Here is a 1,153,433-nt window from a genome sequence, read left to right on the forward strand (position 1 = left end):
AAAATTTAACGGACACTTTCGCTATTTTTGAGTTGGTACTTATAGTCTAATTGAACGTATCTTGAAATAGCTATTAGGCATATCTGTTTACTTATATGCTTGTATAGCCATCCAATCTAACCCAGCTGCACAAATGTCACTCTATAGTACTCGGATTTCTATAAAAAAACACTAGCTCAAGACATAACAGTGATTTTCTATTCACAATAGAATAGAAAATCAATTGCTTCCATTTTAGACTAAATCTTCACTTTACATGAGAAGGACTACTTGTAACTTGTCATAGACTAAGAAACAAAATTAGATTATTCTTTTTACGTGGGGTTAATAAGGAGAAATATACACAAATAACGAATGACGTTAGATTAAAAATAATCGGCGCATCTACCCTCATATTTTATTTTTTTTGATTTTCTATTCGCAATAGTAGAAAATTAATTGCTTCTATCTTAGACTGAATCTTCACTTTACATGAGATCTCAGTGAAGGACTACTCGTAACTTGTCATAGACTAAGAAACAAAATTAGAACACCCTTCTTTTTACGTCGGGTTAATAAGGAGACACAACTTTAAGCAATGTGTTAAAAAACATTTACTTAGTCGAGGTTACTACACTATTGATGAGTTCCATAATGATAAAGGTGCTTGGAGGCCATTGGATCAGCTTCCACCTTCACACATGAAGTAAAACTAAGAGAAATTGTAATTGTTATCAATTGTTAATTATAATACTGTATGACTTCATTTCAAAAGAGCAACTGTTGAGTTTCTTGCCGGTATCTTATCAGCAGAACCTGCCTTCCGAAGCGGTGGTAGAATCTTTACAAATAGTCAACTGACGTGTCAAAAGTGCTTGTAAACTGAGCCTACTTGAAATAAATGAATTTTATTTTTTGATTTTTGAAATACACACAAATAACGTATGACGTTAGATTAACAATAATCGGGGCATCTACCCTCATATTTCACAGAAGGCAGCGCGCACCGCTGCGCCGCCCACACAACTTATTTGCCTGCATTGCTTTGTTTCTATTGTGTATCGTTTCTGAGTTATTTGTTGACGTTACCCGACGTTTTGTACAAATAATATACTTTCTGTTATTTATAAGCCGCATCTTTGTACCAAGTAATTTCATCACTTGATGTTATTATTTTTTTTAATAATAATTGTTATACTTTTATTATCAAATCATTCCTTTATACATATTAAAGCCAAAAAGTTCATCATCATCACACGCCGATGTCACAGCTCAGCTGAAAATGCTTGATGTATTATGCTTGTATGTAGTGCACGGCATATGCTGAGCTGTACACCCTTTCTTTTAAAGGGTTACAGACAGACATGCTGTCATAAGGATAGGGATAACTTTTAGATTTGAATAAATTAATTTTCTTTCTTTTTTCTTCTCTGTCTTTTCTGTCATCGTCATCATCATCATCATCCTCATCATCATCATTATCAGCCGAAAGACGTCCACTGCTGGATATAGGTATCTTACATAGACTTCCAAACACAATGGTATTAACTCGGAAAAAGTTATTTAGCACAAAATATTTTAACTGCTCCGTTGATTCTGTGTATAACCTATGTTGCTTCGAACTTCGAGGTCCGAGGGTTCGAGTCCTATATCATTTCTATCAGTCTATAGAATTTTTAATTTCTTTTAACAAATTCTCAGTAAGAATTCTCAGAATTGGGAATTATATACACATTATTATATTCACACAAGAAAAAGAATTTGGGCAAAAGGTCAAAAGATTTGTTCGCACGAAATCCCTGGAATCCAAACGTTTTAAATTAAAAAAGTAACTTCCACAATGGCACGCGCCATACCGGAAACGGAAACGAAGCATAGAGTAATAAGAGCAACGTACAGCTACTGCGATCCCTAGCGATTGGGTATCGATTGATTGATGGATGTAGGACTGTTTAAAATTAAATCTATTGGCTGCTATACTGGATATGGGGCGAGTATCTTGTATTTTTTTATATTACTAGCGGATGCCCGTGACTTGGACCGCGTGAAACCTTACCCCTACCCTACTCAATAATCAATAAATACCTATAAAAATACTCCACATTATTTCATTACTTTTTGTGAAGAGTTATTAAAATATTTAAAAACATAAGACGCCATTTTTCTTGATTAATAACTGAACTATTTATTATAAATAAAAATGCGAAAATATAAATAGAAGGTGAAGAAATAAGGGTTAAAGGTTTTTTTTTAACATTGATTTCAACGCGGACGTAGTTGCGGGCGTCCGTTATTCAAATGCAAAAAGATCACCAAATAATGGGTTCTGCATAAATAGGAAGCCGGATCGAATTAGTATGAAGCAGACAGTTAAATAGTTTATGAGAACTTCTCGGAGGAAATCTACTTCCCAGATTTTGATGTGATTCACTTTCATACGTTAGCATTACCTATTATATATGTGCTTATTTTTAATTGTTTATAACATGTATTTTTTCATTGATTTCATTTTATCTTATCAAGTGTGAAATATAATAATATTTATTTAATAAAATCAATTTTTTTTTATATACAAATGTCAACATAAATCAGCTTTCGCCTCGTCAAAAAATTACATTATCTTTGTTGAGTGTAATTAATAAGTATAATGTTTTTGGCCTTTGGCTTAGTGGTTAGCCTATGTGTCTTTAGATCAAGAGGTCCTTGGTTCGAGTCTGGAGTCGGGCTATGATTATGAAATACTGAGTTTTTCTTTTCTGTAAAAAAATTCAGTAAAATTTCTCAGCCTAACGGTAGTTGGTGGTGTTGCTTAAATAAGTGAATTTTAAATAAGTTTACTTAAGTGGCCAACCAGAGAACAAAGAATGATACAGAATGAGCCTTTACAAGTCACGCGGTGACGCCATTGAATTTTTTAAAAAATCGTCGAAGCGTCTTCTTGACATCTGCATATACAAACTTTATTCATAACTTGTATTTCAAGATTTAACACTAACAACAATTACGTAAATTATTGTCATATTATACTAAATACTCAATAAATACCTATAAAAATACTCCATATTATTTCTTTAGTTTTTGTGAAGAGTTTTTAAAATATTTAAAAACATAAGACGCCATTTTTCTTGATTAATATTGAAAATTACTGATGGGACGCTTTGCGTCGTACTGACTCGAGAATGTTATGAATTTGTATTTGGATTGGGTGCATCACTGCCGTATTCCGTGCGCTCAATCTGCCTATTATTCTATAATCTGTGGATACAACGAAATAAATTAATAAAGTAATTTTAGTTAAAGGTGCCTACAATACCCTACCCCTACCCATAAGAAGATATTATATATAAGATAAGATATATACTGCACCCAGTAGAATTAATGGATACGAGTACATCTTTAGCTAAGAAATGTAACAACTGATGGGAATCACTCATCATATATTTAGCAATTATTTATATAATTCCAATTGTATTTTAAAACAAAAACTTGCAAAAAGCTTTACCAAAAAAATATAAATTAATTCTGTGAAATGGCGGCAATTTGTTTTACCCAATTTCCAACATAAACTAAAAAGAATAACTACACATCTTTGTTTAAACCGAACCGATATCCGACTATTACTGCTTCAACGAAATAAATTTGTTTCTGTTCCGTTGAATATAAACTAACATTAACATATAGCTCGAAAACCGAAGATATTTAACACTACACAATTATTGATATACAGGACATTAGGAGAAAAATCAAAAGCTATCAAATAAAATAAGCCATTTGGCTACTACTCTGTGTTGTATTGACTACAATGGCATCATGTTGTATAGATTTTTATATAGTCCGAGTTTATAGCCTAACGCGATTGCTCACCTTATATTTAGTGGAAAAATATCCCATATGTGGGACATACAGACCTTCAGTTTTAAATGAACAGTCGTATTGTTCAGTTAAATCGTCCGTGTATACTGAAAATTGCATAGTGCACAGTTGAACTGACAGTGTATACCAAACACGGCAACTATAATACTTTACAAATGTACTGCACAATCCAAATGTACAGCTTATCAAACCTCCTTTTATATGGTGCATAAAGAAAAAATCTGCGCCAATTTTTGTACACACGTTCGATAAAACTGCGCTTGTCATGTGGACCGACATAATTGAAATATTATTAAATAGAACTGATGATCTGTAGCAAGTATTACAATAGAGTAATCTCATAGAGCTCCTAAGGAATATGTCGTATTCATGCTTATACAGCTGTATTGAATGTTATCACAATTATATTATTAAATATCTTCAATAGCTCTTCTAAAGGAAATCAAACTGTTTATGTAGCACTTTGGTTTAATTTCACTACTTATTATAATTGATAAAATATATGTATTATAATTGATAAATAAATATTTAATTATCTCTTCTATTTAAACAAGCTAATCTTTTACATACACAAATTTACACGTACAAGAGTTTTTATAGATATATGTGACATTCACGCAGAAAAAAATACAGTGCAGTGTTTATCTATAAAAAAATAAAAATAGGGCTATTTCGAATTTAAAATATTACATTTAATTTATTACTGAAAATTCCAGTAAGAATAGAATAGTAAAATAAAACGCCACAATGACCGCTCTACCTCGTAGACAACTCATTGTCCAAAACATAAAAAACATTAATCAGACGACAGTATAAATCAAGAGAGTTACGTAACCCTAGCGCGGCGGCTGCGTTTTCTTAATTTTCACGCAAAGACATTAGGCTAGACAGAGATAGAAATAAAACAAAGTGCGAGCTTTCGATACTAAAGATAGAGATAGCAGCACGACGGATCGGGGCGCGCGCGCATCGCTGAAAGCTCGCGACTACGATTATCTTCAGTCTTGACTCAACCCCCGAACTGTGCGGACGTTCGAAGAGTGTCGCAGATTCTGAAAAAAAATTCAACTCGATATCGTTTCATCGTGAACTTAATCGTGTTGAGTGACATTTGAGTGTTGTGCTGATTTTCTTGTGACCTCTATCGATATTTTTGACTTAATTATATCGTTGTGACATTTAGTTTTCGATGTGCACGGGAATTGTACTCGTTTCCCGTAGCTGGTAAGCCCATTTGTGTTTATTTTAGGATATAATTAAATATAGAACGTTCGTGTATGAAAACATAATTAGTTTCATATTTAACATGATTCAGAGTTACCTAGAAATATTCGTAGCGTCTAATATTGTTGATGGTTAGTTGGAAAAGGAATTCGAGACACATGTGTACATAAACGTTTTTTTTATTGAATAGAAATAGATGTGCTTAATATTTAAGATATTTGGGAGAATTGTTTGGCTTCTTGAGCATGCTATTAAGTTCTTATATTTATAAAAAAATTTTCGTTTGTTTCGGCTAACTGAAAAAAGGCTTGATGTATTTAAACATTTTTTTTCGTTTCTGTAATACTGAGGCCGATTCACCAATGATATATAAAATTAAATAATGACTAATGACCTTAGTATTGAAAAAATAAATAAAACATCTAATTAAACTTTCTTTATCAATGATAAAAACCTTCCAATAATCTATCGATAAATATCGATTTATCTATCGATAAATTAATATTGATTTTTTACAAATCTAAAAATTTATTACGCATTCCAAAAAGTAATTTACTTGATTTTGGAAAACAGCTTTTTAATTTAATATTAATTAACTTTATTACAAAAGTCACTTCGATCTTAATAGGAAACGCACTGTAGTTTTAATTACATATTTTTCTATCAAGCCTATATCTAAACGCTGCACCGATTTTGATGAATTTTGCTATGGAGATGAAATGAATCTTGGAGCAGAACTAAGGCTACTTGTTATCCCGAAAAAATCACGGTTCCCGCAGAATTTGTGTTAACAAAGTTTCACGCACGGGCGCGTACTAATTTTAAATATCTGAGTAATATTTTTTTACATACAGTTTTTAGATTTTCGATAAACAGTTTAAAAGTAAGTTGGATATCTGATGTCCTACTTTCTATCCTGTGTCTATCTTTGTAAAAATCAAATTCTAGGTTTAGGCGGGAAAACTTAGCAGAGTTTACTAAATATTTTTTTAAAGGATTTTTTCCATATATTTTTAAAATATGACCAATATTCCCATTCTCCTCCAACTAGTTGGGAAAGACTGTGCTAGGAAGGGGTACGACAATAGACCAACGGGATGAGGATCTAACCACCACCCCTCGACTCAGACCAACTATTGTATAGGACCTGCCTCGCTATACGTTAATATTCTGTCAAAGTATATGATCAAAGATCTAATGCGATTATAAAAACTGTCTCTATAGCATCGATGTTTCATAGTTGTAATCGTGTTCGTCGGTTAAAGAGCTCCGTAAAAATACCTTTTTGTGTAGTTGAATAATGTAAAAAACGGGCAAAAACTTATAGTTTAGTAAAAGATATATACCAAATCTAAGCTCGTTTTCCTTAGAAAATGTCAGAAAATTTCGTTTGTGAATATGGGTGCGATACTGGTCCTTCTATAACTGGTCTGAGCCTCTCGATGATGAGTCCGACCGCTCTTACCGTTGAGCTATTGAGGCTAAAGAATTGGAAACGATTTAGTAGCTATCCGTTATGATATTATTATATCCTTTAGTATAATGATCAATGGAGAACAATTAGTGCCCGTAAGGTAAGGCAAGGTTGAAGACAATGCTATAAGCCCACCCGCAAATTGCTGCATGCTTCAAGAATACATAAAAGTTAATTGTATTCGTTAGTCTCGCTGAAAAACGGCATGAATTATTTGTATAATGTTATCATATTGTATTGATTGCATCAAATACACGGGTTATTTAAAACATGTAAACCCGAAAAAAATATAATGGTGATAATTATGAGGGTTTCAAACACGCCTTGGTCTGAGAAGAGCCCAACAAAGTCATCTAGTGTTGGAGTTCAATACCAAGCTTTTTATCGTTTATTTAATAATAATATTTACCATTTTAATAAGATTTTTCTTTAAGCTTGCGTTTAATAAAAACTTTGAACTTAATGAGAGATTATGTCTCTCAACAACCTTTACAAGAACGACCCTTAAAAGAATTACTATTTTTTTGTAATCTAGTGTGGTGAGCGTTATTTTATACCCTTGAGGGCCATTAAGCTTATCGTACTATTGTTCTATAAAGCAATTTTGAACGTCATCAAACATTTCATTTACTCAAAAACGCACTACGTATTGAGGTAACATTATTTACGCCCTTAAATAAGACGGACAGATCATGATGGCTTTGTAAAAGGTTGTGGTAAGCCGTTTAGATGTAAAAAAACGTTATTTCATTGATAATTTATATGATCGCAAAAATGAAAAATCACTTCAGATGTATTGAATCGTACGTCGAGATACTACATACCCTATTGATTGGAATATTTCCCGATGGGACGTGTGCGTCTAGACTTATTCTTTCATAAGGCAACTCAAGGCTAGAGGCTGGGACCCTTAACATGCATCCCGCGTCCTAACACGTGGCCAACAATGTGTTTTTGTTACTAATGGACGCAGCGTGGCGTGGAGTCGCTCTATTAATATTAATCACCAACTTTTTGTTTTGTACTAAGTAATGAAAATTGATTTCAGACAATCAAAATGATAATATAAAAGGTATCTAAAGATAATTTAATCCCAAAGGTAAGTTATTAAAACTAAAGATTTTGTGAAAAAGTAAAATCTTATTATAAAGGAAAAATGTGAGACTAGGCTTATTATTTCATAAGGCAAGTCAAGGATAGATACCCTTAAAATGCATCCCGCGTCCTAACACGTGGGCAACAATGTTTTTTTGTTACTAGTGGACGAGGCATGGTGTGGAGACGCTCTATTACCAAATATTTATCATTATTTTGTAGTAAGTGTTGGAAATCCGTTTTATCGTAGTCTTAATTTAAATGCCTTAAAGTTCTTTTACTATTTCTATGTGGCCCAGTTTATGTCATTGTAGATGGTATTTTTATTATTTATATTCTGCGTCCTTTAAACTCGTTTACCGCGTGACAGCACTTTTCAACTAAATATTTTATTTTACTGCAGATTACCATAGAATAAAGACGTAATTTTTTGAAGTAAGTGTTGATAAATAAAGTTTTTAGCATTTTAAACCTATGTACTTAATATGAAAATTTATCTTTTGGTATTTTGAATAAAATTATAGTAGACAACATAATGTAGCATATTACTTGGAATGACTTATTCAAATTATTTTAATGTAATCGCAAATCTATCTAATAACGCTAGGAAACACTATTAATATTTTTGAAAAGAAATCAATTTGTTTAATTTTAAAGTAAGAAAAACAATATTTTTGAGTAACAATAGAGTTTCCTGTCTATGTTCTGAGTTACACCTAACGTGTGCCAAACACGTGGTTGCGGTCCCTTAGCAAAAAAAAAACATTGTCTATTGCTTTCAAGTTTTGCCTTTTGCCACTAATTAATGGACCAAGCAACTTGAAGATGTTCATAGATAAAATTTGGCTACTTCACTCTTAAAACTATCCCGTTGACCGATTGGTTAGCCTATGTCGCTTTGGATTACGAGGTCTAGTGTTCGACTCCTGCGTTGAGTCATGAAATATTAAGCTTATTTTTCTTCCTGAAAATTCTCAGTAAGTGGATATTTTATTGTATATTTTATTTGTATTTTTTAATAGTTCAGTTTCCCATCCAAATAAAAAATGTTATGAATACACAAGTGTTAAAAGCAATTTCTTACTTCGCTATAATATAATCCAGTTCATGGATAGCCATTTTTCTTTATGGGATGAAATATGTAGCGTAGACCCACCACGCTTTTCTAATATCTACATATCTGTACATATAATGGCCAAAATTATGCTATTGGGCACAGGCACAGGTTATCGCCACCGCGTCAACAAAAAAAAAAAGAAAAAATACATAATTCATTGCCTGAACCAGGACTCGAACCTGGAGCAACGAAGCAATTGTAGTATCTATTTTTTTAGAAATGCGGTGATTTTTCTTTTCCAAACCAGTTATTTCATACCCGTAATAAAAGTTTTCATACGGATAAAACATCATTACAACTTTTTTTTTTAATCAGCCTGTATTTAGCAGAGGGCAGCAAACATCCTGTATATGCGGTATGTAGGTTAACTGAATTGGGTTTATTGCCATTTTTACTCGCAACTTCAGAAAATGTTTCAGTTTTCCTCGCTTTTTCATGTTATTTCTGTAACTTTGATCATCGCTAATGAAGCTGCCATATAAAGTGGTTATTAAGCGATGATTTATTGAACACATTAGCTACTCTTGCGATATATCTAGAAATTCTTCTTTATATCTTAATTGTGTTATTCTATGGGGCCTTTTTATTGTTACTAATAAATTAATAATGAGGTTAGTTTTGTAAGACGATTTTACAATCGCATTCTTCGTATAGGCCAGTCAAAATTGACACAAAAGACCGTTAAATTCCAAAAACATGATGTACCTCTGATTTTTAGTAAGTCGTTCGGACCAATGACATTATACTATAATCATTGCTTTGGACCCATTAAGAATTTCTTAACATTGCAATATTCAAAAACTTGTGTTGTAATACTATAAAAGTTACTAATAATTCGAGGATAGCTTGTATTTGATAGTTTGTAGTACTATATTAATTTTATCTATACAATATATACCTACATATTATGAAACAAAGTCCTCCGCCACGTTTGGACTATCGGTTTGTTCGCGTTAAATAAAAAAAAAAACGACTGCACGGATTGTCATGTCGTTTGAATTCTAATAGTTATTAGAGTAATTCAGGTTTTGACTTCCACTGTCTATCAACATTATCTAATAACATTACCTGACGTTTCAAAAGTGCTTGTAAACTAATCCTAATTGAAATAAATTTGATGAAAACTCGGTTTTCTAAAAACAGGGTAAATCAACTTTTCCTTACTTCAGTTGAAAATTCATTAGCGTTAATTTTTAATGTGTAAACTTTTTAGTATAGTAGGAATTAAATAAAAAAAATACATTAAAACCCATTCACTATATCTGGGTTCCGTCATTCTTCATTTAATCTTAAAAAAAGCTTCCTTGTTTGATAGCGAATCGCTGAATAATTGTAACAATAAATTTGTTAGTACCTAAACCTAAAAACAGAGCTTGGATTTTTGATTCACGCGATATTTTCGTTTTATCGTTCAAACTTGATGGCAGTGGATGAAGTTGCCAAACCGCGGGCGCTCCTCAACAATATGAAGATTCGGAGAAAATTACGCTATATAGTCGAAGAACCAAAGCACTAAAGTATATAACATCATCATCATTTCAGCCGATGGACGTCCACTGCAGGACATAGGCCTTTTGTAGGGACTTCCAAACATCACGGTATTGAGCCGCCTGCATCCAGCGAATCCCTGCGACTCGCTTGATGTCGTCAGTCCACCTGGTGGGATTGCGACCAACGCTGCGCTTACTAGTGCGGGGTCGCCATTCCAGCACTTTGCATCATTATCAGCTTATTTTAACGGTCCACTACAGGACCAGGCCCTGTAGCTACGTGGCACGTCGATACTCTTTCTACAAAAGCTAACGCTTCGAAAATAAAAAAATGTATGCGAATGACATTTACTATCACGTGATCAACTTGTCGATCGGATCTGTCATTTCCATACATTTTGTTTGTTTTCGAAGCGTTAGCGTTTGTAGAAAGAGAATTGACGTTCCACATGGCTAAAGCCCCAAGCCTCCTTATCTGTAGGAAAGGGAATATGGAGCTGTACTCACCAAATTGCACAATGGGTTTAAGTTACATAACCCGTCTACTATAAGACATTGGGCTGTTAAAAAGGCTGATGATTATGAACGTTAGCTCTTAGTCTATAGTTGTTAACTATTAATTTCTTAGTATTAAACATTAAAATGGTGGTCAAATGACTTTTCCGCCACAGTCGGTACATTATGACTAGGCTACACAATTAGGTAGCACCTGGTTTAAGCAACAGAAGATATCGCTTACTAATTCTTAATTTGGTCGGATTAATCATACTTCTTATGAGAGGTTCAGTTACATGTTTAGTAGTTGTAGAACGTTTTGTGATAGAGTTCGTCCGGGAAAAAACATGATAGTTTTAATTAAATCACAATGTCAACTGGGTAGTGTCATCCAAAAAAAAAATATGGGAATGACTTTTACTATCGACAGGTCACGTGACCTGTCATTTCCATACATTTTGTTAGTTTTCGAAGCGTTAGCGTTCGTAGAAAGACGATCGACGTGCTACATGGCTAGAGCGCCTGTTTACAAGCAATTTCCACTTACCATCAGAAGGAAATACCTTTGTCCTTCAAATATTATTGTAATATCTATGGCCCCACAAGTTCAATGTATTGCCTTGAATCTTAAAGCCATATCTAATATAGGTATTGCCTAATTCGTATTCTTATAACTATCTGTTTTTATTCAACCGACGCATTGGTCGTGTATTGCATATGTGATTAGAAATTATGGTTATTTTAAGCCACATTCCTTGTATTCAAATGTCTAATGCTTCCTTATTATGTGTCTACTAGGTAGTGGATATCTTTAACGAATTGAATTTGCAGAAAGTTCTATTCTACGAGTTTTAATTAACTGACAAATGTTGGAAGATTTGCCAGTTAATTAGACATTAGAACTAGTTGTGTGCACTTTATAAATACAAAAATGCTATGCCTAGGTACTCTAAGTGTCGACGCACACAAGCCACATGCGACAGCCACAAACGCCGCTACAAGAAACAATAAGAAGAAGAAGAAATATAGTTTATTGTACACTATAAACAAAAATAAACAATAACTTATAATAAAACTTAGAAACTAATGTATCTTCGCTAAAGAGCGATTTCTTCCAGACAACCACTGTGGAAGAGAATAACGTAAGCACAGATTCGGGTATCGTCATCAATCCATATTCCGCTCACTGCTGAGCTCGAGTTTCCTCTCAGAATGAGAGGGGTAAGGCCAATAGTCTACCACGCTGGCCCAATGCGGAATATGCAGACTTCACACACGCAGAGAATTAAGATAATTCTCTGGTATGCAGGTTTCCTCACGATGTTTTCCTTCACCGATTGAGACACGTGATATTTAATTGCTTAAAATGCTTACAACTGAAAAGTTGGAGGTGCATGCCCCGGACCGGATTCGAACCCACACCCTCCGGAATAGGAGGCAGAGGTCATATCCACTGGGCTATCACGGCTCAGATTCGGGTATACGCACACAAAAATAAGACAAAGTTAAGTAATTAAATACATATTCCTAAATACAGAAGGCGCCACAAAAGTGGCTGAAGCTCGCGACAGAAACTTGTGGACGGTGGTCGACACTTGTGGTCGGTAGCTGTTACTTTTAACCCATACATGCAGTATCATAATCGCGCGAGTGGCGTGTTACGGCGTTTTGTGTCGGCGTTTAGTGGCCGGTGCGGGCCACAAGAAGCGAGCAGCGATGATTGTAGCGTGTGGCAGCCACTGGCGTCAACCGTGTGCGACGAGTCCATATAAAATGTATGAAAATTACAGGAAATATGCCGGTAGCGGCGTTTTGTGGTTGTGGCCGGTGGCCCGTCTGCGTGAGCACTAAGATCTCATTACTAAACTAAACAAAGTTAACACTTCAAGTTGGTCTCAAAAAAGTTGTAGATGGGTTATGTGCGATCTAGAAGTGGGATTACACAACTTAGCGGCGAGTAATGTATCAGTATATGGCAACACTATACCCACATGGAGGTTGAATTATAAGAAAACTTCCAATCACTCGAATAGAACTTGATGAATTATGATATTGAAAATGCTTTGCGAATACACACTTTACTTAGGGTGCATCGTACACTGTTACTGGAATATTAATATAAAATTTTATTCTCATGATATTATATTTTGTATGCAAAGCTGCACAAATATGTATGACGTAACATCAATGGAGTAGGTACTAGATAGGTGTACAAACTTACATTTAATTTATACCACGCAACCTCAAGTTAGTTTAGTTACATCACCGGCTTAGCACCGCCTTCATACTGATCAGCAGGTAGAACATATTATGATGTTATTTTTCACTTTTTAGTTTAGTGGGTACGTTTTTAAGTTTTGAAATCGGTTGTATTTTTTTTATTAAAATTTTATTGAGTTTCAAATCATTTGTTTTTTTAATATAGGTTTTTTGAGAAATTTTGATTCTCTCGAGAGTTCTCAACGGAATCATTATAGGTTCCCGTCTAGTCGTACCTAGAACTATGAAATTTGGAAATTAATATAGTCTTAGACTATAGGGAAAAATCCTGCTATGCTCGGCTATGTAATAATAAAATACCAAAAAACAGGCTCTATGCAAGAAACGACGATTAAAATTTTAAATTTAACCGTATCATATGACGTATCATATATCGTAAGACTTTAAAACGAAGTACAAGCGATTTGTACGGAACTCTCGGTGGGCAGTCCGAAACGCAATTGCTCGGTTTTTTTAAGTAGGTAGATACAAATTTGAAATTGATCTTTATGTATAAATATTAAACGAATATAAAAATTGCATATCTAAAATTACTTATTTAAGCTTTAAACATAATTTTGTACGGTAACTAACCAATTTATACCATATTTTTAAGCCAATGTTTCGAACCAAGCTTTGATCAAACGTTGGCTGCAACGAATCAATGCCTACAATACATGTGATTATACCAACTTTGGTCAAATGTTGGTGGACAATATTGGCACGAAGAAGGAACTCAATAGGTACATAGGCAGTTATAACAAGACTGATGATAGTACAGTATCTAAAGGAAGCGATGATAATATATTGGCGGATATGGTTGAACCATCCCGACCTTTGTATCGATCTTAAATACGGTATTATTACAAGTCAAAGGAATCGACATTGCAATATGATCTCTATTGCTTATGACATAAGAACGTATCTCGCGAAAATGTGAGAACAAAAAGAAGTCACGGGACAAATACTTATGGATAATACAATAGTGCAAAGTAGATGGATTACTGGGAGCATTGGAGTTGAAACGTAAAATCTTTTCAGAACAACAACCAGCTCACCTGATTGTATGATTAGATTACAAAATAATGTAATAAATGTTTTCAGATTTTTGTATTTAGTAGCTGTCAAATTTCATAGTTCTAGATCAACGGAGCGCAAAATTAAAAATCCTTTCAGTTTTGTTTTTTCTAAGGGTCTCAAAATATACGTTTTTTGTGACATATACAGTAGTTTTTTACGTTAATTTGGAAGTTCAAAATTTTCACAGCTTCAAGGGACTAAAGAAGAAAGAAGTAAATGGTTTTAATTTAAACTGTATACCTATACGCATTCCTGGGAAAAGGGGTCTAAACACACAAATCACAGAATTATCCTAGAAGGGTTTTATTTTTCGAGGTACAGAACCCTAAAAATTAACGTATAACAACATAAAACTCCGAGTTAATCTAAAACAGAAAGCATTCCACCATCAACAATCACTGAGGATGACCAACAAGTGACTATATGCGGACATTCCATTATGTGATTTCTCGTACTAATGACGTCAAATTTCTCGGATAAGTCCGTCTTTTGTACAAGTACATTCAACAAAGGTCCCGGGAGTGCCGACAAAGGTTAAACCGATGTCGATGTGTGAGTATTGTGTGTTTAAGTATGTAATGCTCTTGTAATGCTAATAATCTTCTAATGTATTTATATCCAGCGAAGATAAAAAACTTTAATACGTCTTAAAGTTCTTCTTTTTCAAGGAGGAAAATCGGGAAACTCAAATAAATTAGATTGTTTGTTAAAATATTTTTCTTACATCTAAAATTTAATTACACCACTCGATAGAAAAAGGATAAACAAATTCGTTCATTTTAGATTTTGAATATAGTAGAGTCAATATTTCCACATTGGGCCAGCATGGTGGACTATTAGCCTCCTCTCTCATCTTCAGACGAGACTCGTGCTCCACAGTGAGCCATGTATGGGTTGTTAATGATGATGATGAATATATCCTGAGGATACTCCTGTATATGGAGTAAAACGTATCTAACATGTACAGAAGTTCTTCTTTTGTCGGGTTGTGGAGGTTGCCTTTTGTGTTGGTTTTTAGATTGATTCTTATTTTTTTTTACAAGCTCAGGGTTGACGATTTTTTTGAAGAATTTTTTCTTCTTATTATGTCTTCTTGCGTGACCACCTAAATAATATGCGATAAGTCTGTAGGTGGGCACGACAAGTGAACTAAACGCGTGTTACTGTATTTTTTTAATTTTTTTCTGAAGACGATTTTAATTGTACACTTCATACTGTATCAAAAGTGAGGGTATTTGCTTATCCTCAAGCAAAGTATACAAATCAAAACAAACACACGGTAATTCAATAAAACAAAAACGGCCCCTGATTGCTTCAAATCACATGAGTGGTACATTATCTTCGATTGTCCAACGACAATAAATATAAAGGAACGTTTTCGAAACCTATCACTTAAAATTAAACTTAAGCTCCTGCTCGTTGAGTCGAGATTTGAATGAAGTATTTCAAGTACTTCTTTCTGAAAACCCTCAATTGAAAAGCAACCTTGTTACGTGATGTTATGGTTGGAAATTGTGAAGCTATTTTCCTTGTAGTGTCTTCACCGTTCCGATTCAAGCATAAGACGCAATAAATTTCAATTAATACCGCCGACAGGAGCGTATTGTCTTACAAAGAGATTTGGCTATGATTTTTCATTTCGTTCGTGCGAACTTTTCTCTCATTAATTGTATTTTTAATAATTTATGGAACTATTAATTTATTTTAATCTTTAATCCTAAAGTTTGAAAACTGAGATGGCTCAAATGTATTTTTGTGAGAAGCTTATTTTTCCCTTGATTATAATAGGCGCAGTGGCTGTTTGTAGTTGAAAGTATCATTATCGCCATTTACTTGCTATCTGTATATCACCTACGTAAGAATTTCTATATTAACACAAGTTTTAGGCAAAATGGTATAATACCTCAAGTATCATTACAACTTCTTTTTAGAATTTCGGCATAAGACATATATTATAGCCTCATCAGTTATTTAGTCTTCTAATATGTCAAATGGAAGCTCATTTTAAGGTTCTTTTAACTGTATAAATTAAGATTATGTTAAGATTATTATGTTAATTTATGGTTTCCTAGATTTTGTATGTAAATTGTATCAGCCGCAATTTAACTATGGAACCTATTTGTGTCACTGTGTGTATCTATTATTTATTTCAGATGATAATGTCAATATCATAATGATGTTGGCATTAGAGCATAAAAGAATATTTAAAAAACTGTAGATTAAAAATTACCTGTATTTTCCATTATTTTCAAATTTAGCGTTAGACGCTTCATTAACGGTTTGTGTTGCACTATGGTTAGGCTTAATTTAAATATATTTTTTGAAAAAAAAAAATGCTACGTCATATTTTAAAGTTGGGCTAATCGAACCCATAACTTATCTTTTATAAAATAAAGCACCCCATACGCTAGATGGTCAAAATATATTTTCTTATAATGTATCTAAACATAGAACGGTATTCAGAAATTGTATAACTAATACTTGAGAGAAGCAGCAAACAAAATAAGCTTAAGTTCATTACACGAATACAAGCAAAACATCACATTGCAATGCAAGCGCACATCCCCTAATGTTATATCAATTGTCGGTGGCGGTCATTCTCTTCCATTTACAAGCAAATAAGCAATTGATTATCAATTCGCCTTTCTTGTTTATTGACCGACTGGCGACCGTGCGATGCACCGACTGGGTTTATACATCACGATACAGTTGCTTCGTACGATACGACAAAATGTCGTATTCTATCTGTTTACTGTAAATACCCGATCAATACCACTGTTCAAAAACAACAACAACTTGATTAACTCTTATTATTTTACAGCATAAGAAATATGAATCGTTATTTGTCAAAAAATTATATTATTAGTTTTAAATTAGTTATTATTAAAACGATGAAGGAATGTTAATCATAAATAATTTATAAATATATATGTATAAAGATTTTGAAAAGAAAAATTTTAAAAGACGGAGACAGAAATTTAAGATGAATAGGATCCATTACTAATTCGTATTAGCAACAAATTGTACTTTTATCGACTCATAAAGAATTCTGAATTAATTTTCGTAAATAATGCCTTTTTTAATTTTTATGTACCTAATTTCAATGATTCTGTTATGGTTCTAAGCAAAATTTAACACAAATTGCAGTATTTTAGTGAAATAATTGAGAAAAAAGATAAAGTAAAATAATGTTTTTTTAAATAGTTTATTAAAAAAAACATAGACTCAAATTGAGAACCCCCTCTTTTTTTTGAAGTCGGTTAAAAAGATCAGTTTCATCAGAATTTATAGCACGTATGTACGAACGTCGTTACCGATATATTATCGCATGGTATAAAAGACGCACTATCACAAAGTCACAAGCATAAGCGATAATAAAGCGATAAAACATTTCCAAGTGTACATTGAGCATGTTATATGAAAAACGAACATCTTAGTATATTGTCAGTGGGTAATGTATTGATAAATTCAAATATTTACGGTCACTTTGCGTATGTAAACGTGGCCATCCTATTGTTTGCTCGAGTGATTTATTTACTAGTATTATGTAAACTGCACGTGGATACGAGTTATTGTAAGCACGTGTCAATCTGTTGTAGTAAAGTTGTTAAACAGTTGTTCTTTGAAGATTTAGACTTTATACTTTAAAGTTTATGACTTTGTTCAACATATTTTGTAGGTATTGCCTTTAATAGAATTAACAATACTTGATGTAAACTATTTTTTATACTATAGATCGGTTACGTCCCTAAAAATCACCGCAAAAAGGGACACACACATTGACAATTTTGTCTTTAATACCATTATTTATTTATGTATATATAGTTTTTACACTTCCTGAACACACAACTCGACATTGTAGACTATATTTAGGTATTATTTGTTTAAATTCTTATTTCTTTGTCGACCACAACTAACATTGAGATGTGGAAATTTCCTCTTTTGAGCGCCTCATTTTTCATGACCTAGTAACACATCTAGTATTTAACATCATTGGTGCCAAATAAGTGCACAGTTTGAGGCATCGCAGTTCCCAAACGGAAGGACCAATTTGGATAATGTTTTATTTGTAAAACTGTAAAACTATAAGAAATGTAAACAGTAATTGTTATCAATTGTAAATTATAATACTGTATGACTTTTTCAAAAGAGCAACTGTTGAGTTTCTTGCCGGTATCTTCTCAGCAGAACCTGCCTTCCGAACCGGTGGTAGAATCTTTACAAATAGTCAACTGACGTGTCAAAAGTGCTTGTAAACTGAGCCTACTTGAAATAAATGATTTTTGATTTTGATTTATTAGAAAACATTTTTTAAGGGAAGACTCGTATTTGTGTACGATGAAGATTACACTATCGGTTTTTTCTAATTTGATACAAAAGTGATTCTAATGTGATTCTCCTCTTAACTTCTGGTGGCTATCTTCTTTTCAATCAACAAATATATTATAGTAGGGGAGCCCGGGATGCTAAATTTGCAGTTAACAAAACGTCATGGGACCGATTACATTTGGTAGATTAAGTGATTGGAAGAATAAATGGTTATTTACTTTCTTCGCTTTTAGCAATTGAAAAAAACTACAGACTTTATAAGCAATTTTTATTACTTTGGCTTACTTATGTTGTCAGAATTTTTTGCGATTAATTAAGATTAAAATATAAGGGTTTTATTTTGTAACTTTGGGACCCTCCCATACCATTACATTATGCTCAAATCGTTAGATTTTCGAAATCCACATCTTTTAGTAATTAACTAACCTACTATATACCTAATCTTATCTGACGTGCTGGTTGAGTTTTTCTGAAGTTAGTTTTTTTTTGGTTGCCCTAAACATAACCACCAATATTAAGGGCTCATGGTTGGTGGAGATACTGAACAACGTCCCAGGTATAGTTCCTTATGTTTATTTGATGCGTTCGAGTAACTGCAAAAATCCCCTCTTCGGCTCTCCTACTATTATAACAATTCTAGGGATTATAACATGTCTATATAGAGTGCACTCGGATACGATAATGGCGACCGTATTATACAATATTCAAATTTTATATATTTACTGTCATACATGCATCCCGATTAATATTTCTCTGCGCCCATCAGAAATCGTTCCCACTTCCTTGTACGTGTCGTGCATTTTATTGGCTGTTTTATGTCCTGCTCTGTCTTATGTGATGTTGGTAAAGTGTGAGCGAGAAGTGAGAACGTCTGGTGGCAGTTGATCATCTTCATTCGTGGTGGCTAGTGGTATATTATCGAAGCTTCCGGTACTGTCAAGTCATTGACTCAAGGAATAGGTGCTGGATACGTTAAGTTTGATGGTCTGGGATATTACAAAATTATGTAACGGCTTTTCTAGGTACATTGATATGGTTGGGTTTTGAGAAATTTATTGCGTACAACAATGTTGCTTTGAGATGGCTGGGTATGGAACGACTAAATTGGGTATTATAATTTAATTTAGTTGGGCGTAATTGTAAATCTTGATTCTTGTACAATCGATGATCAATTTATAAGTTTAACGATTTAGTCGGAAAAGATTTGCGGGATCGCATAAGTCACTAGAGACTATACTTAATACTATCCCACATAACCATCTATACTTTACGATTTAGACTGACATAATATGTGTTTAATTCCTAACTCTATGGACACAGAACGGTTTGCGTTAAGGCTGACCAATCAGGGGCAAGTTCGGACAGTTTTTTTATTTCATTTATTTTTTTTAAGTAAAAGTTGACGTTTTATATTGCAATTTATGGTTTCACTTCGATAGATTATAATATACCGAAAAATAACACGTTAAATTGTAATCAGTATGTTCAGTTCACAATATATCAACAGATTACAATATCGCGAATCGGATTATAATAGTATTTTACAATTTAACGGTAACATATATAAAGGTTAACATTTATCATCACGTTCCATTGTCCACTTGTAAATTCGTACCGCCATCGTGTTAACCGTTCGATTAACATGAAAGAATTCTGTTACGACTTTGTTGTGAGACTTCCAAATGATCATTGGGCATGCTAATGGTCGACTTCTCTTTTATACCCACACAATCGATTGACCTTATTTACTATACGATTTTGGAATCCTGTGATTTATTCAAATTGTTTCGTCAAGTGTTTGTTTGAAATTCGTGAGAGTGAGACAATTTTTATTTACGTTTCATGATAAAATTTGGATTTACGTTAATTCTACGAATATTTCGAGAGAGACATATTCGGCTCACTGTTAAGCACTAGTCTCATCTAAAATGAGAGGGGTTAGACAAATAGTCCACCACAGCCCAATGCGGATTGGCAAATTCTCAGTTACGCGGGTTTCCTCACGATGTTTTTCTTTTACCGACATGTGATATTAAATTTCTTAAAATGCACCTACTTAACTAATAAGTTGGAGGTACATACACTGAACCAAGAGCCGTGATAGCCCAGTGGATATGATTTCTGCCTCCGATTCCGGAAAGTGTGGCGCGTGGGTTAGGAAACCTGCATATTTTTGAATTTTCTTAATTCTCTGCGTGTGTGAAGTCTGCTAATCCGCATTGGGCCAGCGTGGTGAACTATTGGCTTAACCCCTCTCATTCTGAGAGGAGACTCGAGCTCAGCAGTGAGCCGAATATGGGTTGATAATGATGATGATGACATACCCTGGAATTGATTCGAAACTACGCCTTCCGAATCGAAGACAGAAGTCACGTCCTATCCAACTAATATTATAAACGCGAAAGTTTGTATAGATGTTGGTATGTATGTTTGGATGTTTGTTACTCTATAACGCCGCTACTACTGAAGTGATTTAGCTGAAATTTGGAATGGAAATAGATTTTACTCTGGATTAACACATAGGCCGATTTATTCCGAAAAAATCCATGGTTTCCCGAGATTTGCGAAAACTGATGATTTTGATGATATGAATGTTTGTTACTCTTTCACGCCTCAACTACTAAATCGAATTAGCTGAAATTTGGTATTAAGATATATTATAGCCTGAATTAACACATATACTACTTTTTATCCCGGAAAAATCCATGGTTTCCGAGGGAAAAACTAAATTCCACGCGGACGAAGTCGCGGGCGTCCGCTAGTCTCTTAATAAACCTACAACCGTATAAACTATTTGCACTATCAAGGCAAGTTTCCTGTCAATCATCAGTTTTTCAACTCATACTATCATCCTCATCTAACAAATTGCTTACAATGAGGTGTTAAACTCAGCACCATTGTCAAGGGAGATAGGTATCTTGTCATTTGTGATGCAGCACCATATTACTTGACCTAGCTGAGATGAATTGAGAATTAGGAGGCGTTCTTAGAACTGTTTTGTTTGATAAAAAAATGAGTCGATACCCGTGGAACGTTTTCGAAAGACGAGGGTAGCATCACTGATTTATTTCGTTTTTTTTTGTGAATTTTGGTAGTGTCTGATGTGTTTTTTTTTTATAAATATTTTTGTTAGTCGTTGACAAAATGTTACCCTACTTTATTTTAGTTTTTATTAACTTAATTGTTATGTGTCTAATTATTTGTCCATTATTATGTGATGCGCGATGATAATTAGGACGAAAGAGAGAAAAACAAACATTCCTTTGTTTAGGTAGGAAATAAGCAAACATTTTCAAAAATGATTTTTTAAATTTCGTGTTTGCGATGATCTAACACGGTTCTTTCAACTAAATGACGTTGTTTGTAATATTTAAAACCATTTAGTTGAGAAAACCATCTTAGATGATCACTATCCCTTGATGTGACATAGAACATCGAGACATAATTATCCTGGTGAAACGCTTAACAGATCCTGGTGAATAATATAAAGTTTATATTCTGGAAAAACGGGATGTAACTGAATAAAACTAGTTAGTTTTACTGTATTAGTATAATACCTTGATTATCCATATTAAAGTAAATTAAAGTCAGAATTAATTTGTTTCAATAAGGCTTAATTTACACTTTCGAAACTTCAGGTAGGTATTACTAGATAATGGTGATAATAGTCGGTCGAAAACTTACTAGGGTTCTAGAGCGCCTTGGTCTGTGATGAGCCCTACAATAATTTACAAATTTAATTTCATCGTATACTGCAATTAAATACCAAGCTTTTTATCTTCAAAATAAACCTTAACACTATAATGTGATTTTTCTATAAGCTGGCGTTAAATAGAAACTTTGATATTATTGAGAGAATATCTACACACACAGTAAATAGGACTCGTAGTCTTACGTGTGTACGTATAGGTACGTACTACATCCAATCATGTATCACAGATCCTTCTACAGTCTAATAAACTACTCAATAGACAAACAAGAGGGTTGGCTAAGTAACTGGAGTCGGTACAGTTTAAAAATAAACAAAGACCCAATCTATCAAACTCAAGTGCTCTCGTTCAATCTGGACTCTGCCCTACATAGAGCCCCTATTGTTTGGCCACCTTGCTTCAATGCTATACTATATCTACCTATAATTAATTATTAATTGAGAGCCGTGATAGTCCAGTGGTTAAGACCTCTGCCTCCGTTTCCAGAGGGTTAGAATCCGACCTGGGGCATGCACCTCTAACTTTTAAGTTGTGTGCATTTTAAGAAATTAAATATCACGTGTCTCAAACGGTAAAGGAAAACATCGTGTGGAAACCTGCATACCAGAGAATTTTTTTAATTATCTGCGTGTGTGAAATCTGCCTATCCGCATTGGGCCAACGTGGTGGACTATTGGCCTAACCCCTCTTATTCTGAGAGGAGACTCGAGCTCAGCAGTGAGCTGAACATGGGTTGATAATGATGATTCGTGTATTATAAATTATTACAATGTATTATTATTATTGTATATTTATTATACTACGATGTCGTGTTGAAACCAAAAAGGGTGTGGATTTCATCCTCCTCCTAACAAGTTAGAGCATCATATACCATCAGGTGAGAGTGTAGTTAAGGGCTAAGTTGTAGAAAAAAAAAATACACCCATCTTCTCTCATGATACAAGTTTATTAATAAAATAGTGCTATTAATTAAAACCAAAGTTAACTAGCAGACATGGTAACCAAAATAGAAAAAAATAAAGTTTCTTTCCTTAACAAGCAAGGCAGTTTACCGAGTGGAGTCAAATTAACGTAATTTACTACTGCGATATAAACAAATAAACCGATTTGCCGTAATGAAAGTACTCTATAAGTGGTAACGTAAAACATATTTTTCTCCACCGATTCCCTCTGATGTAGGAGCAATAAAAGCGAACTTCTTTGGGGATATCCGTTAGATGTTTATTTTTGTGTGACCGCGGGAATTTTCGTTTATATTTTATGTACGTTCTGTGCTCTGAGCCGTGATCGTTCGGCAGTAAAAAGGAATGTCATTTTCGATTGTTTCCTCGTTTTTTTTTTTTTTTTAATTCAACCAAGCCAAGCATAGAGCCAAATATTGCTACGAACATCTCGAGAATTCTAGGTAACGTTCTATTCGATGTTCTGCAGTAGACGTCCAATGAATGAACCAATAAAAATCAGTTTAGTTTACAAGTACTTTTGAAACGTGAATTTGGGCTATTTATAGAGACTCTACCATCTTCGGAAGTTCGAAGGAAGGAAGGTTCGGAAGGCTTCTACTGTAAATAGCCTTAGAATAGTCAACTCAATAGTTGCTCTTTTAAATCAACTTCTGGAAATCACTAACTTCTGATTTCTAGGCTACTACAGGATATATTTTTTCAAAGAAAACTTATTGGCATTTTTTTACTAATCTGACTCAAGATTCAATCTGGACCTTATGTGTATGATGTACTTAACCACCGAACCAAAAAAAAAAAAAAAACTCACCTGATGATAAGTGATGATCTAAGATGGAAGCGAGCCAACTTGTAAGCAGCTGGATGAAAATCAACACCCCCTTTAGTTTCTACACGACATCGTAATGCTAAATCGCTTGGCGGTACATCTTTGCCGGTTCGGTGGTAACTAGCCACGGGCGAAGCCTCCCACCAGCCAGACCTGGACCAAATAAGATAATCTCAATCGGCCTTGTTAAATGGAACTCTGGAATGATTTTCAAATGTTCTGAAAATGCAGTTTTTCCACAATGTAAACAAAGCCGTGTTTATTTTCCGCTCGCGCACGATTTTTCGTTCTAAATATACGTATGACGGCTCTTTGAGACCATTCGACCTTCCGTGGAATCAAATTTTTTTTTATAAGAATCGCTTTGATTCGCATGAATCTGAATATACTCGATTCTTATAATTGGCATACGTTGAAATTATAAGAAGTTGGACAAAAACCTTCTGTTAAAAAAATTCTCGTGCGAATGAGGCTTTCCTCTTCATTGTGAGCCTATTTTTATGGCACAGTACAGGGCAAGATTTAATAGGAGAGGGGATTTAGAGCTGAGTCCTACCACACTACTTCTATGTAGAATGGTGGGCTTATGGTGATAATTTTAGACTTAGTAACCGACACTGACATAAACTAAAGCAAAGCGGTGCTTAAACTTAAACTTATCTTACTGAGAAATTCTCATGATGATAATTGTTATTAATAATGATATGCTGACTTAAATTAAATTCATAAATTACAAATAGTTAATATTCAGAAAAACATAATTAACTACAATAATTAGGATAAACAAATTATACTTATAGTTACAACAACAATTAACGAAGCTGATCCAAGTTTGACTTAAACAAACTATAATGAGTTAACAAACAAAAAATATAGGCAGTAGATAATAATGACCAAGACAATCACACTAATATTATAAAATAGATTGCTACTGAAGCGATTTGGCTGAAAACAGGAATGGAAATAGATTTTACTCTGGATTAAGACTAGGCTACTTTTTATCGCGGAAAAATCCATGGTTCTCACAGGATTTGTGATGGTTATGGGATAAAATTAAAGTGCATCAACCAGACTTATTAGAAACTAGCGCAATTTCGCAGTGCGAAACTGAAATTAAGTTTTTCAAAAATCCCCAAATCCAAATTGGGTGAAATTAACTTTTTCACAAACCCCCAAATCCAAATTAAAATCGCTTCAGCCGTTTCAAAGATAAGCACGGAAAAACTGAGAAACAGAAATTTTAAAATAGCTTGTTTATATTTTGGTATCGTGTAAATGACTAAACACACTTAAGAAAATAGTTATTTTGATATCACAGACAGATACTTCAATAAATATGAAGTAGTACTTACAGCTCCTGGAAAGCTATTAACTCTTACCGTAAACGTACCTAAATTATGAGTCGCAGGAAACATGGACACCGGAAGGGCATTCCACACCTTAACCGTACGCATTAGAAACGTGAAAGCTAAGCGTGATGCACATTTATAGAATGTTAATCGAATAAGGGTGCAAACCCTTATGCCGGCTCCACATTAGTGCCGTGAATTCACGTTCGAATACTCGCCATGAATTCATAGCACGAGTCTATGCCCGAGGAATGCTCACAATCGTTTGAAACCCGCCGCGAAATGGGCGTAGAATCTGCTGCAGCAATAACTTTGTTTGCTGTGTCTCTATACCATTATTTATGTAGTAATAATGTGGATGTGTATGTGCGAACGCCGCGCGAAGGAAGCACGAACCAATTTTCGCGGGACACAATACCGACTTTGATCGGGGAACAGGGGTGAACGAGCGTGAACCCTGCGAAAACCGTCCACATCCACGTTCGCACCTGTTCACGGAGTTTCACGGCACTAATGTGGAGCCGGCATTATAACAGTAACAGGGCGAGTTAAAGAATAGCTGAATATACAGCTAGCTTCTTATTCTAATTTCCTTTATTAGCGTTCTCACTATAAGCGGATCAAAAAATTGCGACCTGCATGCCGCAGAGGTGAATTCAAAACTCTTAAATATGTTTGAATTTACCCTTTGTAGTCTTTGTAGGACTCTTACAATAGATAAAGTTCGACTAACAAAAAATAGAAAACAAACCAAGATAATACTAAATTAAAAAAACTAAAATGGAAATGGACTGGATATCTAATAAGAAGCAAGACTGAATGGGCCAAAGTGACAGAATGGTGTCGTAGATGCAAAAAGAGAAGTAAAGGAAGACCGCATCGTCGTTAAGAAGACGATATCAAAAAGATAGCAGGAAAAACTTGGAAGCACGGCGTAGCTCTTTGTGGAGAATACTTAGGGAGGCCTATGCTGGAAAGAAAGACAATCCAAAAACCGGTTTCAAAAAAAAGCATTAATTTACATAAACCTGTTTGTATAATTTATGTGTAGATTAAGATGAAATGTAAATTGTAAGATTGTTAATAAAGGCTTTATTATTATTATAGGACTAGTATAAATCGCTTTGCGTCTTCTTTTCTCGTACGCATGGCTAGGGCTTGGAATACCCTTCCCAAGTCTCTGTTTCCTGATTTATAAAACTTGGGTTCTTCAAAACAAGAGTGAATAGGAATCTTCTAGGCAAGCGTGTACCATCTTAAAGTGAATCTACACTTACTATCAGGTTAGATCATGGTCAAACGCGAGCCTATTTGCATAAAAAAACCTCTATCTCTCTCTTTCTGTCTTACGATACTAAAGAAAAAGATAGAGGTGAGTTCGAAACTCGCACTTGCGAGTTATACAAATAATCGTTACAGAATAGTCCTCCAATATTCGCGGCATATTTACGAAACGTATTTTCTGCGTAAAAAGGAGTTTTTACTGTACCTTATACTTTATTCAAATTTACATTAAGTTCATGTAGTTTCAGATAAAGAATTCGCACAATGTAGAATGAAGCCAATATTTTAATTAGAAACGTGCAGCCGGTCGTATATCTTTTTAGCGGATTTCCTGACCTCGAATTAATTTAGGATACGTCTGCGGCAACTACATGTGATTGGTAAAATGTGTCGCATAGAAAAACGAGATGCGTGTTCCTCGTATGTTTTATTTATAAAATAAAATGTTATTTCGTTTCATTTCGGACGTACTACTGTCAGGTGTTTTTTTGGGTTTCTTGATAAGATGTCTTCTATTGTAGAACGTAAGAGTTATGATGAAAAAGTGTGTGCGAAGAAAATGATTTTAAGAAATGAAACTTAGTTGAGTGTTATAACAAAAAGTTTTAGAAACGCTTTTAGTGAAATAAATAATTTATTCTTTAATCCAACACAAACATATTTTTACAGTCTAGCAAACAATTATTTTTTTCTTATATCCAATCTTAATGTTATAAAGTTCGAATAGTGTACCGCTCCGAAGTTAACTTCATTTAACTGCGAAAATTGCACGAAAATCAACCCATTTCTTGTTGTATTGTCAAACATAATGTCCAGAAAACTCCTTAAAGAGAAGCTTTTACAAAAGCTGTGTTTTAAAGTGAACTATTAAAAATACTGATGACGATGATGATAATGTTTGAAAACAAGAATTTTACGATTATTTGTATACACAATTATTAATATTTTCTATTATATTTATGCTTTTTTGGTTCCTTTGCCAAATAAAAATCTTTCTTCTTCTTCTTAAAAAAAAAACTTTGACTATTGTGGTGAATTAATGTAGTCCAAACCACATGGAGACGCGTATAAATGTTTGATTTATACGCGTCTCCATGTGGTTTGGACTACATTAATTCACTACAATAGTCAAAGTTTTTTTTTAAAAATACGTAGTAATTTTGATAGAGTAGAGGTACGTTCGCTTCAAGCAGTGAGAATTGAAGCTTTACCTTATTTTGCAGTTTGCTGTAGTCCGGTCAAGTGTGGCTAGGCCTTTGCCAGTTTAAAATAATTCCGCATCATCTAATTGAAGAGAGCATTTGGAGTCACGTTCCGCCCGATTTTTGATAACATTAAAATATTTATTTGCACATTTATCTTCTTAACTAAGGAACTTCAATTGCCTGGACGTAAACGCTTATACCAAGATTTCTAATGCATTTTCACTTTTATATCTATAGCATTAAGATCTTCTTTCTTTTGTAGAGTTCGCCTAGAATTGAGAGTTATTCCGATTAGGAAGATTGACGTAATGTTTTAGCAGACTGATCTTTATTCCCGGTTCTTGAATCTTGTCTTGGCCATTACCTTCATCTGACCTTAATCTATTTTATTGATGTGTTGTTTTGTTACGATTATTGTAAGTTATCCTGCAATTATGACTTAAGAATAAAGATTTTTGTTCTTCTTTTCAATTCTCTTTAGGTTGAATGGCTTAACGGCTAAGCCATTTATCATAAAGGGCTGCTAAGCCATTTATATAACCTAGTCACATAATTAAAAAGTCACTTTTAAAGGTGAGTATTTTAAGGATTTTTGCTAATAATGTGGTAAACTATTAGTGTAAGGAAGTAGTAAATCTTTCTGCATACCTGTTCTGGTAAATACTACTATTAGCTTCTTACCATCAGGTGGGTCGCTTAAAACTATAAGAAAAAAATTGTAGATTATTTATCAGTTTATTTAAATAATTTTTCTATCTTACAAACTTAGAAGTTATTATGTTGATTATAATTTGTTATTCTGGTTCTCAGTTCTTGTTCCCCTGTAGTTCTGAGAGGAGACTCGTGCTCAACAGTGAATCGAATATGGGTTGTTAATGATGATGATAGTTTTATTATTCTGTTTCTCCGTACTATTGTTAAGTCTCAGAATAGTTTGTTACACTGTATATATTTAATTTCTCTGAATGAATAGTCAAAATCCAAGTGTTTAGCTTCAGAATATGTGAAAAGTCTCGAGATATTCTCGCGTAGACAAATCACCGTGAATTTACCGAGGCGTGGACAGCATTACGGCGTAAATAAACAGAATTAATCTGTAATTACAGCGACATAGGGTATAATTTAGATCGCATTAATGTTTACTAATGCACCGCCGAATGATTTAGCCGTGGGACGGAGAAACGGAAATCTTTAGAAAGATTTTTAGTTTCATGCGAGTGTGTTTAGTGTTCTTTTTTTATTTTAAGTGATGGAACACCTTATTAGGTGGGTGTATCTTTGATTTGTGATATACTTTAAAAACTGCAAAGAGTAATTAACAGATAAAAAATAATTGATGAAAATAGCGAGTAGATAATATGGCTCGAATTTTACCCGTTTACAAATTCACATTTGAATAGGTTCAGCTGTTTCAGAGATTAGCCCGGACAAACAGACAGACAGAGAAAAATATTTAAAAAAAACCCTGACTTATTTTAGTACTAGCAGATGCCCGCGATTTCACAAATCCCGAGGGAATCATGGACTTCTGCGGGATGAAAAGTAGCCTATGTGTTAATCCAGAGTAAAATATATTTCCATTCAAAATTTCAGCCAAATCGCTTTATAAGCCGCAGCGTAAAGGAGGAACATACAAACTTACACACTTACACACACACAAACTACGCCTATATAATATTAGTGTGATGGTGTAAATAACTCTAAGTACCTACTTAAAAAAACACACATATAATCAAAGACAGATACTTTATTTTTATTTAAATAGATAAGTATGTATTGATATTGTCCAGTATATATAGAACCTATCCACCCGATGGGCACGCCTATCAGATATAGCTCAGAACCAATGGAGAATATTGAGCAGATCCTATTGAGATACTTGGAATCTACGAACAGGACCAACACCAATGCCCAACGTAGTACCAACGTAGTACAATTCGCTGGTCACTAGCGTTGCGCGTTGGATTCGGATCACGTAACCGTTTGTAGCGACCGTTATGGCTCGTAGCGTCCAATTGAATAACGATCGAGTTGGCGACTAGTGATGTGAAATGTCGATGTAACTGACATTTATGTGACGCGGAATTTGTGACTGGCCGGTATTTATCACCATCTTCGATGGGCGTCCATTGCCGGAGTTCTAAACACAAAAGTCATGAACCGCCTACATTCAACGACTACCAACTTAAGATAGTTGGACATTATTCATTAGGTACTCATTATTATATTAAGGCCATGGTGTATATTATGATGTGTGTGACTTTTATACAGTCCGAGCGCCAAAATTGTTAACAGATTGTGAACATTTTGAATGAGGTTAATGGACATATAGCTTTGGGATAAAGCCAACCAATGACAACGCTATGAGTATCTACTCTTAATTGTCGCTTTTTGAGTTTACGAGCCCGATCGAAGAATGCTAAATGGCCATTTATAAAGTACTATAATGCTGGCTATCCATAGCTGTGGAAAGTTTAGCATACTTAAAGGAAATAGAGGAATATATGAGTAAATTTAAAAGCACAGGTATTTATTTAGAAAACAGTAAAGGAAGCTAGGTAATTACTCGTACATGTAAGAGATAAGTAAGCGAGAAAAATGCTTGTGGTTTTCAGAGATGTTTAAATACACATCACAAACTATTATAAAAATTTAAATAAGCAAAGTTCTATTTCCTGAAACGCTTTTTGAAACAATGTTGGTGGGTAGCAGACTTTAATCTGAAATATTTGAATCCATTTGAAAAGAATTTCAACTATCACATACAAAAAGCTAGTAATAATGCTAAATTATGTAAATCCGCTTCGTAAAATGGAATGTTAATCCCATAGAGAACATAAGAAATGCGAAATTCGATCATAAATATAGAAAAACGATGGTGAATTGTAAACATAATCCAAATACCACATAATGCACGTTGCAGACGATTTCACGTAATATTACTTCCTACAATATGAGCGGCAATAACTTGGCAAATTTATCGACAATAAAGATCAATTACGCGTACATCACTAGTAAATCCCGGACACTTATCTTGACACAATAGTCAGTTTCGTTACAGTGGGAGAATAATACGAACCTCTATTACGTTTATATTTATGCTATTATAATCTCTATTGATATACAATTAAGGTATAATACCGTTTGATGTATTTAAGGCTATTTAGCGATTAACATTGATCCTTGAAGTACGAAATACGGAAGTTTTTTTTTGTGATTATGTTGGATTTTATGGGTTTTGAATAGGTTATTAATAGGTGCTGATTTCACTTCGATATGGGACGCTTGTTTGGTTCGTGTGAAATATTACTCCACGAGGGTTGTTTTTTTTCAATATTATGAGGATTTATTTAGGATCCTAAAAGTACCCTCATATTAAACAACAACAATATTAGGGATTTTTTACATTCGGAATTTATTAATAGAAAATTGATGGTTTATTTTTTTTTTCAGTAGCCAATGCCGTGTTTCTTGTTATCTATCTTTAGAAGAATCTAATAATAATCAATCGACAGAAGTGTCTTTTATCTAGAGACGCACTAGACTTTTCAAAAATGCATGCAATTTACGTGTGCTTTATTAATTTATATATACTTTATTGCATAAATGAAAAACAATAACAAAGAAAATAGACGAAAACATAGTAAAAAAGTATGTGCAAAGGCATAAAGCAATATCTACCAGACAACCTTTGGAGGAAGGAATTATTGAATTAAAACACAAAACGCAAGTGCAAAAAAACAAAAATCAATTCACGATCTTTACATCAGAAAAAATTATCAATTCACTATCTCTACATACATCAGATAATTTTTGTAACAGAATTTAATGCGAAAATAGCATCATTATAGAACGATTTAAGCTAAAGGTTAAATGTTATGCTAAAGGTTATGATTTAAACCTAGTTAAACACCGTTTTCCACACGGACGAAGTCGTGGGCCTCCAATAGTTTATTACATCTCCATCATTACTAACAAAACCAGCTAAAAATAGATAAGTAATGGTAAAATAAAATCTGGAAAAAAAATTAGTAATACCATATAGGCATCATACAGGGTTAGGCAACGCATATATACATCTACGGTCAGTACGCTAAAGTGTTTTTCAGATAGCATGGGTATGGTGACATATAACGTTCATAATACGTACTATTATCGTGAATCGCGGCTAACTTTTCAGAGTAAAACGAACTGTCACTGTACCCATGCTATATGAAAAACACTGTAGTGTGTCTAACAATTTCCAAATATAGTTTTCCCGTACAAAAACCCGTGGTGGCGTGTTTCCAGCTATTATCAGCTCATAATTCGCGCGGCGCATTATTTGGGATACGATTTTGCAGAAACCATCGATAGATGGAAAGCAGCAGCCGTCGACTGGCGAGCGTTTGGTTTGGGCGAGTTACTTGCTCGTTATTATTACAGATAGCTAGTGCTAGCCGGTCCGATGGACTTGTACAAACATCTATTGAATTAGCGGACAACCGCGACTTCGTTGACGAGAAATTCTGTTTATCACAAACCCAATGGGAACCGTGATTTTTCCGGAATAAAAAGTAGCTTAAGTGTTGTGTTAATCCTGAGTTAAATCTCTTTACATTCCAAATTTCAGGCAAATCGGTTTGCAAGCCGCAGCATAAAGAAGGAACAAACATACAGACTTACACACTTACACTCAATATTAGTGTGATTGACGAGTTTTAGGATGTTTCTTTGTATTCGTCTTGTTTATTTACTAGTATCACTTTCGATTTGAAGTAACAAAACTAAAAACCTATGGTTTGATTAGATTTGAGAAAAACTTGAATTCTACGCGGACTAGCGTCCGCTAGTAAAATATATAGCTGTATACACACACACAAACCATAGCCTTTAAAATATTAGCATGATAAGCTATTAGCCGGAGTTTAGTTAACGTATTGTTTTTCTGCATTTCATTAGTTTATTTTCCCAATTAAGTATGCCGTGTTTTCTTGGTAAAATTCGTATAGGGCGTAAAAAAAACAAACTAACCCCTACTATATATAAACGTTTCATCTATACTTCTATACTAATATTATAAAGAGGTAAAGTTTGTAAGTTTGTAAGTTTGTCACATTTTTTAAATGGGGTAATCTTCGGAACTACTGGTCCGATTTCAAAAATTCTTTCACCAGTAGAATGCTACATTATCGAGGAGTGCTATAGGCTATATTTTATATTTATATCATATATATTAGCCGAGTTATCACAGTTTTTGTCATACAGGTCGGACTGAAAATCCTCTTAAACAGACTTATTCGCATGCGCTGCCTTAACTATTGGGTAAAATTGAAATTAATGTATGGAGACTTTATGTATCTTTAAAAGTTCTACAAAAAAGTCCGCGACACCATATATCTATCTTCTATATATTAGCAGATATAGTACCTTTTGTGTTTTAAAAATTATTAAGTTTATATACTTAGGTTTACGTCATTATTTATACAACTAAACTTTAATCCTTATTAAAATAAATTATTTAATAATCACAAGGATATTATGGAGATAAGATTTGTCCTTTACAGTATGTTAATTACTTAAATAGTTTCGGAGATAATACAAAATTTCTAAAAGACGCAGAAATTCCGCTATATGACGCCCGGCGCTTTCATTTATGTAGTTCCCGTTCCCGTGTGAATATGGGGATCAAACATAGCCTATGACACTCGCAAATAACGTAGCTTGCTATTGGTAAAACAATTTTCCAAATCGGTCCAGTAGATCCAGAGATTACCTCCTACAACCACACGAACTTTACCTCTTTATATTATTAGCATAGAAGTCTCTATTTCTCTTGGTCATACCACCATGACTCTTGAAGGACAGGACCGATTTTGCTAAGGGTAGGAGTAAGATAGAGAAGTTACAGGGTAGGGTAGGGTACGGGTAGGGAAGCGTAGGGGTAGGGTAGGTTTAGGGCCGGGTTTAGGGTAGTGGTAGGGTAGGGGTAGGGTAGGCGTGAGATAGGGGTACGGGTAGGATAGGGGTAGGAAAGGGCTAGGGTACGGGGAGGGTAGGGGTAGGATGGGGGTAGGGGTAGGTAAGGTAGGGGTAGGGTAGGGGTAGGGTGGGGGTAGGGGTAGTGTAGGGTAGGGTAGGGTAGGGGAAGTGTAGATGTAGGGGTTGGGTAGTGGTAGGGTAGGGGTAGGGTAGGGTAGGGGTAGTAGTAAAGTTGACATCGAAATTTACGCGGACGAAGTCGCGGGCGTCCGCTAGTCATCTATATTATTATTTTATACATATATCATCTACTCGTACTTAAGCGAAGTAGAGGGTTGCTAAATGATCTAAAGACTACTGGACTAATCATCAGTTAAGTTCGAGTAGGTATGTAAACGCAGCACTGTGTACACAATCTACAGAAATAGCGTATTGCGTGCAAGATTTGACCGATCGGCGATCGCACCCGCGCGTTACATTAAACTCGTACAAGCAGGCTAATTCACTATCTTTGACGTATGCTAGTTGACATATACGAAAGATTCTATGTTAAAACGTCATCCGGTGCTTACTGATGGATATCACACAGTATGTAGATGACATGTTTAACCGATTTCAAAAAAAGGAGGAGGTTCTCAATTGGCCGCGTATGTATTTTAATAGGTTTGTTAACTCATAACTTCGTCATTTCTTAACTAATTTAAAAAAAAAATTATTTGTTGGAAAAAGATTCCAGATCAGTCTTAATTAATTTTCATGAAAATCGGTTCAGTAATTTGTAATTTTTACGGTGTTAAAATGAGAATAATGGAATTGCCCGTACTGTGGCGTTTTCGTTCACTACGCTAAAAACAGAAAAGTAAAATCTTTTTAACAAAAAAAAAATCAACCGACTTCAATATCACAAAAATAAACTAAAAAGTGAAAAATAACATAGGATGTTATTTTTCACTTTTTATGTGCTACCTTCTGATCACTTTGAAGGCGGTGCCAAAACAGTGATTAATTAAATCATAAAGTTTTAGGATTTTCAGATGGTCCTTTCATGCGGTTTTTTCAGAAACGGCTTTAATTAATACGCCACTGGCTTTTTTTATCGCTAAATCTGAAAAATACTATATTTTTCTTAAGAAATGTTGGCGACCCTACTTATGTGTATTGCCCACTCATGGTTATTAAGTAGTAGGTATAAAAATAATTGTTATATACATAAATATTTCAAGAGTGGTTTTCAGAAACTCCTTACAATGTAAAAGCATTTCCTAAAATTTACCCATATGAAGTTACATTTCCAACGAATGAGTTGTTTCTATAAATATGTGCGAGCTAATTCTGGGTAAAATCGAGGAAATAAATAAAGTTTTTTCCACTGAAATCATTACTAATTTCCGGGGAAATCTGTACATTGAAATTTACACGTAAAGTAAAATTTGTCGTTTCAATTATTGCAATGAACGTTGTTTTCCTTTTTATGAATGATTTGTGGATATTAGTTAGGACGTATGGTATTTGGACGTGTACCACACAGTTCAGGTTCAGAAACGGTCGCGTGGCGAAGTGGTTAGTGATGGTGACCCTGCTTTCTGAAACCACGGCCCTGGGTTCGATTTCCACAACTGGAAGGTATTTTTGTGATGAACATGGGTGTTTTCCAGTGTCTGGGTGTGCTTATACATTATATACTCTTAAGTTTTTATATGTACCTAATAAATAAATGTATATATGATAAAATACGCTATCTTAGTAACCATAATACAGTTCGCGCGGCGAGAGTTTGGCTTTGACCGTTATTGCGCAGAAATCAGAAATTGGGTATCAACGGGCATTAGCGGGGTGCGGGGCGGGTGCGCGGTGCTCTGATTGGCGCTCCAGTCGTTACCTGCCTCTCGCACCGAAACGACGTACCGCGCACTCCTGTTGTACAATCACGTTCACAAATGAATTGCTATTTTCGTTAATTGTTGTCGATTGTTATTATTTGTTGAGTTTGTTTGTTTAAGTTTTTTTGTTAAATATTAATATTACCCCCTTTTGGTGTTGCAGATTATCCAGGGACACACTGTATTTAATAATTATTTTAAGTTTTCTTTTGTTCTTATGTACCAATTTTACATGTATCTTGGAATAAATAATTTTATTAAAAACAATTATTTAGAATTTTCATTGCTGTCTCTGTATAAACATTTTAAATATGTAAAATAACTATCAATAGTTTTAATAAATGAAGAAGTTTATCTACTTCGTATTATTTTCTAGCATTATTATCACTATACATGAATTTTGACCCACTCAAATATCCAACCTGGTACATAAAAAAGGAAAAGTATTGTGTGCGTGACAGTACCCATGCGCAGTAATCCCCTCCATCCGAAGGTCAAAGCCAAACTCTCGCCGCGCGAACTGTACAAGCTACGCTTACTTTGGGGCAAGATAGTTACGTGTATAGATAGCCTTATTGCTAAAGCGAATACACACACATAACAGAAAACATTCAAAGCTAACGTATTCTGTTCTGTGTGTATGTATTTATATTTAGTGGTATGTATGTGGCTTCGTATCATGGGTTCGAGATGTGAGATACTGCTTTCCTTTCTTCTAAGAAATTTTCATCAGATCTCACCTGATAATAAAGTGACGATGCTGGTGGGAGGCTTCGGTCGTGACTAGTTACCTTACCGACAAGGACGTACCGCCAAGCGATTTAGCGTTCCGGTACGATGTCGTGTAGAAACCGAAAGGGCACACCCCTTTTTCGATTTTCATTCTCCTCCTAACTTGTTAGTCCGCTTCCATCTTAGATTGCATCGTCACTTACCATCAGGTGAGATTGTAGTCATGGGCTAACTAGTAAAAAAAAAATGCTTTCTAAGATGGAAGCGAGCTAATTTGGAAGAAGTACAAGTTCATTCCACCCACACCTCGGACGGTTTCTACGCGGTATCGCGTATATAAAATATATAAAAACTCATTTAATACAAAGTTAATAAACTATCAATTATTACAAAAATTAAAATACCCCTAGATAAGTAATAACTTTTATCATTTTTTAACTAGTCAATAGATAATATTTTGTATACAGATAAAACAATATAGCTTAAAAAACAAACGCGTGTTATAGACTATACACAAACGGTGTGAATAAAATAAACAATTATTATACAACGGTCCCCCGCCGCCAGATGGCGCGTGCGGCGTTTTTTATGAATATTTGTAAACTTTGTTTGAAGATAACGCATACAGAGTGATCTTTTTGCTTACGATCATTTACAGATGCTCTGGGTTCAGCCTTAGGGCGGGTGGATTCTACCTCAAGGGCGCATTTTTAGGGTGTACCTAAAAAGTGACTATCTCTCACTGTTTATATACTACAGCCTTTATACACTTTTCACACTTCCAAAATGAACACGAAGGCATAATTAAAGGATTAAAATATAAAAACATTAGTAAATTATTTTTTTAAGTCCACGTCCACTCACAGCATGCGCTTGTTATGTACTAAGATAAGATGTGCGTGCATGTCTTTGGGTAATGACATAAAATTGTATTCTTTAGTATGGAGGGGCTCATCTAACGATTTATATCTATGATCTACGGCATATTTATTGTTGTCCGTCACTTTGAACTTCTTAAAAGAAAGTTTTTGAAGAACAACACGTCCACAACAAGAGATGTGGACGGCTCGAACGCCACGAGCACACTGAAGCCAACACGAGATCGAGCGACGTCATATCCGTCATAGACTACTATTTCCTACCTTATTTATTAAAAAAATGTAAATTTAAAAGGGGCTAACGCGGCGATAACATTACTCATCATCATCATCATCATCATATCAGCCGATGGACGTCCACTGCAGGACATAGGCCTTTTGTAAGGACTTCCAAACATCACGATACTGAGCCACCTGCATCCAGCGAATCCGTGCTACTCGCTTGATGTCGTCAGTCCACCTGGTGGGGGGACGGCCAACACTGCGCTTACTAGTGCGAGGTCGCCATTCCAGCACTTTGGGACCCCAACGTCCATCGGCTCTTCGAACTATGTGCTCCGCCCATTGCCACTTCAGCTTCGCAACTCGTTGAGCTATGTCGGTGACTTTGGTTCTTCTGCGGATCTCCTCATTTCTGATTCGATCACGCAGAGATACTCCTAGCATAGCTCGTTCTATCGCCCGCTGTGTGACTCTGAGCTTTCTTATGAGGCCCATAGTTAGCGACCAAGTTTTTTAACATTACTCACTCCAACCTAAACTAACAAAGCTCATCACTCATCATTTCGCACGGAACACTGTACAATAATGTAGCGAATTCGATTCCCGATTCCTACAACATCCTGTGCAGGCAAACGCACGTGTTCAGTAAACTTCCTGCCTCGGAACACCACGTCATTATGCCTCCCACACACGCCGTAACACAATGGCAATAAAGTGCAAAATAGCACAACACACGCTAAATTGGGTTTTGTAAACACCTGTGCCTTATAGCTAGTAAATATAGAAGCCAAATTAGTATAGACTTTGTACCGTAAGCTCCCAGTAATGAGCTAGTATAACAAATAATTATCTACAGAGCAAACTCTACTTTAAAGACAGTAATAATAAAGATGATGTTTGCAAAAAAAAAAACAATCATTAAAAAATAGAATGAAAAATTATGTACCTTTTTATTAAATTTTTCCAAACGTTAAACATTAAAAACGCTGTCTTTTACTTTATGACGTCACAATGTTACTTCATATACTAAACGTCAATTAAATAATTATTTTGTCAAACAATCCGTTTGGTTAACGTTTAACGTTTACGTGACGTCATGAAACGATAAATAGACCATCATGGCAATATCATGATATTTTTTTTTTTCAATTTAGTAAAAAAAAGTTTCAACTAGCCTATTCTTGTTGCCGCTACCTGCCTCGATTTATAATTTACTAGCTGACGCCGCGCGGTTTCACTCGCGTGGTTCCCGTTCCCGTAGGAATACGGGGATAATATATAGCCTATAGCCTTCCTCGATAAATGAGCTATCTAACACTGAAACAATTTTTCAAATTGCACCATAGTTCCTGGGATTAGCGCGTTTAATCAAACAAACAAACAAACTCTTCAGATTTATAATATTAGTATAGATAATACAGTCGCAAGTTTCTACAGATTCCATAAGGTGTAGAACCGTGAAGGCCACAGGCAAAGAAGGAAAAAACCAAGAAGGATATTTTTAATCTACACCAACTTGTTATATTTTATCTGCGCGCGCCTCGGATAAATAACATATAAAACATGCACATGCATTATCACAACATGCAGCTTTTCGTTGTTTAACCCACACCCACATAAATAACGCGCATTCATCCAAGTGAGACGTGCGCCATTGATTTATTTTTGTTTGATTCCTAAAGGGTTACTTACGGCTAGAGTGCTATGATATTGTTCTTTTGTGAACAAGTTTGGAATGCTCTCAAAGCGCACTTCTTCTTGAACTTGAAACTAATTGAAGTGCTTTAGTTTATCTATACTAAAATATTGTTAAAATGCTTCTGTGATTTACTTCTTTTTTTTAATTTCTGGTTTACAGTTCAGGGTACTTTAACTTTTTGAGTTTTTAATCTTTACCTAAACATAAAATAATACTACAAATATAAAATAATAATACAGTTGTAAAGAGATAAATCCAAAGTAGAATAAAAAATAAAAAAAATAATAAGTGTTTGAATATTACTTTTTTTCTAGTTTTTTCTGCTCCAACTTTTCATTTCAAATTAATTTTTCTGTGATCGATTTTTTTAAAATATTATAATATTATATATAAAAAAATCGATCGGCATATAATATTATCTCACGCAAAGTTTTAATTTATATAAAAGGAATTTACATAAAATTTTCTTATTTTTTTTTCGTTAAGTTTAGAATTTATCTTTCTGTTTGTTACTAAAAATATAATTTATGTAAGATACGTCACACAAAAATAAATTGAAAATAGAATTGTGTCACCCTTGTATCAATTATTTAGACGTCACCTAAACCACAGATTATAAAACAGACTAAAATAAATCAACTTAAAAACAGATCGTTGAAAGTTCTATTTCCGAACGAGGGTAACAGAACAATAAAAAAGTAATCTAACCCCTGAGTTGTTTCCAATTTTAAATTTTTCAGGTTAACCCTTCATTGCTGCGCTGTGAAATATGAGACGAAGGCACGTGCTTAACCGCCATGGAATTAAACGTAGAACATTTTCAGTAAGACTTGAGCGATTTACACTAAGAAAAACAAGTTTTTATTTAACTTATTCTATAACTGTAATAATAATAAATATAATAATAAAAGAAAAAACTAAGTTCAAAAATGTTCACAATGTATGCAGAAAATTAAAATGGCAGTGGACGGGACATGTGTTGAGAGAAAAGAAAGAGAAATGGACAAAAAATAATAACAGAATGGTACCATAGAGATAGTAAACGAAATAGAGGAAGACAGATGAAGAGATGGGAAGATGATTTTAAGAAAATAGGAGGACCAGAATGGATTCGATTAGCAAAAGACAGAAATACGTGGAAAATATTAGAGGAGGCCTTTGTCTGTACAAGACAAGCTGTTTGAAAGGGAAATCAATCGGATAGAAAATTACTATTTTAGCTAGTTGTTAACCCTACATTTTATTTATTTATACTGTACTTGTTTAACTGTAACTGTACCTGCAGGTCCAATATTAAGCACTTTTTTCAAATCTGGTGACAACGCATTAAAATTACAGAACCCAGCTAAGTAAAATCCAGGGCTGTCTTTTAATTTAAAAATGAATTTCTTTTTTAATTTCGCTTGTCTTTTGAATCGATTATAATAATCATTTAAAATAAGTACCAAATTCAAAATTTTAAATTGTAATTTCATTAAAAGTAGTTTCACTTACGTAATCATGTTTTTAGTAAGTGTATCTCAAGTACATACCTACTCAAGTAAATGTATTATCTCTTAACCTTAAAATATGTTACAAGAACTTTCATAACAGATAATAGTTGTTAAAAATAACTAAAGCAACCCCTTTTAAACACACCGGCGCCGAATCAAAACCGAGAATTTTATATCCTTGTTTATTTAATGTTTAATTTTATACGATGCCAACGAACCCCGCGTAATGCGTTGCCGGTTAAAATCATGTAAAGTAACACCGGAGTTTACCACCAAAGGGAAAATGCATTTAAAAGTTTCTTGTCAGCCAGCCATCCATCACAGACCTACCTATTTTTTTTTAATTTAATAATTAAGCCGCGGACTCCTGCGATTTTGTCCGCGTGTAATTATGTTCTAATGAAAGGCCAACAGTCAAATAAATTGAAAAAAGAAAATTGGGGTTATAACAGGTAAAGATGAAGTAGTGTTTGTCAATTGGTGCCATATTAAATTGAATCAACATTTATGCCATGACACAGCAATAGCCTGCGAAAGCCTAATCTAGATGTAGAGTCCTTTTCATGAAAGAAGTCCCGCTGCTAAAACCTGAACTAAAATTGACAGCACCTTCAATTTCAATTTCAATTCTTTATTTGCTGAGAAATGCACATACAATCAAATGTATTCAGTCATTTCTGACATACAACAATATAATCAAATGTATTCAGCCATTTCTGGCATAAAAATAACACCTTACACAAATGACAGTAAGACCGCCATTACCAAATGAGAATGAGCGCCATTAGGACATTAGCGCGGCGTCTGGGGGACTTCTCTCATGAAAAGGACTATACCTCTATAAAGTTTGTGAGTCCAATCTCCTACTATAGATAAGTTAAGGACATTGAATTGTGGTGGCTTTAAGAAATAGCAGGTTTCTAAGTCCAGATCCTAAATTAGTCCAGTAATAAACTATTGACTCCTGAGTGAGCCGATAAAATGGACTCATAAACACGATATAAAAAAATTTGCCTTTCCTTAAAATTGGAATTCTCCATACTATAAAATGTCGCTGTACTTTGTATATTACCATCTCAAAATTATTATTTTGAACTTTCTTCAGTGCGTGCATCCTACAGAAAACTTACGAAAATGTAAATCAATCAATAATCCACTTTAACATTTACGTACCAAAGTCTATATTAACTTATAGCATTGCTACACAGGCATTAATGGTCAACGTTAACAAAAATACATTCACCTCCATAACCGTTTTTTACGAGATTTAATGCCTTGAGACGTGGATATCAAAATAGCTGAAGATACACACATTTTAGCAAACATTTGTTTAACTTTAAATACGTAGACATATAAAAACAAAAGAGAAAACGGGTTTATACATGTATTTATTTATAACAAAATTCTGTACGGAGCCATGAAAAGTCAGTGGCTATTACCTCTGAGTGCGATTCGGAGGGCGTAGATTCGAATCCGGCCCTGGGCATGTACCTCCAACTTTTCAGCTATGTGCATAATTAAATATCACGTGACTCAATCGTTGAAGGAAGAACATCATGAGGAAACCTGCATATCAGAGAATTTTCTTGTGCTGCAATCCAGAACAATCTTACGTCCGCTGTATCTACCATTTAGTTGTTACTGGAATTAATTTTCAAAAGCCTCAACAGCTTCTCGCTTAACAGGCTGGATGTAAGTCCAAAATAGTCGTAGCTACCTAACTGTGGCTAAAGATTAAGTCAATATCTTGTATGATGTATATCAGTGGGTTGCATTTAAGAAAGGACGCTCCAAGGTGCGGACTGCTAAATCTTCGCCGGTAAATAACTCGTAATATAAGGCGGGCAGTAAAGGGAATGCATCTCGACGTTTATGCCTTTTCACGCACCCTGTATTTCAGTCGCGGCTAGGGTTGACACTTGTAGCAATTTAGTTTAGTTAAAACAATCTACACCTTACTTATCTTTTTCTTAAAATCATTACTTTTTTAACTTTACTAATATTTTTTTACTACGACAAAGGTACAATAGTCCAATAGTTCGATCCTTTCTTATTTAAGTCTGGATTTCGCGTGAACGTAGACTCTGACGTCTTAGTCACTGATGTAGTATGTAATGAAATAAAAATACATTGGGACAAGTTTCACATCAATACATTTTTAGGATTTCGCAGCGTTGGCGTTTGTATAGAAAACTATACAAATGCTAACGCTTCGAAAACCTAAAAATGTATGGGGACGAAAATTTGCTATCGATGTTTTCATAATTAAAGTATACCTTCACTCTCGTCAGCGTTTTTAATGTAATTTTTCTTTTTAGTGTGAAAAGTTTTTTTGCATGACGGGTTACAACCTTGTCTTTGCGGTGACAACCCTATCTTTGCAACATGCATTGCGTATTAAATTTTATAGGCGGTGTGTAAGTAGGAATATTTTTGGAAGTGCAACAGATGTTTCAGCCAAACCTATACATCTTCGCAACAAATAGGTCCACAGTTAAATATTTGGCCAGTTCTGTCGGAAACGTTCCTAAAATCTAGGTTTTGGAAAATTTTCAGTGACTGACATGCTATTTAAAGTACATACTCAAAACAAACGAACTTCAAAAGGTTTAGTTTCCTGGTCCTTGAGGAAGACAACACAATTAACGTTCTATAACTTTTAACGCTCTTATCACTAATATACTCTGTCTAAATAGATACTTAGACATCTTTAAAATAAGAGTAAATAGGCATTCTTCTGGGCAAGCGTGTCCCATTTTAGACCAAAATATCATCAGGTGAGATAATTGTCACACGCGAGCCTATTATTTATTTATTTACTTTTTAGTACTGACTAATTCAGTTACATAATTAAGTAGGTATACATACATGAAAAAGAAAAATAAACAAAATCATCACTAGAAATTTAAACAAAAATATCAAAAAATTAGACAAAAACGAATGACATAGGTAAAGAAATAGAAAATAAAAAAGGTTTAGTATGTTCGTACGTCCAGAATCCTAAAAAACTGCATTGTAGAAAGGAAGTCTAAGCGAGCTCCATTTACCCTCTTTTTTAAACGACAACGACTTTACAGGAATACTTATTTTTCACGAATCTCCATTCTTCATAATCTCTCCATTGTTTCAGCAACTAATGGATCCCAATAAGACGAGTTGAACGCTGAAACATGAGACCGGCGGCCATTGCGTTTTGGCGCGAAATGCCAATCGCCGTCACCTTCGCGCTGGCGGCGCTAGTGTGCGTGTCGGCCAGAGACATTGTGCTGGGTGAGTGAAACGAGTAAATAAACAAATGTTTAATTATTTGAGACTAATTTAAACTGGAGAATTATTCTTGGCGTACAATTTGCATTCCGCGCGCGCAAGTTAATGAGTAGGCAGAAGGTTGGGTTAACCACAGAATATAACGCTACAGCTATTTATTTATGTATCTGATACAGTTAGTACACAGAATAGAGAATGATATAGAATGAGTCTCTACAACCGCGCAGTGAAGCCATAAAAAAACAAACGTCACGCGTTCCTTGACATCAGCGTAATAATTTCTTATTTGTATTTCACTAACAACAGTTAAGTAAATTAATATCATATTAGACTAATAATCAATAACTTACTTATAAAAATACTTGTATATCTAATAAGTTTTTATGAACAGTTTTTAAAATATTTAAAAACATAAGACCCTGAATACTACTGAAACTTACTGATGACACTGTCGTATTGGCTCGAGAATGTATTAGTTTTGAATTTGTATTTGGAATGGCTGTATCACTGCTATGTTCTGTGCGCTCTATCTGCCCATTATTCTTTAATCTATGAGTAAATGTAATAAGAAAAAAGTGTTCAGCCACAGGACGTGTATACTTACAGCTATGACATGAAAAACATTTTAAAAGCGACAAAAGAAATATACAATTACACATAAATATAAGAAGTAGGGTACAAAGGTGTCAAAAATAAAGTTAAAAAAATACTGACGTATTAATTGGTAATATAAAAAAAATAGGCACCATGAGACTAAAGACTCAGGCGTTCGTTGGTACCTGCTTATTGATTAAAAATACAATCATGTCATAAACAATTTTAATGGATATCATGAATATGTCATGAGCCATAATTTGCAATGAATAACAATGATCAGTACCTTTCCATGGCCAAAAATATTGATGCACCGTTCGTGTGACGAAACTTTTGAATGTGACCCGTGTGTTGTGGCCATGAAAACTGCGATAGTAATGACAAACATTGTGATACGCTAAATAATAATTAATATTAATCAAAAGGAAAATAACTGGAAACTCTTACTGTAAAAAGACTCCGCAGAACCTTTAAAAACTTTTGTTAACAGAATGCAATTCTCACTATATACCTTTTGAACAATAGATAGGTACGAGTAGATATTTTAAAAATAAACCCTGACCTTAAAGAAACTATTGCACTATACGAATTATAAAAAGCAGAGCGCTATTTCAATCATGTTTTATAACTTTTTTAAGAAGAAGAAGAAGAATACTTTATTGTACACAGAAATACAAAAATAATGAAAAAAAAAACATTACAACTGAAAAGTTTTAACCTAACATGCAGCCTTATTGCTATAAGCAATCTCTACCAGGAAATCTCCTGATGAAAGGACTTGCGAAGATAAGTTTAGAATTTGATTTAAAAAAAGACAGTTTAAGTCTTCAATATCAGGTACAAGTTTCATATAAAGACCATTGGGTGTAGAAATATTAACGAAAGACTATACGAGTACATTTAGACAATGATTGTTACTATCTTGAAAAAAGTTATAAGGGTGTTAGAAAGTTTATAATACCGAAAACCAATTAGATGAACAAAAAGCCTTGCAACTTTACGAATAGAATAGAATAGTAGCAATCAGATATCTAACATCAAAAACTCCAACATCGATTGAAGATAATCAAAAAATAATTTGTATGCAAGAGCTCAATGCAAAAATTTAAATTCGTGACAGCATATCGAGGATTTTTGTTAATATGTAATGCTTGGGATGTTAAACGAATATCTAATATAGAATTTAGCATTTCCATTTTGTTAGGATGATAAAAATTCATGTCATGTACGTTTTAGCCCATTGTTGGATTTAGATTTTGAAGTCACGGGGTCCTGATTTTTAGCAAAGTATGATTTATTATATCCGGAACAGAAAAAAACATTTTTATATTACTTCCGTCGTAAAGAGTTGCTTGAATTTAAATTATTGTCAGTCGTTTGAAAAAAAAAGCTATCATTAATTTTAATTTCAAACGCCAGTATACATTTTTGATTTTAAATTAAACATGTCTAGAACAATTAATGGTGAAGGTGTCACCATAATCATTATCATTCGATGGACTTCCACTGCTGGACAAATGCTGCCTCTTGTAAGGACAAATACTCCATTTGACTTCATAACATAACCCGATCGATGTCGCGTCGTCGGTTCATCTTGTAGGTGGTCTTGTTTGCATTTCAGGTGCGTCACCTTTCCAGGAAAAAGTTTTACACCTAGGTATTTCTATACTAGCAGTTTACGCCTATTTCTGCATCTACTGTCACTGGCTCATGTTTTTTGCCTTAAATACAATATGATCTTTAAAAAAATTGGCAGTATTAAAGAGACTACCGATAGAATTGAAAACTTAACTTTTAGTATTTTTCAAATACATCTAAACTGCTTTATTCATGTCAGTGACACGAACCCATAATATTATCCCTTACCAAAAAGTGCCTAATGCGGTAACACACTTATAAAAAGCCCGTTTTAAATATATCACAATTATTTAGGCAGGTATGATCAACAACTTGATGGTGTTGAGGCTCAATTAGTTTTAGATGACATTTTCTTTGTTGTAAAGCATGCAAGCAAGGGCAGTAAATTGAAGGCATACGGACTCAAATTGAAGGGCATAATCAAAGCGGAACCCGTTATTATTTCACGGGCACAAATCGATTGCTTCCCAAATGCGACAACCCTCTCATTTGGTACTCATTAAGCCACCGGATGCATAGACAATTATTGTAATGACCAGTCTACCATGCGCTTTGCTTTCTTTGTCCACACGTTGATTATTCCTGAATAGCGTGCAGAGGGTGGGGATCTTCAGTGATTGGTTAAATGGTTAGGATGTTTTATTCAACAATTCATTTGATGTAGACCAATCGGCTCCGGTTATGCTAAATTACTTTCATGAGACATTTCGTTTTTTACACTTTTACCGAACTGTGTTATACCTACATTCAAATTAGATACGTGTATTATTGGTATATAATATATATAGTCAACGATATTTTACTACACCGTTTTATTGTAGATATCAGTATTTAGTTCATAAGCTATGTTGTAAACTAAATACTGAATCATAGTTATATTATATTTATATTATATTTTCAAGCCAAATATTTTATTTTATATATTTATTTAAACATTTTGGATTCTATTTTGTAAAACCATCATCAATTCATCAGTCTGTCTCTATAGGAGAGGAGATTTGGTTTGGAAGCATAATATTTTTTTTTTACTTAGAAAATTAGTTGGATTTTCTAATGAAAAAGTTTAGGTCCATTTTTCAAATCCATCAGTAGAAATTGTTTGTTTTATTGCTTGTAATAAAATATACATTCAAATCTATGCTCAATAAAAATAAGTCTACCACTCTATATGTGAAACAGATTCAAATGCTTAGTCTATGCCGATAAAATTTATTTTCGATTTTATGACCGAGACTATCGCGCTTTTACGATGGCACCACAAACACTCTCTTTATCTAAAGTCGGCAAATATTTACACGGATGACATTTTGCTACAACTGTGTTTGTCTGTTTGCCCCAATAATTTTGGTCCTAAACAAATAGACATAAAAATGTCGATAAGAAAGATTTACGACGAAAATGAAAGTTTTTGCGACCAAGTTCATGCAATCGAGATATCTTATCTCGTATCTTTGAATGTACATAAAATGATATACTACGATTAGATATGCAAAACAAAACAAAGTTATAAAAAAGTCCTATAATGTAATTATGATGAAATATCTAAAATATAATGCAATTATAAAGGTTTGTCTATTAGTCCTCAACACATTTTACTCATCTAATTGTGATTCTACTGGTGAGTGGTTTTGATTAGGAAAGAACAGATCAACATCAACTAATTTACTAACTTTTACGTATGTTATTAACATACATATAAAAATGTAACAAATGTCATCCGGTGCCCACTGACAACCCGTTGAGGATATCATACAGTAGATAGATGAATATCCTCAATTGATTTGATGGTTAATGTTTACATAGACCAAATTAGCGAACAGACCAATACAGTCTTCAATAATATCAACGAATTTTATTAAAAAATATATAACTCTGAGACATAAAAACTAATAGGAGTCGCTTATAACCATAAAATTAAGAAGAATAAATATTTTTGAAATAACACACAAACAAGTAAAATATGCAGTCGTAAAGCATACGAAGATCCAAGAAAAACGGGTAAAGAGGATAATGCCAATAAATTTCAAAACACACACAATGCAGAATTAAAAGTATATTTATTAAACATTAAAACTAATGTTAATCCAGCTATTGTGATCGCAACAATATTGGAATACAAATATCATCTTCCAAGGCTGTATAAGGACGTGGACGGTCACGAAGCTAAATCACGAGTTTCCCAGTATGTGGAATATTGCATGCATGGGACGTGTATCAAGATATGACGATTTCTCATAGGATGCATCCGTCAGGGTGAACTTGGGTAAAGAATACCGACTTCCGTCGTGAACTTCATTGATATTCAATAATGGTGGATGCAAATCCTAATGGCTTTCTAGCTTCTAATGTTCGAAGTGAATAAAAATGTTTCTTATAGATAAAATATCTACATAAACTAATTAATATTCATACACGCCTTTGCACACTGGTGTATTATTTCTTTTATAACGTATGTGTATGGTTTGTCTATTTTTGGGTGTCTGTTAGGCTTTGAATGTAGTGGTTACTTGTACAGACTGTTGTTAGTTGGCAGACATCGTGTTAGTTTGTAAACGCGAAGAAACGTTTTTTAACGAAATCTCAGTTTTTATGTATACGCTAGTAGGTATGTCAGCTTTGAGTTTAATCGAACACCAGATAGTGATACTAATTTAGCTTCTAAGATATAACACACACATAGTTACAGGGCAAGTTAGATAAAAACTTGTAATAAAAGAACAGACTTATTTTCTGCAATAAAGTAAAAAGATAAACACTGAATTGAGTTAGTAAATTATTTTGTTCAACTCTTACAGTAATTAAAGCTTATTTGCAATTGTGCATTATGTATTCTCTCACAGAATTCATAATAACACTTATTTATACCAATGATACGTAGAACTCGTAAGTAGGTATATAAATTACTTTAAGATTTCAAGAAGTAATAATTCATGGACCCAATTATATTATAAGAAATAAAATTTGCTGAAATACAGCACATTGTTACCAAAATGCGTCAAATTAAAGTCAAATGTTTACGACTCCTATCCTTGGCAGACAATTTATCCACCGCAGTCAATTGTTTTCCACGAAACAAGCCATTAAATAGGATTAACAGGGCATTATGCGTTTGACATCTATAAAAATCCACTAAGTCCAATGAAAACAAATTCAGCATCCAAACTATATAGTTAGGGAGATGACGCTTAAAACGTCGTAAACATTTTATCGTTTGAAAGAAAATAAATAGTTTTTCGCTGTGCTCCATCGGAGAGATATACAATAAAAAGTTTACAACTGTAAGAAAATAGACTGGCTTAGGAGTGGCCACCGTTTCGTAACCGATACTCTAACCGCATACAAATACACCCTTGCTATACATTTTATTTGACCTTTTATCGTTTTGATTACTTTTTTTAGGGTGTCACAGTAAATATTTGAAAGAGACAACCCTGAATACTAAAGAATTATAGAGTATAGATTTTTCACAAAAGTAAATACAGAAAGAGTCTCTTCTTACCAGGCTTTCTTTTTGAAATGTTTAATATTGGAACAGATTCAATAGAGGACAAAAATTAAACAATAAACAACTTTTGTGAAGAGCATCTTTCCTATTTACTATAAGACGACGAAGAAAAATCTTATGCTCATGTAAATGTTTCTTCATATATTTACAAATATAATTTACTACTCTGCAACGATGTCATTTTAAATAGGCATCTCACTGCTGACTTTGCAATAAAATAACATTATCACCTCCTGAACAGGTCCATTAAATATGAAATTTAGATGAAGAGCAGACAGCTGTGTCGAGGAAATAAGTAAAAATATAAGTGCCATCAAATCCAGAATTATCCTCGCGTATGATACATTTCGCGCCAAAAATATGCAATATTCTGTACTCACAATGCTCATGTTTAATAAGTCAATTTATCAAGATGTGCTTGGCTTTTCAAATGCGTTTGTATTCTTCATAAATCATTATCATTTTCTCATCAAACTAAACAATATTTAATCAATCAAGGGAATTTGAACCTTGTGTTTTGTCAAATATAGGTGAAACTTCTATAAAAGCTGTTATAGCTGGACCCACGCGTAAGCTAGGATTAAATGCACGATTAGTCAATACGGCTTGTTTGTGAAAGTTATGGCCTGTTGTAATGGATTTGCCATTGGAACCACCCTGATGTGAAAATAAATGTCCCCATAAAATACTGACCACAACTTGTGGAATGCTTGATAGATATAAATGATACGTGTAAATCATAAATATTGATTTATATATCGTTAATGAAGTGAAATATAGCGCACGTAAGTTTCGTGGTATGGTACAGTTCAAAATGGACATGGAGATTTCGAACATAAATATGTTACTTATACTAACGTTGTGTTCTATCACTGAATTGTATCATGTTTATGATTGAACGAATATAGAGCTTGATATTCTAACAAGGTTACGAGGGTCCTAATAGTAACAAATATAATTAGTTTTCTTTTATTAAACAAACTAGCACTAATTGAATTTTGGTAATTGCATTTTTCGTTCTTTTTGGTGTATTTCCTTTAGTAATAAAATCAGTAAGTTCTATAAAGTGTTTTTGGCTATCATTGGATACAAAAGTTTGTTTTGTATGCTTCGCAAGTACATTTTTATATTATATAGGTGTGATAATATGTAGTTTAAGCGAAGCAAAAATAAAAGAATATAAAGCATAATTAAATTATTTTTTAAAGTCGTTAAAGTAGCAGACTGAAAAACACAAAGCATCAAATCAACAAAATTGTTTAGATTTGTTTACACAGTCCTGAGTAGCTATTTGGTTGGAAATTAGCAATAATCACAAGTAATAAGGCGTTACAATCCTCATATTATGTTTTGGTCTATACGTCTATTATCGTTTTACTTGCAGTATTTTGCACAACTATTCTTCTTATTTCATAGCAGCTGCTACAAGCAGCTGTCAACACATCATCCACCACATGAATAACGCGCATTCCTTACATAATATCCGTTTAGATTTTCATTAACTTACGAATAGCTCGTCGCATTATACAAATCAGCAAAGTTATTACTTCAGCTGTCATCATGTTATACTGTAGTTTGTATAGATATATCAGCATCAACAAGTAAGCAAATTATAATTCCTCTCTTTTCGTGACTTGTGGATAACTTACATGTCATGTAGTCTAGGGTCTTGACAAATAATTTAAGTGATTGGATTGTTGTTGGCGAAATCGCCGGATTTTCAAAATACTTTTGGTGCTACTGCATTTACTATAAATAGCAAAAAATAATTCTTCTCACGACGTGACTTGTAGATAACTAATTTGCCATGTAGACTACATGCTACCTGCGTTTTGCCAATAATGATGGGATCATCATTTGGTAAAACCAAGAACTTTGGCCAATAATTGTTTAGGATAAGCTGAAATCATGAACGCTGTTGTAATTACTTTAGATGAACATTATATTGTAGTATTTATACTAGCTTAACTTCAGCACAGTACGCGTAAAGGAATTATAAATTCTTCGCTTTGCGTGACTTGTGGATAACTGGCCTGTCATGTAGTCTAAGGTCTTGATAAATAATTTTAGTGACTGGATTGTTATTGGCAATACGCGTGACTTTTGCCAATAATTGTTTAAGATAAGCTAAAAATGATAAACACTGTTTTAAGTGGCAGTGCCTTGAGATCTGTAAATGGCCTTAGTGATCTTAATACTGAACTCTCTAGAAATGTTAGTATTAAAATGATCTTAGTATGGAATTTGAATAAAATATTCTACGATTTTGTAGTATAATAAAACGAACTTGATCTTGAAATTATGTGTGTCTATCAAAACATTCTATACGTTCCATTTTACAAGTTCTACTTTGTTTTATTTTAGACCAACATGTTATGTCTATCATAACTACTTGCGTTTATTTAATTAAATTTACCTATTGGTAGATATTAAATTTGCAATTTTTATAATCTCTGCATAAAACCGACTAATTCAAGAAACACTATGACCTAGTACAATAGACCTCTACGTACGTTTGTCTTCAAAACCGGAGCATCCTCAAGAGATGTTAACTCTACCATGTTCAATTGCGAAGCATTGTCAATTCACAGTAAAAGACTGCATTAAATAACATCTTAAATTCAAATATTGGATAGAAGCAGGCGTTACTTTGCGGAAGTTAATCATGATTATATAATGATTTATTTATTTTGCTATCATCCACGAAAAGTCGGCGAACCCATGCGACAATGTCACCCAGGTCCAACAAAATACTCTCTACGTACGTTTCACCCCGAAAAGACCTTTGCAATTGCACGTTGTAGAGTCAACATCTCCTGAGGATGCTCCGGTTTCGCGGACGATAACTAAATAAATAAATCATTGTATAATCTTAAATTCATATCTCAGAATATAAATTATGTGTACAAGTCTAAACAGTATAAATATTCGTTATAAAGATTTCTGATATTGGTCCTATCCATTTTTGCCATTACTGCTTTTTGCATGCTGTGTGTATTCCGTCAGTGTGCAGTAAAGTTAATTAATTGTCTTTCATAGTGTCGAGTGTCATTGATGTACAACTAAACAGTCGTCCACGCAGCTGCCTTCTCTAAATATTTGCCAGTATGATACCACAGTTCATTGCCACGTCGATCTATATTTGAGATCGCAGGGAAACTAGTATTTCCATACGTATCATATAGTTGCACGGTGGTTTACTTTATACACCGAGGGCTTGTAATGGGCAGACTTGCTTCATTTTAGGAATGTTGAAAGTTTGTCAGCCCATGATTTTTAAGCGACTTAAAAAAATCTCATTAAATTATCACAAAAATCAGTAGTTTTGTGTTAAAATTAAAATAACTGAAATATATGAACAAACTTTCTTATACTGTGGTGTTTATGATATTGTCACTATGCTAAATACACACTTTATCAACAGGCTGTATTCGTCCACAGGTGGACATTTTTTTTTTTTTTTTTTTTTTCATTTTTATTTATTTTTTTTTTTTTTTTCGTATCTGCCGGTCAGTAGGGAACCGCAGAGCAACAGCTGGACATAGGAGCTTTCCGAGAGCGCACACACGATCCTCCGCCTTCCTCATTCAGCCACTTCCCACTATCTTCTTGATGTCGTCGGACCATCTAGCTGGAGGGCGTCCTACACTGCCCTTGCTGGTGCGTGGTCTTCGCTCCAGAACGCCTCTGCCCCAGCGGCCATGACATGTTCTACGACAGATATGGCCCGTCCATTGCCACTTCAGTTTGCTAATCCTTTGGGCTACATCGATTATTTTCGTTCTCCTACGGATTAGTTCCGAATTGTACTTATCCTTCAGAGAGACTCCTAATATAGCCCTCTCAATAGCTCTCTAAACGACTTTAAATTTGTGGACAAATTTAAAGTCTTCCTAAAATGAAGTATGTCTGGCGATCACAAACTCTCAGTCCATTACGGGGAGACGTTTTTATTCAATTAAATGCTTGCTTGTATTGTGCCCTTTTTTGTTAAACTGTGATGGACAGACTGCTATTGAATAGCTACGCTACAGTACTGGTCTAATAGGAATAATCGTGTAGTAATATCGGTATAATGAGTTAGATTCCTTATTGAAGCAACCTACCTTATTTCATTTATCACTGAAATTCAACACATCTGGTTGCATTTATGGTATCAACCTTATTGCCTTTCTATTCATCATCATCATCATCATCATCATCATCATCATCATCATTATCATATTACGATGATGATGATTATGATAATCATCATCATCGTAATATCAACTGATTGACGTCTACAGCAGGACATGGGCCTTTTGTAGATACTTCCAAACATCACAATCCTGAGCCACCTGCATCTAGCAAATCCCTGCGACTCACTTGATCCAACTGCTTGGGGTCTTTCTAGTGCGGGGTCGCCCTTCATAGATACGGCAGCCAAACCCCTAGCCATTACTGTTATGGTAATACATTTATGTGATGGCATACAAAATTACCTTATCATCATATCAGCCGATGGAAGTCCACTGCAGGACATTGGCGTTTTGTAGGAGCTTCCACACATTAAGATCTTGAGCCGCCGGTCGCCCCTCATGGATACGGTAGCCAAGCCCAAAGTGAACTACAAAATTACATTTTATTTTTTAATTTTGATTGTCACCGTAACGTTAAACATTGACAGTTAAACACTTAAATGCTTTCAGCGAATTCATCAAGTCAACCATCAAAATTATTTAGAAATCGTTCCTTTTTTCCATTTTGCCACAAAACATGGTTTCCTAAAGACCATTAGCAACAGGGCGAAACGCAACGTCAACGCCACCAAAAGCAAATGACAAATTATTTCACTTGTCAGTATTTACGAGGTTCTGGTGTAAAAATATCTGAATCGGCAAAACGAATGCCTTTATTTCCAATACAATAAAGCTCAAAATTGCACTATCTGTGTTTGTTGGCTGCATGTGTGTGTATCTGTGCGTATCTGTGCAGGTTTTTGAAGGCACATGGTGTCTCTGCATTCATTTTACAGTCTGATGCTATTCTAGGAATCATATTCCACCATATCTTTGGTGTATTTTTGGTCAGGTGGCCAGATGTCGTGACTACTTTGTTCGTTTTGCAAAATTTTTGCAGGGGACGTCACTCTGGGCAATTTGTCTTATTAGGTCTTTGGGTGTACTTGGATTTATTAAGTGAGTCTTGATTTTGTTTTGAAGTATTTTTGTGGTGTATCAACCCAATTACTTGACAATGACTGATTCGTTATTTAATATCCGAGGGTTTTAATGATGTCTCTTTTTATTGGTGTTTTTTAATTAAAATAATTCGCTTACAAGTTTGAGGTTCTTATTATTACAACATTAGTATAATAATTCTTTTTATAATTCTCTAATTTATTCGCTTATTAGGTTTATGGTCTCTTATAACAAATATTTGAAATGTTTTTTGCCATTTCCTAAGCCTACTTCTTAAAATCCATAATCCTGGAATAATAATTTTATATTTATGTTTCTCAATGTTTTTTTAACAATTTATAAAAATAAAGAAAAGCTTATTCTGGCTCAATAACATTACACTAAAAACATTGTTCAATGGTTATAAAATAGTAAGTTTTACATTGCATAATGCTTATGTTACATTTTTGTTTTCGACTTTGAAGTTTTGCTTAATTTTTTGTGCCAATTATTAAAATGGTGAGAAAGTTAACACTTAATGACACTTATCTTCTTTATCTAAAAACATTTTTTGTCTCAAAAAGTGGATACCGATAAACAAGGATGCAAAAAGATAGGTTACCGTTTGTTTACACGCATCGCCTTTTTGCGAGGTGTCGGCGTTTCACAAAGGGATGCATGTGTGTATGTTATTACGATTTTCTCACGAACACATGTGCCCGATCGGGAATCCTGCGCAGTGGTTGTGAATTCAAGAAACGGATGTTTAATATGGATGAAGCGAAAGGGATTTTACTCGCGGTGAATTAAAAACGAACTGGTCAAGCGTGAATTTTAATACAGTTGCGTGGTTCCGTAGCTCCGCGATTTAAATAAAATAACAAATAAATAATATAAAGTATATAAAGATAACACAATATTAAAACTTTTTCTAAAAACAAAAGGGATTTCTACGACGTAAATACAATTTATCCTAAAGTTTAAATTAATTAACTTTTATGTAAGTAAAATTAATCATTAATAAAGTAAATAAAATATAAATAAATTATTTCTGCAAAGTAATGAACTTATTAGTACATCATTATATTGACCACACAAATTATACTCCGAACAAAGTTTTCTTCTTGGCCCGTCTGAAGATCAAAGTAGCCATTTTATGTAGGAACCCTAAAACGTACTGAATGATTGATGCGTAGGTTTCTCTTTCAAAGGAAAAGCTGTACCTACTGTATAACCATACTGTAGCTACAGTTTAATATGTAATGTAACAGTGCCTTCGTACTGGCGAAATGGTGACGGTATGCCATTTTTCTGATTATTCTAAAATAACCGACGCCCGCGTAGTTCTCGTTTCCGTTAGAATACGGGGATTAAATATAGCCTCACAAATAACGTGGCTTTCTAGTGGCAAAAGAATATTAAAGATTGGTCCATTAGATCCCGAGATTACCCCATACAATACCACAAACTTGGACCTCTTTATAATATTTATATTATAGGGAAAAGCCTGGCTGAGTTTGTTGTGGGCTCTTCTCGGACCAAGGCACGTATGGAACCCTCGTAACTTTAATTTTATGTTTTCGACTAATTATTATCGCCATTATCTAATAATATCATTACCAGACGTTTCAAAACTGCTTGTAAACTAGGCCTAATTGAAATAAATAAATATTGACTATTGACTATTAGTATAGAATAGACAGGTATTGAAAATTTGCAAGTGAAAAGACACAAGAGAAGATGAAGATCAAAGAAGAGATAGAGATGGTCGGAGTGTGAGAAAATGGATGTTTGTAAAGGTTTAGGTGAGCGCAGTAGCTCTGCCAGAGTCAATCTCGAGGGGTAGAACTTAGAAGACTAAAGGAGAGAAGTAAGCTCTCATGGCGACTATTGTTTGTAAGTCTGTATAGTCACGAACGATGAGGTGCCTAGCATTGAAAGCATTAAGGCAATTCACAATCCATTGTTTTTAAAACAATCGTCATTTTCCAATTCACGGCAGAGAATCCGTAAATAGGCTGCAGGCTAATTCACTATCTTATACGTATGCTTGTTGACATATACGAAATTGAGATTTTAAGTAACAAATGTCACAAAATACTGTTTTAATGTAACAATCGGATCCCGGGAATAGTATCCGGGGCTAATGTTTTTATTACAAACAGTATCACTTTACGTGGTAGCTCACTTTACTAAGAAGACATTGAGTTTGTTACCTACGAGTAGGCATGTTGCCATGTGGGACGGTAATTCTCTTTCAATTCTTCAAAGCTTCAGAATTAAGGTCCTTTTAAGGTAAAATAAGAATAAATTAGTTATATGAAAACAAGGAATAAATAGGGAAAAGTATATTAAACCATACAAGAGTCTTCTGTAGGACCACACCTTAAGTCAGTTAAACGTTTTACTGCTTACTATAAATAGAACAGTTTAGCTTCTATCTTAGTTAATAAACATATACTTAGATACTCACAATAAGTTCAAGCGTCTTTTACTCGAAGTAAACGCAAACTTATAGATAGTCACTGTAACAATCATCACACAAATAGAGTATTGTTGTATAATACTAAACTAATATAGGCTAAATAAATATAAATACTAAATCTAGGCTGCTAGAAAATTCAAAATGGAAAAATATAAAATGTCTATGTCAAAAGTAATTTATTTCAAGCAGGCTTATTACTTAAGCACTTTTAAAACGTCTGGTTTTAATATAATTACAGAATATAAAGCGATTGAGAGTAAGATAATGAAACTAAAACTTAAAATTAAAGTTACGAGGGACGTATTTAAACGCTCCTAAAAGAGTCCACACTAAACTCAGCTAGGGTTTTTTTTGTTCTTTAGGTAAAGGACTCGTATCCAAGACCTGATGATCAGGACTTCATGATTGATATCCATGATAGATAAATGAGGGACTAACCACAGAACCAATGAGGCATCTATTTGAGTAAGTTGTAAAAGTTCGCGCGTGAGGCGATACAAAGTAAACATAGGTTCCGTTGTACCCCATAGCTGCCCTTGAACGTGACGTAAATAGGTGAATGCGCAGGGGTGGGACAGAAATAGAATATGGTTAAAATTCTATACATAGCATCTATTATGACTACCTCCTTGGTCCAGAGGTTAGCCTTTGGAGCTAGAGGTTATGGGTTTGTGTTCTAGGTTGAGCTGTGAAATGTAGATCTTTCTTCTTGAAAATTCTTATTAGAAGCCTATAGAAAATGGCTCGCGGATCAGGGGTTCAAGTCCTCAGACGGGTAGAAGTAAAACAGTAACAAGATATTGAATTTATCTTCCTTTCAAGAAATTCTTAGTTAAAATTCTCAGTCCAGAGTTAAGTCCACAGTAAGCTATCAGGCCAAGGTAATTTTAATTAACATCGGATAATGATCGTTCCAGATTAAAAAAAATATTATCCTTAGCCCGTCAACCCACAACTAATAAGCGTGGTGGGTCTTAGTTACGTATTCCTTCTCTTTTTTAAGGAGGAAGGCAAGACAATGATGATTGTGAAATAGCTATTATTACATTTTGAGTTGGTCGTATTTTATATTTTAATAATCATTTCTATTCCCCAACCATTTCACTGGTATAAAAAAACGAAACCTATTTGGAAATCCAGACTATAATCTATCGTAATGGCAAAAAAATTAATCTAGATCCGTATAGATTAGTCAGTCAATAATAATTAATTCATCTATAGTAAAAACAGATCCTCTTTGCTCTAAATAATATAACCCAAAACAGACGAACTTTACAAAATCTATAATTTAAAATGAGTTTTAAACTGTTACTGATAGATTTTCAATTTGAATGCAGTGAAAATGCTACGGTCATACTGCAGATTTGGTCAATATGCACCATGACTATCGCGAATTATCTCAGTAATAACACTAAAACGCTTTCCGCGTCTGGTTTTTTAGTCGTCTGCATTAGGTAACTGTATTTGGAGGTCGTCTGAGAGCACTTTGTCTACAATCAGTTTAGGTATTACGATCATTTGACTAGAAACACAGACAGAGGTCAATGTCAAACGATTTGCGGGTTTCGATAATCGAATTTTAAGCTACTGTTACATACGCTCATTTCAAGCACGAAAACATGCCACTATTGAGCAGTTGCTACTTTTTAGCATGTGTATCGCAACATTGCTAATAATGAGCATGCTTATTTCGAGCTTGCTCAAGAATCAACAGTCGTGCGAATTATGAGCATGCTACTTGCTGCGCGGGAAGAAGGGAGCGTGCTTTTAGCGCGTCTTAACAGGTTTGAGGTTTGCTTATTGAGTATGCTAGTCGATCAGCATTGCTATTATGTATTTTCCTAACCTTTATCTCTTCCTGTCTAACACGATACTATATACAGAGAGCGTTAAATACAAATTAGCATTTGTAATTGGAATGTTTGCTTTAAGCATGCTTATTCAGGAGCATACTGAAAGATATACCGTACTATACTATACTATACCTATGCATTTTTAATTTTTATGCATGTTTTAACGGGTCTGTTGTAAAAATGGGGGTTCCTCAAGGATCTTTGCTAGGACCATTTCTTTTTCTCATTTATATTAATGACCTTCCTTATGTTGACAAGGACAATAGCATATAATAAGCTTGCGCTATGGTCTAAGTTGGAGCGCGCTTACCTAGAAGATGCCTATTCACTTTTGCTTTGAAAGTATGCAAATTAGTGTCAAGAAACACAAACGTCGGAAGGGCATTCCTTCCTTCCTGATCAAGCGCGCTTCAAGACTAGACCATAGCTTTTGGCTATACTATATAAAAATAATCTAAAATAAATAAAAAAATCACTTAAAGTTCATTGCCCTTATATGTTATTAATTAAAATGAGTCAATCAGGGGTGATTCCATGCGCGATCTATTTGAGTGCGACATGACATCGATGACTAAGTACAGTCTGGTCTGAGAGGCGCGTCTCATCTCGGTGCAAGGTCATATATGAATCATAACGATGGTGTGAAAATATTTATATAGGCATTAAATTCCTCTTATTGCTTGAAAAACGTTCTTTGACTTTGCGAGTCGTAAATGTCTACTAAAGTCATGTTTTTTTTATTCTTTACAAGTTAGTCCTTGACTACTAAATCGCTTGGCGGTACGTCTTTTGCCGGTAGGGTGGTAACTAGCCACGGCCGAAAGCTGGCTGGGAGGCTGGGCCGATTGAGGTTTTCTTAATCGGCCCAGCCGGGGATCGAATCCAGGACCTCCGTCTTGTTAATCCACCGCGCATACCACTGCGCCACGGAGGTCGTCAAAACCTTTGGGGTTAAAATATGTAAAAATCTAACTTAACCCCACACACTCATCATTCTAGCTTTGGTCAAGCTCTTTGCTTTGGGCAATAAGCTAACATGGTTACAAGGCGTCACAAAAACCAATAGTCAACCAATAAGCTAAGTGCTAAGTTATGTGAAGTGTAGTGCAAATAGTGTAATAGGTGTCGTTTAGCTGGTCTACCTGCACTACCTGATATTATTTATTTGTTTTAAGTAATATTTGAACGCATCATTAGCTAAAACTACTTGTTCAGTAGTTAACAGCATTACAAATAAATATACATTTATTCAATCATTAATTTATTATTTAATACAAATAGCCGTTACTTTGCGGTACATTTTTGTATTCAAACATCGTAATTTACTAATCATCGTCATCGTTATCAACCCATATTCGGCTCACTGCTAAGCTCGAGTCTCCTGTCAGAATGAGAGGGGCTAGGCCAATAGTCCACCACGCTGGTCCAATGCGGATTGGCAGACTTTACACACGCAGAGAATTAAGAATATTCTCTGGTATGCAGGTTTCCTCACGATGTTTTTCCTTCACCGTTTGAGACACGTGATATTTAACTTCTTAAAATGCACGCAACTGAAAAGTTGTGAGGTGTATGGACCGGATTCGAAACCACACCAGAATCGGAGGCAGAGGTCATATCCACTGGGCTATCATGAGCTAACCTAATCATATCTTATTGTAAACGTCTTCCCCACATCCGTCTGCTCTTGTTAAAGCATAGAAAAACAAACGAAAGTCAAATATGATGAACACTTGCTCTACTTAAGATGCTCTATGAGTCAGGCGGCGAGTGCTCGATTCGCGCGGGAGGTGGTGGAAATACCTAATCTCGCCATTAGCTATCGCACTTTACACGTGGTTAAAACAAAAGAATGCTGGAGGCGAATACTATAGTGTGGGCTGAAACTTGAATTTTAAGTTTTACACTTTAATTATCACCTATCTCCATTACCTTAAGTTTCAAAAGTGCTTGTAAAGTAAGCCCAATGGAAATAAGTGAAATTTGTCTTTGAATGCAGCGTGTACTGTCAAAAGAAATAATTATGTAAACGGAAACGGAAAGAAAAATTTTTTTTTTTTTGTTAAAGCATAATTAAAATAAATGAATTTTGACTCGTGTACTGTTAAAAGAAGAAAAACGAAAATATGTAAAAGGAAAAAGAAAACAAACGGAAAGAAAAAATGTTATTTTTTTTGTTTTTTTTTTAATTACCTGAGACTCCTCGGCATGTGAGCCGAACATGGGTTGTCAATGATGATGATAGTGACTTTATACTTGGATGATTGAAGAACTAAACTCTGGATGCCTGCTATCTTCCAAGTTCCATAGTAGAAGCATAGGCTGACAAAGTATATGAAGCTGAAGAGTTTGTTTGTTTGGTCGAACGCGCTAATCTCAGGAACTACTCTTCCAATTTGAAAAATTATTTTAGTGTTAGATAGCCCATTTATCGAGGAAGGATAGAGACTATATATTATCCCCATATTCCTACGGGAACGGGAACCACACGGGTGAAACCGCGCGGCGTCAGCTAGTAATTATTATATAGGTCAAAGTAACACGTTGTCATAACCAATATCCTTACGTAGAATGTACTATCACATCACGTATATCAGCTGCACCAAACCGGGCTACCATTGCGTTCGACTAACTGTAACCGAAGATTAATAAAATGATAATAGTACTTTATATTCAATACATCATTTGTATAGCTTTGTTGGTTTGTAGTTAGCAGGTCCATGAGTTCTAGTCCTGGGTCATGATATAAAGAATTGTTCTTTCATAAACAAAACGTTGGTTGAATGGCATGAAATTGACATCGGTGGCATTGAGCCCACGTGGTGTTAGAAAGTCTTGAGAGAAGCCTTGTCCTGTTGTGAACGTCCATTCGATAATGAGGTTGATAAACAAACTGAAATGGCTGAAATATCGAATACCGTTGGTTTTACAACGATGGAATTTAGCAGGGAGGGAGTAGTAGCATCAGGGCTAGATTAAGGAGGTGTAAGGGCGGATGAAGTCCGCTTGTTCTTTATTGTACTTTACTGATACTTTGTGGAAAATTTATTACAGAATGGAAGAAAATTTTGCAAAAAAAAATAGAAAATTTAGATTAAAGATTGTTTTAACTTCGCACGTTAAACTGTTCGCTCATTTGTAAGATAGGAGTCAGGTCACCGAATGAACATTACTGAAATCAGCGTGATTCTTCGTCAGTAGTTATTGAGGAAACCTTTGGACATCGCAATGTTTCGATAAGTCATCGTTCGCGGGAACCAATCAACCAACGCCGAGTTGGGTCAGTTTGCGTCACGACCAACAATGCGTGAGGATTTGTTTACGCAAGATCGATTGTTTGTTGGACGCAGAACAGGCGCCAGGATTAATAGCATTCGAAATTCAAATGTAGACGCCATTACGATGTGACGTGTTGATTTCAAGTTGGTAGGATCTTTTAAAAAGTTAAGGTTTTCTGAATTATGAAATAATTAGTTTTAATTCGTCAAGTTATTGAGGAAATCTTTGGACTATATTTATCACAATGTATCGATAAGTCATCATTTGCGGGACCAACGCCGAATTGGGTCCATTTACGTCACGACGAACAATGCGAGAGGATTTGTTTACGCATGTTCGAATGTTTGTTGTGCGCAGGACAGGTGCCAGGATTACAAGCATTCGAATTTCAAATTTAGGCGCCATTACGATGTGCTATGACGTGTAAATTTAAAGATGGTAGGATCTTTGGAAAGTTTATTGTCTAGTAGAACGTAAAGACCGTTGAAATTTTTAATCTTAAATAGTGTTTTTAAAACGTTGATTAAAAGTTATGTAACTGGGGACACTCATATTGTTAAGCCGAGGAACATGTATCAAAAATACGTACGCCCAGGCCTGATTTCGCGACCAAGTCTCAATTACGTCAATCACTGGTAGCACGCAGTGTTTGAAGATTTTCGTCTTCTGGCACTGAGGAATTTTAAGTCATTGTACTGCTACGACCAGACGTTGTCAAGATACGAGTTTGCTCGGAGTATCTATACGTGATCGAATTAGAAATGAGGATATCCGCAGAAGAATCAGTCACATAGCTCAACGAGTAGCGATGCTGAAGTGGCATAGACGGGGATGTAGTTCGAATAGCATATGGTCCTTGGCGGATTGCAGGGAGTGGTCAGTTGGTAGATAATGATGATGATCATGATGATGATGATGATGATGATGATGATGATGATGATGATGATGATGATGATGATGCCGACGACGATGACGACGACTATGACGATGACGATTACTACAATGACGAAAACGGCGACTACGACTACAATGACGACTAAGACCACTATGACGACAACGATTTTAGCCTTTATAAAATGAGGAACGTCTAACTATCACAGGTTCTCGTTCTATAAAATTAATGTATTAACCATCATCGTCATCATTATCAGCCGATGGACGTCCACTGTTGGACATAGGCCTCTTGCATGGACTTCCAAACAAAACGGTCTCGAGCCGCGAGCATCCAGCGGCTCCCTGCAACCCGCGTGATGTCTTCGGTCCACCTAGTGTTGGGTCGACCAACACTGCGCTTTCCGGTGCGGGGTCGCCATTCCAGCACCTTGGGACCCCCAACGTCCATTCCATCGGCTCTTCGAACTATGGGGCTGCCCATTGCCGCTTCAGCTTCACGACTCGCTGAGCGTCAGTCAAAGTCATGTCAGTGACTTTGATTCGTCTGCGGATCTCACCATTTCTGATTCGATCGCTGAGTGTAATGTAATGTAATGTCTTAATATCGATATTGAAATATATTACGTTCTTCACTATAAATTCATTCATAACTAAAGATTTAAAGCTGATACATAGATTCCGATCAGTATCAAGCAAGTATCAGCGACTTATATGAGTTTATCTTTAAGTATTTGTCTTGGTGAAAGTAGTAAATATTTAACCGGTAAGCGCATTAACTTAGCATTATCTAGATAATCTCAATTTTAACAATACCGGTATCTTTAATCTACATGACGTGGATTTTCAATTAAGCTTTACAGTGCCCTAGTGAGTTATAGTACCATGCGATTGAGAAGATAAGAGATGTCTTTTTTGCTTACAATATCGGATTTAATTAAATAGCCTTAAAACTTAGAGCTTCATAGAGCCTTGCTGGTTCAATGGTTAGCCTATGTAGTCTTGGATTATTTAAGGCTCTGGGTTCAAATACCAGGTCGGGTCAATGGGTTTTTTCTTCCGATATTCCTTTTTTTATTTGAAATTATATTTAAACATAGAAAATAACTTTTTACATACGAACGCATCATTTTCAGATGTCACATTATTTTGGTTAACGACTTAAGTCATTATGGTGTAACAAAAATATAAACAAAACGTTCATTTTCTTCTTTTGTATGTCAAACGTTTCTGGCATTAAAGAAGTCCTTTAACTAACTAAAAATGACATAAGTTTCTCTACATAAAATTTAGTAAAAAATAAATTGTTTCCATTTGTTGATAAGAGAAAATATAAAACTATCGCTTGGTTTGGAAAACCTTCACTATCTATAGAATAGAATGCCATTTTTTAGAAAATATCAACCTAGTTTTAAAAATCCAGCTAATAAAAATCATGAAAACCTGACTCTGGAAGAGCATTGGTTTTAATGACCCGTAGCCAACATTGGGATGAAAACCTATCCGTGTTGCACTCAGACCAATTACCGTTTGGACTTGTTCGATCGTCCCGCCCTCTCATTCTGAGAGGAGACTCGAGCTCAGCAGTGAGCCGAATATGGGTTTGGACTTGTATCGCTCTCAAATTCATTAACAAAATTGTCAGTCGTTTTTTTGGGGAACAGGTAAACTCACACATTGAAAATATTTAACAACAATAAATATATCCTGTACACTACACACAACTATAAATTTAAATAGTAATACACATGAAATTTTAACACAATGAAACATCGATTCTGTAGACGCAGTTTATAGTATAGAGACGTTAGATCGTGATCTTATACTTTTGACAGAGGGGTAAAGTCTAGCGAGGCATGTCCTTTGGTAATCGGTCTGAGGTGTTACGATACGACAAGGTTGAATAACGCCTTAGCAAACTCTCCGAAATATTTAAATTCTGTAAAATACAGACAAAGTAGTAACTTTTCAGGTTAACATAACCAGGTAAACTTAACATTCCTAAGAATTAATAAAAATAATTATGTATGTCATTCAATTTCTAAGTAAGATTCTGGCTAACTATTCATTGGTAGTTTAATATCTGATCTCCTTTCGTAAAGTATCATGACATCCGTCTGATTTTAATTTCAACGGTGATATTTTTAATTTTGTCCCGGTTATTCCTTCCGGTTCTAGCCGGCTATAGCGGCGGGGTAGCGGTGACAAATGGTTTCCTTGGCTATTTGGGATGGTCCAAATTAACCGACCGGAAGATATCACTGAAACCAAGACGTGAAATAAGAATACGAAAGTATTTGCCGAGAGTTTTATAGACCTTTTTAGATATACGCGGTACATTTTTGGAGTTTACTCCGAATCGATTTTTCATATATAGCCCCGGTAAGAAAACGCCCCCCCCGCGACCTGCTGCACCTCGGTTGCGCACCTTTCACTTTTCGGGCGGAAGTATTGATACGTACATAGTGTATGCTGCGGGGCAAAATACACCTTTTTAGACAGTCGATCTGAGGGCCTAGTGGCAGTTTGATACTGTTACTATCACGTTAAATTAAACACAATTTTTTTTAATTCCATATAAATTTGTGTTTACGTGAACGCGATAGTAACGTCGGAGCTGACACACACTTTTTATTATACCTTGCACATGTCCTGTACCTTTACTGTGATCTCGTCTGATGTTAAGTGACGATGCAGAAGCAGGCTTACTTGGTAGAGGGTACAGGTTATTCTACCCATATACCTCTGACGATTTTTACGTCTAGATACTTCATCGTACCGGTACGCTAAATCGTTTAACACTACGAGCGTAGAAACTCTGCTAGCATGGAGTCGGAGGGCCTGAAGAACTAAGAGTTACGAAACTCTAAGAAAACATAACACCTGTCACTCTGCTTAAAAAGAGACGATGGAACCGATGGTTAGCAGGTTGACACGGTGATAATGGTTGTAATTCACGTCTGGGTGACCTTAAGAAAAAAATCGAGGGTCTATAATTCTTTGTCCACGATTACATTGTTTGTATATTTGATGATCTGTCTATGGAATTGCAATGCTATTTGCTAGTTCTTCCTTAGTAATATGACTGAATACATAATACTAGTAATGTATAGAAATGCCGACGATCATTAAGATCGTCTAGCGAATTAAATTGTGGTTATTTTATAGTGTAGGTGCGTGGCCAACGGATGTGTTGCGTGAAATACATCGTATGTTACGCCAATTTGTTCAAAATAAAAGATATTTCGCACGTAAAAAGTCTGAATGATTGATTTGACGGTGCATTTGTCAGCGGTGATTCGTATCTTAGTGTCTAGACTGTTTTTTACTACGTTTTATTAATAACATGAAGCTAGGTACCAATCCCACTCGTTGCAACTTGAGCTTCGAGTGTCGAGACTCATTGATTTACGTTTGGACATTTCTTTTGATCGAGTTCGTAAAAGGTTCTTTCTCCGACGAAAACTCCCAATCTGGATTGCGGATTTGCTCAACTGAAAAAGACGTGTACATAACGTCTTTTTCAGTTGAGCAAATCCGCAATCCAGATTGGGAGTTTTCGTTTTTAAAATGCAGAGTTGTCAGGGAAGCTTATTGTATATAGTATGATTTGAAAGCGATTACTTTTTCTTGAAATTAATTATTACTCTCTTCGTCGTCTCTCGTCTTACAGTTTCTACGCTAAACTGTAAGGCAAATTTTGAAGGAATTGAAACAGCGCCATCTAGTGGCCCTACTCCAGAACTGTTTCAATTCCTTATAAATCGGGTTTACAGTTACGCGATAGTCACAGTATGAAAACATTAAAAACTGCCACTAGGCACACTGAGCTAATTCAGAAAATATTTAATCCTAAATTGTCCCGAGCCGAGGACAAGACCTCTATGAAAACTATATTACTAATTGCGCTAAAACGTCGTCAAAAAGTAACTTAGTTTCATAGTTGCAAGTGCACTGTCACTTATGGCGTTTCTGAGTGCTTTATTATCTTACCCTGTCAGTTTCCTTGATCAATGTTTGCTAAAAGCGGTGGCTTGGGTAAAGAACTAAATTCGGCCCATTTCCGCAAACTTTAAGGTAAGTTCATTGAGTGGACTATGATTAGGTATTACTTATTAGCCTATTTTAAAGGCTACTCCATTTTTAGCTTGCGTCTCGAGCCTGGTGTTTGGTAGTCCTTACAAGAGGCTTATGTTCAGCAGTAGACATCCATCGGTAGATAATGATGATGTATAAGAATTGTTGAGCTTAGAGCTTTAGGTCTCCGTGGAACAGTGGCATGCGCAGAGGATATACAGAACGGAGGTCCTGAGTTCGATCCCCGGCTGGACCAGTTATGATTTTTTTTAATTGGTTCAGGTCTGGCTGGTGTGAGGCTTCGGCCGTGGCTAGTTACCCTACTGCCAACGTATTGCCAAGCGATTTAGCGTACGTCGTGTAGAAACCGAAAGGAGTGTGGATTTCCATCTAACTGCTAACAAGTTAGCCCGCTTCCTTCTTAGCTTGCATCATCACTTACCATAAGGTGAGATATAGTCAAGGGTCCACCACGCTGCTGCATTGTAGATAGTTAATGTTAATAAACTCTTATGACTATCTATCTATAACTCACAGATATTAATGACAATGATCAGAACCGACGATTTAATTTGCTCTCGGAGGCACAGGCGTAAAACCACCAACTTTGTAATTCCGAAACTCCGAAAAGTATCTCATATAGGATCGACCCAGGACTTCATAATACGAAACCACATAAATTAACTAGTGGACCAAAGTGGCATTAGCGAATACTAATTATTATTTTTGGCAATTTGTCTTACTTTTCTTCGAATTAATTACTACAATTTACTTTTTATATTCTTGGCATAATATTGTGTAATGTAGTAAATTGTAGATCAAGGGAGATAGATGCGCAGGCGTCGGAAACAAGACGAATCTGCTGCGGGCTAATTTAATGAGACTCAATTACGACGGAGATAAACTCGACGAGTTGTTTGTCTAAATCTCGGTCTGGCGGTTAGGTCATGTCTGTGATCACATTCCTTTGTATTTGTTGTGAATTATGATAGGTGTTAGATAAAGAATATTGGCTTAATCTTTATATTGAACTTGAACTTTACTGGCAAATATAAATATCCAAAGATTAATCCACATTGCGATATAGATTAACAAAACACTTCCATGTCATCATCATCCATTTTGTATTTTTACTCATATATTCTTTACAAGTTAGCACTTGACCACAATTTCGCCTGATGGTAAGTGATGGTGGAATCTTGGATGGAACTAGCTTGTTAGGAGTAGGATGAAAATTTAAAAAAAAATCTTTTAACGTAGTAGCTATCCAAGAAATTAACCTAATGGTCAATCTTGGACTTCAAACGCATACTTGATTTATACTTTACGCACACATTAAAAATGCGTCTGGCCATAAAAACTGCAGACACTACAATTTCCTTCATTACGTCTTTAAAACATCTAGTTAACAATGGCCCATAGTGACTGCATTTCTGCTAATAGCTCCAAACAAGCCAGACGCCGGTTTGAATATTTTTTTGTCTACGTACGAAGGGTCACCCGCCATATTGGATTTATTTATAGAGGCGCGTGCGCATCTTTCGGTGGCTTTCAATTAGTTTGATTTGTGGGAAATCGATTTCATGGAACACGTTGGTGCTCATACGAAAGTCAACACGTGAGAGACATTCATTAAGTTTTGGGATCGTTAATTTTGATTGAAAGTCAATAAACAAACGGATATATATGCATACTTGGGAATTAAAATATTGAATCATTATAAATTCTCAATTTTTAAGCGAGATTTGTAAAAAATTTAATCACATGAGGACGAAATCGTGGGCGTCAGCTAATTTATATAATTACCAGCGACAAAATCTTCCTTCATGATCTTTTGTTAGACTACAAAAATCTAAATCAGTTTTATCTACTTGATAACCTAAAGCTTTCACCTTCACTCAGGAAGTTATTTATCTTGTAATGAATTAAACCACTATAACCAACGAAACCAAAATTAATCATTGTAAAATAAGATTAAAGAATAACTATTGAGTACATTGTCAGCCCTTCTCAGATCCTGTCTTCCGAAAAAGTAGTAGAATTACAAACAGACAAAACTGAAGATTTTAAACTTATTTCGTGGTTGTTCATTATGAACCCGTTTAAATAGACAAAACTGAAGCTTCTAAGGTGCTTGTCCACTTGGGGGGCCATGTGTAATAATTATGAATTTTGAAATTTAAATTTTTTTTTAATTTTGAAACCTTTTAGTAGGTACAGTTATCACTAGGACCTAACAAGACAAGTTTTATTTATCCCCGATAAATCTTTGGCTCCTGTGGGATTTTTGATTTTCTATTAGCAGTAAAAATACGTTATATCAGCGCAGTTGATAGACTAAACAGTTCCATATTCAAATAGACAAGGATTATAATTAGCGACGTTTGTAATAAAGTCCTTTTCATGAAAAAAGATCCCTAGACGCGGCGCTAATGTCTCACGGCCAGTTTCTTCATCGCAAGTAACAGTCAAAGTGTCGTCATAAATTCACTGAAAAATAAAGTCTTCTTTACTACTTACTACTTTTACTGTTACTTTAGCTTTGAAGAAACTGGTTGTTAGTGACTCTCATTGACATTTGGTAATGGCGGTATTATTGTCATTTGTGTAAGGCGCTGTCAATTTTTGTTCAGGTTTTAGCAACGGGACTTTTTTCATGAAAAGGACTCTACAAATGAGCTGTAACGTAATCGCAGGAGGAACGCCGAAACGTGGGTTCGAAGCCCGAAATCTATACGGGAGGAAACGGATGTGACGTTGTCGCCTTTTTAATAATTCTATTTTATATTCCGGTCGCGTCTACGATTGTGGCGATTAAAAATAAAGAATCTCTTTTCATCTCGCCGTACGGTTTCCTATATGAAAAATTTGCTTTTGAAGTTCCTTACAATTTAGTTTCATAATTCATCTTTAATATTACTTTCTCGTGCGTAGGAATTACAATATGCTTCTCAGTTTTCTATGAAGTCTTTTGTAGTGTCTTTATTCTACAGATTCTGGTAGATTCTAAATAGACTTCCTGTCTTAGTTCTAAGACTAATCTCATGCTCAATTTCCAAGATTGTTATAACTAGAATTTGCCTTGTGAGTTCAGTTATTGGCTTGTGTGAGGACACCATAAGGAGAACTTAGATTGAGTTGACGTTGGTTGTAGAATATATAGCCGTCGGTTCAAATCATTATTATCAACATCTGATAGAGTTCGTCTATCTGTCTAAACCTAACATCCCCTCTAAGAATGCAGGCCAATTCACTAACTATGACGTAGTTGGAAGAGTAGGACATATAAGAAATTTACCAACGAGCTATTATTAGTAATTCTTAAGTCGCTTAACTTCGTATTCACTATTTATTTAGTGCTGATCAAAACAGAGATTATAGTTAAAAAATGTCATCTGGTGCCTACTAACAATCATACTTTGATATCATAGAGAAGGTAGATGACATTGCCCAGTTGACGTTGTAATCTTTAAAACAAAGGGCAAACAGTAGGCTTATGTTGTGTTGGCTGTTTATTTTGGCTGTGGCTTTGCTTTTTTGCGATGAACGTCTAATGCTGAGCTGTAAACCCTTTCTGTTTGGTGTCACAGACAGTCTAATATTTAAGATAGAGTGTACACTATTATGTGACACTAAAAATTAATTAACATATTTTCTTTCTTGTCTTGCTTTATGAAATACTTACAGAAAATGCGGTTGTTATTGAATTGATGTTAATTATATTATGTAGCTAACATAAGTCAAAGTTAGTGAATTTGCCGGTTGGTCCATTGTGTGATAAAATTGGCTGATGATAACGATACCTTACAACCGTTTATATAAGTTGTTAGGTACAGTTTGATATTTACAGAAACTAAATCAGCTGACAAATGGGAATGTATTTATATATGACGATTTATCTAAAACGTACTCTGCCAAGACGGTTGTTGTACGTGCCCCGATATTAGTTATGACAGAAAATTACACCATCACTTGTAGTACAAGAGTCAGTGTTTCGCAAACTTAAGAACAGTACCTATAGTAAGTTGTCCATATTAATGCTAGATTTACATACCTACATAATTTTCAGATTTGCTGAAATACCGAAAATTTATATAAAATTTTAGTAGCTTTAAAATTATATACAACTAGCTGATGCCATGCGGTTTCATCCTCGTGGTTCCCGGAGATAATATATAGCTTATAGCCTTCCTTCATAAATGGGCTATTTAACACTGAAAGAATTTTTGAAATCGGACCAGTAGTTCCTGAGATTAGCGCGTTCAATCACACAACCAAACTCTTCTGCTTTATAATATTAGTACAGATCTGCCATTAAATATTTCTAGAAAAAAAGAATATTTTGATATATCAAAATGGCAAACATGCTGAAATTACGTTTTGAAAGTCAATTTCGACTTCTAGGCACGCCCAAATGAACCCTCGAAGGGAATAGGACTTCCATTTGTCCAACGGCAGATGAAACAATATACATTAGTGTGGACATAATAGCCCAGTGGATATGATCTCTGTCTCCGATTCTGGAGGGCGTAGGTTCGAATCCGGTCCAGCTTCCAACTTTTCAGTTAAGTGCTTTTAAGAAATTTAAATATTGCGTGTCTCAAACGGTCAAGGAAACGTCCTTAACTTCGTTAAGGAACCTGCATACATAGAAAATTTTCTTAATTCTCTACGTGAGTGAAGTCTGTCAATCCGCATTGGCCAGCGTGGTAGACTATTGGTTAACCCCTCTCTTTCTAAGAGGAGACTCGTGCTCAGCAGTGAGCCGAATAAAGGTTGATAATGAGTGTGGATTACGCTAATATACGGAACACTGGCTCTTAGTCTATTGGAGAGGAAACGACGCTATTTCCATACGTCATACGCCAAAACTAATGTAACGGTCGTCATGCGACACCCTCAACCGCACAAACTTATTCATCACTTCAACAACTTTCTCAAATTCTTTATTATTTAACCTCTAAAGCTCAAAATGGTTAAGCAACTTCTTTTTCAATGGTAAAATAGAATGGTTGGCCATGCAGTATCGTTTTTACAAACGACATCGATACTTGACGCCCCGTGTCTTGCAGTTTTTTGATTGCTTTATTTATAAAATTTTAAATATTTTAATGGTTTTGTTGCCAAAGTTTTTTTTTGGAGAAAAAGAAAGAAACGCTTTTTTTGTACAAGACTAACAGATGCAAAGTATCGTGTGAATAAGCCCTTACATCTTATTTTGTTGTGAGTATCAGCTGCGGTTTTTTAAAAGCTTTTTTATTATCACTATAGGTACCTACTACTTGTATACTATATTTTATTCATAATTCTATATTTTGTAGAAAAGGCTTCCTTAATTTTTTATTGATTTGCTTACTTACTGTAGTTTATTAATATTTTTCACTATTTTTGTAGAGAATGCTTCTATGCAAAGTAGCTTCCTCATTTTCACTGAGATTATAAATTGTTATTATTTTTAATATTTAATAATTTGCATACTACAATTTTACAATACAAGCAGACACCCGCGTAGTTGCTGTATGTAGGAATGTGGGGATAAAATTATGTTATTAAAATGTTATTAGCAGATAATGTAGCTTTCCATTGCTGTAATTTTTTTACTACTGTTTCAGAAAACATTTACCTGCTACAAACAAACAAACAAAAACTCTTTTATCTCTAAAAAAATATTAGATAAGAATTAAAATTACACACGTAAATAAAAGAAATTAATCATAGACAGATGTTATGATGATAGTAGAGAAAATGATTCGTAAACTAAAGAATTAACTTTCGGAGAAAAAAAAAACGTGTTGAAATAATAAACGGGACAGAAACAATGTTGAAGATAATCTTGATTTATAAGCTATGTACGTATTTGTAAGATAATTTATTGAACAAACTGCGCCTGTAGAAATAGTCATAATATATTATGCTTCACTGAATTCTCAAAATACTTGAGTATTATAAATATCTTTCAACTGACATATTAAAAGAGGTTATTGATATTTGTAGACAGTGGTGTTTGTAAACTTAAGAAATCATTACAAATATAATAGAAATAAAAATTGTGTAGGTACCTACCACTCAAATCCACCCGCCATTGACGGTCAATTATTTTCACGTTTCTGAAAACGGCAGTACCCACGCGGCATACTATACAAGTCATATACGCAGTGACCAACACACGATCAATTATAGTCGTGGGTGCTACAGAAACGTGAGAATAATTGACCGTTTGTGGCTAGCATTAGACTTCATTAGGCGAAATAGCAGTAAACGGCTAATTATTCTAACTTTATCATTGAATAAATAATCGTTTTAACATAAAAATGGAACCAACTTCAAAGACGTATTTAAATCATATTGATTTTAACACAAAATTACTAAACCAATTTTCAAGAAATTGAAATGGGACTAATCTGGAGTTTACTATGGATGGATATTTACCCTTTCGAATAAAAAATAATGTTCAAGATTGGTTAATAAATGACGAACTAATTAAAAACAAAAACAAGATGTTGTAAAATGGGTAAAACGAATTAATTTATTCTTTACAGCAAACAGTACTTAACTACGAGCTTGTTATATCTACTGTGCTACGAGTATGAAATAATTCAAAGGCTGAGTCCACATCTAACGTGATGTCGCATACTTGTAACTACTACTAAAAATTGTACTATAAATGATGAATTAATGTAATATAGAGTTTGAAGATGACATTTGGTGTTAATAATGATAAAGTCAAAATTCAAAGTTAAAATTCATCAATTTGAATTACCTAGACTTAGTTTACTAGTGCTTTTGTAACGTCTTAATAAAGATAAAACTAATTGATACCTTCAACATCTGTTGGTTTATTCGCAAAAAAAAATATTCGGATAAAACCAACTGAGTCTGCACAGACTTATTACATTATAATTTTATTATTTCTATTATAAAGGAGAAAGTTTGTGTGTAAGTGTGTGAGTGATGTTTGTTTTTCTGTTACGCTGTGGCTAATAAAGCGATTTGGCTGAAATTTGAAATGGAAATAGATTTTACTCTGGTTTAACACATAGGCTACTTTTCCTGGATTCTACGCTGAAGAATCTGGCGTCCGCTAGTCTATACTAATATTATAAATGCGAAAGTAAGTCTGTCTGTCGGTCTGTCACCTTTTTACGGCTAAGCCGCTGGTAAGGTGCACCTTGGAGCAGAAAATGGACTACTTTTTTCACGGAATAATCTACGGACTAAAAAAAACTGATTTTACGCGAACGAAGTTGCGGGCGTCCGCTAGTTTATCATAAAGTAACAAAGTGACAAAACTTTTAATCTATCCGTCAAATTTCAGAAGGAAAAATAAATCATTGTGGCTAATAGTCGCAGAGACGTTACGTTAGGTGTGAACCCACCTTAAGGTTTCTGTTCGCTCTTTTAATTAAGTTTATCTTCTTGACATTTAGAAACAAAGGTCAGTGTTGAGTCGACAACAGTTTAACGACTTCCTAGTTCCCGCAGGAACTCGTCATTTGCCTCCTGATGTATTAATTGCTGAAAAACGGATAGCTTGAGTAAACACAGCCGGTGGGAGATCTTCCTCATGTTTCTGTTTAGAACAGTAAATTAGACAACACCAAAGTTTATTTACTGACAAGGTTTTAACAGCCTCCATGGCGCAGTATGTGCGGTAGATTTACAAAGAGGGCCTGAGTTCGATCCCCGGCTGGGCCGATTTAGATTTTCTTTTGTCGGCCATGGCTAGTTACAACCTTACCGGCAAAGACGTACCGCCAAGTGATTTAGCGTTCTGGTGTGATGTCGTGTAGAAACCGAAAGGAATGTGGATTTCATCCTATTCCTAATAAGTTAGCCCGCTTCCATCTTAGATTGCATCATCACTTACCACCAGGTGAAATTATAGTCAAGGGCTAACTTGTAGAAGAAAAAAAATTAGCTCAGCGAGTCGCGAAGATAAAGTGGCAATGGGCGGGGCACATAGCTCGAAAAGCCGATTAGAGAAAAAAAATAATAATAATTAGCTTCGAAGAGCCGATGGACGTTGTCCCTAGGTGCTGGAAAGGCAACCCCCCACTAGGTGGACCGAGGACATCAAAAGGGTTGCAGGGAGCCGCTGGATGCTGGCGGCTCGAGACCGTTTTGTTTGGGAGACCATTCAAGAGGCCTATGTCCAGCAATGGACGTCCATCGGCTGTAAATGATGTTGAGAGACCTAATTAAGAAGTACCTTAGCATACGGGCGTATAGTAATTAAATCCAACGAATCATATTTCTTTACTAATAAACCCGTCGACGCTTCAGCGGGCGGCAGGTCTTTTACCAACATCGTTACTGAGCTTCTAATAAAAGTGAGTTATGCTTATGACATACGACATCAAGATATAAATACTACGCTAAAAGACAAATAACGCGTGCCGCATGAGAAATGAGTTGGTGTGAGAAAGCTTCGGAGAATCCAACTGAATTAGGATGTTTAAGAGTGTACAATATGTAATTTGGTGGTTACAAATGGTTCTGGATCTCAGATTCTGAAAAAGTTAGGAGCCTGATATTTGGGTTAATGATATTTCACAGTGTTAGCTTCAAAATACACAATTTGTAAAACTTTTCTCAATAGTTTATTTTTTGAAAAATACGTGTTTTGCTCACATTTTGCTTTCAATCTCAGGAAAAGCAAACTTATTTTCTTAAATTTTTGTTTTGTATAGAAAATTAGGTATATATCTTGAACATGGCCATTTTGTTTTTCGTTATGTTGTTTAATTTACTTGCAATTAGGTAAACATGGTTTTGGTATATCGTACCGACACGTTGCGCGCTCTTAATAACACACACACTTTTGGCTGGTAGGAGACTTCGGCCTTACCTAGTTATCACCCTACCGACAAAGACGTACCGCCAAATATTCTGGTACGATGTCTTGTAGAAACCGAAAGGAGTGTGGATTTTCATCCTCCTCCTAACAAGTTAGCCCGCTTCCATCTTAGATTTCATCATCACTTACCCTCAGATGAGATTGTAGTCAAGGGCTAACTTGTAAAGAATAAAAAAAAACTCTTTCGGTTTCTACAGGACGTCGTACCGGAACGCTAAATCGCTTGTCTTTGTCGGTAGGGTGGTAACTAGCCCCGGCCAAAGTCTCCCACCAGCCAGACCTGGACCAATTAAGAAAACCTCAATCGGTCCAGCCGGGAATCGAACCCAGGACTTCCGTGTTGTAAGCCCACTGCGCCATGGAAGCCGTCAAGGTCGGATCTAGTTGACGTTTGTCGCAGACAATAACAAAATAAATCTAGTTAATCTTCAGTAGGTATTTATAGTAGAGATGATAATAACTCAAACATAAACTGTAATGATGAACTGCAAACACCGTCCACGCGAAAAGATTAAGAAAAATGTAAATCATAACAGAACATAGTTAAACTGCCATTACCGCGAACTGTGCGAGTCTTTTGTAAATCCATGTAGCGTGTTTGATAGCTTGGAGTTGTTCCAATGGAATAGGAGCCTGAGTTGGCCTGACCTTCCTCATGATGTTTTTTTTTCCTGGAGGAGGAAAAAATCCCTGCGGACTTCTGCCTGTCGACAGGTGGATGGAGGAGGATGGTGGTGGAGGATGTCCAACTTGCACGGACTAAAATAACCTCCTCTGTACTCCAAAGGTGGCACGGGACCGCAATGCATTACTTCATGCCCTCTTACGAATTTTCTCTTTTCCTCTTCTCATCTTTTTCTCTAATCTATCTCTCTCTCTCATTGTCTCTCTTATCATTTGTGCATATGCGTGCCACTCTCCTTCGCTGTTTAGGATAAGCGTTATCAAATTTACGGCGCTGTGCGTTCCCTCATGATATGCAAGGTCCTATAAAACCTACCTAGGTACAGTACAGTTCGATGCAAACTTTATTTAACGTCTTGGATGCTGATAGATAAAGTATGGGCGCGGCTGATGCTCTGCCTCCACCCACGCCCCTTCGTTACCGCTGATATCTAAATTCATGTGTTGGCTGCTTTACGTACATTCACGTGGTAAAGTTTGCAAAGTACCTACTATACACTAGGTAAATTACTAGGTATTGTTTTTGTATCCATATTCTCAACTGTTCAAAAATAAAACGTGTTTTTTTTATATTTTCTAAAATATCGCTAGAAATCATTTGCCAGTTTAGCTTCGTGACAATAATTCTTCGCTGACGAGTAAACATGACTTTTCATAATAAGCCGAGGAAAATATTAAAAAATACTCTTTATATTTGATCGTTTGAGTGTATGCTTCCTCAAAGCCACCACGTTCCAAATTCAAAAGTTGCCTATCGTGAATATCTATATACAATCATCAGTGCACAAACATCCAGCTTATAAATAATAAAATGAAGTAGGTCTGGCTTGTATAGTCTCTACTTCTACAAAGGTTCACGTGGGCGGTTGGTTTTTCCGTAGATAACGTTTATATGAGTACAGTTTACATTCGTTTATAAACCTCCATGGTTTACATCCAGTTTAATATTGTTTATCACATCATAACACTTTCGGAAAATTTGGAACTGGTGAAATCGGTGACCTTTTCTTTGCATTAGCACAAAACGCACTGAGACTTGATGTAATTATAATGTTAATGAGTTTACAAATGATAATAAATCTTGGTGTTGAACTGTATTATACGACTGTGTGCTTAGTTTTAAATAAGTTTGTAAAATGGTGGTAAACAAAAAAAAATAAACCTTGGCTTTGGAACACTTGTAACTTTAATTTTAAGTTTTCGACTATTATTACCACCATTAGATTAAAGCCTCTTAAAAAGGCTCAGAGTCAGTGAGGGTTTGAGCAAACTAAACTTGAAGTATCGAATCAGAAAAGAGGAGATTCGCAGAAGAACCAAAGTTACCTCAACGAAAGTTAATTTTTTTTTTATTCTTTACACGTTAGCCCTTGACTACAATCTCACCTGATGGTAAGTGATGATGCAATCTTAGATGGAAGTGGGCTAACTAGTTAGAAGGAGGATGAAAATCCACACCTCTTTCGGTTTCTACACGACGTCGTACCGGGACGCTAAATCGCTTGGTGGTACGTTTTTGTCGGTAGGGTGTTAACTAGCCAGGCCGAAGACTCCCACCAGCCAAAAAAAACCATCCCTCTGCCAGCCATCTGTAAAAAACTGCATGAAAATCCATTCAGTATTTCAGATTATAAACATATATAATGCGGATTATACATCGTCGTCGTCGTTATCAACCCATATACGGCTCACTGCTGAGCTCGAGTCTCCTCTCAGAATGAGAGGGGTAGATTATACATAAAGATTTAGATTTATATAAAGAAGAGATACTTTTCTCATTAACTCTTATTTTGTAGTAAACATAGATAAAGGATAATAGGTAACTCTTTGATTGAAGGGAGATTTAGACAGTTAAGCTAAGTCTTTTATTACAATTTAAAAATTTATGTTCAACCTATATTTAGTTTGAATTATTCTTTGTAAATTACTTATACAGATAACAATCGTATGTAAATATAAGATTCGATATCCCAGATTAAGATAAACCGTTTATAAAGTAAAGCCATTGTTCCAAAGTGTACAATACAAATAACACACTGCGTGGATTGGACGTTGTAAGACAATTAGAGATCTCTTCCCAGTAAGAATAATTCTGAATAATTCAATAAATAATTTGAGAACAATGAGGCCACACGCATTTTAGTTGAACGGATTGAAGTAAATAAGCGTAGGACCTATCAAAGTCAAAGTCAAAATTCATTTATTTCAATTAGACTTAGTTTACAAGCACTTTTGAAAGGTCAAGATTATGTCATAATTTAATTTTATCTAATGGTGGTAATAATATTCGAACACTTAAAACTAAAGTTACGAGGATTCCAAACGCGCCTTGGTCCGAAAAGAGCCCACAACAAACTCAGCCAAGGTTTTTCGACTAATCAAATAAAGATTTTGAGGTAGAATAAAAGTCAAAATGAAAATAATTTATTTCAAGAATCCATATAGACACGCTTTTAAAAAGCTTAGTCTTTGGTTCTATACCACCGGCACCGGCACCGGTTTTTTACTACAATCGCACCTGATGGTGAGTGATGATGCACTCTAAGATGGAAGCGGGCTAAGTTATTAGGAGGAGGATGAAAATCCACACCCTTTTTCGGTTTCTACACGAACTACCGGAACGCTAAATCGCTTGGCGGTACGACTTTGTCGGTAGAGTGGTAACTAGCCACGGCCGAAGCCTCCCATCAGCAAAAACTTACATTTGTTACTTACATCTATCTAGTAATTAAGTATACAGTGTCAGTGTGAATAGACACTCGAATGATGTTTTTCTGCAGAATCCTTAATCCTTAATACCTATTTTTTACAGAGTAGGTAAAGATAAGTCCAATATGGAAGATGTTTTTAAATAAATAGGTAAATGGTAAAAATATGACGTCACTGGTAAACAAAGACTAATTTCAAGTCTTCGTTCAGTTAAGTGACTCCTTCCAAATTAATCGTTATCAGATAATTTAAAATATTCACGTTTACAGAAAACTTTGGCTGGCTTCCTTTCGCCTTTCCTGTCACTTGCGAATCGCGAATGGAATTAAATAATCAAAAAATTCCAAAACCGACGGTCAGTTTTGTTCTCACGGACTTTGTCGCCATTGTTTTTGTAAGAAACAAAAAGACTATCGATTGAGTCTTGAGAAAGGTTTTTTGGACTCAAGGGCACAGGTTTGCATCTGTTCAACATGTGCACCAAATCGGACTATTGGGTTTTGCAAAAAGATAGTGATGTCTACTGACAATGTATCGATAGATCGAAATGGAATTTAAACGTAAGCGTCTGCATTACAGGCACACAGTGTTGCTTGCCAGGAGTGTAGATTTGGGAGGGGGGGGATGTTCTTTGTAAGATGACTGACTTACCACTAAAACCCTCGCGCATATTCGGAGGCTCTAGGACCTCAGGGGCGTACCTACCGTATTAGCTGTATGAACGATACGGGGACCCCGATCTACAGAGGCCCCTTACGTGTGAAAGCAAAAATTAGTAGAATTTTATCTACAATATCTCTTAATCTGGTGCTTCCCGGACAAAAAAAAACATAAAAAACTGCTAAAGAGATTTTCTATTAGGCCCCCTAACTAATGTTTATACAGGGCCCCTCTAAGGAAAGATAGGACAGCTCCTAGCTCTGCTACTCGTGCTGCCGCGATGTTCTTGCGATTTTGCCTTGTCTATCAACACACTGCTCTACTTGCGCAATTAATTGCGACGTCCCGTACTTACTGTCACAAAACCGACAAAATAGGGAGCGATGGGCAGGACGAGCGGCATAAAATAGCGCAGGACGAGCGCCATAAAATAGCGCAGGACGAGCGGCATAAAATTGCGCAGGACAAGTACATGGATAGCCACACGACGTCTCTGTCTACTTACCTCTCTACATTCTGTGCCAGTACTACATATTACCAAAATACGAGGGCAATCCACTAACTTCACCAAAGAACTCTTAAAAAGTTCTAATCTGAAAGTCTCTTTTTATATAACCTATATTTAGTAGGGAAATACTGTTTTAGGATTGGGTACGACAGGCCAACGGGCGGGGATCGAATCACCATCCCTCGATGATGTGTCCCGCTTTACCGTTGAGCTATAGAGGCTCTTCGAGGCTATTGAATTGAGGCTATTGAGGCTCAATGTCTCTGTTTTTGACGTTGAGCAAAAATGAGTGTTGAATAAATAAGACCAGTGATTCATAAACCATTCAATCATTCGTAAAACATTTTAAAAGCTGTAAAAATGTTTATAAATTCTTTGATCAAAGCAATAAAAAATATTTCCCCTCTGCAACTGAAGATTTGTTTTTCACGATTTCCTTGTATTTTATTTGGCTGCTGGCGCCACCACATACCTATTTAACTTCTACATAATATATACCTACTATACTATAAAACTGTAGCATGATGTTGTCTGTACATTAAGATCCATTTGAAAATCATATATCTTCGAACAGTGCGTGTTGCCAGTGATGACTTATGGTTCCGAGACTTGGTCGCTAACTATGGGCCTCATAAGAAGGCTCAGAGTCACACAGCGGGCGATGGAGCGAGCTACGTTAGGAGTATTTCTGCGTGATCGAATCAGAAATAAGGAGATCCGCAGAAGAACCAAAGTCACCGACATACTGAAGTGGCAATGGGCGGGGCACATAGTACGAAGAGACAATGGACGTTGGGGCCCCAAAGTCCTGGAATGGCGACCCCGCACTAGTAAGCGCAGTGTTGGCCGACCCCCCACCAGGTGGACTGACGACATCAAGCGAGTCGCAGGGATTCGCTGGATGCAGGTGGCTTAGTATCGTGATGTTTGGAAGTACCTACAAAAGGCCTATGTCCTGCAGTGGACGTCCATCGGCTGATATGATGATGATGATGATGAAAATTATATTGAGATCAACAAACAATAGATTGGTTAACTATAAACTACCAAATCTATACAAATATTATAAAGAGGAAAGATTTGATTGTTTGTTTGTATGTTTTGAATAGGCTCTGGAACTACTGAACCGATTTTAAAAATTGTTTTACTGTTGGGAAGCTACGTTATCCCCGAGTGCTATAGGCTATGTTTTATCCCCGTAATCCTACAGGAACGGTAATCATTCAGCGTCTGCTAGTAATATATATCTTAAACGAATACAATTTTCATTTCATTAATGGCTTCCCTCAGTCGAAATGATACTAGTAGTAGTCCAAAACCTACATTACGCAAAATCAAAGATAAAAATAGATTGAGATTTAAATAAAATAAGTCAAGATAGAAACTTCCTTTTTTTTAAACTAGCGGACGCCCGCGACTTCGTCCGCGTGGAATTTAGTTTTTCACAAATCCCTCGGGAACCATGGATTTTTCCGTGATAAAAAGTAGCCTACGTGATAATCCAAAGTAACATCTATTTGCATTCCAAATTTTAGCCAAATCGCTTCAGAAGTAGCGGCGTTAAAGAGTAACAAACATCCATACAAACTTTCGCGTTTATAATATTAGTAGGATTTCACAAAATATGACCAAAATTTAACACAAGTACACTTAAGTAGCTTTATTAAGTGAAAAACTCCATATGAAATGTCTAAATCAGCATTTTACACGGACAAAGTCGAGGAAAAATCTATATTTATATATTCTGAAAGTTGTCGATATGGACAACAAGGACCTCACTGTTCAAAAGCAATAATTCACGGGCCACAAATCTGGAGGGTCATTAAAACTTCAACCGACCCACTACCCAAATAAAGGAATACGACATTGCAGACTGCACTTGTCAATACATACTAGCGTTTTAACCTTGACTTGCAACATTCAGGTTCTAGATGCTCTTGTGTATAAGCACTTGGATGTTTTTAGTTTTTAAGGAATTCCTTAGTGCAGTAATTATGTGTACCTTTTTTACAATCACTAGATTTGCCCGCAGTTTCAGTTTCTCTTATTTATGTGGAAATCATCATCATCATCATGGATCATGCATCACTGCTAAGCTCGAGTCTCCTCTCAGAATGAGAGGGGTTAGGCCAATAGTCCACCGCGCTGGCTCAATGCGGATTGGCAGACTTCACACACGCAGAGAATTGAGAAAATTCTGTGGTATGCAGGTTTCTTCACGATGTTTTCCTTCACCGTTTGAAACACGTGATATTTAATGTCTTAACATGCACACAACTGAAAAGTTGGAGGTACATGCTACGGACCGGATTCACTCACACCCCCTGGAATCGGAGGCAGAGGTCATATCCACTGGGCTATCATGGCTCTCACTAAATAACTACAAGTGTCATAAATGCCATGGTAACAAGAAAAAGAGTAAACAATAATAAAAGCAATTGTACGTGATGCACATGGTCTGAACTCGCCAAATATCGCGTCCACCCTCGTAACTATTGAGGCGTGTGGTTGTAAAAACATTTGCATTATTTTTGGCCAGCAGATTTGCCATCAGGCCATGGCTTTTTGATTCAAGCGACGAAATATGTAAGCATCATGGGAGCGCTTAGAGACTATAGCTTGGCAACTTCGTTCGTAACACTTCCGATGATCCGCGCAGGCCAGGGGGCATGTAACGATGAATGAAAAACCCACCACTGATGCATCTCACTTCCCCGCGCGCACGATTTCACACCCGCGCAGTCTCTCCCCCCGTCACTCGCATATCATGGGAGTGTCATCAACGAACTTGCCAGACTATAGAGCCTGTAGCTAAGTTGGGAGTGACGTTCGTTATCGATAAGTCACGTGATCAACCTTTAAATCGTCATTCCCATACATTTTTAGTTTTCGAAACGTTAGTGTTTGTAGAAAAATAATTAAACTTGGCTTGGCTACAAGCCCTGGTAGGTATTTGTGTAGGTAAATTATACATTGTTCGTCATTGATAAATTGATATAATGGAATCGGATGAATTTTCTTTATAAAGTTGTTTAAAAATTATGAAGCTAGTTTCAGTGTGCCTTAAAACCACATATAAAATTATATAGTTTGTATGATATCTGTAACAAAAAACAGCTGACACAAACAAAAAACACGTACATGAATGTATAAAGCTGTATTTTCATTGTAGTTCACTGCAAAGTCATGGCCCCTAGTAATGAGTTACCATACTTTACGAGATAAGCGTAACAAATTGTTATAGGATGCATTAACAGGTTTAATGCGTGTTATTTGCTTTGCAAAGTTAGGTACGTTGACATTTGAAGAATTGTCAAAATACTTTTTCCAAAGGACGAAAGACAGAGCGAAGGCTAACAATTCGACGTGTATACAGGAAGAAATTTTTTCAAGTACGGATATTTTTATATTTTGTACATAAACAAAATTTAATGAACACGTATTTTTTCTTTTTTTTTTTAACTCAACAATAACAAAGTTATCGTTAGCTAAAGTTTAAACATTTAAACAGAATTTGAGGGTCACCCTATCGCTGTACTAAGTAATAGCACAGTAATAGGCAACTACAAAATCAGCTGGTAGGTACTAGGTTAGCGAGCGCCCGCGCCGAGGGCCGTTGACCTTTCTACGTTTATTTTTGTACCTATTATTTTTTATAATAATTAAAGGTCGTCACTTTTGAGTTGAGAATCGTTTTTCCCTTCATACTTTATTCGGCTTAGGACCATCAATAATGCGTAGTAATAATAAAAATTATAAACTTTCGATTGGAATAATGAAATACAAATGATGATTATTATTACGCAAACTTTTGCATTAAAGGATGATTCGACTTAAATGCGCAAGCGACGGCAGATTGTCTGTCACTGGTCGCCCATCGGCAATTCGGCAGGCGTCCTCAGGGATTTTTCGATCCCCTCACCCCTGCCACCCCCGTCAGCCGAAGCCGAAGCGATATGACTACTGCCGGTATTTCTTTGTCGGCGTCTTACAAAGTGCCGCCAGCAGTTGCGCAGTTTGTTTGGGAATGTGTCCATTATTTTGTTATTTCTGAGACATAAATTGAAAAAAAAAATTACATAAAATGTATCGAACTGTTTGTAGATTTATGTTCTATTAATGATACAGAACCACGAAAAAAAATGTCCGCACTAAAGTCCGAATCACCCTGTATATTTTTTTAAGTAATTGAACACTTGTAACTATAAAAATATATTGAAAAGTCCTATTTTTATATTTTTTTTAATCAGAAAAGGTTTCGAATTAGGTCCCATATAAATTTGGAAAAAAAATCCAACCTCTAACTCTCTCTGTTTAACACGATACTATAGAATGAGAGAGAAAGATAGCGGTGAATTCGAAACTCGCACTTGCGAGTTATACAAAACATAGTTAGAGAATAGCCGTGCAGATTTCGGTATACTGAAAGCCCTCACAACCGCAGAGGTGTGAGGATAGAGGTTACAGCTTTCTGTGGTTTCTGTCGCCTGCCGTGAAAACTGTCAGGGTCTTTGGGTTGGCTTATAAGCCAAAGAATGTAGACCTTATTTGACGGCCTCAGTGGCACAGTGGTATGCGCAGTGGACTTACAAGACGGAGGTCCTAGGTTCGATCCCCGGCTGGACCATTGAGGTTTCCTTAATTGGTCCAGGTCTGGCTGGTGGGAGGCTTTGGCCGTGGCTAGTTACCGCCCTACCGACAAAGACGTATCGCCAAGCGATTTAGCGTTCCGGTACGACGTCATGTAGAAACCGAAAGGGGTGTGGATTTCATCCTCCTCCTAACAAGTTAGCCCGATTCCATCTTAGATTGCATCATCACTTACCATACCAGGTGAGATTGTAGTCAAGGGCTAACTTGTAAAGAATAATAAAAAAAAACCTAAAAGACCATACCTGAAAGGCCGGAGGAGTGGATGCAAGTTGTCTCCGCCTATATTATATTTATTTATTTATAGTTTTTTATATGAGGGTAGTTCCTATTCTAGTTAATTAGTTAGTAAAACCTTGGGCTCGCCACATTTAGTAGGTATAAAAAAAGGCTTGCTTTAGTTTATTAAAATCACTTATATTGTTCCAGATGAGAATTACACTGTGATAGCAGCGTCGACGAATGAGAGGCTGCGACTGGTCTGCGGACTGAAGCCGAGGAACCAGGTGCACACCGTCCGGTGGCTGATTGACGGGAAACCCCTCGACAACCAGCTGAGGCCGAGAGTTGTGCAGCTAAAACAATGGTTAGTCACAGAATCCTACTAATATTATAAACGCGAAAATTTGTATGGATGTTTGGATGTTTATTACTCTTTAACGCCGCTACTACTGAAGAGATTTAGCTGAAATTTGGAATGGAAATAGATTTTACTCTGGATTATTCCCTAAAAATCCATGGTTTCCCGAGATTTGCGAAAACAGATGATTTTGATGATATGAATGTTTGTTACTCTTTCACGCCTCAAATGCTGAACCGAATTAGCTGAAATTTGGTATTAAAATATATTATAATTAACACATAGAGTACTTTTTATCCCGGAAAATCCATGGTTCCCGAGGGATTTGTGAAAAAATAATTCCACGCGGACAAAGTCGCAGGCGTCCGCTAGTACATTATGTACTAATATGTATTAAGTATAGTTAACGCCTTTCCTGAAAACGTCCTTTACAGAAGCCCTATTCTGTTACGATTTCTTCACAACTCGACACTGTGAGTTTTCGTTGGTCTGTGTCTCGCACGTTCGCTATATCTATATTGATGGTTTTAGAGGGAGAGATAGACGAATTTGACTCATACTGTCCAGTTATATAAACAAGTTATTTAGGGCGAACGTTAACGATCAAATACGATTGAGAAACTTGCTTGTTAAACTTGACATTTTCATTAAGCAATGTTTGACAGACGCTTCAAACTTCCCACAAACGATCAAATTGTGTGACAAACACGTTTAATTTGACTAAAAGTTTGGTCGTATACAGGTCCCTTACAAAATAGCACTGGTGATCGATCGAGATCGACTGGTGGCGTCGCAATTCCCATCGGTTCCAACGTCCAAGCTAAATTGAAGTCTCTAAGGAGACACCTATAGAGATGTTTTGACCTCACGTTTTTCTGGAGCTTAGGCTTCGAGTCTGGTATACGACCATTAAGGAATAGTAAAAAATCCTTCTAAAAATATTTTGTTATTAAACTTGGGAGCAAAGAAATCGAACTGAAAATCGAAATTTTTTACGATTTCTGTTTCGTCAATATTATTTTTGATATCGTGAGTCATATTTAATTGAAACAAACACCAGAGGATGGTGAGTGTTAGTGCATTCTAAAAGGATCCTTTAAACGTAGAATCACAAGTCCTGCTTGAGATGTTTCTTCTACAACAAAGTGATAATACCCGTCGCGTTATACTAGACCCACAAAATCCCTACCGACCAATGTTTGGACTCTGTGTTTTTGGTTCTTCTTTCTTATTTCATAATTCATTATTCTCACTTTATTATAATCTTAAGTTACTGATGCTAGTGCTGCTTACAAAATGATTGATGCATTATTATGATCGTATGCAATGTGCATCTATCCACATGCCTCAAATAGAATCGCGTTGCAAGTGAATTATTGCAAGCTCGGACAGAAATGCATAAATATTGACCCATACTGCACTAGTTGGGTTTAGTCGGATATTTTTAGAATCCTAGTCATTAATTTAAGCATAGGATACGATACGCAAAACATGGAATTGCAGATCTACAAGCAAATCCAAGGAGAGTTTATTCAGATCGTGTTGAAGGGTGTATTTATGGGAAATATATCACTTGATAATTTAAGCTCACATATCTGAAGGGCTTTAACGATTTATTATGTGAATTTAAATAATATTCATATTTCAATACACGTGGAATAACAAAACTACTGTGATAGCAAGTGCTGTTAAAAAGACTTTTTACTGTTCTTTTGGTATCTTAAACCTTTAAATGCAAAACTCATAATGACTGCGGTTGGCAGATAATTGTTTTCCAAAAATTTATTTGAGCAATATATTTCACATTTTTATTTATGTACGTACCTATCTTTCTGGTAGTAATTTTTTTTTATTTAAACATTTACGCCCATTTAAAATTAGTAAAGAAAAATTACATTAAATTTATTTTATCTATCTTTCTTGATTGCATTCTTAATGAATTACATCACTTTTATCATCTCAAATAACGGTTAAAGAAGTTTTGTTGTAAAGTATATAACTTTTATTACAGAGTAACTATTGCCTGTTTATCCTGTGTTCCAAATCAATCGAGTCACTTACAGATGAACCTGATATTTTAAAAGTGCTTCTATACTAAACCTTCTGGAATGAAAGGAATTGAAATTTGTTTCAATATAGAACATATTTAGAAATAAGTTAGCACTGCTTAGCTTTAACTTTTATGAGTGCAACAACCTAATGAGCACAGATATGTCGAGAACTAATAACAACTTTATATCTTTTTAGGTTAAAAATAAAAGCATTCCGAGCCAAAGACGCCGGGCTGTACACGTGTCATAACGAAGAGGATAAAGGCAAGGAAATGAGCGTCACAATCAAACATAAGCCAGATCTAAGCTCTGACAACATTGAAGGTATGTCTTACATTATATGAGTATTAATAGTTAATACTTTGTTACAAATGAACTTTGAATGAACTATCTATCCCTATTTGTTAATTTCTTCTTCTTCTTTCTCTTTTGTTCATAGTTTATTTGCTATAGATTTTTAAACTGGTTCTGGTTCATGTAGCGGAGCTTAAAGGTTTATGCAACCAGTCATATTGCGAGTCTATAAGGAATTTTTTTTACAATACAATTTTGTTTGAAGCTTTTCGTAAAGATAACATAAAAAAGCTCGTGGTGAAAAACATGGATACCATTAAACGTCTCAATTTCAAATTCTATCCTTATTTTGTGTTTATGAATTGTTATTAAGTAACAGCTTTGCAAAGTATGCCTATGAAGTTTGATTGAATATTTTCAATATTACATTAATAACCAGGTTTTTTGCGACACCGTTATTATGTTGTTGCCTTGCCCAAAAATACTTATTTACTCTTTGAGACTTGTTTTAATGTTAACCTTAAATATGCTAAATTATAGAAACTTTCCATCGTTTCACTAACGTGTCGAGATTGCATATTTCTAATTCTCAATGTTTCCTAAAACCACTACAGTATCCGCTATTTCATTGATGATCAACTTTAGAGCCAGTAAGTATGCGGCGCGCTGAATTTGTCCTTAGATACTCGCGTCTGGGGATAACATTCAATCGACGTCTTCATTGCCCACCAGATGCGTAAACAACGCAGCGTCCTGGATTCCTTAGCCCGAGAAATGCAAATTTGTATTGCAAACGTTTGCCAATGTATTATTTCCAATTAAATCGTTTGCGATTCGAGTGCTCTTAAACTCTCTTGCATTACAATGTTATAAAGTTTACAGAGAATATGTATGATGTCTCAAATCGAGTATCATGGCATGAAAATTTGATAATCAAATTATCTTCAAAATATAAAATTTTTTGGCCAGTGATTATATTTTGTTATTGGTATCCCCCAAAATAAAGTAACTATGCGTTTCTGATGTTCAGAGGTACCTTTAGTTTACACATACAAATGCGTTCGTTCTGTCATCTTACTTCTACATCCATAGCAAATGTTATTCAGAAGGAGAATTCTTCTTCAATGAGTGTCACTCCGACTAGCGAAGGTTGGCAGTCAGCTTCGTAAACTCTTTCTTATTTTTCGCGAGGCTAAATAATTCTGCGATCCCAAAAGAGAATATCTATAACTAATAAGATAAATGTAGAAGAATTTGAAACGCGAGCCATGTATGTAATAAGCTGATACGTGAATTCGTCCTTGAAGAAAGCCCCGTCACTTCATGGATCATTATTTTATAGAGATATTTAAAATTATTTTGTATTTGCAGAATATCAATCAGATGTCGACGTGCTTAAGCCGATGCCTGAAATACTTTCCCAACATTCCGCTCCACTAGTTGAGAACAACACAATCGAAGAGAACGCGACAGATCCTAGACTCAAGTACAAGGAGTACGACGTTGCCAAGGACGATGATATTGACGACAAAAATGAGAAAGAACATCTCAATTACGGCCATGTAGATGTTACTAAATCAAAATATGCCCCGAAGTTCAAACATCCCACAAAATTGTTTAAGATGGAAATGAAGCCTGCGGGAAGCTCTATACGTTTTAAATGTGCAGCTGAAGGTATGAAAAGTGTTATTTTATTTTTCTTCTATTTGGAACTGCGGAATCTTAGATATTCAAGTTAAGCTATTTTTACGTGGCACCTCAACTCATTCCTAGGTTGTTTTAATGTCGGAGATATCAGTATAATATTATTTATATAAACTTGTGTTATCGTATTTACGTGCACTTTGTAATTCTTGATCGAACACCCAACTGTACGCATACAAATGATGAGGCGTTGCATTTGGCGTCACGAACCAACTTCGGGCGTATCATCTTTCTTTCTTATAGAATGAATGCCAAGGTCGAGTTTGTAGAATTTATTTTGTAGATTATTTTTGAGAATTTCTTTTAGCTGAACATGGCAAATTTTTTCATTGATGTATGTATTGATAATGCTGACGACAATATTAATTTATAATCAATAATAAATAAATTTCACGATAGTTCTTATAAAATAGACTTTAATGTAGATGCATTTCGAAAAGCTTACATGAAAGTAAAACTCGACGTATACTCGTAAATAAAAGTTCTAAATTTAAACATTGGTTGGTAATACGTGGCACACGAAAATAACCTCAACTTTATTACAATGTAAACATTCGCAGGTAATCCTATGCCGAACATCACCTGGTACAAAAATAACGGTACACCGATATCGAGGAGTTTCTTCAAACCTTCATACGGCAAATGGTCTATGGCAATCGACGAACTAACGAAAGCCGATAACGGAAACTATACCTGCAAAGTGTGTAATGAATTGGGATGTGTTGAACATACTTACACACTACATATACAAGGTAAACTTTATACCGTTAATTTTTGACTCACATTCAACGCAAGGGCCTTCCATCATCATACATACTTGTATTCCCTTAACTTTAGGCGTAACATCCAAATGCTAGTCATCAAGTCTATTATGTCAATATATAAAAACATCAAGTTGTACAACACTACTGTCAAATTGCTAAATGATAGAGTATAAAATCTCAAAAAAAAACACTAAGTGCTGCTTAAGTAAACGTTCTTCAACTATTTATTTCTTTTGCTTTGTCATCTGCTTTTTTGCAGTGTAGTGATTTATTTGTGTTAATGGCCCTTAAAAATATTGTAAATGTACAGTTTGAATAAGTGGGTACTCAGCATACGAGTTATAAGATACTTGACATAAAAGTTTGAGTATTTGCAAAGATACAAATCTTCGTTCAGCATTTACAACTGCGAATGTAAAACTGATTTGTTTGATTTTATTTTGCAAGACAGTTCTCAAACAATATTTCAATAACAGGGAGCTAAAGAATCATTCAATCAATGAAAAAAAAATAATCATATCAATTAGATATTTGTAGATTTTTTGCAAAAACTATGGCAAATTGCAAAATTGCAAAATTTTTTGCAAAATCAAAACCACTTTTGTGGTTTTAGTACAGTTACTTATTTGTTACGTGGACTGAAAATTTCACAGCTGAATAATTCATTGTGAAATTTAGATTAGTTGATTATTGATTTTGTTTACATAGATCAATGATTATTAATGTCATATGTGACAGTTAAATGGAATTATTCTAAACTGTAGCATAATAATAATCAATAAGTAGGTAATTCACCATAATCTGAAATTATTTCATTTGCTCATTTTAATGAAGAAATTAAAAAAAAAACACTGAAATAAACTATGTTGCTTTAGAACGCTATCCATCTAAGCCATATATAAAGGAGGGTCATCCAGGGAATCTCACAGTGCTTGTCAATGAAACTGTCACGATGACCTGCCCACCTGTTTCTGATTTGGAACCTTTCCTATACTGGCTCAGGCCTACAAACTACACCGTTAAAGACACGGAAGTTGGACCGAGTGATGCAGCTGCTCCTATAGGAGACACTATTGAGGTGTTTATTTGTATTGAACTTAGGTGACGGTTGGTAACTTGGTTGCGGTGGTGGAAAAATGGCAATTCATGCAAAAATAAACTTTAACTGTTTCGGAAAGTAGGCTTTCTCTATTAGGTATTCCAATATTTTAATTTTTATCTATTCATTTTAAATATTGTATTGGTATTTCAATGTAATGTTATATTTCAAATTGAGTTGTTTCTATCACATAAGTGGTTTCTTCTAATTAGAACTTGATTACTTTACATGAATTGCTCACACAATTTCATATTAATTTTAATTTCACAATCAAAATCACAGTATTGAAAATTATCACACTTTAAAAATTTACTTGTTTCATAAAAAAACGCACAATAATTTTCGTTCATAAAGTATTGTACATATTGGTGGAGGGTGGAGGTTAAATAATTGGTGATGGTTAATGTTTATTTACACGAGTATTTTAGTAAAATGTATCAATAGGCTTGTACCTTGATACCGATGTTTTTATGTCTTTTAATATGTTTAACATCGGTATTATTACTACTACTTATTTAATTTAACTTTAAAATTAAAGGTATAGTTTGTCTTATTTTGTAAGTCTGCATTTGGTTTGTGGATTTAGTGGTAAGGTGTACAGACCAGCGTTTAGACAGTTGACAGACTACAAATTGGTGTGTAATGCTGGCTACAGACGTACAGTTTTATCTAATCAAAATTTCAATCAAAAGCATTAGCAAAATCTGTACAGTTTCAGATTTGCTTATTCACGGATGCGCATTTTTAACTAAAGTCTGTAGCTCGCAATAAGCTGACAAACTTTCTTCAATAAAACAAATGTTCAGTTTATACACACAAATGCGATTGGTCTGTAATTTTACCACCATATACAAAACATAATTGAATTCCCGGAATAGATTGACTATACTTTCAGCGTTTACGTTTTGTAGCTACATATAAATATCCAATAAGGAAGCTTTAATTAATCGGTATATGTGTTTCTTTATAGAGCGTCTATACGCCAAGCCCGTCCTAACCGTAGCAGCTGTGAACCAGACCAAAGTGGTCGGCTCCACTGCGGTGTTCACCTGCGAATTCCTCACAGACCTCCATCCATACATTTACTGGATGTACTTCAATAAAAACGAGTACATATATAATGAGACCACCACAGACCCCTCTTCGAAGGAGTCCGTTGTTTACGAAGATCTAACTAAATTTGTTACGGTGAGGGTTGTGTCACTAACAGTTGGTTTTGTTGTGTGTAACTGCATGTTTAGTTTTATATAATAATCTTCAGAATCAAGCGCTTTGATAGTTCTTTGACTTCTAAGAACGTATTGTCAAGCGATTGAGCGTTCCGATACGTTGTCGCGTAGAAGGCATCGGAGGAACGGATAGATTAAACTTGTGCCTCTTCCTAGTAAGCCCGATTCCATCTTATCTATCTGCATCATCACTTAACATCAGGTGTGATCGCAGTCAAGGGATAACTTGTCTATAACTATTGACTTTACGAGGATTTTACTGTAAATAAAATTTTAGAACAAACTACAATGCTCTTTACCCGGTCTGATCCAGTTAATTCTATAAAGAAAATAGCAATTATTGCATGCTGCATGTATTAACACTTGCCTTAAAAATAATATGTCAGTTTTCTGTAGAAAACAATATATTTTATGTATTGGTTAAGCGTGTAGAAAATAAGCGTTGCAAGATATTATTCGCCATGGGATGCACTTAATCATGTTTAAAATTTCCAGAGTGATAATCCAGCAGACAAACCAGAACAGTTGACCATCTATAATGTTACGAAAGAACACGAGGGTTGGTACGTGTGTGTAGCACTTAACTCTCTCGGCAACACTACGGCCAAAGGATATCTTACAGTGCTGGATTGTAAGTTAATTTCGCTTTCAGATATCGTTTATTGCCATCATTATAGTTGTTTGATCTTCATTCAAATGTTGATCATTTAAAGTAGGTAGTAACTAATATGTGCATTAAATTAGAAGTGGACATAAGTTAGTGTTAAGTATCACTTATCAGACTATCGCCTCCATTAAATACAGAAGTCCTTTATGAGATTGGATTTTCCTCCTTTTTTATAATACGCTCTCAGAGGGTTAAGGAATTGCCAACCCAATAGTTAACTACTATACCACTCTCAGTGATTTATTATTATCCTTGGAGGGAATAGGCTTATAGGCTTGTCACAGGAAAATAGAGTTACTTAATAAAATTTATGCATGTTTAGTTTTATAAATCTGAACTGCAGGTGGAAGTGCTATTACGACCAGTCAAACTTGACGTTTCAATAGTGCTTGTAAACCTTACTTGAAATAAACTAACTTCAATTTCAAATCTCACTCAGTGGGTATCACTATTCTTCTCAAATAAAATTACATTAAACCACAACGTTAATTTAATTATTTTATTTTTATAGCATTACCAGAAACAAAACCCCTCGACCATGGTAAACATAGCCTACTTATAAACATATTGACGGCTGTGTTAGGCGCCATGTTCTTCGTCGCTGCCATCATAGTAGTGATGATATTCAAGAGGCTGAAAGAAGAGAAGATCAAGAAGCAATTAGCTATAGAGACTGCGAGAGCAGTGATAGTTACGCATTGGACCAAGAAAGTGACTGTGGAGAAACCTCAGATGAATGGATCAGTAAATACTACTGGAGAAGGATTAGTAAGTGTAACTGAATAATTTAATTTTAATAATGATTTTTATTTTGTGAGATAAAAGATCATAAAAATATAATAGATGAGAGATTTGTAAACATCATCTTTGATAGCTTTGATAGCTTGGATAGTCTATAGAACATCACGACTAGTGAACCATTAAGACCTTATAAATGTCGACAAATTTGTAGCACAATTACCAATTTCAAGGACTTCTGGAGAAAAAGTGCTTCTCCTCTAAAAGCCTAAAAGTCACAGATAATGTAAAAACCCAAGTTAGGAATGGCTACGAAAACAGTTCAAAGTATCAATTAATATAACAAAAATAGCTGTAAATTCAAAGTAGCATAGAGTTAAACATGGACCCAAGAAGCTAGTCATCCAATTAAAGTTAAATGTATGATTACAGCTAATGCCAGTTGTCAAGATCGAGAAGCAAAAGCTCTCCCAAGTACAGAGTAACTGCGACTCAATGATGATGTCAGAATACGAACTGCCGGTGGACATAGATTGGGAGGTTCCTCGGGAATCTCTCAGTATAGGCAAGGTGCTCGGAGAGGGAGAATTCGGAAAGGTTGTGAAAGCGGAATGCGTCGGAATTGTTAAACCTGGATTACAGTCTGTTGTAGCTGTTAAGATGTTGAAAGGTATTGTTATTATTTTAATACTGTTAAAGTTAAATATAAGTGTAAGAAAAATAAATGAGCAGAAAGGATTGTACTTTGAAAAAAAAACAATAAAAGAGGAGCAGCTAAAAACGGAACAATAATTAATACATCTGTTTAGTCTGTTATTTATCTATTCATGGTTAACCCGCGATTTGTTTAAGGATTGTCTTGAGGTATTCTCATGCTGATAATAATTGCTTTCTATTTTTCTAATTGGCTTCATTCTATCAAATATAAGCAAATTAGAAAAAACGGAATTTTAGGCAGACACTATGAAATATTAATAAATAAGTTAATTTATATTTTAATTAATAAATAATTGAATTTATTGAATGTTTCTGTTGGGGCTTGGATCACTAATATAAGAGAAAAATAAAATCTAATGAGAGATTTTTTATCATTCCAGAGGGTCACACAGACGCGGAAATGATGGCGCTGGTGTCAGAAATGGAGATGATGAAGATGATTGGCAAGCATGTCAACATCATTAATTTGTTGGGATGCTGTACTCAAGATGGACCACTTTATGTCATCGTCGAATACGCACCAAATGGCAACTTACGAGAATTTCTAAGAAACCATAGGCCAGGAAATAGGTAAAATTATATTCGTCCAAAAATTCTAAATTTACTCGTAAGTTTTTGATAGTATTACAGCTATATATATTGTAATTTCCGTCCAAGATGACATCCGAAAATTATAACATATAATCTTTTTAAAATATTTTAGCTCAATTGCTGGGTACAACTTATTTTTTTTTTGTCAAGAAAGGTTATGTTTTTCGCGCGTATCTTGTAAACATGTACATGATACATTCTTTTATTGTATTAATACTTTTAAGTCTAATAATTTGAATTTGAAATTTAAATTTAGCTATCTAGTACAACTAAATCACGATTAATCTTAGCTGAAGCAGAATCACTGGATTTTTTGATTAGTTCCAAAATTAATAAATTTTTTTTCTAGGTACGAATCAGATGCAGAAGATAAAGTAAAGAAAACGCTAACACAAAAGGATTTAGTGTCATTTTCATACCAAGTAGCGCGAGGAATGGAGTATTTAGCATCTAGAAGAGTGAGTAATGCTTTTTTAAATCATTGTAATATTTATTACACTATGTCTGACTGTTTCATCTCACTTTTTTGTTTGTTTAAAACACTCTGATTTTCACAGAAGGTATGTCATTTGAAATAGATTTCATTTTATTTTTTGTAACCATTACTTTACGATTAAATTATTATCTAACCTTGTGTTACTTTGTCCTTTAAGGTTTCTATTGAATAAATCGTTTTCTTTGATCGACATCTCTATTACACATTGAGTCTTGTGTTTCTTCATCCTTTTTGGGTTTCTGTTGAATAAAAATAACGATTTTTACTTTGATTTTTGTTTTAGTGTATACATCGTGATCTCGCCGCTCGCAACGTCCTCGTGTCGGACGACTGTGTCCTCAAGATAGCGGACTTCGGTCTAGCGAAGGACGTCCACAGCAACGACTACTACCGGAAGAAGACTGAGGGCCGCCTGCCCGTGCGGTGGATGGCTCCCGAGTCGCTGTACCACAAAGTGTTCACCACGCAGACTGATGTGTAAGTTCTTTCTACTTTTTTTTATAATCTCTATCTTTAATACAAAAAAAAAACAATTTTATTACAAAACATTATTAAAAATTTATAAAACTAATCAACCCCCCTGCTGTGGGACATTTGAGTGTCCAAGCAACCGGCGGTCAGTGCTCCAGAGTGAGGAACCTCCTCACAATACGCGCCGTCTCAAGAATCACTGCCTTCTGTATTCGCTCCTTGATCCAGCAGTTAAGCGAAAGCTTCTTAAGGTGTTGGTCGAAGCTTTTGCTATAAGACCGTTGACTGACATAACTACCGGAACAATTATTGTTGATCCAACATATCTTCATACTTTTTCCTTTTCAGTTTTAACTAGATTATCTTCATGTAAAACAGTAATATCAACAATTATTGCACGACGCACTGACCGATCGACTAGCACTATATCAGGTCTATTAGCAACAATATACCTGTCAGTGATAATCGTTCGGTCCCAGTAGAGGTCCCACTTCTATTTTCAAGAACTGACACTGGGTCGTACTTATTATTACGTTTCTACTTAATATTACACTATATCATTATGCCTGTCACTCCAGATCAAAACCGTCAAGTTTGCATGACGCTTATACGAGATACTGCCCGAGTGGCGTAGGAAGTAGCCAGGAAAGTAAGCAGGGAAATTGAGTGTCAAAAATCGGGATTCTGGATCAAAATCGATAGGGATTCTAGATAATTAAGCAGAGCGTGTTAAACAATAGAATCAATTGATGGGGATTCTAGATCAATGTCTCTTCGCTCAATAATCAAGAATTCCCATAAATTTTCAGATATTTTACATACGAGTAAGTAGGTTATAGGTAGGTATCAGTACAGTAGGTGGGTAGATAGTAGAAGTTGCGGTCCCAATGTGGACTGATGACATCAAACGAATCGCGGGGTTCGCTGGATGCAGGCTGCTGAGGATCGTGATGTTTGGAAGTCCCTACAAAAGGTCTATGTCCTGCAGTGGACGCCCATCGGCTGATATGATGATGATGATGATGATGATTACAGTAGGTACCTACCGCTATAACTTTTAAGTAGATAGGTTCTTCGTTAGGTACCCGTATCGCTGTTTTAGCCGCCAAACAACATTCCTGAGTTTCTGCTCTTAACATTTATGCAGGAGTTATATAATTATTATTATCTTTAGTACTTATTTGCTCCATTTTTGATTCAAAATAGAGAATCATCCGCTCATCATCATCATCATCATCATATCAGCCGATGGACGTCCACTGCAGGACATAGGCCTTTTGTAGGGACTTCCAAACATCACGATACTGAGCCGCCTGCATCCAGCGAATCCCTGCGACTCGCTTGATGTCGTCAGTCCACCTGGTGGGGGGTCGGCCAACACTGCGCTTACTAGTGCGGGGTCGCCATTCCAGCACTTTGGGACCCCAACGTCCATCGGCTCTTCGCACTATGTGCCCCGCCCATTGCCACTTCAGCTTCGCAACTCGTTGAGCTATGTCGGTGACTTTGGTTCTTCTGCGGATCTCCTCATTTCTGATTCGATCACGCAGAGATACTCCTAACATAGCTCGTTCCATCGCCCGCTGTGTGATCATCCGCTCAGTTACTTTGAACTTTCAGAGAGGTCTGAAATTTACGGCCTCCGTGGCGCAGTGGTAAGTGCGGTGGATTTACAAGACGGAGGTCCTGGGTTCGATCCCCGGCTGGGCCGATTGAGGTTTTCTTAATTGGTCCAGGTCTGGCTGGTGGGAGGCTTCGGCTGTGGCTAGTTACCACCCTACCGACAAAGACGTACCGCCAAGCGATATAGCGTTCCGGTACGATGTCGTGTAGAAACCGAAAGGAGTGTGGACAAGCTGCAAAATCAGCACAGTTTCGGAAAAGTGTATTTTGCCAATCAATAAATATTTACAATAAGCTGACATTTAATATAAAAAATAATTAAAACTTGGAAAGGTTTTAGAAACAATTAAAGAATTTTTTAATAAACAAAGCATACTACTCCATCAAAGAGTACCTTGATGAATAAACCAATTCCAATTGATTTCAAGACTATATTAATACTATACAAATACACCATATTAATGACTAATTGTTTTTGCAATTTATTATTTTACTTATCTTTGACATAAACTGACATTATATTGACGTAAAGGCATCATTAGAATTATTGTTGTGTTTAAGGGCTAACTTGTAAAGAAAAAAATAAAAAAAAAGAGGTCCATAGTTAACGACTAAGTCTCGGATTCGTAGGTCATGGCAACACACACTGTTCGAAGACCTGTCGTCAGGCACTGAGGAATTTGGACGAGGTGATGAATATACTTACAGATGTTTGTTTAATTCCAGCTGGTCGTTCGGTGTGCTGCTGTGGGAGATCATGACGCTGGGGGGTACGCCGTACCCCACGGTGCCGGGCCAGTACATGTACCAGCACCTCAGCGCGGGACACAGGATGGAGAAACCGCCTTGCTGCAGTCTAGAAATGTAAGCTTAGATCATCATCATCATCATCATCATCATCATATCAGCCGATGGACGTCCACTGCAGGACATAGGCCTTTTGTAGGGACTTCCAAACATCACGATACTGAGCCACCTGCATCCAGCGAATCCCTGCGACTCGCTTGATGTCGTCAGTCCACCTGGTGGGGGGTCGGCCAACACTGCGCTTACTAGTGCGGGGTCGCCATTCCAGCACTTTGGGACCCCAACGTCCATCGGCTCTTCGCACTATGTGCCCCGCCCATTGCCACTTAAGCCTAGATATACGACACCATTAGTAAGATATCGTCGCGAATACAATAGATACAAATAAAATAAATAAAAGCCTTCATGGGCACCATTTAGAACTCACTGCCCATACTACAGCCTTTATTGATGAGTACTGTTTACCAACAAATAAATTAGAAATGAAGGTAGGAAACGCATGTCATTTCATAACTTCTTTATTTTAAACTATGTCTGGTTTATTTATAAAATGTTATATAAAATATATTAACCATATCTAATTATTATAGATTATTAATCAAATTTATTTTCATTAATTTAAGAACAAGTTAATTATAATTATTAGAAGGTGTGAAATGACTAGTGATTTATACCCTCACTTTTAATTTGTTTGTTGGTAAACAGAACTCATCAAGAAAGGCTGTAGTATAGTACCTATTAGATATGAATCACTTTCATTTGTTATTATTATTTTTTTTTATTTTTAACAATGTTATACATTTAACGGGGTTATGACTAAATTCCACTTCTGATAACGGAGTAGCCTCAGTCTCAAATAACTCATTCGCCGACATATTCAAAATATAATACAAAACACAATTTGTAAAAAAGATAACCCTCCCGCTGCGGGACATTTGAGTGCCCAAGCAACAGGTGCAAATTCAGGGCTCCAGAATAAGGAACCTCCTCACAATACGCGTCTCTCTTATTATTTAAGCCAACTACCTTTTAATTTAATAAAATTAAAACTACCCTTTATTCTCTTACAGATACATGCTAATGCGCGAGTGCTGGTCCTTCTCCCCCGGCGACCGGCCGTCTTTCACCGAGCTGGTGGAGGACCTGGACAAGATCCTCACCGTCACCGCCAACCAGGAGTACCTGGACCTTGGCCTCCCGCAGCTCGACACCCCCCCGTCCAGTTACGACGGGTCAGGGGACGAGAGTGACAGTGAATTCCCGTTTATAAAATAAAAACTTTTCTTATGACTGTTGTATAATATGCTATAGAGAATAAACTTTGATTATCTTCTCTTAGAAATCTTGGAAGTGATAAGTGCCTTAATTGAATTAATAAAAATTCGATCTTAAAATACATGGATAGTTCAACTATTTAAAAGAAGTAGGTACCTACCTAAATGACTTTTATGTAAGACTAGCGGACACCCGCGACTTCGTCCGCGTGGACGGACGAATTTAGTTTTTCAAAAATTCCTCGGGAATCATGGATTTTTCCGGGGTAAAAAGTAGCCTATGTGTTTAATCCAGACTATAACATATCTTTATACCAAATTTCAGCTAATTCGGTTCAGTAGTCCAGGCGTGAAAGAGTAACAAACATTCATAACATCAAAATCATCAGTATCAATCTCGGGAAACCATAGATTTTTTCGGGATAAAAAGTAGCCTATGTGTTAATCCACTGTAAAATCTATTTTCATTCCAAATTTCAGCCAAATCGCTTTAGTAGTAGCGACGTTAAAGAGTAACAATCAGCCAAACATACATCCAAACATCAATACAAACTTTCGCGTTTATAATATTAATAGGATTTTCCCTTGGTCTACTGCAACTAATAGTTTTTTATCCATAAACACTCTCATGATAACATACAAGTAACAATCCAGTAATTTGATACTTTACATATGTTACATGCCTACAAAATCACCACAAAAAGTGTTATAAAACAAAACTTATAATTAAATTCGATGATATTTAAATGTAAGTACAGTGTAAAACTGGAAATTTAATATCAAATATCAAGGAGCTGGGACACTTCAAATGTCTTTGAGCATTTTGCCTGAAATAAATATTGAAATTAGTAATGGTACCGTTGACTAACGTACGTCTGTTTAAACGGCTGGATGAAATGTGGTGAATTTTTAATTAATTCTAATTAAACTCTTTTCCTCCTTGTTACACAAAGAGTTTCTTGAGCGACAGTTTCTTTCTTCCTTCCTTGCGTTGTATTCCTCATTACTGAGGGTCGTGACTCCTCTTCTTCTTTCTTCGCGACGATGACGATTGACGATGTCGCGCCATGTGGCTCGGCTTTTCGTGACTTGCAGAGCCTCGTGTACCTTGGTGTCGAAAGTGGCGCGGATTTGGTCTGACCACAGGGCTACGTGCTCAAATTTCTTTCAAACCTAACTAATAGTAACTCACTAATGCGAAAAAGAAACTCTCTAACTTATATCTAACTTCTAAAGTAGGTAAGCTTCTGTCTTTATAATAAACGCAATAAAATCGAAACTCTTCTCGGACCAAGGCGCGTTTGGAACCCTCGTAACTTTAATGTTAAGTTTTCAACCAATTATTATCAACATTATCTAATAATATAGAAGTGAAGCCTCTTTACAATTATTTTTTTTTTATTCTAAAGAAAATTTCTTGTCTATAATTATTACACGAAAAGTTAATGTTGGCAGCCCTTAATTACAGGTCATTCTGTAGTAGCTATTCGTGAGGTAGGTATGCAGCGAGTAGTAGGTATTTAGCGTTCAAAGCGCATAATTACCCAGTCTCTGCAAGACGTTGTACGATATCAGCAATCAGCATGCCGTCTGGAGTCGGGTCATAATTTTGCCATAATCTTCTAAAACATTCTTCAAATATATAACTAAGGGATTCATTAGCTAACTAATTTTACCCGACTGCAAGAAGGGTTATGTTTTTCGCGCGTATCTTGTATGTATGTATGTAATATTTATTATTACCTCATATCTTCCAAACCACTGATTTACGTAATTAGGATATCGTTAGATTTGTCTCAATAACCCAAGTGTTCTTAGATAGGAAAGTAAAAAAAAATAACAAGACGACTGTGAGACTCGAGGTGAAAAATTTTTTTTTTTCTGATATTGCAGTATGGGTATCAAATTCAAGAGCTTTTTGTGAGGATTCTAAAATGGTATATCATGGCCATGTTTTAAAAAAACTACAATTAGAAAAACGTTATTTATTAGTTGTCTATACAAAATACGCGAGGCGGATGACTATAGGTGCGAGCAGGTTGGTGAAGTGAAGTTATAAAATAGACCTATTAAATAATGTAGAAGAAAATCATTCTATCCAATATCTAAGGTCCCGACTGTTTTCTAATTGCTTTCTACACTTCTCGACTGAGCTTGTTTTTTTTCTTTTCAGTTTTTTTTTACTTTATGCAGTCGGGTTTTTTTATTTGTTTAATTAATTAATTTATTAATTACATATTAGGTTATATTATTTTTGGTGAGTAGGTACCTACCTTCATCTCGATGACGATCAACTTTTTATTTGCAATGGTACATTATCTCTTTCCGACGCTCAGAAATTTTCATTTCCTGGTAACTCAGTTAGCTACCAGAATCAAGAATTTTCGTATTTTAAAAGTTATTCGTCTCATCGAGACGAAGCTAGCCACGAAAAATTAACTTGTTAGTAATCAGATGTAAAAAATGTTCTACGGATCCCTGACTATTACTTTGTAAAAAATAGTTCTTAAAATTCTTGTACAAAATGTACCTAGTTATCAATTATAATTAGAATGTAGATGCAAATATAGCGTAAAAATATTACTTAGTAATTTATAACATACTAGCGGACGCCCGCGACTTCGTCCGCGTAAAGTTCGTTGTCAACTTTACTACTACCTCTACCCTACCCTACCCCTACCCTACCACTACCCCAATCCTACCCCTACCCTACCCAACCCGTACCTCTACCCTACCCCTACCTTACCTACACCCTACCCCCACCCTACCCCTACCCTCCCCGTACCCTATCCCTTTCCTACCCCTATCCCACCCGTACCCTTATCTCACGCCTCCTACCCTACCACTTCCTTATCCTACCCTTACCTCTACCCTACCCCTACCCTACCTCTACCCCGGCCCTACTGCTTCCCTACCCGTACACTACCCTACTCTACAAATTCTCTATCTTACTCCTACCCTTAGCAAAATCGGTGCAGCCCTTCGAGAGTGGTGGTATGACCAAGGGAAATAGAGACTTCTATGCTAATAATATAAAGAGGTGAAGTTTGTGTGGTTGTAGGAGGTAATCTCTGGATCTACTGGACCGATTTGGAAAATTGTTTTACCAATAGAAAGCTACGTTATTTGCGAGTGTCATAGGCTATGTTTGATCCCCATATTCACACGGGAACTACATAAATGAAAGCGCGGGGCGTCATATAGCGGAATTTCTGCGTCTTTTAGAAATTTTGTATTATCTCCGAAACTATTTAAGTAATTAACATTCTGTAAAGGGCAAATCTTATCTCCATAATATCCTTGTGGTTATTAAATAATTTATTTTAATAAGGATTAAAGTTTAGTTGTATAAATAATAACGTAAACCTAAGTATATAAAATTAATAATTTTTAAAACACAAAAGGTACTATATCTGCTAATATATAGAAGATAGATATATGGTGTCGCGGACTTTTTTGTAGAACTTTTAAAGACATAAAGTCTCCATACATTAATTTCAATTTTACACAATAGTTAAGGCAGCGCATGCGAATAAGTCTGTTTAAGAGGATTTTCAGTCCGACCTGTATGACAAAAACTGTGATAACTCGGCTAATATATATGATACCAATATAAAATATAACCTATAGCACTCCCCGATAATGTAGCATTCTACTGGTAAAAGAATTTTTAAAATCGGACCAGTAGTTCCGAAGATTACCCCATTTAAAAAATGTGACAAACTTACAAACTTTACCTCTTTATAATATTAGTATAGACTACGTATATATATCTTTTACAAAATTAAGTTAACACAAAACACTATAATTACACTTACTAAGTTTTAATTAATTTATATACACAACAATCGAAATAATACCATAAAACGAAATAATAACTAATTACACGAAATACGTATGACGAAAGTCGAAAGTCGAAACGAAACGAATAAAATAAAATTACAAATTATTTATTTGAATTTAAAGTTTAAACCTGATTACCTGAACCTAAACAAAGAAAGTACGACGTATCTAAACTATAAATTAAAACTTAAAGTATGTCTCTAATCTCTATTTCTAAATCTAAAAGCAAATACGTAAATAGACAGACTACAGAGTCAGACAAACAGTACCTAGCTAACTTTAACTACCTACGTGGTACGTGCCTACTGCCTAGAAGTAGAACATAATCATTAATAATTAACATCGACTTGCCAAAATCTAAGTAAATTTTCACCACCATCACCAATGTATGAACAATCAATTTCGAGAATCATGTAGTCGGCATAAATCTCCCTAGCGCCGTACAAAAATATGGTGTTTTTGCTCAACGCCATCTATTGGTAAATGGATAAAACGCCTACATAGAGTTTAGTAACCAAAAATGCTGATCCCTATAAAATACGTAGAAACCTATAGAGGAAGGTTCAACTTAATTTGGCGGTTGGCGCTTAAACATAAGCGGCATTCCGCCTTTTAGAAATTTTGTATTATCTCCGAAACTATTTAACTAATTAACATACTGTAAAGGGCAAATCTTATCTCCATAACATCCTTGTGATTATTAAATAATTTATTTTGATAAGGATTTAAGTTAAGTAGCATAAATAATGACGCAAACCTAAGTATATAAAATTAATAATTTTTAAAACACAAAAGGTACTATATCTGCTAATTTATAGAAGATAGGTATATGGTGTCGCGGACTTTTTTGTAGAACTTTTAAAGATACATAAAGCCTCCATACATTAATTTCAATTTTACACAATGGTTAAGGCAGCGCATGCGATTAAGTCTGCCTAAGAGGATTTTCGGTCCGACCTGTATGACAAAAACTGTGATAACTCGGCTAATATATATGATACCAATATAAAATATAGCCTATAGCACTCCCCGATAATGTAGCATTCTACTGGTGAAAGAATTTTTAAAATCGGACCAGTAGTTCCGAAGATTACCCCATTTAAAAAATGTGACAAACTTACAAACTTACAAACTTTACCTCTTTATAATATTAGTATAGATGTACGAGTATTAAGAATTACTCAAGAGAACTTACTTTTTTACCTTCTCTCAGAACTCTTGGAAGTGAAATAAGTGCCTTAATTTTCGATTGAACTGAAAATAATTCGACGTTTGATAATTTAACTGTAACGAAAAACTTACAAACTATCTATGTGAACGAGCTGATGGATTACAATTTATTATGTTCAGTTACCTAAGAACACATATTAGGTAATTAATGAATTATGTGCTGTAGTAAGCGCATTATCAAGTGAGAGATTAAGAGAGTTAGGGCCAACAATCTTTTTCCTATGTCTCTGTAATAAAATTAAGTCCTAAAAACTCAGTTGATAAAGTGCTGTATTTACTTGAAAAAAGAAGAAATGCCTTCTCTTACAAATCTTGAAAATGAAAAGAGCTTGAGAGTTGATGATTCAGCTGTCTTGAATACATCGCGTTAAAATAATAGATGGGGCTACATGTAAATTGAATTACGACAAAAAATAATAGTTTTTAGTAAATCATCATCATAAGATCATTATAATCCAATTTTAAAGGCCAGGCCTTCTTATACGAGTGGATATGGAGCTTAGACCCACCACGCTGGTCCAATGGCGGGCTAATTAGTCATTTTATGTCTACAAAATTAAAATAAGTTAGATGTGACATGTCAATATTTTCCCACCTTAGTAATTTATTAGAACAGACTCAACAAGTAGTCTTGCAAACGTATTGTTTGCTATGTATTATGTAGATATGTATTTAGTTAAACAAATGAGTTGAATAGTATTATAATGTCTTTATGTATTTATTTTGACTGAATGTCGTGAATGTGCATGTTTTATTTATAAGTTTTTTTTATTACCTGAGAGAATTTTGACAATCTGTAGGAAAATATTTAATTTATAATTGATAAGTTCAACTATCAACAAGTTTACACTTTTATTAATTAATTATAATTATTATTTATATGTAAGAAACATTTATTTTTTAAGTAATGAAGTTTATTTGAAGACTGCATGCAAAATGTTTTTTTTTGCAATATTAAAAGGTAGATATTTTTTGTATGTTTGCTATTTTTTGTTAATTATTATTATTTTGTTTATTTTAGTTTTTTTTTTATAAAAATATTTGGCGTTCAAATATGGAGTACCTTAGTATGTAAGTATTTTTTGTAAGTACTTTAGTATGTATGTATTTTTGTTTATCTAGTTATTTATTATTTTTGCATACCAAAAATGCATCACAAAGTAGTAGCTAAGTACAATGCATAATTATAAAATTTTATTTGCGATATTGCAAAAGTTTTTGTAAATAAAGTGAGTAATTCGTAGAGCCAAAGTTTAGCAATCGATTTATTATAAAAGTATTATTGCTGTAATACTATTATTAACTGGTAGGTTAAATACTATATTTATTTATAAGTGTTTCAACAAGAATTTGCATCCATAGTACTAATCCGTTCAACTCGAAAATAACTAGTTTGTAATGGCTCCTCTACACCATCCAGCACCATGGATGATCAATGGAGCATTATTGCTATAAAAAACTATGCTATTACCATAGGAATCTGGACCATGGTGGCTTTGGAAGATAGGGATTTTTTAAAGATCCAGGACTTTCAACCGTCCGTTCAATAAAGTTTTATAGTTTCTTCAGGACTGACTTGTGGTGTAGAGGAGCCATTAATCTGCACGAAAATAGGTAGTCCTTTTAACTTTAATAATAAGTATTGCAAGCACAAATTAATATCAATCAATTGATTTTTTATTCCCATTTTCTGTTAAATGTGACGTTGAATATGCATTACTTTTTAAAAAATGTCTAGTCTTTTTTATATATTTATCTGCCGCACCTGCTTATTACCACACAATTTTTTTTTGAAAATCCATAATAAACACTGTACTTAACTAGTATTTAGTTAAACAATAATTTAAATTTAACTGTACTCTAAAAATATCTTAGTTAAAAATTGTAAATATTTGAAATGTAAAAATAGTTTACTGAGCATAATTATTACATAATACCTACCATTTACAACTGCAAAGATTAGTTTAAGTATTAAATTACTATTTTTAAAGCTGCTACACGGTTTCTTGGCAATTTAAGTTCTTGAAATTCTCGGAGAATTGATTTTTTTCAGGCAAAGGTAATTACACCGTAACTTAGTCCAACAAAAAATAACTCCTAACTCAATAGGTACGTACCTATCTACTGAGGAGCAACAATCCTCCGAGTTTGCAAAGACATCAGAAACCATAAAAATTAAATGTTAATTTTTTTTCCGTATTGGACGTTACGCTAGCCACACACGGTCAAGTCTGCAGCGTTTTAAGATTTGGGTAGTGAATAGATAAATATCGAAATATCGTTATGGGTACGTAGGTATAGCTTCGGTTTTTTTTTACTACCCACATCCCTAAGGCCTAATTCGGACTATTTTAGTATTTTAGTCGTATACAAATAATTTTTGGATTTACCGCCCAAACATCGTTCGTAATCAACTAAAATACTAAAGTTACGTAGTCCGAACTAGGCCTAAGTGTGTGCGACAGACTTGATGATATGCTTGACAGTGTGTGGCCGGCGTTAGAGTATTCTGTGCCAAAACCAAATAGCGCTCCTGCGATGTGAAGTCTTACAACTACTGTCTTTACCTTAAAATATTATTCAGGAACAATTATTCGAAAATGAAAAGTACAATTTTTGTTTGAATATCATAAAAAAAACGTATGTTTTATGCAAAATATAATTTGCAAGTTCCACTGACGGAGCAGTATTTGTTATATCTTGTTTGTATATTTGAGTTTATTTTAATGAAGCATGATGTATTAATGTTGTATTGAGACTCGTTCGTGGTGAATAAAATTATTGTGCAGATATTTTTTTTCTTTTATTTCACCTGTCCATCGTTCGTAGGTTCGCAAAAAGTGTTAGAGGTTAGACAATTTTCCTGTTTTATTAGTCCAGTAATATAGGTTATATTTGGGGAAAAAATCCTACTCACTAAACTGAATTTTTGTATAGGTAATAACTCCGTAATAAAGATTACGGTGTAATTCTAAAGATATGAAAAATGAAAAAGACTACAGGCGATTTAACAATTATGAAGAAGCTTGTGCGCACTATAAAATAGACACCCTGGAGCAAAGAAGAAATCAGAGTGACATTCTTCTGTTGCAAGCTATCTTGACTGGCCGTATTGACTGTCCTAGCTTACTGTCAGCTCTCTCGTTAAATGCTTCGTCGTTTAGGCCCCGGCACACTCGCTTACTAATTGCACCTAAATCTAACTCTAACTATGGCCAAAACGCAATTTTGGTACGACTATCTCGAAAATATAATAAGATTTACTCCCATTTAGATCTTTTTTATTTATCTAAATCACAGTTAAAAAAAGAAATTATCACTTTACACCGAAGACAATAACACCTCAATGAACAAACGCTATCAGAAAAACACATACCAAACTCAATAAACTTAACTGATTTATGCACCAATTCTCACACCTACACACACGCTCATGCTCTTATACACACGCACACACACGCACACATCGACTTACACACACACTCTTACGCTCATACACTTACATTCAACTTGCGAATTTTTAAATAAATTTTGTACTATTTTTCTAATATGTGATTAATTTAATAATATTTTTCTATTCACAATCATTTCTTTTAAAAATTATTTTTCATTTTCACTTGTTATACCTACTTAATATTGCAACCAACTTTCTTTGTAACTGTATGTGGCCTTATTATTGTTTATTTTATATTTTTTGTACATATTTTGTTAAAACGCTGTTAGTTACAAATAAATAAATAAATAAAAATCAACATCGATATCGTGCCGGTTAAATAAGTTACAAACGTCAAAAGGTCACGAAAATCAGTTTTTTTGCAAATATTTCGCGACGCGAATACAAAAATTCTGCTCAGTAGAAATTTTTCCCCAAATTGGAGTTTAAAATGCCTAAAATTACTGGACTATAATGAAAATTGTCAATTTCGACGTGTTCAATCCAAGTTTCAACTCATATCGTCGCCGCTCTTACCGCCATATTTTAAAAACGGCCTAAGAGCAGTTTTTTTTAACGGACGTTAAAAAACGTTCAAATACAACAAATTCATTCCCAAGTATATGATAACACGATAGCGTTTTTAAAACACGACGTTTTTTTCGAGCATTCACTGCTATATGAACGCTTTTTAAAAAAACTCTCGTGCGAATGGGGGCTTTAGGTATTCTATCTTGGTTTATATAGAAATTATTTAATGAATAAGGTAAGTAAAAAGACCTAATACATTTTTCGAATCAATTTTATTGTTCTGTATTCGACATTATTCGTGATTGTATTTCTTTTGCTGTTATACAAAATGTCATAAAAAATCTAAACATACCATCTATACATTAGTTGGTACATTGTCAATACATAATTAGACTTATATTTATTTGTTATTATTTATTACAGAAAGATTTTTAATTTAACAAATTAAAAAATAAAACATCTTGATACAATTAAAAAATCACATTTTAAAATAGGTAACCTTAATTATTCTAAGTATCGTAATGTAATACTTCGTCATTTTTGTCATTAAAAAACAGTACTTCAGTAGTATTTGAGAAGAAACCAAATATATAAGTCTGTGTATTCAGTCAGTCAGTGTAAATTGATTTAGTTTGTCAAATATAAAGTTGCTTACAATAATATTGTCAATATTTTGTCATTAAAGTGCTACTAACTTATCTGTGTGCCTAGTGGGAGTTTTAAATGTTTTCATACTGTTTAAGTTGTTGGTTAGTCAAACCCCAGTAGGTGGACTGATAACATCAAGTGTGTTACAGGGAGGTATGCTAGCGGCAAAAGATCGTGATGTTGGAAATCAAGGCATGTGCAGCAGTGAATGGTTCATCATCATCAACCCATATTCGGCTCGCTGCTGAGCTCGAGTCTCAATTCAATTCAATTCAATTCAATTCAAGTCTCAAGTTAAAATTCCTCACGATGTTTTTCCTTCACCGTTTGAGACACGTGATATTTAATTAATTAAAAAATTAAACAGTGAATGAACAACAGTCAATGGTTGGCTGATAATAAATTATCATGATGATAGCATGTTAAACATCATTATATACTCAGAGGCACAATTATCTGCCCTCTTTAATATGACGCGTGTATACTATAGTGGGCGGATAATTGTGCCTCTGAGTATATTAATGTTAACCAAAAGCAGGTATTGTGTAACGTTATAATTGTTTAATTAACAATTTAATTAGTATTTTAATTATACAAGTATCAGTGTTTATCACAGTAGAAGCAACTGAATATACCGATTTGTCATTAGACTATCTTATCTGTGGTTTAGATACGTTACGTATGTTTTAGTTAAAGAGATATAGATCTTTTTACAAATGGAATAATATAAAATAAAAGTTTTACTTTTAATCTTACGTCCTTCACTCAATGGAATGTCCATTCCCGGCCCAGACCTTTCGTCCCCGCCCCCCACTTTACATAAAACTAAAAAAATATTTAACCAAATCCTTATTTATACATCATATTATCATCTCCATATACTTTTATGGGGGGGGGGGGGGCGTAACTGGGTTTCTTGGGCCAACGTTGTATGGGCTGGTGGACATTCCCCTTTGCCGTCAAGTCTACAGGACACACTTAAGAATGTGGCAGAGAAAATAATAATTAAATATTCTTTCACTGCTCACATTGCTAATGTGGGCTACAGACCTTCAGGGTAACTGTACTTTTATCTAATGATATTTCAATTGGATTTCACATTTTCAGTTTCACTGTGCAGTTTCAGATTTGCCTACACACTGTTTTAATTGTACAGTTCGTCGTTTAAACCTTAGGTTTGTAGTCTACATAAGCCTCCTGCAGACTTGACGGTAAACCTGATCGTGAGTAGCTGGCGTTTTTTTTTTATTCTTTACAAGTTAGCCCTTGACTACAATCTCACCTGATGGTAAGTGATGATGCAGTCTAAGATGGAAGCGGGCTAACTTGTTAGGAGGATGAAAATCCACACCCCTTTCGGTTTCTACACGGCATCGTACCGGAACGCTTAATCGCTTGGCGGTACGTCTTTGCCGGAAGGGGGGTAACTAGCCACGTCCGAAGCCTCCCACCAGCCAGACCTGGACAAATTAAGAAAATCTCAATCTGCCCAGCCGGGGATCGAACCCAGGACCTCCGTCTTGTAAATCCACCGCGTATACCACTGCGCCACGGAGGCCGTCTAGGCGTTACAATTTCTTGGTGTAAGGTATATAGTCAGGCGTTATTTTTTCAAGGGCTTGTAGTTTATTAATATACGCTACGGCATGTTATCAAACTGTGTCCATACTAAATCATAACAGAGATGACTATTTTGAAACAAATGAACGAACAATAGATGAGAATAATTAATGCTTAGGCCTTTGTTATTAAATAATAAATATAACATAATTATTATAACATTTTATGATAACAAAAGCACTATACAATGCTATAGCTTGGCAAATTCGTTCGTAACACTCGATGGTCCGCGGGGGCCGGGAGGGGAGGTAGCGATGCGCGCGCACGACTGCTTACCCGCGCAGTCATTCCCCTCCCGTCGCCCGCATATCATGGGACTGTTGTCAACTACTTGCTGCAGGACTATTCAGTATCGATATTTTGTATAACCCGCAAGTGCTAGTTCCAAGATCTATCTCTCTCTGTCTAGCACTATAGAAAGAAAAAGATAGCGATGAATTCGAATATACAAACATCGTTATAGAATAGCCCTGCTGCTTTAGCTCTTGTAATTTGAGCCACTAACTAATAGTCAACTAAAATATTATTTCCATAATGATATATAGCTTGGCAACTTCGTTCGATATTTCGCGCGGGCCGGGGGGCGTGTAGCGATTAATGAAATACCCACGAGTAACGCCACGTCACTTCCCCACACGCACGATTTCATACCTGCGCAGTATTTCCCCCCTGTCGCCCGCATATCATAGGAGTGTTATTAACGCACTTGCCAGACTATAGTATAATCTCTAAAACTTACCCGTATGTTCATTCTTATAAAATTCGAGTTTAAAATTCGCAAAATCTCATATAGGATTCCTCACGAAGGATACTTTTCATGCGAGGAAATGCCATATTACTGTTAAGAAATGAAAATAAGCGTAATTATGAAATAGAAACATGGATGCAACTCGTGTTATTTGGTTCGGAGTTAAAAACCCAGTATGGGTTCCAACTCGTACATTAAAAACCATGCGAGTATCAACCGTTTCTATATTTCAATATTATGTAAAAAAATGGTTTAAACAGAAAAAGCGCATTATGTTTCTGTCATATTTTACGAAACTCCACTATCATCTACGTCTTCGCCAGCAAAGACGATCCACTAGAGATATATCTACTGTAACTAAGTTTTTATAACATATTACGAATTCGCCTCTATCTCGCTCTGTCTAACACGATAATATACGCAGAGAGAGATATAGACGAATTCAAATCATTCACTGACGAGTTATGAAACAGCACAAAAGTTAAACTAGCGTATATAGTTTAGTGAAGTAAGGTAAATTTAAGTAATTCTAACCTAAAATATATCTTATTTTAATATTAAGGTCAGCAATATTCAATCAGCATTGTTTAATTTGCAGCGTTATTATGAGCCTATCAAGTTATATGGGGTCAGTCAAATTACTTTTGTCACAGTCAAATTAAGTCACCACCTTACTTTTGGTCAGTTAAAGTAGAGATGTTGAATCCATTCAAGGGAAATATCAAAGACCGTCCTGCAGTACAAATATAACATGTGCCTTAGATTATAATATTTTAGACGCAAAAGCATTATCAGAAAAATGAGATATGCCGTGAAAAGATTTTCGGATCATCGTCAACATTCGTATCACTTTTTGACAAGAAAATCCAGCTCGATAATCCATTTCACAGTCTTGTCAAGTAGCTACATCTAGCTGCTTTGGTAATAGTAAATAAAGGCAACTCTAAATCACAAAGCTCCCTGTAGATTCTAAGATCGCCATCTTTCTATGCGACGATCGGAAATCACATGTTGACGCAACGTAATTTCTTGTCAGGAATCCGTGACGCGAATTGGAAGGAGGGAACAACTGCTTTGGCTTCTGGTTTGCTTTCTTCTGCTTTCTCAACCTCACCCATTAGAGTGTTCAGGCATATCTTCATGTCTGCCGCAAACTTCTTGACCAGTCTTTCCAAGGAGAACAAATGCTCGTCCAAAGCTTCGGGGATCTCTTCCCGCATGAAATCTGCTAACCTCAGAAGATATTCAACATTTGTACCAGACGAACCACGGCATTCTAAAATCTGTGTAGCGATTTCGGGTAAAGGTGCTGCACCAAGCCAATGTTTATTTTCCGGGACTGCTATATACAGAAGGGCATCTTTCTTGTCTATGGTGTTGTGGTTTACGTCTATGGAATTATGACTAGTGGACGGCAGGAACAGTGGTTTGGGGTGGAAGTTGACTGTGTAAATCCTATATCCTCCTAATTGGCATTCTCGTGTTGATAGATAAGGTAGAGCGGCGTTGTCTTCTGCTGCGATTAAGAAGGCTTTACCCCATGTTATGCCCTGTAAAGAAAGAAAGAAATCGTTAAAAATGATTTGAAGACCTCTCCGGTACATTTGTGGATAACAAACTAGTAAGGATTGATCATCTTTATTTAAATTGTTTCTTTATACATGAAAATTTATTAAAGTTTAAAAGGTTAAATCAAATTTTATGGTCATTAACGAATATTTCAAGATATTCGAAATTATATTATAAAGAATTGTTGCAATTCTATACGCAATTGAATTTTCCACGGCAGCAAATTACAGGACATTGAACCATGAACGTTGCGTAACTAATTTCAGAAACGCCATCAATTTCATATTTTTTGTAACTTCGGACTAATGTCGGTTATGATTTTGAAATTAATTATGATTGTCACATTTCGAAATAGAAGGTTGGCTGAAAAATCGATTGAAGGACATTTTTTTAGATTAGCTAAATACTCGTATTTGTTAATTTAGTTTTTTGAATAACAACTTTTCTCATTTAAACATTTATTCGGTAGATCCTCATCTTTAAGTCTGTCTACACGTCAACATCCAATTTTCTTCTCCCTTTTTACAAACAGAAATCTACTTATCATCTAGTCACTCAAATATTTCGTATACTTTTCGTCTTTAGTGACTTTCTTCTCTTCTATATAGAGATAGATTATCATACCTACCATGCTATCCAGCTAATGTTCCTTAAAGAATATAACCTTAGAGTAATAAGAAATACTTCCGAGCACCCAGTATATAATTTAGTTGCGGACGACAAAATTACATGCACAAAACTTCATATCAAAGTCATTCTTAAACCTTGCCCAGTGTCGTTTTGCACAGGTTTTTTTTTTATTCTTTACAAGTTAGCCCTTGACTACAATCTCACCTGATGGTAAGTGATGATGCAGTCTAAGATGGAAGCGGGCTAACTTGTTAGAAGGAGGATGAAAATCCACACTCTTTTCGGTTTCTACACGGCATCGCACCGGAACGCTAAATCGCTTGGCGGTACGTCTCTGCCGGTAGGGTGGTAACTAGCCACGGCCAAAGCCTCCCACCAGCCAGATCTGGACCAATGAAGAAAATCTCAATCGGCCCAACCGGGGATCGAACCCAGGACCTCCGTCTTTCCACCACGCATACCACTGCGCCACGGAGGCCGTCAAATCGTAAAATCAAATCGTCAAAGTATCGGTTTTAAGTAAAATCCACACAAAAATAACTATTTGCACACCCTGTATCATCAGGTGCAAGTAATTGGCTGTGCATAAGCTTCCACGTGTGTAGACAGTAATCCGTTTATTGTAGAAGCACAATGCAAGTAAGACAAGTATTGTTACGTGTATACAGATAATGACATTGAAGAGTCGCGTAGGCGGCCATAACAAAGTTAACACCTATGAAACATTATATCATTATTTTTAACATGACGCATACAGCCTTCGATTATAATTTTAATTTTTAACTTTGTAAAAAAAGCCGTAAATGTAGTAGTAAAAGTAGCTGTCTCAACTTTTAACACCCCTCCTCTTAATCACACTAATTTATAAAGGTGAAAGTTCGTGTGTGTGTATTCTTCCTTTACGCTGAGATGAGAAGCGATTTGGGTGAAATTTGGAATGGAAATAGATTTTACTCTGGATTAAGTCGCGAGCGATGGAAAAAGTCGCGAGCGTTCGCTAGTAATTTTTAAATGTGACACATATGACCATAATGGTCGTCCAAAGATCCGCATAGTACGTCGTAAGGTGCATCGCATCAAACTGATTCTTAATTTTACGGTAGATAAAATCCGTTCGATGCGATCAGTGGACGCACTTGTATGACTTTCTATACAAAGAATACTAAAATCCGTTTATTGCAATGCGTCCGATGCGTACGATGTGGATCTGTGGACGCCTGCCAATAAAAGTTAATCTAAATAAAAAGCCGAGAGAGATTATATAGGCAATTAGCAACCATGATTGCGATAACCGTGAAAATGGACAAAACAAAGATGTTTGCAATACATATACGAGTATCGCCATATTAAACATGGTTTAAGATTTAAAATTAAACCTCAACTTTCTTAAAACTACCTAATCACTACTGTTTAAAGTTCACTTTACTTTGAAGATATTTCAGGTTTAAATCTTAATCCACGTTTATAAATAAAGCCGTTATTGCCCAAGGTAGAAAGTTATCTTCGTAGCGTCTTGACGTATTTAGGGCACCGACGCGGACGGTCCGATAAACTATTAAATGTTTTCAAAACCAGGGCATAGTTTACGTATCGGAGTAAAGATTACTACAATGTATGTATAAACAACTTGAATTACATTCACAAAGACCTATTTGATGACTAATGATTTTATAACTTAGGTATTGCATTTAGATTTTAATCGACAGTTTTAAAAAATACTTTTGAAATACAAGTCTGTGAAAGATGATTCAGATGCAATTCAAATCTCAATATCGTTGGCATCGTTTCAGGAGTAAGTATTTCAGACATGTTTGAATCTCACTTGTAAGTAAGGTGTGTAAGTATCGCTTTAAAATTAATATACTATGTGGATAAAACTCTAGTAAATTGAAGTTAACGGTTTCTCGTGCAAAAGTAATTTACAATTTTATAACTGCCATTACTGTCATTAAATATAAAAATTTTAATTAAAAAAATTCAACCGACTTCCAACTCAAAAATTAACCTAAACTAAAAAGCAAAAAATAACATCTTACCTATGTGCTACCTTCTGATCAGTTTGAAGGCGGTGCCAAGCCAGTGATGTTTTAATTCAAGCCGTTTAAATTACACAATTTCTGTGGTTCTTTCAGAAACGGCTTTAATTAAAACATGACACTGGATTGGCACCGCCTTCAAACTGATCAGAAGATAGCACATAGGTAAGATGTTATTTTTTGCTTTTTAGTTTAGGTTAATTTTTGAGTTGGAAGTCGGTTGAATTTTTTTAATTAAAATTTTTATTTTTTAATTTTTAGTGTTAGCACACCTACTGAGTGTGAACTGACTGTCCTCCGTCTTCATCACCAGACCCCCTATGCAGTCACAATCCATATGGGTGGAAAGTTCTCATCAATATAAAATTTATCAAGTCCAAACACAAGGTAGCTACTGTGAACCATCGAAGAGTTCCCTTAACTCTCCTTCATCTTCATCACCAGACCTCTAATACAGTCACAACCTATCCTGGTGGAAAGTTCTCATCAATACAAAATTATCAAGTCAAAACACAAGGTAGCTACTGTGAACCGTCGAGGAGTTCCCTTAACTATCCTTCGTCTTCATCACCAGACCCCTAATACAGTCACAACCCATCTAGGTGAAAAGTTCTCATCAATACAAATTTATCAAGTCCAAACACAAGGTAGCTACTGTGAACCGTCGAGGAGTTCTCTTCACTGTCCTTCGTCTTTATCATCAGACCCTTAATACAGTCACAACCCATCTAGGTGGAAAGTTCTCATCAATACAAATAAATTAAGCCCAAACAAAAGGTACCTGCTGTAAATCGTTGACGAGTTCCATCGTCTGTGTATCGGCTCCATCATCAGACCAACTCCAGACCTTCATAAAATTGTAGTGGTTTAAAATACCTTATGGAAACACTAACAAACGCACTAGCCGTCTCTACGATTTTCGAAAGTTCCCCTCGATTTCTCCAGGATGCCATCATCAGATCCTGACATTAAAAAAATGGGACCACCCTGGAATTAAACCCTTCAAAACAAAAAAAGAATTTTCAAAATCGGTCCACAAATGACGGAATTATCGCTGGACATACATAAAAAAAAAAAAAAAAAAAAAAAAAAAAAAAACATACATACAGCCGAACGTAGAACCTCCTCCTTTTTGGAAGTCGGTTAAAAACAGCAGTTAAAAGTAAATAGTAAAGTTGATTGGAGTAATTTTCTAGAACATTATAGTAATTCATTTTAATTAAATACGATGATATTGAAGTGAGCATTAGAAATTGATTGTTTACTGGAAGTGAATAATCTACAAAACATACTATACTATTAGATAGTAAGTGTTTTCTATACTAATATTATGACGAGATAAAGATTTTAGTGTTGTAGAGGGTAATCTCTGGATCTACTAAACCGATTTGGAAATTCTTTTACCTAGAAAGTTACGTTATTTGTGATTATCATAGGCTATATTATATCTCCGTCTTGTCACGGAAATAGGAAGTACGCGGGTGAAACCGCAGGGCATCGGCTAGTGTCTAATAAAGCTATTACTCTTGTTTGTCGCCGCTCCAATGTCAAAGGTGTGATAGGTTCAATAGTTATGGTCAATTTGTTTAATGCGTTGATAAACTAAGTCATATTCATGTGACGAAGCAATTTTATCGAATTAATCCATAATTTTTTTTACAGTTTGGTTTGTTTATAAATTGTTATATAAAATATAAAGAATAACCCTGCTGAGCGTTAAAAATACTGTAGGTGGCGTTAGAAGTACATTTGTATGATAATTTGGCATAGTTATTTAAGCATAATGTGCATGTACTTTCACTGGCAACACTTTAAACTATAGACCGCTGAAAAAAGCGTATTACCTCTATAGTACACAGGGTCTAGTGGCAGTTTGATACTGTTACTATCGCGTTGACGTAAACGCGAATTCCTAAGGAATTGACACAGCGCCATCTATTGGCACTACTGCACAACTGTTTCAATTCCCTATAAATTCGCGTTTACGTTAACGCGATAGCAACAATATGAAATATTGAAAACTCCCGCTAGGCACACAGTTATTTAATGCAACTAGGTATTATACGTGTGTGTGAATTTTTGTAAACGTTGAGTATTGGTACAATAATGGTCATAAAACCATTTTGCAAATCATGCACCGTAAGTAAGAATCCTAAAAAGTATTTCCTTTGCACCGGCAATCAAATTGTTCATTCAAGTCAAGCATACTCGTATCTCCTCTAACTTTTTCTTGCACTAAAAGCCTAGTCTAATATTATTAACGTAGGCGTCTACTTATCCGCATCTACGTATCGGACACTTCGCATCAAACGGATTTTTAATTTTACGGCAGATAAAATCCGTTCGATGCCATCCGTACGGTGCTGATTTGTGGACGCCTACCATTAATCAAATTTGCTCGTGATAGTTCCGTCAATTAGAAAAAGATTATCAAGGTTTTATAAACAACTTTTTTGATAAAACCCGTATAGTTTCTTAGTTTAAGCTTCCTAATATTTTTTTAACGCTTGTCGTCAGTATATTAGTTTCAACTTCCTAACAAGTTAGTAACATCGCGAAACGACTTCTACTATAATTCGAGCTTATCATTTCGGTCACAGGTCACTCGGTTTTATCATATCATGTACACAGCACGTGGACATATTTACAATTAATTCCCCGTATCATCATTTGAACTGTAATAATCGAATAATGCACAAGTGCAAATATTGTTCTAGACCATAATAAAGCGATTATTTACATTTAGCAAAAGCTTTCAAGTCAGTTTGATCAGATAAAACGTTGGCAAACAGTTTTAATAAAAAATTGTTTTGCAATTGCATATTTTAAAGTGTTTAAACACTAGTTTATGATGGATTAAATTGCTGATTAATGTAAAACGCCCTTAAAAAGACACAATTTTTTTGAAAGTTAATTAAAATTAAAATAACGAACCTTGTAAATGTAGATTCAGTCCATTATATAAGTAATTTCTTAGTAAGTAGGTGTAATAATTTTAAAAGGACAAATAATACCAACTAGCTAGGCTAGATGCCTCGACTAGTAACAGAAGAGTTGGTTCATTTTTAACGCAAAGGATCAGCCTGACTGTCCAACGAAGAAATGCAGCTAGTACCTATTATTGCCACCATCCCACGTCGGTGTGATTTGTGTAGTTATTAGGATAAGTTATCTTAAGTTTTCTGTTGTATTCTTTCTCAATTACCTTGACTATTGTTTCATATAAAACAACATTCTTTACAAGCAATTGCTAATTACGTATTGTTTATTAAAATTTAGGTTATTAGGGATTTTATTATTACTAGTATACTGTCGTCATGAATCTATAGTAATATTATAAAGCTGAAGAATTTGTTTCTTTGTTTGGTTGAACGCGATAATCTCAGGAACTACTGGTCCGATTTGAAAAATTCTTTCAGAATTAGATAGCCCATTTATCGAGGAAGGCTATAGGCTATATATTATCCCCGTATTCCTACGGGAACGGGAAATACGCGAGTGAACCGCGCGGCATCAGCTAGTTCACGATATTCCTAAAAATGTGCATTGCTTTATTTTTTCGATGTTTGACAATTTAAGTGCAACAAAACTTTATTATCCCAATAGCCTTTATATATGTCATGGCTTTGTTTCGGGGTGCGATATTAATATACTCATGTGCAATTGTTTTTATACGCAATTCTCTGTATGTCTCTGTTTGTTCGGTCACGAGAATCAGTGTCAAGGTAGAAATTCTCAAAAAACAGTTCCGAGTCTTGCCGTTCATGTTAGGTCTTCTGTAGACTTCCAAAAATCATGGTTCTTAACAATAATAAACCCATATTTTTTTTTTTATCATTTTTTAATAGTGTTTTGTATTAGGTATATTTTGTATTTTATTAACATTGTTAAAATTTAAAAAAGGACTAATAAATGAACCCAAATAATTATGAATGTAATAGATTTTTTATAGGTGTACCTACTATTGAATACTTATGCGACCCCTAAAATAATCAAAAATATAACCATAATGTAAATAAAAATTATAAAAAATATAGGTAAATCGAATAATTCCGTGATACGATTAAAAATTATACAGTTAAACTGCCGAATTGTCAAATTGTTGGAATTAATTTGTAGTAATAGTACCTATTAGCAATAATATCTAAACACTTTAGTTTTCAATTTGTATTCTTAATTAATAAAATAAAATAATTAAAAGTTCAATTAAAAGTTCGCTTAATTTTACAAGCCCTTAAAATTAAGCAAGTTTGCTTAATCTTTCATCCATAAAATGTGGAAATTGTTTTTATGTTTTGGTCTTATTTTTAGGTAGATACCTACTTAGCATATTATTTAATTTCTCACTATGTTTTATAATGTGCATTTACTTTTTTTTTCTTTCTGTTTGATAATAAATCAGAACCCGATAATAATTGTTTGCATACAAAATTCGTATCTTTGACCTTCAGACGAGTTTACCAACCTATCGTTTAATGCGTCGCAAAATATGCAAATATTTTATTATTTATGTTTGAACATTGCCTAATTTATGAGGTATGAAAAAGGTCTAGACCTAAATGGTCTTGACTTAGTGTTTTTATCCGATCTTCAAATATTATCTAAATAAATCTTCAAATATATTTAAATATATTTTTGTATGATTTATTATATCATCGATAGGTATTTCATTATTTATTTGGTCGAGTATGCTAATTTTTACATATGTTAAATCTTATTATCTAGTCTTTATAAAATATATATAGTTACGTTGATTTTTCTTTTCTCTGTGTCAAAAGATAAATTGATTATGGCTATTTGGGAAATGTTTTCATAATTAATTTTAGCACTTAATTTAGGTACTTAAAGGTTATTTAAAGGTCAAATTATCAAAAAATATAATAATTTTATTATTTCTGAATTAGTGTCGTGAGTTGAGGTTTTGTTTATAATACCTAATTCAATTTAAATATGTTGTATTTTTTTGTTTTGAGAAGATTAATTAATGACATTTCAAATAATATCTCAGTTTTAACCCTAATTAGTTACATAACGTGAGCCGTGATAGCCCAGTGGATATGACCTCTACTTCCGATTCTGGAGGGTTTGGGTTCGAATCCGGTCCGACTTTTCATGTGTGCATTATAAGAAATTAAATATCACATGTCTCAAACGGTGAAGGAAAAACATTGTGAGGAAACCTGCATACCAGAGAATTTTTTTAATTTTCTGCGTGTGTGAAGTCTGCCAATCCGCATTGGGCGCATTGGGCTCGAGTCTCCTCTCATTCTGAGAGAAGACTCGAGCTCAGCAGTGAGTGAGTGAGCAGATGGGTTGATGATGATGATGATGAGGTACATAGCGTGAGTCAAAACGAATGCAGTACGAAAGTTTTCATCTGTATCTTTCCTTTTTTTCGAAGATATTATTCTTTTTGGCTACCATCTTACGAACCAGTAAATTTTTGATCTTATCTGATATCTCAGTCAACCGTAGCATACGATGAGATATGCGGAGCATGTATTTAAAAATTCTAAACAGTGATTCAATGTCAATAGTACGTGACCTTGTACGAAAAGAATTTTAAAGAGTTTACTAACCTATCGGTAACTGCGCATTTGTATATTGCTAGGGCGAGTACGCACACATAATTTAGTGTGACTTACAACGATATTTTATACTACAGGTATAGATCAACCATACTCAAAGTGTGTTCTGCGGAACCCTGGGGTTCCGCGAAACCCTTGTAGGGGTTCCGCGGGAGATTTAGAAAAAAAAAATATCAAAACACCTCTCTCACGTCAAATCATGAGGCGCAGCTAAACTTAGCCGTAATAAGTAGTAACTGTTACATTGTACTTTTATTATTAATTAAGAATATACATTTATAAAAAAAATTGTTTTATTATAGGGTTCGCAAGTATTTTGCCTTCCAAAAGCGTTCCGTCACCAAAAAATTTTGAGAATTGCTGCTATATGCTGATAAATATGTTACATGCCTACAAAACCACCGGAAAAAGTGATCCTAAATTAGCACTACACGAGCGCACAAATGCATACTTACTTTATAACTGACTCAATGAAATTTAGACAACTAGAAAAAAAAAATCTTTATTAAAGAATAACAACTAGCCACTTTTGTTCGCTTCAGTTTCGACGCGTAAGTGACATGTCTAATAGTATAAAATCATTGGTGACTTAGTTTAACACTGACATTTTATACTACAGTTAGTGCTTACGGTTAAGATGATCTCACAACTGAGAACTTGATCTTACTTATTACCCTACCGCTACCCTACCCTACTCCCACCCTACACCTACCCTACCCTACCTCAACCCTACTACAAAAACAAATACGTTTTACTACTTAAAACTTATATTTAAAAATCCGTTGAAATTTAATGGAACATCGCCCATTCGGAAATGAAAAATATCTATTTTTGTGTGTGCTGTGTTTATTTTGCGAGGTGTAGGTATTTAGTAGATGATAGCCAAGTTTTATCAATTTTACCAATGAACATTTACGAGGGTTAGTCTATGTAATAATGTCTACGTACTTCATACAATAATCGATTCCTAAAAATGTTTTAGGCGCTTCTAAACAACCCAATCTAAATATTATACAGTCTGTAGTAAATGGATGAAACGCAAAAATGGTAGATACACAACCTAATTATCTAAAACTAATTTAAATAGTTTTGAAAAAATCCCTAGGGTGACCAAGTTATTTTTTTTTTGGATTTTTTAAGTTTTTAAGTTTTGGATTTTTTTTAAGGTGTCAGCAACCTAAATAGTACTGCTATCCATCATAATTCCTAAAATGCCAGAATTCCTGTAGTTTTCTACACAAAATTGATTTGTTTTCGTTTATGTTTCGTTCAATAAAGATGAATTTTGGTATAACGGTAAATGGGACCTATGAGCAAAACATAGGGTACTTTTTGACCCTAAAATTAAAATAGGTGGGGCTGAAATTGGGGTTGAAAGATTGTATGGAAAGTCCTTCATTTTTCGAGTTACTTACTGTTTTAAAAATTTAATCATAAATCATAAAAAATACAAAATATAATGTAGAATTTTTAAATTCAACCCAAAAAGAGGTGAAATAGGGGTTGAAAGTTTACATTGATTTACACGCGGACGAAGTCGCGGGCGCCCGGTAGTATTTTATAATTCAATTAGTTGTAAAAGGTAAATACTGTCACTTTCGTTTCATAAAGAAGTATTATTGATCATGAAATCGATTGTTTAATAGACCTCCTTTATGCACGTAATCTATAAAAACAAACGTTCTGTTTAACAAGATATTATAATAAATGAATCATTAATACGTAATATTAAAACATCGACAGACGTACCAACAAATTAGACTCCAACTAAAGCGAAATTGCAAATATGAGCTACATAGGAATCCAAACCAATAAAAAAATCATGGATAGTTGAACTGACTTAGACATAAAATAAAGTTGTATCCAACCGTTTAATAAACCACATGAGCAAGTTTCTAAATCTATGGATTATAAAATTTAATCATAGTAGACACATTACACAAGCAATTAATTATTACCATTTAAACTGGATAAGGAAACTTAATTTAACAGATAAAATGTTTTTCGTGTAAAAGATACAGCGAAACTCTACAATTTAACTTTACATAACATCAAATGAAAGTGATGATTTTTTAAAATAGATGAAGTCTGCTTGAAGGCAAAGTTAAAATGTAGGGCGAGTATCCAGTTAGGTATTGAAAATGAACTTGTCAAATAAGAAGTTATAAGATTACATTTTTCGAGTAAGCTATGTTAAATTTAAATTTATAACAAATAAATTAGTTATAAGAAATACACACCATCTAATTGTTTACCTAGAGGCAAGAAGGTACCCAATACGCTGTATTAAATTAACAATAAAGTATTTTAAATTTAAATTTAATATACTATTAATTCTTAGTTTTAATTTAATTATTTAAATAGCCAATAAAGAGCTATGTAAAAAATATTTTGAAAGCTAGTAACTAGAAAATATTCAGCGTTAGTTAGCTATTATCAGATTATGTAACGTAAGCTTAATAGAGGTCGGTAAGGCTAAGTAGATGTGAGATATGAGTATGTGGTCGATAACCCGTCACAATATTATCTCATAATATTATTTGATATTACAATTTCTAACATATTAGTACCTACATGAACTGTGACGTTCTTTAGCACCCAGTTGGGACTAGAACTTTCGGTACTACCTATACCTTCAAAATCTAGGCGTATCTATGAAATGAGACAAAAACGAATTCTGTATTCATTCGTTGCTTTCCATTGAAACTTCGTTGTTAGCGAATCATTCATTACTTTGGCATTCCATAGAAATATTCCAAAGTTCAAATTCTAATAAAACTTTTTATAGGCAAATATTACATCGTTTTAGATAGATTAGATTAAGATTATACAGTTATTAGCGGACACCCGGCAGTTTCACCGTCGTAGTTCCTGTTCCCGTGGGAATACGGGGACAAAGGTGACAGAATTTTTGAAATCAATTAAGTAGTTTATCCATAGCATAATTACAATAACAAAGCACATAATATAATGTACATTATAGGTAACATAATATAAATGATCTAAGATCATTATCTAAGGAAGAAACAGAATTAGATAAAGAAAAAGGATTTGGTAAAGCCAAAGATATGTCCAATAATATCTCCTAAACAAATCTTAAGTCTATGATTGACACGTCAAATAATATCACCAAAACAAATCTTGTCTATGACTGACGAAAGTGCTTATTCTGTGATAAACTGATAACACATTTTTTGACGGCCTCCGTGGCGCAGTGGTATGCGCGGTGGATTTACAAAACGGAGGGGCCGGGTATCGAACCCAGGACGGGTACGATCCCCGGCTGGGCAGATTGTGATTTTCTTAATTGGTCCAGGTCTGGCTGGTGGGAGACTTCGGCCGTGGCTAGTTACCACCCTACCGGCAAAGACGTACCGCCAAGCGATTTAGCGTTCCGGTATGATGTCGTGTAGAAACCGAAAGGAGTGTGGATTTTTATCTTCCTCCTAACAAGTTAGCCCGTTTCCATCTTAGATTGCATCATCACTTACCATCAGGTGAGATTGTAGTCAAGGGCTAACTTGTAAAGAATAAAAAAATAACACACAATGTGGACTAAAAGCCTGCATTAGCCAGACATACCTCATTTTGTGGCTGAAACTTTGTCAGACCTTGCCTTAACCAAGTAAGGTAGTTTACTCATATCAAATTTTATGTATACAATATTTATTTCACATAATAATAAGGGTCCGAATTTAAAAATTATGTATTTTTCAAATTTTCTAAACGTTAAAAACGTGTCCACATTGTGACATCAAATAATGGACGACAGCGTTTTTGACGTTTAGGAGATTTTGAAAATACATTTTTTGTATTCTTTACAAGTTAGCCCTTGACTACAATCTCAACTGATGGTAAGTGATGATGCAATCGAATCGAATGTAAGCGCCACCAGCCATGTTGATTTTAAATTAAGTTTATAAGAAATCCTTAACTTTTATTAAATAATATCGATATCGGTATATTTATTCCATGTACTATGCGAAATTAATAATATTTGTATTAACTTTGATATGAGTCGACTACCCTATTGTTCACCTATGGTAGAAAGATAGGGTGTCATTCTTCATAAGATGAGGTATGTGTGGCTGTTGCAAGCTGTCATATATAATCAAGGTGAATGGTCATGTCGTTACACCGTCAGTTGTCGACGCAAACGATATCAATTGCATCCGCCAATTTGCGAATTGGAAATGGTGTGATGTGTTCCCTTGTGTGAGAATTTTGTATATAACATCTAACTAACTTATGGACAGTAAGTTACGACAAAACAAAGGTAAGGTTTGTAAATGTAGTAACTTTTTTTTTCTTTTTTAAAAAAGAATATTTGTCATATCTTTGAAATATGACCAATATTCCCATTTCCCTCCAACTAGTCGGGAAAGACAGTATTAGGAGTGGGTACGAGAACCAACGGGGCGAGGATTGAACCACCACTCCTCGGAGATGAGTCCGACCGCTCTAACCGTTGAACTATTGAGGCTTCTGGTATCTGGATCTACTGAATTAAGTTTGAAAAATCTTTTACCTCCAGAAAGCTACGTTATTTATGAGTTACAAAGGTTATATTTTATCCCCATACTCCCAAAGGAACGGGAACTACACGGGTGAAACCGCGGGGCGGGGTTTTTTATTAAGTCATAGGTTTAATGTATGTCAGTAAAGCTCAATTAAGGTCAACGTCCTACGTATGTCGATAAATTAATGACGTACGTAATCTAAGTCGTCCAACACAAAAACAACAAAATAATAACTTATCATACGAAACGTAACGTTATCGAAAGCAAAATATTTAATAAATCTACGTAAAATACATGAATGTAATTAAAGATAACCTAGAGATATAGGTGACTAAAAGGTGACCTTTGAAGATGAAAATTTTGAGGACGAAAAGGAACGAAACGAAAAATCATTATCATCATCATCATCATCATCATCATCATCATCATCATCATCATCATCATCATCATCATCATAATCATAATCATCATCATCATCATCATCATCATCATCATCATCATCATCATCATCATCATCATCATCATCATCATCATCATCATCATCATCATCATCATCATCATCATCATCATCATCATCATCATCATCATCATCATCATCATCATCATCATCATCATCATCATCATCATCATCATAATCATAATCATAATCATCATAATCATCAACATCATCCTCATCCTCATCATCATATCAACCAACCAACAATGCGCTTTCTAGCCGCAGCACAGCTGAGCCAAAGCTGAGATCGTAGAATTAATTGAATTGACAGCTTCTGTGGATTTACAAGCACGGAGGTCCTGGGTTCGATCCCTGGTCAGGCCGATTGAGGTTTTCTTAATTGGTTCAGGGCTGAGAGAGAAGAGGTCTCGGCCGTGGTTAGGTACGTAGGTATGGTTTTTCATTATCCTCCTAACAAGTTCGCTCGCTTCCATCTTAGATTGCACCATCACTTACCATCAGGTAAAAATCAATAAAAAAATCCGGAGGCCACTTTGTATGAAAGACATTTTTAACATTCGAAGCGAAGGTTACACGCGGACGAAGTCGCGGGCGTCATCTAGTACCTACCTATCAAAACGGTAAAGAAAGTTACACACAAATGTAAACAATGAATTTGTATATAAATAAACAATGAATGTAATCATTGCACGTGTGTTGGCCACGCGGTAGACAATCGCCGAAAGTCAATGGAACAATAATGATCCAATAACACAAACAAACAGTGTGACTGTGTGACTTATCTGCCGACTATGTTGCTATGTAAACAAAGAAAAAACCTGATCTGCACGGCTATTCTTTAACGATGTTTTGTGTAACTCGCAAGTGCAGGTATTCACCGCTATCTTTCTCATTTTATAGTCGTCGTCATCAACCCATATTCGGCTCACTGCTGAGCTCGAGTCTCCTCTCAGAATGAGAGGGGTTAGGCCAATAGTCCACCACGCTGGCCCAATGCGGATTGGCAGACTTCACACACGCAGAGAATGAAGATAATTCTCTGGTATGCAGGTTTCCTCACGATGTTTTCCTTCACCGATTGAGACACGTGATATTTAATTTCTTAAAATGCACACAACTGAAAAGTTGGAGGTGCATGCCCCGGACCGGATTCGAACCCACACCCTCCGGAATCGGAGGCAGAGGTCATATCCACTGGGCTATCACGGCTCTATCATTTTATAGTATCGTAGTAATATAATTATAAAAATAAATGTTTACTTATAAAATTATTGTAAAGATGTAAATTTTAAATGGTTAAATTGTCATTTGAATTAATTTAATAACACATACTTAATAAATAGTTTGCATGCCAAATTTGCAAGATACATTTACCATCTATATCAATCGACCACCTATATATAATGTATCTTCAAATAAATAAACTGATTGATTGATTGATTGATCGTGTTAAACAGAGAGAGATAGAGGGGAATTCGAAACTCGCAATTGCGAGTTATAAAAATATCGTTATAGAATAGCCTAGTTGATATAGGTAATGTGATGAGATTACGATAGGTTCCTGCATCCAGCGAATACCTGCGTTTCGCTTGATGTCGTCAGTCTACCTGATGGGGGTCGACCAACACTGCGCTAAAAGTTCGGGATCGCCTTTCCAGCACCTTGGGACCCCAACGTAGAAGTCAATGATTCATAACCCGACCCAAGACTCGAAAGTGGGACCCCGTAATCCGATATAAAAAAAATTACTACTGTACAAACGAGGCAATTTGGCAGTAGGTCAACGACATTCAATACAAATGGTGACGTGAATTATGATTTATGCACAATGTACATACAATATAATATTTTAATTTTAACTTAGTTCAAATAATGAGGACAAAAGCTGGTAATTGGACTAAGAACTTGTCATAGCCAGACATACCGCATTTGATGCAGGTAGATTAGAAAGAGGCCGTTCATGTATTTCGTGAGCAGAGATCTTACAATGGCAAGTTAACACTTTTTTAAATACATAGTTCATTATCGTTCTACTAGATTGAAAAAAAATTCTTCATATTTTTTTTAAAACGTGATTACATGAAAATTTTAGTTTTTTTATTATATGTTTTTGACAATACGAGCCAATACGCCTGTCGAGCATGATGGTCTACATTTCAACTGTTTCATGACGTCACAATAACAATGCCCCTACAAACGCCCAAACTAATTAGTTTGAAGTTTAGTACATCAAGTAACATTGTGACGTCACAAAATGGACGACAGCGTTTTTGACATTTTACTTCATCATCATCATCATCATCATATCAGCCGATGGACGTCCACTGCAGGACATAGGCCTTTTGTAGGGACTTCCAAACATCACGATACTGAGCCGCCTGCATCCAGCGAATCCCTGCGACTCGCTTGATGTCGTCAGTCCACCTGGTGGGGGGTCGGCCAACACTGCGCTTACTAGTGCGGGGTCGCCATTCCAGCACTTTGGGACCCCAACGTCCATCGGCTCTTCGAACTATGTGCCCCGCCCATTGCCACTTCAGCTTCGCAACTCGTTGAGCTATGTCGGTGACTTTGGTTCTTCTGCGGATCTCCTCATTTCTGATTCTATCACGCAGAGATACTCCCAACATAGCTCGTTCCATCGCCCGCTGTGTGACTCTGAGCCTTCTTATGAGGCCCATAGTTAACGACCGTTGTTGGTCGGACCGTAGTTGGTCGTTAACATTTTACTTAAACTTGGACAATTAAGGAATTGGACCCTTGATACCTGCTACCTTCCACAATCAATCCAAACTCCGTAATTGGCTATCGTACTTACACAATATGGTACAACAAACATTCAGCCTTCATTAAATGTTGTATGTCTGGCACTCGCAGGTTCTCAGTCCACTATTAAAGAATCTTTTTGTATTGAAGCGATAATAAAGTCGGGGCAATACAGCGAGAATGTTACAAAGCCACAGTGTTGACACGTGTAGATAATATGCGCATCGGAAATATTTACAAGTGTGTGAAATTGCGTCTAATGAACTGTGCTATTTCGAAATACTTATGTTACACGATACACGAGCTATGTTGAAGTATCAATTTCTCTGCGTGATCGAATCAGTAATGAGGAGATCCGCAGAAGAACCAAAGTCACCGACATAGCTCAACGAGTTGCGAAGCTGAAATGGCAATGGGCGGGACATATAGTTCGAAGAGCCGATGGACGTTAGGGTCCCAAAGTACTGGAATGCCGACCCCCCACCAGGTGGACTGACGACATCAAGCGAGTCGCAGGGATTCGCTGGATGCAGGTGGCTCAGTATCGTGATATTTGGAAGTCCCTACAAAAGGCCTATGTCCTGCAGTGGACGTCCATCGGCTGACATGATGATGATGATACGATACAAGTGTTTGTTGAATTTGGAAAATGTAGATGTAATATAATTTTCCATTGGCTAAAGACTTTGTTTAATCTATACTAATATTATAAAGTAAAGTTTGTCGTGTTGTAGGAGGTAATTTCTTGATCCATTGAACTGATTTTGTAAATTCTTTTACCACTAGAAAGACACGTTATTTGTGAGTGTAGACTATTTATATATTTTATCCTCGTATTCTCACGTCGTCGTGAGAATACGAGGATAAAATATGTCGTTTGAAAATTGTACGCAGATATCCCGCTGCGTGATATTTAATTTCTTAAAATGCACACAACTGAAAAGATGAAGGTGCATGCCTCGGACCAGATTCGAACCCACACCCTCCGGAATCGGTGGCAACAGTGAAGGAAAAACATCGTGAGGAAACCTGCATACCAGAGAATTTTCTTAATTCTCTGCGTGTGTGAAGTCTGCCAATCCGCATTGGACCAGCGTGGTGGACTATTGGCCTAACCCCTTTAATTCTGAGAGGAGACTCGAGCTCAGCAGTGAGCCGAATATGGGTTGATAATGATGACGATCCCGCTGCGATATCGATAAAATAGCTAAAGACCCAGATGAAATTCATTCAATCTAAATCTAAATGGCAAATACTTACGTATTAAGTATACATTACACCTCAGATATTTATACATACTTCTACACGAATGTTTAAAAATTGCACGCATTTTATATCCATCCACTGCGCATCGAAAAATACAGTATTCATCCCTGTACATTGACATAGACAAATCACAAACTTCCAAAAGCAAAGATACGCAGAGGTGAAATTCCTTCAGTCAAGATGACAAATACGTATATTACGTACTTAAATACGTACGTTTGAAAATTGCACGCAATTTGTATCCCGATTTATCTTAAGGAAAAACCTTAACATACATATTTTCCTTACTTCGAAATCGTCTGAATATAATGTTAAATTATATTGAACTGTAATAAGACTTAAACTATTATATGCGGGCGACAGGGGGACAGACTGCGCGGGTTTGAAATCGTGTGTGCAGGGAATAACATGCATCAGTCGTGGGTTATTCATTCGTCGCTACACGCCCCCCGGCCCGCGCGAATCATCGGGAGTTTTACGAACAAAGTTGCCAAGCTATAAACTAGTATAAAGTAAAGTTTGTGTTATTGCAGGGGTAATTTCTGTATCTAGTAAACCTCTTCAAAATTCTTTTACCACTAGAAAGCCACGATTTTTTGTGTGTCTTTGTCATTTGTGTCTGTTAGTCTGTTCGCTTTATTTTGTTTCGGAGATTATCCATGGTAGCTCAAACCATTTCATGATAGCTTTAGTGAGCAAATATATAGCCTTTGTTTATATTTTTTACAAGTTAGCCCTTGACTACAGTCTCATCTGATGGTAAGTGATGATGCAATCTAAGATGGAAGCGGGCTAATTTGAAGGGAGTAGGATGAAATCCACACTCTTTCGGTTTCTACACGACATCGTACCGGAACGCTAAATCGCTTGGCGGTACGTCTTTGTCGGTAGGGTGGTAACTAGCCAAGGCCGAAACCTCCCACCAGCCAGACCTGGACCAATTAAGAAAACCTCAATCGGCCCAGCCGGGGATCGAACCCAGGACCTCCGTCTTGTAAATCCATCGCGCATACCACTGCACCACGGAGGAAATTTTAATAAATTTCGATAAGAAAAAAAGATATTCGAAAAAACTGAATTACACACGAATTCGTCCGCTAGCTAGCAATTAATATAGATATGGAATAATACCCGACACCCACGTTTATCAAGGCATTGTTATAATGTAACTTACTGTTCGAGTAATTCGAGGTTTTACGTGCTTGTTGGCATGTGATTCATAATTATTGCATTTTTCGTCATGCACCTATTTATCTACAACGGTCAAGACTCATCCATATACCTTCGCCTTTTTACCATCGCACCGCAGGATAAGTGGTGGGTTTTCATCCCTATGATGTAGATGTCCCTAGGACTCGTAAAAGACACTTTAGCCTATTCTTTTCCCATACGCACGGCTAGGGTATGGCCCTTTCCAAGTCTATTTTTCCTGAATCTTATAACTTGGGTATCTTCAAAACAAGAGTGAATAGGCGCCTTCTAGGCAAGCGGGTCCCATCTTAGACTGTATCTACACTTACCCATCAGGTTAGGTCATGGTCAAACGCGAGCCTATTTGCATTAAAAACAATAGGTACTAATTATATAAATATAAAAAGGTAAAGTTTGTGGTGTTATAGGGGGTATCTAGATCAACTGACTTTTTTGACGGCCTCCGTGGCGCAGTGGTATGCGCGGTAGATTTACAAGACGGAGGTCCTGAGTTTGATCCCCGGCTGGGCAGATTGAGATTTTCTTAATTCCAGGTCTGGCTGGTGGGAGGCTTCGGTCGTGGCTAGTTACCACCCTACCGACAAAGACGTACCGCCAAGCGATTTAGCGTTCCGGTACGATGTGTAGAAACCGAAAGGGGTGTGGATTTTTATCCTCCTCACAAGTTAGCCCGCCTCCATCTTAGACTGCATCATCACTTACCATCAGATGAGGTTTTAGTCAAGGGTTAACTTGTAAAGAATAAAAAAATAGGCTAAATTTATCCCTATTTTTCACGGGAACAGGAACTACGCGGGCGAAACCGCGGCGCATCGGCTAGTACCTGATAAATGCATTTAATTTAGCTCGCAAGATAATGCTATCTTGAAAGTCTACAGACTAACCTTGTCTGTTAATGAGGCCCTATATCTGATGAACCTCCAACGGAAGACCAAAGATTAAGATCGAGGTCACAACCCACTCGAAATTTATCAAACGACAAAATTAGTGATAATCGATTTTGCAACGAGTAATTCTCCGTTAATTAGAGAGTTGGAACCAAATTGTTAATTGAATTCAAGGAAATGGCGATTTACCGAAATTAGTGCGAGAAAAAATATTCTTGTAAACTTGTGTTCAGTTATTTTAACTGACTGCGAAAAAGAAGGGAGGTTTTATGTTTTGTTTTTTATGAATGTATTGTTTTTTATGAATGTTCACATAAGAGTACGAATATAATAATATTTCCCTCATTTGTGATTTAGATCCTTCATTTTATAAAAAAAGGAGAAAAAAGAATTTAATTGCAAAATTGTCGCAACTATGTATAGGTTTCTGTATTTATCGTTATAGGTTTCTGTATTTATAATAATTTTTTGTCAATAAATTATTGATTTACTTCAAAAAATAGTTTAAGACACGTTAAAACTATAATGAATCATAGCGGAAGACATGACAAGACACGGGCAAGGTCAATATCAGTCTGCTTCCTAAAGTAAATAAAAACAATCGGCAGTTACATTCGGCACATCATTCGGAACGACAAACAAAACCAATATCTTATACTATATAAACAAAATCTACTTCAGCATCATGCGGAACGTCAAATAAAAACTAATTCTTACTAGGAAAGGATGACTTAAAAACACATTTCATGGAAACAAAATGGTTTTCCGGTCTGAAAGATACTTTTTTTTTTTTTTTCGTAGGGGTAAAGGTACTTGCTAATGTAAATACAGGCATATGAGAACTAGCGGTGCCTGTACACCTGTCTACAGGTACACCTGTCTACACTTAAACAAAATTACAGTGAGAGATCACTCTCTGTGCGAATGTGGTTTGGACGAAGGCTCAGTTTCCCACCTCTTCTCTTGCCCTAAACTTCTCCACCCCTATATGATGTTCTTCCTCCTAAAGTCCCACGTCCTTTAAATGTTGAGTGTTTGTTAATGTCTGTGTTTAGTCCCTATTGTAAATTTATATGTAAATATATTCAATGTAATAACATTCAGCTGTAAATATTATGTGTGCTAACAATATTAATTTTGTGTTCTTTCAGAAATGTGACTAACAACCACACTAACAAAAAAAAATCCGCTATTTATAGTGTCAAAATTAAGCTGATTAATAATCAATTCTTGATTCCCAGCTTACACCGATCAACCTCTGAAAGTGTGTCTTCCTTACCACGTAACATTGGCGAAGTAAATTGTACCCAGTTGGTACAGCAGCAAGCCATAAACTCAAAAAAAATAATTGAATTGAGAACTAGCGGGTCAGCACGGCTATTCTCTAACGATGTTTTGTGTAACTCGCAAGTGCGAGTTTCGAATTCACCGCTATCTTTCTCATTCTATAGTATCGTGTTAAATAGAGGTGAATTCCAAACTCGCACTTGCGAGTTATAAAAATATCGTTACAGAATAGCCTAGCTGAGGTTACAGAGTGGTTGATCTATGATCTGGCATTAGAAATATACCCTCATCTGTTTATTATTAGTTAATGATATTTATTTATTGAATCTATACTAATATTATAAAGCTGAAGAGTTTGTTTGTTTGTTTGATTGAACGCTCTAATCTCAGGAGCTACTGGTCCGATTTGAAAAATTCTTTCAGTGTGAGATAGTCCATTTATCGAGGAAGGCTATAAGCTATATTTTATCCGCATATTCCTACGGGAACGGGAACCACGCGGGTGAAACCGCGCGGCGTCAGCTAGTGATAGATAATATTCTCAGTGACAAATAGGTTGCCTAGTTAAATTGTGGCCAGCCACATTTTTAATACAAAATCTAGGAAACCGTGAACTAGATCAAAGGCAAATTATACAGTTAAATTAATCATAAAAGGTTTTATTTGACATATTGGACGTCTAAAATAACTGATAAGGGTATTTACGAGTAGGTATATAAACTGTGGTAAATTAAGGTAAATTGTGCTTACCTCTTTATCTTCTATTAGAGTTGCGACACGCCCGGGCTGTAAACAAAAAAAAATATTTTAATAAAACATTAATCCACTCATAATGCCCTATTAACCTCATAATGCCAAAATTTTAAATATATACATATAATAGTTGTTAAAATGCAAACAATTACTTTACTAAAAAGCGAAAAATAACACTATGTGCTGATCAGTTCTGTGTACTGATCAGTTTAAAAGTATAAGTACCTACGCGTTAAAACGAATGAGTTTTCTATTTTCACATACTTTAGTCATAATAAAAAGTTTACACGCGCTAAAATCGTCACGGCCAAAGACACGACAAGATATAAATAAACAATGCGGAGTTACCATACTATTATGTAATATTAACACACGAGTGTTTAAATTTACACACAAAATTATTTTATAATCTAATAATATGTAAATAAACAGTGATTTGACTGTCTGCAATTTTTTTTTATCGAGCTTGCCCTTGACTCATGTAGCTTGGAAAATGCTCTATGGTCCGAGCGGGCCAAGAGGGGGGTAGCGATGCTCCGCGCGCACGACTTCACGCGCGAAGTCCTTTGCCCCCGTCGCCCGCATATCATGGGAGTGTAATCAACAAACTTGCCAAGCTATTCTTGAACTGCTCTTGATTAGTTGCTACTTAATGAAAAACTGTCTTCATATTGTCACAGGCAAACCCGAAAGCTGGGGATGGGCTTTTCAAAAGCTACTCTAATATAAAAAAATTAATAGAAACTGGGTGTCATGAAATTTGCAAATGACATTATAATGGAAAGAAAACGCCACTAATTTTTTGACTGACCAGGTTGAAAGCATTCAATGGTAAGTGAAAACCTTTAAACATACCATCCAAATGGGCAATAACAACCAATAATGGTCAAACCAAAAAAGTTAAATTGTATATTATAGGAGTTTATAAGAGTTGTTGAAGCTATCAAATCTATGATACTAAATACTCATACATATAATTTATACATCTTCAAAGCAAGAGTGAATAGCCATCTTCTAAGTCAGCGGTTCCCAAATTCAGTTGACTTTGGAACCCGGTTTTTGTTTAACCATTTATCGGTGGATCCCTGGCTTAAGAAAGAAGTGCCTAAACTAAATACACTTACGTCTCGTGGGCATGTGGAAGAGCATATCGGTTTCCTACATGGTACCCAAAGTGGAATTTTGGAATGCAATGTTTAAAACAAGTTAATTGACAATGAATAATAAATTACGCAAATTAATTAATCACAAGTGAAACGATTTACAATATAGAAAATCTTGAATTATCACGGAACCCCTGAGGGCCTTTCACGGAACCTCAGGGTTCCGTCGAACACCTTTTGGGAACCGCTGTTCTAAGTAACCATGCTCCAACTTAGACAACATATAAATTACAATTATTGTTTTTTAATTGTAAATATACTAAAGCCAACTTTTAAATTAGACCAAAAATTTATCAGTAGGTAACTGCTACTGCTAGGAGTGGTTAGGAGTGGTAGACCTGAGAGTGGGAATCAACACATAACTTTCAGAATTTTGAGTCTATGCCTTTTACCTAATTTAATGCTTGCTTTATTTAAAGAGACTTATTTCAAAAGCGATGGGAATTACAGCTATCACTTAGCATTTATTTGCCAACCCATAGAGATAAGGGAATTATAGTACAAGTATGGCAAATACTTGTAATCAAAGCATTTCTAAAAGCACAATAAGTACTCCTATATGTATAATGATTGTCAGATTAACTTAACATGACAAATCAAATGCATTAACTTTTATGAAACAGCTATAGCAAAACATTTTTAGCCAAGTGTTTTAAAATACATTATTTTTTTGTCATTTGGATTGGTCTACATTGAAATGTCCTTTTTTCAGATGTGATTTGAGCCGTATGAAAATATTACTAATAATTATTAATTACCTACTGAGCAAAATTACTTGTTTAGGTTTGGGAGATCTCTCTTCATATATCTTAACATTTATGGATTTAGAGACTGTATACTGTGTTGGCAGAGATAATAAACTAAAGTAGATCCTAGGATTTGCATCAGTGTAAGTTTAAATGGCTTGGACCTCCACCATCCACGAAAAAATCTGACGAATCCATGCAATTGCAGATTGTAGAGTCAACATCTCCTGAGGATGCTCTGGATTTGGGTTTAAACATATGTGTAGAGAGTATTTTGTCGGACCTGGGACGTTGTTGCATTGATTCGTCAGCTTTTCGCGGATGATAGCAAATGAAATTTTTATTTAAGTACATTTAGATTAATTTTAAAATAAATAATTTTAGGAATTATCAAAGGCTAATTTACACCACAATGTAACATAATAGTTTCTTGTTGATATTATACACTGGTTTGGATAATAGTTACTTGCCTAGTTTTTTTTTAATTCCTGGACATTTTATATTCAAAACAACAGACGAAAAATCAAATCTTACCTCTTTATAATATTTGTTTAGATTTAGATATGACCAAATAATTAATATTTTACACTGTATATAAACTTAATTTCGTAAACTTCGTAAATTAAGTAATTGGTTCATTTATAACTGACGCATCGAAAAGCCCGCAAGGTGAAAGGTGCGGAGTTTATTGCATCAGACTGTTGTTATTTGAAGATAAAGATGGCAAAATGTTTGTTTCTTTTATTTTTAATATAAATTCGGCTAATATATACCTACGTCATAAGTGTTATAAGTACTTAGACAAAGTTACCTAATAAAATTATTAAGTTACGCATCGATATTAAATACGAAAAATATTAATTGACATCATTTGGTTAGAAATAATAAAACGTTTACCTTTGACTCAGTGCCTCTATGGGTAGTATTGCCTTGCCAAAACCTTCTGGAAAACCCTTTTACGTAGCCAGTAACTGATTGCTGGAATTCAAAACCAGGATTCCAGCACAGAGATCCGTATCCAAAAACCCAGAATGGTTCTTTCCGTGTTAACTCTTCAGCTTTTTCTTCTACAGCGGATGTCATCTTGACCGCTTCGTTAATTTTACCTTCGTTTTTCTCCATTTTAAAATAGAAACTTCCGAATTTCTCTTAAATTCACCTTGTAAAACACTGTTGGAGTGAAAGCAACCTATAATAAGAATGCCGTGAGGACAGATTTATCACAGTTATTAAGTCACGTTATTTATTCTACTTATGTTTCATTGTGGGTAACTGAACAACTCGTGGTCAAATACAAACTAATAATAAATAATGAAATCCGTCGATAAATAACCTCCCATAGCGCCGTATGATTGTCAACTAACGTTTGACGTTTATTTTATGAATTTCCCCCGCTCTTTTAACTGTCACTCGATCTGTCAAAATCGTTACGATTTCGCATTTGTCTCCTTAATTCGTAACTTTTTGTGTCGCTAGACAACCCGCAAAGTACAATATGTTTTCTGTGCCGCAACCCACGACGAAGAAGAAGCGATGTGTGCCTACTGCCTTCAAAATTGCTTCATTAACGCGGGTTGCGGGTTTATACTCCAAACCCTCTCTGTATATTACGAATGATTAACAAAATATCAAAATGATCAAAGTTTTAAATGAATTTTCATTTATTTATAAACTTAAACTTTAACGATTTTGTGAGATGTCAGGTGAATGTTAAAGTCTAAAGATAAACTTGATAAACTTTAATTAAATTGTCTCAATAAACAAATAATTTTTCGAACGTAGCTGGTTGCAACCGAACTGCGACTGTCACCAGACATTCTTTGTTACGGAATAGCTCATCGTAATTACGTTTCGTTTGCAATTTATTTATAGAGCGCCATCTCTGTGTGGGCATGTAATGTACTTTATTAATGATAATGTCAAGGTGAATGGATGGCAGTGTTGCCAGAAGGTTACTTTTGTAACCTTTTAGGTGATTTTTTGACTGCATTGATAACTTTTAGGTTACATTAATAAAAAGGTTACTTTTACGTGATATTTCGGAATTATTAGAATTAACTTACAATTTCGTATATCTAAAACAGAACGGTCGTTAAATCAAGAAATGCGGACAAATGCTCAAGAACTCATCGATGTAATGAAGACGTTACAATTGACGTTGCGAAATAAGCAAGTTGCAGTCACATTGAATTTCTTAAAAAAATCAAGCATGAATTTAAGAAATTAACGTCTATTGTTTTTTAAATCCTTGCTCTTTAATTGTATTTTTCTTATCCCATAAGTAAAAGGCAACAATCAGGGCCTTACTTAAGATGATTCTATTTACGAGTAAAATCTCCTTCGGTTTGTAGTAATTTAGTATTTGGCTAGTATTCGTAACAGACAGATATTAAAAAAAAAAACAAAATTACTTTAGCCCCCAGAGGCTGAAATGGTGGTTTAGCCATGCTGTGGAACGCAAAAAGCAAGAGTAGTGTGTTAGGTATACCTAATTTTCGGTTCGTTTTTCTTCCTACTCAGAAATTCTCAATAGCAACCGAGAGTTAAGAAGCTTCAGTGGCATGCACAACGTCTTTAAATAAGGTAGGCACTTTAAGTAAGTACAAATTGTACAAAATACAAAGCTTCTTCTTCAGTAAAGGTTCTTAATGAGTCCTCAGGGTAGGCAGTGCGTATTTGCATCTATGAAGTGCAAACTGGGAGAGCACGAGCATTATCAACGCTAAGTTCGTCAACTTTTATTGGAGCAGCATGGTAGGTCTATTCTACCATAAAACCTTCTTTTTATGGGGCTGATGATAGTGTTGATTAAGTAATTAAAAATAAAAATTCGTTTTAAGTGTCATCACTTTTAATGGTCCATATAATTCATAAAGAATAAATCACATTGCATTAGTTTATTATATTCTTACTTAAAATAGGTATTTTACACAATACTAACATACAAGGAGTATTAAACGGTGAATATTTAATATTTTATTTATAACTGCTTGTTGATTAGAACTGCGTGCATTGGAACGTTGTCTAAAGCACCACAGACAAGCGGAATGTATGCCAGACAGAAAGCAACGTTGCTATTGGTTGAAAAGTCATGTATCGTGCATAATTATCTTAGTTTCGTGTAATTAAATAATATGTCTTACTCGCTCATTCAACAACAAACTTGTCTGAAGCAGCTTTACCGTTTAATAGTAAATGTGTGGAAAATACTGTATTTAATTTACATTCCGTATACGTTCGTATAAGTGTTTATCTATAAATTAACGATTACTTTTATCATGCTTACCTATTCAAATATTTATGACTTTATTTATTTATTGCTATATGTGACTAGTAAGATTATTATTTACTGAATATTTTAATTATTTACATAAAAATATAAGTAACATTAATTTGTATCTAGGATACCAAATAAGCGCTTTTACTAACTTTACTTGTGTTTGATTACATTTCAAAATTGAGTAGTAATCAGTGATTATTAAAAGAAGTAGCTAAATAATTAATATTTTGGCATGATAATAAATAATGTTAATTTAAAAATAAGACTGCAAATGATACATTAATTATCACATTTTATTAATGTCATAAAAATTACATCTGTATAGATAGTATCTTTTTCTATCGGGTACAGTGTGAAAGGGACAACACTATTACATTTTACACATAGTTATTCTGTGCTCAGAAGACGGTTTGCCTACAGTTAAAGTAGTAAATGAATAGCACTATCATATTTGTGTGTCTACGCATCAAAAACGCGTTATTAACAGTGATACAGAGGGAGAATGCATGATATCAAAAACCATTCATAAAAAAAAAAAACTTTTGCTTACCAACCACTCACAGGCAACCGATAATTTAAAAATATGCTTTTTCCTTGCTCCTTCAGTTTTACACATAAAGTCACCAATCAAATACTTGCATGCATACACTTTACTTTTAAGTTTAGTTACCATAATACTACATCAAAAAGCAAACCTTTTTCTGAAAGTAGAAATACCATATCCATTTAACAACTTTAGTTCTATGCGAATAACTTTTAATATCAATATTATGAAATGGAGAAGATTTACAAATTTCAAGTAATTTTATTGAAATAAATACATTTGCACTTATCCTTATCGGCACCAAATCACTCACTTATAACTATAATATGTATTTAATATATCATTAAATTGTGATTTCACAGGTAACTAACAACACATAAATTACAATATACCTACTGAGATTACTATTTATTTTAAAACATTATCTTAGAAACTATTAAAATGTATTTACAAATAAGTAATTTGTGATATTTGGCTCCATATTATATTTTCCATATTAATTGGAAATAGTTTGTTTTTGTACGAGTGTTTCTTATAGCTAAATGCTTATTAGGTACAAGATTTTCAATTATACTAATTTTATTATCTTTAATGGGGATATTGCTTGTTTAATTTATCAAATATAAATATTTATTGTGCAATATGAAATATTTTTAGAACAGCGAATTACAATCTAGACAAATAAATTTAAAATTCTAATTGTACATTTAAAGTAAATATTTTTTATTTATTCACTGAACTGATTTTAAATAAAGCTGATTTTAATAATAATAATTTGTGTAATTTTGTATAAATATACAATTCCAATTCTATGATAATGGTCTGCCAAATAATGTTAAAATCCGTGATTGAGGGCGACACAAGGTTTTTTTAGCCATGTGTGTTTACTGTGGTGTTGTTTAGTTAGATTGTAAGTTATTGCGCCTGGTTTTCGCAATTAAACCTCATAATAATAATTTAACGTGACGAATAAATATTTAGATTTAACCAAATAAGAAACACTTCATTAGGTACAACCTATAGCTAAATAATTCTAAGTATTTACATTCAGACTTTTTACAATAAAAATTCAATTTACAACATTAATAAACACCAATATTTTCTATCAATACAACATTTAGCTTAGGTTTCAATATCATAAAATTGTGGGTTGTTTGATAAGTCGCCATCTTGAAAAATAAATCAATATAAATTTAAAATTTTTCATAGACAAATTCATAAAATTTAACGAATTTCTTTTTCTCTCATATAAATATTTATACCTACTCATTTTATTTTCAACAATGTTTATAAAATCTAATAGTTCCTTTTCAAAATACCACTAAATATTATGAAAAAAAAATCCAGCCTTCCCGTAACGGGAAGTTAAGTCGAGTGCCCAAGCAACCGCCCGGTGCGGTGGTCAGGGCTCCCAGAGTGAAGAATTATTACTTTGATTCCTGATTTACAAATATTTAGACACTTGTACATGTAGATAACACTTTAAAAAAATTGCAAGTAGTCTTTGTATTTGTCTATGGTATAAGATGGCGGACCTATAGGACAGAGTATTACAACAATAATAATTATTATTTATTGGGGAAACATGTAATACTATTTAATAATCCTGAACACAGGGCAGGTACTGACAATGTGTTTTTTTTTTATTAAAATTATGTTTATTATAAAATATTACATAAAAATATGACTAGTGATATGTAATGATAACTTTACATAGGGCTTGGTAAAACATTTACGAACCACCTACTCGAAAAAAAATTTAGACAATGACAAACCTTCATTCTGTGAAGATAGAGTTTTAACAAAACCACAGAGGATGCTGATGTAACTATTTATAGATACTGAGAAGTAAGTATACACACAAAATACCTATACCTACATCTTGTAAAAAAATACACAGACAAAGCCATATATTGTTTGGTTACAAGGGAATGCCGCTTAATCTGTAGTCATAACTACTGTGCGTATGCAAAATACAAAAAAAAAAATTATGAGAAAATCAATAAAAACAGAGCCATAGAGCTTCAGTGTTAAGGAGTTATTTATATAAATCTTTGTTTTATAATACTTGATTTATAATAAGATATTACTCTATTAATACATTTAACTTTTTTATTTATTTATATCAACATTGTGATGATCTTATAGTTCAATAAGTAATAATATATAATATTTACATAACGCACCATGGGGAGAAATTTGTAATCACGAATATTATAAAATATTTTTTCTAACCTATAAAAAAACTAAAATATAAGATGCATGATGCAGTCAGGCTTTTTGGTAGGTCCCTTGTGGGCGATAAGGGTCGTATTACAGCAGCCTCAGTTTCACCATACTATTTGACATGGATATTCGGCAATATGAAAAGTGAAGGTAGAATTAGTTTAGCCTTTAAGCATTCAAAAAAGCATTAAGTAAAATACTTTTAGATAAAATGTAGCCAGACGGGTCATAAAAAAAATTAAAAAATAAATAAATATACTTAAACAATACACATCACTATCTAGCCCCAAAGTAAGCATACAGAGTAGCTTGTGTTATGGGTGCAAAGATAGTTGATATTATAATATTAATATACAATTATATACTACATATAAATACTAATATAATGTATAAATACACACAGACACTGGAAAACACTCATGCTCATCACACAAATATTTTCCAGTTGTGGGAATCGAACCCACGGCCGTGGATGCAGAAAGCAGGGTCACTACCCACTGCGCCACGCGGCCGTCATAGATATGGAAATTCGCTTTTGGTATAATGTTCTGCAAAATTGCGAACGTTTGACATCAGTTCCAGTTTCGGTCGTGGCACTATAAATAGTTACTGTTTAAACAAGTAAAGGTTTACTGGATTATGTAGATTGTGAGAGCTCTATGTAATACAACCCTTATTAAGGTTTAGAGTAACACGAATATCGGAGGTAGGTAGAACTTCTTTAAACTAGTAAATATTATTTATGATCAAAGATTACGCTTAACATTTATATTGCATCATAATAATATTAGAATTTGTATCTGGCCGCACAAACTCTGCTGTGACGTGTATTTGTTAAGTGTGGTTTGGTCTGTGACGCCAAAGACTATGCTTTTGTCATAGATACCATAGATAAAAGGCTTTTCGAAAAGTAGAAATGTCACCACAGTATAAATGCCCACATCCGCACTTAGTTACTATTTTAATGTAGTTTCGAGACAAACATTTTTCATTACTCAAAACGAATGTGAATTTAAATACTGCAAAATTACCTTAATCCATCCAAACCCATGTTCTTGCAGTTAAATAAGTCACTCACACTTGCTCCAGAATAAAACAAGATTTTTATAATTGAGTACTGAAAAACAGATGATCTCGAATACAAATTATATTATTAAACATGCGAACAGATTTAATGGATAACGGTCAGCCATTTTTAATAGTAAATTTTATAAACTGCCTTTACTGGCTCTGAGTTCTAGTCTTTTTGAGCCTAATTAAAACAACAATATAATATCCACAGATGAAACACATAATATCCACAGATAATTAACACGCCTTCACAAATGTGAAAAAGGGTGAAAAAGTTTTTATATCAGGCTTAAGGCCAACCCTATACGAGGTGGCTTTAAGCGGAATGCTTGGATCATACATTCGACTCGGGTCCTTCTGTGTTGTGCTTGAAAGAGGCGCGGATTCTAGCTAGGTAGAGTGCACAGATGTGGCCGTAGCATTTATTGTACCATTCGGGTGTTCGGCCCCTGAAATTAAAAAAAAAAGATCAAATTAGATACTACTTAATAACAGTGGCGTGCATAAGGTGATCAGGATATAAGATAAAGATAAGATAAATATACTTTATTTGCACACCACAAAGACAAAAACAAGTGAAATAAAAACAAATTAGGAAGAGATCAGCATACAAAAGGCGGCCTTATCGCTAAGTAGCGATTTCTTCCAGGCAACCTTCGGTTTAGGAAAACTTAAGGACATCAGCAGGTGGCGTAAAACAAAAATAACCATAGTATTAGTAATACACATACATACAAATAATTTACATCCTAATACATAAACAACTAGGATATGCACTAGTAAGACAATTTAAACAAACTAGGAAAAGTGCATTGGATAAGCATTAATAAATTATTGGTTAGGGTTTAATTAGGGTTATGCAGAGCTTTCATGAATGTATGAAATGCACGCCACTGCTTAATAATATGGTCTTAATAAAGTAAAGTAAATTTTTATAAAGATATTTGAAGGTAGGTAGATATTATGTTATTTTTTGTTCGTTTATTGGGTTTTCTCTTTGCCCCAAGAAATTTTCAGTTGCAGTTAGGAAGTTTAAGAAGAATATCATACTCTCTTTCGTACCATAACAATAAAAGATAGAGCTATATCGTAGGCCTTAATGACAAAGGTTTGACTACCTCTCAAGCACAGTAGGTACTGGTGGATCTTAACAGAGAAGTCCTGGGTTCGATTCCCATTCTGATTCGGGTGGCATGGTTCGAGGCATCGGCCGTGGCTACTTATCACTCTACCGTCAAAGACGTGCCGCCAGCCTGGTAAGACGCCAGAGGTATGGGTTGAAGAATCTTGCTACTCACATAGTATCAACTCTAGCTAAATGCACTAGTCGACTCCGGCCCTTTCCCGCAGGCTGAGCGAGGTACCGAGACGCGAGGACCACTCCTCGAGCGCCCTCCGTCGCCGGCGCCCCGTGAGCGACTGACGTCTCCGCGACCGCGCACCATCCACCCCCACCACCGCCTTGCTGCCACGACCTACAAAAAAAAAGCTTTTAAAAATAGAACAAAGATATTGTCTTTCTTCAATTCCTTGAAAACTGTCTCACTCTTAGTTTGCTTATTATACAGACGCCACGCCCACGCGGTTTCACTTGCGTGGTTCCTGGTCCCGTAGAAATATGGGGATAAAATATAGCCTATAGCAATAGGGGATAGTGTAGCTTCCCAACAGTGAAAGAAGCGACCCCGCAGCTATAGCTTGGCAAGTTCGTTGATGACACTCCAATGATATGCGGGCGACGGGGAAGGACTACGCGGGTGTGAAGTCGTGCGCGGGCAGAGGGAAAGACTGCGCGGGTATGAAGTCGTGCGCGCGGGACATCAGGAGTGTTACGAATTTGCCAAGCTATAATTTCCGAGACGTCATATAGTTTGCATTGGACTGTAGGACATCGAGAGTGTTACGAACGAATTTGCCAAGCTATAATTTCCGAGACGTCATAAAGTTTGCATTGGAGTGTGCTGTACTGAATCACATACCGTAGAACGCAATAGTCCCTCGGAGTCAAGTTGAAGCTGTTGGCCGTGATGTACTGGAACACCTCAGCAGTCGGTCCCAACTTCTCTGCGACGCGCCACTTCACCAGCGAGTCGTCCCAAATGTGCCGCTCGCGGAGTATCCTGGAAACACATCATTTTTTCATAAATACTCATTGTCCTTGTTGAATGCTTTGTACTATTATATTGTCTGTGGTTTTGTATTAATCTATAATAAAACGACGAAAGTCTTCCAACAGAGTGTTGCTAGATGACTTACGGATCCGAGACTTGGTCGCCAACTATGGGCCTCATTAGAAGGCTTAGTCACTCAGAAATGAGGAGATTCGCAGACGAACCACTGACACTGACAAGTCACTGACTAACTGTCCCCGCACCGGAAAGCGCAGTGTTGGAACCCGCCACTAGGTGGAACGAGGATACAGCCACTAGATGCAGGCATCTCGAAACCGTTGTGCTTGGAAGTCCATGCAAGAGACCTTTGTCCAGTAGTGGACGTCTATCGGCTGTTAATGATGGTGATGATGATGATGATGATAATTATCATCTGTTATCTTAACTCTGGTCTTCTCTCTTAGGTAACGGCTTAAGAATATAATCTAATTAATGGTTAATGCAAAAGAAATAAAAAGTCTTCAACTGCAAACAAAGAATATTACGAGTCCATCTTCTCTTCTTCTTTTCTGGGCCTATTCTGGACTTAATCAATGTCGCCATTAATGTTGGCCATTATTCGCAGTACTCAATATTCATTCGATAGTCCTATGACAAAGGCAAAGTTAAATGTAACTTTGGAATTTTTAGATAGTCATTCAAAACTTAATTTTAACCTTGCATTTGTCAAAGGACGCAATTTTATTTTGCTTAAATTTTTCTCAACCTTCCATCGAGTTTTGCTTATAACTTTGTTATTTCTGGTTCTAGAATAAAATTTACTTGATTAAATTCTTATAGAATTTTATTTGCAATAAAAATGTTTTAATATTGTTTTTTCGTGAGATTGCTAGACCTATTGCTTGGTAAAATAAAGAACATTTGTATCCCTTTTTCAAGATGGCAGCCGAGGAACTGTAAACTTGAATTTAACTTTAAAGTCTTCTCGATACATAAAAAAATTTGCGAGGTACTCTGACAATCGTAGCTGCCCAAAAAAATACAATACTTTAATGGATTATGATAAAGATTGTGTAAAACCGAGAGTGCTTAATTCTGACCCAGAATTTAAATCTAGTAAGAGAGATCTAATAAGTCAGTCACTGCCAAACATTACTGCAACTTTTGAGTTCGAAGAGTTTGGTTGTTGCTAAACGCCTCAGGTCAGTGCCTTGTGCATAGAAATGTATTGTATGTGTTTCTAGCTAATGTTCCTTTCGTTGCGTAGCATATGCAGTCTGGGTGATGTTTTTCCACAATCTTATGCTGTACCTACAATAATCTACTTTTAAGTACTGAGAAATTATCAGCTGAAAGAAAAGCTCAATTTCTCATGTCTGGATCCTGGACTCGAACCAAATGTTCATCTTAACTAGGCTAAGAAATTGATCAACGAAGCAGGCAAAACCTCACCTTTGCATAACCTCCTGCGGCGGCGCTTCAACATCGGTGGTGGCGCGCCATAGTCTCAACGGATGACCGTCGCCTACTTTCTTGCAGCATAGCTCAACGTGAGGGGCGGCCCCTGATACTGACATCCAACCTCGCGTTCTGGAAATATAGGACCCCATGAATATTGTTTTATAGACGAAATTACTCTGCACTTTAGCTTTATATCAAAATTTATAGTGTTTTGTAACGTCTAAAGTGGCAGGTGTTGTGTTTTGAAATCTAGTGTTTGTTGAATCGTTCATTTGAATTTTATTATGTGTTTTGGGATTACATAAAACATGCGAAAGACACCTTGTGAGTATTGTTGTAAGGAAGTAATTACTTTGTGTTTAAGAGTGACATCAATGTTTGGTGTTATGTTTTCAAATTTTAAAAGTTACAGTATTTTTTCTCAATCTAGTATTTTTCATCATTTGTGTAGTGTTGATTGTTCAATTGTATCTGTAATTTAACAAGTATTTCGAATTGATACAATTCATGAGAAGTTCAACATCTTGTATCCACAAGTTGTTTCTATCATCAATTTATTTAGGTACATGTTTTCTATAGCTGTTGATGTTTTTTTTTTAAATTCAGTGTTTTGTCATTGATTTGCGAGTGTTACTCGTATTTCTTTCTGTTACACTTTAAAAGGCAATTGAAATCAAAATCTAAATTCATTTATTTCAAGTAAGCACTTTTGAAACCGACAAGAAATTCAACATTTTAAAAAAAAATATCATCAAGTGTTTTGGAATTCAATTCAATTCATGCAAAATTCAGTATCCTATAAACATTGATATTACTCAATTGTTTTGAAACCCTTCATTTCAATTTATTAATTTTTCGGTGTTTAGTTGTAAAACATTTTTTATGCCCAGTGTTGTTTTAACTTAATGTATGCGATTATGTAGGTATGTAATATTGTGTTCTTATAAATATTTTAGATTTACAATTTTATCATGCTATGTTTATTTATCCGTTAGTCTTTCGTTCCTTTTCATTCTTGCGCTAGCAAACGGGCAGCTTTACTTTGAATATTGACAACATTCGTTTTGATAATACTATAAGTCATTACAGGTGTATAATTCTGCCCAATTTGCTTAAAGAATAAAAAGTTAAACCAACTATTCCGGTTAACATCAATAATATCATTCGTATCTTCAACATTTAAATCATTTTAAACTAATTTATTTATTCTATTTATTTCTACACACTATATTCGGCATTAAACATCTAGGTGGTACCAATACGGCTACTAATGATGATGAAGTGAACATCCATCAAGTCAAATATAATCTGTTCTTTAAAGTACTCTTTATCTTTATTTATAAAAATACTCTTATAAAATATATAAGAGTATTTTTATAAAAAAGGAGCAAAACATCTAATACACTATCAAAATAATAAGTGAGATTCTTTTATGATCTTAATCAATTTACAATTTACAAATATATAAACAACATTAAACTTAACTAAATTTATCAATTAACTTAAATACAATTAAAGAGCGTTTCAGAAGTATTGCGTTTTATAAAAGATAGAAACAAAGAAGGTTGTTTGAAACAGTAAAGGACAGACTATTCTATAAATAAGATGAGAACACGATGGGGTGCGTCGCTAACACCTAATTCTTCTTACCTCTTTCCTGATCGCCCACTGACTCTAAAAAGGCATGAAAAAGTTAAACGCTATAAGAATAAAATAAACGAAGGATAAAATAGAGATCTAAAAATACCCCACTGTTAATTATTATTTTTATAGTGTGCTGTTAGAAGTTATTGGAAAGTAACAAATGAGTGTTGTAGGTACATACTTTTCTTTGGCTTCTTTCAGTAAAGCTTTGATGCAGGCTTGTTGGAAGCCTTTCCAGTCTTGATTAAAGTCCGCGCCTAATTCTTCAAGGGAAACCTGAATGGACAAGTTCGAACATAAGTTTAAAAAATTGTGTTAAACCTTTGGTGACCAGAATCCAGAACTAAAATAGGTAAAGCGATTAAGTAAATCACCATCTTAATATTACAATTCTTATAAGCAACGTAGTCAGAATAACCCAGAATTTGTGTCAAGTTAAAAAGAACGTCAAAGACATTGATTCTTCCTTTTTTTATCATTTCTAGTGTTAAATGAATTAAAGTAACTATTCTGACGCATACCGGCACACTCTCCTCAAAGTAGTTGAACTTGCATCTTGCCAGCATATCAGCGGGTGCCAGAAACAGCTGTCGATGTTGTTGTATAAGTAACAATAAACACGCGTGCGCTGCCCGTGATTCACTGATTTGTCTCTGATCCGCTATGCTCTCTATGATTGTTCTGAAATAGGAAAACATTTTGAAATCAATAATAATTAACTTTACATGTAGCATTTTTAGCATATGATCTGTAGTTCTTGGTATAGATTTAGTTTGTTGTTACGAGTTGGCTATATTACGTCTTAGACTGAATCGTCAAATAACATCAAGTGAGATCGTTGAATAAAATAAACCTCTTATCTCATATCTGGATGACCTTTTGTAAATTTATAACAGCAAAAGGTCATCACGAAATCTCGAACATTTAATTTGGAAATTTTGCAGAGTGGAGGTTTATATTTAGTAGACGTCTGTTAGGAACGGATTTTGCGAGAGGGCCAGATTAAACAGGTCTGAGGGCGGAAAAGTCGCGGGCGTCCACAAGTTATTACCTATTGGAGTTGCCTTCTTTAGTGCTGCCAGTGTGAGTTGGTGCGTGGTGTAACCTTAACAAAGTAGGTGCAAAACAAACTGCTAAGTTTGACGCAGTCATCTGATTCACAGCCGAATGCTCGCCAACCTGAAAACCAATTAAATATCTGGTTAAAAAAATCAAAATCAGAATTCATTTATTTAAAGTAGGCTTAGTTTATTAGAACTTTTGAAACGTCAATTCTGACTATTTGTAAACACTATCACCTTAGTTTAGCAGAGTTATTCATTCTAATTAATAAGTACATTTTTTTTTGTATTCTAATTAAAATTATAATCCTGTAAGTAGGAAATTATAAGTAGAAGACACTAACGTCGTGTTTATTTTTTTCAAAAAATATTTTTTTTCCAAAGAGTATCAAAATGTTTCGGCCGGTAAATAATGCTTAAAAAACAGGTTAATGCGCAAAGATAGTACATAGAAAGGAGTTTTTTTTTTAGTTATGTTATAATGTTGTGCTCTCAGCATAATTGCTTTCTCAAACACTAGCCAACATATATACAATGTAGTACAAACCTCAGCCAAAAATATTAGAAGAGATTGCAACGCTTCTAAATGTTCTTCTGGTAAAAGTAGCAAAGCACATTGCACTGCATCTGGCCTCAGTGGTTCAGGTACATCTAAAACAATTGCAATGATACATTAGTTCCTGTTTATATAAACATTACTTTCATAAATTATATTATTCATCAGTTTATATAAATCTCAATAATGAAAACTAGGAATCAAACAGGCCCTGTAAGTGTACCTTGTGTTACCCCAATAGTTTTGTATGAAAATTAAAAACATACTTACGTTGAAATATTGCAATAAACGTTTCAGTCAATTTATTGGTCAGTAAGGAATCCGGTAGCTCCCTAAAATACTGTTTCACCATATCCGCGACGTCATGCGCCTGCGCACCGTCGAAGCTTAGACTAGACTGGTTCGGATCCATGGTGTTCATGTTTTCTATAGCAAACGCCGCGTTAGCAGCACCGGCTGCTTCTACCATCGTCCGCAGTTTTGCTATCCTTGATTTAACGCCTGCTTTTCGAAATATACCCATCTAAAAAAAATAGAACTTATACTTTGTTATTTGTATAAACGATATTTGTTAAGTACATAGATGGATTTAGAGTAAAAGAAGTCAAGTAGTTAAAGTTAAGTAGATACATAATATAATTCTTTATTAAAATTTTACACGATGTTGTTTTATAAGAGCCATTACTGAGTTTTGTTGCCAGCTTTCAGACATGTATATTTCACGTCTCAAAAATGCTTGTAGACTAAGAATTTATTTCAAGCAAGGAGCATTATTAGACTTATAATAATCTATTCATTTAACGCTAGTATTATTAATATTTAAAAACTTACCTGATCTAATGCATTACTTTTTAGCCAATTAAGAGCGTGCTGTATCGGTTTCGGTAAGGAATGACCAGTCCTCTGTAGTGATACAGTTAAGGGTACACCAAAAACTGTTTTATCTGAAAATAATAAAATTATTATAAATACAAAATCAGTTAGTCCACACAGTTTATTAGTATTATGATGTATCATACCTTTGTAATCAGGAGTTTTAATCTTTCTAATAATTTTTGGCAGTTCCCAGTTCCAACCAGATTTATGTGAAGGACAGTAACGTTCCATACACGCCGTGAGTCTTAGGAGTGCCAATTTTCTTAGGATATGAAGCTGACCACATGATAATGAGGACATTGGACGGGAAACTGAAAAACAAAATTACGTTACGTTACACAGACTAAAAATTACGTTATACCATATAATATTAATTATCTTTTGATAACTTTTAAGAATATGAAGGTATTTGTATAGGTACTACACTATTTAACCACGTATTGTCCGACTCCGGACGGATTTTTATCCCTAATTTCGTCGATTTATTTGAAGTAAGTTCGTAAGTATTTAATTAAGATTTCAATATTTAAATTAATAATAATTGTCCTTAAATTCGGAATTACAAAGAAGATAAGATACATGTATAATAGAGTTTTAACACAGTAAATACTCTCTTTCAAAAAATACATAAATCTTATTCAATGGGTTAGCAGATATTTTCTTGAACAAATAAAAGTATGTTAATTAATTACGTAATAGTTAGCAAAATTTCTGTGACTGCTAGTCAAAAAGTTTGAGATTAATTATCAAATACCATTCTTTTAATTCAATTGAATGAGTACAATAACTTCAAAATGTTTTGTTCGATATTATTACTAAACCAATAAACATAATTAACGCTCTAGTGGTTGGTTTTAGTTCTATTACCTTTTAACTTTGATGTGAGTTATTCTAAAATGCTTTATGCTGTCGAAGACTGCCACCAGATCTTGGTAATAATAATTGGTACAGGCGATAACCCCACAACACATAGCAAAGATGACGATAAAAGTCAATAAAGGGGCAATAAAACTTACGGTAAGTATCAGGATTTTTCTGATTTGGTGCAGGCTGTAAAGTATTGTTTGCTTTTGGGCCCCCGTTTAGGGCGTTGGTTCTAAAGGAATACCATCTTTGGATGTTGTTTCTGAAACATATTATGAATGTCTTTAAATATTGTAATTAAAATGAATAAATAAACAGCAGGACATACAAATACGAAATAACTGATCTATTGTGCTATATTCGAAACCCTAATCGGCAACATTAACCAGGTCCGACAGAAAAAAAAACTTTCTAAGAATCTTTTGATTCGAGTCCGCAGCATCCTCAGGAGATGTTGACTCTATTGAAAATTTATTATCTATAAAATATTATTGTAATAATGTTTTGCACATTTACCAGGTTGTGTCTTTGCGATTCGTAAACTTTTGTACTTACTTTTTACTCTTAATATCAAGGCTGTCGTCATCGTCATCATGGTCCCCATCGTGTGATCTGGAGCCGGCGGAGTTTGGACTGCCATCTAGCTCAGAGCTTCTGGATGCTGATTTGTCTCTTTTGAGGCTTCTATCTCGAAATCTGCAAAAATCGCAATAGCACTTGTATTTAGCAAGTTTTTTGAAATGCAATAAGTCTGCGATTTTACCTGACGGTAAGAGTGATTGAGTAGATAATTTCAATTCATTGATATTCATATTATATAATTAATAAGCAGTAATAATTAGACCTCGGAAGCGCGTGCAGACTTCAGTCATGCGTTTGAGAAGAGTTGAGGCAAATCGATGTTTCCAAAAATATACTGTTAAAGAGAATTCCAACGACATAGCAATAAAACCTCTTTTTGTTTTGCACTGAGATAAATGTATGTGTAAAATGATGAATGATGTAGAGTATGCAACAATATGTAGATATAGCAATCTTTACGGTATATACCGTATAAAATGGGTTAAATTCCCCAGGGTTTATGTCGGACCAAAACAATACCTAAAATATTGAGGAAACTTTCACACATAACGCTGTGTTTGATTCAAAACTAGACGAAACATGATCACAGATCTATGTATTTATACAATGAAAATGTAAGGCATTGTATGAACTAATTTATGCAACATAGATCTGCCTCTGCCTCGTAATTACATAAAACTTTTACTGAGCACCATTTGGGAAACGTCTAATTTGAATGGTACAACTCCTAACTGCATTAAACAATTTCACGATGAATAACTTTGATTTGGTATTTTGAGCGAAAGTATTCAATTGTAAATGACTTTATGAATATTTCGGCAGCTTATGTACTCCTTCACACTCAGTTATAGAAAAACGAATGTTGGACAGAGAGAGAGAGAGGATATATTGTCACACTAATATTATAAAGGCGAAAGTTCGTGTGTGCGTAAGTGTGTAAGTGTGTAAGAATGTTTGTTCCTCTTTTACGCTGCAGCTACTGAAGCGATTTTTAAATGTTTGTAAATGTTTTTTTTACAAATATATCGTTCTTTTTTCATCGCGATGGGACGAAAAGGATAGCAATCTAAGACAAACGTAGACTAATATCTCGTGGTGGGCATCCTAGGTCTACAAGTTGAATGTGTCACATACATTCAATAGATAAAGCAAAAGATTTTCTGCGATTTAAGATTGTAAATTTTCGAGATTACTTTTATCACAAATGTTTGGGTGTAAACAGTTGATAAGAAGCTAAATATGTTAACAAGTGATATTACACATACGAGTGTAAGTCAAAATACCAAAATATAGATATGATTAAACAAAAGAATATTGAATTTAAAAATAGGTTAAATTTGGATATTATGTTTGGTTCTAAAACAGATATAATGATAGAGAGAACGGTTCTAAAGAACCGATAGTGGTGAATCATTGAAAATACAGACTCTAGTCCAATACACTCAACGACATTGGCATATTGAATAACTTGCGCATTGTATCCATTGTGATGTTACAGAAACGCATTAAGTAATGGCCCCGGTTGAGGTAATTAGTCTGCGGTAATCGCTTTCAAAATGGCGCACTTATTGACGTTTGTGGACGTGTACGCTACCATGTACGATGCCATTGATTTATTAGTTTACATAATTGTCCTTGCATCTTAAACGATGCCCGTTTTAGGTTGCTACAATTGCTTAGTAATAATGGAATCTGTCTTCTTTGTTGAGAATCTTAGAAGTTAGAACAACTATTTAAGTAAAAATGTTCATTTCTGGCAAATGAGGCTATTCACCTATGGTATTTGTTCATCGCAGAGCAGTAAGTACATGCTATATATCTAGCATGCCCTACGAGATTTTCGTCTATTTGTATTGCTGACTTTAGATGCAGACTAGACAAAACACCCTACTCTGTTAATAATTTCTAGCCTTAAATCCAATTAGTATATTATAATGTATATAGTTAATGGTGAAACGTTTTAGTAATTCCTTTATTCAATATTCCTAAAGAAGCTTTTGTGATAAATTCTCAAAGCATTTGTTCTTATTTTCTTAAGCTAGTTATTTATTTATTCGTTTTGCTAAAGGTAGCCTTGCGATAGTTAAAAACATTGTTTACTCTGTTTACTGTTTTTTACTCACTTTTGGCCATCTTTTCCCAGATTCAGAGAGCTTGTTCTAATAGCTTGTCGTCTGTGAGGGGTATGCGCTGGGGACTTCTGCACTTCTCGGAGCACTTCTGGATCCGGTTTGAGTTCTAGCTGTGGTGCTGGTGGCTCCACCTGAAAATCAATTTAGTAATTGTTTAACATATTTATGAAACTATCACCGAAGTGAAATATTTTCATCATCATCATCATATCAGCCGATGGACGTCCACTGCAGGACATAGGCCTTTTGTAGGGACTTCCAAACATCATGATACTGAGCCGCCTGGGGTGTAAGGGGGAGGCTAGTACCAGTCAGTCTCCCCAACTGCCAACCTCACCTGCTCGTGGTGCACCCTGCAGATGGACCGACGAGGCTCTGGCGACCGACGAATGGCGGTATATCCATTCCCTCGAAATGCCTCAGGCCGGTGTCGGGCAGCAGCGACATCGGCGCGAGTAATCTAGCACTGCGCTGACCAACCCGCATGCCCAGCGTGGTCAGAATTGGGCAAAACTTTGTATGGACCGAACAAACACAACACACCCCTAGTCCCCGGCAGCCCCGCTATTCCTGAAATATTTTACGGCTTAAATATACATACCTCAGTATTATGATGAGTATTGTGCTCCTTATAATAATTATGTCTCCAACTAGCTGGTTGGCATTCAGAATCGCTTAGCGCGCTTGAATCATCACTTTTCAAACCCCGATGAAAAATCCTTTTGGCTCTACCCAACTTTGACTTAGAACTTTTATTGCTTGAACCCATGCTGTTATCTGAAGCGTAACTAGAACTGTCATCACCAAAAGGAGGGTGCAGTATTGGAAAGGCTTGTTCTAAAGGTGCTATGGGCGAGGGTGGCATAATTGTCATTGGTGAAGGAGGTTGGGTTCGTATTGCTGGTGCATGAATGGGAGAGCTATGGAAATCTGGAAAAGGAAAAGCCGTGGGAGACGTGGGGGTCATATCAATATAGTTCAGATCAGGATATTTGTCCTGTTGGACATCTAGAAAGTGCGGTGATGATACTATAACTTCTGTTCTATTTTGCCGTTTTCTTCTTCTCGTTTTAAGGGATTCTACTCTTCGTAATAAAGCTTTCGCTCCATCACGAAGTCTTTCTGATCCAGTTCTTCGAAACCTGGTACCCGTTTCCTCTTCATCTTCTTTATCGCTTGGTAACTGAATATGAGTTTGTTGACCCGGCACTGTCAATCTGAAAAAATAAAATGCTGTGTCATCATTAAATACAATTTAAATAAATAACTCTATTACGATGTACAACATTCCGAAGTCTCTAATTAGTTTGCCGTTAAAAGCTTGATTCTACATCAGAATTTCGAAGACATTAATTAGAATGACGGTAACATTGAAATCGTTTTATCTAATTCCCATCGATTAAAGGCTTCTATCACATATGTAAATGGGAATATCAGAGGAGATATCAAAAGCAAGGCAATTAGTAACCATTTACATACCGATCTAAATGGATTAATGAAATGGCAATTTGTTACGACGATTAGATTAATTTCGGACATGGAAAGGCGAACCCATTCTACTGGTTTACCTATGACAAATTACCGAGTTACGTATCTAAGTTGAATAATGTTTTGATCGAGTGTTAAAATTATGTAAATTGAATTAAACGGCACCACTACGGAAGTATTGAAGAGTATCAGGTATCGATGATGGCAAATGATATAAATTGTTTCCAATTACTTCTCGTAAAACTCTAATTGGACTACACTCGTCAATTCAATTTAACAGAACGCATCAAAATGATTGAAATACGGATTAATTGGTATAAAAGAAATTATAGAAACTTCTGCAGAATATTAATTAATAAGAAAAAATAATTACCGTAACAGAGCTCGTTAGATAGAAAGTAAATATGGCAGGTGTTAGTAATAAGATTACGCAAAAATAATAATTAGTGGGTTTAAACCAGAAGTGAAAGAGCAAGTTTTAAATAGCTTGCAGGCAAGGACAATATTGTTTACAAGTAGAGCATAATTATAGGTTACTTTGATATCTTTCAAAAGTTATGTGAAACTTAGGGTTTCGAATACTTAGACAACTTTGGAGTTTAACACATAACTTGTTAACAATAATTGTTCTATTAACGTTCTTGGGAAGGCATTTTCGAACGCAAAGTTTAGCGGAATTTAATTACGATCCAAGTGTTTATTTTGTTAGTTTGTTGTTCAATTTTGGTTTTACTTTGATTCAAATTGTAATTTGTGTTTAATAACATCAGTGGTTGGTGCGAAATTCTGGAGCTTTGTTGAATTAAATTAAATTTGTTGAAAAAACTAATTAGGAGTAGCAATAAAAGTTTTCGTTTACTTTCGGCAGTTAAATGTTTTGATAGACAAGTAATTGGATTTCTTTTATTTTTGGAACAGCTTGTTAAAATTTAATTAGTGTTTCAATTACAATATTCTATTTAAACTTGGACAGTGTATTTTATAAATAGGATAAAAAATAATGGAAATTCTTATTATAATTACAGTTAGTGTTTTCTTACGATATAAAATCCGTGTTTACTCGTACGTCTTTGTTATAATCAAATGAAGACGTGTGGTGCTCGGTTTGAAGTTACACTATAGTAAGCAAGATCTGGTTGAAATCGAGTATCTTAATAAATGGTTTAGTATAATTTATTATTGATTTGTTTATTGATAACTCGGAAAACTATGTTTCTTTTAAATAATCGAAGATTTTTAGAGCGCTTTGGATTTACAAGACGGAGGTCCTGGATCCGATCCCAGGCTGGGCTGATTGAGGTTTTCTTATATGGTCCAGGTCTATCCTATCTTTCATATAATGTCCTGGCTAGTTACCACACCCTACCGGCAAAGACGTACCGCCAAGCGATTTAGCGTTCTGTCACTTGGCTAGGGAGGCTAGTACGATGTCGTGTAGAAAACGAAAGGGGTGAGGATTTTCATCCTACTCCTAGCAAGTTAGCCCACTTCCGTCGGTGTTAGATTACATCATCACTTCCCATCAGATGAGATTGCAGTCGAGGGCTAACTTGTACAAGCTATTCGTTTCTTGGCGGATGTGCCTTAATTTTTAAACATACTAGTACAAATGCCCTAACATTTTTTTCTTTGATTTAATAAATGTCTATGATAATAGAAAAAAGTCAGACAGAGTAGTTAACACTAATAGGAAAGCCATACAAGAACAGACATAACCTATCATTACTTCTTACGGTTTGGCAACCCAAAATAGAAACGTGATAGGTGAAGGGCCAGAGCCCAAATTGTAAGTAGAACAAATACCCAGAGGGCGTAATTACAGACAGATTGACGGACATCACGAGACCCATTGTATATAGCTACCGATTAGTTTTATTTTATCGTGTCGTAAGTGAAAAGATTTCCGATGAAGAGAATGCTTAAGCGATGTAATTATTGCTTTAAGTGTTGTCGATGGCGTCTATTGTTTTATCTTTGAGATCTATTGTTAGTGTTTTTTGGCACACTATGCTCCTATTATTTAAGGATCCCTATATGTATGTTGATGTCTCTAAGTTGTTCATTTTCTTCGACAGATGTTAATTTGTAATATTTTCACAAACGTTTACATTTTTTACCAGCAGAAATAATTTTTGTCACAGTTTTTACCCGCAGAAATAATTTTTGACACAGTTTTTATCAGCAGGAATAACTTTTGAGCATCCCGCAAATTCATCACGATTTCAAGTTCATCAGTTTCCCAAATAATATCGAAGATTTTCGACAAATCAAAGCTTCAAAAGATTACGGTATGTAGCGAAACAATAGTATTCGGAGTTTTAAGTATTTCTTGTTTCAATGTACCTTTATTTTATGTGCATATTCCATTCTATTATCTACCATTTTCACAAAAAGTGCAATGCAGAGTACGAGGTTGTCAGTAACCTTAATTACACTGGGCAGAGTCGGTTGGATGGGATGATTAAGAAGTTTCGGGTCTTCACCAAGGCTCCATTTATAATTGGGACTTATACCAAAGGGCACGTCGCGTTTCATTTGAAAGTCTGTACAATATATGGTAGCTTTGGGAGGTAGTATATTTCAAGGGTTCAAAGGTTTCAGACAACGCTAGTTGATTTATCAACATTTTCGTCCCTCTTCATCATCAGCATCATCACTAACAGCATTTTCAGGATGTCCACTGCTGGACATAAGCCTCTTGCGAGGACTTCTAAACTACACGGTCTTAAGCGGCTCCCTGCAACCCACTTGATGATTCCAGTGCGGGTTCGCCATTTCAGCAACTTGGGACGCCATCGGCTCTTCGAACTATGTACCCTGCCCATTGCCACTTCAACTTCGCCACTCGCTGAGCTATATGAATAACTTTAGTTTTCCTGCCGATTTCCTCATTTCTGATTAAATCACGCAGAGAAATTCCGAGCATACCTCACTTCATCACCCGCTGAGTGACTTTGAATATTTTACGAGGGCCACAATTAGCAATCAAGTCTTGGATCCGTTAGTCATCACTAGCAGCATGCACTGTTCGAAAACTTTCGTCTTCAGGCACCGAGGCATTTTGGACGTAAAGAATTCGCGAAGTTTCATGAATACCGCCCAGTCAAGCTGGATTCGACGGTTCACCTCTTTCCCTATCCATAGGATCCACCTATCTAGACTATCTAAGGCCCTTTTATCATGCCGTAAATGGAATACAAATCAAGTTAGTTTTGATAGTCAGTTGTTCTATGAAGGGTCAACATAAATTGGTGATGTTTAAAAGAAAGGAGGCTTTGTATCTAACGCTTCAATCGGTTGCACAAGGGCCAATTATCCGAATGGTGGAACTTTTGGGAGCTTCTCACAGTGGGTCGCTTATTAACGTGATTGTACCGTGATTAGGGCGTATTGTAAGTAGGACTTATTGATTTATTTGTTGGTTTATTTAACTACCATTCGCCCTCGGTTTCTTTTAACTTTCTGGTGACTATTTAAATCTTTGTACTGTGGTTAGTTTTGACGCTATGGAACATGAGGTCCTTACTGTGTTTCATTTCTGGAAAGGGGATTAATTTTATGTTTTGAGAATTTTTCAGTAACAGTAATCAAGTCTGTAATTGGGAAGTTGGTGGTATATCCACGTGTCTCAAAGAGCATATTAATCGTCTTCGTACTTTCGATTTTGTAATCATCCAACATGGCTTTTTTATTTCAACTAAAATGACTTTGACTACGCCACTTTATAAAGTGGCAGTGTTTTTTTTGTTTGTACGATCATCTAAGATGATTATTTCATCGCATTACCACTTAAGTTAGCCAACTGGACCTTACTGGACCCAAGGGGGAATGTATCAAGTACTTACATATCAGGCTCCACATCTGTATAGTGTCCATCAGCGTCCACCAGCCCCACTCTGATGGTGGGAAGGGTTTCGTCTTCATCATCCTCGACTTCCCCCCGTGCCTCCCGCGCTTCCCGCTCTGCCAAGGCGCGAGCTGCTATCACCTACAAATTAGTTTCTTAGTTAACGGGTGTAATATCAACTTTAAGACTACTGACAACAAGAAAGTGCACTGAACATTTATTGGAATACAGAACTGACTTGGAAACAGACTGAAGAAACCAATGAGCTTTAGCTGGTTTTTTAGCTGGTGGGAGGCTTCGGCCGTGGCTAGTTACCACCCTACCGACAAAGACGTACCGCCAAGCGATTTAGTGTTCCGGTACGATGTCGTGTAGAAACTGAAAGGAGTTTGGATTATCATCCTCCTCCTAACGAGTTAGCCCGCTTCCATCTTAGATTACATCATCACTTACCATCAGGTGAGATTGTAGTCAAGGGCTAATTTGTAAAGAAAAAAAAAAAAATGATCTCGTGTTCTAAAGCCATAATGGCGAACTAAGCCATTATGGCTTTGAAACACTACTAACTACTAGGCCAAGAATTCTCAAAGTGCCATTCGCGACAAGATTTACGTAATGGTGTCTTGATAACTGATACCAAGTCAGAATTAAGGTCAAAATTGTCCAAAATTACTCCTAACATTAAATCCATTGCGACAAGACAAGCACACCCATAACATTAATATTACAAAGACATTTCTTTTCGTACTTTATGTGTTACCTTTTATTCAAATAATAACCTTATTTTCTTCAACAGTCAAATTATTTTTTTCTACATAAGGAAAGGCTAATAAGGTAGTCTATAAGTCTCAATACTCACCTGTAATCTCCTCTGAGCTTGCGGCGTTATCTCGACGACTCGAGACCATCTCCGCGATTTCCTCTCGTACTGCCACTTGTCACTTAAAGCGCACTGATCGTCGTCTGAGTCGTTCTGAAACAATAATATTACGCCTTTATTATCGTCGTGTGGGTCATATCCTCCCGAGTTTGCTGGGTGACGATATAGATCTCCAGGCATTGCTTGCATGCTTGCTTGCAGTGGCGTGTACAAGGCTTTTAACTAGCGTAGGTATTACAAAATGGATCATTGTGTACAATCTAAAATTCCTTCTTCAGTACAAGTTCGTAATGCACGCCACTGCTTGCCTGGGTAATGCGGGTTACAGACTTGCTTATTTGCAGACGTGGTGCAGTGCTGTGTCCTCGCGGAATCTGCTTTCAGGGATGCCTTCTTGGCACATCTTAAGCCTCATAAGCCTATACAGTGTGTCACGTAATTTACTAATGCAGTAAAAAATATAGTTTGCTCACCCTAGGAATTTTATCAAAACTATTAAAATTTGTTGTGATGTATCAACCATTTGCGTTTATAAAATAGAACTCAGAAATACAAAAAAAAAGTTTTTTGATTTAAGGGGTCGTAGCTAAAAGGGTTGAAAATTAATTAAAACCATACTTAAATCATACATATGAACATGAAATAAGGTTTATTTTATCTTATTAAACACAATTACTTAAGCCAGAATGGTTAAATCTATATTTTTATCAATTTTTAATAAAAGGGATGGGCTTCACCCCTAAAATGCAAAAAGCGCAAGACGGGCACATGTCATGTTTTGAAGTAGAGGGTAAAAGATATTTAATCCCAAATTTCCATCTAAATCTATGGAGGTTCAACGAAATCGGAGGTTGGGGCTAGTTTTGGCCTACAATGACTGTACTTATAAATCTATTAATTACGTGACACCTGTAGGTACATAAAAAATAGGGTTGGACGGAATGAAAGTTTGAATGGCATTCCAGAACTTCGCAAAGCGTAATTTCGGATCCTTTTTATATTTATATCTTTATTGAGATTATAAATGTGCCATTGTCGGATCCACAAATCCGATTAGGCCTCCGTTGTGCCAGCCTGAGATTGCCTCATTTAGGATTAACGCAACTGTTGTTATACGGTACGTGGAATTCATTAAAGGACAGGTAGGTACTGTGGTCTCGTAGAATACAGAGAATGATCAATGATTTTACAAAGTTTCATTACCATCAATATCAACCCATATTCACTGCTGAGCTCAAGTGAGTGAGAATGAGAGGGGTTAGGCCAATAGTCCACCACGCTGGCCCAATGCGGATTGGCAGACTTCACACACGCAGAGAATTGAGAAAATTCTCTGGTATGCAGGTTTCCTCACGATGTTTTTCCTTCACGTTTTAGGACACGTGATATTTAATTTCTTAAAATGTACATAACTGAAAAGTTGGAGGTATGCACGTTTATAGTATTAGTAGGATACCTACCTACCCTTCGTGCGCGAGCCTGATTCGCACTTGACCGGTTTATATTAAAAAATATCATCAATATACCGTTACAAAATCGATGCTTCCGTGTACACAAGGATTGTTATACCTACTCGTTTATAATATCTCCAACAATCAAGCCATCACATGCCACTTGTGGTTTATCACCGGGTCATCAGTCTTGGAGCCGTTGAACTTCGTGAACAGGAATTATAATAAAAATACTAATTTTGCAATTACGACCATTTTCGAAGTATTCCAAGATTGCGCCGAGTCATTTGCGCGCCGCGTACTGTCGCTTGAATAAGTTTTACGTAGTCCATTATTACATTGTTGCTTATAAATTTATAATATACTAGCTGACGTCGCGCGGTTTCACCCGCGTGGTTCCCGTTCCCGTAGGAATACAGGGATAATATATAGCCTATAGCCTTCCTCGATAAATGGGCTATCTAACACAGAAAGAATTTTTCAAATCGGACCAGTAATTCCTGAAATTAGCGCGTTCAATCAAACAAACAAACAAACGAACTCTTCAGCTTTATAATATTAGTATAGATTATATGAGTACTTTGAATCAACAACACTCACTATATAGTTATGCCAGAAATACTCATTATGAAGACATCATTTTTAAAAATAAATTAAATAAATAATTGAGTCAATCATATTAATATTTTTCAACTTAAGCAATTTATTGGATACTTTACTTTACTTTAATAGCTGAAGCCGCGCGATTTCACCCGCGTGGTTCCCATTCCCTTAGGAATACGGGGATAAAATATAGCCCTTAGCTTTCCTTGATAAATAAGCTATCTAACACTAAAAGAATTTTTGAAATCGGACCAGTATTTCCTGAGATTAGCTCGTTCAATCAAACAAACAAACTCTTCAGCTTTATAATATTAGGATAGATTTTTACACCACAATTTAAACAAGTTATTTAAATTTTACTGTATAGTACCTATTACTCAAATAATCATAATTAAAAAATATGGCCTAATTCATAAATCATTAAAAAAAGTAATATTACTTTAAATGATCTTACAATATTCGAAATTACTATACAATCATATGAGAAATTTTCGAATGTAAGTTAAGAGTCTTTCTTAGAACGATTTCCACAAGTAAGATCGGATATTTTCATTGCTTCTCGGGTTGTTTTATTATGTACCTTGTGTATTTTATTTTATTATTCGCGTCAAAGGTTATGATATTATTCGGAACCAATTTTTTCCATCATACAATATTTTCTTTTCGCTGTCGTTAAATCAATTTCATGTTTTATTCTGTTTTTATTTTGTCATTACCTTTTTTTAGCTATTCTTAGATGTTATCTTAACATTGTGTATTTATGATTTTAATATTTAGTACGATTTAGTAAATGACGTGCCCTGGTTTCACCGCCGTAGGAATATCAGGATTAAATGTAGTCTTAACAAACTAAGTACCTGGTAAGTACCAAAGGTAGGTAGCTTTACAATCTGTAAAAAAAACACAAACCTTTACGCCGTCGTAACTGTTCTACTTTTTTCATTCATTTAATTTTACCTGAATCTGTAAAAATGCGTCAGCAAAACATTATCAAACGAGTTTACTGTCTAACGCAAATAAGGCGTATCTAGGATGCGGCGGGAGGGAAACCAATACTTACGTTTAATTCATTCATTCATTCGCCATTTCACTCAAGACCTTTCATAATAATATGTTGCTGTCAGCTATATTTAACACTTTTCTTCACAACGTTTCGGTCTTAGATCATTTGATAGCATTGTATCGCGTCATGTTAACAAATTGTCGTAGCGCGCGCTGGGAGTGAATCCAATACGTTTAATTCATTCATTCACCATTCAGCCATCACTAACGAGGAGATGACAGCTAAAAGTTTCGAAGAGTTCAATTGATAGAATTTTTCCTACATTTAATTTTAATAATTTTGGCTGGTGGGAGGCTTCGGCCGTGGCTAGTTACCACCCTACCGGCAAAGACGTACCGCCAAGCGATTTAGCGTTCCGGTACGATGCCGTGTAGAAACCGAAAGGGATGTGGATTTTCTTCCTCCTCCTAACAAGTTAGCCCGATTCCATCTTAGACTGCATCATCACTTACCATCAGGTGAGATTGTAGTCAAGGGCTAACTTGTAGACAATAAAAAAAAAAAAATAGATATCCTATAAAAATACGTTTATTTTAAGCTAAATTTTATAACATTGAAAAAGCATTAAACATTGCTTAGTAGGTAATAATAGACAAAACCATTATTTAAAAAATATTAAGCCATAGGCAGAAGCTAATTAAAAATATATTTTAATTAATTGTATAACACTTTCGTTCACAACATTTCGGTCTTAGATCATTCGATAGCATTGTATCGCGTCATGCTAACAAATTGTCGTAGCGCGCGCCGGGAGTGAATCCAATACGTTTAATTCATTCATTCATTCACCATTCAGGCATCACTAACGAGGAGATGACAGCCTCCGGCTGAATAGCTTTCAATGGGGTTCAATCGACAGAAATAATTGAGATTCTGAGGCAATGTGCAGGTATTGCAACGTCATATAGCTTTAAATAAATTTCGTTTTTCTGGGCTTATTTAATCACTATTTATATGGCTTTGTACGTTTGTATCTTACTTCTATTATAAACTAACATACGACCGCGACTTTGTTTGTATGAAATTCTCTTTTAAAAAATCCCGCGCGATTTATGATTTTTTTCGAGATAAAAAGTAGCCTATGATCTGCTTTAAGGTTCAATTTATATACCAAATTAGCTGATGCCGCGTGGTTCCCGTTCTCGTAGAAATACGGGGATAATATATAGCGTATAGCCTTGCTCAATCAATGGGTTATCTAACACAGAAAGAATTTTTCAAATCGTACAAGTAGTTCCTGAGATTAGCGCGTTCAATCAAACAAACTCTTCAGCTTTATAATATTAGTATAGATTTAATCTAAGTCGATACAGTGGTTTTACCGTGAAAGGTTACATACAGACAGACAAATTTCGCATTCATAATATTAGTATGGATTGTATGATTATGTATGAACTACATCATACAATTTGACAGACATGTAGTGTTGTTTTTTTTTGTTAAAAATCAGCCACAGCATTCTGTAAAGTTACAGCGATGTAACATCGCTAATTTCCATGGCAACTTCATTGTTAGTAACATTTTATTTTTGACAAATTCTAATAAAACTTGATATAAGCGAATATTACATCGACGAGTATAAAATAGCGGAATCACACCTCAGTTCATCGTAAGCTAATGCCTAATTTTTAAGTTAAGTATTCTTCAAAATGTCTTACGGTATTTGCCTACTGGATATTGCATAATGAAGAGTAATTCAAACACATTGTAGCGAGGTGAGGCAAAAGAGTGAGTACAACCCTATTAATTCACTCAATCAGATTTATTGTCGGTCACTCGGTTATGACAGCTTTACATTCAATGTAATATGATACAAATTAGATTATCACGCAAAATGGTTGATGCCTACAAAGAGTAAGATGAACTCATTTGACAGAACTCTAGGAAGTACGAAGGGAGTAATGAAGGAGGGATATCCATGCAGACGAAGTCTCATTTGCTAGTAATAAATAAATAAAATAAATAAATATACTTAAACAATACACATCACTATCTAGCCCCAAAGTAAGCATACAGAGTAGCTTGTGTTATGGGTGCTAAGATAGTTGATATTATAATATTCATATACATTTATATACTACATATAAATACTTATATAATGTATAAATACACACAGACACTGGAAAAAACCCATGCTCATCCCACAAATATTTTCCAGTTGTGGGAATCGAACCCACGGCCGTGGATGCAGAAAGCAGGGTCACTACCCATTGCGCCACGCGGCCGTCAAAAGTATTAAAATGTTTTATTTTATAAATTCAGAAATAAAAGCGGGTGATTAAACGAGCTATGCTCGGAGTATCTCTGAGTGATCGAATCAGAAGTGAGATCCGTAGAAGAACCAAAGTCACCGACATAGCTCAATGAGTCAATTGGTCAATCCCCCAGGTGGACTGACGACATTAAGCGAGTCGCAGGGATTCGCTGGATGCATGCGGCGCAGGATAGTGATGTTTGGAAGTACCTACAAAAGCTCTATGTCCTGTTGTGGATGTTTATCATTTATGATGATGATGTTGATGATAATGATGATGATGATAATGTTGATGAAATGATAATTTTCGTTAATTTCAAGTTACACATAACACTACAACAACTTACAACTTATAGCTCTTTCAAAGGTAAAGTTTGCCAATTTTAATGACTTGAAGATTGCGAAGTCTATTTGTATCTACATAAATGAGATAATTTACAGTAAAGCATCTATAAGATTTCGAAATATAATATTCACCTTAGAACTTATATTAATTTTGTTCCAGTGGTAAATTCCAAAATTAAACGACTCAGATAAGAACCTGTGACCTTTGATACGAGTTCACCCGTTGAAATAATTACGCGCGCCATTTTGAAAGTAATTTGAGCCAATTACGCCATTAAACTAATACTAGATTACGGCGAGATTACTTGACTTTACGTTGTAACGTTTAGAGAGTAGAGTGACCATAAATAAAGAAAAAGAGGTATATTTAAAACTGTGTCAAAATTACAATGATAATTAATATATATTACAATGATAATTATCGGCTGGAGGCTTTGGCCGTGGCTAGTTACCACCCTACCGAAAAAGACGTACCGCCAAGCGATTTAGCGTTCCGGTACGATGTCGTGTAGAAACCGAAAGGAGTGTGAATTTTCATCCTCCTCCTAACAAGTTAGTTCGTTTCCATCTTAGATTGCATCATCACTTACCATCAGGTGAGATTGTAATCAAGGGCTAACTTGTAAAGAATAAAAAAAAAAACACAATGACAACTTATCCATAAGATGATTTCTAGTGCCTCGACCATTTTATTTTTTTATTTATTTATACTTTATTGCACAAAACAAAAACAATAACAAAGAAAACATAGTAGACAAGTATGTGCAAAGGCGGTCTTATTGCTTATAGCAATATCTACCAGACAACCTTTGGATAAAGGAATTAATGTAATTAAATGCGGGATAGTGCAACAAAAAAAAAAGAAAAATTATATAATAATAAAAATAGTACATTTATATATACTACATGTATAAATATAAATTATACATAATAAATAATAAAATAAATAAATGAATACCATGCGACCATGCGACCATCTGAGCATGTCAAAACGAAAACCTATACAGTAGTAAATCACTCAACTCAATAAAGCGTTCTAGTCATGTGTGGCACATCATTATAAAGTTTGAGCATTGTGTTGCAAGTATAATACAAAACAAACTTTATGACTTTTTGTAACACCATGCGTAAAGCTGCGCAATAAAAGTTTTAGGTATCAACGGTAACGTAGATTCGCAGCCACCACCAACCCGAAGTCCAACTTTATGTACCACCTGTACGTAGCGACATCCACAGCTTATTTCCAAGACGTCATTAAGTTCGACGTTCGTTAAAATTGTCGAAACATACAGTGTTCGATTCAGCTGACGTCTTTTGAATATGGTTGATACAAGAAAAAAAATTAGGTGATACGAATGTATTTATAAAGAGAGAGGTGAATTTCAATTTTAAAAAGAGCTAACTAAGACTCTAAAAGCTTAGCTTCGCATTTAAACTAAATATTCTAAAAAAAAACACACACATACGGTTTAGCTAATTATTAGTAATTTTATTAGTTTAAAAGCTTAGTTTGTGGCTTTCCAACATTTTTAGTGTCTAATTATGGTCATTCTAATTTATTATTATTTTATTATTTATACAAACAACATATTTAAATTACGCCTAACCATAGTGCAACACAAACCACAGTTGGTTTTAATTCAGAGAGTAACAATTTAAAGACTTTGTTTTACTGCGAATGAAATCGCAGTACACAACCAGTGCGTAAATAAAGTTTTGTCCGTTATCTTTGAAAATGATGTTTACCCTACCAAAGTATTTATCTAAACCGTATATTTAACATTTCAGTTGGCATATAGGTTTAGTAATATCCGGTGCAATATTTGATATTATTATCGTTCTACCGAATCTTCTAGTAGGTGGATTGCTTGTTACTTGCTAACTTAGACGTATTTATTTTTCGAAATGAAGTCCATAAATAAAGAAGCGAGTATAAAATATAATTAGGAGCTTTTACACAACTTTAAGATAATAATAATTTTATGATTAAAACTTAAAATGAATTAGTCGGCTGCCATTGTGATATTTCATCGAAAATGAGGAAGAATGAGGACTTTCAACCTAGACTTAGATCTTGGTCGAAAGTTTAGGTTTAAGTCTCAGTCTGTGATGTCAGTAGGTATCTGAGGTAACTGGTAATCAATAGAGTTGGTATATAAGGTATAAAGTAGGTATATTTAGATAATAAAAAAATATAGTTAATTTTTCGGATAGGTCCCTGGGAAAAAACATGATTGTTTTGGCAGTAACTAGGTAGGTAATCCTTTAATTCTGCGATGTCGATAGTACCTAGTATGTAGTGATAGTATGTAGATAGTAAATAGTATTATCATTATCATAATATATAAATGCGAAAGGTCATTCATCACGAAATCTCGAAAATCGCTTGATGTACAAAGCAAGGAGGTAGTTTATAGTTTAGTAGGTACCTATCCACTAAGAAAGGATTTTGCGAAAGGGCCGGATTAAAGAGGTCTAAGGTCGGACGTAGTCGCGAGCGTCCGGTACTAATTATTAATTGGTCTATGATCTTATTATGGATAGGGGTTTATATTTAGTGTTACTTACTATTTTAGAAAACGTAACTGTTTTGTCAAATTTACTTTAAACATAAACAAGTAGAAGTACAAGCGTATTGTTTTAAAAAAATTCAGATTATTCAAACTTGAAGATTCTGTATCTTAAATTATTAATGTTATTCAAAAAGCGAGGTTGTTGACCTTCCCAATCGATTGCATAAAAAATTCACGTATCATAATGAATTATCGGGTCTTATAAAATGAGTAATAACAGGGCAAGGGTTATCTGATCGGATTCTTTAATCGATGGTATTTAGTGAAAAGAGTGGATTAAAAAAAAACAAAAAGTCTTGTAATAGTTGTGAAACAAAAAGTCTTGTAGAATTAAAAAAAAATTAACATCTTTGACCGTCTCTGGTCCTAATTTGTTGTGCTGTTTTTATATTTTTTACAAGTTAGCCCTTGACTACAATCTCACCTGATGGTAAGTAATGCAGTTTAAGATGTAAGCGGGCCAACATTTCAGAAGGAGGATGAAAATTCACACCCCTTTCGGTTTCTACACGACATCGTACTGGAATGCTAAATCGCTTGGTAGGTACGTTTTTGCCGGTAGGGTAGTCTAGCCATGGCCGAAGCCTCCCACCAGGCAGACCTGGACCAATCAAGAAAACCTCAATCGGCCCAACCAGGGATCAAACCCAGGACCTCTTGAAAATCTACCGCCTGCTGTAAACAGTACAAACAGTGTGCCCATTTCTACTTTTCCGATACCCTGTTATCGAACGTTCGTTTCAATTTCTAATAACAAACATTTGTTCAGAGAATTTTATCTCCGCACTCCAGAACAATGCCTGACATCCAACGGTTTGAAAGCCGCGTGGCGCAGTGGGTATTGACCCTGCTTTCTGCATCCACGGCCGTGGGTTCGATTCCCACAACTGGAAAATATTTGTGTGATGAGCATGAGTGTTTTCCAGTGTCTGTGTGTATTTATACATTATATAAGTATTTATATGTAGTATATAATTGTATATTAATATTATAATATCAACTATCTCAGCACCCATAACACAAGCTACTCTGTATGTTTATTTTGGGGCTAGATAGTGATGTGTATTGTTTAAGTATATTTATTTATTTAAAAAAAACGGTTGACCTTTGAAACAATCAATATTGTGTATAGAATATGTTGCTGCATTACGAACTGCAGATAAATAACTACGAACATTTCTCGCAATAGCTACTGCTTATAGCTTGGCTTGAGAGCCGTGATAGCCTAGTGGATATGACCTCTGCCTCCGATTCCGGAGGGTGTGGGTTCGAATCCGGTCCGGGGCATGCCTCTAACTTTTCAGTTGTGTGCATTTCAAGAAATTTAAATATCACGTGTCTCAATAGAAACCGAAAGGGGTGTGGATTTTCATCCTCCTAACAAGTTAGCCCGCTTCCATCTTAGATTGCATTATCACTTACCATGAGGTGATTGTAATCAAGGGCTAACTTGTAAATAGTAAAAAAAAATAAAGAACACATACGGAGAACACGGCGTTGTGTAGTCTTAAATACATCGATACGTGTATTAGTAGCAACATTAACTTCGCAACAACTCAATTTAAAGGGAGATTGCTGTTTAGAGTGTTAAACGCGACCAAATAGGTCATTACAGCGCTAAATTAGCCGATGCCCAACCGTCGGCAACGAAGTTTGTTATTAAGTTCCAAAATACCCAGTCTTATACGTCTGGTTGATTACATTTTTAATAAAATAGTTCAAGGCGAAAGAGTTAAAAAAAAGTTTACAAAAAATTCCCAAGATTTCTCGGACCATGGTGCTTTGGAACCCTCGTAACTTTATTTTAAGTTTTCGACTATAATTATGACATAACTTGACGTTTCAAAAGTGCTTGTAAACTGAGCCTAATTGAAATAAATGAATTTTGAATTTCAATGTCAATAATTGGCAATTTGTATTGAAGATATTGAGCAAAAGGGATTGTATGGAGCAATTTAATATAATATTGCATACAAAATTAAAATATAAAATAAGAATTTATTGCATTATGCCACACCATAAACCAGAAATGTTCACTTTTCAGCATATTGCTTGTAGTATTGCTACATACTCCTTTAAAAGAAAATTCGGCCAATTGCTTTATTGAAATTGCTCAATTATTCTAAAGCCCTAATCGATGTTTGTTTACCAACAAACAAATTTAAATGAGGGTAACTTGTTCTTAAATTAATTCGATTCGATATTTAGAACAATAATAATTATGGTTATAATTATTCGGTAATATATATTGAATAATATTTTATACACAAACACTACATAATTTAAAATAAATAAATTATGCAATGACATGCGTTCTCTACCTTAATTTCTAATTTCTTTATTGTAAGTACTGTCTACGTACTTACACATCGAGTAGGGTTTGACTAAAGTTGCCGGGCAATAATAATTGCTCCAAAAATTTCCCATGTCAGCGAACCTTTAGCAACACAACCAGTAGGATGAAAACGACACAACTTGCGGTTTCGTTTCCATTTGCATAATGCGCGTTTACTTTTATTTACCTGAGCTTTTTATTGACTTGGCTACGCTTTAAATGGTCTGTCATACGCAAAGTGGACAACTTTCATCGTGTTTTATGTGTATTTCTTGCCTATTTATATTTATTACCTGCTCACCGCACCAATAAGTGTAAACATTGTATTTGATTGCCGCTTTTCCTATTAAGTTTAACGAGAAACTAAGCCTTAAGTTATTGGAAGGAAATGATTGAAAATCAGTGTAAGTTGAGCATAATTACGCCTTCTAAATGTCACGATTATACATACATAATATAGTATTCATCATAATAGTCCGTTTTTAATGGTTTATTTTTTAAATCTGTTTGCTATATGCGAGAGAAATGAGCTAGTCAGAGTGCCAAGTGGGAGTCTTCAATGTTTTAGAACTATGACGATCGCGTAAACGTAAACGCGAATTTATATGGAATTGAGACAGTTGTGCAGTAGTGCTACTAGATGTTTCAATTCCTTACAATTTCGCGTTTACGTTACAGTATGAAAACTAACACTAGGCACTCTGATCTTGACTTACTACATAAAATTAAAAATACGGATCAGTAGACGCCTACCATTAGAGAGACAGTGGAAGGTTTTATCTATACTAATATTATAAAGAGGTAAAGTTTGTAAGTTTGTCACATTTTTTAAATGGGGTAATCTTCGGAACTACTGGTCCGATTTTAAAAATTCTTTCACCAGTAGAATGCTACATTATCGGGGAGTGCGATAGGCTATATTTTATATAGATATTATATATATTAGCCGAGTTATCACAGTTTTTGTCATACAGGTCGGACTGAAAATTCTCTTAAACAGACTTATTCGCATGCGCTGCCTTAACTATTGTGTAAAATTGAAATTAATGTATGGAGGCTTTATGACCCTTTAAAAGTTCTACAAAAAAATCCGCGACACCATATATCTATCTCCTATATATTAGCAGATATAGTACCTTTTGTGTTTTAAAAATTATTAATTTTATATACTTAGGTTTACGTCATTATTTATACAACTAAACTTTAGTCCTTATTAAAATAAATTATTTAATAATCACAAGGATATTATGGAGATAAGATTTGCCCTTTACAGTATGTTAATTACTTAAATAGTTTCGGAGATAATACAAAATTTCTAAAAGACGCAGAAATTCCGCTATATGACGCCCGGCGCTTTCATTTACGTAGTTCCCATTCCCGTGTGAATATGGGGATCAAACATAGCCTATGACACTCGCAAATAACGTAGCTTTCTATTGGTAAAACAATTTTCCAAATCGGTCCAGTAGATCCAGAGATTACCTCCTACAACCACACAAACTTTACCTCTTTATATTATTAGCATAGAAGTTTCTATTTCTCTTGTTCATACCACCACTCTCGAAGGACTGGACCGATTTTACTAAGGGTAGGAGTAAGATAGAGAAATTACATTGTAGGGTAGTGTAGGGGAAGGGTAGGTTTATGGCCGGGTTTAGGGTAGTGGTAGGGTAGAGGTACGGGTAGGATAGGGAAGTGGTAGGGTAGGGGTAGGATAGGCGTGAGATAGGGGTAGGAAAGGGATAGGGTACGGGGGGGGTAGGGGTAGGATGGGGGTAGGGTGTAGGTAAGGTAGGAGTAGGTTTGGGGTAGGGTAGGGGTAGGGTGGGGGTAGGGGTACGGTAGGGTAGGGGTAGGGTATATGTAGGGGTTGGGTAGGGTAGGGGTAGTAGTAAAGTTGACATCGAAATTTACGCGGACGAAGTCGCGGGCGTCCACTAGTGACTTATAATTGTACGCGGCATCAAACGCAAATATCCCGATAACTTTTATCGAAATGTCGATGGTTCAACAATATAACGCCTGAACGAGTCTACGAAACAAAGTTTTTCAATTAATTCCTAGATTGGATTTTATTCTGAGACTTCGTTTAGAAACTAAGATTATCTCGAAATAAAGTTTGCCGGTCCTCTAACACGATTCTAACTTAAATTGCTTGGATTATGGAATATAGGTGATACTGGATTTTTCTTGAAATAACTTTGCTCTTAGCTTCTTTTAGTCTATATCTTGAGGATGAAATTAAACGTCAATAGATATAGTTTCCGAACGGATGAAGCGATTTTAATTGTGGGGGGGGGGGGGGGGTTGGTGCGCACAAGAATCGCCTGGTGCAAGGCTGAAATTAAAAACATAGGACGGAACGATTCTTTTAAGGCGTCTCCTTTGAGACCCAGGCCTCGGCTTAGAGGGTCATACACTGAATGAGTGAATAAGTACGGAGTACGGACGCCCCCGAGATCGTGAGTTAGAAAACCCACGTCCGGGTGACGTTAGATATCGGGGACCTCGTCTTCGCCGGCGAAGACGCTGTGGGAATCATTGTCGGTTGTCATGTCGTCGTCAGAATTGTTAAGGTTACTTATGTGCGAGTGTTCTTACCTATAGCATACGCTCATTTTAGGTAGGTACTTAAATAGTGGATCATAATACTATACTTATTTAATGTATGTTTACACAAATATTTATCACAGGAATATTTTTGTGTTTTGTTACAGGACTTACGGATCTCTTCTGATGGTGATGGTGTTCCAGCTTCATATTGGCACAACGGTTGAGCGCCGTGAGCCGCCTGAAGAGGGACTGGAGGGAGTCCGCGTCGAGGAACGGGTGGTCGTTTTGTACCCCTGACACGTCGATTGGGAACTGGAGGTCTGGAACACAAAACAGTTATCATTATTTCATCATCAGTGGAATGCATAAAGTTTGTAACTAGGTTATGCAAAAAATAACAATTATTGACGTCCGTGGCGCAGTGGTATGCGCGGTGGATTTACAAAATGGAGATTCGGATGAAGGTTTTCTTAATTGGTCCAGGTCTGGCTGGTCGGAGGCTTTGGCTGTGGTTAGTTACCCTACCGACAAAGATTACTAAGCGATTTTGCGTTCCGGTACGATGTCGTGTAGAAACCGAAAGGCGTGTGGATTTTATAACTGAAGATTTGGAGCTTCGAACCAACACCTCTCTAATGCAGGTACGCGGCGGGTGATAATATTTGACCAAGTATCAATCTTTATCAGATTATAACACTTGAACCGAGCTTAGCAGACTCTCCAAAATATCGCACAAGAACTTCCCAACACAATGCTTACTGGAAAGTCGGAAAATTAAAACTTATGTTACAAGTTCCTCAATTACAGGTGGTATTACCATTCATTATTTATATTATTGTAGCGGGAAGGTATCAGTGTTGGTATAAATAAGAGGGCATTTGATGACTTGAGTTCAGTTGTTTATTAGGCAGCGTAGACACCGTCACGCTGCCAGTCGCGTTAGTAATTTTGTGCAATAATGTTTTGTTTATCATAAATTGTTTAGTGTGGGTATGGAGAACATGTCGGGCAGGGAAGGTGAGTGTTTATGCATTCTAAAGGGATCCCTTAAACCTACTCCCAAGGTCACAAGTCCTGGGACCTGCTCGAGGTGTTTCCTCTACCACAAAGTAATGGTACAATCACTGTCACTGCTAACCGTCACGCCACACTTTACAAAAATCAGGAATTCATTACTCATGATCCCAAACTGTAGAGGCACTATGTTTATTTCAGTATTACAAAACTCATCAGCTGTTATTTCCAGTTGACGACAATCATGCTCATTTTTTCTTATTTTCTCGTAAACAACTAAACATCCTAAAGCTTTATATTACGTATACTACCTGCAGGTTATTTACAAAAAAAGTATTAAAGTCACATGAGCGTTATATTGAACCTCTTTATGCGAATAAACGAGATATAAGTTTCAGAGAGGTGGTACATTTGCGACATTTTGTTTTAGAATTTTTGTCTTAAGACTTGTCGACTGTAGCGATAGATAGTATATTTTGAAACTGTAATTAAAAGGATAGGGCAGATAGTATATTTTGAAACTGTGATTAAAAGTTAGATGCTAAACTATTATCCGAGTAGGTACTGTAAAATCACGCTATAAAAATCCTGTACATTTTCAATTTCAGATGAAAATAAGAGTCATATTTTTCAAGAGCCCGATGTTTCAGTAATCTTGTAATAGTTTCAGTAGTTACTCTTTATTACAGTTTTGAAAAAAAATTAAAACCTGTCTATATCTTAGTCTATATCTGTCAAATATATGAGATATACAGAATAATTAATAGAGACGTGTGTATTTGTAAAGTAAAAAAAACATTATATTTCATTACAAAATAGGTATTAGAACAAAAATATGTCCAGAGTAATGTCCAGAATATGTCCAGTCATCTAAAAATTTCAACATTAAAATGGCCAGTTTTGTCGAGCAATATGTACATTACGATCGTTGGTGTGAACTTCCTCTATAAATCTTAATACTTTAACGGTTTAGAAATAAGGGTCATATTCCCATGAAACATATTTGTATCATTATATATTACGCGATTATTCACTGAACCCAGTAATGGTTAGAAGTTGAGGGGAAAATTAAGGGACATTTTTAATATATCGGTGTTTAGGAGAAAGTACGCGAATTATGTTTGAAAGTTTACCAAATAAAAACTTTGACGAAGAGAAGGAATGGAGGACCTTTTCATAACTTTTTTAATAATTTGATTACCTAATTAATTGTCTGTGTTTTCTAATAGAACCTAAACATTTTAAATGCAATAGGCATTTTGTAGATAATTCTAGGTAATCAGGCATGATTGTAGTCAAGCGTAAGACTATTGATCGTAAAAAAATACTAGTGTTGCATTTTGTAGTAAACCGTCCTTCCTTTTGTATCAAGCCGTTCTAGATAGGTAGGTACCTACTGTTGGAAATGGGATGCTTTATAACCAAGAAGTTTTGAAACTATTTGCAACTAAAAGTGTTTTTCACAGCGCCTAGTGGCAATTTGATACTGTGACACGAAACGTCACGTACGTAGGTAAACGCGAATTTCTAAAGAATTGAAACAGCGCCATCTAGTGGCACTACTGCACAACTGTTTCAATTTCATATAAATTCGCGTTTACGTTGACGCGATAGTAACAGTATGAAAACATCGAAAACTCCCACTAGCGCCACAGATAGCATGGGTACGGTGACAATTTGTTTCACTCTTGAAAGTTTACCGCGATTCACGACAATAGTACGTATTATGAACGTCATAAGGCAACTGTCACCCATGCCTATCTGAAAAACACATAAGGGTTATTTAAAGTGGTTTACATTTCTTTTAGTGTTGTTTCTTGTTTATCTTCAAGTCAAGAAAATAAACGCGCACCGCCGAGTTCTTAATAATAATTAAAAAAAAATTGTATTATGCGTATCAATCTACCTCCTCATACTCTCTGTTACCCTGGTACTTTAACTTTAAGCCAGCAAACGCGTACCACCAAGTTCTTTGTAATAATTAAAAGAATCACTGTATTTTGCGTATCAATCAACCTCCTCATACTCTCTGTTACCCTGGTTCTTTAACTTTAAGCCAGCAAACGCGTACCACCAAGTTCTTTGTAATATTTAAAAAAAATCAGTGTTTTTTGCGTATCAATCAACCTCCTCATACTCTCTGTTACCCTGGTACTTTAACTTTAAGCCGCATTTATACAAATACACTTGCTTCCAAAAATACAAAATCTCTCTTCAACGGTTCAACGGGGAGGTTATATTTGACATAAACATATACAATTGATGGCATATAAACGGTTTCTATAAATAAACCATGGTTCAGGGAGCGAGCCGTCACATATTCCCGTGATTTGGGAGCACAGGATGAAAGCGTGCCCGTTCAGTCGAGAGCTCACAGCCCAATGCGCGCGAACTAAATTTAACCATACAGGGCAATAAATGTATATGAATAATGTATATAGGTAAATATTTTCCTTCAACTAACTCTCTTTGTAACCGGCTTACAAAAGTATTGTCAAAGTTCAAATACAGGCAAAGTAATACCATTATCTAATAATATTTGGTACCTAACCTGACGTTTCGATAGTGCTTGCCTGTTGAAATTCATTTATTTCTATAGGGTAGTTGACTCATTCAATTTAATATTAAACAATATTAATTTCGCATTAGTACATACATGGAATAATGGTCCGAAATATATCGATATTAATTAATAAAGTTAAGGATTTCTTATAAGACTTAAATAATTTCTAATCAACGAGTATTTTTTAAATTTTCAAACCCCAAAAACGCTGTCGTGCATTTTGTGACGTCACAATGTTACTAGATGTACTAATTATTAACTCATATTTTTGTCAAACGCTCCGTTTGTAAGGAATTTGTTATAGTGACGTCATGAAACAGTTGAACCTGCCCAGGAGTATGAAGAATAATTGTATCAAGTTTCGTTAAAATCCGTCAAGTAGTTTTTGTTTCTATACATAAAACATAGAGACAAAAATTTTACTAATTGCATTTTTAGCATCAGTATCGATCACTAATCACCTCCTGATAGTTATTTTGGAAATATATTTCATGTACAAAATTGACCTCTCTACAGATTTATTATAAATATAGATTCTGATTGCAGTATATCTACGATTTACAGTTCTAGATAGGTGTTTTTGTAAAACAATGCGAGATGTTACTTCGCTGTCTGTGTGGTAGTGCTTCCCGTTTCCGTTCTACCTACGTCTCAGTATCCTGTTCGCGTCGGAAGCGGTGACACGTATTGTGTTGGAAGCTAGCTGAGTACTGACCCATTTATACTTATAGTATTACTAGCTGACGCCTCGCGGTTTCACCCGTGTGGTTCCCGTTCCCGTAAGAATACGGGGATAATATATAGCCTTTCTCGATAAATGGGCTATCTAACACTGAAATAATTTTTCAAATCGGACCAGTAGTTCCTGAGATTAGCGCGTTCAAATAAACAAACAAACAAACAAACTCTTCAGCTTTATAATATTAATATAGATTCCAAAGGAAAAAAATGTTTACAAAGAAAATTGTTTTCACAAACTATCCAAGGCATTTTTTTTCTGATTGTGTAAGTGCCTTAGGTTACTTGCAAGGCATGGGGACACTTAATTTAAAAAAAAAAACAACTTCTAACAAAAACCAAATATTTTCATAACCTGAGACTGGATTCGAAGTCAGGACTTCGTGATACGGATCACATAATCCTAGGGTTCGAACTCAGAAGTCACAGAATACGTAATGGCTAAGTCACTTATACTCAACATACAATAAATCAAAAGTAGTTGTAAAGTGTAGTTATAGGTTTTAATTTGATTTAGCTTTGAATATAAGTTCATGTTGCTTGTTTTCGTGGTGGTACTTGTAAAGGGATCCCAGCTAAAAATCAGAGCTGTATGCTGTTTGCTTAAGAGGAGCTTCTATAAGCTCCCCATAAGCAATATGCTGAGCTGGGACCTTTTTCTACGTTAAGGCACATATCGCTGGGTATTATTCTTAAATATTTGTGATGTGTGGTGTAATGTAGTAATAAAGATAATTTCTTTCTTTCTTTTAACGTTCAACCTGAAGCGTAGGTAAGTGTTAGATCTCTTGTGCCTGTATAACACCAGTAACACTAAACCACTGATTAACAATGATCCAAAATGAGCCTTTACAAGCAGCGTGGTGAAGCCAGTGAAACCCATAAAAAACCAAACGTCACGCGTCTTGAAATTCGGATATAGAAACTTTTTTCATGATTTGTATTTCTAAATTCAACACTGACAACAATATTTCTTGAATAATATTAAAATTACTGATGCAACGCTTCGTGTCGTACTGACCCGCGAATGTAATCGTTTTAGAATTTTGTATTTGAAACGGCTACGACACGTCGCGTTTCGTGCGGTGTATCTGCCTAATAATCTTAATATGTGCCCTAAACGGAAAATAGCAATGCAGAAATAAGCATGGCTGTCAAAAGTCAAAGTCAAAGTCAAAATTCATTTATTTCAAATAGGCTTAGTTTACAAGCTCTTTCAACGTCAGGTAATAATATTTATTAAACTTAAGATAATGGTGATAATAATCATTCGAATACTTAAAATTAAAGTTACGAGGGTTCCAAACGCGCCTTGGACCGAGAAGAGCCCACAACAAACTCAGCCAAGGTTTTTTTTTTAATTTATTGTCGTACGTCACCAAACCAGCGCAATTACACGAGACGTCCTCAAACCCGCATTGAAAACTTTAAACTTATAAACGCGTGGAGAGCCTAAAGCTAAAATTTTAAGCTCCCTGTAGTTGAAATATTTTGATAATGGTAACTATATTATATTATCGAAGTAGCCATTATTGTGGCATAAGTCAGTGTACCAACATGAGAAAGGTATTCCTGCAAACGATGTCTAAAGTCCGACATACAATGGATAGTTGCATGATGTGTGTAGAATAGATAATATTGTTCGGGTCTTTTGGGTATCTGTGGATGACACCTGTCTACACATTGCACAGATGTTGAGGTCGATTAGTTACATACAATATAACCTCGACCTTTTTACTCGATTATCGAAAAAGGGATATGATTTACGAGATTACGGTAAATGTACATAATGTATGTTTATCACACTAATGATAAAGCATATAGCCGTGATATTGTTCAGAGAGGTGCACAGCTTTTGGGATTTTTGAAACGCAACACAAAGGGGTTCTCTTGTAAGACCAAAATTATTCTATACAATGCCTTGGTGAGATGTTGTCTTGAGTTTGCTAGTGTGATTTGGAATCCAATCTATAGTATACATTCTCAACGAATTGAAAATATACAACGAGCATTTACTAGACATCTTGCCTTTATATCAAGCGGTATGTCGCATAGGATGCCTTACCACCAGCGTCTAGCACAGTTTAAAATGTTACCGCTGCGAAGAAGACGTGAAATGCTTGATTTATGCTTTCTTCACAAATTAATAAATAATAAAATCAAGTGTGGTAACTTACTGGAAAGGATATTTTTTTCAGTCCCGCGTAGATATCCACGCTACCGTACTACGAAAGTATTTCATGTTCCTTTTATAAGGACTAACCTTGGTATGCAGGCCCCTATCAGACGAATTTGTGCCAAATATAATGAAATATCCAAAATCATACCAGGTATTGACATTTTTCACAACTCCTTCAATGTTTTTAAAAACAAGGTACACGACCATTTTGTACTTAATAATAATAATAATTAATTAAATAAATTGTCTTAGGTTTAGTTTATTACTTTTCTTCTCTTTCTATTTGTTATAAATAATTTAGAATAAGTTTAAATATATTGTCAACTTTAATTTAATTTTGTATGTAATTTTACCTAGTAATCTAATTTAATAATTGTATTCAATGAATTTGTTTTCCTTTTATGCTAATGTTTTATAATAGTATACTTTTTTTATTAACTTTGACATAATATAATATTATTATAAGCTTGACATATAATTATTATGAAAGTGTTGACATGAAATTATATAAAATGTTATGTGCGCCTAGCGTTAGTATACATATCAGATTTTTTGTGGCATATTGTATTGTTTTTAATGGTTAATATGTGTATTGTTGGCGTGCTTTAAATAAATAAATAAATAAATAAATAGTGGATATGACTTCTACCTTCGACTCGGAAAGTGTAGGTTCGAATGCATGCACTTCTAACTGTTTCAGTTTTGTGCATTTTATCGAAATTAAATATCACCATGTCTCAAACAGTGAGGGCAAAAGTTTTGTGAGGAAAACTTTTTTTAATTCTCGCGGTGTGTGAAATCTACCAATCCGCATTGGGCCAGGGTGGTGGATTATTAGCCAAACCCCTCTTGTTCTGAGAGGAGACTCGTGCTCAACAGTGAGCCAAACATGGGTTGTCGATGATGATGACTAATGTTATAAATATAAGGCAAAATTTAGTGTGTGTGTATGTTTGTAACTCCTTCACTAAGTTACTATTTGAACCGATTTGGCTGCAATTTGGAATGGAAATTACAGACAGACAGATCAGTTTTATTTATATATATATTTTTTATTCTTTATAAGTTAGCCCTTGGATACAATCTCACCTGATGGTAAGTGATAATGCAATCCAAGAGGAAATCGGGCTAACTGATTAGGAGGAGGATAAAAATCCACGCCCCTTTCGGTTTCTACACGACATCGTACCGGAACGCTAAATAGTTTGGCAGTACGGCTTTGCCGGTATGGTGGTAACTAGCCAACCAATCGCCTAGCCGGGGATCGAACCCAGAACCTCCGTCTTGTAAATCCACCGCGCATACCACTGCGCCATGGAGGCCGTCAAAGCTTTTATAACATAAGGTAGGACTGGTCATCGTATTCTTTTAATCAACAATATAATTTAAATAAATTAATTAAAAGACAAAGAATATTGGTAAGGAGAACGAACAAAGTAATTAAAACCTAACCAAAGAAATTCAATCAACAAATATTTTACCGAGTGCGGTATTTATTTAATCCTGAATCTTGCTGAAGGCTGAACAACGTCGGCCATCTTGAATAATAATAATTATACATCCCAAATTCTCTTTGACCTAATTCCTTTGTGCCACTGGCCTTGGTAATTTTGCCTAAGCATCGGGAAATGTTGCAAATAAGTGTCCAAGTCAAAGCGTGGACGAAAATATGTTTTTGTCGGAGACAGTGAAGTAAGTAGACAAGTGATCTGCATTCCGTTGTAAAATATACAGGATGCTCGGGAGTATTTGCCATAACTTCAAGGTATTAACGAGACCATTTATAGGAACCGAACTGCATAACTTATTTTATTAACTAAAAAAAATATTTTCATTTAGGTATAGTAATTCAAATAATACCGACAATCCATATAAAACACGCCTTTAGGTAACAAAACGACAACTTTTTTTTTAAAATAGTGAGTGGCTTGGCTGAGTTGTTGTGGGCTCTTCTCGGACTAAGGCGCGTTTGGAACCCTCGTAACTTTAACTTTAAGTTTACGATTATTATTACCACCATTAGATTAAATTAAATTATGTCATAACTTGACATTTTAAAAGTACTTGTAAACTAAGCCTTATTGAAATAAAGGATTTTTTTTTTAATTTTTAATATAAATACGTCATTATTTTACGGATGCGTACAATTTAAGATCTATTTATAAAAGAAATATTATTTTCTCCGAAAAAATACATTTTAGAACACGTTCCTTGAACAATTTGAATTAATTTTTGTTAAATACAATCATATAGAGTTACGGTTAATACTCCCGAGCACCCTGTATATACACTTTTGACATCACAACAAATTCAACCAATAAACATTGAGATAACTCTTTAGTTTAATTTGTAAAAAGTTGAGACTGGGTGCTTATGCTTACGATTGCATATTACTCTAATAAGGTATTTTATGTTTTTTTTTTAATAAAATTTATTATTAATTAAGAAGTGACTAACTTGTTTGGACCATCGATGGACCTGAATATTAATTTATTTAAATATAATATAATTAACAAAAGTAGTAACTGATCAAACATAATGTTGAAACGGCCGTGAAAATTTTCCATTAAATTTCAACAGGAAACGATTCTAAACAAACAAGGGAAATTTTGTTTCCTAAATCGCTTCAGGGTAGTTTACGAAATGAACGAACATTTTTCAATTACGTGGAAATTTTAATTTTACGAATACATTTTGTAAGATACGGATCTTTACGGTTCTGAAGTTAAAATCAAATATAAATACTCGTAAACAACCTTTTAAGCTAGCCAACCGAGACGTGATAGCCCAGGGATATGACCTTTGCCTTCGATTCGATGGACGTAGGTTCGAATTTTGTCCAAGGCATGCACCTCCAATTTTTCAGTTATTCTAGCATTCTAATAAATTAAATATCACGTGTCTCAAACGGTGAAAGAAAAACATCGTGAGGAAACCTGCATACCCGAGAATTTTCTTAAGTCTCTCCGCGTTTGAAGTCTGCCAATCCGCATTTGGCCAGGGGAGGAGACTCGACTCCCTTCGTCAAAAGTTTAAAGAAATAGGTATACTAACAGTAGCCTGTCAATATATATATAACAGCATAATCTATGTAAGACAAAATATTAATTTGTACAAACGAAAAGGAGTTTTAAACCCACGTCGTACTAGACACGGGCATAAGTTAGTTATTTCTGCATATCGTCTCCAAAAAGTAAAAAAATCTTTTGTAGGTTTGGGTGTACTCTTCTATAATAAGATCCCCAAGACTGTGATGGACCTGCCAATGCATAGCTTTAAGCAATGTGTTAAAAACCATTTGCTTAGTCGAGGTTACTACACCATCGATGAGTTCCTTAATGATAAAGTTGCTTGGAGGCCGTTGGATCAGCTTCCACCTTCACACAGGAAGTAAAAGTATAAGAAATTGTAATTTTGTCATCAATTGTAATTATAATATTATTGTATGATTTTTTTTAAAAAGAGCAACTGTTGAGTTTTTGCCGGTTTCTTCTCAGCAGAATCTGCCTTCCGAACCGGTGGTAGAATCTTTACAAATAGTCAACTGACGTATCAAAAGTGCTTGTATACTGAGCCTACCTGAAATAAATGAATTTTTGTTTTTTTTATTTGATTTGATATTGCTATTGATGATGATGAAGCTAACCAAAACGCTGCGACCCCTCCTCTGCGGTGGCGTGAACTTTTATTTCTGATTTTGTAAGCGCCGTAGGCTCCTTAATGGATTCTCAGTGGTGTCTCCGAGGGTTTTGAAAGAGCGCAGAAGCATCGCCCGATGGGGCCCGAAGGCAGAAGCAGAATAAATAGGCGGAACAACTTTTTAATTGTCTCACCTGATGTTAAGTGACGATACAGTCTAATATGGAAGTGGGCTTACTTGGAAGAGGTACAACCGGAACGCTAAATCGCTTGTCGATACTTCTTTGTACACCAGACCTCAGTCAATTTAGAAACTATAAAATTCTAACGGAAACGGAAGGCTAAATCGCTTGGTGATACGTCTTAGCCAGTAGTGTGGTCACTAGCTACGACCTAGCTAGAGCTGGGACTCGAACCCAGGACCTCTCTGTTAAGATCTAATTAACTAACGCTCACATACTACAGTAGCTATCCTCCAATCCTAACTTTCATAGCAAAATGAAAAATTCCAATTAAAAATTTGTAACAATACATCCTGCGGCACGTGTGCAAACTGTAAATTGACTTTCATACAACCTCTGTGTGCTCTGCAAATAAATGGAAACCGGAAACTAGATTTTCTACGGAATTTAAATGGAAAGCTTCCGGTGCTTTTAACATGTTTTTCAACTTTTTTGATTGCTTTACTATCATGTGTGACTCGTGTAAATATTTATTAATTAAGTTTTAACTAAGTTTTACTAATACAGTAAAAGCTCATTATTTGCGGGGGATACATTCTCTAAATGTGACGCGAATATAGAAACCGTGAATATGGAATGGTATTTTATATGGGATTATAAGGGATACGTTCAGTGACAAAATAAAAAACAAATTAAAGAAAAAACAATTAATTAAAGTTATTGATTAACTATTATCTTCAGTCTTAGCGAATGGTTTGAAGAATTTTGATTTTTTTTCTTTCTTGACATTTTTTAAAAGCTTCTACTCAGAGTGATTTTAAGCAGTGGCATTCTTAAACCATCCATTAGCCCAGTGGATATGACCTCTGCCTCCGTTTCCTGAGGGTAGAGGTTCAAGTCCTGCCCAGGGCATACACCTCCAACTTACTATCAGTTATGTGCATTTTAAGAAATTAAATATCACGTGTCTCAAACGGTCAAGGAAAAACATCGTGAGGAAACCTGCATACCAGAGAATTTTTTTAATTCTCTGCGTGTGTGAAGTCTGTCAATCCGCATTGGGCCTGCGTGGTGGATTATTTTTTCATCCCACTTTAGGGCCAGGTGGGGCCAGTCCTCCCATCATAGGGGAGAGGGAATTTGGAGGTAAGACCTACAATGCTTAAATGGCGGCTTGTGGATGATAAATCAATGTTTAATAGTATCAACATAGACCAAAGAAAGAGCTTGACTTTTTTTTTAATTTTTGTTAATATAATAACAAAGGACATTATAATAATTATTATTATTTATTGTCAATGGATACAAACAAAAAGAAAACGTTAATTAAAATTACTCGTAGCAAGAATAGAAAGTTTTTAAAGAAAAGCTTTCAAAAGTTCCCAAGTTTGCGATGTTTTCGCGAAATCAAAGGGCTATTGAAAAGCCCTAATCAGATATCGGATCCGAAATCTTTTTTGAGTTTTTATAAAGCTCATAATAAAGGGGGAATTTTCCTAAGCAGGTCTACTTAATGTGTTAAGATTTATAATGACTATTAAGTCGTTTTTTTTTAAATACATAGAATAATATTATGATGTCTGTGAGTTATTAAAAAACTAAATTAAACGGTGTAAACTGTACTACTTCACCGTTCAGTTCCACTAGAGCCCGGCCTCCCTTCTCATAGAAGAGGGGGTATGCAGCTTAGACCTACCACACAAACTACATCTTTACCGAGTAACCTAGGCTATATTTTACCCCGTTTTCCCCGCGAGTGAAACCGCGGGACATTAGCTAGTTGTGGTTGCAAGGCGCATTTGAAACCCTCGTAATTTTAAATTCAAGTTTTCGTTCTATTATTACCAATTATCACCATTCGTCGTCATCAACCCATATTCGGCTCACTGCTGAGCTCGAGTCTCCTCTCAGAATGAGAGGGATAAGGCCAATAGTCCACCACGCTGGCCCAATGCGGATTGGCAGACTTCACACACGCAGAGAATTAAGATAATTCTCTGGTATGCAGGTTTCCTCACGATGTTTTCCTTCACCGATCTTCCGATCCTTATCACCATTATCTAATAATATTATTACTTCACGTTTCGAAAGTGCTTGTAAACTAAGCCTCATTGAAATAATTAAATTTTGAATAAATGTGGACGCTACATGCGTTGACACATTAGCACCGTGACATATCAGGGAGACAGAATCAAGACCAGGAGCCGCAGCAGAAAAAGCTGAAACCGGTAAGTGGCTCAAGTATGCCTCTCTGACAGAGAGTTACATATTTGTACCTTTTGCCGTGGAGACCCTTGGGCCATGGAGTCGCAGTGCCAAAAAACCGAATCATTTCACCGCAGCTAGTTGCCTCGACTGGTGACAGAAGGGCTGGCTCATTTTTTGCGAAAATGCAGCCAGTATTCTTGCCACCATTCCACGTGGGCATGATTTGTATAGTTATTAGGATAAGTTAGCTTAAGTTCTTTATTGTATTTTAGAATTTAAACTATCGTGAGTGTCATTCATATTAATTGATACTCCATACTCCGACCTAATATCACGTGAGTTTTAGCCGTCATAATCAATTAATTCTTTATTGTATTCTTTCTCAATAAAAAAATTTTGAATTTCAATTTGAATTTGTGAAATAAAGTCCGAGTTTACGTTAGATGTGAAAGCACCCTTAGTAACATATTCAGGAAATGGCATCGAAAAGGCGGGTAGAGTTTATTACGGTTTATATTCACGGTCGAGCGGAGCTAAAGGGGGGGTATTCATTCACCCGCGCTCATTTATAACAGTTAATCGAATCCACAGACGACTGATCGCCGCCCTTTGTGTACAGTTAATTGACGTGCTGCTGTTGTCCGAGAGCTAGACATCGGTAGAGTTACATCATTCGCGAATATTAGATAGTGGTTTGCCAAAGGGGTCTTGATATGCGAAAACATTTAGAACATAAGCCGCAAGACTCAGCTGTACTTAACTTATTTTTACCATAACAAAATAACGTTTGAAAGCAGTGCAAAAAAACATTACACTTTCGGTCTTCAAACCGATCGGTAGATATAGGTGTGTTTTATGGAGGTTCTGCCGTATATCGCGATTAAAAATGGAAGGTGGTGGACGGTGGTAGGAGGATAAACCTACCAAATATAGAAAAACAATTTTATTAAAATCGGTGAAGTGCGACCAAAAACACTGTGGTGACCAAAAATACAAGGTTTTTGTTATACTACATTGTAGTTTAGTTCAATATCATTAAAATCAAAAATAAAAATAAAAAAAAACATTTCTTTCAATTAGGCTTAGTTAACAAGCGCTTTTGAAACGTCAAGTTATGTCATGACTTTTTACTTTGTAACCAATGATAATTATAAAGTATAGACAGGTATAACTATAAACACAACTCGACATAGTAGACGATATTTTTTTCAGCTCTAGTAACACATCTAACAGTATTTAACATTATTGATTGTAGCCAGAATTAATTATAACCTATGTCTGGTTGCCTATTAAGAGCAAAAATTATAATAAACCAGGTAAATTGTTGCAAAAGCGATCACTAACTCTGTGACATCAGATATGTGAAACGTCCTGTTATGTAAATTCGAATATAGTGCATAACACGAGCGCAATAGGGATCATTTTCGCATATTCTGTGTCGGCTTTGCAGTGAGTAAGGTATCATGTATAAGCCGGTTAGATTGATTGGTGTATTTGTAAGCCTTAATTGAATTACCGACCTACCGAATGCAGTATGTGCATTTTGAGCTTTACAGGCATCGTATGTACAATCTCCTTAACATTTGTGTTTTGAATTTTAAATATAAATCTTTTTTTTTTAAAACAAGATCAGCAGGCTAATTCACTATCTTTGACGTATGCTAGTTGCTCAGACCAATTATTGTATAGGACCTGCCTCGCTAGACGTTACTTTTCTGTCAAAGTATATGATCACCGATCTAATGCGATTATAAAAACTGTCTCTATAGAATTGATGTTAAATAGTTTCAATCGCGTTCGTCGGTTAAAGAGCTCCGTAAAAATACCTTTTTGTGTAATTGAATTGTGTAAAAAACGGGCAAAAACTTCTAGTTTAGTTTAAGATATATACCAAATCTAAGCTCGTTTTCCTCAGAAAATGACAGACAATTTTGTTCGTGACTATGAGTGCGATACAGGTCCTTCTATAATTAGAGTCTGAGGCTAGTTGACATATACGAAATTGAGATTCTATGTAAAAATGTCATCCTGTGCTTACTGGTGGCTATCACACAGTAAGTAAATGACACTTTATCAATTGATGTTTATTTTAATAGGTTGATATTAAAAACCAAAACAATTATTTTTTTAATATTTTAGGCCAGCTGATGTTACAATTTTCCTTCCAACTAATCAAAAAGCCGTTGCTTAGCGTGGATACGATATAAGTTCAACAAAAACGGGAATTGAACACTTGACTTTAATACTACCGCCATGTTGATTTTATTTCTTTTTTTTTTGCTGCCAAGCTGCATTGCTGTGTTCCAATCTGTGTGTGTGTAGAAAGTTACATTATCAGTGAGTTTCATAGGTTATATTTTACCCCCGTATTCCTACAGTACATTTACAAGACAGAGGTTCTGGGTTCGATCCCTGGCTGGGCTGTTTGAGGTTTTCTTATTGGTCCAGGTCTGGTTGGTAGGAGGCTTCGGCCGTGGCGTGTTACCACCCTACCGGCAAGCGATTTAGCTTTCCGGTACGATGTCGTGTAGAAAGGGGTGTGGATTTTCACCCACGCTAGCCCGCTGTCATCTTAAGTTGATGAAACTCCCATGATATGCGGGCGACGGGGTGGGAAGGACTGTGAGGTGTGAAGTCGTGCGCGCAGTGCAAAGGGAAGGACTGCGCGGTTATGAAGTCGGGCGCGCGGGAGCATCGCTACCCCCTCCCGCGCTGACCATCGAGAGTGCTACGAACGAAGTAGCAAAGCCAATAGTCAAGGGCTTGTAAAGAATTAAAAAAAAAAAACTACACGGGTGTAACTGCGTTTTCTAATTGGTACAAAAAGTAACATACTACCGATAGGTACCTTAAAAAAAAAACATACATACATCCGAACGTAGAACCTCCTCCTTTTTGGAAGTCGGTTAAAAAAATCGTACTTAGACCGCGTTTAGAAACGACTATTGTGTTTAATATACTTTTTTTGAGGTATTGAGGTGAGGAGCTTTTTGTGGTGAAAAACTGTTATATTATTTGAAATTCGTATTAGAAACCATTGATGTGGAAACGGTAGAATGGCGAAAGTCTGATTTGGCGATTTTTTTTAATGGTTTTTTTCCTATAGGTAAGTTTTTCCTATGAATATTATAATTCATGCCCTTTGTTACAAAAGTGAGCGGTGCTGGGTTACGCTTGAACGGAACTTTGAATAAAAAAACAGCGAAATCATTACAATTTCCAATATGAAGATGCCTGTATGATAGTGGGAGTTATCAATTATTTCATACTGTTACTATCGCGTTGACGTAAACGCAAATGTATATGGAATTTAAAACAGTTGTGCAGTAGTGCCACTAGATGGCGCTGTTTCAATTCCTTAGAAATTCGCGTTTACGTTAACGCGATAGTCACAGTTTCAAACTGCCACTAGTCCCTCTGTTCACTATTGCTAAAGTAAAAAATGTTGAGCTTTAAAAATTCAAATAATTCAAAATTCATTTTTTCAAGTTTATGAGGATGGCTATTTATGTACCTAATTATGTAACACTTTTTGTTATTTGTACAATGGAAAAAAAAATCATTTCAAGTGGGGTCAGTTTACAAGCACTTTTGAAAGGTTACTTGACTATAAATAAAGATTTTACCACATTTAATTCTCAGTATCAGAATCAGAGAATAGAGAGACGTGGTATCCCAGTGGATATGACCTCTGCCTTCCATTCGGAGGTCGCAGTTTTGAATCCAGTCAGGGGCATGCACCTCCAACTTTTCAGTTATGTGCATTTTAAGAAATTAAATATCATGTGTTTGAAACGGCGAAGGAAAAACATCATGAGAAAACCTGCATACCTGAGAATCTTAATTCTCTACGTGTTTTAAGTCTGCCAATCCGCATCTGCTAACCCCTGTAATTCTGAGAGGAGACTCGTGCTCAACAGTGAGCCAAATATGGGTTGTTACAACATAACTGAAAAGTTGGAGGCGCATGATATTTAATTTCTTAAAATGCACGTAACTGAATAGTTGGAGGTGCATGCCCCGGACTGGATTAGAACCTACGCCCTCCGGAATCGCAGGCAGAGGTCATATCCACTGGGCTATAATGGCTATAAATATTATGGGCGTACATTATAGAAAATTCATTTTGAAATTGTTTATTTGGTGGTGGCAGAGTTCAAATCCATTGGGCTATCAACGATTATAAATATTATGGGCTTAGGTACATATAGAAAATTAATTTTGAAATAGTTTATTTTGCCAGTTCGTGGTAAACAGCTGCGTAGCTCTGTGGGTAGTGAGAGTAACCCTGCTCTCTGTATCAACAGCCGTGGGTTCGATTCTCTTTTGACGGCCTCCGTGGCGCAGTGGTATGCGCGGTGGATTTACAAAACGGAGGTCCTGGGTTCGATCCCCGGCTGGGCAGATTGCGATTTTCTTAATTAGTCCAGGTCTGGCTGGTGGGTGGCTTCGGCCGTGGCTAGTTACCACTCTACCGGCAAAGACGTACCGCCAAGCGATTTAGCGTTCCGGTACGATGCCGTGTAGAAACCAAAAGGGGATGTGGATTTTCATCCTCCTCCTAACAAGTCAGCCCGCTTCCATCTTAGACTGCATCATCACTTACCATCAGGTGAGATTGTAGTCAAGGGCTAACTTGTAAGGAATAAAAAAAAATCCCTCAACTGGAAAATATTTAACCTTCCAAAGCCACCACATGCAAGCTCCATAATTGGCTACCGTGCTTACCTCTGGTAGGTGAAGGAGAAATATTCAACAATCATAAAATGAAGTAAATCTGGCAACCGCAGACTCATCCCAATAAATCAGTTCAGAGAAACACAACTACGCATTAAATGAATCTGCTACCACTTATTTCGCGCGATCCACAGCCAAGGTTAGACATGTGCGGGATCACACAATGCGGCTATTGTGTGTGGATTGATCCATATCCCTCGTAACACACTCCCGCTGTTGTTACATGCTGATCCATGGAATTTGTGTGCATTTGGATCACAGGGATTGCATCTGTGCTTCTAGAACGTATATAATATTTATCGTGTACTTTCATCTTTAACGTAGGCGTCCACTGATTTGCATCGTACTTATGTATCGAACGCATCGCATCAAACGTATTTTAGTATTCTTTGTATAGAAATTCATACAAATGCGTCCACTGATCCGCATCATACGGATCGTACGAACTGTGGACGCCTCCCTGATCAGCCGATCGACGTTCACTGCTGGACGAAGGTTTTTTGTATAATAAAATAAAATAAAACAAGCCTTTATTACTGCTGATTGGTTACATTTATATCTATACTTACTTATATAAACATTAATTCAGGCTTTTTATAAGGTTTTCCAAATACTACAGTCCAGTCCCTTTACCACTGACCTATTGAGACCTCGAGATACCTAATACTGAAATATAGCGGATAATCTTTTTATGACTGTATTTCCGAAACGAAACATGTGATTTTGGTGTTGAATTTCACACTATAACGCAATATTTCTTACATTTCTGTGAATTTCGCATCCCATTAACCGTATTTGTAAAAACAAGACCCTAAAAATTCAAATTAGACACAGAAAACTGTGCAGTCGAATGTAAAAAAAAACTTACGATTCCTTATTATCTCAGTACATTAATTATCCAACACACACTAAGTTCTACTCTCCATTATAATTGAACAGTCAGTTAATTATAAATAACACAAAATAGTTAATAACACTAAAGATCAGTAAAATATGTGCTCACTCAATCACACACACAACACAACTGACATACCTGAGGGTTGGACAAACACGGACAGTTAAAAATATTTTTGACATATCTGTTTTCGGTATCCTGTCAAAAGTTCCGACCCCCTGCTTTGAAACTTCAAAAGTAAGAAAACTGCTTCACATATTTTAAACAACCCTTATGACTATAGGTATAGAGTATATAATTGATTGAATTTGTTTTTCAATCTGCAATATTTTGATTCTTCGTTCAAGTCACGTCGACGCGAAATCGATTTAAATAATTTTGGAATGTATTGTGTTATGTATAGAGTCTAAAATTGGATTAACCAATGACATTTGAAGAATTTAGTCATTTAAAAGGATCGTTTACCTGAATGATAAGGCTAATCGCTTATGTTTTGTTTGTATTTTGGTTAACGGAATGACATAAATGATATTTGTCTATTTTATGATAGGCGGGCACCCTAATTTTTTATAATATTTTTTCTAAACTATTAGGGATCGACAAGAAAAATATTTGTGCCATATATTTTTTATTTTTATAAATTAAATCACATATTTGTGTCAAAAAAAACCCAAAAGTCGCTTTCAATGTTAATATTACAATACGATACAACATTAATTTATTAACTGTGTGCCTAGTGGGAGTTTTCAATGTTTTTATACTGTTACTATCGCGTTAACGTAAACGCGAATTTATATGGAATTGAAACAGTTGTGCAGTAGTGAAACTAGATGGCGCTGTTTCAATTACTTAGAAATCCGCGTTTAGACAAAAAAATGGTTGAATTTTCTTAAATTATTTTAAATTAAAGAAACAGTATTTTATGCTTTAGGCGACACGCAAACTTATTTTACTATGTAATAAAGAAAATCATAAAATTGTATAACAATAATACTTTTTTTTTAAAGAATTTTTTAAATATGACCAATATTCTCATTCCCCTCCAACTAGTCGGGAAAACTGTATTAGGAGTGGGTACGACAATAGGGCGGAGCGGGGGTCGAACCATTACCTCTCGGTGATGAGTCCGACCGCTCTTACCGTTGAGCTATTGAGGCTTTTTAAATGTTATGTAATTTTTAATTATGCCACATAAAATTTTTAAACTTATTATAGCAAAATAAAAATAATGGACATACGGAACTCTATAGTTGTTTAAACCACTTTGTTTTTTCATAGAAATAGAAATGGATAGTAAATGGGTCATTTATTACCAACTAATATTTCAAGGTCTTTAGCAGTGGCACAAAAAAAAAACGTAAATTATGTTATTTGTGAGAACTGTTTGGGTTTAGAGTTTTATTTGCTTTGACTTTTATTTCTAAATAATTTACGTAGCACTAATAAATATTTAATACTAGCGGACGCCAGCGGCATTGTCTGCGTGGAATTCAATGTAAACTTTCAACCCTTTATTTAACCATTTTAGGGGTTGAATTTTAAAAATTCTTGAATCGCATTATATCATTTCGTATTTTTTATGATTTATGAACAAATTTCTAAAACTGTAACTCTGAAAATGGACGACTTTCCATACAAACTTTCAACCACTTTTTCATTCCTTCTCTTTTTATTTTGGGGATAAAAAGTAACCTATGTTCTGCTCCAAGGTCCCATTTATTATAATACCAAAATAAATTTTAATCGGTTCAGCCGTTTAGCCGTGAAAATGTAACAGACAGACAGACTTACTTTCGCATTTATAATATTAGTATAGATTAGTAAACTGCGTTAGTGTACTTGGTAGCCAATGTGGCATTGAAATATAAGGTACTTGGGTTCAATGCCTAGTTCAATGCCAAATGTCATTTTACTAGTAAAATAACATTTCAGTGACAGTTGCAATTGTCATTTTACTGGCCGGAATTAATCCCGGAGTTGTGAAGTCGTTGATTTTACAACCTTGGGCTCAGTTTGTCATTATCCATAAAGAATTCGGTAGTGGGCATTCAAAATCAAACAATAGCATAATTATCATCATAATCCTGCCATCCAGTATTGGAGTACCGGGTTCGGTCCTATCTCTTTATCCCCTGTTATAAGGAGATAGGCCCAAACTCACAGAGGGTCCTTTTGTTCTAAAGGCCCAAAAGTTGATATTGATGATGACGTTACGTAATTCACCATTACCTGTTACGACTAAAAAACGAATGGAGTAGTCATTGTCAAAAAATGTCAATATTTTTTCCCAGGGCACCACAATCTGCGTCATAGAACCTCCCGGAAGAAGGGCCTTTCACTGGAGTCGAGTGTCAATAGTCGCTCCAAACGGTTATCTTATCTAAGATAAGGGTTACCACAGTTTAGCTATCATACAGTGACTGTTGGGCGCTTATAATGTGAGCTTCTGTGTTTTGTTAGATAGATTTTTCTAGTAATTAGGTTTGTTAATTACTAGAATATATAATCTTACCTTAATAAAGTCAGAACTAGGCTGACTAAGATTGGACAAGATGTTATTGTATTGTATGTATGAATTTGTTATGTTACAAAATAAAATAAAAAGCTAGAGATAAAATACTAGTGGTTATTTAAACTATAATATTTTTTTATTAATACAAATAAAAGAGAGTTAAAAACAATGCGCAAATAGTTAGAAGTAACTTAGTTGTCTGGCAGTTTTACATATATATTTTAAATCCTATAATATGTACTTTTTTATCCTTGTTTGATGGCAGGTCCATTGTCTTTGTTTGTGAATTAAATTATGAATAAGTATGTTTTTTTACAATTATGAAATAATTTAAACAAAAAATAAATCGGTACATCGGTACGGTAATCTTAGTTAAATTTAAAATCTTCTCGAGTTAATTGCAGCAAGGCATAGTGCCCAAGATACTGGCGGCATTATCTCTTTTAAATAGTGCAAACTATTTTGTTTACCAAGTTTAAATAATTTATATCGCAAGACTATATTATATACCATCAGATAAGATCAGAGTTCATTTATTAAACATTTATTACTGAACTGTTTGATAAGTAAACTGTGGTTAGGACTGAGAATTTTTGAAATGGCGTTATCATAAATCATTACCTACTTGAGTTGAATTCTTTACCAGTTCTTAAGAGTTCTGGTAATCGTATTATCTTCTATAGTTGAGGATTTAACGTAATCTCTTTGTTTATGTGGTTAATCTTTATGCAACTATTATGTGAAAATCTATAAAATCCGTAATCCGGGTTCTGGGTTGATAAAAATAATCCAATGTCGCCAAAATCCGGCGCCAGTGGATTGTGTACAGTGACGTAATAATGAAGACAGTGACGATCGTTCTCTATTAGTTTAGTCTCAAGAGTCTCATCTTGAGACTAACTAATAGTAGCGGAACCGAAGTGGTGGTTTTTGGGATTTATTCAAGCGCGGCAATGGGAAGACACCTTACATTTTTTTTTCTGATCGTGTAAGTGCCGTAGGCTCCTTAAGGGACCTAAGCGGCGTCACCGGGGGGTTTGGGCGAGCGCAGAAGCATCGCCTGATGGGGTCCGAAGGCAGAAGACTGAGACTCGGACCTCGGCTTAGAGGGCCGTTCGAGAAGGGTGTTTTGGCCTGAGTGTATCAGTCCGGGCGCCCCCGAAATCGTGAGTTAAAAAGCCCACGTCTGGGTGACGTTATATCGGGGACCTTGCCTTCGCCGGCGAAGACGCTGTGTAGCTTGTGTTTGTGTTACCTAGGAAGCATTGTTGTTCATTATGTCATCGTCAGGATCGTACAGGAAAATATTTTACTGTTACTCATAATCGAACTCAGGATTAGTATAGTATATCGTACCTTGATTATATACCACTAGTCCAAATGACTGTACACATTGCATGTTGTTGAGTTTCACCATTTAACATTTCATAGCTCGACCCAGGGCACGACCAGGACTTCATGATCGAAAACCGTATAAGCTAACCAATGGACCAAAGATGCAGATATGAATACTAATCACTTGCTCTATATTATGTACATGGAATGTATGTTCACATGTCACAAATAGGCAGGAGTGACTGCGCATATCGCGTCCTCTTCCCGGAGTATAATTTGGTTGATATTGTCATCGGCGACGAAAGGAGTTGTATGGATATGATCTGTACAAAAATGTTTAAGGAGATGGTCCACTCTAGTACCCCGTATCATTAAAAAATTACTGGTTAAAATCTAAATAAGTGAATAAATGTAACTAAATAAAAAGAAATAAATAAAATTAAAACCCAAGTTTTTGAGTTATGTCAAGATGGCGCCTTTAAAGCAACTATGACATGACAATTGACAGCAAACGTCAAAACGACTACTGCATTGAAAACGTCATCAATCCGCCATTGTTACCTATAATTGTGTTGCATTTCTTGAGAATCATCGAATATTATTTCGAAAGAATTAAAGTAAATTCGTAGATTTGTATAATTGAAAATAGTTAAAAAAAATATTTTCTTTTATTTCCGCCAGGGTACAATGTCTGATCCTGGGCTCCATACAATTTTGGACCATCTTCTTTGTTTTTGTATGGAACATCCATACAACTTTCTTATTATTTTTGGAAAAAAATTGTTTTGTGTTAATGACTTATGTCTCGTAGTATTATCCTTATTACGTCACTTAAATCACACAAAATATTGATTGTAAAATTATTATTGTACAAATTAAATACATTGTCTATTGATTGAAAAAAAAAAAAATTTGTGTAATGTAACGCCTTTAGAAAAATCGCATTACGTATCTTGTATGTATAAAAGTTATAAATTTGTATGATTTTTAAATATTTGTATGAAATTAATTAGTTTAAAAATATTTATTAGACACCAGTTGACTTGAGTTTTTTTTTCTGGGTGAAAATATATAAATATTGCACACACTCCACACCTAATGTTTTAAGTGACTAATCCTAACAATAATAAAACCAATCGAACGATGACGTGTTCTATTCTCGCATAGTCGTGACACGCCTGTTTAGAGGTGTGACGTCACACATTCATACATATTAAATACATTAATATTAACACGGTGTGACTCGATGCGAATTCTCGAGTTTTATTTCCTAGTTTGTCATTTATGTGACAAATATTTCCTTCTAACCATATTTATTCATTGCTTTGTATATGGAAATTGTGAAACGTATAAAGATCGTTGTTTTTATAAGGAATTTCTGACTGAATGACTTATCTATTTACTCGGTTGGATATCTTGTTCAAATCTTAGAGTATGATGACGTATTTCTTCTTTACAATATCAATGATTACGTAGCTACGTGACTGAATAAATAATTCATTTATTGTATGAAAACTTATTGTAAATATTTTACTAGTAGTAACAATCATCAACGGAAATGGCGTCATAGATTAGATTGGAGAACGATACAGTTGTAAAACCAATGAAAAACAATTATAATTTATGTAAAGGATAAAATTTTTCCTTGGAACTATCTTAGGAATAATTTAAAGAATACTTTGACACAATTGCATACAAATCGTTTTACATTAGTCATTTCATTTTCTTAGAATGTAACGATGATGTCTACGAATCCGTAGAATCCATGTCTATCAGTTAATGTTTTTTGCTGACATAATAGATATACTTTAAATGCAACACATATGTGTTATTATTCTATAGATTTCTGGGGAAAAAACCATTGAATTTTTAGTTCTCGATGATCAATGATGAAAATTTGTTTTTAAACCATCTGTACATTAATAAAAGAATTATTGATACAAAAATCGTCATTATAACTAAAGTACGGAATACGGATGTTTTTATTTTATTTTATGAACAGTATTTGTATGGCGTATCCATATAGCGCTGTCAGATGAAGCAAAGAATAGCGCTCAATTGAGAAGGATTTGGCTTCATCTCTGCAGCTGAACTTCATTACTATCTCTAGCTACAGGCTGCTTGGGAAATAGACCATTTTATTTTTTTTTCGAAAATTCTACAATAATTTTGTCTATAATTGAGATACTACAAAGCTGTAGATTTTTTTTGTTTGGCGCAAATTCCAGGAAGTACTGGTTCGAGTTGATAAATATTTTTCATGTTGGATGCTTTTTTTACCGAGGAAGATTACAGGCTATATATACTGGAAAGATCACGCTGCAACCGATAGAAGCGGACCATTAGTGAAAAATGTGGCATAAATGGGAAAAAATATTCCTTACGAGAGTTTCCGTTGCGTGCGAAAATCATATATTATGACAATCATTACTTTTCTTAGCATTTTTTATGCTTGTATGTAGTGCACGGCATATGCTGAGCTGTACACCCTTTCTTTTTAAGGGTTACAGACAGACATGCTGTCATAAGGATAGGGTACTGACTGTCTGTAACTTTTAGATTTGAATAAATTTATTTTCTTTCTTTCTTTCTTTCTTTCTTTCTTTCTTATTTTATCAAGTGATATACTTTGAAATACAATTATAACTTTTATAAAATATAATAATATAAAAATAGGTATCTAAATTATTAAATATTTGAGAATCGAGGTAAACTTGCAATAATAATTCTCTTTTGATGATAAATCAGTGGGGAAAAATAACAATGAACGTAGGTGAAACACCCTGTATATCTGGGCCAAGCAGCGCATCAATGGATAAGTATGATTAATAGTTTGTTGGGGCAGGTCGGAATCCTATTTAAACTCTTCCTTAAAGATGTATGACAATATATAAAAATTAAACACTATTCCCTTTGGTCCCATAACTTGAAGAATGGCTTAACTGATTTCATTTATATTTTTTATATCTATACTCGTATAGCTGAAGAGTTTGTTTGTTTCAACATACTAATCTCAGGAACTACTGTAAAAAATTAAAACACTCATTGTTGTTACAACCCAATCTTGGAATCTGCTTTCTTGATACTGGGTTTAAATCCTAAGTTGGGCTATGTATTGAGCTTTTTTCTCTTCTAATAAATTGTCATCATTAACTTATTATGTTAGTACCTAAGCGTTAGGTGTGTGAGCTGTGATAGCTCAGTGGATACGACCTCTGCCTTCGATTTCAAGGGTATGGTCGAATCAGGTCTGGGGCATGCACCTCCAACTTTTCAGTTACGCGCATTTTAAGAAATATATCAAACGGTGAAGAAAAAACATCGTAAGGAAACCTGCATACCTGCATTGGGTTGCGTGGTCTAATAAAGCCTAACCCCTCTTCTAAGAGAAGATTCGATGATTGAGCCACGACCGACAATGCTTCCTGGACAACACAGCATCTTCGCCGGCGAAGACGAGGTCCCCGATATCTAACGTCACCCGGACGTGGGTTTTCTAACTCACGATCTCAGGGGCGTCCGGACTGATTCACTCAGGTCACGGTTACACCCTCCCGAATGGCCCTCTAAGCCGAGGTCCGAGTTTCATAGGAGACGCCCTTAGAGAGTCATTCCGTCCTCGATCTTTATTTCAGCCTTCGGGTCTCATCAGGCGATGCTTCTGCGCTCGCCCAAACCCCCCGGTGACGCCGTAGTGGTCCCACATGGAGTCATCGGCACTTACTCAACACGAAAAAAAAAGAAAAATTGATTGAGCCGAGGGTTGTTATTGATGAAACGTTAGGTATAGAACCACACTCCAGTTCTCCTTGAGCCGGTTCAAGTATAGAGAATAGCGTGGTGGGTGTAAGCTACGAATTCCCTGTTCTATAAGGAGTTATGAATGTTTACTCACCTTCGTACATCTGGGCATACTGCGGGAAGCCGGCCGCTCGCAGCCATTTGCAGGCCTCCGCTGCTTCGATCTCTGTAACAAACCACAGTTTTTAACCGACTTCAAAAAAGGAGGATTTTTTTTTGAAATTTAATATTTTTTTTCAATGTAAGAAAGCTAAAACTGTATGAATTTTCATCTAATTACGATAAAAGATTTTTAATAGATTTTAAAATTTTATAATCTTATTTAGTTTGTAAATATCCAGACAACCTTTGCTTTTTATGTATAAATTAGTTAACATTGACCTTATTTACCTGAATGTATTATAAAAATCAATATATTCAAACCTAGTCATCGTCCCCATTGTTCTAAGCTTATTAATCAAATTTACTTTCAGTTTAAGAACAAGTTTATTGTAATTATTATAAGATGTGAAATGACTAGTGATTGAAAGAAAGAAAGAAAATAAATTTATTCAAATCTAAAAGTTACAGAAGTCAGAACCCTATCCTTATGACAGCATGTCTGTCTGTAACCCTTAAAAAGAAAGGGTGTACAGATCAGCATATGCCGTGCACTACGTACAAGTATAATACACGGCGCTGATTTTCAGCTGAGACCCGTGTAACGTCACAGCTTATAATAAACTTGAAACCCTCATTTTTAATTTGTTAAACAGTACTTATCAAGAAAGGCTGTAGTATAGTTTTGTTGCTACATATAAAGCTATACGAACGGCGCACGACGATTACCGAACAGGACCGCCAGCGTCCACCAAAGCCACAAACATACCAAGATAGGCAAGCGTGCACGACTACCTCCGAAACCAGGATCGGTTTCGGCAAAAGTTTCGGCCTATTTTGGCCGAAACCAAAACTACCGGCCGAGTTTCGGCCATAAATCTAATTTCTGCAAACTAGATTTAAGGCCGAAACTCGGCCGAAACCGAAACCGAACATTCAGTCGCACACTAATTAAAACATCACTGGCTTGGCACCGCCTTTAAATTGATCAGAAGGTACCACATACAATGTTATTTTTTTGCTTTTTAGTTTAGTGGAAACATTCATGTGATTTTTAATTCGCTTGTTTTTTTTTATTATATTTTTTTACAACACGTCTTGCATTATCCTCGTAATAGGAGAAGGAATAAAAGGTCTTAAGGTGGGTACAGATTGGTGCAATGCAACATGTAATGTAATATTCTGCCTTACATTGCATGTTCCCTGCTGCCTTGGACGTGTGGTGCGCGCGGTACGCGCATTGACTACGAATCAGTCGGCTCAGTCCTGCGCACACTGCGCGCCCCTTTGTGTTCGTACCAAAAACCGACAAATCTTGGATCGAACCGCGCACGAGTTGTAACGCTCGGAACGTGCGCGAACCAGGCGCAGTTCGTGCGCGCGAGGCGTCCAAACCACGAGCATTCGTGATACATTGCAGCAATGTGGACGTCAAATTCTTGCATTGCATGTTGCATTACATGTTGCATTGCACCAATCTGTACCCACCTTTACGACTGTCGAAGCCGCTGTTTGACAGTCGTAATAATTAAAACTTCTATAGCTTGGCCAGTTCGTAGATGACAGTTTTAAAATATTCGATAAACTTTGTAACTATAAATCTAACTATGTAACTATAAATCATAAAAAAATACGAAATATAAGGTAATACAAGAATTTTTAAAATTCAACCCCTAATTTCGTCCTCGTCCGCGTAAAACTCGATGTAAGCTTTCAACTACCCCTACCCTACCCTACCTCTACCCTCCTGTCTGTCCTGTCTGTGGGAATTTTCTAAGCTATAGTACTTCCTGTAAAAAGATTTGTTAGAAAAAGCTCTATAAATTATAGGCATCATAATCATCATCATCATAATCATTATCATCATCAGCATACTATTCATGTTCACTTCATAAACAAAACATTCTCAAAGGACAAAAGAATAGTCAAAATTATTTTCACACACAGATCATTACCATAATACACGGCAGGGCTACGAAACCTTGTCAAAAACAACCAACCCTCGTCCGAAAAACTTATTTAAATTCCACTGGGCGTCACTTTACGTGATATAGAAAAACCGAGTCATCAAAACAATGGCTTAAACATTTCACCTCGTCTAATAAATATTTATAAGTTGGACCACCGTTTCACGATCCCTGGCGCCCTTGGAAAACTGTTGTTTGTTTTAGTCTAGGAGCTATAGTGTGTAGTTTTGATGATACGTTTAACTGTACTGTTCTTTTCAGATCGTAGCAGTATTATTTCACCGGATGAGTTCTTCTGTCATAATAGAGCCGAAGAGGGGGATTCTTGGATTTACTAAAGCGGGCCATGAGTATACCTAAGGGATACCTTGTATGTTGTTGAGTACGTTTAGGGCAACCAAAAAACAATCAATTTTAGAAATACTCAACCGGTACGTCAGATAAAAGTAAGGTGTATTTAAAAAATCTGATGATTTATGTAACCTAAAAGAGTAGGAAGGGGTTGTAACATAAATCCTTACAGTTCTCAAGCCACGAGCGCCGAGTCAGTATTTTTTTCCCCACCGCTAAAATCCGAACCAGCATAAAACTATTTATTCTTCCTAATATCTAATCTACTAAATCGAATAGTTAACAACAACATGATGCACAAGCAAGTAAACGACAAAATCAAAAATCAAAATTGGCAATCAGCTCTGGGACTATAATTGTATAGGTCACTAGTGGCGGGTCTAGGTACACTGGACATGCATGTTTCATACAGGGCAAAGGGCCAATCAGGTCTATTGTGTGTCTGACAGCAACTAATGTCTATATAATATGGAGGAAAGTAGCCGTGGACGGCGATGTACGAATACTGGAGATTACTTGGTGAAAATGGATGCGGCGCAATGAATAAAATTACACGTACTGACGTTGGATTAGATGCATGCAAATGGTATACTTGCACGTTTTGATGGCAGTATATTAGCTTATTCGTTACTATTGGCAGATCTGATATAGAAATGAATAAGCTGAATCGAGCTCAGATGTAAGTACATTGTATAATGTATATATAACTAAGTTGAAGCTTGTTCTTTGCAATATATTATTTTAAAATATTAATCATAGATTTCAGATAAACGACCGTGCTTTGACCCTGCTTACTGCATCTTCAGTCGTGGGTTCGATTCCCAAAACTGGAAAATATTTGTGTGATGGGTGATTTCCAGTGTAGTATACATACGTATATGCTAAAATCCGCTATCTTAGTACGCATAGCACAAACTATTCACTTACTTTGGGGCTAAGAAGTGATAAGTTAATGTTTACATATATTTATTTATTTTATTTATACCAGAAGAAGATTAATTAATATACCTAAAGAAATTTTATAAAGAATAAGCTTCTTTATAAAGCTTTTCTTTTCCATAAACTTGCGCTTGTCTGGTAATTCAGCCTTTCAGATTTTCAGTGCAACAATGAACCGTTATGGTAATGAAGATTTTTAAATTACTACCAACAAAAATAAACCTTACCTTAACTTTGACCTTTACCGAAAATAAAAATATCAAAACAATATAATACCGTATCCAATTTACATAACTAATTACGTAACCCAATGTTAAGGTCGGCAAAGGTCTGCATTTTAAGTGCTGTTGCGTGTGGTAATTTTTCACCGGAACTTTGTACTGAAGGCGTCACAGGTTCTTTCTTTTGAGTTACTATAGAATACACGAACTATTCACACTATAATCAACCTTACTGAGAAGGTTATACAGCCTTTTCTGATGTTAACGAAAAGGTTTAGCGTGAATTTTGTTATGTAGGCTCACCATGAATGAATGAATTACATACGGACTTTGAGATGTGACTACCTATTTTGATAGTGCACTATTGGAGATGAATTCGTTTATTGACTTATACAGTATTTGAACCTCGAATTATAATTTCGCGATGAACGGATCCAAAGCATAGTCACTAAATATGGATCCCAAAAGAAGGCTCAGAGTCACTCATCGAGCGATTGAGTGAACTACTCGTATGCTTGTAGTATCTCTGCATGATCGAATCAGAGATGAGAAGATCCGCGAAAGAGTCAAAGTTAATGACTTAGTTCAACGAGTCACAAAATTAATTAATTAGCAACTTAAAGATAAAGATTGCTGAGATTTAGGTATATCAAATGTGTATCGTTAGAATATTTAATATTTTCAACATGTAAAGATAATTTTTCCATAGATTAACAACTTTAATTTTAGAACATTTTGAATGAAATATAAATAACAGCGGACTGGCTTATCTTATCGTTTTAACAGATTTGTGAACATGAAATATGAGTGTCGACATACATGACATCCTGTAAACATACCTACACTCAATGATATTTTATATTAATATCGTTGCCTACACTATAGATATATTTTATTACGAAAAAAATATAATTTGACGTGGGCAAAGTTTCATAAATTTTTACGTGAATTATCCAATGCTAAACGGTTTATCGGTATATCTTGTACACTGGTAACAAAGGTCAGTGAATATATAACTTTTTAATCTCTTAAACTGTCTCTCAAACATAGGAATCGGATAAAATTCAAATTGAAAAATAATTTATTTAAGAAAAACGTCCACATTAGTTTTGAGTAAATAAATAATTTGTCTAATTACTGTAAGAAATTTAAGAAATACCCATTTGAAATTAAATCTATGAGGTTTCAAAAAGCACTCAGTCTGAGAGAAAAAAAACTACAAAAAAAAACAGCTTATTACCGTCACCTAAAGGTTATTAGGGCAAATTAGAACCAGTTCTTGCAGTAATTTAGTCCAAAAATTTTGAAGTAAACATTTATTTAGGCATGTCGCTGATAACGAAACTTTCTGTGAGTAATATAATTTTTGAAATCAATCTAGTAGATTCGCCGTTTATCCGCTACAAACAAACAAAAAACTTTCATCTTATTACTGTAGTTTATGCTAAAACTAACGCGGTCCAGTAGTTATGGAGCTTATCCGCTAAAAACAAACGAAAATTATCCTCTTATTAATGTAGTTTATGGTAACCCTACCAGCCACTGGGCTGCTGGCTAGAGACAGATGGTGGACCACCATCAAGTGGCCAGATAAAAAGAGACGCGACGCTTTTAGTGCGTGCGATGTGATTTGTACTTGTTGAAACATTTGTTTATTCACATTTCACTTGATGGATTGCAGCGAAACTCATTATCGTTTGTCAGATGATAATGTATGTTTGAGAGTTATTTGTCTAATAAGATCGAAGTATATTTATCGTTTTTTTGACGACCTCTTCGAAGTTGTTGTTAAGCCTTCATTCGCACGAGAGTTTTTCTAACGGACGTTAAAAAAGCGTTAAAATACAACAAATGCATTCCCAAGTATATGTTCACACGGAACACAGTTTTAAAAGTGACACAAGCGTATTTAAAACACGACGCTTTTTTTTTTTGAATTTTAAATTTTGGCCGTTGGAAATAGACCTTCATTGAACTTCATACTATATTTGAACGCTTTTTAACGTCCGTTAAAAAAATCATCGTGCGAATGAGGGCTTACAAGCATTTTAAGCTAGACTTTTTAATTAATTTGAAAATAATTAGGTAATTAAAGTTAAGCTAAACAGCGTGGATCTGGTTTGTTTAAGTTCTACATCTTTTCCGATAAGGACAAAGACTCTACAGTAATTAAAATAAGTGGATATTGAAAACTGAAAGGACAAAGTACACTTTTCCAATGAAAATTTTGTGTGTCGATACATCTAATCGTACATAGGTTGCGGTGAGTTTATTAAATGCAAAAATCTTCTAAATGGTAGTAAAAATACACAATTCTAGGATGAAAATCAATCTATGGGATTTATTTAGATGACTCGACGGATGACTTGTAAGTTTTATACAGTTTGACAAAGAATATTTAAGATGCTTTACGCGTTTCTTAGGAATAGTATTACGCCCTATTTAGAATTTGATACTGTATTTGAAATGAGCAAATATTATTAATTTAAATAGACTCTTTACAATTATTTATTAGTGATGGCCTCATTTCACCGCATCGTTAGGACTATTAACTGTCATTATTATTCTATGTTAAACTGTAATGAGCAACGAGCAAAAATTTTCATTGTTCGTGTTTTTTCTCAAGCGCAATAGAAAAATAAACATTTTATCAAAACATTTCCCTCACCGCAAAATAATGTCTTTATATGGTTACCCTAATATTTTAAACAATATTTACTTTTACTTACTTACTCCTACAATATTTTTTACGAAACACGTAGGTAGGTAATATTAGCGGAAAAATATAACCTTGTAAAACATAAGCGCGAACTTGTAACTACACAAACTATCGATTAGTTCATCTTTGCAAAGGTTTTCGGAAATTAAAAACTTAAAATATTATCAAATTGATTATGTACAATTGTACAGTTGTAGGTACACCTACGAGTATAATAAATGAAACCTATTGCTTTAATGATATTCCAAGTATTTTACGGTCTATAAACAATTACTTATTGGAAACAATGTAAACAGTAGTAGGATAAACACAGTAAAACAAACTTTAACATCATTAAAACAGAACAAACGAAAACAAATCACCTGTAATTTGGTCCGGACTCAAATTGGGAACACTCATTGCCTAGCACTTTACAAACACTAAACAAAGAATCGGCACGCGCATCTTGGTAAACACTGATTCATAGCTCACTTTCATCACAAAAAAGAACTCGATCACTAACAAGTTTCCCGGTAGAATTAACACATTTTTAACGAAGTTATTTTCTCCAAAAACGTTGCACAACAACCGGTTAAAACACCTACTATTAGTACTAGTTGGTTTATAATTCATCGACGTCCAAGCGAAACACCTGTTTGGTTTCCAATTTTGTGCATACAAATTAACACTGAGTTTGAATAACGTTCTAACGGTACATCACTGTGTCCCTTTAACGTGAACTAGTTCATTCAACAAACAATACACATCACTAATCAAAATTCGAACCATTCGAATTTTCGAAAATGGAACGCGATAACATAGATGCACGAATATTTCGCGGTGAGAAAAGGATACGTTATTTTTTTTATAAATGGAATTCCACGGTTGCAAGAAACAAACGCGCGTGCACTTGAGGCGTTGCTCTAGAATGAGATTATCAGTGTTTATCATAACTAGTCGGTACTTACGTCCTTTAATCGCTGACCACGTCACTTCGCCTGCGATAGCCGCGTGCCTTTGAGTTAGGAAAAACTACCGATATGTTTGATGGGGCATTTTTAGATATGCCAAACTCCAACTTGGATTGGCAACCAATTTCTAATTATAAAGTCTTAATACTCAAGTGGAAGTGGACTTAAATGATATAGATATAAGGTTCAATTCCAGCTATACGCCTTGCAATTATGACTTTTGAAAATACTAAATTCATAATGGTTAATATTACCTGTTTTACCAAAAGTTCTTTCTCGTAGCTCGTTGGTCAAAACTTCCTATAGGATTAGTTCCTATTTGATTAGACTTGTAAATCAAATTTGAATAATTAATTGGAATATAAATTAGTACTTGTTAAAACTAAAAGTTGATGAAAGTTAAAGGCATTAAACGCTATCTCTTTGGTTGAAAACGTCAGCGGTTAGGTAAAGAAAACAATTTATAAATGTAATTATATAAAATCTTCATTTGATAGATATAGTTATTAAAAGTCAATTATCATTAGTAATTCATATTATTCAAGTAAAATGTTATTTCTAAGCTGGATTTTGCAAACGTATTGGCACGTCTAACACTGCTGTTTTGTTAAAATTATTTTGTTGATGGGGCCATTATGAGCCGCAATTAATTATTAGGTCACGTATTGATATTTTTTTACAAAGCTACATGTAAATTGGATAGTGCCACCGTGTTGGCACGTCTGTAGATGTTCTTTCGTTAAAAATTCTCGTGATATTATGTTTTATTAGACCCGGCACCTGAGCCGCAAATAATTACCAAGCAGATACGTCGTTATGTAAAGTGTTATCTGTTACGTGATGTCAAACAAGATAAAACTGTGTTATCTGTCACTTCGTATGAGATTGTGCACAAAAAATTATAAGACATTTCGCTTGTATTACAAGCTGAGTTTATCTTTATAGATACAAATACAAGAGATGTCAACGATTTACTGAAGTTTTTTTCTAGTTCCGATTGTGTCAGGAAAAATTTTTAATCTGTAGGATTTTTTGACCCTTATGTCTTAGGCATGGCCTTGTATATACACATTTTAGGTTTGCTCTTTTCTCAGAACTAAGTAGGTACTGATCTCATTTGGATGGGGTTCCATTAAATGCATATTTCTCAGTGAAAGTTTTTGTTTTCCGCGAAAACAAAAATTTTGTTTTTACTTTAATTTTTAACTGAACAAAAATCATCTCGATAGATTGGAAAGAAAGAAAACAGGATAGAAAAAAATACCTACCAATTAAATAGAGATAAAAGTGTGGTCAAGTTATAGGCTAATAAGTATACAGTATAATGTATTTGTCTAAGAGTAAAATATAAACCTGTACTCACAAGTCAAACTTCTTTAGTGTAAGCAAAATAAATATATTTCATAAAATATAAGCAACTCAAAAGTATGATGATGTTTATCAATTTCCAAAATCCATAAACATGGTCGTTGCAGATGTTTTTCAAACAACTGGAACTCAATAGTTCAAAAAAAAAAACATCACACATACACAAAAAATACTCTTAAAATGTAAAGCCTAGTGCATACCGTGTGATAAATGAATTTCGTATTAAGTAAGTTGCTGTGGCAATGCGAGCATAGTAATTGGTATAATCACTCTTGTCTACAAATCCTGGCCTTATTCGGAAATTTAATGCCATGATCGCGTACATTTATGCGTCAGATTAGGGTTGCCAAAATAAATGAAGTGTCTAATAAGAATTATACATTTTAAAGCATTTTTGTTACCGATTTCATATTATATTTGCAGAACGTTGGGGGTGGAGATTAGGAGAAACGTTTATAGGAGCCAAATAAGAAAGTATCCAGCTGTAAGTTTTGTATAATAGAGCAAAAACCTGTCTAAAAATTCTGATATATCCATCCGTCCATCCGGCCATCCACTGTCAAGTGGATAGAAAAAGATACGTACGTATAATTTTAGACCTTATCTATAATTTTAGACGGTACGAAGTTTACTGAGTTAACTTGGTTAGTTAGGCTTAGTTTACAAGCAAATTAATCTGTAAATATTGATTCTAATTCTCGGCATAAAAATCAGTATTCACTCTTACAAAACAACCATTAACAAAATTTTTATTTACAATATTAGATAATAGTGTTAGTTTCTGTGTGAAGATGGAAGCTGATTCAATTGCATCCAAACCTCTTTTTTAAATTGACAACCCTGAATCAGATAGTTGTAATACTTATAGCAAATCTGTCAGTATGTTAGCAGTTAGCAGTTAACGCGTAGGTTTTCCTGTGGCCGTGTGTAGTTTTACAGAATACTTTATATGCGTTAAGATTAACGATTTTGAGAAATAAATATATTTATGGTAATAGCGCACAGGCTTGCGGAATGACGCTGGACCCTATTTGGTTCATTTAATTAGTATATGTATTACACAGTCGTCAATTAACTGATTTACATTATTATGTGAATCTATACTAATATAAATGCGAAGTAAGTAAGTTTGTTTGTTTATTACATCATGTGGTGTGCTCATGCTTTATCTATTCAACCGATCATTCTGTAACTTTGAATACAATTTTATGTTTGTATCTTCAAAAAGAACTAATCCCGAGGGATTGAAAAAGCATTTATTTACAAACTTTTACTTTATAATCTGTTTTTAACAAAAAAAACAATAACAACCGCTCCATTTTTTCTGAATTCGATGTAAGTCCTTCCGCAGCGAATGGGTTTAAAAATTAGGTAAAATATTTAGTGCCGACGTTATCTGAGCTGTCATTCACCAACATTGTATGTGTGCGTGAAGACCAATAGAGTGAAATAGAATGGAACAGAGTAGAATACAATGGAACAGAGTGGAATATAATGGAACAGAGTGGAATAGAATGGAACAGAGTGGAATAGAATGGAATAGAGTGGGACAGATATGAGAGTAGAGAGTTTGGCTACCTTTCGACAGTTGGTAGTGCTGTGGTCTCAACATAGTGGTTCTGGGTTCGGGGATTCAGGTCTGGAAGTACACATCGGCTGTGGCCAGTTACCACCATACCAGCAAAGATGTACTGCCAAGCGATTAAGCGTTCCGGTACGATGCAGTGTAGAAACCGTCAGAGCTATGGGAAAAATGAATTTATACCTCTTACAAGTTAGCCCGCTTCCATCTTAGACTACATCGTCCCTTAACATCAGGTGAGAATGCGGTTATGGGCTAGTCGTTGAATGAAAAAAAAATTGAAGCGGTGATGTTTCCAAAATTGGTTTATAAATGATGGAGTTATGAAAACATTAAAAAAAAAACATACGCGTCGAATTGAGAACCATCTTTTTTTTTAAGTCTTTTCTTCTTCTTCACCAATTCGGTCAGGAGCTTAATAATCTCTTAGTCAATAATAGTAATACCCGAGACTCCTACTTAGGAACTCGTAATCCGTAGTCATACAGGCTAACTATTGAACCAAAAGACCAACACAGCTAAGTAGAGGAATTTCCTATGAAACAGTATTTAAAACTGCGGATAAACTAAACAAGAGTTCCAAGGTTTCGTGTGAATCATTTACGTAGAATCGATAGCAAATCATTTTATAGTTCCCTATCGAACGGGCTTATTGCGTGTCGCAATCACAGTCATAATCACTTTCAAAGTTTTTAATTAAATGCATGAAAAAAAAATATTTATAATAATTTTCTTGTCGTAATACGAACTGCTTTAAACAAATATTTATGTGAAGGTAGTTCCCCATTAAAGTATTCATCATCATCATCATATCAGCCGATGGACGTCCTCTGCAGGACATAAGCCTTTTGTAGGGACTTCCAAACATTACGATACTGAACCACCAGCGAATTCCTGCAACTCGCTTGATGTCGTCAGTCCACCTGGTGGGGGGTCGACCAACACTGCGCTTTCTAGTGCGGAGTCGCCATTCCAGCACTTTGGGACCCCAACGTCCATCGGCTCTTCGAACTATGTACCCCGCCCGTCGCCAGTTAAAGTATTACTCCAAGAAATTAATTATCTATGTTAAGTAGATCTTGAAAAGATTTACATGTGGAATGTTTTATGTCAGCCACGTATATTTAAATTTATCATCATGTCAGTATATTAAATTTAATTTTAATTTATTCTGATCATTCTTAATTCTTAATTTAGTTATAAAACAAAATAATGTCAACCAGTGACGATCAAGTAATCTCATACCTCCAGTATGAACGGCTTGACGTCCGATAAAACTGATCATGTGTTGGTCTCAATCAGCATGAGATGCAAATAGGAGTAGGTACAACAATGCCGTGATAGCCCAGTAGACCTCTGCCTTCGATTAGGAGCGCATAGGTTCGAATCCGGTTGTGCATTTTAAGAAATTAATAATAATAATAATAATAATTTATTTTATTTCAGAATTACAAATCCATATATTGTTAGTATATTAGTAGGTGACATTTTCATCTTACTTATTAAATTAAATTAGTACAGTTAGTAACATTGGAATTTTTTTTTTTTTTTTGATAATATTTTAAAACAACAATCAAGTACGCCCTATAGCTACTTCCACACAATGGCCTAGAATTGGACAGTCGGGCCTAGCAGACAATACCCTTAGGATGCCATTGGTGCTAGCACGTAATCTCTGTAGGAGAGACACCGCTTTTTTTACGCCTTATTGCAAAAAAGTCATTTGTATGCGCGTCTGCGAACATTTTTGAGGCGCTGCAGCACCATGGCAGCCTCAACAGCATCCTAAAGACATTGTTATATAATTAAATACGTGTCTTAAACGGTAAAGAAAAAAACATCGTGAGAAAACCTGCATACCTGAGAATTTTCTTACTTATCTGCATGTGTGATGTCTCCCAAACTGCATTGGGCTAGCATGATGGACTATTACCTTACCCCTCACATTCTTAGAGGAGACTCGTGCTCCAGAGTGAGCCAAATATGGGTTGTTATATGATGATAATAATACAGCAAGTGAGAATCGAACCTAATATCTCTCAGTGAGTCTGGACTGGACTCTTTAACATAGATCTATTTGAATAAAGACTAAATTGTTATACGACAGACATAAAAGGTACATATTTCCACTTACATAGAGGCCTGATTGACTTTTACAACAACTCGAAATGAGAGACTATTAAAGACATTTCTTTATGGCCTTATAAATAATCGTAAAACAAACTGGCTAAGGTCCCAGCTACAGGCTAACCTTTACTGACCCTCGTAAAATGAGGAAACTTTACACCTTTAGATTATAATGTGTATTTGCACCAAAATGTTACACGAAAAATAACAGAAATAAAGGAGATGTTCGAAATTTGGCCCACTTCAGAACTATACAGAAATTAAATATGTACTAATAATCTTGTATATTATACTAGATTACTCTTTTGAAGGCAGTCAATTCGTCAACCCATTCTACTTCGAGTACCATAATATAGGTACGAGTAAGTACGCCAACTGTGATGATAACAAAGCTTCAATATATTGATATTTATGAGACACTAGCTGACGCCGCGCGGTTTCACCCGCGTATTTCCCGTTCCCGTAGGAATACGGGGATAATATATAGCCTATAACCTTCCTCGATAATTGGGCTATCTAACACTGAAAGAATTTTTTAAATCGGACCAGTAGTTCCTGAGATTAGCGCGTTCAATCAAACAAACAAACAAACAAACTCTTCAGCTTTATAATATTAGTATAGATTCGGTTTAATAAGGTCATTGGTAATTATTTAAGAAATTAAATATCACGTGTCTCAAACGGTGAAGGAAAACATCGTGAGGAAACCTGCATGCCAGAGAATTATCATAATTCTCTGCGTGTGTGAAGTTTGCGAATCCGCATTGGGCCAGCGTGGTGGATTATTGGCCTAACCCCTCTCATTCTGAGAGGAGACTCGAGCTCAGCAGTGAGTCGAATATGGGTTGATAGCGAATTATTTACTACCTATGCAAAATGAACTTGAGCAAAGTACCTAACGCCTGCTTGTATTCAATATGCCTTAGTCTATAAATCATCTGCACTATGCGTCTGCTGCAAACAATAAATCTTAACGCTATACCAAAAGTACTCAGTAACCGCACCAGATGGCCTTACAAGTATTATACGGTAATTGGGTTATAAATTAACGTATAGGTACATACCTAAATGGGTAACTGACGTAGGGTTATACTAGATATCGCCTGCGATTTTACTTGGGTTTACATAGATTTATTTACAATTAAACTGAATGACGACCTCCCTAGCGCAGTAGATTTACAAGACGGAGGTCCTGAGTTCGATCCCCGGCTGGGCTGATTGGTGGGAGGCCTCGGCCGTGGTTAGTTACCCTATCGACAAAGTCGTACCGGCAAGCGATTTAGCGTTCTGGTACGATGTCGTGTAGAAATCGAAAGGGGTGTGGATTTTCATCCTACTCTACGAGTAACAAGTTATCCCGCTTGTATCTTAGATTGCATCATTATTTAGCTACCTAACTGTAAAAATAAAAAATAAATAAACAAAGATTTTCATCCTACTCCTAACGCTTCCATCTTAGATTGCATCATCACTTACCATAAGGTGAGATGGTAGTCAAGGGCTAACTTGAAAAAAAAAATTAAACAAAATACATTATACTTAGGTTTGACTTTAATGCTCGGAAAGTACCTACTAATTGTTTTTTTTAAAGAATATGTGCTATATTTTTTTACCCGACTACAAGAAAGAATGGTTATGTGTTTCACGCGTATCTTGTATGTAACTATGTAATATTCTTTATTACCTCATATCTTCCAAACCGCTGAACGGATTTACGTAATTAAAATATTGTTAGATTCGCCTTGATAACCCTAAAATATATAAGATAAAAGTGTTCTGAGATAGGTGAAACTAAAAAAAAACCAACACGACCACTGTGTGTGACCACCGACTCATTAAAAATCAAATGAAAATCAAAAATCATTTATTTCAAGTACTTTTGACACGTCAGTTGACTATTTGTAATGATTCTACCACCGGTTCGGAAGGCTGGTTCTGCTGACAAGAAACCGGCAAGAAACTCAACAGTTGCTCTTTTAAAAAAAGCCATACAATATTATAATTTACAATTGAAGACAGCATTACAATTTCTTATAGTTTCACTTCCTGTGTGAAGGTGGAAGCTGATCCAATGGCCTCCAAGTGCGTTTATCTTTAAGGAACTCATCGATGGTGTAGTAACCTCGACTAATGCAGACTAAAATCATTCTATCCAAATATTGGTCCTGTTTTCTAATTTCTTTCTACAAGTCTGGACTGGGCTTGATTTTTCTTTTCAATTTTTATATTTTAGGCAGTTGGGTTATTTTATTTTTTTTATTTAATTTATTTAATATGGCCAATATTTTTTGCCCCCAACTAGTTACGGATACGGTAAATAAGTAATCAAGACAAAAAAAATGTAGTATATCCTAATTTGTGTACACAACTATTTTGTTTATCGCTACATATCGTTATTCTTCATAAACAACATTATATTAACACATTAAGATAACAAATTATGTTTATTTTAAGTACTTTTAACAATAGCTGATAGATAATATTTTAACCGATGTTGAAATTCAAACTTTTAAGTAAGGTTTTTAGGGTAATATTACTTATTCTTCAATCCCCAACTTGACTTGCTCTAAGATGTTACCTTGATGGGTGAAAGTAAAGTCACAGATTAACCATTATTAAGCAAATGGAGAGCACGGAACACGAGGGTGTCGTACCCGTCACAAATATGTTATCGCCGCGTTGGCAGCTTTTAAATTTACATGTTTTTAATAAATAGTGTACCACGCTGCTTGTAATAACTCATTCTGTATGATCTTTACTCTGTGGGTAAAGTCTTGTCGTCATCGTCTCATGTCCAGTTATGCAAATTTGTTCAATTTGCTTAATGGAATTTTTCATACTACAATTGGCAATCATCGACGGCCGCGTGGCGCAGTGGGTAGTGGCCCTGCTTTCTGCATCCACGGCCGTGGGTTCGATTCCCACAACTGGAAAATATTTGTGTGATGAGCATGAGTGTTTTCCTGTGTCTGTGTGTATTTATACATTGTATAAGTATTTATATGTAGTATATAATTGTATATTAATATTATAATATCAACTATCTTAGTACCCATAACACAAGCTACTCTGTATGCTTACTTTGGGGCTAGATAGTGATGTGTATTGTTTAAGTATATTTATTTATTTATTATTTATTTATCATTGTTAAATAGCTCATTGCTTAATTAATTGCTTAATTGCTTAATTATGGCTTAAGTGTAGCTTGATATCTTGCTTAGATACATTATAGATGGTTTTACAATGAAGGAGTCCGTACTTAGACCTCTTTAATCCAACCCTGCCGCAAAATTTATTCTTAGCGGATATCTACTAACTATGAACTACCTCCCTGCCAAATTTCAACTTTGTATGACAAGCGATTTACGAAATATCGTGACCTTTTGCTTATACATAATACTTAAAGGTTTTGAAAGACTACTTGTCTGGGGTTGCCCCGACCGCACTATAGGGATGATGACTAGGTTTGAATATATTCATTTTTATAATAAATTCGGGTAAATAAGGATATTTGCAAAATAAAAAAGATTATAAAATATCAAAATCTATTAAAAATCTTTTATCGTAATTAGATGAAAATTCATACAGTTTTAGCATCCTTAAATTAAATGTGACATTTTTTAATATGTGAGCTATAAACATAAACGCAGAACTAACAAAGATATTAGTAATTTTGTTAAAACGCCCATACAAATCTAACGATCATTAAGTGCCTACGACGTCATTAGTTCGTACCAATTTTGTATGGGGCGCTTTTCAGGTATCCGCGGCAGCGCCGCAAATCTGACCCTTTAAATCCCTGTAGCTCCGAAAGTAATGATCGCAGATACCCTGTTACTTTTACAAAATTGCTTTATTATTAACATACTCTTAATTTATATACAATTTTAAAAACTGTCATCATCCCTATTGTTTGTCTTATTCTAAGATTTAATTACATAAACAAATTATAGTCTAGGAGAGAGTGGATAAACTGGTACGAGGTTGTAACGAGTCGCAGCCTATGGGGTGTCACCATAAAACGTGAGGCAACGACGTTTTTACGGCGCCTCATGACCGAGCGCGCCATGGTGGACATATTTTATGTGTCACTAAAAACTTTCAAAGGAGATGAAATATTTAGTATCGAGACAGACGTTGTGGAAACTTTCTTATGAGCGCCTTTTATTTCTTCTTAATAATATAATGGCCTTATCGATTTTGAGATGCCTTACTATAGGTACGACCCAGCGTCAGTTCTTGAAAATAGCAGTGCATTGCTCTACTGGGACCGAACGATTATCACTGACAGGTATATTGTAGCCAATAGACCTGATATAGTGCTAGTCGATCGGTCAATGCGTCGTGCAATAATTGTTGATATTACTGTGACGATAATCCACACACACTGGCCGATAATCTGGTTAAAGCCGAAAAGGAAAAAGTATCAAAATACTTGGACCTTGCTCACGAGATTACCGCCATGTGGAGTGTTGAGTCAACTATTATTGTTCCGATAGTTGTTTCAGTCAATGGTCTTATAGCGAAAAGCTTCGACCAACACCTTAAGAAGCTTTCGCTTAACTGTTGGATCAAGAGTCGGATACAAAAGGCAGTGATTCTTGAGACGGCGCGTATTGTGAGGAGGTTCCTCACTCTGGAGCCCTGACCACCGGTTGTATGGGCACTCAAATGTCCCGCAGCGGGAGGGTGAATTTTTTTTATAAATTTTTAATAATGTTTTGTATTTTATACTTATATTGTTAAAAAATTAAAAAAAAGAAGTAATAAATAAATGAGAGACAAAAAAATAATATATTATAATTATAAATACTTTTTTGTCTTTTATTTAAACGAAGAACCCTTTCCGATGAAGGCCTTCTCCAGGTGCTGCCAATTGGGTCGGTCTTGTGTCTTTAGTAACCAGTTTTCTTACTAAACTAAACCCTAACTGCCTTATTGTTTAGCCTCAGTCTCCTCGGATCACGAGGTCTCAGGTTTGAGTCCTTCGTCAACTGCGAAATACTGATACTTTCTTTCTTATTAGAAACTAGCGGACGCTCGCGATTTCGTCCGCGTGGAATTCAGTATTGAGACAATTGGTTTAGAGCTACAATCATCATCATTATCAGCCGATGAACGTCCACTGCAGCACATAGGCCTCTTGGATGGATCCAGCGCCAGCATCCAGCGGCTCCCTGCAACCCTTGTAATCCTCTGTCCACCTAGTGGGGGGACGATCTACACTGCGCTTACCGGTGCGGGGTCGCCATTTCAGCACCTTGGGACCCCAACGTCTATCGGCTTTTCGAACTAACTATATGGCCTGCCACTTCAGCTTCGCAATTCGCTGAGCTATGTTACTTGGTTCGTCTACAGATCTCTTCATTTCTGATTCGATCACCCGCTGAGTGACTTTGAGCCTTCTAATAAAGCCCAAGTTAGCGACCAAGTCTCAGATTTGTAGTTCATCACAGGCAACACGCACAGTTCGAAGTTTTTTACCTTAGAAAATATTCTGCAACTAACTTGAGCTGGGAATCAAAACCAGGGCCGGTTGGTATAGACCAACTGTGCCAGAGGGACTGTATAACAGTAGATATATGATTAGAGGAGCTCTCAGCGATATAATGGGGTTTCCTATACGTTTATGTCAACCGCAAGTGGATTCCCATCAACCGCCCGCTGCGTTTTTATTAGTTTACGCACATCCGTTGGATAAATTCTACTCAATGAGTGACAAGTCTGCGAGAAGATAAATTACTACTAAGCTATGTCGTCCTTTTAGAGACTGACTGGATATTGTCAGCTTATGTAAATGTAATGTTTGAGTATTCGTCTATTTATAGGTTAATTATTGAATGAGTAAGATTGTGCCATGAAAACAATTGCGGTATACCGTACATACGGTATACCTAGTAAATAAGCGTTAAACATCTATTGTATTTTTAATAATACATTTTTTTTTATTTAAATAGCAAAAATAAATATAAAAAAAACGTGACGCTTGCGACGACCCCTTTTGTATGCCGCCATGTTTAATTTGGCACATACTATACTTAATTAATGTTATAAAGATGTATGTCGCTAATGTAATGTAAGTCTCTAATTGGAAGTATTGCTCGTAAGTAATTGGGTCGATAAAAAAACAGTAATAAACTGATTTTTTTAGTCATATTACTCTGCATGTTCATTGTTCAGTGTTCGAGAAATTTTATTTGGTATTACAATAGTCCGTCAAGACACAGTGGCTAGGATAATGCATTAAGTCATCATGGCGTAAAATACCAATGCATCATCAATCAACTACGACTTACTTGTAAGTTATGGTAATATGTTAATTAATTAACATTACAACAAATGTCGGATTGACGGTGAAAGCATATCACAGTTAGTTGATTTTACACTTAATATTAACGTTATATCAATATTCGTTTAACAATAACAAACACCGCTTCGATTTCATTTGTATTTTCTTTCATAATAAAAAATCTTCAAATAGAGAAGTTGTCTAGTTATATTATATATCTGACCCAAAGGTCCAATAACTTGACAAAGTTATCATAACATATCATCTCCCTCTAAGTATGATATCGCTTACTGTAACAGATCGTTACTGTCTCGCTGACCGAGGCTCTTCATTAAAGGCGTTTTGTGTAATTACTAGCCGGGAGGTTACGCCCGTTCTTCACATGGTAGGTGGTCACTATTTATGTGGTTAATAATTTCTTATAAAAAATATTAACCATGGTTATAAACGTCATAACATCACGTAGCATTTTAATTTTTACCTCCAATAAAAAAAATCTGTGTTGTTAAGACGGCGATAGGCCGCAAATTAAATATATACTTTTTTATTTTACAAAGAATTCATAGACGTTGTAGGGGCACCCCCAGGTGGTCATTCACTGCTGAGTGTCAAATTCTCAAACAAATAGAGGTTAAATTCGACGCTCAGCGGCTGAATGATCCCCTGACAGTAAGTGTTTTAGTATCGTATGTACGCGCTTGAGAAAACTTGAAAACACGGACAGAAACTTTAAATTTATTTATATGTAGGGAGTATTGTTTAGCACGTACGAAAAGCAGTGTGCGCAGGCCTTAACAGTACAATGACCTTCCAAACATAAACAAAAGGCCAATTACAATAAATAACATTTGGACAAGAGTGACTTGCGCGCAACATCGACACCTATTATCGGGTTGGGAAACGATTAATCATCCGATTTAGTCATATCCTCGTAGGAAGTGTTCGTAGGTGGATGCTAATTCGTTACGCTTACGACATAGTTACAACAATGAGAATCGCACGATTATGCAATATCGATTATGTGGAATCGATTTTTTATATATCGATATTAATAGTTGGTGAATGTCCTCGTGAATTTCAGATACGGTCTCATCTTGAAACTTGTTTTAAACTTGGATGATTAAGGACCTTGGAATTAGAAAAATTACGTTTTATACTTGGACAATTAAGGACCTTGTAATTGAGAAATATATGTTTTGTACTAGGACAATTAAGGACATTGGAATTAAGAAAATTACGCTTTATACTAGCACGATTAAAGACATTGGAATTAGAAAAAATACCTTTCATACTTGGACAATTGAGGACCTTGGAATTAAGAAAGTTACGTTGTATAATACCACAATTAAGGACCTTGGAATTAAGAAAATTACGTTTTATACTTGGAATATTAAGGACCTTGGAATTAAGAAAGTTACGTTTTGTAATAGCACAATTAAGGACCTTGGAATTAGGAATATACGTTTTCTAATAGCACAATTAAAGGACCAAGGAATTAGAAAAATTACGTTTAAACTTGGACAATTAAGGACCTTGTAATTGAGAAATATATGTTTTGTACTAGGACAATTAAGGACATTGGAATTAAGAAAATTACGCTTTATACTAGCACGATTAAAGACATTGGAATTAGAAAAAATACCTTTCATACTTGGACAATTGAGGACCTTGGAATTAAGAAAGTTACGTTGTATAATACCACAATTAAGGACCTTGGAATTAAGAAAATTACGTTTTATACTTGGAATATTAAGGACCTTGGAATTAAGAAAGTTACGTTTTGTAATAGCACAATTAAGGACCTTGGAATTAGGAATATACGTTTTCTAATAGCACAATTAAAGGACCAAGGAATTAGAAAAATTACGTTTAAACTTGGACAATTAAAAGGACCTTGGAATTAAGAAAATTACGTTTTATATTTGTACAATTAAGGACCTTGGAATTAAGAAAATTACGTTTTATACTTGGACAATTAAGGACCTTGGAATTAAGAAAGTTACGTTTTTAAAAGCACAAAATTATAAGGATCTTAGAATTAAGAAAATTACGTTTTATACTTGGACAATTAAGAACCTTGGAATTAGAAAAATTACGTTTTATACTTAAATAGCCTGCTAGCTTGAAAGGCACCACGGTCAGAATTCCATAATTGGCTACCGTATTTACCTATGGTAGATCAGAATATAGAAAATGCGATCATACCTTCTGGAGTTTTATTTATTCTGGGGTAGGAGCATAGGCTGACAAACTTTCAGCCTTCATAAAATGAGGTATGTCTAGCTAACGCATGCTCTCGTACTATAAAATGTCGTTGCACCAATCGATATGTTATAAAATATTAAAGATTATAAAATAGCGATCGATAAACCACACCTGACAGGATACTTGCAAACTGCAGCAGAATATTAAACGACGCACTTTAAAATCCATACTAATATTATAAATGCAAAAGTATGTCTATCCGTCAGCTTTTTACGGCTTAACAGCCGAACCGATTTGAATGAAATTTAATACAGATATAGAGTTAAATTGGACCATGGAACATGGGCTACATTTCATCCTACTTATAATATTATAAACGCGAAAGTTTGTATGGATGTTTCGATGTTTGGATGTTTGTTACTCTATAACGCCGCTACTACTGAAGCGAATAAGCTGAAATTTGGAATAGAAATAGATTTTACTCTGGATTGACACATAGGCTACTCTTTATCCCGAAAAAATCCATGGTTTCCCGATGTTTGCGAAAACTGATGACATTGATGATATGAATGTTTGTCACTTTTTCACGCCTCGACTACTGAACCGAATTAGCAGAAATTTGGTAATAAGATATATTATGGCCTTGGATTAACACATAAGCTACTTTATATCCCGGAAAAATCCATGATTCCCGAGGGATTTGTGAAAAACTAAATTTCATGCGATCGAAGTCGCAGGCGACCGCTAATCAATAATAAATACTAAATAAATTTGCAAAATTGTTTAAAAAGTAGTAGTAAGTTAGTTCTATTTATTCACCACGTAAACGTAAAATACGGGAACTATACGAATAAAACAGCAGGGATCCGCTAGTCTAAAATATATAAACACTTGAGATTAAAATAACGTCGCGATTGGCAACACTGGCATGTTATTCCGTCTCGAGTGTATCACACAAACATTTGTGCGCACTTCAGTTTTTCCGATTTGCTCGTATAAACGCTGTTTGGCAATCATTAAAACGTTAAGCAAACAGTTCACAAGATGAACTGACATCATCTCCGCGTGGTCTTATTTTTATTGTGTGGTGGACTAAGGGAAAAGCTTATAGCGTTTTTTGATAGAACAATGCATGGATTCTAGGGAATGGCAGAGGAACGAAGGATACTGACAGAGAGCGAACATTACCAATCAGATGGATTTTTTTTTCTATATTAATACTAGCCGACGCCGCGCGGTTTCACCCGCGCGGTTTCCATTTCTGTAGGAATACGGGGATAATATAAAGCTTTCCTCGATAAATGGGATATCTAACATTGAAAGAATTTTTCAAATTTGACCAGTAGTTCCGTGAGATTAGCGCGTTCAATCAAACAAACAAATTCTTCAGCTTAATATTAGTATAGATTTCTTTGCCTAAACAGTCAAAAACGCGAGAGGTAGTTGAAAAAAGAAAAAGAACAAGGAATTCTGCCCCTAACAGCTGACTTCATTTCTCATCTCGCAACTTCAATCCCGTCGTGACCACGATCCATGCAACTGGGTCGAAATATCGACATTAAAAATCTTTTTATCGTGGTATGTACCCGTTTAAATAACATTCATAATGAACAACCACAAAATAAGTTTAAAATCATTATTTCAAGATGTGATTACAATCCTACACTTTGGTGTAGGTTGTTCAACCCCCATTGCCTGGCCCGATACTCAAACATAGGGCTATATAATGTTTAGTTACTTTCAACACTATTAAGGCAAAAGTTTTTAACATAAATTCTGCAACTATACGTGCAATTCCATACGTTACACGTACGTTCCCTGACACGTAAAATTTGTGCTCCTTCAAGGCATTGAGTGAATAGACATCTTCAAGGCAAGCGAGTTTTATCTTAGAACTCATCATTGCTTTCCAACCGGCATGGTCGTATTCAAGCGCTAATGAAAAAAAAAAGAAATACAAAACTGATTTGGTTGGAATTTGAAATTAAATTTATTATTGTTACGGTATTACGGTTCACTTTTGCTGGTACGGTTCTTTTGGAATAAAATACGTGTCGATTGTTTAGATGTTTAATGCCAACTAACTTCAGAATAATGTAGGTACAATATCGTAAGTGCGTTCACGCGCTGTATTGAATTAACATGCCGCCCGCCAAAAGGACTGTAAAGGGCTTTTACTAAATACATAAACTTAATCATTATACCGCAGTTAAACATCATTAGATTTATACATGCCATCACGAAAAAAAATACATTTAAATTGTAAGTAAACTTCAGACTCAAACGCTGGTAACTACATAAATATTATATCTCATCCATAATTAGGCTTACTCTTAATACATAACTTCTTGTAATTAAATATTTATACTTGAATTATTATCACTTAAATAACATTAAAAATTACTTCAAAATCAGTTACTTGCAATAATTTGATTTTTAACAGAAATTAAATAAATATTACATTTAAATTAAATACATTATATCAATTAAGTATATTAATCAATATCTATGGGCAAAAGACATAATTTATTGGAAGAACGTTTAGTGATATTGTCACCACTTTTGACGCTGTATACTCGAGTGACTCCATCATTGCCGGGATGCTTCCCAGTTATGCGACCTAGCATCCATTTGCCTGGTGGCAGGTTATCACTCTTGATAGTGACGATCTGACCGATATCTAACTCTCTTGTCCTTTTACACCATTTATGACGTTGTTGAAGTCTATTAAGATATTCAGATTGCCATCGGTGCCAAAAGTCTTGCAATAATTTTTGTAGGCGCTGCCATCTCGATAGGTAAGTCATCGAAATATTTTCCAGATTAGGACTTGGGATGGTATTAAGTGACTCACCAACTAAGAAGTGAGCTGGCGTGAGAGGAGGTGCGTCATCATCGTCCTCTATTGGGCACAGAGGCCGCGAGTTCAGACATGCTTCAATTTGGCAGAGCAGGGTGGACATTTCTTCATAGGTTAAGTTGGATTGCATTATCCTTTTCAGGTGGTATTTCATGGATTTAACACCAGCCTCCCATAATCCTCCCATGTGAGGGCTGTATGCTGGTATAAAGTGCCATTGAGTGCCATCGAGGGCAAGAGATTCTGCTATCTGACCATCAAATTCCAACTTTGCTTCTGCCCAAGCTGCTGCAAGTTCCTTATTAGCTCCAATAAACGTCCGGCCCTGGTCACTCCACATATGAGCGCATTTTCCGCGACGTGCCGTAAATCTTTTCATTGCTCCTATAAATGACTCTGACGTCATATCACCTACGAGTTCAAGATGAATGGCCTTGGTAGACATACATACGAAGATACAGACGTACGCTTTCGTCGTTCTCATTCCTCTGCCTTTAGAAGAGAGGACTTGATAGGGGCCAGCGAAATCCGTCGAACTGTTCAAAAATGGTCTAGTTGGAGTTACTCTTTCACGAGGTAAGTCTCCCATAAGCTGTGACTTCACTGCAGCCTTTTGCTTAGCACATATCAAACATTTTCTAAATTTTAATTTGACTAAATTTTTTGATTTCAGGATCCAGTACTTCAGCCGTAAGTATCCCAACATCTGTTGTGGTCCACCATGCAGTGTTTTCAAATGTGCATCATCGACAAGGAGCTTGGCTAGGTAAGTATCATGACTTAATATTACAGGATTTCTCGTATCTTCATTCACAGCAGCGTGCCGCAGTCTACCGCCCACCCTGAGGACATCATCACCGTCAAGGTAAGGATTTAAACTTTTTAAACTGCTTTTAGCTTGTACTTCTCCTTTAGTTTTAATATTGTGAATATCTTCCTTAAAGCTTTGTTGCTGTGTTAGCTTAATGCATGTTTTTAAAGCATCATTTAATTCGCTTGTAGTAATGACTGTATCCTTATCCTGTAATTTCTTTCCCTTTAAAAACCTTTTACTGTATGTAATAACCTTTAGTAGCTCTGTCAAATCATCACAATTTTCAATTTTGTTTATTAAACTTGCTTTTTCATTTTCAATTTTCGAGTTGACTTCTATAACTTCTTTCCTTTCAAGGTTTGTACTTATGTTCTTTGGCCTACTGTATTCGATCTCTTTATTATGTAACCATTCAGGGCCATTCCACCACAGTTTATTTTCTTTCAGGCTTGTCAAGGGCATACCTCTTGAGGCTAAATCAGCAGGGTTGTCTTGAGATTGTACGTGATACCAATTGTGATTCCCAATGTCTTCTAGAATCTCAACTACTCGATTTCTTACATAAATGTTCCATCTTGCAGGATCTCCAAAAAGCCAGGACAGTACTATAGTGGAATCTGTCCATGCATATATCTGAGAGGTTGGTATTTTCATGGCTTCTTTTATTTGCTTTAAAAGACCAGCAAGCAGGACAGCACCATTCAGTTCAAGACGCGGTAAGGATTTAGCTTTTGTTGATGCTACTCTTGATTTAGCTGCTATGATTGTAATTGTTACTTTTCCTTCTACGGTGATTACTCTCATGTAGGCTACTGCACCATAGGCTCGATTGGATGCATCACAAAAACCATGAACTGAGACATTTTTCATTAAGGATTCAGATGTTTGAAGCCATCTGTCTATTTCTATACCTGGTAAGTTGAGAAAACTGTTTCTTAAATCCATCCATTCCTGAGCTATTTCTTCAGTAACATTCTCATCCCAGGCCATACCTTGCAACCACAATTTTTGAATAAGCAGCTTCGCCGGTAAAATTGATGGTGCTAACCAGCCCAGTGGATCAAACAACCTTTGAATATCAGACAGGATTGTTCTTTTCGTTATGCGATCAGTTAACGCAGGTAAGTTCAGGTTGTATTGGAATTTGTCCGTTCCAATATTCCAATTCAATCCTAAAGCTCTTATACTACCATCTATGTGTATTTCTAGATTTACTTTAGTGCTTCTTTGGCTTAGCTTAAATTGTTTCAGGAATTCTGCATTATTCGAACACCATTTTTGTATAATAAATCCTCCTCTTCGCAATATGGAATCTATATCCTTTGCAATTTTGATGGCTTCTTGTAAGTTATCCTTCCCAGACATTAAGTCATCCATGTAAAAGTCTTGTTTTATAACTTGTGCTGCATCGGTATGTTCATAGCCTTCATCTGTGGCAACCTGATGTAGCGTGCGGACGGCTAGATATGGTGCCGAAGCTGTCCCAAACGTGACTCTTCCTAGTCTATAATCTTTTACAGGTTCGTCTTGGCTACTACGCCATAGAATTCTTTGTAGATTGCTGTCTTCTTTGGTTACCAGAATCTGGCGGTACATTTTTTGTATATCAGCCACAAAACATACTCTTTTCATACGCCATCTCAAAATTAAGCTCCTCATGTCATCTTGTAGTTGAGGGCCTACAAGTAATTCGTCATTTAGAGACACTTTGTTAGATCCCTTTTGCGATGCGTTGAATACTGGCCTAACTTTGCTCGTTTCTTTTTCATATTTAATAACAGCGTGGTGAGGTAGGTACACAGCAGGAACTTTCATTTCTTCCTTTGGTACCTCTTCCATATGATTCAAAGTTTTGTATTCTTCCATTATTTCTATGTATTCTTTCTTCAATTTCTCATCTTTCTCTAAGCGTTTTTCTAATTGATATAATCTTTTCAGAGCTATATCTCTTGTGTTTCCTTCGACACATTTTAGGTTTTCTGTTTTTGTTGGCAGTTTTACGATATATCTTCCTTCTTCTGTTCTGGTGGTTGTAGTGTTATATATTTCTTCACATTTTCTTTCTTCAGGCGTGGGTAATCTTGTTTCATTTCTTTCTTGTTCCCACATGTTCTTTAGCATATCATCCAGATCCAGATTCAGGTGCATGCTTATAATCTCATCTTCTTGTATCTTGTCGTGTACTGTCCCAAATAGAATCCAACCCAGGCTGGTATTTTGAGCGCATGGAGTACCTGGGGGACCCTTGATTATTTCACTCTTCATAATTTGGGCACACACATCGACACCTAGCAACATGTCTACTCGTCCCGGTTGTGTAAAACTTGGGTCTGCCAGGACGAGACCTTGTATGTGCGGCCAGGTGTTGTTCGTTATTGTCTTAGTTGGCAACCTTGTGATGAGATGAGTGGGTATTATATACGTCTTAATGTTAATTTTAAATCCTTCATCATGTGTGGATAAGACGTTTACTTGTGTACTTTGTTTCACATTTGTGTGTGTTGAGCCAATACCTGTTATAGTTCCATTAACTTTTGTTCTTTTTAATTTCAGCAATTGGATGGCTCGTTCACTCACAAAACTTGCTTGAGAACCTGTATCTACGAGTGCTCTTACGATTGTATAATGGCCATTGTCGTCCATGATTTTAACTGTCGCTGTAGCTAGCAAAGCAGTACTTGCGTGCTCTCTGTTATCAGTTACTTTAGTGTTCACTTGCACCTGGGTATCAGTTATTGTCGTTTGTGAGGACTCCGATATAACTGGTGATTTTGGCTGATGGATGAGGGTATGATGCCGCTTGTGGCACCGCCTGCAACTTTGGGGAACCCTACACCCAAGAGCACTGTGCCCAGGGGAAAGGCAATTAAAACATATTTTGTTGTCCTTTACGTAATTACCTCTGTCCACCGGTGTAAGCTTTGCAAATTCCGGACAATGGCTTAATGTGTGGTCGTTCTTACACCGTACGCATGTTCTTGGTTTACAGGTACTAGTTATGGTAAATACCTTTTCTTTTGTGACCTTGCTTGTTGTTGGCGCTACTAATTCCAATGTTCTAAATTTATTTTGTAAAAATTTTTCCATATCTTTCCATGTAGGTAACTCGTCTATATTATCTTTGTGCGCGAAGTCTTCCCACTGCTTGTGCGTCTCCGGGTCCAATTTCTGAACAACCAGAAATATGATTACTGGATCCCAGGAGTCGGTTGTTATATTTTGATTATTTAATCCTTTTACTACTTCATTGGTTGTATCAAGTAAATATTTTATATTCTGAGCGGACTGTATGTTTGTATTGGGTTTTTTTTGCGCGAAAAGCCTTTTTAATAAAGCGTTAACGATAAGGCGTCTATTGCCATATCGGCTTTGCAATGACTCCCATGCAATTGGATAATTTGATTGAGTCACCTGGATGTTTTTTAGTAGCATTGCAGCTTCCCCAGTGACGGTTGTTTTTAAATAGTGAAGTTTTTGCACATCACTGAGGGAGTCGTTATGATGCACCAACGACAAAAACAAATCCTTATAAGACGGGAATTCTTCATAATTGCCCCCGAAGACCGGTAATGAGATTTTCGGTAGATGTACATTTTGCTTGCCGCCACCTATATTGCCCGTCGACGTTGACATATTTGACGCCCTTGATTCATTCTCGATTTCATTTAATGTTGATAACATGTCCCTTAAGTCACCCTGCAGAATGTTGTAAAGGTCTTCATAAATAAAGAATTCTTCATTTAAAAAATACGGCAAGGATCCCTTTTGTTCCTTTGGAGTAATTTTAGCTAAGTCGTGATGCGCGCTCTTAAACGTCGTCCAATAATCTTCAAGTATTTGTATGCGCGCTTCAATGTAACCTTTGGTTAGTCGAGACTTGGGACATTTTTTTAAATTCACTTGGGTTTTACGAAATAATGTGGCAGTATCTTCCAATACAGCTAAAAGGTGCGTTTGATCTTGCGTAGGAGGCATCTTGAATTCGCTTGTCACAATATAAGTATATAATAACTTCCAAAATGCGTAAATGCAAAGTTATAAATCGTAAATTGTAGATAGTATGCGTAAAAAACGTTCGTCACTCGATGCACTTGTTTACTTCATCCAGCGATCGCGCTTCGTTCCTTTCACTTTTTGCTAGTCGGCGCGATCCGGCTCGATTTCGACCATATGTTACGGTATTACGGTTCACTTTTGCTGGTACGGTTCTTTTGGAATAAAATACGTGTCGATTGTTTAGATGTTTAATGCCAACTAACTTCAGAATAATGTAGGTACAATATCGTAAGTGCGTTCACGCGCTGTATTGAATTAACAATTATTTTAAAAGTAAACATGGCTCCCGCGTAATTTGTAGAATATAGTGAATCGCTGTAAATCGAATAGATAGAATAAAACCGCGGGCGTCCGCTACTTGATTTTAATTATATTATAGCTGGCATTGTAATTAACAAATTAAATTCATCTCACTTAAGAAACTATCTTCTAGTGCGGGAAAAGTTATTATTAAAAAAAAAATTCTAAGCAACTCTCTTAGCGTTTGTCCCTTGCACCACGCTTTGATACGAAGAGCAAATGTTGCGTTGTATGTATATTAACGCAATCACACTTACGAAACGCGGCGCGCTGGACGGATCCGCGCGTGTTTGTTCTTCGCATTCTTCTCCATTTAGGAAGCTCTTATCAAAATATCATGAAGGTTTTAAAACTTTTATTAGGCTATGATGTAATGTAACTGCCGCACCAGTGTAGCTGTTAATAAATAATAATAATAATAATAATAATAAAGCTTTATTGAATTCCATATAAATCTTAAAAACTAACACACAATCTTAAATAACATATCTAAAATAAATTTGATTTTTTTTTTTGTTTATATTTACACGTTTTTTATTTATTTATTTTTATATGGACCCCCTAAGGGTAAAAGCCTCCTCCAATGTTTTCCACCTTTCCCTATCTTTAGCTGCCTCTTGCCATTTCACTCCCGCTGTCGCCTCTATTTCATCTACCCATCTAGCAGCTGGGCGGCCTCTCGATCTTGTGCCTATTGGACCTGCCCATTTCATCACTCTTTCGGTCCATCTTCTGTCGGTACATCTGGGCAAGTGACCAGCCCATTGCCATTTCCTTTTTAGGCAGTAAGTTAAGGCGTCGGTTACTTTTGTTTTATTACGGACGTATTCGTTTCTCACCCGGTCTCTCAACTTTATGCCTAAACAACTTCTTTCCATTTTTCTCTGCGTAGTCTGGATTTTCCTTTTTGTTTTAGCATCAAACGTCCAGGTTTGGCATCCGTAAGTGAGACAAGGTAGTATTTCCGAATCCATAACTATCTTTTTAGATGTGAGCGGGAGCTGCGATTTAAAGATCTCTTTACGAGCCCAGTACTTATTCCAACTCATCGCCACCCTGCGATCTACTTCTGCCATATTTCTCTCTTTGTTAAAAGAAATCTGTTTGCCTAGCTGTTAATAGTGGAGTGTAATATAATTGGGATGATGACTAGGTTTGAATATATTGATTTTTATGATACATTCGGGTAAATAAGGTCAATGTTAACTGATTTATACATAAAAAGCAAAGATTGTCTGGATATTTGCAAAATAAATAAGATTTAAAAATTTCAAAATCTATTTAATTTTTTTTAATCGCAATTAGATGAAAATTCATACAGTTTTAACTTCTAGCTAAATGTGACATTTTTCAATAAATGAACTATAAACATAAACGCACAAATAACAAAGATATTAGTAATATTGTTTGAACGCCCATACAAACCTAACGATCAGCGAGCCAACGACGTCACTAAATCGTGCCATTTTGTATGGAGCGTTTTAAGGGATCCGCGGCAGCGCCGCAAATTTGACCCTTTAAATCCCTGTAGCTCCGAAAGTAATGATCGCAGATACACTGTTACTTTTACAAAATTGCTTTGCTATTAGTATAATCTTAATTTATATACAATTTAAAAAACTGTCATCATCCCTATTGTCTTGGATAGAGAACTTACTATAGATATGTGGATATAATGGTAATTTATCTATTTTAAGATTTGAAACTAGTCGTAATGTGTACGACGCAAACACATTCCCTATCGGTCCGTTAGCTCACCCTGGGGTCATTCCTGAAAATCAGCGTTACAGTTTCTCAGCTGTAGCATAGAGCTGAGGCAGCGCCCCATTTACCCCAAGCTATTAGTATCAAGTTGTTTATGTATTTGGCTGAATAAATGATGATTTTTTTCGCTTTTATATATTTACGAGTATACATTTTAGTAGATATTATTTCGAAGCACAGCCAACCACTCCGTGTACCAAAGGCTGTATTGAAAAGGCATCTCAAAATCAAACACAGAGACAATCGCGAACGCAAAACGCGCAAAAAAGGCTACCTTTCAAAAACAAACAATATACCGAGTCGTGAAAAAAAGGAAAAACTGTGGAAAGTCGCATTTTTGTCCTCACACCACAATATGGTCTTTATCAGCATCGTGTTTGAAGTTAGAATCGTTTAATATGTTTAGTCTCAAAATACTCGAACTTTAGAATTTGCATAACTTGCGAACAATGTTCTTTGTGCAGGATTTTTAAATAAACAGAAATGGGAAAAAAGACAAATGCCTTGCTCGTGTCAACACCTTCCAAGTAGCTCTCAAGTAAAACCTCGGACTTAAGGATGCGTCAGGCTACATAATCAAATTCTTATACTCGTTTGACGGCCTCCGTGGCGCAGTGGTGTGCGTGGTGGATTTACAAGACGGAGGTTCTTGGTTCGTTCCCTGGCTGTGCTGATTGAGGTTGGCTAGTTACCACCCTACCGGCAAAGATGTACCGCCAAGCGATTTAGCTCCGGTATGATGTCGTGTAGATACCAAAAGGGGTGTGGATTTTCATCCTCCTCCTAACAGCCCGCTTCCATCTTAGATTGCATTATCACTTACCATCAGGTGAGATTGTCAAGGGCTAACTGCTGGCCTATAATTGATCTGAGGTAACTCAGACCAATTATTATATAGGGCCTGCCTCACTAGACGTTACTTTTCTGTCAAAGTATATTATGATCAACAATCTAATGCGATTATAAAAACTGTCTCTATAATACCGATATTTTATAGTTGTAATCGTGTTCGTCGGTTAAAGAGCTCCGTATAAATACCTTTTTGTGTAGTTGAATGATGTAAACATGCAAGAACTTCTAGTTTAGTAAAAAATAAAATAATGTATACCAAATTTAAGCTTGTTTTCCTCAGAAAATGACAGACAATTTTGTTCGTGAATTTGGGTGCGATACTTGTCCTTCTATAATTAATCTGAGCTATTCACTAACTCTGAGTATACCTTTAGTTAATATACCACAACATTTACCAACTAGCAATTGTAATTCCTTGATGATTTCATATTCAATACTTATTGTTAGTAATTAAGTATTCTTAAGTTACATGATTTCGTATTCACTATTTATGTAATACTGATCAAAATTGTTATTAAAGGTAGAAATGGCATCCGGTGGTCACTCACAACCCTTCGTAGATATCATAGATCTTCGTAGATCCAAAATCCAAAAAATAACAATATATTTTTGTACTTACATCGGATACCCACTCTATTCGCGGTCGCCGTTTGGATAGTCCAACCAACAATCGAAGCCTAGACCTCTACAATTTGAATCTGTCCTTAACTGTGAAACTATTTAGGGTTTTATTTAAGAGTAATGTTTTATATTTAGAGTAATGTTAAATGTTTAAGATAAATATCATGTTCCCTTTAATGGGTTTCCGTGGCAACTGTGGGGACAATTGTGGTAATCGAGTTATCACCTTATTACTGCTGCGGTGATAACGAAGTGGACAACTTGGGAAAAGCAAAGTATGATTTATCGATGGGAGACAAGAATGCACATTGTTCACGGTAGAGACACAGTATACATACTGGTAGAGATAAAAGACAGGCTGTATTTTTTTAAAATCGTTGTATCACAACGGAAAAATGCTAAGAAAAAGGTTTTGATAAAACTCAGTTGGGCTAAGAATATTATCCTCAAATTCTTTTTAATAAAAATATCAGTCCAACAAATTTTGAGCTAAGATGGTTTATACTTTAGACAAACACACAAATAGAGTGGAAAACTTAATACCTCCCTGCTTTTGTATAATAAAATTTTGATTAACTAATAAATAAGATTAAGTAAAGTTGAGTCGTGATAGCCCAGTGGATATGACCTCTGCCTACGATTCTGGAGGGTGTATGTTCGAATCCGTTCCGGGGCATGCACTAACTTTTCAGTTGTGTGCATTTTAAGAAATTAAATATCACGTGTCTCAAACGGTGAAGGAAAAACATCGTGAGGAAACCTGCATACCTGAGAATTTACTTAATTCTCTGCGTGTGTGAAGTCTGCCAATCCGCATTGGGCCGTTGGACTATTGGCTTAATCCCTCTCATTCTGTGACTCGAGCTCAGCAGTGAGCCGAATATGGGTTGTGAAAAAAAAGTTGACAAGGTAGTGCTTAAACTCCTCACGTGCTCTCCGTGGTACGGTATCGTTCTCAAGAAGAAAGTAAAATCTTAATTTTGCAAAGCCGAACTCAAACCTAGGAATTCGTGATGTTTTAAACTATGCAACAGATTATAATATCGGCTTTGCCCGCGCTAAATGCGAGGTAACAATAAGTCTGTGTACCGATTTCTAGCTTCCTACCTCGATAACTGCGTAAAGTCCCATATAAAATTTCACGCCCTCTTTCAAGGGGTTAGGGGCGGATTTAAAAAAAAATGAAGCTGATGTTTTTTTTAGTCACAATTAATCTGCATACCAATTTTTAGCTTTCTACCTTGAAAATTGCGGAATGCTCCATACAAACTTCCACCCCCAATTTTAGGGAAGTGGGGGGTCAGAAAGAGACAAAAAGTAGTCTAGTCACTCTCCATTCTTTCAACTATCTACACTTAAAAAATCAGTCAATTCGTCGCTCCGTTTTGCCGTGAAAGATGAAAAAAACAAACAGACACATATAGTATACATTTTCACATTTATAATATGAAGTATGAATAAACGAGAGAAAATAATAATATGAAACCCAAGTACAAAATGAACCCGGAATTACCAGTCACTCAGTTAAGTGACTGAACCACCGTAGCATTAGATGCATACAATTATAAGTTGATATTACAGGAACAAAAACATTCACCTCGCGTGCGGTCGGGACACGTCTAGTGGAAAATCGACGCCGGCGTGTGAGACTGAGCGAGACCTAGCCAGCTAATGTATTCCTACATACAACATACAATAACTGCTCTCACAAGTCGATATACTTATGATTTTACAATCTAATACCTTTAAACGAGCAATTCCTATACCCATAATATGTATATAGGACCTTTAATCAGAATTTGGGAATGCGGCAACAATTTTCGTGAAATTTAGTATGCTGGGAGATTTAAGTACAATAAATCTAGCTAGGTTCCATTTTTAGAAAACGCACCATCAATTAAATAATGAACAATCGGTCCTCAAGATACTGCTTATAATATGAGATCGTAATAAGTAGCGAACGTTCCCTAATTACCTGATAAGTTCAATATTCTGAACTTAGCAGTAATCGTGATGTCCATAAAACTTGCAAACACAGACAACGGTGAAACTAAATAAACGCTTACTAAATATACTCGTTGATAAATTAATAGTTTAAGTTTAAATAAATAAAAACATAAGTTAAACATTAAGAGTGTGCAATATGTAATTGGGTAGTTACAAATGGTTCTGGATCTCAGATTCTGGAAAAGTTAGGAGCCTGATATTTGGATAAATGATATTTCAAAGTGTTAGCTTCGTTATGACAAAATACACAGTTTGTAAAACTTTTCTCGATAGCTCACATTTTGCTTTCAATCTCAGGAAAAGCAAACTTATTTTCTTAAATTTTTGTTTTGTATAGAAAATTAGGTATATATCTTGGACATGGCCATTTTGTTTTTCGTTATGTTGTTTAATTTACTTGCAATTAGGTAAAAATGGTTTTGGCGCTCACGTCATAAAATTTGCGTCGCGCGTCAATCGCTCCGTGCTTTTCATTCACGTGAAAGTCATAATTCGGCGTCTCGTTTACGCTTCGAATTTTATCCATATCGTACCGACGCGCTGCGCGCTCTTAACACAAACGTGCAGTTTGAAGTGTACAGTCGAACCAGGGCCAGCCCGTCCATACGCCGAAAAGAGTAGTCGCCTCAGGCGTCAAATCCTAGAGAACACTTAAATGTTAAAGAAAAAAAAATTTTTTTTTTGATTGTATATATTTTTGGAAAAGAGACCAATTTTTTATTCTTTACAAGTTAGCCCTTGACTACAATCTCACCTGATGGTAAGTGATGATGCAGTCTAAGATGGAAGCGGGCTAACTTGTTAGGAGGAGGATGAAACCGACACCCCTTTCGGTTTCTACACGGCATCGTACCGGAACACTAAATCGCTTGGCGGTACGTCTTTGCCGGTAGGTTGGTAACTAGCCACGGCCGAAGCCTCTCACTAGCCAGACCTGGACAAATTAAGAAAATCTCAATCTGCCCAGCCGGGGATCGAACCCAGGACCTCCGTTTTGTAAATTCACCGCGCTACGGAGGCTGTCAAACTAAAGCGTAGTTAAAACTAAAGTCCTGTAGCCCGGGTCACATTTATCTCTAAATAAGTAAACCTCATATATAATATATGACGTTGCATCAAAACTCCACATCACCCACATAGAAGTGTATCATTACAAAACAGGTCAGAGATTGCATAAAAACATACACACACAATACATAATTCAACACACATTGTATTTAAATGACGAACTTTCGCCAAGCTATAGCTTTCGAGCGAACCCTGGACATCTAGGTTGTTACACGGTGGGCGTTGCCTAAATGACGAGTCGTGGTCTAATGATAGAAAGCCGGGTTAAATGTTTTATTTAATAGCTTTCCCCTCTGACTCAGAAATAACTCAATTTCTAGGTAACGATAGGAGAGTATATACCTACGAATCCATCCATACTAATAAACGGACGCACGCGGATGGAATTCAGATTTAGACAAATCCCGCGGGAACCATTGATTTTTCCGGGATGAAAAGTACCCTATATATTGGATAGAAGCAGGCTTTACTTTGCGGAAGTTCATCATGATTATATAATGATTTATTTATTTTGCTATGCTCCGCGAAAAGCCGATGAACCCATGAGTGTCTAGAACATCTCCTGAGGATGCTCCTGTTTCGGGGTGAAACGTACGTAGAGAGTATTTTGTCGGACCTGGGTGACGTTGTCGCATGGGTTCGTCGACTTTTCGCGGAGGATAGCAAAATAAATAAATCATTATATAAGTTCCCTATGTGTTTAACCAGATTAAAATGTATTTGCATTCGAAATTTCAGCCAAAATTCAGTAGCCGCAGCGTAAAGGAGGAACAAACATACACACAAACTTCCGCCTTTATAATATAAGTGTGATGCCACAGTAAGTCTGTCTGTCTGTTACCTTTTCACGGTTAAACAATTAAACCGATTTCGATAAAATTTGGTACAGACATAATTTGGATAATACGTGATAGCCAGTGTATATGACCTCTGCCTCCGATTCCGGAGGGTGTGGGATCGAATCTAGTTCGGGGCATGCACTTCCACCTTTTCAGTTGTGTGCATTTTAAGAAATTAAATATCACGTGTCTCAAACGGTGAAGGAAAAACATCGTGAGGAAACCTGCATACCAGAAAATTTTCTTAATTATCTACATATGTAAAGTCTACCAATTCGCATTGGGCCAGCGTGATGGACTATTGGCCTAACCCCTCTCATTCTGAGAGGAGAATCGAGCTCAGCAGAGAGCCGAATATGGGTTGATAATGATGATGATGATGATGATAATTGGGATGAAAACCTTTTCTTTATTAGAAACCAAATCGGTTTCTCCAATTTGGAAGGTACAATAATACACACACTTAAACAAATACATACTACATGTCTACAGTTAAGTTATAGTTCTTGCATCGAAGGTTAAAAAAACAAATATGCTAAATGATTGAATTAGCAAGTAAAAACAATAATAAGTCATAATGTCCGTCAAGTTGTTATTACTGTTTATAATTGTCCTTTAAAACAGGAAGGTAACCAGTTTAGCTGGACGCTTGTTTTTACTGGTCGCGCCTGCTATGCCGTCTGTCTTCGAGTCTCATGTATGCGGTGCAGTTCATAGGTGAAAGCGGAATATAAAACAATTTTTTCTCCTGTAGATTCCAGCCATTTGTAAGTTTGTTTGTAAGTTGTTTGACGGCCTCCGTGGCGCAGTGGTATGCGCGGTGGATTTACAAAACGGAGGTCCTGGGTTCGATCCCCGGCTGGGCCGATAGAGATTTTCTTAATTGGTCCAGGTCTGGCTGGTGGAAGGCTTCGGCCGTTGCTAGTTATTACCCTACGTACAAAGACGTACCTACCGCCAAGCGAAGCGAGACATGGCGGTAGTTTTTCCCAACGAGTTCTGTCTCTCTGTATAAATTGCCAATGAAATCGCTTCCGCTTGTAAATTAAACGTATCTATAATATTATGCTTCAGCTGCAGCAATGAAAACTAATATCAGTTCCACTCACGTATGTTTGATTGGTGAATGAGATTTTATAATTAATGATATCAATATAATTACTAACCCAGTTCTAGTGATAGAAATACATACTGGTGCATTGCCTTATATAGTGATGTTCCCCATTGAAAACTATTCAGTAGATTCCACGTGTAGTAGGTAAAGCGGATTTTCTTTAAAATAAAGTAAGTAAAGATTTTTTGATTCGATTTTCCATTGCATAAGTTTAGTGAACAATAAGGTCGAGGTAGTATGTTTTTAGTACTTAATATATTTTAACAGTCATCATTAACAACCCATAATCGGCTCACTGCTGAGCACGAGTCTCATCTCAGAATGTGAGGGGTTAGAGCTTAGTCCATCACGCTGGCCAAATGCGGATTGGCAGACTTTACACACGTAGAGATTTAAGAAAATTCTCTTGTTTGCAGGTTGCCAACACAATTGGCAAATATTTGGTTTAATTTTGTTATTATTAGTTTAATTCTAGAAAAAAATCGTGTGCTTTTTGAGACGCACGACAGAAGTGATGTCATAAACCTGCTGCCGTATGTGTGAAAGAAACAGAAGCCAGGTATAATTGCACCGTAACGCGTTACGTTACGAAGCTGTTTATCCCCCCATAAGATACCCACTTCAAAAACCTCTTGGTCAGCACAAAGTAACTTAGTATTCCGGTACGGTGCGAAAACCAGATAGATTGAATATAAAAACTGAAAAGAGCACCTTAAGACCACACCATATGAGGAATATCGCTTAATATAATAACAAATTAATAAATAATTCATTTAAACCTGTACAAATAAAAAAAATATTCCTCAGTATGGTGCTGCTAACGGTACCAACGGAGACGTTAAAATGCACTTCCAAAAATAGTAGTCGTCTTCGAACCTACTTTAAAATTCATAAAGTAAACGCAATGAATTGGTTATTTTCTTTTGTGAATGTTTGCTTCATGTGGAAAAGGTTTCATTCTTGGAGCGTCAACAAAAAACGTTACTTTATTCTGGTAATAACATTCTATCAACGGGTAACAAAAACAAAACTTACCCAATGATTAAAAAGCATATGCTGTTTGTGTTTATAGTTGAATTAATATTATATCGGATTATCATATTTAATTTGATCTTATGTTTATGTACCTAATTATACGTAAATAAGTGAAGCTTAAGTTTAATACATAATAATACTTTATAGAAATGGCTAGCAAATCCTATAATATTATAAGAGATTATATAAAATATGAAATAACTTCTAAATACAAACAGTAAATATTTTTCAAAATGTGGGAATCGAACCCACGGCATTAGTTACAGAAGGAAGGGTCTACCTACTGCTAAACTTGGGCATGGTGTTTAGACATGGTGTTCGGCTGGTGGGAGGCTTCGGCCGTGGCTAGTTACCACCCTACCGCCAAAGACGTACCGCCAAGCGATTTAGCGTTGTCGTGTAGAAACCGAAAAGGGGTGTGGATTTTCATCCACCTCCTAACAGTTAGCCCGCTTCCATCTTGGACTGTGTCATCACTTATCATCAGGTGAGATTGTAGTCAAGGGCTAACTTGTAAAGAATAAAAAAAAACATATTTTTATTAAACTATGCATTTCAGAAAATAGTAAATTTTCTTTTTTGTTATTTATTTTTTTTTGTTGACCGTACCACGACATTCTTTACCAAAACGCATTGCATTCAACGCGGACATGATCGCTTAAAACAGAAGCTGCATTTAAGTAGCGTTGACAAAAAAACGACCTGCGGCAGGATGGAAAAACAAAAGCATCCAAAGTCAGGACTTCTGAATGGATGTCAAAAAAACGTGGAGGATATCCCGTTGCGACCTCTTTGCAATTTTAATGGACACGTATTTAAGATTGTCGCATTTTGTTTATAGTACTTTCATGTTTAAGATTGTCATGTTAAGGCGCGTTGAAAGTATTACTTAATGTAAAATATTATTATCTAAGGGTTCGCGCAAACAGCAGATATTCTGAGCTTTACGTCCTACCCAACGTTTAATATCTATTTCTAGCGGACGTCCGCGACTATGTTTGTGTGGATACCCTTGATATTATCATAAAACGGTTATATAGAGAATCATTACCATCAACCCATATTTGGCTGACTGCTGAGTCGCCTTTTAGAATGAGAGGGTTTAGACCAATAGTCCACCACGCTGACCCAATGCGGATTGGCAGACTTCACACACGCAGAGAAAGAAGAAAATTTACTGGTATGCAGGTTTCGTCACGATGTTTTTCCTTCTCCATTTGAGACACGTGATATTTAATTTCTTAAAATGCACACAACTGAAAAGTTGCCACGGACCGAATTCGAACTCATACCCTCCGGAGGTGTAGTCAGAGGTAGAAGTCATATCCAGTAGGCTGTCACGGCTCAAGCTATCACTAGGCTATAGAGAATCAACCATAACAAATAAACATGATTTTACTGTAGTGGTTGCACTGTTTCGTCACGTAAATGGTACACTTGACGACAATATTATGTGGACACAAATAGACAATTATCTGGCGGTCCGTATGTCAGGCCCACAGAACATACATCTTACAATGTGTTACGAGTACCACAGTCTACAAATCTGTTAGTCTAAACTATTTAAATGCTCGTTAAGAGGAAAGTTTTAATAGTTTGTTTGTTTGCATTGAACAGGCTCTGAAACTACTGAACCGATTGGAAAAATTCTTTCAGTGTTATAAAAGCTATACTATCCCCGAGTGCTATAGGCTATATTTTATGCTCGTAATCCTACGGGAACGGTTACCACATGGCTAAAACCACGCGGCGTCTGCAAGTGCCTACTACATAGGACTATGATAAATAGCCAACACAAAGACAATTGAAGTCTCAATAGTTCAAAGGTAATTCGGCTGTATTCATCAATGAGAGGTCGTCAGTTGATCAGCCCCTGTACCTAAGTAGCACGTCGATTATCATTCTACGATCGCAAACGCTTCGAAAACTAGAAAAATGTATGGGAATGACATTTGCTATCGACAGGTCACGTGATCAAGATCTGTCATTCCCATATATTTTTCTAGTTTTCGAAGCGTTTGCGATCGTAGAAAGAGAATCGACGTGTCACTTGGCTACAGGGGTAGGTTCGACCACCGTCCGCTTGACTTTTGTCGTCGAAACAGTATTTTCCGACTAGCTTACGGGAAATGGGAATATTGGTCATAAAAATCACTCTTTACTGAATTAAGTTGTACTTTGACACTCAAAATTTGTATTGTAATTGTAAAAAAAACATGCTATTATACACTTAGTTTTACGTAATAATACTGTAACTTTTAATTAAAAATAAATATATAAATAAATGTAAAATATTTAAATTACTGTAAGATTGTATTCTATGTAATTTGTAATATCGCACTGTTTTGTTTTATCCTATTCTATATTTAATTATCTTGTCACTGTAATTATATAACTACTGTGTAATCATGGTTTGGAAATTAATTTAATTTAATTTAATATATAAAAGATATGGCAATTATTCATTAACAAAAAATACTATTGTTTGCGTCTACCTTTATCCTTTCTATAAAGACTCGGTCAGTCGACTTTTTGTGTTAATTGAAACAGTTTTAAATTCCTGCAATACATCATACATGGTCCAATTTTATTCACAAGTCAAGTTTCCATATACGTATAGATAAAATGTGTCACCGTAAAATTTCTCGTGGGAATATTTTATTCTTATAGAACAGGAGCCTGTAACCGCTAGACCTTCTTTGGACCATTACGCCGAAAGTTAGTAAGTCAATTCATTTGTTAACTACGGTTAACCCGATGGTCCAAAATCTGTTTGTGCCCCAAGGAACTGAATAAACTACATTAGAAGCATTTAAGGTAGGAGAGCCGTCAAAGTTCAAGTTTTATAAAATTACCCTACTTCGCATTTAGATACTATTTAGATATGATTGGTCTAAAGGTATACACTATAGGGATATTTTTTTGCCACATTCCAGCTTGCTGACCATTGCCAACTGGGACAATATGTACGGCTGTGCCTTCGCTTTTCAAATCTCTGATATATTTTCTGTTCTATAATATGCATATACATTGTATACATATAAACTTTTCCCTTTATTACTCACTTGCTGAAAACTGCATTAAAATCTGTCGTAAAGTATAAAAGATCTAAGCGGAATTTGACTTCATTAATCTTAATATATTAACGCGAATATCTAATTTGTCAGGGAGGTAGTCTACAGTTAGTAGGTATCCACTAAGAACAGATTTCGCCATAGGGCCGGATTAAAGAGGTCTAAGGGTGAACAATGTCGCGGGCGTCCTCTAGTGTAATATGAAGATAATAATGAAGAAGGTGTGGCTTATCCAGGCTCTTGGTTTCACGTCCAACAGTGGATCGGATGTCAATCGTCTTAAATCGTTCGATATTTCATTAAACAATGGACACTATATTACAAGTTGCAGTATCAAGACAAGTTTATGGAGTTTTTGTAAATTCTTTATGCTCTTTGGCAAAGACGTGCTTTTACTTTTGAGTTTTTTCATTAAACTTTGTTTTCATATAAATCCCGCGGTACGTGTATTAAATGGAGAGCAGAATCAAGCTCTTTTTTTAACCCCCAGCGCAAAAAAGGGGTGTTATAATTTTCACGTGTCTGTCTGTCTGTCTATGGCACCATAGCTCTTGAACGGATGAAGCGATTTCAATTTAGTTTTTTTTTATTAAAGGACTTATGTGGAAGTGTTCTTAGACATGTTTGAGCAAAATCGGTTGAGGTGTTTAAAAGTTGTGGGGGGTGAAAGTACCGCCTTCAAACTGATCAGAAGGTAGCATATACGATGTAATTTTTTGCTTTTTACTTTAGTAGAAAATTTTTTATGATTTTGAAGTCGGTTGTATTTTTTACATCGCAAATGCATAACTATGCATCGCTACATTTTGGTTTGAAAAGGTTTTACTTAAACATACAAATAAGGCTCATCACCTACGCGTCTGGGAAAGCTTTTCCTCCTAACATTTGGTGACCCATCTGCTTATCCCGTCTATACAAAAAGCCTCAAAAAAAAAACAGGCCGCACTGCTAACAAAAGTTTCTTAGAAAGAAGGAAAAAAAACGTAAATTTTTTGTAATTTACGTTTTTTCCTTCTTTCTATTATATATCTTTCTATTATATACATATTTTCGCAAGTTTATTATTATCCGCAACTAGTTGCACTTTTTCTAGTTTTTATCTCATTTTATCTCTTAGTCGAGCCCATTCGCTTTTTGTTCCTACTGCATTGCATAACCAGCGAAGGAATGTCACCGTAGCATACGAAGTTAAATGAATTTTATAGATAACTAGCTAATTCCAGCGGCTTCGCTTGTGTTAATGTAGCTATATATACCTATAATAGGTAGGTTCGTTCATCGCCATCGTTATCAACCCATATTCGGCTCACTGCTAAGCTCGAGTCTCCTCTCAGAATGAGAGGGGTAAGACCAATAGTCCACCACGCTGGCCCAATGCGGATTGGCAGACTTCACATACGCAGAGAATAAAGAAAATTCTCTGGTATGCAGGTTTCCTCACGATGTTTTCCTTCACCGTTTAAAACACGTGATACTTGTATTTAATTTCCTAAAAAAAAAACATTAAATTAATAAAAAAATCAATTCTTTTCGGTGTATATATATTGTGACTTTGTCGTTATGTACTCAAACTTCCTAAACTCAAAGAAACTAGTTTACCGCACTCTAAAAGATACATATCAGGAGGAAAAGTGAACAATTCGAACCAGCTGCACATCCTTTGTGCTGGTACAAAGTGACTTGACATAACGAAAAAGTAAAACAAAGTGACTCCCGCGTCCTAAACGAATTGTATTTCCACTCAGCGAGCGGTGCGTTCATTGAATAATGTATAATGTAGCAGACTTGGGTGGCTCAGGGACGTAAGACAAAAATGAGTTACCTACATACATTCACATATTCGTAGTATGTCAACTGTATGAATGATACAAGTAAAATATACAGCTGGCTGGTGGGAGGCTTCGGCCGTGTCTAGTTGCCACTGTATTTGTGTGATGATGTGGATTTTCATCCTCTTCCTAACAAGTTAGCCCGCTTCCATCTTAGATTGCATCATCACTTATTATTAGCTGAGATTGTAATCAAGGGCTAACTTGTAAAGAATAAAATGAAAAAGCCGTGATAGCCCAGTGGTTTTTCAGATGCATCTAGAAATAGATGAACCAACACTGTGCATTTTAAGAAATTAAATATCACGTGTCTCAGACGGTGAAGGAAAAACATCGTGAGGAAATTTTCTTAGTGCTATTTGTGTAAAGTCTGTCAATCTGGTCGTGGCGTGGTGGTCTATTAGCCTAACCCTTCTAATTCAGAAAGGAGACTCGTGCTCAACAATGTGCCGAATCTGGGTTGTTAATAATGATGATGATGATATTTTGTTCATTTAAGAGCTTCAGTTAGCTCATGATTATTAACATCTCAGATATTGATTGTTATAGTCAATTATTAGCAAAATAAGTTCGTCAATCCGCACAAAAGCAGCGTGATGGGTCTATACTCCAAATATCCTATATAGCTTGGCAAATTCGTGCCCACCCGATATAAATATCACACCCGATGGTCCGCGCGGGCCGGGAGGGGGGGTAGCAATGCTCCATGCGCACGACTTCATACCTGCGCAGTCCTTCTCTCCGCACGCATATCATGGGAGTGTCATAAACAAACTTGCCAAGTAGGAGAATGTGCCCTGGTTTAGATTGATTAAATAGAATAATAATTATGTTTGTTTTCCGCTAAATCAAAAACATACATAAATAGGTATTATATGTATGTATATCAAGGTTAATTATCACAAAATTCTCAAGTTAATCAAGTAACACGAAAGTTAACTATGAAGCATAAATCTTAGCGCTTAAACTAAACCGGAGCATAAATCTCGATGTTAAAGAGTGTTTAAAGTTAAGCCTATTTTCCTTTATGTAACCCGACGCAGTTCTTACACGACCACTAAATAGCTTAGCCTTATAGCTCAAAAGATTTATGATATAAATCATAGAATTACAGTTGTCATGATATATAAGTACGATACGGGGTGTAATCTACCATTTTATGTTATAAAAATCTACGTTCTAAAGACAGACAATCTGTCTTTAGAACGTAGATGAAACTTATGACTTTTTGTTTGAAACCATATCCACTTAATCTATATATATATATAAAAATGAATTGCTGTTCATTAGTCTCGCTAAAACTCAAGAACGGCTTAACGGATTTATCTTATCTTGGTCTTGAAATGTTCGTGGAGGTATAGGGAAGATTTAAAAGGTGAGAAAAAATCAAATAATTTCCGGGAAAACCCTAAAAACTGCCCTTTTCTATTTCCCATACAGACGTTTAAGAGTCAAGCGGTAGGGGTAGAGGTATAGAAGGGTAGAGTAGGGATAGAGGATAAGTGCACTTATGTCAAAACGAAGCTTGACCGGGTCCGCTAGTAAAAAATATAAAATTATTTCGATAATTAACCATTTATTTAATTAACATGTTTAGTATGTTTGTCTTATCGGTCAAAACTTGGATGTTAAATTTGAACCAATAGACAATAACTTGGGAGTTTAATTGTTTTTGAGGCATTTAAATAAAAGCCTGTTTTAATGTTAATATTTATTTTTTATTTTTTTAAATTGTTCGCTTTACATGTATTATAAATATTGGTGCAAGTCAATGAGACTAGATAGAAATAGAGAATGAGAGAGATTAAGTAGTTTTCTAAAATTTAGTTCAGACTCTTATTTCTTAATATACATAGTTAATAAAATTTATGTTAATAATTAAAAATATTACGGTAGAAAGAGCGGGGAAATGCGGGGTCTATAGCGGCCTACATAAAGTGACCGGGTTCCTTTATAACCAAAGTCCGAAACGTACTTGATACTTAATATTGGTGAGCATTAAGACTATAATGCAAGTAAGCCGTGTAATACGCTTTATGGCTTACCGTGGCAAAGGATTTGAGTGCACTTATATTTATTAGGATAATCCTCTTATGATCTACTGGGACATTTTGTGGAGTCTATGGCTCAAGGCGATACACAGGGGGATTAGTTTTTGAATAAGTATATAAAATTATTTTGATGGATTATGTCGATGGACGTTCACTGCAGGACATAGGCCTTTTGTGGGGACTTCCAAACATCACGATCCTGATCCGCCTGCATCCAGGGAATCCCTGCGACTCGCTTGATGTCGTCAGTCCACCTGGTGAGGGGTCAACCAACACAGCGCTTTCTGGTGCGGGGCCGCCATTCCAGCACCTTGGGACCCCAACGGTCATTATTTATAATATTATATTATTATTTCTAGCATTTGCCCGCACCTTCGCAAATTAATGTCATCATTATGGTTATCAGCCTATTTTAAAACGGCTCACTACAGGCCTTCTATATGATAGGGGATATTCCACCACGCCATTCCGATGCGGGTTGGTGGACTGAGGGTGATAACGTTTAATCTTGTTAGTTAGTTAAACACTTAACTAGTGGCGTTTTTTTCCAGGAATCACCGGATTTAATTATGGTTTCACACTTAAGGGGCCCCTGGAGTCCGGGGGCCCCCTATCATTGATAGGCTGATACGGCGGTAGCTACGCCCTGTACTTAACCCTCCTAGTATAGGGCGTTACACAAACTTCTCAACTCCAGGCTGACAATTACTGAGAATATATTGAAAGTAAGAAAAACTCAGTATTTCAGCCCAAAACTGAGTTTTATGACCAGAAAAGCGTTTTTTAATGCATTTCTACTAAATATACACAAAAGAAACGTCAATTTTCCACATTGTTTCACAGTTGTTTTTAATTCCGAATGGCATTACGTACTGACTTAACCTTGTTTGAACTTATCATGTCTTCATAAGTTTGAAGAAAAGAATCGACTAAAGTAAATGCCTATCCCCGGCCTAGGCCTACCCTAACCACCCGGCAATTTACTTATATGTATGCCATTAAAAAAAAACACCATAGATTAATGTGGAAATTTGTAGATTCTTTTCTTCACACCTACGAAGACATGATAAGTATTTTCATAGTTAATACTTAGTGATCATCCTGTATATTTTATAGAGAATGTCAAAACCAATATTTATGGGGTTTAAAAATTTGATGGAGAGTATTAAAAGCCAGCCGGTAGCGAGTTTATGAAAGGCTATTTGTCGGCGGATCAGTTAGCTTTTGTTATTTCATTTTTATGTACATAACTTTGTTTTTTAACCAAGTTCAAACAAGGTTACGTATTCGACCATTAGGTATGTATGTTTGTACGTCCGCGATATTACTTAAACACTATTGATACTATTTTATATAGCTATCGTTGTTTTAATACCGTTTTGAGGGTTTTAGTTGGTATATCATTTAGGTACATGTGATTTTTTCTATAAAAAATTATTCCTGCATAGGCTGAAAAATTTATAGCTTTTCTTATATCACAAAAGTCTGGATATGTCGATCTCTTATAATATTTGCTTAGTTGGAGATAAAATATAAGAATATAGAAATAATGAATTCTTTAAATAAAAAAGTGAAGTCAAGTACTATATACTTTATAGCAGTTGCGTGCACTTCATTGATGGAAAAACACACTTTGAAGCCTTTTTTTTTTCTTTACAAGTTAGCCCTTGACTACTCTTGATGGTAGATAATGATGCAATCTAAAATGGAAGCGGGCTTACTTGTTAGGAGTAGGATGAACATCCACACCCCTTACGGTTTCTACACAATACGACGACAATTCTAAATTGCTTGGCGGTACATCTTTGCCAGTAGGGTGGTAACTAGCCGAAGCCTCCCACCAGCCAAACCTAGATCAATTAAGAAATCTCAATCGTCCTACCTGGGGATCGAACCAAGGATCTCCGTCTTGTCAATCCACCGTGCATACCGTATAATGAACGAATTTCCGATTTTATTGAGTTTGTACTTGTAATGCCTACCCTAGTTAATTCCCTTGTACATGCCACAGTGTATAGAATACACGTAAAATAAAATATGAAAGTATCTACCTATTATATTTCGCAGTTGGCTAGAGCTAATATGACATTGATATATGGAGCAATATGTTTAAGCGATGTACTTACTATTAAGAAATATAAATTACATTCATCGTAAACACTTGACGGATCCTCGCTTACCTGAAACAAAAAAAAAGAAATTCGTTAAGTCCATACACAGAGAAAAGAAAATTTTAAATTCTATTCTTATGAACTTAAGGTAGAATATTGTATGACACGATTTATAAATATACAACTCACACGCCATAAATCCATCACTATAAAAATAGTCTGGGAGCAGGTGATCGGTTTTAAGTGTTTTATATTTTATAGTACCTATAAAGAAAGCTTTCACAGAATGAAAATAATATTATGGTAGAGTCACTTTAGTTTTTAAAACGTTAAAAATATAACTTCGACAACAAACCTGCTGTTCCAACCGGTAGAAAAGAAATAAACCTCTTTACTTTTTTTCTATTTTCTTTACATTTCTTTCTTAAGAAAGTCTTTACAAATAGTCAAACTTGAAGTTTTAAAAGTGCTTGCACTTATTTGAAATAGAAGAGGATAGAAATGAGATACCTAGCGAGTTATTAATCGATGACGGAGGCTGCAAATTCGACTGTTATATTGCAAGACATTGTACAGTATTTTCACTAATTGGAGGCGAACAAAAATTAAAACATTAAAAATATGGCAAATATTATTTTTTTCAAAACAGTTTCTTTCCTTCGAATTTAGATTTTAATTTCTTGTTTGGGAAGTACTTTCCAACTGAGATTTTATTGCCTTCCATCGGAGTAAAACAAATATATCTTATTATTAAGATATCTTTGTTTAACTTTTTCGCAAATAGAAAATTTGTATAATGATAGATCGACTAGTTATGTCTTCTTAATCTTATGATTAAAAAGAAATAATCTTATCATTTTTTAAAAGCCTGTTTACGTCCGCTTTTCAATTTGTTTTGTCGCAATAAATATATGAACTTTTCGAAAGTTGTTATTTATTTTCAATTTTGAATAGATCTACATCTCTTATTCTATAAAAACTATAAAAACATATTTTTCCGTCAACAATAGTAGCTCAGTTAATCTGGCTTATACAATTACATCCCTATCCTGTTACGGAGATATTATCTTTTTTACGTAAAAAATATTTATACCCTCATTGTCAGTAAATGGGATTTAAGTTAACCCTTTGAGCGGGTTACGGAGCTACGTTTAATGGAGAAGGCATGTTTCTTGAATTATTTTTATAGCGTTGTAAATAATCTCAAGATTTTGCTGCAAGTTTTAATATACTCAGATGTATATAGATGGCATCGCTTCGGGAACATAAAAATTTAGTGAAAAAACGTCTAATACCTACTAGTTTCAGACGTTAACAAAGTTCACTCCTATTTTGACCTTTTACTTGTAGTACTATTTTCAAAAATACATTATTAGTATGACATATTCTTTTTTTATGATTTTGAGCAGTTATTGACACTAAAAACTCACCTATTCTCCTTACAATAAGTTACAAAAAAATATATTTCACAGTTTAAAGGGTTTGTGGGCCCAAGTAACCTAAAGTCTTGGCACCAAAGACTCTAGAGTGAGAAACCTTCTTAGAAAAACATACCCTATCCTTGATACTGATTCAACAGTCAAGAAATAGCTCATGATATCAGAGTCCATTTTAAATTTTTTTTGTTTATAATTCCATGGTTATGACAAAACTTGCTTGCTTACCCTTGGATTAATTAGGCCCTATCATCCTTGAATTAAAAAAAAATTGAGAATGAAAATTTTACATGCCATATCCATGTTTTATCTGATCGACGTTTTAACAAAGGTCAAATATATAACTTGGTCGACAAGTAATAGCATATTGTGGAGTTGTGAAGCGGATGCCCTATTGTCTGTTTGTCTATTCAATTTTTTAATAGCAACCTTTCACAACCCTTACTTTGTTTATTTTTCACCCGTATATTATTGCGGCAGGCAATTTTGTTGTTCCTTATTGCATTGTAATGGTGTATTTAATACGTTAAGTTTTTACTAGTTTAGGTGCCAAGGTGGGAGAGAAAAAACAAAATATTTTCAGACTAATAAATCACGAGTATTTAGTAAAAAATAAAAACATATTTTTATATGTTTTTATTTTTTACTACAAAAGAGATTTCTCAAATATCAGTAAAGAAATAAATAGCACTAACTTAAATCGGTACACTTTTCTTCATAAATTACAGTTTTATAATTACATTGTAGATAGAGAAAGAAGAGACATCACCTCCTTGTCTTTACCTCATTGTCACGTTGTCATACCTGTTGTCATACCATTGTTGTCATACCTGTATAGTCAATACCTCATTCTCTTCCATTCGCTTCTGTCATATTGTCGCTGTTGAATTCATCTAGTAGTTTCGAAGCGATACGTTTTAAAAAAATGCTTGTTTTCTTTCTTGTGTTTTTTTTATAAAAACGTGGATATCTTTAATGAAACTGATACAAAGCATTTGTTCAGTTCATATCCTCGACACCATATAGGGTAGTGTATAATAAAAGAATGGACAAAAAATCTCCCGGCAACATGCAGAAATGTAATCTGCATGATTTTTTGATATCAAAATTGTAAACAGAATGCAGTCCTTGAATTGTGCACACTCAATACCTCACAGCCCCTGGTCTATAGGCATTTACAATTGTCTTTAACACACTATAACCGTCTCTTCTTTGATTTTCCACTCGTCTAGTGGCCTTATTATTTATACTTTATTTGTACACCATAACATAAGAAAAAACAAATAACAAGACAGAAAAAAGTATAACACAGAAGTAGCATACAAAAGACGGCCTTATCACTACTGTGATAGGCCGATTCTGGAGGGCGTGGGTTCGAATTCGGTCCGGTGCATGCACCTCCAACTTTTCAGTTGTGTGCATTTTAATAAATTAAATAGCACGTGTCTCAATCGGTGAAGGAAAACATCGTGAGGAAACCTACATACCAGAGAATTATTTTGATTCTCTGCGTATGTGAAGTCTGCCAATCCACATTGGGCCAGCGTGGTAGACTATTAGCCTAACCCCTCTCATTCTGAGAGGAGACTCGAGCTCAGCAGCAAGCCGAATATGGGTTGATGACGGAACCTTGGTTTTAGGAAAATGGAAAAACACGAGAATGCAGGTTGTAGGTTAGTATTTTCCTGAGTTAATCAAACCAGGTGAACAGAACTTAAGTTTCAGAGGTGAGACGAGGTGAACTTAGGTGTTCGTAGTTTATAGTAGCTTTAGTTCAAAGTTTCAATACCGTTAAATACTTGATTACAAGGCTGTCAATGTTGTACGTGGAATTGCGGTGAGTGCGGTTTTGGCTCAAAGCGCTTTGTAATGAACCTGCCTGTGACGTCATGAGGTCACTTAATTGCTTACTTAACTATGCATATACGAGTTGCTATTATTAGAGTTGGTTACAAGTAGTTTACTTTGAAGAGCCGGTTGAAGTATACTCGTATGTATCGAATATTGATTCATCATGATGTTAATGCATACTAACACACTAAATGTAATGTAGTAAGTCTGTCGGCCTGTATGTTTTTTGTAATATGCAGCTTTTTATTCTGGAAAAATGCACGGCACCAGTGGGACATTTACCTTATCAGCCGATAGACATCCACTGCTGGACATTGGCCTCTTGCATGGACCTCCAAGCACAACGATTTTGAGCCGCCAGCATCCAGCGGCTCCCTGCAACCCGCTTGATATCTTTGGTCCATCTAGTGTGCGGTCGACCAACACTGCGCTTTCGGGTGCGGGGTCGCCATTCCAGCACCCCAACGTCCATCGGCTGTTCGACCTATGTGACCTGCCCATTGCCACTTCGCGAATCGCTGAGCTATGTCATGGACAGGTTCGTCCATAGTTAGCGACCAAGAATCGGATCCGTAGCTCATCACTGGCAACACGCACTGTTCAAAGATTTTCGTTTATTTAAAATGTGCAGGAAGAAATTGATCATTGCTTGATCAGGTGTTAGGTGGTTGGAAAAAAAATATTGGGACAGTGTATCCAAAATATATCGAAAATGGAACTTTGTCGATGTCCAGCGCTCTAAGGATTCTATATATACGAGCCAGGGAGAGACTCAGGCATCTAGAGGCCCATAGCATAATTTGAATGCATCATAAAATCGCCTCGCCTGACGTGTGAACCGGAATGGTATTTTTAGTGTTATTTATTTATCCAACGCTTGATTGGCCGCTGGCGATTAAGCCGTTTGCTCTCATTGTTTGTGATACGGGCGCGGCAACACAATACATTTATTGTGTTACGCTTAATTAATTTGTATCTCTGTTTAAATGTGTTGGAATAAATCGATTTTATCAATTTGATAGTGATTCACGTAAATGGAGTTTGAGCTTTTTGACGGAAAGATTTTTTCGAATTTTATATAAAGCTGCTCTAATAGGATCTTACCAAATTTGGCTAGGCAGGGAGAACAACACGAGCACAGAACGGGGTGTGTTGATCGATCGTCAAGGAATTCCTTAACCCTACATCCTGTAGTCACAAGTTCAGGACTCTGCTCGGGGTTTTTCTCTACCACACGATGGACCCGGCACCCGCACGGTGAATCCATGGAATGCTAAGATATTCGTCTCATCATTAACAATCTGATTCGATCACGCAGAGATACTCCTAACATAGCTTGTTCCATAGCTCGCTGTGTGACTCAGCCTTCTTATGAGGCCCATAGTTAGCGACCAAGTCTCGGAACCATAGGTCATCACTGGCAACACGCACTGTTCGAAGAACCAAAGTCACCGACATAGCTCAACGAGTTGCGAAGCTGAAGTGGCAATGGGCGGGGCACATAGTTCGAAGAGCCGATGGACGTTGGGGTTCCAAAGTGCTGGAATAGCCCCCACCAGGTGGACTGACGACATCAAGCGAGTCGCACGTATTCGCTGGATGCAGGCGGCTCAGTATCGTAATGTTTGGAAGTCCCTACAAAAGGCCTATGTCCTGCAGTGGACGTCCATCGGCTGATATGATGATGATTAACAATCCATATTTGCACATTAGAATTCAGAATGAGAGGAGTTAGGCTAACTGTTCATCACGTTGGGAGACTTCACAGACGTAGATTTAAGAATATTCTCAGAATTGTTTGAGGCACGTGATATTTAATTTATTACACATGACTGTAAATTCGAACCTACGCCTACCAAAAGACAGAGGGCATATCCACTGGGCTATTGCAGCTTTGTATCGTAATTTATTGACATCATCATTACTTATCAGCCTATTTTAACAGCCCATTACAGGGCCAAGCCTCCCTCCGTATAGGTGGGGGCGGTATATGGATTCTTCAACTTCCCAACTCCGGGAAGATAATTTAAACTGAATATTTTCTGAGAAAAAGAAAAGCTTAGTATCTCATAGTCCGGCCCAGGACTTGAACCCAGGACTTCATTATCTGATGTCACATAGACTAAATTGTAGTTAAAAATATCTAAAATGACCCGTCTAGACTAATATTATAAAGAGTCAAAGTTTGTGGTGTTGTCCGGTAATCTCTAGATCTACTGAACCGATTTTGAAATTTCTTTTACCTCTAGAAAGCTACGTTATTTGTGAGTGTCACAAGCTACATTTTTTATTCAAGTGTTCTCACAGGAACGGAAACTAAACGGATGAAACTGCGGGGCGACGACTAGTATAGAATAATTGACCCTAGGATTTATCAAAGCATACGTATTAACAAGTATGCCGGAGAGGTCACCTTGTGAATTAACTTTAGAGCAAACTTGTTAGCACTGGAATAAAATCGATACAAACATCGATATAATAATCGGCCAAGAAGGTAATATCGATATTTTCTGCCAATCGTGATATCGAGAATCGTGTCGAAAATGCCGACAAATAATAATGGATCAGAGGATTACGCGAGCTGTAATTGTATTGCCTGGATTTTTGAGGCTTAAATTATACAATCTAAAATCTTCTTAAAGCTTGTTACACACTGAATTCATTTACATTTTTCGTTTATTTTACAATTTTTTTTTTGCTGCAACTTATTTTACAAGCGCTTTGGGTTTTGTATTCTTACTACACTGGGCACACTGCCTCGTTGTCCCTGGTATCCTAGCAGCCGGGTATGGGGCATGAAGTCTTGGGTTGGAGTCCTAGGTCGTGGTACAAAATATTAGGTTTGTTATTCAACAGCAAGCCGGATATATTTATAATAATATACTATAGTTACGTAACCTGGACGTTGACAGTGGTCTTCGAAAATATAAACCTATACCCCGCGCCACGAAAGAAGTCCCGCGGCTAAAATCTGAACTAAAATTGACAGCGCCTTACACAAATGACATTAAGACCGTCATCACCAAATGACAATGAGCGCCATTAAGACATTACCAGTAGCGCTGCGTCTACGGGACTTGTGTCGTGGCGCGGAGTCTACTTACATTTTTGATACTTAGTATAAGTTGGTAGTGTGACGTCGGGGCCTATCATTACAGCTGATAAATCATTGTATCAACAAGGTAGAAAAAACCTTTCTCTATAATGGAAGCCTAAAATTGGTAGAAATATACCAGGGTTTCTCAAACTTTCGGCTCCATGAACGGTGAACCCCTGTTAAAATTTCCAAGTGACAGCAAACCTAACAAAGTAAGAGACACCCCCCCCCCTTTAAGAAAAAAAGTGTGACTCTTGAAGAAAATAAGGTTTTTATTTGAATAAAAGTTAACTAATGTGTAACTTTTAGTACCAAAAGAAATGTCTTTGCTTATTTTAGCTTATTGGCGGTGAAGGAGGAACATGCTCTCAGAATTTTGTTTTTTAATAAAGACATACAAATCTCATAGGACAGGAAAGGCTTTAGGCCTGAAGTTATTATCATTTTCAACCTATTAGAAATAAGTTGAAAATGATAATAATGTATTTTTACCACGAGCTCCTATGTGATGTTTAATAAATTTAGCCTGTTTATTTTCAACAGATGATATACGATCAGGAGTAAGCTTTATATTGTTCCATATTTTTTAAGTCTATAACTTTCAAGATCGTGTCCGGTATAATTTAACAATTCGGGCTACGAATTGAGATCGGATATTGCAAAGGGGTGTAACCGTACAGAAGAATCTCAAGACCAAATACCATGTAAGGCAGAGCGCTTAAGGATGTGAATTATCGTGGAATTATCTCATGTGCACCGGGTTTTACAATTATAAGACGTACCATTATTTTATAATGGACTTTATTGCAACGGAATAAGGTCAATATTTATATGTTGAATAACATTAACGTTTTTTATATTATGATTCTAGGGTTGCCACAATAATATTTTATAGAAATACAATCAAGTATATGACTTCCAAAAGAAATTCTATTATAATAATTTAATGAATATTTTCTGTTATACAAAACATTTTAGTGATTTAAAAAAAAAAAAACAAAGTTCTTTCATCTTTACATTGTGGTATTTTTAATTCCCCAAAAATATTTACATTTCCGAGTTAAAATAACTTTAAGTACTTATCTAGATATCGATAAACTGAAATTTTAAATCAAAATAGATTGCTCGATTTATGAATCCTAATTTTTACATCTTTTATATATTATTATCATAGATATAAAACATTTAGAAAACCCCGTTCCCGTGAAATATATGAATATGGGGGTTGAAATATATGATACTCACAAATAAGATGACTTTCTAATGGTAAAAGAATTTTCAAAATCGGTATAATAGGTCCAGAGATTAACCTTAAACACCACAAACTTTACATCTTTATAATATTATTATAGAGTAAGTTGGCAACCCTATATATAGATTCTTATTTTTAGTAAGAGGTTTAAATTTTAGTTAAGTGTAAGTTACGAGGTGTAATTGTTGCGGGATTTTATTTGTAAAAGGTTACAATAACAATAAGTAATATGAGTTTTTATCTTATGATCTTGAATGTCAAGTGGTGGAATTTTTATTTATATACCCACTTCACATTTTATTAAAAAAACACAGTATGATGACAACTTTGCGGTGACTTTGGTATGAACCTGTAGCTAGGTCAGCATCTACAGATAATAATTTAATCAATTTTAGTGTTATTCATATTAATTGATTATGAATCACGGCTAAAACTCACGTGATATTGGGTCGGAGTATGCCCGACTACTTTTGAACCCATACGGGGCCCTTATTCATATTTACAAAAGATATGTAAAATTTGAATTATTATTATATTATTTTAATTGAGTTATGTTAGGAGTATCTCTGCGTGATCGAATCAGAAATGAGGAGATCCGCAGAAGAACCAAAGTCACCGACATAGCTCAACGAGTTGCGAAGCTGAAGTGGCAATGGGCGGGGCACATAGTGCGAAGAGCCGATGGACGTTGGGGTCCCAAAGTGCTGGAATGGCGACCCCGCACTAGTAAGCGCAGTGTTGGCCGACCCCCCACCAGGTGGACTGACGACATCAAGCAAGTCGCAGGGATTCGCTGGATGCAGGCGGCTCAGTATCGTGATGTTTGGAAGTCCGTACAAAAGGCCTATGTCCTGCAGTGGACGTCCATCGGCTGATATGATGATGATGATGATGTAAAATTTGCTAAAAAAAAAATTATACAATGAGCTCTAGACTGTTAATATTTTTAGTCAATGGTCTTTGCTTGTGTTGTTTTGTAAAAAAAAATTTTGACTGTTGAAGAAAGTAATGTTTTTATTTGAATTGAATATTGAAGAGGTAGCACATAAAGCACGAAAATAAATGTGTTTCTAATATTAATGTGATGGGTGTGCTTGTTTCTTGTCGCAAATGGATTCAATATTTGGAGTAATTTTGGACAATTTTAACCTTAATTCTGATTTGGTATCAGTTACGTAAATCTTGTCGTCGGATGTCACTTTGAGAAACCTTGCCTTAGATGATATGGTATACCTAGATTATAATCTGAAATACCACATACACTAGCTATTACTCCTATGCACCTTCTAGATCGGGATCTACGCGGGTGAAAACGACACACTTAGAGACTCACACCAAAACAAAATATTCTCAACACTCATCATAAACGGTGGGTGTAAAGAAAGTATTATCTCAATCAGTGAACGTTATCCCAGCGATAGATCCGATCTCTCACGCAGCCTCCGGTAACGCTATACGTCGATAAATTCTCGCTCCAACTCACGCGCGAGGAACTAACGAGATTATCTCGCGATAAAGTCGACGGTAATTGTGTAAACAAAAACAAAGCCAGAATAATGTATTCGACGCTTATAGGTATTATAAATTTAAAACGTAAGCTGCGTGGTTTACTACCAGTGAAATGTATCACTGTTTGTACAATTGTGAACGCCGTTAGATTATAAAATGGCGGAAAATTGTGAACTATACAGAACATTACAACTAACTAAATCTCGTTAGCTATTTTTAAAAAACAAAACTTTTACTTAAATTATAATCTGTACTTACAATAAAACTGGTAGAATCCTATACATTTATTCGCAATTTGAGATTTTACTTACACCATTTGTAACAACAAACGTTACCGTGACATAACGGACGCCAGTGCCATCTAGAATCTATACTTTTAATACGAATCCTGTACATTTTGTACATTGAAGATATTTTGAAAATTTTTGTCTGCCTGTCCGTCCGTGTTTTTTGTTATTCGGGCATCACGCTGAAACAACTGAATGAGTTCAAATGAAACTTGGCACGTTTAAGACCATAATACGGAGAAGGTTATAGGATACTTTTTATTGCAAACATACAATAAGAAGGGGGTGAAATAGGGGTTGAAAGTTAGTATGGGAAGTCCTTCATTGTTAGAGTTACAGTTTTAATAATTGCTTCAAAATCATAAAAAATACGATATAATATAATTGAATTCAAAAATTTTTATAATTCAAACTCTAAAGTGGTGAAAAAGGGCTTGAAAGTTTACATTGATTTCCACGCGGACAAAGTCGCGGGTATCCGCTAGTATACTATAAGAAAAGGAAAAGTGAAAGTTAAAAATTTAAATAATTAGGAAGTAAAAAGTAATAACAACAGTAATAAAAACTATCACAAGTACTGGCTTAACTAATTCAAATCATCAAGGAAGTAAAAGTGTTTGCATATGCATAACGCAAGATAATATCAGTGTTTATTGTCTCGTAAAATGTATTCGCTGGCTACTGAAACTGGTTGTGTGGGAATTTCATCGCACGAATCAACGATTGGGTCGTTACAAATCAACAGTGGCTTTGGTATATCTGTCTGTCATTAATATGTCATAATGAGTTTGAATTATTTAAATAATTATAAGCTACTCAGCAAGGTTAATTGAGATTTTTTTTTATTCTCTTCAAGTTAGTCCTAGACTAAAATCTCTCCGGGATAACTTGTTAGGAGTAGGATGAAGTCCACAATTCGGTTTCTACACGACATCGTACTGGAACACTAAATCGCTTGGCGGTATATCTTTGTCGGTAGGGTGGTAACTAGCCGTGGCCGAAGCCTCCCACCAGCTGAAATCTAGGATGCTAAATTAAATCACTTCCTTTGGGCCATGGAGTTGGAGTGCGAAAATTCATTTCACCGCGGCTATCTGCCTCGACTGATGACAGGACTGTTTTTTTGCGCAAAAGTCTATCTAACGTGGAAATGTAGCCAGTATTCTAGCCATCGTTCGGCCTATATGGCGCAGTGGTCCTGGGTTCGATCCCTGGACTGATTGAGTTTTTCTTAATTGGTTCAGGTCAGGCTGGTGGGAGACCCTACCGACATAGACGTACCGCCAAGCGATTTAGCGTTCGTACGATGTCGTGTAGAAACCGAAAGAGGTGTGGATTTTCATCCTCCTCCTAACAAGTTAGCCCGCTTTCATCTTAGATAGCATCATCACTTACCTAACTAACTTGTAAAGAATAAAATAAAAAAAACTAATTCACGAGGGCATGATTTGTATAGTCATAGGTTATGTTAGCTCAAGTTTCTTCTTGTTGTTGTGGATCTAGATAGCAAGATAAGTATTAAGCTTGTCTTTATGAAAATAGCTTTTCATTAAATAACTTCTGGTTCTGAATATATAGGTTTGCAAAACAGTTTGTAAACTATTTAACAAATACAATTTAATTTTTTATTATTTTTGATCGAAAATTTGATTATTTTCACGCAATGCTAATTTGCATTATATTTAAATTGGAATGGTAAACAAGGCCTGAACTCCAATATCGCCTATTGAATACAAAATGGCGTCCAACAAAGCCAGGCTTGAGGAGTTGATTGAATAATTTCATCGCAGTATCAAACTTGGATTACGAGCCTTAATAGGTTCTATCGGTCTCCAATCATTTGCATACTAGACGGCTTATGTTGTTGAGCCCTTAGAGCTAAGGGTGGGATATAATATTCTTTTAGTTTGTGAATCTTCGTAAATAATAAATATACGAATAATTCGCTCTATTTCATTCATCATCATCATCATCATATCAGCCGATGGACGTCCACTGCAGGACATAGGCCTTTTGTAGGGACTTCAAAACATCACGATACTGAGCCACCTGCATCCAGCGATCCCTACCTACTCGTAATCATGGAGGAGATATTGTAAAACTCAGTCGAGCACGTTTCACATAAATACATTTGCACCCAACTCCTACGTGTTATACCCTTGTCCTCTTGCCTAAAAGTTTAGTTAACTTAACTAAAGGATAATCCCGAATCGTGACATACATATTAGCTACAAATAGAACTATTTGACTATAAACCACAAAGCATTTAAACGTTGTTTATATTTTTTTCTTGAACTCCGTAATCGAAACTCCGATAGGTCATACATTTTTTAGGCGAGCCGTACATTTTTTTCCTTTTGAAAAAGCATATTAAGTATGTACTGTAAGAATATTGATAAATAAGTGATCAAAACCTGTTGTGGCTGGTGGGAGGCTTCGGCCGTGGCTAGTTACCACCCTACCGGCAAAGACGTACCGCCAAGCGATTTAGCGTTCCGGTACGATGCCGTGTAGAAACCGAAAGGTGTGTGGATTTTCATCCTCCTCCTAACAAGTTAGCCCGCTTCCATCTTAGACTGCATCATCACTTACCATCAGGTGAGATTGTAGTCAAGGGCTAACTTGTAAAAAATAAAAAAAAAAAAAAAAAAACCTTACAAGGGTAGCACAAGATAAGTCATCGGGGTTTCCACCCTTAATCATCAGCTTCTTAATCATATTATCTAGAATATCAAATACACCTTATAAATTTAAACGTAATGTTACCCACTGACGATCAAGTAATCTCACATGCTTGCAGCGCTAACAGCTTGACAACCGATAAAACTGATCGTCTGTTGGTTACGATGTGCATTGTGCATGACATCACGCCGATCGCGAACACACGATCAGTTTTATCGGACGTCAAGCCTTTAGCGCTGCAGGCATTTGAGATTACTTAAGTAATATCAAGTAAGTATCATCAATAATAACCCACATTCGGCTCACTGATGTCTCGAGTCTCCTCTCAGAATGAGAGGGGTTAAGCCAATAGCCCACCACGCTGACCCAATGCGGATTGGCAGACTTCACACATGCAGAGAATTAAGAAAATTGTCTGGTACGCAGGTTTCCTCACGATGTTTTTCCTTTTGAGATAAGTGATATTTAATTTTTTTTAAATTCACACATCTGAAAAGTTGGAGGTGCATGCCGCGGACCGGATTCGAACCCACACACTCCGGTCCTTCAGTATAGGTCATAACTTCTATCACGGCTTTTATTTATCAAGTATAGTGACAGAAGGGCTGGCTCATTTTTTGCGCAAAGGATCAGCTTGGCTGTCCAGCGCAGAAATGCAGCCAGTATTCTTGCCACCATTCCACGTGGGCATGATTTGTATAGTTATTAGGATAAGTTAGCTTAAGTTCCTTATTGTCTTCTTTCTCAGTAAAGTCGTGGTCAATACAAAGCACTATTGAAATATTCATCAGCTGACACAACTATGACGACAACGCTTGATTTCCCGATTATCCACTTACTAATCACTATCTCAGTTGTATATAGGGCACAGCTGCTCAAATAGTAACCACCAAACAACTTTATCTCAGTACAGCATCACAAAATTAACGACCGATAAAAATCTATAATAGATCTCAAAACAGAAGGTGCATTAAACGTTATGCAACAAAAAGTTTATTATTATTATGTAAATTCCGAATACCTTGCCACTTGACCCTTTATCAGAACGCCTGATATCGAAATACTGAAGACCATAAAACCTGTTCAACCGAATTGAACTTTATCTTAACTGTTTAAAGTATAAAGTTAATAAAAACCCAACATCGCACTTGGATCAATAAATTACCGTTGGGAAACTAAATGCCAACCAATTATAGCCTTAAAGACCTTCATGTTAGAGGCTGTTATAGGTTTACTAGTGATATTTGTCGACGGTTAACTACATTTCAGAGCTTTGAAAGAAGCGTCCTTTGATGTTAGGGATATGAACCACTACCGGTGGTTAGTTGTTAACAAGCTTCCGTTGGAAATATTTTATTAAGGATCCTCTATAAATGTATACATTTCATAAAACCCTCCGTTTATTAATAACAGACATAATTGAAATGAGGCAGGGTTATACTTTGAAATGAAATTGTTTAAAGCGCAAAGTATAAGCTCGCTTCTATCTTAAGCCCTCATTCGTACGATAGGTTTTTTAACGGACGTTAAAAAAACTCTCGGGCGAATGAGGGCTAACTGGGCATTGAATTGAAAAAAAAATATATAAAGCCTGTATTATTTAAAACTGTTTACTGAAAAGCTTTTGCCCGCGACTGCATTCGCATTAAATTCTGTTTTTTACAAATCCCACGGAAAACATGATTTTTTTATCAAAATAATCTTAGCTTATATGTGGTAAACCTCCATTTCAGCCAAATCCGTTATGTAAGAGTTACAAACATACACACAAACTTTCGCCTTTACAATATTAGTGTTAGATTTGTATCAAGATAAAATCTTTCTCCGCCGCAATCTACAGTGTTTACTATTCGTCTAATAAAATTATGAGTTAACAAAACTATGTTAACGAACTAGCGGACGCCCGCGATTTCGTCCGCGTGGAATTCAGTTTTTCACAAATCCCGGGATTTTCCGGGATAAAAAGTAGCCTATGTGTTAATCCAGACTATAATCTATCTCTACTTAAAATTTCAGATGATTCGCTTCAGTAGCCGAGGCGTGAAAGAGTAACAAACATTCGTACCATCAAAATTATGAGGTTTTCGCTAATCTCGGGAATCCATGATTTTTTTCGGGATAAAAATTATTAATTAGTAGCCTATGTGTTAATCCAGAGTTAAATCCATTTCCATTCCAAATTTCAGCCAAATCGGTTCAGTGTAGCGGCGTTAAAGAGTAACAAACATCCATACAAACTTTCGCGTTTTTAATATTAGTAGGATAGGAGCTTTACAACTTATAAATCAGTTAATAATATTTGCTAACTAACTTAATGATATTTGCAAGTACTCTATTTGTATATTAATCTCAATATTTCTTCCAAAACTTAATTCCCATAATTGCGTCGTCCAGTTTCATCTGGATAATGTAGCATTACAGTGAGTGGATTACGAATAATAAGCAGGTGAACAACACCATCCATCACGAGGCGTTCGCCCACCGTTCCGCTGACTCACACATAAATTATGAAGGGTGGGTTAAAAATGTTATTCACCATTTTTGCTTAGTAATCGTGTTTCAACTCAGCACCTGTTGGGAGAAAACTTTTTACGAATATTTCGCAGTAATTTGTCAAAACGGCAATGAATATGTTTACAAAGTGTTTACGTTAATATAAACTAATATTATCAAGAGGTAATGTGTGTTCTTGATTTTGTGTGACTGTAAGGTGTAAGCTCTGGATCTACTATACCGTTATTGAGAATTAGATGGGGAGTCACTTTATTTCTGGATCTACTATACCGTTATTGAGAATTCGATGGGGAGTCACTTTATTTCTGGATCTACTATACCGTTATTGAAAATTCGATGGAGAGTCACTTTATTTCTGGATCTACTATACCGTTATTGAGAATTCGATGGAGAGTCACTTTATTTCTGGATCTACTATACCGTTATTGAGAATTCGATGGAGAGTCACTTTATTTCTGGATCTACTATACCGTTATTGAGAATTCGATGGAAAGTCACTTTATTTCTGGATCTACTATACCGTTATTGAGAATTCGATGGAAAGTCACTTTATTTCTGGATCTACTATACCGTTATTGAGAATTCGATGGAGAGTCACTTTTTTTGCCATAGGCTATATATTATTCACGTACTCCCACGGGAACTACGCGGGTAAAACCGCGAGGCGTCGACTAGTATTATATTTTATTACAATTATACAACGCCTTAACTCTACCTCTACAAAAAAATTAATTATTTTGAAACAAAACACTACATTTTCTTTCAACATAGCCGTTGTTAGTGATTTTTGTTAGTTTTGTATTTTCCTAACATGATAACACGAACATATGTTTCTAGACTTATTCACTCAGGTCAGGGTTACCCCCTCCCGAATGGCCCTCTAAGCCGAGGTCCGAGTCTCATAGGAGACGCCCTTAGAGAGTCGTTCCGTCCTCTATCTTTATTTCAGCCTTCGGGTCTCATCAGGCGATGCTTCTGCGCTCGCCAAAACCCCCGAGTGACGCCGTAATGGTCCCACATCTAACCATCGGCACTTACTCAACACGAAAAAAAAAGGTTTGTCAGACTTCTGGCTCTTCTGGATCATAGTTGACATATAAATAAAAAAAAAAAATTAAAAACCGTTAATCAGGATCTTTTATAATTATTTAGATATACCTAGTTCTGTAAATCTTCTCATACCTATAAATCGCAACTTTTTATGGAAAAGTTAAGTAAATTATCAAGAATGAACTTAACATAAACAAGGGAGTAAATTTGCATTTTATAAAAACTTCCACTTGAAATTTATGCACTCCACTCAATCTTTCGTGTCAGAGCTTTGATGTTTTAACACCTCGTGATTAACTGCAGACGCGTTTCGAAACTTATGACTGACGAATTAATAAGCGATGTGACGTAACATTTTATTAAGACAATGCACAACAATCGTTCATTCCCATAACACATGCACAGGATTGTAAACTTAATATCTTTGTTAATAAGGCTCAATGTAGTATATAGGATAGATGGCTCATTTACGCGTGGTTTAGTGTAATTTTCTTCATAGATGCATGGGTTCAGACAATGGCCCGTGGGCGTTTAAGGGCCACGATCTATTGCGTACATCGGTTCAGCTGTGGAATAACAAAATTCTGCTAATATATCATTATATTCAAATGTATGTTTGTATTTGTCATATATTTTTGGTACAGGTGGATAGAAAAATTGTCAGAATATGGATTATCGTTTTTAGTTCTTGTGTTTTGTACACACAGTTGGGCAAAGTGTGTTATACGAGTACGAAGTTGACTATTCAAAACGTTAAATAATTTTAATACGATCAACATAGTTTTTATGTTTATAGTTCAATATTTATTAGTGCCATTCAATAAACAGCGGTGATTTGGGCATCACAGGTTTTTTGTTGATCTCTCTGTTGCAGTTGCTATAGCTTGACAAGTTCGTTGGTGACACTAACATGATATGCGGGCGACGGGGGGAAAGGACTGCGTGGTGTGAAGTCGTGGGAGCATTGCTACTCTCTCCCAGCCCGCGCGTATCATCGGGAGTGTTACAAACGAATTTGCCAAGCTATAGTGCTGCCGTTTGTAACAGAGAACTTCTGGGTTCGATTCCCAACTTGAATCAGCTTAGGATTTTATATTATCTAATGTTTTTACCGAGGCATCGGCCTTAACTTGTTACCTATCAACAAAGACTTACTGCCAAGTAATCGTAACGCAAAAGGATGTGTTTCGGTACGAAACCGCGTAAAATCCATCGGAGGTATGGGTTGAATAAAACTTCTACCTTATTCAAGTAATTCCTTTTTTTTGACGCTTGGATATGCTTTTACGCATCGCGACCGTAGAGTTACAGGTAGAACTGGCATTCTACTGGGTATGTGGGACTCACTGACACCAGAATAGCCATAAAACTCAATGGAGCCATTGCGTCCTATTGGGATGCGAAAGGATCGCAAAAGGCAATTTCTTATCCAAGTAAGCCTGCTGCAACTTAGCAAATGCATCGTCGCTCAACATCAGGTGAGATCGCTGTCAATGGTTAACTGATCTATACTTATAATAGAGCGATGTAATGTAATTCGGACATCACGCTGAAACTACTAAATGAATTCAAATGAAGCTTAGCACGGTTTAAGACCAAAATACGGAGAAAGTGGTAGGATACTTCTTATTGCAAAAATAAAATAAGAAGGGGGTGAAATAGGGGTTGAAAGTTTGTATGAAAAGTCCTTCATTTTTAGAGTTACAGTTTTAAAAATTTGTTCATAAATCATGTTAAAATATACGAAATATAATGGGATTCAAAAATTTTTAAAATTCAAACTCTAAAGTGGTGAAATATGGCTTGACATTGATTTCCACGCGGCCGAAGTCGCGGGCGTCCGCTGGTCATGGAATAAATAAGGCTTTTAATGCGGAAGGAAAAAGAACCGAATTTCATGCAGACGATTTTGTGCGATTCTTGGCTAACAGTAAAGTTGCAGGCAAAAGCTAGAAGATCTCAAGTGGCGATAACCGCGAGATGTTGTCAAAATGTCAGCAAATGATTTTGCGCTGCGTTCACGGCAACGGACAGTTGTTAGCCCGTGTTTGGCAAATGCTGAATGTTGGTAATCAAAATATATTGTACTGGTTATTGCTAAATGCAATTGCAAGTGTAGGTCCTTACTGAAATGCCGTAGTAATCTATACATATAACTGGTTGATTCCTTGGTTAGGCATGATGAGTGGGTTCGAGTTGAGATTATTAAATTCGTTTTTTTTCTGCGAAATTCTAATTTGACCAGCTATTTTACTAACTTTGACGTTGTTAGTTGACATATACGCAATTGCGATGACATTTCTAAGTTGATTTAATGTTCATTTCAATAGGTTGATAATAAAGACAAAACTAGTGAATAGGCAAGCAGATCGGAGGATTAATGTGTAATGTACCAAAAGGAAGACACGCGATACACGTTGTGGTCCGTCTGTCTGTTTTTTTTTCTATTTTATTCTTTACAAGTTAGCCCTTGACTACAATCTCACCTGATGGTAGGTAAGTGATGATGCAGTCTAAGATGGAAGCGGGCTAACTTGTTAGGAGGTCAGGAGTTCCACACCCCTTTCGGTTTCTACACGGCATCGTATCGGAACGCTAAATCGCTTGGCGGTACGTCTTTGCCGGTAGGGTGGTAACTAGCCACGGCGGAAGCCTCCCACCAGCCAGACTTGGACCAATTAAGAAAATCTCAATCGGCCCAGCCGGGGATCGAACCCAGGACCTCCGTCTTGTAAATCCACCGCGCTTACCACTGCGCCACGGAGGCTGTCTGTCCAAACTTTATTACGGAAAAGCTTGTAAGTATCATGTTAATATCTTTATGAAGCTACTTTAAATAAGATACGGCTGTTTATGTTATTAGTACTATAAGTTTTATCATAAAACAATCGTTATATTCAATACAGTTGTAAGCCATAATAAGTACTAATTTTCTAGGCACTTTAACTGGACAATTGGCCAATCATATCCGCCTACGCTACCACTGAGCAATCTAAAGAAATAACCTTTAATTTCATATAATATAAATAAATAACTCGATGTCCTACTTTAAGATCCAAAGTACAAACAATATTTAGAAATATTTCCTAAGCCTTAGCTTTAAAGCTTAGTAATTGTCAATTTGAAGTTAGAATTTTATAGAAATATCTACAATATAAAGTTTCAACTTTTAACACACTTAAAAACGTCTGAAAATCCTAATTTTTTTTAGAATTTAAACTTTGTTTAAAAAAACACAAAGTCAACTGGGAAATATCATCTACTGTATGATGTTTTACCTATAATCTCAATTTTGATCAGTTAGCATTAAATCAATAGTGAAAACAAAATCACGTGACTTAAGAATTACTAACAATAGCTAGCTGATAAATTTCCTATAAATGTTCATTAATATACGACAAAGTTAGTAAATTGCCTTCAGGTGACGCATGCTCGTTGAACGCTATGTCCACGTGGAATTTAGTTTTTCACAAATCCCGCGGGAACCATGGATTTTTCCGGGATGAAAAGTAGCCTATGTGTTAATCCAGAGTAAAATCTATTTCCATTCCAAATTCCAGCCAAATCGGTTCAGTAGCCGCAACGTAAAAGAGGAACAAACATACTTACACACTTACACACAAACTTTCGCTATTATAATGTTAGTAGGATAGGATTTGTAGGATTGTTATTAGTGTGATTTATTTTAATAAAAAAAATAGCCATTTAACGTTAACAATTTTAGGCATACCTATATCTAGATGTACATACCAACATTGTTTGGGGGTTGAACATAAAATGGAAGCTTTTAAAATTAAGTGGATAACAAAAACACCGGAGAGACTTTTAAGCCATTATACTGAAATAACTCGAAAAATATGCTGAAAGCATGCTCGTTTGTGTAAAAATTTTATTACGGCTCCCTACGCTGTGTCGTCATTCTGTGACGTCACGACCTTTTGTCGTGTTATCACAGAAAGCTCCCTTGGGAATAATATCAGCTTAGTGCTTTGTTTATTTATAAATCTTTATTCACATACCACAGCAATAAAGCCTCCAGTTAGGATTCAAGCCGCTCCAGGCTTAAATAATTAAGGGACGTTTAAAGCTAACTTAAACTACGAGAGTTTATCCAATGCGACAGTTTTAATAGACAATAAGTAAGTAAGAGTAAGATTATGCCATTTTTGATTTCGCCTGTTTCTATCTATATCTCTATTCTCTTCTCTGTTTTATCTGTTACTGATAATGGAGAAGAGAATCTTTACAAAATGACGCTACAGTTCAGCATAGTTTGTTCTCTCTATCTCTTTTCATCTCTCGATCGACTTATAAGGTCTTACTTATGTATCGATATGGTTTTATAACTCATTTGCGTTAGTTTCGAATTCATCCCTAATATATTTTAGTCCTCGTAATCTTTCTCTTTCTGTAGTATCGCGATAGACAAAGAGATAAAGGTGAATTTAAAAACTCGCACTTGAGATTTACACAAATTTCGAAACAGAACTGCAGGACAAAACTATAAACATTTACGTTTTCTCTATTTTCTCAAATATAAAGGTAAATAAATAAATAAATGGTGATAAAGGTGAATTCGAAACTCGCACATACGAGTTTCAGAATGGGTCTCTTGCGTTACATACATGGACATACGTAGATCTACTATCTCGGTTAAGCGCAAGTGATAATGCGCGAGTGTACTCGCGCGTAAAACGCCACATCTGTACAGGCGTATAGTATACTCGTATAATAATAACGCAATAGGTGCCTGTCATTCAGGAACTCACGACAGAACGACTTGCATCGACGCATGTGCACGATGCACGACATACATTACGCATGGCGTGTTGTGTCACCGGATGACACGTGCATGCACGCATGCCACGCATTTGCTTCCTGTATCCGATTTTATGGCTTCAGTTTGATTAGCCAATAAATTAATAGCAACTGCTTATACTCAGAACTACTTAGCCGATGATGTATACCTATGAGTAAGTTTAAACGAATGGCGACCCCTCATTACAAAACGCAGTGTTGGTAGAACACTAGAAGTTGGTAGAAGTATCGCTTGATGTCATCAGTCCCCACCAGGTGGACTGACGACATCAAGTGATTCGTGGGATTCGCTGGATGCAGGCGGCTCAGTATCGTGATGTTTGGAAGTCCCTACAAAAGGCCTATGTCCTGCAGTGGACGTCCATCAGCTGATATGATGATGATGATGATGAAGTTTAAGGACTGTATTAAAAACATTTACTAAGTTGAGGATTACTAAAATATTAAAATAATATACTGGAGAAACATGATTGCCCAGTGGCCTATGCCTTCTATTCGGAAGGCATTTGTTCGAATTCGGTCCGGTAACTTTCAACTTTTGAGTTATGTGCATTTAAAGAAAGTACATCGTGAAGAAAAAACATCGTGAGGAAACCTACTTTACCTGGGATTTTTTTTAAAATTTTCTACGTATGTGAAGTCTGCCAATCCACATTGGGCCACGTGGGGGACTAAGGCCTAACCGCTCTCATTCTGAGAGAAGTCTCGTGCTCAATAGTGAGCCGATTGTGGGTTGTTAATGATGACTGCAATATGTTTTTTTTAAAGAGCAACTTGTACTATAAGGCTGGTTACAAACGAACAAATCAGATTGCGGCTCTTCTCAGGAGTATAAATCGTTTTACTGATCTGTTCGTCTGTAGCCAGCCTTATAGTACAAGTTTAGAATAGCAATGCACACGTGTTCCAATAACGGCACCGCTTCATTATTGATACGACGAAGCGAACAAATGTTTTTTTGAATACGAATTCTGTTTTCAACTTGCAACAGTTAATAGTTAAGGAGGTGGTGGGAAAATATTGACATCATTAGGTAAGATATGGATAATGAATCTATAAGTGTAAGTGGTTATTAAAATAGTGGAGAATTATACATCATTTTGGATCGTGCCGCGTTGCAAGAACCAGCTCATGACTAAGGGCCCCGTATGGGTTCGAAACTAGTCGAGAATACTCCGACCTTATACCACGTGAGTTTTAGCAGTGTTACATAATCAATAGGTATACAAATATTAATTTGCTCTTGATTAATTTTAACGTTAATTTAAGAATCTATTCAATTTAATAATTAATTGAATTAAATTATTAATTAAGTAGGATGAACGCTCCGGTCCCAGCTCAATTAAGGATTTTTTTTATTATCAGTAAAATTAAGAGAAAACGACAATGGAAACATAATATGGCTAATATGGCTTGTTAGTAAAAGCTATGGATTTTTAACTTGCCTAATATTTCCTTTACTCTTTCAGTTAATCGTAAAGTTCTACATGACTATTTTTTTTTATTCTTTACAAGTTAGCCCTTGACTACAATTTCACCTGGTGGTAAGTGATGATGCAATCTAAAATGGAAGCGGGCTAACTTGTTAGGAAGAGAATGAAAATCCACACCCCTTTCGGTTTCTACACGACATTGTTCCGGAACGCTAAATTGCTTGGCGGTACGTCTTTGCGGGTGGGTGGTGACTAGCCACGGTCAAAGCCTCCAAAACTATGTATTACAGTAGTCGAACAAGTATCAAACCCAAGGACTCATGAGTCCGATACTAAGCCTGGCCTTACAGACTATAGTATATGGCAATATGCCGCGAAGTAATTGAGGCTCTTACTTCGGTACTACGATATTTCGTGTACCATTTCTTTGTTGAATTAGTCTCGTACTATATTAGTGGAAATTTCGCCACTAACTCCTAGACTATACTTAGTGATTCCGACCTCTAAAATAACAAAGGTTTTGTGACGCATTATGTAGCACTATCAAGTTTAAACGACTTCAAAAGACGAGGTCTTGAGTCGAGCAGATCTTCTGTCTTTATAGTGAGGAGGAATACTTAAATGAACAAGTATTTAATTTGCTATTTTGCAGTAGTTTTTATTAATTTAATTATTTATAGACTAAGATGTAGGTAAAACGTATTACTAACTTATATTCGGCCATGATTTTTTTCCATTATACCTTCTCTTATGTTCCTCTTAAAAACCCTTCTTTCCCACACTCTTCTGTGGTCTTCCTCTGTTATTTGCTCTTCTTGCAAATTTCTTAATTGCGTCGCTCTAAATCACCCTTTTTCAAGTACGATTTTTAATGTATTATTTTATTTTAGTGAGAGCGTTATTATAATTAAGTCCTGATGCCATTCATTGTCCGAATTATTAATTATCCTAACCCGCATTGGTGTAGTGTGATATATTGAACTTTTCCCTATAGGAGAAGAAAGACTTGACATAGTTTGTAGTAGGCCATATCCATATGTATTATTGTGGCCTGACGATTCACTTGATAAAGCGTTTACTATAGTCACACAGTATGACAATAAGTTAAGTCCCTGGAGCTAAACCCCAATCCACCAAGGCCACCTTAAAAAGCGCTGGCTTGGCATTGGAAACGATGAGAAGCAACAAAAGCAAGAAGTCGGATGCCCAAGATCAGGCAAACTCGGCAATTTTGTGCACAAATGCAGACCCCAAGTAGTAGGAACACGATGCAAGAAGAAGAAGAACTTTTGTTTGTTTGTTTTTTTTCTTTTTGTTTAGAGTAAGTTAATAATTTGCGTTATGTACCCTATGTAAGTATGTTGTGTTTGCTTCAAGTAGGCACAATTACGTTAGGATGAGAAGAAGCTATTTTTAATATATGTTAGGTTAAGTAATTGTGCCAGTTTAGCAAACCAATAAAAAAAAAGAAGACAATGAGGTACGTTTAACTGCTTAAATCGAAGTCACAGTTGGCTGATGTTTGTAAATGTGATTCCCCATTTGCTTCCACTATCCGCGGTAAGGCTGGGTGCTCACGAGCGTAAATTTCCGCAGCGTATTATTCGTGACCGCAGCTCGGAGCCAGCTTGTAATTACACGGTTTACTGCAAGCTATTTACCTTTACTTAGGCCACGGTACGCAGAAATAGCGCACAAACAATTGCTAACGTAAGGTAGATGATGCTATTATTGTCTACATGTTAGATATTATACTAACACAATATGGAAGACAAACATACAAACCATAAGTAAAGGATTTTTTTTCAAAAATCCTTCCTTAGTGATAAGTTTTTGTACATTATCTCAAGGATTGCTACACAACTATCGTATTATTATATAGTTAGTGTTATGCTTATAATTTATTTTCAACTGTCTTGCAACATTCCTTAATTGCTTATTAAGGTTTTTATGCGTTTGTTGCTCGAAGATTAGTACATGATTTTTCTCAAAATCTTATTGCAAAATATAGTTCCAATAAGATTACGGTTATGAGAATAATAATTAATGCCTTTACTCACTGACCTATTTACATTTTTGAGTTATAATACATACTTGTCTTTATTAGTAGACAATAATTGTCTTTTTAACTAATTTTTAATTAAAGTAAAAAAATACTTTTTTACCACTTTGTAGGTCAAGTCAGGACGAAGTACGTAATAGAATGGTATCTTCAAAACGAAGAAGACATCAAGGAAGTCAAGTCAAAAGATATAAGGATGAAAAAAAAGGATGCAGCTAGAGACAGAGATAAGTGGTTGAAAGCGTGGGAGGCCTATGTCGATAGACAACCTAACCAACAAAGTGGTTGCTAAAGTTAAAAGCCTATATTGTTGTATAATTTAATTTGCAATCTGCTTACAAAGTTGATCGAATCTTATTAAATCTAAATTTAATAAGATTTGATCAAGTCTTATAAAATTTCCAATGACCTAAAATCCAATATTTCTATCCCAAGTTGTAGTATTAATAAATTTCACCATCACTAGCTGTACGTACACCTAGCACCGATAAGGCTGAGTGCACATGAGCGACAATTACCGCTGAGCATTGTTCGTGACCACCGCACGGAGCCGAGCGCGTGTAATTACACGCTTAACTGCTCGCCGCTTACGTACGTTTAAGTTCTTAGTATCAAAGTGCCACTACATTAGGCACCGTCCACACATGACTTAAAGTAAATCACCAATATAATTATTCTCAGCCCCAGCATTCTGTAAAGTTACAGCGTTCTGACATCGGTCGTTTCCATGGCAACTTCGTTGTTAGTGTCATTTTAATTATGGCATTCTAAAACATAACATTCAAATTAGAATGTGTGTGTGAGAGTGATTAATAAATATTTTTTTTTTATTTTTTTTTAGAATAATTCGTATTATAGGCGAAAATTACATCGATGAGTTTAATGTAGCGAAATCGCACCCCTAGTACTTGTTTGAGTATGCACTGTACAAATTGTAAATTCCTTCTTTAATACAGGGTCCCAATGAGCCTTTTTTTATTCTTTACAAGTTAATCCTTGACCACAATTTCACCTGATTGTAAGTGATCATGCAATCTAAGATAGAAGCAGGTGAACTTTTTAGTAGTAGTGTGAAAATCTACACCCCTTTCGTTTCTACGCTACATCATGACGGAACGCTAAGCCGTTTGGCGGTACGTCTTTGCCGGTAGGGTGGTAACTAGCCACGGCCGAAGTACCAACCAGACCTGGATCAATTAAGGAAACCTCAATCGGTTCAACCGGGGATCTAACCCAGGATCTCCGTCTTATCCTTGACTTTGTGCAAACTTATCTTGAGCGCACTATAGCCGACCTCTATATAATCTTACTTAATTCGGTACAGCAAAAGTTATAAAATCAATTTAAAGATATACTTAATCATAGTGTCAACTGAGCTATAAACATATTGTATGCCTACCCATTCAACCCTCAAATTCCATGAATGTAATTGCTATCTATTAATTAATCAACCCGTTCATCGCAAACTTAGTACTGTACCTACATCAAGGTCGTTCAGACCCAATAGCGGTAGGTTCGTTCACTTTGATCGCAATTGGGGCGAAACAGTCCTCATGGTTCATTAATCGACCAAAGAACCACCACGACCGATTAACGGTTATGATTATAAAGGGCGTTTGTAATACATTATAGCATATTTCTTTCTAAACAGAATTTCACGCCTCTATTTCTAACGGTTGATGAAAGTCCAAATATATTTATTCAGTGAGAACTTTACTTCGTTCCGAATCGCCATTATTAAGGTACTAGCGGTTTAACCCGCATAGTTCTCGTTCCCGTGAAAATATTAACACTCACAAATAACGTAGCTTTCTAGTGGTAAAATAATTTTCAAAATCAGTTGAGTATATCCAGAGATTACTCCCTCCAACACCTCAAACTTTACTTTTTTATTATTAGTATAGAAAAAAGAAAGCTATGGTGATAATTAAAGTCGCAAACTTAACGACAGATTTATAGTTCAAATAAAAATTTTGTAGTCAAGGGTAAGTTATTTGTAGTTAAGGGCAAGTTATTTGTAGTTAAGGGTAAGGCAGTATCAATGACATAGAAATAGACTTATTACTTGTTCTAAGATTTTGTATGTTTATATATATGTTTGTTGCAATAAAGTTATTTAAATAAATAAATAAAATAAATGGCGTATTCTATCTACTATAAACTATGAACCAAGAAATCCTGGAATTAGAGTGTCGAGTGTGCAAATAGTAAGCTGAGACATGCTTTTTCTTCAATACAACAGCACACTTCAAAAGTAATCAAACGCAAAGCAGGATTAAGCTTTTTATAAATTTTTGGAATTTCAACTAAAATTTAAACAATTCTTAATATTTGGAATGAATCGTGTAATTTCCAAAAGAAATGCTTAAGTAGGTTAAAACTTTTGCATAAACTGTCTTCTTTCTTTGCCAATTCACTTGATGAAGTAATTTAACAAGAATGTCGAAAAAAGTTATGTGGGTCAAAATTATTGGAGCCCCAAAAGTTCCGGACGTTGAAGTTTTGCAGTTCGTCAATCAAAAACTTGAGCTTTTGAATGTGAAAAGTCACTTATCGCGAGCACGTGCTTATGCATAAATTGCTGTAAAATATTAATGTTGAAACAACTCTTATCAATACGTACATATACAGGATGTTGCAGAGTATTTCCATAACTTCAAGGTGTTGACAAGTCCATTTATAGGAGCCGAACTGCATAGCTAATTTTTTTGACCTTTTTTTTATTCTTTACAAGTTAAGTTAGTTCCGTTCCCGTAGAAATACGGGGATAAAATATAACCTATAACCTTCCTCGATAAATGGGCTATCTAACGTTAAAAGAATTTTTCAAATCGGACCAGTAGTTCCTGAGATTAGCGCGTTCAACCAAACAAACTCTTCAGCTTTATAATAATTTAGTTTGGTATAGGGTTACAATAGTTTTAGTTACTTGCTCAAACCTAGTGTTAGAATTGTTAGTATTATTAGTTTTGATATAACTTAATTTACTACTATCTTACTACACAGTAAGATCTATAACGTAGTAAGTTTTACAAACTTAAAAAATCTGAATACAAATTTATTTATATTATTTCGCAGCGGCGCACTTAACCTAAGCTGTACAGCCCTGTAATTTAAAAACAACTGGCAAGTACAAAAATCCAATTACGAAGGAAGGATTTTTCCCAATCCACGGGCGAGTAATCCCGCAGATGTTGCACAGGATGTGATCCATTGTACGCGGCCGGACTATGCAAATTGATAGAGTCAAAACATGGTCCAATGTATAAGCGATCGCGAGGTATTTTTCAACTATTTTTCTGTAGGTTTTTTGACGTGACAGCGTCTTATAATTCGATGGAGTCGACTGCATACTTTTGAGACGATGACGTCATGCGTCGTTCCCTTGCTCTAGGGTTGCCAACTTTTTTTACAAGAAATAAAGTATATTCTGGTCTATCAAGATTATTAAATAGTATTTGAGAAAAATGAATATTTTCTTTAGATAAATGCAACCATTCCATCAGTATTTTCTTATGACGTTGTCACGTTATTGTCAGTAAGCCGACTTTATAGAAAACCGATTTTTTTTTATATAGAGCTCGATATGTAGCCCTGTTACATTGCAAGTTAAGTCGGTCTGTATTAAGTTTAAACAAAAAAAACGCGTGTCAGCTCCGACGCACGAGTGGAGTTTACTCTTTCAGATCGACTGTCTATATAGGTGTATGTTGCCTCGCAGTATACACTATGTACGTCTCAATACTGACGCATGAAAGGTGCGGAACCGAGGAGCAGCAGGAGGCACGAGGAGTGCACGCTGTTAGCGGCAGCGCATGGTGAAAGGTGCGCAGAATAGGTTGCGCACACAAAACGTAACGCTGTTCGTTCATGGAATTTTACAGCCCATATTTTATTTTTCATACCTGGAAAGTACTATTGTACCTATTTGTACAGATTTATCTCTTTCTTCTATTATAAACTCGCATTTCAACGGCTCATTCGATTAGAATACGATGCCATAGAAATAAATATAGTATATTTTTTTTTATTTTCTTATTTTAGATTAGTATAAGTAATAAGTTAAAAGTAAAATGCCAACAAGAAATTATCAAGAAATAAAAATTCTAAATTAAATACTGAGTAATTACAATAAATTCGCTAACAACTCACACTTGTACCACGCGCAAAACTAATGATATTTTGATTGATTCATAATTCATATCGATGTTCATAGGAAGATCAATTACGATGATGGGCAAAACATATACCGGAGTTGGTATCATGTCTTTTTTGTCCATGGCCACCATAATTCAATCTCTGCTCTCTCATATTATGTTAATACGCTGGCACGAGTATTATCTTATACGATTAAACAATAGACTTGTCTGGTTCTATTAGAATTCCAATAATGGGAATGACTTGTATAAACACCGGACAAGTGTCATTTGAACTCGCGTAAAAGGGTTCAGTAGGAAGGTTTTTTTATCTTGTTTTGATGGTTAATCTTTGCTAGATTTTATTGTTTTTTAATTATATACAAGTTAGCCATAGACTACAATCTCACCTGATGGAAAGTGATATGCAATCTTAGATGGAAGCGGGATAACTTGTTAGGAGTAAGATAAAAAACCACACCCCTTTCAGTTTCTACACGACATCGTACCGGAAAGTAAAATAATTTTGCGGTACGTCTTTGCCAGTAGGGTGGTAACTAGCCACGGTCAAAGCCTCCCACCAACCAAAAGATCGACTGCTTTACGTGCTCTAACAAAGTCACAGACAGGCAATAACACCACTGCTTTTCCAACTCCTGCCTAATACTTAGAATTCGTTGAAAATGAAGCCCAATGAGTTATTTTTTCCTAGGATTCATAGATACATGATAGCTCAGTGGATATGACCTCTGCCTTAATTTCCGGAGGGTGGTGAGTTTAATTCTAATCCGGGGCATGCACCAGTTATCAGTTGTATACATTTTAAGAAACTGAAATATCACGTGTCTCAAACGGTGAAGGAAAACATCGTGAGGAAACCTGCATACCAGAGAATTTTCTTAGTTCTCTGCGTGTGTGAAGTCTGCCAATCTGCATTGGGTCAGCGTGGTGGACTATTCGCCTAACCCCTCTCATTCCGAGAAGAGACTCAAGCTCAGCAGTGAGCCGAATATGGGTTGTTATCGTCAACGACGAAGATTCATAATCTATTATCATAAATCTTATTATTTGTCACTGAAAAAGTTATCTACTCATCATTATCAACCGATATTCGGCTTACTGTTGAGCATGAGCCTCCTCTCAGAATGAAGGGGTTAAGCCTAACCACTAGTAAATAATTTAATATTCCACAACGCTGGTTCAATGTGAATTGGCAGACATCACACACATAGACAATCAAGAAAATTCTCAGGTGTGCACGTGATATTTAATTTTTTTCCCTTCACCGTTAGAGGTACGTGATATTTTTTTTTAATGCATATAACTGAAAAGTTGGAGGTGCATGATGGCATGCCCGGGATAGGATTTCAATCAAAGGCATAGGTCATATCCACTGGTATTCTCGTCTTATAATATATAATTTGTGGTCCCATGCGATTGCATCATCACCAAAGATATAACTTGACCATACTCTTTGACCATAAATCTCAACGAAAGTTAAGTAATTTTAATTTTCTTCCAAGATTTGTCTTATACAATATACAGACTGGGCAACTTCAAAAAAGCTTATAATTTAATATACTCTACAAGGTTTGTCAGGTCATTACCTTACAAACAAACTGGCATACAAACAAGTTCATTAATTGCATCAGCTTGCATTCCCGGTCTAAATATAAAGCGAATTAATAATGCTATGGGGCCCCTATCAGTTGCGCAGATTCGTCTAAAGGCAAATAAAATTTCAATTAGAGCCGTTCGAAGAAGGAGTGCATAAAAAGGTTATTATCATAGCTTGCTCGTGCCCAGTATGGTGATGCATTGATGCATTGCAACCAGCTGTTTCGCTTGCAAATATATTTAGTAAGTTTCTAGATAAACATTGTATCATTTTTGAAAATAATAAAAACGTAAATGTCGCTTGACTTGACCATAATATATTGAGAATTGTTTTCTTTTTAAAGCCTCCGTGGCGCGCTATGCGCGGTGGATTCTGGATTCAATCCCCGGTTGTGCCTATTGAGATTTAGATAATTGGTCTGGCTGGTGGGAGGCTTCGGCCGTGGCTATTTTTCCTCTCTTACGCCAAAGACTGTCGTGTAAAAAATCGAAATGGGTGTGGATTTTCATCCACCTCCAAACAAGTTAGCCCGCTTCCATCTTAGATTGCATCATCACTTACCACCAGGAGAGGTTGTAGTCAAGGGATAACTTGTAAAAAAAAAAATCTAATAATCTCTTATCTATAAGTAAATCGGACGCTAGATAAACTTAATATAAAACCTTTTTAGTAGTTAATAATAGTTTATTTTTCTAACCAAAGAACACCCAGTAGGTACAACAATGCTATAGTTAAATAAAAGCAAAATTGATCAATTGAAAAAGTATTAATTAATCCAATCAGAATGTCACGAAGTTAAATTAGCAATTCAAAAGCGTATCGCTAGTTTTTGTTCGAATGCATATTAAACCGTGCAGTCTAATTGAAGGAAAGTGCAGTGAAATAAATTAAAAGAAAGTGAGCTTTTATTAATTCAGGAGAGATTTTCAAACCGAACGTCTCTTTTTCTATTTTTCAGTGAGTTTGCAGAATTCTTCTTTTCGTTTATTTGTAGATATTGATTCAATCTCGTATTTTTCTGCAATGAAATAAGCAATTTTTAACGTTAGGTGTACTGTAGCAAAATCGGATTGAATTGCCTTTTAACCGATTTCAAAAAAGAAGGTTTCTCAATTCTACCGTATAGCTAAATTTATTTCTCTCAGATAACGAGACAAATAGAAAGATGTCGTGTTTTTAAAACACTTAACATACTTCGATATTTCATTGAATGATTATTTAAAGTAAGGTGAAGGTTTACACAGTTCGTTTCATGTAGAATGGTGCGTGTGACAGTTCATTTCACTCTTGACAGTTTGCGTGTATACGAATAGTACGTATGAACGTCATACATGTCACCGTACTCATGCTATCTGAAAAACACTTTTGTAAGTATTTACAACAACTTCAAAAAGAAATGTTACCAAATAGAATACAAAAAGAAATGTTATAACTCACATTTTTTGTTTCATTCAACTGAAATAAAACAATAATTAATTAAGTCACTCGTTTTCATTATTGACCTTTATTGGAAAATTACAGAGGGAAATCTGTATTCATCATATGACCTTCTTTGCGTGCTAAATGTTATCCAAATCCATTTAGTCGTTTTGCGTGACTGAGTACCAAACATAAACATTCAAGTATAACGAGCCTTAATCGTCCAGCCCATAAGTCGTAAAGACTTCAAACCACTTTTACTTTTATATAGCAAAGCGGACCGCATTTCTGACCATAGAGGATGTACCATAAGGTCAATTACAGTAGAGTGGTCATAAATTTTGATATTAGTACTGGGTAATTCGCTGATCCGGTGTGTGGAATTATATGGACTTGTCCGTTTGAATAATTGGTTTTCACCTTTTTATTTTTTTTTCGATTTGGTTTTCTTCATCCTTTAAAAATGTGGTTTTGATGTTTATTTTTTCTTTTGTTTTTATAAAAAAGTGATTTTGATTCATCTTATTATTTTTTCTTGCGTTGAATTTATTAATTTTATTTTACAGCAATTTCTTTTACCTGCAACAATTGTTGAAAATTTAGATTTGTTTATATTTAAAAAGAAAATAACTTACAGAGATTACATCTAATATTATTTATGGTACTTTTAATAGAATAGTGTTAGAAAATCAATTTACTCCATGGTACAATTCTCGCTTATCAGTGCGTTATCAAACGCTATCGTATTGTCCACCATACTAAGTTATACTTTTTATTTTTTTTAATCCCGAATAAAATACGTTTTATGCTTGGACAATTGAATGTCTGTTTTATCAAGTTCTACCTCCTAAAGGGAGAATGGTCTACACTGCATGGTACTTACCTATAGTATGAGCTGACAAACATTCAGATTTTTTTATGACGGAGATCTATTACAAGCTCTTTGTTTATTAAGCTCTAGTGGGTGGTAAGTCAATGTCATTATTTAATATTAAACTAATAATTAAACTATAAACTGTCATCTTAAATTTCATTGCTTTCTAACAATAGTTACCTCGTATTTTAGTTACTATCTTGTCCAACACTAGTGAGAACAATAGGAAAGTAACATTTAATACGAGATTCGTGATTGCAGTGAGCTGCAATAATTATTTCACAATTTTATCTTGTCTGGATTATTTTATTTATAGTGCACTAGAAATACACTAAAGGGTTGTTTGTACTCAGTGTTGACATTGTTATCGATACAACTTTAATGCATTTAACATTAGAGACGTTAGGTATTCGTTTATCATGTAAATTAACCGATGAAAGGAATAAGTATCACTAGTAGAAGGTATCACTATGAATGATGTTTTCATTCTTCTAGCAACTGGGGCTTAAACCTCTTAAATCCGTAGCGATTCCATAAAGTTTCTACATTTTGTAACATAATTTACGCCCTTAAACAACATGGCAGATATCACGATGGTTTGTAAAGTTTGTGTGTAAGCCCCAGATCACTAGTATTACGCGAGATTGTGAAGTATAGACATTTCACTAGACTAGGTACAAATCTAAACGTATGATAACATGTTGAAACGATAGCAATAACAATAGTATGTTATTTTAAATAGCAGTAAAATCCAAGTTTAGGTGTCCTGGTAGGCTGTTTACACTGATAATATTATATAGGTACTCTATGTAACTATTTTGTTGTTTTTGTTTCGTGTACTTGTGCAAAAAAATCAATTTATAATAAAAAAATAAATTTGTTATAAATTACAATTGTGTATAGTATACTTTTCATTGGAAATTTTTCCGGCAGTGTTTTTAAGCAATTTTTGACTGTAATTATCACATAAAATGAAGATGCAGTTTACGGTGGAACGGGCTTGCTAAGATAGTGTCTATTCGTCTACTTGGGTTAAGAACACCCACGTCGTAGGTCTTAGGGAAAACGAAAGGTGGCAGTAACAAACAAGTAATGTATTTTTACGAATATTATTTAAACACAATAAAATGACGAGATTCTCGTCTCTAAGTTTTATCGCGGTGTACCTATTTAAATAATATTTGTAATCAACAACCACTAAATAAATTTAAAATCATTAATGTATTTTTATCGATAATCATACGACACTCGCAGTAGCATCACTACGCATGCATGCGGGTGCTTATAAGTTCCGATATCATCTATTTTTATCAACGAACAGCAGCATTACAAATGAAATGAGGCCCTTTGTTGTGAAATTACAGTATTTCTCGCCGTTGTGCGCTAGCGTCGCATTCTATTGTGCTTTTCTTTGTCATCTTTAACGCTTTGTTGATTCCTCTTTGTTCATTAGTTGCGTTCACGTCTTCCTGCATAATATTTTCTTTTGTATTTCATTTTGTATTTAAATTCTTACTTGAATTTAGTTGAATTTAAAATTTTTATGATTTTAATCATACTACACATTCATTCATTCTTCATTGTCTTGTGATTTAAAGTTCACATTTCCGAATAAAATTTTCGACTGTCAATTATAATTTGTTTCGTAAATTTATTGTGAATTTATGTATACATTTTAAATTATTTAAATATATCGATATCTGTGGCTGTTGCCTTTGTCTGGCTTGAATTCCATTCATATTTGTAGACATGTACTTTATCTTTAACTAGTCGACGCCGCGCGGTTGCACCCGCATGGTTCCCGTTCCCGTAAGACTACGGAGATAATATATAGCCTATAGCCTTTCTCGATAAATGGGCTATCTAACACTGAAAGAATTTTTCAAATCAGACCCGTAGTTCCTGAGATTAGCGACTTCAATCAAACTTACTAACAAACTCTTCAGCTTTATAATATTAATATAGATTTTTTTCGAAATTCGTAATATTTGTTTAAGTTGACCGATGGTCTTGTTAAAGAGTTATCATTGAAAATCTAAAATTTCAATGTGTAAAATTTCCAAATGAACTAAAAATAACATTGAGAAAGTAGTGAAATAAGCAAAATATTTACGATACATTAAATGAAGTAACTTATCATCATCATCATCATCATTACAATCCATATTCAGCTCACTGTTGAGCACGAGTCTCCTCTCAGAATGAGAGGGTTAGGTCAATAGTCCACCACTTATAAGTTGGAGGTGCACGCCCCGGATCGGATTCGAACATACGCCCCCCGAATTGAAGGCTAAGGTCATATCCACTAGGTAATCTAAAGCTCTAAAGCTCGGCTCTTAACGTGTACTTTATTTCATTGATCAAAAAAATTATTTAAACATTGCCAATATAATTTTTTTTGCAACGTACCAATAGCTTTTACCTTGAAATCAAATTCGAATAAATAAGAATAAACAGCATATAAATCAATAGTGAAGTATTGGACAGAAAATTACCTTATAAGGGCATAGTTTCATCTCATTGGCTCACACAGGTGCTCTTGTCTAGCATTTGATAGATTTATCGATTGAAAACCAACTGAATTTGCAAATCCTTTGATGTGAAGCTACCCATATATTACGCTGCATATTTAAATAAATTTCACTTGGCTACATTCTTGAATACCTCCTTGGCCTAGTAGTTGGCCTATGCGGCTATCTGTCATGAGGACCTAGGTTGGAACCGCTGGCCAAGCTATGAAATATTATACTTATTTTTGATTGAGCCGCAATAGCCCAGTGGATATGACTTCTGCCTCCGATTCCGGAGGGCCTGGGTTCGAATCTGGTCCGGGGTATGCACCTCCAACTTTTCAATTCTGTGCATTTTAAGAAATTAAATATCATGTGTCTCAAACGGTGAAGGAAAAACAGGAAAAACAGGAAAAACATCATATCTCCGTGACGGCCTCCGTGGCGCAGTGGTATGCGCGGTGGATTTACAAAACGGAGGTCCTGGGTTCGATCCCCGGCTGGGCAAATTGAGATTTTCTTAATTTGTCTAGGTTTGGCTGGTGGGAGGCTTCGGCCGTGGTTAGTTACCACCCTACCGACAAAGACGTACCGCCAAGCGATTTAGCGTTCTGGTACGATTTCGTGTAGAAACCGAAAGGGGTGTGGACTTTCATCCTCCTCCTATCAAGTTAGCCCGCTTCCATCTTAGATTGCATCGTCACTTACCATCAGATGAGATTGTAATCAAGGGCAAACTTGTAAAGAATAAAAATAAACCGTCAGTTCTGACCATTATTTTTCTTTGATATGGCCCCTATTTGTACCTGTAGTGCTGTGTGTAGTTGATAATTATGCAACATAGATACCCCAAGCCCGCCAACTTGCATTGGAAAAGAGTGGTGGGTTTATCAGATGTTAATAATAATGACTGGGGCTGAAGACTACCCGTTTTTTAAAAGATACGGAAATATAAAATGTTACAAAATTAAGATGGGCCCCGCAGTTTTTAAAAATACTTAGCTGAACATCTATATATTTTTTAAATGTTATTTTGTTGTATGTTTCTTTAGTTATTATTCTTGTTCGTTTAGTAGTATTATTTTCTGTTTGGCTTATTACCTTAATATCAATCACTACACTCGCAATTACTCCTTGTTACATAAAATATATTCCTCAAAGACACAGCATAGAAAGGGCTAAAACATTGCACTGCGAAACGTCTCAACATTTCAAACATATTATCTACACTGTAATTTTTATTACTTTGCTTTCACTCGTAATGAGTTTCATGGAATCGCGTACAGCAAATGGAGATAGCAATGAAGACCAATTAAGTGTAATGAACCTAGTAATAAACTCAAATATAAATAACTTCCTAATTCGGGTTTCCTCTATTACAATTGATAGTAAAATTCTGAACGTATCCGGGGTTCATTGTACTTGAGTTTTAATTGTGTTGGGCAGCTCTTCTCAAAGTTTGAGACCACAGTAGACCACAGACCAGTATGTTAATGACATAATGTTTGTGGAATCTGTCTCACGAACTTCTTCAAGTATATAATAATCTATACTAATATTATAAAGCTGAAGAGTTTGTTTGTTTGCTTGAACGCACTAATCTCAGGAACTTCTGGTCCGATTTGAAAAAATATTTCAGTGTTAGATAGCCTATTTATCGGGGAAGGCTATAGGCTATATACATATAGTATCCCCGTATTAAAAAAATCAAATTATCAACAATCAACTTTGAACGATACGAGAATAGTACATAAGAAAAGAAAGATGGTTGTATAAATTTTCGTGTATCTGTTAATGCTATATACTTTTCCAGAACAAAACTAAAGCTATCTAAGATTTATCAAGATCGCAAGAGTCGCAGCCGTAAGCTAGTTTTAAAATTATTGCTTCTGTATCAATCAATACATGGCTGAAAATGGCTTAAATTGCTTTGAGAAAAGTTTAGTACGACAGTGCCGCTGTCTTTCTTGTTCCACTTGCAGGGGCCCGCAAGTCGTGCAAAAAACCAGTTTTTTTATTATAATTATTGTCTGTCTGACAAACAATCAGAACTAACTTTACTAAGAATTTCACTGGATGATAGAAGTTACCGAACAACTTTTTATCCCGGAAAATGTATAATTCCCGTGGGATTACTGAAAAAATTTAATTTCACGCAGATGATGTCGCAGGCGTCCGCTAATATTGTTAATTAGTAAATGGTATAAGACGAAGAAAACGAACTGCTGAGCTCGAGTCTCCTCACAGAATGGGAGGGGTTAGGCCAATAGTCCACCACGCTGGGCCAATGCGAATTTTCAGACTTCACACACGCAGAGAATTAAGATTATTCTCTGGTATGCAGGTTTCCTTACGATGTTTTACCTTCACCGTTTGAGATACGTGATATTTAATTTCTTAAAATGCACACAACTGAAAAGTTGGAAGTGCATGCCCGGATCGAATTCGAACCTATACCCTCCAGAATCGGAGGCAGAGGTCATATCCGCTGGGCTATCACGACTCACCTACACTTTGTGTAAATGTCAAACGATGGACGAAAACATACAGTTTGAGAACAGCTGTCGCGAGTCAATTGAAACTTTTTCGTTATTAATTTCGTTTTCAGTCTGTGTAGGTCAATGTGCCAGCTATGTGTTGTTATGATTAATATGGTATTTAAGTAGCTTATTTTATAAGTATTCGTAGTACTAGCTGCGCCCCGCGGTGTTACTCGCGAAAAATAAGCATGTATCTACTCTTAATTATTTTTTTTCGGGATAAAGTATGTGTTGAGCCAGGTTATGATCTACATCCATTCCAAATTTCAGCTAATTCGGTTCAGTAGTGGCGGCATGAAAGAATAACAAACATACCATAAGTTTTTCGCAAATATCGGGAAACCATGGATTTTTTGGGATAAAGAGTAGATTATGTGTTGATCCAGTGTATTACCTATTTTCAATTTCATACAAATCCGGAAAGTAATTGCGGCGTTAAGGAGTTAACAAACATTCATACAAACTTTCGCGTTTATAATATTAGTAGGATAGGATTGTAGGTTTTGGATGTAGTAATAAGGTTTAGACTTGGTCGCTAACTATGGGCTTCATAAGAAGGCTCAGAATCACACAGCGGGCGATGGGACAAGCTATGTTAGGAGTATCTCTGCGTGATCGAATCAGAAATGAGGAGATCCGCAGAAGAACCAAAGTCACCGACATAGCTCAACGAGTTGCGAAGCTGAAGTGGCAATGGGCGGGGCACATAGGTCGTAGAGCCGCTGGACGTTGGGGTCCCAAAGTGCTGGAATGGCGACCCCGCAGTGTCGGTCGACCCCCAGCAGGTGGAATGACGACATCAAGTGAGCCGTAGCATCACTGCATCACTGGAAGCAGGCGGCTCAGTATCGTGATGTTTGGAAGTCCCTGCAAAAGACGGCCTCCGTGGCGCAGTGGTATGCGCGGTGGATTTACAAGACGGTGGTCCTGGGTTCGATCCCCGGCTGGGCAGACTGAGATTTTCTTAATTTGTCCAGGTTTGGCTGGTGGGAGGCTTCGGTCGTGGCTAGTTACCACCCTAGCAAAGACGTACCGCCAAGCGATTTAGCGTTCCGGTACGATGCCGTGTAGAAACCGAAAGGGATGTGGATTTTCATCCTCCTCCTAACAAGTTAGCCCGCTTCCATCTTAGACTGCATCATCACTTACCATCAGGTGAGATTGTAATCAAGGGCTAACTTGTGAAGAACAAAAAAAAAAAAGGCTTATGTCCTGCAATGGACGTCCATCGGCTGATATGATGATGATGATGATGAATAAGGTTTATAGACAATGGTTCGTTGTGAGAGGAAGGAATTAGATGATTGATCCTTTCTCTCCAATGGTTACTCAAAGCACCTCTTAACGTAGGTAATTTGCTAACACCCGAAAATATATTACTGCGCATACTTCAACTTAGGGGCCGCTTGCTAAACTTAGTAGAAAAGCTTCTATACATGTATAACATTCTCATTTTCTTTCCAACTAAACAAATACAAGGGTGCAACGAGCGGGGACTGAACCTAGTAACTTCCAATTCATTCAACACAATAATCTTCGAGCTAGCGACTAAAATTATATCACAATCTAAATTCAATGGAAAAGTATTAAATTTATACAAATCATAGCGCAATAGAGATGTCGACGCCCGTATATCGATAAAGCAATCTGTCGCAATGTTTACATAAACATAACGGCAACGCTAAGTAATTTTGAATACAGAAGTTGTGCACGTGAATTCAATAAACTAGCAGCCATTCAACCGTCTGTCACAGTCGGCTATTACTTTTAGACTCAGACCAATTATAGAAGGACCTGCATCGCACTCATAGTCACGAACAAAATTGTCTGTCATTTTCTGAGGAAAACGAGCTTAGATTTTGTATATATATTATACAAATCTAGAAGTTTTTGCCCGTTTTTTACACAATTCAATTACGCAAAATTGTATTTTTACGGAGCTCTTTAACGGACAAACACGATTACAAATATATAACATCGATTCTATAGAAACAGTTTTTATAATGGCATTAGATCGTTGATCATATACTTTGGCAGGAAAGTAACGTCTAGCGAGGCAGGTCCTATACAATAATTGGTCTGAGCTTTTAGACTACCGTTATGGTTTATAATTTTGCATAAGTGTGTCGATAATAACTTTTAGTTTAAGTTTTTTTTTAATGCAAATAGGCTCGCGTTTGACCATGATCTAACCTGATGGTAAGTGTAGATACAGTCTAAGATGGGACACGCTTGCCTAGAAGGTGCCTATTCACTCTTGTTTTGAAGATACCCACGCTATAAGATTCAGGAAACAGACTTGGGAAGGGTATTCCAAACCTTAGCTGTGCGTATGAGAAAAGAAGACGTAAAGCGTTTTGTACGGGTCCTAGGGACGTCGAAAACCCACCCGATGTCTTGCGGTGCGATGGTAAAAAGGCGAAGGTGGTATGACGTCGAATAGCTTTTTTTGGGTTTTTTTAGGGAAGTATCTCATGATCATTAAAACGGATTAACGATGAAGTATAATCATTGTGTAAAAAGTTCAACATTACAATGTTTCACTATTACGTGCCATAGTGTACTTAATCCATTGCGGAAGGCTCCGTATTCCCACAATCGTCTGAGTAAAATCGCGTGACGCCTCAATCGCTCTCATGTCGGTCAATTGCTGTCAATTATTGTCCCATTGCGTGGTCCAATCGCGAGATATTTACATTTCGCCGGGAAACGAGGCGAACAAACCTTTCCTGTGTCTTATTTGACGTTTTAAGGTCAAAATTATTGCTATTACCTTTGGGTAGGTAGACGTAAACAATGTTGTATTTACAGATGATAAAGGTAGGTGTTACTATAAATGAAACTCAAAGTTCATTTGATTTAATTAGGCTTACAATCACTTTACGAAAGTTCTTTATGAATATAATAAAATATTGATTTTGCTAAATCTAAATCTAAACGACAATGTAACCTTTATCCGATAGAAAATCCGATAAATCGTACTCGTATAGATTTTCTTACGGATCGGAGAGTCAACTACTCTGCTTCGCCAATGTCAAATCTTCTTTGCGTTATCAATTTTATTCGAAGGATTTAAAGCCATTTGTGATTTAAAAAATATTGAAAATATTCAATATGGTTGAATTTAAAACTTACTGTTATGTTTGTATATATAGTTTAATTGTAATATGTTTGTATATAGTTGAATTAACAAAGTTTAATTAGAAATTAAAACCTTGCATGGTAATAGGCATTTTTAGTACGTTAAGAAAAAGGCTATGGAAATATATAATAACCCGGATTTTATTTCAATTTTAATCATCGCGTATTTATATTATTACTAGCTGACGCCGCACGGTTTTACCTCTGTATTTCCGTTTCTATAGAAATACAGGGATAATATATACTTACTTATAGCCTTCCTCGATAAATGAGCTATCTAACACTGAAAGAATTTTTTAAATCGGACCAGTAGTTTTGAGATTAGCGCGTTCAATCAAACAAACAAACAAACTCTTCAACTTTATAATATCACTTAGTATAGATGCCAACTAGAGTTGAGAGAAAAGCGTCAAACATTAATTAATTTGACAATAGTAATCCTTTCACATTGTATGCTAATATTTAAGACGCAAGGAACAAATTCTCGCTTATCAACTTACACACGCTCAACATAAGTGAAAGCGTATTACATGTGATTGGAATCAAATTATTCTTATCTAATTCCATTGTAACAATCTGTTCCATAATCAACAGAAAGTGAAAATTGTATGGCCCATAGGGGAATCGATTCGCAATCGATTTTTAATCGATTCGTCAGCGTCCGCCACCGCTTGTCGATAAAGGTGTTCGCATCACTAATTTTCGTATGAATGCAAGTACACGCGCGGTTGATTGAATCCGATTTCAATTGGCGTCTCGATGTCTATAGAGTTTTGCTGACAAGTTATTTTCAACCTTATTTAAGACAGATTAGTTACATCACAGACAGAACGGGTTTTGTTTTAAAAATATTTACTGTATATAAAAACTTCTTATCATTCTACTAAGGAATTAATTAATGAAAAAATTAAAACTTATGTCGGATTGGCAGTCCTATCGCTAATAAGCGATCTCTTCCAGTTCCAGATAACTAGTGTAAAAGCTAAAATAACCTATATTATAAAGTCTAAAAGTAAGACAATTACAAAATATTGTAAACTTTTAATGGCGTCAAAATTCTAAATTGCAAATCCGTGGGCCATCAAACGTTTACTCGCATGCACGGCCATTATATGGGTACTATACGAATATAATCATTCTTTCCAAAACATTAAAAAAACATTACTATTTTAAAAATATTAAAAAAAATTCTATGTTTAAAAAAATCTATATTCAAAAAAATGGTTAAAAAAAAGTTAATAAAAATGCCTTATTAACAAAATAATATCTAAGTACTTATTAGTTATTAGTTATAATAATAATTTCGTTATACATATCTGCACCTGAATATATCGAATCATCATCATCATCATCATGTCAGCCGATGGACGTCCACTGCAGGACATAGGCTTTTTGTAGGGATTTCCAAACATAACAATACTGAGTCTGCATCTAGCGAATCCCTGCGACTCGCTTGATGTCGTCAGTCCACCTGGTGGGGGATCGACCATCACTGCGCTTAATAGTGCGGGGTCGCCATTCCAGCACTTGCACAGCACCTGAATATATGCGTGTAATATTTTTTTTAATTTATAATTGAGTTTTATCATCAGAGAGCTATAAAATAAACTAGATTATTACATGACGAATTCAATTACGTAAACATATTTTTGCAAACATAGAATTATGGGTCTCTAGGCGGTCATTACTCTATGCGTATAATCTTACAATTAACTTTCATTAAACTTTTTGCTAATTATATTTTATTCTGGCGTGACCGTATACAATTAGTGCGAGAACGTTACATAAGCTCGTCTAGACGAAAATTATACATTTTTTTTTCTCGTAATAGCTTTTGATTCCGAAGGAAGTGACAATATAAAACTGTTTTACAATACTTTCGCGGAGGTAATTTAGGTGTGAATATTTTATTTTTATTATCTTTGTGTGAAAATTATATTTTTATTATTTACTGGTAGAAGCCCTGCGGTTACACCCGCGTGTTTCCCGTTTCCATAGGAATACGAGGATAAAATATAGCCTATAGCATTTCTCGATAAATGGGCTATCTAACACTGAAAGAATTTTTAAATCGGTTAGTTCCTGAGATTAGCGCGTTCAATCAAACAAACTCTTCAGCTTTATAATATAAGCATAGATTACAATAAAAAACTATAGATATTAGTTACGTTTATGCTAATAATCATAGAAATATTAATAACCAGTAATAACCACGAATGTGCCAAATCCGGGTTGAGAATTTACGTACTGAAACTTTACATTTTCCGAAAAGAAGGAAAAGCAAAGTAGCACACATAGTGCAACAATAGCATTTACGATTCAGTAAAATAAATGAAATTAAAGAAAGAAAGAGTCGCAAAGCTTAAGTGGCAATGGGCGGGGCACATAGTTCGTAGACCTACGTTGGAGTCCTGAGGTGCTGGAATGGAGACCCCGCACTAGAAAGCGCAGTGTTGGTCGACCCCCCACCAGGTGGACCGACGACATCAAGTGAGTCGCAGGGATTCGCTTGATGCAGGCGGCTCAGGATCGTGATGTTTGAAAGTCCCTACAAAAGGCCTTGCGCGTTGACAACCAAAAATACCAAAGTTCTTTTATAACAATGAAAGTTTGATTTCTAGTCTAAATTTAAAAAAAACGCGTGGAAATACTACAAAATCAAATTAAATTTAATCGTGTGTAAGTTATATTATTCGTGTAAGATGTAATATCTCAGATTTTTATTTACCTACCCACTTGGAGTTGGAGATTTCAATCAAGTCTGTTCAAACAGCGCGTCATCTCGAAAAGGTTCAAGTGCGTTGCGATCATCTCACACGAGAACCTGCGATAGTCAGACATGCATAAGAAAGAAAGAAAGAAAAAACACCCTACTAATACCTATTATAAACGCGAAAGTTTGTATAAATATATGTTTGTTTGGATGTTTGTTACTCCTTAACACTATTACAGAAGCGATTTGGCTGAAATTTGGAATGGAAATAGATTTTTCTCTAGATTAACCCATAGGCTACTTTTTATCTATTAAGAAATCCATGGTTCCCGCGGGAATTGTGAAAACTGTATTCCACGCAAACTCGCGGGCGTCCGCTAGTTTGTTTCAATAGTTGTACCACACTCCTTTTTTGAAGTCTGAAAGTTTTTCAGCTCTCCGTTATTACTTAGTCTTCCAACAGTATAAGTTCAGCAGACGAACCAAAGTCACTTATCTCAGTGAGTCACAGAGAAGTGGATAATAAACAATTTATTTCTACGACGACCTCCGTGGCGCAGTGGTGTGCGCGGTGGATTTACAAGACGGAGGTCTAGGGTTCATTCCCCGGCTGGGACGATTGACATTTTCTCAATTTGTCCAGGTCTGACTGGTGGGACGATTTGGTTGTGGCTAGTTACCACCCTACCGGCAAAGACGTACCGCCAAACGATTTAGCGTTCCGTTACGATGTCGTGTAGAAACCGAAAGGAGTGAGGATTTCATCCTACTCCTAACAAGTTAGCCCGCTTCCATCTTAGATTGCATAATCACTTACCATCAGGTGAGATTGTAGTCGAGGGCTAACTTGTAAAGAATAAAAAAGGAGCTCTACGTTCGGTATGTTTTTTTTTTAATTGGCAAATAATAACATGCATTCCAGTCCTATTCTAAAATAATGATAATAGACCATTAAATAAATACAACACTGCCACCCATATCGTAACATGTTTCATGGGATATACACTAACGGTCACAGATCGCCCGCCTCGATAATAAGTCCGCAATGCAGTATTAAGCCTAACGCGAATCGATTGACGAAATCGATCTAGATCGAATGCATCAATATTATTCGATGTATTAGAAAATTAATTTTATATCGCTTAATTGATTTTCGAAGATTGGGTGTGGTTTTCTCTTTAGCAAAACTTTCTATATATTTTCGATAAAGCAAAAAAAATGCCCGCTAAACCACATTGGTGAAGCGACCGACCCAGATATTTCAATTTTTTTTTTATTCTTCACAAGTTAGCCCTTGATTACAATCTCACCTGATGGTAAGTGGAGGAGGATGAAAATCCACACCCCTTTCGGTTTCTACATGACATCGTACCAAACGCTATATCGCTTGGCGGTACGTCTCTGTCGGTAGGGTGGTAACTAGCCACGGCCGAAGCCTCCCACCAGCCAGACTTGGACCAATTAAGAAAACCTCAATCGCCCCAGCCGGGAATCGAACCCAGGACCTCCGTCATGTAAATCCACCGCGCATACCACTGCGCCACGGAGGCCGTCAACTATAGTGCTTTTCAGATAGCATGGGTATGGTGACAGTTCGTTTAAGTATTGAATGTTTGCCGCGATTCACGATAATAGTACGTATTATGAACGTCGTAAGGCAACTGTCACTGCACCCATGCTATCTGAAAAACACTATAACAATCCGTATTTCAGTTTCAATTAGCCTTTTAAGAGCGCGCAGCGCGTCGGTACGATATGGATAAAATTCGAAGCGCAAACGAGACGCCGAATTATGACTTTCACGGAGCGATTGACGCGCGACGCAAATTTTATGACGTAATCGCCAAAACCATTTTTACCTAATTGCAAGTAAACTAAACAACGTAACGAATAACATGTTCATGATATATACCTAATTTTCTATACAAAACAAAAATGTAAGAAAATAAGTTTGCTTTTCCTGAGATTGAAAGCAAAATGTGAGCAAAACATGTATTTTTCAAAAAAATAAACTATCGAGAAAAGTTTTACGAATTGTGTATTTTGTATAGTCATAACGAAGCTAAAACTTTGAAATATCATTTACCCAAATATCAAGCTCCTAACTTTTCCAGAATCTGATATCCAGAACCATTTGTAACCACCAAATTACATATTGCACACTCTTAAATATGAGCAATATTCCTTACAAGTAGCTGTTACGCTTTCTTCGTCTATACTAATATTATAAAGAGGATTTGATTGTTTGTTTGCATTGAATAAGGTCTAAAACTACTGAACTAATCTAAAAAATTCTTTTTATGATAGGAAGCTACACTATCCCAGAATCACTAATCATCATCGTCATATTAGCCGATGGACGTCCACTTTAGTAGGTACATAGGCCTTTTGTAGAGACTTCCAAACATCACGATCCTGAGCCGCCTGCATCCAGAGAAACCCCTGCGACTCACTGTCGTCAGTCCACCTGGTGGTGGGTCGATCCCCGAGGGCTATAGGCTATATTTTATCCCTATATTCCTACGGGAACAGGAACCACGCGCACACTGCTAATTATCAATAAAAGTGTCTTTTAAAGGCCCGTTACAGAGCCAGGCCTACTTATTATAACCCATGATTTGAACCCAGGACCTCGTGATCCAAAACCACTTAAGCCAACCTCTGAACCAGCGAAGCAGTTCTCTTCGTAGTCGCAATAAAATAGTGAAACCATCCGTGCGACCGAGATACGGAAAACAATAAGAGAATAAAAGTAAAAATGGCGTCGAGGTGTGAAATAGAGGAAAGTTTGCACCCGTCATAAATATTGGCCACACGTGAGATTGTGATCTACCCAAGCATGTGATAAAAGATGCCGCGATACAGCCTCCGGAAAGATTGCAGATAGCGGTGGAAAGCTGCGTGCATTGTCGATAATATTTTACCTCATTTACACTTAGCACGGGTCTAGTGAATCGTGAAAAACATCTAACTTAATTCTACTAATATTATCCGTGCAATGGTCCGGGGCATACACCTCCAACTTTTCAGTTGTGTGCATTTTAAGAAAATAAAAATCACGTGTCTCAACGGTGAAGGAAAACATCATGAGGAAACCTGCATACCAGAGAATTTTCTTAATTATCTGAGTGTGTAATGTCTGCCAATCCGCATTGGGCCCGCGTGGTGGACTATTGACCTAAGCCTTCTCATGCTGAGAGGAGACTCGAGCTCAGCAGTGAGCCGAATATGGGTTGATAACTAATATTATCCTACTTCCTACTAATATTATAGCGAAAGTTTGGATGTTGATACATAATATATAGGTAACTCTTACACTCTTATTGTGGAAAATATTGAAAATATCGATAATAATCGCGACAACCCTACACTACAGCTGCGTAATGAATATCGCAGCAACCTTGTTACACTTTCCGCTTCAACTTATACAGGTAACTCTTATACTCTTATTGTGGAAAAAATTGAAAATATCAATAATAATCGCGACAACCCTACACTGCTGTGCAATGAACATCGCTGTAAAATTGTTACACTTTTCGCTTCAACTTATAGGAAACTCATACACTCCTATTGTGGAAAATATTGAAAATATCGATAATAATCGCGACAACCCTACACTACAGCTGCGTAATGAATATCGCAGCAACCTTGTTACACTTTCCGCTTCAACTTATACAGGTAACTCTTATACTCTTATTGTGGAAAAAATTGAAAATATCAATAATAATCGCGACAACCCTACACTGCTGTGCAATGAACATCGCTGTAAAATTGTTACACTTTCCGCTTCAACTTATAGGAAACTCTTACACTCTTATTGTGAAAAATATTGAAAATATCGATAATAATCGCGACAGCTGCGTAATGAACATCGCTATCGCATTCTCTTTATGATATTATTAGATATAGATTGAAAATATCGATAATACACACGACAACCCTACACTGCAGCTGCGTAATGAACATCGCAGCAACCTTGTTACACTTTCCGCTTCAGCTTACGTAACCACACTCGTTCATTATCACGAGGAGTTTACGCTAAAAGTTTTAATTAACCGAAAGTTTGTCGTGCGGTGTGAAATATTAACGTAAATTCATTTGTCGGAATTTTGGTTGAGTATTCGTGCCAATTAAATTTGCTATCATAAATATTTTCTACTTTGACAAAAATATAATATTAATAGTAAGTGCTAAAAGTATTTTGTAGTTTCTCTACATTATTATTACTTTCACCTTATGAACTAAGGTAGGCAGGTTTTTAGGATTCTGACTCCAATCCACAATTAGCCTGGACCTGGCTAAGCTAGCTACCGTAAGGCTAAGGCTAAGGTTACCGTATTTACCTATGCCATAGCCAGACGAACTTCAAAGCTTTCTTAAAATAAGGCATGTCTTGGCCTTTGCAGGTGTTTGTTCTATTAGTTGAGCTTTTTTATTTTTTGTTGTTGTTGGAAATTAAAGTGAATATATATCATCATCATATCAGCCGATGGACGTCCACTGCAGGACATACTTGTCGGGACTTCCAAACATCACGATCCTGAGCCGCCTGCATCCTGAGAATCCCTGCGACTCGCTTGATTTCATCAGTCCACCTGGTGGGCGGTCGACCAACACTGCGCTTTCTAGTGCGGGTTGCCATTCCAGCACCTTGGGACCCCAACGTCCATCGGCTCTTCGAACTATGAGCCCCGCCCATTGCCACTTCAGCTTCGCGACACGTTGAGCTATGTCGGTGACTTTGGTTCTCCTGCGGATTTCCTCATTTCTGATTCGATCACGCAGAGATACTCCTAACATAGCTCTTTCCATCGCCCGCTGTGTGACTCTGACCCGTCTTCTGAGGCACATAGTAAGCGACCAAGTCTTAAAACCATGAAAAGGAGGTATTAACAGTAGAATGCCTTTAAGGTATTCCAAAAATTTCATCTGAATCATTGAAAGTTGGGCAACAGGTTGGTACATTTCAAGCCTAGGCTCAAGCTAATTTGTTACGCTACGAAATTTGAACGCAACAGGAAACCGTAACAAGCAAATCTGCGTGCTTTGCATAGTATAAATGCCATTTACAAGGGGCACTTAACATTCCTTCACATTGGACTCACATTTCTAGTTACGAAATTTGAGAGATTTATCACAGATCAAATTGTACTCGTATTTAAGCTTATCATAGACATGCGCAAAAAGTGTCACTTAAAAGAAATGAATACTTCATTTGATTCGATGAACTAGATCATTTAGTTCAGCAGATCAGTTCAAGTCAATGAGACATAAAGTACGATGATTCAAGTTTAAGCAAAGATCACAAGATAGATCATAATCTAGAACAAACAAATTGAAAAAATAATGTAAACAAATAATACTTAAATATTTTCTACAATGTCGAGTTGTGTGTTCAAGAATTAATGTAATAACTATTTATTTATTAATATTTAATGTAAATAAACACGAAATTGTGCGTGTGTGTGCTCAGTGGAGTAGCTAAATTCGGATCACTTTGATGACAAGTGACAATGAAATGACAAAGATTATTTTGATTTTTGATTGTGATCGGTGATTTTGTAGACACATAACATATCTAATAGTATAAAATCTTTGAGATTAAGTGCAATAAATAATTAGGCTTGAGGTTTGTGAAATTTATGTTTAATCTCCAAACAATTTCAGCTACGAATTTTCAAAGGCAACAGAATTCTTACAAGCAAATCTGCGTATCTCCAATAAATGAATGCCGTTCGCAAGGGTACTTAGCATTCCTTTACATTGTACTCGCATTTCTAGTTGCGAAATTTGCGAGATTTATGCACTATAGATCAAATTGTTCTCGCTTACTAATCATCATTAACAACTCATATTCGGCTCACTGTTGAGCACGAGTCTCCTATCAGAATGAGAGCAGTTAGGCCTTATCGCTGGCCCAATGCCGATTAGCAGACTTCATACACGTAGAGAATTTAGAAAATTTTCATGCTTACTTACTAATAGACATGCGCAAAGTAATTATGCCAGTGAAAAGATATGAATAAAGTACATAATTTCTTTGAATGAAGTAGTTCATTTAGATCAATTCAATTAGCTTAGAACAGGGTTTCTCAACCTTTCGGCTCCACGGCCCCAAGCGACTTGCTAACTAATGGGGAAAACCCCCCCCCCCCCCCCCAGAAAAAAAAATAATTTGACTCTTGAAGAAAATAAGATTTTTATTTGAATAAAAGGTGGCACATAAATTACCTAAAGAAATGTTTGTAATATTACTGTTATGGGTGTGCTTGTTTCTTGTCGCAAATGGATTCAATGTTAGGAGTAATTTTGGACAATTTTAACCTTACTTCTGACTTGGTATCATTTATCCAGCGACCATTACGTAAATCTTGTCGCGAACCCCCTGCCGTCGAATGACGAACCCCTAGGGGAACCCCACTTTGAGAAACCTTGACTTAGAAGATCAGTTAAGTTAAAGTGACACGACTTTCCGTTTCACTTTTAAAAATGACAATATACGTCTCACTGGATAGTACAATAAGTACTAAAAATATCATAGCGTTGTAAACTCTGTAATGTATGTAAATCAGTTTTTGATTATGGGACCATTCACACGAAACTTGAAATCGTCAGTGTGAACGGTCCCTTACAGTATTCCGTACTGAATATTCGCAATCCACTAGTGCTGTGACACGGAATGTCGATAGAACGAGATGTCTTATCTCCCAGATTGAGCTTAAATGCGGAAATGCCGATAGTTTATTGTTGACGTATCGACAGAGCTATCTTTTATCGACAAGTGTGACACTTTGCGATGAATGCTGCGGGAGAGATAAGCGGAATGGAAACGGCTTATGATATGTAGCCTGATTAATGTTTTATTGATAGTTTAGTAAAATCAGTTTAGGGGTGCCTTTTTGCATAAGTGTGATTTCTATTTTTAATTAGAATCTGATTTTGGCACATAATACATTTTTTCCCTATAGTTTTTTTTTCTTTTTTTTTTTTAAAAAAAAGAATATTTCAGAATATTTTATAATATGACCAATATACCCATTCCCCTCCAACTAGTCGGGAAAGAATGTGCTAGGAGTGGGTACGACAATAGACCAACGGGGCGGGGATCGAACCACCACCCCTCGGTGATGAGTCCGACCGCTCTTACCGTTGAGCTATTGAGGCTTTTAATTGTTTACTTTAATGTACCCTCGTGAAAATCTGACCAATATTTTTCGAGTAGAAGCTTGAATAAATCAGAACAAATCACAGATGTTTTAGACATTTTTTATTGCACACCATTTTTGTCTACGTTGGGAGTATAGAAGTCAAATAATTTTGAGATGCGCTTGGATCAAAATCTAAAGCCAAAAACTCGCCCACCCACATTGAAGTGACATGGAGGATCTAACCACCATCCAACCAACCAAACCAACCAACATCTCTTCTATAGAAAAAAGAAAGGTCTTTGCCCGTAAAACTAGAAAGAAAGAAAGAAAATAAATTTATTCACATCTAAAAGTTACAGACAGTCAATAAATACTTATTACTTATGATCCTTATGACAGCATGTCTGTCTGTAAACCTTAAAAAGAAAGGGTGTACAGCTCAGCATATGCCGTGCACTACATACAAGCATAGCATCATTTACTATGAAAGAGATATCACAGACATTTAGTTATCTCTGCTAAAACAGACAAAGAAAAGAAGACAACTGAAATATTTCCTCAGTTAGGAACTTAAGGCATTTTAATGAGGAGTTTATTTACACGAAACAAAAGCTCTCTCTCAAAGTATAATTACATCCGTTAATATTTAAAACCGTATTAAAAAAGTTTTGATGTTCATAATACTAATTTAAGATTAACCAATCAAATTTCGAAATGATGATGGACCTGCCAATGCATAGCTTTAAGCAATGTGTTAAAAAAAACTTTACTTAGTACGGGTTACTACAACATTGATGAGTTCCTTAAAGATAAAAGCGCTTGGAGCCATTGGATCAGCCATTGTAGTCAGATTCACACAAAAAGTAAAACCATAAGAAATTGTAATGTTATCATCAATTGTAAATTATAATATAGCAACTGTTGAGTTTCTCGGTTTCTTCTCAGCAGAACCTGCCTTCCGAACCGGTGGTGGAATCTTTACAAATAGTCAAGTGACGTGTCAAAAGTGCTTGTAAACTGAGCCTACTTGAAATAAATGATTTTTGATTTTCAAAATTTGTAAGGACGAATGTAGATACTACCTTATGTTTCATCATCATTATTAACAGCCGATGGACGTCAACTGCTGGACATATGCATTTTGTAGGGACTTCTTCGCTGGACTATTGTCGTAACCAGTTCCTACTCCTAATACGGTATGTTCCGTGAGGAATGGACATACAATTTTCAAAATCGTTTCAGTAGATCCAGGGCTACCTGTTACAAGTTTGGTGTAAACATTTATGTTATTGTGGAGGGAGTTATCAATGTTGGTATAAATAAGAGGGTATTTGATGACTTTTTGCTTTGGAGGCTTTAACCGCGGCTAGTTACCACCCTACCGACAAAGACGTTCCGCCAAGCGATTTAGCGTTTCGGTGCGATATCGTGTAGAAACCGAAAGGGGTGTGGATTTTCATCCACCTCCTAACAAACTTATATTAGCCCGCTTTCATCTTAGATCGCATCATCACTTACCATCAGGTGAGATTGTAGTCAAGGGCTAACTTGTAAAGAATGATAATGATGAATGTGGCTTTATTTTTTATTGCAATTCCGATTAGTCTTAGCCACAGAAACGCTCCTTTAGTAGTCGTTTTTAATTAAAACATTTCATCTCGGTTCCTCAAAAGAATTTTCATTAAAATCCCTTTGATGCGCATGTTGGCGCGCTTACCCAGTGGTAGGCAGTTTTTTATTTATGAACCATCAGTTAGCGTCAACTTAATCCTGTATTTAATAACTGTTTTATTAACTGGCGGATATTAAACTTAGGATCTTGACTGCTATGGTAATAAAAATAAAACCTGATATATTTTGTGGGCTTTTCTGAGACTCTGGCGCTTTTGTAATGCTAGCCACTCACCATCCCAGCGCCTATATTTTGCTTACTTCAGAAACGCCAGAAAAGAAAAAAAAAATGTAATTGACACTTGTCTTTTGCCCAGCTTATTGTATGGATGTCAGACATGGGCTTACACGCATACAGTGAAAACTAAACTAAGAACAACACAAAGGTCGATTGAAAGAAGTATTCTATAACTAAGGCAAATCCAAAAAAAAAGGGCAGAAATTATCCGACAAAAAACAAAAAACAAGACGCTATGGCATAGGCTCTAAAATTTAAATGGCAATGGGCTGGGCATATATCGAGAATCAAAGACAATAGATGGACCATAAAAGTCACAAACTGGAAAGGTCCACCTGGAAAGAGAAGCGTCGGCAGACCAACAAAAAGGTGGGCTGATGACATCATTATCAAAACAGGGCGAGAATGGATGTCTCTCGCAAAAGATAGAGATTACTGGATGAAGAAAGAGGAGGCCTTCACCCGAACGGGATCCCCATCACAAGAAGATAACAAACCATACTAACATTAGAATAAATATATAGATATAATTAAAATTTAAACTAACACACCTAACAAACGTTTGAAATGTAAATTGATGTGGAAATAAAAGGCTTTATTTATTTATTTAAAAACGCCATAAACGAACGCTAGCGAGGATCACCAACAATGTGTCAGGGTGTGAGTAACAAGCATGTTGCAATCATAAAAATTCTTAATTAACGTTGTCAGCTAATGAAAAAAACACATTTTATTTAATTAATTTCAAAAAATGCGGGTTCCAAAAACTTTTTTATTCCGGGTTTTAAGCCCTATATTTTATTTTTTTTAAGATTAAAATAATTTGTACTGCTTAGTTGACACTCGGAATTAAGGCCCAGCCTCCATACAAAATTGGGACTTGTCTTTTAGCTAGTAATCTTTAAGCCAGCATGATGGACTATTTGGCTTAACCCGTCTCATTTTGAGAGGAGACTCGAGCTCAGTATTATGCCGATTATCAGTTGATAATGATGATGATGTTGATCTAAAATGTATCATTATATTCTTATAACGAAGTCGGTAAAATAGAATTATCTCATGTCTCATGTCACAAAAGAGTCACGTATACCAATTTACACGAGTGTCAAACTTTTAACGACTTTTCCCCCTCGTGTTTTGTTACGTAAAGTTTCGTAGTACCTCGTCATTTACGTTATAGGCTTGTTAAGTGTTTTGCCGAGTGCTTATAAAGGTTTAAAAATGTTCATTTGCACATGAATATGAATGTTATATGACAAGATACTTCAATATTTCGCAATAGATACAAAATCTATACCTGGGAAGTACTAATATCTATCTAATATACTATAAAATTCTCGTGTCGCGGCGTTTGTTACCAAACTTCTCCAAAACTGCTGGATTTTATGAAATTTTGGTAGATCTGAGTAATGGCCAAAATAATTTTTTTCATACCCATCGATCTCCTATTTATTTTTTTATCTTTTTTTAATAAGAGGTCAGTGTTCATACCCCTAAATCATAACGGTGGTACACATCTTTTGCTATGTCAGCTAGAAATATGAATAAAAATCAATTGTTCTTTGAATAACATTAGCAAAAATTTGGGCGAAAAAATATTTGGGCAAAAAAATACAAAATGCATATTTTTTATCTTTCTGTGTCTGAATATTAATCTTAATATCCGTTAAGTTTTAACAGATTTTTGTGCAGTTTTTAACACTGGTTCAGAAAGCAGCTTAGGTCTCTGCAAGTCTCCTTTTGACGGCCTCCATGGCGCAGTGATATGCGCAGTCGACTTACAAGACCGAGATTCTGGGTTCGATCTCCGGCTGGACCGATTGAGGTTTCAAAATTCAAAATTCAAAATTCATTTATTTCAAGTAGGCTCAGTTTACAAGCACTTTTGACACGTCAGTTGACTATTTGTAAAGATTCTACCACCGGTTCGGAAGGCAGGTTCTGCTGAGAAGATACCGGCAAGAAACTCAACAGTTGCTCTTTTGAAAAAAGTCATACAGTATTAGAATTTACATTTGATAACAATTAAATTACAATTTCTTATAGTTTTATTTCCTGTGTGAAGGTGGAAGCTGATCCAATGGCCTCCAAGCACCTTTGTCGTTAAGGAACTCATCAATAGTGTAGTAACCTCGACTAAGTAAATGTTTTTTAACACATTGCTTAAAGTTGTGCATTGGCAAGTCCATTACAGTCTTGGGGATCTTGTTATAGAAGAGTACACCCAAACCCACAAAAGATTTTTTAACTCTTTGGAGACGATATGCAGAAATAACTAACTTATGCCCGTGTCTAGTAAGACGTGGGTTTAGATCTCCTTTTCGTTTGTACAAATTAATATTTTGTCTTACATAAACTATACTGTTATATATATACTGACAGGCTACTGTTAAAATGCCTATTTCTTTAAACTTTTGACGAAGGGACTCGCGTGATTTTAGTTGATATATTGCTCGAATTGCTCTTTTTTGAAGTACAAATATAGAATGTATATCAGCAGCCTTGCCCCACAACAAAATACCGTAAGACATTACGCTGTGAAAGTACGCAAAATAAACAAGTCTAGCTGTATCAACATCAGTAAACTGTCTTATTTTTCTCACTGCAAAAGCAGCTGAGCTGAGTTTACCTGACAGTTTTTCTATATGAGCACCCCACTGAAGTTTAGAATCCAAGGTCACTCCCAGGAAAACTGTGGAATTCTCTATTTCTAGTGTTTCACCATTGATCATTATAGACTTATCTAATTTTATAACATTTGGTAATGAAAACTCAATACATTTAGTTTTCTTTGCATTTAAAAGTAAGTTGTTAACAGTGAACCAATGCGACACATACGATATGGCACGGTTTACATCGTCGGAATTATCTTTACTTCTGTCACTCTTAAAAATTAGGGATGTGTCGTCAGCAAACAGTACTATCTCACAGATGCCGCTAACATGGTGTGGTAAATCGTTTATGTACACTAGGAATAGAAAAGGACCCAGAATTGAACCCTGTGGGACGCCCATTGTGTTAGAAAAACCGCGAGACTTTGAATCATTTATGCATACCTTTTGTGTTCTATCACTAAGATAAGAGGCGATGAGATCAAGTGCAACACTTTTTATGCCATAGTGGCTTAACTTAAGTAAAAGAATGTTATGGTCAACACAATCGAATGCTTTGGACAAATCACAAAATACACCAATAGCATTCTTAGCATTTTCCCATGCATCATATATATGTTTTAAAAGTTTAGCACCTGCATCAGTTGTACTGCGACCTTTAGTAAAACCATACTGTTCAGGGTGAAATAAATTATTTAAATTAAAATGACTTAAAAGTTGATTTAAAATGATTTTTTCAAAAACCTTACTAAGTGTTGGCAGTATTGTAATTGGTCTATAATTATTAACATCAGTTTTGTCACCTGATTTAAAAAGTGGTAACAGTTTGCCATGTTTCATTAGGTTCGGAAAGATACCCAAATCCACGCATTCATTAAAAATAATAGCTAAGTGGGGAGCAATTACATCAATTATATTAGATATTACTTTCACTGACATGCCCCACAGATCTCCGGTTCTTTTTAATTTTAACAAATTGAAAGATTTTTTAATGTCTGATACAGTTATGTGGTGAAATTCAAAAAGAACGTTGCACTCTTTAACATTGCCTCTTAATAGTCTCTGGGCTTCCGTAGCAGACGAATCTAGTGAATCAGTTAACAAGATAGGAACATTCTGGAAAAAATCTTCAAAGGCATTAACAACCTCGATATCAGTGTTTACCTTTTTGTCATTGACAATTAATTCAAAACTGATATCCCGCGGTTTGATTTTTCCTGATTCTCTATTAATTATATTCCAGGTGGTTTGTATCTTGTTCTCAGACTCAATTATTTTCTGTTTGATGTGTAACGATTTCGCAAGAATACAAACACGTTTGAAAATTTTTGAGTAACTTTTGACATAATCTAAATAAGTTCGCGTTTGAGTATATTGTTTTTGCTCGTACAACTCGTACAGTTTGTCTCTACTTTTGTAAATGCCTACAGTAGCCCATTCGCTAAACTTTAATTTTTGGCTAGCATTAATGCGTTTAAAGTTAAAAATTTTACTAAACTCTCTGTCTATTGTCTTGAAAAGTGTACCAAAGAGCATGTCTGGATGATTATTTTCAAATGCAAGACTTGGAATTTTAGAAATAATTGTGTTTTTGAATCGCTTTAATTTACTTTCAGTTATTGGCCTACACTTTACCCATTGATTGCTATTGGTTTTATTATTTAAGATAGTTATTATTTGACCACTATGATCAGAGCTTAATTTATTTATTATCTTCTTTCTCTCAAGCACACAATTATAAAATATATTATCCAGACAGGTACCTGAAGTTGCGGTTATCCTAGTAGGTTCGTTAAAAGCATGCATCAAATCAAAACATTTAAATAAGTTAAGAAATCAAACAGATTTTGAGTTTTCTGTTAGAATATCAACATTAAAATCGCCGCAAATCAGTATTTGTTTGGAAGATGTGCACAATCGCCTCATTACATCTTCCATTACCTCTTCAAATTGATCAAAGTCAGCAGGAGGGGGTCTGTACACGCATACTATAATAATTTGTTCCAACTCCACACAAGAAAGTTCAACAATGCATTCCACAGAAAGACGAACTATATCTTTTCTATCCTTACATTTTAAGTTATTATGTAAGAAAATTAAGGAGCCACCATGACCAGCCCTTCTGAAGAACACACTTGACAATGAATAATTATTAATATTAAGAACTGACAGCTGTGAGTTAGTGAGCCAATGCTCCGTAATACATAATATGTGTATATTGAATTTTTCTACAAATAGTTCAACTTCTAACTCCTTGCCGTTGATGCTCTGTATGTTTTGGTGTACAAGGTTAATGTTACAGTGCATCTCCGTTGTCGTATCTTCTAGTTTAAAAAATTTTCAATTGTAACAGTACCAGGATTGGTACTGCGGTCAGGTATAGAAATATTTGTACTATTAGTACAGGTTGTAAAAATGTCAAAAGACTGCGTTACAATACTTGTAACTGGATCGGTTAAATTACAATTAACAATTGAGACAGTACTATCATTCGTACTCTGGTCAATAGAAACATAACTACTATTATTACATGTCATATTAATGTCAATAGACTGTGTTACAACACTTGTAACTGACTCGTTTAAGTTGTAAGCCAACAGAGAGGCAACATGCTGCTTACATTTTTTTGGCAGATATAAATTATCTTTAGTCAACGAATAAGATGAGATAAACTTATTCATGCCAAAATAAAAAAATGCATCGCTGTGATGGTATGTCAAGTTGTATAACATAAGATTCAAGTTATGGATATGCTTATTTTCTTTAGCAATTGACTTAACGTATGGAAATGCACATAATGTAAATTTACATTTGGTTCTATTATGTAATACCAAAAGCTTTTCAATACATTTTATAATTTGATGCCTTTTAATATTTGAACTGTTCCCTAACATCAAAATTACATTTGAGTAACCAACTACATTTTCTATACTTATGCTATTTATTAAATAACTAAAACTAGCCCCCGGAAAACATTTATTAGTCACTGAATGGTTTAAGTAATGGCTCATAATGGAGCCAAAATCCTTACCTAACTTATCAGAAATTATTAGAGTCTTTTTTTGAGCTTTGTCTGGCAAATTAAAACTATGTGAACTTAAATTATTATCTGAGATTGAAGGAATTGGAATAACATTATTATTACACTGCTCATTTTTGCCAATATATCCAGAAATAGACAAAACACTACAATCCTGGGTAACCGAAGGTACCTGATTTGAACATTGGCATTTGTTTTCTTAATTGGTCCAAGTCTGGCTGGTGGGAGGCTTTGGCCATGGCTAGTTACCACCCTACCGACAAAAACGTACCTCCAAGCGATTTAGCGTTCCGGTATGACGTCGCGTATAAACCGAAAGGGGTGTGGATTTCATCCTCCTCCTAACAAGTTAGCCCGATTCTTATCTTAGATTGCATTCACTTACCATCAGGTGAGATTGCAGTCAAGGGCTAACTTGTATAAAATAAAAAAAAGGATCTGGTATACTGACCTGTGTGTAATAGCCGATATAAACATGGTAGTAGAACTTCCCCGGAGTAGCTGTCATGGACAGCACTACTTATTTAACATTTTGATCTTTATGCATGGTAAAATAGACATTAAGTCTCTATTTGACTCCTTGACCTAACGTATTTTGTAAAAGATTGCCAGAGGCTTCCGTTATCTACAATCAGTCAAATTGTTTGTCGGTCTTAATAAGGTAGCTTGTAGTGCAGAGGTGATTTAATTAGTACCTATAGAAAAGGTTACACGAGGAAAGGGTACCAGGCAATAAGTCAGCGCGCCTTTGTAGTCATCTTTCATCTTATTGTTAAGGTTAGTGCATATGCGCGGGTTTCATATAAATATTATAATATAATGAAAGCATATGTATTTATTATGTATATTTTATATTTATACATGTAGTATATATAAATATACTATGTTTTTTTGCACTATCCCGCATTTATTTATCCAAAGGTTGTCTTGTTTTCTTTGTTATTGTTTTTGTTTTGTGCAATAAAGTATAAATAAATAAAATAGTTGTAACGAAACAAATCTCCTGTCATTTCATCAACATTTCTTTACAATCAGGAGATCTTTCTAATCGTCTGTGCAAAACTAGTGTTGGCAACACCCCTGGTTGGCAAAAGTATTCTGTAATACTTTTGCCAATACAAAAAAAATATATTTCGCAGCAGAAGGAGTATAGCTTTAAATGCTGTACTGATCGTAAAGGGAAAAATTTGCTCGACTGTACAAAAATAGTACTGGCAAAAGTGTTCTAATATCTTGATTTAAAATATTTTTTTTGATCAGCAGTGCAAAACTATCGCTATCAAAAGTATCTCGTATCATCCTAATCGTAAAGGTAATATTTTGCAAAAAGTGTTGCCAAAAGTTTTCTGTCATCCTGATTAAGTACAATGATTTTTTTACAGCGTGGTTAGGGTTGTATGGAAGATAAGTTTAAACGCTTTTACACCTGTATAAAGCAGGGTTACTAGTTATGATTATAAAGAAACGAATCCGCAATTCCTCTGTGAACACCATGCTTAATCCGCGATAGTATCTTAGCGCGCGGAAGTAGCGTGCAATTAGGCGCCGCTTGTTTATGGCGGCTCGCGGCGGTTTAAGCTAAATTGCGCTCGTGTGAACGCGGCTTAACTATTTTACGACGCATTTATCTTTTACTGCGTGTAGAGGATTTGTTTTGCTTTGATTGTTTTTTTTTTCAGGAAAGTATTTAATGGGGAAGAATACAATAAGGAACTTAAGCTAACTTATCCTAATAACTGTACAAATCATGCCCACGTGGAATGGTGGCAAGAATACTGGCTGCATTTCCGCGCTGGACAGCCAGGCTGATCCTTTGCGCAAAAAATGAGCCAGCCCTTCTGTCACCAGTCGAGGCAACTAGCCACGGTGAAATTATTCGGTAAAATTTTGGCACTGCGACCCAAGGGTCTCCACGGCAAAAGGTACAAATATGTAACTCTCTGTCAGTATTAAATTAAATTCAAATTCGTTTCTATAAAGTAAGTTTTTTATACCTACCAAGCACTTTTGAAACGTCGAATTCGTTTTTTTTTTATTCTTTACAAGTTAGCCCTTGACTACAATCTCACCTGATGGTAAGTGATGATGCAGTCTAAGATGGAAGCGGGCTAACTTGTTAGGAGGAGGATCAAAATCCACACCCCTTTCGGTTTCTACACGGCATCGTACCGGAACGCTAAATCGCTTGGCGGTACGTCTTTGCCGGCAGGGTGGTAACTAGCCACGGCCGAAGCCTCTAAGTCTAGCCAGCCAGACCTGGACAAATTAAGAAAATCTCAATCTACCCAGCCGGGGATCGAACCCACTGCGCCACGGAGGTCGTCAAAAGCCTTTGTTTGTAGTGTAGCCGTATGCCAAGCATGTGACCAACGACATATCTTATGAAGGGAAAAAGACAAAATATCAATGTCCAGTTCCAGTCCTAACTCTTTTGTCCCAACGCAACGAAAGAAGCAACGACATTTATAAGGCGGCCTTATAGCTATGAAGTGATAAGGCAGATTTTTGTTTGGTTCCTTGTTTTGTGCTCTACAAATAAAGCATATAAATAAATATTCCCACGCTGCTATTGGTTACCATTTGTCTATTTCTCTTAACGAAATACGTCGTTTGGTCGCATGTGAGACCTACAGTTTTGACATATGAAATTCGATCAAATTGCCTTAGAGTATTTTTTCATTCAGAAATTCGTAATAGTACCTGATGATTTGTCAATAGCAGGATGAAAATCCACACCTCTTTTGGTTTCTACGGAATCGAACCCAGGACCTCCGCTTTGTAAACCCACCGCGCACACCACTGCGCATCAAATAATAATCTCTCTCTCTCTCTGAAATATAAGTTAATAATAATAATAAGTTACTCCTGATAATAAAGATTATTACATAAATAGATACAAGATACATGCGAAAACATAACCCTGCCTGGTCAGTCAGATAAAACACTACAATAATATTATTAGATCCAAGACTTGAATATAGGACAAAGAGAGACAGAATCAATCAATACTAGAAGCTCTAGATCCAAGCAATTAGCTAGTAAACCCCATTAGTTAACGTAGGTAGCCGGTTGCATGAACCTAAGCTATGAGGTAAGGTACCTACATTGAACTCTCGAAACATCGACAAGCGTACATATCTATCCGTCTACGTAGGTACGTCACTAAAAGCCTGTGCTTTGAGCTCAGTAAACAAACACTAGACACGTTAAAAAACCCTTCAAGCCTTGTTTGTACCGTTTTCTTGAGCAAGAAAGTAGCCTATGTGCATTGATATTTCTTTGATAGGTTAGTGATGTGATCGAACTGAGAAAATAATTTATCGATAAATTATTTAATTTATTTATTCTATTATTATGTAGAAAAATGGAAATTGAGACACAACAATATTCAAAATTGATATTTTGTTGTCATTTGTGGTTAATTTTTATCTTGTATATATTCGCGTAAGTATTAGGTAGTATCATATTTAGTTTATCTGTTATTTTTTAAAGTAAATGTATTAGCTTGTAATGTCTTTAAAAGTCTTCTTCTTTAAAATAAAAATTAGTGTAGGTATATGTAAATTGACGTGCTTATGTTTATTTTTTATCAATTTTATTGTAATGTCTTATCATTTAACATAATTTAAGCTCTTCTGTTTGTCAATACAACTAGTGCAATAATGACAACGGCTTTGCAATAACATTAAAAAATAAGACTTAATAAGGACAAAAAAGTAAAACCGATAGAGTCACTCGAAAAGGTTGAAAAGTTGAAAAGGTACTCGTGATAGACAAACTAGCGTGAACAGTAAAAATATTAGCGTGTATTGTTACGCAGACCACTAGAAAGCTTCTGTTTATGTATGAATGTAAGAATGATTAAAGCTCAATGACTGTGCAGGTCGACATTTGTACAATTCATCGCGATGAATAGCACAGCGTGAACAAAATGTTTATGTAATAAATATACAATGCCACTATAAAGTAAATTCTATTTATTTTGTAATATACCAATACACCAATGTAGTCGAACTATATATCTTATTTCTTACAATTAATTACGCGTTCGACGTCCTATTATATCTAGAAACGATCCTGCAAATAAAATACGTTTAATAAAATATTTTAATGACCTGTTACTAAATTATCCTTGACAAATCATCGACCATTTTGTAAATATGCAAATCACTGACATCACTATCAACATTTTTTTTTTAACTATTAATAAAACAACTTATTAATTGTGAAAACTTGTTAATTAAACATATTTATTAATGAGTTTTTACAGTTTAATCATTTAGTTAGTATGGTTTTGACTAAATACTTCTAGATACAATATGATAAAGATTGAATTGTAACTGAGCCAAAATGACAGTTGTTGTTAAAACTTTAGTGTTTTTAAGTAGGTATACTTAAAAACGAATGGACTGATTTTTATAATATTAAAACCTTGTAAAAATTGCGCAGGTAAATCTATACTAATATTATAAAGCTGAAGAGTTTGTTTGTTTGTTTGAATGCTCTAATCTCAGAAACTACTAGTCCGATTTGAAAAATTCTTTCAGTGTTAGATAGCCCATTTATCGAGGAAGGCTATATATTATCCCTGTATTCCTACGGGAACGGAAACCACGCGGGCGAAACCGCGCGGCGTCAGCTAGTTAGCTTATATTATGGAAAAAGTATGACCGAACTGAATTTCATGCAAACAAAGTCGCAGCCACCCGATAGTGTTATGTAAATCAGTGATTCATGATTCAAAATGACGAATGAAATATAGCGAAATTGGAGTCAGGCAACGATAAAATTGCGTTTATTAATCAAATTTTCAACTCTATTAACACTCAATCGACAGCAAATTGATTTTGACAGCGGTAAAAGTTAGTTTATTGCTTCACCGACTCTCGACTTGACCTCGCCTGTCAGTTGGGTGCGCTTGAATGAGAAAAACCTGCGTAACGATCATTGGTTATTTTGAAAGGAAGTAGAGCACGTGATATTAATAAGTTTTGTTATCTGCGAACTCGGACAATCATAACTCATTTTTAAGGTTCCTTAAACCTACTCAGTTGAACCGTACTAGATTTTTTTAGATTCATCATCAACAATCCATATTCATATCACTGTTGAGCTTGAGTCTCTTCTCAGAATGAGAGGGGCTAAGTTAGGTTAGGTTAGGTTAGTCCACCACGCTGGCCCAATGCAGATTGGCAGACTTCACACACAGTTTTTAGAGTAATAGTTGATAAAACAAGCAGGTAGGCCATTAAGAAGAAAACTTACCTGGATGAGCTCAACATGTTTTAGGTATATTTGCTGTGTGGATGAGACTTACTCGTTATGTCTTTTTGGTATACATATATCTTTGCAATTATTTATGTTTTGGAGTGAAATAGAAAAAAATATATAAGGCGGAGTCGAAGTTAAAAATAAAGATAATAATACGAATAATTTTTAAAATAATAATGTTTTTTTTATTTGCTTTTGTTACAGAAATAGTTAAGCTCAAAAAATGCGATGCTAATGTTAGGAAAGAGGTCAAGGATAAGGATGTAAGTGCAGTTGCAATCAAAACAAACTACAATCGGCTCTATGGCAAGAAACCAATATTTAGAAGGTAGGAGCTCGACCAGTTATTTATCTCACAATACCAGACGCAGTATTGTCGAGAAAGGTTGGCGCCATACAGGCCTTATGGTAGATATCTGTACCGTTATATCCGACATTGGCCTTTACAACTAATTGTGTCAAACTAGGTGTCTACTGTTTGCAAAACCGTTCTCTTGGCGATTTCTCAGTTCCCGAAATATTTTGTACATTAATTAAAATATCTAAGAGACCGTTATTATTTTCGTAAAATTGTATTTTTTTCATGTTAAATGTCGTTACCATTATCTCGCAGCGATTTAGGTTATTGTTGTACTAGTAAATGCTAAGTAATTTTTGCTAATTAAGGAGGACGTTTGAGAAAATTAAGACAATTTTTTGTGTAATTTTTCTTTCCTTGTTTTAGGAAAAACAAAACAGAAGTTGGTACGGCTGGATCTACTTATTATCTTGCGACCTATAGCCGCTTCTTTCTGAAGAAGAAGAAGAAGCAATGCAAGCTCTTTAGCTTTAAATAAACGTAAGGATTTTATTATGACTGCGGAGTTTTTATACTTCTACTAGTCTGGCTCAAATCTGACTCATATAATTTGCTTTCTGAAACTGACGTTTTTAAAGTGCTTGTACGTAAAATAAATCTAACTGAAACACAATTAATTAAAATTAAATTGCAGACTTGTAGCACCGTTCTATCTTAATTGTAGCATTCTAAGATAGACGTTCAAATATATTTACCTTGTTCATTCAGTGGTTAACCTGCATTTGATACGTAATATGAAAAGAAATTTCCGATAGAATTAACTGCCCACTTTAAATAATAGAAGGAGATTAAATCATAAGATTGAGGGAAAGCTCATCTTGGAAACCAATTAGTGGGTTTTAATGTGCTTTTCATTACCCCGCGGATTACAAAGGTTAAGTAGGTCGGCTTTCATTAGAAAATCTAATGCTGATCGTACAATAAGGATGTTACAACTTAACTGTTTGTCATCAACATTCTTTTATTTGTTTTAATTTTAACCATTTTTGGGCTTTTGTATTAATTTAGGGTAAAATTTATGTCCATTATAAAATTACGCAAAAACGGTTGATTAGTTGAGGTGTGAAGGTGTAATAAACACGCACTTACATACATACTTTCGCGGATATTACCTAGTAATGTTTACGGGGATTTTTTCCCCGTAAAGAATAAGCTGTTGGCTCATTTTAAGTACATATTTAGGTCAGAGAATCAGTATTGCCATACAACGTGGCAATACTGCCAGCCTTCTGGGTACTTTACCAATGATCATTTATATTTTTATAATAAGTTTAGGTTAGGCTAGTTACTAGTAATTTAAATATAATTGTATTTAGTTGTATATGTAAAATTGTAAAAGAAAACTTAAGTTGAAATAAAATCATTAAAAACGAGCAACACCAAAAATGAAATGCAAGGAAGGTTCTACTCATCCATTTGGATTCTTTGTTGAAAGTTCTACCACTGTCGTGGTAGTGTGATGTGCGTTCATCTTTAGATTTCAAATGGTAGCAACGTTTACAGTCCCTTAATTTGAGATTGTGATTATGTCGTATAAAATGTTACGACCACCTTCATTTGTAATTGTAAATGAATCAAGTGTATATTTAACGTTGGCTATAAAATCAGTTTACTTTAACTATAATTATTAGCTATTTATTTACTTCAAATGAAAGTAGGTTAGCTTTTCTTAATTTCACCTATTAGATATTAAACTAATTAATTAGTTAAATTCTTGACTTAGTTTAGTTAAATTCATTAGTAATTTAATCCAATAAAAATGTAATAAACATACATTAAAACCGAGTAGATATTAAAGCATTCATAACTTGTTTTTTTTTACTATACTTACCTAATATATTTTACGATAAATATTTCATATCGATAACACACTTGACAACACTAAAATCATTCGTAATCGATTGCAAAAACCACAAGATCTACGCGTCATGCAGTCTACTGGCTCGACGGTTGCAAAACAAGCAAAAACTTTGCAATCGCCATTTGCATGTACATTGCAGGATTTTGAACCTTAAAGTGATCACATTAAAAAACATCTATAATACATTTAGTCAATTGATTTTGTAAAATAAGACAGCTTTACGTGTTTATGGAAACTTAGTTCGACAACCTTATTTACTTAGTGTTAAAGTTTATAATTGTTTAGCAATTTATTCATTTTAAAAATAAAAGCTGTATCGACATGTTGGAGTTAACATGTCACGGCCCTGACTGGAATGTTGTTTAGTAAATAAAAACGATAAACGTTCTAAAGTAGGTACTCACTTTGTCGTCCATATACGTCCAAAGATCTTAGCTTAATTAGAGATAGAGATAGAAAATAGATGCTTAGAGTTTCTAAAATAGAACAGGCCTTACTAGAAGGCTGAAAGTCACTCGACGGGCCATGGAGCGAGCTATGCTTGAAGTTTCTCTGCATGACCGAATCAGAAATGAGGAGATCTGCAAAAACCAAAGTCACTGACATAGCTCAGTGAGTCGCGAAGCTGAAGTGGTAATGGGCAGGCTACATAGTTCGAAGAGCCGATGGACGATGGGGTCCCAAGGTGCTGGTATGGCGAACCTGCACCGGTAAGCGCCGATCGACTCCCCACTAGATGGACCAAAGACATCAAGCGGGTTGCAACATCGAGTAAATATTGAACCCAGGGTCATTCTGTTCAGTCCGGGTCTTTAACCGTCGTGTTTTTTTTTTTATTCTTTACATGTTAGCCCTTGACTACAATCTCACCTGAAGGTAAGTGATGATGCAGTCTAAGATGGCAGCGGGCTAACTTGTTAGGAGGAGGATGAAAATCCACACCCCTTTCGGTTTCTACACGGCATCGTACCGGAACGCTAAATCGCTTGGCGGTACGTCTTTGCCGGTAGGGTGGTAACTAGCCACGGCCGAAGCCTCCCACCAGCCAGACCTGGACAAATTAAGAAAATCTTAATCTGCCCAGCCGGGGATCGAACCCAGGACCTCCGTCTTGTAAATCCGCCGCGCATACCACTGCGCCACGTAGGCCGTCAAAAGTTATTGAGGATTTAAATTTTTATTTAACTTTGATACTCCTTTATCTTTTGAAGGGTTAAGTGTCATTTCAATCGAATGATACAATAATTCAATCAGTTTATAATTTCGTTTCGGAGTTACCCTTTGCGTAATATACACACACGCACACATTTTTTCTTTGCAGCGCAGGACTAGAAGTTGATATTGACATTACCTGAAAAAAGAAATACTAAAATTAGTAAATCATAATTAAATCACACAGTTACAACACGCTGTATTACGCTGAGTGGGACTCCTTTATTTGGTCAGTGCGCTTTTTTTTCTGTTTTTTTTTCTTATATGAAAAAAAAAAATGAAAAATGAAAAAATCTTTATTCGTCAACTAAGTCTTACAAACAAGTAGCAAGGACCCCTGTACTAGGTGGAAAACCCGTATTACTGGGTGCCCCGCTCATTCACCACATAGAACAACCGTAGTTAACAAATAACAAAATTATAAATTATAATATATTTAGTGTGTGTGTAAGTGCGTGTGTGTGTGTGTTTGTGTGTGTGTGTGTGTGTGTGTCTGTGTGTGTGTGTGTGTGTGTGTGTGTGTGCGCGTGTGTGTATTATCAGTTTGTGTTTTATTTGAAATAATTGCGTCCGTATTTAAGAAAAGTTATCTTTAAGTAAAAGTTTAGTTTGTTCATAGTCTAGGGCCAGCAAGGTATCAGCTACCACCCGTTTCAATTTATTACGAGTCAAAGCATTAATTTTGTGACTTTTATTAAATTTGTTATAGAGAAATGAAGATTGGTAACCATATTGCTTTCTTATAAATTTAGTATATATATTATATAATTTAAAAGCTTAGTTATAAGTTTTTAATAACCAAATTAAAATATTTTTTCTTTCTTTCTTTCATTTTAAGCCCTTATGCAAAAATACCGATAGTGATACATACGAGTAGGTACTATCACAATCGCACACTATGGTAAGTATAGAACAGAAAAAAAGGTGGAAAGGGAACCCCAAAAATGTTTTTTTTTTATTTTTTTACTATTTTATAGACGTGATTAATATAAAATACCCAAATTTCAACTAATTTTAACAGAATCTGAATTAAAAAACCGCGCTATTTTTTATGGCAAGTAGGTAGATAGTAGGTCATACATCTAATAATAATAACTTTTGTTAGTTCGTCGAACATTGTAAGCATACTCGTAGCAGATAATAAAACAAGTAATTATGTCGATTACACACGCATGAATGACTTAATACGCGATTAAGAATAAAACACATTAATTATATCGTATTTACAACGTAATTAGCAAACGAGGAGCGATAACATTTCTCGACATGTTCTACTCGTATATCCCTAGTATGAATTCTCGTAAACTATCAACCAGACGAAAATGAAATTCATCATTCGCCATCCATTTTAATATAAAGGGCCTAAAAGGTCAGGATTCACTGCTAAAATAAAAGGCGATATGGAACTTAGAACCACCAAGCTTCTTCAATATGGCTAAAAGTGATAATGTTTAACTCTTTAAAGATCACAACCAGATGTTAATGGCGGGGGCCGAAAGCTTAACGGTCTCGTCAAGGCAAGGGAAAACACCACTAATTCAATTCCAAGATGGGAATTTTCACGGAAAGTTGCTTTGATAAGCCCAATATTTTATAGCCCAAACCAAGAATAACCCATGACCGACCGATCGACAAAAACATAATATAGTTATTAGTCGTTTAGGAGTCCCTGTGGCCACTTTTTGTCTCAACCATTAGACTAGCTCCACAAAAGATAGGCAATTTGCGTCCAAGTCCCACATACATTTTGGCTGTGTATTGTTTGTGGGCAGTGGCTCTTCATTAAGTCAGTAAGTCAGTTTTATAGTAGTTAATTACAGTCAATAAGTCAGTCTTTTAGAAGTTTAATTTCAAGTTTCATAGTACGTTTTCTTTTATGTACGTGCTTTTCTCGGACCAAGGCGCGTTTGGAACCCTCGTAACTTTAGTTTTAAGTTTTTACCATTAAATTAAATTAAATTATGACATAATCTTGACCTTTCAAAAGTGCTTGTAAACTAAGCCTAACTGAAATAAATGAATTTTGACTTTTGACTTTGACTTTTTTTTAATTCAAATAGATACTATGTAACACACAGGTATGATTTTGAGATTCGATAGTCGAAACCGATCCTCACTTTCGAGCAATACAAACTCGTACTAGTGTGTAGTGATAAAGTTTTAATAATAAACAATTGATAAATAAAATATATTTCGCAAGCAAAATGTCATATTGTTTGACACTTGACAGTAGGTAGTGTGCTATTTACTTAACACTCACTGTCATACATATGAAAGCTATAAAGAATAATTGAGTTGAATTACTGTCTTAATATAAAGAAAAAAAACCTGTGATAGCCAGACACTTTCGAAAGGTCAGGTAATTAATATTATTAAGATAATGGTGATAATAATTAGGCGAAAACTTAGAATGAAATTTACGAGGTTTCCAAATGCGCCTTTTTCCAAGAAGATCCCACCACAAACTCAGCCAGGTTTTTTCTTTTTTAGTTTATTCCCATTTAACAATAGGTGTTTAAGTAGCCAGTCGTGTAATACATTTCATTTCCAAGCTTTTCTGTCGTTTATATATTCATTTACACTTTAATACGACTTTTCTATAAGCTTACGTTTAAAAACTTCGAACTTATTGAGAGACATGCGGTTGTTTCAAGTGGGCAGTTTATTATAAAAACGTATGCAATTGCCCTTAAAAGAATTACTAATTTTTTTTTAACCTAGTGTGGTGTGCAACAATTTTATTTTTATTTCTAACATTAGTATTATTACAATCACACCTTCTTTTAAAATTGGAGCATTGACTCACAATCTTTCAGCCTTCATAAAATGGGATAAGTCTGGCTATCGCAGGCCCTTAATAAAATATATAGGTATGTTATAATTAAACGTCAAGACCTTAGTTGTCCGAATTCTGTATTATCTAGCCCCAAGTGTTTCAAGTTCACTTTATTATTTCACGGCACCGCTTCAGGCTTTGAAGGAAAACTGTAATGGATATCACGATCTCGTGACCATTCTACATTGTATTTATAATAATATAATATCATATAATTAATACCTGGACTATATTATATATTATATTACATAAAATCTAGTGGACGCCCATAATTTCGTTTACAAGCAACTCTGTTTTTCACTAATCCCACAAGTATCATGGATTTTCCAGGATAAAAGAGAGAGACGAATATCTCAGCATTCCACAGATTCACCGTGCGGGTGCCGGGTCCATCGCGTGGTAGAGAAAAGAACTCCGAGCAGAGTCCTGAACTTGTGACTACAGGATGTAGGGTTAAGGAATTCCTTGACGATCGACTATCACACCCCGTTCTCTGCTCGTGTTGTTCTCCCTGCCTAGCCAAATTTGATAAGATCTTATTAGAGCAGCTTTGGATACTCGTTCTAATATAGAACTAGCTGCACTTCTAGAGAGGCCAAGGTCTTTAAGCAAGTTATAGAGAGATTTTGCTGGTTATCCTCTCGCACCTACTTCTTCGGCGTACAGACTAATTACATAGTCATTTTTAGTTAGTTCATTTGTTAGGTCATAATATTTATTCACTTTTATTCTGTGGTCCTTCAGAATGTTAGTCCCTATGTGTTATTTAAAAGTGTAATCTATCTCCATTTTAAATTTCAGCCAAATCTCTTAAGTAGATGCAACGTAAAGGAGAAGCAAACATACAAATAAATACACATATTATCTGGTGGGAGGCTTCGGCCGGCTAGTTACCACCCTACCGGAAAAGACGTACCGCCAAGCGATTTAGCGCTGCAGTACCATGTCGTGTAGAATAAAAAGGGGTATGGATTTTCATCCTACAACTAATAAGTTAGCCCACTTCTTAGCATTAGCGTTAGCTAAGTAGTTAGCGTGAGGTTGTTGAAAATAGAGAAAAAAGAACAAGAAAGAGGGTAGATCGGTTCTGCCCCTAACAGCTGATGTCAACTTCGCATCTCGCAACTTCAGTCCCGTCGTGACCAAGTATCGACATTAAAAATCTCGTCGTTTTATCGTGGTATGTACCCGTTTAAATAATATTCGTAATAGTTAGAGTAGTCAGTGTTTTTCTAAACGCGGACGAAGTTACTGGCGTTACTCAGTTGCGTTGCGTTAGCGAAGTTGATGTTAGTCTCTAGCCAAGTACTTGAACCTTTCTGTATAATTCGATACTATAACAAAGCCGGTGTGTAGCTTGCGACAAGCATCCACTATGCGGTTAGTGACGTCACCGACCGCGACGTTTAACTCAAGCTAAATCCCTAATGGCATCTATTAACCTTTACTTTGCGCTAACCATCGAGAGTTTCGAAATATGTATAGCGAATAGCTAATACTATCATTAACAACCTATTTGAACCGCCTACTAAGGAGACAGGCTTACCTCCTTATATGAGAGGGGATAAAGAGTTTAAGCCTACAAGACTTCTCCATCCTTTTTTTTTTCAAAGTTAGTGTATTAGCCTACTCAACTCAAGGACTTGATGGCCTCCGTGGAGCAATGGTATCCGCAGTGGACTTACAAGACGGAGGTCTTGGGTTCGATCCTCGGCTGGACCGATTGAGGTTTTCTTGATTGGTCCAGATCTGGCTGGTGCGAGGCTTCGGTCGTGGTTAGTTACCACCCTAACGGATAAGACGTACTGCCAAGCGATTTAGCTTTCCGGTACGACGTCGTGTAGAAACCGAAAGGGATGTGGATTTCATGCTCCTAACAAGTTAGCTCAGATTCCATCATCACTTATCATCAGGTGAGATTGTAGTCAAGGGCTAACTTGTAAAGAATAAAAAAAAGCAGCGTAACCTACCCTTACATCTCACAACCGATAGTTTTCTGCGTTCTACAGTATCTAGGTTATTAAAAATAAACTTGTGATTATGATTCAAAATCAGTATTTCATAACTAAGACTTCGTTAACGTATATCATAATTTGTGTTCATGTGGAATTCAAGTAGGCTCTCCGAGAAGAGGCACTCCGAGCGGAATTTGCATCACAAAAGCACTGTATTTGCATTTTCGAGTCGCTTCAAAACTCATGTTAGTTCCACGTCAAGTTGGAAAATTAGTTTTCCTAATTTATATCGTCGTTAGTCAAAAACATGTGGAAAACTTCAATAGATGACAGTTTTTTAAATTGCATATAAATTAGGAGTATAAGTAAAGCAATTTTGTAAAAGTAACAGGCTGTCTGAGATCATTATTTCCGGAGTTACAGGGATTTAAAGTTGTGGTGCTGCCGCGGTTTACTGAAAAACGTCCCATACAAAATAGTTCGATTTACTCGAACCCAGGACTTGTAAATCCACCGCGCATACCACTGCGACACGGAGGTCGTCGAAAATAAACTAAATGAAGATATTTTATAAGAATAAACTAGCAACGAATACAAATCCTTCTACATTATGTGTTCTATGATAAGCTGTTATAGCTTGGTATGTCGTTGACGACACTCCTATGATATGCGGGTGACGGGAGGGGAAGGATTACGTGGGTGTGAAGTCGTGCGGGCGGGACAGAGGGGAGGACTGTTCGGGTATGAAGTCGTGCGCGCGGGGCATCGCTACTCCCCTCCCAGCCCCCGCAGACCATCGCCAAGCTATAGTAAACTAACAGGGAGTCGGATACCCATATGCACCCAGAGGCTAGACAAATCCTAAACTTCACCTTTCACTTTCGATACGGCATTGTATTGTCCAATTGCAATTATCTAATCTAAATCACTTATCTAGATGATGGAAACACTATTGTATTAATTACCACTACTAAGGTTTTAACATAGAAAGAAAGAAAGAAAAGATATTTATTTTTAAGTACGATTAATATAGTCTATATAGTCTAGAATCAGGACTACATTTTTAGTAATTTGGATATAAGATATTTATTTTTTAGTACGATTTTTTTATTTGCTTTAAGTACATATGTTTTCTGTAAAAACATACATACAGCCGAACGTAGAACCTCCTCCTTTTTGCACATCGGTTAATTATATCCCCTCACCTAAAACTGACCTGAATTTAATTAAATATTATTATAGGTTATCTTTTACCGGACGTTGTGGGTGTAATTTTGATATACCTACCTCATGCTTAATTTTCCATGGTGCTCTCTCTGTTTAAACTCAATATGAGCATTTTTCTGCGCAGGTTACTTACTCAAAAATCCGTCTTACAAAGAGTTACCACGTGTTCCCAAAAACATACTTTAATATTAGGTTTTTATATTCTTTTCAATATTCGGGTAATCAGTGTTTATATTTATGTTGGAATATAAATCAATAATCTTTAAAGTTTTTTAGTCAAAAACATTCTATTATACCTGCACGGAGTATTCGACAACCAACTATATATATTTAAAGTTTCATGACAGAGGTCAATAGTCAATAACTAGTCGCATTAATAACTTCACGCTCAAAATGAAATCCTAATAATCACATTCCTCCCCTATGAAGTCATGGGCGGTAGATAGAATAAAACGCTTGCCGGCATCCGAATGAATAGGTACAAAATAGAAACAAATTCTCGTTTCAATTCTCACATACCTATCATTTTCAACCCACGCGAGATTGTATCGAGAAACAATGGTACGTACAACTTACAAACGTGTATGCCGCACCAACTTGTTGAAATGTTTGCAGATAGAAACTAATATATCCCCCCTCTCTACCTTTATAAAAGGGGGAGGGGGCGGGGGATTAATCATGAATGTTTGGAAAAGTTAGTGTAGTTATAGTCACACCCTGTCCCGGTTATTGTTATTAACATTTGATATTGGTTCTTAAGTACTCATTCGCACGAGAGTTTTTTTGACGGACGCTTAAAAAAGCACAACACTGCTCGAAAAAAAGCGTCGTGTGAACATATACTTGGAAATGCATTTGTTGCATTTGAACGCTTTCTAATGTCCGTTAAAAAAACTCTCGTGCGAATGAAGGCTAAAGATAGGCGTCTACACATTCGCATCGTAAGTATCGGACGCATCGCATTCAACGGATTTTCAATTTTACGTTAGATTACGATACGATTTTTTACTTTTTCTTGACTACAATCTTACCTGATGGTAAGTGATGATGCGATCTAAGATGGAATCGGGCTTACTAGCTAGGAGGAGGACGAAAATCCACACCCCTTTCTGTTTCTACACAACATCGTACCGTAACGCTTAATCGCTTGGCGGTACGTCTTCTGACGGTAGGGTGGTAAGCCACGGCCGAAGCCTCCCACCAGCCAGACCTGGATCTATTAAGAAACCTTAATCGGGCCAGCCGGGCATACCACTGCTACACGGAGGCCGTCGAAATACAAAACCTTAAACTGAACCGTGTTCGGAATCGAACCCAGGACATCTCTGTAGAGATCAACAGCACTAGCAACTGTGCCAGAGGTCACCAATTGATAATCTAGTTTTAAACGTAACGAAATAGCACGAGATCATAAACGTAGCGATATTTACAACTCTGTAACAGACATACAAATAAGGATTTCATGAAATATTTAATCCACTGACGTAAATGACAATATGGCGGCCGACCTTGTCATGTTATCAAAATTTATTAAATAAAGTAAAAGGTATCCCACGAGTACAAGTGATGCAAGGAACCCTTCAATTGAAACTAGGCTAGCGAGTGTTAGGCTTCGGACACACTGTTAATAACTGTTACACACTGTTAATGCGCGTTTGGAACCCTCGTAACTTTAATTTTAAGTTTTCGACTATTTACCTCCATTAGATTAAATTAAATTATGACATAATTCGGATATTTCAATAGTGCTTGTAAACTAAGCCTAATTGAAATAAACGAAATTTGATTTTTTTGAATTTTGAATAGTCTCTCTCAGTCCATATCAGCCGTTAGACGTCCACTGTAGGCCATAGACCTTTTTAACTTTCACCCCTCTCAGTCTACAGATAATAATTTATCTTTATTATTTGTAACTGGGGTTGGGATCCCAAGGCGCGAAAGAAAGCGAGTCGCAGGGATTCGCTGGGTGCACACGGCTCGGGATCGTGATGTTTGGAAGTCCATACAAAAGGCCTATGCCCTGCAGACTGCAGTGGACGTCCGTCGGCTGATATTATAATGACAATTTGAAACTGTCTTATTAGTCCACTGATTAGCCTATGTGGTTTCGGATCACGAGGCCCTGGGTGCCAATCCTGGGTTGGGCTATATGAGATACTTTTTTTTTAAGCTTTTTTTCTTGTGAGAAATTTTCAGGTGAAATTCTCAGCTCGGAATCGGGAAGTTGGTGGTGTTACACTGCTATCCAAGCCATCGACTTTTCAAGCGGATTAAGCGACACACCGGAATTATTGCGTCTTTGTAGAAATTCTCAATTATTTTTTTTTTACGAAAAACTAACTAGTTAATAAAGACATGTGTGCTAAGCCTAATCACTGAACTGTGCTTATCATTATACGCTTCAGTACGCGTTTAAATGAATTCGTTAATGAACCAACGACAAGTTGAAATGTTAATGATACCAACCGAACGTATGGTCTTACTCTAAGAGCTAGTCAACTCATGTTATGGTAAATCATAAAAAAAAAATCAAAAATCAAAATTCATTTATTTTAATAAGCTTAGTTTTCAAATCATTGTTAGTTAATGTCATGATTTACTGGTGGTAAGTAAAGTCAAACATTTAAAATTAAAGTTACGAGGGTTCCAAATGCGCATGGCTCCGAGAAGAGTCCACAACAAACTCAGCCAAGTTTTATTTAATAAATCTATCTATGCTTGAAAAGCGCATTGCTTAGTTTAAAAGATTTAAACGTACAGACGAAAGGAAACGACTGTGTTTTACACTTTTAAGATTTATTACAACATTTGAGGACGTCCGCAACTTCGTTTGCCTTAAATTTAGTTTTTCACAAAAGTAATCCAGGGCATCATCTTCATTAACAACCAATATTCGGTTCACTGTTGAGCACGAGTCTCCTCTCAGAATGAAAGGTGTTATAGTCTGGTAAGTTCATTGATAACACTCCCATGATAGAGGGCGACAGGGGAAAATACTGCGCGGAAGGGCAATCGTGCATGCGGGGAAGTGAGGTGCATCAGTCGTGGGTTTTTCATTCATCGCTACACGCCCCACGGCCCGAGCGGAACATCGGAAGTATTACGAATTAAATTGCCAAGATATAGACTAATACGCTGCCACAATTAGCAGACTTCACACACGTAAGATAATTAAGAAAATTCTCATGTATTCGGGTTTTCTCGCGACTTCTTTTCTTTGCCGTTTGTGTCACGGACCTCAGTTATAGACCTCTGCCTCAAAATCGGAGGTCTATCACCAATATCCACTGGGCTATCAAGGCTCAGAGTATAATCTATCTTCAATCCAAATTTCAGGCAAATCGGTTCAATAATAAAAAGCCGAGATAGCCCAGTGGATATGACCTCTGCCTCCGATTCCGGAGGGTGTGAGTTCGAATCCGGTCCGGAGCATGCACCTCCAACTTTTCAGTTGTGTGCATTTTAAGAAATTAAATATCACGTGTCTCAATCGTGAGGAAACCTGCATACCAAAGAATTATCTTAATTATCTGCGTGTGTGAAGTCTGCCAATCCGCATTGGGCCAGCGTGGTAGACTATTGGCCTTACCTCTCTCATTCTGAGAGGAGACTCGAGCTCAGCAGTGAGCCAAATATGGGTTGATATGACGATGGTTCAATAATTGGGGTGTGAAGGAGTTTTACGCACACACTTACACAGCCAATAACACAACATACACACAACTTTAACACACTTAGACTCACACACAAACTTTCGCCTTTATAACATTAGCTTGCTCTTAGTGTATTAGGTATACGATTAAGCAATAATAATCACTTATGGCTTATGCGTTGGACTTCAGATGAGATGCATTATGGAAATTGGTAGTTAACGGTATGTATTCCGTTTTTAATGGGAATCCCATTAATTAATTAATTATTAGGCAACCGACTGAGGTTTTTATAATTAACGACAAGTTAGTACCTACTTGACTGCGATGTCACTTAGCATGAATGTGTTTTAACGGGTGTTAAAAAAGCATTGGAGTATACGAGTAGTAAGAAGTTAAAAGGTCTATTTCCAATGCCCAAAATTGAAAATGCAAAAGAGCTCCAAAAAAACCGCGCGTTTTTAAAACGCTGACGTGTTAACATATCCTTGGGAATGCATTTGTTCTATTTGAACGCTTTTTTAACGTCCGTTAATAAAGCGCTCGTGCGAATGGGGGCCTAATGTTAAGTGACTATAAAATCTAGATCAATGTTTCTCAAGATTTACGTAAACGATACCAAGTCAGAATTAAGGTTAAAATTGTCCAAAATTAATCCTAACATTGAATCCATTTGCGACAAGAAACAAGCACATCCATCACATTATTATTACAAAGACATTTCTTGCATAAGCATCGGATGACATTTGTTTGTTATTTATTTTATTAGTTGATAATAAATACCTACATTAGGAAATAGGCAAGCTAGTATTAATCATATTATTTTCTCAAAAATTCTTAAAAAAAAACTCAGAAGATTAGGGGTCTAAGTAAATTTTTACTTGAGTTTTTTTATACTGAAAATTTAAAAAATAATTATTACCTACTTTTATTTTTATAAAGTATGAATAAGTTGACTTAATTCAATTTTAAAATTTTGTAGGACATAGCACAAATACACACACAATCTCGTAACTTTGTTTTGGGGACTACCTATTATTATTTGATCATACACACACAGCAGTCAGTTTGTCCGTCAATCAATCACACACAATAGTGTTACCGAGTCGCTATCTGTGTCAAAACGTCGTGTGTGGGCCGATTGACATTTTGTTCAGATGCATAACAGTTTAGAAAGCTATTGGATAGAAGCAGACTATACGGAAGTTAAATATAACATCATCATCATCATCAGCCGATAGACGTCCACTGCTGGACATAGGCCTCTTGCATGGAGTTCCAACAGTTTCGAGTCGCCAGCATCCAGGGGCTCCCTGCAACCCACTTGATATTCTCAAGGGGGGGGGGGGGGTTCCGCCATTCCAGCACCTTGAGATCCATAGCCATACAATTAAAAAAATAAAACCTAGTAACAATACATAGGTCAACCTTATCACATATTCTGTCCTGAGCATAAAATATCTGGAAGACACAGACAGATAACTGTGTTTTTTCAAGTGCTTAGTTAGTATAGTTACTTAGTACACGAAACCAAAACATAAACAAGCCTTTTTTAAATTTTGTCAGTCCTTCTGTTTCTGTCTTTCTTCTCTCTGATTTTAATGGGACTTTCACTGGACGATAGAGGAGGCTATTGAGCACCATAAAGGTTACTTTATATCCCGAAAACTGAATGTCACGTGGATAAAATCCGCTAGTAAACAATATGTGTCTAAAGTAAAATCTACATTATAGAGTTTAGGGTAATATACTTAAATATACTTAAACAATACACATCACTATTCACTATCTAGCCCCAAAGTAAGCATACATAGTAGCTTGTGTTATGGGTACTAAGATAGTTGATATTATAATATTAATATACAATTATATACTACATATAAATACTTATATAATGTATAAATACACACAGACACTGGAAAAAACCCATGCTCATCACACAAATATTTTCCAGTTGTGGGAATCGAACCCATGGCCGTGGATGCAGAAAGCAGGGTCACTACCCACTGCGCCACGCGGCCGTCAAATAGTTAAACATTACCTACTAAACGTTAAACTTCTTACAGACTTTGACGGCCTCCGTGGCGCAGTGGTATGCGCGACGATATAGTGATATAGATTTACAAGACGGGGTCCTGGGTTTGATCCCCGGCTGGGCAGATTGAGATTTTCTTAATTTGTCCAAGTCTGGCTGGTGGGAGGCTTCGGCCGTGGCTAGTTACCACCCTACCGGCAAAGACGTACCGCCAAACGATTTAGCGTTCCGGTTCGATGCCGTGTAGAAACCGAAAGGGGTGTGGATTTTCATCCTCCTCCTAACAAGTTATCCCGCTGCCATCTTAGACTGCATCATCACTTACCATCAGGTGAGATTGTAGTCAAGGGCTAACTTGTAAAGAATAATAAAAAAAAAGACTTACAAGTCTATACAGTACAAGAATGTCCTACATACATGATACAGTGCAGTGTGAAAGCGCCATAAGCTATACCGACAAGAGTAGATAAAATCTGATACACTTGCAACAAAATAAAGTGCACCCCATTTGTTTAAAAGATACGCTAATGAACTTTTATGAAAGGATCCATTTCACAGGGCGAGGAATTTATAATTTGCAAAAGACTACAATAAAAAGCAAGTGATGTATGCCTTTTTTGTGGTAATATGAGAAAGTTCATTTAGAAGGCGCGAAGGCACGTTGGTTTAACGTAGATGTGAACACTTTGTTTCGTTGAAGTCATTTTCAAATAGGATAATCCAATAACATATAATATTTAATATAATAGGTATCTCTAATAAAAAAGTACTAAATATAACCCCGTACAACATCAGTTAACATAACATTAACATTTGGAGGATTAACTCTAAAAAGGCAATCGTACTTAAAGACACACGTAACTTTTCAAGTTTTTTGTAACTTTTTAGGAAATTATTACAATTTAACAGATTTTGAATTTATTCCATTATTGACGTGTCAAATTCATGGTCAATCCCTTGCCAATGTAAAAAATATGCAGTTAAAATGATAACGAGTATCTATTCGATTTACGTGAAAGTAGGATCCTGAAATATTTGATATTAGATTATTACCTCTAAACATTTTTAAGGTAAATACACATACAGATATAGATTGGGAAACGAAAAGTCTTTTTCCTTTTAAGGTACGAAACCTCAAAAAGGTAAGAGTGAAGTCTCCTAATTTAATATTAAATTTTCCAATGCAACGCGGCAGTATTTTACGTAGGAACGGAATGTTTTACGGCAATCTCAGAAAGAGTCTGTGATATCCACACTCACCTCATTTTATATGAGCAATATTCCCGTTCTCCTCCAAATATTCAGACAAGACAGTTAGAAGTAGGTACGACAATATTCCAGGGCGGGGATCGAACCACCACCTCTCTGTGATAAGTCCAGGCCCGTTTACTATTGAGCTATTGAGGCTATAATGTTTCATATAGTAAGACCATTTTATATCATATGATATATCATATCGTTAGCTGTTGCCACACGGTGACTCGCGTAGTTTCCATTCCTGTAGGAATACGGGGATAATATAGCCTTCTCCGATAAATGGGCTATCTAACACTGAAAGAATTTTTCAAATCAGACCTTAGTTCCTGAGATTAGGACGTTCAAGCAAACAAACAAACTCGTCAGCTTCAGACCCGTTGTCTGTCTGTAATCAAATCTTGCAAGTTAAATTTGATTCACTTCCCAGTTTCCAATTGAGCTGAAATTTTGCATGCATGTATAAATCGGATGGCAATACAATATTATTATGACATAGACCTGATCTGATCATGGAGCTGGAAGATGGCCATAGGAACTCCGTAATTAAACGACGCAACCTATTGAGTTTGAGTTCGTTTGATACGTCTCAACAAGTACTTTCATACTAGATACTAGATAAACCTGGCTGAGTTTGTTGTGGGCTCTTCTCGGACCAAGGCGCGTTTGGAACCCTCGTAACTTTAAACCTAAGTTTTCGAATAATTATTATCACCATTATCTTAAGTTTAATATTATTACCTGACGTTTCGAAAGAGCTTGTAAACTAAGCCTATTTGAAATAAATGAATTTTGACTTTGACTTTGATGGTAACCAGTTTTTAAATTTTTAGTTTATTTTATTAACACCAGATGGTAACAGAGTCTAATGATGGAGTTGGAAGTTGGCCATACTAACTCCTTGATTAAACGATACAACCCTATCGAGTTAGGGTTCGTTTGATACGTCGCAAAAATTACTTTCATACTAGATGGTAGCCAGTTTTTAACTTTTTAGTTTATTTTATTAACAAATAATAAAAGCTTGTTTTTAAAAAAGGTTTTTAATAGTAGACTAACTTGTTCGAAATTTGGCTTTCGTACTTCCGAGTAATACTACTTATAGTAGGATTAGGAGCTCACAAAGCCTTCATAAAATGGAGTATGTCTGGCTATCACAGGCACTTAGTCCACATGTTTATGGGACAAGTGTCAGCCCGCGGGCGGCGAGCACAGGTTTCGCTTTCGGCGGCCGAAATGAATCAGATGCGGTGAATCCGCATTTTTTCTTAAACGCATTTTTCGGTGGAATTAAATTTAGGTTTTGCGGCTTTGTCGTTAAACTGTGACCGGGGTTTTTGACAACACGTAGGTAGATTTACTTTTTGTATATTTGCAGAATTTTGGGTTGATCATTAAGGCATCATAACTGTGTCTTTCTTTAAAATTAGTAAAAAACTCTGGTATTGAAATTTCTCAAGTTTTAAAATTCTATTTCATTTTTCTTTATTTTCAAATTTGCTTGACCAGTATAATTATCAATAATGTGAATTTTAACAAATTTAATATCACGTGTCTCAAACGGTGAAGGAAAACATCGTGAGGAAACCTGCATACCAGAAAATTTTCTTAATTCTTTGAGTCTGTGAAGTCTGTCAATCCGCAAATCCGCAAAGACAGAATAAGAAAAATAGAGACGTAACAAGCAAAAAGATGCACAGATGATATATCGATCGATATCAACCCATATTCGGCCCACTGCTGAGCTCGAGTTTCCTCTCAGAATGAGAGGGGCTAGGTCAATAGTCCACCACGCTGGCCCAATGTTGATTGACAAACTTCACACACGCAGAGAATTAAGAAAGTTCTCTGGTATGCAGGTTTCTTCACGATGTTTTCCTTCACCGTTTGAGATACGTGATATTTAGTTTCTTAAATTAAAATACACTCAAATGAAAATTTGGAGCTGCATCCTCTGAAATCGAAGGCAGAGGTCATATCCACTGGGCTGTCATGAAACAAAATTTTTTTGAAAGAAAAGTAAACACCAAATAGTCTAAAATTCCCCTAAAATTCCCCACCATGATTCACTGACCCATCGGTGAACTTTCCAAGTTAACTACGGAACACATAAACACGTGTTATTGGTAAATAAATTAGCGTCGACGTGATTTTTGCTCGTTTACAAGATGCCGACTTGCCTTTCTAATCTTTATATATGCTAATTGTGTTTGGACATATAAAAGATAAATATGCGACCGATCGATTGAATGACAAACTCATATTAATGCTAATGCCAGTGTTAAGCCGCGTATTCACTTGACAACATTTGATGATATATGTTACATACATTACTCATTGTCAATGTCACACATTTAAACACTGCACTGCACATTTAGACGACAAAGACGAGTTATAGCAAGTAGTAAGATAAGATACAGGTGGCTCAGAAAACGAGGTTCCGGTTCAGGTTTTCAGAAGACCTTACAAATTAAAAAAATAAAATAAAACACTTATTTTTTACTGTACTTATTTTTTTTTAAGCTATTGGTTTTATTGTGGGCTTTGAGCGCGGCGACTGAATCAAAAAGTTCCGTAACGAAAATAAACCTAACACCCAAGCCGTGCATCTAGTTAACACATCGACGTTTTCGTGTGAAACGTAAAGACATTTTCTTTAATTTATTCATTCTTTTATTTTTTATTACTTTCTAAAGAAAAAGATACTGCATAAATAAAATAAAATAAATAATTATAATTGCATAAGTTGATAAAAATGCTATTTACCGCGGCAGTAACCGAGTGCTAAACGTATTTTTTTCTATACTTTACAAGCTGGCCTTTGACCACGATCTCACTAGATGGTAAGTGACGATGTAACCTATCCTACTAATATTATAAACGCGAAAGTTTGTGTAAGTGTGTTAGTATGTTTATTCCTCTTCTACTAAAGCGATTTGGCTGAATTTTGGAATGGAAATAGATTTTACTCTGGATTAACACATAGGCAACTATTCATCGTAGAAAAATCCAGGGTTCCCGCGGGATTTGTAAAAAACAGAATTCCACGCGGACGAAATCGCAGGCGTCCGCTAGTTTTCTATAACGCCACTGCGTCATAGATTATAGAATTCGTTATCATTCAGCATCGGGCAATAAAAGCCAGAACGTTATCGTAACGCCATAAGTCGCGATAAGAGCGCGGAAGCCAACGAGTGTCGCCAGTGTCTTGTGAAACAGGAAGCGACTGACACTAGTGACTAGACGCGACACCGACAGTCGTCAGCGACAGTCGACACCGGTGACTCACTCCGCGTGGGACAACCCATGTGCTGAAACACTGTCACTATTTTTATTTTTGAAGTGATAAAGGAGGGTAAACCGCTTGATAACGTAACGCGTTACGGCGCCACTAACAATATACTAAAGCCATACTCGATGTGCACTGTTTACTAACAAAAAATAAAAATAATTATAATTTTCTTCATCATATCAGCGGATGGACGTCCACTGCAGGACATAGGCCTTTTGTAGGGACTTCCAAATATCACGATACCGAGCCTGCATCCAACGAATCCCTGCGACTCACTTGATGTCGTCAGTCCACCTGGTGGGGGGTCGACCAGCACTGCGCTTTCTGGTCGCCATTTCGCCAGCACTTTGGAACCCCAACGTTCATCGGCTCTTCGAACTATGTGCCCCGCCCATTGCCACTTCAGCTTCGCAACTCGTTGAGCTATGTCGGTGACTTTGGTTATTCTGCGGATCTCCTCATTTCTGATTCGTTAATCATAATTAGCTTATTCTTAAATTAACGAAAATAAATTTAATTAATAAGCTCAGAACAGTTAGATATGTATTTAGAATAACATTTTATAAAAAAACAATATAAAATAGTTATGAAATGACATGCATTTTCAACCTTCATTTCTGATTTATTTGTTGGTAAACAGTACACATCGAGTATGGCTTTAGTACGAGTATAGTTTGCACTTGATTTGCACTTAAAAGAATTAACTTCGGACTGATTTTTGACCACAAAAATTAAAAATAGCTGTTACTGTAAAATTTTTCTCTCTCCGACAATTTTCTGTCTATTATAAACTATAGATGAAACACCATAGAGCTTCATTTTGTTTTAATTCGAAGTGTTTCCGAATATAACTCTCTGTTTAATAATGATTTGTTTAAGTTACCACTTTTGTCGAGCGTCCCGAGATGCGTTTTTTATTTTTATTTAAAGATGTAGATGATATTTAACAGACAAACATACTATGACGTCGCGGACTTTTTATAGAACTTCGGAAAGGTTAACAAATCCGTCATACATACTTTTGAGTAAGTTTAACCTATGACGCAGAGAACGTAGCAAAAGCTTTAAGAAGGAAATTTATTTTCCCGAATTGGCCCCACTTTTCATTGATGTGCTACTATTTATCGTACCGCGGTGTTATTTGCTCCCTGATAAAGCAGTTCATCGAACTCATTAGATAAAGAGGAATGATTTGTATGTAACGCATACAGGAATCGAAATCTTTCATCTTTGTAATATTAGTGTAGATAAAATTGACAATATAATATATGTGAGTTTGGGCGAGTAAATAAAGAAAATCATTGCAATGTATACATACAAATAAGAAGTATATAGAGGTTTGTACTGGCCACATAATACCTACAAATACAACTTAGACCCTAGAACAGTAAAGCTCGCTTTATTTTTCCGAGAACTTTGTCTACCCTAGTCAAATGCTGCTGAGAGTAAACTATTATTCCTACTTATTTCATTCCTTACGCTTGCCAAACAATATATTTCAAAAGTATAACTTAAAGTACAAGAGTCCACCTATTTGTCAGCTCTGGGCGCTAAGCTTTATATTTACGACAGCGAACGCGAGCCATATTTATTTCGCTGTTATTTATGTCTCAGCTTTTACAATGGGCCCGATATTCACAATAGAATGTCTGTCTAGGCTATAATTCGATTTATTTTTCAAAGTCATAATCTGGTTTAAGGTCAATTTTCACTAGAATGCCGCACCGCACCGCAATGGCGGCGTTGCCAGGAGGCTCGCCAAATGTAATTTAATAACTTGATATCATTTTAATTTTTTCTAATTAACTATTAGAAAAATATTTGTATATTTTTTATTTGAATTATCATTTGTTTTTATAAAATCACAATATAAACAAAATAAGCATTTTGTAGCTTTTAAGAGTTTAAACAAAACTCTTAAAATAAGTATAAAAGCTTGGGACCCAACGTTCGTCGGCTCTTCGAACTATGTGACCCGCCAATTTTCACTTCAGCTTCGCGACTCGTTGAGCTATGTTGACTTTGGTTCTTCTGCGGATCTCCTCATTTCTGATTCGATCATGCACAGATACTTCGAGCTTTAGCCATTCCATCGCCCGCTGTGTGACTCTGAGCCATCTTTTGAGGTCCATAGTTAGCAGCTAAGTCTCGGAACCATCACATAATATATTTTTTATGATTAAAAATGTGTAAAGTATAAACAGTTGTTTATAGTACCGTTTTAGTTGTTTATATTAAAATCGATACAAAAATAACCACCTGAATATGATCTGTATGAATTATAATTTACAACACAAGCCACTGTGCCAGAGGTATTTATTGCGGTCTTATTTAGTGCTAGGACGTATAACTGGCAATGTCGCCATATTAGCCTAGTGGAACATGACCTTTATTGCCAGATTGTGACCAATTTAAAGTTATGCAATGTCATAAATCTCGTTGTCTATTCGTTATGAAAAAAATATATATTAAAAGATTAAGATAGTGCAAGAGCAAACAGAGAATTGTCTGCATTCAATTTGGCCCTATTGGGTATGTTGATTTGAGATAGCTGCAATGTATAACGGTGAATTATGATTGTTTAAATTACAATAGCAATGGACAGACACGACGAATATTTATAATTGTATCTGATAGCGATTCAACGCAAATTTTCTTGTTATAATAATTTGTATATTAGGTACCCACCTACATATATTTTGACTTTTTTTTATGTTGTAATTAACTTTTTGCCCATTTTTTTTAAATGACTTTAAAAACTTTCGAACATTTACTGCTTTGATGAAAGACTGAAAAAAAAACTACAACGTGCTAAATACAGGCAAAAGTATGTATTGCTAAACCTTAAAATGTAAGGCAATTTAAGGCAAATGTTTGATATAATAATTTGTATAATATTCTACGATTATTGATTCCAGTCAGTAAAATGACAAGTGCAACTGTCACTGAAATGACATTTTACTAGTAAAATGACATTTCAGTGACAGTTACCTACCTATCTAAATTTTGAGTTTTGATTGTCGTAATTTACTTTTTGTCTATTTTTTTTATGTAATTTTAAAAACTTTCGAATATTTGCTGTAAAATGACATTTCAGTGACAGTTACCTACCTATCTAAATTTTGAGTTTTAATTTGTTGTAATTTACTTTTTGTCTATTTTTTTTATGTAATTTTAAAAACTTTCGAATATTTAATCTAAAATGACATTTCTGTGACAGTTACCTACCTATCTAAAATTTGAGTTTTGATTTGTTGTAATTTATTTTTGTCTATTTTTTTTATGTAATTTTAAAAACTTTCGAACATTTACTGCTTTTAAGAAAGACTGAAGAAAAACTACAATGTGCAAAATACAGGCAAAAACGCATGCACAAAAGTATTTACAGCTACGAGTACCATAAATTGTAAGGCAATATATTAATTATTCACTTTCTCAAAATTTTAAGTGGGTATTTTTTGTTGATCGTGTCGATTTCGTCACTTGATTTTGTTAAACAAACAGATTCAAGATTTTTAGACAAAAACCACTGACACCAATTTTTTAAGTAGGTACGTAAACATAGTTGCACTAGACGGGTTTTTTACTTACTTAAAGTAAGTAAAAAACCCGATTAAAATATTTTTTAAATTTTATCATTTATTGTAAAAAGGTATATCTTTAAAGCAAGTACGTGGTAGATTTTACATTTTGTGGATGAAGTTACCCTATATTTAGAACAACATAAAGCTATGAAGGCGAAATTTTATTATGTTCAGTCAAATAGTTAAGGCGAGAAAGCGTGACAAATGAATAAACTTTCGCTTTTATACAAATAGTACATCTTTAGGTTTCAAACAGAAGAAAAATGTATCAAGTTGAACAGTCATCACACAGTCCACAATCTCACTGATAGTGTAAATATTTTCACTTTTAACTGAAATATAACCTGACGCTCACGACTCCGTTCGCGTAAAATTCTATTTCTTACAAATTCCGAGGAAATGTATACTAATATTGTAAAGCTGAAGAGTTTGTTTGTTTGTGTGATTAAACGTGATAAAGGAACTACTGGTCCGATTTGAAAAATTATTTCAATGTTAGTTAGCCCATTTATCGAGGAAGGCTATAGACTATATATTATTTACCCGTTTTCCTACGGGAACGGAAACCACGCGGATGAAACCGTGCGGCGTCAGCTAGTCATGTATATTTCTGGGATAAAAAGTAGCCTATGTTCTGCCCCAAGATCCAATTTATATTTATACTAAATTTCATCCTATACAGATAGACAGACTTACCTAAATTTGAACGTATAATATTAGTATGAAAGTACAGACTTTATATGTCCACATATAAATATTAATTCATTTATGTATCCAGCATAATGAAATTCCGCAACACCCATAAATATTTAATAATGTTGCAATAAAAAATAAAAGTTCGTAACAAATCCGAATTGGCATTGAAATTATTGACGGCCATCGGATTCGTTCGACACGTAATAACAAATGTTACGAGTATTGTCCGTTTATCGGCGATCGGCGTTTGACGTGAAAACGATTCGGTAACGAGTAACGACCTCTTGTGATCGTTTCGGTGAGACAAGAGTTCAAGGGTATCGTGTCAGGGTCATTTTATAAAGGTCTTTGCATACTAAACGGGGTTAGGTTAGGACGGGGCGGCGACGGGACGTTGCGTTTTTTAACGCCGCTATCCCGTCCGTGGCTTCGTGACGTCACTCGTGTGCATTTTGTATGGACCGATATTTTCAAAAATTTGTCTTCTCAAGTTCATTACATTTGCACACATACAGCGATTGCCGATATAATCGATCAATGTGTAAAATGTAAAAAGAGTATTTTACCAGGAGCAATTTATTAAAGGTGTTTATGGAACGGGGATAATTTAGGTATATACGTCCGTGTACGATTAAGGGACCTGTTTAGTATACCTACACATTCGTTTGTACTTAAAAAAAGTGATTAAAATTTGTCAGCTCTTACGTGTTTGACAAATAATTGTAAAAATTAGCTGCTTTATTTTGCGTTTTTCAAAACATTGCTTAATGAAAAAGTCAAACTTGACAAGAAAATTCGTCAGGCATACTTTTTCCAAAGCTCTTAAGATATTTGCATACGGACATGGACGAGGCGGTGACAGGATGTGGTTTAATTTAACGTCGCCGTCCCGCGTGAGCCACCGTGGCTTATACACTAACGTGTGTTTTTTGTATGATGATATTTCCAAAAACACGTCTTATCCCGTCCGAGTTAATCACGTGACTTAAGTAGCGTATATTGTCCGTTTATCGATGACCGGTGTTTAATGTGAAAACGATTAGGTAACGATATCTCGCTGTCCGTTTTATTGCCCACGGATTGAAGGACATCGTGTCAGTGTGAGGGTATTTGATAAAATAAATATGTGATGTAAAATGTCAGTTGAAATAAAGTTAGTACAAGCTTAACGCTGGTTTCATTGTGCACGACCTTACATGGCGCAGTCGGAAAATTAAATTATTATTATGTATATTAATAATTTGTGAAAAGTACTCGTATAATGGAAAGTGTCCTGACACCGCCGTCCGCGTTTTATTTTGATAAGAATGCTTCTGATGCTGGGAGTATACATGAAAAATGGATTAAGTGGAAGAGAAGTTATGAAATATACAGCAAAGCGTGTGAAATAAGTAATAAGTCTGTGGAGATTCAAGCGAACATATTATTGCATGTTATAGATGAACAGTTTCAAACAAAGAAAAATTTGACGGTCGAACGTCACAAGTTTTTTATTCGAGATCAACGTGATAACGAATCAATTGAGCAGTATGTGTTCGAGTTAAGTAAACTAGCTCAAAATTGTGAGTTTCGAGATTTGCAAGAGGAATTAATTAAAGATAGACTGGTGTGTGGCGTGACGAGTGCCGCCATTCGGGAACGTTTGCTCAGAGAGGATGATTTGACGCTTAAGAAAGCCTTGGATATTTGCCGCGCAGCTGTTGCATCTCGCACCTATTCGGAGAATATAAAGCCTGAAAGAGAAGAAACTTATCATACTCATCAAATAAAGCAGACGCAGAATGATGTTTTACAAATAAGATCGAAAATGACGTCATCGCGAGGCCGAACACGAAGCGAGGTACGTGACGCGGCGGAGCATCGGCGGAGCGAGGACCGCGGCGCGGGGTCGCGGGGCCCGCGCGCTGCTGTGCTGCCGCCGCGCGCGCGCCCCCTGGCGGCCGGCGCTAGCCAGCGACGCGCCGCGCCGGGCGCGACCAAACTGTGCGGTTACTGTGGTTGTGTTCATAAAAAGTTTGAATGTCCGGCGTATGGACAGAAGTGTAATCGGTGCTTTCGAAAAAATCATTTTTCTCGCGTATGTGGAGTGAATTATATTGAGAACTCGGATGATGAGGTAATCTATGCGTTAAATCAAAATAGTGATTGGAATATTAATTTAAATATTTGTGGTAATTGGATTAAATTTAAGCTAGACACAGGAGCTGATGTTAATGTCCTACCATTAAGATTTTTGTCAAAATTAAAAGTCAGTCAGGATTGTTTACTAAAAACAAATACAAGATTAAATGGATACTCTGGTGCAAGCATAATTGTCGTAGGTAAAATTTATTTAAGTGTGTTTTATAAAGGAAAAAATTACATGCTCGAATTTAAGATAGCTGATGTTCAATCGGTGCCGATATTGGGACGTTATGCTTGTACAGAGTTGGATGTAGTGAGGCGTGTCATGTCTATTCAGAGTTTTAATAATTTACCGGATTGTGTATCAATGTATGATGACGTATTTCATGGGATAGGGTGTTTACCGGGACATTATAAAATTCATTTAAAGGATGATGCTATTCCTGTAGTACATGCACCTCGAAAGCTTCCCTTTGCTATAAAAGAGGATGTAAGAAAAAAGTTAAATGAAATGGTAGGCCAAGGAATTATTGCTAAGGTAGAAGGCCCGTCAGACTGGGTCAGCAGCATGACGGTAGTTAAAAAACCTAACGGTGATCTGCGTATATGTTTAGATCCTAAGGAATTAAATTTGGCAATTAAACGGGAACACTTTAGATTGCCGACATTGGATGAAATTTTATCGAAACTTTCTGGAGCTAAATACTTTAGCACGCTGGATGCATCGTCGGGGTTCTGGAATATTTGTCTAGACGACAAAAGCAGTTCTTACTGTACATTCAATACATGTTTTGGTAGGTATAAGTTCTTACGTCTTCCTTACGGGATTTGCTCGGCGTCAGAAGTATTTCATAAAAAAATGATTGAAAATTTTGATGATATACAGGGTGTTTGTATGTATATTGATGATTTGTTGATATATGGAAGTGATAAAAATGAGCACGATGAAAGGTTAAGACAAGTGTTAGAAAGATGTAGAAAAATTAATTTAAAATTAAATGCTAAGAAATGTAAATTTGGTTTAGAAGAAATAAAATATTTAGGACATAGAATTACAAAAAATGGACTTTATCCTGATGACAGTCATATAACAGCTATAACTAAAATGCCAGTACCCAAAGATAAAAAAGATGTGGAACGATTTTTGGGTTTAGTAAATTATATAGGTGGTTTTATACCTAATTTATCAGACCGTGTTTTTCCTTTGCGAGAATTATTGAAAAAAGAAATTGAGTGGCATTGGAATGAAAGGCATGATAAATGTTTTCAGGATGTTAAACAATGTCTATCTAGACGTCCTGTTTTACAATACTTTGATGTAAATAAACCAATAATTTTATCCGTAGACGCAAGTAAATCTGGGCTAGGAGCTTGTTTAATGCAAAATAACTTACCAGTATGTTATGCTTCCAAAGCGCTAACTAAGGCTGAGCAGAGGTATGCACAAATTGAGAAAGAGTTGTATGCATGTGTATTTGCGTGTGAGAAATTTTATGCATATATTTATGGAAAAACTGACGTTATTATTGAAAGCGACCATAAACCGTTGATAAGTATTATTAAAAAACCAATTACAGATGCCCCGGGTCGGTTGCAAAGAATGTTGTTACGATTACAACGTTATACATTTAAATTAATCTACAAGCCAGGCAAGCATCTGTACATCGCTGATACACTATCGCGTGCATATGAACCAGCGTCGGCCCTTCACGTGAGTCAGGACAGCCTACATGATGAGGTGTGTGCAGTGTCGCGCGAAGCGGCGTCTGCACTCACTGAATACTTTGATAATGCGCAGTTTGCGGCACTTCAGAAAAGTACGGAGAATGACATTGAATTACAACAATTAATAAAATGTATTAATAAAGGTTGGCCAGTAGAAAAGAGTGAGTTAGTAGATATAGTAAAACCATATTGGAATTATAAAGAGAGTTTGTCAGTCGCTTATGGTCTGATTTGGAAAAATGATAGGGTAGTAGTACCAAAAACTTTACGTAAGGAAATGTTAGGAAGAGTGCACATTGGACATATGGGTCTGGAAAAAACTAAACTGAGGGCTAGGGAGACAATATTTTGGCCAGGTATAAATAATGATATAAGTAACGTAATAAATAGTTGTGATGTTTGTCTAACGCACAAGAAAGTTAATCAAAAAGAGAAATTGCAGCCTCATGAAATTCCGGATAGACCTTGGGTTAAAGTAGGCATTGATTTGTTTCAAATAAAAGGCGTAAACTATTTAATTATAGTAGATTACTATAGTAAATTTTTTGAAATAGTTGAATTACATGTTACTGATTCTAATTATATTATTAATTGCTTAAAAAATATTTTTTGTCACCAAGGAATTCCAGTTGTGGTATTTTCTGATTGTGGTCCACAGTTCACTTCAACTTGTTTTAAGGAGTTTGTTAGGGAGTGGGAGTTTAAACATGTCACTTCATCACCTCATTATCCACAATCTAATGGACAAGTTGAGCGTACTATTCAGACGGTAAAGAATATAATGATTAAGACTAAGGAAAAGGGGTGTGACTATCGCTTGGCTATATTAGAATATTTAAATACACCAATATCAAAAGAATTACCTTCACCTGCAGAGTTATTACAAAGTAGAAAACTGAGAAGTATTTTGCCTACATCAAATAATATGTTAAAGCCAAAAGTTCATCATAATGTTAGGGAACAACTATTAAATAGACAGGCTGAGCAAAAGTTTTACTATGACCGTAATGCCAAAAACTTGAAAGAATTATTGAAAGGGCAAAAAGTAAGGATATATGATTTGTGTTTAAAAAAATGGATACCAGGAACAATAAGCGCTGTTCTAGGTAATAGGTCATATGAGGTGACAACCATCAACAGAAGGAAATTAGTTCGTAACAGGCGTCACATTATAGTAGACACATCTACAGAAAGACAAGACACGTCTCGCTATGGGTTTGAGTATGATGACATAAACTGTAATATAAATGTACAAACAGAAACTCAAAATACAAATAAAAATACACTTTATAACCATATTTCTCGTTCTGGCAGGATAGTCAGGCGTCCGGTTAGATGGGGTTTTGAAGACCAGCTTACTTAGCGACTGACCTGGGACTTCTTTGTTTTTTTTAATATACATATATAATTGTTTAAATTTTTTTTATCTCACTTTTCAGTAAATAATGTGTGACGTGTGATGCATGTTTGTCTTTTCTTATAATTTTGTGTTGATTTTAAATATATGTTTTTTTTCTTTATAATTTTGAAAAGGGGGAAATGTCCATTAATTATATTTTTATTTTTTTATGGGGAAAGATGTGAGGGTATTTGATAAAATAAATATGTGATGTAAAATGTCAGTTGAAATAAAGTTAGTACAAGCTTAACGCTGGTTTCATTGTGCACGACCTTACAGTCAGGGTCATCTTAAGGTGGTTACATACCAAATGGGGTTAGAAAATGGACGGAGTGACGACGGGACGTAGTGTTACGTAAATACTACGTCGCCGTCCTGTCCGATATAAATACTTTCATAAGTATTTTGTCCCGTTCCATTCGAGATAAAACTTTACGTGTGCAGTGCACCGAGTTTTATTGTTCGTGTATTATTTTAGTTTGATGTGTAAACGATTCGGTAACGATCTCTCTGATCGTTTCGGTGAGACAAGAGTTCAAGAGTATCGAGTCAGGGGCACTTTATTACTGTTCGTATAATATAATGTCTGCCAGAGAACGAATGCAATCGAAACTATATACACAATTGCACATCTACATGGCGTAGTATAAAATTTCGTGTTTTATAATTTGTTTAATCACGAGAACTGCCAAGGGTCAGTGGCAGAGATCTCTTGTAGAGTTACGTGTTTCCTTGTCTGCTGGTTTTTTTTTTTCTTTTGTGTGTGTTTCGAAATTATATGCACATCTACATGGCGTAGTATAAAATTTCGTGTTTTATAATTTGATTAATCACGATAACTGCCAAGCTTGACAGAGATCTCTTGTAGAGTTACGTGTTTCCTTGTCTGCTGGTTTTTCTTTTTTCTTTTGTGTGTGTTGGTAAAAAAGAATTTCTTTGACTACTACATAAAAAAGGAAGAATCCTTAATATTTTACCTGATCAATGGCCCAATGAGGCAGTTATAATTTGTTTAATCCTATTAGTAAATATACAATAACAAATAAGATTATTTTATTTTACGCAACGTCTCAGCGACAGTCAACGGCAGTCAACGGCAGTCAACGGCAGTCAACGGCAGTCGACTGCAACCGTTGGTAGCAGTTGCCAGCTGCCATTGGCAACGTGCTGCTCGTGTAAATGAACCCTAAGAAGAAGAATAAATGTAATCTGAGGTATAAAAGTCGTTGGTATTGGTTACAATAATATTAATCTCCAAGGTATAAGGTATATCTCCAACGCACAAAGTAAATGTAGATTATATTTTTGTTAGTCAACTTATCTTGTATTTTTAATTAAGCCTATGAGTTATTACACCACTGCCTCTCAGTGTATATTATAGAATAGCAATAAAGTTTGAAATTAAGTGGAGAAATCGATTACGAGCTATTGGAAATCATGTTTTAAAAGAATCGCATAAAAATTGCCAATTTCTATATGTGATACTGTGACGTTCTATAAATAGACGAATAATATACACCAGTATGAAACGCAAGAAGGGGTTTAGGTGCTAATTCTAATATTCATTTTATCACTTTCAAAAAATGCAAGGCATAGTACCACCGTAGTATCTTTAAAGAAATAATGACACTATTTTTATTAAAATATTTTTAATTGTCTAATAATAATTTAGACGAAATCAGGCTTTATAAAATAATATACTATATGCACCGTATTGTAAAAAAAACCTATTAGAAAATAAAATTGAAGTAAAATAATTTTACCTTTTTCCTACAAAAATAATTTTAAAAGTAATAATTTTTGTTTTACATTATTAGATAAACACGGAGACGACTTAGCGTGGTTTCCATGGTACGGGAGTTGGATAATGGCACCAACTTCCAAACTGCAAGCTGCTTTTGTTCTTTTCACCCACATAGCACTCAAAATCAAGACTTTGCAATCCGAAGCAGTGTATGGTAATCACTTGATCAACAGAGTATTTACGTGAAAGGCAGGTAATTGCCTTATTTTCTGGCACTAACAACGCATCTATACTTATTTAAATATCCTAGTCTAGGCATGATGTAATATGTAAATATAATATTGGCGTTCGATGATTAATGTTAGTCTATTTTAGTTTTACGGCCGTTTTATATGTTTTATATCTTTACGCGACTTTGATTACGTCTATTTATATTATAATTTATATCTTAATACATAATTTATTGTAACTGTTATAGTGAAATATAGGTTTTTATAGTTTACAACTTTCCGAATGCCACCAAAATCTTTAGAAATAATTATCTAATACTAGCGGTACGCTATTCGCGTAAAATTCTGTTTTTCACTTATCATGGTTTTTTTTGGTATGAAAGTAGCCTATGTGTTAATCCAGGGTATATTCTATCTGTTTCAAAGACATGAAAGTATGCCAAAGTCCAATCGAAAGTCAGAAAGTTCTAATTTATCTTCCAAGACTTGACCCACCCATACAAACAGGGCAAGTTAAATAAAACATTGTGACGAACTACGACCTGCAATGGCCAGATATACTTCATTCTATGTAAGCTGAAAGTTCAATATGCCCTTACCATTGCTAAGTACGGTAGCAAATTATGGTCTTTGGATTGTGGTGGTGAAAGGACTGATACACTCAGGCCAATACACCATTTTCCAACGGCCCCTTAAACCGAGGTTCGAGTTTCAGAGGAAACACCGTTAGCGTGTCGTTCCGCCCATCTTCTGCTACTGCCTTCACACCCCATCAGGCTTTTGCGTTCGTCCGAGAACCCCAGTGATGCCGCTGAGGCCCCATTTCAGTATTAGATAGCCTATTTATTGAGGAAGGCTATAGGTTATATTTTATTACCCCGTATTTTAGAACAGGAACCACGCGTTAGTCCTTAATATAAAGAGGTGTGGCTATCGCAGTTTTTCGTTCTATTATAATAAAAGCTTAATATTATAATATTAGAACAAAGTTGTATAAACAACCAATTCAGAAGACAATAAAATACGAATAACTGTGCATCTAACTGTGCAATAACCATATAAATGTGCATTTACATCAATATTTCATCCAAAAACACGAACTCTTTAGTTTTATGCGCCATTTCTTTAACGATTTCGATTATATTTCCTATAGCCAATATTGAATAAAATGGAGAAAGTTTCTCTAAATATTGCAAACTTATCTGATTTTAATAATAATGTAGTTTTAATATTCTAGACTTGATAATAATAACTATCTTGTTGGTTAGCAATGACACGAGATCCTGGGTTTGGGTCCTGAAAGTCCTGAAAAGAGATGTCCAATCTCCATACATTGTTTGCCCCAGACAAAAAAGTTAATGCGTCACTATGAAACGTTAACGAAACCTTAGGGTTGATTGTAATGTCAAGATTAATTATGAATTTTGTTTTTGATCCTAGATAGCGGGGTTATTGCGTATTGAGTATCAAAACATCTCACATAATCTATCTAGAAGGTAAAAATTAAAATGATATATTTGTCTGTTTATATCTTTTAATATAAAAAATGTAAGGTAATTTTAGCACGTTAATGTTATTGGGTATTTTTCACTTCATCTGGGGCAATTTTGGGGCAAAAATTAAATTCCATTTTACCTTTGTGCCTGTAGATGGGCGTAATTTTTTTTTTGTATCTGAGTATGCAATTTACACTCAAAAAACAGTCCATTACAAATAGAGCCTTGAATATGAACTTTGTCATCGATTCGGAGGGCATAAGTTCGAATCCAGTCCTGGGCATGGACCTCCCAATTTTTCGGCCATGTGCATTTCAAGAAATTAAATATCAATATAATAATATTGAATAATATCAAATAATAATATTGAATAATATCAATATAATAATATTGATATTTAATTTCTTGAAATGCACATGACCGAAAAATTGGGAGGTGCATGCCCACGATAATAAGTGTCTAAACAGTGAAGGAAAAACATCGTGAGGAAACTTGCATCGCATGAGAATTTTTTCAATTCTCTGCGTGTGTGAAGTCTGCCAATCCGCATTGGGCCAGCGCAGTGGACTATTGGTACCTAACCTAACCCCTCTCATTCTGAAATGAGACTCGTGCTTACAGTGAGCTGAATATGGGGATGATAACACCCATAACAGGATCTAGTTAGTTATTAAAAAAAGCAACTGTTATTGTCGTCTCTTCTTCTCTTCTCCGTAGACGGTAGACGTAGCGGTAACAAAACACAAACAGTGTTTAGAAGTACTTTCAAACATATAGAGAAAAACATATATACAGACGAACATAAAAAGATGAAAGAAAAGAAAGTAAAAACGATTATTTTAAAATTATGCCACACACCACAATACCGAATACAATTAAATTAATATTAATAACATTCAATTTAATTTAGAAAAATAAAAATAGTAAATACAATTCATAATATTTTTTTTTTTATTATTCATAATAAATAGAACAAATTCACTAAAGAAATGAAAACTCCGCCACAAGATCCTGGAACTCCTCCTGTTTTAATAACAAATATTTTTAAGCTGCTTCTTAAATGTAAAGATGGTCCATTTCAGGTCATTTCTTGTACCCCGTATCATTAAAATTTAAAAAATACAAGGATCTTATTAAAATTTAAGTGAATAAATGTAACTAAATAAAAACAAATAGATAAAATTAAAACCCAAGTTTTTGAGATATACCAAGATGGCGCCCTTAAAGCAACTATGACAATTGACAGCAAACGTCAAATCGACAACTGCATGGATAACGTCATCAATCCGCCATTATTACCCTTATTAGTGTTGCATTTCTTAGGAGATATTGAATGTTATTTCGAAAGAATTAAAGTATATTCATAGATTTTGTATTATCAAAAATAGTTAAAAAAAATAATTTTCTTTTATTTCCGCTAGGGTACAATGACTGGAACTGGGCTTCATACAATTTTGGACTATCTTATTTGCTTTTTAATTTCTTCTTTTAAACATAGAACCTCCTCCTTTTTGGAAGTCGGTTAATAAACGAAATTGAATTATATATTTGTGCATGTGTGTGTTTCAAATCTCAACATCCATTTATATTTATGGGACACGAGATATCAAAACAGCGGGCTCGCAATTATTATTAACAAAACCGGATTTAATTGTCGGAGCGTACGCGTCGGATTACCATATCGACTTCATTTGCATAGCCTAATAACTTAATTTGGCTTGTTTTACCTTCGTAAGGAGCGGCCGCACACGCTGGGGCGGGACGTTTCACATAAACCGTGTATTGGTTCTCTTTCTACGATCGCAAACGTTGCGTAAAACTAGAAAAATGTATGGGAATGACAGACCTTGATCACGTACCAACATTTTTCTAGTTTTCGAAGCGTTAGCGATCGTAGAAACAGAATCGAGGTGCCACTTGGCTACAAGGACAGATTTGTAGTCTACTAAAGTGTTTTTCAGATAGCATGGGTACGGTGACAGTCGCCTTTATGACGTTCATAATACGTAATATTATTGTGATGTGAATCGCGGCAAACTTTCAAGAGTTAAACGAACTGTCACCCGCATCTACATGAAAAACTACTGTAAAGTAGGTACACATACGGGTACAGTCAATGATCATAGGTACAACAATAAGTAAATACGACAAAACGGTAATATTTAATTGTATATATTATACTAGCTGACGTCGCGCGGTTTCACCCGCGTGGTTCTCGTTCCCGTGGGAAAATGGAGATAATATATAGCCTATAGCCTTCCTCGATAAATAGGCTATCTAACACTGAAAGAATTTTTCAAATCGGACCTGTAGTTCCGGAGATTATCGCGTTCAATCAAACAAACAAACAAACAAACTCTTCAGCTTTATAATATTAGTATAGATGACAACGCGTAAATACAACAAAACGTAGGTATGATGGTAAAAGTGGGGATTAAGGTTAGGACATGTGATATTTCGGTCTATTTCGTGAATGTTCATGTTGTTTAAATCTATACTAATATTATAAAGCTGAAGAGTTTGTTTGTTTGTTTGATTGAACGCGCTAATCTCAAGAACTACTGGTGATGATGAAGGCTGATGAAGGCTATAGGCTTATATATTATTATCCCCATATTCTTACGAGAACGAGAACTAATACTATCGGACGCCCGCGACTTCGTCCGCGTGAAGTTCAGTTTTTCACAAATCCCGTGGGAATCATTGATTTTGCCTATGTGTGTTGTAAATCCAGAATATTATCAGCCAAATCGGTTCAGTAGTTGCGGCGTTAAAAAGTAACAAACATCCATACAAACTTTCGCTTATACAAACTTTATAATATTAGTAGGAATTAGGTATAAACTATAAAGAGGTAAAGGTATAAACTATAAAGTTTGTGATGTTGTAGGAGAACCGATTTTGAAAATTCTTTTATCACAAAAGTCACGATATTTCTGAGTGTCATAGGCTACATTTTATCCCTGTATTCTCACGGAAACTACTGACTCGTGAGGCGTAGTTTATTTAAAGTAGGTTTACATTAAAAGATCCAACGATGAAAATCAATCAGTATTTGCAAATTAATTGACATACACCATCGAAACTAGCACTTCCATCTCAGCATTGTCACTTAACATCAGATGACAGCAGTTTATAGCACAAACTTGTCAACGAATAAAAAAATAATGTAGCCCCCACACGACGTGCGGGTCCTCTCACATAAATTGGACAAGCTGATACCGGGACGGACTTAATTGCTTATCTTGTCAATGAAATGCTGGAAACTTGTCAATTATATCAATGAAGATAAACCCAGCAAAACCGGAGTCTTTGGCAATGTTTAATTCATTTTACGACTGTTTATTATTTTGGGATAAGAATGTAAAATAAAGGAAAACGGTGAATAAAAATCGACAGTTCAATGAAAACTGACTTCAAAAAGGAGGTTCTTTTTTTAACTGTATGTTTGTTTGTATCACGAGGTTCTGGTCGAGTGCTGGGTCTATGATGGAGAACACATTAAGCCGGTAAAGCAGACATAGTTTTTCATCGTATTTTCGTTTTTGTGGTGATTTAAAATAGTTATTTTAACGAAATAAGCTTTATTGCACTAATTTACATTAAGTGTTAATGTTTTTTGTTTTTACGATCATCTAACATGATTATTTCAACGAAATTACGTAAATACCAGTTTTTCGTTAAAATAACGCTATTATCTGCCACTAACACTACTTTAATAATGTTATTTTATGTAAAATGACGATAATTAAGTCATTTCGTTGAAAATACAATGGGTGCAAAAACGAATATACGATAAAAAACGATGAAGTGACTGATTACTTGATTGGTACTCTGTAGGAAATTGGATAATAGCAAAATCACACTAATATTATATAGGCGAAAGTTTGTGTGTAAGTGTTAAAGTGTGTAAGTATGTTTGTTCCTCTTTTACGCTGTGACTACTGAAGCGATTTGGCTAAAATTTGGAATGGAAATAGATTTTACTCTGGATTAACACATAGGCTAGGCTTTTCATCCCGGAAAAATCCATGGTTCCAGCGGGATTTGTGAAAAACTGAATTCCACGCGGACGACGCCGCGGGCGTCCGCTAGTAAATAAATAAATCACATTGTTACAGATATAGATATAGCCATAATAATCAATCCAATCTATATGAATGCTCTTTATCCTTTTGTCTTTCTCTTTAGTATACCGTTTGCTTGATGTTTAATATACAATTATTTGTAAGGGGAAAGTGGCACTGAAGGATTTATTAATACCCAAGGGTATTATTTTGAGGTGTGACCCACTGTGGACCCGGCAATTTCGGGTCTGATACCTATTGTTTGTTGAATAAGGCGGCATACATTTTGATGAAATCAGCATGTGACTAATAGATTGTCCTGGTCGAGTTGTGGACTTTTTCTTTGTATGGGATGCGTTTGGAGATATCCTAGCTTTTTTACTTTGAACTTTACAACGTTCCTCAGAGAGCACGTTAAGTCGTTTCGTTCATTATCATTAACATCAGCGGGTCTATTATGTATCTCGGTGTACCATTGAAATAATGAATCACTATCGTTTTTCATTGTATTGTAAGCCAGTGGCGCATTAATTAAAGCTGTTTCTGAAAGAACCACGCGAAAGAACTTGTAAATCTGTCTGAAAATCGTAAAACCTTATGATTTAAACCGCTTGAGTTAATGCATCACTGTGTTGGCACCGCCTTCAAAGTGATCATAAGGTAGCACATACGATGTTATTTTTCGCTTTTTAGGTTATTTTGTGATTTTGAAGTCGGTTGAATTTTTTTGTTAAAAAGATTTAATAATACAATAAATTAATTCATTTATCTAAAATTTATTTGGCAGATATTGCTAAAACCAATAAGACCGCCTTTGCTTGTTATACTATATATATATTTTTTTTTGTAATTATTTTTTTGTGCACTAAAGAGATGATTATTTTACATTACACCGAAGCGAAATGTTCACTTTGTGAACCTTTGTGTGACAGAAATTTTAATTTAAAATTTAAATAAAGCATGTATTGAAATCTTTAAAACGCTATAAATGGACTTGAGAAATTGTCAATCACATCTTTCATCTAAAAATAAATTAAATTTTTAGAGGTTTTACTAAATGGAACACAAGTTAATAGATAAGTTTTCAAAGACATGAATTAAATGACAAAACTTGATTATAAACATCGTTTAAATATAATGAACTCCTCGACCTCGAATGTCGTAATTGGCATTTGGGATCCACTTTCGGTAAGAATCTTGTCGTAAATTGTCTCCTTAAATCGACTAGCCAATTTGTCTCTATTCTTAGCACTTTGGTTTGATTAGAATGCGACTACAATAACAAGCGTAAGCGGGTTAAATACGGTGGTATAGAATAGAATAGAATAGAAATCATTTATTTGTTAACACAACAATAACTACATAATAACTTAAAACTAATACATTGTACCTATTCGTGTACGAATAGGTACAATGTATTGTTGTTGTAATTGTGTTCTACTATGTACTTATATAGTTATTGACTATTAATACAAAATAGATGAAACTCCCATGGAACTGAAAGACAGCAATGCAGCTTCGCGGCAGAATGAATACGTAAGACTTTTACGTGAATACAAATCACTCTACTATACTGAGTTGTAAAACTTTTATTATTATCTAAAGTCACATCTCTGAGATTTTCGAGTAAAATTGAAAAGTGTAATCATTTTCATCATTTTATTCGACTCATTAAACTTTGGTCTCATATGAGAGAGAGGATTTATTTAGAAATGTTTATACGCTTCAAAAACTCAAAAAGCCCTGCTCAAATTTTAACTCAGAAAACATCAAATATTGTTTTGATCTAAAAAGTAAAACTTAAACGAAGACGCGAGCATCAGCTAATTATTCTGAAAATCGCTAATCGAAGCCGAATGTGACCAGTCGTTAATATAGTAATCAACGCTACGAATCGACGGGGAAGTGATGGAGGCGTAATCAGTTCGTGAACGAAATTGAATGAGACGTCCGAGCGAAATGAATAGCCGAATTTGTTTCTGTCTTATCATTCAATGGTAAACGAAATGTGACGCGAGATTCAATTAAGGTCCACGAAGTAATTGCGCAATGTAGTCACAATCAAAATCTTTACATAAGTAATACGTATTGTATTATGGTTACTTACTACTACTACTGGTTACTTTTAATATTTTAAAGACTTCATGACTGAGGCTTTTTTCACAATGACTGGAATTAAAAAAGTACGCTCCTGATGTAATGTTTTCAACTGGTAGATAGGTTTGTTTATTTTTTTTTTTTTCAATAAATGTTGGTTAGTTTTTGTTTGATATTTTTATCATAACATGCACCTCCAACTTTTATTATGTGCATTTTTAGAAATTAAATATCACGTGTTTCAAACGGCGAAAGAAAACATCGTGAGGAAACCTGCATACCAGAGAATTTTCTTAATTCTCTGCGTGTGTGAAGTCTGCCAATCCGCATTGGGCCAGCGTGGTGGACTATTGACCTAACCCTTCTAATGAGAGGTTGTGTTCAGCCGTGAGCCGTATATATGGGTTGATAATGATGATGATGATGATGACATTAAAGAACTTAAGCTAACTTATCCTAATAACTATACAAATCATGCCCACGTTGAATGGTGGCATGAATGCCAGGTTATTAATTCATAAGTAAATTTAACGTTTTATTTATGACTTCACTTGCCATATTATTATCATAATTTGTTTTTTTACAAAAAGGGGGTGTTATTTGGCAACTTTACCCTACTACTAGTATATATTTTACTACTTTATTATCTATTTGACTAAATAACCCAGTCTATCACTGGGTAATGACATCACTATCTTGTCGTCGACTCGTTTGTAGTTTATTGCATAATGCAAACACGGTCATAGAAGTGAACAGATATACTAAGCTTATTCACACATGATATTAGCAATTCATTGAATTCTATATTAAGTTGTACCAATTGCAAATTGCAAAATTCTAAAGCATAAGAGTGGCGATACTGGATCTAAATTCTGTCATCAGGTTGAAATTTTCTTATAACAATAAGGCCACCTTTGCGTGTTAATTTTTAATTTTAAGTAGTCATTTTTATTTTTTGTGACACGTGATAGCCTAGTGGATATGACCTCTGCCTTCGATTCAGAGGGCGTATACTCGAATCTAGTCAGGGGTATGCACCTCCAACTTTTCAGTTATGTGCGTTTTAAGAAATTAAATATCACGTGTTTCAAACGGTGAAGGAAGTTTTCTTAATTCTCTGCGTGTGTGAAGTCTGCCAATCCGCATTTGGCCAACGTGGTGGACTAAGGCCTAATCCCTCTCAATCTGAGAGAAGGCTCGTGCTCAACAGTAAGCCGAATATCGGTTGTTTATGATGATGACGATGAAAGTGTTTCTTCTTCTTCTAAAAGTTCTGATTTAAGTAACTTTGTTCGCAGTGCTAATAAAAGTAGTTGCTGTGCCATGTAAATAGATACATTCGTGAACTTAAAAACATACATATACCCAATGATTATAACTATAGATATGTTATGCGCCTATAAAATCACCTCAAAAGTGATCCAAATGTTTCTACTCCACTGAGCGCACACATGCTCAATTTTGTGTATACTTACATTATATATTTATGTATATATAGTTTTTACGCTTTCTAAACACACAACTCGACATTGTAGACAATATATTAGGTATTATTTGTGTAAATATTTCGTTGTTTACAGAGCGACTAAATTAAAGTTAGACCATTAGGCACTTGTTCGCCTCAGTTTCGACGCACTAGTGCCATATCTCTATTATAAAATATCGTTGCATATACGAGTCCATTACTGAATTTGCCTTTTTGAAACCGTTTTAAAAGAAATAAATATAAAATTTAACAAGAATATATTAAAAGTATTTAATTTTTAAAAGCTACAAAATGACCTTTTAATTATACCAATTACAAAGTCTTTATCGTGAAACTTTTAAAGGTTGAAGGTAGACAAGGGATTACTTTAGATGGGAAAGTGGATCTTACTTTGGATTAGAAGAACCTTTAACATTTTATTTTGTTAAAACAAAGATGACGTTTTTAGAAAATTCAACGTTGAAACATCTTTTATCTACCTTCTTATATTGTAAATAGGTAAAGTTTGTGGTATTTTATCTTTGGATCTACTAAACTGATTTTAAAAATAATTTTACCAATAGAAAGCCACGTTATTTGTGAGTGTTAATAGGCTATATTTTATCCCCGTATATCCCGGGAACCACGGATGAAACCGCATGGCGTCGGCAAGTACATTATATTATAAAGGCAAGTAAGTAATAATGCGATCAAAACAAAACTTGTAAACATATACCAATACTCGTAACTCACTTCAACCGTATAAAGTTGTGAGGTCCATGTAATACCAATTAAATAAAAAACTTAATACTTTTCATTTATTGATTGTTTTTCATTTTATACTTTATTGAAGACGCCGCGCGATTTCAACCGCGTGGTTCCCGTTCCCATAGGAATACGGGGATAAAATATAGCCTATAGATATATATATCTTTAAATTGGACCAGTAGTTCCTGAGATTAGCGCGTTCAAACATACACACTCTTCAGCTTTATAATATTAGTATAGATACTTATATTACTCGCATATAGTGTAGAATTTTGGAGGTTGTGTAAATCGATTATATAGTTTCAGAGCGTTTTCACTACAAACAAACAAGAAAATCTTTGTAACATTAGTATAGAAAAAACATCTTTATCCAACGAAAACAGAGCATAAATGAAGATATAAACAACACAAGTAATAGCTGAACAAACACGGACAAGCAAACAACTCAATCCTAATGTATAAATCACGTTTTGCCATTTGGAACTATTCGATATCCAAGAACTGTATGCCATTTTTGGCCTAATGGTATAACCGTACAAATCATTATTCATTAGTTGTGTGGACACTTCATAGTTTTGATGCCAAGGCGAGTGAGGTCGTCACGTTCGTTGGCTAACGCGCTAACGGGGACTTTTATATTGGACGACTTGTCTTCGGGAAAGTTACGATTTTCCTTTAACTTACAGGAAGACTTTACACACTTTGATGACCTCTCTGGCTGGAAAAGCTTTAATTTTTTACAGAGACTCGTTTATTTGTCGGCGTCCATGGCGCAGTGGAATGCGCGTTGGATTTACAAGACGGCGGTCTTGGGTTCGATTCTCGGCGGGGTCGATTGAGGTTTTCTTAATTCGTCCAGGTCTGTCTGATGGGAGTCTTCGGCCGTGGCTACCACCCTACCGGCAAAGGCCGCCAAGCGATTTAGCGTTCCGGTACAATGTCTTGAACTGTATGGCTTGGCCATTGCCATTTCATTTGCGACTCGTTGAGCTATGTCGGTAACTTTGGTTATTCTTCGAATCTCCTAATTTATGTTTCGATTACGCAGAGATACTCTGAATATAGCTCGCTTCATTGCGCTGAGTGACTCTGAGCCTTCCTTTAAAGCTCATAGTTAGCGACCAAGTCTCGGATATTGAAAGTCCTAACTTTGAGTACATATGTACCAAAATTACCAACTACCTATTGTTAGTGATTCATAAGACTTCGTATTCACTACTGTTTATAGCTACCTGATCAAAAATTATTACCCATTGTGTTTGACATTGTTATTTTCGTTCGGCTTTACAGAATATGAAAAATTCAGTTGTTTTTGATTTGATGTTAATTCATTATGTGGCTAATAGACCAAAAGTGAACAGCTGGCCTATTTTCTATTTTTATCCTTATTAACAGCCTATTAAAATAAACAAACCAACTGACAAAATGACATCTAAATACTATGATACAAAATACAATTGTCATCCCGTGCTTACTGGTGGATATCTTATAGTATGTAGGTGTCATTTTGTCTGATTATTTTAATAGGTTGATAATAAAGACAAAAATAGTTACTAAGCCAGCTGATCAGCTGGATGTTTGAAGTAAATTATTAAAACATATTCCTCCAAGTGCTGTAATTTGATGCTGACGAGTAGGCTTTAATTAGTTGCTTGATATTGGCAGGCCTAATTCCCTTCGTGCCCTTCCAATATTTTTATAGAAATATTATGTAATGTTTAATAGCGTTTTCAGTCGAATAGTTTTAAATAAAAAATACACTAAGATAGTTCAACCACAATGTTTGCCAATACAGAAGCAATGCCAATATTTGCATTTGCATAAGTTGGTATTGCTGCCAACTGCAAGGTTACGTCACTGTTTGGTTTGATGTCTTATTGATCCAGGAAGTTTGTTCTTGTAGTCTATGAGCAATGGTCACACTTTCGTCAGTTTACATAAAAACTGAATGGTGGTCTATGCTTCTACCATTGGTAATTGCGGAATGCAACCATGCTTTAAACCATAGCTGACTAAATAAATTACATAAACAATACGCGAACGTTTTCTTTCTAAATGAGACCCTACAAACATATACTAGCAAAATCCTTACTGCTTTCGTGATCAACATCTCTTGTAAGATTCTTAAATTCATTGTGAATACATTAATTAATTTTGAAATTCATTAGTTGTTATTATTTACATAAATAAAGTAATAATAGTGTAGTTTTATTATTTACATAAATAAACTTAAACTTAAAACTAGCGTTCCAAATGCCACTTGGTCGGAGAAGATTCTACAGCAAACCTAAAAGGGTTTCTGTTTTGTTATCACCATTTTACAGTATTATTTAATTAAAAATAAGTAACCATTTCATTCCGAAGCTTTTTTATTGTTTACTAGCGGACGCCCGCGACTTCGTCCGCGTGAAAGTCGTTGTAAACTTTCAACTAACTATCCCCCCCCCTAGGAACCCCTATCCTACCCTATCCTAACCTACCTCTACCCTACCCCTACCCTACCCTATCCCAACCCTACCCCTACCCTACCACTACCCTACCCCTACCCTACCCTACCCCTGCCCTACCCCTACCCTACACTACCCCCTACCCTACCCTACCATACCCCTACCCTACTCATTAAGGCTGCGCTTCTTTATTTATTCCTCCCACCGCGAGGCGCATCGAGCGCGGCAACCGTTACACAAAAATGATCCTTAAAGCATGAATTAGTAACCACGCGCGATGGCTTAGCGTATTTCATGTATAACTTTGGTGTTTCTTTACCGATTTTCATGATTCTTTTTTATTGAATAGGTAATAATGTTAACTTTTTTATTTGGGATAAAAATGATTGAGTGATGAGTGTTATAAACATATGAGTAGACAAATATAATTAGAAAGCTCCGAACTGCTAAGCTATCGGGAGTTACACGTGTTATTGTAAGTCAACCATAAAAGATAGACATATATATGCAGTTGTGTTTTTATAGATAATTTTAAGGAGAACATTTCCGTTATACATGATTTCTATGTAGCTTTAACCATTAAGGCTGTACACGCGACGGAAACTTAAAAAATTGAGTAACTTCTCCCGTTTTCTCAACATTTCTCTTCACTGCTCTGCTCTTATTGATCGTAGCGTAATGAAAAGTATACTATAACCTGCCCAGGAGTATGTTGAATAATTGTACCAAGTTTCGTTTAAATCCGTCCAGTAGTTTTTGTTTCTATAAAGAACATACAGACAGACAGACAGACAGACAGACAGACAGACAGACAGACAGACAGACAAAAATTTTACTGATTGCATTTTTGGCATCAGTATCGATCACTAATCACCCCCTGATAGTTATTTTAGAAATATATTTCATGTACAGAATTGACCTCTAGATATAACTGATTGATGATGAGACTGATGAGATAACTGATTCTATTTACCTCCATAACTGTTTCTACATCACTGGATGAATTCTCTTGTAACAAAAGTAGTGCTTAAATTTTCAAAACTAGCTTTATTGTGTAATTCAAGTAAAATGTCAGGATATCAGCAATTAAGACAAGCATTTCACAAGCAACAGGGCACAAACACAATGTACCACAGCCTAATAGACTCGCCTATCTAGATGTATGCCACAAACGCAGCATGTCAATCTCGTTAAGGCGAAGGGCTAAATCACTAATAAGGCAGACAAGAGAACAATGTAGCATTCATATGTTGTTTATGAAGTTATCTCGAGATCAGGAAGGGAAATGACGAAGTACCTTAATAGGTAACACTTGGCTTTCACGTCTCTTGCTTTTGGTAGTCCAGTTTTGATTTGTTAAGGAAAAATTACTAACTACTTTTATTTTTAACCGACTTAAAAAAAGGAGGAGGTTCTCAATTTGACGCATATGTTTTTTTCAGTTCAGTTGCTAATTGTAAATCGTAACACCATTGCTTGATGTAGGTATGTATTGTTTAAAGTTTCGTTTATTATTGGTTCGACTGAAAAGTACCCACAAACTAAAAAGTTAAAAATAACATCATATTTGCAACCTTCTGATCCTTCTGCTGATTAAAAAATATTTTTTTAGGATTTTCAGACAGTTCTTTCCTGAAACGGTTTTAATTAACATACCACTGGTTTGGTACCGCCTTCAAAGTCACGATGTTAATTTTCGCTTGTTAGATTAGTCTTTATATTTTGGTGTAACACTAAAAATATTTTTCAACGATTTGACTAGTAGTTCCTGAGATTAGCGCGTTCAAACAAACAAACTCTTCAGCTATATAATATTAGTATAGATTGCACAATAATCAATTTCACGTGCAACACAAAATTATTAAATTAAAACTGTTTGCTTTCTAATCACACAATTTGTGATCTACCCACGGTAGCCCAATACGTAAGTACTAAATAAACACCTGATTTGGCAATTCAAATTCCAATTAATAGTCTGAAGGGCGTCCATACATATTTATACAGGTTTCGAACACACGAGCTATGTAAGGACTTTACTAATGAGGCACGCCCTTAGCACGAAATTGGACTCGCAAGAGTCAACAGTTTTTTAATATACCTCCTACTGTACAAAAATGGGAGCATCCCAAAGAGTACTGTAATGATTAATTCAGCCTGTATTGCTTTGTTTTACTCGTAGTTCCAGTAGTAGGTAAAAACTAGATTTAACTGCTAGCGTAAGCTAAGTACTTTTAGCAGACTACTAAGACAGGTGATTACAAAAATAAGAAAACTAAAGTCGAACAAAGGTTATGATTCACAACATTTGTCAGGACAACTTAATTAACAAATCAAACTGCAACCAAAATAAGACCCTAGAATGGCAGAGAATGACCTTGAGTGAAGTTACGCACTTGCGAACGTTGTGTGTAGGGTTAACAGTACTGTCGAAAGAAATGCAGGGTAGCCTGTCTATCCAGCAAAAATGATTATTTTACTTGTAGATGCAGCCCGTCAAAAATGCTGAAAATTCTAGATTATATTCCACGCACAGAATATGGACACGATTAAATCATTTCATGAGAAACCAATTCCTCTTATCTACTAACTACCATGTTATTATGTACTGTAATCTGCCGGATACAAACCGGCAATGATCATCGCGTGGCTTAAATTAAATATCACAGTAAATCGGCTAAACAGTAAGCTGATAGCAATCCGAAGCCTATCACCACGCCGGAATACGTTGATCGATCGAGTCAAAACTACCAACTGTGTGCCTAGTGGGAGTTTTCAATATTTTCATACTGTTACTGTCACGTAACGTAAACGCAAAATGTATGTGGAATGAAACAGTTGTGCAGTAGTGGCACTAGATGGCGCTGTTTCAATTCCTTAGAAATTCGCGTTTACGTTACGTGACGGTAACAGTATCAAACTGCCACTAGGCCCTCAGCTCAAGGATTCGATAAACGATTACCATAGACGTTTGGGTAGTTTCGTGCTAAGGGTTATGATTACGCGTTGAATTGAATAGTGTTTGTCCATTGATGGCACTTGAATGACTAAATGGTGGGTTTCACAATCAATACGTGAGTCACGTTTATATGGTGTTTTAAATCAATTTCAATCGAATGTGCCAGAAAAAGGACATTATTATTCAGAAATACGTTGAGGGATTGTTTCACTTGTAGAACCTTAACAGTTACCGTTCATTCTAGTTAAGTTTTATTGTAATGGTCTACTTACACGTCGATTATTGAGCTGTTATTTGAAATTAAATATCACGTGTCTCAAACGGTGAAGGAAAACATCGTGAGGAAACCTGCACACCAGAGAATTTCTTAATTTTCTGCGTGTGTGAAGTCTGCCAATTCGCAATGGGCCAGCGTGGTGGACTATTGGCCCAACCCCTCTCATTCTGAGAGGAGACTTGCCCTCAGCAATAAGCCGAATAATGAAAGTCGAATGGGTTGATAATGATGACTTACACGTCGCGAGTTGATGCAACAGCAATTGTTTTGTTATCCATAGTTGCATTGACTAATCAGCTAGGTTATTCGTTCATTCGCTAGCTTTTGGTGTTGACGGGTTAACGCATATTATATGCCTCCGTTAGCACCACCACAACTTTCAAATTTGGAACTGATACTGAAAGTTTCTCATACATACGAATACCCCAACATTTTTATTGCCCGATCAACTAGACTATAGCTTGGCAACTTCGTTCATAACACTCCCGATAGTTTGCGCGGGCCGCGGGGCGTGTAGCGACGAATAAAAAACCCACGCTGATGCACCTCCCTTTCCCGCACACCCGCGCAGTCTTTCCCTCCGTCACCTGGGAGTGTCATCAACGAACTTGCCAGACTATAGATAAAACACTGGACCAACAAACTAGCTAAGTCAGTGTGTAACCAGCCCATAAGTCGTAGTACTATAGGTCATTAAACTAAACGTACCATAGCAAATTACAGGGCCTCGCTTTTATTATACGCCTGTCCAAATATAGACACGGTTATATTAGATATTTCATATTCCTACGGCAAGTATATCAAACTATCGGGCAGTTCAAAGCGTTCTAATAAGGCATACGAATGTATTTACTGCGGCGAGTATAATAAAACATTGAATTGGTGTCCAAAATCAATATATTTGTATGAGGTGGATCTAAATCGGCGTGAACAATGCATCGTTTCGGCTTCCGTCACTTGGCGGCCCAAGTTGGGGAAGAAAGCGAATTATTTTTATACAACTTCTAAAACAAGAAGTAAGGTAGATAGCCCAGCGGATTCAGCGGACCTCTGCTTTCGATTCGAAGGTCGAATCCGGTCAGGGGCATGCACCTCTAACTTTTCAGTTATATGCTTTTTAAGAAATTAAATATCATTTGTCTCAAACGTTGAGGAAACCTGCATACCTGAGAATTTACTTAATTCTCTACGTATGTGACGTCTGCCAATCTGCATTGGGCCAGCTTGGTGGAAGGCTTAACCCTCTAATTTCTGAAAGGAGATTCGTGCTCAACAGTGAGCTGAATTTGAGTTGATGGATGAGTCCAAAAATTAAATTGGGTTAAATTTTTCGGATTATTTTTATTCGCAAATATAATGAAATAATGTAAGTTATGATGATAAGTGAGCTCAATAACTTAAAACTAAATTCATGAGGACTGAAACTCGTCTACTGTTGCTATTTTTGCTTTATAAACCATTTAATAATACATCATTTTATAAATTAGCTCTTTAGTCAGACTTGGTAAATATTCAATTTGTAAGTAAGTTATTTATTAAAATATGCTTAAAAAATACAGAAATGTTATCTATAAAAAGGTTTAATATGTACTGTTGTTATAGAAAACCCATTGTTGATAATTGTCGCTTTCTTCCCTAGGTAGGCAAAGTTACCGCCCGCTTCCGCTTGTGACTTGTAAGCGAGTTAACCAGTAAACCACAAATTGCGGACTCCCCGCGGCTATTATAATATACACCGTCGTAATTGCTTCCTGTATGACGTTCCGCGGACAGTAAAAGGACTCGCGTACTAAACAGTCGGTGTCTTTTTTAATATTCCAAAGAATTACATTTATCTAGACACCCCTTTTTTATTGTGTAGTACAAATCTAAGGGAATACGTCAACACGTTGCTATATCGTAGAGAGAGACGAATTTGAAAGGCACATTGTTGAGTAGCCGTGAAAAGCCGTGATAGCCCAGTGAACATGCCTCTGCCTCCGATTCCGGAAAGTGTAGGTTCGAATCCGATTCGGGGCTTGCACCAAATTTTCAGTTTAGTGCATTTGAAGAAATTAAATATCACGTGTCTCAAACGGTGAAGGTAAAACATCGTAAGGGAACCTGCATATCTAAGAATTTTCTTAATTCTCTACGTGTGTAAAGTCTGTCAATCCGCTTTGGGCCAGCGTGGTGGACTATTGTCCCAACCCCTCTCATGAGAGGTCGTGCTCAGCAGTGAGCCGAATATAGGTTGATAATTATAGTTGAATAACTGCCTCTTGGTTCAGTAGTTAACCTATTTGGTTTCGAATCACTAGGTCCCGGGTTATAGTCAGGAACCGGATTGGATCTGCTAGTTTGCTAATAAAGCATTGTAAACGAAATATCCACACCCCTTTTGGTTACTACTCGGCATCATACCGGAACGCTAAATCGCTTGGCGGTACGTCTTTGCCGGTAGGGTGGTAACTAGCCACGGCCTCCCATTAGCCAGACCTGGATCAATTAAGAAAATCTCAATCAGCCCAGCGGGGGTCGAACCCAGGACATCCGTCTTGTAATACCACCCCGCATACCACTGAGTACCACATACCACGGAGGTCGTCAAAGACTTACCGCCAAGCGATAAGATATTTTCTTAATTGATCCAGGTCTGGCTAATGGGAGGCCGTGGCTAGTTACCACCCTACCGGCAAAGACTTACCGCCAAGCGATTTAGCGTTCCAGTACGATGCCGAGTAGAAACCAAAAGGGGTGTGGATTTTCATCCTCCTAACAAGTTAGCCCGCTTCCATCTTCGATTGTATCATCACTTACCTTACATTAATTTGTAAAGAATTAAAAAAAAAAAAAACGAAATCTATACTAATATTATAAAGCTGAATAGTTTGTTTGTTTGATTGAACGCGCTAATCTCAGGAACTACTGGTCCGATTTAAAAAATTCTTTCAGTGTTAGATAGCCCATTTATCGAGGAAGGCAATAGGCTATATATTAACACCACATTCCTTCCGGAACGGGAACCACGCGGGTGAAACCGCGCGGTGTCAGCTAGTATTATATAAAACACTTGCACAGTTTGAATTCTAAAACAGTTTAGTGGTATAGCTGAAATTTAAAACAATTCCACTAAACCAATATTGTGTTTGACGTTGAGTTATTAAATAATGTATTCACTTCATTTACAATTTGTATCGCGGCACGTAATTGCTCGCTTCAAACCGAGTTCAAACGCCGCCTGTCACCTTGCGAGCATCAAGGTATCTCGCTATATAAATTCATTTAGGAAGATTTTACAGGTCGTTTTAAAATAGAGACAACTATACTACAGCCTTTCTTGATGAGTACTGTTTACCAACAAAGAAATGAAGGTAGAAAACGCACGTCATTTCATAACTTGTTTATTTTAAATTATGTATGGTTTGTTATAAAATGTCAAATAAAATATATTAACCATATCTGATTGTTCTAAGCTTATTAAACAAGTTTATTTTCATTAGTTTATGAAAAAGGTAATTGTAATTATTATTAGGTGTGGAATGACTAGTGATTTATAGCCTCATTTTTAATTTGTTTGTTGGTAAACAGTTCTCATCAAGAAAGGCTATAGTATAGTATTATTTTTTAAGTCTAATCTTATATACGTCGTCGTCATCAACCCATATTCGGCTCACTGCTGAGCTCGTCTCCTCTCAGAATGAGAGGGATAAAGCCAATAGTCCACCACGCTGGCCCAATGCGGATTGGCAGACTTCACACGCGCAGTGAATTAAGAAAATTCTCTGGTATACAGGTTTCCTCACGATGTTTTCCTTCATTGATTGAGACACGTGATATTTAATTTCTTAAGATGCACACAACTGAAAAATTGGAGGTGCATGCCCCGGACCGGATTCGAACCTACGCCCGGAATCGGAGGCAGAGGTCATATCTACTGGGCTATCACGGCTTATATACGTAGGTAAATAAAATTCTCATGTGACAGTTCGTTACCATACTCATTTGAAACAGCTTGACCGATTATTATGAAATTTTTAATGCATATTCAGCAACGATACTTTACACTAGCGCATCAAAACTGAGGCGGACAAATGTGCATAATTCTCTTAATCTTATTTGGTCACTTATTTAACAACGAAAGTTATTTAATCAAATTACCTACCTAAATATTGTCTACAATGTCGATTTGTGTTCAGGAAGTGTAGAAACTATATATACTTAAATATATAATGTAAGTAAACACAAAATTGTGCATGTATGTAGATAATCAGTAAGTCTGAGAATCGGCTACTATCTATTTTTCAAGGTAGGGTAGGGTAGGTATAGGGTAGGAGTAGGATAGGGTAGGGTAGGAGTAGGTGCATGACATGATGCCGATCGCAACCAACACACGATCAGTTTTATCGGACGACACATTTAAGATTACTTGACCGTCAGTGGCTGACATAATGTAGAGTATGAAACAGTGCTTAACTTGGTATAACAATTATCGTGTCTCTAATATAAAACTATACCCTGGTTTACGAAGTCGTTTAAAAATACTGTCTACTATAAACTGCTCTACGTGATTCAATTGTAGAAAATTACTAAAAGATTGAATTACAGGGTTGACTTGGTTAGAAAATGCAGTCACCACATCTTTTTGTATCTCGTGGGATTGAAAACTAACCCCCTTATTGATCTATTTTATAATGTTTAGAATAAATTATGGCTTATCTTATTTGCTGATAATGTAGTTTATAGAAGGACTAGCGGACGCATGCAACTTCGTCCGCGTGGAATTTAGTTTAGATTTGCATTTTTTCGGGATAAAGAGAAGCCTATGTCCTAATCCAGGTTAATACCAAATTTCAGCTAATTCGGTTCAGAAATCAAGGCATAATAGAGTAACAAACATATCATCAAAATCATCAGTTTTCGCAAATCTCGGGAAACCATGAATTTATTCGGGATAAAAAGTAGCCTATGTGTTAATCCAGAGAAAAATCTATTGTCATTCCAAATTTAAGTCAAATCGCTTCAGTAGTAGCGGCGTTAAAGAGTAACAAACATCCCAACATCCATACAAACTTTTGCGTTTATAATATTAGTAGGATCTTTTTAAATCCATCCGGTACTTTCGGTGTCTATTCAATACTAATAAATCAAACAATGTTCTTCCTCTTTATACTATCAGTTTAGGTAAACAATGAGAACTGCTGGAGAATGAGCCTTTTGGGAGTTAATATCGCTGAGGTAAAAGATTCATAAAAAATACGAATAAAGAATGAAAGAAGTACCTAAATAGTCTACACCTTTTGTTGGGAAGATATTTAAATTCTTTTCTGCGAAAAGAACAGCGCGCGAGGGTAGAATATAAATTAAAATTGTACTCAACGCTGCACTGAATTAACAATTAATCCGTTTTCCTTCGCATTTTGTATAATTTAAGTTAGACAAAGAACTTACTTAATTAATTTATTTAATTTCTATCAACCCATCAGCTCACTATTGAGCTCTAGTCCACCACGCTGGCCCAATGCCCAATGCTGGACATAGGCCTATTGCATGGACTTCCCAACAAAACGGTCTTGAGCCGCGAGTATCCTCGGGCCACCTAGTGGGGGGTCGACCAACACTGCGCTTTCCGGTGCAGGGTCGCCATTCCAGCACCTTGGGACCCCAACGTCCATCAGCTCTTCGAACTATGTAGCCTGACCATTGCCACTTCAGCTTCGTGACTCGCTGAGCTCTATCAGTGACTTTGGTTCTTCTGCGGATCTCCTCATTTCTGATTCGATCACGCAGAGAAACCCCAAGCATAGCTCGCTCCATCGCCTGCTGAGTGACTTTAAGCCTTTTTATGAAGGCCAAAGTTAGATCACCATATGTATAATATTACCTAACGTTTCCAAAGTGCTTGTAATCTAAGCCTAATAGGCTACTTGCCTCTTTTGTAAACAGTGTTTAAACTGAATTATGGAAGTATTATAAGGTATATTTTATTTTGTTCTGTCAATAATAACCAGTAAAAAATTTAATATAAATGAAAAAATATCTACGTAATATTTTTGCCGCCGAAACACAACACATTAGCAATTGATGTCATTCAAAGATAAAAGCGTAATTGGCGTTTGCAGTGATGTGATATATCACGTCACTGCAAGCGCCAATCACAAACCGATGCTTTGTAGCGAGTGACGTCACAGTTTATGATTGGCGTTTGGGGTGACGTGATAAAAATTAAATTTGGTTTTATAAAAATATTACAATTACGAGATTATTTTCAGAAATAAAAATGTGATCAGAGTTTCTAGGCATCTGAACTGCATATATGCAAAAAATCTTCTTAGTTTTGTAAAGCAGGCGAGTAGCCTATTGAAATTAATGAATATTGTTTTGATTGACACCAAAAGGTTTGAAGGTCAATCGCAGTCAAGGGTTAACTAAATTCTTAAATAAAAAAAGTCTCAACCAACCAATTAAAAACTCTGTAAAATGTTTGCTAATAATCTCTGCCTCTTCCATTCCAAACGTATAAAACCTCTAAGCTCCAACCACGTATAATAAGAAAAGTAAGATCTTATTTTTCTGCTCATTATTCCATATTTGAAATAATGCGTAATTTCGTATGTATCGAGGACGTGACGAAAATCCAATTCTCGAACAATACGCCACTGGGTTTGACGCTTTTGTTTCTAACAAGGCTGTTCGAAATTCAAAAACAAAGGCCTACGTATGATATTTCGACAAAGGCTTCACAGATTGAAATGAATAATAATTTATAATAACGTTTGGAAACATCCGCTAATGAAGAAAGCTTTTATTGAAGCTTATACTTAGATAAGTACCTTTTTTTTTTTTTTCGGGGGGAAATCTCTTTGTGAGATACCCGACTTATTGGGGGACAAGACGGGTTATGTGGGACTTACCACTAAAACCCCCTCGGTGGCCACCCTCAGTGCATATTGGGATGATCCGGGATCTCTTTTGAACTCGCCGGTGCATCCGTTGCACTACGCCTCTAGTGCTCGTCTAACAGTATATATATATTTTTAAGTACCTACTAGAGGATTCCAGTCTGTAGCATTGTTATTAAAGACATTTGGAAAGGGATTTGAAGCTAAGATGATGCGGTGATTGAAAAATCCTAGAAGAAACAAAAAGATCAATAGCCCGACCTAAGACTCGAATCCAGGACCTAGTGTTCCAAAGCCAACCACTGACCTAACAAGGCAGGGATCTATACTAAAAGTTACACTAATATTATAAAAGCGAAAGTTTGTGTGTAAGTATGTTTGTTCCTCTTTTACGCTGCGGCTACTGAAGCGATTTCGCTGAAATTTGGAATGGAAATAGATTTTACTCTGAATTAATACATAGGCTACTTTTCATCCCGGAAAAATCCATTGTTCCTGCGGGATTTGTGAAAAACTGAATTCCACGCGGACGAAGTCTCGGGCGTCCCCTAGTATATAAGAAAGAGCAGTAATTTAATTGTTTGTTTGCATTGAATAATCCCTGAAACTACAGGACCGATATGAAAAGTTCTTTCACCAATGGAAAGCTTTTGTCTGAGAGTAACATAGGCTAAATTTTATCCCTGTATTCCCACGGAAACGGTGGATAAAATCCGTTTGGTGCGGATGAGTGGACGCACTTACATGAGTTTATGTACAAAGAATAGAAAAATCCTTTTGATGCGATGCGTCCGATACGTACGATGCGGATCTGTGTACGCATACCATTAATGTACATTAAGTTAGTAAACCTACATACAAAGTAATTTTATTATGCAATCTAATAAGGGCGTCGCCACACGAACATTTATGTACCATAAACAATGTTTATACTCTATGGCAAAGGTCCGCCTTAACCTGATATCCTGTCATTAGGGCGAGCTTTGGCGTGGGACGAGTTATTTAGATGGGATCATACAAGCTAACTCTATTAAGTGAGATGATATAAATACATTATCCAAGTAATATTACAACTGTTGTCGTGTATATCGAAGTTATACCTGACTACCAGAACCATGCGGTTTTATTCGCGTAGTTCCCGTTCCCTTGAGAATACGGGAATAAATTATTGCCTAGACTACGGGAATAAAATATTAGCAGATCGATCCCGATAGGTGACTGAAGTAGTTATAGGTAGATGACATTTCTTGGTTGGTTTCAGGTTTATTTTAATAGGTTATTAATAAAGACCAAGTTAGCAGATAGGCCAGCAGCTCACTATGCTACTAATATTATAAACGCCAAAGTTTGTATGGATGTCTGTTAATCTTTAACGCCGCTACTACTGAAGCGATTTGGCTGAAATTTGGAATGGAAATTTTACTTTGGTTATCCCGAAAAAATCCATGGATTCCGAAGATTTACGAAAACCTGATGATTTTGATGGTATGAATGTTTGTTATTCTTTCATGCCTCGACTACCGAACCGAACTACCTAAAATTTGAAGTAGAGATAGATTATAGTATGAATTAACACATAGGCTACTTTTTATCCCGGAAAAATCCATGGTTCCCGAAGGATTTGTAAAAAACTAAATTCAGCGGACGAAGTCGCGGGCGTCCTCTTGTCATTGACAGTGGCCGTTAAAAAACGATTATGACTCTTACCACGCCGAGCACTGCATCAGCATAGTGGAATTAGGTTCCAAATGTCATCTTCTACAAGAACAGAGCCCTGACCCTGAAGTAGGTTATTAATAAAAATAGATCGATGTCGAAAATGATAATTATACTTAGAAACTCGTACCTAGAACACAACAAAACCATTCAAATCGCTTTTCATAGCTAGTATTCATCAAGTAAACAATATAGTGAAATATCAAAGTTCAATTTGCAAGACAAAAAAATATATATAAGGTCGAACGAATCAGCCTATCTATCGGCCAGAGAACGGTACAAAAAATCAGCCAAGGTGGGTACATCTGGGTTATTCAAGGGCGAATTACGAATGTATTCACCCGCATAATTTGTGCCACGGTGCACCGTGAAACAGCTGTCAATATCACATGATGTTATTGATATACTAAAGTTTCATAGATACACAGTTCACGGCAATCAGGCTATTAACTACCTTACGCAGGCTAGAGCCTAATAGATCCTTTGCCTTCGATTTAAAAAGCGTACCTGTAGATTCGAATCCAGTTTGGAAAAATCATCAATTGTTTCAAGTATTTGCGTTTTAGTAAATTAAGTATCGCGTGTCTCAAACGGTGAAGGAAAAACAGAGTGAGGAAATCTGCACAATTTAGAATTTTATTAATTATCTAGGTGTGTGAAGTTTACCCATTAATTAATTTAAGTTTTCACAATGGGCCAGCGTAGTGGACCTATTAGCCTAACCCCTCTCATTTTGAGAGGAGTCTCGTGTTCAATAGTGTGCCGAACATGGGTTGTTAGTGATGATGACACAGGTAGGGCAGCTTACTATTTCCCATAAGAGCCGAGCCAAAGTGTCGCTAATAATTTGGCATCTAGATAAGTAACATGTCATAAAAGACATAAGAGACGATTTTAATATAATTAGGATTTAAAAGGCCAAAATTGGATCTCCAAAGCTTATAACAATGCTTATTCATTTCGTTCATTTCATTTCAATAATCCAAATAATCCAAGTGGAAATATCTCCCACACCCGTCAAAAAACCCTCCACGTATTTTTTATAACGGAGCATCCTCATAATGTTCAATTCCAAGGTCAAATATTTTTTTCATTGGTCGCACTATAGTTAATAACGCAGTATAATTTAATACCCGGCTTGTCACACCGTCCATAACAAATTTTCTTTATTGTTGATATTATATGTATTTATAAACTTGTTAAAATAAGTAATTAATTTGGTTTGATTTATGGATTAGTTATTATTTTGAATTAGGATGAATTGAATAAAGTTAAAGAATAAATAAAGAAGAATCTCTGTATATCTAGAGTTTATTATATCATTGCATGACATACGTGTATTATAAAAAATGCAAGGTGTACACACGTACAGTAGAACAAGGACGGTTGTATCTATCGATTTTATTTAGCAATAATGGTTGTTACAATATGCGGCATTAAAAAAGAGCAATTATAATTGAGCTTGATATATTTTTGTATTCACATATTACGAGTAACATAAGTTTTCTTTGAAAATACTAAAGATCGTGCTTTTCACACTGTTCGTTCAAACAACACTGACCGGATGTTTTAAAAAGAACTCTTTAAGTAATATAGTAATTCTTTAATTATAAACTTCTTTATTTTATTTTATTGTTAATAAAAGAAAAATAGCCACAAGTATTTTTACTGCACTTATTTGTATCACATTTGCGGTTAGTTGTAAATGCTTCTTTTACTTGACACCTACTAATAACCACATATCTTCATAATATACGAATTTTTTTCAGCTAAATAAAGATTGCAACCCTGCCAAAAACCAGTAATAATATTCAAGCAATTTTCGTTTCTATATCATGCAAACAAAGCCTTTAATCCTATGTAAACATAACAACTATCTATAGATGTTATCTGAATGAACATTCCATTACGAAATTCTATTCATTCTCCGTTTATAAGAAAAATAAACGAAAGGTACCACAAAGGTCCTAATTGGAAAGCAGATGGCTCTTTGGCCACGTGCCGTTGGCGCCATCTTAACAAAACCGCTTAAGAACAACAAAAATAACAAACGAAACTAATATCTATTAGTATTAGCTCAAGGTTTAAATTTAAAAATACAAATACATTCAGAATTGGGATGCAATATACTTCATTTATAATAATAAAACCTTTAAGTATAGACATGTTCAATGAAAATGAAACTTTATTTTAAACGATTTAAGAGTTATATTTAGAATTAGTAAATGTGATTGGATAAGTTACCTCATGAAAAACAAATTCTTTGAATAAAAACCTTTTTCAAAGTAGGCTAATCGACATCGCATTAGATACAATCACGGACAGATGTTCGATCTAATAACAAATGTTCGTAACTTACCTAAAAGGCGTTGGAAAGGTGTGACACTTACCTGGAAAAAGAAAAAAATAATTATTTAAGTATGCGATCTCACTTGCAAGTAGGTATTTTTGTTATTCTTTACAAGTTAGCCCTTAACACTGCAGTCTTACCTGATGTGTGATGATGCAATGTATGATGGAAGTAGGCTAACTTGTTATCCACACACACCCCTTTCGGTTTCTACACGACATCGTACCGGAACGCTAAATCGCTTGGCGGTACGTCTTTACCGGTAGGGTGGTAACTAGCCTCCCACCAGCCACACCTGGACCAATTAAGAAAACCTCAATCGGCACAGCCGGGGATCGAACCCAGTTAGCCCGCTTCCATCATAAATTGCATCATCACTTACCATCAGGTGAGATTGTAGTCAAGGGCTAACTTGTAAAGGCACTGGACCCATGAGGCAGCTATTTTAAAGTTATTATTGGTGTAGATTAATATAAATCACACCTCATCAAAATCGATCCCGTTGAAAGTTTTAAATAACTTCCAACGGGCCATATAAAGTGATTTAATGTTTATAATTATTTAACGTACAGTGACCAAGTATTCGATACTATAAGGACAATTCCTATTTGAATGTCAATAAAATATACTGTAACAAAACTGTATTTATAGTGGTCCGAAAGAAAAAATAAAAATTTACTCAAAATTAAAATACTGGATGTAAATGATGAATCTATACTAATATTATAAAGCAGAAGAGTTAGTTTGTCTGTTTGATTGAGCGCGCTAATCTCTGGAACTACTGGTCCGATTTGAAAAATACTTTCAGTGATAGATAGCCCATTTATCGAGGAAGGCTATAGGCGATATAACAATTTCAAAAAAATTAGGGATCCTTCCTTAAATTCCAATAATGTAACCCAAGGTGTACAAAAGTTTTGTTTACACATCACATTTGTTACATCTATTGATGTTAGAATAATATAATGTGCTACAACTTTGCAGAACACATCATTTTCTACAAAAAATTTCGCGGCAGCATATATCTATCTTCTACATTTTAGCAGATATAGTACCTTTTGTATTTTAATAATAGTTCGAAGTATTATCTTTTGTATTTAATATAGTTTCGGAGATAATACAAAATTTCTAAAAGACAAAAAAATGCCGCTAAAAGACCCCCGGCGGTTTTGCCTACATAGTTCCTGTTCCCGTACGAACACTGAGTAAAAACATAGCCTATGACACTCGCAAATAACGTAGCTTTCTATCAGTGAAAGAATTTCCATTTGATGCGGTGCCTCCGATTCGTACGGTGCGGATCTATGGATGTATAATCTAAGCATATTTCTTTTTATAAAATATTTATACACGAATAGATTAGAAAATAGATAGATAATGTCCCGAAAGTAAAACAAAGATGGTTGTCCTAATATACTCGTAGTTCCCAACGAAAGTAAAATACTTTCGAACGAGTTGTATGTTTGTTATATTCATTTCCTGTACGTCTGAGCATGTTGCCTTGTATCGAGTGTTCAATTACTAGCACTGGTTCTTAATTGATAACCATATTACTGTTAATTGAAATTCCTTTAGGCTCTCCACACATTGGATAACGCGGATCTTATGTTGTTTAGCTTTCTGAACTTTTCACTCAATTTCCGTGTCTCGAACCTTTTACTTAGAAATTAGGGTTGACTCATATCAAATTTAATATAAACAATATTAATTTCGTGTAGTGGAATAAAGGTCCGAAATAGATCAATCATCATCATCATATCAGCCGATGGACGTCAACTGCAAGACATAGGCCTTTTGTAGGGACTACCAAACATCACGATACTGAGCCACCTGCATCCAGCGAATCCCTGAGACTCGCTTGATGTTGTCAGTCCACCTAGTGGGGGGTTGACCAACACTGCGCTTACTAGTGAGGGGTCGCCATTCCAGCACTTTGGGATCCCAACCTCCATCGGCTCTTCGAACTATGTGCCCTACCCATTGCCACTTCAGCTTCGCAACTCGATGAGCTATGTCGGTGACTTTGGTTCTTCTGCGGATCTCCTCATTTCTGATTCGATCACGCAGAGATACTCCTAACATAGCTCGTTCCATCGACTGCTGTGTGACTCTGAGCCTTCTTATGAGGCCCATAGTTAGCGACCAAGTATAACAACCAAGTACACCAATATATGGATATTAATTAATAAACGTTAAGGATTTCTTATAAAACTTACTTTAAAAAGCATGTATTTTTTAACCGACATAAAAAAAGAGGGGATTCTCAATTCTACGCGAGTGTTTTTTTAAATGTTTGTTACCTCATAACTTCGTCATTTATAGTCCAATTTTATAAATTCTTTTTTGTTTGAAAGAATATATACTTCCAGATTGGTCCCATTTAATTTTCATGAAAATCCGTTCAGTAATTTTGTTTTAAAATTAAAATAACTGAAAGAAACGAACAAAATTGCCCACACTGTCGCGCTTTTGCGCATATCTTCGTCGTTTATGAACCGATTCTGGTGATTCTTTTTTTGTTGAAAAGATGTTCTAAGGTGACAGCCGATAAAACTGATCGTGTGTTGGTCAAGATGTGGATGACATCATGCTGATCGCAACCAACACACACTTTTATCGGATATCAAGCTGGTGCAGGCATGTGAGATTACTTTATCGTCAGTGGCTGACATTAGTTTATTAGGATAACATGGCTCTACATCTTAAAAATAGCTTTCTCTATGTTAATGAGATAGACAAAGGAAGTTACCATCCCGGTAGGAAGGTTTGAACAAATAACAAGCAAGTCGACCATGAAACAGTTTGTATACGAGTAGTAAGTTGTTTACATGTTAATTAGACAAGTTGAACAGATAAGAGTAAACAGTTTGGGTGATTAAAATTTGATTACTTTTAATTTTTTTATTTGACAAGTAGCGCTTGACTTGGCGGCCAATTCACTAACTTTGACGTATGTTAGTGGACATATACGAAATTTACCAAGTATAGCTTGACAACTTCGCTCGTAACGCTCCCGGTGGTCCGCGCGGGCCGGGGGGCCCGCACGCACGACTTCACACCCGCGCAGTCTTTTCCCCCGTCGCCCGCATGTAATGGGAGTGTAATCAACGAACTTGCCAGACTATACCTATTGTTAGTAATTATAACGTCACTACCCCGTACTAGGAAGCGCAGTGTTAGCCAACCCCCCACCAGGTGGACTGACGACATCAAGCGAGTCGCAGGGATTCACTGGATGCAGGCGGCTCAGGATCGTGATGTTTGGAAGTCCCTACCAAAGGCCTATGTCCTGCAGTGGACAATCAAAATTCAAAAAAAATCAAAATTCATTTTATTTCAATTAGGCTTAGTTTACAAACACTTTTGAAATGTCAGGATTATGTCATAAATTTAATCTAAAGGTAGAAAAATTAGTTGAAAACTTAAAAATGAAGTTACTTGGGTTTCAAACGCGCCTTGGTCCGAGAATCGGCTGATATGATGATGATGATTATGATGATGATGATTAAAACACGTGATTTCATATACACTATTTATTTAATGATGACATGATCTTTAGTTAAATAGTCACAGGTATGTGTAGAATAATGTAACACTTCCAAATTATCACGCGTTATACGCTTCTTAAGCTATGGTCTCTTCATCGCGCCGCACTATAACTTTATCTATAACTTGAGCTGTGATAACCTCTGCCTCCGATTCCGGAGAGCGTAGGTTCAAATCCGGTCCGGGGCATGCACCTCCAACTTTTCAGTTGTGTGCATTTTAAGAAATTAAATATCACGTGTCTCAAACGGTGAAGGAAAACATCGTGAGGAAACCTGCACACCAGAGTATTTTCGCGTGTGTGTAGTCTGCTGTTCCGCATTGGTGTTGGACTAATGACCTAATCGCTCTTCTGAGAGGAGACTCGAGCTCAGCAGTGAGTCGAATATGGGTTGATAATGATGATGATGATGATTAGACTGCATCGTCACTTAACAATAGGTGAAAACTCAACCAAGCACTAACTTGTCATTGAATAAAAAAATAACCCATTTTGACAGACTAATGTGAACTGATGTTTTACTCTTATAAACATTCCGTAAACAACCCTCAATATTCATGAGATAAAAACGAAATTATACAACACAAACAGTGACGTAATTGAATACAAAATCTGAAGAGGGTACCTACGTACCCTGTTTGCTTCAATTCTGCAAAAGTAAAATGTTTATCTTTGATATTCTTATCTGATTATTTATAAGGCTGGCATTCCATTTCAGTTGTTTTTTTATCTTTTATTTGCTGTCACCCTAAAGAACCGGAGAAGCTCTGCCAGAAGGGGGATCCTGGTGGTTTTCAATGATCAATATGCCTGGTGGAAAGCAATGATAAGGTTTAAGTAATGACGCGCTTGCGTGGAAAATGCCTTATTTACTCTTGCCTTGTATCTCTTGTGTTTAGATTGTAGATGGCAGGAGAGATGGACATAAAGGCATTCAAAATTTTAGCTGTTCTGATAAGAAACGCTGAAGCGAAACCCTGGCCTATTCATTATTAATTTTGGTCTTCATTAGCCACTCATTGATAATAATTAATATACAATTACATTAATGTATTATTAAACACGGCAAAAACTCATGTGATACAACCAAGTTGCAGGAAACTGCTCATGACTAAGGACCCCGGGTTTATAACTAACCGGGCATGCTCCGACGTTGTATTACGTCGTTGTTTTAGCCGTGTTTAAAAAAATTATATGAATAACATTTTTTTTTTCATTAAAGTAATGGTGATAACAACTATAATATCGCAAGTTGAGGAGAAATAGAATAGTATTTTTCTTGTGCTAATGTGCTTATCGTGATAGCCCAGTGGATATGACATCTGCCTCCGATTCCGGAGGGTGTGGGTTCGAATCCGTTCTAGATCATGCACCTCCAATTTTTCTGTTGTGTGCATTTTAAGAAATTCAAACGATGAAGGAAAAACATCGTGAGAAAACCTGCATACCAGAGAATTTTCTTGAGGAGACTCGAGCTCAGCAGTGAGCCAAATATGGGTTGGAATGTAATTAGCAAAAAAAAATACAAAATTTCTGTTAAAACTCAGTTTTTGTTGATTATTATTTTTGATATAACCATGTCAGAACTCTGTAACTGGCAGAGATAATATTTTACAATTAAAACAGATTGCATAGTACAGCGCCAGTGTATTGCTCTTACAAATCGATAGCGTGTCAAATGTTGATTTATTTATAACTTTGATAGCATGTGAAGTGCTATAAATAATGCAAGTGACCTGTCACTTTGAAATAACTAATAAATAAGTGAAAGGAAGGACGCCGAATGAGTTGTATTTTGAAATAACTTTTGAGTATATAAATAACTTTTTTTTAATAATATATTTTTATTGTGGTCGTCTTTAATGAACTGCTTCTTGGGTACGAATCCTGATTTAAATAAAGAAATAATACATAATTTATAAACAAACCAGCTGGCCTATTCACTATTTTGGTCTTTATAATCAACTTTTTAAAATAAACAAATTAATTGACAAAATATTATTTACCTACTGTGTGATATCCACCAGTAAACGCCAGATGACATTTTTACATAGAATCTCAAGTTTGTTTATTTCAACTTACATACGTCAATGGTAGTGAATAAGCCTGCTGGTCAGCTAAGAAAATAATATTTACAATATAATATAACGACAGAATTTGATTCACTGTACATGTAATAATAATTATGTAAAAATGTGTAATATTTCAAACCCTAATTAATTTTAAGCATCTGATTTAAGCCGTTAATAAATTATACAAAATAATTATGAATACCAACGAAAAAAATAACGATTAGTAATAGACATAAAATACAGATTATACCAATCCATTTTCAGTATGTGCTTAATTTAACAAGTGGATTTGTCATTATTACACATCGTAAACAGAATTTATAGTAATAACATGATAATATGGCCCATTAATAACGTCTTATAATATTTAGCTTTTTATTAACGAGATAATTAATTTTATGAATTATTTTTAATACGTATATGTTCTTTTTAATAATTAATTGACTTGGTAGTAACCCCTGCGGTGATGGACCGCCATTACGTAATGTTGTGTGTAAGAACAAACGAAAGTATTTGGTATAGTTTATTGGATCCTCGCGTTGAATACAATTCTGGCATCAATATTATGAAATAATCCTTCTAATATTATAAACGTGAAAGTTTGTATGAATGTTTGTTTGGATGTTCGGAAGTTTGTTACTCTTTAACACCGCAACTACCGAACCAATTTGTCTGAAATTTGGAATGGAAATGGATGTTACTCAGGATTACCACAAAGGCAATTTTTCATGTTGGGAAAATCCATGGTTCTCGAGGGATTTGCGAAAAACTAAATTCCATGTGGGCGAACTACCTCTTGGTGCAGATCAACCTTTACCGCTGAGCTATTAAGGCTTATTGTAATCCAAATGTCAAAATGGTGGTTTTATTTGGTAGATGTTTTCATTATAATGAATTTTACACTAAATATATTCGTACTAACTAAGTTACTCATTCTTAATTATATTTGAAGGTGTATTAACCGCGCGTATAACTCATTACTCTTTCCTGTAAAAGCTACATTACGTTCAGACAAAAATACTCTCACATATGCCCGACCTTAACCTCTCCATGTAACTCAATATCACAGGATAAGTACCCCCTACAGTCATAACACTGGCGCGTGTATATAATATTGTATTTACAACCATCATTACGAGATCCGAGTGGACAATTTAATAAAGTGTCTAATTTAATACATTGAATTGTGATAACTATCGTTTTTCGTGGTGTCACTTACGTGGTTATTGGACATGATCGTGTTGAATCTTGAAGCACACAATTTGTTTGTATAGTCAGTTACTATGTTTTCTTTTTGTAGTATCAAATCGTTGTTTATTTTAGAAACTAGCATTGTACGCGTCTCTGTCTGCGTTAACACGAAATATATTTTTTTACACAAACCTCATTTTTAATTATATCAGTTTTACTGTAACCACTAACCACGTCTTACCTAGAGGATGTCTATTCACGCTTGACTTTAATATAACCATATTGTAGGTAGGTAGTTGGGACAACAAAAACTAGAAGGGCATTCCACATATTTAAAGTATTTTTATGGAACGAAAACTGTTTAGGTCCAATAGATATCTGCAACATAGAAATGCAAATCTCTGCGATGCCCTCTCTGCGAGATTAAATATTCCCTGAGCACACACTCCAAAATATTTGTATAATACCGAAACACACGTAACCTTTGGGCAAATTTCGGGAAATACCGACAACCTTTATGGGAATTTCGGCATAATTAGGTATGTAACTTAACTAGGATCTACCTAGTATAAATAGTTGTGCATAATAGGCTTTAGAGCTTGCCAAATAAAGAACACAAAAGTACACTCATCATCATATTTATAAGCCTACTTTAATTATTTATTAGTCAGTATAAAACTACATTTAAATATTGTTCTAACAATCGTTGCATCCAACCCGAAAATGCATTTAAAAAAAAATAAACAAAAACCACGATCCATAACAAACGTGCCTATGAGTGTGTTTGTTTGATTAGTATGAAGAGAAAAGATTGGAAACAATCTGGTCACTGACAGAAATAATCCCGCTTGTCCCCATGTGTGGTCGTCAAGTTACGGATTTAGAATGTTTACTTGGGGTATTGTGGTTATTCGTACGATTTTTAGTACTGTTAACCGACTGCCGTTGGAGGGTTATTTTAAACCGGCTTCAAAAAAAAAGAGTTTTTTAATCAATGATGTATGCTTATGCTTATTATTTTTACCGTAGTATGCTTATGCTTATTATTTTTTTTTTTTACTGTTTACAAGTTAGCCCTTGACTACAATCTCACCTGATGGTAAGTGATGATGTAGTCTTAGATGGAAGCGGGCTAACTTGTAGGGAGGAGGATGAAAATCCACACCCCTTTCGGTTTCTACACGGCATCGTACCGGAACGTTAAATCGCTTGGCGGTACGTCTTTGCCGGTAGGGTGGTAACTAGCCACGGCCAAAGCCTCCCACCAGCCAAGGATTGCGGATACTTGCCCCTAGAGTTACTAAGAACATATCAAGAAAAGACGGATTTAATTCTATTGCTGTTTCTCGTATTTACTCTACCGCTACCACACAGAGCACAAGTAGCAAAGAAATTAACGAGGAACCGTTGATTACCAAATTGTTGAATTCTTATACATGCTAATATTTTATAATAATGATAAATTTCAATACATTAGAATCTAATCTAAAGGAAATATTTAAGATTACGCTAAACGAATACTAAACGTTATGCTAATTTCTTTATAACATTTCTTTCTTCTACCCTTAATAAGAATCATACCGAGATCACTATCCCCGCTTGAGGCAACTATCCCCCGGAACATTTTCCACGCTTGGCCACTATCCGCCATGGTAGACAACTATCCCTTTTTCAAGAAGTGAAATAAAACAGTTATTATTTAAAACCGTTGTTAATTATGCACACAAAAATGGCTATTATAGAAGACAAAAGTGCAATGTTCCGAGATATCACTCAATAAGTTCATATTTTTAAGATTTTCAAAGAGCGTTTTCAAAAAGTGGGGCATCTATCCGGCTTTTATCCTAACTAAATAGCATCATAATATTATTGAATTTCTAATACACTATTCAAACAAAAAAGAATTTTCCAAATCGTCTTCGAGTAATCGGTTTTAAAAAAAAGAACATACCGATCAACTTGCAAACCTCTTTTTTGAAGTCGGTTATAAAATGGATTCGTCGCAAAAAGTATGTCAAGCAAATCATCAATGCAGAAATCCGACCCTAATATGGCTTGAACAGCGATTCGCTCTACAAAAACCGTGGCTGATCTCAATTGCGTTCCCGAAATAATAATATGTGACAAATTCCGAGAGCTGACATAAAGGGTGATCACCATCAAAGCGCGAGCTATTGACCTACATTAGCGCATTAGTGACTACTCGGAAGATAAAATTTAATTATCATTTTCAGCCGGAATGGTGACCCCGTACCAGAAAGCGCAGTGTTGGTCGACCCCCCACTAGGCGGACCGAGCACATCACGCGGGTTGCAGGGTCCATTGCATGCTGGCGGCTCGAGACAGTTGTGATTGGAAGTCAATGCAAGAGGCATATGTCCAGCAACGGACGTCTATCGCCTGTTAATGATGATGATGATTAAATTACAAAATTGCTGTGATTCTTTCAGAAACGACTTGAATTAAAACAAACTGGATTGGCACCGCCGTCAAGCTAATCAGAAGGTAGCACATACGATGTTTTTTCGCTTTCCAGTTTAGTGCGTAGGTTCATTTTGACGTGACAACGACTTATAATTAGATGAAGCCGGCTGATTAAAAAAAAGATGACGTCATGCGACGTTCCCTCGCTCTAGGGTTACCAACTTTTTTACAAGAAATAAATTATATCTCGCTCTAGGGTTGCCAATTTTTTTTTACAAGAAATAAAGTATATACTAGTCTATGAAGATTATTAAACAGTAGGTGTTTTAGAAAAACGAACATTTACTTTTGAAAAATGCAACCATTCCATCAGTATTTTATGACGTTGTCACGTTCAACTATCGTCAGTAAACCGACTTTACAGACAACCGATTTTTTTTGTGTTGGATGGAGGTCGGTAGAATTTTTTTCATTAACCTTTTTATTTTCTCCATTTTCTATTTCTCACTTCTCTTCACGATTCAGATCCGAAGTATTTTTTGCTAACTACTGGACCAACGGGGCTATATTATGTGACAAATTCCAAGAGCCGACATAAAGGGTGATTACCATCAAAGCGAGCTACTGACCTACATTCACGGCGCATTAGTCGCTACTCAGAAGCTGAAATTTAATAGCGTGTCTTATTTGGTGTGGCGTAGGTGTTACAAATCTGTAACTTGTAGATAATACAGAACATGATGAATAGTTTATAGTTTACTAACTGCTGCTTTTGTCTATGCACGATTGTGTGCTTAGTTCAAAAAAAAAAGGAAAATAGTGGTAAAAAAAAAATAACCGTGACCGTCCTGCTTGCCACTTCACTAACTTTGGTTGCTCTATAACCTAATTTAATTGACATCAATAACAACAAACGCATTTTTCATATTCCACTAGCTTCCGCCGCGTGGTTTCACCCGCGTGGTTCTCGTTCCCGTAAGAATACTGAGACAATACATAGCTTATAGACTACCTCAATAAATGGGATATCTAACACTGAAATAATTTTTCAAATCGGACCAGTAGTTCCTGAGATTAGCGCGTTCAAACAAATTGTTAACAAATCACATTATCAAACAAGCGGATTAGCAATAGATCAATATTGAATACGAAATCAGGTGGTTTAAGAATAACTAGCAATAGCTGGATGGTAGTTTTCGTTTATATCAGGAGTTCTCAAAGTTAGAGAATAGGCCAGCGGCAGGCTAATTCACTATGTTTGACATATACGAAATTGAGATTCTATATAACAAATGTCATCCAGTGCCTACTGGTGGATATCATACAGTAGATAGATGACATTTCTCAATCGATTTGATGTTTATTTTAATAGGTTGATAATAAAAACCAAAATAGTGAATAGGCCCGCTGCTCCTTTACAGTGAAACTGGTGAGGATTAGCATTATCATTCATATTTGACACTTAACACTGATCACCAAATTGCTCAAAATGTTCACTTCCCTTCTTTTTTTGAATAAGAAAAAAGGCAGTTTATATTATTTATTTTAATACAAATAGAAAATATAAATAAAATCTGTACCAACACCAACAAACACTTCTAAAGTTATTGCGAAAACATATCCAAGTCGCTCGATTTCCAACAAAATATTATTTGGATTAGTTTTGGTACATACGCCTAAATCAACACCCAACGTTGTTCTATTTAGATAGGACACCCATAATGGAGTGAAAGTTCGAGAGGTCTAGGCTCTAGATCAATTCCACAATACAATGAACGCCTGCGGTGGCCAGATATACTTCATTATAAGAAGGCTGAAATTTGTTAGCCCATGCGCATATAGCTTGGCAACTTCGATTGGCGTGTAGCGATGAATTAAAAACCCACGACTGATGCACCTCACTTCCCCGCACGCACGATTTCACACCCGCGCAGTCTTTCCCCCGTCGCCCGCATATCATGGGAGTGTCATCAACGAACTTGTCAGACTATAGTTGCTTGTCAGTGATGACTTACGGATCCGAGATTTGGTCGCTAACTAATGCTATTGGCCTTAATAGTAAACTCAAAGTCACTCAGCGAGCGATGCGGTTATGTCCGGAGTTTCTATGAGTGATCGAATCAGAAAAGAGCAGATCCGCAGGTGATCAAGTCACTGACATAGCTCAGTGAGTCGTGAAGCTGAAGTGGCAATGGGTAGGCCACATAGTTCGAAGAGACGATGGACGTTGGGGTCCCAAGGTGCTGGAATGGCGACTTCGCACTGGAAAATGCAGTGTTTGGCGACAAAGATATTACCAGAAGAATGATTTAATTGCAAGCGGCAGAACAAAACAGGAGAGGTGGATTATGTGACAGAGGATATGTGTGTAGAAGGAGTAGATTATTAGTTGACGAATGCTATAGAATCAAATGACAGAGATTGACAAAAGCCAAAGTCAAAAGTTAAAATTAGGCTTAGTCACACAAACACTTTTCACACGTCAGGTAATGTTATGAGATAATGGTGATATTTTAACTCATTAAACTAGAAACTTAAGTAACAAGGATTCTAATCCATATTCCATTCCAGGTTTCCATATTTTTAACTATTGAATAATTTGTATATTTGAAAAATAAATTATTCTAAATCATTTTACTTACCCCACTTAAGTAAAGGAGATCATAACTTACCTAAGGAAGAAGCATAGACTGCAAAACTATTAACCTACATAAATTGAGGTAGATCAGGCTAAGACAGGCTTTTAGTCCACAATAGAAATGTCCCTTTGACCCTGTGAAGACATTGCATTTTATCACAGTCCACCTACGCCTGTTATGATGATTATAACGATCAAAGCACGATGTTTCCTCTAAAACTTCGCCAATAAATCAGTTGGTGAAACTTTGGTTTGGTGAACATTTGAACTAAATCATTTTGATTTTAGTGATTTGTTGAAATCGGTGAAGTTTTCGATAGTATGTTATTTCAATGTGTTATGCCCAAAGATTTTGTACGATAGATATGAAACTATCGCGTAAAAACTGAGGCGGTCAAAAGTAGCTAATTTGTCCTAATTTCACTGTGTAAACAATGAAAATTATTTAAACAAATAAAATAAATAAATATTGTCTACAATGTCACGCTCTTTTATATAATTTAAGCAGTTTGAATAAATAATAAAACTCAATATCCAGCAGTTTGAGAAAGTTTTTTTTTTCAACTTTTCATCATGCCCCTCATAAGAAGATTTCATTTATTCACGGTACAACTCTGCATTTGGGTCACAAAAAATTCATCATCATCATTATTATCATTAACAGCCGTTGGATGTCCACTGCTTGCCATAAGGCCTCTTGCATGGACTTCACCATGGGCCCATCGTACTAAAAGACCCCATAAGTTCTCTGACCAAACACAAAAATGTATTATCTATAATAATATTATAAAGCTGAAGAGTTTGTTTGTTTGTTTGATTGAACGCGCTAATCTCAGGAACTACTGGTCCGATTTGAAAAATTCTTTCAGTGTTAGATAGCCCATTTATCGAGTAAGGCTATATATTATCCCCGTATTCCTAGGGGAACGGGAACCACGCGAGTGAAACCGCGCGGCGTCAGCTAGTTTATTATAATTTTAGGTCGAGTAGATTCTGAGAAAACTGACATACATATAATTGTACGCGAGTGATATTATATGGGATCTGTTTTTGTACTACAAACCGGAACCCTAAAAACAAAGTCCCTACGTCACAAACATACTGGAAGCTGATTAGATATTCCCAGTAACAAACATAACCTTTCAACCTCCATCTCATCATGGCCGAGTACGCATTGTTACAAACGGCGCAGTCACGAAACTTATTATTAGCAACTCCAAATATATCAGTGAATAAAAACTGTGACCCGTTTTCATGTTTGCCGAACGATATCTATCATTCTTTGTTGTTGCCGACCTTAGTACAAAGGGAATCGTATCTACTATTGATAAATTGGTGGGCAGACATTACAATGTAAAACCTTTAAATGTTTACGGGTTCCGTGCAGAAACGATTATGAAATCTCTTCATATTATAGGACTCAAAAGTGATTACAAATATAAGAAAACTAATGTCGAACAAAGGTTAAGATTCACAACACTTGTCAGGACAACTTAATTAGCAAATCAAACTGTAACCAAAAAAAAGCCTAGAATGGCAGAGAATGACCTTGAGTGGAGTCACGTACTTGTGAACGATGTGTGTAGGGTTAAAGGATCCTTTGACTGTATACAAACACTCCCCTTTTCCACTCGAGTCACTCTCCCCGCCTATCCTAAGTAACCTATAAAGAATTACACAACAAGAGATGTGGACGCCTCGAACGCCACGAGCACACTGAAGCCAACACGAGATCGAGCGACGTCATATCCGTCACAGACTACTATTTTCAACACTAAACGGCGATAACATTCATACTTGTACGCAAGGTGATAAGTCAAACATTAGCTAAGTTAACTAAGTCCTATGTCCATAACCTCTCTCAACAAAATAAATTAAAAATTAAGAAACAAAATAGTGTAGGTATACTTGATCTAAATCGGAAAATACACACCTTAAAAGGAGTTTTAATTCACGTAAAAATAATGGATATCTTTTGCGACAACCTAATATTTAATTTATTTTTCTACGATGGCCTACTGTCTACTTTGAACAACAAGGTGACTTCTACTACTACACTTCCAGGTAATAATATAAAATAATTGATTGGTAAATTTACTTGCAATGTCCCCTTTTACTCAAAAAAAAACATCAACATCAGTCCAGCCGATCTAGATTGATGGATGAACAAACATTTAGCAATTAATTTTCATTATTATATCGTTACTGAGTTACTAAATAACTTTCAAGTTCAAGCTCTTGGTCCACGCATTCTCCGACGTAACCCTAAAGTGCACTACCAATAGCAGAAACGTTACGCAATACAATAGGGATACCGTTAACGCCAATGCTGCAATGTAGGGCCTTCTCAGACTGAATTAAAGCTGTGCGATTTTAATAATACTTTGTTTTCGTTATGAGCACTCATAATTGTAAAAAAGTATGAACAATTCTACCGCTTTCACGATCGATTTTGATTTTGAATCTTAGATTAAGAAATGGATTTTTATAATTTATTGTAATTTAAACTTTCGTCTTATTCATATTAATTTATTATGAAACGCCATGATTATTATAAATCAGCTCATGATTAAGGGCCCCGTATGGGTTCAAAACTAGACGGGCACATATGAGTTTTAGCCGTGTTTCATAATACAGTATTAATAAATGTAAAAGAGAAATGACTAAACACAGTTGTATAGACACTAAGTACCTAAGATCGAAGATGAAAAATGAAGTCATTTTAAAATATTTCAAAAATTATTAGGTAATGTAAAAATATACCAATGCCAGGTGGTGGTACCTCAACACAATTTAAGTAGGTAGGTAATAGTAGGTAACCTATCATATAGCAGGATGCTCGAAAGCCGCAGCGTTTTATATACTCCAGTCTGAAAGGCGTAAGGCTTTGGACAAAATGTCTCGGTCATAATTCTGACGCGCACAGTTAGACGAGAAAAATGGATGTCAACGCCATGACCTCAGTTCGGTTCGGTTCGGTTCATACAATGGTTAGCCCAGATGTCTGAATAGATGGATGTCTCGCAGTCCGCACGTTTGACTCGGAGATTTGTTGCAGTCACTCGGTATGTCTGGGTTTGTATTGACGCTATTTGAGTTAGTTCTGAATGTATTGATGAATGTAGGGGTCAGAATGTATCAATAGGTACGTGGGTAAATCAGTTATGATAAAAAATATCTGAATTTTATTGAAAACTCTTTATTTCTATCACGTGAAATTAAATATCACGTGTCTCTTTATTTCTATCACGTGAAATTAAATATCACGTGTCTCAAACGGTGAAGGAAAACATCGTGAGGAAACCTGCATACCAGAGATTTATTAATTCTCTGCGGTGTGAAGTCTGCCAATCCGCATTGGGCCAGTGTGGTGGACTATTGGCCTAACCCCACTCATTCTGTGAGGAGATTCGAGCTCAGCAGTGAGCCGTATATGGGTTGATAACGACGATATCATTACGAGTATATAATGACGAATGTGTTACCCCCCAGAAATAATTCAAAACAAATTTTAACCTTTTTGAATGTCGGTTTAATGGTGTCATACACACACGGAAGTGGGGTGATCGGTTTACGGAATTCAAACGCCCGGGAGCATTTTAAAATGACTCATAAACTTTTTAGAACACATCTGAACAATGTTGACCACAAAAATAAATACGTCACCATATGTCAAACGCAGGAATGTCAACGCGGGTGGGGATACACCATAATTGACCTTAAGCGGTTAAGGCGAAGCTATTCAAAAAAACTAAATGAAGCTCCTTAAAGTTTACTTTGACTACTAAGTCTTGATGAATAACAGAGTGCCTAGTGGGAGTTTTCAATGTTTTCATACTGTGACGATCGCGTAAACGTAAACGCGAATTTTTAAGGAATTGAAATAGTTGTGCAGTAAGTAGTGCCACTAGATGAAATTAAGACAATGAACCATTTTTATGCGCCTCAGTTTCGACGATTTAGGCCTAGTTCGGACTTCTTTAGTATTTTAGTAGAGTACGAACAATTTTTGGATTTACCGCCCAAAAATCGTTCGTACTCGACTAAAATACTAGAGAATTCGGAACTAGTCCTTAGTGTCATATCTAATAGTATAAAATCTTTGGTAAGTATAAGCACCCTGTCTTATATGAAGGGAAGCCTGGCTCTGAAATAGGTTAATTGTTGATGGTAAACCATCCCAATCCTAATTTTAAATAGATATAATATTTGCCTTAATATTAGTCAAGCCTCAAAACAACGCGAACTATATATCAATGGAGATTACTATATTTGTAATTCAAATATCATATCATCATATCCAGCGCGAAGCCTTATTACCCCCGGGGCGACTTCCTGTTGGCGGAAATGACAATATCGACATGACATATGCCGACATTATTTGAATTGACGAATGGTTGTCACCATTGACAAAGTAGCTTCGCCTTAAAAGCGAATGATGAAAGAAAGTTATGTTTTTTGACCGTAGGTATAATAATAATGAAGCCCATCCCCCATCACTACCTACCCCAAAGTAGGTGTACCGATAGCCTGTGTTAAGGGTAATAAGATAATTGATTTTATCATAAACATACATGTATATCTTATATTATATTGTACCTATACTACAGCCTTTATTAATGAATTTTACTGTCTGTAAAATTCATTAATAAAGGCTGTTTACCAACAAATAAATTAGAAATGAAGGTAAAAAACGCATGTCATTTCATAACTTATTTATTTTAAATTACATATGGTTTGTTTGTAAAATGTTATATAAAATATCTTAACCTTATCTAATTGTTCTAAGCTTATTAATAAAATTTATTTTTATTAATATAAGAACAAGTTAATTATAAATATTATGAAGTGTGAAATGACTAGTTATTTATACCCTTATTCTTAATTTGTTTGTTGGTAAACAGTACTCATCAAGAAAGGCTATAGTATAGTAGAATTAATGGATAACTAAAAATGTAATGACATAACTAAATACTATCTAAAACCTATACCTATAAAAATGTGTACGTTGTGAAAATCTTTCAGTAGCTAAGCATTTACCTAATCTAACAATGTACATAAATGTAAGTGTAAATTCAATGTATTAACGGTTGATTAGCGGCGGAGCTCTTTTACAATTTGAAATAAAACAAAATTGTGCTCTATTTTGTATTCTATAAGGTATATTTTAATCTGGAGAATGTAGGGGAGATGTGGAGCATTTTTTTGACATTTACAATATAGAAACTTGTGAAACTTCTGTGTGTTGTTGTGTTTGGTATTCCCTACAAAAGGTCTACTCGTATGTCCAGCAGTGGACGTCCATAGTCTTATAAAACGACGAAGGAATTGCCCTTAAGCAGGATATTTCTGTCAACTTCATAAACGCCCCCATTTTGAAGTACAGTTGTAACTAGGTTAAAAGATAAATACATCGTTAAATCAAAAAGGGGGACAGGACAGTATCTTTATAGCCCAATACCAGGAAAGGGAGATGTGCCGGCCCTTAACTACGATATTAACATTCGTGGCTCGTGTCGGTACATTCTTCGCTGGCTTTGTCGGTTGATCTAATACGTTGGTCGTCGGGAGGTGTATGTCCGAAGAAATTGTTACGATTTCTTTGACCGAATAACATAAAACCCATTTATATGTTTGCTATTGTGAAACTGATTTATATTTACTATATACGCCTCCTGGTTTTACTTGCGTAGATTGACAACTTTCTTAAAATCATCTTCCCATAGGGTGGTTGAATCATTATAGGTACATTGTCAATTTCTTTTTATTTTCGTATGTGGATAACCGATTAGCCATTGAAAAGTGACATTTGCGGTTGCGTTTTTTAGAGGACGCAATTTAATTTTAGGGGCGATGTGTGGGGGGGTCAGTGGAAAGTTTGTGGGGGCCACCCTTGTCCCGCGGCTGCCATCTTGAAAATAGGGGTTGAAATAGTTTTTACGATATATCTCCATTACTATTTAAAACTGATAAAAAAATGGTAACATTTTTTGTTGTAAATTACATTCTCCACAACTTTTTGTCGTAGAACCATAAATAAAAAAGTTATAACGGAAAATACAAGATCTAAAAAATTTAACATTTCAATGCATTAGATATGGATTCCTCTCACGAGGTTTCGACTCCTGTGGGAAACAGTGAAATATTGGGATTTTATTTTTCACCTTTTATGGGAGACCTGGCTCTATAGTCTTAGAGGGCTGATAATTACGATTGATTAAATTCCTATAATGACCAAAGTTGAAATTCAATTCCAGCAAACAAGAGAACTGGAAATCAAATCCAAAGGTCGCAATTACAATCCTTCCCCAAAAACATTTCAGTACGGAATTTAACAGGTACGACTGTTTCAAATATTCGTACGGAATCGCTTTACAACTGTTTCAAATACGTAGGCAGGGGTAACAAAGCGGTCGTTGGGCTACTGGTTCCACAGGTAAGTGACCTTGACTCGCTTTATCCGAGACATGAAATCGTGCCACGATTACGCACCACTGGCTTCCTGCGGAATACGCGAATACGCAAACTTTCTGATTAGATTTCTGGTTACGAAGTACGATATGCTTAACTGGAATTTGAGAATTACGTCTAAACGTAATATTATTGTGGAGTTTAAACGAAGTATACTTAATAGAATAATACATTCGAGTATACAGTAATAAGTTTCTGTTAGTACCTACCTAAGCACAGAGTAACCAGACCCTTAGAGAGTAACACACCTGAGTCCTTGCAAGCAACGTTCTGAAGCCGGCGAAACCCATTTAAAAAAAACGTCACGTGTTTCTTTGACGACAGCTTAAACAAATATTTTTCATATTTTCAAAATTTAACACTAACAACAATTACGTAAATTAGTATAATCTATACTAATATTATAAAGCTGAAGAGTTTGATTGATCGAACGCGCTAATCACAGGAACTACTGGTCCGATTTGAAAAATTCTTTCAGAGTTAGATAGCCCATTTATCGAGGAAAGCTATAGGGTATATATTATCCCCGTATTCTTACGGGAACAGGAACAGAATGAGAGGGCTCAGGCCAATAGTCAACCACCCTGGCCCAATGCGGATTGGCAGACTTCACACACGTAAAGAGTTTAGAAAATTCTCTGGTATGCAGGTAAAATATGTATACATATTGTTAGCGTGTTTAATAAATACACTTCAAATTAAAACCGTAATTGTTATTTTAAAACTGTTACACAACAATCTGCTCTCTAACTTAGATAGCTCAAACTGTTAACTGTGAGCTTAACTACACAACAAATGCATTGTTTAACTTATAACATCGCGTTGGCGTTGGAAGCCGGGTAAAGTTATGCATTCATCTCTTACACTAATAGAACAATGTTTGTGGAACTTCTGTGTCTAACACCGATCACTATGATTTATGACGTAGTTTGTTTGTTTTAAACAGTAGCAAAGTTATAATTAAGTTATTTTGGTATATACATGTTATAAGAAAAAGGTAAAAAGATAAAATATGACGGCCTCCGTGGCGCAGTGGTATGCGCGGTGGATTTACAAGATTGAGGTCCTGGGTTAGATCTCTGGCTGGACCGATTGAGGATTCTCTTAATAGGTCCAGGTCTGGCTGGTGGGAGGTTTCGGTCGTGGCTAGTTACCACCAAGCGATTTAGAGTTTCGGTACGATGCCGTGTAGAAAACGAAAGGAGTGTGGATTTTCAAACTCCTCCTAACAAGTTAGCCCGCTTCCATCTTAGACTGTAACTTACCATCAGGTGAGATTGTAGTCAAGGGCTAACTTTGAAAGAATAAAAAAAAAACACCGATAATTATGATTTATGACGTAGTTTGTTTGTTTTAACAGTAGCAAAGTTATAATTAAGTTATTTTGGTATATAGATCTTATAAGAAAAAGATAAAATACGAAGCTTTGAATCAATATCTTTACATTCAAGTACCTAGGTAGGTACTTGAATATGACGATATATACATTTTTTGCATACATTAATATCATCATATCAGCCGATGGACGTCCACTGCAGGACATAGGCCTTCTGTAGGGACTTCCAAATATCACGATTCTGAGCCACCTGCATCCATGGATGCAGGATACATTAATATATCAACAAGTTAATAGGTATGTTTGTAGCGGAAGGTATTACTGATACTGATTTATCCTACCCCTACACTATCCTACCCTACCCATATGGCGTGATATATGGATAAAACTATGCAATTATAGTACAGCCAATTACAGATTTTTCATAATATAAATATAATGGTAAACCAAAATCTAAAAATACATTCAAGAAAAAGGGAAAAATATAACATATGTATGTTTACTGTTTAAGTGCGTGGTGTGAGGTTTACTTGTTAAAAATAGGATGGGTATGAGAATATGTATGTTTGTGTGTGTAAAAATAGTGTGTGCTTAAAACATACGTAATTTTATTTAAATAATTCAAGAAAAAATAGTTTAATAGCCCGATCTAGGACACGAACCAAGGACCTTGTGACCCAAAGCCCAATAGGCTAACCACTGGACAAAAGAGGCCAGTTTTCGTTCTTTTGTACCAACGTGGTGTCATCATTATAACCAGTGCTAGTGACGCCACGCCCATAACACATGTGGGCAGTGACGTCACAGTGTCATTGTATGAAACAACACAAGCGCCGACGCATTGTGGGAATGCTAACGCACCCGACTCGTATGCCTTGTTTTGTGGTACTGAGATATTTATTTTTAAATTATAAACGAAACACCCATACAAACCTACACACATACATAACGGATTAAAAAAAATAAACTCAAAAGAAAATTTACAAAGGAGATGGTCCAAAAATCGATAGAGCCCAGGATCAGTCATTGTACCTTAGCGGAAATAAAAGAAAATATTTTTTTAATATTTTTGATTATACAAATCTACGAATTTACTTTAATTTTTTCGAAATAATATTATTGATTATCTCCCAAGAAATGGAATACTGTTATGGGTTTAATGGCGGATTGATGACGTTCTCAATGCAGTAATCGATTTGACGTTTGCTGTCAGTTGTCATATCATAGTTGCTTTAAGGGCGCCATCTTTATGTAATTTTATTCATTTATTTTTATTTAGTTAGATTTATTCACTTATATTTAATGAATTTTAATAAAATCCTTGTATTTTTTTAATTTTAATAATACGGGGTACAAGAGTGAAATGGACCATCTCCTTTTCTTTAAATTTTCTCAAAACTTGCGTTTAATGAGTTGTCGTTTTTGCTTTTAGTACAGCCGAAGAGTTTTTCAGTGGCGTGCAATTCATAGATACAAAAATACCTACCTGAGGACTCATTTGTGAAGAAAGATAATTCCATTTTGTAAAATGTAACTACATAATATTACCTACTCTAGTTAAGAACCCTATACACGCCCATATCCCCTCTTCTATAAGCATGGAAGCTTGTCCCTTTAAAATAGGCATATAGTGTTAAAATAAATAGACTTTTAATAGAATAATTTATATCTATACTAATAATATACAGAGGTAAAGGTTGTGCTGTAGTTATTTAAGTAATCTCTAGAGCGATTTTGAAAATTCTTTTTCTAATCGAAAGTCACGTTATTTATGAGTGTCACAGGCTTTATTTTATCCGCAGAAACTACGCGGATTTCGCTGAGTTTGTTATTAATATAACTAACAAGCTTTTTAGTAGAATAAATTTTAAAGAAACTGACCCTAACGTTATTAGATGAGGAAATTGAATCTCGCTCTTTGCTATGTACATACATATTGCAGTGTAATCAAGGATAGCGAAGTTAAAATTGAACAAGTTTATTCTGTATGTACGTACTCGTAGACACAATCCACCGAGGTACAACGGAAACTAGGAGCTACTAGTAAAAGTTTTCCAATCTTCTGTTCTAGTAAGTCGTAAATTACTTACTTTACTGTTTGCTTATGACCGAGTAATAAAACTAAAACACACACTTATACGATAATTTGGAATTCCAAAACTAGCAAACACACGCGACTTTAGTATTTCACAAATCCCGCGGGAACAATGGATTTTTCCGGGATGAAAAGTAGCCTATATCCAGAGTAAAATCTATTTTCATTTTTAGAATTTAAAATATCGTAAGTGTTATTTATATTAATTTATTATAGAACACAGCTAAAATAATGCTCGCGTAATGCAACGTCGGAGTATGCCCGACTAGTTTAGGACCAATACGGGGTCCTTAGTCATGAGCTGGTTCTTGCAAAGCGGCATTGAACTTGCCAAGCTATAACATGCACTAGAGTGGGTCACTACAATTCCTATCTTCTGGCTTTGTAAAGGGACATGGGGAATTTGCAGGTGGCAGTGGTATGCGCGGTGGATTTACAAGACGAAGGTCCTGGGTTCGATCCCCAGCTGGGCCGGTTGAGGTTTTATTAATTGGTGCAGGTCTGGTGGGAGGCTTTGGCCGTGGCTAGTTACCACCCTACCGACAAAGACGTACCGCCAAGCGATTTAGCGTTCCGGTACGATGTCGTGTAGAAACCGAAAGGGGTGTGGATGTTCATCCTACTCCTAACAAATTAGCTATCTTAGATTGTATCATCACTCACCATCAGGTGAGATTGTAGTCAAGGGCTAACTTGTAAAGAATAAAAAAAAAGGTAAAGTCGTATAACTTGATACGTATATGGTTAAACTATTTAACCTTTACATTATTACCATAGTAGTTTTAAAAGGTAAGGTAAACCAAGTTAGTGATAAGAAAATAAAGGAATGTCCACCACAAATACCCGCATGCAGCACACTGCGTGTGTAAACTCGCCTTAACACGTGGCATCCCGTCTATGGGTAACCATATATAGTTGAAACTATGAGACATTCCTCAAAAATTAAAAAAAAAATCGAAATTAATTTATTTAAATTAGGCTTAGTTTACAAGCACTTTTCAAATGTCAGGATTATGTCACAACTTAATTTAATCCATGGTGGTAATAATAGTCGAAAACTTAAAATTAATTTAGGGTACCAAACTTGCCTTGGTCCGAGAAGAGCCCACAACAAACTCAGCCAAGGTTTTTTTCTTTTGTTTAACTTTTACAAACTTATTTCAAACTATGCACAGGGTCGTATAACAATACAGTTCCTCGAAAATTATCATCATTATCCACCCATATTCGGCTCACTGCTGAGCTTGAGTCTCCTCTCAGAATGAGAGGTGTTAGGCCAATAGTCCATCACGCTGACCATGCGGATTGGCAGACTCTACACACGCAGTGAATTAGGAAAATTCTCTGGTATGCAGGTTTCCTCAAGATATTTTTCTTTAACAGTTTGAGACACGTGATATTTAATTTCTTCGATGATTGATTCGAACCCAAACCTTCCGGAATCGAAGGCAGACGTCATATCGATTGGGCTATCACGGCCTATAGCCATAGCACATAGCCATGTACGTATTATGAACGTCATAAGGCAACTGTCACCAGTGGCGGTCTTACCCATTGCGAGGCTCCGGGCGGCAGGTTTTGGCGAGGCCCTTTGTCTTTCATAAAAAGTACTCGTATGTAATGCGAAAGTAGGTCTAGTTATTTGGTTTAGGCATTAGTCACGTTTTACGAAAAATGCATAAGTTAAGTATAAAAATAAGTAAAATTTCAGTTTTAAAACATTTAAAAAAAATTATAGAGCATAAAGTGCTTTTTCTGAAACTAAAATCTATAATTAAGCCCAATGACATATATGTATAACGAGCTATAAAACGAGAGAATAAGCCAATGATATATATTTATACATATATGTTATTTTTTATAAAAAATTTTAATAAAAAACAACTGACTTCTAAATCACAATCCACTAAACAAAAAAGCAAAAAATAACATTGTATGTGCTGCTTTCTGATCAATTTGAAGGCGGCAAAAACGTAAATATATACGTTTTTGCTCACGAATATATTTACTTGGATAAAATGACCAGTTGAAGCCACGGCCAGAGGCTCTACATTAGATCTCGCGGCCGAAGGCCGCGCGTTTTTTGTTCGCGCATTATATTTACTTGGATAAAATGACCAGCTAAAGCCACGGCCAGAGATTCTATCCAGGGCCGGACCGTCCATACGGCGAACGGAGCGGTCGCTCCAGGCGCCAAATCCTAGGGGGCGCCGAAATGGTAAAGACAAATATATTTAAAGCGAAGAGATGAACGCGACGTGCGCGTTTACTTCTAATAGAGGCGTCTTTCTTTACCTATGGTACAGGGAGTGCGTTGATTTTAACCCGGGTATACACAGGTAATAGAGGGCGCTAGGGTGATGATTGCACCCGGGCGCTGCGTGAGCTAGAGAGTCTTTACTTATAGTGCAGGGGGTGCGTTACACCCGGGTGTCGCGATCTCAGGGGCGCCCAAGCGCCACTCGCCGCGCGGGTTCTATAGGTACTAAGGGGCGCTACGGTGATGATTGCACCCGGGCGCTACGTGAGCTAGAGTCTTTACCTGTAGTGCATGGGGTGCGTTACATCCAGGTGCCGCGATCTCAGGGGCGCGCAAGCGCCACTCGCCACGCGGGTTCTATAGGTACTAGGGGGCGCTAGGGTGATGATTGCACCCGGGCACTACGTGATCGAGAGACGGTATTGTGCCTGATTTTCAATTGGCCTGAGTATGGTCAAAATCTTCGCGTTCCATAAGTTCGTAGCCTAAGTAAACCAGGAAACTACAAAGCTATAATTTTTTAGTTAATTTATTTTAAGTAGCAAGAGCAGTGATAGCCCAGTGGATATGACCTCTGCCTCCGATTCCGGAGGGTGTGGGTTCGAATCCGGTTCAGAGCATGCACCTCCAACTTTTCAGTTGTGTGCATTTTAAGAAATTTAATATCACGTGTCTCAATCGGTGAAGGAAAACATCGTGAGGAAACCTGCATACCAGAGAATTATATTCATTCTCTGCGTGTGTGAAGTCTGCCAATCCGCATTGGGCCAGCGTGGTGGACTATTGGCCTAACCCCCTCTCATCCTGAGAGGAGACTCGAGCTCAGCAGTGAGCCGAATATGGGTTGATGACGAAACAACTCCAAGCAGATGCGAAAATTCGTCAGTCGATCGCGTATTTGTTCAACTCAAAGAAGCCGATTATGTGATGTTTGCCTTCTGTTGAGAGGCATCTCATAGATAGATTGACTTTTAGGAAGATAGCTGACACTATTGGCAAATAGTGTCAGCTATCTTCCTAAAAGTCAATCTATCTATCTATCTATCTATTTTCTTCTATACTATAATAAAAGAGCTGAAATCGAGTGTCTGTACTTTGCCCAAATTTAACTAAAATCAAGTTAGGGCAATTAGAAATGAGCAATTGAATACGAAAACATTTTTCTAAATTTTCTTGTCTGTCTGTCTGTCTGTCTGTCCTTCTGTCTGTATGTTCGCGCTATTCTCTGGTTCTACTGAACGGATTTTGATGCGGATTTCACAAATAGATTAAGCATAGTCCAGGGCAACATATAGGCTTTGTTTCATTAAGATCGGATATAAAGCAAAAAACGCGCGGCGAACTTTATTTTACACCAGCCTTCGGCCAGGGGTTTGTAATAGGGCTTTCGACTGTGGCTATGGCTGGGCATTTTACCCAAGCGCTAAAAAACACGCACTTTATTGTACACCAGCCTTCGGCCGGGGGGATCTGATTTTGTATTTTTTATATATAAAAAATTCAAAAATGTACATCGATTTTCTCGCGGACGAAGTCGCGGGCATCTGCTATTCTTCGATAAGACATGATCATGTCACAATTTTTTTTAATTTTTTCGTCAGAGGTCGACGTTAACGGTCTATCGCTACCCTGGTCATTTTCGATGCTGTTACGACCACGTTGGAATTTCGTCACTCACTTTTTCACGATATATACGAAGGCCCTAATTCACCTTCAGTTTTTAACATGACTTCATAAATATTTTTTTTTTTGCTAAACCTTTCTTCTTCAAGTTCTTCATTGCAGTGATTAAGTTAAGATTAAGATACTCGATTTTTTTTCATGTTAAAAAATACGAGTACCTAGTCACGATTTGTTTGACGGGATCGCGTGGGGAACCTAACGAATGCAAATGAATGCATAAAATTTTATTCTATTAATATAGCTATATATTGAATAATTTAGCTTTAACATGGGGGTAATTTAAAAAAAAAAAAAAACGAACAACCGACCTCAAAATCATAAAAAAGTTTCCATTAAATTAAAAGCGAAACATAACATCGTATGTGCTACCTTCTGATCAGTTTGAAGGCGGTACCAAGTTAATGCTGTGTTAATTAAAGCCGTATCTGAAAGAAGTGTCTGAAAATCCAGTTATAATCTTAATGATTTAAACGGCTTGAATCGAATCGAAATCGAACGGTTGAATTGAGAAACCTCCTCCTTTTTTTGAAGTCGGTTAAAAATGTATGACATTCCGATATACGTTAGGCTACGAACTTTTCAAACGTCCCTAGTATATAATGTTAGGAGCAAACAGGAAAGGCGCCATAAATGGATCTCGCTCCATTCAAAAATTTACCTCGGTCCGGCGCTGATTCTATCTCAGAAAGCCGGTGTATAGTAAAGCGCGGCCGAAGGCCGCGCGTTTTTGTTCGCGTATATATTTTAATCAAGCCCAATCACAAGGTAGCTAATGTAAACCGTTACGGAGTTCCCTTAACTATCCTTCGTCTTCATCATTAGACCCTTAATAACAGTTACAACACATCTAGGTGAAAAGTTCTCATCAATACAAATTTATCAAGCTCAATCACAAGGTTGCTGCTGTAAACCGTTGAGGAGTTCCCATAAGGGTGTTGTGATAATAATATAATTCATCAAACTCTCAGCTGTGTTTTTTTCGACGGCTAAGAAACCAATAAAACATTCTTCTATTTTAGTTGTATTTGTATTATGAAATCTCATAATAATCGAAAGTTGCTCAACACGAGATACGACGTGAGTACAATCAATTATACTTAATTGAGTAATATTTATTGTTTATTTATTTTTTTCATAAATTTGAGTCACGTAACTTGCCATGAATTGTATATTAGACAGAGGAGATAGAGGTGAATTCACAACTCGCACTTGCGCATTAAACAAAACATCATTACAGAATAGCACTACTGACCCGAGTGCGCGATGTTACAGCACTAAATAATGAACTAACTATATTTTAATTTACCTTAATAAATAATTAAGCATTAAAATCAAAAGTTTTAAATAAGAAAATTTAGTTGTTAGGAAAAAAAATCTATATTTTATTAAATTTCCTTGGGTTGTTGCGCGAGGCCCTTGCAAGAGCGAGGCCCCGGGCGATTGCCCCGTTCGCCACCCCCTAAGACCGCTACTGACTGTCACCGTACCAAGCTATCTGACAAACAGAGACAGATAAACACGATCTAACGCGTTCGGAGTAGCGAGCTTACGCTAGTAATAATGTAAATCCTTTTTGTTATGAATTATTTACTGTAGCACCCATCTCAAGGGTTATTCCTGAAACCTGTTGTACCCATGTTCGACCCATGTCCTAAAGCAAGATACCAGCCCTTGTTTATTGTTTTCAAACAAAACAAAACTACATATCAAGTAAAATACCTAAATATTAAATTTTCGCATATCTGACTTTACATACTAGATGCTTAATTTTTCTAGCTCTGATTTGTTTTTTATATCCATTAAGTAAAAAAATGAGAGACGTGATAGCCCAGTAAATATGACCTCTGCCTCCAATTCCGGAGGGCGTAGGTTCGAATCCGGTCCGGAGCATGCATCTCTTTTCGTTTTTTTTTTTATTCTTTACAAGTTAGCCCTTGTCTACAATATCACGTGTCTCAAACGGTGAAGGAAAACATCGTGAGGATCTCAGCAGTGAGCTCAGCATTGAGCCGTATATGGGTTGATAACGACTAAGTAAAAAAATATACTATTTACTAGAGAACGCTCGTGATTCCGTTCGCTTGAAATGCGGTTTTTCACAAATCCAGCGAGAAATACAATTATTTCGGTATAAAAAGTAGCCTATGTATTAATCCAAGGTGTCATCTTTAGCTCAATGCGGATTGCCAGACTTCACACACGCAGAAAATAAAGAAATTTCTCTGGTATGCAGGTTTCCTCACGATATTATCCTTCGCCGTTTCCAGGGTGTAATTTATCTTTATTCTAAATTTCAGGCAAATTGGTGCGGTAGCTGCGGCTTAAAGGAGTAACAATCATACTTATATACACACACACACACAAACGCATTTATAATACTACTGTGACAATCAAATCATTTAAATATGCTCATAATTAAATACAGCACCAATAATCAATTAAAAATTAACGAGCCTGCCTGTTACAAATTCATATTTTAAAATTCACGTGAGATTTTGAGAATGAAAAATCTCAATCATCCATAAATTTATTTCGATACAAATGCGAAGTAAATATGCAAAGTTCGGGATGCAATTAATTCGAATGTAATATTAAAGCTTTTCAAATATTTCGTAATTCAGAGAAAATTTCCATTTTCCTGATACTTCGGATATTTAAATATTATTCCAATGAGGTCGTGGGATGACAGAAATGTTATTATTTTAAAGGGAAATTAATTAGGTCACGTGAAAAATACGAAATACAAAATAAAACGAAAAGGAGCTTTCATCACACTCTCGGAGGATGAAAGGGTAAATGATTTAACTTATAACATTAAACTCGAGACACGTATAAAGTAAGGGTTGCTCTTTTAATCAACGTTTCTTAATTAAAAATGAAAATTTTAAATTGCACTGCTTTTGATAACCTTTATGGCGCAATTGCTCTTGCTTTTGACTTTTACTTTTTCCCAAGGGGAATATTCACTCAGAGATAATTATATCTTTTTTCATTTATATTTTACAAGTTAGCCCTTGACTACAATCTCACCTGATGGTAAGTGATGATGCAGTCTAAGATAAAAATCCACACCCCTTTCGGTTTCTTCACGTCATAGTACGCACGCTAAATCGTAAAAACCTAGCCACGACCTCCCACCAATATGCGAGACCGTAGGGTTATTTGGGACTTTTTATTCACCCACGAAAATCCTCTAGTCATCTACAACAAAGGAGGGTTCCGAATATCCAAGGAATCTTCTATTGGTGCCTCCAGTGATCAACATTAATTGCTGGGGTCACTCTAGCACCCTGCTACTGCCCTCATCCTCTTTGGACTGTAAAATGGATAATCAGTGGACCACTCGCTCAAACCACTTTCTTTATTTGAATTGATAGTTGAGAGGTCTTACTTGGTGTAGCTTTTTTTTACTACAACTAAAAAAAATCGTCTATATTCGTCGTCACAAATAGGTATAAAATTTTGGAACGAAGTCCTTATCGCGCAGTGCGAAAGGGTTAGATGGAAAAAATTAAGACCAAAAAGTTGTAACGACACTTTTTGCTATAGTTATAAGCCGTGACCTGAAGACAGCTGGTGAGCTCCAAGGTAGCGATTATAGCTATAGCGATAGCGATAGCGATTGCAATAGCGATTGCGATAGCAAATTTCGTTCCATCCGGGTGTCCCTTGACACCTCTCAAGTTTGTTTTTAATGTTTTATTTTCCAATCCCAGCCATAGCCTATTTCAAGATTTAATATTTTCGAAATTCGCTAAGAACTGGTTTGATTACATCCAGCGGATAAAATGTTTTTGTAAAACTTGTCTCAAAAAACGTCGAAGCCTGGCAACCCTACAATAAGCTAACGGGGTTGCCCGCTACAATAAGCCCGGAATAAACGAAGCGATAAATCAAAGCAACTCCCGAGTGTTGCCACTTGGCTGTAAAACGTAATTGAATAATACCAACTGCAAAGTAACAACAAAAAATTAAGAAATGCCGCTCAATATTTCGCTTACGGCCGTCGTAAAGTTTAATGTGGTTTAACGTTCGGTCGTTTCCAATTTGTTTCTGTTGATGGAACTTTTAAGAGCTTTTATGTGGGCATTGATATTATAAGTAAAATAACTGACTCATTGATCCCGTGGTTAACTGGTTCAGAATGGATAACTGGTGGAGAAAAGATGAAGAAAGATATTTAATATCAAATGGTTACTTATTCGGGCTATTTTTTGGAGACATGTTTGTGATTTTGAGAGAGGCCTATGGCCAAGGGTAGAGAACGGAGGTCCACGGTGAATGACAAGAAGTGTGAGCAGTGTGGTTATGAATAAATATTCGCTTCGGTTCAGTTTTAGGTATAGAATTTGGCTCAACAAAGTCTAAACCTAAGTTCCAACACCTAGGAGCAATTAGCACTATTATAGAGTCGACAAAACACTCGTCATAAAACCGCTTATTATTACCTTATGATAAAAATATAAAATGGAAGCGACTTCAAAGATATATTTCAGTTATTTTGATTTTAACACAAAATTTTAACTAAACCTACCTACATTTTCACGAAAATGAAATTGGACCAATTTGTAAGTATACTTACTCTAATAAAAAAATAGAATTTTCAAAATTGGTTAATAAATGACAAAGTTATAAGGTAACAAACAAGAAAACATACGCTTTGAATTGAGAACCTCCTCCGTTTTTTGAAGTCGGTTAAAACGAGACAGAATAGGCAGATCCACTCTATTCTGTCTCTTTTTAAATAAAAAAAAAACTAATTCGGTCATTAAGAACAATGTCTTATAATGTAATTCAGAACAAGTACTCATTCGTCCAGCATGATTGTACAGGGCCATTAAAACAAATTGCATCTCCAAAGGTCACCAGTTCAAGCGGTATTGAGATTATCAGCGAGGAATGTATCAAATGGAGCGCGTGTGCCATCTTTCGTAATCGAGGTGACAACTCGACGCCCGCCATCTTTGTTTTATAATTCTTTGTCGTTTTGTAAGAGTTACTTAGTCCTTGTCCAGAAGAGGCGAATTCGTCGCGAATCGTATTGCGCGAATTCATACGCGCTGAAGGCTCGTATGAAGCAGGCCTGAGGCTCAGTCCAGAAAGGGCAGATGGAGGTCCTGGGTTCGATCCCCGGCTGGGCCGATTGAGGTTTTCTTAATAGGTCCAGGTCTGGCTGGTGGGAGGCTTCAGCCGTGGCTAGTTACCACCCTACCGGCAAAGACGTACCACCAAGCGATTTAGCGTTCCGGCACGATGCCGTGGAGAAACCGAAAGGAGTGTGGATTTTCATCCTCCTCCTAACAAGTTAGCCCGTTTCCATTTTAGATTGCATCATCACTTACCATCAGGTGAGATTTAGTCAAGGGTCAAGTTTAACTAGTAAAGAATAAAATGAAAAAAAATATATATATGAAACATCCTTCCAATCCATGAATTCACCGTGCGGGTGCGGATTCATCGCATGGTAGAGAGCTAAATAACCTCCAAACAAAGCTCTGGACTTGTGACCATGGGTGTAGGGTTAAGAAAATCCCGGAAAAAAGACTTCTGAGAACTTCTACTCTCGTATACCCCTGCCTAGTTAAATTTTAGTAAGATTCTAGAGCAGCTTTGGATACTCGTTCTAATATAGAACTAGCTGCAGTTCTAGTGATGCCTTAAAGCTGGTTTTAGAGAGACTTACGCAAGTTATAGAGATTAAATTTAAACCAAAATGTCGTATTTCTTAAAACAAATAACTTAAAAACTGTTTGTTACATTACGCGGGCCCTGTATTTGGGCTAATTACAGCCATCCATCTCTTTCTCGTGTACCATAAATGAGAGGGATATCAGATCGGCCTAATTGCAAGTTACCACGTGTGAAATCGGCACTGAATGTTAAGTGTAAGCAATTTGTTTTGTTTACAGCTTTCTTTTGCCACTTCACCCAATTATAACTACATATCATTAATGCAAATTCTTTTTAAAATGCACTTCAAAAGTTCAAAAGCCGCCTAAAATTTAACAATTAATTTTATGTAGGTACCTACCTTTTACTGTCTCCTGAACTGGTGGTAATATCTATACAAACAGTAGTTAAACGTCTTAAAAGTGCTTGTATCATCATTATCATCATATCTGCACTGCACTTCAGGACATAGGATTTTTTGTAGGGACTTCCAAACATCACGATACTGAACCACCTGCATCCAGCGAATCCCTGCGACTCGCTTGATGTCATCAGTCCACCTGGTGGGGGGTCGACCAACACTGCGCTTACTAGTGCGGGGTCGCCATTTCAGCACTTTGGCGACCGACGAATGGCAGCATATCCATTCCCACAGGCTAGATTACGAAATGCCTCAGGCCGGTGTCGGGCAGCAGCGACATCGGCGCGAGTAATCTAGCACTGCGCTGACCAACCCGCATGCCCAGCGTGGTCAAAACTTTGTAAGGTGACAGGTGAGGATGGAATCACGGCAGAACTCCTGAAAGCGGGTGGAAAACCGATACTTAAAGTCCTTCAGCGATTGTTCAATTCACGAGGGCACGACGCGTGAGGCGTGGCATAGGAAGTGCTTGTAAATTACCATTAAATAACATAAAAAATATACAATTTTTTGTTACAATTTTATCTAACTCTCAATATTTCAAATGGGTCAAATATTTTGTCAAAAAAAGGTGTTTACTTTGAATTAAAAATTGCATCCAAATCGGCCCATCCATTTGGGAGTTACGATGGCTTTTAAAATGCAAGCTTAAAGCTTATTTTATAGGAGGTAACCAAAAATTTGGCCACCGCAAAAGTGCCCACTATATTTCACTTAAAAAACCGTCTCAACCACGGAAAAAAAACAAAGCATCAGTTTAAGCGCTTATGTTCTGTGGTCTTAACCAAAGATTTTATACTATTAGATATATTACTAACGCGTCGAAACTGAGGTGTATACTATATATATATATATATAGTATATATACATAAATATATATAAATTTTCATCCTGCTCCCAACAAATTAGCCCACTTCCATCTTAGACTGCATCATCACTTACCATCAGGTGAGATTGTAGTCAAGGGCTAACTTGTAACCAATTAAAACAAAACACTGCATTTTATGACGTTGTTAAATTTGGATCACTTTCTGCGGTGATTTTGTAGTCGAGTCGAACGATGTTTTCCTTCACCGATTGAGACACGTGTTATTTAATTTCTTAAAATGCACTCAACTGAAAAGTTGGAGGTGCATGCCCCGGACCGGATTCGAACCTACACCCTCCAGAATCGGAGGCAGAGGTCATATCCACTGGGCTGTCACGGCACTTACACTGATTTTGTAGGCACGTAACTATCTATAGTATAAAATATCGTTGGTCTGAACTCGACCAACTAAATACTCGATCTGACTCATACTGTACTTATTATTGGAATGAATAACAATTCAAGTGTCAATAGTGGAACCATTGAACCAAATTGTACCGAAATCGAGAGACGATCGAGAGGTGGAGGTCACTCACACATGCGTGCTCACATTGACATATACACATTACAAATGTGTGAGTGTGAAGTTGTTAACGTCTCCATTTTGCGTCCATGTGTTAATGGCCATGTGTTGTAACTATAGAGTAACTTATCTTCAGAGATTAGACTGTATAAATAATAATAAAGGACCAGAAAATAATCAATACTAATATTATAAAGCTGAAAAGCTGGTTTGTTTGTTTGATTGAACGCGCTAATCTCAGGAACTACTAGTCCGATTTGAAAAATTCTTTCAGTGTTAGATGGCCCATTTATCGAGGAAGGCTATAAGCTATATATTATCACCATTATCACCATATTCTTACGGGAACGGGAACCACGCGGGTAAAATCGCGCGGCGTCAGATAGTTGTAATAATATATTTGGATCGTAACGCGAAAGTTTGTGTGTCAGTTTGTTACGTCTACACGCCACAACTATGAACAAATTTTAGAATAGGAATAGATTAATAACTAACACAAAAACTGAATTTTATCCCAAAAATCTCATGGTTCCCGCGGGAATAACAAAATTTGACGAGAAAGATGTTGCTAGTAAATAAATAAATACAAAATACACAATTGATTATGCTGTATAGATTCAGATCGTTGCTCAAAAGTATAAAATCAATCCGTGGCGATATTAAAACAGTTTTAAGCATGACTGGAATGTTAAAAAAACTGTTTTTACAATTGGATTTCAAATTGCAGATTTATATAAAGCGTTTGTTTTCCTTATTCAACTATAGGTCATTCTATATTTTTATCTGTATTTTAACAAAATGAAGCAAGTTTATTTATTATTCTATATTAAGACTAAGACTTAAAAGAATAATAAAAACTAAATTTTAAATAAATAAAATACCTAATAATAACAAAATTTTAATACAATTAATAACAAAATTTAATGTAACTTTGCTAGATATTTTTATAGATTTTATGTTTCATAATATAATCACGATGCACGATTAAAATCGATATTTTTTAACTTAGTATCGAAAATAAACACGTAACAATAATCGATTCTACAACAGTTTCAATGTAAGCAGAATAATTCCCCCGTTATTTTATTGTTATTGCCAGCATTCCTACCAACGCATATTCCCATCAAAATGCAAACATCTCATGCTACACGTAAAATACAGGCAGGGCCGGGGGCGGTGACAAGTTCAGGAATAAATTTAAATACGACAAACCTAGGTACAAAGTTGCAGATGAGAGTCTTATACAGGATGTGTGTTTTGTGACCATTTTAAATATAAGTTTTATTTTGTTACATTAACCATATTTTGTTTAAAAATATATTTTATTTAAAGAATAATTGTCTATTTTATTTTCACTGTGCTTGATTAACTTATTTGTAAAACTTAATTTTATTAAAAATTTTTTAGTTCAAAACATTTTTAAGTAGCTTTCCTATTAGGTATAATTGGGTATAATTTATTAATAAGACGTGCTTTAATTACGATTAATATAATTATTCTTTATATAACTGCACTTAAAAGTGAGTATTAAAGTAAAGTTTTGGAAGTAAAATAAAATCAAAAAAAAATCAAAATCAAAAATCATTTATTTCAAGTAGGCTCAGTTTACAAGCACTTTTGACACGTCAGTTGACTATTTGTAAAGATTCTACCACCGGTTCGGAAGGCAGGTTCTGCTGAGAAGATACCGGCAAGAAACTCAACAGGTGCTCTTTTGAAAAAGTCATACAGTATTATAATTTACAATTGATAACAATTACTGTTTACATTTCTTATAGTTTTACTTTCTGTGTGAAGGTGGGAGCTGATCCAACGGCCTCCAAGCATCTTTAAATATACCTAGTTACTTGTGTATATTTGATGATAATGACGTAATGATCATATTTTTTTTTTTTTTTTTTTTAATTTATTTGGTTAACCAACAACCTTACATTTCTTACAAACTATATAATATTTTAATAACATAGGTAACAAGGCAAAATGTTTGGCCACTTATAGGTTAACACTACATGCTCTAAATAATAAGATTATCTTTATATTAATAATACTAATTAAAGTTAAAGTTAAACAGTTTTACAGCTATACATAGGTAAAAGAATATAAATACAAATTTAAAAGAAAAAAAAAACCGCATGCATTAAAATACGAGTACGAGTAAATGAACAAAAAAATAAAATATAAATTATAATGTAATATGATTAAAATAGATTAATAGCTACACGCATTTCCTTTTTGAAATTGGCTAGGGACCCATTATGAATGTCCAACATATAAAACTTATTGTATAATTTTGATATTCTTGAGATTGGCGAGTTTGCACCCATAACTGTTGATCGGCGGGGACCAAGAAGTAGAAAGTCTTTCCTTCTCGATATTCTCGGGCATCTTATAGGAACTTTAAAATTAAAACTTTGAAGAAGTGAGGGGCAATCGACTTTATTATTGAAGATTCTAAATAAGAATGTTAGGTCAAGTTTGTTTCTACGAGTTTCTAGGGAATCTATATTGAAAAAATTTAATCGCTCACTGTAACTCTTTAAACATTTGCCCCTCCCAGTCACAAAGGTGAGATGCCACAGGAAGCGCTTTTGAACTCGTTCAATCCTAAGAATATGAGTAGCATAATGAGGTCTCCAAGCTATACTACCATACTCCATAATACTTAGAACTAATGATTTGTACAGTAACATTTTTGTGCTGGTCCTTGTAAATTCCTTGCCATTCCTTATAATGAATCCTAACATTTTAGATGCCTTACTAATAATACTATCGATGTGAGGTATCACTTATCACTCTTTTATAATGGAGTGAACGGAAGGTAAACTAAAAGTAATACAAACAAAACAATATCTCATTAAGTTTAGGCTCATTTGTCTTGGCAAACTCTTCTATGTTATGTTTGGGCAGTATTGTTTTTGGGCAGCTAATTTTTAAATAAATGTATTTTTTTTATTTTGAAGTTATCTACCCATTCATGTATCCAATTAGTTTGAAGTTTCCATGTGGGACTATAAAACAATGCTAAGTTTCATAACGTCATGGCTTTACCCGTCGAGTGGCGACTAACAGAGCTTTTACGAGAGATGAAAGTGAAAAATACTTTAAGAGTTACGACTTACGACGAAGTAAAACTCGTTTAAAAGCTCATAAGGTTCTAGGGTTTTATTTTATATCATATTTAACGTCATTTACAGTAATAGTTGCCTCAAACGTCTAAGAAAGTCAAGGAATATCCAGGAAAAGTTTTAGACAGACTCTTTAGATTGACAATTTTAAATCAATTTGTGTTTTATTCAAAACTCCCACGATTTCGTCCGCCCTTAGACTTCTTTAATCCAGCCCTTACAGTAGGTATCGCTGTAAAAATTAAGTAACTTCTCCCGTTTTCTCAATGTTTCCCTTCACTGCTCTCCTCCTATTGATCGTAGCGTGATAAAAAGTATACTAAAACCTGCCCAGGAGTATGAAAAATAATCGTACCAAGTTTCGATAAAATCCGTCGAGCAGTTTTTGTTTCTTTAACGAACATACAGACAGACAGACCAAAATTTTACTGATTGCATCTTTGGCATCAGTATCGATCACTAATCACCCCCTAATAGTTATTTGGAAATATATTTCATTGAATTCAATTTTCAGAATTGACCTCTCTACAGATAGATTTATTGTAAATACCTATAGTTAATTTATTTTAGTTTGTGTATTTATAGCGACTATACTAACATCGATTACGGCGGACTTTACAAAAGAGTCGAAATTAAAGTTATTTATATTAATACAAAACATCAATTTATCCATACCCGAAGAATGTCTTTTAAATCTTCTTGTTATTCTTAAATCCGTAACAAACCAATGAGTTGAGCCATTTTTTTATGTTTCCATACAAAATAGTTATTATGAGCTATATCTACAAGAGAGATGGTTAAGATGATTAAAAGACAAATAAAAGGCTTTTTAATTTTATTTAATTCAATATCCAAAAACCTCCTGTACATACAAATATCTCTCTGAAACAGTCGTCTATATGTTGGTATCACACAATATAATCTACAAGCATATTGGATGATGAGATAAAATGTTATTGACTGGCAACATTCGTAACTGGAAGGTGCATATAAATTCAATATGTAAAGCGAATGTTATCAATACCAATAAAACTAAGGTCGCCATACGTTTTAGTTTCCCCGGATCTGTCCTACTTTAAAAACTGTCATGAGAGCGTCCAGGCAGTTTTTTTTTGTAGCTTATGTATAAAATTTTCAAGAGTAGGAACTGGCGTGGTACCCCAATAAAATTACTTGTTGTATTATAGTTTTTGTTAGGTTGCAGTAAAAGAATCAATGCAATCTGTTTATATGATTTGTGTTATGTCCAGATATTAATTTTAATTGAAATCGGTTACTTAAAAGAATATCGATACACGAACACACACGCATACAACCATATAATACAAAAAGACAGAAAAAAATAAATATTAGAGACGGAGAGAAAAATGAACTGTGACGTGTAACACGTGATAATTGTTGCCATTTCACTCCACTGTAAGCCTCCTAAAATAATGTCGTTTAAAACTAAAAATAAAGATATTTTGTCACGACGGTTTCAGGTGATTTTCAAAATAAATAAAACGTTAATCAACGATAATTTTTATTATACAGAGTAAGTTTAACGTTGTTGATACTGTCGGGTTAGAAAATCCAAGGTATTTTTTCAATTAATGTATCTTGTCCCGCTTGAATGGTTTTCAAGATGGCCACCCTACGATCAAACTACGGCTCATAAAGTATTTTATGTACATTTTACGTAGGTCATAGTTAAATGATATCAAATAGTTTGCTATGAAGGTATAATAATTTACTAGATATCTTGAATATTGAATAGAAGAAAGCGTCTCGACAAAATATTATCTTGAATGAATAATAAAAGCTGAAAAAGCTGCCAATTTTTACTCGACGAAATAACTTATATATGGGCAGGTCTCTCTCCGAAGCTAGGCCAATCTAGGACTCAATATTTGTTATAATCAATATTTGTGATACTTCTAAACTGGAGCCACAGATTAAAGAATAATAAGCAGAGTGCAAGGAACATGACGGTGTCGTAGCCGTTTCAAATACAAAATTCAAAAACTAATACATTCTTGAGTCAGTACGACACGAAGCGTCGCATCAGTACCTAATTTTTAATATTATTCAAGAAAAACGGCGTCTTATGTTTTTAAATATTTTATAAACTATTCACAAATACTAAAGAAATAAGATGGAATATTTTTTAATTGGTAATTATTGATTATTCGTATTATATTAATTTACGTAATTGTTGTTAGTGTTAAAGTTTGAAATATAAATTATGAAAAAAGTTTGTATATGCGGATGTCAAGGAGACGCGTGGCTTTTTTTATGTGTTCCACCGGCTTCACCACGCTGCTTGTAAAGACTCATTCTGGATCATTCTTTATTCTGTGAATGGCGCATAGATCTTAACTCTACAATTATTAAATATTTATATAAAAAGTTTGGAACGTTCCAGTAGTGGCCCGTTAAAATAAGCTATTAATTATGAGATGTTTTAACTAACTTGCATCTTCCTGTACAATGCTCTCAGTTTAGTGATGTAAGTATCAACTTTACTACTGGCATTACCGAAACATCGGTGTCATCGACCCAAATACCGTTGTTGCAGTACAACAGTGGGCCGATTGTACAACGAGGAAGCGCTTTTCGACGATATAGGTCAACTTTGATCACTAGTGATGCGAACAACTAGAAAACTATCGATAGTCGTGCGATGACATTTGCGGTTATCTTAAATTTCTGCTATTCATTTATAGCATTGAGTAATTAGATTTTATATATAGTCCATAATAGTGTAGAAAATAAATTATTCGAAAAACATACTTACAAATAAAATTGCGTAGCGTATTTGCAGTAGAAGTTATCGCACGACTGATTTGTACATACCTGTTGACAAATAAATTATTATGTTAGTACGAGTATGTGCAGATAAAATAAAAAGGGTGTGGTAAATAATTATAATCATAATAAACAACACAGTACAGTAATATAACACTAACCTAAGGCACATCATTTATGACAAATTTTCATTTGTAATGTTAGCTATAAGTCAAAATATAACCGAATCTAAATGAGAATACAATAATTTGCCGTCAAATTCAGTATTATTGGCAGCCTCTTGGTCTATTTTCCAAAATAAAATGACATCTGTTAAAAAAATTAAACTGAAAATATTTAGACTTATCGTATCTATTTTCGATATGGCTTGTCTTCACAACCCTAACCGCGCCGAATTGCATCATTGAACAACAACTTAGATTTGGTCGATCGTTTCGTTTACCAAATTTTTTCTATCCTTATATATTGCCACAGCGTTTTCATTGTTTTTGTAAAGAATGGCCCGTTAGGACTCTTCCACACTAGAGACAAAAAAACGCTCCATTATTTCAATAAAGCTAAATTCTAGGGCGCTCCTATAAATCAGCAGACACAAAATATGGTTTGTGTGTAATTTACTTGTAATTGTATCAAGAATGGCAGTAGGCACACAGATTTTTTGTACACACCTCACATGTAAACTGTCAATGTACCTAATATAAAATTTTGCCCTGAGTCTATCAACCAGAGGCGTATATGTAGCCTCATGGACCTGTAATATTTTTTCGTTGACTGGTGTAATCGCAGTCAAGGGCTTGCTTGTCAAGTAATAAAAATATTAACATCAAGATGATAAGTGATAAATCAGCTAAAATGGAAGCAGGCTTACTTTGAAGAACTGAAGGACATCCCCGTTGGATGATGACTAGGTTTGAATATATTGATTTTTATAATAAATTCAGGTAAATAAGGTAAATAAGGTAATTTATACATAAACAGCAAAGATTGACTGGATATTTGCAAAATAAATAAGATTATAAAATTTCAAAATCTATTAAAAATCTTTTATCGTAATTAGATGAAAATTCATAGAGTTTTAGCTTCCTTACATTAAATGTGATATTTTTTAATACATAAACTATAAACATAAACGCAGAAATTACAAAGATATTAGTAATTTTGTTTAAATGCCCACTACTTTACTGCCCACTACTGTTGCTTTACTATTAGCATAGATACTCTTAATTTATATACAATTTAAAAAACTGTCATCAGCCCCCATCGTGTAAGCTTTCATAGTTCTAATAATGATTTTGTTACTCAAATAAATGAATAATTAGCTTATTATACTAAAAAGAAAATGTCATAATATTCTTTATGTTTTTCACGTTCGACAAAATGTTGTAAGACAAAAAGTCGCCAGTGAGTAAATAGCAGCAAAGTCGTTGACCGACAATAGCGATTTGTAACGCCTAGTTTTCTTTCTTATTACGGATTATCGGATTATGCAGTTTCTTTATGCAATGGTTGTTTATTTTACCGTTATAAAGTAATATTTATTTAGTTAGTAGTGACAAAAACAGTTTTAAAGAGACTTCTTGATAGTGCTACTGGATTATAAGTTTTTTTTTACTACCAAATACAACGATATTTTAAATTATAGATATGTTATGTACCTACAAAGTCACCGTAATGTAAAAGTGATTTGAGTACACAGCAGCTTCAACACGGAGTGTAAGCTAAATTTGGATCACTTCTTGCGGTGATTTTGTATTTTTTTGATTCTTCTCACCTGATGGTAAGTGATGATGCAGTCTAAGGAAGCGGGCTAATTTGTTAGAAGGAGGATGAAAATCCACACTCCTTTCGGTTTCTACACGACATCGTACCGGAACGCTAAATAACTTGGCAGTACATCTGTGCCGGTAGGGTGGTAACTAGCTACGGCCGAAGCCTCCCACCAGCCAGACCTAGACCAATTAAGAAAATCTCAATCTGCCCAGCTGGAGATCGAACCCAGGGCCTCCGTTTTGTAAATCCACCGCGCATACCACTGCGCCACGGAGTCAAACACACTGCAGATGAAACTTCTAAAACCTTCAATAGTAATAACAGCTCATACGAATAGTGCACCTAACATGTCTCATCATATCCTTACCCTTATCCCATTCAAGTGGGGTCGAAAAAAATATGTCAATCTTTTCCATTCGTCTCTATTACTCGTCAACTCATCACCCAGATGGTTGAATTGTGTGTAAAAGGAGTGCCTTTTACACACAATTCAACCATCCCTTCTATGGCCTTCCTCTCCTCATAAGTAATATGACTTTCCTCCCTACGCATTACATGTCCATACCAAGCTAACCTTCTACTCCTCAATTCTTCTGTCACTGACGCCACCTTCAGACTTCCTCTTATTACACCTAACATGTCTAATAGTTTAAAATCGTTGTTCTCATATATATTACATACTGCAGATGATAATAAAATCTTCAATAGTACGAGTAAACTCTTTTAATAATAACAGCCCTGTTCATATATATTGCACGTATGGAATTTCAAACATGGACCGGATGCCTCATACAGACATACGGGCGGCGTTTATAGCTTTCTCCGATAAACGTTTCAGCGGGCATCCGGCGAGATGTGTGACGTCATACATTCCCTCTCAATACTCCGCGTCGCTGTAAAGGAAGCTGTAATACGAGTACCTATTGCAATGACTTCAAATAAGAAGTCTCAATAGCTCAGTGGTAAAGGGGCCGGATTCATCACCGAGAGGTGGTGGTTCGATCCCCGCCCGCTAGACTACTGTCGTACTACTAACCCACTCCTAACAAAGTTTTTTCCGACTACTTGGAGGTGAACGGGAATATTGATCATATTTAAAAAGACATGGCCAATTTTCTATTTAAAAAAAAAGTGACAACGTCGTACCCTACCCTACCCTACTCCTACCCTACCCGACCCTACCTCAACCCTACCCCTACCCTTCCCTACCCTACCCCTACCCTACCCCTACCTTACACCTGCCCAACTCCTGAAATCATTTTTCATTGTTTTTAAGATGTATCCTGCTATTCGGGGCGGAGACAAATTCAACGAATCAAAAACCATGAAAATCGGTCCAGTATAAGTGTTGTAACAAACCCGAATTTCTTTTATATATATATATATTCGTTATATTTATTTGGTGTAACAGAGGTGGTGTGTCAAAAACGGTAATTAAGTAAAAGCTAGGTTAAGTAACACAGTTGAAAATTCAGAAAAAATATATTATTCGATTTGTATTCGTTTGATTAAAAGTGATAATGGAAAGTATTCACGAAATTTTAATTCAAAATATCATAGTAGATACCTAACCTACTTATAAAGTTTTATAATAAATTATTTTGTCCAGCAACAGCTATTACAATAAGTCAACTTAATATGGGTGAATACATTTTCAATGTTAACTATTACATACTATAAAAGTAATGCCGTATTCGACTATTCAATGGGTGGTGACCAAAATATGAATATTGGTAGGATAAGTCTTTCGGTGTTTCAAAATTTATTAATATATCGTTGAATAATAAGTGTTAAAATGACTGTTATGCTTTCACGTTTCAACAGTTCAATTGATCATTATGAAATTTTGTTAAGATTTTTGCGTAAAAAAAATACGTAGGTACCTTTATTTCATCCAGAAAAAAGTACCAACTACTGTGAAGAGTCGAAAAAAGCTCTACACTCGAATAAAACTGTAGTCAAAGTTTGTAATAATTCAGAGTAATTTTTAGTTTGGGTCAATATTTTTTTTTTTAATCAGAAATGAAGAGATCCGCAGAAGAACCAAAGTCACCGACATAGCTCAACGAGTCGCAAAGCTGATGTGGCAATGGGCGGGCCACATAGTTCGAAGAGCCGATGGACGTTGGTGTCCCAAGGTGCTGGAATGGTGACCCCGCACTAAAAAGCGCAGTGTTGGTAGACCCCCCACCAGGTGGACTGACGACATCAAGCGAGTCGCAGGTATTCACTGGATGCAGGCGGCTCAGTATCGTGATGTTTGGAAGTTCCTACAAAAGGCCTATGTCCTGCAGTGGACGTCCATCGGCTGAAATGATGATGATAATGATGATTTTTTTTGAAAATAAATGTGATGTTTTTGTGTTTACCTTAGATAAAGATTTATTTCATTTCTTTATAAAATCAAGTATTAACTATTATTAAATATGTCCCATTTTCGAAACACTTTTACATGGTGACACTAAACGCATACTGAAAACAACTGTGTTAACATGGTTTGACGCCATGTTTTATTGTTTATTCAACGCTTTACAGATTAAATAACAGTTTACCTTGTACGGTGTAGAACTACCATTTAGTACAAGGCTCGTAATAGATTCGTATTCGTAGTCATGGTTGCCTAATAAACTTAGAAACAATCATAAAACCATTTTTTTTCAATTGTAAAAACTCTCAGGTGTAACAAAATAATCATTAAAAATCAATATGTACCTAATTACTTATGGTGTTTATGCACGAATTAAATATTTTCATCATCATCCATCATCATTATCGACCTGCGGATGCCTTGAGCCACTTCCAACCTGTTAAATGTCGTCCACCTACCTACTAAGGGGTCGGCCTGTACTGCGTTTTCCAGTGTGATGTCCAAAGATTTTATAATTATAGAGAGATGTCACTATCGCTTCAAAACTGAGGGAAACAAAAGTGGCTAATAGGGATGATGACAGTTTTTTAAATTGTATATAAATTAAGAGTATGCTAATAGTAAAGCAATTTTGTAAAAGTAACAGGGTATCTGCTATCATTACTTTCGGAGCTATAGGGATTTAAAGAGTCTGATTTGCGGCGCTGCCGCGGATCCCTGAATAACGCCCCATACAAAATGGCACGAACTAATGACGTCGTAAGTAATGTAATGATCGTTAGATTTGTATGTGCGTTCAAACAAAACTACTAATATCTTTGTTATTTGTGCGTTTATGTTTATAGTTCAAATATTAAATGTAATGTCACATTTAATGTAAGAAAGCTAAAACTGTATGAATTTTCATCTAATTACAATAAGATTTTTAATAGATTTTGAAAATTTATAATCTCATTTATTTTGCGAATATCCAGACAATCTTTGCATTTTATGTATAAATTAGTTAACATTGACCTTATTTACCTGAATTTATCATAAAAATCAATATATTCAAACCTAGTCATCATCCCCATTGTCTTAATTTAATTGAGTCGAATAGTGAACAACTAAAGTTATTAATAGCAAAATTCGGATCACTCTTTGCGGTGATTTTGTAAGAACGTAACATATCTATGGTATAAAATATCGTTGCATATAGTTCGACGTTCGTGTATAATGTTTCTTTTATTTCAATTGACGTATGGACTGCGAGTCTGCCGTATCCAGACTTAACTCATTTTATTATTGACGGCCTCCGTGGCGCAGTGGTATGCGCGGTGGATATACTAGACGGAGGGTTCGATCCAGATTGAGTTTTTCTTAAATTGATCCAGGTCTGGCTGGTGGGAGGCTTCGGCCGTGGCTAGTTACCACCCTACCGGCAAAGACGTACCGCCAAGGGATTTAGCGTTCCGGTACGATGCCGTGTAGAAACCGAAAGGGGTGTGGATTTTCATCCTCCTCCTAACAAGTTAGCCCGCTTCCATCTTAGACTGCATCATCACTTACCATCAGGTGAGATTGTAGTCAAGGGCTAACTTGTAAAGAATAAAAAAAAACAATTGATGCTATAACCTTTGGTAGAAGTATAGGCTGCTAAGATGACAGCCTTCATAGAATGAGGTAAGTGTGGCTCTCGCAGGCTCTTGTTCTAGTAAAATTGGATACTATTACAATAATAAATATTATGCTGTAACATAATTGATGACCTTCGTATTGCTATAGAATTTTTCGAGAACATTCGATACGGTTGGCGGCTATTCGATTTCACGTATTGTGCAAAAATACACTAAAGTGTCCGCATTAATACAATGAATTGACCTTAAACTAACTTACCTACTAAACTACGCATATGAATAACAATTTATTAAAAAAAATAATGAATTCTTTTGATATTCTCGATTCTAGTACGATATAAAAGTCACTTGCCTAATTTTCTCCATGTCTACTGACATGGAGAAAATTAGGCAAGTGACTTTAAATTAAACGCAGTATAATAATTGTACCATCAACTTGACCTGAATATTTCTCTCAATTGGACATTTAAAATCTTCCAGTATCTTTACTAAGAGAAGACTCGTGCTTCCGTGTTATATATACCTTTTGAGAATTGTGTGTAGAAGCAGTATTGAGAATACATTTTTATCCCATAAAATAAAGTAGTACCTACGTATTTAGGTTTATCTGAGTGACAATAACAAGGTAGACCTTATGTATTTATAGCAAGTTGATACAGTATCGATATTAATCTGTCACAGACCAAGACAGAATCAAACATTCGCTCTTCTGTTGATTATTTTTACATAACAATAGTTTAAAAATTAACATATTATTCTATTGACTGATCTGATCAAATATACCTAATCATAATGTCCGAAATTTCCGTTACGATTAATTTCATTATACTTGGGCATGATTTGTATAAGGATAATTTAGCTGCTACTTTCAATTTACATTTGAATTAAATTAATTAGACCAGGTGGTCTGACAGTTTTTCGAGAGAGTAGTTGCGTATAACCTCCTCTCTTGTAAGGTCCAAGTCAGTTTACAAGAGCATAAAATTGAAGTGTACACGCGACCGACTGTGTGGTCATTATAATTATAGTGGTTAATTAATAGGTGGTTATTACTGTCGTAATGGTGTTAACCTTCTACAGAATTTGTTGAATTTGGCGTGCGCCCGCGGCTTGGATCGTGCTTTCAATAAAGTTCTACTTTGGTTTAGTACGGTATATTTACTACTAGTATCAAAAATTGTTTTATAAACATATTTACAAACAAATTTCATTAATCACATCACATCACACTATCACGCTAATTTTATAAAGGCGTATGTATGTGTGTAAGTATATTTGTTCCTCATTTACGTTGCGTCTTCTGAAGCGATTTAGCTGAAAATTGAAATGGAAATAAATTTTGCTCTAGATTAATACATAGGCTACTTTTCATCTCGAAAAAATCCATGGTTCCCACGGGATTTGTTAAAAACTAAATGGTTTTTTTAAATAGCGGGCGTCCGTAGATTAAAATAAAAGATGTAGTGACTAAAATCGAGGAAGCTTTGCTTAAATGGTTGTTGATAAATGAATGGATTCTAGTGAATGGAAAAGTTGGAAAATGAAGACCCAGGCGAATGTTCTTGGACCAAATTTAGGACATTCTACATACAGGCCAGATGAATAAAACGATTGAGAATGGAATAAGCAAGGGAGATAGGCAAGGAACGTACCAAGTGGAATGAACTGTATTGTTTGTACTTGTAAAAAGTTTCAATTGTAAAAGTGAGATTATAATATCTAAGGTAAAAGTTATAATATTTAGTACCTCATATTGATAGTCAAGTCATAGATAGGTAGCTATGCCGAAAGGATATTTGGCAATATGATTGTGTCGATATATTTTTAATAAAATTGCCCTACATTTGTAGAAATTTTTGAAGCAATAATCCAAGAAATTGCTCCAAAAATTTCCCGTTGAAACGCAACAGATACAAATAAAGAATAATCCAACATACTAATGAATGAAATGTAAGACGAAACTAAAGAATGCGAAATTGTAATCCACACTTCAGTAAATTCATACTCCGACGCGAGTGTAATAACATCTGTCAGTAATTTCTACATCGCAACGATTCAGTCATTTTGTAATTGTGAAAACACGGAACAGAGACTTCGGTGTACACTTACAACCAACTTTTAAATAATAATAATTAATTGATATTAGTAACTCAGATCGTGTGGCAATATGGAAGAGCAAGGAGTTGCATGGACGATTCTACAAGGCCCTTACTCGCCGGATGTAGATCAAATAACATCTGTATCTAGGTTGCAATTCGGTGACCTCTTTGAAGAAACCGAAGGTTTTGTCTGTGCAATTATGGACGAAGTTATAAAGACGAGAAACTACCGGAAACACATTATGAAAGATGGCACTCTAGACATCTGTCGAGCGTGTCATCGTCCTGGGGAGTCCCTCAGGCATATTGGCGGGAGCGGGAGGGATAATTTTTTTTTATATGTCTTTAATAGTGTTTTTTTTTTATGTTTTGTATAACATTGATAAAAATTAAAAAAGGAGAAATAAATAAATGAGAAATAAAAAAGAAAAAATATATTTTTTATTTTTATGCACCTCCAACTTTTCAGTTGTGTGCATTTTAAGAAATTAAATATCACTTGTCTCAAACGGTGAAGGAAAAACATCATGAGGAAACCTGCATACCAAAGAATTTTCTTAATTCTCTGCGTGTGTGAAGTCTGCCAATCCGCCTTGGACCAACGTGGTGGCCTAACACTTCTCATTCTGAGAGGAGACTCGAGCTCAGCAGTGAGCCGAATATGGGTTGATAATGATGAAAGGCTTTAAAATTGAACATTTTAGAGTCAATTTATCCTAAGGATGCTCCTGTATTTGTCTGCTCAGTAGCACTGTCTTATGTTGCTAAATATACTTGTATTTATAAGATAGGTAAATAGGAACCATTTACCTACAATAGGTATAGCAGGTAAATACGAACCTAACGCATACGAATACCTAAGTAAAACAAAAACAAGTTACACGACATTCTTTTCGTCGACCAACCTTGAATTTGTATGGAATATTAAAACTTCCATGCGTATTTATAGACGCGTTTATACAGGGTGCATAATATTATAGCGCAAGGAGGGCCTAGATGTTAAAATCAAATTGGTGCTTAGTTTATATATAAAATATCTAACCCAAATTACCTCCGGCGTTCTTTTTTAGTTACCGCCATTTTATAGATTTATTATCACACGACTATAATTCGGTGTTTTTTTTAACATACGCAAAAGGCCACATAAAAGAGATCCAGCTCGTTTTTATAAATTTTACTAAATTTGTGTCTTATAAAAAGCCAACCAAGTTTTTTTTATGTTTCTGTACTTTTTATATTTTCAATTGTAAATTATAATATTGTATGTTTTTTTTTAAAAGAGCAACTGTTGATTTCTTCTCAGCAGAACCAAGTTTCCGAACCGGTAGTAGAATCTTTACAAATAGGAAACCGAGCCTGCTTGAAATTTTTCTTCTTTAAACCATTAGGTATTGTCAATAAAAAGTTCCATGACTTTCAATTAATGAAAGCGATGGTATCAGAAAACAGTCCCTGCAGCCTAAACACCTATTGCTAGTGGTCATCTATAATACAATTAGTCGTGAAACCGTACATAACGATTATTCTAGAAGTCAAAGTGTCGCCTTTGACAAATACAGCCAAGAAGTTCATCGTCAGCGTCAAGTTTGAAATATTAAGCATGAATAATAATAATAATAGTATATAGTAATAATAATAGTATTCTCTTTCATCTAATACTTACAGTATTTCCTTTTAAAGTACAGTGTTGGTGAAAGGATAAAATTCACCCTGTATACAGGAGGTTTGCGATTAAAATCGCTTTTTATAACTATGATTTTATGAAGCTCTTTAAATGCAGGAGAAACGGTACAACTGTTATTGGTGACTCGATATGGTAAATTTTACACCTTTTTAATGTGTTCGCTAGCAAGCAAAAAATATTGACTGACAAATATATTATCACTATAAAATTAAGGACTTATTTACATCCGCATATTTAGTACGAGTAAGACAATTTCAGTATTTGTTTTTGACTACAATCTCACCTAATGGTAAGTGATGATGCAGTCTAAGATGGAAGCAGGCTAACTTGTTAAGAGGAGAATGAAAATCCACGCCCCTTTTCGGTTTCTACACGACATCGTACCGGAACGCTAAATCGCTTGGCGGATTGTCTTTGTCGGTAGGGTGACTACTAGCCACGGCCGAAGCCTCCCACCAGCCAGACCTGGATCAATTAAGAAAATCTCAATCGGCCTAGCCAGGGATCGAACCCAGGACCTCCGTCTTGTAAATCCACCGCGCATACGACTGCGCCACCGAGGTCGTCAAATTATTTAGTACGAGTAAGACAATTTTAGTATTCGAAAATGTTTGCACTTATATTTAGTATCAAGCCATAGCCAGAACAAAGCTAAAATTTAACCCAAAAAGGCAGTTCATATTAAAATGTAATTGTTTAAATTCTAGAAAAACTAAATAATGACATCATAAATACTATAAAAAAATAGTACACGACGAAATAACTGCAAAATAAGCCCGGACTTTTGTCATTCCCTTATACTAACTTATTGTCATTACTAACTAACTTATTGTCATTACTAACTAACTTATTGTCACTACTAACTAACTTATTGTCATTACGACTTAAGGAAGAGGTGGAGGAAAGAATAGGAATATAAATAGGAAACACCCTCTATACTTCGTCGCTAAATAACTGTGTATTGTAATAACTCATACAATAAAATGCTAATCCATACAACATATTTCTTGATGAATCGTAAAATGTTATTCGAAGTTGTATTTGTAGGTTATCGGATTCAGCGTAATTTTATGTAGTAGCCATTTAGCAAGTTTTTTTTTATTACAAAGATATTTAATGTTGCCAAAGTAATCTAGCCAATCAGTCCATTCAAGTTTAAAGCATAAAATTGTCTCTTTTGAATTTGAAATTCGAACGAAATATTTTAATATTCTTTTACAGAAACGAACTAAATAGTTAACAAGGTAGGTAGTTAGCTTGTATTTAGAGAATAGTTATTTTTATGCCTTTTTATAAATGCAAGGCGAACTCACTTGATGCTAAGTGACAACCCAAGGCCTCTCACCTATACTACAGCTTTTCTAGATGAGTACTATTTAAAAGTGAATAAATATTATGACCTAACAAATGAACTAACTAAAAATGGCTATGTAGTTAGTCTGTACGCCGTAGAAGTAGGTGCGAGAGGATTACCAGCAAAATCTCTCTATAACTTGCTTAAAGACTTTGGCTTCTCTAGAAGTGCATCTAGTTCTATATTAGAACGAGTATCCAAAGCTGCTCTAATAGGATCTTATCAAATTTGGCTAGGTGGGGAGAACAACACGAGCAGAGAAGGGGAGTGTTGATCGATCGTAAAGGAATTCCTTAACCCTACATCCAGTAGTCACAAGTCCTGGACTTTGCTTGGTGTTTTTCTCTCTACCACGCGATGGACCCCGCACCTGCACGGTGAATCCATGGAATGCTAAGATATTCGTCTCTACCAACAAAGAAATTAGAAATGAAGGTAGAAAACGCCTGTCATTTCATAACTTTTTTATTTTAAAAAATGTATGGTTTGCTGTTACAATGTTATATAAAATACATTAACCATATCTAATTGTTTAAGCTTATTAATTAAATTTATTTTCATTAATTTACGAACAAGTTAATTTTAGTTATAATTAGGTGTGAAATGACTAGTGATTTATACCCTCATTTTTAATTTGTTTGTTGGTAATCAGTACTCATCAAGAAAGGCTGTATATAACTTATATAGGACTAGCGGACGCCCGCGACTTCGTCCACGTGGAATTCAGCTTTTCACAAATCCCGCGGGAATCATGGATTTTTCCGGGATGAAAAGTAGCCTATGTGTTAATCTAGAGTAAAATCTATTTTCATTCAAAATTTTAGCCAAATCGCTTCAGTAGCCGCTACACAAAGGAGTTACAAACATACTTACACACACACACACACACACACACACACACACACACTTACACACAAACTTTAGCTTTAGTGTGATGTACCTACAAGTTGCTGGTACGAGTCTCAGACCAATTATTGTATAGGAACTGCCTCGCTAAACGTTACTTTTCTGTCCAAGTATATGATCAACGATCTAATGCGATTATAAAAACTGTCTCTATAGAATCGATGTTAAATAGTTGTAATTGTGTTCTGCGGTTAAAGAGCTCCGTAAAAATAACTTTTTGTGTAATTGAATTGTGTAAAAAACGGGCAAAAACTTCTAGTTTAAGATATATACAAAATCTAAGCTCGTTTTCCTCAGAAATTGACAGACAATTTTGTAAGTAACTATGAGTGCGATACAGGTCCTTATATAATTGGTCTGAGGGTACAAGTACATTATTTTAGTTAATTTCGTGCAAATTATATATTCGCAGACATTCAAAGAAGCTTCAACTCCGACGTGTATAAATTATTATAAATATTCTAATATCTCCAAAGGTCAGACAAAAAGGTCGGGGGTCACGGTATAAACCCCGTGATCAGAATACAGAATTCAAAATCATGGCTGCAGTATTACTAAGATCTCATTTTATTTTAAACTAGTAGATGCCGCGTGGTTTCACCCGCGTGGTTGCCGTTCTCGTAGGAATACAGGGATAAAATATAGCCTATAGCCTTCCTCGATAAATGGGCTATCTAACACTGAAAGAATTTATCAAATCGGACCAGTAGTTCTTGAGATTAGCGCGTTCAATCAAACAAACAAACTCTTCAGCTTTATAATATTAGTATTGAAAAGTGTTTTTCATAAAACAAGAGTGAATCTTCAAGAGTCAAATAAATCCCGTCTAGATTTATCATCAGGTTATCATATTATCTTGGTCAAACGCGGTCCTATCTATTTATACTAACTAGCGGACGCCCACGTATTCGTCCGCGTGGAATTTAGTTTTTCACAAAATCCCTCAGGAACCATGGATTTTTCCGGGATAAAAAATAATATATGTGTTAACCCAGAGCAAAATCTATTTCCATTCCAAATTCAATCTTCTATCCATCAATCTATCTTGGCTGATGATAATGATCATGAAATTGACCCGTCCTGTAAGTCAAACTTGGGACATTCCAATTACATAGCCTCGCTAGAGAGAGTGTAATAAAGTTAAATAAACTTAAGTTATTTCAGCTAAAACACTTTTAGTGGCTGTTTAAGTGAACTTTTACCTATAGCGTTCGTTGCTCTGTGAGAGTTATAAAAAGTTTATCTACCCCCGCAATTTAGATGACTTGCAAAACTTCATTCATCATCTTTTTATCTTTTCTAACTTCAAAGTAAGAGTGCAAAGCATCTTCTAGACAAGTGCATTGATCTTTGACGGTGTTATTCGAACGGTTCCATCTAAGACTACATCATCACTTACCATCAGGTGACATTGTAGTCAAGGGCTAACTTGTAAACAATTAAAAAATGCAATTTGTTTTATTTGTAAAACGTTGTCCTCCATTTTGTGACGTCACGACGTTACTTGATGTACTAAACGCCAAACTAAGTGATAACTAATATTTTTGTCAAACGCTCCGTCTGTAAGGGATACCTCATGAAATAGTCGAAGTAAAGACCATCATTTTGGCTCGTATTGTCTAAAATATATTCAAAAAATAAAATGTTCATGTAAGTACCCCAAAAAAAATCAATCTAGTAGAACGATAAGTAACTTCGTTATCAACCCATATTCGGCTCACTGATGAGCTCTAGTCTCCTCTCAGAGTACCTCTTACTCTGAGAGGAGACCACCACGCTGGCCCAATCCGAATTGGCGGATTTCACATACGCAGAGAATTAAGAAATTTCTCTGGTATGCAGGTTTTCTCACGATGTTTTCCTTTACCGTTTGAGATACGTAATATTTAATTTCTTAAAATGCACACAACTGAAAAGTTGGAGGTGCACGCCCTGGACCGGATTCGAACCCACACCCTCCGGAATCGGAGGCAGAGGTCATATCCACTGGGCTAACACGGCTCTCGGTGAATAATTAACTATTTAAGAGCATTTAAAAAACTGTCAACTAGACTATTTGTTTCCATACTCTACTTATGGTATGACCAAGGGTTGACAAAAGCCTTCATAAAATAAACAGTCCAGCTATATTAGGCTCTATTAGCAACTGATTGATGAGAACATTGATGAATTAAACTAAACAAACTGTATTTACAGATCGTACACCAATTTTGAATAAACCAAATTAACTATAATTTAGAACCGTCTACTTGCCAATTTGACCGCAAATTGCCTGAATTTTAAATCATTAGGCACTGTTCCAAAAACAATTAAAGCGATTGGTTCAATTTGTGATTTGGCAAATGAATTGTGTAACAAAATGAATACTGTGCATGATGATGATGAAAATAATTTAAAGTCTTTTTAATTACCTATCATCATCATCATCATCATCATCATCATTATCAACCCATATTCGGCTCACTGCTGAGCTCGAGTCTTAGTTAGGCTAATAATCCACCCCGCTGGCCCTATTTATTTAATACTCTTTATTTGTACACCACAATAAATAAAAGAAAACAAGCAAAGCAGAAACATAAGAAAAAGTAGAATACAAAAGGCGGCCTTATCGCTTAGTAGCGATCTCTTACAGGCAACCTTAGGCTTAGGAACTTATTAAGACAACTGTAGGTGGTGTGTACGTGATAATAATGTATGGCAGACTTAACACACGCATAGAATTCAGAAAATTCTCTGGTATGCAGATTTCCTCACAAAGTTTTTCCTTCACCGTTTGAGACACGTAATATTTAATTTCTTATAATATACACAACTGAAAAGTTAGAAGTGCATGCCTCGGCCAGGATTCGAACTCCCACCCTCCGGAAATGAAAGCAGAGGTCATATCCACTAGACTACACAACTATTAATTATCTATACTCATCCCTAACTAATGGAAAACCCTAAGCTCAATACTAATATAATGTCCAATAATTTAATCTTGGTCTTTCACTAACTATTACTTTAGGTTACTCTATTCACGTGATCACCCATATAGCACTTAACTCACTCACACTATCACTAGTCACTAAACACTAACTCAAATGGTTTGGTCCGTTTATATCTTCTCACTGTGTTCGTAACGTCGAGTAGCTAGATTGCCTCGATTTTATGTGATGGTGAAGTCTTTGTTCATGAGCTTGAGACAATTTTTGAATTATATTATCGACGTATTAATACGAAAATCTAACCCTGAAGTTTTTAAGCGTGATCTAAGTCAAATTTTGACGGCCTCCGTGGCGTGGCATGATATGCGCGGTGGATTTACAAAACAGAGCTCCTGGGTTCGATCCCCGGCTAGGCCGATTGAGATTGTCCAGATTGTCCAGTTAATTAGTCCAGGTCTGGCTGGTGGGAGGATTCGGCCGTCCCTAGTTACCACCCTACCGACAAAGACGTATCGCCACGCTATTTAGCGTTCCGGTACGATGTCGTGTAGAAACCGAAAAGGGGTGTGGATTTTCATCCTCCTCCTAACAAGTTAGCCCGCTTCCATCTTAGACTGCATCATCACTTACCATCAGGTGAGATTGTAGTCAAGGGCTAACTTGTAAAGAATAAAAAAAAACAATCCATCAACCGTTAGGTTATTATGTCTTCAAATATGTATCAACTTTTCAAACGATGTATTCCGAATTAATTCAAAAGAACATTTTACGTAAGCCTACTTGAGATAATGATTGTTGAATTGAAGGATATTTGTATTTGCATTGCCAGTGAAAAGACCTTCGGCGGTTCAAAGGACCGTTTTGAATAGGCATTTTCATCGCAGGAAGCCTTACCAACTAAGCATAAAGCCAGCCACACACGACCAAGTTTATCATCAAGTCTATAAGTAGACAGTGAATAAAAAATTCGTAACCATACCCATATATCGATATTATTAACCCAAAGGGTAATCCGTCCGTTTGTTCGTCGGTCACTAGCATGTATCTCAAGAACCGTGTTAGTTGCAGTTAAAACAACGTGACAGTTGAAATTACATATTATTACGTATTAAAAAAAACATTTAATCAATGAAGAAATGTCATTTACCTACTGTATGACGCCCAAGAGATGTCATTTGTAGACACCGGATGTCATTTGTAAAGTACATAGAATCTCAATTTTCTATATAACAACTAGCGTACGTCAGAGATAGTGAATTGGCCTGCTAATAGTAATAGTTTAAAAATTAACATTATCACCCTAATATTAGCCACTGACAATCAAGTAATCAGTTCACGATCAACACACACGATAAATTTTATCGGATGCCGTTAGCGCTGCAGTCATGTGAGGTTACTTGATCGTCAGCGGCTGACATTAGGCCTAAGCCCGTCAATCCGCACTGGAGCAGCGTGGTGGCTCGAAGCTCCATATCCTCTCCTTCGTAGGGGAAGGCCTAGCCATATACAAGGCCGTTAAATAGGCTGATATTGATTATAGCTAGTATTCACATCTAAGCTTGAAGTCGTCTGTCCAGGGAATTAATTCATTTCATATTTACGACTCTTAATCCCTATAAACAAGCAGCTCATCTGCATTCAAAAGAAATACTGCGCACATAAAATAGTTTCTATTATCATAAACTCCTTTGGGATCTTTAAATGGACTAGCTCTTGGGTTTGCTTCTAGAAATTTCTGTTATTATTCCGTGCAATAAAAATGGATGGTAAAACTATACTAACATTCATCGTCATCATCATCATCATGTCAGCCGATGGACGTCCAGGACATAGGACTTTAGTAGGGACTTCCAAACATCACGATACTGAGCCGCCTGCATCCAGCGGATACCTGCGACTCGCTCGATGTCGTCAGTTCATTTGATGGGGAAAGACCAACACTGCGCTTTCTGGTGCGGGGCCGACATTCCAGCACCTTGGGACCCAAACGGCCATCGGCTCTTCAAACCATTAGCCCGCCCATTGCAACTTCAGCTTCGCGACACGCGAGCTATGTCGGTGACTTTAATTCTACTGCGGATGTCTTCATTTCTGATTCGATCACGCAAAGATATTTCTAGCATAGCTCGTCCCATCGCCCGCTGACTCTGAGCTTTCTTATGAGGTCCATAGTTAGCGGCCAAGTATAATACTAACATTAGTAGTAGGTAGGTAGTAGGTAAGTATATGAATAGCTACCATTAGGATGAGGAAGAGCCGTGATAGCCCAGTGGATATCATATTTTGGTATCAATCAACATTAGTTGATTTGCATTCAATATGACATAGAGCACATAAAGACGAGAATTACTTACAATCAATTCGTATAGTATTTTACTCGTACTATCTCATAAACGATACCGTGAAATTTCAAGTTTTTTTTAGTCATTTCGGCGGATTTAAATTTAAATTAAATTAAATTTATTTCCAAACAATTTATCGCATTGTTTTGTTTTATCCTATAAAAAAAAAATTGTATAGGATAAAACAAAACAATACTGTATTACAAATTACATAGAATACAATCTTACAGTAATCTTAAATATTTTACAGTTTTCATTTATTAAAACATCGTCAAGGAATTCCTTAACCCTACATCCTGTAGTCACAAGTTCAGGACTCTGCTCGAAGTATTTCTCTCTACCACGCGATGGACCCGGCACCCGCATATTTTTAATAAAAAGTTACAATATTATTTACTTGACTTACTTGGGGTACTTTGACACCTACTCTAGGTTAGCCTGTGTCGTAGGTGTCATTTGTAGAGAAAATAAAGAAAAGTAAACCAATAAAAGTCAAATTGCATGTGATTAGCAATAGATACAGCAATAAACTAGATAACTATAACAAGATCCATATTTGGTATCAATCAACATTAGATGATTTGCATTCAATATGGCACAGCGCACATAAAGACGAATTACAATAAATTCCTCGGGGTATTACTCGTATCTCATAAACAATACCGTGAAATCAGTTATACCGTGTTTTGCTACTATCACGTTGTTTGGAATAGTGCATATTGAAGCTATGATTGTACTATAATGTATCCTGTGCTGTGACCACATTTTTTAACCGACTTTAAATAAGGAGGTTCTCAGTTTTGGAAGTTATTTTTTGTTTGAAAGAATATACTTCCAGATTGGTCCTATTTCATTTTGATGAAAATCAGTTTAGTAATTTTGTGTTACAATCAAAATAACTAAAATTCGTCTTACAAAACGATTATCCAAAACCATTATTTTGGTAGCTAGGTATTTAGTTAAATGGAACTTAGAAAAAGGATATAGGTTACTTTTTGTCGCGAATATGATGCAAGAAGTGCGCGAAGTAGGAGTTAAAAGTTATTGTTTATTGCTTGTCCTAATGCTTACTTAAATAAACGTTTTTAAAACTTGTTACATGGTGTAGAATTATGTATAAAGGGTGATTATAGTTAGCAAACTTATTTAAAAAAACTGAACAAGTGCGACTCGGACACGCTCACCGAGATTCCGTATAAATTTGTATGTACTTATTTAAAATATACTTTATTTTTAATTTTTACTAGCTGACGATGCGGGTTTTAACCCGCGTGGTTCCCGTTCCCGCAGGAATGCGGGATAATATATAGCCTACAGCCTTCTTCGATAAATGGGCTATCTAACACTGAAATAATTATTTAAATCGGACCAGTAGTTCCTGAGATTAGCGCGTACACAAACAAACTCTTCAGCTTTATAATATCAGTATAGATTAGTATAGATTTAATGTTAAATTTTATACTTCTAGATCAATGGAAACTATTTTGACATTAAGTCTCTTGAGTGTCTAAATATTTTTACGTTTTACGTCATCTTTTTTTACGTTACTTAGAAGTTTTCGTTTTTAGATTATTTTTAGATTCTAAACCACTTCAATTTCATTTAAATTTAAATTTGGTTTTATTTTCAGTTCAATGCCTCCACGCTTTCCCGCCATCTTGGTTTTGACTGACAGGCTGTCAGCAACGACAACAAGATGACAAACTGATCTTATAAGAGGTTCCGTTTTTACATTTGACGTACAGAACTCTAAAAATATTAAAAGAAATATCAAACAGACAGTAAATGAGAGCCATATATTTGATTGTTATCGCTTTCTGATGCGCACAGCTCGACTGCTACACCTTTTAATAGATTCTTGATGAGGTAATGTTCGCTCCGTGATTACTTAAATAACATTTGCGGTTCGTCGCGCCTCGCTCGTTAAGAGCGCTTGTTGGATCTTTAATGTTTTGCTGGTTGTATTTTACTAGTACCTACCTGATTTTTATATTTATATTTATCTATATAGTACATAGATAACTGTGGCTTACATAAAAAGGCTCAAAGTGGCTCAGCGGGCGATGGAGCGAGCTATGCTTAGAGTTCCTCTGTGTGATCGAATCAGAAACGAGGACATCCGCAAAAGAACCAAAGTCACTGACATAGCTCAGCGAGTCGCGATGCTGAAGTGGGCAGGCTACATAGTTCGAAGAACCGATGGACGTTGGGGTTCCAAGGTGCTGGAATGGCAATCCCGCACCAGACGCAGACCCCTCCAACTAGGTGGACCGAGGACATCAAGCGGGTTGCAGGGAGCCGCTGGATGCTGGCGGCTTGAGACCGTTTTGTTTAGAACTCCATGCAAAAGGCCTATGTCTAGCTGTGGACGTCCATCGGCTGTTAATGATGATGATGATATAGTACATTCAGCTGATAGATTTGCCTCACAAGTTTTCTGGGAGTTTGCGAACGGTAATCGTGCAAGTTGGCACTATGAAAATGACAAATTAAATAAGCACCAAAAATATCTAAACCAATAAACCAATAAAAGTCAAATTGCATGTGATTAGCAATAGCTATAGCAATAAACTAGATAATTATAACAATATCCATATTTGGTATCAATCAACATTAGTTGATTTGCACCAATTTCAGATTTCTCGGGAAACTATCTCGGTTACCTTAATTTTTTGGACGAAATTACAGGAGTAATATTAATATTGAAAATTCAGTCAAGCGAGTGTTGAACCACGCGCAATGTAGAGTCCCGTAGTACTAATTTAATCTGTTAAATTTGCACTTTGAACTCTTTTAAAGTATAAAAATATCGATAACGGTACATACATCACATGCGATAGATGAGAGAAAAAACTTTACATGTAGAAAAGGAATCCTAAAAATATTTTCATGTGGCTATAGCAAATAATAACGTTAGGTATTTAAAAAAATGTTAATTTACGTGATTTCGTTAAAACAATCATGTCCAGAAGACGTTAAAACAAAACAACAATGTTAATGACTGATGGTGATTGAAACTTGATGTTAAAATGACGTTGTCAGGGTTATTTTTAACCGACTTCCAAAAAGGAGGAGGTTCTACGTTCGGCTGTATGTATGTTTTTTTTTTTTTTTTTTTTTTTTTTATGTATGTCCAGCGATAATTCCGTCAATTATGGACCGATTTTGAAAATTCTTTTTTTGTTTTGAAGGGTTTACTTCCAGGGTGGTCCCATTTTTTTCATGTCAGGATCTGATGATGGCATCCTGGAGAAATTGAAGGGAACTTTCGAAAGTTGTAGAGACGGCTAGTGCGTTTGTTAGTGTTTCCATAAGGTATTTTAAACCACTACAACTTTATGAAGGTTTGAAGTTGGTCTGATGATGGAGCCGAAACACAGACGATGGAACTCGTCAACGATTTACAGCAGTCACCTTTTGTTTGGGCTTGATTAATTTGTATTGATGAGTACTTTCCACCTATATGGGTTGTGACTGTATTAAGGGTCTGGTGATGAAGACGAGGGACAGTGAAGAGAACTCCTCGACGGTTCACAGTAGCTACCTCGTGTTTGGACTTGATAAATTTGTATTGATGAGAACTTTCCACCTAGATGGATTGTGACTGTATTAAGGGTCTGGTGATGAAGACGATGGACAGTGAAGAGAACTCCTCGACGGTTCACAGTAGCTACCTTGTGTTTGGACTTGATAAATTTGTGTTGATGAGAACTTTCCACCTAGATGGATTGTGACTGTATTAAGGGTCTGATGATGAAGACGAGGGACAGTGAAGAGAACTCCTCGACGGTTCACAGTAGCTACCTTGTGTTTGGACTTGATAAATTTGTATTGATGAGAACTTTCCACCTAGATGGATTGTGACTGTATTAAGGGTCTGGTGATGAAGACGAAGCACAGTGAAGAGAACTCCTCGACGGCTCACAGTAGCTACTTTGTGTTTGGACTTGATAATTTTGTATTGATAAGAACTTTCCACTTAGAAAGGTTGTGACTGTACACACGCAGTAGGTATGCTAACACTAAAAATAAAAAAATAAAAATTTTAATAAAAAAAATTCAACCGACTTCCAAGTCAAAAAATAACTTTAACTAAAAAGCAAAAAATAACATCCTACCTATGTGCTACCTTCTGATCAGTTTGAAGGCGGTGCCAAGCCAGTGTCGTGTTTTAATTAAAGCTGTTTCTGAAAGAATCACAGTAATGTTGTAGTTAAAACGTGTTTAATTAAAACATCACTGGCTTGGCACCGCCTTCAAACTGATCAGAAGGTAGCACATAGGTAGGATGTTATTTTTTGCTTTTTAGTTAAAGTTATTTTTTGACTTGGAAGTCGGTTGAATTTTTTTTATTAAAATTTTTATGTTATAAATAAAAATATTACCTGATCGCAAGTCGTAAATACGATGAAAAACGATGTAGTGACTCATTATTTGAGTGGTACACTGATAGTGATCGTAATATAGTTTAATATCATCTTAAGCACCCGCTTTTAAATAACTGTGGTAGACTTAAGCTCCACATCCCTTCTTCTATAAGAAGATAGGCCTAGCCCTGTAGTAGGCCATCAAAATGGGCTAATAATGATGAAAAAGATTACCGTTTTTAATGCGAGGATGTTATCTGAACTGCGTAGAACGGAGAGAATGCAAGGCCTTGGTATTTAAGCGATAAACGCGAGGACATGATCGGTGTGGTCATCTGCAATCTGCAATGGTGGTTTTAGCCAAGGTGAATATTTACGACCTTTATTATTAAGTATTGCCTCGTTTTTATAGTCACATAATATTCTCGAGTTATAACAACTTCTGTACAAAATAGTACAAGTGTAGCTCGAGTCTCCTCTCAGAATAAGAGCCAATACGCACCAACTCCTCGTACGTTCACCACGCTGGCCCATTGCGGATTGACAGACTTCACACACGCAGAGAATTAAGAAAATTCTCTGGTATGCAGGTTTTCTCACGATGTTTTTCCTTCACCGTTTGAGACACGTGATTATTTAATTTCTTAAAATGCACACAACTGAAAAGTTTTATAGAGATATTATTTCACTGTAATCACTAGTATTTCTAATGATTAATTAATTTCTAATGATTAATGGCGACTGTATTGTCTGAGGGGCAATTAATAGTCTAGTTGCCACTCTTTTTTAAATGGTTCTAAATAGTTCATTATTATTTTACTAGATTGAAAATTTGTTTTTTATTTGTTTTTGAGACGTGATTACATGAAAAATTTATTTTTTAAATATGTTTTGGACATGGTGATCTATATTCAACTATTTCATGACGTCACTATAACAAATCCTTTACAAACGGAGCGTTTGTCAAAAATATTAGTCACAATCTATTTTGTGACATCATAATATTATATATTGTGACGTCACAAAATAGACGACAGCGTTTTTGACGTTAGAAAATTTGAAGAAAATTTTAAATTAAGTTTATAAGAAATCCTTAACTTTTATTTATGTATTGTATTTCGGACCCTTATTCCACGTACTATGCGGGATTAATATTGTTTATATTAAATTTGATATGAGTCAACTACCCTATTATATTATTACGTAAATATGCAGGTAGCTCATATAAGGCTTTAAGTTTGCCTGGAAGAGATCGTTACTAAGCGATAAGGCCGCCTTTTGTATTCTACTTTTTGTTATGTTTCTGTTACGCTTGCTTTTTTTTAATCCTTGTTGTGTTCAAATAAAGAGTATTAAATAAATATATTAAATAATATTATCGACTTAACCTCATAAGAAGGCTCAGAGTCACACAGCGGCGATGGAACGAGCTATGTTAGGAGTATCTCTGCGTGATCGAATCAGAAATGAGGAGATCCGCCGAAGAACCAAAGTCACCGACATAGCTCAACGAGTTGCGAAGCTGAAGTGGCAATGGGCGGGGTACATAGTTCGAATAGCCGATGGACGTTGGGGTCCCAAAGTGCTGGAATGGCGACCCCGCACTAGTAAGCGCAGTGTTGGCTGACCCCCCACCAGGTGGACTGACGACATCAAGCGAGTCGCAGGGATTCGCTGGATGCAGGCGGCTCAGTATCGTGATGTTTGGAAGTCCCTACAAAAGGCCTATGTCCTGCAGTGGACGTCCATCGGCTGATATGATGATGATGATGATGATGAAATAATATTATCTACTTAACCAAGATACGATTCGTTGAAGACTACCGTATACATATGTTTCCCTATAATTACTGTGATCACTGGTACTGAACAAGGCCTCGTATTGTGTTCTTCATGCTGTTTAAACAACGTAATTTTCGTTAACATTGAGCCGCGCGGTATCATCAAAGGGATCAAGGAAAACGTATAATTACGTACACAGTGTATTACGTATTGTGGTTATACTTTAGTAATATATTCATACCTAATAGGATTTTCTTCTTATATCAAAAATCCGTGATTTCATACTTACTGTGTTTTAAAATCCACTTCTAACTGCGAGTATATTAAAGCCGTGACGTGCACTGTTTATCAACTTATTATAGTTATTTTTTTTCTCTCATTTATTTATTTGTTCTTTTTTTTAATTTTTTAACAATGTTACAAATATAAAATATAATACAAACACTATTAAAAAAATATAAAAATAATAATAATAATCCTCCCGCTGCCGGATCGAACCTAGGACCACCGGTTTTTCTACTTTCAGCGGTGGAAAAAAAACTGCAGTCTTTACAGGCATTTTTGATTACTTTGGCTTACTGGAATTATGAGAAAATATTAGCGACTATTTTTGATATTATTTCCTTCAAAATAATTTAAAAAATAACCATGCTTGTGGTTCGGATACAGAAATATAAGGATAATTGTAATCGAATTCGAATAGAAATGCACACCTTTTAGCTATCAACTTATCCACTTTATCCTTATCTGACGTGCTGGATGAGTATTTTTGATGATACTTTATTTTTTTGGTTGCCTAAGACCCACCAATATTATGAGCTCATACTTAGTGGCGGTACTCAACAACGTGCAAGGTATAGTCTCAACTGCCGCGCTCGAGTAACTGCAAAAATCTCTTCATCGGCTCCCTTACTCTATTAAAACTCAAAGGTGAGTGACTGACATAGTGATCTATCATCGCACAGCCCAAACCACTGGACGGATCGGGCTAAAATTTGGCATGCAGGTAGATATTATGACGCAAGCATCCGCTAAGAAAGGATTATGATCAATTGTACCCCCAAAGGGATAAAATAGGGGATGAAAGTTTATATGAAACTTTGTCAATTTTGCGACGATTTAGCTGAAATTTGGAATGAAAGTAGATTTTACTCAGGATTACCACATAGGCTACTTTTCATACCGAAAAAACTTGGATTTGTAAAAACTTAATTCCACGCGGACAAAGTCGCGTTAGTTGTATTTATAAACCGATTTCCACGCGGCCTCGCGTGCATCGCTTGTTGCGAATATAACATGTATATATTTGTTTGGATTAGTGTTGGTTATCCTTAAAGTTGTTTGCATATGAACTTTACACCGAATGAATGAATGGATTGATACCCACGCGCGACCGTCGAGATTTACATCACCGCGAAATATTATTACACCTTTATTTACATGTTTTACGATTATTTGATAACTTTGAAGGTGATTTTACATACAATTGATTGCATTGTTGTTAAAAAACAAGTACCTTCGTTTTACGATTATTTGATCACTTTAAAGGTGATTTGACGTTCGATTGATCGTATTGTGGTTAACAAGCACTTACGTAATTTAAATAGGCAACCTATTTTCTATTTTTTATTCATTTCAAATTATCACGTGACTACAATCTCATCTGATGGTAAGTGATGATGCAATCTAAGATGGAAGCGGGTTAACTTGTTAGGACGAAGATAAGAATCCACATTCCACAACTTTTCGGTTTCTACACAAAATCATACCGAAACTCTAACTCGCTTGGCTAGTTACCTTCCACCAGCCCGAACTGGGTCATTTATGAAAACCTCAATCAGCCCAGCCGGGATCGAATTCGGTTTCCGTCTGCAATATGTCACTGTAAATATTATTTATTTATTTATTTGTTATCATTGATAAATAACAGATGAACGTATACTTTCTAACGCCAGATCTTAGACTATAGCAATAATCTTGAATTTAGCCGCTAAAATTCAAAATTAGAACGTTATATTCGTGAATCGTTGCCATAAATTATAGTCAGCGCTGTAACATTCAAAAATAGAACGATTTATATAGATTGCTCTATTTTTAAAAACTAAATGGTGCGGTACTTATGAAATGAATGGAAACATCGACAGTCGATGCCCACGCGTGCCCTCGACAGGTTTACATCATCGCGAAATATTACTTCCCACGGCCTACATACAACACTAGCTCCCACAATACGAGCGTTGATCCCTCTCGAGTGTTGTAGCTTTGATTGAGCGAGCCATTGATAGATTCTATTTTTAAACAGCTTAAAATAGAAGCTTTTAATTTGACGAATAGGTTTTTTTTTAAAGAATATTTGCCGTATCTTTTTTTTAATATGACCAATATTTCCATTCTCCAACAAGTTGGGAAATACTGTATTAGAAGTGGATACGACTATAGACCAACGGGGCGGGGATCGAATCACCACCCCTCGTTGATGAGTCCGACCGCTCTCACCGTTGAGCTATTGAGGCTCAAATTTTTATAACGCGAAGCTAAATTAATTAACTAATCAAACTTAATCTATACTAATATTATAAAGCTGAAGAGTTTGTTTGTTTGTTTGATCGAACGCGCTAATCTCAGGAACTACTGGTCCGAATAAAAAAAAAATTCAGTGTTACGGGAACGGGAACCACGCGGGTGAAACCGCGCGGTGTCAGCTAGTTACTTAATTTATGAAGTACTCTTTCCTATATCCAGGCTGTAATTTTTTAGTGACAATTTCTTAGAAGAAAGAATATATACTCGTAGAATACTCGCAGCTGACGTATAATGGTGTTTAAATAAAGGTTTGTCCCTAGAATTGCGTAAAACCTTTTTCACCGTTTTAGTAATAGAAGGCTTAACATGGATTTATGAAACACTCACTTTAATAAAAAAAAAGCTACTAACTTCTACAATATACTACTTGAATAAAACACAATAGGTATTTACGATGACGTCACGCCCAAGTTGTAGGTTTATTTTCTTTATTGGGCGGCACTTATCGCGTATGGTTCGAACAATGTTTCTAGGAAAACACATAAACTCGATTCGTAGCGTTGTCCTGCTGTTTTCATTGTTTTAAACTTCCAAAACATTGTGCTAATGTGTGTCGCTCGAACATAGCTTTTATGTACATAGTGCAAGAGCCCATGTTTAGAAAGCTCTTACCCATCATGTTTTTTTTAATTACTATGTGTGCCTTTTTTCATTCCATTTAAATATTTTTTATCTGTTTAACATTTATTATTGAATTTATTAATTCATATTTATTCGTTTCATACATTTATTTTTCTCAATATTGTTGTAAATTCTTTAGATTTCAGTATAATATTTTATTATACTGAAATCTAAAGAATTTAGCCTAACCGAACTCTGCAATCCTGTAATCGTATCATCATCATCATCATCATCATCGTCGTCATCATCATCATTATCAACCTATATTCCGTTCACTTCTGAGCTCGAGTCTCCTCTCAGAATGAGAGGACTTAGGTCAATAGTCGACCACGCCGGCCCAATGCGGATTGGCAGACTTAACACACGCAGAGATTTTAAGAAACTTCTCTGTTATGCAGGTTTCCTCACGATATTTTTTCTTCGCTATTTGAGACACGTGATATTTAATTTCTTAAAAATGCACACCACTGAAAAGTTGGAGGTGCATACCCCGCACCGGATTTGAACACAAACTCTTCGAAATCGAAAGCAGAGGTCATATTCACTGAGCTATCACGGCTCTGGTACTCGTATATGCTTGTAAAAATAACTGTAGTATAGAACTTTTGTACTGGCTATTTAAATTTAATGGATTCTGCTTTTATTGTTAGCATATCCAATAAAATAAATAAATGGTTTTTTCAGACGCCCACCTTCGACGTGTGTTTGTCCGAAGTACTTACACTACAATGTCTACCTTATTTAGTTACCTACTTACAAATTTTCTGAATATACAAAAATTTAATTTATGACAAGCTGAACACATATTATATTTAACATCTCGATACAAATAAAATCACCTTACATAAAGTGCCACTGACTCCTTGACTATTCTGTTGATAACAGCTGCACTAAATGACGTTTTGTCCATACTTAGATGTTTGAGGCAATCGTGTTTTCTTGGAAATGGTGGAATAGAGACATAAATTTAGTAAGTAGGTGTATATTTTGTATGATTTTATAAAACATTTGATACATGTTCTATATTTTAAAGATTTTCCCTTATGTATACCATTTTAATACTTTCAGCCGCCTTGGTCCAGATTATCATTATCACTAAAACTTCATGTTTTAGTGATAATGATAATCACTGATGAGTGATCATTATAGAGTCAAATTTTGACGACCTCCGTGGCGCAGTGGTATGCGCGGTGGATTTACAAGACGGAGGTCCTGGGTTCGATTCCCGGCTGGGCCGATTGAGATTTTCTTAATTGGTTCAGGTCTGGCTGGTGGGAGGCTTCGGCCGTGGCTAGTTACCACCCTACCGACAGAGACGTACCGCCAAGCGATTTAGCGTTCCGGTACGATGTCGTGTAGAAACTAACCTAAACTAAAGGGCTAACTTGTAAAGAATAATAAAAGAAAACCATTTAATGGCGCGGAAGCCACACATGTGGTTAGAATAGTTCAAGCAAACAGATATAATTTCCCATAACAACAAATTCACTAAGCCATTCCCATCAACCATCAACCCATCTACAGGCTGTTTCAAAGTGACGTGATAATAATTCTTCCATGCGAACAGGAAAACACACATTAACCTAATATCTTAACTGTATGGTTCGCTTAGAACTCAGTGATGTACGTACGTAATTTATAATACGTTTTATTTATACTTAAGTGGTAGTAATCAAATCTGAATCGGTAGTTATATGTACTATTCACAAAAATGTCTAACCATCATAATACAAAGTCATAAATATTTGAGGCATTACAAATAATAATAAAGCAGTGTTCCTTGTACTTACTTGTATTAAATGTATGAGGCTATATAACATAATAACCCTATAATAGCCTTCCTTAATTAATGAGCTATCCAGCACCAAAAGAATTTTTCAATACGAACCAGCAATATCCGTCTTAATCCACATTCGGCTCAATGCTGAACTCGAGCCTCCTCTCAGAATGAGAGGGGTTAGGCCAATAATCCACCACGCTGGTCCAATGCAGATTCCCAGACTTCACACACGCGGAGAATTAAGAAAATTCTCTGATATATGCCGGTTTCCTCACGATGTTTTTCCTTCGCCGTTTGAGACACGTGATATTTAATTTCTGAAAATGAAATGAACTGAAAAGATAGAGGAGTATGCCCCAGACCGGATTCGAACCCACGACCTCCGGAATTGGAGGCAGGCTATCGCGGCTAAATACCAGTAATATATCTTATACTAAGATTAGAAATGGAACAGATTTGTATTTTTTGTATGTAACGAATACATTCAAAACTACTGGATCGATTTGAATAATTCTTTCAACTATAGAAAGCTAGACTATCAGGGAGAACCATAGGCTATAAATACATTTTAATCCCCGTATTCCTATAGGAACTACCCGGCAGAAACCACGAGAGTCCCCTAAATTCTTCAATTTTTTTTACAAAAACATCGTCAGTAAATATCATCAGTATCCCATAGCAGGGATGAAACAACAGAAATATATCTAACCATCATATTACAAACTCATAAATCTTTGAGGCAGATGAAACAAAATCTCGCAGCTTGACACAGTATCCCATGATATTGGGTTCGAATCCTGAGTAGGACGATAAAGGACTTTTCCTACTTTCTAGAAATTTTCAGTGCAAATTTGCTCAACCCGGAATTCAATTCTTTTTCTTCTGCTATGAGTAAAAAATATTCTGTTGAAATGATAATGATGAATTTCGATCGAATTATGGATATTATATTTCAAAACTTAACCTAACGTCTTATACCTACAGTATACGACGTTAACTGTTCCTAACGCCGCGCGCAAATTGTAAATCTAAAATAGCCTAGGTAATAGGCTACCTGAAAGTATTTATGCCGCGTCCAAGATTATGATCGTACGAAAATAACTGTAAAATTGCATGTCCATTGTTTCGTAACGTGTCATTCCAATGGGCTAGTTAACATTCTATCGGCTATTGCGAACCTTTTGACTATTCATGATATCCTTGTACAAGCTGTAGTGTGGGAATGATTGCTAGAAGAAAAGTAGGTTTTTAAAGAACGTTCGTCATATCTTCAACCCTTAACCATCTACCTCCGGTCAGAGAGACCGCTACGAGTATAAATTTTTTTTTACATTTTTAGAGTTTACTGGCAAAACCCTGCGGTTTCAACTGCGTATTTCCCATTCCCACAGGAATACGGGGATGGATAAAATATATGTTATATTAGTCCCTGATAATTTAGCCTTTGTCCAGTAATATTTGAGTTTATTCGTTACATAAAAATACAAACCTTTCTTTATTATTAGTATGTGGTTATAGGTAACTATCAATGTTTTGACTTCAACGACCGTTATGAGACGTTAATGATTATTAATGGTAATTTGAGACACGGGGGTCTAACACGATCAACTACCCAACGGCTGATAATTAATTTTGAAAATTTCTTAGTAACAAGAAAAGCACATTATTTACAGATCGACGCCGAACTGCAACCGAGGACCTCGTGATCCGAAGCCACATAGCCTAAACCACTGGACCAAATGATTTACAAACAACTGGAACTATTTTACAAATCGCTGGGTATGAGATACCCGACCTCACACACGACGAGTTAAAGAAGTTCGTCAAAAATATTTCCACACAAGTGACATTTACCACAGTGAAGCAAACAAGATAATTTACTTTATAACGCCATTCCAACAAAATTACGTTGTAATTTAACCGCGAAATCGATTTTAGTAAGTAAACGTGAAACATTATCCATATTGCGTGGTTAGCGCAGACCTATACAATAGTCAAAGTATCCACCGAGTACTGAGATTCCAAAACGTTGCATAAACTATTTAATTACAGTACAAAGTAACTGCCTTGTTGGGCCAGTGGTTATTTTGGTTTTTCTACTTTTCAGATTTATGCACTTTAAAAAATAAATATCACGTGTCTCAAACAGTGAAGGAAAAACGTCGTGAGGAATCCTGCATACCGGATAATTTTCTGTGTGTGAAGTCTGCCAATTTGCTGGTGGACTGTCACCCTAACACCTTTCATTGTGAGAGGATACACAGGCTCAACAGTGATCCTAATATGTAATGATGACGATGATTAGGCATGACGCATGCGAAATTCAGTTTTTCAAAATCCCGCGAATTTTTTCGACATAAAAAGTGGCCTATATTATATTACTTATTAACCTCCTATAACTTGAACTAGTGAAAGTCCTATTTAAATCGGTTCAGCCGTTTCTCAGATTATCCCGGAGAAACAGACAGACAGCTAAAAAAGTTTGAATGAAAAATAAATAGATACTTATAATCACTTGAGAAGACAAAGCTATTTTTAAATCATAGACAAACATATTAATTTATTATAAAACACGGCTACAACTCAAGTAATATAACGTCGAAGTATGCCCGACTAGTTTCGAACCCATACGGGGCCCTTAGTCATAAGCTGGTATATACCTCGATGTACCTCTAAATACTCCGATGTTATATCACGTGAGTTTTAGCTGTATTTTATAAAAACGATAGTTACTTACTCACGATGGTTTAAATTCTAACATAGACAGTCCATTCAATTATATTTATATGTAGTGATTGTTGTGTTGTGTTGTGCTGTACACTTAATGAGTTCCTTATGAAGTAACGATAAAAAATAACACAATAAATCCTAAATGATTCATAATAATAGGTACTATGTATTAGATTGTAAACCGCAAAAAATCATTCATGGAACTTGGGACACGGAAAAATACTAAAAATAAATAACTGAATGGGTGATACATTGGAATACACTAACGATCTGCCTAATTTTTTTAAGAGACAAAGACAACTTATATTATTTTCATCATTATCATCATCATCATATCAGCCGATGGACGTCCACTGCAGGACATAGGCCTTTTGTAGTGACTTCCAAATGGCACGATACTGAGCCACCTGCATCCAGCGAATCCTTGCGACTTGCTTGATGTCGTCAGTCCACCTGGTAGGAGGTCGACCAACACTGAGCATACTAGTGCGGGGTCGCCATTCCAACCCAGACCCCAACGTCCATCGGCTCTTCGAACTATGTGCCTCGCCCATTGAAACTTCAGCTTCGCAACTCGTTGAGCTATATCGGTAACTTTGGTTCTACTGCGGATCTCCTCATTTCTGATTCGATCACGCAGAGATACTCCTAACATAGCTCGTTCCATCGCCTGCATCGATACCAGCCAGACCTGGACCAACTAAGAAAACTACAACCAGCCCAGCCTTGGATCTAACCCAGAACTTCCTTCTTGTAAATCCACCACAGCTGTACAAATACGACAAATAGTCCTACTGGTGGGGATGGAACCCATGACTTTCCGTTGTGAGTCCAGCTTAAAGGGATTGTAAGCATACAAATCAACCTCTTTACCAAGCAAGTTTCCTTCCTTCCTTGTCAGCCGATAGACGTCCACTGCTGGACATAGGCCTCTTGCATGGACCTCCAAGCACAACGATCTTGAGCCGCCAGCATCCAGCGGCTCCCTGCAACCCGCTTGATATCCTCGGTCCACCTAGTGGGGGGTCGCCCAACACTGCGCTTTCCGGTGCGGGGTCGCCATTCCAGCACCTTGGGGCCCCAACGTCCATCGGCTCTTCGAACTATGTGGCCTGCCCATTGCCACTTCAGCTTCGCGACTCGCTGAGCTATGTCAGTGACTTTGGTTCGTCTGCGGATCTCCTCATTCCTGATTCGATCACGCAGAGAAACTCCAAGCATAGGTCGCTCCATCGCCCCGTGAGTGACTTTGAGCCTTTAGCAAGCAAGTTTACTCAGCGCAAATGAATGAATCAGTAAGTGCCAATTTTAATCCCGCTGCACATTAGTCTTTGTCACAATATTTAGGCCGCAATAAAAAATAAAAAAATCTTTTGATGGACAGCCATTTTGATTTGCGCTTCGCATTTACATAATCAGAGGATGTTATTGTAACGACGCGCCACTGATTTGTTCACAATGATAATCTTGACGATTGTGCCGATTTTTTTTTTTTGCTAACACATAGTTTCTCAAACTTTCGGCTCTACGAACCCCTGTTAAAATTTCCAAGTGACAGCGAACCTCTTACTAACTAATGAAAAAAATAACCCCAAAGAAAAAAATTTATTTGACTGGTGAAGAAAATAAGGTTTTATTTGAATAAAAGATAACACATAAAATGGGTGTGCTTGTTTCTTGTCGCAAATGGATTCAGTGGTAATTTTTTAATTGATAAAATTTTTTTAAAAAATTTAAAAATTTTAAGAGTAATTTTGGACAATTTTAACCTTAATTTTGACTCGGTATCAGTTATCAAGCCACCACTACGTAAATTTTGCCCGAAACCCCTGCCGTCAAATGGAGAACCCCTAGGGGTTCGCGTACCCCGCTTTGAGAAACCCTGTGCTAACACAATGCCTCAAATGCGATTACAATTTATTGTGGGAAGTCATGACTTTTTTATACAATGATTGTCGTAAACGAAGTCATGTGCCGTTTTTTTAGTTGATTATTTAAATTTAGGTCCCTCTGGGTAGCGTTGAATTTAAGAATCATGCCAAGAAAAATAATTGGGCGTGTTCTGTGCTCTCAGTGTTTTTAAATGACAATAAATTAAACATATTTAAAACAATTGTATGGGGTTGTGATTCATGCGTCATGATTCGTCGACTTTAAACAAATAGCATAACTTCACGTGCGAGTTGTACCTAATATAATAATCGCTTACTTCACATATTCGTAGTACCTATTTTAGAATAATTTTCAAAGCTTGTCATGTTAGTAGTTTTTCGTGAATTGATCTAAAATTATTCAGGAAACGAATTTGTCTTTGAGTCTTGTATATATGTTACCGTTAAATTGTAAAATACGTTAATATAAAATCTCATTCGTGATATTATAATCTACCGCCATATTGTTAACTCAAAAAACTGATTACAATTTAACGTGTTATTTTTCGGTATATTATAATCTATCGAATGTAAAACCGTTAAACCACTGTCAATGAGGATAAATTTACCATAGAATCACAAAAATATTACAGAGGGCATAATAAAAATAGTAAAAAATTACAATGGACAAATCAAAGAAAAAGAAAAAGAAAGAAAATCGGAGGGATGGTCAGTGCGTTCCCTAATTTTTTTAAACACTTAATTTTAAACACTGTTTTTCCATTCGTAAAATGTTGTTATTGTTAATTATAAGTACAATTCAGTCAAATCTAAAGTTAGGTTAGGTTACAACATGACAATTCGGGTGCAATTTAACGGTTTCACTTCCGATAGATTATATTATACCGAAAAATAATACGTTAAATTGTAATCAGTATTTTCAGTTCACAATATAACGGTAGATTATAATATCACGAGTGAGATTATAAAGTAATGTATTTTACAATCTAACGGTGACATAAATATCTCTGTTGTATTTGTATGAATGTATTATAGCTTTTATTAGATATATTACATAACACAAAGTTTAAGTAGTAAAAATTAAGGATTATTTTAACTTAATTTTATAACCGATTAAAAGGTGAAAGAAACGTATTAAAGTTACGACATTACGAAACACGAGACGCAGTTTGATCACTAATTCATTTTCCCATAAGGTCCGTTACGTCAATGTTTAGAAAGCTATAATTATTTCACGGGTTAGCATATGAATAATTGAACGCATAAAACAAATTGCGGTAATTGGTTTTATGTTAATTTCTATCAAACTATTGCAATAAACTAAAATATAAACGCAATTGATTCTTCAATTACTATGGTGGGTTCACGGGCGCGAAAGTTTTTGGAAAGTCGTGAAACGAGTCAAAAAACTTGACCCCCCAATATTACGGGGAATTTAGTTCGGTGTAAATTGACGTCTATTTAGGCACGCTAATAAATGTTGGAAAATGTCTGTTACCTTGTTCTTCTGTTTAGTGGTAGTAAACTAAGTATGACGGTACTTTTAAAGGGTTTTTTATGTTTCTTAATTATAAGTTTATTTAACGGCTCTATGTTTCTTAATTATCAGTTTATTTAAATAGTTTTAGTCGTGTTTCATAAATTAATATGAATAACACTCACGATAATTTAAATTCCAAAAAATAAATATTTTTTCTGTGTTAGTCGATCATATGTTCCAATACTAACACATACTTGAAAAATTCCGTATACGAAGAAAATATGAGGCATTTTGACTACAAAAAGAAATCGAAGATCGAAAATTTTCGTTGCTATGCTATTTTTTATTAGTAAAACAAAATATATTTTTTTCACAGAAAGAAACAGTCAATATAAAAAAAATCTCATTCAAGTTAAACGGTTTAGAAATTTCGCCAAAAACACAATAAATAATCTTCCCACAGACTTGGCGTTCGAAAATTTCTCAGAAATAGAAAACCTTATGAAGTAGGTATTAAATTAACATTGATCGCACATTGACACAAGATCCGCAGCGGTCTTCTTCCACATTTACATTCAATATAATTATTTTTATGCAACACATTTTAAGTGTCGACTTCGAATTTTTAAACAATGATAAATTTAAGTTTATTATAAAACAAAAACATTAAAAAGCAATTGAGTGTATTAAAAATTTAATCTTATGAATATCTTACGATATAGACAGTTTTTATTATTAACATTTAATTATTATAATAGAAGCATAGAAACATACCGATCAAAGATACATTTACTTAAGGGTGCTTATGGTGTTTAATTTCACTCTTTAGTTGCACCTACACCAAAGCAAGCCAAGATCCAGTAAGTAATTAAATTAGAAAATTCGTCGAAAAGCCAGGCTGGATTAGAAATACTAACACATTGGTTAAATAATCTAATTACAGGAGATTAAAGTGTTTAAGCTTGCATTTCCTGCGATACGTGCAACAGTCTGCAATCATCTTTAGTTACTTGTCTAATGTGTTGCTCTTTATAACCGCCTACGTAAATCACGCAGGACTTTTAAAAATAGCATATTTTGCATTACAAAGTGAAATTGCGAATCTCTATTAAATAATTAATAGGTAGTGATTAAACCTTGTAAAAAAATAGCAAATGTACAATACCTGTTTATTGTAAAATAATTTTGTTGCCTACAAAATGCTGCCCTATATTAGCTTTATTTAAGATGAGGCTTATTAAGCAATGAATACTTAGCAATGAATACTTAGCAATATATCCTTCTGACCAGACTACAGAATGTTAACTGAGGGCAGAAGTAAGAATGGTGGTAGTCATTTCAGAACGAGCCCTGTCGCGAAAAGAACGTATATGATACTTAATATTAGGAATCGTAATTGTAAAATCCACATTCCATCCAAGTGTTCTAACATTAAATGATCCCTACAGTATTCTAAAGTGTAAGTGTTGTGTCCTAAATTTTAAATTCGGATCGGATGCAATCCGGAAAGAGGCTACCCGTGAAATCGTCAGACATAATATCATCGTAGATAAAATCTCATTTTCCTAAAAGACTTCACATCGTACATGTCATATGAGTTATGACACAAAACACAAAGATCAGTTCAAACCAGTTATTCGGTAGCGGCACAGCCTTTGCCGAGTATTGCGTTACATGCGGTGCTATTGTGTGAATCTCGGTGTTCGAAGTCGAGGTCGACGATGAAATTGAAAATATTTATTGTTTTTTTCCGTTATAATTTCGTACAAACAGATTTGAATAATAAACGTTAAGATCGTCAAATCTGATTTAAGTTGACTTGTAGGTAAATTTACAAACAGAACTTATTTAGTAATAAAAATATTTTTTGTGCTCAAAAATGATAGTGTTTTTGATGCCCAACTAAGAAGCGTACAAAACCAACGATTCGTCAATGCATCATTGATGAATCGCTCTTACAATTAACTAGTTTATCCAATATTAAAAAACCAAAGCCTTGAAACAAATGAAAACCAATCAATCCATTTATGAATTATGCTCGAAACGGCTGACAATTTTTTTTATAAACAACAGTTTTGAGATCTGTAATTATTTAAATTATAATTGTAACTTGAGTATCTCGACCTGCAGAACTACAAGTTTATTCTTACAGCAATTCTTTTCGGCGACAAGACTTTAAGATCTCTATTACAATATTTTATATCCCAGTGTCTAAACATCTCGTCGCTGCGTCAGCGTTGAAGACAAGGTTGTTTATTTTGGTGAATATCAGCAAAGATAAGCAACGATCGAATAAGCGCCGATGGCTGTCATATCATTGTCGATCAGTGTCTCTATTGACTCACGAACAGGTTCTATTATGAAATATGATCGTTATAAACGCGACAAGTTTATTATTGAGATCGTGCGATAAGTTTTACCAATCGTGCTTGTAGGTTATATGGTGAGTGTTTCGCTTTATGTGACATACGATATCGCCGACTGTTTTTTGTTAGTGGGAAAGTTTTACATATAGGTAGGTACACTTGCTGACCCAGCAAACGTTTTGCCTTACCGCTATTAAAAAAATAAAAAAAAAATTCGGTCAAGTGTGTTTCGGGCCACGCGCAGTGTAGGGTTCCGTAGATTCTTCTGACGGAACAGCAAAACATCGATCAAGTAATCGAATATTCTGTGTAACGAGTGTATTATGTGATTGTTAGTCTGTGTAAAAAATACATGAGTGTGTATTGTACATCTTTATAGTTGTGTGTGCTGTAAGGACACAGAATATATTTATTGGTGTTAAATATTTTCCATGTGTGAGTTTGCTTCGTCTCACTCAAGAAACAACATACAATTTTGTTTGGGTGCAATGCATCTCCATATCTCGGGATGAAAGAGATGAGACTGGGACAACTCCACCGCCATTGCTCGACATTTTGTCTATTTTTCACCACGAGGTATGTCGTTGGTCGCATGCAAGCCATACTGGCTTTATTGCTGAATACCTACATCTGCAATTGCGTGACATTACCTGAAACAAAAAATTTTACAACGTTATGAGAATTGTCATGCAATACAAATACTTTTCTGCTTATTGTGAAATTATTTATAGGTTAATTATTTAACATTGGCACGTCAACACATTCTTACAGTTCGCTTAATATGCATGGCATGTCAACTTATTCACATAATTCGCTTATATGAGTACCTAAAGTGTCTACTAGGGTTCTTCTTAATCGTACACTCTTGGCAGAGTGTTCGTGGTTGCAGCGATGAGCGACGCCTTCTGTACAATGCTCCTCCACTTATGGCGATTGGCTGCATTTTGAGTACACTCCGCCAAAGATGACTTGGTAGCAGCCTTAACTAAATCCGTCCAGCGGGTTGGAGATCGGCCTCTGGATCTTTTGCCTTGGACTTGGCCTAGCAGTACCAACCGCTCTATTGAATCATGATTTCTGGAGATGTGGCCAAAGAACTTTAAGACCCGTAAAAGCACAGTCGACGAAAGTCTTTCTTTTATCTTTAGTTCATTGAGAATGGAAATGTTGGTTCTGAATGCTGTCCACTAGGGTAGGCACTCTACAAATTTTTCTTCTAAAATACAGGTCCATAATGAGTTCTCAGGGTAGCCAATACATTCGTATCTATGAAGTGCCATCCAATGATACAGCGTAAAGCCAGACGCAAACCTGCAGCGTAGTGCAAAAGGTGTTTAACTAGGGTAGGCACTGTACATACAAATTGTATAAAATGGAAAATTCCTTCTCAAATATAGGTCCATAATGAGTCCTCAGGGTAGGCAATGCATTCACATCTATGAAGTGCATTTCACTGATCAAGCGTAAGGCCAGAAGGCCAGACGCGTAATTTTTCGCCGCGCGGCAAAAACGCACTGAGACATAATTTGCCTCAGTGCGTTAAGCTTGTTTGCCGCGCAACACTAGCTATCAATAACATTTGAAATAATCCGTCAATTTAACATTATCACCGCTAACCTGCGTTAAAGTCGCCATTGACGGTCAATTATTCTCACGTTTCTGAAAAGCAAACGGCAGTACCCACGCGGCATACTACACAAGTCATGTACGCAGTGACCAACACACGAACAAATTATAGTCGTGGGTGCTACAGAAATGTGAAAATAATTGACCGTTTGTGGCTAGCATTAGTTCAGCATGGTGGCATGTCCCTGTTCTGGGCTGCTAAGGATGATGTTTATATGTTCATGCTAATACTCCGAAATCATCGAAACCACAATGGATTATCATCAATGATGATGATGATGATGAATCTATCGCAAATAATGTAACGGTAGAAACCAAATATCTGGAATAGCAACAAGTTCAAAACAGGAGATAGGAGTAGGAGTAAAATAATATATTTTTAACCGACTTCAAAAAAAGGAGGAGGAGGTTTTGCAATATCCGTAATATTTTTTTTATGTTCGTAGTTTATTTTTATTTTAATTTTGTTTAAAGAACTATTTATTCATAGTGATTATAATCTGCCTATATTCTACAAAGTTAAACCGAGGTTAATGGGCTTTAAGTACCTACAAAATAAATAATTAAGCTTTGAAAGGCAGAACCAAGTTTCAATTGTTTTCTTAATTCCATGCACGTATTCGCCAAATTATGCTTCATGAATCATTTTGTTTTTTAAACGTAATAAGCATGTTGCAATAATTTTTATGATTTCAAATTGAAGGTTAACATATCAATAATAGGCCGAGAGCTGGTGGAGAAATGTAAGCAAGAGCTTAACTGCTATAACGCTGATGGTAAGCAATGGTGTAGCCTATGGTGGTAAACGCTTGCCTCGATGGCCTATTTTTGTTCAATGTTGTTATTATAACGGTACCAATGGTACACTGCGTAAAATTGCTTTATTAAGGACTAGCGGACGCCTGCGACTTCATCCGCGTGGAGTTCAGTTTATCACAAATCTCGCGGAAATCGTGGATTTTTCCGAAATGAAAATTAGACCATGTGATAATCTAAAGTAAAACCTGTTTACATTTCAAATATCAGCCAAATCGGTTCAGTAGTCGGCGTCAGAGTTACAAACATCCAAACAAACTCTCGCGTTTATAATATTAGTAAGATCCCTAAGTTGTAAATTAATTAATGTTGTAGAATCTCAGTAACTGCGTAATAGATCTATTGCCTGTGCAGCTTTTGTTTGGGTATTATACCCCTGTGCCTCAGAGTTATAGTACAAATTATTTGATTGTGATCGTTATAGAATCAAACATCAATATCACTCCGCCAACCATCTTTGAAACAGCGTAGTGGACGCGTCAAATTAGAGACTTGGTCCTGTTGTGGACCATTAATAAATGTGCTAATCACAATAATGATGAACTTTTATAGTTTCCATTTTAAATTAATCATAATGCTGTCATTATTAACATTTAGACTTTTCTCAACCCTAATTACATTTCATATTATTATAGTTAGAGTTAGGTCACTCATTTGTCATCCAATTGATTGATCAGGTTGACCAGCTCCTTGTTCCACCAATCATTGCTAATTACAAGCTGCAAATCCTCCGCTAGCTCTTGGCCTATAAACAGCGCAGCGATTCCGCACATACTTTATCATATCACTGGGTGGTCCTACGTCCAAGGAGTGTAACTCTTCTGTTATTTATTTTATTGATTTGCTATTCGCGTACGAACCGTGGTCACTCACAAAAATAAAAAGTATTTTTCTTTCTACATATAAATCGTGTTTTTTTTTATTTAACGTTATATTGGATTAGGGCTGTGTTTGTTGTGATAGGTCGCTAATATAAATATAATATGTTTTCAAGGCAATATTATTCAGATTTTTTTTGCTCCTAAGATTAATATCACAATTTTATGACTTAAAGCTTTCTTAAAGCCATTTTTGAGTAAATTAGCAGTCGCGTAGTTCTCATTCCTCTAGAAATACGGGGATAAAATATAGCCTATGAGCTAACAAATAACGTGGCTATTGGAAAAAGAAATTTCAAAATCAGTACATCCAGAGATTGACATCCACTGCAGGACATAGGCCTTTTGTAGGGACATCCAAACATCACGATCCTGAGCCGCCTGCATCCAGCGAATCCCTGCGACTCTACAAACTTTTTGACGGCCTCCGTGGCGCAGTGGTGGTATGCGCGGTGGATTTACAAGAAGGAGGTCCTGACTGGGCCGATTGAGGTTTTCTTAATTGGTCCAGGTCTGACTGGCTTCGGCCGTGGCTAGTTACCACCCTACCTAAAAAGACGTAACGCCAAGCGATTTAGCGTTCCGGTACAATGTCGCATAGAAACTAAAAGGGGTGTGGATTTTCATCCTCCTCCTAACAAGTTAGTCCCTTCTATCTTAGATTGCACCATGACTTATTCTTATTTGACATTGTAGTCAAGGGCTAACTTGTAGAGAATAAAAAAAAAGTACTTTTAAACAAATATTTGACTATTTTTTTTTCATGATGAAATAATAGAAAAAAGAAAAAATATTTCCTTTTCTATGTTAGATTGCTTATGATTACCCTTGTCAATAACCCTATGCACGCTACTACCAAAATCAAAGACATCCGCTATAGCAGGTATAAAAATTCGAAATCGCGTAACACATCAACACAGTCGTAACTCGTGTTAAAAAATTAAGTTTACTTCGCACAATTTATCACGAATGCACTCCAAACAAAGCGAGCGCAATTCCAAAATTCACACTTTCTAATGTCCGCGTGTAAACATTATCGAATTATCCGCCATCTGTGACGCCACCGCGTTTACGTGACGTAGGGCTGCCTCCAAGACGTTTTCTAATTATCTAAAACTATCTGAATTTTGGTTTTTCACAAATCCCTCGGGAACCATGGATTTTTCCGGGATTAAAAGTAGCCTATGTGTTTAATCTGTTCCTATTCCAAATTTCAGGCAAATCGGTTCAGTAGTTGCGGCGTTAAAGAGTAACAAACTTTCGCGTTTAAAATATTAGTAAGATAGTAGGATGTGCAGTCCTGCAGGGTTGTATTGTATCTGGGTGTACTATTCAAATAATGAGTCACTACGTAGTTTTTCATCTATTTTAGTTTTTGCAATCATCTTACATTTCAACGAAATGACATAAATTATCTACTTAATTATAGTCATTTTGCGTATTGGCACTAGTGATAAGTAGTTTTTGTTACAACATGTATGCTAGACTAGCGGACGCCCGCGTTCGTCAGTTCGTCGTCAGTTTTCGGAATTCAGTTTTTCACAAATCCCGCAGGAACCATGGATTTTCCGGTATGAAAAGTAGCCTATGTGTTAATCCAGAGTAAATCTATTTCCATTCCAAATATCAGTCAAATCGCTTCAGTAGCCGCAGCGTGAAAGAGGAACAAACATACTTACACACACACAAACTTTCGCCTTTATGATATTAGTGTGATGATCACAAATATAAAAAATCCCTGCCACTGCCACTACCATCTAGTTAAAATATCAAATTATACGAAAAGTTATTATCACATCACATTTCACATTATTATCACACTATCACAAAACAAAAAAATATATTATGTCAAAAAAAAATCAAAGACCTTCAGTCCAGAAGGCAATGTGGCAACCCTATAAAATCCACTTTCGGTAAGCAAACAACTAGTAACCACTCGCTGCGGGCGAAACGGTGGGCAAACACGCGGCGGGAAACGGTACGGCATTTTGACGACATTTTAAAAATTAACGCTACAGCGTTCGAGGGTAGGTTATAAATTTTACCTCAATTTTCAGGAGTAAATATAATTTCTCATATTACTGTTGAGTGTGCTCAAATCCCCCCGGTAGTTTGAACCTGTCAATATTATACTAAAATGCTAAGTCGGTCCAGTGCCTATCCTTTGTGGTTTCGAAGCATAAGGTTCCGGGTTTGAATCCGGGGTCTACATAACTGTAATATCCGATAGTTATCCGTGAGCTGAGATAGCCCAGTAGATATGACCTCTGTTTTCGATTCGGAGGGCGTAGGTAGGTTCGTATCCGGTCTGGGCATGCACTTCCAAATTTTCAGTTGTGTGCATTTTAAGAAATTAAATATCACGTGTCTCAAACGGTGAAGGAAAAAACTACGTGAGGAAACCTGCATACCTGAGAATTTTCTTAATTCTCTACGTGTGTGAAGTCTGCCAATCCGTCTTGGTCCAGCGTGGTGGGCTATTGACCTATATTTAATATACTTACAACAATATTAGCTGAGTCAAGTCCATTTTATCATCACAACATAATTTGTAGGGTTATCAGCAATATTATAAAGAGGTAAAGTTTATGGTACTGTAGGGAGGGACTCTAGATCTAATGAACTGGTTTTGAAAATTCTTTTACCACAAGAATGCTACGTTATTTGTGAGTGTCATAGGCTATATTTTATCACTATATTCTCACGGGAACAGAAACTACGCGAGTGAAACCGCGGTGCGTCGGCTAGTTGAAAGATAATATTTTTTATTAAAATTACTGTAATTAATTTTACGTGTAATGTTGACAGTTACATTCTTTCTAACCTATTCTATTCAAAAATTAAAATTAAAAAAAAAACTTTTATTTTTTATTTTTCTTTAAATGAAAATTTAACAAAAAAAGAAAAATAACATTATTACTTGATAAAATGTACGTAATAGTCACTCAAGCCATTTCAATTTCCAAGTGCCCTCGTCATGGGAGAGTGAGTGAGCTAGATAACACGCATTTCGCTGGATCGTGGGAAAAGTAGGTTTTTCTTTCTTTGTTTAACATTCTTATAATATTATGTTACAGACAATAATAGAACAGAATACAGCAATGCTTCTTGATGGTGGAAATATCATCATCATCATTATCAACCCATATTCGGCTCACTGCTGAGCTCGAGTCTCCTCTCAGAACGAGAGGGCTTAGGCCAATAGTCCACCACGCTGGCCCAATGCGGATTGGCAGACTTTACACACGCAGAAAATTAAGAAAATTCTCTGGCATGCAGGTTTCCTCACGATGTTATCCCTTCACCGTTTAAGACACGTGATATTTAATTTCCTAAAATGCACACAACTGAAAAGTTGGAGGTGCATGCCTTGGACCGGATTCGAACCCACACCCTCGGGAATCGGATTCTGAGGTCATAAAGGTGGAAATAATCTCGGCATTATTACTTCACGAGACGAGCTCTAGGACAAAGACTAAAATATTTATACGTCTGTGCATCGCCTTACTGACCAAAACAAGTTCCAAACTTAGGTTACCTTTTTTGAGCTGAAAACCTTGCCCAACCTTGCTTGTTTTCCTTTTGCACCAAGGTCATCTATACTATGACATTAAGGAGCTACCAAACGAGTAAAAAAACGCGCGACAAGCGGATAAAGGTGGCTTTTCACTAGCGCTGTAAAACGCGTAGTTCTAGTTGTCTTAAAACCGTGTACCTTGAAATATTATTGCTACCTACGACGACCTTAAAAAATTAAGATGATCTTAAAAGTAAAATTGGAAAATCACTCAAATAAATTGATTAAGTGCTACCAGGAAAAGCTTTGCACGTTTTAACGTGATGTGTGATATTTTTCAATATATCTGACGATGATAAAAAAAAATACTGAATCTATTAGGTACATTTAATAAAAATGAAGATTGCGTTAGTGGCTGAGTTATAAAAACGCTAATGTATAGAAAAAGACGTATGATTGTCTCAAAAGATATGCGTTACAAGCGAAAAAGTTTTCAAAACTAAATAAAAACTGAACATTTACCATTATAGCTCTCAACGTACAAAATATAGACTAAATGCTGTTAGTTTTTGAAATAAACAAATGAACTAATCTTGTCAATAACTTGTCAATAACCCTATGCACGCTACTACCAAAATCAAAGACATCCGCTATAGCAGGTATAAAAATTCGGAATCGCGTAACACACAACACAGTCGTAACTCGTGTTAAAAAATGAAGTTTACTTCGCACAATTTATCACGAATGCACTCCAAACAAAGCGAGCGCAATTCCAAAATTCACACTTTCTAATGTCCGCGTGTAAACATTATCGAATTATCCGCCATCTGTGACGCCACCGCGTTTACGTGACGTAGGGCTGCCTCCAAGACGTTTTCTAATTATCTAAAACTATCTGAATTTTAGTTTTTCACAAATTCCTCGGGTACCATGGACTTTTCCGGGATTAAAAGTAGCCTATGCGTTCAATCTATTTCCATTCCAAATTTCAGGCAAATCGGTTCAGTAGTTGCGGCGTTTAAGAGTAACAAACATCCATACAAACTTTCGCGTTTAAAATATTAGTAGGATAGTAGGATGTGCAGTCCTGCAGGGTTGTATTGTATATGGGTGTACCATTCAAATATAATGAGTCACTACGTTCTTTTTCATCTATTTTAGTTTTTGCAATCATCTTACATTTCAACGAAATGACATAAATTATCTACTTAATTATAGTCATTTTGCGTATTGGCACTAGTGATAAGTTAATGTTATTTTATCGAAAAACCTATTCTTACTTGTTTTGTTACAATATTTATGCTAGACTAGCGGACGCCCGCGACTTCGTCAGTTCGTCATTAGTTTTGGAATTCAGTTTTTCACAAATCCCGCAGGAACCATAGATTTTCCGGTATGAAAAGTAGCCTATGTGTTAATCCAGAGTAAAAACTATTTCCATTCCAAATTTCAGCCCTAATCGCTTTAGTAGCCGCAGCGTAAAAGAGGAACAAACATACTTACACACACACAAACTTTCGCCTTTATGATATTAGTGTGATGATCACAAATATAAAAAATCCCTGTCACTGCCACTACCATCTAGTTAAAATATCAAATTATACGAAAAGTTATTATCACATCACATTTCACATTATTATCACACTATCACAAAACAAAAAAATATATTATGTCAAAAAAAATCAAAGACCTTCAGTCCAGAAGGCAATGTGGCAACCCTATAAAATCCACTTTCGGTAAGCAAACAACTAGTAACTACTCGCTGCGGGCGAAACGGTGGGCAAACACGCGGCGGGAAACGGTACGGCATTTTGACGACATTTTAAAAATTAACGCTACGTTCGAGGGTAGGTTATAAATTTTACCTCAATTTTCAGGAGAAAATATAATTTCTCATATTACTGTTGAGTGTGCTAAAATTCCCCCGGTAGTTTGGACCTGCCAATATTATACTAAAATGCTAAGTCGGTCCTATCTTTTGAGGTTTCGGATCACAAGGTTCTGGGTTCGAGTCCGGGGCTACATACAATAACTATAACATCCTATATGATATGATCTCTGCCTTCGATTCGGAGGGCATGCACATAAAATTTTTCAGTTGTGTGCATTTTATGAAATAATAAAAAAAAACGTGAGGAAACCTGCATACCTGAGAATTTTCGTAATTATCTACGTGTGTGAAGTCTGCCAATCCGCATTAAGTAAAGTGAACTATTAGCCTAACCCCTCTTATTCTGAGAGGAGACTCGTGCCCAACAGTAAGCCAAAAAATATGGGTTGTTAATGAGTTTTGACCAGCTAATATTATAGTGTTTTCTATTGTATTCATGCTTTTTTGATTCGTTTTTTGTGTTTGCCAAATAAAAATCTTTCTTTTTCTTTTTCTAGTACTTAAAATGTTCAGTCAGTCCAGTGTTTATCTTTTGCAGCTTCGAATCACAAGGTACTGGGTTCGAGTCCGGGGTCTACATATAAGATCTATTACATCCTATAGTTATCACTGGTCATTACAGCAGACAGTATCGCTCTATGCCCACCAACCCGCATTCAAGTCAGCGTTGTGAGTCTATAAGTCCAAATCTCCTCTCTTATAAGGTCTGGAACGGTATTTTGCCACTAAAATGACGATGAAAAAATTAATTTTACGTGTAGTGTTGACAAAAACATTCTTCCTAACCTATTCTATTCAAAAATTAAAAAACATTTATTTTTATTTTTTCTTTAAATGAAAATTTAACAAAAAAAAAAAAATAATTGTTACTTGATAAAATGTACGTAATAGTCACTCAAGCCATTTCAATTTCCAAGTGCCCTCGTCATGGGAGAGTGAGTGAGCTAGATAACACGCATTTCGCTGGATCGTGGGAAAAGTAGGTTTTTCTTTCTTTGTTTAACATTCTTATAATATTATGTTACAGACAATAATAGAACAGAATACAGCAATGCTTCTTCATGGTGGAAATATCATCATCATCATTATCAACCCATATTCGGCTCACTGCTGAGCTCGAGTCTCCTCTCAGAACGAGAGGGCTTAGGCCAATAGTCCACCACGCTGGCCCAATGCGGATGGGCAGACTTTACACACGCAGAAAATTAAGAAAATTCTCTGGCATGCAGGTTTCCTCACGATGTTATCCCTTCACCGTTTAAGACACGTGATATTTAATTTCCTAAAATGCACACAACTGAATAGTTGGAGGTGCATGCCTCGGACCGGATTCGAACCCACACCCTCGGGAATTGGAGGCAAAGGTCATATAGGTGGAAATAATCTCGGCATTATTACTTCACGAGAGCTCTAGGACAAAGACTAAAATATTTATACGTCTGTGCATCGCCTTACTGACCAAAACAAGTTCCAAACTTAGGTTACCTTTTTTGAGCTGAAAACCTTGCCCAACCTTGCTTGTTTTCCTTTTGCACCAAGGTCATCTATACTATGATATTAAGGAGCTACCAAACGAGTAAAAAAACGCGCGACAAGCGGATAAAGGTGGCTTTTCACTAACGCTTTGGGACGCTTAGTTCAAGGTATCTAAAAACTATATACCTTGAAATATTGTGATTACCTACGATGACCTTAAAAGATGAAAATGATCTTAAAAGTAAAATTTAAAAAAAAAAATCTACATTGGAAAATCACACCAATAAATGGATTATGTGCTTTGCACCAGGAAAAGGTTTGCACATTTTGACGTGATGTGTGATATTTTTCAATATATCTGAAGATGATAAAAAATAATACTGAATCCGTTAGGTACATTAAAATAAAAATAAAGATTGCGTTAGTGGCTGAGTTATAAAAAACGCTAATGTATAGAAAAAGTTGTATGATTGTCTCAAAATAAATACGTTACAAGCGAAAACGTTTTCAAAACTAGATAAAATCTAAACATTTACCATTATAGATATCAATGTACAAAATATAGACTCAATGCTGTTAGATATTTAAATAAACAAATGAACTATAGCATATAGTGTTGTTTTAACGTTTATGAAAGTAATTGTTACCTAAACTAGTCTCAGAATATATAAGATTCAAAGGTAATTTTAAGTGAAATAACATCATAAATAATAGGGTTACTATTTATATAATTTGGTACTATGAAACTAAAAATTGCACGGTTTCGCGATTCAGTCACAAAACGCAGTTATCTAGCCTGTCTTAGTGGAAAGGCACCCTAAAGCTAGTTTCGAAACGGCGAAATGAGCACCAACCTGTTTGAAGGAATCCGGTGTACCGACCTTTGACAAAGTCGACATGGGTTCGTGATAAAAATACCTGTTATCTAGGCTGACTCATGTGTTTATATGCGTAAGGAGAAGGTACGTAAATATCCTATCTCTAAGTAATAAGCTGACATCCTGCGGTTTCAACCGCGTAGTGCCCGTTACCGTGGGAATTCGTGGACTAAATGTAGCCTATGTTACTCGGTGAAAATGTAGCTTTCTAATGGTAAAAGAAATTCTTATAATCAGTTCAGTAGATTCTTACCCCTTTAAAATTACAAACTTGACCTCTTTTATTAGTAAGTGTAGATAAAGATTCATATTCTCCCTCTTCCTCTCCCTATTTTTTCCTCGTCTTACTTCTATTAAGTCGATCCTAAAGGACTCCATTTGTACGTCTGCGATTATCAAAAATTACTGATGAGTATTTTATTAAAGGAGATTTCGTTATCATAAAATGCATTATTTCCAAGTAAGATATATTATAATTTGATGGCTTACAGGCAAGGTAATTTTCCTTAAAAATAGGCAAAATATCATAGGCTTTTTGTTAAAGGAAAACTAATAATTAAGTATCTCGCAACTTTACTTACATGAATCCTTTGTTACAAATATGTAAGAAAGTATTTATCTTACATTTTTAAATGTCTATTACCAGAATATATTATATCTAACCTGCCAACCTACTGTAACCTCGAGGCAAAAGAAAAAACAAGCAAGGATTTTAATACAAAAAGCCTTTTCAAGTTTGAAACTAGTTTTACATTAAGAGGAAGACTAAATCATTTTAATTATGAATCTTTATTTCTTTGTAATTGTAAACTACTTACTACTGGTTAGGTTTGAATAGGTAATGTAAGTTCTCGAGTTCGAATTCTACGTAGTTGTTTTTAATAATCTCTGAAACGGCTGATCCGATTTTGACGGATCTTAGACTGGCAGATAGCTGATGCTATAAGCTAAATAACATAGGCCATATTTTATACCCATATACTCTTTCCTAAGTAAACGTGAGCTACACGAGTGCAACCACGGCGTTTTCGCTAGTAATAAGTAAATATTAACTGTTCCAAATAAAGTTAACTGCTAATTAGTATGGATCCTTATTAGCCCATTATCCGTGGAGATAATCATAGGAATTATAGCATTATAACGCCATACGGGCGTATCTCGAGGAGTTAATCTGTTATATGAACAATGGGAAACCGCTCTGCGGTAGTAATCGTAAATATGCTCACAGGGTGGCCACCCTCTTGGCGATTGTAGGATATATTCTTAGAAAATTAAAAAAAAATTTTATTGTTCAATTTATTTATTTACAATTTATATCTTAGAGGAGTAAATGAATTAAACAACTTCATTGATCTAAATAAATAAAGGCGGTTTTGTGTTTGTTGGTATGTAGGTAGGTAAGTTGTTTTCACAATTTTCTCAAAATTACTTTTTTAATTAATACGAGGTTTTGTATTCTTCGTGAAAGGTTTTCATTGTCGATGTGAAGGTGGTTTTCTATATAATAGGACTGTCACTGTCACATAATCATCATCATCATTATATCAGCCGATGGACGTCCACTGCAGGACATAGACCTGCAACTCGCTTGATGTCGTCAGTCCATCTGGTGAGGGGTCGACCAACACTGCGCTTTGTAGTGCGGGGTCGCCATTCCAGCATCTTGGGACCCCAACGTGATTCATAATAATAATTGGTAAATGTCAAAACGGAATCTATTTTACATACATGAAAACTTTGATAGCTTACTAATGAGTCCAAAGGCTAGGTATGAATTTTACATTGTACAAACACTTTTTCTCTTACATTAAAATTTTGGTAGCTAAACTTACCTAACCTCTAATTAGGTTCAAAGTTTGAATTACTAGGAGGTTTCATTCTTTCTTTGTATTATTGTAATACCTACTCTTTGGCACTTTTTCTATCTTTATCCAAATTCCAACTTTATTGATCTTCCCCTTATAGCTTCACTATTACTAAAGTTCTGTTTTGCACTTCCTTTTTGTACGCTTATAATTTTCCTTATTATGTGCGATTTATCCGTATCTACCTTTTTAAGCCTTCTGTTGATCTTTTTTGCTATTGTATCCTTATTTATTTGTATTATTAATGTAAAAGAAAAAGTATGGTCAACGTATTTTTTGAGAAAAAGAAAATATCAACCTTAAATGATGTGTCCGACTGTTGCAAAAAGGAAAACTTTGAAAAAAACACAGTTAGTCCGCCCGTGATAGATGTGACATGGGTCGAACCATTATTCATTTGGAATAATACAAAAATGTGTCGCCAACGTGAAAAAATTAATACGTTGATTACACACCCGGAAAAACTGAATGTTTATTAATGGTTTATCCAGATATACGAGCATTGGATTGGCAAATTGAGGGCATTTGTCAAAAATATATACCTTGCATACAATTTGAATAAATCTGATTAGCCGACTGTAATAAATCAATTATTTCGACATGACATATTGTTAACATGATGAAAATAAAATTCAATGTCAAGTGATCAAAACAAAATCTTTGCTTTAAAATTGTATTCATAATTCAAATCATGATAATCTCATGACTGTAAGTGTTTTCATCGTCTATGGAAAAACAATGTCAAACAAGTTTGATGGTTTTTTTATTTTTTATGAATGACCTATATCGAGGACACAGGTACAATACTATTGAATATTTTTGCATATTTGTACAATCCAAAATGATTATTATTACTTAATAATCAATTTTTATTTTATTTCAAGTAACTGCAGCTGTTGAAATGGAGTTATTAATTATTTTACTAAGTAGCTTTACTAAGTTTATACCTATTATGTTTATTGGTTTATTTTATGAATTTTAAATACTGCCAAAACGGTTCAATGCCATAAAATATTTAGTTTTAATCCTTTTCTTGATTATAGTTTGTGGATTCCATACCTCAAAAGAAAAAACAAAACCACCCAGTTTGTTGTCAGTCTGTCTGTATGTTTGTCTGTCCATCTGTCTTTTAAGAACCTTTATTTTGTTATGAAGCGTATCACTAAAAATCACCTATTCATATCATTAAAACATATTATCTAGAAATAAGATAAAACATTAATCCATGTAAGTTTATTATTATGCTTTTATCCAAAGTCCAGGGTAGGATTGACCTGTAACCTTCGCGTTCCGAGAATCGTTGTCGTTTAGATAAGACCTGCGGTGACTTATTTTATTGTCACCCTACCCGGCTACCGTAACTTCGAGCTATTCTACCATAGATAAAGAGGGTGATAACGGCTTGGAGAGGACATAACGTTGTCGCCTAATTCAAACTTTAAGCTTTTTACCCACCGTGTATGAAGGGTTATGTTATTCATATGATATTTGAACAATGTACAACCTTCCATGCCCTGCGAAGTTTTGATCTGTAAATAGACGATGGTTTTTTACTTACTATCAGCCCATCTTTTTGGTGTGTCAGTTTTTTTTTCTTATACTTTACAAGTTAGCCCTTGACTACAATCTCACCTGATGGTTAGTGATGATGTAATCTAAGATGGAAGCGGACTAACTTGTTAGGAGGAGGATGAAAATCCACACTCCTTTCGGTTTCTACACGACATCGTACCGGAACGCTAAATCGCTTGGCGGTACGTCTTTGTCGGTAGGTTTGTAACTAGCCACGGCCGAAGCCTCCCACCAGCTAGACCTGGACCAATTAAGAAAACCTCAATCGGCCCAGCCGGGGATCGAACCCAGGACCTCCGTCATTAAATCCACCGCGCATACCACTGCGCCACGGAGGCCGTCAAAGTTAAGAATAACAATATAAAAAAAAATCCTTGAAGATAGTGAAACTCTATATCTATTTCAGAATGGTGTATCTAATAGTCATTCATATTTAACTATTACATACACGAAGCTTTACACAATACCTAGATATTTTATACATATAATAAATCTATTTTTAATATTTATTAAAAAAAAATCGATTCAAGCGAACGAATTCGTGGGTAATAAATGTCAAAATATAGTACCGAATGTGCCAAAATATCACATTATATCACAGTAATATATAAATGCGAAAGTTTGTATGTGTGTGTGTAAGTATGTTTGTTCCTCCTTTGTACAGCGGCTACTGAAGCTGTTTGGCTGAAATTTGGAATGGAATTAGATTTTACTCTGGATTAACATAGGCTAATTTTCATCCCGGAAAAATCCATGGCTCTTTCACGAATCAACTACTGAACCGAATTAGCTGAAATTTGGTATGAAGATATATTATAGCCTGGATTAACACATAGACTACTTTTTATCGCGTAAAAATCCATGGATCCCGCGGGATTTCTCAAAAACTGAATTCCACGCAGAGGAAGTCGCGGGCATCCACTAGTAAATAATAAAAAAGACTGATTGAATTTTACAAAAAATATTTTCCAATTGAATTTACACTAAAACAGTTTTCCGCGCATCTCGTAAATAAAGTTACGAATACGTGGGACACGTGTATTTTGACAACCCTGGCGGAAATTAGTTTCGCTAGAATTTTGTACAGCGAAAATGTAAAAGAAAATTCAATTGAATGCTCGACTCAAGTCAAGATCTTGAGGAATTTACTTCAGTGCTTAAAGTTCAGGAGACAAAAAACATTAAAGCATCGTAATTTTCTCGTTTCCAGGAATCCAGTTTTTTGACTAGGTAATAGAAATCTAATATAATTTAAGAAATTAAATATCACGTGTCTCAATCGGTGAAGGAAAACATCGTGAGGAAACCTGCATACCAGAGAATTATCTTAATTCTCTGCGTGTGTGAAGTCTGCCAATCCGCATTGGGCCAGCGTGGTGGACTATTGGCCTAACCCCTCTCATTCTGAGAGGAGGCTCGAGCTCAGCAGTGAGACGAATATGGGTTGATGACGACGAATAGAAATCAAATTTATGTAATACTTACTAATTTCGTAGGCAAACGAAAATGGAATTAAATTATTCAATTGAATTTGGGCAAATATTTACACTAAAACATCGAAGTTTGAAAGTTGGGCAAACAATCACAAAGTAACACCTACGTAATGGCCTTCGGTGATCAGTTTGTATGGTTTGTAAAGAGAACTATTATGGTGAAATCGTGGACAGCCATTTCCGTAACCGTGTCGCCATTGAACGACGCGGTCAAAGGGTGCCAACTTGGAAATTTTGGACCTCTATGGCTCAGTTGCCCACTTTGCTTACTTAAAGTGGACGCCCGCTATTTATTTTGCAAATAAATCTATTGGATTACATCTTACTTACATTAGTAGTAGAGATTTTTGTTAAAAAGCTTGTCCGAGGAAGAACTACTACAACTATACTAATATATAAAGCTGTAGAGTTTGTTTGGATGAACGCGCTAATCTCAGGAACTACTGGTCCGATTTGAAAAATTCTTTCAATGTTCTGGATTATTTTAATATTGCTACAACATTATTTACAGATTTTTAAACTTGCTTGTACGAGTATGACGGCAAATAGAGCACACATATTTATTGAATAATTTCTTGCACTAGACATTTGCTTTTTTACCATATTATATGACAGATGGATTGACTGGATAATTATTTTTAGAGATAGTAATATTATGTCCCAAAAATTGAAATATTACGGTGTCCCTAGTGTCTTTGATTTCTAGATATGGACGACGAATCAGAAGTTCTATTATAGGCAGCGCTGTAATTACTTCGACCTTTTGAGGGTATAAAAACTGGACGATTATGGTTACGCCTAGGGTATTGAGCGCTATATTGAATATAAGTTATTAATTTAAAATTAGCCTAATATTACTCTAAATTAGCGCGCCATGATACATTTGAAATATTGTATTTTATGCCATTTTCGGGAAAAATAAGTCAATTAGCTAATTCTACTAATATAAACTCGTTTGTACTTGTTTGACTTTCTATACAAAGAATACTAAAATCCGCAGTGGTATGCGCGGTGGATTTGCAAGACGGAGGTCCTGGGTTCGATCTCCGGCTGAGCAGATTGAGATTTTCTTAATTTGTCCAGGTCTGGCTGGTGGGAGGCTTCGGCCGTGGCTAGTTACCACCCTACCGGCAAAGACGTACCGCCAAACGATTTAGCTTTCCGGTACGATGCCGTGTAGAAACCGAAAGGGGTGTGGATTTTCATCTTCCTCCTTGACAAGTTAGCCCGCTTCCATCTTAGACTGCATCATCACTTACCATCAGGTGAGATTGTAGTCAAGGGCTAACTAATAAAGAATAAAAAAAAAACTGTTTGATGCGATGCCTCCGATACGTACGATGCGGATCTGTGGACGCCTGCCATTAATCTGACATTTTTCATTCTGGGAAGTAAATAAATATAAATGCATAAATTACACAGATCCTACTAATAATATAAACGCGATAGTTTGTATGGATGTTTGTTTGTATGTTTGTTACTCTTTAACGCCGCAACTACTAAACCGATTTGGATGAAATTTGGAATGGAAATAGATTTTACTCTGGATTAACACATAGGCTATTTTTAATTCCGTAAAAATCCTGTTTTATTTTATTATATTTAAATTGTTACTCTTTCACACCTCGACTACTGAACCGAATTAGCTGAAATTTGGTATTCAGATATATTATAACATGGATTACCACATAGGCTATTTTTCATCCCGGAAAATACATGGTTCCCGAGTGATTTGTGAAAAACTGAATTCCACGCGGACGAAGTCGCAAGCATCCGCTAGTACCTATATGATTTTGTTTGAACGGCTATACAAATTACAAATGTAATGATTTCACGAAGTTGTGACGTCATAATTATGCAGTAATTAGTATGTAGATATAATTATATGAGATAAAAAAAAACTAGAAACAAACTCATTTAAAAAAAAAACATTATTCACAACTTTTTTGCTTATCACACGATGTAAAAAACTTACACGATGACTCGTTCATATAATTATTGGGCTAATGAACTTCTTATAATAGACATAGTAAGATGAAACTTGTATTAAGTAATAATCATAAAGTGTTTAATAAACTGAACGTAATATAGTCGTTTATAATGTGGAATAGTTATCAATAAAAGATAATAAACGAATAATAGTTCTCGATGTCGCTCCTTCACCTTTTTATCTGTGCCCTGTTAGGCGCCATGTAGTTATGAACTGCATAGTCTAGTAGAAGATACGAATTAGAAACGAACTTCACCTATGTGTTTAATGGATTAAATGTGTTTTATATCAAATTTAGTACCTTAATAACCTAAAATTGAAAATTTTGAAAAACCCCCGAATGTCATGAAATTATTAATTACACTCTTGATCAAGTATCTTTCAGTTGAGACGCCATAGTATATTTACAGACATTCTTCCCCACTTTCACCCCCACTTTTAAACGGTTCAACCGATTTTCATCAAACATGTCTAAGAACACTCGTAAAAGTCACCTTTAATAGAAAAACTAAATTGAAATTCATCCAATCGGGAGTTATGGTGCCATAGACAGACAGGCAGACATGTCAAACATAAAACAACTTATTGCGTCGGGAGTTAAAGTAAAAAATACATTGCGAGTAGTTGCGTCTCCTGGCCAAATTATTATTAACCATTATTAACTATTGTTAATGGTATTTATGCCAGGAGTTTTTGAAGCAATTAGCAACATATTTTTAACCGACTTCAAAAAAAGGAGGAAGTTTCTCAATTCGACCGTATATATTTTTTTCTAACATACTAATTTTGATATACAATAATTTTCATCCATTAAACAAATAGGTGAAGTTCGTTTTTAATATCGGATCATACAAGTCCGAGATACAACCTCGTTAGTCTAGAAGTTAACTTACGCGGCTTTGGATTATGCGGTCCTAGGTTCAGGTATGAAATACTAAGTTTTTCTTTTTTCCAAAAAAATTTTACTAACAGTCCTGAGTTGAAATTTTTGTGGTGTATACCGTGCCCCGGACAGCATGTTATGCCGTCGATATTAACATTAACATCTAATAATGAGACTTATGCCCGCCAGACCATATTGGACCAGTGTGGCGAGTCAACGCACAGAACATTCTATTTTTGTTGCTCTAAGATTCAAATACCCCTTGTCCTATAACAACAACAATGCCTCACTTTCGTAGGCTATTAAAATTGGTTGATACATCAACAATATCCAAGACAGTATGTTAATAAAAGAATAATAATTAACCTAATTACTTTCTGACATTTTGATTGGTCAAATGATTTAAGTATTCGTCTAACTTAAGTAGTTAGTGTGTGACAAAATTTTATAAAGAGAAAGATTTCTGTATTTATAAAATGGTAGGTAGGTAAGGTTGCCTACCATTTAATAGGCAATAGTGAAAGGTATATACAGGGTGCAAGGGAGCATTATCCATAGCTTCAAGGTTTACGAGGTTGACGAGTCCACTTATATAAGCCAAACTGCATAACTAATTTTTAACTAAAAAAAAATGCTTTTTATGTTTTTATACAAAGTAATTCAAATAATTCCGACTATTCATGTAACACACGCCTTTATCTATCCTTGCATTATACAATACGTAAAACTACATCATAATTATAAGGACGTATACATTTTAAGATCTATTTACAAAAAAAAAAACACCGAAAATATTAATTTCAGAACACATGTTTTTTTAACATTTTAAATAAATTTTCGATAAAAAATATAACCCCAGAGTTATGGGATATACTCCCCAGCACCCTGTATATACCTAGATAAACATAAAAGAAAAAGTAGTAAGTAAATAATATCTATTGCATAAAAGCAACCTACAGATAAATGCTACACAAACCTTACATTTCCATAATAGTTGGTGCATACAATAAGTTTTGACGGCCTCCGTGGCGCAGTGGATATGCGCGGTGGATTTACAAGACGAAGGTCCTGGGTTCGATCCCCGGCTGGGCAGACTGAGATTTTCTTAATTTGTCCAGGTCTGGCTGGTGGGAGGCTTCGGCCGTGGCTAGTTACCACCCTACCGGCAAAGACGTACCGCCAAGCGATTTAGCGTTCCGGTACGATGCCGTGTAGAAACCGAAAGGGGTGTGGATTTTCATCCTCCTCCTAGCAAGTTAGCCCGCTTCCATCTTAGACTGCATCATCACTTACTATCAGGTGAGATTGTAGTCAAGGGCTAACTTGTAAAGAATAAAAAAAAAAAGTAAATACAACAAAATAGTCCTTAAGTTGCGAAGCCTTCAAGCGATACAAAACTAAAAGAATTCAGTAAAAAAGTAACTCCATTTTATCTATAAACGTTTTATTCTGCTCCATTTTACTACTCAACACTTTGCACGCGCTCTTCAGGCAACAAACTTGTAAGGGTGGCTCACAAACGAAATACAATTACAGTAACAGGCTGAGTGCGTGCTCTAAAATGCAGTTGAATATGCAAATGCGCTAGAAATGTCGTTAGAAGACGGGCAATTTTTGAAATGGCTTTGGTTTATGGAGCCGTAATAATAAGGGTATCTACACGCAGAGAATTACATTATAACAAGTTCTCTATCATTAAAACAAAACAAAAAATAGATATATTTTTTTAAGTTAATGTAATAATAAATTATTATTTTATGTTATCAAAATTGAAGTGCAACTAGTTGACTATCATTAAAACAAAACAAATAAATAAATAATTATTTGTAAGTTAGTTTAATTATTTTAGGTAATTAAAAGAGCTGTGTCTTTTCATTTATTTCTCGTATTTGTACTATGATTCTCTTATTAATTACTAGGAGACACCCGCGACTTCGTCCACAAAACTCAAAAACAAAACATAATTACAGTAAAAGCCTGAGTGCTTGCTCATAGCATGTAGTTGAATATGCAACTACGCTAGAAATGTCGTTAAATGATGGGAATTTTCGGAATGGCTTTCGTATAATCGCCGTAATAATCAGAAAGAAGAATTACAAATAACAAGTTGTCTATCATTAAAACAAAACAAATAAATAGATATTTCTTTGTAAGTTAATGAAATAATTTTAATAATTTTTAAGAATTTAAAATAACTGTCTTGGGTGTTTCAGGTAAGGTAAGGTTACAGAAATCTTTCTATTTATAAAATTTTGTCACATACTAACTATTATCCGTATTAAAAACGAACTTCACCCATTTGTTTAATGGATGAAAATTATTTTATATCAAAATTAGTATGTTAGAAAAAAATATATTCGGTTGAATTAAGAAACCTCCTGGCAGAAATATTATTAACGATAGTTAATAATTGTTAATAATATTTTGGCCAGGAGATTTTACGCAACTACTCGCAATGTATTTTAGGCTATATAGCTCTGGAATGTTTCAACCGATTTTAATGGGACTTTTACTGGAAGACAGCTGTTATTCAGCAACATCAAAGCTATTATTTTTCTTTTATCAGGCAGGCAGGAGTTTTAAGAAAAGATGACTCCAGCCTTTAATAACTGTTACCGATTGATGTCACCAAAAACAACCATTTCTTTATCTTGAGTTTCTAGCTGGCTCTTCTCAGTTGAACCTGTCATCCGAACCGGTGGTAAAGTCATAATAGTCAATCTTGACGTTGAAAAAGAGCTTCTAAACAAAGCCTACTTGAAATAAATGAATTTGGTATTTTATTTTATTTTATCACGGATAAATCTGATGAAATTCAGTTTTACAAAAAAATTTTTTGAAAAACTGAATTCTATTTTTCTATTCGGATTTTCTTAATATCACTTTTTCAAAAAGATTTTTGAAAAACTGAATTTCACGTAGACGCGCGTAGGCGATCGTGAATTATGACAATAAAAGTTTATAGGTACCTTTATCTAGTAGGTTAACCTTGAACACTTTTTACAGTCGATAGGTTGATTATCGCGTTAAATATACAACTCTATTAAAACGCGTTTACGCGTGTACATAAAACGGAAGAGACTTTTTACTTTACTGCCAGATGGCTATAAATGTTTGTGTTTCGATATACTCGTACCTTACTGCCTACATCCCTACCTACCTATTACTATACAGATAAGATGGTTGTAAAACTACCTAACTTTTAATGTCACATTTGTCCAGTAGTTAGAGTGTGCGCCTATGTATGTGCCTGACCTTCAAATCTAGGGTTAAGGATTCCCACAACTAGGTACTACTATAAGGATGTTTAAATTTCGGGTTTAGGATTCTCACAACTGGACAGTACCCTATGCATCATCAGATCTATAGGGTTTAACTGGACAGTGCCCTATGCATCTTCAAATGTAGAGTTCAGGATTCCCACCAACTGAAAAGTACCCTATGCGTTTTTAGATCTAGGGTTCAAAAATCCCACAACTGGAAAATACCCTATGTATTTTCAGATCTAGGGTTCAGGATTCCCACAACTGGAAAGTACCCTATGCGTCTTCAGATCTAGGGTTCAGAAATCCCACAACTGGAAAGTACCCTATGTATTTTCATACCTAGGGTTCAGGATTCCCACAACTGAAAAGTATCCTATGCTTCTACGCTCGCCTAAAACCCTCCTTTTACTCTGCTCTGGTGACGCCGCTAAGGTCCCATTAAGTCTACGGCGCTTACACAATCAGAAAAATATCTGTAGTTACAAATATGGCTCTTCTGTGAATCTCCCACATCTAAATTGCTTGAAAGTCATAAAGTAAATAAATTATGAGCTAGGTATATAGAATTTGCTTGAAGCAGTAATCAGTTCTGACAGGAGTGATGTGAGTAATTGTTACAGTTAAACTAAACACGCGGTAGAACGCGTTAGTTCACCACGCGAATATTATGTACACGCATAATGTTATCCCGATATATTTCTATACACCGTGTATGGATCAGAGATTACTGGAGCTGATTTAATTAATTATACGAAAAGGGTCACACAGCGGGCGATGGAACAAGCTATGCTCGGAGTATCTCTGCGTGATCGAATCAGAAATGAGGAGATCCGCAGAAGAACCAATAGCTTAACGAGTCGCGAAGCTAAAGTGGCACTGGGCGGGGTGCATGGTTCGAAGAGCCGATGGACGTTTGGTGTCCCAATGCGCTGGAATGACGATCCACTAGAAATCGCTATCGCAGTATTGGTCGGATCCAAACAACCTTCGCGTTTATAATATTAGTAGAATTCTTCACATTAGTAACGAATATATGCTAATTATTATTGGATTCTTCACATTGTGTAACCAATATGTGCTAATTACGTCATCTACCCATATTCGGCTCACTGCTGAGCTCGAGTCTCCTTTCAGAATGAGAGGGGCAAGGCCATTAGTCCACCACGCTGGCCCATTGGCAGACTTCACACACGCAGAGAATTAAGATAATTCTCTGCTATGCAGGTTTCCTCACGATGTTTTCCTTCACCGATTGAGACACGTGATAATTTCTTAATATGCACACAAGTGAAAATTTGGAGGTGCATGCCCCGGGCCGGATTCGAACCCACACCCTCCGGAATCGGAGGCAGAGGTCATATCCACTGGGCTATCACGGCTCATGTGTGTGTTCTGATAAAGCGCTGACTATAGCAAATCATTCATGGGATAAACTTAATTGTCAAATATGTGCTAATTAATGGATTCTAATTGCAACAATTCGTTCGTATCCCCTTGTAGTGCAGGTGTATTCTTTATCATCGGCATTCCTGCCCCGGTTAGCGTGATAACGAGTTATGTCAACAACCGTATTATGTGATACTGCGCCCACGCACAGCATCTTTATCTTGAACCGGTCGCGAAGAGATAATGCCCGAAATTATGAGTTAATAATATACCCGGTGACTGATGATGTAATATTTGCTTTGCCGCTTAAGGACAAACAGGTTGTGGATTTTATATTACATTCTGTCTGCTGGTTTACTAATCAGTTTTCTTCCTTACTACGTAATAGTAAACGCCCGCGATGTTATTTTGTTAAATAGCATACGCCGCGCGGTTTCACCCGCATGGATCCCGTCCCCGTAGGAGTACTGGGATAATATATAGCCTATAGCCTTCCTCGATAAATGGGCTATCTAACATTGAAAGATTTTTTTAAATCAGACCAGTAGTTATTGAGATTAACGCGTTTAATCAAACAAACAAACTCTTCAGCTTTATATATTAGTATAGATCTTGTCTGCTGGTTTACTAATCAGTTTTTTCCTTACTGCGTAATAGTAAACGCCCGGGATGTTATTTTATTAAAAAACTAGCATACGCTGCGCGGTTTCACCCGCATGGATCCCGTAGGAATACGGCAATAAAATGTAATCTATAGCACTTGGAGATAATGTAGCTTCCCAACAGTGAGATAATTTTACAAATCAGACTAGTAGTTCCTGAGAAAGGCTCGTTCAAGCAAACAAACAAACAAACTCTTAAGCTTAATATTAGTATACTTTAGTAGCCATTATTCTTTTAACAAAGTTTAAAAAATCAATAAGCAGGCTGCAATTAAAAAGACAGCTTGTCAGACTTTCTTCGTTTATTAAATTATTAAATTTTGTCAACCCTTCTATTTCTTAAACTTCTACGATATAATAAGGAGTATGCATTATTTGACTTTGGGGCCTTTGGGAGGTAACAAATTTTAAAAGTCCAAGTAAATAAATCAAGATTTTAGTGAGTAGGTACCTAGGTACCTTCCTTTATGCTATAGCCCTACACATTCTAGGAACTCGACTTTCAGAGCTCTAATATCCTATTACAGTAATATTTGTAATATATAAATTATTTACACGTGAATAATATAAATACCTATTAATTTAAAACAGGTTTTATTACATGATAGTAGATTTGTATTTTTATGACACCTCTAGGTTGAACAATAAACAATGTAAAGAGATAAATCAACTTAATTTCAATTATATACGTGTCCTTTATTAATTTAAAAGGCTATTAATTATAATTATCCGACATTACAATCGCTAACCGATGTATTTACATTCGGTTTGCTCGTAATTGGAATAGGTCAGTTAAATTATAGGCTGTTTATTGTTTAAGTTACTTTAATTTATAAACTTCAAATAGGGAATTGATGACCACTGTAGAGCTATTTACTTGGCCGGTCTATTGGTAAGCCTAGTTAGCTTTGGACCAGTCCTGGATTCCTACGTCCTATATAAAGATAAGATAAGATAAATATACTTTATTTGCACACCACAAAGACAAAAACAAGTGAAATAAAAAACAAATTAGGAAGAGATCAGCATACAAAAGGCGGCCTTATCGCTAAGTAGCGATTTCTTCCAGGCAACCTTCGGTTTAGGAAAACTTAAGGACATCAGCAGGTGGCGTAAAACAAAAATAACCATAGTATTAGTAATACACATACATACAAATAATTTACATCCTAATACATAAACAATATTACACAAATACCTACAATAATGAATAAAATACACATCAAAATATACTAATAAATACCTTATATTGAAAAGAAATAATATATACAGATCGTCTTTACTGCACCAGATAATGAGACTTTACGGCATTTTTAAAAATGTCCAGTGTCTTTGATATCCTGAATATAGGATCCTGAATATAGGACACGAATGGCGAGCTGATTATTATGGCTTCAGTGATAGCGTTGATAGTTTTGTTGGTGGGGTATAACTAGTACACCTCGAGGAGGTACCAGGATTTGTGACCTTAGGTGTAGGCTTGCATTTTATAATAATATTAATAATGAATATTAATATCAACTAGACTCGAGGAACTCTCACTATCTGAAATCTCAGGCAAAGTAATACAACCGAGATCCCACTTCTGACACCACTGTTTGAAGGTGTGTTCTGGAGGGCTTATTAAATACTAAACTTTTCTTTCTACTGAGAAGTTTTCAGTAAAAATTCTCAGCCTGGTAAGTTGGTGGTGTATCTCTTTGTCTCGGAGAGCACGTTAAGACGTTCGTCCCGGTTATTATCAATAACATCTGATAGTGATTATTAAGTTACTATCATCCTAAGCCCGCTAAACCACATTAGGGCAGCATGTGATAGGCTTAACATGCTTTATATTCCCTCCCATAAATAATAAGGCCTGGTCCAGTAAGCGAGTTCCAGGGATTCGCTGGATGACAGCAAGGTCAGTATCAGGGTCCTGATGTTTGGAATTCCCTATAAAAGGCCTTTTTCCTGAAGTAGACGTCCATCGGCTAATATGATGATGATGATGTAACTCCTCGCCTCCTCATGGCAAGATTATGGGAGAACCCCATAAAAAGTCAGTCCAATAATTACCTATTATCACCAGGAATTAAGTAACAAGATGTAGACTATCTTTAGGGTACAAAAAAGAAACAAAAGTTTAAAAACACCCATTAATGTTTTAATGAAGTACCATTAAGAATATCTTAATGTTTTAATTTTAATGGTTTAAAGCTAAAAACATAATAATTATTATCAATCAATTAATTATTTAATTACAGTGTTTTTTTCTGATCGAGTAGGTACTCACGGTCAAGTTATTTTTCCTCAAACGTTTGGGTGAGTCTTTTTGGGCCAGTTTTAGATTAATATAGAAAATTTTAATGTTTCAGTCGATGCTGCCTATTTAATGCCCTATTTTTGAATGTGTCAAGTTAGCGTCAAATTCTTATTAAAACTGTCGCCTGTCCGGACATAAATAATGCAATGATTTTTATGTTAAAGGGATACGAATTATTGCCCACAAAGTAATTTAACTGATTAGGCAAATATAGGTTTCTTCGAATTTTTTACAAGTTCGCCCTTGACTGCAATCTCACCTGATGGTAAGTGACGATGCAATCTAAGATGGAAGTGGACTAACTTGTTAAGAGGAGGATCAAAAGCCACACCCCTTTCGGTTTCTACGCGACATCGTACCGGAACGCTAAATCGCTTGGCGGTACGTCTTTGGGTGGCAACTAGCCACGGCCGAAGCCTCCTGGCAGTCCTCGACCGATTAAGAAAGCCTCAATCGACCCAGCCGGGGATCGAACCCAGACCTCCGTTTTGTAAATCCACCGCGCATACCACTGCGCCACGGAGGCCGTCTAGTGACTAAAGATTATAAACATTTCAACGGAGTCCGGTGACCTTTTAATGGTCCCCTCAGCCATCCTCAACTACTTAAGTTACACCCAAGAAGTATTTACATAATATACATATAATATGCACGTATAGTGACGTATACATATACGCAAACTAACGCCTTAGGTCGATACTCATGCTTTTTCAGCTCTGTATCATTCGTATAATTTGGGCCCGATTTTGGACACAAACAGAGTCTGGGTTTCGGTTGTTAGGCTCCCAGACCTCTGTAATTGGTCATGGCCGTCCTAGTGCCTAAAGTTTATAAGATCTTAATCGATGGAACCTCTCTCCCATCCTCAACTACTCAAGTTACACCCAAGAATTACCTACATAATACACATACAATATGCACGTATACTGTCTTATACATATACGTAAACTAACGCCTTAGTGCGATACTCATGCTGTACTATGTGCTCGTATGTAAGAGGCACATAGATCAGAAAAGCTATTACAGCACTAATTGCTAAGTCGATTAGCGCGCAGAAGCTCTTTGATAGTTATAATCGCGCGGAGTGCATTTCTTTGAATTTGCGCTCCCAGGGTTGCCAACAAGATAAATATTTTTAGCAATAAAAAGTATTTAAAGAATTTTAAAAACATTAATTTATGCAACATGGACGCCACCTGAATATACATAATTTTAAATAATTTAGGATTGGAAAGGTTTTAAATGCAGAGCAATGCTTAACCAATCACCAATAGCTGACGGAACGGAGTAATTTATGTAGTAGGTACTATATATCATCAGTAAATGTTATGTTATGTTTCCGATAACATTTTCGATCTTGATAACATAAAGTCTATTTTATGTGTCTCTATGTGGAAACCATATAAAATTCCGAGCTTTTAAGTGTCTCAACTATTATTTATCTACCTACTGCTGCGTATTAGTAGTAGTAGCAACTATTGACTTGACTCAAGTCTTGCTCAATAGTTGGTACTCTAATTGCACTGACGGCTGAGTGGTACAGTGGGTGGGTAGTGATCTTGCTTGCAAAGCCATGAGTTCGATTTTCATACAACTTTAAAATATTGTATGCACCAAAAAATATGTGATCATGTACAAATATTATAGGTATATTACGAATGTTTAATTCTTTTATTATTTTTCAAGGTAATATTTTATACAAGAAAAATTGTAAAAGGGTACAAAATAGTTTTGTTTTGAAATATAAACTAAAGTCAAAACAATTCAGAGATAATATAAATTGCAAACATTCCACAAACATCGGAGCAGCAACCCTAGACAGCTCGCATACCTTAATTACGTTGTTTAAGCTAGTAGGTAAACGTTTGTAATAAAATGCAGAGAGCTCGTAAATCTAGAAATAACACATTAAGATGATCGTTTTACTGTGAACCCATGCCACAGTAAAGATATTACAAGCAGTATAATAACTCGGCCGTATTTTTGAATTATATACCTACAGCCGCGCGGTACGTAAACATGTCATAGGGCTGCCCGCATGCAGCAATTTAATTACATTTGCTAACTTTGTGTTTCCACTTAGTTTTGTGATTGTAAATAAACTTTTTTTATATAAACAAATAAAATACTTTGTAAATTGTAGTAAAATGGGAAGTGATAAATAAAAATGCGTGTTTTTTGATTGGTTGATGTAATTAAGGCTGATACTACGTCAATGATCTTGAAGGATAGGTCGTATTCTTAAACATATTTATTTCGGTGATGCCATCTAGGTATTACCTCCACACTACGTGAACAAATAAAAAAAAAGATAAATACCTTCATGAAATTGTAGTGATTTAAAATAGATAATGAAACAATGAACAAACGCACTAATTGTCCCTACGATATGATAGTTCCCCTAGATTTCTCTAGGATGCCATTATCAGATCCTGACATGAAAAAAATGGGACTAACCTGAAAGAATATTCATCCAAACAAAAAAGAAACGGTTTACAAATGACGGAAATATCGCTGTAAATACGATACGATTCTTTTTGGAAGTCGGTTAAAATTCTTGTCACCAATGCCAAGCTGAGCAAAAGTTTTATGAGCTTGCACATTAAAGTGCATAAAATCCGCCATTTTGATTTTTTAAAGAACTAAGTTACCCAGTGACACTCGGCCTATCTAGACGAGTCTAATGACATATCATTTATCAGTATGTGTGGCAAATTTGTTCGTAACACTCCCGAAGGTCGGCGCGGTCCGGGAGGGGGGTAACGATGCCCAGCGCGTACGACTTCACACCCGCGCAGTCCTTTCCTCCCGTCGCCCGCATACAACAACAAGTCATAACATTCAAACACATACTCCTCCTTTGGGCTTCGCCGCAGTCGGGTAACAAAACACAAATGATCCGAGCACAGTCACACAATACATTGTACAAGCAGTCGAGGTTTTAATACAAGCTTATCGTACCTACTGTATCGTGATTCATGAACCGCGTATAGCTACATATTTCAATCGTGTCAATCACTTTCCTTTACTCTATTCACTTTATTTACTAATCCAGATACCTACCTTTATTCTGGAGATAAAAGGAAATACCTTATCCATTAAAAAATACAAGATTATGTACCTACCTACTAATAAGTAAATTTATTTTAAAGTTAACCTTTCAGAGTTTCCAGGTAACTTAAAAAAAGTTATCTCTGGATGGGATAATTTTGAATTCATGCATCCAAAAACGGCACAGTATTTCCTACTGGTCATAATTAAAAAAATCTAATACTATTAATACACTTTACTCTGTTAATACACCGTGCGTTCGTTCGTCACCGCGGCACAGTCGCGACTGTCTTCACCCTACGATCACCCCATGTTCAAGGAGCGTAGGTATAGCTCGCGTTTCGACCTCTAGTATGAAGTCCAACTACTGGTTGTAATATCTTTTCTGTGCCCATGCTGTGGTGACCGGTCTTTGTAGTTTATTTTCCCAATTATTTCACCATCATCATTATTGTCTAATGTCCCACTGCTGGGCATAGTTATCTCTTTATAAATGCTTTGATGGTCTAGTAGCTAGTTAACCTGTTTGGTTATAGGGGGTGGTCGTGGGTAACGGATTCCTTTGGCTGAGTCCACGACACTTAAAAATTGGTTTTACCAATTCATTATTACGCTCATTTTAAGCCAAACTTTCCACATAATCAAGGGGATTGTTTTTCCCCTTAAATAAATTCAGCAAACAAAGCTATCGTTGTTCAAATAAACATAAATGTAGTTAATAACATGTACCTATTTATATATACTTACAACTACCGCTCTATATCTCGTTACCCTTAAATTTATTTGGAGATGATGTGTGTCTGGCAACCATATTGGTCTTGAACAAGTATCGCTTAGCCATTCATAGTGACTCAGAGTGCGTTTACACTCTGAGTTCACGACAGTATAATCAATGTTTGTGATTTATCCAGACTTATTGGCAGACAAATCCATCACTGTAAAACGAAAACTCACGAAAGTCAACATGTGGAATATACTAAACTTAATATTTTGCGGTCGTCTACGACTTTTCCAAGGTAATTTTGAGTTGATTTGGTTGATTGAGAGGGAAGTCTTTACATTCAAGACTAATCTTACAAGGTAAAAGCAATAAAAACCTACTGAACTTTATGTTAGTTATATGTTAACTTTACATTCAGTGTAATCATCAGTCATTTAGTCATTTAGTGTAATGACTAAATGACTAAATGACACCATTGATGAGTTCCTCAATGATAAATCTTGCTTGGAGGCCTTTGGAGCAGCTTCTACCTTCACATAGGAAGTAAAACTATAAAAAATTGTAATGTTGTCATCAATTGTGAATTATAATATTGTATGATTTTTTTTTAAAAGCACCTGTTGTGTTTCTTGCCGGTTTCTTCTTAGCAGAACCTGCCTTCCGAACCGGTGATAGAATCTTTACAAATACTCAACTGACGTATCAAAAGTGCTTGTAGACTGAGCCTACTTGAAATAAATTATTTTTTTGAATTTTTGACTTATAAATCAATATACCTACCTACAAGAATTCCTTATTTAATGCAATACAAACCTACTTTATGTTCAGTGTGCTTTTACCTTAAACAACGAAATACGTTGAAAAATAAGGAATTATTGTAGGTATATTGATTTATCAGTCATTAAAATATATGACTCCGTAAAGTTAACACATAACTCGTACCAGCTTGAGGTGTTTAAATTTTATTATTGTAAGAAAATAGACAAGATGAAAAAATAAAAGTACCTAATTGTAACTGTAATGCAGAGTTTAATTTCCCACAAAGCTAAGCACCTTACAGATAAATATTGAAACGTAAGAATGTAAACGTGGTTTCAAACTTTTATCTCCATGACATCACGTCAGGGCTACCACACACGACTGTCCATGGGGGATTATTGCTCAACGTGTCACTGATTAGAAAACCAGAACCGCGATTACACAATAAGGGTCCGATACAAGTCCGATTATTTTAGTTGGACATCGTGTGTGACGGGCTGACCAATTGATGTCGTGTTTACTATAGCACGCACTTAGTACACGCATAAATGCTATGCGTATTTTTGGAAAACCAACGAAACAAGCAAATTGCCCATGGACTATAGCTAATTAGACAGAGGTCAATATTAACTTTATTTTTTATTAGATCGTAGTCAAGGGCTAACTTGTAAAGAATGAAAAAAAACTAAATTTAATCAGTGGTTACATTTTAGAAATTTTAATTAAAGCATTGCATTATTAGTTTCGTACATTACTGTATTTGAAACGCGAATATACGGCCTCCGTGACGCAGTGGTATGAGTAGTGGATTACAAGACAGAGGTCCTGAGTTCGGTCCCCGGCTGGGATTGAGGTTTTTTAATTTGTCCAGATCTGGCTGGTGGGGGTCTTCAGCCGTGGCTAGTTACCACCCTACCAGCAAAGACATACCGCCAAGCGATTTAGCGTTCCGGTACGATGTAGAAACCTAAAGGGGTGTGGATTTTCATCCGACTCCTAACAAGCTAGCCTGCTTCCATCTTAGATTTCTTCATCACTTACTACCAGATGAGTTTGTAATCAAGGGCTTACTTGTAGAGAATAAAAAATAAGTATTTTTACATCCGTTTTTTATTGCTGTACTTGTCAATAAATGGGTAAAGTGGTTGGGGTAGGAAGTCAAATCATATTCTGGTATGCAAAATATTTGCTCCTATATAAAATTACACACTCAGGTAATAGAATCCAGAACCTCTTAATACACAGACGATACAATGAACCAGAAGACCAAAGGGACTGATGGCTTCCTTTATTGATATTTTTGGATTGTGTATGGACGGAAGTGAGTAGTTAAATTTAAAAAGGATTTTTATAGTGCCTCCACGTTGTTATGTTTCCTGTAAAAATGAAATATTATTATGTCTTACTGTATTTCGTTTTAAATGTGTCTACATATAAATTGATTTTGAGACATACCTAGTAAACAGTACACTGGGATTCAAGGGATTTCGTCTACCCGATGTCAATGAAATGTGGGATTTCGTCTACCCGATGTCAATGAAATGTTGTTGAAAATTGTTTTTGTTAATTTTTTTTAGTGTTTGTCAATGAAATTAGAAACTTACACCAAAATATTTTATACTAGCGGACGCCCGCGACTTCGTCCGCGTGGAATTTAGTTTTTCACAAATCCCTCGGGAACCATGGATTTTTCCGGAATAAGAAGTAGCCTATGTGTTAATCCAGGCTATTATATATCTTAATACCAAATTTCAGCTAATTCGGTTCAGTAGTCGAGGCGAGAAAGAGTAACAAATATTTATATCATCAAAATCATCAATTTTCGCAAATCTCGGGAAACCATAGATTTTTTCGAATAAAACGTACCCTTTGTGTTAATCCAGAGTAAAATCTATTTCCATATCAAATTTTAGCCAAATCGCTTCAGAAGTAGAGGCGTTAAAAACATCCATACAAACTTTCCCGTTTATAATATTAGTAGGATTTGAGGGTGTAAGGCAGCCCTATAAATTAATTCAATAGAAAAACACAATTAAGTATAATGTAATGACTTGTTATGAAAATATTTTAAAAATGGCTGAATTTTTTCTTAGTCATTATTTCAGTTACTCTCATATAAACATATATATTACGACTACATTTTAAACGACGCAATTTAATTCTCACGTATTTTATGCCTACGTGTTAACGAGTACCTATCCATTTATTTGTGCCGAACCCTTAGTACGAAATCGTGCTAATGAAAGTCGATACAGTGCATCGACGACACGACGACCCATAGATTTATATATAATCGACGCTGCTTGTTCTTTTGATAATGTAAAATCACTTTAACTAGTGTTTTTTTTTATTGTTGGTATGTTGTTTAAGGGAAAAAGCAGTTTTCCCATTTAATGTTGAAAAGAATATTGTTGTCTTGTCTATTATAGAGCACAACTAAGTAAGACATAACATTAGTAAACAAGTCGTACGAAGTGCTGTTTACCTACGTCTGTCAACATGAGGCACATTAAGGCTCATGAGGCGGCTCTTACCTACGAGTATATTATGTCAAACGGCAATGTCACTATAGACCAAAACACAGCACTTTCCCGCTGCTGTATGCTGGATGTCCGAGATCGTTGTGCTTGAAGGTCCATGGAAGAGGCCTATGTCAAGCAGTGGACGTCTATCGGCTGATAAGGTAGTACTTTCCCAGATGAACTTTGACTCTATGAGGTCTGACCACTAATAAATGTACTTTGTATAAGAGGTTAACATGATTTTACCGTAAAGTTAGTATGAAATTCTTTTAGTATTTCGACATTCGACAACGACTGTAGGATTGCGAATATGAACATCGTACTAGAGTGACTCTTAAACGATGAGTGTAAAGTTTAATTAGGGTCAGTTCACAGTGCAAGGTCGCTTTTTGTTCGATGATTTTTGATGAGAATAATAACCAGTGTTATATAGTATTGGGTCTCTGGAAAATTACTTGTGTTGTGCCCTTCAACCATAGATTTACGAGTCGGTACAGAGTTCAACCAAAAAGTTGCTGTGATCCTACCAACCAACCATTTTGATTTAGAGTTCCTAAAAAATTTTGTGATCCTACCACCAACCAACTATTTTGTTTTGGAGTTCCTGAAAGTTGCTGTGATCCTACCACCAACCAAGTATTTTGTTTTTGAGTTCCTAAAAATTGCTATGATACAACCACCAACCAACTATGTTGTTTTGGGGTTCCTAAAAGTTGTTGTGATCCTACCACCAAAAAACTATTTTGTTTTGGAGTTCCTAAAAGTTGCTATGATCTTACCAGCAACCAACTATTTTGTTTTGATGTTCCTATATCCAACCAATGTTTAGTAATTTTAAAATAGTGCATTTGTTTGAACTTTAGTGAGCGCAGAACCTCTCGGGTTCGAGGGTACGTCGGTTCATAAGATTAGTGGGACTTGTGATAGGTACTTTTAATTAAGAACCATCCAACTATTTAAGGGCTCATTATTTTGATGTTGAATTAGCTAAAAAAAACTAAAACTAGACAACTGCGAAATGAACTCGGGTGAAGACGGTTCCAAACGATGTTATATTAAACTTTTTATTTTAAGAATACCCTTATTTTATAACCCTAAAAATATTTAACGGTTTAAAACATTTCGCAGTACATGCAAGGAACACACTCCAGAAGTTCCTGAGGCATAGATAGTAAGCCTCATATCCTTGTAGTTAGACCAGCAACTATGCCCTTCATATCGGAACACAACTATTTACTTCTTGGCTACATAAGCAATAAGAATGGCGGTAATTAGTACTTCTCCTAACGAGTTATGTCACAAAAACCATACTACTCCAGTCCAGAAGCAAGAACACCATGTGGGGTCCAAATCAAAATTGCCCTTTATTATGTAGGGTGGACATAACAACCAGCTTTATGTTTTATGTTTCGTTTAACATAACGACAGTAATTACACAAGTGAAGTCACAAGAAACGAACAAAATAAATACAATAATTATTATATTTATGTAATAATAATTATTATATTTATTTTAGCAACTGTGTCATGTCGACAGCCAACGTATGTACTCGTTCTTGTTATATATACATTTTTGCAACGTCATATATTATGACTCACTTTATTTATTACAACTGAGTTTGTTGGTTAATTACACTTTCACACCTTAATCACTGAATCGAATTAAAATTATTTACCTAATGTAAAGCTACATTATTAGCGAGTGACATAAAACGTAATACATAATAATGACCGAGACCAATTTTTTTTTTCTCATTTATTTATTACCTAGTTCTTTTTTTTTTAATTTTCAACAAAAACGAAAAATGTCGGTAAATAATCAACCCTTCCGCTGTGGGATATTAGAGTGCCCTAGCAACCGGTGGTCAGGACTCCAGAGTGAGGAACCTCATCACAATACGCGCCGTCTCATGCCTTCTGTATCCGACTCGTGATCCAACAGTTAAGTGAAAGCTTCTTATGGTGTTGGTCGAAGCTTTTTGCTCTGAAACAACCATCGGAACAATAATAGTTGACTCAACATTCCACATGGCGGTAAACCGAGACCAATTATTATTAGTATTGTCAAAAAATTATTATTAGTATTGTTTAAAACTAAATTTTTTCAATCTAGCAGAACGATAATGAACAAATTTCAGAAAAAGTGTCAACTACCCTATTTCACCCGTGTGAATGATTCGTCTTTAGTTCATATGATAGTGTGTTATCAGTTCGAGATGATAATTACATTTATTTTCATTGTATCTACCAAGCTATTATACGCCCGTGACACATATATTTAAACTGAGATAAATTACATTGATATCAAATGTTAATGACGTAAACATCATCACGAGAAAATATACCATTTAACGCTATAAATAGCTTTTAGTTGTTTTAAGAGCGTTGCAAACGTTCAAACATGTTTGACCAATTTGTTTGTCAAATTTGACTTATAACAAGAATTGTTTGACAAATTATATAAACAAAAGCTTATCAAATTACCTCAGAAAATTGACTAATTTATGTTTTTCAACGTCCCTTTTATTGTACTAAGGCGATGACTTTTGGTCCTTCAATTATTACTATTAAAATACACAAAGACACAAATGCAAGTGAGTCTATTCGTTTGTTATACCTTAGGTATACTTCTTAGCTATTTCACCAATCATCATTACATACATATATACAGGAAATAACAAAGATAGGTAGACTAGAAAAACTACTATTCCAAAGATATAGAAATGAATTTTAACCGCGATCGATCATTGAAGCCGTACATAGGTATCAAACAAAATATAGAAAAGTAAAATGCCTTAGTAACTTGTCTGTTTGGAACGATCAAACATGTTTGACAAACTTGCTAGACCTTTGTCACTGTGCAGTGTTTGTCAAAGTCGTACATGATCAAATTGTTTGACAAACACGTTTGAATTGACGAAAAGTTTGATCTTATATGGGTTCTTTAACGACCTTAAAAAACAAATATCTATAAGCTAGGCGTCTTGTTCAAACAATGCTAGGACAACACTATTTCTGTCGATAGTAATTCTCATTTTTTTGTACATTTACGTCTACAAACAACAAGCGTGGCCTCCATCTTACGAGTCTCTGTTACTGATTTTAACGACTCCGTTTCCTATTAAAGAGCTCACCACTATTTGCGGTCGTATACAATTGCTATTGAATTATATATCTTTTTACCGGGTAATAAAGATTGAGGTTAATGAACTGGTGGTAAATTTAAGTTGGTGATGGCATGTTCAGCGACCAAGTCATCATCATTACCATTAGGAGGTAGATGGGATCTAGTGTTGTATTTAGTTTAAGTGTTACATCCGCTAGTGGACTATTTATTTTGTACGATTCGAAATCATTTCTTTTAATTCAATTGATAAAAACTCGACGCCTTTGTTGTGAGCTTGTTGGTCTTTGTGTTTTTGACGTTGATGGACATCGTCGAAATTAATAGTTCGGTCGCGTATCGCTTAAAGACGCGTGTACGCGTGAGCGAGATAGCTTGTTTGTTGTCCTAGTCTGTTATTGCAGATGTGGTTGCTCGTCCAGTTTGTGCGAGTTGTGGGAATTATTTTATAATTTGTTTTTATGTAACTAAAATAATTAAATTTGATTTACTTATTTACATTGTGACTTTACCGAGCTACATTTTACATGTACTTTTACTACTAAATAGTAATTACTACGTACTGTTTTTATTTGTTTTATTTTCACCACTGTGCTTCGATCTTAAAGAGTTAGGTTATGTTTGACTTTTTTTTTAAATGCATCTTTGGTTCAGTTTTAAGCGTATTCGGGTTTGGGGTGGTTAAGTCTCCAAATTCCTTCTAAATGTTCCCTAGAATGGGCAATTAAAAATTCATTATTATTGCTTTAACTAAAGTAATATCAGCTTCTACTGTCTACTACTAGAAACATGTAAGTGAGGCTTATAAAGAGAATGTGTCTGTTATTTCGGAATTCGAGGAATGTGTAGTTAAATGTATAGCAAACGTTAGCTTGTATGTATTGAAATCGAAAGGTGTATCATTAGGTATTTGGTAGCAAGAATTCACACTATTCGATAAAGGTTACAGTTTAACGTAACATGTTGAGTCTATTTGATTTAATTTAATATACCTTTGGGCCAGTTGTATAAATGTTTACCAAGTGATTCATATCCTCATCTTCATCATATCAGCAACCCGTTGATCTATGTCGGTGAGTTGGTTCTTCTGCGGATCTCTTCATTTCTCATTTCTACACGACATCGTACCGGAATGCTAAATCGCTTGGCGTCAGGTCTTCCGTCACCGGTAGGGTGGTAACTAGCCACGTCCGAAGCCTCCCACCAGCCAAACCGACGACGGCCTGGCTGACGGATTTCGACGGCCTCCGTGGCGCAGTGGTGTGCGCGGTAGATTTACAAGACGGAGGTCCTGGGGTCGATCCCCAGCTGGACCGATTGAGGTTTTCTTAGTTGGTCCAGGTCTGGCTGGTGGGAGGCTTTGGCCGTAGCTAGTTACCACCCTGCTGACAAAGACGTACTGCAAAGCGATTTAGCGTTCCGGTACGATGTCGTGCAGACACCGAAATGGGTGTGGGTTTTCATCCTCCTCCTAACAAGTTAGCCCGCTTCCATCTTAGATATTGCATCATCACTTACCATCAGGTGAGATTGTAATCAAGGGCTAATTTGTAAAGAATAATAATAAAAAAAAACCTGGACTAATTAAGAAAACCTCGATCGGCCCAGCCAAGGACGGCCCACCCAGGGCCGTCATGTAAATCCACCGCGCATACCACTGCGCCATGGACGTCGTCAAAACGTCTGTTGAACGATTTGACTTGAAGCAATATTCGCGACCAACACACAGTCTTATGATGATGACCGGAACAACGTGCTCTCTTAGACACGGCTATAACACCACCAATTTCCCAACTCCAAAACTCGACTCCTCGAGAAAATTTACATTTCATAGAAGAAAGCTCAGTAGGTACATAACCTTACCCAGAACTCAAACTCTGAACATAAAAATCCGAACCTACATAGTCAATTGTCAATATTCATTTTCAATTAGGCTTAGTTTACAACGACTTACAAAACGTCAGGTATTAATATTAAAAGATAATGTTGATAAAAATTAGTCGAAAACTTAAAATTTACGATTGTTTCAAATGCGCCTGGTCGGGTGGCGAATTCCTGCAACATCAAGCGAGTCGCTTGTATTCGCTGGATGCAGGTGGCTCAGTATCGTGATGTTTGGAAGTCCCTACAAAAGGCATATGTCCGATGACGAAACGCGCCTTGGTCAGAGAACCTCTAACCTCTGAGCCAATGAGTTTTTTTTAACAGACAACCATTCACTGGTACAAGTATATCAGTCCAGTAACTTGCAAGTCTTAATCGAGGGCAAAATATCGCGTAGGTGTTTCAATAGCTACAATATAATCAATGGAATTCGAATGGGAGCACAACAATGGTGTTGACCTGGCACTGACAACTCAGGCGCTAGTAGCTCATATGGTTTCAAAATAGTTCTAAATTGTCCATTGTGTAACTTGTAGATGTAAACTAATATAGATATTTGAAATATAAAAACCATTGAGTCGTGTAATAAACTTTATTATTTAATACTAGCGGACGCCCGCGTCCGCGTGGAATTTTGTTTTTCACAAATCCCTCGGGAACCATGGATTTTTCCGGGATAAAAGTAGCCTATATGTTAATCCATGCTATAATATATCTCAATACCAATTTTCAGGTAATTCGGTTCAGTAGTCGAGACGTGAAATAGTAACAAACATTAATATCATCAAAATCATCACTTTTCGCAAATCTCGGGAAGTCATGGATTTTTTCGGGATAAAAAGTAGCCTATGTGTGAATCCAGAGTAAAACCTATTTCCATTTCAAATTTCAGCCAAATCGCTTCAGTAGTAGCGACGTTAAAGAGTAACAAACATCCAACCATACATCCAAACATCCATACAAACTTTCGCGTCTATAATATTAGTAGGATTAAATTATGAATGGTGTAGAAGCTGATTTTTTTTAACGATAGGTAATATAAATGTAGTCTAATAATGAAATCATCTTATTTTCCCGATTATAGAACCCGTTTAAGACCATAATACGGAGAAGGTTATATGATACTTTTTATTGCGAAAATAAAATAAGAAGGGGGTGAAATAGGGGTTGAAAGATTGTACGGAAAGTCCTTAATTTTTAGAGTTAGTTTTAAAAAATTATTCATAAATCATTTAAAAAATACTAACTAAAATGTGAATCAAAATTTCTGATTTGAAAAATACTTTCAGTGTTAGATAGCTTATTTATCGAGGAAGGCTATAGGCTATATTTTAATAATAATAATAAATTTATTCATATCTAAAAATTACAGACAGTCAATAAATACCCTATCCTTATGACAGCATGTCTGTCTGTAACCCTTAAAAAGAAAGGCTTGCACTACATACAAGCATAATACACGGCGCTGATTTTCAGCTGATTTTATCCCCGAATTCCCACGGGAACGGGAACCACGCAGGTGAAACCGCGCGTCTACTAGTAGCTAATATACACGCAGTAACATGTATTGTAGATAGAAACACGAAGCTTTAACGACAATAGGCTTTCAAGCCCGCAACCGGAATACAAGAGAAATGCAAATGATCAGCAAAGTAGCTCGATAGCCAAGTAAGAACCGACTCGAGCCAGTCGGTCATCGGTCAGGAGATGCACTCAAGTCATTTCCAAGAAATGAATACTGTGGTCTAGAATTCAGGTGGGTGTGAACAACAAGTTCATTAGGCTGCTCGCACATCATTGTCGCGTGGGAAATTGCTTTTTTTAATCAATTTTGCTTTTCTTGTTATTGTCTTTAGGCGGCGCAACCGGAAATAGAGCAGTGATAGCCCAGTGGATATGACCTCAGTCTCCGATTCCGGAGGGTGTGGTCCGAGGCATGCACCTCCAACTTTTCAGTTGTGTGCATTTTAAGAAAACATCGTGAGGAAACCTGCATATCAGAGAATTTTCATAAGTATCTGCGTGTGTGAAGTCTGCTCATCCGCATTGGGCCAGCGTGGTGGATTTTGGCCTAACCCCTCTCTTATGAGAGGAGACTCTGGCTCAGCAGTGGACCGAATATGGGTTGATAGCATCAACCGGAAATAATAGCGTTACTTCCGGTTGCTTCACCAATTGTTAACGACACAATAATCTAGTTTACAACTTAAATATATAGGTAGTTTATAGTAAGAACGCTAAGAACGGATTTTGCGACAAGGCCGGTTTAAGAAAGTCTAAAGAAAGAGAAGAGAAAGAAGATGAAGTCGCAGGCATCCGTACATGCGTACATACTCGTAGTAGTTTAAATTAAATTAAATTAAATTAAATTGGTATAGAAAAAAATAAAGAAAGCGTTATATCAACTTCCAAGGCCATTGAAATCGTAGGCTCTTGATAGTTTTCACGTATGGTTTATGATAAAGATACTGATGATAAAATAAATAAGCATGTAAATAAAATTAAATTTACGTCGAATAGTTTCTAAAGTGGCGACCAAACGGTAGTAGCTAATGTTTAGCCAGCCTTATACAATCAAAAACGTTAAGTCATCCATAAAAAGTATATTTCAACAAGCTACATGATAAATAGATGCTCCAGACGCTCAGACCAATTAGAGAAGGACCAGTATCGCACCCAAATTTACGAACAAAATTATCTGTTATTTTCTGAGGATTCTGAGGAAAACGAGCTCAGATTTGGTATATATTTTATATAAGTTTTTGACCGTTTTTTACACCATTCAACTACACAAAAAGGTATTTTTACCGAGCTCTTTAACCGACGAACACGATTAAAACTTTGAAACATCGATTACTTTATAGACAGTTTTAATAATCGCATAAGATCGTTGATCATATACTTTGACAGAAAAGTGACGTCTAGCGAGGCAGGTCCATACAATAATTGGTCTGAGTCCAGACGATATCTCATTAGAAGTTTGTTTCTCCAAGATGTTATTAAAGGCATAGAGATTACAGACAAGACTGTGTCGCAAATCTCGTCGACCTTGAACTAAAGTTTGAATGTTGATTTAGTTGTCTATGATTTTATTGGACTTGAACGAAAGTTGATCAGTATTTGATCTGATTTGATTTTGATATTTCCTCACATACTATTTGGATTTTAGATATTACTGTCGAACCCCACTGTTTCACCCGCGTTGTTCCCGATCCGGTGGTAACAGGGGGATAAAATATAGCCTATGTTAGTCGCTGATAATGCAGCTTTCCATCGGTGATAGAATTTTACAAATCGTTCGAGTAGTTTTTGAGGCAAACAAAGAAACAATGAAACCCATCCTCTTTATGATAAAAATATTAGTGTGACTATCTCCACAGTTTCACCCGCGTAGTTCCTGTTCCTGTGGGAATAAAACATACATTATGACACTCGCAAATAACGTGGCTTTCTAATGGTAGAAGAATTTTTAAAATCGGTCCAGGATATACATCAAGTCAAGGGTTAACTTGCCATAGAATAAAAAAACCATGCAAAAATCTGATGTTTTAACCAAATCAAAATTCTCTAAGAATTGTGAAGACAAATACAAAAGACCAAGGTCAATTTTACGCTAGTAAACCAGAGGATTGTTTGTATTGTAATGTCATGTCAATATTGACAAAGAAGTGCCCAAGTCAAACAGGCGGCGGATCGGTAGCAAGAATCTAGTTCACCTTGGACATTATTTCCTATTTACCGGGCGTGTTACAACGTCGATATCGAGTTAATTTTCATATTTCTCCCATTAACTGTTTTGATTATCAATAGTATTGTGTTTGCGTTTATTTTGATTCATCATATCAGCCGATGGACGTCCACTGCTGGACATAAGCCTTTTGTAGGGAATTCCAATCACGATACTGAGCCACCTGCATCCAGCGAATCCCTGCGACTCGCTTGATGTCGTCAGTCCACCTGGTGGGGGTCGACCAACACTGCGCTTTCTAGTGCGGGGTCGCCATTCCAGCACCTTGGGACCCCAACGTCCATCGGCTCTTCGAACTATGTGCCCCGCCTATTGCCACTTCAGCTTCGCAACTCGTTGAGCTATGTCAGTGACTTTGGTTCTTCTGCGGATCTCCTCATTTCTGATTCGATCACGCAGAGATACTCCTAACATAGCTCTTTCCATCGCCCTCTGTGTTACTTTGAATTTCTTATGAGGCCTATAGTTAGTGACCAAGTTATTAAGTTATTTAGATTATTTCTATAATTTAAAAGTAAAGCTATGGTTTTTTCTTTAAAAAGATAATGGTATTTTGTTTTTTACAAGTCAACCCTTGGCTACAATCTCACCTGATGGTAAGTAATGATGCAATCTAAAATAGAAACGGGCTAACTTGTCAGGAAGATGAAAATCCACACCCCTTTCGGTTTCTACACGACATCGTACCGGAACGCTAAATCGCTTGGTGGTACGTCTTTGCCGGTCTTACGTAGAACCCCCTCCTATTTGGAAGTCAGTTAAAAATAGAATATATATATACGTATGTTCTTGGGTTAGCAAGTAAAACAATGGACTCCGCAAGCTATTAAATAAAATCATAAACTTCTTTTATACCTACTATTTCTTATAAGACACAATTATTATGTTATTAAGCTTTTAGTGAGCTCGTCTTCCGTTTCCTCCATTCCTTTTTTAATTTAATAAAAAACTATTAACAACGACTTAAGTATAGGAAATATATAATGTTGATGATGACTAGGTTTGAATTTATAAGGTCAATGTTAACTAATTTATACATATAAAGCAAATATTGTCTGGATATTTGCAAAATAAATGAGATTATAAAATTTCAAAACCTACTAAATTTTTTTTATCGTAATTAGATGAAAATTCATACAGTTTTAGCTTCCTTACATTAAATGTGACATTTTTTTAATAAATGAACTATAAACATAAACGCACAAATAACAAAGATATTAGTAATTTTGTTTAAACGCCCATACAAATCTAACGATCATTTACCTACGACGTCATTAATTCGTACCATTTTGTATGGGGCGTTTTTCAGATATCTGTAGCTTCGAAAATAATGATCGCAGATACCCTGTTACTTTTGCAAAATTGCTTTACTATTAGCATACTCTTAATTTATATACAATTTTAAACCTGTCATCATCCCTAATGTTGTTAATAGAATCGTATTTTTAGAAAAAAATCTACAGCTTTGTTAATTAAAAATATTATTGACAAGGAAGGGACTTATTTTGTATCTCTTGTTAACCAGCATAAGGAAATAGTCTGCATATCGATTTGTAAAGGTTTTTTTGTTAATCATTTCTGAAAAAATGACGCACGGACATAATTGATTCCTGGTTCTCGGCATACCGATTGGAATCGAAAACGAGTATATGAATTTTAAGTTTTTGACGGCCTCCGTGGCGCAGTGGTATGCGCGGCGGATTTACAAAACGGAGGTCCTGGGTCCGATCCCCGGCTGGGCAGATTGAGATTTTCTTAATTTATCCAGGTCTGGCTGGTGGGAGGCTTCGGCCGTGGCTAGTTACCACCCTACCGGAAAAGACGTACCGCCAAGCGATTTAGCGTTCCGGTACGATGCCGTGTAGAAACTGAAAGGGATGTGGATTTTCAACCTCCCCCTAACAAGTTAGCCCGCTTCCATCTTAGACTGCATCATCACTTACCATCAGGTGAGATTGTAGTCAAGGGCTAACTTGTAAAGAATAAAAAAAAAAAAAAAAAGTACAATTATAGTTTGATTAAAATGTTTTCTGAAAAGTTTGTTTTGCGTTTTTAACGCATTTTATATACACAGTTTTATTTTTCTTTAGATGTTGATTAACTCTTTGAGTTTTTTTTATTTAGTTTTAGACTACTTTTTACGCTTGACTAACTTAGACAAATTATTGTATAGGACCTGCTTCGCTAAACGTTACTTTTTTGTCAAAGTATATGACGATCTAATGCGATTATAAAAACTGTCTCTATATAATCGATGTTAAATAGTTGTAATGGTGTTCGTCGGTTAAAGAGCTCCGTAAAAATACCTTTTTGTGTAATTGAATTGTGTGAAAAACGGCCAAAAACTTATAGAGAAATATACCAAATCTAAGCTCGTTTTTCTTCAGAAAATGACAGACAATTTTGTTCGCGACTATGAGTGCGATACAGGTCGTCTCTTCTTCTTACTTCTACTTGGTCCGAGTTGACTAATTATAAAGTCGTCAGATTTTCATGATCTTCTAATAATTTAAGTACTTAGTAAAATGAAAAAAAGTGTTTTATTACTCGTAAGTAGTAACGTGACGTAAGTAGACGCGTGTCTAAAGTAAAAAAGACCAACAAAATGACGATATTTTTTAACTTTTGCACTTTAGGCTCGTTTGGGGACCCATTCTTATTGAAAATTCAGGAACCCTCATCGATAAAATGTTACTTTGGTGAAGGAAAATAAGATACTGTTTTCCGGGTAATTTTTCTTCCCATGGGAATTTTGCGAAATAATAACACTTACACCATTTGTTAATTACCCTAACTCTTACAACTATAACGAATCTAATAACACCTTGTAATGTGGAAATCCGTCAAATTATTTTGGCTCGACATATACCTTTATCTATATTAAATACCTACCTACTAGGTTTCACCCGCGTAGTTCCGTGAGAATACGGAGATATAATATAGCGTATGTTACTCAGTGATAATGTAGCTTTCCCGAAGTAAAAGAATTTTAAAATCGGTTTAGGATAATAAAGGAGTAATAAAATCGGTTTACGACTCTATTTCCATTTGTATAATCTATACTAATACTAGCGGACCCGGTCAAGCTTCGCTTTGACTAATGTGCACTTCTTCCCTATCCCTACCCTACACTACCCTACCCCTACCCTACCCTACCACTACTCTACACCTACCCTTTTCATTGTTTTTAAGATGTATACTGCTATTCTTGACGGAGACAAATCCAACGAATTAAAAACCATAAAAATCGGTCCAGCAGATCCCGAGTTATAAGTGTTGTAACAAACACGACTTTCTTTTATATATATATAGATTATAAGAAAAGAGGTACAGTTTGTGATATTAACTTAAGTAGGGGGTAATCTCTAGAACTACTGAACTGATTTTGAAAACTCTTTTACCAATAAAAAACCACGCTATTTGTGAGTATCTTGGGTTATACTTTATCCCAGTATTTTAACAGGAACAGGCACTAGCGCGTCGCGCAGCCGCTTCGCAGTTTGGATCGTGCCGCGATGCAAGAACCAGCTCATGACTATAACCCATACGGGGCGGGTTCGAAACTAGTCGGGCATACTCCGACGTAATATCACGTGAGTTTTAGCCGTGTTTCATAATCAATTAATATGTACCTACTTGTTAGATTTATCTATACTAATATTATAAAGCGTTTGTTTGTTTGTTTGTTTGATTGAACGCGCTAATCTCAGGAACTACTGGTCCGATTTGAAAAATTCTTTCAGTGTTAGATAGCCCATTTATCGAGGAAGGCTATAGGCTATATATTATCCCCGTACTCCTACGGGAACGGGAAACACGCGGGTGAAACCGCGCGGTAGCAGCTAGTATACAATAAAATTGCCAATTTCGTTAGGAATAGATTCGGTATGTATTAACGCTTATAAAACATGACCTTCCTTTAGGTAGTCGGGTTAAAGTTACATGAATTTGAGTAGATGGGTAGAAACCAGCGAGTAACGCAACATTGCTAAGTTTTTGCGTTTGAGCGGATTCCTTAAATGTTATTTATTAAATCTTGTTTCAACTGACTCGGTACTTGTAGAAGGTGAACAAGAAATAGGCAGGTACAGTTAGCCACAAAAATATTAAGTGCGTAATAAATTATATACTGTACGATTATAATTTATTTTACCTTCGATATTATTGTACGGATACGAGTATTAGAAAAGCTCAACGTTGAGGCGTGATAGCCCAATGGATATGACCTCTGCCTTCGATTCCGGAAGGTGTGGGTTCAAATCCGGTCCGGAGCATGCACCTCCAACTTTTCAGTTGTGTGCATTTTAAGAAATTAAATATCACGTGTCTCAAACGGCGAAGGAAAACATGAGGAAACCTGCATACCAGAGAATTTTCTTAATTCTCTGCGTGTGTCAAGTCTGCCAATCCGCATTGGGCCAGCGTGGTGGACTATTGGCCTAACCCCTCTCGTTCTGAGAGGAGACTCGAGCTCAGCAGTGAGCCGAATATGGGTTGATAATGATATTTCAATATATTTAAAACCAATGCTATTGTATAGTATCCTTTCATTGACCTATATTATATTCAAAGGTCCAATTAATATACTCGCGTCATATTAAAGTGGGCGGATAATTATTGTGCCTCTGAGTATATTTACCCTAAAGCTGATACGCCATGTGTCGCCATGTGTGCGACTATTTCCATTTATTCGAAGTGGCTTTTAGGATCTCTAGATCAAATACTTTGTTTCCATTAAATAATACGTCCTTGGTGTGCAGGTTTCCTCACGATGTTTTCCTTCACCGTTTGAGGCACGTGATATTTAATTTCTTAAAATGCACACAACTGAAAAGTTAGAGGTGCATGCCCCAGACCGGATTCGAACCTACGCCCTCCGAAATCGGAGGCAGAGGTCATATCCACTGGGCTATCACGGCTCTTATTTAAATATCACATTGAAATATGTAAATATCACCTTATATTCAGTTCCTAGGTTAATATTACAAATACCTAAACTTAAGAAGAGTGCAGGCACACATTAACATTCGTTTACGTAAGTTAAGCGACGTTAATTAAGTCTGTAGTTGGATGGGTGACTAAGTCAGTTGGGTGGAAGAATTTGCCTTGAAAATGTTTTCATATCGCATAGACATTGAGTCTTTAATACATTTTCATCAATTAGGTGATTATTACGTGATCATTAAAATCAGTTTCTGAATTGATCATTAGCTAATAGAAATAACACTATCATTATTAACATTATCATTATTTTTAATTTAAAATGTAATCACAGGCCTGTCTTCTTAGGTATATAGGTATAGTACTTATTACCTATTATCACTGTTTTAAAATTATGTTATTTTTTGCCTAGATTGGCCTATTAGGTACCTATTTTGTAATTATTCAAAATTATGAGACTACATAAAGAAAATAAAAGGCTATTTTATATTTATTTAATTTTATTTAAGTAGGTGCTACTTAAAGCTTTATTAATATACGAAAATACCTACTGTACAAAAAATTGTAGTTAGTAAAAAAATATTTTCTTATTATTTTTCTTAAATTATAGGTAGGTACAAAGTTACCTACATAGATCAATTTTAAATAATTTGAGATATACTTAATGACATTCTAATACAACTTAATAGGTATGAGTTGATAAGCAGGTAGGTAGATGCCTACTTGGGTAATTTTCAAGATGCCATAATTGGTAAGTATGTATTTAATTAATACGCCGGTCACACATTAGGAAGGTTCTTACTGACTTTTTAGATAAAAACATTGAAATGAATTTCATGAATAGGTAAGTAGTTATCCTAATATTAATAAATAATATCTACTTAAAACTGAATGAATATTACATTACCTACTTCTAATTTATTTTAAGAATAAATATTATGTAGGTATAATAATTTAATACGTACCTACCTTAAGTAAGTTACAGTTAAGTTGCTAAAACAACAGTTAAATTGCTAAGTACACAAAAAACAACATAGAATACTCAAGTGTAGGTAAGTGTAAGTAACATTACCGTTTTGTAAGGATAAGGCAAACAGCTCGTCATCTTGCAGCCATTGCAGCTCGCTAATTATAGACATATCAGCTTCGTAAGACATCAATGTGTCATGATAACAGCATAACAACAATCCACCGAAACGGACAAGCTCTAAAACAACACTGCCAACAACACTATCGATACCGGTATCACAAACACAACACTAGCACGTCAGAACGTGGCCGAAAAACTCGCGCCATAACTGTTTGCGTTTATTCGGGCGTCTGTTGAGCACTTTTCCGTAATTCACTTTGGGGACGTCAACTTTTGACAGCTGATCCGATCGTAAACTCGGGGTGAATGAACCGCGCGTGGGATACGTGCAATGCGCGCGGCGATACCACACTGACTAACTCAGTAACTCTTACGCCGGTCGCCGGCTTCGTTCCGCAGCGAAACGTCAAACGGAATACCAGCGCGCTAAGCGGGGGGCCCAACTCGTTACGTCCTTAAAACGATACATCATCGATAACTCCTGTTCGAAAATCGATAATGCGACATCACTAAAGGTGTTTTTACATGGGATAGCGAAATCTAACTGACTTCACCTAGATTTGTTTTGTTTATTGACGGACACACGGCGAAATTGATCGATACAATAGGTTGTCATCGATAACTATTGTTCAAATTATCAATGTCTAGTAGACGCCGCGCGGTTTCACCCGCGTAGATCCCGTTCCCGTAGGAATACGGGGATAAAATATAGCCTTCCTCGATAAATGGGCTATCACACTGAAAGAATTTTTCAAATCGGAGCTTTATAATATTAAGTATAGATGTATTTTGACCAGATAGCCTACTTCACCTTCATACTAATTCCCTACCATTGACGTTTGTTAGTTGACATAAACGACGAATAATATTCTATGTAACAAATGTCATTCAACTGACAACCCTTCGTGGATATCATCAGATGACATTTCTCACTTCATTTGATGTTTATTTTAATAGGTTGTTATTATTGTACCAAATTAGTGACTAGGCCAGTTAGATGATGATGTTTTTAATAGATACTTAACATTTGACGACAACAACCCAATAGTGAAACTAGTCATTGATAACTCTTATTCGAAAATCGATGATGTGACATCACTAAAGATACAAAGAAAAGCCATCTTTACTTGAATATTGATTCTTTAATGTCACTTGCCGCCAACGACATTGGCAACAACCAGGTAGAAACATATCATAAACAGAGTGATGCATCATCGATATATCCTGTAGAAAGATCATCGATAACTCCTATTAGAAAATCGATGACGCTTTACTAAAGGTGTCTTCACATACATAACCAACTGGACTTTGGTTCCGACCTATAGGCATATACGTTGGGAACTCCTAATATAAGCTATGGATGCTGATGTAAATACAAGCACATAGGAAAAATCCGTGGTTTCTGGTTCTGTATAATAGAATAGGAATAAAATAACACAAGCTGGAATGATTAAACTGTATTTCTAATAACTTATTACTCATTCTTAAACAAATCGTTACTTTAGTAGATGGTTAATACATTAATTCAATTTTCTTAACCACACATAATATGTCATCATCTTTTTACATAGACCACAATACCAAACCAAACCTCAGAATAAAACCATAATCAGTAATAAACAGTACAGATTAAAATATTTATCTGGAAGAAGGAGTTTTTATATGTTGTCTTATGTATTTATAATTATTTAAATAATTAAAAATCTAACATGTATAAACATAATCACACGCGAATGGAGTTGAAAATTGTGAAAAACCCCTGAAGGTCATGAAATTATTATTTACACTTTCGATCAAATCATCAATATTCTCTTTCAGTGAGCTCTTATTTGAGACCCCACTCGAATATATTAACAGACATTCAGTTTTCCTTTCTCACATCCCACAACGGCACAACCAATTTTCATCAAACATGTATAATACCAGCCACTGACGATCAAATAATCTCACATGCCATTTATTAGATATCAAGCAGTTAGCGCTGCAAACATGTGAGATTATTTAATCGTCAGTGGCTAGTATAAGAACACTCGCCTTTAACACAAAAAAAAATATTACAACCTTTAACACAAAAAAAAATATTACAATCGCTTCATCCTTTTGGAAGCTATGGTACCACAGACAGACTGGCAGACAGACAGACTCATCATACCTTTAACACTCCTTTCTTGCGTGGGGGGTTAAAAATAAAATCAGGTGTTACGTCATACACATTACACAAAACTAAATGAGGTTCTACATTGCCTTAATTTTGCTCTGTGACTCGAGGAAGGGCTAACGTCCTCTTTTACAACCCACAAGTGTCAGATGAAATCATTTTGGCAACTTATTTTAATGGTAACTTTATGGTCTTTTTACGGTGCATTTAGACTTGCTCACCTCTTGCTCGGGTTTATTCAATGATTAATGTGTCTTCAGCATTGATACAAAAAACTAAAGATATAAAGATATGTAATTCTTCTTCTTAATGATACTTAAAGGTAAATGAATCAGCTTCCATCTTTACACAGGAAGTAAAAATAAAAGAAATTGTAATGATTTTAACTATAGTAAATTTTTTTTTTTTATTATTTTACAAGTTAGCCCTTGACTACAATCTCACCTGATGGTAAGTGATGATGCAGTCTAAGATGGAAGCGGGCTAAGTTATTAGGAGGAGGATGAAAATCCACACCCCTTTTGGTTTCTACACGGCATCGTACCGGAACGCTAAATCGCTTGGCGGTACGTCTTTGCTGGTAGGGTGGTAACTAGCCACGGCCGAAGCCTCCCACCAGCCAGACCTGGACATATTAAGAAAATCGCAATCTGCCCAGCCGGGTCTCGAACCCATGACCTCCGTCTTGTAAATCCACCGCGCATACCACTGCGCCACGGAGGCCGTCAAAATATATAGTAAAATATATATATGATAAATATATATATGATGATAATAAATAAATAAATAAAAATAAATAAATATAGAGAGCCGTGATAGCCCAGTGGATATGACCTCTGCCTCCGATTCTGGAGGGTGTAGGTTCGAATCCGGTCGGGGCATGCAGTTTTGTGAAATTTAATATCACGTATCTCAAACGGTGAAGGAAAAACATCGTGAGATCTCATCTTAGATGATGAGATTGTTGTATGGTTGTTTAGTTACATGTGGTATTAAAAAATTATCAATATATTATTATTTGAGCCAAAAATAGACGTAATGTAAGCCCACAGTTTTAAACTACATTTTTACCGGCGTATTGGTAAAGTAGGTACGCATAATAATCGTATTATGTCCTTAATGAGAAAAAGCGCAACAGCCAATATGCTATAATCATATTACAGTCCGTGACGTAATAAATGTAGTACCAATGAGAATTGGGTAACTACGTATAAAAAATAATTACAGTCTTGTAATTATTTTTTATACGTAGTTACCCAAAAACTTAAATACACAAACAAATGAAAAATATTCCAGATACCTTTTATACAGTGATTTCTTCACGATTTAATGTCTATCGGATTATAGTCTAATTATTATTTTAATGAAAAAAAAACTGACTCTAGATTGGTGGAATGTATCTCAGTACATAAAGATGTTGATGTTGATTATGACGGCCTCCGTGGCGCAGTGGTATGCGCGGTGGATTTACAAGACGGAGGTCCTGGGTTCGATCCCCGGCTGGGCAGATAGAGATTTTCTTAATTTGTCCAGGTCTGACTGGTGGGAGGCTTCGGCCATGGCTAGTTACCACCCTACCGGCAAAGACGTACCGCCGAGCGTTTAGCGTTCCGGTATGATGCCGTGTAGAAACCGAAAGGGGTGTGGATTTTCATCCTCCTCCTAACAAGTTAGCCCGCTTCCATCTTAGACTGCATCATCACTTACCATCAGGTGAGATTGTAGTCAAGGGCTAACTAGTAAAGGGTAAAAAAAAATGTAAAAAAAATGAATTCTTGAAAACAGATTGGAAATCTATTAGATTATTATTGTTAACGCATTACTTTGACCAGAACATGGAAAATAGAAAACGCTAAATCTGACGCTAAAGCTAACACTTTAGGCGATTACTATTCTTAGTTGACTGTAGAGAGGTGGAACGTCCATTAGTACCAGAATTGAAGATTCGTTTTAATACGTGCTGGTGGTTAATAGTCAATCCATCAGTAGGCCTAGCATGCGGCAAACGACATATCTAGCTTAGAGAAATAGACAAATGACAACCATTGGCGGCAAAGTTGTCTCGGTCCTATCTTTTTCGTTCCAAAGCAATTAAAGAGATAGCGATATTTTCGATGGTGCTATATTTTGAAAAATAAATCTATATCTTTTAATAAGACCAAAAAACCCATTCCTCTTCAACTAGTCGGAAAATACAGTGTTAAGAATGGGCACGACAATAGACCAGGGAGCGAGGATCAAACCGCCCTCGGTGATCAGTCCGGCCCCTTTACTGAGCTATTGAAGCATAAAGGTCTTATTTGTCTATTTCTCTTCACTAAATATGTCGTTAGTCGCATGTTTGCAAACGACATATTTCGTTAAGATAAATCAATTATAGGCCTACCTACACCAGCTACTAACGGCCTATTTATCTGTTAGTAAATTTGTTACCTGTACCTAATGACGTGATTTACTTCAATGCCTGTAACATATTCTATGGATCTTTGGTTTATTGGTAGATTATATCAATGACTCCCAGCTTTGCATTTCAATACTTTGTTGTGGGAAAACGTTACAAAAATATTTATCGTTCAGTTTACCTGGTATTACTGCATTATTAGCATATTGAGTGCTTACATTTTTACTGTTCGTAAAATTATAAAATAGTTATTGTGTTTATTTCGTTTATAAGTTTTGTTTGTGGACTTGTCACTGAAACTTGCTGATCTGCAGGGTTATTATGTAACTCGGTGTACCATTAAAACAATCAGTCACTACATCGTTTTTCATCGTATTTTGGTTTTTGCAAAAATCTAACATTGTTTTTTTTAACGAAATTACACAATTATCGTCATTATACGTAAAGTTACATTATTATAGCAGTGGAAATAGTAAGTACTAACGTTGTTTTTACAACAAACTAGTATTTACGTAATTTTGTTGAAATATTCATGTTATTAGATGATTGTTAAAAACAAAAAATCACTGTCATTGGATGTAAAATGGCGTAGTAAACGTCATATTGTAGAAAAAAACTATGTTAGATGATCACAAAAACGAAAATACGACGAAAATCGACATAGTGACTCATTGTTTGAATGGTACACCGAGATACATAATAAGGTCCTTGGACCAGGAAATTATAAGTATTGCAAGGTGTGGTGTAGACAATGATTATATAGTATTAGATGCATTACGTGCCTACAAAATCACCACAAAGCACATCAAAGTGTTACTAACTCAGCTACTATATTGATTCTCTTTTTACAATCGCAAACGCTTAGAAAACTAAAAGATCTATTGGAATGACATTAATGATCAATAGGATCATTATATCAATCGGATATGTCAGTCACATATTTTTTTTAATTTTCGAAACGTTAGCGATTGTAGAAAGTGAATTAATGTAACATGGCTAGAGTTGCTGTTTAAAATAGGCTGTTGATACTGATGATTATTATAAGCTGCAGGTTTTTCAAAAGTTTAAGCGAATAATCTTCTCCATTTTAAATAATAAGAATTATTATAGTGTTGACGAGTACATGAACGACATAAAATTTTGTAATGTATAAATATTGACGTTTTATAATTGTAGGTATAATAAATTATTGTAAAATTCTGTAAATATTTGCACGCTGATATATCAGTAAATTGTGTTGGAATTTTTTATCTATAGTGTAAGAACCATTGTAACCCACAGTTTCAGCAAATAAATTATTATTATTATTATTATTATTATTATTATTATTATTAAAGGTAATCGCATGAAAATCCGTAAAAAAAATCGTAGGTACATTACAGGAATATGACCTCTGCCTGCGATTCCGGAGGGTGTGGATTCGAATCCGGTCTGGTGAATGCACCTCCAACTTTTCAGTTGTATGCATTTTAGGATATTAAATATCACGTGTCTCAAATGGTGAAGGAAAAACATCGTGAGGAAATCTGCATACCAGAGAATTTTCCCAATTTTCTGCGTGTGTGAAGTCTGCCAATCCGCATTGGGCCAGCGTGTTGAACTATTGGCCTAACCCCTCTCATTCTGAGAGGAGGCTCGAGCTGAGCAATGAGTCGAATATGGGTTGATAATGATGTGTGAAAATCTTTATCTACAGCCTTCGAAGCAAACGCTAATTGTCAGACATTGAGGTCTTGAATCATAGCTGTCAATTGCGTCATTTCTCTAATTGGCCAGTCATGCGCGGAATGTTCGCCAGTTTTTTATGAATATCCTCACGCCATACGACTATTAGCTGAGGAGATTGTGGCGATTTTGGTGGACCCTATGAATTAATCTTAAGCGAAGGTTACGCAAACATCCTGGGCCTGCAGCCATGTGGAACGTTGATTTTCTTTTTACAATGGTTAACGCTTCGAAAATTTACAAATATATGGGAATGACATTTGCTATCGAGAGGTCACGTGGTCACGTTATCGATCGGGTCTGTCATTGGCATACGTTTTTATAGTTTTTGAAGCGTTAGCGTTTGTAGAAAGACTCACTCAATCATAAATTTCTTAACACAAATATCCCTCTCCTATGCTCCCATTTTGACGGCCTCCATGACGCAGTGGTATGCGTGGTGGATTTACAAGACGGAGGTCCTAGGTTCGATCCCCGGTTGGGCCGATTAAGGTTTTCTTAATTGGTCCAGGTCTGGCTGGTGGGAGGTTTCGGTCGTGGCTAGTTACCACCCTACCGACAAAGACGTACCGCCAAGCGATTTAGCGTTCCGGTACGATGTCGTGTAGAAACCGAAAGGAGTGATTTTCATCCTCCTCCTAACAAGTTAGCCCGCTTCCATCTTAGACTGCATCATCACTTACCATCAGGTGAGATTGTAGTCAAGGGTTAGCTAGAGAGCTAACTAAAGAATACAAAAAAAAAAGCGTCTAAATGAAATTAAGACAATTATGTCTTAATTTCAGTTGTCCGCCTCAGTTTTGATGTGCCCTATCTCTAGTATAAAATATCATTGCTTCTATACTTACATTATTTTGACTACCAGCTCTGAGTCTAAAAATTATATCGCCATTGGCCAGTTTTTGTGCGTTCGCGCAGATTGTCGACGCGTTCGTAGAAAAACTGACCGCTGAATAGATGAAGGCCGTGGGTGGACGGGCTCTGAAGTTTAGCATTAGCATTGACCTCCGAGTTGCAGCGGGATACTTTTTAAAATCCTACTAATATTATAAACGCGAAAGTTTGTATCGATGTTTGGATGTTTGTTACTCTTTAACGGCGCTACTACTGAAGCGATTTGGCTAAAATTTAGAATAGAAATGGATTTTACTTTAGATTAACACATAGGTTACTTTTTATCCGGAAAAAAACCATGGTTAATTTCATTAATTTCAGTTTAATTAAATATCACGTGTCTCAAACGGTGAAGGAAAAACATCGTGAGGAAATCTGCATACCAGAGAATTTTCCCAATTTTTTGCGTGTGTGAAGTCTGCCAATCCGCATTGGGCCAGCGTGGTGGACTATTGGCCTGACCCCTTTCATTCTAAGAGGAGACTCGAGCTCAGCAGTGAGTCGAATATGGGTTGATAACGACAAGTGTAGGTGACATGGCGCTAAATAATCTAGATAGTTACATGTTAACTTCGATTGCAACCGTACATGTCATTTGATTACCCCGCACGGCCCGATCGTTACGTAAAAAGGTTATTGTGTTTCGACGGGAAATAACAGACGCGGCGCGTGCGCGAAAGTAAACTTAATACGACATCTGGCGGCTGGTGCAAGTTATGAACTTTGCGTCTTTATTACTGAGCTGATCTATCGGAAATGAGGAGATCCGCAGACGAACCAAAGTCACCGACACAGCTCAGCGAGTCGCGAAGCTGAAGTAGCAATGGGCAGGCCGCATAGTTCGAAGAGCCGATGGACGTTGGGGTCCCAAGGTGCTGGAATTGCGACCCCGCACCGGAAAGCCGTGATGAGAGCCGTGATCGCCCCGTGGATATGGCCTCTGCCTCCGATTCCGGAGGGTGTTCAGTTCTGTGCATTTTAAGAATTTAAATATCACGTGCCTCAAAAACGGTGAAGGTAAACATCGTGAAGAAACCTGCATACCAGAGAGTTTTCTTAATTCTCTGCGTGTGTGAAGTCTGCCAATTCGCATTTTGCCAGCGTGGTGGACTATTAGCCTAACCCCTCTCATCTGAGAGGAGACTCGAGCTCAGCAGTGAGCCGAATATGGGCTGATAACGACGACTGGAAAGCGCAGTATTGGTCGACCCTCCACTAGGTGGTCTGAAGACATAGCGGGTTGCGGGGAGCCGCTGGATGCTGGCGGCTCGAGATCGTTTTGTTTGAAAGTCCATGCAAGAGGCCTATGTGCAACTGTGGACGTCCATCGGCTGATAATGATGATGATGGTGGTTTTATTACCCCAATCATCATTATATCATTATCATTATCAATCTATTTTAACGGTCTACTAGGCCAGGACCATCCTTAAACAGGGGACATAAAACTTAGACCCAACAGAACAGTTAACAGCCACTGTTCACTGTTCTGTTGGGTGTTAATGTTAAATTCATGAAAACTCCTGGCTTGAAGGCGGTTGAATGGCGGCTTGATTTTTTTCAACACTGCAATTACTGATATTCTTCAACCGATTTACATAGTTCCTAAACAAGTTAAATAGGTAAGTTAAACTTCTTCAAGAATCATATTTATGTAATTATATCCATAAGTAACTTGAACTTTTTCAAGAATCATAATTTATATCCAATAGTTCACCATGAAACAATTTTCAACAGCATGAAAATCTGTAAAAAAACTCGAAGAAACAAATGAACTATACTGCATATAACCAAGTATTACTAAAGCCTTATTTTAGTTTTTTTAATCGCTGAAAGCTTTTGACTTTTGGGCGTAAAAGCGCCGTAGGGTAAAATATTCGAATCGCATCGTATAGGGTTACAACCCACGAGCTTCCGTACACCTACCCTATTCTATTTTATGACTCACCTCTATTTTTATCTCTTTCACACCCGCTACAGTACGTGAAATAGAGAAAGAGATGCTAAATGATACAATGAATAGAAGGAATTTCATAATAAGACACCAAAAAATTATATTTATAAAACAAGTCCCCTCATTGTACTCGCAAATATCCAATGTCCGAATAGAGAAATGAATAGATGCGATTTGGCAAAAAAAAAAAAATTTAATTATTAAAGTAGGGGAGACCGGGTACAAAAGTAACGGCGGGTCGAAAGTAACAAATGCTCTGTAAGGATATCCAACAGTCAAACACCACGTCGATGTCGTAAGTTAACAACAGGGCGGTACTCCCCTTCCTTGCGTTCAATCGCCACGCGCGCCTTGCGCTGCTAGGTTAAGTGAGAAGACGTTTTGTGATTTCGCACATCAAACGTAAGTGTTTTGTTGTTCTGTTATTTAGTGTTTTCGTAGTCTTTTAAAAATGATACGAATCTGAATATTTGCATGTTGATTCTTGATTAGATTGATTACACAGTATTTTAATTAATTTTGCTCTAGCACATTACATTTTAAGGTTATCTTTTATATTTTAACAGAAATGTGGTCGGGTACAAAAGTAACATAGCCCTATGGGTACACAAGTAACATTTTTACTTTTGTCCCCGTACTGATTTGCTAACTTTTTTTGCTTATCATTGTTGTGTGTTAACAGGATCGTCTAATACTGATCGGCTTCTACAAATAAACAGTGAAATTCCATCTAATGACGTTTTGACTATTCTTGATGCAACAACCCCCATCTTAGTTGATCCAGATACTCCAGTTGATAATCTTCCAGCGTCGAGTGACCAAATTATCGAGCAAACAGTAAACAATGATTTGTCAAATATAGTATCATCTAATCAAGGATCCAATTCGCCTACACCAGAACCTAGCGGGTTACAGCAAGCAAATTCCTGTCAGCCATTTGATTTAACACCTAAAGATCTGAGACCCTTACCAAAAGCAGGCCCCAGGACTGCAAGAAGCAGAGGATGTAAAAAACGTAAGACAGCAATATTGACGGACACGCCCGACCGAAAAAAAGGCAATTGAGGAAGAACAGAACCTAAAAAAAATTAAAAGTAAGGGAAGGGTTTTACCACCTGGTACTGGAAATGGCAAGAAAAAGTTACGAAAAAAAGTAAAGAAATATCTACAAAAGGGAAGGGAAAAGGAAAAAAGACAAAGAAGGCAGCTGAAGAGAAGGAAAGAAATTCAGACAACGAAGATTGCTATTGTCTCGTTTGTTTAGAACAATAGCCGGCCAAGTGAACAGTGGGTTCAATGTCTCTCGTGTAAAATGTCACACGCCGAATATGTCGATGATGATGCTAATAAAATAAGACTGATTGTAAAAATGATTACATAAAGTTAAAAAATTACTGATCTCATTACTAGAAGAAATAATAATTTGTTTTGTTATCTTTAAATATCTTTTTTTAGTTTTTAAGCATTTTGAATGCAACTTCTTTGAATACAAAGACTTTAAATAAATAATATGTTGATTTAGTATGTCATATTGTTTTCTTTACGAACCCTTTCAGTCTGTTACTTTTGACCCACAATGTGTTACTTTCGTCCTGCCTACGTGGTCGGAAGTAACAACTTCCCATTTTTTTTCGAGTCTCTGGTTTTCATATCAAATGACCAATAAAAAGCAAAATTGAGATACCGATGTAAAGACCATAAATGGAATGTTTAAATGGTTTTATTCATTTCTATAAAATATTCATGTATAACCAGAAATCAATGTAAATGTTCAAAATGTTACTTTTGTACCCGATCTCCCCTACCTATATAATTTAACAGTTTTTGGTGATGTGCTTGCTTCTGAAATCAGGCTCAATGGTACCGAAAATCCATGATTCTCGAAGGATTTGTGAAAAATTTAATTTTACACGGAGGAAGTCGCAGGCATCCGCTAGTTCACAAATAATATGGTATTTGATTTGAGCGTACCTTTTCTAAAGTATTATTTCTTTTTTCCACAAATTTTGCAATTATTTCTCTTTTTAACCGACTTCAAAAAAAGGAGGAGGTTTCTTCAATTCGACCGTATATATTTTCCGCATTGTTGTCAACTAGTTAGGCTTCGAATGAAATTTATAATACCGCCAATTTCTCAACTTTATTTGGGTTGTCACTAAGAATTTTTTAGTAGTGTGTAAAACTAAATCTTATACTAATATTACAAAGGGGTAAAGTTTGTGGTACTGTATCTCTGGATCTACTGAACTGATTTTGAAACTTTTTTACCACTATAAAGCCACGTTATTTGTGAGTGTCATAGGATATATTTTATCCTCGTACTCTCACGGTAACAGAAACCAAGGGTCATCGGCTAGTATTCCATATAAAAACATGGGTAAAAGAAAATATTCATTATGGAGTCTCAACACATCCCCTGTTCTACGTAATGGCCGAACAAGGCTTCTTTGTGTCTAATTACGAATGAAAGAAAATATTGAAACACAACCTGCGACGGACAGACAAATTGGCAATGTGATTCATCATGCCTTCTATATTTATAATATAACATAAATGTTGGTTAACTTTGTTTTGTTATACTAATGAAGGACATAAACGACGATTAGCTATCCTATTACCAACTTATTAACGAACTACCTTATTAACTGTTGGTGATTCCTAACTCACGTATTCACTATTAATTTGTTGATAACTGATCAAAATTACTAACCAATGTGTTTAACATTGTCTGGTCTTTACGGAATACGAAAAATGCGGATGTTATTGACTTGATGTTAATTATATTAGATGGCTAACAGTAATGGTAAGTGATTAGGCCAGCTGAAAACTTTAAAGATATAAAGAAATTCTAACGTAAAAAAATATCGTATAATTAGGTGTAAGGTATCACCTTTATAATTAAGCATAATAATTTCATTTAATATAGCTAATATTATAGCATGAAACGTCGGGTAAAGTTATTATTAGATAATGGTGATACTTAAAGTCGAAAACTTAACATTAAAGTTACGAGGGTTCAAAAGCACCTTGGTCCAAGAAGAACCCACAACAAACTCAACCAAGGAATTTTATTTTGTTTATCACCATAGCTTTTTAAAATATATTTTTCATTTTTCGTGTAAAATCCTACTAATATTATAAACACAAAAGTTTGTAAGGATGTTTGCATGTTTGTTACTCTTTAACGACGCAACTACAAAACCGATTTGGCTGAAATTTGGAATAGAAATAGATTTTACTCTGGATTAACATATAGGCTACTAAAATCCTTGGATTCACGAGATTTACGAAAACTTAATTTTTTTTGATGGTATGATATGTTTGTTACTCTTTCACGCCTCGGCCACTGAACGGAATCGCCTGAAATTGAAGTAGAGATAGATTATAGTCTGGATTAATACATAGGCTACTTTTTACGCCGAAAAAATCCATGGATTTGTGAAAAAGTAAATTCCACGCGGACGAAGTCGCGGGCGTCCGCTAGTTAATGATATTTCTTCTTTCTAGGCTTTTCCGCATTTCACCATGATATTGACTATTGTGCGTACATAACAAATTATTCAGATAATCATTAAAAACATGCTTATTTGCATAAAAACATTGATTCTAAATTAACTCGCACTCTACATACGAGATTACGAAATATAAAGAAAGATAAATACAAAATTGTAAAAAATTGTCTACAAGTCATTTATTAATCCGAAAGGACATCGTAATATGTTAAAAGTGAAATTAATTTGATTTTATAATATTATATTTTTATTTGTTAAGGCGAAGCTCTGTTTAAAACAGCACGTCCATATTACTAGCAAACGCTCGCGAATCCGTTTGCAAATTTTGTTTTTCACAAAAACGATATAAAAAAAGATAAAATATAATAATTGTATAACGATAAAAACGATAAAAAGTCGCATTGGTTCTGCTATGAGGTCCAATTTATTATTATTTATACCACAATTCATCAAAATTGATTCAGCGGTTTTCCTGTGAAATACCTTTTCAGATAGAAGGGCTTTAGTATTTATAATATTAGTAAGGATTTACTTTTAATGAATTAAATCCGGTTCGAACCGGTTAACCCTGAATTAGATTCACGGGATAATATTATAATGCAGGTCTCACACTTCTGATTGTATAAATTGTAAGATGATTGTCAGCTCCCTTTTTGCGTGACGTTTCCAACAGTTAGATTGAAATCTGTCATAGTCAGACCTTCTAGACCTAGTTTTATAAAATGTGTAAGTTCGTCAGATCATAATCAACAGGTAAATACGGTAGGCAACTATGAGTTTTGACTGTGGTGGTCTTAAAAGGTTGCAAGTTACAATCATCTCAATCATTATCATATACACCTAGTACAAAGTGCAAAACATTAAAAAATATAAAACCGGGAAATATCAAAAACCGCTTGATTTACAAAAATTAAATTTGACAGGAAAGTAGTTTGTAGTTAGTAGACGTCAGCTAACAACGGATTGTGCAAGAGAGCCGGATTAAGGAGGTCTAAGAGCGGACGAAGTTGTAGGCATTCACTAGTTTTTTTATATTTTCGACGGCTTAATCCTACTAATATTATAAATGCGAAAGTTTGTATGGATGTTTGTATGTATGTTTGGATGTTTGGCAATTGGGAATTGGATTACTTATGATATCCCATCCAGCCGCTGGATGCTGGCGACTCGAGGCTGTTATGTTAGGAAGTCCATGCAAGAGGTCTATGTCCAGCAGTGGACGCCCACCGGCAATGATGATGATGATGATACAGAATTAAAAAATAATCTTACATCACCCTTTTATATCACTTTAACTATTACAGAAAACTGCATTAAAATCCGTTTAACAGTTAAGATTTATGTGAACAAACAGCGGAAGTGACTTCAATTTATACTATGTAATGACAAAGGTCTGGTCAACACAGGCTTTTACATCAAGTGCATTAATTGTATAATTTATAAAAAAAGGAATTAATTTCCTCTTATTTTCTTAATAAAGTAAAATCTAGCGCAAAAGGTTGTTAGTAGTAGTTTTTGCTGATTGCAACTTGCAACTCATCCTTGTTGCAATCAATTAAATTCAAAATTCATTTTATTCAATAAAAACTTGAAAATTCATATTGAATAGGGATGATGACAGTTTTTTAAATTGTATATAAATTAAGAGTATACTAATAGTAAAGCAATTTTGTAAAAGGAACAGGGTATCTGCGATCATTACCTTCGGAGCTACAGGGATTTAAAGGGTCAGATTTGCGGCGCTGCCGCGGATCCCTGAAAAACGCCCCATACAAAATGGCTCGAAAAACTGACGTCATAGGCAATGTAATGATCGTTAGATTTGTATGCGCGTTCAAACAAAATTACTAATATCTTTGTTATTTGTGCGTTTATCTTTATAGTTCATATATTAAAAAATGTCACATTTAATGTAAGGAAGCTAAAACTGTATGAATTTTCATCTAATTACGATAAAAAAATTTTAATAGTTTTTGAAATTTTATAATCTCATTTATTTTGCAAATATCCAGACAATCTTTGCTTTTTATGTATAAATTAGTTAACATTGACCCTATTTACCCTAATGTATCAAAAAAATCAATATATTCAAACCTAGTCATCATCCCCATTATCATCTAGGCTCACTACAGGGCCATATTTTTTATTCTCTACAAGTTAGACCTTGACTACAATCTCACCTGATGGTAAGTGATGATGCAATCTAAGCAGGCTAACTTGTTCCACAAATCCACACTCCTTTAGGTTTCTACACGGCATCGTACCGGAACGCTTGGCGGTACGTCTTTGCCAGTAGTGTGGTAACTAGCCACGGCCGAAGCCTCCCACCAGCCAGACCTGGCCTAATTAAGAAAACTTCAATCGGCCCAGTCAGATATCGAACCCAGGACCTCTGTCCAATAAGTCGACTGCGCCACAGAAGCCAAATATACCTATACCATTCGACCAAAGGCATATCTCGTGAAGATAAATAGGCAAAATGTCAACCAATGGCGGTACAAGTCCCCATCCCGTCTCTTTCGTCCCAACGCCAACGAAAGAGAGAGATACGTCGTTGGACGCATAGTGCGCTTAGTAATATATTTCGCACCGGCCAAATTGTTCGATATTTACATTATTATTAATAGCGGGCCCAGGCAAGCATCGCTTTGTCTTATTCAACTTAACAACTTTACTTGTACATATTATGTTTCCTGTGACTTTACCCCATTGGCTAGTACAATTACGCATGGAAACAATAACCTATCGGCGACAAACAGAGGCCTTTGCCGCTTAGAATTAGAGTATTACAATTTAACCACCTTACTCCTAATACTCGAATACTTAAAATCTATTGCCATGTTAGGTAATAGATTTTTAGTATGCAAATGTAATACCTATACCTAATGCAAATAGTAAACGTGACATTTTTATTCTTACGTGCCGTATTCGTAAAATATTCATACAATGTAAGTACAGCGCGCCAATTGTTCGGATTTTGTAACAACAGAGTCTTGAAGTCATATCATTCATAGTATTTATATAATACCTATAATGATTTTATTCTTGAGCAATATAACATCATCATTCATCATTTATTTTAACGACCCACTTCAGGGCTAAGCCTTCATAGGACTTCTATATAAGGAGAGAGCTCAAGTGGTCTAAGGCAGTGGCGTGCACAACCTTTTTGACTAGAGTATGCACTATACGTACAAATTATAAAAAGTGGAAAATTCCTTGTGTGATTTAGGTTCATCAGGGCATTTTTGTATCTATGCAATGCATGCTATCTAAGCTCCATATCCGAACGGATATGGAGCTTAGATAGCATAGCTTAGACCCACCACGTTATTCCAATGCGGGGCGAAAGTCTTAAAATTTTAAAAGTTAAATTCTTTACCGACCACAATTAGATCTTAACAATAATCTAGCTGGTAAGGAGGCTTCAGCCCTGGCTAGTTACTACCCTACCGGCAAAGACGTACCGCCAATTGATTTAGCGTTCTGGTACGTTGCCGTGTAGAAACCGAAAGGGGTGTGAATTGTCTTCCTACTCCTAACAAGTTAGCCCGCTACCATCTTAGATTACATCATCACTCACCATCAGGTGAGATTGTTGTCAAGGGCTAACTTGTAAAGAATAAAAAATATATCGGGAAGATAAGACACCCAAATTCGCAACGCTGGGTTGATAATGATTTTTACTGACTTTTTTATGTTCTTAGAAGTCGTACTTTGTTTTTATGAGCAAAAAGCCGTATTTTAATAAATGTTTTATATTCTGCCAATATAGCACTCCCCCTTAATAGCACGCTATTTATCAATATCGGAAAGATTTCTAACTATACATTATACTAAGTCGGGGTTTCCAATACATTTAGCAAAGTGATATCAATTAACTAATAAAATTTATATGCCCCCTAATAAGCTCGCGGACATTTTATAATCGAGTTAACTTAATCAATAACTTACATAAATCCTTGACTTAATGTATAGAAATCGGTAATATATAACTCAAAGTTTATAACGAAATTTCTAGATTATTCTACCTAATCGTATTTTATATTCATACTAGCGGACGCCCGCGACATCGTCCGCGTGGAATTTAGTTTTTTACAAATCCCTCGGGAACCATGAAATTTTTAGGGATAAAAAGTAGCCTATGTGTTAATCCAGGCTTAATATATCGTAATACCTAATTTCAGCTAATTCAATTCGGTAGTCAAGGCGTGAAAGAGTAACAAACATTTATATCATCAAAATCATCCGTTTTCGCAAATCTCGGGAAATCATGGATAAAAAATAGCCTATGTGTTAATCCAGAGTAAAATTTATTTCTTTTCCAAATTTCAGCCAAATTGCTTCAGTAGTAGCGGTGTTAAAGAGTGACAAACGTCTAAACATCCATACAAACTTTCGCGTTTATAATATTAGTAGGATAATAAAATTGTATTGATAAGGAGGACCGTGTTTTTTGAGACATAAATAAGTAACAATATCTACAGAAAACCTCCGTTTTCATTGAAACAAAGACGAAGCGAGATGTCACGTTTTCTCTATTTCGATTTAGTAGCAATTACAATTTTAATAAAAAAATTGTTACTAAATATTTTTTGAAAGTTACATAATGTCTACCACTGACGTTCAAGTAAGCTCACATACCTACGCTAGTGGCTTGACAGCCGATAAAACTGATCATGTGCTGGTCGCGATGTGCATGACCTCAAGCCGAACGCTACCAACACTCGATCAGTTTTATCGGACGTCCAGCCGTTAGCGCTGCAAACATGTGGGCTTATCGGATGGTGAGTGGGTAGCATTATACAAACCTCAAACTCCTTTTCAGGTCCAACCTACCTACTGTAAACTGTTGAGGAGTTCCCTATCTGAGTTTCAGCTCCGCCATCGCGACTATAGACTTTCATTACATTATAGTGCTTCAAACTACTTAATGAAAAAAATAGCAAAGGCACTAGTCGTCCCTACGATTTTTGAAAGTTTCCTTCGATTTATCCAGGATCCCATCATGAGATCCTAACATTATGACAATGGTACCACCTCAGGAGTATATCCTATCAATCAAAAAAGAATGGGGATGATGACTAGGTTTGAATATATTGATTTTTATGATACATTCGGGTAAATAAGATCAATGTTAACTTGATTGAACGCGCTAATCTCAGGAACTACTGGTCCGATTTGAAAAATTCTTTCAGTGTTAGATAGCCCATTTATCGAGGAAGGCTATATACTATATATTATCCCCGTATTCCTACGGGAACGGGAACCACGCGGGTGAAACCGCGCGGCGTCAGCTAGTTATGATATAAATCTAGTCGTTGTGTCCATTTAAGCTTTTAAATTTCCCAAAATTCGTAAATCGAGTTTTAGTTGCAATTTTCAAAACTTCAAAGCGACTCAATAAAAAATTTATAGTCAATTGCTAATTCAGCGTATTTGTATTAGAAGCGATTACTTCCTAACTACAACTGTCCCAATCCAAGCCTGTCCACTACACGACACGCGCACCCATTACCATACAATGAGTGCGTGCTAGCGCGCATCAATGTAGGGTTAGGGTGCCCATTGTAGCCCCTTGCACCACGGAACCACGATACAGTAAGTGCGTTATCAACTGAGTCGTCAAACGGAGTTCAGGTTATTGTCTATTCTAGCAACACATAGCCACGAATGACTATAGTATGTGCGTTATCAACGGGGTCGTTGATGCGTTATGACTACAACTGTCCCAATCCAAGCCTGTCCACTACAAGACACGCGCACCCATTACCATACAATGAGTGCGTGCTAGCGCGCATCAATGTAGGGTTAGGGTGCCCATTGTAGCCCCTTGCACCACGGAACCACGATACAGTAAGTGCGTTATCAACTGAGTCGTCGAGTGGAGTTAAAGTGGTCACTGTCGCTTGTACAATGGAACCACGAATTACTATAGTAAGTGTGTTATAAACTGAGTCGTCGGTGCATTCTGACTACAACTGTCCCAATCTAAGCCTGTCCACTACACGACACGCGTACCCATTACCATACAATACAATTAGGATGCCTATTGTTGCCCCTTGCATCACGGAACCACGATACAGTAAGTGCGTTATCAACTGAGTCGTCTGGTTAAAGTGGTCACTGTCGCTTTTTGTATCATGGAACCACGAATGGCTAAGTATAGTATGTGCGTTATCAACTGAGCCGTCGGGCTTTCATTCTTCTGTCCTACTCGTAGTCTGTCCTACACGACGCACGCGCCATTAGCATACAATGAATGCGTCCTAACGCGCATCCATGGGGGGTTAGGGTGCCCATTGTAGCCCCTTGCACCATGGAACCACAATACAGTAAGTGCGTTATCAACTGAGTCGTCTGGTTAAAGTAGTCGCCGTCGCTTTTTGTATCATGGAACCACAAATGACTAAGTATCGTAAGCGCGTTATCAACTGAGTCGTCTGGCCATCATTCTTCTGTCCTACTCGTAGTCTGTCCTACATGACGTACGCGCCAATACCATACAATGAGTGCGTGCTAACGCGCATCCATGAGGGGTTAGGGTGGCCATTGTAACCGGACTAAGCTGTTATCCCATCTTCTAAAAGGAGGGAGCCTTGTGTTTACGAGTCTTTAGTCTTTCCTTGGTCATATAATACAGAGAAACATAATTTAGTCCCCAGCAACCAACCACATTAAGAACTGATAAATCTATCTAAATGTTGTTACAATATTTAGATAAATGAGACAATTTTAAAAACTTTACCAATTGTGTAAGAATTAGTGATTACTAATTAGTAGTAATGAATGATTATTTTTCTATGCTGTTTTGGATAATCGGGTTCCAAATTCAAATCTTAAATAGGTCTATGAAATCTTGAAATTTTCAGTAGCAGCCAGTTATGAATTTAGTGGATGTGACATTAGGTACACCCCTTGTACTTCATACGTCAAGTAGTATCTTGCTGAGTAAAAGATTCAAATCTCTCCTATAAGGAAGTAAGAGCGAGAGAGAGAGGTTTGGCCTTGTAGTGGAACGGACACATTAAAAAAAGTCAATAATTATTGGTACTAAACTATGAGTGACTCGATACTGTCCCCACCTTCAGCCAGTAATGGTCACCGTACACATAGCATCGGTCCTTAACCCTGCCATATATTTATCCGACTGACTGTTCACCTCACTCATTACATTTTCCTGTTTCATCCCCGCACTTAGGAGCAGATGCGTGCACATAGTGACACTTTAATTAAACTACGCATTCCTTAGGGTGCTTTTCCACCAGAGATGTGCTATGTAGCCATGCTGCGAAGATGTGAAATCTGCGTTATGAAAATATGTGACCGTTTTCACCAATACCACCAATACTAAGCTATGTAACTTTGCGAGGAAGCTAGCTCGAGCTACGAGTATGCGATGACGGCGCATAGCAGGAATCCATAGCTCGCATCCTTAGCACACATCTATAACATGCATCCTTAGCATGCATCTATAACACGCATCCATAGCACGCATCCTTTCATATAAAAAACATAATATCTTAGTTGAACCCATCAGTGCTTCGAGTATGTGCACCAATGAATATGGTTCGTCATCAACCCATATTCGGCTCACTGCTGAGCTCGAGTCTCCTCTCAGAATGAGAGGGGTTAGGCCAATAGTCCACCACGCTGGCCCAATGCGGATTAGCAGACTTAACACACGCAGAGAATTATGATAATTCTCTGGTATGCAGGTTTCCTCACGATGTTTTTCTTCAGCGTTTGAGTGATATTTAATTTCTTAAAATGCATACAACTGAAAAGTTGGAGGTGCATGCCCCGGACCGGATTCGAACCCACACCCTCCGGAATCGGAGGCAGAGGTCATATCCACACACACACATATCATGAATATGATTGGTGGATAGCAAACGCATCCATAGCATAGCACATCTCTGGTGGAACAGCATCTTAAGGATACTATAAAATAATCTCCTACTTGATTAGAAAATGATATACATGGTGTATTTTATAGATCCTTTCCACACAAAGAACTCTATTATTATCAAAAACACGAAAGTTTGTAACTTTATTTTATTCTCTACAAGTTAGCACTTGACTACAGTCTCACCCGACGTTTAGTGATGATGAAGCGGGCTAACTTGTTAGGAGTAGGGTGAAAATCCACACCCCTTTCGGTTTCTACAGGCCATCGTACCGGAACGCTAAATCGCTTGGCGGTACGTCTTCGCCGGTAGGATGGTTCGCCCAGCACGGCCGCAGCCTCCTACCAGCCAGACTTCGACCAATTAAGCAAACATCAATCGGCCCAGCCGGTGATCGAACGCAGAACCACCATCTTGTAAAACCACCGCGCATACCGTCGTCAATACTGAATACAATAATGGATGTTTGTTACTCTTTCTTGCCTAAACTACTGAACCGATTTAGCTGAAATTTTTATCCCAGAAAAGTTTATGGTTCCCGCGGGATATTCCAAAAACTAAATTTAACTCGGACGAAATCCTCGTCTTCAAGTTATATTACGAGTACAAAGGTGAAAAGTTTGTGTGTGCGTATGTTTGTTACTCTAAATTTAGAGTGAGATTACCACCATGTAGTTAAACCATGTAGGCTAGGTACTTTATTCTCTAGAAAAATCACCATAGGCATCCGATATAATCCGGTAGGTAATAATATTGTTCAGTTTTAAGATGAAAAAGTAACAGACATACATACTTCCGTATTCCTAACAATATCAGTATGGATTTTTTGATTAAACAAGAAGCATCGATTTAGAAATTGTAGTCGAATAACTCAATTTCAAACGCCTGCAGTTATTGCATAGCAAATTTGCAGTGGCACAAATTTGATATGAATTTAGAGCAGACACTTGAATTGAATAAATTATCATGCTATCTATATGGCATATCGACTCGACATCGTATAAGTCGTCTATACTTTATAAAAGTCAGAATTTAATTATTTGAGTGTACCTATGTAAGCTTACCTATGTCATCTGCGTTGGGCCAGCTTTTCATTCTGCGAGGAAACTCGAGCTCAGTAGTGAGCCGAATATGGATTGATAATGAATGAATGTAAGCTTACTTTAAACAATGATAGGAACGTAATTGTTATTGTAGTATTTACAAGCGGACCTTTTGTGTTTTCACTAGCGTAGTTCACGTTCCCTTCGAAAAGGGGTATAAATATAGTCTATATTACTCACCGATAATGCAGCTTTCCGCAGCACCGATAATTAGTTAAAAAAAAATGGTGAAAAATTCAGAAAGAATTACAAACAAACACATTCTCGATTTTATAATAGATAATAGATATACTAAATATAAAACTGGTTTTCTACTATCTTATTATATCTAGTGTACAGTTAAAATAGTTTTTTTTTTTCTACAAGTTAGCCCTTGACTACAATCTCACCTTAAATGATGATGCAATCTAAGATGGAAGCGGATTAACTTGTTAGGAGTGGGATGATTATTCACACCCCTTTTGGTTTCTACACGACATCGGAACACTAAATTTCGTGGCGGTCGGTCTTTGCCGTTGGGTGGTAACTAGCCACGGCCAAAACCTCTCACCAGCCAGACCTGGACCAAAGATTATGATGATTGATTCTCGATTTTATAATAGATAATAGATATACTAAATATCGATTTTATAATAGACTAGCTGACACCACGCGGTTTTACCCGCATGATTCCTGTTTCCGTAGGAATTCGGAGATAATATATAGCCTATAGCCTTCCTCGATAAATGGGATATCTAACACAGAAAGAATTTTTCAAATCGGACCAGTAGTTCCTGAGATTAGCGCGTTCAATCAAATAAACAAAAAAGCAAACAAACAAACTCTTCAGATGTATGATATTAGTATAGATATACAAAATATCGATTTTATAATAGATTTATATAAAATATCGATTTTATAATAAACCTAAAAATAACTCGTATGGTTCTATCTAAGTTACATTCAATATCGGAAATAGACAGAACTATTTCCCTTGATATCGGATCTGATATTGAAAATACTCAACCGAATAGCGGTTTAATAGCGAACGACGCAATATAGTTGGTTTGGCTCAAAGCCACGCCGCACGCAATGTTTATGATCGTTCCACAAGTTTTGGAGACGAACATTTTCTATGACGTATCGCAGTATAGCCCACCAACCCGCAATGGAGTAGCTTGATGGGTGGCTCCATAGCCCTTCTCCTATAAGAAGGGTGGCCTGGTCTTGTCAAGTCAAGTTCTTAATGTATCCTATTCAAGGATTAGGATACATCAAGCGTTTTACAAGTTTGGAGACGGATATTTTCTATGACGTATCATACTATGACAGTCTAGACCTATCCTCAATTATAATGAGTCAAGGATTAGTATACGTCAAGCGTTTTACTAAAGTTAGTTTGGAGACAGATATTTTTTATGACGTATCATAGTATGACAGTCTTGACATATCCTCAACAATGAGTCAAGGATTAGGATACATCAGTCAATTTCAAGCGTTTCAGTTTTGGACACGGATATTTTCTCAAGGATTAGGATACATCAAGCGTTTCACAAGTTTTGGAGACGGATATTTTCAATGACGTATCATACTATGACAGTCTTGACGTATCCTCAACATCGTTTAAGTCAAGGTTTAGGACTCATTAGTCAACTTCAAGCGACTACTACTACACTACAAGTACCTACAATTTGAAAAATCCTTTCTCTGTTAGAGAGCCCATTTATCGAGGAAGGCTATAGGCTATATATTATCCCCGTATTCCCACGGAAACGGGAACCACGCGGGTAAAACCGCGCGGCGTCAGCTGTGTTATTGTATAATGGTGATAATAATTGGTCGTGGTAAAATTTAAAAAGAAAATCGCCTTGGTCCGAGAAAATTTGTTATTATTTTATTATAGTTTGAAAATTCTTCACCTTCTATTTTTGAACCATTTCATAGAGTTCAATGTATCGAATACGTTTTAATTTCAAGTGCTTTTTTGTTTCGATTCAATTTAAATCGGCAAATGCATAAAGTAATAACAATTGTGGTTGTTTTTCAAACTACGAATCTACAAACCGTTAAATTTTATGACTTCCCGTCTTCGCGGTAATTCCGATTTGAAATTTGCTTCGACTGTAGGTACGAGTAGGTATTAGAAAAGTGTTCTTCATTTGAAATTGAGTTTAATATTTTTTTAATGATTCCATTACTAGTATGATTCCGTTTAAATGATTCCGATTTTTTATAGTGATTCCGTTAGTCATTCGTAATCTTAATTAATATTTATAAAACTAGGTAGGTACAGTTCGTCATCAACCCATATTCGGCTCACTGCTGAGCTCGAGTCTCCTCTCAGAATGAGAGGGGTTAGGCCAATAGTCCACCACGCTGGCCCAATGCGGATTGGCAGACTTCACACACGCAGAGAATTAAGATAATTCTCTGGTATGCAGGTTTCCTCACGATGTTTTCCTTCACCGTTTGAGACACGTGATATTTTAATTTCTTAAAATGCACACAACTGAAAAGTTGGAGGTGCATGTCCCAGACCGGATTCGAACCCACACCCTCCGGAATCGGAGGCAGAGGTCATATCCACTGGGCTATCACGGTACAGTTAGGTAAACTGGATTTCTACTCTCTAGTGTACAGCTATATATATTTTTATCATCTACAAGTTAGCCCTTGACTACAATCTCACCCCATAATAAGTGATGATGCAATCTAAGATGGAAGCCGCCTGGTTAGGAGTAGGATGAAAATCGATCCTTTCGATGTTTGCACGTACAGGAACGCTAAATCGTTTAGCGGTACGTCTTTGCCGGTAAGATGGTAACTAGCCTCGGCAAGGTCGTTAATGACACTCCGATGATATGCGGGCGACGGGGAGAAAGACTGCGCGGGTGCTTGCGGGGAAGTAAGGTGCATCAGTGGGTGTTTTTCATTCATCGCTACCACCACCGGGAGTGTTAAGAACGAAGTTGCCAAGCTATAAATAGAGGATTTAATAAGATAAGGCCTCCGTGGCGCAGTGGTATGCGCGGTGGATTTACAATACGGAGGTCCTGGGTTCGATCCCCGGCTGGTCCGATTGACATTTTCTTAATTCGTCCAGGTCTGGCTGGTAGGAGGCTACGGCCGTGGTTAGTTACCACCTTACCGACAAAGACGTACCGCCAAGCGATTTAGCGTTCCGGTACGATGTCGTGTAGAAACCAAAAAGGGGTGTGGATTTTCATCCTTCTCCTAACAAATTAGCCCGCTTCTATCTTAGACTGCATCATCACTTACCATCAGGTGAGATTGTAGTCAAGGGCTGGGCTCATTTGTAAATAAAAAAAAACAAAATCCCGTTTTATACTTTAGATTGGTATTCTAGTAGCGCCAGATAGACATTCATCAAGATACAGTCATTTCATCTCGCCGAGTACTTGCAACGTTTATGGGTGCCTTTATCTATTGTAGTCTAGCTTTTATGGCCGGCTTTATATCGCCATCCCTTTTCTAATCTGCGCTGTTATTAACAATGCTGAGATAAGAAGAAGTTTAACTTTACAACGCGTTTTATTGGTACCTAAAAGTTATACGATTTGAAGTACGGATAATAAGTAATTTTTTAAACGACTTCAAAAAAAGGAGGAGCCTCCTCCTCCTTTTTTTTTATTCTTTACAAGTTAGCCCTTGACCACAATCTCACCTGATGATAAGTGATGATCTCAATTCGACTCGTATGTTTTTTTTTAATTTCTATAACTTACTAGCTTATAGCCGTGCGTTTTTACCCGCGTGGTTCCCGTTCCCGTAGGAAAACGGGGATAATTTATAGCCTATAGCCTTCCTCGATAAATGGGCTATTTTACACTGAAAGAATTTTTCAAATCGGACCAGTAGTTCCTGAGATTAACGCGTTCAATCAAACAAACAAACTCTTCAGTTTTATATAAGTATAGATAACTTCATAATTTCTTAAACGATTTTGTAATTTTTTTTCATTTGAAAGATTGATCCTATTTCATTTTCATGGAAATCGGTTTAGTAATTTTGTGTAAAAATATAAATATCGTAATTTCCCGTAATGTAGCGCTATTCACTATGCTAGGACACACTTTAAAACCAATGGAACCAACTTCAAAATCACAAAACTAAAAAGCGAAAAATAACATCGAATGTGCTACCTACCTTCTTAAGCCGATTAAATCATAAAGTTTTAGGATTCAAAGACAGTTCTTTCAGAAACGGCTTTAATTATTACGTCACAAGTGATCATAGCTCAGTGGTAAAGGGGCTGGACTCATCACCGTGAAAAATATATGGCAAATATTCCAAAAAAAAAAAAAAAATTAATTCCTTTCTAAGTTTTGAAATGTGTTTTTGCCGAATAAGCGGTCGGATCATTTTTACGTAAGAAGTTTGTTTTTTTTCATAATTTCCCAGTATACGGCAACATGATACCTCCACGCACTCCCGAGATAAAAGGTCTTGACAGACAGACAGACGGACGGCAAAGTGATCTTATAAGGGTTCCGTTTTTCCTTTTAAAGTACCTACCTCGTATGAAATACGGCGCCTAATTAAACAAAATCGAGGAATTCAGTCTGGTGTTGCAGTTACGTATACGTTTTAGAGTTCCGTAGGTAGTCAATAAGTTAACCCTTACAGTTGTGCCTTATCCATCTTTCCATCCGCTGTTTAGCTTAGAAACTTAGTATTAGTAAGCTGTAATTTAACATGAGTATAAACTCTAAGCACAAAAAAGTCTTTGAATAAATCTAGATTTATTTTATGTGATTTTGAGTGATGTATCGAAAAATGTTAAGCCACCTGGGAGCTTTCATCTAAAACGCTGCCGGATACTTAGAATAAAATACAGTGAGAGATGCTTTATAATAAAGGTATGTATAGATTAACTTACAACAAAGTCCGATCCGAATCTTCCAAAAAAATGGTTACGTAATCTGAAAGTGTACATTAATTTTTTGGCAGATGAAGTCGAGGGTTTCCGCTAGTTAATAATTTATAGTCAACGTTTATTAAAACATTTCTTAAAAAACGTACATTAATTTCGACCTGATTATAGCAGCCCGGCTAGCTCAGTCGGTAGAGCATGAGACTCTTAATCTCAGGGTCGTGGGTTCGAGCCCCACGTTGGGCGAAATAATTTTTATATTTTTTTATTTTTTATACTAAGCTAAAATAAAAAAAATTAAAACTAAGCAAATAAAAAAAAACGTTTATATACTATATACCTGCAATTTTTCGTTCCCTCATCTTCCTCCATAATTGTTCCGCTTTCCTCATAGGCCAGTTCTCGATTTTGGCACTGAAGCTCCTAAAGAACTTATACTCCTTGAAATGGGACATTCGCCGCTCCATTTTGCTTGGTATCTGTTCTGGCGGTGGCGGTGATGGAGCCTTGGGTGTAGAAGACGGAGACGCCATCTTGGATTATTTATATTTCAAACAACTCCAAGAACAAATTTTCAACGCATTTTCTAAATATCTCTTTTAAATTCGGTTTTGTTGACTTTGGCCCCTACTTTTGGTGATTTTTGTAACATCATTTTGTATTTTAATATTTTGTTGTTTTTTTAATGTAGGTAATAATTACATATATCACTTTTTATAATTTCAATTTCAATTATTTGTTTAAATATTAAATAAATATGATTTATTCAATTCACACTTAAATATTATTAAAATATTAAATTTTAACTATACTCTTAAATATTTTTAAATTTGATGATATTCAAATTGGACAATTAGTATACTTTTATTTAAAATAGATTTTGGCAAGCATTAAATAATTATTTAGTTACACTAAATATTAATTATTTAGATATCTTGTTGACGATAATTAACCTGAAACAAAAAAAAAGTTATAATATTAATCTAAACTTCAAAGTCATAAAATCTAAATAAATTACCGAATCTACTTTTTATATGAACTTTGAACAATCCATGACTGTGTGAGTGAGTAGCATGTCACACAGTTTGTTTGTTTTTAAATAAAAAAGAAAAAAATATACTTGCAAGCCATTTTTTTCTGTATAGACAAAGAAATTTATTTTAAATCAAGTGGTACCTAACTGGAAAACTTTCAGGGGGTATAATTTGTTATCACAACAAAATCTAGAATATGGTTTGGAAAGGTAAACCCCCCAATACCATGATTTGCCTTGTTCATAGTTTTGTCGGACTCGCCATATCACATATCTACACAAAGTTTAAGCAGTCTCTATTCATCATCCCGACTTATTCCAGTCAAGAATAATTCAGGATGATGGCAAGAGACCTGATGGATTGACGCTGGTTAGGAAGTGGGGCAGGCCTGGAAGAAAGTCGGGCCTGTGATGGACCTGCCAATGCATAGCTTTAAGCAATGTGTTAAAAAACATTTACTTAGTCGAGGTTACTACAACATTGATGAGTTCCTTAAAAATAAAAGCGCTTGGAGGCCATTGGATCAGCTTCCATCTTCACACAAAAAGTAAAACTATAAGAAATTGTAATGTTATCATCAATTGTAACTTATAATACTGTAGGATTTTTTTAAAAAAGAGCAACTGTTGAGTTTCTTGCCGGTTTCTTCTCAGCAGAACCTGCCTTCCGAACCGGTGGTAGAATCTTTACAAATAGTCAACTGACGTGTCAAAAGTGCTTGTAAACTGAGCCTACTTGAAATAAATGATTTTTGATTTTGATTTTGGCCCTAATTTGGGACATGCGTTGGTACATTGGATCCATGTCATATCAGGGACAGAAACAAAACCTGGAGCCGCAGCAGAAAAAGCTGAAACCGGTAAGTGGCACAATATGCCTCTTTGACGGAGAGTTTCATAATTGTTCCTTTTGCCGTGGAGCCTCAAGCCATGGGAGTTGCAGTGCCAGACAAAATTCTCCGAATTATTTCACCGTGGCTATAGTTGCATCGAGGCGTAGCGTGCTCTGTATCGAATTTTTTGGGGCGCCCTAATTTTTTAGAGAAGAAAGATGTTTGAAGAACCTATGAATATACGGGAATTCATAGGCTTTTCAAACCAAAGAAGATTGAGGATAACATTTTACTAGTTTTAGCTTCCACTGGTAAGGGGTCTGCAACGCCCACTGCAATCCGGGGGCCCCATATATCATTGATATGGCAGCGGTAGCTATGCCCCTGCATAGAGGTGACTTGAGGGCTGGCTCATTTTTTGTGCAAAGGCAAAAGCAAAAATGCAGCCAATAGGTATTCTTGCCATAATTCCACGTGTCTATGATGTGTATAGCTATTAAGATAAGTTAGCTTAAGTTTTCTATTGTATTCTTTCGCAAACATGGTCATATTTATTCGTGGTCAAAGGTCATGAATAAATACTGTGTTCCTAGACCAATATTACCATAACATTTAACTGTAAATGCATTCCATGAAAACACTGGCACATGTAATTACTTGTATGACACCCTTGTACGTACATATTAATCAAACTAAATTACTCTATTCTATTGTAAAGCTTGTCTGTGCAAACTTAGTGCCATGGATTATAGCAACATTGTGTCAACTGTTCTATAATGGAATTAGTGAGGCAAGTAATTTGCATTGCAGGCGAGGAGTTTATCCATATAGGATTACCTACTCGTTGTATACAACGCCTACTTAAGTGGCATCTAACTTATGGATTTATGTTACATTTTATACTTATGTGTAAAGCTTTTCCAAGGCCAAAGAAAAAGTATTATTAGCGACAAATTAGTTATACTGGTGATAAGTTAGATGCAATGTTCACCTTCGCAGAAATAATTTATAGTGAAATAAATAAATATCTTCACCCAGTTCAGCATAAGTAGCTTCCCACCCAGTTATTGTTGAGGACGTAAAAATATAATATATAAATAAATAAATTGTAGACGAATATGGACCTACCTAGGACCTAGGACACACAGTCCAGTTAGGTAGGTCCAATTTCGAGAAAGAGGTGAATCGCCGAATCCAGCGAACAGCAGCGTTTGGGAAACTCCGCGACATCTTTTCGTCCGAAATTCCTCAGTGCCTGAAGACGAAAGTCTTCGAACAGTGCGTGTTGCCAGTGATGACTTACGGATCCGAGACTTGGTCGCTAACTATGGGCCTTATAAGAAGGCTCAAAGTCACTCAGCGGGCGATGGAGCGAGCTATGCTTGGGGTTTCTCTGCGTGGTCGAATCAGAAATGAGGAGATCCGCAGACGAACTAAAGTCACTGATATAGCTCAGCGAGTCGCGAAGCTGAAGTGGCAATGGGCAGGCCACATAGTTCGAAGAGCCGATGGACGTTGGGTCCCAAGGTGCTGGAATGGCGACCCCTCACCGGAAAGCGCAGTGTTGGTCGACCCCCCACTAGGTGAACCGAAGACATCAAGCGGGTTGCAGGGAGCCGCTGGATGCTGGCGGCTCGAGACCGTTTTGTTTGGAAGTCCATGCAAGAGGCCTATGTCCAGCAGTGGACGTCCATCGGCTGACAATGATGATGATGATGAAATAAATATCGTCGTCATCAACCCATATTCGGCTCACTGCTGAGCTCGAGTCTCCTCTCAGAATGAGAGGTGTAAGGCCAATAGTCCACCACGCTGGCCCAATGCGGATTGGCAGACTTCACACACGCAGAGAATTAAGATAATTCTCTAGTATGCAGGTTTCCTCACGATGTTTTCCTTCACCTTCAAATAAATATATAAGGACTAAAAGATGTTACCAATGCCAGCCTAAAAATCCTGCGGCACTTAGGTACACGGTAATCATTAGTATGAGTACATTATCATCATCATTATTAACAACCCATATTCGGCTCACTGTTGAGCACGAGTCTCCTCTCACGATGAGAGGAGTTACACCTCATCCTATACCTGCACACGGATTGGCAGACTTCACACAAGCAGAAAATTAAGAAAATTCTCTGTTATACAGATTTCCTCACCGATTTTCCTTCATCGTTTGATTATGAAAATCAACTAATAACTTCATCATCATCACATCAGCCAATGCACGTTCACTGCAGGACATAGGCCTTTTGTAGGGACTTCCAAACATCACCTCCAACCAGCGGCTCCTTGCGACTCCCCTGTCAATCCACCTAGTGAGGGTCCAGCAACACTGCGCTTTTCAGTACGGGGTCGCCATTCCAACACCTTAGGACCCCAATCCATCTGCTCTTCTACACCTTGCCTATTACCACTTAAAATTCAAATTTCAAAATTCATTTATTTAAATTAGGCTTAGTTTACAAGCACTTGTGACACGTCAAGTTATGTCATGATTTAATGGTGGTAATTATAGTCGAAAACTTAAAATTAAAGTTACGAGGGTTCCAAATGCGCCTTGGTCCGAGAAGACTCAGCTAAGGTTTTTTTTTAACGCAGCTTTACGACTTATTGAGCTATTTCAGTGACTTTGGCTTATCTACGGATCTCTACAATAGGCAGTTGACCCTTTTTTTAATGTTCATAGATAGTTCTTTATCGTTCTACTAAAATGAAAAAAAAATCATATTTTTTTGAGACGTGACAAAATAAAAATTTTAGTTTTTAAATATTAATTGATAATGAAACACGGCTAAAACTCACGTGATATTAGGTCGGAGTATGCCCGACTAGTTTCGAACCTATACGGGGCCCTTAGTCATGAGCTGGTTCTTGCATCACGGCACGATCCAAACTGAGTTTTAGCCGTGTTTCATAATCAATTAATATGAATAACACTCACGATAGTTTAAATTCTAAAATAGTTTTTAATATGTTTTTGACAATACGAACCAAAACGCCTGTCGGCCATGACGGTCTACATTTTAACTGCTTCATGACGTCACTATAACAAATCCCTTACAAACGGAACGTCTGACAATAATAATAATTAGTAATGACGTAGTAAGTAGATCAAGTGTGTGACGTCACAAAATGGACGACAGCGTTTCTGACGTTTTGAAAATTTTAAAAATACGTGATATTTAAATTAAGTTTTATAAGAAGCCTCAACTTATTGATAACGATATATTTTGCGCCCTTATTCCATGTACTATGCGAAATTAATACAGTTTATATTAAATTTGATATAAGTCAACTACCCTATTCTGATTCTAAGTCCTGATAGCTCGCTCCATCGCCCGCTTTTTGTATTCACGCAATAACTTAGCTTACTATTAGCATATAATAACTTAGCTGTAACTTACAATAGCACTAAGCAATTAAGTTCATCCATCACTTTGTAACGGCGTCCATGTTCCCGTAACAGAGAGATTGCTTTTTCATGGAGTTTTCACAGCTTACAAACTTTGTTTTATTATCTTAGGCGACGATGGTACTTAATTGAGATGAAAATGCTTTTAACGAATTAAGATCGCGGTTAACTTTGAACACCGAATACTTGCTTACTTGAATTTGCATTAATTTATCTGAGTTTCACATACCCGATATCGTGAACTCGATAATCGGGATTCGCAAAAACATTTCCCAGCGTCAGAAAAAAGCAACCTATAGTTCCGAGACTTGGTCGCTAACTATGGGCCTCATTAGAAAGCTCAGAGTCACACAGCGGGCGAAGGAACGAGCTATGTTAGCAGTATCTCTGCGTGATCGAATCAGACATGAGGAGATCCGCAGAAGAACCAGAGTCACCGACATAACTCAACGAGTCGCGAAGCTAAAGTAGTAATACTGGGCTGGGCACATAGTTCAAAGAGCCGATAGACGTTGGGGTCCCGAGGTGTTGGAATGGCGACCCCGCACTAGAAAGCGCAGTGTTGGTAGACCCCTCACGAAGTGGACTGACGACATCAAATTCATCAATCATCAATTAAAAATCTCAGCGTAAAGTTGGGAACTTGATGGTGTTTACCACCCCGCGCTTCGAAGAGCATAAGCCTTCGGCTCCATGCATTATCATTAATCGGTATACAGTCAAATATTAATCGTGGGTTCAATCGACAGCGTGAATTACGGTTCATTTCCATTTTAGAAGACATAAAATCCTATAATCTATCAATAGCTGGGATTCGAACCCAGAACCTCCTGGTCATTTCCAAGCACTTCAAGTAGTCAAACTTCTCTTCAAACAGTTAGATTTACAAGACGGAGGTCCTGGGTTCGATCCCCGGCTGGGCAGGTTGAGATTTTCTTAATTTGTCCAGGTCTGGCTCGTGGGAGGCTTCGGCCATGGCTAGTTACCACCCTACCGGCAAAGACGTACCGCCAAGCGATTTGGCGTTCCGGTTCGATGCCGTGTAGTAACCGAAAGGGGTGTGGATTTTCATCCTCCTCCTAACAAGGTAGCCCGCTTCCATCTTAGACTGACATCATCTAAACATCACTTACCATCAGGTGATATTGTAGTCAAGGGCTAACTTATAAAAGAATAAAAAAAAACTCCTCTTTAATACATTCCCCATTAATCCCAAATGAACAAAACCAAACATATTGCGGACGGAGTGATTAATAGAGTAATATTCATAATGCTATTATGTATGCGCTATTTGCATAATTCATGGGAAAGTTGGGCCATATCAATATGATTAATATGTTATTGTACTAGACGCCATGCGATTTCACCCGCGCAATTTCCATTCCCGTAGGAATATAGGGAGAAAATGTAACCTATAACACCCGGGGATAGTGTAGCTTCCCAAGAGTGAAAGAATTTTTCAAATCGGTTCAGTAGTTTCGGAGCAAATCTTTTCTCTTTATTATAATAAATATAATAAATAAATAAATATACTTAAACAATACACATCACTATCTAGCCCCAAAGTAAGCATACAGAGTAGCTTGTGTTATGGGTACTAAGATAGTTGATATTATAATATTCATATACATTTATATACAACATATAAATACTTATATAATGTATAAATACACACAGACACTGGAAAACATCCATGCTCATCACACAAATATTTTCCAGTTGTGGGAATCGAACCCACGACCACTACCCACTGCGCCACGCGGCCGTCTAATATTTACATTATATCTATACTAATATAATAAAGCTGAAGCGTTTGTTTGTTTGGTTGAACGCGCTAATCTTAGGAACTATTGGCCCCATATGAAAAATTCTTTCAGTGTTCGATAGCCCATTTATCGAGGAAGGCTATTGGCTATATATTATTTTCGTTTTCCTACGGGAATGGGAACCACGCGGGTCAAACCGCCCGGCATCTGCTTAGTATTATTATAAAAAGATAAAATCCATAATTCTATTTTATAAAAAAATATATTCTCTCCTAATATCTTAGTAAAATGGAAATGACCAACAGAGAAACAAATTTTAATATTTTAAAGTTATTTACGACTCAATTATTCAAGTTACGTGATAAATGAAAGGTGAATAATTTGATAGAAGGAAAATTAAAACCCTTACGTGATTGTTGATGGTAAAACTTTGAGTTAAAAATAACGTGAAACCGTTAAACTAACTTTGTGGCACCCTAAACCCTTTTTACTCGTAAACAATTTTTGTAAAATATGGACATGACCCAGTTTATTCTTATAAAGTAATTTTATTTATTTTAACTAACTAACAACCTATTACTATTTAAATTCTACCAGCATTAAATTTTGCCATTATTTTTCAAAATTCATACAAAAAACATTTTTAGTCACGTTAAAATTTAAATATGTAAATAATTAAGGTATATTTTGTTCATTTTACACAAACAATAGCTTTTAACATATCATTATTAACACACAGAAAGCGATTACAAATTTACAGCTAATTAACAAACTCACCTCACTAATACGTCTTTCAGTATATACACAGTCACTTATACACCTATTAACACTGATAATTAAAGTTCTAAACACAACACCAATAGAGGAAATCACTACATAGAGAAGAAAACGCGACAGATTAGGAAAAGTTCCCGCAAACGCGTGGAAAGCTTGCGAAAATGTACGTCCGGCCTACGCGCGCGAATCTACAGGTCTGTCTGCATTGACATAGCACTTTCCCGCGTTGAAAACAAAGCGAGACACACTTACCCTTATGTGTAAAGATGGAAAGAGACGCATACAGCTTCGTTGTTCGTCGCGGAAAAGCTCTGGGATAATTCATGGAAAGGCCCATGGGGATATAACGTCATTAAATTCTATAAATATGTGAATATGATTGTAGATATCGCCTTGGGCTTATTGATATTGAATCATCTGTAAGCACGCACCTGAAAATATATGAAAACTAAACCTAAAATACCGATTATGTAAATATCTTTACTAATATTATAAAAGAGGTAAAGTTTGTAACAATTCTCTGTAAGGGGTAATCTTCGGAACTACTGATGCGATTTTATAAATTCTTTCACTAGCAGAATGCTACGTTATCGTGGAATAGACTATAATTTGCACGTGTGCATGATTTGTATACCTAGTTATTAGCATAAGTTAGCTTCAGTTCCTTTATGTATTATTTCTCAATAAAAAAAAAAAAACAAAAAAATGATTAAGTTTTAAAAAGCTTTTGAGTTAATGCAGTCCAGGTCTCAAATCTCGGATCTTCACCCAAGTACCTGCTGTGGTTCGATCAAATAAAGTACTCGATCATCTAGATAATATTTTACGAGATTTTTTTAGATAATATTTTACAACAATAACAACTGTTTGGATCGACAAAAGCCTACTTGAATGAAAATCCTGTTTGGGTAAAAGATATTTTTGAATACAGGATTATTGGATCGGGACGTAGAAGAGGGGTTTGAATAAAAGGCTTTTAAGGTATATTGTAGGTATAGGTACGAGCCGTGATAGCCCGGTGAAAAAGACCTCTGCCTCCGATAGGAGTTGGCCTTTGTTACTCGCTAATAATGTAGATTGGGTGAAGGCCTCCTCCAAAGATGTCCAAATGTCACGGTCCTGTGCTAATTGATACCAATATGGAACACTTGTTTTTTTTTCTTTCCACCTTTAAGCTAATTACTGGTCTATGGTTTTCCTCTGCTTCTTTTGCCTTGTGGTCGAATCGTTTATCCATAATAAAAAATACTTAATACAGTAAAAGCTCATTATTCGCGGGGGTTACGTTCTACATAATACAGAAACATACATAATACAGAAACCGTGAATACGGAATGGTATTTTATATGGGATGGATGGATGGATGGATGGATGGATGGGATGGATTTTATAAGGGATACGTTCTTGGGTGACAAAATAAATAACAAATACATATAAAGAAAAAACAATTAATTGTTTTGTAATTGCAAATGTAATTGAAAAAAAAAATAAGTTATTGATTAACCATTACAGTCTTAGACAATGATTTGAAGTATTTTGTATTTTTTTTCTTGGTTGACATATTTTAAAAGCTTATTTAATTCAGAGTGATTTTAAGCAGTGAGTGGCATTCTTAAACCATCCATTCGCAATTTCGGCAATAGGTATTTGCAAGTTAAAGTTTAAATTTGCAGATTTTACGTCAGTTTCGTCAGTCAGATCCGCGAATTTATACTAATATTATAAAGCTGAAGAGTTTGTTTGTTTGATTGAACGCGCTAATCTCAGGAACTACGGGTCCGATTTGAAAAATTCTTTCAGTGTAAGATAGCCCATTTATCGAGGAAGGCTATAAACTATATATTAACCCCATATTCCTACGGGAACGGGAACCAAGCTGGTGAAACGCGCGGCGTCAGCTAGTAACGAAATATTTAGCCGCGAATATAAGAACTGGGTCGCAAGTTTTTAATCCGCGAATAGCGAATTGGTGGATCAAGGAAGCGTGAATAAGGAGCTTTTACTTTAATGCCTTTAGGTACTTGCAGCTCCAAAGTATCGGATCGTGCTACTGCATACAATGCCGCATTTTCTTTGTTGTTTACTAAGTTAGATGGCAACTCGCCTTACTCCACTTACAGCCAGCTGCATTTATTTTGCGAATGAAGTGTGTTTCGCTTTAACAAAGTAAATAATAATATTGTTTGAGCAAATAGGGCAATGTTTAAAGGGATTAATACAATTATAATTCCACTAACAATAACTAATCTATATAATATTTGAGAGAGCCGTGATAGCCCAGTGGATATGTCCTCTGCCTCCGATTCCGGAAGGCGTGGATTCGAATGCCGTCCGGGGCATGCACCACCAACTTTTCAGTTGTGTGCATTTTAAGAAATTAAATATCAAATGTCTCAAACTGTTAAGCAAAAACTCGTGAGGAAACCTGCAAATCAGAGAAATTTCTTAATCATTGCGTGTGTGAAGTCTGCCAATCCGCATTGGGCCGCGTGGTGGACTATTTGGCCTACCCCTCTCATTCTGAGAGGAGACTCGAGCTCAGCAGTGAGCCGAATATGGGTTGACAACGAACGTACTACGCGGTCTTGCTTCTTATTACACAACACAGTGTGTGAAGTTATGTTGTCTACCAGGTAAAAATAATATACATGTGGAGTGGAGGTGCCCTGCCACTCTTTGGCCTGTTGGTTGAGTAGTTCAGTGTAATCAAGTTCTTGGAATGGATACTCGTCTTCCATTTGTTAAATAGTAATGGTGCAGTGTTAAAATAGTGATAGTGTTTCCGAACTTCAGTGGGTGAATTAAGTGGGAAGTAAGGCCATTGCATTGTTAATTAATTAGCTGAGAGCCAACATCAGCTGAGAATGGCGAGTGTTAGTATACTGTAAAAGATGTCTTTAACCCAACTGGATCAGTTACAAGTCTGACATCCGCTGGTGGCTGACTCCTTGCTCTATGACAGATAACCCTGGTTTACATGTGATAGTATCAGCTCTGTACTTGATCAATATAGAGGGTAGAACTGTAGTTGTAAGTTAAATGGTCGTCCCAATAATGACCGATAGTGTTACTTTGTGTATCTTGCCATCCTTGACACATAAAGCTTAGAACCTGCCCTGAGGCTACGGCTTCTCCGTTATCAGAATTAGTATTTAGTCCGCTCCGCCGATATCAGAAGTGGAAAATGGTCGATGCCCCGAGATACATATTATAAACATGTTTATTACATGACAGATAAATCGATAATCATGAAAAAAACAATTCCGGAAACCGCCTGACATACTTTCAAACACGGCGAGCTAATTTATTTTTACGATCTACGTGTTTCCGGCTCGTAAGAGAATTTCCAAGATAAATTATTGCTGTGGGTCGTAAACGAACGTGAAAATTCGGTCAAGTTCGTATTTGATTATTGAAAAAATCGATTCAGAATTTCTAGTTTAAGGACATTATGAAAGCGATTGTAAAATTGTACCAAGGTGTTTGGGCATCTGTTTATATAACGCCAAGCAAACGCTAGTCGTAGTGATAAATAAATAAATAAATAATAAATAAATATACTTAAACAATACACATCACTAACTAGCCCCAAAGTAAGCATACAGAGTAGCTTGTGTTATGGGTGCTAAGATAGTTGATATTATAATATTAATATACAATTATATACTACATATAAATACTTATATAATGTATAAATACACACAGACACTGGAAAAGACCCATGCTCATCACACAAATATTTTCCAGTTGTGGGAATCGAACCCACGGCCATGGATGCAGAAAGCAGGGTCACTGCCCACTGCGCCACGCGGCCGTCAAAGTGATAGCCCAGTGGATATGACCTCTGCCTCCGATTCCGGAGGGTGTGGGTTCGAATCCGGTCCGGGGCATGCACCTCCAACTTTTCAGTTGTGTGCATTTTAAGAAATTAAATATCACGTGTCTCAATCGGTGAAGGAAAACATCGTGAGGAAACCTGCATACCAGAGAATTATCTTCATTCTCTGCGTGTGTGAAGTCTGCCAATCCGCATTGGGCCAGCGTGGTGGACTATTGGCCTAAACCCTCTCATTCTGAGAGGAGACTCGAGCTCAGCAGTGAGCCGAATATGGGTTGATGACGAAGCAAACGCTATAGATTGAAAGTTTATTGTAATACTTTCCTCTATATTTTTCTCATAAAAACGAGAGCCTTTGACGGCCTCCGTGGCGCAGTGGTATGCGCGGTGGATTTACAAAACGGAGGTCCTGGGTCGATCACCGGCTGGGCAGATTGAGATTTTCTTAATTGGTCAAGGTCTGGCTGGAGGCTTCAGACGTGGCTTGTTACCACCCTACCGGCAAAGACGTACCTCCAAGCGATTTAGCGTTCAGGTACGATGCCGTGTAGAAACCGAAAGGGGTGTGGATTTTCATCCTCCTCCGAACAAGTTAGCCCGCTTCCATCTTAGACTGCATCATCACTTACCATCATGTGAGATTGTAGTCAAGGGCTAACTTGTAAAGAATAAAAAAAAACCTATAGCACTCAGACCTACCTTACCTTACCTTACCCTTACCTTATCAGCCGATAGACGTCCACTGCTGGACATAGGTCTCTTGCATGGGCCTTCAAGCACAACGATCTCGAACCGCCAGCATCCAGCGGCTCCCAGCAACCCGCTTGATATCCTCGCTCCACCTATTAGGGGGTCGACCAACACTGCGCTTTCCGGTGCAGGGTCGCCATTCCAGCACCTTGGGACCCCAACGTCCATCGGCTCTTCGAACTATGTGGCCTGCCCATTGCCACTTCAGCTTTGCGACTCGCTGAGCTATGTCAGTGAGTTTGGTTCGTGTGCGGATCTCCTCATTCCTGATTCTGAGCTCTAGTATAAATAGGTATAGAACTCAGGGTTTTCAATTCGCTGAAGTAGTTTCGGAGCCTATTCAATGCAAACAGACAAACAATCAAATCTTTCCTCTATAAATTATCTGGACTCTTGAAACTTGCTACTATCCAAAGTCACCACGTTCAAAACTCTATTTATTTAATTATAACTAGCCGACGCCCCACAATTTCATCAGCGTAGTTCCTGTTCTCGTGACACTCACAAACAACGTGGCTTGCAAGTGGTAAAAGATCTTTCCAAATCGGTTTAGTAGATCCAGAGATTACCCCCTACAATACCACAAGCTTTATTTCTATATGCTATTAGTATCGATATATATCATCATCATTAACAATGAATATTCGGCTCACTATTGAGCACGAGTCTCCTCTCAGCATGAGAGAGGTTAGGCCTGAGTCCACTGTGCGGGCCTAATACGGATTGGTAGACGATGTTTTTCCTTCACCGTTTGAGACACGTGATATTTGATTTCTAAAAATGCACACAACTGAAAAGTTGGAGGTGTATGCCCCGGACCGGATTCGAACCTCCCTCCGATTCGAAGGCAGAGGTCATATACTCTAGGCTATCATGTCACTACTAGGCTAGATATAAATATTCATATAATATTACAAGAATAATGTAGTTAGACTTTCTTTTTTACGACCCTCTACGGCGTAGCACTTTGAATACTAGCAGACTGTTCTAAACATTATGTTTAATTCTATTATTTTGTATAATCCTAGTTCTAGTAAACGATTGATCGTTCTTGGCTCACGAGGCTGAGTGTTCGAGTCCTTTGTCGTGCTATCAATGACTAAGCTTTTCTTTCTATTAAGATATTTTCTTTGAAAAATCTTGGCCCGCAAGCTGGTGTAGTTACACTCCCGTGCCTCGGAGAACACTTTAAGGCATTAGTAGTATTTATCGTTAAGGTCTGATAAAGATCATTAAAAGTCAAACATACTCTAAGCCTGTCAGCCCACATTGAGGCAACGTGGTGGTTCTAAGCTCCATATCCCCTCTCATTTAAAAAACAAGGCCTGGGCCTGTAAGGGGCTGTCTAAATAGCCTGATAATGGTGATGATAAATCACAGTCTTGTACCATTATTTAAATTCTTTGGTAGCAAACTTTATGCTATCCTGGTAGCAAGCTTTATGCTTCTTTTGTAGCAAGCTTTATGCTTCCCTGGTAGCAAGCTTTATGCTTCCCTTGTAGCAAGCTTTATGTTTCCTTTGTAGAAAGCTTTATGCTTCCTTTGTAGAAAGCTATATGCTTCCCTGGTAGCAATCAATCAATCAATTTATTTCTTTGCAGATACATGCATTATTATTTATACAGGTGGTCGGTAGATGTATATGATAAATGTATCTTGCCAATTAGACATGCAAATTATTTATTAAGTACTTAATGATTCAAATGACAATTTCACCATTTAAAATTTACATCTTTACAATAATGCTTTATGCTTCCCTGGTAGCAAGCTTTATATCCGAAGGGCAAATCTGTGATAGACCGAAGCTCGCCTAAATATAAAGTGGGAACGTTAAATTTCATACTTTCATCAAAAACTGCTATGCATCACTTCGCCGCGTCCATTTTACCGCTATATGAAATAAACAAAATCAGTTATATTTTAAAGCGTAGTTATATTTGTGAAATTCCGAAGTATTTTTTGCTAGGGATGTACAATATCGTTTTAATAATTGTTATCGATTAAGAATCGCGATAACAGTTTGATCTATTATCCTACACGACTTAGATATATCATTTATTAAAAATACATACCTAGTACAATTTTTCACGAATGCACGAAAAAGTCACCTTGTGGTAAATGCCATCAAATATATTTTAGGACACCTTGTAATTGTAAAATGTGTAATCCGTTTGAACAATTGATATTAATTATAGTCTTTGTACTCTCGTAAGACGGTATGGTTTTGGTTAAAGTTTATTACAGATAGACAAACAATAGAAAAAACAAGATGCAGATAATGTGTAAATGAAAATAAGATGTTTAAAAGAGCTACCTGGGGTATTGTTATACCCTTACTTAGGATAGCATGTTAATTTTTAAGTCCTGGTCATTATTATTAAAATATATTAATTGTTCTGGACTAGCGAATCTTCATTCCAAATTGCGTTTTATAAGAAGAGACATCTGGCCTTGCTGTAGGCCATAAAAATACGCGTTTGATGATAATGATCTCCAGCTATCATGTCCGGATTCTATATCGATATCGATACTTTAATTCATTGTGCAAATCCCTAGTTCCCAGCACCACGTTACCTTCCAACCTTCATCCAGGTTTACGTTATCAAGACATGTTCTAATACAAACGCGTAAAGCCATAAAGTGTTGAAGCAAAACAAACGGTGCCTTAAAATATATATACGATTATATTTTGATGAGCACATATTAGTTCCCATTTCGAATTCTCGCGCAATTCGCGCAATGTTCGATATAACGTTTGACACAGAGTAATAAAACGACAGAGAATAGTTGGTATATTTAAAATATCATTTTATTTCAAAGTCATCATAATAGCTGATAGACGTCCACTGCGAAAAAGGCCTCTTGTAAGGACTTTTTTTCTAAAGTCACTTACGCTTCTCTGTAATCCGCTTGATGTCATCGGGCCACTCGATCGGGAGGTCGATTAACTCTGTGCTTTCCGATGGGAGGTCGCCATTTCAGAAAACTCTTTTGCGGATCTCCTTATTGCTGATTCGATACGCAGAGATAATCCGTGCATATATAATACAATCTCTCAAATTTTACAAGGGCTCTTTATAAGAGCATTCATCAGTACTGAGACGTGATAGCCCAGTGGATATAACCTCTGCCTTTGAATCGGAGGGTGTAGGTTAAAATCCGGTCCGGGGCATGCACCTCCAACTTTTCAGTTATGTGCATTTTAAGAACTAAATATCACTTGTCTCAAACGGTGAAGGAAAAACATAGTGAGGAAACCTGCATACCTGAGAAGTTTCTTAATTCTCGACGTGTGTGAAGTTTGCCAATTCGCATTGGGCCAGCGTGGTGGACTAAGGCCTAACCCCTCTTATTTTGAGAAGAGACTCATGCTCAACAGTGAACCGTATATGTGTTGTTAGTGATGATACTTAAGTAGTAATTGAAGTATCATATTTGGACTTCGTAACCTGATGACGTGTCAACAAATAATTAAAACTTAGTTGTGATTACATCTATACTAGTACAATAAAGCTGAAGAGTTTGTTTCATTGAACGCGCTTATCTCAGGGACTACTGGTCCGATTTGAAAAATTCTTTCAGTATTAGACAGTACATTTATCAAGGAAGGCTATATGCTATATTTTGTATTATAGTTCTTACGGGAAAGGGAACCAAGCGGATGAAACTGCGCGCCGTTAGGTAGTTACAAATATGTCTAAAGCTTGCAAGCTTTTCAAAATAAAGCTTTTCAGCTTTATTTACGCTAAAATAGTTCTCCGTTGACGAGTGCACGATCATGTTAATTTTTTACTGAAAAATGCTTACACACTGAAAAATTTGAAAGTTTATTTTTAACATTAATTTATTATAAACAACACTGGTGATTTAGGTACGCTCCGTTTGTGTGTTGATTTTCTTTTAACTACAGTCTTGTGATGTTGTGCTAATTTTCAAAATATATACGTGAGGAGTTCGGGGAGTTTGGTACCTATCTACTCCAAACCCTGGTGAACCCTGCTAAATGACAGACAATGCCTGTTTTTCTTTTTAACCGAATTTCAAAAAGAAGGTTCTACGTTGGCTGTATATACTCGTATGTATTTTTTAATAGTGTATTTCTGTGTACCATTCAGAACATGAACCACTTCATCGTATTTTCGATAAGTGATCATTTAACATACTGACATTAAAAATCTCGTCGTTTTATCGTGGTATGTACCCGTATAAATAATATTCATAATGAACAACCACGAAATAAGTTTAAAATCATCATTTAACATGGTTTTTTTCAACGAATTCACATAGGTCGTTATCGTCAGTTTACGTAAAGTGCCATTAGTTCAGTAGTTAGTAGCAAGAAGTAACGTTATTGTTAGAAAAATCGGATATTTACGTTATTTTGTTTAAATATATACGTAAGATAATTGTAAATTTTGAAAAAATAAAAAAAATGTAACCAATTCCAAAACACAAAACTACTGTGCTACTCTAAATCTTATTTTTTAATCGACTTCCAAAAAGGAGGAGGTCCTACGTTCGGCTGTATGTATGTTTTTTTACTGATCGTTTTGAAGGCGGTACAATGCCAAATATAAATAACGCCAAATGATTATTAGCATTTTTCGTATGACGTCACATGAAAATCCATCTCATGACCATGATACCTCTGTCCAATATCCCCGAACAGTCTGCGCGGCCCATCATAACGCCATGTTATCAACACTTGAACTGACATATCAAAGGCGAGTTAAAAATACCCGGCTCCCCACTTAAAGCGGGCTATTCGCGGCCGATAGTGTCGTAAATACGTCTATGATTTCATTTCCAATGTTTATCTAATATTGGTTACTAGTTCTTACATGCGACTGCGCTTCTATTTCGTCTGTAGGTCTTTAGGAAGCCTCAGACTAATTAAGGACTAGTACTTATCAATTAGAGCCGTGATAGCACAGTGGATACGACCTCTGCCTCCGATTCCGGAGGGTGTGGGTTCGAATCCGGTTCGGGGCATGCACCTCCAACTTTTCAGTTGTGTGCATTTTAAGACATTAAATATCACGTGTCTCAACCGGTGAAGGAAAACATCGTGAGGAAACCTGCATACCAGAGAATTTTCTTAATTCTCTGCGTGTGTGAAGTCTGCCAATCCGCATTGGGCCAGCGTGGTGGACTATTGGCCTAACCCCTCTCATTCTGAGAGAAGACTCGAGCTCAGCAGTGAGCCGAATATGGGTTGATAATGATGACTTATCAACCCATATTCGGCTCACTATTGAGCACGAGTTTCCTCTCAGAATGAGAGGGGTTAGGCCTTAGTCCACTACGCTGGCCCAATTCTGATTGGCAGACTTACTTAGAGATTAAGAAAACTCTTAGTTATGCAGGTTTCCTCACAATGTTTTTCCTTCACCGTTTGAGATACTAGTAAGTGATATTGGCATGATTTGCCCTCCGAATTGAAGACAGAGCTCAGATCCACTAGGCTATAACGCTAAGGACTACTATTGCACCCAAATTCACGAACAAAATTGTCTGTAATCTTTCGAGGGAAACGAACTTTTAACGGATTAGGTATGTAGGTATCTTATATACTAAACTAGAAGTTGTTGACCGTTTTTACCCGACTGCAAGAAGGGTCATGTTTTTCGCGCGTATCTTGTATGTATGTATGTATGTAATATTCTTTATTACTTCATATCTTCCAAACCACTGAACGGATTTACGTAATATGGATATCGTTAGATTTGTCTCAATAACTCAAGTGTTCTTAGATAGGTGAAACTAAAAAAAACAAGACGACTGTGAGACGCTATAGAGTCAAGGTTAAAAAAAAATCTTTTTTCTAATATTGGTATATATAGGTATCAAATTCAAGAGCTTTTTGTGAGGATTCTAAAATGGTATATCATGGCCATGTTTAAAAAAACCTACAATTAGAAAAACGTTATTTATTAGTTGTCTATACAAAATACTGTCTTCTAATTGCTTTCTACACTTCTGGACTGAGCTTGTTTTTTTTCTTTCCAGTTTTTTTATACTTCTTTTTTATATTCAGTCGGGTTTTTTTATTTGCTCATTTATTTATTTTTTACTTATCCGCATCGTACCGTTCGCATCGATCGGGTTTATGAAAAACTGAATTCCACGCGGACGAAGTCGCGGGCGTTCACTAGTTTAATATAAAACAAAGAAACCTTCAAGTAAATTCAACAAATAAATGAATTGTTCACCGAATAAATGAATACTCACCGCTGCCCGGGGCCAAATGGTGTTTTAAAGATAAGTTACCCCTTTTATACCCCTTTTTAGCGGGCGAATTGTTTACCGGAGCGGGTAATAAGTACACGAACAATCTTATTACTTCGTAAACTCACAGGAATAAAGGGGAGAGTGGGGTCAGTAGGAACTATGACTAACTTTTTTTTTTTTTTTTAATTTGTAGGTACATCATCATTATCAGACTAATTGAACGGCTAACTACAGGGCTAGGCCTCCCTCCTTACAGGAGAAGATATATAGAGCTTAGACCAACGTCGCTGCTCCAATGTGGTTTGTCGGGTTTAGGGACTGATAATGTTAAATTCATTAACGACCACTATCCGTTAATTAAACGTGACCAACGACTACAAGGTACGAAAGAGAATTTTTAACTGAAAAATTTCTTAGATGAAAGAAAAACTCAGTGTCCAATTTTTTTTTCAGTCCAATTGCCAGACTCAGGATTCAAACCCAGGACCTCGTGAGCTGAATGCACATAGGCCAACCAATGGACCAACGAGGCAGTAGCAGACAATGTGTTCATGTTAAGAGTAAAAACTCAGCAGATATAATTATTAAATGTGAAAGTGTGAAAATACAGAAATATTTTTTATTTTCTTTCTGTATTTTAAACAATTTTTCTTTATCTTAGAGATGTTACATAATAGAGGAGAATAAAAAACCATATTTTAGACAGTAAACGAGACTGCTCCCTTGAAAAATATATTCCTGTTAAGAAACATCACAAATCGTGTACTCACCAAAAGTAGTGTATTTTTTTTTGTGAACATTAAAAAGAAATCGTGGTCTTTATAGATAAATGGAAATCATTTTTTGAAATTATAAATCAAGTACCTGTTCACAAAAATCTTACATAATATTGAAGTTATCACCTTAATTTAATTTTAGCCAAATCTGGAAAAACATGGGCATTGTTTCATTGAGATTAGAAGACCTGATCAGACTTTTGTCAGACTTTTCTTAGTAGAGATTATCCAAGAAAAATGGATTTCCATGCGCTAAAAGTGCCATGGTCCATCTCACCCGAACCTCCCCGCTCAGTTGCTCCCGGCCTGTAATCAAAGAAACTGGACACACCCGTCACCCGTCACTTGAGGTAACGCCACGATGTTAAGAGGAATACCTTTAGAGAAAACTAGTTGTTTACTACGGCTTCACATTTTACTTACCCGCTATTTAATCCGAGTATCTATTTCCCGTGGAAATACAGGAATATAGTAGGAATTAAATATAGATTGTTATTTGCTGATAATGTGACTTTCCATTTTTCCAAAAAATCTTGACTGGTATTTGGGTTAACGGTAATTGGGTTACCAGGTAATGAAAATTTCTGAGCGTCGGAACGAGATAATGTACCACGCAATTTGTAGGACATTGTGGCTGTTAAGTTGTATAACTATTAATTAAGCAATCACCAGACCAGACCACACTACCAGAATCAAGAATTTTCGTAAATACAAAAATTTAGCGTCTCATCAAGATGAAGCTACTCATGGAAAATTAAACTGATAGTAATCAGTCGTAAAAATGATCCACGGATCCTGGGCTTTTAGTTAATAGTTTTAAAAAACTCTATTAGGGTACTGTTACACATGCTCTAAAATAGCATTCAATAACGTTCTATTAAGTATGCTCCATACGAGCATGCTTATCATCAAATTACATTAAGCATGCCTCTGAATAAGCATGTTCAAAGCAAGCATTCCAATGCTAATTTGTATCTATCGCTCTCTGTCTATAGTATCGTGTTAGACAAGGAGAGATGAAGGTGAAGAGAATACAGAATAGCAATGGTGAACGACTAGCATACTCAATAAGCAAACCTGTTCAGACGCTCTAAAAGCACACCCCCTTCCACCCGCGCAGCAAGTAGCACGCTCATAAATCGCACGACTGTTGATTCTTGAGCAAGCTCGAAATAAGCATGCTCATTATTAGCAATGTTGCGATACACATGCTAATAAGTAGCAATTGCTCAATAGTAGCATGCTTTCGTGCTTGAAATGAGCATGTGTAACAGTAGCTTTATACTTTTGCCCGCGCTACAGACGTTCAGTTTTAACTGAACAGTTCGACTGTTGTAGTGTTGGTCAATTTAAACTACAGTTTTTTCTAATGATTTGGATTGAAATTTCGTTTGGGTAAAACTGTACCCTGCTGAGGTCGTTGAGCATGGTACTAAGGTCATCCAGAGTCTCGAAGTGGCAATGGACAGACCACGTAGTTCGGAGAGCCGATAGACGTTGGGGTCACAAGGTGCTGGAATGGCAACCCCGCACCGGAAAGCGCAGTGTTGGTCAACCCCCCACTAGGTGGAGTGAGGATATCAAGCGGGTAGCTGGCAGCTCGAGACTGTTGTGCTTGGAGGTCCATGCAAGAGGCCTATGTCCAGCAGAGGACGTCTATCGACTGATAAGGTAAGGTAAGGTAGGTAAAATTGTACCTACAGTTAAAACTGCACAGTTAAAACTGAACTTCTGGAGTCCATTAAATTGATAGGAAAAGAAACCTGGCTTAGTTAGTAGTTTGTTTCCATTAGGTACCGACGAAGTGCGACTTTATCTTCCGGATATTATATGCCACGATGAAATCAGAATGAATATAAATTGCAATTTTTTATGTTATCCCAATAATATATAAAATATTCATTGAAACATGTGAATCGAGGAATAGGATTGACCGTCAAAGAGTCAAAATAAAAGGGATTTTTCGTCAAGGGTTGCAAAATTGTGTTGATAAACATTGACAAATTCTTTTTATCGTGAAAATAAAATAAATATAAATAAATGTAATTTGGTTGGTTAAAACTTTATTTAAAGTCTTTTGTTTTTTAAGATATCTATTTTTAAAAATTTATAAAGTCATTGGAGGTTTTTAAATTCCATTACTATATAAAAATTTTACTTATATAAATCAGCCATTTTCCAAGTGACTGTTTTTGGCTGGGAGGCTTTGGCCATGGCTAGTTACCACCCTACCGACAAAGTTGTACCGCCAAGCAATTTAGCGTTCCAGTACGATGTCGTGTAGAAACCGAAAGTGGTATGGATTTTTCATCCTCTTCCTAACATGTAAGCCCGCTTCCACCATAGATTGCATCATCACTTACCATAAGGTGAGATTGTAGTCAAGGGTTAATTTGTAAAGATAAAAAAAAATGTTTTTCACAAATTCCTCGGGAACCATGGATTTTTCTGGGATAAAAAGTAGCCTATGTGTTAATCCATGCTATAACATATCTTAATACCAAACAGCTAATTCGGTTAAGTAGTCGAGGCGTGAAAGAGTTCATACGTTGCAAACATTCATATCATTAAAATCATCAGTTTTCGCAAATCTCGGGAAACCATGGATTTTTTCGGAATAAAAAGTTAATCCAGAGTAAAATCCATTTCCATTCCAAATTTAAACCAAATCGCTTCAGTAGTAGCGGCGTTAAAGAGTAACAAACATCCAAACATCCAAACATCAATACAAACTTTTGCGTTTATAATACTAGTAGAAAGTTGGATTAGTAGGATTAAAAAAACTGTCATCGTCAGGACTTCGCGCCTTCGTCCTTGAATTCAAATGTCTTGGGCACTATCATTCTATTTTTTGTTTTAATCGTTTTTAAAAAATATAAAAGTGTATAAGAAGCACTTACCCTTACTGCAAGTCCAAAGCAATAGCCACTGAGCATTGTTTAATTTAATAACGCTAGGCACTGTCCCAGCAGAATTAGTAGCAAACGAGAAAACAACAAAATAATAAAAGAATTGTTCCACCAACCCTGGGGAGCTCCACCTACGTCCAGTTTCCTATATAAAAGCTGCGGCTTCATATATGATTTTCACATACGTTACGAACCGCGACTCAAGTAACATTATCTTAGTTTTTTGTTTAAACTCGTAATATTAGAATATGATTTTAATAACTATGATCTTTTAGAGTGTTTTAAAACTTACGTAAGTACTTATAATTTGTTTTACTGTGGTTAAATAAAATCATTTCATTAAAAAAAATAATAAAGGTTACAGTTAATAATAATAACTAAACTATAGCTAATATTAATTAAACTTAAAACTAAAATTACGGTGAAACGAAACAACTCAATCTAAAAATTACAAGAATTGTGGTTGAGAGCTTGCATTTTTTATTTGAGCAAATAAATATCTAAGAATCTTTAAATTATGCTTAATCTTTAAATTATGCTTTTTAAATAATAATTTCTTGTGTGCTATCCCGGACTACGATGTCTGTCCGAAATAAATTTTATTCAGATCTGTCCAGCCATCTTTGTGAATAACAAACCTGTAATTTGTAAAAATTGCTTTGAATGAAAAACATATTAAGTTGCTTAGATATTTTTTACTAAATATTAACCGCATCATGACCTAAATTGCCTCATAATTACCTCTCTTCTTCAATTAAACGAAAATCTGTGAGAGAAGTAAGCATAATAATCTACATAATTTCAGTTCAGAGAGAAAAGATCGAGTCGAGATCCTCAATTAGAATTTTTAAAGATTAATAATGCTTGTCAATTATTTTTGCAGATATGAAAACCATGAGAAGGAAGATAATTTTACTATTAACACTTCTACTCGTATCAGATGATGTATTCGGAAAGAATGGGAATAAAACCAACAAACAGACAAAACGCTTTCATAAAACCAACAATAACGACAGCAAACATAAATTTAATGCTCGCGTAAAAAGATCTTTGAGCACTGAAAAGATATTACTGTCTAACAAAGATGTAATAAACGAGGATTCTAATCAATACAATTATCTTGATAACAAAGAAAAAACTTTAAAACTAAAATCAATCGATGATCAAGATTCTCCGTTTTGGGGTAACAGAGGTAGACGCGAAAGTTCTTCCGACGAAACAGTTCCTGACGTTCAATTACCAAATCCGAAATATAAGCAGAATAAAAATTTATACAAAGTAATATTGAACTTAGATCCAAAATTTAAAGATGAAGTTTCTCCATTTTGGAGCAACCGAGGAAGACGTAGTTCTGATGAATCTAAAGATGACGATCCACCTGAAGACTTCTTTTGGGCAAATAGAGGAAGGAGACAAGATGATGACCCTTTCTGGGGTACAAGAGGTAGAAGACAAGATGATGAAAATCCTTTCTGGGGCAATAGAGGTAGAAGGGACAATCTCATTTCATCATTTTCAAGCAGCAAGGACAGGATTGACGACGAAGAACCTTTCTGGGGTAATCGTGGGAGACGACAGGAACAGGAACCATTTTGGGGAAACAGAGGAAGGAGGGATTCATTTGAAACCTTAATTCACGGAAAAAATAAATTAAAATCGCTGTACTTGTACAAAGATGTAATAAACAATAAAAATGAGCTGAAAGATTCTGTCATTGATGCTATAAGTGATTTAAAAAATAACAATGGCAACTATGAGAGGAATAGAAGAGACGATCATACACCATTTTGGATCAACAGGGGAAGAGATAGTAAACTTAAATCTTTATTTAATGGTATAGCAAGAAATCGTATGGAATATAATCCAAATACTGCTAACAACAACTTGGAAAATGAACCGCATACTAAGACGTTTCAGCAGAATACTGTTCACGATGATAGAATTTATGCTGAAGAACCTCATTATATACTAGTGGAACGTAGCAGTCGTTCTTCAGCGGAGGACGATCCATTTTTTATCACAAGAGGTAAAAAGCATAGTTCTTACATGAATAAGGCGACTCGGGGACGACGTGGAGCGTTAGAAGAACTTGTAAAATCTGTACGTAATGATCCATATTACATAGCTAGAGGTAAAAAAGACTATATAAACGTTGGCAAATCGAATGCAACACAGATCCAATTCCTCAAAACAAGAGATCTCATATGTGCAACAGTTGAACTGTTAACGATGAAGTATTCAGAAGGAAACAAAGTGAAAAGACAAGCAATAGACAACGACAGGGATAGAAGAACGATTTTGAAGAAGTTGGCATTACAACTACAGATGGACCCGTACTTTGTGAGCCGAGGGAAGAAAGATGATGTAAGCAATATCGATACGGATGCTTTAGAGCAATTTATAAACAAAGTTATTGTTTTATGCAATTAGACTGACAGACAAAGGGCGAGTTGGTCAAAATCATCACAAATTTCGATAAAAACGTTACATTTTACATAAAAACTACGCAGTAGGCTGGAATTTGGCTTTTGCCATTTATGGATTTTATAGTATATAATATATAAAAACGATATTATGATGATAAGTAATTCTTAAAAATGCTAGGCTGCAATCACTATGTACTAAGAACATTAAACATTCATTTTAATTGTTTGTATCATTATTGTGAGCTTGTGAACTTTTCATGTGATTAGTAAATCATCGATGAATTAAAAATAGTGTTTCATTTTATATGAGTTTTGTCACATTACAGAGAAACATAATCAATCGTAGCTAATGTATCAAATAAGTAACATTTGCACATTAAATATTGCATTAAATATTCACCAACGACTTGCAGCGGGTTATCAAATTGTTACCTATTGTTTTCTTTTGTTTGTCTTGTACAAATCACTAATAGTGATTTAAAGGTTAGGGTGCTTGAAATATTAGATTATTGTTTGTCTATTTGAATATTTTAGATTTTTAACTGAGCTCTTTAATAATGTCGACGTGATATTTAAGACGAATGTCAGTGACTGTCACTATCATTGTCTAGTATCATTGGCATTTAATATTAACATGGTGTCAGAAGTGGGATAGGAACGCCGCCTTTTTTATATTCAAATAAATGTATCATGCATTTCTAATATGACGTACTGGAGTGCAAAATAACGAAATCATATACGTGTAAGTGCTGGACTGATGGTAGAGAGGTCGCTTAGAACCAGGAGACGTACATGTTCATAGGATATTAGGGGTTGGATATGGATAGGTTAGAGATAGGGTAGCAGTATGGTAGGGGTAGGGTTGAGTATTATAGAAGAGTATATATATAGAGGAGTATATATATATATAGTATAGAATGGTAGGTGTAGGGTGGGAGTAGGGTAGGGGTAGGGTTTCACGCGGACGAAGTTGCGGGCGTTCGCTAGTAAAATATATTATAAATATCAACTAAATCTCTAGATTGGTGGTGCTTTTCAATCGATCAAGGGATAGGAGATATATAAAAAAGACGTTTAAGTGCGATTTCATTTAATTCATCCGTACAGCTTCATTTTTACAGATACTACATCATTCACATTTATATATTAAAATACAATGTAAAATTTTGCTCTGACTATAATTTTACCGGTAGGTAACATAAAAAAACAACATTTTGAGCAACAAATTTCTCAAACTCTGTATTTTATAAGCTTCACATTGACTTGTATATCCTATTACATTAAGGTACATACACATATTAAGAGATATACGTACATATGGCATATAATATATATTTCTAATATTACGTAATATATATACATATAGTAAGAGATCTCGTGAGAACAATAAACTCACATATTGTGAAAAGCAGAGAAAACACCATACAGTTATATTATTTTCCATTGATTCTACATTTATAAAGGTTTTCCAAAAATTGTAATGATTTGTACAGTAGTATGCAACACGGCGGTAACATATTATCTAGAGAGTTTAATATATCGATATATAAAGGCTTATACTTTTTGGAAATTTTATTTCTATTTTTAAGTTTTTGCCCCTAAGAGGCTGTTTCGATATGCAACTTTTGATTGCCGGATTATAGACAGCAAGTTATAGAAGTGCAATAAATGTAGCCCGTTTTCAAAACTGTTTAAACTAGTAAAAATTGCCACAACTATTTTCTTATGTATAGCAAAACGGTCGTATATGTTACATCGATATGGTTAAATAGGTACACGTAATAAATTTTTCTAAAAACATACTTTCCATGTGATATAAAACACCAATTAGGTACTATGAGTCCCCAGTTTCTGAAAGGTTGATCAAAACAACGATCAACGACAATGCATCGCATATTATATCGCAGGTTGACATAAATCAAAATGATCTAATTTTGATCAATGATTGTATTTCCAAAAACAGGGGACGAGGCCGTTAATATTCCAATATCTAGCTTATGACACCTTTAATAATACTGCACGATGTTAGAAACTGCATATTGACACACAATATAATTTTTTTTTTCATCTAATAAATTGTTCATAATAATTTGGACATTTGATGTCCTAACTTATATTAATTTAAACTTTAATTAATAATCTCAATATAGAAACTCTATCTATGCTAGAACGCGCAAAACAATTTTAACCATCTTAAGTAAGTTTAAAATATATTTTAAGTAAGTATATCAAAATTGATTTTTTTTTTCAAATAAAGGTGGAAAATTTCGATTACGAGTATAATTTAAAATAAAAGTACTGGTAAAATGTTAGGCTGTTCAACATGTCATCAATTCGATTATATCATTAAATATAGTCACATTTTCTAAAACATTTAAGACTATCTCAAGCAGATGCGAAATCTCAATACCACTGTACTACATCTGAATTGTAAAACCCATATACAGCCACTAAACAGCAAAATTACAACTCTTCGTGCTAACTAAGTAATAGAATTCTGCAATACTGCTACAACTCTAAGTATATTTTGTTCGATATATTATTAAATTTGGAAAGGCATTACGCAAACATATTTTATTAACAGGCTAACAAAATTAAGCCCACCTGATCTTGGTGGAAAACCATAGATTAAAAATTACACCAGACACATTATCTAGGAACTGGTCCTACAAAACGCCCGACTATTTGCCTGTAATTGTGTAATTACTTAGTGTCATACACATAAAATGGCGACCTCTGTATCTCCTGCACACATCATCAACTCCTGAAACACATCAAACCCGGCATTGCGGAATTTCGCACCTCAGTGACAAAGCCTTTACGACAACAATAAAGTTAAAAGCTGAAACAAACTGTCTCAGTATCGTATTAAAACCATGAAAACCCCTGTAGGCCGTAAAATTCGTTCATACCCTCCAAAGAAGAAGGTGATTGGTGGAATCCTCTCTGCCGGCGTCTTCTGTCATGGATGAACTCCTGAAGTCCTCGTAACCATCGCCACCGGATATGATCAGGGTTTCTTTGTTTGTCTGTGTATTCTCTGTTTGTTTCTGGAGTTTTTCGGCGTTGGTGGATCGTCGGCTTAGTGCTTTGGTTTTGAGACTTTGTGTCGGTTTTGTTGCCGGTTTGTGGGGCACCGGGTTTTCGACGATTGTCAGGAATCGCACATGGCCGGTGTGACCGTAAGTGATACCTGAAACAAAATTTGAAATGAGTGATACCTAGTTGAAAAAGATGTGGCAAAAATCTAGAAAGCTGTGTTTTGATTGGTTTGGTTACGTATACAAAGATGACTTACAAAGGGTAATGGTGAAATATTTAAAAGAGAAGTCCAACATTCCTGGACCATTAGACAGTCTAAATTAAGGACAGAAAGATGAGTATGGAAGAAGTGAGGGAAATATGCAAGGATAGAGACTAGAGGAAAGACGTGCCGGATAATGTATGTATGTATATTTTAGCACGATCCAGGATTTTTTTTTAGACCACGATCAGGACCAGGATTTGAAGGAAATTTGAACCTGAAATTAAACTTCGTGATCCGTAGCCTCGTTCTTAATTACAAACATTATTGAACAGTGAATGTCCAGGTGCATGCGTGCATTGGGCGAATTGGTATCACGACAAGCCCCAACAATCCACATAAAATAACACGCAAAGTTAAATAAAAGCTTGTTATAGCTTAAAGTACACCACCTACGAGTAGGTACCAGTGAGCTTTGGCACTGGGAATGTCCCTATGCGTGCTTTAAGCGGAGTGTGTAGCGGAGCAGTGAGGAGTACCTTGGTGCATCCCCAATGATGCACAGTGTCGCGCTGAGCCCCAATGATCCACACATTCAGGCCAGGTTAGAGAGAAGCTCGTAGTAATCCTCCACTTACCACTAAGCTGTGGAACAGTGAAGGTCCCGGTGCGTGCGTTGGGCGAGTTGTGCAGCGGAGCAGTGAGGAGTACACCGGCGCTGGTGCCCACCCACAGCGTGTCGCGGTGAGCAAGCAATGCCGTCACCCGGAGGCACGCCGCCTTGTGCTGCCGGATTATGTCGTCGCAACCTGGAAATGATAAAAGAGCCGTGGACCCCTGCTTCTGATTCCGGAGGGTGTGGGTCTGAATCCGATCCGGGGCATGCACCTCCAACTTTTCAATTGTGTGCATTTTAAGAAATTAGATATCAGGTGTCTCAAACGGTGAAGGAAAACATCGTGAGGAAACCTGCATACCAGAGAATTTTCTTAATTTTCTGCGTATGTGAAGTCTGGCAATCCGCATTGGGCCAGCGTGGTAGACTATTGGTTTAACTCCTCTCATTCTGAGAGGAGGAGACTCGAGCTCAGCTGGAAGTCGAATATGGGTTGATAACGAACCTGGAAATTGTTAGATTTGGTGAAACATCTTATACGACGGGTCTGGCAGACTGCTATCATGGCGACGCTTAAATGCATCAACTCCCTATAATTATCTACTCCACATTTGTTCCACAAGGATTCTGGTAGCCATATATAATAGACGATGGTTTTAATTAAACCAGCAAACACCCCGTGATGTTAAGCGGAAAACCAACGTCTATGACAAAGCAATACTTCTTAGGACGTTTAGGAACATAATTTAAATTTTTTGATTTAATCATTTTGATCTGAGTATTGGGTGGAAAATGCTGCTTCCCTACACAGGGAGGAAATAACTCATACAAATTACTTTCCACCTAAGGGCCGGAATGAACTAAAATTAGAATAGCTGCCATCGAGCTGTGAAGAGTTTTATGTTTTTTTTTATCAGGCAAAGATCGTTGACCATACAGCCTGTTCAGACGTGAATAAAGTTCTTGAGGAAAAATTTCATGTATAAAATAAAGTCGACATAAATTGGCGGGATACTACACTGTTACATAACAGTGACTGAGACATAAGTGATAAGCCCTAGGTGTCTTTAATTTTTCAGAAAATTATAGGCACAGGTTATAGCGACAGCAGGTATATGGTTTCAGTTCATTTACCATGTAACATCTTGGTGACTTGCGGCGTTATGTTGATCTCGGCGAGCTGGTCGCGGCTGGTGGCGTGGTAGCAGCGTAACTGCGCCGCGTTGTGCAGCGACAGCCAGATGGAGCCGCCCGCCACCGCCATGTGGCTGATTGGTTTGGTCTCTGAACTTATTTGGAATGTTTCGTCCACCTGAAAAATAAATACTTTATTTATCAACAAAGATATCCGTCATAATATGTCGTTCCCACTCTGGAAGAGTAGGTACATTCTAATGACGAGAAACAACCTGTAAAAAGGTAAAAAAGTGGCTCGGGAAATATTCTAAGCCTGGACCTCATTATTCGTAGCCAAGCTAGCTGACAATAGGATCAACGAGGCAAAAAATTGCAAGGTGTGAGGGACCTACAAGGTGCGTGACATACCTGTAATGTGTGTGATGGACTAAAAGATGTGTGACGGGGCTGCAAGGTTTGCAGCGGACCTGCAATATGTTTGAGGGACCTATAAAGTGTGTAACGTATCTGAAAGGTGTGTGTCAGGGCTGCAAGGTGTGTGACGTACCTGTAAGGTGTGTGACACACCTGCAAGGCGTGTGACACACCTGCAAGGTGTGTAATGGACTTACAAGGTGTGTGATGTACCTGCAAGAAGTGTGACGGACCTGTAAGGTGTGTGACGTACCTGCAAGTTGCGTGATATACCTGCAAGGTGTGTGACCGACCTAAAAGATGTGTGACGGGGCTGCAAGGTGTATGACGAACCTGCAAGGTGTGCAGCGGACCTGCAATATGTTTGAGGGACCTACAAAGTGTGTGACGTATCTGAAAGGTGTGTGTCAGGGCTGCAAGGTGTGTGACGTACCTGTAGGGTGTGTGACGAACCTGCAAGTTGTGTAATATACCTGCAAGGTGTATGACATACCTGCAAAGAATGCGGGTTTATGATTTTGATGGTGGAGTGCGTGGCACACCACAGCTTGCCCTCCGACAGCAGCATGCTGCTCACGGGGCTCGACCCCGTGCCCACGGGGATGGTCGAGCGTTCCGCCCACGACCCGTCTGGAAAAATAAATTAAAACTGTTAATGAAGAAAACAGAAAACAAACAAAGATTTTTTGCTTATACCTAAGTACCTAGCAGCACTGAGGTGAGATGAAAAATTTTGTATTGTACCCGGCAGCAAATTGTCCTTGAATCCCTCGTGATACTCAGGATTAATTTTCGGAATATAATATTTGAAGAATTTTTAAACGTAGGTAATCAACTCATTCTATAGATACACCTATTTCAATACTAGGTTTTTATTGCAAATATATCCATAGTAACTGTGCTGCAGTGTTTAAAAATACTAATATAGAAGCAGCAGAATGGTTTTGCGGAATTTTATTATGAATAGTGAATAATTGATTTTTTTAACTATTGTTAGTTGTCATTCGTCAGTTTCATCGCTCGCTGATAATAGCAAAATAAATCAATTATTCACTTTTAGGACTAAAATATGACATAATAGATAATTACCAATGTCTCGACAGTACACCACAAGATCGCCGTTTCCAAGGGCAACAAACACCTTTCCCTCCATAAAACTGCAACAAAAGTTTATATTATTTTTTTAAGAATTTTTGTTATATCATCATTTTGATTGTATTTTTCTTCTTCTTTATCGACCCATATTTGGCACACTGCTCGAGTCTTCTCTTAGAATTAGAGGGGTTAGGCCAATATCCACCACGCTGGCCCAATGCGGATTGGCAGACTTTATAACCCGCGGCACGTAACTTTAGCGCTGAGCGAAACACGGTGGGGATAGCTGCGCATCGGTACTGTCGCGCACACAATATAATTATTACGTTTATTAATTAATAAGTAAATAATTTTAATGACATTATTTTAATGTTTATGTTAAATAGTAAGTATAGCTATAAACGAAATGTGGGGTATAGCTGTGCATAGGTACTGTCACGCACGCATAATTATATTATACTTATTAAATAAAATATTGTGGTTATTACTTCTATATTACAAAGTTCACAGTGTAGGTGTTATACGAGTAGTTTATAGTTCAAATTTCCAAATATTTTCAAAGACATCGTTTTTTTAACAAGTATATAGAATGTAAAAAATAAAAACATTATTGCAATTATAATTTTTTAATTCAGATAAATGTAAGTCTAGATATGTAAGTTCTAGTCTAGTCTGAATCAGACAATGGTAACACGCCTTCAATGGTAACTCGACAAGACTTTTTACTTGTTGAGGGCCCGGACTCCGGGCTACTTCGGTCCTCGGTACTAACAGTGTCATCGTTATCAGACTCACCAAGGCTTTCCTCTGAACTATCCCCATCAACGTGAATAACGAATTCTTCTGTTATTAAATCCACGACATGGTCACTTTTTGCATATTGCTCTTCTATATCCTTAACCTTTTTGCATAGCTTTTGCCAATCCCATTCACCCATTAGTAATACTTTTTCTTCTATTAGCTCTATACATTTAGAAATACTCCATTTCACATTTTTGCTACCTACATATTGTTTTATATCGGACCATGCCATTTCGATAGGATTTAGATCTGGGTGGTATGGTGGTAATCTCAGCACTTGATGGCCTTGTTCAGCTAGGATTCGGTCAATCGAAAATGTTTTAAATCGCTCCTTATTTGCCTTGATCAAATTGTATAACTGAGGTTTAAGGAGTGTTCCCTCGTACTGTATACCTTTTTCAGTCAGCCAAGCTTGCATATCTGCTTTTTTGGAATTAGAGGTTGGTGCAAGATCCCACTGTTTATTGTGATAGGCCGCATTATCGTCTACCACGACGGAATTTGGGGGTAGGTTAGGCATTAACTGAGTTCTGAGCCATTTTTCATAGTTCTCGTAATTCATATTATCTTTGTAATCGCCTGATTTGGTGCCAGCTTTAAAAGTAAGTAACGCATGGGGTATAAACCCAGTTTCAGCCCCTGCATGTACAATGACAACTCGCTGCCCTTTTGAAATTGGTTTTTTGAGACCCTTAGTAGTACCATCGGTCCAGGCTTTTGAAGAAGAGTGTGATGAATCTACGTAAGATTCATCTGTAAAAACAATAGACCTTCTTTCTTGGCGATATTGATTCATTTAACGTAAATATTCAATACGTAGCAGACGTATATTTGAAGTCTCAATTAGCACTTTTCGATTGTTTTCAGTGTTTTTCCACCGAAACCCCAGTGCCTTAATTATTCGTCGAAGACTCCTTTCTGAGCCTTTGAAATTTATGTCTTCTTCTAGCTGCCTTTTCAGCTTTCCGACGGTGGGAAGTTCGTTATTTATCTGGTGAAAGTTATGAATTTACCTCACCTCACCTCTTTATTACACCTTGGTCGAAGTTATCGATATTTGTGATCGGTTTTGCTTTGGAACGTTTTTTGCCAGGCGTTCTAAACACTGTGATCAAATCGGAACTATTGGCTTGAGTGAAGATGTTCCTTACTGTTGCAATTGACGTGTTTGTAGACTCTGCTGTCCTTTTTTGGATTTTCCCTAAAGCACTGATTATATTATTTATTTTCAAATTTCCTGCCTTAATAACTTCTACAGTTTGTTTTATCTGGCTAGAATTTACAGTGCAGCTGTCCAAATGATTTGATAAAATACTCGTAGCTTCGCCAATCTCACTTTTGAGCTGTTTTAAAGAATATATTAATTCAGAAGATTCTCTTTTTAAAAAACAATGCACGTCATGCACCATTTTCCGTGCCTGTCTTCTCAAAACAGTATTTCTTCTAGACATATTCACTGTAAAGTCTCAAACAAACTAAAATATATATATTTAACAAATAAACTTAACGAAAACCAACAATAAAAATTAATAGCAATAACAAAACAATTCAGAACGCGACTGTACACTGGGAGTTTGCGGAGCGTCGTATCAGTGCCGGGGACCGAATACGTCTAGAGAGCCAATCACCGCTACGGACGCTACGCACGCCCGCCCTTCATACCTGCAGCCCCCCTCCGATACCGTATTTTAGACTTCTGCGCATAAACGGTCAGCGCTAAAGTTACGTGCCGCGGGTTGTACATACGCAGATAATTAACACACAACTGAAAAGTTGAAGGTGTATACCCCGGACCGGATTCGAACCCACACTTCCGGAATCGGAGGCAGAGGTCATATCTACTGGGATATCATGGGCTATGAGCCATGATAGCCCAGTAGATTAATGGTATTTATATTGTAGACTAACGGATGCCCGCGACTTCGTTCGCGTGAAACTCGATGTAAACTTTCAAATACCTCTACCCTACCCTACCCCTACCCTACCCTACCCTACCCTACCTCTACCCTACCCCTACCCTACCCCTACCCTACCTCTACCCTACACCTACCCTACCCTACCCCTACCCTACCCTACCCCTACCCTACCCACCCTACCCTACCCTACCCTACCCTACCCTACCCTACCTCTACCTTACGTTGAAATTTTTCCTGAATTTTCTTTGCTATAAACCTCACGGAGCCTGAGACCTTTCCAACGAATGCAAAACCGTGGAAATCGGTTCGTGCGTTCTGGAGTTATAGCGTCAGGAAGGAAAACCCGACTTATTTTTATGTAGTAGACAAGTATACGACTTACACAATGGAATGCACTCCCGAATTATGCTGCAACTTGTACTTATTCTTCTTGATCCGTATATTGTCCAGACAGTTGTAGACGTGTATGCAGCCATCCTCCGTGCCGAGCCACATCGTCGGCTGGTTGGCTGTAGTAGCACTATCCTCTGATGATTGGCGGCTGGCGGGCGATGAGAGAGTACCTGCCAGGAATATATAAATGCTATTATAGTTCGATCTATATAAATAAAAATGAATTGCTGTTCTTTGTTGGCTTAACGGATTTATCTTATCTTGGTCTTGAAATGTTCGCGGAGGTATAGGGAAGGTTTAAAAGGTGAGAAAAATTAGAATAATTGCTGGGAAAACCATAAAATCAACCCTTTTCTATTTCCCATATAAACGTTTGATTTCCCATATAAACGTTTGAGTTTTAAGTAGGGGTAGGAGTAAGGTAGATGTAGAGTAGGGATAGGGTAGGGGTTGAGTAATATAGTGTAGGGATAGGGAAGAAGTGTACATAAGTCAAAGCGTAGCTTGACGGGTCCGCTAGTTAACAATAATTAATCTTCGCATTCATAGCATAATTTTATTCCGCATAAATGGTACAAATCTATACTTATATTACAAAAGGTAAGTTTGTGAGGTTGAATGGGGGAAATCTCTGGATTTACTGGACCGATTTTGAAAATTCTCTAACAATAGAAAGCCACGTTATTTCTGTGTCCATATGATATGTTTTATTTCAATATTCCCAAGGGAACGGGCACTACGCAGGTGAAACGTGCATCCAAACGCAATGAAAGAGATATTTGCGGTTGCGCCGGAATTGGTTGACTTTTGTCTATTTCTATTCACAAGATACGTCGTTTTGTCGAATTTCGAGCGTATGGTTGGATACAATCTACATGACGTCTCCGAAATTAGATGCAATAATAGTGCGCTACGCGCAGGTCATACCTACATAAAGTCACATCATTTACATACAGGATAAAAAGGTCAGGAGACGTCAACACTCCTTGGCGTACACCAAATTTTAGCTTATACTCAATAGATGTCGCATCGCCCCATCTCACATTGTATGTTTGGTTTTCCATATCAATCTCACCAGTTTCCGGCTATAGGTAATTAGGTATAGCCGGAAACTGGTGAGATTGATGTTCTTAATAATAATAAATATAAATGAGGCAAAAGTACAGTATTCTAGATACTTTTTAATAATATTCTTATAAATAAATTAAGATTTTATTGTTATTTACTCACCTGAGATGGCATGAGGGACGAAAAACGTTAGGTTAATTAGTTAATACCTACTACAATTTATTGATTTCTTATCTAAAAGTTATTTCTAGTATCTAAGCACTTATTATGATTTAGCTATAGTTTTGTTGATTTGAGATTAAGTATGTAGGTAAGACAAAAAATAATACATGAAGTGAACTACTTGATCACACATCATGTGAACTACTTGATTGTGAAATTACATAAATATAACAAAACAGTAAAGTTTTGATGGTGCCAGGTCTAGAAATTGTAAAGAGTTAACACAAAATAATATTCATACCAGCCATTATACGCCCAGGAACTAAGTAGCATAAAACAGGAAAACAGTTAGGTGACATGTTAGGTACAATAGTGTGTAGATGATAGAGAAGGAAGAAATAATTATTACTAATGTAATTTCCACGAATTAAGTGAATACACAAAATGCAATAGATTGACACAAAGGCTAATATTTTAGTAGTAGATAGTTACTAAGGTGAAAACATACATACAGCTGAACATAGAACCTCCTCCTTTTTGGAAGTCGGTTAAAAAAGTGAATTGTAATAATTAGTACAATAACAATCATAGTGAGCAACAGGAAATATAGTTGTAGCATGGTGTGGGCTAATGGTCAATGAGAGTGTTTTATTAAATTCTAAAACAAAAAATATACTGTTTCTTTTCAAGTTTGCTTGACAAATTTCGTCCGTTAATTAGTCAAGTTCACAAAATCTCAATAGTAATAGTATACAAAGAAGCAAAATTGTTGGTTGTTGCGGATGGGGTATTGAACACCGAGCAAACGTAGGATTCTAAGATTGAGTACGAGACAATGCCGAAGCGAAGTATTCTAAGGTTGAGTACGAGATTTTGCCAAAGCGAAAGATTCTAACATTGAGTACGAGATAATGACGAAGAGGAAAATATTAACATTGAGTACGAGATAATGCTGACGCGATGGATTCTAAGATTGGGTACTCTTAGAATTTATCGCTTCAGCATTATTGTGCTGTAGCGAAGGATTTTAATATTGAGTACCTACAAAATAAATCCGAAGTAAAGGTATCTAAGACTGAGTACCAGATACCTAATGCCGAAACGAATGCCGAAGTGAACTTTGTTGTTTATTGTAGTTTAATATTTTGTATTGCGCACTTCATTTAATTGTCGCGCCCTTGAATAATTCACAACGCTCAGGTTACGCTTTGGTTGTAGTTAATTTTAGAATCCTTCACTTGCTTGAAGTTTTTACGAACAAATCTCTCACATGACCACTTTCACTATGATACAACCAAATAATGGGTTACTTTAAAAACTACACAATGTAAAACAACAAAGCATTAAACTCCGTATACCTAGAAATATCTCACCAGAAGTGATCCCCATAGCTTGCTTGTCAACAGCGGGGTTGGAATTGGACTTCATGACGGGGTGTACGGGGATGCTCTGCCCCGTGTGTGGGGTGCTGAGGCTCTTGCTGTGGTTGGGGGTGAGGGTTGCGCGATGGTTGCCTAGACTGGAGGTCAGACTGCTGTGAAGGCGGAGGCTCGCAGACTCCTGACTTCGTTCGGAGAGGGCGTCCTGGTTTTCAGATGTCGACGACCCGTCGTCTTCATCGTCGCTTGATGATGAACTGTTTTAATAACAATTTTTATTAGAAAACTAGCGGATGGGATTTCTTTCACGTGGAAAGAGATGTAAACTTTCAACCCCTTTTGTGTATATGCTTGCATTATATGTTCGTATGTTTAATATATTATATTTAAATAGTTAGTTCGCTAATAATTTTACATACAACTTAAAAAATAAACGATTTATATTAAAAAAACTCTTATAACCTTTAAGGGTAGAATTTCGAAATAACTTGAATGACATTATTTTAAGTCTATTTTTGGTAGTACACATACCAAGTTTTACAAATGTGACTTGAAAAATGAAGGAATGACATACAAACTTTCAACCCCATCTGATTTAATTTTTGCGACAAAATGTATTTTCGTATTCTGGTCACAAATCGTACCAAGTTTCATTTGAATTAATTCAGTAGTTCATTCAGTTCAAAAAATATTGGCTTTAGTATCGTTTATATAATGTCCTCCAACAATAATTTTTAAAATATTTTCAAAGTACAGTTACTACCTACTACTAACTACCTATTACAGTTTTATTATAAGTATAGATTAACGTAAAAATGCTAACATATTTGGTTTTAATAGGATGTAGTAGTTAAAGTAATTTTTGTATTGTGTAAAAAAATATCTAACCTGTCCAGACGGATATTCTTGCAGCTCTCATTTGGATCCGATATGCTGATGCCAGGCTTTATTGATCCGGTACTGTTCAGGGAACTCGTACTTCTGTAAACAACAAAATATACAGTACAGTGAAATATAGAAAAATATAAACTTTTTTGAAATATTATATCCTCATGACAATCATCATGAGAAGGAAAATCGCAATTACGGGCATCTCCAAATGGGATCACTCTATGAGTTTCCTAGGTTAATCCTAGAAGGTAAGATACCCGGAAAACGTGCTCCAGGAAGACAGCGAAAAATGTGGATAGATGGCGTCAAAGAATGGGCCAAGTTAATCTACACACAGCTTAAAAATTTTGCAAAATTCCGGAAAAGTTTTCTACACACACACCTAATAGATGAGATGGTCAAATACCTAACCTTTACCACTTTAAAAAGAAATCTTCGCAATCAACCAAAAATAATCCGAATGTTTATTTGATGTTGCTGTCCTTGCTGATCCATTGGTTAGTTACACATGGCTTTGTCTGGCTAGATCTTGAGATTCTAAGTTCTAAGAAATATCGAGCGTTTTGTTCCAAAAAACTCATTAATAGCTATGGATTCAACAACACAAGACAAACAGCTTTTTCATCTAAGAAGCAATGGAAATGCTATATGCAAGAAAATCAATTAAAAGTTCATCGCGGTTAAAATTCGAATCAATTTGTACCATAATAGAATTTTGCGTGCTGATTGTTTACGTGCAGTGGCACTAGATGGCGTCTCTCACACTTTATATCACGCTAAGACTTAGTTCATACTAAAGTATATAAGTCAAACCATGGATTTCCAAATTATTGGTGTTCTCCATTGTTGGTACCTACATTGTTTGTTTAAATAAACCCAACTCAACGAGATCAAGCCTCGGAGTTTCATTGGTTGTGACCCGCAACCCCAGTTCGTTAGTGCACGGTGGGTTTGGCTGCTCCGGCTACATACACTGATTCCGAGCTACAAAGAAAGCCTTTTCGAGCTAGTGAGAAAAATACATCCTTACGGTATATCCAAAGTCTGTTGCCTGGCAAGCGCCGGCGCTGGTGGCACGCACGCTACACATAGAATCCTTGCGTTACACACTCCGTTGCAAGATGTGACTTGCGGCTTCGGGGACAGCGTGAGAACGCAGACTTGGCCAACGTATCCATCGCTGTTGCAAACCTGTAAGATAATACAATATAGTATATAATTAAATTTATATTAAGTAAGTAGGTATATAACAACAATGCTTGCAAAAAAAAAATACTTTTGGCCAATCTCTTGTTAAGATTAACCTAGAGATAACATAATGCACAAGTGTCTGCACAAACACAGGTGCACTGTATATTCCTATGGGACGCAGACCGACCCGACCGGTGAAAGATCAGGCGCAGAAACGACGACTTTACGTGCTCTCCGAGGCACGGGGGGGTACCAATACCGCCAAGTTCCCAGTTCCAGGCTGCTATTATGATTTTTCTTGTAAGAAAAATCCCAATAACGTATTTTTTTGACCTGATCGAGGATTCGAATTCGAAATTGTCCGTAGCCGAACCAGCTTACCAGGAGGCCAAGAGAGTCGAATATCTTAGTATATTTAGTATACTCGCGCATATTAAAGTAGACGGATAATTGTGCCTTTGATTACATTATAATTTGAAGGAATCCCAAGAATGAATCCCAGATTATCAAAATAAACTGCCGATCCATAAATCCATAATTATAAAGAGCTGTTTACCCAAACATCAGGCGATTGCCCTTTAGGCGGGAGCGTAGGAGCGGCGCAAGTAAACTGTAGACCAGCACGAGTCTTTCGTATTGGAACTGGCGACAAGAATTCAGGAGCTGGTCTTTCTTGACCATATACACCTGAAAAATATAAGTTTTTCAATGTTATTATCCGAAATAAACGGACGGACTAAACCGAGTTTTGAGAAATTTGAGTTAGTGTTTAGTGACTAGTGATAGTGTAGTGTTAAGTGCTACATGGAAGATCACGTGAACAAAGTGACCTAAAGACGTAATAGTTAGTGAAAGACTAAGATTAAGTTATAGGACATTATCTTAGTATAATAATAATATATTATAAGTTTAGGTTAAACTTCATACTAATTAGTCACATAAGTAGGCTAGATTGTAATTTTATGAAGTACCAAATTGGTACTTTACAATAGAGAACAAAAAAAAATATCCGAAATACAACGATCAAGACAAGACATTTAGACGATCAAGCCCTAAAAACAACAGCAATAGAGCTTCAATAGCTCAACGGTAAGAGCGGTCAGACTAATCACCGAGTGGTGGTTGTTCGATCCCCGCCTCGTTGGTCTATTGTCGTATCCACTCCTGATACAGTCTTTCCAGCAAGATATGGCAAATATTCGTTTGTAAAAATAATAATAATAATAAAAAAATCAGCAACGTTATTAAACATTTAGTATTTTTATTAAGACGCTTGGAAGCTATTGGATCATCTTTGAAGAACAACTTATGAATTTTTTGCCTGCAGTAGATTCTACCTTCCGAGTCAGAGTAGAGAGAAAGAATAGAGTCACTAGTCACTACAAACAAACAAACCTGTTTATGAAGTGCTTGTAAGCTAAGTCTATTTGAAATAACAAATTTGAAATTGAAAGCATCTATTTCTAAAAACATTTCTACTCTAATTTTACAGTTATTTCTACACTACAAAACTGATGCAAATAAATTCATTTTGATATTTTTGATCGAACTGTATCCGTAAGGCGCTTTAATAAGAACTTATAGTAGAAGAGAAGATATAACTTAGTAGAATGTAGAATACTTACAAAGTTTTTGTTTAGTCTCATTTATCAATTCCTCCCAACTACTTCTTTTTTCCGTTTTAGGGAATATAATGGTAAGGCTCTCAGGGCCGCTCCTGAAATTAAAAACGTTCAAAATGTTGAAAATAATAAACTAAAATAATCACTTGCCACAATTATTAACCACAAATTCGCCAAATAAAACAGATTCAAATAAATAAAATAAAATGTACGTATGCCAAAGAATCCATTCCTCTGTTATAATCAGGAAGGTACGTGGGTGCTTCATAATGACATTCAAATTAACAAGAAATTGTAAATCAATCAAAATGTATGCTTGATGGGCAATGTAAAATATAAACAACAGTAAACAAATTCAACATTCGCCATATAAATTTCTCCATTGCAAATATACTGCATAATTGAAAGAAATACATGTAGTAAAGAAATAATAATGGTCTAAACAATTTAATGTAAAAAGCTAATTCTAATTTGCGAAACGCCACGTACCATCTAGATCACATAGTGCGTAGAACACGCGTATTAAGCACACGTCTGTACAAAGAAAATTACACGTTTATATATTCCTTTTGCAATGCTTATATCACTTATAGTAGAGGAGCCGAAGAAGGATTTTTGGGATTTATTCATGCAGATGCACTTGAGGGACGTTACCTTGCAAGGTCCTATCAATTAGGAGCTATTGATATTAGTGGATTCAAGGCAATCAAATTCAGAAATACTCAAGTAGGTCACAAGTTAAAGTAAGATAGTTCATAGCTAAAAAGCATTCAAATATTTCGATGATTTGAGCGTAAACTTAAGGGCATGGCAGGGTTACAAAGTTATAAAATAAAACCGTCGTATTTCTATTCTTATATCATAACATTGTGATAGCCCAGTGGATATGACCATTGCCTCCGATTCCGGAGGGTGTGGGTTCGAATCCGGCCCGGGACATTCACCTCCAACTTTTCAGTTATGTGCATTTTAAGAATTTAAATATCATGTGTTTCAAACGTGAACGAAAACATCGTGAGGAAACCTGCATACCAGAGAATTTTCTTAATTCTCTGCGTATGTGAAGTCTGCCAATCCGCATTGGACCAGTATTTTATTCCAGAATCACAAAAAAATATATATCTATATTTTCTGACGAATTCCGCAAACCAAACTAATGTATCTTTAAAACCATTATTCCTCACCGCTGGAAACGGCATCATTATTAAACCAATTATTCTACCAATAATCTAAACTACCAAATCGATAAATCCCTGCGGCACTGAGTAAATCCACTTATAGTATCATGGGCTTCGCTACTATTACATTAATATTATATACTTACGAAGTGTTTACGCTTATTTCCATATAGCACAACTGTGTATCGCTATTCTGCCTCTCTGATAACTGTCGGTTGACTGTATGCAGCATTTCTCTCACGATCTCTTCTAGATGTGAGTGTTGACTATGCAATGCTGCCACGTGTTCAGATATTTGAGTAAGAGTATTGACGTCTTCTGTTAGAGTTTCTACTTCGTGCATTATCCGCCTAAGATTCTCATCTTTGGCTGAAAATTATATTAATAATGAAACATAATAAAAACGATTTGATTGACTTGGTAACCTAACTATGGGCATCATAAGAAGGCCTCTCAGCGGGCCAGCGCTACATCTAGCGAAATATTCTTGGAGTATTTCTACGTCATTGAATTAGTAATGCCGAAATATATAGAAGAACCAGTCACCAAAATAGCTGAGGTGCGAAGCCGGAATAGTTCGAAGAACCGATAGAGTTTCGGTTCCTTAAGTGGTGTCCCCATGTGGTGTTGGACGACCCCCACTAATCGGGGTAACTACAAGCGTCTTTCAGGGAGCCGCTGGATGCAGGCGGTTCAAGAACGCGGTGCTTGGGAATCTTTACAAGATACCTATGCCCATCAGGTAATAATGTAGGTATGATGATGATAATTCTTACCTTTAACAATTTCTAAATCAGCTAATGATATCCTCGTCAGGAGTTTGTATTTATTTCCTTCCATTTGACTCGCTATACTACTTTGGTATGTTCTGAAACAAAACTCAATACATTTTAATTTAGATTCACAGTAAGACTCGATTGCTCCTCCAAAAGGTCCAAAAGATCTTGGGTTCGATCACTGGACTAATGTCGTACTCAATCCTAACATAGTCTTGTATCATAAAATAAATGCCTAATCTTCTTAAAATAAGTACATCTATATTAACTCCTTCGTTGGATCAGTGATTAGTCTATGTAATTATGATTGCGCTATGAAGCTTGATGATGAGCGCTATGAAGATAAGCTTTTTATTTCACAACCCGTTCTTCGAAATCCAAGTTAAATCGTCGGTCTTGGACATTATCACTATCATCTTATAATTATTACAAATTGAAAAACAATGAATCTAAGCCCGAAAATCTGTATTAGAACAGCGAGGTGGAGGAGTACTCAGACCAGTCAATAGCCCATTCAAATGATGAATTTATACTTACGGAATAGGTTTCTTGATAGTTCCAGTCCTCCTTTTAGCACTAGTAATCAAAAGTGTGTCATTAAAGAGGAACAGGGCTCTATCTTTATTGGTCCCTTGAGCTGAGGGCATAGTGACCATCTCATGTCTGATAAACATCCTGTCTGCTGTGACCAAGTTTGATAGACCCTCGATCATTTGTTCCAGCTCCCGTAAAGTTTGCTGCTGTTGTTCCAGTTCTAGGCTTTCTCTTTCAGTGCAGTTTATTAGTTCTAATAGATCGTGTATTTCCTTCTGCGCTTCGACTAGCAGTTTGTGGTCTGGATGTGATGGATCTGAAAAAATATGAATGATTTTTAAATCAATAATATATGTAATGCAAAATAGAAAAATAAAGTATTAAATAGGCTAAGAACTGAAAAGTAGAATGACAAAAATTTTAATCAGTGATCAACACTAGGATATCAGTTAGTCTATGTGGTCTAAGTTCAAGATCTTCTTGAGATTCTCCCAAGAAATTCTTAGCAGCATCTCAGAATAAGAATGTTAGTGAATTAGTGATTTTGAAACCAAACACCATAACAAGTCCCGATCATTATCATTAACATCATTCTGGTTATGATACTTACCGACTCAAACTTTATCACTCTAAGCCGCCAGCCCGATTCAGAGCAGCATGGTGTTCTTAGCTTTAATTCCCCTCTATAAGGAGGGACACCTTGCGCTATAAGCCCATTCAAAAAGGCTCATAATATTCTAATAGATATTGATATTGATACCTCAAATTACCTCTCCTAAATGGTGGGAGGCCTAGCCCTTGTTAAAATAAGCTAATAATGTTGATAAGATACCTGTGTGTTTGATCAGCCTCTGTATAAGCAACTTGTAGCTCGGAAACTTCTGTACTGGCTTGATGAGAAGATTATCCAACGACAGCTTTCCTTTGTGATCTCTCGCCATAGCATCTAGAAACTTTGCGAATGCTGGCCTCGATGCTGCAGACGTCTTGATGGTTTCTTTCGCTTTCTTCAGATTGTTTATGAAGGACATGTACGTGTCCATTACGGTGGGTTTCGTAAACTGTAACATAAAAATAATCTTATTTCAGTTCCTGATTCTTTATTAGAAGGCAAGTATCTTAATGGAGATTTTTACAGTAAGAGCCGTGATAGCCCAGTGGATATGACCTCTGCCTCTGATTCCGGAGGTCGTAAGTTCAAATCCGGTCTCGGGCATGTACCTCCATTTACTGTTGTGTACATTGTAATAAATTAAATACCACGTGTATCAAACGGTCAAGGAAAAACATCGTGAGGAAACCTAAGAATTTCTTCTTTTCTCTGCATTCTTAATTATCTGCGTGCGTGAAGTCTGCCAATCCGCATTGGGCCAGCGTGGTTGACTATTGGCCTAACTCCTCTCATTCTGAGAGGAGACTTATGCTCAGCAGTGAGCCGAATATGAGTTGATAATGGTGAATTATGACAGCTTGCCAATTCGCATTGGAGCAACGTTGTATAAGGTCCATATCCCTTCGATAAGACAGGAGGCTTGAACTTGTAGTTGACCATTGAAATGGGCTAATAATAATATAATCTATAAGTATCTGTCTATCTATCTTACTAATATTTTAAAAAGGTCAAATTTTGTGAGGTTGTCGAGGTATCTGCTGAATCGATTTTGAAAATTCTTTTATCAATAGAACATACTTTTAACCTACTAACAAAGCCGTTCAAGGTTACTATTATATCCCCGTATTCCTATAGAAACTAGAACTATGCGAGTGAAACCGCGTGGCGTCTGATTGAGCTTAATAACTTTGTTGTCCGATCCAGTGGTTAGCCAATGTGGCTTGGAATTTTTGGGGTTGTGGGTTCAAATCTTAGGCTAGTCTGGGAAATTTTGAACTATTCTCCCTTCTAAGAAATCTCGCTTTTCCCTACGCTAAAAAATGTTATTGGGATTTGAGTAACTTACCACATCTAAGAAGACGTCTCCAATTTTCTGCTGCAGGTCCCATTGTTCCAGCCTTCGCCTCAGCTGTTCCAGGAATACTTGGTGCACGTTCAGGATAGCCGGCACTTGGTAGAATATCTCATCTACAACGAACGCGTCGAGGAGTCCAGCATTCTCTGGGCTTTTGAGTGGTTGGAGGTATTTCTGTAATAATTAAAATATTTGTGTGTAAATTATTACTATACCTGCTCGACACGAAAGTATACTGTTTGACTATTGTCTCATCATCGAATCGAATAGAACAGAGAGCTCGAACGAACGAAGAGACGCCGTGAACATTGGAATTCTTTTGTTGTTGACTCGCACAAAATCTTTTGCATCGATGTTTCTCAGAAGAACAGGCTAAGACGTGGAATGCCCTTCCGACTTCTATGTTTCATGACATTTGTACACCTTCAAGACAAGAACAAATGCATCTTCTAGGCAAGCGCATTCCAACATAGACCTCATCATTACTTCCCACAAATGTAGTAGTAAACCTATTTTGAATAACATCAAAAAAAATAAGGCATGTTAATTTTTTTAAATCAATCTTAAGAACTTGACTCAATAGTCAAATTCTTAATTAAATTTTCCTAATTAATTGTTGCTTTGTACAATATACTTATTAAATTATCTGAAGCCACACTTATTACAATACTAAAAGTTATTTATTAATTATATTAGTAATACATTAGTTTGCTGTAGGTTCTCGTATCAAGGTGCGTTTGGAACTCTCGTAACTTTAATTTTAAGCCTACTGACGTTTCAAAAATGCATGTAAACTAAGCCTTCATGAAATACATGAATTTTTAATTTTAATTAAAGGTACCTTCTTAGGCTTCTAGAGTAAATCTAATAAAAACACCTCCCACCAAGAACATCGAATAACTAAATTGGGACCAAATTCGTTTATCAGGTCAGAAAAGCTTGTATCGATAAATTTCGAGGTAACCTTCGATGGGGCCGATCAAAGGGGTAATGTGGGGTAATATGGGGTAACACAATAAACGTTGCTCGAACCGCTAACTGTCGCTGTGGGGGAGAATTAACGAGATATCGTGGTTAGGGACATCGATATAAATCGTTAGATGGGCCTCTCCATAATAGAGAACGCACAATTTTATGTCATTACCCAAAGACGTGCACGCACATGCACATGACACGCACATGCACATGCACATGACGTGCACATTTTATTTTAGTACTTACGTTACACGCGTATGCTGTGAGTGGACGTGGACTTAAAAAAGTATTTACTGTATTTTCTTATTTTAATCCCTTAATTATGCCTCATGTTCATTTTGGAAGTGTAAAAACACAAGCCACAACATGAATAAAGACAAATGTGTTACCAGTGATGACGTACTCAATGTGCGAAACCAATGACAATTCCGCGACGCTTTGAGGCCCATCTAACCATCTACGATCGATGGTTAGGGAAATCGGCGAGATACGAACATAAATAGATAGTTATTACCTATTAATTGATTATGAAACACGGCTCAAACTCACATGATATAACTAACGTTGGAGTATGCCCGACTAGTTTCGAACTCATAGTCATGAGCTAGTTCTTGCAATGCTGCACGATCCGAACTTTGTTCGTGCTGTGTGTTCAAACTTCAGTTTGGATCGTGTCGCGTTGCAAGAACCAGCTCATAACTAAGGGCCCCGCATGGGTTTGAAACTAGTCGGGCATACTTCGACGTTGTATCACGTGAGTTTTAGCCGTGTTTCATAATCAATTTATATGAATAACACTCACGATAGTTTAAATTCTAAAATAGTTAGTAGTTAGGTACCTATTTATTGAAATTTGTTATCTACAAATGTTTTATTTGTTTGTTTGTTGAGTTTCGGAAACTACAAGCCTGATTTTAAAATACCTTCACTAATGGCGAGCTACATTATAAAAGAGTAACATAAGCTATATTTATCTCCGTATTTGAATTTCACTGTAAAGATACGTACAGGACAAAGAGCTTTTTAAAAAAACAATCAGATTAAAATCCGTTGTGTATTTGCTGATTGTGTAAACATACGAGCAGACATAAACTCTGAAACATATTTTATTTATAATAGTAATAAATTGATTATCACACACGCGAAATCAGTAAAGTAGAGTAAGTTTGTCTAAACTTGTAATACGACGTACGTAAGTACGATTTTAGACAACTTTGACTGTACCCTACTTTTTTGATAAATTATTGTCTACATGTGGGTCCGTATACTTCTTTTATTGCTTAATTTTAAAACGAAGCATTTTTCATTTCATCATTATCAACACATTCGGCTCACTGCTGAGCTCGAGTTTCCTCTCAGAATGAGAGGGGTTAGGCCAATTGTCCACCACTGGCCCAATGCGGATTGGCAGACTTCACACACGAAGAGAATTAAGAAAATTCTCCTCACGATGTTTTCCTTCACCGTTTGAGACACGTGATATTTAATTTCTTAAAATGCACACAACTGCAAAGTTGTTGGTGCATGCCCCGGACCGGATTCTAACTCACACCCTCCGGAATCGGAGGCTGGGCTATCTTGGCTTTTTTTTCATTTAACACTCAAATAATATGAAAGATTTTACATCGCGGCATATCCAATAAGGAAAAGGCAAAAAAAAACCTAAATTCTAATCTTACAAATTGTAGCAGATTCATCTGACACAAACATAGACTTGATATTAGAATTCACAAAAATATAGTATATTTTCTAGCTTCCAGCAAGGGAAATAGGTATGATTTTAGAGAAATTGATAAAATGCAGGAATCAACGCCATTACGGCTCCGGGTAACGCAATAAACACTCCCCGAGCCGCTAAGTGCCGCGCTGGAGCGGAAAATTTGCGCGCTTTTGCGGTCAGGGATGTCGCTCACATTTACTTCGCTTAGTTGGATTTTATCACTGGGATTATCGCTTAGATGGATTTTGTCACTGGGGTGCGTATGGGACTAAAAGTTAGTGATTCCTCCATTTTATTATTATTTGTTTATTTGTGTTAGTTATAAACAAAAAAATAAATCGATAAAATGTCGAAACTAGTGCCTTTATAATCCCAGATCATGCAATAAACACATTACATGAAGAACTACAATATTATGTTCGTGCGTTTAGGGATCGCATACATTCACTTCGCTTATTTGGATTTTATCACTGGGATTCTTGCTCGGATGGATTATATCACTAGGGTAAATACGGAATTAAAGTTAGCATACTAAGGTTTCCATTTAACGGAGTTTTATTCAATGACAAGAAACAGCGATGTGAATAATTAGAAATCTTATATGGTAGCAGGCTTACTTGGAAGAGATATTTTATTAATAATATTAGGTAACCTTAAAAATTAATATTAATTAATTTATGTGTCATCTCATTTATTCTGAAAGTCCGATTTAAGCACTCTATGTACTCGTACACGTATTATCTCCTATGCAGACGAATCGTCCCAAGATGAGATTTTTTGCTGTTGTTAAAATTCTGTCGCACACATCACATGAACATGAAGGACATTATGTCTATATTGCTATAAATATGACTTTGTTACAAGGAAATTTCTCGACAACACCCAACCCTGAGGTTTCGTTGGGTGCATAAATATAATGAATTTGTCATCCGCCAGTAAATTTAGGACGGTTGAGAGGTCAGCCTGAGTTATTGTGACTTACTTACACCAAGCAATATATCTTGGGGCTCGTAAAAATTATCTATATTTATAAAATGTATAAAGACAAACAAAAGCTCTGGTTTTGTGATAAACAACACAATATTATACGATTATTTTTACATGATACGGGCAATTTATTTAACGATCACGGAAAGGTATGATTTTCTTTTGTTGATGTGCATATTAACAAAGAAACTTCTCTAAATTTGACAATATCTGTTAGAAGAGGTAGTTAGCAAGTTGCGATGCGATATTATAGGTTTATCCGAGGTTTGAAGAGAGGAAAAAAGACTGATTATCCTCGAATTCGGCAACTTCCTATACAACCGGGAGGGCAATCACAGGAGGGATTTGGAGGGACCGACAATGATTCCTGGTCAACACAATCACAAGCTACACAGCGTCTTCGCCGGCCAAGACGAGGTCCCCGATATCTAACGTCACCCGGACGTGGGTTTTTTAACTCACGATCTTGGAGGCGTCCCGACTGATTCACTCAGGTCACGATTACCCCCTCCCGAATGGCCCTCTAAGCCAAGGTCTGAATCTCATAGGAGACACCCCTAGAGAGTCGTTCCGTCCTCTATCTTTATTTCAGCCTTCGGGTCTCATCAGGCGATGCTTCTGCGCTCGCCCAAACCCCCCGGTGTCGCCGTAGTGGTCCCACATGGAGCCATCGGCACTTACTCAACACGAAAAAAAAAAATACTTACAGACGCGTAGGAGGATATTGTTTTATAATATACCTACGAGTATTATGTGCGTATTCGAAAATTTTAAAAAATATATATTTCTCCTTACCTTAACTAAAATCTCCAATGCCTCGACATAAGACTTCTCAGTCTCATAGAGTTCGACCACGACGTGCGTTCGCGTGTCCTGAAAAATGAAAAAATCAATATATAATTAAAAATTAACCGCTGTGTGGTTGCTAAATGTGTTCCTAAGTGCAAATCTCGACAATGGTACAACCAATTAGGCTAATTTTAATTAATCTCTAACGAAACAATCGTGCTCTGTTGTTAGCTTGTTGGTCATAGTTTCCGAGTACTCGTCTTTGTCACTACTCTCCTCTGTTACAACTCTCCCCGATCTCCCCTACAAACATTCCTGCTAATTTAAAACGTCTAATTTCCAAATCGCTCTCACCTCTCTCTCTCAAGAAGGGGCAGCCTGGACCTGTAAAAGGTCGATTATATCTACTCGTATTTTACTAGCTGACGCCGCGTGGTTCCCGTTCCCGTAAGAATACGGGGACAATATAAAGTCTATAGCTTTCATCAATAAATGGACTATTTAACACTGAAATAATTTTTCAAATTAGACCAGTAATTCCTGAGATTAGCGCGTACAATCAAACAAACAAACGAACTCTTCAGCTTTATAATATGAGTATAGATTCTGATTTTGTAATTGCTGTAGGCTCTTGAGTGGAAAGGCAGAAGAAGTAGAAGAAAAAATTGAAGAAACGACTCTCTAAACACGTCACTCGGACCGATGACCTACCTACATATAAAATACACAGTACTTTTTTCTTTTTTTTTTCTTTACAAGTTAGCCCTTGACTACAATTGACCTGATGGTAAGTGATGATGCAATCTAAGATGGAAGAGGACTAACTTGTTAGGTTCAGGGTGACAATCCACACGCCTTTCGGTTTCTACACGACATCGTACCAGAACGCTAAATCGCTTGGCAGTACGACTTTGCCCGTAGGGTAAACTAGCCACGGCCAAACCCTACTACCAGCAAAAACTTGGACCAATTAAGAAAACCTCAATCGGCCAGGCCAATCAAGGTTTTCTTGATGTTATTTGTATATTTCTTAATATTATCCTTCTATTATTATAAGCTCAAAAGTTTGTATGTATGTTGTATGGATTTATATTTGGATGTTTGTTATTCTTTAACGCCGCAACTACAGAACCGATTTGGCTGAAATTTGAAATGGAAATAGGTTTTACACTGGATTAACACATAGGCTACATTTCATCCTGGAAAAATCCATGGTTCCCGAGGGATTTGTGAAAAACTGAATTCTTAATTTCTTAACATTATGTTATATTGAGCTTTTCTTATGTCCAGGTTTTTGAACATAGGTTCAACAGTTAAACAAAACAATCTGCCCGTAGTTAGTAGGGTCCTACGGCGAAGTTTATTAATTATTTCGATGTAGAGCAAAGCTCGTTAAAACTTCAGTTATACCTGAACCGCGGCTCCCAAAATACAGAGTTATCTAAACGAGCTCTGCATTTCATATGTTATTTTAGGCATCCAAACTCGATCGTTACATCCACCTTCAGAATGTGAATTGAGGAAAATGATTACCTATTAATAAACTTTTTCCTTTTGCAGAAAACATTATGGAGTGTGTTAACCGACTTCAAAAAAGGATGAGGTTCTTAATTCGAGTGTATGTATAGCTAAAAACTTAGTTATTTCTAAGAAAAAGCCACGTCTAAGTCTTTGCATACGTTTGGGAGCTCAAACGCCTTAGACAGCCAAATAAATAAACAAGGTAAACACTTTTCCCTTTGTCTATGGTAAAAAGGTAGGACCGTTCGTTAAGCTTGAGCGAAGGTATCGATCGAACTTGTGACCTTTCGAACACCAGCCCGTCCTCGTAACGAAGTTATTGCAGACACTATTGAGTATTGACAGATAGTGACGTATGCTAACTAGTGGAATACAAACCTGCGACTGCCAGACATACCTCATTTTCAAACCGAAAAAATCAAAACTCTTTATTCAGTTTAAAAAAATCGGTTATCTGTAAAGTCGGTTTACTGACGATAGTTGAACGTGACAACGTCATAAGAAAATAGTGATGGAATGGTTGCCTTTTTCTAAAGAAAATATTAATTTTTAAAAAACTGTTTTATAATCTTCATAGACCAGAATATACTTTATTTCTTGTTGTCATCTTTTTTCGAGTGTGCAGCCGGCTCCATCGATTATAAGACGTTGTCACGTCATAAAATCTATACAAAATTGATTTAAATCGGCAATTGAGCATTAAAGGACTTTGTAACAACTGCCAGATGGTTTCATGTTTTTATGAAGGCTGTGTGTTTGTCACTGCCGTGGCCTTGTAAGATTTCAAGCGTCCAGACCGTCCAAGTAAAAAGTGTATTTTTAATATTATTCTCGGCTTAATATGGGATGACAACAGTGCTTGTATATAAATTGTATATTAATTAAGAGTATGCTAATAGTAAAGCAACTTTGTAGAAGTAACACGGTATCTGCGCTCCATACTAAATGACACGAAAGAATGACTTATTTTGTGTTAAGAAGAATCACTTCTGTGCATAATCTTCAATGTATAAACACAAAGGCCAGACCGCCCAAGTAATTCGTTATTCCTTCGCTACTACCTAGCTACAAAAATTAAGAAATCTCGTAAATAAAAAAGATAAACGTGTCATCAAGATGAAGCTACTTACGGAAAATTTGCTTGATAGTTATCAATTGTGAAGATGTTCCTCGGATCCTGCAGGCTAATTCACCAACTTCAACGTATGTTAGTTGACATATACGAAATTGAGATTATATGTAACAAATGTCATCCGGTGTCTACGGACAACCCTTTGTGCATATCATACAGTAGGTAGATGACATTTCTCAGTTGTTTTATTGTTTATTTTAATAGTTTGTTAAAGACCAAATTGGCGAAAAGGTTAGCTTTACTATTACCTATGGTTAGAGCGTGAGCAACTTTCAGCCTTAATAAAATAAAGTAGGTCTGGCGATTGCAGGTTCGTTCTATAGGTAAGTTTGTAACACGGTAACGCCTCTGTAACACGTTTGTAACACCGGGTAACTGTGTTCCCATTGTTACGTCAATCTTTAAATCGGTGAAAGTTAATAAAATGGTAACAAGTAACAAAGACCAAATAGGTAAGATTGCAACATTGTAGAGTGAATGTGTCATTGGATTTTAAACCGTTTGATTTAAATGATAGGGTTGATTATGGGTTGCGTGTGTTTAGGTATGTAATGGTGTCGTTTAGTAGCGTTTCCAGGTTTATTATAGCAATGCACATGAGCTTTGGATACAATTGAAGTGTCTGAATTTAGGGTTGGGCAATGGTTCCAATAATGGTTATGGAAAATGGTTAATTATGCGCTTAATTGGATCAATCATTTTATTAAGTTGGTCAAAAGACATTGTATTCAATTGTTTTAGCTCTGACTATCTTTATAGACCTCAGACCAATTATTGTATAAGACCTGCCTCGCTAGACGTTACTTTTCTGCCAAAGCATATGATCAACGATCTAACGCTATTTTATAAACTGTCTACAAAGAATCGATGTTTCATAGTTGTAATTGAATTCGTCGGTTAAGGAGCTGCTTAATAATACATTTTTATGTAGTTGAATGGTGTAAAAAAGGGCAAGAACTTCTAGTTTAGTATAAGATATGCACCAAATCTAAGCTCGTTTTGTTCGGAAAATGACAGACAATTTTGCTAGTGAATATGGGTGCAATACTGGTCCTTCTATAATTGGTCTGAGTTATAGACATGTGGTACCATAGAGACCGAAAGGAGACGCGGCAGGCGATTCAGAAGATGGGAAGATTATTTGTAGATTACACAGTAGGAACACTTTGGAAAAGCAAATTTATGATCGCAAAGAATGGAACATCTTGGGGAGGCATATGTTGAAAAGCAAAACGATTTATCCGTGTCGTATTTTTTTTTGTAAAGTATATGTTAAGGTAAATTGTTAAAAAGGCTATTATTATAATCTTACTGAAAAAACTGGTACGTGATCAAGAACTGCACAGGATAGAGAAAAATGGAGAAAGTTGGAGGAGGCCTTTGCCGACAGTGGCATACAGACAGACAGAGGGATATTGATGCAAAACAAATAATTAAGTGTGTAATATAGTGTAAGGAATTAAATATAATATTTATGTTAGAAATGTCAGTAATAGAATACTTAATATAGATAATAATTTTAACTATAATACTGTCTGAATAAAAGGCTTTTATTATTATTATTATTACTGAAAAAAAGTTATAATTTTTTTCCCTTTCAAAAAAAAGGTTTCTTTATGTCGCTAGTTTGTATGTTCGCAAATTCTGAAAACTTCTGATCCAATTAGCTAATAACTTTATTGTTAACTAGCCGACGTCCGGCAGTTTTGCCCGCATAGATCCCATCCCATGAGAATACGGAGATTAAATATACTTGTAAGTATTATATAGCCTATAAAACTCACAAAGAACGTGGCTATCTGATGGTAAAAGAATTTTCAAAATCGGTTTAGTAGATCCAGAGATATCCGTATAATATCACAAACTTTACCTCTATAATATTAGTAAAGTATGGATTTAAAAATGTAAGAATGTAAAGGCGGCCTTATTTTTGGTGCATCTTTTATGAAATAAACAACTGTGCAGGCAAAATCTCGAAACGGTTTGGTTCGAGTTATCTTATCTCTATCGATCTAACTCGAAGGTGAATCCGATGTAATTCTACGATATCGGAATACGAATAGTCAATATTTGAGAAAGGTCAACGACGAACGTTGTCTGTTCACGTATGTTCTAATATTACTTAATTTAAGTATTTGTTTTACTTTTTATTACGGAAAAATCCACAGGTCCTGCGGGATTTGTGAAAAACTAAATTTCATACAGACATTAATTTTGGCTGGTGGGAGGCCGTGGCTAGTTACCACCCTACCAACAAAGACGTACCGCCAAGCGATTTATCGTTCCGGTACGATGTCGTGGAGAAACCGAAAGCGGTGTGGGTTTCATCGTTCTCCTAACAATTTAGCCCGATTCCATCTTTGATCACTTAGCATCAGGTGTGATTGTAGTCAAGGGCTAACTTGTAGAATAAAAAAAAACAAAATGTAAAAATCCATAGTTCCTGCGGTATTTGTGAAAAACTGAATTTCATACAGACGAAAAATTACCTGTTTCGTCACACGTATAAATATTATTACAAGAAATATTTAGACCTGTATCGATGAGGCCCATTTCTTTACAATTATTTACTATATAATACTCGCGCCCGCGACTTCGTCCGCGTGGAATTTAGTTTTTCACAAATCCCTCGGGAACATGGATTTTTCCGGGATAAAAAGTAGCCTCCAGGCTATAATATGTCTCAGTAAGTTATCTCCACTTACAAAATCACGTCAATTAATCACTTCGTTATACCGTGAAAGACGGATAAACAAACAAACAGACAGACAGACACACACTCTTTCACATATATACTAATATTATAAAGCTGAAGAGTTTGTTTAGTTGATGCGCTAATCTAAGGAACTACTGCTTCGATTTGAAAAATTATTTCAGTGTTAGATAGCCCATTTATCGAGAAAGGCTATAGGCTATATATTGTTCCCGTATTCCTACAGGAACGGGCATCAGCTAGTTTATAATATTAGTATGGTTCCTATTTATTATCCAATTCACAAATTATATCACCCATAAAATATAATGTAACCTTTATTTAAGAAGGTACTATTATAAAATTAATAGAGTAGGCGTCATAATCAATTTTCTGCTTTTATCTCAAAAATCTTGGACCCGGGGCTGACTAAGATATTCGCCAATGTACAGTCAGAATAAAACAAACGAGTCCAAAGCGAACAAAGAATGCTTTGTCTAAAAGTATTACAGTGAAAATATACGAGAGATTCTAGCAAAAAATACAATTTTTTGGTTAGCTTTTGTTTGTTTGGATATGTAAAATATTTTAATAATCAACCAAATAAATTTTAATATAAGACTTTTATATTATATGACTAGCGGACCTCCGCGTGGATTTCAGTTTTTCACAAATCCCGCGGGAACCATGGATTTTTCCGGGATGAAAAGTAGTCTATGTGTTAATCCAGAGTAAAATCTATTTCCATTCCAAATTTCAGCCAAATCGCTTCAGTAACCGCAGCGTAAAAGAGGAACAAACATACTTACACACTTACACACTTACACACAAACTTTCGCCTTTATAATAGTGTGACTAGTGAATCTCCGTGAATGGTAAACCGTGTCTCAAACGGTGAAGGAAAAACAGTATGGATGAGGGATGCAAATCAGTAGTTTAGATCTATGTACCTAGTGGGAGTTTTCAATGTTTTCATACTGTTACTATCGCGTTGACGTAAACGCGAATTTATATGGAATTGAAACAGTTGTGCAGTAGTGCCACTACATGGCGCTGTTTCAATTCCGTAGAAATTCTCGTTTACGTTAATGCGATCGTCACAGTATCAAACTGCCATTAGGCCCTCTGTATGTCATGTTCATAATGTCCAAAGTGTTGATCTCTTATAGGCTTTGACTATTTAGACACGCATTTTTATTTTGGCACGCACAAGGTTTTCAATTAGGGTAGGCACTATATGTACAAAAAGCACAGAATAGAAAATTCCTCCTCCAATAAGAGCCTGTGCACACCACGTTTATTAAATGCGCCATTGATGCGCGTTTTAAAAACGTGCATCGAAGGGAAAGAAAAGGTGCATTTAAGGTTGCCTGGAAGAAATCGCTACGTAGCGATAAGGCCTTTTGTATCCTACTTCTGTGCTATACTTTTTTCTTTATTGTTATTTGTTTTTTCTTATGTTGTGGTGTACAAATAAAGTATAAACAAATAAATATAAAAGATCCCGCTTTTTAAAAACATGGTGTGTACGAGACCTAAGATTCGTAATAAATCATCAGGATAGGCAGAGCATTTTTGCATCTATGCACAACACAGCATTAGTGATAAACTTACTCTGTCAAGTATTACCCTCTAAAAACCAATTAAGTAAGTTAAAAAGGTTTTAAAACAACTTATCTCAAGTCGGAGCTTTAAACTTTGAGTTGATTTCCGTATTTCCTGCTGTTAAAAGCTTTAAGTAAAGCAAAATTTCCTACAGGATAACTTCAAAATAAACTTCACAGTTTTAATACTACTTACTTAATTCAAACCAAACTTTGAATATTCTACATTGTACTTAAGCATTACTTGTATTTTTAAAAAATGTGACAATAATACTCAAAAGAAATTAAATATCACGTGTCTCAAACGGTGAAGGAAAAACATCGTGAGAACTTTCTAATTCTCTAGGTGTGTGACTTATGCCAATCCGCATTTGGCCAGCATGGTGAACTAAACCTAACCCCTCTCATTCTGAGAGGAGACTCGTGCTCAACAGTGAGCCAAATATGGGATGTGAATGCGGCCGAATATTTTATTTCTTAAAATGCGGATTGGACCGGATTCGAACCTTCGGAATCTGAGGCAGAGGTCATATCCACTGGGCTATCACTGCTCTTCTCTAATACAAACTCATAATCCGTCCTTAGAGTAGACAGGGTATTTTTGCATCTATCAACTGCACGCTTATCACCCTAAGCCTAATCTAATGACACGTGATTGGTAGCAGCGACAGTGATTGTACTATTTTTTTGTAGAGGAAACACCTCGAGTAGGTCCCAGGACTTATGACCTTGAGAGTAGGTTTAAGGGATCCCTTTAAAATACATGAACACTCACCTTCCCTGCCCGACATGTTCTCCATGTCCACACTAAACAATTTATGATAAACAATAATTACATCACAAAGCGTTATTGCACAAAATCACTAACCAGACTGGCAGCGTGACGGTATCTACGCTGCCTCACAAACAACTGAGCTCAAATCATTAAATATCCTCTTATTTATAGCAACGGTTACCCCCTCCACAATAACATATACAATGAATGTTAATACCTGTAATCGAGGAACTTGTATCACTATCTCTCTCCTATTACATAAGAGGGAGGAGGCCGGTAGATGTTCTACATAGAGGTCACGTCCATAATTTAGCATATAGCTTTAAAAGCTTTAAAAAATTTTCTACATAACCCTCGTAAGTGGCGTCCCTACTTTACTTTGTAGCGTCAACAGTTGTCAAGTGTTCTTTTATACGTCGAAGAAAGCCACGGGTAAGTAAACAAAAGAGAGATATAAATATAAATATACTCCCTAGCTTATATCAATTAATCCCTAGCAATATATCAACTAAAATCACGCGAGTCCCTTCATCAAAAGTTTAAAGAAATAGGTATACTAACAGTAGCCTGTCAATATATATATAACAGCATAATCTATGTAAGACAAAATATTAATTTGTACAAACGAAAAGGAGATTTAAACCCACGTCTTACTAGACACGGGCATAAGTTAGTTATTTCTGCATATCGTCTCCAAAGAGTAAAAAAATCTTTTGTAGGTTTGGGTGTACTCTTCTATAACAAGATCCCCAAGACTGTGATGGACCTGCCAATGCATAGCTTTAAGCAATGTGTTAAAAAACATTTACTTAGTCGAGGTTACTACAACATTGATGAGTTCCTTAAAGATAAAAGCGCTTGGAGGCCATTGGATCAGCTTCCACCTTCACACAGGAAATAAAACTATAAGAAATTGTAATTGTTATCAATTGTAAATTATAATACTGTATGACTTTTTCAAAAGAGCAACTGTTGAGTTTCTTGCCGGTATCTTCTCAGCAGAACCTGCCTTCCGAACCGGTGGTAGAATCTTTACAAATAGTCAACTGACGTGTCAAAAGTGCTTGTAAACTGAGCCTACTTGAAATAAATGATTTTTGATTTGATTTGATTTGACTTATATACTAACAAAATGCATAAGTAAGTCAAGTAAAGGCCCAGGAAAGAAACAATCAAGTCAAGTAATGTAATAAAAACATTTATTAAGTCGATGTTACTATACAATTGATGATTTTCTTAATGATAAAGATACTTGAAGGCCGTTGAATCAGCTTCTACCATCACACAGAAAGTGAAAAAAAAAATTATTGTAATTATTTTAACTATGTATTGTAAATTATGTTTGTATGTATGATTTCTTTTTAAAAAGAACAACTGTTGAGTTTCTTGCCGGCTCTTCTCAGCAGAACCTGCCTTCCGAGCTGGTAGTAAAGTATTCACAAATAGTCGAACTTGACGTTTAAAAAGTGCTTGTGTTTACTATGCCCACATTCGCACGAGAGCTTTTTTAAAAAAGCGTTCAAGTACAACAAATGCATTCCCAAGTATATGTTCACATGACAGCGTTTTTAAAACACGACGGTTTTTATTCGAGCAGTGTTGCATTTAAAATTTTGGGCGTTGAAAATAGACCTTCTTTTAATTGCATATTATATTTGAACGCTTTTTTAACGTCTGTTAAAAATACTCTCGTGCAAATTTTGGTTTAGTCTACTTGAAATAAATGAATTTTGATTTGATTTGATGATTCCTATCTAACTGAAAAAATAATACATGTTTGAAGCAGAGACGTAGACTAAATAAATTAAGGGTAACGCCAGCCACACACGATCAAGTTTATTCAAGCTTACAGCGCGCTATGTGGGCATGGGCATTGAAAATACCTGACAGGGGAATGGTAATAACGGGGATAAAACAGTTCTACTAGTACTTAATCTATACTAATATTATAAATAGGATAGATTTGATTGCTTGTTTGCATTGGATAGTACTGAAGCGATTTTAAAAATTCTTTCACTGTTGGGAAGCTAAACTCTCCCCGAGTGCTATAGGCTATCACCGTACTCCTACGGGAACGAGAACCACGCAGGGGAAACTGCGCAGCGTCTGCTAGTATTTAATAAAATGCTATAGTTATCTAAGTAAAGAGAATTCTGCGCAGATAAAGTCGTCATAACAACTAGTTATGCTCGTGCGATAAAGAGATCAAAGATTTATTTGCGTTTCTGCAATTAAGCAAGCAAAGAGGCTGGATAAAAAGCCTCCGAGACATAAATTTCATTGTTATGACATAGCCTGTGAACGCAACTTCAATGGTTGGTATTTCCATTAACCACTTAAGGGATTCGATGCTACTGTTAATAAGTTATTAATTGAAATTTTTGCCTATTATTTTTTTAATGCCAGTTATTTTTTAAAATATTTTTTTTTCTCTCGCCATGGGATTAAAATAAGTATTTGCGGTAACTCAGGGTGTATATTAGCTATAGTCGTTTTTAATTTTTTTTTTTTTAATTTTAAATTTTAGCCAAACTGGTTCTGTAGTTGAGGCGTAAAAGAGTAATACATACACACTTTCAAGTAAAGTTTCGCTTTTATAATATTAGTAAGTAGATAGTGAGGCATGCTGCTTGCAAAAAAATATAAAGAAAGAAAAAGATATAAATATCTTTAAACAACACATTACATTACTAACCAACAGCACTTAATCTTTCCTAATATCTAGGCGATCGAGATTCGGTTTTTTTTTTTGGAACTGTGTTGTTGATTGGAAAATCCTAAAGTATTGAGAAAGAAAAACTCAAAAACAAATTACCAGATAGTCTTTTATTTCATTATATATTTCGTCTTAGTTTATTAGTCTTTTATTTCATAGTCCAGTATTTCATATTTAATTTCATAATGGACTTCTGCAAAGTAACGCCTGATTATATTCAAAACAATAACATTATAATAGTTTACCACAAAACAGATGCAACTAAGAGTACTACAGTTCTCTCTTTATTCTCTTAAATACGTTACAGGCGCCGATTAACGTATTTGTTTTCGCAATCGTGAGTTATTGATTAATATTTTCACCATTATTACTCTCATTAGATTGATTATAAACAAATGTAACACAATTTATGTTAAGATTGTTTTGTCTTTGGTGAAACTAAAACGAAAAGTAAAGATTATAATTTAGAGGTTAATACTGTTCACTGTTTACAGATGTATGATATTGATAGATAATGGGATTGGGGATTAAGAAACCGACAGCGAGCTGTCACAATTAAAGGATAACGTTACTAATACCTATGTGGCGTTTTTATACGTATACAAATTTAAAATAAAATAAAATACACGAAAATGATGAAATGCCAATAATTTTGGCTTTATTGAAAAAATCACAATTTATGTTTATTAAAATAAAACATGTTTTCACCACGCCTGACTAGTATCAATCTCAACAGTTAAGTCGATTTTTCGATAACTTTATTGAACAATACGGTCGTATATAGCAATAATGTTGCAAATGTTACTATTAATCCAATGACCATAGTTTGTCGAAGTGGATGATTTAAATTAGTTGTAGAAAAATTACATACGTAGCCATATTCTCAGTACTTATTCTTTCATATCTACCTCCCTATTTTCTAGGTTTCCGTCACTATATTTAGTGACGAAAACTTAGATTTCTCATTGTATAAAAGAAGCTAAAGGTAAGTAATGTGTTTGTGTTTTCAGAGAAGAAAAACTCTACCAAACAATGAAAATACGACTTAAAAGCAGTCCCACGATGAGCGCTCAAGGACATCTGCAACTCTTTGACGGATATGCTGTAGTCGAATAGTGACGTCATCCGCATTTTCAGTAAATGAAAACTCCATTACTTACAACTTGCGCTGTAGCGGTAGTATGCTATTAATTTTATCACGATGTCCGTGGCCTAGTTGAAGCTTTTATCAAACGAAAACATACTTTGATAATATTTATAACAGATTTAAGTACTAAAGCATGATTGTTAATAAAGCCTATCGTTCTTTATAACAGTAATAATCGCCCTGTATAATAGTAAGTTATATCTAAAATACGATAAATTTAATCAGAATTGTAAGAGCAACGTATTTTACGTTACAATTTTCTAAATCTATAAAAGAAAATATTTGCAACTAACTACTTCTTCTTAAACACCTTTAGCGGTTGTATAATTGAAAAAAAATCTATAAAATGAAATATTCATTTATAGTTTTGGAAACCAGATAATTAAGATTATAAAAATCTCTATTCTTATGATATAACATAATTATTATGTTGGCAAAGTAAAACATCTAGTTCCACTATCTGTATTGCCATGTTTTATGCTGAAAATCTGGTGTCACCTACTTATTTCACTGGAGTCTTTTCTCTGGTATCCTAGAGCAAAGAAACCCAAAGTGGCAGGGCATAGAAATCTAGTATGGAAGGCTAGATCACGCTCAAGTAAATAACACTGGGTTCTAAAGGACTAAAAAAAATATGAAAATATTAAAACAACAAAAAATACAAATACAGTGACATTCACGAGAATACAACACGCGTTTTAATTTTAATAGCACCCGTGAGTACAATCGCGAAAGGCTTTTACGGGCGCATATAATATGCTTAGCACAGTGTGCCTAAAGGCTACACCGTACATTTGTTTAAGCCTTTGTGTACTTAAGTGTACGCAGAACGACGCACTACAATGTAAGTCTATTTTATAATTTAAACTATTCTGAGTGCTTTCCATAATAATGATATATTCGTAGATACGGCTCTACTTTTTGAATTTATTGGAGTGCTTCTAGAATGTACTTAACTAATCTTTTAACTGTAGTCTGGTAACCGATTAATAGATATATAGAAGTAACCGTGACTTGTAACCGGCAGTCGTGGACCGTGATCGCGAAACTAAGAGCCTTATCTAAAGGCGTAAAGCAACAAACAAACAAATAATATATATATATACTAATATTTTAAGAGGTAAAGTTTGTGGTGTTGTAGGGAACAGTCTCTGGATATCACCATCATCATCATTATCAGCCGATGGACGTTCACGGCTGGACATAGGCCTCTAGCATGGACTTCGGACATCTAAACACAACGGTCTCAAGCCGACAGCTCTTCAGCTCGCAGCAGCCATATCTTTGTATATGCTGAACCGATTTCTAAAATTCTTTCACCACTAGAAAGCCAAGTTATTTGTGAGTATCGTAAACTATATTTTATCTTCGTATTCGCACGGGGACGGGTACTATGCAGGTGAAACTGCGAGGCGTCCGCTTATATTATAATGAGAAAAATCTGCATTTTCAAGGCCAAAATTAACTCACTTGTGTGGCTGTTATTGATGGAATCATGTTGGCATCATCAGCTCTACTTCTGGAACTCCTGGAACTCCTGCCGCCTCTATCACTCTCATCATCAGATTGGGAGCAGAACAAGTTCACTGACACTGGGGTGGGATCACTCAACTTTAACTTTAAACAGTCACGACGCATCGTATAGTATCACTTCTAACATTTTTATTAAAATTTTTATAGTTTTTGTTTTTTTTTTTTGGTTTAGTTTAGTTTAGATTTTTGGGAATGTTTTTGGTTTGACTACATGTTTGACTAGAATCGTTTGTACCTATGAATGGATATAATAATTGTTGAAATTTCCACGGTGTTTTTTTTCAATTTGTAAACTGGATTGACATAAAAAAATTGAAGTAAAAGATCTCAACAAATTTTTTTTTTATGTAAGATATTTGATTTAATGGAGATTCAAGCTCCTAACTCTACGTGCCCTTATCTACAACTTTATATATAAATAAATGATGCAGCCATAAGCCGCATTTATATTTGTCTGACGTGTCGTGTCGTGCCGCGTCAGAACAGAATCGGTATCATACATTTTATACTAGCGGACGCCCGCGACATCGTCCGCGTGGAATTTAGTTTTTCACGAATCCCTCGGGAACCATGGATTTTTCCGGGATAAATTGTAGCCTATGTGTTAATCCAGGCTATAATATATCTTATTACCAAATTTAAGCTAATTCGGTTCAGAAGTCGAGGCGTGAAAGAATAACAAACATACATATCATCAAAATCATAAGTTTTGGAAAATTTCGGGAAACCATGGATTGTTTCGACATAAAAAGTAGCCTAAGTGTTAATCCAGGGAAAAATCTATTTCCATTCCAAATTTCAGCTAAATCGCTTCAGTAGTAGCGGCGTTATAGAGTAACAAACATCCAAACATCCATACAAACTTTCGCGTTTATAGTATTAGTAGGATACTCTGTTACTTCTACAAAATTGATTTACTATTTGCATACTCTTTTTTTTATATAATTTAAAAAAATGTCATTATCCCTATGTTAGGGTCAGGGAGAAAATAAAGGACTTTCGTTCTTCTTATTCATGCAGATGATTCTGGAGGCAGTTTAATTAAATTATAATTAATTAACGTCCGAAGATTTAACAATTTATTGTATAAGTTTACTGAGCACGACTTACTCGGTCGCTAAGTTACTACATCAATCAATAAGTATCGGCAAATTGATATCTAATTACACTGATACAAAGTTCAAAGGATTTTCCCTTTTATGTCACTGGATTAAGGCACATAATGGAGTGACGATAATAGACACATTATGTGGTATATTATTCGCCTCGGTTGGCAAGAACGCAACCGTCGAGACGTAAGGCTTCCACGCGTTAGAAAATTCGCAGAAGTTGTTTTTTTTTATATTCTGCGGTTTAAAGGAATACAAGCAAACCTGACAAGAATAGGCATCTTCTAGGCAAGCGTGCTCTACCTTAAGCCTTGTCTACACTTACCATCAGGGGATTTCATTTCACAGGCAAAAAGACAAAAAGTGTCACTTGTTTAATGTCGATAAAGTTTTATAATAATCGGTGAAAGAGTTCAAAAGAGTGAGAATGTACATACATACTACTCACACAGACATACACAATAGTCAGAAAAGCTTCCTAGGCTATCAAAACGTCAACATCTGATGTAAATTCGATTAAAAAAAATTGTGTGATGTCTTTATCTTCCCTAAAGTGTTTTTCAGATAGCATGGGTACGGTGACAGTCGCCTGTACGACGTTTATAATACGTACTATCATGAATCGCGGCTAACTTTCAAAAGCAAAACGAACTGTCATCCGCACCATCCTACATGAAACGAACTCGTCATCATCATCATCATATCAGCCGATGGACGTCCACTGCAGGACGCAGGCCTTTTGTAGGGATTTCCAAACATCACAATACTGAGCCACCTGCATCCAGCGAATCCCTGCGACTCGCTTGTCTCGTCAGTCCACCTGGCGGGGGGTCGACTAACACTGCGCTTACTAGTGCGGGGTCGCCATTCCAGCACTTTGGGACCCCAACGTTCATCGGCTCTTCGAACTATGTGCCCATTGCCACTTCAGCTACGCAACTCGTTGAGCTATGTCGGTGACTTTGGTTCTTCTGCGGATCTCTGCATTTCTGATTCGATCACGCAGAGATACTCCTAACATAGCTCGTTCCATCGCTCGCTGTGTGACTCTGAGCCTTCTTATGAGGCCCATAGTTAGCGATCAAGTCTTAGTAATGTACTAATTAGTTAGTAATACTGGGAAGTTAAAAATCACTATAAAGTAAACTACTATAAGAATTCCATAAATTAATGAACGTAATGGTTGCCCTACAATCATGGCCGTAACCTTACACCCTCGCCATTCGGACGAGCCTGTCCGAGTCTTTGTCGGCTCGCTACACGCTTTGTGATGGCTCTATACGCGACCGTGACAGCCTGCATTATATTAAGACCTTGTACTTTCCTTAAGCGTCATATACATTTATCACTTGTGCGTTCATCTCAGAGGAATCACACAAACAAAGAAGCAAGAACGAAAACAAAGTTATAAAGGAGGATGGCGAAAGTGGGATTTTACAGAACGGGAATCAAGATTACTTCTATACTTAGCATAGTAAAATTTTTCTACTAGTTGCCTACGACCGAAACGCCTTGTCTTATTTATAAAACAATCACGCAGTTGTATGTCAGCGGCGGTGTTTTTCTGTATAAACTTCACATTTATTCGTATGCATAGATTGGGTACCTTCTAATTTTAAGGTATATCTTTTTTCTCCCTGCTTTTCAAGATTGGTTACCATTTGCTTTTTTCTTAGTTTAATCACGATTGATAACTATTAATGGGTTTCCATTATGTACGTAACTTCTATCTGCTAGTCCCAAAAACATGCAACCTTGCCATTCTCCTTTATAGATAAGTAACTAGCGGACTTCCACCCTTAGTCCTCCTCAATCTGTCTCTCCCGCAAAAACTTTTTCGTAGCAGATGTCCAGGTCTTAACAATAAACTACCTCCACACCAAACATCTTTATACGTCAAGCTGTTGCTGATTTTCCATACGACCTTTCGTTTTTATATAAATTAAGATAGATAAAATAATTACAAACTTCAGATAGATGAATCTTTGTATCAATTAATTTACCGAGAATGAGTATTATCAACCCATATTCGGCTTACTGCTGAGCTCGAGTCACCTCACAGAATGAGAGGGGTTAAGACCAATAGTCCACTACGCTGGCCCAATGCGGATTGGCAGACTTCACACACGTAGAGAATTAAGAAAATTTTCTGGTGTGCAGGTGTTCTCACGATGTTTTCCTTCACCGTTTGAGACACGTGATACTTAATTTCTTAAAATGCACACAACAAAATGAACCTATGCCCTCCGGAAACAGAAACAAAGGTCATATCCACTGGGCTATCACGTCTGAGCGCATCGTATCACAGAGAGAAAATATGTGACCTAGCTGTCATTTAAGGACAAATCGACGGTCGCATTCTTTGCCCCACGTTGGATATCAGAATATAGCAGTTATAGAGAGGGCCTTCTTTAAGCAGACAAAGATCTTGGTATTCACTCATACCTAATTCTAAATAAACCACAATATTCACTCATACCCAACTCCAGTGCATATAAAACTTTAGGTTAGGTCCCTATTTATTCAGTTTTATTGTGTGGTCTAAGCATTTCACAAATTTTCGTTCGGAAAGACCTTTTTAGTCATGAAGTCTGTTCCTGAATCAGGGACCATAAGTAAAATTTTAGCTTCATCTTAATATATAAATGCGAAAGGTCATTCATCACGAAATCTCAAAACCGTTTGACATACAAAGATGAAATTTGGCAGGGAGATAGTATACAGATAGTAGAGATCCGCTAAGAACGGATTTTGCAAGAGGACCGGATTAAGGAGGTCTAAGAACGGAAGAATCTGTTTATTCTTTTGGTTTTGGTAGTCAAGTTTTAAAGAGGAGGCATAAAGCAAGTTTTTGCTAAACGCCTACAATATTTGCCTAACAAAATATGATCTAAGCAAGTTACATAAAAAGCTTATTATTAATGATGACCATCTACTAACTTCTGATAACTATCGTTCACCGAACCGATGACTCATTCAGATCAAAAGCGCAAAAATCATAACATTCATTAATAACCGTCACTGTAATAAAATATTGGTTAACGACAGACAAATTGCAGTGCAAAAAATTCTTTGATCCATCGGTTGGTTTGGAATGTGTGACCACGTAAGGTTAACAACTGGTAACAGAACACGGTTATTTTTAATTATTTTTCCCAAAAAAATAAAATATCTAGCAGGATATCAAGTAACGATGTGAAATGTTAGGCATATATAAGTATACCCATTAAACCTACATCCAGATCACAAATCCTGGCATCTTCTTAGAGTTTTCTGCCACATTTCGTTCGTTATCAACCCATATACGGCTCACTGCTGAGCTCGAGTCTCCTCTTAGAATTAGAGGGGTTAGACCAATAGTCCACGACGCTGGCCCAATGCGGATTGGCAGACTTCACACACGCAGAGAATTAAGAACTTCTCTGGTGTGCAGGTTTCCTCACGATGTTTTCCTTCACCGTTTGAGACACGTGATATTTAATTTCTTCAAATGCACACAACTGAAAAGTTGCCACATGCTGAACCCTTAACCTGCACCGTAAAGTTAATGTGATTCTAGCGTAGTGTATATTTGGGTGGGTTATCTAAAGCATAGCAATATTGCCAGCGCGCGTGTCATAGAGCTAATTCGAGCGATAACTGGATTAGGAGACATTTACACTTGCAGTGTGTATGCGTTATTGTAAAGTGTAAACGAATAAATTAAAAATAAATGCAAAAAACTATGAACAACAATATTTGTTAGAACTATTGCGTGACGAAGGTTTGGTTAAGTCACTTCTATAACAAGATTCCCAAGACAGTTATGGACCTGCCAATGCATAAGTTTAAGCAATGTGTTAAAAACATTTACTTATTTGAGGTTACTACACAATCGACGAGCTCTTAATGACAAAGATTGGAAGCCATTGGATCAGTAAGTTGTTCTAACGAACGCATTGACTCGCATTAAAGTACCATCTGACGCGGTTTCACCCGCGTGGTTCCCGTTCCCGTAAGAATACGGGGATAATATGTAGCCTAAAGCCTTCCTCGATAAATGGGCTATCTAACACTGAGAGAATTTTTCAAATCAGACCAGTAGTTCCTGAGATTAGCGTTCAATCAAACAAACAAACAAACTCTTCAGCTTTATAATATTAGTATAGAAGTATAAAGACTCAACGATATAAAGTTTTCAAGTAAACGCCTGAGACTCTTGAAATTGTGCTAAAATTGTTTGCTATGAAACTTTAAATACTTTTTCCTCAGATAAATGCAGGAATGAATTTCCTTCGAATATATTAACTACTAGCAGACGCTCGCGACTTCATCTGTCTGTTGTGTTGTGTGTTAATGTATTTATTAAAGTTATGCAACCTTATTGCTTCCTCCAACAATTCTACTATCCTACCAATATTATAAATGCGAAAGTTTGTATAGAAGTTTGTTACTCTTTAAAGTCGCAACTACTAAAGCGATTTGAATAAAATTTAAAACGAAAATAAATTAAGACATAGGCTACTTTTTTTAACGAATAAAAAAACATAATTTCCCGAGATTGGCTATCGATCACAAGATTATTAAGTCTAAGTAAGTTAGATAAGGTAGCGGAAAACAAAAGAATTTTCTTTGATATTGTACAAGCAAACAGAAGAGATATTTTAGCTTGCATAAACTCTTGGTATAAGAATACCTTAAGTATTTCTTATTATGGAAAGTAAAATTGTTTTAGTAAAGTATTTGTTAAGGCAATAAAAGTGTACGTGTAGGTAGAATATTAAATTCTAAAATTAAGAAAATCTCACAACATTCGTGGTATGAAAATGTTCAGTGCATGCTTTCATAAAATTTTCTTTAAACACATCGTTAAAATACAGGTTTCATATTTTGAAAGCGAATAACCTTGTGAAATTCGAGAACATTCTGACAATACACATATATACAAGCATAATGTCTTATTATTTATCTCTGGTGCTCATTATTATAATAGTCAGCATTATGATAAGGACCTATTTCTAAAAGAACCACAACTTTGAATTTGAACCACAGTTTACCCGACTGCGTAAGGAGGGTTATGTTTTTCGAGCGTAAAGTCCGATTTGAAAAATTCTTTCAGTGTTAGATAGCCCGTTTTTCACAAGGTTTCACCTGAAAACCAGCGCCACAGCTCGCTGTGGCATCGTGCTGAGGTGGATACCTGTTTTGTCCACGACCAGATATTTGTATGTTCTGTTTGTTTATTTTATTTTATTTTATTACTCGTGTGTGGACAAATAAAGATATATTCTATTCTATTAATTCTAGGAAGGCTATAATTTATCCCCGTATTCCTACGGGAACGGAAACCACGCGGGTGAAACCGCGCGGCGTCAGCTAGTTTTATATAAATGTAATCTCATTATGTTTACATTAAAAAATGGAAAATATATATGTTTTAAAAAACAACCGCCTTCAAACTCACAAACATGTCAAAAACTAAAAAGCGAAAAATAACATTGTAATATTGTCTACCTACTGATCAGTTAGAACACGAGTTAAACACGTTGTTGCCACGTGATGGTAGAAAGGATGGTAGGAAAAGAAAAAAAAAAGAAAACTCGAATCCAGGACCTCAAAACTCAAAGCCACACATGCTAACCACTGAACCAACGAGGTGTCTATTCAATATTTCCTTTCAAACTATCAAGCAGTTCCAAATCGTGATCCTATATACATTTCTTATTCATGAGTTAGGAATTCGATGTTTATGTCAGCTTCAGTTCCGTGTTCCCGGTTTTCGGCCTTGGTCTGAAGATTATTTTCTATAATTGAAAACTTTAAAACGTCACATCACACGTGTTGCGTGATTTTTGTAAGCATTTTGAGATTAGATGTATCGAAAGAAGTTTTTCTAAGCCAATAAAAGGCTGTTTTTAAATTTTACAGTCATCGATCTCCTATTAGAAATTGGATGCACAATCTGCGACTAAAAACGTTCCTACTGAATGAGTGCCAAACACAACTTCTTGGCACTCAATTCAAGTAGCCGCATTTGTAAATTTAACCTTAAACTCAATCCTTAAGGTTGAATTTGGGATTTTATTGAATATTGGACTATATTAATAAAGGCTTTATGTATAATTTTCTACATCAATAATTCTAAAACTGTCAAAGCGAGAAGAAGGTAGAAGAATAGCTGTGGGGGAAAATTTTGTATTAATGTCTGTTCTTGAAGATCACGAACGAAGCCAATAGCGACTGCTAGTGGTATAAAGCCTAAAAATTACTGACTAACCACAGAGAAAGAAAGATTAAAGATAAGTTTAGTATATACATAAGCAATATTTTCCTTGATTAATCCCAAGCTACCTATACCCAATCTTGCGCATTACATCTACGTCTGTATCACCACTTTCCATCAGATGTGACTGCGATACGCGGCTCTATCAAACACAAAATAAAACGAAATGTGCTGAGCACACAAACCGGATCCGAGATCGGGGCGAACAACAGCTGTGTTCACTCCAATTAATTGATAACATCTATAAGATCATCCAAATAAATTAGAGATTCGCAGACGTAATGGCAGTCACACACGATCAACTTTAATGTCAAGTCTAAGTTCCACCTTTGATACCTGAGGTGTGATTCATTCACACATTTGCATATAACAAGTTTTATTAGAATTTGAACTATTTTTTCTATGGGATGTCAAAAATAAAATGTCACTATCAACGAAGTTGCTATGGAAACGAGCGATGTCACACTATAACTTTACAGAATGTAAAACTGCCCTGCTTTCAGCTTAGCGAGTATCCATTTCTTTCTATGTTTATGTTATACTTACTACCAATCTCGAAAGTTTAATCTTTCTTCAAATCAAGTAAGTCTAGCGTGACTGGGATCTGACTCTAACAGTAGCGGTAGCGTGCATAGGGTTTTTAACTAGGGTATGCACTATACGTACAAATAACTTTGTAATAATAAATACACAGCGGAAAATTCCTTTTGCAATTCAGATTAGTAATGAGTCCTCAGGGTAGGCAGCGCATGTTGCATCTATGACGTGCACGCTACTGAACAGTAGTTACGTGAATTCTGTAAAGTTACAGCGCTATGTCATCGTTCGTTTCCTTGGCAACTACGTTGTTAATGACGAACAAATACATTTTAATATAGGCATCCTAAAAACATAAAATTTTATTCGAATAAGACGTGTTTTAGGCAAAAAGTTCGCAGACGAGTGTAAATAGCGGAATCGCAATCTAGTGCGCTAAGAAATGTGAGCAGTGAAAAAAATATCGACATAGCATGATGGGTAGGTATAGTTTCGATATTTTTATGACTTTCACATCCCTAAGCTTTATTTTTGACATATTAGTACATATTAGTATGTGTCGGTAATTGTATAAAAGGAGCGCCATTATTCTTTTGTCGATCCTAAAATGTTTTTCATGTCTAGCAGTATACATTGTTGTGGTTGGCCGGATAGATTGTCCACGATCCTTGGGTACGTTATTTTATAACTAACCTGCTAGCTGTAGGTGTATCAAATAAGCGCGCTGCAGATTTGACCGTGTGTGGCTAACGTAACGGTGATCGCACAATACTTCAAGACTTTCTTAAATAACACATGTATGTACATTGACTAGCAGACTACGCAGATTTTTTTTCTTTACAAGTTAGCTCTTGACTACAATCTCACCTGATGGTTAGTGATGATGCAATATAAGGTAGAAGCGGGCTAAATTGTTAGGAGTAGGATGAAAATCCACACCTCTTTCGGTTTCTACACGACGTCGTACCGGAACGCTAAATCGCTTGGCTGTACGTCTTTACCTTTAGGGCGGTAACTAGCCCCGGCCGAAGCCTCCCAGCCAGACCTAGACCAATTAAGAAAACCTCAATTGGCCCAGCCGGGAATCGAACCCAAGACCTCCGTTTTGTAAATCCACTGCACATACCACGGGGGCCGTCAAAAGTTTAGTTATAGTAAGCCGAAGAGGGGATTTTTGCAGTCACACGAGCGAGGCAGATGAACATAAGGGTCTCCCTCTCTCACTTCTAAAGTCTCTCCATATATCCCTTGCACGTTGTTCAGTACCTCCACCAAGTCATACTTGGCCCTTAATATTTTTAATACTCAACCTCGTCAGATAAAGATAAGGTAGGTGTGTTGAAAGGTGTGCATTTCGAAAATCGGACGATTTGAGCGTAACGTAATGGAATGGGAGGGTTCCAAAATAAAACCCTTATATTTCTGTTATCAAGCCACGTGCGCGGTTAATTTATTACTTATTTTGAAACTCGAAATACTCTCCTGAATAATCGCTCATGTTTTCTGATGATATCAGAAAGCCAAAGTAATAAAAATTATCATTAAAGTCGAAAAAAATATGTAACCATTTATTTTTTTTAGCATCTAATCTACCAAATCTAATTTATGATGAGCATCCCAGGCTCCCTTATTATTAGTTTCACACGAAAAACGGCAAAAGTTACTAACATAATATTATGTTCCGTTCTTTAGGTATGGAACCCTTCAAAAGAAGGCCGGAAACAAAGAGCCCACGTGTTGTTTTATGAAGCCGTGTGTTTTATGTCTGCCACTAAAGAATTTCCATTTTCATCGGTTCTAACCTTCGGCAAAATAATCATGAGTGTGATCGTAAACAATATCGCGATCAATCGGTTCATGTTTACATTTCAATTAATTGATTCGGATGGGTAGCGTGCGTCCACTCAGCATACGTCCATGCGTACGTAGTAATGGACGCCCACAGTTGGACGTTGGAGTTTTTTACACCGGAAATATATGAAACCTAGGAATTGTATACAACTCCTGTGAAATGCATACAATTCCGAAGCTAATTAGGAAATGTATAAAATATTTTTTTTAAGATTATCTAATTTCCAGTATATGTATTTATGTATAAAATTTCTAGAATTTTATAATATTCCGATAACGTCATTGGTATAGACCTAAAACTGATCTATCCTGAAACTGCGAGTAACCCGAACTGGGGTGTGATTCAGGTATTTTATAGTCATCGACGAATTTATCGCCTATAACACATCTTATTCGAATTTGAACTTTATGTATACAAAAAGCCAAAACCAAAGTGTCACCAACAACAACGTTGCCATGGAAACGAACGAATTTGACAGCGCTGTTACTTCACAGAATGCAGGAGCTGATCAGCTTATAATTATATAGCAGCGTCCGTCGAATTCGCGTACGTCCAAGCGTCTACGGTGGTAATGGACGTCAACAGTCGGATCGTTAATATTTATTTTATACTAGCGGACGCATTCGACTCTGCCGCGTGCATAAATTCAGTTCTTAACAAATCCCGCGGGAACCATGAATATTTCCGGAAGCAAAAGTAGCCTATACATTGCTCAATAACCTACTTTATCTTTCATTGAAAATATATTTACTTTACTGAAATGTAATGAACCGGCAAAGACGTACCGCCAAGCGATTTAGCGTTCCGGTACGATGCCGTGTAGAAACCGAAAGGGGTGTGGATTTTCATCCTCCTCCTTACGGGTTAGCCCGCTTCCATCTAAGACTACATCATCGCTTACCATCAGGTGAGATTGTAGTCAAGGGCTAACTTGTAAACAATTAAAAAAAAAAAAAATTTTTTTCACACTGACCAAATACGGTCTGTGGAGGTAGTGATATCTAGGCAGTAAACTGATTAGAAAAAGATGGAAAAGATGAAAAACTGGTGGAAGGTGTATAGGGTGCTATGATCAAATTAGGTTGACAGGCAATTCTGCACAAACTGCCACAAAAGGCGAAAAGAGTTTACACATATGGACTGTTAAGGTGTTAATACTTCTGATGATAAATCTATAAAGCAGCCTGTTGAGAAACTTGAGAGTTTAGACGATACCTCTGGTCCTATTTACTCATTAATTAAGAGAGATAAATATAACTTATGAAAAATTACTGACCTGGCTACGCAAATGAAAATTATTTCAGTGGAATTCAAAAGGTCAGAGGGCAAAAATGCTTTGCCCTTTATTATAAATATTTTACTTGAAACCGTTGAGGAAGGAATTTTTGTAAAAGTTTTATTTTGGAATTCGCTATTTTGATTTGACTTTGGCTGATGAGAATTTCTTAATATTTATAAAATACTAGCATACACCCCGCGGTTTCATCCGCGTCGTTTCCATTTCTGCGTAAATTCGGGGATAAAATATGGCCTACGTTCATCATCATCATCATTAACAAACCATATTTGGCTCACTGTTGAGCACGAGTCTTCTTTCAGGATGAGGGATATTAGGCCTTAGTCCACCACACTGGCCCAATGCGGAATGACAGATTCTTAGAAGGCACCTCCAAAAGTTCAGTAATTTGCATTCTTTTTGCTGGTGGGAGGCTTCGGCCGTGGCTAGTTACCACCCTACCGGCAAAGACGTACCGCCAAGCGATTTAGCGTTCCGGTACGATGCCTTGTAGAAACCGAAAGGGGTGTGGATTTTCATCCTCCTCCTAACAAGTTAGCCCGCTTCCATCTTAGACTGCATCATCACTTACCATCAGGTGAGATTGTAGTCAAGGGCTAACTTGTAAAGAATAAAAAAGAATAAAAAAAAAAAATTCTAAGAAATTAAATATCACGAGTCTCAAACGGTGAAGGAAAAACACCGCGAGGTAACCTGCATAATTTTCTTAATTCTTTGCGTGTGTGAAGTCTGCCAATCCGCATTGGGCCAGCGTGGTGGACTGTTGGCCTATCCCCTCTCATTCTGAGAGGAGACTCGAGCTCAGCAGTGAGCCGAATATGGGTTGATAACGATGATGAATGAATATAACCCCAGAGTTATGGGAAATACTCCCGAGCACCCTGTATATCTTTGAATATGAATTTATAAGAATCTGTAATATTAATGTGTCTGATATTATACACCCTCCAAGTAAGACTGGAGGGTGGGTACGTAAATAGACCAAGGGGTGGCTTACGACCTTTCTGTCTTTTCTACCCACTAAACCTGAGGCTTAAAATTGCTATTAAATGCTTAAAAAATATTGTATAACCTACCAAACATAAAATTAATGTCTCGTTGGCCCAGTGGTATACCTATGCGGCTACCCAACATAAGGTCCTAGATTCAAACCCGGGTCGGGATATGAAATATTGGAATTTTCTTTAAGAAACTATTCTAAGCAGCCTTTCTTTAAGAAACTATTGGGAAGATGGTGGTGAATGGTTATAGATTACACTCCTCGGAAAGAGGCATTGGTATTTATCATCATCACTGACATATGATGGTGATTAATTGTTACAAAACCACCTACAAGGTATGTGTGAACCCCAATTCCCCCTTCTAAAAGAAGAAGGCCTAGCCCTAGACAATCAATTACAAATTGGCAAATAATAAATTAAATAAAGATAATGGAAGAAAGCTTTCAACCCCTGGAAAGTGATGAGCCAAATGTTTTTTACCCATCAAGCTAATCCAGCTTATCAGCTTAACCATTGCAATTGCAATAAAATAAATTGCACTCATATAGGCCACCACACTATTGATATAGGTCAGTGTAATTTAAAATCGATAACTAATCAAAGCGAACGCAATACATTCCTAAATACTCGCATATTACTAAATGTTTCTACAATCAAATAAATAACGTATAAATATAAAACTACATAATAACAATATTAATATAAACTAATTTGTTATATAGTAAATCATTTGTGGAATACATAAATGTTTTATTTGCTGTGCAAATGTTTCTTGTCATTTAGGCTGAATGGATTACGACCTTTGCCAACTGAATGGCTGTGACAAAAAAAAAATCACCGCGAAAATTTCATAAACAGTTCCCGAACGCATTCCCATTTTACAATTTACACGCAAGACGCCATGGCGATATATCGTAAAACACATATAAAATCACTATTTTCGTGTCGCCATTGAGGAAATTGGACATAAATAACTAATTGGGGTAACATTTTAACCTCACATGATGATTATTTATCGCTTTTTGGATGTGAAAATGTCTTTTTGTATGCGATGTTTGATATTTTTCAGTGAGAATTTGCGCGGGGTTGGTTTTTCGGTAACGCCGCAACGTCCACCTTCAGTGGCGCCCCGGACGGCACTGGCTGAAAACTGTCTGTAAACCAGGAGTGTTCGAAATTCAAACTGATCGATGTCCTTAATATGCGGTGATAGAGTTCAAATTCGCGTGAATATTGTAGGATGTTTACAGCTATAGGGTTGTCCCTTTTGTTCGACTCGTTCTAGCGGCTTCTGTTTCATTAGGGTGCTACAAAATCGTTATACCTACCGGCTGTCACATTGTTGGATGGGTAATAAATTTATGGGATTTCTTTGTTTTAAGTCTACGGAAACGATGGCTTGTTTCTAATTCCCCATTCCCTTGTGTTGATTAACGAAGTGACAATGTGCTTTTTCTTATTGAACCAACATTTGGTCACCAAAAAAAAAATCTATGTTAAGATCAAAAGCTCGTGAAAGGATACCAATATTGTATGTTGTATTTTTTGGATAAAACAAGATGTTTCGAAATTCCTCAATCTATACTAATATTATAAAGCTGAAGATTTTGTTTGATTGAACTGATCTCAGGAACTACTCGTCCGATTTGAAAAATTCTTTCAGTGTTAGATAGCCCATTTATCGAGGAAGGCTATAAGCTATATTATCCCCGTATTCCTACAGGAACGGGAACCACGCGGGTGAAACCGCGCGCCGCCAGCTAGTTGGTTATAATTGTAAAGTGTACAGACAGTCATGTTTATTTATTAAACTTGGTTTAGCATATAGGCGTGGAGCAAACAGATATGGCGAAATTATAAGGGTTTCTTTTTGACTACGGAACGCTAAAAAAGAAGAACCCTATAAATGTATTATTCTACGTAGGAAAACCACTAACATATGCATAATAATTTAAAACAATGTACGTTACATTTCTCATTACTCCAACATTTTAATCTAAAGCTTAGTACACATCGTCGTATCCTACTAATATTATAAACGCGAAAGTTTGTATGGATGTTTGGATGTTTGTTACTCTTTAACGCCGTTACTACTAAAGCGATTTGGCTGAAATTTCGAATGGAAATAGATTTTACTCTAACACATAGGCTATTTTTTATTCCGAAAAAATCCATGGTTTCCCGAGTTTTGCGAAAACTGATGATTTTGATGGTATGAATGTTTGTTACTTTTCACGCCTCGACTACTGAACCGAATTAGCTGAAATTTTGGTATTGAGATATATTATTAGGCATGCATTAACACATAGGCTACTTTTTATCCCGGAAAATCCTTGGTTTCCGAGGGATTTGTGATGAGGGATGTGCGGGCGTCCGCTAGTTCTGTGATATCGTATTTATGCTAATGCTACGACAACATAAGTTTATTTTATTTATTTATTATTATACAAAAGTGTTACAGTTAATAATGTGTACCTTAAGCTAAATCTTTACTAATATTAATACAGATGAATGTTTACATGTACAAATTACATAGATATACAAATTATTTTTAACAGTACAGTAGCTAAATAGGAAGTAAATACATTTTTTTATTGCAATATAAAGATGTGTGAAGCCTAGGTACAATTTACAACAACTCCTGAACTAGTATAAAACTGTATTACAGTGAGTTATTAAGTCTTCTATATAAAGCCAGAGTCTGCAGTGGGCAGACCTTTGCCAATTTATGAAAGTTGAAAGTTCATCAGACCATGATACTATGTATCAGAGTCGACCAATAGCGTCGAACCGGAAGTACTTTTGGTTGCATTGGAACGAGACAGAGAGTGAAATTTCCGGTTCAGTCGCTTTTAGTCGACTATGTCTTTCTCTGCACGAGATATTATTATATCGCTTTACACTTCAGTGTGTCCGAGCCTTATCCTCCTGCGACCTTTAACCTTTGATATTTATTGTTATTCTAGGAAATGTTGTTTACTATTATTTTCAATGGCAACATAATGCGGAGGAAGGGGACACCTGACCTATTTGCTCGCGCCAGATTCTGTTAGCATCATTGACAGCTATGAATATTTATTATACACGGTCACACGTGTTGATGCGTGATTTGGATAATATAATTATCAACCGAGGAATAAACGGAGAAGGTTCTCAATACGACGCGTTTTTATATATGACCACGTGAAACTTTTTACCGAGAATTACGATTATGATAACTCTTTATCTATATAGGAAAGGGCCCCGAAGTTGGTCACATATAAATTTGGAAAAATATTCCAACTCTAAGTAGGAAAACAGGGGATCTTTGATTGATTGTTTATTTACATATTATTGTAGTAATGTAAACCACGTATAATTTGTTGCAAGATAAAGGTTACTTTTATCTTTGTACTAGCTGACGCTTTCCGTTCCCGTAGGAATACGGGGATAATATATAGCCTTTAGCCTTCCTCGATGAATGGGCTATCTAACACTGAAAGAATTTTTCAAATCGGACCAGTAGTTCCTGAGATTAGCGCGTTCAATCAAACAAACAAACTTCAACTTATAATATTAGTATAGATAAAATACATGACCCGCGGGTTTTTTTGAAAAATTTCATTTCACGCTGACAAAGTTGCAACTAAATATACCATACTAAAATATAAACATTAAGTATAAGTTAAAATTATGAGATAAAGTTATATTTAGCTGCACTGGCTTTAGAAGCTTTGATCTACGGTTTAAAAGATGACACTAAAGTTATAACTCGGAAACTTTGTCAGTTGTGAGTGGAGCTGGGGGACACTTTTCACGATAGCAAATTCTAATTCCCAAGAAGCTTGTGAAGTTTTCCTTTGCTGGAGATTGCTGCCTTACAAATTGGTAGTTGTATTTAATAGACGTTGACTAACTCAAGCGTTAACTTGACTACGTCCTAGAAAATGTAATAAAAATTATATAATGATTTATTTATTTTGCTATCATCCTCGAAAAGTCGACGAACCCATGCGACAACGTCACCCAGGTCCGACAAAATACTCTCTACGTACGTTTCACCCCGAAACCGGAGCATCCTCAGGAGATGTTGACTCTACAACGTGTAATTGCAAAGTCAATTGCACGTTGTACAGTCATTTGCACGTTGTCGCATGGGTTCGTCGACTTTTCGCGGAGGATAGCAAAATAAATAAATCATTATATAATCATGATGAACTTCCGCAAAGTAACGCCTGCTTCTATCCAATATGTAATAAAAATTGTTATTTAAGCCACTGTCATGTAGTGAGGGTCATTATAGCACAAGTTTTTTTTTTTATTGTTTACAAGTTAGCCCTTGGCTACAATCTCACTTGATTGTAAGTGACGATGCAATCTAAGATGAAATCGGGCGAACTTGTTAACAGGAGGACGAAATTCCACACCCCTTTCAGTTTCTATACGATATTGTACCGGAACGCTAAATCGCTTGGCGGTACGTCTTTGCCGGTAGGGTGGTAACTAGCTACGGCCAAAGCCAGACCTGGACCAATTAAGAAAGCTTCAATCGGCCCATTCGGGAATCAAACCCAGGACCTCCGTCTTGTAACCACCGTGCATACCACTGTGCTATGGAGGCTGTCGATTTTTGTGAGGCGCAGCCGAATTGCCGACAGCACTAGTGCTTCAATGGCTAATTACGTGCAGTGACATACAATACTTTTTCTACGACTATGACAAACAAAAATAAAAAAATAACAAAACTTTGTAAATAATATACTTACTGGATGCTCGGGATGTATGATGTATTTCCCATAACTTCAAAGTATGGCGGAATTGCAGGCAGCATTTTTGCCACCATTCCACGTGGGCATGATTTGTATGATTATTCGTATTGGAATAAGTTAGCTTAAGTTCCTTATTGTATTCTTTCTCAATAAAAGACAGCAAATTCCGTGCCAGGCCACGCGCAGTGTGGGGTTCCGTGGATTAAATTAGCACTTTAAATCCTTATTTAATTCACAAAAATACTGATAACGAAATCCCACACATTGGGATGAGATATATTTTTTTTTACCATTTTATAGACCTAAGTAATATACACAATATAGTTTTAATAGACTCTGAGTTGTCTGACTGACAACTTTATCTTTTTACGAGCAACAAACTAGTACGAAAAATTCATCCCTACTCTACATGTAGGAGAGGTACTCTAAAAATATTTTTCATGATTTTATTTTATTACTTTATTGACATTTTTAATGTACATGCTCATGCTAATTTACAGATTACTAGTAGTAACAGTCTCTGCGCTAAACTGCGGACGGAAGGACGGACAGACTGACGGGCAGAGCGAAACTATAAGGGTTTCGTGTGAACTACGGAACCCTCAAAATATTACATATTTTTTATATTCAATTTTGAAATTACTATCACGTTCTTAGATTACATTCCCCGCGATGTTGAACTAAGAAAGACAGGAGATTTCTATTAGATTTTCACAGAACAACAAATTTCAGGAACAAACTCATTCCCTAGAAGGTTCTACGCAATTCGCCTTTGCCGAGATATCTAACTACCGCGAATGCTGCTTCATAATAACTTTGTGGAAAATTGAACTTTCTTGGAACTACAGGATTTTTCTAAGGTTTCCTTGCGCTTTAATTTATATTTTACTAGCAGAAGCCACGCGGTTTAGCGTAGGTACTTACCATTCCCTTGAAAAATCGAGTTTAAAATATAGCCTATCATCATCAACCCATATTCGGCTCACTGCTGAGATCGAGTCTTTTCTCAGAATGAGAGGGTTTAGGTCAATAGCCAATGAATTAAGAAAATTCTTTAGTATGCAGGTTTCCTCACTATGTTTTTCCTTCACCGTTTGAGACACGTGATATTTAATTTCTTATAATACACACAACTGAAAAGTTGAACGAGCATTCCGGACCAGATTCGAACCCACACCCTCCCGAATCGGAGGCAGAGGTCATATCCACTGGGCTATCATAACCAACGCAGGGGCGTGCACTTCATAGAGGCATAAACAAAATGCATACCCTGAGGATTCATTGGAGGAGGAATTTTCCATTTTGTAACATTTGTATGTTAGTTTGCACTGGTAGAACGTCTACAGAGTCAATTTAAAAAAATATTACACAATCAATGAAAGGTTCATTATCAGCGAGTAACACTGGCTATGCTTTACCCCCGTGTTGCCATGGAAACAGGAATTTTGCGAGTTAAACGTCCAGGCGCCCGGTAGATAATAAAAGAGGAACATTATGATTTGTTTTGAAAGCTCATGTAGAAAATTTCATTCATCCAAAAATTCATAGTAAAATTTCACAACCAAGGATGGATAAATAAGTACTTTTTTATACTTTACAAGTTAGCCATTGACTGTCCTTAAATGATGATGTAATCTAAGATGTAAGCGAGATGGGATCATTTGTTAAGCGTAGGATGAAAATCCACACCCATTTCGGTTTCTACACGACATCGTACCGGAACGCTAAATCACTTGGCGGTACGTCTTTGTCGGTAGGGTGGTAACTAACCACGGTTAAAGCCTCCCACCAGCCTTACCTGGACCAATTACCTCAATCGGCCCAGCCAGGTATCAAACCCAGTACCTCCGTCTTGTAATTCCACCGCGTGCATACCACTGCCACACACCCGTGCCTCGGAGAGCACGGAGCATGTAAAGCCCTGTTCATTGACCCGTTTAGTGTAGTGAACACTTATAACGGTACAAACATTTCGCAAAGATTGCTAGAAAAACGTCTTACAAGGCCCGTCGACCTCAGGCATGTTATGCCTCACGTGCCTGCAATTTTACCAGCAACTTTACCTAGAACTACATTTCTACAATATGGTAGCTGGCTGATATTAAATTTAATATAAACATTATTAATTTCGTATTTCGTGGAATCATCATCATCATCATATCAGCCGATGGACGTCCACTGCAGGACATAGGCCTTTTGTAGGGACTTCCAAACATCACGATACTGAGCCACCTGCATCCAGCGAATCCCTGCGACTCGCTTGATGTCGTCAGTCCACCTGGTGGGGGGTCGGCCAACACTGCGCTTAGTATTACGGGGTCGCCATTCCAGCACTTTGGGACCCCAACGTACATCAGCTCTTCGAACTATGTGCCCCGCCTATTGCCACTTCAGCTTCGCAACTCGTTGAGCTATGTCGGTGACTTTGGTTCTACTGCGGGTCTCCTCATTTCTGATTCGATCACGCAGAGATACTCCTAACATAGCTCGTTCTATCGCCCGCTGTGTGACTCTGAGCCTTCTTATGAGGCCCATGGAATTCCATTCCATTCATGGAATAAGGGTCCAAAATATATCGATATTATTTAATAAAAGTTAAGGATTTTATAGAAAATTTAATTTAAAAATTATGTATTTTTTAATCTTTCCAAACGTCGAAAACGTCGTCTGCCAACCATTTTGTGACGTCACAATGTTAGTTGATGTCACTAAAGGAATAAACGTCAACCAAATTAACAACTATAACAATTTTGTCAAACAAAAAGCCGTTTGGCGGGCTTACGTGACGTCATGAAACAGATGGCCGGAAACAGGCTTCGGCCGTGGCTAGTTACCGCCCTACCGACAAAGACGTACCGCCAAGCGATTTAGCGTTCCGGTACGATGTCGTGTAGAAACCGAAAGGAGTGTGGATTTTCATCCTCCTCCTATCAAGTTAGCCCGCTTCCATCTTATATTACATCATCACTTTCCATCAGGTGAGATTGTCAAGGGCTAACTTGTAAAGAATAAAAAAAAAAAAAATACTACTGTACTGAAAAAAATAACATACAGCTGGAATACCTTCAGAAATATTGCAATATTGCAACTTTGTAGGTAACATAAGTATCAAAGTTGCGAGGCTTCTTTGACATTTCTATTGAAAATAAATTTTCCAACTCTATAAGTAGGTATTCCTGTGAGATTTCCTGTACAAGTTTTCCACGACACCGGCTGTTATTGCTTCGTATCTGGCGCTTTTCTGCTTCGTATAATACAAAGATTTCCTATTTCAAGAAGATAATTAATAATAATAGTAGTAGAGCAGTGGACCATTAAGGCTAGGATGATTGATAATGAAGCTTGGCATATAAATGCACTTTTTTTACTAACTTTTAACGGTTTGATTTTAAAATTCTTACATCCCAAGTTGACACATGACTACTTGTAGGTTTTCAGGATTTTATAAATATGAGACAATATTTTCGATGTTTACTATTTACTATCAAAGATTGATACTTATATAATGATTTATTTATTTTGCTATCATCCGCGAAAAGTCGACGAACCCATGCGACAACTTCACCCAGGTCCGACAAAATACTCTCTACGTACGTTTCACTCCGAAACCGGAGCATCCTCAGGAGATGTTGACTCTACAACTTTGCAATTGCACGTTGTAGAGTCTTGGTGGTGGTGGGTGACGTTGTCGCATGGGTTCGTCGACTTTTCGCGGATGATAGCAAAATAAATAAATCATTATATAATCATGATGAACTTCCGCAAAGTAACGCCTGCTTCTATCCAATATTTAAAAGATTGATACGTTTTAATTTGAAAAATCCAATAAGATTTACCGAAGTTCGTGGTTTTACAGTAACATAACCTACATCTACATATTTCGGTAGATTTCTCAAACATTGACCTTAATTTCTAAATTGTTCAAATTCGACATTCCGGGTAATTTAATCAAAATTCCTAAACGGCATGCGCGATTCGAGGGATGCAAACGGAAGTTCTAGGAAAATACTAAAGGTGTGTATGGTTATTACGTGCCTTATTGGCATTCAATTCATGGTATTCATTTAGCACGATACCAAGTAGTCATGAGCAAAAAGCCTTAACATCCAGAGACATACCCAGAGAGAGAGCCCACTAAACTGTCGTCGGTCACACACTCACACGCACACATTCACGCACACACACTCAATCTTTCAGACAGGAATTTCAACGGGAATATTAAAAAAATGTGTTATAGACTTTAAGGCTTCAATAGCTACGAGTATGTGTGAGTCCTTAAGTTAGATCTCCATATATTATTGCCCTCTTCATCCAATCCTAGGACATTATTTACAGTTAATTACATAAAGATAGTGTGGTCATATCATTTATAAAAGACCCATCATCATCATCACTGTTAGGACCCTCGTCCTATAAGAGAAGCTAAACACTGGCTCATCTCTACACTGGTAAGGCAAGCAGACCGCGCACGACCAATCAGGTCGAACGCCGGTGACTCATTGCCCCCACTACTGTACATGAGATAGTCTATGTAGTATTGTAGGTATCTATTTAGTATACACAAACACTACAATCACCATCATCATCAATAACAGCCGATGGAAGTCCACTGCAGGCTCAAACCAATTATTGTATAGGACCTGCCTCGCTAGACGTTACTTTTCTGTCAAAGTATATGATCAACGATCTAATGCGATTATAAAAACTGTCTTTATAGTATCGATGTTAAGTAGTTGTAATCGTGTTCGTCGGTTAAAAAGCTCCGTAAAATACCTTTTTGTGTAATTGAATTGTGTAAAAAACGGGCAAAATCTTCTAGTTTAGTATAATATATATACCAAATCTAAGCTCGTTTTCTTCAGAAAATGACAGATAATTTTGTTCGTGACCATGAGTGCGATACAGGTCCTTCTATAATTGGTCTGAGACTGCAGGACATTGGCCTCTTGCATAGACTTGCAAACGAAACGGTCTCGATCCGCCAGCAACCAGCGGCTCCTTGCAACCCGCTTGATATCCTCGGTCCACCTAGGGGGGACATTGTGTTTTCAGGTACGAGGTCGCCATTCCAGAAACTTGGGACCACTATGTCCATCGCCTATTCGAACTATATGCTCTGCCCATTGCTACTTCAGTTTTGCGGCTCGCTGATCTATATCAGTGACTTTTCTTCTACGGATCTCCTCATTTCTGATTCGATTTCGGAAAAAAACTCACACCCTGAAAATACACGTATATTAAAGTAGTCTTTGTAATTAAAGTCGTATTTTTGGTCCGATGTGATTACAATGTATTCATTCTACTGCGCCTGAAGCTTCTCTAAACCATATTTCTCCCAAAATATAACCAATTTATCTTACTGCGATATGATTGAGACCCAAGACACCTTTGAGACTATTAGTATTTGTCTGTCGCGTGCACCATCCATTTTCCAAATACTTCTTAAGGCGTGGGTTACACAGATACAAAGAAACGCAGCGGTGTTTATACGAATATGTATGCCTGAAAGCAATTACTCTCAAAGCTATAGGATATAATGTTTTAAAAAAGGCTCTGGAGAACGTAGTGTTCTGAAATAACACATTGCATTGTTATGTCAAGACCTGTGATTAGTTCAAATAAAATCGTCAAAAATCTCAACAAAAAACTTGCATACGTCATAAATACTGTCTATTTAACATGATTTGTTAAAGCAATATATTTTAAAATGTAATAAATATGTAATGTAAGTTCCTAAAAGTGTAAACGTAATTTAATTGTCAAATGTTCTGTTTAGTACCAGTATTCATTGAAATAATGCTAGTGGGTGTAGTAAATAATTATATTGAAGTATATTCACTCAATGCGTTTTATCTGTTATAGCCGCAGCTGCCGCCACACATTGTGTACACTAGCTTTAATGCTATCTTATGTCCGAGTCATTTCATCTTGGAATGCGATAAATCCGTACGTTACAAACTTGTTCTATGATTTTAGATTGTTTACATTGACGTCATAGTTCTATTTCGGTGGCGTTGGTTTATTTAAGACCTCCAGTTAACAAAATGTATATAAGTAAGCTTATTTTTAGCCGATTTACGTCGCTATTTCCGTCAGTACATCCCTGATTGATCTCGCATATTTTTATTGGCTAATATATTATGTAAATAGACCATACGTCTTGGTCTTGTTAGAATTTTCACATGATGTAATATATGGTTTACATCTGTCTATGTCAAAACAAAGCTATCATCATTTTTACTTGCACGGGACTTTTCTATATGTGGCGCTTTAGAGACAGATCATTCTTACATCATATATAATTTAATACATAATTTACTTATTATAGTGTTAATGATTATATTAATGATAAAAAAAGCTTGGTGTTAAACTGTATTATACGACTGTATGCTGAGTTTTAAATAAGTTCGTAAAATGGTGGTAAACAAAAAAATAAACCTTGGCTGAGTTTGTTGTGGGCTCTTCTCGGGCCAAGGCGCATTTTGAGCCCTACGAAACTTTAATTTTAACTTTTCGACTATTATTACCACCATTAGATTAAAATAAATTATGACACAATCCTTACCTTTCAAAAGTGCTTGTAAACTAAGCCTAATTGAAATAAATGAATTTTGAATTTTGACTCGTAATATTTGCCTTTTAGTCTTCTACAGTCTGAGCCCAGTGGATATGACCTCTGTCACTGACAGTCCTCTGTACAGAGCCTGCATGGAGGAAAACGAAACTACGCTATGCTCCGTTGCAGAGGCATAACGAGCAACCTGCATTGGTTCCTCAGCGACTCTTCATGAGGCTATCGGCGGCCTTGGGGACCAGCTAAGTTTTTGGAGCGAGTTCGGCTGGATGGAGTGAATCCAGCGGGAACCTACACCGAAGGACCCATGTACAACGGTCATACATAGCCAAGTGTGGAAACGGCCCAGAAGAAGAAGAAGATGACCTCTACCTTCGATTAGGAAGGCATAGGTCCGAATCTAGTCCAGGGTATGCACCTCCAACTTTTTTTTTTATTATTTACAAGTGACTTGACTACAATCTCACTTGATGGTAAGTGATGATGCAGTCTAAGATAGAAGCGGACTAACTTGTTAGAAGGAGGATACAAATCCACACCCCTTTTTGGTTTCTACACGACATCGTACCGGAACGCTAAATCGCTTGGCGGTACGTCTTTATCAGTAGGGTTGTAACTAGCCACGGCCGAAGCCACCACCAGCCAGCCAGACTTGGACCAATTAAGAAAATCTGAATCGGCCTAGCCGGGGACCGAACCCAGGACCTCCTTATTGTAATACCACTGCGCCACGGAGGCCGTCAAACTTTTGTAATATAACGTCTTAACTTTTCAGTTGTGTGCATTTTAAGAAATTAAAAATCACGTGTCTCAAACGGTGAAGGAAAAAACATCTCTATCACATAAAGTAGGTAGAATTATGATAGAACAGTGGCGTATAAATTGGGATTAACAAGAAAATGGCTGCATTTCACTGAGATTTCTCCAGTTTCCGGCAATGTCGCAGCTGACGCGTGACGGAAATTGTTCGCGCTACCAATTTCTACCTACCCACTGGATTTATTGAACTACCAAACGCTGTGCGCTGCAGCATAGTTATATTTACAATATGGAACTAGCGGACGCCCGCGACTTCGTCCGCGTGGAATTCAGTTTTTCACAAATCTCGTGGGAATCATGGATTATTCCGGGTTGAAAAGTAGACAAAAATCGCTACAGTAATAGCGGCGTTAAAGAGTTACGAACAACCATACAAACTTTCGCGTTTGTAATATTAGTAGGATAGGATTATGAAACTAGCAAAGACTGCGACTTCGTCCACGTGGTAATCGATTTAAATTTTCATCCCCTATTACACCCCCTCCTAATTTTATTTTCGCATGTGTCATGTAAGTATAATAAATAGTCCACTAAAACATGAATAATTTATATCAATAAAAACTTCAACCCCTTTTAACTATGTAAGGAAGAATTTTGAATAATTTTAAATGACATTATTTTTAATATTTTTTTAGAAGTAGTTATACCATTTTTTATAACTGTAACTCTAAAAATTAAGGACTTTCCATACAAACTCTCAACACCTTCACTCATTGTAAAACTAATCGCGATAAAAAGTATTTTAAAACTTTCTTCGTATTATGGTCTCAAATCGTCCTAAGTTTGATTCAAATTCATTCAGTAGTTTCAGCGTGATGCCCGGTCAACAAAAACATGGACAGACAGACACACAAAAAATAAAAAAGTAAATATTTTTGGCGTACTTCTCGATTACATACTGCCCTTCTACAGTTTTACAGTTCTAATTTAAGTGTAGATAGATAGCCGACGCCCGCGACTTCGTCCACGTGTAATTTCTATTATTTGTATACATTTTGTAACCCAACCTCGAACCCAGGACCTCGACCTCACATTAGGCTAACCACTAAACTAACGAGGCAGTTAAATAAAGTAATATAAAACCTTGTAAAAAAGGAAAATAATAACCCTTGCGCGTTAAGCTTGCTTACTTAACCGTCGGCGGTATGGTCATGACCCAAAAATGTTGGCACTCACTCAAACATGCAAACGTTGTGTATAAACACTGCAGCGGACGCTTCTATGGTACGAGGATGGAGTACGTTCTAGTATACACCACTGTTAGGTACACTTGCACTGAATAGTTTATTGTTTTGGACGTAGTTCTTTGTGTTCGTAATGCATGGCCAGACATATCTTTTTTTTTGTTTTTTTTTTTTTTTATTTCAATATTATAATATAGTATTTATTTTATTGTTATTTATTATTTATGTAGTATATATTATATATTTTTTTGGTGTAATATATTATGTAATACATATGTAAATTTTAATATTATATTTACGTATATATTATATTATATGTATTTAATTATTTATATATATAATTACGTATAATGTATTGCACCTTCCCGCTCTTTTTTCGCAAGTTCTCTCGTCAGGGGTTGCCTGGTAGAGATTACTTTTAGTAATAAGGCCGCCTTTGCATACTAAGTTTAATTTATCTTTTTATTGTTTTAATTTATAATTATATTTTTGTGTGCAATAAAATATTTCTTCTTCTTCTTCTTATAATATTAAAACGTCAGGTTTTTTTTTATCCTTTACAAGCTAGCCCTTGACGACAATCTCACCTGCTGGTAAGTGCTGATGATGAAGATGGTAGCGGGCTAACTTGTTAGAGAGGAGGATGAAAATCCACACCCCTTTCGGTTTCTACACGGCATCGTACCAGAACATGGTCGTCACATTATGAAAACATTGAGAACTCCCACTAGGCACTCAGCTATATTCCAATGCATCCACGGCCCACACTCTAATATTTCGTACCGTACTTACATATAAGAGCATTGATTGATAAACTTTCAGCGTCTAAAATGAGGTACGTCTAGCTATCGCTGGCTCTCTTCCTAGTATACACCACTGTTAGGTACACTTGCACTGAATAGTTTATTGTTTTGGACGTAGTTCTTTGTGTTCGAAGTAAAAAAGAATTCGTTACTGACTTTGCGAGCTTCTTTGTAGACTGCGTTTGAAGATAGAAGTGATAGTTACTGTTATATGCTGCTACTGGTGTAAATAATTACGTATGTGGCTTTAGATTATAAGGCACTTGGTTCAGGTCCTGGGACGGAATAAGTAATATTATTTTTCTTTCAAGACATGCCTGTGTTAATCGCTTTTTCTGTTAAAGTAAGATTATTAATTCCAGTCAGTAAAATGACAAGTGAAACTGTCACTGAAAATTTTACGTGAAGCTGAAGTGAGAATATTTTTCTCTTGGATGTAGTATATTCTCATTATCAACCCATATTCGGCTCACTGCTAAGCTCGAGTCTCCTTTCAAAATGAGAGGTGTGAGGTCAATAGTCCACCACGCTGGCCCAATGCGGATTGGCAGACTTCACACACGCAGAGAATTAAGGAAATTCAGGTTTTCTCACGATGTTTTTCTTTCACCGTTTGAGACACGTGATATTTAATTTCTTAAAATGCACACAACTGAAAAGTTGGAGGTGTATGCCCCGGACCGGATTCGAACCAACATCCTCCGGAGTCGGAGGCAGAGGTCATATCTACTGGGCTATCACGGCTCTCCTATGACGGCTCTCAATCGTACTATAGGTAGCTGTAATATCACGTGAAGCTGATGTGAGAATATTCTTCTCTTGGATGCAGTCTATTACCATGGGAAAATTCATCAGATTTAGTTAAGCGTTAATTTCGCATAGATACAGTTTTATTAGATCGTACGGATAAAGTGAATACTTGGATTCTCTAGATTTTCAACCACATCTGTGATAACAAAAAAGCAAAATTCTGGCGCAATGGTTAGTGTACGTATTTCATCATTCAATACCTAGATTTTCATCCAAATCTGAGGTAGGTAATAAAACTCAAAGGAAACCAAGTTTATACATCTCTAGCACAATCATTATTGCATCACAGATACTCATAGAGGGTTTCATTTTAGAGTTCGGATTTTATATAATTACTGTATGTTTGTCTCGCTAAATCTCTAAAATGGCTGGGACAATTTAGCTGATTTTGAAAAAAAAAGTTTAGTCGCAGTTTATGGAAGGTTTAAACGGTGGGAAAATATGGGTAGGGGTAGAATAGGGAGAAGGGCAGGGGTAGGGAATAAGTAAGTGTTCATAAGACAAAGAGAAGCTTAACGAAACCGCTCTTGTTATAGATTAGAAAAACTCGAAGCTTCCCAAACTGTGAGCTTACTAAAAGACAACACCCTTGCACCATTTAGACAGGCCGTAGAAAACGTTTTAACGGTTTTTTAAGCTTGACCCACATTTACCAGATTTCTCTATCGTAAACGCAGCTATGTGAAAATCCCATAAAACCGCGAGAAAATAGGTTATCATAATGTTATGTATGATTTAAGAGAGGAAAATGGGGTTTTTACTGCTTTTTTAACCTTAGGAAAAAAACCGGAGAGCAATAACTTTCGATACATAAATTTTTGTATGTTTTTGTATCAGACAGACAGACAATAATGTAAGTTTGTCTGTCTGTATACTTGATCGTGTGTGGCTGGCGTTACATCGTAAATTAAAAACAAAAGGAATGAAATGAATCAATTTTATTTCGGTCCATTCAGCTAGGGCGTGTTTACTGTCAGCGTGAGATCACTGCCGTAAATCATACAGTCATCAGTCAACGAACTGCGATTATCTTGTTAAACCACAGCCCAACAAACATACAGTTCCGGAAAGACCAAAATGTCGAGCGAAAGCCCAAGTCAGTCTCAACACATGACCTTAAATTATTGTCTCTGAAGGTAGGCTTCGGACGTGGCTAGTTACCACGTGCCCTACTCTTAATAATATTGTACATCTTCCAAGTCAGCCCACTTCCATCTAAGACTGTATCCTCACTTCACATTAGGTGAGGACGCAGTCAAGGGCTAACTTGTCATTAAATAAAAAACAATGTCTCAATAAATAATATGATAATTTCACATTTAGTTTTGAATACAAATTTTTATTATTACTAATAATTTGAAAAGACAAGACAACAGTGACCTTGTAACATAACTATTATTATTACCTTGAATAATAATAACTTTATTTACACACGGTTGTTACATCACGCGGAAATAGCTTTCATTATCTTCATTTAGGTAAATAATCTATTATCATTAACTCAGCTACATCTTAACATTACATTAGATCATAGCCATCATCGTAATAACATTTTTAAAAACTAATTGATGCTAAATTTTTTTATATGTATTATTAATCGAATTTTTTGAGAAGTTAAAGTTTTATTATGTACATATTATATCTTTTCGGAGAGTCTTTTCGGAATTTCTAAAAATAGTCGACATAAAGCTACTTTCAGTCCAACATTAACAGTTGATAATTTTAAATGACTTGTTTGCTATTTTTTGCAGACAACCATCAAATTCAAGCGGCAAGGTCACCTAGACTCAAAGAAAGTAGAAGAAATAAGTTTTGTGTTGACATAGTTGACACAGTATTATCATGCCTTTATTGCCGTTTGGTTTATACTTTGTTGAAAATTCTATACTGTATTCAGAACTGTATGGCAGCTAAACAGTGGCACCAACGCACGTGGGTTACTGAAGGACTCAAAATAGTTTTGCATTGTACACTATAAATTACCTTAGTTTTGACAGCTACTTGTGTTTTTATTATACTAGTCGTGCCCGATAACTACTATTGTAGTGCTAGTGAATTAGTGAATTTTAGTTGAGTTAAAATTATGGAACAAAACTCATCCAAGTAACTACTACTGCCAAAAATAACAATGTCTAACTAGATCAAGATACGTAAAGGAAACAGAGATCCGTTTCGACAGACACGAGCATTGAGGTATACCCGAATAGCATGACAGCCACGATACGAATATTGCTATTTGGTCATTCTGTGATTGTCACAACGGGTCGAGCGCGTTTTCATTAGTGCCATAACACGAATTTCGTGTTCGAAAATTCATTAAAATTAATGTGACGACAACGCGTAGTGAGCTATTTTTCCGCTCACTGAGCGTTTTCGATCTTTGAGCATATATATACTCTGTATAGACCCAGGACATCTATGCTAGAAGACTTTTTGACGGCCCACGTGGCGCAGTGGTATGCGCGGTAGATTTACAAGACGGAGGTCCTGGATTTGATTCCCGGCTGGGCCAGTTGAGGCTTTCTTAATTGATTGTGGCTCGTTACCACCCTACCGGCAAAGACGTACCGACTTAGCGTTCCGAAAGGGGTGTGGATATTCATCCACCTCCTAACAATTTAGCCTCCCTCTTAGATTGCAACATCACTCACCATCAGGTGAGATTTTAGTCAAGGGCTAACTTGTAAAGAACAATAAAAAGTTATTTTTTATTAAGTTGTGAATACTTAGCTTTTCTTTCTAAGATGTTTTCGATATAAATTCTCACCCCGTGCCATGAAAATTACGTTGAGGTGTCATTAACATTCATTATTATTAACATCGGAGGGCAGAGCCCTTCAAATAGACTGAAAATGATGTCTCTATTCTCTGTGGTCATCATTATCATCATATCAGCCGATGGACGTCCACTGCAGGACATAGGCCTTTTGTAAGTACTTCCAAACATCACGATCCTGAGCCGTCTGCGTCCAATGAATCTCTGCGACTCGCTTGATGTCGTCAGTCTTCCTGGTTGATGGTCGAACAACACTGCGCTTTCCAGTGTTAGGTCGCCATTCCAGCACCTTGGGACCCCAACGTCCATCGGCTCTTCGAATTATGTGCCCCGCCCATTCAGCTTCGCGACTCGTTGAGCTATATCGGTGACTCTGTGGTCAATCAGGTCATAATTTGTGTCATAATCTAGAAAGTAAATGACTCACTGCGGCGTGGACAGCCGAAAATAATTTAGTACCTCATTCATTTTACACGTAAGAGTGGCATAGCGAAGTGGATTCTTTGGCATTGGCACTAGTGTGCCAAAAATAGTTCGCGCCGTTAATAAATGTGATTTTTTTTGATATGTTTTGTTATTCTGAGTTTTGAGTGTCTCCGCTAGTTTTGAGCGCCAATGTCATGCATTTTCCAGGAAAATGTGTTTCATTTTAAACTACGTCATCTATATATATATATATAAATGAATCCATGTATCCCTTGGTCACGCCATCACGCGTGAAAGGCTGGACCGTTTTTTTATGTGTTTGTTATTGACAGCAAAATGACGGAAAAAAATTGAAGAAAGGGGCAGAAAGGGGCAGGGGTAGGGTAAGGATTAGAAGTAGGGTTAGGGTAGGGGTAGTTGAAAGGTTACATCCTAACACTCCTCAACAGTGTACAGTGCTATCATGTGATTGGGCTTGATTAATTTGTATTGATGATAACTTTTCACCTCTAAGGGTTGTGACTGTCATTAACGGTATAGTGATAAGGATGAGAAGAAAAAGAAACAAAGAAGATCTTGAATATACATATTCCGTAAGGGTAAACGGGGAGTAGGTAAAGGCGGTAAAGGTATGCGAGTAAAGGCTAAAGTAGTATTTTAAAAACTGGTTTGGTTGAAACTAATCATAAGTAAATAACGTCACGGCTTAAGGATTTATAACCAAAATGCTTAACAATTTTTTTACACTTATATCATGTTATCACTGAAAATGGAAAAATATTTTTTTTTAATAAAAAAACTAACACGATAAAGATTTAGGATTTTCAGACAGTTCTTTTAGAAACGGCTTTAATTAACACAGGCTTGGTTCAAACTGGTCAGAAAGTAGTCTATGCGATATTATTTTTCGTTTTTTAGTTTAATAGTGTTATCGCCGCGTTGCAACGACTTGCGGACTTCAGTGTGCTCGTGGCATTCGAGCCGTCCACATCTCTTGTTGTGTAATTCTTTATGGGTTACTTGGGATAGGCGGGGAGAATGACTTGAGTGGAAAAGGGGAATGTTAGATATATGTCAAAGTCGCCTTTAACCCTACACACACACACGTTCACAAGTGCGTGACTTCACTCAAGGTCATTCTCTGCCATTCTAGGGTCTTATTTTCGTTACAGTTTGATTTGTTAATTAAGTTGTCCTGACAAAAATGTGAATACCTTTGTTCGACACTAGTTTTCTTATTTTTGTAATCACCTTTGAGTCTGCTAAAAGTAGAAACATTTTTAGGATTTTGAAGTCGGTTTTATTTTTCTATTAAAATTTTTAAAGAAGTAGGTAGTCTTCTTCCACCAAAAACGGAGAGACAGTAAATTGGGTGTCACAATGACGTACTTACGAATACTTTGTGGCGTAGCGAGAGTTATTCTTGTAAGTACTTAAAAATTCTTAAAAAAGATTGTCTTTGTACTATTTTTGTTACAATTATTCGAACAATGACGTAGATTTCTTGGAACGGTTTGGTTGGAGTACCATACTCTAGTCCATTCCCTAATCCGTTTTTTTTTGGCGTGTCTTAGGCCATATTATCTACTCTTACCCTTCGGAGAGATAATGGTCAAACGCGAGCCTATCTATCATAAAAATACAACTACTATTACATTGTTGTGTAGCGAAGTAGGAATTTAATAATGATTTTAAACTTATTTCGTGGTTGTTCATTATGAATGTTATTTAAACGGGTACATACCACGATATAACGACGAGATTTTTATTGTCGATATTTCGACCCATTTGCATGGATCGTGGTCACGACGGGACTGCTGGACTGGGAACAGTCCCGTCGTGACCACGATCCATCGATCGTTTGGCGGTACGTCTTTGGCAGGGTTGTAACTAGCCACGGCTGAAAGCCTCCCACGAGCCAGAGCTGGACAAATTAAGAAAACCTCGGCCTAGCCGGGGATCGAACCGAGGACCTCCGTGTTGTAAATGCACCGTGCATACCACTGCGCCATGGAGGCTGTCAAAATACGTATCTATACTAATATTATAAAGCTGAAGAGTTTGTTTGTTTGATTGAACGCGCTAATCTCAGGAACTACTGGTCCGATTTGAAAAATTCTTTTAGTATTAGATAGTCCATTTATCGAGGAAGGCTATAGCCTACATATTATCTCCATATTCCTACGAAAACGGGAACCACGCGGTTGAAAACGCGCGGCGTCAGCTAGTATTTATATATTTTTGACATCAAATATCTTAAGCCTTAATCTTTTTTTTGAGCGAAAGGTAAAAATAATGAATTTGTCATACTTCTGACCAAAATCAGCTCGATCATACAACCAGTTCATCAGAATGACGTTTTCCTACGTGTTTGTGGCGTAACGCAAACATTTTCCAACACCCCTCCTCATCGGAGAACATTAAACAGGTGTCTGACATGTTTGCGTACTTTTTTTTAGAACCTGAATGGCTAACGTAAATATGCGTTAATGACGTAGACATTTGGCAACGTTTACAAAGTTAGGTCTTTCTTGGAGAAAAAAAAATAATTTTTGGTTTTTATTGGAGTTTAAGAATCGATTTTTCATATATAGCCTCTGGTATGAATAAAATATGGGCAATAAAATACGATGAACGAATGACAGCGTTACATTTTTTGTGCGGAACCTATTCTGCGCACCTTTCACCGTGCGTTACTAATAGATTCAATAAGTTGCTTGACGGAAGCCTATTTGTAGAAAAACGGAAACGAAAAACGAAAACTTATTTGTAGAAAAAACAGTAAGTACAACGAAAAGTTTTAGACATATTTAAGAGATGAAAAATATTTTAAGTAACTGCATAGGTATATATCTGAATACCCAATAAACTGTGACAGTTGTCTTATGACGTTCATAATACGTACTATTATCGTGAATCGCGACAAACTTTCAAGAGTGAAACGAACTGAGGGCCTAGTGGCAGTTTGATGCTGTTACCGTCACGTAACGTAAACGCGAATTTCTAAGGAATTGAAACAGCGCCATCTAGTGGCACTACTGCACAACTGTTTCAATTCCATATAAAATTTGCGAAAACGTCAACGTGATAGTAACAGTATGAATATATTGAAAACTCCCACTAGGCACACTGTAGGTACTTTGTGATAATGTTTACGATATAGTAACAACAAAAATACCTACTTAGCGACTTTGTTAAGGCTACAAAGCTGTTGTTTTCCCTTGGAAGTAATTGGAATCATAATCTCCAAACACAAGGTCTCAAACGCATAAACCCAGTTTCGTGTTCTAGACCTACTTGGATAGTATAAAAATTTTAATAAAAAAAATACAACCGACTTCAAAACCTAAAAACGTACCCACTAAACTAAAAAGTGAAAAATAACATCATAATATGTTCTACCTGCTGATCAGTATGAAGGCGGTGCTAAGCCGGTGATGTATTAATTCAAGCCATGTGAGCATATCTTATAGATTTAGATTTTGCAGACAGTGTTGTTTCATGTGGTCCTGTCAGAAATGGCTTAAATTAAGGCAACACCGGCTAAGCACCGACTTCATACTGATTAGCAGGTAGAACATATTATGATGTTATTTTTCACTTTTTAGTTTAGTGGGTACGTTTTTAGGTTTTGAAGTCGGTTGTATTTTTTTTATTAAAATTTTTATTATTTTTCAATTTTTAGTGTAAAATTTCATCTCAAACGAATACATCAGACCCCTAATAACAGACACAACTCATCTAGGTAGAAAGTTCTCAGCAATACGAATTAATCAAGGCCAAACACAAGGTAGTTACTGTAAACTGTTAAGGAGTTCCCTTAATTGTCCTTGGTCTTCATCACCAAACCCCTAAATGAGAGTCACAACCTGTCTATGTGGAAAGTTCTCATTAATACAAATTAATCAAGCCCAAACACAAGGTAACTGCTGTAAATCGCCAAGGAGTTCCCTCGTCTGTTTTATGGCTCCATCATCAGATCGATTTTAAACCTTCATAATTTTGTATTTCTTAAAGGTACTAAATGGAACAGTTTACAAACACACTAGACACCCATATAATTTTCGAAAGTTCCCCTCAATTTCTCCAGGATTCCATCATCAGATCTTGTCATGATGGCAATGGGACCAAATGGGGACTATACCGTTTCAAACAAAAAAAAGAATTTTTGAAATCGGTCCAGGCGTCTTTGAGTAATCGGTGTACATACATAAAAAAAAAAAAAAAAAATACCGACCGAATTGAGAACCTCCTCCTTTTTGAAGTCGGTTAAAAAGACGTTTTGTTGATATGGCGACTGTTCTATACTCGTAACTAGACCGTTGGCACTGTTGATGTGAAATAATAATATGGAAAATTGGGCCGAATTGTGTGTTACGAGGTGTAATATTGGTGTTTATTAATTTACTTCTTTTGCAATTTTATTCAACTTGCCTTGTTAGTAGTGAGCAGTAGCAGTGATACTAAGTTAAGTGGGCCCATTTGAATGATACTAATATATGTTATATAATAGAGCAGAATAATGTAGGTATTCTATGTAATTTCAAACGTAAGTACTTTTATTATCGACATCTTTTTATTTTATGTATGATCTATTTAGTCTATGTTGCTGTAAAAATAATCGATTATGCGAATATTATTATATTGAATATTATAATAATATTCGCATATTATTTATATAAAATATTATTATGAATATTATTATTATTAGTATTAAGCGTTCAAAATTTATAGTAGAGTATTTTTCTTTTCAAGTTATATTTATGACTATGGATTTTTTCGGAAAGCTCAATAACTATTAACTCTATCGTCCAGTGATACTTTCATTCAAATTAGTTCAGCTGTTCCAGATAAAAGAAGAAGAAGAGCAAGATTAGCACGAACAAAAGAAAACGTATAAAATTTAGTAAATAAATAGTGACTCCACTATCAGTAGAAATGATTATTCTTATTAATCCTGTACCATATTGAACCATCATCATTATTAACTCATATTCGGCTCACTGCTGAGCTCAGAATGAGAGATACTAGGCCAATATTTGCGGCGCTGCCGCGGATCCCTGTAAAACTACACTAACACTATGGTGGCGGCAGATCGTTCATTTTACAGGTTGACTCGTATTAATTATTGTTTGATTTTCCTTGTTAATTTAGTTTCCCATAAATGTTAATTTTGTTATTTTATTACTCTGTTCGTTCTTGTTTCATTATTTTATTTTACTTTGTATTCATGTATAAGTTTTAAGTTAAGACACGTCACGTAGACACGTCCGTGAACTCACAAGGTTTCACCTGAAAACCAGCGCCACAGCTCGCTGTGGCATCGTGCTGAGGTGGATACCTGTTTTGTCCACGACCAAATATTTGTATGTTCTGTTTGTTTATTTTATTTTATTTTATTACTCGTGTGTGGACAAATAAAGATATATTCTATTCTATTCTATTCTAAAACGCCCCATACAAAATGGTACGACTTAATGATGTCGTAGGTACATAATGATCGTTAGATTTGTATGGGCGTTCGAACAAAATTACTAATATCTTTGTTATTTTTGCATATATGTGTATATTTTATATATTAAAACATGTCAAAATTAATGTAAGGAAGCTGTATGAATTTTCATCTAATTACGATAAAAGATTTTTAATAGATTTTGAAATTATATACTCTTATTTATTTTGCAAATATCCAGTCAATCTTTGCTTTTTATGTATAAATTAGTTAACCTTATTTACCCGAAGGTATCATAAAAATCAATATATTCAAACCTAGTCATCATCCCCATTGAAAATGCAACACTGCTCGAAAAAAGCGTCGATTTTAAAAACGCTGTCGTGTGAACCTACTTGGGAACGCATTTTTTGCATATGAACGATTTTTAACGTCCGTTAAAAAAACTCTCGTGTGAATGTGGGCTAACAAAGAGTGAGTAGTGACTCTACTATCCGTATCTAAACTGTAAACAGATCGTTTCCTCTCTCCAGCATCGGCGCGAGTTGGCGCGTACTGCACCGCCAAATGCGTCCCATTAAAAATAACCTCCCGCCAAACGAAAACCATTCGTGATAAATTCACATCTCCGTTGATTTAGGAACAGCGCACACATTCATCATTACCAACCCATATTCGGCTCACTGATGGGCTCGAGTCTCCTCTCAGAATGAGAGGGATTAGGCGAATAGTCCACCACGCTGGCCCAATGCGGATTGGCATACTTCACACACACAGTTCTCTGGTATGCAGGTTTCCTCACGATGTGTTTCCTTCACCGTTTGAGACACGTGATATTTAATTTCTTAAAATGCACACTAATGAAAAGTTGGAGGTGCATGCCCTGAACCGGATTCGAACCCACACCCTCCGGAATCGGAGACAGAGGTCATATCCACTGGGCTATCACGCATTATAAATTCGGACAAGTCCGAGCTTAACTCGCGTGTCAATTTTACGTCTATTAATCAGTACTAAGTAATTGAATTGAGAAGATCTGCAGAAGAACTAAAGTTCAATCCTTTGAAACATAGCTGAATGAACGTAAATTTGAAGATGCAGTGAGCGGGGCATATAGTTCGAAGAGCCGATAGGGTTTGGGGTTCCAAGGCGCTAGAATGGCTATCCCATACCGGAAAGCGTATCGTTGGTTGAACCTATTAAGCAGTTTCAAGGAACTGCTGTATGCTGGCGGAAAAGAACGTCAAGATCAAAATAAAAAATCATTTATTTCAAGTAGGCTCAGTTTACAAGCACTTTTGACACGTCAGTTGACTATTTGTAAAGATTCTACCACCGGTTCGGAAGGCAGGTTCTGCTGAGAAGATACCGGCAAGAAACTCAACAGTTGCTCTTTTGAAAAACTCATACAGTAATATAATTTACAATTGATAACAATTACTGTTTACATTTCTTATAGTTTTACTTCCTGTGTGAAGGTGGAAGCTGATCCGACGGCCTCCAAGCATCTTTATCATTAAGGAACTCATCAATGTTGTAGTACCCTCGACTAAGTAAATGTTTTTTAACACATTGCTTAAAGCTATGCATTGGCAGGTCCATCACAGTCTTGGGGATCTTATTATGGAAGAGTACACCCAATTATAATATATATAAATACGTCCACGCGTATGTCCGAAGGTTTTTTTTACATTGTATTAGCCAGGACTTGGCTGATATAAAGCGATGTTGCAGCCTATAGAACACGCTTGCCTGAGGTGCCTTATCACTTTTGGCTAGAATACCCATATTGTAGGTTGTAAGGAAAACGGAAGTCGAAAGGGCAATGGCGATCGATGACTATATATTAGAATTTAGATTGTTAATTACGAAAAAATTAAATGTCTGTCGAAAGTCTGCGCACTACCATCCCACACTGTTATAAATAAATCAACAGGTGTCTAATCTTGGACTAAATTAATAAACGTCAATAAACCCTAAAGCGACATCTGTCTGTCTGTGGGTGCATTAAGAGTTATTCTTCGCGCCTGCACTGCGATCGTTTAGAAGAGAAATGATACGTGACTTCGGATTATAATTGCTGATGGAAGAGACACTACGAGTTACGTGTCTTTAGTCTGCGTTGGCCTGAATTCTTTTAACGTCTTGTTAGAAACATAATGGGAAAAATCTATAATTCTACGATTTTTGGTTATGTGTTTCTAAACTGTTTCTAAACTGCGAAATATAATACTTAAATTGTTACATAATTAATTAAATAAATGTTTAAGCTTTATACTTCACAGTTGTGAATGAATTACATAAAACATCATAATTAGTAATGTTAAGTCAATATCAATGGTCTGATAGCGAAAAGTTAACCAAAACCAAAACAGAACCTTAAGGGTGGGTTAAAGAAGGCAATCTTAGAGTTGAGACGGCGCGTATTCTGTTCGGTTCCTCACTCTCTAGCTTTGACCACCGGTTGATTAAAATTAAAGCTTCCCTTAAAAGCTATACCTGTGTATCAAAAACACAAATAAAATGAAATGTATTATATTTTCAACTATTTACATATTTATACCTTTTGCCTTAAATATCCGTGATATCCCAGTGGATAAGACCTCTGCCTCCGATTCCGGAGGGTGTGGGTTCGAATCCGATCCGGTGCATGCACCTCCAACTTTTCAGTTGTGTGCATTTTAAGAAATTAAATATCACGTGTCTCAAACTGTGAAGGAAAAACATCGTGAGGAAACCTGCATACCAGAGAATTTTCTTAATTCTCTGCGTGTGTGTAGTCTGCCAATCCGCATTGGGCCAGCGTGGTGGACTATTGGCCTAACCCCTCTCATTCTGAGAGGAGACTCGAGCTCAGCAGTGAGCCGTTAATGGGTTGATAAGGATGATGATGATGATTCTGAAAAGGTTACTTACTCTTAAACCTTGACCACCGGTTGATTAAACTTAATAATATCGTGAAATATATGACAATTTAGACTAAATTAAACGTTTATATATAATTGACTAGCGAGGCAAACAACGCCACGCGTCAAAACTAGTAATTAGTGTAATATTTGGCCGCCCGCCAGCGACTTCCGTCCGTTATGAAAAAAACATTTCTACGCTATTGGCATTGCCAGTTACAAAAATAGGCGACAAATTATCGTATTTATCTCAAATTATATTTGCGTAGGTATACGTGCGTGCAAATACGTTCGAATTTTGAATCATTGGAACCAAAATGATCATGTAAACACTATTAGGTACTTCCGTACGTATTTTTACGTATACTTTATTTTGGTTTCCGCCGTACGGGCAAAAATTCGTAAGGATTGAAATTTAATCACAGAAATTATTCCGTGATGATGCAATCTAAGATGGACTGGATGGATGGATTAATACTTGAAGAAGTTACGAGGAAATTCCCAGATAACGTCATCAATCTCATAAGTAGCTACTTGGATCAAAAGAGCATCATAATAACGGACTCATCAGAGACAATCCGGGTGACAAGGGGAGTTCCGCAGGACCAACGTTGTGGAACATACTGTGAGATGGAGTTTCCAAATTAGATCTTGGTGATGAGGCACGTCTAGTAGGTTTCGCGGATGACTTGGCTTTGGTTGTAGCCGCCAGAACAGATCAATTAATGTAAAGGACCAACAAGGCACTGGATTAACAAGTGGATGATCGGAAGGCATCTAAAACTAGCACCGGAAAAAACCGAAGACTTAATGCTAAGTGGCAGGAAAAGGCATGTCCACTCACATTTAACACAGACGGGGTAGAAATAAGACCATGTGACAAACTCAAATACCTTGGAGTGTGGCTAGATAGAAGCCTGAGGTTTGACAAACGTGGTGCAAACAGCCGAGAAGGCAGAAAAACTTTCCTTTCTACTTTCTCCGTAGTGGTGTAAAAATTCGTAAGAACCGATCATGAATTTAATACATAAGTCTACGTAGAGGTAGATTTACATACGATTCCGAATAAAGCATGTAGCAAAATACGATGTTTTTAAAAAAAAATAAAAATTTACAATTCCTAGACAATTTGTTTGTGTACATATCCCAAGATCACAAAATGTGCTGATTTTTTTGCAATCCTTTATTTATAGGTCGTCAGATGACCCATATTCAGTTTAAATAAACACTTGTTCGCACAGTTTCGCGTCTCGATTATTTTCATTTCGCTAATATTTTTATAACACTCCGTAAATGTCAACGCGCGTTGACTGAAAATTTCTTCTTTAACTTATTATTTCTATTCTGTTATATATATGTCAATTAACATAAAGATAACGAACGAAGGTCACAAATGCCTAGGTGCTTTTAATATCACAGGACTGCTAGGCATCTCTGGAAACGTACTAAGCGGTTTACTTCGTCTTTCCATTACACGGACTGCAAAGATGTGGAATGCTCTCCCTGAGACAACATGGGTATCTTCAAGTCACGAGTGAATAGGCATCTTCTAGGCAAGCGCGTTCCACCATAGGCTGCATTATCGCTTACCATCAGGCATGATTGCAGCTAAGACTTCACACCCGTAGAGAATTAAGAAAATTATACATACATTTGACGGCCTCCGTAGCGCAATGGTATGCGCGGTGGATTTCAAAACGGAGGTCCTGGGTTCGATCCCCGGCTGGGCAGTTTGAGAATTTCTTAATTTGTCCAGGTCTGGCTGGTGGGAGGCTTCAGCCGTGGCTAGTTACCACCCTACCGGCAAAGACGTACCGCCAAGCGATTTAGCGTTCCGGTACGATGCCGTGTAGAAACCGAAAGGGGCGTCATTTTCATCCTCCTCCTAGCAAGTTAGCCCGCTTCCATCTTAGACTGCATCATCACTTACCATCAGGTGAGATTGTAGTCAAGGGCTAACTTGTAAAGAATAAAAAAAAAACATGCAGGTTTCTTCACGATGTTTTTCATTTACTGTTATGAGACACTTGATTTAATTTATTAAAATGCACACGGAGGTCCTGGGTTCGATCCCCGGCTGGACAAATTGAGGTTTTCATAAGTGGTCCAGGTCTGGCTGGTAGGCTTGGCTAGTTACCGACAAACACCGCCAAGCGATTTAGCGTTCCGTTACGATGTCGCGTAGAAAACGAAAGAAGTGTGGATTTCATCCTCCTAACAAGTTAGCCCGCTTCCATCTAAGATTGCATCATCATTTACCATCAGGTGAGAGTATAGTCAAATTATATTAAAAAAAAAGTTATATTGCGAGGTCGTCAGTTAGTTTGCGAAAGGTAAATCTAATTGAGTGGAGTTTATTTCGGTAGCGGGTCATTCGATAAAAATCGATCGTCTCGCTCGCCGCAGTATCGCTGGCGGCGCCATTTTTATTTTCAGTTTTGGCGCCAATACGCTAATTATACATGTCTCTGTGGCCGCGAAATATTAATTAAACTCTTTTATGTTACACAGATACCTCGTTGGTTGGTTGGGTGGCCTGTATGGCTTTAAATCGTGCGGCTTAGAATGATTATTTCTATTTTTTTTAATTAACTAGTCGGGAAAGGCTGTATTAGGAGTAGGTACGACAATAGACCAACAGGACGGGGATCGAACCACCACCCCTCGGTGATGAGTCCAACTGCTCTTACTGTTAAGCTATTGATGCTTATAAGGGTTTCAAACGCGCTATAGTCCGTGCAAAAAAACCAAAGCCAACACAAAGTCAATGGTACTTCCTCTGACGAGCTATATCACGAAGAAAACTACTTCTACTAAAAAAGAGACACTTTTAGCAAAGCGGACTCCGTTGCGTAAATCTACATCTACAAATCCCGCTGAAACCATAATTTTTTCTGGGATAAGTATTTTTTAATTTTTTGCATTTACACGTAAGTTCAAATTCTCGACCAAGATTTCCTATGTGCATTTTCCGGCAACTTAAACAAAGGTCTGAATTCAGGTTTTTTTGCAATAACTCAGTTCTCCGTTAAGATACTAAAATTTTTATTCAATACTTTTTTGTTACTCTTTGCACGCTCTACAATTAAGGTCCTTTATGATTTTTACCCATCGTTCATAATTATTGAAATATCGATCGAAAATTCAAAAACTGCTTACTACAATATCTGAAAACGCCAAAGTTGTTTGATGTTGCACCACACTGTGGCTAATGGTTTTATGACTAGTAACAATACATGTCAACAATTTTAAGCATAGATTATAGAGTAAATTTTAAACAGTACTACACAAACAATTGCCATATTTCATTGATATTGCAGTAGATATCAACTATTTGCACTACATTGATTCATACGTGTTACCTACTAAGCAACAATTGCTCCAAAAGCTCGTGTTTATCAATATCAACCCATATTCGGCTCACTGCTGAGCTAGAGTTTCCTCTCAGAATGAAAGGGATAAGGCCAATAGTCAGCTGAGCTCGAGTCTCCTCTCAAAATTAGATGGGTTAAGCCTATAGTCCACCACGCTGGCCCAATGCGGATTGGTAGACACACGCAGAGAAATAAAAAAAGGTGTGCAGGTTGCCTCACGATGTTTTCCTTCACCGTTTGAGACACGTGATATTTAATTTATTAAAATGCACACAACTAACAAGTTGGAGGTGCATGCCCTGAGCGGATTCGAACCCACTCCGTCCGGAATCGGAGGCAGAGGTCATATCCACTGGGCTAACACGGCTCTTCATTCTCACATTCTCACTGTTAGTTAAAATGAGTGAAATTAATATACGAATACAAAATACTGTGTTTTAATGAAATTGCAACTGTTGAGTGTGCTTTTATTTGTATTTTAAAGTGGTAAATAACGTTTCAAAAGCGCTTGTACTGAAATAAGTTGGAATATGTAAAATTTAACAACGAAATTTCACTCTACAGTTATATTGCACTGTCTACAACAGTTTTAGTTAGTTTGTTTGAATATTTATACATTTAAAGTGGCAATTTCATATTTTCAGTATGATGTAACTGGAATAAATATGGACGCCGGTGCATCGCCACTGACCTATTTCGTACATGACTCACTGCGAAGGGTTACGAGTAAATATAGTTCTGGTGTATACCTATTGTTTATGTCTCTTTTGTTTTAGCCACTAACTGTAATGTTTCATTGTTATTAACCTACTTTATGAGCCGTGATAGCCCAGTGGATATGACCTCTGCCTCTGATTCCAGAGGACGTAGGTAAGAATCCGGTCCGGGGCATGCACCTCCAACTTTTCAGTTATGTGCATTTTAAGAAATTAAATATCGCATGTCTCAAACGGTGAAGGAAAACATCATAAGGAAACCTGCATACCAGAGAATTTTCTTAACTCTCTGCGTGTCTGAAGTCTGCACATCCGCATTGGGCCATTGTGGTGGACAATTTGGCCTGACCCCTCTCATGCTGAGAGGAGACTCGAGCTCAGCAGCAAGCCGAATATGGGTTGATAATGATGTATAGCTATTGTTTATGTCTCTTTTGTTTTAGCCACTAACTGTAATGTTTCATTGTTATTAACCTACTTTATGAGCCGTGATAGCCCAGTGGATATGGCCTCTGCCTCTGATTCCGGAGGACGTAGGTTAGAATCCGGTCCGGGATATGCACCTCTTTTCAGTTATGTGCATTTTAAGAAATTAAATATCACATGTCTCAAACGGTGAAGGAAAACATCATAAGGAAACCTGCATACCAGAGAATTTTCTTAACTCTCTGCGTGTGTGAAATCTGCTAATCCGCATTGAGCCATTGTGGTGGACTATTGGCCTGACCCCTCTCATGCTGAGAGGAATATGGGTTGATAACGTTGATAACATGGGCCACACGCGCCAGCCACAAACGACGCCACAAGAAGCAAGAAGGGGCCACAAAAGTAACTGAAGCTTACAGCCATTTGTGGCCGGTGATCGACACTTGTGGTCGACATCGTACCGGAAATCAAATCCATATTAAAACTGTATGTCAATATTGGAAAAGAATTTTTAACCGACTTCCAAAAAGGAGGAGGCTCTACGTTCGGCTGTAGGTATGTATGTTTTTTTTATTTTATTTTACAGTTCGTTTGTATAATGTATACCCTAATTAAAAACCTTGTCCACGCCCCTGGCGATACAAATCAATACTAATATTATAAAGCTGAAGAGTTTGTTTGATTGATTGAACGCGCTAATCTCAGGAACTACCTACTGGTCCGATTTGAAAAATTCTTTCAGTGTTAGATAGCCCATTTATCGAGGAAGGCATGTTTTATCCTTGTATTCATATGGGAACGGGAACCACGCGGGTGAAACCGCGCGGCATCTACTAGTAGATTGATATACCATCTCCTGATAGGTAAAAGTTTGACAAAGGAAACTTGTCCTAGCCTACATCAGTTTGCCATCGATCGCAAACAAGTAATGGCAGTATTCTTCCCGTACTATTGTCTTCATGGGAACTTGGACAGGTGGTCACATAATGGCACAGATATCTTACTGCTGTTTACAACTTTAATGCTAAGAACATTAGGTTCATTTTTCATTGACACTATGATATTTTAACTTCATACTGCAGTGTGCTTATTAAACTCTTGGCTCTGATAGATATTCACACTGTAAGAAAATGCAACTTAATGTTTCAATTGGCTTGTTGGCCTAGTTAGCCAATTGCTTCGGATCAGGAGGACCTGGGTTCGAATCTTGGGTCGGGTTATGATAGGTAGGTATCATCATCATTATCAACCCTTATTCGGCTCACTGCTGAGCTCGAGTCTCCTCTCAGGAGTTAGGCCAATAGCCCACCACGCTGGCCCAATGCGGATTGGCAGACTTCACACACGCAGAGAGTAAAGAAAATTCTCTGGTATGCAGGTTTCTTTCACCGTTTAAGTCACGTGATATTTAATTTTTTTAAATGCACACAACTGATAAGTTATGAGATAGATTGCCTCGGACCGCATTCGAACCCTCCGGAATCGAAGGCATAGGTCATAACCACTGGGCTATCACGGCAAGGTAGGTATACTGAGCTTTTATTTCTTCTAAGAAATTTTCAGTTTTTGACGGCCTCCGTGGCGCAGTGGTGTGCGCGGTGAATTTAGAAGACGGAGGTACTGGGCTCGATGCTCGTCTGGGACAATTGAAGTTTTCTTAATTGATCCAGGTCTGACTGGTGGGAGGCTTCAGCCGTGGCTAGTTACCACCCTACCGGCACATATTAAAAATTCAATGTCGTGCGAAGTAAGCGATAGTTATTATCATTTTACATCATTTGGACCATCTCATAAAACGTTTACTATTATTATAAAAAAAAACTGTTTCCACTCCCTTTTTCCCTTGCATTGCATAAAGAAAGAAAGAAAGAAAGAAAGAAAAAAGCTTTATTAAAGAATTATGCCACACAACACAATTTGTTATATTAATCGTCAGGACAATATCCTGCGATGTGTGGCATAACCCAGTAAAGGCCCCAACTCAGCATAATGCTACATACTCTTTAAATAAAAAGAGTATGCAGCGCTGGCGCATAACAACCCAAAAACGTAAAAAACCGGGCCATTATAAAACTGGCGACACTTTCTTAATAATTCTACCTTTTAATTGTCACCTTAACAAATGTGTACCAGCAATATTGATTAATCGAACGCAATAATTTATACTTTTACTTTCTCTTTTAATGTTAAATGTTAATTAGCGAAAAAGTGCATATTTGTTCATTATTACATTGAAGGTCAATCTTTATGTATCTTAATTACTCAATTACGTATAACTGAATACTTTTGTAGGTAACTTTAACTCTTTTAAGTATATCGCCGCGTATTTTTAAGAGTGTGCCATATGTAATTTGGTGGTTACAAATGGTTCTGGATCTCAGATTCTGGAAAAGTTAGGAGCCTGATATTTGGGTAAATAAAATTTCAGAGTGTTAGCTTCGTTATAATTATACAAAATACACAATTTTGTAAAACTTTTCTCGATAGTTTATTTTCTTGACAAATACATGCTTTGCTCACATTTTGCTAAGGCTCCAGAGGAACCTCCTCACAATACGCGCCGTCTCGAGAATCACTGCCTTCTGTATCCGACTCTTGATCCAACAGTTAAGCGAAAGCTTCTTAAGGTGTTGGTCGAAGCTTTTTGCTATAAGACTGAAACAACTATCGGAACAATAATAGTTGATTCAACATTCCACATGGCGGTAATCTCGTGAACGAGGTCCAAGTATTTTGATACTTTTTCCTTTTCGGCTTTAACCAGATTATCGTAATGTGGAACAGTGATAATGATTATTAATAACGAATGATTAATTACGAAACGAGTAGATGATCCACCACGCTTCTCCAAAACAGTTACACGGGTTAAAATAAAACTGATTCGACAATTTCTCGGATTCGTAAAAACCCACACAACCGCTTAGGTTCAGTGTTGACCAAGGTGTATTAATAACTCCAATCACCCTTAAAATTTTAATGCTTCGTGAACAGCTGTTGCCGGGTGCGTGAGTCATACGACATTGGCCCGAGACTGAGGGAAGACGAGCAATGCACGAATGTTTAAACGCCCGGCCATGAATTTGATCTCAGATAAAATGAAACTGTAAGCGAAATCATTTAATATTTCGTTCAATGTTTTTACGTGTGCTGTGAGATCTCATGGTCTTTACATCTGTCTATATTTATACTAATATTATAAAGCGGAAGAGTTTGTATTGTACTAATGGTTTTTTTCTTTTTGCAGATTGATCTGATGACCTACCTCTCTGGCGCAGTTAGTTGTGCTGTGGTTCTCAACAGAGAGGAGGTTCTTGTTCGTAAAATTCCAAGGGTAAGCGATTTTTACGCCGAAGAAGTCGCGGGCTACCTTTATCTACGTCTGGAGTCTCGAAACGTATTGTTACAAGTTCCTTGATTAACGAGTAGGTATAAGGCGGTATTAAAATAAAATTAATTATTTATGTTATTGTATAGGGGAGGTATCAGTATTGGTATATTTGAAATAGTATTTGATGACTTGAGCTCAGTTGTTTGTTAGGCAGCGTAGACACCGTCACGCTGCCAGTGATTTTGTGCAATTATTCAGCTTTATAATATTAAGTATAGACAACGTGTGCATCTCGTAACGCCGCGTATGCGTGAGACAAAGGGAAGTAACGCGTTACGTTACGAAGCAGTTTACCCACCCATAAGAAGTTATCACTTCATTTAGAATCTAACACGTGTGTATGAATTCGCTACTAAAAGTCTAAATATACATATTATTCCAGTAATATATCAGTCTGGCGATACCACAAACGCATCTGTATTAAGTCTATTTCTCGCTAACATAAACATTAGTGATTCTTAATTCAGTTCCCAAACACTCGCCGGGAATATGAAAATTGAAGGTGACTTTAGATATGCAGAGATCTCTGTAGGTACGTGATGCAATATTAAAGTAGTAGAATGGAATGTTAAGTCAACAATTATCATCACCATCATCATATCAGCCGATGGACGTCCACTGCAGGACATAGGCCTTTTGTAGGGACTTCCAAACATCACGATACTGAGCCACCTGCATCCAGCGAATCCCTGCGACTCGCTTGATGTCGTCAGTCCACCTGGTGGGAGGTCGGCCAACACTGCGCTTACTAGTGCGGGGTCGCCATTCCAGCACTTTGGGACCCCAACGTCCATCGGCTCTTCGCACTATGTGCCCCGCCCATTGCCACTTCAGCTTCGCAACTCGTTGAGCTATGTCGGTGACTTTGGTTCTTCTGCGGATCTCCTCATTTCTGATTCGTTGAGATTTTAACAGGAAGGAATAATAAAGTGTAAAGAGAAGGACGAAAGAGAAAGAGATAGAGCTCGGTGATACATTGACAGGGGTGTTGGTGGTCGAATTGGCAGGGACGCCTTGGGGTCAGGAGGGGCTTTTTTAGTCGGTAGGAGTTTGGCACTATCCGGTCAGGATGTCCATGAGGACTTTTTTTCCTTCTGGGAAAAATAAACAATTACGTATTCTAGTGGTCGCCGCGCGATTTCACCCGCGTGGTTCCCGCACCCGTAGGAATACGGGGATAAAATATAGCCTATAGCACTCAGGGATAGTGTAGCTTCCCAACATTGAAAGATTTTTTTCAATCGATTCAGTAGTTTCAGAATTATTCAATGCTAAGAAACAAACAAACAATCGAAGCTTTCCTATTTATAATATTAGAGACTATTATCAGACGCCCTCGACGTATAATACACAAATCCCAAGTAGCATATGGCTCCATAACCTCCTCTATCTTTGAGTTAAATTCCCATTCAAATCGGTTCAGCCGTTTCAGAGATTAGCCTTTACACACAGAAAGACAGCAGACAGACAAAAATTTAAAAAAAAGCTTGATTATGTTTTCGTATCGTTTAAATAACTTATAAGCACTTGAAAAAACGGTTATTTTGAAATCACAGACCGACAATTTAAATTTATTTGCACATATCTATTGATGATGATGTATTGATGTATTGATTGAGTCCTTTCAGTAAATGGTCGTTTAGCGAATTACTTCGACGTACAAATTATAAAGCTCTCGCTTAATTGTTTTCAATGTTCCGATAAAGAAGGCTGTAATCTTTAAAATGGCGCGTATTGCTAGGAAGCTCCTCACTCTAGAGGCTTAACCACCGGTGGCTTGGGCACTTAAAAGCTCCCCCAGCAAGGATTGTTAACTGGCAACAGGTATTTTGTATACATTTTCATTAGTGTAATACATTTATACAGGATGTCCCGTTAACAGTACGACATATTCTACAGGGTGATAGCTGACATCAAGGCCTATAAAAATAACAAAATAATAAATATATTAGCCGAAATTTTACGGTTTTTAATTTATTTAGATTTTTCTACAAAATACAAAAACCCCTACAGTGCAATTTAGTCGCACCATGTGCTGAAAAATTACTTGGGCTTTGATTTTTCACTTTGTCATTATTTTTGAATAATTGGTTCAACTAATGAAACTGTATTTTTTTTTTCACGAAAACGGGTCTGATAAGTTTTTATTATGTTGTACAAGTACATCTAGCTTATAAGTATGTTAATTTAATAAGGACTCCAAAAATGTTGAAAATTAGTCAGAACATTTTCAAAAACTTCGTCACAATGGCTATTTTCACTTCGAAAGGGTATAAGGATATATGAGAGTTTTAAAAGTAGACTGGTTCTGATAAAGCCCTTGCTATTCCCGGAAGACAAGTTTTCAGATGTAGTAAATTGACAGCTTTAACACCTTGGTGTGAAATATCAACAAAACAGTAATGCGTTGTCAAATTATTTAAGTTATACCATAGATACTCTTAGATAGTAGAGTTATATCGAGGAATATGTATACCATGGAAACCGTTGCTTAATAACTCTCATACTCATAATGATTTATATGTTTTTGCCTTGCGGATGATTTGCTGATGATGAGTTTTACTTTTTTATCAAATCCATCAAAATCTGCGAAAAATTACAAATAGCCTAGTTTCTGTGTAACTGCGGTCGGTTTTTGTCGTAAGACATGTTTTTACCTAAGACATGTCGATTCGTCATATAGGCTGGACATATAATTTATATTCAAAAATAAGAAAAAAATTACATTTAGGTACTCACATTGTGCTGATGCAGAGTCAGTATCACGTTGTCGAAGGTCGCAGAGTTCGACAGCGCTTCGGAACTGCCTCGGAGGAGTTCAGCTAACAAGTCCGTGCCAGACTTCACTCCTGCCAACTTCGACGGCGACGATGTAGCTCTCACATGCGTAGCTCCTTTAGACCTATTGCTCGAGTTTGATAATGCACCGGCGCTTATCTTTCGACTTGGAACTGTTGCATCTGAAAAGCTCCGCCGTCCGCCTTCAACCGATCGATTCGAAGGCGCTTCTAAGGTCTTCCCAAACGGACCTCTGCGAAACTGTCTCCTCTGTTCTACGTCAGAGGCGTCCGACGGGCTGTATGGAGAAGGCGAGGCCGTTCGATCTCGTGAGCAAGAATCGCTCTCCGCTTCAGACGGAGAGTCCCCACGAGACGTGACCCCATATTTTCTCCTTACACGACACGACGTGTCTTCTTCCCTTTCATCTGAACTTTGATGGGAGAACCTCGCCCGTCTAGTCCTCAACTCTTCCGACCTCGGCCACATCGGCATCGATCCTTCGCTAGGACTGGGAGGACCGTTCGTGAAAGAATCGTCAGATTTATCCCCGAGCAACGACGACGTTCGGGCTTCGGCCGACAAACGCATATCTGAAAGAGACACGTCACTGCTTTCACGCTTTGATCCGTTTACTGAAGAATTGGGAGGATCATCCTCACCTCCGTCGTCGCTCGCCGTGGTTATATAGATGCCTTTTCTCCGTTTCGTCTTATCGAGCGGCCTTCGTCTCTCTCTCACACTTATCGGCGCTGGAGAACAAGGATTCTGCACTGCAGCTAATATGGTTGCAACTTTCTCACTCGTTATAGTCTCATCCTCTTTGTCCCTATCTAAAGACTCGTCAGAGGCAACATCCGAACGCTGGGCTTCCTCCGGTAAATCGTTCGACCACTGTTTCACTATACACTCATAAACGGGCACAGGCAAAGGGACCGCGTCCTCAAAATCACTCACGGAATCCTTCCGAGGGGGATAGTTCACACACTCACAGTCTACATTCTCACAAGTGGCAGGTGGGTCCGGGAGGGGAGGAAACGCGAAAGGCTGAGCGGGTTCGAAAGGGGAAGTTCCTTCGCTGTGCGCCTGGGCACTGTCGGCTTGCGAGCCGTCACTTTCTTCGCGGAGTTCGTGGAGAACACGCGGCGGCATCAACGCGGGGAGACTGCCGCCGCCGTCGACGGAGCCGTCGTCGCGCGCGGGCGGCGTGCGGCGCGGCAGCGGGTGCGTCAGCGAGCGCCCGCTCAGAGGCTTGTGCGGCGCGTCGGGCGGCGAGCTGCGCGCAGCGGGCGCCGCGTGCCCCACCAGCCCCTCGTCCGAGCCCACCGCCGAGTCCACCGACGCGACCGACCCGCCCTCTGTCACATTTTCCTCCGTCACACTCGTGTAATCGCGGCCCGGCGGCGACTCGACCTCCTCTTTTCTCTTCGTCCGTTTGCCGAAGTCGAAAATCGAAGGTTGTTTCCCGCGGTAATACTTATCCTGCGCGAAATCACCCTGCGAGAACGACGCGCTGCGGTACGGAATAGTCTTCTGCGCGTACGAGCCCACTATGGAACGCGGCTCGACGCGGACCAGAGTGATGTTGTCGGCGTCGAAGTCGTCGCAGCGGTCGACGGAGACGCCGCGCGGCGGGCTGTGCCGGTGGCGCGTGCGCGGCGGCGGCACGGGCGGCAGCACGGGCGCCGAGTGCGGCGGCGGCGGGGGCGGCGGCGGCGGCGGGCGCGGCTTGAGCCGCTCGGTGAGGTCGCGCAGCAGCTGGTGGCGCGAGGCCCGGGCGTCGTCGCGCGAGCCGCGGCCCAGGCGGCGCTGGAAGCGCTCCAGCGTGCGGCGGTCGGGCTTGGCGCGGCCGAGGCACGCCGCCACCGCCTCCTCGGAGCAGCAGCGGCAGGGGCAGGCGCGCGGCGGCGGGACGCGGCGCACGGTGTAGCGCACGGCGCCCAGCGTCACGTACGGCGACCTGCGCACGCGCGTATGTTTAGCGTGACGTGTGGTCCGCCGAGCGGGCGGGCGGCGAGTGCGACGGATTTAGCCGACCGAGCCGACTGCCCCCGCGACTCGCCGCCGAATTCCGGGAGGATTCCCCGCGACCCACTCCGACGCTTGTCGGCCCAGATGATACGCCAGCTTCCCTTTGATGAGCCGGTCGTCAAAGAACAGACAGAGACACATGGACAGACACACAACACTTTGCCAACCTCTCTGACGCAGTTGGTAGTGCTGTGGTTCTCAACAGAGAGGTCCTGGGCTCGATTTAGTATTTTATAATTTCTAAATTGGCCAGGTCTGGTCTGGTGGCTAGTTACCACCCTTTCGGCAAAGACGTAGCACCAAACGGTTTAGCATTCCAGTACAATGCCGTGTATAAACCGTCAGAGGTATGGGTTGAATAAACTTGTACCACTTCCACGGCTTCCATCTTTTTTTTTATTCTTTACACGTTAACCCTTGTTAGTGATGATGCGATCTAAGATGGAAGCGGGCTAACTTGTTAGGAGTGGGATGAAAATCCACACCCCTTTTGGTTTCTATACGACACCGTACCGGAACGTTAAATCGCATGGCGATACATCTTTGTCGGTAGGTTGGTAACTAGCCACGGCAGAAGCCTCCCACCAGCCATACCTAGACCAATTAAAAAAACCTCAATCAGTCCAGCCGGGGATCGAACCCAGGACCTCCTTCTTAAAATCGACCACGGAGGCCGTCAAAAACCGTCTTAAGACTGCATCGTCATATAACATCAGGTGAGATCGCAGTCAAGGGCAAAGGCAAATTCGTTCCTGTGAAGGTGAACCTATCGCGTGAATAGGGTAACTGACAATCGCGGAGGACAGATATGAACGTCGCAAAACTAGCGAGCGTGAGGATAGCAGGTGGCGGACAGACAGACGGAAGACGCTCGGTATAAATAGGCGTGCGTTGGCGAACCGGCGGTATACGTGACCTCGTAACAATGTTTACATGTTGGATCTCGTTGCAGAGGACGTTCTCGACCCTTAACCGCTGGATTATCGTAACCGACAAAATTCAAATTTTGGGGAAAGTTTTTTTTTTAATATCTTTACAGAAATGTGCAATTACGTTGAAACGCTTACATTAAAAAAAATCATTTCTAGATTGTGGCGCAAACGAGAATAATAGCTAATTTTATATTATTTTATCTAGACTAATATTATAAAGAGGTAAACTTTGTGTTGTTGTAGGGGGTCTTCCCTGGATCTACTAAACCGATTTTAAAAATTCTGTTACCACCTAGAAAGACTAAAGTAATTTGTGTGTGTGTCATAGACTATATTTTATCCCCGTGTTCTCACGCAAACGGGAACTACGCAGGTAAATACGCGGGATCGCTTATAGTCCATTTGTTTTCATATGGAGTTTGAGAAATGTCGCCCGCACTTTTGCAAAGGCGCCGCCGCGACGTCTAATTTTTGCCAGCGCAGATAAAATAATAAATTAGCGTAAGTACCTTTAGAATATTTTTCTAAACGAACGCAGTAGGTAGGTGCCTACGCAAAAAGCAAAATAAAAAGCGTGGTCCCCCTGTAGCTGTACCGACACTATGAAAACGAATGGACTATATAATAAAAGTGTCGCTTACGATAATTCGGCGGTCACTGGTCGTTATGTTCATAATATTTATTGGATTCCTTGAATTGCATCTCGAGATAAGGAAAGACAGATCGTTTGTAGTGCGAGTGCAAATAGAGAGGACGTGCATACACCTCCGTGCTGCCTACACGTGAAATATCATCTTGATTGAAGTATTTACGAGTATACTTAATGCGCTGAGTCAGGCGCCAGTGATTTAGGTGGATCTCTGATGTTTATATCTCTAGATAATTATATTGTTTTCTTGCACACGTCAATTGAGTATTACAGGGCGAGGGTTTAACCGTAAAGTTACATAACCATAAAGTAACATACGTCAAAGTTAGTGAATTAGTATGTTGAAGGTGTAAACAAACATGAACCGAATCTTCGCCAGTGGTACAATGGTGTTATACGGTGTACGACAGTGGGGAAAGAGAGGATCAAGTGGCAGAGAATGGAGAAGCGTTGCCAATTTAGGGAAAATTCCCCAAATTCCGGGGGATATAAACTCAACTTTGGATCCGTTGTGTCCAAAAAATGTTAAATTCGTATAAACAATGGATCCAAAATTGAGTATAAAATGGCAAAAACCATTAACAATATCAATAAAAACTGTATTAATTTTACTTTATTACATAAGAGCAAGAAGACAGAAAGAAACAACACAACACGCACCTCTCTCGCACGTCGTTGTCATTCTACTTATACTTTTTAAATATAATATATATTATTAATTTAAATACCCCCCCCCCCCACACCAACACAAACGACGACTTAAAATAGTATATTTTATAAGCGCTAAGAAAGAGGGTAAGTAATAAAAAATCGGTAAATACAGGGGACCTGGAGAGCTCGCGTCGTCTTCGGAGGCCATCTTGCGGGGAGCGGGGGCGGGCGGTCGCCATTGGTTACGTCACACCACGCATGCTGCGCAGACTACCCTCGCTTCTGGAACAAGTGACGTCAGAGTTAATAAATAGATAAATAATGATTACTTACTTAACATTAACCATTCGCTGCTCGCGAGTATTTTATCGAAAGGCCCGTCTGCGTTGAAGAAGCCGAGTCAGGGAATGCAGTTTTAATCTACCGTTGTGAGCCATTTAAAAAATCTTTATATTCCTCTATCGCGCGGAGCATGATACTCTGTTCGCCTATTGCCCTTAGTTTACTTTATATTTTTTTACATGTCACGTAAAGAATACGATATACGATACGACCGGTCGTCCATTTAGGAGTCAAATGGTTAATAACTTTAAATAGTTTAATAAACTAAAAACCACGCTTTTAGCACGCACTAAAATACAAATATTGGTTTTAAGTCACGTGACTATTTTTTTCGTATTCCTGACAGCAAACCCTTTCACTTGATATCCAAATCATGGGGTGGATTTCAAACAGCCAGTTCGCCATCTTGGGGAGGCCGCCATATTGATTTTGTAATGACGTTTCTTAGCTATTGTCATTATTGTCATCAGAACTCAGAGCGTGTGCAAAATTTCATCCTAATCGAAGACCGGGAAGTAAGTCAATTTAGGATTCCTAGATTTGATTTTCTTACATAGTTACAAGTGATTGGGGAGGCCGCCATATTGGATTTGTAATGACGTATCTAAGCTAGTTATGTATTGTCATCAGAACTCAGAGCGTGTGCAAAATGTCATCCTAATCGATGACCGGGAAGTGGGTCAAATTAAGATTCAAAGATTTTCTTATATACATAACTAGCGGACGCCCGCGACTTCGACTGCTTGAAACTCGATGTAAACTTCCAACTACCCCTACCCAATTCTAGACCCCTACCCCTACCCAAGGTCGATGGACCTCGTACCGTACCACATAAAGTTTTAGTATGAAGTCTAAAAAACCTCGTAACGCACCAGAGGAAAGTACAGAATAATCAGTGCCGCAGTATGCTAGCCACAAACAGTCAATTATTCTCACGTTTCTGTAGCACCCACGATTATAATTGATCGTGTGTTGGTCACTGCGTACATGACTTGTATAGTATGTCGCGTGGGTACTGCCGTTTGCTTTTAAGAAACGTGAGAATAATTGACCGTTTGTGGCTAGCATTAAAGAGGATAAACATCATGCAATGAAAGCTTTATCGTCCTCCGTTCTCACTTCAGTATGTAACTCCGTATATTGTAGTTATTTTAAATTTTCCTTATTGTTTGTCTGAACTCTGGAGTGCTCTAGATAAAACGTAATAGCATTTGTTGCTGAGTCACAGGAAAAATTGATTTGAAAGAAAATCTGGCGTGTTTTCTCTTTAACTACATTTATTGCCTAGCCCCGTGAGTCAGTTTATTGGGTTTTTCTTTTTGATAATTTTTTTTTAGATCTCAGAATGATTCCTATTCACTATTTCATTCTTTATTATCAAGCTATTAAAATAATCATCAAATCAATTGAGAAATATCATCTGTATGGCACCGGATGACATTTGTTTCATAGAATCTCAATTTCGTTTAATGTCAACAAGTATACGTCAAACATAGTGAATAAGCCTGTCTAAAATATTTTGGCTTTGTCATTTTAATTTGTAGTACTTTTAAGGGAAGTGGTACAATATTAAGGAAAACTTCGTATGAAGGTCTTCATCATCATCATTATCAGCTGCTGGACATAGGCCTCTTGTATAGTCCAAACACCACGTTCTGGAGCCGTCAGCATCCAGCGACTCCCTGCAACCCGCTTAATGTATTCGGTTCATCTAGTGTCTATGAAAGGCTTACCTCTAAAAAAATCAAAGAATCTTTCGCAGACGAAGTCGTGGTCGTATGCTAGTTTTCCAGGTCTACATACATTTTTTATTAAATCGATACCTACCTACTAATATTACTTTTAAAAAGGTAAAGTTTGTAGTTTTGAAGGGGGGGGGGGGAGTCTCTGGATCTACTGAAACGAAAAAGCCACGTTATTTGTGAGTGGCATGGGCTTTGCTCTTCTATGTGCCCCGCCCATTGCCACTTCAGCTTTGCGACTTACAGCTTTGTCAGTTACTTTGGTTCTTCTGCGGATCTCCTAGTATACACCTAGGATACACCTATCAGAGCTCGTTCCATCGCCCGCTGTGTGATCTGCACATAGTTCGAGAGCCGATGGCCGTTGGGGTCCCAAGGTGCTGGAATGGCGGCCCAACAAAGTGCAGTGTTGGTCGACCCCCTACTAGGTGGACTGACGATATCAAGCGAGTCTTAGGTATTCGCTGGATGCAGGCGGCTCAGTATCGTGATGTTTGGAAGTCCCTTCAAAAGGCCTGCAGTGGACGTCCATCAGCTGACATGATGATGATGATTATGATAAGCTTTGTATGAGTGTCATATTTTATCCCCGTATTTCCACGGGAACGGAAACTTCGCGGGTGAAACCGCGAGGCGTCAGCTAGCGGTACATAAAGTCATAACACACACAAATATCATTAGAACAATGACATTTAAAATTATAATTTCCCCAACAAGCGAGCGTATCGTATTTCAAAAAGCTCGCAATTGCTTTGATCTTTAGAACAAGAAACCGCCCGCGGCCTGTAAAAGACTTCATAATATTTTGACCTTTTGTGTTTTACGTGGGCACAAATTATTTAGGGTGTACATACACTATGAATGAATAAAAGGTTACTGCCATTGACGTAATAAACAGTCCAGACACCCTCTCCTGAACTAAACAGTGAAACACCCAAAGACTTTATACTACAGATAAGATTACGTGCTTACAAAATCACCAAATTTAGCTAATCCACTGAGCGCACACCTGCACAATTTTATGTTTACTTACGTTATATATTTATGTAAATATAGTTTTTCACTTCCTAAACACACAACTCGACATTGTAGACAATATTCAGGTATTATTTATTTAAATAAGTAATTTACAATTCATCATCGTCATCAACCCATATTCGGCTCACTGCTGATCTCGAGTCTCCTCTCATAATGAGAGGGGTTAGGCCAATAGTCCACCACGCTGGCCCAATGCGGATTGGCAGACTTCACACACGCAGATAATTACGATAATACTCTGGTATGCAGGTTTCCTCACGATGTTTTCCTTCACCGTTTGAGACACGTGATATTTAATTAAGTTTACAATGCGACTAAATAAAATTAAGACGATTAGACGCTTATGTTTGCAATCTGAGATGGAAGCGGGCTAACTTGTTAGGAGGAGGATAAAAATCCAAATTTCTAGTTTCTACACGACATCCCGGAACGCTAAATCGCTTGGCGGTACGTTTTTGCCGGTTGGGTGGTAACTAGCCACGGCCGAAGCCTCCCACCAGCCGAAAAACTAGGGTGGTAACTACCCACTAGCCACACCTGAACCAATTGAGAAAACCACAATCAGCCCAACCGGGTATTGATCCTAGGACCTCAGTCTTGTAAATCCACCGCGCATACCACTGCGCCATGGAGACCGTAATAAACAAAATAACAAATGGACCAATATATGGAATCATGTCTGTCCATCTGTCTGTCAGTCCGTGGTCTATCCCTTAAGAGGTATTGAGTTGAAATTAATGTTTATCAAGTTATTAGTTAGCAAGTCAAGTGCTACCTGACTTGCTGTATACCTTTTCATAACATAAAAAAATGCAAGCTGTCCAATACTTACCTTTATATCAACACCTGATAGTATTTTTTTAACCGACTTCAAAAAGGAGGAGGTTCTAAATTCGGTCGGATTTTTTTTTTATGTATGTACACCGATTATATTATAACTAGTAAGCGCCCGTGACACCGTTCGCCTGAAATTTGGGATAAAAAGAAGTATAAATGCTGCTCAAGGACCTGAATTCCATTAAAATCAGTTCAGTCGTTTAGGCCAATGGACAAATATTAAACAGTGTTAAATATGTACTCAGTATTTAACTGTTTGTTTGTTTGTGTTTAAATTTTTTGACGATCTCCGTGGCGCAGTGGTATGCGCGATGGATTTACATGACGGAAGTCCTGGGTTCGATCCCCGGCTGGGTCGATTGAGGTTTTCTAGGTCCAGGTCTGGCTGGTGGGCTTTGGCCGTGGCTAGTTACCACCCTACCGACAAAGACGTACCGCCAAGCGATTTAGCGTTCCGGTACGATGTCGTATAGAAACCGAAAGGAGTGTTGATTTTCATCCTCCTCCTAACACGTTAGCCCGCTTCCTACATCACTTACCATCAGGAGAGATTGTAGTCAAGGGTTAACTTGTAAACAATAAAAAAATATATTTGTTCACTGGCCTAGTTCCAGAGAAAACAAATTATCTAAAAAGTTGATTATTGTCTAGTATCGTGTAATTATTTACAGCATTTGACTATTAGCACTTGAGAAAACAAAATTATTTTAAAATCACAGACAGACACTTGAATTTTTTTTATATATTGATTTAGATATTTCATAAAACTTAATCCACCAAAATGAAAATAAAATACTTATAAGAAAATAATGGTTGCGAACAGGCAACGCCATCTATCGTGAAACGTGAAATTTACATTGTAATGCGTGTGGGCGCCAAATTTTGGGCGGGCGGAAAGCAAACGCTTCTCAAACTCATTTCCATAAAGTTATGATAGATGACGCTGTTAATAACTTCACTAAAAATAACTATTTAGGGAGCTTTTATATTAGGTTGGTATTTGATTCGGTAATTACGTTAAAAAAACGTAGACAAATTATTCTAACTAAATATTTTAAAATAAAAACCATGGAAAATTCTGTTTCTGTAAAACTGAGAGACCTATATCTTAAATGTAACTGAAAAAAGGGAAATTTCGAACCTAGGACCTTTTGACGGCCTCCGTGGTGCAGTGGTAGCGCGGTGGATTTACATGACTGGCTGGTGGGACGCTTCGGCCGTGGTTAGATTCCATTCTACCGGCAAAGGCGTACCGCCAAGCGATTTAGCTTTCCGGTACGATGTCGTGTAGAAACCGAAAGGCGTGTGGATTTTCATCCTCCTCCTAACAAGTAGCCCGCTTCCATCTTAGATTGCATGATCACTTACCAGCAGGTGAGATTGTAGTCAAGGGCTAACTTGTAAAGAATAAAAAAAACCATTATTCATAACCGACTTCAAAAAAGGAAGTTATATAAATCTTTCATAACGGTTCGGCAAATCAATTTATTATTTGAACATTGACTTTATATTAAAAAAAAAACAAAACTTCCTACACACGATTCGAACTCGTGCCCCGTTGAAGGCTCTGTCGCCAATTAAACTTAATAATGGATGTATACAAGCCGAGCACTTTTATAAATTAAACACATTTGCATTTCACACCTCCGGTTATCGTGTCAATTTATCTTAAATGACACTGGGATAAAAATCAATTATACCTTCTACATTAAAACGCACACATACACACTTTTCGTGTGTTTTTTCAACGATAAGTTGGACCTTGACAGCGATATCACTTGATGGTAAGGGTGCTTTTCCACCACCAGAGATGTGCTACGCTAGCTGCTATGGATGCGTTTGATATCCAAACTAAGTAAACTTGACGGTATATTTGATCGTGTGTGGCTGGCGTAAGACAGTATAGACAACAGTATACCGTTCATGTGTTTTTTTAGTCTGAAAGACCAAGCGAGTTTCATATACGGCTACGTTCATAAAGATAGTATTAATATGCACCTACTGCTTTTTAAGTTGCGCGGAGGCGTTTAATGTACAAATTTTAGAAATGCTGTTGTAATATTAAATACCTAATTCGAGCGTATAAATACATTGCAATAATGAATATGTATGTATGTATGTTCATTGGTTATTTAATTAGAGACAAGTTGTTAATGTTTTTATTATTGTTAAACGTATATTAATACATGTAATAAAATTGAAATGTCTTGCTGTGATTTGTAAATAACTGTGTTATCTCAAATGCCTACAGCCATTTACATGATTACTAAAACACAAACACACGTTTTTAAAACTTTCGTCTGTCTATCTGTTTGTCCAGGCTAATCCAAAATAATAGAAACACAAAACCAATTTTTATTGGATCTTGCATTGGAAAATAGAGGAAAATATTGACCAACATACAAGCTACTTTTTATCCCGAAAAAATCTTAGGTTCCAGCTGGATTTGTAAAAAACCGAATTTCACGTGGACGAAGTTGCAGGTGTACGCTAGTACGTAAGTAAAAATTCCCATCGTGAGGTAATAAAATTATACGAGATGGACAACAAAAGATGCCAAGTACCAGGCAATCAGAAATGTAAGGAAGTTTAAACAAATTTAAACGGAATTAATACCTCTTGTCGGCCTTGCCATATCCTTGTTTGAGGATTGTGAGGATTTTTGTTATGCCTACAATAATGCTCGGTCGAGCAATTTCGTTTATTAACTCATAATGAATAGGGTAATTCCAGGATAGATGCCCCAGTGGGATAGATGACTTGATTTTTATTTCACTATGTTAGGAGCACTGTAGGAGTTAAATTTTACTGTAAGTAACGAATCCTCCCCCCGCAAACCTTAGTGTCGGGAGGATTTTGACCGGAGTACATGCGCTTCGTCTGTGTGAGTAAAAATCTTCCGCGGTAAGACGACAAAAGGCGCCAAAATAAGATTCGTTAGTACTTTCAACAGTGTATTTTTTCTCTCGCTTATAATGTCTATTTTTTTTCTATTTGTCTGCTTGCATTGAAGATTAACCTATGTAAACTGATAGATTTTATAGTAATTGAAACTCATCTTTTGTTTTTATCGATAAAGGCATCTATCCCCTACAAAAAGTATAGTTGCCCCGTTTTTTATTAGGATAGATGCCCCTAAGGGCAACTATCCCAAACTGTTTATTATAAGTGTTGTATTGTTGCAGGAGAGCAAAATGTCTCGTAAATATAAAAGAAAACAGGGTGTTGTCCTTCGTACTGTAACCTAGACCGAAGACAGTATGCTAACAGCATTTAAAGACATTAAAAAGGAAGAGAAAGGCGTAAATCTGATTTTTAGAATATAAGAAATACCATCTAAAATATTAAGACGAAGATTTGCCATTAAAAGCAAATCTTATTTTCAAAATAACTGTATATGTACTGTTGTTTTAAATTTGATTTACTTTTACTTTGTATTGTATTGCATCATATCATTGTAGTTACTATCTGGCATAATTATTACTAAAAAAATATATTCATTATAATATAAGTCGTTTTTAATGCTGGATATATATCCAGCATTAAAAACGACTCGTGGCTCTTACATTCAAATTAAGAGAAGCTGGATTTCCGCCAGACCGAACAGCAATACGTCAGTTAGCATACCAGTTTATTAAAAAGCTACAGCTAAAGCATAACTTTAACCAAGATGGCCAAGAAATGAAAATGAAAGTTATATAAAACACCATAAAGACTGATTATAATAATATAGTTGTTTGATTTCAGAACAAACCAAGTACAATGTTTAAACTAAATCGCCAATCGCCACTAAGGGCACCTATCCTCAGAAGTTTTTTCATGCTAAGTCATCTATCCGCCACAGTAGGCGTCTATCCCATTTTTTAGAGGTCCAAAAAATTACAATTTACACAAAATCTACACAGTCTATATCAGAACGATTCAGATAATATAGAACATTAAAAAATATATTTAATATCTCCCAAAGAACGCAATTCTCTAAGATTATAAAATTCCGAGTTATTTAGCATTTTCGAAAAGTGGGGCATCTATCCTGGACTTACCCTACTAGACTAGCTGACGCCGCGCGGTTTTACCCGCGTGATTTCCGTTCCCGTAGGAATAGGGGGATAATAATTATATAACTTTCTTCCTCGATAAATGGGCTATCTAACACTGAAATAATTTTTCAAGTCGGGCCAGTAGTTCCTGAGATTAGCGCGTTCAAACAAACAAATTCTTTAGTTTTATATAATTAGTATAGATATTAATGATATCTGTAATACGTACGTATTAATTATAGTAATCTGATGTTTCATCATTTCATCATCATTGTCAACCCATATGCCGCTCACTGCTGAGCTCGAGTCTCCTCTCAGAATGAGAGGTGTTACGTCAGTAGTCCACCACACTGGCCCAATGCGGATTGGCCGATTAAACACACGCAGAGAATTTAGAAAAATCTCTGGTATGCAGGTTTCCTCACGATGTTTTTCCTTCTTCGTTTGAGACACGTGATATTTAATTTCTTAAAATGCACATGCCCCGAACCGGATTCGAACCCAAGCACCCGGAATCGGAGGCAGAGGTCACCACTGATCGAGTACGGCTGTTTATATTAATAGAATTCAAACTAAATAGCCAATTGTTCTAAGAATACCACTGTAAGAGCATGGGTCAAACTTTTATCCCTTTGAAAAACACGGAAAAAAATACAAACTTAAATACCTACTTGAATCCTGCTATATCTCAAAGCTTCAAGGAATTTCGAAGATCAGGCCACCATCATAAGTTCATAGTACAATACTGGTATTAAAGGTAAAATAAAAATCTGTTTAGGCAAAGATTAAAGAATGATACAGAATGAGCCTATGGAAGCAGCACAGTGAGGCCGGTGAAACCCACAAAAAAGTCACGTGTCTCTTTGACATCCACATATACTAACTTTTTTCATAATTTGTATTCAAGCTTTAACACTAACAACAATCATAATTACTAATCAATAATTTTTTACAAAAAATTACCTTTAAATAAATAATCCATCTTATTTTTTTAGTTTTTGTGAACAGTTTTTAAAATATTTAAAAACATAAAACGCCATTTTTCTTGAATAATATTAAAAATTACTGGTGCGACGCCTTGTGTCGAACTAACTCGAGAATGTATCTATACTAATATTATAAAGCTGAAGAGTTTGTTTGTTTGATTGAACGCGCTACTCTCAGGAACTACTGGTCCGATTTGAAAAATTCTTGCAGTGTTGGATAGCCCATTTATCGAGGAAGGCTATAGGCTATATATTATCCCCGTATTCCTACAGAAACGGGAACCACGCGAGTGAAACCGCGCGGCGTCAGCTAGTTAATAATAATTTGTGTTTTAAATGGCTGCATCACTGCCGTGTTCCGTGCGCTCTATCTGCCCATTATTCTTTAATCTGTGTGTTTAGGCTTAAAATTAGTAAATACTGTCATTTAGCCTATCACTTGCGAAATAAAGCGTCCAGATAGTAATCTGTGGTCTGCGGCGAACGCCACCGCAACGCAAGGTCGGCCCACTTCAAACCTTTAGCCCTATAGTGTTACATGCCACACTCAAAATAACAAGTTACACTCAAAAATATTTGATTAGAACGAAGTTATTTCTCGCCAAAAACAATGTGGTGCATGACTATCCTACTTCCTATCCTACTAGTATTGTTTGGATGTATGTTTGGATGTTTGTTACTCTTTAACGCCGCTACTACTGAAGCAATTTGGCTAAAATTTGGAATGGAAATAGATTTTACTCTGGATTAACACATAGGCTACTTCTTATCCCGAAAAAATCCATGGTTTCCCGAGATTTGCGAAAACTGATTATTTTAATGATATGAATGATTGTTACTCCTTCACGCCTTGTTTACTTAATGTAATTTTCAAAAAAAATCATAATTGAGGGTATATGAAAGTAGATAATAATGATTTAAATCAAGTAACAAATTATGAACTTAAAACTAAACTTAAATTTTAATCATTGATTTTTTTTATTTCAGTAGGTACTTACCTCCTGAAATCAAAAAATAAAAAAAAGCAAAATAAGTACTCACTTATCTATTTCACATATTATTCGCTTAATTGTTCTAACAATTAAAACAATGTAAACATTATCATCTCTATTTATTTAAATTTCTCACAGTCAAATAAAAAAAAAAATATGCAAGTCTCAAGTCAAAAGTCAACGCAAAACCAAAGATTTCATATAAATAAAGATTATACAGGAAGAAATTTTTTCAAGTACGGATATTTTTATATTTTGTACATAAACAAAATTTAATGAACACGTATTTTTTCTTTTTTTTTTTAACTCAACAATAACAAAGTTATCGTTAGCTAAAGTTTAAACATTTAAACAGAATTTGAGGGTCACCCTATCGCTGTACTAAGTAATAGCACAGTAATAGGCAACTACAAAATCAGCTGGTAGGTACTAGGTTAGCGAGCGCCCGCGCCGAGGGCCGTTGACCTTTCTACGTTTATTTTTGTACCTATTATTTTTTTATTGGGCTTAGGACCATCAATAATGCGTAGTAATAATAAAAATTATAAACTTTCGATTGGAATAATGAAATACAAATGATGATTATTATTACGCAAACTTTTGCATTAAAGGATGATTCGACTTAAATGCGCAAGCGACGGCAGATTGTCTGTCACTGGTCGCCCATCGGCAATTCGGCAGGCGTCCTCGGGGTTTTTTCGATCCCCTCACCCCTGCCACCCCCGTCAGCCGAAGCCGAAGCGATATGACTACTGCCGGTATTTCTTTGTCGGCGTCTTACAAAGTGCCGCCAGCAGTTGCGCAGTTTGTTTGGGAATGTGTCCATTATTTTGTTATTTCTGAGACATAAATTGAAAAAAAAAATTACATAAAATGTATCGAACTGTTTGTAGATTTATGTTCTATTAATGATACAGAACCACGAAAAAAAATGTCCGCACTAAAGTCCGAATCACCCTGTATAATGATTTATTTATTTTGCTATCATCCGCGAAAATTCGGCGAACCCATGCGACAACGTCACCCAGGTCCGACAAAATACTCTCTACGTACGTTTCACCCCGAAACCGGAGCATCCTCAGGAGATGTTGACTCTACAACGTGCAATTGCAAAGTCTTTGCAAGCTTTGCGGATGATAGTAAAATAAATAAATCATTATATAATCATGATGAACTTCCGCAAAGTAACGCCTGCTTCTATCCAATATATAAATAAAGGTTTTCTAATCCTATCCAGTCATGAATAATGCATATGCATAGATATAGATAGGTATTTGTATTTATCGTCTTCATTATAATACTGGTACTAATTAGATGTGAACGAACAAACATACAAATTAGCACAGGCACGAGCGTTATCTAAATTGGACGGGAAAGTGTTGATATACTACACTGAATAAAGAATGATCCAGAATGAGTCTTTACAAGCAGCGTGGTTAAGCCGGTGACACCTATAAAAAAATAACGTCCACGTCTCCTTGAGATCTGCATATAAAAACTCTTTTCAAAATTTGTATTTCAAAATTTAACATCTACATAAATTAATGTAATAATCAATAATTACCAATAAAAAAATACTCTTTCATAATTCTTTAGTTTATGTAAACAGTTTTTAAAAACATATAAGACGCCATTAAAAATAAAAAATACTCCTTCTTATTTTTTTAGTTTATGTAAACAGTTTTTAAAAACATATAAGACGCCATTTTTTTTTGTTTTTGAATAATATTGACAATTACTGATGCGAAGTTTCTTGTCGTCTTGACTCGAGAATGTATTAGTTTTTGAATTTTGTATTTGAAACGGCTACGACACCATCGTATTCCGTGCGCTCTATCTGGCTAATATTCCTTAATCTGTGATATAATTTAATTAATTCAGAAGTGACACTTGTGCTACTGAGGAACTCAACTTGTTTCTACGTCATTTCTATTTTTTTATCAATTTCCTGTTAGTACAAGTAATAGCCTCCTTTATTTTTACCCCTTAAGTGTTGATTTTATTAAATTTTAAAACTAACCCTTAGCTACCGACGAACTTGACTCTCTCTCTACTCGACTCGTCGACTCGATGTATTTTTTATTTTTCAACCGATTTTAAAGTCAAACATCATACATTAGATTAAGATTTTAAATGCGAATCTATATAAGTTTATTTTGTTTATTATGGTTTTTCACTTTAACTGTGTACTGATTGGAGGGATAGTGAAGTATAAGTTTAGACACGCAGGCTAATTCACTAAGTTTGTCGTATATTAGTTGACATACGAAATTGAGATTCTATGTAGCAAATGTCACCCGGTACCTACTGACAATCCTTCGTGGATATCATACAGTAGGTAGATGTCATTTCTCAGTTTATTTGAATTTCATTTTAATTGGTTGGTAATAAAGACCAAATTAGCGAAAAGGCCATATCCAATATTCAAAAAGGCATACAATAGGTAAGTGGAGGAATCCTGACTTGAATACCGAAAATTAAAGTATTTAAATATGTAGGTAAACTAAATAAATATAAATTAAATAATCAAATACTTAAGTCAAACAAAGTAAACAACAAAATAGTCAATCATAAACAGCCAATTAAATCAAATAAAGGTAAACAATAAGCAAGATAGATGAGATACATTAAGAGTAACTCGTATTTTATATTAAACACATAATGAGCACTTATCTACCTTTTTTTTCTTTTAAAAGATATGATTAAACACCATTATTCATCTCGCCAAATAGATAAAAAAGTTATAACTACGGTTATTTCTTTTAAAGCAACTCAGATAGCGTATCTAAAATCTAATTAATCATTTCACACGTTATTTTGATTAGTATTATTGAGATAGGTAGCCACCTACTTATACAAGCTTTAATGAAGTACATTATTCAAAACCGTATCGCAATAAAAAAAAATATTCGACGAACTTTACGTCAATGTAAAGGTTAAAATTTTCTCTTCATTGTGTTTTGAGCATTAAGTATGACTAGCTGACACCGCGCGATTTCAGCCGCGTGGTTCTCGTTCCCTTAGAAATACGGAAATAATGTATATGATTAATTGATAAATGGGCTATCTAACACTGAAAGAATTTTTCAAATCGGACTAGTAAGTCCTGAGACGAGCGCGTTCAAGCAAACAAATAAACTCTTCAGCCTTATAATATTCGTTTAGATATTTTTATGGTTTAACGTTTCAGTAAGTTTTAGGGATGATAGAACATTATTTGATTGATTGATTATTTATCGATAGAAATACCTATATTTACTAGATTATGAAATCAATTTCGAATTTGAGCACGATTGTTTTACCATTTTTTTATTTAAGTGGTGGTTCCTCAGACCAATTACAAATGGACCAGAATCGCACCCAAATTCACCACCAAAATTGTCTGTAATTTTTTGAGGGGGAGTAAACTCACATATCGAAATTATTTAACACCAATAAATATATTCTGTGTCCCTAGACCATACATATAAAATATTTGATACACACCATATTTACTTAATTTTTACAGACTAAGAAACACATCGCTTACACTTGTAACATGTTTTGCTGTTCCGGCTGAAGAATGGATTCTTTTTAGTATTGTTTTGATGATGTATTGATGGTGTAATATTGTTTGATGATATTTGATGATGTAGTATTGTTTTGAAAATGAAACTTTTTATGAACTTTATCTTTTAGTAAACTAGAAGTTGTTGATCGCTTTTATGCAAATAACAATTTTTGTGTAGTTACACAAACCGACATTTCTAGGGAGCTATTTACACGACAAAAAAGAATTACAACAATGAAACATTGATTCTATAGCAACAGTTTTTATAAACGTGTTAGATGGTTCATTCTTGATCTTACACCGAGGGGTAACGTCTAGTAAGTCAGGTCCTTTTGCAATTGGTCTAAGGGTTGTCTTAAAGTTATATTTATAACTGGTGGAAAACACTTCAGGACGAAACATTATTATAATATCTATATACCAACATATCATCGTTAAATTATTATTAAAAATATAGGCGATAGCTGCCAAAATCTTCGAGACCGTATGGCGGTAGGGGTATTTAAAATAGAATAAGGATAAGGTCGTCTTCACATTACACAAACATATTATTCCAACACACAATAATTGATACAGCATTATTTTAAAGGGGTAGTTAATAAGGGATAATATTGAGAAAGGTGATTCATGATAAATATCGGAAAATTCATAATCGTTATTTAGACTACTACCGGACGTCTGCGAATTCGTCTACGTGGTATTCAGTTTTTCACAAATCCCGCGGGGAACCATGATTTTTTCTGGGATGAAAAGTAGCCTATGTGATAATCTAGACTTTCTATTTCTACTTCAAATTTTAGGTGATTCGGTTGAGTAGCTGAGGCGTGAAAGAGTAACAAACATTCATACCATCAAAATCATCAGCTTTTCGCAAATCTCTGGAATCCATGGATTTATTCGAGATAAAAGTTATCCTATGCGTTAATCCGGAGTAAAATCTATTTCCATTCCAGATTTCTGCCAAATCGCTACAGTAATAGCGGCGTTAAAGAGTAACAAACATCCAAACAAACATACATCCATACAAACTTTCGCGTTTATAATATTAATTAGTAGGATTTAAACGACTCATTGCATGGCTAGCTGGCCTATTCACTAACTTTGGTCTATTAACAACTTAATATATAATTAACATCAAATTAATAGCTAGGTACCACATTTATCGTATTCCGTAAAGCCCATTGTTAACGAAAATCACAATACCAAACGCACTGGTTAGAAGTTTTGATCAGTTAGCAATAAATTAATGGTGAATACGAAATTATGTGACTTAAGATTGCTCACAATAGCTAGTTGGTAAAGTTCGTGTATATTCCACTAAGGTTATGCAAAGTTAGTAAATGGGCCAGCAGAGCTTAGACCCACCATTAAAAAAAAAAGTATATTTTGGTCTTTACTATCAATCTATTAAAATAAACATCAAATTAATTGAGAATTGTCTACATAATGCATGATATTCACCAGTTAGCACCGGATGACATTTGTTGATAGAATCTCAATTTCGAAACGTCAACTAACGTAAGTCTAAGTAAGTGAATAGACTGCAGGTGTAAATGATAAAGTTCGGGATAATGATGAGGTGTGACGATCTCTTTCCATTTTTTTCAATAAATTCCATTAGATTTTGTGAAATGTCGCTTATCTGTTAAAAAGGTGTCTAACCTAATAAAAATAATACACAGAAATGAGAGTTGGCTCCACGCCACATACTAAAACGATTTTTTGTCACATACAATATCGTAATGGTCGGTTAATCCGTGGGCGACTGCAAGAAAAGAGGGTTGTTAAATATAGAATTATAGACGATACAGCTTTAGTATGTTTCGGCGTGGAGATGATAGTTGCTAGCTTACTGCATCTATACCTATAATAAAACTGGTCGATTTCTATTACCTACATTACATCGCAATTTGAGATTTAACTTATACCATTTGTAACAACAAACGTTAGCGTGGCATAAAGGAAGCCAGCGCCATCTAGAATCTATACTTATAAATCGAATTCTGTACATTTTGTACATTCTGTACATTGCAGATATTTTGAATTTTTTTGTTGGGGGGCATTATATAATCGATACTAAAGCTAAAAATATATTTTTTCGATTTTTTTGTCTCTCTGTCTGTCTGACCGTGTTTTTTTGTTATTCGGGCATCACGCTGAAACTACAGATTATAAGATACTTTTTATTGCGAAATTAAAATTAGAAGGGGGTGAAATAGAGTTTGAAAAGTATGGAAAGTCTTTCATTTTTAGAGTTACAGTATCAAAAATTTGTTCATAAATCATAAAAAATACGAAATATAATGTAATTCAAAAATTTTTAAAATTCAACTCAAAGTGGATAGGGCTTGAATGTTTACATTTATTTCAACGCGGACGAAATCGCGGGTGTCCGCTAGTTGAAAATAAAATAGAAAGATTGAATATAAAGTACCTACTCGCGGATGGTCGCGACTTCGTCCGCCCTTAGACCTCCTTAATCCGGCCCTCTCGCAAAATCCGTTCTTAGGGGACAACTACTAACTGTAAACTACCTTTCTACCAAATTCCAACTTTGTACATTAAGCCGTTTTCGATATACATAATTAGCGGACGCAGGCGACTTAGCCCGCCCTTAGACCTCTTTAATCCGGCCGTGTCGCAAAGTTCGTTCAGCTTCGCGGACATTAACTAAATATAATGTACCTCCCTGTCAAATTTCTTCGTTGTACCTTAAGCGGTTTTCGATATTTTCGTGTTAACCTTTCACGTTTATGTATTTAGATACTCGTGGAAGATTTAAACATTAAGTAATACTTAACACATTATGTATTTTAATACTTTTTTTCTGATATATAAACACTAGACCAGGGTAGGCGAACCTTTATGCATCAACGTGCCATTTTTTCTAAAAAATGTTTAATGGGGTCATTGGCGTGCCATCAAATAATTTTGACTTTCTGATTATTTGGAGAATAACAATAATAAATACTATCAAAACTCTTTATGAAATAAAGTAAACAAAAGAGGTACATTTTGGAATGTTTTTATTACACGCATAAATTAATTTATTGTAAAATTAGTGTGACTTTTGTTGCTGCAGGTTAGATGACAAATAATTTATGTCAAATACCTACTTTACACATGTTTTATGATCGGCGACGTGCCCAAAATATTGTGTCGCGTGCCATCAATGGCACGCGTGCCATTGGTTTGCCTACCCTGCACTAGACATTACAAGAAAGTAAATGCAATCATAAAATTACATGAAAATAAATTGTAGTTTCATAGTTCAGATTGCATCATCGCCATTTGCAACAGACTAAATTAGGTAAAGGTATCCCTTTGAGTATTTGAGAAATAGAGTAATAAAAATATGCGTACAGGTAAGCTTTTTAGGGCTTCGCTTATGTTCAGTACTAAATTCTAGTAATATATTATATCAAGGAATCACAAAAGATTAAGACGAAGATTTACTACACGAGTTCCTGAAATGAGTACTGGCAACGGAGAAAGACCTACGTAAGTACAAAAGCTATGCTAATATTATGACATTATCGATATAGGATTGCAACACTGATCTTTCCTATATCGATAGACACAATTGGATAATTGGCAAAGTAAACTAACAACTTATCTTGGCCTTGCATCCATGTTTTTGCATATGATGTGATGACTGATGAGTGACAAAGATGAGCGTAAGCCGTAAGTGCATAATAATAAAATAAATAATAACTAAAAATAGAAACATGAAACAGTATTATAGCGAACGACAGAAATGAAAAACCGGGCATTGCGAATTTTACTCTCTTATTGAAGGTTCCGTAACACCACACGATACTGAAAGAATTACGGTAAAATAACGGTTAACCGATGTATTTTTTTATACCTTGTGCTTAAAGATATTATTGCTTTTTAACAAATTAAAATGTCATAGTTCTAGTCTAGTTAGGGTAGGTTTTAATTCCTTTAGAGAATATATGGGACATTGTTACTGGACCATATCTTTTGATTAAGTATTATTAAAGGTTTGATTTTTTCACAGCTCCAAGGATCCGTAGACCTCGTTTATTAGAGTATTAAATTGAACATCATACATCTACACCTTTTTTTCCATCCGTAAAACTCAAAAAGAATACATATCCATTGAAATGTTATATGAGCTTGAGCAGTTAAAGTTACCTATATAAATATATTTCTAGGCAAAACGATTTGCTACAAATTATGACTTTAAGGATTTTTTGTAAGACGCATAGTTTCCGAGTTATCGCGAAAAGCGTGTTTTCACCCCTTTTTTCAAGATGGTGGCCGGGGGATAAGGGTGGCGACCCCACAAACTGTTAAAAAACATTTACTTAGTCGAGGTTACTACACCACTGATGAGTTCCTTAAAGATAAAGGCGCTTGGAGGCCATTGGATCAGCTTCCACCTTCACACAGGAAGTAAAACTATAAGAAATTATAAGTGTTGGAGAGGGAATTATCGTAAGTAAATTAAAAACCCTCCAACGATAAAGTGGACTGTATTTCTTGTTCAAATCACAATTATTACACTTATTTAAGGTTCACTGTTCTTGATCTTGTACTTCACACTTCTATGGTTCAGGGATCTTGATTGGTTCACTGTTGAAGCGTCACCACTGACGCCGCACGGGGAATGTAGCTCCTGTCCGTAACAATAAGGCTGTATGATTTTTTAAAAAGAGCGACTGCTGAGTTTCTTGCCGATTTCTTCTCAGCAGAACCTGCCTTCCGAACTGGTGGCAGAAACTGAGCCTACTTGAAATAATTGAATTTTGATTTTGAACTTGAGGTTAAGCTTCTATTGACTTCCCACACATGTCCCAAAAATGAAATTTCGCCCTCTAAAAAAGCAATATTCGGACCTTAAATTGTACCAATTCAATGGACTATTCAAAAATATGATTTCACGTTTTGTCACATCACAGAATCTCCACTAACGTTCTCATAGATTTAATGATCAATCGCTTTTAGATATTTTAAGTTTACCAAGAATAACGGTTCATTTGATCTTGTTATATCGAAATTCATCCAGTGTTTTTTGATGATACTATTATATTATACTAAGAAGTGATTTATGGTCTTAAATCTACTGATCTGAGAGCTTGCGATACTCAGACATACCTTTATTTTGGGAAGGCTGAAAAAGAGATGGTACAAAAATGTATGGAGCCCAGGATCAGTCATTGTACCCTGGCGGAAATAAATGAAAATATATTTTTAACTATTTTTGATTATACAAATCTACGAATTTACTTTAATTCTTTCGAAATAATATTCATTCTCTCCCAAGAAATGCAACACTATAAAAGTTATTATTGGCGGATTGATGACGTTTTCAATGCAGTAGTCGTTTTGACGTTTGCTGTCAATTGTCATGTCATAGTTGCTTTAAGGGCGCCATCTTGATATAACTCAAAAACTTGGGTTTTAATTGTATTTATTTCTTTTTATTTTAAATTTCCTTGTATTTAATTAAATTTTAATAATATGGGGTACAAGAGTGAACCTGAATTGAACAATCTCCTTTGTCAGCCTATACTCCTACCATAGGTAGGTACGGTAGCAGCTTATGGAGTTTGGAATGTGGTGGGTTTTGAAGATAGCAGGTTTCAAGTGTCCAGATTTTTCGGACCAAAACCGATATGCGCTGATTGATCGGCGCCAAGACTGACCAACAGACTTACTTTAGCATTTACCTATAATATTAGTATGAAAATATGGGTTTCTTCCTTACATTGTTTACTTTAAGATTACCTGTTCTTTAAATTAATAACCTTAGAGTTTAGTAGTGAAATTAACAGTTTTTTTTTTATTTTTTAACTAATTCCTAGTGTTTATTGTTTCTTTTTTTCTCTTTCTCTGTTTTTAATTTGTAATGCAATGTAAATTTATTTTTTAATTTTTTTTAACACTTTTTTTTCAATTGTTAGTACGACCTACACTTTATGCATGGTGTGGCTACCTTTAAGTAAAGTTATATGTGTTTCAATACCCTAGTTATTAAGTTTTTTAATTCTGTATACATATAATTTTGTTCGTGGTCCAAATAATAAATAAATAAATAAATAAAGCCGTTGAGATATAAGAGCTTACGCAAGCTTTCTGCGTGAATACCCATGGATTGACGAGCATGGAGTGACGGACTTTGAACATTCCTAAAATGAGGCAAGTCTGGCTGTTACTGACTCTCGATACTCCAAAGTTTGATGCGTCATGATTCAATTTAGAATTTGTACATAGCGTTAAAAATATTACTCGCGCTGGAACTGGCGAGTCGATATGCAAACAAGGAGTCATTAATCTTTTGGATTTGTTTATTGTCGGCCCGTTGGTTTAGGATAAGGAGGTGTTGAGTAACGGAAGATGGTTCATTGAATTCGGAACATGAACTCTAGATGCATATCTAACTATAGATGTAGATTCTTTCTAACTATAGAGTAGACTTTAGTATGCAGGCAAATTTTTACGATATCTAGATTAAAAAGCCGTGATAGCCCAGTGGATATGACCTCTGCCTCCGATTCCGAATCCGGTCCGGGGCATGCACCTCCAACTTTGCAGTTGTGTGCATTTTAAGAAATTAAATATCAAGTGTCTCAAACGGTAAAGGAAAACATCGTGGGGAAACTGCATACCAGAGATTTTTCTTAATTCTCTGCGTGTGTGAAGTCTTCCAATCCGCATTGGGCCAGCGTGGTGTACTATTGACCTAACCCCTCTCCTTCTGAGAGGAGAATCGAGCTCAGCAGTGGGCCGAATATGGGTTGATAATGATGATCTAGATTGAAATCTGCAGTCGCGACCACCGTCTATCCCTTTGGCTAAGGCTTTTTTTTTAATTCTTTACAAGTTAACCCTTGACTACAGTCTCAGCTGATGGTAAGTAATGATGCAATCTAAGATGGAAACGGACTAACTTGTTAAAAGCAGGATGAAATCCACACCCCTTTCGGTTTCTACACGACATCGTACCGGAACGCTGAATCGCTTGCCGGCACGCCTTTGCTGACTTGGAACCCCTTGGAAACCCAAGACCAGGACCTTCATCTTGTAAATCCACCGCGCATACCACTGCGTCACGGAGGTTGTCATTAAACAGAATTTTGTTACAGGGTTTCTGGATTCTTAGGTCACATCAGTAATTAGGGCTATTGTGGATTCTCGGGTCTCAATTTAGGTCACATATTGGGGCGATCCTAGTGTCTCAGGTCTCAATTTGGGTCTCATAATAAGGGCGATCCTGGATTCAGGATTAGGAGGGGGAGGATCAGGACTGGATCAGTAGTTGTGAATTTCTTTAAGGAAGATATCCTATCATTTAGTTATTCATTATACTTCACTACTTCAAAAATTTCATGATGTCAAAATGAAAATAATGTATGTCTGAAATTGAGAAATATAATTTTAAAATATTAGATTTTTTAAACTATCCAGAATATCAAATATCAGAAGCATTAAAGCACCAAGTTTGCTTTTCTTTTAAAAAGATTATTTGCTATATATTTTCAATGTCTAGTTCCTGTTCCTCTCCAATTAGTCGAAAAAACTGTAAATAGTCCAGTCCAGCGTTAGAACCCTTGGCCTCTCGACGTAAGACCGTACTTTTACCGTTGAGCTATTGAGGCATTAGAGAAGTTAATTATATATATTTTTTAGTGTATAGCTATTAATTTTTATTGGACCGAATGGAACACCCACAATCACATGTAATGGGATATCAGTAAAAGAGAAATCTTCGGTACCTTTCACTGCTATAATATTACACTATTTGGGGGAAATGGTTTCTGAAACGTGGACAAGATGAATAGTCGAAAACGATACCACAAAAGTGTCTAAATTATTTTTTGTGATAAATTAAAAATTATACAACAAGTGACCATGTGTGTTGGAGATATAAATTTTACATCTACGAGTACATATATGTATTTAGAAGAAAAGCCGTGATAGCCCAGTGGATATGACCTCTGCCTCCGATTCCGGAGTGTGTGGGTTCGAATCTAGTCCGGGGCATACACCTCCAAATGTATTTTAAGAGATTAACACAAAGCTGAAAAGTTTTTCAAATGGTGAAGGAAAAAGTCGTGAGGAAACCTGCGTGTGTGAAGTCTAACCAATCCGCATTGGGCCAGCGTGGTGGATTAGCCTAACCCATCTCATTTCGAGAGGAGACTCGTGCTCAACAGTGAGCCAAATACCTATGATGATAATGACCTACTAGCATATTCGTTGCTGTAGAGAGATGAAAGATTTTGTGCGCCCGGTAACAAGTTTATTTGCCTCTCGTGCTCTTGAATACCTCGATACGCTCTGTATACTTTTTTATATTATACAGGATATTTTTCAATTAATCATGAGATTAATATGTTTAACCCAACATATAAACTATTCAGTTTTAAAACAGATTTACGACACATTAAAAGCAAAAAAAACATCGAAAACAGAGTTTCTAGATGTTCCACCGATAATACTGTCGCGAAGTAAAAAAAATATATAAATTAATTCTGATTAACCTGCTTTCCACAATAAAATAATTTAGATTAGCAAATTAATCATCATAAACCCTCTATCATACAAATTCTGTCATTATGCTAATAGACTAAGAGCCTGTGAACGCCAGACCTTCGTCATTTTACAAAGGCTGTAAGTTTGTCAGGTCATGCTCCTACCATAAGTAAATATAGTAGCCAATTACGAAGTTTGGAGTGGTAGCTTTGGGTTTTAATGATCCACACCCTCAACCGTCTAAGTCATCATCATTATCAACCTATATTCGGCTCACTACTGAGCTCGAGTCTCCTCTCAGAATGAGAGGAGGTAGGCCAATAGTCCACCACCCAATGCGGATTGGCAGACTTCACACACGCAGAGAATTAAGAAAATTTTCTGGTATGCAGATTTCCATGGAGCCATGCAGGTTGCCATGGAGCCAAGTGTCTGGCAAATGGGGATATCTTTTCTCATATTACCTACGTAAATAAAGATATAAAAGAAATATACTTTATACTTATGTGTCCAACTCCTTAGTTCGCCCACTGTAAGTTTGGCCATCTACATCTACATTCACATTCCATATATATTCCATATTTAGAATGCTGTACAACGCGCATGCATGGATACCTTTCCACCATTCCACTCGGCATCATCTATTTGATAGTCCTTTTATTTTATACCATTATACAATTATTATAATCAGTTCAGTGAAATAATAAATATACCAATCAACAACATCGCCTCATTCCTTTATATCAATATACCAAATATAAAACCTCTATGGCGATACTTAGTTGGTTGCGGGTCTGGATCCTTGAAACCTGCTATCTCCCAAAGCCACGGTCCAAACTCCATAATTGGTTACAGTACTTATTTATAGTAAGAGCATGAGCGGACAAACTTTCAGCTTTTATAAAAAGACGGAGGTCTGGCAGTCGCTGGCTCTCCGTCTATGAACAAACCGGTCCATTAGTTATGCAGAATCAATTACCGATATAATCTGTACTAATGTCAATTTATTACTGTCGCACATTAGACTATAATCTTTCGGCGAACCTTTTTAATGTTAATTTTATGACACGTTTATTTTAACTTCTTTTTATTTTCTTAAAAGATTTACTGATATTGTTTATTTTAATATGAAATTCTTAAGAAAATTGAACTATTTTGGGTTATTTTAATGTTTTCCACGTCAGTTAGAATTAATGTTATTGGTTAATTAATATTACTTAACATCCATATACTAATACAAAAGGACAAAGCTTATAAAGTATGGAAAAAGCCTAAATGAAATGTACCTAACTCACACACTTAGTATACATGCAACATCGTCGAAATCGATGGCTAAATGTGTGATTTTGCTACTAATAACATTTTTGACTGTAGTCAATATTAAATATACCAGTAAAAGAAACACTTAATGAATACTAAATTATTACAGTTTTTAACCGATTTCAAAAATGGAGGAGGTTTCCATTAGAAGTTTGTTTTTTAAACGAAACGATTTACTTCCACATAATTCGCATATCAAAAGAATGCACCCAGCATGCATCCATCAAGTGTGATTATAGCCAGCAAGCCTATCTTTAATAAAAAACAATAAAAACAATCCACTTTGTATTAAATACAAAACCCACCCTTAGCAAAATAAAGTTTGGAGTCGATTAGAGAAAATATTTGTGCTAAAGGAGAATCTTATAAAGAAAATAATAATGAATATGAATAAAGGCTTTTTTAACTAATACTAATTTAATTCAATAAGGTCTCTACAATTATGTTAAATCATTTCACTCGACACAGTCTCAAGCTTCACTTCAACCACTCATTGCACAAACCGCAGAACAAATCTTGTTTTTTTGTTCTATCGTACAAACTGTATTGTGTGCTATTGAAAAAGCTTAGTAAATTAAGTAGTAAAGAGCATTGGTCGCGTGCGAAGTACCAATTGACATCTATGTTTGCGGAACACTGCACCACACTGAAGATCGTAGACAGAGAAGTAAATAGACAAATAGGTATCATCCATCGCATTATCTCATAAAAGAAAACAACTTGTGCGTGGACTCTGTAAATGAACGAGAATCTCAAATGAAACGAGACAATTCGGTGTTCGATGTCATGACTCTTACAGTTTTTTTCAGACCTAGCAATAGGTTAAACAAGTCAGTAATTTGATTTACTATCTTGTTTTACCATTGTCATTATGTAATTTAATTTTTATGCGTAGTGTGAGCACAAAATTACCACTGTAACTACTTAAGATTAGTATACTGAACCATATTTTCACTAATAAGTGAAATGTTCACTAATAAGTGAAAATATGGTTAAGTGTAGTGTTTTGAAATATCAAAATCGTACATTGTTTGACTCCAATCAGTTGTCTATTGCTTTATCTGTCTACGGCACCACGCTGTAGACAATGTTTGTTTATTCATCTTACAACCATAGACACTCGACTCCATTCTTAGCCAGGCACTCACGAAGTGTTTACGTTTGTTAGTTTTGGGGTGCTTTGTATGGTAGATTGCAGTGTGAAATAACTGTCTTTTTATGTCCCTCCTATTGGTTATAGGCATAGAATATTCTTTAATGTTCTGCGGCTATAGTGTCTGATAATAAAGCAGGCAATTAGTGTTTTATTTTCTTTTAATGAAACTGACTTTACCACACGTCTATGATTTTTAACCAATTATCCAATTAAAAGCCTAGTACAGTCAGACTCGCACGAAACATTTAACTTTCTTATTAGAAACGACGAAACAAACTGTTGATATTGTGATGATACGTGATAGAAGTGGGTGCGAGAGTAACACCATCTAAATTTCTCTATAACCCGATTAAAAACCTTGGTCTCGCTATAACTGAATCTCTATTACATTAGAATGGGTACTTTTCTAGTAGGAACCTATAGGTACCAAAGGCTGGGCAGGGAAAAGGGTGTTGATGTTTACATTTCTTAGGGACTCCTTAAACCTAAACTTGGATCAAGACCACGAAATTTTGTCTCTGTCACTCAATGGTCTATTCATGGAATGCACAAGTATTCGTCTCCCTCTACTCAATTTCAGTAACTTTAGATCAGATCACGTCAATGATTAAAATAATATTGTACAGATGTCTCTTAATGCTACACACAGGTTTAAATCATCAATGGAAGAGCTATATTTCGAACGGTATTTTCTATCTTTTTTAATATTCTTCCCTTAGTATTTCTAAACTATAGACAAGTATACTCATATCTTATACATATATCATATCAGCAAATGATGGTCCACTGCCGGACATAAGTCTTTTGTAGGGACTTCCAAACATCACGATCCTGAGCCGCCTGCATCCAGCTAAGCCTTGCGACTCACTTCCCAGTTCACATGGTAGAGGGGTTGACCAACACTACGCTTTCTAGTGCGGGGTCGCAATTCTAGCACCTTGGGACCCCAACGTCTATCGGCTTTTCGAACTATGTGCCCCGCCCATTGCCACTTTAGCTTTGCGTCTCTCTCTCTCTCTATATACAATATACATAATTATACATATGTATTTACAGAAACATTCTCCGTATAGTTATTAAGACGCAAGATGTTTACACCTAACTGTTCTGAGATAACACTTATATTTATCATAGCAAAACGTTTCCGGTAGTCTGTGTGTCGTCTAAAATGTTTCTATAAGATTTATGGCCATTCTCACCGCTGGAACTAATGTAATTAATATCTTTACTCTTTACCCCATCAACTACTTCACAGTAACTTTAACTCCTATCCGTATGTTTATAAGGTCGATTATTGATTGTAACCGATTTAGCAATGTGGTTACTTTTTCGACAACTTTATATTTGCACACGAAATGGTTCTGCTTGTTTTGTTACAACCTTATTCGGAAGGCACAAGTGTTAGGTTTCGTTGCGTTTGTTTGTTTAGCTATGCGCTGTTTGGTGATAATGCGTCAAAACAGCGCGCTATATGGACGGCCAGAGTTAAACGAACTCACACTTGACCTTTGCTAACGTTTTAAGTTCATACCTACTTTATCACTGTACTGCGAACTTAGTACGAGATCGCTCATAATGTTACATACACATACACTCGTTTTCCGTGTTCGAAAAACCGAATGCATGAAAGCATTATAAAATAAACGTACTTTTTTTTCTATACGGAACAAATTCCGCTTTCGAACAAATTCCGCAATGTACATTCCATATTAAGAAAAACGTAAAGCGGTAGTCTCACGAAATTCTAAATCGAAATTACGTACAGTAAAAGCTCATTATTCGCGTGGATACGTTCTCTAAATGTGTCGCGAAAGGAACCGTGAATATGTAATGATATTTTATATGGAATTCTATGGGATACGTTCTTGGGTGACAAAATAAAACATGGTATAGGTTACGGTTATCGGTTCTATTGAGCATTAAATAATGGTTTAAATTGCTCATTTAGTCTACGGAACCCTACGCGTCGACACACACTTGGCCAGTTTTTTTCACAGATCAGTTCATAGACCGACGGATATACCTACACTACAAGCTTTTAAGGATAATGTTTAAAGCACCAGGGTCTAACACTAATAACTTCCCAACTGCTGCTGTACTGAGAAAATCTTGGACAAATAAATAATTCAATATTCCACAGTCCGACGCATCGAACTCGTCGTCATCAACCCATATTTGGCTCACTGCTGAGCTCGACTCTCCTCTCAGAATGAGAGGGGTTAGGCCAATAGTCCACCACGCTGGCCCAATGCGAATTGGCAGACTTCACACACGCAGAGAATTAAGATAATTATCTGGTATGCAGGTTTCCTCACGATGTTTTCCTTCACCGATTGAGACACGTGATATTTAATTTCTTAAAATGCACACAACTGAAAAGTTGGAGATGCATGCCCCGGACCGGATTCGAACCCACACCCGTGAAGCCGTAAAGCCGTGATAGCCCAGTGGATATGACCTCTGCCTCCGATTCCGGAGGATGTGGGTTCGAATCCGGTCCGGGGCATGCACCTCCATCGAACTCGCGACCTCAGAATACGTAAAATATTGTTAACCACTGGACAACGAGGTAGTTATATCACACAACATTGAAACAAGGAGAAATGTCAAGTAGGCGGGGAATCACACAATGCTTCATTAGAATATATCCGTTACAACTCCTACAACTATAGCTTTTTGTGGCAGGCAAAAGTTCCATAAAACCGTAGGCACAGTGGCGTGCATAAATTGTTTAACTAGGGTAAGCACTATACGTACAAATTGTAAAAAGTAATCAACAATATAGCCGTGATAGCCCCGTGGAAATGACCTCTGCCTCCGATTCCGGAGGGTGTGGGTTTGAATCCGGTCCGAGATATGCATTTCCAACTTGTCACTTGTGTGCATTTTAAGAAATTAAATATCACGTGTCTCAAACCTGTATACCAAAATTTTCTTAATTCTCTGCATGTGTGAAGTCTGCCAATTAGGCCAGCGTGGTGGACTATTGGCCTAACCCCTGTCATTCTGAGAGGAGACTCGAGCTCAGCAGTGAGTTGAATGTGAGTTGTAATAAACGAAGAATCTACAATATAACTTAATCTGGTGGTGTTAAAAACAAAACATAAAAAAATATAGTGGTAAAAGAGCTAGGGTAGTAAACCATAAACTTAAAGAGATTTTTGATCCAGGCTCCTCTAAGACAAGCTAAGCCACTGAATATCACGTACCGCAAACGGTGAAAAATATTATATTTGAAGGGGCACAGATCTACAATAAATTAAAATCTGATATAAAATATACTTTTTTTTTTTTTAGTGATATATTTATTTTATTAATGAAGATAATACTTAAATAGGCTAAACTTATTATAAAAATAAAATATAAGGAAATATAACTACAACTACAAAATTAAAATAAATTAAAATTAAAACTAATACCTAAAAATACTTATCAAAATTTGCCGCCCTTGGTAGGGTGCCCATCACGCAGGCAAAATAAAATAAATATAGATATAAAAAAAGCTATATCTATGTTTATTTACAAAAAGAAATTAAAATTTTGTTTATTGAATAACATGTCATTGTAACACATGCCGCATCCAGTAAGCTCTAATCTTTGTTTTATTAAAACTAGTCGGGTATTCTTACGTATTTAACAAACATGTAATTTAAAAACTACCCGCATTTTTTTCAATTATTTATTTAGAATTTTTGTCTGTAGAATTTAAGTCTAATTAGTATGTACACACGTGAATTATCTTAGTGAGTTCATTGTATTTCTCGTATTAGCGAATTTAATGTAATTCTTTTGAGAAAATAAAGATTAAACCAGAAAAACATAGTGAGGAAACCTGCATACCTGAGAGTTTTCTTAATTCTCTACGTGTGTGAGGTTGCCATTCCGCATTGGGCTAACGTGGACCATTAGCCATCTCATTCCGAGAGACACTCGTGCTCAACAGTGAGTGTAATGATCAATGTTGTATGTTGTAATAATGAAGTAATTCGAAACCATCAGCCAACGTCATTAACGAATTCGTACTAAGGACGTTATTAAAAGTATTGAAACGGTAGCTTAAAGTCTGATTTTCAAATTGATGAAGGTTCAACCATATGAAATCAGTTTTTGCTCATACTCAATTCGATTCACATGAAAGCCCAGCGAATTGATTCTTGGAATTAATCACCATTTTAATGATACTGTAGCTGTTAAATCATTGCATTTCATTCTATAATCGAAGAGAATATCTATCCGCCATTTTATCTGCTGTGATATATTAGTAGGTAGTAGTGCTAGTATGAAGTTATTATTCGCTTTTTAGTTTAGTCAGTAAGTTTTATTTTTCTGAAGTTGATTTTTTTTTCTTTACAAGTTAGCTCTTGACTACAATCTCACCTGATGATAAGTGAGTCTAAGATGAAAGCGGGCTAACTTGTCAGGAGGATGAAAATCCACACCCCTTTTCGGTTTCTAAACATCGTACCGGAACGGCAAATCGATTGGCGGTACGTCTTTGTCGGTAGGGTGGTAACTAGCCACGGCCGAAGCCTCCCAACAGCCAGACCTGGACCTGGACAATTAGGAAAATCTCAATCGGCCCAGACGGGGATCGGACCCAGGACCTCCGTTGTAAATCCACCGCGCATTTATTATCTGCTATGATATCAAAACTTCTATTGCTAATATCTATCTCTTGCTCGAGCGCCTGCTCCCTCTTGCTTGCGTGATCGAATCAGAAATGAGAAGATCCACAGAAGAACAGTCACTGACATAGCTCAGCGAGTCGCGAAACTGAAGTGGCAATGGGCAGGGCATATAGTTCAAAGACCCGATGGACGTTGGGGTCCCAAGTTGCTGGAATAGCGACCCCGCACCGGAAAGCGCAGTGTTGGTCGATCCAGCACTAGGTGGACTGAAAACATCAAGCGGGTTGCAGGGAACCACTGGAATGTGGTGGCTCGAGAGCGTTGGGCTTGGAAGTCCATGCAACAGGCCTGTGTCCAGCAGTGGCATCCATCGGCTGTTAATGATGAATTGATGATAGCTATTATAAATAAAAAAATAAGTCCTTTGTTCTTTTCGTGACTAAATCGATTTTTATAAATTTTCGTAAAAATTAAATGAATTAAGTAATTATTGACATACAATGTAAATTAAAAATTTCTGAAATACCACCCAATTTAGGCATAGGAATATGTTAGAAAAAAAAATCAGCCAATTTCAGGTTATGGTTTTGTAAACAGTAATAAAAACTATGATGGTTAATTGTCTTGTAACATCGAAAGTTATTTATACAATTAATATCTAAGTATTGTCTATAGGTAATGTCGAGGTGTATGTGCAGAGAGTGTAAAAACTATAATACATTCCTAAATATATTATTTAATTTAACACAAAACTGTGCATGTGTGCGCTTAGTGTAACTAAACGCGGATCACTGTTTGCGGTGAACATATCTATACAGTAGAAAATCTTTGCCTACGTATAATTATGATCACGTCGTCCTAACAGGTGTAAATGGGTCAAAACAGTGGGTAGTTGGGTACGTTCTGCTTTCTAACCCACTGCAGTACGTGGGCGATGCGTACTTCATGTGTAGCGACTAGCGCTGCATTGTTAGTGCGAACATCATAGACCAAGAGCAAGCTACCGCCAGACCTTCCTCATTTTATAAAAGCTGAAAGTTTGCCAGCTTATGCTCTTACCATCATCGATCGTAGATTGTTAGATGGGCCTCAACGAGTCGCGGAATTGTCATTGGTTTTGCAAATTGAGTACGTCATCACTCGTAACATGTTGGAAAATGAACACGAAAGCATAATTAAGGGATTAAAATTAAAAACACAGTAAATATTTTTTTAAGTCCGCGTCCACTCACAGCATGCGATTGTTACGTACTAAGATAAGATGTGCGTGCACATCTTTGGGTAATGACATAATATTGTGCGTTCTTTCGTATGGAGTACCCATTTAACGATTTATATCGATGCTTACCATAAGTAAGTACGGTAGTTAATTATGGAGTTTGGATCGTAGTTACTTTTGGAGGTAGCAGTTTTCAAGAGTTCAGACCCTCAACCGTCTAAGTATAAAGTGTATTTTTTTATATCTTCCTCGGTATAACCCGTCGAAAAACACTAAAGAAGATCCTTTAAGGGTATCTAGCAAAGAATTGCTGTGAAGCAAAGTATCTGGCGAAAGGGAAATAATTATAATTTCACATATTATGCCGACGAAAATTTAAAAAAAAAAATTACACTTTCTACGTTAACGGTTGAGGGTCTGGGCTATTGAAACTTGCTACCTCCCAAAGTAATAATTTTTTATCAACCCATATTCGACTCATTGCTGAGCTCGAGTCTCCTCTCAGAATGAGAGGGCTAAGGCCAATAGTCCACCACGCTGGCCCAATGTCGATTGGCAGACATCACACACGCAGAAAATTAAAAAATAATGATAATAAGTGGCCATAATTGGCCACCGAACTTCTATGGTAGGAGCATGAGATTTTCTTTATAAAATGACGAAGATCTGGCAGTCGCTGGCAATCCAGCTTTAACAACGTACGTACAATTATGATGAATACGCACATTAGAATGATTAAGTGCTTTTGTGGCGTATAATAGTTGCAGTGTTTTCAAGGTAGAGTAATTTAAATAAGATCCTAATATAATAATATAAATACGAACGTGAGTTTGTTTATTACGTTTTCAAGCCTAAACCAATGAATCGATTTTAAAATTATTTAACTAAGGCAAAGCTACATTATCAGCGAGTGGCATGTTCTATATTTTATATCCGTATTCCTACGGGGACGTGAGTTACGGGGGAGAAACCACGGGGGCGTCTGCTAAAATAATAATAATACAGCATTTTGTACATTACAGCCACATACAATTTGCAAGCAAATCACACATGTACCTATATTTTGTTATATTATCACTTACAAGGCGCAGATATATGGCTGATTTGTCTGAAATATGTAAAGGAGATAGATTATGTCCTGGATAAACACAAACTACTATTTATCCCGAAAAAATTCCCAAGGTTCCCGCAGTATTTGTGAAAATCAGTATCCCATGCAAACAGAGTCGCGGGCGTTATCTCACCTACTTATCTCATTCTTCATTTATTAATGGTAATGAAAATTATTTAAAAATATGCAGAACCAATACGTACTAATAATTAAATACTCTTAATAAATACATAAATGGAAAATTGATATCGGACTTGTCAAATCACATAATTATACCGCATTAGGCTTTAGTGTGAAACATTAAATTTAAACCGGTATGACTTTTTTTGTTTAAACAATTTGATATAATATGAAAACTATCACGCCTAAGAGAGGACTTGTAAAATAGTTTTCATTCAAAATGAGAGAAGCTCAAAAGAGAGTAAGTTCTCTTTTCAATAACAGGTATTTTTCAATACTAGTAGTAGGTAGTTTAAAAAGTTATCTAATGGTTTAGTTGAAGTTTTCTTAGTCTTCTGTTATTGATAAATTTTAAATAATGTTATTATAATTGAGAATAGTCTAGTCATCATTATACATCGCAAATGATTTAGGAGCATACACACCCTTATTTCAATGACAAAACATTATGTAACTCGTATAGTGTAAGTTTCAAAACTTGAACAAACGTATTAAACGGAATTAGATTGATCAAAGAAATACATTTGTCAGTTAAATACTTATATAATTAACCAAATATATCCAAGAACCCGCTAGTCCCTATTCAATTACGCATGTTCGCAATAGAATATAATTTAAATCTACTACTTTTACTACTTACTAAGGCCGCCTTTGCATGATAAGTTTAATTTTAATGTTTTTATTTTTAATTGTATTTTTGTGTGCAATAAAGTATTTCTTCTTCTTCTACTTATCATGTCCATTATGATAATCTACGTAACAAAATTAAGCCGTATGATTTTATAATCGTAATTTTGATAACCTATTACTGAATGATGTTTCGTTGCTTTGCAATAAGAATCACTTCTTGACCCAATGGTCAATTACTTTGATAGTTAGATTATAACAACTCTCCCAGACTAGTCCTGGATTACTTTTTGTGACAATTTGATAGATTATATTTTACTTATACATATCCATAATGGCTTAAGGATTTAATTGTTTGACACCTAACCACTTATACGAGTGAAGGATTGATTACAACTATTAGTCGGATTAACCATTAAAACATGTATTAAATAGATAAACGGATAAATATGTAAAAAATACTGGTCAAAAAAACGTCAATAAAACTTATATACTGTCTGTCTGTGATTTCAAAACAAGTGTGTTTTTTCAAGGGCTTGTAGTTATTTGGTAAACTAAAACAAGGTCCAGTTTTTTTATATTTATGTATGTCTGTTTCTCCGAGCTAATCTATGGAAGCTGGACCAATTTTTATGTGAGATAGACTAGGTTATGAAGCAGCATACTACTTTTTAATAGCATACTATTTTTTCCACAGAAGAACCAAAGCATTGGGCGAGGCACATAGTTCGAAGAGCCGTTGACGTTGGGGTCCCAAAGTGCTGGAATGGCGACCCCGCACTAGTAACCGCAGTGTTGGTCGACCCCCCCAGGTGGACTGACGAGATCAAGCAAGTCGCAGGGATTCACTGGATGCAGGCGGCTCAGTATCGTGATGATTGGAAGTCCCTACAAAAGGCCTATGTCCTGCAGTGGACGTCCATCGGCTGATATGATGATGATGATGACTACTTTTTATCCCGAAAACGATCCCGATTTGTTAAAAACTGAATTTTATGTGGACGACTGGAGTACCTATGCTGTGATATTTTTTTCTTGTTCTTTCTTATTCATATGATGCCCAGTAAACGACTGATAGCTGGACCGGAGCAACAAAAATTCTTTTTGTATATGATAACTAGACTCTTGCCCAGTGAGGAGGGGAAGGAGGGAAAGGCGAGGGGGATTATGTGGGGAAACTTTGTACGAAAATAAGTTTGTACAAAGTTTCCCCACATATGGAACTTATTCGTATTCGTATTACCGTTAGAAAATAATTGTCTAAGATGGATATGACGTCAGGTGGTGAGACTTATTTCCGTAAATAGTGGGGAGTTAGAGAGGGTACCAATCGGTTGGCGGGAACTACTTGCGATATAAGGTGCTCGTCGTGCGGTCGGCTTCAGTATACTCGTGGCGTTCGAGCCATCCACATTCCTTGTTAATAAAGTTGTCCTGACAAATATTGTGAATCTTTGTTCGACATTGGTTTTCTTATTTTTGTAATCCATTTCTGAGTCTGCTAAAAAAATGTGTTAGGTATACCTACTATAAGTTTGACACGCGGTCACGCCCATATATCGGTAGCCTGTGGAATACATTAAAAAGTTTATTAGTGACTATTAAAGAATTTTCTAATTTTTTTATCTTTACAACTGTATCAAAGATGTTAATGTGAAATTAATATATTCAAATACATGGATAAAGACGTAAAAAAATCCAGTTTTTATTGGATTTGTGAAATATTTTACGATACCTTTAAATTCGTTCGTTCGGTAATTTATGGTTTAACTGATATGCCTCGCGAATATAGAGGTGACAGTTTTTATTGCGAGCCTAACGAGATCACAAAAAAAAATGTTGATAGTTTATGGACATGACTTTTTAAAGTATTTATTTACATGGCTAGCTGACCCGGCAAACGTTCTGCCCAAAGACTTACTAATACAAGACATGTTACGTGCCTACAAAATCACTGCAAAAAGTGATCCGACATTTTGCTACTCTACTGAGTGCACACATGCAAAAATTTGTTTACATGTTCAGAACTATTATGATTAGGAGAGATGAAAGAGAATGGGCAGAAAATAAATAAAGAGAGAAATGAAAAATAAGAAGTCAGTACCAAGAAATGCATGTCGGTTCCGTACTAACTGGCAGAAAATAGAAAAATAAAAGCAGCAGGTTGCTAGTAGGTAATTTATTGATATTTTCTACGTTATATTATGACAAATCGTATTGAAATCCGACAGACCCTTAACTTTGTTGCAACTTTTCGCTAGAAATCCTTAAAGATCGATCCATAACAGTGTTTTTTCAAGGGTTGCCGTGAAGCAAAGCGATTGGCAATTAGAGTAAATGACGTCACGAAAACATTACAAATAACATCGATGAAAATATACCCATGTTAGAAAACACACACTTGACATAGTGTCAATCAATCAACCCATGTATGTACTTGCACATACATGTGTACATATGTACCTACATATATACAGGTGATAGATTGATGCAAATGCCTATTTTATATCTTGACTAGAATAATCTACCCAGATTCGTAATAGGGATGATGACAGTTTTTTAAATTGTATATAAATTAGGAGTAAGTAAAGCAATATTTTAAAAGTAATAGGGATCATTACGCGGCACTGCCACGGATCCCTGAAAAAGGCCCCATACAAAATGGTACGATTTAATGACGTCGTAGGTCATTAAATCGTACCTAATTACTAATATCTTTGTTATTTGTGCGTTTATGTTTATAGTTCATGTATTTAAAAATGACAAATTTAATTTAAAGAAGCTAAAACTGTATGAATTTTGATCTAACTACGATATATAATCTTATTTATTTTGCAAATATCCAGAAAATCTATACTATAGCGCATCACTATAAACGTTTCCCATCACTATTAGCCGCGGCGCCCGCGCGCCGCGCATACGCATAGTGAGTCGTACATAATACTTTTTATTAATAAATTAGTTGACCTTATTTACCCGAATATATCATAAAAATCAATATAATATTTAAAAGTAGTCATAATCACAATTGCGATTTATAATATCGAATTTTTTATTAAATAAACCTGAACCTTATCTAAAGGTAAAGATAACACGAGTGTTATTTTATTATTTAATTTTTAAAATTAAATAAACAATACCGTTTTAGTGATAAACAGATAACGGTGTTATCGTTCAATATAAATATCAATTTACATAATAAGTATTAATATATTCGGCGTATCCACCTTAAGTCTAATGATGCGAAAAATTCCACACACGTCTCGTACTTATCGTGTGAAAACAAAAAAATATTTATCTGTTGAAGTCCCTTAAATCATTTCATCATCATCATCATCATCATCATCATCATCATCATCATCATCATCATCATCATCATCATCATCATCATCATCATAATCATCATCATTAACAATATCATCATCACCTCCTCTTATGTCAGAGTTCGTATGACTAAGTATTCATCATCATCATCATCAACCCATATTTTGGTCACTGCTGAAACTCGAGTCTCCTCTCAGAATGAGAAGGGGTAGGCCAATAGTCCACCACGCTGGCCCAATGTGGATTGGCAGACTACACACACGCAGAGAATTAAGAAAATTCTCTGGTATGCAGGTTTCCTCACGATGATTTTCCTTCACCGTTTGAGACACGTGATATTTAAATTCCTAAAATGCACACAACTGATATATTGGAGGTGCATGTCTCGGACAGGATTCGAACCTACACTCATGAGAACCGTGATAGCCCAGCGGATATGACCTCTGCCTCCGACTAAGTATTACTTGCTTATATTTTCTGCTAAATGCTGCATTTTCAAAATACTCCTTTCACTATACTAATGTAAGCCCGCGACTTCGTCCGCGTGAAACTCTACCCCTTAGTATTCTATGTCCGTCTCCTGGTTCTAAGCTACCTCTCCCCTAATTTTCAGCTGTTCTTGAGTTATAAATAGTGTAACTAACACTTTCTTTTATACAGGCTGTTCTGTAAATTTTTATACTTTACACGGTGATATTTAGCTAACATCAAGGCCTACTAAAATAACGCAATAAATGTTATCCGAAATTTTACGGTTTTTAAGTTATATTGATTTTTGAACAAAATACAAAAATCCCTATCTTCAGCTATTACCCTGTAGAGTATATCGTACTATTTACGGGAGACCCTGTATATATATTTTAGTATACATTAACCCTACTTATTGTTAGATTTTTAATTATTTAATAATTATAAATACATAAGACAATATATAAAAACTCCTTCTTCCAGATAAATATTTTAATCTGTACTGTTTATTAATGATTATGGTTTTATTCTGAGGTTGGGTTGGGTAATTGTTGTCTAGGAAAAGGATGATGACATGTTACGTGGTGATAAGTTATATTTAACTAATGTATTAACCATCTAATAAAGTAACGATTTGTTTAAGAAGGAGTAATAAGATATTTGGAATACAGTTTAATCATTTCAGCTTGTGTTTATTTTATTTTAATTCCAACATTATTGAATTCAGTAAATTAAAATTTAACCTTGTAAATATTTTCACAGTTTACATAAAGATTAAACTCAATAATGTGGAAAGCAAATAAACACGAGTTATCTCGAGAATGCGGTCACACAGACGTGACGAGTTGCCAGTGATATGCAACGCGCTTCACAATGGCGATATCTCTCTGATAGTGAGAGACAATATTGATCTTGACGGGAGATCAAGGGCGTTCCTCCATGACTGCGCATACTTCGGGATGTATTGTGATTTGTGGTGCAAAATTTTGCAATGGGCCTTTTTGACCTCACACTGAAAAAGGGATGTATTGTGATTTGTGTTGCAAAATTATGCCTTTTTGACACTGAAAGAGGGTTATTACATAACTGTTATGTAGTACTCCGTATGTAGTGTGATTTGTGTAGCAAAATTATACATGAGCCTTTTTGACCCCTCACACTGAAAGAGGGTTATTACAATACTGCGTTACTTTGGGACACATCATGATGTGTTGTTGCAAAATGTGGAATATTGATATTAGTTCTGCAGATCTCCTCATTTCTGATTCGATCCCACAAATATGTGACACTGAGCCTTATTATGAGGCCCATAGTTAGCGACCAAGTCTCGGAACCATAGGTCATCACTGGCAATACGCACTGTTCGAAGACTTTTGTTTTCGGGCACTGAGGAATTTCGGACGAAAGATGTCGCGAAAGGAGAATGGTGAGGTTGCATGTATTTTGGGACTAGCAGATAAAAGTACATAATGGGAACCCATTAATAGTTGTTAATAATCGTGATTAAAGTAAGAAAAAAGCAAATGGTAACCAATCTTAAAAAAGCAAATAGTTACCACCCTACCGACAAAGACGTATCGCCAAGCGATTTAGCGTTCCGATACGATGTCGTGTAGAAACGTGAGTGTGGATTTCATCCTACTCCTAACAAGTAAGCCCGCTTCCATCTTAGATTGCATCATCACTTACCATCAGGTGAGATTGTAGTCAAGGGCTAACTTGTAGAGAATAAAAAAAAAAAAAATCTTGAACAGCAGGGAGAAAAGAGATATACCTTAAAATTAGAAGGTACCCAATCTATGCATACGAATAAATGTGAATTTTATACTGACACAGTCGCTGACATACAACTGATGCTGATTGCTTTGTAAATACAACGCGTTACGGTCTCAGGCAACAAGTACAAAAATTTTACTATGAATAATGTAATGTACAGAAGTAATCTTGATTCCCGTTCTATAAAATATCAATATTTTTTTTACAAGCATCTTATAAAATAATAGTTTTAATTAATACAAATGTAAGAGTGTACGACACTTCTGAGTGTGACTCCCACTTTCGCCATCCTCCTTTCCCAAATGCGGTCCAGCCGAGTTCACCTCTTTCTACCTAAATGGGGCCTTATTAGCCACAGGTAATAAACTATTTTGATTAGACCACCGAGAATTGAATTCTATGTTGAAACAAACTATCAAATCATCGTGTAATTGCATAGAATAACTGCTAAGTCAGCATCATCAACGCCCATTCAATACTAACAATACAATCTTATGAATGGCGTGTTGGTATGTCTGTTTGTATTTTAAGATTGGCCAATTCAAATGTCGGCATATTTTACTAAATTAACTATTCTAACTTAATTAACGTTAAAGCAACAATGGAATAGAAGCAGGAGTACATTTGTGGAAGTTCAGCATGAATAGGGAATAATTTGATTTTGCTATTCTTTGCGAAAAACCGACGAATCCTTAAACGAAATTCCTTTACGGAACTATCCAAAACCGCCACCATCAGATCAGACAATTTAGAAAACATAAAACCTAAATTGACCCGAAATTCGAATTCAGGACCTCTCAATTGAAAACATTACCATCTGTGCCCAAGAGGTATTACTAGTAAACGTCGCTATGTGTAATGTACGACAATTTTAACAAAAGGCCAATCAACCTATCGTTCAGATGAAATGTGAACGGTTTATACAATTAATAAGAACTGTGATAGCCTAGTGGATATGAATTCTGCCTTTGATTCGGAGGGTGTAGGCTCAAATCCGGTCCGGGGCATGCACCTCCGACTTTTCAGTCATGTGCATTTTAAGAAATCAATTACCACTTGCCTCAAACGGTGACCTGCATACCTAAGAAATTTCTTAATTCTCTACGTGTGCGAAGTCTGCCAATCCGCATTGGGCCAACGTTTTTGACTATTAGCCTAACTCCTCTTATTCTGAGAGGAAATTTGCGTTCAACAGTGAGCCGAATGTAGGCTGTTAATGATTTACGTAATAATTATAAACTGTCTTTCTGTAATTTCAAAATAAGTGCTCAAGAGCTTATATTCATTTACACGATACAGAAACACAAACATTTTTATTTTCATTTTTCTATGTCTGTCTTTCTGTATGTCCGAGCTAACGTTTGGAAGTTTTTTTTTTTTTTTTTTATTCTTTACAAGTTAGCCCTTGACTACAATCTCACCTGATGGTAAGTGATGATGCAGTCTAAGATGGAAGCGGGCTAACTTGTTAGGAGGAGGATGAAAATCCACACCCCTTTCGGTTTCTACATGGCATCGTACCGGAACGCTAAATCGCTTGGCGGTACGTCTTTGCCGGTAGGGTGGTAACTAGCCACGGCTGAAGCCTCCCACCAGCCAGACCTGGACAAATTAAGAAAATCTTAATCTGCCCAGCCGGGAATCGAACCCAGGACCTCCGTCTTGTATATCCACCGCGCATACCACTGCGCCACGGAGGCCGTCAAAATCTGAACCGATTTTTATGATACACCGAAAGATATAGGAGGTTGTTGAACATAATATGGTTTGTGTTGCATTATGTTTAGGCTTAATTTCCACATGTAATTTGTACAATAATAAATAAATAAAATAAATATAACCTACTTTTTATCCCGGATAAATCCCTGGCTCCCGCGGCATTATTAGAAACCTGATTATCAATAAGTTAATAATATTAAAGTAGTCAAAATATCTGGTGACATGTATAATACATGTCACCAGATATTTTGACTACTAGTACCACATAGTTGGCAACGGTGACCAATCGCATACCAAAGCGACGCGATATATTGCATGCTTACCTATTAGATTACGGAGAAATTGGGCTATGAATATTGTGGTATATTATAACATTTTTGTTATTTAATACGACTAGAAGTTACATTCTATGTTCTGCATCTATCTGTCAATCTGTACCCAATAAACTGGAAAACTACCTAAAAGATTTCAATTGGAGGAAATATTTTGGTAGTTTTCAAATTTATTAGAGGTCCATTCTTGGACTTTTCCATTCTAAAATAGTACATTATGATGTAAGTGCAGTAAGTTGAAAATTACAGTCGAGGCGATATTGCAAGCTCGAGCCGTAGGCGAGACCTATAGTAAGGAAGCAGAGGATGTAATTTTCAAAGCGCTCGTATGTCATACGACGTTTTATAACACATTTGCGAGGAAATACACTTCGAACACACTTTCTGAAAATGAATTTGCATCAATGTGTTTTCCATATGATGACATTTTGATACGCTTGTCATTTTTGCAAGTGCGTGCGTTTTTTTTTAGGCAAATGCACCAAAAACAGCCTGTATTACTAATTAAGTAAATACGTTTATTGTGCGCAACCTATTCTGCGCGCCTTTCACCGTGCGGGTACGCCCTATCACTAAAAATTTAAAAAAGTACCGTTAGTTTTTATACGAATGATAAACGTTTTAAATTACATTATAGCACAATATGTGCGTTTTACTTTATATTACGGCACATGTGCGTAATGAGATACATTACAATATCAAAATTGTTGAAATAACAAATATTTTACCAGCAAATGTGTTATAAAAATAGTAACGTACAATGCGGTAAATTAAAAACTAAAAATGTGTTCTTTAATAAAATCTTATAACAAAAAAAATCAACTGACTTCAAAATCACACAAATAAACTAACTAAAAAGTAAAAAATAACATTGTATGTGCTACCATTTGATCACTTTGTACTTTGGCTGTTTAATCGAATAGTTTCTTAATTCTTTACTTGTTTTTTAATAGACACAAGTACATCACTGTACAAATAAAAATGCAGTTTTTCAAATTTCATCATTATCAACCCATATTCGGCTCACTGCTGAGCTCGAGTCTCCTCTCAGAATGAGAGGAAAGACCAATAGTCCACCACGCTGGCCCAATGCGGATTGGCAGACTCCACACTCGCAAAGAATTTTCTTAATTCTCTGCAGGTTTCCTCACGATGTTTTAAAATTTACGACTTTTTAATTCAATATACAGTTTCCGAGGTGCAATCATTTTGAGTGATTATTCAGGAAGCGTATGCCTTGGGTTGAAGCCAAAATTACTGGGACACACAATAATACGCTTCTCGGAAGCCTTTTAACCCTTTTGTGGGTGGCTCAAATTACTGGTTTTACGGCTTAACACCACGTTTACGATGTGACGAAATAAATGGCTATCATTTTTGGTTTGCGATCGACTACAAAACAAGAAGTAAAAAAAAATTAGGTTATCAATTTATGCGTCGTAACCTTATTGCGTACAGCCGTGATAGCCCAGTGGATATGACCTCTGCCTCTGATTCCGGAGGGTGTGGGTTCTCCACACTTTCCAGGCCGGGGCATGCACCACCAACTTTTCAGTTGTGTGCATTTTAACAAATTAAATATCTCTCAAACGGTGAAGGAAAACATCGTGAGGAAACCTACACACTAGAGAATTTCCTTAATTCTCTGCGTTTGTGAAATCTGCCAATCCGCTTCGGGCCAGCCTGGTGGACTATTGGCCTAACCCTCTTATTCTGACTCGACTCGAGCTCAGCAGTGAGTCGAATACAAGTTGATAAAGAACCTTATTGTTATTACTGCCTCATTTTGGCCGCCTCCGTGGTGCAGTGGTATGCGCAGTAGATTTATAAGACGGAGGTCCTAGGTTCGATACCCGACTGGGCCGATTGAGGTTTTCTTAATTGATCTAGGTCTGGCTGGTGGGAGGCTTCAGCCGTGGCTAGTTACCACCCTACTGACAAAGACGTACCGCCAAGCGTCTCAGTCATGTTTATTAATATTTTAGTCATCGTGGTGGGTGTAAGCTCCATATTTCCTCTCCTATAAGGTGGGAGGTGTGGTCCTATAGTGGGTGATTAAAATAGGCTGATAATAATGATGACTTACATACATATACTAAAAGTGAACGTCCAAGAAGATGAAGATGACATTAATTTTGTACATTTTTTATGTAAAGCTTAGTTTACTAGCACTTTCGAAACGTCAGACAATAATATAATTGGATAATGGTGATAATAATTCGTCGAAAACATAAAATTACGAGGTTGCCAAATGCGCTTTGGTCCGAGAAGAGCTCTCAACAAACTCTGCCAGGGTTTTTTTTTATTATTTTCAAGTTAGCCCTTGACTACAATCTCACCTGATGGTAAGTGATGATGTAATCTAAGATGGAAGCGGACTAACTTGTTAGGAGAAGGATGAAAATCCACATTCCTTTCGGTTTCTACACGACATCGTACCGGAACGCTTAATTGCTTGGCGATACATCTTTGTCGGTAGGGTGGTAACTAGCCACGGCCGAAGCCTCTCACCAGCTAAACCTGGAGCAATTAAGAAAACCTCAATCAGCCCAGCCGGGGATCGAACCCAGGACCTCCGTCATTAAATCCACTGCGCATACCACTGCGCCACGGAGGCCGTCAGAGGTTTTGTTTTTTTGTTTCATTTGGCGTTACCCTTAAAATAATTACAAAACTAGCTAATCAGTAGAATTATGACGGACTTACGTTTATCTAGATACCGCAAGTCATTACAGTTAAAGTGGAACGTCTATATAAAAATGAAATACTGATGCAAGTGTCGAAGTGAACACGTTCGCTGCGGTACGAAATCAATTGACCTCGTAAGTCTAGCATTTTCAAGAGTTACGAGATCCATGGACCTCGTATCACACAACGTTTTAGTACGAAGTCAAAAAACCTCATAACGCACCAGAGGACAGTACAGAAAAATCAGTGCCGCAGCGAACGTGTTAAGATAAAACAAATTGTCAGTAACTAATGAACTCAACATTTAAGACCTTTCACAGATAGAACCCATTAGCAAATTGTCTGCATTGCAACAGACGGACAAAACATTTTATTGTTGATGCGAGTTGAGACAAACAACCATGGCGCCTTCGCTTACATAACGCCATTACTAGTACTTAGTATTGCAGATATTGCATTACTTTATGGCGTAATTGCACTTTGATATTATGTTCCACTGTATTAGATGTGATACACACGGTAGTCACAGCGGTAGGGTGGCGAGATGCTTATGGAACGATTTCCTAAGTAAGGGCACTATGCAATATAACTCGCAAAGAAACAAATGATTTTTACTACCCATACCATGATTTTTACCACAATTACTATTGAATTTCGGACGAAAAGATGTCGCGAAGTTTCCCGAATGCAGCCCAGCCGAGTTGAATTCGACGGTTCACCTCTTTCTCGAAATTTGACCTACCTAACTGGATCATATGTCATAGGTATACGTATTCGTCTACAATTTCGAGTGCAGCGTTCTCAACTTTAACTGGGTGGAGCGATACATGAGCATTACACATTATTTTTGTTATGGCCATGTTCATTTTTAGGCCCACCTGTTGAGAAACGCTGCTGAGGTCATTGAGCATGGTACTAAGGTCATCCAGAGTCTGTGCCATGATGACTACATCATCCGCGAACCGCAGTTGAGTGATGTACTCGCCATTGATGTTGATACCAAGTCCGCCCCAGTCCAGAAGCGAGTCGCAGGCATTCGCTGGATGCAGGTGGCTCAGTATCGTGATGTTTGGAAGTCCTTACAAAAGGCCTATGTCCTGCAGTGGACGTCCATCGGCTGATATGATGATGATGATGATGATGATGATGATGATGATGACTATTGAATTGATTTTTCGTAGACAGTATTGCATAGCGCCCTTAGTATAGCAGATATTGCATTACTTCATGGCGTAATAATACACTTTGATGTTATGTTCGACTGTATTAGATGTGATACACACGGTAGCCACAGCGGTAGAGTGGCGAGATGCTTATGGAACGATTTCCTAAGTAAGGGCACTGTGCAATATAACTCGCAAAGAAACAAGTGATTTTTACTACCCATACCATGATTTGTATGGGTAGTAAAAATCACTTGTTTCTTTCCTTGTTAAAGGATGAATTGAGTTTTCATAGACAGTATTGCATAGCACCCTTACTTAGTATTGCAGTTATTGCATTACTTCATGGCGTAATAATACACTTTGATATTATTTTTGACTGTATTAGATGTGATACACACGGTAGCCAGGGCGAAACAGTGCCGAGATGTTTATGGAATGATTTGTATGGTAGCAAAAATCATTCGTTTCTTTCCTTGTTAAGGGTTGAATTGATTTTCTATAGACAGTATTGCATAGCACCCTTACTAGTATAGCAGATATTGCATTACTTCATGGCGTAATAATACACTATGATATTATGTTCGACTGTATTAAGTGTGATACACACGGTAGCCAGGGCGGAAGGGTAGATGCTTATGGAATTATTTGTATGGTAGCAAAAATCATTCGTTTCTTTCCTTGTTAAGGGTTGAATTGATTTTCTATAGACAGTATTGCATAGCACCCTTACTAGTATAGCAGATATTGCATTACTTCATGGCGTAATAATACACTATGATATTATGTTCGACTGTATTAAGTGTGATACACACGGTAGCCAGGGCGGAAGGGTAGATGCTTATGGAATTATTTGTATGGTAGCAAAAATCATTCGTTTCTTTCCTTGTTAAAGTTTTAATTGATTTTCTATAGACAGTATTGCATAGCACCCTTACTTAGTATTGCAAATATTGCATTGCTTTATGGCGTAATAATACATTTTGATATTATGTTCGGCTGTATTAAGTGTGATACACACGGGCGCCACGGTGGAACAATGGCGAGATGATCGTAGAATGATTTGGTATGTATGTAGGTAGGTATGGGTAGTAAAAATCACTTGACTCTTTCCGTGTTAAAGGTTGAATTGATTTTTCATAGTCAGTACAACATAGCGCTCTTATTATAAAAAAATAAATATCTTACTTAATGATATTTAATTTTTTTAAATGCACATACTTAACTGAAATGGACCGGATTCGAAGCTATGCCCTCCGAGTCAAAGGCAGAGGCATATTATTATCCACTGGGCTAGGTTATATACGTAATCTATGCGTATAACCAACAAGTGACGCCGCGCGGTTTCACCCGCGTGGTTCCCGTTCCCGTTGTAATACGGGGATAAATTATAGCCTATAGCCTTCCTCGATAAATGGACTATCTGACACTGACATAATTTTTCAAATCGGACCAGTAGTTCCTGAGATTAGCGCGTTCAAACTAACAAACAAAGAAACTCATCAGCTTTATAATATTAGTATAGATGAGACCTGGCTATAAAAGGTTGATATTGATGAACTACGGAACCCTTTATTGCTTTGACTCAACACGCACTTAGTCGGTCTATTTTTTATGTGTAGGTAGACATACATTGGCTTCAAAGTAGAAAGGTATTCGTTCTTACTTGATTACTATTAAACGCCTATACAGAGAAATACAAAGTAAGTTAATTACTACTAGAAACACAAGTCAAAGAACATGGAATTTGTTATTTACTGAAAGGCGTTTTTCCTGGCAGCAGCCTTAATTGAGGTACCGGGTTAATTTTCCGTTATAAGTATGCCAATTTTGAAATATATGCTTAGCTAATAATTTTTAAATTGGTTCAGGTTAGGTAAAGCTTCCAGAGTTCTTTTTTGTTTTCCTTTCAATTGTATAGTATAAATATATTACATCATCATCATCATTATCATCATATCAGCCGATGGACGTCCACTGCAGGACATGGGCCTTTTGTAGGGACTTCCAAACATCACGATACTGAGCCACCTGCATCCAGCGAATCCCTGCGACCAAAGTCACCGACATAGCTCAACGAGTCGCGAAGCTGAAGTGTCAATGGGCGGTGCATATAGTTTGAAGAGCCGATGGACGTTGGGGTCCTAAAGTGCTGGAATGGCGACCCCGCACTAGTAAAGGCAGTGTTGGTCGACCCCCACCAGGTGGACTGACGACATCAAGCGAGCCGCAGGGATTCGCTGGATGCAGGTGGCTCAGAATCGTGATGTTTGGAAGTCCCTACAAAAGGCCTATGTCCTGCAGTGGACGTCCATCGGCTGATATGATGATGATGATGATGATGATGATGATGATGATGACAATAATTAAAAAATATTTTAGAATTTAAACTATCGTGAGTGTTATTCATATTAATTGATTATGAGACACGGCTAAAACTCACGTGATAGTAGGTCGGAGTATGCCCGACTAGTTTCGAACTTTTAGGGCCCTTAGTCATGAACCGTCGGAGAGTGTAACGGAACCTTCACTTCCCACCACTCAACCCCTCTCCGCGCGCGCAATGCGAGCAGCAGCGCGTCGCGCAGCCGCTTCGCAGTTTGGATCGTGCCGCGATGCAAGAACAAGCTCATGACTAAGGGTATGGGTTCGAAACTAGTCGGGCATACTCCGACCTAATATCACGTGAGTTTTAGCCGTGTTTCATAATCAATTAATAAAAAATATTTATATAATTGTATAGTGTAGTTTATTTTTAATATAGTAGATGATCTGAATGATCAAAATGGCGCCACATGATTGGGAAAGCCGACCCCGTATAAACGGTAAAAGGCGAGGCCGAAGAAGAAGATGATCTGAATGAGATGTCAAGTAAAATAATTCTAGACAGTATATTTTATGGCCCACGGTGTCTAATTTATTCCGTGTGCAAAAACTGTAAATCACAAAACATGAACAATTAAACGAATTGATTGAACGGAAAAAATATAACGCTAACAAACATTAAAACGGGTTGTAAATGATACAGTGCAAATAGTGAGAAACGTCTTTAAAGAATGGCCTGCGATGATCAGATATACCTCTAGCCTCAGACAAATTAGATCGGGACCTGACTCGCTAGATGTTACTCTGACAAAGTACAAGATCAACGATCTATTGCGTTCATAAAAACTGTTACCGTAGAATTGATGTGTCATTGTGTAATCGTTTTCGTCGTATAAAGAGCTCCCTAAAAATATCGGTTAGTTTAGTTAAATTACATAAAAAACTGTCAACAACTCCTAGTTTACTAAAATATAAGGTTACGTTTCATTTAGTATTTTTAAGTAATTCATATCAAATTTGTAATAAAAACAATATTTAAAAACTTTGACTTGACAACTTCATCCCTATACTTTTTATATATTTAAAATACATTTTTTTTGTACTTCGAAATATATATTTTTTACATTTTTTTTCATGAGGGATGGTGATTGGACAGTCAGTAAATGTATAACGTCGAGGTATAAATGAAATTATTTTTTTTAGTACGAATTAGGAAATGATCTTAATCGTATTACGATTACGCTTAAGATTAAATCTTATGTATGTACAATCTGGATTAAATTGACCAAAATAGTATATTTTTTTTTGTTTCATTCAGAAAAAAAATTACGTGATATTTGCCGAGACCCCCCCTCCCTCCAACGTAAGATTAGATGAGATTTGACTTGACCCCCTCCCCCCCTAAAACATCTCACGTAATTTATGAACGCCCCCTATCCTGTTACTTTTAGAAAATTGCTTTACTATTAGCATACTCTTAATTTATATACAATTTAAAAAACTGTCATCATACCTATTATGTTAGCCCATGCTGCTAACATAGATAACTAGGGTAACAATTTGTAGATTTTGGAAAGTAACAATAGGTCCAGGGTTTAAGTTATAAAAAAAAGTATTTTTTTAATATTTTATACGGAATATCATGAAGAACCATGGTTTCCAGTCGCCAGACCTTTAGTTTTGTAGCGACCATTTGTTAAGGACCCTTGAAGGTTGATATTTACGGTGTTTTTAGAAGGGCTACCGTAAAGCTGAGTGACTGGTCTGCTAGGGACATAATTTCTCAAATTATGCTGAGGGAAATATAAAAAATGAGCTTCATTTAGACTGTTGAGGGTCTGGACCCTTTAAACTTGCAACCTTCCAAAAGTGAAAGTCAAAATTCATAATTATATATTATAGCATATCAGGTATGGTGATAAGTAAAGTCAAAAACTTAAAATTAAAGTTACAAGATAATTATCACGGTCCAAAATCCATAAACTGTACTAACTTATGGTAGTACCTAGCATTCTTTTTAAATGTCAGGTTATGTTAATAGTGATAAAATATAAAGTTACGAGTAAAGCCACCATGATCCAAACTCCATAATGGGCGTCAATCAACGATTTTATACTTTAGATATGTTACGTACCTATAAAATCACCTCGGAAAGTAATCCGAATTTAGCTACACACATGCGCAATTTTGTGTTTACTTACATTATATATTTATGTATATATAAAAATTAAAAGTAACAAATAATTAAAGGATAAAGTCCTCTTTTAACAGTTGTACACTCCTTGGAACAGAAGGCCCCGCTCTTCTATAAAAAGCCTTAATGAAATAAAATAATATCATACTAAGTTCTATATACTATGTTAATTTAAGCCGTTTCTGAAAGTACTACATGAAAGAACACTGGCTGAAAAACCTAAATCTTTATTATATTCTAACATGGCTTGAATAAATACATCACCGGGCTAGCACCGCCTTCAAACTGATCATCAGTTAGTAGATAATATGATATATAGAACTTAGTATGATATTATTTTTTGCTTTTTAGTTTCGTCAGTATGTTTTAAGTTGTTGAAGTCGGTTGATTTTTTTTTTATTTACTATGCGACTAAATGAAATTAAGATAATTAGCTACTTATAGTATATAGTATACCCGAATCGGTGCTTACGTTTTTTTTTTTTCTCTTCCACAATGGTTGTCTGGAAGAGATCGCTCTTTAGCGATAAGACCGCCATTTGTACATTAGTTTCTAAGTGTTATTATAAGTTATTGTTTATTTTTGTTTTTAATGTACAATAAAGTATATTTCTTCTTCTTCTTCTTCTTCTACTTTTGTTCGCCTCAGTTTTGACGCGCTAGTGACATATCTGGCAGTATAAAACCTTTGGGTATATCTGGCTAAGGCAGACTTATTCCATTAAAGGTGGTGTCATAAAAATTCCATACAAGTTAAACCAGGCATCAAATACGACTCACAAATGTTTGCCGTGCAAATTGTATGGTCAAACAACGTGGGCGGTTTGTATCGGCGCCAGCATATCGGCAATTCACTACAACTAATTAATAAGCTTAATAACTAGAATTTGAGACGCTGATTTGGTTTTCTTGGAAATTGATATGAAGCCTAGTATACATCCATCATACAGTGTTTTATTGTATCAACTTTGTTTTGACAACTATGTTTTGGCGGCCTCCATAGCGCAGTGGTATGTGCGGTGGATTTATAAGACGGAGGTCCTGGTTTTGATCCCCGGCTGGGTTGACTGAGGTTTTCTTAATTGGTTCAGGTCTTGCTGGTGGGAGGCTTAGTTACCTACCGACAAAGTCGTGCCGCCACTAGCCACTAGCCACAGCCGAAGCTTCCCACCAGCCAGACCTGGACCAATTAAGAAAACCTCAATCGGCCCAGCCGGCGATCGAACCGAGGGCCGTCTTGTAAATCACGGAGGCCGTCTGGTTTATAGAATCGATGATCCGTTGTGTTCAAATTACACGTGTGAGTTTTTCGATTCAAATTTATAGTTGTGTACTAGGCATAGGATATAGGATTTAATGGAGTTAAATATTTTCGATTTGTGAGTTTACCTCGTCCCCCTCAAAAAAAACGACAGATAATTTTGTTGGTGAATTTTAGTGCGATACAAGTCCATAGGTAACTTGGTCTGAGATTTTACTACGTAATATTTACAATCGATCGGATTTACAGAGTAATTATTATATTTCTCACTAATCGCATACATAAAGCAAATGTTTTTTAAGTCCAAACAAGGTGGTCGACCGACATTGGCGCCAGGCGGAGGCTTTATTTGCTCAACGTGAAGTAAGGCTTAGCTAAATCCACGTCAATCGGAACCTAACGAAAGCTTAGCTGCCCACACTGGTTTTGAGTCATACTGTCATATTAGGCGATCTCTATGGCGCATTCGGTAGTGCTGTGGTTCTCGATAAAGGAGTCCTGGGTTCGATTCCCAGCACGGGCCATTTTAGGTTTTTTTATATCATCATCATCATTTTTGCCGATGGACGTCTACTGCTGGACAAAGGCCTCTTACATGAACTTCCAAGCACAACGATCTCGAGCCGCCAGCATTCACCAGCTCCCTGCAACCCGCTCGATGTCCTCAGTCCACCTAGTGGTGGGTCGACCAACACTGCGCTTTCCGGTGCGGGGTCGCCATTGCACTTCGTCCGTCCTACCCCTACCCTACCCTACCTCTACCCTACCCCTACACCGTTTTCTAATTATTATTGATATGAACTTTATACAATAAAAATAAAGCTCAAATTGACTACGTTTTAGTTAGAAAACATTTGTATGGGAAAAAAAGGGCTATTTTTATGGTTTTTCCGGCAATTATACAGATTTTTCTCGTCATAAAAACCATCCTAGAACTTCAACGAACATTTTAAAAAAAGAATTGGCCAAGTTGGTCCAGGCGTTGTTGAGTTATGCCCTTACCAACGCATTTTGCGATTCATTTTTATATTATAGAATATAGATATAGAATATAGCAAACAAACAAACAATCAAATCTTTCTTCTATATAATATAGTTCAAATCTTTCTTCTATGTTTTACTAGTTATGAAATATAGATGAAAACTGTCTTCAAATAGGTCGACAGCATTGATGAAATAATCTACATATGGAAGTCCATGGTAAAATAATGTAACAGTATTCCATAGGCTTTTATTTTTTATTGGTTTTTGGTGTACACTGTTGATGGGAAAGCAAGTTTTGGTATTGTTAACGAAAGGAGGATAATTTATGCGAAAACTCGTTTACGAAACAGGATATCCCGGTTTTATTTTTGGAGGGTCTGGTTTAGAGAGTGGTGTTTTAAATCAGTCTGGTTAAGTTAACTGACTCGAAGACTTATTGGTTAACTTGTCCGGCTACAGATCATATTGTTGTCGGTTCGAATCTTATGTGAAGCTATAATTTTCATAGCTTCACATACCTATTATTATTTGGATTTTATTATTGCGATAATAACATTCAATTATCATCATCATTGAAAACCTATATTTGGCTCACCGTTGAGCACGAGTCTCCTCTCAGAACGAGAGGGATTAGGCCACGCTCTCTCGGAGTTCACCATGCTGGCCCAATGTGGATTGGCAGACTTCACACACGTAGAGAATTAAGAGAATCCTCATGTTTATGTTTCTTCATAATTATCCTTCACCGTTTGAAACTCGTGATGTTTAATTTCTTAAAATGCTCTTAGCTGAAATGTTGGAGGTGCATGCCCCGGACCGGATTCGAACCTATATCCTACAAATCGGAAACAGAGGTCATATCCACTGGGCGCATGGCTCTAAGTCCATACATACATGCTATAAAAATCTTCAATCTATCTTGGTGGACCGAGGATATCAATGCAGGGAGCCGCTGGATGCTGGCGGCTCGAGATCTTTGTGCTTGGAGGTCCATGCAATAGGTCTATGTTCAGCTGTGGACGTCTATTCGCTGATAATAATGATGATATTAATGATAAAAATCTTTGATTTTTTAATAAAAATTGGTCCTGTAAGCTTTTAAAATTAGCTGCTAATTATACTTAAAATACTTACATGACAAATACTTTCTTTTTTTTTTAAAGAAGCCTTAAGTTTTCGTCGAATAAAGAATAATAAGCTCGAGTGTCCCATTTTTTTGGCATCCCATCAATATGCAAGATTAGTATCTTAAACGATTGTAATGGCCCATAATTTATGCAGTACTGTCGGCAAAAAAACATCTGAACACCAAACCCGATGGGACGTGTTGGCCCCGTAACTAATGAGACGCTTTTTTGTTTAACTGTACACGTTAGGACTAAAGTAACGACACGATAAGAGGACCGTTATGACAGCTTGTAACATGTTTCAAAATATTATCGGGTGAAATGTAATCAAGTGCAAAAATATTCGCACTTACTTCGTGTATCTGTCGAATATAATAACATAGCAGAATAAAGGAATAGATAAATTAAATTACTCTTAAATGCAAGTTTTTGGAACTTTAGCGCGAAGTATCGCTCGGTATTTGACGACCTCCGTGGCGCAGTGGTATGCGCGGTGGATTTACAAGACGGAGGTACAGGGTTCGATCCCCGGCTGGGCAGATTGAGATTTTCTTAATTTGTCCAGGTCAGGCTGGTGGGAGGCTTCGGCCGTGGCTAGTTACCACCCTACCGGCAAAGACGTACCGCCAAGCGATTAAGCGTTCCCGTACGATGCCGTGTAGAAACCGAAAGGGGTGTGGATTTTCATCCTCCTCCTAACAAGTTAGCCCTCTTCCATCTTAGACTGCATCATCACTTACCATCAGGTGAGATTGTAGTCAAGGGCTAACTTGCAAAGAATAAAAAAAGTGCTAAGTGTGATCAGTTTGAAACGCAGAGAATTAAAAAAAGGTGTGCAGGTTTCCTTACGATGTTTTCCTTCACCGTTTGAGACACGTGATATTTAATTTCTTAAAATGCAGACAACTGAATAGTTGGAGGTGCATGCCCCGGACCGGATTCGAACCCACACCCTCCGAAATCGGAGGCAGAGGTCATCTTCAAGGCTCTCTTCAAAGACAAACTTCAAAAAGTAGAGAAATTAAACATAAACGAGCCTTTCTAAAAGCGTTTAACTAACTTAGCTTAGTATTCTGATTCTTTATACAATTTCAGTCTGTCCATGCGGAACTCTACACGAGAAAGTATGCGTCAGTGTATTTAAATATGGTAGCCGATACAAGATTATTGGCGGTAATTATTTTGACATGGCCAGCCTCTCTTAATAGTGTAAGAGCTGGTCAACAACTCGTGCGACGTTCTTTAGACATTTATTACACAAGGTGGTTTCCAGTTTGTGATCCCCGAACTTTGACGGCCTCCGTGGCGCAGTGGTATGCGCAGTGGACTTACAAGACGGAGGTCCTGGCCTCGATCCGCGGCTGTATCGATTGAGGTTTTCTTAATTTGGTCCAGGTCTGGCTGGTGGGAGGCCAAGCGATTTAGCGTTCCGGTATAACGTCGTGTAGAAACCTAAAGGGGCGTGAATTTCATACTCCTCCTCAACAAGTTAGCCCGATTCCATCTTAGATTACATCATCACTTACCATCAGGTGAGATTGTAGTCAAGGGCTAACTTGTAAAGAATAAAAAAAAATGACATCTACATAACATTCCCCCTCCATTAAAAAATGTTAAGTCTAAATTCGCATTTAAAAAACTGCTAAAGAAATTTCTACTTGAAAAGCAGATTGAATTCCAACATCATGTGGCGGTGTTTTCTTTTTTATAGGTAAATAATAAACTGTATAAGAATTGCGTAAATTTGGAAATACCTTTGTATATATGATATAATTTTATTTTTAATATTTTTTCTTTTCACGTTGTTATTTTTTAGTATGGCATTTTATTGTTGTTCCCTTTTTATTTTAGTTAATTGTAATGTATTATTTTAAGTTTAAGTTATTATTATTGTTTATTTTAGTTAATAAGGTTGTTGTGTGGTGTTTGTGGCGGCATCTGGTCATCGGTTCCAACTGAAAACCAGCGCTGCATGCTCTTTTTATTTAAAGAGTATGTAGCATTATGCTGAGTTGGATCCGTTTACTGGGTTGTGCCACACATCGCAGGATTTTGTTCAAGAACAAATTGTGTTGTGTGGCATAATTCTCTAATTAAGCTTTTTTCTTTCTTTCTTTCTTTCTTTCTTTCTTACATATGTATAATCCAAACCGTTATTTCAAAGCTTAGGATGTACATGGTACTACCTCTTACACTATAACATGGTGATGTAACCATTGTGACGCCGCGTCCACCAAGTCGGTAGCCGTCAAGATTTACGATTAGCAGTCTAGTTTAGTTCCTAAACGGTATGCGAGGCTATTTATTCTCAACTAACTGGGTACTTGCTTACTTTTCTTAACGAACTTGTATTAAAGAGTCTTGTACCTTCTTAAATACCTGCTCATTGGTATTAGATTTACTTCCCGACTTCTAAAATATCGATTGTACTACGGCTTTATGTGTAACTAGAAGACGCTCCGCGGTTTCACCTGCATAGTTCCCACAGAAGTACGGGGCTAAAATATACATAGTATAGTATTAAGCAATACTATATTAGTACTTTTGACGGCCTCCGTGGCGCAGTGGTATGCGCGGTGGATTTATAAAACGGAGGTCCTGGGTTCGATCCCCGGCTGGGCAGATTGAGATTTTCTTAATTTGTCCAGGTCTGGCTGGTGGGAGGCTTCGACCGTGGCTAGTTACCACCCTACCGGCAAAGACGTACCGCCAAGCGATTTAGCGTTCCGGTACGATGCCGTGTAGAAAGGGGTGTGGATTTTCATCCTCCTCCTAACAAGTTAGCCCGCTTCCATCTTAGACTGCATCATCACTTACTATCAGGTGAGATAGTAGTCAAGGGCTAACTTGTAAAGAATAAAAAAAAAGAAGGCTCAAAGTGACATATCTGCAGTCAGGCTCTGCGTGATCAAATCAGAAATGAGGTGATCTGCAGAGGAACCAAGGTCACCGACATAGCTCAACGAGTCGCGAAGCTGATGTGGTAATGGGCGGGAAAGGTACATAGTTCGAAGAGCCGATGGGCGACCCCGCACTAGAAAGCGCAGTGTTGGTCGAACCCCCACCAGGTGTACTGACGACATCAAGCGAGTCGCAGGGATTCGCTGGATGCAGGTGGCTCAGTATCGTGATGTTTGGAAGTCCCTACAAAAGGCCTATGTCCTGCAGTGGACGTCCAACGGCTGATATGATGATTATGATGATGATGATGATGATACTAGTACTAGGTATATAAGCAAGAGTACTAAATAACTCAAAACACATTGTACTATAACCTTTTTAAGCGTATCACGGGCAAGGTAAACAGTTTATTCCGATAAGGCTGGGTCTACATTATGTATCATAAATATCACGATCGCTACCATATAGAGTTTCGTAAGTTGTATTATAATGTATAGTGTAATGTGCAATCGGCCTTACGTAGTAGCCATGTGAGCGAGCGTTGCGAAAGGCGGCGGCGTTTCGCGTGCGCAATTTTAAAGCGCAAAGAAAATTGTATTTTTAATAAATTTATTTTCCTCTAGAAATTCCAGTCTTCTAAAAATAAACTAAGGGTTTTATAGCCCTCAGGAGGTTGGATGTTCTTACAAAGGATTCTTTTCCATAACCAAAAAAAGCTAAGTTTGACTATGTGTGTGTCCGAATTTTTTGTTTGAGTTTGTATATAGTATTGCTGATATTATGATTAAATTGATCTACGTAACCACAATCCTTCAAAACTATGGGCCTCGTAAAAATACCTAGAGTCACTCAGCGGACGATGGAGTACCTACCATGCTCGTAATGTTTCTGCGTGATGAAGTCAGAAGCTAGCCGCATCTATCCGCAAAAATACCATCATTATTTCAGCCGATGGACATCCACTGCTGGACATAGGCCTCTTGCATGGACCTCCAAGCATAACGATCTCGAGCCGCCAGCATCCAGCGGTTTCCTGCAATTCGCTTGATGTCCTCTGTCCACTTAGTGGGGGGTCGACCAACACTGCGCTTTCCGGTGCGGGGTCGCCATTCTAACACCTTGGGACCCCAACGTCCATCGGCTCTTCGAACTATGTAAAAAAAAATACCATAGTCACCAACAAAGCTCAACGTGTCGCGAAGCTGAAAAGGCACAAGAGGACGTTGGGGGTCCCATTTTATGGAATAGTGACCCCACCCGAAAATTGCAGTGTTACCCTCCACTAGGTAGAACGAAGACTTCATGCGGGTCACAGGAAGAAGCTGGGTGATGGCGGCTCAAGACCATAGTGTCTGGAAGTCCGTAAAATAGGCCTATGTTCAGTTGTGGACACCTATTGGCTGATAATGATGATGATGATGATGTATGAACCGCGCAATTCAGTTAAGTGAACGTTATTTATTTATGTATACTTTATTGCACAAAAGAAAAACAATACTTAACAAAGAAAATACAAGAAAACATAGTAAACAAGAATGTGCGAAGAACGGCAATCTTATTTCTTATAGCAATATCTGCCAGACAACCTTTGGATAAAGGAATTAATGTATCATCATCATTGATAACACATATTCGGCTCACCGTTGACCAAGAGTCAGAGACAGAGAGGTCAATAGTCCACCACGCTGGCTCAATGGGGATCGGCTGACTTCACACACGCAAAAAATTAAAAAAATCTCTGTTATGCAGGTTTCCTTACGATGTTTTTCTTCAATCTTTGAGACACGTGATATTTAATTTTTTTAAATGCACACAACTGAAAAGTTGGAGGTGCGCGCCCCGGACCGGATTCGAAACCACACCTTCCAGAATCGGAGGCAGAAGTAATATCTACTGGGCTATCACGGCTCTGCTGACACCCATCGGCTGATAATGGTGATACTAATATATGAATTACGCCATTCAGTTAAAAGAGAACGTTACTTTTACTATTTCGCTTATTTGTCGCTCAAACCACATTATACTCCCGTGGCCGCAAGTCACAGCTCAGGCATCTGCTTGCAAAAAAGAAACAGTAATATAAAAACGCCGTTTCGATCATACTTCGAGCGCCGTAAGATTTAAGATCGTAAAGTTTCGTATTGGATTTCGAGAGTGAAATACGATATTTCTGACATCATTTTCAGCATAAAAAGCTTTAAGGGCTCCTTTACAGTATTCAAATATTTCGTATTATGAAATCGTTACGTAATTTATGTACAATTTATTTGTTTTTTTTTTTAAACTGGCTTGTATACGGTTCTGACTTTTAGCCGTTATGAGACTATTTAGTATACATTTATTTGAATGAACTTAAAGCACATGCATTCTGTATAATGTTACAAGCTTGAAGTACATGTTAACCAATAAATTAATTTTGACTTTGACTTTTGACTTTTGATTCTTTGATATCAGAGGTAGTTCAGAAAATATTCTACTCCATCACTAGGCCGACATGGATTCGATCCCCGCCCGTTGGACTATTGTCTTCAACATTCCTAACAAAGTTTTTACGACAATTTGGAGAGGAACGGATATGTTGGTTTATATAAAAAAACGTATGGCCAAGACACAGATTAAAGAATAATAGCCAGATAGAGTGCACGAAACACGACGGTGTCGTAGTCGTTTCACATACAAAATTCAAAAACGAATACACTCTCGAGTCAGTACGACACGAAGCGAAGCGTCGCATCAGTAATTTTCAACAATATTCAAGAAAAATGGCGTCTTGTGTTTTTAAATATTTTAAAAACTGTTCACAAAAATTAAAGAAATAAGATGAAGTATTTTTTATTAGTAATTATTGATTATTATATTAATTTACGTAATTATTGTTAGTGTTAAATTTTGAAATACAAATTATGAAAAAAGTTTTCATGTGCGGATGTCAAGGAGGTGCGTGACTTTTTTATGGGTATCACCGGCTTCACCACGCTGCTTTTAAAGAGTCATTCTGGATTATCTTTGTTCTGTGGGCCAAAGCAATCCTTTTAAAAATAAAATGATTTTCTTTTACTTATAATGTAGTTATACTGGCAACAATTAGTTAGTAATTTATTAACATTCACTGTACCGGATGCCTTACTCTCAAAAGTTATTGAGTTCAATTATCATGAAGTGTATGTAGGTAGGTATTTTTATTTCCTTTCGATTGTCTGCACATAAATTATTTATCAGTTATCGAGCAAATGTGAAAATTTATTGGTCTCTTACTTAAAGATCTTCGATTAAAGAGTTTAAACTTTATCATCAATTCACAATTCTTCAACACTAGAAGCACCTTGGGCATCAAGGTGCTGGAATGGCGACCCCGCACTACAACGACCCCCCACCAGGTGGCCTGACGACATCAAGCGAGTCGCTGGATGCAGGCGGCTCAGTATCGTGATGTTTGGAAGTCCCTACAAAAGGCCCATGTCCTGCAGTGGACATCCATCGGCTGATATTATGATGACGATCATGGGCCTCATAAGAAAGCTATGAGTCACTCAGCGAGTGATTGAGCGAGCTATCGAGACAGAAATGAGGAACCAAAGTCGCGAATCTGAAAAGGCACAAGAGTCGATGATCAATACGTGATCGAGGTCAATCGTACGATCTCACCTGATGTTAAGTGACGATACAAGCTAAGCACACGGGTCATCGTGGCTTAGATTCCTTACCCGAGTACTTATTAGACGCGGGGGACCTGGCTCCCCCGGTAATTTCTCCCAGCCCGGGGTCTCATTTCTTTCGGCGCTGAGGCATCTAGACTTAAGTACGAATTCTGTGGCCTGGGCCAAAATTCTTAGTATGACTAATTGGTAGAGATACACTGGCCGATTTTTATGCGCCGTCGTACTGCTAATTAGCCACGACCGAAGCCTATAATCTAAATAGATACTGCACTCAATTTAGAAGAAAATTCCCACTTTCGAAACGTCAGGTATATTATAAGATAATGGTGATAATAATCAGTCGAAAACTTAAAATAAAGTTACTAGGGTTTCAACCGTAACTTTAATTGATAAGATGATGGGATGGTTCCGTACTAACTGCGGAGTGATATGCCTCGTGTTCATAATGGACTTGAAGTCTGGCGCTTACTCTACCTTCCTAGTTGATAAAAATGATAACTACTTACCTAATCGAAAAAAACAATCGATAACTAATCTAATCTACGTCGTCAATAAAGATTAAGTGAAAGAAGATTTTTTATCTTGTGACTTATTTTATAATAAATTATTTATTTCTGCCACAACAATTTATTTTGTTTTAGGCATATTTTTTTTTAAATACTAACGAACACCAGCGATTTTATCCGCAAGAAAGGCAGTTTATGTTTTGATCCTCTTTTCAACCCCATTATAGTAAATTTTTTTTAAATAACTTTTTTTTAAAAAACTAAAAATGTCATACAGTCATAAATTATTTTAACCCAATTTTTTTTAACTCCTTATGAGTGAAATTTTTTGAACACATGTTTTATATTTAACCAATACATAATTAGGTAAATGATTATCAGTAATATAATTTAAAATATAAACGATTTAACTTATTGTATTACTTGGATTAATTACTGAAACTTTACATAAACGCCATTTTGATAATTTGAAACTTTACACGGGAGAAACACGGGAAATCTCAACTACCTACAGTCACATTTAAATATTATAAGTAGGTAATCGAAATTTTTAGTCACACATTCTAAATCCTTAATAGCTCAATTCATAGCCTCAATAGCTCAACGGTAAGAGCGGTTGGACTCATCAACGAGGGGTGGTGGTTCGATCCCCGCCTCGTTGGTCTATTGTAGTACCCACTCCTAGCACAGTCTTTCCCGACTAGTTGGAGGGGAATAAGAATATTGGTCATATTAAAAAAAAATCTAAACAAAATTAAGTAGGTATCTACCAAACAATTTAAAATAAATTATAGGTACATAAATAACGTTAATACGTTCGCTGCGGCGTGAATTTTCTGTACGAGGTTTTTTGACCTCGTTCTAAAACTTTGTACGAGGTCCATTGACCCCGTAACTCTTGAAGCCGCTAGACTTACGAGGTCGACTGACCTCGTAATAAAACTGTGTACGAGGTCAATCGACCTCGTAACTCTTGAAGCCGCTAGACTTATTCACCTCGTACCGCATTGAAAGTGTTAAATTACTCCAAAAACACCAAGCAGCTAGAGGCAGTATAAAACTATTAATATTCTGCTGACTCTACTATCAAATTACTTATGTAGAGTGATTCCCATAAAAAGCCGATATCAAAAACATTAACCTAATTTTAATGTCAAAATTATTGTAAAACAAACCTATTAGACACCATAAAAAGTTTCACAAAACAATAATAATAAAAAAGCCAAAAACAAAACCCGTCCAATAAATGTAAATTTCAGCATTGAAACACCAACAATGAGTGCACCAATCGTTAAATACACTTACCAGTTTTTGAATCGAGATAACCACGACAATGAACTTGACTGGACCAATTGGTACGAGTATCAGACGAACCACGAGACCAATACCAATTTCACCCGTACCTCACAGGATTCGGATGCAAACAGCAAAAGTTGCTGAATGCGAAAAAAAAGAACTATCACTTGATAAATCTCACAGAAACAGAAATCACTTAGTTTGTATACAACACGATGCACTAGGTATTGTCATTGTTCACTGTTAAAAACTTGCGTGGTCGGACAGTGTATTGTTGAGAAAAAAAAACGGAATGAATCGATCGCGCCGGCTACAGAATCCGACGCCTCGGGTGCGCGGACGCCGTACTAAAACTGAACCAACCGGTGTGAAGTAGTCAACAAGCATGCGACAGCAAGTCTTGAGAGCGTGGCGCTCGGAACGGCGCTCCGAACTTCACACCAAACGATACATTTATGTTTATATGAAAAACGACACAAATAAACGAAGGACCGTGATAATGCCGATAGATTGCTATCCACATTGGATGTCTGGTCACGCGTATGTTCAACTTTTTCGTGAAAAATGAGATAGATTGCATCTTGAATCTCCACATATCACATACAGTATGCCACAAGGCAAACTTGAAAATGCATCAAATATAAATTACAATACACGCTGTTACACTGAAAAAAAATATTCCTGGTGTGCCATACTTACATACGTAGCAAACTAGACACTAATAAGAGAGACGAATATCTTAGCACTCCATGGATTCACCGTGCAGGTGCCGGGTCCATCGCGTGGTAGAGGGAAAAACACCAAGCAAAGTCCAGGACTTGTGACTACCGGATGTAGGGTTAAGGAATTCCTTGACGATCGATCAACATTCCCCTTCTCTGCTCGTGTTGTTCTCCCTACCTATTCAAATTTGGTAAGATCCTATTAGAGCAGCTTTGGATACCCGTTCTAATATAGAACTAGCTGCACTTCTAGAGAGGCCAAGGTCTTTAAGCAAGTTATAGAGAGATTTTGCTGGTAATCCTCTCGCACCTACTTCTACGGCGTACAGACTGACTACATAGCCATTTTTAGTTAGTTCATTTGTTAGGTCATAATATTTATTCACTTTTAAACTGTGGTCTTTCGGAATGTTAGTCTCCCACGGCACAGTAAGCTCTACAAGTACTATTCGCTTAGTTTGTTTGGACAAAAGGAAAATGTCTGGTCTAGATCTCGAAATAGCGACATCCGCTGGGATTTTATAATGTTTCTCATACGTATCCATTAATAAAGTCCAATCAGGTGCAGAACCTAGGATTGAGTAAGGCTTAATAGATAGGCTTAATAGTGTCTAGTTTTGCTACGTATTTTAGCCAGCTGTATAGAAGCTCCATATGTAACATGGTGTTGCTTCTAAACGGCACAGTGAGCTGCTTTTAGATACTAAGTATACGGCATTTGTTGTACGTATGCTGCACCTGTAGAAAATAGTGTGCTCCTTACGTAAGTATCTCATTTAAGTAGCTTACATTTCTGAGTGTACGAATCCAATAAGTCCACCAACCTTGATTCTTTTATGATCATTTTAATCGCTCTATGACAGTAAGAAACATTTATCTTATTAGGTATCTTTCTTATAGAGGGATTTTCTTCTAATAAGATCACTAGCGGACCATCAGAAAATTGGTGAAAATTTTCATACATTACATTTCATGGTTCATTGGCAGGCAGAGATTATGTCTTTCCATTTGCTACAATCATAATAATATCTTGCCCTTGCTTCTTCCATTCTAATAATTAATCCTTCTCATGCAAGTTTGACGTAACGTGATAGATTACTGGATATAACCTCTACCTTTGATTCAAAGGGCGTAGGTCCCAGGGCATGCACCTCCAACTTTTCAGTAATGTTCATGTTTCAAACGGTGAAGGAAAAACATCGTGAGGAAACCTGCATACTTGACCAGTTTCTTAATTCTCTACGTCATGTAAAGTCTGCCAATCCGCATTGGGCCTCTCATTCTGAGAAGACTAGCTCTCAGCAGTGAGCCAAATATGGGTCAATATTGATGATATAAGTTCGTCGGTTTACGGTACTCTTATTCTGGCAATTCCTGGATTTTGTTCAAGAACGTTAGTCTTGGCATTTCCCTTCCAACATTTCCATTTACAGCACCCTTATGTTAATCTCCTTTCATAGATAGAAAATTATTTATTTTGCTATCATCGACGAAAAGCCGACGAACGAATGCGACAACGTCACCCAGGTCTGATAAAATTGCAAAATTTTTTCCCATTTATTGAGGAAGGCTATAGGCTATATATTATCCCCATATTCCTACGGAAACGGGAACCACGCGGGTGACACCGCGCGGCGTCAGCTAGTACCTTATAAAATGATAACGTTAAATATATTGTTAAACTCTGCTTTGGGAGCAAAAGTTTCTTATTCTATGGGCGTGCTGACGACGAAAATAGCTTGGGCCAATAAAGTGCAACTTGTTACGATATATAAAATTGAAATTTATGTGCAACGAAATCCCTTAAAACTAACGCAACCCAGATTCCGGATCTAAATTTGGAGGAAGGAAGACGAATTAAAATGGCGGCCAATAAATTATAACGGATTATAAAACACTGCCGATCTTTTTAAATGGCGTAATCGACTCTGTTACGTTTGAACTGCCTTTTGATTTAAAATTTAGGTTTATTTATAACCGACAAAAGAGTGTGTGATAAAATTAAAACCGAACTTAAAATTAAATTTTGGCTTTTGCCCACAACCACCGATATTTTATAATATAGATATGTTATGGGCTTACAAAATCACCGCAAAAAGTGATCTGAGTTTAGACGGATGACACTGAACGCACACATTTTTTGTTTTCTTACCAATATATTTATGAGTTTTGCATTTTTTAAACACACACTCGACATTGTAGACATTATTTAGGTATGAGACTAAATGAAATTAAGACAAATTGCCACTTTTGTTCGACGCGTTAGTGCCATATCTAATAGTATAAAATCTTTGCCCACAACTTCACAACTTCCGGCAAAGTTCTGTTGAATATTTCGTTGATAACTAGCGTACGCCCGCAAATTCGTTAGCGTGAAATTCAGTATTTCAATAATTGCGCAGGAACCATGGATTTTGCCGAGATAAAATGTAACCTGTTTGTTTCTCAATAACATTTTCTATTTTCCAGTGAAAGTCCCATTAAAATCGGTTCAGCCGTTCTAGAGACAAATAGGGACACGCAAATGTTTGAAAAGTTTGTTCGTATCTTTATACAGTAAATAACATAAGCACTTGAGAAAACAGTTATTTTAAAAATCACGGACAGACACTTTTATTTATAATACCTGTTTATTGATGATAATAATCAGATGCCAAAACAAAGTTACATAAAAAACCGAATCCCGCGATGTCGTAGTCGCGAGCATCTGTGAATCCTTTACAAAACCTTGACCCGAATAATTTACGAAAACCCAGCCTCTGTAGCCAAATAGCACGTCGATTCTATTTCTACGATCGCAAACGCTTCAACAACTAGAAAAATGTATGGGAACGACAGATCTTGATCGCGTGACCTGTCGATAGCAAATGTCACTCCCATACATTTTTCTAGTTTTCGAAGCGCTTGCGATCGTAGAAATAGAATCGACGTGCCACTTGGCTAAATGGGCAGGTTGCATGTAAACATGAGGTCACAAGACTCAATCTATACTAATAATATAAAGAGATTTGATTGTTTGTTCATTTGTTTGCATGGAGCTCTGAAACTACTGAACCGATTTGAAAAATTCTTTCAATGTTGGGAAGCTAGTTTGCTTGTTTCTTTTCCTGAGTGTTATAGGCTATATTTTATCCTCGTATTCCTACGGGAACTAGGTTTTTATTGGTTCATTTATACGTAATATTATTATAGTTTTGTTATGTTAGAAATCTATATATATAAAAGAAAGTCGGGTTTGTTACAACACTTTAACTCGAGATCTGCTGGACCGATTTTCATGGTTTTTGATTCGTTGGATTTGTCTCCGCCAAGAATAACAGAATACATCTTAAAAACAATGAAAACTCGACGAATAAATATTTATGAAAGATGAGTAATTTTTCAATGTTAATCTGTTTGGTACCTGTCAAACATTCGTTGTCCATCCTGTCAAATACTGTTTATGTTATGATTGACATTTATACGTGCGTTCAGAAATACTGACAAATGATTAACATTTGCGCGTGTGTTCATAAATTTATTTTATGTAAATTAAAGTTTCTATTTCCGAAAAAAAATCCGAAAAGGGGTAGGGTCGGGGCAGGGTAGGGGTATAGTAGGGGTAGGGTAGGGGTAGGAGTACGGTAGTGTAGGGTAGGGATAGGGAAGAAGTGGACATAAGTCAAAGCGAAGCTTGACCGGGTCCGCTAGTACAGAATAAGTTCCAAACAACCATAATCTTTTCATTTGGGAAAACAGTATCGGTCTCTATTAGGTAAGTGCTCGATTATCGAAACACTAGTGAATTCTTATCAACAGTTTATCGCATATTGACATTGCAATATTTAGCGATAGGTAGTAACGTCTCGTATCGTACATCAAGACCCATTTATACTTAAAGATAGTAAACATCATATTATTTTCAATGTTAGTATCGGTCATTTGCTTTTAAAAGTACTCATTCATTATCTGTTTTTCATTTTCGATCCCCAATTTTTAAAAGTGCAGTACTTGACTACTATTTTGACGAGACTTTTTTTAAAAGTTTTCCTAATATAGCAAATATTCAAGTAAATATCATTCAAATATGACCAAAATTAAAAGCACAGTGTTAGTCAACCCCTCACCAGGTTAACTGACGTCATCAAGCGAGTCGCAAGGATTCGCTAGATGCAGGCGGCTCAGTATCGTGATGTTTGGAAGTCCCTACAAAAGGCCTATGTCCTGCAGTGGACGTCCATCGGCTGTTATGATGATGATGCTGATGACCAATAATCGTGTTCCCTTCAAATTAGTCAGATGGACTATTAGGTATGGATACGACAACAGTCCAGTGTTAACATTCAGTGTTTTACATCTCTATAGTATAAGTCCGGCTCCCTTAGTGTGGATCGGTTTTTAACCCTCAACGCAAAAAGTGGGGTGTTATAAGTTGGACGTGTCTGTCTGTCAGTCAGTATGTCTTTGGTACCATAGCTCCCGACGGGTGAAGGTATTTCAATTTAGTTTTTTTTGTATCAAAGGTGACTTACGGGCGAGTGTTTTTAGACATATTTGATGAAAATCGGTTGAGCTGTTTAAAAGTTGTGGGGGGGTGAAAGTGGAGAAGAACAACCGAATGTCTGCAAATGTACTCGAGTGGGATCTCAAATGAAAGCGCACTGAAAGAGAATATTGACGACTTGATCGAGAGTGTAATTAACAATTTCATGACATTCAGGGGATTTTCAAAATTTTCAATTATATGTTATTTCTGCCTGATTGTGTAAGCGCTGTAGACTCCATAATGCTAGCCACAAACGGTCAATTATTCTCACGTTTCTCTATCACCCACGACTATAATTGATCGTGTGTTGATCACTGCGTACATGACTTGTATAGTATGCCGCGTGGGTACTGCCGTTTGCTTTTCAGAAACGTGACAATAATTGACCGTCAATGGCGATATAACCTCAGCTGCGTCACCGGGGGTTTTTGGACGAGTGCAGAAACATCATCTGATAGGTCCCGAAAGCAGAAGAGATGGATGGAACGACTCTGTATGAGCGTCTCCTCTGAGACTCGGACCTCGGTTCAAAAGGCTGTTCTGGAAGGTAGATCCGTTATGTCTGTGGCATTGAATTTTCAGAAGCAACACTGCCACTAACTCAGACGCTTTAAGCTTCTAATTTTAACTTTTTATGACGTCTCCTTCCCTGGAGGAAAACGTCGGAATACCTACACTGCCAGCGGAGTCTACAAAATCCTTTGAAGGTATTCTTCTTCTTCTTCACACATAATCACACACACACACACACATAATCACACGCTCACACATAATTACACACACTTTCCTGGGCCTTTTCCGCACTTGGCCACCAGGGGCTGGCCGTTGTACGTAGGTCCATTTGGTGCTGATCCCCGCTGGAGTCACTCCAGCCGACCGAACACGCTCCAGAAGCTTAGCAGGCCGCCCAGATCGCCGAACGCCTCTTGGAGATCGTTTGAAGGTTTCGGGAACTAGGTATAAAGTGCGGCTTACAACTAATCGCAATCTTCAAAAGTGTGTTGTGAGTTGTGACCCCATACTTCCTATGTCAAATTTAGAGCACTAATCGGTATCTAAGAGATGTGATAGCCCAGTGGATATGACCTCTGCCTCCGATTCCGGAGGGTGTGGTTTCGAATCCGGTCCGGGGCATGCGCCTCCAACTTTTCAGTTGTGTACATTTTGAGAAATTAAACATCACTTATCTCAAACGGTGAAGGAAAATTGTGTTGGACTATTGGTTGGCTAATCAATGGAATTCTGATAGGAGACTCAAGCTTAGCAGTGAGCCGAATATGGGTTGATAACGAATCAGTATCTAGTTGTATGCCTTATCTAACATTTTATAACCTCAAAATTCTCAGAACATAAACAAAAAGTTAGGATATACGTTCCTACGAAATGTTGCATGGTCATTGTTATTGAAGTTTCGTTCATATTATATAAGTATAGTATACGTATGTTCCCTCGTGTTACATTGTACGAATATGTTGTGTGTGACCTTTGATCGATGTGTTCTTATTACAAAGCTTAGACGCTAAAATTATATAATATGTGTGTACCTACTAAGCCAAACTTACAGTCCATTCTCCACTCTTGCTAGCTCTTAATTACCTAAATAGCTAGTAGGTAATCATCTTGTACTAGTTTATTGTATTCTGTGGTTTATTTGTTTGGTTTACATATGTTCTATGTATTGAATTTTTTTTCTTTATTATACCTATACAAGTTAGCCTTTGACTAAAATCTCATCTGGTGGTACGTGATGATACAGTCTAAAGATGGAAGCGGGCTAACTTGTTATGAGGATGATAATCCATACACCTTTCGGTTTCCACACGACACCATACCGAAACGCTAAATCGGTTTGAGGTACGTCTTTGCCGGTAGGGTGGTAACTAGCCACGGCCCGACTAGCCATTCTTTATTTTGGTGTACAAATAAACACTTTGGCGCACACTACCTTCCTATACCTTATTATAGGGCCATCTAAATTACTTATTATTGGAAGCCTTGGGGTCTTAAGTACATAATGGGGTGTTTTTATCAGAGAAATAATACATATTTTTTAAAGGTGAAGTAGGTACCTAACTCTATCATTAATGCACGTCACAAATCGGCTTATCAATCGAAACCTAAGTGGCTAGAGGGCCCCATTGATCGCAGGACCCTAGGCATTTACTCATAGTGCCCAGTAAGAAAAGAGATCTGCGTTTTTGACGGTGAGATGGTTACTAGCGACAGTTAAAGCCAACCATTAAAATAAACTTTACCCAAATTGGGAAATATAAAAATCATCAAAGCCAAGCGATCAATTTAGGCATTTAAGTTTTATATATAGCCTCATTAAAATACCATCTTACTGGCAAAGATGTAATGAAGGTGTACTTATTTGATATAATAGTGGTACGATTATTGTGACCTTAATAACCCATTCGCTTTTTCTTCTGATTGTGTAAGTGCCGTAGGCTCCGTATGGGACCTCAGCGGCGTCACCGGGGGGTTAAATACCCCATTTTGTTTGTCAACATTACGTCTTTATGATGTAATGTAGAAGAAGGAAAGATGATATTAGACTCCATCAAGAAAACATTGCCTACATGTTACCATGAAATCAATAAATAAATTATTGTAAATACAAGGTAAAGGGATACCTTGTAAGGATTTATCTAACACCGTTGTATTCGCTCATTATTGTAACCCAGATGTTGTGTGTCACACGCGGTCCTTTAAAGGAGCGATTAGGTGACTTGCGTAAGGCTTTTTTCTAATGAATCTCGTGAAAATACCCACTCAAAACATTGAATATCTATAAATTCATACACATATTGTATTAAGAAACATACAAAGGGAGCACCATAGCGCAAAGTAAAAAGTGAAGTGGCTGTTGGCATTGGCAGGCCTTATATTTGTCGAAGAACAGATGACTGCTGGAGCAAACTTGTTCGTTTTTCTTTTTTGATTGTTGACCACGATGATGTAGATGTCGCCTAAGGTGAAACGCTCAATGATCCTGTGATCTTAAGATTTTTTTTCACTGATTGTCTAAGAGGCGTAGGCTCTTTAATGGGATGTCAGCGGCGTCACCGGGGGGTTAGGGTGATCGCAGAAACATCGCTTGATGGGGCGCTAAGGCAGAAGCAGAAGAGATGGGCAGAACGACTCTCTAAGGGTGTCTGCGTTGAGCCTTGGACCTCGGTTTAGAAAGGCCGTTCTGGAAGGGTGTTTTGGCCTGAGTGTATCAATCCAGGCACCCCCGAAATCGTGAGTAAAATACCTAAGTTCAAGTGACGACAGACGAGAACCTCGTCTTCGCCGGCGAAGATGCTGTATAGTTTATGTTTGTGTTGCCTAAATTAAAAAATCAAAATCAAAAATCATTTATTTCAAGTAGGCTCAGTTTACAAGCACTTTTGACACGTCAATTGACTATTTGTAAAGATTCTACCACCGGTTCGGAAGGCAGGTTCTGCTGAGAAGAAATCGGCAAGAAACTCAACAGTTGCTCTTTTTAAAAAATCATAACGTCGCGTCGGTCGTTTATGTATATCGTCAGGATCGTAAAGAACGGGCGTCTAGATAGATCTACAATCGGCGTAGAGATAGGGGGTGTAATTACAAGACTCAACCACTACAGTCTGGTAAGTTCATTGGTAACACTCCCATGTTATGTGAGCGACGGGCGAAAAGACTGCGCGGGTGTGAAATCGTGCGTGCGGGGAAGTGACGTGCATCAGTTGTGGGTTTTTCATTCATCGCTACACGCCCTCCCCCCCGCCCCGCGCGCAACATCGGTGTTACAAACGAAGTTCCCAAGCTATAGTTGGGTGGCGGCTCTGTGATATCGTCGTCATCAACCCATATTCGGCTCACTGCTGAGCTCGAGTCTCCTCTCAGAATGAGAGGGGTAAGGCCAATAGTCCACCACGCAGGCCCAATGCGGATTGGCAGACTTCACACACGCAGAGAATTAAAATAATTCTCTGGTATGCAGGTTCCCTCACGATGTTTTCCTTCACCGATTGAGATACGTGATATTTAATTTCTTAAAATGCACACAACTGAAAAGTTGGAGGTGCATGCCCCGGACCGGATTCGAACCCACACTCTCCGGAATCGGAGGCAGAGATCATATCCACTGGGCTATCACGGCTGTGATATGATCAGAAGGTACTGGAAAGTGGCTCTTTGAGGAAACAGATCGTGTGTTGTAGAGTAAATGTCTATGTCCATCAAAAGACAAGCAGATAATAAAAACCTTTCTATCTCAAACTACGACACGGGAAAATAAGAAATCGATTGAATCTGATAATAATAATAATAATCTATCATAAGGTTATTGGCATCTAACAAGAACAAGGAAGCTAAAAATCAACGTCTTTCCCATTATCTGGTAATTTTATACGTTACTAATGATTTATTTTCATAATATAAGATAATCGTGGTCCTAGAAAGCCATTCAATGCAAATCAATGGGACGTAATGCGAGGAGCTAACATGAATAATTAATCCTAACTTAGATACAGGTACTGGTTTATTCTTGATAACGAATAACATTATTCATATATATCAAAATGATAATTGATGATGGTCCTAATAGTACCTATTTTATATAAAATTACACTATAAATAAAACATTATCTAACTAAATCCATAAAAATAAAAGACGTAAGGCTATTTCTATTTGCATAATAAAATAAAAGTCCAGATGGTCCAGGCAGTCTCTTGAGCTAAAAAGTGACGCACCAAAATTCTATACATTCAATGTAGGTACTCTATGATTCTGCCAGTTCGCTTAGTGTTTACACGAACATTTACACGAACGACAGCTGCTACCAACGACTGCAGTCGACTGCGGTCGTCGATAAAGTTACCGCTCGTGTAAATGAACCTTTATACGTGCACTAACAAGACTGTGCACTAAAAATTTTTGTTAAGCTAAAATGAGGTCTAATTGTTTTAAGTTAACGTAGCTATTTCCTTACAAGCGGTCTATCTAAAAAAGAGGGCACCCGATGGTAGTGTGACGAAGGAAAAACATCGTGAAGAAAAACCTGCAAGGTTTCTTCACGATGTTTTTCCTTCACCGTTTGAGTCACGTAATATTTAATTTCTTAAAATGCAATAAAAAGTTGGAGGTGCATGCCCTAGACCGGATTCGAACCCACATCATCCGGAATCGGAGACAGAGTCATGTCCACTGGGCTATCACGGTTCTCTGAAACAAACATGAAGGTCCTCCAGTAATAATGTATTACATTTTGGTTTCTCTGTCTACATTTAAAATATTATTTTTAATCTACAGCCTGCACTGACATACTGTACTCTCAAAGTGTCAATGTCATTGTCAAAAGAAAGTTGCGCGTTGAGATTTTGTGAAGTCGACAACCCCGAATCAAACAATAAATCCAAAAGAAACTTTTAATTTCAGATTGTAAGTTTAATGCTTTATTTATTTAATTTTTATATATTAAATGAGCAATAAAACTTCTTACTAATAACTGAAGACCAAACAAACTTTATGTGATTTTTTTGCGTTAACCGCCAAAAGTTAAGTGTAACGTTTTATAGGTGTGGCATTGTGTTTGTAACTTTGTTACTAATAATATAAACATATACAGTGTAGCGCATACGGGGAATATAATATAGCCTAACTTCATCAGGTATTATGTAGGTTTCTAATGGTGAAAGAAATTTTTTAATCACTCCAATAGTTTCACAGCCTATTCAATTCAAGCATACAAACAATCTCTTTTACAATATCTTTATTAGTTAAATATTTGTATTATTGATATTGCTTACTAATTATAGGTTCAGGATAGAACCAGCATTCATATTTCCAACATTTAAGTAGGCAGATAGAAGTAAGTAGATAGTGAGTAGAAGTAAGGTAAGGTAGATAAGGGAAAACATCGTGAGAAAACTTGCATACCTGGGAATTTTTTTATTTCTCTTCATGTGTAAGGTCTGCCAATCTGCATTGTGCCAGCGTGGTAAACTATTTACCTAACCCCTCTCATTCTGAGAGCCAAAAATGGGTTGCTAATGATGAAACAATTTTATTGTGTTGTTTGGTAGGCACTGCACCTTTATAAAAAAATTACATCAACCACAAACAAAAATGACATCCTGCAGTTCCTGTAGTTTCTGTTCCCGTGAGAATATGGGTAAAAAAATATAGCCTATGAATAATATACTCACAAAAAATGTGATTTTCACTTTCACTTTCTAGTGGTAGCTGAAAGAATTTTCAAAAAAGGTTTAATAGATCCAGAGATTACACCTAGAACTCCACAAACATCTTTAGAATACTGCCCATAGATCTACAGTTGGGCGTACTATACAATATTAATATAGATATTTTGATCCAGGTGTAGGCTTTTGTGACTATAGATCCTAGGTCTGGCTATTAGATGAAATATAGTCCATGAATAAAATATTTATTCATGACAATACTGCTTAATTTTTGTGTAAACGATATGCCAGAAAAGCCTGAGAGTATATGAAGTCAACGGTCTCGTTCATTCATTATAGTTTCCAGAAAATTCATAATCAAGTCCAATTGTTCAATTAATTCCAACATTTATAATATGCATTAAATAAGTTTTCTACTGTGAGATAAAATATGTTTGAAAATAATTTGACGATGTTGAAAATAATGGATGTTTTCTTATAATTCCAGGTGCAATATTGGAGCAAATATTTGTGATATTTTTATTGGCATATGTTTGTAAAAACATAATTAACAATACAACTCCACAATGCCTGTGCTGGAATCATGTTGGTCGCCATGTATTTGGGCGTCAACGGTGAAGAGTGGCAGTCGTGCGGTGGCAGTGTACACGGCAGCTATGGGTGTTGTGCTCATAACGTTTATACTGTACCAGATGTTGGGTGGAGACTCTACACAGTTGTGGAACCCTTTGTTTGAGGCAGATGTAAGAGGATGTAAGTGCTACAACTATAATTATACAATAACTAGCTGACGCCGCGCGGTTTCACCCGCGTGGTTCCCGTTCCCGTGGGCATATAGGGATAATATAGCCTATAGCCTTCCTCGATAAATGGGCTTTTCAAATTTATTTATTTACATATTTGTAACGCCAACAATGACAGCAGAAAACATTATATATAAGTGAGTTACAAAATTCTTGAACTACTGCAGCCATCTTTTACAGGCATTCACAACACTGCAGAGTCCGGTTAAAAACTTAAAGTAAAAGATTAACCTACAATCTAAAATAATTTACCAAAAATTTACAATAATAATAAAATAATTAAAATGTCAAAATCAAGAAGGTTTACAATATTAATTAAAATGTCAAAATCAAGAAATTTTACAATACTAATTAAAGTGTCAAAATCAAATAATTGATTTTAAGAAAGGGATGTCATTAATTAATACATAAGCTAAAGTTAAAATTAAAAATAAACGTCACTTCAAGTAAAAAAAAATATATATATATAAAAATAAACAATAATGCAATTAATTAATAAAAACAACAATAATAATAATAATATTTACAGAAATGATGTCAATTTCCTTTTAAAAATCGGACCAGTAGTTCCCGAGATTAGTGTGTTCAAACAAACAAGTGCGCCCAAGAACTTTTCAATCTAGTTCCTTCTTCACTGTTTTACCATAGAACTGCTAGGCATAGCAGAGGTCTGCATTCATACATTTAGTTGATGTCCCTTGGATTCTTTCATCATTCATCATTAGACAATCATCATTCATCATTTTTTCTTTGTTCATAATCCATACTGACATGACATACATGAGCATGATTGCAGCCATGCAGCTGCAAGCTATATACTTAATGTAAAAAAAAATAATGATCTCTCTGTGGATCCTGATAACTCAATTGAAGCAGTGTGGTGGGTCTCTGTTCCTGTATATCCTCTCTCCTATAAGAAGGCAGGCCCGGCTCTATAATGAATGATACAAAAAGCTGATAATGATGTATGTATGCTTGCATGTTTAGTTCTATCACCAAGCAACATTGCTGTGTTCTGGTCTAAAGGACACCATAACCTTGCTGTTATAATTACAAGTTTAAGAGGCTTAACACTACAGGGCAGCACTTGGTCTTAAGATGTTTTACAACATATTACTCTGCTGTAGGCTATGATTATCCAGTTAACCTCAGATGTTACCCCCAGTTCCAGCTACGCCTAACCTTTTTAAATTTTTTGTCATAAAAAACTTCTCTTGACATTAACATACACATAAAAAAAAACACTGAAATCAAATACCAAGGGATATGTGGATTAATTTTTATAAATAAATTAAAATAATCAAGAAATTTATCTCTATTTTCAGCGCTGCAAGTATTTGGAATCATTTTTATTTGCATTCTGACAATTCTTATTGTATCATCAATATTTATGGTAAGTGTACTTTGTGGTTACAAAAGATGCATAATTTATAAAATCATTCTGGAACATAATCAATGAAATATACTTTATTTTTCATAGTTTATGTAAACTTGAAGATTATCAAGTTTACTTAACTTACACTTACATTAGCAAACAAATTCAATTTAGAGTTTCTTTACTTTTAGTGTAGAAAGTACTATTGCCAATATTGGTCGACAATATGTCATTTTTAACTGACTTTAAAAAAGGTGGTTCTCAATGTGATTGGGTTTTTGGTATTCACAAGATGTAGTTCTACAGGTAGGCCATCAACACTCCATCAAGAGATTAATAAATAAATAATAATGTTTCAGGTTATTGGCATCAACATTTGGATGAGAGGGCTCATCCTGCCGTGGCTGATCACAATGGGGCTTATTATATTGTTCCAATTAATATTTGGTCTATGGTTGCTTGGAGGATATTATATTTATGTGAGTATATTTAACACTAGCCGTCGCTCCTCGGTACGCCCCGCGTAGTTCCCATTCCCGTGAGAATACGGGAATAAATATAGCCTATGACAGTCATATATGGCTTGCAATTAGTAAAAGAATTTTCAAAATCAGTTCAGTAGATACAATACACAACCTCACCAACTATGCCTCTAATATTAGGGATTTTTGGAAAACTATTCAAATTAGTTTTAAATAATTAGGTGGTGTATCTACCATTTGCATTTTATCCATTAATTACGGAACACCCTGTATACTTTCACTTTGCTTTATAACGAAAAGCTTCGACTTAAGAAGTTTTAGATTGACTGATGAATTAAAGGTTAGATAAGAAGGCAGTGATTCTTGAGACAGCGAAGAGGTCCCTCACACTGGAGCCCTGACCGCCAGTTACTTTTTTAAAATTCTTTTCAAGTTAGGTCTTGACTACAATCTCACCTGATGTTGATGGTAAGTGGTGATGCAGTCTAAGATGGAAGCGGGCTAACTTGTTAGGAGGAGTATGAAAATCCACACCTCTTTTCGGTTTCTACACGACATCGTATCGGAACGCTAAATTGCTTGGCGGTACCAGTAGGGTGGTAACTAGCCACAGCCGAAGAATCCCACCAGCCAGACCTGGATCAATTAAGAAAATATCTTTTGATAGTGTTATTATTATCAACCTATTTTATGGGATACAAGGATACCAGGCCACCCTTATAGAATATAGAGCTTAGACCCACCTTGTTGCTCGAATACAGGTTTGCTAGATTAGGATGATAGTGATTAATTAGTGGCCACTCTCTGATGTTAATGACGAGGACCGACGGCTTAACATGTTCTGCAAGACGCGAGGGAGGACACCAACTTCATAACTCCAGGCTGAGAATTTTTGAACTCAGGCCAGGCATTTGTGATCCGAAGCCAGATAGGTTACCTACTGGATCATGGAGACAGTTGTGTAATCAATATAACATATTTATTTCAGCTTGATGCTACATTTGCAGCCTTCATAGATTTCCTGTGGATGGCATACAATGTAAGTAATATTAACAATAATATATGGACCATACAATATTTTAGTGTTAGAGCTTTTTGTGAAAGCATCATTGCTGACTTCAGAGTAAAAGGCATAGGTACTGGTACTTAGAGGAATTAGATATGGAGATGCATCGCACTCAAATTGTCTGTCGTTTTTTGAGGGGGACAAGGTAAACTCACACATTTAACATATTTAATACCAATTAATATATTCTGTGTCATTACACTGCACACAACAATTTTATTCGAATTACACACACATGTAATTTTTACACAGACTAAAAATCACATCGCTTTCACTCGTTACACAGAATATTGATTACTTGATTGATGTTTTGCTGTTCCATCAGAAGAATCAATTCTTTTTAAATATTTTTTTTATTACAAAGATATAATTAAGTAAGAAATACTTAAAAATTAAATGTTACTTGTATCTTTTAGGGAACTACAAGTTGTTGACCGTTTTTATGCCATTCAACTACACAAACCGGCGTTTTTAGGGAGCTCTTTACACGACGAAAACGATTACAACAATGAAACAGCGTTTCTATAGAAACAGTTTTTATAAACGCGTTAGATCATTGATTCTTGATCTTTGACAAAGTGGTCACATCTAGCGTGTCAGGTTCTTTTGTAATTTGTCTGAGTGCTGATATAATAACAGGCTTAACAGTTAACTCTCAGGTTGATAGACACTCTCAGGTATCACTGTGAAGGTGGTATGTTAAGAAAGAAAGAAAATTATTTTATTTGGACACACACACACATAATACACAAAAGACAACAAATACTTAAAACAAAAGAAAGTAATTTTAAAAATATAGTAAACTAATAATTTAAAGATATTAAACTAATAAATAAATTAAATCCAAAAAAAAAATTATATGTGTGGTACCAAAATGGTCACCACTCATCATGTGCTACGCTAGTGATGGATACACCAGCGCAGCGCTGGTCTTCCGTTCCTTGCTTGACCTGTGAAGATTTGCCCTATTTATAGGCGATGGCACTTGGCATTAGATGGACCACCTTTGTCTAGTGTACTGAACCGATTTACACATAGACTACTTTTCATCCCGGAAACATCCATAGTTTCCGAGGGACTCTTCCGTGTGAAAAACTAAATTCCACGCGGGCGTCCGCGAGTTATATATAATTCTATAACCGTTCTATTTACCTCCTTTCAGATATACTGCTGGTTGTGTGTACTGTCACAATATCAAATTATACTCGAAATGCAATCGCCAAATATCGAGATATTGATCGAGTATTAACATATCAAATATAATATAAGTTTATATTTAAGTTGTAGTTATTTTTGACATTTTATTTGACGAGCCACTAAAATATATTTAAACAAAGCTGTAGATATTTTAGAGTATAGGAATAGTATACTTTTTTTTTAAATAGAGCATTTTTATTGGTCGATAGACGTGTAATTTTACGTAATGAGTATGTAGAATTGAAAAAGAAAATATAACCATAGACACTAGTGACTATGTCATACTATGTTATGAAATTATGTAAGGCATACTTACAATACCATAATCATAATATTATTTAGGAATATTCTGATATCAGCGACAATTTCGGAGCGTAGAGCCAGAAAACTTACCATGCGAGTTGTAGGACAATGTGTCTGTTTAATTATATATATATTAATTACGCAACAATTAAATCATAAATTTTTTAATCCCAGCGAAAAGAAGATGCGAAAATTTAAATTTCCTTGCGGAAAATTAGCTTCTAAACAAGAAATAGTAAAAAAATCTTGAAACATCAATTATACAGTATCAAAATCAACTAATGAAAATGCTCTTTTGCAGTAGTGAAATACCATATTTCTTAGGATAAATATTTTATGTGTTCAATGAAATATTTTTTTAAATGTTAAAATCAACATTAATTTTATGATGAAGAATTAGGTATTTTCAAATCAAATCAGATATGTTATAGTTATTTAATTTTAGATTATTTTTCATGTACAATGTACATGAAAGTTTAATTGGTTTCGAATCTCATACTATTTACTATTTTTGTGACACTGTAATAAAAAAAAACAAATGAAAGGACAACTCGTTCATCTAAAACGAGTCAGCAGTCCAATGATAAGTAATGATTCACAAAATTGTGTATTTATACATATTTTTAAAATATTTCAGCCATATGTTTATTTAATCTTACGATTTAAAAAGTCAAAGTGAAGGTTTATTATTCACCTTTGTAAAGTTTGAAGTTTAAAAGTAAGTTCTAATGTTCTACTTTAAACTGTCAATCTTGCAGATACGATTTTGTTCTTGGAAATTGTCGAAAAAAGTGCCTAATATTAAAAAAAAAACAGTCAGCTGTTAAATTGGCATATAAGATTTTATTCTTAAGAAACTGTTGAAATAAGTGCCAGAGTTGTTTAATAAATTTAAATCTACATTTAACTTTAATGAATATGAATCGTCTGAGACAATCCGTCCATTTTTATTTACAATATTTTATTTTAATTTTTGGCTTTGTAACATGTAGCTGCTAATAATAATGTAAAAATGTATGATTTGTAAAATTCCACCGAAACATTGTATAGTCTTTATACTTATTGTTTCATATTTGAAATTCTTTAATACTATATACACGATTCTCATTGGCTTTATTCCTCATGTTTGTGAGCCAGACTAGTAGTTTAAAAGTAAGTGAAATATGTTTCGTTCGTTCTATTTTGTTAATCTTGCAGATACGATTTTGTTCTTGAAAACTGTCGAATAAAGTGCCTGATGTTATAAAATGTTTATCTACTATTAGCTTTAATGAAATTGTCTGCAACAATCCGTCCTCATATTTTTACAATGACACAATTTATGATTAATGTTTTTGCTTTGTATATGTAGTGGCTGTTGATGTATGATTTAAAAAAAATCCACCGACAAATTTTATTATTATTTTTATACTTATATGACTTGTAAAACCATGTAATCTTTTTATTTAACTTAAAAATTACAAATGACATTTTTATATATTTTTCATGTGTTTTACTTACCCATTTCAATTTAATTTTTTGGTTGGAAAAATAAAACCAAACACATTAAAAATTCTTAATATTTTATTGGAGAGATTTCTTTCACGTTATCTTTAAAAATAAAAATAAAAAAATCAGTTCGAAGAAAAATAATATATGAATTTAAACGTAACAAATAATTTTTCATACATAAAAGCCTATACCCAATTATTATTTTTAATTACAACTTTATTACAATTTTAATGATAATGATTTATTTATTTTATTTATCTTAATAATATTACGATACAATAACGAAGCCTATTTAAACCAAAACAAAATATCTTCACATATTGCACAATGAAAATAGCATAAATATTATTACTTTTGTAATTATTATTATTATTAATACCAAATAACATTTTTTTTAATAATAGGGCGTTTTTGTTTAAGAAATACATAAAACCACTGGAATTAAATAGTAGTATAGTAGACATGAGTATTGGTATAAAATTGTCATGCATCAGACTTAAATTTTAAATTAATTTAATTAAAAAAAAAACATTAAATGTTTTTATGGAATGTATAATCTTTTAAATTGTGACCAATTTTGTTTCTAAGTAGAAATAATCGTAATTTTTAGTGATGAATACATAAAATCAGGAGGTACCTATTGCATAATGTAATTGCAATCAACAATATTATTATGTATGTAGGTACGGTTTATACTAAACTTAGTACTTCTTTAAATTGATTGTTAATTGATATATTTAATGAACATAAATTAAATGATATATTTAAAAGAATGATATTTTGCACCTGTTTTGTCTGGATACCAACAATAAGTAGAAAAAAAAAGAACATAGTTAATTCATTGGTATTTTGAAATAAACATCTTTTTACCACGTCAAGACCTACGACGTTACTTCATATTAAAATGTTTTTGTAAAACTTGATAGTCTAGTGACAGTTAATATTTATTTTATCTCGCATGGTATTGTAAATAATTTATGCCAAAATATAATGCTGATTGCAATTGCGTTGTGCAATTACCTCTGTTGTTGTTTGGAATTATTGTTGTAATAATGTTAGTGAATGAGTAGGTATCTCTACGACATTCAAATTGGGACTTCAACTTGACTGTTCATAGAGTCGTGTGACGTCATAAAATTCATGACGTAGGTCCATTTAAATGCATAGCAAATTTAATAGAACTTAGTAGGTCACACTACCAAAATGATCAGTTAAGGCCTCTGCAGACGACAATACATACAACAACATCGTCTATACAGGCCTTAGGGAGGCTTCGATATAACTTTTAATAAATTAATTTTAACATGTGAGCTAATACAAATAAAGTATTCGCTATAACAAAAAGGGAAAACCCACTGGAAACTATATGAATATAAGTTTCCGCAATTGACCGCTAGGTGCGCTGTTTAATTACATAGGTGAAATATTTAATTATTTTAGCATGGCACCTAAATACATGCCACAAACTAATCTGGGCCCGTAGCCACGTGGCACGCCGATTCTCTTCCTACAAACGCTAACGCATCGAAAACTAACAAAATGTATGGGAATGACAGATACGATCGACAACTTGACCTCGTGACTCGTGGATAGCAAATGTCATTCCCATACATTTTTTAAATTTCGAAGCGTTAGCGTTTGTAGAAAGAGTATCGAAGTGCCACATAGCTACAGGCCCTGGCCCAATGATGAATGTGTCGCTGTTGTCGCGAATTAAGTAAAATGTTTTGCAAAATGGCGACCGCCGCGACGTTAGTTCCAGTTTTGGCCACCAACAGGGATATTATGTATATCCGTGTACTATTCAAACAATCCGTCACCACATCGTTTTTCGGTTTTGCAATCATCTAACATTGTGTTTTCAACGAAATGACATAATTTATTTTACTTAATGTAAAATTGGTATAGTCGTGATAAAAGCGATAGTAACGTTATTTTAACGAAAAACTAGTATTTACGTAATTCCGTTGAAATAATCATGTTAGATGATCGTAGAAACTAAAAATTATTACGATTTGATGTAAAATGATGCAGACAAGGTTATTTCGTTGAAATAACTATTTAAGATGATTACTATTACGAAAATACGATGAAAAATGATGTAGTGATTAATTGAATGGTAAACCAAGATAATAGGCCTGCTAATCAGAAAAGTATGTGGCACTTTACACAATGTCTAGTTTCTATCTAGCGCAAGTTATGACGTCACAAAAGTAACGGAAAGAAAATGTCATCTTGCGTTCATTTACAGACAAACAATGTGTAATGGTGTCGAGATTCCACGTAAAAATATATGATATAATAGTTTACGAATCTTTGTCTGCCCGTTGCTAAAGCCATGTTACGTTGAGAAGCAGATTACTCCAATGAGATAGACCTTAGTATTTTGCTTTAAGGTTCGAAATGGAATGCACGCTTTTCGTTTTTAAAATATGACGTCACGTTAAATGTGTAAAGATTGTCTATGCCATAGTCTATGGATTTTATCTTGGTGTATGTCACAAAATCCTCTTAGAGTCGCCTGTATTTCAATGTATCGATGCTAAAAGCTTTCTTGGTTGCTCACAATTATTAAAAAAAAACTACTTACATTCTAAAAAATTAACATATACATTAACAAAAGTCTTTGAGCGTTGCCAAAAAAGAGTACCTATCATAGCTAAAAACGTATTTACATGAAATCTTATTTCGATTAATAAAATACTATTATACAATACTTATCGTCTAAAAATTTACAGAAGTCAAATATCTTAGACCTAAACAATATTATCATACTTGTCTAGCTATAGTACAATAATTTACATTGAAGCTTACTATAAAATGTTTAAAATGATATGCAATAAGCTGTTTGAGATGTTATTTTGACAGTTGTCAGAGAAGTTAAAACTTTCAGGTCTTTTTTTTATAAGATAAGTCAGAAGAGACTTATAATGTGAGAAAAGAAAAGGATTTATAATTTAAATTCCAAATATTCTATATATATAGAGTGTTTTGTATGGCAACATAGTTCTTATTCTTATATTATTTTGCCATTGTGATGTAGAACTGTGGTTGTTAGGAGTAGGTACATAGAGGTGATTTGTTGTCCTTGCTCGGTTAAGCATTTCACCACCTAATGTCTTATCAGTCCAGTTAGTTTATTTTCTTGTTAAAAGCACTACAATAGAAGCTACATATTATATAGAAATATTACATTGAATTATAGAGGTTGATGTTCCGATTTTTGTTCAAATAATGTTCATGATAATATGGTGACATATCTATACAGGTAGCCACGGAGAGAAGAAACATGGGGGAATGAATACGTCTCTCTAATGACGTCTCCTGTGGAACTGAGACCTTGACAGCTAACAGTGGAATTCATAGACGTTGTGGGGGCGCCCCCAGGGAATAGTTCACCCGCTGAGTGTCGAATTTAAACTCTATGCGTTTGAGAATTCAACACTTAGCGGGTGAATGGTCTCCTGAGGGTGCCCTTACAACGTCTATGAATTCCACAATAAAATAGACTTCTCTATAGATAATTATTTATGTTTACATCTCACTGACAAACTGTCAAAAGTGCATCCTATAGCTTAGCGGGTAAAATAATCCGCTATATATAACACGAATCCCTTTCGCACTGGTGTTTTTTCGATGAAGGTTTGTGAAAGTATCCGCAGAAGACGCTACAAAAACGTTTATTGACCGCTGTCAGCTTCTGCAAACGCAGTGTTTAGCACTGCAATTTAGCGAATTTGATCTGCGTATACTTCCATCACATTCATACACGACTACGTTATCGTAAAGGGCTTCAAGAGCTGATTTTTCAGTCATCACTCAACGCGACGAATAATTTTGACAGATTTCGCTCACAAAACCTGTCAAAATATATAAACTTCTCGGTTAGAGAGCGTTTGACGATTAAAATCCTGTTCCGTGAACAAAATACCTACTGTTTTGGCTCAAGTGCCGCCATTTTGAATATATACAGGAAGAAAATTTTTTTAGTGCGGATATTTTTATATTTTGTACATAAACAAAATTTAATGATCACGTATTTTTTCTTTTTTTTTTTAACTCAAAAATAACAAAATTATCGTTAGCTAAAGTTATTTACTTTTGAACAGAATTTTAGGGTCACCCTATTGTGCGTTTATTTTATTTTCGTTTGATACCTAGAGGACGTCACCAGATCACTTTTAAGCTGAATATATCTTGTTTAGTAATAATATGTACATTATTTTGTTATTTTAGAGACATAAATTAAAAAAAAATTACATTAAATGTATCGAACTGTTTGTAGATTTATATTCTATTAATGATACAGAACCACGAAAAAAAATATCCGCACTAAAGACCGAATCACCCTGTATATAACATCATTTTGTAAAAAAGAACGATGTATTGATTATAAATATCAGTAGAGCTTTGTGATTTCTGCAACGTACCGCTATAAATACAAATACTGTTTTATGGCTTGTGTTTTTTGCCTAAGTACCGCCATTTTGAATTATTTAAGTAGGTACATCCTAGCTTTGGGTTAGGAAATGTTGCGTTTTCAATATATCATTAGATAAGTTTGTTACAACATTTGATTTCTAAGTCATTTTTGTACGCCATATTCTGTTTATTATTTGGCACAGTAAAACCCATACCAAAAATTAAATGAAATACGAGTATGACTATCTTGTTGGCCCATCTTGAGTATTCGATTTAAAAGTTTCAGGCTTGTCTTGTCTTACTCTATTCTCCATAATAATCAACACAAAATCTACCCAAACATAAAGATTTTTTAAGAATATATTTCAATGATAACAAAACTTGAAAAAATCATTATCAACAAATGAAAAACTAACGTTCAAATAAAACAATTGAAGTCCTACAAGGAAAATTCCTTTAGAGATTTCCAAACCATTTCATCACTACCGCAAATATGGCTATGAGCTGGCCGAATACCAATTTGTATTCGGCGGCGCTGACTTGTCTGTCGGTTGGTGCGAGTGAGACGCATGAGCGGAATGCGCTTGTGGGTGATAGAGATGAAAAGATGCAGGCGGATGGAAGAACTGTGACTGATCTATAGATGACGCGTAGTCAAGAGCACCAGGCACCGCTGAGTACGCTTGAGGTTTCAATGGGAACGAAGATTCTAAATAGGAGTGCCTTATTGCTTCTGAATAATGACTGTTATCGTATGGCAAAGGGTATTGCTGTTTATCCCTGGGCGATACTGATCCAGGAGGGGTCATTGCAGGATGATAGTCTGCATACGGTCCGTAGGGTAAGGAACTAATATCTGTGCCTTTGTGGCCTAATTGTTCCCCGTAACCAGACCCTTCGCTGCCGGGAGGCGTGGGTAGAGGTCCAGATTGACCATCACTTGAGTAATAGCCTCCTGTTCTCCCATCCCCTAATCTAATAACGCTTTCTCGACTCGCGTACAGTTGCCTTAACAATGCTGAAGCGGGCGTGGAAGAATGACTCACAGGGATTTGGCGATTCAAATGATTCAAGTGATGGTTTTGCGTGCCGATCCATTGAATAGTAGATTTCTGTTGTTGTTGTTTTAATAACGCATCCGTAGAAAAATCTGTAGGCCGATGAGATATCTCCTTCCCGTCTAACGATGGCAAATGTTTGGACATAGCGTTTTCTAAATCCCTAACTGATGTCGCATCAGATGTTTCTGGAATTGCTAGATTAGTTTTAGTCATGTCCCGTTCTGTGGATATAGTGGCAGCGGGATTTGAGGAACTCTTTCGTCTCTCTTCCTCTCTTTCTGGATCTTCCTCGCAGTCTGTGGTATGTTTCCGTTTCTTCATCCTTCTGGCTGGCATAGGGGAGGTTTTTTCTTGGGTTGCATTTAGTGATATAGGCTGCGAGTCACTTAGTCTTGTTAAATGAGGCACTTCGGAGGTAGGAGGTGCGGTAGAGGCTGAGTCTGTATTTGCAGGTGCCTCAGTTCTTTCAGCAGTGTGTCTTGCAGGAGGTGGAGGTGCTCCAGGCGTATCGGCGTCCGGTGGGCCATTTTCTGGATCCCCTGTGGTTTCCTCTCTCTTCACTCCCTGTAAACTTTCTTCTAATTGGCAACAGTCCATCACCGTGTTTGGGTATTCTCGGCCACTGAAACAAGAATGTTCATTTTATTATTAAGACATCACGAATGTTTTGTTTTTTAATATCTTATGCCGTATCTTTTAAATATTCCCATTCCCCTTTAACTAGTCGGAAATTGCTGTTTTAGAAGAGGATACGACAAAAGTCCAGTGGACGGCGATCGCAAACATATTACCTATTTTACTTTAGTTTTGAATTTTTTTCGCTTTGTTTAAGCAAGTAAATGGTAATTGTTATAAAATTTAGCAAAGTATGCTATAGCAAATTTTACCTGATAACATAATTGACGCAAATAATGTTTTGCTCCTCTGCATTCTTAGTGGAACAGATGACGGTTGCACAAGTCTGCATCCAGGTATAGCCGCCAAGTTTGTTCATCAGCCTGTAGTAATGTGTCAGCACTTGACCCTTGTTTATCACTGCAAAGAGACACGAAATTTGCTTTAGAAACATGTAGTTAAATCTACCTCACGTATCGTTTTACGTTTAAGGAAATTCAAAAATTGAAATACCAACTTAATTTAATTTGTTTTTGTAAAATGAGTTAAAATATAATTAATAGCTTGATAAATGGCTTAAAGATATCGCATTATCAAAACCAGAAATCAAATTCTTTATGGCTCATGCATATAAGTACGTAACCAAAAAACCTTATCTACTAAAGGCACGAACGGAAAGTAATTTAAAAGAAGTAATAACGATAAACGATGTTGATAATTTAAACCTCTTTTCAGATTATCAAGTTGTACCTAACCTCTCAAGACCTTCATTTAACAAGAATCTCATGTCCAACATTTATAGTTCAACATGATACCATTAAAAAGAATAAATGTCGAATCCAGAACCTCTTTTTTCGATTCAAGTAATTCAAATTTCAGTTCCAGCAAGAGATTATAAAATACAAAAAACCACAAATCAGGAGATCACCAAAATTGAAGATTATTTTGATGATATAGATATAGTATTATTAGACTTGTTTTATGTATGTATATGATATAAATAGTAGTAACATAAGCAAAACAAAAGAACAACAAAGGCACAAACTTAAAGGTTCTGACCATAATAAACAATTCAAAGAAATAATAGCGATCAATCGTGTAATTCAACCGCCATAATCATATTTATTATAACTGAATCAGGACATGGATATTCATAATCACGACCTTGAATTAGTGACTTAAATCGCATCGATGACGATATAATATTCAAATTGTGCAAAACAATGACTACATCGCGTAAGCGATCAGACATTGTCCACATGTAAGACCACTTCGAATAAAAGCATACTTAATTACTTGTTTATTTTAGTAACAATTAGAACTAAACTTGCACCCAAAGGTGAGTGCCAGATCCTGACCCAGTCCTAACTCAGAATTTTGCGGAAAATGTAAATGGCAAGAGTCCAGAGCTGCGAAGTCTGATCGAAATGTAAAAATAAACTGTCATATCACTGTCAAACTGTCAAAACACGTAATAATAATATAGAATACACCTCGGAATAATTTGAAAATAATAAAATCAAGCTTGTTTTAACTCTTCAATTCCCAGTGTCACCTGGAGGTGACAGACGTTTAATATTTTTTTTCTACCAGAAGGAGATATTATTTTTCAAATTTACTATTATTGTTTCGAAGCCAATATGTAACATTATCAATTATTTTTTTTTGATAACACTAGTAATATGTCATGTGTCAAATTCATTCAGTTGTTTAGCGCGAAATTGAAAGAGTCTGAGTTTGTGTGATCTCTTGCGATATATAGTGAAATATAAATGCCTAGACCGTAAGTATTGTTTTTTTACTTATTACATGTAATAAAGGAATAAATAAGCTGTAGTACAAATGTTTCTTATTCTAAAAATAACTTATAACGTTATTGTTACAACGTCGGAAGTATGCAGTGTCACCTGTAGGTGACACTGGGCATTGCAATAACAAATTGTCCTGACTTTATTCTAAGAAAAAACTTGTTACATTTTGGCCTTATCGCTATGTGGTGATGTTTTTTTTATAACTTTATTACGTATTACAGGTTGACCTAGGATTAGAGTTGCAGACAGAGGAGAACTCAGGCGATATTATTTTATTTTCTCCTTATGATGGTGTTGTTACAAGTGAAGATAGAGGGAAGAAACGTAGCTAATATTATACATCTCCCCAGTCACATCGCTTCGCTCTCATGTTGTAATACAAAATATACTTTACTATTATTCCGAGTAGTTACGAGAGCAGAATGTTGGGGTACGGGTACTGGTCACGAAAATTGTTTGGACTTCTGCAATTCATAAAACTTGAGAACGAGAGAAAGAGCTAGGCTCTTCCTTACGTCAAGCTTCTAAAGAACATATTGTAGCCAAGTAGCATGACAACAGCATGACTTAGTTTGCTTTTAGCTTAGATGCAGCTTGTCAAAATAATGTCTGAACTGAGACAAGAGATGGTCAAAAAACAACTAGCCTTACTGCGTTTTTCGGTGAAATGTTGCTACTTGCAAAAATGTGACAAGCCTTCGATCGGCAATTTGTGAATCTATCTCTGCAGATGATGCTGAAAGTCCCTACTGAGGTTAGGAGCGCTGGAAGAGCTGACGATCACTCGCAAATCGACACTCAACAAAGATGCGTATGTACAAACCACCACACTATAAAATGTATCCCAATGCAATATCGGTTTTCATATAGTGTTGGTACAGCTTTCACAGTAATTGAGTGTCCTATTTGTTTACATAAATACACATTATTATAGAATCTGTCGTTTCATTCCTAAGAATAAGAAAAATGCTGTTTCCTATAAGTATAGTCTCAAGTATACTTATAGGAAAAAACAATGCCTCAATGCCCAGTGTCACCTGTGGGTGACACGCCCATAAAAAAAAATGGGGGTGGTTCATTTACATTTTATTAATTTTTTTTTAATAACTAAGTGTTTGTAAGCTATGTTATCCAAAGAAAAACGAAAAATCTATATTAGCCTTGACATGGGAATTGAAGAGTTAATGTGAAAAGTTATATCTATCTATTTCATATTAAACTGCACATACTTACTTAACCTTAAAATCAAACTTCAACTTAGATTTATTTTTATATCCCTAGTTATAAAGTGTTAAAAGGTAATATTTGTTTATTATTACACAAAATCCAATAACATGATATATGATAAATTGTTGCAAATATTTTTTTTATTGGGTTAACCTCTTATATATTGTCTGGCATTGTCCTTTTATTAATTTCTTTGCCATTTTTTTGCATCACTGTTTCTTTCGCTTAACCTTAAGAAGTTGTTGACTGTGCAGTTTCTTTATCGACATTTCTTGAGAGAGCCAAGGATCAAGTTTTAAGAATGTGTAATGTTATTATAAATATTCTTTTATTTACTTGAATTTTCCCATGCCAGAGTCTTTATATTGCATGTGGCTATTCATATAGTAGGCATTCTATAGTAGGTGCCTTCGCGTCATATTCCATATTCCATACATACAAAACACAAAGTGTTCGACATGTGTATTGAGTACGTGAATCATTAAGACAATCCCGCTTTTTGGTTTTGTTATTTTATTGTTTATTGTTGTCATTATTAATTTACAATGCGTATGGCATCGGGCCAAAAGTTAGGCGTCATTTGTTCGTAGTATCTCATTGTTGTGGTAAATTGTATTGATTGCATAAGTATTTGAGGTTATGCCTTTTTACAACTTCACTCAGGTAGCTAATGACGTACATTGAAAGTACTTAAGTTACTTACGACAAATGTTCTTTTTGGGGAAACTTATGCCTACACTAGGTAAAGAAACTCAAAAAGCTGTTCCTTAACAGTTAGGTACCATGATTAAAGGTTATATTAGGTGTAACGCCGCGCCGTGTAAAATATTTAACTCCTACTTTCATACAATTTCACAATCTAGCAAGATCACTCTTTAAAGGATTAAATATATGCGAAATAGATGGCAATCAATCAGAAAATCAACTATAGGCTTTCTAGCAAAATGTAACTGAAATGTGGAAAGAATTTCTTAAAAGAAGTGTACCTTCTGGACGGCATATGTTCTTTTGATTCGAATGTTATAATCAAGACATTATGCGTGATAGCCCAGTGGATATGACCTCTGCCTCCGATTCCGGAGGGTGTGGGTTCGAATCCGGTCCGGGGCATGCACCTCCAACTTTTCAGTTGTGTGCATTTTAAGAAATTAAATATCACGAGTCTCAATCGGTGAAGGAAAACATACCAGAGAATTTATCTTAATTCTCTGCGAGTGTGAAGTCTGCCAATCCGCATTGGGCCAGCGTGGGGGACTATTGGCCTAACCCCTCTCATTCTGAGAGGAGACTCGAGCTCAGCAGTGAGCCGAACATGGGTTGATGACGACGAATCAAGACTAGGTACTTATTAGGAAACTATGAATAAACTCTAGAATGCGGAAAGATAAAAAAATAGTTTTAAAATATTTCGACTAACCGGTAAATCTATGTTAGAATACAAGAAGATCTACTAGACTGTCTAGTCCAGTCAAAGAAGTTAGCCGTAAATTTTCCTTCCACCTTGAAGTTGTCTTGACATGAATTTCTATTCGCACACATTGAATACAAAGTGTGGTTACGCCATCCGATGGATTTCACTCTTATTGGGTCATGGATGGAAACGACGAAAACAATCGTTTATGTCAATCGATAAGGATAATCGATTTAACTCATATGACTAATGTGGAAAGCAAACAGTCATGTGCAATAGGAAATCATTGCGTAAATAAAGCTTATGAGTTGTAGAGATCCTAAACTTGTGCAATTTTTAGGTTATTTGTAGGTATATCAAATCAATACCTCCTCCGTATCTTTACGTTTTTCACTGGACACTCCTCTCTAACTCCTATTGTCATAAATACTTTTAAAATCCGCTTACTTGGAGGGAAAAAGGAATATCAGGTTTAAAAAGAAGAATACTATTACTCATTAAAAATACTCTACTCTCTAAAAGTAGGTATACCCTCAAATATTGGTACTTCAACTAGAACTATTACAGTTAGTAAAGTAATAATAACGATAACCTCTTGTACATTTTGAAGGTAATTTTTAAAAAGTACATTAAGTAAGTAACTAAATACTTTCAATGTAGTCATTAGCAATAGCTACCTAAGTAAAGATGTAAAAAGGCATAACCTCAAATATGCAATCAATATAATTTAATATAGCAAATTATTATAGTCTCTTTACATATAAAGCTATAGCGAATTATGATTAGGTACTGTTTTATTCTATTAGTGTGTATGGAAACTTTTTTCTCTAAATTTAGCATCTGCCTTGTGCCGACATAGCAGCGGAAAAGATAGAACCAAATAAAGCCATCTCAGTCACTCCGTGTGCGTGATATCATTATTTTTCCACGCATCCGTCTGAATACAATTTAGGCCTAGCGCCATACTGTTTGTGATTTGAATAATAATTTTGTAGCATCATTTCGTTTCCTTTTTCCCTTGCTTAGACGTGGGAAATGTCGGCCCGTAATGCCTTTGAAGCCATCCTTCTTCGTAGAGACATAAAATAAAATAGACATTGTCTTTTATTCGATTCTGAGGACACTTAGTCATCCACGTTAGTTTTATGATTCGAAAAATTCCCCAATTCAAGATGCGTATTCCATTTAAGCACTTGAATTTATAGTTTTGCCTTGCCAAAACAAATCGTTCATGCTATCGTACCAAGTAATCTAGAGATTAGACGTTAGTAGCTACCTGACTACTTAAGTAAACTGGAATATAATTAAATCCTAATTATTGGAAAATCTTTGCAAAAAAATGTTAAATGTGTGATGATGTTTAGATGATAATGTAGGTATGTGATAATAAATTTATAATTTTCACATACCTACATTATCATCTAAACATCATCACAATTTAACTGTAGCCATTTAGACACCAATATTTACTAAAATATCGTCATTGCTCCTAATAAATTGCTTATTATTAAATACATTTTCTTCAAACAATAATGTTTTTGTATTGCGCAATTAAAATCCATTGTTGTTTTTATGTAAATGATTGTTTGTCTCATTTATTGCATTTAAGGAATTGCATTAATATTCGCTTTCCAAATTCTTAATTAGTTCCAACTAAGAAATCGATGAGCAACTTTGGAAACTCCAAGTACAAAAATCAAACGAAAAATGGCAGAATTTCAACGAAAATGTTCATAGTTACGAGTACACCTACACGAAAAGATATTTCTCTCTATGAAGGCAAAGCGGTAAATACCTAATGAAATTCAGAAACAGGGAATTCTTAAGTTCAAAAACTTGAGAACAATATTCAGAAGACAGTTGAGTTTCCTATACACGCTGCGTTAACATATAAAACGAAGGCTTGCGTAACTGACAAAACCAAGATGGCCGACGATTAAGGCGAATCACGCCCCATCGACGTCATTTAGTGACTTTTTCACTACAACCGTTGATAGGTTTACGAGACTGTTAATTTGAATTTAAAATGCATAATATACAGATGCCGGTCAAATGTGGACAATTCTGCTGTAGAATAACAATTGCTGGAATTACCATAAAACACCGGGTGTTGGGTAGAAAGCGGGTGATTTGGTTACAACTGTACGCACAAATGTATATATACCCGATTGTGATATCACAGTGTATGTTAAATGACTTATATTAGGTAATAAAATTAGGGTTATTATACGGCTAGAATTTCCGCCAATGGACGGTGTTTGAATTGTAATTCGATGTGGGTAAATACGTAGGTAATATTTTGATGAGCAGAATGTGTAAAATGTCCTTCATTGTAGTTCGATACAATATAGGAGTAAATAAGTATTTGAGTAAATCAAAGTCTGAACTAAATGTAGGAGAGAGGAGAATTATACAGGCTTTTCTAATAAGAACGTATTGGACAAGCGGAAAAAGGGTTTTCCAGATATTTTTTAAGTTGCTATGTTATGGAATAGCCTTCGTTTTCTACTCAGACAAGTTTAAATATGGTAAATATTGTCGAGAGAAATAACAAAGTATTATGGTCAATGGATCCATGTGTACAGTTCGATAATAGTGAAAATAGCAGGATAGAAACAAAAACGTACCTAATAACGACAATCCTGTATAAAAAAACAAATTAGAGTATAGCCGAAATTGAGGAAAATCGACGTCTTTTGGAAAACAATGACACCTACGTCTACTGTATGAAGATCAATCATCATCATCATGTCAGCCGATGGACGCCCACTGCACGACATATTCCTTTTGTAGGAACTTCCAAACATCACAATACTGAGCCGCCTGCTTCCAGCGACTCGCTTGATGTCGTCAGTCCACGTAGTGGGGGTCGACCAACACTGCGCTTTGTGGTGCGAAGAATGTATGGTGCTCTAATAATTCACTATGAGACGATTGATATTTTCCTCTACAATATATTCATGACAAGATGCTGGCTGATTCATGTTATAGCTTTACATTTCCAAAAATTTGTTACTTGAGGATTAATAAGCACGTATTCAGGTACTTACGATCTACGTGACATTTTCTAAGCTTGTTCGCGTCTTCTCCATGGCAAAGAGCGTAAATATTTTTCCCTGTAAGCTCCTCGGCGGTGTATCCCAGTAGCTCTGATACCCTGCTGGGAAATATGCAAAAATCCTTAATAAATCTATAATTTAAGTTATTATCATAGGTTATTTTACTGAGATATAATATACCAAATAATAAATGTTAAATTCTGTTTATTTAGTGGAAGCATGCAAAGAGGGTGGCTATAAATAAACAAATTGTTTGAATGTTAGCAACCAGTTGGTCATTCCCTACTACGAAATAATACAGAGGAATAAGACTGAACAGGTCAGAAGGTAGAGTCGGAACCGAAGAATTTAGTATTTCTATTTTTATTTAATAGCAGGTATTGAAAAATATTATGTTTAAGCTACAGAATTAACAGGTACCACATTAGAAGTGGTAAAGCTCTTTTAACAGAGTTTGTCCGATGAAGTATTGCTGCCAAATAGCATTGCTGTGTCAAATCTAAAGAAAGTTGTGGATATAACTACGTGCATATGAGACTTAACACCTATGATTGACGGATGCTGGGCACTTAAAGTGGGTAAGCCTATGTCACTCCTCAAGAGTTTGGCTATCAGATACACTCTGGTAGTTCCAGAGATTAGCGTGTTTAAACAAACACTTCGGCTTTAAAAAATAAGTATAGATATCATGTAATTGTAATACCTGGGCTCGCAATGCGCTATTCGGAAGTCGAAGTTGATCCTGGTGACGAACATGTCCGACTCTAGCCTGATCTCGTGCACTGATGGCGGTGGTAGAGCTATCGCCAGTGCCACCATCCCCAGCAGAGCGGGCGGTGTCTTGCGACTGTGTGAGAAGGAATACTGCGGCCGTAGACGGCATAACATTAGCACCACCTGGAAACAATAGAAAAGACATTGAAAATAAAGATAATACAATTATAGAGACAGAAGATGTATTTATTTTATTTATTTATTTATTTATTTATTTACCTAATCAATACCCGGGAAGACATTACAGTTGCCCAATTCGTCTTCCCAGGCTATACATACATTAGAATAATACAAACAAAATTACAAACTATAACAAAAATAACATAATAGAGAAAAAAAAAAGAAAGAAAACATTAATAATTTAAATACAAAAAACATTAATCAATAACAATAATATACTTAACAATTTAACAAAACATGAAAAATTAAATGCCCGAAAAAACATCAACTTACTCCATTAATAATAATTTAATGGTTTTTACAAGCATGTGCGGTGGAGAGTGAAAAACGTCCAATTCTAAATTGTTACCAGTTAGATCATTGAGCAGGCGCAGCGCAAGCGCTAACGGTGCGTGCTGAGTCACTTTTGTCCTGCCATGCGATATAACAAATAAATGGCGACGTCGCGCACTAGCGTATTTGTCCGGGACATGCAAACCTACTGTTTCTAGTATGGCAGAATTACTCACTTTGCCCTGAACTAAAATTATTACATATTTTAACAAAGCTACCTTACGCCTTAACTCCAATTTGTCATACCCGGTCATACCAAGGAGAAACAGACTTGGATATATGGTGGGGTACCCAACTGAATAGCCATATTGCTTCCTGTAGAGCCATCTAATAAATTTTTTCTGGATCTTTTCCACCATATCTACGTACTTATGCTCAAATGGATTCCATATGATGGAATTACACTCCAGTTTACTCCTCACATATGCGTTATACAAAAGCTTTATAACCTCATTAGATTTGAAATGTTGTGACTGGCGGAGCACAAACCCTAGAGTCCTATAGGCTTTGGTACTTATTTCTTGTATATGGCTACGAAATGTCAAATTTTCTGACATAGTCGTTCCCAAATCCCTAATTGTCGTTACACGCAAAAGATTTGTGTCGCCTAGTTTGTAAGTAACTACAATCGGTTCAACCTTTCGACTGAATGTAGGTAGGTAGGTACTTAATGTTTAGAACGGTGATCCTGAAACAAAAATCTCTATAGATGATTACAATCGATTCCTATCAAGTTAATTTTCCTTGAGCAGATTCATCTTAATGAGATGCTCAACTTTTTTATTTACGAAAATTCTTGATTCTGGTAGCTGTAACTGGGTTACCAGGTAATGAAAATTTCTGAACGGAACGAGATAATGTACTACGTAATTTGTAGGACATTGTGGCTGTTAATGTGTTTAGCTAACTGGTTAGTATCATCTTTTGGTAAACTCCCCTCCTCCCAACTTGTATCAATAACGAGGTTATTAAAATTCGTTACTAACCAGCTTATATATCTTATTATAGATATATTTTATTATTAGGTAATCTATATAGTAAAGTGACCTAGGAAAATATATTGTAGAGCATTACAATATATTTTTTTTCCTTAATCTAAATGCTATGACCGACATTCAGGTTGCTAATTTCATAATCTGAACTTTTTATTAAATGATAAATTGAAATTCCACTGACGTTAAAACAGAATCCTTAATTAAAGTATTGCAAAAGGTTTGCAAACCTAGAAACCAATAAATATTTAAATAAAGTTATCCTAACTATTTAAATAACATTAATTTAGCCCCAAACAGTCTCGTCTTTGACATAAAACAAGTTAATAGGCACCGTAGCGTTGTTAAAACTTTGTCTTGAGCTCCTACGAGACTTGAATCACAAGAGCGACAAACTTCCAAAGAAGATTCAGAATCTAGCCGTAACGGATAAAGTCACGTATACAAATTCCCAGGTAACTTTCCAAAATCAAGAAGGATGAACTAATTTGAAATTTTCGCAATAAACGCCTCGCCTGTGGCACAAAAGCCATATAGAGGGTTAGGAACGATTTTCTCTAATTGCTCTGTCGATATTTGCTAATTGTATGAGCAATTTAGATGGAGATAAATACGAATTATGGGCTTAACTTTAGAATTTCTAATCGCTAGATTTATTATGCTGTTTTGTGAAACAATATTTTTTTATGTAGAAATACACTTAAATAAATTATAAAAAATATGAAATTAATTGAAAATAAATAGATGTAAAAATACATTACTACTTAAATGTAACATTTTTTAAACGTTGTCTTCTTGAATTTTAGGAATTTATTAGGAATGAAGGTACATACTCGTAAATTGTGTTGAATATCGTCAACGAATTCTAACAGATAAACAGCTGACATAGCGACGACGTTTAAAAGGATAATAAACTTCCCAAGTTGATAAATAAAAGAATCATAACCACCGGAAACAATCTATTACGAACAATTTTACTCACCTAGTACGTTATTCGCAAGTCGCTGGAGATATAATCACATTTTATGTTCTAACACTGAGTTAAGGCAAAAATTATGGGCCCACAATTCGCCCTGAGGCACCCCACGCTCCGCTATAATTCTAACAATAATATTTGTGATCTAAGAAAGGATAAAGCCCGCGTGAATTTATTTGGTAGTAATAAAATGGTAATTCGTGTATTTATGAGAACAGTATAACCATTTAAATTATATTTATTAACTTATCAACAAAACCTTGACTCGTTTAACATTTTCAAATGCATTGTTAGATACAACATACTTATTACTTCGAATAATGTTTTACGTGGTTTTACTAAATCACCTTACAATAGATTTATTTTTTCTTCGTTAAACATTCTATATATCCACAATTCGTGATCTACCTACATTCAAGGAGTAACAAAATTTTAGTCGCTAATTCGATTTCACTTTAACAAAAAGAACTTCTTAATTAATTTTTAATTAAGAATAAAGGTAAAAAGTTTCAATGCTAATTTGAAACTTTAATTTTCATTCTGAACTTAATATTGGTATAGAGGTTAATAACGGTTATACACTTTCTAATGATTTTTTAGTACATTTACAACCGTAATGTTCAGTTTTGATTAACAACTACCCCCGTATACAAATTACCTGTACTTTTTCTCTATTAATCTGAATTTTCTTAACATTTCTGCCATCGACTTCAAAGTACCTTAGTACTCTTAGCATAAGATTAGGATGCTCGTATTGGACCACACTTTGCATTATATGAAATAATCATTTTGCGTTAATGCAAATGACATAGATTACCTCATTTTAAAGAATTACTTCATTACAGCTTCTACAATTTACCTTTTTACAATTTTCATTAATATGTCTACAATTTATTTATGTAAATTGATTATACCAGATCTGTATGATACCAGATGGTATTTCTGTAGCTTAGGGCACTGTGACTGATTATTTATCTTTTAAAATCTGACGCAAAGGTCTATCGACTATTACAAATGTATTTGATGCACAATTAATATTACCTTAATAATATTATTTTTACTATACCAGTTCATCTTTTAAAATCAGTCTTGCTAATTTAATGTATATTTACAAGATCTCAATTAAAATACACAAAAGTTGTATATTCTGATACCCACCCGCCAATTACCACCCTCTCCGTAACTGGATGTATCACCGTCCTTGCTTCTTCCCACCTAGATCGAAAATGAAAATACAGCGTACATAGATAAAATTTATGTCCACAAATTTTCAAATTCCATATTAAATTTCACACGATTGTCATAACAGTAAAAGTTGCTTTAACTATTTAATTTATTCTGAGTGTGTAGGTGTAGGTAGTGTTATAGAAAGTGATCTCGTAAACTTTTTCGTTGTAATCTTTATTAGGCACAACTTTTCTTTAGTAAAATAGACTGAAACATTGTATTGTTTAGAATTAGAAATTAAAAAAATTAGAATTAGATCAATGAATTTTACTAATTTTACCTAATTAAATTGGTAACTTTTGTATAGTTTCGGAATTGGAACACGATTCGAAATACAATCCTTAGATTTTTGATCAACATATTACGTATACGTATATTATCATCAAATTTGAAACTTCCCTTTCTATGAGCAGAAAATGTGCTATCCCATTTTCTTACTTATGATGTGAACATTAGGTACGTGATACCAAAACTTCAGTAAAGACTAAATTTTAGAGACTTCCTTACCCTATAACCTGATGACTTGAAATGGCAGCCCCTCTTCGTGAGGGTGCTCTTCATCCTGATGCAGAAGGCCCGGTCCATCCCTCGGAATAATGCGCCGCTCGCTGCTAACGTCATTTGTGCTGATACTGAGGACAAAGAAACGGTGAATTGAGTATTCTGCCCTAGTATCTAATGGAAGCTTTGGAGTAACAAATAAATTAAACAATGAATTTAACTTTCTCGATATAGCGATTTTTTTTTAACCGACTTCCAAAAAGGAGGAGGTTCTACGTTCGGCTGTATGTATGTTTTTTTTTATGTATGTCCAGCGATAATTTCGTCATTTATGGACCGATTTTTATTCTTTACAAGTTAGCCCTTGACTACAATCTCACCTGTGGCTAGTGGGAATTTGCAATGTTTTCATACGCGAATTTATATGGAATTGAAACAGTTGTACAGTAGTGCCACTAGATGGTGCTGTTTCAGTTCCTTAGAAATTCGCGATTACGTTTAAGCGATCATCACAGTATCAAACTGCCACTAGGCCCTCTGATGGTAAGTGATGATGCAATCTAAGATGGAAGCGAGCTAATTTGTTTGGAGTTTGATGAAATTCCACACCCTTTTTGGCTTCTACAGAACATCGTACTGGAACGCTAAATCGCTTGGCAGTAGGTACGTCCAAGCTAATATTATGATAATGTAATCGTGTCATGATAACATTATTATTTTTATGTCACGAGTCGCGAAGCTGAAGTGGCAATAGGCAGGCCACATAGTTCGAAGAGCCAATGGACATTGGGGGTCTCAATCTGCTGTAATGGCGACCCCGCACCGGAAAGCGCAGTGTTGGTCGACCCCCTACCAGGTGGACCGAAGACATCAAGCGGGTTGCAGGGAGCCGCTGGATGCTGGCGGCTCGAGACCGTTTTGTTTGGAAGTCCATAGACTGACAACGATGAGATGATAATCATATCATCTTCTATTTAATAGCTAACTGAAAATTCTTGAATTTTTTTATAACTTCCTTATGAAACTTCGGTTACAACTGAATTAAATACAGCTTTTAGTGTTTGAAGGCAAGTGACTTGACGTATTTTGCAAATCATGATTCACCCAGTGAGTAAGGTATACCTACTGTAATGGTTTTTTTGCTATTACCGTCTAAATTAGGCAGAGACTTGTACCTATCGGAAAAGAATAGATGTCTATAAATATTCCTAATTCTTTTACTTGTTAATACTAAAAACACGGCATGGTTTCGAAGTATAACATAGTAGGCAACAATCTATTTTTAATTTCTTTTTTTTTAAAGCTAGTATGAGTAAAACATGGCCAGTTAGTATGACGAGGCTGAAATAGAACCTTTTCTATCGAAAAAGGTTCAGTTGATAGTTTCAGTGATAATGTAATATCTAAAACTAATCAAGATGACCCAGTAATTTTTCGGCTCATTTCAAATTTTGCCTAATAAACTTTTACTGCTTAGTAGAACGTGAATTTACTTAAATGCTTTTTTTCAGCTTAAGTTTTTTTAGTTTATTTTTTCAAATATAACCCTTTTTTATATCACACGTAAACGTTTAATAGCCATAACACACAAAGGTGAGTATAAATTTTCTTTTACTTAGTACCACAACTAGGTAGGTAAGTACCTACACTTACCGTCAGCTGACTGTTATGAAGAAATGAAGTATCAAAATATGTCTCTTAACACGTCCTTTGACATACCACGCGACGTCGCGTGAAAAGGCCTTTACGCTGTAGCCGGTAACGCGATATCGCGTGGTGGTCCCTGACAATTTTGTACGAGCTATAGAACATCGGCCATTTATGTAATTCCTAGATTTTGTCTTGGCAATGAATGTGTTAATATATCCTGATAACTGCAGGTATGATTATTTTACCTACAGGATCATAATTATTTTATAAAACATCAACAAACAAAAATAAAATTATAATTAGTGGTGAAACTTTTGGAACCACTGGTCAAAAATCACCTCGTTTACACTACGCCAGTAGCCACTTGCATGGCTATCAGGCCACAAAATGGCTTTATCCACGCACGTCACCTGTCCATCACTCCTGTACATCATTAGGCACGGCATTCGGATCACAATCGCAGACTGTCACCTCAAACCCTTGATTGATTAATTCTTTCCTTTTTTAATTTACATTAGAAGTTTAAAATTGATTCCTTTATTCGCAAAAACTGGGACGATTGAGAAGTTGTGTTATTTCTTGGGTGTACCCAATCTATATAATACTAGCGAATGCCCCGCGGTCTCACCCGCGTTACAGTAAGATTACGGGAATAAAATATAGCCTATGACACTCACAAATAATGTGGCTTTTTAATGGTAATATAATTTTTAAAATCGGTTTAGTAGATTTAGAGATTACCCATACAATACTACAAACATTATACCTACTATAAAATATTAGTATTATTAGTAAAGATTAAAAATAATTTACTGATTTGACAGATAATCTGTTTATTTATTTTAGTAGGCACATATATAGAAAGAAAGAAGGTAACTAATAGGTATATATACCTAATGAAGTTTGGCTTTAACAGTAAGACATTAGTGGCTATCATTGACAGTCAAACAATAAAATGAACGTAAGTTAAAGTAAGAAAAATCTGCAAGCGAACCGCTTCATAATCGATTGATTTAGAAGCTATGAAGTTACATACAGATACGTCAAACTTTTAATACTTAATAATAAACTTTTAAAAAGAATAATTCAAGGACCTCGACTCTGATCAACGTTTAGCTGCAACTACTGAAACTTGAAACTGAAGGCGGAAAAGAATTTAATCGTGTTAGTTACTAGCATCACCAATTTCATCGTGCACCACATTTTTGAAAAAAAAAATCAACTCATGCCAGTTTTCACAAAATTTTTCATACAATAATCAAATAAATAAACAAAGAACGCTACAGGGCAGGAGGTAGCTTCATTTTTATAACTCGCTAAGAAATTAAAAAACGAGGAAATGTAAGAAAAGGATTATAGATAGAAGTATGTTATTTGAAGTTATTTTAATCAAATAAAAACTCTCGAACGGACTTCATTTAAATTAGATACTATTTATAAAAAGACGCGATAATTTGTCGTGAAGCGCGAACATAAATTAATTATAAAAAAATACGACAGTTAAATTAGATGGGCAACATGGGCACTTTTTAACTTTTTTTAACTGTGATCTAAAAGCAGTTAGGTGGTATTGTCGTTTGTCAAAGCCTTTTGGTAGTGAGTGACGGCTAATGTTAAGGCGTATGCAGACTTATGGATAGAATCAAAAAAAGATTTTTTTTTAAATAGGCTTAGATTAGAGACACTTTTAAAGGTTTGTCTATTTGTTGACTATTTGTCTTCCACCACCACACATCTATTCCTCCTATCTAACTATGTTCTTAATTTAAAAACAAAACTTTATCTATGTTTCTAAACATATGTTACGTTATCAATCCATATACGGCTCACTGCTGAGCTCGGCCAATAGTCCACCACGCTGGCCCAATGCGGATTGGCAGACTTCACACACGCAGAGAATTAATAAATTCTCTTTTATGCAGGTTTCCTCACGATGTTTTCCTTCACCGTTTGAGACACGTGATATTTAATTTCTTAAAATGCACACAACTGAAAAGTTGGAGGTGCATGCCCCGTACCGGATTCAAACCCACACCCTCCGAAATCGGAGGCAGGTTTCTAAACATGACCAAGTAGTATTATCCCATACTACTACTACTATGTACTACGTATACATAGTAATTCAATGTATTATCCATACAATAATTAGCAATTACAGCTAAACTAAACCTAGAGTTTTTAGTTTGTAGTCAACGCTTTATTAACCTGCCAAAAAATTAACTTTTGTGTAGTTTTAATTAAAAATAAAGATGTTTCCTTTTTCTATTAACATAATAACTTATTAGTAATTGACTGGTCACGTGTATTCGAGGCCTAATACTTGTAACGAGAATTGCGTTACAAATCCGAGAAATGCGATTGACAGATACTAGTGAAATTCGCGGTACTTTCGATTCGTAAAAAGGTGAACCAAATTTTTTTCATTTGTCACATTATAATAAAATAAACCATTTCTATAGAAACAAACACAAAATGACTATCACAGATGCGTAAAAGAGTGATTATAGTTTTTGTGGCTAAGTGTACAATGAACGCAGGCCTAATTTTTCGTAGATGGTAAATTATTCCGTGTGCATCGAACCGTATAATAGCATTTAGTGAAATTATAATATTTTTTACCTACCTTCACTTTTAATTAAGCTACGGATATTTTTTGTACGTCAGAGAAAACTTAAAACTTACTCGTAAGTAGTAGAAGCATTGGGATTAGAATTTAGGATACAGGCTTATCGTTTAAAGAAAAAAGAATGTTTAATAAACAGTAGTAGCCATAGGTAGGTAAGTATTAATATATGTAATAATAATAACAATAATATCAGCAAAATAACACATTTTTTTTTTTTTTTTTATTCTTTACAAGTTAGCCCTTGACTACAATCTCACCTGATGGTAAGTGATGATGCAGTCTAAGATGGAAGCGGGCTAACTTGTTAGGAGGAGGATGAAAATCCACACCCCTTTCGGTTTCTACACGGCATCGTACCGGAACGCTAAATCGCTTGGCGGTACGTCTTTGCCGGTAGGGTGGTAACTAGCCACGGCCGAAGCCTCCCACCAGCCAGACCTGGACAAATTAAGAAAATCTCAATCTGCCCAGCCGGGCATCGAACCCAGGACCTCCGTTTTGTAAATCCACCGCGCATACCACTGCGCCACGGAGGCCGACATATATTTTAGTTTAAACACTCTCCACTACCACTTTGAATCTAGGTCACTCATGACAGTCGATAACAGAGAGTCGTTTTGAAAATTCAAGATAGTTGAGACAAAAAAACGAAAACGTATAGATTCTCCAAATTTTTTTATAAGATATACAGGGTGCTGGGAAGTATTTCTCATAACTCTAGGGTTATGAATAAAATTAATTAAAAATGTCTAAGCAATTATATGTGTTCTAAAATTAATATTTTCGGGGTAAATAACATTTTCTTTTTAAATAGGTAATAGATCATAAAATGTGTCTCTACGCATTCTTAAGACTACGAGCCAAGTTTTACGTATTTTAAAATGATGGCATGTGTTACATGGATAGTCGGAATTATTCGAATTACTTTGAATAAAAAGGTAAAAACTTTTTATTTTTAGTTGAAAAACATAAGTTATGCAGTTCGGCTCCTATAAGTAGACTCACCTTGAAATTATGGGAAAAATACTCCTGAGCATCCTGTATATAAGTAATAAAAAAAATCTTATCTTTCTTCAATAGAAACATAAATAGTTGCTTATTTATTTAAATTTCATGTTGCATTTGGGCGACACTATGCATTTCAAATCCAATAACCATTCGATTCTTTCCCATAACGATATAAATATAATATTAATCAACAACATAAAGGTGAGCGCAGACTCCCCATTGACCGTTTCATAAGGTGGCAACACACCGTGACGATTCCGTAATCTAATTTCAATTTGGTGCACAATTTATTACCATTATAGCTTGAGCATTGAACGGACTTTGGGATCAGTAAAGTTTACAGATCCAAAAAGGCGCTTTGTGATCCAAGAGCTAGTGGAAAAATGCGACAAGTTAGTAAGTAGGTAATCGGCACTATGGATTTAAAGAGTTTATTCTATTTCCTTTTCTTAAAGTCAATTGATTTGTTATATTTACTGAGATTTTTGGGATAACAATGAAATAAAACATTCAAAAACGGTTTTAAATTTTAAGAAAATGATAACTCTAAAAATGGAGGACTTTACATACAAACTTTCAACCACCATTTCACCCCCTTCCGATTTTATTTTCGCTATAAAAAGTATCCTATAACCTGCTTCGTATTATGGTCTCAAACCGTGCTAAGTTTCGTTTGACTCTATGCAGTAGTTTCTGCGTGATGCCCGGTCAACAAAAAATACAAACAGACAGACAGACAAGAAATCGAAAAAAAATATTTTTGGCGTCAGTATCGATTGTTTAACGTCCTCCAATATTTTTTTTTAAATATCTCCAATGTACAGAATTTAACCTGATACAGTTTTATTATAAGTATAGATTAACTAAAATAATAAGTATACATTAGTTAACATTGACCTTATTTACCTACCCGAATGTATCATAAAAATCAATATATTCAAACGTATTCATCATCACCATTCCATCAGCAATTAAATCTTTTAAACCAGAACTCACCAATGCTCCAATAACAACTCCCCTGTGCTCTGACAAAATAGCACAACAACCAACAATTTTCCAAATCTCTCTCAAAAATTAAGCGCCATCTCTCCACCTATTGGCCTTCAAAAAGAGGGAACTTTAATTGAATTCTGTACAGTTTTTTCTCAATTTGACAGAGAGGTCGCTCGTGTTTTTGTATCGAGTCGTTTTAGCTGGAAAATGCGTCTAAGTAGATTGGCTAACGGTGTTACCGCTCTATTTTATAAATTACTGCTCTTTTATTAACTTTTTCGATGCTAAATTCTAATTTAGGAGCACCTTTAATAGCTTTGGAGACTGTCGTGGCCGATTGACGTTTACTGCTACATAAGTCACTTGCAGACGTTTATACAGTCATCTATGACAAAGGACTCTTGTTTCATTTGGTACAGTAGATATGAATGACTAGGTTTATGGTACATACATATCAAAGTTGAGTTTTTTATGGTTCATCAGTGGATTTTTGTCTGACAAAATTTATTAAGTTAAGTATGTGTTTTCTTTGTTTTATTACAATTTTTTATAATTAGGTATATCTACAGTTAGGTATAACATCACACTTCAAACTTATATTATAAAGGCGAAAGTTTGTGTGCAAGTGTAAGTTTGTTCCTCCTATACACCGCAGCGTATTTAGCGTTCCGGTACGATGTCGTGTAGAAACCGAAAGGGGTGTGGATTGTCATCCTAATCCTAACAAGTTAGCCCGCTTCCATCTTAGATTGCGTCATCACTTACCATCAGGTGAGATTGTAGTCAAGGGCAAACTTGTACAGAATAAAAAAAAAGCTACTGAACCGATTTGGCTGGAATCTGTAATGGAAATAGATTTTGCTCTGGATTAACAAAATATATTTTCAATAACACATAGTCTACTTTTGATAGGAAAAATCCATGGTTCCCGCGGGATTTGTGACAAAGTGTTTATGCGGACGAGGTCGCGGGCGCACGCTAGTTTAAAAATAAATTTCATTCAAGTGATAAGTAGTCTAACTATAGTGTTTTTCAGATAGCATTAGTACGGTGACAGTTCGTTTCACTATTGATAGTTTGTCGCGATTCACGATAATAATACGTATTATGAACGTCATTAGGCAACTGTCACCGTACCCATGCTATCTGAAAAACACTTTAAAAGTTGACGTCTAGAGTGATATGAATATTTTGTTTTTATTTCGTTTGTTTTTGGAGATACCAGCGGTGACCGAGTCCATGCAAGTCCGGGTTACCTTTAAAAATCTATGCATATTTAAGTATTTGAGAAACTGGAGTTTGTATGACTGTTCCATCCTTCGCCACTGGTATATACCATTATAACCTACATACTCGTAGACGAACGAAACTAATGTATTTTAGCTACAAAGGTCATCGTGTCACCTGCTATTTTATAATTTTAAGTTACAGGAATAAATTCATATACCACTATTACCTACCTCGATTATGTGGTATACCAAAATCGATATAATATTGCTCGTATAATACGCAAATAGCCATGAACTGTGCACTATTGCATGATGTTGTGGTCCGAATCACTGAATCTACTACAAACACTATTTAGTATTGGTCGAGTCACTTAAAAAGAGCACGCAGAAATTTACTGCAAAATGCGAGGGAATCATAGAGTGGCGACAACGAAAATAATTTCGTAAGATTCATAGAGCTACTCTTATTCATGATATTATATGGATGGTTAAACCTTTACTTAGTACATAAGTGATCAATTCGTGTAACCTTTATAACGTTGATGAGTTCAGAGTAGTGTGTAAATGTACAGGCATAATTTTGTTTCAAAAAAAAAATCAAAATCATGTAGTTTTTAACGTGAAACATCTATAGCCGCACGTAAAACTGATTTCTGGCGTGGCGACGTGCCGCCACGCTATATGATGGTATAAATATACAGTCTATATGCAGTAGAGTGTACGGTGTGGCGACGCGTCGCCACGCGTATTTGAAATAAATTCGTAAATTTTTGCATTTAATGAAAATAAATGTTTATTCAACAAATTGTCATCGTAATTTGGAAAAAAAATCGTAATACTTTATTTTATCATTATGACATAATTAGTTCTTATCACAATTTGTTCTTTTCAGCATATTACCTACTTTTACAAAATAATGTCGATGTTTCACATCTGCCAGGAGTGTTTTTATATTTTCAAAATACTCATTGAGAGTATTTTAATAACATATATAATATCTAGTCGTAAATAGATTTCTTAACAAAAGCATGATAACAGTGTGGCAAATATACCATAAATATACTCAATCTATCGCAATACATTTTCATATATTTATGATACCTATAACCTTGCACTTTATTTTCCATATTTGTTTTTCTTAGTCATCATAATCAGCTTAACTACCATCGCTCATTTTACATGACGCGACGTATACCTAGTCGTACGTGCCATCGACAGCGATGCGTAGCCCATTGTTGAATGAAATCTAAACTACTATTAGGTATCCATTAGGTATTGTGCTAAATTCCTGACCCCAGATAATTCACGGATTCCTAGCATCCTGTTGCATACAAGTAAGTACTTGTAGATTCTATAAATTACTTAATGTAGGTAATGTACCTATAACTTGTATACGTTGGAGACATTTTATTAGTAAAAATATAAAATTAGCAGTAATTTACTAGATAAAGAAAATTAGAAGTAATTTACTGAAAGAATTGAAAGCCTTGCTAATAAGGCAAAGCTTTCAATTCCTTTAGGGTTTAGCAAATAATAAATTTACTAAAATCCGATCTAACCCGTCAACGGTGACTTCAATTTGACTTACATCTTTAGTGACGTCGGTCCTAAGCACCGGGTTGACGCCAAAACACCAGATTCTGCGCCCACTTCGAAGTTGGACGGTGATTTGACGAAGAAATGTGGCAGTTACTCAAATTCACAACGAGAATCAGTAGTAAAAGTTATTCGAATTTTTTAAATCGGTCTCACAGACAAATGTTTCGTTTGCGGGTTAAAATTACGTACCTACGTAAGTATACTAATTAGGTACTAGACCAGAATAATCTACTTATAGAGATCTTATTTTTGAATTGATCAAAATGTTAGAAAACACGGCTATCTTAAGAAAAAGTTAAGCCGTTTTTATTGTTTGATATAAATCCGCGGTTAAGCTTTAGCCACAATTTTTTGTTACCGAACAAATCACAATAGTCTCATATTTTTTACTTCTTTTAAGGTTTTAAGCTTTTTGACGGCCTCCGTGGCGCAGTGGTATGCGCTTTGGATATACAAGACGGAGGTCCTGGGTTCGATCCCCGGCTGGGCAGATTGAGATTTTCTTAATTTGTCCAGGTCTGGCTGGTGGGAGGCTTCGGCCGTGGCTAGTTACCACCCTACCGGCAAAGACGTACCGCCAAGCGATTTAGCGTTCCGGTACGATGCCGTGTAGAAACCGAAAGGGGTGTGGATTTTCATCCTCCTCCTAACAAGTTAGCCCGCTTCCATCTTAGACTGCATCATCACTTACCATCAGGTGAGATTGTAGTCAAGGGCTAACTTGTAAAGAATAAAAAAAAAAAAAAAGGTAGGTTTACGAAGTAGTTATTATTTTCAATATTATTGACGATGTGCGCGCCATCGTCAATAATATTGAAAATAATAACTACTTCGTACCTATTACCGGGTTAACATTGACGTCATGGTACGACTTTAGGCCAAAGGCTTCCTTTGTCCCTTGAATTTTCCATTTTGAAAATTGTACATTCATCTAGCATTTCCCTCTCTATGCCTTTACCACAAGTTTTTGTGCTTTGTATAAATTATAAATTTATACAAAGCACAAAATATTTTGAATTATAAAGGCGATTTCTGAAAACTAAAAGCCAGAAGCCGTGAGCCGTGATAGCCTAGTTTAAATGACCTCTGCCTTCGATTCGAAGTGGGTAAATCTGAAAGTGCATTTTAAGAAAGTAAATATTACGTGTATCAATAAGTTTTCTTAATTCACTACATGTGTGAAGTTGGTCAATCCGTTGGGCAAGCGTGGTGGACTATTAGGCTAACCCCTGTAATTCTGAGAGGAGATTCGTGCTCAACAATGAGCCAAAGGGGATAGATGATGATGATGGTGACAAGCCAGAAAAACCGCCATGACAGACGAATATTGTTTAGGAGGAATTCACGCATGAAGGTAATCACGACCCTCATGCATTAGAGACCCACTGAAGAAATATTATAATGTAGGTAAGCTACACACCGTTATATAGCCTTAATAGCACAGTGTATATGACCTCTGCCTCCAATTCCGGAGGGTGTGGGTTCGAATCCGGTCCCTCACTTCCAACTTTTTAGTTGTGTGCATTTTAAGAGATTAAATATCACGTGTCTCGAACGGTGAAGGAAAAACATCGTGAGGAAACCTTCTATAATTTTCTTAATTCTCTGCGTGTGTGAAGTCTACCAATCCGCATTGGGCTAAAACCTCTCATTCTTAGAGGAGACTCGAGGCCCGCAGTGAGCCGAATATAAGTTGATAATGATAAAGCTACATACCGTCAGGATTATTCGTCCCATGCTGACTGCCTTCCTCGCTGCCTGACGCCGGACTGTTGAGTCCGGTGCCCCCGGACCTGCCTGCTAAGGACAGGCCCAGTTGTTCCGCTATCTCCGCGTGGTCCGCCTGGTGGACATAGTCGAATATACTACTGCCTGTCATTTCTACCTGTGGACAAAGAAATGCTATTAGTTTTCTTCTTTAATCACCACCAGGCCATTGTTTAAAGCGCACAAGGTCTTGTAGGACAGAAAGGCCCTCTCTACGCTGCTCTAATCAGCTGTTTTAAAAAAAATCACACAAAAGACACGAGTCAGACTCTCTCCTCCCTTTTTAGATTTAGATCTTAGTTCCATCACGCTGCTCCAATCCAAGTTGGTGGGCTTTTGATATTGTTTAACTATGTATGCAAATATTACTAATAATGATCGGGATCCATCCAGGGACCCTGAATTAACGTGCAAGAGTTAACATAACCTAACTTAACAATATGAAAAAAAGAAAACTTAATATTCAATATTAAACCTAGGACCTGATAACTTCACATAAGCTACTTGCAGGACAAACGAGCAGCAGACAAGTTACGGCCTCCGTGGCGCAGTGGTATGCGCGATGGATTTACAAGACGGAGGTCCTGGGTTCGATCCCCGGCTGGGCAGATTGAGATTTTCTTAATTTGTCCAGGTCTGGCTGGTGGGAGACTTCGGCCGTGGCTAGTTACCACCCTACCGGCAAAGACGTACCGCCAAGCGATTTAGCGTTCCGGTACGATGCCGTGTAGAAACCGGAAGGTGTGTGGATTTTCATTCTCCTCCTAACAAGTTAGCCCGCTTCCATCTTAGACTGCATCATCATTTACCATCAGGTGAGATTGTAGTCAAGGGCGAACTTGTAAAGAATAAAAAAAAAAGTTAAATTTCTTTATATACTGAATGTTCCACTTTCCAAATTGTTGATTCCGCAGCTACAACTAGTCCTTATATCAGTAACTTCCTAACATATGTAAATATATATTATATTCACAACTAAACTCCTGTTAGCACATATCAACCACACTACCAGTCTGCTAACAATAAAAATGTGCCCTATGCAAATATATTAAAGTTTAAATTACCAAATCACACCGACGGTAGTCAAATGAAGACAACTCACGTACGGTCATCGTTATGAATGAACCAGTCGTTATCATACATCGCATAGCAGGTGGCATTAAAAACGACAATGAAGCAAGCAAACTAGAACCTTTACAAACAACGTCTGATGCTGGAAAGCCGACTGTTAAAGTGAAATTAAATGAGCATGATTTTTTTGTTGATAAGATTGTTCGTAACATCAGAAATGGGAATATTAAAAAATGCGTTAACAAGTTTATGCAAGTATAATTCTGATATTATTATCAAAGATGAATCTTACTCATAAACTTAAGGTTGGAGATGTGGTAAGATTGAAACATTAAATTACTTTTAGGGTAAGAAATCTTGTAATCTCGGCATAAGAGGAAATATAATGCACTCTAACGAAATTATACTGAAATACAAACTGCTGAAATTTTACAATAGCATATTACCTGCCTACATAGCTAGCAAAAAGCAGCAACAATGATAGTATTCTAAAGATATTAAATGTAACTGTAGAAGAAGCAAATGTAGCATGAAAATATCCAGAATATTATCAAAGCTTTGTTTTCTTCTTTCATCTATCTATAACAGAATATCAATGAAAAATTTCTTCTTCATGTGACGGCATAGAAAGTTTACTTACCTAAAGTATGGGAAAAGAGATTTTAAGATAAATCCAATCGACAGTCATTATCACCGATTGAAAAACTGTAGCTTTGAAATGTTGTATAAAATATTATCAAAGCTATATTTTCTTCTTTCAACCATCTATTACAGAATATTAATGAAGAATTTCTTCTTCCTATGACGGCATAGAAAGTTGACTTACCTAAAGCATAGAAAAAGAGGTTTTAGGAGAAACCATATCGACAGTCATCGATCACCGATTGGAAAAGCAATTGCTATCTAACTTTCTTGCTCCTTTCACGGCGTATGCTAATGTATTCTTTAAATAAATTTATCAAATATAATTGTGAGATCCTATTAGGCATTCAGTGGCCGTGTATCCGCAGTGCAGTTGTGCATGTGAATAGCGCGAACAATGGTGACGTTACGGTGGTCGCTTCTGGGAAAGATCCTGAGCATTTTATGGCGTTTACAGATTCAACGATTGGAGGCCCACAAATTTGATGCTGTTGACAGGTGATTTGATGTTGAGTATGTTAAACGACTGTTGGATTGTGTTTGTGACAACATTGGCGATGTCTGTGTAATATTTTATGTAACTTTGATACCTACAGAAAGCAGCCGCTGATGTTAAGTGGAGTTTGTTGTACTGGCTGAGTTTCTTGTGCGCTTATTTTCAGACCGCGCGCTTTAAACTCTCGATGCTTTAATTTCAAGTTTCTTAATTTAATTACAACCATATTATGTAGTACTCATTATAGTAATGCTAATTATAATTTTGACTTCGCAGTGTGTGCAGCTTTAAATTAAATAGGTACTCAATTTTCGATACATGGGCTAGCGTAGACTCCTGAAACACCTGTTCGTATGAATCGTAAAGTCTAAATACAGCATAGTTACCAATCAACTCAGAATAATATTATTATATTATTATATATATTTGATGATTATCTTATAACCAAACGCCTAAAGCTTAAAGCTGTTGGTTAAGTTACTAAGTTGAAGTATACTCGTGTAGGTTGCCCAAATCATCTATGATTTAGAGTTTCTTGTGCGCTTATTTTCAGACCGCGCGCTTTAAACTCTCGATGCTTTAATTTCAAGTTTCTTAATTTAATTACAACCATATTATGTAGTACTCATTATAGTAATGCTAATTATAATTTTGACTTCGCAGTGTGTGCAACTTTCTACAGTAAGTCACAGATGTTTGAGAATTTCACAGCAGACTACTGCAATGCTGCTTGACAACTGAAAATCAAGGCTACCATTGGGAAATCCATTCCCATACTCCCCGAACTCCCATTATTGGATGTGTTTTCCATTGATGAACTTTATCATAAAGATATTTACTTAGACGTTAAATTAAATAGGTACTCAATTTTCGATACATGGGCTAGCGTAGACTCCTGAAACACCTGTTCGTATGAATCGTAAAGTCTAAATACAGCATAGTTACCAATCAACTCAGAATAATATTATTATATTATTATATATATTTAATGTCAAACCCATTCAATTATGTTATAATGTAAGATTTAAAGTAGTGTTAGGGTTAGGGTTAATCCCTACAATGCATGTTATATTTTGTTTACTTTTGTTTGGGTATATGTATATAGAAAAGCGTTTGCCAGTAAAGAGCTGGCAGATAGGGCGTTGGAGTAAAAGTGAAGGATCGTTCTTGAACGAAATGAACCTTCAATTTATTTACGATATGTCATCTTACAAGTAATAAACAATGCCCGGACTTCAGGAAATAGATATACGTATACTGATTTACACAAGTGACGCGTTAATAATATTGTGTCATAACTCTTATATCCAAACGCCTAAAGATTAAAGCAGTTGGTTAAGTTATTAAGTTAAAGTATGCTCGTAGCTTGCCCAAATCATCTATGATTTAAAGCTTGAAGAGCTGTGAAAATGTACAGCAAATTATGATCAAGATGAAAAACGAAGGCGAAGCAAGTCTTTGTATAGAATAATCCAAAATCTTATCTCCCGAAGTACGAAGAAGTCATAACTCACAATAATGAACCTACAAGAAGCATCACGTAAATAATTTTCAGACGAAGGGTCGTACATGTCAAAACAAAAAGTAAAATATCCATTTTCTCATTTAGCTATCCATAGAAAACACGATTTCGGATTTCCTATTGTCGACGTTACCATCAGTCTTTACGGTTCTATGAGGATTCCCGAAAAAAATGGCGTCGGAATTTAATATAGGAGGCTCATAAGGAGGCTATAAGAAAGTTGTGTCTTATTTACCAGGAAGTTTATGTATTTTAACACACACACGCCTAATGTCCATATGTTAGGTGTTTGTACTTTGTTTGTGTGAGTGTTTGGGGGTGTGTGAGTTAGCTCCAGCATTAGGATGAAAGGCACGCGCGCGCCTTGCCCGGGACGTGACTAGCATGTCTCATTTCTCTTTCCCCCCGATCGTTGTCTCCCTCCAGCCATTTTGAATCAACTGTTTCTCAGTTTTCAGATCTTTTCCTCTTTTTCCTTTAATTTCATCTGGATGTAAATTTTCCATTTTCGTGTTTAATGATAAATTTTCTTGTGATTTATTAAAATGCTTGCTTATGAAGGCAAACGATAAATTTTAGATATTTAAAATAAATAATTTTACACATTAATCAAACATTGCCTTTACTTAAAACTTATTTGCTTATGATAGACTTCTGTAGCATAGGTAGATATTAAACAGTGTTCAGTAATTCTCTATACTGATTATGAAATCTATAAAGTTTTTTTGATTCAATTGTAAGTTAGAGTCATCTCACCTGGGCCTGTTCCCATGTAGCAAGTCGATTCTCTTTCTACAATCGTAATCGCTTCAAAATTTAAAAATGTATGGGAATGACATTAATTATCGACAGGACACGTAATCAAGCTATCGATCGGATCTGTCATTTCCATATTTTTTTTAGTTTTTGAAGCGTTAGCGTTTGTAGAAAGAGAATTGATGTACCACGTAGCTACAGGCTCTGATGTTTTAGGTAAAGTGACGATGAATCTAACTATTTAACATGATTTGTGTAGTTATTATAATAAGTTAGCTTAAGTTTTTATTGTATTCTTCCTCAATAAAAAAAATAAACAATAAACAATAACTTCCAGATATATGATAATTTCGAATATATAAAACACAAACTTCATTCATAGTTTCACAGGAAAGAGGCGACAGTGCGATGCTATCGCGGCGCGGAGCGATGTTTGATACGTGTGTACGTGCCTTAACCTTATAGCAAGCGTGAGTATATAAGGTACCTATATCCTACCTTGTAATACCCCAATCCCAAGGTGTATTAAGCTTTGTTAATATTGCAGAGTTTAACAAAGAAGGAGGTCCTCATCTTCAATTCGATTGTAGGTAGATAGATAGGTCGTTACTAAATTAATTCTAAGCCATTCGTATTAATCGAGATTCACTTTCGATTATCTACATTTAAAAAGATGTCCAAATAAATTATAAAAGTACGCATTTTAGTTGTTTGATAGTTGGCCTACTTGCAATGTTTTATTCATTAAATATATAACAACTAGCTGACTCCGCGCTGTTTTACACGCGTGGTTCCCGTTCCCGTAGGAATACGGGAATAATATATAGCCCATAGCCTTCCTCGATAAATGGGAATTTTTCAAGTCAGACAAGTAGTTCCTGAGATTAGCGCGTTCAATCAAACAAACATACAAACAAACAAACAAACAAACAAACTCTTCAGCTTTTTAATATTAGTATAGATTTATGTTACCACTAAACAGTCCCATCTTTTCCTTCCGTCTTTCTTCAACTAATCTATACTAGGGGACTAATCTCTGGATCTACTGAACCGATTCTGAAAATTCTTTTGCCAATAGAAAGCCACGTTATTTACGAGTGTCGTAACCGTAAGCTATATTTTATCCTCATATTCTTACGGGAACGAGAGCTATGCGGGTGACAACGCGGGGCTTTAGTTATTTATTACTTAAGGTAAAAATAATCTAACTTCAAATGAGGCATGTAAATATAACGCAAGTTTCTGTCAAGTTATAGGTACGTGTATACATTTGCATGTTTAATATTGATGAATTTAATGAGATTTAATTATAATATTACTAACCCGCGGCATGCATACTGAGTGGACGACGTGATATCTACGTTCTGAGAACGTCTGCTATTTTCATTTAATGACTCTATTACTGAATAATTCCCATTATTATGTCAATGAAAATACATGCAGCCAATAAAATCTTATCTGTTTGTAAAAAGAAAACTTATTAGAGACTAGCTGACGCCACGCGGTTTCATCCGCGTGGTTCCCATTCCTGTAAAAATATGGCGATAATATATAGCAGATAGCCTTTCTCGATAAATGGGCTATCTAACACTGAAAGAATTTTTCAAATCGGACCAGTAGTTTGTTTATTTGTTTGAACGTGCTAATCTCAGGAACTACTGGTCCGCTTTGAAAAATTCTTTCAGTGTTAGATGGCCCATTTATCGAGGAAGGCTATAGGCTATATATTATTCCCATATTCCTACGGGAACGGGATCCACGCGGGTGAAACCGCGCGGAGTCAGCTAATTATTGTTACGATATTGTTTATAGTACTTACTTGTGATAGCCCTAAATATATAGAAACAGTTTCAGATATGTACAGAAACCTCCCGTCCGCCGCCACAGAGAGAGCGAACCCGTCGAGAGACTGTGGACAAAGGAAAACATTGTTAACATTGTTTTAAGTTCAAAACACTTGAAGTAGAAGTGAAAAAAATCAATTATATCGGCTTGATTTGTAGTCACAACAGCACCAGTTCGGAAAGCAGAATCTACTGAATTTTTTTTTATTCTTTACAAGTTAGCCCTTGACTACAATCTCACCTGATGGTACGTGATGATGCAAACTAAGATGTAAGCGGGCTAACTTGTTAGAAGTAGGATGAAAATCCACACCCTTTTCGGTTTCTACACGACATCGTACCGGAACGCTAAATTGCTTGGCGGTACGTCTTTGTCAGTAGGGTGGTAACTAGCCACGGCCGAAGCCTTCCACCAGCCAGACCTGGACCGATTGAGAAAACCTCAATCAGCCCAGCCGGGGATTGAACCCAGGACCTCCGTCTTGCATACCATTGCGCCACGGAGGCTGTCAATCATTTAGCATCATTATTATGAGGATATGGACGTCCTTTGCTGGACATAGACCTCTTCCAAACAAAACGTTTTCGACCCGCCAGAATCTAGCGGCTTCCTGAAACCCGCTTGATGTCCTTGGTTTACATACTGGGGGTCTTTCCGGTGCGGGGTCCAGCAACGTCCATTGGCACTTCAGCTTCGCGACTCGCTGAGCTATGTCAGTAACGCGATATGGCGATCTCGCAGAGAAACTCCAAGCATAGCTCATTCCATCGTCCGCTGAGTGACTTTGAGTCTTTTATTAAGTCCCACCATAGTTAGCGACGAAGTCTCGGATCCATAAATCATCACTGGCAACACGCAGTGTTAGGTAGTTAAATACTTTTAACAAAATTTTCAAAAAAAATAATAATAAATAATATTAACAATTACAATGAGCCTAGAAAAAAAACATGATAACCTGTTTTTTATTCTTTCTCTGTCTATCTGTTATAACACTAAACTATCTTAAAGTAGTTATTATCTCGGGCTTAAATCCGGTACCAACCTTATTCGCTATTGACATATTACTATACTTATTCATCTTCGCGGTACTATTGACATATTACTATACTGATTCATCAAAACATATAAAAACCGATACACATGAAATAACTTGAAAATCGATTACGCAATCGGAACGACCTCCAAAATCGGAAATCGTTGCATGCACGTCCCTATTTTTTTCTCTAAAAACCGTACAACCGGCACCGCAAAGTTGCACCTCTTAAAAAACGAATCGAATCAAGGAATCACGTAGTAACCCGTTTTCGATCCGTAATAGAAACCACAGCACCACATTATAATAATGTAAGATTGCATAAAATTATATTATTTACGTGAGCGAAATGATAGTATCAATAATCGATTTTTTTAGCATTCCGCACCCTATAAGCTGACATTTCAAAACGAATCATATTTAAGATATATAGGAAAATGTCGTAGATAGAGTAATCAATAGACAGCTGAATGTCTGCCGTTGTAAGACAATTTTTTTTATCATCCCAAAACACTGAGCAATTTCTTCATTAATATATTTTAAGCTTACTGGTTATGTATTTTTAATTTGCAATTAAGGCTTTATTTTCGTGTTCACAATACGTTTATCCTTGTTTGGAACATCGTTTTGCCTCAAAAATGGCACGCGTCATGACACCCGAATATCGAATTGCCTTCTTTTTTTTACAGTCTGCATAAGTTGTTAGTTTTTTGTCTTTTTACTTCTCTGTCTACGGTAAATGTCCTTATAAAACGTAATTTTTCATTTATTAACATTATTTTACCTTCTCTTAAAATATCTCAAATCTACACATTCGTGCGCTGTGGTATCAATTACAATATTTAATAGACACTAAAATTCGATATTCGCAACTTTCAGTTTATCTTTGCTGCCTCTTTTATTTTTTCTAGTCCACTTTACAATCTATCTCCATTCCCAATTTCAGTCAAAACGGTCACTTAAGTAGTTGCAGCATAGGTACATACCTACATAGTAACATATTATTCACACTAAACAAACTTGGGTAAGTGTGCTAATTAAAATACCTCAGTAGCCAACATCGATTGTGCAGATTTTAAAATAATTTAAGTCCATTGCTTGCCATAAACCAACTGGCCCGCAACAGTGGATATAATCGATTTAAAACAACGAAAATCCATTATAAAACAACAATAAGATTAGCAAAGTATTTCATCTATTATTCCGCTAAAGTTGCATTGCAATCAATACAGAACCTAAATTGCAAAGCCGTTCGCACTTGACCGCGATATTTTTTTAAGCAATCCTTTAACAAACTATAGGCACCTATAGTGTTGTTCAATTAATTTTAGGTTATGAAATTTTCGGTGAAATCGAAGAATTATTAAATTTTGTGATGTCGAAAGTTGTGTGTAGGTACTCGTAGTATGCGGCGAGGCTTTTGTTGTGCGAGTATTAATAATAACTATAATGAAAAAATCTATTATAATGTTACAAAAAGCATGAAGTTGGCCAATTGTGTAATAGAGTCAAGTTCGATTGTGTTTTGGTACGTTTTCATCGGTGATGAAAATACCGGCTTGAGACAAATGTAGACCGGGAGCCGGTGAACGTTTTGATCAAACTGACTGACGAAATTTTTTTGATATTACATGTTTGAATTCTGCAATATCTCTTTTTTTATTAGACATCATTACGACATCATTACGTAAAGAAAAATGTGGAAAAATGGAATACAGACTTCGCTTTGAATGACATTTTTTCTTCATCGCGTTTTGAGATCAAATGCGTTGAATATTCTTTCACTTGATATTTCATGGGTCACATTTTCAATGTCTGTTAACTTCTTCTATTGTACCAACTAAACTAAAAGATTTGTAACTGTCTTAATAAATTATCTAACCCGTAATATATTTGCACGCTTTTTGTATACATTTGTCTAAACCAGCTTCAAACATTAGCTAAAGTTATGTATATTTGTCCGTGCATATTTCAAAGACTACATAATAATAATACCTACATGAAATTACATTTTTTAGTTAGTCCAAAGAGACTCCAACTTAGAAAACAGTGCAAATTTCATCCAAATGTAAGGTTTACTATTTAATGACATATAAAGTTCACTTTTGAAGTCGGTCTATTTTTTAAACAATTATTGCTGATTGGTCAATCAGTATGGTTATCATTGATGGGTTTAGCCCAAAACAACAAACAACAAAAACCAACAAAACAAAAATTGTCATGTCATAGTTGTGAATACAATCAATAAACCGTTTACCAGCTCTTCGACTATTCGTAAGATTGATAAAAAACTAACGGAAACGAATTCCCGAGACGATCGCTATCAGCTGTGAAGTTAAAGTGTCAATCACATTATTACCATTGACCTTCAAATTTTTTTTTATTTTATTTCAATTATGTTGTAGATTCTTATCTAGTTCAATACTTTCTATAAACGTAGGTATCTATCTATATATTATCTATTCTGTGGCACAAACCACAGTAGCTATTCGATAAACGGTTATTATTTTTCAATGTACTGTTATATTGGTAATCTTTAAATCTACTTGTGATTTGTCTAATGATAACATGTTTTTAACTTTTCAATTTATGAGTAGTGGACCCTCGTGCCTTAGTTATTTTTAGATAGATTAATTTAATTTAATTAATTAATTAATTAATTTTTTTACACTCTAATTCAAAATTCGTTTTGTATATTAAGCCTTGTACTACTTTATAAGATACTTTAGATGCTTAACAAGCACTTTTGAAAGATTGTCTGTTTTTATGTAGGTACTCTGATTTCAAATAATAATAATATCCAAAGCAAATTACAATAAGTGAAATAGACCAGGCGCAATGAGGCGCTCGGTGCGCATATCTCTAGGTCCGCTCTCCGTCCACAGTATTGTACTCAAAAAAGCACGCAGATCACGACTGTGCATGTTCCAGGATGTCCATTGGTCCATTCCCATAATACATCCCACCCCCTAGGTGTCGAGGACATGGACTCGAATAAATGTTCCTCACCAGTTCTACCGCCCTTTCTATTATTATAAGAATATCCAATTCCCCAACATGAAACTATCACACTAATAGATAATCTATAAAAAAAATTGATTACAAAAGGCTGATTCGATTGAAAAGTGCCGGTAAAACGGTAGTTCATAGTAAACGCTCGGTAAGAACAGATTTTGGGAGCCGGTTTACAGAGGTCTAAGGGCGGACGAAGTCGCGGGCGTTTGCTAGTTATTATAGTACCTGAAGGATATGCGTGCCCTGATGTTGTTCGAACAGCTCCATCGCAAGACTTGCAGATGTCCGCCTGTTCTGAGCACCTGAAACAAATACATACATTTTAAGATTATGTCATCATTATATACCCATATTCAGCTCACTGCTGAGCTCGAGTCTCCTCTCAGAATATTGGGTTAGGCCAATACCACCACGCTTCCCCAATGCGGATTGGCAGACTTCACACACGCAGAGAATTAAGCAAATTCTGGTATGCAGGTTTCCTCACGATGTTTTTCTTTCATCCGTTTGAGACACGTGATATTTAATTTCTTAAAATGCACACAACTGATAAGTTGGAGGACTGGACCGGATTCGAACCTACCTTCCGGAATCGGAGGCGGAGGTCGTATGCCGTGGGCTATCACGGCTCATAAGAATATGTATTAAGTTCAAAAATGAGGAGATCAAGCTCGAAAGGTGACCTCGCACCGGAAAGTGTGTTGGTCGACCCCCCCCCACTAGGTGGACCGAAGACATCAAGCGGGTTGCAGGGAGCCGCTGGATGCTGGCGGCTCGAGACCGTTGTGTTTGGAGGTCCATCGGCTGTCATTGATGATGATGATGGCAGCCATGAGTAGTATGGAGAGGGTGTATGCGTTTGGGGTTAGAGGATAATTGTACAAATCAATTACGTCACTAATCTCCAAAACTACTAGTCCGATTTTTTCATTTTGTGAAAAATCTCACGCAGACGAAGTAGCGGATATCCGCTAGTCCTACTAATATTATATACGCGAAAGTTTCTATGGATGTTTGTTTCTCTGTAACGCCGCATCTATGGAACCGATTTGGTTGAAATTTGGAATGGAAATAGATTTTACTCTGGATTAACACATAGGCTTTTTATCCCGTAAAAATCCATGGTTCCCGCGGGATTTGTGAAAAACTAAATTTCATGCGGACAAAGTCGCGGATCGCGTATTTTTAATAAAAATTTTAATAAAAAAAATACAACCGACTTCAAAACCTAAAAACGTACCCACTAAACTAAAAAGCGAAAAATAACATTATAATATGTTGTACCTGCTGATCAGTATGAAGGCGGTGCTAAGCCGGTGATGTATTAATTCAAGCCATGTGAGCATATCTTATAGATTTAGATTTTGCAGACAATGTTGTTTCATGTGGTCCTGTCAGAAATGGCTTAAATTAAGACAACACCGGCTAAGCACCGACTTCATACTGATCAGCAGGTAGAACATATTATAATGTTATTTTTCGCTTTTTAGTTTAGTGGGTACGTTTTTAGGTTTTGAAGTCGGTTGTATTTTTTTTATTAAAATTTTTATTATTTTTCAATTTTTAGGGTAAAATTTCATCTCAAACGAATACATCAGACCCCTAATGACAGTCACAACCCATCTTGGTACAAAATTCTTAGCAATACAAATTAATCAAGCCCAAGCACAAGGTAGCTACCGTAAACCGTCAAGGGGTTCCCTTCATTGACCTTGGTCTTCATCATCAGACCCCTAATAACAGACACAACTCATCTAGGTAGAAAGTTCTCAGCAATACGAATTAATCAAGGCCAAACACAAGGTAGTTACTGTTAACTGTTAAGGAGTTCCCTTAATTGTCCTTGGTCTTCATCACCAAACCCCTAAATGACAGTCACAACCTATCTATGTGGAAAGTTCTCATTAAGACAAATTAATCAAGCCCAAACACAAGGTAACTGCTGTAAATCGCCAAGGAGTTCCCTCGTCTGTTTTATGACTCCATCATCAGATCGATTTTAAACCTTCATAATTTTGTATTTCTTAAAGGCACTAAATGGAAAAGTTCACGAACACACTAGACACCCATATAATTTTTGAAAGTTCCCCTCAATTTCTCCAGGATTCCATCATCAGATCTTGTCATGATGGCAATGGGACCAAATGGGGACTATACCGTTTCAAACAAAAAAAGAATTTTTGAAATCGGTCCAGGCGTCTTTGAGTAATCGGTGTACATACATAAAAAAAAAAAAAAAAAAATATTGACCGAATTGAGAACCTCCTCCTTTTTGAAGTCGGTTAAAAAAAATAGTGTTTTGTATATTTGATAATCATTGTTTAAAATGGCTAAATATTAAAGAAAAGAAATGGAATTAAATAAATGGCAGACAAATATTATGATTCCTCAGTAAAACAAAGGGACACATAAAGTTGTAGGCTTCGTAGGTAACCGGACACTGATGCTATCGCAGTCTGACGAGAGCTTCCTTTTGTTTATGTGTGTATGTTTATATGCCACCTTGTACCTACTGAAGTGTTATAAAAATGAAAGTGTTTACATTTTCATTAAACACTAGCGAACGCCCGCGACTTCGTCCGCGTGAAACTCGATGGAAACTTTCAACTACCCCTAACCTACCCCTACCCCTACCCTATCCTACCCCTACCCTACCTCTACCTTACCCCAATTTTTGCAACTTGTGTCCGAAAACCCCAAATATTTCACGGAACCCTATTTTTTTCCAAAATAAAATTTAGCCTATGTTACTTGTGAATAATGTAGCTTTCGAATGGTGAAAGAATTTTTAAAATCGGTCCAGTATTTTTTGAGCCTATTCCTTACAAACAAACATACAAACAAAGTTTTCCTCTTTATAATATTAGTATAGACTAGCGGACGATTTCGCCAGGGATGATGACATTTGTTTAAATTGTATTTTCATCTAATTACGATAAAAGATTTTTAATATAGATTGTGAAATTTTATAATCTTATTTATTTTGCAAACATTCAGACAATATTTGTTTTTTACGTATAAATTAGTTAGTGACTGAATAACATAAAAAGTAAAAACCATTTTAACGCCTAACTGAGACTATACAACGAAAGCGAGACCTAGACTTTTTTTTTTATTCTGTACAAGTTAGCCCTTGACTACAATCTCACCTGATGGTAAGTGATGATGCAGTCTAAGATGGAAGCGGGCTAACTTGTTAGGTGGAGGATGAAAATCCACACTCCTTTCGGTTTCTACACGACATCGTACTGGAACCTTAAATCGCTTGGCGGTACGTCTTTGTCGGTAGGGTGGTAACTAGCCACGGCCGAAGCCTCCCACCAGCCAAAAAGTCTCGTAGACGCGACACTATGACTTAATGGCGCCTATTGTCATTTGGTAATGGCGGTCTTATGTTTATTTGTTTAAGATGCTGTTTTTAGTTCAGGTTTTAGAAGCGGGACTTCTTTCGTGGCGCAGAGTCTTATTATCAAGAATAAGATCATCCAGGCATTGTCGGCTAACCGGGCACCTAGTGAGTTATACGAGTAAGGCAGGTACATACGACCCCTGCTACCGTGGTGACGTGGTGATAGCATCGGTGTCGGGTTACTTGGCGGTGCTTTATGCCCTTCCTACAATTCACTGACTATATATTTTTACGCCATTTTTATAAAGAATATTTATAATAAACGATATATTGTACGATGTTAGTATGATACGTTGCTTTAAGATAATTTATTTCTGTTGTTTAAGATGGTGTTTTCCAAAACGATTCTAGATGGCGTTAGTGTATAATTAATTCACACTATTTCGGTAACTTTACGAGGTTAGGTATAATACGGGGTGTTGCAATGTCCAAGTGGAATAGAAATTAAGCGTAGGTATATTATAGTAAATTTGTGTTACAAAGTTTTCCTATCATACTGAGTTAAAACAATAGTATTAACACAAAATTACTAAACCGATTTTCATGAAAATGAAGTGAGACCAACCTGGAAGTATATTCTTTCAAACAAAAAGAATTTTCAAAATTAGTCAATAAATGACGAAGATAGGAACAAACATTAAAAAAAGACAAATTCAGGACCTCCCCCTTTATTTGAAGTCGGTTGAATATAAGGATTAAGTAGGTATGTAAGAGGTTGTCTGAAATTGGTACCAATGGCAGGAAAGCAGTGGTAATGCGGAGGGAAAAGTTGAGATAGCAAGTGGAAGGACACAAGAGGAGAAGAAGACCAAAGAAGAGATGGATGGAGTATGTGAAAGAGGACATGTCTGTAAGAGGAATAGATGATAAGTATACACGATAGAAGCGAATGGAAGAGATTGACATATTTTGCCGACCCCTCTTAGGTGGTATATGGTAAAGGAGATGATGATGATGATTCGATACTACTGAGATATCAAGATCCCAAGTATTGACGAAACCCATCGCGTTTCATTTGTTCCGTGACATCCACATGTTGTCAAACACCGGTCATTTGAACACGAAGTTCTCCACGTTTCACAGAGCATTGAAAGTGACACCGACACGCAAGGACACGTCGTGACGCGCGTGACGTGACGTGACGCGAGCGTGACACGGTCGTGACGCTGACAGGCGAACCCGCGCAATGTTACCACGCTTGGCGTAATGTTGCCTCACGAGTTATTCAACGACCTCATACACGCGGTGCTTCAAACAAAATATTATGCATCTATAAATGACTTGACCGCCATGGCGTAACTATCCTTCTGAGGCTGGGGGAAGGCTTCGGCCGTGGCTAGTTACCACGCTACCGGCAAAGGCGTACCGCCAAGCGATTTAGCGTTCCGTTACGTTACGAAAAGGGTGGATTTTCATTCTCCCCCTAACAAGTTAGCTCGCTTCCATCTTAGATTGCATCATTATTTACCATCAGGTGAGATTGTAGTCAAGGGCTAACATGTAAAGAATAAAAAAAAATTGAATGGGAAATCTCAGAACCAGACTGACTGACTGACCGAAGAAAATGGTGTCAAAGTATTTTTTTTCAAAATGTTACGCACTGGTGAGCACTATACTGCCTAACCTTGATGATTCAAGAACCAGTATTGAAGAAGAAATTTTCTATTTTGTACAATTTGTACGTATAATGCATACCATAGTTAAAAACCCTGTGCACGCCACTACAAATTATTATTTTAAAGACTAATTGATGTCGTCAATCCACCAATTTGGTTCGACCAATACTAAAAGAAATTACATATTAATTTTAAAAAAAAGGAAATACGAGTATTTTGGATTTCGGTGAAGCGCGCAAGCTCAGCTATATGAAATACAAAATGCATATTGTTTAAACAACGCTGTCATAAGAAGCCAACCGTAACTTCGCGACACAAAACAAAACAAAACTTTTGCTCTATGACTTTACCGAACTGTAGAGGCCGCATCCTTTAGAAATATTATGGATTTTCTATGAGTTAGATATCAGTCAATAACATATTATTTGAAGATAAAGTTTGCATTAATAAAGTAAACTTAGGATTACCTACACAAAAATAAAAAAAAACATTGCAAGTGAATTGAGTTTTCGTGAATACGAAATTTGGGGACCTCTGATTAAAAACGAAACAAAGCGATGCTGCTTGCTGGAAGAAATGAATATAGAGGCAGAAGTCACTTCCTCAAAGTAGTTTCTATAAACAATAGACTTTAAATGTTTATTAAGCCTCCTTGTATGAAACGATGTAGATTTTGATATTTTCTTGTATTTTGAACCTTTGTCAAAAAATACAAAATAATAATATGCTAAATAGCGTTAACAATGGAATAGCGATAAGATGAAATATATCAAAAAGATTGAGCGAAAGAAGACTTAGATAGGTCATGAGTCGGGCAATGAAGTACGAGCTTTTTTTTCTCCAAAGTTTTCACGGAGTTAGGAAATTCATAGTGTTACTCCTGTGCCTGGTAGAGCACGTAAAGGCACCGGTATCGTTCAATAACATTAAAAAATGACAATGGTCGCTAAATAGTTATATTATCTGCCTAAGCACGCCAACCCCCATTGTTGCAGCGTGCTGGGTCTATATTCCCTCTCCTATAGGGAGGTCTCAAAATGCTGGTATGGCGACCTCGCACTAGAAGGCGCAGTGTTGGTCGACCAACACCAGGTGGACTGATGACATCAAGCGAATCGCAAGGATTCGCGGGATGCAGGTGGGTCAGTATCGTGATGTTTGGAAGTCCCTACAAAAGGCCTGCAGTGGACGTCCATCGGCTGTTATGATGATGATGATGATAGGGAGGTCTTTCTCTATAGTACATCAGTGAGCAGAAATTCGGGACATTCCACTCAGCATCCAAACGCATGGTCGCCGTACTGAGCTACACTGAGCTACAAGTCGGCAATATCAAAGGCGACTTCTCTCTGTTTTGTTGAATTAAATCGTAATAAAGCACACGGCGGGCCTATCGCGACATCTGGCGGGTTAAATATAGCCACGGCCAAACCTGGCCATGTGAACTTTGTTTTTATCAGTGTAAAATTTCAGGGCAGATAGGGTCAAACGATAGTTTCGCTTCGTCAACCCACTTCCAAAAGGAGGCTATCGTTGCGATGAGTTCTTTATGTGGTTTGGTTCTTATACATTTTTGTTTTTTTTTTATTACAAGTTAGCCCTTGACTACTATTTCCCCTGATGGTAAGTTAGGATGCAATCTAAGATGGAAGCGGGCTTACTTGTTAGGACGAGGATGAAAATCCACAACCCTTTTGGTTTCTACATGACATTGCAACGGAACGCTAAATCGCTTGGTGGTACGTCTTTGTCGGTTTATTTTACTTAAATCAAATTTATTTTATTTCCCAAATTCCGCGGGATGGAGTTTCCCGGGAAAAAAGAAGCCTATCATAATGCTCAGTAACTTCATCCAGTGAAAGTCGCATAAAAATCGGTTCAGCCATTCCAGAGAGAGACGCTCAGATAAACAGACACGAAAATATTAAAAAAAAATTGTTTGTTCGTGTAAATAAATAACTTTAAACACTTGAGAAAAACCTATTGGCCTAATCCCTTTCATTCTGAGAGGTGACTCGCGCTCAGCAGAGAGCCGAATATGGGTTCATAATGATGATGATGATGATTTAAGAAAACACAGTTATTTTTAAATCACAGACAAACGTCAGACACTTTAATTTTGTTTATATAAAAACTAATTTTGAATCTTTAATAATTATTTTTAACATTATTGTTCAAAATACGTATGGTAGTTATAGGTCCAAGATTATCAGTGATCAATAAGAGACAGTCTGTAGATGTTTTTCAATATTTATGGTCTTTATTTTATCTGCCACCAGCTTGGAAGGTCTAGAAGTAATAAATAAAACAATTTATATAGCTCTACCGTCCCCAACCAAGAACAAATTTTTATTAGGGCCGCTAAGACTCGGCATAATTTTCTCATTACGCCAGCCCGGTGTGGTATTACCCTTAAGTCGTGTACAGGCGTCATAATGGTCTGTAATTTCCGAAGTATTACCAGTTACAAGATAATAAAGATGTAATAATCTGTAATTTATAAGAAACTAGCGGACGCCCGCGACTTCGTCCGCGTAAAGCCGTGCTTTACCCTACTCCCACCCAACACCTATCATATCCCTACCCTAAATAATCTATGTCCGTCTCCTGGTTCTAAGCTACCTATCAACCAACTTTCAGCCAAATCGGTCAAGCCGTTCTTGAGTTATAAATAGTGTAACTAACACTTTCTTATAAATATCATCATAACTATCAAGCCATTTTCGGCTCACTGCTGAGCTCGAGTCTCCTCTCAGGATGAGAGCGGTTAGGTCAATAGTCCGCCACGCTGGCCCAATGCGGATTAGCAGACTTCATTCACGTAGAGAATTGAGAAAATTCTCAGTTATGCAGGTTTCCTCACGATGCTTTCCTTCACCGTTTGAGACACGTGATATTTAATTTCTTAAAATGCACACAACTGAAAGTTGAAGGTGCACGCCCCGGACCGGATTCAAACCCACACCCTCCGGAATTAAACACGAAGGTCGTATCCACCGGACTATCTTGAAAATATATAGGTAGGTACTTAAAAATCTTATATTCCAATCTGCCAATTACAGATACTTATATATAAGCAAATTATTCAAAAGAAAATACTTAACATATAGGTATATTAACATTACAAGAAAATACCTAAAAATAAGCTCGCTCATCATTTCACCTGTTTTAAAAACATGGCCTATCAAAAAAGCTATTTATTTTCCAAGAGTACCATTAGGTACTCTTGGAAAATAAATAGCTTATAATATATAATATAAATGCCAATTATATATAATATATATAATTGGCATTAGCCAATACCACACAAGCGTCAGGGAAAGTGTTTAGACAGAAAAAGCAATAATTTAGCGGTATTTGTCCACTCCGTACTGCGCCAACACTGGGGATGTTATCACAGGACGAAATTAAATGAAACTCAACGTCTAATAAACCGAGGGGCGGACTGGACTAGTTTGTTCCTCACGAATTTAATATTGTCGAATATTGACAATAAAATATCCTTCTTACTCGACTGCGGCGAAGACAAAAGGAAAGGTAATCATTTTGGCAGTCTATGTATGTATCAGGGATGTAACGGAGGTAATTTCACCGAGAAAAAAGGACTCATCACCGAGTCCTTTTTTCTCTTTACCACTGAGCTATTGCGGCTTGAGGAAGGAGTTGGTCAAGCTCATGACTTAAGTACATTTACCTATATCCAAGATATTTCAGGTTGCGCCAATTGTGGTTGACATTTCCTTTCACGAGATACGTCGTTGGTAGCATGATAGGCCTACAGCCTACAGTGGTGTTAAATTGCGAGTAATTAAACAGAAATATACAAAATATCGTCCTATGGCAGCGGAATAATTCCTGTTCTATCTCTATTATCTTTCTCCTTCGTCCCAAAGGAATGAAAGAAATGAAAGAAAATTTTGTGGTATTGGTTGACAATTGTCTATTTATCTTCACAAGTTTATCTCATAACCGCGCGTTAGCGCCACAGGTGTCCTAAACCTTGAAAATTAGACAGCACGGTAATACAAAATTGAGATTAAATTTAACGTAGGAATGATCTAATCTTGAGACTTCGTAAGAAAAATGCAGGGGTTCTCAACCTACAAAGAAACACCCGAAAGACAAACTTCATCCCCTCAAAAATAATACAAGTCTCGCGTTGATTACCAACCCCTGGGGCCAGCACTTGACCGGAACCGGCGCGCCTAATGAAGAATTACGCCCTTTGTGGTCGAACCCACTCTATAGGCTATTGATTGATTGGCCAAACTTTAACCGACTGTGGAAAAGGAATTGTAAAAATATTTTATTGACGATTTAATATTAACAATTTTTTATTAAGTACTTATCTAAATGAAATTTGAACCTTGAAAGTTTAACAATAAGAATTTTTTAAGTGAATAGATTTGAATTTTACGTGTGAATCGAAATATGCTCATGAATAAGGTTTGAAATTAGACGGGTCCTTAATTATTAACTTCATTTAAACTTATTATTTATATGAAAAACACTGTTGAACGAGTCTCAGCAGACTTACTACGGTATGCAGGTTTCCTTACCATATTTTTCCTTCACCGTTTGAGGCACGTGATACCTATTTAATTTTTTTAAAATGCACATAACTGAAATGTTGGCGATGCATGCCCCGGACCGGATTCGAACCTACGCCGAATCAAAAGCAGAGGTCATATCCACTAGCTAGTTAGCTACTAGTCACGGCTATATCTATTCCATAGAAAATTACTCACGTTAGTTGAAATTTTAAATAATAAAATGTAACTAAATTAGAAATCACTGTAAGTGTAGTGATTACTTATAAATCGTTGCTAAGAATTTAAATATCCACCACTTCGATATTCAACATACCTACGGTGCAATATCGACCACTCTACGAGCATCTATCCGTGTAAAATGGCCACAAAGTGAGTGCGAAATACCGAAAAATCAGGATACCATAATGAATTGTAACTAGCCAATTACATGGGCGGATAACCCTTCAGCCGGCGGCCGGGGTCGAAGCGACCCGATCGATACCAAATAAAAATGGCTACAAAGTACGGAAAATGTTGTACATTCACAACACGTACTGTCAATATAGAATGGCGATGATTGTGATGCACCGACCGAAGGGACAAAAATGGCGATTCGGCTGCGGATTGAAAATAAACGGAAGCTATGGATAGTTTTGTGTTGGCTTTATTATTTATGTAGCGATATATAACTACGCGCCTTGTTTTTACAATACATAGCAGTTGAAAAAAAAATTGGAATAGCATAAAAATATAGACCTATAAGAGGTCAACGTCTAAATAAAGATCCTTTAGTACCCAGTAGGTATAAAACATTATTTAAACTTGTCAAAACGAACCATTACAAAATAAAATTTAACGTACCTACAATACTTATTCAAATATACGCAATAGAACCAAATAACTACACTTTTTACATTATTTACATTATTTAATTTGCATTTTGCATAACTTATTCAATCGACATTTCTAAAATTAAAAAATATTTCTTCGTGTTATTTTAACTAGATTTTTGGCATTTTCTAATGCTATTCCATCAAAAGCTATTCCATGCATGTCACTTAATTAAATAAAGAAATACGTCATTAATTAATAACAAACAAAGCTAATTCACCGTATACAAAACTGTACCCACTCAAGGCGGAGAGTTAATCAAAGACGGATTAGGAAGGGTTAACTTATTGAGTGAGACCAAGGTATTCATGAGTGTATTAAGAGATAAAAGGGGTTTCTTGGGCTTATTTTGAAAGTAATTAAGAGTTTATTTGTGGAATACACCTTAGAGGCCAGGCTATGGCGCGAATTTGTTTCTATACAACTGTCCAAACGTGGAAAATTAAACAAGATCTAATCCATGAAAGCATTATCCTCATCATTATCAGCCAATGGACGTCCACTGAGATAGACTCATATAACTTCCAAACGACATGGTTTTGATTCGCGTACATCCAGCTACTCTACCTAAAGAAGTGCGTCGCTATTCCAGCACCTTGGGACCCGGACGTCCATCGTCTATTGGACCTACATACCCCGCGCATTGACTTCAGGTTCACAGCTCGTTGGTCTATGTAACTTTGATTTTTCAGCGGATTTCCTTATTTCTGATTCGATCACGCAGATGTACCTACTCCAAGGCTCCGAGAATAGCTCACTCCATCGCTCGCTGAATGACTCAGAACCTTTTTTTGAGGCCTCACCTCGGATACGTAAGTCATCGTTCAACATTCGGAATTCGGATTTTAGGAATGTTGAATGAAAAGATGTTGTGGGGTTATCCGTGCGTTGTCCAGGGTTAGATTCGGCATCGAATGAGAGCATTATTTGTTAACCTTTAGGTACCTATTACTGTTTTTTAACGCTAGCGATGTTAAAATAACTGTTCGAGTTTAATAACATTTTAACAAATGTATGTTATCGCCGCGTTGCAACGACTTACGGTACGGACGGCTTCAGCGTGCTCGTGGCGTTCGAGCCGTCTACATCTCTTGTTGTGTAATTCTTTATGGGTTACTTGGGATAGGCGAGGAGAGTGACTTGAGTGGAAAAGGAGAGTGTTTGTTAATAGTCAAAGGTACCTTCAACCCTACACACATCGTTCACAAGTGCGTGACTTCACTCAAGGTCATTCTCTGCCATTCTAGGGTCTTATTTTGGTTACAGTTTGATTTGATAATTAAGTTGTCCTGATAAATGTTGTGAATCAATTTCCTAACCTTTGTTCGACATTAGTTTTCTTATTTTTGTAATCACTTCTGAGTCTGTTAAAATGTATGATCGCTATTAAAAGCTTATTTTCTCTTAACAAATCTAAGACAAAACAACAGATTTGTCGGTAAGAGGAATGGTGTAAATCCAATATTCGGCGCGCGCGGCCGGTGTCGCGGCGCATTTTCCCTTATTTATTGTTATTTTTCTATTTCGCTGGCAGATGTGCCGCGCCATGATTTACGGAGGACGGCGGTATTACTGCTGGGCCGAGAGCTACGCTTGGACCATCGCTACTTTTGAGATATTACACTACAAGGTGCGTTTGTAATTGCTTATAGAAGATCCGTATTAAGAACGACATTCACCTATCTGTTTAACACATTCGCTGCGGCACTGATTTTACTGTACTTTACTCTGGTGCGTTACGAGGTTTTGAGGTGTGGTACGAGGTCGGTCGACCTCGCAACTCTTGAAGATGCTAGGCTTACGAGGTTAATTGACCCCGTACCGCAGTGAACATGTTAATGGATGAAAGTATATAACAAAATTAGGATGTCAAAAAAGATTTGGTGTGTAGTTTGCCTGAAAATCTCCTGGCCAAACTATCATTAATGGTTAATAATAGTTTGGCCAGAAAATTTTTAGGCAACCTACTCGCATGTTATTTTTTAACATACTAAAGATATAAAACACTTTTCATCCATTAAACACATGGGTGAAGGTCGTTTCTTATACGGATCTTACTATTAAGTATTGAAGCTTAACAATCGAGATGTCATTTTGATCGTTATGCTACAAGATGCATTTGTTATTTTTTTCATTAATTAATTTCTACTACAAATAAAAATACAAGTAGGTAAAACATGAATGTATTATGAGTAGTAGATTATAGAAGCCGGCCTTATCTCTTAGTAGTGATATAATTGAGTTGAGAATTTTTAAAAAGTATATTTGGAATTGGTGTCACTCTCCGATTCGTAAAAATGCTTCAATGATTTCTTTAAACAGTATTTTATAAAAGTCTACATTGATAATAATTTATCATAAGTATTTTAAAGGTGGCATAATTTGATTTAATTTTAAACTATCACATAACTTATTACCATTAATTTACACTAAAAAATCAAGAATTAGGTTTAAACTTTAACCTTGACTTAGGTACATTGGAAAAACAAGCCAATAAAGTATCTTCAGTTTGAAACGAAACAAGTCAAAAATCCCAGTAACATACAACATATCCCCACAACCCTATAGGCTATAAATCAAAGGTGCTACCGCGTGGCAATATGGGGAACAGAACATGTGTTTACCACCCAGTTAATTTGTCGAATTTGTCTGCGCGCCTCGCTCGTATTGTATTGAGAAATATTGCCTTTTCTTTGAGTTATGGCAATACATAGCACAAGGTTAATGGTTTACGCAAGTTCATTTGTATTGAAACAAGCGTAGTTTCCGTTCCCGTGTAGTTTCCGTTCTCGTGGTATTATGCAGATTTAATGTTATGTTAAAAACTCGCTGATGATGTAGCTTTAATCGGATTAGTGGTTTGGACGTGAAAGTGTAACAAACAAAGCCTTATTCACATTTGTAATAATAATATAACAATTGTAAACATTGTAAACCGCATTGGGTAAGTAGGTTATGTGTTTTCACATAAGCTCGTATCGTATGTAAAGTATCGCTTATTTCACTAATTTCAATATCGTAATGTGAGATACATTACGTACATGTGCCGTAATATAATATAAAACCTTAATCGTCCGTCTAAAAACGAATGGTACTTTTTTAAATCTTGGCAAAGAGTTTTTATGTCAGAAAAGTGCTCAGCATTTTATGAATAAAATTAACTTTGTGAGATAAAATATAATAAAAACACATTTAATTATTTCATTTTAATAATTTTTACAATAAATGTCAACCATTTACCCGTATCAGAAACACAAAAATATTAATTTACTTTATTAGTAATACTACCTACTGACTGTTTTTGGTGTATTTGCCTAAAAAAAAACGCACGCACTTCGCTAGCTGTGCAAAAATGACAAGCGTATCAAAATGTCACCATAGGGAAAACTGGCAAAGATCTTTCATTTTCAGTAAGTGTGTTCAAAGTGTGTTCAAAGTGTGTTTCCTCACACATGTGCCGTAATATAATATAAAACCTTAATCGTCCGTTTAAAAACGAATGGTACTTTTTTAAATCTTGGCAAAGAGTTTTTATGTTAGAAAAGTGCTCTGCATTTTATGAATAATATTAACTTTGTGAGATAAAATATAATAAAAAAACATTTAATTATTTCATTTTAATAATTTTTACAATAAATGTCAACCATTTACCAGTATCAGAAACACAAAAATATTAATTTACTTTATTAGTAATACTACTAACTGTTTTTGGTGTATTTGCCTAAAAAAAAACGCACGCACTTCGCTAGCTGTGCAAAAATTACAAGCGTATCAAAATGTCACCATAGGGAAAACAGGCAAAGATCATTCATTTTCAGAAAGTGTGTTCAAAGTGTTTTTCCTCGTAAATGTATTATATACATAGGTATAGTACGTACAATGCTAACTAAGTATTTACTAATAACCATGCTAACGTAATAAATCACCACATAATCGTTTAAATCTACGCCAATCACTCAATTATCTCTTTATAAAGCGCCCGACTAATTTGACATCCGCTGACATTTGCGTTAATAAAGTTATCACTCCACCGACCATATTAGGGCATTCGCAGACGATAGCTATCTGTTTTATTAGCAAGAATGCCGTGTTTTTTATCTTTAGGCCATTTGCGGAAAATAAATTCTGCTTACTAATTTTAAATTTAATTTTATATCTTCATTTAAAACTCGTATTTTTAATTAAGTAATAATAAAAAAACTGAGCTTTTTGTGGTATTATTCGAAATACCGCTCGTTTGTTTTCTTTCGAATAGATTAATCTAGAACCTCATCCTTTTTTCAAAGTCGATTAGGAAATTTATAACAATAAATTTATTGTGATGCAAATCTAATATACCTACTAATACCTAAGTATTATTTTAACTAAAAATTTGAATTTAAATTTAAGCTTGAAATTATTTCAATTTAAAAAAAAATATTATGATTTTTATAGACAGATGAAAAGTTATTATATTCATAATCCTACTACTACTACTACTAATATTATAAATGCGAAAGTAAGTCTGTCTGTCTGTCTATCTGTTACCTTTTCACAGCTACAACTCTGAACCGATTTGGATGAAATTTAGCATATAGATAAATTAGACCATGGAGCTGAACATAGGCATACATTTTATCCTAGAAAAATCTATGGCTCTTACGGGATTTGTAAAAAACTAAATTTCTCGAGAACGAAATCGCGGACGTCTACTAGTAAGTATTATAAAGCAAATTTTTCAAATAAATACCCAATAATAAAAATATAAGTAGATAACATCGGCGTCTTTATGACATCGTTTAATCCAATCATGGTGTTGTTTGTACCGAGTGACTCAACCATAATGTTTTATTGCGTAGCGCTAAATGGGTTATACTGATATGCCTTCAATAAACGCAAAGGCATATAATATTATGTGTTTAAGAAAAACATACTTCTCCATAAAGGCATGTATGTATGCATTAGAAGCATAGAAGTGCAGCTACTTCTCGGATGATGTGAATTGGATGGATGATGATGGCTGGACACACAGGATGGTGTATGTTTACAAAGTACTAAAAATTTGTTTTTTTTTTTCATTTAAATATGATTATCATCATTATCATTTAAAGTCATTAAAGCCAGTCCCATTTCTGACGCTGAAAATCTCAATTTCATTATACACTTCTACGTATATTTCTTAGTGTAAATCTTATAATCAACAAGTAAATATGAAATTTATTTCATTTAAAAAATCGAAAACGCGACCGCATTATAATAAATTTTACTTCCACTATCGTATTACATAGTATAAAGTCTATAGTCTATAACAATGGAGACTCAAGTAAAAACCACCTAATAATTAGCAATTAAATGGAGAAGAAGATAAGGACTTCCCGACCAGAAAAGAGAATGTTCCAAAAACGTCACACTCTCAAAACGCAGCAGTGATAACCAATTAAACAGGCCAGACAAAATCGTCAAACGAACCCCCAAACGATTTGAATAACCAAGTCACGTTCGCCAAATAAGCAACACTAACAAGCGGTATATCGTTTGCACTGATTGTTAATTGATTAGATTAAAAATTTTGGCCCAATTCACGGCGTATTGTTACTGGGGAGGTAGGGCCGGAATAATTAGATATAAAAGCGGTGTCTTTTACAATTTCAATGTTGACAGATGCGTTTGATAGGCTATCTTGTTATATTCTTTAGTAAATTTTTTATAGCTCTGTTAGTTCAGGACCGTAGTACGGCTATGAATTTTATTGTCAAGTAGAGAAGGATTGCCAGTGAAAATACCGGCACAATAGCTTTAACACTATCTTAGATTGTCGGAAGCAAAGTACCTGCTTGTTTTTAGAATTTACAGTCTCCGCAGATGGTTCACCTGATGTTAAGTATACAATTATCGCCTATAAACAGAACAACACTTCGCATGGTAATAAAATAACACGTTATAAAAAGTGCCGCCCTGTGTTCATCAATCTGAGATTGAGAGAAAAGCAATGTTTTTCTCTACCGCTACTAAACTAACGTTAATTGTGCTTTCCAAGATGATAATATTCTGCTTTAGACGATTCTTCTTCTTGACGTTGAGTTAGCTTTTATATACATAAAATAAATTGTAATCTATTTTTAATTGTATTGTTTTGTTCAATAGATACTGCCTATTCATATTAAATGTAAATGAGTAAAGTTAAAAAGTGTTCCAGGTTTGTTTTTTCTTGTCGTTGCCATTATTCATATTCTGAGACTAATCCAAGGTTTTAAATAGTTTTTGGAACGATTTTTTGTCTGACATCTATTGTGTTTTGGTATAGGCATTTGTTTATTAGATGTTTTTTCTTCATTCAAGTATCTTACAACATTCGTTATGTTGATCGTATTTATATCTTTATCAGTTAAAGGCATTTAAAATATTATTTATTTTGATCACATATATTTAATAGTTAAATTCATTCATATAAAGAGGAAGTGTGTTCGATTTTATGAATGTAATAAAACGTTTACCAATAAAGTTAATATAAACTATACAAAGGATACCTAGGTATGCAAAACAAATGAGTACATATAAAATGCTAATTTGTATCCTAGATATTTAATGGTGTTATAAAAGCGTCGTAAAATACTTCAAGTATAATAATATACATACTTCACGGTATAGACTATTAGGTAGATATACAAGTAGGTAGGTACATCTGAAGGTAGGGGAGCCTGGTATGTTAAAATTGCAGTTACTAAAGCGTCATAGGAATCGATTACATTTGGTATATTAGATGATAAAAAGAATAAATGGTTACATACTATTTCCGACGTCTGTGGTAAGGAAAAAAACTACAGACTTTAAAGGCAATTTTTATTACTTCGGCTTACTGAAATCATCAGAAAACATGAGTGATTATTCAGGAGATTAGTTCATTTAAAATAAGGAAAAACATAACTGCGCTCGTGGCTCAATATAACAGAAATATAAGGGTTTTATTTTATAACTTTAGAACCCTCCCATTCCTTTACGTTAAGCTCAAATCGTCAGATTTTGGAAATGCACACCAAAGATTACACACACCTTTTAGCTATCAACTATCCTACCTTATCTTAATCTGACGTGCTGGTTTAGTATTTTTGAACTATTTTTTTTTTGGGTACCCTAAACGTACCCACCAATATAAAGGACTCATACTTGGTGGAGGTACTAAACAACGTGTAAGGCATACTCCTTTATCTGGTTCATCTGGCGCGCTTGAGTAAATGCAAAAATCCGTTGTTCGGCTCCTCTACTACAAGAACAATATAAAACGAAGGCACAAATCGTATAAATCTCACAGGTGACATTTACTTACAAATCGACGCACTTTTTCAAAGTACCCTCACTTTATAGCCTACGTGAGCATATTGGAAACTGTACGCCGTGTAGTACCCTAAAAACCATTTTGCTACACAATTTTGACACCCCTAAATGGGTATGTTTTATTGTCGAATATTTTTATTTTAATACCGCTATAGACTATGGGTGGGTTTGAAAATTGAGTTAAAATGACAGTGGCATACGTAGTGATTCGCTCCGCGGTCGCATTAAGCGTATTAGGGGCCAAAATTGGATTTGTCGTGGGGCGGTATGTTGGTACACTTGTAACTAAATTTTGGAGATGTTAAAAAACTGTACCTACCTGTATATCTTCCATTCTATATTTGAATTAAGCAATTCATTTCCAATGTACTTAGGTGGATGAACATAACGATTACATGGATTGTTTAAATACATGTGAATGCCTCAAATTGACTAAAAGGTTCTGAATAATTTGCATTTGTTTTGCTATGAAAATAAATTCACTTCCTCCTCCTCCTTCCTCTCTCCAGGTTCCTCTTATATAACTGTACCTATTTGCAAAAAAAAAATTGAACCTACATTTACAGTGGATTACAGTTTTATCCTGGAAATTATTGATGCTAGGCTAAGGTAGGTTACATATATTTTTATTGAATGTAATTGTAATGAAAGTACATAAAAAATCCCAACTTGTACAACTTGGAGAAATTTTTGGCATGAATTTCTATTATAATTAAAATTAATTCCTAATTATATTCAAGTTAATAGTATTTTGTAGAACAAGGACCTTGATGAGACCTAACCTAACCTAACATACTAAAATAAGGAAACTACGTAAATTCACAACATTTTATCATATATAATTTATCAAAAAAAGACACCTACCTACCTACACAATAAACGTAAACAAAAAAAAATAAAACAAACATTCGCAGCGCATTCGACAATCAAGCACATGTGACACGTTTGCAGAGGAAAGCAAACGTTCGTATTTTTTCCCAATAGCTGTATAGGTAATTTATTTATTTGAAGTATTGCGGTGAATCAGTGTCCCCAAGGCGTCTTTATTTGCGTGCACGCTTCGCTTGACAATGTTTGTGATTTAGTCCGCGCCTCTATTTTTTTGTTAGAGAATAAAAAAAGATTTGCGAATTGTTTTTTGACCGATTGTGCCATATTTGTCATGCTATTATTTTACTCATTCGGATTACTAGCAATTTTTTGTATACAAAAAAATCCTAATAATAATTTACAATACATAATAGGTACTTATTTTGTAAAAAAAATAACAAAATAATATAAAAATCCATTATTTATCTATACATATAAAGCGTTAACTTTTAAATTTTATAATTTTAATTATTCTCATTATTTTAATCAATTTTATTATTCAAATATAATTAATACCTATCCATTAATAGTTATAGATGTTATAAATGCAGAACAACCACCAGTGTATATAATTAATGGTATTCTAGCCACCTTTCCAGGTGGGCAAGATTTGTATAGTTATATAAATTAGCTTAGCTCGTATTGTATTCATTATCAAAAAAGTCTATATTATTTGTTTTCAAGCTGTTGCATAGTTTTTATCGCGGGCTTTGAGAGCGGCGACCGATTCAAGAAATTCCGTAACGAAAATAAACTGAACACCCACGCTGTGCATCAAGTTAACACATTTTGACAATAATTTTTCATTTTTTAATTAATATTAATTTATATTTTTCATTCAACCTTGTAATATATGTTGAATATATATTCTATTCTATAGTATTATTATCGTATTTTAAACTTGGATAAGTGGAAATCTTAAAATAAACTTGATATTTTGTATAATGGTGAACATGATTTTTATAGTTTGTGAGAGCCTTTATTTTGCGTTTGCGCACCATTTCGTGATTTTAACATTTATCCATATTTTTTATAGAAACATTTTCTGTCGGGTCTAGGTGTTACCGTTGCTCGTCGTCGTCGTTATCAACTCATATTCGGCTCACTGCTGAGTTTAAGTCTCCTCTCAGGATGAGAGAGGTTAGGCCAATAGTCCACCACGCTGGACCAATGCAGATTGGCAGACTTCACACACGCAGAGAATTAAGTAAAAATCCTCTGGTATGCAGGTTAGTATGGTATGCTGGTCACGATGTTTTCCTTCACCGTTTGAGACACGTGATATTTAATTTCATAAATTGTACACAACTGCAAGTTGGAGGTGCATGCCCCGGACCGGATTCGAACCACACCCTCCGGAATCGGAGGCAGAGATCATAACCACTGGGCTATCACGGCTCATATGGGCACAGGAATTAGGTAAGTTTAAACTCTGTGCAATAGGTAGGTACAACTATTTTGCCTTAAAACCAACAAAGTGTAAACGTAGTTAAGCCTGCCAGCCGTAACTCGGTTAGTGCCGACAATGACTTGACGAAGGCAAATCAGATTTGGGAACCCTCCAGTTATTTTAAAGCCACTCACTCACTTTGCATAGTTGTGTAGGGTGCGCTTTTTCCGGAAATATTTTGTCATTTTATTTTATATATAAATAAATTATTTAGGTATTGTTTGCAATTTGTGCTTGAATAACCTAACCTAACCTCGTCGTCATCAACCCATATTCGGCTCACTACTGAGCTCGAGTCTCCTCTCAGAATGAGAGGGGTAAGGCCAATAGTCCACCACGCTGGCCCAATGCGGATTGGCAGACTTCACACTCGCAGAGAATTAAGATAATTCTCTGGTAATTTTAATTTCTTAAAATGCACACAACTGAAAAGTTGGAGGAGCATGCCCCGGACCGGATTCGAACCCACACCCTCCGGAATCGGAGGCAGAAGTCATATCCACTGGGCTATCACGGCTCTAACTTAACCTAACCTAACCTAACCTAAGTAAATCCCAATTATGTTGCTTTTGGAAACCGGTATAAAAATATACATATCTATGTAATTTTTTTAAGTAGACCGAAACATCGGTGCTCAAAGCTCTGAGTAGGTATGCCGAGATGTTATTCTGCCTTCTACCTCCTTGATTTTACCATTTCACTTGAGACCTAACTAGAATACATAATACACTTAACATGACCCTAAGCGATCTGCATAATTTTTGGAGTTTACTCCTTAAGAATCAATTTTTCATATATATCCAGTATGAAAAAAAATAGGGCAGTAAAATTCGATGAACGAATGACAGCGTTACGTTTTTGTGCGCAATACTGCGCACCGTTCACCGTATGCTACCTAGCACGCCCATACGCATGAGCACGCTGTTGGCGGACGCGCAAGCCGCGGCCTGCTGCTCCTAGGTTGCGCACCTTTCACTTTTCAGGCGTGGGAATTGAGACGTTCATAGTGTATGCTGCGGGGCAACATACACCTATTTAGACAGTCGATCTGAAAGAGTAACCTCCATTTGTGCGTCGGAGCTGACACGATGGCTCTTGAAAGTCTTTTTGAGTTCTATTTTCTCCGTTTTTGACCATAGATTACTATGAACAGTGACTTCTCTTAATTTTATGTAGCAATCTATTGGTTACAGCTATTAAGTAATCTAACTAAGTGTGATTAATCTTACCTTTTAAAGCTTTACTAGAGGGTAGATCTCGACTCCACGGCGGGTCGCCATGGTTGGCGAAGTCTCTTAGTTTGAGGTAGCTTATGGTCAGCCTTATGATCGAAGCCTTATCCAGCTGGCTGGTAATAGCGGCCGGTAAGGGCAACATCTTCGCTAGCTCGTAGAACTCGTAGTTCTCTTTCCCACGCCGAGATCTGGCCGCGTCTCTACTTTTCTCTTTCCGTAGCTCGAGGATGCTGTAATGGAAAAATTACGATTATATTTCTATGGGGGTAGGTTAAGATGTTTTCTAATGACTAGTTAACCATGTTTTTGCTATTGTGGAAGAGGCTGGAATGGACAGAGCTTCGGAATTCTTTTTTAAAGATAAAAGTTCGTCAGCTCATGGTTCCCATAAATAGACGTATACCTACGTCTATTTATGGGTAGGTCAATTTTAGAATTGGACTTTGGTTGCTGTAAGAGGTAATTTCCCACCTCCCACCAGCCAAAAAAATTTACATCTTACTTCGCTCTTCTGTATTAGATTATCTACATTCTAGATAGACGTTCTTATTTTCATTAGATATCTTTGCTACGTATAGTGTTGTGTTAAAAATCGTATATCAGGCGGGAGTGGCCCCTCCCTCGCCCCTCCCCCGGGCGGAGTCGCTAATGACTTTGTTTTAAGCGATGCTCTTAACAACCCACCGCCACCTGCCTACTGACCTACTTATACGTTGATTATATGTTGTTTATTGATCGACGGAAGATTTTATTCTATTACCTACCTAACCCGTAACTGTGTGCTAGTTGTTTAACAACTTTTTATTTTTTAGTATGGTATTTTGTACCCCGACGTCCGAAGGAGGGTTATGTTTTATATTTGAGGGATCACAATATTATAAGATATTATTAGAATCGTCTCAGTTGTATCGGCATTATATTATCAGGGTGTATTTAATGGCTTTCTGTAGAGCTTGATTTTTCATTTTACCTGGATTTTTTAAATTTTTATTTTGCAGGATGTGAAGCTTTAACCCACTACGCTACCCATTATTAGCGGGCTTATGGTAATAATGTTGTTGAGTCTGTACCATCACTAAATATGTGATAACTGAACTGCGCGATACACAGGTCAACAATACTAACTGCCTAAAATATAAATCAATATTTCATTGCACGATCCAGGACGCGGACCTAGAACTTCACCATCCTAGTTACACATGCTGACCACGGGACCAAGAAGGGCAAAAAATTCCATTTTAGGAATCAGTGGTGCATATACCAGTAGGATTAGTGGGCTGGAGCCTAGGGCGGCAGATTTTAGAAGGCGGCAAATTTGACCCAAAGAACTTTTCTTCTACAGAAATAACTTAAATGTATCTAACAATAATTTTACTATTTAAGTCCTGTACATTAGGACGTACAGGAGTAAAATAATATTATACCGTAAAATAATAAAATTATCGTTAGATACATTTAAGTTATTTCTGTAGAAGAAAAGTTCTTTGGGTCAAATTGTCAATTGTCTGAAATTGTGTCAATAAAATTGCAAGTTTAAAAAAAAAAATAAAAATCAAAAATCATTTATTTCAAGTAGGCTCAGTTTACAAGCACTTTTGACACGTCAGTTGACTATTTGTAAAGATTCTACCACCGGTTCGGAAGGCAGGTTCTGCTGAGAAGATACCGGCAAGAAACTCAACAGTTGCTCTTTTGAAAAAGTCATACAGTATTATAATTTACAATTGATAACAATTACTGTTTACATTTCTTATAGTTTTACTTCCTGTGTGAAGGTGGAAGCTGATCCAACGGGCTCCAAGCATCTTTATCATTAAGGAACTCATTAATGTTGTAGTACGCTCGACTAAGTAAATGTTTTTTAACACATTGCTTAAAGCTATGCATTGGCATGTCCATCCATTAATATTTTTGTATTGGATTGTATGGGTACAATCCTATACAAAAATATTAAAAATTGTATTCAAATTTTACATCATTATTGTATTTAAATAATATTTATTTTTATTGACACAATTTCAGACAATTGTATTGATTGCGAACTAGGACACCTATCGAATTTTAGAGCTCAGTAGGGGTTGCAAAAATTCAATAGCCTGCTGGCGGCAAATTTGCAAATCCGCCACTGATAGGAATCCTACTAATATAACTTGGCTTAAGTTGGAACTTCACCAAGAATCGCCCACGTAAGTTGGTACTTATTACTAATGGACTCTATATATTTATATCTACTTGTCTTTAACCAATCAGATACTCTATATATTTTATAAACATGAAGGTAGGTATAGGTATGTGGTGCGTGAACAACTTCGTTAGAGAAGTCGTCAAAATTTCAGCTGTTGTCAGGAAAACAGGCAGTTTCCGATGACCTTACTCAGGTGACAATAAACCAGCGCCCCTCGGGACGGCAAGTGATCACGCTCCGTCGTAAACTAAGCCCATCTACCCGCGCACTCAGCACTGCTTTAACACCACCTACTAAACTGCGACACTTCGATAAATGGACACCCTGCTATTAAATGCTTTTTCGATAAATTATTTTATCATATAAATACCTACGTATAATCTTTTTAACATAAAAATTGAGCCGACTTCAAAGACATATTTCAGTTATTTTGACTTTAACACAAAATTACTAAACCGATTTTCATGAAAATGAAATGGGACCAATCAGCAAATATATATCTAGGTACTCTTTCAAACTAAAAAAGAATTTTCAAATTTTGTTATTAAATGACGAAATTATGCGGTAAAAAACATCAAAAAAATGTAATGCAGAGATAGGTAGGTATTGTTTTCAAGTTTCATCAAAAATATTTATACGTAGATTGTAATTCTAGTTTTGTATAGATATCTCTGGGGGGATTTGTTACTTTTTAGGTACTAAATCGTAGCCATCTGATAATATCTCAAATTCACATAAGAACAAACGTGCGATTTAAGGTAAGTTAGGTAAGTTAGTTTTTCATTTTTATTTTACCCCCAGAACCATCAAGAATTAAAAGTAGGTTTTGCTTTTACAACATTATTAGAAGACAACAAAAATATTTTTATTGTTTATTGAAAAAAGAAGCTATTTCCAACCAAGTGGAAGAAAAGGACATTCGAATCAAAAGCACCAATAAAATTTTGATAACAATACGCTTATCACAAAAGTAACTGCAGTTCAGGGACTAATAATTCTTTTAAAATAAAGAAAATCTGACCCTTTAAACGGTTGAAGATCGAATTTACCGATAACCATACAAAATAGCTAATGTATAAAACAACCGGCCCTTTGAGCTTGATTTAATGTTTCTCGGGGGTCAGTTTTGACCCAATACGGCATTAAATTGTTTAAAATAACTTTATAGCGGACGAGGGTTGACCGCCCCAGGCCATTACGTAATATCTTGAGTCGTTTTGAATTTAGCGCAATTGCTTGCAATGTTCTTATATTGTAACATTCCTATTCTATTTTTGTTATTTCTAGGTACCTACTTACCTATTCCTATTACCTTAGAGCAGAGAAAATCTATGTGGTGTGTATCCATTTGTGGAATTGCCTGTGGAATATTGATTCCAGACAAAATTAGATTTAAAAATGTTTTTATTAAACTACAAGTTAATTCTTGAGCACTAATTGGTCCGTTTTTAAGAGATGCAGGAATTAAAACCTTGAACTAAAAAGAGGTTAAACTTTATCAATTTCGTGGCAAAATAATAATACTAGAATCCATCTTTATAACACTTAATCCCGACCATTATCGATTTATTACACCAATCACCAATACCCATTGGAGCACAACAAAGAAAATCAATGTTTAGACTCAGGGCTATTCAAGCAGAAAATACTCCAAAGTTCCCAGGCGCGGTCTCAAAGACCCACAACAAGAGATTACGGCCCGGAATACACTCCCATCATTTGAACGGTTAATCGATGATCTCGACCTTTGATGCCAACCCTTTAAAGGTGACAGATGACAATAAAGTACCCAGACACTTAGTTTCTTACTTCCGCTACCCGATAGCTTAATCTGTAAATAATAAAGTGCGATTTGTACTATAAAAGATTGCGGTCTGTTGGTAACTTATTAAAAAGGGATTATGTTACGAAAGTTCGCAGGTTCGTACGCATATTTACGCCAGAATATAAGAAATAGACATACTTATTAATGACAGTAAACGAGATTTTTTAAATTGGCATTTTTCTTGTACCTTGTCTAAATTTCACTCCAAAAATCAGTTTAAAAATATAATTTATATAATTATAGAATATCAGCGAAATGTCAAAACACAAGCAATTAAAAAAATGTATTGTTGTGTTTGTTAGATAAATGCTTTTATTCCTAAATGAATTATAATTAATTGTGAAGATAATTATTAGACTAGAGATTAAACTCGATATGTTATTTGTATTTTATTTTTATATACTAATTTAATTTAATTTTTTTTTTAATTTGCATGCCAGTGATGGTCGAGTCCGTTGATCCGTTGTATATTTTGATGTATTCAGCAAATAAAGAATTTGAATTTAGATAAGCACATTATAAGAGTAGACATTCTGACGAAATAGGATATTAAAATTTGTCTATAATTTATTTATCCTTTTTTTGAATTGCGGGACATTTGAGTGTCAAGTGAGTCTCAAGAATCACTGCCTCCTGTATTCGACTCTTGATCCAACAGTTAAGCGAAAGCTTCTTAAGGTGTTGATCGAAGCTTTTCGCTGTAAGACCATTAACTGAAACAACTATCGAAACAATAATAGTTAACTCAACATTCCACATGGCGGTAATCTCGTTAGCAAGGTCCAAGTATTTTGATACTTTTTCCTTTTCGACTTTAACCAGATTATCGTCATGTGGAACAGTAATATCAACAATCATTGCACGGCCCACCGACTCATCATCTTGCACTATATCAGGTCTATTGTCAACAATATACTTGTCAGTAATAATCGAACGGCCCCAGCAGAGCAATACATTGCTATTTTCAAGAACTGAAGCTGGGTGATTTTTAACTTTACAATAAGTAATCTATACTTATGTCTGATATCTACAATTATTTCTCCCTGCGTAGTAACACAAATGTAATCATACTCTGACACCTTCGTCAAACTATGCAAGCAAGTCCCCGGGGACAACTAATTCGTACCCGGGCGCAACTCAATTTGTCCCGGGCACATTAGCCTTAACTACTGCGACACGGTTGCGTACCGGACTTTTTATGACCGGGTTCGATTTCTGCGTGCCCCGGCTTTTTTACTATTTCAATTTACGCGTCAAACTTCCTGGCTAAATGTATTTTTTACTCTTTTATCATTCGCATAAGATAAGATTTCCTTTCTTCCCGTTTTGTGAGTTATGACCTTTTTCTTTGAAGCTGAACTAATCAACGCTGACCGACGCGTTTGGAATCGGATAGTCAATTTTGGACTTTATGTCTGAAGTTTTGGAGTTGATTTTTGTGTGCAGGTTTGGTGAGTTTAGAGGGGTCAAGACGTTAGTGCCGTATTGTGGGTTCGATTCCCAGGTGTACAGGGCGTAGAGACACGTACGTGAACACTTAAAGACAGACACTTCTAAGATGAAGGGAGGACGTCATAAAAATAGGACGGAAGGCATTGGAGTGGTCTTCAGTCTAAGTAGAATTTATGGGAAACAGGTAGAAGGTATAAGAGCAAAATTATGTTCCTTGTAATATTATTTTCTTTACGCCTGAATAAAAAATTAGACGTACAATTCTATGTTAGCAATGTCATATATTCAATAGATTTTTGTAATTCACGGAATATATATAAATACAAAACCTCAATAGTTCTACGACTAATGAACTGGATTCAACAATAGGCCATGGGTTCTATTCCCGCCCATTGGACTATTAGCATACCCACTCATACTCATATAGTCTTCATAGGAAGGAAAGGTTCGTTTTTTTATTTAATGATATGTTATTAAAAACATACAATTGTGCTACAGAATAAATTAAAAAAATCAACAAAGCCTAGTGGGTCATCTCTCGTCTGGTAATATTCATGGACAGTGATAATCACTTGACATTATAAGAACAGATTTTTCGCTTACCCGCAATTTCTGTAGGAAAATGTATTAAAATTACTGGAATCTCTTTATTAGGTCCAAACATTCCTAGTAAACATTTCGTGATATATTTGGAAGCAAAAATAGTTCGTATTAACATGTCATCGGGTATATTTATGCATATACCTACATATTTTAGGGTTATGATATTAATCAACTGATCAATAGTTCGCAATTTATATTTAAAAAGGTTACTGTAGTCTGGAATGCGTCAATGTAGGCATTTGAATTTTTCCAAGTGACCGTGGGTCTCAAAGACCCCAGGGAGTGGACGGTTGACTAAACTCCGGGGGCTCGAATGTCCGCGCTTTTAAAGAAAACTAGCCGACCCTTAAGTGTATGGGGTGTGAATTTCCCTTTGAAAAGTTTCACTCCGTTTAACTCTATTACCAACTGCTTGTACTTTGTAGCGGAATTTTTCTTTGGCGACCTTTTTTTTACAATGAAATAAAAAAGTAACGTTCAAAAGCGTAGGTTCTTTTTAGTTTACTTTTATTAGCTTTAAAATAAAAAAGTGACCTAACTTCTAATGGTTTTTTACATTGTCACTTTTTTTACACAAGCTTTAATTTTCTCGTCAGTCAGAATATGATCACTCTATAAAAGTTTTATTGGCCTCTTTTAAACAATGTACCTTAAAGCTATAGTTTAGCGGTAACCCACAACTTTGTCAGCGTGGAAATCCTGAACCATGATTTTTTTTTTATAAACGTCGTTCTTGAATCATTTTTCTATTTATTAGACATTATTAAAACCCGCTGCTTAGTTAATAGATATTATAAATTCGGCCGAGCACCACAAGATGTCATGAAATAGACACTACATTATTATATTTGGGCAAATCACTTGATTTCGCACCAAACACGCCTTAATTCAAATATTTAAAATCCCGCTGAATGTCTCACGACAGATTGCAGGAATAATGACAGACTAAATATAAAAAAAAAGTTATGATCTCTGCCTCTGATTCCGAAGGGTGTAAGTCCGAATCCAGTCCGGGGTATGCACCTCCAACTTTTCAGTTTTGTGGATTTTAAGAAGTTAAATATCACGTGTCTCAAACGGTGAAAGAAAAACACCGTAAGACTTGAGAATTGTCTTAATTCTCTACGTGTTATGTGTGAAGTCTGCTTATCCGCATTGGGCCAGCGTGGTAGACTATTTGGCCCCAATTCTGATATTCGAGCTCAGCAGTGAGCCGAATATTGGTTGATAATGATAATGAATACCTACCTATCGCGATCGCAATCGCTGACGTCAATTAGTTTCAAATATATTTAAAAGAAAGTAAAAACTCCTCCGTCTGTATACGTACAGAAGTCTAGCAATAGGTATTCATCGGTTGGTAGCGACTTTAAAAATAGGTTATTTATCTTCTCGTATTACCTGCTTATAACCCCATAAGTATCGCCATTGTGGTAATATTAAAAATGATATAACAGACTATTAAGGTGCCCCATTGATGTGAAGTGGGCATTTTGTCGTAACCACTTTATGGTGACAATATGACATGTCATATTTGTCAGAGTGATTTTCTCACCGCACTTAAGACTTTTGTAGGGGTTGCTTTTGATATTTTATTAATACTTCATTTCTTTACAGTGAAATAAAATGTACAGTACTTACATTAAAAACTTTGATTATATTTAAAGGGTACCTTTTGACTAGCCTAAAGTAAAAGTATTAGGATGGCGCAAGCACTAAGTATACTCCGCGCCACGAAGCACTAATGTCTTAAAGCCGCTCATTGTCAGTTGGTAATGGCGGTCTTATTGTCATTTGTGTAAGGCGCTGTCAATTTTAGTTCAGGTCTAGCCGTGGGACTTCTTTCGTGGCGCGGAGATTTTATACTTTTACTGCACACTGCTGACACTGCTTATTGGTAAATACTAAATAGTACCACAAGTGCAGTGCACAATTTTAAAACATCTATAAAAATTGAAAATATATTGATATCTTTTTTTGTATAGTAAGTATTTCTAAATACATTTAAAAACTATCTACCTATATTTTGAATGATTTCGCAGAATTTAATTCGTTTAAAAATATCATTTCTTAACACTAAACCTGGAATAATAATTTTGTACCACAGACTATTTTGAAACTAAGTAGGTATGAATACTAGGTAGGTATTCGATTTGTGATCTATGGATTCGATGTGCATATAGTCACTTCTCAGCGTTCAGTTGAACTTACAATAAACAGGAATCCGAATTAATAAATCGGTGTATTTGAATAGGAGTAAATACTAAATAAAAATATCTATTAATATTGAAATAAATATATTTAAAAAAAAACTCAGTAAGTATAACTCTTGTGCATTAACTTGACACCTGGCTTTCAAACACAGAACAAACATCATTCGAACCATGGTGTCAAGTACCCTATAGGTAATGATTATTCTTGGTATTTCTTCTCTCTTGTTTGTTAATTATTTTTGTTCTTAAATATTGTATTATGTTATAAGTGCACAGTAAAACCAACTGTTGTTTGTGTTGCACTATGGTTAGGCTTAATTGAAATGTGTTTTTTGTAGAATAATAAAAAAATAAAAAAATGTGAATTCGCATTACATGTAAGTACGTATTACATATTCAAGACGATATTATGTTACCAGCTAAGACTCTAATCAAAGACTTCGTAAACCGAAGCCATGCGTATCACTGGACCAACGACATACATCGAAGAAGATCATGATCAATGAACCTATAATGAAAATGTTCTCCCATATCCACATAATACCAACATTATTAAACTGGGCCCGTATTAGCTAAACGATCTAACGCGCGAATATTTATTCGAAGGGCACTATTTTGGGGGGTGACTAACTATTTGACATCGGAAATGAAAATGTCATCGGCTTATTACGGCTCGTGATTATTGATACAGCCAATGATTATATTCACAGATAAATAATATCTTATTTAATCTGTGAATGTAGTGTGCGATGGACTTTATGATTCTCCAAAGAGTTCTTAATGGTTTTAAGGTCTGCCTTTATAAACAATGTTTAATCAGCTAGGTTAGAGTTTTCAATTCGTTTATTGTATAGATCTTAGATGGAAGATCCTAGGGACTGTATGAAAAATAATAACAAATGTAGGTATAATATTAAGAAATTTCCATTAAAATCGGGAAAAACAGTTTCTATTACGTAGGTACGAGTAAATATCTGCTTATTTATTATCTAGAGTGTACGAGCAAATATCTGCTCATATTATCTACGGGTGTTTCTATTACTGATTTTATTTAATATAACGATCGTTAACATTTCAATGTAAAGTTTAGTAAAAATAAAAACTTAAAAATGAAAGTGTGATTATTTTTCACCACTACAGTTAAGGGTTAATTATAATAAATAAAAAAATAATAATGTGGGCAAATGTTAGGTGTCCAAATTCTATTTTTGAAAATATGAAGTAGGTAGGTCAAGGTATAAAAATTCTAAAAGTCGTCTCAATATCAACATACGGCAGTGTAATATGCGCGTGAATTAAAGTTTGAAGACAAAGGTCACAAAAATCGATTTTTTGCAAATATTTCATTTCCTTTGTGGTTTCCGCTATATTTTTTTTATACGTTGAATCGTTTCAAGATAGAGAGCGGAGAACGCGTGGTTTGAGAGAGCATTTTGAAATAATGTCTACAATATTGATGAAAAATTATAATATAGGTACAAATAGAAAAAACCCAAAGGAAATGAGGTATTTGCAAAAAAATCGATTATTGTGACTTTTGTCCTCAAATTTTAATAGACGCGGAGATCCTACCATATGTAGGTTTTGAGACAACTTTTAGCCCTTATTCGCACGAAGGTTTTTTTAACGGACGTTAAAAAAGTGTTCAAATACAAAAAATGCATTCACAAATCACACGTTAGCGTTTTTAAAACACGACTCTTTTTTTCGAGCAGTGTTGCATTTTCAATTTTGGGCTTTGAAAATACGCCTTTATTCTTACCCTATATTTTAAGGTCCGTTAAAAAACTCTCGTGCGAATGGGAGCTTAGAATGTCCAAATACAAGTTTATACAGATATTCAGCTGGGTATCTCAAATTCCGAGATTCCTACCTAATTTTGCCTAAGATCATTGGATCAAAATAGAATTGGATATCAAGGTTCATAAATTTATAATGAGCGACGCCATATTTGATTGCTTACACCATTATCCGTGTTCTTAAGGTAATAAGCACATAGTAATGACGTGCAATGCACATAATAATATTTGACATGGAATTCCGATTTAGTCATACAAAGGTATACAATTTGTGTCGTAATTTTAGGCAATTGCTAATCAAGATCCTTGTATTACTCATAGTCTATTGTCATGGTTAAGAATGAGGGAAATATGGTTGATTTATTAAAATTTATGGTTTTATTTTCCTCCTATTAATGTATGACGATTTTGCGGTAAGACAATGCTCAAATGTAATTTTTTTACTTTAAGCATTGTCATTTTTGAGTACTTACCAATTTTTAGTTCTTCAAAAACAAAACCATTATTTTAAAGTAATAGAATAATAGAACCTTTCGAATTATTTTAACCACTCGAACGATCATGATATCATCCAGATATATAGATAAACGCCCCCAAAAATCCTCAAAAATCCCCAAAAATTATCAAAATTCGAACCTTTTAAAAATGTTACGATGACTTAAGTATCGCACGTATTTGAAAATAAAATACCACGTCGTGTAGGAGAGAATATAGAGAATAACTTTACCGTTGTATTTAAACCGCCAATAAATATCTACTTTTAATAAAAAATATTAAACTTTCATTAAACCTATAAGTCTTTTTACCATAAACTAAGGTAAACCACGATTATTTTTTTCATTCCAAAACTACCTAAGGCCCACTTACCACGCTAAAAATCGCAAACACGCGTAACCAGAAAGGTCACGTTTGCTAAAGAAATATAAAATCATATATTTTTTCTTCATCGTCGGACAGTGCGGCAAAATGCCGTGGACTCTTAAATTAGTCACAACACTATTTTATTGTAATTTTTTTTACCAAACTGACAAAAAATTAGTCCGATACAAACGTGACTAACGTTTTTTGGCGACTGTTTTTTGGACTGTCCAGAAAGAGTGCATCAATTCTTTTTAACTGCATCAAATGGGTAGTACAATTCAAAAGATCTAGATCTCAAAGCTTAGATTAGGCCGTTAAAAAAGTTTCTTTTTGGCTATGCCCTTGACCGAAAAACAAGGAAATTGGCGGCAAAACAAGCATAACATTCGATCGGATTACGAATATTACGCCTAACGATTAGAAAAGCCATTCCAATACCACCAGGTATAAGGTTTTAATCTATACCAATATTATAAAGCTGAAGAGTTTGATTTTTGTTTGTTGGATTGAACGCTCTAATCTCAGGAACTACTGAGCCGATTTGAAAAATACTGTCAGTGTTAGATAGCCCATTTATCGAGGAAGGGTACAGGCTATATATTATCCCCGTATTCCTACGGGAACAGAAACCACGCGGTTAAAACCGCGCGGCGTGAGCTAGTAAGTAAATGGGTTTACTTTACGTATTTTTTATTTTTCAAAGACTGGTTTTATTAAGGTTGCTTCATTTAAAAGAAAAAATCTTAATGCTTACTTTAATCTTAATCAAAGAGGTAATATTAAGAATGCGTAGGCGTTGTAAGATCGCAATATCATGATTTATAATACCTACTTGAAATGGTGGATATGTCTGTCTGTCAATAAATAAAAATAATTAAATTTGTTAATACTGGGCCTTGAACTCTTTTCTTTTCATCATCATAATCATCATCATCATCATCATCATCATCATCATCATCATCATCATCATCATCATCATCATCATCATTATCATTCCTATCATTAATAGCCGATGGACGTCCACTGCTAGACATAGGCCTCTTGCATGGACTTCAAAACAATACGGTTTCGAGCTGTTAGCTTGGACCCCGGTGCGGGGTCGCTTTCCAGCACCTTGGGACCCCAACGTCCATCGGCTCTTCGAACTATATGCCCTGCCCGTGAAATTCAAAAACGAATACGTTCTCTTGTCAGAACGATACGAACCGTCGCATCAGTAATTTTCAATAATATGTTTTTAAATATTTTAAAAACTGTTTTCAAAAACTAAAGAAATAAGATGGAGTTTTTTATTGATTATTATTGATTATTATATTAATTTTGTTAGTGTTAAATTTTGAAATACAAGTTATGAAAAAAGTTTGTTTAAGCGGATGTCAAAAAGACGCTTGACTTTTTTGTTTTTTTTTATGGGTTGAAAGGTTGAACCGGCTTCAGCACACAGTTTGTAAAGATTCTCTCTGGTCTTGGATTTACTCTGTGGTCGTACTCTAACAGACTTGTTGGCTTGTTATCTATCTATAAGCTTACTTTTAAAAGCATCTAAATATTTCTATCCCGGATAAATGGTGTCTCAAGGGATAGCTCCCGTGATGGGCTAAATGTGACTCAGCGACTTTCTGAATGACCTCGGAAAGGTGTTGATAGAGGCAACGCCAGTTTACGGTACCTTTCTGTTACAAAAATTTATTCTAATCTAAAAAAAAAAACGAATTGAGATGCTTTCAAAAAAGTTGTGACACAAAATTGGACGAGAGTGTTAGTTATATATTGGCACAACGAAAGAAGTTGAAAGAAAGCATGCGAATAAAATGGGTAGAATTGAGATGGATAAATTATGGAATGGTTATAGTAGTCTGTGAGATGTGATAGCCCAGTGGATATGAGCACTGCCTTCAATTGAGAGGGCGTATGTTCGAATCCGGCCCGGGGCAATGCACCTCCAACATTTCAGTTATGTGCATTTCATGAAATTAAATATCATGTGTTTGAAACGGTAAAGGAAAAACATTGTAAGGAAACCTACATACCTGAGGATTTTCTTTATTCTCCTCTCATTCTGAGAAATATTATTTTTCTTAATTAGAACTAGTGCTTAACAGTGAACGTAATATGGGTTGTTAACTATAGAAGTCTAAAAGTGGTTCCAATGACAGAAAAGAGATTATTATTGAGAGAAATACAAGGCTAGCTTGTATACGAGTCAAGGGTAGACATGTAAGTAATACGGAGTTATGAAAGTCATATTTCCAGAAGTATTTTGTTACTTATTACCAGGCGAAATAATATTCATTCTCTCCCAAGAAATACAACACTAATAAGGGTAATAAGTGTGGATTGATGACGTTTACAATGCAGTAATTGTTTTGACGTTTGCTGTCAATTGTCATGTCATAGTTGCTATAGGGGAACCATCTTGTTAAAACTCAAAAACTTGGGTTTTAATTTTATTTATTTTTTTTTATTTAGTTACATTTATTCACTTATTTAGATTTTAATAAAGTCTTTGTATATTTAATTTTTTTTTGATATGGGGTACAAGACTGGACCTGAAATGGACCATCTCCTTTTCCACTTTGTATACCTAAGTAATTGGAAAATGAATCCACCTTCAAGGCAACAATGAATAGGCATCTTCTAGGCAAGCACGCTTTCTTAGACCTCAGTATCGCTTTCCATCAGGCATGGTTGTTAAGTCAAGCGAAAAATATACAACAAATAAAATGGACGTATAAAGCCTTCTAGCTAAACACTCTTTTGCATGCCACTTGATGCTAGTACAAGATATAATAATAATAATAATAATAATAAAAATAAAAATAAAGCCTTTTATTTCCACATCAATTTACATTTCAAACGTTTGTTAGGTGTGTTAGTTTAAATTATAATTATATCTATATATTTATTCTAATGTTAGTATGGTTAGTTATCTTCTTGTGATGTGGATCCCGTTCGGGTGAAGGCCTCCTCTTTCTTCTTCCTATCTTTTGCGAGAGATTCTCGCCCTGTTTTGATAATGATGTCATCAGCCCACCTTTTTGTTGGTCTGCCGACGCTTCTCTTTCCAGGTGGACCTTTCCAGTTTGTGACTTTTATTCTCGATATATGCCCAGCCCATTGCCATTTCAATTTTAGAGCCACAGCGTCAGTGGTTTTTGTTTTTTGTCGGATAATTTCTGCCCTTATTCTTTGGATTTAAAAGACAAGTGTCAATTCCATTTTTTTTTCATGTCTGTAGTATAATTACAAGACATTTATACAATTAGTACAAGATATAACTCATTAAAATTAAAGAATAGCACCGTTCGAGACTAGGTATACGCGTAATCCACAGAACAGTTAGGCGGAGGCAGGTCGCTGCTATGGTGATGTCATGGCGAGGTGATCTGATAAGGCTTATCAGCCGGCGAGGAATTCGGTGGGTGCGGGTAACTGTATGATTTTTTTTTTATATTTGCACTGTTTTAAAAGAAACGAGGCATTGAATAAAAGCCTGTTACAGGCTGAAGTTATTGTGTTAACAATGAATAATTGTTTTATTTTGCAATTCACCAAATACTGACAAACCCAAGCAAAAACACCAACTTCTGCTGACATGTTTTTTTTCCATGCAATGCCACAAAATTATCCTCAAGCTAGGTTTATCTTACTTATCTGAGTTGAAAATTTATAACGCCAAAAAAATGGTATTTACAAAATAACTGACAACTGTTTCTATTTTATAATAGGTACCTGCCTTAAATTTCCTAATGAAAAGACAATATCAATGGGCACTCATTCACATTTCTCTCTCTCATCAGTGTAGATAGGTCAAATTATATTCCACTAGCAGACGCCGTGCGGTTTTACCCTCGTGGTTACCGTTCCCGTGGGAAAACGGGGATAATATAAACACTGAAAGAATTTTTCAAATCGGGCCAGTAGTTCTTGAGATTAGCCCGTTCAATCAAACAAACAAACTCTTCAGCTTTATATATTAAAGTATAGATGATATACTTTTCATAACTAAGGCTTTTTGTTTTTGATAAGTAGATAAAAATACGACAATCAGTTACATAAAAATAAGAATTTTCTATCGAATAGCACAGTGGTGCATTTACCGTATAACTCTGGACAAAAATAAATAATGCCAAACTGCCCCGTCCTTTGGGAGTAACGATTTGCTCGCTGGCCAAATTGCCGCTCTTTAGACGGACTTTAATAATCACGTCATATCCAATTTTCCTTTGGCACGAGCGTGGAATACCAAGTGGGGAGCTAAGACGTTGATTGAATGCTTGTTTAGTGCAAATTGGAGCTAATTAGCAGATACGTTTCAATAAATTATTATTTATTGTACACTTGTTGTTTTAGACACACCACTTGAACTCAGATTAGATAATGCGTCAGGTCTCTTCTTAAAATCAGTGTATGGCAGCTAGTTAGCTAGCTAGAACACTCGCAACTTCTTTTGCGTGAAATTACGACTTTTAAAAATCCGGTCTTAAGAAGTTGCGGCTTGAATAACAAACATACAAACTTACACAAACAAACCTTAGCCTCTAAAACACCAGTGTTTTAGAGGCTGAGTGATTAGCTTTGCTACAATCATGCGTTTTAATATGCAATGATGAGGACTAAGTTGAGACACTTGCCAATATATGCTAGTTTACACTATTTCTCTGTTTTCACACTAATGCTTTGAAGATTTTTATATGACAGATCGCAGAAAAAACAGCAACTAGAACCTTTCATTCATTCATTCATTTACAATTCAGGTTATCGAGTTAGATACATAGAAACAAAATGTTTCATCCGGATCACCTGGACGTTAACCACATAGGTATGCTAGAATTCACAACCTCTAATATTTGTTCAGTAGAAAAACAAGGAGGGACAAGACTGTAGAGTTCCAAAGCATAGTCTCCTTAGTAGATAGATACTAGGTAGACATATTCAGTAAAAAGTTGCAGCAAAGTTTTGAATTGCGTGCGTATAACATGCATATTGTATTAGAAAATTGATCAGGATAGGTCAGCTTCTGTACATTTACAAATGTAATACTTCTTACTTATCTGTCAGACACTATGAAGCCCAATATAATTTAGTATATTATTAATTAAGTATGATTTAAGATATGACTCATTACTTAATAACACGATTTATTTAATCAAAGTCACTAGAGCCTTTATTACATTTATTGTCTATTCCAATATTTACTTTGTCGACACTACCGGATGCAATGGCGGAACTAAACTATACAAAACGACTCAATATTACTAAATTTAGTCAAAAAAAACTTCAAAGAAAAAAATATAGAACAGATGTCGGCCAATCTCTTGGTTTTATACACAATAATTAGATTTTTCAGTCGTGGCGACAGATAAAAAATCCCAGACTGTAAAAGAAATAATTTCAAGCTTCGCCTTATTTTAATGAAACATTATTTTGTAGAATAAGCTGTTTTTGTGCAATATCGGGGTACGAGCAAATAATTCTAATTCGAGCTTTTTACACGCTACACTCTTTAGTGACGGCATAGAAATGTGATGACTAAATTATCTCAAATTTTAATAATGCTAACAAAAACTTCAGCAAAAGTATTATGATTATACGTCAGTTATAGGGCTTTATCAAACTATTTGTTTTTGTTTATTTAAGGGATTTAGATCAGTTTTATAGACATGGCTAATATTCGCTCTTTCTTCTCAAGTCCAAGTCATCAGGGGTTTGTTGGCTGTTAGAGATTGCTTAATATGGTCACCTTTTTAATATTTCATTTGTTTTATATTTCTGCACATGAAAAATATTAAACAAAGTATAAAGAAAAGTATTTCTTCTTTTTTCCCTTTCGGGTGGGTAGAGTTGGTAAAATATGTTCATTGGACGGGAATTTAACCTTTGACTTCTTTGATTCGGATATTGGATAGAAGCAGGCGTTACTTTGCGGAAGTTCATCATGATTTTATAATGATTTATTTATTTTGCTATCATCCGCAATTATTCTTTGGTTCGAGTAAACACACATGAAAAGTACATGTAGGTAAATGTGTACATAAAATATCCTTATTTTTTAAATAAAATAAAAATAAAAGTAAAAACTATTAAAGGTTTACAACTACTAACTGTTATTCTAAGCTTTATAATGACTAATGAAATTCATGTGAGCCCCATTTAATTGTATATTTCTTCTATCTATCCATATTACACCCCAATGAGCAATGATTCGCCGTACGTGGACAAAAAATGGCCAATCTGCCCGACGCGTCGATACAAGCATGACTAATGGTTGTTGGCCGCTTAGCAAATTGCCCACCGAAATCGTACCGAAACTGGAAAATTGTTTCATTCATAAAGGCAATAAACCGGGATTTTCTATGGACAGTTTTGTGATGAATAAAATTGTGATTTGGACTGTAACAGGGACCCATCTGAATATGAAACATGGGATTTGAAGTAGAATGAGGTATTAAGTACTTAACATATCATAACATTCGTCAATTTTGTTTAGTTTGTAAAAGTACCTATATAGATATTTACAGATATACAACGTTTATAAAAGAGATAAATTTAAGCATTGAGAGTTAAAATTGAAATTATGGCTAAGTACTAAGCATCCAAACAGACTCTTCAATTATGTACGTATGTTAGGGTTTTAGTAAAATACATACACTAGTAAATTCATTTAGTAAAAAGTACCTATAGGTTTTGAATTGATATATTTTTTAATTTAATACGTTTCGATTAGATGTATGTATCTATTAAATTATTAGAATTATTAGACTTCGTCCTCGTGGAATTCAAGTTATACTATTAATTACGCGTACAAGAGGAACAAACATAAACACACATACAAACACACAAAGTCCTTGTAATCCCGCCTTTATAATATTGGTGTGATATTAACAAATATCAATTCTAAAAAGTTCCAAGCATCTTCCTATTCATTTACATCTCTGTTAAATGCAAAACTCTATTATTTAGTTCATTGAATTAAACATCAAATCGAGTTAGCGAACACCAGTTCCTTAAGAGTTCCTAAATAGAGAAAACTAGCGCTGGCGAAATTAGCAATACAAAGAGACCCGTTGGGGCCACATTCCGCCAATTGAAAGGCGAAGGAAATAATAGTTATTTGCAATAATCGACTGAAGGGACCGGCTGATTGCGCCCGGGGCGGGAGAGGAATTTTTCCCGTATTTTTGTCTGGAAACTTGCAGTTTAACCCCAGTGTGCTTTATCTTTATCGATGCCTCAAAAGCACCACAGTTAATAATGGACCTTCTAGGATTCGACTAGCACGTGTGGTCTAGGATTGTTAGAAATGAAAAATATTAAAATGAAGATTTATCTTTTTTCCCCTGTGTGGAAAGTTTTGGTCAGGTTTAAAAATACGTTCAAAAATATAGCTTATTTTGTGGTTTTATTTTTGTCCGCAGCTTTGTTCGTGTTAAGCTAAGCCCGCCAACCCGCACTGCTCAGTGGTTCTTAATTTCATTTTCCCTGATCATATAAGGAAAGAGGCCTATCATAAAGAGACCATTAAAATAGTCTGATAGTGATGATGATGGTGACCCGAAGTCCACTGTACATCCACTAGTCTTTTTTATTATTATTATTATTCCTTTAAGTAAGCCCTTAGCCACAATTTCACCTGATGGGAAATGATGATGCAATCTTGGATGGAAGCGGGCTAACTTGTTAACTTGTAAGGAGTAGGCTGAAAATCCAAACCCCTTTCGGTTTGTACACGACATCGTACCGAAACGCTAAATCAATAATTGGCAGTACGTCTTTGCCGGTGGGTAGCCGCAACCTCCTAACAGCCAGACTTGGACGGATTAAGAAAACCCCAATCGGCCGAGCCGGGGATCGAACCCAAGACCTCTGTCTTGTAAATCCACCGATATCACTGCGCCACGAAGGCCGTCAAAAATCTAAAATCTATAAGAGAAAGAGGCCTGATAAATGTGGATGGTGACTCGAAGTCAGCATCCGCTAGTCTATTATAAGTCGTATCACACAGCGCACTGGACCCAATAACCCTCCCCTATCCGATGCCAATTCAACCCTAAAAGAAAGAATTAAAACAACAGGGGTCACTACAAAAGTGCGTTGATGAGGTAAAGGGGGAAATAATTCGTCATTTACGGGACACTTGTCCCGCTAATCCCGACTGGTCCCGCTTGATTGATGGTCACTAGTGGAATGTCTATTAAATTTACAAGAAAATGGAAAATATATCTGTATATTTGTTTTATGTTTACGTCGTTGCTGACCAACTGGTCTATTCACTAATTAGGTATTTATTGACAACCTATTAAAATAAACATCAAATCAACTGACAAATGTCATCTACCTACTGTATGATATCCACGAAGGGTTGTCAGTAAGCACCGGATTCTATTTGTCACATAGAATCTCAATTTCGTATATGTCGACTAACATACGTCAAAGTTAGTGAATTAGCCTGTTCCTTGACTTTAAAACCCAAATTAACAATCATAATTTGTTCGATTTTCGACTGTTGCTTTGGATTTTTTTTCAAATTTTCTGTTATCTTAAAGCTTTATAGATACATAGAGCAAATAACCAAAATAATAAAAATTTTAATAAAAAAAATACAACCGACTTCAAAACCTAAAAACGTACCCACTAAACTAAAAAGCGAAAAATAACATCATAATATGTTCTACCTGCTGATCAGTATGAAGGCGGTGCTAAGCCGGTGATGTATTAATTCAAGCCATGTGAGAATATCTTATAGATTTAGATTTTGCAGACAGTGTTGTTACATGTGGTCCTGTCAGAAATGGCTTAAATTAAGACAACACCGGCTAAGCACCGACTTCATACTGATCAGCAGGTAGAACATATTATGATGTTATTTTTCGCTTTTTAGTTTAGTGGGTACGTTTTTAGGTTTTGAAGTCGATTGTATTTTTTTTATTAAAATTTTTATTATTTTTCAATTTTTAGTGTAAAATTTCATACCAAACGAATACATCAGACCCCTAATGACAGTCACAACCCATCTTGGTACAAAATTCTCAGCAATACAAATTAATCAAGCCCAAGAACAAGGTAGCTACCGTAAACCGTCAAGGGGTTCCCTTCATTGACCTTGGTCTTCATCATCAGACCCCTAATAACAGACACAACTCATCTAGGTAGAAAGTTCTCAGCATTACGAATTAATCAAGGCCAAACACAAGGTAGTTACTGTAAACTGTTAAGGAGTTCCCTTAATTGTACTTGGTCTTCATCACCAAACCCCTAAATGACAGTCACAACCTATCTATGTGGAAAGTCCTCATTAATACAAATTAATCAAGCCCAAACACAAGGTAACTGCTGTAAATCGCCAAGGAGTTCCCTCGTCTGTTTTATAACTCCATCATCAGATCGATTTTAAACCTTCATAATTTTGTATTTCTTAAAGGTACTAAATGGAAAAGTTTACGAACACACTAGATACCCATATAATTTTCGAAAGTTCCCCTCAATATCTCCAGGATTCCATCATCAGATCTTGACATGATGGCAATGGGACCAAATGGGGACTATACCGTTTCAAACAAAAAAAGAATTTTTGAAATCGGTCCAGGCGTCTTTGAGTAATCGGTGTAAGTAAACCTCCTCCTTTTTGAAGTCGGTTAAAAAAAATATTATCAAACCAGTCAAGTCATTTTAGAGTTTTATAAAGAGATGTAATTGGACGCACTATAGCATGGACGTAATATGACCGTTGCCTAATTATACGACCTGCATAATATAAAACATACAAGATTTAGTATGAACGCGGTAGAAGTATCACGCACAGTGTGAACGTATATAACGAACTAAGCGATTTTCGCATCAATTTACTACCGTATAAATCTCAATATACAGTAAGAATTGTGATTAGACTACTCTTGTACCATGGATGCAATATGAACGTATTGAGATAGATAACAAGACGTCCAGGGTTAAGAATTTAGATAGAGCGCACAACTCCGTAAATGAAACTTGGACGCATTACTATAACGTAAGGTACAAGTTGTGGAAGTCTTAGAACGAATGTTATTGGACGCACTATACCATCGGCACAAAGTGGTCTCATATGATATTACATGCATTATATGTAATGTGTTGTATGTAACAATATGGGCGCATTTATCTAACCTTAGTACCTACAAGACTTGCAGGGTTTAGGAAGAATTGCGACTGGACGCAATAACGGACCTAACGGACGCACTGGTGTGTCCGTCGCTTTACTAGCAACAAGATTCGTTGCCCCGATAGCCGCATACCACGATATTGTCAGCGTAAACGACGATTGCGGGTTCATAAAAATGTAAATTTAACAACTAAGTATAATCTCATTACGTCCATACATAAACTTTTATATAATGTGGTTGTTCTGAAATTGTAAGTTTCATAAATGAATACCATACCATAATTTTGGAATATAAACTTAAGTGAGATTTTTCACAATAATGTGGAATAAACAACTCACTTATTGGCACAAAACTTATGCCTGACTAGTTTAAAAAAGACACGGGGTTCTTAGGCATGAGCGTCTTCATGCAACGCGGCGTAAGTTCATACTAATCATCACTTTGTAAAATAAAATAACAATATGCAGGTCTCGATAGGAACCTGTCACATAATCCATGGAATAGGTTAGGTTATTATAACAATGCCCTTCGAAGTTAAGACATAAACACCGATATAAGCATATCTATAGTACCTACTACACGAAGATGTAGTGGCAATGGGCGGGGCACATAGTTCGAAGAGCCGATGGACGTTGGGGTCCCAAGGTGCTGGAATGGCGACCCCGCACCGGAAAGTGTAGCGGCGGCTCGAGACCGTTTTGTTGGGAAGTCCATGCAAGAGGCCTATGTCCAGCAATGGACGTCCATCTGCTGTTAATAATGATAATAATGATGATAGTACCTACTTCCTTTGACAAGCTCTATATCTTAGATGAATTGTCATTCCCGTGGGAATACGGGGGATAAAATATAGCCTATGTTACTCAATGATGCTGTAGCTTCGCATTGGTCAAAGAATGTTTAAAATATCCATACTCTTTATAGTGTAGGTACCGTTAACGTTTTAAAATCACAAAATATTATCAACCAGCTTTTACCAATCGTTAGATAGAGATTACCTGACACCACAAAGAAAATAGTTATAGCATTTTGAACTTTAATACACGGAGACAACCCCTACAAGTTTGAAGCTTGTACAAGAATCTGCTACGGATTTAAGAATGATCGTCCGCCCTTTTCGAATATATGGATCTATTACGTTTTGTCTTGTGTTATTTTTGTGGTTTCATATACAGCGTGTTCTTAATTTTCTATACAACTACCGACCTTCAACGGTTTAGTATTTGTTAAGATTTTAAACAAGAAAATTGTTTTTTTTCCACCTTCAAAAGATTTAGGTATCAAGCTTCTTAGGAATTTTTGAGTAGTTTTGCATTCTACAATATTTTCGTGTAAGTTAGTTTTAATGTTTACTACACATACCACGAAAGCTCATAGAGAGATAACCAATCTATTATCTATTTATGATATGAACACTTCATAAATAACTATAAATTCTTCCTAAATACCCTGTCTCTGTATTGGTGAATGCGGAATTTAAAGCGGTATAGTAGTTTTTTATTAACTAATTAACATACTATAAAGGGCAAATTATATCTCCATAATATCCTTGTGATTATTAAATATTTTTTTTGATAAGGATTTAAGTTAAGTAGCATAAATAATGACACAAACCTAAGTATATAAAATTAATAATTTTGAAAACACAAAAGGTACTATATCTGCTAATATATAGAAGATAGATATATGGTGTTCCGGACTTTTTTGTAGAACTTTTAAAGATACATAAAGCCTCCATACATTAATTTCAATTTTACACAATGGTTAAGGCAGCGAATAAGTCTGCTTAAGAGGATTTTAAGTCCGACCTGTATGACAAAAACTGTGTTAACTCGGCGAATATATATCATACTATAAAATATAGCCTATAACACTCCCCGATAATGTAGCATTCTACTGGTGAAAGAATTTTTGAAATCGGACCTGTAGTTCCGAAGATTACTCCATTTAAAAAATGTGACAAACTTACAAACTTACAAACTTTACCTCTTTATAATATTAGTATAGATATACATTTAATATAGGTATTCGTCGTTATCAACTCATATACGGGTCTCATCTCAGATTGAGAGGAGTTAGGCCAATAGTTTGATTGGCAGACTTAATTATATAGGTATTAATTAAATAAAATCGACACAAACGAAGTAGCAGTCATTCACTAGTATTGTAACATATTGTTAAAACTCGGCACACCCTGTACATCACGGTAGTCGGTTCAATCAGCGCACAAGCGCTGAATCACGCTAATTCGTCGCGCCTTCTGTCCATTGGAGTTTTTGTACGGAGCGAGCCTTCACACTTCCAACTAGAACATGTTAGGAAACGGACCACAAAAAACGACTCCTAACACTTGCCTACAAATAGACTGATCTGGATATTTATTTTGCTATTGATTTTATACCTACTATACAGCCTTGACTTTATAGCATAAGTAAATAAAGTGATATTTCATCATCATCATCATTATCAAGAAATATTCGGCTCACTGAGCTCGAGTCTCCTCTCAGAATGAGAGGGGTTAGGCCAATAGTTCACCACGCTGGCCCAATGCGGATTGGCAGACTTCACACACGCAGAGAATTAAGAAAATTCTCTGGTATGAAGGTTTACTCACGGTGTTTTTCCTTCACCGTTTGAGACACGTGACATTTAATTTCTTAAAATGCACACAACTGAAAAGTTGGAGGTGCATGCCCTGGCCCGGAGCCGAGCCCGGAATCGGAGGCAGAGGTCATATCCATTGGGCTGTCAAGTGATATTTACTACTTTTATGTAACTTAGTATAGAGTTTCCACGCATTGTTATCAACCCTCAATTTATTAATCCTCAGTTTTTTTTTCTCACCATATTTTTTTTCAATAATATGACCAATATTCATTTTCCCCTCCAACTTAGTCGGAAATTACTGTGTTAGGAGTGAGTGCGACCTTTGAGGCATATAAAGGGGGTATTGAGGCCTAAACTATTTAAACTGCCTAAACGCAAAAGCAAAAAAAAATGGTTAAAACGTTACTTTTTTCGATTACCTAAATACAAAAAGGCACCTGCACCAAACCAAAACCGCAGACGTAAATTGATGCACTTTTTTGAAACATCGATTTCTTAAAGCTTATTCGGTTTTATATCCAATAATCGGTTTGCAATGTAGGGTAATCGAGGTAGTTGCAGCCGTTACTATTTAGTCTTTAAACCGTTGAGTTTTGGTCTTTGAATACGTAGGTAAGTACGTAAAGATACGTAGATTTATCTAATGTAATATTGAATTATCAAAAGATTTATTATAAATAATATTCATCAAAAACTTCATATCACATAAGTTGAAGCCCTGCCTCCTGTACTAGCTATTACTGTGTTAAAGGAGGCAGTGTATTATTAAGTAAGATTTATTAAACAGTAAAACGGTTATGCTAGCCAACCACCACCTGATAATATACCTAGCCTTATATTTCCTCTCCTAAACAAAGGGAGGCCTACAAGCTAATTTACTTTGACGTATGTTAATAGACATATACTAAACACCCGCGTGGTTCCCGTTGCCGGAGGAATACGCGGATAATATATAGTCTATAGCCTTCCTCGATAAATGGGCTATCTAACACTGAAAGAATTTTTCAAATCGGACCAGTAGTTCCTAAGATTAGCGCTAACAAACAAAAACTCTTCAGCTTTATAATATTAAGTATAGATTGAGATTATATGTAACAAATGTCACCCGGTGCCTATACTGAGAACCCTTCGTGGACATCATACAGTAGCTAGATGACATTTCTTAGTTGATTTGATGTTTATTTTAATAGGTAATTAATAAAGACCAAATTAGTAAATGTGTGCAATCATAATCTGATAATGATTAAAGTGTTTTTCAAATAGCATGGGTGCGGTGACAATTGTCTTATGACGTTCATAATACGTACTATTATCGTGAATCGCGGCAAACTTTCAATAGTGAAACGAACTGTCACCGTACCCATGCTATTTGAAAAACACTATAGTACAATTATTTAAAATTCTGTACTGTATTTATGGCCAGGAGCGTAGTCGTGAGGTATATCGTAACAGTAGCTAACGCTCCAGGCGATAGACAGCATTCACTATAGTCATTTGGTCTGTAGTGTGCTCCTCACAATAGCCGTAGCTTGGTAGCCGATCTTTTATTAATGGACTAGGGCCAGCTAGTGCTAGACCTTCTTCATTGTAGGTATTGAAAGTTGGCTCATTTACTAAAAGCAAATTTTATTACTTTCTACTTTCCAGCTTTAGGTGTAAAAATTGATGCAAATCCTGGACGTTTAAATTAAAATAGTTTTTTTATTAATCGCCCAGAAATTTTTTTTGGTCAATGTTCTGAAATTTGTGGAGCAAACCATAGTTTTATACCTATTGTAATTGAAAGTTATTAAGACTACTTTGGTGCTGATAAAAATTAATAAATACAGTAAGTTCTCTTCAAAGTCTATTTCAAAACTTAAATTCTATTGAACAACGAGACAACCTATATGTAGAGTTTGGACTGCCGTGGTATCAGGAAATAGCAGGCTTCAAGAGTCTAAATAATTAAACATAATACGTAATTTTGTTGATATTTTTCTACAGGATATCATGAGACAGTCAACATATACGTAGCTTCATGAAAACTATAAGCACTTCAAAGTTTGATCTGAAATTGTATTTTTCGAAAAGATTACGAAGCTCAGTAATTGACAACTAAGGATATGATTTGTCTTAATAAGCGAAGAAAAAATATAAAAAAATACGCTTTATTGACGGACGGTTGAAGGTTTGAACCCTTAAAATTTGCTAAATAAGGCCTCCACGGTCCGAACGTTTGTTACAATGGTAAGTCTAACGTTTCTTACAATGGTAAGAGCATGGACTGACAAACTTACAACTTTTATAAACTGAGGAAGGTGAGGCAGTCACAAGCTCTTGTTCTACAACGTTCTACCAATGACTGCACTTTTTGCTTCACATCGAAGTGCTAGATTAGGTGTTCGCTTAAAATAGAATTCTAATCTAGGAATAGACTTTGAAGAGTGTCTGTATTCATTCATTTTTAGCAATACCAAAGTAGTGTAAGAACCGGCGAACATTGTAAAAGTAGACATGTAACCAGCTTTTAGTACCTACTTGGGTACATTTTTTTTGGATGTAGAACTCTTTGTGTCCGATTTATTCCGGGGAAGTACTACCACATTATCTTGCTCTGCCACTATGCAAAGATGTAGCTACAAGCCTCAACCACTAATTGGTTGGGGTGGGTGGCGGCTCTCTCAAAATAATGGGCAGGCCACATAAGTTCAAAGAGCCAATGGACGTTGGGATCCTAAGGTCGCTGAAATGGCGACCCCGCACCGGAAAGCCTTGGTCGACCCCCCCTAGCTGGATTGAACACATACCCATAGTGAACTCACTACTCTCAGACTATATTTGTGTGAAAAATCTTTCGCTAACTGTAAGTTGATTGCATTAGTAACTAATTTTACTACTCGGAATCACTATTCTTAGTTTTGAATGTAAACTGAACTTTGAATACTTGTTAAAAGGAAGTTATTTTATTTAGTCGACAATATTCTAGCAGATGTATCTGAATCAAACCCAAAACCCTTCGGATTTAATTCTAATCCTTTTTAACCGTCAAGAGCTAACTTGGAAAAAAGTGACGCTAACGAGGCGTAGGTATTTTTTTTTAAATATTTGACGTATTTTATATCCGACTAGCCGACGCCGCGCGGTTTTAAGACGGATTCGATCCCCGGCTGGGCCGATTGAGGTTTTTTTAATTGTACTGGCTGGTGAGAGGCTTCGCCCGGGTCTAGTTACCACCCTACCTTCAAAGACGTAGCGCCAAGCGATTTAACGTTTCGGTACGATGTCGTGTAGAAACCGAAAGGGGTGTGGATTTTCATCCTTAACAAGTTAGCCCGCTTCCATCTTAGATTGCATAATTACTTACCATCAGGTGAGATTGTAGTCAAGAGCTAACTTGGAAAACAAACCACTCGGTCGAGAATCAACAAAATCTTTAAAGGCGCTTTGGACTGCCTCATCGGAGCTGAACTTTTTCTCTTGCAGAAGTTATTTAAATTTCGAATGATAATCTATTGAAGCAAGGTCGGAGGAGTAGGTATACGGTGGATGTCATAGACACAAAGAAAAAACCAAAAGAGGAAAAAACAAATGAATTTCACAACACATAAGCATGAGTAAATATAGCTGTAGGTATATATTTGAAATTGGAATTCCTAACCAAAGAGGAGCTGGACCAACTTAGATCTGGGATCTAAGTGGCCAGTACGACAAAACGCCAATTTCATGTCATCATCATTATCAGCCGATGGATGTCCACTGCTGGACATACGCCTCTTGCAAGGACCTCCAAGCACAACGGTCTCGAGCCGCCAGCATCCAGCGGCTCCATATGGCATATTATAAGGCTTAAGGCTATTAGAAAACCAAAAAAATGCGTCTATCTAACATCAAATCCACGTACTCCCATCTGCTATACTATCCATTTAGTCACGGCCTTTATTTTCCAATCAAAATAGCTTAGACAACGGATGTAGAGCTTTTTGACTTTTTTACACTATACCGAAAGCTTTTTGTAAGGAAACTTTTGATGAAGTGTAAAAGGGTTTTAGATTGAGTCAAAAGATTTTTGTTTTCGGTGTTCATAAAAAATGTGTTTTGAATTCTTTTCGATTGTCTCGTTTGAAATATGTTTTAAGCAATATTATAATTATCTTGTTTTATAAACGTTTAGTGGAGCGGGCTTTTGATAAAATAAAAAATTGTATAATTTGGTGTGCTTATATTTTATAATCGTTACCGATACATTTGTTTCTTTTTACATTATTGAAATTTACTTACTTAATTTATTTTCAAACTTTCAGAATTTAAAAATTATGAATCAATGGTTCTCATTCTATAATGTAGGTAACTACTTATTAGGAATGGGAGACAGTTGAAAAGTTGTATAGTTGCTTAAAATTTCTGCATGGGAAATCTTAGTAACTCTTTCTCACTAGAAGTTTTTGACGTGACAACGTCTTATAAATTGGTTTGCCGGGTGACACTTCAAGAAACTGCGTTACGCTCCGCTCACGTTATGCGCTCACAATGAGAGCGAGTGAATAAAATTTTGTTAATATGAAATTCAGTGCGAGATTCTTTGTATAAATTAATATTTATAACAGAAGAACCACATAGATAGGTTGCCTATACGCTATTTTTCACCTTGTTTATGGTGATATAGTTTTGAAACGTCAAGTCTAGTCAAGTCAAGTTTGTCAGGTATGAATATCAGCATGATAGAGGTAAGAACCTATAAATACGGGTTCTAAAACACGGGACAAAACTACTAAAAATACAAAGGCAGTTTCATTGTTTCATTATAATCAATAACAACCCATATTCGACGAGCACGAGTCTCCTTTCAGAATGAGAGGGATTAGGCCAAATAGTCCACCACGCTGGCCCAATGCGAATTGGCAGACAGACACGTAGAGAATTAAGAAAATTCTCAGGTATTCAGGTTTTCTCACGATGTTTTTCCTTCACCGTTTGAGACACGTGATACCTATTTAATTACTGGGCTGAATACGAATCTACACCCTCCGGAATCTGAGGCAGAGTCATATCCACTGGGCTATCACGGTTCATTATCATCGGCTGTCATTATGTTTACGTGGACACATTTCCCGTTTCCAGTTTCTATCTAGGACGGTCGAGAAATCAATTACGAGTAAAAATTTCTAAAATGTTTAGTACCTAATTAGCAATTTACCGCATGGTTGCCGATGACAGATTACGACAGACGTGTCTATTGCATATGTAAAAAACGTTTGTCTGCGCGAAATTTGTCTGCGGTATACGTTTAGGATCACCACAGACCGCGGAATTCATGACCAATACTTTGAATGTTTTGCCGTTTCTTCTTAGAAGGATTTACGTTCTGAACCGGTAGTAGTCACTATAAATAGACAGACTTGATGTTTCAAAAGTATTTGTTAACTCCAGATAGCATACTTGAAATAAACGAATTTAAATTTAAACTTTAACCGATCTTTATTGAAACTTGAGAAAACCGAACTTGGGCTTAGGGGTTGCACTAGCTAAACATTAATGTCAATGACTACTATGGGATACAGATCCCATTCTACATTTGATTCAAAAGCAGCCAAAAACAAGGATTACCTTGAGTAAGGTTCCTTGTACATTCATATCAAGGTTCATTGCACATTCATATCTAATAACCAGTGCGCTTTAAAAGTTTCCAAAATCTTTCTCTCTTATCTTTAAGGAAATATTGTACGGGTACCTATCTTTCTTTATGATTATATGGTTTGCCCTTGTCTATAATCACGCCTGATAATAAGCAGAGACGACGAGAAAATAAGAGCGCGTACTTAAAAAATGCATATCCACTCTTGTCTAGAAGGTTTTTGGAGTTGTCAAGTGATAGTTTGTGTTTGTGGACCATGAATTCCGCATTTATATTAGTAGCGAAGCCTTACGCCGTGCATACTCGTATCTGCTGGTGGGAGGCTTCGGCCGTGGCTAGTTACCACCCTACCGGCAAAGACGTGCCGCCAAGCGATTTAGCGTTCCGGTACGATGCCGCGTAGAAACCGAAAGGGGTGTGGATTTTCATCCTCCTCCTAACAAGTTAGCCCGCTTCCATCTTAGACTACATCATCACTTACCTTCAGGTGAGATTGTAGTCAAGGGCTAACTTGTAAAGAATAAAAAAAAAAAAAAACTGCCATAAGTACTCACTCCGAAAATGTATAAAAGACTGTTTGGTTACGTCATTTTTAATTCAAACACGCGATTGGTACGCAGAAGTGAAACTCGAATGCAAACCAAGTCGTCAATGTGCGCGAGGCATTAGCAACTAATTGCTAATTTTCCACCACATAGTAGTTTTTACTTTTTAAACGGAGACCGCTATGAACTCGTTAACTCCTACGTGATCTAGAAGGTGGGAGGTGTATCAATGGATGTTTTTTTTTTTAAAGATTGATGAATATGAATAGGAGGAGGTTGTTCATATGATACATTAGTCCATCTGTATTATTACGAGTAGGTAGGTAGTTATGTATGAGTTTTTTATTGATTTTTTTTTATTTTTCAAGATTTTTTGCCACTAGTGAACCCATCGACATCGTCCGCGTTGTATTTAGTTTTTTACGAATCCCGCGGGAGTTAAGAATTTATCCGGGATAAAAAGTAGCCTATGTTCTGCTTCAAGGTCTAATTATCTTTGTACCGAATTTCATTAATCGGTCAATTGGTTTAGTCGTGCAAGGTAACAGACAGACAGAGTTACTTTCGCATTTTTAAGTATAGCAGACGCTTCGCGGTTTTACCCACATAGTTCCCGTTCCCGCAGGAATCCGGGGATAAAATATAGCCTATAACACCCGGGAATAGTGTAGCTTCCCAACTGTGAAAGAATTTTTCCAATCGATTCAGAACGCACTCGAAGGAGGATACCTACGCACTTAAGTACCTACTATACCTACCTTCTTATCCTTCGAAGGTAGGTACTAATAGGTTTTTTATAGTTTCATTATTAGGTGAGCTTAGCTGCGTGATCAAAACAGAAATAAATAGCCCGGTATTGTCCACGAGTCATGACACGATAAACATCTTAATTTACGTAACTCCAATCTTTGTAGGTATCACTTGAAATATTATTGTTTTATTGTGCGGCCATTAAATTGGTCTGCAAGCGACGGAACATAGCGTAAAAAAAAAGTAAAAATATGAAAAATACACATGTTTTACCCCAAATAAAAGTATAAAATTATGTTAAAAATAAAAATAAAGCGACAGAAAAATAACAGAAACAAGTAGAGAGCATCATGTCAATTTTTGTAACATTTTATTGTCAAATATTGGAAAAAATAGAGTCATAATGAAATTAGGAAGTAGGTACTTAGAGAAAAATATCACCAAATTCACAAGTCACAAACTTACGTGCTACAATGAAAGCTATTAAGATGTGTTGAAAACTCTTAACTTAAGGCGTGGCCAAATAAACAAAGCAGGCCTCAGACTAATTTTTAAGTATATATTTATGGATAGTAATTTGATAAGTTAGCAATAAAACTGATCAAAATTACTAATCTAATAGCAATCATCTGGTATCTACTGACAACTCTTCCTAAGAATTATAGGTACCTAATGGATGTTGCCTAGTTGCCATTGTGATTTTCGTTAACAACGGGAATTTAGGGAATACGAAAAATGCGTTTGTTATTGATTTGATGTTCATTTTATTAGGTTGTTGATACACAACAAAATTAATGAATAGGCCTGCTGGTAATTTTAGTGTTGAATACCTTTAACTTACGCCGTCGCTTACCGCGTCACTCCTCGTCACAATACCCGATGCCGTGGCCCAGGGGTTATACGGAAAATCGTTTTAACCTTGCTAGTTATTTCATCTCGTTGAGAACGTCTTTTGTTTACGTCTTTATAAATAACAAAGAGAATTGTTTTACACAAAGATGTCAAAGTGAGCGAATTATTATTATCAAAACTTGAATCTGTAATGGATATTCTCTACTTCCTGTCCTATCTGTCCTGTTTTAAAGCCTACGCATATTTACGCTTTAATAATTTATTATTAACTTACAAAAATGTCATAAATATAATATTATCAAGAAAATATTTTAATTAGTATTACACCTACTTATTTGCTTTTAGTAGAGATTCAAGACCAAGGATTTAACTAAAAACTTATTATTCTTCGCAGCTATGGGTTCTATTCCATTCCATCCTGATTAAAAACTCAACTGTTATTTTATAAAGACCATTAAAAAAATAGAAGGATTTTTACAACTTTCTTCAATACACACCACTTAATGGTATATCTTGAGCTACTCACATACTATCTATGCATTAAGAATTAACAAAAAAATTCAACTGACTTCAAAATCACAAAAAGAAAAATAACATCGTATGTGCTACCTTCCGATCACTTTGAATTCGGTGTATCGAAAGTGCCACAGTACAGGTAATTATGTTATTTTCATTTTAACACAAAACTACTAAACCGATTTATGTGAAAATAAATGGGACCAATCTGGAAGTATTCTCATTCAAACAAAAACAAATCTCAATTGGTTAAGAAATGACGAAGTTATGAGGTAAAAAATGAAAAGAAAACATACGCATCGAATTAAGAACCTCCTTCTTTTTTTTGAAGTCGGTTAAAAACACTCCAACAGTAGTACGCGTAATACTTAATACCGTCTCGCCAGTTTAGACGGTTTAGAAATGACCATATTTAGAACCAGTAAGACAATGTCATAGAGATACAAATCAGGTACAATTTTGAGTAATTTCGCTGACACGGGCACTGTTAAGAACTCTACAACTTTATTATCCAGTTTAGTTGCCGTTTCATTACCTTTTTTTGCGTAACAAACAAAAAATTATACAATACAATAATAATCTCGTGTGTGTCGATTCGGTTTTTTTATTACAAAACCTACGTTATGCTTATTAAGTTGAAATCTTGTTTTAACTCTTATTTTATGTGTCAAACTGATATTGCAGAGTGCAATGCTTATTAAGATAAATAACTTTTTGCTCTATAGTAGATAATTTATCTGACAAATCAGTTTTTTGTTAAAATGCATATTAGTGTAAAAAGTTGGTCAAATATTGTATTTAATAAATAGGTATTTTTTGTTATAATACAACGTTTATTACGATATAAATTTGCGCTATTTTGATTGTCAAATCAATTTCGAACATCGCAATCGAAAAACATTGATTGCATTTCTTATTGGGATAAAAAAATCGTTTTAGTATTTTACATAAAACCTATCTTCTAAGAAATTCCTAAAGTTTTGTACAACCTAGATATATGGTAACGATAGTTGCATTGAAAAACAAACATAAATTAATTTAAACACAATTCTCGTAATTGCATATATTTTTGAATTAAATAAAGATCTTAATATTAAATCTCAGTAGTTTTTAATTTAAGTTCTTTACCTACGTAGGTAAGTACTTACCTGAAACTATGTTGCATGAATCAAAAGCGCTAATTTAATGTTCCATAAAGTATTTCACGCCTTTTCCCATTTTACATACAGATTTTTATAGATATTTCAGGAAAGTCGAAAGTATCGTATACTATCTGCGTAGGGTATTTTTTATAATAGGTAGGTAGGTTTAACGAACAACATCAATTTTCACACAACTCTATAAAAGCACATTAAATAAAGCCTTCAAAATAAATAAGACGCGAAAATAATAGAAAATGCTCTTAAAATTTCCTATTGGTCGTACGACCACCAATTTGCGTATATTTCTGCGTTATCTTCGAAGTAGTTAATCTGTATTGTATTGTTGTTTATTTTTTCTTTTTTTTTATGACATCCTTTCAAAGTTGCCATGATAACACTGGTTGGTACTACGTATGTAGAGTATAGATATTTCGCAGAAAGACGAGCAATTTGGTGGTCGATATAAGAAAAACCACTATTACTAAAAATAAAAATATAAAAAAGAAAAATGAAACGTGCCCAGGTTCGAGATGCGATTGGTTGGATGCTTGTTGCTGCCGACAGATATCCGGGCTTGTCTGTACGAACCAGGAATGGGTGAAGGCCGTGTTCAGACCCGGGTTGAGGCCCGGCCCGGGGCCTGGCAGACCCATCACTGGCAACCCGCCTGCCCGCTGGTGGTGGTGGAACCCTGAGGCCACGTAGTCCATTGCAACCGCTTGGTATGGCAACATTATCACTTTAACGCGTCTATGTCTTATATTCCTTTAGTCTTTGACAGTCCTTTCCCGCGCTGTCACACTCATTTTAAAAAATAATTAACGTTCCAAGTCCGTAAAAAGTTTCTATTCCATTTTTAAATACACGCGCTCACTTTGGTTGTTATTAAAATTAGTCTATTGGAAACAAGAAGTTGCCAAGTTGGAAGAATTGTTTCAGACTATTCCATTTTCAAATTCACGTAGACACTGTTCTCCGAGTCTCTACACTAGTTCGAATTTAGAACGTCGAACATTACCGGCGAGCCGGGCGCCGCAAAAAATCCACACGAAAACAGTTAACAGTTTCAGCCGCAAACGTTTTCAGTTAACAAACAAAACAAACCGTCCTATTTCGCGACCGATTTACGTGGGCAGCTATAACCTATTCACTGGAGAGAAGTCACGCACAGCCACCCACTTAATAAATATTCTGGGCATATATCCGTTTTTACGCAGACGTGACCGGTCGGATACTGAACCGATTTTCACGTACGGAACGCGCGGCCGATTATCGAAAACAGTTGCGCGACCCCCTCCTACGACCTCGGACGTGCAACTGAGACCCCAGACGAAGCACGCGCCAAACGCGACTTTATTCACTCGGTTCACTGTGTCTAGGTCCCGTGGCCCGTCGGGGATTAGAAAAGGACGGAGTTATGGCAGCGAAAGGGACGCGAATCGATCGGACGTCATCGCGAAGTTAAAAGCCTGCGTCGTTACACGGACTGTAATAGGCGGTTACGTGATTGGGCGTGGCTTAGACTATTAAGTTGAATTGTCGCACCGTGATTGGTTGAAATTGGTAGTAGTCTCGCACGTGATATGTTCGGGAATACGTTTATAGCTCGCGCTCATAGAATATAATAAGTAGTAGGTTGGGAGACGGCCAGTTCTGTGCCTGCGGTTAGGTCTGATTCGCGTGGAGGTTTTTAATTGTTCCAACACCGTTAATGTGTTGTCAATTGATCGTCTGGCGCGAGGGTGTGGCACCTGTAGGTATTGGTAGATGAGCTGAGACGATGTAACACATGCCGAGTACAAATTCTCAAACTACGTTGTTCATTCATCGTAGGTAGGTATTCATTCGCTTTGAAACCTTAATGAAACCTAACCTTAAGTAGGTACAAGTAAAAAAGCTTCTGCGGTATCATTGTCAGGCTACTTTAAGAGCTCTTTATAAGTGAGAGGATATGGAACTTAGACCCACCATGCCCCATCAGTTGGCTTGGCTTAACGTCCTCTCCAAGACATGGAGGTATAGAACCACCAACTTCCTAATTCAAGGCTGCTAATAGATACTTCTTGGAAAAAAGAAAGCTCAATATTAATTGATAACCTGACACTACACTCGAAAACATTTGGTGAATGTGCGCATTAGCTTCACCATCAGCGCCGGCCCGAAGTAAATTTTAAAATGGAGCGAGAACCAATTATGGCGCCTCTCCTGTTTGCTCCTAATAATATGCAGTTACCTATACATAATTATAAGTGTATAGTAAGAATGGAACGCGAATATCTCGACCATACTTTGGGATGACCAATTGAAAATCAGGCGCAGTACCGTCTACGGTTGACTAGAATTATCATATAGGCGCTCTCTAGAATTTGGCGCCTGGAGCGACTGCTCTGTTCGCCGTATGGACGGACCGGCCCTGTTCACCATGTTGAAGCCTTCTTCCCCTTTCTACCACAGAACAGCAAGACGCCGCCAACAGTGGCATCCTGACGTTGTTAATATCCAGGCAACTCATACTAAACGATTTGCACCCACATTTCTAATTTTCACAGCAAAAATTTGGAATGCCCGGCGTTTGTGTTTCCTGTCACTTACCTACAATTTAAAACTATTTTGTCTTAAAGGTAAGAAACTGAAACTACAACTTGAACCGCATTAAGTAAGAATTTTCATTAGGCATATTTTTGTAGTCAAGCGCGAGCCAATCTTTCATAAAAAATGATATGACCTCTTGATCCCGAGCTATAGATACCTACGTAGGTACGTATGTACGTTACGTATGCTACGTATGTACGTTACCTACGCTAATGAAGCAACGAGAAATATAACTATTCTTCAAAAAAAGACGTGGGTATGTACCTACAATCAACAATCGACAATTAAGCACCAAGTTTGAATCTCAGGTAGGTACCTAGAAACTTATCTACCTACCTGGTTGTATTCAAAGTCAAAGTCAAAGTCAAAATTCATTTATTTCAAATAGGCTTAGTTTACAAGCTCTTTCGAAACGTCAGGTAATAATATTAAATATTTTTTAAAATGGTGATAATAATTATTTGAAAACTTAAAATTAAAGTTACGAGGGTTATTTAAAAGCACCATACGATACAATCGAAAAAACGCCAACAAAATATAAATATTAAGAGTAAAAAAATTTTTAGCTATTCAAAACTAACGCGTCCACGTACTCTATCTAATCGTACGTAGCACCTAGTTACCTACGTATAAGTAAGTACTTATATTGAGAAAAAAAATCCTAATAACATGTAAAAACCCGAAGATAGCAAAATGTCGCCTTATTTCATCGCTTTCCTAATCTTTCACCGGCCACGCCCATAGTCCCATAGCCCCGCGTCTAAATCAATATGGACGCACTAAACATACCTATCTACCTACATACGTTCTGTAAGATGTCTAATCTTTGACATTAATATTAGCTTTGGTTAAGGGTCAGTTTCTATGTCGGAAAATTATGACATGTTTTCAAGTTTTTATTTGAAGAGCCCTGTTAATGTGTGTGTGATCAATTGCCTGTGATATCTTCTAGGTATACCTATCTACCTCGTCGTCATCAACCCATATTCGGCTCACTGCTGAGCTCGAGTCTCCTCTCAGAATGAGAGGGGTTAGGCCAATAGTTCACCACGCTGGCCCAATGCGGATTGGCAGACTTTACACACGCAGAGAATTAAAATAATCCTTTGGTATGCAGGTTTCCTCACGATGTTTTCCTTCACCGATTGAGACACGTGATATTTATTTTTTTTTAAATGCACACAGCTGAAAAGTTGACGGTGCATGCTCCGGACCGGATTCGAACCCACACCCTCCGGAATCGGAGGCAGAGGTCTTACCTACCTACCTAGGTACGTAAAAATGTGTCTCAAGATGAAAAACGTACCTACAATGCTTTACGTATTGCACTGAAAGTCTCTAGTTTTCGACCGCAAAACTCAATAAATCTATCTATTGTGTCGTATAATTTTCTACTACTACTACTTAACTGTTTTTGGAAGATCATTTTGAAAATTTACGCCGTATACCTACTTACCTGTTACAAATGCCTACTTATCTTTAATTTGAAATTCTCGTGAATTGTTATAATTGCGTAACCACAATCTTAACTAAGACACGACCTGAAACAATTTTGAAAATATTAAATTTGTTAGAAATTGGTATCACCAAAATAAACACTATCACTAAACTATGTATCCTCCGAGTATATATAATCTATGCTTAAGTCTATTGTCAATCTTTTTTCTTTTTCTGCTTCTTCCGGTGTCCGCAATTGTAAGTTGTAACCAGTGTGTGAGTAGGTAATAAAGATCCGTTATTAAATTCAGTAAAGTCGTTTCATTTTATTAAAATTAAACCTAGCTGGGAAGCGAACATGGGCCTCTCTGGTCTAAACCAAAGCATTACCACTGCGCCAAAGATATCAACATTTAAACCTATGGTTCAAAGATTATAAAATAAGCCCTAATGGGTCAATAAACGAAGCCTATATTATTTTCCTCTTTAATAAACACAACCGATCAATTGATTCAATGCACGTTACAATCGGAGGTGAAGACAGACATTCGGCCTCTGTGGACACCTAACAACGATAGGAAAACTACCAGCTGGGTAAGTACAGGCTAGGATAGTGACGCAAAGGTCATCAACTGAATCATCATCATCATCATATCAGCCGATGGACGTCTACAGGACATAGGCCTTTTGTAGGGACTTCCAAACATCACGATACTGAGCCACCTGCATCCAGCGAATCCCTGCGACTCGCTTGATGTCGTCAGTCTACCTGGTGAGGGGTCGCCATTCCAGCATTTTGGGACCCCAACGTCCATCGGTTCTTCGAACTATGTGCCCCGCCCATTGCCACTTCAACTTCGCAACTCGTTGAGCTATGTCAGTGACTTTGGTTCTTCTGCGGATCTCCTCATTTCTGAATCGATCACGCAGAGATACTCATAACATAGCTCGTTCCATCGCCCTCTTTTTTAGATAAGTATAAATAGCTAGGTGTTTTTTTTTTAAATAATTCCAGGTTTGTCTCTATGTTGGTCTGCAACTTTTCAACGATCCATCGGTGAGGAAACTACATGTCCCTTGGAACGTGATGTCCACAGTTAACTGGGGTTCAAGTTCGTTCATACCGAGCAGAGTACCTAGTTAATATGCCGGCCGCGCCCTGCGCACCCATAGAGTTCTATCTCATCGCCTATTGCTTTTAACTACGACTGCAGCGTAGAATCAATATCTATGGTCGATCAATAGGTATAGGTTTACTATTTCGTTACAATGGAAGACTTGATCGAAATATTTCATTGACAAAATGCAATGAAATACTTCGATCAAGTCTACAAACTTGTCTGTGTTAGAACATTGTTAAAATCAACTTATCAGATCATCATCATATCAGCCGATGAACATCTGCATGACATAGGGATTTTATACGGACTCCCAAACATCACGATCCTAAGCCGTCCGTAAGATCCAGCGAATCCCTGCGACTCGCTTGATGTCGTCAGTCCACCTGGTGGGGGGTCGACCAAAACCTGCGTTGTTGTTGTTGTTGGGTGCTGCGCTTACTAATGCAGGGTCGCTATTCCAGCACCTTGAGACCCCAACGTCCATCGGCTCTTCAAACTATGTGTCCAACCATTGCCATTTCACTGATCAGATAGCCCGTACCTACTTATTTATTTTGATGATTGGCTTCCTTTATCAAAACGGTTGTTTCTACAAGACTTTTTGATAAAGGAACCTAGAAAAACAACCTTGTTTAAACCTTGAAGTTTTAGCAAAATGTTTTTGAAGCTATTTAGGTAACGCTACTACAATGTAGAGTCATTTTCACGAAAGAAGTCCCGGGGCTAAAACCTGAACTAAAATTGACGCCTTACACAAACAACAATAAGACCGGAATTACCAAATGGCAATAAACGCCTTTAAGACATTAGCGCCGCATCTGGGAGACTTCTTTCATGAAAAGGACTTTAGATAGGCGGGATTGGAATTATAGCGTCTGAGCCACAGTCGCGATATTACTGATGTAAAACGCAAACGAAGGTTTAATGTCCGCTAACCAACATTGGGACGTTAAAATGGCTGATAATGATGAAATCACGAGTGAATATTAACGGCCGTTTTCAATAACTACCCAAGATTACGGATAGATAGCTATCCTCGATTATCAGTAACAATCAAACTACCTTTACATAATCAAACTATCTGTCAGTAGGTTATTGAAAAGCAGATAAGAACAGAAAGATCCTTAACTTTAGTAAGCGAAATGGCGGATAGATAGGTTATTCAAAGCAGCCGTTAGTGTCTATTAGGAAGCGAATGAACCAAATAACCGTCCAGTTACGCGCCGGACGTCCGAGTTTGTGGCTTCCGTCCGCGATAGCCGGACATAGCTTTGTTAGCCCTGAACACAGAATAGCATAATAGAATAGAACAAGCAGTGTGGTGAAGCCGGTGAAACCCATAAAAACCGAACGTCACGCGTCTCGTTGACATCATACAAACTTTTTTCATAATTTGTATTTCAAAATTTAACACTATCAATAATTACGTAAATTAATATAATAAACAATAATTACGAATAAAAAATACTCCATCTCATTTCTGTAGTTTTTGTGGACAGTTTTTAAAATATTTGAAACATAAGATAAATTTCTTGAATAATATTCAAAGTTACTGATGCGACGCTTCGTGTCGTACTGACTCGAGAATGTATTCGTTTTTGAATTTTATATTTGTAACGGCTACGACACCGTCGTATTCCGTGCGCTCTATCTGCCTATTATTCTTTAATCTGTGGCCCTGAATGAATACGTCCTATCTGTGTATATCTATATTATATATTAACATTAAAACACAAGCATTGATTTCATAGCTTTAATAGGTTAATAATAAAGACTAAAATAGTGAATCGGCCAGCAGGTGACCCGCAGTTATAGCTTGGCAACTTCGTTCGTAACACTCCCGATGTACCGCGCAGGCCGGGGGGCGTGTAGCGATGAATAAAAACCCACGACTGATGGTCACATCCCCGCACGCACGATTTACCACTCGCACAATCTTTCCCCCTGTCGCCCGCATATCATATGTTATCAACGAACTTGCCAGACTATAGTTACGAGTTAATAACAAGCCTTCAATCTGTTATGAAACATTCTCAGCAATTCATTGACGAGGCGCGTTCATTGAGCGTTATGGTTCACGTTCCGATGTTTTTGTTTCGCGGGTAGTTACGGTAAACACGGTAACCGGTAATCAATGAAGAGTTCGCTCGACACGGTCACACTCTACTGTGGTCACACGCAGCGCGAGCGTAATGCTGGCCACTCACCAATAAGTTCACGATATGGATGGATATTTGAAAAACATTGATGTTTGACTAACCGAACATCGATTTTAGGTAACACCGAAGTTTAACAACACAACAAAATACAATAAAATCGTTCGAAATTGATTAAATACACGTTATTAATACAGAAACCTGTATTTGTTAATGCGTTCATAAAATACGTAATTTGTTTCGTAGGGTGCATTGGTCATGCGGGAGACCGTGAGTAACATCGATGATCGATTATTGATTTCGTTGACATCGATGTATCGATTTTACCATATTGTTTCATATTTGTTTTTTTTTAAAAAACCCCCGAAGGGTATTATTATCTTTTTCGATCAAATAATCAATATTCTCTTTCAGTGCGCTTTCATTTGAGACCCCACTTAAGTATATTTGCAGAGTTTCTCCCTACAATTAAAAGTCTCAACTGATTTTCATCAAACATGCCTAAGAACAAAAAATAACTAAATTGAAATCGCTTCATCCGTTCGGGAGACAGAAGACAGACAGACACGTCAAACTTATAACACCCCGCTTTTTGCGTAAGGGATGAAAAACTGATCGTGTTTTGGTCCCAATCTGCATGATGTCATGCACATTGCGACTAACACACGATCAGTTTTATTGGATATCCTACCGTCAGCGCTGCAGCCACGTGGACTTATTTGATGGTGAGTGACTAGCATGAACGCGTCGGTACGTGGTACGAGCATATTGTATAAGATCAGTTGACGTATTCTCTATAGGGACAAGGTTTCAATATATTAATTTTTACGAGACATTCAGGTTAATAAGGTCAATATTTTCCCGACAAACCTCATAATATTTTTGAAGGCCTCCGTGACGCAGTGGTATGCGCGGTGGATTTACAAGGTTCGATCCTCGGCTGGGTTGATTGAGGTTTTCTTAGTTGGTCCAGGTCTGGCTGGTGGGTAGCTTCGGCCGTGGCTAGAAACCGAACGGGGTATGGATTTTCATCCTACTCCTAACAAGTTAGCCCGCTTCCATCTTAGATTGCATCATCACTTACCATCAGGTGATATTGTATTCAAAGGCTAACTTATAAACAATAAAAAAAATAATAGGTAGGTACATTATAACCTAACCTAGTTAGCAAGATTAATGTGACAGTGACGTCACCCAATCCCGTAGGTACAGTCAGCCATCGATGCGGAATGTTAAGCAGCATCGATCGCACTTGCCCCACATTGCGGGTACACTGACCCAACCTTTATTTTATTGTTAGGGGGTCAAATAAATCCACTATAATAGTGGTACAGACGTGGCTCGAACCGTAAATGGTGTTTAATCTTTGGACTTCGCTGAAGGAAACTGGGGAATATCAAATTCAATGTTATTTTGTGGTACAAAATCATCATTATCAACCCATATTCGGCCCACTGGTGAGCTCGAGTCTCCTCTCAGAATGAGAGGGGTTAGGCTAATAGTCCACCACACTGGCCCAATACAGATTGGTAGACTTCACACACGCAGAGAATTAAGAAAATTCTCTGATATGCAGGTTGCGTCACGATGTTTTCCTTCACCGTTTGAGACAAGTGAAATTTAATTTCTTAATAAACACAAAAGGCGGCCTTATCGCTACGTAGCGATTTCTTCCAGACAACCTTGTTGTATGTTATCACTGGGCTGGGCTTTTCTTAATTGGTCCAGGTCTGTTTGGTGGTTTTTTTTAAAGCGATTTAGCGTTCCGGTACGATGTTGTGTAGAAACCGAAAGTGGTGTGGATTTTCATCCTCCCTCTAACAAGTTAGCCAGCTTTCAACTTAGCCTCAATAGCTCAACGGTTAGAGCGGTCGGAATCATCACTGAGGGGTGGTGGTTCGATCCTCGCCCCGTTGGTCTATTGTCGTATCCACACCTAATACAGTCTTTTCCGACTAGTTGGAGGGGTATAGGAATATTGGTCGTATATAAAAAAGATATGATAAATATTCTTTTTTTTTTTAAAAAAAACTTATATTACATCATCACTTACCATCAGGTGAGATTGTAGTCAAGGACTAACTTGTAAAAAAAAAAGCTCCACGAAGTAAGTATAGTCGAAAAGGCCAACATCGTGCCCCTGTCAGTCCGCAGGGGTTGTAACGCGTGCTCTGAATACTTGATACAGCCTCCAAAACTCATATCCGGTTGGCAGCTATTTTTAGTGACTTGGAGGATTAATAACAAAGCTTTGTTTCCCTCAACTGAGTGTAGTTTGTGCGGAAATATTATGATCATGGTGGAAGTAATTGGATTTTGCAAGAAGATTTTCTTTTTGAAATTTGTTAACTTTGACTAATTTTGTAATATGTTAAACTAGCTGACGCCGCGCGGTTTCACCCACGTGGTTCCCGTTCCCGTAGGAATACGAGATAATATAGCCTTCCTCGTTATATGGGCTATCTAACACTGAAAGAATTTTTCAAATCGAATCTTTTCCTGAAATTAGCGCGTTCAATCAAACAACAAACAAACTCTTCAGCTTTATATTATTATTATAGATTATGTTACAGTGTAATCACGACCTTGAAAGCAAAAACATTGTAACGACAAATAAATTGTTTGTCATTTTGTCCACATGTTTTTGCAAATAAATGAATGAAATCATATCAGATTTGAATTAAAGGACCACGGAGTCGCACTGCAGGAAAAATATTGATTTATTTTACAGGGGTTAATTGCTGCGACTATATATTTTTTTGCGCTACGTACCATTACGCTGTCCAACGCGGAAATGCAGGCAGAATTATTCTTCCCACCATTCCACGTGGGTATTATTTGTCTAGCTAAATCGTCACTACGATAAGTTACCTGAAGTTTCTCATTGTATATATTCTTTTTCAATTTTATTTTTTCTCATTTATTTATTTGTCATTTATTTAGCGACTAGCTAACACCCGAAAGGCTTCTGCTTAGCAGGTAGTAAACTCAACAATTGCTCTTTTAAAATCATCATTATTTACTGTCATTAAAATAATTAATTAATTCTGCTTCTTGTGGGAAGATCAAAACCGCCCCAAATGTCGCCAAATATATATATTTCAAGTGCTAAATTGGCATTGCATACACATATTCTTACGCATCTACTTTGTGAGAAGAGATGTATCAAAAAAAGTCATTTTATTAGCAAAACGAAAAAGAAGTCATAATACTAAATGTTCACTAAACGTTTTAAACGGTGCACGAAAGGGTAAAAAGATCATATCAAGATAACTTAACCCTTCAGAAGGGGTTGTTTTATTAATATATTTACTCGTATCTTCGAAATTATACAAATTTCATCATAATTGGCCCCCATATGCAAAGTTTAATGTTTTGCCCTGATTTTATCATCGCTTAATACATTTTCTTGGTTGGGGGGTTTGGAGGTGTTTGTTAAGGAATTCATCTTTTTAGGGGTTACTTATACAATGTTTTAATATGTAGGTAAGTAGGCTTTGAGAATTTGTCTTTCTATATCTAATATCTATATATCTTTCTAAAAAAATATCTTTGCCATAGATAACAGCTCTACTTATTCCTAACACTACAATAATTAGTTATTTTTTGCCAATGCTAATATGAAATTCTTTGTGGTCGATGATGACATACGGATTCGACACTTGGTCGCTCTCTATGAACTTATAAAAAGGCTCAGAGTAAGTCAGCGGGCTATAGAGCGGGTTTTGCTCAGGGTATGTAGAGTAGGTAGATCTACAAAAAAAATCATTATCTTCATCTTCATCATTACCAACCCATATTTGGCTCACTGTTGAGCACGAGTCTCCTCGTGAGAATGAGAGGGATTAGGCTAATAGTCCACCGCGCTAGCCCAATTCGTATTAGCAGACTTCACACATGTAGAGAATTAAGAAAATACCTTTTTGAAGTAGTATGCAGAAAGAATTAAGTATGCAGGTTTCCTCACGATATTTTTCCTTCACCGTTTGAGACACGTGATATTTAATTTCTTAAAATGCACATAACTGGAATTTTGGAGGTATTTTCCGCGTAGCTACGGAGCCAAATACTGGAATGGCGACCATGTACGGGAAAGCGCAATATTTAGTTAAATGTATATCGAGCAAAATAAACATTGTTCATAATTAACCAAATACAAGCAAATTTCCATTAACTAGCAACACAGCAGCTAGCGTAAAGCGCAAGCAATTAAAATTAGAATATCTTAATACACATCGAAGTATCTGGGTTGCCATCTTAATGCGTGCTTGTTCCCTAATTCCCGAGATAAACTCGTATAAGGCCCCTGGACATGTTTATTTGTGTAAGTGAATGTTTATGGCGGAATTTATGTGGGTACACGGGATTCTGTATGGAAATTGTGTTTATGTCTAATTAGTATGTAATGCTTGATTAGGGTGTATTAAATGTTATCTTAGAGATATTAAGGGAAATTACTTACTTACCAACTAAGTACAGAATTACCTAGTAAATATTAAAAAATTGTTTTCTTGGTAAACCAACCAACATGGAAAATTTTATATTGTTGTTTATCTATAACATGGCACTTCCTCGAGAATGTTTTGATACTATTGTTAGTCATTTTTATTACTATTACTAGCTGGCACCGCACGGTTTCACCCGCGTTGTTCCCGTTCCCGTAGGAATACGGGGATAAAATATAGCCTATAGCCTTCCTCGATAAATGGGCTATCTAAGACAGAAATATTTTTTTTAATTGGACCAGTAGTTCCTGAGATTAGCGCGTTCAAACAAACAAACTCTACAGCTTTATAATATTAGTATAGATTTATAAATTTGATTGAAAAAAATGGTACTTATTTATGTAATATAATAACAAGTTTTGTTTATAAAATTGATTGAAATAAAGTAATGAAGCGTAGAGTGAGTGGAGATTGTGAAAGTTAAAAATATAAACATAAATAATTCTTATTTATTTTTAAATATTCTACTTGTTTTATCACATTTTTTTCTTGAATATGATTTATGTTTTAATTTTGTGAAGTATAAAAAAATATTAAAGAAACAAAAATAAATTTTCCTTAAGTGGAATTTTTACAACAGGCAACACACACCGCAGCGAATCACAAGCCACAAAAGACGAAGAAGCAGAAAAATTAAATTTTTCTTAAATGGAATTTTTACAACTGGCAACACAACCACAGCCAATCACAAGCCACAAAAGACGAAGAAGCAAAAACGTTCTAAAATACGTAATAACCAGTTACGTTTAGAAACCTATCATTCTTTTTTTAAAAGAACATTTGTTCAAGTGTAATTGCAAATTGCCGCTAGATTGTATTAGCACCCCTCGGACTGAAGTACATTTTTCTCGCTCGACTTCCCGCGTTTTTCACCGGCACCAATAAAAGAGTAAGTGAATTTTTTTTTCTGTCTTCGCGGAACCTAATAACGCGGGTAATTTTTCAATTGTCGTGGAGTTAGACACCTTTGTTGGGTGTTTTTGTGCAATAGGCAAAAGATGTTTACATTGAGCAATTTTGTTTTGACAAAGGAGAACGACCATTTTTAATCGATTTAAAAAAAAATGAGGAGGCGTCTGTTTTTAAATTTTTTTTATGATTGTTACCGCATAATTTCGTCATTTCTAAATAAATTTAAAAAAATTTTTTTGTTCTATATACTTCTAGATTGGTCCCATTAAATTTTCATGGAAATCAGTTTAGTAATTTTGTCTTAAAATGAAAATAACGACCACAGTAAGGTGCTGCTAGGACAAAACAGAAAATTAAAATCTTTTTAACAAAAAAAATTTACCGACTTCAAAATCACAAAAATAAACTAAAAAGCAAAAAATAGCATCGTATGTGCTGATTCTTGATTATTCGAGATGATTCTGATCACTTTGAAGGCGGTTCTAACACAGTAATGCATTAACTATAGCCGATTAAATCATTAACTTTTCGGATTTAGAGACAGTTCTATCCCTTAGTTCTTTCAGAAACGGCTAGGTAGGTATATAAAAAAAACTGCAGTCGCCCAAAGAAATGTAAAAAAAACATGGGGGTATAAAATACCCCAATTCTTCGTCACTTAACCGTATTGTCTATTACGCGTGTTGAGGACGTGTTGACAGCCAGCGAAATTCGCTTAACTTTACCCACCCACGACCCCATACTCCATCGGACACTGTTAATGTCTTTAAAATGTATAGAGCTGTCAGCTAAAATTATTATTATTAATTAACCCGGACGCAAAAAGGTTAATTGATTGATTATGAAACATGGCTGAAACTCGCATGATAAGGTCAATGTATGCCCGACTAGTTTTGAACCCATACGGGGTCCTTAGTCATAAGCTCGTGCTTGCAACGCGGCACAATCCAAACGCGGTACGAGTTTGGATCGTTCCGCGGTTTCTAAATTCCAAAAAAATAAATTAAAAAACAATAAATTCTAAAAAAGATCGTTCTAAGTTTACCGTGTTTAATTTATAATTCGCTAGTCGGTCTAGAACTCACAGACGAAGAAGAATTTGTAGGCATTGTGATGAGTTATTAAAAGAATGGACCTATTTAGATTTAAAATACTTTCTTGTAAATAAATTATTATTCATTCAGCTTTTACTTGTATACGTACGTTGTGTAAAATTGAAAATGATGACTGACTTCTAATTTTTTTTTTAATAAAATAAAAGAAGGTACTGTTTTTAGTATTTACATCGTATTACCATCTTCAATTTAGCAATTACGACATGAATAATATAACAATTATAGAATATCTACTTATAAAATACAGGTATACAGAGTAGGTACCTAATTGTAAAAAAAAAGTTAATAAATCAGCAAATTATCTTAAGCAATTTATGTAGGCAGGCAAAATATAAAAATAGATTATAATAATATCAGAACAGAACAAATATTTGTAAGCAAAAAAAAACGTTAATAAATCAGCAAATATCTTACGTTTAATTTTCAAACATTTTAAACTCCGCTCTGTCCGAAACATTCATAACTCTACACTCAACCCCTCAATGCTCAGTAACGAACGCAAGTTTGTGGGTGACTTTAAGAAAAAAAAAATGCAACAGTAAAAAGTCCCTATTAAAAACATGACTTGTGCATTACAACAGGGGACATCACTTTAAATAGGTATAAAATTTACAATACATTTTACTTATAGAAGTGTGAAATTGATATTTAATGCCAGACTAAAATTATACATAAGCATCTTTTGAAAAGATTACCTAAATTGAATTATTTTTCGGACAATACATTTGTATAACTGCCCATCGGTTCATCTGAAGATAAGTGATATCCGTCACCTACCTATAGATACATTTGTCGCACAAAATTACTGAATTAAAAAAAAACTGTCACGGAAAGAGGTATTTTTATAGAAAGCTACAATTAGTTATTGGCCTAAGTTATGTGAATTTTAAATATCACGTGTCTCAAACGGTGAAGAAATAACATCGCGAGGAAACCTGCATACCTGAGAATTTTCTTAATTCTTTACGTGTGTGAAGTCTGTCAATCCGCATGAAGGCCTAACCCCTCCCATTGTGAGAGGAGACTCGTGCTCAACAGTGAGCCGAATATGGGTTGTTAATGATGATGATGATGATTGGCCTCAGAGACACACAACGGGTGTTGGAACGAAGGGAGTGTCTCTGCGTGATCGAATCAGAAATAAGGAGATCCGCAGAAGAACCAAAGTCACTGACATAGCTCAATAAGGCTCAAAGCTGAAGTAGCAATGGGTGGGGTACGTAGGATGGACAATGGGGTCCCAAGGCATTTTACTGACGATATCAAGCGAGTCGCAGGGATTCGCTGGATGCAGGCGGCTCAAGATCGTGATCTCTGGAAGTCCCTACAAAAGGCCTATGTCCTGCAGTGGACGTCCATCGGCTGATATGATGATGATAATGCCAATCAAAACTCGAACCCTGAACTCGAACCGTGGACTAATATGCGAGTTTACCTATCTGTGTCTGACGACATTTCTATTTTCAGTTGTTTTTGCTTTATATCTAAAACGTCTTGGATTCGATTCGGAGCTCAAAATTAGCTTCAAAACACACATATAAGTTTTAGATACATATTTTTCAAAGAATGTTTTATTAGGTAGTACTCATAGCTTTAGAGTCTTCTATAATTATGTTTTGTCTATATTGGTACGTGCATACCTAGATTTCGAAAGCTTATTACTTTTTCTTAGAAAAATTTTCATTGAATGTAGGTATATGCCTAGCAGTAAAACAATGAATGGATAGTAGCAATAGACAGTAGCTACTACTAAGGTATGCGTCTTTGTCAGTCAAACGATTATACTGCGATCCATAAATCATTTAGTCTTGATACTATGAATAAACTTATCAATTCATTTAAAAATCATAATATTCTTTGGGCCCTAATATCATTGCAAGCTTGCCTAGAAGAAGCCTATTCAATCTCTTCTTAAAAATGCCCCAGGTTGTAAGAATTAGGAAACACTAATGATTTTAAACTTATTTCGTGGTTGTTCATTATGAAACTAGCCAGCGAGTGGAACCTGGTGGTAGAATTGTGCAAACCAAGAGGGCGCCGCGATACGCATAATAACAAAAGCGATGTCGTGAGTGTGGTTTGCCTAAACAGCCAAAAACGCGACGTTGTTGAAAAAAGAAAAAGAACAAGAAAGAGGGTAGATCGATTCTGCCCCTAACAGCTGACTTCACTTCTCATCTCGCAACTTCAGTCTCGTCGTGACCACGATCCATGCAACTGGGTCGAAATATCGACAATAAAAATCTCGTCGTTTTATCGTGGTATGTACCCGTTTAAATAACATTCATTAGGAAACACTGTCTTCAGGAGAGAATTCCATATAAGCCATGCGTATAAGAAATGAAAAAGCGAATCGCTTCGTACAAATTCTAGGGACGTCAATGTCATTGAGATGGAAACCTTCCCGGTGTCTTGCAGTGTTTAAAATCATTACGTATTATTCTAAGCCCCCAACAGCGTGGTGGGCTAAATCTGTGCCTTCCAGCGAGCCTGACTAAAAGTAAAAGTATCAAAATCAATCAATCCCACAACACCATCTCAAAGTCTCAAGTCGAAGTCACGTATAGGCGCGGTCGTCACCGCACGTACACCAATCATCTGAACCGGCTCCGTGACCGTATACCCGTCCCACTCTGACGCACGCACAACATATACAACCGTCTCTGTCCAACACCAATCCACCGGGAAATCTGAGTATGAAGCCATCGCCGTCGAATTAGGTGCTTTGACATTTCTTGTAAGGCGTTGATAGATTTCGTTTGATATCCTTTGATGTACTTATCAAGGTGAAAGGTAGGAATATTTTCAATAAAAAAATCAATCATATTTATCGTCAGCCCCGACGCAAAAAGAGGGGTGGAGGGAGAGACTCGTCATAGGTACTTATAGTACCTATGACGAGTCTGTCAGTCTGTCTGTGGCATCATAACTCCCGAACTTGTTTTTCTTTGTATAAAAGATTTTTGGAGTTTACTCCTTAAGTCAGCCATTGACGGTCAATTATTCTCACGTTTCTGCAGCGTAAACGGCACCGTAGACGTTTCATAAGTCGGGCCGTCAGACACGCAGCGACCAATACACGATCAGTTAGAGCCGTGGGTGCTGCAGAAACGTGAGAATCATTGATCGTCAATGGCGTGCACTAAGAATCAATTTTTCATAGGTATATAGCCCCCGTTATGAAAATAATATGAGCAGTAATCGATGAACGAATGACAGCGTTACGTTTTTGTGCGCAACCTATTCTGCGCACCTTTCACTGTGCGCTGTGCGCGCCAACAGCGTTTACATGCGTGCGCACATGCGAAAGCCGCAACCTGCTGCTCCTCGGTTGCGCACCTTTCACTTTTCAGGCGTATGTAATGAGACGCAGTCTAAGATGGAGGCGGGCTAACTTGTTAGGAGGAGGAGAATGAAAATCCACATCCCTTTTCGGTTTCTACTCCAAATAAAACTATACCGCACCGCTTGAGATGGTGTTTCCGCACACAGACTGACTGACGAATATTATTATCATTAACAACCCATATTCGGCTCACTACTGAGCACGAGTCTCCTCTTAGAATGAGAGGGGTTAGGCCAAATAGTCAACACACTGGCCCAATACGGATTGGCAGACTTCACACAAATACTTAAGAAGAGACTAATATAACAGGTGTAGGTATAGAAATTTTTCCTTCCGGTACAGAAGCCTAAAAACTTTAGTAGATAACAGTGGCAAAGAATGGAATTTAAATGAAGGTACCCAAAGAAAAGGAAATTCAAATAGCGTGGTTAGAAACTCTGGTTTCTCATATATCTAGATACAGTTAGATACAACAATGAATATGCATGGATTTTTAAAGGTAACCCGACGGGAATTGACTTGCATGAATTTTTCGCCGCTGGTAGGTAGTAGGTATCTACCAACTTTTCAAGTCTATATTGAAGACAAGCACTCCCTACAGTATCACAAAGAGTGTTTGGGCCCTCCCAAAGAAGTCATTCGTGCGTACTCTCTTTGGAATAGAATCCCGAATTGATTTTGCAGCTAGCCTATATTATGTCAAACGCAAACGGATTTTTTATATTACACTAGTGAATGCCCGCGACATTTATCAAAGCAAAAAGGAGAAATTAATTCTTTAAAATAATTATGCTGTCTCGGTTTTTTTTCTAAAACAAATAACAGATTCCGTCATAACTATTTTTGCGTAATTTTAATCATTTACCAGCAAACGCAATGAGATCTACCTTCTGAACCGATTTTGAAAATTTCTTTACCATTAGAAAAGCCACATAATTTGTAAGTGTCATAGGTTTTATTTTATCCCTGTATTCCCACAATAACGGGATCTACAGGAGTGAAATCGCGGAGCGTCGACTAGTTATAGATATGTACAATAGCAACTATGGACCTTGGATCGTGATGGCTTTAGGAGCTCTAACGTTTCTAAAGGTCTTAAGTTTCCAAGTAAAAAGAGTACCTTTTTATATCTTTTACTAGACCAGGCGGTCTAAGGAGTTGAATGTGCATATTTTAAGGACCACATTCTGTTTACGGTTTTTAACTCAGAAAAGCATGCAGATTATTTTTTTTTTTTCATAGCCCACCTCATTTAATAACGATTAATAACGAATAATAACGAGAGACTAAACATAAATGTTTTATGCACACTTGCGCACTCACAGCGCCTGGTCTATACTGAATACCGTAGAAAATGTTACTATTTAACAACATTTCACTAGAATCCATAAAGTTTAATCTTTAACAGTGTTTTTTTTTTAGGATAGTTTTAGGTTTTACAATTAGGATAGTGATATTAATAAGGTATGTAATATTAAATATATACCCTGCATACATATTTATGGAAAAGCGACTCCATTTCCCACTTACTCATCGCATCATTTCCACATGGTCCGTCTTCAAAGTCAATTTTTCTGGTCAAACGGCGACCGCGGGTACCATCATCGATCCATCAAGACGGTTCGCGCGCTGAATCGCAAATGACCAATTGCGTGCCGCGTTTCAAACGGACCTAAGCGTTCGATTCGAAATTTGAAATTCGGACCAATGACTTTTGTTTTACAGATTTAATTCGTGTTCACCGCGTTCTTTTATTGACTTCAACTACCCGCATTGTAATTTTTATTCTATTGTTTTAGAAATAGAGCTGATTTTAAGTTTTTGGTTGGCTGTGAACAATTTATTGCGATTTGTTTTGAGAATATAAACTATTTCCTGTTAAGAGGTATTTATTTCTATGTGTGCGTTGGTTTCTCTTGGTGAATGTATGGAAGGTGATGTCATGGCTTAGCTTTCGAGCGTACCGCATTGTTTAATGTGTTTTTATAAAATGGCTATAAAAAATTGCATTAAAATTTTACATCTCATTGTTTTCAATGTTAGACGGATGTCGTTATTTTGATAATATTATAATCAGTAAAGATAAGAATCATGTATAACTCAAAGTGCTAAGAATACACTCGTGATTTTTATTACATACTAGCGGACGCCCGCGACTTCGTCCGCGTACAATAAGTTTTTTTAGAATTTCATACAAATCGCTTTAGCAACCGCAGCGTAAAGGAGGAGCAAACATACACACTCACAAACTTTCGTCTTTAAAATATTAGTGTGATAGCGGTCATGCTTTCGCTTTCGCTTTTACTTATGTACACATCTTCCCTACCCCCTACCTAAACCTACCCAACCCTACTGTGCCCCTACTTTTCCCTTACCCTACCGCTAACCCTAACCCTACCCTACCCTGCCTTACCTCTACCCTACCCTTACCCTACCCCTACCTTACCCGTACCCTACCCGTACTCTACCCTACCCGTACCATACCCTACCCCTACACTACCCCTACCCTACCCTAACCTACTCGTACCCTACACCTTCCCTACCTTACCCCTACCCTTCCCCTACCTTTAGCAAAACCGGTCCTGCCCTTTGAGCGTGGTGCGATGACCAAAGGACTATTTCCCAAGAAACTAAAGTGGGGTAATCTCTGGATCTACTGGACCAATTCAAAAAATTCTTTTACCAGTAGTAAGCTACGTTATTTGCGAGTGTCATAGGCTATGTTTGATCCCCATATTCACACGGGAACGGGAACTACATAATTGAAAGCGCGGGGCGTCATGTAGCGAAATTTCTGCGTCTTTTAGAAATTTTGTATTATCTCCGAAACTATTTAACTAATTAACATACTATAAAGGGCAAATCTTATCTCCATAATATCCTTGTGATTATTAAATAATTTATTTTGATAAGGATTTAAGTTAAGTAGCATAAATAATGACGCAAACCTAAGTTTATAAAATTAATAATTTTTAAAACACAAAAGGTACTATATCTGCTAATATATAGAAGATAGATATATGGCGTCGCGGACTTTTTTGTAGAACTTTAAAAGATACATAAAGCCTCCATACATTAATTTCAATTTTACACAATGGTTAAGGCAGCGCATGCGAATAAGTCTGCTTAAGAGGATTTTTGGTCCGACCTGTATGACAAAAACTGTGTTAACTCGGCGAATATATATCATACTAATATAAAATATAGCCTATAGCACTCCCCGATAATGTAGCATTCTACTGGTGAAAGAATTTTTGAAATCGGACCAGTAGTTCCGAAGATTACCCCATTTAAAAAATGTGACAAACTTACAAACTTACAAACTTTACCTCTTTATAATATTAGTATAGAAAGTATAGATAGGTTTCTATACTAGAGGATACCCGCGACACCGTTCGTGTGAAATTATCTTAATGTATAAATGCGAAAGGTCATTCATCTCGATAACTCGAAAACGTAGGTACAAAGTTGAAATTTGGCAGGGAGGTAGTTCAAGGTCGTAGATGTCCACTAAGAACGTATTTTGTGAGAATGCCGGATTAATGAGGTCTAAGGGTGGATAAAGTCGCGGGCGTCCGATAGTTCTTTTATAAATCCCACAAAAACCGTGGATTTTTCTGGGATAAACAGTAGAGTATTTTCTGCTCCAGGATGCCAATTAGAAAGTACTCACATGTAATTTGGCTTTGTAGTAAAAGTACTCACAAATAATTTGGCTTTGTAGTGGTAAAAGATTTATCAAAATCGGTTCAGTAGATCCAGTGGTTACGCCCTACAAACAAACTTTACCACTTTATAATATTACTAGCTGACGCCGCGCGGTTTCACTCGCGCGGTTCCATTTCCAGTAGGAATACGGGGATAATATATAGCCTTCCTCGATAAATAGACTATCTAACATTGAAAGAATTTTTCAAATCGGACCAGTAGTTCCTGAGATTAGAGCGTTCAATCAATCAAACAAACAGACTCTTCAGCTTTATATATTATTATAGATTATAGATATAGATTACCTACTTAATATAGATTTTCAGGGAAGTTTTTAGTAGTAAATGTATAGGTAGTTTTAAAATAAAAAATAATTATATTAAAATACTTTTACGCCAAAAAGAAACAATTTAAAACATCGTGAACCATTAATTCTTATAACAACCCTTCTCTCAGGTGATTTTGTACCAGAGATAATTTATTCAAATAAATCTCTATGCAGCGCTGTAGGACGCCCCGGGGGGTAGTTTCGCAATTCTTTTAACTGCACCGAGGAGGTTCTTTTTATCGGCACCTTAATGGAAATTTCTCGAATACGTGGAATTGTTGAACGAGATTTTGAAAAATATTCAAAATTACACTAATATAGCTTATTAAGCCTGTAGAGAGGTATTTCTGTACATGAAATATATTTCTAAAACAACCATCAGGGAGTGATTTTAGTGATCGATACTGATGCTAAAAATGCAATCAGTAAACTTTTTATCTATCTGTCTGTATGTTCGTTATAGAAAAGCTACTCGACGGATTTTAACGAAACTTGGTACAATTATTCTTCATAGTCCTGGGCAGGTTATAGTATACTTTTCATCACGCTACGATCAATAGGAGCAGAGCAGTGAAGGGAAATGTTAGGAAAACGAGAGACCAGTGGCCTTATTATATGTATCTCAGTGTACTTAAAATTTAAACAATGACTCACTACACCGATTTTTGTAGTATTTTCCTTTTTGTGATTATCTAATAATGTTATTTCTATGAAATTATCTTGAATATGTTATTTGTCATCAAGTGGCAGTAATATTTTGTTTTAACTATCATCTAACATGAATATTTCAACAAAATTACGTAAATATCAGTTTTTCGTTAAAATAACGTTACCACCTGCTAACACCACTACTAGACTAATTTTACTTTACGTAAAATGACGTTTATTGTGCATTTCGTTGAAAACACAAAGTTAGATGATTGCAAAAACGAAAATACGATGAAAAACGATGTAGTGACTGATTACTTGAATGGTACAAGTTACATAATAACCCTGCAGAACGGTAAAAACCATGTTGCGGACAAAATGGAACTAGTGTGACTATGTCTATTTTTTTCCATAACAAATAAGCAAGAAGGCATAATATAAAGAAAGAAAAGAAAAGAAAGTAAAATGCGTTTATTTCAAAATTATGCCACACATCACAATATCTCCAGTACACCATGACATCCAGGACAATACCCTGCGATGTGTGGCATAACCCAAAAAATGGCCCCAGCTCAGCATAATGCTACGTGACCATTTGAATTTGGACACGTAGCGCTGATTTTCAGTTGGAACCACAGATTGGGTAACGCCACGAACACAGCCAACACAACCTTATAATCTAAACTAATACCTACAATGACATTAAACTGAAAAATAAACTTAATAATAAATAACCAAAAAGAACTAAAATGATCTAAACTATAAAATAACTAATCAACTCTAGGAGTCTCGAGGTTTTCAATCGAAGCCCATTATAACACCATTAGGTCGTTTCAGGAAATATCTCAAGCTATAAATAATTCAGATAAGTAGGTATAACATTATCGCGATGTTTTAATTTCTCGCGCCATTTATCATAGTGTCTGCTTCGTTTACAATCTACTTTTTTAATTTGCAGCCCGCCGTGGAGGGGTGGCTTTTTATTTATGCTCTGTTGAGAACTGTTGAGGAAATGTTTGTGAATTTAATTCATATTTTGTCAACTGATTGCGATGTTGTAGTGTGTGTTAGATGTTGATGAGATTTTTTTTGTTTAATAATGTATTTTTTTAATTGATCATTATTATTATTATCAATTTATCAGGTGTTTTTTTTATTCTATACCTCTAACAGTTTCTATACAACATCGTACCGGAACGCTTAATCGTTTGGCAGTGCGTCTCTACCGGTAGAGTGGTAACCAGCCACGACCGAAGCCTACCACCAGACCAGACCTGAGCCAATTTAGAAAATATTGAATCCTAAGCTGACAGGTGCTGGGGATCGAACCCAGGACCTCTGGTTATCAAAATATGGATATGGAGTTTAAACGCACCAAGTTTCTCCAAAGCGAGTTAGAGGGTTTAGAGTGATATTTGACTCTTAACGATTATTATCAAAATATGTTATTGATAATTAATTATATGGATTAGCGTGCTCTCTGGGGCACGGGGGTGTAATACCACTAACTTCCGCCGGGCTGAGTAATTTCATAGAAGAAAAAAGCTCAGCATGTCACAGCCCGACTTAAAACTCGAACCCAGTACCTCATAAATCCACAAAGGCTAACCACTGGACCAAAGAGGTACTTACCTCAAGCAACATCAACATCGAGTCAAAAAATTCCACGATTCCACACCGTCTAGCAATATTAGGAACAAAAAACCCGCCAGGTATGGAGAGATGGAACACCTGGGTTCTGACGCTCGATATCTGACGTCAGACATCGGGATCATAACGCGCGGTCAGATTTACGGCGTCATAAAATGACCCACAATGGACTGTTGACAAAACAGGCGCCTGTGTAGCTCCGCTAGCTATATATGGATACGCTTCAAACCTACACGTAAATAATTTGAGATTTATCTGTAGGTATGTATTGTACAGTGTTTTTTATTTCATTGGTGGACCACTTGGCATAGATGTAGAAGGTAAAGGAATTTAGATACCAAAAGGATTTATGTTGAAACAATTATTATCTATTATTATCCACTTAGTAAACTGTTAGTCAATTTTATTGTTGTTTACAAATTATAACAGAAAGTACCTCATCCAAAAAAGTAACGAAAAACTAAAGTAAAGTATTTTTCTAGTAATATTTATTTCATTCTGATTTTCTGTGTATGTACTCGTATGCCTTAAAGTAAAGATAATAATTAAATAAAAAGAGATAATTAAAGTACCTAATTATATTGGTAAATAAACGCTATTTAAGTAAAATCTGTCAGTTAAAACACATAACATAATTCATACTATAAAAATACAATATAGTAATTTAAAAATTATAATAGTTGGTAGGTAGGTCCATAAAAAACTATCCGTTAACCTATAACTCACCCAGTTATTGTGTAGGGGACATAGACAAACTAACTCAAAGACAATGTAAAAACAGCTTATTGATATCAAAGATATCCTCCGATATCCTCATATTTTTGATGTTTTATTAACGCCCATAACGCCATGAGAACGGTAGCTTTGTGGTAATAATCTATTACTTTTTTTAAACTTTAACGGGAATAGACCTTAGAGTTATTACTAAGTACATTATGAATAAGCCAACTATTAATTTTACATGTGTAATTTACCCAATCGTACCCCAGTTAAAGACAGTGTGTTTGTACGCATAAACCAAGATTTTTTAACTTTCAACGGTTTGTGGTTTCAACGGAAAAAAAACTAAAATTAAAACCTTAATATGCATTTAATCTACTTGCCTAGTAGACGTACAAACCTACAATATACTTATACAGTACTTAAGAATGTATTATATGTATTTATGTAATCTTTAATTTTAATTATTTTTGTGTAGGTACGTGTCTAAACTGGGAATTAATTTTAGGGCAAATAACCGAAGTTGTCTAACTCAATTTATTCCATTTATCATCTTAGACTTTTTTGTAGTCATAAAATTAAAATCTTATTAACTGCTTACCAAATACTAAATAAGAGTTTATAAAAATTTGGTATTCTCTCAAATATTACATTTATCAGGTATAAATTACAAATAAGTTCAAATATTTGGAAATTTAACACTGTGATATTATCTAAAGCAATTTGCAGATAATATATGACTTAATCGAACCGTTCCTTTTTGAAAAGGCAAAGGTTTTATTGCCGCATACAAAAAAATATATAAATCATAGACAAACGGGTCTCCGTGGTTTATTGCCAATTTGTTATTGTTTTTTTCCTTTTTCGTGTTAGCCTTGCACTATTTTGACAAGTTGTGTGTAATATTAATTTATTGGCCTTTATGACTGGTTATCTAGGTTTATGATAAATGTTTTAATGTGAAATAAAAGATTTATTGTATGGTCTATATCATGAATTTCTCAGTACCGGCCTTTATTTTTTTTCTAGTCCAGAGACAAATTAGATATTACTTGAAGTCATAGACTATCGTAGATGCTTTATAATTAATCTGTGAACTAGAATGTATATTTAAGTCCCGCGTGATAGTAAGTGACACTATGTTTTAATATATTTATGATAAAGTAATGTATGTGCTCCTATTACAAGTAGGAATGTAGATAGGTACCATAATTCTATTCTAGACTGAAGAGGTAATACCTCTCGACAAACTGACAGATATTAAGCTATACCTCATTTACTTATTTAATAGGCGCAACACTGTCACTGTTAAGAGATTAGCTCAGGGTCTTAAGGTTATGAGTTCGATACTCGCCCAATGAACATGCTTGCTCCTAATTCTCACAAAAAAAAATGCGAATTAGGTATTGGTCATGTTTAAAAAAATAACCACCCAAGAATGTAACTCATAACATAAAGTCATTTTTCATCACTGAAACAAACCAAGAGTGACCTAGTCACATCTAGAATCTAGACTGGAAGATACGAATCCACCCTAGTAAAAGTAAAGAAAAAACATACGAGCCCGCGTTAGAAGTCGGAAAAGGTACACGAACAAAAAATTTTATTGCACCAACAAAATCTAGTGCTAATATAAATAAATTATATAAAACAAACAGCAGGATTAAGCTATAAAAATGCTACTGTTTTTTGACGCCAAGCCACCTTCCCGGAACATATAAAACCGTATAAAAGCTATTTGTTTTTATCGCATTAAAAGGAACAGGCTAATAAAGTAATAAAAATCCTAAAAAAAACCCGGCCCTGGGGTATAATTTCGCTATTAATATTCAATTTTACCCCAAAACTTTGCTCTTCAAAGAAAAATCTAAGATGACAATCTCTGGAGGAGTGAGTGTCATTTACGCAAGTTCCTGGTACAGAAGGGTTGGTGGTAATTTCACTTGTGTTTTTCAAATGTCGGTACACGATTCTTAACGCTCCGCACGTGTTCTATTTCGTTTTTTTTGTCTATGCTCTTGATTATGACGCGTGACCCAAAATAATTTTCTCCTTTTGAGTGCGTATGCAACATACTTTTAACTTCTTTTGATTTGTCTACTTTTTATACCCTAAGTAACTTTTGTCTACAATTTACTGATTTGCCTACTTTTTTTGTACACAACAAAACCTTTTTGTAAAAGATAAATCTGTTTTTCGAAATACTCATTTTTAATCTGATTTAACGAGTGTGAGTCGACTGGATGTTACTAACATAAGGATACTCACGGCATCACGCGATTTTGTGGTAGAATGGAGATATAGGACTGGCAACATTTTTTTTTAATATTTGCAATATCTTTTAAATATGACCAGTATTCCCATTCTCCTTCAACTAGTCGTGTTAGGAGTGAGTAGGTACGAAAAAAGTCGAGCGGTTGGGGATAGAACCAAAGATTACAGTGTATTTGGATAGAACCACGACCTTTCAGTGATAAGTTCAGCCCGAGTTAATAAGTAAGGTAGTTGGCTCATATCAAATTTAAACAATATTAATTTCACATAGTACATGGAATAAGGGTATATTAATAAATAAAAGTTAAGGATATATTAATAAATAAAAGTTAAGGATTTCTCATAAAACTTAAAGTCAAAATCAGGTATTTTTAAAATTTAAAACGTTAAAGAATCAGTCGTCCATTTTGTGACGTCACAGTGTTTCCTGAAGTACTAAACGTCAAACTAGTTGTTAACTAATATTTTTGTCAAACACTCCGTTTCTATTTGTTATTATGACGTCATGAAACAGTTAAAATATAGATATAGATATCATGGCCTACAGGCGTTTTGGCTCGTATTGTCAAAAACATATTTGAAACTAAAATTTTCACGTCTCAAAAAACATGTTTTTTTTCAATCTATTAGAACGATAATGAACTATTTAAGTAAAAAGTGTCAATTAGCCTATAGTGACGCTATTTCCATAAAGGTATCTAAGTAAACCTTGAAACTATCTACTAACTTATATTGTATACAGTCATCACTCCATATTTTATCTTACAACAAGGTAAGTCTGATTATGATCATCTTTATGTCGTTGCATGTAGGTTTTAGTGAATGGAGATGTGTAGAGATAGGCGTAAACTTTTTATTGAAGCACTTTGTCGAGATGAAAGAGGATGTAGGTGTGATATAATGTCTTGCTGTGTAGGACGTCAACGAGAGCGGTTTTGATGATTTCCCAAGCCTTTTGGTAAATAAAGTTATCTATTTAACGATCTTAAATAAATAGATAGGGTACATAGACGTTTTGTCAAACTAAAAATATGGTAGTTGGCTCCATCTAGTGTTAAGAGTTTAATTTTTAACCGACTTAAAAAAAAGGAATTCGACGCGTATGTTTTTTTAATGTTTATTACCTCATAGCTTCGTCATTTCTTAACCGATTTTGAAAATTGTTTAAAAAAGTTTACTTCCAGATTGGTCTCTTTTAATTTTCATGAAAAGAGATTTTTTTAATAACACACAGTTTATCGGAAACATATTGTAACACTATGTAAATAAAATATTGTTCCATTATTTTTTTTATTTATTATTTATATATTTATTTCTGTCAGGAACGTACCTTCTTAATAGATATAAGAATTTAGTTAAAGCAAATTTAAACAGTAAAGGAAAGTAAAGTTTTTATTCGCAAAGTATTTCATTTAATTATTATTAAGTTAGTATGGTTTGCAAGTGAATTTGAGATTTGTAATGAAATTCAAAAATCTTTTCATTTGAAAAATGCTCATTTTGAATTAGATTTTAAGTATGTAAAGTTACCAAAGTAAATTTTAAATTAATGACTCTAATATATTCAATTTTGATTTTAACTACTTACTAGCGGATCCTTGTGGTTTTATCCGCGTAGTTTCATCCCCATGGGAATGGATGAACCGGAATAAAATATCGCTTATGTTACTCTCTGATAACGCAGCTTTCTGTTGCTGAAAGAATTTTTAAAATCGGTACAGTAGTTTTTGAGTTTATTCGGTACATACAAATATATAAATGTTTCCTCTTTATAATATTAGTATAAATACTCCTAAAAGATGATTAAACGAACAAGAGATTTTAATAGCTTTTCGATTTTTTTCTTTCCTAAAATATCGTTTATCGAAGGGGCAAGCCTATACAAACACTGCCCACTTGCACGAAGAAAACCATTTTTCACAGCGAGACTTAATTTCTGGCCGCTCGTTTTTCATCTAACCCTAACGTTAGTTCCCTCGGCAAAGTGGTCTAAGTCGACTCTGACTATGTTTAAAATATAATAATCAATCTTAACTTTTTTTCATTCTTAAAATAAATACCCACATAATTTATAGATATTATTTCGTGTTTGAATATATTGTGTAAGAAAAAATATTTTAATTTTAAACATTTAAAATATTTTTTTTTGTATTAGTTTAGTAGGTAAGTATTATTAATGAATTTCTGGGTTCAAGAGTGCTAATATTATTAATAACCTCATACCGGAAAATGCAGCGTTGGTTGACCTCCACTTGGTTTAATATTGGTTTAAAAAACCACTTGGTTAAAAAAAAATTTTGACGTGGTATTTGACGTTATATTCTTCTAGGAGGCCTGTATCCAGTTCAGCAGGCTTATGAACTATTTTTGACGTAAAATAACGTTTGTGTTATTAAAATACCAAATAAAGATTCCATGTAAAAATGTCATTCGGTGTTTACTGGTGGAACGACCTACATTAGCTCCAACCTAAAATCAAAATAATGTACTACATATCTACTTGATAATAATACAAGTATAATCCTGCCCTTGTCTGCATTTTCTACGCAACATCGTACCAGAACGCTAAATCGCTTGGCTATACGTGTATGCCTCGTTTTTTAATAAAAGGGAGGTACTTAATGATGTAAATAAAAAAAATTAAAAAAATTAAAAACGCTAAAATTGTACTTATGTCACTTTTCCCTTGATAGTAAAGTTGAAAGGTCGCGTCTTGTCCGTGCCTCGAATCGCACAACACAAATTTGTTCGGCGACAAAATATCCCTTTAAATAAGTGTGTGTCGACCCAGGGGACAAAACAGACGGGGTTTTGTGACAAGTGATGTAGATTGTCCCTAAAAGTAAGAATATAAAGCTAGAGTAAATCAATTTAATAGATGAACTTTTCGACTGACGACATCGACAAAGCCTTAATGTACTAAAAACAGAGGAAGACCTAGAAATAGATGGGCAGACGACATTGAAAGAACGGCTGGAAAACAGTGAAGGAGAAATGTAAGGGAATGACAGATCTTGATCACGTGATCTGTCGATAGCATTTCATACATTTTTGTAGTTTTTGAAACGTTTGCGATGGTAGAAAGAGAATCGACATGCCATTTGGTTGCAGGGGCAGGTCATCTCAGGAGGAGGCCTTCACCCTCATATAGAGGGGTTCGCAGTAATATTTTAAAACTTTATTTAAATTAAATTAAAGTAACTTATGAATGTATGAAAAATTTTAAAAAGTTAATTTGTCGTTTCGTAACAATATTTTTATGTACAAATACAAATTTAACCTCATTCTAATAAATAATAATTCATAATTTACTATATGTATCATTTACTTAAACTTATGTGCAAACTGCGAAAAAAAAGCTTTTTTTATTTTTTTTTATTTTATTTAATTTATAACAGCTGAAGTCAAAAGTTCAAATTCAAAACTCTAAAAAGTCTAATCTAAACTAAAAAGTGAAATTTCATAGTTTCTTAGGCCTTTACGGCCGTTCAAAAATTGCCATAGCGGTCGGTATTTCACGACCACAAGGCGGGGTATTGGTAAAGTTTTCAACTAGCAATAATCGCACCTCGGATTAACCTCATTGGTTACGATATTGCCTCTGCGCAAAGTTGACTAAATTTTTTTTCAATGCACTACTTATACTTTTCAAGTAACCAAACCATAGCGCGTACTAATTCACTAGTAGCGCCATCTGTTAGCGTGAATACACAACGCAGTTTATAAACTTTAGTAGTAATAAATTATAGTAATGTCGCCTGAAATTGCATCAAGAACAATTTAATTTGAATTTTTAAAAAGAGAAACGATGCTAATTCTGTGACAGAAGCCCCTAACCATAGAAGTCTTAAGAACAAGAACAGAAATGTCATGTTCTAACTACTAAACACTATAGCGGCTGGTGGACGAACGTCTTGAATCTAGTGTCGGGAAAATAATAGACAGTGTCACTGTCTATTATTTTTATGTAAAGCTTAATTTTTGGTAATAAATAAATACCAGTATATATGGAGTAGGTATGGAAACACGGAGTTTGAATCTAAATATAGGTACATTTATTTTTTAACCGACTTCCAAAAAGGAGGAGGTTCTACGTTCGGCTGTATGTATGTTTTGTTTTTTTTTTTTTTCATGTATGTCCAGCGATAATTCCGTCATTTATGGACCGATTTTGAAAATTCTTGTTTTAATTAAAGCCGTTTCTGAAAAAACCACAGAAATTTTGTAATTTAAACGGCTTGAATTAAAAGTTTTTTAAGTTTTAGTTTAGGTTAATTTTAGAGTTAGAAGTCGGTTGAATTTTTTTTTATTAAAATTTTATACAACGGCGTACTCTAAATCTTCTCGAACGTAATATGCAAATGTATAAGTATTTGAAAGTTACAACACAATCGATTACAGGAATAACGCGTATCTTACTCGTAAATTTTCGAGGTTATTACAGGGCGAAAATTTCACGTCATTTCTATAGTATTTTTATTAAAATTTCTATGGTCAGAAGTGGCCGAATTTCTCTGAACTTCGAAATTTAAATTGTACCGCGATCACGCGCTCGGACCGTTAGTGCACATTTCAAAAATAGAACACGCCGGCCATACTGAACGCTCGGCCAGTAGCGGCACATGATCGGCTTATTAAACAGTCTATTTATTTTATCGCAGCCTATAAAGTATGCATACGGCATGCGGTGACCGCATACGCTCCTGTGAAAATGGCTATAAAACGGCGGTAAATAGAACCACTCGATATTGCGCTATGTCTGCCATAGACATGCAAATCCAACATTCCTAGACAGCTTCTTGAGTAATTATAATGTAAACGATTGTATTATCGCCGTATCAAACGCCATATTGAAATAGGTTTACTTGAAAATAAATGAAGTTTTGCATGATAATATAGGTACTGGTCATAACCAGTATTCCAGAACATATTCTGGAATTCCTTCCAAATTCGGTTTTTCCTAATTTTTGTTGTTTTGAGAACAAAGTGGATAGACATTCCACATAATGATTCATCTACAGTTTTCAGGTTAGGTTTTGGTCAAGGTTTTAAGAATACATAATATTATTTCGTTTAGGTTTATAAAAGTAATGCGTTACTATTTTTAATTTATATTTAGTGTAAGATAATAATACCTAGATGTAGTTTGTTAAAAAAAGTTACTAGCGCCACCTAGTGGGAAGAGATCAAAGTTTTTTTTTAATAAACTTGTTACTATCTACGGTGTCCCCAATAAGCATTATTGTGTGGGTTACACACTACACTACAGTACACTTACCTACCGTTAGAAGAATTGCTCGATTCAGCACTATTAATAAAAAAACACTAAATATTTTTGATTTAAAATTCAAAATCTTCATTGCAAAAAAAAATAACAAAATTTAACACAACATCGAAACATTCGAGTGTTAATTAAGTGGTAAAAACAAAAAAAAAACCGTCTAAAGGAGTCAAATCCCAGCGGCGGCATATTGCCAAATTTCCATACTTGTAATCTTCAGGCGGTAGACAAATTTACGGAGAAAATATGTTAATTTTATACGGAGAAAAACACGGAACTCTCCGCGGTCCCGCTGCTAAGTAACACGGATGTAGGGTAGCCATACGTACCCACAATCCCAGTCCTAACTGTAAAATAATGTGTGTGAGTGTTTGTTACACATAAACGCCTTAAGTACTGAATCGATTATAGTAAAAAATCTAAAATAGTAAGGTAAGGTTAGGGACTTCAGGTTTAATGGTTTAGGAAACAGGTAAGGAATATGAGGATATAAACGCTGGTGTAACCAAATATAATTATAAAATCTTACATTTACACGTCTTTAGAGGTACTGAAAGTGATTGGGATAATTATGTTTATATAATTAGACAATTCACTTATATCTATCTAACAGTCGGATTCATAATTTAATATAAATTACCTACTTTTCATTAAGTATTTGCATAATGATTTTATTTATTTGAATTAGTTTTTTTACACTACGTTGAAAGTTTTTAAGACTAACGTTTGGCTGCGAAGGTAAGCGAAGATATAACTTAGGGTGGAACGTGCTTCCTAAGAATTTTCTTACAAACGTCACAAACCTACGCACAATATCAAGCCAAGGTTCTGACGCGCATAATCCCATTTAACAGATAATTTTTGAATACCGTCATATATACTAACACTAGCTGACGCCGCGCAGTTTCACCTGCGTGGTTCCTGTTCCCGTAGGAATACAGGGATAATATATAGCCTATAGCCTTCCTCAATAAATGAGCTATCTAACACTAAAAGAATTTTTTAAATCGGACCAGTAGTCCCCGAGATTAGCGCGTTCAATCAAACAAATAAACAAAACAAACTCTTCAGCTTTATAATATTAGTATAGATTATAATATTAGTATAGATTATGAAAAGATAAAGTTTGTGGTATTGTAGGGGTAATCTTACGAGTAGGATGTACTGAATCGATTTTGAAAATTCTTTGACCAAATCAGAAAGACACGTTATTTGTGAGTGTCATAGACTATATTTTATCCTCGTATTCTCACGGGAACGGGAACTTCGTGGGTGAAATCGTCACGTCGGCTGGTTGAAAAAAGTTCGTGTAAAACCAAATGAAATTATGGCTACTCTACCCTGAGGTGTGAATTCGTCTTTGAAGACGCAAAGTTCCTACCGATGAATTTTTTAAAAGAGTTCTTTCTGCGGTTTCTTTTTTTTGTGTTTAATGTTTATTTATGTGCGGGGGCCAGATAGGGGTTAATATTAATGTGCGATTTGTTATTTGTTATTCATACAGTTGTAATGGGTTTGGGAATTTTTTTCTTGTAGAATATAACATCGTACATACAAATGGCTTGTCTTTGATTTAAATATGTTTTTCTTTATCAAAATCTGTAAGATTCGTACATAGGTAGACGGAGATGGGCTCTCTTTACCGGTTAGTTTTATTATTGTTTTACGCCTTATTTATCAGTAAATTTTTAGACATTTTTCAGTTAAGATCATCATAATTTTGAGTAGGTAACTTTTCAGATATTTTTATGAATTATTTTATAAAAGACCAAAACAATATTTCAAAACTTTCGTATAGGTACCTGCTGCAGGTATATTGGACACGGTAAAGGGTTAACTATGATCAATACTTAACTCCAATTCATAAGTTGTATTAGTAAAGTGTTTTTCAGATAGCATGGGTATGGTGAAAGTTAGTTTCACAATAAGAACGTTAGTTATGGCAACTCACCGTACTCATGCTATCTGGAAACACTAATCGGTACCACCATAGTCCCAATAGGCAGGATTCGGACTCAAGAAGAGGTCTTGAATCCGGTTATTAATTCGATTTTATAAAAAAAAAATTACCTCTTTCCATATCTACTTTTACTTACTGTTTAAAAAATATAGGATGTATTTTATTATTTCTCATGAAAAATAATAAAAATATTCATAGTTCTGCGTCACACAAATCTGTGTCCATCTCCTACAATGACGCGGTATCAAAACATCTGACATGACAAACGACTGACGTATCCTGCGACCATCGCAGCTTGACCCCCCTCGCCACGGGTACTCCGAACAAAGAGCTGACAATAACGAAGGGTGGCCATTTTAGAAAGGGTCCAAGTATACTGGCGGTTTTTCTTCCCGCCTTAAAACAGGGGACGATGACAAAACGTTCCATGTCGCCGTTAATAATCGGATTTTTACGTGTAATAATAACATTACTTCTTGAAAAACAAAAGTCTCAATTTGATTTTTTGGAACGAAGTTATGTATTGCGGCTTATTTTTTTTTATTCTTTACAAGTCAGCCCTTGACTACAATCTCACTAATGGTAAGTGATGATGCAATCTAAGATAGAAGCGGGCTAACTTGTTAGGAGGAGGACGAAAATCCACACCCCTTTCGGTTTCTAAAAGACATCATACCAGAACGCTAAACCGCTTGGCGGTACGTCTTTGACGGTAGGGTGGTAACTAGCCACGGCCGAAGCCTCCCACCAGCCCAAAACTATTTACTTACTTTGGAGTAAACTGACGTTTTAAATTTCATGTACCAACTTATCAGCCGATAGACACTGGACATAGGCCTATTTTATGGACTAAGAACATCGGTCTCGAGCCGCCAACATCCAGCGGCTCCCTGCAACCCGCTTGATGTCCTCGGTCCACCTAGTGGGGGGTCGACCAACACTGCGCTTGGCACCCCAAAATCCATCGACTCGTCGAACTATGTGGCCGACCTATGGCCACTGTAGCTTTGCGCTATGAGCTATGTCAGTGACTTTATTTCATCCAAGTTTTGGATGAAACTAAAACTTGTAAATTATGAAATATATATTTAATTATTACCTACCTAAATAGGTATATGTTGTAATAATTGTCTGAGATCTTCGAATCGTGCAGTGATTACTAAAATGACAAAATATGATTATCAAACCATACACCCTAGTTTCTGAAGTGCTGATTAATTAAACGCTTGCTCAAACATAACATCAATGAGAACAACGAACGACAAATTACAATTTCAGTCCATTATTTAGAAATGATTGGCCTCCTAGTTAAATTCAATATTTCATATCTATATCTATACTAATATATTAAGCTGAAATTAAGGTGAAACCGCGCGACGTCAGCCAGTTAAAAGATAAATTAAGGAGGCGTATGATACCACGTGCATAGAATATTTATAGTTAGTTATTGAAAAAAGGATCAAGTTTATAGTTAGTTTTTACATTACAGATCTGATGTAAAAACTAACTATAAATGCAGCATTTATATTGAAAAAGGATCAAGATTAGCAGCAATCTACACCAGAAAATCTACACACAACAAAATGCACAAATGCACAAACTCGGAAAAGGCCTGTATTGAAGAAGCAAAATATTTACAACGGTTTGTTTTATTCAATTACTAGCTGACTGCACGCAGTTACACCCGCCTGGTTCCCGTTTCCGTAGAAATACAGCGATAAATTAGCTAATAACATTGAAAGAATTTTTCAAATTGGACCAGTAGTTCCTGAGATTAGCGCGTTCAAACAGACAAACAAACTCTTCAGCTTTATAATATTAGTATAAATAACAATTTATTGTCAAATATTACATTGTTATTGTCAACCATAGAATCAAAGTAAATCAATGATTAACTAATTCTATCAAAGATTTTAGTTTCACAAACTGGGCATACCTTAGTGATAAAGTTATGTGAGAGTACTTAAACATTCTAAGTTGAGTGTACGATATATGACGACATTGAAAGACATTTATTATAACTTATTCAGGTCAGGAATCGAATTGACTACCGCTTCCTGTCTGTCCAACTGTTGGGCAACAATTTTAATGTCTTTCATACGGATGTTATTCGAAATTGTTTTCTATCACTTATGAAATTAGGTAGAAATTAAACTGTTTATAGCAATAAAGTGATATAGGACTTAATATCTAAACCTTATTAGAAGACCTCCTAAACATAGTGGTAAACCCTTATGGTTCCTTAAGGTTCGGTTTGGCCTTAAGGTTCGGTTTCTTAATGTCAAACTTTCTTAATGTCGTAATAACCTGCTAACCTGCTTCAGAGCACTATGGTGGGTTTAAGCTCCATATTCTTTCTATAACGTCAGCCACTCACGATCAAGTATGAAGTTTTTTCTGTTATACAGTTTACTGGCAAAACCTTGCGGTCTCACTCGCGTAGCTCCCATTCCCGTGAGAAAACGGGGTATAAAATATAGCCTATGTTACTAATTGGTAATGTAGCTTTCTATTGGTGAAAGAATTTTCGAAATGGGTCCAGTAGTATTTTACCACTAGAAAGCCACGAGCCAATTTAGAAATTATCAAAATCATATAACCCCGTGCTGGAAATCGAACCCAGGACTTCTTTGTCGAGAACCACAGCACAGCCAACTGTAGCAGGTCGACAAAAATTCTTAAAAAAAAAGTATTCTGACTCAATCAACGGTGGAGTCAACAAAAATGTTTTAGTATTTACAAAACGCAAAGTCGTAAGTCGGAATGAGCAAGCGACAGTATTGTTTAAATTCAACGCCGCTCTCAAAACACCGTTTACCTTGTAATCGTTTTTGGGGTTCCGTATGCTTTCCTTGAAAACTACTTTGAAACCATTAGATTCTGCTTCTCCTTGAAACCATTACATTCGTCTAAATCTATTAAATAAGTATGTCTATATCAGTGGTAGGGAAGGAAAAAGGTAGGGAACTAAAAAAAAAGTCAATCTAAGAAAACTAGCAGACACCGCGACTCCGTTCGTTTAAAATTCGGTCATATAAATCCCGCGGAAATCATGGCTTTTGAAATGTAAAGTAGCATAATTATTAATCTAAAATCTAAAATCAAATTAGTCAAGTCATTTTAGCGTGTAGGAGTAACAAACATACATACACACTTATGCATTTACACACATACTTTATGTAATACTAGGGGACGCCCGCGACTTCGTCCTCGTGAAATTCAGTTTTTCACATCTCCGCGGTAGCCATGTATTTTTCCGGGATGAAGCCTATGTGTTAATCCAGAGTAAAATCTATCTCCATTCAAAATTTCAGGCAAATCGCTTTCGAAGCCGCAGCGCAAAGGAGAACAAACATACACACAAACTTTCGCTTCTATAATATTAGTGTGGTAACCCCACTAATGCTACATTATAAAAGTAATTTCCATATTTAGCTCATGATCTTTTTATACTTCTATTAATTATGTATTAATCTTTGATTATATTGCTACAGAACCAAAGCGATGATTTAATATTCACTTTTGTCGCATTTTCTTACAATTTTTGTCCGGGGGAGGGTTAAGATGATCGTGTCTTATGATCTCCGTATTGTCTATGGCACTCAAACGGTTTTTATTATCTGAGGGGACATTTTAGACCGAGCGCTTAGGGTTGTAGGGTTGTACGGAAGTTTGGGATGTGATTTGTTTACTTGATTAGCTTCTGGGTTATTTTCAAATTTTTTTCATTTGTTTGTAACCCAAATAGGTAATTATTTAATTAGAAATGAAGTATTTTTTAATTAAACTCAAATTCAAATTCATTTCAATTCAAACTCAAATTCAAATTCATTATTAATTTCAAGTAGGTACAAAAATCTTTACCATTTCAAACGGGTCAGTATTAGCTTACTAAAAGGGCATCAAGTCAATAAAAAATGTTTGACAGCCTCCGTGGCGCAGATTCTAATAAACTAATATAATAATTGATTGAAAAGGCGTTATAAGTTTGATGTATGAAAATCAACGCAAACAAAGTCGCATGCGCTCGCTAGTCTTACTTTATATTGTCCAATTACCTTAATATCCACAATAAAAAATAATCGAAGTAATCCTTTTCTTTGCCAAGTTATAAGGGCCCATGCACATACTCCCTGGAGTGCACCTGCCGATTTATAGCATCGCTCCAGACCGCTTCAATAGTCGCGGATTGACGATTCTGTTACAGTCGAGTTTAATGGTGCTGCAAATTTAAAGTGCTTATACGTTTTTATATTCCTAATAGGGTAATAAAATTACGTGGATATGTTTGTATGAAATTGCATAATTTGTCAAGTTACATGTATGTAAATTTCTATGCAACTATTTTGTTCGTAGGAGCTTTTCTGTTAATATTGAAACATTTTTCATTTGGCAATTCTTTACCTTTAGTAAAATTTATTTGTTTTAAATTTTTAATATTTCCATATAAGAGCATAATATTAATAACCATGCACTACGTACTTCATTTAAAAATATTACCTACCTGAGGAATTAATATTTATAAGTACGCTAGGCAGTATTTTAAATATTGCCCGCTCGTTTGTTTGAGGTTAGTTTTAAGCCTCAAGTATATTTTATTTCACCTGTAACATTACGTTTGAAATTGAAAAATTAAGATGTTAATGTGAAATTACTACTATGTAATAAAAATAAGAGGATTTAAACTAAAAACTAACAACGGAATAAAAATGAAACCTGTGCAATGTAAAAAAATATAAAAGCGAAAGTTTGTATGGATGTATGTATGTTTGGATGTTTGTTAAGTACTCTTTAACGCCGCTACTACTTACTGAAGCTATTTGGCGGATTTTAGAATGAACATAGATTACTTTTTATCCCGGAAAATCCATGGTTACCGAGGGATTTGTGAAAAACTAAAATCCACGCGGACGAAGTCGCGGGCATCGGCTAGTAATTTAATAATTTAGTGCAGTCTCTCGAAAGTTATGTGTGTACCTACATACACCGTAATATACTCACGGCGATTCAATATATAGACATAAAAATCATCATTGTTTCTAAATATCGTGTAGCAATAAAAAGGCAATTATTTAAAGCCATCTTGAAAAAGACCGAGTATTGACGTAATTTAAAAAACGTTCTCAATTCAAAAATTTTCATCCCACCAATAAAACGTTTAACATTTTTAAGAAGCTGTCACTTCGTAAACTGTAACAAATGGCCTCAAGAGCTTCCCTCCGTGCGGAAAACGGAATAAATAAGCGGAAAAAATAGCAGTTAATAACTCGCGATTTGTTACGGGTATAAGAACATCGTTTAACTAAGTGTATAAGGAGCTTTATTATCCATACATAAATTCCTTGGTAATGGCACTTTCATCCGATTTTTTCTTAATAGGTGATGTTGTAAAGTTCTTTGTGAGTTAACATAGTGATAGTGATTTATCCGTGCTTTATACGTGATAGCACAGTGAATATGACCTCTGCCTTTGATTCGGAGGGCGTAGGTTCAAATCCGGTCCGGGGCATGCACATATAAATATCACATACCTTTATACCTAAGAATTGTCTCAATTCTCTACGTGTGTTGAGTTGAGTTGAGTTACTGTTGAGCACGAGTCTCCTCTCAGAGTGACAGGAGTTAGGCATTAGTCCAATGGCCAAATCCGGATTGGCAAACTTCACACACGTAGAAAATTAAGAAAATTCTCAGATATGCAGGTTTTCTCACGATATTTTCCTTTACCGTTTGAGACACGTGATATTTAATTTCTCAAAATGCACATATCTACTGAAAAGTTGGAGGTGCATGCCTGTGACCGGATTCGTACCTACGCCCTACAAATCGAAGGCAGTGGTCAAATCCACTGGGCTATCACGGATAAAGTACGGAGAAAAGGAGATTTAAACCCACGTCTTACCAGACACGGGCATAAGTTAGTTATTTCTGCATATCGTCTCCAAAGAGAAAAGAAATCTTTTGTAGGTTTGGGTGTACTCTTCTGTAACAAGATCCCCAAGACTGTGATGGACCTGCCAATGCATAGCTTTGAGCAATGTGTTAAAAAACATTTACCTACTTAGTCGAGGTTACTACACCATTGATGAGTTCCTTAATACCCACTGGGCTATCACTGTTCTTAGGCTCGAAAAACATTACCCTCCTTCTGATATAATCGGTTAAAAAGGTATAGGTATCTTGCACCTGTAGACACCTATTTGACACAGCAAAACTTGTCTATAAGTTATAGTAATTCGTGGAACTAACATCTATCAAGTATCAGGTATCGCATCAGGTATTCTCAGCGAGGCTCGTATTAGCATATAGATTGCTGCTGAGCGTAGACGAGCGCGGGTTCTACCCAGTGCCTTCTCCTACTTCTGAAGGAAGGGGGGTTGGAAAGGCTTCTAAGTAAGATAGGCAAATATACTTAGGTACTTAATGTATGATTTATTCAAAGACAATACAGTTAGCCCTTGACTGTAATCTCACCATGCAGTTAAGTGACGAATCAGTTATATGAAAACAATAGTCAATATTCATTTATTTAAATTAGGCTCAGTTTACAAGCACTTAATTAACAAGGTATTAATATTATAAAATAATGATGATAATAATTAGTCGAAAATTTTAAATGAAATTTACGAGGGTTCCAAACGCGCCTTGGTCCGACAAGAACAACAAAGTCAGCTAGGTTTTTTCTTTTTTTTTTTACTTTTTTTTACGGGCTTACTTAGAAGAGGTACAAGTTTATTCGTGTATATCGCGTCTCAACTCCAAATCACAAGGGAGACTCGAATCTATACCTACTGACGGAATCATCATCATCATCATCATCATTATCAACCCATACCTCACTGCTGAGCTCGAGTCTCCTCTCAGAATGAGAGGGCTTAGGCCAATAGTCCACCACGCTGGCCCAATGCGGATTGGCAAACATCACACACACAGAGAAAATTATCTGGTATGCAGGTTTTCCTCACGATGTTTTTCCTTCACCGTTTGAGACGTGATATTTAATTTATTAATACGAACGTAATTGAAAAGTTGGAGGCGCATGCCCCGAACCGGATTCGAACCCACACCCTCCGGAATTGGAGGCAGAGGTCATATCCACTGGGCTATCACGTCCTCTATGAATCTTGGAAGTCGGTTAAAAAATACTTTCCACTACCTTGTCTTGTGCTTTCACACTGAGTAGTTCCCGTTCTCGACGAAATACGGGGATATAAAATATAGCTATTCTCACAAATAATAATTAGGTATCTATTGGTAAAATAATTTTCAAAATCAGTTCAGTACATATAGAGAAGAAGAAGAAGAAGAAGAAGAAATACTTTATTGCACACAAAAATACAATTATATAAAAAACATTAACAATAATAATTTAAACATAGCATGCAAAGGCGGCTTTATTACTATAAGTAATCTCTACCAGGCAACCCCTGACGAGAGAAGTTGCGAAGAAAGAAAGAGCGGGAAGGTGCAATACATTATAATTATATATATAAATAATAAAATATATATAGGTACATATATAATATATATTATTAAATTTAGATATATATATACTACACTAAATAAATATATAATATCTTTATAATATTAAAATAAAAATAGACTGATGTTCTTGATAAGTAGGACTTTATCGAACTTACAAAATCATTGTAGAACAACCATTAATCAAGCGTACCGGGGCGATACACAGTGTATTACACTTATCAAGTGTAACCCCTGTCTGTCTGTCGAGCGTTAACCCTGTCGATATCTCGCTCGGGGTGCACTGAATAAATTGGGATCACAAATCAGTGGCAATCTTGGGGAAGATTCATTATTTTGGTTCGTAATATAACAAACAGCAAGTCCGTGTAATATCTATACTAATATTATAAAGCTAAAGAATTTGTTTGTTTGTAGCGCCCTAATCTCAGGAACTACTGGTCAGATTTGATAAATTCTTTCAGTGTTAGTTAGCCCATTTATCGAGGAACGCTATAGCATATATATTATCCCCGTATTCCTACGGGAACGGAAACCACGCAGGTAAAAACGCGCGGCGTCAGCTAGTCCTAAATAAAATTATAAACGCGTATGTTTTCTTTGATTGTTACACTTTCACGTCTAAATATAACAGCTTTAAACTTTTTTTCTTTTCTTCAACTTACAAAGAAGTTAAATATAACAAATTTTAGCAATGAAAAGCTACATTAGTAGCAAGTAACATAGTATCCATTTGGTACCGCGGAGCGACCGCTAGAATGAGGTAGCACACCTACTAAAATTTGACTAAAATAGACCTAAAAAAAAAACATGCGTCGAATTGAGACTCTATTCCTTTTTTGAATTCGTTTAAAAAGACATAGGAATTGCACCTGTGTACTAAAATTTTCGCTCAAAATATGTACCTAGGTAGGTATCTCAATACCACAATAGTTTTAAGGATTTTTTTTTGTAAAAATAACTGCACACCTATAGCACAGTAGATATATTACAAGCAGTATAATAACTCGGCCATATTTTTGAAATAAATACCTACAGCCGCGCGCTCCGTAAACATGTGATAGGGGTGCCTGTCTCCAGCATTTTAATTACATTTGCCAACTTTGTGTTTCCATTTAGTTATGTGATTGTAAATATACTTTTTTTTAAATAAACAAATAAAATACTTTGTAAATTGTAGTAAAATAGGAAGTGATCAATAAAATGCGTGTTGTTTTTTGATTGGTAGATTTAAATAAGGCTGATACTAATCAATGATCTTGAAGGACCTTCATATATTTATTTTGGTGATGCCATCTATCTATTACCACCACACTAGGTGACCAAATAATAAAAAATCGGTCAAGTGGGTGTCGGGCCACGCGCAGTGTAGGGTTCCGTAGATTATGTTTGCACTTTAACCCTTATGTAATGTACAAACATACCGATAACGATACCCCCACACTATAGAATAGACGATAAAAAATTGACCCTGACTTGGCATGTAGGGAAGGAACTACAAAAAACAAATTGAGATTGACCGGGTTCGCTAGTAGTTTAATAAAAAAATCTGGATAGGTATATTGATATCAGCTGGCTCTTTACTTTTTTTATTCAAATACATTAAAGTATGAGCAACACAATAATGTTGTTAAATTCAAACAACTTCTTTACGTAACTTCTTTATTACCTTAAAATACAGGTATACAAAACATACATGTCATAAGATTTAAATCTATGTATTACATAATAATCAAAGAAAACAACCTAAATGAAGAAGTTAATAAATAATTATTTAATAATATTATATTAATTATAAATTAATATATTTACACAATTTTATCATTTAAGCATTTATTTATATATATATATTTATTAAATTATGCCTTTAGAATACAAAATATTAATCAAACTTTATAAAAATAATAACTTTTTTCCTAGTCGTCATAATTAAAAAATCCAATACACTGCGTTCGTCACCGCGGCACAGTCGCAACGGTCTTCACCCCACGATCACCCCACGTACGAGTTGCGTAGGTATAGCTCGCGTTTCGACCTTTAGTATGAAGTCCAACTACTGCTTGTAATATATCTACTGTGCCTATAGGTACCATAACAATAATTGGTCGAGTACTTGGGTAGTTAAGATGTTACGATAAAACGAAATAAAATTGCTTTTAAATGTTAAATTAGAAGTATTACCTACCTACTTACGTAATATTTTGAAGGGAGAGCCGTAGAAACAGAATTCGTTCCAAGAAGAACCCTCTACTTATTCCATACTAGCGGACGCTCGCGACTTCGTCCGCGTGGAATTTAGTTTTTCACAAATCTCTCGGGAACCATGGATTTTTCCGGGATAAAATATATCTCAATACCCAGCTAATTCGGTTCAGTAGTCGAGGCGTGAAAGAGTAACAAACATTCATATCATCAAAATCATGAGTTTTCGCAAATTTCGGGTAACCATGATTTATTTCGGTAAAAAGTAGCCAATGTGTCAATCCAGAGTAAAATCTATTTCCATTCCAAATTTCAGGCAAATCGTTTTAGTAGTAGCGGCGTTAAAGAGTAACAAACATCCAAACATACATCGATACAAACTTTCGCGTTTATAATAGGTATAAGTAGGAAGTAGACATACAAGTTTAAACTTGGACTTTTAAAAACTTAAGTTTGTAAGTCATAAAACGGTCAATTAGCACTCAGCTATAACAATAAAGTCTTAACCCCCAGAGCTTACTGAGCACTTTTAATTCCTTGTGCGACGCCCATTCGCCACGGAAGGGTTAAGGCTTAACGGACCTTGAAATAAATTCTTTGGTCCGCAATAAAAGAAATTAGGTATCGCCTTAAGGAAACTAACTGTTTGCAATTAAAGAATGTATTTTTATTAGGGAAAAATTCGGCTTAAAATAAAAAACCTAAGGCTGAAATCATAGATTTAGGGTTAGTTCCTTTTCTTACCCACTCTTAGTTTTGCATTTCGCTTCGTTGGCAGGTTAAAAAACGGGAAAATTTAGTAATTACATAAAAATGTGTGGCTGATAAGTTTAAGTAGGTACTTACCTGCCTATAATTTATGTTTATAACAGCAGAATGGTGAGTAAAAACTTTTAGGCATACCTACCTAATAGTTTTTCATAAAGTACCTCTTCCAAATATACGAAAGATTATTAAGTAACTGCATTACTTAACAAAAAATTATTGGGTTGTTTATAATAGAACACAATATACCTAACAATGTACAAAATTAATAAAATAATGATAGGAAATAGTCAATTATTATTTATGTTAATAAATAGTTACCAGTTCTCTGGGGCATAGTATCTGAAACAAATTAATTTTACTATTAATATACGTAACAATTAAAATCAATGTTAGTAGAAAATAATAAATAAAACAAGAATAAAATAAAATAAAGATAATATAAAACATTAAGTACAAATATTAATTAAATAATAATTAATGACTGAAATTGTGATTTACATTTAATATACATTTAATATTACGTTAAAATTACCCAAGTCAATTAATTACGTTGTTGATAAACTTTATCTACAACGTAATTTGACTTGGGCGCCACCTATTGTAGTGTAGTCGAACTAAACCGTACAAACAGTTTCAAACGAGCTTCACACCACTAGGTGGCGCTAGTGAAAGCTTATCTTATAGAACTTTTTAAACTTACATGAAATATATGACTGATATTATTTTTACTGCGGGTATTTTTTTATTTTTCGTAATATGCAATCGTAAACCTTAGAATATACAAGATAGACATTTCTACTGACTAGCTTGTGAACAACTTGGATGAATTCTAAATTTAATTTAGAATTCATACAAGATATTTTGATAAAAAAAATACTTTTTACTTGATTAATTAATTAGTTAATTTTTATACTAAATACTTTTGGGCTTATTATAGCTTATTGTTTTCCTACAGTCATGAAGATTGAAGGAAAAAATCGACAAGTCAAGTTATCGATTGGATCTGTAACCCCCATACATTTTGTTACTTTTCAAAGCGTTAGCATTTGTAGGAAGAGAATAAACGTGCCACGTGGTTAAGGCCCCTGATATCTTCAGGGACCGTACAAAATGCTTTGTCCCTTCTTATCTCAAACGCACGGCTAGAGTTTGGAATACTCTTCCAAAGTCTGCATTTCCTGACTTTTAGAACTTGGATATACAACAAGAGTGAATAGGCACGTTCTAGGCAAGCGTGTCCCATCTTAGACTGTGTCTACTTACATAAAAAAGACAGCTGATTTATAGGGACCAGATTTTCAACCATCCATGTAAAAATAATAATGACCGTTACCTATCTTAAAAACATCATCATTATCAACCCATATTCGGCTCACTGTTGAGCACGAGTTTCCTCTCAGACTGAGAGGGGTTAGGCTAACCTAACCTATTTGAGTCCACCACGCTGGCCCAATTAACAGACTTCACACAACTACATGTATGCATGTTTTCTTCACCATTAGACACGTGATATTTAATTTCTTAAAATACACACAACTAAAAAGTTGGAGGAGCGTGCCCCGGACCGGATTCGAAGCTACGCCCTCCGGATCCGGTCATATCCAATCCACTGAGCTATCACGACTCTCTTAAAAACATACGAACATTAAAATAGCGTAAATTTATCCACGCATGCACCAGTGTATATAGCTACCTATCTACGTAAATTAACTCATATAGGTAGGTACCTACCTACCTACCAATCCCACGATCTCGCTTCATTTCGTGACCTCTCGATAGATTTGTTTGAGAGAAAGTTAAACGTACAATACTCATATGAAATGATATGGGAATTGTATGGTTTTGATTGTCTAATTTAAGTTATAATTCAGTGGTCTTAGAGAATTGTTAAGTCGCAGGTTTTAGCTGGAGTTGAAAATAGTAGATTTTTATACAAGGGGCTAAAAAGACCCATTTTATGAGGTATTTTTAGGACACGAACCGTAAGGCGAGGACCGCTAAATAGACACCGAGTTTAGCCCCGTGTGTTACACTATACTTTTCACTAAGATTACGAGAAAGTGAAATAATTCAGTATTCAATGTTTAATTTTAATTAAAAATAAAAGGTACAAAATTGTAGCATTTAGCATGAGATCTCCGTTGATTAAAATTTTCGTAAGTAAGTAGGTATTTTTGTAAATGCGTCTCGTTTTTTTGGCAACAAATTGAAATTTTTTAAATTTCTTTTCCTTTTTGTTCCATCTCCAAATTAGGGTCACCATTCTCACTAGATAAAAAAATAACAATGAATATTGCGAAATATGTACCTAAGTTACGTTCAAAAATTCACAATCAATTTCTTTAAAAAATCAAGTATGGATTATTCACGCCATTAACCAATTGTTTTTTCAAATTTTATATTTTCCCTTATTCTTTCGCATGAGTAACAGGCAAAGGTATTACACCGTACAGCCATGTCTTTAAATCTCGTTCATTAAATTCGTAAGTCAATAAAAAACAAATAAAAAAAATTAACGCATTACCTACACAGACAAGAACGCTGCATTATTATAATTTGTTCTACTAAAACCTCAGTTATCATAAAAGTATAAAAAATAAAAGAAAAATCAATATTCATATTATGAAAATTAAAATTACACAAGCCACTAATGCTTACTTACATTAAAATCTCATCAGATTCCAAAATTAAATTCCCCGCACCATTTTCCAATCACAACAAACGAACAACACCCCCATCAAAGTGACATTATGAAATAATAAAGCCCGCACCATAATCTTATTACATTATAACTTGGAATAACTTACAGAATATGTTTTCCCAATCAGAATTCAACGATCCCCAATTTTTCATCAATGGAAAATACCTTTGAGAATTTCCATAGCCAGCAGCGCCATCTAGTAGCGACTAGCAGAACTAAATTTCACATACAAATCATTAGGCAAATTCTTTAGGACTGTTTCACTAAGACATAAAGCTTACTTTTGAATGACAGATATCAAATTAGACGCATTTCTAAGTTTGTAAGAATTTTAAGTGTAAGATTAGGAATCCGTAAGGTAGCGGAAGGCAAAAACAGTATGAATAATAATCCGATTTGCATAATATGGTGGCTTGTAACAAGGATACATACTTTGATAAGGGCGTCAGGGATGGTTGATTTATTGGGTCGGGATCGATGGGTTGTAAGGAATTTTCTTTACAGGCGTGGTGAATATAGAATACTAGCACCTGCATACTTCCCATTCCCGTAAGAATACAGGGATGAAATAAAGCTTGTGTTACTCGCCAATAATGTAGCTTTCAATTGAAGAAAGAATTTTTAAAATCGGTCTAGTAATTTCACGAACCTGAAGAGACAAACACACATTCAAATCTTTTCTCTTTATAAAATTATTAGATATAGATAGTAACTTTAAATAATAGAAAAACCTGCTTCATTACTGCACCACTTGAGTTTGTTAACTTATGTGGCATAGGTCGTAGGTTCGAATTCTGGGGCGTTTTACAAAATTTTAAACTATTTTCCTATAAATAAATTAATTTTCCTCTTCATATGGAAAAATGTGTACCGATATGAAGCTTAGACCCACCACATTGCTTAATTGCGGTTTGGTGAAAACACGTAGACTTGATTCTATAGAAAGATATATAGCAGACGCCCCGCGATTCATCTGGCGAGTCCTGTGTGAATACAGGGATAAAAATGCTATGTTGTTCGCTGATAATATAGCTTTTCATTGGTGAAACAATTTTTGAGATTTGTTTATTGGTTTAGTTAGGCGTAAAAGCGTAACAAACTTACATTTCTATTTACAATATTAGGATTTACAGAACAGATAGATAAACAATCCAAAAAATATATCTATATTAGCATACAAATGGGCATCGATGGTGGAATCGCGTAAATAAATAATTGTAATTCTTATAGAACAACCCCAACCCCACTAAACTACACGTGGTGCAAACTAGTGCTGTATAGACGGATCAAACAATCTTGAACATTATTTATTTTGCATCAACGTAACATATAACAAACAAGCAAGACTCACCATTGAGTGACTCCTAAAATGTAATTTATTTACCTACTTATTTACACTAATATTCATATATAGAGAAAACATTTTTTGTTTGTGTGCAGCGAATAGGATCCGAAATTAAAGATCTATATTAAAAATTCTCTCATCAATAAAAAGTTACATTATCAGTTAGTAGCTTAGTATATACTTTATATAGCGTTGGTAACTTGGTACTTAAGTACGCCCTATAACGTCATAATGGAAAATGAGCAACTCGGCTATATTTATTTAGTCTTGTTAGGTATACTTTATTCCCGTATTCCTACGAGATCGGAAACTGTGTGTAGGCACAGTAAAGATATCTGATATACAAGCAGTATAGTAACTCGGCCGTATTTTTGAAATAAATACCTACAGCCGCGCGGTACGTAAACATGTGATAGGGCTGCCCGCACAGTAGATATAATAAGTGTGGTGTAGGTATGTTTTTTAATCCTTTACGCTGCAACTGCAGAATCTAAACCCACAGGCTAGTTTTAATGTTGGTATAATATATTGGTTTCCTAGATTAGTGAAAAACTGAATTTCATGCAAATGAAGTCTATAAAAAATAATTTAATGCGACTTAGGTATCAGTGATTTATGTAGCTTGTCATAAAGTACAATTGCATCTGTGACATGTATCTATTGCCTAAAAAAAATTAATGCATTGAACTTATTTCATAATGAAATATTTTATGTAAACTTGTAAAGGAAGCTAAATTGGTAATTTTCTAGAAAGCGTTTACCATTGTAAAAATAGAAAATTGAATTGTTTTGCAAGTATCAAAAGGTTTAAAGCGCTGTACAGCAACTAAAGATGGAATCGTATCTGACCGTAATGACCACACTTTACATAATTCGATGCTGACCCAACGTTCCGGCTGACCGTCTCTCTTTACTCTTGTGCACTGTACATAGAGCTTACAGATGAAGCCGACTGTACTCAATGGCACTTCATAGATGCAAAAATGCATTGCATTTTTTTTATTTTTTATTATTCACAAGTTAGCCCTTGATTACAATCTCACCTGATGGTATGTGATGATGCAATCTAAGATGGAAGCGGACTAACTTGGTAGGAGGAGGATGAAAATCCTAAATCGCTAAATCGCTTGGCGGTACGACTTTGTCGGTTGAGTGGTAACTAGACACGGCCGAAGCTTTCCACCAGCCAGACCAGGACCAATTAAGAAAACCTTAATCATCCTAGCCGGGAATCGAAAACAGGACCTCCGTCTTGTAAATGCCTGGATCAGGCAAAAAGATTGAGTTTTCTTTCGCCCAAGAAATTCTCTGAGCGAATGACGTGCTCTGTAATAAAAACAAGCATATAGTAGAAATTCTTCATTTTGGAAGTAGATTAAACATAAGTTAATGATTGTGACATTAAAGATAACAAAGCCGCGTGCAAAAAGTAGTGCAGTATAAAACATTTTCACAACCCGGTCAAAAGACTTTCTTCCGCGAATAATTTCAAAAGCATCTGCGCTTGCAAAGTAAATGAGCACTTTTTACATTTCCATGATTTACTTTCGCGTTTTAATTAATTAATTATTCATCAACGTTTTAGCATTCAATGAATATTAGCGGGCTAATATTATGTGTGTGTCTGTTTTTGTCGCGTACCTCTGAAAACCAAGTGGTTAATTAAAATCAATGTGGCCACCTCTCTTGCTGATCTAAAAGATACATGCGATTAGCATTTTGTTAAACAAACTTTAATATTGAACGTTTATCACCTTGTGGGAATTATTCTTTAGTTTTTTTTTAAATTGAGAAAGAATACAATAAGGAACTTAAGCTAACTTATCCTAATAACTATACAAATCATGCCCACGTGGAATGGTGGTAAGAAAACTGGGTTCTTCTGCTTCATTCTTTAGTTGGTTATGGATATTCTATTTATGGAAGAGTTGGCTTTGGCTTTTATCACAAACTGATATGATGATGACAGTTTTTTGAATTAAATACAAATAATCATCATCATCATCTATTTTAGAATTTAAACTATCGTGAGTGTTATTCATATTAATTGATTATGAAACACGGCTAAAACTCACGTGATACAACGTCGAAGTATGCCCGACTAGTTTCGAACCCATACGGGGCCCTTAGTCATGAGCTGGTTCTTGCATCGCGGCAGTTTGGATCGTGCCGGCATACTCCGACGTAATATCACGTGAGTTTTAGCCGTGTTTCATAATCAATACTCATCATTATATCAGCCGATGGACGTCCACTGCCTTTTGTAGGGACTTCCAAACATCACGATCCTGAGCCGCCTGCATCCAGCGAATCACGACTCGCTTGATGCCGTTAGTCCACCTGTTGGTGGGTCGACCAACACTGCGCTTTCTAGTGCGGGGTCGCCATTACACCACCTGGGATCCCCAACGTCCATCGGCTGTACGAACTATGTGCCCTGATACAAAAATACCTACCTGCCTACCTACCTATCTTCAGTGCAGTTTAGTCACCGTATGTGCTGAAAAATTACTTAGCGTTGATTCACCCTGTATATCGTACTATTTACGGGACATTCTGTATATGGAAATCGCACATTGGATGTAAGGAAGTATAAAAGTTGAGTATTCTAAGAAAAGCAGTAAATCTTTTACTCACAATCGACAAGACTTTTCACTATAGACGAAACGTTCCTAACAAGAAAAACCCCATTTACCCTCTTGTGTTTCTACACATGGAAATCGCACATTGGATGTAAGGAAGTATAAAAATTGAGTATTCTAAGAAAAGCAGTAAATCTTTTACTCACAATCGACAAGACTTTTCACTATAGACGAAACGTCCCTAACAAGAAAACCCCCATTTACCCTCTTGTGTTTCTACACAAAGTAACCGAAATAAAGATCACCGCAAAATTACTTATTCCATTATGAAAACGAAAGGTCTGTACGCAGTCCATTCATGACTGCCCAACTGCCTTTATTGTCCCGGAATTCCATTTAACTGCCCCGATGGTCTCTAACAAACGTTTATCGGGACTGCCCCGCATTTTATGAGACATAACCGTCCGGTGGACGACTATCTGATGCATTTTTACACTCGGTATTGGGTTAAGACAATCGGTTGGGGGTTGGTCGATGTGAATAAAGCAAGCGGACGAACGGAAAAAAAATATTCATTTAGGTAAAAAGCCAAAAGAAAGATTTTTTTTTATTCTTTACAAGTTAGCCCTTGACTACAATCTCACCTAATGGTAAGTGATGATGCAGTCTAAGATAGAAACAGGCTAACTTGTTAGGAGGAGGATGAAAATCCACACTCCTTTCGGTTTCTACACGACAAGTACCGGAACGCTAAATTGCTTGGCGGTACGTCTTTGTCGGTAGGGTGGTAACTAGCCACGGCCTAAGCCTCCCACCAGCCAGACCTAGACCTATTAAGAAAACCTCAATTGGCCCAGTCGGGGATCGAACCCAGGACCTCCGTCTTGTAAATCCACCGCGCATATCACTGCGCCACGGAGGTCGTCAAAAATTGGGTTAGGTCCTTGGGTATTTTTCAAGTTAATTAAATTACTTTTTGGTGTTGATTATTTTTTTGTACTATTAAACAAACATTTGATTTGATATAATATAGCGTTGACAGCGACTTGACATTTCAGTTCTCAGTTTACAAGCACTTTTGATACGTCAGTTGACTATTTGTAAAGATTCTACCACCGGTTCGGAAGGCAGGTTCTGCTGAGAAGAAACCGGCAAGAAACTCAACAGTTGCTTTTTTGAAAAAAAAATCATACAATATTATAATTTACAATTGATGACAACATTACAATTTCTTGTAGCTTAATAGATGACTGTTTACTTAAAAGTAGTTATATGTTTATTTATTTATGAAAACGCTTACCGCTTATGACTTGGACGTAAACAACTACCAATCTATTCTGTATAATACAATTCAGTGGATTAGGATAAATGTCGATTTCCGCTTTTCCGCCGTTAGAGGTCATCACAGAGTAGTTTTCCGTCGTTTTGCGGATACTTCATGATGGTTAAGGTATCCCATAGATTACCGATAAAGAAAATATGTGCCATTTTAGATACACATAACAAACTAAAGCAGTTAAATGCGTTATTGGCGTAGTACTTACAGATTTTTCTTTTGATTGTGTAAGTGTTGTTAGCTCCAATAAGCTAATAGTACACCACGCTGGTCCATTGCGGATTGGCAGACTTCACACACGAATTTAGAAAATTCTCAGGTATGCAGGTTTCCTCACAATGTTTTTCCTTCACCGTTCGAGAAAGTGAAATTTAATTTCTCCCGGACCGGATTCGAACCTACGCCCTCCGGAATCGGTGGCAGAGGTCATATTCACTGGGCTATCACGGTTCACAGCAGTAACAAATTTTTTGATGTGAAACATCTATAGCCGCACGTAAAACCGATTTCTGGCGTGGCGTAATCTATATCTATACTAATATTATAAAGAGGTAAAGTTTGTAAGTTTGTAAGTTTGTAACATTCTTTAAATGGGGTAATCTTCGGAACTACTGGTCCGATTTCAAAAATTCTTTCACCAGTAGAATGCTACATTATCGGGGAGTACTATAGGCTATATTTTATATGGGTATCATATATATTAGTCGAGTTATCACAGTTTTTGTCATACAGGTCGGACTGAAAATCCTGTTAAACAGACTTATTCGCATGCGCTGCCTTAACTATTGTGTAAAATTTAAATTAATGTATAGAGACATTATGTATTTTTTTAAAAGATCTACAAAAAAGTCCGCGACACCATATATCTATCTTCTATATATTAGCAGATATAGTACCTTTTGTGTTCTAGAAATTATTAATTTTATATACTTAGGTTTACGTCATTATTTATACAAGTAAACTTTAATCCTTATTAAAATAAATTATTTAATAATCACAACGATATTATGGAGATAAGATTTGCCCTTTACAATATGTTAATTACTTAAATAGTTTCGGAGATAATACAAAATTTCTAAAAGACGCAGAAATTCCGCTATATGACGTCCCGCGCTTACATTTACGTAGTTCCCGTTCCCGTGTGAATATGGGGATCAAACATAGCCTATGACACTCGCAAATAACGTAGCTTTCTATTGGTAAAACAATTTTCCAAATTGGTCCAGTAGATCCAGAGATTACCTCCTACAACCACAGAAACTTTACCTCTTTATATTATTAGCATAGAAGTCTCTATTTCCCTTGGTCATCGCACCATTCTCGAAGGGCTGAACCGATTTTGCTACGGGTAGGGTAGCGTAGGGGTAGTGTAGGGGTAGGGTAGGGGTAGGGCCGGGGTTGGGTAGGGGTAGGGTAGGGTTAGAGGTAGGGTAAGGGTAGGGTAGAGGTGCGGGTAGGATAGGGAAATGGTAGGGTAGGGGTAGGATAGGTGTGAGATAGGAGTACGGGTGGGATTGGGGTAGGAATGGGATAGGGTACGGGGAGGGTAGGGGTAGGATGGGGGTAGGGTATAGGTAAGGTAGGGGTAGGGAAGGGGTAGTTTTGGGGTGGGGTAGAGTAGGGGTAGGGTAGGGTGGAGGTGGGGGTAGGGTAGGGGTAGGGTAGGGGTAGGGTAGAGGTAGGGGTAGTAGTAAAGTTGACATCGAATTTTACGCGGACGAAGTCGCGGGCGTCCGCTAGTGGTATAAGTATATACACAGTCTATATGCAGTAGTGTGTACGGTGTGGCGACGCGTCGCCATGTGCAATCGATTGTGTGATTCTCTCCCACTCGATCCGGCGTTAAGCCATCTCTCTCGTTACACTGAGCATATAGTGTATACTCCTTTTTTTTTTTATATTTTTTTTTACAAGTTAGTCCTTGACTACAATCTCACCTGATGGTAAGTGATGATGTAATCTAAGATGGAAGCGGACTAACTTGTTAGGAGAAGGATGAAAATCCACACTCCTTTCGGTTTCTACACGACATCGTACCGGAACGCTAAATCGCTTGGCGGTACGTCTTTGTCGGTAGGGTGGTAACTAGCCACGGTCGAAGCCTCCCACCAGCTAGACCTGGACCAATTAAGAAAACCTCAATCGGCCCAGCCGGGAATCAAACCCAGGACCTCCGTCATTAAATCCACCGCGCATACCACTGCGCCACGGAGGCCGTCGAAAGTATGCACTTTTACAAAATAATGTTGATGTTTCACATCTGCCAGACGTCCCGTGACGGCTCACATTTTTTTTTATCTAAGTAAATTCACATACTTTACGAATTTCCCGAAAATATTTCGCCAAAACAAGAGCAGAGCTCATAAAATAGCGGCGAGAGATAAATCGAGACATAAGCAGTAAGAGCGGCCGATCGTAAAAGTGACCCCGCGCCGCGCCAAGGGTCAAGCGCACTAAAGGATATTTCTATTCAATAATTTATACAATTGATAAATAATAAATAGGGCACCGCCGCCCGCCATATTTTATTTTTGTGTTTTATCTGTTCGCTCCTACATTGCGGTTCTATGTTTCGGTTTTTCAAATGTAGGTAGGTACAGCGGGGTGCGATATTATTTATAGTTTTTTAACCGACATCCAAAAAAGGAGTATTATAGGACTCAAAAGGTGATTACAAATATAGGAAAACTAATGTCGAACAAAGGTTATGATTCACAACACTTGTCAGGACAACTTAATTAATAAATCAAACTGTAACCAAAATAAGATCCTAGAATTGCAGAGAATGACCTTGAGTGGAGTCACGTACTTGTGAACGATGTGTGTAGGGTTAAAGGATCCTTTGACTGATATCAAACACTCCCCTTTTCCACTCAAGTCACTCTCCCCGACTATCCCAAGTAACCCATAAAGAATTACACAACAAGAGATGTGGACAACTCGAACGCCACGAGCACACTGAAGCCAACACGAGATCGAGCGACGTCATATTCGTCACAGACTACTATTTCCAACACTAAACGGCGATAACAGGAGGTTCTACGTTCGTCTGTATGTATGTTTTTTTTTTGTTATTAGGTTTTTTATCAGCAACTTTGCTCGCTGAAATCCAGTTTTTCAAAGATCCTGCAGGAATGGATTCATCATTAGGAACCCATACTCGGCTCACCGTTGAGCACAAGTTTCCTCTCTGAATAAGAGGGGTTAGGCCAATAGTCCACCATACTTACTCAATGCGTATTGGCAGAATTCACACACCTAGAGAATTAAGAAAATTATTTTCCTTTACTACGTAAATTACGATGTTTTTCCTTTACTATTACGATTATATTTTTTTTAATGAATCATTAAAAAAGCTTAAAGCTTTGGTTGTTTTTACTAAAGATTTCTTTTTAATTTGCCCGTGTTAAATATCGGCAAACGGTCATTATTTTTGTTCAGCTTATCTTTTTGTACGAAATTCATCAGTGCCTGAAGACAAAAGTCTTCGAACAGTGCGTATTGCCAGTGATGACTGAGACTTGGACTTGTTCCTTATTGCCTTATTATTGCCTAAAATTACCAAGAATATTTCAAAGTAAAAACACAAAATATCAATAAGACGAATAAACGATAAGTCCACGATAAATTCACACTTTCTTGTTCCTCATCGATGCTCGTAATCGATATTTGTATCGTCCGCTCGGGCTCCAGGCATCTTAACGCAAAACAAAACGGCTATAATATTATACAAACGTGGTACAGACACACCTTATGATCATTGCAATGTAAATACACAAAAACTAATAAACTCAAACCAACATACATCCAAATAAAAGTTTAAATTATACATTTTACATTCGATTGTAAGTGTTTATTTAGTTAGAATTGTTTCATTTTGCATTGTTTATTTTTATAATTTTACTAACGGACGACCGCGACTTCGTCCGCGAAACTTGATTTGAGCATTCAACTACCCCTACCCGTACTCTACCCCTAACCTACCCCTTTTTCTAATTTTCTGCGCATATTTTTAAATGTTTTCTGTCATAAGAACCTTCTCCTGAAAAAAACAAACTCTTCAACGATCACTATCATTGTCAGCCCCCCTAGTTGCCAAGTGGCAAGTCGATTTTATAGTCGTATCGTAATCGTACTGAGAGTACGATTACGATCGTAGAAAGAGGTACGTACGTACGATTTGCACTGAAAATTACAAGAAAAAAAAGCTCAGTATTCTATAGCGTGCCCCAGGAACTCCTAATCCAATACCACATGGGCTGAAACAAAACTTAAATTAAATATTTAGAAGAATAATAGGCTACTTTTTATCCCGGAAAAATCCATGATTCGTGAAAAACTAAATTCCACGCGGACGAAGTCGCGGGCGTCCGCTAGTAATTTAATGGTTCTAAATTAACTTTCAAGTTTTTATTGGATAAAATGCATTTATCACTAGGTGAAGGACATCAAGCGGGTTGCAGGGAGCCGCTGGATGCTGGCTCGAGACCGTTGTGCTTGGAGATCCATGCAAGAGGCCTATGTCCAGCAGTGGACGTCCATCGGCTGATAATGATGAAATGAATGATGATGAAATAAAAATCTATAAAACATTCAGCATATCTAGTTAAATAATACGTTTCTTATATTATCAGATAATATATTTTTCATACAATCTGATTTCTATATGATTGCACATTTTCACTAAACAACGTTTGCGCGCTGAATCCGAATGGCATTCCTTAGCAAGTTTTAATTCAACACCACACAAACGAAATTACACTTTATCCACTTAACATATAGTTTGTTTTCGTATGCCACTGATTTATTTCAATTCGATTAATAGACAGATAGAATTAAACTTTATTCATTGGTAATAGAATTGAAAATCGAATGATAGATTGATGTAAGACATAAAAGGTCAGGATGAAATACTCAAAAAAGCATTTTATCTCATATAAGTTGGATTAGGTTCTTCATAATGGCGGGTTCGCTTTGTTACCGATGCTCGTATTGAAGTGAACTGTTATCGGAAAATACCTTTTTCCAAATGACGCGCGACATCACGATGCGATCTTTGTTGGGATGTCATTGTGAAGTGCTCATTGTCTGGCGTCTATCGAGATTTTTCTTTTGATATTGATATACCTTACGTTAAAACTCTTATAAATTACCTTTATAATACTTATATAGACTCTTCTAAGTTAAACAGACATATTATAGTTATATCTGATGGTGCTATTTGAAATTAATCGATATTAGCCCATTTTAGCACGAGTCTCCTCTCAGAATGAGAGGGGTTAGGCCATCACGCTAGTCCATCACGCTGGTCCAATGCGGATTGGTAGACTTCACACACGTAGAAAATTAAGAAGTTTCTCATCACGATGTTTTTCCTTCACCGTTTGAGACACATGATATTTAATTTCCATTTAATATATATTTAAAATGCCCATAACTGAAAAGATTGAGATGTATGCCCCGGACCGGATTCGAACTTCATCATTATCAGCCAATGAACATCCACTGCTGGACATAGGCCTCTTACATGGACTTGATGTCATCGGTCCACATAATGGGGGGTCGACCAACACTGCGCTTTCCGGTGCAGGGTCGCTATTCAGCACCTTGGGACCCCAACGTCCATCGGGTCTTCGAACTATGTGGCCTGCCCATTGCCACTTCAGCTTCGCGACTCGCTGAGCTATGTCATTAACTTTGGTTCGTCTGCGGATCTAACTATTTCTGATTCGATCACGCAGAGAAACCCCAAGCATAGCTCCATCGCCCGCTGAGTGACTTTGAGCCTTCTAATAAGGTCCATAGTTAGCGACCAAGCCTCGAATCCATAGGTCGACAATTAGCTATAGATATATAATACGACGAATTCTTATACATACCTACAAATAAGTACATAACAGTAAAGTAGGAAGTTAGCAAGTCCTCATTAAGAGCCATTAACCGGCCGCTAGTCGTTAGAACGTCGTAAAGTTCTCAGACGACTCTACTGGGAGTTTTGTGCAGTCTTATACTGTTCGTAGCATTAGGACGTGGTCGGATTTGTCTGACTTAGCTATATAAAAGTGTATGTGATCGCTAAATATTAAATAAGGGTTCCGTTTTTGTACTTTCGGAACCCTAAAAAAGAATAAGGACTCAAAGCTCAATTAAATTTTGGCTGGTGGGAGACTTTGGCAAAGACATATAGGTATGATGTCGTGTAGAAACCGAAAGGATTTTCACCCTACTTCTGACAAGGTAGCCCGCTTCCATCTTAGATTGCATCATCACTTACCATCAGGTTAGATGGTAGTTAAGGGCTAACTTGTAAAGAAAAAAAAAGATTATAACTATACTAACTAAAACTACCGCGTTGCTCCAGCTTCGGATCACGAGGTTAAGGGTTAAGCTTCATCATTATCATTAACAACCCATATTCGGCTCACTGTTGAGCACGGATCTCCTTTCAGAATGAGAGGGGATAGGCCTTAGTCTACCACGTTGGCCTAATACGGATTGGCAGACTTCACACGCAGAGTCCTCACGATGTTTTTCCTTCACCGTTTGTGATATTTAATTTCTTAAAATGCACATAATGGAGGTGCCTAACCCAGACCCAGATTTCATTTGTTACATGGAATCCCAAAAAGTTAGGATTCTATGTACCAAATGACACTGGCAACCCATCATACAGTAGGTAGACGACATTTATCAGTTGATTTGATTTATATTCAATAGGTTGATAATAATTACCAAATTAGTGAATAGGCCATCAGGCCTGACGTATTCTCACCGATCACTATCAAATGTTACAAAACTGTATACTATCTTAACCCCATAATTGCAACAGCCTGCACATGTTATCTTTGCCTGCACCTTTAAAAAAAATCGCGTCAATGTTTAAAACTCTTATTTCACAAATGAAGTGTCAATAATGTAAATTCCACTCCATAGCAAGATCACACCATCACATTACCATGATGCTACGACCCCCGACACGCAATGAAACAATAATTAAACCCCGCCCGGCCGGGGGTCGAAAAAAATCCAATGTCTTTTTACGACCTCTCACTTCAACAGCTGTCTTAATGCCCCTTACTGAGTGCACGGACATTTTCACATTTTTCCAAATACCTAACTATACCTACTATCTATTTCTTTTTTTTGTTTGTCAGCTCATGCTCCATAATGTACGGTAGCCAATTATAGAGTTTGGACTGTGATGGCTTTGGGAGGTAGCAGGTTTTAATCCTCCAGATCCTCAACCATACCCCCCAACCATAAATATTTCATAGCTCGACCAAGCCTCGAACCCGAGACATCGTAATCCGTAGCGATACAGAAAAACCTGCACCAACGAGGCATTTGTTGTGTTAGCTTATTTTTTTTCAAATCTTTTTTTTTTAATATGACTAATATAACCGTTTCTTTCAAATTCTTTGTCAGTCGGAAGGACTGTTTTATAAGGCATGATAGATAATAATTCGAATAAATTTCAGGTTCGAACCGATGGTACCCTCTTAGTAATGAACTTAGCCCCTTCACCTTTGAGCTATTGAGCTGTTAGTAATATTATTAGCTATCCAAGTGAGTGCGTTTAATGGCATGGGAAATGCAAATTCACATTCATGATTAGAACGCTTGCAATAACTCATGCCACATTTAACAATGCGGATTTTTGTCATAAGAAATAGGTACCCATTATTCATTTGCAGATTTTATTTATTCGTCAAGCCAATGCATAACTTATGCGATGAATAAATTAAATAAAAAGACATTATGTTATTTAAAATATTTACTATTAACAACAATACTTCATTAATTTAAGTGCTACCTACTTTCTTAATTTAATTTTTTAACCGCAGACTAGTGTTTTAACCTACTTTAGTTTTAAAGAAATACGTCAGGGATGTACTTTTCTATTATATGCTACTCACTGACTTGTCTTTTTAGGGTTAGATTAACTTAACTTTTAAATTAACATAATAATTGCAATAAAATAATATGCCTAATTACTCAAAATGTAAAAAAAAATTATTCAAAATAAAAAAGCTTTGAATATAATATAATATTTCTTGCTCGACTTTAGATAAATCGACATATGCTAATATGATGCCAAATTATTTATCGAGGGGTAAACCTTATCCGTACAGCCAAGGGTGAGATGGGTGTAAGGGTAATTTTATACAAACTCAAACAAATATGTATGATGACTAAAAATACGGCGATGAACTTATTTACCATAAAAAATATTTTTTTTCGATTTTTTTGTTGAATTACACATTCCACAGTTTTTTGTCGAATATTTTTAGTTTTTGTCCCTTCGTTCGATCCCTACGTTACAGAAAAGATAAGTTCAATCATAACTGTATAAAAATTCAATACTTCCGATGACTGTGTGTGAGACAGACAAGCTAAAATATAATTGAAAAATAGTATTATATTAAAAATAAATTATTGGATATACTTTATTCTTAAGTCATTAAAGTTATACTACAAAGTACCTGCTACTCTAACTCTTTTTTTAAATTATAAAATAAATGAAAGTTTACCCTACAGAGACAAAATTAATGACGCCTTAAAAATTTGTGAAAAACTAGCTTATAGAATGTGCCAAAAATGAGACATACACTTCTAAGCAAATATTGAAATATATTTGATAAAAAATACATTTATTAAATCACATCTATTAAAACTTTTTGCTTACCTTTAATTTTTAAATTAACCTCGTATGAGAATAGGTACTTTATCTTTATAATATTATAAAGCTGAAGAGTTTGTTTGTTTGTTTGATTAAACGCGCTAATCTCAGGAACTACAGGTTCGATTTGAAAAATTCTTTCAGTGTTAGATAGCCCATTTATCGAGGTTCCCATATTCCTACGGAAACGGGAACCACGCGAGTGAAACCGGGCTGCGTCAGCTAGTTTTTTTTTTTTTTCTTTTAGTTGTTACAATATGTAGAAAATCGCATTTATCCCATTTTTGCGGAGGCGCCACAGCAGTAATATGTTACGGGCCCCGTCGCCTGATAAAGTGACTCTCGCTAAGCCAATACTCTGTTGTTTTATTGGCGTTATTTGTCAAGACAAGTGTTTGCGCACCGTGTTCTGTCGTGTTGCGTATGTTGCGTCGTTTATAAGAAATTCGAATTAATTTCAAATTTTCAACGTGACATATTTGACCCAACGTTGGTTCAAACTTCCACCACTGTTTTATTGACTTGTCAAAAAATTGTTAGCGTAATGTGTGTGTTACGCCGTTTTATGATAATTCGAATTAATATCAAGTTTAGAGAACGTCAAATATTTGGCCTAACATTGGTTCCAATATTCTATTGACTTTTCAAACCAAGTTTTTGCGTACCGTATTTAATAAAAAAAATTCCTTAGAAGAAAGAAAGCTCAGTATTTCAAACCGAGTTTTTGCGTACCGTATTTAATAAAGAAAATTCCTTAGAAGGAAAAAAAGCTCAGTATTTCACAGTTCACCCAGGATGTGAACCTAGGACCTCGTGATCGTAGGATAATTATTAAGGCAGACAGATAGAATAAGGAAAGCAATATTGAATTTTTTTTCAAAGAAAACTTACCAAAAGCACCCCTTATACTTTATCAGTACCTAGTGAAAAGCCCACCCAAATCGAATGAATAATTTTTGAGAAAATCGCGGACATACAAACATAAATAAGAGTTAAAATCCTTTGGAACGCTTCGCTCACCCTAGAAATGCCTCTTCACTGATAACTTGGTCAAGAAAATGCAGCTATTAGCATACGTCGATTTATCTGGCAAAGAAGTTATTATTATTTATGGCCTACCCTCACTTCATATGTTAAGCAAATCCGTGGCATCTTGGAAGGGGCGTCAAATGTTTACCGGATTATAGCCAATATGGAAGGGTTGGTTTTTGGGGTAAAAGCGTTAATTTAAGAACATTGTTTATGAGACAATAAACTTCCTTTGTTTATTTTTGTCTTCTAAAATTTTTGTCCTAATAATATGGTTCCATCCTTTATAGTCTGGCAAGCTCGTTGGTAACACTCCCATGATATGCGGGCGACGGAAAGACTGCGCAGGTGTGAAATCGTGCGTGCGGGGAAGTGACGTGCATCAGTCGTGGGGTTTTCATTCAACGCTACACGCCCTCCGGCCCGCGCGGATCATCGGGAGCGTTACGAACGAAGTTGCCAAGCTATAGTACCCTACTCAAAAGCCGTTTAAATCATAAACATTTTAACTGGATTTTCAGTAATTTCTTTTAGATACGGCTTTAATTAACACAACACTAACTTGGTACCGCCTTCAAGCTGATCAGAAGTTTGAAGCTTTTTTAGAAACATTTTTGTGATTTTGAAGTCGGTTGTATTTTTTTATTATTTTTTTTTTATTTAAAGCCACACGTCGCAGGATATTGTTAAAGAACAAATTGTGTTGTGTGGCATAATTCTCTAATAAAGCTTTTTTCTTTCTTTCTAATTAAAAAAATCTCTGGTATGCAGGTTTTCTCATTATGTTTTCCTTCACCGTTTGAGACACGTGATATTTAATCTCTTAAAACACACACAACTGAAAAGTTGGAGGTGTATGCCTCGAAACGGACTCGAACCCACACCCTCCGGAATCGGAGGCAGAGGTCATATCCGCTGGGCTATCACGGCTACGTAGGTACGAGTAGGTATGGATATTTCGCTCTAATAAACATTGAAGTACAAAGAAGCCCCTTTCCTCCCGAGGGAGTTGACTTTGATTATTGAAGTTTGATGTCTTGGCTCCAATTCACAGAATTAGCATGAGCTAATTTGTTTACTTCCAAGTTACGTGCAATGGCACATCATGCATACATATATGCACTGTCTACCACCAAAAGAAACCTATTTAAGTAATTAAGCGTGTCATTTGAAGAACTTTTTGACGGAGATGCCTTTTTTTTAATTTTTAATTTATTTATTTATTTGTTTTGAAACAAGAGGTTTACTGCTAAGATCTGGAATACCCTACCAGTTTCCGTTGCCACTGACGATCAAGTAATCCCACATGCCTGCAGCGCTAATGATTTGACGTCCGATGAAACTGATCGTGTGTTGGTGGTCGTGTGTTGATCGAACGATCAAAATACGATCACTTTTATGAGACGTCAAGCCGTTAGCGCTGCAGGCATGTAAGATTACTTGGTCGTCAGTGGCTGACATAACTATTTAAACCTACAACGTATCTACGTATTGAAAGTCAAGAGTGAATAAGCACCGTCTAGGCAAGTGCATTCCACCGTAAGTTGCCTTTGCCTTATTATAAAAAAAATTACACACTTTAAAATGGTAATGAAAAACAAACCAATCAAATTAAAATAGACAGGCAAGAAATAATTATAAGTAGGTAGCGCTCTTCATAAGAAAACTTCAATCTATTACGTTCCGTATCAGAGAAAAGGGTGGGGCCAGAGAGTAAGCGACGATGATTAGCGATGACGTACGACACGACAACCGACGAGCGGCTTATTAATACCTTTATAGGCTAAGAGCTGACAGCAAAATTTGCTATGCGTTTAATGCTTAACAGACTACAGTACCAATGGTTGGCGAGTAGCTTATACCAATTTTACTAGAACCTTGTAACTGCAATATTTAACTTACTATTAACACAATATATTCGTTGCATCTAAATGTTTCAATGATATAAAATATTTTGTAACTAACTTTTTATGTAAGAAATAGAATTACACATCCCGACTAGTTTATAATAAAAATGAAACCATAAGAATTAATAAATGAATCAAATATTTAATGATGAATTAATACAATACAACGCTAAATTATTTTTGAAATATATACTGTAATAAAATTCGAAGTACTTCAATAAAAGTCAGTACTATTAAGTAAAGGTCAAAATGTTCCAACGTTAATATTTTATTCAATAAAATTATTAAAATAAATAAAATTAATATATATATTTTTTATTTTTTACAAACTAGCCCTTGATTACAATCATCATACCTGATGGTAAGTGATGATGCAATCTAAGATGGAAGCGGAAATATCCGCTGTCTCTTCGTCTATTATTAAAACCGTTAGCGATAATCGAGTTAATTAAAATCAAACATTTAAAACATCACTCCCCTCTTAGGTGTCGGAGTGAGGCGATGACGCCCGAGTTTAATGATTTTGACAAATTGCACCCAATAAAAGATAAACGAGTACAATTCTGTTAATTTTTACCCCCCTAATCTTGTATATTTGAATGTTGATCTCTGGAACCATAACTCAGAAATGGATCTGTGGATTTTGGCAAGTTTGTGGCATGGTTTTGTAGAAGAGTTTTAGCAAAAGATATATGTTAGCTAGTTGCAACATCAAATGACTATGATCTTGAAATAGTTTATATTAAACTAGCTGACGCCGCGCGGTTTCACCTGCGTGGTTTTCGTTCCTGTAGGAGTACGGGGATAATATATAGTCTATAGCCTTCCTCGATAAATGGGCTATCTAACACTGAAAGAATTTTTCAAATCGGAGCAGTATTTCCTGAGATTAGCGCGTTCAAACAAACAAACTATATTTATAATAATAGTATAGATTATCACATGTAGGTTGAGCGTCATGAGGGTATATATCATATCAGCTATTGTACGAGTAAATCCGATAAATCAATCCGAAAATATCATTCTCTATTTTACCCCATTTCAAATAGAGACAAAATTATCACCGACATGGTTGATCTGTCAAACCTGCCACGTTTACACTTGTACGTATTAAATAGGTTACGTTTTTGGTGTTGTAGAGGACAATCTCTGGATCTACTGAACCGATTTTGAATATTCTTTTAGGTATCACTGGAAAACCACGTTATTTCATCCCCGTATTCACTCGGGAACTACGCGGATGACATGAAACCGCGAGACTTCTAATAGTATTTTATTTGACAAAATCTCTACAAACTCCAAATGCAAGAAAGAAAAAGAAAAGAACAATACAGCGTTGTAACAACGTTTAAAAACTGTCACAAACATCGCTCAGTGTCAACACGGAGACGAAATACAAGCGACAGTAGCGTCAAAGAAAAAATTGTTCAAAGGTGCCGCCCGAACAATCGACGACCTCCATTAATCAGAAGGCGGGAGGGTTGAGAAGGAAGACACTTAATCAAAGTATCACAATATGACGAGTATAACAGGTACATGAATATTTATGAGGAATTAGGTACGCTCCAGACTGGATGTCACTTTGCGTTGATACTTGTTTGCGGGGTAGTTTTTTATTGCTTCAAAAGTTTGCTTACTTATTACATTTTCTAATTGTGCAATGGTTTTCCGAGTAATATATACTTGGAGAACTAAACAAAGAGATGATTTTCCTACTAGTCTTTTATTTCTTTGAAAAGTAAAGTTTCTACACGTATTATCTACAAGTATCTGTGTTATGGTTTTATGAGTTATGATTTATGAGCCATAGAAAGTTTTGGAAGAGAAACATGTCTTTATGAAATAGTGCGCATAAGGAGTCGTGTGCAGATTTTTTATAACAGTTCTATTGTCAATAATTAAAACATTACTATGCAACTGACTGAGTGTATCTGACCCAAGAGCCATTCTCATTTTTCAAAACCAAAAAAAAATAGCCTATTTACTATAGACAAGTATAGTAGGCAACTATGGAGTTTAACCTCTGTGGCTTTGGAAGGTAAAGTCCGGCTACTCAGAGATTGCGTTTCTGACAGACAGACTGAATAAGACAAACATACTCAATTACAATTGCCTAGTTTTTTGTCTCTCTCTCATGTTACATCGACGACTTGTCGGCAACGCAATATCTGAGCAGCCGGACTTTAGCAATTTCTAAGTGTTAAGAACCTCAATTATTCAAGTATAAAACATTTTAAATATATTCTGCAGAACATTATAAGAAAAATAATTTCCCCAGTAGTTTCGTTAATGAGTCAAAACCTCGGAATTTTTCGATTAGGTATTAGAATTCCCTTCATGAAACTACTATATCTATCATTCTTGACAAATGCCTTAGTAAATTGTCTTACAATGCACAGTTGTAATTAGAGAAAGTTAAATTTATTGTCTCGATTATAACGCCATTTGACCCCTGCCTGTTGATTTGCATTGAGCACATCAAAGCTTTAATATGGATATGCCGTATCAATATTACTAACTTTAGTATAAAGACAATGGTTATGACTGTGATAATTATGTATTACAATCAAAACCAGTAATGATTACTGTGTATGGTTGACTATAATATATTGTGATTATGGTGTAATCTATTTGTAGTTAGGGTATATATATTTATGATGATATCCATTCATATCATCTAGAAGTTTTCTAGTATCAAATTACATTTGTATAACAAAAAGAGATGTTTGTTTTTTTAAATTAACAGCAATTGCACAACCTTAAACAAGAGTTGCAAAACCATTCGTGATTGACTAGGGTCGCAGGATGCCACATTTCTTGCGATCTGTCGAAAGCATTCGAGTGCATCGATCATACGACTTTGTTGCAACTAAGTCGAAATAAAACTTTGTTCTTAATTCCATTGCTTATTATCTTGTCGAAAGAATTCGAATGGCTGATTTAATGTCACCGGATCCCCGACTTTAATGGGTGTTCTGCAAGGACCAATTTAGGTTCCTTAAAACTTTTTACAATTATCGACAATCTTTATAACATTATACCAGTGACCACAACATTGTGGCTTCAAGTAAATAGAAAAAGTTCGATTATGAATTAGTTATGAAATGTACCACACAGATAAAGCTGTTATTGTTATTACATTTTTTAACAACTCAAACGAACCTGGTTGGTCAGGATTTTCCTTACTTGTCCACCATGGCAATCACTTTAAATAAAAGTGACTAAGGCATTAAGAAAGATTTTAAAACATAACCTTAAAAATAAGAGTTAGTTTTTTTTAATCTATAAGTTTTAAGGATAGAGTTAGTTAAAATCTCGATTCTTAAAGAAAGATGTACATGTAACTTTTGTACATTTTGGCTGGTGCGAGGCTTTGGCCCTGGCTAGTTACCACCCTACCGACAAAGACGTACCGCCAAGCGATTTAGCGTTCCGGTACGATGCCGTGTGAAAACCGAAAGGGGTGTGGATTTTCATCCTCCTCTTAACAAGTTAGCCCACTTCCATCTTAGACTGCATCATCACTTACCATCAGGTGAGATTGTAGTCAAGGGCTAACTAGTAAAGAATAAAAAAAAAATTTATCCACCGTATCCCTAAGTTGTTTCTGACGCGACATAATTAAAAAGAAAGCGTATTGGGTGCATTAATTTATACTTTTTTACATTTGCGCTTTTAATTTGTCCGCCCGGTGTTTAGCATAAATTCCTCCTTCGCGGAAACGCTACGAAGTACCAATTAGTTGGGCGAGAGTAATTTATTTGCTCTTTATAAGAAAATTCGGAATTCCTTTTTTTCTTTGAAGGAAGTTTCTTTTTTAAGCACTTTTAAAAACTCGGAATGAAAATTTAGTTATCAAAATGTATTTCTATTATTTGTTACTAGCGGACGCCCGCGATTTCGTCCGCGTGGAATTTAGTTTCTCACGAATCCCTCGGAAACCATAGATTTTTCCGGGATAGTCTATGTGTTAATCCAGGCTATGTGTTAATTCGGTTCAGTAGTTGAAGCGTGAAAGAGTAACAAACATTCATATCATCAAAATCATCAGTTTAGCAAATCTCGGGAAATCTTGGATTTTTTTGGGAAAAAAAGTAGCCAGAAATCCAGAGTAAAATCTATTTTCAGCTAAATCGCTTCAGTAGTAGCGGCGTTTTAGAGTAACAAACATCCAAACATCCATACAAACTTTCGCGTTTATAATATTAAGTAGGATTTTAATTATATGCGTTAGTGGCTTTAGAATCAATTATTTGACTGTGTATATTTTTGGTTTAGGTACGGTGGAGGTACGAAAATAGTAATTAATTTACTGTACTAACAGCTGTTTTTACTGCAATTAGTTTTACTTATTAATAATCTTAAAGCTCTGCGATACGAGTATCTACAAACAAATTATTGGTACAAAATGTATTTATTTCGACTATGAGGTATATTTATTTTTTGCAAAATTACACTGTCGTTCATACATTACTTTAATTCACATGCTAAATAAGGTAATCAATGGTTGAGCTCTAACTGAACTTACTCTAAAGTTAGTAATTTAAGTAAATAACAACAGTGCTAAATCCAGGATTTATTACCTCATTTAAGGTATTTTCAAAAAAAGGACAATATTTCAAAGCATAAATACGTCACGCTACCGTAGTCCATAACTACAACTTAGAGTAATATCATAATCTTACATAGAAATGCTTTCACATTTCAACCACCTTTTTGGCCACCCTAAAAATCATTTTGGCAACACCTCGCTCTGCAATCAAATTCAAACCATACATATCAGCAATAAAGTCGACTTCTCTTTGTATGGCTTTAAGTTTAAAATGTTCCGGAGAAAAATCGAGACAGTCAAATTTAAGCTTCAGTGTAATAGAAATAAAGTTCATATTTGTTTGTATTATGTCGTCTTACTAAATGAAGTGGCCCCTCTAGGCTATTAGTCCAAGGATTAAGGAATTGATCCTCGGCTCGGATGACCAACGTCATATTATTAAACCGGGATTTTGGACACTTGTAGCACTAATTCATATTTGCTATTGTACCGTTGCCGTGATAGCCCAATGGATATCTGCCTCCGATTCCGGAGGGTGTGGGTTCGAATCTGGTCCGGGGCATGCACCTTCAACTTTTCAGTTATGTGCATTTCAAGAAATTAAATATCACATGTATCAATTGTTGAAGGAAAACATCGTGAGGAAACCTGCATACCAGAGAATTTTCTTAATTCTCTGCGTGTGTGAAGTCTGCCAATCCGCATTGGACCAGCGTGGTGGACTATTGGCCTAACCCCTCACATTCTGAGAGGAGACTCGAGCTCAGCAGTGAGCCGAATATGGGTTGATAACAACGATTGTACCTTTGAATGCCAGTTGGTCAGTGGTTAGACATTAGTTAAAGGAATATACCCAACGGATGCCGTGATAGACAAATGGATATGACCGCTGCCTCAGATTCAGAGGGGCGCGAGTTCGAATCCGGTCCGGGGCATGCACCTCCAACTTTTGTTAAGCAAAATGAAGAAAATTCTCAGATATGCAGCTTTGCTCACCATGTTTTCCTTTACCGTTTGAAGCACGTGATATTTTTTTTCTTAAAAAATTACATGAAAAGTTGGAGGTGCATGCACCGGATTCGACCCTACGCGCCCTAAACCAAATACTGGCGTGCACAAGGTGTTTAACTAAGGTATGCAGGTATGCATGTAGGTACAAATTACACAATACGGAAAATTCCTCCTCCAAAACAGGTATATGTAATGAGTCCTCAGTGTAAGCATTGCGTTTATCCTACTAATATTATAAACGCGAAAGTTTGTATGGATGTTTGGATGTTTGTTACTCTTTAACGCCGCTACTACTAAAGCGATTTGGCTAAAATGGTAAAATGGAATGGAAATGAATTTTACTCTGGATTAACATGGGTTACTTTTTATCCCGAAAAAATCCATGGTTTCCCGAGATTTGCGAAAACTGGTGACTTTAATGATATGAATGTTTGTTACTCTTTCACGCCTCGACTTCTTAACCAAATTAGCTGAAATTTGTTATTGAAATATATTATAGCATGTATTAACACGTAGGCTACTTTTTATCCCGAAAAAATCCATGGTTCCCGAGAGCTGATGGCTCTGTTTTCATAAATACAGATAGACAAAAATAAGAATTTATATAATAAATGGCGCGGAAATACCAAAGCTTCCCCTAAAAGGCGTATTACCATACGAATACTGACGGACAATAGTTCACTCTACCGTCTACCTACACGCGGCATACCGTCTGAGATTGACTGTACCCGTGAAATTAGATTTGTTTGACGTCTATAGAATACTAGCGGACGCCCGCGACTTCGGCCGCGTGGAAATCAATGTAAACTTTCAACAATAGGGGTTCACCAATTTATTAGGGGTTGAATTAAAAAAATAATAAATCCGACGAAAACATTTTTTAGATAATTGATGCAGGTTTTTTTGAGAGGAAAAACTTTCTCATTTGTACTTTACTTAGTTGTAAAATAATTTTTTATACACTAAATGCTGAAAAAACACATTTCAAGCAATTTCAGCGCCACCTACCTTCTTTACAAGTTAGTCTTTTTTTTTTATTCTTTACAAGTTAGCCCTTCTCTACAATCACACCTGATGGTAAGTGATCATGGAGTCTAAGATGGAAACGGGCTAACTTGTTGAGGAGGATGAAAATCCACACCCCTTTCGGTTTCTACACGACATCGTACCGGAACGCTAAATCTCTTGGCGGTACGTCTTTGTCGGTAGGGTGGTAACTAGCCACGACCGAAGCCTCCCACCAACCAGACCTGGACCAATTAAGAAAACCTCAATCGGCCCAGCCGGGGATCGAACCCAGGACCTCCGTCTTGTAAATCCACCGCGCATACCACTGCGCCACGGAGGCTATCAAATGTACATTAATTGTAGATGAAATTTTTACTAGACTACATTTTTTGTCAAATAAACTTTAGTGTAAAACTCATGGTTTAGGAGAAAAACGCAATAAAAAAATATTTTAGAGTTTGTGAGCCACCCAACAAAATTAAAAATAATATTTAAACTACCTACTTAAATTAAACTATATAAACTACATATTATACAATTAAAAAAAGGAAATATACTACTCTTAAATTAAATCTAAAGACTTAGGCGTCCTAGAACTCGTCTAAATCGATGTTCATTTGTAAAATGCCCAGAAGGCTGGCAGTATTGCCACGTTGTATGGCAAAACTAATTCTCTGATTATTTTACTGTTTATTTTCCTTGGATGCAGTGGGATTACCTACTACTCTGCAATCTTCACCAATCAGCCTTCAAACGAAAATAACTACTAAGCTCATTTCAACTACCAACAAATGACTAAATTTGACTAGACTCACTAAGAAATACCTCCAATACATCAAACGCCGTCCCCCTCCCACCCGCAAGCTTACGTGCCCTCCTCTCCCTCCACGGCACGTGACTAGCGTACTAGTACGTGAAGTTTTCCCAGTTTTCCCTACTTTATGGCAGTTTCCATGAAAAATCACCTGGCCAAGCACCGGGCGCCTTCAAATGAGCTTCCTGGATATAATAGTTTAGTTATAAAGATCACGAGCATTTCTTGGCTGCATAGTGGAATAATCTGAAAGGATTTTTAAACTAAAATTTGGTGCCTTTGAACGGTGATTTTTATGAGATATTGCAGACACTTTTACCAGTTAGGTAAATAAAGGTGGGTAGGTAATAGTTATTTGTTCATCAAAAGAGTGAAGTTCGTGTTTGCTGCGAGTGAAAATGATATTTTATACTAAAGATATCACTAGCGCATCAAAACTCAGGCGGACAAATGTGCATAATTGTCTTAATTTAATTTAGTCGCTTATTAAACAACGAAAGTTATTTAAACAAGTGACTATTGTAACAAGTTAATATTGTCTACAATGTTGAGCTGTGGATTTATGAAGTGTAATAAAACTATATATATATATATATACATAAATATAGGTATAATGTAAGTAAATACTAAATAGGGCGTATGGAATCGCTGAATTCGGATCACTTTTTGCGGTGATTTTGTAGACACGTAACATATCTATAATATAAAATAATCATTGACGAGTGTCAAGTTTAAATCCCGGGCAAGCAAAGGAAACTATTATTTTTTTTAATATTACGCTCGTTTACCAATTGTAATATATTAGTTGGTATTTCGTTTATAAAACGAGGAACTACGAGTAGATAAGCCGTCGTGCTTAATTAGTTATCCACAAAAAAAAACCTTAAATCAATCCAACATAAATAATTATTAATTGATTATGAAACACGGCTAAAACTCACGTGATATTATGTCGGAGTATGCCCGATTAGTTTCGAACCCATACGGGGCCCTTAGTCATGAGCTGGTTCTTGCATCGCGGCACGATCAGTTTGGATCGTGCCGTATGGGTTCAAAACTAGTCGGGCATACTCCGACCTAATATCACTTGAGTTTTAGCAGTGTTTCATAATCAATTAATATGAATAACACTCACGATAGTTTAAATTCTAAAATAAATTATTATCATTATCTAGAATGCAAACTGACGATGTACGTATAAAGCCCAACAAATATAATTTGCAGTTGGTTCATACAAAAATCCCATCGTTAAACCTTGAATCGAGTATTTACTCGATTCAAATCTACAATCATAACATCAGCATAATAAACCTCGCTCATTAAAACATATCCTAAACCTACATCGATGATAAATTCCTTAACAATAGTTGCGAGTAATTACAGAATGCCTAGTAGGGGACAAGAATCGACTAGATCTGTATCGATTCGCCGATGAATCGATTCCTTATTCGATTCGGGTTGGTTTATTGTTATTGTTTTAATCAAAAGTTATTTGCATACGATAGTTATTAGTTATGAGGATCATTCTGTTGCATGTTTAAGTTATGGGAGAGATATTCAAATTATGTTCAACTGCTTGGAAAATTGAATGGGTTTTTATTCTTAAAGCTAATTGTACAGAAGCAATGATAGTAATCTGGTTATGCTAATGGATTGAAACTATTGAAATAAGTTGAATTCATTTGTATATTTGCGAGTAATCTAAACTAATACTCTAAAGAGGTAGAGGTACAATCTTTATGACGTCTCCGAAATAAGTCGCAGGTGTTTCTACCTGCATGTGATATACATAACCGATGATACCTAAAATTTTGTATTGCACAGCTTACGCACGATGTTCGGAAAAGTTATAAAGATAGCTCCGACTGCACGATTTGATTTTTGTTTGTTTGTTATTTTGATTTAACTCACAAAACTATTCAATTGTTTCAAAAAGGTGGTTGCATTTGTAATACTAGTAGGGATTTGTATGAAAAATAACTTAATGTTTGAAGTTTTTAAGTTAAAACAAGACAATTTATTTGAAAGTTAAATTAAGATTAAATATACAAAATTATACGAAAATTCTTTCGGCAATTTTCACGGCAAAATAAAATTGTATTCTAGCTTTAAGTATGTCAGAGCTGTGCTAAAAAATAAACGAATATGTTCCAAAAACAGTGCTAAGTTAATCTTCATAACTCATTAACATTCGCGCGGCGTCCGGGACGCTGAGGCTTAAAGACACTGGATGAAAATGAAAAACCCGACGCGGCTAAGCTGAGACTAATTAGATCTTTGTGCTACGTGCTGGTCAGTGGTCACTTAGTACGAGTCCCTATTATATGAATACGGGAATGGTTTTCGCATATCGAAACATGATAGTAATATGTGTGTGTTAAACGCAAGCTTTTAGGAAAGTCTTTATAGTGTTAATGATTATACAAATGATAAAAAAGCTTGGTGTTAAACTATATTATACGACTGTGTGCTTAGTTTTAAATAAGTTTGTAAAATGGTGGTAATAAAAAAAATGAACCTTGGCTGAGTTTGTTGTGGGATCTTCTCGGACCAAGGCGCGTTTGGAACGCTCGTAACTTTAATTTTAAGTTTACGGCTATTATTAATTATCTATTACCATTAGATTAAATTAAATTAGACATAATCCTGACTTTTCAAAAGTGCTTTTAAAGTGAATTTTGAATTTCTTAATACATTGACCGTTTATAAAATAACTAGCAGACGCCCGCGACTTCGTCGGCGTGGAAATCAATGTCAAAAAATCAAAATCAAAATACATCCCCTATTTCAATACTTTAGGGGTTGAATTTTAAAAATTCACAAAAAAAATCACATTATATTTTGTATTTTTTTATGATTTATGAACAAGTTTAGAAAATTGTAACTCTAAAAACTAAGGACTTTCCATTTACAAACTTTCAGCCTCTACTTCACCCTCTTCTATTTGTATTTTAGGGTCTAAAAGTACCCTATGTTTTGCTCCAAGGTCACATTTACCGTTATACCAATATTCACCTTGATCGGTTCAACTGTTTAACCGTGATAAGGTAAAAGACAGACAGACTTACTTTCGCATTTATAACATTACTATAGCTAAGATAGACTCACAATCAGAGACCAAAAAACTTCCTAAATGAGTGTTAAAACAACTTTTGGGTAAACTTTTCAAGTAGTCGCATTGGAAATTCAACTTTAGACCCGATGAAGGCGGTTTAAGATCGTGATGTTTGGAAGTACCTACAAAAGGCCTACGTCCTGCAGTGGACGTCCATCGGCTGATATGATGATAATAATGATTTGTTGACTCTTTAAACCCTGGTCTTCAGAATTCACAGACCAATAACCTACAAGGTACTTTAAACCCTGATTATCTGGATCCATAGCCCAAGCTAACCATTTCACCATTGAGGCATTTAAAAGAATAATAATAATATGCTCCCGACTGAGTGTTTTTTTTTGGCGGCCAATCTCATGTTGAGAGTAACCATGTACTAGGAGATATTATAGTGCACAAGTGTGAGCGCAAGCACAGGTGCACTCTCTATTGACTCTAATTGTCCGATGGGATGGCAGACCGACACGACCGGTGAAAGATCAGGCGTAGGACCGACGGCTTACGATGCTCTCCGAGGCACCCAACTTCCCAACTGTAGACTGCTATTAAGATTTTGTATAAGAAAAATGCCATTAAAGATTCGAATCCTGGACCTCATTGTACGCAGCTGAACCAGACAACTACAGAACCAATGAGGCAGATATTTGAATGAATACACAACCATTGTCAATGTCATATTGTAGTTATTAGAAGGTCGTATCAAGCGTCGAGCGTCAAATTACGTATCGATCGACATAATTGTGATTGGATATTGTCTCTTTTTCCCTTTTCTAAATCGAGTATAACTAGGGTTCCTTTGGCAGGGCATAAAAACGCTGTATAACCATGTGTTATACAGCTAATTGATTAAATATCTCCATTATTAAATATTACATACCTATCAATTATTTTTACATTATATTCTTGCTTTTACCGAAATTAGAATATTATGGTTACTATATTATTGTAAATATTCATGCCACAAGAAAACAGACATGTCAGTCGATTTACCTAATATGAATTTAATAATGCCGTTCATAGTTTTAACTTTTAACTAAAGAAAATATTAAAAAAAATAGTTTTGAATAAAGATGAACTATTTGTATTTTTTTTAATTTTTTTCCAGCCTTAAACATGTTTTTATTGCCGTGTAATTAATTTAAGATTTTGAAGAAGTAAAAAATAGTAATCAATATTTTGATTGATTGACCCAAATTGAACGTATTGTTCTCTTGATGAATTGAATAAAAACTAACAAGCAATTAATTTTTCTTTATGAAGAAATTAAGTGGCATGCTTGAAATGTCTTATGAAGATTTCTTAGTGCATTGGATTTTTCGATGAAATATGAATGGAGTGAGAAAAATCTCAAGTTTTTAAATCAGACTTCAAATTACTTTATTATTGACGATAAATATTTCGAACATATTTTATAGTTTTTATACGTACACGTCTGAGTTCGTATGCCTGGACTTAATGAAAAATAAATGAACTTAATATTTAATTTAATATTAACAGATGATATTTTACTTTTTACTGGCCACATTTTCATTCAAACTGTCAATCAAAGATATTAATATCAATAAATCAAGACATATAAATGAATTTGAAGATGCCTGACTGCCTGTGATTTTTAATCGTCTGCGATTTCAAAATAACTATGTTTTCTGAAGTGCTTATGGTTCGCTATTTATACGATACCAAAACACCAAGCTTTTTTAAAATTTTTGCCGGGGTGTTTTGTCTGGGTTAATCTTTGTAACGGCTGAACCGATTTTAATGGGATTGGGTTATTGAGCATCATGTAGGCTACTAAAATGTAGCAATCATCGGTTTCGCGGGATTTGTGAAAAAAAGAATTCCACGCTGACGAAATCACGGGCGTCCGCTTTTAAGAAACAAACACGTCGTTGCGGTAAAATGTTTTATTATACCATATCTACCTCTCGTCATTCATTGCAATAGGCTAGTTAACACCTTTTTTTTAAATTGTATTAGCGCTCTACTAGATTAAAAAAATATATATAAGTATATTTTATTGGTAATTATTGATTATTATATTAATTTTAACAATTGTAGCTGTTAAATTTTTAAATTCAAATAATGAAAAAAGTTCGTTATATGCGGATGTCAAGGAGACGCGTGACGGTTGTTTTTTATGGGTTTTACCATGCTGTTGTAATGACTAATTATTGATCATCGTTATTCTGTGGGTTCTAAGTAAGCTTGCTTTGATCTAAGTCTACACATCATCACTTAACATGAGGTGAAATCGCAGTTAGGGCTCACTTGTCATTAAATAAAAATAAAATAACCGGAACCCCTAATGAAAACTTCAACTCGCGCTTAACCATTATTTTTTCAACTCGTGATCCTTTGTTTCACCCGTGAGAACGGCGGATCGGAAATTACCATTTTTAGAGATTGGATTATCGGATACGTGGGATTTTGAGGCAGTTTTCAAAACTCGATCGCTATAGATACGGGAGCGATCGCGGAGATTATGGTTTAGAATAACGCTGCTGGCGGTTATGTCATCATAATTGGTGTGGTTTGATTGGATACAGTAGGTAGCCATTTTTTTTAACAAAAGAATATCTTGTATTGCAATACAGAAGTGGTGTTATAATTTATACTAATATTATAAAGCTGAAGAGTTCGTTTGTTTGGTTGAACGCGCTAATCTCAGGCTCAGATCTCAGGAATTCCTGGTCCGATTTGAAAATTTTTTTCAGTGTTAGATAGCCCATTTATTGAGGAAGGCTATAAGCTATATATTATCCCCGTATTCTTACAGGAACGGGAACACGATAATGAATGAATTTCCACAATCTATTCATCAACAATTAATTATTTAACAAATTTAAAAAATCAAAAAATATGACCAGCCATCTCTAAAGACCACAAACCATAACTAATCATTTAAATTCTATCCTACTCTAATATCTTTGGTTGGCTTTGAGTTCCCCGCAGAAATTTATCTAACATTTGTTTATTTTGTTGGTTCACTCACCTCTGTATCCAAGATAAAGTAGGTACTTACATGTGTAAGTAATCGATTTTTTAATGAACTTTTACAATAATTATAATGTAAATTAAAAAGAAACAATTTTATAAATCAGGATCAGCTTACCGACTGTTTACAGAAGCTGCGTTGCTAACGCCATCTACTGACGGTTTTCTGAAACAGGAAAATTTTAAAATTACCATTTACAAATTAAAATTCAACGGTTCGTAATTAAAATTACACCTCCACGGTAGGTAAATGGGCCGGATTCAACACCGAGGAGTCATGGGTTTAATCCCCGACTTGCATCTTGTAGTTAATTTTAGTTGATGGTGATTAGTTGGTGTTTTTGTTTAGTTAATTAAAGTCAGTTGATAATCGAGGCCACAATATGGTTAAATTAAACATGAAAGCAAACGTCCATGCATTTTTCAACGAACGAAAAAACGGAGAGAAGGTTATCAATTCGAGGCGTATATATTTTTTTCATGTATGAACACGCGTAACTTTTTTCTTAGTACCTACCGATTTTGATAACTTATTTTTTTTATTGGAAAGAGTATACTCGTACTTGAAAGTTGGTCCTAAATAAATTTAAAAATAAGTTTTTACTTTAATGGTAGGAAAATAGGGGTGCTATTTATCATTCACAAAATAGAAGAAGAAGAAGAAATACTTTATTGCACACAAAAATACAATTATAAATTGAAACATTTGAACTTGCGAAGAAAGAGCGGGAAGGTGCAATACATTATATGTAATTATATATATAAATAATTAAAAAAAATATATATAAATATAATATAATATATACGTAAATATAATATTAAAATTTACATATGTATTACATAATATATTACAACTAATACAAATATATAATTAATATATACTACATAAATAATAAATAACAATAAAATAAATACCTCGAAAAATTAAATTTTAATTCAACGTCAAAAAATGTCGTTTCAAACGAAACTTAAAAATGGCAAGTGAATTACTGGCACGTACAAAAGACGGCAAATTATTCCACATTTGACAGCCTCAGAAGTAAAAGACTTGCTAAAAAACTTTGTCTTAGAACAAGGTAGGACCAAACGGTTATCACTTCGAAAACGTAGATTGAGAAGATCAATTTCCGATGTAAAGCGGAAACGATCTTTCAAGTAGGAAGGTGACAGAGGGTTATAAAGGATAGAAAACAAGAGGCAAAGAAGATGGAACTGACGGCGAAATCGTATTGGTAACCATTTAAGACGAGCACGATACTCGGAAATGTGATCAAATTTACGCAAACCATATATATAGCGAATGCATAAATTTTGAAGGCGTTCGAGTTTGTCGAGCTGTGCATCAGTTAGGTCTGGGTAACAAGAATCGGCATAATCCAATAACGGAAGAAGAAGAGACTGAGCTAAGGATATTTTGGTTTTAATTGGAAGGAAATTTTTAAATCTATTTAAAGAACTAACCGAAGCAAAAATTTTACGACTTACCTCTCCCACTTGAGATGACCAAGACAGTGTTTCATCAATAAATAGACCAAGGTTTTTGTCTGGAACAAATGGAACTGCCTTCCAAACCAATAGAGTCTTTACAAACAAGTCAAACTTGACGTGTCGAAAGTGTTTGTAAGCTAGGTCTACTTGAAATAAATTAATTTTTATTTTTTTTTAATTTTCTAAGGATTTATGAAATTATCGACTCTCGAGGGTTGTTAGGGTGAATTGAAGGTTTTATTTTGGTGAAAGGTACTTACGTCCAATATTGGTCCGGGATACCAGGGCCGTGGCCACCGTAGGGACTGGTCAGGTACGGTGCACAGAGGTTCATCATAGGCATCGCATACATTATTGGTATCACTCAATTTGTCTTCATAATAAATATTTTTACATCTAAAGATAACTTTTCGCTTGAGATTTTTAACCTGATATAAAAGTATTCAGTTTAACCCTTAGACAAACACATTTTTTGATTTAGTGTTTTTCTACTTCCTACTAATATCCTACTAATATTATATAAGTACATTTAAGATAAGTTTTCGCTTGAGGTTTTTAACCTGCTAAAAAGTATTCAGTTTAACCCTTAGACAAACACATTTTTGGATTTAGTGTTTTCCTACTAATATTATAAAGGCAAAAGTTTGTGTGCAAGTGTGAAAGTGTGTAAGTATGTTTGTTTTTTTTACGCTGCGGCTACTGAGGCGAATTGGCAGAAATTTGGAATGGAAATAGATTTTACTATTTTTTATGCTAGACGAGGACTATAACTTGGCAACTTCGTTCGAAAACTCCTGATGGCCCGCGCGGGCCAGAGGGCGTGTAGCGATGAATGAGAAACCCGAGACTGATGCATCTCTCTTCCCCGCACTCACGATTTCACATAGTCTATCCCCCCGTCGCTCGCACATCATGGAAGTGTCATCAACGAACTTGACAGACAGGTAGAGACGGTAGGTCCTCTTTATAGAGTATCCTATTATCTAAGTTCCTCCTCTCTTCTATAAAAAGGGAGGCTCGGCCCTGTAGTGTTCTATTTAACCTAACCTAACCAATTTTTAGCTAAGTTAGGTAATCATTTTTTTTATTGACAGCTAAATTAACCTAAACTATTTTTTAGCTATGTTAGGTAATCTTTTTTTTATGGACAACTAAGTTAATCTAACCTATTTTTTAGCTAAGTTAGGTAATCATTTTTAATTGAAAGCTAAGTTAAGGTATTGAAATTTAGGTTGCTTACCTAAGCTTCCCTAGATATTGAAAATTGATCAAATATGTGAAAGCATTTTAATAATGATGTATTGATACGAACCTACTATAAGCTATTAAAGAAGTATTAGCTAAATAGATCTTACTTCATAGTGTGGCCATAAAAAACGATTGTAAATGCACCGCTCTTGCAACAGACCACAGATAATAAGCCCTAAGGAGGTCCACTAAGAAGTGAGCTCAACAAAAACCCATGCATTCCAAATTTAAAATACACCAACCGTCACTAAACGGCAGCTAGTTGACAGAAGTGCCGACGAGGATTCCCGACCAATGCCGACCGAATCGAATCGCATTATAGTTCCACTTAGCGGCGCAAGATGTCGTTAGCGCCCGCTGAGTGCGTGATAATAGACTAAGAGCAAGTGATAGCCAGACATGTGTCAATAAATAAAGTCTGGCTAATGAAAGTAGAGACTGAAATCGCCCGCCAAATTTAAAAAAATCATTTCAAAAATTAAAAAAAAAAACATGCGTTTTCATACTTTGTTTAAATATTTTTTTTTGTTTTTGAATAAGTACATACTAAAGAATACATTACTACTATATTATAATAAGTATTAAACTCAGTTATTCCAATATTTGCACTGTAATTTTCAGAATTTACCTCGATTTTTTTTAATCTGGCGGGGGATTTCAGTCTTTACTTTCATTAGCCAAACTCTAAAAGCTGATAGTTTGTCTATAGATAGATTTCTAGATAGATAATAAAAGCTGGTAGTAGCATTGTTAGATCATGATAGCTTTCAAAGTAACGACTAACAGGTAAAAAACCTCAAAAAGTTAAGTCCTTCAATGCAATTATTATGTACGTATTAAGAAACATTAACTACGCTTTGATATGATTTAAGAAGGCCTTGAGAAACATACATATCGTCGACAAATAGCGGCTAAATCTAAAATATCGCTCTCTATTTCGTTGAAATCTATACTAATATTATAAATCTGAAGAGTTTGTTTGTTTGCTTGAACGCGCTAATCTCAGGAACTAGTGGTCCGATTTCAAATATTCTTTCAGTATTAGATAACCCATTTATCGAGGAAGGCTATAGAATATATATTATGCCCGTATTCCTTCGGGAACGGGTATAACCGCGCCGCGTCATCTAGTGAGATGATATAGAGAGCAATGTTTTCGATGACAATTCCGTATCCTTGACAATGAATGGTCTTTTATAACGAAATATCTTGAGACGCGCCTTGGACGCAAAGATTTGGACCGTATCGTATAATCATGCTGAAACTTCAAGCTTTTACTATATCTAACCACCACTGGCTCTCGCACTATAAGAAATTGATCTTGAATTTCGAATTTGAAATCCGTCATTAGTCATTAGAGCGGGAATAATTAGGTTCTTTAAATGTGTAGGCAAATAATGTGATGCTTTTTTCGACAAATTCGAAAAAGGAAGTTCTGTATTAATCGACCAGTGAAAACCCTATTCTTTACTTTCTATACTATACCTACCTATATAGGTATACGAGGACTATATTTAATAGTATCCTACGAAATAGCGATTGCAAAAAAAAAATAGAACCATGTTAATTATTTTTAGGGTTCCGAACGTACGTAGTATTTAAATTGTAGTATAGGTATTAACATATTTAATATCTAATACAATGTATTACCTACATCAAGTATTAAAATTGATATTTTAAACTGGAACACAAATTGAATTTATCATAATTGAAACATCTGTTTTTAATTTTTGCAATTCGAAAATTTTTGCAATTTGCAAATCAATAGCACATTTATTCCAATCGCATCAAGTATCAAGATCGACATATCCAAGTACCGGCAATCGCAATCACAGAGCGATCACAAATCGATCTAACCGTCAACAACCGCAGCCACCGACTTCGATCCGATTGTGATTGTGATTCACAATCGATTGTAATCCGATGTCGGTCACATCAAAGGGAAGGAATCCGTCATGAAGACACCGTAAACAACAACTTTTTGTGCCGCTTCTTTTTTTTGAAAAGGCAATGGTCAAATCGGAATGGAGATTTGGGTATAAAAAATGCCTCAATTATCTATGCAATATACTCTACCTAACAAGAGCGAAAGAGCAGTAATAGCCCAGTGGATATGACCTCTGCCGATTCCGGAGGGTGTAAGTTCGAATCCGGTCCGGGGCATGCACCTCCAACTTTTCAGTTGTGTGCATTTTAAGAAATTAAATATCACGTGTCTCAAACGGTGAAGGAAAACATCGTGAGGTAATCTGCATACCAGAGAATTTTCTTAATTCTCTGCGTGTGTGAAGTCTGCCAATCCGCATTGGGCCAGCGTGGTGGACTAGTGCCTAACCCCTCTCATTCTTAGCTGCAAATCTGCGTAGTTGACGTAAACATTAAATTTTGCTTTGATTGCTCATATAAACACAAAGGAGAATGAAAACCAAAGATAAAGCAGAACCTACGTAGACTTTCTCGATATTTCGATACTTTTTTCATGTATATTCAATATTCAATTCATATTCAAAATCGCCTCTTTACCTGTTTTCGCTGGAACGAAGACCACCGAGTCAACAAGTTGGTAATAAAATAAAATCAACTTAATTTGTGTTACAAAAACAGAGTTGAAATATAAAAAAAGAAAGTAAAAAAAAACGTAATAATTCTCTTAACGCAGAGGTAGGTCTGCCAATTTGCGTAATTTAATACTCGTCCGCAAATCTTAATTAAATGTGCGATGCGACGTTAATCGAAAGAAAACGCGCCGTTGGTATGTTGAGACAATTTCCCTCGACGTCATGTAACTAAAGACATGTCAAACTAGCGAACACCTGCGACTTCGCTTGCGTGAATTTTAGTTTTACACAAATCCCGAGGAAACCATGGTTTTTTTTTCGGATACAAAGTAGCCTATATGTTTCTCAACCTCTTCTACCTTCCACTGAAAAAAACATTTAAATCGTTTCAAAAGATAAACCCGAACAAATAGATTTTTTTTTTAAATATTGGATAGAAGCAAGCGTTACTTTGCGGTAGTTCATCATGAATATATAATTTATTGATTTTGCTATCATCTGCGTAAAACTGACGAACCTATGCAATTGCACGTTGTAGAGTCAACATCGGTTGAAACTTTTAGAGAATATTTTGTCGGACCTGGGTGACGTTGTCGCATGGGTTCGTCGGCTTTTTGCGGATACTATAGCAAAATAAATAAATTATTTTATAGACATTTTTTTTAAAGAATGTGTTTTATTATTGTGTATAGTTATAACCACATGAGAAAACATAGTTGTTTCGAAATCATAAACAGACACTTTATTATTTATATGTATTAACTAGCGCATGTTTATGACTGCGTCCGCGTAAAATTCAGTTTTCTTCTAAATCCCGTGCTATACATGGATTTTGCGGATTAAAAAGTAGCCTATATGTTGCTCAATAAATTCATTTGAGTAAAAGTACCACTAAACTAGATTCAGGAGATTAAACCGGACAAACAGAAAGACAGACTAAAATTAAAAAAGGTTTGATTGTTTTAGTATCGTGTAAATAAGCTCTTGAAAAACACAGTTGTTTTAAAAAAAACAAACAGACGCTTCAAATTTATTTAATGTGTATAATTGATTATATTGATTAATTACGAAACGTAATGCAAGTAGAATTCCTTCATTTACGTGGTCGAAAAGCAAATACAAATGTCTTCATTACATTCGACCGGTATTTCGTACAAAAACCGAACTCCCACATCGCTGGTTTCCGAGAAAACTCCCCAAAACACCAAAAACCACAATCAATCGAACATGGTCTGCCAGTGATTAATCGGACATTGCGAATAAGCAATTGATCACAGACCCGTTCTCCGTCACTAAACTCGATATAGGGAAAAGAAAAAAGTTTTTATACAGATCTGCAACGCTAAAACTTTATTCAAAGTAGAGAACTTTTTAGCATTGACATCTAACGTACGATGATAAAAACTTCCCTAATAAATTAGTTCGTAATTTTAAATTATTGAAATTTTTTATCTAAATTCAAACACTTTTTAAAAATGAACCTCTTTCATTAATTCTAATTTCTAAATCTAATTTCTTAATCAAAATTCTACATTCGTCTCTTAGTCAACTTAACGTTTAAAATTCGAATTATTTTTTGTTTTTCTTTAATTTGTTATAGTATTTATTTTTTTCTTTCGGATTTTTAAAAGACTTGGCTAACGTATTTTTGAATGTTTTACTGAAACGTACTGACTAACAGGCATGTAACTAAGTTTTTTTCACTTCCGGATTTTATTTTTAAATCTGGATTCAAGGCTTTTTGCCACCAATCTTATTTAAACTTAGAACGCGTACGCCTTTATGACAACTACATAAAGATTCTAATTTCAAAGATATTTTTTTCATCTCACTTATTTTTTTAAACTCTGACACACGGTTTTCGAACTTTTGGATTTCAAACTTGGAACGCGTAGGCCTGCGATCGTCGCGGCGTGTCACGTGCTTATGCGTCGACATTGCACGCGCCCTCCGGAAAATTCGCATCCCCTTGCATTTGTGTTTACAACCTACAGGGTACATGTGTGGGTTGGGAGGATATTTAATAAAATTAATTTGTCAGATAGGACAAAAGTACTTCGGACTTTTGTCCTATCTCCCAAACTAATTTAATAGGCAATTAAAGTGACGTGGGTCACGTTTGATACTATGAGTTTTAATGCAATAAAGTCTCAAAAATATAAACGAGGTCACGTTGGTATTATAATTTGTTTATTCAATAAAAGAATAACAATATATAAATCGCGCTAGTCTGGAAATATAGTTTCCAAGAATAGGGAATACCCAAAAACTATTTGTCAATGAAACTACCACGCCGAGCACTATTTGTTAACGTAAATATTCTGTAACTAAAATTAATTTTCTTAACTGTTTGATGTACCTAGTATTTTTTTGAAAAATAACAATGCCGTTGCATTTTTAATAATCCCCATCTATGTTATATCCAGATAGATATTTTAGAAAACTTGATCCACGAATATTAAACGTACAAACTTAATCGTTCTTTGTTATTAATAATATAATATTCACAATGAATTCACGCATTTGAATTTTCCTTACAAAATTGCTTACAATATCCCCTCTATGTTGTATGTAGATATCTATGAACATCCTTAATCGAATAACAAAGCGTACAGCCATAATGAGTCATTAATTCCTCTCAACATGCGCATGCTGTTCCAACTTGCGACCTATGACTTTGCGGTTTTGGAAGTTGAAGGAAAGTTTGCGGTTTATATGACATCGCGTCTAAACGGTTCTTGTTTATGGTGAATGTTATTCAAATTAATTTTGAATTTCGAATATTAATGCGGTATTGTTTAAACAAGGTTTAAACCTTTGTTAATGTTTGTTTTTTTTTTAATTTAAATTTGGAACATTATCGATGTCGAGGTTATTAGTACTTAAATTATGATGAAGTTCTACTTAATAAGTTTTTGGAGTTTGGAAATTCGTTTTCATTGAAATGATGATGATGACGATGATGAAGAATATTTCCTTTTTCCTGCAATTAGTCATAAAACTACTTTTGGCGAAAACGATTGCAAAGAGGAGGAAATTTTCCAAGTGTTACTTACTTATAATGTAATCATAACTAGGGGGGTAATCATTAATACATACTAGGTATTTTATAATGCTGAAGAATTTGAGTTCTAGCGCGCTTTAAATTCTCAAGAAATACTGTTTTGAATTTAAAACTACTATGAGTGTTAAATACCCCATTAATACGCGATATATTTGCGAGCGAATCCGCGGGTCATAGCTAGTAAAGAATATTATAGCCTATTTAAATATGGCTAATATTCACTTTATCCTCCAATTAATTGTAAAACTTTGAAATTGTACATTATGGCAACAATCCTTCAGGCTTGGATTGAACCCAGGAATTTTATTATTTCTGCATTGTTGTTTCAAGTAGGTTATATACAAAAACATCTGATTCTTTTTGTGTACAAAAATAAAGATAGCGTCGCACTTACATCATTTGCGGATAAATAATTGACAGCGCGCGACACGCGTTCCGAGCAGTGAGTGTGCATCTATTATTCACGGTATTGCTCGCCGTTGTCATATTACCCTCATATTGGGCAAAATATTCCACAGATGTTAGGGGAAAACCAACATTCAAACGGACTTATATAAGTCCTTGAGAACTATGTAACGTATTGTTATAGACTACTAGCGGTTTATGCCGCATAATTTACGATTAAGTAAGAAAACGTGGATAAAATATAGCCTGTGAAACTCATAAATAATGTGGCTTTCTAGTGGTAAAAGAATTTTCAAAAACAGTTAAGTAGATCTAGAGATTACCCTACAACACAACGAACTTTACCTCTTTATAATATTAGTATATAGATTCAGCATAGTTTCCGATCCCGTAGGAAAACGGAAATAAATTATGGTTATTCACTGATAATCTAGCTTTTTTTTATTGTATTCTTTTCAAATTAGCCCTTGACTACAATCTCACCTGATGGCGGATGGGTTAGCCCTAATCGCACCTGATAGTAAGTGATGATGCAATCTAAGATGGAAGCGGGCTAACTTTTTAGGAGGTGGATGAAAATCTACATGCCTTTCGGTTTCTACACGACATCGTACCGGAACGCTAAATCGCTTGGCGGTACGATTTTGTCGGTAGGGTGGTTACTAGCCACGGAAAGCCTCCCACCAGCCAGACCTGGACCAATTAAAAATACCTTAATCAGCCCAGCTGGGGATCGAACCCAGGACCGCCGTCTTGTAAATCCACCGCGCACACCACTGCGTCACGGAGGCCGTTAAAATTGCAATTTATGATTAGAATTGGAATTGGAAGTGGGCTACCTTATTAGGAGGAGGATGAAAATTCACACCCCTTTCGGTTTCTACACGATATCGTACTATTTTTATGTTAAAAAGATTATATATAATACTATACTAAAGCCATACTTAAGAAGTACTGTTTACCGACACACGTATTAAAAATGAGGGTATAATTCACTAATCATTTCACACCTAATAGCTATTATAATTAACTTGTTCTTAAATTAATGAAAAAATAATTGAATAATAAGTTTAAAATAATTAGATATAGCCAATATATTTTGAATAATATTTAATAGTAAAACAATACATAATTTAAAATAAAAAAGTTATGAAATGACATGCGTTTTCTGCCTTCATTACTTATTTCTTTGTTAGTAACTCCTCGAGAATGGATTTAGTATAGTATAGATTAATTATTATTTATATAAATACATATAAGTACATATTTAAGCCAATTCACACAGCTTCAATTCGTACAAGAAAAAGTTGTATAGCAGATTCCTCGGCGCATGTAGCATTATGCGTACTTTTTTTATTAAACATGTCCACCATACCATATTTGTTTGTACGATTAATATTTAACTTATTTTATACCAAGTATCGTATGTACTTACTTGTAACGTAATGAAAATGCATACTTTCATAATGTAAAACAGCCTTTGACTTAGTTTTATATTTAATTAAAACAAATAATGTTTGTCACGACATACAATGACTATTTTTTATAACTCAGTCGGTTTTTAAAAGCTTGCTAAGTTCAGGAACTCTGAACAGAATGCACGAAACCAGTTAATAACAAAAATTTAAATTAATTTTACTTTTTTTTACTTAATTTTTTTTAATTACAAGATACTTATGCTAAACAATAATAATTCTAAATATCATCATCATTTTCAGCCGATGGACATCCACTGCTGGACACTCGATATCGAGCAGCCAGCATCCAGCGGTTTCCTGCGATCCGCTTGATGTCTTCCGTCCACCATATGGGGGTTGACCAACACTGCGCCTTCAGTTGCGGGGTCGCCATTCCAGCACCTTGGGACCCCAACATCCATCGGCCCTTCGAACTATGTGGCCTGCCCATTGCCACTTTAGCTTCGCGACTTGCTGAGCTATGTCAGTGACTTTGGTTCATATGCGGATCATTCTAAATCGATCACGCATAGAAACTCCAAGCATAACTCGCTTCATCACCCGCTGACTTGTGACTTTGAGCCTTCTTTTGAGGACTATAGTTAACGACCAAGTTTGAGATCCGTACGTCATCACTGGCAACACGCACTGTTCGAAGACTTTTGTCTTCAGGTACTGAGGAGCTTTGGATTTTTTTTCTCTACATAGGTATTCCTGGCTAATAATATAAGATAATCTATAAATAATATAATCTCCAATTCCTGGCTAATTATATAAATAACAAAAACTTCTGACTCTTGACTTAATAATACACAGTCAAACAGTCTAATTGTTAGATCAATTGGGTAGATAAGGTAGAAATAGGTATAGGGTGCAATAATACAAGGTTTATACCAGAGGGTTGATATTCTTAAACAAAATTTGTGTCTTGAATAATTTGTATGCCGCAGCCTTGACAATAAACCTGTGTAAAAACAAATAAAACAAGGACCAAATAATACAGAGAGAGTAATGTCATGGCATCAAACATATGAACTGTTACCCTACTGAGATATATGAGGGGTATTTTTTTAACCGACTTTGAAAAGGGGGATGTCTTTTCAATCAATAAAGTATTAGGTAGGTTGTTAATTGTAACTTATTCCGGATTTTCTCAAAATATTTTTTTATTTTTTTAGATGCATTATTTTAAATTGTCCCATTTATCAAATGGTTACGGTTAGCCTATATGACTTTGAGTCACAAGGTCCTGGGATCGAATCCTAGCTCGGGCAATGATATACTGAACTTATCTTTTTTGTAAGAAATTTTCAGTAAAAATTCTCAGAGTTGGGAAGTTGGTGTCGTGTGTTACATTCCCGTGTTAACATCTGATGATTGTTATAGAGTTAATTTTATTTTAATTTTTTTTTTCAATCATTAGCGGGTAGTAAAATAAATATCATAATTATAGTGTGAGTGAACCGCTACTGCGACGCTACACAGGCTGTCCCAAAAAGTATTCCTTTATATATCGTTATCATTTATTAACCACCATTAACCCACCCATCATTAACCCACCAATCCTCATTGGAGCAGCATAGTGGATCTAAGCTCCTTTCCTGTAAAAAGGGGGGCATGTTCCGTTAAATAGGCTTATAATTACGATGATCAGTAAGAAGTAGGAAGGCTTTTATAAATAATAATAATAATTTATTTGCTAAAACATGGGTTATAACATATACAATGAATACAATTCACAATTATTAATGGGCCAAACATGTTTTGCCACAAATTAGGCGTGCAAATTTTTAAATCCAGTAATACAATATAAATGTTCAAATTATTAATATATGTTACATGTTGATTTGATTGAAAATAAAGTGACATACAGGAAAATTACCAATAATGAAATAATTCTAAAGTAATGAAAATAATAAAATATTTAAATAAAGTTCATGTCAAATTGTGAAATATAATAAATTAGTCAAATTGATTTTATTTTAAAAAAGTCATTTAATTCGTAAATACTATTTTGGCTGAGGGCATTAAAAATATGTTTTTTGAAACTCTGTAATGACATTCCTTTTGTTTTTTCTGACAGGTGATTATACGTTTTTACAGCCATGCAGTATACATTTCTTTTAAAAAGAGATAGTTTCTGTACAGGTATCTCAATGTTATTTCTTTTACGACCACTTTTTTTCTTAGGAAATAGAGTAATATTCTTTTTCACAAATATGCACAGCTCGAAAATATAAAGTGCGGGCAATGGCAATATTTTCATTTTTTTGAATAGTGGTTTGCAGCTATCAATAAAATCAGCTCCACAAACAGCACGAAGGCAGCTTTTTTGAGCTCTGAAAGCTCGTATTATGTCTACAGAATTACCCCATAATATTAGACCATAACGCAAGACAGAAGACACGAATCCGTGATAAGCTAAGAGTGCTGCTGCTTCAGATACCGTTCTTCGTAGTCTGTGTAAGACGTAAGCAAATTTACTTATTTTTGAACAGACTTTATTTATGTGTTCCTTCCAATTACAATGCTGATCTATTATAATACCTAAGAAGGTTGCAGTATCAGTCTCTTTTATATTTACTTTATTATATGTAATATTTAATGGAGTTAAATTATTCTTATAATATGTTTTAAAATTAATTAATTGTGTTTTGTCCAAATTAATATTAAGATTGTTTTTAGTTAGCCATGTATCAATATTTCCCAAAGCTTTTTTTATTTCAATTTCAAGGGTTTGCTTATTTTCACCTTGAATGATCACCGTAGTATCGTCAGCAAATAGAATTGTTTTTTGTTCAGTACAAAATGGCAAATCGTTTACGTATAGCAAAAACAGGAGAGGTCCCAGAATACTTCCTTGAGGTACTCCTACACGATTATAAATTAATTCTGATCTGTATAATTTTTTTTGGCTTTTAACAATTCTGGTCACTTCTACAAATTGAGTTCGGTTGTTTAGATAACTATTAATCCAGTTGTACGCATTCCCTCTAATGCCATAATTGTATAGTTTACTTAAGAGAATTGGGTGCGACACATGATCAAATGCCTGACTCATGTCTATAAGTAACCCTGCTGTTAATACATTCATACATAAAATGAAGGCAATTAAATTTTATTAAATAAGTAAATTTTAGGTTATAGTCAATTTTGATTTTACTACAATTTCTTCATTGTCTTCTGCGTGCCGCATAATAGAGAGAAAAGGACAGTTCTATCTTAAAAAAAAAAACAACTCAAAATCCCCAAAACCCGCAAATGCGTCTTCCCTGGCGCTGGTAATACACATCACATAAATCCTCATTAGGCCCCCCGTACGTCCCAGTGCGATAGTAAAACGACTTATTGCTATTGTACTGCGCCTTGCCGCACGCCACTCAAACCTCTGATAGCCTTTCATGTGGATGTTACCTTTAAATGTAGCCTTCTTTATGTTTTCTTTGTATATAACTACCTAGTAGTTAGTATAGGTAGCTTTCGCTGACGAGGTCTTTGGGTTTGAATAAGGCGTCGGTCCCAAGCATTTTTACCCGACTGCGTCAGAAGAAAGGTAATGTTTTTCGAGCGTATGTATGTGTGTGTGTTTGTGTGTATGTATATCCATTTCCTTGGTACGCCCTATAGCCCAAAGGACTGGACGGATTTTGACATATAAGATATTGAGTTCGTTAGAATTGTGGTAGTGACACGGTTCAAAATAGCGCCCGTAAATGAAAAAAGGTGGGGTGTGGGTAAGTTTTTTTTACCTTATCCTAATAATATGGGTATCTAATGAAAGGTCGTCAAAAGACACTTTCAAAAATATATGTATTATATTATGTTTATATAACTGTTTTAACACAAATTATCAAACAAAGGGAACCAATTATATTGGGACCATAGAAGTAAAAATTACTAACAAGAAAGTATTCAAGTCAGGAATGGCATTGTCTGTAGCCGTGATAGCCCTGTGGGTAGCCGTGATAGCCCAGTGGATATGACCTCTGCCTCCGATTTCTGAGGGTGTGGGTTCGAATCCGGTCCGGGGCATGCACCAACTTTTCAGTTATGTGCATTTTAAGAAATTAAATATCACGTGTCTCAAACGGTGAATGAAAAACATCGTGAGAAAACCTGCATCCAGAGAACTTTCTTAATTCTCTGCGTGTGTGAAGTCTGCCAATCCGCATTGGGCCAGCGTGGTGGACTATTACCCTAACCCCTCTCATTCTGAGAAGAGACTCGAGCTCAGCAGTGAGCCGAATATGAGTTGAAATGATGATAATGACCTAGTAGTTAGCCTAGGTGGCTTCGGATGACGAGGTCTTGGGTTTCAGTAATCCGTCGGTTCCAAGCATTATCATTATCATAAATATCTAGTCATCATCATCATCATTATCAGTCGATGGACGTCCACTGCTACACATAGGCCTCTTAGGACTTCCAAACACAACGGTCGCGAGCCGCCAGCATCCAGCGACTCCTTGCAACCCACTTGATACCCTCGGTCTATCTACTGGGGGGTTGACCAACATTGCGCTTTATGATGCGGGGTCGCCGTTCCAGCACCTTGGGGCTCTTCAAACTATTGCCACTTCGCGACTCGCTAAGCTTTGGCAGTGACTTTGGTTTGTCTGCGGACCTCATTTCTGATTCAATCACGCAGAGAAACTCCTAGCATATCGCTCCATCGCCTGCTGAGTGACTTAGAGCCTTTTAATAAGGCCCATAGTCGACTAATTCTAGGTCTAGTCAAAGTTCTATACCAATCTCCGGAACCACTCAATGAATTTTCACAAGGTTTTCATAGCACAGTCCATATACCTGTTAAAATCTACTTAGTCTTTGGTGATCTCTCATTAAATCATTTTAACTTAGCAACACTTCAACCTATAACTATCCACATCTCTAAAGGTTTTCACCCTTTAAGTCTGGTCACTAATTTCATCAAACGAAACTGCTTGTAACTTTTTATACCAATACATGACGGAACACGTAGATGGTTTATCTGATTTTAATTGAAAACCATCCCATAATAGAATGGGCCTGCGGTAGTCTGATATACCACATGGTATGAAGATATTTATCCACATCCTTTACTGCCCAAGTATCAAACTATACCTAACGGGTATCATTGAGGAAACATGTTACCTATTGCCAGACCCTTAGCTTCGTGGCAGACCTTCGATAGAGTTCCTTATACTTTGAAATTAAATGAAATGAAAAGGAGAAATCCAGCCTCCTACAAACTCAGGCCCAAAATATTCATACACTACAATGCTGAAAAAGGGCCATAAATTAGAACATTTATGAAGAGATCATGAGACCAATTGTTAGAAAAATCTTACCTTATCAGCCGATTAAAAGATACAGCATCCGTCTGACGTCCACTGCTGGACATATGCCTCTTGCATGGACCTCCAAGAAACTCCCAACATAGCTCGTTCCATCGCCCGCTGAGTGATTCTGAGCGTTATATTAAGGCCCATAGTCAGCGACCAAGACTCAGATCCGTAAGTCATCACTGGAAACATGCACTGTTTGAAGACTTTCGTCTTCAAGCTCTGAGGAATTTCAGACGAAAAGATGTCACAGAGCTTACCGAAAAATCTACATTTTATTAAATTAATTTTTAAAGGTGCATTTGCGTAACTTGATTATTATCCTATCAAATAAATCAACTTATTTTCCCTGTAGGCCAATATTATTTCGTCTAACATTGAAATAGAGTAATCTAGTAAAAAATATATGATATTTAGTACATTTTTCATTTCAGTTTCGTTCTGAATAGGTACATACTTAAACAATTAAATATCTGAGGTATATCTGACCGTCGCAGACACTTGGTCTGTAAAAGGACATCGCCTTGCATGGCACACTAGAAACACGCCCTACAATGCCCTGTCCAGAGTCCATGTCAACTTGAGGCATAGGTAGTTGTACCATTATGAATTCTGTGGGATAGGTGTTATACCTGTAAATTGCCGGTCTAAATACAGCGATGCTGGTTGGCGAAGTGCGTGTCGAGCCACGCGCAGTGAAGTGTTCCGTAGATTAAATTAGCACTTTAAACGGCCTTTATAATAGTCTATGGTTTATTGCTTATTAGCGGATACCCGCGACTGCGTCTACGTGAAATTCAGTTTTTAATAAATCTCGCGGGAATCATGGATGTTTCGGGATGAAAAGTAGTCTATGTGCTAATTCAGAGTAAAATCTATTTCCATTCAAAATTTTAGCAAAATCGTTGCAGTGCGCAGCGCAAAGGAGGAAGAAACATACACAATTACACACAAATTTTTGTCTTTTATAAAATTGGTGTGATAATGCACACACATACCGTCAATATTTCACTAAGTATTCCTGAACCGCAATTTTTTTTAAACACTTCTCTCTACGACTTTTGCAAATTATGATACAAACAAGAGATAAATTCAATCAGACATTGTAAAGGGAGAAACCATTCTATGGCATGCCCTTTATTTTCAATAGTTACCACAAATAATATATTACTTAATGAAACGAAGATTTGACCCACAAACAAGGCATATATATTTTTTTTTTATAAATATACTTAAACAATACACATCACTATCTAGCCCAAAGTAAGCATACAGAGTAGCTTGTGTTATGGGTGCTAAGATAGTTGATATTATAATATTAATATACAATTAAATACTACATATAAATACTTATATAATGTATAAATACACACAGATACTGGAAAACACCCATGCTCATCACACAAATATTTTCCTGTTGTGGGAATCGATCCCACGGCCGTGGATGCAGAAAGCAAAGTCAAATTAAAAGTTTACTAAAACAACGCCCTGTCTCAATCTTTAAAGTCTATGGCACGATACAAATCGCTCCACCCCGCAGCGTTTTAGATATTTATTTGGATAGTGCATTATTTGAAGCGCAAAAAATCGTTATTCCTCCCATCGCGTATCAATATTTTCGATTTCGATTAGCATATTATCGCGGTAACATGGTAAGTAGGTGATTAAAGTACGGAGGAAATTACTTTCGCTTTTTTTTTTTCTTGTTAGAATATTTTGGTTATAACTTCTGGTCTTTTTATTCGTTTTTTGGACATGGATAATTTGCCTGTTTGTTTTTTTTACGAATTCCTTAAACTTTTACCATAGACAGAGTAAAAGTACCATCATTCATCATTATCAACCCATATTCGGCTCACTGCTGTAAATTTTTTTTATAGTTCACATTTGTAAACTGTAAAGTTGGAGGTGCATGCCCCGGACCGGATTCGAACCCACACCTTCCGGAATCGGAGGCAGAGGTCATATCCACTGGGCTATCATGGCTCTAAAGAACGATTAACACAGTCTTAAACTCTAAATCTATGAAGTTTAGTGCTGTGCACTCCATACTTGCATAAACGCAATGCATACCCTGAGGATACATTATACATCTGTATTGGAGGAGGTATTTCGCATGTTGTACATTTTGTACCTATAGTGCATACCTACCCTACTTAAAAACCTTATGCACGCCACTAATGAAGTTAGTCATCTGTTCAAACACAGGCAATATATTATAGACCATGAATCAGTAATCTATGCCAACATGACGGCCTCCGTGGCGCAGTGGTATGCGCGGTGGATTTACAAGACGGAGGTCATGGGTTCGATTCCCCGCTGAGTCGATTGAGATTTTCTTCATTGGTCCAGGCCTGGCTGGTGGGAGGCTTCGGCCGTGGTTAGTTACCACCTACCGACAAAGACGTACCGCCAAGCGAAGTGTAGAAACCGAAAAGAGTGTCGAATTCATCCTACTCCTAACAAGTTAGCCCGCTTCCATCTCAGCTTGCATCCTCAATATCAGGTGAGATTGTAGTCAAGGGCTAACTTGTAAAGTAAAAAAAAAACAAAATAGCTATAGCATAATCAATAATCGTGCGAATTTTCTGACAGATGCTAATGTCACTTTGTAAAATAATGATACCATATTTATTGTCATAGTAATGTCCTGTTCTGTATAGGTAAAAAATAGTGCCCCAGATCATTCACTCTCAAAGAGGAATTTTGAACAGAAATTTCTATCATAGCGCTTAGTGACAGACGGTTGAAAGAAAAATTGTGTAAATTATGTAATTGATAAATTTTTTACTTATTTGCCCTGATCTCTGAGGGTACCACTACTTCCGATTTGAAAATTTAAGCCAAGCTACTCAAGCCCACCGCTACCCTAAGTAAGTACCCTTTTCTATGTCCTTCTGGTTCTAAGGTACCTCTCCACCAATTGTGAGCCAAGGTTCAGCCGTTCTTGTGTTGTAAGTATTGTAACAAACCCGACTTAATATAGATACTAATATTATATAGGGGAAAGATTTGATTGTTTGTTTGTTTGCATTGAATAAACAATGACTATTCAAATGTTTGACTCTGTGATGGTCAAAAAACTACAATTTAAAACAAATATCTAGAGCCTAAGCCAACGCAAACACTAAGTTTAGAATCGTCTGATGATGAAAATAAAGATGAAGAAAAAGTAGAGACAGAAAAAAATAACAATAAATTTATGAGTCTAATATCGGAACTCCGAAGATCAACGAGAGTGCATACGGTTCTATACTGAGCAGGGACTAATGTGTTGGTATCGGAACTCCTTCAATATTTCTTTACATTTTATCTTCCATTTTAAAATATCTAGTTTAAACTTATAATAATAATAAGCCCTTTATTCCGAATATACGAGTTGAGTAATACACATATATATTATATTATGTCGAGTAATTCGGAGTGCCTGTTGGCATAGGCCTCCTCCAGTGATTACCTGCAGTTAATTTGATTGTCATGCTTAGCTCGTTACATTTCATGATTTCTTTTAGTGACCAGTACACTTCTTCCAGCCGTTTGCTATTCTTCTGTTAACTTCTTTAGTTGTTTGTTCTTCATGGGAGATAAGTCAAATTAAATAAGGTCTTAGAATAATTTTATTTTTATCACTGTGACTCAAAAAAGGGTTTTACGTTTATTATTAAGCCTTAGACTGACAAATTTCTTAATAAATAACAGATGTAACTGTTATTTATTAAAATTATTTACTAATTTGGTTCAGAACATATTGAGTGAATCATGATCGTTCACTTTGTCACATCACTATTTTTGATTCAATAAAAAATGGTATCACAGGAAACTTCAAAAGAGATCGCTGAATTCATTATTCGACTATAGTTTATTTTTTTTTTATAATATTATAACAAAGAGCAAACTCCGGAATCAGGTTAAACTCCCAACACGGTCGTAATCTCGTAAAGTAATTAGTGAAATCCACAAACTTCGCCGTCTTCTAAGTTTTTAATGTCCTCTCTGTTAGCCAGGGAGTTACTTTACTTACGTTACTTCCAAACTTTGAGGAGCTTTAAGTTGGATATTCTGAAAGCTCCTCAATATACGTACAACAGAGTCTTTTGTGTTTTCTTTTTATTCATATCTATACTTCGAGGATTCAAGGAAGCAGGGATTCGCTGGATGCGTATTTGTGATGTTTGGAAGTCCCTACAAAAGGCCTATGTCCAGCTGTGGACGTCCATCGGCTGATACAGTGGGAGTTTTCAATATTTTCATACTATTACTATCGCGTTGACGTAAACGCAAAAATATGGAATTGAAACAGTTGTGCAGAAGTGCCACTAGATGGCGCTGTTCCAATTCGCATTTACGTTAACGCGATAGTAACAGTATCAAACTGTCACTAGGCCCTTTGATTTCTTAAATTAAAATACACATTGTGTCTTATTGTTTTATCAACTAGTAAAAATTAAATTTTTCCTAATTGTCATATAAAACCCGTTATCCCTAAAAAAGTTGCCACTGTCGTAATATTTCCTTAAATCTTTTGTATTAAGTCGAGGATATAGTTAAGTCTTTACGCTCGTTTTAAAATGGCATCCACCGAGCTTCAGCGCACATTTGCTTAAGTGCCTTAATGTTTTGTTTTGAGGAACTGTGCTTGTTGTAAGAAATATGGGTTAGGGGGATGAATTATTTTAATGGCGTAAAAATTACAGTAACTCACCTATGTTGCAGTTTATTCAAAAGTTTAATATCCATACACTGATATTCATCTTGCTTATATATATTTATATTCATCGGTGAAGGAAAACATCGTGAGGAAACCTGCATACCAGAGAATTACCTTAATTCTCTGCGTGTGTGAAGTCTGCCAATCCTCATTGGGCCAGCGTGGACTATTGGCCTTACTCCTCTCATTCTGATTAGACTCGAGCTCAGCAGTGAGCCGAATAGGGGTTGATGACGACGACACTGATATTACAAATGCTCAAGTATTTTCGACTGAACCGATTTAGAAGAAATTGGGTCTTGGAACTGAATGTAAGCAACGAGTACTTTTTATCCCGAAAAAATCCGTGGTTCCCGCGGGTTTTGTAACAAACGGGTTCACCAATAGAAGGCTACATTATCAGGGAGTAACATTGATTATAATTTATGACCGTATCGTATTGCTACGGGAATGGGATATATGCGGGTGAAACCGCGAAGTTTTACGCTGGTGGCTTCGGCCGTGACTAGTTACCAGCCTACCGTCAAAGATGTAAGCGCAATTTAATAACTTTGTGACACACACATTGACCTCTTATAATAAAAGGACGCACAATCATGCAGAAAATGTCACTTAAAAACTGGTTGGTAAAGAAAATTAAACCAATATTAATTAATATTCAATAAAATCCCAAATTCAGAGCAAATTCAACCTAAAGTATTGAGTTTAAGGTTGAATTTGCAGCTGCGACTACTTGAATTGAGTGCCAAGAAGTTGTGTTTGGCACTCATTAAGTGAGGACGTCTTTCGGTCGCTGATTGTGCATCCACATTTTAATAGAAGATCGATGGACACAGATCTATATAATTCAATTGACTTATTTGCATCAATACAGGTTGCACCTAATTATGTAATCTCAAGTGGAGTCAAGTTAAGGGTCTGTTAAGGGTGACTTTATGTTAAACGTATAAAGATAGCTGTCCATCGGGCCAGCTGAGCGAGGCGCCTAACGGGGTATATCAGTCACAATTTAAACAAAACTCCCCGGGACGATTTGATCCCGCGCTCGCTTCGTTACATTTGTACCGTTGACAGAAAGATATTTTATGTGAACCAAGTCTTATTTTAGACCAATTTATTATCATCAACCTAAATGACCTATTTCTATAATATAAGATAATTACCATGACATAAAGGAGAACGCCAAATCCTGACAAAACATTTTGGATCCTGAAAAACAGTTTACCTACTCCTTAAGAATCGATTTTTCATATAAGTGTAGCCCCCAGTATGAAAATGGGCAGTAAAATTCGATGAACGAATGACAGCGTTAAGATTTACGATTAAGCAATTGCTACAATTAAGATTTGAAAAATCCCATGGCGTTTACCAATCTGTTATTCATTTTCATGAGTAAGGTTTTAAGGTTTTTACGGGTTACAGACGTTACATACATGCTGTTATTAGGCAAGGTTACTGTAACTCTTAGATTTGAATTTTTTTTCTATATTCTTATTTCTATTTGATGAGAATATAATACATTTGTTGAGAATATAATCTATACTAATATATAAAGCTGAAGAGTTTGTTTGTTTGATTGAACGCGCGACCGAAAAATTCTTTCAGTGTTAGATAGCCCATTTATCGAGGAAGGCTATATATTATCCCCGTTTTCTTACGGGAACGGGAACCACGCGGGTAAGACCGCGCGGCGTCAGCTAGTACACAATATAAATAAACCATTACTGGCGTACAACAATTTATAAAGACACGACTAACAAACAAGAAAATGATCTATCGAGCGATTTATACGAATGATCGATCGTGTCATTCGTAGTGGCAATTTTTGCGAACGGTACAGAGAGAGTAATAAGTCAGTAAAAATGTGCATACAATGGTCGGCATTTGAAATGCAAAGCGCAAGCGCGGACCGAAGGTGGAAGACGTCACTCGGCCATTATATGCGCGCTTCGGCGCAGACGGACAATTGGCAGGTCTGGAACAGCTTTTACTTTCCCGTATTATCTACTAATAAGGGGGTAACGAAACTATTATGATCGTAGAAAACTTAATATAACGAAACTATTATGACTTAATCAGCCAATGGACGTCCACTGAGAACATGGTCTTTTTGTAGGGACTAGGGATGATGACAGTTTTTTGTTTTTTTTAAATTGTATATAAATTTAAAGTATGCTAATAGTAAAGCAATTTTGTAAAAGTAACAGGGTATCTGCGATCATTACTTTCGGAGCTATAGAGATTTAAAGGGTTAGATTTGCGGCGCTGCCGCGGGTCCCTGAAAAACGCCCCATATAAAATGGTACGAATTAATGACGTTGTACGTACCTACATATTGAGCGTTAGAGTTGTATGGGCGTTCAAACAAAATTACTAATATCTTTGTTATTTGTGCGTTTATGTTTATACTTCAAATATTAAAAAATGTCACATTTAATGTAAGGAAGCTAAAACTATGAATTTTCATCTAATTACGATAAAAGATTTTGAAATTTTATTATCTTATTTATTTTGCAAATATCCAGACAATCTTTGCTTTTTATGTATAAATTAGTTAACAATGACCTTATTTACCCGAATGTACCATAAACAGCAATATATTCAAACCTAGTCATCATCCCCATTCTGAGCCGCCTGCATCCAGCGAATCCCTGCGACTTGCTCGATGTCGCCAGTCCACCTGGTGGGGGTTGATCAACACTGCGTTTTCTTGTGCGGGGTCGCCATTCCAGCACCATGGGACCCCAACGTCCATCAGCTATTTGAACTATGTGCCCCGCCTTTTGCCACTTCAGCTTCGACTCGTTGAGCTATGTCGGTGACTTTGGTTCTTCTGCGGATCTCCTCATTCTGATTTGATCGCGCAGAAATACTTCGAGCATAGCTCGTTCCATCGCCCGCTGTGTGACTATGAACATCTTTATGAGGTCCATAGTTATGAGCCGCAAAGGTATGGGTAGAATAATTTTCTTGTACCTACATAATATGTATTTCGTGCATATATAAGGTATCTTTTTCAATAAAAGTCCTGCTTCTATATCTTTACTTAACATTACATTAGATAGCAGTCAAAGGCAACCTTGTCACTGAATAAAAATAATCGAATTTCTACGGTGTATGAAATAACTTAGTAATTTTTTTTAACATTTAAATTTAATGTTACAGCAAAGGTAATAAAACAAACGCAACGTAACGTATAAATACCTATATTATTTGTTACGTTATCAGTAAAAAACGTATATTAAACAAAAGAGTTACGTACACCAAAGCAAAAAATTAGGCAACGGTGACCGAGAAATTATGCAAACCCATAAAAAACCTGTCACATGTCAAAGTATTTAAACACAACATAACGTCAGGCATCGTCAACCTTTGGTCAACATTAATAACCAGTTCAAAAAGTGCCATTTAAACACAATATAACATGAGAAGAAGTGATCGTCAACCTTTGGTCAACATTAATAACAGTTTTTGAAAAGTGTTCCATTGTTCAGTCGACGGTTCGAAAGTTTCAATCGGTGGTCCTTTGCGTTCCCAATCTGCATGTTAAGTGTTGAGAATAATAAAAATTTACATTAGTACAAAACCCCCTTTGTCTGACCGCTTGCTTCGGTTGGGGACAGTGTGAAAACCTCGGTCGACGGCCTAAACAAAGCCGTCTCTCGCGTCTCTGTCGTGGGATTGAATGCTACAGTCGCGGGAAATATATTTAAAAATTGTTTTTTTTTTTGTTTTGTTTTTATACTTGACCTAGAGATAGTAAATACTAATATTACTCTCTCCCTTTCAAATAAGGAAAAGCTTGTCCTGGGAATGTGTACGACAATAAAAATCATCGAGCGGAGATTTAAGCCTTAATCGTGAAGTGAAGACATTTCACGATGAAATAATTTATGTAGAAAATGTTTTTTTTTATTTATGAACAAATCTATATTACCCGATGTTTCAAAAGTGCTTGTAACCTAAGCCTAATTGAAATAAATACATTTCGACTTTTGATTTGACTCATCATTATCAACCCATATTTTTTAAAAAAATTAACATTTTTCTTTAATGTGGGAATACTTTTTTAATAAAGTATATCTTACCTATATTCACTCGTGACTTGAAAATAACATATTGTAAATGGCAGGGAAAACGTAATCTGGTAAACATAAGGTTAAAATAAAATAAAAATATATATTTATTAACAAAGCGTATAATCCGCCGTCCTAAACGAGAGTACATCCGCATGGAACGAAAACACTTCTTTCTCCTCTCGTTGTCCTAACGACAGACATTTACAACGTAATGACAAATATTGCGACACTGTACGGTACACTCGGCGACAATAGCACACAATAAACTATATCCACACCTTGTTCCCATAGACATAACGGTGATAATAGCATAACTAGGATGTTTGACATGTCGACTGTACGTGTAATACTGCTTTCGTGGAATCCGAAAACGAAATCATATATGTAGCAATGTCGACCCACATTCGTTATGTCTTACTGCAATAGTTATGATTCTATATTTATTCACTCATAATATTTAACTACAATAAAAAAAATAAAGCCTCTACTCTATAGCACCACAATAAATAGTACAGGGGTCAAATAAATCGCAAACTTACTTAATGGTCCATGATCTACAAAATATTTGTCCCACAAAACGTACTATTTGATCGAACTAAAATATTTAATTGATATTTAAATATTTTAGTATATATTAGTATATTTTAGTATATATTAGTATATTTTAGTATAAGAAACTTGAAAAATAAGCTTTTACGGCATATAGGTAAAATCCCTGAAAAATCCCTGAAAGATGATTGATTGCGTTTGCGGTTCAAGACCATGGTGTCTTGAACCGCTGTGGTTTTAAGAGTCCTGTTTCCTGCAGTTGATGTCCATTGATAATGATGATGATGATGATTAGGATTATCTATACTAATATTACAAAGAGGAAATATTTGATTTTTTGTTTGTATGCATTAAAAAGGCTCTGAAACTATACTAAACATTCACTGTTGAATTGTTAACTCTGAAAAATTCTTTAACTGTTGGGTGCTATAGGTAAGCTATCCCCGATTTCTATAGGCTATATTAATTTATACCCGTATTCCTACGGGAACGGGAACCACGCGGCGTCTGATAGTTGTTGAATATGTTGAAATAAATGGCTAATGGAAGTTTATTGCAACGCAATGGTTAGATGTATTTTTTTTTTCAATTAATTTTATTTATTTACTCAGGTACATGGTATTTGTATGTTCAATAATACATTGATTTCCATGCTAGCATGCATGAACATGAGGCCATGTCAGGACATTGCTAATATAATATTAAATTAATTAACTCACAATGAATTAAATGAATTAAATTAATATAAATGAAACTATTACAAGGCGTAAAATAAACTAACTATACCTAAAGTATAATTGAAATGAAACCATAGTTACACCAACCATCACCACCACCAGTATTCAAAAAAAAATTTAGTAGTCTTAGCAGTTTGAGATCGGTACCTTTTCGATTTTCTTTTTTTTTACAATAGAACAGAATAGGAATTTATCAAAGATTTTATCAACTTATTGAAATCCCTAGTAGGTCTAGCAAATATTAATTTAACTACGGATAATGAGGTACGTTCAAGTCACCACATCTTACAATACGAGAGATTGTTAATCATTTTTATTAACTGCAACACATTGGGTAAGGAATGAGACTTCCATTATCCGTAAATCCGGCTTCAATTATAAAAATAATAGCCGTGGCATTACGGAACGGAATAAATAGTTTTTCCAGCCAATTATTATGAAATGCTCAAGCCTACTTACAAGGTGTAAGACTATTGTGTTCAAACTCGACCAGTTCCGTCAAATGCGTGCAAAAAGAGTCACTTTAAAACGAAGTGATGTCTCGACGAGGCAATGTTCGGAATCCGCTCGGCTCAAAAACACGGAATGCAACAATGGCTGGATACTATCGGATTCGGTATTTGTTTTCGTTCGATCAATTTCGGGCAGTTGCGGAATTAGATCGAACGCGCACTTTATCTTGTTAATTTTTCGGTTATGATCGCAATATCGGCGCGTTCGAAATTCGAATTTTACTTTGTGATTTCCATGAATGATCAATGATTACGATTGGAACGTTTTTCTGTTTAATAATATTTGTGATTATTATAACATGATATTAGATGATTATTTCGGTTATCGGCGCGTTCGAAATTCGAACGTTGTTACTTTGTTCCATTAATGATCAATGATTACGATTGGTACGTTCAGTGAATAATATTATTGATTAATATCTATGATTTTATTAATCGTATTCGTTCCACCTGTGATTGTTATGTGTGATCGGTGATTATAATTGCGTGTTTTTCAAATCTGTTTCATTGATCAATGTCTTTTCCTTTGGCTTTTGTCAGTGAAGGGTATGAGATGTAGGTACTTATGTATTTCATTCATTTTAATTATATTTCATTGATTTATTCATCTCTATATAAGTTTAGAATTTCCTTGGTCTTTTATTAATGAAAGATATGTGACGTAAATATTTGATTTATTAGTTAATCAAAAACTTAAAATCGTTGTATTTTTATTCCTTTTAATGATTAAATGACTGAATACACGGGATTCCATGGATAATTGGATGATTTAAGTTTTTAAAAAAACCTTTGAAGAAGAATGGTTTTCCTTTGAACAATATGAGATGTACTTTGTTGATTATGTTTTATTGATTTCAATATTAATAAAAATAACTAGTTAATGAAATGAAAATAACTAAAATGAAAATGAATAATTGAAAAACATAGTGCTTTTTTTGGAATATTTTTTTATGATTAATTAAATATCAGTCAGGATTTGTGATAAATTATTTACTAATTATACTTATAAGGTTTACTTATGTCATTAGTGTGTAAGCTATCTGATGTAATACAGCATCGTACCGGAACGCAAAAACGCTTGGCAATGATATACAGATAAATGCATTTAAAAAGTATGCAGTTACGATATTTCCAAGTATTATTAAGGGCACTTAAAATCCATACCTAGAAACCAATCAATCCTCAATGTCATCGAAATAAGCCCTTATTATTATTTTTTTTTATTCGATAATAGGCTGTCTCGGTTGGCTCATACTGCCACAACACTTTTGCGATCACACTGTCTTCTATTACTTATGAGTTAAGGTATATTTTAGCATGTTTGTGTGTAATGTAAGTTTGTTTATCGAATAGCTAGAGATATTAACCGGCAATTATATTTGGAATAATTAAAGCTGATATGGCGACAATTTCTTTAATCATTCCGGAATTATGTAAGCTTTATTTTTACGTCTATCTTGTGATTTATTCCATCTACATTGCATACTGTATCTTTATAAATCTATAGACATTTCAAACATAACTTTTTCATCTGATACTGGGTAAATCGATTTGGAAATTCCATTTATAACAGAAGGGCTGGCTCATTTTCAGCTTGTCCACGTGGGCATGAATAGTATAGTTATTAAGATAAATTTGCATGAGTTTTCTATAGTATTCTTTCACAATTAAAAATGAATATTACATTTATTCCAAATATCCGAGTTTTTCATTCAATGACGAGTAAATCACTGATTGAAATCTCACCTGACGTTAAGTGACAACGCAGGCGCAGTATGATGGTAGCGCATTTATTTGGAATATGTGTCATTCATTACGAAATCTCTAAAACCGTTTGACGTACAAAGATGAAATTTGGCAGGGAGGTAGCTTAGTTGGTAGGTGTCCGCTAAGAACGGATTTTGCGATAGGGCCGGATTAAGGAGGTCAAAGGGCGTTCGATGGTTACCTATGCCTCTGACTGTTTCTACGCAACGTCGTACCGGAACGCTAAACCGATTGGCGGTATGTCTTTGCCGGTAGGGTGGTAACTAGCGTCGACCGATTCCGAGATAGATAAAAACTTTTAGAACCACTCAATTATTGGTATTTATAATCTACTGTTTTAGTGTTTAACATTATTTTTTTCGATTAAAAATAATTCCAAAAAAAGGTTTATAGTACACAATCAGCTAATAATAACCGCGTCCTGAGAAATTAATGTAAATATTCTTGGATCGAGCGAGATCGATCGAGGTGTGACTGAGATGGAATGTTTCGATCAAAGGAACGATAGAGACGGCGATATAAACGTGTTATTATGGTCGGCAATTTGATGCGTTTATGAAAATTTTGCGCAGACTATCTTGTGTGTCATTCTTTTTTTTTAAATAGGTTGATGACATATTGTTTTTAAGCATTAAATATTTATTGACATTGCAAAGTCAATGTCTTCCGTAAAACAAAGTGCAGTGCCGTGCATTTCATAGGAGCTGAAATGCTTTGCCTATCCTATGGACTCATCATTTCAACTTGTTTTGGAGATCAATTAATTTTCCATTCTGTGCAAATCAAATAATTAAATCACACATACCTACCTACATATAGTAACGTTTTTTTTTTTTTTATTCTTTACAAGTTAGCCCTTGACTACAATCGCACCTGATGGTAAGTGATGATGCAGTCTAAGTTGGAAGCGGGCTAACTTGTTAGGAGGAGGATGAAAATCCACATCCCTTTTGGTTTCTACACGGCATCGTACCGGAACGCTAAATCGCTTGGCGGTACATCTTTGCCGGTAGGGTGGTAACTAGCCACGGCCGAAGCCTCCCACCAGCCAGACCTGGACAAATTAAGAAAATCTCAATCTGCCCAGCCGGGGATCGAACCCAGGACCTCCGTTTTGTAAATCCGCCGCGCATACCACAGCGCCACGGAGGCCGTCAAAACTCTCTTAACTTAAGTCTTAAGTCATAAGTATTATCTTTCATTTGAAGCACCATTCGAGTAGGTATATTTGAAGACGTTCGGTTATACTTTCCCATTTTCACCCCTCACAACTTTAAAACCGCTCAACCGATTTTCATCAAGCATGTCTAAGAACCCTGTTATGTCTAGCCCAGTAGAGCCGTGATAGCCTCCGATTTCGGAGGGTGTGGGTTCGAATCCGGTCCGGGGCATGCACCTTCAACAGTTGTGTGCTGTTTAAGAAATTAAATATCACGTGTCTCAAACGGTGAAGGAAAACATCGTGAGGTAATCTGCACACCAGAGAATTTCTTAATTCTCTGTCTCTGTGAAGTCTGCCATGCCAGCGTAGTGGACAAATGGCCTAACCCCTCTCATTCTAAGAGAAGACTCGAGCTCAGCAGTGAGCCGTATATGGGTTGATAACGACCACAAGAGGCCTATGTCGCATCGGCTGATAATGAAGATGACCTACTTATTCAGTACCTACTTTGGATTTTACTTAGTTAAAGCAAACACCGGTTATGATAATAATAATTCACTATATAACTTGTCTTCAATGTCGGATAGTTATCGAGAAACTTAATTTAACCATAAGTTAATTTCCTGTAACTTATTATGAAAATTATAGTCTTATTATTGACATAATTTGATCACGACATCTGTCCGTTCAGTGGACGTAACATAAAATTACTGTATGAAGCAATTACTTTTTAATATTATCCACGGGCTAAATAAATATAAGGTAATTAGTAAGGTAAACTAATTATAATAATATTTAATGATTAGCCTTGTGCATCGGTTTCTTGGTTGTTTTTCTCTCATCTAACTCCATCTAAGCTATAACGAAGATGTAAGGTTTGATTTTTCGTTTGTTTGCTTGTCACACGTTGTGAAGTTCGGTTTCGGTTTCAGTCGAGTTTCGGCTAAAATTGAAGTTTCGGGGGCAGTTCCAGTTTCGGCCAAAATAGGCCGAAATTTTTGCCGAAACCGAAACTGATTTCGGAAGTAGTGCACGCTCGCTTAACTTCGTTTATGTCGCGGCAACGCTTTGGCGTTGGCAGACGCTAGTGGCATTGTTCGGTAATGGGGATGATGACTAGATTTGAATATATTGATTTTTATGATATATTCGGGTTAATAAGGTCAATGTTAACTAATTTATACATAAAACGCAAAGATTGTCTGGATATTTGCAAAATAAATGAGATTATAAAATTTCAAAGTCTATTAAAAATATTTTATCGTAATTAGATGATAATTCATACAGTTTTAGCTTCCTTACATTAAATGTGATTTTTAAAAAAAAATGAACTATAAACACGCACAAATAACAAAGTTATTAGTAATTTAGTTTGACCGCCTATGTAAATCTAACGATCATTATGTATCTACGACGTCATTAAATCGTATCATTTTGTATGAGGCGTTTTTTAGGAATCCGTGGCAGCGCCGCAAATCTAACCCTTTAAATCCCTGTAGCTCAGAAAGTAATGATAGCAGATACCCTGATATTTTTTACAAAATTGCTTAACTATTAATTTATATACAATTTAAAAAACTGTCATTATCCCTATTGTCATTCCCCGTTAGAATAGCTCTGTATGTAGCAACAAAACTTAGTACGTTATCGTCCAACGCAAACATTTTTAAGGGTTATGTTTTGATGTAATTGGTTTTTATTAATTAAAAATATTTTAAAATACCAATACAGATACTTAGTATTTAATGAAACAGTAACAATAAGTGATTTGATTATTGATAACTGATAAACATGTTGCTATGAGAACTTCATTTGAAAATATAATAAAAATAACAAATAAATGATTATAAGAAAGTCAATATACTGTCCATTTCTTATCCTAATTAATGCAAAATAATGCACCAAACTTCAGTATTTTAAGAAATTTTATACTTGACCACGTGAGTTTCGGTTACGGTTCAATTTCGGCCGAAACTCGGTTTTGGTTTCGGCCAGAAAACCAATTTAGGTCGAACTCTAGTTAAAAACACATAATACATGTTTGAAATACCAAAACGACAGTGAAAAATAAAGATTTTAACACCTAAACATTAATCAAAATCCAAAAAACCGTCACGTCAGCACTAATAGAATATTAAGGCTACGTGTGTTGGAAGTGGAGCTTAATGGGAAAATAATTGCTCCTGATTTATAGCTCACTCAGAGCGCACCAAATTGCCGTCAGTTTCGGATGTTTATCATAAATATTGACTGCGTATACGCATCGAGTATGCTAATTTTGAAAACGAGATCGATATTTTATTTATTTTATTTATTTATTTATTTATTATTCAACAAACAACACATTGAAATTAAGCCTAACCATAGTGCAACACAAACCACAGTTAGTTTTACTGTGCACTGGTTATTATTGCATAATACAATATTTAGGAACAAACAGAACATTATTAACAAACAGAAGAGGATAAATACCAAGAATAATCATTATAGGGTAGTTAAATAAAAGTGTGAGTGAACCGGTGCTGCGACGCTACACAGACTGTCCCAAAAAATAATTCTTTAGTTTCCGCTTATGTATGTATTGAGCCCAGCTTTTTAAAAAAAGTTACGAAAAATCCTTTATTTAAATCAAAATCACCAAAAATTAGAATTCACAGTTGTTATTATTTTTTAATGTGTGTTTTTGTTGATAAAACATTGTGATTTTTTTTTTTTTTTTTTATTCTCTTTTAAAGAGCTTAGTCTCTAAAGTGACTATGTAGCTCTCGTTATGCTACATAAGGTAAAAATATCCATTGACTAAAGCTATTTTTTTTTTTTTTATTCTTTACAAGTTAGCCCTTGACTACAATCTCACCTGATGGTAAGTGATGATGCAGTCTAAGATGGAAGCGGGCTAATTTGTTAGGAGGAGGATGAAAATCCACACCCCTTTCGGTTTCTACGCGGCATCGTACCGTAACGCTAAATCGCTTGGCGGTACGTCTTTGCCGGTAGGGTGGTGACTAGCCACGGCCGAAGCCTCCCACCAGCCAGACCTGGACAAATTAAGAAAATTTCAATCTGCCCAGCCGGGATTACACAGTACAAAGATGAAATTTGGCAGGGAGGTAGCTTAGTTGGTAGGTGTCCGCTAAGAACGGATTTTGCGATAGGGCCGGATTAAGGAGGTCAAAGGGCCTTCGCTAGTTACCTATGCCTCTGACTGTTTCTACGCAACGTCGTACCCAAACGCTAAACCGATTAGCGATACATCTTTGCCGGTATGGTGGTAACTAGCGACCACCGATTCCGAGACAGATAAAAACTTTTGGAACCACTCAATTATTGGTATTTATAATCTACTGTTTTAGTGTTTAACATTATTTTTTCCGATTAAAAATAATTCCAAAATGGTTTACAGTACACAATCAGCTAATAATAACCGCGTCCTGAGAAATTAATATAATTATTCTTGGATCGAGCAAGATCGATCGAGGTGTGACTGAGATGGAATGTTTCGATCAAAGGAACGATAGAGACGGAGATATAAACGTGTTATTATGGACGGCAATTTGATGCGTTTATGAAAATTTTGCGCAGACTATCTTGTGTGTCATTCTTTTTTTTTAATAGTTTGATGACATATTGTTTTTAAGCATTAAAAATTTATTGACATTGTAAAGTCAATGTCTTCCGTAAAACAAATTGCAGTGCCGTGCATTTCATAGGAGCTGAAATGCTTTGCCTATCCTATGGACTCATCATTTCAACTTGTTTTGGAGATCAATTAATTTTCCATTCTGTACATTATTGTGCAAATCAAATATTTACGTCACACATACCTACATATAGTAATGTACTCTCTTAACTTAAGTCTTAAGTCGTAAGTATTATCTTTCATTTGAGGCACCACTCGAATATATATATATATATGTATGTATAGGTATATTTGAAGACATTCACAACCGCTCAACCGATTTTCATCAAGCATGTCTAAGAACCCTGTTATGTAGAGCCGTGATAGCCCAGTGGATATGAGCTCTACCTCCGATTTCGGAGAGTGTGGGTTCGAATCCGGTCCGAGTCAAGCCCCTCCAAATTTTTAGTTGTGTGCATTTTAAGAAATTAAATATCACGTGTCTCAAACGGTGAAGGAAAACATCGCGAGGAAACCTGCACACCAGAGAATTTCTCTGCGTGTGTGAAGTCTGCCAATCCGCATTGGGCCAGCGTGGTGGACAATTGGCCTTACCCCTCTCATTCTGAGAGAAGGCTCGAGCTCAGCAGTGAGCCGTATATGGGTTGGTAACGACGACAAGAGGCTTGTGTCGCATCGGCTTATAATGAAGATGACCTACTTATTCAGTACCTACTTTGGATTTTACTTAGTTAAAGCAAACACCGGTTATGATAATAATAATTCACTATATAACTTGTCTTCAATGTCGGATAGTTATCGAGAAACTTAATTTAACCATAAGTTAATTTCCTGTAACTTATTATGAAAATTACAGTCTTATTATTGACATAATTTGATCACGACATCTGTCCGTCCAGTGGACGTAACATAAAATTACTGTATGAAGCAATTACTTTTTAATATTATCCACGGGCTAAATAAATATAAGGTAATTAGTAAGGTAAACTAATTATAATAATATTTAATGATTAGCTTTGTGCATCGGTTTCTTGGTTATTTTTCTCATCATCTCATCTAACTTCATTTTGATTTTTCGTTCGTTTGCTTGTAACGAAATAACTTGAAAATCAATCGAGTCTGTAACCATTTAACTGAAAAACTAAGCTACCAATTTTGAAAAATTCCTAATTCCACTAGAAAGCTGCATCTTTACCAAGCGACTCTTGTAGGTTTTATTTCATCCTAGTATTTTTTTTTTATTCCTCACAAGTTAGCCCTTGACTACTTCCCGTAAATGATGATGCTATCTAAGACGGAAGCGGGCTAACTTGTTAAGAAGAGGATGAAAATCCACACCTCATTAGGTTTCTACACGGCATCGTACCAGAACGCTAAATCGCTTGGCGGTACGTCTTTGCCGATAGGGTGGTAACTAGCCACGGCCGAAGCCTCCCACCAGCCAGACTTGGACCAATTAAGAAAACCTCAATCGGTCCAGCCGGGGATCGAACCCAGGACCTCCGTCTTGTAAATCCACCGTGCATACCACTGCGCCACAGAGGCCGTAAAGTTAATATAAAATTGAGGTTTTGCAGTTACGTTTAATTTTTATACACAAGTCAATTATTAAAATGAAAAAATATATGCGGGTGAAGAAAAAGTCCACTAAATGATAGATATTTTTTTTAAAATACGCCTTTTAATTTAAGAAATTAGTTAAAAACACATACCTAATACATGTTTGAAATACCAAAACGGCAATCAAAAATCGGCAGTGCTTGAAGACGAAAGTCTTCGATCAGTGCGTGTTGCCAGTGATGACATACGGATCCGAGACTTGGTCGCTAACTATGGGCCTTATTAGAAGACTCAAAGTCACTCAGCGTGCGATGGAGCGAGCTATGCTTGGAGTTTCTCTGCGTGATCGAATCAGGAATGAGGAGATCCGCAGACGAACCAAAGTCACTGACATAGCTCAGCGAGTCGCGAAGCTGAAGTGGCAATGGGCAGGCCACATAGTTCGAAGAGCCGATGGACGTTGGGGCCCCAAGGTGCTGGAATGGCGACCCCGCACCGGAAAGCGCAGTGTTGGGCGACCCCCCACTAGGTGGACCGAGGATATCAAGCGGGTTGCAGGGAGTCGCTGGATGCTGGCGGCTCGAGATCGTTGTGCTTGGAGGTCCATGCAAGAGGCCCATGTCCTGCAGTGGACGTCCATCGGCTGATATGATGATGATGATGATGAATAAAAAAATATATGCGGGCGAAGAAAAAGACCACTACACGCTAGATATTTTTTCCAAATACGCCTTTTAATTTATGAAATTAGTTAAAAACACATACCTAATACATGTTTGAAATACCAAAACGACAGTCAAAAATAAAGATTTTAAAACCAAACATTAATCAAAATCCAAAAAACCGTCACGTCAGCACTAATAGAATATTAAGGCTACGTGTGTTGGAAGTGGAGCTTAATGGGAAAATAATTGCTCCTGATTTATAGCTCACTCAGAGCGCACCAAATTGCCGTCAGTTTCGGATGTTTATCATAAATATTGACTGCGTATACGCATTGAGTATGTTAATTTTGAAAACGAGATCGATATTTTATTTATTTTATTTATTTATTTATTTATTTATTTATTATTCAACAAACAACACATTGAAATTAAGCCTAACCATAGTGCAACACAAACCACAGTTAGTTTTACTGTGCACAGGTTATTATTTGTTATCGCCGTTTAGTGTTGGAAATAGTAGTCTGTGACGAATATGACGTCGCTCGATCTTGTGTTGGCTTCAGTGTGCTCGTGGCGTTCGAGCCGTCCACATCTCTTGTTGTGTAATTCTTTATGGGTTACTTGGGATAGGCGGGGAGAGTGACTTGAGTGGAAAAGGGGAGTGTTTGATATCAGTCAAAGGTACCTTTAACCCTACTCACATCGTTCACAAGTACGTGACTCCACTCAAGGTCATTCTCTGCCATTCTAGGAACTTATTTTGGTTACAGTTTGATTTATTAATTAAGTTGTCCTGACAAGTGTTGTGAATCATAACCTTTGTTCGACATTAGTTTTCTTATATTTGTAATCACCTTTTGAGTCCTATAATATATTGTATAATACAATATTTAGGAACAAACAGAACATTATTAACAAACAGAAGAGGATAAATAAACAGATTAACAAACAGAAGAGGATAAATACCAAGAATAATCATTATAGGGTAGTTAAATAAAAGTGTGAGTGAACCGGTGCTGCGACGCTACACAGGCTGTCCCAAAAAATAATTCTTTAGTTTCCGCTTATGTATGTATTGAGCCCAGCTTTTTAAAAAAAAGTTACGAAAAATCCTTTATTTAAATCAAAATCACCAAAAATTAGAATTCACAGTTGTTATTATTTTTTAATGTGTGTTTTTGTTGATAAAATATTGTGATTCTTTTTTTTTTATTCTCTTTTAAAGAGCTTAGTCACTAAAGTGACTATGTAGCTCTCGTTATGCTACATAAGGTAAAAATATCCATTGACTAAAGCTATTTTTTTTTTTTTTTTATTCTTTACAAGTTAGCCCTTGACTACAATCTCACCTGATGGTAAGTGATGATGCAGTCTAAGATGGAAGCGGGCTAATTTGTTAGGAGGAGGATGAAAATCCACACCCCTTTCGGTTTCTACGCGGCATCGTACCGTAACGCTAAATCGCTTGGCGGTACGTCTTTGCCGGTAGGGTGGTAACTAGCCACGGCCGAAGCCTCCCACCAGCCAGACCTGGACAAATTAAGAAAATTTCAATCTGCCCAGCCGGGAATCGAACCCAGGACCTCCGTCTTTTAAATCCACCGCGCATACCACTGCGCCACGGAGGCCGTCAAAATATATAAGACTAATTAATATTACCTACGTTTATCTAAATTATCTTTAACTATTTTGTACAATAATCTTGCGTTTTTGCTGGCAGGACTTCCTTAAACAACATTTAACACAGCATGTGATTCTTTGAAACAAAAAAAAATACAATTAGTTAATAAATAACGAAGTTATGAGGTTACAAACATGAAACATTCTTGGGTTGCATCTTCTCTTATGGGCCGAAAGAAATCCAGCGTGCGCTTTATAAAAAATATCATTTGTGATAATTGTCATATTGCAAATACATTTGATTTAAAATACTATTATCAAAGAAATAATTAATTTATGGTATTTATTCTCTGAACAGAGCCGTCAATTTTTACAACATATCTTGAACGTCACACGCGTTAAAACAACAATTATAATATGCGTGTACCGGAACATGTTACCTATATTAATTTGCAGTTAAACCAGCCCTTATGTTTTACTACATAAAGTTTATAATCGATTGTTTTATTTAAATATATTTGTGCAAATACATTGATTATTTACTTTTTGTAGAGTGCATTTTTCTCGGACCGAAAGTACGATGTGTCATGTTTTGTTGTTTGACACAAACACCTATTGTTTGGGCTTCCTTGTAGTAAACGAGGATTTTGGGTTTTTTTGAGTGCCTTGAGTCAATTTATTTAATTTTAAAGTTAAGTAACCATTTTAAAAACGCCATTACTTGTACAATCTGTGGTCTTAGCAGTTAGTTATGTATTTCCTAAACTTAAACGTGTATTATATGTTGTTTCAACTTCAGCACAACAATCACCGGATGTGGTATCGTAATTCAAGCTATAAAACAATTAAACAACAATCGCAACCCGCCGCGGCGTCACGCGGTCATTATGGCCCCAAATCCGCCGTAATTGCTCACCGCGATACATAGCGCCCCTAACCCTTAAACGGTGACCGGTTTGACCCAATGTTTTAGGGTTGAACAACGAAGATACACAATATTTTCTTCACTTTCTTTTTATTTCAAATTTATTGATTGACTCAACACAAGAAAACCATGGCCTATAACATATTATACTCTTAAAAATGCAATTTACTCTTATTATACTCTTAAAAATGAACTTTGCACCCTTCATCCTGGTGCATAATAAGCATAATATAATTTTAGTTTCACTGGTAATCAAACTTCTAAAATAAAAACGAACAGCGAGCCTGTAGTTTTTAAGAAAACTTAAGGAAACCGCTACTATTCATTGAACTTTTATATTTTAGTAGTTGTGAGTATGGAGCTTTTTGTGCCAGAGAGCTAATTCGAAAAAGCACTTATATCATCTTTATCAACCCTTAAACGGCTCACTGCTGAGCTCGATCTCCTCTTAGAATGAGAGATTGGCAGACTTCACACACGCAGTGAATTAAAAAATTCTGTGGTGTGCAGGTTTCCTCATGATGTTTTCCTTCACCGTTTGAGACACGTGATATTTAATTTCTTATAATGCACATAACTAAAAAGTTGGAGGTGCATGCCCCGGACCGGATTCGAACCCACACTCTCCGGAATCGGAGGCAGAGGTCATATCCACTGGGCTATCAAGCATTTATATATGCATATTAATATTCCTAACTAATGAATACTACACTTGTTTCAAAATATTGTCAAATTACTTTATTATTTTATTAATCGTGTTAAAACATAGAGCCCAGGGAAATAATTCTACTTTGAGATTAACCTCTGCAACGATTTTCAAATATTTAAACAAATAAATAAATAATTTATTGATTAAAATTGTGTGAAATACAAAGTGTGATGTTGGCACAACCCTAAACAAATAGCCATTGTTTTCCAAGCCACAAAATAAGCCATCGCTGACCGCCCCTTGGCAGGGGATGTCGATATCCAATTGAAACCGCATGATTGCCCCGTTCCGTTCAAGTGTCTCAACTTTAATATAACCGTAATGTGGGATGTGTTGACCCATTGTATGCATCCGGAGGGTTTTATATTGTTTTTCTTCAAACATTACAGTGCTATACCAAAATAAAGAGCTAGGATAGAGCAGTTTCTGTAATGCAACCATCTGGTAAATTTTATTGGTTGGACTGGATGGACCGATTTAGACTGGTTTTAATTGGCATTTCATCATCATCATCATCATCATCATCATCATTATCAACCCATATTCGACTCACTACTGAGCTCGAGTCTCCGCTCAGAATGAGAGAGGTCAATAGTCTACCACGTTGGCCCAATGCTGATTGGCAGACTTCTCACACGCAGGAAATTTTTCTGGTATGCAGGTTTCCTCACGATGTTTTGCATTCACCGTTTGATACACGTGATATTTAATTTCTTAAAATGCACACAACTGAAAAGTTGGAGGTGCAGGCCTCGTACCGGATTCGAACCTACAACCTCCGAAATCAGGCAGAGGTTATATATACTGAGCCATCACGGCTTTTGACAGATAGCTAACGATATTAGGAGTAACTTAGGCTACTTATAAGCCGACTTCAAAAAAAGGGGGAGCTTCTCAATTAGGGTCTATGTTTTTTTTTTATTCCGGTATTCCAACGGAAGTAGGACCGTATGTCAACCAACACTGCTCTTTCTAGTAGGGGGTCGCTATTTCAGCATTTTGGGACCCCAACGCCGATCGGCTCTTCGAACTATGTGCCCCGCCCATTGCCACTTCAGCTTCGTAACTTGAGCTATGTCGGTGACTTTGGTTCTTTTGCGGATTTCCTCATTTCTGATTCGATCACGCAGAGATACTCCTAACACAGCTTTTGTTACTGTAATGTAGCTTTCTATTGGTGAAAGAATTTTTCACATCGGCCCAGTAATGTTTGAATGACATACAAAAAGTATTCCTCTTTATAATTTTTGTTTAGATATTCTTCCCTTCCTCTCAAGACAGACAAATCCGGGGCTAAACAAAACAAAGTCCACTATCCGTTCCTAAATCAAATTGTACACGAAATCCACGGGATTAGTTCGGTGTGCAAATATTTGTGTGGCCGAGATTAAAATATTAGAGTGGACAGCGGTGTTTGCTGTCATGACGTTGTGTTCGAATAATTTGAGCTGGCAAACAAAACTTTGAGTCTCTATAGCTCAATGGTATGAATAGTCTAGGTTTTGATACCCAGTAGCTACGGTTGCCAACCGTACTATTAAGTAATACATACTTATAGTATTTTTTTTATTCATAATAGACTTGCGCTTGACTACAATCATACCTGGTGGAAAGCAATGATGAGGTCTAGGTTGGAGCGCGCTTGCCTAGAAAATGCCTATTCACTCTTGTCTTGAAGGTGCACAAATCATAAGTGTTAGGAAACACAGAAGCTGGAAGGGCATTCCACATCTTCGCTGTTCTTATTAGAAACGTCGATGCGAAACGTTTTGTGCGAGTCGACTGGACATCGACAACAAAAGGATGCCAATTTGCACGGAGTCTCGCTGTTCTGTAGTAGAATGGGGATGGAGGGACTAGATTAAAAAGATCCCGTGAGCACTTTCCGAAATATATATATACTACGAAATATATTGTACTATATTTCGAATCTGCGTACTATATACAACGTGTCCCAAAATTCAACGATAAGCGGGCGCCAAAAGATTGACCTGCTCATGAGCACTTAAGGAAAAATAATAAAAAAAATATACCTAAATTTTTTTTTAGTTACAAAATAAATTTTAAAATTCTTTGAAAATTTACACCTTGTATGATATTTTGAACTACCGCAGCTACAATTTCTTAAATATGCTTAAGATTTTTTTTGTATCGGAACCTAAGTAGTACTACTATTCACCACAACTCTTAAAAACACCACAATGCCCGCAGTTTTTACACAAAAAAATATCAAAATATTTTTTTTCCCTCAAATTTTTAAAGATTTTTACTTTCAGTCTACTTTGACTCATGGTCTTGCAAAAAAAAGTATGAACACCGCTATGGCAAGTTATTTTCAAAGTTGACGCAACTAATCAAGATTTCAAAATAGTATAATACCCTAGGATAACTAGTCACAAAAAAAAATATGCGTACCATTTGTAAACAAGAACCAAATTTCTTAATTGTTCTTGTTGTTAGTAATAAATTTTACTATGTTCCAAAAATGTGTTTGTTATTTTAATTACACAACATTAAAGTAAATGTTCGAATTGTTTTCCACCGGCATTAATACAGGCACGACATCGCCTTAAAAACGACCGTTTTATTTTTCGCGCATATCTTCTAGCATTGATATGTGCCGCAGCCTGAGTGATTTTTTGCCGAAGCTCGTCCAATGTCGTAATCGGTTTTGCGTAGATCCTGTCTTTGAGACAACCCCAATAAAAGAAATCCAGGGGGTTTAGGTCGGGTGATCGGGGTGGCCATAGGATAGGACCAAGTCGCCCGATCCAACGCCCCGGATACTCGTGGTCTAGGTATTGTCTCACAGGACGAGCGTAGTGAGCTGGGCAACCATCATTTTGATACCACATATTTTGAAGGTCGCTTAGGGGGACGTCTTCTAGTAATTCTTGCAAATCATTTTGTAAAAAGTTCAAATAACTGTCCCCATCTAAGTTTCCTTGTAATTCAAAAGGCCCAATCACTTTTCCATTTAAAATGCCCGTCCATAAGTTGACCTTAAATTGATATTGGGATTTGTCTTCTCTCATCAGGTGCGGATTCTCATTGCTCCAGCTGTGTAGGTTGTGAAGATTTAAATAGCCATCTTTCTTGCAGGTTGTTTCATCCGACCATAGTACTTTATCCAAGAACTGAGGATCTTCCCGATGCTTTTGAAGCATCACTCGGCAAAATGCGATCCGCAGTGGATAGTCCCGTGATAGTAACGTTTGTACACGTCTGTAATGATATGGGTGTAGCCGATGACGTTTTAGTATTCGATGTGCTGAACTTTTTGGGATTCCCGTAGCTGCTTCTATGGCACGCACTGAGGTAGTTGAATCAATGTTTATTTCATTGAGAACTTCTTCATCGCATTCCGATCTAGGTCTTCCAGCGTTTCTTCTAGCTGACGGCAAACGACCCTCCGAAAACGCTTGATGCACATTCATAAATACCCGATAATCTGGATATCTTTGAGCGTTTGGGTACCTTTCTCGATACAATCTGCTAGCAGCGTTAGCATTGCACCGACATTCTCCATAAATGAGATGCATGTTAGCGTATTCCATCGGCGTGTATGGTTGCGGCATGATAACGCTAAACAGTCCAAAATACACCAAAAGTCCAATTCACAAAACACAGGCACAGTCCAAAATAATGCCAGGTCAGTTCAGTTTGCAGATCACTTAAGTCCAGTCCAAAATGCAAAGCCAAAAGTCGTTAGTACGAGAGCCACGTCAATTGAATACGGAAAGTTGCGCAGTAAACAAAGGAGCAGAGCGTACTGACTTGCTGGGAACAGGATTTTCTTTACCTGCATCATTGTCATTCAACAAAGAACATCTGTCTATCCCTCTCTAACGTATACTTATCGCTATCTTTCTCTCTCTCTCTCTCTCTTATTTTTAAATGTTATCGTTCGTTCCATTAAAATTCTAGGAAATTGCAACGTATGACTCACATCATTTTGTGCATAAAGTAAAAGTGATTTCTAGGAGCAAAAACATTTTAGAAATTTAGTTCTTGTTTACAAATGGTACGCATATTTTTTTTTTGCGACTAGTTATCTTAGGGTATTATACTATTTTGAAATCTTGATTAGTTGCGTCAACTTTGAAAATAACTTGCCATAGCGGTGTTCATACTTTTTTTTGCAAGACCATGAGTCAAAGTAGACTGAAAGTAAAAATCTTTAAAAATTTGAGGGAAAAAAAATATTTTGATATTTTTTTGTGTAAAAACTGCGGGCATTGTGGTGTTTTTAAGAGTTGTGGTGAATAGTAGTACTACTTAGGTTCCGATACAAAAAAAATCTTAAGCATATTTAAGAAATTGTAGCTGCGGTAGTTCAAAATATCATACAAGGTGTAAATTTTCAAAGAATTTTAAAATTTATTTTGTAACTAAAAAAAAAATTTAGGTATATTTTTTTTATTATTTTTCCTTAAGTGCTCATGAGCAGGTCAATCTTTTGGCGCCCGCTTATCGTTGAATTTTGGGACACGTTGTATATACTGTTGAAAGAAATATATATTACGCAAAAATACTATATTTTCAACACTGATATTAATATTTAGTTTTTGGCAGATGCAACATCTAGCCTATCCGAATTTGTCTATCTTATTATTCCAAACATTAAACAAACAAATAAAAAAAATTGGTTTTCAAAAATTTTTAAATCAGATGTGAAAAAGCATACCTACCTACTCTTATTTAAGACAAGTAAATCTTGAAAAATGCAACTAGAGTAAATGAATATTGTTTTTATTGTTGATTTTTTGCATAGCCCACAAAATAATATATTTTTTTTATAGTTAAATGTGAAAAATACTATATTTTTTTAAGCGTACTATCAAATCAAATCAAATCAAAAATCATTTATTTCAAGTAGGCTCAGTGTTATATCTACTGTGGCTCAGTTTACAAGCACTTTTGACACGTCAGTTGACTATTTGTAAAGATTCTACCACCTTCTATATTTTTTAAAGTTAAATCTGAAAAATACGCCATCTTGATTTAAGTCGAAATCTTGGGTTTTAATTTTATTTATTTCTTTTTATTTAGTTAGATTTATTCACTTACCTATTTAGATTTTAATAAAATCCTTACAAGAGTGGACCTGTAATAAGTATGTAACGATACCTACCTACTGGATGAAAGGAGATGGTCTCCTTTCATCCAGTAGGTAGGTATCGTTCAACCGTTCTGACGTGATCGAATAACAATCATCCATCCAAACTTTCGCATTTATAATATTAGTTAGATCAATGTTGACCGATTCTTCAAGTTTGCTTTGATAAATTGAACGATTTGTCCACAAGAAATTAACCTTGGCCTTCGGACGTTTATTTGACCGATCAATAAAACAAACATACGAAAAAAGGCATCCAAATAACTGTCCAAGGTGAATCACTTAATAAATTGGTATTAATTATATTCATACCCGATATATGCCGCCGTGGCGCAGTGGTATGCGCGGTGGACTAACAAGACGGAGGTCCTGGGTTCAATTACCGGCTGGGCCAGTTGAGGTTTTTTTAATTGGTACAGGTCTGGCTGGTGGGAGGCTTTTGGTACCGCCAAGCGATTTAGCGTTCCGGTACGATGTCGTCTAGAAATCGAAAGGGGTGTAGATTTTCATCCTCCTCCTAACGAGTTAGCCCGCTTCCATCTTAGATTGCATCATCACTTACCTTCAGGTGAGATTGTAGTCAAGAGCTAACTTGTAAAGAATAAAAAAAAACATTACTTTTTGACGGCCTCCGTGGCGCAGTGGTATGCGCAGTGGACTAACAAGACGGAGGTCCTGGGTTCGATCCCCGGCTGGACCGATTGAGGTTTTCTTAATTGGTCCAGGTCTAGCTGGTGGGAGGCTTCGGCCATGGCTACCCTACCGACAAAGATGTACCGCCAAGCGATTTAGCGTTCCGGTAGGTACGATGTCGTCTACAAACCGAAAGGGGTGTAGATTTTCATCCTCCTCCTAACAACTTAGCGCGCTTCCATCTTAGATTGCATCACCACTTATCATCAGGTGAGATTGTAGTCAAGGGTTAACTTGCAAAGAATAAAAAAACCTCACTTCGAATAAACATTCTGACTGTGGTGACTTGCGAAGATAGCCGGTCCAGCCCATCATCAAGGTTATACGCTGCAGTATTCTGTACCGTCTTTTATTAAAGAAATATGTTATACTAGCGGACGCCCGCGACTTCGTCCGCGTGGAATTCAGTTTTTACAAATCTAGCGGGAACGATGGATTTTTCCGGGATGAAAAGCCTATGTGTTAATCCAAAGTAAAATCTATTTCCATTCCAAATTTCGGCCAAATCGCTTCAGTAGCCGCAGCGTAAAAGAGGAGCAAACATACTTACACACTTACACACAAAGTTTCGCCTTTATAATATTAGTAGGATAGTGTAGGAAGTAGGATAATAGGTATATTTGTTTATTACCTGTCAGACCAGCACAACGCCTCGTCTCTATACCTGAAAGATAACGGTTTTATTAAAATTATGATCCTGATTAATTAAAATTTAGATTATTGAAAGTTCCTAGTTAGAAATATATATAAAAAAAGCTTGGCGGTAACCTGTAAAATACGACTGTGTGCTTAGTTTTAAATAAGTTTGTAAAATGGTGGTAAACAAAAAAAAACCTTGGCTGAGTTTGCTGTGGGCTCTTCTCGGACCAAGGCGCGTTTGGAACCCTCGTAACTTTAGTTTTAAGTTTTCGTCTATTATTACCACCATTAAATTTAATTAAATTATGCCATAATCTTGACCTTTCAAAAGTGCTTGTAAACTAAGCCTAATTCAAATAAATGAATTTTGATGCGATAACAAATATTATTTATATTAAATTATGCGTATTCTCATTGGCGTATGTAAGCATGACTCCGTCAACTCACATTGGCGTGGTGGGTCTAAGCTCCATATCCTCCTGTAAGGAGGGTAGCCTGGCCCGTTTAATCAGCCTTATATTATAGAAATAGATAATATATATTACTTACTTCAGTTAAAAATTTAAATTCAATATTTTTTTAAATTGAAATTCAAGTTCCTTCATATGCAAGTTAACCAGGACCTGCAGTTATAAGTCGGTTCTCTTTCTACAAACGCTAACGCTTCGAAAATTAAAAAAATGTATAAGAGTGACATTCGTAACCGACAGGTTAAGCGATCAAGTTATTGATCTGATCTGTCATTCCCATGCATTTTTATAGTTTTCGAAGCGTTAGCGATTGTAGAAACAGAATCGACGCGCCACATAGCTACAAACCCAGTTTCATATATCATTTAACGTGATGTTTCTTAATACCTGTTAAAGTATTATATCCATCCTTAACAAATATCGTTAGCGTTGTATCGCCATGGAGGTTTGATATATTCGTTTATTGATATGAAGATGACGATTGTATTGGTATGTAGATTTATTCACTTTACTTATTATAACAATATTGTAAAAGGATATAAAATAAAAGGTTAACAAATAGATGAAGCAGTGTGGAATGATGAAGTGGTAAAGATGTATTGAAAGGGCGAAACAATATATCCACGTATGCGCGGTCAAGGTAATTCTAAATATGAAATGAATCTGGAATGTGAATGTAGATGAAGATGTAGATGGCCTGACCTAAAGTGGGCGAACGAAAGAGTTCGTTCGCCACAGTTGTAAGTACAATTTACTTTCTTAATAGTGTGCGTAAGTAACTTTGTGAACTATTATAGTAGTTTGTGACACATAAACAGGCTTGCCAATCAAAGAAAACGAAAAAATATACTGTTTGTTCACTACATACATAAAGAAATGTAGCCGTTACGGGGGAGAATGTGCTACTTACCCCTCCTACCAATTTACCGGACCACTGGGTCAATTAGAGTACCTAATCGAAATGCGCCTGAGCTGTAGTGAATCAACGTATTGCATTTTATAGCAGAATTGCAATGTTGTTCTGAAGAATATATAAAAATAGTTTCTTTTTATTCGATATAACTTTCCCTTTTAAATTACAAAAAGGATTACTAAAATATTTTACAAATTACTAATATTTTATTTAATCGAGTATTTCGTTTGTTCAACAATAAAAACTATCGTTTATTTATAACCTTACACTTACGCTTTCTGAGATTTATGCAATAAAAATACTAAATACGTTAATTATTTTCGTTTTAGTATCCCGTCATATAAAGATTTCGTTTTAGTATCACGTCAAAAAAATCCTTATTACACCTTTACAAGGCATATTGTCTGTATTATTGCGCTTATGTTAATTATGCGCTTGCAAAAAACCATTATTGTTTTGTTAATATCTTTTAATGCGCAATACTGTATTTATGTTTCTTCACTTCCGATAGATTATAATATACCGAAAAATAACACGTTAAATTGTAATCAGTATTTTCAGCTCACAAAATGACGGCAGATTACAATATCACGAGTGAGATTATAAATTAACATGTTTTACAATTTTACGGTAACTTATATATGGGATACTATAGGACGGTTAAAAAAAAACCAAAGGAAAAACCCAATTCGAGTCGGCATTTCCATTTAAGAGGTTTAGATAATAATCACCTATCAAATCAAAACGGTGGTTCACCATCTGGTTTCAGTAATAAAAAACAATTTACTGCTTCCGAACCAGTTTGTCGTTATGCGTTGACTCAAACTGTAAGCTTTAGTATCAAACGAGAACCTAACTTATCACCTCCCCGTGTTGCTTGACGACTAGATGCGACCATAGAAGGGCATCAAATCGCACAGCCTAGATATAACAGTATAATAAAACCGTCAAGTTATACCGATAGCTCTATACGAGTTGGGGTTTTTTTTAGAAAAAAACAGCTCAATAAGGCATGAGATGGGCGATAATGGATCAGATACTGAAATATTCCTCTGTATTCTAAGTTAGAGATAAACACTACAATTCCTTGCAATTGACAAAGATCTTTTACAATGGAAGTGGCATGGTGTTAACCAAATCAGGTGGTTCTTTGAATTAATATAAACGGCATGCTCTGAATTACGAGTACACTAGCTGTGCCCGCGAATTTGACTACACGAAATTCCGTTCATTTTGACAAATTTTCCACCCAGTTATAGTTGAGAACGCTGCACTCGAAATTGTAGACGAATACATAGATATACCTAGGACATATTATCCAGTTAGGTAGGTTTCGAGAAATTGAACCGCCGTATCCAACTCGGCTGGGCTGCATTCGGGAAACTTCGCGATGTCTTTTCGTCCGAAATTCCTCAGTGCCTGAAGAATTTCAACAGTGCGTGTTGCCAATGATGACCTATGGTACCGAGACTTGGTCGCTAACTATGGGCCTCATAAGAAGGCTCAGAGTCACACAGCGGGCGATGGAACGAGCTATGTTAGGAGTATCTCTGCGTGAACGAAACAGAAATGAGGAGATCCGCAGAAAAACCAAAGTCACCGACATAGCTCAATGAGTTGCGAAGCTGAAGTGGCAATGGGCGGGGCACATAGTTCGAAGAGCCGATGGAAGTTAGGGTCCCAAAGTGCTGGAATGGCGACCCCGCACTAGAAAACGCTGTGTTGGTCGAGCCCCCACCAGGTGGACTGACGACATCAAGGTGGTTCAGTATCGTGATGTTTGGATTTTATTTGTCTTCATCGTCACACTCTTGAGTGAGGTTGTGGTCGCCATATCAGGGCTTGTGGCACACTTCACAAACCCGTCGCCATTTCTCCTGTATTTTTGTAATTCTTCTACACAAATTTTGTACTGCGTTTGTGGGCCTGTACCTAACCACGTGACAAGTCTCTTTCTACAAACGCAAACGCTTCGAAAATTAAAAGAATGTATGGGCCACATTTCACGTGATCAAGTGGTCGATCAGATCTGTTATTCCTATATACCTTCGATTTTACCCTGAATTACAATTACCTTCTTAATTAATGCCCTTCTCCATGTGATTTGGTTTCTAACGATAAAAAAAAACCATGTTTCATAAAATTATATCTAGCCTAATTTTGTATAGTTTGGAAGACAAAATTTCTTAGGCCGGCAAGAAAATCAGTTGCTCCTTTAAAATTCATAGATCACACAATCTACCACATCGCGTATCTCTACAACAATGAGCTAGACCATTTTCAAAGTCTACGACCTCCCGGCGGCGGATGAATAATTCACAACGGTCCGGTAAGTACTGGCTACATTATTAATAAGCGCCGAACGCATCTCGCTCGCCCAGCATGCCGGAATGCTGACTCGTGATGTATCACTCGATTTTCATACTACGTTAATTAATTTGAAATCTGCTTTATAAGAGAAGACCTGCGAATGAGGTAATTACTTATTATCTCTGTTGATATCTCTGTTATTATCTCTATTGACTAAGGAAAACTAGGTAATATTAATAAGCGATGAACGCATCTTGCTCGCTCGCAATGTTGACTTGTGATGTATCACTCGATTTTAATACTACGTTAATTAATTTGAAATCTGCTTTATAAGAGAAGACCTGCGAATGAGGTAATTACTTATTATCTCTGTTGATATCTCTGTTATTATCTCTATTGTCTAAGGAAAACAAGGTAATATTAATAAGCGCCGAACGCATCTTGCTCGCTCGCAATGTTGACTTGTGATGTATCACTCGATTTTCTTACTACGTTAATTAATTTGAAATCTGCTTATGATGACGTAGCCTGTATGATGATGTCCGACTTCACCGATACACAGCGCGTTACGGATTAAAATCTCCTACATTCACCGTCCTTCCCGGTACCGATGTGAACATTACTTCGGGAAGAGATTGTCTTTTAGGCAACTTTCCTTCGTTGCCGCTCTCATCTTGCATCCGTCCTCCTATAATACAATGAAGCATTTCTGCTCCCTTTCTTTATTCATGGGTGAACTGGTGCTTATTTGGCTTAAAGGATTTAACCTTGAAATCCATAGTAATGATGGGTCCTCAACTTCCATCGATTTTTCAAACTATGTGCCCCGTTGTCACTTCATATGCATTTAGCTTTGTTGATAATTTTACTAACTTGTCTTATTATACGCCAGTTAATAATTGCTGTCTAAGTAATACTCGTACATCCGGTATTGTAAATGGAAACCCTTCAAACAATACAAAAGTCGGTTAAAATGGTAGTCAATTTCCTAACCTTAAAACCCACAACCATTAACTTAACGCGCGCTTTCACGAAGTTTACTCAAAGGAATAACTTAATAAGTGTAAGGCCTAGGCATAAAGAATGAAGACTTAAGCTCACTTAAAGTTTAAGTAGCCATTTATGAATATGGTAAGGCGCCCTCTATACATTAAGATGTGTTTGCAACAGAATAAGCGTTGATGTGCACTGTGCTTTATATCCTTAAGGTCATCATCATTAGGTGCCTTCTTCCAGCTGAAGTTTGGCGGTCATGTGTAGAAAACTCTTCCGGTCTTTTGAACTCAGACCAATTATTGTATAGGACCTGCCTTACTAGACGTTACTTTCAAAGTATATGATCAACGATCTAATGCGATTATAAAAACTGTGTCTATAGAATCGATGTTAAATAGTTGTAATCGTGTTCGTCCGTTAAAGAGCTCCTTTAATAATACCTTTTACTTACTTACTACCAAAAATACCTTTTTAACCGACTTCCAAAAAGGAGGAGGTTCTACGTTCGGCTGTATGTATGTTTTTTTTTTTTTTTTTGTGTAACTGAATTGTGTAAAAAACGGGCAAAAACTTCTAGTTTTGCATAAGATATACATATATACAAAATCATAGCTCGTTTTCCTCAGAAAATGACAGACAATTTTGTTCGTGACTATGAGTGCGATACAGGTCTTTCTATAATTGGTCTGAGCCTTGGAAACACGTGATATTTAATAACTCTTCTAAATTTTTCTTTGTCTACGGTCTAGGCTAAGATGGTGTCAGGTATCTCGTGTTTATCTTAGCTTATCGCCAGCGCTCAGTGGCCGGGATAATTGGCTAATTGCTTTCCCCTGTAGTCACTGCACCCGGCGCTGTTTGTTGTATTAACGAGAATGTCTAGACAAACAGATTGTTTCCACCTTTAAATGTATTTGACGTAATGTGTAAGTTACTTAACTCTTGTAACCTCGTTGGTGCAGTGATTAGCATGTGGGGTGTTATCACGAGGTTTGAATCCTGGATTTTATTTATTTCTAGCTTACAAGCTATAGCTCTTGACTACAATTTCATCTGATGGCAAGTGATGACGCAATCACACTAATATTATAAAGACGAAAGTTTGTGTGTAAGTATGTTTGTTCCTCCTTTACGCTGCGGTTACTGAAGCGATTTGGCTGAAATTTGGAATGGAAATAGATTTTACTCTGGATTAACACATGGGCTACTTTTCATCCCGAAAAATTCCATGGTTCCCGCGGAATTTGTGAAAAACTGAATTCCACGCGGACGAAGTCGCGGGCGTCCGCTAGTTTAAGATAAAAGCGGCCAAACTTGTTAGGAGGGGGATGAAAATCCACACGCATTTCGGTTTCTACTCGACGTAGTACCGGAACGCTAAATCGCTTGTCATTACGTCTTTGCCGGTAGAGTGGTAACTAGCCACGGCCGAAGCCTCCCACCTGGACACACCTAGGCCAAATAAGAAAACCTCAATCTGCCCAGCTGGGGATGGAACCCAGGACCTCCGTTTCGTAAATCCACCGCGCATACCACTGCGCCACGGAGGGCAGGTTTTTCTTTCTAATAAGAAACTAGCCCCGTAGTTCCCTCGAGCCTAGAGGTTAACCTCGAGCAACCTAGTTGGTCTAGACCAACGAGACTTATAATAGTTTAAATACATATAAAAAACTGCAAAATTAAAAAAAAATCAGCTCACAACAAAGAGCATAACTGAGAAGAACACGTAGCGTAATTTTGCCATAACCATGACTTTTACGACGCTTAGAATAAGGATTATATTCCAATATACGAAATATGAGCAGTAATACCAGACTCGCTCTAATATAGGAAGACTTCCCGCCGTGCATACAGATGGGGCATTACCGAGTCATTTGTCGGGAGGGCGCTAGGAGTTCTTATTTCAAATATACGTAGAAGGAAAACAGGTATTTTTCATATAAAGAATATTCAACGAACAACCTTCGATATTCAAATTAAATACTAAAACCTTCTCTGAAACAGTGGCGTCTGTATGGTTGTTAACTAAGATAGGCACTATATGTAAAAATTGTACAAAATGGGAAATTCCTAGTCGAATACAGATTAGTAATAGGACTTCAGAGTAGGCAATACATTTGCATCTATGAAGTCCACGCAACTGTTCTTATATACAAAGGTATATTTTTTTCTTTATCTGCGATATTTTCTTTGTTAATGCATATAGATTACTAGCTGATGCCGCACGGTTTCACCCGCGTGATTCTCGATTCCGTAGGAATACAGAGATAATATATAGCCTATAGCCTTCCTCGGTAAATGGGCTATGTAACGCTGAAAGAATTTTTCAAATCGGACCAGTAGTTCCAAAGATTAGCGCGTTCAATCAAACAAACAAATCTTCAGCTTTATAATATTAGTAAAGATAGATGTATTAACAAAGAAAATACCATGCAGACTGATGCAAATTACATCCCCAATTAAAAAAAAAATCGCAGACATACAAACAAAAATTGGTTAAAAAATTTAATTATTTAATATGCATTAACGAAGAAAATATCATCATAATCGTATCACTAAGATCTTCTTTGCCTTTGAGTTTACACAAATACAAATAATACAGACGGTTCCAAACCAATACTTAACCTATTTTTTGAAGTCCAATAAAAATCCATCCAATTTTATATAGGAAATAACGAAAGAACATTTTGTAATGGCTTACGTAAATGGTGGAAAGTTAAAATCAATAGCAACATTAGCATGTCGACAAAGCGTTCAGAAACGATAGGCGAGTGATATAAAATGCAAAATGACAGGACGCAAGTGCTGACAATAGCGAAGCTTGTCGCGAAAACTGAATCCGATTACACTTTATGACGTTCGAATTTCGAACGTGAGTTCGAGATTCAAACGTTCGTTCCAAATTCGGTTTTCATTGTTTTAAAGATTTAAAGGTTGCCATAAATAAAAATAGGTTGAGGAGTTTAGGGGAAATCTGATGGGTACATGCATAGGGTTAGCGAATGCGTTCAGTTATTCATTAAAATGTTTTTTCGAAATAATTTGTTTCATGTGCACAATTATTACTATTTTTCAGGTATTTAATTTATATTTAATTCCTTTACACTATTTACTTGTCTTTCTTAATGTAAACTAAAAATTATCCATGAAAATATAACATATTATAAATTACTAGCAGAACCGCGGATAAAATATAGTTTGTTACTCCCTGATAACGTAGCTTTTTATTTGTGAGAGAATTTATCAAATTGGTTCTGTAGTTTTTGAGTTTATTCGGTACATACAAAAATATAAATCTTTCCTGTTTAAAATACTCTTTGTAATATATTTTAACGCCCTTCGTGGCGCCGTGGTAGCGCGCATTGGATTTACAAGATGGAGGTCCTGGGTTCGATCCCCTGCTGTGCCGATTGATGTTTTTTTTTTATTTTAATTGGTCCAGCTCTGGCTGATGAAAGGCTTCGGCCGTGTCTAGTTTTCAGCAAAGATGTACCGCCAAGCGATTTAGAGTTACGATGTCGTGTAGATGAAAGGGATGTGGATTTTCATCCTACTCCTAACAAGTTAGTCCACTTCCATCTTAGATTGCATCATCACTTACCATCAGATGAGTTTGTCAAGGGCTAACTTGTAAAAAAATACTTTAGTCTAGATGCCTGATGCAATGCAAGTTACAGTTTTTATTCAATTTTCCAATTCAAATTAGATCAAAGCTTTTGAGAAAATCACGAAAACATAACTACAAAAATACAAAACCTTCTTTTTTGAAATTGGTGAAAAATAAATAGAATACCTATACCTACTTCCTGTAATAAAGAACACAGTAAATAGCATCAATACACCGTACATATTTTACGCGCTGTGAAAAATTTTAATAAAGAACCATCGACGAGGGCGAGAGAATAGAGATGTGAACAATATAATCCCTATAGCTTTCATGTGATCGTAAAATACCACTTTTCCCTATATTTGAAGCCTCAATGGCGTCATGGTTAAGGGAATACCTCAAATCAGAGATGGGTTCGATTTCTGGCCGTCCACATCATACCATTGTATGATTACAAGACTTAGATAAAGCTTAAAGCTAAAGCCTTCATAAGGTCTATGGTTAAAGGCACCGGACTCTAAGTGGAAAGGTCTTAGGAGCAAAGATTTTATACCATCAGATATGTTACTAGCACTTCGAAACTGAGGCGGACAAAAGTGGCTAATTGTCTTCATTTCATTTAGTCTCATTGTGAACAACGAAAGTTATTTGAACAAATACCTAAATATTGTCTACAATGTTAAGTTGTGTGTTCAGCAAGTGTAAAAAAAACATAAAATCATCTCCAAAGAGCTAAAAAATCTTTTGTGGGTTTGGGTGTACTCTTCTATAACAAGATCCCCAAGACTGTGATGGACTTGCCAATGCACAACTTTAAGCAATGTGTTAAAAACATTTACTTAGTCGAGGTTACTACACTATTGATGAGTTCCTTAACGACAAAGGTGCTTGGAGGCCATTGGATCAGCTTCCACCTTCACACAGGAAATAAAACTATAAGAAATTGTAATTTAATTGTTATCAAATGTAAATTGTAATACTGTATGACTTTTTCAAAAGAGCAACTGTTGAGTTTCTTGCCGGTATCTTCTCAGCAGAACCTGCCTTCCGAACCGGTGGTAGAATCTTTACAAATAGTCAACTGACGTGTCAAAAGTGCTTGTAAACTGAGCCTACTTGAAATAAATGAATTTTGAATTTTGAATTTCATATTGATGGATAAAACGCAATACACCACCTAATTATCTAAAACTAATTTGAATAGTTTTCCAAAAATCCATAGGGTGACCAAGTTATATTATTTTTCGGATTTATCCATTAATTACGGGACACCCTGTATTTTCAAACAGTTTACTAACAAAAGCTATCTATGCCAATTTAGGAAATATAGAAATGCTAAAGAAACCCGACCTTGAATAGACTATATGGCAGCATCCCATGGATCTGGATTGTTAAAAATAAAATAACTCGTCTACCTACACCTCAGACCAATTATTGTATAGGACCTGCCTCGCTAGACGTTACTTTTCTGTCAAAGTATATGATCAACGATCTAATGCGATTATAAAAACTGTCTCTATAGAATCGATGTTAAATAGTTTGTAATCGTGTTCGTCGGTTAAAGAGCTCCGTTAAAATACCTTATTGTGTAATTGAATGGTGTAAAAAACGCAAAACCTTCTAGTTTAGTATAAGATATATACCAAATCTAAGCTCGTTTTCTTCAGAAAATGAAACAATTTTGTTCGTGACTATGAGTGCGATACAGGTCCTTCTATAATTGGTCTGAGACCTACACAGAGTAACCATAGTGAATCTTTACAAACTGCGTGCTGAAGCCGATGAAACCCATAAAAAAAACAAAATCACGCGTCTCCTTGACATCCGCATATTACAAAAAAAAACGACACCGTCATATTCCGTGCGCTCCATCTGCATATTATTGATTAATCTGTGACTACCTAATATATTATTTAAACAACTGCTTTTGTAACCATCATGATTTTGATTTAGTCTTGTAGTCAACGTTTTATTAGCGCTGTGACATGACATGACTTCATTGAGCATTCAAACCATTCCTCGCTCAGGCGTCGCTTATATTAAGCTGAATGCTATGATTAGAGATGGGCTTAAGCGGAAGTCAAAACGAGCGAACTTAAACCCATAAAACACACGTGATATGTATCAAACATCGCCCTAAGGCAATGCTTCTCAAAGTGATTGAATAAAGCGCGGTGAGCAATTAAATTAAGTTAGTGTTTTACATAAAAAATAAAGTTCAAAAACCCGACTACATAAAAAGGGGTCTAAAGGAACGTTTTTGACGGCCTCCGTGGCGCAGTGGTATGCGCGGTGGATTTACAAGATGGAGGTCCTGGGTTCAATCCCCGGCTGGGCAGATTAAGATTTTCTTAATTTGTCCAGGTCTGGCTGGTGGGAGGCTTCGGCCGTGGCTAGTAACCACCCTACCGGCAAAGACGTACCGCCAAGCGATTTAGCGTTCCGGTACGATGCCGTGTAGAAACCGAAAGGGGTGTGGATTTTCATCCTCCTCCTAACAAGTTAGCCCGCTTCCATCTTAGTTAGCATCATCACTTACCATCAAGTGAGTTAGTTAATGGCTAACTTGTAAAAAAATACTATAGTCTAGATGCCTGATGCATTGGGATGCAAGTTACGGTTTTCATCCAATTTTCCAATTCAAATTGGACTGCATCATCACTTATCAGGTGAGATTGTAGTCAAGGGCTAACTTGTAAGAATAATAATAATAAAAAAAACGTAACAAGAAAATATAAAAAAAAAAACGTAAAAAAGAAAATATTTCAGATCTAAATAGAGATGCATAGGAACAAAAATGGTCATGGTATAGCCATTATTAATATAAAATGGAAGTGTTCCTAGCATAATCACATTAGACCGTACGTACGCAGTCGGTGCGAATTTGTACGATCGGTGCGGTGTACCTATGTCAAAACATATAAGAAACATCCAAACAAACATCCATACAAACATCCATAAAAACTTTCGCGATTATAATGTTAGTAAACTTTCATGTTTATAATATTAGTACTATATCGTGTAAATAACTACAAGCACTTTAGAAAACAGTTCAAATCAAAAATCAAATCAAAAATCATTTATTTCAAGTAGGCTCAGTTTACAAGCACTTTTGACACGTCAGTTGACTATTTGTAAAGATTCTACCACCGGTTCGGAAGGCAGGTTCTGCTGAGAAGATACCGGCAAGAAACTCAACAGTTGCTCTTTTGAAAAAGTCATACAGTATTATAATTTACAATTGATAACAATTACTGTTTACATTTCTTATAGTTTTACTTCCTGTGTGAAGGTGGAAGCTGATCCAACGGCCTCCAACCATCTTTATCATTAAGGAACTCATCAATGTTGTAGTACCCTCGACTAAGTAAATGTTTTTAACACATTGCTTAAAGCTATGCATTGGCAGGTCCATCACAGTTATTTTGAAATCACAGATAGACACTTTAATTTTATTTATATGCAGCGCCGGCCCGAAGTAAATTTTAGAATGGAGCGAGATCCAATTATGGCGCCTCTCCTGTTTGCTCCTAACATAATACTAGGGACATTTGAAAAGTTCGTAGCCTAACCTAAAATAGAATCGAAAAGAAAGAAATTTCTTTTATTTTTCTTTACCATTTTGGCGCCCTCTAGGATTTGGCGCCTGGAGCGACCGCTCCGTTCGCCGTATGGACGGGCCGGCCCTGTTTATATGTATCGAGTATCGATAATTGATAAATAAGTTTAATGTGTTAATTTAAATAATTACACATCCCAAAGTGAGCTGCTATGTTATTGTAATATTATGCGCATATCCGCGCAGGGCGCGCAAATTAGGAGATTTACATTCAACACTTGATGACAAGTAACATTTAATGTTCGATTTAAAAGTTCGTAGTTTTAGGGGTGGGTTCAATTCCGTTTTGTTCTTGCCTGAAATACCTAAAGTTTTCAGTGCATTTTCTTTCTATTGTAAGTGCCCTTCTAATACTTCATTTATTAAAATAGAAATGAAAATTTAGAATTTATTAAAATTAAATTATTCAATGTTGAATCTATAATTCCGACTCCAAATTCAATTATTGGTGAATATTTAGAACTGGACTCAAAGATTGTGGTGAAAACTTTGGCAACTTAATTTTAGAATTTTAATTCCAAATTCAAAATTGTTGGTATCGATATTAAATTAGAGTAGGTATCATCAATCAATGAAGTGATGAAACAGTTCAAAATATTGAAATTCATATTCGAAATTCAAATATGTCAGTTCACTTGCATGTCAATCAACCAAGCTAGCCAACGCGCCATTATCGGTTGCCATTCGATATTATTATCATCGTATAATCAAAAGATAGCATGTTGATAGGATGGCGCTATGGAATTAAGAGATTTGAATATTGTGACTTTAAATTCGAATTCGAAATTCAAATACAAATAGTTGAAACTGGACTCAAGGATTGCAGCGCAAACTTATTCACTAAAGTGCTGAAATAGTTTGATTTTTAAATATAATTCCAAATTCAAATTTTTCGGCCATATCATTTGAAATGGAACTGATCGGCGGCGCGAATGGCCAACGCCAGTCAGCGCGCCATTATCGGCCGGGTTGCCATTCGATCGGGCGCAATCAATAATTTTCTATCAATGACCGCAACAACCGCTTATTAGTATCGGAAAAAATAATAACTATACGCGGGATTGTAGACGCTGTGAGCGATGGAAAAAACTGGATAAGGTTTTAAATTAAAAAAATATTCCTGAGTTTTTTAGTTGTGTCATATTTCATTTGTCTATTGATTTATTTTTGTCTGAATTCTGTGTGATATTATAATATTGGACTGGTACTAGCATTTTTGTGCTTACACCACGTTTATATTATTTTATATTTATTTTGAAAAACCATGAAAATCTATTATTAAATGACAAAAATTGTCAAACTTATTTTAGCCGCCATTTTATCGGCTTAGTGTTGAACTCCACTAATTATGAGTAAGTGTACTTAGTTCTAGATAAGTTTGTAAAATGGTGGTAAATTATAAAAAATCAAATCTTAGCTGAGTTTGTTGTTGGCTCTTCTCGGACCAAGGCGCATTTGGAACCCTCGCTCGACTTTAATTACCACCATTAAATCATTACATAACTTGACGTTTCAAAAGTGCGTGTAAACTAAGCCTAATTGAAATAAATGATTTTTCTTCATTTTGATTTTTGATTTTATCGATTTCACTTCGTCTTGTTTATTTACAGAGTCTACGACACCTTTAACTTGTACTTTTAAGGGAATACAATGTCAATGGATGCTATTTATTCGTCTATTTACTTCTCTGTCTACGATTTTCAACATTTTTTGTACTATGTATAAACTTCATTCAAAGAACAGACATTCCGTTTCTACCCTCCTAGTAGATAAACCTATTAATTAAGTTAGTTCATCGCTCTTTATGTATCATAAAGTGTGCACTTACTAATTACACTAAACGGTCGCTAAAGGCCCACGATTAAAATAATCATACGATAAAAATTTATAGCTGTAAAATTTTGTCACTTGTTACGCGCGCGCTATGCATTTATTCAGCAGGCTTCACTCACAGCGGTCATAACTCATAACTGGTATGAAATATAGCGGGGGTTTATACACCTGTCCATTATAATCTATACTTTACTTTGAAAAAATATGCTTACTACTACCACTACATAATTACTGATTAGTAAGTAACTTTAGGTATGATTTATATTATCGAGCATTATTACCATACTTACTGTCTCTAATTTTTTTTCCTATCATTTATTTATATCCTTTTTAAATTTTTAACAATTTTGATACAAAACAAAACAAAACACTATAAAAATTTGTCTCGAAAATTATTATCATTGCGTCTTTGTTTTTATCCCACGCCAAAATATTATTGTTGTAGATAGATAAATTAGTAGACGATTATTTCTTTCATCGTCAACAGTTATTCTCTTCATATCAACTCTCTCTCCAGCAAAATAATTAATCTGTTGTTTGCTGCAAGAGATTGCATTAAAACCGATTTTGCACCTTTTCGTAAACTATTTCAGCGTCGTGTAGGTCTAGGGTGATCTTGTTTTTAATGTGCCATAGACAATAAATAAATTAAATATTAAAACATTATTTTATTCATACAAGTTTGTAAAACTAATATATATTAATTAATATTGCCGCATACAAATTGGATTACGAGTAGGTAATATGTAACTTTGATAGTGATACTTAGATTAGATATCTATTTCAAAAATTTAAGATTAAGCGTCCCAAGTAAAGAGGTGCCAATTTTTTTACCAAGCAGAGCTCGGGCTCCTAGATATGATTAATGTATGTATGCAAACAATAAGTCTTATCCACAACATCATCACGTAGTTAAGATGGTCCGTGGTGTAAAATCACAGATAGCTATAATAATTCCCATAAAGCGCATAACCTTTCACACCCGAGCGCGGTACTGCGCGCGACTGTACATTTACATGCATATTGTATTGTGTGCGCGACTGTACATTAACATACCTATTGTATCGTGTGCGCAAGTGTACTTGCAGGTGGAAATGATAACTGGACGATACATAATTGTTTTAGTTTGGTACGTTATTACAAGTTCATACGGTGTGCCAATGTGTAGTGTCTATGAAGGAGCTCAAGTTATAATTTTCAATGCTTCATCACTTCATGCTTCATCAATGCTTCATGACGGCCGCGTAGCGCAGTGGGTAGTGACCCTGCTTTCTGCATCCACGGTCGTGGGTTCGATTCCCACAACTGGAAAATATTTGTGTGATGAGCATGGGTGTTTCCAGTGTCTGTGTGTATTTATACATTATATAAGTATTTATATGTAGTATATAATTGTATATTAATATTATAATATCAACTATCTTAGCACCCATAACACAAGCTACTCTGTATGCTTACTTTGGGGCTAGATAGTGATGTGTATTGTTTAAGTATTTATTTATTTATTATCACTATTACCTTATTTTTGGACACACGTTAGACTGTGACTGACTTACATAGACTGTGTTTTCTGGAAATATTCAAGTAAACAGCTTCCTGTATTTTTAAAGTATTCCTGTATTTTTTTCAAATGTTTTGATTCAGTAGTCCCATAGATAAGGCTTGCTTTAATTTTTAAACTTGCTTGCTTGGTTGCTAAAAATGATCAATTTTAGAATAACTTTTTATTTTACTATTTATTTCAAAATTATTAAGATCTTCTTTCAAGTTTTTTAATTTGATAATTATTATATCACACGATGAAAGTTTGCAAATTTGAGATGTTGAGTTTCAATACCGAATATATAACACCACTTTTTAATACCAGAATATAAATAATTTATTGGAAGTAAAAAAAAAAATATATATTTCATTGCCCGACCTAGGACTCGAACCCTGAGCGTCATACATATGCACTAACTAATCACTAAACCAACGAGGCTTTCAATGAAAGTGAGCAACACTAAATTATAGTTTCCCACTCTCAAGTATCCACTCATAGAAACAACCTCCAATCGTCTATTTAAAAATGAACTGACAAATTCACACGAAACGCAATCCGATGTGCAATTATTGTGCCAATAATCATAGTTGTTAGTATGACTCACGCCTTATTTACACTTACAATCGACAATGAACATAACAGATATGATCTTAGAATTCAATTTGCAGTGTAACTGTTTCATATTCTAAAGTCACAACTCATAGATGGCGTGCAGAGCTGATACTGATAGTCATACAGATTAAAATAAAATAAAGATTGATTGTCTATGACTTTTCTTCACGATGATACTTTGAATTTTCAAACTTTAATGAAATTCTAGTAAATGTAACATTATCAGACGGTTAGTCACGAGTAACTACTGTATCTAGGTCAACCACCTAATAAAAAGTCAGATTTAATGCTTAGACCCATCATGCTGGTCTAATATGGCTCGGTGGTAATAATGTGTGTAATTCAACAAACATTTGATCTAAGCATATCAAAAGAAGGAAAACTTCAAAGCCCCCGAAAATAAATTGTGGCTGGTGGGAAACTTCGGCCGTGGCTAGTTACCACCCTACTGACAAAGACGTACCGCCAAGCGATTTAGCGATCCGGTACGATGTCGCGTAGAAACCGAAAAGGGGTGCGGATTTTCATCCTCCTTCTAACAAGTTAGCCCGCTTCCATCTTAGACTGCATCATCACTTACCATCAGGTGAGATTGTAGTCAAGGGCATCAACTTGTAAATATTAAAAAACAATAATAACAAATAAATTGCATTTTTTGAAAATTCTAACTTTAAGACAAGATATTTCACAGGTAATTAAAATTTCATGACATGAGACAGATGCGAAAAGCGAATGAAATTGAAGCTAAAAAAGATGCTTACTTATTGCTCTTTTTTCTAATATCCTATCTATCACTATACTAGTACATTTGAATATCATTGTTAACTTTAACAATTTAAAATAACGGATTAGAAACTTTAATGTAATTCACATAAAGTTGAAATTCGAAAAACTTTTTACCATAAAGTAAAAGTAGTATAGTACAGTAACGGTATACAGTAATATTCACACACAATTTGTCATTTCTCAGTATTTTTCGGTATTATCAGTATATTGTGGGATGTGTCAAAGTTCGCGGGATATCGCTAGGTCGTTTTCACAGATAATAACACGAAAATGTTAAATATTTAAAGTATTTGTTTTAACTTTGAAACATATTATATTTTACAAGTTTTAATTGCTTTACAAGTCGAACCCATGTGAACGGTATTTTTTTTCCAAATCTATACTAGTAAAATGCAAAAGCATGTCCATCTGTCTATCCATTACCTTTTCACGGTTAAACCGCTGAACCGGTTTGGATAAAATTTGTTATAGAGAAAAATTGGAATATGAAGCAGAACGGAGCCACTTTTATCCCGGGAACGGTTTCCGGGGGATTTGAAATAAAACGGACTTTCACGAGAACGAAATTGCAGGGCGCCTACTAGTCTAATATATAAGTACTTCTACAGTAAAATTATATAGAGGAAAGAAAACTACTGAACCGATTTAAAAAATTGTTTCTCCAATAGAAAGTTACATTATCAGGGAATAACATAGGCTGTAGTTTATCACCGTATTCCCACGGAAATGGGTACTATGTGGGTGAAAACGTGGAGTTTTACTAGTTTCAACTTATATTATAAAGAGGTAAACTTTGTGGTATTGTAGCGGTAATCTCTGGATCTACTGAACTGATTTTGAAAATTCTTTTATCACTAGAAAGCGACGTGATGTGTGAGTGTCATAGACTATATTTATCTCCGTATTCTCACAGGAACGGGAACTACGCGGATAAATCCGCGGAGTTCTCCTTGTATTTTAACGACCAACTAATACACTACAGATAGAACGAGTATTAAAACACAGAAAACATATGTACAGACATACAGAGATACAGACAGTGTAATAGTGAACCTATAGTCTGGCAAGTTTGTTGATGACACTCCCATGATATGCGGGCGACGGGGGGAAAGACTGTGCGGGTGCGTGCGGGGAAGTGAGGTGCATCAGTCGTGGGTTTTTCATTTATCGCTATACGCCCCCCGGCCCGCGCGGATCATCGGGAGTGTTACGAACGAAGTTGCCAAACTATAGTACCCTACTCAAAAGACAAGAGATGTCGAGCTTAGACCTACCACACTGTGACTGCGAGTTAGCGGGCCAATTGATGATAATAAAATCAGTTCAACCTAAAGCCGCGTAAAAGAGCTTCGTTCTAATAAACAAAATAGATTGAAAGAGATGTGCGGCTAGCTTAATCGATAATAATCAATGTGAATATACGTAATGTGCGTACAGTGTTATTGCGGGTATCTTGAGACGTTCAAAACGGCCGTAATGCGCCCCAGCCGTGTGCTCGTAAAATAATATTCCGTAATACATTATAATAGTCGTCCCGGGTAATGTTCCTAAGTATTGGAATTACAGGGCGGCTTCGAGACCTTGTGTGTTGTGTGGGACAAGTGACGAGCGACTGACGTGTTAGCTTACTCGCACTATATTCAACGTAACCAATATTAATATTTTTTGAGTATCAATTTTATTTTGCCCAAATTTATTGATTAATAAATTTAATCAATAAATTTGATTAATCATCCATGACTTCGTCCTCGAGGATTTAGATTTTTAGATCTCAAAAAATCTAAATCCTTGAAAAAAAAATGACAGAAAATTTTGTAGACGAATTAGTTTGATTTTTAAAATAAACAGATACCTAGGTCCTCTGTTTTTATTTCTAACAAAAACAAACAAAGGACTTACGCATCTGTTATTTAAAAAAAAATAGTTTTAATAATTTAAATTCAAAAACTAAGATTAAAATCGTCAAGATAGTCTATTTGTGATATTGACTCTACTACCGTAAGACAACTGATACTAAGAGCCGGCCATTAATTCAACAGTTGCTTGTTTAAAATAGTGTAATATCAATTCATACATTTTTATTTTCTCTCATTTATTTATTTACCTTTTTTTTAAATTTCTAACAATGTTAACATAAAAATATAATAAAACACTATTAAAAATTTATAAAAAAATAAACCCTCCCGCTGCGGGACATTTGAGTGCCCAAGCAACCGGTGGTCAAGGCTCCAGAGCCAGCATGCATATTACTATTAATTAAATTTTTCTCTTCTTTCTAGGGAGACGATTGTTTAGACAACTTTTGTTTTTAAGTTTTTATAGATATTTTTTACAGGGTTTTTTACTGACAAGCCATTATAAATTATATATTATGTACTCCGATAGAACTATTCAAATCCGCTGCCGCTTATGTGTGTGCACCGCCTACGCACCCGATCTCATCGGTGCGTCTGATTGGCTGCGGGTGGCGAAATTGTCGGACGATGATTCGATTCATTTCGATGACAGATTATTTTTCGAATTTCGATTTGAAGCCGTTTCGATTTGAGCTCGGTCAAATCGATTTCCTGCCTAATATGGGAAAAGTATAGTTGTGGGACGCGTTTAAGTTAGTCTTTGAACAAAAAAATGTTTCTGTAGAAATTAGTTTATAAAAACGCCTCTGTTTATAGTCGAAAAGTTCTAGATTCAATTCTTGTTGCACTTTTGTCGGAATTACCTAGCTGGACACCAAAGTGTATCCTCGGATTTTGTATATGTCATCGTTAAATTGTAAAATACGTAAATTTATAATCTCACTCGCGATATTATAATCTGTTAGTATATTGTGTACTAAACATACTGATGACAATTTAACGTGTTCGGTAGATTATAATCTATCGAGTGAAACAGCCAAACAGTAATTAGGATGAATTTACCATAGAGTTACAAAAATATTCAGCGGGCATAATAAAAATAGTAAAAAATTACAATGGACAAATAAAAAAAAAAGAGAATAAGAAAGAAAATCGGAGGGGTGACTAGTGCGTTTCAAAATTTTTATAAACACTTAATTTTAAACATTGTTCTTTCATTAGTAAAATGTTATTTTTGTTACTTATTATAAGTATAATTTTGTCAAACCTAAAATTAGGTTAGCAACAACAAAAAACATACCCGGTACCCGGCCTGACATGTTCGGAAAGTTGACGTTTTAATATTGCAATTTAACGGTTTCGCTTTGATAGATTATAATATACCGAAAAATAACACGTTAAATTGTAATCAGTATGCTCAGTTCACAATATAATGACAGATTACAATATCGCGAGTGCGATTATAAGCTAACGTATTTTACAATTTTACGGTAACATACACATACCTATATTCGTATATTGTTTGTCTCCCACTATAGAGTTTCAATAAAGTATCCACGTCAAAAAATGTTTAGGACCACTGTTTAAAAAGTTAGGTACAGTGTGGCTGGTGTGGCTAGTAATCCCAATATAGAGTTTCAATCCACGTCAAAAAATGTTTAGGACCACTGTTTAAAAAGTTAGGTACAGTGTGGCTGGTGTGGCTAGTAATCCCACTATAGAGTTTCAATTCACGTCAAAAAATGTTTAGGACCACTGTTTAAATAGTTAGGTGCAGTGTGACTGGCAAAATGTGACCACTAGCCGTCGAAAGAACAAAAAACAAAACAGGAGCGAACATAAGCGACACAAAACATGTCTTCAAATGGATTTTTAATATAAATTTCGATACGTGTTATCTGTAACAAATCGACGAAAACGCCACTTAAAGGCGGCATTGAGAAGACTTATTAATAGGGTAACCAAGATACAACAAATACTAGGACATGCATTTATACAATAGATAAACCTTAAATTAAAAAAAAACATCACGTTGTTTTTTTTCACTGATTAGGTAATTAACTAAACAAATTAATATTTGATAATTAGGTGATGTATTAATTGATTATGAAACACGGCTAAAACTCACGTGATATTAGGTTGGAGTATTCCCGACTAGTTTTGAACCTATATGGGGCTCTTAGTCATGAGCTGGTTCTTGCAACGCGGCACGATTCTAACATTAGGTGATGTATGTATTAAGTTATATATTTATAAATTAAGTGCAAAAGGGTCAAGATAGTCTATTTGTGATATTGACTGTACTACCGGAAGACAACTGATACTAAGAGCCGGCAATAAATACAACAGTTGCTTGTTTAAAATAGTGTAATATCAATTCATACTCATTATTATTAATTCAATTTTCCTCTCCTTTCTAGGAAGACGATTGTTTAGACAACTTTTGTTAAGTGATGTATTTGTTTTAGATAGTTTTTTTATATTTTTATTTAATTATAATATCATTACAAAAATATGAACTTTTTGTACTCATAAGCTCATACCGGCTTTTCTGAGCACTGCAAGTAAAATGAATGAATAATCTAATAATAACAAACAAATGCGAGTATAAAATAAATACTATAGCACAATTTATAAGTTCGTTCAATATGACATTCACACCTGACGGAAAATGTGGCCTAAGAAAGTATTTGATTACTTAGATAATTCTTATTCACTTGCGTTTTAAGGAAAGGTTAAGGTTTTCATCCTCGGAAACACATTCGTGAGCCGAGCGTAAAGAGAAAGTTGTCGCAAAACGCTATTTAGTATGAGATTTAGGATCATCAACGACAATGGGACGAAATCCTGAAACCCATAAAGTGTCTTGCAACGGGAAATTCTCCGAGCCATCCAGTATATGAAAGAAACCTTTCCAAGAAGTGACCAAAATCCTAGCCACCCTACTTATTACCATGACAATCTGGTCGCATAAAGTTGAGATTGTAGTAATTAACTGCAGCGCTGTTCGCTTATACCACAGATAACAAACAGATAAATAAGGAAATCTGATACATATAGAACCTCTTTAGATATTCAAATGGGTACAAGCGCTACTTAGAGAGCGTCAATTATAACACTCGTTTTTACCCGACTTTTTGGTTTATTTTGTTGAACAGAAGATGGTATTACTGTTTGAAATTTTATTATGAACGACTATTTATTCATTTTTATATACTTTAGTAGCCAACGCCATAGGTATGCGGGGATAATATAGCCTATAGCCTTCCTTGATAAATGGGCTATCTAACACTGAAAGAATTTTTCAAATCGAACCAGTAGGTCTTGAGATTAGCGCGTTCAATCAAACAAACTCTTCAGCTTTATAATATTAGTATAGATTTGTACACCACAATTACAAAAACAAGAGAACACATAGAAGAGATCAGAGTAGGTACAAAAGACGGCCTTATCCATAAATAGCGATTTTCAGGTAACCTATGGTTTAGGAAAACGTAAGGCCATCAACAAGTGGTGTAAAACAAACATAAGAATACATACATACAAATAATCTACATCCTAATATATGTATAAACAAATTGATCAACGTTTTCTCTACAAAACATCACAAGTAAGAGATTCTTACTGAGTCAACACTTCACCTTTTGGTTACAACACGTTTTGTTAATTAGTATAATGATAATTTTATATTATAGATCGGTTGTCTACAACTAATATTGAGTTATGGAAATTTCCTCTTTTCAGCGCCTCATTTTTCATCTAACAGTATTTTTAACATCATTGAGTTAGTTAAAAATAATGGTTCTAAAACAATAATCTTGTATCCATCCGGAGTTCTTAATCATGACCGTGTTTTTGCAACGTGGAGTACACCAAACCAAACATCAATGTTCCCAGCATGCAGTCGAAGTTAACATATCGGCCCCACAGCCATATCCGCAGGAGGTGGGATATCCTTTTGCAAGACGATTTTATTACCCGAGTGCCGATTTTTCTTTTGACTTATTCTTCACTACCAGACAATCTCACCTTATATTAAGTGATGATGCAGTCAAAGATGGAAGCGGGCTAACTTGTCAGAAGGAGAATGAAAATCCACACCCCTTTCGGTTTCTACACGACATCGTACCGGAACGCTAAATCGCTTGGCGGTACGTCTTTGTTGGTAGGGTGGTAACTAGCCACGGCCGAAGCCTCCCACCAGCCAGACCTGGACTATGTAAATCCACCGCGCATACCACTGCGCCACGGAGGCCGTCAAAAATAATGGTTTCAAAACAATAATCTTGAATCCATTCGGAGTACTTACATACAGGAATAAAATATAGCCTTTGACACTCACAAATAATGTAGCTTTCTAGCGGTAAAAGCATTTTTAAAATCAATTCAGTAGAACCAAAGATTACCCCTCTAGAATTTTACTATAGATTTGCCGGATTTCTTTTAAGGCTTTCAAATCAAATCAAAAATCATTTATTTCAAGTAGGATCAGTTTACAAGCACTTTTGACACGTCAGTTGACCATTTGTAAAGATTCTACCACCGGTTCGGAAGGCAGGTTCTGCTGAGAAGATACCGGCAAGAAACTCAACAGTTGCTCTTTTGAAAAAGTCATACAGTATTATAATTTACAATTGATAACAATTACAATTTCTTTTAGTTTTATTTCCTGTGTGAAGGTGGAAGCTGATCCAATGGCCTCCAAGCGCTTTTATCTTTAAGGAACGCATCAATGTTGTAGTAACCTCGACTAAGTAAATGTTTTTAACACATTGCTTAAAGTTATGCATTGGCAGGTCCATCACAGTCTTGGGGATCTTGTTATAGAAGAGTACACCCAAACCTACAAAAGATTTTTTTACTCTTTGGAGACGATATGCAGAAATAACTACTAATTTTTACAAAGTTGCAATCATTTATTTCACATTACTTTAAGAATAATTTGTGAATGAAACTTTATCAGCTCCTCGCTGGATTTATTATCTTGGCGTCGGTTAATTAATGGCTCAATTCGTTTTGCTGTATCGATTTTGTTCGAGTTAATGAAAGTATATCGTCGAGATAACGCCCCGCTTGTGCGCTGGTTTATTGGGTTTTCGTGATAATATTTTACACTAATAGGTGCCCCAAGGTTTCACCCGCGTAGTTGTCGTTACCTTGTGAATACAGGGATAAAATATAACCTATTTTACTCGCTTATAATGTAGCTTTGCGCCAGCTAGATTTCTTTATAAAAATATTCAAAAAGATTGTGATAGAGTAACGAAATAAAAAAAAAACAATTTATAAAAATAATATCTTTATTGATTTAACCCAATAAAACAAGTATAGTATAAAGTGTTACTTTTCCCACTGTTGCCTTGTTCGCCGTAATGGCGGACATAAATAAAGCGGCAGGGTCTGTGCACATACACTGGAATACTGAACGGAGGTATGACGGGGATACAGAAATTCGTTTGTAGATTCTGTTGATTAGATCCAGAACTAATAACAATATTTATAATCAAACATGATTTTAAAAAATAGCTAAAAATTAAAAAAAAAGCTCTGCAAGTACGTACCGTACCTACTGTAAGTTTAAGACTTTCTTTGTTTAGGTTGTTGACCGAGTCTCTTAAACAGTCTTATTTATCATTATTGAATAGTTTTAATTATTTTGTTAAAATCTGTCAAAATCCGACGAATAATTTAGAGGAATACGACACGAAAATCCTATGCGCACATTTTTTTCCCAAAACCATTTTTAGGGGCTAATGTTGACTCTACAACATTCCGATTCGAAGTCTTCTCTGCGTAACATTATCTGTTACTTGTATTCAACGTATTTTCGTGTATTATCATCATCATCATCATAATCATATCAGCTAATGGACGTCCACTGCAGTACATAGCCCCTTTGTACACCTAAGTCGTCTACATACAGCGAATCCCTGCGATTTGCTCGATGTCATCAGCCCACCTGGACTAATTTTGCCTATAAGTATACGTACATCATTTTCGCCTATAATAGCAAAATAAATAGTCACAATTTTATATTAAATATATTTTTGGTACCATCGATCATCATCTTGTGTATTCTGAGGTTTTATTTACATTCCTTTCTAGTGCCGTGATAGCCCAGTGGATATGACCTCTGCCGCCGGTTCCGGAGGGTGTAAGTTCGAATCCGGTCCAACTTTTCAATGATGTGCATTTTAAGAAATTAAATATCACGTGTCTCAAACGGTGAAGGAAAAACATCGTGAGGAAACCTAAGAATTTTCTTAATTCTCTGCGTATGTGAAGTCTGCCAATCCGCATTGGGGCAGCGTGGTAAACCATTGGCCTAACCTCTCTCATTCTGATTCTAAGAGGAGACTCGAGCTCAGCAGTGAGCCTATGGGTTGTTAATGATGATTTACATTCCTATCAATCTAAACTGCACCCAAACGTAAGTTACCCAACGTCCAGTCAATGTGGTAAGATCCCCGAGATGTCCTGCTAACACGCGGTTAATTTTCATGTGACAAAATCATAACTTTGCCGCGTATCATAATGGCTTCTCGTATATAAAATTGGTAACGATTCAATTTGTTACAAATATTTTATTAACATATTGTAACTCGATAGGTTGGGTAGTATAGAGAGCCTGTCTTTGCCAGACCTTCGCGATTTTATAAAAGCCAAAAGTTTGACAATACATACCTACTCCTAAATATTTTAGAATTTAAACTATCGTGTTATTCATATTGATTGATTATGAAATAAGGCTAAAACTCACGTGATATAAGGTCGGAGTATGCCCGACTAGTTTCGAACCCATACGGGGCCCTTATTCATTTGACTGAAATTTGTAATTGAAGTAGATTTTACTCTAGATTAACACATAGGGTACTTTCCCCGAAAAAATCCATGGACTCCCAAGATTTGCGTAAACAATGATTCTGATGGTAGGAATGTTTGTTACTCTTTCACGCCTCGACTGCTGAACCAAATCACCTGAAATTTGAAGTAGAGATAGATTATAGACTGAATTAACACATAGGTTACTTTTGGTTGTCAAGGGATTTGTGAAAAACTAAATTCCATGCGGACGAAGTCCCGGGTCGTCGACTTTAAACTAATTCAAATAACTTTATGAGCGTACTAGCTGAGGTCACGCGGTTTCACCCGCGTGGTTCCCGTTCCCGCAGGAATACAGGTATAAAGTAGCCTATAGCCTTCCTCAATATTTGGCTATTTAACACTGAAAGAATTTTTCAAATCGGACCAGTATTTCCTGAGATTAGCGCGTTCAAACAAACAAACAAACAAACAAACTCTTCAGCTTTATAATATATGGTATAGATAAGTATAACAATAATCAATTCAAACCATTATCCTAACTATTTAAAATCAGTGAAATATCGAGTAATTACTTATCCATAAACCTTCCTGCAATACATGAGCATGACTGCACAAGTTAATTATGCAAAACACTTTATTGATCACCATGCTTAATTATTTTTATCGCATTACTCTACTAATTAATATGCGTAAGACGCGCATTGTTTGAATGCTAATGGTAGTGACAAATACCTCCTGTCCTGTCTTGAATTTGAACTCTTTATCCACAGAAAACAGATCAACCACATCATAAAATAATACTAAATTTGAGTCCGTTCGAACGTCTAATTCTGATTTCACTTTCAAGATTTGACTACACATACCTTCTTAGACACAAAGGAAGTAGCAATAGCAAAATTAAAAGACTTATAAAAAGAAAAGTTTCATCAAAACAGTTGCGCTAATTTCGTTTTAAAATGTCATCCAATAATCAAAACGGCTAATAGAGGAAACGCAGCGCCGATTCTAAGGCCGGGACTCCACCAAAGCAGAGATGTGTGCGGTGTACTGTGTGCTGTGCGAGAAGAGATGTTTTTCAGCTCGCGGGACTCCACCAAAGCGGAGATGTGTGCGGTGTGCTGTGTGCTGTGCGAGAAGAGATGTTTTTCAGCTCGGGTGCGGGGCGTTGAGTGCTCAGTACGCATTCTGACACGAAAGGTAGACGATGTCGCTATTATTACAAAAAAAGTATCTTCTTTTACTTGAAGAAGAACTACAGTCTGAAGAAGCAGAATTGATAGCTTTATACTACCTAAACAAAAGAAAACATCGGTTTTGGAAAAGAAGTCACTTGTATTACCATACCAGTCATGGAGAATTTTTTACTCTGTTTAATGAGTTAGATGATGAAAGTTTTACCAAGTCCTACAGACTACCGAGGAATATATTCTACGAACTACATAACTTAATTAAACCACATATATTTAAGCAAGATACTAACTACAGGAGATCTATCTGTACCCAAGAGCGGCTAGCAGTATGTTTGAAGTAAGTACCTACCTAATTATGTTTTTGTTAATGTGTGTTTGTGTTTATGTGTGTTATCTGCGTTTGAATGTGATCAGTCTTTTTTGAGTGTTTGTTTTTTTTTGTGTAAAAGGGCTAAGTGAGAAGTACTCAAAACGAGAATCAAGAAGTACGAGAATACATGAAAAATATTATGTAAACTGAGGTATGTAAGGATTACGAGAAATCGAGATCCGTTGTCTCTTTCTACCCCTCCGGGAGACTGGAGTGATGCATATTATGTAAAAACCAAATATATTTTTATATTATCTTATTTATTCATAAAGAAAACAAAAAAACCAACTGCCTTTCTGGCAGTAGCAAAAAAAACGTAAGGTTATATTAGAAACATAACGTACAAAAAAATTATAACAGTAAATCACATGAGACATATTGCTTTCTTTTCCATATAGTTACAAATTATCATATGTGACTTCTTCGTTTCTGAATGCTTCTATCTGTTCATCGGTCATGTGCGTATCTTCCAAGCTTGGAACAGGTGCCTGTGTCGAACTTGGACCCGGTATTTGTGTTGAGCTAGGAACCGGTGCCTGTGTTGAGTTAGGACCACCGGCCTGTGTTGATGTAAGAACCGGTGCCTGTGTTGAGCTAGGACCCGGTGTCGAACTTGGACCCGGTGCTGAAGTGTAACCGGGGGAATACCAATTATTTTCATTTGTGTTATACCATGTGTTTTGTAGCTCAAGTTCTTCCAATTCTAAAAGAACATTGAAAATTTTACGTTTAGCCTGAAGCTGCATATATTGAGAAAGTTTTTTTACACTTTTTGATATCGACAGAAAAAAAGTGTCCATTTCGTCAAGGGTATTATTTTTCTCTATCAATGATTGTATTTCTAGTTTTTCTTGGCCTATTCTTTCACGGTTTGCATGGTGCTGTATAAGTAAATTACTTATTTCATCCGATTTTTTTGTTGCATTTCTGCATGTCGAGGCTGAGACGCTTGATGTCGGTGACGGCGAATGTTGTACAGATGGACGATCTTCTGGAGTGCTTCTTGTATGATTGCTTGATGTTTCAAAAAACTCATCGGTTACATTACTTTCCAATGAATTTGTTTCCTGTTCATTTATATTTGTTTGTGAGGTATAATTTGTAGTCCTGTTTCTATTCGTCATATATGGTATCAAAAATTCCATTACCTTCTCATATTTCCATTCACGAATTTGTTTACCACTCTGTCCACTTCTAGTGGCATTCTTCCTTTTTAATGCGTCCCGGTGGCTGTCTCTCAACTTTTTCCACTTAGATTTAGCCGTTTTTACTGAAATAAAAATAATTGAAATCATTATAAATATTAAATGTTGACATTGCCATAGTCAAAATATACTTACCGCATTATCACTCATGCAGAATTTATAACCATTATAAATATTTAAAAAATACCAGAGTTTCAAGGGAAACCAATTTATTAAAAAAAATATCTGAAATCAAACAAACAAAACGGATTGTATCTCTCGTACGTGGTCGCGGCAGACGGCGGCGTCGAAATTTGAAATGTTAATAAATAACGAGTGATAAATCCATTTTATTTGTTTGATTTCAATGTATTGTGTTAGTGTGAATCTTAGACTTTTAATTGTTTCTTTTCTATTATTTAAAAATGGCTATAACTTTTGAACGAGTGAAAATTCTGTAAATACATAATTTCAGTAATGCCTAATCTTTTATAGTTCCGGAAACAACACGACACTGATTAAGATATTATTTTGAAATGACCCTTCTATTCTAACTGAAACCACGACACATAAATATAAATCTATATTATAATTATTACAGGTATTTGGCGACTGGTTCAAAATTTTCACAAATAGCTGAAAATTTTAGGATTGGAAAATCGACTGTTCCAAGAATTATAGAAGATGTCTGCGATGCCTTGTGGACAGTATTACAACCTTTGGTTATGCCAGAACTTAACGAAAATGATTGGAAAAAAAATTCAAAGCAATTTGAAGAAATCTGGCAATTCAAAAACTGCGTCGGGGCCATTGATGGCAAGCATGTGTACATGTTTGCACCCCCAAAATCTGGGTCCTCATATTACTGTTATAAACACAGGTTTTCAACTGTAATGATGTGCGTAGCCGACGCTACCCGAAGAATAATTATGGTAGATATAGGTTCAATGGGAAGGTTCAGCGATGGTGGTATTTTTGCTGATAGTATATTCGGAATTCGTTTGAGAGAAAACAGACTAAATCTACCACAGCCACAACCCTTGTACCAAAATGGAGAACCTGTACCGTTTGTTTTTATTGGAGACGAAGCTTTCCCTTTGATGACTAACTTAATGAGACCATATCCACGCGATAATTTAAATAACGAAAAACGAACATACAATTATAGACTTTCAAGAGCTCGTCGTATTGTGGAAGCTACATTTGGTGTATTATCACGGAAATGGTACGTATACCGTAAAGAATTTGAATGTAAAATAGAAACAGTGGAAAAAGTGATAAAAGCAACGTGTGTTCTACACAACTTTTTAATTGACAAGATGCCTGGCTATCTAGATAATAATGAAACGGGTTTGGCCACGACTATGTTTAACGACACAAACGTGGAAAATCTATTATCGAATGACAATATGGATGCCTATCAAGTTCGAGAAAAATTCTGTAGTTATTTCAACAACGAGGGCGCCGTTCCATGGCAAGACACTCGTATTACAATATTACTTGAACGAAATACTTAATATAATAAATTGCACTTACCGTCAGATAATTGAGTTTCTTTCAAAACGTTCTCCCAAGCTGCATCTTTGACGTCAGTAAGTTTATAGGTATCTATTGATGTGTTCCATAGACATGGATATTTTTTTACTGATTCAATAAATTGTTCATCCATTACGTTTTATTTAAATTAACTAATTGTTTACGTTGAAAAATACAAACTGCACAAATTATTCACGATAAAAGCGTGTGCTCGCGCGCACGGTACTAGCAAGATGACCGGCCGGCGCGCGCGCGGGGTTCTGCGGGTTGCTAGCGGGCGAGAGGGGGGAGGGTGACATCGCTCACTGCACGCCGCTCACATCTCTCGTCTCCACTGCGCGTCGTCCGCGCACAGCTCACATCTCCGCTTCCATCGCGACATACAAATATTAAACATCTCCGCACAGCGATCTCCACTGAAGCTGAGCGGAGAGGAGACGTGTCAATAACTCAATTCTATTGGTTGTTTAAAAAACATCTCCTCTCCGCTCGTCTCGTCTCCGCTTTGGTGGAGTCCCGGCCTAACACCCCATTCGCTCGCAGCTTGCAGTTATGACCGAAGTCTATAGAGTAGCTTAATTGTAAAAAGTACCTACTCATATTTATTTTTAATAAATAAATATGAGTAGGTACTTACACAATACAAGTAAGCGTATAACTTGTGTTAAGGATATTTATAAACTACATTTAAATACATACTTAATGTATAAATACATTCAGACACTGAAAAACACCCATGCTCATCACAATTTTTTTCCTTTCGTGGGAATCGAACCCACGGCCGTGGATGCCGGAAACAACCGCGCCACGCGGCCGTCAAACATTGTTTTTTTTCTAAATTTAGTAATAATTGCTACAGTTTGCCTACGCGGGTTCAGATCACAAAGTCCTGGATTCGTAGGCATAATTAAAATTTAGATGCTTTATTTTCCCCAAGAAATTCTTAATAAAATTCTCAGAATTGAGAAGTTAGCAGTGTTAAGATTCTCGTGCCTCGGATAGCACGTAAAACTAAAGACCATCGTTCCCATCGTTCATTATCATCAAACAACATAGTTCTTAGAATAGTTATAGATTAAACATTATTATCTAAGCCCTCCAACCCGTACTGAAGAAGCGTGGTGGGTGTAAGCTCCAAATATTGTTATGAAGAACAGTGGCGTGCACTTCATACATACATTAAAGTACTGAATACCCTTATTGTTGTCTTCTTAATGCTTATTAAATGTCGATTTTCCCAGATTGCTTTATTTTCTTACTAGTGCATACCCTGATCGACAACCTCATGCACGCCACTGTTGAATAAGGAAGAAGGCCTGGCATTCAATTTGCCGTTAAAATAAGCTAAAAATGATAAATCACAAAAAAATTACAACGTAGACACTCCATACCATTTCTATTCCTATTGTTTTCCTAATTCCGTCCTCGGTCCTTTCATTTGCTAAATCGCGCGTCATTTGAGCACATTTCTTTTATTTGCACTTTTTCGCTTTTAAACTTCCCCCTTTAAGGAATGTCTATTAAGATTACCTTCGCAGTAATTATGTGTCGCAAATTTATTTATTTTCTCCCCTAGGGGCGGAATGAAAGGTGGAATTCTTTTGACGTTTTTTATAAGGTCACGGCAAATTGGCGCTACGTCTTAAACAGTTATTTAGTTGAATTGCCCGTTTTTATGTTCATTGTTTTATGTTTATGGCGTTGGCTAATTTGATCTACTTAATTATTACAAAATTGTGTATAATGACATTTTTTTTTTTGAATAGCGTGTAGGTATCCGCGTTGTAAGGCAATTTCTGGTTTTATCTATATCTATACTAATATTATAAAGAGGTAAAGTTTGTTTATTTTATTTATTTATTTATAATTTATTGCACAAAACAAAAACAATAACAAAAAACAAAAGAAAACATAGAAAACAAGTATGTACAAAGGCGGTCTTATTGCTTGTAGCAATATCTACTAGACAACCATCGGATAAATGGAATTCATGCAATTAATGCACTTAAAGTTTGGTTTATTGTAGAGGGTAATCTTTGGATCTACGAAACAGATTTTGAAAATTCTTTTACCACTACAAAGCCATATATATAGCCGATTTGAAAAATTCTTTTAGTAGCAGATAGCCCATTTATCGAGGAAGGCTATATTTTATCCCCGTATTCCTACGGGAACGGGAACCTCGCGGATGAAACCACGCGGCGTCTACTAGTTAGTATATAAAAGTACGGATATGCAAACCTCATCTAAATACAAAACTCATAGAAACGAGAATTGTTCGTTTACATTAGATAGGTAGATATGTACTAATCTTTGATTCCTGCCTGTTCCAGCTATCTGCTACTGTAGCACACGTCTAGTAATAATTGTATGACAGCCTGCGATACTCAGACCTACCTCATTCTATGAAAGCTTTTTTTATTTTATACTAGCGGACCCAGTCAAGCTTCGCTTTGACTTTTGTGCACTTCTTCGATATCCTACACCTACCTTATGTCTACTCTACTTTACTAAATTATTACGAATCGTTTGTATGGGTTGATAATTTTTTTTTAGTCTTTTAAATTTTTCTCGCCGTAAAAACCATCCTAGAACTTTAACGAACATTTTAAAAAAGAATTGGCCAAATTGGTCTAGGCGTTGTTGAGTTATTCGGTTATCAACGCATTTTGCGATTCATTTTTATATTATAGATTTAGTAGGTAGGTACTAATATTAGTCACACACAAAAGTCTTATCTCTATATGAGATCTCTGCCAGCGACTCTTCCCAAGTGGGTGACTTTTTTATGCTTTACAAGTTCGCCCTTGACTAGAATCTCACCTGATGGTAAGTGAGGATGCAATCTAAGATGGAAGCGGGCTAACTTTTTAGAAGAAGGGTGAAAATTCACACCCCTTTCGGTTTCGAAACGACAGCGTACCGGAACCCGGTACTAGCCACGGCCGAAGCCTCCCAGCAGCTGATATTTTTCAGCTCAAGCTCCTACTGTAGTAAATACGGTAGCCAATTATGGAGCTTAGAAAGTAGTATCTTAGGAAAGTAGCAAGTTTCACGTGTCTGAGTATAAAACCAGATTTTTGATATTTTATACGGGCTTTGATTATATCATGAGAAATCGTGTCTGTCTGTCTGACCAGACCCATAAAAGTCAAATTCAATTTCAATTAGGTTTAGTTTACAAGCACTTCAGAAATGTTAAGTTATGTCATGATTTAATGTAAGATTTGTCATGATGTAATACTTGTTTAATTACTTTTTTTGGTTTTACATTGTTTCTGTGTGTCAAATAAACAAATTTTTTTTATTTTATTATTATCAATATCTGATAATTCAAAAGTGCTCGTAAACTACGCTTAATTTATATAAATAAATTTTGACTTTGACTTAATCTTCACAAAATGAGGTATGTCTGGCTATGGCAAGCTCTAAGTCCATAACAACTGGTTACTGGCATGCAATAGTTAGACAACCGCAATGTCACCGCACGGCGCGGGTTGCGCAACCACATAATGCTGCTTAATCATTGCTTCTTATTGCTGACTGGTTTGCTTTGATTGCTCAACTGCCCATGTTATTGTGGATTGCTCTTAACAAATATACGTAATAAGTTAAAAATTAAAAAAAAAACGAAATGCCCGAAATTTTCATAATATACAACGATGGCTTAATATATATTCCGCGCCACGAAACAAGTCCTCTAGACGCAGCGCTAATTTGTCATTTGGTAATGGCGGTCATTTGTGTAAGGCACTGTCAATTTTAGTTCAGGTTTTAGCAGCAGGACTTCTTTCGTGGCGCGGAGTCTGCAATGATAACGTTACAAAAAAATTATATTTTCATAACTTTTTTTTTTATAATCCGACCTATTAGCATACCTCATGAATTTTTAACAGAAACTTTATAACTGCAAATAATAGACACAAGTTTTATATAAATTGTCAAACCTCGTTAGCGTATAAGTTTTAGAATTATGGTAGGAACACTTCAGTTACATGATTTTTTTTTATAGGGTCATCTTAATGAAAGAAAGAATTATTATGTACTCGAAGCTTCATCTACAAAAAAAATAAAACATTGTTTATAAAAATAGTATTTTAATACTATAAAAATAGTATTATAATATTTAAAAGCATTATAAAATTTAAAATTATAAAAAAAGCAAAAGTATTATAATATTTAGTAAGCTTTGAGTACAATATAATTCTTTACTATTTTTATATAAATAATACTGTTTTTATATAAATAGTATTATTTATATAAAAATAGTTTTTATATATATTTACTCAGTATTGTTTAATAAAAATTAGATCTTTAAAATCTTAATTACATCAGCTACAGCATTGAAAACACGGATTCAAGATAATTTTTAAGAATTCGAAAAATAAATATAACTTGGTCACCCCAGGGATTTTTTAAAAGCTTTTAAAATTAGTTTTAAATAAATATGTGGAGTATCCACCATTTGCGTTTTATCCATTAATTACGGGACACCTTGTATAAAAGCGAAAAATACTCATCACAAAATTTTGAAAACCGCTTGACCTACCAAGTTAAAATTTGGCATGGCGGAGTTTATAGTTAGTAGACATCCTCAAAAACGGTATTTGCGGGAAGGCCGGATTAAGGAGTTCTAAGGCCGGACGTATTTTAAGGTAATATACCTTAGATAATCGATAATCGTTAGGCCCCTCCATACTAAATAACGCACAATTTTATGTCATTACCCAAAGACGTGCACGCACATCTTATCTTAGTACATAACAAGCGCATGCTGTGAGTAGACGTGGACTTAAAAAAAAAATATTTACTGATTTTTTAATTTTAATCACGTAATTATACCTTCGTGTTCATTATGGAAGTGTAAAAACACAAGTCACAACATGAATAAAGAGAAATGGGTAACGAGCGATGACGTACACAATGTGCGAAACCAATGACAATTCCGCGACGCGTTGAGGCCTATCTAACGATCTACGATCGATGTCTTAGATAACGTCCGCCCTTATAACAGGGATGATGACAGTTTATTAAATTGTATATAAATTAAGAGTACGCGAATAGTAAAGCAATTTTGTAAAATGAAACAGGGTATCTGCGATCATTACTTTCGGAGCTACAGGGATTTAAAGGGTCAGATTTGCAGCGCTGCCGCGGACCCCTGAAAAACGCCCAATGCAAAATGGCACGAACTAATGACGTCGTAGGCAATGTAATGATCGTTAGATTTGTATGAGCGTATAAACAAAATTAGTAATATCTTTGTTATTTGTGCGTTTATGTTTATAGTTCATTTATTAAAAATGTCACATTTAATGTAAGGAAGCTAAAACTGTATGAATTTTCATCTAATTACGATAAAAGATTTTTAATAGATTTTCAAATTTTATAATCCCATTTATTTTGCAAATATCCAGACAATCTTTGCTTTTTATATATAAATTAGTTAACAATCTATTTACCCGAATGTATCATAAAAACTAATACATTCAAACCTAGGCATCATCCCCACTTCTTAATCCGGAGCTCTCGCAATATCTGTGTTTAGAGGAACACACGTAAATATCTTAGTATCCTAACAAGATGATAGTTTAGCGGATAGTATGAATGTGATCAGATTGCCCCGTTATCAATGCTACAGTGCCCCCATTCATATGGCAGTTCCGCGGTTGACAGGGCTACCGCCTCAAATTAATTTCTATGGGGCAATTAAGCCTTGCACAAACTTGCATGACACTTTATGGGGCAATAATGGTATATCTAGATTATTTTAATTTGGCACGTCAATACATTCGCAAACTGTGTGGGTATAGTTTATCTATTCCGGAAATTATTATGGAGTTGCAGACGCGGTTTCACCCGCGTGGTTCCCGTTCCCATTGAAATACGGGGATAAAATATAGCATATAACACTCGGGGATAGTGTAGCTTCCCAACAGTGAAGGAATTTTCCAAATCGGTTCAGTATTTTTTTATTATTCAATGCAAACAAACTAACAATCAAATCTTTCCTTTTATAATAATAGTATACCTAGACGTAGTGGAAAGCAGTTGTGTGCAATTGATATATGCAATAACCAGCGTACGCCCCTGACTTCGTCCGCCTTTAGACCTCCTTAATCTGGCTCTCTCGCCTAATCGGTTCTTAGCAGACGTCTACCTACTAAGGTCCTAAATGAAGCAAACCTACGAGGCTTAGTGTAACGGAGAGGTGGCAAGTGAAGCGGGCCGACGATCTCCGCAGTAAAACAAAGGCCGAGTAGGTCGAGTGAAGCTGAGAAAATTTTATAAAGAAGAGCTTTAACTTTCATACCAGTCATCATATTAGCCGATGGACGTCCACTGCAGGACATAGGCCTTTTGTAGGGACTACCAAACATCACGATACTGAGCCACCTGCATCCAGCGAATCCCTATGACTCGCTTGATGTCGTCAGTCCGCCTGGTGGGGGGCCGACCAACACTCCGCAATCTAGTGCGTAGTCTACATTCCAGCCACGGGACCCCAACGGCCATCGGCTCTTCGAAGTATGTGCCCCGCCCATTGCCACTTCAGCTTCGCGACACGTTGAACTATGTCGGTGAATTTAGTTCTTCTGCGGATCTCCTCATTTCTGATTCGATTCGAATTGATCAGCCCCTTCAGCCAACTGGCAGGTCGATTCTCTTTCTACGATCACGTGACCTGTCGATAGTAAATGTCGTTCCCATACATTTTTCTAGTTTTTGAAGTGTTTGCGATCGTAGAAGGAGAATCGATCGCTGATTATACTAATATCAGTAAGCATTTCAGTGTCTTAATATAAACTTTACATTATAAACCCTCTATTATACGACCGTTCCATAATCTACAATTATCGGTGTTGTTATGTTAATGTGTTATCATGTTATTATTAGAATGTGTGTTTCTCCTTATTATACACCACCTGGAGTCCGTTGTTCTCATGTCCTACCTAATCTTAAGGTCGCCTACAAGATATCGTTGCGTATGCTACTTTATATTTACTAACCGACTTCAAAAAAGGAGTATTTTCTCAATTCGATGCGTCTGTTTATTATCTCATTCTCTATTGTGTCATAACTTCTTCATTTATTAACCAATTTTGAAATTTTTTTTTTGTTTGAAAGAGTATACTTTCAGATTGGTAGTAAGTACTTATATAATTCTAGATATAGATTAGTATTTTTTTATTAAAATCAAAATAACTGAAATACGTCTTTGAAGTCGGTTCCATTTTTATGTTGAAAAGATTATTTTATGTATCCATTTATAGTAAGTAAAGTCTTTTTTTTTTGTTCTTTACAAGTTAGCCCTTGACTACAATCTCACCTGATGGTAAGTGATGATGTACCTAATCTATGGAAGCGGGCTAACTTGTTAGGAGGAGGATGAAAACCCACACTCCGTTCGGTTTCTACACGACATCGTACCGGAACGCTAAATTGCTTGGCGGTACGTCATTGTCGGTAGGGTGGTAACAAGCCACGGCCGAAGCCTCCCACCAGCTATATCTTAGCTATCTTAACTATTATTTTTTTTATTTGATTATGTAAGTGCCATAAACTGTATAATGGGACCTCAGCATTGTCCCCAGAGGATTTGAGCGCAGAAGCATCGCCTGATGGGACCCGAAGGCACAAGCAGAAGAGATAGGAAGAACTAAGGGCGTCCTGAGACTCGGACCTCGGCTTAGAGCGTTCTGGGAAGGGCCTTCCTTAGGCCAAAAATTTTGTCGGTTTAGCTTACGTGTAAACTGTTGATGTAAAATGGACGGCCTCCGTGGCGCAGTGGTATTGAGTGTAGATTATCCTATTTCTAACAAGTTAGCCCGCTTCCATCTTAGATTGCATCATCACTTACCATCAGGTGACATTGTAGTCAAGGGCTAACTTGTGAAGAAAAAAAAATACTGCAAGAAACTTTAATTGAAAAACTTATAGCAAAAACTTTTTTATTTCGCTATGGCAGTGCTTGCAAAAGATGCACTAAGTTATCTATAACCCCGGCGTATTTTAAACGAGAAATGCTTGTATTAAGTTGGGACATTGATGGATTGATGAAGTCATAAAGCAGTCCTGTTACTACTTTATCTTAGACATCTGAGTCTAGTCTAGACAAAAACATCTCTTGGACTATATACGACTTTAAAAATAAAATTCTCGACTAACAGACATTAAGTACCTACTTTTATTTAGGATCTAAAAAATCTATACTTACTTATGAAGAAGAAAGTTTTTCTTTGTTTGTTTGCATTGAACTTAAAGTACTGAAGTAATTTGAAAAATTATTTTACTGATGGGAAGGTACAGGCTGAGTGCTATAGGCTATATTTTATCCCTGTATTGCTACGGGAACGGGAACCACGCGGGTGCAACCGCGCCTGTAAGTTGATTGATAAATTGATATTATATATACTAAAATAAATAAGAGCAAAACAATACCGAATAACATTGCATAATATGAGTACTATATGAGTAGGTTCAATAAGTTGAATGAAATTTGGATTTGAATTGTTACATATAATACAATTTTTTATGCTTAAAATCTTGTGATCTACGAGGCAAAAAGGTTGGGAATCTCTGATTCGAACGTAATACCTACTGCCACAAGAGAAAAAAGATCTCCCTGATAAAATAATTACAATCGCGGAAAATACCGAATCACACAAATAATATGCAATAGCGCATCTCGGAGTTGTTGTATTATTACAATAACAAGGTAATGTTAAACATTGCTTTTTGGACTTTGTTTACGAGACAAAAAAGTTGGTAATCCCTGAACTATCACGAGAGAAAAAGAGCCACCAATTACTTACAATCGCAAAAAAATACCGAATCACACAAATAACATACAATAGCGCAGTATTAGGTTGTTATACTATTAGGATAACGCTAATAACAATAACAATTTTGGCTGGTGGGAGGCTTCGGCCGTGGCTAGTTACCCTACGGGCAAAGACGTACCGCCAAGCGATCCGGTACGATGCCGTGTAGAAACCGAAAGGGGTGTGAATTTTCATCCTCCTCCTAACAAGTTAGCCCGCTTCCATCTTAGACTGCATCATCACTTACCATCAGGTGAGATTGTAGTCAAGGGCTAACTTGTAATGATTAAAAAAAATATAATAATAATGTAATGTTATTAAATACGTTAAAGATCTTCGGGTCTATCCTAAAACTGAAAATATTGTGGCTTACAAGAAAAAAAAAATGGAAAATCCTGAAGTATAAATGTAATACATATGTATGCAATATCACAAGAGAAAAAAAGGACCATGACAAATTACTTACAATCGCAAAAAAATACCGAATAACATACAATAGCACAATAACTCCATCAGCGAATGTCGATAATAAACAAAGAAGCGACCATGTTTATCGCTTTAAATATGATATTTATTTCGATTGCAACCGCAACTTGCAACAATTTGTTTGATTTTAAGTTATTACACACGTTAACACAGCTGCGAATTGATATGCAGTAGATACGAATAGGTATGTGGCTAAGGAATCCCCTCTCTTTGGACTACAGACGGACCCACTTTTTGCAAAGGCGTTTATCTTGAAGCGCATGAAGTCGCTTACCGTGTTACTCAAGCGTCGAGGATTAGATTTTTTTTATTTAGATTAGATTATTGGATTTGGTCTTAGACAAATTACCATAAGACCTGCTTCGCTAGACGTTAGCCCTCTGTCAAAAGTATATGATCACAATCTAACGTGTTATTACACAGTGTAAGGACACAGGATTTATTGATGTTAAATATTTTCGATGTGTGAGTTTACTTCGTCCTACTCAAAAAACGACAATTTTACTGGTGAATTTGAGTGCGATACAAGTGTGATGCAGTCCAATATATTCTGTACTTACTATGTAGTTATAATCCACAAGTCTTAGATATAAATCGTTATAGACGCGTCGCGAAGCCACAGGATATTTACTTAAGAGTGTGCAAAATGTAATTTGGTGGTTACAAATAGTTCTGGATCTCAGATTCTGGAAAAGTTAGGAGCCTGATATTTGGGTAAATGATATTTCAAAGTGTTAGCTTTGTTATGACTATACAAAATACACAATTTGTAAAACTTTTCTCGATAGTTTATTTTTTTGAAAAATACATGTTTTGCTCACGTGAAAGTCATAATTCGGTGTCTTGTTTGCGCTTTGAATTTTATCCATATCGTACCGACACGCTGCGCGCTCTTAAAACAATCGACGTCAAAAAACACAAAATAATCCATCACAGTTTACTTCTCTGTCTACGGTCACAGTTTTAGAAATAAATCATTACAAATACGTCACAAAACCACAGACTATTTACTAAAACACTAAAGTGACTAAAAAGAAACCCGTCCAAACTAATTGTCGCATATTTTACGAGCGGAGCACGTTAAGAAGAATTAAAGACCAATTGAAGATAGTATAGTTTTTTGGTTCGCCATCGATTTATGAAGCTTGCGGATTCCTTCGCGGCCATTTAAGGATAATGTCCCTGTCTCTTATGAGGGCTTAGTACAAAGACTCGCCAACACGTATTCGAGGAAATCGATCTCTGATGTATTAATATATTTCGTGGTTTCTTTATCTGTAATTTACTTAACGGTATGTAGAGTCTTAGTGGGTGGTAAGCCCATTATACATGGAATGGAATTCGCGATGATAAAATCTTAATATCTATACATCATTATCATATCAGCAGATGGACGTCCACTGCAGGACATAGGCCTTTAGTAGCGACTTCCAAACATCACGACCTTGAGTCGCCTGCATTCAGCGAATCCCTGCGACTCGTTTGCTGTTGTCAGTCCACCTGGTGGCTAGCTTTCTAGTGCGGGGTCGCTATTCCAGCACCTTGGGACCCCAACGTCCATCGGCTCCTGAACTATGTGCCCCGCCCATTGCCACTTCAGCTTCGCGACTCGTTGAGCTATGTCGGTGACTGTAGTTCTTCTGTCTATCTCCTCATTTCTGATTCTATCACGCAGAGATACTCCTAACATAGCTCGTTCCATCGCCCACTGTGTGACGCTGAGTCATCTTATGAGGCCCATAGTTAGCGACCAAGTTTCAGAGCCATAATTCATCACTGGCAACTTGCAGTGTTCGAAGACTTTTGACTTCAGACACTGTGTCATATATAGTCAGGAGTTGTGAAGTTACAGTTAGTAGTTACCTAAAAGAGGATCGGTAAATTATGAAATACTTGAAATCTTTTTGTAAAAATATCAGAAGAATGCTTTGAATCAAAGAGCATACCTCATATAGCACAGAAAGAACTTGAGAAGCATTGAAAATTTAAATGAAATCGAATGAAAAAAGAATTTGTAATACTCGATCTGAAGTGAAGTATACTTTAAATTGAATTGAATTAAAAAGAAATTCAATGGGATTCTTGAAAATGATATCCAATAAAAATTTAATTTGAATTACCAACAACCATAATTCCGGTATTTAAAAATTTGCAAGAAATTGTATTTATAGGTCAGGAGGTGGTGGTGATGTCGTTATAACTTTATTCCATGAGTTTCTTACAGATTTATGGGACAGATAAAAAAAAGTTATTAAGTGTCGTTGGCGATCAAAAGTTCTTTACAAAAACGTATTTATCGTCGTTAGAGATATTGATTTTTGTTATTTATTTACGTAGTATACTTCTCATCAAAAAAATCGCAACAGTCCGCAAATACTGTTCAGGCGGAGTGTTTCTATTTTTTTGATGAGAAGTATATTATTAATTATATTGTATATTAATTAGTTAATTACTAGATAGTTCAACGTAACATGTTTTTGTTGTATCATGTTCTTTTATAAGACTGATAAATAAAACATTTAATGAATAATGAAAATGATATAAATAAAAACATTACACCATGTTTTTTACTTACAAGTTCCTTGTATCTTTTATTATACATGCAATAAAGTGGTTAGATAAATAATAATTAATTAGTTAAATAAAAATACATGTATGAGTATACATAAAAATGTTAATATTATTAAACACCCCTTTACTAGAATTTAACCAACCTACATAATACATATACCAAATAAGTACCTGTAGTTAAAACATCAATGACGAAAAATGCAAAAAGAAAATTAAATTTTATTTTTAAATCTTATCCCCTAAATCAGCTTTCTTTACATAAAAACTACATATAAATCGTTCGTGAGTTACGATGCTAAAAACGTAGATTTACCATACACAGTGGTAGGCAATTTGTGTACGGATTAGTACTTTTTTATTATTTTGTTTAATTTATTTATAGTTTATTTCATTCTGCATCATCTCACCTGATGGTAAGTGATGATGCAATCTTAGATGGAAGCAGGCTACCTTGTTAGGAGGAGGTTGAAAATCCACAGCCCTTTTCGGTACACTAAAGACTCATTATGAATCAGTTATGGAGAAGGAATTAATTTTACACATACTCGTAGTGTACATTTACCCTTTCCTAGACAAAAATCTTATGCACGTCATTACATACACGCGGTAAACTTACAACAACCTCTCAAGATCTTGGGGGCGCCCAGACGGATATGTGGCGAACGAACTCTTTCGTTCGCCCACTTCAGGTTAGGCCATCTACATTCACATTCCAGATTCATTTCATATTTAGAATTCCCTCGACCGCGCATGCGTGGATATATTGTTTCGCCCATTCATTACATCTTAACCAGTTCTCCATTCCACACCGCTTCATCACCTATTTGATAGTACTTTTATTTTATATCTATATACAACTGTTACAATCAGTGAATAAATACCTATACTAATCAACATCGTCCTCTTCATATCTATATAATAATACCAAACCTCCATGGCGATAGATACACTCAAGCCAAAACACCCTCCCAGAACGCCCTCAAACCCAGAGGAGACGCATTTAGAATTTCACCCATCTCTTCTGCTTCTGCCTTCGGGCCCTATTAGGCAATGCTTCTGCGCTAACCCAAAACCCTTGTTTCTGAGAATTTAGAGCACTTACACAATCAGAAAAAAAACTATTGCATCGGAGGCTAAAGTTTTAACCACAACCTCCCAAACTATATCTGAAATCAATTTATCCGAATTCAAAAACATTGAGCACAGAATGCGAAAAGAAAATTTAAAATTCCATTCGCAATACGAGGCATTTGTTTTAATTATGCGATCTGTTTGGGCCATCATTAATTATTGATGACAAAGTGAAGCTGGGCTGAGGCAAACATCCACAGTAATCGACACCAGCCACTAATGAAGCAGTCTGAAATGCAACACGCCGAATCACAGCACAACAAAAAAAATACCACTCATTGCTGCGTTGAAGAAACAAATGCTTTTTTGAGTCAAAATTCATTTATTTCAAGTGAGTTTGCAAGCACTTTTGAAATGTCAGGTTTATGTGTATGTTAAATAAAGTTAAAATAAAAAAGTTACGAAGGTTCTAAACGCGCCTTAGTTCGAGAAGAGCCCACAACAAACTCAGCTAAGGTTTTTTTTTTCTTTGTTATCACCATGGTCCATTTTATAAATATTGTCTAAAACTAAATTCCCAGTCATCATTGCACTAAAATAGCATTTCAATCGGAAGTTTTTTTGATAAATTTACATTATACTATGACTTTTCTAAATATAGCTATTCTATGTATTTCCTGCGTTAAGACTATGAATTCAGAATATGGATCCGAGAGTTAGTCTCTAAGTATGAGTCTTAAAAGCTTAGAGTAATGATAATGAACTTTGTTAAGAATGGTGATATAAAAGAGTAACTGTTCAGATTATTCCCGAGTCTGTCTGTCTGCCTTACGAACCGATGTCTCTACAGATACTGAAACTTAATGTTTCAAAAGTGCATGTAACTCAGCCTATTTGAAATTTATTTTGAATTTCGATTTTATGTATCTATAATATCTACCTTAACGATAAAGATACCTTGGATCAGCTTCACACAGTAAAAATAAAAAGAAATCGTAACGATTTTTAACCATTGTAAATATGACATGTACCTATTTGTATGTTTTGTTATTGCCGGCTCTTCTCGACAGAACCTGCCTTCAGAAGAGAGTAGTAGAGTAGTAGGTAGAGTCTTTACAAATACACAAAATTGACGTTTCAAAAGTGGTTGTAAAGGAAGCCTACTTGAAATAAATGCATTTTGATTTCGATTTTTGATTTTAGGTAGCTTTAATATCCAAGTAAGATATCGGAAGAAACGGGCGGATCTGTAATTAGGATTGGATCAGATGACCACAGCGACCCGCGAAATGACACGGTTGCCGTCATTTTGATAGTAATTTCGGACCCGCACAGATTATAGTGCGGTGCGTGCGGATAGCGCTCCGATACCAATGCTGATGAATGGCTGAAATGTGTTGAAATTTTGGAAAAGTATGACCAAAAATAAGAAAGTAATCCTCGGAGAATCACATTAAGGAATCGCTTTAATTTTTTCTCTCACAACATTTTTAAATCAACAAATTTAAATCGTATTACACAAAATACGATTTAAATTTTGTAAAAAATTTAGCCTTGCTCCCATCGATCGTAGATCATTAGATGGGCCTCAAAGTGTCGCGAAATTGTCATTGGTTTCGCAAATTGAGTACGTCATCACTCGTAACACATTTCTCTTTATTCATGTTGTGGCTTGTGTTTTTACACTTCCAAAATGAACACGTAGGAATAATAAAGCGATTAAAATGAAACAAAACAGTAAATCTTTTAGTAATTTTTTTTTAAGTCCACATCCACTAACAGCATGCGCTTGTTACGTACTATGATAAGATGTGCGTGCACGTCTTTGGATAATGACATAAAATTGTGCGTTCTTTAGTATGGAGGAGCCCATCTAAAGATTTATATCGATGCTTGCTCCACGATTTGAGGGCACATAAAACCGATGGTCAAAGTTCCAGAGTGAGGAATCTTCTAACAATATGCGCAGCCTCAAAAATTACTTTAATACAAAAATTACCTTTTGTCTCCGACCCTTGATCCGAAGGTCAAGCGAAAGGACTTGGTCGAAGGTTTTCGCTATAAGATCATTGACTGAAGCGACTCATCTGTTGGATAGAGTATTACAGATTACAGAGTCGAGTTGAATTAAAAAAGAATGGGTGTATAAGCTTTCAAATTGCTCAAGCTTGTTATGAAAGATTTCTCTAGTTTGTAGACACCAAAATACTGATTCCGACACTTATATCAGATAGACAATCGTACCATTTTCCCGAAATATTTGAGAAAAACTTACATTTCCATAACTTCTACCCTTATTAAATACTCGCAGACTCCCGCGACTAAGTCCACATGGAATTCAGTTTTTCACAAATTCAGCGGGAACCATAGACTTTTCCGGGATGAAAAGCAGCCTATGTGTTAATCCAGAGTAAACTCTATTTCCATTCCAAATTTCAGCCAAATCGCTTTAGTAGCTGCAGTGTTAAAGAGGAACAAACATACTTACACACTTACACACAAACTTCGCCTTTATAATGTTAGTGTGATTATTGTGACACTCTAACAAATTATACTTTAACTGAAATACTTTGAACTTTCCAGAGAAGCAAGTCTCATTCACACAAAGACAAAAGTCTCTTAAACAAAACCATCTTCCAAACATCACAAATTTCAATCCACTAAAAAGCGGGATCGATCTCGTAGGTAGATATATCGGCTACTTACAAAAGAATTTACGAACAATACGAATATTTCCCTCACTCTCCACCGCTGGGACAGTGGCGGATTCACAAAGGACATATAAATAAATAAATAAATAGCCTTTTTATTTTCTTTTTTTTTTAAAGGACAACGGGCACTAAAATATGAAAACTATATCAGGCCGTACAGATATGAAATGTATGTGGAAAAGACAGAATAAGGACTCTAGTTTTACGATAATAATAAGGGTCGCATTATTTTGGGTATTGTCATATTTTCCAGTTGTGGGAATCAAACCCAGAGCTTTGGATGCAGAAGGTAGGGTCACAACCCACTACGTCACTTATTCATCAATTATCAGCCGATGGATGTCCACTGCTGGACATATGCCTCTTGCGTAAACCAGGCCTCTTGTATGGACCACTTGGTTATCAAATATTAATTGTCGTAATTATTAAATTTATAATAGAAATCAGGGGTTAATAAAATAGAAAATTTTAATATTTTACCACTGTACAATACGTCTAGTAAATACTAAAATACCGAAATTTTTTAATAAAATTTTTTAGACTCCTTTTCTCTAGGTATGCATGAACCTTAGTTTTTCTTTATTTCTGTTATATATTTTAGGCCAAATATGCCACCCATTAAAACCAGCCTACTATCAAATCCGTCACTGCTCTGGGAGGTTGAAAAAAAAGCTAAAAACAAAGTCGTAAACACTCGTAACTTTTCTCTGGATGCTTATTTTCCCGTGCTTTATGCGGCGCGCGCAAAAAGCTGGTCTCTTGGCATGTTGCCCTAATAAGTAAAGCTTATCTTTGCTGCCAGCTTTTTGTGTGGCGATTTTGTTCCTATACGCATCGTTTGATAGACAATTATAACTTCTGAGATGTAGCACCTGCATTATTATAGTAATAGTTTATGGCGATTAAAATAGCTCCTGCAGACCAATTCACTAACTTTGTTGTTGGTACATCTTGTGGACATATAAATTCAAAATTCATTTAATTCAATTAGGCTTTGACTTTTGAAAAGTCAGGTTATGTCATAATTTAATTTAATCTAATTGTGGTAATAATAGTCGAAAGTTAATAAAGTTACGAGGGTTCCAAAGCGCCTTGGTCTGAGAAGAGCTCACAACATACTCAGCCAAAATTTATTTTTACGTTTACCTACAACACAACTCTTCGGATATTTTAGAGTAGAGATGATATTTCCCAATGGGGATGATGACTAGGTTTGAATAAAATGATACATTCGGGTAAATAAGGTCAATGTTAACTAATTTATACATAAAAAGCAAAGATTGTCCGGATATTTGCAAAATAAATGAGATTATAAAATTTCAAAATTTATTAAAAATATTTTATCGTAATTAGATGAAAATTCATACAGTTTTGGCTTCCTTTCATTAAATGTGACATTTTTTAATATTTGAACTATAAACATAAACGCACAAATAACAAAGATATTAGTAATTTTGTTTGAACGCACATACAAATCTAACGATCATTACATTGCCTACGACGTCATCAGTTCGTGCCATTTTGTATGGGGCGTTTTTCAGAGATCTGACTCTTTGAATCCCTGTAGCTCCGAAAGTAATGATCGCAGATACCCTGTTCCTTTTACAAAATTGCTTTACTATTAGTATACTCATAATTTATATACAATTTAAAAAACTGTCATTACCAACTAGCTATTGGTTCAACAGATTTCGTATTTACTATTTATTTAATAGTCCAAACTATGGAGAATAGAGACGTGATAGCCCAGTGGAAATTGTTTATGGACTATCTCGCAGGAATCAGAAAAAGGCCAGATGCGACGTGTATGTGCTGTAGTGAAACGGACAACGCATTGCATAAAATATTCCACTGTTCACGGTGGAGTAAAGACAGAGAAGAAGTTTGTGCGAAAGTGGGTGATATCTCGGTAGAAAACCTTGTACCCAAAATGTTGGAAACGGCAAATAACTGGACGACTATCGTTGACTTCTTAGATAGAGTCATGCCCCTCCAAGTTTTCAGTTATGTGCATTTTAAGAAATTAAATATCACGTGTGTCAAACGGTGAAAGAAAAACATTGTAAGGAAACCTGCATATCTGAGAATTTTCTTAATTCTCTACGTGTGTGAAGTCTGCCAATCCGCTTTGGGCCAGTGTGGTGGACTAAGCCCTAACCCCTCTCATTCTGAGATTAGTCAAGACGTTGGTGGTAATACACCCCCGTACTTTGCAGAGTACGTTAATCCTAGTGGCTTGCACTTCGTATATGCACTAATGCGCTGCCTACCCTAAGGGCTGAATACAAATAACCTATGTTGGACCACAGAATTCATATAGTTAGTATTATAAAAACATCGTGACGAAACCTCATGTGTGAAGTCCGCATTGGGTCAATGCAGCGTGGAAAACTATTATAGCCTAACCCCTTTTATTCTGAGAGGAGACTCGTGCTCAAAAGTAAGCCATATATGGGTTGTAAATTCTGATGAATAAAAAAGGAAAGATTTTGAACGAGACAAAGTTTCACTTTAGCGATTCGTAATCAGTTTAAGGTGTCACTTGACTCGGGAACTGCAGACATGTTAATTACCACCCAATTGGCTCTCAGTTGAGGTGAAAGAATGTCTAATGACATTGAAACTCTTTGTACAATTGTGCGGAAATGTTGGTGCTTTACATTGTCGACTGTAATTGGTCTGATTTCCTTGCAATTATATCAATTTATTAGCGGACGCCCGCGACTTCGTCTGCGTGTAAATCAATGTAAACTTTCAAACCCTATTTCACCACTTTAGAATTTAAAAAAATTTTGAATTATATCAGACAGACAAGAAATCGACAAAAAAAATTTTTAGCTTTAGTATCGATTATATAATGCACCCCAACAAAAATTCAATGTGCAGAATGTACAAAATGTACAGAATTTGTATTATAAGTATAGATTCTAGATGGCGCTAGCGTCCTTTATGTCACGCTAACGTTTGTTGTTACAAATGATATAAGTAAAATCTCAAATTGTGAATAAATGTATAGAATTCAACCAGCTTTATTAGAAGTATAGATAATAATTCTTTCATATTAATAACTTGCCTTTGCCCGCTTTTTTTAACTTTCATCTCATTTAATTGTAAGTTTTTTGTGCGCGAAATGAGCAAGCAAAAGTCCTTTATGATGCAACAGGAAAATCAATTCGAATTTAGAACGTAATTATAGTAGAAAATAGTAGATTGTTATACAAGGGGCTAAAAAGACCCATTACGTCTCGGGCCGCCTAAATAGAAACCCAGTTTATAATGGGTTTAGCCCCACGTGTTACACTCTGCTTTTCACTACGATTGCGAGAAATTAAAATAGTTTAGTACAATATTCAATGATTTATTTTAATTTTTTTTTTTTTTTATTGAGAAAGAATACAATAAGGAACTTAAGCTAACTTATCCTAATAACTATACAAATCATGCCCACGTGGAATGGTGGCAAGAATACTGGCTGCATTTCCGCGCTGGACAGCCAAGCTGATCCTTTGCGCAAAAAATGAGCCAGCCCTTCTGTCACCAGTCGAGGCAACAAGCCGCGGTGAAATGATATGGAAAAATTTTATTTTAATTGAAAATTAAATGTACAAAGTCTACAATTTTGGATATTAAGGGAGATGCTTTTACCCGGAAACATAATTTCCGAATACTGTGAAGATGAATAATGATAATAGTTTAAAAAACTCCTTTCGTAATTGAATCCATTCGTGTTGTTTTCTCCACTTTACCTAGGTAGGGATTTAAGTAAATGCGTCTCGACTTTGATGGTAACAGATTGAAAATTTCATCCATCTCCAAATTAGGATCACCATTCTTACTAGATGAAGACAACAATAACAATTAATGTTGGACAATATATAAGTTACCGTCACAAATTTACAATAAATTTCTTAAAAAAATCAAGTGTGTATTATTCACGCCAATTGTTTTTTAAATTCTCGCTTTTTAATTTAATTTTTTTTCACATGAGAAAAAGGCAAAGGTATTACACCGTAAAGGATGTCCTATGTCTTCAAATCACGCTCTATTCGCAACTCAATAAAAATTAAATAAAAAAATAAACGCATTCCACAGACAAGAACGCTGCATTTCATTCCAATTTAAAGTTTTTTATTTATTTTTCAAAACAATCGGGGCCTTACCTATAATGATTCCATTTTCGAATAAAACCTCCTCCGTTTTATAGTAGGCTAGTACTTGGCTAGTACTCGTAACAGACAAGAATTAAAAAACAAAATTACTTTAGCCCCTAGAAGCTAAAATGCTTGTTTAGCCCCGCTGTGGAGTGGTAATATGACAGTGTTTTTGAGCAAGAGTAGTGAAAATATTTTTTTTATGGTTGGTATAAGGTAGCCCTTTTGAGCACTGGGCGTAGGTATGGTAACATTTTTTCAGAAAAATATAGTATTTTTCAGATTTAGCTATAAAAAAATGTAATACGCTTAAATAAAATATAGTATTTAAGCAAAATTGGACATTTATATTTAAAAAAAACGATCTATTCGCTTCGATCGCATTTATCAAGATTTATTTGTCTAAAAGTTTCTTTTGAAATTTTTGAAAACTGAAGCAATTATATTCTAATTTTTTTGTTTAATGTTTGGTGCTCAGTAAAATGATGATATTAAAAAAATGTGACTCACCGGTAGTAAGGGAACGGCTGTGGCACATGCAGGTCCATCGGCACGGGCGCAGCATGTGCATAGTCATGCGGCATCATGCTATGCATGCCATGCATCATGGCTGCCCACGGCGACGATGCGAAACCTCCGCCGTGCTCCATGCTGACCTCGTCAGTCGCTTATCATCACTTTTGTCACTTTCTGTTATATTTTCGTCACTTTTTCGCACATATGGTGTCACATATTATTCTTGAAACTAATAATTTGTTTTTTCTCTATTTATAGTTTAACTGAAGTACTTAAACTTTACCTAGTTGGTTAGAAACATTCGAACTTTATGAGTACTTAGATATTATTACTACGTAATCGGAAAAATATTTAAATTAACACATAGTATTATATGAATGTGTGGATGCGTTATTTACTCAATATTATATTTGTGTATTTATGCATATATCTATATACTTATAGGTAAATATATATTGATTTATTCATAAAACTGTAAACCTGGCTGGTATATACCTGGCTATACTTGGGTATTAGAATTGGTTATGTATAAAGATATTTTTAGTACAGGTACCTAACTAAAAATAACCAACCTAAATACCTACCACTCCATTGAGAATATATTTTTTGGAATCTGAGAAAAATTTACCTGTGAGCCGTAAAATCAATAAAACAATCATTCGGGTGTACCTACCTAAAATATCAAGTGAATTGTAAGTAGATTGGTAGATTGATAATCATATTGATAACCTTACGCCATAATCAAAATCTTTAAAAAAATAATTCGAATATAAAAAAATCTAATTTGTATTTGGAATCGTGAATTCGTCAGGTAAATTCATTACACTGTATTTTTCAATAATTATGTTGGCCAGTACTTAGGAGCCAACATTCGATATGTTTGTACAGCGGGTATACGTAAGGTTTGATTGGTTTAGTCTTATTAGTAAAGACCATATCGGTTTTACTAAGAAAAATTAAAAAAAAAACATACACATTGGATTGAAGATCTCCTTTTTAAAAAAATAATTAATAAAAATAATCTAATTTGAATTTGGAATCGTTAATTCATTAGTTCTTTACGATGTACGTTACAATAGGAGCCAAAATACGATATATTTACTCAGCGGATATACGTAAGGTGATTGTTTTATTCTTATTTAGTAAATAACACATGGGCATTACCTACTAAAAATAATAATTTTGAAAATACACAGAAAATATCCTTTTTTAAATCGGAACAATTAACAGTACTAAGGCCAGAATACTGAGCCGTAAAATCATTAAAAAAGTGAAACAGAATGTACAAAATCTAATTTGAATTTAGAATCGTGAATGTATTAATTCTTTACGGTGTACGTTACTTAGGAGCCAATATACGATATTTTTACTCTAGGGGCATACATAAAGTGATTGTTTAGTAAAGATAATATCGGTTTTACTAAATATAAAAATTAAAAAAAAAAACAAAAAATCTTTTTGAAATCGGGTTAATAAAGGCCAGAACACTCAGCCATAAAATCATTAAAAAAAAAGTTAATTAGAATGTAAAAAATCTAATTTGAATTTAGAATCGTGAATTCATTAGTTCTGTACGGTGTACGTTACTTAGGAGCCAACATAAGATATATTTACTCAGCGGGCATACGTAAGGTGGTTGTTTTAGCCTTATTTAGTAAAGACAATATCAGTTTTACTAAAAATAAAAATTAAAAAATATGCAAAAAAATCTTTTTGAAATCAAAATAATAAGGTCAGAACACTGAGCTGTAAAATCATTTAAAAAAAGTTAATTAGAATGTAAAAAATCTAATTTGAATTTGGAATCGTGAATTCATTAGTTCTTTACGGTGTACGTTACTTAGGAGCCAACATACGATATATTTACTCAGCGGGCATACGTAAGGTGATTGTTTTAGTATTATTTATCAGCACCTATTAGTAAAGCCGATGTGATGTTTGCTTTCGGCTAAAGTATTTATTGCGTTAATGTTTTGTTAACCTCATGTGATTACGGGTTTTTGTGTTTGTCAAGCAATAACATCTGTTTGACTTGGCTCAAAACGCGGGAGTGCGCACGAATGTAAGAATCACTAAAACTTCGCTGTTTGCTCGTTTTTAAGCCTTTGACGGGTTTACGGCAATTGTAACTTACTAAACCTTCATAGTTTGAAAAGCTGGTGGACGTTAGGGTCCACCAATGCTGGAATAGTGACCCCGCAGTTGATCGACCCCCAGTAGGTGGACCAATGATATCAAGTGGTACCGCTGGATGATTATGGTGGTGTTTAGAAGCTCTTACAATAGGCCTATGTTCAGCTCAGTGGACGTCCATCGGCTTCAAATGATGATGATGGTGGAACCCTCATTTATTTTAGAATTTAAACTTTCGTGAGTGTTTTTTTTTGAATATTCAATAGATGGCTAAAATCATGTTATTATTGTCAGAGTATGCCCGAATTTTGAAACCGTACGAAGCTCTTAGCTATAAGCTTGTTAATGCAATGCGCCATAAACATAACTGTAGGTGGCTGCAACCCTTACCTAATCTATGATTAGTGTATTTAAAAGAAAATTGAGTTTTTTTTAACCAAATATTTCGCTAAAAATCGGCATAGTTAGATATCGAGACGTTTCTTAAATCAAATCTTGAACTTACTTAAAATACGTTTATCTTACTTAAAATACGTTTATCAACTCATTTTCTTGAACAATACAAGCTACTAACTCAAAATGTCCTTTCATGAAAATTGTTACAAAACGTAAATTAGTTCACTGTAAGTACATCACTGGAAAATCACTGAAAATACCACAACCACAGTTCACGCAGACAATTCCCTCAAAACACTATAAAAACTCAAATCATATCACAACAATTTGTCCCACAACTTTACAATTAGAATTTTTTTTTTCGTCCGAACAAGAACCTGAAGCAGTTAAAAAATTAAAAAAAAACGTCAAACAGCACGGAGGATTCCCCGCGCGTGATACGTTCTGAAACGCGCGCGCGTGCATGCATTTACAATATTTACATGCATTTTGGTCGCGCGGGGCACACGTGTGCCGAGTCTGTCGGTCCAGCGGTCATTGAGAGGATCTGCTATCAAAACTATACGGCGTGCGGTGGATGTGTGCGCGAACCGGCCCTGGCGTGCGGCGGGCATACGAAACGAGCCTCGCAAGTCGCTGCGAACACGGCACGCCGCGGCGAACGAGCGTGCTGGCGGAACTTTACCGAGAGCGAGTGGACGTATTTCGCTCGACATTTGATAAAACAGAAATCCGTACTTTTATAAATTCAGAATAGACTTGCGCTTGACTACAATCATAGGCGTACATGGTATGGAGGGGGGGACGGCGTAGACAGAAAATTAAGTAAAAATATAATCTAACTTACTTAATATATATAGAACTTATCCATTCATCATCACCATCATCAACCCATATTCGGCTCACTGCTAAGCTCGAGTCTCCTCTCAGAATGAGAGGGGTTAGGCCAATAGTCCACCACGCTGGCCCAATGCGGATTGGCAGACTTCACACACGCAGAGAATTGAGAAAATTCTCTGGTATGCAGGTTTCCTCACGATGTTTTCCTTCACCGTTTGAGACACGTGATATTTAATTTCTTAAAATGCACACAACTGAAAATTTGGATGTGCATGCCCCGGACTGGATTCGAACGCACACCCTCCGTTATCGGAGGCAGAGGTCCTATCCACTGGGCTATCACGGCTTGCTTCTCCATTATAGATACATAATATGTAAATTGGAGCATAAATAGTTAATTAATTTATAAATACTTCCTAAAATATATGGGTAAAAGTTTGGAGATGCCGGGGATCGAACCCGGGGCCTTTCACATGCAAAGCGAACGCTCTACCACTGAGCTACATCCCCTGTACTACTGTAGCGTGAAATTCTTACCTTAATAAGACATCCTCGCGTAAATTTAAACACAGCTGTATAAATACAATAAAATCTTTGATTAAAATGAATAGGTGTCTGTTTCCTAATAAATCTTCGGTCTGTATAGTTTTATTGACATTACCGTCACCAGAAAATTAGGGTGAAATGTGTACACTTCAAGGTATACATTTTCACCCTAAATTTCTGGTGAAACTTAAGGTAACAGATTATTGAAGGACGTTTTCCTAGAAAACGTGTTTTGCATATTGACGTTCTGTTATATAAAATGATTTTGTTTACTATTTTTATTTATTTACTAATACAAACACGCTAACAGCACATTTTATAATATAAACAATAGAGAAAACCCAAAGAAACAGCCAACATAATTCAGAAATCTCAATTGATAAGTTTGTATGGGAATTGTAATTTCAAATTAGGGTTAATATACTACTAATTCTTATCTACTAGTTACAATTACAATTTAAGGCAATACGACTCTGCGTTATTTTTATTACAGTTAACAAACAATTTTTCTTTACCTATATACGAAGTTAATAATATAACAAAGCCTAGCTGTATGTAGTAAGTCCTCTTTACGTTGCATAATTTACTTGTGAAAACCACATGGAAATCCGTTAAGTAGTTTTAAAATCCAATCAAAATGTAAACAGACAGACATACAAAAAAATACATATTTTTTTGTATTAATTTTATTGACTTATATTTATTGGTAGTAGTACTAGACTTTGATTTCTACTCTCTTGTTGCAATATATAGGTAGATATAGATAGATAAATAAACTAAGTAACCTGTTCAAGTGGCTCACCAATTCTCTCCGCTAGCTCTTAGCGCACCTAACGTCACGTCTGCAGTAATTGGGTTACGTTTACGTGACACGCGGGAGCGTCACGTCGCGCGCCGGCGGGGGTGTGTTCCAATTACGACTTTCGCTAATCTTCACGTGTTTGTGAAAAAAAAAACGAGTCACAACGAAAATCCTCCTTTTTCGCAATGTTTTACTAAAATTAAATTAACTTTTAATTGTTTTTGTTGGAATAATAAATATAACACGTATTTGTAGTGCTCAAAATATTATTTTACTTACATATATTTAAAAATGCTCTAAATATATCACCATAAACCTTCCATCAGTGATCCATTAAGGTATTTCCTTCATATCATCTATTAATTGTCACCAACTAACTTGCTACCTCTATTAGTAGGAGTTGTTGAGGAAAGGAAGAGAATTTTCCCATTCTTTTTGACCATGCTATCAGCTTTTCCGGCTATCAACCCTACGGTCAATAAAGTTTCACAGTTTAGCACTATCCGGAACTTCGTTCTAATCCCTTTGTAAAGTCTGCAGGGCCAAGTAGAACAACTAAGTAATGAGATGGACAAGAAACTAGAAGTAGAAGGAAGATAGTCACTGAAGATGCAAAGAAAGTTTAGCCGGTCTCAGTTGTTAAAGTCCTAAAGGACTCTCCAGTTCCTGATCGGTCCATCCATCCATCCATCCATCAAATGCTGTCATCGTTAAGGGCATGTCAGAGGTTTAATAAGCTAAAATTTATTCAAAAATCATGCATTATTTATTCTAGCTCTATTTAGAATCAAAAAATTAAGGTAAATTTCTTTTCATCATGATCAACCCATATTCGGCTCACTGCTGAGCTCGAGTCTCCTCTCAGAATGAGAGGGGTTAGGCCAATAGTCCACCACGCTGGCCCAATGCGGATTGGCAGACTTCACACACGCAGAGAATTAAGAAAAATCTCAGGTATGCAGGTTTCCTCACGATGTTTTCCTTCACCGTTTGAGACACGTGATATTTAATTTCTTAAAATGCACACAACTGAAAAGTTGGAGGTGCATGCCCTGGACTGGGTTTGAACCCACGCCCTCCGGAATCAGAGGCAGAGCTCATATCCACTGGGCTATCACGGCTCTCAAATTTCTTTTACATCCTTAAAAATCATTTTATGTATCCAGTTATGTGATATATTATTCCAGAAATACCTACTTATTAAGACAAAAACTACACAACAAGAAGATTTTTACAAAAGATCTTCAACGAGGTACTTTATTAAGCAAGTCTCGAGTCTCAGCGATTCAATTCGAAATTAGCTCTACGTGACAACCCAACCGCGTCCACCAATAAAGAACCTAATTTATGACATACGACAGACTTAAAAATGTGCAATTATCTTCAAAATGTTTGACAATAAATACGATAAGAAATATTCTCACGACATTAAACCTAAGTATGACCTAACCTGTAACCTCATACGTTTTGTATCTAACTGTCAAAGCAATTTTCAAGTGAATGAACCACCAGTCTCGTTTGAACTGTACCCCCCATCTACGTTCTCACAAACTAAGACGAAATAAGGGTTCATGTATAACAAGGGAGAGGTCAAGTTATATTGGATACTTCGTCAGTAATTGCTCGAAGAAATGATACTGTACGAACAGTCATATAACGGTGTTTGGATTATATGCGAATAAAGTATGTGAAAAAAGCAATTAGCTATAGGTTATGATGGTTATTAAGGCTATTACTAAGATTAGTAACCGGAAGAGCCTGGGTTCTATTTTGAGCTTCGGAATTAGTTAGTATTAGTAGAATAGTTTTCAATTGTGTAGTCCATTGAAAAGTTATATTTGGAGTTGCGTTTTTTAGAGGACACCTTGACTTGTGGGACAAAGATGGCGACCCCATTTGGTTTTCTTTAAAGAAAAAAAAACACGTTTTCTAAAAACATCGGGTAAGGCCTAAAAATGTAACATTTCAATGGACTTTGTGTTTTAGTTAACTAATATGAACCAAATTCAACTTTTGCAAGTATTCTTTTATACAAGCACTTTCGAAAGTCATTAGTTTGTCAGTGAGTAGTGACTCTACCACCGGTTCGGAAAGCAAATCCTGCAAAGAAGAGCTTGCGAGAGCAAGAAACTCAGCAGATGTTCTTTCAAAATAAACGTTACAATTTGTAATCCCTCAGATAGTTGGTTATCCTTACAGCAAACACCACCGACACAAAAAAAATATAATTAGTCGTAAAGACAATAGGTAGTCATCATTAGCAACCCAAATTCAGCTCACTGTTGAGTACGAGCGTCCTCTCAGAGTGAGAGGGGTTAGGCCTTAGTTCACGGCCAAATGCAGCTTGGCAGACTTCACACACCTAGAGAATTAAGAAAATTCTCAGGTATGCAGGTTTCCTCACGATGTTTTCCTTTAGCGTTTTGAGACACATTAAATATATTTTCTTAAATTACAAACAACTGAAAAGTTGGAGGTGCCCGCCCCGAACCAGATTCAAACCTCCGAATCAAAGACAGAGGTTATATCCACTGGGCTATCAGGGATCGAACCAGTGACCTCTTGGTATTTGTTCGGCCCAAAACCACTCCACTCTTTGTTTTATTTATACAGCTGTGTTTAAATTTAGCCGTTGATTAATAACATAAGGCTTTCACGCTACAGTAGTACAGGGGATGTAGCTCAGTGGTAGAGCGTTCGCTTTGCATGTGAAAGGCCCCGGGTTCGATCCCCGGCATCTCCAAACTTTTTAGCTTATTTTAAACCTTACTCTAAGCTATGGTCTAACATTTAACTTTAATGCATGTATAAATAGGTATATACCCACATTAGATAAATTTTATAATGACAGTATTTGTGATGGCATTTAAGTCTCCTTATAGACTAAGTACAGGTAAGTGGCAAAAATCGCCGGAAAATTAATAATTTTCCCAACTTTGTGGGGCAATTTTTGTACGACACTATGAATTTTCATTTTTTTTTTAAATATTTATTGTAAGAATGCCGTACAAAAATATATAATCATAATGTTCCTAAACTTGGTCTTTTGAAGTCACACCTGCACTCAGTTGGACAGCTTACAAATGACGGCGTTATGCTTAATGTTATTATTCATAACAATGATCAAGTCTCCTGGTGGTACAAAATGACCTATAAATTTTTGCCAGCGCTTGGAGGCTATTGGATCAGCTTCCACCTTCACACAGGAAATAAAACTATAAGAAATTGTAATTGTTATCAATTGTAAATTATAATACTGTATGACTTTTTCAAAAGAGCAACTGTTGAGTTTCTTGCCGGTATCTTCTCAGCAGAACCTGCCTTTCGGTGGTAGAATCTTTACATATAGTCAACTGACGTGTCAAAGTGCTTGTAAACTGAGCCTACTTGAAATAAATGATTTTTGATTTGATTTGATTTTATTTGATTTGCCACGACCCTGTAGTCTATTACCAGAACCCTTGACTATCTAATTCCTACGTAGCATAGATAATAGCTTAATCGCTTAGCAATAGGTAGGCCATTGTCAGTAGATTCATAACCACAGACCTTACCAGATTCACAAAATATAAACTCCTAAATAAATTCAAACTATGAAGTTTATCTTACACTAGCTGACGCCGCACGGTTTTTCCCGCTTAGTTCCCGTTCCCGAAGGAATGCGGGGATAATATATAGCCTATAACCTTCCTCGATAAATGGGCTATCTGACTCGGAAAGAATTTTTCAAATCGGACCAGTAGTTCCTGATATTAGCGCGTTCAAACAAACGAACAAACTCTTCAGCTTTATAATATTCTCAAGACATCTTTGTCAGAACAACGCACTAATCCAGAAAGCCTTCGAAGTAACTCCTCAATCTCCATGTCTAACGGTATCCATCTAAAATAAAAAATGCAATTTTTTAAAATGCATTTCTTTATCCTGTGGAAGGATTATGGAAAGGGTTGTTACGGAATACTATGGAAATAAATAATTTTTCACCCTAAAAAAATCATGACTGTGCATAAACTGAGGGACTTTGTGTTTGTTACTTAGATAAATTAGTAGACAAACATATTAGGTACGAGGGTTCATTTAAAAAAAAATATTTTTAATTTGTATTGTTTTATAGTAAAATGAAAAAAAAATACTTTTATTTGAAAATTGTTTGTCCCAAATAGTAGATTAAATCCTTGAGGACTTTTAATTAAAATTTCCACTCTTTTTCTTTTTTAACCGACTTAAAAAAAGGAGGAGGTTATCCTCGGAATCTTTTTTTTATTATTATTATTTTATTATTTCTGAATTAGATTTGTGTAATCTCTATTAACGTATGTATTCTATAAACCACATATTCAAAATCAGAACAACACTTTTTTTTCTACTTTTGTTTTTTTTTATCTATAGCCCTATTCAAAGCGCTTTGTTATTCGAATATCGGATATTCAAAAAAAGAACGCGCGTAATCATCGACGCTATTCTGTCAACCGATCGCAACGGAACGAGCGAAACGGCTATATCGAGCGAGCGTCGATTTGAAATTCAAATGTCGGGCGCTCATTGGCGGCGGAACGTGTGGAGAAGGCGTGGGGTTACGGGCGCGGTGGGCGTGGTACTGACGTGCGAATTCTGGCGCGCGATAATAAATTGGTTTACAGAATAAGCTACTTTTATGAGCTACGGCGCTACGGCGTAGTTTATTTTTTTATATTGATTTTATTTTGGGTGGCAAAGGTCATCGTCTGTTGTGCCTAATTTCAGAAATGAACAAAAAAAAAAAATAATATCAATACACGTTGCTACGTCGTAGGTAGGTTACAATATAAAAATAAATACATTAATACGTACCTACATAGTTATCGAAGTACAAATAAAGTAGAATCCTACCCAATAAAACATATGCTTAATTTTCATTGTATTTAAACAGAATTTCGTTATGATCATTTTTCATGAACAACAAATTACTTACAATAAAAAAACGTAATTCCTATAGCATAGCAGGTAGACTAAAATATCACCTAAGTTTAAGTAGGTATTCACAAAAAGGTTTTGCATGTCAAATTTGACGCTCAAGAACTGTCAGGTGGTAAACAAATATAACTGTGGATATTTATTTATGACGTAACCATACTAGGTACTAGGTTTACATTTATAGGTAGGTAGGTAGGTAAATACCTACCTACCTACCTATAAATGAGATGAGTATTTAATTAGATATTCTTTGTCTCAGCCTGTTACTGAAATCTGGATTTTCCACGACTAAAACTCCTGAAGCACTTGGTTGACCTTCTACAAAACCAACACCTTTTCAAATAATCAAGGAAAATTGACACTAATTTCCCAAGCAATAGAGTTCACGTGAACTGCAAATGTAAGTTAGCAAAGCTTCATTAGGCATTCAAGTAACGTAGGCGGGAATCGATAAGGCTCAAAGATGCAATGGAATTCAAACCTTTTAACTGAAAATAGCAAAATTACCTTTTTGATTACCTAATGCAGGATAAAAAGTGCCTCTTCTGTCTCTGTGTACTGGGTTCGAGGCCAGGGTTGACAAGAAAAAATGTTTAGGTTAAGTTTCGTAGTAAACCTACAAAATTACCTACTCATAATAGTAGAAGCCTTCTAATAAGGCCTATATTAGAAGGTTCAAAGTCACTCAGTGGGCAATGAAGCGAGCTATGCTTGGAGTCTCTCTTGGAGTCTGAGTGAGCGAATCAGAAATGAGGAGATCCGCAGACGAACCAAAGTCACTGACATAGCTCAGCGAGTCGTGAAGCTTAAGTGGCAATGGGCGGGGCACATAGTTCGAAGAGCCGATGGACGTTGGGGTCCCAAGGTGCTGGAATAGCGACCACGCACCGGAAAGCGCAGTGTTGGTCGACCCCCCACTACGTGGACCGAGGATATCAGAGTTGCAGGGAGCCGCTGATCTCTGCAGTGCTAACGGTTTGAGGTCCGATAAAACTGATCGTGTGTTGGTCGCGATCGGCATGATGTCATGCATATCGCGATCAACTGTGCATGTGATAACAAAAACATGTGGGCTTATCGGATGGTGAGTGGCGAGCATTATAGTATGACGTCTTTTTTTATTGTTGGATTTGAACCCTGGACCTTATTGTCCATAGCCGAGCCAGCTAAACTCGAAACCAATGAGGCAGATAACAAAATGATAATGAAACCTCAATAGTCAAACGGTAAAGGGGCCAGATTCAATACCGACAGGTCGTGGGTTCGATAATGTCGCCCACTCCTAACACAGTACTTTTCGACAAATTGGAGGGGAACGGGAAAATTGGCCTATTTAAAAAAAACCACAAAAGTCCATTATGAAACAAAAAAACACCTTCTTATGAACTAGTCGCTAACGTGTTTAATACACTTTTTATCAAATTTTTCTTCCTCATACACCCTCCCTTTAAATCATCAAATTATCAAACGATATTCACCCTTATTCTCTATGCTTAGAGGTTACATTAGCGTATAATTATATTGAATGTTGCCATTTGTATAGCACTGAGAGTTAGAACTCTTGTCACGTTTTCGTATCGATCTGTAGGTAGACGGTAGAAGGCAGTTTCGGTTGTTACTTGCGGGTAGAATGAAAATATCAAAATACGTGATAGCTTGTTGAAGTCGTCTACAAATGAGGAAGTCTACAATGTACAAAGGTACAGTGTTTGTAGAATTCTATATCAGTTAGGTAAACCTATAGCCACTCCGGGCATGTACCTACTTCCAACTTTTCAGTTAATGTGCATTTTCAGAAATTAAATATCACGTATCTCAAACGGTGAAGGAAAACATCGTGAGGAAACCTGCATGTACAATGTACCGCTCCACCCAGTTATTGTTGAGGACTGCGCTCGAAATTGTAGACGAATATTATATACCTTGTTATCACTGGCAAAGTGGAAGGGAAGAGACCTTGAGGACGTAGCCTACGTTAGTCAGATCAAATCCGCACCACTCTCGATACAAAAGTACACGAAGCTCTACAAGTCGCGAAAAGCCGAACCGCATGGCGTGACATCGTGTGGGAAAAAGTCGTGAATGTGTGATAGGGGTCACGACCCTCAATAATGAGGAACATGACGCGAACAGATTATATACCTAGGACACACAGTCCAGTTAGGTAGGTCCAATTTCTAGAAAGACGTGAATCGCCGACTCGGCTGAGCAACGTTCGGGAAACTCCGCGACATCTTTGCGTTCAAAATTCCTCAGTGCCTGAAGACGAAAGTCTTCAGAGAGTGCGCTTTACCAGTGATGACCTACGGATCTGAGGTCGCTAATTATGGGCCTTAATAGAAGGCTTAAAGTCACTCAGTTGGCGATGGAGCGAGCTATGCTTGGAGTATCTCTGCGTGATCGAATCAGAAATGAGGAGATCCGCAGAAGAACCAAAGTTACGGACATAGCTTAGCGAGTCAGTCTGAAGTGGCAATGGGCGAGACACATAGTTCGAAAAGATATAGTTCGAATGGCGACTCCGCACCGTAAAGCGCAAAGTTGATCGACCCCCCACTAGGTGAATGATGATAATGATGAAGTACATACTTACCTACCTACCTATTTCATATGCAGTTACCTACCGACACCTACCTATCTTAAGAAAAAAAATGTTTAAATATAAAAATTCTGGAGATGCCGGGGATCGAACCCGGGGCCTTTCACATGCAAAGCGAACGCTCTACCACTGAGCTACATCCCCGATGACATACACGTATAAAAGCCTGTAGACATGTCTGCAAGAGCGCAAGCCATATTTTATTTTCGTATCGAAAACACTTGATAAAACAAAAGAAGCTTATTAAAAACAAAAGACCTTAATTGAATGTTATTACTATTAAAATGAAAAAATGAGTTTTTAAACTTGAAAAACATGTTTGTGCAATAATGCTGTAGTTTTAACAGAGGCCCTGAATACGATTCCCAGTTCGGGTCATTTTAGGATTTTGTGTTTTCTAAAATAGTTCAGAGCCATGCGGCACGTCGATTCTCTTTCTACAAACGCTAACGCTTCGAGTCCTAAAAAAATGTGTATGGAAATGACAGATCCGATCGATATTGATCACGGGACAAGCCAACGATCTTATTTATTATGTATCTCGGCGTAGGTATAGTAACTATCACTCAAATAATAAATCACGACATCTTTTTTTATCGTATTTTCGTTTTTGTGATCATCTAACATAGTTATTTCTACGAAATTACCTTGACTACGCCATTTCACATCAAATGGCAAATGATGTTAAAAAGTGATTTTTTCGTTTTAACGATCGTCATGAATATTTTAACCAAATTTTTTTTTTTTTATTCTTTACAAGTTAGCCCTTGACTACATTCTCACCTGATAATAAGTGATGATGCAGTCTAAGATGGAAGCGGGCTAACTTGTTAGGAGGAGGATGAAAATCCACACCCCTTTCGGTTTCTACACGGCATCATACCGGAACGCTAAATCGCTTGGCGGTACGTCTTTGCCGGTAGGGTGGTAACTAGCCGCGGCCGAAGCCTCCCACCAGCCGGACCTGGACAAATCTCAATCTGCCCAGCCAGGGATCGAACCCAGGACCTCCATCTTGTAAATCCACCGCGCATACCACTGCGCCACGGAGGCCGTAAAAAATTACCTACGTAAATACCAGTGTTTTGGTAAAATATCGTAAACATATGTACAAAGTAACTTGCTATTACCTACCTTGTACATATGTTATCTGTGCTATTACCACTGCTATACTAATGTAATTTTACGTAAAATGAGGATAATTATGTAATTTCCTTATAAAAACAAAGCTAGATGAAAATACGATGAAAAACTATGTAGTGAATGATTGATTGAATGGTACACTGATATACATAATAACCCTGCTGGTCTGGTTTGGTTCTGGTGGTAGGCTTCGGTCGTGGCTAGCTTCTACCCTACCTTGAAAGACGCATGTATCTAAGCCCCAGCGATTTAGCGTTCCGGTTTAAGATTAAACAATAAACAATAGCTTAGTTTCATATCATTATCAACCCATATTCGACTCACTGCTGAGCTCGAGTTTCTTTTCAGAATGAGAGGGGTTAGGCCAATAGTCCACCACGCTGGCCTAATGCGTATTGGCAGACTTCACTCACGCAGAAAATTAAGAAAATTCTCTGGTATGCAGGTATCCTCACGATGTTTTTCCTTCACCGTTTGAGACACGTGATATTTATTGTTGTTTGGAGGTGCATGTCCCGGACCGGATTCGAACCCACACCCTCCGGAATCGGAGGCAGAGGAAATACACTGGGCTATCACGGTTGAACAATAGCTTAGTTTTAAAAGTAAGCTATTGTTTGTAATAATCTTCTGTTATTTGGACAGATGTTACCTAGACGTAGGTACCTATAGGTACATTCGTAGGACTTCTTTTCCATCATCTATAGACTTTTAATGACTGAAGTCATCGGGGATGTAGCTCAGTGGTAGAGCGTTCGCTTTGCATGTGAAAGGCCCCGGGTTCGATCCCCGGCATCTCCATTTTTTTGGCCACCAAATCTTCGAAAGTTGCAATCAAAGATAACAAGGTAACAAGGTTCGAGGGTCCAGATCCTCAATGTCAGAGTATAAGACATAATTTTATGATACGACGTAATATTATGTAAAATCAGGTTTCCAATCGTCAGAACTTGACTTAGAGGTAGCCCTTCGCTAGAGACTTCATTTTGACACTTATGTTTGACCTTTAACAGTGTTTTTCGAAGAGTTGCCGCCAAGCTGTAGTCTGGCCAGTTTGTTGATAACACTCCCATGTTAAGCGGGCGACAGGGGGAAAGACTGCGCGGGTGGGAAATCGTATGAGCGCGGGGAAGTGACGTGCATCAGTCGTGGGTTTTTCATTCATCGCTACCCCTCTCTCGGCCCGCGCGCATCGGGAGTGTTACGAACGAAGTAGCCAAGCTATAAATAACGGCAACTTGGACACGATCTCCCATATCAAAATCATAGTAATATCAGAGGAAAATATTAGTATTTTACAACGTTTTCAAATATTTTATATAGTGCTTCTCTAAACGATCTCAGCTTAGATAACAATGAAGATATCACAAGTGTCGGTCAGCTGGGCGCAACACAAAAAACTGCGCCACACTCTATTGATGTGACATTGACGGATTCGGACACACCATAGGGTTGCCAAACATCTTTTAATTCATATTCAAAATTCGTTTTTTTTTCATAAGTACTTTTGAAAAATCAAAACAACACCTAACTCCGAAGGCAGATTCCATTGAGAAGAGTCAACAAAAAATCTTTTAAAATACTCAATAATTTCATTTAATGGAGAAAGCAAAATGGAACTTACTTAATTTTCACAACTTATAGGTACTTTCTATATTCCCAATACTAAAGTTATAAAGCTAAAGAGTTGTTTGTTTGATTGATTGATTGAACGCGCTAATCTCAGGAACTACTGGTCCGATTTGAAAAAGTTAGATAGCCCATTTATCGAGGAAGGCTTTAGACGGGTGAAACTGCGCGGTGTCTATTAGTTATCTATATAAATCATATACCTATTGATCTATAAAAAAAATCAGGTGTTTAACTGAACCAAAATTTCAATTTACATGACGTAGATACATACATTACTATTATGTATCACTTAGGTTTCTTAAAGTAAAGTTTCATATCAAAAAAATCTGGAGATGCCGGGGATCGAACCCGGGGCCTTTCACATGCAAAGCGAACGCTCTACCACTGAGCTACATCCCCGATGACTTAATTATATAAAAGCCGGTGGACATGACTTTCGTAATATCGAAGAAGCCTACTACAATAACCCTACTTACGAGTACATTTTGTACAACATCTGTCCAAATAATAGAAGCTTATTAGAAACAAAAGATCTTAATTAAAATGTCTCTATAACATAGCTATCGATAGAAATCAAATAAATGCAAGACATTTATTACTGCTTCCACTGTTTATAAATGTACAGTTTCCACATAGATTGTATATTTTTAATTTAAAATGGTGATGTGACTCAAATACAACAATAGCTATCTGATTACCTACCTATGACCTAGATACTCCTATTATTCCGAAGTGTTACTTTCGAGAGACAATTAAAAAGGTTCTATACATAACTTTATAGGCTGTATGACAAACGATCTTTGCCTTTATTCCCATTTGAAAAAAAAAAAGCTTCGTTTTTTAAAACTGTTCCATCGCCAACCCTAGCGCCGCATACATGGCAGAGACGCCGCCCTGACATGTTTACGGGCCAATTATTTGTATGGATTCCGTAGTAATAATGATTTCTTGCGGTCGGACCGTCGGTCGGTGCACACCGCTTCGTACGCTCGATCTTTTTACGATTTCGCGTATTTTGTTGTACCGATTATCGGCTGATACTGGAGTGTACATTGATATACTTAGCCCAAGATGTCATCATTAAAATTCAAATTGATTTCTCGATTTTGGTACAAAGTTCTTTTATGGGACTCACATCAGTATCGATCGTAGTAATTCGATCTTTATTATCAACCTATTAAAATAAACATACTACCTACTGTATGATATGATATTCAGAAAAGGGTTGTCAATAGGCAACCGATTACTTTTGTTACATAGAATATCAACATACCTATTTCTATTTCGTCATTTCGTATATACTATGTCAACTAATAAACGTCAAACTTAGTGAATTAGCCTGCAAACGTCAAACTTAGTGAATTAGATTAGGTATCGGAACTGACAGAAATCATCATAATATAATGCAAAATCTTCAAATAAAGTATTTGGGTAGCACAGAATAATAGGGGGTTGACGTGGACATGAGCATCTGTCTACGGGGGTTGATTTTACTCCTCACTATTTTTAAGAGATTAACGAAATCTGTTCTGTTTTATGTATTTTCTCAAAAATGTCAGGCATTAAATGCAAGGAAGCTAATATGTAAGAATTTCAACTAATTAAGTTTTCATTTTTAAGATTTTGGTTAATTTGACTTAATTTCTCACTTAATAATCAATATAGGTAGATAATCAAAAGTAGTAAATTACAAAAGGTATTTCATATCTTTTAGTTTGTTATATCGGTAGAAGATATTTACTGTGAGTCTCTGAAGTCTTATATCAGGAAAGTATAGCGAATTTCGATACGTTCGAAGATCGGGTGCTAAATTTATCGATTATTTAAGTAAATTAACTTTGTATAAGGAAGTTCCTTTTCTTTCTACGCCTTTCGTGTTTCCGAGCGGCCATCGCAAGGAGCGTAGTTTTTATTTTAGTCTGGTTTAGCGGACTCCCGCGTTTTCGTCCTTGTAAAATTTTCCGCACTTTTTTTAAGTTTTTAATAACATTTCCTCTCACAGATTAAAATGGACTAAATCACTTGTCATTCTCATGTCATGCATGTTATGTTCAATATTCTTAGAGTCATCATCATCATCATCATCATCATCGACGTCGACTTCCATTGCTAGACATAGGCATCTTGCATGGACTTTCAAACACAACCTCAGACCAATTATAGAAGGAAAAAAAACAAACCTGTATCGCACTCATAGTCACGAATAAAATTGTCTGTCATTTTCTGAAGAAAACGAGCTTAGATTTGGTATATATCATATACTAAACTAGAAGTTTTTGCCCGTTTTTTTACACCAGTCAATTACACCAAAAGATATTCTTACGGAGCTCTTTAACCGACGAACACAATTACAAAACATCGATTCTATAGACACAGTTTTTATAATCGCATTAGATCGTTGATCATATACTTTGACAGAAAAGTAACGTCTAGCGAGGCAGGTCCTATACAATAATTGGTTTGAGAACACAACGGGTCCCAGACTTGGTCGCTAACTATGGTTCCTACAAAAGATTTTGTAATGGAGATATGACACTAGCGCGCCAAAACTGAGGCGAATGACGCGACGAAGTGACGAATTGTCTTAATTTCATTGAGTCGCATATTAAACAACGAAAGTTATTTATACAAATAGGTAATACCTAAACATTGTCTACAATGTCGAGTGTAAAAACTATATAAACATAAATATATAAAGTAAGCAAACACAAAATTGTGTGTGTGCGATGTGTGGAGTAGCTAAATTCGGACACACGGTGAATTTGGAAGTATGTAACATATCTAATAGTATAAAATATCATTGCTTAGAGTTTTACGTAATATTTGCCTCGGCACCTTTATACCTTCATCCTATGTAAACGGCTCTCTACAGAACAAGGCCTTCTTTCTTACAGAATATGGAGAACGGGATATGGAGCTTGGACGCACCACGTTGCTGCACTGCGGATTGGCGGGCTTACGGAATGTTAACTTCACTAACGACCATTACCAGACGTTAATGATAATAAACAGACTCGCCAACTTACCAACTCCGGACTAAGAAAACTGAAAATTTCTTAAAAGAAATAAAAGCTCAGTATATGACAGCCCGACCCCTCGAACCCAAGACATCATGATCCGAAGCCACATAGGCTTACCACTGTACCAATGGCGTGCACTTTATACATACATGCGCTGTGGAGTACATACCCTGTGGAGTATATCGAAGAAGGAATTTTCCATTATCTTTAGGTACTTATAATGCTTACCCTAGTAAAAAACATTGTGAACGCCACTGCACTGGACCAACAAAGCTGATTAGTGATTACACATCTTCTGTATATTACTTTTGACGGCCTCCGTGACGCAGTGGTATGCGCGGTGGATTTAATGACGGAGGTCCTGGGTTCGATCCCCGGTTGGGCCGATTGTTTTCTTAATTGGTCCAGGTCTAGCTGGTGGGAGGCTTCGGCCGTGGCTAGTTACCACCCTACCGATAAAGACGTACCGCCAAGCTATATAGCGTTTCGGTACGATGTCGTGTAGAAACCGAAAGGAGTGTGTATTTTCATCCTCCTCCTAACAAGTTAGCCCGCTTCCATCTTAGATTACATCATCACTTACCATCAGGTGAGATTGTAGTCAAGGGCTAACTTGTAAAGAATAAAAAAAAAAAAAAAAACTTACACAGGCCAAAAGAAAATGAACCATAAAATTGTCATCGAATTACTTCTAAGCCCAATTAATTAATGAAAAACAAATCCTTTATTATCGGCAGCAGCTGCAGTGGTATGAGTTTTTCTCTAACTTTTTAACAATAAAATAAAAGGGTACACTTTTGATTGTGTCCACTTCAAACTTTTCTCTTTGGGTTCCGTGTTTCGAACAACTAAAGGTAAACCATTTTCAATACATTGCTGGACCAAGGAGGCTAATTTACTAACCTTGACGTCTGATAGTTACCAATTTACCATTATAGATATACCAAATTGAGATTTTATGTAACAAATGTCATCCGGTGCCCTTAGTGGATACTGGATATCATACAGTAAGTAGATGATATTTCTCAGTTGATTTTAATGACCAATATAGTGTAACATGACTTTCCTATAGTACTCTTACTCACTATTTCTATGTTGTCTGTGGTTGTATTCTATGTCGGTCGCCATGTTTTATTTTTTGGAATGACAGGGAGGAACGGATTGTAAAAACTAAGGTGCGTAATTGAGTGTTATTATTTTTATTAATTGTGATCTACATTATTTTAGTTGATTTATTGTGAATATTAATTAATGTTAAATACTAATAAAGCATTAATAGCGAAGTAGGTACATCATGAATTATTCCGTAATTAATTTTAATTTTGTGAACACGAATACTGTTTGAATAAACGGTCAAATCTGTGATTGTGATAAAATGATTTTTATTTAATTAATCATTTCTGAGATGCCTTTTACAATAGTGATTAGGCCAGCAGATTTTATAAATGAACTGTTACAATGTCCAAATTATGTAATTTATTTTAAATAGACTGGTTTAATTTTAGTTGCAATATGGGCATTATAAAATACACGACTTTAACAAAAACCACACTTTTAAAAAATATTATCTACTAGTGAATTCTTTGGTGGTTTTGATTTATTATTATAATGAAGGACTTTTGTTTTTTTTAAGTGCTGGACCCAAAATGGTCGGTCTTTTTGAAATGCAAGTTTCAAGCCTCGACGCAAATATAGGGGTGCTCTTAAGCTTTATGCTCTTTAAGCCAATTTGGATGTGGTTTTTTTTATTTGAAAGCTGGATTTCCACCGATGATTCTCCGATATGTTTCATGAAATCGATATGTTCATATATAAGTACACTTATTCACTTAACGGTGTCAAATACAAGAGCATGAATGTGCATTTCGAACTAGATAGGTACCTACTGTAAGTTTTGTGAACATCGGTCAAATCTTCAAACAATTTTGATAGGTAAAAATGACTGTTGAAACAACTGATGTTTCATTATTTTTTTTTTTTCAGTCAGTTATGTCTTTGAAAGCCTTAGCTCTTAATATCGAGCCATTTCAGTGAACCGAAAGAAACCATTTCAAGAAATTCGGACGGCAATTTCCTAATATGTAAATATTTATAATACTTATCTAGCTCAGTAGAAGATCTCAGTCTAGTAGTTCCTTCATTACTGAAGATCATGGTCCTGGTAAGATCCCAGCTTCCTGGAGTCCACGTCTTCCATCGGGTTCTGTTGGTCCCTTTATCCTCCTTCAGCTGGCCAGCCCATCGTGTTGGTGAGCGCCCCCTCGGTCTTTTCCCGTCAGTGATGCCTGTTATTATTAATTTCTCAAAGCTGCAGTCACCACGCCAAATAATGTGTCCGACATACCCCAGTATGCGTTGGTAGCATAAGGAAAGCCTAACCTTGATTCCGAGCTGCGATAGAATAGACACGTCTTTGCGCTTGGCTGTCCAAGGTATTCTTAACGCCTCCAGCACCACATCTCGAACGCGTCTATTCTAAGCCTTTCTCTTGCTTTTATGGTAGATGATAATATGACGCAATGTATATCTAGATACTCGTAATAAAAACTAAAAGGCTCCCTTAGCCTTTGCTATAAATTCAATTTTGTTCGTTTATATATAACCGTTCGTGGTTAACTGATAATCCGTGAATCAAATCATTATCAGAGGGAATTTCTAAGGAATTAAAACAGCGCCATTTATTAGCACTACTGCACAACTGATAATAATAACAGTCAACGTGATAATAACAGTATGAAAATATGGAAAACTCCCACTAGGCACACAGTTAACCACGAATGGTTATATATTTGAAAATCTACAATAGACAATAGACAGAAATTGCAGAATATAGTGTCCAACTCGCGCTTGGCAAGTTTTTGTTCCAAATACGAACGGATGCGCGGGCGCAACGCATTTCAGCGGCGGATCAATACGCCGATCGATCGGTCGTTAGTTCGGCATTCCGCCGACAGGTGGCGTCATTGTCCGACGGTAATTATAATGTAATTAATGTACGGGTTAATTAAACTCATCAGATAAGTCGCCATGTTGGCTTATTGATGCCCCAATTAAAGTAATTAAAGGACATCGCAGCGGCTCGATAGGCTCAAATTATAATGACTCCTCTTCATAGAATGTACTTTCCTAAATAGGTACTTGGGTATGTTCCTGTTGATTGGAAAAGTCACCATCAATCCACGGAATACCAAAAGAGAAAACTGAATGTATACTGCACTTGGGAGATTTATTTATTTAATTAGTGCAATGCACCCAACCCTGCAGCGCTAAAGGCAGGACATCCGAAATCATGCAAATCGCGACTAACACACGATCAGTTTTATTGGATGTCCTGCCTTGACTTATTGGATGGTGAGTGGCTAGCATAAGATTAAAATTATGGACCCTTTAAACTACTTTTTTATTGTAAAAACCAAGACTGATAATTTTTGAGCTTTTTGGAAATCACAAAGCTCTGGCCATCATAGGTTCTATCGTATACTTAACCACTCTCTCTATACTATCTATCTATTGTATACTCTCTCTACTCTATCTATCAATGGTATACTGTATCTACTCTATCTATATATTGTAGACTCTCTCTACTTTATCTATCTATTGTATACTCTCTCTAATCTATTTATCTATTGTTTACTCTCTCTACATTGTCTATCTATTGTATACTCTCTCTACTCTATCTATCTATTGTATACTATCTCTACACTATCTATCTATTGTATACTATCTCTATACTATATATCTATTGTATACCTACTCACTGGGGATAAGCAGATAGTTTTAAGGCATTTGATAATTTAATAGTCACCACGAATTGCTTTAAATAAATTGCATTATAGCTTCCTTTTTTAATTTTCTGTATGAAATGCGATTTATATAGAAAGATTATCTGTTTAAGGCAAGACAACGTCTTTGGGTTAGGTACTTCACTATAAATAAAGGCTTATAAAAAGTAATTTCAAACAACTTACAAGTACTTTGAAACAAACCATGTACAAATAGGTCGGTTACCAAGTATTACCGATTTACGATGTACCCGATGACAATCTCCCGTTTATCTGAAACACAGATAAGTATTAAATCAAACGTCGCTCTTTTTCCAGCTCAATTCTTATTCATTAAAGCTTTAAATAAATGGGAAAAAGCGTCGAGTGGGGGGCTAACATAAACCTCGCCGACAAAAACCATGGATTCCGATTTTAACATAAACTATGTAAAAACTGTTTGGTTGGAGATTTTCTGCACGATATAAATATACGGGCTCCTTTTACAGTGTGGTAGGTATTTCCTATTGTAGAAGGAAGCTTTCTTTAACAAATGCCTTCTTGTTTTTTTTTACAGTTGCCGATTCGTCTAAAACGTTGTTATTCGTAGCTATTGGTTTCACTTACTTCTTGTACTAAGTGTAAATTGCTCTAGTTCAATAATAATTATTGGATAGAAGCAGGCGTTACTTTGCGGAAGTTCATCATGATTATATAATGATTAATTTATTTTGCTATCATCCGCGAAAAGTCGACGAACCCATGCGACAACGTCACCCAGGTCCGACAAAATACTCTCTACGTATGTTTCACCCCGAAACCGGAGCATCCTCAGGAGATGTTGACTCTACATCGTGCAATTGCACGTTGTAGAGTCAACTTTTCGTCGACTTTTCGCGGATGATAGCAAAATAAATAAATCATTATATAATCAATAATAATTAATTATAACAGAATCTCACGGTTTCGGCCGTGTCGACCAACACTGCGCTTACTAGTACAGGCTCGCCATTCCAGCACCTTGGAACCCCAACGTCCATCGGCTCTTCGAACTATGTGCCCCGCCCATTGCTACTTTAGCTTCGCGACTCATTGAGCTATGTATGTGACTTTGATTCTCCTGCGGATCTCCTCATTTCTGATTCGATCCCGCAGAGGTAACTCCTAGCTCGTTCCACCGCCCGTTGTATGATGCTGAGCTTTCTTAGATGAGGTCCATAGTTAACATAGTTTTACAATTACATTAATTAAGCCGTGATAGCCCAGTGGATATGACCTCAGCCTCCGATTCCGAGGGATGTGAGGGAGGGTCCGAATCCTGTCTGGGGCACGCACCTCCAACCTTTCAGTTGTGTGCATTTTAAGAAATTAAATATCCGGCTCGAAGGACCAATTTGTAAGTTTGGTTTTTAATAAAGTAAATCTGTGTTTTATTGCCAGGCTTAATGAAACACAGATTTACTTTATTAAAAACGGCTTAAATCGGAAACGTAAATGCTGACGGTTAGGCGCTTGGCGTAAAAGTCGTTTATAGGTTCAAAAGGCTGTCAAAGTATGACATTAGCTTTCACCATATACGTTCCGTTTTTGGCCCTTTATTGTTAGGCACTGATAACATAATTATTGGAATTTGCGTCGCTAACATGTCTCAAACAGTGAAGAATGAAGGAAGGATAGGAAGAAAGGACGATAAAGGAAAACATCGTGAGGAAACCTGCATACCAATACGCATTGGGCCAGCGTGGTGGACTATTGGCCTAACCCCTCTCATTCTGAGAGGGGACTCGAGGTCAGCAGTGAGCCGAATATGGGTTGATAACGAACTATATTGTGATACACAATTAGGCTTTGTTTCATTGAAATCGAACGTAGAGATAAAAAGCTATTCGATAAATAAAAATACCATAAAAATATGTTATATGTGGCAATGTCGGCATGCGTTAACAGCTAGTTTCACATAAAAAGATAATTTAGTGAGCAATTAATTTTCTTTTCATTGTTGCTAAATACCTAATGACTTTTAGGACCCCATACCTAAGTATCTATTTAATTACAAATAGGTATGAGAATGTTGTAGCTTTTTTTTTAAATATCTGCTATCCGTTTATGGAGGTTATATTCAACGCAGTGGGAGGTAGATACATACAATACATACTTACAAGTTTTTTTTTATTATGTAGGAATGACGTAGATATTCCGCAATTCCTGTTCCACAAGTCTTAGTAAAGTAATTATCCCACTTATTTTAAGTTGTATAGGTATTTATAATTTGATGTAATGTACAACTTGGGCAAGTACATAGGCACAATTTAGTATTCTTTGAAAGAATCATAGCAGAGGCAGACATACATCAATATGAATCGAATATCTTTCTTTCTGAAGTCGGTTAAAAATGTTTCTAGGGTATGTATACTGATTTCTATGCAGATGCTATACCTATTTAAACTCGCAGAAGTGGAACAAATAGCACAATATTTGGACCTAGTTACTAAGGTATTTTGTGATAAAGCTTATCTCAAGTTACGAAACGGTAGGGTAACCGATATATTGGCAGTTGCACTTGTCATTTTACTGACTAGAATTAATAATAGTAGAATAGAGAAGTTAGAAATGTCATGTTTAATAACATTGCTAATAACTTACTAACCTAAATATTATTTCTATTAATAAAATACTTACGTAATTAGGTATATTGAAGAAATACTTGGAGATTTTTCTCTAAGTATTTCTTCAATATTTTTCAGATTTTTGTTTAAAGAGAATTTTCTCTAAGTAACTATTTCTTCAATCTTTTCCAGGTTTTTCTTAAGGGAGAATTTTCGTTTTCTGGAGCCTTCATCTACAGAAATTTACTATGCCACAACTGACCCTGAACGAGCTAATAATTCCTACTCAAAATCATCATCATTATCAGTCGATGGACATAGGTCTCGCTCCACCTGTGAATGATCGACCAATACTATACGCTTTCCGGTGCAGGGACTGCAGGGTCGCCATTCCAGCACCTTAAGACCTAACGTCCATTGCCGCTTCCACTTCGTCCTGAGACGAATATCTTAGCGATCCATGGATTCACCGTGCGACTGCCTGGTCCATCGTGTGGCAGAGAGAAAAACTACGAGCAAAGTCCAGGACTTGTGACCAACGGATGTAGGGTTAAGGAATTCCTTGACTATCAATTAACACTTCCCTTCTCCACTCGTGTTGTTAGTCAAATTTAGTCAGATCCTATTAGGGCAACTTTAGATACCCGTTCTAAAATAGAACTTAATGCAGTTCTAGAGAGGTCTTTAAGCAAGTTATAGAGATATTCGTCTGGTAATCCTCTCTCACCTACTTCTACGGTGTACAGACTAACCACATATGCAGTTATAGTTAGTTCATTTATGTCATAGGTAATATTTATTTTAGGTACCAAATTATGACTTTACTAAGCATCTTATTTATCTGTGACTTGAAAGAAATTTGAAATGGAACGGTATGTGGGCATTGTCAAGGCCAGCCGGATCGACACGTTCCTCGGAGAAAAAAACCACAGATAATCAAGATTTCGCGCTAAAAACTATGAAACATTAGAAATGCCCCTAAATTCTTCACACCTACACCATGAGGCAGCATTATACCCTCTGTATTGTCCCACTTTTTACAACAACAAAGGCACCGAAGCGGACTCGCCAAACATCCGAGTCATCTGCGACATCGATTCAGTATCGATACCGAGGTATTCGCGCGCGATGCCACGGAACATTGTCATATACCAGTAATTGTATATAATTGGTATTTCTCAAGAACAATGAGTCGAAATTACCCTTTGAGTGAAATAATTACAGGGGTTTTTTGTGCGGCGAATTCGCTTTGACAAAGGCCGGTGCTTTTCGATTTTATCGACGATTGTGATGTATTGGAAATCGGTTGTAGGATATGTTTCGTTGGAAACATTTAGGCGTCGACTCGTTTTAGGCAATCAGTTTTAATTGACGGTGCTTTAAAAGTAACAATTTTTATTACTGTTATATGCACTACGTAGACGATCTTGATCACCTATAGGTATACTCGCTTAACACGTCGCTGCGGTACGATCAATTGACCTCGTACGTCTAGCGTATTCAAGAGTTACGAGGTCGATGGGACCTCGTACTACACCACATAAAGTTTTAGTATGAGGTCAAAAGACCTCGTACCGCACCAAAGGAAAGTACATTATAGAAATATCAGTGCTGCGAACGTGTTAACACGTCTTGTTAATCAAAAACTGTCTCGTCGTAAAAAGTCCTCAAGGTATACAAAAATGTAATTCTTGAGAATCCAAAAATTTCATCTGATGCATCCTAACGTCAAAAATGATGATCCGTACTTTCAAAGACTTTCAACGCGACTTCATACGATGGTATTTCTCTGCTCAGAAAGAAACCCTAACTAATATTATAAATGCAAAAATAGGTCTATCCTATCTACTCAAACAATTTGTATGTGTAAAGAGATAAATAGGACTGTGATACAGAATATAGGCTACTTTTTATTCTAGAAAAATCCATGGTTCCTGCGGGGTTTGAAAACAGAAATTCATATAAACGGAGTCTCGCGCGTTTGCTAGTTAGGAATATTTCAAAAAGCCAGTCTACAAGAAACCAAGTTTAACAACAGTGAGATTCGATAACACTCGTTAGGAAGGCATGACAACATTCGCGCCAGGAATTCCTTTGATCAGAATGGAAAAAAGCTGTCTAATTCCTTTCAGCATAACTGCTGAAAATAGCATTTATAGTTTAACTGCCCTCGTCGTTATCAACCCATATTCGGCTCACTGCTGAGCTGAAATCTCCTCTCAGAATGAAAGGGGTTAGGCCAATAGTCCACCACGCTGGCCCAATGCAGATAGGCAGACTTCACACACGCAGAGAATTAAGAAAATTCTCTGGTATGCTGGTTTCCTCACGATGTTTTCCTTCACCGTTTGAGACACGTGATATTTAATTTCTTAAAATGCACACAACTGAAAAGTTAGACGTGCATGCCCCGGACCGAATTGTAACCCACACCCTCCGGAAACGGAGGCAGAGGTCATATCCCCTGGGCTGGCAGACAATCGTTCCTATATCCTATACACCAATATTTTGATCGTTCCGTACAAAGATCATAATATTGCGAAAAGAATTGGCCGACCTCTCGGTTGGCTGTTGAATCGAAGGTCCGATACAGAAGTCCTCGTAACAGCGCGTATTGTGGGCAAATTACTCACTCTGTAGCCCTGACCAGTGGCAATATACACACGCTTTTTAAATTAAGTAGCCAATAAGTAGAATACAAAATTCCTTCGCCAATATAGGTTCGTATCTATACTAATATTATAAAGCTGAAGATTTTATTTGTTTGCTTAAACGCGAATCTTAAAAACTACTGGTCCGAATTGAAAAATTCTTTCAGGTTAGATAGCCCATTTAACGAGGAAGGGAGCCCATTTATAGTCTATTTTATTTCCTCCTACGTATTCCTACGGAAACGAATACCACGCGGGAAAAACCGCACGGCGTCGTCTAGTAAAGACTCAGACTAAATACATAAGGACTAGTATCGCACCCAAATTCACGAACAAAATTTTCTGCCATTTTCTAAGGAAAACGAGCTTAGATTTTATACATATCTTATACTAAACTAGCAGTTTTTGTTCGTTTTTTACACCATATAACTACATAAAAAGGTATTTTTATGGAGGTTTTTAACCGACGGACACGATTGTAAACTATGAAACATCGATTCTTTGGAGACAGTGTTTATAATCGCATAAGATCGTTGATCATATACTTTGACAGAAAAATAATGTCTTGCGAGGCAGGTCTTTATATAATTAGTCTGAGAGTAAAGAATATTGCTGTAATTTTGTTAGAATTTCGATATATTGTATGTAGGTACTGTAAAATAATAATGAGTAAATGGCTGAGTAATTTAAACGTTCATTCAAAACATTGCCAACGTTATTTGAAAAATTATAATCAGTATAACATAAATATAAATAAAAGAATTCTGGATCCACCAGTGAGAGGTTGAATACACATTAATATAAATCGTTAATATATGTAACTATTTTATGATAGCCACAAGAAGGGACACTCCAAACAATGGCGAATATTAACAACACCTATAAAGTGTAAGGTGAGAATGTTTCGCTCACTAAATCTACGACTGTAAGGCCTCATTCACACTGACTTAAACTTGTTGTCATTGTCAGCCTATTTTAAAGCCCATTATTAAGCCAGGCTGCTTAAGAGGGTTTATAGAGCTTAAACCCACCAGGCTGCCTTAGTTGGCGAATATAGGGTGTTGTGTGATTCTTGGACTATCACTATCAGATATCACTATAAAATTATTTTATTTTTAATAAAAAAAATAAAACAACGTATTTTTTCGTAGAGTGACTGCGAGGAAAACAGAAATTATTTCATTTGTAAATTTAGTAAAATAAATAATGTTTTTCTTAGAGACATAAATTGGAGATGCCGGGGATCGAACCCGGGGCCTTTCACATGCAAAGCGAACGCTCTACCACTGAGCTACATCCCCGATGACATATATCACTAAAAGCCTTACGTTGATTTTAATTTACACACGTATTTTAAACAACTGTCCAAATAACAGAAGCTTATTTTTGACAAAATATCGCTTGATTGCGATCCAACTTGGTGTGTTGCAGATGATGCAGTAGCCTAACTTGTTATAGGTATAGGTTTACCTTATCAGCCGATAGACGTCCATTGCTGGACATAGGCCTCTTGCATGGACTTCCAAGCACAACAGTCTCGAGCCTCCAGCATCCAGCGGCTCCCTGCAACCCGCTTGATATCCTCGGTCCACCTAGTGGGGGGTCGACCAACACTGCGCTTTTCGGTGCGGGGTCGCCATTACAGCACCTTGGGACCCCAACGTCCATCAGCTCTTCGAACTATGTGGCCTGCCCATTGCCACTACAGCTTCGCGACTCGTTAAACTATGTCAGTGACTTTGTTTCGTCTGCGAATCTAATCGTTTCTGATTCGATCACGCAGAGAAACACCAAGCATAGTTCACTCCATCGCCCGCTGAATGACTTTAAGTCTTCTAATAAGGCCCATAGTCAGATACAGGTTTATGCTACCCAAAATACTTTGCATAGCAACATAAATTATAAAACCCCAATATAAATTGCTCGACGTTTGACGTGGCGGAGATGGCTGAATCCTAAACAATATATAAATTCTAAATTAACCCTTACCTGAAAACTAACTCTCTCGGTTATTAGAGAGGTCTATGATACTTTAGAGAGGTGTTCCGTAATGGAATACAATAAAAAGAAAGTATAACCCACCTTGAGGAAGTTTCAAATGTCATATTTTTTATAATTCTTATAAGACTAATTGCTGTGGGCACGATGTATAGTAAAGGTATTGGACAATAATATATTCAGTTACCCACAAAACGACGGCCTCTGTGGCGCAGTGGTATGCGCGGTGGATTTACAAGACGGAGGTCCTGGGTTCGATCCCCGGCTGGGCAGATTGAGATTTTCTTAATTTGTCCAGGTCTGGCTGGTGGGAGGCTTCGGCCGTGGCTAGTTAGCACCCTACCGACAAAGACGTACCGCCAAGCGATTTAGCGTTCCGGTACGATGCCGTGTAGAAACCGAAAGGGGTGTGGATTTTCATCCTCCTCCTAACAAGTTAGCCCGCTTCCATTTTAGATTGCATCATCACTTACTATCAGGTGACATTGTAGTCAAGGACTAACTTGTAAAGAATAAAAAAACAAAAAAAAAGTCGATCGGCTATTTCCGCATTCCCATATCGCAAAAATTACCATATCGCAATAAAGGGACATACCAGTAGTAATCTTCGTTGTGCTATCTAATTATCAATTATGTGAATAACGTGAAGTGAAACCAACATATTATACACATTATACAATAGGGTAGGAGTAGGGTAGGGGTAGGGTAGGGGTAGGGTAGGGGTAGGGTAGGGGTAGAGTAGGGTAGTGTAAGGGATAGGGAAGAAGTGCAAATAAATAAATTAATAAGTCAAAGCGAAGCTTGAGCGGGTCCGCTAGTACACATATAAAGGCTACTGAAAGCCTTTATATGTATAATTACGCTATGAGTAGTTACATTAACTCCATAGCAAATACGCTGCAAAATAAATGCGTTGCTTACTATCGGTTTAAAAAATATTAAGGTATAAAAATTGGAGATGCCGGGGATCGAACCCGGGGCCTTTCACATGCAAAGCGAACGCTCTACCACTGAGCTACATCCCCATGAAATATATTACTAAAAGCCTTATATCTACTTTAGTTACTTTACACATTAATTTAAAACAACTGTCTAAATAACAAGTTTATTACCAACAAGTTACCACGACCCATCCAACCTGGTGGTAAGTGAGTGATGTAATCTAATTGGTCTAAGTCCAAGTTTGTTCTAGCCATATCTCAGAATTTTGACGGCCTGCGCGGTAGATATACAAGACGGAGGTCCTCTGGGTTCGATCCCCGGCGGGGCCGATTGAGATTTTCTTAATTGGTCTAGGTTGGGTGGTAGGAGGATTCGGCCGTGGCTACCTACCCTACCGACAAAGACGTACCGCCAAGCGATTTAACGTTCCGGAATGATGTCGTGTAGAAACTGAAAGGAGCGTGGATTCTCATTCTCCTCATAACAGGTTAGCCCGCTTCATCTTAGATTGCATCTTCACTCACCATTAGGTGAGTGCTAACTTAACTGCTTCTGAAATAACAGAACCTCCCAAAACACATTAACTTAGGAAATAAGTGCAGGTGTTACTAAGCAAGTTACAATAAGAAGAAATACCACATTAATCGTTCTCCTCCTAATATTGCGTACCTACTACTAGAGAAGATTTAAGGTTATAGCTCATTAAAGCCAATCGGCACCTGACCACCAACATCTAGTCTTTATGTAAACTTGTAAAGTCATACTCTCATCTCAATACATCAACTCAGTAATTCAGCTGCAAAAAAACATGTTTACACACTTTATTCGAAGACAAAAGGTCAAAAAATTGGAGATGCCGGGGATCGAACCCGGGGCCTTTCACATGCAAAGCGAACGCTCTACCACTGAGCTACATCCCCGATGACTTAAATATATAAAAGCCTAATGTCGACGTAAAATCTTCAACCAACTGTTTAAATAATAGAAGCTTATTACCAGCAAACTCACACAAGTTGTTTAATTAAGAACAAGTGACTTAATCTGTTATTAATTAGTGACGAATGACGATAGTCTATATCAGTAAAAGATTTTCCCGATATCTGACGTCACCCAGACTCTCGGGGGCTACCGGACTGATACACTCAGGCCAAAACACCCTTCCAAAATGACCCTTTAAGCCGAAGTCGAATCTTAGAAGAGACGCCTTTAAGGAGAGTCGTTCCGCCCTCATCTTCTGCTTCTGCCTTCGGGCCCCATCAGGCGATACTTCTGTGCTCGCCCAAAACCCCCGGCGACGCCGCTGAGGTCCCATTACTTACACAATCTGGTAAAAAAATTAATGAATCTTCGCCAGCGAACACAAAGTCTTCAAATTTATTCTTCTATGGTCCTTTAGACCCTACAACAAACAGAAACAATTAAAAAATATTTTATAGAAACTGCGATGCACTCCCTTGTTTTTTTCTGATTCCTGATGAGAGACAAGATTAAAGATTCCTGGCTTCATGTTGTCAACCTGAGTTCAGGAATCTTTAAGATCAGAAAATAGGCTGCTTATAGAAGATACTTCACTCAGCTGCAGGCTCCTCTTACTCAAAAAGTAAGTCAATAGTTATGATTCACCAGACCGGGAACAAAATGCCATTTCACGCTCTAGGGTATAATGATCATTATTTCGACATCCCAGAGAAACGGCTATATACATATCTAGTGTACTAGTCCCACTAGGTGGACTGACGACATCAAGCGAGTCGCAGGGATTCGCTGGATGCAGGTGGCAGTATCGTGATGTTTGGAAGTCCCTACAAAAGGCCTATGTCCTGCAGTGGACGTCCATCAGCTGATATGATGATGATGATGACATATCTAGTAAATGAAAATATTATTTTTTGTATGAAACAGCCTTAAGGATCATTATCGATCGCGAAGTAATTATAATAAATCCAAGGTGGGACAGTTTTTGTTGTTCGGTCGATCATTGTCTGCTCATATATGGCTCAGATAGCTGACGTTGCATTTAAGCCGACCCTGCTGGCTTAATCGGCGTACTAATTGATATTTTTCTTGTTCCAATTTCATAGCATTAGCCACCTTATTTGTACGTGATTATGCTAAGAGCCATTACTAAATGACGTCACAAATTTCAACATTCTTCGCGTTGACAGGTGTAGGACACCGCATGCTAAGAGCATTTCCCCATTAAATTATAGGTCAAAGTCAAAATTCGTTTATTTCAATTAGTTACAGTTATGCTTAGTTTATAAGCACTTTCGAAACGTCAGGTAATAATATTATTAGATAATGGTGATAATAATTGGTGAACGGTGAATAATTGGTTGAAAACTTAGTTACGAGGGTTCCAAAGCGCCTTAGTCCGAGAAGAGCCACAAACTCAGCCAGGTTTATTTTTGTTTTGTTTATCACCATTTGACATTTTTTATCTAGAACTAAGAACACAATCGTATAGTGCATGCAATTCAATTCCAAGCATTTTTATCATCTAAATAATCCGTAACACATAAGATTTTCTATAAGCCTGCGTTTAATTATGATTTCTTAATAATAACTTTACGCGAATACATCAGCTCTTTGCTATCAAAAAAATTCGTATCAACGCATTTAAAAGGCCTTCAATGTTTAGAACGACACAATCTACTATTTATAAGGTTATTTAAAAATAAATTATTTAATAAAAATAAAGAAAAATTTTCAAGAAATCGTTCCATCTATTGCTTCCAGTTTTTGAAAATTCCACGCCACAGGTTGACAGGAACAAGGCAACACATTGCACCGGGTACGTGTAATTCCTCCATTGAATTCGATGATATTTTCTGATTTAGTATTTGCTGTGACCACAAGAGACCGTGGCAGCGTCATCCGGGTGTTTGAGCGACCGCATAAGTTATGTTTGAATGAGGCTGAGGACTAAGATAGAAGAGTATATTATGGCGGAACAGCTCTCTAAGGGCGATACACTGAGGTCAGGCCACGGCTTACTGGGAAGATCTGATGCGGTGGAGTTTGAAACCATCTTCCAGATTGAAGATGGTTCCAAACTAGCCAGCGAGTGGAACCCGGTGGTAGAATTGTGCACACCAAGAGGGCGCCGCGAAACGCCTAATAATAAAAGCGATGTCGTGAGTGTGGTTTGCCTAAACAGCCAAAAACGCGAGGTTGTTGAAAAAAGAAAAAGAACTAGAAAGAGAGTAGATCGATTCTGCTATGATATCGACAGCTGATGTCAATTTCGCATCTCGCAACTTCAGTCCCGTCGTGACCACGATCCATGCAACTGGGTCGAAATAACATTAAAAATCTCGTCGTTTTATCGTGGTATGTACCCGTTTAAATAATATTCACTCCTAATGTCTCGTCCTGGTATTCTCGTCCAGGTGACGTATGAAGGTAGAGACCTCGTCTTCGCTGGCGAAAGCTCTTCGCAGAGGTCATGTTGCAAAGAGAACGTTGTCAGTGGCAGTGAGACGATCATTTTCTCCCAGTATCTCTTTATGTAGGAGGTGTTGAAATCAAGGTGAAGTAGAAGCAAAAGCCAGAGCATCGCTCATAGAATACCAATGCTATGAGCGATGCTTTGGCTTCTACTGTTAACTATGAAGTATAAAACCTATAGTATAAAAAATATAGGTAGGTAAGTGTGTAAATTTTTTCAGTTTAAATTAAATTTAGAATAGTTTTAAGTATTTGTATTTTCACATTATTTGAAAAAGTTAAAGTCATGATAAACTGAAATGCCCTATCAAAATGTATCTACGACTGCATCTTACCACTTACCATCAAGTGAGCTCGAATTCAAATAAAAAAGGGATTTGACTTTTCATTGCATTTACATTGACTTGGACAAAATGGTTCGATGAAACGTGAGAAGTTTTAAAACAAACCTTATTTGTATATAGATACAGTTTAAAACACTTTGAATTTGATCAACCAATAACATTCCGAACGTTCAAGTAAATATGTTTCTTATTTTTATTTAAACAAAGTTCATAATCAACTAACAAATGAACGCATGAAGAATGGACAAAAACACGTGATGATGAAGAATTAAGCAGACATATATTGATGAAAATGCCATTCAGGCGGTTTTGCCTCATTACAGTCCCGGGAATTTTCGTTATTCGGAGTTTTGACGATTTACCTGAATCGCTTACATTTAATTTGGTCTTTAGAATTTAAATTCCGATAAAATACAAAATGGGCCATAGAGACACAGAGAGCACGGAAATCATTCAGGCTCTATACATTTATGGACCCTTTCTGATAGGGCTGGTCATCATCATCAGCATCATCATCATATCAGCCGATGGACGTCCACTGCAGGACGTAGGCCTTTTGTAGGGACTTCCAAACATCACGATACTGAGCCGCCTGCATCCAGCGAATCCCTGCGACTCGCTTGATGTCGTCAGTCCACCTGGTGGGGGGTCGGCCAACACTGCGCTTACTAGTGCGGGGTCGCCATTCCAGCACTTTGGGACCCCAACGTCCATCGGCTCTTCGAACTATGTGCCCCGCCCATTGCCACTTCAGCTTCGCAACTCGTTGAGCTATGTCGGTGACTTTGGTTCTTCTGCGGATCTCCTCATTTCTGATTCGATCACGCAGAGATACTCCTAACATAGCTCGTTCCATCGCCCGCTGTGTGACTCTAAGCCTTCTTATGAGGCCCATAGTTAGCGACCAAGTCTCGGAACCATAGGTCATCACTGGCAACACGCACTGTTCGAAGACTTTTGTCTTCAGGCACTGAGGAATTTCGGACGAAAAGATGTCGCGAAGCTTCCCGAATGCAGCCCAGCCGAGTTGGATTCGACGGTTCACCTCTTTCTCGAAATTGGACCTACCTAACTGGATCATATGTCCTAGGTATATGTATTCGTCTACAATTTCGAGTGCAGCGTTCTCAACTATAACTGGGTGGAGCGATACATGAGCATTACACATTATTTTTGTTTTGCCCATGTTCATTTTCAGGCCCACCTGTTGAGAAACGCTGCTGAGGTCATTGAGCATGGTACTAAGGTCATCCAGAGTCTGTGCCATGATGACTACATCATCCGCGAACCGCAGTTGAGTGATGTACTCGCCATTGATGTTGATGCCAAGTCCGCTCCAGTCCAGAAGCTTAAAGACGTCTTCCAGTGCGGCGGTAAATAGCTTCGGAGAGATCACATCTCCCTGACGCACTCCTCGCTGCAACTGGATTGGCCTCGTAGTCTGATCCTGAATACGGACTGACATAGTGGCGTTTTCACGTTGAATATCAACATTCAGCTGGAACGGTATCGACTGGTGAAGTCTACGCTCCGACCTACTCGTGCCCATATTCAAAACCCCGAGTCCTTTCAACTAGAACTGCAGAACCGCTTTGATTGCCTAGCAAATTGCGAAACTGTGGACGATCTGAACAACAGGTTCGTGGAAACTGTCCATTCCGTTGGGTCTAAGTTCTATAAGACCCACCGTGCGAAAAGAACCAAAAAGTTCTCGGACCAAACACTTAAACTCATGGAAGAGAGGCAAGAAATGAGATTACAGTCTTCAGCAGATGCGTCAAAATACCGACAAATCAGTAGACAGATCTCTAAGTCGCAAACCAGCGACTTGCGAAATTTCAATACCGAGCGTATTAAAAATGCGATTGAAAATAATCGAGGCTCGAAAGTTTTCGCCAGAGATCTGTCTATTGGACAGAGGCAGCTGACGCGTTTGAAGACCGAACACGGTAATCTAATTTCTTCCAAGCCCGAGTTATTAAGTGAGGTCGAGAAGTTCTATGGACAGCTATACACGACTACTCAGCAGCCTGTTGCCAATTTGGCTAAAGACCCCAGAGCCAAGTTGACCCGACACTATACCGAAGATATCCCGGACGTCAGCCTATACGAGATTAGTGTGGCTCTCAAACACCTGAAGAACAATAAGGCGCCAGGTGAGGACGGAATCACAGCAGAACTCCTGAAAGCGGGTGGAAAACCGATACTTAAAGTCCTTCAGCGATTGTTCAATTCCGTCATTCACGAGGGCACGACGCCTGAGGCGTGGCATAGGAGCGTGGTGGTTCTGTTCTTCAAAAAAGGTGACAACACCTTGCTGAAGAATTACAGACCCATCTCGCTGCTAAGCCATGTTTACAAATTGTTCTCGAGAGTCATTACGAATCGTCTCGCTAATAGGTTTGACGACTTCCAGCCTCCCGAACAAGCCGGTTTCCGAAAAGGCTTTAGTACCATAGACCACATCCATACGCTGCGGCAGGTTATACAGAAGACTCACGAGTATAACCAGCCACTTTGCTTAGCGTTTGTGGACTATGAGAAAGCCTTCGATTCGGTGGAAACCTGGGCTGTGCTAAGGTCATTGCAGAGATGCCGAATTGATTACAGGTATATCCAAGCGTTGAAGTGCTTGTACGTAGGGCTGGTCAACAAAATAAAATAGCGCAATTCGTTAGAAGTTAAAAATTTTAATAAAAAATAAAACCGACTTCAGGAACGTAAGACGTACCGACTAAATTAAAAAGCGAAAAATAACATCATCTTCTTCTTCTTTCCTGGGCCTTTTCCGCACTTGGCCACTAGGGTTGGCCTACGTAGAAATAACATCATATTATGTTCCTACTTTACTGATTACCTGCAGATCAATTTGAAAGCGGTGCCAACCCGATGATGTATGTACGATGATGACCTTCATAAAATTGTAGTGATTTAAATTGCTTAATGAAAATATTAAAAACACTATAGTCGCCCTTACGAATTTTGAAAGTTCCCCTCGATTTCTCCAGTTTCTATCATCAAACCCTGACAAAAAAAATGGGACCACCTCGCGAGTAATCGAGTAACATACATTACAAAAAAAAAACATAGACCTGAATTGAGAACCTCCTTTTTTTTTGAAGTCAGTTAAAAACTGGCCATTTAGAGCAATATATACTTACTGATGGTATAAATAGGTAAAATTTGTGGTATTGTAGGGGGTATTCTATAATTCTACTAAACCAATTTTGATAATTATTTTACCACTAGGAAGCCACATTACTTGTGTGTGTCATAGGTTATATTTTATCCCCGTATTCTTACGGGAACGGGAACTACGCGGGCGTTGGCTAGTAACTAATATAGCACAAAAGTTGTAGGCTCTGACCCAAGTTAACAGGTTGGAAGATCCGTCTGCCATACATGTTTGGAAATTCCCACCAATAAAATAAAATTGTATTTTGTCGCTAAAAACGGCCTTTTGTAGTCAATAACATTCCAAATTTTCAGTTTAGCGATAGTTTAGAAACATAGATACCTACTCGTAAGTCGTATTTAACAATTTTCTTTATATAGCTGTTTGCTTATACCTTAAAAACCTTGGCTGAATTTGTTGTGGGCTCTTCTCGGACCAAGGCGCGTTTGGAACCCTCGTAACTTTAGTTTTAAGTTTTCGACTATTATTACCACCATTAAATTAAATTAATTTATGACATAATCTTGACCTTTCAAAAGTGCTTGTAAACTAAGCGTAATTGAAATAAATGAATTTTGACTTTTGACTTTTTGACTTTATAAAATATGGTAACATATTAAATGGTATGGTGCTTTCCGGTCGTATTTAAACAGTTGAAGAGTATTATGTTTTATTTCATTGATTTTAACGATTTAATTGTCATCGGGGATGTAGCTCAGTGGTAGAGCGTTCGCTTTGCATGTGAAAGGCCCCGGGTTCGATCCCCGGCATCTCCAAATTGTTTTTTATTCATTTTGGTTCTTTTTCAAAAGCCAATATTACCACAGCCAGATATTTTGTTTGTTATCTCCATTTTACAATATAATTTACGAGTATAAGTTAACTAAATGTAACTATCAAGAAATATCATCATATCATTTACAACCTATTTGGAATTGATTCAGAATAAGTAGATCTTTTGACGGCCTCGATTGAGTAGATCCAGAGATTACCCCTTAGAATACCACAAACTTTACCTCTTTAGGTATTAGGACACGATAACAGTTGAAGTTTCAGACCGTTTAAACAGTTGAAAAGTTTTTTGTTTTATTAGATTGGTTTTAACAATGTATGTATCATCGGGGATGTAGCTCAGTGGTAGAGCGTTCGCTTTGCATGTGAAAGGCCCCGGGTTCGATCCCCGGCATCTCCAACTTTTTATACTTTTAATACAATATTATATTATTTTATAGGACCTAATGACCTCAAGTCGAATGAGCTAACCAATGGGCAAACAGGGAGTGTGATGCAAAATATATTAATGTTATTCAAGTTTTTTCAAGTTTTATATTACCAGCAGCGGCGGCGTGCATTAGGTTTATAATTATTGTATGTACTATTGTACAAAATAGAAAATTATTTAATCAATACAGTTTCTTAATAAGTAATTTTTGCATAGATATATGAAATACACGCCACTGAGTACGAGTAGTTCGCTTTTGTGCATTGCACCAACGATATTTTATACTAGATATGTTACGTTACGTTAGAGCCGTGATAGCCCAGTGGATATGACCTTTGCCTCCGATTCCGGAGGGTGTGGGTTCGAATCCGGTCCAGGGCATGCAACTCCAACTTTTCAGTTGTGTGCATTTTAAGAAATTAAATATCACGTGTCTCAATCGGTGAAGGAAAACATCGTGAGGAAACCTGCATACCAGAGAATTATCTTAATTCTCTGCGTGTGTTAAGTCTGTCAATCCGCATTGGGCCAGCGTGGTGGACTATTGGCCTAACCCCTCTCATTCTGAGAGGAGACTCGAGCCCAGCAGTGAGCGGAATATGGGTTGATGACGATGTTACGTGCATACAAAATAAGCTCATAAACTGATCCAAATTTAGCTACACCAAATAGCGCACACGTCCACAATTTTGTGTTTAGTTACATTATACCTACATTTATGTAAAATATATAGTTTTTACATTTTACACTTCCTGCATACACAACTCGACATTGTAGACAGTATTAGGTATGATTTGTGTAAATAACTTTCGTTATTTACTACGCGAATAAATGAAATTAAGACAATCAGCCACTTTTGTTCGCCTCAATTTCGACGCGGACATATCTAATAGTATAAAATCTTTGTCATTGCACCAATTTGCAAAGACTGCTCTACAATGCTATGAACATTCGTCACCAAAGTAGAGTCGTGAGCGGATTACTGATGATTTACGACTTTGCTCGTGAGCTGAATGTCCTTTCGCCATTACCTCCCCTGGCTTCTTGCGACCGTGCCATTACTTGGGGCCACGAAAAATATTTTTTTTTAAGTTTGCGATTTAAAATAATCGATTTATTTGTAAGTAACAATAGATATGTACAATATACCAAAATAATGATGATACTCGTAAGTAGGTACCTATCATCATATGTTTATGTATATCACCAGCGGACGCCCGCGATTTCGTCCGCGTGGAATTTAGTTTTTTACAAATCCCTTGGGAACCATGGATTTTTCCGGGATGAAAAGTAGTCTATATGTTAAGGCTATAATATATCTTAGTACCATTTCAGCTAATTCGGTTCAGTAGTTGAGGCGTGAAATAGTAACAAACATTCATATCATCAAAATCATCAGTTTTCGCAAATCTCGGGAAACGATGGACTTTCGGGCTAAAAAGTAACCTATGAGTTAATCCAGAGTAAAATCTATTTCCATTCCAAATTTCAGCTAAATCGCTTCAGTAATAGCGGCGTTATAGAGTAACAAACATCCATACAAACTTTCGCGTTTATAATATTAGTAGAATATATTATCATCATATGCAGGGTGTCCTGTAAATATATACGTGCGCCCAAGACACTGTAAGCTTAACAAACCGCTAGTTCTGTGGCCCAACGGCCGCGTCCACGCGTCGCGTATAGTAATCGTATAACACTTACGGACGGACAGTTTTTTAATAAAACAACACCAACCGCGCGCGGACGCAAAAACTCATCTAACGGACAGTCACGGTGGACGCTTTTTATATAGATATCATTGTTTGGAAATTTCGCCAGATTGCGTCGAGATTGAGATAAATGGAACAGATTGGATGCGTGACAGCTTGACGGTATGAAAAGGCAAAGAAATTCAATCGACTTGAACACACTTTTGCACAATTAGTGAAAGTTGGGAAAATCAATCAAATCAATCAAGAAAAAATCTTTATTAGGAAAAGTACCAACTGATAGGTAGATAAAATCTTTTTAACAAAAAAATTTAACCGACTTTAAAATTACAAAAATAAACTAAAAAGCGAATAATAACATCACATGTTCGCTTTTTAGTTCATTTTTGTGATTTTGAAGTCGGTTAAACTTTTTGTTAACATAGTGAACGAAAGCGCCACAGTACGAGCAATTCCGTTATTTTCATTTTAATACAAAAATACTGCACCGATTTTTATGAAAATTAAATGAGACCAATCTGGAAGTATAACTCTTTCAAACAAAAAAAAATTACAAAACTGGTTAATAAATTACGAAGTTATGAAGTAACAAACATAAAAAATAACATACGCGTTGAATTGTGAACCTCCTCTTTTTTTAAGTCGGTTATACTCAAGAGTTTTGCTCGGTAACTAGCTAAAATGTTTTGTTTTTCATTTCGTTGCATAGGCACATTTCACTTGGGAATTTATCCAAGTCAGTAGATACAACCATTCCATTTTCCAATTACCATTCTTCAGTGTCATCTTCATCATTATCAACCCATATTCGGCTCATTGCTCAGCTCGAGTCTCAGAATGAGAAAGGTTAGGCCAATAGTCCACCACGCTGGCCCAATGCGAATTGGCTTACTTCACACACGTAGAGAATTAAGAAAATTCTCTGGTATGCAGGTTTCCTCACGATGTTTTTCTTCACCGTTTGAGACACGTGATATTTAATTTCTTAAAATGCACACAACTGCAAAGTTTGCCCCGGACCGGATTCGAACCCACACCCTCCGTAATCCGAGGCAGAGGTCATATCCACTGGTCTCCAGTCTAAAGATCTTCATTCAAGTCAAATTACTTAGAACTTTAAGCAGCAGAAAAAGCTGAAACCAATATGTGACACAAATAAGCCTCTTTGACTAAGGGTTACATATTAGTTACTTTTGCCGTGGAGACCCTTGGGCCATGGATTCGCAGTGCCAAAAAGTTTCACCGAATCATATCACCGCAGCTAGTTGCCTCGACTGGTGACAGAAGGGTTGGCTCATTTTTTGCGCAAAGGATCAGCCTGGCTGTCCAGCGCGGAAATGCAGCCACTATTTTTACCACCATTCCACGTGGGCATAATTTGTACCTATGTATTTTTTTTTATTCTTTACAAGTTAGCCCTTTACTACAATCTCACCTGATGGTAAGTGATAATGCAATCGAAGATATAAGCGGGCTAACTTGTTAGGAGGAGGATGAATATCCACACCCCTTTCGGTTTCTACACGACATCGTAGAGGAACGCTAAATCGCTTGGCGGTACGTTTTTGCCGGTAGGGTGGTTAACTAGCCACGGCCGAAGTCTCCCGCCAGCTAGACCTGGACAAAATTAAGAAAACGTCAATCGGCCCAGCCGGGGATCGAACCCAGGACCTCCGTCTTGTAAATCCACCGCGCATACCACTGCGCCACGGAGGCCGTCGTAATAGTTATTAGGATAAATTAGCTTAAGTTCCTTTTTTTATTCTTTCTCAAAAATAACTTAGAACTGCAGTTACTTAAAATATATGATCAAATGTTTTATGCATGTATAAGATAAATAAAATCCAAAAATATTCCAGCGTATGCGTGAACGTAATAAATAAAATAATGAAAAAATCAAGCAATTTCGACACCCTATTTCGAAAGGGCTGAGCAGGATATAGGTAAGCTGAACTTTTCATAGCTAATCACCCTCCCGCGGTCTCGCCCGTAATACAGCCTCAGTGTATGCGCCTCACGTAGACGTGTACCATCACCTCACGGTACAGGGTTGTCATCTATGTATATTTTTTTGGAATTAAGAATTGATTTTTCATATAGGTATAGCCCTCGGTTCGAAATAAATATGGGCAGTAAAGTTCGATGAACGAATGACAGAGTTACTTTTTTGTGCGCAACCTATTCTGCACACATTTCACTTTTCAGGCGTGTGTATTGAGACGTAGGTACATAGTGTATGCTGCAGGACAACATACACCTATTTAGACAGTCGATCTAAAAGAGTAAACTCCATTTATGCGCCGGAGCTGGCACACACTTTTTTTATTTTATTAGAAAGACATAACATACACGTTTTTTAAGGTATGTACCATAGTACATACCTTAACGCTTTGCGTTAGACGTACGAGGTCAATTGACCTCGTACTGCACCAGCGGAAAGTATAGAAAAATCAGTACCACAGCGAACGCGTTAAGGAAGAAATATACAAGTCGCTAGAGGCCTACAGAGGCGATCGAATCGAGCGTTCGCTAGAATTCTCAGGATGTTCACAGCAATATTTGGCTCTATGCTTGGCTCGGCTCACTGTTTAGTTCGACAAGTATAAAAACAGCGACTGCTCGATGTTCTGTTACAAGTGAATGTTCAAGTCTATCAGCACCTTTAGACCGGACAGCGTTGCTATTACTAAATATTTAAGGCCAGTACGATATACAACACTAGCTGACGCATTGCGGTTTTACCCGCGTGGTTTCCGTTCCCGTAAAAACGGGGATAAGAAGCCTTTTTTAAGATTTTTCAAATTGGACCAGTAGTTCCTGAGATTAACGTGTCCAATCAAACAAACAAACAAACTCTCCAGCTTTATATATTAGTAGGTATAGATGTTACTACGGAAACGTACTACAACCCTACCTCTATACATCTAAGTATACTAATATTATAAAAAAATGTTTGTGGTATCGCATGGATCTACGTAACCGATTTTGAAAATTATTTTACCACTAGAAAGACTATTATGAGTGTCATAGGAATCCCCGTATTCTTACGAGAAGGGGAACTACGCAGGTAAAACCGCGGAGCGTTGGCTAGTAAATAAATAAAAAATAAAAAGCATCGGTGACAACCCTAGTTTCTACACCGTACCGTGTGCTAATACGCTCCACGTGAAGTTTTCCTGAGTCTTTACTCTTTGACACACACTGCCGTGTGCATTACACCTAATCTACAAGTTTTTAACAAATAATATTGTTTTTAACTTTTCTATTTTATCACACAATCACTATAAATGATGACTTTATAAATCAGGTATAGGCAAGGACGTATACCCATTATAACATGACATACTTTCTTTGCATGCCCTGTTAATGTTACTTTGTGTAAAAGTCATAGTTTCCACTTACCCTGCAGGCCTATTCACTAATTTGATCTTTATTATCAACTTATTAATATAAACATTTTGGCATAAAATTTTGACGGCCTCCGTGGCGCAATGGTAGATATGCGCGGTGGATTTACAAGACAGAGGTCCTGGGTTCGATCCCTGGTTGGGCCGATTGAGGTTTTCTTCGGCCGTGGCTAATTACCACACTACCGACAAAGACGTACCGCCAAGCGATTTAGCGTTCCGGTACGATGTCGTGTAGAAACCGAAAGGAGTGTGGATTTCATCCTACTCTTAACAAGTTAGCTCACTTTCATCTTAGATAGCATAATCACTTACCATCACGTGGGATTTTAGTCAAAGGCTAACTTGTAGAGAATAAAAAAAACATCAAATCAATGAAGAATAGTCAGCTACTTAGGTTGTATGATATCAAAGAAAAGTTGTCAGGGAGCACCGGATGACATTTTTGTTACTTAATCTCAATTTCGTATATGTCAACTAACAATATGTCAAAGTTAGTGAATTCGTCTGCTGGTAAGCTATTTGTTATATAGCTCCGTCAATTATAAACTACTAGCTACGTTAAATGTTAAATTGTACGTACGTATAGACACCTTTAAAAGCACTATCTAATGATGAGAACAGCATTTATATCTATTCATCAGTAGCAACCGATTTCGGCTCAAGGCTTCGAAGTCTACTCTCAGAATGAGAGGGGCTAGGCCAATAGTCCATTACGCTGGCCCAATGCGGATTGGCAGACTTCACACACGGAGAGAACTAAGTCAATTCTCAAGTATATTCCTCACAAAGTTTTTTCTTCACCGTTTGAGACACGTGATATTCAATTTCATAACAGAACCGTGCATGGAGCCGTGATAGCCCAGTGGATATGACCTCTGCCTTCGATTCCGGTCCGGTGGTTCGAATACGGTCCACCTCATGCATGTATCTCCAACTTTTATATCTATATAAAAGCTGTGGGAAACAATTTTGTTTCAAATTATGTTATGAAAATAGTAATAAAAAACAGACGGACATTAATGTGCGTGAGTGATATTATAATTTTTGTACTACGTACATTCGGAACTGGATACGACCTCTGCCTCCGATTATGGAGAATGTGGGTTCGAATCCGGTCCGGGGCACGCACCTAAAACTTTTCAATTGTGTGTTAAGTAAATAAATATCACGTGTCTCAAACAGTGAAGGAAAAACAACGTGAGGAAACCTGCATACCAGAGAATTTTCTTAATTCTCTGCGTGTGTGAAGTCTGCCAATCCGCATTGGGCCAGCGTGGTAAACTATTGGCCTAACCTTTTTCATTCTGTGAGTAGACTCTTGAGCCGAAATCGGTTGCTAATGATGAATATACATATAATAAATGCGGTTTTCATTTTCATCATTCTGAGAGGAGACTCGAGCTCAGAAGTGAGCTGAATATGGGTTGATCCTTCTACACAATAAGACTTGATTTCAGCAGTAATAAAATGGTAATAAAATTCCCATTTTAAAAAATCATCGCCCCATACACTTTGAATTCCGAGACCGAGTTCCGGGCTCGAAAAAGAAAATTTTATTTCCGAAATAATTTTCCGAATTTCCATCTTGTTTTTCGTTTTAGGCGTATCCGTGGCACGGCGCATGCCGGTCACGTCCGCGTACGTGCCTGCGCCGTGCCTGTGTTGTGATGTTGCCAGTAATGGGCTCCTGAATCGATACTGGGCTTGGTTGGGTGCCAGTTGATAGATGTTGCCAGTATCAGATATATAAAAAGAAAGAATGTTTATTTGACGGCCTCCGTGGCGCAGTGGTATGCGCGGTGGTTTTACAAGACGGAGGTCCTAGATTCGATCCGCGGCTGGGCCGATTGAGATTTTCTTTATTGGTCCAGGTCTGGCTGGTAAGGCCATAAAGGCTATTTGAAATGCACCCCGCATTTCAAATAGCCTTTTCACCATTTTGGACGTCCGTCATATTGGATTTATATCACGTGACTATTTTTTTCGTATTCCTGACAGCAAACCCTTTCCTTTGATATCCATATCATGGGGGTGGATTTCAAACAGCCAGTCCGCCATCTTGGGAAGGCCGCTATATTGTATTTGTAATGACGTTTCTTAGCTAGGCATGTATTGTCATCAGAACTCAGAGCGTGTGCAAAATTTTATCCTAATCGTAGACCCGAAGTGGGTCAAATTAAGATTCCAAGATTTTCTTACATAATATACAAGTGAAGCTAATTTATGCGTGTTACAAGTGATTAAAATATGGCACCTTAACTCAGTTTGAAAATTTAGACGCTACAAGAAAATGCAAGGAAAATCAATTTTAAATTGAATATTCTACATTCATATTAGGTGAAAATGCCGCAAATAATTCTCAAATAACTATAATAACTGCCAAAAACTCATTAAACAGGGTTAAATCCTTCGTTTGGCGCGTGGAGATATTTTTATGGGCGGCGAGGAATCTCATCATGGGATCTTAGCAGCGCCCCATGGACGTCCCTCGACAACTTTATGATTTAATGCTTTTGTACTATTTGATTATTATAATACCTACATACATCACTGTCTCGTTGGTTAAGGTACGCGGATCTTGAAGTCCTGAGTTCGACTTGCTTGTGTCAAGTAATGTGCATATACATATTGACTGTGTATAGTCAATATATATATGAGAATTTAGTATATGTACATAAAAATTGGCAATTTTAAAACAAGGTGTGATTGTAATAATTTATGTTATTACAATCACACCTTCTTTTAAAAATAAAATTGTTGCACACCACACTAGATTACAAAAAATTAGTAATTCTTTTAAGGCATTTGCATAAGTTTTTATAATAAACTACCACATGAAGCCACTGGAATGTCTCTCAAAAAGTTCAAAGTGTTTATTAAACGCAAGCTTTTAGGAAAGTCTTATTATAGTGTTAATGAGTATCTAAATGATAAAAAAGATTGGTGTTATACGACTGTGTGCTTAGTTTTAAATAAGTTTGTAAAATGGTGGTAAACAAAAAAATAAACCTTGGCTGAGTTTGTAGTGGACTCTTCTCGGACCAAGGCGCGTTTTTAACCCTCGTAACTTTAATTTTAAGTTTTCGAATGATTACCTGACGTTTCGAAATAGCTTGTAAACTAAGCCTATTTGAAATAAATGAATTTTGACTTTGAATGTGCATTATAAGTTTGAAGATAGAGCTGGTAAGCGTCTATCAATGTGCCTATTGGCAGTTTTCAATGTTTTCAAACTATAGCGTAACCGTAAACGCGAATTTGTAAGGAATTGAAACATTTGTGCAGTAGTGCAAGAAAGTAGAAATTCGCGTTTACGATGACGCGATAGTCACAGAATGGAAACATTGAGAATAAACAAGGAAATACGTATCGGACGCATTGCATCAAACGGATCGTAGTATTCTTCGTATGTAGGTATATTTGTCTTGGTCATAGAATCATAAAATGTCAAATTGTATAAGCTACTTATGTTTTCTTTTTTATTTGTTTGAATAAAAAATTGTATTATTTACAGTATATTTAAATTTTTTATACACTATAAATTATTATTGGTAAAAAGTATCAGGGTCTAATTGAATATTAAGCTATCTTTGTAAACCTGCTTTCTAATGAATAAATTAATTATAAATTATTATTATTATTATTATTATTACCACAATGGCCACATGCGAATTGATAGACTTCACACACGTAGAGAATTATGAAAATTCTCAATTAAGGCTTTAGTTAAACTAACGCTGCGTTAAGTCAATATCTCGTTAACATCTTGTGTTTACACATTAATGAAGTTATTCATAGTTTTAAACAGACAATAGTTAACGTGTTTGTAACTGTGAGAGCCGTGATGGCCCAGTGGATATGACCGCTGCCTACGATATGGAGGGCGTAGGTTCGAGACTTTTTAATTATCTGCATTTTAAGAAATTACCTAAATATCACGTGTCTTAAACGGTGAAGGAAAAACATCGTGAGGAAACCTGCATATTTGAGATTTTTTTTTATTTTCTACTTGTGTGAAGTCTGCCAATCCGCATTGGTCCAGTGTGGAGGCTTAACACGGTAACACCTCTCATCCTGAGAGGAACCTCGTGCTCAACATGGATTGTCAATGAAAAGTGTATTAGTCATTAATCATCAAGATATTGTTCAAATCTAAATATATAACTCAAAGGTGACTGACTGACATAGTGATCTATCAACGCACAGACCAAACCACTGAACAGTTTGGGCTGAAATTTGGCATGCAGGTAGATGTTATGACGTAGGCATCCGCTAAGAAAGGATATTGATCAATTCTACCTGCAAAAGGATAAAATAGGGGATGAAAGTATGTATGAAACTGTCAATTTTAAACCGATTTGGTTGAAATTTGGAATGGTAATAGATTTTACTCTGGATTAACACAAAAGCTACTTTTCATCCCGGAAAAATCCATGATTCACGCGGGATTTGTGAAAAACTGAATTCCACGACGAAATCGTGGGCGTTCGCTATTAATAAAATAATAGATACCTACCTACTTAATACCAATCACCTTATTTTATATATCTACTTTGCGGAGATAAAAGATAGATTTTTTTTATTCTTTTACAAGTTAGCCCTTGACTACTCAGACAAATTATTGTATGGACCTGCCTCGCTAAAGGTTACTTTTCTGTTAAAGTATATGATCAACGATCTAATGCGATTATAAAAACTGTCTCTATAGAATCGATGTTAACTAGTTGTAATCGTGTTCGTCGGTTGAAGAGCTCCGTAAAAATACCTTTTTGTGTAATTGAATTGTGTAAAAAACGGGCAAAAACTTCTAGTTTAGTAGAAGATATATACCAAATCTAAGCTCGTTTTCTTCAGAAAATGACAGACAATTTTGTTCGTGACTATGAGTGCGATACAGGTCCTTCTATAATTGGTTTGAGCTTGACTACAATCTCACCTGATGGTAAGAGAGTGAGTGGTAAGTGATGATGCAGTCTAAGATGGAAGCGAGCTAACTTGTTAGGAGGGGGATGATAATCCACACCCCTTCCGGTTTCTACACGGCATCGTACCGGAACGCTAAATCGCTTGGCGGTACGTCTTTGCCGGTAGAAAGAAAGAAAGAAAGAAAGAAAATAAGTTTATTCGCTTTTTTAGTGTCACAAACAGTACATCCTATCTTAGATATTACATGACTGTCTGTGACACCAAACAGAAAGGGTTTACAGCTCAGCATTAGCCGTTTATCGCTGAAAAGCAATGCGCAGCGCTGATTTTCAGCTGAGAGGTAGGGTGGTAACAAGCCACGGCCGAAGTCTCCCACCAGCCAGACCTGGAACAATTAAGAAAATCTCAATGTGCCCAGCCGGGGATCGAACCCAGGACCTCCGTTTTGTAAATCCACCGCACATACCACTGCGCCACGGAGGCCGTCAAAGATAGATTAAGATTTCCCACCATTGGTTCACCCAGTAACATAAATAGTCAGTAATCGTCTATTTGGTTGCAATCGTCGGATTACGCCATAGATCAGCGCGCGGGCGCCATCTTTCCCCGTAATGGCGCAGTTCGTACAGACCGACCGTACACTGAATGTTTTATATCGACGATCTATTGCACTCATACCTACTTGATCTTGTCACAGTGCATGTAGCTTACAGTTGGGAAAATATTAAGATGTTTAAGCCTGACAATATTATTGGAACAAGCTTTTTATTTTCATTTTAGTTGCTCGGAATTTATTGTTGGCTCGGCAATATCAAAATCAAAAATAAATTTTTAGCCTAAACAGGATCCACCTAGGTACTACTTTGTTTTCTTCAGTTAGGTATGTACCTACATACCAGTGGCGTGCACTTCATACATGCATTAAAGTACTGCATACCCTAAAGGCAGTTTTTAAATGAGGATTTTCTCAGTTTGGTTAATTTTTCGTACTAGTGCATACCCTGATCGACAAACTTATGCACGTCACTGCACCGTCACCTACGCAATATTCTCGAAAACTAATTTAGATAGATAACTATGCCTCAGTAGGTAGGATCTAGGCCGAAAAAATAGCTTTTGAAAGCTAGAAATTAGAAATTAACTGTTGACGTCATTTATGTTTTAATTAATATAAAATGTTTTATCTATCAACTATTAATAACAAATTAATGTATCATCACACCCTCTCATGTTTTCATATTTTAAACAAAAACCACTTTATAATATCCACTTGCTTGCTCACATGCAATATTGTAATTATTACCTACAAAAAAAAATCTAAAAAAAAAAGTTGGAGATGCCGGGGATCGAACCCGGGGCCTTTCACATGCAAAGCGAACGCTCTACCACTGAGCTACATCCCCTGATATGCGTAAATGCGTAATGCGCTACCTTAAAACTTACGATCAACTAAATTGTGAAAGCCTTAACATTCTAAGAACGTATGCGCAACATACTTGTACTGATAAGATTACGAAAATATACATACAAGTAGCTAAGTATAGTATAGTAAGTAATGCGTTATTTTTAAGTGCCTTATTTGTCCAGAGATTAGCCGATGCGGCTTTGGACCATTATGTCCTAGGTTCTATGAATTATTGAGGTTTTTCTTTAATACAAGAAATTGTTACTCTCAATAACTTCAAAGTTTTTATAAAACGTAAGCTTATAGAAAAGTCTTTTTATAGTGTTAATGATTACGTAAACGACAAAATTGCTTGGAAATTAAATGTTTATATAATGATTTATTTATTTTGCTATCATCTAAGTAGACTTTGCAATTGCAATTGCACGTTGTAGAGTCAACATCTCCTGAGGATGCTCCCCGGTTTCGGGGTGAAACGTACGCAGAGAGTATTTTGTCGGACCTGGGTGACGTTGTCGCATGGGTTCGTCGACTTTTCGCGGATGATAGCAAAATAAATAAATCATTATATAATCATGATGAACTTCCGCAAAGTAACGCCTGCTTCTATCCAATATGGAAATGAAATGTATTACATGACAAGCTACTTAGATATATACCTATTGTTAAATGGTGATAAACTAAAAAAGGATAAATCTGGCTGAGTTTGTTGTGGGCTCTTCTCGGACCAAGGCTTTGGAACCCTCGTAACTTTAATTTCAAGTTTTCGAATGATTATTATCACCATTATCTTAAGTTAATATTATTAACTGACGTTTCGAAAGTGCTTGTAAACTAAGTCTATTTGAAATAAATGTATTTTGACTTTGACTTTGACTTTATTATTTGCACTTCGGAGTTTGTTGTGTACACCCCATGCCTCGCAGAGCACGTTCCCGGTCGTTACTACATTCTGTAAAGTTTCAGCGATGAGACATCGCTCATTTCCATGAAAACTCCGTTGTTAGCGACATTTTATTTTTGGCATCCCATAGAAATAAAGTCCAAATACTAATTAAACTTGTTATTAATTATTATGCTACAAATATATATTTTGTATTTACAAATTTAACTTAAGCCTAATATGCAACGCAAACCACAGTTGGTTTTACTGTGCACTTTCTATTATAATTACTACAATATTAAAAGCTAAAAAATGAAAAAAGTCAATCATAAGCAAGTAGTATTTAAAAAAATTAAAATTCATTTATTTCAAGTAGGCTTAGTTTACAAGCACTTTTGATACGTCAGTTGACTATTTGTAAAGATTCTACCACCGGTTCGGAAGGCAGGTTCTGCTGAGAAGAAACCGGCAAGAAACTCAACAGTTGCTCTTTTAAAAAAATCATACAATATTATAATTTATAATTGATGACACCGTTACAACTTCTTATAGTTTTACTTCCTGTGTGAAGGTGGAAGCTGATCCAACGGCCTCCAAGCGCCTTTAACATTAAGGAACTCATCAATGGTGTAGTAACCTCGATTAAGTAAAATAAACAGCATGATAATTGTGTGAGTGTATCGCTTATTATAATTATTATTTATTATTGTTATAGGCGAATATAACATCGACGAGTATAAAGTAGCAGAATCACAACTTAAAGCCGAAGCCCGCCAACTGTCATTGGAACGGCACGGTGAGTCGATAGTTTCCTATTCCTGGGTAAACCGTTTCACCGTATTCAGGCAATGATTTCAATATAAAAAATATACATTTAAATAAATAAGTATTAGTTATCAGTATCAAACACTTCTAAATATAAACAAAATGTTATAAAGTACCCTAACTCTCAAATTACATTAAAATCGTAATTAAAACTGAGTGCCTAAATTTTTCTCAATTTCTCCGCGATCCAATAAAGAAATGCAAATGAGGTGCTACCAAGAGTTATTGCATCACCATTTTAGAGTTGTTCCCAAGACACGAGTATGTACTTAGTATCGATGAAAGTGTTACCTATCGACATTTTTTTACAGAAACTTTAGTAGATATTATATAGGTATACATACATACCTACTTACATCATAAATAAGTTTTTAATTCAAACTTTTTAGATTTTGGGTATTATAATTAAATAATCAACGTCTACTTCAACAATAACATAATCTATATACTTAATTGCACCTAAATGTGTGTATGATTTAATAAAAACTATACGTACCTACCTACAAATATGTCAAATTAATAAAAACAAAATATTTTAACAAACCTACATAAACCGTTGCACTGTCTAATTTATAAAATAATGGTTGTGTGAACTGTTGAATAATTTGTAAGAGTAACTACTTAGGAACGCATTCTTTATAGTTATGTCGACGACTATACGTTGATCAGACTCTATGGCCTAGGCTTTTGTTTAGTACCAGGAAGAGTGTTTGATAAAATGCTAAATATATTAATATCGACAAAACGACAAATGCCCATCACTAAACTCAACCTTGCGCCCCTGTGGATTGTAAAAAAGTTTCTATTGCTAATTCCCACGTCACGGGGACACGGGGCGCTCAGTGGTCGGCACTCGGCAGTTCGGCACTCAGCTCGCCGTTGTCTGTCTGTAAATGAACTTCAGATGAGTTCGACAACACTTTTACTGCTTATTCGCTCGTTTCAAGTTTATACGTTGTGGTTAGATACGTAAATGGGTTTGTTTTTATGAGCGGGGGTATATTTTCATTGCTTGTTGTCCTTTGTCTGTTCATTTTTTTTCAGCAAGTAGGTAGATACCTAATCGGTAGTCGTAGAACTTTTTTTATTCAGTTTCAAGTTAGCCCTTGATTGAAATCTCAATTGATGACGCAGGCTAAGAAGGAGGCTGGTTTGCTTAGAAGGTCTACCTAGTGGGAGGAGACTGAGCTCTCCGGTGCGGAGTTGCCATTCCAGCACCTTGGATCCCCAACGTCCATCGGCTTTTCGAACTATGTGGCCCGCCCATTGCCACTTCAGCTTCACGACTCGCTGAGCTATGTCAGTGACTTTGGTTCGTCTGCGGATCTCCTCATTTCTGATTCGATCACCTTTACCTACTTACTTAAAGTTTATTCTACCCAGAACATAAAAAGCTAATGCTATTTATTTTAATAAATCGGCATCGTGCACACGTGCATAGCACCTTCGTGATTTTTTACAAGCTGTTTGTCAGCCGATACCTACTCTTACCATAGCTTATGTAAGTACAGAAGGCAAGGGGATCGTAGTAACTGGTTTGAAGAGTTCAGATACAACTTTCCCAGCACTTAGCATAATATAAGAATGATAAAGTGAAATGAATTTTTTTCTATAGGAATAGCTAAGTCGTCCAAACTTCGAAATCCTAAATGTTTTGCAATACCGTACCAACGTCTTATCTGAAAATATATTTATTTGAAAAATAGTCAAGCCATAAATTGTAACAAAATATATTACAAGGTATTGCCCGATACAAAACCGGAGGCACCTAAAATGTACAATTTTTCAGACCAACAAAATTTATGGCGGCTCAATTGAATTTCACAGTTGATTTGCGCGGACGCCTGAAAAATCCTTCCGCTCGCCACACTCCTGGCACATCTGTCAGAGACACGGGAACACCAACGATAACATATTCTATAGATACGACTCAAGCCAACGTATCCTTTATCATTAACATATGAGGTCATTAAAGAAACATTATCATTCTAAGCCCGCAAACCTGCATTTGCAGCTGCGTGGTGGGTTTACGATCCATATCTTCTCAATAAAGGAGGTAAGCCTGGCCTGTAGCGGGCCATTTTAATAGGCGATGATGAAATTAAATGGAATGGATGATGATGATGATGATAGATATGACAATGACTTTCTTATGGATCTTCGTCATTTTGTAAAAGCTGAGAGTTCTGCCATGCTTTTCTCTAAGTAACTATGTAGTTTTGATCTTGTTAATTTTGTGTGTTAGCAAGTTTCAAATGTCCAATCCCCAGAACTAAGCAAGTCTAGCGCCATCAATGGTCCGAGTAGGTACCTGTAAAATGCACTTTTGTATTGATAACTTCTTATGGGATGGTAACGTAACGCGTTACGGTACAGGTACGGCGCGTTACAGCAGCAGGCTTAAGTTATCACTTACGTCGAGCATCCCGAGATGCAAACGTTTTTTTTACATTTTCTTGGGTATATAAGAAATAGTCGCAATCTATTCTATTCCAGATTGAAAACTTTGTGGCAACTCCACCGGACACCGCTAAAGATGTAAAGCTTTTTGCAAGCTTTTCTATGTTGAACCCTTCTTCCAAACCGGTAGAAGACTCACTACAAACATACTCTCGAGAACACATGTTCTAGGTTCCTCCTCTTTTAATAGTTAAAATGATAAAATAACCAATTTATTTTACTATTGAAATCTTTGAATAAAAATAGAATGAAAGATCATCATTATTCTAATTTACAGGTTGGATTTAAACTAAACTTTTCGTTCGACAATCCAGCTAGCCTATTCACTATTTTGGTCTTTATTAACAACCCATTAAAATAAACATCAAATCAATCGACAAATTGTCATCTACATACCAGAGGGCCTAGTGGCAGTTTGATACTGTTACCGTCACGTAACGTAAACGCGAACTTCTAAGGAATTGAAACAGCGCCATCTAGTGGCACTACTGCACAACTGTTTCAATTCCATATAAAATTTGCGAAAACGTCAACGTGATAGTAACAATATGAAAATATTGAAAACTCCCACTAGGCACACAGTAGGCAACGAATGACATTTGTTAGATAGAATCTCAATTTCGTATTTATGTCAACTAGCATACGTCAAAGATAGTGAATTAGCCTGCAGGTGAGTTTTATGTTTAACCTGTTAACGCTAAGTGTGTATCTTGGATATTGGTATATCAACGTAGAAAAGTAGTGTTGCCCGTATAACCGGAGGGTCGCCATGCGTCAAACGGGAAATAGTTATTTATGGCGCCCATTCACAAATTGCATTCGGTCGAATTGATATATCGGTATGTTTTATATGTTAATGTGATCTTAGATGAATGTGTTGCCCCAGAAACGGATGTCGTATGATTTAGGGGCTTGTAATTTGATTTCTTATCGTTTGGGACAATATTTTATATGTCAGTGTGACAGGTCGGTTAATGTACATATCAGGGGGTAAAATAATCGTTAGTCAGCTTGCCTACTATGTAATTTATGTTAACATATTATTCAATGATTTTAAATACTGTTAGATGTGTTACTAGGTCATGAAAAATGCAATAAAATATTATTGAACATATTTTGCAACGGATGTTCAAAGTAAAAGTAAATATCCTTTTAAAAAAATATATACTCAGAGGCACAATTATCCGCCCATTTTAGTATACTCGCGTCGGGTCATATTTAAGAGAGCGGATAACTGTGCCTCTGAGTATATAAATCATATTTTTAAGAATATTTGCCATATCTTTGTAATACTTATGACCAATGTTCCTATTCTCCTTCAACTAGTCGGAAAAAACTGTGTCAGGATTGGGTACGACAACAATCCAGCGGGCGGGGATCAAACCACGATCTCTCCGTTGAGCTCACAGAATAAAGATGATACAGAATGAGTGAAATACATACATACTTTATACAAGCAGCGTGGTGAAGCTGCTGAAACCCCTAAAAATAAACAATCGTCACGCGTCTCCTTGACAAGCGTCGCGTCAAAGATGGTGGACGGTCACAGTTCGAGCGCGGTAAGTTGTTTTTCCCAACACACCCTCAAAATCGGTGACAAAATTACCTACCTACATTAAGGAACGAATACTTACGAACAGACTCTAAAGTGCGAGAACTCAGAGCTGTACAGAAAGTTTCAAAAAAATCCGCTATATTTCTTTTCATGTAATTATTATTATCTAAGACTTTTACACTGTAGATCAGTTTTGTATGAACTCAGCTTACCAAAATATCACAAACCTGAGTACGTACTACCTTCGACCTACTTAAAATAATAGACTGACGACACTACAAACCTCGCAAACTTATTTGTGTTTATTCCTATAATAACGCTGTTTAAGACTCGATCACGTGCTAGCGATAAATCATCTTAGTTCCAGTAAATCACATCTGTTGCCGGCAGCCGTGATGTCGCAGGTCGATTTCGTGAACTAAACTAGGACAAATACTTACGTACGAGTACGTATTATACCAATTACCAGTACCTAAATACGTAAAACTTACGTTCACGTTACTACATATTCAATACTTATCTATATTATTTCTTTTAAAATAGTAAACGGCTATAAATCTTAAGTTTCCTTTTATTCGATAACTTACTCAAGTTCAAAATTCGCGCCAAATGCTCTTATCACGTGCACTTGACGTCATATTTGACGGATAAGGAAAATGTTGCCCTCTGTTTTAAAATTCTACTATATTGGTAGGTAAGTAGATACTTAGTTAGCTATGGAAGTGACGATCTACGCATAATAAAAAATATGCATAAACCTACTTACCTAAGTTTCTACATTATTTTTAATAAATGCGTATAGATTATAACCTGCATGTGTAAAATTAAACTTAAAAAATAAATACGTTTACAGACATGAACTTATTATTTGATTTTTTAACTATTCAACAAGGTACAATTAAGTAAACATTTTGAAATTAATTGCTGCCCACTTGGGCTTTTTTTAAGGTATTAATAATTCACGAACCAAGCAGGCCTACCTGATGGTAAGTGGCAAAACTGTCGCTGAGTCGCCTATAAAGAGAAGGAACACTTAGCACCTAACACGTCCTAGAAACCGCACCTTGCCCATCAACATGAGACAAAGATGTTGGACTTCATGTAGCAAGACGAACTTACCGTGTAATTTGCGAGTATGACTTTCCGACTGGAACACACTACACAGTAATGCTGCGTAGCGGCATAAACAAGCTGAGCGTGATTACTTTCCCGAAGGAGCTTAAATAATTACTACTAAAAAAAGCTTTTCTACAAAATTCTTTAGTAGAAAACTGTATTCTTGTTCGGGTATCACTATTGATCTGAATACGGACGGGACATGGATCTTGTTTTGTTTTCCTCTGTTTAAGTGTATGTGTTTTGTTGTGTCTACTGTCCAGTTGGTTTAATAACACGGTTAAAACTAAATAATTTTCAGCACCGATTGATATTAAGTTATTGGTGGTTTATCAATATGGATTTCAACGACAAAGTTGTTCTGATCACCGGTGCTAGTTCAGGAATGGGGGCAGCGACGGCGATACATTTCTCAAAGTTGTCTGCAAGTTTGGCGCTCGTCGGTCGCAAGGAGAACAACCTAAAAAGGATCGCCTTGTACTGCGAAAAGGCTAAAGGTATTAAACCTCTATCGATAGTCGCTGATGTCACAGACGATACAGCTTTAGAGCGAATCGTACAAGAAACTATAGATTACTTCGGGAAGATCGACGTTTTAATCAACAACGCCGGTATGATTGCGATGGGAGGACTGAAAACGTCCGATGTTGATACTTACGACAAAATAATGGCGGTAAATATGAGAGCTGTATTTCAACTCACCAAACTATTCACACCGCATCTAATAGAGAGTAAAGGGTGCATCGTAAACGTATCCAGCATTCTCGGCAGTAAAGTAACAACACAATGTTTATCTTACAGCTTGTCTAAAGCCGCTTTGGATCAATTCACTAAATGCGTCGCTCTAGAACTAGCTGCCGACGGTGTGAGAGTCAACTCTGTGAATCCGAGCTACGTGAAAACGAATCTGTTGAAAGACATCGGTCTGACTGAGGATCAGTTGGAATTGTATACGCAGAACTTCGTTAGCAAAACGCCTTTGAAGAGGCTAGTGGAAGGTGACGAGGTCGCGAGCCTTATTTCGTTCCTGGCGAGCGATAGAGCTAAAAGTATTACTGGCACTTGCAATGCCATTGACGCTGGGAAATCATTGAGCTAAATTATTTTTGCTAGCGTCGTTTCAACTGATGAACAGCCGATGATCATAAGTATCTTATTGGGGGGATTTAAATGCGTGTTTTTGAGATGTCTGCCATTCAAATCCGCTCAGAGATTGCGTTTCTGACACCTGTCAATGTCACCTTTTTATAATTTTGTTAACAATTTTAGCGCAACATTAATACATTTATTGTAAGTTGGCATAATTATTATTTTTTAAATGTTTATTAAGGTTAATAAAATATATTTAAATATCTCATTGACATTGACATTGACAGGTGTCAGAAATGCAATATCTGAGCGGCCGGACTTTAGTCCAGTTTTTTAGAAGGATCTACCAATAAGCATTTTATTGATGGAAACAGAAACCGTCAATCCTGCGAGTTACGTGCCAACAACTACTACTAGGCACTTAGGGCCTTCTATTGAAAAATCTACCTTCCTAGCCAATAATGTTGCAATCAATAAAAATTATTATTTACCTACCTACCTACATATTTTTGTTTATCCTTATTTAATTCTATTTATTCGCTATTGTCAAAGTAATTTATTGTAAAATGCATTTTGTAGCTGTAGAGCATTGCATAGTATTATCTAAATCATATTTAATTACAGTATTTAAACCAATTAAAAAAAATAATACTCTGCGCTCCACTTGTACCTAGGTACTTTTAAAAGGTAGGTATGTAAAATTTATTTTTGTAAGTACCTACCTTAATCTATACAGGTACCTAATCTATAGTGGCCATACATTCTATAGTTCATTAAACCATTTTAAACCCTATCTATTGGTAGAAATTAAATACTTACGGAGTACCGACCTACCAACAAAGATTATATTATTAGATATCAAGTTACATGCCTTCATTTGAATTCATTCATTCATTCGAGTTTCATTCAGTGGTGGATTTACCGGTAGGCTAAGTAAGCTGGAGCCTAGGGCGGCAGATTTTAGAGGACGGCAAATTTGATCCAAAAAACTTTTTCTTCTACAGAAATAAAGAAAATATAATATAATTTTAATATTTTACGTACGTCCTATCCAATTTTATTAACACAATTTAAGGAAATTGTATTGATTGCGATCTGAAACGAATTTCTCAGTTCAGTAAGGATTGCAAAAATTCAATAGCCTACTGGCGGCAAATTTGTAAATCCGCCACTGGTTTTATTTGAGTTCAAAGTCACCGCAATATGTAATCCGAATTTAGCTATTCAACTGCAAATCACAGTTTTACTGTGGTGAAATGGCAAATGAATAAGATTGTAGTAGATAACGTCCAATTATTAAAATCACATTGCAGCTCCATTAACTATTTAAAAATCAAGTCTCTAGGTTATTTAAAATCGTGATCAATGTATTTTTATATAGATAAATGATTTACACACATTATTTATTAAGATTACGTAGGTATTTGTTGTCTTACTTAATTTATTATTTTAAATAAAATTATTGTACCTAATTGATTAATAGTTTTATTTAAATAAGTTTTCGTGTCGAAGCATCAAAATAATAGTAAACTTCAACTACCCAATTTTAAGTAGTACCTACCTACCTAATTTTTTCAACTTCAAGTGTAGGTATACCTAGATGGGATACGATCATTATAATTTGTCCTCAATATGAATCCAGGTGGTAAATGACTTATAAAATATACTAATGGTTGCAGATTTCCTTATGATTCCCCAGTAGGTAAACTTCATGTTAAACTACATGGAAAATCTTCAATGTGTCATTGGAAAACCAATCCTTTAGTTTCCTCATAAGATCACATAATTAACAAGATGTAACAAAAACAACATAATATAAAATGAGCCTTCTATGTGAATGTTCCAGTTTCAGTGTCGTGTATTTTTTCCTAAAAAAAATTTTAAATCTGGTCATTAGATCCAGATTACCCCTTAAAACCTTACAAACTTTACCTCTATAATCTATATATAAAAAAATAATCCATATATCCCTTGGTGACCTTAGTCACACCATCACGTGTAAACGGCTGGACCATGCTTGTACCGAATCGTAAATCTATGGGCTGGACCGATTTCACTAATTTTTTTTATGTGTTTGTTATTACAAAAACATTTTTTTTTTAAAAGATCCTTAACTTTTAATTGATATCGATATATTTCGGACCTTTATTCGATGTACCTACTACACGAAATTAATATTGTTTTCATTTTGATATGATTCAAGTAGGTACCCTATTGTGTTACGAAGTATGTATACCTATAATGTAGCAGTATATTTTGGTCTTAGACAATTAATAACTTATGACCATGACCATTCTTATTAATGGTCTAAGATTTTGGTACTACGTGTAGGTATATGTCACGGTAAAACAGTAAATACCGTTAGATTATAAATCTCGCGAGATTAGAAACTGTCGAAAGATTGTGAACCGAAACCAATAGAAATGGTTAGGTTAGGTATTTTTTTATTTGTACGTTCTTCCTTACAATCTACCGAATAAATAACACGTCAAATTGCAAGCAGTATGTTGCGGTTCACAATCTCGCGAGATAGATTATAATCAAAGTATTTTCAATTATATGGTGACATATAAACTTATATCTAAAATTCGCCGATTCATACACAGGGGATGTAGCTCAGTGGTAGAGCGTTCGCTTTGCATGTGAAAGGCCCCGGGTTCGATCCCCGGCATCTCCAATTTTTATTTTTTTTCTGTTTAGTGAATAGAAAAGTTTCCAAACTGTATAATTAGTTAGGATTAACTGTATAATTAGGAGGAACCCACGATCGGTCATCGTTATGATATTTAAAATCATTTGTGTTTTAACCAATTTCATATTAACATAAAATCAGATTGCATAATTCTAATAGATTGTATAGCATTTTAGCGAAAACAAAAATCACGCATATAATTTGCAGGAGATGGTCCACTTTAGTACCTACCCCGCATGATTAAAATTTAAAAAATACAGGATATTGGTTAAAATCTAAATAAGTGAATAAATCTAACTGCAAAGAAATAAATAAAATTAAAATCAAAGTTTTTGAGTTATAACAAGATGGCGCCCCTAAGCAACTATGACATGACAATTGACAACAAACGTCAAAACGACTACTGCGTTGAAAACGTCATCAATCCGCCATTGTTACCCATAATAAGTGTTGCATCTCATCATTTAAATGAATATTATTTCGAAAGAATTTAATACCTTCTTAATAAAGTAAATTCGTAGATTTGTATAATCGAAAATAGTTAAAAATTTTGGACCATCTCCTTTGCACACTTTATTTTGAAAAATCGGGCAACTCAAATTTCAATACAAACAACAATCAAATGCATACATTTATTATAATTGTTCAGATTGGAGGCGATACCGTTGAGGAATTGTCAAGTTTGATTTTACGGTACATCTCTTTGGTTGGTACAGTTTTTTATTTATTAAAAAAAAAATACAAGTACAAAATTGCTAGGATCTATAAAAGACGAACTTAATGTTTATTAAAAACAAAAAACGGATTTAGCATACAGACGACTTTTCATTTCGCTTTCGATATACCGTTTATTTAAATCGTTAAATTTAAACAGGCCTAATTTATTAATCCCAGAAACATAATATTTATCACAACAGCATTATTTAGGAGTATGGTCATGAATAATATTCTTTTCCTGATTATATATCTGACTATAATATAGTCAATCTATTCCTGGAAGTAGACTCCGCACCATGAATCAAGTCCCGCTGCTAAAACTAATGCTTAAAATTGTAGGAAATTCCTTCGATTTTACACACCACAACGCTGTTAATTTTGTGCTGACAAAACTTGTATGTAACACTTCAGATACAACCCAGTGGCGTACACGAGGTTTTTAACAAGGGAAGGCATTACAAACGTACAAATTGAACAACATGGAAAATACCTTCACCAATTAAAGTACGTAATGAGATCTCAGGATAACCCATGCATTTTTGCATTTATAAAAAGCACGCTGCTGGCTATACCCAAAGGCAAGTAGTGTTTTTCAGATAGCATGGTGCGGGTGACAAATCGTTTCGCTTTTGAAAGTTGGCCGCGTTTCGCGATAATAGTACATATAAAGGATCATAAGGCAGGTCACCGTACTCATGCTACCTGAAAAACACTTTAGTCTTCCAGAAGTAGACAAACATAATATTATATTGTTTGAAAGGCGTATTCATTAGCGTTTTGAAATCGGCTGTCATTTAAGTCATGCTAAAACCAAAATACAATTAACATTCATTGTTATAGTGAAATAACAATTCATATCATTACATTTTAAAGGAAAACCAATACAACTATTATTCATTAAACAAAATTACACAAACACTGGTTTAAAAATGCAAATACAGGAATATTCACTAAAATCTTCTTCTCAAATTGCATTTAGCGAAGCTATAGTCTTGTATAAGGGCCCTTTCATGTATATCATAATTATGTTTAAATTCAACTAAAGAACAAACAGCTACAGCTAAAATGAGCATTATTTCCCGTTAAGTATTTAAAATTCTGTGTTTTCTGTGTTTCATTATTACTTATGGAAAGCTACATCACCAGCGAGTAACATGATATATTTTATACCCGTATTCTCGCAGTAACGGGAACTACGAAACGGCGAAACCGAAGGGGGTGCGCTTTGGTGGCCTTCGTTTGAATGTTATTTATCGTAACTTCGTTATTAAAAACGATTTTAGCAAACAGGACTATAGCTTTCTACTAACTTGGTACCAAAATAATTGTACTGGCGAAGGTGAATTACTAAAACTACTATAAAATCATTACAAGTAAATTATTTAAAAAGTGCGAAACACAAGGTAACGCGTTTTTCATAAGACATGCATCATTCGTTTCAAATCAGGATCTCTAGCCATGTTACATTTCGATTCTCTTTCTATAAACGATACCGCGTCGAAAACGAAATAAGGGATAACATTCGTTATTGATTGATCACGTGAACTTAATAGGCTGTTCGCCATGATGGTCTATTTTTTAACTGTTCATAACGTCACGATAACACTAAACCTTAACCAAACGGTGCGTTTGACAAACTTAGTTAATGATTAGTTTGACGTTTATTAATTAATTGTGACATCAAGTAACATCGTGACGTCACAAAATGGACGACAAAATTTTTGACGTTTGTAAAAATCCTAACTTTTAATGATTTATATCGATATATTTCGGACCCTTATTCCATGTAGAAAATTAATATACGAGTCAACTACCCTATTCGAAATGTCATTCTCATACATTCTTTAGTTTTCGAAGCGTTAGCGTTAAAAAGAGAAGAAATGTGTAATTTTGCTATAGACCCAGGAATGAACACTTGACATTCAAACATTTAAATCGATTTCTCATTTCCAAGATATATACACATACAAATTTAAATCGATTCCAAACAATATCTCATAATTAACCGTCTCTATTTTTTTTAATAACTGGTTTTGCGGCTCTGGATTCTTGCCCTTTTGAGCCTAACTGTCTCTAAGCTTACGTATCACTAATCTAGCAATACTAGATAATATGCTGAACACATTGCAATTTAGATACATTGTTTATATCTAACACCTGACAATCCTATTCCTGACATTTATATTTAAATTTTACCAAAACTAATAAAAAAATATAGAAATTAACGCATTCGATTTTCAAATATAAGGCAACACACTTAATTTTAGATTTACATTGAATTATTTTTGTCTTTTGTTACTAATTTTTTTTTCCAAGTATTTTTTTTGTTTTCGAGGCTAGCTTTCCATCAAAGATGTTCTGTCATAGCTTATAAATGTTATCCACGACTACAATAAGCTAAGCATGACATAGCATAGCTTAGTCGTAAATAACTAATAACTAACAATTTGTTAACAATAATCACTGTCTCAAAATATTTAAACGTTTTTGAGACAGTGATTATTTTTGGTAATTTTTTTTAAATTACTTATTTGAAGTAAACAAATCAAACAGTAAATAATTAGTCGGTAGTAAAATCTAATTATTTCTGCTATTTTGGTGTTACTTTGTTATTAGTACTAACTCATTTAACCTTTATTTTACACTTTTTCGTTGTGTAAAAATTAAACAATATATTCGCTGAGTGAAGAATTCATAGCTTAGCAAAGCTTATTTAATTTAACCTTTTCTTTTTTAGTTTTTACACTGTGTAAAAAACAAACAATATAATCGCTGAGTGTAAGATTTATAGCTTAGCATAGCTTAGCTACAGCCTAACATCGTCAGTGGAAAGCTAACCTACGATCGAAACTTCAGGAATGTCGAAAGATTCATAACGCAGTGGAGAAGAACGGTTTCAAATACAATCTAATTTTTTTTATACACCATAGTTACACTAAGTTGTTAACACTAGGACGTTTAAGCTCCTGACTTATCTTAACAACTGGAGCACACAAGGCAGATCGCTCGGGCCAATACTATTCAAATTATTCATAAGCGGATCGCGTCGTGTGGTCTAGTTAAGGAATACCGTTTCATATGATTTAGTTACGCCTAAATTATTTATTTTTACTTAAAATTTAAAAACATCACCCAACGTTCGGGAACGCAGAGATTTTTGACGATTCGCCACAAAAACGCATACGATTTAATACATTGAGTTCAATTAATATTAAATACGATCAGAATCACTTGCATAATCTGCTGTGAATCATTAATTACTATCGTTGCATGAACATGATTTATTTTAAATACAATAATTTTCAATTTTTTTATCAACAATATCACCTGATTTAAAAAATTGTATTGAATAAGTAATTAAGTACCTATACATATAGGTACTGTTTATGAACCCCTTTCTGAAAAATCGAAAAATTTCATAATTAGCAATTTCAAAATTCAACCCGAAAACTTACAATAGACGGCGTTAGGACAAAGCATATTGGGCTTTTATATAATAAAGTCAAGGTTTTGATGCTTTTTAATTTTGATTTCAACGGCTTTGGAAATCTAGCCTTTTTAATTCTGTGATTATGGAAATATGCCAGCAGAAGACAGGTAGTCCGATCATATTTATATTTAGCACATAATATATAAACAACACAAAACGAGATAAAAAAAAATGTTAACACATGCTCATGTTTTTCATAATAGTTAACATACATACTATAATTTACGTCAAGTTCATTCTAAATTCTTTATTCTCTGTTTCGCTGTTTTTGGGAGTTTCGATAAGTAAATACTTAAGCACAACATCGTCCAAACAAATCTAAAAACACATAAACAACCATTTTGAAAATTGATTTTTCAGTAATGTCGCTTATTACAGAAAATATCAATTTTCAAAATGTTTGTTTATGTTCTCCACCAGAACTATTGAATCTGTTAGAATGTGGTTTTTTGCAGGTAGATTAAGATTACATCCGTCGATATCTATACTAATATTATAAAGCTGAAGAGTTTTTATTTAAACGCGCTAATCTCAGGAACTACTGGTCCGTTTTGAAAAATTATTTCAGTGTTAGATAGCCCATTTATCGAGGAAGGCTATAGGCTATATTTTATCCCTGTAATCCTACGGGAACGGGAACCACGCGGGTGAAACCGCGCGGCATCTACTAGTTAAGAAATAACTTGAAAACCCATTTAAAGTTTTTAACTTTAAAAGGTTGTACCCAATTGAAGGACAAGGTAGAGCTGTAAACAAAAAAAAATAGTTGTCTATGTTGTGGATGATGCTGTTACTAAGTTTATATTTATCGATGTCTACGGCATTGAGTTACTATGTACTAGAGAAGACAACACTCACAACTACTGCGTTCCGTTCAACTGCGGCGATATAGCTTCACTTTAATTTCTTGTTAGCTTACTGTGTTGAGCTAAAGCAAAGCACCACGTAATTTATGGCGCTTATGATGTTTTGGTCGTAAGAAAACTATATTCTTCAAGCGATTTAGCATTGCATATTTCATAGATCTTCACAACATGATTTTGTTTGGAATAGCATATCTAGTATGTAGTAAATTATCACTGAAACAGCATTAATATAATATATATAGCGTTGTCAGCTCAACACAGTTGCTTGTCGCACTCGTTTACGATGACGTCAGTAGCGCCGCTAGTGCCACACTTCACTAATGTGAAGTGAAGCGATATCGCCGCAGTTGACTGGAACGCGGTAGTGATGGCGTCTTCTCTAGCACGTAGTACATAGTAACTCAATGTGCCCACGACAACATATTGATGCGTGGCTCATCACACGAGTGTTTAGGACTGAAACTGTAATAACATAGATGGCATTGTAAACTCATAGTACGAGACCCGGCATAAGAAATTTATATACTCATCTGTTGATTGGGATAAGAACTAAATGATAGAAAATATTTACATTGACACATTGCACAAAGGGTGCCTAGTTAAATTGCAGCCGAACAGTAATTAATAATCATTACTTTTTTAGCTATTTAATTTCACTGGTTAATTTAAAAAAAATGTACACTAGTTAATAGACTATACCCAAAACAATTGAAAAAGTAAAGGTTGCCTGCTTTGACACTGCAACTGTGGGTATGCCAGATTTTAACAGTTAAGTAATATTATTTATATACCCTCATCAGTTATTTAGTCGTCTAATATGTCAAATCAAAGCTAGTTTTATGCTTAATTCAACTGTATTAGACTGCCTTTGATCTAGTTCATGGTTTCCTACATTTAGCATGAAAAATGTTTGGCCGTAATTTAACTAGGCAACCTATTTGCAATTGTATCTCTGTGAACATTATCTATTATATATTTTTATCACTAATGAATAACAGATGAGGGTTCTTATCACTAAAAAATGAATAACAGATGAGGGTATACATTTGTAATGCCGGATCCTAGACTATCAACACAGATGCTTGTCGCACTCGTTCATGTTGACGTCAGTGCTGGAGCTAGGCGCGGGGCTGCAGCGCGGGCGCGGCGAGCGGGGGGGCGCGGGGCACCGCGTCGCTGCAGGCGCGGGGGGGCGCGGCGGACAGCGAGACGGCGGACGCGCGCTCCGTAGCGAGAGACTGCGACGAACGCTTCTCCGAGGCGGGCGGCGACGGCGCGTCCACGTCATTCTGCAACGATCCAACTGCTGAGCCGGCGCCCGCTACAACACCGGGGGCGGACAGAGGCGGGGCGGGGGGAGGGACGCGGGCGGGGCGGGGGGAGGGACGCGGGCGGGGCGGGGGGAGGGGGGGTTGGCACCATTACTCACTCGCTAGTATGCCGCCTCACCACCGTCTCTGCTTTATCAATTGTGCCTTCATCCATATCCAAATAAAGAATTTAATTTTTTTTTATAACTAATAGCGAGTATCAGGATCGCCCAGTAGGCTTAAGATACGCAACAAGGAAATATCTCTAGACGAGAGTAAGATAAATTTCGGACTTAAGCGTCGGAATCGAAAATATCGCTATATCTCTTACGTTGCGATGTGAAGAAAGAGAGAGCGATATTTCAACTCTGACGCTATAGGTCGACAATTTGTCTTTTTCTTTTCACGAGATATGTTGTTTACGCACGCTAGGTCTACTGGTTTTATACCAATAATATGCCTTAATAAGTATTTAAACACAAAACTTTTTTTTTTATTTAATACCGGGCTAATCGGGTATAAAGATCTCATGATTGTAGATATGTGAATATTACCGCCCATGAAAATGAACTTTGCTTTTGAACTGTATTTTTGAACTGTATATAAAGTATTTTGATAATAATTTGAATATTATAAGATATTAAGTTAGAGAAACGTTCAGAGACAGGTGACGGCGCGTGAAGCGGCATTTCATTACGTATACTACGTTGTGCTGACGTCATTATTGCGATATAAAAAAAAACTGAAATACCGTCTATTGAAAAATAAAAAAAACAAACAAACATTAATTTCGCAATTGGGGAACAGTAACTAAAGGTAAATAGTATAGTAAAACCTTATGGTAACTTGATGTGGTTTAAGTCTAGTGGCTGTTGGCAAACTGTGTCCTCCGCAACGCAGTACAGGGATAGTATGAAGTCAGAGGTGAGCCAAAAACATATGGCAACACAAAAGTTCAAAGACCAAATAACGTAGGAGATAACTGACATATGGCAAGTTTCCCGACTAACGCCATCTGTCGACCGCTGTATTAAAACTTTCTGTATAATACGTCTTTCTCTTATTTATACCCACACTGATATATACCCCTGAAAACTGAGCAGAAGTCTGAGCTCAGTTGTTTGTGAGGCAGCGTGGACAACGTCACGCTGCCAGTCGCGTTAGCGATTTTGTGCAATATTGTAATATTTTGTGTTGTAATTATTGTTTATCATAAATTGTTTAATGTGGGCATAGAGAACATGTCGGACAGGGAAGGTGTTTATGCATTCTAAAGAAATCCCTTAAACCTACCCCCAAGATCACAAGTCCTGGGACCTGCTCGAAATGTTTCCTCTACCACAAAATAATGGTACAGTCACGTCACATACGTTTGTCAATGTATTAATGCCCGTCTACCGCCCGTATCTATGGTCGAAATTTTCTTAGAAGTCTTATCACCAAAACAAACCCGTCTTGTCACTAAAATCACATATTTCACTTACGTTATACGTAATTTCTAAAGAACAAAGTGTCTAAATCCTTTATTATACGCGTACAGTACGAATTACACCAAAAACTACACCGAATTTACGATTTATTCACATTTATTTTCTGAAAAACAAAATCACAACGAGATTAATTTGCACAGCTTAACTACGATTACGGCAATTTGACATTTCGTAACGCTAGATTGTCTATGAAAAGCAAGGATGGGTAAATAACATCGAGCGTTAACTTATCGATAAATGATAATGAATGATTCTTTAATAATTGATAAGTTGTTAGTTTAAAGATGGAAAATTGATATTTAATAATCATTTTATTTTAAAAAATGGTTTTTTAATGAAAATGTTATACAATAAATATGCTCACGTTATTCTATAGCGTAAAAGATATCTAACGAATAGTAGCATTATTCAAACACTGGTATCGATAACATTAAATTGTAGCTGTAGAGTAATAATTATGAAGAAGGGTAAATGAGTTTTTTTTTCATGGAAACGCCGTGGTCTATAAGTATTTTCGTAATAATTAACCTTTTTTCTGACTATTTTACATATTTCAAAAATATACATGCAGGGCAGAGTCTACAGTTTTAGTTTATTCAAATACGGTTACCTATACTGGGTGTAAGGGGCATGCTAACGAAAACTTAATCCAGTGGTTCAGTACATGATTCTGAGTCTCTCAGCGTTGAAATTTTTTGTCGGTCTTTTCACGATATTGAAATTTTTTTTACAGTTTTTTTTAACTAATTACAGCTTAGAAGTACTTATTTCATCTATCTCAATACGATTTTTAATAAAAATCGTCAAATCAAGATTTTTAACAAAAACTAGCAATGTAAATTTAATTTGCAAAATGCGGTTAATAGGTATTTTCAAAATATTGAAACTTTAGGTCCTTTCGCTAGACGCTACGCTATTTTTTTTTCGTGTTGTTTTTCGTGTTTCGTGTGTCTGTTGACAAACAAACCAAAATTCAAAAACTTTTGTGTATGTTTTATGTTATGTTAGTAGTGATTTTCTGTAACGAATACTCATACAATTGTGTCGTTTGTATTGTGTGTGTTTGTGTGTGTTGACTGAGAAGTCTTGAAATGCTTAGATCAAATCAATACCTACTACGACGACAGAACGTCTCGTAAACGAGAAACAACCTGAAGTAAGTTAACTATAGTATTTTTTTCCTTACATGGCAAAAAAGGTAAACAAAGATCCGTTGTCACGACATTCACATATTTCTCACAAACCGTCCGTTTAAACTAAATCATTTATATACACATCACTTCATTTAACGCGCACACCGCGAATTACATAAAAACTGCTTGTAATTAACTATTATATCACATTTATTTCACTAAAAACGAAATCACAACAAGTTTTATTTCTACAGATTAACGAAAATGTTGCGAATTTGACATTTCGTAATGCTAGATTGTCTATGAATTGAAGAGACGGGAAAGATACATGAAATTATAACTTGTCGATAATTATGTACATATTTTTTAATTTTAATATTTGTGTCCTTTGTGGCTTATAAATAAAATTAATGTGTATCTTTATTAACACAGCACCAAAGAATATATTATACTCCATGGAGAAGAAGTAAATCTACATACATGAAAACGTTGGACATAGCAGCGACATTATTTCCGCATACGAATATTTTTTCATAAAGTCAGTGGCAATTTTAAATGGAGATTTTTGATTTTAAAATAGTTAAAGGACCTAATTGAGAAAAAACAAATAATAATTTAAAAAAATATATACAACCGACTTCAAAATATTAACGTACCCACGAAATTAAAAAAGGGAAAAATAATATCTTTATATTTTCTGCCAAGCCAGTGTATTCAATCTATTAATTCAAGGTGTACCCTATCGTAAAGATTTTTGTTTCTCAGACATTATTTTTGTCTGTCATGTGTTTTTTTCAGTAAAGACTTAAGTCAACATCAGACGGGCTTGGCAGCGACTTCAAAATGATCAATAAGTAGAAAATATAATAATGTTATCTTTCCCTTTTTAGTTTCGTGGGTACGTTAACATTTTGAAGTCGGTTGTATTTTTTCATAATATTTTTTTTTTATATTTTTAATATACCTAATAAATAAATCAATCCATATGAAATTCAACCTAAAATCCACCCATCTGAAAGTCGGAATTTTCGGTTAGTTATATTATTGTTAGTCATACACTACTCAGCAATCAGCAATAATAAAACAACCAAACAACAAATAAATAACAAGACTAACAATTGCAAACGAAACAAATAAGTAATGATGATATGGAACAAACATTGACACGACCTCACTGTGAGCATGGAAGCGACAATGTGGCACTTTTTGCTCGCAGTTAACTCATCCTAAACCGAGCTTAACCGATCGCGGCGCGAGTGCTCCCGAATGTTTGTAATTATATAGCACGATCAAAAATTATTAAAAAACCGATAATCCGATTCTTCAACCACTTGCAAAAATTTTTAAATTAAGAAAAAAGAAAACAATACACAAATACGACTTGAATATTATGATTGCAGGATCAGAAAAATAAATAAAAGATTTGAAATACTAATGGAAAAAAATTTATTACTTTTGTTTCGCAACATGGTGAGATTTTTATTTTTCTGGTATACGTAAATCGTGATAGTCAGAGTTATTAGGATATTATATAAAAAAGTTTGAGAGATAGTGATATACAAGGGGCCGAAACTTTAGTACAAAGGTTTTTGAATATATGACATTATGCGGTAATAAATTTAGTAGGTTCTAGAGCTAGAAAAATGTTACGAATTATAATTAGAGACAGACAGTAAGTGTACATTAATTCCCATTATGTTCTACATAGTCATTTGGACTAGTGGTGTATAACCAAGGTAAAAAAAGAAAGAAATAATAATCTTTAATTCAATAGAAAAATATTTTTGTCGCTTTTTTGTTTTTCTCAATTGTTTTCTTCAACAATTTAAAAATTAAAAATTTCCATTATAAATTGCCACTGACTTTATTTCAAAAATATTCGTATGCGGAAATAATGTCGCTACTATATCCAACAAAATGAAATGAAATGTTAATGTTTTTTAACTTTTGTAACTTTTGTATCTTTTGTAATTTTTAAAAATGTAAACTGTAAAATTTTTGTAATTTATGTACTTGGAAATAAAGGCTATATTATTATTATTATTATTATTATTACTATATCCAACATTTTCATGTATTTCATGATTCACTTCTTGTCCTTGGTGTATATATTCTTAAAATGATATTTAATTTCCTAAAATGCACACAACTGAAAAGTTGGAAAACGAAACGAATATGGAACGTATTCGTTTTTTAAGATGACGTATAGTAACGGATATTTTAGTTTAGTTATTTCAGATATAACGATACCTACTTGATATCGTTACGATGCCCGCGGTTAACTTCTCAACCCTACTGATTGTCTTTGGTTCATAGTCAGCCATTATTGTTGTTTAAAATTGACATCTAAGAAAATTTCAAGTATACCTGTACCTAGTTAAAAACTTGTAAAGTATAAAAAATAGGTATTAGATAGGTAAGTGTAGCCAGCCGATTTGCTGTCGATGCGTACGTACCTACTTGTACGTACGCAGTAGATTGCGGAGCGTTGTTATCGCATTATTCGCTGTACATTGCGTGCTCAAAATTTTCAAAATCTGAATTTTCTTATTTCCGACGTAATTGGTATTTAAAATATCGTTGTGGAAACTAAATTTAACCTCTTCATGCAGTTTTCGGTATCATGTTCCTTACACCCAGTATGTACGTGGATACGTGCACACTTTTTTGAAGTTTAAGCAAATCTTGGACGTTAGTACGTCCCCAAAAGATTAAAGAAAGAGACGGCCGCGTGGCGCAGTGGGTAGTGACCCTGCTTTCTGCATCCACGGCTGTGGGTTCGATTCCCACAACTGGAAAATATTTGTGTGAGGAGCATGAGTGTTTTCAAGTGTCTGTGTGTATTTATACATTATATAAGTGTATATGTAGTGTATTTATACATTATATATTTATATGTAGTATATAATTGTATATTAATACTATAATATCAACTATCTTAGCACCCATAACACAAGCTACTCTGTATGCTTACTTTGGGGCTAGATAGTGATGTGTATTGTTTAAGTATATTTATAATAATAATAAAAAAAAGATTACCCCATTTCTTAACCACGCGTACCCATAGGCATAAACCGTGCACCGTTCACCGTTTGTGACACGTGATATTTAATTTCTTAAAATGCATACAACCGAAAAACGTTACTATACGTTCCCTTTTAAGATAACGTAGTATAGTAACGGATATTTGAGTTTAGGTATTTCAGTTATAACGATATCTACTTGATATCGTTCCGATGCCCGCCGTTAACTTCTCAACCCTACTGATTGTCTTTGATTCATAGTCGGCCATTATTGTTGTGTCAAAAAGTCATCTAAGAAAATTTCGACCATACCTCGCTGCCCTCTGTCGTCATACCTTCTATATACGTTGTGGAGGTCGCATTTATCTAGTTTGTCTATAAGTATGATGATTAGCGAAAGCGTGATGATGACAAAACTTTTTGTTTTCAATTACTTATAACGATTGAGAACTCAATATAATGATTGATATGAACAATATTGTATTATTTTATTTTATTGTATATGTCATACTTTATTATATCGACGAGTATTGTTATGGTTGATTGATGACTTTCGGACATATACTCGAACAAAGGATATAATCATAAAGACTTTTAATAATGTTATTAAAAAATATGTAAGTAAAAATTAATTTCTTCAATGCTTTAATGAATGGATTAGCATAGACTAAGCAATATATGTAAATGAAAATAGAACAGCACATAGCGAGATTTGATTGGTGCATATGGTTTAAGAACGAGACATGCAGTGTACATGAGACTTAAACATATAAAAATAGTAAAATATCTAATTTATTTTTACCTGGCAGCTCAATACTTTAAATACAATCTGCGTGTGTAATGCGTTTTCTACTAATATTATAAACACGAAATTTGGTATGGATGTTTGTTTGGTTGTATGTTTGGATGTTTGTTACTCTTTATGGCCGCAACTACAGAACCGATTTGGCTGACTTTTATAACAAAGACAGATAATAACCGGGATTATGACATAGGCTACCTTTTATACCAAAAACGTCCAGTTTTTTCGAGATTTGCGAAAAATTCCATGCGGACAAAGTCGCGAGCGTCCGCTAGTACTCTGTAAAGTCAGTATGATATTGTATTTTGAAGCACGTTTTTTACTTCATGTACCTTCTTACGGAATTATAAATGAGTAAAGCTAGCCTAAAATTCGCTCCACGAGATCATTATTATACATTTGTCTTACATGTCGCTTTCTCTTTCGTACCATAGTGACGAAAGAGTGATTTTTTCGATCTAGCCACTATTGGTCGACAATTATATATCCCCCCGAGACGAGTTAGTGACGCGTGCTTGGCGTGCCAGGTAAAAATAATTTACATACATTACCAAAGATTAAAAAAGTTCAGAAGCCGCATCAGCTACGTTTTTTTTTACCTAATAAGAAATCATAAAAAAAAACAAAAACGATTAACCTAAAATGCGTTTTTTTAATTGAAAAACAATAACCATGTATACTAAAATATTGTGAGTTACAAAAATGTGAAACCGATGAAATTGAAACTATATTTTTTATCAGGATTTACTTAAAAGGCAAAGGGGGACAAAGCGGGAGTGGGGTTTGCGATAGCGTGTCGAGATACATATATAACTACAGAAAAATATGAAAATAGCACCATATACTAATAAAAATATTAATAAATATACACAAATACACCATAATATCTTAAAAAAAAATGATCTAAGACAACGAAAAATATTTTTAAAATGTTCACCTACATTTTAACAAAAAAATCGTCGAAAAATGTCCTAAGTCGCTTGCTTAACACATCTATTGAAAAAAAACAACTGCACATAATATTCAATTAGGTATAAAAAAATATATATACGGAACCACAACACATTTGATTAGCGTTCAAACAGAAATTCGTGTTACCTGTTACAACGACGATGTAGATAATAAAACTGTTAGGTCATATACATTTCCTAGATCCCGATACGTAGCTGACTAAAAAACAATACATTCAAATATTACATAATAACTACATACTCCAAAATACTTTCAAATTTTTTTAGCACCAACAATTTACCTCTCAAAATATACTCTACGCCAACATTACTCTATGGCGGAACAGTGACAATATAAGTTTTCTATATCAATATTACTCTATGGTACATTTTCAATAATTTACTTAATCATAATTAATTAGGAATTTATCTACACTTCTTTTTAATACCATCTATTTTTATATTACAGTACTTTCAACAATAAAATTACTTAAACATTCTATACCAAAATGTCTATTTTAAACGTGAAATCTATTTATATCAAGTAATAATACAAGTATATCGAACACCTCTGTGAATTCGGGGTTCACATTTTAGCCAATCATGCAATACTATTGAAAGTAATATTGGAAAAAATACTTTTTTTTTTGTTGGGGGAAAACAAATATCGATTAAACAATTTGCACTTTAAAAACCCGAATCTAATTACATTAAATAAAAATCGTTTGCACCGTACTAGCGCTAAAACATTTAATTCACTAGCGTTTGTTCTATTTTTGAAACATCGAATTGTCTATGGCAGCCCTAGTGGTTCCATTTAGCTGTTACAGATTAAATATACTAAGAGGTCGCTCGAGAAGTTTCTGGTAGTTTCTCTCGGGCCGCTCCTATCTACGCACTTACTGTGAGCGACGTGTTTACAACCCAAGTAGGCTCGCCTCAGAGCATTTGTGACTTTGCCCTGACATCCACAGACAAAAAGGTCTCAATAAACACGCCACAATAAAAAAAAAAAATAAAAAAAGAGTATCAAAAAATCTGTAAGTTCAAAATCGTTCAAATCTTTTGTAATCCAAATTAGTTAAAAGTATTAGAATACGTAAATGATAATACACAATAATATGAGGATTTCCAATTAACACGATTGTAGCCCAATTTATCAAAGACAAAATAGCAAAAGTTGAGGCGAAATTAATGTTATAATACTTAAATAATATAGTAGAGTCGTATTAATTAATTAATGTACTGCAAATCTTCACACGATCACACGAATGAATACATTTTTATTTATCCACACATATAAACAAAAAGGGACAAACAAACTGAGGTTAAAAATGCGGAGCAAACGTGATATATCGTTTCGTATTACTTTCATAATTTATACAAAGCAATTAATGAAATAATATTTAAAAAAATAACTAATACGCCGTGGTAGATATGACGCCATGTTGGATTTAGAATGACGTCATAAGGCATTGTTATCCAAATAAGATTCATTAAAAAGGGACCGTGCTTCATCTAAGCTGGTCAAATTTATTTCAGATTTGTAAGCTTCGCCTTAACTTTAACATAATTAATTTTTACTCTCCAAATTACTTTGTTATTTACTCAAAGTTGAATTATTATTTCATTTACGCATTCATGGATAAAAAAAAAGAAAAAGTAAGATAAAACATTGAAACCATGCTTTAACGCAAATTGCCTCACCACACTAACTCCAGTTTTGCCCTGTAAGTATAAGACTGTTTCACATATGTCCTAAGGAAAAAAGAAATACTGTTTCTTTTTGTTTTTTTTTTGCCAGTTACATCTCTATAATAAAAATTACCTACTTTAATATGAGAATACTAGAGTACTATGTGAGTATAACCTATTATATCTATTATTCTATTGGTATTCATGTAAAAAGGGATGTCATAATGTTGATGCACAATATTATATAGTTACATAAACAATATTAAATAATATAATAGAAAATAATAAAATTAATAATTCCTATATAATCTTGATTCAATTTAGATTTGAGGGTATATACTTTCTCATTTTCAATTTTCACAACGGAAAAGAGAAAACTATACGAAATACTTGAAAACTATAGAAAACTTTGCAATAACAATCACGAGTGGTTTTGTAATAAAAGTTGTAAGTAAAATATAAATAAAATTTCAAAAAAAATCGTGGTTATGATAAATTTAATATTTTTAAAATTTGAGAGAAAAAGGAAACCTAACCCGACTGTATGATACGTAAACTGTGTGACAGTGTTACCATAGACAAATAACAACACATACATATAAATATGGCAGATGAAATAAGTATAGGGGAAAGTAATAATTCTACGCTGGTGTAACTTTTACGTGTTAACAGTATTTATTTTTTATAAAAAATATTTTTACACGTATCATTTGAAGTTCTATAGAAACAACATTTTCTTTATTAAACGTCTGGGTCTTTTAGGCTTCTCTATTTTATTTAAACGATTTGGTTAAAAGGATAGATACATTTGGCCTTAATATCATTAAAAACTATTAATTTAAACAAATTATGGTTCGATTTTGGTCACTCCGCGACCAGAGTTTGCAGTAAACAGTCTGTATTGTTCTTCTTTAGGTTCCAATAGCAGTTAAATTAATTCAAATGGAATGACAAAATGACAATAATACGGAACATATTTATTAAATAATAAAGAATAATATCAATTTGAATTTCCTGTACATATGCAAAATGTAATTTTCGGAAGACGTTTGTTAAAATAAGAAATCTTTAATTTAAAAAATTACACCAGTGTGGAATTAGGAAGAAAAATCATAAAATCATAACCACAGCTCAGCGAATATAAAACTAAGTTTATGCTTCTACAACTTCAAAAAACTTCAAGCGACATTTATCAGTCAGTGACGTCATAGACCATGGTCTGACTGCTATGCGCATTTAAACGGGTTAGGTTCGTTAATTATTTTACCATGTATATAGTTATATAAATCTTTTAAGCTTTTGGAGTTTACTCCTTAAGAATTGATTTTTCATATATAGCTCCCGGTATGAAATAAATATGGGCAGTAAAATTCGATTAACGAATGACAGCGTTACGCTTACGTGCGGGCGCGCATGCCGCGGCTTGCTGCTCCTCGGTTGCTTACCTTTCACTTTTCAGGCATAAGTATTGAGACGTACGTAGTGTATGCTGCGGGGCAACATACACCTATTTAGACAGTCGATCTAAAAGAGTAAACTCCATTTGTGCGTCAGAGCTGATACACACTTTTTTTTTTTAATTTGTCAACATGCGTTAAACGCGCTAAGCTGCGGTTACAATTTGCCCTGATCAGCAGTAGTGCGGGATGCGCAGTGAGAGAACAAAGCCGGGAGCAGAACAGTGCGGTATGCGACACGATGAGATAGTTACCTTGAGAGGCACGGGCGGCACTTCCAGGTGATAGCCGATATCACACAGGTTGCGTAAGAGTTCCACGCCTGAAACACAAATGGACTTTTGTATAATATTCTACTCCTAATGGTCCACAGAACCACATCGTACGTATCGAACGCATCGCATCAAACGGATCATAGTATTCTTTGTATAGAAAGTCATACAAGTGCGTCCACTGATCCGCATCGTACGGATCGCACGAATCTACCATAAAATAAAGATCAGTTTAATGCGATGCGTCCGATACATACAATGCGGATCGGTGTACGCCTGCCTTTAATGGGACAGCAGTAACGTCTCCGTGTACGATCGGAAAGATGCTGTGATGGTTAAGTTTAGTCAACACAGCTGTATTCATAAACCCACTGTATAATACACCAACTGTGTACTACACCAAGTGTATAATTTTCGTGTTTTTTTCTTATTTCTTCAAACCAGAGAAGCCTAAAGTTAGCCTGTCACCGAATTCGCTTAGAAGGAAATATTGTTCATGTTTAAATGATATGAATAATTTAGAAAAGAAAAACAGTTAATGAAGTTGGAATGGGAATATTGGTCACATCTAGAAAAAAAAGATACAATTTTTTTTTTAAGAGAATAAAGTGCTGCATGAGGAACACGAGTTCCATCCGTTCCATGAGCACCAGACATCAAACAACCGCTTGTATTACCGCGAGCCCGCGAAAAATATTCGCTCTATCAATCTTTGTGTCACTTCTAATAATTACAAAAAAAAGACTCCCTAGGCTCTCTGGTTATCCGTTCTGACGCATTATCGCGTTTCCCAGACATCAACCATTCGGCAATAGTACCGCAGACCGGCCAGATAGCCCAGTTACTTGTGAGAGTGCTCCATGGGGAACAATCGCTCCATTGTTCCCATCTACTATTTCTGATACTTAAAACAAGTATAAAGACTCACCATTTTCTCTCTGTTGAGGCAGTATTTACGATTCCCAGGCATCAAACAACCGGTTGTACAACCACGGGCCGGCCAGATAGCCCAGATACTTGTGGGAGTGCTACATGGGGTACAGTCGCTCCATCGGCCCTTCTAACACTTCTGATAATAATACAAGTATAGACTCACCAGTCTCTCTGTTGAGGCAGTACCGCGATTCCCAGGCATCAAACAGTCGGTTGTAGTACCGCGGACCGGCCAGATAGCCCAGATACTTGTGGGAGTGCTCCGTGGGGAAAACTCGCTCCATCGGCCCCGTCTGTGTCAGTTCGTCCTCCGCTTGGATGAGGTGACGGACGTCGTCCGGTGTGAGTGTTGATAATATGTCACGCAAATACTGTAATAATAAGCAGAATATAAAAATGTTTATTTTGTATGACGAGATTTTTGATGATTTTTATTTGCACACGGTTTTTAGCTCACTATTTACATAGATAATTGATTCATACTCATTATGAAGACTCAAATTATTCGGTTGTTAGACGTAATAATTTAAGTAACTCACCAATATATGAAAGAATTTCTGCTCTCCAAAAATCTCATTTTAAAACAATCAATCAAACAGTAACATTTTTACTCTTTGATATATTTTGCTAAATTGGTGTTTCACAAATAAGCATTACAAACAAAAACAATTTTTTTTAGTGGAACTCACCATGTCTCTGTCATCCATGTTGGTATAAATAATATGTTTATCCCTTTCTTCCTTAGATAGGTACACTGTATACAATCTACTGTCATAAGGCAATCCGGCCTGAAACATTTTAAATATTTACTGAAAAAATGTAACTGACTGTACTGTATGACTATTGGACTATTTGGGCAGTCTACTCGTTTTAAATAACAAAAAATTTTTTGCAGGGTTGGAAAAATAAACATGGCCAAGTAAATCTCGTTAAAATCGAAATTAGTCATTTCCTATAGGACTTGCGATTTGGATCGTTCTGCTTTTTGCCCAATAACTTACCTTCAAAGGTAAAATATTAAAACGAAAACTGAGCACCTCTCAGCAGGTGTTCAGAAAAGCTCAGTTTCATCTGTATGGTAGTGGACATAAAGTTCTCTATTTATTATCAATCCATTCCTAGTATACTAGAAATGCGTGTGTCAATCTCCTCTGTCACTTTTAATATTTAGAAAATGCACAAAGACTTATCAGGTTCAGGTTTAGTACTGCGGACCGGCCAAAAAGCCCAGTGACCCTAGCATGCGACAAAGTGAAGAGAAATAGACAAAACTTCCTCTAATGGCGGCGGAGTTGTCCCACTCCCATCTCTGTCGTTGCAGTGCAATGAAAGAGATAGCGGTATTTTCGGTAGCGCTGCTATTGGTTGAAATTTTACTATTTTCTTCGCGAGATATGTCGATGGTCGCATGTTGGCACTACAGATGCTTGTGGAAGTGCTCCGCGAGGAAAACCCGCTCCATCAAACAATTTTGAATCTGTGTTAGGAGTATAATAGTCTAGCGGGCGGGGATCGAACCACAACTCTCCGTGATGAGTTCGACTCCTTTACCGCTAAGCTACTGAGGTTTTAAGATATAAATCATGTTACCAATTTGGTGGGTTTCTCTTTGGAGAGCACGTCAATGTTGGTCTTGACGGGCACTTGGAACTGCGCGATGTTGAGCACCGTGCTCACTAGCGGGCCCTTCACGTGGATGTCGAGCGGCGACGCGCTGTGCAGACTCGGCGATATGTTCACCTGACAACAAACAAACAACCAAACATAAAAATTAACATAACAACAACATAAAAGTAACATTTTCCGAAACCTAAGGTTGCCTGGAAGAAATCGTTATGCAGCGATAAGGCCGCCTTTTGTATACTGCTTCTCTTGGTGTTTGTTTTGTTTTATGTTGTGGTGTACAAATAAAGAATATAAATAAATAAATAGTTAGTAAATCAGTCGACCCTCCGGACTATTCCTGCACCTTCCCGCTATTTTTAAGTTATTCTAAAGCGACGTTTTCGGGTTTTTTTAGGTCGAAAATTTCTATTATTTTGATTTTTTTTTGTTTTAGAGATTTCTCTAAATCTGAAGGTGATACGTTCCAAATTGTACCGAAATCGTATAGAAATGTAATAATGGCCTTATTTGGTAGTTATAGGTAACTTTCGAGTTTTTTTTTTATTTGATAATTTCTAGAACTAATGAACCGATTTTTATTTTTTACGCGTTTAACAACGTTCGAGGCGGTTTTTCAGAGTCAAAGGTAAATCAAAACGCGCGTTGTAAAAAATATTAACAATGCATTTTTTTTAACAATTATATTTATTATATTGATTTCTTATATATTATATTGATTTCTACAAAATTAGCACCAATAGCATATTATACACTCAATTGGCAAAAAAGTCTTTGCTTCGTAATTTCATTAAATTGATAAAAACTGACACATCACACATCAAAAAAAGTTTTGCAACAGTCTTGTTTATTTCATTTATTCCTTCTATCTATTATCACAATTACACGATTTTTAGTAGGGTGAGTTTGCAGATCATATATATAAATTAATAGACATTTTAGATTTAGTTTTTGGGTTTTTTACGTACCTCCAAAAGCCACGGTTTCAGATCTTCATCCAACAGTACATCAATGCCAAACAATTCATAACAGTTATACCGAGAAGTGATATTTGCTTTGGTCAACGAACTGATGCTCGCTTCACCAGAGATTATAGTTTTGATCACTAGATCCTTTATGGATTCCCACAGTGCATCCGTGTCCACGTTCTGTTCAGTCTTTAGGTATTGAAATAGGGTTTGTAACGTCCTGGAAGAAATATTCAGCTTCATTATGTATGTACAATGTGCATAGAGATATAGAGCCTCAATTTTCGTACCCACTCCTAGCACAGACTAGTTTGAGGGGAATGGGAAAATTGGTCATATTTAAAAAAAAAACCTTAAATGATTAATAGCGGTTTAGTTCCTCTTTCCTTATACGCACTGCAAAGATGTAGAACGATCTTCCAGCTCCTGTTTTCTCCATCATTTTGAATATGGGTATATTCAAGTCAAGAGTGAATAGGCATCTTCTAGGCAAGCGTCATCAGGCACCATCAGGCGTGATTGCAGCTAAGTCGTTGGTTGATCTACCAGTCAGTTCGAACCAACACAGCGCTTTTCGCTTCGGAGAGGCCATCCCAACACCTTGGGACCCCAATACCCCTTGGTTCTTCACTGTATCCCGTTCATAGCAACTTCATCTTTGAGATTATGTTGAGCTATGTCGTTGACTTTTAATATTTTGTAATAAGAATTAAAAATATATATGTCAGAGAAAATGAGTACGACATCAGAAGCGGTTGTCTGCAAAACACAATTATTGAATGAATGTCTGTCAGGTCTAACAAGTCCCACTAAGAATGTTACCAATAAACCCTGAGTGGCAGAGAATGATCTTGAGTGGAGTCACGCACTTGTGAACGATGTGTGTAGGGTTAAAGGTGCCTTTGACTGTTAACAATCACTCCCATTTTCCACTCAAGTCACTCTCCCCGCCTATCCCATAACAACCCAGGTTTATTATTCAACAAAGGTGTGGACGGATCGACAAGAATGAGCTAGACCACCCGAGCATTCGCTTATATCGCCAGCACTCGGTCTCCCACTACTCCCCACCTAGCTTTGTACTATCTCGACTCATGACGACACGAGCAGACCGATCAAATAACTTACTCATATATAGTATAGTATAGATATGTTACCATTTGTGTCCCTCGCAGGCAGCGAAGTCCTCATTGGGCGTATAGTTCTTAGACAATCTATTGATGGAGTAATTGGTTAAATGCATGTATCTATCGTTCAGTGATGTCAACTCATCGTTGTATTTCACTGAAAAACAAATTATACAATTCATTAATTTATCAAAAAATCAAAACTAAGCTACAAACATGATAATGAAAATTGACCCCAAAAGGAACTCCCGGATTAACATTGTGCATTTTTGAATATTTTGGAATGATAAAGGGATAATTCAGCTTGGATTGCTTTATTTATCAATATAAAAGTATTGTCATTTATGCGCTATTATATACAAACACAATTTGTATTAAATAAAAAATTTAACAGTTCTGAACTATTAACGAAAGAACAGGCATACAAAATTTTGACGGCCTCCGTGGCGCAGTGGTATGCGCGGTGGATTTACAAGACGGAGGTCCTGGGTTCGATCCCCGGCTGGGCAGATTGAGATTTTCTTAATTTGTCCAGGTCTGGCTGGTGGGAGGCTTAGGCAAAGACGTACCGCCAAGCGATTTAGCGTTCCGGTACGATGTCGTGTAGAAACCGAAAGGAGTGTGGATTTCATTCTCCTCCTAACAAGTTAGCCCGCTTCCATCTTACACTGCATTATCACTTACCATCAGGTGAGATTGTAGTCAAGGGCTAATTTGTAAAGAATAAAAAAAAAAAAACACGGATTGAAATCCGTCTTACGAATTTTCAGTTAAGTCACGTATCCTGAAGCTAGTTTAACATTTTTTAACCAAATCTCAACGAAGTTTTCATTTCAAAAATAATGATATTTTATTATGGTTTTATTCTTTTTTTTTTAAATAAATAATTATTAATAATTGTGACGGCCGCGTGGCGCAGTGGGTAGTGACCCTGCTTTCTGCATCCACGGCCGTGGGTTCGATTCCCACAACTGGAAAATATTTGTGTGATGAGCATGGGTGTTTTCCAGTGTCTGTGTGTATTTATACATTATATAAGTATTTATATGTAGTATATAATTGTATATTAATATTATAATATCAACTATCTTAGCACCTATAACACAAGCAACTCTGTATGCTTACTTTGGAGCTAGATAGTGATGTGTATTGTTTAAGTATATTTATTTATTTATTATTTATTACTCACCAGAAGCGAACCTAGCTAAGCCGTCCTTATAAAGGTATATCCTTAGCGGGTGCATTGACGTCACCAACACGTACAGCCGGAGGTCGAACTTGCTACCGTTTATGAGGTACGGCTTGGACACGTATCTCTGCACCACTACGGGCTTCTTTTTGGGTATTTGCGTCCAACGGGACACTACTTTGATACCGGTGCCTCGGGCTGATGCGGGCTGGAATGAACGAAAAAATTAACTTTGCACACTAGTTGAATAATGTTACCCAATCGTAAATAATATAAAATCGATGATTTGTAATGACAATGATTCGTAGCTAATCATCAAAAGTTCATGACTGAGCATTTATGTTAAGGTTGTCTTATTATCTTAATTTTAGTGTCAATTTGTGAACCTATATGGCCACTCTAATCAAACGTCAAAAATGTTCATTATGTTAGTTCATTCATTCTCACAACTAAATGTCTAACGACATTCAGCTAGAACGAAAAAAATAACTTTGCACACTAGTTGAAAAATGTTACGAAATCGTAAATAGTATAAAATCTAATAATTTAAAATAAACTTATTTATTTTAAATCATACATAATTTAAAATAAACTTATTTATTTTAAATCATGTATGGTTTGTTTGACGTGGACGGATAGTTTATTTTAAGAGGACGTGATAGCCCGTGGATATGACCTCTGCCTCCGATTCCGGAGGGTGTGGGTTCGAATCTGGCCCGGACATGCACCTCCAATTTTTCAGATATGTGCAATTTAAGAAATTAAATATCACGTGTCTCAAACGGTGAAGAAAAATCATCGTAAGGAAACTTGCATACCAGAGAATTTTCTTAATTCTCTTCGTATGTGAAGTCTGCCAATTGGGCCAGCGGGGTGGACTATTGGTACCATCTCATTCTGAGAGGATACTCGTGCTTAGAAGTGAGCCGAATATTTGTTGATAATGATGATGATGATAGTGATGATGAGGCACATGTCTTGGACATGATCCCAAACTCGTTAACCCTGTACTTGTTCCCTAGTCTCTGATGGTTCCTGAGCCGGTCTTTACGACCGATTTGAAAGGTATTATATCTACTAATACTACTCAAGTGTTTAAAATACATACCGGTTTGATGATCCACCGCTCATCATTAGCCGCATGCTTCTCCCAATCGTGCTTCAGTATCTTGAGGTCATGAGGCAGTACATATGTCTTCGGCATGATCCCAAACTCATTAACCCCATACTTGTTTGCTAGCTTCTGCAGATTCCTCCACAGCCGGTCTTTGCGACCGATTTGAAAGGTCCCCGGGAAATGGTTCATTTTCTGACCGTCCTTGATTGCTCTGAACATTATTGATTTCATGTGTTTACCCCATATGCCTATCCATTCGACGGTTTCTGGTGAAGAAATATCTAATTTAATATATATCAAACGAACAACACGAATGTTATACGATTTGATTACAAGCAATTTTGAACCTTATCATCCTAGTAATATGATTCATTGTAACAATATAGATTTGAAACCTCAATAGCTCAACGGAAAAGCGGTCAGATTCATCACCGAGGGGTGGTAGTTCGATCCCCGCACCGCTGGACTACTGTTGTACTTAATGTTGTAATGCATTCTTTTCGGCCTAATTGGAGGGAAATGGGAATTTTGGCTGGTGGGAGGCTTCGGCCGTGGCTAGTTACCACCCTACCAGCAAAGACGTACCGCCAAGCGACTTAGCGTTCCGGTACGATGTCGTGTAGAAACTGAAAAGGGGTGTGGATTTTCATCCTCCTCCTAACAAGTTAGCCTCCTTCCATCTTAGACTGCATCATCACTTACCATCAGGTGAGATTGTCGTCAAGGGCTAACTTTTTAAAGAATAAAAAAAAAATTGGTCATACTAGCTACGAGGATTTTTAGGACACGAGCCGTAAGGCGAGGCCGGCTAAATAGAAACCGAGTTTATAATGGGTTTAGCCCCGCGTGTTACACTATACTTTTCACTACGAATGCGAGGAAATATAATAATTCAGAACAATATTCAATGTTAAAATTCTTTTTGCAGACGCAGCTCGCAACTCAATAAAAATCAAATAAAAAAAAAAAACGCATTTCACAGAAAAGAAAGCTGCATTTTGTTCTGATTTCAAAATTTTATCAAACAATCGGGGACTTACATATTATGTACTCGTACCCACCTATGATGATTCTTTTTACGAATAAAACCTCCTTCGTTTTATAGAGGTCATTATTTTAGTATAACTATTTACGAATTCAAAATTTTTCGTTTTTATAGTACTCGTAACAGACAAAAATTAAAGAAACAAACTTCTTTAGCCTCTAGAGGCACAAATGCTTGTTTAGCCCCGCTATAGTGGAGTGGTAGTATGACAGTGTTTTTGAGCAAGCGTATTGAAAAGACTTTTTCGTTTTTGTAGGTTAGTTGGTAACAGACAAAACTTATATATTTCATATATATTTCAATCCCGATTTGGTAAGCAATACTGACTAAATAGGTAAATACTAATATGTGAGTAAAAACAAACAATTAATACCTTCTTCTGGACATTCAGCCGTATCACACTCGCTCTTCATCAACCTGAACCCAGAGTTGATCAACGTCTTCTTCACCACTATGGGTGTTATGGTGGTGAGTTTCCACTTCAGATGCTTCTGTATGGGCAGGGGGATCTTCAATGGTGCTGTCTCCTCGTGGCCCAGGAATTTGAGGTACGGCGGCACTCGAGGGAATAGGGACGGGCGGAGACAACCGTTTATTGACTCGGGTAGACAGAGGGGTGAATCTGAAAAAAAAAATATTAATTTGATTGGCTTTTTGACAGCTTTTTAGGGTTACATAGTCCACAAGGAACGCTCAAAGTTTCGCCGTGTCGGTCTGTCTGTCTGTCCGCGGTTTAGAGCAGAAACTATTACTACTAGAAAGCTGTAATTTAACAATAGTACCTACTTATGTACATTAAAAATATGAACAAAGTCGTAAAATAAAATCATCTCATTTAGTATTAAATTGCATATTACGATTTTTTTTTCAATTCCTTCAACCACTGTATTACGGAAATGGCAATACTTATGAGAAAAAAGTGTGGATACATTATTTGTACAGAATCGGATGGTCTACAATTTTTGTCTAAACTATGTTTGCTGTAAAACTCACCGTTTAGCGGAAAAACGCGAAAGAACTATGTTTGCAACCTTTCACAATCAATATTTTTTTTTTTGCACAAGGGAGATTGATGGGGACTTTTCACAATTCATTTATAATAGTATTCTGAACATTCATACCAATTTTTAGCTCTATGCGAATTATTGTAACCTTGCTTCTATTTTAAGGATTAATTTGACTGATCTACAAATGTAAATGAACTATTGAACTAATGAACTAAGCTGACAAAGTCGCTGGCGTTCTATAGTTTTTGATAATTATAAATGAGCTAAATTCAACGATATTTTATACTATAGATGCTATGCTTACGTATGCCTACAAAATCACGTCAAAAAGTAATCCGAATTTAGCTACTCTACTGAGCACACATATACAACTTTTTCGTTTAATTTCACTATATATTTAAGTATATATACAGTTCCTGAACACACAACTCTACATTTTATACAATATATAAGCATTATTTGTTTAAATAACTTTCGTTGTTCTCTATTAGACTCTATGAAATTAAGACAATTAGCCTCTTATATTCGCCTCTGTTTTGACGCGCTAGTAACATATCTCTATTATTATAAAATCTTTGGCTATATTAACATTATGAAAGCGACACCTTGAATGAACTTCCTATAGCTGGACTGGTTACAAGCTTCTAATGAAACAACAAATGTACTAACCTACTATTATGTATATTACAAACGAACTATTAATAACGAATTTCATTACTTAATATAAAAGCCTTCTAAGCCAATATCGAAAACATAACTATCTATTTTTTTCATATATTTTATATGTATAACCTTTGCGTGTCGGCGGTGCGTTTCTGAAGGGGTTATTTGTGTGCAAAGTGGTCAAAAAGTATTTATTATCCTTGGACACGCGCTCTGAAAAAATTAAATTTGTAATTTTTGTAAAACAGAAAAACCGATCACCGAACCGACCGAATGTCTCTGAAAATATTCCCCCAATTATGCACCTATACAAAAACCCAATAATGAGATATTTAGCAAAAAAAAAAACTTTTTTGTGACCTTTGTCCTCAAATTCTAATAGACGCAGACACATCCCCTACTATAGCGTACTATATTATGTGTTATGTGCTTTTACTAAAAAAATAAAATGCGGATTCTATTAGATTAGCGTCTAGTAATTTCTTTTTACTTATTCGGCAGACCTACATATTGAGCAATTCAAACATGACAGCCCCGATGTACCGTAAGTAGGTTTTGAACTTTTATTTTCAAATCTTAAATCCCGAGATCCCTGCCAAATTTTGACTATGATATCTGGATTACAAAGTCCAAGTTGCCTACCATAGTTACTGTGAGCTAAAAAACACCCAGGCTTTTAGACCAAATCCATACTAATATTTGAAAGTAAATCTGTGTCTGACGGTTAAAAATCTAAAAAATAAAATTTACCAAGTTATATCAGTGAAATCGATCGGTTAAATATAAAACAAGGATTTAGAAAAATTCACCCCTAAGAGGTTAAAAAGGGGTTGAATTTTTATACCAAAGTCTTTAATTTTTAAATTGGTACATTGACTATCGTTAGAATGTGTAATATTATGGGGATGAACTAGGGGATGACTAGTCAATAAAAAAATGAAAAAAAAAATCTCACGCACCTTTAGACGGTACTTTCTTAGGCGATACCACAGTGCCGTTGAGTTTGCTAGTGATCTTGACCATAGAGTTGTGTTCTACATCGTTGTGTGCGGTCACAGACGCAATCTTCTCAGTGCTGAGCCCGTTGTCTATGACGCCGTGCGCGTCTGTCTCCATGTGCCATTGCTCTGTGTACCCTTCGGGGGACGGCGATCTGCTGAGTGCACTGGAATGCACAGTTTATATTGATAACTACGAGCAAGTTTGACGGGTTCCGTGGCGCAGTGGATTTACAAGACCATGGTCCTGGGTTCGATCCGATTGAGGTTTTCTTAATTGGCCCAGGTCTGGCTGGTGGGAGGCTTTGTCCGTATTCACCCTACCGGCAAAGGTGTACTGCCAAGCGATTTAGCGTTCCAGTACGATATCGTGTAAAAACCAAAAGGGTTGTCATCTTTCATCTTCCTCCTAACAAGTTAGCCCGCAACCATCTTAGATTGTATCATCAACATTGTTTAGAAGCCCTTGACATTTGAAGTTAAGGGCTTCTAAATAATCTGTACTAATATTATAAAGCTAATAAAGTTAAAATAATTATAAAGTTTATTTGCTTAAACGCGCTAATCTCAGGAACTACTGGTCCGATTTGAAAAATTCTTTCAGTGTTAGATAGCCCATTTATCGAGGAAGGCTATAGGCTATATATTATCCCCGTATTCCTACGGGAACGGGAACCACGCGGGTGAAACCGCGCAGCTACAGCTAGTAAAGAAATGCTATATAAACTCACGTGTCAACTTCCACGTCGCGCACCTCCACCTTGCCGTTGGTCTTCATTTTGACGGGCTTTTTCGTCTTCGCCTTCTTCTTGGCGACGGGCTTCTTGTTGCCGGGCACCGCCGTCACCGAGCTGACGGGCAGCGCCGGGCTCACCGCCGGCCGCGTCGGCGTGTGGGTGTCTTGACGAGGCTGGGGTACATCATCATCGTCAACAAGTTTCACGTGATAGCCCAGGGGATATGACCTCTGCCGCCGATTCCGGAGGGTGTTGGTTCGAATACGATCCGGGGCATGCACCTCTGACTTATCAGTTGTGCGCATTTTAAGAAATTAAATATCACGTGTCTCAAACGGTGAAGGAAAACATCGTGAGGAAACCTGCATACCAGAGAATTTTCTTAATTCTCTGCGTGTGTGAAGTCTGCCAATGCGCATTGGGCTAGCGTATTAGCCTAACACTTCTCGTTCTGAGAGGAGACTCGAATATAAGTTGATAATGATGATGAAGTTTCATTATCATCATTAACAGGCAATGGACGTCCACTACTGGACATAGGCTCTTGCATGTACTTCCAAACACGTCTCGAACCGCTAAAATTAAGCTGGTTGCAGGGCAGCTTGATCAACACTGCGCTTTCCGCTGCAGGGTCGCCATTCCAACACAGACCCCATCGTTAATTATTAACCTCGTTATTGAATTGCGTGGTACATTATCTCGTTCCGACGCTCTGAAATTTTAATTTCCTGGTAACTCAGTAAGCTACCAGAATCAAGATTTTTCGTAAATAAAAAAGTTGATCGTCTATTAGCTTATTAGCTTATTTTTAGGATCCACTAGACCTTTACATGTCAACGACATATCTCTTGCAGAGAAAAATGCATTATTGCCGACCAATAGCGAAACACAACAAAATAGGAAATATCGCTGTCTCTTTCTTGTGCTGCTGCTATTACTCCACAATACTCGCAGTCTTTTTGTTTTCACAAGATAATATCTTTTGGCTTTCATCTTATGCCTATTTATGAGGCAAAAGATATTTATTTGACTTTGATTTTTATGAAGATACTCTGCCTTTTTGCGATGTTGGCTGGTTTAAAGCAGCGTATATCGTTAAAATGTAAGTAAACAATATGCGTTATATTAAACAAATTGGTTTTGATTGTACACGCCATTCCAATATAAATTTAAACCAAATGACACTAAATTATAAAAGTTTAAAAGATCAAAATTTAGTTACTAAATAACTTCGATACTTTGTTATAAAACGTGTAAATTAAATATAAACATTATAATAAATTCAAATATCTTAATATAACATAGAAGACAAAATATCGCAAACAAAAATTATAAGTACCTACTTATAAATATACCTACTGACAGGTAGGTATAGGTAGCAGTCTTTACAATCAAATAAAACAGAAAAAAAAAACATAATCTTAGCATTCAAACTTGGGTCAACATCACATCATAAAGTGTGAAAAAAAAACATACCGAACCACTTAATAACCTCCTCCTTTCTGAAATCGGTTAATAAAACAAAACAATACCACAATTTTAAACTAAAACAAACTCAAGACAAAATCACTATAAACTGTAAAAAAAAAATATAATAGAACAAAAACCTGTCGCCACTTAACATCAAGTGTTAAATGACAGCCAGGAATAGATAGGAGCCAGCCAGCACAGAAAAAAAAAACACAGAACAAATTACCCAAGCAACGGAGTTCCAAAATATAGCCGTTTTTTGGCAACCATCACTGACACTGGAGTATAAGTTAAATCACTGCACAATCAAAATTATTTCGCAAATTCTCACACTGCAAAAAATGCACTGTATTTTTTAGAGCAACGAAAAACGTGTCAAGGTTTTGTGATATCTGGATCGCAACTGAATTAAATAATAAATGAAACTCTCAATTGGAAAACTGTTTATTTTTGAATCACTAAAACGATTAAACGAATTAGTCATTTAGAACTTCCAAATACAGATATGTCTCTATCATTGTCAGATTTGGACTATTAACATAGTTGAGGTAAAAATTTAAAAAAAAAATTATATAAAAAGGCCGATCTAGACCAGCACAATAGATCGATTAGGCGCCGAAACGCTAAAAGTGCCGGTATTAATGCTCCGTATTGACATTTCGCACAATTGGCATAACGCCCGATCTCGTGAATCGTCGCTATAATATCACTCGCAGGAGAGTGATGCTATTAAACACGTTACAAGATGACGTGGAAATAAACGGGAAAAAGATAGAACGCGAAATATAGATCGATCATCAGGTTTTTATTTAGGCACCAGAGGTCGCCCAGGACTTCATCTGCGTTGCTGGGTCATTGTATCTTGAAAACACTTTTGAAAAACCCATATTCAGCTCACTATTGAGCACGAATCTTCTCAGAATGAGAGGGGACTGGCCCAGTGCGGATTGGCAGACTACACACACGTAGAGAATCAAGAAAATTCTCAGGAATGCATGGTTTCTTCAACGTGAAACAAGTGATCTTAAAATGCACATAACTGAAAAGTTGGAGGTGCATGCCCCGGATCGGATTCAAACCTAAGCCATCCGGATTCGAAGGCAGAGCTCATATCGACTGGGCTATCACGTCTTTGTATTTAGTCCCCTACTATTTGTTTGAAACAGATACTATAAACGCATTTCTCAGTAGTATACAGGGTGTCTAACGCACAATGTTAGCACATCACCAAATAATCTAAAACCAATTTGAATAGTTTTGAAAAAATCCTTAGGGTGCCCAGTTATATATTTATCGGATTTTTAATTTTTTTTTATCTTGAATCAGATTTTTCAATGTTGCAGCTGATGTAGTTAAGATTTTAATGATCTAATTTAATGTTAAACATTACGAATTAAATTACCAAAGAAGGCATGTCATGGAAGGCAAAGTGAGTGTACCAATTACACATTCTTAGACAATCTCCTGGAATCCTCGTCTATAAACCGAATGTATCATATTTTAGTGATGAATTGAGATTATTATAAGACCAATGACGTATAGACGGCGAATGACGAATCGCAAGCCGTCAACGTGACGTCACACGTCAAGCCGTAACTCTCCGTCCGTCACGAGACAAGAATTCATACGCCGTCGAATATTGTTCTCGCACTAGGTCATCTATTTTTGGTGAATTTCGTCGTTATGCGATATATTTGTAACTAATATGAGACTAATCATAGTATATTCAGACACGTGCAAGAATGTGAATTATAAAGAACTGGCGGACGCCCGCGACTTCGTCTGCGTGGAATTCAGTTTTTCACAAATCCCGCGGGAACCATAATTTTTCCGGGATAAAAGTATCCATAACCATTCGAAATTTCAGCTAAATCGCTTCAGTAGTAGCGGCGTTAAAGAGTAACAAACATCCATACAAACTTTCGCGTTTATAATATTAGTAGGACTATAGCCAACGCCCCGCGGTTTCACCCGTATAGTACCCATTCCTGTGGGGATTCGGGAATAAAAGTTAGCCTATGTTACCCGCTAATAAAGCAGCTTTCTTTTAGAGAAAGAATTTTTCAAAACGATCCAATAGTTTCATAGACAGTGCAAACAATTAAATCTTTCCTCGTTTAATATCAATATCTAAGATATGTTAAAACTTAAGACACGACAATGTTGCTAATTCCGTTTTGCATTCTCTGGATAGGTACTAAAATAAACGGAAAGTTAAACTAAGAATGAAAATTTAAGGAGATTATCTTTTATAGACATTAAAGAATAATTTGTGTTTTAATCAAAATTATTTTGAAAGTTTTGACTTCTAAAAGTATTTTAAACGTTAAAAGTTACACATGAAATTGGCTAAAAAATAAAGTAGAGTGCCAAAAAATAATATATTTTTTAAATATCTACTAGTTCGTGCGCTATCGCATGGTGCGGGTGACAGTTGATAATAATAGTGCGTATTACGAACGTCATAAGGCAACTGTCACCCGCACCATGTTTCAGCGCACATAGTATAACTCAATTAGCAGCAACGTCAACGAGTCAAAAATGAACGTAAATCGGATATCGGATAATCCGTCGATAAATAAACCTAATTAACGATAAAGACTTGTGACCTAACGATAAGCCTAGATAACTACGATTAGGGATTGTAGCGAAAACTGAGATTTTCTGGATTGATCTCCAACCCTTTTATTCGCTTTTTTAATCTGAATTATTTGATGTAGCCATTATGAGAACATTAGGCCTAGCTTGCAACCAACGACATATCAGGTGTAGAGGTGTAGAGAACGAAAGAGTCGGGACTGAAAATTTAAAAGATATAATAAGAGAAAGATTAAATTATATTTCCGGTTACGCCGCTATTGGTTGATATTTGTCTATTTCTCTTCACAAGATACGTCGTTGGCCTCATGTTAAGCATACCTCGTCACAGGATTTGGGCAAGCGTAGCTCTGTCAGACTAGGTGGAGGAAATAAACCGTCTCTATAAGAACATTTCCTATAAGATTCAGACCCTAAAATGCGACCAATAGACTCTCACCAAATCTCCCACCGTTGCGTTATTATTATATTTTTTTATATTTATTTATTATTCAACAGGAAAAACACATTTCAATTAAGCCTAACCATAGTGCAACACAAACCACAGTTGGTTTTACTGTGCATTGGTTATTATTACATCTATACTAACATTATAATTTGTACTTAGTCCTAATGCAGTCCTAATGTTTTATGATATCTACCTGGAAGTCTAAATATAACTTTTCAACTACTAAACAGATTTTCACACATTTTTTTATAAATAAATGTGATTTTCGTAAACACGTACGAGTATGTATAATTACATACAGATTTGTGTTAAAAATGACATAATTTTGTGTCGAAATTTTTTATATAATAACTGAAACTAACACAAAAATATGAACCGTGTAAACAAATTAGGTGTTAATTTTATTAAATTAAACCATCGTTTTCATCGTTTCTCTTGTTTACAATAAATTAAACCTACATGTTCGGCGCTAATCAATAGTACAAATATTACACTATTTCAGTCAACCAACAAACACATAAAACCAAAAATAAAACTCACCAAGTGACATAACTTCAATATAAACTTCTTCAGCGTTTTCATGGCGATACATTAGTTATGCGTTAATTTAGCAATACGCGTATATTACACCACTATTTTTAGACACAGAAACCGTAAACAAAATCCTCATGGCCGCCACTTGTACAATCTTAACACGCGAGGTGGTATAATAATAAAAAAATAAATAAAGAGAACACCTGTTGTCGTTGGCACTTTAATTTTGTAAAACCTACGAACCGGCAGATCCGAGATACGACTGTGTAAAAACTGTAAATAATTTACTCCGCGCGCGTTTGTCGTAGGCTCGCCACACGCGGCGTGATCTAATTAATGTTTACAATTTTTTTATTGGTATTACATACTTAGATATATTTTCCTTCATAACTGTTATATAATTATTTCGTACCGCTACAAACAAAGTGGAATACACAAAAATAAAGAGAACACCTATTGTCGTTGGCACTTTAATTTTGTAAAACCTACGAACCGGCAGATCCGAGATACGACTGTGTAAAAACTGTAAATAATTTACTCCGCGCGCGTTTCTCGTAGGCTCGCTACACGCGGCGTGATCTAATTAATGTTTACAATTTTTTTATTGGTATTACATACTTAGATATATTTTCCTTCATAACTGTTATATAATTATTTCGTACCGCTACAAACAAAGTGGAATACACAAAAATAAAGAGAACACCTATTGTCGTTGGCACTTTAATTTTGTAAAACCTACGAACCGGCAGATCCGAGATACGACTGTGTAAAAACTGTAAATAATTTACTCCGCGCGCGTTTGTCGTAGGCTCGCTACACGCGGCGTGATCTAATTAATGTTTACAATTTTTTTATTGGTATTACATACTTAGATATATTTTCCTTCATAACTGTTATATAATTATTTCGTACCGCTACAAACAAAGTGGAATACACAAAAATAAAGAGAACACCTATTGTCGTTGGCACTTTAATTTTGTAAAACCTACGAACCGGCAGATCCGAGATACGACTGTGTAAAAACTGTAAATAATTTACTCCGCGCGCGTTTCTCGTAGGCTCGCCACACGCGGCGTGATCTAATTAATGTTTACAATTTTTTTATTGGTATTACATACTTAGATGTATTTTCCTTCATAACTGTTATATAATTATTTCGTACCGCTACACACGGCGTGGAATAATAAAATAATGAGAGTACCTATTGTCGTTGGCACTTTAATTTTGTAAAACCTACGAACCGGCAGATCCGAGATACGACTGTGTAAAAACTGTAAATAATTTACTCCGCGCGCGTTTGCCGTAGGCTCGCCACACGCGGCGTGATCTAATTAATATTTACAATTTATTTATTGTTTACATAATTGTATTTTATTTTATAACTGTTATACACATATTTATTTCGTACAGCTACACACGAAGTGGAATAATAATAAAAAAATAAAGAGAACACCTGTTGTCGTTCGCACTTTAATTTTGTTAAAGTTTACCTACGAACCGGCAGATCCGAGATACGACTGTGTAAAAACTGTAAATAATTTACTCCGCGCGCGTTTGTCGTAGGGTCGCCACACGCGGCGTGATCTAATTAATGTTTACAATTTTTTTTCCTGATTGTATTTTATTTTATATTTGTTATTTAATTCATTGCATACAGCTACACACAAAGTGGAATACACAAAAATAAAGAGAACACCTGTTGTCGTTGGCACTTTAATTTTGTAAAACCTACGAACCGGCAGATCCGAGATACGACTGTGTAAAAACTGTAAATAATTTACTCCGCGCGCGTTTGTCGTAGGCTCGCCACACGCGGCGTGATCTAATTAATGTTTACAATTTTTTTATTGGTATTACATACTTAGATGTATTTCCCTTCATAACTGTTATATAATTATTTCGTACCGCTACACACGACGTGGAATACACAAAAATAAAGAGAACACCTATTGTCGTTGGCACTTTAATTTTGTAAAACCTACGAACCGGCAGATCCGAGATACGACTGTAAAAACTGTAAATAATTTACTCCGCGCGCGTTTGTCGTAGGCTTGCCACACGCGGCGTGATCTAATTAATGTTTACAATTTATTTATTGTTTACATAATTGTATTTTATTTTATAACTGTTATACACATATTTATTTCGTACAGCTACACACGAAGTGGAATAATAATAAAAAAATAAAGAGAACACCTGTTGTCGTTGGCTCTTTAATTTTGTAAAACCTACGAACCAGCAGATCCGAGATACGACTGTGTAAAAACTGTAAATAATTTACTCCACGCGCGTTTGTCGTAGGCTCGCCACACGCGGCGTGATCTAATTAATGTTACAATTTTTTTATTGGTATTACATACTTAGATGTATTTCCCTTCATAACTGTTATATAATTATTTCGTACCGCTACACACAAAGTGGAATACACAAAAATAATTAGAATACCTATTGTCGCTGACACTTTTTTAATTTTGTAAAACCGGCAGATCCGAGATACGGCTGTGTAAAAACTGTAAATAATTTACTCCGCGTGCGTACGAAGGCTCGCTACACGCGGCGCGATCTAATTAATGTTTACAATTTATTTATTGTTTACACAATTGAATTTTATTTTATATTTTTTATTAAATTTATTTTCTACCGCTACACACAAAGTGGAATAGACAAATATAATGAGAATACCTATTGTCGTTGGCACTTTAATTTTGTAAGTTTACGCACGAACCGGCAGATCCGAGGTACGACTGTAAAAACTGTAAATATAATTTACAAGAAAATATGATAAACTTCCCGTTTGTAACACTAAAGTGTATTAATGGAAAGAAAAAGATTTTTACTGAAAGTAAGTAATTTTATTAAAAAGTATTTTTTAGTAATAATGTGTGAATACAAATCATATTTGTATTCATACCTTATACCTACTTGGTTTTAAGGATCTTCAGATATTATACATAATTTACTTTTACGTAAATCATTTAAACAATTTATTATCTGCACGTTTATATTATTGCTTTTGTATAATATCTTTCATAAACATTTTATATAAATATTAATGGTGTGTAAATAATGTAAATAAGCCCGCGAACATACATAGTTGAATACGCGGCGTGATTCAAACCTATTAGTTATTTATAAGTTATAATTTATTTATAACTTGTTACTATAAATAATAAAAAATATATATACTCGCGATTATCGTAGGCTCTCTACACACGAGCTATTTTTTATAAAACTTACTTCTTCTTCTTCTTATTATTATTAATTATTCTGTAAATAATATTTAAAACCATTCTGAAAAAAATATTTTCCAAAGAACACTAAGAAAAAGACCGGGAAAGTGGATAAGCTAGTGTGACCGTAGTAGATACAATGTATATTATACTTTGCGAAAATTTGTTAAAAAAAATATACGACAAATGATTCGTAGCTCGACATAGCTTGAAATACGAGAATACATAGACCGCCTACACGCATCTCTCATGACTTCATGAATTTTCATGAGGAAACATTGAATTATTGACAACAATAATTAAATTAATAAACAAATGAATCCCAAACCTCTGCCCAAATCACAAACACTACTTAAACAGAATTATCTCACAATCTCAGTTTTTAATTAACATACATACATACACGGCTGAAACAGTGAACTTCCATTTTTCCAAACCGGTTCAACATATTACACTGTCCGGCTTTCTGATGCATATTGACACAACACAACACAACTCTACACTACACAACAACACTGTAGGAGGAAGACGTCAAACTGGTGCGAAAATTCCCGCGTTTACTCCCAACAGTACCCTGCCAAAGACTAGGCGGCATGAATCACAGCTTTCATGTAAAGGCCGGTTCACAATCTAATAGAACCGCGCATATATTTGCGGGATTTATATAACATATTTTTTTTTTATTTAGCTAACTAGCGGCCTAACTGCCCGCGATTTCGTCCGCGTGGAATTCAGTTTTTCACAAATCCCGCGAGAACTATGATTTTTTTCAGGATAAAAGTAGTCTATGTGTTATTCCAGGCTTATAATAATCTATATCGATTTTAAATTTGAGTTAATTCAATTCAATAGTCGCGGCGTGAAAGAGTAACAAACGTTCATACCATCAAAATCATCAGTTTTTTGTAAATCTCGGGAAACCATGGATTTTTTTTGCCAAAGACTAGTGGCAAGATTTGATTCTGCTTTGAAACTAGTAAAGGCATGTACACAAAGACTAATAGAACAGGGAATATTTGAGCAAGATCACAAGGGTTTTATGACTTAATATAGAAAAGACTTTTCGTTAAGTCAGGATTTCAAAAAGCAATCCCAAAGACACATGTCCTTTATCACATTACTCGAAACGAAAGAGATTTCAAACTGGTGCAATATATCCTACGGTTACTCTCAATATAATCCTGTCAAAAACTAGGCGGCTAGGTATGATTCAGTTTTGGAACAAGTAAAGGTCTGTTCACAAAGACTAATAGAACCATATTTGCGCAAGGTGACAAGGGATTCAATACGTAATATACATTATTAGACTATCTATTCATTTAGCCAGTATATAAAAAAAACCAGTTTTTTACCACTTTAGTCAAGACGAAAGAGGTTTTAATTTCGGGTGTTTAATTACAATAATACTGTGTGAAAGACTAGGCGAAGTGAGCTTTGTGCGAGTGAGTGTTGTGCTGTGAGCTTTGAAATTACATTTAGTAATCATTTCAGTAAACGACCGTTCACAAAGGATAATAAGAATCGCGCGAATTCCGCATGGTCCCGGAAGGAAGGATCTTTAAAACTCACTTATGCTTTTTTTTATCTAGTTTACCAATTGGCCTGAAACTAAGCTATTACACAACAAAATTCAACCTCACAAATTATCAACCCACTCAACCATTCTGTGTTCGCAAATATTATTTCACTCGCGAATTATAGATCGAATTATTAAATTTAGAAATATTTAAAACCGTAGATCGTAGCACCGCCTCAAGCCAATGCGCATCACGTTTTCAATAGTTGAAGTTTTATCAGTTTGCGGATTCGTTTCTTTAATCTGATCACCAAACATTAGTAAGTATGAAATCCCACCGCATTGCATTAAATTTTCACGTAGCAGATTGTGTTATCACCTAATATTTGAAAACCATGCTTTATTTTTTGTATTTATTGTTTCATTATATATTTTTTTGTCATTTTAATATTAAAATTAGCAATTTATATTAATTTGATAGAAAAAATGTCATTATTTTGATAGATTCAATAATGTTGCCAGCAAAATTAGTGTCAATGTTTTGATTTTTCTTGTAAGATTTTCCCTCGGACTAATTACGAGTATCTTCTATAGGGCCTGCCTCGCTAGAGGTTACCCCTCTGTCAGAACTATATGATCATGATCTAACGCTTATCTAACGTGTTCATACAAACAGCGTCTATAGCATCGATGTTTCATTGTGTTAAAATTACTTGTGTGTGTATTACGATTTAAAATTTACAGTAGCGTGTAGTGTAAGGACGCAGGATATATTTCGATGTGTGAGTTTACCTCACCCTTGCCTTTAAAAACTACATGCAATTTAGTTGGCGAAGTGTCAGATACCCTAAACTTCAAGTAAAGTAAGTTAATACGTAATTTTTTTACTTTAAGCCAAATAAAAAAAACACAAAAATTGCAAATAAACTATACTAAATTTATCAAAAAGTGGTCCAATCAGCCTTAAATCTAAGAAGAGAACATACCTTATCACACCATAAATTTTTATTTATTTATATCATTAATCCTAATTTCAACGATGCACTAAATTAATTTAAGGCTAACTTAACAGCACACAATACAAAAAGGTGCACAGAAAACTTTAAAGGAAGGCTTTTAAAAAAAAGAAGTAGTATAACTTTTGTGCTTTGGGGGAAAAGCGTATTGCATTGCAAAACATCGCAAGGAGCATGCGATACGCCAACGTCTCTTGGTATCATGTACATATAAGTACAGTTCGCGCGGCGAGAGTTTGGCTTTGACCGTTATTGCGCAGAAATCAGAAATTGGGTATCAACGGGCATTAGCGGGGTGCGGGGCGGGTGCGCGGTGCTCTGATTGGCGCTCCAGTCGTTACCTGCCTCTCGCACCGAAACGACGTACCGCGCACTCCTGTTGTACAATCACGTTCACAAATGAATTGCTATTTTCGTTAATTGTTGTCGATTGTTATTATTTGTTGAGTTTGTTTGTTTAAGTTTTTTTGTTAAATATTAATATTACCCCCTTTTGGTGTTGCAGATTATCCAGGGACACACTGTATTTAATAATTATTTTAAGTTTTCTTTTGTTCTTATGTACCAATTTTACATGTATCTTGGAATAAATAATTTTATTAAAAACAATTATTTAGAATTTTCATTGCTGTCTCTGTATAAACATTTTAAATATGTAAAATAACTATCAATAGTTTTAATAAATGAAGAAGTTTATCTACTTCGTATTATTTTCTAGCATTATTATCACTATACATGAATTTTGACCCACTCAAATATCCAACCTGGTACATAAAAAAGGAAAAGTATTGTGTGCGTGACAGTACCCATGCGCAGTAATCCCCTCCATCCGAAGGTCAAAGCCAAACTCTCGCCGCGCGAACTGTATCTATCGGAATTAAAGGACTCCAGCGATTTTTCATACATTTCTGGCCGTAGATTTAATGAATGAACCATTACTATGTTTCATCATCATCATTATCAGCCAATGGATGTACACTGCTGGACATAGGCCTCTTGCATGGATCTCCAAGAACGACAGTCTCGACCCAGCAACCAGCGGCTCCCTTCAACCTGCTTGATATCCTCGGTCCACCTAGTGGGGCGTCGCCATTCCAGCACCTTGGGACCCCAACGTCCATCGGCTCTTCGAACTATGTGGCTTGCCCTTTGCCACTTCAGCTTCGCGACTCGCTGAGCTATGACAGTGGCTTTATTCGCCTTCGGATCTCCTCATTTCTGATTCGATCACGCAGAAAAACTCGCTCCATCGAACGATGAGTGACTTTGAACCTTCTAATAAGGTTCGTAGTTAGCAACCAAGTTAGTATGTTTATTAAATAATAATATCAGTTTTAGACTAGTTTCATTTCAGTTTGATTGACAGTTGCATGAGTTATATTATTCAGTACTTTTGGTAATTTTGATTTATTATAAAACTAACGATTTTTCGTCGTTTATTTTTATTCTGTAAAATGCTGGACCCGAAATGGTCGGTCACATTTGTGGATATATCTAAACAGTAACGAAGGCGTCAGGGGAGATTCCATTCCATACAAAACCAAGGTCCAAATCAGAGCCTTTGAGAATATAACAGAAAACACCCTTAGGAAAAGTTCTTTCTAAGGGTCTCATCCCCCTTAAATTCTTCAAACCCTAGTATTCGACTCAGGCAGCGCCTTCTCAATTCTCCCTTAAACGCAGCTGTGGAAGACTATAGCAATTTAAAAAAACGAAAAAAAAAAAACAAAATTCGCTGCTGCGCTTTCGTTGCAAATAGCTTTCTACTGTAGTTTTTAAAACCAACAATTCAAATACGATGGACAAACACTGGACCTATCAAACTATGCAGGTTATCGCGCAGATACATTTCACTGTGCGAACTAGGCTTTAGGCTTTTAATTTGGATTAAATATACCCTGCTATCCAATATGTACTTCATTGCACTTTAATTTGGGGTGATGCCTCAAATAATGTTTACTTGATACTTGACACTAAATACAGCTGCGGAGAAAGAAGCAATTGGATACGCCGAGTTTATTGTTAATCTTACTTTGGGCAGTGATATAGTAGTAAATAATCGTCGAACGCAGATTGATATCGCGCGGATACAATTCATTGTGCAAACTAGGCTTTAGGCTTTAAACTTCGATTAAATACACCCATGCGTGCTATCCAAACTGAAGTTCATTGCACTTTAATTTGCGGTGGTGCCTCAAGTTGTCTACTCGGCACCAATTACCCTTCCTTTTACTTTTGTATAGTAGCCCTAATTTGTATACCTCCGGATAAGAGTTCATGTGATTTTGAATCTTATTTCGTTGTTAATAGAGGGTAGTTTCACATGATTACACATACAGATATGATAGTGGTGCGGTATCGGGATGTGCCAGGTGTTCAGCGAGCCGCGAAATCGGTTTAAAACACTAGTTATGACACTAAGCAACAATACAGACGGCATTTTACTTTGCGTGCAAATTTAATTCATAATGGATGGTTGGATGGAACTTTGTTTTAAAACTTTTAGTTTTGTCTGCAACAAACTTATAAGTCGATGACTCAAGATAGAATTCTGAACTTGTTTTAAAAATAGAATTTTGTATATTACGTATCCACTGGGCTATCACTGCAGTGATAGCCCAGTGGATATGACCTCTGCCTCCGATTCCGGAGGGTGTGGGTTCGAATCCAGTTCGGGGCATGCACCTCCAACTTTTCAGTTGTGTGCATTTTTAAGAAATTAAAAATCACGTGTCTCAATCGGTGAAGGAAAACATCGTGAGGAAACCTGCATACCAGAGAATTATCTTAATTCTCTGCGTGTGTGAAGTCTGCCAATCCGCATTGGGCCAGCGTGGTGGACTATTGGCCTAACCCCTCTCATTCTGAGAAGAGACTCGAGCTCAGCAGTGAGCCGAATATGGGTTGATGACGACGATATTACGTAACAAGTTTGAATTGTAATATTTGTTTTTTTTATTACAAGTTAGCCCGTGACTACAATCTCACCTGATGATAAGTGATGATGCAATCTAAAACGGAAGCGGGTTAACTTGTTAGGAGTAGAACGAAAATTCACACCTCTTTCAGTTTCCACACGACATCGTACTGGAACGCTAAATCGCTTGGCGGTACGGTAGGGTGGTCTAGCCCCAGCCGAAGCCTCCCACCAGCCAGACCACCTAATAAAACTCAATCGGCCCAGCCGGGGATCGAACCCAGGAACCCGTCTTGTAAATCTTCCGCGAATATCACTGCAACTCGGAGGCCGACAAATTTTTAGACAATAATCATTTAGCCTATACTAATATTATAAAGTGGTAAAGTTTGGTATTGTAGAGGGATAATCTCTAGATCTACAGAACCGATTTTAAAAATTCATACACTACTTGAAAGCCACGTTATTTCTGTGTGTCATGGGCTATATTTTATCCCCGTGTTCTCACGGAAACGGGAACTACGCGAATGAAACAGCGGGAGCGTTTAAACTATATAGTGTAATCATAAAAGGCATTCCTAAGATCTCTCCATAAACATTTTCTAATAGTTTGCCAATTCTTATTCGAATATGCAAACCCTTTACTTTATTAACATGAATGTATCTGAAAAAAAAACATTTAACGCCGCAAATTAAACTTTGGAGTCTCCATCAATTACAACTATCAAGATAAGGTAGACATGCTGATAAAATAACTGGGATATTAGGAACCCTTTATACTTGTTTACCATGATATTGACATAATTAATGTGTAGATTAGTGAGCTAGTAAACATTACACAAAACTAGTCTTCATCATCATCATCATCAGCCAATGGACGTCCATTGCCGGCTCAGACCGATTACATAAGGACCTGGCTCACTAGACGTTATCCCTCTGTCAAAGTATAAGCGTCGCCGCACACGGGCCACACGCGACAGCCACAAACGCCGCCACAAGAAGCAAGAAGGGGCCACAAAAGTAGCTGACTCACCCGGTGGTCGACACTTGCGGTCGGTGGCTGCTACTTTCTTTTCGACTCTAACAGGTTTACTGAGATAAGAAAGAGAAGGGTGCGGAGTCGCGCGAGTGGCGTGTGGCGGCGTTTAGTGGCCGTTGCGGGCCACAAGAAGCGAGCAGCGACGATTGTAGCGTGTGGCGGCCACCGACGTCAAAAGTGTGCGGCCCATTTAAAATGTATGAAACTACAGGAAATATGCCGGTAGCGGCGTTTTGTGGTTGTAACCGGCGTAAGTGTGGTAAGATCAACGATCTAACGCATTTATAAAATCTCTTTGTATAGAATCGATGTTTCATTGTTGTAATGTTATGATATTTATTAATGTATAAGTTGGGCTAGGTCATACTGGAAGGATGGAGGGACACAGATCTATTTACAAAAGAATTATTTTTTACTCCAAAAATATTCATTTTAGAACACATCACACACACACATTTGTTCCTCAGACATTTTTAAGTAATTTTCCTTAAAAAATATAACCAAATAGTTATAGAAAATACTCCCGCTAAATCGCTAAATCCCGTCAGGATCCCGTAAAGGATCAACCTCGTATACAGGGTGATTCGGTCTTTAGTGCGGATATTTTTTTTCGTGGTTCTGTATCACTAAAAGAATATAAATCTACAAACAGTTCGATACATTTTATGTAATTTTTTTTTTAATTTATGTCTCTAAAATAACAAAATAATGTACATATTATTACTAAACAAGATATATTCAGCTTAAAAGTGATCTGGTGACGTCCTTTAGGTATCAAACGAAAATAAAATAAACGCACAATAGGGTGACCCTAAAATTCTGTTCAAAAGTAAATAACTTTAGCTAACGTTAATTTTGTTATTTTTGAGTTAAAAAAAAAAAGAAAAAATACGTGATCATTAAATTTTGTTTATGTACAAAATATAAAAATATCCGCACTAAAAAAATTTTCTTCCTGTATAAATCACCCCGCCACTGTAAAATACCACAAAAATATTTTCCAGTTATAGGAATCAAGAGATCAAAAGAGACGTGATAGCCCAATGGATCTGACCTCCGCCTCCAATTTCGAAAGGTTGTGGGTTTGAACTCGGTTCAACATGTTGGAGGCATGCACCTCCAACTTTTCAGTTGTGTGCATTTAAGAAATTAAATATCACGTGTCTCAAACGGTGAAGGAAAAACATCGTGAGGAAACCTATATACCAGAGAATCTTCGTATGTGAAGTCTGCCATATTAGCCTAACCCCTCTCATTATGAGAAGGAACTCGTGCTCAACAGTGAGTCGAATATGGCTTGTAGTGATTGAACACTAAAATAACTCAACCTCATGTGAGCAAGTTACAAGCACGAATGAACAGTACTTTGAGTAATATAAAACACAAAACTCACCACTTCAATAACTGGAATATTGTCCACTGTTTCACTGTTTATGGCCGTGGTCCTCAAAATGTGCATTTTGTATACATCATCCTTGGGCGCCACTATAACTTGGTCTCTGCATGTACACCGAGTGCTTTTAGAATAGTTTGTAGGGGGAGGAGATCTTGAACGACTATGGCTCAGTGCATTGATCGCTGTTCCATAGGAATAACCAGTGCCGGAGTTGTCTTTCGCACGCTTCATGTTGTTGGACAAATATGGTGAGTGGCTGAAATTAAAAAACAATATATTAATCAGCAGGTTTTACTTATCATCATCATCATTATCAACCCATAATCGGATCACTACAGAGCTCAAGTCTCCTCTCAGACTGAGAGGGGTTAGGTCAATAGTCCACCACGCTGGCCCAAAGCGTATTGGCAGACTTCACACACGCAGAGAATTAAGAAAATTCTCTGGTATGCAGGTTTCCTCACAATGTTTTATCTTCACCCTTTGAGACACATGATATTAAACTTAAAATGCACATAACTGAAAAGTTGGAGGTGCATGCTCTGGATTGGAACACCCACACCCTCCAGAATCGGAGGCAGAGGTCATATCCACCAGGCTATGAAGCGTCAAAGTTATATTTTTCCATTGAATTAGCCTAGTTTACCACACTGAACATATAAGTGTACTAGCTGATGCCGCGCGGTTTCACCAGCGTGGTTCCCGTTCCCGTTCCCGTAGGAATATGGGGATAATATATAGCCTATAACCTTCCTCGATAAGTAGGCTATCTAACACTGAAAGAATTTTTCAAATCGGACCAGTAGTTCCTGAGATTAGCGCGTTCAATCAAACAAACAAACAAACAAACAAACAAACTCTTCAGCTTTATAATATTAGTATAGATGTGAAGAAGAAGTCTTCTTCTTCTTTCCTAAGCCTCTTCCACACTTGTTCACTAAGAGTTGGCGGCGCACAACATCGAGAGTGTTACGAACGAAGTTGCCAAGCTATAGTCAGTGACAGCATAGATGAGATCATAGTTAACTAATTATATTAACATTATGAAAAAATTACTATAAAATAGAATGTTAAGTTTACCTTATTTAAATATTGACTTGGTATAATAAATGCAATGTTAAAACTTATACAATCAACCTTTCAATATTTATAATATTAATAAAAAAACTTTTCAACACACATTTTACTATTTTTATTAATTTATAGGTTATCTAGAACACATTTTATGCAAGGTTAAACAACCAACCAGATTCCATCAGATTTATCAATAATTTGACATATTATTGTTTTTAAAGATAAAACAACTTATACTGGTAGGAGTTGATATTGTTGTGTGTTATACAATTTTAATGCTAATCATCTGATATTGTGGCTTTATGTAAAGAGGTTGATTTGTTTTTGTTTTAAACAGTTTCTGATGAGTCAACCACTTGAAAATAAATTGTTAAGCTAAAACTGTATTTCATACTCTACCAAGATTATACAGCAAAAGAGTTCTCAGTGCTAATAGCCTGTAGGTCAGTGGCGTGCATAAAGTTTTTAACTAGGGTTATACTATGTATTCTGTGGTCCAACATAGGTTTGTATTGGGTTCTTAGTTAGGGTAAGCACTAGACATTTTTGCAATCAACAGCCATTAATTTCAATCTAAATAGTGAAATTAGACAGCCTCCATGGCTGTTAAAGCACATTGGATTTACAAGACGGAGGTCTTGGGTTCTATCCCCGGCTGGGCCTATTGAAGTTTTCTTTATTGATCCAGGTCTAATAATAATCTTTATGCAAGTTTTTAAATACATGATGTTTGGAATAAGATTTCTCAAATAATGTTAATAGAAAATAAGTGATTTAAGCATCAAAAGCTTTCTTGTAGGAGAGATTGTAGTATTCATATGGGTGAGTGGGATACTTAGGGAAATAGGGAAGAAATCCATAGGGAACTGTGACTTATATTGGTTTTGACCTATGTATTTTATAAACAACTAGAGGACCCGGTCAAGCTTCGCTTTGACTTAAGTGCACTTCTTCCCTATCCCTACTCTACACTATTCTACCCCTATCCCTACTCTACACTACTCTACCCCTATCCCTACTCTACACTACTCTACCCCTATCCCTACTCTACACTACTCTACCCCTATCCCTACTCTATACTACTCTACCCCTATCCCTACTCTACACTACTCTACCCCTATCCCTACTCTACACTACTCTACCCCTATCCCTACTCTACACTACTCTACCCCTATCCCTACTCTACACTATTCTACCCCTATCCCTACTCTACACTACTCTACCCCTATCCCTACTCTACACTACTCTACCCCTATCCCTACTCTACACTACTCTACCCCTATCCCTACTCTACACTACTCTACCCCTATCCCTACTCTACACTACTCTACCCCTATCCCTACTCTACACTACTCTACCCCTATCCCTACTCTACACTACTCTACCCCTATCCCTACTCTACACTACTCTACCCCTATTCCTACTCTACACTACCATACCCCTACCCTACCCCTATCATACACCTTGACTGCCCCTTGACTCTAAAATTTTGTATGGGAAATAGAAAAGGGTTGTTTTTATGATTTTCCTAGATAGATAAGTATAGTAGGCATAGAGATCATGGTGGCTTTAGTAGGTTAAGTTCCAGAGCCTTAATTTCAGGGTGCATTTACTAAATTGTAGAATCAAAGCATAAACTTACTTGTCATAACCTTGTACAGGAGATCCTATGTGAAAAGTACAATAATAGTTATCAGATTCACTGGATGCCCTTTGTCTTCTTCTGCCTTCCGCTGTAGATTTTGTATCCTGGTATGATCTGCTTTTGGGTTTCTTCAATATGCTCTGCAGCTGTGATTTTGGGTTATTGAGTATTGACTTAAGAGGCTGCTTGGCCATCGTCACTTCCATCATCTCCTGGTCCACCTTCTCAAACAATTCCTCAACCTTCGGCAGTCGGCTGTCGTCTAACTTGGTGTTAGACATTGTTGTAACTAATATAGGTCTGGTTGGACTTTGTCTGTGATACTTCGTCCTTCCTGACTGGTAACTGGAAGAAATGATGCAGTATTAAGACATTGATAAACATATAATTAAATATATGCTGTAGGAGTGGGTGTGAGAGGATTACCAGCAAAATCTCCCTTTATCTTGCTTAAAGACCTTGACTTCTCTAGAACTACAGTAAGTTCTATATTAGAAAAGGTATCCAAAGCTGCTCTAATGGGCTACCAAATTTGGCTAAGCAGGGAGATCAACATGAGAGGAGAAGGGAAATGTTAATCAACTGTCAAGGAATTCCTTAACCCGGCATCCTTTGGTCACAACTCCAGGACTCTGCTCGGAGTTATTCTCTCTGCTATGCAATCAACCCGGCACCTGCATGGTAAATCCATGGATTGCTAAGATATTTGTCTCTCTCGTTCTGAATTGTTTAGCTTGTCTGTTAGTAGTGACTAATTAATCTACCACCAGCCCAAAAGCTTTATGTATATGTAATCTTTATTCAAAATGAAATTTATAAGCTCTTATAACATTTTGTAACTGAATGTCTTACTCTGTTATCTGTATAGATATAGTGGAAATATTTGAGTCATATTGTTAGAATTTGTTGGTGTTACACCACATTTTGTAGAGAGCACTGTGAGTTTCAATCATAATATAGTATAAACATGTGAAACCTATCAACCCACATTGGAGCTGTGTGGTATATGCACTACATACCTCTTTACAGAGCAAATATCAATTGTTAATGATTGATGATGAAGCATTCTAATAACCCTCAGTTAGAGGCAATGCCAGATGTAATATATAATGGTGACAGGTTGAAGGTTATGTTTACTTGACGCAAACGTCACTCACCCGTGGTGGTTGCCGTCGTGCGCCATGAGGAAGTCGCCGTTCTCGGCGGCCGGCAGCGCGCACTCGTGGTGGAAGCGCTCGTGCCGCAGCTCGTGGCTGTTGATAGTGAACTGGCTGCGATGCGGCCAGCGGTAGGCGCGCGCGCAGTCCGAGGAGCGGTGCTCTCGCGCATCCTCGTACGGCGAGCGGTCCACGCCCTCGCTGCGGCAGCGCCGCCGCAGCACCCGCGCCGGCCCTCGCCCCGACCACTCCAACACTGAACCCTGATCACACGCGTCAAACCCGGCCTCGTAGCTTGGACACGTTCGCGCGCCGTCCATATCGCCTATTCGCGGCGCATTATCGAAAGTCCACATCTATCGTGCCGCACCACGAAACACACTATTGCACTTCTAATTTTGCATTAAATTCGACTACAAATTCCAGGAGGCGTCAAGACCAGCGACAGCTGACAGATCACATCACCGTACAGCTCAAAACAACGTGCCACTGCCAGCTCTCCCGCCAAAATTGAAAGGAAACTATTCTTTAATTCTTTTTATAAATAGGTCCAGCGACTTTAGTCTGAATGGTACGTCTTATAATTGGAAACATTCAAATCAAATTGAGTTTGCACCGTTAATTTAGTTTAAAAGCATAATGGCGTTCGAGATATTGTAAATACTTCTTTTTCATTATTTAGAACAACTAATTGAAACTAGATTATTGCAATTAAGTATATAACACATTTCACAATTTACAAAACCATTTGATCACTAAAAACATATTAACATAGGTTTAAAATTAATCAAATAAAAATGAAAGAGATTTTTGTTCGAAAAGCTACAATCTATATAATATGGCTGAATCAAAACGTCATTGATCTATTTTTTTCCATCATCACCAACACACGGAATTTCAATATGCACAAAAGAGAGATGCGATACCTCCGCTTTACCATTACATTCATTTCAATTCATCAACATATCCTTTTGTAAAATTACTATTCCACTCAATGGTTGGATTTTGTACAATGTTGCCACAATTTATACTTATTATAATTTTGTCCTCATATTTTCGTTATCATCGGAAATTAGAAAACGTATTTTTCATTTATTATTTTCCATGTATTTTCATCTTATATTTGGATATTTCAAAAAATAAACTTTTATAACCCTGTAGATGACCCACCATCTATAAAAAAAAACTGATGACGCTGTCATTAAAATGAGGTGTCAAAGTTAAAATGTTTATCGCAAGAAAAGTTTCTACGCATAGCTTTTCTGGAAGCCTTGGCAATGGAAATCTATACTCAAAATGCTTACATTTGAGGGCTTCAGTATCTTGTTTTTCTTCTGGTATAATTAAAGCTTGTGACCAAACGACATTTCAACTTTTGGGCGCATACTTAACTCGAGAAAAAAGACGGCATTTTTGACTTTCGTCATTTCTGAAGTGAAACTCTATATGCAGCTTTTTATTTTGATTTTTTTTTTGATTGGTTGTGGATTACATTTTACTAATGTTTGCTTTCAATCGTAAGGGGCCCCTGTAGTCCGGAGGCCCCGTATCATTGATGCGGCTGATACAGCGGTAGCTACGCCCCTGCTAATAAAAGTAGAGATTGAAATTGACCAGCTTATTAATAGTTTTATCAGATTATTGAAACCATAGTGGAAATTCGAAATAATCACCAAACAAATTCCAATAAATATATTTTTATTTATATGAGATTGACTTGAATTTGTTTAAATTTTTTAAATGTAAATCATGAAATCAGCATTGATCGATTAGTACCATGTGATAACATGATGCTTACTTCGGGGCTAGTAAGTATTCTCGAAATATATTTATATTATAATATTATTTTCAACAGATCATCTAATTTAAAATAAGAACATAATTTTATCTATTTAGAGAACAAAATATCAAATAATATCAGGTAATTGCAGTCCCAAGTGGATACTGGAAGAGTGAACACAGGGTTACCTTATGAACGACAATATGTGACTACAGCGCCCTCATTTATTTTCCACTCTTGTGTCGTACTTTATCACCCTTAATTTTACGAGTCGGTACAGATTAGATTATGGTAACACCAAATTTAACTGTCATTATCACAAGGATAGATGTAAATGTAAAGATCAAAGAGCAGCCACTAATGATAGATTTAGCAGTTATTAAATCATAGTAGTCGAATATAGAATTGAATCATTTATTTACATGAGTTTTACTTTCTTTTAAATTTAATAAATGTAAATCATAAAATCAGCTATCTTATTAGCAATCAAGGTAGTTGCAGCAGTTTTAAGTGGATGACAAAACACAGGGTTACCATAATGAAACTCTATTAATACGATCTCTAATCTTACATTTATAAGAAACTAGCGGACGCCCGCGACAAACTGAATGTAAACTTTCAACTACCTCTACCCTACGTTGAAATTTTTCCTGAATTTTCTTTGCTATAAACCTCACTAAGCCCCGAGACCTTTCCAACGAATGCAAAACCGTGGAAATCGGTTCGTGCGTTCTGGAGTCATAGCGACAGGAAGGAAAACCCGACTTATTTTTATATAGTAGATGTCAATAAACGACTACAACGCCTTAATTTTTTTCTCTTTAGTGTCGCACTATGCTTTCTCATATCACGTGCATTAGATTCGCCATATTTAATTCACGATGACGTCAACTACAAAGAGCACTGTAAATGGAAACCGGGAAGAAATAAAACACATAATACGAGAATCAGTATTCTTTTTACACAGTAATAAACTACCTCAACCTCGCAACTGACGCTTATATACTTAAAATATTATACGAATCTGGCTCCTTACATTAATATTATTTTAATAAAAATTTCTATCTGTGTGAATATTATAATTATATTTACGATTTATCAAATGAATGCTTCTACAACAGTGTGCATTCTCACTATAAAAAAAAAACAATGGAATTTTCACTTACGTCTAAATCTATCAAATATGTAATTCACATTACATAAACGTAATAAATTCATGAATTGATTTCTAGCGCTGATGATCAACGAATCTTAAGTTCACAATTTGTCATTTAATTCATAATAATAATTATTATTACCTTTAAAGTAGCTATACATTTTCAAAATTACATGGAAACAATTGAAAGATGCGGATTTCGATTACGCTTTGCGTGGGTATTTACAATTTTTTTTAATGTTCTAATCAATACGTCAGTAGGCCTACAATGCGGGCCACGACATATCTAGGTGAAGAAAAAAATAGACATCGTCGACCAATAGCGCGGAACCGGAAATCGCAACGAAAGAGATATATTTCCGATTCGGCGCTATTGGTCGACAATACGTCGTTTTGTCTTCACGAGATATGTCGTGGGTTGCACGTTACGCCTACAGGTGTTGGCTTGTCTGTGTACAAGTTTTTAAACTAAACCAAATAAACAATGGTTTGCGTTCTATTTAGTTCACTTCGGATATTTATAAACAACCAAACCTTCACCATTCAAACGTAAAGCAATATAAGTTGACACGCACACATTAAAGTTAAATTATAAATATATAATGCGGCATAAAATAAAATATGTTGAATCCTTTCATTCAAATTAAATCTGTACACAGTAGTTCCCTCACAGAATTACTTAATACTAAAATCATTGCAACATTTAAAAAAAAAATATTACAGACTATGTTAAAATGTCCTCTTGCAGGCTGATATACAAAGTAGAAAAAATATACATTGTAACCATGTTTACAACCATAAGGGAACTGATCACTAATCAACACCGCTGTTACCTCCCAACTATACTCGTTGCTCCGTAAAGGACGTCGTAGGAATTTGCAAAAATGTATCCCGCTTCTTTTATGCCACCAAATGATTGTATAAAAAAATCTGAAAAAATAAATTTTAGTAAAATAGACTCGGAAAACATTATTTTGCTTTATAAATTATTTCTAGGGATGAAAAAATTTTGGCTGTATCTCTGGCCTACCCGAATGCATACAAAATTTCATGAAAATCAGTCCAGCAGTTTGGTAACTCCTTCGAATTTTATGTATTAGATAAAGAAGATGGTCCATTTGAGGTTTGATCATAATTTGTTTTAAAAATACAAGGATCTTGTTAAAAACTAAATAAGTGAATAAATGTAACTAAATAAAAAGAAATTAATAAAATTGAAACCCAAGTTTTTGAATTATATCAAGATGGCGCCCTTAAAGAAACTATGACATCAAACGTCAAAACGACTACTGTATTGAAAACGTCATCAATCCGCCGTTATTACCCATAATAGTGTTGCATTTCTTGGGAAAGAATATATAATATAATTTCGAAAGAAAATTTGTAGATTTGCATAATCAAAAATAGTTAACAAAAATATTTTCTTTTATTTTCGCCTAGGTTCAATGACTGATCCTGGGTTCCATACTATTTTAGACCATCTCCTTTATAATATAAATCCTTTATAATGATAAAATTACAACCAACTTCAAAACATAAACATGCGCACGTAACTAAAAAGCGTACCTATCAATATTTTTGTTTCTCAGACATTCTTTTTTTCTTTCATGTAGAACAACTAATATCAACAGCACATGGGTTTGGCACCGACTTTAAAGTGATCAGTAGGTAGAAAATATTATTATTTTTGCTCTAGCAAGTATGCAATTACCTTAGCTGGTCAGGAGAGCGATGTTGATCTCCTTGACCATTTTGACACGATGCAACATCTTTGCCAATGCAACACGGCTGAGTGGCTGTGTAGAGTACCAGACCGGTGAGTCGGGTACGCAGGACCTCTCTGGTTGCAGGTAGAACACATCATTCCTGGTACGGACTGACTCCGGGCTGTTGGGGTTGAGAACACTATTAATTGTTTGTTTAATTTATTCATTAACACTACGCTGTGGTTCAGTAGATTTCGAGTTGATGCAATAGCCTTGCCTCGATTTATAGACATAGATAAAAAAACAAGTTGATAGCTCGGATGAAACTGCAAAATCTTTAATAACGACCGTAAAATCGCTTATTTGTGGTGGTTTAATGTATAGCGCGGCGACAAAATAATGTCTCGTCTGTCATTTCATACTTCCCAAAGAAAATGTGCTATGTATCACTTGATGAAGTTAAAATGTAAAATATACTCCTAGACACAATTATCCGCCCACTTTACTATACTCGCGTCATATTAAAGTGGGCGGATAATTGTGCCTCTGAGTATATACTAATATCACACAGGCTTAGTGGACATTGGCTTCCAAAAGACACCTTAAGTTAGCCAATATGGCAAATGTTCTTCAAAAAAAACCCACCAGCGCAGAGCGCACCAAGCGGCGAAAGTGAAAATGGCTCTCTCTCTTATTGTGATTTGACGAAAGCTATAAAAAGATAGTGATATGTAAGATTAAAGTAGGCAATTATGTCGTGGCTTGCATCATAGACAGGCTGATTAGCAACTTGCAGAAAACAAATAAATACATATAAATAAAATTGAAGTATCAAAATAATTGTCTTTACTATAGTGCTCATAGTTATTAACAAAATACACACACAAACAACCTTTTTTAAAATTTTAGTCAGTCTGAGTTATTTTCTGTAATTGTTGAACCGATTTTAATGGGATAGTAGGTTATTAAGCATCATATAGGTAACTTTTTATCAGAGAAAAATTTATAAGTCCCGCTGAATTATATATTTCATGCGGACAAAGTCGCGGGCTTCCGCTAGTTGTAGATAAACCTTTGGCCAAAGGATACATTTATGGGACTTACCATTTTGAAATGTAGAACTCATATAATTTTACAGGACACCTCAGTGGATTATCTTCATTTTCTTGTTGTTCGTACACTTTCTTTTTTCTCGAGTTCGCCTCTATTTTAACAGAAAAGGAAAATTAATAACATGCTAGAACAATTAATTACATATTATATTGGTTAGCGGATTACCATTAAATAAAATACAAGTGGATCCCTCGCGGATTAATAATTATGTTACTTATAATATACTTATAATTATAATGCTTTCCTTTGGTGAAAGAATAGTCAACTGTGTGCCTAGTGGGAGTTTTGAATATTTTCATACTGTTACTATCTCGTTGACGTAAACGCAAATTTATATGGAATTGAAAACAGCTGTGCCACTAGATGGCGCTGTTTTAATTCCGCATTCCTGCATTAGAAATTCGCATTTACGTTAACGCGATAGTAACAGTATCAAACTGCCACTAGGCCCTCTGAACATGTATCAAACAATTTCACTTTCACATGTATAACATTCATTCATTATAAACCCATATTCGGCTCAAAGCTGAGCTCGAGTCTTCTCTCAGAATGAGAGGGGTTAGGTCAATAGTCCTCCATGGTGGCGGACTTCACACACACAGATTATTGAGAAAATTCTCTGGTTTTCTCACTATGTTTTAATCCATTTGAGACACATGATATTTAATTTCTTAAAATGCACACAACTGAAAAGTTGCGAGGTGGAACCCACACCCTCCGGAAACTGAGGCAGAGGTCATATCCCCTGGGCTATCACAGCAGTTTTAATACATTGTGTCATGGGCAATATTTCCCAACACCCTGTACACAAAATACAAATTTCCTCTTTATAATATTAGTGTAGGAATACACACCATTCCTTTAGTAGAGATTTAAAAAATATATATATACTAGCTGACGCCGCGCGGTTTCACCCGCGTGGTTCCCGTTCCCGTAGGAATACAGGGATAATATATATCCTATAGCCTTCCTCGATAAATGGGCTATCTAACACTGAAAGAATTTTTCAAATCGGACCAGTAGTTCCAGAGATTAGCGCGTCCAATCAAACAAACAAACTCTTCAGCTTTATTATATTACTATAGATTTTATATCTCACCAAGTGCTGACTGCGGAGGGTAGAACCTCAATAGGACATTCCTCGAGCCGGGGATCTTGGCCTGTCCCGGCTGATTGGGATTCCGTTTCCAGTGCTTCATTATGTGAGAAAACGATAGCTGCATATGTTCATCTACCGTCTGAAACAATATTATTATCTTTTATTTTTATTCTTTAAAAGTTATTCCTTGACTACAATCTCACATGATGGTAAGTGAAAATGCAAACTAATTTTTTTTTTTAAAGAATATTTGCCATATCTTTAATTATGACCAATAATTCCATTCCTCTGTAACTAGTGTGGAAAGACTGTATTTGGAGTGGGTATGACAATAGACTAACAGGTAGTGGGATCAAACCACCACTCCTTGGAGATGAGTCCGATTGCTCTAATTCGTACCGGAACGCTAAATCGCTTGGCGGTACGTCTTTCTTGCAAGGGTGGTAACTAGCCACTGCCGAAGCCTTCCACCAGCCAGACCTGGACCGATTAAGAAAACCTCAATCACCCTAGCCGGGGATCGAACCCAGGGCCACCGTTTCGTAAATCCAATGCGCATACCACTGCTCCTCGGAGGCCGTCACATTTATAAAACTTAATTATTTCTGTCAACTAGTAATGAAACAGTTCTGTTTCCGTTTTAACGAATTTCACAACTGAACATACATAAAACTGAGGGCCTAGTGACAGTTTGATACTGTAACGATCGCGTAAACGTAAACGCCAATTTCCAAGGAATTGAAACAGCGCCATCTAGTGGCACTACTGCACAACTGTTTCAATTCCATATAAATTCGCGTTTGCGTCAACGCGATAGTAACAGTATGAAACTATTGAAAACTCCCACTAGGCACACTGTTAAATTAACTGTATACTCACGACAAGATTAAAATGTTTCGTGTTGAAAAACATAAGTGTCGATAATAAAACGTGTGGTGAGTGTGCTCCTAGCTGTTTGCTCTCCCACAGGTGTTCCTCTTCCACTCTCGTTACTATGTATTCTGTGAAAATAAATGAACATATTTAAACACTACATACATCACTATTTCCAAAATAAGCATAGTTTGTTTTAAAAAATAAATAAAAATAGTTTATTTCAGTAACATTAATCAGTAACAAATAATTAAAGGCTAGAGTCTTCTTTTAAGAATCGTTAACTCCTGTGACAGAAAACTCCGCTCTTCCATAACAAGCAGTAATACAATTTTTTAAATTAATCATAGTGGGTAAAAATAAAACTAATAAAAACGTGTGTGTGTGTGTGTGTGTGTTAGGTTAATCTTGTACTCGTATTATGTGTTTTATAGGTGCCAAGACAGCTGTCTTTCGATGATTAAAAATAAAAATAGTTAATCATCGAAATATACAAAAGCGAAATCTCGAAATTTGATTTACAGAAATGTCAATAGTCAACATTCATTTATTTCAATTTAGCTTAGTTTACAAGCACTTTCAAAATGTCAGGTCAATAATATACAATTTGGTAGGGAGGTAATTTATAGTTAGTAGACTGAGAGGACTCTGCGACAGAGCCGAATTTTTTTTTATTATATTTATTTATTTATTTACAAACTTACACTAACATTACAGGTTGATAGGTACAGAATTGAGGATGCCTAACAGCGGACGAAACTGCGGGCGTCGCGGCTAGTCTTACTGCTTATTTTTTTTTTTGATAAAAAGTGTACTACATTTACATTTTTATAGTACAGTACAGTTTTATTTTTTACTAACAAACTCCCGCAGTTTCACTCGCTGTGGTAATATGGAGATATAAAACATAGATTATGTTCCTCTCTTATAATATACGAGTATATAAGGAACTACCCTATGGGTAAAAGTTTTTAAAAAATGGCCTAGTAATTTTGGAATCTATAAAAAAAAAATTCAAACACTTAATAATAAATAAAAATATATTACTTACGCGAGTCATTATATAAAACTGAAAACTTCCTCGCGACTTCGTCCAAACAGTCCGTGAATTTTTCATAATACGGGTCAGTGAATATGTTGTCTATCCTACCATTTTCAAACAAATATTGTTGTATACCTAGAAAAAAAAACAATAAATTAAGTATTTCCAAGATATTATTAGCATCTAGCAATCTTAAGTCGCTATGATCTAAAATGAAATCGAATTTCACGTAAAACTAAAAATTAAGAAATAAATAATAAATAGTGTTGGGCTCATATACTCGCTGGTATCGAACTTGCGTATCTCCGCTTTTAAAACCAATGGTAGAGACATGTGATTTAATCTAAAATTAAGTCGAATCTCACATAAAACTAAATACGAAGTAGAATCTCACCTAGAACCAAATAATAAAATATCAGGTGTATACTCGCTGGCGTAATAAATGCTGACCTACGCTTTCCAAAAGTGTGATAGAGACATCTGGAGTCCGATTCCGAGCGTTGTAACTTTACAAAACACAGTTGCAGATTTGATCTTATGGTCGAATCTCATATAAAACTAGATATAAAGTCGAATCTCACTTAGAACCAAATAATTAATAGTGTCGGGCGCATACGCACTGCCGTTCGGCTTGTGCACCTCTGCTTTAAAAACCGGTGGTAAAGACATCTTAATATATAAATGCGAAAGGTCATTCATCACGTAATCTCGAAAACCGCTTGATGTACAAAGCTGAAATTTGGCAGGGAGGTATTTTATAGTCAGTAGATATCTACTAAGAACGGATTTAGCGATAGGGCCGGATTAAAGATGTCTAAGGGCAGACAAAGTTGCGGGCGTCCGCCAGTTTTATCTAAAATGAAGTCGAATCTCAAGTAAAACTAAATACAAAGTCGAACCTCACCTAGTACCAAATAATAAATAGTGTCGGGCTCTTACTCGCAGCCGGTAAAGTTGTGCACCTTCGTTTCCCAGACTTGTGTTAGAGACATTTTATCTAATATGTAGTCGAATCTCACGTAAAACTAATCAAAGTCGAATCTCACCTAGAACCAAATAATAAATAGTGTCGGGCGCGTACTCGCTGCCGTTCGGCTTGCGCACCTCCTTGACGAACAGGCACAGCGAGTAGTTGAGCTCGTCCGCCGTCAGCTGCAGGATCTCCGACTTGAACGGCTTGCGGCGGATCGAGCTCTTCTCTATCTCCGCGTTCTTCGTCATCACCCACTGCTTCCACGCGTTCACGCCGAACGTATACTGGGGGAACGAGAAACAAGCAATCAATACTTAGTATAGTATATAAATCAAATTCTGTATGTCTGTAATTTCGAAATAATTGTTTTCTCAAGAGCATAGACACTAGAGTTACTCAGTATAAAGTGTTTTTAGATAGCATGTATATGGTGACAGTCGCCTGTATGACGTTTATACTACTATTAACGTAAATCGCGCCTAACTTTCAAGAGTGAAACGTACTGTCACCCGCACCATTCTACATGAAACAAACTTTAGCTATTTACATAATACTAAAAAACAAACTTTTAAAATACATTCGGAGAAAACAGACGGACATTAAAAATATGCGCGAGTGATATTTAAGGGTTCCGTTTTTGTTTTTTATTTTTGAATGAAGTTTTACTTTAGTCGCATGTTTTATGGAAGTTTTTAGGGCTCCGAATACCCTAAAAACTTCCATCTGTATATCTGTTTGTGAACACCAATGACAGACAGTGGGTAATAACACGAGTGTGCTTTAGACCACACGACTGAAGCAAAACTCAATTCAAAAATAAAAACAAAGCGCCATCTATGAGCCTCAGGGCATAACTACATCGCAACAGGTTGAGTATACGACAAAGAGGATTGTTTCAAAGTTCTCTAAGAACGCCATCTACTGCTAGTTACAATAATACACACTATTTCACCATGCCTGTAGATGGCAGCACATATCTTTAAAATCCTCTCCCGATTACACTTTTCTTAACGCATTCACACATTCACCAACTTTCGGGACCTACTAATACAAGTTTACAAGACGGTTTCCGCCATTTACTAATGTCATTGTTATTTTTATAACTGAATAAAATATTCGATTTGAATTGAAGTTACTTCCCCAATTCAAACGTGCGTTAAGAAGGTTTACTTCAAAAAGCAACACACAGCTTTCCCATGCTGTGCTCGTGCTCACCTTGAGGCACATGTTAGCGTCGGGCTTCTCCTGCGGCTCGCGCGGCGGCTCGGGCGGCGGCGCGGGCGCGGGCTCGCGGCGCCGCTTGCTGGTGCGCGTACGAGTGGCGGCGGGCGGCGGGGCCCGCTTGCGCGCCGCGCCCGCGTTCACGCCCGCCACGTTGGACGCGCGCAGTGCGGCCACCGCGCGCTGCTGCTCCAGCGCCATCATGTGCTGGTGCATCGCCTCGCCTTCCAGACCTGCAATATATTTAACGTCTTACGGATTCACTCACGTAGTACCCCAGACCGTGAGAATACGGGTATAAAATACTCGTAGCAGTAGCGTACTATGAATACTTTTTTAAATCTCTAAATGTAAGTCATTCATAACATGATTTCAAGTCGATTGAGAGACCTGGCAATGAGTTGTCAAAATAGGACATCAGGTCAAGGTATCTGCTAAAAATCAGGGCTGTATATCCAATATTTGCTTGGTAAATGCACCACAATACTGAACTGGATCCTTTTTTGGGCATAGTGATGTTCTGATGCTTAGACTACTTTAGATTTGCCTAAGTGTTTGGGGTATAAAGCACTTCGAACAGTGTTAAGGTTAAATCATTTATTTTAAAATTGTAAACAATGTTGATTTTTTTTTTACTTTTCTGACAACCGGTCGCTATTATGGTGTTGAAAGGTAAACAACCTAACCGACCTGGCAGCCCCGGGTGTGAGCTGGGTGTGATGGTGTTGGCAGTCATGGCGGACTCCAGGTCGACGGGCTGGTCCTCGTACTCCGTGGCCATCTTCAGCGCCATCTGCAGCATGTCCTCGCCGAACGCGTTGTTGCCGTCCATGCCGCCCACGGGGCTGAAGCTTTCCTCTGACAATTATACAATTATATTAAAAAGCAAATAGGCCTAGGAAATTATCATCATCGGAAAACCTCAAGAACTACAAGTTCGCTAAAAATTAATTTTCATGTTATTTCACTAATAGATACTCATGAGAAAAGTTTTGATGTAATATAATGGTTTCTTGAAAATTTGATTTTGCGTAAAAATCGGTTGTTATATGAAACGATCGGTTGTTATATGTTATGTGTGAAAAGTCTAGCTACATGAGAGCTTTTATCGAAACTACTTGGAGGTAAAACAAAAACAAAAATGCTGGAATGATCTTACATAGAATCTCCTTATAGATACAAAAAATTCGTGAATATTTTAAAGATATAAAAAAAATTGTCACACAAAGAAAGATTTTCTATCAAAAACTACAAGTTTATTAAAAATTTATTTTCATGCTGTTTCCACAAAAGATAGTAGATACTCATGAGAAAAGTTTAGATATAATATTATGATTTCTTGAAAATTTGGTTTTGCGTAAAAATCAGTTGTTACATGACGAGTGTCGATAGTCAAGTTAGAGAGTTTTTATCGAAAACGGTGCTTAATCCCTTGGGAAAAAACTAGCATTCTGGAATTTGGAATTATCTTACATAGAATCTCTTTTAAAGATATACAAAAAAGTTAGCAAATATTTTGAGGATTTAAAAAAAATATCAGTTTTACATAGACTTTTTCGCAGTCAAAGACGTCAGTCAGTGTAATAATAAGGTACTATACCAACCGTTCTCTTCCTCTGTATCTGAATCGCTCTGATCCTTCTTCTTATCACCGGCCACCATTTCCGCCATCATCAGCAGTTCAGCTTCAAACGGATCAGTCGGCATCTTGTCGTGGATCTTATTTATTTCCTTCATGATGCCCTTCGCAGAATTCCTCGTCGTAGGTATGAATACTGGAACTGGTATCGGCAGAGGTATTGGGACGGGTACGGGGAAGGGTAGAGACCACATCACACATGGCACCGGGACATAAATGGGAACAGGTACTGGAATGAGGACCCTACGTTCTAAACTAGAGTCAGTTTGACATTCTTTTGTGCACGGATGGGGTCGACAAGAGACACCTTTTGAAACCATCATTGGTTTGGACATTGTCGCTTTATTGGCAACCTCGTTTGGGGGTAAAGTTTTGACTATGACGTGGTTGTATATTTTGGGGGGTGGTGGCGGTGGTGGTGTGGGTGGTTTTGGTGGTGGTGGTGGTGTTTTGGGCGCTTGTGGCGGTTCTGGTTCGGGTGGTGGTGGAGGCGGAGGCACCTGCAGTCGTTTCGATTTGGCGCGCGTGACTTGCGGCGCGGGCGCCGGCGCTAGCGACAGCACGTTCGATATGACTGGTAGAGTGGACCGAGTTTGCGATTTTGATGCTGCGGACAGAAATTCTTACAATAATAATAATAATAAAGCTTTTTATTTCCATTAAATAGATTGTAAAATCTGTTACTTTTTATCTCACTTGTGATATAATCTGCCGTCATATTTTTATATTTTTGTAACTCTATGGTAAAATTATCCTGATTGACAATTTAACGGTTTTCTCCAATTATCTCCATTAAAAAGTGGATGCACAATCAGCGATTAAAAAACGTCCTCAATTAATTAGTGCCAAACACAACTTCTTAGCACTCAATTCAAGGAGACGCATTTGCAACTTCAACCTTAAACTCAATCCTTAAGGTTGAATTTGCTCTGAACTTGGGATATTATTGTATATTGGACTATATTTAAAGGCCTTTAGGTATAATTTTCTTTACCAATAACTCTAAAACTATCAGAGCAAAATTGGGGTGTTTTTAAGTGACATTTTTAACATAGATTGTGCGTCCTTTTATTATAAGAGATCAATGCCCTGGGCTTAACTAATTTTGATACAGTGGCTAAGCCATGCTAATAATGATAATGATGATCGCTATTAAACATAAACATAGTTGGGATCGCATAGTGTGGATAGAACATAGTGGGGATAGAGCATAGTGAGTGAATATTTTGTTTGTTGACATCCGGTTCAAAGAAAATAAATCTCTGAAACGTGCGTTGTTTCTAGTAAGTTAAGGGAAACTACTTAGTAAAATTATATCTTCGAATGAAGCGACTCACATAATTATGATAGAACTTCACTTACAGGTAAGTTCGTTTAATCATTAATAATGATGATGGCTACTAAACATAAACAAACTGACCGTTATTCTTATGCGACGTGGGCGTGTAAGTTCTCCTCGGAGCGCCCGTGGGCACCGCCTTCTGTTGCTCGATGGTGTCGTCCGCTACCTCTTGGGGCGCTTGTTTTGAGTATTGACCCTAAAATTGTCGAATAACATTATGTATAGTCTGGCAATTTCGTTGATGACACTCCCATGATATGCGGGCGACGGGGGGAAAGAAAGTGTAAAATCGTGCGTGCGGGGAAGTAAGGTGCATCAGTCGTGGGTTTTCATCCCGGCTCGCGCGCACGAACGATCACGAACGAAGTTGCCAAGCTAAGAAACAGGCGTGATAGCCCAGATGTCATCCTCTACTTTTTTTTTTCTTTTTCCAGATTGTTTAAGTGCCTTAGGCTCCTTAATGGGACCTCAGCAGCGTCATTGGGGGGTTAGGACGAGCGCAGAAGCATCGTCTCATGGGCCCGAAGGCAGAAGCAGAGTAGGTGGGCCAAACATCTCTCATTCTCTGCCTTTGATTCGGAATATGTAAGTTTGAATCCGGTCCGAGGCATGCACCTCCAACTTTTCAGTTACATGCATTTTAAGAAATTTATTTCAAATAAGAAAAGACGTGCCGCTACGCGATTTAGGTCACTACGCGCCTGAAAAGTGAAAGGAGCCCACCAACAGCGTTGGCGGGCGCGCACGGTGCGCAGAATAGGTTGCGCACAAAAAACGTAACGTAACGTAATCGATTAAGGAAACTCCAAAAAATTTTCTACTTCTCTTCATTAGTTGCATGTTAAAATAGCATGTTAGGCTTATGATGAAAATGATAATGATGATGATGATGATGATGATGATGATGATGTTGATGATGATGATGACGATGATGACGTTGATGACGATGATGACGACGATGACGATGGTGATTATGATGATTACGATGACGATGATGACGATGATGACGATGACGACGATGATGATGATGATGATGATGATGATGATGATGATGATGATGATGATGATGATGATGATGATGATGATGATGATGGTGATGATGATAATGATGGTGATGATTAAAGCCTAGCTACATACCTGGAAGCTCATAACGCACTGGTAGGTGCAGAAGTTGCGCACGGTCGCGTCCGACATGGTGAGGTGGTACTGTGCCATCGCCCATAGCTTGCACATGTCGCATTTCATCCTACAACACAACATACAAGCATTGTAATCTAAATATATACAAAATAACGGCGACCCCCAACTACTACACGCAGTGTTGGTCGATCCCCCACCAGGTGGACAGACAACATCAAGCGAGTCGCAGGGATTCGCTGGATGCGGCATAGGATCGTGATGTTTGGAAGTCCCTACAAAAGGCCTTTGTCCTGCAGTGGACATCCATCCGCTGATATGATGATCATGATGATGATAATAATGATAAACAAAAATGAAGTGTTTGTTCAGAATAAATGGTTGTCTTTTCAAGTATTCGCTTTTTACACAACACTAAAACACAAACAAGCTTTTTTAAAATCGTCTGTCAGTCTTGTCTGTTTAACGGGATAATATCTGGAACAGCTGAACCAATTTTCTTGGAACATACATGGAGGGGTTGTCACTGAGTTTTCCAGTTATCAACAATTAACTTTATATAATGTCAATGTCAAAAAAATGCTCCACACCACACCTACCATTTACAGTACATAAGATATACCTTATAGAATACATAATAGAGTACAATTTTGTTTTATTTCAAAGTGTTGCCTCAGCAACACTTTGAAATAAAACAAAATTGTCAAAGTCAAAGTCATTGTGTGGTCAAGGTTATGGGGAATATAGTCACCGTGAGCTAGGTTATACCATAACATTTTTCAGTGACTATAAAGTGTTTTTCAGATAGAATGGATAAGGTGACGGTCCAGTAAGGACCATTATCGTGAATCATGGCAAACTTTGACGGCCTCCGTGGCGCAGTGGTATGCGCGGTGGATTTACAAAACGGAGGTCCTGGGTTCGATCCCCGGCTGGGCAGATTGAGATTTTCTTAATTTGTCCAGGTCTGGCTGGTGGGAGGCTTCGGCCGTGGCTAGTTACCACCCTACCGGCAAAGAGGTACCGCCAAGCGATTTAGCGTTCCGGTACGATGCCGTGTAGAAACCAAAAGGGGTGTGGATTTTCATCCTCCTCCTAACAAGTTAGCCCGCTTCCATCTTAGACTGCATCATCACTTACCATCAGGTGAGATTGTAGTCAAGGGCTAACTTGTAAAAAATAAAAATAAATAAATAAAAATAAACTTTCAAGAGTGAAACAGACAGTCACCTGCTACCGATACAAGAAATAAACTGTAGTCACCACAGACAGGTGGATAGAGAAACGATAAGTACCTTCTAGAAGACACAGCGTTAACAGAGACCTGGTACAGCGTCAGACAGTTGAGAGAGCACATCATTATCACCTGCCCGTTTGCTGGGCCTCGTCTTATCATGTCAAAGTTGTACTTCTTCACCTTGCACCAGTTGCACGGCACTATGTGACGCGAGTTGCTTATGTAAATGTTCATACACAGTTTGGAACAGAAACAAAATGGTGGTGACGATGATTCATATATCGTAAAGAATAAATTTATTTTCCTTTCAAAGTATTTTTTACACCATCGACACTGATCTGGAATGAGAAATAATATTTAAATTAATATTGGATAGAATGAACATATATAATAGAATGCTACTTTTTACTTTTACTTCATAAAGAACTAATTTATTTCAATATTAAACACAGATAGCTTTGCACTGAAATTTACACTTTGCAGATGTTCATGAATGACAAAAATTCATTTTGCTATTTTCAACAAAACAATAATTTTCAGTATGGATAAGCAATATTTTAAATACTTTAACTTTGTTTTTTTGAAGAGGACTTTTGGAAGGAGAGCTACTATAAAACAAGGTTTAGATTCTGAAATTAAGAGTTAATTTAGAATTTTTTACATTCATAATAGGCTTGGGTCCTGCTATGTTAAGATTTGCCTATCTCCTTTGTGAGCCTACCAACAGACTTTATATTACTTTCCAGCATTCTAAATCTATTGGACAGAAGCTATCAATATTATAATTATTATTCCCAATTACCTGGAAATATATTGTTGACAAATTTGAATGCAGCAAAACAAGGGTCCGAGCATAGCCTTTGCTGAATATTCTGACCCACTTCCACTTCAATTGTCGTCGCTTTCTCCAAAGAACAAACCGCACATTTCGCCATGACCGGCTGGGGTATGGGATTCTTACTCATCTGATCAAACTTCTCCATACAATGCTGCGAACAGAAGTCCTTAAACTGTCCCTTATCACCGACCGGAGCCAAAAACCCTTCGTTCCCCGACGATATATCCTTCTGGCAGTAACAGCATATTTTTAAACCCTTTTTGAACTCCTCCAAACAGCTTGAATTACAAAACTGTCGTATATCATAACCAAAGCGGACACAGTATTTCCCTAAACTTGTGTGCTGTACAACTTTTTTACAGTTGGCACATTTTGAACCGATTTTGTTCTGGTATTTTCCGAGACAGACTTCATTGCAGAAGTCCATCGCTTCCCACGTCAGCATTTTTTCCTCATTTGTCAGCATAGCATGACACAGCATGCACGATCTCAAGAATGTACGTTCTCTCTCGTCCCGTGCAGCCAACACCATAGCTGGGGTTTTCGCTTGTATTTTGTAAGCTTCGTCTAGATATCTATCCGTAGCATTACTAATAACTTTCAGTTTCAGCAATGGAGGATTCTGTCTCGTTTTCGGCACCAAGTTGCGAGGAGTTCTCTTCTTCTTCAATATGTACCTACCATTCTCCTTTGAGTTCAAATTCTTCAAGCAAGTCTGTTCACATATAGACAATGTCTCACCATATCTGTGCATACCGTATGCACATTGTTTGGTCGTATTGCACACACAACAAGTATCTTCTATTGGTGCTTGTTTTTCTTCAACAGTGATTTTTCTCCATTTATATGTATACTTTTCTCGTTCATCAGCCATCATACTGTGTAAGCACTGTGTTGAGCAGTATACAGTGTCCTCTCCGTCAAAATTGTAATAAAAATAGCACATTTTGTTCTCTTCACATTCGTTACATGTCAAAACTTCAGGTGTGATTTCCTCTATCATATACGATGCTACAACACTATACATTCCAGGATTTTTTGCTATAAATGGTTTAATGCAATTTGACGAACAAATATATTGAAATCTGTGGTTGGAGTCTTTGTTCGCGAACCTATATATACAGAGTGTTGTTTGTTCACACTGCACACAAGTGCCGGTTGTTTCGTTTATTTGTCGTATAGGACAATGCTCAGACTCTTCGGGTTCCGCTGTTTCCTCGTGCTCATTTTCTTTATCTGAAAATTTAATTACATTTTTTTTACAATTATATTAGTCACTAATACTAAAAATATGCACGCCAAACAAAAGTGAGCCTGTTTTTTCGAAGTGCTGACACCATTTTAGCAAATGGCTGATTTCAAATTATAGATAAATTTTTCAACCCTTTTCTTGGTTTATGATTAACCTATTTTCATAAAAATATATTTCATAAAAAATTAAGGATTTTCTTACAAAATTTCAATCTCATTTTCGTGACAAAAAGACCATACAACAATCCAAAATTCTTGAAAACCAATTCAGCGGTTTAGCTGTAAAAATGTATCACAAACATAATTAGACTGTTTATCTCACCGCCGCCGTTTTGCGATGCATCCTCGTTTCCAGTATCATCTGTAGCAGCTGCACTTTCAGGAATGTCTTCAGTTTGAGCCGTTTCCTCTGAACCACTTTCCACTACCTCTGTCACGTCAGCCTCTTCTTTTGGAACGGCTGCTAATGCTGCTTCTATGACATCAAAACAAAAGATAATGAGAAATATATAGTCAAATCTTGATTTTTTTATGTTCTAGTAATGTGTTATTATATAGAATGAACTCAAAACGGAATAATTATGTAGTTCTATCTATTGAGAGATACGCCGACTAGTCGGTAAAGCTGACTAATCTGCAACTAACGTAGTCGGCGACTAGTCGACGATTAATCGGCAAAGAGCGCCGACTAGTCGGCTTGTTATTTTTTATGTATTTCTCAATAACATTATGCATGGAGGGTGAAAAAAAATTTTATTAAAGATTTTCTTTAAGTCATGAATAAGTTTTAATTTTTCACTTCTACTCTTTCACTTCTATGAGTAATAACAGTGTTATCTGCATATTTTGCATCTGTTTTGTTGGCCTTTATTAGCAAGTAAAAGTAACTTTTTTGAATATGAAAGTTTTTGAGTTTTGAGAGTATAATCCTTTGCTTGCTCGGCATTCAATACGCGCGAACAAAATCAAGAAAACCACATCCAACACACTCGCAGGGGACTTGAAGTTAAATCAGCTTTACCTAAACTAAGCTTTACAAAAATCCCTGAAACCGTAATCGGCATGGCCAACTGATTAGTCGGCTATTCCACTAGTCGACAAAAGTCATAGTCGGCGTATCTCTAATAATAATTTTTTTGGGTCATTGCTCACGAGATTACCGCCATGTGGAATGTTGAGTCAACTATTATTGTTCCGATAGTTGTTTCAGTCAATGGTCTTATAGCGAAAAGCTTCGACCAACACCTTAAGAAGCTTTCGCTTAACTGTTGGATCAAGAGTCGGATACAAAAGGCAGTGATTCTTGAGACGGCGCGTATTGTGAGGAGGTTCCTCACTCTGGAGCCCTGACCACCGGTTGCTTGGGCACTCAAATGTCCCGCAGCGGGAGGGTGAAATTTTTTTTTTTATAAATTTTTAATAATGTTTTGTATTTTATACTTATATTGTTAAAAATTTAAAAAAAGAAGTAATAAATAAATGAGAGAAAAAAATATTTTTTTTGGGTCATAAATTTAGTGCTTTCATATATTCAATATCTAAGACTTTCTATATCCAAATGACTAACAATGATTAACTAAATTAACCAAGTCCAATGTAACAATGTATTATTATACATAACTCTCCCACTACCTTAGATTAGTTACTGACAATTTACCATATTTATTTTTATCTGACACTTGTTGAGTATTTCAATATCAAGTTGAGGGCTCATATTTGTTGGAGATACTCAACAACATGAAAACTACCCTTTTCTACTTCTGTCATCTGTTGTGTTAGAGTAAATCATAAAATCTCATATTGGCTTACTAAAATGTAAAAACGCATTGGTCATTATTCTTACAGAAAACAAATTTGAAAATATATATATATAAAATATTACCTTCATCTCGCTTTCGTTTTTCAGCCAAAACCTTCTCAGCCTTCGCCTTGTCAGCATCAGATATCTCGCGCTCAGTGTCAGGTAGCAGACATACTTCCTCATCAGCACCGGGTTCCTCACCATCTTCTGGATTTTCCTCATCTGTGGATATGTCAAATACAAATTTAAAATCTGTATTCTCAGTTGAAAATAAAAAATTCTCGTGAAAGAATTATTTCGATACGTTAATTAGTTCTTAAGATATGGAATTTTAAAGTGAGCGCGCGGCGACAGCCTGCTTTTAAAGTGCGTGACGTCATCGTACAACAGTAGCACGGCCCGTTCATACGAAAAATATAATTTCATAAATACGAAATTGCCTGCACGGGCCGGACAAGTATTGTAGGATGACGTCACGTAAAAAATCGCGACTGTTAGCGGGAGTCGATATTTATGCGAACTTTGAATGCATGTGAAATCATAACTATTTGGTATTTTTAAATAAAACTTAAAGTAGTGTATTTGTATATTTAAAAGCTCTATTGTAAAGCAAAGTTTCAAGTGATTTTGCATACCTAGTAACATTCTCCATTGTTGTTGTACCAACACCTGTAATTTCCATTCAACAAAAGGAACAGAGGAATAGAAATACGAGTATGTTCATTTGAGAAAATAAAACGTAAACCAATTTCCTTTACTTTCACAAAGCATTATAATTTAATAGATATTCTACATGACTTTTGGTGTTATACAACTATACACATTAAATTTTGAAGACAGTGTTAGGTGGCTACGACAATAGTCCAGTGGGTGGGGGTTGAACGTCCACCTCTGGACGATGAGTCTGACCTTTTTACGGTGAAGCTATTGATAATTCAATATTTAAATTTTGAAGACTGTGTTAGGAGTGGCTACGACAATAGTCCAGTGGGTGGGGAACGAACCACCACCACTTGACGATGAGTCTGACCTTTTTACACATTTTTTTTGTTGACATTTTGTATTATTCTGACATTTTACCTACTAACACTAAATACTAATTCAACTTTTTAATTTTATTTTTGATTTTTGTTTTTATGTTTTTCTTAATATGAGTGTATGCCTGAAATAAATGAATTTTATTTATTTTATTTACAGTGAAGCTATTGAGACTTGAATATTTAAATTTTGAAGACTGTGTTAGGAGTGGCTTGGACAATAACCCAATTAGTGGGTAGGGATCGAACCACCACCTCTTGACCATGAGTCCGACCCTTTTACAGTGAAGATTTTGAGACTTCAATTATGAACTTTCATAGACTCTACAATGCATAAGTGTCAGTAAAATATTTAAGTAAGACCAACAATTTATCTCTTATAGAGAAAATATTTGACAGCCTGTGGCACAGTAGTATGTGCAGTGGATTTACATGACAGAGGTTCTGGTTTCAATTTCTGGCTATGACAATCGAGGTTTTCTTAATTGGTCCAGGTCTGGCTACTTTTATTTCTCTTCACTAAGATCTCTTGTTGGTTGAATGTAAAGGCATATAGATGTACGTATCACTCATAAGCTCACCTGCATGAACTTCACTACTGGGTTGGTCTGCATTATTGTCATCGTCGTCATCGTCATCTATGTTGACAGTGACGGATGCATCTTTACTGGACGTCTCTGTGTTTGTGTCTGTACTCTTTAGGAGTGTGTCAAAAGGATCTAGAGCCTGCAAATTTCAAATTTTACCATCATCATTAACATGATCTCTGAAGCATGGGGGTGGGACCACCCCTGTAAGCGTAAACTTGAAAAATGAAATTATTGCTTTTTTCTAGACAATACACACAACATGTTTTTCTGTATAAAATGATGATTATACAGTTGCCCAAATTTTTTGAATAAGTTAGTTTCTTCTCTATGGTCAGGTCTTAGCCAAACATACCTGAGCTAGGAATCAATTACAACATCTCTTAGCTTCATGTTAACAATATTCAGCTAAGCTGCACTATATTTTTTTATTTTTGTTAAATTTAAACACTTATTTTTACTTGCAACACTAACTCATACATAAAACAAATCATGAGTTACATTAGGATTCCTTTACAAGATGTCATAATAACTGTGTGGCAAATCTGTATGTTTCAGCCATCAATATCCTACTAAAAAGTGGAAAATCAACCAAGTTGCATTTGCAATTTAAACCTTAAACTCAATCCTTAAGCTTGATTTGCTTTGAATTTGGGATTTTATTGAATATTCGACTATATTTAAAAGCCTTTAGGTATAATTTTCTTAACCAATAATTCTAAAACTGTCAAACCAAAATTGACCAGTTTTTAAGTGATTTTTTCTACATGATTGTGCATCCTTTTATTATAATAGGTCAATGGTTTTAGAGCAGTCTGATCAGTGGCTTAAGCTGTGTTGATAAATTAATCAGTAATGGTTGCCTTTTTATATTAGAGATGTGGTCAAGTGCTGAAACGTCCCAGAAGGAAGAAGAGGTACAAATTAGTTATACATAAGATGCATTTTAAGAAATTAAATATCACGTGTCTCAAATGGTGAAGGAAATCATTGTGAGGAAACCTACATACCAGAGAACTTTTTCTCTACATTTGTGAAGTCTGCCAATCCACCACTGGATGGACTGGTGGAATATCGGCCTAACCCCTCTCATTCTGAAAAGAGACTTGAGCTCAGCAGTGAGTGATACGGGTTGATAATGATGATGAATGACTAAAGTGTAATTAAAAGTACCTGAGTATGATCCTCCTGAGACTCATCCAAAACATTGGGAGCAGTTTCAAATTCTGGTTTGTCTACTTCTCTGTTTTCACTGCTACTGCCGGCACCTGAGTCGTTGAAATCTCTGCTATGGGATAATTCATCTTTTGCGGATTCACTCTCTTCTTTTGTGGATTCACTCTCTTCTTTTGTGGATTCACTCTCTTCTTTTGTGGATTCACTCTCTTCTTTTGTGGATTCACTCTCTTCTTTTGTGGATTCACTCTCTTCCTTTGTGGATTCACTCTCTTCTTTTGTTTTTATATCCTCTACATCATCATCTACAGACATATTCTCTTTATCTAAAGATTCATCTGGCGTATCATGTTCGGAATCTCGTCTAGTTTGTGACTCTATTTTAGGGCTATCTTCTAAAGTTTCTGTAAAGTTGTGATAAATTGAGTGCTTACCATAAACATTTTCTAAAAAATTGTATTAAAATATTACATCTATATTTTTTAACAAGTACATTAAGTAATTTTATACTGTTACTGATAAAAAAAATCAAAATTGTTAAGTTTATAATTTTTTATTTATTTAAAGTGTTTTCAGATAGCATGGGTATGCAGACAGTCGCCTCTATGATGTTCATAATACATACTATTATCATGAATCACAGCAAACTTTCCAGAGTGAAACGAACTGTAGATGGTACAGCTATTCCTGGCAGTAATGAAACTGCAATCACATTCTGTAGTGAAATACCATCATAATAGTATACCATTAGCAGGCAGTTTTTAAGTGGTTACTTCATTGGTTGTGTAGGTCTAGCATGTGTCAATATTAGACCGTACTTCATGACAAGTGACTAATATTAGGTGACATATTTTAGACTAATAGTAACAATATTACTTGAAAAAAATATTTTCAATTATGCCGCTATTGGTTGACAATATCTCTTTTCTCATCATGAGATATCTGGTGGTGCACATAGGCCTGCTAGATTGGGTTATAAAATATTGAACTTTTTTTTAGATTATGATTTAGACTATTTTTTAGACTTAGGAAATTGGTATCTTAGACCCTTGCACTTTGGAGACCATGTTAAGAAGTTCTAAGCATATCATTAAAATCTGATTGTGATAGTTTTCAGATACAAACATTATCATCCCAAGCTGCCAATTTACATCAAAGCATGGTGAATCAAATGTCAGCCACTGATGATCAAGCAATTTCACATGCCTTCAGTGCTTACAGCTTGATGTTAGATAAAACCGATTTGCGATTGAAATGATGTCATGCTCATAACGACCAACACACTATCACTTTTATTGATCAAGCCATTAGAGTTGCAGGCATGTGAGATTACTTGATCATCAGTAGCTGACATAAACAACAAATCTCTTTTCCTACAAGAAACAAGCCTGGGCTCTATAGTGCCATTCAAATATGCTGTTGATGACTAAACTTATACTAAAACTAATAATAAGTAAATGATTATACCTGCTTCATCCTTAGAAAGAGTATCCTCATTTTGTACATTCTCTTGACTATTATCATTATTTACACTATCACTATCTTTATTGCCATGATCCATGTGATTTATTACACTATCTTCACTAAAAACATCCTTAGGGTTATCATCACTGGTGCTAGTACCACTTTCAGGATCTGGGACAGACTTTTCCTCAGAATCCTTTGGATCACCACCATCACTCTCCTGGCTCTCTGGTACTTTCTCCTTGTCATCCATATTTTATTCCGATCAGAACCACTTAAGTCTGAGAACTACACACATCTGAAATATACGACACGATTATTTATCATCTGTATTTTGAAAATACGCCCGCCCGCCGCACCCGGCTATATTTTTAGGTTATATTTGTTACGGGATTCTTATATGGTAAACTTTAGGGGGATTTTTATTCATGTTTTGATTGTTTGAATATCGAAACGGGTTAGAATAGCCGTGATTGTGATGAGCGGCGTGCAATTAGAATGCAATTGACGCCAAAGGCCAATACAAGCTTCATATCCCGCGCTTATTCTATTTCTGGTTTTAGCGTTGTAGGAAGCTAATTATTGACAAAATAAAGATTGTCATACATTTCTTGACGCTAGGCTAATATATTATAACATTATTATATCACTGTAACAAACATTTACGACTTTACGTTGAGAATATGCTCCTTTGTAACTGAAGGAAACTTAAGGTCACTAATATGCAAATGTCATGATGTAAACAACAAATTTCATATATACACAATATGTTACATTTTTTAAATGTCCCGAGTAACTCTAATAAATAAAACATTACTTACGAATATGAAATATTTAACAAATCACTTGAAAGACACAACAAACGACCACCATTTTGGAATCCACTTGTACTACAAATTGTTGCGGATGTAAAGGCACCTACCAACTGAATATCTCATTAATTAATTACATATGATCTATGTAAAATGTGTTTAGATATGAAAATTAAAAACTTTTAGATTTATTTTTCATCTCAATACAATAGAGGAAATTTAGGAAGATTAATTTCACAGAATAAAAAGTAATCAATCGAAGGGAGGGTTATCTTAAAATTTTTGTTTGTAAGGTTGGTACAATTCGGACTAGCGTCTTTAGTGATGCATCATGCCACGTTAAATTATCGACTATCGGTAAAAAAATGAAGTATGTACTTATATCCACTTGAAAATAATATCCATAGACTTGGAAAGTTTTAGGAATAAATCGATCACATACTAAATATTGTATCATGCGAAAATGTCGTGTTGTATTGTTATAAAAGATATTTAAATCATAATGCTCTTTATTCAACGATAGTCATTTTGGAATAATATATTGATAAATAGTAGCTATTTACTACTTTACTAGTTACTTTTGTTTTACATGACTAATAATTTAAATCAACTTTATGTGACGAACCTATATGCAATCCATATAATATTATACAAATATTATAATATTGTATACTTATTTTGATTACAAAAATACCCTTGAGATATCGACACTTGAAAAATATCACAACGTTGGTGTATTTCTATACTTGATTTTTGTTAAAAAATTGCTCAAAATAATTATACAACTATAGAAACAAGTAATTCCTATGATTTTTATCTTACAACTTTGGCTATTCTCTATTTTGTTTTGATAGATATTTGGACAGATTTCATAGAGATTTATTTTTGATGAAAATTAATATTTGATATTACATTTCCTAGGGTTTATACTCCAAAAAGAGTCACATTAAAAGTCAGATAATTTGTTTTACTTCATAGAGATCATTAATTAAACTTAAAATATACTTTACGAGTATTGCAAGTTTTTGTATTAAATTGAATGTATCCGTAGTCTGGTAAAAGAATTTGTTTTCTATTACAAATTTGTATTATGTTATCTATGTGTTTCATGATTAGTGAATGATATCGACAGGTTACCAACTATTGGTCCATCTTACGTCAGTTTTGTCTACTGGATAGCCCATTGGTTCAAAGTGTTAAGCTAATAAAAGTACAACCTCGGTCGGCGATTATTATGGCGGGTTCGTGTTTTTTCAACCTCAAATACGAAATGAGTAGTTATGTGCGCCGCTCGGGCGGCGACATTGACAGCAATTCGTCGAATATTCTCGTTCGCCATTTTGTAAATGCTCTACGATTTTGTGTTAAGTAATGAAGGTTAGCTCATCCTGGTGGGGCACAAATTTGGTGTAAGTGAATCTCGCTATATTGTCCTACCCGGGCCTTATCTTATACGAAATTGTTGCGATTTGTGAATGATAGCTTCGACTCGAGTTCAGTTACCGTAAATTAGATTCTATTTTGTTTCGCTCGCCAGCTGTATGTGCGGTAGATTTCGTTGTTTGGTTATGAAACTAGTGTTCTTTTCGCAGCGGTAAGGATGTCTGAGAAGTGTGTGGTAGGGAAACCAGTGCTCAAACGTCATGAAGTCGCTAAGCCTATACACATCCAGAGGCTGGAAGCCGCCCTAGACATCAGACCCTTCGTGAGGCAGGTGGAGAAGATACTGAACTCTGACGGCGGGAGCGACAGTGACGATGATTCAGACAACAAATCCATGGCAAATGAGATGTCGAAAGGCGACAAGAATATGCACGGTGTTGTCACTACTAAGCAAGGTAACTTTGAAGTTCTAAGAATCTTTCCTAGTAAATACTAGGACAATCAGAAGCTTGTCAAAGCTGTAGTTATAACTACAGACCCTACCAATCTTCTTTTTCTTCTTGATATAGCGGCTTTGCAGGTAATGAGACAATAGAAATATCCTAGCATTCCATGGATTCACCATGTGGGTGCAGTGTCCATTATGTTGCAGAGATTAAAACTTCAAGCAAAGCTCAGAACTTGTGACCAATTGATGTAGGGATATTGCTTAACAATCAATTAAATCTCCCCTTCTTTACTCGTGTTGTTCTCCCTGACTATCCAAATTTGATCAGATCCTATTAGAGCAGCTTTGCATACCCATATAGAGATCCCTGTATCACTTTCATATGTGTATCATTGACTGCTTCAGATCAGTTGTGATCAGACCCTACCATTGGGTGGGCAGAAAAACATCTATTCTGCAACCTGAAAACTCTCAATATAGAATAACTAGCACCAATCTGCCATGATTTAAAATACATTCGGAGAAAACAGACAGACATTAAAATGTGCATGAGTGATATTATAAGGTTTCCGTTTTTGTACTATGTACATTCAGAACTCTAAAAAGAAATATTTTAGGTGAATAATTGCTCTGTTTATTATTTAAAAAAATACAATCAGTAATCAGAATATTATTCTACAACTTTGTAAATGAATTGTTAATTAATTATAAATTGCCTTTAGTCCATTTATTGTGATTTACTAATTTAACTAAATTAAAGGCAGTTATGCTTGTGTATATAAATAAAGCCAGCTTCAGAAAAAAATCTTTCAATAAGTCAATGAAAGTAAGCAAGTTAAGTAAAGTAAGTAATGTAAGTTCAACTGCCCAAGTAACATTAATAAAAACATTTTTTCTAGAAAGACAGAGTGACCGCCTCAGGCTATACAACTTAGCATCAGTAGGCGAGGAGCGACAGTGGCTGAGGGATGTGCTGCTGTCTTCAGAGACAGAGTCCAGCAGCGAGGAAGACACTCCATCTGCTAAAGAGCAGAGGATACGGAGACTGTTGAAGGAGAGGCACTATCATAACAAATATGCAAAGGACTATTATAATGACCCTGGAGTGAGTATGATTAACATTTTGTTAAATTATAACATAATGTGGGTATTAGAGTGTATAAATCTTATCTATAGTTTCCACTAATGATAAATACAAAAGTGTTTATGGATCTTATTTCTTTTAGGTTACAATAAATATATAAAAGTATATATAAGTTGTATTTTCATGCCTAAACCTCTAAACCAATTTTGAAAATTCTTCATTAATTGTGACAGTGTCTTCTTAAAGTGTTGTAAATACAAATTTTATTTTATTTTTATTTTTATTTATTTGGGACAGAAAACATTTACATATTAGAGGTTAGTAAAGGCTTAAATTACCATGCAAAGGGGTTAATAAATATGTAAACAATTTACTTTATTACACAAATTAAGAATAAGGGCGTCACAAAACATACCTACAAATGACATTTACAAGACAAACAAGGAAAGTGGTTAACATAAAGCAGTCGAATCAGAAGGAAGAAGTACACAAAAGACAATAAAAATAATTAATTACAATAACATAAATAAAAACAAAGAATTTATACTACTTATTAAAATATACCAATTAACAATAATATATGTATGTCATTTAATAAAATTAAAAATAAAAAGAACTAATAAATAAATGGAAGATCTATAACAGTTACAACACACTACATAACAGTTAAACCTAATTATATTTTACACAAAACTGAATAATTTTTTACTGAATTACATTTTACTGAATAAAACAATTAATTGATTGTTTTTTTTTATATGATGTTAATATGAATATTTTTTTTTTATTAAAATGTAAACAAATAATTTATATTATCTAAATATACTAATTAACAATAATATTAACATTAAATTAATCAAACTTGAAATTTTTTTTTCTTAAACCTATTATTTTAAGAAGAAAATCTTCGAGTTGTAATTACACAGTGCATTTTTGTATGTATGACCTTTAACCTTTGTCTCAAAAGAGAATTTATGTACCAATGTTACCTTTACTTGTATTTGTATAGAACTCCCGCTACATGTACTACGGCGCTGGCCTCCTGTCCACCATCGACCGCTACCCGGAGCGCAGAGTCAGCAGGCCGGCGCCGGCTGCAGGCTCGCGAGGCCGCCGAGGCCGCCCGGCGGAGCGGGGCGCGGCTAGAGGCTCGCAGAAGCCGAGGAGAGGTCGCGCTAAAGATGGCCGCGCGTGTGCTGAAGGCAGTGATGTGGTGAGTAGACTATCTATATGATGGATTCCCTAAGTGGTTGATATTCAAGTCAGGGAGTTATGCGGAAAAATCTCAATTTCACATCATTATTATCAACCCATTTTCGGGTCACTGTTGAGCTCGAGTCTCACACTGGCCCAATGCAGATTGGCAGACTTCACACACGCAGAGAATTAAGAAAATTCTCTGGTGTGTAGATTTCCTCACGATGTTTTTCCTTCACCGTTTGAGACACTTGATATTTAATTTCTTAAAATGCACACAACTGAAACATTGGAGGTGCATGCCCTGGACCAGATTCGAATCCACACCCTTCGGAATCTGAGGCAGAAGTCATATCCGCTGGGCTATCACAGTAATTTCACATGCTTGCACATAATAATATAATAATGAGAATGGGAAAATGGAAAATAGAATCTTGTCAAAATAAACTGTGGATGCTATGTAGTATACTTGATACAACATTGATGTTGCAACAGTTGCGAAAGCTTGCATTTCATTTGCATGGGTACCTACTAATATTAAAAGTATATAGTGTAATGTTTTTGGCTGGTGGGAGGTATCGGCCGAGGCTCGTTACCACCCTACCGGCAAAGACGTACCGCCAAGCGATTTAGTGTTCCGGTACGATGCCGTGTAGAAACCAAAAGGGGTGTGGATTTTCATCCTCCTCCTAACAAGTTAACCTGCTTCCATCAGGTGAGATTGTAGTCAAGAGCTAACTTGTAAAGAACAAAAAAAAAATGTCACTAGCTAATAAATAAATGTTTTTCAAAATAACAAATTATAATTTCTCCTCAGCCTGACGGTGTGGACTGGGAAGAGCAACTGAAACATTTGAAAGAAGAGAATGACACTGATGAACTTACAATCGTCGACAAACCAGGAGTCAGGTGATTTTGATTATTTACTATACATCTATACTAATACAAAGAGTAAAGTTATTGAGTTGTAGGAGGTATAAGGAGGTTTAAAATATTAGGTTTTTTTTTCAGAGGTCGCAAAAAATTATCAACCCTCAAAAGTCCAGAAGCTCTGACGGCGCGCCGCAGGCGGCATTGGCAACTTCTAGTCAAAAAGGAACTCGGCAAAGTTCAAAGAGCGAGGACCGCAACTCACAGGGAACTGATGCTGCAGAGGAAGAGATTGGCAACACTCTGCTGCAAACATTGGCGACATGTTGCAATGCAGGTATAGTCCATCTATTCCAGGAAGTCCATCGGACTTTGTATATAGTGGTAAGATGACATACCACAGCGTTTGTGTGTACAAACTGAATTTTTGTTTTGTTGTGCTGTCTATCAATTGTTACTCTCAAACTCTTGTCGGTACAGCTTACCAAAGCCAAACAAAGAGTAGAGACAACAAATGTTATACTTGCAGTTGAGCTAATAAAACATTAATAGCTAAAAACTATGGATTATGAAAAGTTTAATAGGGTAGGGGTAGGATGTTTTAGGGTATGGTAGTGATAGATAAGTAGTAAGTGCACATAAGTCAAAGAGAAGCTTGATTGTGTCCTCTAAGATATAAATGATATCTGACATTTCAAAAGCGTTTGTAATGTAAGCCCGACTCATACAAATGAAAAAACGCACATAATATCCGTATTGCATATTAAGAGCGATTTCAGTTTCAAAATTAATTTATTTCAGTAATTAGGCTTACTGATAATAAGATAATTTTTTCTACATATTGCTCGCTCTTTCGTACCTTATTGCAAACAAATAGAAAGGTATATTTGTCTCTTTCTTTGATATGGAATCAACAAGAAAGTGATATGTAGGCAAAATTATCTTGTTATCTCTCTATGCACTACTTTAGCCTACTGGAGGCTGAAATTTTCCGTTTGCTTTGTTGTATTTGCTATAAAAAAAAACAATAATAATCTATGTGGTGAATTTAAGTCCAAGCCACAGGAAGCGACGCGTTGAAATAAAACACGTAGTAATTTCTATTTAGAGATGCGCGGGCTTCAAGCTTCTAGAGTGAAGTGTATAATTCATATATGGGGGTGCTGTATTATATAGCATTAAAAGCTTATTTATTCGCATTCCCTTTTTGCAGTTATAGTGTTCAATACAAAAGAGACAGAGTTACATACTACGTATATATTAGGATGTTAGGTTAAACGTTAACAAACTAACTTAAATAATAATCTAATACCTGCTTAACATTATCCAAAATCAATACCTATATAGTTACCAAAGTATCGTCAACTAGAATTGGTTACCTAACAATTCTGTCTATTTAATTTGTCAACAGTCACAAAAGAATATGAAAGAAACGGTATGGAGATGCAAGAGGCTCAGTCGCGAGATGCAAGCGTACTGGAGGAGATACGACCGCGCCGAGAGAGAGACGCGGCGGCGTATGGAACGTGAGGCCGAGGAACAGAGAAAGGTAAGCAATATATGTGCACGTGTGGGCGCGAGCTAAGATAGTACGAAGTGTTCCGTGAGTTAGATGGGGAGTAGTGGGAGGCCGAGGGCTGGCTATATAAGCTCTTAGCTCATTATTGTTGTGATGTTCGATCCGTCCACAACTTTTGTTGGATAATCCTTCATGGATTATTTGGGATAGGCGGGGAGAATTACTTGAGTGAGGAAGGGGAGTGTTAAACCTTAATAGCTCAACGGTAAGAGCGGTTCGATCCACGCCCCGTTGGTCTATTGTCGTACCCACTCCTAATACAGTCTTTCCCGACTAGTTGGGAGGGGAATGAGAATATTGGTCATATTTAAAAAAAGATATGGCAAATATTCTTTAAAAAAAAAACTAGTTTAAAAGATGTTTTTAACCCTACGTCCATCGGTCACAAGTGTGGGACTCCTGGGAGTTTTAACAAATAGTCAAACTTGACATTTCAAAAGTGCTTGTAAATTACGACATTTTTACAGTTCATTCATCAAATCTGGGGGGCCCTAACAGTTTGTTCATCAAATCTGAGCCAAGAAATGTATGAAAAATGGTCAGTCTCCTTGTAATTTGATTGATTTAAAATGTGATTCCTATTGCAGATGGATGTAGAACTAATGGAGGCGAAACGCCAACGTCGCAAACTGAACTTCCTCATAACGCAAACTGAGTTGTACGCGCACTTCATGCAGAAGAAACTGAATGCTGGTGATGGTTGCGATAGTGATGCTGACATGATCCTCCAACAGCTGGATGAGGACAGGGACCCCAGGCTCGCTGCCATTGATAACTATGACAGGTATACAGTTCACATAGCTTACCTACCCCTTTTTGGGGCACTAAAAAAAAAAGAAAGTTATAGGCAGGACCCGATCCAGGAGGAAGGGGGGGGGGGGGTCAGTGGGACAATTGCCCTGAGCGGCAAAAAGTATTCCCCAGCAGCCTTATTTTATTTCCTTCAACTATGTCTCTCTCCGTTCCCGCATGACGTTTAATAATTTTCAAAAGTGTTTTGTAAATATATTATTGCGGCGATATTGCTGGATCGGGTCCTGACTATAGGAGAGAGGTTTGTGCTTTGGCGGATCATTAAAATCTCAAGGTCAAAATCTTCAGAAGACTCGGAAACACTGCGCCTATCGCTCAACTTATACAATCAGGCTTTAAATAAAAGCTGGGATAAACCGATTTTCTAAAAATATAGATATTATAATGATGCACTTCCAAATTACAACAGTCTTGAGTTGCTTGCAACCTTGCTATCTGCTTTTTGCTGTTTTCAGTCTTCAATCTACCGAGTTCAATACTACTACGCTTTGCGGTACCTCTTTATCACCAGTTCAACATTTTTAACTGAAGTAGCATGCGGCGGGACTCATAGATCGAACTGTAAAAATAGAATATGCGGGATAGGCAGAAGTAATATATTTTTTAATTTTCCTCAGTGAAGCAATGAAAGCTCGAGCATCGAAGAACGCCCGGGAAGCGTTCCAAGCGGAGCGGGCGCGGACGCAAGCGCTGGACGCTTCCGACGGCACGGAACGGAGCGAGCGCAGGGGAGACTACGACCAGCCGTCCATATTCAACGGCACTCTCAAGGGGTACCAGCTCAAAGGGATGAACTGGCTCGCGAACCTTTATGATCAGGTACATGTCTGTTTGTGTAGGCTACTTGCCTCTTTTGTAAACAGTGTTTAAACTTAATTATGGAAGTATCATAAGCTATATTTTATTTTGTCTCGTCAATAATAACCAGTAAAAAATTGAATATAAATGGAAACGTAAAATTTTTGCCGCTGGAACTCAACACATTAGCAAGTGACGTCATTCATAGAGATAACAGCGTGATTGGCGTTTGCAGTGATTTGATTATATCACGTCACTACAAGCGCCAATCACAAACCGATGCCTTGTAGCGAATGACGTTACAGTTTATGATGTGATAAAAATACAATTTTGTTTTATAAAAATATTACAAGTACGAGATTTTTTTCACAAATAAAAATGTGATTACAGTTGCTAGGCATCTATATTGCCTCTATGCAAAAAATCTTCTTAGTTTTGTAAAGCAGGCGAGTAGCCTATTGTGTTGTTTTAATTGTGACATTTTATTCATTCAAGATTTTTTGCCCTTTTTTAATTGAGGTATCAACTTTGTTTTTTGGAACTTAATTGTAGTTTTTTTATCCTGCCTAAAGTAGACGAAAGTTAAAAAAACGTCTCCTAAAGCAAAAACTTCAATTAACAGAAGGTATAAAAGGTTAATTTATACTCTTACTAAGTTTTTTTTAAGTTTACGAAAAATTACCACTCAACAGCAAAGTACCAGGATAATAGAATGTACAGGAGGTTTATACACGCACTATAATTAATGTTCATCAATTTGTTTAGTAACTTGAGCCTCGAGTACCAGGGTAATATAAACTGTTAGAAAGTTTATTAGTCATCTATTATAATTAAACTTCTATAATAATCACGCTTGATTTGGGAAATAAGTTAATAAATGCATTAAAAAAAGTATAATCGGGCAAGGCATTTAAGATACGTGCTGCCATCTACATGTATAGTGAAATATCGCTTTTTTTATTTTAAACTACCAGTAGATGGCGTTCTTAGAGAACTTTGAAACGATCCATTTTGATTCAAGAACCTGTTGCGATGTAGTTGTGCCTGAGGCTCATAGATGGCGTTTTGCTTTTTATAATTGAAAGAAGTTTTACTTCAATCGTGCGGTCTAAAGTTTTTTTTTTATTTCAGGGTATCAGCGGTATTCTGGCAGATGAGATGGGTCTCGGAAAGACTGTGCAATGCATAGCGTTCCTGTGCCACGTGGCCGAGCGACTTGGAGTCTGGGGCCCCTTCCTGGTAGTGTCGCCCGCGTCAACTTTGCATAATTGGCAACAAGAGATGCAACGATTTGCGAGCGATTTTAAAGTGGTAAGGTTTTTTTAACCAACTTCAAAAAAGGAGGAGGTTATCACTTTAAATCTTTTTTTTATGTATGTTTACCGATTACTCGAAGACGCCTGAACCGATTTGAAAATTCTTTTCTTATTTTGTTTGATAGGGTTTGCTTGCCATTTTTGAATCAGTGATAAGTTAGCCCTTGACTGCGATCTCACCTTATGTTATGTGGTGATTCAGCCTTAGATGGAAGTTGGCTGACTTGGAAGAGGTGCAAGTTTATTTTACCCATAATTTTGACGATTTGGGCATCGTAACGAAACGCCAAATCGTTTGGCAGTACGTCTTTGCTTATTTACATCATGGATTACGCTGATTTGAAGTAATGGCACTTATAGATCTAGGATGCGTTGACGGCGGAATCGTGAAGAATCGTGAATATTTTGTCATTTCTTCGTCTTTCTGTCACCTCAATATATGTCGTGGTGCACATTTTAAACTTACTGATCTTATTTATAATAGCCGTGATATATGTATGTGTAGCCACACACCATATGACCTCTGCCTCCGATTCCGAAGGGTGTGTGAATCTGTGGTCTGGGGCATGCACCTCGAACTTTTCAGTTGTGTGCATTTTAAGAAATTAAATATCACATGTCTCAAACGGTGAAGGAATAACATCGTGAAGAAAACTGTATACCAGAGAATTTTCTTAATTCTCTGCATGTGTGAAGTCTGACAATTCGCATTGGGCCAGCGTGGTGGACTATTAGCCTAATCCCTCTCATTCTGTTAGAAAATACAAAATCTTAATTTCAATAATCACAATATCGATCCTAGGGCCAACCCAGTTGTAAAGATTTGGAAATTAATTTAGTTACGTATACGCAACATTTGTAGGTACCATACTGGGGCAGTCCGAGTGAACGTAAGATACTCAGACAGTTCTGGGAACGTAAGGACTTGCACACGCCGCAGGCAGCGTTCCATGTCGTGGTGACGTCGTACCAGATTGTCGTATCGGATCTCAAGTATCTCAACCGGGTCTCCTGGCAATATATGATACTCGATGAAGCTCAAGCTATCAAAAGCTCGGCTAGTATGAGGTGGAAATTGTTGCTCGGGTTCAGTTGTAGAAATCGGCTACTGTTATCAGGTAATTAGATAAGGTAATTAACATTACATACATATATTAATTGTCTCATTGATCCAGTGATTGGATCATGGCATTGGATCAATGAGGTCAAGTCAAGTCAAGATCGCGTTATTAAATGTTGAGCTTTCTCTTTTCTAAAGAAAAATCTTAATCTAGCTTGTGAGCTTGATTTTTTTTTTAAAAGAATATTTGCCATAATTTGTTTATTATGGCCAATATTTTCATTCCCCTCCAACGTACTCAACTGTACCGCTCAGAAATGACGGCATAGTGATCAAAGTTATTTTCTGATATAGTAACAGCCTTATAAGCGTTATTCATGTTGGTTCATTTCACATGTAATTTTTGTTCAAGGGCTTGTAGTTTATAATTGTGTTCTCTAAATTCACTTTTGGTACTATCCCGTATCCAACATATTATAATATATTACAGTTCTTTGTTTATAATTATTTTAGGAACACCAATACAAAACAGTATGGCAGAACTATGGGCGTTATTGCATTTCATAATGCCGACACTATTTGATTCCCATGACGAATTTAATGAGTGGTTCTCCAAAGATATAGAAAGCCATGCAGAAAACAAAACCACTATAGATGAGAGTGAGTATAAGGAATTTTATATAGATATTCTATTTTTGGGCTTTGGTTGCCATAAGTAAGTAAAAGTGCTACATGAAATTTATTGCTGTGTGAGCTAAGAGCAATGTTATTTATTATAAGCAGTTGATGATGATATGAGCAGTTATTAAAACGATATGATAACACCTCCATGTATCACTCAAAAAAAAATTCAAGTTGCTTTTTTGTTGTGTTGATGTTCCTTTAATTTATACAAAAAATACTTTTGTTCTTTTACTTTACTGTTACATCCAAAATGCAATCGTATTTTGTTAACTCCTCATAGTATTTTAATTTATTAAAACATACTGATGGAAAACAATTTGTCTGTCCTGTTTGTTTTATCATACAAGGGTAGATGATCTATGTTTCTAATGATTTTAAACTTATTTCGTGGTTGTTCATTTTGAATGTTATTTAAACGGGTACATACCACGATAAAACGGGACTGAAGTTGCGAGATGAGAAGTGAAGTCAGCTGTTAGGGGCAGAATCGATCTACCCTCTTTCTTGTTCTGTTTTCACCTAAAACAGCCAAAAACGCGAGGTTGTTGAAAAAAGAAAAAGAACAAGAAAGAAGGTAGATCGATTCTGCCCCTAACAGCTGACTTCACTTCTCATCTCGCAACTTCAGTCTCGTCGTGACCACGATCCATGCAACGGGGTCGAAATATCGACAATAAAAATCTCGTCGTTTTATCGTGGTATGTACCCGTTTAAATAACATTCATAATGATCTATGTTTCATTTGTTACAGAGCACCTTTCCAGGTTGCACATGATTCTGAAGCCGTTCATGTTGAGACGAATCAAGAAAGACGTGGAGAATGAACTGTCCGACAAGATTGAGATTATGGTGCACTGCCCTTTGACTATAAGACAAAAGCTTTTGTATATAGGTATGTGTTTTTTACTCTTTCTCAGCAGATTTTGCCTGCCTAGTTCAGAAACAGTGATGGAGTCTTTTGTCGCTATAAACAGACATATCGGACGTTTCAGAAATTGTCCTCTTTATAATATAAGTATAGATGAATTTACGTATGACAAAACATGCTTCGAGGCAATTGTATTTGTGCATTTTTTTTTATTTAAATAACTTTATTGCAACAAACATATCTATAAACATAATGCAAATCTAAAAAATCAATTATAAATATCGTACTAGCCTCATTTTGATTTTTGTACTTTATTTATTGTGATTGATGTAATTTTTAGCGCTAAAGAAGAAAATAAAAATAGAAGAATTATTACATTACTCCGTGGGTGCCGAGTCTGGACATAATGTAGATAAAAATTTCACTTCCAACCTTATGAACTTAGTTATGCAATTTAGAAAGGTAAGCTATTAATTTGAATTTAATTATTTTTATTACATATTAGCTGACGCCGCGTGGTTCACGTTCCCGTAATATAATATAGACTATAACCTTCCTCAATAAATGGGCTATCTAACACTGAAAGAATTTTTAAAATCAGTAGTTCTTAAGATTATCGCGTTCAATTCTTCAGTTATAATATAGTATAGATAAGTTTGTAAAATATTAATATTGGATCTGGCACCAATAAATGCTAAGATACTCTGAATATTTAAGTTTAGTCTTATTTATTAACCTATTTAAAAAACATTAAAATATTGTGTACCCAAATGCGTGCCCGTATGCGTCCGTACTTGACGTATACGTGCACGCATTTGCGTACGCACTTTCATACTGTTCCGTAAAAGACTCTGCTGCAGACACTAACCTGAATTGAGTGGAGTGTCCCGTGGAGCCAGGCCTGGTCCGTCGTCTTCTCGGCAGAAGTAGGTCGCTGACACAATAGATAAGTTGATAGCACAACGAAGATTAGTAATAGTATGTCCTTTTATCGCGATATGGTTATTTTAACGGGGATGTGTTGATAGCCGCTCGACTGGTTGCGGGTAACTGAATATATTGTTCAAATGGAACGATTCCTTTACTATAGGTCGTGCCCACAGCAATTAGTCATATAAGAATTATAAAAAATAATGACATTTGAAACTTCCTCAAGGTTGGTTATAGATGATACTTTATTTTTATTGTGTTCCAGTACGGAACACATACAAAAACTCATAATAACATAACCCACTCACCCACAAATGTTATAACTGTCATTTATTAACCAATTTTGATAATTATTTTTTCTTTGAAAGAATATACTTCCAGATTGGTCCCATCTTATTTTCATGAAAATCGGTTAAAATATCGTGTTAAAAACAAAGACCTGTAATACGTCTTTGAAGTCAGTTCTACTTTTATGTTAAAAAGATTATATGTTATGTATATTTCTAAAATTAAGATATTTTTATTATTCGGTTATCTTCCAGGTTTGCAATCATCCAGAACTATTCGAAAGGCGTGACGTGCGCTCTCCTTTCGCGATGCAAATCGACGACTACCATTTACCAAAGATAATAGCCGAAGATGGCATACTTTTACGGAAGATACCCTCAAAACGACACATTTTGTACAATAAACTGTGTGTTCTGACACCTGACCATGTTCATAGGAGTATATGTGATGATTTGTACAGTTGTTTTGCGTTTATGAGGTTCATGGATCTGTCTCCCATGGAGATGTATAGAGTTATGGTGTGCGGTTGGTTGTATGCGTAAGTGTTGATTTATATTGTTATCATAGACGTAATAAGGGTTTTATTATGCCTTCGTTACCATTAATTTTGTTTTTTTTTTTTACTATCATACGGTAACTCATTTGTTTCTTGGTAGTAGTTGGTCTATAAGTCAGTTTTCGTATAATACTGTTAAGTTTTGCGTATTGAACTGTTGATTTTTTTTTATTTCACAGTTAATATAGAAAGATAACGAAAATGTTTAAACATATTATTTAAAAAAAATAAAGAGTTTAATTTTACTTTACTAAGTTCTAAACGAAATAAGTTTTTACTTTTGCCTTCGTTACCATTAATTTTGGATTTTTATTTTTTTTACTATCACGCGGTAACTCATTTGTTTCTTGGTAGTAGTAGACTATAAGTCAGTTTTCGTATAAACCTGTTAAGTTTACGATACGAGATAACGAAAATTTTTAAACATATTATTTAAAAAAAATAAAGAGTTCAATTTTAATTTACTAAGTAAAGTTCTGTTTTGTTTAAATTTGGAATATTTTACGAATTATGATTTTGTTTCAGAATGTTACACATTGAAAAAAGTCTAGATAAGTATGAGAAGCTACGCCATAGACAACAGTGGTGGTTGTCTATGAGTACACCACATACTGAGGTGAAACAAGAGATAGACAGTGACGCGTGTGCGAGCGGGACAGACTACGACAGTGGCACAGACTATGATAGAGTTAACAGTAAAGACTTATTTTTGATATGTCCCAATGGTGATGTGTTGAGGAAGAGGAAACACGATTGTCTTCTGTGGAGGGAGTTTTTGTTTACAGACCCACTTTGGATTGACGGTAAGTTCAAAGGACTTATTTTACTGTTGCTTAATTAATAGTTATACAGCCACAATGATTACAGTAATTGTAATCCAGTTGGCTACCAGAATCAAAAATGCTAAAAACATTTGTAAATAAAAAAGTTGAGCGTCTCATCAAGATGAAGCTATACATGGAAAATTAACTTGATCAATCAATTGTAAAAATGCTCCACAGACGGCTCTAAGTTGTTGTCTTGTTTCTAGTTAAATTTTTCTTTTAGGGATTTTCAAAATGGGTAATTTTGTCGTGAGCTTAAGGAAATGCTTTTTTCTTTTAGGATTTCTTTTCAAATCGACAATATCATTTTTTTTGGTTGCCTAAACGTACTTATCAATAAAAGCTCCTACTTGGTGGAGGTACTTAACAACGTGCAAGGTATCTTATGTTCAACTGCCGCGCTTGAGTAACTGCAAAAAATCCCCTCTTCGGCTCGTCTACTATAACTAACTAACTCTAAAATCGTTACATTATCCAGGTGGTCCATTCTACATCCACACTGAGCAAATACTGCACTACACGCCCGAGACGGTAGAGCATCGCGCTCTGAGGACTAGGAACTTAAAGAATATGGAGGGACAAGTAAGTGTCAACAGCTGATAGAGAGACGTGATAGCCCAGTGGATATGACCTCTGCCATCGATTCGGAGGGCGTAGGTTCGAATCCGCTCCGGGGCATGCACCTCTTACTTTTCAGTTGTGTGCATTTTTAGAGATTAATTATCATGTGTCTCAAACGGTGAAGGAAAAACATCGTTCGAAATTCAAAATTTATTTATTACAAGTAGGTTCACTTTACAAGCACTTTTGAAACATCAGTTGACTATTTGTAAAGAAGGTCTTCCTCTGGTTCGGAAGACTGGTTCTGCTGAGAAAAGCCAACAAGAAACTCAACAGTTGCTCAATCGTGAGAAAACCTGCGTACCTAAGAATTTACATACTTGTCTGTGTGTTAAATCTGCATTGAGCTCATGTGGTGGACTAAGGCCTAACCCCTGTCAATCTGAGAGGAGACTCGTGCTCAACATTGAGCCGAATATACGTTTTTAATGATGATGCTATGAATCTTCTTGACCTTGAAAATATAATAAACATTACTTAAAACAAAAGCAGGTACAGATCCCAGAGTCGTCTAATCAAATTATAAATTCAAACCATTTATAGTTTCAATTATATTTTTTTAATTTATAAGATTGGATACTCGAATTATTATCAGAGCGTATCTTTAAGACTCACTATTGAGCACGAATCTCCTCCCAGAATGAGAGAGGTTAGGCTACTAGTCCACCACGCTGGCCCAATGCGGATTGGCAGACTTCACACACGTAGATAATTAAGAAAATTCTCAGGTGTTTTGAAAACGATGTTTTGAAATTTAGTATTGTTGATTATTTTCAGACAGAAATGCTGAGCGAAATAAAAACCGAAGAGGGCGGTGTCATAGCAGTGGTTCCGCAGATGACCGAGATACCGGAGTTCCCCCACGTGGAGCGCGCGCCCAGAGTGTACCGCGATGTGCCCACGCCTTTACCGGCCTTCCTGTGTACCGCGCAGCCTAAGGTAATTATTTATTTATTACTAGCGGTCTTCGTAGAGTACAGCTACCCTACCATACAGGGGATGTGTAGGGACTTAACCCTACCCCTACCAAACTCCTACCCTTCCCCAACCCTACCCCTACCCTACCCTATTTTTGGCATCAGTATCGATCACTAATCACCCTCTGATAGTTATTTTACAGATTTATCGTAAGTATAAATTATTAGTGATTAAACGAACTTACCTGTGAGTGAATTCATGAAACAGTGAAATATAGGCCATAATGGTCTATATTTCACTGTTTCATGACGTCACTATAACAAATCCCTATCCCCATACTATAAAAAATCAAGTAATATCAAGTAATATTGTGACGTCACATAATGGACGACAGCGTTTTCGACGTTTGGAAAATTTGAAAAAATACATGATATTTAAATTAAGTTTCATAAAAAATCATTAACTTTTATTAATCAATATCGATATATTTCGGATGATTATATATGTACTATGCGAAATTAATATTGTTTATATTAGTCGCTATAGAGTCGCTTCATTCGAAGGTATAATTATAGAGCGTTGTTTGTTGCTTGTAAGTTAAGGGAAACTACTTGGTAAAATTATATCTGAAGAATGAAGCGACGAAATATCATTTACATTACATTACGAAATCAAACACATCATAAAATCACTCACAAATATCGTGCCTTTTGTAGTGGTAGAATAATTTCCAAAATCGGTTGGTAGTTCCAGAGATTACCCCCTACAATATCAAAAAATTTACCTCTATAGTATTGATTTATTAAATTAATTCAAAGAAAGAACAAATTAAATGACCCTAAAGGATTACAGCTCAGTATTAATGCCATGAATACGAGTAGGCTAGTTAACATTTTTTTTTAAATGGTCTTAAATAGTTCATTATCGTTCTACTAGACTGAATTTAAAAAAAAAACGCGATATTTAAAAAAAGTTTTATAAGAAATCCTTAACTTTTATTAATTGATATCGATTTAATTCGGACCCTTATTCCATGTACTACACGAAATTAATATTGTTAATAATAATATTGTTTATATTAAATTTGATATGAGTCAACTACCCTATTGTCGATGCAGGTGCAAGCACCGACGCGCGCGCCATTCGCAGTGTCGCGGCGCTTCGCCCACCACTGCGCGCGGCACCAGCATGGCGAGAGCGCGGAGGGCTCTACCACGCTCGCCCGTCTGGTGGCCGCCGCGCGCCCGCCGCAGGGCTGGGCTTCGCTACAGGTGCCAGGTACTGCACTTCAGTCTTGAGGCTTGGATCTCTCTCCGTTGGTGGTGGACTGCACTTCACTCTTGAGGCTTGACCTATCTCAGTTGATGGGGGAGTTCTCAATGAGGCCTAGCATGCTACCAACGACAAATCTCGTAAAGGGAAATAGACAAATGTCGACCAATGACGGCGAAGTTGCCTCAGTTGCTCTTTCGTCCCGACGCAATAAAGGAGATGGCAATATATACGGTTGCACCGCTATTGGTTGATATTTGTCTATGTCTCTTCACGAAATATGTCGTTAAGGGCATGTTAGGCCTAGCATTCCGGAATGATACCGCATAGAAACCGTCTAAAGTGGTAAGCAACTGTGAACCTTATGAATACTCAAATAAGGTTTATTGTACGATAAATACAGACTTCCTTGGTAAACGTCTCGATGTTCGCGTATTACCAACAACACAATGGCAAGCAATTGTAAACCTTATGTACCTATTAATATAGTACTTTATTGTATATATTACGTTTGTTCATCCGACAAAAACCAGCTTATGAGGAACTATGACCATGTCAATGCCAAGCAATTGTACACTTTATGCACCTAATAATACGGTCCTTTGTAATATTATGTTTGTTCGCTCAGATAAGAACCAGCTGGTGAGCGATGCTGGCAAGCTGACAGTGCTAGACTCGTTGCTGCGACGGCTCAAGGAGCGCGGACACCGAGTACTGATATACAGCCAGATGACCAAGATGATAGACCTGCTCGAGGTGATACTTTGTTAAAATGTTTTATTCAACAATTAAGGGTGTCTAGCGAAGGGTTGCCACGATGCTAAGGGTCTGGCGATTGAAGATATGATGATATCCTCATGATATCCAGTAGATTATACTGCTATGATATCAGAGTCAAAGTCAAAATTCATTTATTTCAAATAGGCTTAGTTTACAAGCTCTTTCGAAACGTCAGGTAATACTATTAAACTTAAGATAATGGTGATAATAATTATTCGAAAACTTAAAATTAAAGTTACGAGGGTTATAAACGCGCCTTGGTCCGAGAAGAGCCCACAACAAACTCGGCCAGGTTTATAATTTTTTAGTTTATCACCATTTAACAATAGGTATATAAGTAGCCTGTCATGTAATACATTTCATTTCCAAGCAATTTAGTCATTTACGTAATCATTAAACTATAATATGACTTTTCTATAAGCTTTTCATGAACTGGTATATATATACATAATTGGTGAAAATTAGGGTCTATTTGAAGAATTTCAAGAGTAGCTCGGTGTATGATACATACAATGATATTACATACGGAACTCCCAATGGTTGAGACCGATTCCCACTTCACCAGTTCCGTGAGTTCCAATTCAACTGTCTAAAATTATATCGAACTAGCTGACGCCGCGCTGTTTCACCCGCGTGGTTCCCGTTCCTGTAGGAATACGGGGATAATATATAGCCTATAGCCTTCCTCGATGAATGGGCTATCTAACACTGAAAGAATTTTTCAAATCGGACCAGTACTTTCTGAGATTAGCGCGTTCAATCAAACAAACAAACTCTTCCGCTTTATAATATTAGTATAGATTTGTTGAAAATTTAATTAAATAGTAATTTTGATTTAATTTACAAACAAACACACAGGAATACATGTGGCACCGCAAACACAAATACATGCGGTTGGACGGATCCAGCAAGATCTCCGCGCGACGAGACATGGTCGCCGATTTCCAGGTACACTTTTTACTGTTACGCGTATATTTAAAAAATAATTAATATACGTTTAAATGGTAACACTATATTGGTCAATGGCCTGAAATAAACAGATTTTATTTTATTTTTCATTTTTATAATATCCTCTTGATTATTAAGTAATTCATTTTGATAAGAATTAAAGTTTATTTGTGTAAATAATGATGTAAACCTTAGTAAAAGTTATCCCTTGACTACAATCTCACCTGATGGTAAGTGATGATGTAATCTAAGATGGAAGCGGGCTAACTTGTTAGGAGGAGGATGAAAATCCACACTCCTTTCGGTTTCTACACGACACGACCGCTTGGCGGTACGTTTTTGTCGGTAGGGTGGTAACTAGGCACTGCCGAAGCCTCCCACCAGCTAAAAAGCTATGCTGTCGCGACATTTTTTTTTTTGTAGAAAATGATGGGTTCTGCAAAGTTGTAATACATTATGTTATTCTAACATCAATAGTTTTTGCAGCGCACGCCATGTAAACAAAACTTTTGTACACCTTGAGTTACATTATTGGAATTTCAGGAAGGATCTCTATTTTTTTTTAAAATAAAATATAGCCTATAGCCTTCCTTGATAAATGAACTATCAATCACTGAAAGTATTTTTCAAATCGGACCAGTAGTTTCTGAGATTAGCGCGTTCGATCAAACAAACAAACTCTTCAGCGTTTTAATATTAGTATAGATATTATTCGTTGTTTGCAGGCTCGGGCAGACATATTTGTATTCCTGCTGTCGACTAGAGCGGGTGGTCTTGGCATCAATCTGACTGCTGCGGATACTGTGAGTATATCTTTATTATTTTTTTTTATATTCTACAAGTTATCCCTTGACTACAATCTCACCTGATGTTAAGTGAGGGTGCAATCTAAGACGGAAGCGGGCTAACTTGTTAGGAGTAGGATGAAATCCACACTCCTTTCGGTTTCTACACGACATCGTACCGGAACGCTAAATCGCTTGGCGGCACGTTTTGTCGGTAGGGTGGTAACTAGCCACGGTCGAAGCCTCCCACCAGCCAGACCTGGACCAATTAAGAAAATCTCAATCGACCCAGCCGGGGATTCGAACCCAGAACCTCCGTCTTGTAAATCCACCGCGCATACCACTGCGCCACGGAGGCCGTCAAAACATATACACTATATTTGCAACGATACAGTTACAGTAATGTATGTAAGGCAAAAAGAGTTAGAAGATTATGCAGTGGAGGCATCAATTATTTAGTGGGAACTTTAGATGCAAATAACATATTTAGGTACAGTCTATTAATTGGTATAAGTATTCATATTTCTATTTATATATATTCTAATATTATAATTATATATATAATGTATATATAGATATGTCATATTAATTATTGTATGTTGGCATTTATCTTCATTTTATTTATACGCTCTTATCAAGGTTTTTTGTTTTTGGTTTTTTATTTTGTGTTTCATTATCTGAATTTTTTAATTTGAATGTATTAACACGTTCGCTGCGGTACTTTACTCTGGTGCGTTACGAGGTTTTTTGACCTCGTACTAAAACTTTACGTGGTGTGGTACGAGGTCCGTGGACCTCGTAGTTCTTGTTAAAAGTATTTTGATTAGTTGTTTAGTTTGTAATAATAACTGACTGTGACGTCACCCGGGTCTCAGCTGAAAGTCAGCGCTTTCCTGTGATGAACGGCTAATGCTGAGCTGTAAACTTTCTTCCTTTCTGTTTGGTGTCACAGACAATCGTATAATATCTAAGATAAGATGTACTGTTTGTGACACTAAAAAGTGAATAAACTTATTTTTTTTCTTTATTTCTTAATGATTGACCGGACAGACAGTTGTGATCTAATACATTTGTTTCGTCTTTAATTCGTTCAGGTGATATTCTACGACTCTGACTGGAACCCAACGGTGGACCAGCAAGCCATGGACCGCGCGCACCGGCTGGGGCAGACCAAGCAGGTCACCGTCTACAGACTCATCTGCAAGGGCACCATTGAGGAGCGGATCATGCAGAGGGCGAGGGAAAAGAGTGAGGTGAGTACAACAGAGTTCCCAACCTTTTTTTTCTCAAAGAACACTTTTAAAATTTTGCTGGTTCCGGTGGACCCCTGCTACATTTCTACATTAAAATCATGCCTACCGAACCGGTGATAGAGCAGAACAAATGGACAGACCTGATGTTTCAAAATGCTTTATTAATTAAAAAAAAATAAAGTTTGACAATCAAAAAAATGATTCAAATTCACTTTTTGATGTCTACTTAGGTACAGTACAAGGAACCAATCAATCCATACTTATGTATTTTATTTAGAAAACTTCTTAGAAGGCTTAGGAATTGTAGACCCCCAAGGAGTCTTCCGTGGACCCCAGGGGGTCCACCTGGACCACTTTGGGAATCAATGGTCTAGAACATCCAGCTCAGCAGCTGTAAGATTTGATCCGGCCCGCAAACACTTTGAAATAAAACCTAATCAAAAAAAATATTACACTATTTAACGATGTAAGTAAGAAAATCTTGAAATCTTAATTTGACCCACTTCCCAGTCTTTGATTAGGGAACCCAGGTATACCCCCGTATAAAAGTATATGGAGATGATAATATGATGTATAAATAAGGATCTGGTTAAATAATTGGTTTAATAAAAGTATGTTTCTTGAAGAAAAATACATTTTTTATCACTGTTCTAGGGCAAATTGTTCGCCTGTGTACGAAAGCGGTGAAGTAACATTTAAAGTTGTATTATTTTTTTTGTTGTATTCTTTTTCCTGTTACCAAAAGGCTTAACAAACAATAAAAAAGCCTCCTCCTTTTTGGGAGTCAGTTCTACGTTCGGCTGTATGTATGGTTTTTTTTTTTTTTTTAATTTAATTTATTTTGTACCAATATTAGTAACACACAAAAGTAAAAAGAAAAACAGTGGACAAGGAAACACTTATCTCTATAAGAGATCTCTGCCAGTGACCCTTGGCAGTGGGAGAGATTTTAAACAAAAGAAATGGATAGGTACAACAGAAAAAAAGTGAGGAAACATATTATACTTAATACATAAATAATAAAAGTAAATAATATTAAATACATCAAAAATAACACTAACAAATAAATTAAAATAAATATATAAATTATAACAGTACATATCAATACTATATATAAATAATAACTATATAAATACATATATACATACATATAATATAACGATCTATGATGATAAAGAAAGCGATATTTTATGTATGTCCAGCGATATTCCCGTCATTTGTGAGTTAATTTTAAAAACTCATTTTTTTGATTTACAGATCCAGAGGATGGTCATAAGCGGCGGCAACTTCAAGCCGGACACGCTGAAGCCCAAGGAGGTGGTGTCGCTGCTATTGGACGACGATGAGATTGAACTCAAGTGTGAGTATCCTTATTTAACCCCAACCCAAAATGAGGGTTATAAATGTACCTCCTTTGCATGTCTGTCTGTGAACAGATTTGGTTTGAAAGCTGGTTGAAAGATAAATTCCAAGATATGTTTCATCAAAATTGGTTCAGCCGTTTATAAGATGGGAGTGAAAGTGGGAATTATCATTATCATTATTAACCCATATTCGGCTCACTGCTCTTCTCAGAATGAGAGGGATTAGGCCAATAGTCCACCACACTGGCCCAATGCGGATTGGCAGACTTCACACACGCAGAGAATTAAGAAAATTCTCTGGTATGTAGGTTTGCCCCGGACTTGATTCGAACCCACACCCTCTGAAATCGGAGGCAGAGGTCCACTGGGCTTATGAAAGTCGGAATGAATAATCGAATATAATAAGTTGGATTTTAAATGGCTAACAAACATTTTTTAAATGTTTCTTTTCAGACAGTGAATTAATATTTAAATTAAAACCATTTTGCAGATCGTCAGAAATCTGAAGAAAAGAAAATCATTGAAGAGAGAGAACGCAAGAGGAAGTTAGGAATTCTACCGCAGGTAATATATACCTTCTCTTATGTTAAGTTTTAGGCTGTGACCATTCTCTTTTTATTATTAAAGTATCACATATGTTTAATATGGATGATTAAAAAAAAAGAATTATTAAAAAAATTAGTGTGCTTGGTTTTTACATTACAAATGTTTTATGTTCTACCTGAAAGAAAATAAATAAAATTAAATTAACGCTTTGACTTATGTGCACTTCCCCATCCCTACTCTACACTACTGTAGCCCTACCCTACCCTACCTCTACCCTACACCTGCGCTCTCTTAAACTCTCTACTCTTAAACGTTTGTATGGGAAATAGAAAAGGATTGTTTTTATGGGTTTCTCGGCAATTATTATAATTTTTCCCACCTTATACACCTCCACGAACATTTGAAGACCAAGATAACATAAATCCATTCAGTCGTTCTCGGGTTTTAGCGAGACTAACGAACAGCAATTAATTTTTATATATACTAGCAAACGCCCGCGACTTCGTCCGCGTGAAACACGATGTAAACTTTCTACTACTTCTACCGTACTACCCTACCCCTACCCTGCCCTACGTTGAAAAATTTTCTGAATTTTCGTTCTATAAACCTCACGGAGCCCGAGACCTTTCCAACGAATGCAAAAACGTGGAAATCGGTTGATGCGTTCTGGAGTTATAGCGTCAGGAAGGAAAACCCGATTTATTTTTATATAGTATTATATATATTAGATACTATATAAAAATAAGTATAATATATATATATATATTTATACTTAAATGTGCTACTACAGGCGGCAGTGATAGAGCCGAAGCGGTCGCGCGAGTCCTCCGAGCCAGGCAGTCCGCTGCAAGTGGACGACGACAGCGACCAACTGCACATCGACGCCTCGCCGCAACCGCATCTGCGTGAGTTGCCTCGCCTACATACATCAACAACCATACGTTATAACATTATGTTATGTCAGTAAAAATGTACAAAAACCTACCACACGTTAAACGGAATGAGGAAAAAGATAATGCATTCATAAAGATTTTAAGGGACTTTCTAGTCGAAAAGTGCTACTACGCGGTAAATGACTACATGCATGATAAAGAACTGATGGTAACTGATGGTGCAATATAAGATAGAAGCGGGCTAACTTGCCACGAGGAGGATGAAAATCCCTTTCGGTTTCTACACAACATCGTACCGGAATGCTAAATCGCTTGCCAGACCTGATAGACCAAGTACCTCCGTCTTGTAAATCCACCACGCCACGGAGGCTGTAAAAATCATCATCTCAACCATCATAGAACAGTGTTATTTTTTTTACAAACAAAAGTTTTTTAAACTTCTGCCTTCCCTCCGCAGCGTACTCCCCGCCCATGAGATCCAGCTGGGCCAATAGCAGATCGTCCCGCGGAGCGCGTCGCGGTCGTCCGCGCGGATCTCGGCACGCGATTGGTCGCCGCGCCGAGGCCACGCCCACCGACCAGCCGCCCGCCTCCGCTTCCGCCGCCGCCGTAGCCGCACGAGCGGGTAAGAAAGAAAGAAAGAAAAATATTTTATTTGGACACACACACACACACATAATAAACAAAAGACAAGAAATACTTGAAAAATAAGGAAGAAATTTTAAAAATATAGTAAACTAATAATTTAAAGATATTAAACTAATAATTAAATAAATCCAAAAAAATGATGTGTGTGGTACCAAAATGGTCACCACTCAGCATGTGCTACGCTAGTGATGGATGCACCAGCGCAGCGCTGGTCTTCCGTGGAGCCATGTGGTGACGCGGGCGGAAATAACAAGAAGAGGTGTTACTAAATAATAATTAATATTAAGAACATAATTAATAATTATATATATTTACCTTTATAATTCTATTTATATAGTGTATATAGGGTAAACAACTTACTTTTGATTTTGATATCTGTTAAACTTAACTGACTAACTTTGTCTGTTTGTCTGTGTGTCCGACTCTAAAGCGGCTGAACCGATTTAAATGGGATAGAGAGACATTATTGAGCAACACATAGGCTAATTTCATCCCGGATAATAGCATGGTTCCCGCGCGATTTGCGAAAATTTGTTTTTGCTATAAATCACACGACTGAAGGAAAACTTTAGAAATAGAAAATAAACAAAGCACCATCTATGAGCCTCGCAATAGTTCTTGAAGTGTACAATAAGGGATTGTTTCAAAGTTGTCTGAGAACGCCATCTGCCGGTAGTTTAAAATAGCAAACACTGTTTCACCACGCCTGTAGATGGCAGCACTCATCTTAAAAGGTTTCACAAAGTATTTACCATTATACCCTTCAAGTCAAGCGTGCTTACAGAAGTTTTAAGTTAACATTTACTCTGAATCATTATACAGTTTTCGGAAAAAAATCATCTCTACTTTGTACTCTTATGACTAAAATGTGCTTTCATTTTCTTTCTTTCTCTAATTTTTTCTTCTTTTTCAGTTAATACTAGTGGTTGTGTTCTTTAATTTGTGATATTTAAGTTATCTTTTATTTATTTGTAAGTAATCACTACACTTATAGTGATTTGTAATTTAGTTACATTTTATTATTTTAGTTAGTGTAAGTGATTGTAAATAAATCTAATAAATAAATAAATTTACTTCAAAAAAGTAGTGAAATACATACTTAAAAGTACTACGTCAAGTTTTCTATGTAATACCATATTGTCGCAGGCGCAGCGCTGTTAGAGTCGGACGGGCCGCTGGAGGCGCTGGAGGCGGCAGCGGGCGAGGCGCGCGGGCGCCGGGGCCCGGGCCGGCCGCGCCTGCGCACCCCGGCCCGCGCCGCGCGCCCCAGCCGCCGCGCGCGCCGGCCCCGCGAGCCGTTGCTGGTGCCGCTGGCGCCGCCGCCCTAGCCCCGCGCGCGCCCGCACCCCGGGACCGGGTAATGACCACCTACTCACTCAGACCAATTACTGCATAGGACCTACCTCGCTAGACGGACTTGACTAGACTTTTTGACGGCCTCCGTGGCGCAGTGGTATGCGCGGTGGATTTACAAGACGGAGGTCCTGGGTTCGATCCCCGGCTGGGCAGACTGTGATTTTCTTAATTTGTCCAGGTCTGGCTGGTGGGAGGCTTCGGCCGTGGCTAGTTACCACCCTACCGGCAAAGACGTACCGCCAAGCGATTTAGCGTTCCGGTACGATGCCGTGTAGAAACCGAAAGGGGTGTGGATTTTCATCCTCCTCCTAACAAGTTAGCCCGCTTCCATCTTAGACTGCATCATCACTTACCATCAGGTGAGATTGTAGTCAAGGGCTAACTTGTAAAGAATAAAAAAAAAATGTTACTTTTCTGTCAAAGTATATGATCAACGGTCTAATGCGATTATAAAAACTGTCTCTTTATGATCGATGTTAAATAGTTGTAATCGTGTTCGTCGGTTAAAGAGCTCCGTAAAATACCTTTTTGTGTAATTGAGTTGTGTAAAAAACGGGCAAAAATTTCTAGTTTAGTATAAAATATATACAAAATCTAAGCTCGTTTTCCTCAGAAAATGGCAGACAATGTTGTTCGTGACTATAAGTCCGATACAGGTCCTTCTATAATTGGTCTGAGCCTACCCATCATCATCAGTGAAGATAGCCCAGTGGCTATGACCTCCGCCCTCTATTCGGGGGGTTCAAACTTTCATTTATTTCAAATAGGCTTAGTTTACAAGCTCTTTCGAAACGTCAGGTAATAATTAACTTAAGATACTAGTGATGATAATTCTTCGAAAATTTAAAATTAAAATTACGCGGGTTCCAAAGCGCCTTGGTCCGAGAAGAGCTCACAACAAACTCAGCCAAAAGGGGCGTAGGTTCGAATCCGGTCCGGGACATGCACCTCCAACTTTTCAGTTGTGTGTATTTTAAGAAATTAAATATCACGTGTCTCAAACGGTGAAGGAAAAACATCGCGAAACCTGCATACCAGTAAATTTTGCAATTCGCATTGGGCCAGCGTGGTGGACTATTGGCCTAATTCCTCTCATTCTGAGAGGAGACTCGCGCTGAACAGTGAGCCGAATATGGGTTGCAGTGTATAGTCCAATACAAGCTTTATGTTGCTACGCACAGTCATATATAAAGTCAAGCCACGTGAGGCGACTGAGGGTGGGAAGTGCGGTCACCGCGCCTCCACGTTACCGCTGATACCTATAATCTTGTAATGCGCAGCTTGCACGATGTTTCGAAATGTGTCAGCGATTTTAAAATAAATGTTTTGTCTTAAGTGTTTATACTTATTAAGTGATACTAAAATAAGTAGGTACAAACATTTTTGTTTTTAATTTTTGCCCTGTCTGTCCGAATCTATGGAACAGATCCGACTTTAACTGAAAAATAGAGCAGTTAGAATCTCAACGCGCACTGCAAGCGGCAGCAGATTAGATCATGTTCGTTGCAAGAACCAGTTCATGACTAAGGGCCTCGTATGGTTTAAAAACTAGTCGGGCATACTCCGACGTTGTATAACGTGAGTTTTAGCATTGTTTAAATTTAATATTTTACTATTGTTTCAGATTATGACAATAATCAAGAGGACAGTAATTAAGTGGTTTACTCGTGATGACCCACCTTTAGAAGTGTTGTTACAAAATAGATTCATAATTCGACTTATTAGTGCAATACAATAGGGATGATGACAGTTTTTTAAATTGTATATAAATTAAGAGTATACTAATAGTAAAGCAATTTTGTAAAAGTAACAGGGTATCTGCGATCATTACTTTCGGAGCTACAGGGATTTAAAGAGTCAGATTTGCGGCGCTGCCGCGGATCCCTGAAAAACGCCCCATACAAAATGGCTCGAAAAAATGACGTCATAGGCATGTAATGGTCGTTAGATTTGTATGCGCGTTCAAACAAAATTACTAATATCTTTGTTATTTGTGCGTTTATCTTTATAGTTCATATATTAAAAAATGTCACATTTAATGTAAGGAAGCTAAAACTGTATGAATTTTCATCTAATTACGATAAAAAAATTTTAGTAGTTTTTGAAATTTTATAATCTCATTTATTTTGCAAATATCCAGACAATCTTTGCTTTTTATATATAAATTAGTTAACATTGACCCTATTTACCCGAATGTATCATAATAATCAATATATTCAAACCTAGTCATCATCCCCATTGGACCTTAACATATAGAAACTATAAAATAATTGTATATTTTAAAAATATATAAGGTTTATGTCATCGATCTCCTATTAAAAAGTGGATGCACAATCAGCGACCAAAAAACGTCCCCACTCAATGAGTGCCAAACACAACTTCTTGGCACTCAATTGCATTTGCAAATTCAACCTTAAACTCAATCCTTAAGGTTGAATTTGCTCTGAATTTGAAATTTTATTGGATAATGGACTATATTTCTTTATTTAGGCCTGACCTTTAAGTATAATTTTCTTTATCCATAATTCTAAAACTGTCAAAGCAAAATTGGCCAGTTTTTAAGTGAAATTTTTTACATGATTGTGCATCCTTTATTATTATTAGAGGTCAATGGTTTATGTACAAAAATCGCTTTTATTTTAAAAGTATTTAAGGTGCAAAGTTTATAAAACTCTGCACACTTGTGTATTACCTACAAGTATAATATAATTATAGTAATAGTGTGTGTATATAAAGAGTTATTGATAATATAAATTAATTATATTAAGTACTGTATCTGCCGCATACAATGACGATGTTTGAAATTTTGTAAATAATTGCTTTTCATGTCAAAATAAATTTTCAGTTTACAAATTTTTGTTCAATCAATAAACGAATCTGTTATTAACCGACTTCAATAAAAGGAGGAAATTATTTTTTTTTTACCAAGGCAGCCCTTGACTACAATCTCACCTAATGGTAAGTGATGATGCAATCGAAAATGGAAGCTGACTAACTTGTTGGGAGGAAAATCCACACCCCTTTCAGTTTCTACCCGACATCACACCGGAATGCTAAATCGCTTGGCGGTACGTCTTTGTCGGTTGGGTGGTAACTAGCCACGGCCGAAGCCTCCCACCAGCCAGACCTGGACCAATTAAGAAAACCTCAATCGGCCCAGCCGGGGATCGAACCCAGGACCTCCGTCTTGTAAATCCGCCGCGCATACCACTGCGCCAAGGAGGCCGTCAAAAAAAGAAAGAGTTTTCATTTATAAATTTTGAAATATTATACTTATTATGAAAGAGTATAATTTCTTCTTGATTGGATTGGTAAATGTTGTATTGTATTTAGGTGATGACTAAATACATTAAAATAGTATTAAAATTTGTGTATATGTAATATAATGTATTATATTGTGTGTTTATTTGTTAAAGTTTAGGTAAACTTGAACTGCCGGTTTGGTATCCAAAACAATTAGGGCTTATTAAATTATAACATTTTAGGTAATACATGATTAGTAATAATTCTAAATATTTTTTTTTCTTCAGCGAGAACTTGTCATAATACATTTGCTATTTGTTTTTTTTTTTACATTGTTATGTAAAACGCAATGGTGATAAGCGAAGTCGCAAAATTAAAATAAAAGTTACTAATTGGCCTCTTTTATAAAAATTAATAATATAATTGGTACAACATGGAAATATTCTGATTGTAATATATTCAGCAAATGATTTTTTTAAATTATATAATTAGGTGTGTAAATTTAAACATGAGACATTGACTATGAAAAATATGTACTTTTGAAAGTATGAATAATAAATGATTTTTTTTGTATACTTTGTTTGATTCGTAAACTGTCCTCCTAATTATTATACTCGTATCCATAGAATTATTAGGTACTTGTACCGACTCTTGAATCTATGCTATTCTATTTTATTTACCAATACTGTAATAATTTGAAAGGAAAAGAAGAAAAAGTTATTCGTAGCCATGCAAAGGCGCCCTTATGCCATATGCATCTCCAAGGATAATAATAATAATCTGTGAAATGAAAACTTATTCTAATTATCTTATCTTTACTATGTCATCATCATCATTCTCAAACCATATTCGGCTAACTTCTGAGCATGAATGGGAGATTCATGCTCAGAAGTGAATGGCAGGGGTTAGGTTAATAGTCCACCACACATTCGCGTATGACTGCGAAATCGGGTGGGCCATGGGAGGTGGTGGGTTGTCCTCCCCGCCTCGTCTCGGTGGTTGCAAGACCGGTGCGGCTCCGAAGCGCATCGTGTGACATGTCACAGATATTTCTATGTAAGCCGACGCAGCGACACCGCACCAGCGCCGCACCACCGCCGCAACGCACCGTCTGCCCCCGCTCTAAGGTTCTCTAAGGAATGGCTGTCATGTAGCTAAGGCTCTGAGGACTGGAGTCAAGATTCCTTATGACATCAACAAAATCTGATAAAAAGACCTTTATTTTTCTCAAAAAAATTACATTACATTCGCTTATATGACAAATACAATTAACTTACTAAGGTAATTATTCACGTGTGTGCATACTAATTAGACTTAAATTCTACAGACAAAAAATCTAAATAATTAATTGCTAAAAAAATGCGGGTTGTTTTTAAATTACATGTTTGTTACGTAGAATACTCGACTAGTTTTAATTAAACAAGAAAAAAGATTAGAGCTTACTGGATGCGGCATGTGTTACAATGACATGTTATTCAATAAACAAAATTTTAATTTCTTTTTGTAAATAAACATAGATTTAGCTTCTTTTATATCAGATGGTAATTTATTGTAGATCTGTGCCTTTTCGAATATAATATTTTTGTTACCATACGAGGTTTGTGATTTAGTAAAAGGTGATATAAAAATACGAACATGGACAATTTTTTTCATTAGTTTATTTTTATCGCATACAGGGTTTTGTTGTCATTGTCATTAACCCGACAGGTAGAAACGGAGTAGTTACAAAAAGCAGTAAATTGTCCGTCTGCAATGAATACTAATGCAGCTGTTTGCTCCCCGAGCCAAGTGCCACGTTGATTCTCTTTCTACAATCGCTAACGCTTCGAAAACTAGAATGATGTAGGGGAATGACATTTGCTATCGACAGGTCACGTGGTCAAGATCTGTTATTCCCGTAGACCATTAAAAAGAGAGAGGACCTGTTTCGCACCCTAATTTACCAACTAAAAAGTCTGTCGTTTTTTGAGGGGGACGAGGTAAACTCACACATCGAAACATTTAACATCATTATGTATATTCTGTGTCCATACACTACACACAACTATATAATTGACTCGCAATACACACACGCGTAATTTTTATACAGACTAGCCAACACATCGCTTAGACTATCCACAGAATATATATACAGATTCGATTACTTGATCGATTTTTTGCTGTACCGTCAAAATAATCGATTCTTTTTAGAAATCGTTTTTATTACAAACTAGCGGACGCCCGCGACTTCGTCCGCGTGAAAGTCGTTGTAAACTTTCAACTACCCCTATCCTACCCTACCCTACCTCTACCCTACCCTATCCCTACCCTACCCCTACCCTACACTACCCGTACCCTACCCTACCCCTACCCTACACTACCCGTACCCTACCCTACCCCTACCCTACTCATTAAGGCTGCACTTTTTTATTTATTCCCCCCCCCGCGAGTCGCGTCGAGCATGAATTAGTATTCACGCACGATGGCTTAGCGTATTTCTTGTATAACTTTGGTGTTTCTTTACCGATTTTTATGATTCTTTTTTTATTGAATAGGTAATAATGTTAACTTTTTTAGTTAGGGATGAGTGGTGAGTGTTATAAACATAAGAGTTGACAAATATAATTAGAAAGCTCCGAACTGCTAAGCTATCGGGAGTTACACGTGTTATTGTGAGTCAATCATAAAAGATAGATATATATATATATATGCTGTTGTGTTTTTATAGATAATTTTAAGGAAAACATTTCCTTCATACATGATTTCTATGTAGCTTTAACCATTAATGCTATACACGCGACGGAAGCTTAAAAAATTGAGTAACTTCTCCCGTTTTCTCAACATTTCTCTTCACTGCTCTGCTCCTATTGATCGTAGTGTAATGAAAAGTATACTATAACCTGCCCAGGAGTATGTAGAATATTTGTACCAAGTTTCGTTAAAATCCGTCCAGTAGTTTTTGTTTCTATTAAGAACATACAGACAGACAGACAGACAGACAGACAGACAGACAGACAGACAGACAGACAGACAGACAGACAAAAATTTTACTAATTGCATTTTTGGCATCAGTATCGATCACTAATCACCCCCTGATAGTTATTTTGGAAATATATTTCATGTACAGAATTGACCTCTCTACAGATTTATTATAAGTATAGATTTGATAAAATCATGATAGAAATACTTACAAATGAAAAGTTACTCCATCTTTTACTAAACTACAAGTTTTTGGCCGTTTTTTATGCTATTCAACTACACAAACCGGCGTTTTTAGGGAGCTCTTTACACGACGAAAACGATTACAACAATGAAACACCACCACTATTGCAACAGTTTTTATAAACGCGTTAGATCGTTGATTCTTGATCTTTGACAGAGGGGTAACGGTTTACGAGGCAGGTCCATTCTTTTTAATGGTCTAAGGTCATTCCCATACATTTTTCTAGTTTTCGAAGCGTTAGCGATCGTAGAAAGAGAATCGACCTGCCACTTGGCTAGGGGGGCTGATGCGGTAAAGCGACTGGCGACAGATCGAGCGAAATCTGTCTGTCCGTATCTAAAGATCATTCCGGGTAGATTTATGTGGAGGAATTTTTATGAGAAAAAGCTTTGTGCTTTATCAAATGTTTGTGTTTTGTGAAGTCTTATGTGAAAAATTTTCGTAGTAAGAAATTTTATATCGGAAATTCTTGCGAAAAGTATGGTATTAATTTGACAGCCGGTTTTGTTTCTCTTGGGAAAGTATTTTGAGGAAGGAAGTTTTTATACCTCGACTATTTAGTGAATTTGTGTGAGAATTAAATACTAATTTCTACATCTCTCTATTTATAATTCTATATTAAACGTATATCTATTTATAATTTTATATTAAACATATATTTTTATAAGTGTATATTATACAGGCACATGGACAGCTAGAGATGAATTCGAGAGTCACAAAGTGGACTGTGTGACTAATAAGGGCCATTAATAATTATTGTATAACTGGAGTTTTATAATAGTTATAAAAGGCCATTATATCACAAATGCTACAATGGTTAGTTTCGTGAAGTGACAAACAATTGGTACTTTTTCTACGACCATGATAAAATAAATAAAGAATTAACAAAACTTGGTAAATCTATATCTATACTAATATTATAAAGAAGTAAAGTTTGTAAGTTTGTAAGTTTGTAAGTTTGTAACAATTCTTTGAAATGGGGTAATCTTCGGAACTACTGGTCCGATTTGAAAAATTCTTTCACCAGTAGAATGCTACGTTATCGGGGAGTGCTATAGGCTATATTTTATATTTCTATCATATATAACTACTGAGTTATCGCGGGTTTTCTCTTACAGGTCGGACCGAAAAACTTACTTATTCGCATGCGCTGCCTCAACCATTGCGTATAACTGAAATAAATGTATGGAGACTTTTTGAACCTTCAAAAGTTCAACAAAAAAGTCCGCGACACCATATATCTATCTTTTATATTTTAGCAGATATAGTACTTTTAGTACTTTAATAAATTATTTAAATTTTAAACTAAGGTTTACGTCATTATTTACACAACTAAACTTAAATCCTTATCAAAATACATTATTTAATAATCACAAGAATATTATAGAGATAAGATTTGCCCTTTACAGTATGTTAATTAGTTATATAGTTTCGGAGATAATACAAAATTTCTGAAAGTCGCAGAAATGCCGCTATATGACACCCCGCGGTTTCAATTACGTGGTTCCCGTTCCCGTGTGAATATGAGGACCAAACATAGCCTATGACACTCGCAAATAATGTAGCTTTCTATTGGTAAAAGAATTTTCCAAATCGGTCCAGTAGATCCAGAGATTACCCCCGACAAACACACAACCTCTTTATAGTATTAGCATAGAAATCGCTTGGGAAATTATAGTCTTTTGGTCATTGTTAGGGTAGGGGTAAGGTAGGGGTAGGGAAGGGTTAAGGTTAGCGGTAGGGTAGGAGTAGGGTAGGGGTAGGGTAGGGGTAGATTAGGGGTAGGGTAGGATAGGGTATGGATAGGTTACGGGTAGGGGTAAGGTGGGGGGGAGGGTAGGGGTAGGGAGGTTAGCGTTAACGGTAGGGTAGGAGTAACGTAGGGGTAGGGTAGGGTAGGGTAGGGTTGGGTAGGTTTACGAGCAGGTTAAGGTAGAGGTAGAGAAGTTTACATCAATTTTTACGCGGACGAAGTCGCGGGCGTCCGCTAGTAATTTATAATTGGCGTCGGGCCTCTTCCATTTTGTATCGGCGTAGCCTCCTAGATTTTGTCTCTTAGGTATACGAAAGTTTGATTTTTTGTAGCCAATACCATAGAGCTATTTAAAAAAAATAAAAAAAGCATAGAGCTATTAAAAAAAAATTAAAAAATCCTTGTCACACGGTTTACTTATGTGATAATGTAAATTACGAGACGATCCTTATATTGAGTAGACACAGATTAAAGAATAACAGGCAGATAGAGTGCACGGAGTACGACGGTGTCGTAGCCGTTCCAAATACAAAATTAGAAAACGAATGCATTCTCGAGAATGCGACACGAAGCGTCGCATCAGTAATTTTCAATATTATTCAAGAAAAACGCCGTCTAAAGTTTTACAATATTTTAAAAACTGTTTACAAAAAAGAAGTATTTTTTATTGCTAATTATTGATTATTATATTAATTTACGTAATTTTTGTTAGTATTGTATTTTGAAATACAAATTATGAAAAAAGTTTCTGTATGGATATCAAGGAGACGTGACGTTTGTGTTTTTTAATGGGTTTCACCGGATTCACCACACTGGTTGTAAATACTCATTCTGGACCATTCTATAATCTGTGTGAGTAAATTACGAAATGTGTGGGAGAAAAAACATCGTCACATAATAGTACATCTGCTTCAGTGTACTTGTATACAAAATATATTCACACAAGAAAATGTTCTACTTTGTGAATTATTATAATAATGTTATAAATTCAGCCGGCGATGCCTTGGGTACGTTTACACCTTTATTACCATATTTAAAGTGGATTTATGGTTTTGCGGTGTTGTGGTGGCTCATTTACGGGAATCGTGGAAATTTATACACCACTAAGCCTTATTAGCTTGTGAATTGAATCATGATTGTTTGGGTTTTTAGATTTATTTTGTTGCTTCAGTCCTTTGATTATATATACGTTCAAAGCTTCAGTCATTAACTGACTCGTAACAGTTAGCCTATGAATTTGAACGCCTACGTGGTAAGCGTGGTGGATTTTCAAGACGGAGGTCCTGGGTTCGACCCCGGTTTTACTTTTTTTGGTTTAGCAGGTGGGAGACTTCAGCCGGGGCTACCACCCTACTATTATACCCTAGTATATATGTTTAAATAGCTTTCTTTGTTTAATAAATAAGTGACTAAATGAAATTAAGACAATCAGCACATTTGTCAGCCTCAGTTTTGATGCTAGTGCCCTATCTCTTGTATAAAATATCATTGGTTTGCGATCTTAGAAAAAGCATTCCACGTGCCACAAGATTTCAGGTCCAGGTGAGATCACAGTAAATGGCAAATTAGTCCTGTATAAAAGTTATAGTCAGATCTCCCTCATTTTAGATAGAACTGTGCCGGTCTCAAAGCACGTTTCCTGGATGTATTTTCATCATTGTCTACTTATTTTCAGTACACAATGAAAGAGAGGAAAAAGCCTACCTAAATATTTCGGTCTCGAATTTAAAAATGCATGCTCCTTAAGTAATACGTACCAACCTGTGTAGAATGCATAATCAGAACCTAAGTTCTGAGAAAATTTACGTTTTTCGTAAACATTTATAACATTATCGAGACGTTAGGACGGAATAACCGAATATTTACTACCTCACTCAATATTCTGTGCCTTACTGACGTTTAAAAAAAGTATTAAGCCACAAATATATCGTTTATTGTTGAGTATCGATTGATTGTGTTAGTTTTGCCTCTATAGCTCCATAGTGAAGAGGCCTGCGGAGAGTGAGTCGCGAAGTTGAAGTGGCAATGGGCACATAGTTCGAAGAGCCGATGGACGTTGGGGTCCCAAGGTGCTGGAATGGCGACCCCGAACCGGAAAGCGCAGTGTTGGTCGACCCCCCACTAGGTGGAGCCTCTGGATGCTGGCGGCTCGAGACCGATGTGCTTGGAAGTCCATGCAAGAGGCCTATGTCCAGCAGTGGACTTCTATCGGCTGATGATGATGAAAGAGGCCTGAATCTTGGCGTGAGTCAGGACTCTAGATCATGTTAATATAGAATTATAAATAGATAGATGATCAGGTAATTGATTCGATCCGGCATCTGCTGGATTATTGTCGTAATTTCGTTGAAATAATCATGTGAAACTACTATCTTAGATAACTATTTTAGATAATTACAATAACGAAAATACGATGAAAAACGATGTAGCGACTCATTGTTTCAATGGTACACCGATATACATAATGCCGTCTATCTGGAAATCGAACCCAGAGAACGCCAGAGAGGATTTCGAGCTATTTTGTATTACTTCTTCGTCTAAAATTAACCATGAACAATTATTGAAGCATAAGCCAGTCATAGACAAAGAGAATCAATGTTTAATGCATTACCAGTTTAGTAAATTAGTTACTGTAATGACACACCGATTACCGAGATAGGTATTTATAGGAGGAAGTGCATTTCGAACGCTACAAATTGCGTCGGGCGCCATCCAACGTGATGCGAATTGAATGCGACTTTGTTGGTGGGTTAGCATACTGTTGGTACTGACAGGATGTGTTTAAACATTTGACTTTCATTTGAATACCCATTGTTAATCTAAAGGCCATAATTATATAGTTACCTAAATTGTTATTGAGATAACTACAGTGGTAACTTAAGCTTTTTTTTCTTGTCGGGGACACAGAATGGTGAAGCCATAAAAAAACGTCACGCGTCTCCTTGACATCCGCATTATACTAACTTTTTTCATTATTTGTATTTCAAAATTTAACACTAAGAACAATTATTACTTTTATTAATATTATAAACAATAACTTATATTATAAAGCTCAAGAGTTTGTTTGTTTGTTTGTTTGATTGAACGCACTAATCTCAGGAAATACTGGTCCGATTTGAAAAATTATTTCAGTGTTAGATAGCCCATTTATCGAGGAAGGTTATAGACTATATATTATTCTCATAGTCCTACGGAAACGGGAACCACGCGAGTGAAACCGCGCGGTGTCAGCTAGTAAACAATAATTACCAATAAAAAATCTCTCTCTTATTTCTTTAGTCTTTGTGAACAGTTTTTAAAATATTTAAAAACATAAGACTCCGTTTTTATTTTCTAACATACATAACCCAAAAACTAGGTATTCAAACGTGCAATGGTTGCAAGAATACTGGCTGCATTTCCGCGTTTATTTAACAACTCCACTGAGCGCATACATGCACATCAACTTTGCGTTTACTTACATTATATATTTATGTATACAATATAGTTTTAACACTTCCTAAACACGCAACTCTACATTGTAGATAATATTTAGGCATTATGTGTTTAAATAACTTTCGTTGTCAAATAAGCGACTAAATGAAAGTAAGCCAATTATGCACATTTGTTCGCCTTTAGTGGCTAGTGCCCTATCTCTTGTATAAAATAGCATTGGGTAGCAGACTCAAACCAACTATGGTATAGGACCTGCCTCGCTGGATGTTACTTTTCTGTCAAAGTTTATGATCAATGATCTAATGCGATTATAAAAGCTGTCTCTATAGAATCAATGTTAAATAGTTGTAATCGTGTTCGTCGGTCCGTAAAAATACTTTTATGTGTAGTTGAATGGTGTAAAAAATGGACAAAAACTTCTAGTTTAGTATAAGATATATACCAAATCTAAGATCGTTTTGCTCAGAAAATGACAGACAATTTTGTTTGTGACTATGAGTGCGATACAATGTGTCCTTCTATAATTAGTCTGAGGTGGCAGATGATAAGGTTTCTCACCATAATGAATGCGTTCACTATTCAAATGTCAATGCTGGGGTCAGTTCCAGCGAACGGCGGCAGAGGGCGGCATACGAATGAGGGCGGTAATGAAGCTCCGTTAACTGTTCACAGTGGCGCCCGCCCGGCAGCGCATACATAATATGGAGATGGACTGCCATTAAAAGCGCTTTTTTACGTGACAACGTCTTATAATTCGATGAAGCCGGCTGCACACTTGAAAAAAGATGACGTCATGCGTCGTTCCCTCGCTCTAGGGTTGCCAACTTTTGTTACAAGAAATAAAGTATATTCTGGCTTATGAAAATTATTAAACAGTATTTTAGAAAAACGAACATTTTTTTTGCAAAATGCAACCATTCCATCAATATTTTTTTCTGACGTTGTCACGTTCAACTACCGTCAGTAAACCGACTTTACAAACAACCGATTTTTTTATATGGTGCGTGTGCATATAGTCATCAAGTAATAATTTTTATCAAATAGTGTGTGTCATTGTAGTGGGCAAATAATATGCTATAGCACAACGGTATACGTCGTCTATTGTCGTACCCACTCCTAATACAGTCTTTCCCGATTGGTTGGAGATTATGTCATGGAGATTAGGTCATATTTAAAAATATATAACAAATATTATATAGTTGAAAAAAAAAATCTATAGTCTGGTCATGGTATGCTCTAATAAGGCGAAGATAACCTCACCAAGACGGGGGACAGGGACGAGCGAGTGAAACCAAGAGTAGTCGACTATATCTAACAAAGGCAAATAAATAACAGAAAAAAATACAATATAAATAGTGTTGTTCTCCATACTTTATAACTGGTATGTATGTAATATGTATCTCATAGAGCGAGTTCATTA

General features: G+C 36.1%; 13 protein-coding genes and 14 non-coding genes across 41 annotated transcripts; 13 read left to right on the forward strand and 14 right to left on the reverse strand.

Moving 5' to 3' along the window:
* The first annotated feature begins 4,838 nt into the window (after positions 1-4,838).
* Positions 4,839-108,405, forward strand: LOC112044537 (fibroblast growth factor receptor homolog 1). 2 transcript variants are annotated; one of them, XM_024080418.2, is made up of 15 exons: positions 4,839-5,076; positions 43,750-43,889; positions 85,865-86,021; positions 88,263-88,390; positions 89,732-90,034; positions 90,625-90,816; positions 92,898-93,115; positions 93,652-93,787; positions 94,335-94,591; positions 94,994-95,231; positions 95,659-95,848; positions 96,219-96,327; positions 96,649-96,842; positions 99,186-99,323; positions 100,337-108,405. In XM_024080418.2, exons 2-15 carry the CDS (start codon positions 43,790-43,792, stop codon positions 100,539-100,541), a joined length of 2,565 nt encoding a protein of 854 aa, XP_023936186.2. In that variant the 5' UTR covers positions 4,839-5,076; positions 43,750-43,789; the 3' UTR covers positions 100,542-108,405. The 2 variants fall into 2 exon arrangements, with proteins under 2 accessions (XP_023936186.2, XP_023936187.2); XM_024080419.2 differs by lacking the exon at positions 92,898-93,115 and adding an exon at positions 91,704-91,906 and having other exon boundaries at positions 4,840-5,076.
* A 1,425-nt stretch (positions 108,406-109,830) lies between these two features.
* On the reverse strand, positions 109,831-138,842 carry LOC112044538 (putative glutathione-specific gamma-glutamylcyclotransferase 2). The gene is made up of 3 exons (XM_024080420.2): positions 138,371-138,842; positions 135,562-135,597; positions 109,831-114,143 (listed from the first exon to the last, which is right to left on the reverse strand). The coding sequence occupies exons 1-3, from the start codon at positions 138,593-138,595 to the stop codon at positions 113,598-113,600; spliced, it is 807 nt and encodes a 268-aa protein (XP_023936188.2). The 5' UTR covers positions 138,596-138,842; the 3' UTR covers positions 109,831-113,597.
* Positions 138,843-140,306: 1,464 nt separating this feature from the next.
* On the reverse strand, positions 140,307-520,111 carry LOC112044532 (rho GTPase-activating protein 7). 3 transcript variants are annotated; one of them, XM_024080411.2, is made up of 20 exons: positions 519,904-520,111; positions 201,171-201,242; positions 175,445-175,593; positions 162,076-162,189; positions 161,215-161,357; positions 156,483-157,098; positions 155,873-156,012; positions 153,723-153,863; positions 153,320-153,429; positions 152,447-152,614; positions 152,259-152,371; positions 151,698-151,950; positions 151,419-151,522; positions 150,862-150,989; positions 150,332-150,491; positions 149,992-150,086; positions 148,158-148,295; positions 146,574-146,714; positions 145,893-146,069; positions 140,307-145,043 (listed from the first exon to the last, which is right to left on the reverse strand). In XM_024080411.2, exons 1-20 carry the CDS (start codon positions 520,094-520,096, stop codon positions 144,929-144,931), a joined length of 3,270 nt encoding a protein of 1,089 aa, XP_023936179.1. In that variant the 5' UTR covers positions 520,097-520,111; the 3' UTR covers positions 140,307-144,928. The 3 variants fall into 3 exon arrangements, with proteins under 3 accessions (XP_023936179.1, XP_023936180.1, XP_023936181.1); XM_024080412.2 differs by lacking the exon at positions 519,904-520,111 and adding an exon at positions 493,017-493,408; XM_024080413.2 differs by lacking the exon at positions 519,904-520,111 and adding an exon at positions 207,735-207,869.
* LOC128199336 (uncharacterized) lies at positions 336,830-340,657 on the forward strand. Its single transcript, XM_052888403.1, has 2 exons — positions 336,830-337,286; positions 340,334-340,657. The coding sequence occupies exons 1-2, from the start codon at positions 336,978-336,980 to the stop codon at positions 340,352-340,354; spliced, it is 330 nt and encodes a 109-aa protein (XP_052744363.1). The 5' UTR covers positions 336,830-336,977; the 3' UTR covers positions 340,355-340,657.
* On the forward strand, positions 519,737-519,809 carry Trnak-cuu (transfer RNA lysine (anticodon CUU)). Its single transcript has one exon. It is a non-coding gene; the product is annotated as a tRNA-Lys (tRNA).
* Positions 520,112-542,152: 22,041 nt separating the features above from the next.
* On the forward strand, positions 542,153-544,789 carry LOC112044541 (uncharacterized). Its single transcript, XM_052888404.1, has one exon. It carries the CDS (start codon positions 542,777-542,779, stop codon positions 544,319-544,321), a length of 1,545 nt encoding a protein of 514 aa, XP_052744364.1. The 5' UTR covers positions 542,153-542,776; the 3' UTR covers positions 544,322-544,789.
* A 601-nt stretch (positions 544,790-545,390) lies between these two features.
* Positions 545,391-696,143, reverse strand: LOC112044531 (rho guanine nucleotide exchange factor 17). 6 transcript variants are annotated; one of them, XM_052888406.1, is made up of 21 exons: positions 695,799-696,143; positions 635,971-636,072; positions 631,492-633,490; positions 569,179-569,256; positions 564,693-564,875; positions 563,567-563,795; positions 562,738-563,050; positions 562,201-562,292; positions 561,571-561,793; positions 560,250-560,341; positions 559,181-559,311; positions 558,464-558,624; positions 557,431-557,523; positions 556,537-556,799; positions 555,465-555,485; positions 553,923-554,103; positions 550,818-550,885; positions 550,222-550,358; positions 549,312-549,489; positions 548,200-548,370; positions 545,391-547,510 (listed from the first exon to the last, which is right to left on the reverse strand). In XM_052888406.1, the coding sequence occupies exons 2-21, from the start codon at positions 636,030-636,032 to the stop codon at positions 547,224-547,226; spliced, it is 4,962 nt and encodes a 1,653-aa protein (XP_052744366.1). In that variant the 5' UTR covers positions 636,033-636,072; positions 695,799-696,143; the 3' UTR covers positions 545,391-547,223. The 6 variants fall into 6 exon arrangements, with proteins under 6 accessions (XP_052744366.1, XP_052744370.1, XP_052744365.1 ...); XM_052888410.1 differs by having other exon boundaries at positions 635,964-636,072; XM_052888405.1 differs by having other exon boundaries at positions 635,971-636,075.
* A 10,208-nt stretch (positions 696,144-706,351) lies between these two features.
* LOC112046575 (uncharacterized) lies at positions 706,352-713,920 on the forward strand. Of its 2 annotated transcripts, none has more exons than XM_052888414.1 (6): positions 706,352-706,452; positions 707,701-707,966; positions 709,342-709,409; positions 709,751-709,870; positions 710,862-710,912; positions 712,102-713,920. In XM_052888414.1, the coding sequence occupies exons 2-6, from the start codon at positions 707,780-707,782 to the stop codon at positions 712,186-712,188; spliced, it is 513 nt and encodes a 170-aa protein (XP_052744374.1). In that variant the 5' UTR covers positions 706,352-706,452; positions 707,701-707,779; the 3' UTR covers positions 712,189-713,920. The 2 variants fall into 2 exon arrangements, with proteins under 2 accessions (XP_052744374.1, XP_052744375.1); XM_052888415.1 differs by lacking the exon at positions 706,352-706,452 and adding an exon at positions 706,541-706,681.
* A 3,962-nt stretch (positions 713,921-717,882) lies between these two features.
* Positions 717,883-980,318, reverse strand: LOC112046576 (protein trachealess). Of its 3 annotated transcripts, none has more exons than XM_052888412.1 (13): positions 980,071-980,318; positions 930,088-930,120; positions 885,586-885,633; positions 852,712-852,732; positions 775,080-775,315; positions 753,997-754,073; positions 749,698-749,787; positions 743,341-743,509; positions 732,526-732,650; positions 728,240-728,433; positions 727,528-727,634; positions 720,301-720,448; positions 717,883-720,035 (listed from the first exon to the last, which is right to left on the reverse strand). In XM_052888412.1, the coding sequence occupies exons 1-13, from the start codon at positions 980,208-980,210 to the stop codon at positions 718,850-718,852; spliced, it is 2,574 nt and encodes an 857-aa protein (XP_052744372.1). In that variant the 5' UTR covers positions 980,211-980,318; the 3' UTR covers positions 717,883-718,849. The 3 variants fall into 3 exon arrangements, with proteins under 3 accessions (XP_052744372.1, XP_052744371.1, XP_023939041.1); XM_052888411.1 differs by having other exon boundaries at positions 727,528-727,637; XM_024083273.2 differs by lacking the exons at positions 852,712-852,732; positions 885,586-885,633; positions 930,088-930,120; positions 980,071-980,318 and adding an exon at positions 808,708-809,494 and having other exon boundaries at positions 727,528-727,637.
* LOC112046581 (U4 spliceosomal RNA) lies at positions 838,175-838,313 on the reverse strand. The gene has a single exon (XR_002886897.2). It is a non-coding gene; the product is annotated as a U4 spliceosomal RNA (small nuclear RNA).
* On the forward strand, positions 956,499-959,755 carry LOC128199337 (uncharacterized). The gene is made up of 2 exons (XM_052888413.1): positions 956,499-956,992; positions 958,811-959,755. The coding sequence occupies exons 1-2, from the start codon at positions 956,670-956,672 to the stop codon at positions 959,724-959,726; spliced, it is 1,239 nt and encodes a 412-aa protein (XP_052744373.1). The 5' UTR covers positions 956,499-956,669; the 3' UTR covers positions 959,727-959,755.
* Positions 980,319-983,883: 3,565 nt separating the features above from the next.
* Trnaa-ugc (transfer RNA alanine (anticodon UGC)) lies at positions 983,884-983,955 on the reverse strand. Its single transcript has one exon. It is a non-coding gene; the product is annotated as a tRNA-Ala (tRNA).
* Positions 983,956-987,464: 3,509 nt separating this feature from the next.
* Positions 987,465-987,536, forward strand: Trnaa-ugc (transfer RNA alanine (anticodon UGC)). Its single transcript has one exon. It is a non-coding gene; the product is annotated as a tRNA-Ala (tRNA).
* A 4,881-nt stretch (positions 987,537-992,417) lies between these two features.
* Trnaa-ugc (transfer RNA alanine (anticodon UGC)) lies at positions 992,418-992,489 on the reverse strand. Its single transcript has one exon. It is a non-coding gene; the product is annotated as a tRNA-Ala (tRNA).
* A 1,728-nt stretch (positions 992,490-994,217) lies between these two features.
* Positions 994,218-994,289, forward strand: Trnaa-ugc (transfer RNA alanine (anticodon UGC)). Its single transcript has one exon. It is a non-coding gene; the product is annotated as a tRNA-Ala (tRNA).
* A 1,158-nt stretch (positions 994,290-995,447) lies between these two features.
* Trnaa-ugc (transfer RNA alanine (anticodon UGC)) lies at positions 995,448-995,519 on the reverse strand. The gene has a single exon. It is a non-coding gene; the product is annotated as a tRNA-Ala (tRNA).
* Positions 995,520-1,008,387: 12,868 nt separating this feature from the next.
* On the reverse strand, positions 1,008,388-1,008,459 carry Trnaa-ugc (transfer RNA alanine (anticodon UGC)). Its single transcript has one exon. It is a non-coding gene; the product is annotated as a tRNA-Ala (tRNA).
* A 1,650-nt stretch (positions 1,008,460-1,010,109) lies between these two features.
* On the reverse strand, positions 1,010,110-1,010,181 carry Trnaa-ugc (transfer RNA alanine (anticodon UGC)). Its single transcript has one exon. It is a non-coding gene; the product is annotated as a tRNA-Ala (tRNA).
* A 765-nt stretch (positions 1,010,182-1,010,946) lies between these two features.
* Positions 1,010,947-1,011,018, reverse strand: Trnaa-ugc (transfer RNA alanine (anticodon UGC)). Its single transcript has one exon. It is a non-coding gene; the product is annotated as a tRNA-Ala (tRNA).
* A 6,753-nt stretch (positions 1,011,019-1,017,771) lies between these two features.
* On the forward strand, positions 1,017,772-1,017,843 carry Trnaa-ugc (transfer RNA alanine (anticodon UGC)). Its single transcript has one exon. It is a non-coding gene; the product is annotated as a tRNA-Ala (tRNA).
* A 344-nt stretch (positions 1,017,844-1,018,187) lies between these two features.
* Trnaa-ugc (transfer RNA alanine (anticodon UGC)) lies at positions 1,018,188-1,018,259 on the forward strand. Its single transcript has one exon. It is a non-coding gene; the product is annotated as a tRNA-Ala (tRNA).
* An 11,409-nt stretch (positions 1,018,260-1,029,668) lies between these two features.
* Trnaa-ugc (transfer RNA alanine (anticodon UGC)) lies at positions 1,029,669-1,029,740 on the reverse strand. The gene has a single exon. It is a non-coding gene; the product is annotated as a tRNA-Ala (tRNA).
* Positions 1,029,741-1,036,753: 7,013 nt separating this feature from the next.
* LOC112046574 (3-oxoacyl-[acyl-carrier-protein] reductase FabG-like) lies at positions 1,036,754-1,039,144 on the forward strand. The gene has a single exon (XM_052888325.1). The coding sequence runs from the start codon at positions 1,036,919-1,036,921 to the stop codon at positions 1,037,678-1,037,680; it is 762 nt and encodes a 253-aa protein (XP_052744285.1). The 5' UTR covers positions 1,036,754-1,036,918; the 3' UTR covers positions 1,037,681-1,039,144.
* Positions 1,039,145-1,040,275: 1,131 nt separating this feature from the next.
* Trnaa-ugc (transfer RNA alanine (anticodon UGC)) lies at positions 1,040,276-1,040,347 on the forward strand. Its single transcript has one exon. It is a non-coding gene; the product is annotated as a tRNA-Ala (tRNA).
* A 633-nt stretch (positions 1,040,348-1,040,980) lies between these two features.
* LOC112046572 (tubulin monoglutamylase TTLL4) lies at positions 1,040,981-1,089,795 on the reverse strand. Of its 3 annotated transcripts, none has more exons than XM_024083263.2 (15): positions 1,089,015-1,089,795; positions 1,087,855-1,088,202; positions 1,085,136-1,085,394; positions 1,068,969-1,069,147; positions 1,068,199-1,068,404; positions 1,065,943-1,066,191; positions 1,064,516-1,064,790; positions 1,063,408-1,063,615; positions 1,062,249-1,062,375; positions 1,061,092-1,061,311; positions 1,060,091-1,060,240; positions 1,059,190-1,059,288; positions 1,058,664-1,058,871; positions 1,057,550-1,057,617; positions 1,040,981-1,046,724 (listed from the first exon to the last, which is right to left on the reverse strand). In XM_024083263.2, the coding sequence occupies exons 1-15, from the start codon at positions 1,089,368-1,089,370 to the stop codon at positions 1,046,554-1,046,556; spliced, it is 3,123 nt and encodes a 1,040-aa protein (XP_023939031.2). In that variant the 5' UTR covers positions 1,089,371-1,089,795; the 3' UTR covers positions 1,040,981-1,046,553. The 3 variants fall into 3 exon arrangements, with proteins under 3 accessions (XP_023939031.2, XP_023939027.2, XP_052744284.1); XM_024083259.2 differs by having other exon boundaries at positions 1,040,981-1,046,756; XM_052888324.1 differs by lacking the exon at positions 1,040,981-1,046,724 and adding an exon at positions 1,055,588-1,055,871.
* Positions 1,089,796-1,091,733: 1,938 nt separating this feature from the next.
* On the reverse strand, positions 1,091,734-1,114,568 carry LOC112046577 (zinc finger MYM-type protein 3). 2 transcript variants are annotated; one of them, XM_052888361.1, is made up of 20 exons: positions 1,114,308-1,114,568; positions 1,113,490-1,113,784; positions 1,112,020-1,112,426; positions 1,110,841-1,110,985; positions 1,109,304-1,109,444; positions 1,107,744-1,107,896; positions 1,106,135-1,107,406; positions 1,105,391-1,105,670; positions 1,104,096-1,104,204; positions 1,103,037-1,103,154; positions 1,101,582-1,102,223; positions 1,100,668-1,100,835; positions 1,099,972-1,100,210; positions 1,098,830-1,099,040; positions 1,097,793-1,097,918; positions 1,096,748-1,096,869; positions 1,095,869-1,096,007; positions 1,094,761-1,094,860; positions 1,093,662-1,093,855; positions 1,091,734-1,092,880 (listed from the first exon to the last, which is right to left on the reverse strand). In XM_052888361.1, the coding sequence occupies exons 2-19, from the start codon at positions 1,113,737-1,113,739 to the stop codon at positions 1,093,663-1,093,665; spliced, it is 4,815 nt and encodes a 1,604-aa protein (XP_052744321.1). In that variant the 5' UTR covers positions 1,113,740-1,113,784; positions 1,114,308-1,114,568; the 3' UTR covers positions 1,091,734-1,092,880; position 1,093,662. The 2 variants fall into 2 exon arrangements, with proteins under 2 accessions (XP_052744321.1, XP_023939043.2); XM_024083275.2 differs by having other exon boundaries at positions 1,093,662-1,093,837; positions 1,114,308-1,114,567.
* A 950-nt stretch (positions 1,114,569-1,115,518) lies between these two features.
* On the forward strand, positions 1,115,519-1,142,119 carry LOC112046579 (chromatin-remodeling ATPase INO80). The gene is made up of 29 exons (XM_052888402.1): positions 1,115,519-1,115,707; positions 1,115,891-1,116,136; positions 1,117,029-1,117,234; positions 1,118,223-1,118,426; positions 1,119,228-1,119,319; positions 1,119,422-1,119,617; positions 1,120,692-1,120,829; positions 1,121,447-1,121,643; positions 1,122,290-1,122,491; positions 1,123,602-1,123,781; positions 1,124,649-1,124,904; positions 1,125,360-1,125,506; positions 1,126,282-1,126,422; positions 1,126,739-1,126,860; positions 1,127,871-1,128,154; positions 1,128,698-1,128,975; positions 1,129,475-1,129,578; positions 1,130,395-1,130,556; positions 1,131,654-1,131,813; positions 1,132,436-1,132,563; positions 1,133,446-1,133,535; positions 1,134,261-1,134,338; positions 1,135,415-1,135,573; positions 1,136,831-1,136,933; positions 1,137,428-1,137,501; positions 1,138,274-1,138,388; positions 1,138,834-1,139,001; positions 1,140,171-1,140,381; positions 1,142,005-1,142,119. The coding sequence occupies exons 2-28, from the start codon at positions 1,115,899-1,115,901 to the stop codon at positions 1,140,350-1,140,352; spliced, it is 4,404 nt and encodes a 1,467-aa protein (XP_052744362.1). The 5' UTR covers positions 1,115,519-1,115,707; positions 1,115,891-1,115,898; the 3' UTR covers positions 1,140,353-1,140,381; positions 1,142,005-1,142,119.
* Positions 1,142,120-1,153,433: the final 11,314 nt, after the last annotated feature.

The sequence above is a fragment of the Bicyclus anynana genome, chromosome 22, assembly GCF_947172395.1.
Source record: "Bicyclus anynana chromosome 22, ilBicAnyn1.1, whole genome shotgun sequence".
NCBI classification, from domain to species: Eukaryota; Metazoa; Arthropoda; class Insecta; order Lepidoptera; family Nymphalidae; genus Bicyclus; species Bicyclus anynana.

Bases quoted from the DNA above. Each gene is read 5' to 3' on its own strand.
- LOC112044537 (XM_024080418.2), top strand. From the start codon at position 43,790: ATGAGACCGGCGGCCATTGCGTTTTGGCGCGAAATGCCAATCGCCGTC. The intron at 95,849-96,218 runs GTAAAATTATAT...TTTTTTTTCTAG, and splicing joins AACCATAGGCCAGGAAATAG to GTACGAATCAGATGCAGAAG. The intron at 96,843-99,185 runs GTAAGTTCTTTC...GTTTAATTCCAG, and splicing joins TTCACCACGCAGACTGATGT to CTGGTCGTTCGGTGTGCTGC.
- LOC112044538 (XM_024080420.2), bottom strand. From the start codon at position 138,595: ATGGAGAAAAACGAAGGTAAAATTAACGAAGCGGTCAAGATGACATCC. The intron at 135,598-138,370 runs GTAAACGTTTTA...TTTTGTTTACAG, and splicing joins ATAGAGGCACTGAGTCAAAG to CCCGGGCGTGTCGCAACTCT. The intron at 114,144-135,561 runs GTAAGCACAATT...CTTTCTTTACAG, and splicing joins CTCTAATAGAAGATAAAGAG to GGCATAACATGGGGTAAAGC.
- LOC128199336 (XM_052888403.1), top strand. From the start codon at position 336,978: ATGACGTCATCGCGAGGCCGAACACGAAGCGAGGTACGTGACGCGGCG. The intron at 337,287-340,333 runs GTAATCTATGCG...TCGTTCTGGCAG, and splicing joins TTGAGAACTCGGATGATGAG to GATAGTCAGGCGTCCGGTTA.
- LOC112044532 (XM_024080411.2), bottom strand. From the start codon at position 520,096: ATGGCGTCTCCGTCTTCTACACCCAAGGCTCCATCACCGCCACCGCCA. The intron at 152,372-152,446 runs GTATGATACATC...TATTATTTTCAG, and splicing joins TAAAACTCCTGATTACAAAG to ATAAAACAGTTTTTGGTGTA. The intron at 146,070-146,573 runs GTATGTGATTCA...TTTTTTTTGTAG, and splicing joins AGGGACTATTGCGTTCTACG to GTCGTGGCAGCAAGGCGGTG.
- LOC112044541 (XM_052888404.1), top strand. From the start codon at position 542,777: ATGAAAACCATGAGAAGGAAGATAATTTTACTATTAACACTTCTACTC.
- LOC112044531 (XM_052888406.1), bottom strand. From the start codon at position 636,032: ATGGCGACCGCCCGCCCCCGCTCCCCGCAAGATGGCCTCCGAAGACGA. The intron at 563,051-563,566 runs GTATCTTATCAA...ATATTTTTTCAG, and splicing joins GAGGCTGATCAAACACACAG to ATCCATCACATCCAGACCAC. The intron at 555,486-556,536 runs GTGAGATATTTC...TATGCTACTTAG, and splicing joins AGCTATGGGGATCACTTCTG to TTCCTGGGCGTATAATGGCT.
- LOC112046575 (XM_052888414.1), top strand. From the start codon at position 707,780: ATGCCTGTGCTGGAATCATGTTGGTCGCCATGTATTTGGGCGTCAACG. The intron at 709,410-709,750 runs GTAAGTGTACTT...ATAATGTTTCAG, and splicing joins TTGTATCATCAATATTTATG to GTTATTGGCATCAACATTTG. The intron at 709,871-710,861 runs GTGAGTATATTT...TATTTATTTCAG, and splicing joins TTGGAGGATATTATATTTAT to CTTGATGCTACATTTGCAGC.
- LOC128199337 (XM_052888413.1), top strand. From the start codon at position 956,670: ATGTCGCTATTATTACAAAAAAAGTATCTTCTTTTACTTGAAGAAGAA. The intron at 956,993-958,810 runs GTAAGTACCTAC...TAATTATTACAG, and splicing joins CGGCTAGCAGTATGTTTGAA to GTATTTGGCGACTGGTTCAA.
- LOC112046576 (XM_052888411.1), bottom strand. From the start codon at position 980,210: ATGGAGCACGGCGGAGGTTTCGCATCGTCGCCGTGGGCAGCCATGATG. The intron at 728,434-732,525 runs GTAAGGAAGTCT...TATTGTTTCCAG, and splicing joins TCAAGTCATCAGGTTATAGG to GTGGTGCTAATGTTATGCCG. The intron at 727,638-728,239 runs GTATTACAATTA...CATATTTCCCAG, and splicing joins ATAGCGCATTGCGAGCCCAG to CAGGGTATCAGAGCTACTGG.
- LOC112046574 (XM_052888325.1), top strand. From the start codon at position 1,036,919: ATGGATTTCAACGACAAAGTTGTTCTGATCACCGGTGCTAGTTCAGGA.
- LOC112046572 (XM_024083259.2), bottom strand. From the start codon at position 1,089,370: ATGTGGACTTTCGATAATGCGCCGCGAATAGGCGATATGGACGGCGCG. The intron at 1,088,203-1,089,014 runs GTGAGTGACGTT...CATTTCTTCCAG, and splicing joins CACGACGGCAACCACCACGG to TTACCAGTCAGGAAGGACGA. The intron at 1,046,757-1,057,549 runs GTAACTATCTCA...CCGGTGTTGTAG, and splicing joins TGCCGCCCGTGCCTCTCAAG to CGGGCGCCGGCTCAGCAGTT.
- LOC112046577 (XM_052888361.1), bottom strand. From the start codon at position 1,113,739: ATGGATGACAAGGAGAAAGTACCAGAGAGCCAGGAGAGTGATGGTGGT. The intron at 1,110,986-1,112,019 runs GTACTTTTAATT...TGAAATTTGCAG, and splicing joins CTCAGGAGGATCATACTCAG to GCTCTAGATCCTTTTGACAC. The intron at 1,109,445-1,110,840 runs GTGAGCTTATGA...ACATATCCACAG, and splicing joins CAGTAGTGAAGTTCATGCAG to ATGAGGAAAATCCAGAAGAT.
- LOC112046579 (XM_052888402.1), top strand. From the start codon at position 1,115,899: ATGTCTGAGAAGTGTGTGGTAGGGAAACCAGTGCTCAAACGTCATGAA. The intron at 1,118,427-1,119,227 runs GTGAGTAGACTA...ATTTCTCCTCAG, and splicing joins GTGCTGAAGGCAGTGATGTG to CCTGACGGTGTGGACTGGGA. The intron at 1,126,423-1,126,738 runs GTATGTGTTTTT...TGTAATTTTTAG, and splicing joins ACAAAAGCTTTTGTATATAG to CGCTAAAGAAGAAAATAAAA.